The 1,015,310-nt window shown below is 42.6% G+C and overlaps 11 protein-coding genes, 1 long non-coding RNA gene, 2 other non-coding genes and 3 pseudogenes across 38 annotated transcripts; 4 read left to right on the top strand and 13 right to left on the bottom strand.

Annotated features, from left to right (window-relative positions):
* Positions 1 to 56,400: 56,400 nt before the first annotated feature.
* On the bottom strand, positions 56,401 to 56,504 carry LOC139038787 (U6 spliceosomal RNA). Its single transcript, XR_011491934.1, has one exon. It is a non-coding gene; the product is annotated as a U6 spliceosomal RNA (small nuclear RNA).
* Positions 56,505 to 148,187: 91,683 nt separating this feature from the next.
* On the bottom strand, positions 148,188 to 183,241 carry GPR68 (G protein-coupled receptor 68). 3 transcript variants are annotated; one of them, XM_070477951.1, is made up of 2 exons: positions 182,742 to 183,241; positions 148,188 to 151,505 (listed from the first exon to the last, which is right to left on the bottom strand). In XM_070477951.1, the coding sequence occupies exon 2, from the start codon at positions 151,405 to 151,407 to the stop codon at positions 150,298 to 150,300; it is 1,110 nt and encodes a 369-aa protein (XP_070334052.1). In that variant the 5' UTR covers positions 151,408 to 151,505; positions 182,742 to 183,241; the 3' UTR covers positions 148,188 to 150,297. The 3 variants fall into 3 exon arrangements, with proteins under 3 accessions (XP_070334052.1, XP_070334053.1, XP_020731638.2); XM_070477952.1 differs by lacking the exon at positions 182,742 to 183,241 and adding an exon at positions 172,657 to 172,829; XM_020875979.2 differs by lacking the exon at positions 182,742 to 183,241 and adding an exon at positions 162,763 to 163,046.
* A 2,892-nt stretch (positions 183,242 to 186,133) lies between these two features.
* On the bottom strand, positions 186,134 to 330,539 carry CCDC88C (coiled-coil domain containing 88C). Of its 3 annotated transcripts, XM_020875940.2 has the most exons (30): positions 330,303 to 330,538; positions 329,437 to 329,537; positions 320,420 to 320,528; positions 267,615 to 267,684; positions 251,308 to 251,366; positions 250,442 to 250,525; positions 247,585 to 247,725; positions 247,026 to 247,210; positions 246,285 to 246,366; positions 245,739 to 245,897; positions 238,567 to 238,713; positions 237,762 to 237,906; positions 233,957 to 234,141; positions 229,870 to 230,007; positions 227,122 to 228,192; positions 224,302 to 224,429; positions 222,046 to 222,187; positions 221,458 to 221,646; positions 219,407 to 219,568; positions 218,007 to 218,284; positions 214,523 to 214,666; positions 212,202 to 212,388; positions 209,896 to 210,041; positions 207,279 to 207,368; positions 205,554 to 205,792; positions 200,183 to 200,371; positions 196,308 to 196,376; positions 194,075 to 194,143; positions 192,824 to 193,113; positions 186,134 to 189,002 (listed from the first exon to the last, which is right to left on the bottom strand). In XM_020875940.2, the coding sequence occupies exons 1-30, from the start codon at positions 330,360 to 330,362 to the stop codon at positions 188,004 to 188,006; spliced, it is 6,057 nt and encodes a 2,018-aa protein (XP_020731599.2). In that variant the 5' UTR covers positions 330,363 to 330,538; the 3' UTR covers positions 186,134 to 188,003. The 3 variants fall into 3 exon arrangements, with proteins under 3 accessions (XP_020731599.2, XP_070334050.1, XP_070334051.1); XM_070477949.1 differs by lacking the exon at positions 194,075 to 194,143 and having other exon boundaries at positions 330,303 to 330,539; XM_070477950.1 differs by lacking the exons at positions 186,134 to 189,002; positions 192,824 to 193,113; positions 194,075 to 194,143; positions 196,308 to 196,376; positions 200,183 to 200,371 and adding an exon at positions 202,302 to 202,861.
* Positions 330,361 to 333,705, top strand: LOC139038633 (basic salivary proline-rich protein 3-like). The gene is made up of 2 exons (XM_070477525.1): positions 330,361 to 331,507; positions 332,747 to 333,705. The coding sequence occupies exons 1-2, from the start codon at positions 330,361 to 330,363 to the stop codon at positions 332,788 to 332,790; spliced, it is 1,191 nt and encodes a 396-aa protein (XP_070333626.1). The 3' UTR covers positions 332,791 to 333,705.
* Positions 333,706 to 356,783: 23,078 nt separating this feature from the next.
* Positions 356,784 to 391,061, bottom strand: PPP4R3A (protein phosphatase 4 regulatory subunit 3A). Of its 3 annotated transcripts, none has more exons than XM_020875927.2 (15): positions 390,814 to 391,061; positions 380,784 to 380,839; positions 377,838 to 377,936; positions 373,788 to 374,405; positions 370,682 to 370,759; positions 370,484 to 370,600; positions 369,905 to 370,060; positions 368,151 to 368,282; positions 367,947 to 368,049; positions 366,335 to 366,493; positions 361,190 to 361,359; positions 360,202 to 360,344; positions 359,349 to 359,539; positions 358,717 to 358,943; positions 356,784 to 357,515 (listed from the first exon to the last, which is right to left on the bottom strand). In XM_020875927.2, the coding sequence occupies exons 1-15, from the start codon at positions 390,953 to 390,955 to the stop codon at positions 357,405 to 357,407; spliced, it is 2,502 nt and encodes an 833-aa protein (XP_020731586.1). In that variant the 5' UTR covers positions 390,956 to 391,061; the 3' UTR covers positions 356,784 to 357,404. The 3 variants fall into 3 exon arrangements, with proteins under 3 accessions (XP_020731586.1, XP_020731587.1, XP_020731588.1); XM_020875928.2 differs by having other exon boundaries at positions 369,944 to 370,060; XM_020875929.2 differs by lacking the exons at positions 380,784 to 380,839; positions 390,814 to 391,061 and adding an exon at positions 379,295 to 379,427.
* A 4,179-nt stretch (positions 391,062 to 395,240) lies between these two features.
* On the bottom strand, positions 395,241 to 395,647 carry LOC110126356 (reactive oxygen species modulator 1 pseudogene; annotated as a pseudogene).
* Positions 395,648 to 424,619: 28,972 nt separating this feature from the next.
* CATSPERB (cation channel sperm associated auxiliary subunit beta) lies at positions 424,620 to 544,802 on the bottom strand. 3 transcript variants are annotated; one of them, XM_020875990.2, is made up of 26 exons: positions 544,716 to 544,802; positions 541,650 to 541,738; positions 539,045 to 539,185; positions 530,571 to 530,631; positions 519,461 to 519,556; positions 508,894 to 509,043; positions 501,668 to 501,763; positions 496,908 to 497,026; positions 496,558 to 496,590; positions 491,198 to 491,264; positions 490,893 to 490,939; positions 490,126 to 490,278; positions 485,449 to 485,601; positions 483,120 to 483,264; positions 471,671 to 471,825; positions 469,002 to 469,156; positions 459,064 to 459,254; positions 456,040 to 456,378; positions 447,029 to 447,168; positions 441,416 to 441,613; positions 440,549 to 440,659; positions 436,910 to 437,020; positions 435,096 to 435,231; positions 432,333 to 432,433; positions 431,247 to 431,321; positions 424,620 to 426,157 (listed from the first exon to the last, which is right to left on the bottom strand). In XM_020875990.2, the coding sequence occupies exons 1-26, from the start codon at positions 544,792 to 544,794 to the stop codon at positions 425,969 to 425,971; spliced, it is 3,330 nt and encodes a 1,109-aa protein (XP_020731649.2). In that variant the 5' UTR covers positions 544,795 to 544,802; the 3' UTR covers positions 424,620 to 425,968. The 3 variants fall into 3 exon arrangements, with proteins under 3 accessions (XP_020731649.2, XP_020731651.2, XP_070334047.1); XM_020875992.2 differs by lacking the exons at positions 440,549 to 440,659; positions 441,416 to 441,613; XM_070477946.1 differs by lacking the exons at positions 530,571 to 530,631; positions 541,650 to 541,738; positions 544,716 to 544,802 and having other exon boundaries at positions 539,045 to 539,114.
* Positions 447,924 to 448,030, bottom strand: LOC139038781 (U6 spliceosomal RNA). Its single transcript, XR_011491930.1, has one exon. It is a non-coding gene; the product is annotated as a U6 spliceosomal RNA (small nuclear RNA).
* Positions 498,996 to 947,888, top strand: LOC139038709 (uncharacterized). Its single transcript, XR_011491792.1, has 2 exons — positions 498,996 to 499,144; positions 946,788 to 947,888. It is a non-coding gene; the product is annotated as an uncharacterized lncRNA (long non-coding RNA).
* On the bottom strand, positions 582,386 to 594,212 carry LOC139038707 (astrocytic phosphoprotein PEA-15 pseudogene; annotated as a pseudogene).
* TC2N (tandem C2 domains, nuclear) lies at positions 598,632 to 640,706 on the bottom strand. Of its 3 annotated transcripts, none has more exons than XM_020875963.2 (12): positions 640,625 to 640,706; positions 627,998 to 628,120; positions 626,453 to 626,686; positions 620,777 to 620,944; positions 619,418 to 619,509; positions 618,263 to 618,338; positions 617,391 to 617,491; positions 616,883 to 616,999; positions 611,444 to 611,635; positions 605,959 to 606,073; positions 603,528 to 603,727; positions 598,632 to 601,278 (listed from the first exon to the last, which is right to left on the bottom strand). In XM_020875963.2, the coding sequence occupies exons 2-12, from the start codon at positions 628,062 to 628,064 to the stop codon at positions 601,168 to 601,170; spliced, it is 1,473 nt and encodes a 490-aa protein (XP_020731622.2). In that variant the 5' UTR covers positions 628,065 to 628,120; positions 640,625 to 640,706; the 3' UTR covers positions 598,632 to 601,167. The 3 variants fall into 3 exon arrangements, with proteins under 3 accessions (XP_020731622.2, XP_020731623.2, XP_070334046.1); XM_020875964.2 differs by lacking the exon at positions 640,625 to 640,706 and adding an exon at positions 640,512 to 640,615; XM_070477945.1 differs by lacking the exon at positions 640,625 to 640,706 and adding an exon at positions 637,595 to 640,003.
* On the top strand, positions 624,794 to 625,190 carry LOC139038708 (ribosomal biogenesis factor-like; annotated as a pseudogene).
* FBLN5 (fibulin 5) lies at positions 670,439 to 756,487 on the bottom strand. 3 transcript variants are annotated; one of them, XM_020875932.2, is made up of 12 exons: positions 756,378 to 756,487; positions 755,991 to 756,215; positions 752,178 to 752,232; positions 749,753 to 749,804; positions 745,545 to 745,799; positions 700,807 to 700,929; positions 696,331 to 696,447; positions 692,196 to 692,315; positions 686,115 to 686,237; positions 684,912 to 685,038; positions 681,062 to 681,257; positions 670,439 to 671,404 (listed from the first exon to the last, which is right to left on the bottom strand). In XM_020875932.2, exons 2-12 carry the CDS (start codon positions 756,005 to 756,007, stop codon positions 671,243 to 671,245), a joined length of 1,347 nt encoding a protein of 448 aa, XP_020731591.1. In that variant the 5' UTR covers positions 756,008 to 756,215; positions 756,378 to 756,487; the 3' UTR covers positions 670,439 to 671,242. The 3 variants fall into 3 exon arrangements, with proteins under 3 accessions (XP_020731591.1, XP_070334045.1, XP_020731590.1); XM_070477944.1 differs by having other exon boundaries at positions 755,991 to 756,035; XM_020875931.2 differs by lacking the exons at positions 755,991 to 756,215; positions 756,378 to 756,487 and adding an exon at positions 755,437 to 755,879.
* On the bottom strand, positions 773,495 to 842,794 carry TRIP11 (thyroid hormone receptor interactor 11). 3 transcript variants are annotated; one of them, XM_020875936.2, is made up of 21 exons: positions 842,259 to 842,794; positions 838,211 to 838,272; positions 831,366 to 831,476; positions 828,365 to 828,643; positions 825,985 to 826,053; positions 823,824 to 823,989; positions 821,700 to 822,059; positions 818,230 to 818,270; positions 817,599 to 817,685; positions 813,198 to 813,410; positions 809,586 to 812,606; positions 806,754 to 806,894; positions 805,955 to 806,148; positions 802,467 to 802,630; positions 800,046 to 800,149; positions 794,960 to 795,059; positions 783,285 to 783,366; positions 781,908 to 782,022; positions 781,336 to 781,452; positions 780,193 to 780,337; positions 773,495 to 776,918 (listed from the first exon to the last, which is right to left on the bottom strand). In XM_020875936.2, the coding sequence occupies exons 1-21, from the start codon at positions 842,395 to 842,397 to the stop codon at positions 776,698 to 776,700; spliced, it is 5,931 nt and encodes a 1,976-aa protein (XP_020731595.2). In that variant the 5' UTR covers positions 842,398 to 842,794; the 3' UTR covers positions 773,495 to 776,697. The 3 variants fall into 3 exon arrangements, with proteins under 3 accessions (XP_020731595.2, XP_020731596.2, XP_070334043.1); XM_020875937.2 differs by having other exon boundaries at positions 838,211 to 838,269; XM_070477942.1 differs by lacking the exon at positions 821,700 to 822,059.
* On the bottom strand, positions 854,217 to 898,950 carry ATXN3 (ataxin 3). Of its 6 annotated transcripts, none has more exons than XM_070477936.1 (11): positions 898,866 to 898,950; positions 893,176 to 893,340; positions 892,905 to 892,949; positions 891,295 to 891,380; positions 890,809 to 890,875; positions 887,869 to 887,956; positions 879,902 to 880,034; positions 879,386 to 879,552; positions 877,688 to 877,784; positions 869,841 to 869,935; positions 854,217 to 858,442 (listed from the first exon to the last, which is right to left on the bottom strand). In XM_070477936.1, exons 1-11 carry the CDS (start codon positions 898,887 to 898,889, stop codon positions 858,348 to 858,350), a joined length of 1,062 nt encoding a protein of 353 aa, XP_070334037.1. In that variant the 5' UTR covers positions 898,890 to 898,950; the 3' UTR covers positions 854,217 to 858,347. The 6 variants fall into 6 exon arrangements, with proteins under 6 accessions (XP_070334037.1, XP_070334038.1, XP_070334040.1 ...); XM_070477937.1 differs by having other exon boundaries at positions 892,905 to 892,946; XM_020875978.2 differs by lacking the exon at positions 854,217 to 858,442 and adding an exon at positions 876,700 to 876,753 and having other exon boundaries at positions 869,846 to 869,935.
* Positions 899,205 to 945,618, top strand: CPSF2 (cleavage and polyadenylation specific factor 2). 5 transcript variants are annotated; one of them, XM_020875966.2, is made up of 17 exons: positions 912,595 to 912,774; positions 913,560 to 913,678; positions 915,912 to 915,973; positions 920,474 to 920,655; positions 921,731 to 921,890; positions 921,976 to 922,081; positions 923,070 to 923,199; positions 925,390 to 925,505; positions 926,621 to 926,808; positions 927,482 to 927,772; positions 936,797 to 936,897; positions 937,257 to 937,457; positions 939,764 to 939,916; positions 940,621 to 940,846; positions 941,272 to 941,571; positions 942,743 to 942,877; positions 943,267 to 945,618. In XM_020875966.2, exons 4-17 carry the CDS (start codon positions 920,507 to 920,509, stop codon positions 943,357 to 943,359), a joined length of 2,349 nt encoding a protein of 782 aa, XP_020731625.1. In that variant the 5' UTR covers positions 912,595 to 912,774; positions 913,560 to 913,678; positions 915,912 to 915,973; positions 920,474 to 920,506; the 3' UTR covers positions 943,360 to 945,618. The 5 variants fall into 5 exon arrangements, with proteins under 5 accessions (XP_020731633.1, XP_020731625.1, XP_020731632.1 ...); XM_020875971.2 differs by lacking the exon at positions 912,595 to 912,774 and adding an exon at positions 912,876 to 913,357; XM_020875974.2 differs by lacking the exons at positions 912,595 to 912,774; positions 913,560 to 913,678 and adding an exon at positions 899,205 to 899,227.
* On the bottom strand, positions 905,505 to 912,386 carry NDUFB1 (NADH:ubiquinone oxidoreductase subunit B1). 2 transcript variants are annotated; one of them, XM_020875975.2, is made up of 3 exons: positions 912,284 to 912,386; positions 906,566 to 906,710; positions 905,505 to 905,622 (listed from the first exon to the last, which is right to left on the bottom strand). In XM_020875975.2, exons 2-3 carry the CDS (start codon positions 906,700 to 906,702, stop codon positions 905,586 to 905,588), a joined length of 174 nt encoding a protein of 57 aa, XP_020731634.2. In that variant the 5' UTR covers positions 906,703 to 906,710; positions 912,284 to 912,386; the 3' UTR covers positions 905,505 to 905,585. The 2 variants fall into 2 exon arrangements, with proteins under 2 accessions (XP_020731634.2, XP_070334049.1); XM_070477948.1 differs by lacking the exon at positions 912,284 to 912,386 and adding an exon at positions 912,087 to 912,171.
* Positions 947,889 to 1,015,310: the final 67,422 nt, after the last annotated feature.

Raw genomic sequence — 1,015,310 nt, 5'->3', positions numbered from 1 at the left:
TGCAAATCATTATTATATCTTATCATTTCAATTTTTCCATTACAATAATAAGGGAGCACTCACTGTATGCCAGAAGCTCTGCTGAGTACTTTACCTATATTGTCTAATTGAATCCTAAAAACACTGTCGTGAGGTTTTGCTGTTGATATCCTCCCCATTTTATAAATGAGGAATTTTCATTGTAGTGAGACTAAACAATTTGTCAAAAGAATACAGCTATCAAGAGGCAAAACCTGGACTCATACCCAAAGATCTGTTGCCAAAGATCGTGCTTTTAACAACGACATTATACAGCTTTCTTTTTTAGGAATTTAGTGGAAAGAGCATTGAACTTGGAGTCAAATGACCAGAATGAATACAAGCCCTAGATCCAGCGTTATATGCTGTGTAATCCTGACAAGTCGTTTGAATTCTGTTTCTCCTTAAAAAAAAAAATGGGGATAATAATGTCTTCCCTGGTTGTTCACAGAGTCATAAGACTTTTGCTTAAAAATAGTAGGTTGAGTACATGCATTTAACTCTACTTTCATTCCAGATTTATTAAAATAATAGTAAGGGATTTTTTAAAAGTGTAAACCTACAAGACCAATGTGAAATGAGCCACAGTAATACCATTCTGGGAACCAGAAAGCATATGGGTGAGTTAATAATTGAGCAGACCCAAGAAAGTTGAATCCAAATCTAGCAAATGAGAAGGCTGAGAAGCAATCTGATTTGCATGTAGAACTCACAAAATATTTAGAAACTGATGCAACAGGTGCTTTAGGAAGTAGAGACAAAATTGAAAGCAGGAAGATTGTTTGAAAGTCCATTTAAGAAATCATTCTCTACCCTACTCTGTGCAGCCAAGAGACTTCCTTTCTCCACTTGCTGGAAAATAATTTTCTGAAAAGGGCAAAATAGCATTTCTGAACTGGGGATGGGATCACCAGAAATTTAAGGAGTTTAAGTAATTACTCTAACATAAAATATAGGAGCCAAAACAAAAAGGGAACAGGAAACTTGAAGGATGAAAAGACTAAGCAGGAAAAAAGAAATGTTCAAAAAGCAAATTATTAGTAAATATCCTAATAGAGGGGCTTCGCAGATAGCTATGTGGTCAAGAATCTGCCTGCAGTGTAGGAGCTACAGGAGACGCCGGTTTGATCCCTGGTTTGGGGAGATCCCTTGGAGGAAAACATGCCAACCCACTCCAGTTTTCTTGCCCGGAGAATCCCCATGGACAGAGAATCCTGGGGGGCCACAGTCCATGGGGTCGCAGAGTCGGACGTGACTGAAGCGACTGAACATGAGCTCAGGTATCCTAACAGAGACAGGAGAAGGCGTTGCATTCTTTAAGTAACTGTCAAATGCCGTTTAGAAAAAAACACATTCAGATAATTAAAAAGAGCCTTTCTAAGTATAAAATAAGATAGGAGACGTGACAATAGATGTGAATAGAAATAGGGGTAAAATGGTGGAGGGCAGGAAATTATCAAAGGTATAATTCAAGAAAATTTTCTAAACTGAAGGACATAAATTTCCAAATTTAGAGAGTCTGTCAAGTATCCAGCACAATGGATGAAAGCAAATCCACACTGACACACCACCGTGAAATTTCAGATCAGTGGGAACAAAAATAAACTTCCAGAAGGGAAAACGGTTATAAACAAGCATTAGGGTTACACTGGACTTCTAAACAGCAACACTGGAATCAAGAAGACAGCAAAGCAATACCCATAAATTCTGAGAAAAAAAAATCATTTCAATCTAAAATTCTGTATCTAAATTAGCTGTTAACTGGGTAAAAGGGATATTTTAGACATACAGGATCTCAACAAATTTAGCTCGTATGCACCCTTCTTCAGAAAGCTTTTGGAGGATGGCTGTCCAAAAATGTGGGAGCAAATGAAGGAGGAACACACAGTAGGTTGTGTTATGTGTTCAAAACATCCCCTGTCCTTCTCCATCAGAATTACAATTTTATTATATTTCCCCTCCCACTGACATCAAACTTGGCTACTACTTCGCTTTGAACAATTAAGTGCAAATGGAAATTATGGATATCTTTGCTCTTTTCTTTCCCAAAAGGTGGGTGTGGGCCAGATCAGGACTGCTCCTGGATCCTGGAAAGAAGCTAACTCAGAGCAGAGCTGCAAGCAACCTACAGAGGGTATCTACTGAAAGTGAGAAAAAAACCTTTTTTTATTGTTAGCCCTTGAAATATTGGAATCATCACTGGAAAAAAGGAGATACAAGAAAGGAAAAAACATCAAAAGCTAAGACATGTAGGATTCTGGGAATGAGATCTGACACAAGAAAGAGACATGTAAACTCTCAGAATAATGGCCAAGTTCGATCCCAGAATGACAGCTGTGAAGCAAGTCTAGAGAAGCATCAAAGTCAAAATGGTGAAAACCAGAAGGCTCTCACGTGTCTCAAAGAAGGTGAAATTGATAGACTACCTAATGTGTCCGACTTCATTGAAAAGAAATACACCTTTAGCGGAGAATTTTGCTATGAGCTAGTGATAATTGCAATGAAGTGAAAAGTAAAAACAAAGTGTGTGTTTATAACTCTATGTATTGGTGCTCAGTTGCATCAGCCATGTCTGACTCTTTGACCCCATGGACTGCAGCCCACCAGACTCCTCTGTCCACGGGGTTCTCCAGGCACGAATACTGGAGTGGGCTGCCATGCCCTCCTCCACGGGATCTTCCTAAACCAGGGATTGAGCCCACGTCTCCTGCTTGGCAGGTGGGTACTTTACCACTGAGCCACCAGAGATGCCCTGTCTATAACTCCATAAAAAACAGAAAGGAAAGGTAATCATAGTATGTAGGCATTTACATAGTCATAATAACATACATATTGATTTGACTTAACCAACAAAATGATATAACTGTATTGGAAGAGTGGATAGAAAAGTGTGTAAGTGTGCAATTGGAGTAGCTGAGGTTGAAGTAGTTGAAAGTAGCAATATAAGCATATTATTTAGAAATGCTGAAACAAATACCAAAAGAAACAGCTGAAGTAGCTGACAGTAATTAGCTCTGGGGGCGGGGGCCGAGAATGTCCGGGCCTAGGGAATTGTTCTTTTCATTAATAGACCTTGTAGAACTTTTTGACTTCAGAACATTGCAGCACAGGGCATCCTGAGGCTTCAGAATCCAAAAGATACAAGAAGAAAATTAATGTAATAAACCAATGTGGTACACATTAATACACACACACACACACACACACACACACACAGAGGAAGAAGGTAGGCAGGGAGGGAAGGAGGAAGAGGGAGTATGAAAACATTTGTAAACTATAAAGCACTGGGGAAATTGGGTCATTTGTAGAGACATGATAGACCTAGAGACTGTCAAACAAAGTAAAGTAAGTTAGAAAAACAAATATCATATATTAATGAATATAGGTGAATCTGAAAAAACATTGTTATAGGTGATCTTGTTTACAAAGCAGAAATAGAGACACAGACACAGAGAACAAATGTATGGATGCCAAGGGGAAAGTAGGGAGGGGCTGAATTGGGAGACTGGGATTGACAGATACACTATTGGTACTATGTACAAAATGGATAACTAATGAGAACTGTATAGCACAGGGACCTCTACTCAATGCTCTGTGGTGAGCTAAGGGGGAAGGAAATCCCAAAAAAGAGGGCATATATCAATGCCTATAGCTGATTTGCTTTGGTGTGCAGCAGCAGCTAACACAAAGTTGTAAAGCAACCCTACTCCAATAAAATTTCTTCTAAAACTATAAAGTACTGGGAACATTTACAGTGACTGGAATCGAGTTAGAAGTTCTGAGTAGCGTGGAAGCAGGAAAGTGTAATGGGAAGAGCACACTCTCTAGTTTCAGACAGCCCATGGTTCAAATTCTAGCTCTGCTCCATACTACCCCTGTGACCATGACACTGCTGCTAAGCCTTGGGTTTTTCACCTGTAAAACAAGGATAATAAAAAAAAGAAAAAAAAAAACGAGGATAATAGACCTTCTCTTATAGAGTTGCTGTGAGAATGAAATGAAGAAAATACTGGGAAACTTTTCGCTAACATTAATCTTTTGTTCCCTCATCTTCCCTATGGGTTAATAGACATTAAATGGATGACTAAAGGACAATCAGCAGGAGGGGACATTTGAAGCAAAAATCTGAAGTGCTATGCAAACTAGAGAACCAACCTCAGAATAATTAAAAACAGTGTGTTGTGGTCGCTTCAGCAGCAGTAATTGTTATGCCAGCTGCCTTGGAGCTACAGCTGTTTCTTTCCTCTCCCTGCCCCTTTCCCTTTCCTTTTCCTCCTTCATTTCTAACCATTGTCATCACCATTATCTTGTAATGCACGCTGAACATCTCATTCATTCAGCAAATGTTAATTGACTACCGAGTACACTCCTTAGAGTCTCTGATTTCCAAATGCTCAGTTTATCTGCCTACATAGTTTAGACACAGATTATGATCGTAGGTATGAAAAGGAATTCTTTTCTGCAACAAGAAATAGTTATGATCAATGATAGTTAGGGAGGCTCATTAACTCAAGAGCAACCGCAATGATATTTGAGCAGTATCCACCTCTCATAGTTGGAGAAGGGGGCAGCAGAGGATGAGATGGTTGGATAGCATCACTGACTCAATGGACTTGAGTTCGTGCAAACTCTGGGAGGTAGTGAAGGACAGAAGCTTGGTGTGCTGCAGTCCATGGGGTCACAAAGAGTTGGACACAACTGAGTGACTGAACAACAACTCTCATAGAAGATCAGTTTCCTTTGCAACTAGTGCAATTCTGATTCCAAAAGCCACTGTGCTTCCCTAATATTGGTGATCAAAAAATATGAATTTTCAAAGTAGGTCTTTATGTCATGCTAAATAAGCCTAGTTCTCCCTTGCATCTTAGGAAGCAGTTTTTTCCTGGACATAAGAGAAAGGGAGAGAGAGAAGGAAGCATTCAATCTCTTAGAGTTTACTGCCTGGAGAAATCTAATAATTCTGTAGGAACATAGTTCTTTTTATTTTGTTTCTCATACCTATCACTCAGACATGTTGCCCGGACTGATGTAAGGTATTCTTAAAGATCTCCATTCCTTCACTGAGAAAATATCCAGAAGATCAATGGTGCTTTCTGTTCCACACAATTTAGAAGATGAAAGAAACTACTTAAAGGACTACCTCACTCCTTCATAAACATCCTGGTATTCTTTTCTTCCTCTCCCTTCCAGTTGAACATGAAGGTTCTACACAAACCACCCCTAGGACCATCCTAACCAAGCTGTACCCCAACATTCAGTGTAATTTGCCATGCTGCTGTGGTTCCAGTAACACTCTCCAATTCTGACACAGATTACCTGGATTACCTAAATACAATTTAGATAAACTCTCTAACCAGAGTTATTTCTCCTTGTCATCAACTGCCTCCCCAGGACACCCTCACTTCCCTATTTCCATGTCTTCCCGATGTGTATCAGTGAGGCAAGGATTTCCTCCCAGAGCCTGCAGTTGGGTCCACCTTGTACTATCTTGACCCAGTGTACCTTGTCCACTTACTGTTAACCAGAACATGCTGGCCCTGTCTCAAGATAAGACAGTCATTCAGCCAACCTACTGGGATGGTTGTGTTTCTCATAAGGAAGTAGGAAGCCTGATCTTTGAGATCACGGCAGCATATACATGCATGACTCTATACCCCTCCTTACCCATACTGGTCTGCCTGTAGAAAGGCAGACATATGTTTATTTCCATACTTTGAATCACTAACTGGGTTTGACAGGATATTGCACTAATTGGAATAATTAGTTCCACCAGGTGAAATTTTAGGAAAATAATAAAATTTTGCATATTGGGGTATAATAATGATTAATGACACTGTATGTATGTATGTACTATATGTATGTATGCTGTGTGTGTTCGTCACTCGGTCATGTCCGACTCTTTGCTACCCCATGGACTGTAACAGCCCACCAGGCTCCTCTGTCCATGGACTTTTCCAGGCAAGAATACTGGAGTGGGTAGCCTATCCCTTCTCCAGGGGATCTTCCCAACCCAGGAATCAAATCCAGGTTTCCTGCATTGCAGGCAGATTCTTTACTGTCTGAGCCACCAGGCAAGCTAGGCGCCATATTAAGTGCTATAAACGAACTCATTTAACCCTCACAACTGGCCACTGAAGTGGGCACTGTTTTATCCCCACTTCACAAATGAGAAGATTAAAGCAGAGAGCGGTCTAGTAACTTACAAGGTCACATAGCTGGTGGAACTGGGTGTTAAACCAAGTAATCCTCAAGGTCCACCAAGCCCTACCGCCCCTAGGAAACTAAGACACGGATCTTTAGATCGTCCTTCAAAATAGTCTTTGTAATCCTTAAAATAAAGTCCAAAATGATTTCTCTCAGTGAATCAAGCAACTCCTAGTGCATCTGACTTCATCTTTCCAATACATTTGCTAATGTAAACAGGAAAGCAGCCAACTACTACTAAAGTGTGTATTGTATTTATTAACAATACTATAAAATTCTGATGAAAACCCCCATTGTAATTCAGACTTGTGGGGTTTTTTTGTTGGCGTTCAGAAACTGGTCCAGCTGTTTCTCCAGCTGCCTGGTAATTCGACAGGAACAAAATCAGTGAATCTGTTCAAATTCTAAATTTTGAAAAGGACAATGCATTTCCTTTTGTCTTCATAAGACACCTACATTTAAATTACAATGCAAAAGCAACCAGACACTGTGTGAACACATTTGCATAATTGGTGTCAGGGGTCTGAAGCAGAAGCGAAAGGGGGCCAGAAATTAATGGAACTGATAGAGCTGATTATTCTATCCACCTTACCATCTTTTCAAACCCTTTATAATGGAGACATTAAATTGCTATGCAAATCTCCTTTAAATCTAGCTATATTATTAAGGGCTTAATTAGGTTAAAGAAGGAAAAATGCAACCATAAGGTTTTGCATGTTTGGATCTTTGCCTTTTTGTTTTGAACATGCATGGTAAAACATGTGCCCATTGCTGCAAAGGTTTCATGCCATTCAGCACTTCTTTCTGACCCATTTGCTCACAAAGCCTGCCGCATCTGTTATACTAAACAGCCAGTTCATCGACCAGAAGGCTAATGTGGATAATTTAAAGCAAAATTTTAAGAAGCTGAACATCTGCAGTAAATGTGGCCTATGTCCTTCATAGATTTTAGCTGTTCGTTGTGGAGAACACTCGTAATCAAGGATAATTGCTCAGAAGGAACAGAGATCCACTGAAATTAGCTCAAGCACAAGGGGTAATGATTGAAAGGATACAGGAGTATCTTGTAGAACCAAAGATGGTGGGACAACCAGGTCTTGACATGGAACTTCACATGCAAGGGACTTGACCTGGAACTCTAAAGTCATGGACTAAAGGTAGTCTTTTCATCTCTTCCAAGCTCAATAATCTTTTTTTTTTTTTTTTCTCTTGAAGATTGGCTTTCTCTGCTGCAGTTCCTTGGTAGACAACAGCAGTCTAGCCCCAGCTCTTTGTCACTTACTAGCTCCACTGCCCAAGATAAACTGAGATAGAGATAATATCCCAATTCCAAATATCCAGGAGAGGGGATATAATTAGCCCAACCTCACTCAGGACAAGATTCTACTTCTTGCCCAGTGAGCTATGGTTTTGGGAGCAGCATCATATGACACTCAGTTGCTCTCCTCCCTTTAGTGAGTGGGGACCGTAGGCATTTTGAAAAGGATTTATTATAATATAATGTTGTCTTTCTTGTGAATTGGATAATGATGAATCACAGATGAGTTAGCATTTAAACTTTCTTAGATTCACATTTTATCCCTCTCTGCATCTATCTACCCTGTCTCTATAGGTAACCTTAAACACTTGATTTTCTCATTTCTGCATGTGCCTAAATCATCAACAAAGTGTTGACAAGCTAGCTGTGAGCATTTATCAACTTGTACAACTGATGCTGACTCTCTCCTTCTCATGAAGAATTTCCTAGAAATTTTGCTTTCCAGCTTCAAGAAATTTCACAAGTAATGCCTGCAAATATCTCCACCCTTTGCCCTTAAACTAAGTGCTCTGTGACCAAAAATAACAAGAAAGACAATCTACACCTTTTAGTCAGAACTCCAAAAAAGTGAGACCAGTGTAAATGCCATCTCTTGTGAAGATATATAAAAGGAAAATATAAAGTGATATCCTTTTTAATCAATACATTATAATTTTGATTTCCTGGCTGGAAATGGAGTCACTTTGTTAAAATACAGACATATCACTGTCAATTCCAAGTGACATTTCAGGAAGAATAAGTGATGGTACATCTATCTAATTACTGAATTCGGCCATGATAATCCTTCGCCACTGTTATTTGGCTATCACGATCCCTTTCTAAGAAGAATAAAGGGCTTTATCTTCTTAATTTTCAAAAAAAATTATGTAAGTTTTAGTTTGCACTATCTATGTGAAAGTGTTCCCCTGGCATCTAGAGTTCCCCTGAGTATAGAGGATAAAGAAGATTCCATGCTGAATAGCTTTTTAACTCAGTAAGAATTTAAAATTTTAGGAGCTGAAGATAGAGATGATTTCTAAATTGCATCTATGCAGAAAATGCTGACTATGGGTACTAACCCAGGAATAACTACAGCCATATTTTTTCCCTTCTTGTGTTTTCCAAATGAGTCATAAAAGACCCTCTGCATTCAAATAGTGTGTCATGAAATGGGAAAGATAAGATACAGAAATTGGACATTGCTGTCTCTCCTTGATGAATCCAGGTTTTTGTTACCTGGTGTGAGGCCAGAATAGCCCTTCTAAAATAGAAGTGAGTTGTACTCCACGCCAGCCATTTCCAGCACACTGTGCTATTTCTCTGCTATTTATGTGGTACCTCTCCCGGGGAAAGAAATGCTGCTTTGTCTTGGAGAATGTCTGGTCCAGTGGTTTTTAACCCCATCTGCGAATAGGATTACCTGGGAGCTTTTAAAAAAAATACCAAAATGTGGATTCTACCAGTTAAATGAGAATCTCTGAGAACCACACTTGGGTATCAGTGTTTTTAAAAAGCTCTCCAGGAGCTTCAAATATGCTACCAGAATTGAGAATCTCTGGATTAGACTCTTTAAAGATAGGCTGACCATTACTTTTTGCCAACAGATCAGTGTTTCTCAACCTTTATTTCATTATTGTATCCCAATGAGCATTTTTAGACTTTTTTTTCCTAGTTCTCCACCCCATGTGCTTAGTCGCTCAGTCGTGTCTGACTCTTTGCAACCCCATGGACTGTAGCCCGCCAGGCTTCTCTGTCCATGCGGATTCTCCAGGCAACAATACTTGAGTGGGTTGCCACACACTCTTCCAGGGAATCTTCCCAACCCAGGGATCGAACCAGGTCTCTCGCATTGCAGGTGGATTCCTTGCCGTCCGAGCCACCAGAAAAGCCTCTAGGGAAGCCCAGTTCCCCACCCCGAGCCCCGTGAAAATTTAATACCACAGATGTATTGTATATTTGTTACGTATTGTATGTATATCTCTGCTTTACACATTAAAGTAAGGCTCTTCTGCCCTCTGAGAATCGACTTTGGCCCCATTGGGGGCAATATTCTTTCCTTTGAGAATGTATGTAATAGACTGAACACATCAGTCCCGTTGGGATGGGCCGGTTGTGCTGCAGTGACAAGCAACCCCAAAATTTCAGTGGCTTAAAACAATAAAATTTCACATCTTGTTTGCACAACAGGGGCGATAGAGGCCAAGAAAGGAGACTGGCTCTACATCACAAACCTTTACTCTAGCACCCAGGCTGCTGGAGCAACTTCTATCTGGAATATTACTGGTAATCATGGCAGAGGAAAAAGGGAACGTGAACAAAATGAAAAAAGCCTGCTTTGACTCTTAAAACTTATGCCAGAGGAGCCCCCAAAGCCTCCACTCACATATCAAAGGCCAGAGCAAGACATGGTGACATCTGAGTTCATGAGGATGGGTAAATGTGATCCCCCCCACAAGAAGGGGAACCAGATATTGATGAGCAATCTACCAAGCAGGAAATCTCTCAGACGATGAATCATGAACGCTCTCATTGATCACTAAGAGCATCTTTCTTGGTTGCTGAGCACCTGGCTCCAGAACAAAGAAGGGCATGACAGGACACTGGCATTGCTCTTCCCTTCTTGGTTTTTACACTAATCTTTTACTTGAATTCAGGTGAAATTAAGAGAACACAGTGGTCTTTTTAAAAATACTTTTTCACAGTTCTACTAACTCCGTGGTAATGATCATGGCATTCTGCCTGCATTATTGACAAGATTCCTTTCACGGGCCTCTCATATAGTGTCTTGGAGCACATCAAGTTTTCCTCATTGATTTCTGATCAGGTTTCATATTTCCAATTTGAGGTTTGGGATTACGTACATTATATACCCTGTGCAAAACTTATTGTAGCTTCAAACCCAGAAAATGCAGGTCAACATCTCACTTCTTTTGTTTATCAATCAAATTTCTGCCAGGACTAGGCAGAAATTAGGATTTCTAAGCCTCATGAAGGAAATGGTCAGAATTATAAGCCATGATGACTGGACACATTGCCAACTGCCCTAACATAGAGTTAAGTTCAGATACCATATGCCAAAAAAAAAAAGAATGTAACTTCATAGTTGAAATCAGGTACATCATTTGGAAATCACGAGGGTGCCCTAAATATTGTGAGTCTCAAAACATCAATTCAACTCTTCCCTGCCAAAGAATCTGCCTGCCAATGCTGGAGATGCAGGAGACATGGGTTTGATCCCGGGTCAGGAAGATCCCCTGGAGGAGGGCACGGCAACCCACTCCAGTATTCTTGCTTGGAGAATCCCATGGACAGAGGAGCTTGATGTGCTACAGTCCATGGGGTCATGAAGAATTGGAAGCGACTTAGCGACTGAACAACAACAGGGGGTCCTAAAATGAAAAATGCTTGTAGAAAGTAAGGATTTTAACTTGAACTGACGTCATCACTCATGATATTTAATATGATGTCTGTCTAGCTTCTTGTTGCAGTTAGGCACAGCATCTGCCACTGGTTACCAAAAGACCTTTTGAACTCTAAGTTAGTTGATCTAAGAGCTTGGAAGGTTTTAGACAGTCCTTTGATTCTGAAAAGCAAAAACTGAATTCTTGGTCCTTGCTCTATGTTCTGTGTTGGAGAATAAACCCTTTACTTCAAAGGATCCCAAACAGATCACTATAGTTCAAAGTTATTAGAGATTTTTCTGGCAAAGTCCATCATGTGTTTTCCACATATCTCTTTTACTCTGGTTTGCCTGGGTTCTCCTTGGGGATAGAATTTCCCTTCTATAACCTTTCTCACTCATATTCCATTCCTTGTCCCCAGGTCCCATCCCTGCTTCAATAATCTCAAGGCTCTAAGGACATTAAAAAGCGCTTTCTTCCTAAGATCTGATCACATTATGACTTTCTTCAGTTGCATCCCCTCCTAGGTCATGGAGAAGCCCATTTCTGAACATCACAAAGAAGGGTCATTCTCTTCTTTAAAGATGTCTCCAGTTATAAACTTTTCATTCTAGAAGATACATTTTATTACACAGAAATTATTCTCCTTATGAATCTAGAATTTAGTGACAAAAACTAGAACACGTTTATTTATCATCTGTTCCCAGCTGGGAATCTACAAGGTTTGAGAAACCCAAACATGATCCCATCAACACATTTTACAAAGGCACTATCAAAAGATCCAGGCTTTTTTTCTAGCAGCCCACATCCTCCTGGAGCCATAGGGATACCATAGAAGCCTTTAACCACGTCCTACAGCTTCAGATCAGTCTGTTGCAAAAAGGAAATTTTTGTGCATGACAGAGTTGGATGCACATTTTCACAAAACTGGACCCAGCCCTTTATACCTCCACAGAGAGGGGTAACCCATAGGTTTTCAGAAAGCCCCTTGCCTGTGCTTCCATTGGTTGCCTCGGACCTTGATCTCTGCCCGCCGTTTGTCCATACAGTTACAGCTCTGTCTGGTGTGGTTCTTTGTTCCCTTTTGGTTTTCATCCCGGATCAGGAATCTTTAATGGGGCATTTTAGTGAAAGGGCCTGATTCTTCTCTGGGAGGGCCTGGGTCTTCAAAGTCCATCCTGGATAATTAGGGAAGTCTAGCTGGTGGCTCAAACAGTAAAGAATCTGCCTACAGTGCAGGAGACCTGGGTTCAATCCCAAGGTCAGTTAGATCCCCTGGAGAGGGAAATGGCAGAATTCCGTGGACAGAAGAGCCTGGCAGGCTACACAGTCCAGGGGATCTTACAGAGTCAGACACAACTGAGCGACTTTCACTTTTTTTTCCATCAGGCCTTGGGGAGCTTGTTGAAGGGTAAGCAATACTGCCACCTTGTGGAAGATAATGGTTATACTCTTTGCGGAGAAAATTTTTTAAAAGCAACCTTTGAAAGTGAGATTTGAAGTGGCTTTGGAGATTTGCTTGTCATTTTATATCTTTGTGCATTGCTTGGGTTTTTGTCATTTATATAATGAATCATATTCTAAAGTAAGTTTAGTCCATTTCATGCGTTAGTCGCTGATCATGTCTGACTCTTGAGACCAGGTGGACTGTAGTCTGCCGAGCTCCTCTGTCCCTGGGATTCTCCAGGCAAGAATACTGGAGTGGGAAGCCATTCCTGTTTCCTAGGGATCTTCCCGACCCACGGATCCAGCCCTCATTTTCTACATTGCAGGCAGATTCTTTACCATCTGAGCCATTAGTCCATCAATAAGTAAATTAAATTTCAAAAAGTAAAAAAAGTAGGGTATTTTAAAATATCCAATCATTTGTCTATTTAAAGTTTATCTTGTCTCTATCTCTGTGTAACTTAAATAATGTGAGTCTGTTTCCTCATTAATAAATTGTGGGATTTGGCTTTGATGACACAATAATTATTATTACTATTATTATAAATAATTATAATAATAAATAATTATTTGGGCTTCCTTCTATTATCTTTCAATTAATTTTTTTCCTAGTCTTCTTTTTACCAGATATAGTAAACATAAATTGATATGTTTGAAACTCACATAACAGAAAAATGGAAATTTTTTAGTATTGAAAGTTAAATCAAGAAAGTCATTTTCACCTGGTGGTTCTCAAACCTAATATGCTACCTACATATTAGAATCCTTCTGGGAAGGATTAATACCTGGGTCCCACTGTGGACCAATTATATTAGAATCTCCGAAAGTGGGGTCTTGGCGATAGACATCTTTTAAAAGCTTGATTCTAATGTACAACTAAGACTGAGAACTACCGTTTTAAGTTTTTGTTTAGTCACTAAGTAACATCTGATGCTTTGGGACCCCATGGACTGTAGCCTGCCAGGCTCCTCTGTCCATAGGATTTCCCATGCAAGAATACTGGAGTGGGTTGGCGTTTCCTTTTCCAGGGGTCTTCCCGACCCAAGGATTGGACCCGTGTCAACTCACGTCTCCTGCATGGGCAGGAGATTCTTCACCACTGAGCCACCAGGAAAGCCCACCAGGCAAAATTGTTCCCTGACCTAAAAAACATCTCCTATACAGAGCTTAAAATTCCACTACCAAGTCACAAGTTAGATTAACGATTATCCTGTTTTCAAAGTAAATATACCCAGAAAGACAAAATTAAGTAAACAATTCAAATTAGCTTAGTAAGAGTACTTTCTTCCTAACACCTAGCTAAGGTCAGTCCCATGAAGAGGTTGAGAGTTTAAATAAGGTTAGAGGAAAAGATAACTCAGTATATTATTCAATACCTTGGGAGAGATTAGGTCTGAAAAGACTGCCGCAGGAAGAAATGAGCACCCAGAAATCATCATGAGAACGCCATGAATATGGAAGAGACTGAACCAGGGAGCAGCTGAAGAATGAAAAGGAGCAGACGAGTGAATCAAAGACTAATTGCAACTACTTAAAAATTTGTCGAGGTCAAAGGGTACAAACTTACAGTTATAAGATTAATAAGTTCTGGGGGTCTAAGTGTAGAGCTTGGAGATTATATTTAATAATACCATATTATATGCTTGTAAGTTGCTAAGAGAGAAGATATTAAACGTTCTCACAAGAAAAGAAGAAATGGTAATTACGTGATGTGATGATACTTTTGGCTAAAGCTACGTTACTTTGCTGACAGGTCTGTCTGGTCAAAGCTATGGTTTTTCCAGTGGTCATGCATGGATGTGAGAGTTGGACTATAAAGAAGGCTGAGTGCCGAAGAATTGATGCTTTTGAACTGTGGTGTTGGAGAAGACTCTTGAGAGTCCCTTGGACTGCAAGGAGATCAAACCAGTCAGTCCTAAAGGAAATCAGTCCTGAATATTCATTGGAAGGACTGACGCTGAAGCTGAAGCTCCAATACTTGGGCCACCTGATGCAAAGTGCTGACTCATTAGAAAAGACCCTGATGCTGGGAAAGATTGAAGGCAGGAGAAGGGGATGACAGAGGATGAGATTGTTGGATGGCATCACCGACTCAATGGACATGAGTTTGAGTAAACCCTGGGAGTTGGTGATGGACAGGGAGGCCTGGCGTGCTGCAGTCCATGGGGTCACAAAGAGTCAGACGTGACTGAGCGACTGAACCAGACTGAACTGAACTGAAGGTGATAATCATTATGCATATATACATACATCAGTCAACATACGTACACCTTAAAATTACAATGTTAGATGCCAATTACATTTCAGTAAAACTGGAAAATTTTTATCTAAAAATTTCCCTTAGTCCCATCTGTAATGTAATCATTTCTTTAATAATATCAAATCTTTCAGGTTGAGTAGAGGAGATTAGCTATGCAAAGCTAGTTTTCAGAGCATCTTAGTATGATTTCTATATATTATTTTATTAGTCAAATATTTATGTACTTTTTAAATATAGCATTTAAAAAATTTAATCTGTACAATTTCATGAAGTCCATATTATTATCCCCGCTTTACAGGTGAGAACACTGGGTTTAAAGGAAATGGCATCAACCTTTTTGTTTTGTCACCGTGAAAAGAAGCTTGATCGAAAGGTAATTACAGGGCTTCCCTGGGGGCCCAGTGGTAGAGAATCCGCCTGCCAAAGCCGCAGGAGCAAGTCCTCCCCTACCCCGAGCCATGTGACTGTTGAGCCTGCGCTCTAGAGCCTGGGAGGCAGAAGAGAAGACCAAGCTCCGCAACTAGAAAGTAGCCCCTGCTCACTGCAACGAGAGAAATGCCCACGCGGCAGTGAAGACCCAGCACAGCCAAAAATAAGTAAAATTATTTTTTGAAGTAATTATATTGTAATATTTGGTAACTGAAAGCATATAGATATAGATACAGGTATACCTACCAGCTGCCCTGGATAATTATGCCTTAGACAACTGGCTGTTGCGCCCTCTGTTCATCTTTTTAAAAACTATTCAAAACATTTTCTAATGTAATTAAGTTCATTTCAAGGTAAAAATGTGAAAAAGAAGAAATTATCCTTGACTTTTCTTCTTGAATCACATCTATGCATACCCATTACAATGCTTTCCTTTTTGATGGTAAATGGTTATCTTGAAATTAAAAAAAAAAATACTTAGATACAAAATAATCAAATTTCACACCTGGAATATGATTTTCTACCTTCGCAAAAGGTGAAAAGCATAGGCCAGTGTTTCTATGTAGTAAGCTAATGGAGAGATTTTATTTGCATACTTTGAAACATTAGCAACCAAAGCAGCAGCCAGTTAGTGAGAAAGTATGAGCTTCCTTCCTCAAAGCTGAAAGGAATGTCATCTCCACCAATACCTAACAACTGACCTTTGCAGGGGAGTTTCGCATAAAATGTAACTGGCAGTAGTTTTAGCTACAGCAGTTTCTTCCTGATATGGAATCTCCAGGAATCACCTAAATAAGTATAGCTAGCTCATCAGACCCTGGGACTCAGAGACCTGAGGAGGTCACTGGGAGAAGAATGCCTGACTGTTTGAAATGCCTTCCTGACATTGTCTTGTGATTTACATGTGATGTGTCAATTAACACACTTCAGTTCAAGAAGCATTTCTGTAACTACCTATACTGGACAGAAGCCCTTGCACTCAACATTGTGGGACCTACGAAGATCTAATGATCTAAATCACCATTGTCTCTTGTCTGGATTATTACCAAAAAACAAACAAATAAAACCAGTCCTAACCTCTCCTCTCCCCCTCAAAAACTCCTAAACAGCTGACATTCCCACATCTACTCATGGCTCTGATCTATTCTTCATATTGCAGTCATGTGCACTTTTAATAACATAATTCTGACCTCCTCATTCCCCTGATTAAAAATTCCAGGATCCTATTCCCCACAGGATAAAATAATAAATTATTAGGACTGCATGAGCTAGCTCCTGACTACTTCTATAGGCCGCACATCAAGTCACACCTCCTCATTCATTAAATCCTCATAACCCTGACTTTTTCCAGTACTTAGAACATATCATTATTTCTGAAGTCTCATATTTCTTAGAGACTGTTCCCATGCACTTTTTCAATTTCCTTCCCACTTTCATCTAACTATTTCCTACTCTCTGTTAGAATTTGCTATAAACATTATTTCTTCCAGGAAGCATTCCCTAATTCCTCAGACTGAATTTTGTCCCCATATTATATGCTCTTGTTAAAATCGGCATTTCTGGGACTTCCTTGGTGGTCTGTCTGCCAATGCAGGGAACGTGGATTCAATTCCTAGTCTGGGAAGATCCCACATGCCATGTAGCAACAAAGGCGGAGTACCCATCAGCCCACGCTCCATGACAAGAGGAGCGACTGCAGTGCGAAGCCTGCACAGCACAATGCAGAATGGCCCACCTCGCTCAATGCAACCAGAGAAAGTCCTCGCGCAGCAACAAAGATCCAGGGCAGCCAAAAATTTTAAAAATAAATAACAATTTAATAAATTTTTAAAAATCTGCATTTCTCCATCATTATACTCAACATACTTATAATTATTGGTTAATGTCTGACTTTTCTGATTGACCAGAAATTTCATGAGTGCATTTAAGACAGAGGCTATCCCCATTCATTATTGAATGAATAAAATTAATTAAAAATTGGTTCACTGCTCTCAGAAACCCACACTGTAGTTGAGCAAACACGCACACATACATATCACTCTTAATTTTGTTTATTTTTTCCATTTATTTTTATTAGTTGGAGGCTAATTACTTTGCAATATTGTAGTGGTTTTTGCCATACATTGACATGAATCAGCCACGGATTTACATGTGTTCCCCATCCCAATCCCCCCTCCTGCTTCCCTCCCCATCCCATCCCTCTGGGTCTTCCCAGTGCACCAGCCCCAAGCACTTGTCTCATGCATCCAAGCTGGGCTGGTGATCTGTTTCACTCTTAATTTTAATACAAGATAAACTAAGTGTAGGCGGGACACAATATGCAATGAATATGGTAGAAAAATAAGGAAGAGAGACATTAGCTCTTACTAAGAAGACGTAAAATAGCAGTACTTGATGGGAGGAACTCCATCAGAAGGATGATGGCAAAGGACTCCACAAGGAAGAAGCAACCAAGGTATGGAGAGAAGAGACTATAGGGAGATTTGGGCAAAGGCAAGCACTCCACTGTGACTGAGGAATGGCATTTTTGGAAGGGTGTGGTGCAAGATAAAGCTGGAAATTTAGACTAGTTTTATCAAACTGAATATCGGACTGAGCTATATGTACGTGATTCCACAGGCAGGAGTATCAGATCTGGCTTTGAAGAGTATATTCTCCGTAGTGTAGAATTAAATCTCTTAGGGACTATCTAGAGATCTAGTTCCAGTAGATAGCAGTCTCTCCACACTCCCCATATGTCTGTAAACATTTCAAACACACAAACAATAAAGAAACCTCTGTTCTACCACACATGAGCATTTCCAGGGAAATACAGGTCATCCTATGGATACTACAGATGAGAATTCCAGGAGAAGGAAGGATCTAGTCAGCTCAATTGATGCTGAGAGGTGCAGGTTGCAATGTGTGAGTGGTTTTCTCAGGTTCTTATTTTTTTCAGCTTATTGATAATTGACAAAGTTGTAACATATTTTAAGTGTGCATTGTAATGATTTAATGTATATATGTGTACACATTGTGAAAGAATTCCCCCCAAAGAATAAATTGACATATCCATCACCTCACCTATTTGTCTCTTTTTGGGTCTGAGAATATCCAAGTTCCACTCTCTTAGCAAATTTCAGTTATACAATCAGTATTATCAACTGTAGTCACTATGCTCTATGTTAACTCCTCAGGCCTTATTCATCTTATAACTGAAAAAAAGTTTGCACCCTTTTACAAAACTTTCCCTGTTCCCCCATCCAGCAAGCCCTGCCAACCACTTTTCTAATCTCATATTCTATGAGTTTGAAGTTTTAAAAAAAAAATTTAGATTCTTCATTTAAGTGATACCACATAATATTTGAAACAGATGGGGGTTTTTTGGCCATACTGCACACCACGTGGGATCTTAGTTCCCTAACCAAGGATCAAACTCGAACCCCTTGCATTGGAAGCACTGAATCTTAACTGGTAGACCACCAGGAAAAGTCCCAAGACAGATTTTAATCAGGGCTAAATAAAACTATCTCTAGTAACAGTGTTAGTCTTTCATTTAGAGAACAAAATGCCTCAATTATGTAAAGAAAAGAAGCTGATCTGGCTTTTGAGAACAAAAGTAATAGAAGAGAGTCAAATTATTAAAAACTCTTTCCCTATTTCAGGAAAATGAATTCTCATATGCAGCTGGTATAACCACAATCTATCCAAAAAACCAATTTGGCAATGTTTCCTACAAGCAAAAGGCAGTTGGTAATATTTCCACTCTCTATGACACAGTGCCTTATGCATGAATCCATAACACAAGCCTCTCACGAGTTTGAAATTTCTTACATCTTTCCCAAAGAACTTGACTCTTTTTCTTACTTTCAGGTTCTTTGTTTGGTGTATGATGGGCATTCCTTCTGCATGAATGTCAATGACAGAATGCAACACAGCTTCACTTATTGTGGGGGTCTTTACTTCCAAGGTCCTTATAAAGTATTTGTGAAAAACTATGAAATTGTACTTCCTTCAAGGCTGAATATGGGTTCATTATATAAAATGTGTTTCACTGCTTTACTGCAGATAAAATAAGCTTTTGTTTCAGTTCTGAATCATGATGTAACTATGATTAATTTTAAATGGCAATTAAACTTAATATATTGGAGTAGGAAATGGCAACTCACTCCAGTATTTTTGCCTGAAAAATGCCATGGACAGAGGAGCCTGGTGGGCTACAGTCCATGGGGTCACAGAGTCAGACACAACTAAACACACACACAAACTTAATATATGTATTTCAAATAATACCTACAATTTAAGCATCAGTAATATGAATGGTATGACGAAGGTCATGCATGCGTGCACAGGCATTGGCAACTACGATAGGCTGCCATTTGGCTGTGAATAGTTTTATGACAATACCTTGATTTCAGAGATACATCCTGATTTCAGAGATACTAATATGTGGGGAAAATGAAGTAGATTGTCAAGTCAATGAAATACAGTAAGTTCTGCCTCCCCAACTAGAATATGTTTTTCAAAGTTGGAACCTGCATCCAAGTGGGATGTTCTCTGTAAATATTATAATCTCACCTTGATTCAAACTGACCTAATAAGAAAGTAGATGGGTTCACAAAACTGAAAAGCCAGAGTGATGTGGGAGAATCTTTCAGGGTTGGTTAATCCCGTGAAAAATTGTGATCAAGGACTCAAGTTTTTCCATAGGTCTCCTTGCCTTCCTTAATAACAACTGCATTCTCAGGCTACCCTCTCTTCTTCTTCAGTAGTCTTAAGATGGTTGTCAATAGCTTTTGAGGCTACATGCTACTTCTTAACATCCTGCCAGATCAATGAATTTCCATTTCCAGAAGCTTCCACAAACACCTATGACTTGTTAAAATTGGTTCACAAACCTCTTTTTAAGTCAATTATATGAAAAGGGAGGGTATTATCCTGATTGGACTTCCTTTATAGCTCATTTGAGAAAGAATCTGCCAGCAATGCAGGAGACCCGGGTTCGATTCCTGGGGTGGGACCATCCCCTGGAGAAGGAAATGGCAACCCACTTCAGTACTCTTGCCTGGAGAATCTCATGGACAGAGAAGCCTGGCGGGCTATAGTCCATGGGGTTGCAAGAGTCGGACCAACTTAGCGACTAAACCACCACCTATCCTGATTAATTAGATTAGTTAATTAATTAATTAATCAAGTATCCAACATAGAATTGAATTTCTTCTGAGGCATATGGAGGACTGAATTCTTGGCCAAAATCAGAGTTCTGTTAGTAAGGAAAATCGAGATAAAAATTTGTCTACTCCAGAACCCTCCTGAATACTTTTGTATCTCTACTGGTCTCTAGAATGTGACACAGTAACAGTAATTTCTTTAAGACCAAGGACTGTGCCTTATTTATCTTTTCTACTATCTTTAATTTCCTGTACATTGTTGATGCATAATGAATTCATTATTATTGTATGTAATAGTGGTTATGTTCCTTGCCAAAAGAATCTTGAAATGACATATAGTTTCCTTTGCTTTTTTATTCAGTGGTAAGGCCCTGTATCAATAGAAAGAAAACAAAAATTTTGCTTATAAAATCTAGCCCAGTAAAATTCTTGGTATTCTCAAGAATATCATGGACACAGAAGATTATCCATGAAAGCAAAGTTGAAGATGTGTAATAGATAAATAGTGAAACTTAAGGAAAAAAAAGAAGATATATTCAGCAAAGCTGTTTATCAAGAACTTTAGACAAAATTCAGGAAAGAAACTTCCCTGGTGATCCAGTGGTTAAGATTCTGCCTTGCAATGCAGGGGACATGGATTCCATCCTTGGTCTGGGATCAAAGGTCTCACATGCTACAAAGCAACTAAAGCAACTAAGCCCAGATTCCACAGTGCAGCCAAATAGATAAACATAAAAAAAAGAAAAAAAACCTTAAAGAAAAGATTCAGGGGAAGGTAAGCTTATGTCCACATCAAAAGATTGCCTTTTGTAGAACTCTTCTCCAAGGAAGACAGAAAGAGTGAATAGTCTAAGTTTTATTTTCCTTTTATTCTGATTCTACTCCAATATGAATCACTTCTTATTCTAAACTATTCTGTTCTAAATTATTCATTTGGTACCTCAGATCTGATGACTAAAAATAGGTAAGATTTATTTGGCTAGCTAATCCTTTTCTTGTAAGTACACAGAGCTTCATGCTTTAGAGAATTTTTCCTCCTATTTTTACCATTTTAAGTGTCTCAAAGACACCAGAACGTGAGCTCCACAAAGGCAAAGACTTTGTATTGTTCCAGTATCTGCAGTTTCTACTATTGGGCCAAAGAAAGTGTTTACTAATTTTTAAAATAATGCAATAAATGAATGAGAAGAATGCCATTAAGAAGAAATGATATTACTATATAACGAACAGTGGAATAGTAATACGATATTGTATTTTCCACCTAGGAAATTCTGTTAGAATTTTCATGAGAGATGTTTGGAAAATGTACAATAAGAAATTTCACGGTAATCATTTCCCTATAGAAAATTGATATCTTCAAGGCACAGATCTGGAAAAACTCCAAATCTTGCTTTTCAATAAAGTAGAGATGTATAATTCAGTTTTACATGTGGTTTATAAAAAGATCTTAGAATTAAATTAGAAAAATTTCTTGCACAAAAGAGGCATTTTAGTGACTACTTTAATCACATTGTCCTATAAACTAAGTGGTAAGAGGTCAAGAGACAAGTAGATGATTTGTTAAAAGACACTGGCAAGCTGAACTAGAGAGTTTTCCTGCTGAAGTGCCTCTGGTTACTCTATTTCAACCATGTACAGATAATGCCCCAAATCCCTAGAGGGATTATTATGTATGCAGCACTTAGCACTTAGGGGACAGACAGCAAATGAAAGAGGAAGGTGTTGGAAGTGGACACTCATCAGTTTCATTAGTCAGAAAAATCTAATTACAATTTTAAGGAAAAGGCTTGGTACTTAATAATATTCCCAAAGTGATTTCTAGACTCTGGGAATGGCAAAGTCTATCAGATGCTCTTATAGCCATAATCTAATATACCATCCGACACCCACAGAAGGAAAACGTCTACTTCTGTGCTGCTTGTTATGTATGCTTGAAGAAAACTTTTTTTTTTTTTATATTGCTTATTTGTTTATTTTTGGTTGTGCTGGGTCTTCGTTGTTGCGTGGGCTTTCTTTAGTCGTGGTGCATAGGCTTCTCATTCTTGTGGCTTCTTTTGTTGCGGAGAACTGGCTCCAGGGTTCAGGGCTTTAGTAGGTGCAACATGTGGGCTCTGTAGTTGGGGCTCCCGGACTTTACAGAACAGGCTCAACAGTTGTGGGGCACATGCTCAGTTGCTCTTTAGCATGTGGGTCTGAAATCACTGCAGATGGTGACTGCAGCCATGAAATTAAAAGACACTTGCTCCTTGGAAGGAAAGTTACGATCAACCTAGACAGCATATTAAAAAGCAGAGACATTACTTTGTCAACAAAGGTCCATCTAGTCAAGGCTATGGTTTTTCCAGTAGTCATGTATGGATGTGGGAGCTGGACTATAAAGAAAGCTGGGCACCATAGAACTTATGCTTTTGAACTGTGGGGTTGGAGAAGACTCTTGAGAGTCCCTTGGACTGCAAGGAGATCCAACCAGTCCACCCTAAAGGAGATCAGTTCTGGGTGTTCACTGGAAGGACTGATATTGAAGCTGAAATTCCAATCCTTTGGCCACCTGATGCGAAGAGCTGACTCATTTGAAAAGACCCTGATGTTGGGAAAGATTGAGGGCAGGAGGAGATGGGGACGACAGAGGATGAGATGGTTGGATGGCATCACCGACTCAGTGAACATGAGTTTGGGTACACTCCAGGAGTTGGTGATGATAGGGAGGCCTGGTGTGCTGTCATCTATGGGGTCGCAAAGATTTGGACACGACTAAGCGACTGAACTGAACTGAACTGAACTGATGTGGGATCTTCCCAGATCAGGGATCGATTGTGTTTCCTGAATTGGCAGGCAGATTCTTCACCTCTGAGCTACCAGAGTAGCCCTTGAAGGAAGATTTTGAAAGAGGATGACCAACTCCTTTCAGCTTGCTAAGACTTTCCCAATTATACAAGTCATGTGTACCAAGGAATTCCCCAGTCTCAGGAAAACCGGGACAATTGATCATGCTACTTTGGAAACGCCTTTTAAAAAAATAACAGAAGACTTACTTGGACCTACCAAGCTTTCCTAATGCACTTTTCTCCTTCCTGTCTTTTCCCAATTGCTCTATTACAATCCTAAAATATTTCTCCATTATACCTCTGCTAACTTGTTTCCCTTCAACTTGTCATGGACTTACAAGCCAAAGTTTTGGTGTATAGCTTAATATCTATTATATTTTTTAACTTCTAATTGTTAGATGACCTCCATGAATTCTGAATTTTCAAAAAAGGAGATATGCCTACACTGAAAGGACTTCTTTTATTAGACCTAGCCTTTCTAATGAGGAATCCTAGAATTTAAAAAAAGCTAACAGAACTGTGCTTTATGGATTTAAAAATACAAGTGTATGACAATCTTTAATGGCATAAGGATACCTCTTTTGGGGGGATTCTCTCTCAGTTTTTTAAAAAAATGATTCAACTTAAATTTCCTCTAGCCTAGTATATCCCAATCTGGGGATACACTGGAGATAATTTTAAGTGATATGTGGTGATGACATCTTACCTATCTTGGGCAATGAGAAAATTATTTCCCTTTCACCTCTCTTATAATAACACTGGTTTTGACAAGGAAAAAAAAAATCTCATTTTAACATCATTATGTCTTAACACCTCTCTAACATCTACCAATCTGCTTCGATAACACAGAGTGAGCCACGTAGGGCTCAGAGACCAAAAGTATCTAGCTGGAATTTGATGGGAAGGTTTTGTTTTTGTTACGTTTATATTCATGGCTACATTCTACTTATGGTGACAGAAGTGGGATTTTTCTATTTTCAGGAGTAATATAGAGTCATTTTTCCTTTTAGGTAAACGTATGTAAATAAAAATAATCAATTTAAAAGAAAAATAGTTGGCTAAAACCATGGAGGTGAGATAAGAATTACTTAAGCACAGGCACCCAGCTAGCTTCACATATATTCGAGGAGTGATAGAGGATCAAGTGGAAGAGGGCAGCATCTCAAGCTCCCCTTCCCCTAGACACATACAAGCCGAGGTTTTGGTGTATAGCTTAATATCTATTATATTTGTTAACTTCTAAGTAGGTAGATATTAGAAAGCAAAGACATTACTTTGCCAACAAAGGTCCATCTAGTCAAGGCTATGGTTTTTCCAGTAGTCATGTATGGATGTGAGAGTTGGATTATAAGGAAGGCTGAGCACCAAAGAGTTGATGCTTTTGAACTGTGGGGTTGGAGAAGACTCTTGAGAGTCCCTTGGATGGCAAGGAGATCCAACCAATCCATCCTAAAGGAAATCAGTCCTGTATGTTCACTGGAAGGACTGATGTTGAAGCTGAAACTCCAATCCTTTGGCCACCTGATGCGAAGAGCTGACTCATTTGAAAAGACCCTGATGCTGGGAAAGATTGAGAGCAGGAGGAGAAGGGAATGACAGAGGATGAGATGGTTGGATGACATCACCGACACAATGGACATGGGTTTGGGTGGACTCCGGGAGTTGGTGATGGACAGGGAGGCCTGGCATACTGCGGTTCATGGGGTTGCAAAGAGTCGGACACGACCGAGCGACTGAACTGAACTGAACTGAAGTAGGTAGATGACCTCCATGAATTCTGAGTTCTCATAAAAAGAGATGTGAGCTGTTTCCCTAAGGAAGAATGAAATAAAACAGTGTGGCACACTATGTCAAGGCATACAACCTCAGATTTCCACTAGGATTTAAAAGGAAAGCACTTTATTGTCTTGGTCTGTTTTTCTCATAGCAGAATGCCTTTCTTAGCATCCAACACAGCTAGCACTGCAGTTGGACCTAACAGATTTCTTTACATTTTCAGGTCTTGGCATGTCTGGAACCTGGATGCATCGTGTGGGAGAGCAGCCATGCACTCGCCATGGTATTAATGTTGGAAGGATTGAAAGGAACATCTTTGAGTTTACTTGTTGAGCTGGCTTTTAGAAAGAGAAACTTTAGGTATTGTTTGGTTTCTGTAATTTCTCATTCTCTTTTATGAAACTTTTTTTATCACACTCAAATAAGAAAAATATAAATCTGGGAGAGAGTTTTCATCAATGGCAAACTTCATACTCAAATAAATGATATTGAGACATTTAGTCAAGGAGACAGACAATATAATCTGACATTTGATTAAGTTATTTGGGAATATTACAGGTCTTTTCTTGGATCAAGATTTGAGAAAGCTGTGTTTCCCAAAACACCAACTTCATCAAATTAGCTTCTACAGTAGTAATCAACCAAGTGTTTTTGAGCTTCTATTATGTACTCAGCTCACTTAGACACAGAAAAACATACAGACTTGTAACTCGTGTAGTCTTCTCTTAATGATATATGATGCAAATAGGGAGACTATACTAACTAACCCACATAAAATAATTGTATAGTAATAAATTGGAGTAAATATTTAAATGCTAAGTAGAATAATAAAGATTTTATATGGAAGTTATATAAGTTTACAAGGAAGTTATATGAAGAAGACAGAAATAAATGAAGTTTCAAAAGTCCAAGAAAGTTTCATGACAGGACTCTGCTTTCTTTTTAAAAGATAGGGAGACAGCAATCCCACTTCTGGGCATACACACCAAGGAAACCAGATCTGAAAGAGACACGTGCACCCCAATGTTCATCGCAGCACTGTTTATAATAGCCAGGACATAGAAGCAACCCAGATGCCCATCAGCAGATGAATGGATGAGGAAGCTGTGGTACATATACACCATGGAATATTATTCAGCCATTAAAAAGAATTCATTTGAATCAGTTCTAATGAGATGGATGAAACTGGAGCCCATTATACAGAGCGAAGTAAGCCAGAAAGATAAAGACCATTACAGTATACTAACACATATATATGGAATTTAGAAAGGTGGTAACGATAACCCTATATGCAAAACAGAAAAAGAGACTCAGATGTATAGAACTGACTTGTGGACTCTGGGAGAAGGCGAGGGTGGGATGCTTCAAGAGAACAGCATTGAAACATGTATATTATCAAGGGTGAAACAGATCACCAGCCCAGGTTGGGTGCATGAGACAAGTGCTCAGGCCTGGTGCACTGGGAAGACCCAGAGGGGCCGGGTGGAGAGGGAGGTGGGAGGGGGGACCAGGATGGGGAATACATGTAAATCCATGGCTAATTCATTTCAATGTATGACAAAAACTACTGTAATGATGTAAAGTAATTAGCCTCCAACTAATAAAAATAAATGGGAAAAAAAAAATAAAATAAAAGATAGGGAGAGACTTCCCTGGTGATCCAATGGCTAAAATTCTGTGTTCCCAATGCAGGGAGCCTGGGTGTGATCCCTGGTCAGGGAATTAGATCCCATGTGTTACAACTCAGAGGTCACATGCTACAACTAGGGCCCAGCGCAGCCAAGGAAATAAAATAAATACTTATTTTTAAAAGATGGGGAAACTCTGACTCTGTGGGAGAAGGCGAGGGTGGGATGTTCTGAGACAATAGCATTGAAACAAGTATACTATCAAGGGTGAAACAGATCACCAGCCCAGGTTGGATGCATGAGACAAGTGCTCAGGGCTGGTGCACTGGGATGACCCAGAGAGACCGTCGGACGGGGAGGGAGACGGGAGGTGGGATCGGGATGGGGAACACATGTAAATCCATGGCTGGTTCATGTCAATGTATGGCAAAAACCACTACAATATTGTAAAGTAATTAGCCTCCAACTAATAAAAATAAATGAAAAAATAAATAAATAAAAGATGGGGAAACTCTGAAGTAAAAAGAAATATAAAGGTGTTTCATGATTGAGACCATCACTGACACAGGGTTTGGGATAGTATCAGGAGTGGGTATGAAGGAAAATATGTAGAACTAGTGCTACCAGCTCAGAGTGAAGCATGGAGTTCGTGAGGGGTGTTGGTGAGAGAAAATACTGGCATAAGTAGAGTGCGACCAGACCGGGAAGACTTTGAAAACTAGTCTTAGAGGGTAAACTGCTACTTATAAACTCCACAGCTACAAAAGCACCACGAACTGTAGAGAAATCATCCTCCTAGCATTGCTGTAAGAATTAAATGAGGTAATATTTGGGCATAGAAATGGTATTTTAGGAACATTTGTATAGTAGTAACAGGTAAGCTACATTAAAATTAAAGAAGAACATTGGCTTCCCTGATAGCTCAGTTGGTAAAGAATCCGCCTGCAATGCAGGAGACCTGGCTGGATTCCTCAGTTGGGAAAATCTGCTGAAGAAGGGACAGGCTACCCGCTCCAGTATTCTGGCCTGGAGAATTCCATGGACTGTATAGTCCATGGGGTCTCAAGGAGTCAGACACGACTGAGCGACTTTCACTTTCACTTTAGGGAGCCAGATAGAAAGCTATTTCAATATTCTGGACACAATCAATGAGAATCTGTACTAGGGCAGTATGATTAGGGATTTAAAAAAGAGGAAAATCTAACACATATAAAATAAACATCTAGCAATTTTCATTCAATCATCATTCAACATTTACTGAGCAAGTACTATGTGCTAGGCACTGAGCCAGGCACATGCAGAATTGAGGGAACAGAGGAAGATTTTGTACATGAGAAATTCATGAGTGGTGTCAAAGGTTTCTGAACTAGGAGGCGGAATTGAGAAGGGGTGTGGATAATCAGCTCCAATTTGACATTTGAAGTTTGAAGAGAATATGGATTGTCCATCACCATTTATTTACCAAACACTGGGCTAGATGCTAAAGCTACAGGAGATGTAAGAGAAGGTCCTTATCTTGAAAGAGCTTACACTTCAACCAGGAAGAGAAGACAATAGCGGCTGCCCAGGTGGCTCAGTGGTAAAGCAACCACCTGCCACTGCAGGAGACGTGGGTTCAGTTGCTGGGTTGTGAAGCTTCCCTAGAGGAGGAAATGGCAACCCACTCCAGTATCCTTGCCTGAAAATTCCATGGATGGAGGAGCCTGGTGGGCTGCAGCACATGGGGTCACAAAGAGTCAGACACAACTGAATGACTGAGCACAAATGACACTACACAGTGATATAAGCTAACTGTCAAATAAATGGTACAGATAACAAATGCTATTAATACAAAAGTTCAGAAGAGGAAAGTAGCACTTGGCTTGGAGCAACCCGAGCCTGCTTTGTGCTTAGTAGTATTTGTGCTAAATGCAGAAGGTCTGGTGGTAACAATAATGGAATAACTATTCTTTGTTAACTGTTTACTTTGTTTATACTATCTGCTTCACATACATTGCCTCATTTAATCCTTACAGCAGTCCTATGATATAGATACAGATAAGGAGATGGCTTGGAGAGATGAAGTACATTAATAGGAGGTCATATGGTTTTGGTAAGAAGTAGAACTGAAATGCTAACTCATGTTTGACTCAAATGACCATACTCTTAGCCACTTCTCTACAAGGAAAAGAGAGGAGCTGTAGGAATTGAAAGTAAGAAATAGATTGAAGGAGCATGCAAGTGAAGATGTACTGAGAGCAGATTAAAAAATTGATCTAGAATCTAATAATAATGATCGTCAATATTTATATAGTATGTAACAGTTACAGGCATCATTCTATGCATATTAATGAGCTTACTTAATTCTCCAATAATCCAATGGAGTTGTTTTATTATTATTCCCATTTCACATACAGGGAAATTGGGGGGACACCGCCAGTAAGTAGAAGAGCCAGGATTTTAATTCAGACATTCTGACACTAGAATCCATGCTTTTAACCTGCACATAATTGTGCCTTTTGAATTAAGCACAGGTTAAAGGTTAAGTCTTAGAATTTCAGAGAAGAAGATATAGAGGAAATAGGAGGAACAAAAAAGTGAACAAGAGAATAAATACAAAGTCAGGTCAAGGACACCACTTTAGAGTCATACACAAGTGTGGATTGAAAGGGGGGAGGCAGGCTGACAAAGGAAATAATGATGGACCGTGAAAAGACACTAAAGGAGAGGTTTGTCCATCAGAGTATGCGGTCATAAGAACATGTGCTGAAAAGAGAATATGAGCTAAATAAAATTGAAAGGAAAAGAGAACACTGGTTGTCTTATAGAAAGTACTCTCAGGGATGGAAGTCAAAGTTCAAGAGGAGACTAAGGGGATGGGAGAGGAGGAGGTAGGGACAGTGAGTGTGGACCACACATTTTATTTTTTTTTCATTGGAATTCAATTGTTTTTTTAGTTTCTACTGTATAGCAAAGTGAATCAGCTTTATGTATACATACGTCCCCTCCCTCCTGGGTCTTCCTCTCACGTGTCTCACGTTTTAGGAGTTGACAGTGGAAGGAGAGAGAGAAAAGGCCTAAGCTGATGCCGTTAGGGAGACCAATTCACTGCTGCCCTTAGGGACCTGATCATAGACAGTTACCCCACTCCTTCCAACCGTAAGTTGGAAGAGAATGTCCAGAACAGTTCCTCCTTTAATAAGTCAAATGGAAGTGATGCGTTAGCAACGGGGCAAACAGGACCTCATTGTGAGCTCCTCTGATCCTTCCAAGACAACTCTGTTCTGCACTCCTCATTCTAGCCTTTCTTCATATACTCTTTTCAGTTGTAGCTTATTATAAGATACTGCTACTAGTAGGCTGTTTCATGCCTCTGAGCTTTTCCACTTAGTTTTCCGTTTATATTCTCCAAGGTTTGTCTCAAATGCCACAGCCTTTTGGAGGCCCTCTCTGACCCCAGTCTGCATGAGACTACATCCCCCCACTGAACCCTCTTCCCACCCTATCATAGCACTTGCTGCATTTCCCTGTAACTGTTAGCATTAAAAAAAATAATTTATTTAATTGGAGGCTAATTGCTTTACAATATTGTAGTGGTTTTGCCATACATTGACATGAATCAGCCATGGGTGTACATGTGTCCCCCATCCTGAAGCCCCCTCCCACCTCCCTCCCCACCCCCATTCCTCAGGGACAGCCTGAGCGCCCTGTTTCATGGGTCAAACCTGGACTGGTGATCTATTTCTCATATGGTAATATACTATTGGTCTGCTAATACAGAAAACAAGCTTTTGTGGGAAGAGAGTAAGGTTCATTCCCAGTGCCAAACACAGGCCTGACATAAAACAGGCATTTGTAAATGTTCATTGAACAAAAGAGTAAATAAAGGAAAGTAGGATGAGAAAGCATCAAGTACTGCTTCATTTGGCCATCAGTCATCCTAGCTGATAACTGACAAGCTCAGTACTGGGCTTCTAGTAGGCACCTGACTTTTTAAATTTTTAAAAATAATTTTATTTATTTATTGGCTACGCTGGGTCTTAATTTCTGCTCGGGCTTTTCTCTGGCTGCAGAGAGCAGCGGCTACTCTCCAGTGGTGCATAGTCTTCTCCATGTGGTGGCTTTTCTTGCTGCGGAGCACAGGTTCTAGAACACGGGCTCAAAAGTCGTGGCACACAAGCTTAGTTGCTTCTTGGCTTGTGGGATCTTCCTGACCCAATCGAGCACATGTCTCCTGAGTTAGCAGGTGGAGTCTTTACCACTGAGCCATCACGGAAGCCTAACTTTAGTAATTTTTAATTTAAAATTTAATATTTTCTTGAAGTATAGTTGATTTACAATATTATATTAGTTTCAGGTGTAATCATAGTGATTCAATATTTTTACAGATTGTACTGTACTAAAAGTTTCTGTAAAATAGAAAGGAGATCGAATCAGTCAATCCTAGAGGAAATCAACCATGAATATTCATTGGAAGGACTGGTGCTGAAGCTGAAGCTCCAGTATGTTGGCCACCTGATGGGAAGAGACGACTCACTGGAAAAAGACCCTGATGCCTGGAAAGAGTGAAGGCAGGAGGAGAAGGGGATGCAGAGGAGGAGATAGTTGGATGGCATTGCCGACTCAATGGACATGAGTTTGAGCAAGCTCCAGGAAATGGTGAAGGACAGGGAAGCCTGGCGTGCTGCAGTTCATGGGGTCTCAAAGAGTCGGACAGGAGTTAGCAACCGAACAACAAGTCTGTACCTCTTAATCCTTTACTCCTATCTTGCCCCCGCCCCCCCCTTTTCCTTCCACTGATAAATGCTAATTTGTTCTCTGTATCTGTAAGTCTATTTCTGTTTTGATATATTCATTTGTTTGTTTTGTTTTTTAGATTCCACATGCATTTGGCTTTATAGTAGCACATCCTACCAAGTTCCTCACATATAAGATAAAGTCTTCTTAGTCCCCAGAAACTGAAAAATAGGGATTTTTAAACCTTGTAACTTCCTTTCACCGTGTCTCTGAAACAGAAGTGGAGGTGGAACTAAGCATTCTCACTGCCTGTCACAGACAAGGAAAGTAAGGCAGAAAGCTGTAGAGTAACTGCACACAGCTCATCTCCTTCACACTTAGGACCTCAGTGTCTCTCAAGAATTAGACGGTTTGCTCAGTCTGTGCTGTTACTAGATGAGACTGGCCTGTGACTCTTTCTTACTCCTCCACCAGTCACCTCAATGGTCATCATCACCCCATGACTGGCTCCTACTCCCACAACCCAATATTCTGTCCTGGGCAAATCTGTCCCAATGTCAGTTACATAGTTGCTTGCAAAAGCATCACACAAACATTCTCACCAATCTTCCTATTAGCCAGGGCTCTTCCCCAAATGGGCCCATTCTTGTCTTGCAGATCTGAATCACGAAAGGCTAGGCCTTTGTCACGCAGAAGTCTGCAACAAAAGGTAGAGCGAATGTGAATTGTGATGTACAAACAATTGAATGAGTCTGTGTTTATCTGATCCATTTTCTTTAATCCATGGGAGATGAGCTAAACAAATTGTTCACCTGGTATCTGTTCCCTGAGGCTTGGGCATTCAAATATACTAAATCAATGATTCACCATAAAACTCCAGTTCTGTCCATTTGTAAACCCCACAGAAAACTTAGGTTAAGTGAGCTGTGCTCTTTGCTGATTTGAAAGTTTTAAGGCCGTTGGGTGTCCGGCTCCACTTAGTGCTGAAATGTCATAGTGCAGCCTGGTTACAGTTCCACAGCCACAAAAATCAAGGAAGGGGTGAACTATTGACCACTTTTTGGTTTTAGGCAGGTATGTGGAGATCATATTCAATTTGAGAATTTGAAGTTCAAAGCCTTCAGAGTTTGTGCTGAAACAATAAAAAATATTGGGGCAAGAAATATGAGGCCAGAGTTGGGATCAAGAGGAGAGGCTCTGGCTACTATGTGGTAAACCAGTTTGGGTTCCTGATCTGTGTTCTTTGCTTTCTTGATAATGCTGCAGTCCCTCTCAAGATCACTGTTTTAATGCCATTGCTAAGACTTCATTGTTGTTGTTCAGTTGCTCAGTCGTGTCCAACTTTTTGTGACCCCACGGACTGCAGCACACCAGGCCTCTCTGTCCTTCACCATCTCCTGGAGCTTGTTCAAACTCATGTCCATTGAGTGGGTGACGCCATCCAACCATCTCATCCTCTGTCGTCCCCTTCTCCTCCTGCCCTCAATCTTTGCCAGCATCAGGGTCTTCTCCAATGACTCAGTTCTTCGCATCAGGTGGCCAAAGTATTGGAGCTTCCGCTTCAGCATCAGTCCTTCCAATGAATATTCAGGGTTGATTTCCTTTAGGACTGACTGGTTTGATCTCTTGCAGTCCAAGGGATTCTCAAGACTTCATGGGGAAGGGAAAAGGGCCCAGAGCGAGGCTAGAATCAGAAGCTATAAGTTTTCAATAGTATCACTGTATTAGCCCAATTTTTAGTTTATTATACACAAAAGATTAGATGGTATATTACTGGGTTATTTTAGATTTGCTAAACCATAAAGGGGCACTATGTGCTGCTAATAAACATTTTTTAAAGGATTAATAATGTTCTGTGTCAAATTTCTTTCAAACATTGTACCATAAAACACTTATTTGATCTTCAGAGTCATTCTCTGTCCATCAAGAATTGGATCAAGTCAAACATTAGAGTTTGAAGTAGGCAATAAGACATTGGATAAAAAAAAAGAGAGGAGAGGGGCTTCCCTGGCAGCCCAGCAGTTAGGACTTTGCCTTCCATTGCCAGGGTGTGGGTTCCATCCCTAGTTGGAGAGCTAAGATCCCACACATCTTGGGGCCAAAAAACTAGAACATAAACAACAGAAGCAATAGTGTAACAAATTCAATAAAGACTTAAAAAAAAAAAAAAAGAAAAGACAGAAAGAAAAAAGACAGGGGAACAAGAAAAGGGGCCATAAAAAAAAGAGAAAACAAAGCTCTTCTCCATTGATCTTGGTTTTTTTTGGTTCACTCTGTCTTTTCCTGGCTCCCATGTAAGCTTCTCTGTAGTCACATTATACGTATTCTCTTAAGCTTTAGATTCCAACTTGATTTGAGAAAGCCCCATCAAAACTATTTCCTTCTTTAGCTTCAAGTTCCAGAAATGATGGGTAGGTTTCACTCTGGCCAAGGGCAGCTACAACTGCTGTTACCTGCTGGGTGTTTGCCTGCAGCAGGTATTGTTTGTATGTTACGGGTGCTCCATTAATCTCACCAATTGATGAACAGGCAGGGGTGATCGCTCTGAGCAAACAACCAGACTCCCCAGCTTGAATTGTTTCCATATGATGGTTTATATTTGTTGAGTGAACATATTGCATGGCTTTGGGGAAAAAAATAATTTGATCCTGATATAGTTTTATTTTAATAAGGACAAGGGTTTCATTTTATGTCTGAAAGACAGAGGGGTCATGCTTATTACAAGCATACTCCTTGGGTTTTCTGAATGAATAGAGCTATAGATGTGAAACAACATCTGAGTAAATACTTTAATCCAGTTCCAGGCTCATTTTTTTTTTTTTGCTAGCACAATTTCAATTGTTCATTATTCTCCCTTGAATGAACCTCTCTGTGTAACCATAAAAACATTTTCTTAACCAGTACCAGATAATTAAAAGGATAGGATACAGAGCTCTTGTACTATGATACAGAGATAACTCGAGATAACTCTATAACTTTTATATAAAACTTTATTAATAACAAGGTACTTTTTAAATCTTATGACATTTATCTAATCTTTATGACTTCACAAAGCAAATACTATTACTATCATCACTGTTTTATAGAAGGGTAAACTAAGACTTAGAGAGGCTGGGCAACTTGCCCATGGGCATAAGTAAAAAAGGAATAGGAAAGTAAGCCCCATCCACATAGATCTTATCCTCTTTCCCTTCTCAGTATATTTTCCACACCTCGACCTTTCAGTGTAATTTGGGATATTCATAATGTTTGAATGATAAGAGTAAGGAAAAGAAAAAAAAAAGGTTAAAATGTCAACCAGGAAGAAAATAATAAGAAATTCATGAAAAGATAACCTAAATGACAGTGTCTTTTAGGTTTACATAAAAATTATACACAGAGTGCCAGAAAGTAAGGAAGGGCTCCCTCACTGAAAAAAGGAAAAGAGGTGTCAAAAGGACACAGAAGTGACCTGAAAGCACTCCCAGTGGCCAGAGCTAGAATAATTTATAGTCAATAAAGTAAAACATTATAACATTACATTAGGGCTTTCCCGGTGGCGCTGTAACAGAAGGGAAAGAGGCAGGCACAACTCTTGAAAGAATGACATAGTCCAAGGACACAACGTAAACCGATTAGAATCAAATGAGACCAAGATGGCAGACAAGACTAGACCTTAATCCTCAACAAGTGAAATGACACACCCAGAGGTGCCATGACAGGTCCACTGTTAAAAGACCAGGAGTGGGCAGTGGCCCAAATCCTAGAAATCTCCACCTCCTCCCAAAAATAGTTGGAATAATCCTCCCACTCATTAGCATATGAAATTACCCAGCCTATAAAAACTAACCACACCAAATTTTGCTGCCGCATTCCCCCTCTGCGAAGGCCCACACTCTGTCTGTGGAGTGGGCTTCTCTCTGTATCTGAATAAATCCACTTCTTACCTATCACTTTGTCTGTCACTGAATTCTTTCTGCAATGAGACATCAAGAACCTGAGCTTCATTAGTTCCTGAAACCTGGTGCTGTGGGGTTTTGGCTGAGTTCAAGTCCCAAGCAGAGTTCTGGCTGGGTTGAGTCCCAGCCAAGTGGGTTTAAGTCCCAAAATGGGTTTTGGCTGGGTTCGAGTCCCAGCCATGTGGGTTCAAGTCCCAAACCGAGGTAAACGATTTCAGTGCTAGTGGTAAAGAATCCACCTGCCAATGCAGGAAACGAAAGAGACCCAGGTTTGATCCACGGGTTGGGAAGATCCCTTGGAGTAGGAAATGGCAACCTGCTCCAATATTCTTGCCTGGAAAATTCCATGGACAGAAGAGCCTGGTGGGTTGCAAAGAGTCAGACACAACTGAGCACAGCACAGCATTATAACCTGAAGAATAGAATAAATATCCATGAGTCCACACTGATATACATAAAAGATTAAATGAACAAATAAAGGGGGGAGAAGGAACAACTCTTCTTTCAGAAGTATTCCAATTAATTATATTTTTTAAATGAGGGAAATAGAAAATCACTATTATAACACCACAGTAACAATTGCTATGGGCAAGATCATCAAATGTCAAAATCATTGAGAGAAATAGTAAAATCAAAATGAAGTATGGAGCTTATTCAACAGTAATGTATCAATGCTGGCTCAATAGCTGTGATAAATGTTTATGTAGGGAGTTAAAAATAGGGGGAAATGAGTGGGATATATAGGAACCCTATGTACTATCTTTGCAACCTTTCTGTAAATTTTAAATTATTCTTAACTATTGTGGAACATTACAAAGACAAAATTCCAATTCTCAATTACAAAGAGAAAAAAAATAGTAACCTTGCAGTAGAGAAACCTGGCAGACAGCACCTTAACCAAATAATCAAGGTTGATATTGCCAGTAATTAGACATGACAGTATCACGTAACCCTGATAAAGGAAGCTCTGAGAAGGACATTGCCTCTGTGAGGTTTTTCTCCAAAATTTTTAACATCAATCTAATAATGAGAGAGCATCATACAAACCTAAATTGAGGGACAGTTTACAAAATTTCTGATTAGTACTATTCAAAAGTGTCCAGGTCATGAAAGAAAAAGAAGGATTGAAGAACTGTCAGGGATTAGAGGAGACTAAAAGAGACATGACAGCTAAATGCAATGTGGGAGCCTAGATTGAATCCTGGATCAGAAAAGGTATACTAGTGGAAAACTGCTGATATCCTGGTTAAGTCTATGTTCAGGTAAAAGTATGTATGAATGGTAATATCCCAGTTTTGAAAAATGTACCATGGCTACATGCCAACATTAGGGGAACCTAGGAAGAATGTATATAGGAATTTCTGTGTAGGTGTATAGGAAGGGTATAAGGAATATAGATTTGTGCTATCTTTGCAACTCTTCTATAAGCCTAAAATTATTTTTTATTTAATTAAAACACTAAAAACTGTATGTGACTAATACACAAATTAGTTCTCTTCTTCCTATGACTGAACTGTGCCTTCTCGAAAGTCCCGTTAGGTTTTAATACTCTGTGTGGTATAACTTAATGAACATAATCCCTAAGTATAAAACCTTCTCTTTAGAAAGACAAATACTATTAGATCATAAGTTCCTTGAGAGCAGGGACATATTTTATTTATCCTGCATGCTTGATGCCTGACACATAGTAAGTACTGAATACTTAATAGATGCTTATTGAATTGAACTACGCTATATAGACACATGGTGGAGGTGGTTTAGTTTCTCAGTCATGCCTGACTTTTGAGACCCCATAGACTGTAGCCTGCCAGTCTCCTCTGTCCATGGGATTTCCCAGGCAAGAAGACTGGAGTGGGTTGCCATTTCCTTCTCCAGGGGATCTTCCCGACCCATGGATTGAACCCGCATCTCCTGCACTGCAGGGGGACTTTTCACTGCTGAGCCATGAGGAAAGCCCATATAGATACACATATAGGTGTATATTATATACACACACTTATACACAAAAATACATATGCATATCAAGGTAAGAGGGAAGTAAAAGATTGCAGCCATAAAGACATGTGTTCCTGAAACTGAAGAGCCAAATACAAAAATAAACATCCCGTGAATTAAATGAGCATGTTGTATAAGCTCTGATGCTACAAACCCATCAGTCTGATAAGTTTCTGGGCTACTCGACAGAACACATTTTCCTGTGCCACCTGGTGACAGGATGGCAGTAGTAGCCCTGGCTGACAGCCTCTCTGCTTTTCTCCTATGAGACTCCTCCCACAAAATGCTCAGAGTTCCCTGTGTCACCTAAAAGAGCATCTCCTGATGGCTCCTGTCAGCTGACAGCGACATGAGGTGACTGAGAAAGGAAATAATGCGGTGGGAAATAGTGAACTGACTTTTTGCTCACCCTCTTTGTCTACCACTGAGCATGAATAAAAGAATAGGGACTAAAAGAGGGGAATGAGTACAAGATTGAATATTTTACCCAGTTTTTCAGTGATAGGTAGAAAGGACAGATGGTGGATGGATCAGATGGAAGTTGTTTTTATCTTTTCTTTTTCTAAATCCTTTTCCTGTGTGTATATGTGTGTGAGAGAGAGAGAGAGATACAGAGAAAGGGGAAAAACTGGGATTCGCTTCTGAATGTGTGTAAGAAGCCATATGCAGCCACAGTTATACACAGACACTTAGAGGTGTAGATAGAATTGGAGACAAAACCTCCTGCCTGCCAATTTTTCTAAATAAATATGTTCACAGATTTCATAGCATTAATGAGCTGAAAAAATAATCACATATTGAAGCTGGATGAAACTGTCTATACTAAGTTTAAGAATACTTTAAGTGAGTATTAAACGAACAATATAAATTAGAGAGGCCAAATATAAATAAGGCCCCAGTTAACATAACAGAAGAGGAGTACATGATTTGGATATCAGATGTTAGATCCATGGGTATTCATTATAACTTTATAATTTCCATATATGATACTGTGTTTTATGAGTTAAAATGTGTGTCCTGAGAGTATGGTAAAAGATAATAAGAAAAGAATTTTAATTGGTTTATAAGCAACCATAAATGTTTCAAGTTCAAAAGTTGAGGCACAAGCTACCGTTACGCTGCACAAGTAATGATGCTGACCTATCATTATGTTATGATCAATGATGTTGACTAACACAATGTCTGCACGTTGTTGTGATAGCTTTGACACATTCCTAAGCAGGGCTGAGAAACATCCATTATGATGTCAACATACCTGTGCAGTGCTGAATTTTAATACCTAATTTCAGTAATAAAGACATTCTTGTTATTGTGGACTAGAAGTAACAGATGGTTGATCAAAACAGACAAAAACTAGCCCAGATTCTTCTCATGGCCCAACTGATAGAAAATGGCAGAAATAAACTCCAATTCAAGTCTGACTCCACAGCCCAAGTTTTCCCCACTATGTTATATCCTTTCAAAGTGCTAGTGCCAATAAATGTGCTGTGCTTAGTCACTTAGTCGTGTCTCTTTGTGACCCCATGGACTGCAGCCTGCCAGGCTCACCTTTCAATGGGGATTCTCCAGGCAAGAATACTGGAGTGGGTTGCCTTGCCCTCCTCCAGGGGATCTTCCCAACCCAGGAATTGAACCAATGTCTCCCGCATTGCTGGTGGATTCTTTACTGAATGATCCACCAGGGAAGCCCAGTGCCAGTCAAGTTCTCACTAAACATCATCCTTGTGAAGCCTAGCTGAAAGTCAGCCTTAAGAGATAGATAAAAGTGCCACTGGATACACTGACTCTAAAAGTTAAGTAGAAATACGAGCAAGCAACCAAGACCTTTGTAAAGAACCAGAAAAGAGAATTTATTCTCCCAAATAAAAAGACAGTATGAAACTATAAGAATTAAGACAGTGTGGTGTTGGTGCAAGGATAGACAAGTGGAATGGAATATAGAGCTCGTGCATTGATCAACATCTGATTTTCACAAAGACAGTAGTGCAGAGAAGTGCAGATTGAACAGTCTTTTCAATAAATAATAGTAGAATCTTAGAAAAAAAGATACTTAATCTTTACCTCATACCATACATAAAGATCAGGGCTTCCCAGTTGGCACTAATGGTAAAGAACCCGCCTGCCAATGCAGGCGCCTAAGAGAGTCCAGTTCGATCCCTAGGTAAGCAAGATCCCCTGGGGGAGGGCATGGCAGTTCACTCCAGTATCCTTGCCTGGAGGATCCCATGGATGGAGGAGCCCAGTGGGCTACAGTCCATAGGGTTGCACAGAGTTAGACATGACTGAAGAGACTTAGCACCCATGCATACATAAAGATCAATTCAAGATGGATTGTAGATACAAATTTAAAAGCTAAAAAAATTTCTAGAGAATAATACAGAACATTTTCATGATTTTGGTGTAAGAAAACATCAAAAACACGACACATAAATTTAATATAAATTTGAAAGTTGGAAAATTTAGAAAGTTGAAAAGTTGGAAAATTTGACTCAAGTTAATATTAAGAACTTCTATTCATCAGGACAGGGAAGCCTGGAGTGCTGTAGTCCATGGGGTCACAAAGAGTCGGACATGACTGAGTGACTGAACTGACTGAACTGATTCATCACAAAACATTATTAAGAGAATGAAAAGACAGCAACAAAAAGAGAACAGAAATTTATATTATATATCACCGACAGAAGGCTTGAATCCAGAGTATATGACTACTAGAAATCAATTAAAAATATGGTAAACAACCCATTTGAAAAATATGCAAGAGATCTGAACAGGCATTTCACACACAAAAAAATGTAAAATAGCCAATAAAATAGCCAAAGGATGTAAAATTTGCCCAGGCTCATTAGTAATCAGGGAATGCAAATTAAAACTGCAATTGGATAATACTACATATTCACTAGTATAGTTAAACTTAAATAGATTAACCATAACAACAGTTGGTAAGGAGGTGAAGCCCTGGGGATTTTCATATTCTGCTGGCAGAAGTGATACAACCACAATCTGACTTTGCTAAAGTTAAGGAAATATCCCATGACCCAGCAATTCAACTGTCTGACACACAATAGAAATGTATGCACCTGTATATCAAAGAGACATGTACATAAATGTTCATGAAAGTATTATTTGTATTCTCTTCAAACTGGAAACAACCCAAATATGACATCAACAGTGGAATGAATACATATGTAATGTGATATATTCATATAATGGAAAGATATACAGCAAAGTAAAATGAACAGATTATAAGCTACATTATGGATAAATTTCACAAACATAAAGATGAATAAAAGAAACTACTACCAAAGAATACATAATGTGTTATTCCATTTGTAGAAAGTTTTTTAAAAAAAAACAGGGAAGACTGAACAACAGAGTTTTAGAGCACATGCTTGGAGAAGTCAAGAAAATGGTTACCTTTGGGAGAATAAAGGAGACAATAATTGCGAGAGGCTTGCTGGTGATGCTCTTTTTCTTGAGCTGGACAGTGGTTACATGAGAGTTTGCTTTGGGATAATTTGCTGAGATATTCATTTTTGTATTGTGCACTTGGCTAAATGAGAGTCCTATTACACAACAAAAAAAAGTTGCTGTTATTATTTTTTAAAGAGCAGAATCTTTTATCCCTATTATATTCTATAGGAGGAAGAAAAGTATTGACTGCTTCTATATTAGGTTTGGCGCTCCTCTAGGGACGCCAAGGGGAGGATAGGATTTAAAGATGTGTGTCCACAAGTCCGTTCTCCATGTTTGCATCTCCATTGCTGTCCTGCAAATAGGTTCATCAGTACCTTTTTTCTAGATGCTGTACACATGTGGGGAAGAGAGAAGGTGGGATGAACTGAGAGAGTAGCATGGAAACCTACACATTACCATATGTAAAATAGAGAGCCAGTGGGAATTAGCTGTGTGACACAGGGAGCTCAACCCAGTGCTCTGTGACAACCTAGAGGGGCTGGATGGGGTGGGAGATGGGAGAGAGGTTCAAAGGGAGGGGACATATGATCCCTGTGACTGATTCATAGTTTTCCAACTCTTCGTGAGCCCAACTCTTTGCACTGCAGCACACCAGGCTTGCCTGTCCATCACCAACTCCTGAAGCTTGCTCAAACTCATGTCCATCGAGTTGGTGATGCCATCCAACCATCTTATCCTCTGTCATCCCCTTCTCCTGTCTTCAATCCTTCCCAGCATTAGGGTCTTTTCCAATGAGTCAGTTCTTCACATCATCAAGTGGCCAAAGTACTGGAGTTTCAGCTTCACCATCAGTTCTTCCAATGAATATTCAGGACAGATTTCCTTTAGGGTAGACTGTCGGATCTCCTTACAGTCCAAGGGACTCTCAAGAGTCTTCTCCAATACCACAGTTCAAAAGCATCAATTCTTCGGCACTCAGCTTTCTTTTTGCACCAACTCTCACATCTATATGTGACTACTGGAAAAAGGATAGCTTGGACTAGATGGACCTTTGTTGGCAATGTGTCTGCTTTTTATTTTTTTATTTTATTTATTTGTTTTTTGTCTGCTTTTTAATATGCTGTCTAGGTTCGTCATAGTTTTTCTTCCAAGGAGCAAGCGTCTTTTAATTTCATGGCTGCAGTCACCATCTGCAGTGATTTGGGAGCCCAAGAAAATAAAGTCTGTCACTGTTTCCATTGTTTCCCCATCTATTTGCCATGAAGTGATGGGACCAGATGCCATGATCTTCGTTTTTTGAATGTTGAGTTTTAAGCCAGCTTTTTCACTCTCCTCTTTCACTTTCATTAAGAGGCCCTTTAGTTCCTCTTCACTTTCTGTCATAAGGGTGGTATCATCTGTGTATCTGAGGCTATTGATATTTCCCCCGGCAATCTTGGTTCCAGCTTGCACTTCATCTAGCCTGACATTTCACATGATGTACTCTTCATATACGTTAAATAAGCACGGTGATGATATACAGCCTTGACATACTCCTTTCCCAATTTGGAACCAGTCTATTGTTCCATGTTAGCCTCCAGTAAAAAAATTTAGAAAAAAGATGCACCTCATGATTTCTGTCCTTGAGAAACTTACAATCTTAAAAAGATGAGAGATACACAAAGTGTTACAAGGTAGGATTAAATGAGCAACAAATAAAGATACTATTTTGTTATTTACATTAGTTGGGTTCCTACTAAATGTTACATTATCTAAAAATTGCATTATAAAATTGTCTCCACTTCTGCGTATATATCTGATTAGTATTACTCACTCAGTCTCCAACTCTTTGAGACCCCATGGACGGTAGCCAGCCAGGCTCCTCTGTCCATGGGATTCTCCAGGCAAGAATACTGGAGTGGGTTGCCATTTCCTTCTCCAGGGGATCTTCCCACTCTGGAATCCAACCCAGATCTCCCACACTGCAGGCAGACTCTTTACTGTCTGAGGCATCAGGGAAGCCCAGGGATTTATGTCTGAAAAGCACTCATTTGAAAAGGTACGTGTACTTCAGTGTTCATAGCAGCATTATTGACAACTGCCAAGATATAAAAGCAATCTAAGTGTCCACTAGAAGATGTATGGACAAAGATGAATGGTGTATATATATACAATAGAATACTACTCAGCTGTAAAAAAGAATGAAATTATGCTATTTGCAGCAGCATGTATGGACTCGGAGGGTATCATGCTAAATGAAAGAAGTCAGAAACAGAAAGACAAATACTATATAAAATCACTTCTATGTGGTACCTAAAAAATATAAACCAGTGAATATAATGAGAAAGAATCAGACACAGATATATCAAACTAGTGATTACCAGTGGGGAAAGGGAAAGGAGAAGGAAATTATGAGGTCAAATTATTATGTATAAAATAAGTTTTAAGGATATAGGGTGCCATATGGGGAATAGAGCCAATATTTTATAATAACCATACATGGAGCAAATAAAACCTTTAAAAATTGTGAATCACTATATCATACACATGTAATTTATATAATAGTTTACATCAACTGTATGTCAATAAAAAATATTTAAGTGATTATTTCAGTGAGAAGAATTGAGATATAACAGAGAAAAATAATAAAGTTATTGTTCTTTAGAATTTTCAGTAATGAAGATGTTTTTGTTATTTTGGCCTAAAATAACAGATTGGTTGATTAAAACAAAAAATAAAAACAAGGCTGAACCTTTCTCATGGTCCTTTAACTTCACACACTGAAGCTTTTAAATTTCTGGTATCATCTTTGGCACTGAAGTTTTCCAAGCACTTATGTTTCAGAAAGATAATTTTTCAACTCATTTATTCTAATGATACGAATCCAACGCTCTAATGACATCGCATATCTTTTGAAAGATCCTATTACCCTTGACTTTTGTGCAAGTCATGGCCTTTATTTTCCTAGCTGTACACAATGTTATCATTAATCCAGCACTTCTTATACACACTGTTATCACTTTTATTACCCATGGTGATAAAAGATACAACACACAAGTGAAATAAGAGGCAAAACAAATTCCAGTCCAGTTCATGAACTGAGCCGCCAGCCATTCGTTCAGCCATACATTCCTACAGCAACACAAGCGGCAGCAGTTTCCTAGCTGCCAAGAACCTGCAGCTAGTCTAGGCACTGCAATTCACATTCTCTACATATTGAATTACATCTAGTTTGTAGTATGAAAGCCAATTGTAGGTGAAATGTCTATGTATGTAAGTTGCTATGGAAACACAGAGAGGGAAATGTTTAATACCTTCTTGGAGGGAAATTGAAGTTCAGGGTAGTATTCAACGTTTGATCTGTGTTTTAGGTAAAGAAAAAGGTGTCTGCAGGTGTTGAAGACGAATAGGCACCTCCAGATCAGGATGTAGTGGGAACCTCGGCAGGAAATGTATGTTCGAAAGCCCAGAGAATAGGAGTTAAAATGCACAGTTGAAACAGGGTTTTTTGAAAGAAAGTCTTCAAAATCTTTTAAAACAATACGAATGCATATCCATCTCATTTGTAGAACTAGTATATCTTATTTCCACACAATAGACGCTGTTGCTCCTCAGTCATTTCTCAAGGACTTATTTATTTAGTTGCTTTCGCTGCAGTAAATCTGCATTCATTTTCTTCCCATTAGACATTTCCCCTTTATAAAAATGACTATAATTCAAAAAAGGCATCAGCAGTTTCTGATAAAAATATATCTCTATGGACAGGCTTTAGAATGATTTATTTAGCAACATGAATACCAAACTCTGAGTAGGATATCTTGGTTCTGGTCCTGGCACATCCTTCAGGGAACTCTGTGATCTTGGTCAAGTCACAAAACCTGTCTTGACCTCAACTTGGGCTTCCCTGATGGCTTGGGCTTACCATCTGATGGCTCAGATAGTAAAGAGTTTGCCTGCAGTGCAGGAAGCCTGGGTTGGATTCCCAGGTTGGGCAGATCCCCTGGAGAAGGAAATGGCAACCCACGCCAGTATTCTTGCCTGGAGAATCCCATGGACAGAGGAGCCTGGTGGGCTACAGTCCATGGGGTCACAGAGAGTTGGACACGACTGAGTAAGGCTTAATCCTTATATACCTGTAAAACAAGATATCCAAGATCCCCCTTTGTTTTTTTGGCTGTGCTGAATCTTCGTTGCTGCACTGGGGCTTTCGCTAGTTGCGGCGAGCAGGGGCTACCCTTTAGCTGCGGTTCTGTCATTGTGGTGGTCTCTATTGCTGCAGAGCTGGCTCTAGGGTGCCCGGGCTTCAGTGTTGCTGTGTGGGGGGCTCAGTTCCAAGATCCCTTCTGTCACAACGGTCCTGATTAGATGAGCTAATCAGCAACCTAATGTCCTAATTTGAGGCTAGGAGGTTGAGGCTGCCTCAACACAGAAATTAAAGTATTTGCTGGCATAAAACAGAAATTAAAATATTTGCTTTCCAAGAAATGGACTTTCAGACAGAGCTCCTTAGACAGTGCTAAGGGAAGGGAAAGAATCTCAGTCTAGGTACATGACACTATAGTAGTAATGCTCATCTCATTACTGTTATTGAAGTTTTGCTAAATTAGATTCAGAAATCTCTATTCTTGACCAATACTATGCTTTTGAAAATGATCGTAGTAAAATATACAAAACATGAAGTTTACCTTTTTAACAGTTGTTAAGTGAACAATTCAGTGGCGTGATACACATTATCAATGTTGAATAACCATCACAACTGTTTATTAAATGCTATAATTTTGTGTTTTTCTTCTCCCCCCTAGTTTCCTTGCCTGCATGCTCAGTTGTGTCCTACTCTTTGTGACCCCATGAACTGTAGCCCTCCAGGCTCCTCTGTCTATGGGATTCTCCAGGCAAGAATACTGGAGTAGGTTGCCATTTCCTCCTCCAGGGGATCTTCCCAACCCAGGGATCGAACCCATGTGTTCCGCATCTCCTGCATTGCAGGCGGATGCTTTACCACTGAGCCACCAGGGAAGTCCTTAACTTTTATTTTAAATACACTTTCTCTTTCTCTAAACTGAGTTAAAAGATAAAAGACATTTCATGCCTCTATTGCAGTGGTACTAATTTAGGGGTCGTTTTACCCCTCAAGGGATATTTAGCAATGTCTAGAGACACCTTTTGTTGTCATAATTGAGGGGAGGGGATCCTATTTACATTTAATGGGTACAGGCTAGGAATATATGCACAGGACAACCCCCCACGGAGACATAATGCCCTCAAATTTCATTAGTATCAATTTAAAAACACTTTCTCTTTCAGAATCAACGTAGGATTCAATGCATCTCACTCTTGTCAATGGAGAGGCATGGTAGCAACAAAAATGGGAAAGCTTTAAAACAAAATACAGCAGGCTCAGGCAGAAAAAGAGTAGAAACCAAATAAGGATGAGCTGTAAACATTTCTCCCGGTGATGCCCTCATTGTTCCGTTCTCTGATTCTGTGGTTGTTGTTCAGTCGCCAAGTTGTGTTCAACTCTTTGCAACCTCATGGATTGCAGCATGCCAGGCTTCCCTGTCTTTCACTACCTCTCAGAGTTTGCTCAAGCTCATGTCCATTGAGTCGATGATGCCATCCAACCATCCCATCCTGTCGCCCCCTTCTCCTCCTGCCATCAATCTATCCCAGCATCAGGGTCTTTTCAAATGAGTCAGTTCTTTGCATCAGGTGGCCAAGTGCGTAGCTTCAGCTTCAGCATCAATCCTTCCAATGAATATTCATGGTTGATCTCCTTTAGGATGGACTGGTTTGATCTCCTTTAGGATGGACTGGTTTGATCTCCTTGTTGTCCAGATGACTCTCAAGCGCCTTCTCCAGCACCACAGTTCAAAAACATCAATTCTTCAGTGTTCAGCTTTCTTTATAGTTCAACTTTCACATCGATACATGACTACTGGAAAAACCACAGCTTTCTCTTAACGTATATTTTATGTATATAATATATTATAAATTAATTATATTCTATATTATATAAATTATTTATTGCATATTAATTTGATATACAATGTGTATTATATTATATTATATATATTAATTATATATTATATTTTATATATTTATATATTTATACTATACATTTATATATTATTGTATAAATTCTATATCTATATATTAATATATTATACATTTATATATTTATAAATTTATACATTATTATGTATATCACATATATTTATATTTATATAGTTATAATATATATTTTATATATTTATGTTTATATAAAGATTTATATTTATATATATTACTTATATCATTATATTTATTTATATCATTATGTACATTTAATTATATATTTATATATAAATATATAATATACATATATATACAATATATATAAATATATAATAAATACAATATATATAATATAATAATGTATTATATAATATGTAACTGTAATATGATATGTAATATAATATGTAATATATAAATTAATATATATTATATGTAATATATACATAATATATATTATATAAATATAATAATATATATTATATAAGTGATATTATATATTATATATTATTATAATAATTCTTAATATAATTATAATAATATATTATATAGAATATGTTCTATATAATAAAATTATATATAATTATATTTATATATTATATTTATATACTTATAAAATATTGATATATATATCTATATATTATATATAGATATATATTTATTCATATATATTTTTATATATTAATTTATATATTACATATTATATTACATATCACATATATATTTTATATTGTATTTATTATATATATATTTATATAAATATAATATGTACTTATAATATGTATTATATATAAATATATTTATACATTAAATATATATTAGATAAATATATAAATATAATTCTATATAATTATATAATATAATTATAACATATAATAGATAAATTATTTATATATATAATTGTAATTAGTGTAATATATTTTAATGTATAAATATATTAAATATATAATCTATAATACATATAATATATACTTAATATATATAATATTATATATTATATAATTATAATATAATATATAATATAATTATATGTAATATATATAATTATATTATATATAAATCTTTAAAAATTATTAAATCATATATGTTAAGTTATATATAGAGAAATTATTAAATTACATGTATATTGTATATTATATTTAATTTTAATTATATATAAATAAATATATTTATTTAATTATAAATTATAATTAGATGAATTGTAAATTAATTATAAATAAATTTATTTATATAAATATAAATATATTTACATTTATATAAACTATATATATATATATATATATATATAAACTATATAAATATATAACCTAAATGCTGTAATACAGGTATAATAAGTGTACTATCAGACGTGTAAGTTAGGTGTAGTAGGACAACAAAGAAGAAATCACTGGGGAAGATATGTTCAAATAGGATCACAGGGAATTCCCTGGTGGTTCAGTGGTTAGGACTCCACACCTCCAATGCAGGGGGAATGGTTTCTGGGAACTAAACAGGATCACTAAAGACTTAGAGAATGAAAACAGAATGCTTTCAAGGAAAAAGAATGAAATAGGATGTGTTCAAGGCATGAAGTAGCATCCTGTGTACAGGGTGTCATCTAGTCACATATAATTTGCAATAGGTTACATGGCTATGAAAATGAAGATTTTTAAAAGATTTTTAAAGATTTAAAAATTTTTTTAAGATTTTTAAAGATTTTCTTTAAAATAGCAGTGATTTTTAACATAGGCTTTAAATAATCCTAATAAGGCCCAGATGGTAAAAGAAAGAACATTGTGAACACTGATATATTGTTAATAAGAAAGTATTCACAGACATATTTCAAAACATATTACCATTTCAAAGTTACTATACTACTCTGTTGAAAAATGTGTTCTTTTGCAAACACTGGCTTCTGTTCTGTCTTGGGATGCCATGTGCTGCCTCTTCAGTTCAGTTCAGTCACTCAGTCGTGTCTGACTCTGTGATGCCATGGACTGCAGCACGCCAGGCCTTCCTGTCCATCACCAACTCCCAGAGCTTACTCAAACTCATGTCCATTGCATCGGTGATGCCATCCAACCATCTCATCATCTGTCGTCCCCGTCTCCTCCTGCCGTCAATCTTTCCCAGCATCAGGATCTTCTCCAATGAATCAGTTCTTCATATCAGTGGCCAAAGTATGGGAGCTTCAGCTTCAGCATCAGTCTTCCCAATGAATACTGAGGACAGATCTCCTTTAGTATGGACTGGTTTGATTTTCTTGCAGTCCAAGGGACTCTCAAGAATCTTCTCCAACACCACAGTTCAAAAGCATCAATGCTCAGCTTCCTTTATAGTCCAACTCTCACATCCATACATGACTACTGGAAAAATCATAGCTTTGACTAGATGGACCTTTGTCGGCAAACTAATATCTCTGCTTTTTAATATGCTGTCTAGGTTGGTCATAGCTTTTCTTCCAAGGAGCAAGTGTCTTTTAATTTCAAGGCTACAGTCACCATCTGCAGTGATTTTGGAGCCCCCCAAAATAAAGTCTGTCACTGTTTCCATTGTTTCCCCATCTATTCATTATGAAGTGATGGGACCAGATGCCATGATCTTGGTTTGCTGAATGTTGAGTTTTAAGCCACCTTTTTCACTCTCCTCTTTCACTTTCATCAAGAGGCCCTTTAGTTCCTCTTCACTTTCTAAGGGTGGTATCATCTGCATATCTGAGGTTATTGATATTTCTCCCAGCAATCTTGATTCCAGCTTGTGCTTCATCCAGCCCAGCATTTTGTATGATGTACTCTGCATATAAGTTAAATAAGCAGGGTGACAAAATGGCCTTGATGTACTCCTTTCCTGATTTGGAACCAGTGTGTTATCCCATGTCCAGTTCTAACTGTTGCTTCCTGACCTGCATACAGCTTTCTCAGGAAGCAGGTCAGGTGGTCTGGTATTCCCATCTCTTGAAGAATTTTCGACTGTTGTGATCCACACAAAGGCTTTGGCATAGTCAATAAAGGAGAAATGGATGTTTTTCTGGAACTCTCTATTTTGATGATCCAACAGATATTGGCAATTGGATCTCTGGTTCCTCTGCCTTTACTAAATCCAGCTTGAACATCTGGAAGTTCATGGTTCATGGTTCATTTCCTGTTGAAGCCTGGCTTGGAGAATTTTGAGCATTACTTTGCTAGCGTGTGAGATGAGTGCAATCGTGTGGTAGTTTGAACATTCTCTAGCATTGCCTTTCTTTGGGATTGGAATGAAAACTGACCTTTTCCAGTCCTGTGGCCACTGCTGAGTTTTCCAAACTTGCTGACATATTGAGCATAGCACTTTCACAGCATCATCTTTTAGGATTTGAATTAGCTGAACTGAAATTTCATCACCTCCACTAGCTTTGTTCGTAGTGAGGCTTCTTAAGGCCCACTTTACCTCACCTTTCAGGATATCTGGCTCTAGGTGGGTGATCACACCATCGTGGTTATCTGGGTCATGAAGCTCTTTTTTGTATAGTTCTGTGTGTTCTTGCCACCTCTTCTTAATATCTTCTGCTTCTGTTAGGTCCAAACCATTTCTATCCTTTATTGTGCCCATCTTTGCATGACATGTTCCCTTGGTATCTCTGGTTTTCTTGAAGAGATCTTTAGACTTTCCCATTCTATTATTTTCCTCTATTTCTCTGCATTGATCACTGAGGAAGGCTTTATCTCTCCTTGTTATTCTTTGGAACTCTGCATTCGAGGGGTATATCTTTCCTTTTCTCCTTTGCTTTTCACTTCTTTTTTTTTCTCAGCTATTTGCAAGACCTCCTCAGACAACCATTTTGTCTTTTTGCACTTCTTTTTCTTGGGGATGGTCTTGATCACTGCCTCCTGTATGTCACGAACCTCCATCCATAGTTCTTCAGGCACTCTGTGTATCAGATCTAATCCCTTAATCCATTTGTCACTTCCACTGTATAATCATTAGGGTTTGATTTAGGTCATACCTGAATGGTCTAGTGGTTTTCCCTACTTTCGTCAATTTAAGTCTGAATTTGGCAATAACAAGTTCATGATCTGAGCCACAATCAGGTCCCAGTCTTTTTTTTTGCTGACTGTATAGAGCTTCTCCATCTCTGGCTGCAAAGAATACAATCAATCTGATTTCAGTATTGACCATATGGGGATATCCAAGTGTAGAGTCTTCTCCTGTGTTGTTGGAAGCAGGTGTCTGCTATGAGCAGTTTGTTCTCTTGGCAAAACTCTGTTAGCCTTTGCCCTGCTTCATTTTGTTCTCCAAGGCCAAATTTTCCTGTTACTCCAGGAACCTCTTGACTTCCTACTTTTACATTCCAGTCCCCTATGATAAAAAGGACATCTTTTGGGGATGTTAGTTTTAGAAGGTCTTTTAGGTTTTCATAGAACCATTCAACTTCAGCTTCTTCAGCATTACTGGCTGGGGCATAGACTTGGATTACTGTGATATTGAATGGTTTCCCTTGGAAATGAACAGAGATCATTCTGCAGTTTTTGAGATTGCACCCAAGTACTGCAGTTTGGACTCTCTGTTGACTATGATGACTACTCCATTTCTTCTAAGGGATTCTTGCCCACAGTAGTAGATATAATGGTCATCTGAATTAAATTCACCCATTTCAGTCCAGTTTAGTTCACTGATTCCTAAAATGTCAATGTTTACTCTTGCCATCTCCTGCTTGACCGCTTCTAATTTACTTTGATTCATGGGCCTAACATTCCAGGTCCCTATGCAATATTGCTCTTTACAGCATCAGACTTTACTTCCATCACCAGTCACACCCACAACAGGGTGTTGTTTTCTCTTTGGCTCCATCTCTTCATTGTTTCTGGAGTTATTTCTCCACTCTTCTCCAGGAGTATATTGGGCACCTACCAATCTGGGGAGTTCATCTTTCAGTGTCATGTCTTTTTGCCTTTTCATACTGTTTGTGGGGTTCTCAAGGCAAGAATACTGAATACTGAAGTGGTTTGGCATTCCATTCTCCAGTGGACCATGTTTTGTCAGAACTCTCCACTATCACCCGTCTGTCTTGAGTGGCCCTACATGCCATGACTCAAAGTTTCATTGAGTTATCAGTATCTCCAAGATACTGACAAATCAAAACACAGTACCTGAACAGGAACAGTGAAGTGAGTTCAATCCATCATCATGTTTACTTGATATAGATCAGGGGACTGCACTGCTGAGAACAACACAAACATGCTGAAATTAACAGATTCAGTGAAAAATTATGTAGGTTAAGAAAAAAGCTTTTAGCTTCTACTTTGAGCATAGACAATGGCTAAATGAGGATCTGTTTAAAGGGCACCAGATGACATATGACTAGCCCTGCTCATAGCTGTGTCTTCTGCCTGAATATCAGTGCAGGTTGATTTATTGGGATGCCATACCAGCAACAGCAGCAAGTACACTGTATCAGGGGATGAAAATTAACAAATATAGGTTTGGAAAATTACAGGATGATCACTTGAAATTAGCCTCACATAAAGTTTCACTACATTAAATGGGACCATATTTAATTGGGTGTCTAAAGAACAATGTCTAGCAGAGAAAGCCACCAAACAGCTAGAAGATTAGATGAACTGCAGTACAAAAAAAGGGGGGGGGCAGAAACCTTGAATTTTCTGCCAAGTCCAGAAAAAAAAATACATTGTAGCAGTCTGTGCAGAGGCATGACAATCTTTCCATTGATTGCCAAGAATCTAAGTCTGGTTTTTAAAATTTAAAAAGGAAATGGAAGCAAAATGTTAAGGAACAAGACCCACTCTATTTTGGAAAGACATGTAAGAAGTGCTGATTAATGAGTAAAAATAGTTACTGAATTCCTACTGCAAGTCTACTATCTACTGTGTTACCTGATAAGAGAGAAAATAAAAGTGACAAAATCTGTCTTTTGTGGAGTTTATAGTTAACTGGCCAGGCAAGATACATCAATGTGAAAGAACAAAGTAACAATGTAAGGTCAAATGATTTTTGCCAAAGTGATGCAGTTGTAGACAATTAGTGCATAATTCAAAAGAGAAAGATATGAACTAAGCTGGAACTTGAAGGAAGATCTCAGATAGAGAGGATTCACACTGTATCTTGAAGAAATCTTGGATTCTAATCTGAGGTCAGTAACCATTAGAATAGTTTTGAGTAAGTCACATTATTTCTCTTGATTTTCATCTTCATTTACAAAATGGAAGTTTCAAATTAAGCAGTCTTTAAAACCCGTTCCTGTTCTAAAATTCCATAATACTTTTTTAGAGGTGAAATGGTTAAGAGTATTCAGAAAGTGTTTCAGACAAATTCAAAGAAACTGGGAAGAAGTGGGATGTTATTGGAAGTGGGAAGAAAGCATAATGATATGATGTCAAAACAAAATCACAGCCTACTCCATACTATCAGTTAATATTGTCCTTCAGAAAATGTTTACTAATATTAAAATTCTAGTAGCAGGCAGATACATCATGGCAAAATAAACTGCTATGGTAGAAACCTAAAGAACATCTCGGAGGCACAATAAGATAGTAGTCATTCCTACTTGGGAGCACCAAGGCATGCGAGGTGTCAAAAACGTTTTAAAGGAGGTAGACTGAGTAGTTTCTTCGTTGGGTGTTGGTAAAGGAAGAAGAGACTAAAAGCTTCAGGAGGATCTTTCTGGCTCTGCTGTGTGCTCTGAGACCCCTCCTACCTATAACATTATTTCGTTACACAGCAGGCACTCAACATTTGATTAAGTAATCAGTGAATTTAATTAATGCACACTTCATGAAATAAAGCCTTGAACAAAGTAGGATTCCAATAACATAATGCTATAATAGTGAATTTTTAAAAAATTTCATTTAATTCCAGGCTCTTGGAATGGAAAAATTAATGTTGTTAAAATAGCTGTACTACCCAAAGCATTCTACAGTTTGAATGCCATCCCCATCAAAATACCCATGATGTTTTCACAGAATTAGAATGAATAATCATAAAATCTATATGGAACCAGAAAAGGCCCAGAATTTCCAATGCTATCCTGAGGAAAAGGAACAAAGCTGGAGAGATAACCATTCCAGACTTCAGATTATACTACAAAGCTACACTAATCAAAACAGAGTGTATGGCACAAAAACAGACATATGGATCAACGGGACATAATAGAAGGCCCAGAAATAAATATATGCACCTATGGTCAAATAATCTATGACAAAGAAGGCAGGAATATACAGTGGAGAAAAGATCATCTCTTTAACAAGTGATGTTTGGAAAACTGGACAGCTGCGTGTAAACGGATTAAATTAGAACACTCCTTCATGCCATATACAAAAATAAAACTCAAAATTATTTAAATACCAAAACATAAGATATGACACCATAAAACTCCTATAAGAGAACATAGCCAAAACATTCTCTGATGTGAATCACAGCAATATTCTTAGATCAGTCTTCTAGAGTGAAAAAAGACAAAAAATAACAAATGGGCCTAATCAAACTACCTTTTACACAGTGAAGAAAATTATCAACAAAATGAAAAGACAACATACACAATTGGAGAAAGTATTTGCAAATGATGCAACAGACAAGAGGTTGATATCCAAAATATACAAATAGCTCATACAACTCAATATTGAAAAAACAAACAATCCAATCAAAAAATCAACAGAGGATCTAAATAAATATTTTTCCAAAGAAGACGTGCAAAAAAAAAAAAAAAGACGTGCAGATGGCCGACAGGCACATGAAAAGATGCTCAACATTTGCTAATTATTGGAGAAATGCAAATCAAAATCACAATGAGATATCACCTCATACCAGTTAGAGTAGCTATCATCAAAAAGTCTACCAATAATAAATGCTGGAGAGGGTGTGGAGAAAGAGAACTCTGGTATAATGTTGGTGAGAGTGTAAATTGGTGCACCCACTATGGAAAATAGTATGGAGTGCCTTAAAAAGCTAAAAATAAAGCTGCTGTATGAGCCAGCAATCCCACTCCTGGATATATATCTGGAAAAAAATGAAAACTCTAATTTGAAAAGATATGTGCACACCAGTGTTCATAGCAGCACTGTTTACAATAGCCAAGACATGGAAAGAATCCAAGTACCCATCAACAGATGACTGGCTTAAGAAGATGTGGTATGTATGCATGCATGCTAAATTGCTTCAGTTGTGTCTGATTCTTTGCGACCCCATGGGCCATAGCCCACCAGGCTCCTCTGTCCATGGCATTCTCCATGCGGGAATACTCAAGTGGGCTGCCGTGCCCTCCTCCAGGGGATCCTCCAAACCCAGGGATCAAACCCGTGTCTCTTATGTCTCCTGCATTGGCAGGTGAGTTCTTTACCATTAGTGCCACCTGGGAAGTCCATGGTATGTACATATGTGCATATATACAATGGAATATTACTCAGCATAAAAAATGAAATATTGCCATTTGCAGCAACATGGATGGACATAGGGAGTATTATAGTGAAGTAAGTCAGATAAAGACAAACACTATGTGATATCATTTACACATGGAATCTAAAAAATAATACAAATGAATCTATATACGAAACAAATAGACTCAGACATAGAAAGCAAACTTAAGGTTACCAAAGTGAAGAGAGAAGGAGAAACAAATTAACAGCACTGGATTAAGAGATACAAACTTCTATACATCAAAAAGATAAGTAACAAGGATTTGCTGTATAACACAGGGAATTACATTCAATATCTTGTAATAACCTATAACATAATGTAATCTGAAAAATATATATAACTGAATCACACTGCATACCCTAAACAAACGCAATGCTGTGAATCAACTATACTTCAATAAAAAAAATAATTTTCATTTAGAAGATGACTCACTTCATAATAAAATTTTCAAGGAGTATTTTCTCAATCAACAATTATAGTAATAATATAACTGTGATCATAAGGGTATCTGAGAGATTTGTACTACTGTAATTAATAATGGAGAAATTCATCAATAAATGGTAATGAAAAAAGAAAGTAAGTTGGGGAAGCATTCCAATATGAAACAAACAAAGGGTCAGAGACATAATATAGCCTGAAAAACAGGATATCCTTAGAGCTAGGGCATAAGATATAGGGAAAAAATAAGGCTGGAAAGGTTGATAGATGCTGGGTTGCAGTCTTAACTAAAACCACAACCCTTTAGGTTTGAGATTACCAATATTTTGACTCTAAGAACTTCTTTTATAATGTCAGAAACTGTACAGATAGTTTATACTCATGTGAGAGTAAGTATATACATAGTGTTCACTGATTAAGAAAATATATAATGGAAAAGGTTATGAAGTCACTAGTAACTTTTTTTAAGTTTTTATTTTATTCATCATCATAGCATCTCAGACTTTTTTTTTTAAGTGGTGAGATTATGCAGAAGTTATTTATTCAATATACAGACAAAGGTTAGTGAACAAATAGATTCATTCATGCCCCCACCACAAACTGAAAACCACTGCTATAGTAATAGCAACAGTAGTAGCAACATTATTTTTATTAATTTTTATTGGGTTATGGTTGTTTTATAAGGTTGTGTTAGTTTCTGCTGCATAGCAAAGTTAATGAGCTATACATATACATATATCCCCTTTTTTTTACTTCCTTTGCATTTAAGTCAGCACAGGGTATCAAGCAGAGTTCCCTGTGCTAGACTGTATGTTCTCATTAGTTATCTATTTTATACAAACTACCAATAACGTATATATGTCAATCCCAATCTCCTGATTGCTCCCACCCCTCCTTTCCCCATGATATCCATACATTTATTCTCTATGCTTTGCAAATAAAATAATCTATACCATTTTTCTAGATTCCACACATATGCATTAAAGATGGTATTTGTTTTGCTCTTTCTGACTTACTTCGCTGTCTCTAGGTCCATCCATGTCTCTACAAAAACTTACGGAATGGTTCATGAATTTGCGTGTCATCCTTGCACAGAGGTTAGGCTAATCTCTGCATCGTTCCAATTTTAGTATGTGTGCTGCCAAAGTGAGCACAGCAGTAGCAACATTTATTGAATATTTGCTAAGTGGCTGTTCTAAGTGCTGCACAGGTATAACTAATTTAATTCACACAATGACCATATGAGATAAACATTATGATTACCCTATTTATAACAGTTTGTTTTTGCTTCCTTATACTTTTCTTCTCTTTTCCTTTACTAAAAGACCCTCATTTTCAAATGAGGATATTACTGCTGGAAGGTATATTTCCTTGCCTCCTTGGTCTCTGGGGAGGTGGTGTGGTGACTGTGTGATTAAGTTTAGAGCCATTAGAAATAAACGAAAATGTACATTTGGAGAGGTCTTCTTAAATGTTGGAGGAGGGTGTACCCTTTCTCCTTCCTGCTTCCTGCACCAAAAATGTCTGGAAGTGAAGATGAGGTCCATACAGTAGGGATGACAGAGCAGTGATCTGGAAGAAGCCTGCCATACCAGTCCTAGATGGCTTGCTTCTGAATTTATTTTATGTGAAAAAGAAGAAAATCCTATCTCATTTAAGTTACTAATTTCCCCCCTTATATGGAGTCGAACTTTATCCTAACTGATATGCCATTTTGAAAATGAGAACACTGAGGTTCTGAGTTTAAGTAACTAGCTTGATGTTACAAAATTATTGAGAACAAAGGGAGAATTTTAATTCACACATTCTTACTCCAGAGCCCACATTACCCCTTACAGTATATTGCCTCTTGCTATACAACTGTAGGAAATGGGTCTGATAAAGGGAAGTAACTTAACAAATCTGTGTGTTCTCTTGATGACTACTGGCTGCCGTGGGAAGGGGGCATTCTCTTCACAAAGCAATGCTTTTCAACTGAAGTAATTCTGAGGGGGGCTGATAACTGAGTGCCATCTGTGGACAGCACTCCTAGCAGCTAGGGGGAAAAGTCCTTCTTTTCTGAAAGGGGATTTGGGTGGTGCATCGTGGTGGCCATCACCCATGCTAATATCATGCCCTTTCCTGTGCCTGTGACCTTTCCCCTTAACTATCCAAAACCTGGTCCATGTTGGGGTATAAGAGTCTGGACCCATCCAACTCAGGACCACCCTAAAGTGTCATCCCAGCTTCAGAGCTCTTCAGGGAGTTGGCTGAGGCTTTCTCTGACTTCACAGCAGCCCAACTTCTCTCTCTGCCCATCCTTTCTTTCCGTGGAAAGTTTTAAGGAACACTGCCTTAAAAATAAACAAACAAAGACCTTCCTGTTACTGAACTCAATCTCAGAGTTTGTTTCCTGGGGAACCCAACCTGTGACGTCATCATGTCTTTATTCAATCACTGACTTTAATTGGAAGGGAGGTAATACACATCAAGAAAAAGAAAACTGTGGAAATTCCCTGGTGGTTCAGTGTTAGGAGCTGGCACTTTCACTGCTGGGGGACCCAGGCTCAATCTCTGTTTGGGGAACTAAGATCCTGCAAGCCACGACATTATTTGTTTTGGTCTACCCAACACTCTTTCTGTTTCTTGGTATCAGACTGCCCACTGGCAACAGAGGAGTGTCAATGGGTCAATCATAACACCTCACTTCTCTGGCCACAGTGATGGGTACAAGAGTCATGCACATGATCAGGCTTGGACACTAGAATCCTTCCCTGGTCATTTTTGTATTGAAAGCTAGAAAACAGAACTCCCTTGCTTCTCAGATCATGGGACTGACAGGACGTATCCTTAAGGATGCTGGGGCTACATTTTCTGTCTACAAGAAAAAAGGCCCTCTGAAGTGAGAGAGAATAAATTCAAGCAGAGGGCAGAAAAAGAAAAACTCAGTTCATGCTGCTCATCCAATAGTACTGTGAATTATCCTAGTATCTATCTATTTGATGCTTTTGAACTGTGGTGTTGGAGAAGACTCTTGAGAGTCCCTTGGACTGCAAGGAGATCCAACCAGTCCATCCTAAAGGAGATCAGCCCTGGGTGTTCATTGGAAGGACTGATGTTGAAGCTGAAACTCCAATACTTTGGCCACCTGATGCGAAGAGCTGACTCATTTGAAAAGACCCTGATACTGAGAACGATTGAGGGTAGGAGGAGAAGGGGACAACAGAGGATGAGATGGTTGGATGGCATCACCGACTCAATGGACATGGGTTTGGGTGGACTCCGGGAGTTGGTGATGGACAGGGAGGTCTGGCGTGCTGTGGTTCATGGGGTTGCAAAGAGTTGGACACGACTGAGCGACTGAACTGAACTGAATCTATTTACACACACAAACACACACGACTTTACTTATATATTTATTGCTTAAACCATTTTGTTTCTTTTTTTTCATTTGCAATGGAAACAACTTGCCTAGACATCTGTGTATTTTCTGTTTCTATGAGCTGCCATCTCCTCTAACCTAGTCCTACTCAATATCCTAAATATTGACGAATAAGCAATAAAATAATCTACTTTGCTCAAATCCTGGAAGTTAAAAATTTTTTATGAGTCAACATATATTGAAAACAATACCTGCCAGTGTTTTGAGCTCAAGATAATGTCAGAGTTGTAAAAGAAAAATAAATGACATAATTTTTGCCTTTAAGGAAGACTCCATATAAAAACAAAATTCCTATGATTTAATCTCCCTTGCTACTCTATAATAGCTTCTTACCCTTCCCTTAAATCTTAAAACATTGTCTGTGATTATACTGCCTTTCCAATTATATGAATATATTTATGTCTGTATTCGGTGTCATGAAAGATATCCCCCCAATAGGAACTTTTTAAAACTAATTTTTAAAATTTTAGAAATACAGAAAATCTGTAAAAATATGATTTCCCATATACTCAACATCTAATCACCTATGTTATTAACATCCTATAATAGCATGGTAGATTTGTGACAATCAACCAATAAAACATTATTATTAATTAAAGTCCAAGTTTATTAAAATTTCCTTAGTTTTTACCTAATGTTCTTTTTCCATTCCAGAATCCTATCTAGGATACCACATAACATTCTTCTGGCTGTGAAAATTTTTCAGACTTTCCTTCTTTTTGATGACTTTGATAGCATGTAGGATTATTACTGGTCAGGCATTTTTCAGAATGTCCCTCAGTTGAGATTTGTCTGATGTTTTCCTTGTGATTAGATAGGGTTATAGGGTTTTGGGGAGGAAGACCACAGAGTGCTACTCTCAGCACATCATATCAAAGGTACATACTACCAACACAACTTATCAATGTTGCTGTTAACCTTGACCACCTGATTTAAGGAGCTGATTTTTACCTCAATTTGTTTAATACCAAATTCAGAACCATCTATGTTGTCTTGTTGTTTAGTTCCTAAGTCATGTCCAAGTTTTTTTAACCCCCATGGACTGTAGCCCACCAGGCTCCTCTGTCCATAGAATTCTCCAGGCAAGAATACTGGACTGGGTTGCTATTTTCTTCTTCAGGGCATCTGCCTGATCCAGGGATCAAACCTATATCTCCTGCATTGCACAAGGATTTCTATCACTGAGCCAGCTGGGAAGCCCCTAAATAGAGCACTTTTACACTGTCTTGGTAATATCTGGTTTGGGCTGTTTAATAGGGAGAAGAGCTTGAAGAAGTAAGCATCCAAGCAGATTTTAAAAAAGTTATTTTCCCTGGGGGAAGGGTGGAAAAAGGATTGGTTTTCTAGTTTCAGCCCTGCCACTTTCTAGATGTATGATTCTGGGTAAGTTACTTCCACATCTGTAAAATGGAATAATGGTAGCAAAGAGTTAAGCACCTGATGAAAAAATGTATGTGAATGTGAAAGTAATAATATACTTTTACATGCTAGAATCTCAAAATTAAAAAAATGAAAACACTTTCTATAAAGAAAGAGTAACATCTTAAGTAGTTAACATCACTTTACAGATTAAGTTTCAACTGCTGGGCTAAGCAAAGCAAGGCCAATATGAAACTGAGGAAAGGATAGGTGTCCACTATAATCAAGGATTTCCCATTTTTGGCCTTGCTTTTTTTTTCCCTGCCAAAGTCTGGATGTCCTTTCTTGGATCTTATGAAGCCAGAGCAAAGGACTCAAGCTAGATGTAAAGTAGATACTAAAAATTTGGGGGTTTTTTTTGGTATCTGTGAGAGAGAAATCATCACTCTTTGAGGGTGCAATAGTTTTTCCAGGCTACTCTAGGACTATTAGGCAGGTAACTTTATTTTTGAAATGGATAGGAAGCACAGAATAATTATTCTATGACAAGTCTTCCTGCCTCAAAATCATACCACTCTGATTTAAATGAAAATACCAAAGTTTTTGCATTTGGGGGGTTTTATGCACATGTACGTTCTTGAACCTGATGTCTGAAAAAATAAATCAGCTCCACCTTCTCCTTAAACAGGATAGAGCCAGTAACTTTTAAAACTTTCATGTAAGGACAAAGGAAATATGCAGAAAAAACAAGAAGAAGTAGTGGCTTTTTCTGTATCACTGCAATTAAAGCCAAACATATAGCAACAGTTAGCCTCGTAGCCTCTTATAACGCAAAGAGCAATGATGTTCGATACCAATGATCCGAATCCAAGCCTAATTCTGTCTCAAGATACGGGACTTTGCAAAAGTTTCTGGGACATATTTGTGCTCATCCATAAAACTGTGTTGCTGAGAGGATAACATGGAAAAGGGTTTCTCTTGTGACTCAGATGGTAAAACATCTGTCTGCCAACACGGGAGACACTAGTTCAATCCTCGGGTCAGGAAGGTTTCCTGGAGAAGATGGCAACCCACACCCAATATTCTTGCCTGGAAAATCCATGGGATCCCAAAAGAATGTGACACGAATTTTTGACTAAACAACAAAGCACGCAGAAACAATTTGTAAGAGAGCTATTATCTCTCTCCTAGAATGTGCTTGCTATTAGTGATAACATGAGTTATTATTCATTGTGGGCAGCTCTGGACTTTCTATTTGGAAGCCTAGCTTAGGCAAAAGCAACAGTGAGTTTAGGAACAGTTTCTAAAAGCTCACCCTTCCTGAAGTTCTTTCCCTTAGTGTGAAGGCAGTAATCTTGGAAACCAGGCTGGCACCGCCCCTTTCAGTCATAAAGCTTAGTTCTAGTTCTTCTTCCTTTTCTCTGTAATTTGGGACACTGCTATTTCATGGTCATTTTCTTTTGGTTGTTTTCTTCTCTTCACAATGTCAGCACAAGCGAGAAAATCTACTGAAGCAAGTACAAAATCTTCCTTGTCTCCCCTTCTGTTGCGGCTCACCTAAGTTTTCCCTACATGGCGGCTGCAGCCTCAGACGTCCTCAAAAACAAAAACTCTCATGAGGGCCTAAACCGTGGGTCAAGGACATTCACCAGGTAAAAGTCGAAGACATTCCGGTTCAGGTACAAGAGCTAACCCAGATAACCAAACGGACCACACACTTCCACACAGAGATAAATCGCACGAGATAAGACTGAAAGCGAGACAAGTCCACTTTCTCGCGAGAAGAGGAGGCGTCGACAGTTCAGTTCAGTTCAGCAGTTCAGTCGTGTAGAGAGCTCTTCGTGACCCCATGGACTTAGCATACCAGGCTTCCCTGTCCATCACCAACTCCCGTAGCTTACTCAAACTCAGGTCCATCGAGTCGGTGATGCCATCCAATCATCTCATCCTCTGTCGTCCCCTTCTCCTCCCGCCTTCAGTCTTGCCTAGCATCAGGGTCTTTTCCAATAAGTCAGTTCTTCACATAAGGTAGCCAAAGTATTGGAGTTTCAGCTTCAGCATCAGTCCTTTCAGTGAATATTCAGGACTGATTTCCTTTAGGATGGACTGGTTGGATCTCCTTACAGTCCAAGAGATTCTCAAGAGTCTTCTCCAACACCACAGTTCAAAAGCATCAATTCTTTGGCGCTCAGCTTTCTTTTATAGTCCAACTCTCATATCCACACATGACTACTGGAAAAACCATAGCTTTGACTAGGTGGACCTTTGTCAGCAAACTAATGTCTCTGCTTTTTAATATGCTGTCTAGGTTGATCATAGTTTTTCTTCCAAGGAGCAAGCATCTTTTAATTTCATGGCTTCAGTCACCATCTGCAGTAATTTTGGAGCCCCAAAAGATAGTCTGTCACTGCTTCCATTGTTTCCCTATCTATTTGCCATGAAGTGATGGGACCGGATGCAATCTTAGTTTTCTGAATGTTGAGCCTTAAGCCAACTTTTTCACTCTCCTCTTTCACTTTCATCAAGAGGCTTTTTAGTTCTTCACTTTCTGCCATAAATGTGGTATCATCTGCATATCTGAGGTTGTTTATATTTCTCCTGGCAATCTTGATTCCAGCTTATGCTTCATCCAGCCCAGCATTTCGCATGATGTACTCTTCATAGAAGTTAAATAAGAAAGGTGACAATATACAGCCTTGATGTACTCCTTTCCCAATTTGGAACCAGTCTGTTCTTCCATGTCCAGTTCTAACTTGCTTCTTGACCTACATACAGATTTCTCAGGAGGCAGGTAAGGCAGTCTGGTATTCCATCTCTTGAAGAGTTTTCCACAGTTTGTTGTGATCTACACAGTGAAAGGCTTTGGCATAATCAATAAGGCAGAGGTAGATATTTTTCTGATATTCTCTTGCTTTTTCCATGATCCAACGTATGTTGGCAATTGGATCTCTGGTTCCTCTGCCTTTACTAAATCCAGCTTGAACATCTGGAAGTTCATGGTTCATGTCCTGTTGAAGCCTGGCTTGGAGAATTTTGAGCATTAATTTGTTAGCGTGTGAGATGAGTGCAATTGTGTGGTAGTTTGAACATTCTCTGGCATTGCCTTTCTTTGGGATTGGAATGAAAACTGACCTTTTCCAGTCCTGTGGCCACTGCTGAGTTTTCCAAATTTGCTGGCATATTGAGCACAGGACTTTCACAGCATCATCTTTTAGGATTTGAATTAGCTCAACTGAAATTTCATCACCTTCACTAGCTTTGTTTATAGTGAGGTTTCCTAAGGCCCGCTTGACCTTGCCTTCCAGGATGTCTGACTCTAGGTGGGTGATCACACCATTGTGATTATCTGGGTCATGAAGCTCTTTTCTGTATAGTTCTTATTGTATTCTTGCCACCTCTTCTTAATATCTTCTGCTTCTGTTAGGTCCATACCATTTCTGTCCTTTATTGTGCCCATCTTTGCATGAAATTTTCCCTTGGTATCTCTAATTTTCCTGATGAGATCTTGTCTTTCCTATTCTATTATTTTCCTCTATTTCTTTGCACTGATTACTGAGGAAGGCTTTCCTATCTCTCCTTGCTATTCTTTGGAACTCTGCATTCATATGGGTATATCTTTCCTTTTCTCCTCTGCCTTTAGCTTCTCTTTTCTCAGCTATTTGTAAGACCTCCTCAGACAACCATTTTGCCGTTTTGAGTTTCTTTTTCTTGGGGATGGTCTTGATCACTGCCTTTTGTACAGTGTTACGAACCTCCATCCATAGTTCTTCAGGCACTTTGTCTATCAGATCTAATCCCTTGAATCTATTTGTCACTTCCACTGTATAATCGTAAGGGATTTGATTTAGGTCATACCTGAATGGTCTAGTGGTTTTCCCTACTTTCTTCAATTTAAGTCTGAATTTGACAATAAGAAGGCCATGATGTGAGCCACAGTCAGGGGAACCTAGGAAAGGGCTCCCTTGGCGACCTGGACCCAGCCAATGGGCGGGGCCAGAATTAAGCCCACCCGTTTCCGGCTTCTTTCCCCGCCTCCTAACCCTGAGGTGTTGGGCCTGGGGTGCGGGCTGCCGGGTTTTCCTGGTTCCGCCCAGCTGGTGCAGGGTCTAGCTGAAAGCCTAGGGCACACGCTTTGGCAGGATTTGAAGGGGGAACGGGGAGGGGCCTACGGCTTGCGGCCCCGCCCCCTTCTCCTGTTGGCCGGCGGGCAAACTTAGCTACACAATGAAAAATTCTCTTGGGTGGAATAAGCAGAAACCCATGAAATTTTGGAGTATTAAAAGGAGATCTTTAGACTTGGATGGTTAGGCATTACTAGTCAAATTCTCTACAATCTGTAAAGAAAGAGAAGTCTTTTCTAGTAATTTATACTCTGGATTTCATTTCTTCCATCTATTGGACTGGGATTATCAGTTTCTTTCAGTAGGTTTTCACTTTTACCTTCAACCATATGTAGGTGTTCACTGTTCTAAAATTTTTTGTATTCTTCTATATACTCCATTCTCCCAATCAACCAATGTCTTTGTTTTTACTTTCACTGCTAAACTCTAGTTATTGGTGGTCTATAAATGTTTCATGTATTTCTTTTTTCATCCCCATCCTAACTTTTTTCATTCTGTATACCATCCTTCTTTCCTCCTCTTTTCTGAAGCTATTTACTTGAAGGTCACAAATGGCAGTCTTCCTGGTCAAATCAAAAAGCATTTTTATTCTTATTTTGTTCAGTTTCTCAATTGATTGTTTGTAACATTTTGGAAACTATCTCCTTTCTTGCGTCTTTATCATTGAATTCTCTGGATTTGCTCCCTATCTTCTTCAGTATGCTTATTCCTTTCTGGATATCCCCACTACCACCCCACAACTGTCTAATAATAATAAACTATATTCTTGGGTCTTTGTTTTCCCCTTACAGCAGTATTTCTCAAGGTGGTGTTAAATAGAATACTGCCCTAGAAATTGTTCATAGATGGTCAGGAGAAAAAAGGAAAACCTTCTTTTTGGAGGAAGATGTTGAGCAGTGTAAATAGTATATCCTCTTCTTGGAATTTATAATTCTGCTAGCATATAAAGGCTCTGAGAGATGTGTTAGTAAAGAAGCCTATTTAATTTTGTTTAACTTATTCTGTATCAGTTAATTTGATCACAGACTAGTATTTTCATGGCCTGCTTGTTACCATGGTACAGAAGAATGTAGCAAAGCACACTAGTTTGGAAAACGTTGCCCTAGGTACCTAGATGATCCATAGATGAAATATTTCTTTTAGAGGTGTTTCCTTTCTTCCTGCTGCTCCCTCAAGAGCTGAGAAGAGAGATTTATCATGTGTAAATGATCTAAAATCCTTCTGGATGGTGATAATGTTGGAGAAAGAAGTAAATTTGACAATTAGTGTCTTTCTTTTTAAACTAGATTTGTTTTAATGTTTAATCATGTTAACTTAGTCTCTTTAAAGTAAAGGCTGTCTCTGCCTTTCAGGGTTTTTACATGTAGCGCACACTGGTGCTGACCCCTTCAGTAGTCATTGGGCTATGTCCTGATTGGTCTAAACTGATAATGGTAATTTCATTATTCCCAGTGATTAGTTTATGAAGGGGCTGGCAATGAGTTGTGAGGGGAAACTTCCTTGCTCCTTGAAAGAGTTGTACATGCACCTCTGTGATATTCTTCCCCCAAATCAAAAATCTCCAGTCTAATCATAAGAAAGCATCAGACAAACTCACATTCTGGGACATTGTACTAAATACCTGAGAAGTACTCTTCAAAGAGTCACACTTGAAGAGTCAGTCTCTTCTGCCAGATGTTGTTGCTTCACCACATTATACCTGAAATCAGAGTAACCAGAGTGCCAGAAAAGTTAGCTAAGAAGTGGCTGAGGCACTGAAGATGAAGACGGCAGAGTGTTAACAATAGAAAATTGGCACAAATAAAGAAAAATTCTTGGGGGCTTCCCTGGTGGCTCAGTGGTAAACAATCCGCCTGCCAATGCAGGAGACATGGGTTCAATCCATGACCTGGGAACATCCCACATGCTTTGGAGCAACTGAGCCCATGCAACCACAACTCCTGAGCCTGTCTTCTAGAGCTCAGGAACCGGTGCATCCTAGAGCCTGTGCTCCACAGTAGGAGAAGCCGCCACAGTGAGAAGCCCGAGCACTGCAACGAGAAAGTAGCCCTGCTTGCCATAACTAGAGAAAAGTCAGAGCAGTACTGAAGACCCAGCACAGCCAAAAATAAATAAACAAAATTTTAAAAAATTCCTATTGTATAAGCCAGTCACGTTGAGAGTTCCTTAGTTACAGCCTAACTGAGGTATCCTATCTATTAAGTTTCTCATTGTCACAGCGGTTAGATGTGACATCTGAGATGTAGGTTAGATCTTCTATATCCCCAGGGAAGTGTGGGCAACGGCCTCAAATCTGCGTGTGGTTTGAGGGTTCCTCAAGAGATTTTATCTTAAGATCAATAGTGGTGTTTGGATGCCTGACTCGGTACTTGCTTCACAGTCTGTTGGAGATCAGGATCCTTAGGTCACATTACCTCCCTGTATACCCTTCCCCACTCCATGGATGTTCCAAACCAAAACTCCCTTTGCCCTGATGAGATAGCTGCCTTAGGTATGATGTGTGTGTAGGGAGTTTTGGCAAGGTGGCCCTTGTTCAAATTACCTTAAAAAAAAAGTTATTTTAGAACATTTAAGATCTACGGGATTATTGCAAAGATAGTACAGACAGTTTCCTCATACCCCACACCTAGTTTTTCCTGTTATTAACATTTCACATTAACGTAGCACATTTGTCATAATTAATCAACCCCTATTGATGCATTCAAAAAACTAAGATCATGGCAATGGGTCCCATCACTTCATGGCAAATAGATGGGGAAACAATGGAAACTGACAGACTTTATTTTCTTGGGCTCCAAAATCATTGTAGACAGTGACTGCAGCCATGAAATTAAAAGACGCTTGCTCCTTGGAAGAAAAGCTGTGACCAACCTAGATAGCATATTAAAAAGCAGAAGACATCACTTTGCCAACAAAGGTCCAAATAGTCAGAGCTATGGTTTTTCCAGCAGTCAAGTACAGATATGAAAGTTGAACCATAAAGAAGGCTGAGCATTGAAGAATTGATGCTTTCAAACTGTGGTATTGGAGAAGACTCTTGAGAGTCCCGAGATCAAACCAGTCAATCCAAAAGGAAATCAACCCTGAATACTCATTGAAAGGACTAATGCTGAAGCTGAATCTCCAATGCTTTGGTCACCTCATGCGAACAGCCGACTCGTTGGAAAAGACCCTGATGCTGGGAGAGATTGAAGGCAGGAGGAAAAGGGGACAACCGAGGGTGAGATGGTTGGATGGCATCACCCATTCAATGGACATGAATTTGAGCAAACTCTGGGAGATAGTGAAGGACAGAGGAGCCTGGTGTGCTGCAGTTCATGGTGTGGCAAAGAGTCGGACATGGCTGAGTGACTGAACACCACAATTGATGCATTATTAATAATTGGAGTCCATACTTTATTTAGATTTTCTCAGTTTTTCCCTAATGCCCTTTTTCTGTTCCAGAATCCCATCTAAGATTCCACATTACATTTAGTTGTCATGTCTCTTTAGGCTTCTTTTAGTTTTTTTTTTTTTTTTTTTTTGACTTTATTTTTTATAATCTTGACAGTTTTTTTTTGTAATTTTTATTTATTTAGTTAGCTATTTTTGGCTGTGCTGGGTCTTTGTTGCTGCATGAGCTCGTCTCTAGTTGCAGCGAGTGGGGCTACTCTGTAATTGCAGTGCTCGGGCTTCTCATTGCGGTGGCTTCTCTTATCGTGGAGCACGGGCTCTAGGGTGTGTGGGCTTCATTAGTTGCAGCACGTGGGCTTAGTAATTGTGGCTTCCAGACTCTGGAGCTCAGGCTTAGTTGCTCCGTGGCATGTGGGATCTTCCTGGATCAGGGATCAAACCTACATCTCCTGCACTGGCAGGCGGATTCTTTCCTACTGAGCCACTAGGGAAGGCCTGATCTTGACAGTTTTGACGATTCCTGGTTAGGTGTTTTGTAGAATGCCACTCTACTGGGATTTGTTTGATTCTTTTCTCGGGATTAGTCTCAGGTTATGGTTTGGGGGAGGAAGATGGCAGAATGAAGTACAGTTCTCATCATATCAAGAGAACATCTCTCAAGATGACTTATCTCTCAATGTTGACCTTGATCACCTGACTTGAGGTAGTGTTTGTCAGGTTTCTTCACTGTAAAGTTACTCTTTTTTCCCCCTTTTCCGTGCTTCTCTTTGAAAGGAGATTGCTATGTGCAGCCAATGCTTAATGAGTTGGGAGTTATATTCTGTCTCCTTAAGGGCAGAGTATCTATGTAAATTACTTGCAGTTTTTCTGCATGGACCTTTGTCTCTTCTCCTTTATTTATTATTCAATTCTTTATCTCAGTATGAACTCATGGATATTTATTTTATACTTTAGTTTATAATTCACCACTACTTTATTTTGTTGCTCAAATTGTTCCAGCTTTAGCCATTGGGAGCTCTTTTATTTGCCTCTGGACATAATACCCCATCATTGTCATAAACCCCTTCCTTAGTTTCTGTCACTACAAGATGCTCTGGCTTATTTTGTATACTTCCTGCCCTAGTCCTAGAATCCTTCTCCACAGAGCCCTAGTTCCTTTTATTGGAAAACAGTATTAGAGACAAAGTCTAGGTGCTGGATGTACTGATTGCTACTATCAGACTATCTTTGGAAATCTTGAAATCCCTGCTTCATAAATACCAGAAAGGTGACATTGTTTATCTTCCAGTTTATTATTCTGAATTGCTGTTTTCGGTTTGTTACCTGGGCTGTTAGAACACAGAAATTCTTTTTTCCCCCTACACTCTGAACTTTTTATTTTGTATTGAAGTATAGCCTGATGCTGGGAGGGATTGGGGGCAGGAGGAGAAGGGGACGACAGAGGATGAGATGGTTGGAGGGCATCACCAACTCAATGGTTGTGAGTTTGAGTAAACTGCGGGAGTTGGTGATGGACAGGGAGGCCTGGCGTGCTGCGATTCATGGGTTCGCAAGGAGTTGGACACGACTGAGTGACTGAACTGAACTGAACTGATGGCCGATTAACAGTGTTATAATAGTTTTGGGTGAACAGTGAAGGGACTCAGCCATACGTGTACATGTATCCATTCTTCCTTAAACCTCCCTCGCATCCAGGCTGCCACATAACATTGAGCAGAGTTTCCTGTGCTATATAGTTAGGTCCTTGTTGGCTATCCATTTTAAATATAGCAGTAGGTACATGGCCATCCCAAACTCTTTAACTATCCCTTCCCTCTAACAATCATAAGAACACAGAAATTCTTTAAGGGAGCCTGAAATTGTCCTTGGAAGTGAGAGACAAGGTCCACTTCTCTGGGATTCCCCCCATATTTACCTTGTTTTTTTTTTTTAAACTTCCTCCCTAAAGTGTTTCAGTCTAGAAGGGTGTATTAGTTGTCTAAGCTACCATACAAAACAGCACAGACTGGTTGGCTAAAAGCAGCAGAAATTTATGTTCTGCTGGTCCTGGAGTCTAGAAACCCAAGGTTGACATACTAGCAGGTTGGTTTCTTCTGGAGCCTCTTTCCTTGGCTTGCGGATGGCCTCCTTCTTGCTGCTTTGTCATCACATGGTTATCCTTCTGTGCTCCTGCATCCCTGGGGTTCTCCCTCTTCTTATAAGGGCACCAGTCATATTGGATTAGGGTCCCACCCTAATGGCCTCATTGTAACTTAATTACCTCTTTAAAGACCTTATTTCCAAATAGGCCACATTCTGAGGTACTAGGTGCTGAGACTTCAGTGTGTGGGTTTGCAGGGACACAGTTCAACCCATGACAAGAGGGAATCTATGACACACACGCTGCTTTTTCTTTCCTCATTCTGTGAGAAAGACCCTTTCTTCTGTTTCCTGGGTATGGGCTATTTCTCCTATCCTAACTTGAATTCTTCCTGCCTGTATCTTGTACCAAAGTTATGGTGGGCCAAGACAAGCTCTTGATAAATCAAAGCTGTTTGAATACAGAAAAAATCCTTCCCAAAACTGTTGTTTTGTTACAGATGGAAAAAAAAGAAAATCAATTTGAGTTTTGAAGCCGAACAGTAAATGACCTCTTTTCCCTTTAACAACCATAATCCTCCTTGAGGCAGTACATACGTTTGCTTGAACAGGGAAAAGGTCACATGCCAGAAGGAGAGTGGGAAACATATTGCTTTTTTTTTTAAAATACCCTTATTATGTGTGTATGTACACAATGCTCATACACATAACAAATGCATATATGTAAAAACCGTGGCTTGGAATAAGTGTTCATTACCATGATCTCAAGTCCTGACTATGCCATTTAATATGTGTAGAACATTGGGCAAGTCACTTCTCTGTGCCTTGGTTCCACATCTATAAAATGAGGACAATAATAGTTACCTCTCTCATTCTTGTGAAGTTTAAATAAATGAATTCATTAAATGCTTTGAACAGTGTCTACCACATTGTTTAACAATGTTTAGTGTTAAGTTAGCTATTATTCCACAACTACTTCCTTATTTCTGACCTGCCTTCTTTCCAGGATGGATTCTATCTATGTTCCTGCTTAAGATCCGGTCCCAGTTCTAGCCAGCCTGCCTTGCCCTTTGCTCCGGGGTGTCTGACTCTCCTCTTGGCACCTTTCCTGGTCCATTTCTAAATAGGCATAGTTGACTCCTCTCACGCCTGTCTCCGCTGACTCCCTGACACCTGCGTTTTTATTGTTGTTTAGTTGTAAAGTGTCTGACTCTTGACAGCCCCATGGACTGTGGTCCACCAGGCTCCTCTGTCCATGGGATTTCCCAGACAAGAATACTGGAGTGGGTTGCCATTTTCTCCTTCACTGATGCCTGCCTCTGTAATCTGAAAATCAGCCCTGTGCAGTTCTTCTAACACTCTGCACATGAAAATTCCTGCCTTTGCCTCCCCCATCATAACCTGGCCAAATTCCAGCTGTCATTTAATTGCTATGTCAAATTATTCATAAACCATACAGAGGTCATGCCTCCTTTCCAGACTGCATTCCTTTCCTACCTTCTTGGTCCCTGTAATGTTCATGCAGCCATTATTGAGACTGAGGTTAGAAATTTTGGTATCATCTTTGATACCTTGAGCGTCTCAGACTCAGTGATTCAACATGCAGAGGAGTTATTTGATCAAACTGAGTTTTAAAAAAATCACTCTGGTTGCAGAATAGAGAATTGATTGGAAAGGAAGCAGGAGCTTCCTAACTAGTCTTCTTGCCCTGAACTCTTTCAGTTAGTCCTACCCCGTTAAGCAAACCAGATCTCCCTCCAACCTTACTTTTGGAATAGTTGAAATACTCACTGTGTCAAATCAGAATTCTGCTGTCTAACCTTTAAGGTCTTCCATGGAGGGCCTCCATCTACTTTTGTCTCCCACTGTCTCCTGACCCAAACTGTTCCAGATGTGTTGCTTTGCTAACCTTTGTCTCCTCACCTGCCTTTCTATGTCATGTCAGTTCCTGTTTCTGTACTTCTGTTTGTGTTTTTGACTCATAGCTTCTTGCCTCTTTTGGAACATCGACCACGAAGCCCTCTGACTTCTGACCTGGCATGTGATTTTTTTTTATACCCAGTTAGCATTTATTGTTTGAACCACTCTAAATTATTTTGGTTTTCATTTTTCACTGATAGCTTCTTAGATGTTAACTTTGACTTGTCAACAAAGTTTTAAGTTCCTTGAGGAAGGACCATATTTAAAATTTTTTCCAATGAGTTCTTGATAGTCCTTAGTGCCGATACAAAGTGTTACAGGTTACAGAATTAGAGTGGACTCTAATCCAGTTTCATGTGTCCCTATAAGAAGAGGAAATTTGGATACATAAAGAAACACAGGGGAGAAGGCCACATAGAGATGAAGGCCTTGACTGGAGTGATGCATTTATAAGCCAAGGAATGCCAAGAATTGTCAGAAACCACTAGAAGCTAAGAGACTGTAGCCCCCCAAGCTCCTCTGTTCATGGGTTTTCCCAGGCAAGAATTCTGGTACTTTGCTATAATGGCTCTAGGAAACTAATATAAGCTTTAGTAACAACTCTGGCAGATTTTTGAAAGTTACTTTATTTTTGTAGAAACTGACAAGCTGATTCTAAAATATATGGAAATGCAAATAACCTAGATTAGCCAAAACAATTTTAAAAAGAACAAAGTAGAAGAACTTAATACTCCCTGATTTTAAGACTTATTATATAGTAATATAATACTATATAGATATAGTAATCAAGACTGTGGAGTTATTGAAAAAAATAGGCATATAAATCACTGGGATGGAATAGAGTGCACAAATAGACCCACAGATATATGGTCAATTAGTTTTTGGCGAAAGTGCCAAGGCAGTTTAATGGGGAAAGGAAAGTCTTTTCAACAAAAGATACTAAAGCAACTGGATATCTTTATGGTGGTGGGGTGGGTGGTGCTGTTATATAGTTTGTGCTACTTCACAACATAAACAAAATTAACTTGGATCATGGACCTAAATGTAAAAGGTAAATGTAAAATCTAGAAGACAAAACAGGAGAAACTATTTGTGACTTTGGATTGGCGTGGGTTTTTGAGGACACAAAAAACTTGAACCATAAAGAGAAAAATAGATAAATTTGACTATCAAAATTAAAACCTTTGCTCTACAAAAGGCACTACTTAAAAAAAAAGAAAGAAAGAAAAAGCAAGTCATGGGTTGGAAGACATATTCAGAATACATTTATCAGATAGGAGAATTGTATCAGTGCAGCCCCCCTGTACCAGGACCCAGCCCACCTACCAACAGGCAGCACCAGCCCTGCTGAGCATCTGGCCACCACCAGCTCTAAGACCCCAGGGCTGTACAATCAGAGATCCAGGAACCCTGCTCAGCCTACTAGCACATTATCACTAGTCTCTGGGACCTCTTGGGCCCCAAACTCACCTACCAGCAGGCCAATACCACCTTCAACCCCTTAGCTAGCTACCCTAGTATCCAGCCCCACTCACTAGTGGGCCAGCACCAGCTTTGAGACACCCTAGACCCTGCAACCTGCTGTGTCAGGAATTGGTCCCATCCACCAGTGGGCCAACACTAGCCTTAGGATCCCAAGCCCCTCAGCCAGTAGCCTGTGACCCAGCCTCACCAACCAGGGGCCAGCAGCCTCCACACAAGGAAGGGCTTGGCAACCAACGGAACTGGGGGCCAGCCGTACCTATCAGACTGCCCACAGTAGACCACCAACAACAGAAGGACCCGCATGGCCCAGATAGGGGGCTCCCCTCGAGCATGTAGCTCTGATGACCAGAGGGGAGTGTGCTGTTAGGATGCAGAGTACATCTACAAAAGCCCGCTTTTCCAAGGTTGGGAAGTGAAACCAACCTACCAGATACTTAGAAATAAAAACAGTAAATTAGGCAAAATGAAGCAGCAGAATAGTATCTTCCAAATGAAGGAGCAAGATAAAACCCCAAAAGAGCTCAGTGAAGTGGAGATGGGCAATCTGCCCAGAAGAGAGTTCAAGGTATTGAACATAAAGATGTTCAGAGAACTCGGGAGAAGACTGAATGAGCAGAGTGAGAAGTTAGAAGTTTTTAACAAAGAGTGAGAAAATATGTAAAAAAGAACCCAACAGATGAAGAATGCAATAACTGAAATGAAAAATACACTAGAAGGAATCAACAGTAGATTAGATGATACAAAGGAAAGGATCAGTGAACAGGAAGGCAGAATAGTGGAAATCACTGAAGCTGAACAGAAAAAGGAAAACACTAAGAGAAACTTAAAGCATCATGAGAAACTAAAATTACTGCATGCCTTGCCTGTGCCAAGAGGAACACAAACTTTAGTCAAAGGGAACGTTAATTCTCTTACAAAGAAGAAGCCAAAATGCGGAAACCTTTGGTCTTCATTCACAAAAAAATAGTTCCTTGCTTAATGAAGTTACAGTTCAAGTATTCCTTGTTGCATCAGAGGACATATACCACATCGCCACATCATATGAATTGCTTATTTTCTTCTATGGAGTGGGTGAAAGGAATCTCCTTGAATGTTCTTTTAGGTTCTTCTGTTTAAGTTGTAGCCAACATTTTTCAAGAATCAGTTTTATGATCTTCATGGAACTTCCTGAGATTACTCTGACCCTTATCATGGGAGCAAGAAGAAGCAGAGAAATAAGGAAATGAGAAAGGAAGACAAAAAAGAGAAGTGGAAACATGTGTCTAAGATCTTTGCAGTAGGAGTACATTAACCTCTGGGAGGTTGCCCACGGATCTCACATGGCTGGCAGGTGACTGAGTTGGAATTTGAACTCAGGCTCTGTCTGACTCCAGAGATCGGAATAAATGCTCCGCTATGAAGGGGCTTCTCAGGTGGCGCTAGTGGTAAAGAACTAGGCGGCCAGTGCAAGAGACATAATAGACAAGGGCTCAATCCGTGGTTGGGGAAGATCCCCTGGAGGAGGCACTCACTCCATACTGGAGGCAACCCACTCCACTATTCTGGCCTGGAGAATCCCATGGACAGGGGACGCTGGCAGGCTGTAGTCCATGGGGTCATAAAAAGCTGGACATGACTGAAGTGACTTAGCATGGAGGGTGACCTTGAATTAGGGGGAACCTTCCGCGGAGCTCTTTGGCCTTGTGGATCCCTTCCCGAAGAGGATCCACAGTGCTCCCAGGAGAGTGCCTGATCACTGTTGTTGGAATGAAGCCAGATCCTTTCTTGGGTCACCTGTGTTGACTGATGGCACCACCCCTGCCCCCTCCTGCCCACCTCTTCCTCTCTCCCCCGATACCTGAACAAGCCCCAGAGGAGTCATTTCCTGTGTGGGCTCCCCTCCACCCACAGGAATTTTATATCTGCAGCGAGTAGAGAGCAAACGTCATGGAACCTCGGGACACATTCCCTCCAAGATGGTGCAGATGCGGATAGCAAGCCTTTTAATTTTTTTTAAGGCCACCTCCAACATGGAAACTGGGAACGCAAAAGGTCCATGTGAGCAATCTTAAAGTACCACAGCAGCTTCGAGAGAAGGTGACTGCAGGAAAGTGGACTCCCCGCTTTCCTTTATGTTCTGATTTTAGCCCGTGTTTTTCAGAGCGAGTAGGTGCCATGGTGCTGGTGCCACAGAAATAGATGGGGCACAGCATCCAGTGTGGGGCGGTGGAGCCGGCCGTTCCTATGGAGACGCACCACCACTGGGGAGAACCGGGACTCAGCTGTGGTCTGGCTACAGTGCAGGGCAGGGTCCTGAAGGACCGACTCCTGACCTGTCACCCTGTGGCCAGGGCAGAAGATGCTGCTGTAGGGTGGCCCCTTGAGGCTGCCAGCGTTCTGCCCATGATTGTCTGAGCGCCCTGACTGCACACCTCCCTCCAAGGGCACCTGAGGGGCCTCTGAATCGGCCCAAAGACTGCTTATGTAGCTCTGGCTTTCATCGCGGCCAACTGTGCAGTTCTCAGTTGCTCAGTCCTGTCTGACTCTTTGTGACCCCGTGGATTGTAGCCCACCAGGCTCCTCTGTCCATGGGATTCTTCAGGTAAGAATACTGGAGTGGGTTGCCATTTCATCCTCCAGGAGATCTTCCTGACCCAGGGGTCAAACCCATGTCCCCTGAGTCTGCTGCCATTGGTAGGTGAATTCTTTACCACTGAGCCACCTGGGAAGCAATCTGGGCCAATAGTGACCTCTAAACTAACACTGCCCAGGTTCCTGTCACCGCTGATGGGAGTGCCCTGTCCCCATCCTGGGGGTGGGGAACTGTGCCTGGTTTTATGCACTGGTAATAAAGAGCTTTTACAACTGGGATCAAATCCCAGACATTTGGTGGCCAGCAATACTCATAAAATGAAATCTCAGAGGATCTCAACCAGAAAGCAGAGCGGGGAGGGGAATATTAACGTCTCAGGTTGTGCTTTCAGTTTCTGAACCCTCCCTCGGGCAGTACAGACTCAGGCCCAGTCTCTGCTGTTTCTGGATGCACTGAAACACCCTTTGAAAGAACTGGTTGAGCCCTCCTGTAGAATCAATATAACCGTCTCAGCTTCCCTGTCTGTGAGGTACACGCTAAGTTGCTTCAGTTGTATCCAACTCTTGGAAATCCCATGGACTGTAGCCTGCCAGGCTCCTCTGTCCATGGGATTCTCCAGGCAAGAACACTGGAGTGGGTTGCCATTCCCTTCTCCAGGGGATCTTCCCATCCCAGGGATCTAACCCCCTTCTCCTGTGGCTACTGCATTGCTGGCGGGTTCTTTACCCCTGAGCTGTTGGGGAAGCCCATTGCTGTCTATCAGTTCAGTTCAGTTCAGTTCAGTCGCTCAGTCGTGTCCGACTCTTTGCGACCCCATGAATCACAGCACGCCAGGTCTCCTGTCCATCACCAACTCCCGGAGTTTACTCAAAGTCATGTCCATCGAGTCGGTGATGCCATCCAGCCATCTCATCCTCTGTCGTCCCCTTCTCCTCCTGTCTCCAATCCCTCCCAGCATCAGGGTCTTTTCCAATGAGTCAACTCTTCACATGAGGTGCCCAAAGTATTGGAGTTTCAGCTTCAGCATCAGTCCTTCCAATGAACACCCAGGACTGATCTCCTTTAGGATGGACTGGTTGGATCTCCTTGCTGTCTATAGATGTATGTAAATAATCCTTTTGGAACTCGGCTTATTTTTGTTTAGATTTAGGCCAATTATACATCTTCTGAAATATAACCCATATGTACAAATGCCCTTTAAACTGAACTGTCTTATATTAGACCTGGCATAAGTGGGTTAAGTTTAAAGGACTTATGTTATATGTGTCCCATCATATATTCTTCTGCAATAGCACTCCATTATATATGTTTGTTTCCATACATTTATACTGTCAGATGGCATATATCCTTCAGGGCAGCATGACTATAATTCTGGATTGAAGTATACTTCTAAGACTAGTAATTCTAAGTAATGACCAATTCAAGATAATTTTACTCTCAATTAAAAAAACACACACATACTCTTAAGAAATGAATTTTTTTAAAAAAATTGATAATCATACCACCATCAACTCATGAATTACTGCCTAGGTAATTACAGATTATGAAAATCATAGCACTGGGGGACTTCCCTGGTGACCCAACAATTAAGACCTGTGCTCCCAAAGCAGGGAGCACAGGTTTGATCCCTGGTCAGGGAACTAAGATCCCACATGCCAAACAGAGAGAAAATCATAGCATTGGAAGGTTCTAAAGTAGTGTCTATCCTGGCATATCTGAGACTTGACATGATGAGGCTGAGCCCCAGTGAATCGAAGTGTTTGGCTGTTTAACTCAGCATATCTTCTGTGGATGCAGGCAGTGTGTCTGGTCATTATCACTCGGCCAGTCCTTTCCCAAGCAGTGGACATGCACGGAGCCTTCCGCTCCTCCAGCTAGTGAGTGGTGACCTTGAAGGAGGCTTGTAGGTCATGCCACTGGTGGATCTGTGCAGTGGAAGGGTAGTCAGACATTAAAGCAACTTCCTGGTTTATCCCTAGGACTCATCCGTGAAACCACGTGACTCCACACTCACTGTTAGTAGCATCGTACATGTAAACTGCCTCTGGGTGCCCTGTGTCCTACTTCGTGGTTACAGGAATTTGGTGTGACCGAGCACTGCAGAATCTCTGAACTCAATAAGCAAACATGTGTGCTGTAGTTTTTCAGGCCAAGCAAACTCTGAAACAGACGAGCTTGCCTTTCTCGCCCATTGCACTGTCATACCTTGGAGTTCTGCCACTGGGTTGGATTGCTTTATTTGGCTTAGTAACTACAAGCAGATTTGCTTTGAAGAACAAGGCTCTCAAATCTTCTGTAACTCTCTAAGAATGGACATTCACAGTCAAGTTTGGCAGAAAGAGTTTTCCCAAATTTCCAGAGTGATAAAGTTAATGTTTGGCCATGTGAAACATAGCCAAACATTAACTTAGAAACCTTCCTTTCCAAGATAAGATTCATTCTATGATGTTGGAACAGGAAGCCTGAGTTAGAGACTATTTGATATTCAATTCAAGACACGCATAAACTCAGGTGTCGCTTTTCCCACCAACAATTTGAAACTAAACATTTAATGTGAGTGTAACTTAGCGATCGGTTTGAATGTGAGTGTAACTTAGCGATCGGTTTCCCTTTTTAACTTTTATTGTGGGAAATATGTATATATAACACAAAACTTAGCATCTTAACCAGTTTTAAGTGTACAGTTCAGTGACATTGAGTACACACACATTGTACAACCGTCCCCACCATCCACCTCCAGATCTTTTTCTTCATCCCTGTCTTAAAATTCGTCCCCATTAAGCACTAATTCCCCATTCCCCTGTCCCCCCAGCTTTATGTTACCAACCAGAGCTCTTGGCCTTCCTCAGTCAATAAAAATTGACTATGGGGGAAAAGTGGAAACAATAACAAATTTTATTTTCTTGGACTGCAAAATCACTGCCAACGGTGACTACAGTCATGAAATTAAAAGACTCTTGCTCCTTGGAAGAAAAGCTATGATAAATCTAGATGGCATATTAAAAAGAAGAGATATCACTTTGCCGACAAAGGTCCATAAAGTCAAAGCTGTGGTTTTTCCAAAAGTCATGGACGGATGTGAAGAAGGCTGAGTGCCAAAGAACTGATGCTTTTGAACTATGGTGTTGGAGAAGACTCTTGAGAGTTCCTTGGACAGCAAGATCAAACCAATCAATCCTAAAGGAAATCAGTCCTGAATATTTTTTGGAAGGACTGATCCTGAAGCTGAAACTCCAATACCTTGGCCACCTGATGCAAAGAGACAACTCATTGGAAAAGACCCTGATACTGGGAAAGATTGAAGGAAGGAGGAGAAGGGGACCACAGAAGAGAAGATGAGATGGTTGGATGGCATCACTGACTCAATGGACGTGAGTTTGAGCGAAATGTGGGAGACAGTGAAGGACAGGGAAACCTGGCATGCTGCAGTCTATGAGGTCACAGAGAGTTGGACACAACTTAGCGATTGAACAACAGAGGCCAGACAAGAAATTGACTAGAGGCCAAGCAAGGCTTTACTGGGGCCCCTGCTTCAGCAGGGGAAGTGAGAACAAACAACAGGATCCCTTGATTGCTTGCTCCCTGAGGTGTGGGTGAGCTGGTTCTTTATATGGAATAAGGGTAGGGGAGTGTCCAGGGGTCCAGCAGGAGGGGTGGCTTAGGTATTTTGCCCACCCCTTGGGTGGTGTTGAGTGCAAGGGGCATGAACAGTATCCTGTTTTAGCTCCCAACATCCTGTTTTTGTTCTAAGCTCTTCAGAAGTAGCAGGTGGGTTGTTTTTTTTTTGTTTGTTTGTTTGTTTCTTTGTATCTTTTTGGGTCCAGAATTTGCCCCAACTGCACATGCATGAAGTTATTTTCAGTCTCATAATTTTTTTGCATTTTGTTGCTCTAGAAGAGGTGTGTCCAGGTGCAAGCATTGCAGCACTGCAGCAAAGAGTCCCATGTCCCGAGCCTGTCTCACCTTGACAACCACTCTTCTGTTTTCTGTCTCTGTGAGTTTGCTATTCTCCTACCCCATATAAATAGAACCACATGGTGTTTGTCCTTTTGTGACTGACTTATTTCTCTTATTTCACTTGGGCTTCCCTGGTGGCTCAGCTGGTAAAGAATCTGCCTGCAATGTGGGAGACCTGGGTTTGATCCCTGGGGTAGGAAGATCCCCTGGAGAAGGTAAAGGCTACCCACTCCAGGATTCTGGCCTGGAGAATTCCATGAACTGTATAGTCCATGGGGTCACAAAGAGTCAGACACGACTGAACGACTTTCACCTGCTCACCTGCTATTTCACTTAACATAATGTCCTCAAAATTCACCCATGTTGTCTCATGTGACAGGGTTGCCTTCCTTTTAAAGGCTAAATAATATTCCATTGTATGTATATACCACACTTTGTTTACCTACCATTTAAATTTTCTGTATTTCTTATCATTTAAAAATTTTGAAACAGTCACTAAGTGACAGAAAAATTGCAAGGACAGTTTGAGAATAAGATGCCCTGATCCTCATCATCTTTTCATACTTTCTTTTTTTTAATATAAATTTATTTATTTTAATTGGAGGCTAATTACTTTACAATATTGTATTGGTTTTGCCATACATTGACATGAATCCGCCATGGGTGTACATGTGTTCCCCATCCTGAACCCCCCTCCCATCTCCCTCCCCATCCCATCTCGCTGGGTCATCCCAGTGCACCAGCCCCAAGCTTTCTTGTGTTTTTCTATAAACAAAAATACTCTTCCACCTCATTGAACAACCACCAACACCAGGAAGTTCACACAGATTCACAGCCACCATGGAAGCCTCAGACTCCATCCAGGGTTTGCTGGTCATCGCAATAGTGTCTTTTATCACAAAAGGATCCAGTTCAGAATCACTCTTGTGTGAAGTGATATCTTTTGGTCTCCTGCAGGTTGGAAGAACAGCCCGTCAGTCTATCCTTGACTTTCATGACCTTGACATTTTGAAGATCACAGACTTTGTAGAATGTCTTTCTAAGGTTTCCTCTTGGTCAGATTCAGGCGATGCATCTCTGGCAGAAATGTCACAGCAGTGACACTGCCTTCTTCTTACACCCTGCCGAGAGGTCCAATGTTTTGATTTGTTCCTATACTAATGATGAGTGCTTTGATCCCATGATTTAAGGTGGCGTCTACCAGTGTTCTCCATTATAAAGTTAGTCTTTACCTCTTTGTAATTAATAGGTATTTTATGGGGAGATACTTGGAACCTAGGTAAACATCCCATGCTTCATCAGCTTTATTTTTGTATCCTTGTGGACTTATGGATTCCTATATTAGTGAGTTATACTCCATTCCCATCATTATTTATTTTATTTATTTATTTTTTCTTCATTGTTTATTTTAAAGGTCACTTTATTCCCAGTTTGACTAGTGAGAACACCTTTGATCTGTGCCTTTCCTATATGGACCCATCATTCATTGAGCACATCCTCACTTTCTGGAATGACAAGATGTTATAGGCTCATCTTTTGTCCTTGTCCCAGTTCTAGAATCAGCCATTTTTCCAAGGAGACTTAATTCATTTAAAAAAATCAAGTCAATGTATTGCAAAACCAATACAATGTTGTAAAGTAAAATAAATAATTAATTAAAAAATTTTTCTGACATGTACACATTGCTATATTTATTTGTATTTATTGTTTAAATTTATTTTTGGCTGCACGTGGTCTTTCTCTAGTTGCGGACAGTGGGGGCTAGTCTCTAGTTGCAGTGCATGGGCTTTTTCTTGCAGCGGCTTCTCTTGTTGCAGAGCACAGGCTCTAGGCACATGGGCTTTAGTAATTGCGACTTGCTGGCTCTAGGGTGTGCGGGCTTCAGGAGTTGTAGTGTCTGGGCTTAGTTGCTCCATAGCTTGTGGAATCTTCCCGGATGGGACACAATCCTGTGTCCCCAGGATTAACAAGCAGATTGTTATCTACTGAACCATAAGGGAAGTCCCACATTTTAATGGAAAATGGTATTTAGAATCCAAGTTCTGGACAGTAGATGTGCTCATTCCTACTGAGATGTTGCTGCTCCCAGGCAAAGCTAAGCTTTATACATTACCCTGTTGACACCTATATACACAGATACACTCCTTACCCTCTGATAACACATACCAGGCCACCATTGCTCAGCCTTCTGAAGAATCCCCCCCTTACCCTGATCAGCTGGTGATGCCACAGGCCAGGCCACCCTCCCTGCGTAAGTCCTCCTTGTCACTTGGGCTCTGGCCCCCACTTTGGACCTTCATGACTTCTTGCCCTCCATCCCCGCCAGGAACTCCTATCTCTCTGCTCCACCTATAATGACTTTAGCACTGAACTGTTTAGGAGGAAGAAGTGAAAGGGACCACTACTGACTTTGGTTCAAAGTATTGATACTTGTTATTGTTAACAGTCATTTGCATATTGGGTGTACTTGTATCTGACCTATTAATTAGACAATACTAATCATGACTGCCAGCATTTCCCCAATCCTTTGTCTCTGCTATTGTAATGAAAAGATTTTTATGAAATATTTATATAGCTAGGATGCCTTCTTCCTTACAGCAACATATATTTTGCAAATTCGCAGTTGTATTTAGGCAACTTTCTTGGCAAACACTGAGCAAGTCCTACCTTAAGAATTAATGAAAAAAAAAGAAAAAAAAAAAGAATTAACGAGTGAAAACAAGGTCTGTAAACCTATTTATTCCATGCTTACATTATCAAGTTATAGGACTCTTGTGAAGTGATCCAGGGGACAGCTACAGAAATCAGAAATAGAGTTTTGTAGTACTGTGATAGAGCTTCCCTGGTAGCTCAGACGGTAAAGCGTCTGCTTTACCCTGCAATGTGGGAGACCCAGGTTCGATCCCTAGGTTGGGAAGATCCCCTGGAGAAAGGAAATGGCAACCCACTCCAGTACTCTTGCCTGGAAAATTCTATGTACAGAGGAGCCTGGTAGGCTACAGTCCATGGGGTTGCAAAGAGTCAGACACAACTGAGCGACTTCCCTTTCTTTTTTTTCTTTAAATACTGTGAGCTATGTTGTGAATAATGAGATCTTCCTGACTAGACTGTGAACATCAAGGAAATGGGCTGTGTCTTCTACTCTTTTTGTACCCCTCAAGGTTGGGTCCTAAATACGATCTGTATGTGTATGTATGTGATGTTCCCTGTGCTTGTTGGCTGACAGAGCTGTGACAACACTGTCACGGTAGTAGAGTTACAAAATCTGATGGACGCCTATTGAACTTTATCCTCCCTTTTTTCTATTTGGCTGTGCTGGGACTTTGTTATGCAAGCAGGCCTCTTTAGTTTCAGCAAGAGGCTTCTCTGGTTGCGGTGCATGGGCTCTAGAGCTCAGGCTCAGTAATTACAACGTTCCGGCTTAGTTGCCCTGCGGCTTGTGGGATCTTAGTTCCTCGACCAGGGATCAAACTATCGTCCCCTGCATTGGAAGGCAGGTTCTTAATGACTGGACTGCCAGAGAAGGTTTTATCCTTGAAATTTGTGGCCACAAATTGATCCTTGAAATACTTGCTTGTTTGGCTGCTGAACCTCATGGTTTGTTTCCTGCATCCCTGGTTGCATCCTCTCGATTGCCCTCGTACATCCTGTTTGCTCTGGCCATCCCCACCTCCCCGATGGTGAGCGTTCATTGGGTGCCTTCAATGTGCCAGGCCCTGTTGTTGGCACTGGAGATACAGCAAGGAATAAAACAGACCAAAAGTCCTGTCCTGGAAGAACTGAAGGGAAACAGAAAGCCTTCTCCCTTGTGTGTATGATCCCTTGTCCCACTTCCCAGGAGTAACCTCCACTGAGCATGGGCTGGTCCAGCAGGGCACATGAAGGGGTTAAGGCAGCCTCTGTCCTGCAAGGTTGTTTTCTGGGAGGGAGACTTTCTAGATGCTCATTTCTGCCTGCTTCCAGCTTTGCCCACCCTGCAGTCAATGCTACCTGCAGTCAGAGCCATCTTCATAAAAGGCAAACCAAGTCACTCTGTTGCTGAAAACCTTTGTAAGTTCCCATTGCTCTGGGGATAAATCCAAATTCCTTCACAAGCTGGATGCTTCCTCTGCTTACCCTTCCAGCCCCTGCTCCCAACACCTCCTCCCTTGCATCATACACTCCAACAGCACCAGAAGCTAGGTCCCTCCAAGTGCTTCCGTGCCTTTGCTCGAGCTGTGCCCTGGCCTAGAACACCCTTCCTCCCCACCCTTCTGCTAGTCGAACCCCGACTCTTCCTTTAGGCTCAGCCATTGTTCCTCCTCCACCTGCAGTCCTTATGGCCCAGGAGCACTCAGCGGTGATAGTTACCTATTTATTTTTCTGACTCTCCCTTGGAGACAGACACAATGGTAATGATGTGTTTGATGTCTGCCTCCAGGGATGGTAAACCCTCTGTGCGTGTGGGCTGTGGCTGTCTCATTCCTGCTGTATCTGTTGCATGCTGGGCTGGGCGAGGAGTAATAAACACACACAATACTTGCACGGTGAGCCCAGACAGGAATTGTTCTAAGAACCTCACAAGTGTCTGCTAATTTCATCCTTACCACAACTCGATGAGGAGTAAACTGTTATTAGTCCCTGTTCACGGATGAGAAAATAGACACAGAGGGTTAATGATCCCCTCTTAAGTGGAGAGGCAGGCTTAGCATCCAGTCAGCCAGCCCCAAAACTGTGCTCTGGACCTCAATGCCTGTTGCATGGACCCTGGGCCCCCAGCAGGCGCTCGGTGAGTGATAGCTGATGATATTCACACTCCCAGGCATACGTGCCTTTCACATAGGAGTAAGGTCTCTGTTACTCACCTCTGTGTATGCAGCATACCCTACATGGTTGGAGCTAAATAAATATTTCCTGCATGAATGAAAAAAATAAGTGAATCCTCAGAAGTATAAGGAATAACTTATTTTATTATTATGACCTGAGTACCTTCCGAGCGTAAGTTTAAATTTAAATTTCATTTTTTATTAGGTAATACTTATGTGTTGTGCTAGTCAAGGTTGCAGAGTCCTTTTTCCACCAGGACCGCCTCATGGCACAACTCCAGAGGGCGCCATTCACAAAAAATAGTGTGGCAGCCACTACTCCTGCTCAGGCTCCCATCCACCCAGTTTCCCTCCCTGGAGCCACCACCCATACCAAACTTCTCCATCCTTCCAGAGCTGGTCTCCGTGCATTTGAACTGATCGATTGTGTGGGTGTTACTCAACATGGACTTATTCGTCTTGCCTTGTTCATTTTACACCTTTGGGAGATTGTTTCATTTGAGGTGTATAGAGTAGGCTCATTCTTTTAATTATTAAGTTACGTATTATCTATGTATGGTATGGACAGATGGTATGGATGTAACAGAATTTAGCTATTCCTCTGTTTAACCAGTCCTCCGTGTATTTAATCATCCTCTATCTGTTGTTTCTAAATTGTTTTTACTACAAATAGTGCTGCCACTTGCTGTTATTATCCCATCCACTTTTTAAACACATCTGAAGGTTATATTTGCAGAATTGGATTGCTTGGGTAAAGCAGAGGAATGACTTTCTAACAGTAGAATTTCAGTCATCTGTGACAGGCATGGATGAGATATATTTACACTGGGGCTTTGAGTATGTCAGATTCTGCTAGGAATTGATTGTCCATCCCCCTGCCTCCATATATTCCACACTAAGGAATGATATTTGTGGATTTTATGGTTTGTTATCCATTAAAGAGAAAAGAGAGATCTCACAGAAAGCCACAGAAAGGTGGCTTCTTGAAGTCTGACCAAGGCTCACTGGTTGGATCCCATCCTACCTCACTTCTAGAGTAAGACCTTGCTAGACAACACAGCACCTGCGCCACTGAGCAGGAAGTTCACTGGAGGTCCTGAGAAGCCTGAGTTCAGGGATCACTCCACAAAGAAACATGTTTGAACTCTAGCCCCAGAGTCACCTTGTAAGGAAGAGGGAGAAGGTCATTGCTGTTACTGAGACTCTGAGGATGTGATTCCTATTAACCACAGGATAGATGATGTAGGTAGATGAATGGATGGATGGGAGGTGGGATGCACACATAGATGCATAGATATACAGAAGTAGCTATCGATCAAGTATGCAAGAACTTAGGCTTATTTTGAATTTGTGCTCTGGCACTTCCCCTTTATGTGACTTTAAGTAACTTCTTTGATCTCTCTGAGCTCCAATTTCCTTGTTTATAGTGGGACTGTCTTCATTGTGAAGCAGTGCCAATGGTTATAAACCAATGAGGGTAAATGGCCTAGCACAGTGCCTTGCCCACAGTGGTCTCCTCTGTGTGGTTGTAGTTGCTATAATTCATTTAATGACTGGACAGTCTCTGGATGGTATATTGAGGGCATCTCTTTGGCAGGAGTCAATGAATATGTACTTCATGCTCTGTTTGGCCCCTGCCTTCAAAGGAATGAACCTGTAGGGTGTGGTTCTTGGCCTTCCTTCCCTCTCAGCATGCTTGGCCTGTGACATTCAAGTGCTTGGCACTCTCCCAGCATGCATTGCACAGGGCAGGATTTCTAACTACACTCATCTATCTCCAGGCTAGGAAAGTAACGTTACTATAGGAATTACCCAGATCCACTGAAATTTATATTAAAACAATAAATAAATAAAGGAAAGGCAGTTACCCTTAGATTTGGGTCTCCTGGATACAATTTATTTGCAAAACAACATTAAGCTTGCACCTGCTGCCTTATAGAGCAATGATGGGGGGGTGATGGCTAACAGATACTTGTGGGGTGTCTCCTTTCACTGGGTTTGGGTAAGCTCCATTCACTTTCCAGATGCAAAGTGAGGTCGGTTATCACTGGGGTCCAGCCACTGTTCCCACATGACTATTGAATGGTTCTCTGTTGTAAGAGGTCAGTTGTTGAGTGTCTGACTTGAGGTGCTAACCTCGCCCCCCCACAGTGACCTCAGGGAACCACAGACATCAGGGCCTTAGCTGGTGCCTTGGCTGTCTGGGTAAAGATCAAGCTTGCCAGGCCCAGGTGGGCTCTCTCAGTCCAGCAGGTAAACACAGGCTTGGCCTGCCAAAGAAGCTGCTTTAAGCCCCTGTGTCTTCAACTAGGGTGTGGAAACCAACCTCACCTGACCCTCCCAGCAACCCCACCCCAGCCCATGGGGACCTAGTGTTCTCTCCTCTATGCCCTCACAGCACATTGTTCCTGCAGCTATTAAAACACCTGCTGTAAGTTTTAAATACATCTCTACATCACTTTGCCGACAAAGGTTCATAAAGTCAAAGCTATGGTTTTTCCAGAAGTCGTGGATGGATGTGAGAGTTGAACCATAAAGAAGGCTGAGTGCCAAAGAATTGATGCTTTTGAACTGTGGTGCTAGAGAAGACTCTTGAGAGTCTCTTGGACAGCAAGGAGATCAAATCAGTCAATCCTAAAGGAAATCAGCCCTGAATATTCTTTGGAAGGACTGGTGTTGATGCTGAAGTTACAATACTTTGGCCACTTGATGCGAAGAGCTAACTCATTGGAAAAGATCCTGACGCTGGGAAAGACTGAAGGAGGAGAAGGGGACAACAGAGAATGAGATGGTTGAATGGCATCACCAATTCAATGGACACAGGTTTGAGCAAACTCTGGGAGATAGTAAAGAACAGGGAAGCCTGGCGTGCTGCAGTCCATGGGGTCTTGAAGAGTCAGACACAACTGAGCAACTCAGCAACAACAACACCTGCCAAGGCAGTATTTTTTATATTTAGTTTGTTAGAGATTTTATAAAATCTTGAATTCTTCATGAAAATGGCCATGGGGTTTGCATGATCTTCTATCTGGGAGGCTAGAGTTGAAAACAACACATTGGTGGTTTGGAATTCCACTGGGCTCTTCTCTGTAGATAAAAAGAATTGTGGGAGATCAAGCTTGTACAGAACCTTCGCTATGAACGCTGCTCTTGAATCCCACTTTCATCCGTTCTGCAGTCAGTCGTTCATTCAACAAACACCTATCAACTCTCACTTTTGTGCCAGACACTATACTAGGCGTATGGTGTAATTATATGAGAAAGACACACGCTGTGCCTTGGTGGCCAACACAATGTGGCCACCTAAATTTTGATGGGCCACCTATCTAGCCCTAAATTTTGCTGATATATTGACACCTCTTTCCAGAGTATAAGAAGTCAATTTATAGAATTACTTTTGGAGCATAATTTCCTAGAGCTTTGCCGCTGCTGCTGTTGCTAAGTCGCTTCAGTCGTGTCCGACTCTGTGTAACCCCATAGACGGCAGCCCACCAGGCTCCCCCGTCCCTGGGATTCTCCAGGCAAAAACACTGGAGTGGGTTGCCATTTCCTTCTCCAATGCAGGAAAGTGAAAAGTGAAAGTGAAGTCGCTCAGTTGTGTCCAGCTCTTAGCGACCCCATGGACCACAGCCCACCAGGCTCCTCCGTCCCTGGGATTTTCCAGGCAGGAGTACTGGAGTGGGGTGCCATTGCCTTCTCTACCTAGAGCTTTGAGACTATTTATTTTTAAATTTACAGTATGTATTCATTCACCAAAAATCTGTGTAAGACACTGTGTCTATAGTAGTGGTGAGAGGGGGACATAAAGAAGAAAACATAAAATCTCTACTTTCTAGGACCCAAATCTAACAGAAGTCATATGTAGACAGAAAGTCCAGCCTGTTAATTCCTTTGCGACTGCATGTGGCATTGACTCATTTCTTCATTTTCTCATAAGTATGTTTGATATGTGCTGTGTGCTCAAGCTGTGATAAGGGCCTGTGGAAGAATTCTAAAATGTAGTCTTGTCCTTTAGGTACTCTGGGGTCTCCCCAGGAGAGAGAAACGAGATTCAGATTCAAGTAGAACATCTGGTCATTTATACCTGCAGACCAAAATCAGTGGCTCAGAGAATGTTTTTGTGGCAAGGCAGCCCAGTATCAGCCAGTGTGAGCCTGTTGGATGCTTCGTGAGGGCAGAAGATTCTGAACCAGTTCTGAGGAATACAAAGGCCTTCAGGAGAGAGGCAGGGAGGACATTCCAGGCCAGGGCAAGGGCATAAGCAAAGCTCTTGAAATGTCAGAAATTTCTCTTTAGAAATGGAGACATGAAGGGATAGATTAGGGGGAAACTTGCTCCAAAGAGCAGCCATCCCAGAGCAGTGCCAGGAGCAGCCCAGGGTGGATTGGGAGGTGGTCCTGATGCTGAATCTGCCCCCTTTTGGGGAGCCGTGGGTTCTCATCTGTTCCTATCTGTCCATTCCTCAGGTCCTCTGTGGCCCATTCAGGGATGACATAATGATCTTCACATTCCACCTGAAGTCCTGCCTTCCCTCTGCCTTAAGGAGTTTGATTCTACAAAAGAAACCAAACACCAGAAACATGTCCAACATGAGTAGGGGCGAATGGTGCTAGGTGTTAAAAAAAATTCCCTGGAAATACCAGCCATGTCCGTTCCCAGAAACTCTCAAGACTCCCAGCTTCTAACTGGGAGACAGAAAGTCAGAGCAGAAGGAGATTCTCCTTGGTCACTGCTTAATTCTCTAGAAGGAGCTAATGCCTTGGACCAGGTATGAAGTCTAGTAAGGCCCAGCTCTGCTTGGTACCCTCAGATCCTCAGGGAGAACCCCCAATGACCTCTGATGATGAGAAGGTTTTCCCTCCTGGGAGAAGTTTCCCCAGATTATGCCACATTTTAGTTTAGTTTTGATTGAGACCAAGTTTCCCCAGGTGGGCTGGTCTTTTCCGTGTAGCACCCATCCCTACACTATCCCCCAGGAGTGACACCCAAGGCTCCAAAAGGCCCTGAAAGAGAAAACGGGTATCCATGTTGTCACCAACCTAAATCCCAGCAAAATTTCACAATAACAAAGACATTTCTGGTTATGGTGGAATCACCAACAACATGGACTAGAGTACTAAAGCAGGACAATTTTCATTGTTTATGGACATGTCTGTCCTCTGTTGCCCTTTGTGGGCCAACAGTTATCTATTGTTGCCTGTCAAAGCACCCCCCAAACTTGGTGGCTTAAACCATAATTCTCATAATCTACACTAAGGCTAGACTCAGCAGGGTGGTTCTTCTGCTCCACATGGTGTCTCCTGGGCTAGCCCACCAAGCTGGTATCTTCCTCACATGTCTGGAGTGTCATAGCTGGAACCACTGGGACCAGCCTCACATTTCTCTCTCTAGGAAGCCTCTCCATCAGTGGAGGCCAGAATTCTTTTTTTTTTTTGGACATGACTGAAGGAACTCAGCCTGCATGTATGCATCAGTGTCCCCAGGTTGCTTGCTCCTTGAGCTCCATGTCTGGGATATATGAGACAAAATAGAAAACCCAGGGAACTCACTGCCTGCAATCTTATCTCTCTGTTTTCTTGCTATAAAAGAGAAGCTTTCCCATCTGGGAGTCAAGGCCAAACCTCCTGTTAAACACTAGATCTCATCCACTCCTTCTTCCCCAGGAGAGTTGAAATATAGATTCCCTTTTCCTTACACATAGATTCCTCCCATGACTAGATTTTTCTATTTGCTTTTAATTGTGTTCAAGCCCTTTCTATTAAATACAAGTCTGTCTTGGTCTTACACTCCCTCTGGCTCCTTTCTTTTTTCTTTGAATTTCTTGAAAGAAAATATCAGAGGACATCAGAATTCTTTACAGAGTAGCTCAGGCCTCCGTGGGAGATATTCCAGGAGAACAAGCTCTAATGCACATATCCAGCCTCTGCTTGCTTCATACCCCCTAAAGTCCTGTTAGTAAAGCAAGTCATGTGGCCCAGGCCAGTGTCAAAGTGAAGGGGACTCCCAGTTGTGAATACTGGGAAGCATGCTTTATAGTCAGCACATAACAGTGGCCCAAAGCCCTTCATTTACGTGATGGACCAACAAACACCAGCTTCACCAGATCAACCTCCACTCACTAGAACCTGGGAGACTAAGGGAACAGCAAGGCTTCTTACTGGCCATCTCTGGGGGCAGACTGTGTTACCTCTCTAAGCCTCACCTGTTAGAAAGTAACCACAGAACCTTGCCCACGGAGCTGCCATAGGTGAGGTGCTGGACCCATATTAGCTGTCCACCTGAAGCTGAAACTCCAATACTTTGGCCACCTCATGCAAAGAGTTGACTCATTGGAAAAGACCCTGATGCTGGGAGGGATTGGGGGCAGGAGGAGAAGGGGACGACAGAGGATAAGATGGCTGGATGGCATCACCGACTCGATGGACATGAGTTTGAGTAAACTCCGGGAATTTGTGATGGACAGGGAGGCCTGGCGTGCTGCGATTCATGAGGTTGCAAAGAGTCAGCCACGACTGAGCGACTGAACTGAACTGAACTGATGGTGGATTCTCCACGAGGAAAGCGGCTGTTTCTGTGGGCCAGCTGGAGCTCTCCAGCTTGGAGAGCTGTCTTCCAGGGCTTTAAATCAAATTAGGACTGTTAAAAGGCTTTTGCGTCTTTGTTTTCTCTCTCTCTCTCGTTATTAAGTTTTAAAAAAAAAAAAGGAAAACATTGTTCTTTGGGTAAAAGGACCCAGAGGACTCATTTCATTTCTCTCTGCAAAGAAAAGGCTAACATGACCTTAGATGGAGGTGGACAGGGCAGACTGTAAAGTACCCCTGCCTCACGTGTCCACAGCCCCTTCCAAAAGGGCACCACGGAGGCCTCTATTCCATGTCCTGTTACTGATGAGGGGGATGCGGAGACTTTCTATGACCAGCAGTAGAAGTGAACAAAACCAAAACACAAAGCCTTCTGAAATGCACTTAATTAAAAAGGAGACAGAGAAGCTTTGTGTGCATAATACCTCGTGATTTATGGTAGTCATCCAATTTGCTCTGGAAACAGGCTTCAGAGGTAAGAGAGGGGTGGCTAGGGATCACTCACTCTAGATTATTTTTGAAACACGCTGGCTTGCTCGAGCCATGCACCTAGCTTCCTTGTGCTTTCGGCAGCAGGGGGTGTCCAGTTTATCCTCCTTTGGAAAGTCTATAGCATTGGCAGGCACTGTAGGCTTTGAAGTAATGAATTACAGGTAGTTCGAGTGGGGCTAGTCCCAGACTTTCCCTGCAGAGGATTGCATCTGCTTTATTGCTCTATTCTAGAGGAGGAAGGTGCCAGAGATGGTGATGGACCCATCCTGGTTGGTGGTGGGGGGGCATGCCTGCAGCCCAGTGATGACCTGAGAGGGTCTCAGGGGTCACCTGTCTGAGGCTTGACTCCTGACTGTGCCACGTACCAGCTGTGTAACCCTGGGAAGGTCACTCCATCTCTCTGAGCCTTATTCTACTCGCCTCTTGTATAAAGTACAGACGATTCCACACATAAATTTCTGAGCACAGAGACTCTGGCATATAATAAGCATTCAGAAAAATATTAACTGATAAATATTACTGCAAAAAAAGAAATGTCCACACGTTGATAGAGCAAGTCTGGCACTTAGGAGATTTGTCACCAAGATTATTTCTCCAAAAGAGTACAATTATGTTTTTCTTTGGAATGATCTTCTTTTTAAGGAAATAGCCTTTTTTTTTTTTTTTTTTGGAAACATAACTTTTCTTGTTTGTTTTTCCTCCAGTTACAGATTGATATCTGTTTATTGCATAATTTTTAGCATATTAAGGAAACCATAAAAAAGAAAATTAAAATCACCAACAATCTTGTCAGTGGAGATAATCATGATGAACATGAAGATGTGTTTCCTTCTGGTTATTTTTTTTTAATTAATTTATTTTTTATCAAAGGATAATTACTTTACAGAATTTTGTTGTTTTCTGTCAAACCTCAACATGAATCCGCCATAGGTATACATATATCCCCTTCCTTTTGAACCTCCGTCCCATCTCCCACACCATCCCACCCTAGGTGGATACAGACCCCTGTCTGGTTTCCTGAGCCATACAGCAAATTCCCATTGGCAATGTATTTTACATATGGTAATGTAAGTTTCCATGTTACTCTTTCCATACATCTCACCCTCTCTTCCCCTCTCCCCGTGTCCATAAGTCTATTTTCTATGTCTGTTTCTCCATTGCTGCCCTGTAAATAAATTATTCAGTACCATTCTTCTAGATTCTGTATATATGCGTTAGAATACGATATTTTTCTTTCTCTTTCTGACTTAATTCACTCTGTATGGTAGGTTCTAGGTTCATCCACCTCATTAGGACTGACTCAAATGCATTCCTTTTTATGGCTGAGTAATATTCCATTGTGTATATGTACTTCTTTATCCATTCATCTGTCAATGGACATCTAGGTTGCTTCCATGTTCTAGCTATTGTAAATAGTGCTGTAATGAACAAAAGGATACATGTGTGTTTTTCAATTTTGGTTTCCTCGGGGTATATGCCTAGGAGTGGGATTGCTGGGTCATATGGTGGTTTTATTCCTAGTTTTTAAGGAATCTCCATACCATCTTTCTTAGTGGCTGTTCCAATTTCCATTCCCACCAACAGTGCAAGAGGGTTCCCTTTTCTCCATACCCTCCCCAGCATTTATTGTTTGTAGACTTTTTGATGATGGCCATTCTGACTGGTGTGAGGTGATAATCTCATTGTACTTTTGATTTGCATTTCTCTAAAAATGAGCAATGTTGAGCATCTTTTCATGTGTTTGTTAGCCATCTGTATGTCTTCTTTGGAGAAATATCTGTTTAGGTCATTTTTCCCACTTTTTGATTGGGTTGTTTGTTTTTCTGTATTGAGTTGTATGAGCTGCTTGTATATTTTGAAAATTAGTCCTTTGTCAGTTGTTTCATTTGCTATTATTTTCTTCAATTCTGAGGGCTGTCTTTTCACCTTGCGTATAGTTTCCTTTGCTTTGCAAAAGCTTTTAAGTTTAATCAGGTCCCACTTGTTTACTTTTGTTTTTATTTCCATTACTCAAGGAGGTGGGTCATAGAGGATCTTGCCTTGATTTATGTCATCAAGTGTTCTGTCTATGTTTTCCTCTAAGAGTTCTATAGTTTCTGGTCTTACATTTAGGTCTTTAATCCATTTTGAGTTTATCTTTGTGTATGGTGTTAGGAAGTGTTCTAATTTCATTCTTTTACATGTAGCTGTCCAGTTTTCTCAGCGCCATTTATTGAAGAGGCTGTCTTTGCCCCATTGTGTATTCTACCTCCTTTGTCAAATATAAGGTACGCATAGGTCCATGGGTTTATTTCTGGGCTTTCTGTCTTGTTCCATTGGTCTATATTTCTGTTTTTGGGCCAGTACCATACTGTTCTGATGACTGTAGCTTTGTAGTGTAATCTGAAGTCAGGAAGGTTGATTCCTCCAGCTCCATTCTTCTTTCTCAAGACTGCTTTGGCTGTTTGGGGTCTTTTGTGTTTTCACATGAATTATGAAATTTTTTTGTTCTAATTCTGTGAAAAATGTCTGATAATTTGATAGGGATCACATTGAATCTGTAGATTGCATTTGGTAGTATAGTTGATTGATTCAATATTGATTCTTCCTACCCATGAACATGGATTATTTTTCCATCTGTTTATGTCATCTTTGATTTCTTTTATTAATGTCTTATAATTTTCTGTGTATAGTTCTTTTGTCTCCCTAGGTAAGTTTATTCCTAGATATTTAATTCTTTTTGTTGCAATGGTGAATGGGATTGATTCCTTAATTTCTCTTTCTGATTTTTCATTGTTAGTATATAGAAATGCAAGTGATTTCTGTGTATTGATTTTGTATCCTGCAACTTTGCTAAATTCACTGATTAGCTCTAGTGATTTTCTGACACTATCTTTAGGGTTTTCTATGTACAGTATGTCATCTGCAAACAGTGAGAGCTTTACTTCTTTTCCAATCTGGATTCCTTTTATTTCTTTTTCTTCTCTGATTGCTATAGCTAGGACTTCCAGAACTATGTTGAATAATAGTGGTGAAAGTGGACACACTTGTCTTATTCCTGATCTTAGGGGGAATGCTTTCAGTTTTTTCACCATTGAGAAAAATGTTTGCTGTAGGCTTATCATATATAGCTTTTACTATGTTGAGATAGGTTCCTTCTATGCCCATTTTTTAATCATAAATGGGTGTTGAATTTTGTCAAAGGCTTTTTCTGCATGTATTCAGATTATCATATGGTTTTTATCTTTCAATTTGTTAATATGGTGTATTACATTGATTGATTTTCCTATACTGAAGAATCCTTGCATCCCTGGAATAAACCCAACTTGATCATGATGTATGAGCTTTTTGATGTGTTGCTAAACTCTGCTAAAATTTTGTTGAGGATTTTTGCATCTATTTCATCAGTGATATTGGCCTTAGTTTTCTTTTTTCGTGTTGTCTTTGTCTGGTTTTGGTATCGGAGTGATGGTGGCCTCGTAGAATGAGTTTGGAAGTGTTCCTTCCTCTGCAATTGTTTGAAAGAGTTTTAGAAGGATAGACATTAACTTTTCTCTAAATATTTGATAGATTTCTCCTGTGAAGCCATCTGGTCCTGGGCTTTTGTTTTTTGGGAGATTTTTGATCACTGATTAAATTTCAGTGCTTGTAATTGGGTTGTGCATAATTTCTATTTCTTCCTAGTTCAGTCTTGGGAGATTGAACTTTTCTAAGAATCTGTCTATTTCTTCCAGGTTATCCATTTTATTACCAGTTTAACAGCTGATTTTTTAGTAGAAACTCTGCAGGCCAGAAGGGAATGGCAGGATATATTTAAAGTACTGAAAGGGAAACATCAACAACCAAGATTACTGTACCCAGAAATAAAAAGCTTTTCAGACAAGCAAAAGTTAAGAGAATTCAGTACCACCAAACCAGCTTTACAACAAATGTTAAACGGACTTATATAGTCAAGAAATACAAGAGAAGAAAAAAGATCTACAAAATCAACCCCAAACAATTAAGAAAATGGCAATAAGAACATGTATATCAATAATTACTTTAAATGTAAATGGATTAAATGCTCCTACCAAAAGACACAGACTAGCTGAATGGATACAAAAACAAGACCCATATATATGCTGTCTACAAGAAACCCACTTCAGACCTAAAGACACATATAGACTGAAAGTGAGAGGATGGAAAAATATATTCCATTCAAATGGGAAGCAAAAGAAAGCTGGAGTAGCAATCCTCATATCAGACAAAATAGACCTTAAAATAAAGACGATTACAAGAAATAAGGAAGGACACTACATAATGATCAAGGGATCAATCCAAGAGGAAGATATAACAATTGTAAATATCTACGCACTCAACATAGTACCTCAAAACATAAGACAAGCATTACAGATATAACAGGAGAAATTGACAGTAACAGAATAATAGTAGGAGACTTTAACACCCCACTCAAACCAATGGACAGATCATCAAAACAGAAAATTTATAAGGAATGTCTTAAATGATACATTAGATGAGATGGATCTCATTAATATCTTCAGGACATTCCATCCAAATGCAGAAGAATACACTTTCTTCTCAAGTGCACATGGAACATTCTCCAGGATAAATCACATCTTGGGTCACAAATCAAATCTCAGTAAATTTAAGAAAATTGAAGTCATATCAAGCATCTTCTCCAACCACAATGCTATGAGACTAGATATCAATTACAGGGGGAAAAAAACTGTAAGAAACACAAGCGCATGGAGATTAAACAATACATTTCTAAGTAACGAACAGGTTACTGAAGAAATCGAAATGGAAATGAAAAAATTTCTAGAAGCAAATGACAATGAAAACACGACAACTCAAAACCTATGGGATATAGCAAAAACAGTTCTAAGAGGGAAGTTTATAGCAGTACAATCCTATCTCAAGAAACAAGAAAAACATCAAATAAACAACTTAACTTTACACCTAAAACAGCTGGAAAAAGAAGAACAAAAAAACCCCAAAATTAGTAGAAGGAGAGAAATCATAAAGATCCGAGCAAAAGTAGATGAAAAAGAAATGAAAGAAATAATAGTAAGATTAATAAAACTAAGTGCTGGTTCTTTGAGAAGATAAGCAAAATTGACAAACCTTTAGCCAGACTCATCAAGAAAAGAGAATCAAATCAACATAATTAGAAGTCAAAAAGGAGAGGTTACAACAGACAATACAGAAATACAAAGGATTATAAGAGACTATTGTGAACAACTATATGGCAATAAAATGGATATCCTTCTAGTTCTTTCTTTTATCTTCTTTAAAAAGAAGAATATGCTGAGAATACTATTTTCCTACCTAGTAATGTTCCTTTAATGATACATCCCAAACATCTTTTAATATCATTAAATATTTCTTCTTTACCATAATCTTATTTTATTTTATTGGCCGTGCCATGTGGCATGTGGGATCTTAATTCCCTGAGTGGGGATCAAACCTGAGTCCCCTTCATTGAAACCACTAGACCCCCAGGAAAATCCTTATACAATAATTTTAAATGTCCTCACAAGATTCACTGGATGAATGTAACTCCAACCCCTCCTTCCTGAGCACCCATGTGTTGGGTAATTCACATATAGGAAAGGACTCACAGAATTCTCTTTGAGGTATGTGTGATCACTATCATCTCATCCATGGCAAAAGCAAACCTGGGGTCATAGCACTGGTCAGAGGCAGAATAGGGATTCAAACCCGGTTTGTTTGCCTCCAGACCCAAAAGACTTCCCTTTCCAGAGAGGAGCTGGTTGCCTCCAGAGGAGAATGTGGCCTGCAAGTGGTAGGCATGGCAGTGTGATCTTCCTCTAAAACTATCTCTTTGGAGGGAGTCAAGGATTCTTTGAGCCTGCTCGATTAAGAACCTGCCCAAACAAAACATGTGAACCGTCTCTTTCCCAAAAAGGATACCCAAATGGGCAATAAAACATATAAAAAGGCACTCATTTGTATTACTCATCGGAGCAATGCAAATTAAAATCACCATTTGATGCCACTGGAAAGGCTGAAATGAAAAAGGCAGGCAATACCAAGTGTTGAAGAGGATACGGAGCAACCAAGAGCTCACACGCCCCTGTTGGGTATGTCAATCCGTGAAACAGACAGACTGGGACCTGGGACCCGGTGCTGCAGTGCTGGACTGCTTGTACCCGGACAAACATCGCCTCAAGCAACAACATGCAAAGAAACTGCACAGGACTAAAAACTACTGTGTGCATGTGCAGCTGGGGCAAATTCTGGGCAAAAAAATACAAAAAAAGACCAAAACACCCAGCTGCCACTTCCAAAGAGCTGGGAGCAAAAATTGTGCGTCAGGAGCAAAAGCAGGGTACTGCACATGCCCCCTGCAGTCAACACCATAAAGATGTGGGCTAAACACCGAAGCCACTGTCCTGCCCGACCCCTGGACACACCCCTACCCTCACCCCATATAAGAAACCAGCTCACCCAGCCTCAGGGAGCGAGCCAAGGGACCTATTACTTGTTTTCGCTCCCTCCTGCAACCACAGGAACACCAATAAAGCCTTTCCTGAGTGTCTTGGTCTGGCCTCTTATCAATTTCTGTTGACTGGGGAAGACCAGGAACTCTGGTCAGTATCACAACCACTTTGGAATCTGCTTAGCAGTACTGGCTCAGATGGTAAAGTGTCTGCCTACAATGTGGGAGACCTGAATTTGATCCCTGGGTTGGGAAGATCCCCTGGAGAAGGAAATGGCAACCCACTCCAGTACTCTTGCCTGGAGAATCCCTTGGACGGAGGAGCCTGGTAGGCTACAGTCCATGGGGTCACAAAGAGTCGGACACGACTGAGCGACTTCACTTTCACTTTTCACCAAAGCTGAGCAATTGTAGGTGTGTGCCAAACAGCATTGAGCATGTGTGTGCCCAAAATGCATGTACTAAAGTGTTTTTGGTGGCACCATTGGTAACAACCCTGCGCTGGAAAGGATTCCAGTGTCCATCAGCAATGGGTTTGGATAAAAGCAGTGTGGTAATAAGTGTACCTAAAGAAAATCAACCCTGAATATTCACTGGAAGGACTGATGCTGAAGCTGAAGCTCCAATACTTCAGCCACCTGATGCAAAGAGCTGACTCACTGGAAAAGACCCTCATGCTGGGAAAGATTGAAGGTAACAAGAGAAGGGGACGACAGAGGATGAGATGGTTGGATGACGTCACCTACTCCATGGACATGAGTTTGAGCAAACTGTGGGAGATGGTGAAGGACAGGGAAGCCTGGTGTGCTGCAGTCCATGGGGTCTCAAAGAGTTGGACAGGACTGAGCAACTGAACAACAAGGAGTGTACCACACATCAGCGAGAATGAACCCGCTATTGGTGAGCAAGTAGACGTAGCCTCAAAAGACACATACCGTATGATTCCCAGAAAGAACACTTAAGAAGAACAGGCAAACATGATCTGCGGTGTTAGAAGTCAGGGTAGTGGTCACCCTTATGAGGGCTGTGGAGGGGGCTGACTGTAAGGGGCATGGGGGGGGGGGGCAGGATCCTGGGATGATGGTAACACTCTGTGTCTTGACCAGGATGCTGGTTCCACAGGTCTGTTTATCTCATGAAAGTTCATTAAACTGTACATGTAGGTGCATTTTTCTGTGTGTGTGTCATGCTTCAATTAAAAGTTGAATTGTAAAGGCTCTACAAAGAAGGAATAGACTGCATTCTTCCCTTTTCTCAGCAAACCCAGGGCTCTAGCCAGCCAGTGTGATGGTCTGCCCAGGCCCCTTGCTCTGGCCTTTGAAAAGTTCTGCCAAGCTTTCCAGGTGGTACTAGTGGTAAAGAACCCACCTGCCAATGCAGGAGACATAAGAGACGTGGGTTCGATCCCTAGGTTGGGAAGTTCCCCTGGAGGAGGGCATGGCAACCCACTCCAGTATTCTTGCCTGGAAAATCCCATGGACAGAGGAGCCTAGTGGGCTACAGTCTATGGGATCACAGAGTCAGACATGACTTGGCAAGCATGCCAAGCCAACAGTGGCCCTCTGCTGCTGCTGGGCCAAAGTGAGCCAGACAAATGGACATTGCCCACCCTGGCCCATTCTAGGCATCAGGGAAAACACCTGAGTTTCAGGGTTAAAGCTTGGGAGTGGCCAGATATTGCAGCCAGATGCGTCTCTCACCAGGGATCTCTGTCCTGCCTTCAGAACCGCGTGGTGCCCAGCACAGAGCCTCACTCATGACTTGCAAAGGAAGGAGCTGCCCTCCCCATGTTTCCACTCCTACCCCTGTCCTCTGCCAGGTCAGGAAATTCAGGGAAGGCTTTACTGGTGTTGACACGACTGAGAGACTAAGCACATTACCAACACCCGGAGATAAGCACTGTTAACATTGTCACGAGTGCTCTCCCAGCCTTTTTTAAAAACTAACTCTGTTTATTTATTTTTGGCTGTGCTGGGTCTTCATTGCTGCTTGAGCACTAGAGCAGGGGCCGCTCCCTAATTGCAGCGTGAGGGCTTCTCACTGCAGCAGCTTTTCTTGTTGTGGAGCGCTGGCTCTCGGGTGCGAGGGCTGCAGTGGTGTGGCTCCCGGGCCCTAGAGCACAGGCTCAATAGTTGTGGAACGGGGGCTTAGCTGCTCCATGGCACATCGGATCTTCCCAGACCAAGGATGGAACCCGCGCCTCCTGCATTGGCAGGCCGATTCTTTACCTCGGAGCCACCAGGGAAGCCCTCGCCCAGCCTTTTAAAATACAACCTATGGAATAAGTGGCCCCACTGACTGCTTCCATGGTAGTGCTCCGGGGAGCCCGTGTTTCTCTGGGCCTCCTGGCTCAGGCTCACATCCCTCTCCCTAAACTCCTAGGACGTCTTAGTTGCTCTCCTGGTCCCACTCACTCCCTCCTCCTCTCCCCCCGACCCCACGTTCCCATCGGCTTCTCTCCCACTGGAGTGACTTTTTCTGCACTGATCCTGTGACTTCCTCATTTCAATTTCTGCAGTGCCTTCTCGTGGCTCCTACTTTACTGGCTATCAGGCCAGTAGTGACCACGCCCTGGCTCAGTGCTTACCCCACCCTGACACTCCAGTCATACCTAATGCTCTCCCCATAGAGAAGCCCCCAGAAGCACTCTTCTGTTATCATTTGTGGATTCCAGGAGTGGGAGGGCCCTTCAGAGCCCCCACATAAGCCCGAGGTCACCTCTTTGACTCGTCCCTCCCACACTGCCATCTCAGGGGCTCCTCAGGGCTCGATGCCTCCATGCTGTTTACACGCTGTTCCCGTGGCCTAGGATGTGCTTTCTTCTTCCTCCAACTGGTGAACTCCTATTCATCCCTCAGAACCCCGTCCATTTGTGGGAGAGAGTGGATTTCTCCCTTCTCCGAGTCACTCCTCTATCTAGGCAGTTGGCACTCACTGCTCTGTATTGCAAGCATCTGATTTCAATGGCATCTCAACTGCCGATGTAGGATGTCAAGCTTCTGAAAGTCTGGCTGGTGTCCTGTCTGTCCCTAGAGTCGTCACCTGACCTGTGTCAGGCAAGGTGGGATGACTCAGCAAAATGGTTTTGGAGTGAATGAAGAATAGGCTTGTAGCCAAAGACTTTCAACCCTGTAGAGTTTTCTGAGAAAGAGAAGGTCTTTCCACTGCTGACACTGAGAGCTTTCTCATCCCTTTGGTCTGTGGGTCCTGCTTCCATGGCAGAGAGGACACCACTGTTTTTTTCTTGCTGGTTTCGCTGGTTTCTGGTCCAGGTTCCAGGAAATATAATAGAGTGGAGACAGGAGCAACATTATCTTCACACTGATTTAATAGTTCCCAGTCTGGCAAGATTTGAAAGATACCAACAAAGCCCTCTGCTCAACCCTGTGCTCCCCGCCTTGATGCTGGTACCTGAAATTTCAAGCCCCGGACATCCTCTTCTCTCTCCCCAGCTCTTTTTAAAAATGCATTATCCAGTATTGTGTGATTCCACTTCCATGAGGTTCCAGGAAGAGGCAAATTCATAGACAGAAAGTAGAACTGAGGTTACCAGGAGCCGGGGAGGGTGGCGCAATTGGAGAGTTATTGTTTAAGCACAGAGTTTCTGTCTGGGATGACGAAACAGTTTTGGAAATAAATGGCGATGACAGTTGCACAATTTTCTGAATGTAATTTATGCTATGGAACTGTATACTTTAAAATGGTTAAAATGGTGAATTTTATGATAGAGATACATATACATATTGTCACAATTTTTTTTAAAAGCTTTCATCTGATAAATAAGCAAAAATGCATTTCAGAGTCCATATTGAGCCTGGGGACCTACAAGCTCTCCTTTGTGCCCCCAGGACGTGCTGTCCCGTTTGGGGGGTGTGATTCAGCGCGCACACGGGTAGCCTGCCCTCGCAGGAGGAGTCCTCGGAGCAGCTGAAGGACATGGTGACCTTCCCTCTGGCTGGCAGCTTCTTCCTGGGAGGGGAGGGGCCCCCCGCATACAAGGTAGGGACTGGTCCATGGGTGCAAACTGACTTGAAAATGTGGATTATCTTATGTTTTCCTGTGGTGGGGAGAACACTGTCACAGGAGGAAGGAGACCTAAGCTCTGGCCCCTTCCTAGCTGTGCAACCCAGGACAAGCAGTGAGCCTCTCTGAGCTTGTTCCCTCATCTGGAAAATGGGACCACCAGCCTCTCCCCTGCCCACCGCTGGGTCTGCTGTGAGCACCCAGCCTGCCTTTGAGCGCAGGGGTCCAGCCCTTCTGGACAGGTCACTGTGCTGTGTAAACCAAGTCCGCTGGGAATTTATCTGGCTCCTTTGACTTCGGGCATCGCAATGAGGCTTCTGAAAAAGCTCCCTGGCTGGGTAAATGCCCAGGGATTTGTGGTGGAGCCTTGGGCAGGCTGCTCACTGCTGGGTGATGTCTCTGTCAGGGAAGCTGGGCATATTGTTGGCCAGAGACAGCCGCTGGTGATCACAAGCACAGCGTGGCCGTGTCTCCAGGACGTGCCTGCCGTGGGGCCACCTCCCTGCTGTGTCTCTGAGGTTTCATTCCAGCCACTGCCTGTCACGGAGGGGAGAGAACCAGGTCCCTCTCTCCACTGACCCCTTCTGGACGCTCATGTGAAGTCCGGGAATTCACTCTGCTGAACGGATGGGCAGCCTGGGTCAACAGCTGGCCCCAGGTTTCTTTCTTCCTTTTTTGACATTTTTGCCGTGCGTCATGGCAAGTGGGATCTGATTTCCCCAACCAGGGATCGAACCCACACTCCCTGCATTGGAAGTGCAGAGTCTTAACCACTGGCGCACTCAGGAAGCCCCCAGGTTTCTTTATGGAGGTCTCAGATTGGAGATTTCATCTTGGGTCCAAGACATTTATTAAAACTTGCCAGGAGAAGAACTCCCTGACTAGGATCCCACAAGCTGTATATTGTGGCCAAAAAAAAAAGAAAACAAAAACCTATTGAGATTATAAAAATTAATCAATGAAAATGAAACTTGCTGGGTTTGGGGTCCTGCCAGACGGGCCCAAGCTGCCTTTAATGAGGAATAAGTCTGCCCACAGTGTGCGCTGCTTTTCGTGTGTGAACACTGTGTCTGAGGGGTTTTCTTGAAGGTTAGGAAGGATGGGGGCAGAACCGCAGCTGCTGGCTGCTACATACCACAAACATACCACTGTTTGTAGCAGGTAGGAGCTGAAAGGGGCTCGAGGTTCATTGTGGGCAGGCTTTCATTTTATTTTATTATTAATTTATTTATTTAATAAATAAATAAATTTAAATTTTATTTTAATTGGAGGATAATTACTTTACAATATTGAGATTTTTTGCCATACATCAATATGAACCAGCTGTAGGTGTACGTGTGTCCCCCCATCCTGAACCCCCTTCTACCTCCCTCCCCACCCTATCCCTCCAGGTGTCACAGAGCATTGGCTTTGGGTGCCCCGCTTCATACATCCAACTCACACTGGCCTTTCACTTTAGATGCAGAAACAGAGGCTCGAGAGAGAAAGGACCCTGCCCAAATCCCAAAGCCAGGCTGGAACCCAGGACTCCTGGCTCCCATCTGCAAAATGCCCAGAGTGGAGGTATGACAATTACCAAGATGCTTTGCACAGAGGTGTCCATCGCTACCCACAGGAAGTGCTTGGCAGAGCATGCCTTAGCCACACCTCAGTTCAGTGCTTACCAGGTAGCTTTCTGTTTAACACTGACTCCTCTGCTGGGAGAAATGGCCAGGCTGCCATGCGGATTCAGCTGATGGCCTTGAGGGGATGCAGTGAGCACCCCTCCCCCCAAGGAGGTTCCTTGGCCTCCGGGAGCTCTGCCTGTCTCCTGGAGCCTCCCTGACATGTGCCCTGCCCAAGTGCTGTTAGTCAGACCCGAACCTGGCAAGCATGCCAAGGTTTCATCCTGCTGCTGACAGGGTGCTAACAGCAAGCCCTTCAGGCGGCTGCCAGGACTGTCCCGGTGGTTTAGCCTCCTGGCCATGTACTAAATCTTTCATAAACCCCACTACAGGGACCAGAAACCATTCAGAGAGGAAAAAAAACAACCTCATCAGTGAAAGTCACACAGGTCACCCTGGGCAACTTCTACTGAGGCAAGAGGAGTGAGCAGGGGTCTGTGCACGCAGCGGGGCAGAGGAGACCCTGGGTCCCCTTCGGAGGTTCCCACTCCCTACGGACTCTCTGCCTCTGATTCTCCAGAGGTCTTCATGGGCTCCTTAAGGCCTATGGAGAAAATTCAGAGGATCCATTAAATTGGGTGGGAAGAAAATTTGCTTTTTAATTTTCATAGCCCCAAACTAAAATTGAGCTTTCCCTTTCATTATGAATGCAGTGAAAATGCTGCACCAGGTCAGCAGACCTGGTGATTTTGTGGCTGTCCAGAGAAATCAAGCATTTTCATGTCACACTGAAGTTCCTTCCTGATATCGCAGAAATATCCTACATGCTGATCACTACCTCAAAATTCCAGGCAGAGGTCTACCATTTTGTTCCTTGAGTTGCTAATGAAGACACATACAAATTGCCATATCAGTTTTTTTCATACTTTGATAACTGCATTTGCAATGTAATTGATTTCCTTTGTAATCCTATGCATTTCCTTTTATGCAGTTAAAAATATGACTTCCAAAAAAATATGACTTCCATAGCTGCATTAGACTACCAAAGGGGTCCAGGGCACATACAATGTTAAGATTCTGTTTTAGACAGATAATTACCAGCAATCTTCCTCATCTCTACATCACATAAAAGTAGATACTGTGTTCTCGTTGATAGCTTCTTGGACTTCTTCCTTCTGCTGCCTTGAACTCAGTGCTGAGGGTTTTGATCTACGCTAATTCTTTTTTTTTTTACATTTATTTCACTTGATTTCTTGGCAGACAGCTGTGTCTTGTGCCATCATCGCTGGCTTTTGCTGCCCTCTTGTGATCACAATGATGCCCGCTCCCAAGGACAAGCTGGGAAGGCTGCTGTAGGCCGCTTGGTCCACGTGGGGGTGAGCAAGGACAAACCATTCACAGTGGCGACCCAGGTCAATGTCCACTCTCGTTCATGGTTCTGACAGCTGCACTTGGACTCCAGCCCAAGAAGACAGGAACTTGCTGTGTTCCTGAGTTCCCCTGATTTGTCCTTATCTTTCCCAGAGGTCTCAGGAGTTAAGATCCTGGACAAGACCCAGATTCCAGCAGTGGTACTAGGGCTGGGCTTACAGATGCCCTTCAGGTTTGAAGGCGATGCCCTTGGTTGTAGAGCCAGCCTCATCCATTAGTCCCTGTGAACGTCAAATGAAGCTGGAGTAGGGGAAGCAGGTGGTAGGGAATGTCAGCTGAGCTGTTTGTCTTGAGATTTGAAATCATAGTAACCACTAATCCAGGCTATTGTTTGGTGGTGTATTTGAGCAGGGGGTGGCTCCTTCCAAATGTTAACTTGAACTGAAAGCCATTGATCCCCAGTGTATTAACTCAATCTGACAGCAAGTGAACAACAGATCCAAGTGTGGAATCTCCCCAGGCCTCTTGGAGGCTCTCAGAGGCCTGATGAGAGCTTGGGATTTGGGCCTCGGGTGAGTCAGAGTTCAGGATAATTGAACTCACTCAGCTGCATAACAGACAAAATCAGACAAGGCCCACATTCTGGAAAAATGCTGTTGGCACTTGCCAACTTGCTCACAGAAAGATGGGCTCAGGACTACCCAAAGCAAAGGGTCTGCTGAGTTGTTTTATCATTAGTGGATGCATGGTATCCAACACACCCGTCTTTGCTGTCCTTTATGAGCACTGATGGCCAGCCATTGGTAGGGACACTGTTGGTGGTCAAGCCACCGAGTTTCTGTCTGGGTCATGTGACAGTCTGTAGCAAGATAAACTCAAAATCGCTGGCTTTGTTAGCAGTCTGTATGAAAGCAATGCTGAGAAAAAACTGCCCCCAAGTCTGCCCCAGAAATCACACTAGGCATTTAAGATTCCATGCTTTGAAACCGGGGCTTCCCTGGAGGCTCAGATGGTAAAGAATCTGCCTGCATTGTGGGACACCCGGATTCGATCCCTGGGTCAGGAAGATCCCCTGGAGAAGGGAATGGCAACCCAGTTCAGTATTCTTGCCTGGAGAATCCCATGGACAGAGTAGCCTGGCGGACTACAGTCGCAGCTATTCTTCTCAAAATGGATTAGAAGTCAGCACGCATCCTGGGCTGTTAAAGACCTGACTTCTGGCGTCCTCCCCAGCCTTCTCCAATACAATTTATAGCAATTCTGTGACTAGAGTTCCTCTTGGAGAAAGAACCATAAACTACTCAGTGGGTCCAAATTGGATTGTACCAGCCAGTACAAAACCCCTCGGGATTCACTTTCTTTTTCCATCAGAAGAACTGCTGGGCATCAAAGATCTTTCCAAACCTGACTACGGGGAGGTTGTGGTGTGTCAGCCTGGGCATGTTCCAGTGTTCTGGCCTTCTCAGCTGACCAGTCTTGAAGTTGTCGGCAGCTGCATTATGTCTGGGCTTAAGAGGGCTGTCACTCTGACCTGGGAGAGAATTGGGTGGGTCTCCAGTTCCTGAGTGAATAAGGCTTATGGAGCAATGACTTAAGGGGGTGCCCTGGTGGCCCAGGTGGTGAAGAATCTAGCCTGCAATGCAGGAGGCCTGAGTTCGATTGGTGGGTAGGGATGATCCCCTGGAGAGGGGAATGGCAACCCACTCCAGTATTCTTGCCTGGAGAATCCCAGGGACAGAGGAGCCTGGTGGGCTGCAGTCCATGGGGTCGCAAAGGGTTAGACACGGAGTGGCTAAGCACAGCAGTGACTTAAGAAATAAAGTCATAAAACACAGGAGTGCGGCCCACAATGAAGATCTGTTTTCATTCTTCTCATTCCAGTGCTGGGCCCCACCATAGGAGCTTGACTTTCAGCTCAAATATGGGTTTTTTTCTTTTTTAAAACTGAAATATAGTTGATTTATTGGGTTGGCCAGAAAGTTTGTTCGGGTTTGTCATGCCATCTTACAGAACCAAACACAAACTTTTTGGCCAGCCCCATACAATATCATATTAGTTTCTGGTATATATCTATCAGCAAAGGCTCACAGCCCATTCTAGCAGAAGGACCAAAGTGTTGCTTGACCTTTGGAGACATTTTTGGAGGTTGGTGAAGCTTTGAAAGCCAAGGTGAAGCAACTGGAACGAAGCATTTCACATGGTATTTGTCAGATACTTGTCAGTCCATTTTTTCGAAGGCTGAGGGTGATATTACAATAAAGTGACACACGAGGGCGCCCTAGCTAGCACACAGTTAGGGATGTGACGGAAACCTTGAAAATAACTCTTGCAGCCCATTGTCATAGACAGACAAAAATTCTAGCCAGGTCAGCCTGGCTTACATTACAAATAGAATTTAGTGCTATTTTCAGTTTCTTTTTTCAAGCATTCATGGAAGCTTGGCTATCCGAATGACCTCATGAGAGGGGAAGATTATCTCTAAATGGTGATGAGGCATAAACACCAAGATCCAGAGGATTCTATTCATTTGTTTATTTCATGTAAAGGTATTGGAAACCTACTCTGGGCACAGATCTTAGGAATAAGAAGCTGCAGGAGACAGGATGTAGTCCTCAGGGAGCTTGTGGCCATTTCCGAGTGTGTACTCATGTGTGTACACTCATCCGCCCAGTGGCAGTAAATAAATATCCTCCCACGCGTTGGTCTCAGCCCTCCCCTTCCCCCTGCCAGGGAATGCCCTGCAGAAGGGCTCTCACTGCTGCCAGGATCCCAGCACGTGGTAACACTTCAGTTCTGGCTTTCAGTAGCATGAAAGTGAAAGTGAAGTCTCTCAGTCATGTCCCACTCTTTGCGACCCCAGGGACTGTAGCCTACCAGGTTCCTCTGTCCATGGGATTTTCCAGGCAAGAATACTGGAGTGGGTTGCCATTTCCTTCTCCAGGAGACCTTCCCTACTCAGGGACTGAACCCGGGTCTCCCGCATTGTAGGCAGATGCTTTACCGTCTGAGCCATCAGGACTTCAATTGATTGTAAATGAGAACAAATGACATCATTGGTCAGGGATCACCTTGAATCTGTCTGATGATGTTCAGGCACTAAGTCGTGTCTGACTCTTTGCGACCTCTTGGACTGCAGCACTCCAGGCTTCCCTGTCCTCCACTATCTCCCGGAATTTGCTCAAACTCAAGTCTGCTGAGTCAGTGATGCCATACAACCATCTCATCCTCTGTCGTCCCCTTCTCCTCCTGCCTTCAATCTTTCCCAGCATCAGGGTCTTTTCCAATGAGTCAGTTCTTGGCATCAGGTGGCCAAAGTATTGGAGTTTCAGCTTCAGCATCAGTCCTTCCAGTGAATATATTCAGGGTTGATTGCCTTTAGAATTGGCTAGTTTGATCTCCTTGCTGTTCAAGGGACTTTCAGGAAAAATCCTGCTCAAACTTCAGTATTTAAACTTTTATTAGCAACAGATTAAGTGCTACACATCTCACAACTGATGGATCAAAACCCAGTGTCACACTCTGAACTGATTGTTCTAATGTGTGATGGCTTTAGAGTGACCAATTTCAGGTTCTGTCCAAAGAACATAAAACCAATGATTGGATTCATCAAAATCCTTCATTATTATCCTTTACATCAAGGCTAAAAACTAAGTTAGAACACTTGATGGGTCTGTCAATAGGTTTTCCTTCTGAAGTTGCCTGACTTCGGCTTTCTGTCAGGTCTGAGAAATTTTACTGTTTTCTGTGAGACTCAGAATGCTGTTACTTACTCAGTTCATATCTGCATTCACGGAGCACTTACTGTGTGCACTTGTGAGATGAAAAGACAATGGTCCCTCTTCCCTGAAAACGCACAGCGGAGTTGAGATGGAGTACTCAAGGATAATAATGACACCAAATAAAGCAGAAGGTCTAAATGAAGTATAGTGAGGATTAAGCATCTCACAGGCCAGGGTCAAGGACACGAGAATGAATAAGATACAGCACCTGGTTCAGCGATGCAAACCATCGCTTACTGAGGGCTTACATTGGACCAGGCGCTTTGTTAAACACTTTCACGTGCATTTTCCAGTTCAGTTCTTAAAACAACCATATGAGGCATTATCATTTTATAGTTAAGGAGGCAAGTTTAGAGAGGTCAAAGTCACATCTCAAGCTCAAGTGTGTTTGCCACGCTAAAGCCATGTTCTTAATAACTACACTACAGTGTATCACACTGCCGGGGATCTAGTAGGGAAGAGTTTTAAAAAGCACAAAATTAGGATAAACCAAAGCAAAATATATGGAATATGAGAAAAATAGAAGCTGTGTTCAGAGAGTTGCATGTGTGTGTGCTAAGTCATTTCAGTCTTGTCCAACTCTTTGTGACCCTATGGACTGTAGCCCACCAGGCTTCTCTCTCCATGGGGATTCTCCAGGTAAGAATACTAGAGTGGGTTGCCATGCCCTCTTCCAGGGGATCTTCCCGACCCAGGGATCGAACCCACATCTCCTGCGACTCTTACACTGCAGGTGGATTCTCTCCCACTGAGCCACTGTGGAAGCCCCTAGAGAAACCTGTCTGTTAGCAAACGTAACGTCTGCTGCAAAGTAAAGTTAGGTTGCTTGATGCATTGTAAGGGTTCAGCAGGTCCTTTCTATATCCATGGGATTGTACTGGAATCCTAGAGCCCCTAGAACCCCAGCTGTGGTGGTGGGTACCTCATTTCTTTCCCCACACTTAACATACCATCACTTTCCTGAAACTTGGGGTCCCCTGTTAAAATGGAACTTGATTTAGCCATAAGCCAACTTGTTCTGCCCTGGTGCCCCTAAGTGGTGTAAGGAGTGCTAACGGCTGAGTCCAGGCAGGGGTGCCATCTTCTCCCATCAGCTCGATGGAACAGACACGTTTGATGAAGTGGTCTGGGCTCAGTCGCTCCTGTTGTGTGCTTTAGAGACCCCATTGGCTTTCACCCGCGCGCCACGGTTGCACAGTTACGACCGGCCTGAAGGGTACAGCAGCTCCAGCCAGACGTCTCATCCCTGAGGGAATTCCAGAGATCCATCACATTTCCCAGGATCCTTTGCACCACAGCACGGCATCAGCTTCAGCCATTCAGAGAATCAGCGAACTGAAGGTGATAAGTGCCATCGACCCAGGTAACAAACAAGTCACACCCGCAGACATAGAGAACACACTTGTGGACACAGACAGGGAAGGAGAGTGTGGGACAAAATTGAGCAAGTAGTGTTGAAACACGTGTATTACCATGTGTAAGGTTAGACAGCCAGTGGAAATTTGCTATAGGATTCAGGAAGCTCAAATCCGGGGCTCTGTGACAACCTAGAGGGTGGGATGGGGTGGGAGGTGGGAGGGAGGTGCGAGAAGCGGGGGACACATGTATTCCTACGGCTGATTCATGTTGTACAGCAGAAACCAGCATAATCTTGTAAAGCAATTATCCTCCAATTAAAATATTTAAATTAAAAAAAACACAGAAACCAAGAAGTTATACCTCAAAGACCTAGAGAAATTCATCAATGTTGTAATGTTCAGGGGGGGAAAGCAGCCTGCAAACTCTATTTACAGTATGACTTTTTTTAATGCTAATATTATGTATGAATCCTGCAAAGAGGTAAATGCACCAAAATACTAATGGTGGTGATTGTGATTGTGGATGACTTTTGCTTTTCTCTTTTGATTTTCTCCCAAATTTTCAACACTAAACATATAAGAGAGTTTGAGAGGTGGGCACATTCCCATCCAGAACTAAATTGGGGTTGAATAAGGAGGAAAAGGGGAGAAATGTTTCCTACATAGTCAACTGCCACAGTTTACCCAGTGTCATCAGTTATATAATAATGTCCCTAATCTTTATCTTTTATGCCCTTTTCTGAGGTTGGATATAGTCCAGATTTTGTGTACCAAGCAGCTAAGACAGGGCTGGAGGGTTGAGTTTCTTCTCTTCGGGGGATCCTGGTGGGGCAGGACCCTGCAGAGATAGCCTTATAACAATTTGCAGCCAACATGTATATTGTTTTATGGTGCCTCGGAGGACAGTCCTCTGAAAACTTCTGACTTTCTAGACATGATATAGCATTGGTGGAGTCCAATAGGGGTCTGCTGGTTCCAGTTAGGAGGAGGTTTGCTAAGAGCTGGTTGAGGGGCTTTGAACTCCCAGCAGCATCTTCATTTAAGAGCTGAATTGCTAATCCCAGATGGCCAGCAGAGGGCACCATTGTGCATAGAAAAATTCAATCTGTTTTGCTGGCAAAGGCTCAGGAAAGAAAGAAGGTGTGGACTTCACAGCCACTCCCCACCTGTTTCCTCATCAGTGTAACAGGGGTAATGAAAATTATTCCTCCTTCTTGAGGTTGTAACAGGCAATAAGAATAATACGTATCATCTAATGAGTTTCACTCTAGGCCAGGCATATGCTTAAAGTATTTACATGTTTCAACTTATTATACTGTCCCAGTGACTTGATGAGGCAGCTATTATTAACCTCCTTTAACAGATGAGGAGACTAAGGCATATAAGGCTAATAAATTTATCCAAGTCCACATACCTAGATGGTTGAGGCAGAACTTGAACCCTTGCCCACTGACTCCAAGGCCCATGATCAATAGGTATCGAATATTGCATATTAAAAAGCAGAGACATTAGTTTGCCAACAAAGGTCCATCTAGTCAAAGCTATGGTTTTTCCAGTAGTCAAGTATGAATGTCAGAGTTGGACCATAAAGAAAGCTGAGCACCAAAGAGTAGATGCTTTTGAACTGTGGTGGAGAAGACTCTTGAGAGTCGCTTGGACTGCAAGGAGATCAAACCAGTCAATCCTAAAGGAAATCAGTCCTGAATATTCATTGGAAGGACTGATCCTGAAGCTGAAGCTCCAATACTTTGGCCACCTGATACAAAGAGCTGACTCATTGGAAAAGACCCTGATGCTGGGAAAGATTGAAAGCAAAAGGAAAAAAGGGCAGCAGAGGTTGAAATGCTTCGACAGCATCACCGACTCAATGGACATGAGTTTGAGCAAACTCTGAGAGATACTGAAGGACAGGGAAGCCTGGCATGCTACAGTTTATGGGGTCTCAAAGAATTGGACCCAACTCAGCGACTGAAGAACAACAACATTGGAATCTAAGTCTAAATGCTGTGTCACAGACTCGCCTGGGCAGTGACAAGAATCTTCTTGGCTCACACCTCACTTCCTCTTCTGTACCTTCTGGTGGGCTGTGGTTCCAGAACTGTGAGTTCTTTGCACTTTGAATGTTTGGAGAAGGCACTGGTGACCTCCCTGCTGGCCCACCTGACACCTGTTTCTTGAACAGATACATGCTTGATGGTGACGAGGGCCTGTGGAGAGCAGAGTGGTGAAGCCAGCTGGGGAATTTGATCGTCTGGGCCAGGCTCCCAGGACCCAGGCAGAGCCGACCATGGTGATGTCAGGGTGGCAGCCACTTAGAGACCATGCCTGTGCCGGGCTGTGGAGTGGTCAGCCAGAGTGCCCTTTGCTGTTGGCCAGCACTTGCCCAGAATCCGACAGTGCAGGCCAGCCTTGAAAACGTCTGCTCTCTAGAGGACAGGCTTGTGGACACAGTGGGGGAAAGAGAGGGTAGGATGAATTGAGAGAGTAGCATTGAAACATGTACATCACCGTATGTAAAATTAGACAGCCAGGGGAAATTTGCTGTATGCTGCAGGCAGCTCACATGCAGTGCTCTGTGACAACCTAGAGGTGTGGGATGGGGTGGGAGGTGGGAGGGAGGTTCAAGAGCGAGGGGACATATGTATGCCTCTGGCTGATTCATGTCGATGTATGGCAGAAACCAACCCAATATTGTAAAGCAATTACCCTCCAATTAAAAATAAATAAACTTTAAATTTTAAAAAGTAAGTCCATGGAGAAGGAAATGGCAACCCACTCCAGTATTCTTGCCTGGAAAATCCATGGACAGAGGAGTCTGGCGAGCTGAAGTCCATGAGATTACATGACTGAGCATGTGTGCACGAGGGTGGAGGGATATGGGTTGGTAGCAATAAACTGGTAGAACTAAAAAAATTTTTTTTAAAAAGTCCAAAAAAATAAGATGTCTGCTCTCTTCTCTGGGCCTGGAAGCCAAGGTTGCCCCCCAGTTTCAAGGGGTCTGCAATAACAAAGCTTCCTGTGAAGTCACAGGGCATAGTTTTTTGCTTGTCCATTTGTTAGGTTGTTCATTCATTCATTCTGTGGAGAACACAGTTTCCTTTACATACAAAGGCACAGTAAATTTGGGATACGTGCCCAAAATATACCTCTCAGGACTCATGCATACAGAGAGGTGACTGCTCGTGGCTGCGTAGACACAGAGTATCTGACCTAGTTGGCCTTCTGGGTGAATACATTTAGAAAATCTGCAGCACTTGCTCTCTCACCAACATTCTCATCCAAGCTGATGGCCCTCCTGCTCACTACAAGTGTCACGAGGAAAGATGTATTCCTAATTCTGCCATTGGCTCAGATTTTTTAAAAAAAAGTAACTGGGAAGTAAATTCACTGCAGACCCAGTGCTCCGGCTGCTTAATACAAATGATCTGGGAGGTCATCCACAGCAACCCCCTCAGCGATTGTGCAGACGGTGTGTCAAGTCTTGAGGGAGGCCCCGGGGAGAGGCAGATTAATGACTGTCCGGATGTGCCAATATTGACTTTTAAGGAACATCTTTAATCCTTGAGAACAACAGAGCCTCCTGATTCCCACTGTATTAAATAAGCAGACGTAAGATTGATGGCCGTGTACTGAACCCTAGTCGCTCGGCATAATAATAGAGCCACTCAGTCATTTTTGAGAGGACGTTGGCTGGCATTTGAGGTGTCTGAAGATGAAGAAGTGCTGGGTTGATCATCGTGATGTTTGTATTAATAATAACATCATCGTAGGTGGAGGGTTTGCTTTCAAGCTGAGAAGGTTCAAGTTCCCTATTCTCTCTATTGGCGCTCACCACATCCTATGAAAGGGCTTATGTTCCCATTTTTTCCCCTTAAAATGTTATATTCTTCTCCCCACTTATCAACAATGGGGAGAAACATTAATCCATGTTTATTGTAGGAATATCAGAACCATGAAAGAAACAAGGCAACAAAGATTACTAGGATCCCATCACGATTAATCATTATTAACATTATTATTTGTTAATAGTAACCATTAAATAACCATTATTTTATGTTTGTCCTTAAAATCTTTTTCTTCAGTCTTGATCCTATAATATGATCCTTTATATGTGTGTTGTGTGTTAGTCACTCAATCATGTCTGACTCTTTGCGACCCCATGGAATATGGAATCCAGCCTGCCAGGCTCCTCTGTCCAGGGGATTTACCAGGCAAGAACACTGGAGTGAGTTGTCATTTCCACAGTGGAATCATACTGTGATCCTATTTTAGAACTTTCTTCTATCCCTTTTAAATATATTTTAAACATCCTTCGTTATCATTAAGTAGTCTCCACAACATCCTTCATAATGTTTGCACAGAATTCTATTTCATGAATGTTCTACCATTTTATTAATAGCAGATTGTTTGACACCACAAACAGTGCTGCAGAGACCAACTCTATGACCACATTTGCTTACCCATGAGCACTTTAGTAGGATAAATTCCTGGAAGTGAACTGCTGGCTCCAGTGGAATGTACACTCTAAGGTATGAATCACCCTCCAGGAAAATGTTCCCATCTCCTCTCCCTCGGGCAGTATGTGAGGGGCCCTGGCCTCACAGTCTTCCTTCACCTGGAGCACCCTCTAGCTCCATGTAGGAAAACCGACGTTCAGAGCAGTCTAGGGATGAGGCCAGGATTAAACAGCTGCCCAGGGATGAGGCCAGGGTCACAGAGCTGTGAAGCGTCAGTGCCTGGACTTGAATGTGTGAGTTTCCAGATGCTGAACCTGGAGCTGCTGCTCTATAACCAGGATCCACACCCTGTGTTCCTCCACGCTGTCCATGCACCTTGAATGCAAGCCCGCTTGGTTCCTCAGGTCCCTCCCCCTTTCTATCAGCCACTGCTGGGGTGGGTGGTAATTCTAAATCACATTGCCTGCTTCCACGGCACAGATATGCCCCGAGGTGTCCTGAGCGTAGACAAAGGCACCGTGGTGTGGGATGAGCCTCTGGAGGCTGTGCTGCCTTCCGGGACTGGCTTGGCAGCCACAGTGACATCTGTAACATGCAGCTAGTGCCCTGCCCGAACCCCCGGGTTCACCGCAGCTGCAGTGGGTGCTCCCAGCACATGGGCTTCCCGCCTGGGCCTCAGGCCTCTCTGCTCCTCCAGCAGGGCAGGCACAGCCAAAAGAGCCGGGCATCCACACCCTGACAGGCAGCCTTCACCCAGTAGGGATGGAGGTGGTGCATACAGCTGTCTCCCTGTCCTCCGGCAGGACCATCCCCACGGACTGGCTAAGGTACCACACAGTTTCTTGGAAGATTTCAAGCAGGATCAAGCCCCAGTTGCCTTCAGATTTAACTCACTCACTCACACATCCTTCGGTAGCTTTTCACCTTCTTCCACCTTCTGACTTCTTTCCTGGGCACACTCCCCACTGAAATTCATGCACTCAAGCCCTTGTCTTAGGGTCTGGTTTGGGGGACTCCCCAGCTGAGACAGCCCTGGTTCCCCTTCTCCTTCTGTGTTCCCTGTATGGATTGTTGTTGGTTAGTTGTTCAGTCGTGTCTGACTCTTTTGCGACCCTGTGGACTGTAGCCCACCAGACTCCTCTGTCCATGGACTTTCCCAGGCAAGAATACTGGAGTGGGTTGCGGTTTCCTTCTCCAGAGGGTCTTCCTGTCCCAGGGAGTGAACCTGCATCTCGGCCATTGCAGGCGGATTCTTTTCCACTGAGCCACCTGTGAAGCCAGCTGTTTGGGTCACAGTTTGCTAAACGGCTCTAACAAATGATTCCCAAAAGGCTTTGTGCAAACGCAGCAGAAATGTGTGCCTCTCACGCAAGAGTCCAGGGCGGGTCCTCCAGGGTGGGTCCTGCAGGGTGAGTGTTCTAGCTCGGCAGGAAGGGGTTCTGATTCCCGGTCACTCCGGGACCCAGCAGCTCTGCATCTCGTCCTGAAACCCCCAGGGGGCGCTAGTTGTCAACATCCCAGTCCCCGGAAGCGGTGGGAGCTTGGAGGAGAGCCTGGAACTGTGTGTGTGTCCAGGCAGTGAGGAGGCCACGTGACTCTACCCACGCCCCCTTCCCACAGCTCTCTGAGTGTCTCCAGGAGAGGATCTGGTCTTGAGGCCATGCATACATGCTAAGTCGCTTCAGTGGTGTCCGATTTTTTTCGACCCTGTGGACTGTAGCCTGCCAGGCTCCTGTCCATGAGGATTCTCCAGGCAAGAATAATGGAGTGGATTGCCATGCCCTCCTCCTGGGCATCTTCCCAACCCAGGGAGCAAAACCACATCTCTTACGTCTCCTGCATTAAGCAGGCGGGCTCTTTACCACCAGTGCCATCTGGGAATCCCAGTCTCGAGGCCACACTTAACTAAAAGAGAGGCTGGTGGGCCCCTTACCCAGTGATCATTCTCGACTGGACCAGGAGGAGTCTGCCCCACCCCCAAATCCACTTTGCAAACGAAGAAAAAAACGAGTGAGTGTTCACATAAGAGTCTGCTTAGAACACAGTTGCCTGATTTTGTGATTTTACAGTAAGTCTCCTACATACGAACAAGTTCTGTTCCAAGAGTGTGTTCATAAGTCCAACAACGTTAGCCTAGGTACCCAGTTAACACAAACAGCTATTCAGTACTGTACTGTAATAATAGGTTTATAATACTTTTCACACAAGTAATACATTAAAAAAACAAACAAAAAATAAACATTTTTAATCTTACCGTACACGAGTCCTGTACAAGAGCTGGCATACAGGGGCTGGCATTGAGTGAACAGGCAAGAAGAGGTACTGACTGAGGAGGAAGAGGAGGTGGGAGATGGTGGAGTTAAAGGATTGTTAACAATAGGAGATGGAGGGCAGGCTGCAATGTCACTCACGCCAGACATAGATGGAATATGTGTTCGCGTCTTTGAAAGCTCGCAACCATAACATTCGAATGTAGGGGACTTACTGTATTTCGTTTTTGTGTAATTTCAGGCAGTGGGGAGACTGGTGAGCTGTCCAGGTGAGCTGCTGCGGGCTTCCCAGGCACGGTCCCATGTCCATTCTGCGCTCCTCACCACCGGCTTCCCCATGTATTTCAACTACCAGCCTCCAGACCGCTTGCCAGGAGCCGTGGCCCTGGCCGCCATCCTGCAGGCCTTGGAGAAGCGGGCCTCCATGGTCGTCGACCAGAGAGCCTTGAGTTTGCACAAGAAGCTTGTTGATGAGGCTGCCGAGCAGGGTGAAGTGAGAGGACAGGGTCCCTCTACACAGACAAGACTTTGTGGGTGGAGGTGGAGGGAATCAGCGTTTGTGGAACTTTCGCCCGGCACCAGGCACAGTGCTATGCACTTGACAGGGGCGTTTCCTTGACACTCAGAACACCCTTTGATATAAACTGTATTACCCCATTTTGGGCTTCCCATGTGGCACTAGTGGTAAAGAACCCAACTTCCAATGCAGGAGACATAAGAGACGTGGGTTTGATCCCTGGGTCAGGAAGATCCCCTGGAAAAGGGCATGGCAACCCACTCCAGTGTTCTCGCCTGGAGAATCCCACGGACTGAGGAGCCTAGCGGGCTATAGTCCATGCGGTCATTAAGAGTCAGATACAAGTGAAGTGACTTTCACTTCACTTTCGTCCCCATTTTACAGATGAAGAGACTGAGACTCTGAGAGGTCCAGGTGATCTGAACCCAGGTCCGCCAGACTCCATGATCCCACCTGTGCACGTGCCGCCCTGTGAGAGGCAGGGGTGACCTGCAGAGGACACTCGGCAGCCCGGGACAACCCTCGACCCCCAAGTTAGGCGGTAGAATAGTCGAGGATAGAGGGGTCAAAAGACTGAGACAGCCAGGGCACAAGGCCCAGATGGGTGGGTTGCCCCAAGCTGCCCAGGTTCCCGGAGCACCCAGGTGGGCATCTGGGCCGAGAGTACCGCCCATGCGGGGCTGGGATGCTGGGGGCTGGGATGCTGGTGTCAGTGTGCTGGGACCACTTCGGCCGCAGGGTGGACAGCTGCCACTCATCACTCTCCTTTCTGCGGTGACCCTCGGGCATCAGCTGGGGGCCTGGTGCCTCCAACCTGCTTCCCACTGCCTGTCTCTCTGTATCCATTCAAAATGCATCTTTCAGGGTTTCCCTGGTGGCCCAGTGGTTGAGACTCCACGCTCCCCATGCAGGGGGCATGGGTTCGATCCCTGATCAGGGAACTAGATCCCACATGCCGCAACTAACTGCAGGCTGCCAACTAAGAGCTCACATGCTGCAACTAAGCTCACGCCACAACTAAGACCCAGTGCAGCCAAATAAAGAAATTAAAAAAAAAAAAAAACCAAAATGCATCTTTCAGAGAAGTACTTTTGTCCTCTTAGCCTCTGAAAAGGACTCCCACCCATTAAGCATATCCTGAAGCACCTGCTGCGTTCACTGTTCTTCTTGTTCAGCCACTCAGTCATAACCGACTCTTTGAGGCCCCATGGACTGCGGCACACCAGGATTCCCTGTCTTTCACCATCTCCCAGAATTTGCTCAAACTCATATCCATTAAGTCGGTGATGCCATCCAACCATCTCATCCTCTGTCATCCCCTTCTCCTCCTACCTTCAATCTTTCTCACATTAGGGTCTTTTCTAATGAGTTAGCTCTTTGCATCATGTGACCAAAGTATTGGAGCTCCAGCTTCAGCAACAGTCTTTCCAAATGAGTATTCAGGACTGATTTCCTTTAGGATTGACTGGCTTGGTGTCCTTTTCCCTGCTACATTAGAAGCTGCGAAAAGGCTGTGTCTGGACATACAGAGTCCATTTCATACAACAAGTAGGTATTGCGTACCTACTATGTGCCAGGCACTATTTAAGGCTTTTGAGACCCATGGCTGAACCAGACTGACAACCTTCCTGCCCTCATGGAGTATATATTCTAAAGTGAACCACTCAGCCGTGTCCGACTCTTCGCGACCCCGTGGACTGTAGCCCACCAGGCTTCTCCGTCCATGGCATTCTCCAGGCAAGAATACTGGAGTGGGTTGCCAGTTCCTTCTCCAGGGGATCTTCCTGACCCAGGGATCGAACCCAGGTGTCCTGCATTGTAGGCAGACACTTTAACCTCTGAGCCACCAGGGAAGCCCATATATTCTAAAGGAGACCATAAACAGCATAACAGCATAGGAAAAGAATACAGTGCGTACATAGAGTGTTAAAAGTTGAGACGCTATGGGGGAAAGTGGACCAGGACCAGGAGAATGGGGATTGATGGGCCAGGGGGTGGGACTGGGGTGGTGGGCTGCTCTCTTAAACAAGAAGGTCAGGGAAGACCTCCTGGAGAGGGTGCCTCCTTGAAGGGGATGCAGAAGCGAGGCCTGGGCCGGCTGCAGGAAGAGCGTCCCTGGCTGTGACAATGGCCATCGGGGAGAGTAGAGGCCTGGCAGGCTTAAGACAAGACAGCAGGCCGACGACCGGCCTGGAGCGGAAGAGGAGGAGAGGAGTGGATGGAGGTCACAGGGTCAGGTGGGGGAGGGGCTTGAGGGCCACTGTAAATAGCTGGGCTGCCCTGGAGCCACAGGGTGGAGGACGGTGGTGCCAGCTTAGGTTGCAAAGGATCCCCGGGTGGCAGCAGGGCCGAGGGGAGGGAACAGGAGATGGGCCAGGTTATTGCAGGCGGGAGATGAGAGGGGCGCCCTGTGGCCAGTCCTTCTGTTCCCTGGTGATTTCAGCCACAGCTGCGCTGCAAGCTCTGAGTCACACAGACCTGACCAGGCCCGTGCCCTTGGGGGATTCACCCAGCCAGGAAGTATGGGGGTTAATGCCTCCAGGGCCCCCTCAACCTGTGGCGGGTGAGAGTCAGGACCCACCTCCCCAACTTTTGGAGACATGCTGATCCCGGAGGAACTGAGACCCTGCAGGCTGGAGCAGTGAGCTTGGAAATGCATGAACCCTCCTGTAGGCTTCCCTCCTTCCTGTCCTCACGGTCCCTGCTCCCTCCTGGGCTCGTCTCTCAAATAAGCCACCTGCACCCAAGTCTTTGTCTCAGACTCTGGTTTCAGGGGACCCCAGAGAGATGAATGGTATGGGTGGAGGTGGTGAGAAGTAGCCAGATTGGTCTCTGTTTTTGAAGGTAGACTTTTGATTTCTAGCTGCGTTGGAGGCTGGGGTGAGACCGGAGAATGGAGATTGCTGGGAGGTTTGGGCAGGGTTACTGAGAGGATGGAGCTGCTGTGAACGGGGATGGGAAAGACTATGGAGCAAGCCTGAACTTGTGCGGTGTTGGTGGGGGTGTGAAAGGGCAGCCGCTGTGGAAAACAGTATGGTAGTTCCTCAAAAAAATTAAATATAGAAAATACCATATGATTCAGTAACTCCTCTTCTGGGTATATACCCAAAAGAACTGAAAGCAGGGACTCAAATAGACATTTCCATACCCATTTGCACACCCAGCTGTAGTGTTCACAATAGGCAAAAGGTGGAAATGCCCCAAGCGTCCATTAACAAATGAATGGGTAAACACAGTTGGTCTATACAAACAATGGAATATTAGGCAGCCTTAATAAGGTAAGGACTTCTCTGGTGGTCAAGTGGTCAAGATTGTGCTTACAATGCAAAGGGTTCAATCCCTAGTCAGAGAACTGATATCCCACATACTGTGTGGCTCGGCCAAAAAATGGAAACAAACAAACAAAAAAAGTTGAAAAAAAGGGAAATAAATGTCTTTTAAAAAGGGAAGGAAATTCTGACACATGCTCCAACACAATGAACCTTGAGAGTATTGTTGTTAGCTGCTCAGTCATGTCAGACTCTTTGGGACCCCATGGACTGTGGCCCACCAGGCTCCTCTGCCCATGGGATTTCTCAGGCAAGGATAATGGAGTGGGTTGCCATTTCCTTCTCCAGGGGATCTTCCCAACCCAGGGATTGAACCTGGCATTGCAGGCAGATTCTCTTCCATCTGGGCCACCAGGGAAGCCCACACAGAGTAATTAAAATCACAGGGACAAAAGGTAGAATAGTGATTGCCGGGGACTGGGCTGGGGAGTGGGCATGGGAGGTAGTGTTTAGTGGGTTCAGGGCTTCAGTTTGGGAAGATGTAAAAGTTCTGGGGATCGATGATGGTGATATTGCACAGTGATGTGAAAGTCCTTAATGCCAGAGAACATACTCTTAAAAATAGATAAGATGGTAAATTATATATTATGTATTTTACCACAATTATAATTTTAAAAAATTTTTAAAGAGTGCAAGTTGAGTTCAGGTAACTGTAAGTGTGGGTACCTATTAGACTTGCAAGTTGGAAAGGCAGCAGGCAGTCAGATCTACGAGTCAAGTTCAGGAGAGCCGTCTGGGCTGAAAAGAGAAACTGTAGAGCGGTTGGCATATTGATGGCTTCAAAGTCAAGACGCTGGATGAGATCATGGAGGAAATGAGTGTAGGCTGAGAGCAGGACCCTGATGGCACCCTGGGACACTGCATTCCCGGGGTTGAGAGGAAGAGAGGGGAGCCTTCCTCTGAGAAGCACTGAAGGAGGAAGCACTCTGTTGTCACCGAGGAGGAGGGCCAGCCGGCAGCGCCCACTGCTGCACAGGTTCTCTTCCATCTGGCGGGGGGTTTCAGCTGCCCACTTTCTCAGATGTCACTCTGCCCTCCTGTTCACCTGACCGCCAAGCCTCAAGCTGGACCTCAGCTCAGAACTGGGTCTTGCCCAGTGGCAAGACCGAAGTGGCTTCGAACTTGGAATTCACTGTATTAGATTTTGCAGAATTTTTGTTTCGTGTGGATGGAGAAAGTGGAAACAATTTGAGCTTTTAATGACAATGATTTCCTATCTTTTTAGAACTGAAGCCTGGGAGATGTTTAAAGAAGAATGCTCAGTCATTGATTCCCAGCTTGGAGATAAAGTGATACATTGATTCTTTGCAGCTTAGGCGCAGGGTCTCCTCTTGCCCCGACCTTCCTTGCCCAGGGTTCTTTATCTTCTGTGTGGCCCCCTTGGGGATATGTTATGTTCCCCATCCTGTGAAGCTCTCTGGTTCCCTGTCTTACTAGTATCCTGTATCCTCTGTTCAATGTCAAAGAAACGAAGAGCCAGGCTTTACTCAGCACCTGCTTTTTGCCAGGCCCCCAGCCCAGTGCTTCACACACTGCACACCGCTGGGTCCACAGAGTCCTGGGACTGGGCATGATACACCCCATTCTGCAGAGGGGGAACTGCAGCTCAGAGAGGTTCCATGACTTGCCCAAGGTCACACAGCCAGGAACTGTTATTTGGCTCTGCTCAGCCCCCTTGCCAGGCCAACAGGCTCCCCCTCACAGCACACAGAGGAGCTGGGTCTTTCCGACTCATCATGACTGCCCCTCACCCCCGGGGTGTCATGTCACACACACTACTGGAGTGAGCCTTGTCAGTATCCCCTGATGGACCGACCGGCCTCCTTGTCTTCCCCCATAGAAGGGGAGAGGTGCTGAAGAGGGGGCACTTTAGGATCTCTGACAGCGGTCTGACTCCTCACCCTCAGCCTGTCCCATCGACTCACTGGAGTGGCAGCGACAGCTCCCAAATGGCTTGGGGTGATGACATGGGGGAGCTGGGGTGGGAAGCAGCTGTCTCAAGGCCATATGGGTTTTTCTATATAATTTTAATTTATTTTTTTGGCTGTGCTGGGTCTTTGTTGCTTTGCTCGGGCTTTTCTCTAGTTGCGGTGTGCAGGCTTCTTATCGCAGTGGCTTCTTTTGTTGCAGAGCATGGGCTCTAGAGCGCGGGCTTCAGTAGTCGTGGCTTCTGGGCTCTAAAGAACAGACTCAAGAGTTGTGGCGCACAGGCTTAGTTGATCTGCAGTATGTGGGATCTTCCTGGCTCAGAGGTCGAACCGGTGTTTCCTACACTGGCAGATGGATTCTCTACCACTGAGCCACCAAGGAAGTCCCAGCCATATGGTTTTAACATAGACAACATGCTTGTTTGGGTTGGCTTTATGTGAGGAGGTGAGGGGCTGGTGATGGAGCTTATGGGGGTGACCAGATCTCCCCCAAACTGCCCCTTGGCACCACTGCCGGGCCATGGAGCAGTCCAGGAGCCCCTATAGAACCAGCGGGACCATGAGTACTGGATCCACTCTCCCGTCCCAGGCCCTCACAAGCTCAGGCTGAACAAGACTTTATCCTGGACCAGCAAATGTACAGAGATCCTGCCCCAAACAGCTATGAGGGGTTTACTGAACAAAAACCCTTATCTACTTTATTTTGGTATTTGTGTGTGTGTTCCACATATTCTACAACCATATGTCTTATTATTATAATTAGAAAGTGTGCTATTTTTAAGAGTCAAGTTCACTTTGGAAATCACTTTGATGCCAGCAGCTAACTCAAGACCAGACTCTCAGACTTTTCCTCTATTTTCTTGAACTTCCCTGAAGATAGTTAGGGGGTAGGGCTGTGGAGCAGATGAGAACTTAAGTTGGGAACTAGAGTCATGACGCCAACCTACATACTTGACTTTGCTCAAATTATTTAGCATTTTTGAGCCTCAGTTTTCCTTCTCTGTAAAATGAGGGAAATAATAGTTCTTATACATAATTATTGTGAGAATTAATCGGGAGCATGGATGTCACATACTTAGTAGAGGGCTGGCTCTCTGTCACCGTGGGCACCTAAACGTGTCCCTGGCACGCACGACAGCAGTGGGTCAGAATAGACCTCTGATCACATGGCTCTCTGGACGTCCGTATGCAGCATCTTTGCTCATTCGCAAGACTGGTGACTCTAGCCTGACTCCACTTACATGCTGGCCAATTCTAGGGTTTACTCAGGACTAAAAGTAAATGTTTATGAGCCGACTCATTGGAGAAGGAAATGGCAACCCACTCCAGTACTGTTGCCTGGAAAATCCCATGGACAGAGGAGCTTGGTAGGCTGCAGTCCGTGGGGTCACTGAAGGTCGGACACGACTGAGCGACTTCACTTTCACTTTTCACTTTCATGTATTGAAGAAGAAAATGGCAACCCACTCCAGTGTCCTTGCCTGGAGAATCCCAGGGACGGGGGAGCCTGGTGGGTTGCCGTCTATGGGGTCGCACAGAGTCAGACACAACTGAAGGGACTTAGCAGCAGCAGCATTGGAAAAAAACCCTAATGCTGGGAAAGATTGAGGGCAGGAAGAGAAGGGGGCAACAGAGAATAAGATGGTTGGATGAAATCATCGATTCAATGGACATGAGTTTGAGCTAACTCAGGAGATAGTGAAGGACGGGGAAGCCTGGTGTGCTGCAGTCCATGGGGGTCGCAAAGAGTTGGACACAACTGAGTGACTGAACAACAAGAAAAGTAAACTTAAGTATTCTCCGTGTCAAATCTTGGCTTATCTAGCAAAATATTCTACAGGTTGACGTCATTCAGTAATGGTAATGATGCTTTTTGAAGAAGCTCTTGAAAAGCCAACACTAGCGCTGATGGCTCCACCCTTTGCCTTTATTTCCAAGGCATTCTAAAGACGTCGATCCAAATGTTAACTTACCAGGGCAGATCAGTAGGAGATGCTCAAGCGTTTCTGTGCAGAGACGGGGACCCCAAGTCACCCAGGCATGTGTGTCTCATCCCAGTTTAAGTGGGTGACAGAGGAGAAGCCCAGGTGCTGTTAACTTTGGCAACAAATTATCTGCACACCTCAGCCCTCCAGAGAGGACACAGCCAGGAGCCCAGTGTTCTGATGGGCCAGACTCACCAATGAGGCACCGGGGAAGAGGGGGTGGGGGTGTTCAAGGTGTCTAGGGGCTTTGCAGAGGATCTCTGGAAATCTCAAGTCTCTGAAAGGTGGCTAATAAATGGAGAAAATAGGAAAATTATTTTAAAAGAGACTAGCAGTTTCTCAAACTGAGTTATGACCCATTAGAGAGACGTGAAATCATTTCAGTGGGGGTTAACCAACACCTTTGGAAAATGAAATAGAAATATCGTTGCATTGCTTGTGTAGTAATGGTAAGTACTTTCTAGTGAAACTTTGTGTATTTTTTCACTGTCCAGTGGTCAGATATCTTGAAAAATACTTCTTAATTGTATGCTCTTTCCTGCGTGCTTGTGCATGCTCACTTGTGTCTGATTCTTTGCAATCCCATGGACTGTAACCCGCCAGGGTCCTCTGTCCATGGGATTTTCCAGGCAGGAATACTAGAGTGGGTTGCCATTTCCATCTTCAGGGAATCTCCTCAATCCAGGAACCAAACCCGTGTCTTCTGCATTGGCGGGTGGGTTCTTTACCACCAGCACCACCTGGGAAGCCTGTGATGTATATTAGAAATGCTTATATTCTCCAAATTGTTGGCATACAATCAAAGCTCTGGCAACTCAGAGAGAAACTAGAAAATTCTCCTGGGTGGGACCCCTGATGCCAGATAACACCAATGTTGCTCTGTTTGCCGAGTAGAGGGAGGTGAGCCCGGTCTGATAGTGGGGAGAGAAGATTTCGCTGTTTTTGGACAAGATTCATTAACTCTTCCCAGGAAGCAGTCTTCCCAGGACTCGATTACTTCCCACTGTAGTTAAATGGACACTTATGGCCTAAAAACATCTATCCTCCTTCTCGTGGTATGAAACGAGTTCCCCAAAGGGAAAGTCCAGAACAGAAGATATATTCATCTCAACTGGAGCTCTTGTTCTGAACTGCCTTTTCATTACCATTGATGTAAGTCTAGCCGGAATCAGGGTCAGAGCTCCTTCCTCTTCCTGTTTCTGCTTCTCAGAAAAAGGGGCTGCCTTTTCCGACACTGGACATGTAGCCTCAGGACCACATTCTAACACCTACTCTGTGGCCTGCCATCCAAGCATACATGATACACCATCTTCCAGCACAACAAAAGGACATGGACAGGCATGTAGATTTTGTTTTTGTATTTTTTTAGTGGCTGTTCTGGGTCTGCGTTGCTCCAGAGCCTTTGGCGGTCACAGCGAGTGGAGGCTTCTCTCCAGTTGCAGTGTCGGGGCTTTTCACTGCAGTGGTTTCCCCTCTTTCGGAGCACTGGCTTAGGTGCACAGGCTTCAGTAGTTGCGGCTCACGGGCCTGGTGTCTTGCGGCATATGGGATCTTCCTGAACCTGGACACAGGGATAGAACCTGTGTCTCCTGCAATTGGAAGGTGGATTCTTTACCACTGAGCCACCACCAGGGAAGCTCAATTTTGTTCTTTTAAACATATCCAGAAAAAAGCACTCAGAGATCAGACTTTTTTATATTGTATTACTGATGAAACGTGCATAATGTAAATCTTTAACTATTTTTTAGTGTGTGGTTCAGTGATAATAAGGTATATTCACATTGTTGTGAACTGTCACCACCATCCATCTCTTGAGCTTTTCCATCTTCCCAAACTGGAACTCTGTCCCCACTAAGGAATAACCACCCCCCCGCCCACCCCGCCAGTCCCTGGAAACCACCATCCTACTTTGTGTCTCTAAGAATTTGATTATTTTAGTCTCCCACATAAGTGAAATCGTTCCGTGTTTGTCATTTTGGTGACTCACTTATTTCACTTAGCAAAATATCCTCAAAATTCATGCATGTTACACCATACCTGCCTCCTGGGAAAGCTGTATGCAGGTCAAGAAGCAACAGTTAGAACCAGACATGGAAGAACAGACTGGTTCCAAATTGAGAAAGGAGTGTGTCAAGGCTGTATATTGTCACCCTGCTTATTTAACTTACATGAAGAGTACATCATGAGAAATGCTGGGCTGGATGAAGCACAAGCTGGAATCAAGATTGCCAGACCTCAGTCATACAGATTACACCATGCTTATGGCAGAAAGCAAAGAGGAACTGAAGAGCCTCTTGATGAAAGTGAAAGAGGAGAGTGAAAAAGCTGGCTTAAAACTTTCACTAATCAAAAAACAAAGATCATGGCATCACCTCATGGCAAATAGAATGGAAACAATGGAGACAGTGACAGACTTTATTTTCTTGGGCTCCAAAATCACTGCAGATTGTGACTACAGCCATGAAATTAAAAGACGCTTGCTCCTTAGAAGAAAAGCTATGACCAACCTAGACAGCACATTAAATAGCAGAGATATTACTTTGCCGAAAAAGGGCCATCTAGTCAAAGCTATGGTTTTTCCAGTAGTCTTGTATGGATGTGAGAGTTGGACCATAAAGAAAGATGAGTACTGAAGATTTGATGCTTTTGAATTGTGGTGTTGAAGACTGTTGAGAGTTCCTTGGATTGTAAGGAGATCCAACCAGTCCATCCTAAATGAAATCAGTCTGAATAGTCATTAGAAGGACTGATGCTGAAGCTGAAGCTCCAATACTTTGGCCACCTGATACAAATAACTGACTCCTTGGAAAAGACCCTGATGCTGGGAAATATTGAAGGCAGGAGGAGAAGGAGATGACAGAGGATGAGATGATTGGATGGCATACCAACTCGAATGGACATGACTTTGAGCAAGCTCTGGGAGTTGGTGATGGACAGGGAAGCCTGGTGTGCTGCAGTCCATGGGATCGCAAAGAGTCGGATATGACTGAGTGAACTGAACTGAAATGAATGACATGTCAGAATTCCCTTCCTCTTTAAGGATGAATAATGGCCCTTTGTATGTACAGACCAATTCTGCTTATTTGTTCATCCATCAGTGTACATGTGGATAGCATCTACCTTCTGCTTAATGTGAATCATGCTGCTACAGGTGCATCAATACTTCTTTGAAACTCAGCTTTCAATTCTTTGGGGTTTCAAAGAATACTCTGGCATCTGTACCCAGAAGTGGAACTGTTGGATCATATGGGTTTTTTGAGTAATCTCTGTACCGTTTTCCATAGCAGTTAAGATTTTAAAGAATTCCATCATGGGGGTATTTAAAGAGATATAAAAGTGCAATTTTCATGTTCTTAGATGATTAAAACGGTCTTTCTCCTAATCGTGATAGAAGCCACAACCACTAACACTGAGCCCTGGGTAGGTGTGGAGGTCCTACCTCCACCACCATGCTCTCATACGTTTTCTCACCTAACTCTTTCGAGACTGTATGAGGCAGGTACTATTGTTAGGTCATCTTATCTGTGCAGAAACTGAAGGTTCAAGGGTTTAACTACTCACCTAAGGCCAGCGGCATCAGGACCTAGAACCTACACAATCTGACTCCACAACCCACTTTCTTAACCACTGTCACATCTGTGCCCCTTCTTTCTCTCTCTCCTTCTGTCTAAAAAAGTTTATCTTGTATTACAGTCATCTGTCTTCCATTTCAATTCCTTTCTCGTCTGTTTTGAGGGCTTCACAGGTGGTACTAGTAATAGAGAACCTGCCTGCCAAATCAGAGATGTAAGAGATGCGGGTTTGATCCTTGGGTCAGGAAGATCCCCAAGAGTAAGGAATGGCAACCAACTCCAGTTTTCTTGCCTGGAGAATCCCATGGACAGAGGAGCCTGGCGGGCTACGGTCCTTAAGGTCACAAAGAGTCAGACAAGACTGAAACAATTTAGTCTGTTCTGTGTCTGTAAAGTGAACAAGATCCTGGAAGAGGGCAACAATGGGCCAGTAGCAGCCAACACTCACCCCACTGGGTTTTGGCTGCCCTGCTGGTTAACAGAGACCTGGGTGGGGTACCAGCAGCGTCCACCACGGTGACCCTGACCGCCAGCCTCCCTGCTCTCACCGCCTCAGACTCTAACGCAGTGCTAAAGATTCTGATGCTCTTTCTCAAAGTGATCTGATAGGGAAACACCCAGCACAGGCTCTGGCACACAGTGGAGGTTCAACCAAGCTCTGCAGGAACAAAAAAAGAAAGAAGGGCCCTTCACGCACAAACACAGGAAAGTGTGATCCTGCCAGGCACCTGGCTCTCCACAAGGTCCCTGTGCCCTCGCCCCCTGGCAGGTTTGACCATCTGGTGGCGTTCGAGCACGTGGAAAGGGCTGCCACTACTACAATGCAAGGAAGAGGAACGTTGAACACTTGGGGGACCCTATTGATGACCTTTTCCTTAGTGCACACAAAATTCATGGAATCTGGAATCTGGTAAGCAAGGAGCACTGAGAATTTGACAAGAAAATGTCAACACGAAATCCTTTTTTTACTGACTGTTGAACAAATGACAAGAAGGAGTTATATGGGACCATTGTTTTCCACTCCAGAAAGGGTCTTTGTTTATTCTGGTCGGTATGGGTAATAATGACTCTGAAATCCAGTGTTTATAAGAGCAGGAAAGGGAAATGACGTTTAACCGAGCATATTCTATTTGTCCAACTCTAAAGCATCAAAACTAATAATAATGACTACTAAAATCAAGGCCTGGCACATTATTTCAGTCATACAAGATGAATGCACCATATATGTTCTATGTCATCTTATGAAGTATATTAATTTTAAGTATATTTTAAATTCATGATAAGTGTGATAGTTTGATAGCTAATAATGTAATAATGTGATCATTTGTGTTTGTACAGAACTTTATAGTATTCAAAGAGGTTTCATAAAAAATTGTATTGATTAAGCCACTTTTAAAACCTGTATGGGACTTCCCTCGTGGTCCAGTGGTTATGACTTTGCCTTTCATGCAGGGGGTGTGAGTTTGATCCCTGGTTGGGGAGCTAAGACCCCACATGCCTCATAGCCAGAAAACCAAAAGAAAAGAGAAACAATATTGTAACAAATTCAATAAGAATTTTAAAAATGGTCCACATTAAAAAAATCTTCAAATACTTATTTAACAAAATAAATACATACATAAATCTGTAGGTAAGGAAGTTTCCAAAAGTGAGGCCTAGGGTGGTGTCTCACAGTTCCCTAGTTAATTAGGATAGTGGTCAGACTCCCGATGTCTCACCTGACATACTTCATGGGATCAGGTTACCTTTATGAATTTCAGAAAGGCTTGATGTATCTGGAACTCCAGCGTGCCTCCCCTGAGGTGGAAATCAGCCTGTGGGGGCAATTAAGGCGTGTTTGTCGTTCCATATTTACTTGTTCTCTGCATTCAAACAGTTCTGAGTGTTTCCCAGACTCATTAGATGCCTTTGGCTTTTTGAGGTTTTGAAGAGACAATGAAAGCCTTCCTGGCTGGGTAGAAAATTTCTGCCAGTCTCCCAGGTCTTTCCCAGAAGAGGCCTTGGGTGTGGTGCCCACAGCGAAACTGGCTTCCTCCTTTCCTGCCTCTTAGGGCCGGGTGGGCGAGGACCTGAGGCCTGGGGGGAAGCCTCCCGGGGTAGGATGGGGGGAAGGAGATTCTGCATTGGAAGGGACCCAGAGGGTCCAAAGGAGCCCTCACTTAATGGCCCCCTGGATCTGTGCGATTCCCCGTAATAGGGCCCCCAAGATCCAGGAGGAAGCAGGTGAAGCCGGATGTTGGCGCTCCCAAGCTACCGACTTTGTGGACCCTTCTCTTGGCCTCAGGATTCCCGGCCCCTCCTATGGCTGCCCAGCCCCCTGCTCGGCCCACTACCCCTCCCCGGGGTGCTTCTTTCTTTCCTCCATTCCATCAACACCCCGATTCCTCAGCTCCACAGGCAGTTGTCTTGTCATGGAATCGCACTCATCTGAGAATGAGGACACCCACCTCCCACTCACTACCTGGGCCCTGTCCTTCTCAGAGACCCCGTGGAGTGAGGAGACCAAGGGCACAGATGGGACAGACCTCAGGAGTGAACAAGATGAATTTAAGATGCTGAAGGGCAGAGACAGGAACAGACAAGATACCAACGCTGTGTTGTTACTTTCTTTCATTCAATGGGCTGTTGTGGATCTAGAAAACTGTTCTGAGAAAATTCCTCAGGGTGTGGACCTGAGGCACCTGGTCATTCACAATGACCAAAAGGTACCAGGTCTCTGAAGCCCCTAGTGAGCTGGCTCCAGACCTCTCTCCACCATCACAGCGAATTCTCGCCTCTGGTGGTTCTTCCACATAGTTGTAGAAACAGACACAAAGACCATCCTACAACAGGATGGGGGTGGTGGTGGGAGGGGGTGTAGGGGGCAGACCATCTGTCCTTGAGGCACTGGTGTAATCAGGAGGGGTTAATTCTGAATTTACGCTGGATCTGTGTGTTTAGCTGTGTCTGACTCTTTATGAGCCCATCTACTGTAGCTCGCCAGGCTCCTTCATCCATGGAATTTTCCAGGCTAGAATACTGGAGTGGGTTGCCATTCCCTTCTCCAGGGGATCTTCTCGACCCAGGAATAGAACCCAGGTCTCCTCCATTGTGGGCAGATTCCTTACCGTCTGAGCCATAAGCACCTTGGTGAACAGTTATCTAGAGGCAGCTGCAACCACCTTCTGGAGGCAGGATCAGCTGACCTCTAGTCTACAGAATCCTCCAGAAATACCTGGACGCAGGACCAGATGGTGTTCCTAGGGAGCCACCTGAAAGGATACAGGCTACAGGGCTTGTTATTTATAGATTTTTTCATTTTCTGGCAAAAGTGGCATTGCCTGGTAATTATTTTTTGCCAATTATTATTAGGCAATTATTTTTAGCCAATTCACCTATCTTAAACACCATTTATTTCACCAATGAATTAAATAATTTCCAACACTTACTTATTCTGACATATTTATTCTAGCATTATTATGCTAATTAACAAACCTTCTGGTGCCTATCAGATGGGTCTTTCAATTGTGGTCTCTTTCAAATGCTAACCGGCCACCCGTGGGGTGTGAATTTCTGATCAGGCTACTTTACATATTAACCAGGCGCCCATCTGGTGTAAATTAAAATTAACTGACACACATACATTTCACATACTTGAGACAGAAGCCTTTTAATTACAGAATTGACTTAACAACCTATGCCAGTTCCCGTCTGCAAAAGGAATGCTGTCTGGTCAAACTAATGGGACTCAGGATCTTGTGGCCCCACCTTGTACAGGAGCCACTAGAGAGGAGACCAAGTCCGGGGTGTCACCATCTCCCATGGACCTGGCTCCTTCAGCATAGAGGGCACTCCATCTGCGACCGGAGAATGTGATCTAAAAGGGGATACAGCCACACTGTTGAGTTCCAAACCTCTACTCATTTTTTATTAATTAATTAGTTTTTGGCTGCACTTGGGTCTTCATTGCTGTGCATGGGCTTTATCTAGTTGCGGTGAGCAGGGGCTACTCTCGAGTTAACGGTGCGTGGGTTTCTCGTTTCAGTGGCTTCTCGTTACTGAGCACGGGCTCCAGTGGTGCAGGCTTCAGTAGTTGGTGCTCAGGCTTAGAAACTGTAGCCCCAAGGCATGTGGAATCTTCCCAGACCAGGGATCGAACCCATGTTGCCTGCATTCGGGTGGATTCTTAACCACTGGACCACCAGGGTAGTCCATCAACTTGTCTTTGTTTAATTTTTCTTTTTAATTTTTAATTTTTTTTCCCATTTTTTATTAGTTGGAGGCTAATTACTTTACAATATTGTAGTGGTTTTTGCCATACATTGACATGAATCAGCCATGGATTTACAAGTATTCCCCATCCCGATCCCCCCTCCCACCTCCCTTAATTTTTAATTGACGGATAATTGCTTCACACTGTGTTGGTCTCTGCCGTACGTCACCATGAATCAGCCATAGGCCTGTGTATATGTCCCCTCCCTTTTGAACCTCCCTCCCACCTCCTACCCCATCCTGTTACTGGCCCAAATCTTGGCTTTCTCTGCCCACCGAAGCCAAGTAAAAATTGCAGAGACAGAATCTGGAGGAAATAGAAAGGTGGCTTTAATCCTCAACTGATGGAGAGGGTAACCCAGTAGGCTCATACCCCCAGAACTGTCGCCTCCAACCCCCACGAGGAGTCTAGGGGCTGATTTAAGATGAGGGCTCGCAGCCAGGAGTCAGTGATGAGCAGCAACGGTGTTAGGATCTTGGTTTCTTCCTCTTGTATTGTTTCAAAGACAGGCTGGAATCAGTAACCCAGTAATTGAGTCTGGCAGTCTGGTGGCTCTGTGGCCTCCTTTCTGGTATGTAACTACAAGGGGAAGGGTGTTGTAAGGGTAAACATCAGATGCAAGATGTATCTAGCATAGAGTCAAAGGAAAAATAGGTGCAACGTGTCGCTCCTACAGAGTAAGGGGGCAGAAAAGCAAACTTAGTTACAGACATGCAGAGTTAACAGCAGGACTGTCCAGTCCTGCTCACTCACTGTTCTTTTTATCCTCTTTGTTTTCAGGAAAGGGAAAGAGAAGACTCATTCCTCTTTTTTCTTTTCCACTGCAACAATTCCACCCCTCTAGGTTGTCACTGAGCCTTCAACTTGTCTTTAACTAGAGAAGGTTCTAGAATTATGGAAGAAGTACAGCATCTCCTGGTTGTCTGAAATATATCCAGGCCAACCCCTTTCCCCACCCTGAGGCACACGGGAAGGAGCTGCCCTGCCCCACAACCGCCCATCATTTTACCTAATCCTGTTCCCTGACTCGGTTCCCTTCCCTCCAGGAGTCGGTGACAAAGGCAACAAGCTTGGGATGGACAAAGTCAAGGAGGCCATGAAGAGGCACATACGAAATGGAGACATCCTCACCTGTGACACGGAGGCTGACTTTGCAGTCATCGCGGCTAAGTGCTCCTATGGTCAGCCAGTCAGGCAAGGCTGCCCAGGGGGAGGCACCTGGCTTGCAGCCTGTCTAGCCAGAAATTCATCTCCCCCATGAGTGGAGTCTTGAGGCACCAGGGGAGAAGGGAACCTGGTTCTTAGCCTCTGGCCTCTCATTCAGGCGTTCAACAAACATTTACTGTGTGCTAGGCGTTGCCCTGTGTGCTGAGGTAGGAGCAGCTCCCTGCTCTGCAGAGTGCCTGCTCTAGTGTCGGGAGATGGGCAATGAACCCTAACAAACAAGCACACCAGAGTGTGCTGAACAGGCTTCCCTGGTGGCTCAGATGGCAAAGAATCTGCCCGCAATGCGGGAGACCCAGGTTCTATCCGTGGGTGGGGAAGATCCAGAGGAACCTGGTGGGCTACAGTCCATAGGGTCACAAAGAGTCAGGCATGACTGAGCGACTAACACACACACGTACACATTGTGCTAAACAGTGATGAGAGGTAGGTAGAAGAGAGACAGGCCACTTTAGATCAGCGGTCAGGAAAGCCTCTCTGGGGAGGGGTCATCTCTGTTTCTATTTGTGCTTCCTGTGTGATGGAAAGGAAGAGAACAATCCAGCAAATGTTTGGCGGATGCAAGAGGCTCCGGTTCTCCTTCGCCCCTCCCTTCCCAGCAGCTGTCCTTCCCATCAGGACCAACCTTTCCTGTGTCCGGGTCCTTCCAGGCCCCACCCTTCCTCTTTGATGGCTTCACAAGTTTCAGGAATTTTGGCTGATACCTGAGACCAGCCCTCTCCCTTTTCATCATCAAAAACAACCCCAGAGAGATGCAGAAACCTCGAGGGGACCAGTGCCTGGGTAAGAACAGATCAACAAATTGCTGGAAGCTTTGAGTGGGCAAGTCTGAGAGTTAGAAGATCCAGGGGGACCTCGTCACAGGGGGCTCCCACACTTCCGTGAGTGTTACCTCCAGGGACTCTACCAGGTCCATGCTGAACACTAAAGAAAAGTCCCCTCAGGCTTTAGGTAGAGGAGGGGGAAAGGGGCCACTTGAAATACACCAGAGCACTCTTTTCTGAACAAGGCCTGCCCTCAGAAGAAACTATTTTACCAGCACCTAGGCTGCTGGGGGGCTTCCCAGGTAGCACTAGTGGTAAAGAAACTGCCCTCCAGTGCAGGAGATGTAAGAGACGCGGGTTCAGTCCCTGGGTCAGGAAATTCCCTGGAGGAGGGCATGGCAACCCCCCTCCAGTGTTCATGCCTGGAGAATTCCATGAACAGAGAGGCCTGGAAGGCTGTGGTCCATAGGGTTACAAAGAGTCGGACACAAGTGAGCAACTAAACAACAACAATGTCAACTCCATGTCAATAAAACTGAAGGGAAAAATTTAAAACTTCTGCTCTGCAAAGGACCATGTCAAGAGGACGAGAAGACAAGAAAACACAAAAGATGTTTTCGATGAAAGACTGTAACCCAAACTATTCAAAGAACTCTTAGAGCTCACCAGTAATAAAATAAATGGCCCAATTTAAAAATGGACAAAAGACCTAAACAGACACCTCACCAAAGAATATGTACAGATGGCAAGATATGACGATATGTTCAACATCCTTTGTTTCTGGTCTCCACCTTGGCTTAGTTCTTTGGTTGGGTCACCCAGACAATCCCCACCCTCAGGCCCTTCGAGCTTGTCTTCTTATTACAAACACCTAGAATCTTCTGAAGATGCTTGGGTCTACTGGAAACATGGCTTATATCACATTAAGAAAAAGAGAAATTATGCTATGAGGAAATGTATGTTTCTAGAAACAAATTATTTCTAATAAAACATGTAAAAATACATTATACATTATGAAATGTATTTGAAATTGCTGGTGTAACAAACAGTTTACAATTGCTTACTTCTTTGTTTTCACTAGAAATTAAGGTTTCTAAGGCTTCCCTGGTGGCTCAGATGGTCAAAGAATCTGCCTGCAATGTAGGAGCCCCGGGTTCAATCCATCCCCAACTCAAGGATCAGGGATCGAACTTGAGTCTCCTCCATTGCAGGCAGATTCTTTCTTGTCTGAGCCACCAAGGAAGCCCCATATGTACCATAAAACTACTAAAATAAATAAGGAAAACATCTTCATATGTAAGGAAAAAATGTTTTAAAGTATAAGGAGTGGGAATGCATTTTGTTAAGGGAAAATAAAGTAAAAAGGTTAAAAAAAGAAGGAAAGCATAGGACAAAGTCTGAATATTGGAGGAGGTGGAGGGAATTATAGAAAGTTTATGGGAAAGGAACCCTGAGAAAAGAGTTCTCTGTGTGATCAGGACTGGCTAAGATTAGAGTATATTTAATCGGACTTCCCTGGTGGTCCAGTGGCTAAAAATCTGCCTGTCAATGCAGGGGACAGGGATCTGAGTCCTGGCCGGGGAAGATCCCACGTGCTGTGGGCAACTAAGCCCACGCACCACAACTACTGAAGCCCTCAGTCTAGAGCCTGTGCGATAAGAGGAGGCGCTGCACCGCAACTAGAGAGTAAGCCCTGCTCACCGCAGAGAAAGCCTGTGCGGCAACGAAGACCCAGTGCCGCTAAAAATAAAATAAAAATAATAAAACTTTTTAAAAGTAAGCCAATACAAAATTAGAATCCTGTTTCCCCTCTGTATTAAAAAGACAAAACTTGACAAAGAATTAGTAAAATGTTTTTCTTTACTTTTGAGTAGCCTGTCTACAGAGAAGGGACTTTCTGTTTTATCAAAACAGTTTCCTATATTGTTTTTATTAGGTCTTTGATCATTCGTTTGGCCCCAAATCCGTGCTCCCCAAAATCCAGTTTTCTTTAGCTGAAGATGGTATTGTGTGTAAGGTGAGGGCTTCAGCCGTTTTTGGTTCAGCCCTGCTTTTCGGTTCTCCTGGGTTTCTCCCGTGTATACGTATTATTAAACTTCTGTTTGATTTTCTCCTGTTACTCTATTGCGTATCAGTTTAACTGTTAGACCAGTCAGGAGCACTTAGAAGAGCAGAGGAAAATTTCTTCCTCTAAGGCAAACTACATGACTTTCCAATCCTATGATGAAATCTTTTTTTTGTTCCAGGTGATTCTAACTGGGGAGGTCATTATGCCTTGACCTGTACTTCCTGAGCTGTGTGAGGTCCACAGGCGTTACCGGAGGAAAGTGACTGGGCCCTTCAGACCACCTGGGGAACAGAACTGGACCCAGGCCCTCCCATCTGTCACTAAGGTAACGTAGCCCAGCAAACCACTCTCGGGGATGCAACGTTTCCTCCGGATGAAGAGTAGACATGGTATTTCAAGCCATAAGCCAGGGGCCAGCACCACTGAGGAAAAAAACTCCTGGAAATCAGGAACCAGGTCTTTCATATCTGCTTTCCCCAGCAACCAGTGGAGGGAAACCCAGTGCTTAATAAATCCTTGTTGAATGAATGAATATAGTGCTTTATTAGAGCGGTGATTCTTTCAACTCTAGAGGCATCAGCATCGCCTCAGGGGCATCTTAAGCCGCCCAGGGTGGGGGGCAAGTGGGGATCAGGGTTCCTGATTCAGGCGATCTGTGTTGGGCTGGAGAGTCTGCATCTCTGACAAATTCCCAGGTAACGCTGCTGCCTCTCCTGCCTTGGGGACCACCCTTCGAGACCCTGAATTAGAAGGTTGGTTCCCAGCATTGTGGAAGAGGCTGGTGTGGGGAGATGGGAAGGCAAATCAGGAGGCAGGAAGGTTCCTGAGCATGGAGCCTGGAGACAGCAGCTGAAGTGGGCTGGTGCTTTGCACATCCTCCAGCCAGCCAGCTGAGGCCCCGGAGACCCTCACCAGTGAGAAGCATTAGCATCCAGAGGCCCTCGCTGCCTCCTTCCTGTCCTGCCTTTACATTGTCTTGTAGCTTTTCTGCTCCCTTTCTCCTTCCACCTGTCTTTTTACTCTCTCTCTCTCTCCCTCCTGTGTGTGTGTGCATGCTAAGTCGCTTGAGTCTTGTCCTGTTTGCAACCCTATGGACTGCAGCCCACCAGACTCCTCTGTCCGTGGAATTTCCCAGGCAAGAATACTAGAGTGGGTTTCCATGCCCTCCTCCAAGGGATCTTCCCGACACAGGGATCGAACCTGCATCTCCTTTAGCCTTTAGCATTAGCAGGTGGATTCTTTACCATTGAACCACTGGGGAAGCCCCTCCCTGCTACCTCTGCCCCCTTTTCTCTCCAGCACCTCCCTGGACTGGCTTGTTATCCCCCTTTTACAAAGAGGGAAGGTGGCTTGCCCAAAGTCACCCGACCAAGAAGCAGAGCAGAGATCTGGCTCTGGATCTCTGACTCCGTACTCTGGGTCCTTCCCAACGAGATGCAGAAGTTTCCAGTTCCTAGCAGTGCCAGGATGCAGGAGGGGAGCGGAGGGGGAGTCAGGCGGCTGAAGTGACATTTTCAGAGGAAATGCTCTGCTCTAAAGGAGCCCAGGGAGCCTTCTCTGCTTTCTCTGCACTTCCTGGATCTGAACTGGAAAAAAGCACTCAGAGAGCCATCTCGCACATGATTTCTGATTCACACAGACACAAAAGACTGAACCCGGCCAAGCAAGCTCACACAGCCCCACACTTACCCTCTGGGGATGGAACTTCTCCTTCCAGATATCCAACAAATCTTTCATAAATATATTAATAATGCGCCGGCCTTGATAAGAAAAGGAAACATTATTATAGCAAAATTACAAGCACTGTTTCATATAGCCCCTTCTCTGGGCCTGGCCTGAGCTTGCTCTGGAGACAATGATGGAGGGGTACAGAACTCAGGGTCCACGAGCGGAGGTGATTGCAGGAGCTTGGGTAGAAGTATGCATGCTGCTTGTGAGGATACAGAGAATAGGTGCTTGGCTCGTTCCAAGAGCTCAAGCAAGCCTGCCGGTAAGAGGCGGCTCTGAACTGGGTCTTGGGGAGTGAGTAGGATATAGAGCCAGGTGAGGAAGGGTAGGAAGGAACTTTCAGACAGCAGGACACACAGAAGGGAAGGTGCAGAGACATGAAGCAGTGCAGGGGGTAACTGGAGACATCATACTGGAGTTCTGGGTGTCACTGGGACCCCAGGGTCATCAAGAGATGCCAGACAGAGCTGTGGCCTGAGCTTTGGTGAAGCTTGGCTGGTTAGATGCAGAAGAATGTCTCTCTTCTCTCTTCTTGCGTTGCTTATAAGAAGGGCCTCCCATACACAGGGGATCTGATCGTGACTGTAGCAGAAGTGGGCACCATGTTGAAGAGCCCGGGGAAGGTTGGCACCACCATCCAGGGCACACCCTGCCCCCTCTGGCCCTTGGCTGTGCCCCAGGGGTTTTACTTGAGGGCAAAACAAATGGTCAGAGGGCATTTCCCAGAGCTTGTCAGGAGCCAAGAGCTGATTGATGATGTCTTACAGGAAGACAGGAAAGGAGGGCAGGACAGACTGCTGGTGGGTTGGCTAGCCTGATGAATTGATAGATTTATAGCCTAATGGATGAATGGATAATGGATGGATGGATGATGCAGAGAGGCAGGAGAGGCCTCTAGCTCTCATTCTCTTCCAGCACTTTCATCCCACTCTACTTTAAATCTTTAAAAAAAAAAATGAGATATAACTAACAATTTGCATAACCTTAAGTGTACAGTGGATGAATTTTTACATACGTGTGTAAAAATTTTTACACCTGTGCAGCCACTAGCAAGGTCATAGTGTAGTTCAGCTTCCCAGGAGGCCCCTCTCTCCCCTCTCTCCACCCCATTCTGAACAGCAATATCACCTAACCATGAACATCAGCCCATTATGCTCCAAGCCTGAATCAATAGTGACCACCCACATACTCAGCCTCTAAGCCCAAAAGTCATCCTGGGGCTTCATCCCCCATCCACAATTAACCAGGCCCTGGATCCAGTCCACTCTGCCCACTTGAGTCCTCTGTCCCTCCACTCCCACCCCTCTGTCTCAGTCTGGACTGGTGTAGAAGCCCCCAGATTCTCTGCCTCCAGCCACTCCCTGGTCAGTTCTCTTCCTCCACCCACCCACCCGCTCTTGGCAGGGCCTCTTGAAGATGGTGTGGTCATTCGGGGATTCCCGGGAATTTGCAGGCCTTCATGGTTGGTTCAGCTGGTCCCCAAGGCTCTTAGAGGCTGAGTGCCAGCCAGTTCCTGAACTGTTGACTGATCACGTGCACCCTGAGGATCCTCAGGGCCCTCTCTGGACCAGAAGGATGTGAATGGTGAGGGCAGGCAGGGTGCGGGAGGAAATGGTCCCATGGTCCCAGAAGCACTGCCCTGTAAAGAGTGGATATGATCCAATGGAGAAGAGAAATGGGAGAATAAAGTCCAAACAAATGGCAGAAAATGCCACTCTGGGCTGGGTACCCCTGGGAAGGGGCCCTTGGACAAAGGGCTTGCCTGGAAATGCTTTTGGGCCTCCCTCCCACCTTGGTCCCTTGGGAAGAATGGACATGCAGGTTCTCAGGCCGGTTGCCAGTGGAGACAGGCCCTCAGTGACATTTGCCGACACTTGCTTCCCATGTTGAAAAGTTTTCATGGGACTTCTCTGGTGGCCCAGTAGCTGAGGCTCCATGCTCCCAATGCAGGGGGCCCAGGATTGGATCCCTGGTCTGGGGACTAGATCCTGCATGCCACAGTTAAGACCTGACAGCCAAATAAAGTAATAAATAAGAATCTTTAAAAAGAAAAATTTTCAGTGAGTGGCCTCCATGGCCCCTGGCTTGGCTAACTCCTGCTTTTAACACCTGTGGTCCTAGCTGTCCCTCATCCAGAAAGTCTTTCTTGAGCCACTCCAATAAATTGGGTTGGGTGCCCCTGCTGTGTGCCATGGTCCCCATGGACTCTGCTTGCCTGATCACTCATCTAGAATGTGATACCTCTTGGGGTGAGGTGGGGGGGCAGGGGCTGTATCACATTCACCACTGTATCCCTGCTTCAGGGTCTGGCGCATAGCAGGTGCTCAGTAAAACTTTGATGGGTGATGGAATGAATGTGCAAATGCCTGATTGTGAAGATGAGCGCCTTCCTGATGTGTCTCCTAATCTTCCTGTTCTAGATCCCTTTGTCCCCTTCCTTTGTTTGTGGAGGAGAAGGAGAGTGTACTTGATTTCTTCCCCTCAGGGACCTCTCTCCTGTGTCTTCACCTAAGATCCTCCTTTCTCCAGGGAACCTGAACTATTTAACAGGGAGAGACATGTTAGTAGCTTAAACAAGTGCTTCTCTGGGACCTTGTTTTTGGAGAGAGGTAGAAGGAAGCAAAGCAAATCACTTAAAAAAAAATCAGCAAGTAAGTCAAAGGAATACAGTTCTGGGCAGAAGGCCAGGGGCCCCAGCCCTGCTGACGATAATCCACCTCATTTCATGAGCATCTACTGTGTGCCAAGGACCATGTGAGGTGCTTTACTTGCATTATCTCATTTAATCTTCACAACAACCCTCCAAGGAGGCATTGTTACTATCATCCACCTCCCCATTATACAGATGAGGACACTGAGGCAGAGAGAGGTTGACACCTCTGCCAGGAAAGACCCAAGTCAGATCTGGCTGATTGCAAACCATTCTGCCTGCTGGGCCCAGGATGGGGCTGCATTTTCTCCATGGTTCTGCTCCCTCAGCCACACGGGGGTAATACCCAGAAGGTGACTACAGTGAGATCTGGTCCATCCCCCAATGGAGGCTAACAGTGGGGCTACAGGAGGAACAGGGGCCATTGCAAACCATTCTGCCTGCTGGGCCCAGGATGGGGCTGCATTTTCTCCATGGTTCTGCTCCCTCAGCCACACGGGGGTAATACCCAGAAGGTGACTACAGTGAGATCTGGTCCATCCCCCAATGGAGGCTAACAGTGGGGCTACAGGAGGAACAGGGGCCATCCTGGCACCAAAGCCATCGGCAGATAATGCCGAGCTGGGCAGGGCTGGCTTGGCAGGAAGTAGGCATGCTGCCCCTGCAGAAATGAATCTGTAGTGTCAAGAAAATGGAGATTTCCAGGAAAAGCATACTATTTAGTTACATGAAGAAACAGCCCAAACTGTTCAAAGTGGCAGGTTCTGGAGAGTGGATCTGGGGGCCCACGAGGCATGATGTAGGACGCAGTTAGTTTTCACTATGAGTCTTCCAGTGGCATTAGTATTTTTACTCAAAGTTTTATTTTTAAAAAAGAGACCATGTCAAGTCAAATGCTCTTTTTCCACTTATAAATGTAGGTTGTGTTTTTTTTTTTTTTTCCATTTTTTTTCTCCTTCTCCACTACTTTTATCTCTGTACCTTTTTTTTTTTTTTTTTTTCCAGGAAGAAAAACTGCCGGGCCTTCTGGTGCAGCATGGAGTCTGGAACAGACTCTCGGGCACCCTGGGCACAGAAGTGTACAGGCTGCTCTTCCATGGCACTCATGCCCAGATGACCCAGAAACTGATGGGCATCATCCTGCCGTAAGGCTGACCATGCCCATTACAGATGTGGGAGCTGGGTACCAGATGGTTCCACCTGGTTCTAGGGAGGAGCTCCCTGAGGGTCTTGGTTTCCTTCCACAAGAGTTGTGCAAATAAACACCGGCCCTGGTTGAACAATGTGCTCCACACAGTCCTGGGTCACTGCATGCTCCCCTCCTGGGGATGTGGGGGTCATGGTAGTGATGAGGACCAAGGAAAACAGTTCTCTGGGTTTCCCAGTTTTTGCTTTTATTCCTAGGAGGCCTTGATTCCAGCCTCCTCACCCCAGCCTCTTTGGGCCACCCATGTGGTCTGGAACTGTACACAGTTAATTTTATTATCAAATAATAAAATTTTATTATCAAATAATTGGTCTTCTGACCAATCATTAATGGGGATGCCAGGGAGCAATGAACTGCCAGGTAGACATAGAGGGCCCTGAATAATCCCTCTGGTAAATTAAGAAACAGAAAATATACAAATGGGTATATTTTGTAATACCCATTACAAAATTCGAGGGTTCACTAAAGGTTTACTCATCACTACCACTGACAAAATATTTATACATTGGAAATGCTCTCTTTTTCAAACAGCATTTCATTTATTTAGGCAAAAGATCCCTCAAAACTTACATTTATCATCGTCACCTCTCCTCTGCCCCTCCCTTTTCCTCACCACTACACGTCCTAAGACCCCACCGCAGAGCCTGACACATCTCCTGCCTCCTTCCCATCTGTTCACCCGCCATTCTGAAGCCAGACTCTAGCCTTCTTGCATAGGAGGGCAACCACATTCCCAGAGCCCAGGGCTGAGTGGATCAGGACCTTCCAGGGCTTAGATCACTCACAGAGTCCTGGACAACTCATCAGCTTGTCCTTATCTCCTGCACAACTTCCCACTGTACATGCCCCAAGAAAATCCAAAGCAGAGTCACTGACCACATCCCATTACATTCCCATATTGAATCAGTACAGTGTCTTGCACTGGCTTATCTAGGTGTGGTGGTGTAAGCAGTTATTTGCAAGAAAGAGATCTCTGCAAGAGGCCCCTTTTGTCTTGTCGCTTTAGCAAAACTATATTGTAAGTAATGTTAAACCAGGCATCTATAACATTCTACTCATCTCTGACCCAAGCACACCTTTCAGATCTTTTGCTCACATAATACCTTGCCTAAGCTGTTGGTTCTTCCCTAGATCAAAGAAGTAAACATGAAGAATAATTAACAGATGACCCGATCATTTCCCAGCTTCCCTTTGAGTAATCTTGAGAACAAACTGCGTCAATAAGATAGCATCTAAATAAAGACCACAGGAGTTGGTGAGCCTTCAAGCAGTGGGAAATGTCTTATGAGTCTGATCCCTTTTCTCAATGATTAACTGAAATTACTTTCCCCTTTCCCTTTAAAAACTTTCAAGCCTGAGCAGCATCTTCAGTATTGGTTTTGAGGACACTAGTCCACCTTCTCTCCAGATGGCAGGCTTTCTGATTAAAAGCAACATTTCCCATTTCTACCAACACTTGCCTGTTGAGTATTGATCTTTGAGCAATAAGCAGCCAGATTAGAATTCAGTAACAGTAGTCCTTTCCAGCTAGGGCCCCAAGTGTTTATTGTGTCTGTTTTATTTCCTTAAACATGTCAAGTTTGATTCTTTTAGGAGTATTAGTTGTAAAGCATGGAACACATACTGTAGAAATTGACTCTAAATTGTACACTGAACAGTCAACCCTAAGTGTAGAGTTCGGTGATCAGGGGTTAACTTGCAATGCTGCCTATGCAGGATGTGGTCAAGTCTTTGGCCAGGAGTAGCTGGGGTGGGGACTGTCCTGATGTCCCTTTGTTATTCTGGTGGGGAGTCCCCACCTATGTGTCTGTAATCCTGCTGGGGTGGCATCAGGGCCATTGTAGTGTGCTCATCTGTCCATCTGTGACTTCTCAGATCAGTCAGTGGTCCCACCTCAGCTCTAAGCCTCACTGGCCAGGTCTCCAGTTACAATTTGCAGAGTCTGGGTCCGCAGAGCTCCATGTAATGGGGGCCTCTGACTGAGAGTGCACCCTGGCATTGTTGAAATCCGGATGGCTAGAGAGACAGGAAACATCATCTGCAAAGGCTGCCAGCATTCTTCTGACTCATATTTTAGGGGAATACACTAATGGGCCTTTGGTTTTGCAAAAGTAATAGCAGAATTCTATTCTGCCTGGAGAAGTCTGAGGCATGACTGTGTAATAGGTTATCTTCCCTGTGGGCAGTTTATGGGGAGATGATTAAGTTGTTTGGGAAAGAGACTAAGACCTAGGTGGAGCCCAGAGAAGGCTGAGAGTGCAGGTCCTAGGTTGGGAGTGAAGAATCCAAAGCCCCGACCCCCACCTCCCATGCAGGGAGAGACAGGCTTGTGGCCCTACAGTAAGGGCTAAGGTGGAAGGAAGGGCCAGGAGAAGACTTAGCAGGATCCGGCTCAGGGACCATTGGAGCACTGAGCTCTAGGATCCAATTTTATGCTTTTATGTTCCACAATATGATTCCTGCTCTGGTCTTTAGTAAAGTTTTGCTCATTTCACCATAGTCATCTTTTGTCCTTTGGGGAGGGACCTGTGTCCACATCTGAGGTGGCGTGGCGAGCTTGGCTGTGACCTGGAGAAGCTGGTTACAGGGGGACAAGAGGTTACCTACAGGAATGATGGGGAGGCCCAGGGTGAGAGATGAGCTAGGGTATCAACCAGTCAATCCTAAAGGAAATCAACCCTCAATATTCATTGGAAGGACTGATGCTGATACTGAAGCTCCAACATTTTGGCCACCTGATGTGAAAAGCCAATCATTGAAAAGACCCTGATGCTGGGAAAGATTGAAGGCAAAAGGAGAAGGGGGCGGCAGAGGGTGAGATGCTTAGATAGCATCACTGACTCAATGGACATGAGTTTGAGCAAACTCTGGGAGATAGTGTAGGACAGGGAAGCCTGGTATGGTACAGTTCAGAGGTCACAGGGAGTCGGACACAACTTAGCAACTGAACAACAGCAACAATCCACCAGGATGGATTCCTGGGGCATATGAGCATCCCTGGGCATTTCCAAGAATATCGAGGGCAGATCTTGATAAGTAATACCCGGATCTCTGTGGGTCTTCAAGGGAAGGCTGGAACTTCAGACCTTGGGTACATTGAGGTGCACATGCCGCTCAGACTCTGCAGGTGGGACTGGAAGATAAGCAAGCCAGGGATCAGGGCTCCTTAGCCCCCGTGGCCATTCTCTGGCCAAGTGCCACCCATTGCTCCACTAAGCAAGGCAATCCTCTGAAGTCATTTCCTGCCTTTCATTGCACAGGCTCTGCTGACCACCAGCTCCACCTTAGTCCAGCGCACTACATTCTACTACTCTCCACCTATTCCATGTGGGTTCCACTGGCTCTACAAAGTCTAACTTTCAGATTCAAAAGGCCACTGCTCAGAAATTCCCCAGAAGTCCAGGGGAATTTAGCACTCACTTAGCACTCACTGCCAGGGGCCTGGGTTCGATTCTAGGTCAGGGAACTAAGATACTGCAAGCTGCATGGCAGAGCCAAAAAACAAAACAAGACAGACCAACCTAAAAAGCCACTGCTCACATAAACTCAGTACATTTCAGTGATGTGATGTGCTTGTCAGAGAGGCCATTGCATCAGTAGAAGCATAGTGAGGTAACTGATCTGTGTCTCCTCAGCACAGGTTGGACAGATCTAATCTCGCTTCAGATCCAAGCATCACATTTGAAGACGTGGGTGTTGTTCAGATGAGGTACAGGAAGGTGAACGCTTAAGTGGAGGTGTTAAGCGGAGCTGTTAAGTGGAGGTAGCTTGAAAAGCTGTGTGTCTGTGACTGGCCAGATGCTCACAAATTCTGCTTCTTCCTTCACACACAGGAAAACTACATTTCCCAGCCTCCCTTCGAGTTATGTTGAGGCCATGTGACTGAGATCTGGCCAACAGAGTGTGAGTGGCGGGAATACTAACCACATTCAGATTTCCCATAACCCCCTTGTGAGATTCTTTTCGTCCTGCTTTCCCTACCTGTGTGGATGGAAGAAGAAGACGCCAGGTTGAATCTCTTAATGCATGAATCCTGAGTCACTGCCATCACTTGGGGGGAAAAAAATGCCAGAAAGTAGTTGCTCATCTGACCCTTGCATGAACAGGAGATAGACTTGTATTGTTTTAAGGCAGTATGATTTGGGGGTATATTTCTTATTGTAGTATAATCCAGCCTTGTCTAACACAAGCTTTGGAGATTTAACACTGAGGAGTAGCATGTGAGAGTTGTATCTAAAGGTACCTAAAGGGCTTCCCTGGTGGCTCAGAGGGTAAAGAATCTGCCTGCAATACAAAAGACCTGGGTTTAATCCCTGCGTCAGGAAGATCCCCTGGTGAAGGGAATGGCAACCCACTCCAGTATTCTTGCCTGGAGAATCTGATGGACAGAGGAGCCTGAAAGGCTACAGTCCATGAGGTCACAAAGAGTGGGACACAACTGAGCGATTAAGAACACACCCACACCAGTACCTAAAGGGTCACTTGACTCCAGAGGCCAGAACTAAGTGAGAAAAGTGCTTCCACTTTGGCTCATTCAGAATTAAGATTTTCTGCCCAACCTTGGAATGACTTGTGTTGGATAGTAGTGAGTTGGTATCCATGGTATTATTTGCAGAGAAACTGGGCTATCATTTTAAATGGTGAAGGGAAACCTGGCATGCTGCAGTTGTTGGGGTCACAAAGAGTTGGACCCAACTTAGTGACTGAACGACAACAGGGGATAATTCACAGCGAAGGAACTGGAGATCATGACCTCTGTGGGACTTCCAACACTGTAATCTATGTTAATCTACCAACGTCTTTCTTATATTTGTTGACCCACCATTTCCCCAGAACACTGGGCACCATTGTGACTCCAGGGTTATTGCCATCAAAGACCATCATCTTGCCAGATGAATTCCTGGAAGCTGCAGGATCACCAGCTGCAAGAAGCACAGTTTTCAAAAAAGCACTGAACCAAGAACGGCCAGATTCTGGCTCTCTCTTGATTGTACCAGCCAGAGAAAAGCAGCAGATGGAATGTATTTTGTGCTGCAAATTTCTCCCACACTTGTCTAGCCAACCCACAGACCCGTGTGTGTAAACAGGAAGATGAGCCCTCATCTTGCTAAGCAACACTGGTGAATGAGAAAGGAATCTAATGGCTCTTGCCATCTCCAGTCCAAACCAGATGGACCTTTTCTTCCCCCCACTTCTCTTAGGAGAGGAAGAAGTCTTAATCTCTAGTAATACCTTTAGGCTGTCTGAAGGATCGATTCTTCCGGAGCACTCCAGAACTCCAGGAATCTGACCCAGGGAGGGATTAAGTGACTAAAACCAAATTTGCTTTTTAACATGATGCATTTAATCCTGTGATAAACACGCAGTCCACCAATGTTGAAAAGATGCTCCAGCTTAAAAATGCTGATCACTAAATGGGGGGCTCCTCAAACAAAATCCAGTCTGTGAGGATAAGGAGAGCCCCCAAGAGGTGGGTACAACCAGTGTTCCTGCTTTGGCAGTTTTCACTAGTGAGGAGAGGACAGTCTGATCCAGCTCTCTCTTGTTGGGTGTTGTGCTCAGTCATGTCTGACTCTTTGTGACCCCGTGGACTGTTGCCTGCCACGCTCCTCTGTCTGTGGACTTTTCCAAGCAAGAATACTGGAGTGGGTTGTCATTCCTACTCCAGGGGATCTTCCCAACCCAGGGGTTGAATCCACAACTCTTGCATCTCCTGCATCGGCAAGCAGATTCTTTACCACTAGAGCCACCTGGAGTAGGATAGAATGGGCTCCTGTGTCCAAGAACAGGGAATGATAGTCTCCAAACTGCAGGGCTGAGGTGCATCCCCAGAGTCAAGGGGTGACCAAGTTAAGTCCCAGAGTGGACTTGCAACAATGTGCTGCAGCATTTAGCACACTTCATGAATCTCAAGAGGACAGAGAAAAGCCTTCATTTTAAGGCTTCCTCTTTCTTGGCCACTACTGGGTAATCAAGGGCAAATTCTCTATTGACCTGTTTGAATTTTCTCTGAGAAAGTCAATCCCTGGACCTTTCTGACTCTGCTGGGTACTTCATGGACCCTCTAGATTTCTCTGGTATTGGAAGACCCTCCCTCCCCACATGAACTGAAACACACTCCAACTGTGTCTGGTTAGGTTTTTATTTGCAGACTCAAGTTTGCTACATAAATCCACTGCATGGTCCAACACATGTATACTTGGCATAAAAGAAAGGACAATACAAAAATACAACTCTTGATAATAAATGAAACTGCCTTCAGCTCATGCCAGTTTATCCCAGTGGGAATGCCCATGTTTAAGATCAAAATAGGAGGAAATTTGAAATGAGGAGGCAGGGAGGGCTCAACCAGTGCCATTGTCTCTATAAGATCCTGGGTTTTTCTTAGCTGTATGGTCATTTTTTCCACCTTCAGACCCGGTCACTTCCTCCTCTATGAAGGGGAAGAGAACCTCCCCAGGTTATGAAAGAACCTCCAGAAGGAGCTAGGGCAGAGATTACACACAGTCAGAATCAAGTGTAGACTTGGAAGCCCACTTCCTTGGGGCATACCCAGCCTGGGCTATCAGCCTCTGGATGCCTCTGAAGAAAGGGTTAAGAAACTCGGGGTGGATCTATCTCTGGGAGAGGGGAAGGGAGACACAAGGAGAGACTGAAGATGTTCTCTGTGATCCCTCTTCAGCAGATTTCAGAAATTTCCCACTGATACCAGTTTCTATCTTCCCATCCCTGGTCCCTCCCCAGGTTTGCGCCCACCAAGATCCTTGGCTGTAAGAGCTCAGACTCCAGGTCTCTGAGGGGAGTCAGAACTGGGGCCAGTCCACTGACCAGGAAATCTAAGGGGCTAGCATTTCTCAAAGGTGGGCAGGTCCCTGGAGTAGCAAGATGCTCTTCTGGTCCTTGGTATATTCCCCAGGCAGGAGCTTAACATGACTGGGTGGGAAGCTGCAGGAGAGAGGAGCCCTGTAACCAGTCTTCTAGGACAGAACAAGAGACAACATGTAGCCACTGGGCCATCCCGTCACTCTCCAGGTGGGTGAGGGGAACATTTGGGCAGAGGAGTGGGGACGGAGGACCAAGGAGGCAAGGCAAGCCCAGGGCCTTTTCCTCTCTTTGTCACAGGGGCTATTTAAACACAGTGGAGCTTCACCCCAGCCCTTTGGGCTGAAAGATGCCAGAGAATTCATCTCTTGTTTGTTCTGCTCCATCTAAGAACTTGGGGAGAATGTCACGCTCCTCTCAAAGACTGCTAGGCACTCCAGTCTGTGTCCATGGCAGCAAACACTACCAGCCGTCCTGTGACCTCAGTGAGCCTCAGTGTCTCGGAGCAGAGCTGTCATGGAGACCTGGCATTCTAACCACGGACACGGACACACACACACACACACACACACACACACACGGAGTCCCAGACTTCTGGGTCTTGTATACTTTGGGGCAGACAGCAACAGAAGTTGAATTGGGAGCAATCTGTCGGGAACTCGGTTGAACAAACTACTTTAGGCCTCTGGCCTGACATTTGAACTTCAGTGCTGACTTTAAAGGATCATAGACATCATCCCCCAGAGCCCCACGGAGCCCTAGGATTGGTCGTGCATCAGTGCTGGGGCTTGGAGAATCTGCTCAGATCTCCCTGCCCGTGAAAACTGTGAGTTGGCTGGACCTGGGGTCTCTCCTCTGCCTGACTCGCCCCCATCGTCCCCGCCACACACACTCTCAGTGCCTCAACCCCTCCCCACATTCCTTCTCCCCATCCAACCTCCACGGGGTGGGGCTCAAGTGGTAACGATGACAACACACCTTCCTGCATCATCTTCTCAGATCACACCAGTGCATTTGGACAAGGGTCACCTCTGGCATTGGAAGGCCCCAGCAGGTGAACACCTGGGTACCCGCCTCATCTCCGAGGCCCCTCTCTCCACAGGCTCACACTCTGTTCCCCCACGAGCTCCTCTGAAAACCTCCTGGAGGTGACCAGGTCTTCTTCCCACCAGCAGCAGATGACCCCCACATGCTGTCAAGGCTTATCCCCACGCTTGGCCAGCAGCCCTGTTGGACTCGGCAATCACAGCAGGCTCCCTGGAAACCAGGGAGCTCGTGTTATGGCCCAGTCCTAGGGCCCCGCGGCCCCAGCCCGTCGTCCCCTCTAGCAGCAAGAGGCAGCTGCCTTGGCCAAATGGGCAGCAGCCGTGGAGCAGGCTCAGGCCTCGCACGTGGGTGATGGGGTGACCCGGCTAGGACAGCCCGCCTGCGGGGGACCCTCCCACTCCAGGCGGGTGGGGGGTCTGGAAGGCCGGGTTCGTCAGGACCTCGGGATCCTCGCTCTTCCCAGAGGCCTCGGGGGCGCCCAGCGGGTAGGTCTCCCGGGCGCGGCCGGTCCTGGCGCAGGTGAGGAAGGCCAGGCAGGCCCCGCAGAGGCGGGCCAGGTCCCTGTGCGTGGTCTCGCTGACGAAGCAGTAGAGCACGGGGTCGGCCACGCAGTTGAAGCTGGTGAGGAGCAGGGAAAAGTGGTAGGCGTTGAAGATGCCCTTGGCGAAGTCGCAGCTGGACTCCCAGAGGCTGCGCACCAGCAGCAGCGCGTGGTAGGGCAGGAAGCAGGCCAGGAAGATGACCACGGTGCTGAGCACCAGCCGCTGGATCTGGTCCTTGCGGCTCTTCTGGGTCCCGTGGCTGCGGCGCACGGCCCGCAGGATGCCCCGGTAGGAGGCCAGCAGCAGGCAGATGGGGAAGAGGAAGCCCACGAGGAAGCGGTAGTAGTTGATGCCGCGCTGCCGCGGCTCGAGCGGGTAATGCTCGAAGCAGACGCGGTGCCGGTCGGAGTCCTCCACCACCTCCTCGTGCATGAGGAAGTAGACGCTGGTCAGCAGCTCCTTGGCCCAGATGAGCGCGCTGACGCCCATGGCGGCCTTCAAGGTGCGGAACTGGTGGAAGCGGAAGGGGTGGGCCACGGCCAGGTAGCGGTCGATGGAGATGCAGCAGAGGAAGCCCACGCTGATGTAGATGTTCTCGTAGAGCAGGATCCCGCACACCTGGCAGGACAGGTCGTCGTGGGACCAGTGGTCGTGCTGCAGCACGTACTGCAGCCAGAAGGGCAGGGAGCAGATGTAGAAGAGGTCGGCCACCGTCAGGTTGCACAGGTACACGCCCAGCTCGTTCCGGGCCTTGATCTGCAGGTAGCCGTAGTAGAGGGACAGGCAGTTGGCCGGGAAGCCCACCACCAGCACCGTGACGTAGACCACTGGGGCCAGCGTCTGGTGGATGGTGTGGTCGATGTCACAGTTCATCGAGGTGTTGTCTGCCGTGATGTTCCCCATCTTTGGGCCTGCCGGGGCCTCACCCCCCATACGCTCAGGAATATGCCAGTCTCTCTATGGCCATCTCGTTTCTAGGATGTGGTTCAAGTTGTGGTGAAGGCCTGACCTCACTGGTGATGCGTAAGCCCCTGAAAGTCAAAGACAGAAAGGCTTAGGATAAAAGAAGCTAACATTTATATAGCACCTACCGTGTGTCAGGCATTGCTCTAAGTGCCTCACTTAATTTTTTTTCTCCTAATGATTATTAGTTTGACGCACACAGTTTTAACATCAATTCTTTTGATATTTTTTGCTTGTTTTGAAAAGGACATGTTCATCCGAATTCCGTGCAAGCATTTTTTTTCCTATTAAAAGGTACTTCTCTTTAAGATATGCGATATTGTCATTTCTGTGCAAAAAACACACAACACATACTTGTTTAACGAGGAGCTATTTGGGCATCATATGCAGATAAAGAGCAAATCTTAGGACAATATAACCTAGACAGCGCTTGAAATAACAGTCGTCCTACTTGAGCTTAAATAATGGTGACAGAACAAGCATTTCAAGCTGACAGCTCATTCATGTCACTGGATCCATTGCTCATTGCAGGGTAGAAGGCAGCTGAGTGATCATGCTTATGCCTTTAACATTGGCGTAGTGTCTCACAATTTAGAAGATGATGCAGCCAGCAAACTCCAACTCAGCTGCAGTGAATATACAGAATGCACAGACCAAGACACTGACAAGTGATCTGTCTCTCCATTCCCCTTCCCTGGCCTCCTGTTCCTTATTTATTTTCCTGGTCCCTCAGTCCAGCAAGCAAGGCCTGGAGCTCTTGTGAACACCATCCCATCCTGAGCTGGCTCTCCAAGGTAAAGATCAACTTCAACCCACAAAACAGCACGGGCCCCAGACACTCTCTTCTGCAACATTCAGCACCACCCATGTTTTTCCTTCTTGCTCACAGGAATGTACCAGATCAGTCAACACTGAGGCCTGGGGGCCTCTTCAGACAGCATGAAAGAGACCCAACTTTGTCCACATCCTGTTGTGCAGTGACAGACTATTTTCTTGGGCTCCAAAATCACTGCAGATGGTGATGGCAGCCATGAAATTAAAAGACGCTTGCTCCTTGGAAGAAAAGCTGTGACCAGCCTATACAGCATATTAAAAAGCAGAGACATTACTTTGCCAACAAAGGTCCATCTAGTCAAAGCTATGGTTTTTCCAGTACTCATGTTTGGATGTGAGAGTTGGACCATAAAGAAAGCAGAATGCCAAAGAATTGATGCTTTTGAACTGTGGTGTTAGAGGAGACTCTTGAGAGTCCCTTGGACAGCAAGGAATCCAATCAGTTTATCCTAAAGGAAACCAACCCTGAATATTCATTAGAAGGACTGATGCTGAACCTGAAACTCCAATACTTTGGCCACCTGATGTGAAGAACAGACTCCTTGGAAAAGAGCCTGATGCTGGGAAAGATGGAAGGCAGGAGGAGAAGAGGATGACAGGATGAGATGGTTGGATGGCATCACCGACCGGATGGATGTGAGTCTGAGCAAGCACCGGGAGTTGGTGATGGACAGGGAAGCCTGGTGTGCTGCAGTCCAAAGAGTTGGACATGACTGAGCGACTGAACTGCACCACTGTGCTCTGGCAAGAAAACAGGCCAAGCTTCCCACAGCGCACTGCTACTTCTCCTCCGTGGAATCAGGAACCCAGTACAGGGTACAAGGCACCGAGACATGAGCCCCAGGCTAGGGTCAGCAGCTCACAAGCTGTGCAAGTCTTTACCCTTAGCTTCAGTTTCCTCATCTATAAAACGGGGATAGACACTCGCCCTCAGGGTCAATATCAGGGCCACATAAAATATGTCAAAATGCATGGCATTCTTTCTCCAGAGGCAAATAAGCAGAATAAAAGATGACAGTCTTCCTTGCAGTAGTGAAAAGCTCATGTTGTTGAGAATTTAACTAAGAAAATGCTATTGCTGGGCTTCCCGGGTGGCCCAGTGGTTGAGAAACCGCCTGCCAACGCAGGGGACACGAGTTCAATCCGTGGTCCGGGAAGACCCCACATGCTGCAAGGCAGCTAAGTCCTTGCACAATTACTGAGCCTGCGCCCTGGAACCTATCCTCCACAACGAGAGAAGGCACCGCAATGAGAAGCTCGTGCACAAATGGAGAGCAGCCCCCGGGCGCTGCAGCTCGAGAAAGCCCAAGCACCGCAACGAAGACCCAGAGCAGCCAAAAAAAAGATTAAAAAAAGAGACTAAAAGAAAATGCTGTTGCTATCTATACAAATGCATTTGAACAAGAGAGAAGAAAAATTTTTGTTGTAGGCCTGCCTTACAGATTGGGCTTCCCTGGTGGCTCGGCTGGTAAAGAATCTACCTGCAATGCGGGAGAACTGCGTTCAATCCCTGGGTTGGGAAGATCCCCTGGGAGAAAGGCTATAGCCACTCCAGTATTCTGGCCTGAAGAATTCCTTGGACTGTAAAGGCCATGGGGTCACGAAGAGTCAGACATGACTGAGAGATTTTCACTTTCACTTTACCTTTTAGATTAATATACCAAAATGAAAAGCCTGAGCAGTTCTATCGATTTAAGACTCCTGGCTCAGATGAAAAACCTCACTGTGTCTAAATCAACCTTGTTGTTGTTCGTAATCATCCTCCCAAGGTGATTTTTTAGACATATTTTTTTTCCTGATCACCTGCCCCCATAAAATGTTAATATCCTTAGATGTATAGAATATCTGATTATGTACCATGGCCTTTTGGAGGGTGACAAATCACTATAATACTATATCTAAGATTATTTTCACCCCACCCAAGAACCAATCTCTCCCCACCCCCTGAGAATGTATGGTCTATATGGCTGCAAATTCCAAGTGAATGGAGTCTGCATTAAGTTGTTTTGTAGTTCTAGCAGATCAGTCTTGCCCTTTGCTCTCTCTTCACCATACATAGTCAAGCTGGGACTCATGGACCAGGAGGGAAACCCCTTCCACAACTGACAATGTCTCATCATCCTCCCTCCTGTGGGCTCCTAACTGGCCCTGTGGGCACCGGAGCCAGGGCGCAGCCTGAGAACCAACAGAGCCTGCTGGGAAAGGTCTCAGAGATATCCCAGCCCAGCAGTTCCAGTCCTGGGGCTCATGGAGGATAAACTTGAGGGGTTCCCCTGAAATCACATGCTCCATCTTGTAAATATTTAAGTATGTGCATTTTTCCTGGAAAAGGGTCCCGTGGCTTTCATAAGTCTCTAAAATAGACGAGAGATGGGTCCAACCCAAAGCTGCACCCTCTTACCTGGACTCCCTGTGGCTCTCTCCGTGGCCAAGCCAGCCCCACTCCTGTGCTTAGTCACTTAGTCGTGTCTGACTCTGCAATCCCTTGGACTGTAGCCCACCAGGCTCCACTGTTCTTGGGGATTCTCCAGGCAAGAACACTGGAATGGGTTGCCATGCCCTCCTCCAGGGGATCTTCCTGACCCAGGAATCGAACCCAGGTCTCCCGCATTGAAGGCAGATTCTTTACCAGCTAAGCTCCCAGGGAAGCCCAATCCCAGCGTTCTCATTTTTCCCTGACCATTATTCCCCGGGGCAGCCACAGTGATCTTTCCAAAATCCAAACCACATCCTCCTCTTCCTTGTTTAAAACCCACTGAGACAGTTTCACAGTGAGTTATCACACCCCCAGAAAACCCCCCAAACTCCTACAAGGCCCAACGTGATCCGGCCCCAGCTCCTCCTACCTTCCCGCCACCAACACATTGGCCAGCTTTCTGCGCCTTTCAGCTACTGGCTTTGCTCCATTAGCTCCGGGAGTGCCGCCCCCTGCCAACCTCTCCCCTCCACCCCCACAGCAGGGCTGGCTCCTCTGGCCCAGGTCTCAGCTTAAACACCACCCCCTCGTGAGGCCCTCCCTGACCATCCCACTAGGACGGCCCCCTCCCCCAGCACCATCACTCCTTCCTATGTGCCGGCTTGCAGAGTTCCCATCAGCATCTGAGATTTGTTTGTTTACTTGTCTGCTTGTTGCTGATCTGTCTCCTCCACGAGGAGGTACTGGGTTGGCTAAAAAGTTCATTTGGTTTTTTCCATAAGATGGTACAGAAAAACCCGAATGAACTTTATGGCCAATTCAATAAATTCCAAGAGGGCCTGTGTACCTTGAACAGTGCCTGGTACATCACAGGCACTCCTAAGGACTTCTGGAATGAATAAGTGGGTGCCACTTCCCCATCTCACAGATGAGGAAACTGAGGTTCAAAAGGGGAAGGGACGAGCCCAAAGCCAGCCTGATGAAGGAAGCATGGGCATTAGAATCCAGGTCTTCTTGTTCCAAGACCCACCTCCCTGCCACAACCAGTCCCCACCTGAGCCTTGGCCCCAACCTCTCAGTCCCTGAAGATGAGGACTCCAGGAGGGCCCACCTCTCCAACCTTTCCAGGATACAAGCCTAGATTTCAGTGATGGTGGTGGAGGGAGTTGCTTCTTGGTGCCATTTTCAGTTGTGGTTTAATATACATGACGCGAGCTTCCCTGGTGGCTCAGATAGTAAACAACCTGTCTGCAATGCAGGAGACCCAGGTTCGATCCCTGGGTGGGGAAGATCCCTGGAGAAGCGAATGGCTACCCACTCCAGTATTCTTGCCTGGAGAATTCCATGAACAGAGGAGCCTGGAGGGCTACAGACTATGGGTGGCAAAGAGTTGGCCATCACTGAGTGACTAATATTTCACTTTTCTCATACGTAATATAAAATTTACCTTGTTAACCATTTTTTTTTGTTGTTAACCATTTTTAATGTACAATTCAGTGGTAATTAAGTACACTTAAACTGTCATGCAACCATCACCACCATCCACCTCCAAAACTTTTTCGGTTTCTCCAGCTGAAAATCTGTTCCCATTAAACACTAACTCCCCATCCTCCCTTCACCCAGGCTGTGGCAAACAGCAGTCCACTGTCTGTCTCTGTGAATTTGACCACTCTAAATACCTTATGTGCTTCCCTGGAGTCTCAGACGGTAAGCTGAGTGATACAGCATTTGTCCTGTTGTGTCTTATTTCACTTGGCATCATGTCCCCAAGGTGCATCCATGTTGTAGAATGTTATCAGAAGCTCCTTCCTTTTTAAGGCATAATAATACTCCACCATACGTATATACTGCATTTTATTTTTCCATTTGTCAACGGACATTTGAGTGGCTTCTACCTTCTGGCGATCATGAATAGCGCTGCTCTGAACATGATTATACTACTTGAGTCCCCGCTTGAAGTTTTTTTGGGTATAGATCCAGAAGTGGAAACGCTGGATCATATGGTAGTTCTATTTTTAATTTTTTGAGGAACCGCACTCTGTTTTTCCACAGTGGCTGCACCATTTTACATTCCTACCAACAGTGCAGGGGTGTTTTCTTGTTTTGTGCTTCTGGTGTTTTGGTTTATATGTTTTGATGGTGAGAAGAAGGGGCAAAGGGGAAGCTGAGGACTGTGACCTCTGAACCTTGCACAGTCCCATGAGTCAAAATTTGGCCTCACTCCTCCTCCTCTTGCCAGCTCTCCTGTCCCTGAGTCCCAGGCCCACACTGGAGGGTCCAAATGTTTCACCTGGCTCACACGTGAGGCAGTCCGTGAGTGGTTCCCAGGGACACTGGCCCGGGAGGTCCGTGTCTCCGAATTTATCTAAGGTTCTCTATAGTCCACACAAAATTACCCTCAGGAAGATAAAAATTCACTCATCAGCACAGGCTCCCAGGCACCAACAAAAACGGGCAAAAGAAACCAAGTGAAAACACGCCCTGTCTGGTCTCAGGAATTTGTTGAGAGTCACCTGGCCGAAGCCTGTTGTTTGCTGGTGGTGAGTGTACGCATGTGTGGGACAGGCTGGGGTGACCATTGATAAATTCCTATTTCCTAAGCAAATTCTGGCAACCAAAGTCAGAAATATTCAAGTCTGCAGAGCAAAGAAGAAACATAGATGATGCTTAAGTGAAAGCACCTCCTATGCCCACTGTGGAGCCAAAAGAGGTTTGGGGGGATTCTAGAGCCGTGGTTCTTAAACTTAGGTGCACCTGAGTCACCTGGAGGATTTGTTGAAACAGATTACAGAGCCCCACCTTCACAGTTCCTGACTCAGTGGGTCTGAGGTAGGGCTGGAGAATCTGCAACCACCCACCACGTGATGCTGGTGCTGCAGGGCCACGGACCACACTCTGAGTAGCAAAGCATCCACAGGTCTAGAGGCTCTGGAGTTTCACTCCTGACCGAGTGTCATCCATGAGTTCCCAGGTCAAAGGACAGAACAGCTGGAAGGGGAACGTAAGACCTAGCAGAACTCGGTGGGCAGAACCAGTACGCAGCCCTTGGGAGGTCAGTAGCCTGACTCAAGCTCTCAAGACAAGTGAGTGCGTCTCTTTAGTACTCACACTCGGTATTTGCCAGATCTCCCACAGTTGACACAGCATTTCCCATTTGCCCTCCTGTCCCATCTTTGCAACAGCCCTACTGTCCCCCCATTTTAGGGATGAGGAAACTGAGGCCCAGAGGGATACAGTGGCTTGTCCAACAGTCTGGTACCTCCTGATTTCATTCCACAAGTATCTGTGGAGCATATGTTCACGGCACCAGACTGGACATGGGGGACTTAGAGATAAAGAAGGAGAAATAGCTCCCACCCTCAGGGAGCCTCTGATCTCATAAGGCAGGAACAAGTCAGCACCACTCAAGGTGACGTGTGGCAGGTACTGGGGGCATCCCTCCCACTCACATTTAAAGCTGACCTGTTCTTTTCACTCAACACACACACACTGCGCCTCCTCCATGGTTTTGACCCCCCAACACTGATGACTCCCAGATGTCCTCCCCACCCCCCAGGGGGAAGGCTTACAGAACCAGCTTCCTCTTGCCACATAGGGCATGCTTAGGGGGGCCGCCCTGCGTCCACTGTCTCCTCCACCAGTCTGTTCTTGGAGGTAGCCTCTCCACCAGCCCAGTCTCTTGTGTTGGATGGCTGTGTTGGTTGGTTGATCTTTATCTTCATCCACAGCATCCACTCAATTACTCAGTTCTACTGTTTCCAAATCTTAAATATTTCCCACAGCCATCTCCTCCTCTTTAGCTCCCTCCCCAGTGCCCCAGATTGGCTTGGTCAAAGCTTCCTCCCCAGAATCAATGCATGGTCTCCTACGGGATTCCCTGTCTCCATCTCACCATCCTCAAAGCCATCTTCTAAAACACAAATCTAACCTAATCACTCCTGCTTCAAACCCTTCAATGGCTCTCCAATCATCCATCCACTCACCGACCAGAGCAGATGCTTACTGAGTATCTATTATATGGAAGGCGCTGCACTAGACACTGGCCCCTAGGGTAGCTCAAGTTGCTTTTAGTCTTATGGGAGACGGGAAAAGAAAAGAGAGGATTAGCTCCTAAGGAGAGTACAAGACATTAAGTTCTGAGTTCATAGGAGGTGACTTAGCCAGAAAAGCCTTTCTAAGCAGCATGATACTCTAAGATCAGGAGAAGAGAGAGGGGCAGCCAAGGAAGAAAAGAGTTTCTGCCTGTGGAAACAATACATTCTTACAGGCAAATGCCAGATAGAGAGAGAGAGTGCGCATCTGTAAGGAACTGAATGTGAAGAGGGTATGACCAGAGAGGGGACAAGCAGCTACAGAAATATTACTGAATCCATGCTGGCTCTGCTCACCGCACGACAGGCCAAAGAATCAGAGATGAGGTGTAGAGACAAGGAATATGACTTTATTCAGAGACCTGGCTGACCGAAGATGGCAGACTAATGTCTCTAAACAACCATCTTGTCGGGGCCTGGATGCCAGTTTTTTTTTATAGAACCAGAGAGAAAAGGGCTGAGGAACTCAAGTCAAAAGGCAGAATAAAGAGGGAGAGGCAGTAAGAAAGTAAAATAAAATGGGTCTTCAGTCTTGCAAAACATCTCCGGGAAGGGGTGTGTTAATCTCTTCCTTCCTGCAGCCTTCACAGGTGGGCAAGGTCAGAGTATCTCCCTGTGAGCTACAAAGGCACTGCAGTTTAACAGTGAGGCAGAGGGACAGAGTCCTCTGAGGCAGGCTATTATGTATGAAGATAATAACAAAAGCAATGAAAAGCAAGTCAAAGAAAGAGTTCCATCATGGAGTCAGAATTAGCTTCTCCCTGGAACAGGAACTGCTGACTAATTAGAAGGAGCTGAGCACAGTCAGGGACAAATCTGACATGTATCTCAGTGCTTGGTCCTCATAATTTCCCCTAAATTATTTGTTAAAATGGATGGATGCACGGAGAGGTAGGTGGGTTGGGTGGATGGACACAGGAGTAGGCAGATGAATAAGATGGGTAAATAGAAGGATAAGGGGGTAGATGGACAGATGGGTGAGTAAATGGGTGGGTAGATGGGTGGGTGCATGAATGGATGAGTAGAGGGTTTTGAGGTCAGGTGCTGGGACAGACGTTGGAGAGATCATTAACTCATTAACGGAAGCAGAAGAGTGAGAGGGAGGAATCATTATGGGCTCCTCTTCAGCCTGGGCAACTGTTTAAGTTACCTGAGCTGGCCGCAGAGGATCCTGCTTTGTCACCCAGGCCTTATAACAGCCAGCTCTTCCTTCTGCCACTCCCGGAGGAAAGGTACCCCTCCATGGAAACTGCATTTTGCCACTAGTGTCCCCTCTCTACCTGCTCTCCACAGAAAGCCTGCTCCCCAACAAAAGCAAAGGCACAGTGGATGCACGGTGTTCTGTAAATGGAAAAATGCGGCTGGGACAAAAGGACCAGGCCATACCAGGTAAGAGCCTTCCACGTGCCAGGAACATTTCTGCACATTCATTCTCTCTCTCACCACTACTCTCACCAGTGCCCATTGTCCAGATGAAAAACTGAGTCTGCTCAAGATTCTAAATCCGTGTGGGGCCCTGAGGAGCTTGCAGGCACGAAAGACTTTTTTTGTCCCCCGCTTTCTTACAGGCAAGACTCCAGCCTCCACGATCATCCCTTAGTTCCGAAGGGCAGATTTGAACAGTTGCTAATCAAGAGAGGGGCAGCGGAGAAACCACCTCAGGCAAGATTATACTGGAGGAGAGAAGCTCATCGTTAGGAGACTGACCACCTGAGATGAAGTTAAGGGTGTGAAGGCAGGAGAAGGGGACAACAGAGGATGATATGGCTGGAAGGCATCACCAGCTCAATGGACATGAATTTGAGCAAATTCTGGGAGATTGTGAAGGACAGGGAAGCCTGGAGTGCTACCGTCCATGGGGTTGCAGAGAGTCGGACACGACTGAGCGACTGAATGACTGAACGACTGAACAATGAAAATAGGCCCTGCTCATACCTAATCTTATCAGAGACCTCACCCTTGAACCACTAATAAAAAACCCTTCATCAAATCCTCTGGGGCTGCGACACATAGTTTTTCAAGGTGAGAGCCCCCAGTGTCCCTCTTTGTCTGGCAAAGTGATACAGTTATCCGTTTGTGTGTGTGTGGCAGTCACTCAGACATGTCCAACTCTTCATAACTCCATGGACTGTAGCCCGCCAGGCTCCTCTAATCATGGGATTTTCCAGGCGAGAATACTGGAGTGGATCGCCATTGCCTTCTCCAGGGGATCTTCCCGTCTCAGGGATCGAACCCAGGTCTCCTGCATTGCAGGCAGATGCTTTACTGTCTTAGTCACCAGGGAAGCCCTTTATCCTTTTCTACTTCACCCAAACCTCTGTCTCCAGGATTCAATTCAGCTCCCGTGTAGAGAGAAGCTGAGCTTTCAGCAGTAATTCCGCAGCTGTGATCTAAGCCGGGGTTTCCATGGTGGCTCCGTGGTAAAGGAACCGCCTGCAATGCAGGACATGCAGGTTCGATCCCTGGGTCGGGAAAATCCCCTGGAGGAGGGAATGGCAACCCACTCCAGGATTCTTGCCCAGAAAATGCCGTGGACAGAAGAGCCTGGCGGGCTATAGTCCATGGGGTTGCAAGAGTCGAACTCAGCAACTAAACAACAACAACAAATGAGGCAAGCCAGGTTTTGAGCTCAGATTGGTCCATGCTTTCCTTTACATCACACTTTCTGATCATCACAGTTGTTACAGAGCAACCACTCCCCACTTCCAGGCTTTGCCAGGCTCCAGTTCATCCAGATGCCACCAGGAGGCCAACAGGCTTGGGCCTGGGCCAGCTCCACCCCCACCCCTCCACTTCCACCACACCTGGCATGCCAACCATTTTCTCACCGCTCAAGGAGAGGAACCTACTGTGTGACCAGGGCTTGGATCCCCAAGGTGGAGGGGGTTGGGACAAAGAATCAAAACACAGAGCCACTGTGTCTGCCTCACGTTACCATTCAGCTAAGAAACTGAGGGCCTTCCCTGGTGGCTCAGTGGTTAAAAACAAAAAAATCCCGCCTGCCAATGCAGGTTCGATTCCTGGGTTGGGAAGAGTCCCTGGAGAAGGAAATGGCACCCCACTCCAGTATTCTTGCCTGGGAAATCCCATGGACAGAGGAGCCTGGCAGGCTACAGTCCATGGAGTTTTGAAAGAATCAAACACCACTTAGTGATTAAACAAGAAACTGAGACACTACATGTGAAGCAACCCAACACCTAAGAGCAAACCTTTAGACAAATGCCCATCGGCATAGAGGCCTCCAAGGACTTGGACATCCAAGAGCAGTTAAATCCCCAAAGGCAGGAAGGGCTTCTGACTCGAGCTGGGAGCCCCATGCATGTTCTAGGCCAAAAGTGCCAGTGCTGCTGAGCAGGTGCATAAACAGTGGTCTAATCTGTCACCCCTCTCTTCCGAGTGGTGGCTTGATCGCACACCCACAGTCACTCACGGGCTGGGCAGCTCTGCTGAGGTAGCCACCAGCACAGTGAGCTGGGGATTTCCTCCGAGCTGGGGATTTCCTCCGTGCCCAGCTTCCCTTCCCTTTGGCTGGTCAAACTTCCACACGCTTTAAACACTTCCTAAAAGTGCCCTTTTCAGAGGCCGTTGATGTCTCCTTCTGGGGCGGGAGGAGAATCAGACTGCATTTTCCCCTTAGTCCCCAGCTTTTCCCTAAATGGCCTCACTCCAGCAAAAGCAAGGAGACAACCTCAGTTCTAAAGCCCTCGTCACTGTTTCAACATTCAATTCCATCGGGAGCTCACAAAGGCACTGTGAGTGGGTGGGGCTGGCACTGTGAACCTATTTCACAGAACCTGAAGCCCAGAGTGGCTAACCTAGTTGCTCATGTCCATACAGTAAATTGGGTGGATCTGAATCCAGAACCCAGGCCACTAGGCAACAACCCGCTGCCTTTGAGCTCTTTCCATCCTAAATCACAGCAAGGAATGCACTTGACACATAGAGACACCAGAGACACATGGACCCGGAGCAGTACTTACTTACCTTATCACTGGTGATGCACTCGGATCATTTCTACCCTATTTTGTTTTTCTAAGGATCGTGAGCTGACCAGCTCTTGTGTCAGGATCCCACCCCTGTCTGCCCAGGCTCCAGGCCCCAGGAAGGGGACGGTCGCTGCTGCCAGGTGGGGAGGAGCAGACAGCGAGGCAGGGAGCGGCAGCCTCGGGAGATCTGGGTCCTCTCAGACTCTGCGGGCCGGCCTGAGCTCAGCCCTCAAACCTCCACCAGCCGGCTTCCTCCGGTGCTTGCAGAGGAAGGACCCCGCAGCCAGGACCCAAGCTTCCCCTCCCGCGATTTCCCGAAGGCCACGCCCCCGACAGGCCACGCCCCCCCAGCTCAGTCTAGAAAATCCCAGCGGGAGGCTCTGCCCATTCCCGAGCCGAGGCAGGATCATGTGAACTCGGAGCTGGTGTCAGGCTGGGTGGCTGTTGAGGAAAGCTCGCCCACCACTGGATGAAGGCGGTGGGACAGCTCCCTCCAGGCGCCCTAAGCCTGCCTTCCATACACCCCAGACATAGTAGACGACCTTGCTGAGAATGCTAAAGCCTCCATTAGGGGCAGGGACTCCAAGGATTTGGGGGGATTCAGGAGGAGCCGGGTGTGCTAATTCTACCCACGCAACCACCTTTGAGCACCTGCAAGACACTAAGAAATTCAGGATGTTGAACCCCTGAGCCAGAGGTCTTGATTTGAGCCAGACAGGCTGACGCTCAGAAAACTAGAAAGTACCACAGACCTGCCTGCCAACGCAGGAGACCGGGGTTCAATTCCTGGGTTGGGAAGATCCCTCGGAGGAGGAAGTGGCAACCCACTCCAGTACTCTTGCCTGGAAAATCCCATGGACGGAGGAGCCTGGTGGGCTCCAGTCCATGGGGTCACAAAGAGTCGGACACAACTGATCGACTAAACAATAACGACAGACACGAGAGAGACAGGACAGCAGACACGGTGGAGGAAGCTGACTGTTTCCACTCCTTCAGCAGCCAGCATCTGGGTCAGTGGGTCACAACTACATGAGCCAAAAACTGGGCAGCTTATAAAAAATACCACCACTGCCCGGGCCCCTCCCCAGACGAATTAAATCATATTTTCTGGAGATGAGAGCGACTAGCACTTCACTTCAATCTTAAGTTGCAGCATTCAAGATCTTCAGTCCTCATGGTGGCATGTGGGATATTTAGTTGCGGCATGCAGAATCCAGTTCCCTGACTAGGGATTGAACCTGGGCCCCGACTCACTGGAAAAGACCCTGATGCTGGGAAAGATTGAGGGCAGGAGAAAAAGGGGACAACAGAGGATGAGATGGTTGGATGGCATCACTGACTGAGTGGACATGAGTTTGAGCAGACTTCAGGAGATTAATGAAGGACAGGGAAGCCTGCAGGCATGCTGTAGTCCATGGGTTTGCAAAGAATTGGACATGACTTAGCAACTGAACAACAACCCTGCATTGGGGGCATACAGCCTTATCCTCTGGACCACCAGGGAAGTCTTGAGCACCCATGTTTTTAAACAGCAGGGCCCCGAGTGGCTCTGGCTTCATGGGGTCTTCTGGCTCTCAGGACCATTTCCTAAACTCCCTCAGCCCAGCAGAGCCGACAGGATCCCTGGAGGTGACCTAGCCCAGCCTGTTCCCTTTACAGATGGGGAAGCTCAGGCCCAAAGGGGCAAAGGCTCTAGACACGTCTTACTAAGTGATAGAGCCATGATTCTCCAAATGGCCTGCCGTGCTATTTCAGTTTAACCTCCTCTCTCCGTGGAGTCTCCTTGGAAGCTGACTGCAAGAACATTGCTGGAGTCAGAAAACCGATATCCACCACGGGGGTTGGGGGTGGGGGACTGAGGATGTGCATTCTCTATTTTGTTGGGTGATTTGTGATTTCATATTCTCCAGGGAGTGAACTGCTACAGTCCTACTGGGAGGCTGTACTGGTAGCGGGCCCAGGAAAAATGCTCCTCTGTGGGGCCTCCAAGCAAATGCTCCTCCTCTGTCCAGTACAGCAGAAGCCTTGTCACAGTGCAGCAGTGTGTGTGGACACAGAGTGGAGAAGTCTGTGGGCTCTTCCTGATGCCGTATGAAAGGACAGATGGGGAAGGAGTGCAAGATTGACCTAAGCGTAAAAATCTGGCTACCCTCAGGACACACCCAGCAAAGAGAGCACCCCTGACTCTCTTTACAGGGTGGCCCAGCCTAACAGGATGCATACACACAGGCTGTCTATACCATCAGCATCCATGCCTGCAGGACCACTGATGGCAGTGGGTACCCCACTTTCGCCAGGGACCTCCCATCTCCCTTCCTATTGGGCCTTTGGAACTGCAGATGGAGAGATGACACTGACTTCAGATCATTGAGCCCAGATCCTCTGTGAAATGCCCGCTCAGGAAGAGAAAAAAGAACCTGTGTGTATTCTACTTTGGTGCTGATTTTTTTTTTTCTTTAATATAAAACAGGAAGGAAGGACTAGAAACCACGATGACATCAAGCACCAAGCAGTGGTCTGATGTGTCCTACAGACTCCATCGTAACCTCAGTCCCCCCACAACTTCTCCAAGTAAACCTACAACCAAGTAAAAGCAGCGAGCTTGTGATTAAAATACCACCTCAGGAGAAGCCCACCTCTCCCCGTTCAGACTTCTCTCCTTAAGCCTAAAGTGGGCATAATGTCGGAGCTGCCACCGTTGAGAGGGAGGCATCTGGTGAGGGGTGAGAATGCCTGAGTCCTCTAGGATTCCAGGGCTGCCTCTGTGGCTCTTTCCTGCCTGGAGAGACATAAGGGCCGAAATTGGGCCAGGCTTACCGCCTGAATTCATTGGCTCAGTCTCTCTCTTCCAGCCTCAGGAGAGCAGTCATGAAGCGCTGTAGACCCACTGGGATGACAGCCCCGGAAACCTGGATGAGCCCCCTTCTGCACTGTGCTTAGTCGTTCAGTCGTGTCTGACTCTTTGTGACCCCATGGACTGTAGCCCGCCAGGCTCCTCTGTCCATGGGGATTCTCCAGGCAAGAATACTGGAGTGGGTTGCCATGCCCTCCTCCAGGGGATCTTCCCAAGCCAGGGATCGAGCCCAGGTTTCCCGCATTGCAGATGGATTCTTTACCATCGGAGCCACCAGGGAAACCCAGGATGAGCCCTGGGCATCTCTATTGTGTCCTCAGCATAAACACCTGCTTCACGAACCCAGAGGCTTGGAAGGGCTGGTGGACTTTTCTGGGCTGCTCTAGAGGTCACCAAGAGGGTAACAGGGCCTCAGACCAGAAAGCCTTTGGGCATCTACTGCCGCTCCCCTAGAGGTCCAGACAGCCTGGGAGTCATCAGAGGCAGGGTTCTGGAGTGGGCCCTGAGCTGGTGACAGAATGCAAGCTCCTCCAGCACATGGCAGTCACACAGAGCGGTTAAGAACAGAAACTCTGGGCCAGACTGTGGAGGTTAAGTCCTCATGCTGCTACTTACCATGTGACCTTGAGAAACTCCATTCTTGGATGACCAATTGGCACTTGTGAGAATCAAAGATGAGGTCCAGCAAATGCCTGGCACATAGTAGGTCAGTGGTAGTGAGGATGCAGTGATGATGAGAATGGTGGTGGTGATGGTGATGGCCCCACTCCCTTGAGCTGGAAGGTCCTGCCCCTCCATCTGAGTCTCCCTAGAGAGGGTTAAGGATGGGCAGGCCAGCTTGGTAGGATGCTTGTCATGGTGTCCACTGTATTCCCCACAGGTACTCTACTGATATGGGGCTAGCTGGGGTAAAGGTCTTGGAGGCTCCCCCAAGGGCCCCGAAAAATAGAAGAAACGTCTATCATGAGATGTCTGCTGTTTGACTGCAGGGAAGACTTGTGCACTGAAAACTGGTCTTGGCCTTCCCAGCCTCACACTGCAGCACACACCTGCATCAGAGGAGCTGATGCAAGGCACTGCACTGCTCTAAGTTCCAAGTGGCCATGTATGAATTAGGATGGCTTCAAGGACCCAGAGAAGGACCAGCAGAGAACCTCCCATAATGCCTGGCTCTGCTGTCCTCCCTCGTGGGGTCAGAAAAGGGGCGGGAGCAGCTCAGGATCAGGGAGCACAGGAAGTGCCATTTTGGGAGCATGTGCTGAGTGCCTTCCAAATGTCTCCCGTTTTAACCTTCACCTCCACTCTCTTTGACAGGCAAGGCAACTGAGACTCAGAGGGGCCCAGCATCTTGCCCAGGGTCACACAGCAGGCAAAATGCAGTGCGGTTTGACTCCAAAGAGAGGGCTCTAGACTAGCTTCCTGTTGCTGCTGAAACAAATTACCACAAACTTAGCTTAAGACAACACACATTTCTTATAGTCTGGTGGCCAAAAGTGGGTCTTAACGAGGGCTTCTCTCTGCTCAGTGGTGAAGAATCTGCCTGCCAATGCAGGAGACATCAGTTCGATCCCTAGTCTGGGAGGATCCCACATACCTTGGAGCCACTAAGCCCATAAGCCACAACTACCGAGCTCTAGAGCCTGGGAGCTGCAACTACTGAAGCCTGAGCACCCTAGAGCCCATGCTCTGCAAGAAGAGAAGCTATTGCAATAAGAAGCCCTCACACCACAACTAGAGAGTGGCCCGCACAGCAACTGAAGACGCAGCACAGCCAAAAGGACATAAATAAAATTATTCAAAAAACAAAAAAGTTGGGACTTCCCTGGTGGTCCAGTGGTTAAGACTCCGTACTTAGAAAATGCAGGGGAACTAAGGTCCCACATATTGCAAGGTGTGGTCAAAAAAAAAAAAAAAGTGGGTCTTGCTGGGCTAAAATCAAAGTGTCAGCAGGCCTGCCTTTCCTCTGGAGGGTATGGGGGAAAACCCACTTCCTTGCCTTTTCCAGCTTCTAAAGGCTTCTGGCATCCCTTGGCTTGTGCCCCTTTCTGCCTCCAAAGCCAGCAGTGGCAGGCTGAGTCCATCTCACATTGCACCGCACTTACTTCTGCTCCTATCTTCACATCTCCTTCTCTGCCCGCCCCCCCCCCGCCCCAGCCCCCTCTCCCTATTACGGGCCCTGTGATCACACTGGGCCCACCTAGATAATCCAGGACAATCTCCCTATTTGAAGGTCAGCTGATTAGCAACCTTAATTCCACCTGCTACCTTAATGTCCTTTTGGCATGTAAGGTAACATATTCACAGACTTCAGAGATCAGGAACTGGACATCACATGGGGGCCATTATTCTGTCTACCACAACCCCCACGTTGTATTTAAGGCCCTGTGAGCAGCACTTCTCAAATGTCACTAAGTCTTGTCCGATTCTTTGTGACCCCATGAACTGTAGCCCAGCAGGCTTCTCTGTCCATGGGATTTCCCAGCCAAGAATCCTAGAGTGGGTTGCCATTTCCTGCCCTAGGGGATCTTCCCCACCTGCACTGGCAGGCAGGTTCTTTACCACTGACCCACCAGGGAAGCCCCCCCAGAAGCTGTACTTTGACCAATTCCCTTGGGTTTTTCTGACACACACCAATTTGAAAACCACTGTTTTAAGGGTGACTCAAATGCCACTTCCTCCACACAGCCCTCGCTGACACCCACGGGATAAGCAAACCTCCCTCCCCATCCCATCCCGTGGCATTAACCAGAGCCTTCCTTGGGTTCTTTTCATCCCTACCTGGCCAACTTGCCCTTCGGAGTGGAGATGCCTGGGTGCTTGATCACTATGGCTGCCAGGGAGCTAGGAGCAGAGCTCCTCATACAGACAGAAGGTGGCCTGTGAGGTCAGAATGATAAATGGACATGGGACAAGGCCACTTGTCCATGGGTGGTTACATGCTTTGAGCTTCCCACAATGTGCAAGGCACTGTGCTTCCATAAAGTGCCTTGATAATGCCACACAGCAACCCTGACAGGAAATTATTATCCCACTGAAGACACCAAGGATCACCTGGCTGGCAACGGGCAGCGCTGGGATTCAAGTCAAGGTCTGAGTTAATTGTATTTTAATAATTCCCCAGGCAGTGCATGGGAATTTGTATGATTATGTCTTATGCCCATCTCTCCCTCCAGACAGCAAGCTGCATAAGAAGGGAGAAACTGGGTCTATTTTGTTTTCTGTTGGAGAGAAGGTGGTTTGGTCCAAAAGAAAGAAAAGAAAGTGAAGTCACTCAGTCGTGTCCAACTCTTTGCGACCCCGTGGTATGTAGCCCACCAGGCTGCTCTCCATGGGATTTCCCAGGCAAGAGTACTGGAGTGGGTAGCCATTTCCTTCTCCAGGGGATCTTCCTGACCCAGGGATTGAACCTGGGTCTCCGCATTGTAGGCAGATGCTTTACTGTCTGAGGCACAAGGGAAGTCCGAAAGGCACAAGGAAAATGTGTTGGACGTTGGAATGAATGATCTAAACCCCATTTCTTTCTGCGGTCTGCCTGGAAGGCCAGCATGGCTGAAACTGAAGTTAGGACCTAACAAACTGGGGGAGGCAGTCAGGATATGGATGGGGCAACAGGAAGAAGGTCGGTTTTGACTCCCAGGGCGTGTGCGTGGGTCTGTTTGTGAAAATGCATTACAACAGAAACCCGAAAGACAGACTCTGGTCTCTCTTTGGAGAATCTGTCTGTCTGAGAAGGTCTGAGCTGTCTGGGCCATCCTTCCCGTTCTGAGGCCAGAGCACAAACCACAGGCCACAAGGTTGCCATGACAACCCTCCCCGCACCTGCCTCTCCCACCAGCTTCCTGCCTCTAGCCCCAGAGTGCTCCAACCCATCAATTAATAACCTAATAGTGTCTGACAACAATCACTCCAAACACCCAGGCAGCAACCCTCTTGAGAAACAGACTTCTCCAGGGAGCAAGAGCTACAAAGATGCTCGTTACAGTCAGTCTGGGCCACCTGCTAAAATCTAGTTTTCTGAATTCAAATGACTCTCTCTTTCTGGCTTCTTCCTCTTGTTTTAAGGGTATGGGGTTGGCAGAGCTGATGACTGAAGCCTCAGAGGTTCCAGGGAAACAGACTCTAGAGAAGCTGCCACGCAGCATGCCTGTTCCCTCAACCCAGAATCAGACCCAGAGAAACTGATCCTGACCAAACGGGTTCTGGGATAAGGCCCTAGTCATGGATGGTTGTATCCCTGCTGGTCTTCTCCTAGGAGAAGCCTACATCTTCTGCAAAGATTAATTAATTTGTCACCATGGCACTCAGAAAAAAACAAAACAAAACAAAGGAAAGACTTTCAAGTTGTGGTAGATTCAAGATGGTTGGAAATTATGTGATATTCTTCTCGTGGAGAGAGATGTCAGTCCCCTCCCCTTGAATCTAGGTGGACTCTGTGACTAGTGACCTGTAAAATGATCCAGAAGCTACACTGTATCAGCTTCTGAGTCCAAGTCTAAAGAGACTGGGGGCTCCCTCTCCCTGTCTCTTGGGATAGTAGCTCTTGAAACCTAGGCGCCATGCTGTGAGAAAGCCCGAGTAGCCTCAGAGAGGCCCACTGAGAGGAACCTAGACCCTGGGCGACAGCCCCAGCTGACAGCCAGAATCAACTGGCTTACCACACAAATGTGTGATTTTTGAAGAAGACCCTCTAGCCCCAGCTGGGCCATCTCAGCTGATGCTGCAAGGAGTAGAAAAAAGCTATATCCACCAAGCTGTGACCAAATTGCAGATTCGTGAGCAAAACAGGTGAGTTATTTTAAGCCACTATCTTTTAAAGTGGTTTTTTAACAAAAGATAAATGGAACACGTCTTTTTTTTCCCCCCTGCAAAATCATGGAAGGACTTTTTACAGTGTGTGAGGTAGGTATAATAATCTCCATTTTCCCCATGAGATATGAAGCTTCAGTTTGCCTACAAAGATCCTATAGTCAAAGCTGTGGTTTTTCTAGTAGTCATGTACGGATGTGAGAGTTGGACCATAAAGAAGGCTGAGGAAGAACTGATGCTTTTGAACTGTGGTGTTAGAGAAGACTCTTGAGTGTCCCTTGGACAGCAAGGAGGTCAAACCAGTCAATCCTAAAGGAAATCAACCCTGAATACTCACTGGAAGGACTGATGCTGAAGCTGAAGCTCCAATAGTCTGGCCACGTGATGCAAAGAGCTGACTCAGGGCAAGACTGAAGAAAAAGACCCTGATGCTTGGAAAGACTTAGAGCAGGAGGAGAAGGGGACGACAGAGGATGAGATGGTTGGATGGCATCACCAACTCGATGGGCACGAGTCTGAGTGAGCTGTGGGAGATGGTGAAGGACAGGGAAGCCTGGCGTGCTACAGTCCATGGGGTTGCAAAGAGTCTGACGTGACTGAGAGATGGAACAACTCTAAGGCTCAGAGAGCTAAGGTATCATTTGAGACCAGCCCGATAGGAAGGATGAAACTGTTTTCCACTCTTTGTTTGCTGTTCAATGAGTCTTCTTTCTCTACAATGTGTGCCGTACCCAGAGGGTGCAATATAATAGTAACAACATGAATACTCAGAGTTGGGGCTTCGTAGTGGTCCAGTGGTTAAGAATCTATTTTCCAGTCAACACAGGGGATATGAGTTTGGCTCTTGGTCAGGGAATTAAGACCCCACATGCTGCAACCATTGAGCCTGGGCACGCTAGAGTCCACGCACCACAACCAGAGAGAAACCTGCATGCCCCAAGGAAGATCTCAAGTGCCACAACTAAGACCTGATGCAGCCAAATAAATAAATAAATATTTTAAAAGAAAAAGAAGAAGAAGAATACTCTGCGCTAACATTTAGGGAGGACTGCAAAGCTTTCAAGGCAGGATCCTTACCTGCATGATCTCATGCTCTAGGAAGTATACTGTATTATCATACTCATTCACAGATGGGGCTACTGAGGCTTAAAAGGAGGGTATGTGACTTGTCCAAGGTAAGAGCTCTAAGTGGAAGAGTCCAGATTTGAACCCACAATGTCTCGTTCTGAAACTAGGCTCTTGTGGGCAGATATTCTCATCTGTACGGCCTAAAGCATCCATACTGCTCCAGCCCTGCTTCCTCTGTTAGGCTCAGGAATTCTCTTCCCTCCTTCCTTCTTCTGGAAACTCATGTGCGTTGGTGGGCGGCGGGGGTGAAGCCAAACCCTAACCATATCATCTCAGCTTTGCAACCATTCCCATATCTTTTTCTGTTCTCACAACGCTTCTGTGAAGTAGCAGCTAGTAGTCATCTCCAGTTTACAGACGCTCAGCCACAGTAAGTGACCTTCCCAAAGCCACACAGCCTCTGGCTCCAAGTCCGTGCTCTCTCCTCGGTCCACCGCTAAACCCCAAAGAGCCTTCCCGTGCGGCGCGCGGTTCTCCAGCTCCAGGACTAACTGGGCCGGCTTCATTGCAGGCCGAGATCCAGGCCAACCAGCCACCTCACCTGGCATTTATTCGGCCAATCGCGGGCAGGTTCCCCCCTCCCCTCGGTGGCAGGGGGGCTTATTCTGGCCCCTGTGATCCCGCCCTATGCTTGATGGAGCTGCCCGTCGCGGGAGAGGAACCGCGCGTAGATTTGGGGCAAGGCAAGGAAAGCCTTTGTGGAGCACCTGTGCCTTGCAGCTCAAGGAGGAGACGGGTTAGCTGTCTTTTTTTTTTTTTTCGGGGTGATGGGGAGGCGGCCGGGGGAAGGCAGTAATTACCAGGTGGCTACGGAGCTAGCCCAGTGGGTGGCGGCAACCGCAGGCGGAGACATCCTGCCGGGCAGCCTCGCCGCTGCCGCGCCTGCCCGCCGCCGTCACGCACCCGCCCGGCCCCGGCTCTTGGCCTCCCCGCGCGCACGTGGGGCCCGGTTGCCCCCGACCCTCTCCGCGCGCTCGCGGGCCGCGCTGCGGGCGGCTCGGAGCTGGATGCCGGGAACCGGGAGCGGCCGCTGCCCGCACGCGCGCCGGCGACCCCAAGGCAGTGGGGAGGAGAGGACGGGTTCCGGGGATGGGGGGCACGTACCTGCGCTGCGAGAGGCCGGGGCGCAGTCACCCGCGTCTTTTTTACAGCCGGCGCGCGCCAGCGGGGTGGACACTGCGTCGGGGGCTGCTGACGGGGGTGGTCGGGGGAAGCCGGCGGCCCGCTTCCCGGTCAGACTCTCCTCCTCCTCGAATTTGGAGCCACAGCCTGCCCTCCCCCAAGCCCCTCCTCCCGCCCCCGTCGGGCACACCCAGCCTCGCCCCAGCTCCCTGCCTTTCTCTGCGACCACAGGCTTGGCGCCGGCCGGGAAGAGCCGCGGTCGGTCGCGCAGACCCGTCCTGGAGGCTCAGCTCTCCCCCACCCCCACTACTATTCTGCCCCCGGGGACAGGAGCCCGAGCCGCCAGCGCGGGGCTCACCCACCCTGGGCCCGGCTGCAAAAGCTCTAGGGTCCTTCTCCAGCCTCATCAGGAACCCCTAAGTAAGGAGAGCCCCTGAAACGACCCTTCTGTGCTGTTCACCTCTGTGTCCCCAGCGCCAGCACATCAGTAGCCTTTCAGTAGATTCAGTGTCCCCTGGCTGTCAGGGCCTCTCTCCAGCGCTCAGGGACTTCAGAAATGAGGCCCAGATAAAGGGGCGAGGTGTGTGTGTGTGTTGGGGGGGGGGGGGGGTCTGCCCTTGGGTTTGCTGTCTCCTGGATCCCTACACTGGTGCCTTAAACCGCCTGAGTGTGCCTGCAGCAGGGGTGGCCAGGGACAGCTCAGAGGACCTCCTACTGGTTTTGTTGAGAATGCAAGGTTGTTTCAGGGCCCTTTGCCCCACAAGCTCCCAACAAAAACATTAATAGTTATAACGCTGGGCTTTTGAGTATTAATACTTACGGGGTGCTTAGCACTGTTGTTAAGTACTTAAATGCATGAACTCATTTGATTCTCGCCGCTCTATGAGATAGATACTCTTATTTACTCTTATTATCCCCATTTTACACACCCGGGAATGAGGCACAGAGAGATCAAGTAACCTGCCAAAGGTCAGTCAGTCAGTTCAGTCGCTCAGTCGTGTCCGACTCTTTGCGACCCCACGGATTGCAGCACGCCAGGCTTCCCTGTCCATTACCAAATCCCAGAGCTTGCTCAAACTCATGTCCATCGAGTCAGTGATACCATCCAACCATCTCATCCTCTGTTGTCCCCTTCTCCTCCTGCCTTCAATCTTGCCCAGCATCAGGGTCTTTTGCAGTGAGTCAGCTCTTCACATCAGGTGGCCAAAGTATTGGAGCTTCAGCATCAGTCCTTCCAATGAACATTCAGGACTGATTTCCTTTAGGATGGACTGGTTGGATCTCCTTGCAATCCAAGGGACTCTCAAGAGTCTTCTCAAACGCCACAGTTCAAAAGCATCAATTCTTCAGCGCTCAGTTTTCTTTACCGTCCAACTCTCACATCCATACATGACTACTGGAAAAACCATAGCTTTGACTAGACTGACATTTGTCAACAAAATAATGTCTCTTGATTTTTTAAGTGGAGGCAAAGAAATCCAAACCCAGGCAGCTGAGTCCAGAGCCCCCATCACCACCTGCATCCTATCCCAAGTCACCCTTTGCTGGCCCCTCAGCATCTTCTCCTTCACATCTGCGCACCTTACCTCCTGTGTCCCTGTCCGCTCAGAAGACCTCCTGTCCTGCGTCCTGGACTCTTGCCACAGTTGTAAGACCGGAAACTCACCTGCCCTATCAGGTCTGCTTGGCTGTCCCAGGCAATTTGTGCTGAGTCCCACCCCTGCTCATTGGCTCCCTTCCCAGCATCCCTTGCACTGCCCATTGGGGTCACTGGCCCACAGCCATCTCTCTGCAGGACGCTCGTTCCCTGCCCCATACCTGGCTGAGAGCAGGGCACTCTGTTCCTGTTTGTGAACTGCGTGTCTGGGACTGGTTGCTGCAGGAGTCCATAGAAGCTCGTGTGGTTGGTGGTCAGATGGATGGTTGGGGGTTAGGGGTGGCCGGCAGCTGGAGTGCAGGCAGACAGAGGCAGACTGATGGCTCATTTTCTGCTAACTGCTCTGGGGGCTCAAAGCTCCACACTTCGTGACTGAGCCACTAGGTGAATCTCTGGAAGGAAATGGACTGTGGGCAGGAGGGCAGAAGATACCCTGGCAGGGGAGCAGGGAGAACAGAGGGAGGCGAGGCATTTTGCTTTTCCTGTTGGGCACATGCCCAGCAACCTCTCAGCAGGCTCTTTGCTGGTCCTCATTTTGAAATTCCTCCTTCTTGTGAAACCTTCACAAATGGAGTCTTCTGGACTAACTACTCATGCCACAAAAATGCACAGATAAACTTTTTTAAAGATTGTCATGCTGAAAGTGGTTGTTTACAGTTTGGCTTGGAGACCCAGAGTGCCTGAATTCCAGAGTGTGAATTCCGTCTCTGCACCTGTTAGTAGAGTAACCTTGAACAGATCCCTGGACTCCTCTGTGCTGGGTTCCCGGTGTGTGAAATGGGGACGCAGCTTCAAAAGGAGGTTGAGGTGATTGCACGAGTTAAATCAAGCCCTTAGCTCAGCACCTGGCACATACTAGGGTTCAGTAGATGTTAGGTGTTATTGTTGTTCACTCCAAATACCCTCTTATATATAGCTGTTATTATGGTCCATTCAAATACCTTCTTGGCTCTTACCCTTTGAATACTGTGGTTTTATTCTCTGCCTTTCGCAGATCAGGAAACTGAGTTTCAGTGCATTGCCTAAGGCCACTCAGTTTTGGGTGTCTGAGCCTGGCTGTGAAGCTGCTTCCTGCAGCAATTACATTCTGCCTCATCCTATCCCTCCTGGATAGAAGCGGGGTATTAAAGCCCATCATCAGTTGCTAGGTCCAGGATTCCGACTCTCAGGGGTACAGTGCTTGTGACGTAGAAAGTTTATTGCAAAGTGAATCCTGCGAGGGCTGTCATATTGCCCATTTCCAGGGGTGGGAACACACTATAATCTATCAGGTGGGGGCCTCTGTAGTGGGGCCATGTGGCAGTACTCTGTGGTCCTGCCTCCCTGCTTCTCTTTTTCTATCCTACAATCTCTGCTTACAGATGTCCAGACATATCTGGAACCTTTCACAGTCTTCAATTAAAACAAACTCCATTTCAACTCACACTTCATTTTTTAGTGTGATGGAACAGCATGGTACCTATGTTGTTGTTTAGTTGCTCAGTCGTGTCTGACTCTTTGCAACCCCATGGACTATAGCCTGCCAGGCTCCTCTGTCCATAGGGTTTTCCCAGGCAAGAGTAATGGAGTGGGTTGCCACTGCCTTCTTCTGGGGATCTTCCTGACCCAGGGATCACACCCACCTCTCCTGCACTGGCAAGCAGATTCTTTACCGCTGAGCCACCAGGGGAAGCCTTCATGGTACCTATACCGCTTACTTAAAGATCCAGAATAGGCCTGTGGAATAGGGGGATGGGCACTTCTGGCTCTCCCTGAGAAAATGCTAGGTTTGGAGAAGCAAAGAGATTCATTGCACAGCCTGCAGAGTCAGTGGCTTTTGGCTAGACTTTACTGTGTTTCTTGGTGTCAAGATGTACAGACCTTGGCAGGGTCAGCAGAATTTGTAAACAAAATCTGGCACTGGCCATATATAAACAACAGAGCTCATTTAGTTAAAATGAGGCATGTGTTGTTTTCCAGAACCTTTTGGGACCTAGAGAATGGTAAATTATGGCCCATGCTCTTGGAATGCTGATTTGAGATGCTGTGCTAATAACTGTCTTTCTTGCCCACAGAAATCCTCTCCCACATTGGGCTGGGCTCCAGAGATGCGGTCAGAATTTCTCCATAGCCGGTGCAAGTAACGATTATGTCCATGTCTTCTTTTTCAGTCTCTCGTAGGTTTTTGGCCTTGGCACTTTTTGGTCTTTTCCGGTGTCAAGCCCAAGGAGGCACGGTGGCAGGGGCTCAGAAGTGGCAGCTGATGGAAAGCATGGAAGAGCTGGTTGCCTCCATGCAGATCCATTCTTCACCCTTCTCCATCCTACTCTACTGACTATATCACAGGGTTCCCTCATTCTCTGGCTTCTCTGTTGGGTTGGGCAAGCGGAAGCACTCACTGGGATCAGAGGGTTGCCAGAGACTGGGATCAGGGGAGGCCAGCTCACTGCAGACTGGCCGTCCGTTTACTGCAGTCGTCAGCTCCTGCTGGAGTCTCTCCTGTGCTGTTCACCCCCTTCCTCCTCCAGGTCTGGGGACAGTAACAGCTCCCCAGAGATGCTAGTCTCGGGGTGCTGCACCATCCTGTGTTGGTTCCCTTAACCCTCCCCAATCCCTTGAAAACCGTCGCTGTGTCACCGTCTCCCCAGTCACCCTGCCGGAGTGGCCTCTGCTTTCTGCCGAGACGCTGGCTGGTGCAGATATGGGTGTTTCCAGATGTGTCCTCACAGTGAGCTCACACTAATGGAAGGATGTGTGCCTACTTCAGAATGTGTACAGACTATTTACTTAAAAACAACAACAACAACAAAAACTTACCGTTTTTTCAGTTCATTCTTCTAATTAGCACAGCTGGCCGGCCTCAGAGGAAATCTCTCTTTATCCCCCAAATGACGGGGCTGAGTCCCTAACTTCCTCACTTGGCTCCGACACTGGCTCATCTCGGCCCCAGGCCTCCTCTTGCAGACGCCCCTGCCCTGTGCTTCCTGTCGCTGGGAGCTTCCTAGCTCCTCCTCAAGGTGCGCAACTTTCGAGAAATACTCGTCACTGCTGAGTCCAGCAACTCCCAGGACGGTTTCAGGCAACAAGGGGCTGGTTTCTCTGAAAATGATCTTTTCTGGCATCAACCAACCACACACCAGCAGGCTCTGGCCTGAGCTGATTCATCAGTTGACTGAGGGCCTGATTAACGCCACAGTGTTGCTTCTGCCCCCATTCAGATCATCTGTGGGTGCTCAGACAGAGCGTGACTAACCTGGACACCTGAAGGCAGGAAAATCTGAGCTCAAGTCCAGCTGAAGCATCAGCACACACATCTGGAGAGCTGGGGAACCCGCGTGACGTTCCCAGCTAGGCTGTGGACTCCTGGAGGAGGCCTGCAGGCTGGGCTTGCTCAAGCTGAGTTGGGAGCATCTAAATGTCTGGGTTCAAATCCCAAATCTGTTGTGCTCTGGTTGTTAGAGCTCTGGCAAGTCTGAGCCCAGAGGCTCAGTTTCTTCTTTAAAATGGGGTTACTAATGAAGGTTGGTGTAAGAATGAAATATAACGGTGCTCTCAAGAAATCTGGTTGACCTAGAAAGTGGGAGCCCAGCCTCGCAAGTGCAAAGGGAGCAGATTATGCTGAGAAGGCACAAAAGAGGACTTGGCTGACTGAAGTGGGGTGAGACAGGGCAGGCTGGGGTTGATCAGCTTCTTGCTCGTGGAGAATGGGTAAAATCCTGGCTCTTCACACTGGCTGTGTGACCTCAGAAACTTACATGACCTCTATGTGCCTCAGTTTCCTCATCTGTGAAATGGGGATAGTAACAGTACCTCACAGAGTTGTTGTATTAAATGAGTTAATAAGAAAAAAATCCTTTACAACCATGACTACCTTTAGTGGGTGCTCAATAAATGTTAGGACACCCTCTTATTCAGTGCCTGCAGAAGGCTTATGTGTGCCCCTCTGGTTCAGGTTCCCAAACTCTTCCAGATTTAGCTGTCTGCAGCCCCTAAAAGGAACCCTTAGGGAGCATGCTTCAACTTCCCCGGATAAGCTTAGGTGCCTCTGATGGGGGGTGAGTGTTAGGTTGGGGAGAAAGGGCTGAAATGAGAGGAAACTGGCAAAGTATGTATAGTCTATGTGGTGTCTCACCCAGAAAATCTTGGTGAAAATTCTCCCAGTGTTGGGCTTCAGACCTTGCCTGGGCTGCTCCCAGGCTGTCGACTCGAATCCTGGGTTGATCATGGTGCCAGAGAAGGTAGCCTCAAAATGAGGAGATGCTCCCTGGAGCCAGACAGCCTGGGTTCAAACCCCAGCTCAGCCTCTTGCCAAGTTATTTAACCTCTTAGGGCGTCATCCATGAAGTGAGGTGGATAAGAATGGCACCTTCCTCCCAGAATATTGGGTAATGTGCTCTGAACAGTTCCGGGCCAAGCTTAAATACTCGGTAAATGTCAGCTACTGTTAATATACCACCACCCACAGTGTCCTCTGCCTACCAGGGGACAGCTGTTGTAGAAGGCAGAATAATGGTCTCTTTTGAGGATGCCCACGTCCTAATCCTTAGAACCTATATTGCCTTACATGGGGAAGGGAACTGTGCAGATGTGATAAAGTTAAGGATCTGGAGACGGGGAGATTATTCTGGGTTATCTGGGGGAGCCCAATGCAATCACAAGGGTGAAAGATGGAAGCAGAAGAGGGAGACTGTCAGAGTGGTGCGGAGTGGGAGAGACTGGACCAGCCATTGTTGGCTTTGAGGATGGGAGCTGGTTCCAAGAGCCGGGAAATGCAGGCCACTTCTAGAAGGTGAAAAAGGCAATGGAGTGGATTTTCTCCTATAGCCTCCACAATGGAACTCAGCCATGGATCCCATTTCTGACTTCTGGACTTGTTAAGATCATCAGCTCGTGTTGTTGGACATCACTGAGCTTGTGGTCAGATTGTTACAGCAGCAACAGGGAACTCTTACAGGTGCCGAGACAGCTGCATCCTTGAAGGAGGCACGGTGTGGAGTCACTCTGTGGTGGTTACTGAGCACCTGTGGCATCACCCCCTTCTTCTTGCCTTCTTGACATGTGGGGAACACACTGGACTCTGGAACTGAACTTCCCCGGGGCATAGGCACTGCCAGGGATGGACTATTAAGAGGCAGGATTGCTGAGGGTGGTTGAACAAAGCCTCCTGGGGAAGCAGAGCCCTCAGCAGGGCCTTGGAGGATGGAGCATGCTGAGTTTGACAGGAGGAAGAGAAAGGAAAGGCATGGCTGGAAGCAGCCCAGTAGGATCAAAGTCGAGGAGCTCAACCTAATGATTCATTAATTATTCATTCATCTGTTCATTTACCACCTGTGCTCCAGGCCCTGTGGGGGGTACCTGGATAGTGGAGTGAGTCAGATAGACCTGGTGGAAGCCAATATGCCATTACGATAAAACATGACAAGCCTTACAGCAGGACAAGACTGGCTTGTAAAGGGGGCACATCAGGATGGGTTTCCTAAAGAAAGAGAGAGAGCCTTCATCACAGGATGAGCTGAAGCTTTATAGCTTTAGGCTATCTGTGGTACTCTGCACTCCGCGGGTGCTGACTGATAGGAATTTAGCCATGTAAAGATTGTTATTCCCAGTCCAATTCTGTCCTAATCCATTTTATTACACGAAGGAGAAAGCCTCAGGTGGGTGCCGTTATTTCTCAAGCACCACTTTAATTCTTGCTAAGCTTCCCACGTGGCTCAGTGGCAAAGAATCTGCCTGCCAATACAGAAGATTCGGGTTTGATCCCTGGTCAGGAAGATCCCCTGGAGAAGGAAATGGCAACCCATTCCAGCACTGCCTGGGAAATCCTATGGATAGAAGAGCCATCAGGTCCCAAAGAGTCAGACACGACTGAGCAACCAAACAGCAACAACAATCTCCCTTTGTAACCTAGAGAGTCAGCCTCAGGTGTATTCTGCAGGTAACAGGTGCTAATTCAAGCTTAATACCACTGCTTTTTGTTTAATTACCTTCCTTTTGTGGCCAGGGGCGCTGATTTTCCATTTCTGGGAGTAGAACACAATTTCTATTAAATTTTTCTTAAATGTAAAGTATAATTTCCCTGGTGGTCTAGTGGCTAAGACTCCACATTCCCAATGCAGGGGGATAATAGTATAATAGAGCCATGAGTCGAGGGTTCTTTCTCTTGCCCTGGAGTTGACCACTGGGGTCCAGTTGAGGACAAAGAGGCAATAACTGTCCCTCAGCAATGGATCTGACCCGCCTTCAGGACCTCCCCATCCTAATCCCCACCCCTAACACACGCACACTCAGTACTCGGGAGGGCGGAGAAGGAACTGGGATCGGAGGTGAGCAGTGATTGGCTGTGAGATTCTCCAGAAGTCTCCTAGAGCTGGGGGTGGGGCTGCCCCAGCGAGGAGCCCAGGGAACTCGGTCTGCTCTGGCAGGGGACACGCAATCTGCTCAGGGTGCCTTTTGGGACAGGAAGAGACGAAACCTGGAGAGAGACAAGAGGCAGCCCCAGTGGACAGTGAGTGGCCTAACGCCCTCCAGTCATCATGCAGGGCTGTGTGGCTGAGTGGATGAGGAGGAGAAGAGCCGACATCTCCCAGGAGGACTGTCTGACAGCGGGGTGGGAGCCAGGAGCCATGGAGGAGACAGTGCTGCAGCCAAGGCTCCCAGGTCAGGGATTTGGCTAGCAGAGAGGCCCCAGTGCACCTCTGAGGAATTCTTGTTTTGTGCCCCTAAGGGAGCAGCAGGGCCAGTGCAGGCTGGCCGGTGAGAAGAGATGACCAAGGGCAAGGGGACCTCGTGCGGTAGGCTACATCATGGGACACAGACTCCTGTCCCTCTCTCTCCTGTCCCCAAGGCACTGAGGGAGCCAGGCCCTGGAGGAGTGGAGAAGGGTGGGAAGCTGTTCTCTCTTTAGAATGTGAGTTCTTAGACCCTCTTCATCATCCACTGGGGACCAGTTGGGGACCCTAGGCGTTATTCTGAAGTATCAGGGTTTGGACCCAAGGTAACAAAAAAAGTGATGGACTCTGCCCAAGAAACTGTGGAGGAGCACAGGGGAGATCTGAAAATAGAAGTGGCAAGTTTTAAGTTTCTATTACTCTGAATAGAGGTTCTGCAGTAACCCAGTCTCCAGAGTAAACTATTCAAAGGAAAACACCATAAGGGGCTTCCCTGGTGGTCCAGTGGCTAAGACACCACACTCCCAGTGCAGCTGGCCTGGGTTAGGTTCCTGGTCAGGGAACTAGATCCCACAAGGCGCCACTAAGAGTTCTCATGCCACAACTAAAGATCCTGCATGACACAACTAGGAAAAAAAAGATCAAAGGGAAAACATCATGCATATAATAACATGAAACGTGAATGGCTGAATTTTTGAAACTCTGATTCAGAAGGGAAGACTGGGACTGACACAGCAACTACAGTACTCTGCTAACAGCTATGATTGAAGGGTGATGGGCAGGAGGAGCCACACTGTGGGAGCCCAATGTACAAAAAGCATCTGATCAAGAGGAGGCAGTCAGGGCAGCCTTCCTGGAAGAGGTGTATTCTAAACTGAAGCCTGCAAGTGGACTAGGAGGTATCTTAGGAATTATCCCAATGACTGGTGTACATGGTGCTGTGGATACAGAAGGGGCCCTCTGAGGACTGATGGTGGGGATATGGGGGTCTCTAATTCGTCCGGGGTGTATGGCTGGGGACAGGTGTCCCGTAGTTAGCTTAGTCATCTGGGGCAAGAAGGAGAAGCAAGGTGTACGTCCCACCAGTCACTTCTTGAATTTGAGTCTGTATCCCCAGCTACAGTGTGAGTGGTCTGGGCAGGAACCAGCTCCCTCCACCTGGGGCTACCACGTAGTGGACAGCCGATGTGCTGAAGGGCAGGATGTATGGAAAGATCATTTGAGACAGTTACAGGAGATGACGCCTCTGACGCCAGGGGCCAGCAGGAGACACGAGATAGTAGTCAGCCCCTACTCACCTCCCTCTCAGAAAAGCGCCCAGCCTGGGACTGGGTCCTTGGACTCCTCTCCCAGGGCTCAAACCGACCCCCTCCCCGGGCCCTTCCCTCTTAGCTGCAGTTACCCAGGGTCGGGCCATGCCCCAGGGGAGCTGGACAGTTGGACAGTGTTAGACTCCGAGATCAGCCTCCGCGATCCCTGGACAGGGCAACCCCCTCTGGCCCGCAGCACCCCACACGCCACCCTCGCGGCATGCCCTCCGGGCGGTAGGACCTGGACCCCCACAGCACTATCAATTTGGACCCTGGAATGATAAGGACCTCCCTCCCCCAGGCCTTTGTCGGAGACTGGATTTTGCATTTTTCTTTACAGGTGGGCGGTGGGGACTGGGGGGTGGGGGACCGGCCTTGCTGAAGGTCGGTGGTCCCCTCGTCCGGGCGGCAGCCGCTGTCTCAGCTTTACCCGACCCATCCGCGCGCACTCACCTCTGTCGGGTCCGGGTGCCGGAGGCCAGGCCGCGGCTCCGTCCCGCTCGGCTGGGCCCGACGCCGGCGGGCGGGAGGGAAGGACTGCCGCGAGGCGGCGGCGGCGGCGGCGGGACCCGGGTCCGGCGGGGGCGTGGTGCGAAAGGCCCTGCGCTCCGGCTCCGGCTCCCGCTCGCCCGCGCGCCGCGCCGCCACCTGGAGGCGGAGGAGAGGGCGGAGGCTCGCGGCGGCCGGGGCGGCCAGGGCAGGGTGCGGCTTCCAGGAGGGCTCCTCAGGGCCATTGCTCTCCCGTGGGGAACGCGGAGGGGCCCGGAGGCTTCTCCTCCACCTGCTTATTTGGGGTCTCTTGCGGGGAGGGGCAGTGGGGAGCAGGTGGCCCGTTTGCTTCTGCCAGAGCTCAAGCTGCGTGTGTCGTGTGACTTGGTGAACTTGACCTCGGTGGGCTGGGCCCCAAAGCCCGAGCTTGGGAAGGGGAGGGCATTTCTGAGCCCTGCCCCGACCCCCCACCTCTTCCCAGGTCCCTCCCAGGCCCGCCAGGACCCTCCCTTCCCCCACTCCCCACCCCCGGGCTCCTGCCCGACTTCCTGTTGCCCACTCTCCACCCCCCGCCCTTTACAGAGGGAGAGGTCCCCCAGGCTGTCAGCCTCCCCAGGCCCACTCCTCCTGCACTAGCTCCGTGGAGAAGGGCAAGAAGAGAGAATGGAAGAAATGAGAAGCTGGAGGCAGCCTCCAGCCTTGACCCGAATGGCCTCTGTGTGTTGTGCGGAGGAACGCTGCGCACACCTGCGTCTGCCGGGACGGTCAGCTCTGCACACCAGCTGCTCTTCTCTCGGATTATCCTGCTTCTTGGCCCCTTCTTCTCAGTGGTTCTGTCTCATCTGTTTTTCAGCCCAGCCCTAAAAGGCAGTGCTCCCAGTGGTGCGTTGCAACCAACCTGTACTAGCTTGTGAGAGCAGGTTAGTGAATTTCTCAGAATTTTCCAAGCCAGTTGTTAAACATGGCCATCCTTAAAAACGAGTTTATGTAAATCTGCAAGTAATTTATGTTAAAAAACCATAGTAATAAACACTCAAAATGTGCCTCTTCTTGTTTTACTCTGTTACCTGTGCTTTTCAGGTTATTTGCACCTGTTTCCATCTGCATGGAGGCAATATATTACAGGGTACACTGCACGTCTCCTTCCACCTCTGTGGTTAGTGACACCATGGGTGCAGCTTGAAATCGGCCATGGCCAGAGTATTTCCGCCACGGAAATTGGCAAGTGTTACCAATCAGGGCTTGATTTATGTCTTCTGCAGTGTCTAGACTCTCTAGACTTGATTGAGAAAGTGATAGGGAAAATGTGAATAGTACAGATTAAATTTAGAGGTGTATTGGGTGAATATAGTATGTAGACTATATTTCTTTTTTTTTTTAATGTGCTATGTCTGTAAGCCATCACAATGTGAGCAGCACAAAAAAATTGAGGAAATTTGGCCAGCATTCAGCAACTACTACCTGACTGAGCAATTGCTCATGTCATCAGTGAGTGAAGTTCTGATATACATCTTTGGCGTGTTTCACTTTCATCTTACTTGCTAACATAAAACATCAACTGACATTCACATTGGAACTACACTCACTCATCTCTTGCAGGCATAGGCTGGCTATAAATACATAGGCTTGGCAAAAATCAGTGAGAGCATTCTAAGAGAATCCATTGACTGTATGGATTTTGTAATAAAAGTATGTATTTTATATATAGTTTATTTGTAAATTATGTCATACATAGTCCTTTATATCTGTAAATATGTGCATGTGTATGTATATTCCCTCACCCTGGTTGGTTGATAAGTATTTTGGCTGGATGTTTAATGTTGGCTGGTGCTTCCTAAGGTTTGCCCTATGCTTTCTCATTTTCTCACTTTAATGTATTCCACAGGGTAGCCCTTTGTCCCACGTGCATGCATGCTAAGTCACTTCAGTCATGTCCGATTCTTTGTGACCCTATGGACTGTAGCTCCTCTGTCCATGGGATTCTCCAGCAAAGAGTACTGGAGTGGGTTGCCATGCCCTCCTCCAGGGGATCTTTCTGACCCAGGGATCGAAACTGTCTCTTGCATCTCCTGCATTGGCATTTATCTCGTGTCTCCTGCATTTATCATTAGCGCCACCTGGGAGGGCCACAGATGATCCCAAGTCTCCCTCCAGGCAACAGTGGGCATGAAAATCCAGTGGCCACTTGGATATTTCCCAGACACTTGGTCACATGTCTCCCAGGCCAGTGCAGAGAGGGTGGGGCCTGGGAGCGCAGAAGCAGCATGATCTGCGGTGCCCCCCTCAGCAACAGGGCCCAGGGTACCGTCCAGAGGACCATCCCCTGGGGCTGGCAGTGTATGAGTGAGGTGTGGAGCCAACTGATGGAGTGATGGATAGGGTATGGGGAGGAGAGGGGGGCGTCAAAGGCTGTCTGGAGGGACGAGATGGGGGAGGACAGGGAATTGTGTGTTGAGCATTTTGAGTTGGCAGTGTCTTGGGACTTTCCAGCAGAGAACAGATCTGGAGGTTTCCGGTGAGAGGTTGGGACTGGAGGGAAGTTTGGAGCCTCTGCGAACAGATTGGGATGAAAGTTGTGGATGTGTATGAACTTGTCTGGGGCTAAAGGAGGTAGTGAGAAGAGGGCTGGGTGCGCCTCGAGGTGAGCCCAAGGGCCAACCAAACCACAAAGGGCTGGGTGTGGCAGGTGTGGCGGTCACCTGGGGTGAATGTCCTGAGGTGCTATGAGGGCTGAGCTGTCTGAGGCTGGCAGACAAGTTGGCAGGCTCCCGCCAACACCCAGGGTCAGAGGTGTGTGTGTGTGACCTAGGGTGAGAATAGCTGGCTAAGACGAGGACACCAGAGCCCACAGGCGCTCTCAGGTGCAGGACGTGATCCGTGAAACATGGGATGTGAAGAGATGAGCGGTCAGGCCCACATCACAAGAGGGCTATGCTGGTGTGACAGCTTGGTGTCGCTGGAGGAGCCAGGGGGAGGAGCTGGGGAAGCCTGGTGTCCAGGCGGGGGCTCTGAGGGGCAGTGAGCACTTGGAGTGGGGCTGGGGGCCAGCGCTGAAAGGGTTCAAGGGGGAAGAGGTCTGGAAGGCGGAGCCTAGGACTTGGGACACAGGAAGCTTCCGGTGAACCTCTGTGGAAGGAATAAGTGAATGAATGAGGGGTTAGCAAGTCAGCGCTGAAGAGCCACACCACAGTGGGGAGAATTGGGAGAGAGAGAGGATTCCAAGGGGTGACTGGCCAGGCTACATGGCACGAAGCCTGCAAGGTGGCCACTGTTCATATGCTAGAGGTAGCTCTGCAGAGTGGTCAGATGCACAGATCACAGAGGCTGGGGAAAGAATGGGCAAAGAGACAAGAGGAGACCCTTTGTCTGATTTTATTTTTTGGCCACACCAAGAGGCATGTGGGTTCTTAGTTCCCTGAACAGGGATCGAACCTGCACCCCCTGCATTGGACGCTTGGAGTCTTAACTACTGGACCGCTGGGGAAGTCCTGAGAGGAGATCCTCTTAAAGAAGTCTGGTGAAAAAGGAAAGGAGACACTGAGGCAGCAGCTGGACAGAAATCTACTGGAAAAGTTTGATGTATGGATATTTATACACCATCCTTCCTTCTGACGTCCACCAACCCTCTCCCCTGACCCCATCCCCTCATATCCATCCATCTGATTTAAGCATCCAATCTGAGGCTTCCAAGGTCTAAATTGCAGGTCTGGTACTTTCTAGTTAGGTAGCCTTGGGAACATCCAAAGGACCATTTTAAGCTGAGCTCCTGCCAGACACAAATTCCAAATTGAAATTGGATTCAATTTACACTAAGTTAAAATAAAATTCAAGTCTGGAGGAAAAAAAAAAAGCTGCTGTAAAGAGAAAAACCTTGCTTTCCACATTCTCTGACCTAGTGGCCAGTAGATTCCAGTGGCCAGTGCTAAGGCAGGGACCCTGAGCTCCCAGCACCTGGTCAATGATGCCATGATGAATGGTGAGGGAAACTAGGACCCAGTACTGGTCCATGTCCTTTTATTACAATCCTGTCCTGGGTTCCAGAATGAATGGCTTTCTAATAAACAACCCAAAGCACTCTGAAAAGCGATCTTAACTTCCCATTTCTTTCTCAGTATATCGAATCTAAAGGAAAAAAAAAAAATCACCAGGTTTAGTACATCCCAGAAAAAGCACCTTTACTAAACAGGAAATTAAACGTGCCAGGAATCTGACCAAAGAGACGAAGCAGCAGGTGAGATTCCTAATAGGAAAGAATGACTCCCAACGGAACATAAATAGATTCCCCTCAAAGTACATACATTTCACATGGGTGTGTACATACATAGTAATATATTAAAGGAAATTTGGTTTCTACCATGAGAAGTTTACTCAGAAATAATGAATCAACATCTCACCTGAGACGGGGAGGTCGGGGTGCTGCAGCCACGGTATAAATCGAGGTGCACCTCACTGCTGCACACGCCTCCCCTCTTTACACTATATACACTTGCTGGGTGGGGGGCTGGGGCGGGGATTTCTTCCTGCCCCTCCCCCGGACCAGCAGATCCAGTGTTTGTAGAAAAGTGAGCAGGGAAGGCAGGTGGCTGTATGGCCCGGGAGCCCAACCTGCAGAGCCCAGGAGCTGGCTCCAGCAGGGGGAGGCAAATGTCTGAGCCCACCCCCACCTACCTGGAGAGCCACTCTGGCTCTGGGGTGAAGAGAAGCGCTCAGGACCCCACAATGGCATGACAGTGAGCCTGCCTCTGGGGTCCACCCACAGCCTCCAGATTTTTGTAGTTTGGCCAGTGGGGGCTTCTCCTGGGATCAAACAGCTTTGGGAAATAGAGTTTCCAGACCCACCAGGGCTCAGCCCTGGGAATGTGTATACGTGTGTGTGCACACGCCCAGATACACACGTGCTTCAGTGGAGGTCAGCAAGTTGCAAACAAAAGTGTTCTATGGGGGCACGCTCAAATAGTGTCTGCTTCGGGGGCTGCCTCGTCACTGCGTTCTGAGTGTCCCCATGCCAAAGTGGATTTGTTCAAAAGATACCGGTTGCTGGAGGCTACAGATACAGAAGACAGGCTGCACACCAACGGGGTGCAACCCTCTCAGGCCTTGGCACAGCATTTTTAGCAACAGAAGACACGCACAGGAACCCTCTCCTCCTTCTCAAACCCTTTCCTGGCGCCGCAGGCAGACAGAGAAAAGGCCGTGGTGATCAGCAGGTGCTGTCCAGAAGCCAGGTCACACACAGCCATACTCGTACCACACCGTCTGCTGGTCCCCTCCCGGCTCGGGGGACGCCGGCGTGCTCTTGGAGCTGCTCCCACGCCCGAAGTCCTCAGGGGCCCGGCTGCCCTGGGGAGCCAGGTCCGGAGACCTGCCCGGGCCCTTAGCAGGGAGGCCCTCGCCGTGACCCTGCCCCGGGACCCCATCCCCTTCCGAGGGGCTGAGCCCTCCTCGGACGGGGGGGATGGTGGCCACCTCCCCCGGGTGCAGGGGGGCTTGGGGCTTAGTCCTGGCTGCCTGGGCTGCAGTGGGTGAGAAGTGCTGGAGCTGCGAGCTGCTGCTGCCACCGCCTCCAGTGGCGATGGCTGGGGACGTGGCGGATTGCTGCAGGGGGGCCGGCCTCTCCTCCTTTGGGGGAGCCAGTGAGAAGCGCCTCAGGTCCAGTGGCCGGCTTCGGGGGCCGGGACCCTGACAGGAGCCGCCAGCCTTTCCCACAAGCGGGGTCCGCTCACGGGCCAGGCCATGGGAGCCGGGGGCAGTGGAGCTCTGCAGGTTGTGGCTGCCTGGGTCTCTGCCCCCTGAGGCCTCGGGACCTGCCAGCTCCTGTTTGCAGGCCTCTGGCCCGCTGGCCCGGAGAAGGTCAGCGGAGGCCAGACTGAAGGCCCGGTTTAGGGATGCACTCCGGCTGGCAGGCGTGTGGGAAGCGGGGGGCATCGTGGCCTGCCGGGCTCTGCCCAGGGACAGGCTCTGGGGTGGCTGGGCCTGCCTCTGGGGGACACTGGGCGCGGCCTCGGCCTCAGCGGCTCTGAAGTTCGGCTTTACATACTGCCCAGGCTTCAGCGGCTTTCCCTCGGAGGTGGAGAGGGGCATGTTGATGGTGGGGGCCACAAAGCTGGTGGGCACCTTGGCCCCTTCTTTCCTGGGTGGTGGGCCTGGTTGGCCTCCAACGGACGGGAGATCACCTGCCTTTCTGAAGTAATCACTGAGCAGGTCATCCCGGCAGCAGGGAGCGCCCTACAGGAAAGAGAAGAACTGAATGAGTCTGGGACGGGCCGGGGGGGGGGGGGGGGTCCTTGGAGGTCCCTCCGCCCACCCGGGATGTCCCCTGTGTTGCCCACACGGCCGGGACTGAAGTTTCTTGCTTCGCCTGTTGAAGGCCTAATGTCCCCACTGCACACACTGCCCCGGTCGGGTGGGGGGTGGGGGTCGAGGAAAAACGAGGATCATCAGGGAGCAGGCCCAGGTATCACTCAGTCCTAACTTCACCAGCAAGAAAGACCCAGAGAGGAAACCCACCAAGCTCATCCATTTTATGAAAGGATCGGGACAACCGTTTCGACCTGGGTTTCCTTTTCCACCAGGCAGCAGAAAGCTGACGGACAGGACTGGACCTTCTTTGTCAGCCCACCAGGCTCCGACACGCTGCAAGCGCCTTCCAGTGGGCACAGAGAGGAAGAGAAACAAGGCCGGCTCTGCAGAAGCCAGAACTAACCACACTGCTCACTGCCTCTCAGATCTTTCTCCTGATGGGAGGAAGGGGATAGGCAGGCACAAGGGGCAGAGGAGGGCAGAGGGAACCAGAGAGGTCCAGGAGAAGGCGGAGGCAGCCTAGCCCTCCAGAATATCCCCCGTGCCAGACAGTCGCCACCCAGGCTTCCCCCGGCCAGGGAACCAGTGTCCTTTGTCACCATCCCGGGGGCAGGCGGGGCCCCTGGAGCCAACAAGCTCAGTGGGCCTGTTCAGGTCAAATTCAGCCTTTTGCCAGCACCTCCCAGCCTAGAGGATCCCAGCTAGACCGTTCTCCTGAGGCTGGGGATGGAGCAGGGGAAAGGTCAGGGCCGAGAGCTGCTGCAATCAGACCCCAGCCTGCTGGGAGGGAGGGAGTCAGCCTGCAGGATGGGTCAGCAGCTCAGGAACCACCTGACAACTCCTGGCCCCTGAAAACATGTGGATGCTCAACTTGACAGAGGTACACTCTGCTGTTTCACGTTAGCTTGAAGCCTTACTCTTGGGTGTGTGTGTGCAGTAAGACCCTGGGTCATCAATATGGACAAGAACCATTTATTTATCAAGTACTTCCCACATGTCAGGCAACGTGCTGGGAACCAGGGATGTAATCCAAAAAACTCAGTTTAAATTTGAAAGCAACCTTGTGCAAGAGTTGTTTAAGGTTGTATTAAAACATCACTTAACATGTAAGAAAGGACTTCCCAGGTGGCTCAGTAAGGGGTAAAGAATCTGCCTGCCAATGCAGGAGACGTAGGTTTGATCCCTGGGTCGGGAAGATGCCCTGGAGTAGGAAATGGCAATCCACTCCAGTATTCTTGCCTGGGAAACCCCATGGATGGAGGAGCCTGGCAGGCTATAGTCTATGGGGAGGCAAAGAGTTGGACACGACTTTGTGACTAAACAACAACAAATATGTAAGAAAACTGAGGTCACAGAGATTAGGCATCTGAAGAATGGAGACTGAGGATTAGAACCTACGGCTGTTTGACTCTGGAGCTGTCTGCTCTACCTCCTGGCCCCTTTCTGACGTTTCTAATTAGCCTCTTCATCCCCACTTTCAGGAGGCCACCCAGGGAGCCCACCGTGTGACCCTGCTCTCCCAGCATCACCAGCACTCTGGGGGTGGAGGCATGGGTGGCTTCTCTAGGCCTGACCGGGGGACGATAGAAGTGTCAGGTGGGGCTCGTGGGGTGAGCACCTGGGCCGATGGAGGGGGAAGGAGGTGGCTCTCAGAGGCTGAGCATCAGCTTCCAACAGAAATTGCTGCAGTGAGACAGCTTCGGCCTCATTTAGGCTGAAAAGGCACACATGCTGACAGCAGCCTGAGCGACAGTGTCTGGATAGGTCTAAGCTGAGTGCTGAGGGGCTATGCCCCTTGTGAGCAAGGGGACCTGACCCCTGAGATCTGCCCAGGAATAGGACACCCACTGGGACAGGCACAATCAGAAATGGATTGAGTAGAAGAGAGATCCAACTGCAGGCACCCTCGATTTTTGGACTTTTCTCGTTTGTTCCATCAGGTCAGTGCTCCTCAGCCTGTGATGCCTGGACCCCCAGTGACAGTGAGAGCACCATCTGGGAACTCAGCAGAGATGCAAAAATCTCAGAATCCCTGGCCCTGGGGTCCAGCCTGTGTCCTGCCAGGCGAGTCTGATGAATGCCAGAGTTTAAGAGCCACTGCGTCAGACCATAAACTTCTGGAGGGCAAGGTTTTGGTCCTTCTCAGCTTGGTTTCCCTAGTTTCTAGCCCACAGTGTTTGATAGACAAATAAATGAAGACAGGGGAGGGGCCATGTTTTATAATTCTTTGGCACCAACCACAAGACCAAGCACCTAGCAAGTATGAGATAAAAATTAGCCCATTTGCTTTGTTTTTTGAGAGCAGACACCATACATACTGCCTAAGACACAGTAGCTGCTCAATACATATCTCCAAGACAAATATTTTGTGTTCTCTGTGTCAGTGTGACGGATTAATGTGGGTCACAGAGTTTACCATGTGGCTACAGAAAGTTCAACTGTATTCATTTAAGGGAATGAGATGCAATCACTAAAGCATTAAACCTTAAAAGATTTCAATTATGGAAAATACTGTGATGCTGGGAAACATTGAGGGCAAGAGGAGAAGGAGGCGACAGAGGATGAGATGGTTGGATGGCATCATTGACTCAATGGACACACATTTGAGCAAACTCCAGGAGATAGTGAAGGACAGTGAAGCCTGGTGTGCTGCAGTTCATGGGTTGCAAAGAGTTAGACATGACTTAATGACTAAACAACAACAAGACAGTATATAAGCCGTCTGTTCAATAACCCAATAGCTCATGGGACTGAATTTAGACAGCGTATGTAAAAAAAAAAGGCAACCCACTCCAGTATTCTTGCTGGGAAAATCCCATGGACAGAGGAGCCTGGCGGGCTACAGTCCATAGGGTCTCAAAGAGTCAGACACAACTAATTATGCACATACACACATGTGAAAAAAACAGATGCTCAGCTTCAGAAAAGCTAAAGGGAGACTGGAAAGGTGACATGGGAGAGAATACAGGGGGTGTCTGCAGGTTAGATACAGATCTAACCTGTATTAGGTTAGACCTGTAGAACAGAGGCTAACAACCCAGAGCTGTGGGCCAGGTCCAGTGTGCTGCCCTTTTCTGTATGGCCTGTGAGCTAAGCATAGTTTTCACACTTTTAAATGATTGCAAAAAAACTTTTTTTTTAAAGAACAATCTTTTGGGACATGAGACAACAGCATGAAATTCAAACGTCTATGTCCATAAGTCAAGTTTTATTGGAACACAGCCATGCTGACTCACTGACAGATGGTCTAGAGCTGCTTTCCTACTAAAATGGCAGCGTTGAGTGGCTGCAACAGAGACCGTCCTGCCTGGGAAGCCTAAAATATTTACTCTCTGGCTCTTTATAGAAGAAACTGATCTCCGCTGGTGAGGGCTCAGGGGAAGTGGGCACGCAGAGCTCTGCCTCAAAACCTGGTGAGATGCTAACCCCAGAGTGGGTGCTGGGCACATTTCTCAAGAAGCTCGTAGTGGTGGGCACACACCATCCCCGCCCTCCATGCTGGCACCAGGCTCTGCCCACTCACTCCGCAGGTGGAGCAAACAGCCTCCGAGGTCTGGGGCTGGCTGCCAGCCCCGGGATCTATAGGCTTGTGGGCTTCCTCCCCATCTAAGGAGCCCCACACCTAGGCTGCCCCCCGCGCCATCCCTGTATCTCTGCCGCCACAGTTTCCGCCTGCTATCCCAATCCAGGGAGTGTGCAAGGGATGATGGACCCGCTGTGTCCCTTTGAGCCCCAGGGCCACTCACAGGGGATGGGGAGTCCCGATTGCTCTCCTCCAGGAACTCCTCCAGGGTGACCATCTCGCTGCTCGGGGAGGTGGAGCAGGGCCGCACCCCGCCGTGGGGCTGGGCTGCGCTCCTCTTCTGGATGCCCTCCTGGGGGAGAGGCCCGTTCCGCGGTGGGGGGTACTCATGGCGGCCGAGGGTGGGGCGCCCCGGGGTGCTGGCATCCCGTGGCAGAGTGGCTGTGTCCCTGCTGGGGATCAGGTCTTCGCTGCTGAAGCTCTCGGATCTGCCGTGGAGCTGGTCGGAGGAACCTGGGGTCAGGGCAGGCGACACAGCACACATTAGTTCCCCTCTGCCTCCAGTGGGCTCCATGCTGCCTGCCGCTCACCTAGAAGAGGACCCTGCCCGAGAACCCAGGGCACACTTCTCCCACGCTGGGATTCTCCACGTGAAGAACACTCTGGGATGCTTAGAATTCGGAACAAAATAATTTGAGATAAACATGGAAAGTTTCTGCTAAAGTTCATACTGTTAGTAGTGCTAAGGTCCTGGGTGGCTCAGCTGGTAAGAATCCACCTTCCATGCAGGAGACCAGGGTTCGATCCCTGGGTTGGGAAGATCCCTTGAAGAAGGGAACAGCTATCCACTCCAGCATTCTGGCCAGGAGAGTGCCATGGACTGTATAGTCCATGGGGTTGCAAAGAACTGGACATGACTGAGCAACTTTCACTTTCTTTCACCACACTCATTAGCTCTCATCCATTCATATATTTAAAAGTTTTACTGAGTACTTGCTATATGCCAGATGGTCACGTGGACACTAAGAAGTGAAAAAAATCTGTGTAAGAGTTTATGGTCCTGGGACAACAAACACATTCTTTTCAGACGTACAGGAAACATTCATTAAGACAGACTATATTTTGCACTATAAAATCAACTTAAAAAAACCCTGAGAATCAAAGCCACTCTGTTCTCTGACCACAGTGGAATGGAACTAGTGTCACGATCCCTTCTAAAGATGAAGTAACTTGGATTCAGAGGGTGGGTGACTCGCCTAGGTGCCCAGATTCTGTCAGTGGGGGTGAAGGGATTTGAACTAAAATCCATTTAAACTCCTGGCCTGCACTTGAAACCACGCGATGTGGCCTTGGAATGCAATGAATGCCGAACGTATGGAAGATCTTGGGGAACTGTATGTTAAAAATTATAAATATAATATAAACACAAAGACCCACAGACACTGCAGAGTGCCCAGAAGGAGGGCCGGCTCACCTTTCAGGTTAAGAGGTGAGCTGTTGCTGGATGCATTTCTACTGCTCTCCAAGCTCTCCGGCCGGGATGCTGAAAGGAAATGCCAACATTCAATCGAAAGGCCCGTGACCAGGTCTAGCCTGGAGCAAACCATCTAATCTGAGAAAAATTATGGAACAGTCACTCTGCCAAAGTGGAGCTGAGCATGCCCCGGAAGGATGGGCTTCGGAACACCCCATGTTCTCCCATGATGGCTAACTTCCCCGAGGGCCAGGTATGGTCGTCCAGAAACAACAGTGTGCAGTTTTTTTTTTTTTTAAGTTAGGTCTAGGGCTGTGGCTTAGAACAATTTTGTTAAAGAAGAAGCTCTCATGCAGAACTGAAAAAGCAGATGAAAAAAGGGCTGCTCCAGGTGAGCCAAGGGTTGGGTACAGGTTCCCACCCCTATTCCTGCACAGATCTTCTTGGAACACATGTGAAATCTGCCTAGGTGACAGTCAGCTTGGTGAGGGCGGGAGCCAGGAAACGGTGGTATATGCACACGTGTGTACCTGCGTGCAACTTCAGTTCCCTGATTCCAGGAGGAGGAGCTGGGACCTCAGCAGGACAGGGAGCACTCGCTTTTCCCAGCTGTCTGCTGTCCTTCAGCTCGTCCATCTCAAATTCACATCTGCCCCAGAGGGAACAAGTGACCTTTACGTTGACAAGTGTTGGAGGGAACCAGGCCTGAGGGATGCTGTCTGCGCCGAGCGTGTCTGCGGTGGCTCGTGGATCAGAGCCTGAGTGCCAGGACCAGGGAGGGTGCCCCCCTGCCCTGCCAAGGGCAGGCTGTGCCTTCAAGGCCTGTAGGCCACCCCTCTGGGTCTCCTCCACCAGTTTCACTGGGCACCATCACTTTTATCAGCCTGCCCTGTATCACTGTTCGTCCTGCTGGACCACGAACCCCCGGGGGACAGGCCCTGTGTTTCTGTCATCTCTGCATCCTCCCAACACACAGCTGGTGTTGAGCGCGCTGAGAACTGGAGATACGCGGCTTACAAGCCACCTCCCCCCACCGCCTGCAAGTTTGCTCTTGTTCTTCTGGGTCTTTAGGGCACCTAGTTCCCAAGTGCTGATGTGTTTGCTGCAAATAGCATGCATCTGGAAAACACTTACTAGCAAACGGGGTCTGGGGACGAGCCAAAAAATACACAGATTTTGTGCATGGTATAAAAGCAAAATAAGTCCTCTTGTTGAGAAGGGAATTTTTGAAATTTAAAAATGCACATTCCTCTTTAGAAAGGAAATTAAGTTTCATTAAAAGGAAACTGTGATACAAATCAACAGGACCCAAAAGCACTTTTATCTAAGTGTTGCATCGAAACCCCCTTTCCCCTCTTTTTCCTGATTCGAGAAGCTCAAGGAATCAAATACTTTGGAAGAAAACCCTTCTGGTCAGCTGACAGGCATAAGCCAGACTACTCCAGTTTACCAAACGTTGCAGGAGATCCTTCCTATTGTGCTGCCCACAATATGTCTGTGTCAGGGCACAGATATAAGGGTTCCTTGTGTCAACCTATGTCACCACAGAGCCTATAACTGGAAATGTCTGTATCTGTATCATAAAATTTTTAAGAGATGCTAGCTAGTTCCCACACACTGTTGATCAGAAGTAAACTGAAATAAATGTAAACTGAGTTTTTTTAAAGAATTGTCTTCCAACCTTCCTATGACTTCTGTTTTGCAAAATTAAAAGAAAAAAAAAAACAACCCAAAGCCACTTTAAATTTTTTGAGAAAGTTAGTATAATTTTGGTTTCCCTTCTGCAGTAATTTGCAATATACCTAACTCAAATCGCAAGTATTTTTAACAATTTCTAAGACTAAATGTAACTTGGAGCCATTCTGCAAGTGAGGGCAATGAGAGATCTTCCTGAAGTCAATGCTCCCTGGGTGGGTCACTGGAACATCCTGGCAAACATGAGGGGTGCTTTAAGGCAAGGGAAATTAAAGTCTCCAGAAGAGGGATGCTTGATAAGTAGTGAGTTCCTCATCATTGGAGGTATGTAAGCAGAAGTCAGATGCTCAGGCCCCCAGGGAGGGGAAGGAAGGAGTCTGGATGAACTGTGGACCCATCCCCACTTCATAAAACAACTCCATTTTCACCTGTTTTGTGTATTGGACTTCCGTACAGGACTTAGCTTGAGGAAAAGGCACTATTGATGAGAACAAGACTGAGAATCCAGGTGGAAGGGCGTGTAGCACCGACCACTCACCGTACTGCCTGGGGTGAAGGAACTCGAGCTCCAAGGACGGCTCGCAGAGGCTGTCTTCGGAATTATAGCCTGTGGTGAAAACAGGACAATGAGTCAGGGGTTCTGGAACATCCATGGGGAAACTCAGGCTGTCTGCCAGACGGCCACCTCTGAACCTCACCTGGCATCTGTGTTGGGGCAGCCCCCGGCTGTCGGGGGCGGGGGTGGGGGGGCGAGGGAGGGGAGCGTGGACCACGCCTCTTCTGTGCCTCCTAATGGTATAACTCTCACACTACTGACTCCTATTCGATTTAACTTTAAATCCCCTTTCTGCCTGTGCAGTGACTGGGGCTTGAAGGCTACAGCAGTGATCTGGCCTAAGGACAACACAGCAAAAGGAGCTGAATATTTAGGGCCTTGGGGACCACTTCCCAACCTCCAAGGCCAGGCCGTGCCAGCAATTCTGGTCTGGGGGCCACACTGCCTTCGGGTCGTAGGAGGAGGGCAAAGGAAAGATTCCAGCACCTGACGGGAGAGGCCGACTCCCTGGAGATAGCCCTGCCCTGGCAGCTCCAGAAACAGACCGGAAGCACACGCCAGCCATCCACGGCCCTGTCCCCGAGAGGGACTCAAATGCCCTATGCCTTGGACCTGCAAGTTTCTCTCTAACAGTAGACCCCGAGTCCCTCCAAAGTGGCTAAAGGGTTTCCAACCCACCCTCGATTCCTGTTATCAAAATTCTGGTAGTGAGATACACTCAAAGTTAGGTACGATCTTCACACTACTATAAATAACTACAGATAACTAATAAGGACCTACTGTATAGCACAGGGACCTCTACTTAATACTCTCTAATGGTCGATTTGGGAAAAGAATCTAAAGAAGAGTGAATATATGTATAATTGATTCATTCTGATGTACCACAGAAACTGACAAACACACCATTGTACATCAACTATGCTCCAATAAATTTTTTATTAAGTTAGATATGATCTAATGGCTTCCTTTGCAGGTTCTGTCTCCCAGGAGATGACAGCAGGACAACTCCTTTTTTTAATTCACTGAAGGTGGGAGAATCCTACTTTTTGTGTTCTCTCTTAATGCCCAATGGGCTTCCCCGGTGGCTCAGCGGTAAAGACTTCGCCTGACAATGCAGGAGACACAGGTTTGACCCCTGAGTCAGGAAGATCCCTTGGAGAAGGAAATTGGCAACCCACACCAGTAAACTCACCTGGGAAATCCCATGGACAGAGAAGCCTGGCGGGCTCATGTCCATGGGGTGACGAAAGAGTCGGACACGACTTAGCGACTAAACAACCTAATGCCCAACTCAAAGTAGTGACTTAATTAAAAGTTGCTGCCTTGATTACAATAGTAAAATATGGCTAGTGATATGTAGGCTCTTGGTCATTAAACCTAGTTAATTATCAGAATTTTCTGAAGAACCTTTAAAAAATATGGAATCTTATTTAGGAGAAGTATATATGTATTTGTCTTTTGACCCAGCAATCCTAATTCTAGGAATCAACTCTGGGGACTAATTGATTGTATACCATCATATCAACATTTTAATTATTGTGTGCTTATACAAAGAATGAGAAAGATCTCTATGACATATGTCTAAGTGAAAAAAAAAGATGCAATATTTTAATATTTTTTTTGCAAAAAGAAACACAAAGTATAAATAAGGAACTAAAAAAAAGGTTATCTATAGGGTGATTTTGGAATGTAATGGAGGGGAAAGGGAGAGATGTGAGGCTTAGAAATCTAAGCATGTCTTTTTATGTAATTTAGCTTTAAATTATATAAATATTTTACGTAGTAAAAAACAAAATTTAACAAAGAAAAATTCTAAAATTGAAGACAGAAACAAATAAACCTTAGTGTATATCAAACCACTAACATAATCCATAAAAGAAAAAATTCCAGTGAACTTTGAATATAAAACTCTGCATCTTTAATGAGATTTAATCTAAGCACTAGAAGAATTACAAAGGAAATAAACATCACTTGGTGATTTTGTTAGTAGCAGTATTAGTATTAAAATTTTTAACCATCACTGCATATTTTCAGGAAATACAAGGAAATGTTTTAAGAGAGAAGATGTCTGTGGAAGAAGAGGACACACACATGAAATCGAAGGAAAAAAAAAAAATCCCTGTAATATTAAAATAGAACTGCAAAAAGAATTTCTTCACTGAAAGGGTGCAGAAGTAATGACAACTCTGCCATGCCTAGATCTTGATTATGAAATTCTACTCTAAAAGAAACTAGATTTACTTAAAGAAACCCTGGTCCCGGGGGGTGGGGGAGGGCGGTTTCCATTTTGATGATGGTTACACAGCCATCCGCCGTGACTGCCCAGAATGTGAGAGCCAGGCTGCCAAGGAATTGCTGTGGGCGGGGTGAGGGCGCCATCGGTGACAGACCCTTGTGCTTGCTCTGCAGGCCAGTGACGATTCCAGGATGATTCCAGGCTTGGGCTCCGGTTCAGCGATGGGATCCAGGCTGAGATAGCCTGTGGGTCAGCCCAGAGGGCTGGACCTTGAGTCACAGAGATTCCCCAAAACCCTGAGGGGAGATGGTGTTCCCGGCTCTTCCCCAGGACCAGGCAGGGCCTCTGCACCCCAGAGCTCCAGAAACCAGGGGGTACTGATGGCTGTGGACAACAGACACCCTTGCCACGCGGGCTCAGGGCATGGCTCTCCCAGACAGCTCACGGCACAGCTCCACTGACACCCAACCGTAAGTGACTGCCAGCAGTGGGGAGAGGCTGCCCATCTCTCCTGTGCCCACCCCACTCACCTTCTCCCCTGGGGGGCTTCCTACTTATAAGCAACCGGGACAAGGGCAGGGACCCTGTCTGTCTTTGCTTGTCAAACCAAGGTTGTGCAAGCCCCTGGTTTTAAGAGCAGAGGGGGTGCTATTACTGTGAAAAACAACAACCACTTCTCGTTCTCCAACTTCTAACACCTCAGAGACAATTACTTTCAGTCCTTTTAGCTGTTTCTTTGGATGTCTCCTATCTTTAAATTATCAGCCGAAGGTCTTTTTTGGTTTTAAGCTTTACCTGTTTCTCCCTGCGTATCTTAAATTTCCCAATACTTTCGCCTCTCTTTTGGTAGCACCCTATTCTTGTTTCATGGGTACAACAGCTTTGCTCATCTCTGACTACGTTAATGACGGGCATTGTAAAGTTTCCATCTTATGTCTGTGGCCTCTCACACTGGTTTTGGTCTGTTACTAGAGGTGTCCCTGGGCTTCACCTGGCAAGATCGGATGGAGACATTCAGCTGGGATCTTCTTAAGCTGATCAGATGACTGGGACAATATTTTAATCTTATGTCTAAAGGTGTGAACAAGTGCATGGCTATTGGCAACCTGGGAGACCTTCAGTTTGTAAATCCTTCCCTACAACCCCCTTGCTTTTTTTCATTTGGGAAACTTGCCTTACACTCTTGTCAACCCACCTCTGGTTCAGAGACCCTCTTGTGTATCCTCCACAGAGAATGAACCTCCAGACTTCTACCAAGGTGGGCTGGAGAGGATGCCTCCTTTTAGCACAGATGCTAGCTTACCTCCCTTCTAGATCTACTTGGTGCCTCCGAGTTCTGCATGGTGGTGGTGGGAGTGGGTCCCGGGGCTTCCCCTTCAGTGGCTTGGGGTCAGGTCTCTAAATGGTGACCTTATCAATCCAGTCACCCACCTAGCTGGCAGGCAGGGCTGAAGTCTGAACTCGTGTCTAGGTGATGCCAGAGCCTGCCCAAAACTTAACCACCCTGCTCACTACCTCTCAGCCTGGGACCCCTCCTCCCACCGAGAGCCTGGGGTCTTTAGGAAGAACCCTGAGCCCTAGATGCTCAGCCCTCTTGTTTCTGGAAAGGCCCAAGACTCACCTTTGGTGCGGCCTGGGTGCCGGGAGATGGAGCTGGAGCTGGAAGGGGTTGTAGTGATGGCTGAGGTCGAACAGGGCCGGGGGCCCAGCTCCACGGGCCAGGGTTTCAAGGCTGGGTCAGTGGAGGCATCCTTGCGGTCCAGGCTGCCTCGGTGCGGGGACCCTCGCTTTGGCTTTAGGTCCCCAGGGCCTGGGGCAGAAAAGGACATTGAGAGACGGGGCGGCAGAATCCTGGGCTCAGGCTGGGCGACCACACGGAGGCCTCGAAGCAAGGGCAGCAGGGCACACAGACCGCAGGGACGAAAAGCTGAGCTGCCCCCCACCCGGGCGCCCCCCGACCCCAGGCTGTGGTTTAAACAGGAGGGCCCTGGCTACAGGCCTGTATCAGAGACCCCAGCTCCACTGCTGGGCCATCCTGCAAGCCCTGGAATTCTGGCTGGGAGACAATAAAGGAAAAACTCAGGAGGACAGACAAAATGTTGGTACAAGTCCAACATATTAACTACAGGGCATGCCTGCCACCTAGCACTGCATACCATGCAAATCCCTGATGTAAACAGATCCTGGCAGAAGAAAATCCAAAAAAGAGGGGATATGTGTATACATACAGCTGATTTGCTTTGCTGTACGGTAGAAACTAACAAACTGTAAAGCAACTATTCTCCAGTAAAAATTGAATCTAAAATAAAAATAAAAAAGATTCTCGTATATATCCGCTCAGGATCACTATGACCTGAGGCTGAGGCCCTGAAGGTCCAGGACATGCATCTTGCCAACTGGCTTCACTTATAATCTCAGGAAAAGTTTATTGTCACCTTAACAATAATTTAAGAGAACTTTAATGTCTGCATGGTGAGACTGACTACCAGAAGGATTTTTACCTTTTGTCTTATGCTTTTTTGCAATCTCCAAGTTTTCTACCATGAAGATATACTCTTGTCAAAGTTAAGTCAAATCCTATATAAAAACATTTTTAAAACATCCAACCCTCCACCTATCTCGTAGTAAGAAAGGGAATGGGCTCTCCAAATATGAGACAAAAATGAATGCAGCTGGGGTTCCTGTGAGCATTAAGACGATGCTGTCTCCCATGAGGTCTCACTCCAGGTACCCCAAGGCTGCAGACCCAGAGCCACGGCCACTGACAGGCTCTCAGTCCCCTCCCCTCCCCTCTTCCATGGACCTGACCCCGCCGGCCCCTTGGCCACTCAAGTCTGGATTCACGGTAAAGTTTTAATCGCCTAAGTCTTATCATGACTTGAAATCAAGGTAGAATTTGGATTCTGAAAGATAACCTTGATGAGAAGCAAGATTCAAGTCTGGTGGGATGCATGGGGCAGACATCCAACAGGTGAAGTTAGGAGGAGGAGCAGGTGGCGGGGAGGTGGAGATGACCAGTTAGCACGAACAGCATAGAAACAGCACCGTCCCAGCAGCATGCTCAGAGGACAGGGGGCCGGGACCACAGCAGCCCAGGGCTCCCAAGGCGGTGAGCAAGACAGGAAGTCGGCACCACGTCCGCCGACTTCAGCATTTCAATACATGTGGACTTATTTTTTATATAGTTACCTTGTTTTTAATGGTACTGGCTCTCCATTTACAGTACAGGTAATAATCTATCCTTGGAGGATAAATTTAAGTGGAAACGGTGGGTCAGTTCAAGGGGAAAGATGTCAGTAACCACACAGGTGATGGACAGAGGTGGCAAAAATCATGAAGATGGGACAAGAATGATTGAAGACAGAAACTGCAGTAGCTAAAGGCCTCTTTCGACCAGCCTTTCCCCCGCTCTGGGCGTGACTGGCCTGCTGATCCTCTTTCTGCCCACTGCGGCTTTAACTTCAGCACCCGAGATGTCCAGAGAGCACAGTCATAAAGCTTCATTCTGGGCTGGCCTCTGGCTGGGCATCATCGATGCAATTATTCAAAACGCTTGAATGGAGCACAGTAAATCCTTCAAAAGATCCAACACCTCTAAAAAGGACCTTATTTGGCAAAAGCCATCAATTCGGGGCTCTGACAAAGAAAGAGGAGAAAAGGGCAGCGGTTTTAAATTTAGCTGCTTCAAGATAAGCCTCAAGGAAAAGGAAAAAAAAAAGTCACTTGACAGAGGCCGTATATTTTAGGAAGCATAGCGACACTGACCAGCTCTGCTTTATTCTTGAGCATTGACAAAAGCCTGCAGGTGCGAGGGTGGGGGGCAGCACACGGCCACTGGACTTACTCAGCACGGACATCCTGGCCCCAGGACCTGTGCACGGATGTCCCGAGGCGCCCCTACAACTGTGCTGTGCTGGAGAAATGGTCCAGAGGATGTGGCAACTCATCTTCTCTTTTGAAATCAGAATCCACGCTGGCTACTTTAAAGTCTGGCCTGGAATTAGTGTTGGGAGGAGGGGTCCGCTAGGGGTCATCTGGCCTTTAGGTACTGGGTTTTTTTTTTTTTTTCCATTTGTTTGAATTTCAGAAATGAAGGAGGATACACGATGAAGACATATGGTAAAGAAAAAGGATTAGAAGTCTCCAATTTCTGAAAAGGGGAGAGGCTCGTTAGGAGAGGATGGGATGTCAGAGGAAGACCAGAACCGCAGGCGTTTAGAGAGAGCCGGGTGGGCCGTTGGAGACTTGTCTTTGTCCTTGCTTTTGCTTCTCAAAAAGGGACTCTTTTTGCGCTGAGTTGCTAAATCGTTATCCCCAGGATAACCCGAGAGAGGAAGGAAGAAAGAAAAAAAAAAAAACACAACAAATAAATGAAATGAATCATAACACGTAACTCTAAATTAGCTCAATGTACTTGGGAAATCAGAATCCAGTCCAGTCCAGGAAAGATGGAAACAAAAACCATGACATGACTGGAATCAGGACTCAGTGAATCATTTATGCGCTGCCTCGATTTAATTAATTTAGCGGCATCTTAGTGCCAACACTTTACTCAGCACGTGAAGAGAACTACATATTGCTCAAGGAGCCAAGGGCTTAGATGATTTTCAATTTCAATGTGTTAAATTATTAAATAAGAATGTTCATTAATTTAGGACCCAGCTTCTCTTACTCATCCATTTTAATGACTGACTCCCTGACAATTTGGCTCATGTGTTACTCTCATTCCTGTTCAAAGACCTTGGAAACAACACTTTTCTGGCCTGCTGTAATGGAACAGTCTGCTCGACTATTATTCACCAATAATTCTTATACATCTGAAATAACCTTTTTTGGCAGGATGAGTTGAAAAAATAATGAAAATACCTCTTCTTCACACTCCAAAGCCCTCAACACCAAGAATTACCATACCCTTTCTTTTAATATATGACTTTTAAATTAGAAGGTCTTATCAGAGCAGACAATTGGTCTAACTTTTTGAACATGTCATACAGAAACATAACCAATATATAGAATTTCTGATTTGGAATTAAATTTGGAACCAGAACCTCCATTATTTCTTCCTCCACAGCACCACCTGGTGGTCAATATTCACACCATAGGTAAGGGACTGACTGTGATTCTGGGGCCCTTAAGCTCTGCTGGGGGCAGGCCTAACATGCCTGTTAGGCAGCATGTTTTTTCAGCTTTCACTGCAGGCAGTGCACTTGGTGGCGAAGCGCTCAGATTCCAGAGTTAACAGGCCTGTGTTCAAATCTAAGCTCTGTCACTTATTATAGCAGCAAGTGTTTCACCTTGTTAAGCCTCACTTTCTCAGCTCTGAAAAGGGGATGATTAATCATGCCTACCTCACAGGGCAGTTAGGACTAAATGAGGCAGATAAAGTAAATTAGAAAGGTGCTGACAGTCCCCCAAAAGGCATTCAATGAATGGCTGCTGTTATTAATAATCATCACTGACCTGCTCACTCAAGGATTGGTACAAGCAATTTTTCCCCCTGAAAGTTTTCCTGACTCAATCGGGCTGATTATGGTTAATTAAGGACTTCCCTGGTGGCTCAGTGGTAAAGAATCTGCCTGCAATGCAGGAGATGTGGGTTCAATCCCTGGGTGGGGAAGATCCCCTGGAGGAGGAAATGGCAACCTGCTCCAGTAGAGTTAATTAAGCCAACTTTAATACAAGTTGAGGAGATGAATGTCATAACAATTAATATTGGCTATTATGAAAACTAGAGACCAGAGAACCTGCCTAGATGAAAACAAATGCTGTTTTATCATCACTGACCTGAACAAGAGCCTTTTACATAATGTGACCTCCTGCGAAGAATGGGAGTGCAAATGTCAGTCCCCAAACAACGTGTGAAAGCACTTGCTTTTGTGCATTTGAAAGTGAAACGACAGAATGTGAAGTGGTGAACACGGCCTCCCGAAAGGCCTGTGCATGTCCCACCCAGCAGGGGTGGCCTGCCACTGGCTCCTAGTGCTGTGATGTCAGCCCCCACCCCCGAGAATCTTCAGAAAGTCCTGGTGTCTTTCATAAAAACTTAAATTATTCAGGCTGTAGGTTTGGTATAAATAATCCGAGCAATGATATTTGAAAGTAAATTTGGAAACTGAACAATGTTTGAAGTAACTGCCACGTTTAGTCAGTTCTAAGATGTACATCTCCCACCCCCAAATCTTAACATCACTGAAATCCACTGAAATCAGGGTGCAGCTTCCACAGCATCTTAGAGTCACCACTGGGGGGGTCCAGACGAAATGGTGACAAAATCATTGCTGCCACGACTAATATATTTTGTTTATATTTTCCTTTTATGAGTGTACACAAGAATCTATCTTAATTAAGTCCTTTAGAAGAGCTTGTCAACCAGAGCATGATAAAAGTCCTAAGTGGTAAAGCTCTGTATCATTGGATTGCCAGTGGTATGTACAGTAACTGTGCAGTTTATAATTGATAGCCTCTTAGATTTGATGACATGAAGCACATTCAACTAGAAGTCCGTTTCAGAACCTCTGGCAAACTCAGAATGACAGCCCTCATGGAAAGATAAGCCAAGCCCTGGCTGGTAGGGCTGAAGGCCAGGTCAGGCTGAGAAGAAAACCTGCCTGCCTTTCCAAGTTATGAAAAGACTGGAAACCACACGCGGACTTGCTGAGATCCCATATATGCACATTACCCAGGAAATGTGCCTGGGATCTCCCTACAGAGATAGCTTACTCTAAATCTCTCACCTGTACAAGGAAACCCCCAAGCCTATGCTACTGAGCTTGCTTTTGGGGCTTGTGTTGTCAGTTTTGGCTCGAGTCCCTCTCCTCGTCTATAGGATTAGTGATGCTTCTTATCTGACATGGGTTTATATTTTCCTGGTTATTAACACCCCTTTCAGGCTCTTACACACACATGTACACATCTACATGCCACCTCCCTCTACCCTGTCCAATGAGAGAGTCCCTTAGGCCTACCTCCGCCAGCCAGGTCAGCACACCTACCTTTTCCCAAGGGCCCATTGTGGGCGTCACGCTCTTCTGGGCAGCTTGAGCCCGATGGGGTGGACTCAGGGTTCTCGGGCTGAGATCTGAGTGGCTGAGAAGCAGATGGCAAGGTCGGGTCTGGGGATTCCAGCTGCCGGGGAGGGCTGTCTGTGGTTGACTTCAAGCGTTCTCTGGAACCCTCTTTCTTTGGTTTGATGAGTTTGACTAAGGCTTTGGCTCCAATCCAGTGGTTTTTCCTAATGAGAGGTAGATTTTTAGGACACAGTCAACCCTCATTGCCTGCTCCAGCAGGTCACTGGGCACAGTGTCCTAACTTGGGCTGGTGTCCCCATCCCAGCCTGGAAAGGTGGCCAGTAACTGGGCTTTAGAATAATGGTGCTCTTCATCACCACCGTGACCACTGTATTTGGGGCTCAGGAGATAGAACAGAATTCTCAATAAGATACAGCTCAGGGATGGTAGAACCACGTACGGGTGCAGAAATCCACCCTACTCTCTTGCAAAAACAGAACTTCAAGTGCACCCATTAACCCTTTTTCTTTTTTAAAATGTGGACCACTTAAAAAGTCTTTATTTGACTTTGTTGCAATATTGCTTCTGTGGCTGATGTTCTGGATTTTTGGCCAGGAGGCATGTAGGATCTTAGCTTCCCAACCAGGGGCTGAACCCACACCCCCTGTGTTAGAAGGCACTGGACCACAAGAGAAGTTGCTGTCCAGTCGCTAAGTCGTGTCCAACTCTTCGTGGCGCCATGGACTGCCCTTGCCAGGCTCCTCTGTCCATGGGATTTCCCAGGTAAGAATACTGGAGTGGGTTGCCATTTCCTTCTCCAGGGGATCTTCTTGACCAGGGACTGAACCCCCATCTCCTGCAGGGGCAGGTAGATTCTTTACCACTGAGCCACCCAGGAAGCCCTTGCCCATTAACTCCTGATTACCTCTGTGAAATAAAAGAAGTGCCCTGCTAATGTGATCTATTAGGTGGCCATTTTCCTGCCAAAATGCCATTTTCAGCATCGCATTCCTCTTCATTCCCTGCTAAGGCTCACAGGAAGTGTAATAATAAGCTGGCATTCCCTGACCACTCCCGGCACTGAGGAATCTGGGCGCAGCGGCAGAGGGCAGTGAAGAGTGGGCCGTGTGAATGAAAAACAGGGAATATAATGAGTAAGTGATAAAAGCTGTAGCTAACAGGAATCAGAGAAGGCTTCTGCTGTATTGAAAAGAGAACCACATCCGGGTTCTCCTCCTGCGCTGACCCGCACTGAACTGTGGTTACACAACTTGCTCACTTCCGCATCTGGGCCTCACTGTCTCCATCTGCCAAAGGGAACCCTGAGACTGAGGTTCTGAAACTCTGTGGTTCTGTGATTTTAACAGGGAGGCCGTTAGGAATGCACAGCGATTCTGCCTTCAAGGCTGGGCTGGGCCAGGACTATCTGTAGGGCCCAACTCCTGCAGCCCAGGCCCGGGGAAGCGGAGCTTGATGGATGAGGCCAGCAGCCTCGGGGGACGGAGCCAGTCCTACAACCCAGCACAAGGCTGAAAGAAATTCTACAGTCTTTCTTCTGTGGGAGGGATGTGCACAGGGGTGACCCGCCAGCGTGGACGACACTGGCCGGACAGATGGGGTGCTGCTCCTGACAGCTGCTATTTTCGCCCTGAGCATGAACAAGGAATGTTTGCTGTTCTGTTTCCGCCCCTGAAACTTAAGTCAACTCACTTCTTTGGAGCAGGATCATAGAATTTGTACTGATCCATGATTTTTTCTTCCAGTTTTTCCTTGTGTCTCCGTAAGGCATTTAATTTGTCTCTGTGGAGAGAGCGGACAGACCATCAAGTCAGGTTTAAGTCAGACAAATGAAGTCACTCGTCAGCTCAGCCTGGGACCTGGTCCAGCACTCGTCCCGCGGGCCACCCTGGTTACTGAGTCAGGAATATGTGAATGGAAACACGGGATACAGGCCCAGGAAGTCCTAACGCCTTGAGGCAGCCTGCTAGCACCCAGGACCCAGCTGTGAGTGACTTCAAGGAAGATAACCCCTGACCATCCGAAAATCCAGCTGAGAAGCAAGGACTTTCCGGCCTGGTCATTCAGGACATGGGACACCCCAGGATTATACTCAGGGCCAGCTCCTGGGCGTGCATATCAACCAGACCTCGGTGGTGGGGTGAAGTGTGCCTTCAGATGCTAGGTGGGCAATCAGGGTGGAAAAAGTCATCTTAGCAAAAGCAGACCTCTGACTCAGACCCATTCCAACGTTGGGTTTCTGATTACACTTTTGTGGAAACAAACTTGAAAGCTTCCAGGGGCAAGAAAGAAAAGATGAGGAGCACAGTGGGCCTGGAAAGACCAGGGAGGACGGTGCAGCCTGAGGCACGGTGAGCTGCCCGGGATTGCTGCCATGTAGGAATGAATGCAGACCTGGGTCGGGGGATGGGGTGGATCTTCTCATTTCCCAGAGAAGCCAGAAACTCAAGATCATGAAGCAAAATCTCCCAGCTTGTACATGCTGGAAACCAGTTCCTATTTCCAAAAGCACAGAAAAGACCAGAAAGACACCTCCCGAACCTTGGGCTGCCAGAGAGCGCCTCTGCTTCCTGGGAGAGAGACGCTGGCCTTCCTGATTCGCAGGGTGTGCTTTTATCTCAGGGAGTCCTGCGGGCGGGCTCCGTACAACACCGCCCACAGGGCCACCGACTGCTGTCCCCTCCAGCCTCTCACCACCTGGGTGGTCTCTTCACAGCTCGGACCCTCGGTTTCCTCACTGGAAAATGAGGCTTCTGGGCCAGAGGCAACGGCTCAGGCTTCTTCCTATCAAGGCGCTGCCAAGGTGCCACCCAAACCGGGGACTTTCCCGAGCGTTCCCCACGAAGGGAACGCCGCATTAAGAGGGGCAGCTTCTGCAACCACTGGGTCCCAACCGCCAACCCCTCGCTGCTTGAGTCAGCTTCCTTGGCTCGACGCCTGTGATCTGTTCCTCTGTCTTCATGGCCGTGCTGTGCGGCCTTAAGCCTGGAGGGCTTCCATGCTGGGTTCGCCCCACAGATTCATGCAAAGTCAGAGCAGGCTTAGGCTCCTCCCGGCCCCCGGAACAGTGCCCTGCTCTGCTCAAAGCAGCCTCCGGGAAGCCTGCCAACCCCTGGCCCTCCGCAGACGCTCTCTAATGCAGAACTGTCATCCAACCATCCCCCTGGGGTCCAGGTGCCTCCTCTTCTAGTTAGCACCTGCCTGGCATCTGCAGCGATTATTATCCACTGGATTACAGAGGGCCAACTTCAGGCAACGGTCGTTTCTACCCCCAAAATTATGGTGTGGTTTTTGATGCAAAGCATTTTCTGGTAGGTAGTGAGCCACCTCTGAAAGTGGAGATGAAACCGGGAGGATAACAAACAAGCCTCATGACACTTGAGAGCTGGGATGAGATCACGCCCCTCTACAACCATCTCCTACCTTCCTTCCCCAAGCCAGCCAGGCGCTCCCGCCCACAGCCAGGACAATCCAACCATCACAGCAGAGTGGTGGAAACCCCCTGAATCCATGGACCCATCCTGGGTTATTTCACATCTGCACCATGTCTCAATAGCAAGCTCCTCCTCTTGAGCTCATCTCTGGTAGCTTCCTAGGTCTGGCTGGACCAGCAACCTGTAACACTTTCCGGTGCATCCTGACTCATAAGCCAGGCATCGGTGCCTCATCTGCTGGGGCTCCTCCACGTTCCATGCACCCAGGCCCCTGCCATGCTACACCTCCACATGCCCCCATCTGACCTGCTTGTCCCCATCCTGCATCAGCAGCGTTAACCCCATCTCTTCCTTCTCCATCTCCCTGAAGCTCTTCAACCTCTGGTGCGGACACAGCTCTGGTCATATCCCATTGGTCCCACCAATTCCAGTTCACCAGATCGCTATGCACCTTGTAGGGCCCATGTAAAACTGGTAGAAATAAATACTGTGGCATTCTGGTCACCCACCCTCCAGACAATCATCGAACACAGACATGAGTGACAGAAAGAGTCCTGCGATGGCATCTGTGCTCAGCCTTCGATGTGAATCCTTTCCCTGAGCTTCTTCTCGGTGGCGCACGCCTGTATTTTTAGAAGTGCACTTAATTCCAAAAGCAGAGTAAGAAGCTTCTGGCGGTGGGCAGCTAACAAAAGCCAACCGCCACCACCTGCAGAAACCCAGAACCACTCCATGGCAAGAGAGAGGAGGACAGGCTGGTAACATGGCCTGCCCCTGCCCTCAGGACACTGACGGGCCCTGGGGCTGTTCTGGCCCAGCACAGAGAAGCCAGGATTCCGGTGTCGACAGGCGCCCCCATCGCCCGGGCCCCTTACATGTATTGCTTCTGTTCTTCGTGGTACTGCTCCTTGTTCTCCAGGTTCTGTTCTAGAAGCATCTGGTTCTGCTGGCTCAACAGCTGGATCTGGCTCAAGAGGTGATGGTTTTCTTCTTCCAAGTTTCCCTTGAGTCGGGACAGCAGCTGAAATACAGATCAACGGTGTTTTAAAAACGGTGTGACCCCGTGAGTCTGCCACTGGGAGTTCGGCTTCCGAAAGAAGGAAAAGGCCACGTGCGCCAAGACGTCCAACTTGGGCCTCCCCGGTGGCTCAAGGGTAAAGAATCCACCTGCCGATGCAGGAAACAAAGGTTCGATCCCTGGTCCGGGAGGATCCCACAAGCCATGGAACAACTGAGCCCGTGGGCCACAACTACTGAGCCTGTGCTATAGGGCCCGGGAGCTGCAACTACTGAGCCAGCATGCCCTAGGGCCCGTGCTTCCCAGCAAGAGAAACCACCACAATGAGAAGCCTGAGCACCTAAGTGGAGAGTGGCCCCTGCTCACTGCAACTAGAGAAAAGCCTGAGCACTAGAGAAGACCCAGCACAGCCAAAAGAAAAAAAGACACCCATCTCAGTATTATCCAACTGGTGACAATGTGAAAGGACCCAAAAGGCCACTGCTCAATCTGACAGCCGTGGGCAACACGTGGCTGCTGAGAACTTAAAATGCAGCCCGAAAAACAAACAAAAACAGCACAGCCAGTCCTCGCTGAGATGAGCAGGGCGAATACAGCAGGTCCTAAAGACTTAACTGAAAAACGGATGTGAAATATCTCATTAATGAGGTTTTTTGCGGTTACATGTGGAAATGATAATATTTTAGGAATACTGTGTCAATAAAATGTATTACTTAGGATTAATTCCACCTGCTTCCTTTCACTTTTTAAATGTGGCTAACTTGATGATTTTACATTACATCTGGTAGCCACATCATTGTTTCTAGGGGACAACTCCGTTCTAGCTGAGGGTCAGCATACTTCTCTTGTAAAGAGCCAGGCAGCAAATTTTCAGGCTTTCCAGGCCAGATGGTGGTCTTTGTTGTAAGCATTCAGCTCTGCTGTTGCAACTGGTGAGAGCCAGAGACAAGATGTACATGCACAGGTGTGCCTGACCTCCAATAAAACTTGACTTACAGACGCTGACATTTAAGTGTCATAGCATTTGCATTCGCCACAAAAAAAAAGTTTTTTTTTTTTTTTCCCCACTTTCTTAACCATTATAAAAATGCAAAAGTCATTCTGAGTTCACAGCCATACAGAAACAGGTTTATGGGCTGGACTTGAGTTTTGGGCTGAGGATGGCCAGCTCTTGCTCCAGAGTATGTTTATGGTGGTTGGTGTACAGCAAAATGACAAGCTTTGGCTTCAGACAGGCTGGGTGGCAGCAGGCTCTGGCCTGAAGTCCCCACGGAGGCCCTGAAGCACGGCCGTGTGTGGCACAGACCATGGCGGCAGGGGGTCCCCGGGACAGTGTCTGCCTGTGTCGGGGCCCCCGCCTCCTCCACAGGCCCCAGTCCCAGCCCAGAGGGGCCTTCGGGCGTCTTGGCACCCTGGCCTCTGCTCCCTCAGCTGTGACGCCCCGTGGGGCTACCGAGAGCTCAAAGGAGAAGGCCCCCCGGAGTGTTTCTCAACAAACAAAGGGCAAGAGGAGCTGTGTCCGGGGTCCTGGCTGTCCTGGGCCATCCCGGGGCTCGGGCGGGACCCGGCCACTCCTCCCCGCCCTGCCTACTCTGTCTTACTGTCCCAGGCTCTGCTTACAACTCCATCTGAGAGGTCTGCTGCTGAACACAGTACTTTCCAACCAAGTGCACCAGAAGGCAGGGCTCTGCTCCTTTGGAGACCGGGGGAATGTGTGTGTAAGCTGCAACCTGACCACCCCGGGATCAGGAGCCACACAGCCAAACCCCGGCATGGAGGGAAAAAAAAAAACAACAAAAATCTGTGACATTTCTCTCGAAGAGTGCAGCTACTACATGAAAAGAAGTGGAAAAACAGCATGGACACAGCCAAGAGGGCAGGAATAACACAGCACTTGGCTGTATGGCTGCACCTGCTCCGACCCTTTGCAAAAGGCATAGATAGGATGCAATGGTGCCTCTGTATGCATCCTGACCAGTCGAGATGTCTGTTCCCCACCCAGACACCTCTGGCCTCCTCTCAGCCTCTGGACCACCTTCACTCACGTCCTCAGAGCACATGCGCCAAGGAGGACCCATCTCAACCCTGTTGAGCCAGAGGGCTGTCACCCCAGGGGACTCGTTCTGGCGTCCTGGGGCCCCACTACCCAGCCCCAGGCCTCACCTCGCAGTGGTTGTCCAGCTTGGTCAGCGAGATGTCCATGTTCTGGTGCTGCTCCTTCAGCTGGTCGAACCGGGCCTGCCAGCGGCTCAGCTCCAGCTGTGAGCTGTTGAGCGAGGTCTTCAGCTCCTTGGTGTGGGTGTGCAGTTCCTCGTATTCCCCCTTCAGCTGCTGGTGCAGGAAATTGACCCTGGGGGTGGTGGGGGGGAGAGCGGAGAGCCACAGGGCTCAGGGCCGAAGAGCCTTCCCAGGCCTTGTCCCAGCTGTGCGACCTTAGACCAAGCCACAACCTCTCTGGGCCTCAAAACGAGGGAGTTGAACAAAACCAGTGGTTTTCAAGCTGGATTCTCTGGGGTCCTGTGAAGGTAGCCCCGGTGCCCCCACCCTGCGCCAGGGCAGACAGCACAGGCAGGCTCAGACACCCACTCCGACAGAGCATCACTGTTGTGATCTCTTCTGCAGTTAAGGCTCTGGCATATCTGCCTCCTTGGAAAAAAGGGTTCTGCTGCTGAAAGATTTTTTTAAACACTGAACCAGAAGATGCTCTAAAACTCTTTGTCTATGCTCAGCTCTTCTTCCCAGTTCCAAGCTCCTTTTCTAATTTCAACTCTCGAGATAAATAAAGTATGAGATGCTTGGGTATTATGTAAATCTGCTAAAATTATCGTCATCATAATAACTATTATCTAACTGGGCTTTCTCAGGGGAGGATGTATAACAGAAAGCTCCAAGTACCAGGGGCTCATGGACTGGATTTAGACACAGATGGGTCTTTAGTTCACTGATTAAATGAATTAGGGGGTCGACATTTAAAATTGTGGAAGTTTCACATCAACATTCAAATGTCCAACTTCTTTTAAGACAACAAGCACAAACAAGAGGAAAATCTGGAGGCCCCAGGCCTGCCTCCCAGCTGACCACCTTGAGACCGAGTGGCTTCTCCATGTTGCTCTCTGGTCTACGGCTGGCACTCATCACCCACGTGCCTGACCTGCCTGGCACCTGAGCCCACAGTCCTCTGTATCCATGAACACAAGGACACGGGGAGGAAGCAGCATCACGTGGCCCTGCCAGAGACCCGATTCAAATCCTGTCTCTGCCACTGACTACGAGCATCAGCCCCGGACAAGGCATTCAATCCCAGCCTGCTCCCTCATCTATTTTTTAAAAAATGGATGATAATGATTCTATGACGGCTAAGAATCTGCCTGCTATGCAGGAGACCTGGGTTCTATCCCTGGGTCGGGAAGATCCCCTGGAAGAGGGCATGGCAACCCACTCCAGTATTCTTGCCTGCAGAATCCCATGGACAGAGGAGCCTGGCAGGCTACAGTCCATAGGGTCGCAAAGAGTTGGACACGACTGAGCGACTAACACACACCATGATTCTGTATATTCCTGTTACTCTTGGTGGTAACAGTCTAAGGTCCCCAAGACACTAAACCAGCTCTTAGGGAGAAATGTGGGGGCGTGTTCCCATGAATCTGGTCACACGTTTGTGTCAGCTGGTCAAGACACACCTCATTCAATGTGGTTTCTGCCTGTGATGTGCTCACAGCCACCAGCAGTGTACTCATGCCTGAAGGAAGCTTATCCACCATACCTGTCCTCTCTGCAGTGTGCATCACAGCCCTGTACTTGGGAACAGGAGACGGCATCCCACCTGGGGGCCATTCACGTCATTGCCTGGGGGAGTTTTGCAGAAACTAATGCCTGTGGCTGGCGATTTGTTATGTAAGCGAATAATGAAACATCTCTGGTCAATAATGTTTAGGTAATAAAAGACGTTATTAATACAGCTCCCATTAATAAGTTGTTGAACGGGGAAACTGTCACCAAAAAGTAGAAACCCACGAAAACCATGGTTCTAAACAGGCCACGAAAAGGATGCTCATTTGCAGCATGGGCTGCTGGGATCGAATACCTTGGGCATCCTTAGCTGGAAACGTGTGTGTCAGGCACCTCGAATGTCCCGCCACCCTGGGCATGTCCTCAAAAGCACCACACGCGCTGATTTGGGGCTTACAGATGGAGGTGAGTTCATAAACAGGGAACCCGTGGGATGATGAATGTGCCTGTGGCTGACACAATTGTCATCTCACGGCGGGAGGTGAGGACCGCCAGCTTACTGGACGTGCTGGCCCAGGAACCACACTGGTCCTTCCATTTCAGCACCATTCCTGGTGACCTCATTACCAACCAGCTGTTAGCATGATGGGCTGTAAAATACACGATGACCAGGAACACCCTTGACCTCAGGGGGCGCTGAGTGGTGAGATGCCGCTGCCCACAGGCAGGCAGGCCCCAGGGGCCCCAGCGTTTACCTGTCCAGCTCCTCCCGCAGCCTCTGGTTCTCGCTCGCGGCCATGGCGCTCGTCCTCTGCTCCTGCTGCAGGGCCTCCCTCTCGGCCCTCAAAACCTTCTCCAGCTCGTCCAGCTCCGCCTTGTGCTTCAGCATGTCGCTGTGCCTGCGGGAGGGGACACCTTGCTGGCAGCCCGTTCCCCAGCCTTTTGGCCCCACAGGTAACACACACCCCGGAAGACCCGAGCCTCCTCCGCGGGGAGCGAGGCTTAGATGGCAGGGAATCAGGAGGGTGGCGGCTGAGAGGAGTCCGAGCCAGCAGCCTGTGAGGCAGTGCCCGGTGGGGCGGTTTGGGGGTCTCTTCCAGCCCCAGAGCCAGGAGGTCCCTTCCTCCCACCCGACAAGCCTCCATAGTCCCCTCGATCCCGTCACCACACCCTTCCTCCCTTGGGTCACCTGGAACTCCAGAACTATGTTCTCTGAACCCGACGCCCTTCTCTTAGGGGTTCACTAAGAAAGTGGAAATCACTCAGTCGTGTCCGACTCTGTGACCCCATGGACTGTAGCCCACCAGGCTCCTCTGTCCATGGGATTCTCCAGGCAAGGATACTGGAGTGGGTAGCCATTCCTTTCTCCAGGGGATCTTCCTGACCCTGGGATCGAACCCCAGTCTCCCGTACTGCAGATGGATTCTTACCATCTGAGCCACTTATTCAGCTAGGTTCACTAAACACAAATAGATTTCAAAGAGATCACAAAATAAACAGCTGGCTTCCAGTACAGGTAATAGCTAACAAAGCTGCGAATGCCCGCTCACCAGGGATGGGGGTGGGGTGGGGGAGCCCTTCCTGCTCTTGTCTAGCCTCTCCCTGGGGTCAGGGGAGCAGAGGCTTCCCGGGGAGGGGGCTGTCCGGGCAGCTGCCAGAGGCCAGTTGTTCTCACACTCACACACCAGACACTCCCCTGACCCAGACTTCACCCTCCTCCTCCACGTGCCTCCTTATACTTCTCCTCTGTCTCTGCACAGCCGTCTCTGGAGCTCAGCAGAGCACAAGGACGGAGTTCCTGATAAGCCCCGGTTGCCCCTCCTACCTGCTGGAACCTTCTGAGCTCACGAAGACTTAAGAGTCCCCAAGTCCAGGCTTTCCCAGTCTTCATCTCTAGACTCGCCGCCCCCCCCTGCCCCCTACCCCCCATCAGCAGTACATAGACCATGTGACTGGAGCCCAGGCTTCTGCCTGTGTGGGCGGGAATCAAGCTTGAGACCTCCTCTGTTTAGAGAGGCAGACATTTGTGTGGCCTTTACAGGGCACAGGCTCCCTGACGTGGTGCTGAGTGTGCGGCTCTGCCTGGCTATCTGGGGTGATCTTTCTCAGGCAGGTTAATGATTCTGGGAAAAGTCATCCCAAGTCTGACAAACCAGGGCCATGGGCTGACCATTAGGGTCCCCAGCTCCTACTTCCCTGTTGTAGCGTCTTGGGACAGTGCACTGATCCAGCATCTCTCTGACTGTTGGTCACCACCCCACTGCAGGACAGGGCCCGGGCGAGTCTGCCTCATCACCAAGTCCCCAGTGGAAGGAGGCATCGCGTTCAATAAATACGTGTTAAGAGAATGAAAGAGCAAGTGTCCGATTTTAGTGTCAAAGGAAATGAATGTGGAGCCTTTGTCTCTGTGTGCCAGGGACCCAGACTCCTGAACCTGGTGTCCCGCCACAGACAGACCCAAAGAGCCTCCAGCCTGTCCAACAAGCGCTGGCTAACCAGTGGCTCTGTGCTGCACTGAGCCATGGGCTACAGGAAAAACAACGAAGAACTCCAGCCCAAATGCCACCTGCAAGAGCCTTCCCCCGCTGAACACACATGAAGAGTATCATAAGACGTTATTATAACACAGAACGGCAGAGGTGAGTGCTGGGCATCGTGCTAGCTTCAGAGCTGAGTGAACACTTCCCACTCCATGTTGTTAGTAAATAGGGTGCCTCCCCTACCCGTCTAGACTCAGCACCAAGCATGCTGCAGGTATGTACAAAGGACCACGTGGGTATGGAAGGCACAGAGGAGGCTGGAAGGAGCAATCTCACAGAAGCAGACGTCTCAGCAGGCCCTCAGGGACGGCGATCTGGGTGGATCAAGCGAGTGGAGGACTCCAGACAGAGGCAAAAAGGAAGCACCAGGTGAGTGGATGAATGAATGCCATCACCCCCAGCCCACAGCAGCATCAGGCACCCTCACACAGCTTTGCTGGCTCCACACCCTCCGCTTGATCTGCGATGAAACACTCTGCCCTGCAGCTTCACTGAGCATCATAGGGCTGAGTCAGGGGAAACATTGCCAGCAGGGCCATCTCACAAGCGGATGACGAGGACAAGTGCTTCTGCTCACCCACCCACTCACCCTCGCCAAGTGTTCGAGAGACTCTCCCTCCTGCATTAGAGCCAGGTGTGATGGGTCCTGCCACCCCTGCCCAGGAGCCTGGGACAATCACTGATCTGCCGGGGCAGGCGCTCAGGCGATGCTGGTTGACTGAACGTACACAAAACCCAGGACCCACGAGCTGTCAACAGTGCAAAGTGAAGACTTGTGCATTTCAATGTATGTAAATTCTATCTTAAAGTGTAGGGTTAGAGAGTGGAAAGTAAAGATGAAACAAAGATGGCAAAATAGTGCTCACTGCTGAGGCCAGTCATGGGTCTACAGAAGCTTCACTATACCATTCTGTTTACTTTCTATATACTTAAAATTAAAAGTTGTTTTCAAACTCTGGTGCTGGAGGAGATTCGTTAGGAGTCTCTCTGACAGCAAGGCGATCAAACCGGTCAATCCTAAAGGACATCAACCCTGAATATTCATTGGAAGGACTCATGCTGAAGCGCCAATACTTTGGCCACCTGATGTGAAGAGCTGACTCATTAGAAGAGACTGTTTCTGGGAAAGATTGAGGGAAGGAAGAGAAGAGGGTAACAGAGGATGAGATGTTGGATGGCATCATTGACTTAACGGACATGAGTTTGAGCAAGCTCCAGGAGACGGTGAAGGACAGGGAAGCCTGGCGTGCTGCAGTCCATGGGGCCACAAAGAGTCGGACACTGAGCGACCCCACAACAAGAGGTTAAAAAAAAAATGCAGCTCAGACCTTGAAAGGCAAGAAAAGAACTGAGAAGGCGGGGTGAGAGGCATCACTGTACATGAGCTGCTATGGTGAACTTCCTCCTTATTCTTGGTTTGGAGGGAAGAGAGAGGGAAGAAGAGACTCCGCAGGGGAGCAGGGACCCCACGCCGACAAGCAGTCTCCCGCAGCCGGGACTGGCCGCGACCCCCCTTCTTCCCTGGGGATCCTCCAGCCCCTTGCTCTCCAGGGGCTCTCATTCCGAACCGCCGAGGGAGACTGTGGTTTACTTCCCTTTGGGGAAAGTTCCAGTGCCCCAGACAGTGCGAAGCCGCAGGCCCGGAGGGGACGCGAGGGGCACGGAGGGGCACGCCCCGGGGCCGCCAGCCGGCACGCACCTCTCCCCCAGCTCCCTGTGCTCCAGCTCCAGGTTGCGGTGCAGGGTCTTCAGGCAGCTGTGCTGGAGGATGAGCGCCTCGTACTCGGCGGCCTGCCGCTCGTGCAGCGCCCCCAGGCGCTCGTGGTCCTGCTGCAGGGCCTGGTAGGCGGCCGCCAGCTGCTCCTGCTGCCGCTGCAGGCTCTCGTGCTCGCTCTCCTTGGCCGCCTGCTGGCTCTGCAGCAGGGCGTACTGGGCGCTGAGCGAGGCGCTCTGCGAGCTCAGGGTGGAGTTCTCCACCTGCCGAGAGGGAGACGGGGACGGAGGCTGACACGGAGGCAGCGGGGACCCCCCCCACCCCCCGCCCGGGGCAGGTAAAGACCCAGCTGGGACCGAGGACCGTTCTACCCGGACTTGAGGAATGGCTAGCGGAGGCCGGACGGTGTAACAGGCTGCCACATGATGCTTGGTCCTGAAGCCTCTCCACAGGTGTGATTTTCGGTGGCAAATGAGGCCCTACCTATGAATAAGCTCCTTGGATACCATCTTTGAACACTCTTAAAAGCCTAGTTTTAAAAGAGCATCACTGAAGATACAGAATACCTGAACAACCTAACTTAACCTGATTGATAGCTACAGAACACCCACCCAACATCCAAAATTATGAGGAACTGCAGAGAAGGGAACACTTCCTAACTCATTCTGAGGTCAGAATTAATTACCTTAACATCAAGATGAGACAAAGATCTGACAACCACAACCAAAAACCCCAACAAAACTACGAACCAGTACCCTATTTCCTTATTTTGCTAGAACAAATCCCAACCTCTTTGCCAGTCTCTTGTTTATTGTCCCTGACCCATGAGTTACATACTTTCAAATCTCTTTCTCAGAAACTGCAATGAATAATTCTTTTCACAATCTATTAGCTGTTAATAAATATCCACATCTTAAAATGCACGGTCCAGAACACTCGTTTGACTAGATGCTCTCAACAGACACTTGATGCTCCATTTCACTCGTGGAGATGAAAAATTCACATTTGCTTCAGAAAGACTCTGCCACGTCCTACGGTAAAGTAAGGTGCTTGACTCGGCTGAACTCAACTTATTCGATTCCAGAATCTCTTTTTCCAATCCTAAGAACATCTCAAGAAAGAGATTTTGGGAAACAGACAAGACTGCAAGTAAAAGCAGGGAAATGAAGTCCTTTTTTAGCCTGGGCAGCCATGTGTTCAATCACTGAAAACTACTTTCAAAGATGCTGAGACTAGGAACCATGGCGTACAATGCATCTGCTAAAAACGAAACCCGAAACTCTCCCTCTGCTTTGTCCTGCTGACTGGGAGTCGTGAGAGGGCTGGGCCGGTCTCTAGGAGACAAGGAGCGTCCTCCCTGTGGGGCTGGCCCAGCCGGCCCTCACCTGCAGCTTGGCCGTCTGCGTCTGCAGTGTGGTGTTATGCTCCTGTAGGAAGGTGCTCTGTTTCTGCAGTGTCAGGATCTGGCTGCTGAAGGCCGTGTTCTGGGTCTCCAAGTGCTGCAGCTGTTCCTTGAGCAGCTGCTTCTCAGCCTGCAGGGCGGCATTCTGGGGGAGGGAAAAGCATGGGACCGATCAGAGGCCAGTTCTGTACCTGCTTCCCTTGTGGCTCAGCTGGTAAAGAATCCACCTGCAATGCGGCACACCTGGGTTTGATCCCTGGGTTGGGAAGATCCCCTGGAGAAGGGAAAGGCTACCCACTCTAGTATTGTGGCCTGGAGAATTCCATGGACTGTATGTAGTCCATGGGGTCGTAAAAAGTTGGACATGCCTGAGCGACTTTCACTTCACTTCCTCCGTACCTGCTAACTGGTGGCGGGGACCTGAGTTGTTAGGAATGGGAACCCTCAAGAGTTAATGTTTTGGGGGCCAAAGCCGGAACCCATCAAGTAAGAGAAGTAACACTTTCCCTCTTAGAAAGACAACAGAATCAGAAAAAAAAATTTTTTTGTCCATGTTTTCATGACAGAAATGAATACACACGATGGGGATATTGCAAGGAAACTGAGCACGTGAGTGTGCGACAAGAGTGACCTGGAGTTACAGCTGCTTTCTTTAAAGCTTTCTGTCTTTAATGCTTCTGTTTTCTGTCGCTCACCCTGAGAATGCATGTCTCAGCTCTCACAGGACAGGGAGTCAGGGCCTGTGGCCACAGCCTCATCCCACTCAGGGGTGACAGCAAGTAGGTTAAGGCGGTTCATGCTCTGTGAGGCAAATAAAGGCCAAGCAAAATACACCACCTACTGAGCTGGGACGTGTGGGTTGTGGTCGTGGCCTGTCCCTTACCAGTACAGGGCTTAGGGTCGAGTGTCTTACACTCTATCTCATCTTTCTCATCTGTCAAATGAAAACCATCACTATCTACTTCATAAGGCCATTGGGGGACATCAAAGGACGTCAAGGGTTTAGACACGCACAGACAAGCTTGTTCTGTAAAGGGCTGCTGCTGCTAAGTCGCTTCAGTCGTGTCCGACTCTGTGCGACCCCATAGACAGAAGCCCACCAGGCTCCTCCATCCCTGGGATTCTCCAGGCAAGAACACTGGAGTGGGTTGCCATTTCCTTCTCCAATGCATGAAAGTGAAAAGTGAAAGGGAAGTCACTCAGTCATGTCTGACTCTTAGTGACCCCGTGGACTGCAGCCTACCAGGCTCCTCCGTCCATGGGATTTTCCAGGCAAGAGTCCTGGAGTGGGGTGCCATTGCCTTCTCTCCTGTAAAGGGCAAGACAGCAAATATTTGGGGGTTTGCTGGTCGTGTGGTCTCTGTCTCAACACTGACCCCCACCATCTCCATGGGAAGGCAGCTCCACACAACATGGAAGCCAAGGGTGTGTCTGCGAGCCAATAAAATCTTATTCATGAAAACAGGTGGAGGACCGTGGTGGATGGGCAATCGACCCCCGACAGAGCACTGAATGACAGAACCCCATGGAAACGGTGTGCGTGTAGACGCTCCAGGCCCAGTGCTGTGCTGGGAGGCAGAGAGTGCGTCTTCAGGGAAGATGGGCACACACCTTTTCAGTTAGAAAGCCCGAAGGGGGACCTCCCTGGTGGTCCAGCGGTCAAGAATCCGCCTTCCCACGTAGGGGACACAGGTTCAATCCCTGGTCGGTGAGCGAAGATTCCACGTGCTATGGGGCAACTATGCCATGTACCACAACTACTGAGCTCGTGTGCCAAAACTAACGTCTGACATAGCCAGAAATAAATGAACAATTTAAAATAAATAAATCAAATGCTCACTAAAACAAAAGAAGAAAAAAAGGCTGAAGGGATCTCAAGTGGAAAGGAGTTCACAGGACCTGCCAGGAAATACAATAAATGGCTGATGAGACCTGCGTCAATCTCAACAGCTCCTGCCACCCAGGGTCCTTCCTAGTGGTGGGAATTCCTGCTCCACCTACATGACGGTCCACAGATGGCCTCTCCCCACTCACGTTGCGCTCCAGCTCGATGGCCCGGTCCTTCACACGCAGCAGCTCCATCGTGGCCTCCTTGTGAATAGGCGCCCAGGGCTCCTTCCCTGGGTGACCCTCAACTGACGTCCCCATGGGGTGTTTGAAAGAGTTCTGCGCCTGCGTCCCCCCTTCCTGGCTCTGCTTGAGGATCTCACACTCCTTCTTCAGCTGCGGGAACAAGGAAAGCGGACTTGGGGGGGGAAGGGGCCCGCTGGGGGGCCCCCCGCACCAAACCATGCCCGTGCCCGACACTGGCGTGGACCCGCCAGGCACCTGCCTCTGCTCCTGGGGGGAGTGCACACAGCCTCCATCCCACATGTTACCCCCTCCCTGTAGAGGGGGCTAAAGGGCAGTGCTGGGACCCAGCCCCGACTTCAGCTACATGACCACGGCCAGTCCCCTCCCTCCCAAGCCTTGGCATCCACTCCACAAATACCTGCTCCAGAAAACGGGCATCCAGGCTGCCCTTCTGCCACCCAGGTGAGGGTGTGAGAAAGGTGAGGCAGGCATCTCACAGCCACGACCCCTGGCCCGTCCTGGGGTGGGTTGGGGGGATGCTGCTCTTACCACCTGGATCTCGTTCTGCAGCTGGTGATTCAGGCTGGCTTTCTCTTCTACCTGCGCTTCTAAGAAAGTAATCTTTTCTTCTTTCATGGCGAGTGTTGTTTTTAAAGCTGATTCATTTATGCTCTCCAAAATCTTGTATTTCCTGAAAAATAAAAATGCATGGTAGTATTTATCTGTCTCTTCCTCCCACAAGCTCCCGGTCTCCCAGCTGCCCACAAGGCCCTCCTGCATTAAGCTAGTTTCTTCATCTCGTTGCAGGATGTGGCCCAGAAGGACTGCAGGAGCCAAACACCATCACCCAGAGCCCTTCCCTGGACTCTTGGTATAGACACATCTGGGACACTCTTAAATGAAACATCACGGCTATAGTTTTCCAGGCGCCATCTTAGAGAAGTATTATTGTGGCCATTTTACAGATGGGGAAACTGAGTCTCAGAAAGGTTAAGGATCCATCCAAGATCATAGTGCTAGGTAAGTGGTAAATCTCTGTGGACTTGTCACCACACCAAAAGGACATCATGTTGGTTACAAGTCCAGCAAAAGTCCAAGATGCTGGATTCCCTGGAAAAGCAAGATGATTCAGGAAAGCACTGCAGGCAAAGTAGCAACAGTTCAACTTTAAAAATCAAAGGGTTGGGTCCAGTGGTTAAGAATCCTCCTGCCAATGCAGGGGACACCAGTTCAATCCTTGATCTGGGAAAATCTTGCATTCTGTGGGGCAACTAAGCCCGTGGGCCACAACTACTGAGCCCACGTGCTGCAACTACTGAAGCCCGCTCGCCCTTGTGCCCGTGCTCCACAAGAGAAGCCACCGCAGTTTGCAGCCCGCGCACGGCAACCAGAGAGGAGCCCCTGTTCACTGCAGTTAGAGAGGAGCCCCTGCTCACTGCAGCGAGAGAGGAGCCCCTGTTCACTGCAGTTAGAGAGGAGCCCCTGCTCACTGCAGTTAGAGAGGAGCCCCTGCTCACTGCAGTTAGAGAGGAGCCCCTGTTCACTGCAGCGAGAGAGGAGCCCCTGCTCACTGCAGCGAGAGAGGAGCCCCTGTTCACTGCAGCTGAGAGGAGCCCCTGCTCACTGCAGCGAGAGGAGCCCCTGCTCACTGCAGCGAGAGGAGCCCCTGCTCACTGCAGTTAGAGAGGAGCCCCTGCTCACTGCAGCGAGAGAGGAGCCCCTGCTCACTGCAGCGAGAGAGGAGCCCCTGTTCACTGCAGCGAGAGGAGCCCCTGCTCACTGCAGCGAGAGAGGAGCCCCTGTTCACTGCAGCTAGAGAGGAGCCCCTGTTCACTGCAGCTAGAGAGGAGCCCCTGTTCACTGCAGCGAGAGGAGCCCCTGCTCACTGCAGTTAGAGAGGAGCCCCTGCTCACTGCAGCGAGAGGAGCCCCTGTTCACTGCAGCGAGAGGAGCCCCTGCTCACTGCAGTTAGAGAGGAGCCCCTGCTCACTGCAGTTAGAGAGGAGCCCCTGCTCACTGCAGCTGGAGAGAAGTCCCTGCTCACTGCAGTTAGAGAGGAGCCCCTGTTCACTGAAGCTAGAGAGGAGCCCCTGCTCACTGCAGTTAGAGAGGAGCCCCTGCTCACTGCAGCGAGAGAAAGCCCAGTAAAGACCCAGCGTGGGGGGCGGGGGGAGAGAGTGAAAGGAAGAAAAAGAGGAGAGGAGAGAAGGGAAGAGAGAAAGAAAGAATTGCAGGCTGAGCTTAAAAAAAAATCAAAGGGCTGGTGGAGGAAGGGAACAGGTGGAACACAGAGGACCCTTAGGGCAGTGAAAACACTCTGTATGACCCCAGAGGGGTGGATACATGTCATTATATATTTGTCAAAACCCACAGAACATGCAACACCAAGAGTGACCCCAGTGTCACCTGTGAACTCTGGGTGATGATGCCCTGTCGGTGTAACATATGTACCATTCCAGTGGGAGGGGTGCTGATGGCTGGAGAGGGTGCACATGTCAGGAGGCAGTGGTCTACAGGAAATCTCTGTACCTGCCCTTCAGTTTTGTTGTGAATTTAAAACTACCCTGAAAGAGCCTAACTAGAAAGTAAAAAAACCAGGAAGTCTTTTTATTGGACAAAAGAAATCGCCTTCCACTCTGCGCTTGGAACCTCCAGGAAAGAGGCCTGGGATAGAAGGCCCCATGTGACAACAGGCCCTCGGGTGTGGACAGTAAATGCAGCACCGGGGGTGGGGTGGGGCGTGGAGCCTGCGGGGTCTGGGGCACACGAACTGCTGCAGCCACGGGGGGCGGGGGGAGTCCTCACGTGTCACCGTTGCTGCTGTCATCCTGCAGCAGCAGCTCTTTGTGGAGGCCGACCTTCTCCAGCTCCTGGCTCAGTCTGTCCAGCTCACTGCTCAGCTGCTGGCTCTTCAGCTTCTCCTGCACCAGGTCCTGCGGGGACAGTGAGGACGAGCATGGGCCAGGAGCCCAGCAGATGCGGCAAGAGAGACAGACACAGGCCCATCTCAGGGCGGAGCAGTCATCTTCTCGAGTCACGGCCAGCTCGGGTGTCTTGAGGGCTGAGTGGGTGGTTCTATGTGGACAGCTGACCCCAGGGATGTCTTAAAGGGAAGGGATAAACACACCTTCCCAGGTCCCGGGGTTCAGGACACCAGACCACGCAGCAGTGTGTCCGGGGAGGACTGAACATGCTCCAAACACATCCAGACATGCTTCTGAGATACCATTTATGGTGACCTTGGAGGAGTAGGTTTGAATTCTTCCAACACAACTGCCTTTTCTATGAAGTGATGTAATTAAATGCCCATTGCAGGGAATTTAGAACATAAGAAAAAAGTATAAAGGGGAGAAAGATTTTACTTTTAGACTTAGGTTTTGATTTACATTTCGAAACTGGACATTGACCTCACCTAGGAGTTCACTTACTCTGGTCCACACCTCTGTAGCTTTCCAGGCAGCTACCAATTTCTGCCCGGTGACATAGCTACATGCCCTCACATGGACACCTACCACACCCCAAGGCCTGGAACCCCTACCACATTGGGTGATGTTCGCCGAATGTTCCAGGGTCACTCCCCAGGTGTGGCATGGAAGGGCTAGTGCATGACCTTCCAGCTGCCTCACCTCTGCTGCGGGAACTGCCCTAACTCCACGTTGAGATGGGGGAGCCATAAGATCAAAGCAGACTGGACTACTGGGCCCCAGCACAGAGGACAGGCTCCCTGGAGAGTCACCTGGACTCGCACGAGAAACCAGCCTTGGATGAGATAAGCCCCTGGGTCGATCGTTACTGCAGCAAACCCTAACCAATGCTGATGGAGGCAGGGGCTACGGCCTGAGCTGGTGTCTCGTCTCTCCCCCATATGGTGATCTGCCTGCACTGACAGTCAGTGATATATATCTATTTAACACGGAAAACTTCCTGTGTTCTCAAACTTCCTTTTCTTCCTTAGCACTCAGCTAGAACATTTCTCAGCCTCCTCAGCAGTTAGGTGCAGCTTTGCGACCCAATTCTGCCCCATGAAGTGTGGTCCTTCTTTTCCGCATCCACCTGCTGCAGGTAGGTCCACCGTGGGACGGCTGAGCCACAGGTGCCTGTGAACAGCCACAGTGAACTTCCACACGTGGGGAGACCCAGCTTCTGTGACAGGCCAGGCAGATGCTGAAGTCATTTACCAGAGCAGTGACTCACCCTAACACATGCAGGAAAGCCCAGATGACCACGCCAAAAAAAATACCAGGGAGAAGACAGGTGTTCACCAAGAGACTTAAAAATTTGGACCCTTTCAAGTGTAATTGCACTTCGAGGTGTATGTCCTAAGAAAATCGGTATCTGTGAAGGTGTATGTGCTCAAGGATGCCCAGTGTTATTTAAAATAGTAGGAGGGACTTCCTTGGCAGTCCAGTGCAGGGGGTGTGGCTTCCCTGGTTCCCAGCTCTGCCTGGTCAGGGAGCTAAGATCCACATGCCTCTCGGCCAAAACACCAGAACACAAACAGAAAACAATACTTCAATGAACTCAATAAAGACTTTACAAAAATAAATAAAACAGTGGGAAAACTCAGAAATAATCTGACTGTCCAGGAAATGTGTGTGTGTGTGTTAGTCGCTCAGTCGTGTCTGACTCTTTGCGACCCCATGGACTGCAGCCCACCAGGCTCCTCTGTCCACAGAATTCTCCAGGCAAGCATATTGGAGTGGGTTGCCATTCCTTTCTCCAAGGGATCTTCCTGACCCAGGGATTGAACCAAGGTCTCCTGCATTGCAGGCAGATTCTTTACTGTCTGAGCGGCCAGGGAAGTAATCACAGTAAATCTACAGAATTAATCACAGTAAATCTACCTCAGGGCCATTAGAAATTGTGGCTTGACCATTATACAGAGCAAAGTAAGCCAGAAAGATAAAGACCATTACAGTATACTAACACATATATACGGACTTTAGAAAGATGGTAACGATAACCCTATATGCAAAACAGAAAAAGAGACTCAGATGTATAGAACAGACTTGTGGACTCTGGGAGAAGGCGAGGGTGGGATGTTTCAAGAGAACAGCATTGAAACATGTATATTATCTAGGGTGAAACAGATAACCAGCCCAGGTTGGGTACATGAGACAAGTGCTTGGGCCTGGTGCACTGGGAAGACCCAGAGGGATCGGGTGGAGAGGGAGGTGGGAGGGGGGACTGGGATGGGGAATACATGTAAATCCATGGCTAATTCATTTCAATGTATAACAAAAACTACTGTAATGATGTAAAGTAATTAGCCTCCAACTAATAAAAATAAATGGAAAAAAAAAAAGAAATTGTGGCTTGAAAGCTATTTAGTGTAATGAGAAAAGGTAAAGTAAGTGAAAAACAGAATAGGGCTGAGGTGTAGAAAGTTGGGTACCAAGTGTGTGTATACACAAATGCGCAAGGAAGAGGATGGAATAAAATACCCTAGGCACTGGTTGTCTCTGGGCAGTCAGATCCTAACAGGTCACGTCTATTTCCTCTTCATGCTTTTGGGTGTCATTCTGGTTCGAAGAAGGGGGCCCGTGCCAGGGGCCTCCCACCGTCCCACCTCTATCCCACAGCCCGCACCATGTATCATGACGACCCCGCCGGCCCCCGGCTCACCTCCCTCAGGGTGGTCAGCGTCCTCGTGTGCATGGTGACCTGCTTGGTGAGGTCCCGGTTGTCCTTCTCCAGCTCCTTGAGCTTGCCGGCCGCGTCCCGGCAGCGGGCCAGCTCCTTGTCCAGCGCGCGGCTCTCCCTCTCGACGGCAGACAGCTTGGCAGAGCTGTCGTCCAGGACGGCGTCCTTGAGCTCCACCTGCTGCCAGAGCCGCCGGGTCTCCTTCTCCAGCAGCTTCTTGTCCTTCTCCAGCTGGGCCACTTCCTGCTCCAGCGCCTTCCGCTCCTGCTCCGCCCGCTCGAGCTGCCGGTGGGCCAGCCGGAGGGCCTCCAGGTCCCGCCGCAGGCCCTGGTTCTCGGCCTCCAGCTGCCCCAGCTCCCGCTCCAGGGCCTGCGCCTTCTGGCTGCCGCTGTCCAGGCTCTGCTGCAGCCGCAGGTTCTCAGTGCTCAGGCTCTGGTAGCTGAGCTCCAGGCGCTCCGACTTCTTGCCCAGCGCCTTGAGCAGCTCCACGCTCTTCCTCAGCTCCTGCTTCTCGCGCTCCAGCTCCTGGTTCTCGCGCTCCATCTGGGCCACCTTGGCGCTCGTGAAGCGCATGGCCTCCACCATCCGGCGCAGCTCCAGATTCTCCTCGTCCAGCTGCCGGTTGTCCCGCTCCAGGCCGGCCAGCTGCACCGACACATTCTGCAGGGCGTCCAGGGACTTGCGCAACTGCCGGTTCTCCAGCGCCAGCCCGTGGCTCTCGCGCTCCGCGGCCTCCGCCCGCTCGCCCGCCGCCTGCAGGGCGCTGGCCCTCTGCACCAGCTGCCCCTTCTCCTCCTCCAGCCGCCCCAGCTCCCGCTCCAGCGCCTCGGCCCGGCCCGCCTTCTCCTGCGCCTGCTCCAGTGCCCGCTGCAGCTGCTGCTGCTCCAGCTCCAGCCTGCTCAGCCGGCCGCTGGTCTCCGCCACCGTCCTGTGCAGGGCTTTATTCTCCTGCTCCACGTCCTTGGCGCGGGCCTCAATGCCGACCTGCGACCTCTCCCGCAGCGTCCACACAGCCTGGTTGAGATGGTCCTTTTCTTGCTCAAGGTCCTTGATCTGGGGGAAGACACGGTGGGAGAGACACTGGCTGTTGCACAGGCATACTGTGGTGCTCTGGGGCTGAAGTCTGGTTTAATCTGGTGACTGAAGCCCAGGCCCTAAAAGACCATTCCCCGCTGAAGTCCTAATAGTATTACTATACAGCACAGGGAACTATCTCCAGTAACTTGTAATAGCTTACAATGGAAAAAGAGTATAGAAAAAGTATATGCATATATGTGTACATATATTTTTTTATACACACACACCGCACATACAGGCTTCCCTGGTGGCTCAGCGGTAAAGAATCTGCCTGTCACGCAGAAGATGCAGGAGACCCGGGTTTGATCCCTGGGTCGGGAAGATCCTCTGGAGGATGGCATAGCAACCCACTCCAGTATTCTCACCTGGAGAATCCCATGGACAGAGGAACCTGGCAGGGTATAGTTCACAGGGTTGCAAAGAGTGGGACATGACTAAAGCAACTAAGCAGAGACCCATGCACGCACACACGCACATATATATCTGAATCACTCTGCTGTGCGCCAGAACTGAACTATAGTTCAGTTGAAAAAACAAAAATCCCTGAAGTTCCTAGGGGCGAGCATGGACATGAGGTAAAGAGCATGGAGACCCTTAGGAAGACAGTTCAAGTTAGAATGCCTTCAGGGCAGCCAGGAAGATGTAGAGACAGAAACCCATCTCTCCCTCTTACTGAAAACGATGGCAACTGATTGCCTCGGTACGCTCATCCTGGCCGCTCACCTCTGTGGGCTCCCGAGGCCACTCCTCACCCGCAACCCCTGCACACCGTCTTCCCTCTGCCCTGGACGGCCCTCCCCTGGCCTTCAGCATCCCTGACTCCTCCCCGTCCTCCAGGGCTCAGCGTATGAGCGGCAGCCCCCCAGGGACAGCCTTGCACCCCGGCTCCTCAGCGCCTGCACCCAGCAGGATTCTCTCCATTTACTCCCTCCAAAGCACATGCCTGGGATCACCTGGCTTGTCACCTTCTGCCCTCCACGTAAGCCACATCCGGCCAGTGACCCTGCCTGTCTTTTCACCAAACATGGCACTATCCCATCCCCTCTATTTTGCTCCAGCTCAGCGGCTGAAAAACTCAAATACTTGAAACCCCAGCCTCCCCTTGCAGGTAGGGGGTAGTCATGTGTTGGGTGTGACCAGTGAAGGTAACAGAGGGTCCTGGGGGGTGTGGGGGGGTGCCCCTCTGCTCCTCACCCTCCAGTTCTTTCTCCCATTCCTTGAGGGCATGCGGCAGCCCCAGCTAAGACTGGCAGAGGAGGAGGAGAGCCTGGCCCCTGCCCGGCATCACAGAGCCCCTGCACCAGCCCTGGACTGCCTCCCACCAATAAACTTCAGGGGCTCAGCATGGTGCTATGGACACCGGGAGCTGGATCATCCTCAGTCACACGGGGCTGTCCTGTGTGATGCTGGACGTATAGCTCTGCCCGCCACATGCCAAGAGCATCTCCTCTCTCCTCCCATCATGACACTCATTTTCAGGTTTGGCCAGCATCCCCACCGCTGACTGAGAGCATCTGGTTTGAGCTGCAGCTAAGCCAGGTGCCTGGTCACCCGCGTTTCCCCTACAGAGTCCCGGAAAATGGTAAATCCTGGGCTACTCTCCCTCCTGCAGGCAGGAGCTCCAGAAGAGGCATCGGCTCCCAGAGGACCTACCTGCCGGGCTCTGTCGGCCTTCAGGGTCTCCATGTCGCTCTGCAGCTGCTCCTTCTCTTTGATGAGCTCCTCACTCAGGGTCTCCAAATCTTGGTTACTCTGCTTCTCTCTCTCCAGCTGGGTCTGTAACTTCTCAATCTGCGGAGCCAGAAGACCCAGACGGGCAGCAGTGAGCCTCACAAAGCGATCTATGTTTTAAAACCAACTCAAAACCCGTCAGCCCCACCGAACACTTGAATGGGGCCTTTTTCTCGAGGGAAAGCGGCCCGGCCTTGCTCTGAAGGGACCTCCAGACACCCTCGACTATCAGCTCCCAGCCCACGGCTTGCATTTCCAGCTCACAGAAGTGAAAGGCCATGGGCACCATCAGTCAGCTTCTTTCCAGCCCACCTCTCCTCATCCTCGATGCCATGGGCCCAAGTGCCCCTGGGCCTCCTTTCTCTCATCTCAGGCCTTGTCCCTTGTCCTGAGGGTCAGACCACATGCCAGGGGCCACCACCACTGGACGCCCCGCAGACTTAACTCAGCGACTCTCCGGTTCACCCAGACGTGCAGAGAGGTCTGCGGACACACCCCTCCTTCCTCTTTCACCCTCCAGTAATTCTGTCCCCAAGCCCTGCCCTCTCTACCCAAGCTTCTCTATTGCTGCCGCCTGCCCGGGGCCAGACCACCTCCTCTCTGCCCCGGAAAACCACCCCATCACCTCCCTGACACCAAGCCCTTCTGCTGAGATCCACTAGCCTGACCTTCCTAAAACAGACACTACTACTGTATGGTGCCTAACACCTGGATAAGGTGGTGGACGCAAGTTCTGACTCAGTGGGTCCAGGGCAGCACCTGAGACTGGGCTCCCAGGAGAAGCCCCTGCTGCTGGCTGCAGGTAGGGCGTCCAGGATGTTGGTCCCCTTCCCACTGACACCAAACCCCTCAGCATGGAGGGCTGGAACTTGGAAAGAGGCATGACTCTGGTGCTACAGGAATAGAGATCAGATTCCAGTCTCTTCCTACTAATAACGTGACCACAAGCAAGTTTCTGTAACTGATGCAGGATCAGCAGCAAGCATCCTCATGAGCCTGTCACTGCATCATGCTTGGCACGTGCTGGCAGGCAGCGGGTGCAGCAGTGCTCACTGCCCCTTCCTGCGAGAGTGTGGCCTCACCACCTATAGACCTTCTGACCAGCCGGTCTGCATTTTGACATGGTCCTAAGGGATTCTGGAAGAGGAAATGGCAACCCACTCCAGTATTCAGGTCTGCGAAATCCCATGGACAGAGGAGCCTGGAAGGCTACAGTCCAAGGGATCGCAAACAGTTGGACATGAATGAGCAACTAAACAATAAGGGATCTTGATGTGCTGGTTTGGGACAGCTCTTCTAAAAAGATGGGTCGCAAAGACCAGATGGGTCTCAAAGCTTTGAAAGATCTCGGACCCCAGGCCATCAGTCAACCTCTGGGGTAAGACCCCGAGATGTCCAGTGACACCGGTGAGCTGCAGGCCTGGATCTGCTGCAGCTCAGCCCGTCTGAGCCGGGGCCTTGCACAGAGAGGTGTCCGAAGCTCCTGAAGCTGCCCGTGGCAGGCTTTGTCTACTTGTCCACAGGTGGCGGGGAGTGGGGGCGCCTTTCCTTCCTGGCTCACGGGTCTGGGAGCTCTCAAGCCTCCACGGGAGGAAGCAGCAGGCACACTTCTTCCCCTACCAGCGGGGAGACTTGGGCTGAGCGGGCCTCATAGTCATGTTGTCACATCACCTTGTCAGCACCTCAGCCCCCCACCCCAAGCCAGGGACCCCAGGACGGGCGAGCCTGGCCCAGCTGGGGCCAACAGGAAAGTACACTATGATGTGGTGTGCGTCTGAGTCATGCTCAGAAGAGGAGAGCGGGGCGGGGGTTGACCTGTGGGGGTGTATTCCAGCCCTGCTGTGTCCTCACTGTGAGGCTCAGGCAAGTCACTGAGCTCCTCTGGGCCCGTGACCTCCCGGGTGGGGAATGCGAGAGCTGGGCTGGCCCCCATTAGGCTTGGGGTTTCACCAATTGACTGAGGAGTGCCAGCTGGTGCCCAGACACACTGCATGGGGAGACCAAGACGGTGGGATGGCTGTGGCCGGGGAAAGGAAATTCCGACAAACTGAACCGGATGGGGGTCCAGGGGGCCTGGGGGTGAGTCCTCCAGCCAGGGCTATGGTGTCTGCCCATCCATCATCAGGGAGCACCTGTCACTGACGGACTCGTGGTGTGTGTGTGGCGGGGGGGTGGGGCACGGAGAACGTGAAACCATACCTGCTGGGCCAGGACAGGGTCAGTCAGATGGAGAGCAGGCTAAGTAAGATGAAAACAGGTACTCTGGCGGGCAGAAGGCCGCCTCCCAGGGCTCCCAGCACCGGCCACAGCATGGGTCTGGGAACTGTGGCACCTCCCTCCTGCCAGGGACTCTGTGCCAAGCCCTGGCTCTTAAGGACTGTGGCAGGAGAGGGCTGGTGTCCCACCAGGGAACCGACCCCAGAGGAAGCAGGAGGGTGGGACCCGAGAGACGGGGGCTGAGGAGTACGGCCAGGTGGGCACACCCACTGCACCTCCTCTGTGCAGGGGTGCGGGGCTGGCATGGACCACGAGGGCTGGGAAAAGCGTGAGCGGTCATCTCGGAGGCCTGCTGGGAGCTGGGCCAGCGCTATTACATCATGGGCTTTGTGCAGCAGACCCGTGAGGACCCGCGGAGCTGATGGTTCTCATCTTTCTAAGGCTGGATTCTTTTCCTCTTGGCTGAGGTTGAAATGCCACTTATAAAGACATCTCCTGTGCTAGGCCTATGTGAATCTAAAAAAGCTAAACCGTCTAGCTGCCTTCCCCACGCTGTTCTGCGTTGAGACATGGCATGAGATGGGGTGGGGTGGGGGCTATCTATCATCCTACGAAGCCAGGACAAAATATTTGTTGGCTGACATGCTGCAAGGCACACAAGGCTGCAAAGGGACAAGAAGAGTGAGTAATCGAGCCTGGGAAGTCCCATGAGGGGGCTCCAGAGACCCAGTCACAGGAGGAGGGGCTGACCCAAGCCTAGCCCAGAGATAAGGGTCCAGCAGAGTCAGGACCAGCTGAGCCGAGGTCTCTGCCTGTGGCCAGTGTCTCCCACTGCCCATGCAGCCTCAGTAAATGATGCTGGCAGGACTCACGGGCAGGTGGGACAGCTGAAAGCACCAGGCCTACATGGTGGTCAGCAAGCAAGCACGCTCACGCTCTCACCCTCAGCTGGACGCTGACAGCTACTGTGCTCAGAGCCTTCAATGTGACTGTGCCATAGCAGTGTGATGTACTGATGCCCTCTGACCTGGAGTGGCCAAAGCCACAGAAGCCATCCCTAGCCTCTCAATGACCCTCCCTGCACCTGAGACTGAATCCCTGGTGCAAATGGGGATCCCTGTAACCAGAGAACGAAGACTGGTCTGTAAGCCTCTGTCTGCCCTCTCAGATGTCTGAGATCTGCTGTGCTCCTGGGAAGACCCAGCAGCTGTCCCGAAAGGCAAATGCAGTTCGGCCCTCTCTTCTTCTCCATCCCATAAACCCAGATGGAGGGGTGGGCACTGGTCCTGTTCACCATCAGCAGGGCCCCAAAACATCAACCAATGGTCCCTAACCCCCATACATATATGTGTGTATGTCTTACAGCATTGCTTCCTCTCCCCTATGCCCCATCCTAAGGTTTTATTTTTATTTTCAAAGAGTCCACTGGTTTCTTCTCACTGAGCACTTATTACATACCAGACCCCTCACATACACTAACCCATCAAGTCCTCACAACATGTGTTAGATGGGAAGCCCATGAATCCCATTTCAGAGATGAAGACAAGGAGGCACACAGAGGTCACACCTTCAAGGTTGTGCAAGCGCAAGCCCCGCTGTCTCCTGACTGCTTTCTATGACTGCTCTTGTTCTTGTGTTATAATTAACTGCGGCTGCACTGGCTTCTGCTCTCCTCCCAGCTGCACACCCTCACTTATACCTGTCTCCCTAGCAGCCTCCAGACGGCATACCGGGCTGGGGGAGGGGTATCCACCTGCCCGACACGCACCCCCCCCACCCCCGGCCGGGTTACCTTCTTGCTGAGCTGCTGGTTCTCCTTCTGCAGCTCCCCGCACTTGAGGCTGCTCTCCTCCAGCGCCAGGGATGCGTCCCGCAGCCCCTGGATGGTGCTCTGGAGGCTCTGGTTCTCCTTCTCCAGCTTCAGGATGCGGCTGGAGGCGCACTCGTTCAGCTCGAACACAAACGACTTCCTGGAGGCTGAAGCACACAGCCGAGTCAGCTCCGGGCTCCAGCCGTGAGCCAGGGGCATCGGGCGCCCCATGCCGTGGCTTCAGGGGCCGGGAAGGGGGTCCCAGGGCCCGGCTGGGGGGTCCCCTCCATTTCACATGGTACTGTCATGGTTAGTGCCTGAAAGTCCCTCCAACAGTGACAGCCCTTTGCTGGCTCAGCTGGGCCCAGAGCTTCAGAGGCAAGCAGGTTACAGCGAAGACGCCAATGGAAAAGTTAAAGATCGTGTCAACTGCTGGGAACCATTTTTTACCAAGCGGCTCACATGACCATACAACTCAAGGATCTTAGAAACTAACCAAGATGGGAAATAGACAACATTTTCCACGCCAGCTCTGAGAGCAATGGGGGTCTGGGTGGCTCAGCAGGAGGGGCACAGTAATCGACTAGTTATGTCTGCCACGGGTGGCAGAAGGCTCCGTGGGTACGTATGCCCAGTACTTGCCATCCCTGAATAAGGTCCCCTGAACGGAGATTTCATTTTGTAATTTCACGATTACACTGGGGCAAGAAACGCGAGAGTGTATGTAAATTGCTTTAAAAATTCTAAGTATGGCTGATTCATGTCAATGTATGGCAAAAACTACAACATTGTAAAGTAATTAGCCTCCAACTAATAAAAATAAATGGAAAAAAAATAAATAAAAATAAAAATTCTAAGTGTAAGAAGGAAATCTAAAAGAGGGGGGATATATGTATACGGATAGCTGATTTACTGTGTTGTACAGCAGAAACTATCACAACATTGGAAAGCAACTACATGCCAATAAAAATTTAAAAAATAAATCTCACCCTTTGTAAGTACAAAAAAGAAAATTAATGCAAACATTATTAATTTTACTTTTCTAGTATTTCTAGTATAAGTTTCCTTCCACAAACTGATATACCCATAGTACAAATTTTCTATGTATGATTCAGTTGTTTCCTAATCCCTATTTGATTATTTTCTTTGACTGAGGGGATTCTTAAGGGTATAGTAATTCATTTTCAAATATTTGGTTGTTTTCTAAAAAAAAAAAAACCTAAAAGTGATGAAAGTACGAGCTAAAGATAGAAAGAGGAAGATTATTTATTCCAGCAGTCCCCAACCTTTTTGGCAGCGGGGACTGGTTTCATGGAAGACAATTCTTCCACAGGCCAGGGTGAGAGAGGGGACGGGGACTAGTACTAGTCCGTGACCTGGGGGCTGGGGACCCCTTAGCTGGTTCCTTTCAAATAGCTCAAATGCATACGGAGAAAGGGGGCACAGTGTGGAGGAATGGGAGTTCTCAGCTCCTTCCTGCCACCAGCGAGTGCAAGACTTTAGGTAAGTCATGGGACTTATTCAGGAGGAGAAATGAACGTGAACGAAAGCTCTCGAAAGAAAGGGCTGGGGTTGTACTGTCCTCACTTGTTCCAACAGTGTCACGGACTCAGCTCTGGGAGCCTGATGTGAAAAGAGGGCTGCACCCTTACCTGCTTCTCACTCATCACCCCCAGGGGCAAGGATACGTGTAGCACGAAGGATTTCACAGTGAGCACATTGAACCAGACACGAGCGTGTGTGTTCAGATCCTCTGGGCGGATATCCTAAGGTCTAAGAGGCATCTGTCACCCTCTCTGAGTTCTCATCCTCCACCAAGAACAGCAGTTCAGAACCCACCAGCCTGAACGTCCTCAAGACCCCAAGCAACAACAGGCAGCACAGCAGGGGAGGTGGACACAGATCTGCAGCCCAGGTCCAGCGCTGACACACAGAAGCACATGTGCTCGCCACACATGAAAACTATGCTACAAACAAACCTCAACTGAAACTCCATTAATTCAGAGCCTGTGATCATTTGGATGCTACCATGGCATTTGTGAAAAATGAACATTTTCTATTGGGGTAAAATATTATAACATAAAATTCACCCTTCTGTAGCATTAGATGCATTCCCATTGATGTGCAACCATCTTTACTATCCACCTCCACACTTTTTCATCATCCCAGACTGAAACTCTGTACCCATGGGGAATAATTTCTAAGGTTCTACAACTTCAACAACACGGCTGACCACAAGCCTCCTTCCCTCTTCCATAAAAGCCAGTGCTTCAGAGACGATCACGATGACACAACAGCTCATTACTGAGTGCTATGCTCATTAGCACCCAAGCAGTCAGAGTAATGGGATCTATTTTACTGAGACAGTGGCCGTAAGAATAGCATCCTTTACTGTGCCCGTGGGCCAGGCAAGGCATCGTGCTTCACCGTCGCCTCCTGTGAGGCAGCTTTGTTATCTCCACTTTGCAGATAAGGAAATTGAGTTCTAAAAGAGGTCACCCAGCTAACAAGCGGAGGAGCCGGGACTTTAAGCCAGGTCTTTCTTGACTTAAGAAGCCACCACACCACATGAAAAAGTGCATTCAGGCTCTGCTTGCATTATGCCTTCATTCAAGCCAATGTTCAGTAGCTCCCAGCTAAGCACTAGGAGTTGGGAACATCGAGAATAAATCATGCTCACTGGCCTGAAAGGGCTTATACACGATACTGAGTAGTCGTCTGAAGGATCAAGGCTTTCCAAACCCAGAGGCCACTGTGGTCTCATAGAGAAACACTCTCATTAGGTCTGGGACTGTCCCTGGCAACCTACACCACCAGGGGGCAGTGATCCTCCCCGATGGACCTTCTCTCCTCCCAGGGCCAGGAATCGGGGTGATCCCACTCTCAGTCCCCAGCACAGGGTACAGGCCCCAAAGCACAGATAAAACTAACTCCCCTCACAGGCTGGTAGTTTACCAAACTGATGTTTGGTTTGGAGCTGATGGGACACCCATTGAAGAAAAGATGTTTTCCAGCTACGTTGAACAAACATTCCATTGTTTGGGGCCATGCTTTTGAGAATTGAAAAAAGCGACTCCCAGACCAGGAGAAAGCCCTACCTCGCTCTGCACAGCGCTAAGTAAACAGTAACTCGCTCCATCACAGGCACGTGTGCTATTTCTGAACACAGGAACTGGCTTATTGTTTGCTGGGCGCCGAAGCTTCCCGCCGCAGTGCTGACCACTGCCCCACCCACCTTCCCCTGGCCGAGATGCCCCGTCTGTTTCGAGCAGGGGCAGCGGAGCAAGCCACGAGAGGCCTGGGTCCTGGGAGAAGCAGCCACTTAGCAGCCCCCGCCCGGGGAGACAGAGAACAGACTGCATCCGTCTTGCTCAATTATGCAAATGAACGGGAAAATAACGCCCAGGGTACATTCATAGCGGGGATGAGCGACCACTGGGGATGTTTCCTGCCATCCAGGGCTTTCAACCGTCCACAGATAGGTCTCTGATGCCCTCCGGGTGTCAGCGCGCGGTAATCTGCAAGCTCCTGGGACTGTCCATATGGGAACTGGGAAACCTGGCAACACTTAATTTGTGTTTCATGTCCTGACATCAAGGCTGCCAGACCCCTCCTGCTCTCCTTGGGGAGAAGGGTAATGAAACAGTTCCAAATGGCACTTGAAGGAAATCCTATTTACTTGGGGTGAATGGATGGCCTGACGGAAGATTTAGAGCCCAGGGCTCCGCCCCCTGGATGAGGAAGCGGCCGCGGGCTGGCCGGCTCCCGAGCACCGGGCGCCCCCTACCGTCCGACAGGTCTGCGTTCTTGGACAGCTGCTCCAGCTCCCAGCCGAGGTGGGCAGACTCGTTCATGCTCTGCTTCTGAGCAATCTCCAGGACCATGTTCTCCTCCAGCAGCTCCTCTATTCGCTTCTTATCCGTGTCCCGGTCCTAGGGCGGGAAGAAAAGACGGAGTGAGAACGTGGCCGGGGGACCCCTCTGGACAGGTCCTGGCCCCGTATATCCAACCCCCCTGCCCATTCCTGAAGAATGGAAGGACTTCTAGGCTCCTGCTCGCTTCCCCGAAGACAAATGAGTCTAGCCCAGGGCCCAGCTCAGAGTTAGGGCCACTGAAAGATACAATGACTAGCAACGGAGGGTGATGAGCTGAGCGTGCCCAGGTCTCTAACTGAACGCTGTCTGAACAAAGTGACTTATGGCCCAGGGCTTTAGAGCAAGTACCCTGGTGACAGGCGGCTTCATGGCTCCAGGGCACCTAACATGCTTTGAGAAACCTGGAAAGGAACTCAGGGATCTCAGCTCAGACCTCGCCATAAAAGCCAGCAGAGAGGCTCTTCTTGCAAAAGACACACACATGAGCTCATCCATACATGAGCGGTCCAGCATGGTGGTCTCGTCCTGTTTGTCTGTGGGCACCCAGCGGGGCCCACCCCAGTGGCCGAGCTGAGCCAGCTACTCCCCGCAGTCAGCGAGTTACCGTGTTGGCAGCGGCACCAAAACCAGTGACAGAAAAATCAGAGAAGGGCATGGCACAACCCGAAACCGCCCCAATCTGTTTAGACAGGTCTGTGTGGCAACAGCCTGCAATACCAATTCCAGGTCGTGAAGCTTCGATTTCAGCTGCAGGTTCTCTTTCTCCAGCTCGTGAACTTTATCGCCCCGGGCCCGAGCAGCCGTCAGCTGTTCCTCCAGCATGGCCTTCGTTTCAATTAAAATGATATTATCTTCTCTCAGCTCCTGAGCAGCAAAAACACACAGGAGAACCATCAGATAAAGGTACTAGCTTCCTGACGACAGCTCGTCCAGGTCCCTGGACCAAAACAAACAATCCAGGGGAAAGGCTGCTGCCTCGAGACAGTTCTGTCCCCACTTTCGAGCATCTCCACCTTTTTCATCAGGTCAGGCCACATGGACTTTCTTGACTGAAGGAAAATATCCGTGAGTTATCTGACATATGCACACACTGTTGCTTAGTCACTAAGTTGTGTCCAGCTCTCTTGCAACCTCATGGACTGTAGTCTGCCACGCTCCTCTGCCCAAGGGATCCTTCAGGCAAGAACACTGGAGTGGGTTGCTGTTTCCGTCTCCAGGGGATCTTCCCAACCGAACTGGGCCACACGATCCCACAGTGTGGGATAGAACCCAGAGCTTCTGCTTGGCAGGCGGATTCTTTGCCGCTGAACCACCAGGGACGCCCAATATACACACTACCCAGTGTAAAATAGAGAGCTAGTGGGAAGTTGCTACGTAGCACAGGGAGCTTGGCTTGGTGCTCTGTGATTACCCTGAGGGGTGGGATGTGTGAGTGGGAGGGAAGTCCAAGAGGGAGGGGATATACGGATACTTAATAGCTGATTCACTTTGTTGTTCAGCAGAAACTAACACAACATTGTAAAGCAATTATACTCCAGTTAAAAAATAATAATAAATGAAATCAGTCCAGGAAGGTAACACTTTCTATGCCAGCCACAGCGCACAGGCATATGACGTCTACAACCTCGTCTAGCTGGACAAGTGGACTCCACTGACAGCTCCAGGATCTCGCTGAGCCTCCATTTCCTTAACAAGGAAGGAGTGGGGTTAAGAGTCTGTCCCAGTTCAAGGGCTAAGTCTAATCCTCTCAGCTCAACATTCATTCCATTGATCAGGGTGTTGGGGAAGCTGTTCTTTCATTCAATCAACAGCTTGTATGTAAGCATTTTACACATATGCTCTTGGAAAAACAACCGTTCTCAGCCATTTCCTGGAAAAGAGGTGTCTTTAAGACAGTGAAGTCACAAACACACGTGAACCCCACAAATAAGTTCCAGGCACATGCTGGGTGTGGAATACTATGGCTGCCCCCTGGCAGAGTAGTCCATCAAGCAGCCCAGCACCACTCAGCATCTCGGGGAGACCAAGAGTCCCCTGAATGCTTTCATCTCATGAACATGCACACAGGGAATGTTTCTCCTGATGAGCAGTGTTCTGAGGCTGGCCCCGCGAGTGGATTCTAACCACTGAGAGCTGGGCCAGGAGCTGTGTTATCCACTGCACGTCCACTCGCCCTGCACAGGCCAGAATCCAAGATTCCTGGTAGAGGGGAAACTGCAAGCCTTCCGGTCAGCGGACACGGTTCTGATCAAAGCCTGACAGCCATAAAAGGCATAACCATTAAAACTCTAAATTCCCCTGGGCACCCTCTCTGCTGGAGATGACATCCACCATGTGGCCAGCCCCGCACCAGGGGCTCCCTGCCCCCGCCCACTCACTCTTCACCATAGCCTGGAGGGGGAGGCAGAACAGTGCCTTCCTATGGAGAAAGAAGCCGATTTGGGTAAATTAAGGAATAAACCCCAAATCATAAAGCCAGCAAGGGGTAAAACTGGGATTTGAACGTGGGCCAGAGAGCTGAGACTGCCTGCAACCCATCCTCAAGGGGCTCATGTGGGTAAGAGGCTCAGACTACCAAAAACAGTGTGAGGCACAGCAAAAGAGGGGTTTCAAGCAGGAAGAAGACCTGGTCCTCCTCTCTGATCACCACCTCCACTGTTCACACCTGTATTCCAACAGGTCTGCCCACCAGCACTCCCAGCCCTCAGTTCCAGAACACAGGCCATCCCTTCAGCCTCACAATGAACTCCTATTCAACCCCCAAAGCCCAGCCTGAGCTGCCCCTTTTGAGAAGTGCTTGCAGATTCCCACTGTCCCACTGGTTGAATCAGCTACCTGGGCTCCCAGAGCACCCTGGGTATACTGTGAGACAATGGTGTGCTGGCCTGTCCTCCTCCCCCAGACTGTGAACTCCTCAGGGCAGGCCTATTCCACTTCTGCTCTTGTGGGCCTCACAGGAATATTCACTAAACACCTGTCAGCTGAATCATGCTGTGAGGGGGGATCACAGGTGGTATTCAAGGGGGCCTTGATTTCTGACAGGCAGGGATAAACAAGGGCGAGCAGGGGAACAGAATACGATACAGAATAACTTCTAACTACTACTCAAAAATGTCTCAATTTCCTGGTGGTAACCACTCAACCATACACTAGACGACAGAAATAACTAGTCCTGCACACGTTCTCACCTCAGAAGTGAGAAGCCTGCAAGAAGCTAAGCCCATGCTCCCACAGAGCCCAGGACTCGGCCCCCAGGCAGACACCCGCCTCCCCACCTCTGGGGCAGCTGTCGAGGCCAGCCCACTCCTAAGGCCATGACCCCAGTTGAAGCAGGAGGCCATTTAAGGGCTAACCCAGCCTGGCAAACAGCTGAGGGGCCACGTTTAGGAAGTCACAGTCCAGGCCTGACGGTCGGTCCCCACGTGGCTCAAGAGCTGCCCCTGCCCGTCTGTGAGGTGACCAGCAACGTGGGCTGCTGGCTAGGTCCCAGGTCCGCCGCGTGCGCTGCCAGCCGTGGGGCCCGGAGCAGACACCTTTTTCTCACCGTGGATCCCACCTTCCTCTGCTGGACATAAAACAGGGCTGAGGTAGGGGTCAGATGGGATAAGTCACGCGAAATGGTCTGTGCACGGTGTCTGGGGCCCAGGAAGCAGGCCGGCTGCTGATTACCGTCTCTTTATGCCCCCGTGAGACACTGTTCAGGCCGGTACTCACTGAGCATCACCAGCATCAAGCTAAAAGTTGTTTCAGGGATGCCTTATGTCCCCCCTCCCAAAAAGCACCAAAATCCAAGAGAGGTAAAAATCAAAGCAACCACCAGCTCCTGCCCATTGCCCTCAGGACCACCCAATGGGTCCCTAAGCACCCAACGGATCCCTAAGGTGTCCAGAGCCAGCCCCAAGGGGTCCTCAGGGGAGGGAGCCCTGGGTTACCCTACTTGGGGCAAGCAGCGGCCTCCCACTCAGGAAGGACCACCCCTTACTAATCTCTGCCCACCTACCCCATTCCACTGGAGTGCCTGAGGCTTCACCGAGGACCTGCCTGCTTTTAGACTTCGCCCGACTCAGGAGCCTGGGGGGCTGAATCATAAAGCAAGCATCGGGTCTGTCCTGCGCTAACTTCCTCCATGCACCAGACTTTAGCACAACTCCCAGAAGTCATTAGGAAACAGAGTCCCAGTGGGAACAGAGGGTCTGCCCTCGTAAGGTGATCTTAGTCCCCTGCATGGGGACAAGACTTGCTCATCAACAACCAGCAAGGTGAGATGGCAGCTGTCCTAGCTGGGCACAATGTCTCCGCCTCTCAAGCTACTGTTCATTTCAGAGTCAGCACAGACCAGGAAGCTACACATCTCAGAGAGGAGTGGAGACAGGCCTGCCTGGTTTTCACCCTGCTCAGACACACACAGCACTATTCATCCGTCTTTGCAATAGGGGGTTTCAGACAATGAAACATGGGACAACAGGAATCTCCCCGGCAACCTTTCTGCCTCTGTCCTCCTCCCACGTGGCCCTCTGGACAGCAACCCCTGTGCCCTGACGGCAGTGAGGTGCCACCACCCTTTGCAAAAGCAACTCAAGGGTCGCCCTGTGCATCCACCCCACACGCCCCACTGCACCTAGGGCGCACTCCTCTCCTTGCTGTTTTAATCCTGACATAAATAGACTAGGACCTACATAACAGCTAACTGAAGCTGAAAAACAAAACACGGAAATTTGTGTTCCATATTGCTGTTTAGTCGCTCAGTCCGTGTCCAACTGGTCGCGACCCCAAGGACTGCAGCCCACGAGGCTCCGATGTCCATGGGATTCTCCAGGCAAGAATATTGGAGTGGGTTGCCACTCCCTTCTCTAGGGGATCTTCCCAACCCAGGTCTCCTGCCCTGCAGGCAGATTCTTTATTATCTGAGCCACCACAGACCCAGCGGACAGAAGTTGAAAAACAAAACATGGAAATTTGTGTTCCATATTATTCTAACCAAAACTGACCTTGCCCTCGCCCTGAACTCTAGTTCTTTATGGTTCCGCCCACGTGGCACTAACACACTCTCTCTTCCGCGATGTCTAGCCATTTCTCAGTGGTGAGACTAGACAGACGCCAGGGGAGGGCAGCTGGGCGGCCTGTCGCTCCCCCTGGACCCAGAGAAGCGTGCCCCTCGCATGGCGGCTGTCCACAGACGTGAGCTGGCTGGACAGCATGACCACGTGCCTCTCTTTGCCCTGCTGCCCATCACACCTAATGCTGCCTTGTTTCAGAAGAGACAAAGACTCACGCTTCTTGTCCATCCTTCTCCCCAGACCACAAGTCTGTTCATTACTGAACAATGGTTTTTTACTTGCCTTGTGCAGCGATTTCCAAGTTCTCTGTGTGTGCCAGGCCCTGGGCATGCAGTCAGGTAAGAGCCAGGCCCTGTCCTTAGGGCTCAGGGTCCACATGAAGTGTCTGGCCACGCACAGCAGACGGCTCGCACATGGCGCAAGGCCATCATCAACTCCAATCAAAGGAGGCATGCACAGGTGCTCTTTTTCTCCGTTCTCGAGAGGCCAACATTATGGGCATCCCAGAAGAGCACGGCTCATCCTCTCTCTAGCAGCCTGGACTCCCTGGACCAAGCCCAGTCGCCAGCCAGCCTCAGGAGCAAAGTGTCTGCAGACTCATGTGCGTCACTGCCTGTCCACCCAAGAAGCATCCTACACAGACACTACAGGACTTTTTCTTGTGACAATGAATGCATGCATAATTTGAGGCATTGCTAACCGCATGGTAACTTTACTATGAAAGTCATTCATCAGTAATGAAAACACTGGGGCTTCCCTGGTGGCTCCGTGGTAAAGAATCTGCCTGCCAATGCAGGAGACGTGGATTCAATCCCTGATCTGGGAAGATCCCACAGGCCGTGGAGCAGCTAAGCTCGCTCATGCGCCACAGCCTCTGAGCTTGTAGAGCCTGGGAGTCGCAACAATCGAGCCCACGCAGGGAGACTACGGAGCTCAAGCACCGCAGAGCCCACGCTCGGCCACAAGAGAAGCCACTGCAATGAGAAGCCCCTGCACGGCAATTAATGAGTTGCCCCCACGCAGCAGTGAAGACCCAGCACAGACGTAAACAAATTATAAAGTAAAATGGAAAACACTGCTGTCACCACACAGAGGCATAACATTTGAGAATAGGGAAAAAGGGTTCCCATGTGAAACCACCCCCCAAAGGCAGGAAGCACCCTGAACGTATGGAGCAAGTCTCATCTGTGCCCATATCCCCTGCTCCTGGTGCAGGGCTTGGCCCCACGCAGGCGCCGAGCCCCTGGGTCTGCCCGACTGAGCGGAGTTGCTTGGACTTCGCCAGGAATGAACAGAGTCTAAAGAAAGGACACTGAAACCCACTCCCTCCGAGGATGGCTGTCAGGGTGAACTGTGGGAACTGCACTGTCTGTGATCCCACTCGGGGGCTGTGTGAGGACCCCCGGTGCAGGTGGGGCTGGACGGGCTGCTGGGGCAGTAGTCGGGGGAAACTCGCACATGATTGTCCCCGGCTCTCACGAGGGCGGCACGTACAGCCAGCCGTGGGAGCCCTGCGATGTGTCCTGGAACCTGTCTGTGCTGGGATTCACCCGTTTCAAACTCAGCAGGGCCGGTGGACCATGTCAGGACAAAGCCCAGAGATGGTCTCCCACCCACACCCTCAGTGGGGCCAGGGTTGCCTTCCCGGAGCACCCAGTGTCTGCCCCGAGTCACCGACAGTCCTCAGGGAACAGACACTCCCCGAGTAGGCCTGAGGAGCAAACGGGCCCTGGACCACAGGCTTCTCCATCCCACTTCCACTCGCCCCAGGGACCCCAGGGCCTGTCTACATGGTAGAGCAGGTTGGGGTCAAACAGCCGTCCCCACGCACGCTGGCCAGCAGCTCGGCAGGAGGCCGTGGGCAGAGAGAGGGCAACACCGTCCCCTGAGACCGTCCCCTGTTCAGTCTCTCGGAAGCCTCCTAGCCAGCAAGGAAAGACTTGAGGACCTTTTCGTATGCGCAGACACTCAGGTCTCACCCTGCTCATTAAAGAGTTAGTTGCTCAGTCGTGTCTGACACTTTGCAACCCCAAGGGCTGTACCCTGCCAGGCTCCTCTGTCCGTGGAATTCTCCAGGCAAGAACACTGGACTGGGTTGCCATTCCCTTCTCCAAGGGATCTTCCCCACCCAGGGAATCAAACTCAGGTCTCCCGCATTGCAGGCAGATTCTTTACTGCCTGAGCCACCAGGGAAGCCCCGGCTCATTAAAACCACCTCTAAACTCCAAGATTTAACATGGGGGCAAAACCCCTCAATTCTCAGAAAAGAGGGTTCTGGAAGCCGCTGCTGATGGAACACAGAAGGGTGAAGGGTGGGAGGTCAAAGCATCAGTGACTCCCCCTGGATCCTGGTCTCTGTTCCCCCTTCAGTCCCAACACCCTCCCTTGCAGCTCCCCATAGCCTGGGTATCAAAGGAGGGCTCACCATGGAGGGCTTACTATGGCATTTGCTCAAAACACGAGGCATTTCACCTCTTTCATCTTAGAAGCCTCATGAAGTAGCACCATTATCTCTACTTTATAGATGAGAAAGGGGTTGGCCTTGGCAAGGTTTAGCCATAGAAACTGCAAGAAGTCTAAAAAAAAGAAGACAGGTGAACCGAAGCCCATCACTGTGACGTGATGTTGGAGAAAGAAAGAAGCCTGTCTGATACCTCGAGATGGAGGAGAAGCAGAGCGGGAGGCCCCTGGGGAGAACAGGCGGGTGAGGGGCAGGGACGGCGCCAGCTGCCAAAACCTGCTGGCTCCTCATCCCCAGACCACCAGGACAGAGAATCGGCAGGTCCTTCTCAGGACAGGCCCGGCGAGCCCACCCCGAGGCTGGGCGCCTACCTCCATGCGGGCCTTGTAGAAGTCCACGTCATGCAGCTTCTCCCGGCAGCGCGTCAGCTCCATCTCCAGCCTCTCCACGCGGTTCGCCTTCTCCCTCAGCGAGTCCAGCTCATCCCGGTAGGCGCGAGCAGACCGCGCGTCCGCCGCCAGCTGGATGTTCTGGGAGACGGGCAAAGACAGGGGAGCCTGGCGTGGGGGCGCCCCTCTGGGGAGGGAAGACATGGCCACAGCTCTGAAGTGTGGGGTCTCCAGGACATCCCGGTGGCCGAGGGGCGCTCCTTGCAGGCCACCGCGTAGAGGGCCCACCTGCTGCCACTAAGAAACGGTCACCCCCACAGCTGTTCTCAGGACGACCGGCTCTCAGCAGTGTCACTTTGAGTGGGAAGGAAAGCAGCCTTTGCTGGGAGCTCCCAATGCTGTATTCCTGAACCCCTGGGCCACAGCTACTGGGGCGTCCCAGCCACCCTGCCCTCTCGGCACGCACACAAACCACACATGCACGCATACACACCACACATGCGCGTGCACACACACCTTCCCGCTCACCTCCTGCTTGACCTTCTGCAGCTCCAGCACCAGCTGATCCACCTCATGCCTGGTGTCCACAAGCTGCTCTGTCTTCTCCTCCCTGGGGGGGGATCAGAGCGACCAGAAAATGGTGAGAGGGCCTGCTGGGCATGCAGTCCCCCCACCCCGCGAGACCCCAGCGGGAGAAGGAAAGGAAACTGGGTTTCTGGCGGGGTGGAGGGGTGAAACTGGCATGTGATGTTTGCAAAAATGTTCCTGATTTCCGTTCTTTTCCATTTTTTGGTTTACAATGCCCACCACTCTCAAACTACCTCCATTGGGCACCCAGGGGGCTTCCCTCGGAGGGTACAGAACGTTAAGGAGATGCTGGGCACAGCGGCACCACCTCACTGCCAGGCAGGCAGCAGCGCCCACTGGTGAGAGGCAAGCAGCCTCCGAGACGATGGGCAAAGTGGCATTCCCCCACTGCAGGAAAGGGGAACAGGCTCACCAGACGGGGCAAGCCACACCCCCTCTCCAGCCCCAAACCATACCAGTGTGTGGTCACCAGAGGCCAGAGGGGGCCTGGGTGTGGACTGGCGGAAGCCCTAACCTCTTGGGAGAACCCCACCTTGTGCCGGCCCCGGGAGGCTAGCTAAGGGTGCTCAGCGTGGAGTCAGAGCCCTCCTGCTCCCTGCACCACACAAGCTGATAGAAACATGTGTCCGCAGCCCACGGCACAAGAGCAGAACCAACAGCCCAGCTGAGCGGGGGACTCACAGCTCCTGCCTGACGCGGCGCAGCCTGGCCTTGGTGTCCGCCAGCTCCACGGCCAGGTGCTGCTTGTCCTCGCTGGAGAGGCTGCTGGTGGGGCTGGGGGTGGACTCGGCGCTGGAGGACTTGAGGGGGCTGGGGGGGTGCTGCGCCTGGAGGTAGTCCCGCTCCTGGGTGAGGTCCACGATCAGCTGCAGAGGGGGGTGGGAGAGGGAAGGGAGAGCTTACGCCCGAACTCGGTGCACAGTGGTCTACAGACAAGAGGAGCTGGCCGGGAACCAGAAACCCGGAGGAAGCAGGAGACACGGGATGTACGTTTTCGAAAAGAGACGAAATATCGAGTAGGGCAGAAACCAGGAGGGGCTCGGAGCTCTACGCTTTGATGAATGTCCCCCTGTGCACGGGGGTCTCAGAGATGGCCGTTCATTCGCTGCAGGGCAAGCGCCCCCCAGCCTCCTATCCCCATCAAAAACCAGACAGAGGACCAGGGGGCCTCAGGTTGGAGATGAAGCGTCAGGATGAGGAGCTGTCCCTCCTGGACCTGCCAGGCCGCCCGCAGACGCACCTCCGTGCACTCGTCCCGCTCGTCGATGAGCCGCCGCAGGTGAAAGACCATGTTCCGAGACAGGGCCTCCAGCTCCTCCGGGGCCACGTCCGGGAGCTCCAGCCACTGCAGGTCAAACACGTTCTCCTGGTTCTGGGTTACCTGCGGGCATAGGTCAGGTGCTACAGAGGGCAGGCAGGGCATAGCCGGGAGTCCCGGGAGCAGCCCCTCCCCGTGACCGGGGGGCAGAGCCCCCGCTGACTGGTCCTCCGGACAGATTTCTGGCTGGCAGGGGGCATCTCCAGTCTGTGCAGATAGCCCTTAGCCAAACTCCACTAGCAAGTCAGGCCTGCTCTCAACACCCGCTCTGAGAGGACATGGATCTTTTTATTTTTAAATAACAGCACACTGTACAACTCAGAAGAACTTCCCTAACAGAAACCATCCTCAGATATTCTTATTGTAGCATCAATTTACAACTCAAAGAAAGTAAGTCCCAGGGATAAAGAGAGAATAATGTGTTATTTCTTATAATCTAATACAAATACAGCAAATGTTAGAAATCTTACATTAGAATGTTGGGTATATAACAGTCTTACATTGCTTTTTGGGAAATATTTCCTAATTTAAAACAATTTGTTGGTGGCGGGGGGGGGGGGGGGGCGGTCAGGGGGGGAACCTCCCTGGTAGTCTAGTAGTTAAGACTCTGTGCTTCCATTGCAAGGGGCACAGGTTCGAGCCCTGGTTGGGGAACTAAGATCCCACATGCTGCATGGGGCAGTCACAAAAAACAAAACAATTTTCAGGCAAGCCTGTGTCCCGTCCCCACAGGCCACGTAAGATTGGTGGTTTTTCCCTTTTCTGTCAGGTATGAGTGGAAACCCACAGCCAGCCCTACACTGGGCAGCCTCTTCAACCTTCAACTACTCTGCTGACCTGACCTTCTCAACCCAACACCCCCAGACCTGCCAAAGGAGGTAGAAGATCTATTTTGAGAGCCTACCCTCTCCATTTAGAAAAGTGAGTATTGGCACACTCAAGCCTCAACAGGGAGAAAACAAAAAGAAACCAGGGATTATCCACTCAGAGAGGCACACCAAGTATTTAAAGTTTTCAGTAGCAAAGAGAAAGAAAGAATGGTTCAAACACAAATAACAAAAAACAAAGACAGAACCCTTCAGTTTCTTAAAAGATACCCGCTTTCTTACCCCTCCCCACCTTACAGGGAAAATTTGGGGATTTCCCTGGTGGTCCAGTGGCTAAGACTCTGAGCTCCCAATGCAGGGGGCCTGGGTTCCATCCCTGTTCAGAGAACTAGATTCCATATGCTGCCATCAAGAGTTTGGATGCCATGATGAAGACATAGCACAGCCAAATAAATTTTAAAAAATGGGGATTCAGCAAATCTCAGAGAATGAGGAGGAATCTCACCCCATTGTTCAGGGCATCCTAAAGGCATGAACTGGGATTTAGAGGCTGGGTTCCAGGCCTGCTCCATACCAGGGCTATGGAAAGGCCTCTGTAAAGGGGGTTCCGGGGTACAGCTGCAGTTGCACACCAGTAACCCCAGGAGCTTGTAATGAAAGGCTTATGTCTCTCCTCCCCATTCTGACACTGGGTTTCCCGTGAGGCCCGGGCACCTAAATGTTTAAGAAACACCCGACTAACTTCAAAACCCAGTCCCCAGGCGAGCCACCGACTTTGATAATCATGCAGGACTTCTTTCTGGGCGCATACCTTTTTATCTTTTAATATCCTGCTGGTGGAATGGGGGAGACAGTGAGCGGCAAAGTCCTAGCTAGTCTCCAGGACCCAGCCCCCAGATACAGTCTCAAAACACAGAGACACACCAGGGAAATCAAAAGGCAGAATGGTTCTATGGCTAGCAGGTCACTGACACGAATGGCTGAGAATATTTCCCAGAACACTTGACTGGCTCTGCCGGTCGTCCTTCCCATAACAAGCCGCATCTCCTGCATTCAAATCCTGACTCGGAGCTCACCACCCACAGTGCCCTGGCCGGCTGTGGAAGCCCGGCAGCTGCACTCCCCCCACCCAGAGCTGGTGAGCGGAGCTCCATGTTCAGCTGCCTCTGCCAGTCACACACCTGCTCCTACGTGCTTCTGCTCATGTATTTTCCATGCATTTATCTCAGCTGTCCAATTAGATGGAAGGCTGAACTGTATCTCCTAAGATAATTAAAACACACAAGGCTTCTTTTGCAGGAGGGTGGGGTGGAGGTCAGGGCAGTAAGTTTCAGGGGATGGGCTCAGTTTCCAGGAAAACTGTCCCCCTAAGTTGATACCACCTCTGCCAAGGTCAGCGGCACAGGGGCTGCCCTCAGCGCAGAGCCCCGCCCCCCAACCCCACCCAGGGGGGCTGAGTGTCCGGAGACAGCCCTCCTGAGACTCGCTGATTTTCAACTTCCCAAGGGGTGGCAGTTGTTTCTCTGCCATGTCACTGACAGGAGCAGCGATTCTCTCTCTCCATAAAGATCAGCCATTCGAAACGGGGTGACATTTGCCAGAATACATTTTCAGGGACTGTAAATCAAATTCTGAGCCTAAACTGCTTGACAGCTCTTAAAAATAGTCTGAGTCCATATTAGGCAAGAAGAAGAGGCAAAAGAAGACTTGATTGAAGTTTAAAAAAAAAATTTTTTTTTTTTTTTGTTTCAAACCCCCATTTTAACTTGCTGACAGCTACCTTTCCAAATAGGATCCATTTGTCGGTGGTGTCTGAAACCTTAAATTAGCAAAATCATTCACGGGTGATGTGTTCTTTAGCCTTTTCACTAGCGGGGGAAGAGAGCCTGCCTCCTGGGTGACCCAGGAACAACGGTCCACAGCTAAGCACCACCCCAGAGCCCCCCACTTACCTCCTGTATATGAGCCACGATCCCCGCCTGGGTCTCAATGTCCAGCTGTTTGATCCTTTCAATAAATTCCTCTTTCCTCTCACACTGTGGAGTGTTACAAGTGTTAATGAAAGCATTTAACAATGAGGGCCACCTGAGGCCACCAGAGTCACAGAAATACAGTTTCAAAAGGAGCCCCATGCCTGACTTTTTCTTTTATAACCAAGAAAGCTCTGCACCACCCCTCTCCCCCAACCAGCCCTCACACTGATGTTTCTCTGTAAGTGGCTCAAACTACCTGTATCACAATCACCTGGGGGGGGGGGGGGGGGGCGGTGCTGTCTTTAAAAACACCAGTGGGTGGTACACAAACAAACTTTCCAGGGGATTCTTAAACAAGTAAAGACCAAGAACAGCTGGTTTAGGCCAGTGAGGGGGCAAACTTCATCTGTAAAGGGCCAGATGGTCAAAATCTTAGTCTGGAGAGGCCATCCGTCTAAGCTCATGCCATAGGATGCAAGCAGCCACAGGTCCCATGTGAAGGAATCAGCATGGCTGTGTCCCCATGAGACTGTTTACAAAAACAGGTGGCAAGTCAAATTTGGCCCACAGACTGCCTGCTGATCCTTGCTCTAGATGTTCCGACACTGGGGACAATTTGCTAAGGACACCTGGCCCCAGGGATCCCCACCTGACCTCTTGCCCAAGATGCCTGGGGCTAAAAATGGTTGCTACTCAAGATGCTAGCACGTCTCTCACGGGAACCCTTCGACCTTCTGTCCCGCTGGGCTGAAAGTAGCTTCCCTCCTACATCACCGAAGGGGGGGCATCATCCCCACAAACCAAACACAAGAGCAGCCCTCTCCATCCACCTGCCCGAGCCCTACCTGGACGGCACAGCCGAGAACCAGCAGCAGCACCTTCTTAATCTCCTCCATGCTCTTCCCTAGATCAAAACAGCAACACAGTTAACTAAGCTCAACTGTCTGAAAAGTTTCACCAGTGATATACACACACCTGCTGCAGGGGGGAAAAGCAGACAAGCTAAAAACAAAGCTCTCTGCCCAGTGATGGTCACTTAAGGCGTACACACTTAATCTGTTTCCTGCATATGGGCTTGTTTATTTCTTAAACCAAATAAGAATTCTTGTCCCTCACTCCTTGGGCCCTTTTCCATTCAGATGTATCATAAACTCTTTCCATGATGATCAGTGAATATAAGCATCCCTTTCCAGTGTGTGTGGTCAGCCAGGTACAAGGGAAGAGAACCCCTTGTATCCCCACAGGGAATACTCGGTCGACCTCAGAAATAAAACTGGACTTAACCACTCCCTTCCACCACACAAAATCTCCAACACACGAGAGAGAAGAGTAAAGTGAACCCTCTGCTCATCACCCGCTTCACATCATCAACATTTTAAACGTCTGTTCCATCCCCTGACCCCTGCCTTTGTTCTCAATTTCAATGTCTGGCTGGAGCACTCTGCAAAGCAAGTCCCAGACACCACACACATCATTTTTGATGGTCTCCTACTTACTTTGTACAAAAAGCCACAAATGAATTCAACTACTCCCTTTCCAGAGATCTGACTTTTTGATATTTTAATCTAAATGATACTACAAAGAACATCTTCTGGCTAATTCTTTTATCCGTACTTCCCTCTTTAGGATAAACTTGCCTTGCAAGGTTTTCCCACTTTCAAAGAGCTCTGCAGAAAGGCTCTGCCATTTTACTTCCTCACAACTAATATATGATAAGCCCCTGGTCCCCACACCCAGACCAAGACAGTTTTATTGCTCTTCCTCAGCTTGCCAACCAGGCCAAAAAAATCACATTTCATCATTTTACATCATGTCTCTTTCACTATACTTGAGGCTGTCGACTTAAAAAATAGCCACAACCTAAAAGTTAAAGAGTTATATTTTATTTGGTGAGACTTTTTAGGACTTCAAGCCTGGGAGACAGCATCTCAAGTGACCCTGAGAGAACTGCTCTGAGGAAGAGAGGGGAGGAGTCAGATTATATAGAAGTCTGCAACAAAGGGCAGGTAGTCTGAACATCCAAAGTATTTTTGTGAATTAAAGAAAACCAGGTATCCCAAGGAATTTAGTGCTTGTCTATGTATGGGAAGATGCAAGAGTCTGGACTCACTGAAATTTCTTTCATATGCATGAAATGAAAGCTATCTGGGGCCAGTTTCCTGTGTTTTTCACATCCCGAGTTTCTCAGTGCTCACTGCAGGGAGTGGTGGCAGCCTGAATTCTGCCAGATGGAGCAGGTATCCTTCTCCTTCCTAGTTGCCCTGGAGAGCTGGAATCGCTGATGACTGTGACATCCTTGTCTACCGATAAGACAGAAAATATCCCATTTTTCAAGGCTAAGTGTGCCTTCATCTTATCAGTTTCAGTAGCTTAAACAGAGTCAGGATATAGACACTCCAGACTTGATTTGTTCACCAGGAGGCCCCCTGATCCCAACAAGCCATACTCTGTTTCCCAGGCTTAGTTTCCACATCTGTGAAAGGGAGGTAGCCAGCCTCGCAGCCAGTCTTGCAGGGTGGTTTTCAGGTGGGAAGGTCTCCAGGTTCCTGCCTTTCCCGTTATATACTCTATTGATGTTTAGTGGAGAAGGAAATGGCAACCCACTCTAGTATCCCTGCCTGGAGAATCCCATGGACGGAGGTGGCTGGCTGGCAGGCTACAGTCCATGGGGTCCCAAGGGTTAGACACAACTTAGCGACTAAACCACCACCACCACCACTGATATTTAGGGGAGACGTGACATGCCAGAAAAAAAGCATCATTTTCCTGAAAGACTTGCCAACACCCACTTACACTGGGCTAAAATGGTCCAAAGCATCATCAATAACCCCGGGATGAAGAAAACCAAACTCATGTCCAAGAACCAGTGCTGTGGCTCATTCCGGGTCCTTAGGTGTAAGGTGTATACAGAGTAACCTGTGATCTCATCCTAATACCTCTCAAGTGAGACTCAGCTCAAAACAGCTTTTCCTGAGATGACAGCATGACGGTCAAGTCTCACAACCAGGGGCTGGGCATCCGCCTTCCTACCTCCCAGGCTGGAGGTGGGCAGGATGGGCTGGACCATGGGGTCCCCGCAGAGCACTCAGATCCCACACTCTGTTTTCAAAATAATTCTTTATTTATCCTGGCTGTGCTGGGTCTTCGTTGCTGTGCGCAAGCTTTCTCTAGTCGCGGCGAGGGGGGCTCCTCTCTAGCTGCAGTGCTCAGGCTGCTCACTGAGGCGGTGTCTCTTAGTGCAGGGCACAGGTCTGAGCACAGGCTCAGCAGCTGTGGTGCACGGGCTTCGCTGCTGAGGCATGTGGAATCTTCCCGGACCAGGGATGGAACTGGTGTCCTCTGCACTGCAAGACCAATTCCTAACCACTAACCCAAATTAGTTAACCCAGTTAATTAGCTAACCACTCCCCACCTAACCACGTGGGAAGCCCAGACTCCACACTCTGTAAAGAACCAGGTTTGGGGTTGCAGATCAGTCATGATGACCAAATCTTCTCTTTGCTGGTAAGTGTAGAATTTCACCCATGTTTAAAATGAAAAAATCCTCAAAGACGTGTGTAGATTTTTTTCACCTGAGGCCTTTAATTTGGCCTGAGACTCTAATCCATGGAATGGAACACTACACTGACTCACTTGTCTATTAAGGCTGAGGTGGTGATCAGTCACGATTTTAGTTCTGATAAAAAAGAAAAGGAAATGCCCACCTGAGTATTAAAATCCTCCAGTGAGTCTCACCAAAATCTTCCCCCGGCCTCATGCCCACGCCAGCCCATGTGGCTGTCCTCACATCTGTGCCTTCAGGGCCAGTCCCCAGAGGCCTGGCAAGGGTCCCTGGTAAGCCCTTTGGTTGATATAACAAGTACAGACCCCTTTCAGCTTTCACAGGCCATGTACCTGGGGCTGAAGCCAGCGGAGCTGACACACAGGAAGAAAGCATTTTAAGTGCCTTGGAGCAGCTCAAACAGAAGTCAGGGTTCAGAGGATCTTTATATACTGTTCACAGCTAAGGCCCCAGAGGACCTAATTATATCATACTTTGGATACTTAAACAACTTGGATGATCCCTTCTCCCAGCCTACAGCAGATAAAAACAGCAAGCTCAAAGTGGACAGGAGCTCGAGACTGACCCACCATGAGGAGCTACAGGGTAAGCTGGTTATCTGAGAGCAAGAACAGACAAGAGGCCCTGCACAAATACACGAGAGCCACAGTCTGAGGCTGTTCAGGGAAAGAATGAAGGCCTCTGCTTCCTCAGCCTCCTGCAGGGGCATACAATGACAACCACGACTCGTTCATTCCTTCCTTCCTTCAGTCACACCCATCACACACCAAGAAAAATCTCAATCTGACCCAGAGACCTATTGGGAGGGTACGGAATTCCAGTGGGCTAATTTTATAACAAAGGAAAAAAAAAAAGGATCTTAAAAGTAGAGAATTCGTTTATTCATTTTAGAAATAAGGTCAGAGAATAATTATTTAAAATAAGCTTTTGGGGGACTTCCCTGGTGGTCCAGTGACTAAGACTTCCTACTCCCATTGCAGGAGGCCCAGGTTTGACCCCTGCTCAGGGAATTAGATCCCACATGCCGCAATTTGAAGAGAAAAAAAAAAAAAAAGGTCTCATATGCCTCAATGAAGATTAAAGATTCCGTATGCTGCAACTAAGACCTGGCACAGCCAAATAAAGTAATAAAATAAATTAAATTAGCCAAGCATTTTGGTGGGGAGCAGGGCACTAGGAAGCTCACCCCTGCCCTCAGTCACATGAAGCACTGCTGTGCTCATTCTCACCAAGCTAAGTGAATAAAAACATTTGCTATAACAAATGCATCCTGCGATTTTTACCCATACACAGATTCCTAGCAAACTTAAAGAAAAAAAAGAGAGAGTAAGAGAGAAAAGCAGAAGTTCACTCATTTCTCATGGGAAGCTGATGCCCAATTTCTCTCAGGATTTCTGCTATTTTCAAAAGCTACCAGATTGTGGGTTTTGAATAGTTTCACAACATAACAGAGAAGACTCTCTGCTGGGTCCCTGCCAGCAAGGGCGGCTCTGTGACACAGTTAGGCAGGCAAAGAAGGAACAGACAATTCCCTCCCAAACACCTACTGGATGCTGGGTCCTTGCTGAGCACATTCCATAGTCAACACAGTTCTCTGAGCTCAGCCCAAGTGTGATCCGTCGTGTCTGACTCTGTGACCCGATGGACTGGGGCCTGCCAGGCTCCTCTGCCCATGGAATTTTCCAGGTGAGAATACTGGAGTGGGTTGCCATTTCCTACTCCAGGGGATCGAACCCGCATCTCTTAGGTCTCCTGCACTGGCAGGCAGGTTCTTTTACCACCCGCGCCACCTGGAAAGCCCAAGAAAGCTTGGCTAAAACCAAGAAAACTGGCAATTTTAAAAAGCTGATAAATGCTAATGGGAACCCAAGGGAGGGACACCTCGTCTGCAGTAAGGATCAGGCAAGGCTCCTTGGAAGAAAAGCTATGACAAACCTAGACAGTGTATTAAAAAGCAGAGACATTATTTTGCCAACAAAGGTCCATATAATCAAAGCTATGGTTTTTCCAGCGGTCATATATGGATGTGAGAGTTGGACCATAAAGATGGCTGAGCACCAAAGAATTGATGCTTTCGAATTGTGGGGCTGAGGAAGACTCGTGAGAGAGTCCCTTGGACTGTAAGGAAATCAAACCAGTCAACCTTAAAGGAAATCAACCCTGAATATTCACTGGAAGGACTGATGCTGAAGCTCCAATAGTCATATCACACCTGATGTGAAGAGTCAACTCACTGGAAAAGACTTGATGCTGGGAAAGACTGAGGGCGGGGCAGAAGACAACAACAGAGGATGAGATGGCTAGATGGCATCACTGACCCAGTGGACAAGAGTTTGAGCAAACTCTGGGAGACAGTGAAGGACAGGGACGCCTGGCGTGCTGCAGTCCATGGGGTTGCAAACAGCTGGACACAACTTAGCAACTTCCAAAGTTGCTTCCAAAGGCTTCCAAAAGGAAATGACTTCTGAGCTGAGACCCCAGGAAGAGGAGAGGTAGGTATGGGGGCTTTTCAGGGAACAGCACATGTAAAGGCCTAGATGTAAGAGAACATGGTGCTTGTCAAGTTATAAACACTTTGGTCTTAAGTTGGGGGGTGGGTTTTCATGAGAAATGGGAAGCGGGGTAGGAAACAATATGGACGTCTGTACTAGTGAGTCATAAACAGCCAATGGGTGGGGGGAGGGTCGAACACATCAGACACCCTCTGCACCAACCCACAAACCCAGGGGAAATCCCAGGACAGGCTGAGCTAGTAGTTGAGTCTACGAAAAATCTTAACTTTACTATCTGCTTCCTGGAGTCCTGACACAGAGAAACTCCCTCCAGCCTTTCTTAGTAGAAACGGAATGCACGTAGGCTGACCTAAGCTATAAATAAAGCTACAGATGTGTGCAGCCATCAGCTTCCAAAACAGAAGGGAAACTAATACATGGGATAAAGGTGGACCTGGGGACAGAAATGTAGTGGGACAATTAAAGTACACCAACCTTTAAAATGTGGAGGCTGAAAAAGAACAACGTTGGAAAATTTCCTGACTTTCTAATCTCACGTCTGCGGCAAACATGACTAGTCAATCACAACACTTTTGTTTTTACTGAGCCTGGAAGGAAGCCTCAGAACCCTTCTGAACACAGCACTCTCCATATAGCCAGTGACAATCAATAAACATTGGCACATGAAATGAAACCCGTTTTCTGTGCCTGGTACCTAATTTCTAGGGTCCTTTTGGTGCCAGTCTTTGATGCTCTAAGATGCCATCATTCAAAAGTTCATACATCCTCTGGATATGGAAAACCAATCTTATGTGTCAGTGATCACCTGGGTATGAACACAGGGATTTAGATAAAGGAAGGCAAACAACCCTTTCCAAGAGCAAGCTCTTCCTGCTGAAAACTGCACACTGTCTTGCTCAGACTGGAAGGCACAGTGACTTACCCACAGAGACAGGGGTCAGAGGAACACAGCCACCCCACTATCACCGAGGCCCCGGGTCTGTGAGTCTTGAGCCAGGCTGAGCGTTGAACCCTCACAACCTGGAAGGACTGACCCACTGGAGTTAATCCTGCCCTCCCCGTGTGCCCTTACCCCTACAGACCATTCCAGTCCTTTCATGTAACACTCTATCATTTGGCTTAATCCCCAGAGCAATTCCCAAAGGCTGGTATTATCTGCGTTTTACAAACAAGAAGAGGCTCAGACAGGCTGAGCCACAGATCTGAGATTTGGTCACCACCTGCTCGCTCCTAACTCACTACCGCCCCCTCCCCAAAACTGCTGCTATTTCTGTGCATTTCCTAGCAGAGCGGGGCTCCCTGTCTACATTTCTGATCCCAGTGCCACGGGGCAGGTATTTCAGCCAGGATCTGCTGACTGAGGGACTGCCGGTAACTGTGAACATCACGTCTGGGTAGAAGAACAAACAGAACACAGTTTCCATTTGATTTCTCGTTGGGATGGAGACACACACATTTTTTTTTTTTTCACATTTTTCTTAATATTTTTACATTCTATTCTCTCCTAACTTATGTGCGGGAATGAACCGTTCACTGTGCTTTCCCTGGTTTCTGAGTTTAAAACCAGTCATTTCATATGGATGATTATGGGGGCTGCCTCACTGATTTTGAAAATAGCACTGCACTGAACATGACCCCGCTTCTCCTCAAGGTAATGATGACATCTCAAGACTCCCCCACACGGGCACAGCTCTGCGGGCCCTCCTGGGGGCTCTGCTTACACCCGAGAAGACCTGTTATTATTTTACCAAGGTTACCTTGGGTTCCATAAGGATCAGTATGGGCACATGGGGACCCTCCATTAATACCTGCCCTGGGTCACGGGATAGGAGAGGGGACCTCTACACACCGCCTCACAGCCTGGAGGGCGACTCCTGCAAAACTCTCACCAAGCTCTCTTACACCTGGAACGTTACACTTGGGACGCCCATCAGGCACTCCCCCATTCATTTAATTAGGCATTCAACAAATGTTTATCACAGGTGGACTCTGCAGACACCGAGGTGCACATCCACGTGAAATAGTGCAGGGGTGCTCCAGAGTGCGCCCCCCCTTGTCCGCCCGTCTCTCCTGCACCCCCAGCCCAAGTCTGCCCCCATCCGCAGGGATCCCCCCACCACCTCGCGTGGGTAACGAGAACCTCTGCGCGGGTGACTCACGGCAGCCGTTCCCTGGTCAGAGACAATGTAAAACAGCCGCATCAAGCCCCTCAGACCAGCGCTGCCAGAAATGACTCCCGAGCCCAGCCTGCCCGGGGCACAGAAGCTGAGAGCTAATTCATTTCCCAGCACCAAACAATTGAGGATCAGAAAGGGAGGATGAACCCCAAGAAGGCAGCGAGTCTGCACTGGCTGGAGGTGAGGCGATGGCAGAGGCAGGAGGCGACCAGACAAAGGGTCCCCCCGCCACGCGGAAAACGCAAAGCCCAAACTTCATGGGGGGACACAGAGACCTTTGACAAATAACAGCTCATCCCTCCTCCTCGGACGGCCAGGGCCACAGAGAGCAGACCCGGCGGACGCCATGCGCGCTCTCGCAGCCGGGGAGTCCCTCTCTGTGTACGGCCCATCGCTAGGAGGCGACCAAACAAAGTCCGGTTTCCAGGCAGGCCCCGCGGCTGCTCCAAAGGCCGGCATCCGGCCGTGCCTGAACGCTCGCTGGGCTTGGTAGTGTTACTCAAGCGCTTCACGTTCCTGGAAGAGCCAAGTGCTGGCTCTCGGCTCCGGCGCCCAGCAGCCCCCTCGCTCTGGATGGACCAGAGACTCATTTCTGAGTCCAGCGGGGCAGCACAGAGCTGAAGGAGCAGGCTGCGAGCCACGCCACGTGAACTGGCGCGTGGGCACTTTTCTGAACCTGTTCCTTTAAGAATGAAGGGGAAACACGAACAGGATCTAGGCCCGCGAGATGAACTTTTATTTACTAACTTCTTCCCTCCTCATCTGAAGGACCTATGTGCGTGCGTCACGTCACTCAGTTGTGTCCGACTCTCTGTGACCCCATGGACTGTAGCCCCCCAGGCTCCTCTGTCCATGGGATTCTCCAGGCAAGTACACTGAAGTGGGTAGCCATGCTCTCCTCCAGGGGATCTTCCCGACCCAGGGATCGAACCTGTCTCACATCTCCTGCATTGGTAGGTGGGTTCTTTACCACTAGCGCCACCTGGGAAATCCTAAAGGACCTAAGGTTTTTGCAAATGCAAACATAAAAATACACACCTGGGGTAAGAATTCAGGAGAACTAAAAAAAAACAGCTCAAGTTTCGGAGAAAGAACACAAGAACTGCATTGCTCATTAGCCTCTAAGGGCAGACCCTTGATTCCCCTATGTTGCTTGGCAAGTAGGGCGCTGGGGGCGGGGTGGGCGGGGGGACACAGGGCACAGGATAGTGGCCAGGAAGGGAAGACCGCCGCCTGCTTTCTCAGAGAACAATCTCGGAGGCAGGAAGACTGCTCATAATCAACCAGACCTGGAGCCCTCTCCCTGTCCCAGGGCTGGAGGGGAGCCAGCCCGCTGGCGCACCGGCCCTAGGAGGTTCCAGCTTGTCATCAAAGGTTCCAGCTTGAGGGAAGGTTTCTATGGGATCCAAGAAGCACTTCAAGGACGTCCTCGACAAGCAAGCAAGTAAACACTGAGAGGGTTAAATATTAAATTCCAAGGAGTCTCAGGAGTTCCGTTTCCTGCTGGCCTTTGAAACCTAAACTTCAGCCGTGACAGCACACTTCCTCCCTGCGCCCTGGGCTCGCTGCTCCTCCTGGGACTGCCGGCACATTTCCCCTCCTCCACGCTCAGCCCACCTGGACACTTGCCCTCTGCTAGTCTGTTCAGCAGAGGCCCTGCCACATACTGCCTCCTCCAGGAAGCCTTCCTGACCTGCCCAGGGAAGAATTCATTACCCGCCTTGCATTCTGTGGGAAGCACACTCACACAGCTTCTCGCCCTGGAGCAGGCTAGTGATGGACCCCATCTTCCTCCCCTCTTGCCCCAACACAGACTGGGGGCTCCATGAGCAGACACAGCCTGTTCATCTCCATGGCCCCTGGACCCACAGTGGGCGTTTTACAGGGAGAGCTTGTGGCAGGCTTGGGTTGAGCTCCTCTGAGCCTCTGGCCCAGGGGTGCCACTCAGAGGAGGAAGGAAGCAAGGGTGTTCTCATCTTCTATCTGGGAGGGTCAGAAATCGGCCTTCTGGTTCCTTCAGCTGGAGCAGCAGGAGACCAGAGGCCTACACGAGCTGTGAAGGAAGGATGTTCACAGCATCGGTGGGCAAAGACTCCCTGACTCCTCAAGGGGCTTCCTCTGTCCCTGGACGCCCCTTCTGTCACCGTGGTGACAGCAAAAAGACTGAGGACAAGGACCAGATCACTGAACAGCAAAGAACAGAATCCCCAAGGCTATCCTCCAAGGTCCCAGCCATATTCACAGACAGGAAACACAGGGTCAGTGCCTCCAGGGACCCACGAATCTTGCCTGGCATTTATTTATTTATTTTTTTGCCTGGCATTTAGAACTTGAGAAACACCAGGCAGAATAATGACGATGGCAGGTCATATATAACCATCTGCATGACTTATGGTGATACACACATCTCTGCATCTCTTACCTACAGGACCGCCATGCTGTGTGCCTCTGAATGAGTTCCCTCCCCTCTCTGGGCTGGGTTTCTGTACCTGCACGGCTCCCGCCTTTCCATTCTAAACAGCTTGGGAGCGATCAGCAATTCACAAGTCTGAAACCCACTACTGCGCTTGGATACAAACCTTGGAAGACAACACAGTGCCCTCTTCCAGCATGACTGCTCTATGATTCATCGCAGAAATTAATTTGCTAACACCCTGGCTTCTTGTCAGACCAATCTAGTCTTTTTCATGTGCGTGGCACGGTGACGAGCCTGGCTGCAGAGAAATCAGGGCTTGGCGCTCTGGCAAGCACTTTACAGATGCTGCAGACACTGGGATCCCTTGGTTCTCATGTAGAATACACTCTTCAATAAACCAGGTTAATATGCTTCATGGAAGCATAGCCAGCCAGGCAAGGGTGCGAGCAGCTTCCAGGGCAGCGTCACCAGCCTAGGGCAGCCGCACACGTGGTGTGAAGCAGAGGTCGACGCTCACTTGACCCTGACCGCTGACACTTGATAGTTTTATCTGGGAGCACGTGACTAACATCTGTAAGGAGCACTAGCTTGATGGAAGAACGAAGTGGGGACAGGACAGACTAGATAAAGCCCGTTTCCAGCACTTAAGCTCTATTTATTCAGCACCTACTACGTGCCAGGTACTGCTCTTAGATACTTAGAAGACAGTGGTGGGGACTTCCCTGGTGGCCCAGTGGCTGAGATTTTTGCACGCTGAACGAAGATTGAAGATCCCATGTGCCACAACTAAGACATGGCAGAGCCAATCAATCAATCAATAAAAACTATTAAAAAAAAAAAAAAAAACCCAAAACCACAGAAGACATTGGCAACAACAACAAATCCCCTAGGATTCCTGCCTTCATGACAGATTACATCCTAGAGGGGGAAAAACAAGCAATGGGGGAAAAAAACCAGCAATGCAGCTGACAGGGGAAAATAAGTAAATGAGAGAGCATTGTGGAGGGTGATAAATGTTATGAAAGAAAAGAAGGCAAAGCAGGAGGGGAGGACTGGAAGTCCCAAGGGAGGAGGAGGATACAGCTACACACAGGGAGGTCATGAGGATGGGGTGCACCGAGGTGATGCTCGAGCCACGACTTGAAGGATCTATTCCTTCGTCCAGTATCACATATGGATGTGAGGGATGGACCATAAGGAAAGCTGAGCGCCAAAGAATTGATGCTTTTGAACCGTGGTGTTGGAGGAGACTCTTCAGAGTCTCTTGGACTGCAAGGAGATCCAACCAGTCCATCCTTAAAGGACATCAGTCCTGAATATTCATTGGAAAAAATGATGCTGAAGCTGAAAACTCCAATACTTTGGCCATCTGATGCAAAACTGACTCATTGGAAAAGACCCTGCTGCTGAGAAAGACTGAAGGCGGGAGGGGAAGGTGACGACAGAGGATGAGATGATTGGATGGCATCACCAACTCAATATATGTGAGTTTGAGTAAGCTCCAGGAGTTGATGAGGGGCGGGGAAGCCTGGTGTGCTGCAGTCCATGGGGTTGCAAAGAGTGGGAAACGGCTGAGCGACTGAACTGAAGTGATTCCTGTGAATATCTGGGAAAAGCATTCCAGGCCAAGGGAACAGAGTTAGAAGGCCACCCAGGTGCTAGCCAGGAGAAGGATGGTGGCCGCTAGAACCAGGGCGGGCAGTGGGGCAGGAGAAGAGAAGAGCACGGCTCTGTTGCAAGCAGAGCCAGGGCACCTGCCTGAGGGATGGGAGTGGGGTCGGACAGAAGGGTCAGACGTGGCCACCTGGAAACAAGACAAAGGACATCCTGCAACACCAGTCCCGGCCGTCTGCACTCGGCCCAGCCGCCGGGGAAGGCTCTTCTGCTACGCACCCGTGTATGAACGTGAGAGGGCTACAGCAGGGTGCTGTGGGATCCCAGGCCAGGCCGCAAGAAGTGGGGTCTACAGGAATGAGGCGCCAGACAAGAAGCTTCCCCAGGGACAGGTATCCAAGGAGATGGTAGCAAAAGCAGGCACAGTCAGAGAGGAAATCCAGAGATGATTTGAGGTACAAACAGGAAAGCAGAGAAGTGGGACTGGAGGCCGGGAGGGCAACCACTGAGGACAGATTTTAAAATATATGAGTGCTTTCTCATATTCACTGAACTGCCCTTGAATCCCACCCGAGGTAGGAAAAAAGAGAACATCTTGTCTGGTGGGTGCAGGATGACAGACTTACAGAAACATCTCATGGTATGAGTTGGGACATCTCCCTTTTTTAGGTCAGAGGAAGGGGGACAAGTGATTGGTGTTCTGGGATCATTCAGTGTCTTCTGTGTATCTGTCTGTCTCTCCATGGAGGTACATTTACCAAAAACAAAAAATAACCCCAATCATTCACTGTCAGTGTGTGTGTGTGTGTGTACATTTACCAAAAACAAAAAATAACCCCAATCATTCACTGTCACTGTGTGTGTGTGTGTGTGTGGTACATTTACCAAAAACAAAAAATAACCCCAATCATTCACTGTCACTGTGTGTGTGTGTATCTGTCTGTCTCTCCATTGAGGTGCATTTACCAAAAACAAAAAATAACCCCAATCATTCAGTGTCACTGTGTGTGTGTGTGTGTGTGTGTGTGAGACTGTGTGTGTCTCTCCACTGAGGTGCATTTAACAGAACCAAAAAATAACCCCAAACTGAAATGTTATAAATGACGGTACAGTGTCAGCATCAGCTCAAAAGAATACAGGTGTGCTCCTGAGCTGGGTGACAGAATTTGTTAAAAAAAAAAAAAAAGCCTCCCCATCCACCCTCTTCTAGGCAACCACACAAGAAAGAAACCAACTTTGTTCTTTATTTTAAATGAAACCCCAAATGCTTCACCCACCTATTTTTAAAATTTAAAACAGAAAACACCATTCTGCAAATGTGTCTCAGGCACTCATGTTTGCATCTTCTTGCTGGTGCCTCTCCGCTGCCAACCTCCTTGCTCTCAGAGTCCCCCTGAGACTCCTGTCAAAACCTACCCATGCATGCTCCCAGCTCTCATCCCTCCAGCCTTGCTCCAGGGGAGGCAGCCCATCCGCTCTCAGCAAAGCCCGCAGAAGCCGCCGTCAGTCAGCCCTGCCTCCTGGGGGCCCTCTGAGACTGCTGCACGGGGTGGGGGGATTCTCGTCCTTAACCTTCCCAGAGGCCCCCATCTCATCTTAACAACTTCTCCATTGAACTGGGGCCGGAACCTCTTCAACTGATACACATTGATTCCATAACGGCCCTAGGGACTTGGAGACATTCCGTTCACCTGTCAGTTTAAAGGGCTTCCCTGGTGGTTCAGATGGTAAAGAATCCACTTACAACATAGGAGACCTGGGTTCGGTTCCTGGGTCAGGAACATCCCCAGGAGGAGAGCATGGCAACCCACTCCAGTATTCTTGCCTGCAGAATCCCCATGGACAGAGGAGCCTGGTGGGCTACAGTCCATGGGGTCGCAAAGAGTCGGACACGACTGAGTTTAAAATCCGTTTAAATTTTAAACTGAGTTTAAAATCAGCTTCCCGAGAGTGTTCTCAAACTGGATTGTGAGTAAGAGTGCACCACTCTGTACATTTATGGGGGAAAAAAAATCACTAAACTGTATACTTAAAATAGGTGAATTTCGGACTTCCCTGACAGTCTAGTAACTAAGATTTCACGCTCCCAATGCAGGGGGCACAGGTTCGATCCCCAGTGGGGGGAGATCCCACATGCTGTGTGGTGTGGCAAAAAAAAAAAAAAAAAAAAAAGCTAATTTCATGGTATGCAAATTATACTTTAATAAAGATATTTAAAAATCAGTGTCCACATCTTTGCAGGTGTTTCTGTTCATTGCCAGACCCAAGGTGGGACCTGGGGCCCCTGCATATGGACAGTCTCTCTCCCTGTGTGGTTCAGAGAGGCTGGAACAGAGAGGCTCTGAAGGCAAGGCTGGAGCCACAGTTCTGGTGAGCAGAGGTGCCTTGTGGCGAAGGGGCCCCCCTGAGGGCAGGATTTCAGACAGCAGTGGGAAGGGAGGGGCCAACACAGGAAGGTGGCAAACTACGCAGTATGATGGGGTGATGGGGTGACACAGTGGGGGAGGAAGACGTGTTTAGCACTAGACTGACTCATAAATGTTAGTCACTCAATCGTGTCCAACTCTTTGCAACCTCATGGACTGTAGCCCACCAGGCTCCTCTGTCCATGGGGATTCTCCAGGCAAGTGGGTTGCCATTTCCTTCTCCAGGGGATCTTCCCGACCCAGGGATCAAACCCGGGTCTCCTGCATTGCAGGCAGATTTTTCACCATCTGAGCCACCAGATTAACTCATACGTCACTGTCATTTTTGTAGGTCAAAATGGTTAGGCACTGGCAATTGCCTGACACTTGTTCATGTGTGATATGGACCAGAGCTCAGGCCCAGGGTTTAGGTGGAACAAACTCCCACTCAAACTCCCCTCTGCTCATGGGTTAAGTGGCTGAGGGCTTGTCACTTCAACCCTGTGACCTGCCGTTCTCTCATCTATAAATGCAACAGCACGGCCACACCCCAGGAGCACATTTTCACTTCCACTTTTAAATACACGTCCGGTGCCTAGCACACGGTGGGTCACCGAGGGCTCAAGTAGAAGCCTTCTTTCCTGCTCCTCCGCTCTCCTCTCCTCAACTGACAACACTGTCTCTAGAGCAGGTGGAACAGCAGGACTACGCCCGAACCACCAACCTCTCTGGGCACCTCTCTCTTAACACCAGTCCCCCAAATAAGGCAGGACAAGCAGCACAGTTCTGCTAAGCAAGGCAGGCCCTCATTTTCCTCATGTTACTGTCCCCGGTGCCCGGGGCTGCATCTGGCCTCCTCTACCTGGTGGTTTAGTCATAAGCCGTGTCCGACTCGTGTGACCCCATGGACTGTAACCTGCCGGGCTCCTCTGTCCATGGGGTTCTCCAGGAAAGAATACTGGAGTGGACTGCCATTTCCTTCTACCTGGGGGAACCATGAAATAAATCCAGAAAACAAATGGGGAGAGCAGAGCCGGGGAGAGCGCAGAGCAAGGATTCCCTGTAACTAACACGTCAAGTAGAGAAGGGCGTTGCTGCCAGGTGGGTCTGGGTGTATCCTGAAGAACCAATGTGATGCTCATGGGCCCGTGGCACTGGAGACGAACAGGAGATCAAAGAAACCCTTTCCTTTGGCTCTCGCAGAGAACAGGGGAGTGGGGGTCCATGAAGGACCCCTCCCCATAAGCAAAGTGATTTCATGCTCAGCTTCCCTTGACCCAGTGCCCCCAGAAGCTGCTGCTGCTGCCGGTCTCAGGGCCAGGGCTCCTCTACGAGGAACATCCTCGGTGGGTTACAAGGTGCACCTCTCCTCTGCGCGCCAGACGGCCTGCGCTCACGAGGACAGGAGCAAGAAGGATGATCAGGCAAGGAGGTACCCATAGAGGCAAGCTTCAGTTCCTCCTGCGAAAGCGTCTCATGGTGGGATCCTTCCCGCATGGCCTGACCCCACACCCGGTCCAGGAGCTTCACAAGGTCTCCACGAGAACCAGGGGAGTCCCAGCCAGCAGGCACATCTGTCCCTGGGGCCCACAGGTTTCCATCCATGAGCCACAGGTGCAGGTCAATGCACAAGACCGTGGAGGGGAAGAAAGTCAGCGCCCCATTTAACTTACAGAGTGTGTTAACTGTCAGGCTGAAACTAAGCTCTGGCTTTCTGTAAGGTGTCCGGGAGGACATTTCAGTCTTTTAAAGTCATACCAAGTGTCCAAGACCAGGACTTAGGACCTTACCCACCCAGGCCCCAGAGACTAGCGGGAGATGTGAGAACAGGTGGTCCTAGTGAAATGTACACAGGGAAATAAAACAGCACAGGATGCCAGCGGAAGGGACATTAGTTCCCTCCAAAGATTCTTTCCCAGGTGGCTCAGAGGGTAAAGGATCTGCCTTCAAGGCAGGAGAACTGGGTTCCATCCCTGGGTCGGGAAGATCCTCTGAAGATGGGCATGGCAACCCACTCCCGTATTCTTGCCTGGAGAATCCCCACGGACAGAGGAGCCTGGTGGGCTACATTCCATGGGGTCGAAAAGAGTCAGACATGACTGAGCGACTAACACTTTCCCTTTCAAAGATTCTTTCTTGCTAATAGGGACCACACCCCAAGATGGGACGAGGAGAGACCCCTGGGCAGTTGGGGCACCATATTATTTAAGCCCCGAATAGCAAGGAAGCAGTGGCCTCACCTGACTTGGGACTCCATCAGAGGGGTCGTGAGGATATAGTCTTAAGGAAGAAATGTGCTCTTGGCGTAAAGCCTTGGGGTTATAAGCCCACCCTTTATAATCACACCCAAACGAGCACAAGTTTTCACTGTGCTGGCTCCAGGCTGGCAGCCAGAGCCCTGCCTCCAACAGCTGCCCCAGGGCACAGCCCAGGCTCCACGGGGGGCAAGGGCAGCCTCCACTCACCAGACAGCGGGTCTTTGCCAATCATCAAGACATTAGGCAAATTCATGACGATCAGCTGCTGGAGAACTTCCTACGGAAACAAAGGGGAAAGGATACCATTAAGAACAGAAAACAAAGTAAAGACTGATTAAGAAAATTATAGTGTACCAAGTCATTGGAGGAGTGTGCAGCCATTATGAAAACAGTTGCTATGAAAACACTATATATATATAATAGGAAGGAAAATGTAAGATATAAATAAATGAAAAGTCAAAACAGCTGTGCTTCTGCCTTATTACTAAACAAAAATTATGTCTGCACGTGTACAGAGACTTTAGGGGAAAAGAAGATATATTAGATGCCATATTAGTAGGACTAGCAGTGAGTTTCTTTTAAAGGATGTCTTTATTTTTATTGTATGATTTGCTTGTGCAACTAAAAAATGCAGAATAAAAATGAAAAGGGCTTCCCTTGTGGCTCAGCTGGTAAAGAATCTGCCTGCAATGCAGGAGACCTTGGTTCGATCCCTGGGTTGGAAAGATCCCCTGGAGAAGGGAAAGGCTACCCACTCCAGTATTCTGGCCTGGAGAATTCCATGGACTGTATAGTCAGTCCATGGGGTCGCAAAGAGTTAGACACGACTGAGTGACTTTCACTTTCACTTTGAAACATGAAGAGAGATGTTACCGAGTCTTCACAAGCTGACAATTCAGGACTGGCAGTCAGCAGGTCTTTGGTACAAGCTGTAAATAAGAAGACTTCTCTTTTTTCCGCAGTGACTTCTCTGTTGCTGTTGTCCGGTCACTCAGTCGTGTCCGACTCTCTGTGACCCCATGGACTGGAGCACGCAGTCCTTCCCCAGGGGAGGGATAAGTCAGAGCTAATCTTCAGTCCCCATCCCCACCCCCACCAGAGACATGGCAGACAGGAAATGCCCGGCCTCCTGCCCTCACGCCAAGGGCCCCTGAAAGAAGACCCAGGCACCAGCCATCGACATGCCCCCTCTCGTGGGGGTTTTAACAAGCTCCCCTCCAAGTGTGCTGGCCCACCGCTCACATTTTCCAGGGTATTTCTCGCAGTATTTCTGGGCAGGGCGGTCTTCCCTGCCCAGATGTGCCTTGTTTTTCACAAACCCAGAAGATAAAATATCTAATTCTACAGAAGACAAGCAAGGCAGTAGGATTCAGTAATATTCTCGGTCTTGCAAAAGTGGTCACCATAGACACTTTTGACCAACAAAGCTCCGCTTACACCTTAAAAAAAAAAAGTTTCCATTGAGAGACAACTTTTTTCCCAGCAGTCACTACTGCACAGTGTGAGGACTCTCTGAACTCAGGACGCTGCCAACCAGCGCTGATGAATAAAAGGGGACAGTGAACACAATCGGCTAACCCCGCAGGGCCCAGCGGATCACCTCAGAGCTCTCTGAATCCTCAGATGGGAATGGGGGCCTTGGCAAGCTCACCAGGAGAGGCCGACACCTTCACAGTGTCGGCCACAGACTGGCGCTTGCCATCGACCTCTATAAGGATTAAATCCTACGCTGCTGCAGCTGATTTCCAACACCCCCTGAAAGGCGTTCGGGGTGGCGGGGAGAAGGGAGGCACTCTGTGCTTGGGGGGGAGAAACTGGCAGGACGGGTCTTCAAATAATTAGGTATTTTCAGGAGCTGATTTTCTGAGCCCAATTCTTGTATCTCCCCATGTCTAGAAAAGCACAAAAATTCTTCATGGTGACAACCGTTCCTCATGACTAGCAGAACGCTTCACCAGACTAGCAGAAGCCTTCTGGAAAAATATGTGCTTGACTGCGTGTATTCCGCCTTCAGCCCAAATCATGTATACACCGACCTCCCCCCACCTCTTGGGAGCAGCTTCTCAGAGCTATCTGAGGTGCTGTCTCGTGGGCCGCAGTCCTCATTCTGCCCCAGGTAACATTTAATTCTCAGACTCAGTGTGTGTTTTTTGACAGCAGAATGTACAAAATGATCTGCTCCACCCTCCTTATTATCTTTCCACGGCTCCCACCACACCAGAAATTGAGGAGGTGTACCCCACTCCCAAACACTCCGGGCCCGTCTGTGCTCAGTGTTGGAGGACATCTTTCTTTACTATCTGAGGTCGCATGTCGCTGCATCCGAGACGGCCAGTGTTCTCTCAAGCCAAGTCTCAGTGCTGGGCAGAGTCTGAGTTGTGTAACAGCCTCAGCCTTCCTTCAGGGCTGGGAAAAGTCAACGCAGTTTCTCAACTGGATGTGCTCACCAAAGGATTCCGCAGTAGCACCCTCAGGCAAAACGCACACAGCCAGGAAAATCAGATAAATCCACTTCCAGCAAAAGGAAGGACTCCCAGCCAAGTCAGCCGTTCTGTCACGGCTTCCCTGGTGGCTCAGGCAGTAAAGAATCTGTCTGCAATGCAACAGCCCCGGTTCGACTCCTGGATCGGGAAGATCCCCTGGAGAAGGAAATGGCAACCCACTCCAGTATACAGTCCGTGGCGTTGCCAAGAGTCAGACCGACTTAGGGATTAAACCAAGAACTGCTGCTGCTGCTGCTAAGTCGCTTCAATCGTGTCCGACTCTTCGCGACCCCATGGACTGCAGCCTACCAGGCTCCTCCGTCCCTGGGATTTTCCAGGCAAGAGTACTGGAGTGGGTTGCCATTGCCTTCTCTGCCAAGAACTGCTAAGTCACATCAAAACTAAGTCACTTTAACTTGGGGACATTCAATAAACAATAACATTGCTAGCAATGTCATGGAGTCCCTATCTGGTCTCAATGCTAAACTCAAGTGCTCAGCCCAGCTTCTAGAAGATTTCCTTGTTATCAACCAACTACATTCCCTTCTGGAGTCTTGGCTGGTTTCCGCTCTGCTGTGGCGCAAGTGTCTGGAGCACCAGCCCTATTATCAGGGTGCTTGAAGAGGGTACACATGTTTATAAAGGAAATTTGTTATTGTTCAGTTGCTCAGTTGTGTCCGACTCTTTGACCCCATGGACTGCCACACCCCAGGCTTCCCTGTCCTTCAATATTTCCTAGAGTTTGCTCAAACTCATGTCCATTGAGTTGATGATGCCATCCAACCATCTCATCCTCTGTCAGCCCCTTCTCCTGCCTTCAATCTTTCTCAGCATCAGGGTCTTTTCCGAGTTGGCTCTTCATGTCAAGTGGCCAAAGTATTGGAGCTTTGGCTTCAACATCAGTCCTTCCAAAGAATATTTAGGACTGATTTTCTTTAGAATTGGCTGGTTTGATCTCCTTGCTACCCAAGGGACTCTCAAGAGTCTTCTCCAACACCACAGTTCAAAAACATCCATTGTTTGGCACTCAGCCTTTTTTATGGTCCAACTCTCGCATCCATACTTGACTACTGACTGGATAAACCATAGCTTTGACTAAAAGGACCTTTGTTGGCAAAGTGATGTCTCTGCTTTTTAATAAGTTGTCTTTTCTTCCAAAGAGCAAGCGTCTTCTAATTTCATGGCTGCAGTCACCATCTGCAGTGATTTTGGAGCCCAAAAAATCAAAGTCTGTCACTGTTTCCATTGTTTTCCCATCTATTTGCCATGAAGTGATGGGACCAGATGCCGTGATCTTAGTTTTTTGAATGCTGAGTTTTAAGTCAGCTTTTTCACTGTCCTCTTTCACCTTCATCAAGAGGCTTTTTAGTTCCCCTTCACTTTCTGCCATTAGGCTGGTGTCATCTGCATATCTGAAGTTACTGATATTTCTCCTGGCAATCTTGATTTCAGCTTGAGCTTCATGCAGGCTGGCATCCTTCATGATGTACTCTGCATATAAGTTAAATAAACAGGGTGACAATATACAGCCTTGACATACTCCTTTTCTGATTTGGAACCAGTCTGTTGTTCCATGTTCGGTTCTAACTGTAGCATCTTGATCTACACACAGGTTTCTCAGGAGGCAGGTCTGGTGGTCTGGTATTCCCATCTCTTTAAGAATTTTCCACAGTTTGTTATGAAGCAGATACAGAATGTGAAATCATCTTGAAGGTCTCCACAATAATGTAAAGCTGAATTATTATGCTAATGATAACCCAAGCAAAAGACTGCTGGAAACACTGCTGGAAAATACTGCTGGGAAAACCATGTATTCTCCTTCTAAAACTGGATGTTTAATTTTATCTAATCTGGGCTTTCTAATTTTCCCACAATATGTATCACTTGCACAGTTAGGAAGTAATGTTTCATGAACAATGTTTTATTGATGTGTTCCTTTCAAAACCTCATGGGTCTCCTAAGATTTAATCCTGTGGCCCAAAATACCCCTAAGATCTTAACTGTTCCCCTCAAAGGACCAATAATTGTATTCCAGCAAAAACAGCCTTGGAGGTTTGAGTACCACGGAGAGAACTGTCTAGCAGAAATACATGGGAAACGTTCATTTCGAATGTTCCGTATACCTGAGGCTGATTGATGTTGACGTATGGCAGAGGCCAACACAATATTGCAAAGCTATTATCCCCCAATTTAAAAAAAGAAAAGTCAAAGAAACAAATGACAACACACAAATAATACCCCTTAATTAAACTAACATTTCCAAAATATTATTGCTTCACCACCGAATCAACATATACCATGAAAGAGATGATTTCACACTTTTTTTCACACTAAGTCTTTGAAATCCACTGTGTAGTTTACACTCACAGCACATCGGAATCTGAATGCCAAACTGTCATTGGAAACAGGATCTGAATAAGTAGATTCGCACACCCAAGTTGTTCCAAACACACTTAGAATTCTTCCAATAACTGAATCCAGGATCGGTTTTTCAATCTAAGTACATGAAAAATTCACTTCCTCTGTCACACACCAGCCACATTCTGGAGGCCGCGCCAGCCACACGTGGCTAGTGGCCGTCATGCTCCACAACACCGGAGACAGGGGAGCTAAGCAAAGGCGTTTCCTCGGGATGAGGGGCCCTCCAGGGCGACGGGCCAGGCCCTCATCTAGTGGGGACGTGAGGAGGCTGCTGACGACTGGACCCTCCCGCCCGCTACTCAGAACAGAAGGCCACTGTGGAGACTGCAGCTGACGCTGGCCGGCTGGGCGGGCGATGGTCACACCCCCGCTGGCTGCAGGCATGGACGAGTATGGAGATGGGCCCTGAGCAGTCCTCAAATTTGCCAACAAGCCTTCCCGGTGCTGCGTGGGCCTCTGCGAAGGCAGAAACAAAGGCCACTGTCGCCTCCTGAGGCCACGATGAGGCGTGAGGGCACACACAAGCCTTGCGGCCTCTCATGTCACCCCATCCTTCTTGTGGCCTGACAGCGGGAGGGAAGAGTCAGGCCTGGGGCGCAGCCATCGCGGAGACCCCCTCCCTCTGCAGAGAACTGGGCTAGGGCCAGTGAAGGCGGAGGGTGCAGGCGAGGGGGATTTAAGTGCTGAGATCCAGACAGACTTTGTACACCCCTCCCCTCTCTGCCCTGCACCTCCTTTAGGTTTGGTCTGAGATGTTAGGATAAAATGTGGGGGAAACCTCAGATTTCCCTTTTCCTAAGTGAAAGAGCACTAACTGCATCTTGGAGGGACCTCGTTGCTAACCACTTTAAACAGACGAAAAGTCACGAAAGTAGGTCAGAGGAGGGTGGTGGCACTTGGATTCTCAGCAAGGGGCTGGGGTGAGAAAGGGCTTCGTAACATAAAAGGGGAAAGAGCCCACTGGACCTGATCCAGGCTGCAAACCTAAAATTTAGGAGGAATTGATCGTTTTGAACTGTGGTGTTGGAGAAGACTCTTGACAGTGCCTTGGACTGCAAGGAGATCCAACCAGTCCATCCTAAAGGAAATCAGTCCTGAATATTCATTAGAAGGACTGACACTGAAGTTGAAAGTCCAGTACTTTAGCCACTTGATGCGAAGAACCGACTCACTGGAAGAGACCCTGACGCTGGAAAGATTGAAGGCAGGAGGAGAAGGGGACGACAGAGGATGAGATAGTTGGATGGCATCACCGACTCAATGGACATGAGTTTGAGCAAGTTCCTGGAGTTGATGATGGACAGGGAAGCCTGGTGTGCTGCAGTCCATGGGGTCGAAAACAGTCGGACACGACTGAGCGACTGAACTGATCAACTCGGAAGTTCCTTCTAGGGCTGTGTTGACACAAACAAGGCCTGACACCTGGGGGAGGGACCGACTGAGCAGGACAGTCTCCAGGAAGCATCTGGCACCCCAGCTGGGGGTCCCAGTGGCAGCATCTGGCTTCACACAGTGTCAATAAGCTCAGAGACTCTGACTGCCCTCAGACTGCCAGCTTCCTGATCCGGACTCTCTGGAGGCCACCTCGGGGGGACACAGGGAGTGACAAGGGGCCGTCTGGAGGCCAGGGTACTGGCTCCCACAGGTCACGGGTGGAGAGAAGCTTTCAGAACCAGGAAGCCGAGGGGAAGAAAGACGCTCCCTTCCTCCAAGAATCCTCTTGGGACAGATGTACCCAGTGGGGAAAACCCAGAACACAGGAGAGGGTGCCCCACTCTAGGCTTCACAGGTGACGGGGCTCTGCTGGTGGCAGGAAGAATGACACAAAAGAGGGATAGCAGGCTCCAGAGGCACCTGGCATGCACAGAACTCAGATGTGATCACAGCTACGCAAGTGGTCGTGGTGGCGGTGGGACCTCCTGGCCTCCTCACAGCAAACAAGACCAGCACCTGGGCACATAGCTCCACTGAGCCCACGATGCCAAACGCCTCAAGCCCAAATGCCAAACACTTGAGCCTATGATGCCAAATGCTTGACCCCATTAGTGAGCACTGCTCCCAACACAGGGCCCAGGCTGCCATTCCAGGCTGGCTCCAGGGGTCACCCGAGCCCTCGAGATCCCTCCTGTCACCAGCCTTCACGCGGGCCAGCGCTTCAAGTTACAAATTTGTCATCCCTCCCAATCTCACTCAAACCTTACTCCTCCCAAGGGAGCTTTGCAGTTTCCCGAATGCCTGCACTTTACGGATGTCAGCGCTGTCTTAGGATAACAAGATGGGGCTCTGTCACTGCCCTCTGGATAAGGGGGACTCTGGAAGAGCCAGTGGGGGGGGGGGCAGAGGCTGGGGGTAGCACAGCAGGGGCTCGGCGGGACCCCAGGGTAGGCCTGGATGCCTCAGTCTACCTGGTCTGTCCCTTGGGCCCAAGGTGACCTGTGGCCCCCGGAGCTGGTGTTCGGTGAAGCTCGCTTTCAGCGTGTCGCTCAGCAGCCTCCACTAGGTCCCTGTGGGGTCAGGCCTCCTACTTCCTTTCTAGCCAGTCTCTATCCAGAACTTACAAATAGTGCACCCACTCAGTCATGGCAGACGAATGTCTTGGAAGCCCTCAAAAAATAAGCCTGTGCCTCCTAACCCTAACCCTCCCTTGGTTTGGAACAGGAGGACTCAGCTCAGCTCCCCACCCTGCAAAATGACCCCCTCGACTCACCTCTGAGAATAAGTGTGTGTACTCCCAAACTCTTAGTAAGCTGTCTGCCATAAAACTGTCAACAGCAGAATAGCAAACAGAAGCTCTAAAACACTCCCATCAAAGCTTCACCCCCAAGTACGACAGGGTGTGTGATGAGGGAGCCACACTTTAATAATTATGCCACAAACGGACACTGGGGAATGGTTGGGTAATGGACGATACAGTCACCACCCTTGTTGGGAAGATGGCAGAAAATGGTTAAATGAATAAAAGAATACCTAACTGGGTGTAGAAAATTAAAGATATGCCAAAGGGAAGAAACCCTCAAAGAAAAATATACCAAAAAGACAGAACTCTATTAGAGCGGTCAGGACAAGAGCAAGTTTTCCCAACATTTTGAAAAGATTCTGGGATTCCCCTGGTGGCACAGTGGATAAGAATGTGTCTTACCCCTTACCCCCTACCAATGCAGGGGACGGGGGTTTGATCCCCGGTCCGGGAAGATCCCACATGCCACGGAGCAACTAAGCCCATGCACCACGACTACTGAAGCCCGAGTGCCTACAGCCTGTGGGCCGCAGCAAGAGAAGCCGCTGCGATACGAAGCCCATGCACCGAAACGAAGAATATAGAGCCCAAGAACTGCAACTAGAGAAAGCAGGTGCAGCAATGAAGACCCAGCACAATCAAAAATAATTTTTTTTTTAAAAAAAGGTTCTATAAATGTGGTTCTATCACCTTAAATCATTTTAACCCCGTGGCATGGCTTCCCACAAAGAATGTATGATCAGCAGTATCTCTTTATCAGTTATGGAACTGTGAACATGACAAATCCATTAAAAAAAAATTATCCTTTCTCCTGAGACAATTCACAATGCAACACGAAAAATGATGAGGATTATCGGTTTCTTAAAAATCACCCACTCCAAATCAAACAGTACCCCACCATCCCCCATCAGGAAGTACAAAGCCTCCATCAGCTGGGAAGAGACATGAGCCAGAGGAACCCAGGGATGATGGCAGAGGCTGGCTTGCATCTCTGGTGCCTGTGCTGATGCCGGAGGCAGGAAGCCCAGTGGGAAGGGAAGGGTGGGGTGGAGGATCGGCTCCAAGAGCATCAGCCCCTGGAAAACAGAGGCTCAAGGATCCCATAGAGGTTCACCCACCACCTGCGGCAATGTAGGGGCCTCACTGAAAAGGCTTAAAATGCTGCCACAGCTCCTGCCAACCTCTGTGCATGCTCAAATAGAAAGGTCACTTTCTCCGTTGGTGGAAGAAACAAAAGGTCCCAGAAAAGTTGCCGGGTGCAAACATTTTCTGTATCTTTGGCAAAGGTTATCTTCAGTTTCCACTGCGAACACTGGGACTACTGGATTAAGAACAATGATTTCATGAAGAAAGAAAGAAATCTTTTTCTCCTGCCAAATGAAACAATTTCATGGTCTGACATTTTGTCAGGAAAGAGAAACAAATGCTGCTAAATGTCATGAGTTTAGGTCCATGGAATGACCCTCCACGAGGGTTTGAAAAGGAGCCGTTAATGCAGAGCCAATGAGAGAGAGATCCCAGAGAAGTTAAGACAAACACTCAAGGAGAGGCATCCAGGAAAAAGATGATGCTCATGGTTTCCAAGGAGACCAGGATGGTCCAGACAGCAAAATGTGCCTTCCGCACAGCCAGAGAAACACAAAGACCTATCCAATACTGAGAATCAGAAACACGAGTGGTGGCTGCTGTGAGTATGCATCCAGCATGCAGGCGCGCGCGCGAGCACACGGGCAAACACACACACCTACACACACACACAGCAGACCTTAAGTCTTGGGTTCAGAGAGTCAAAACCACACACAGAGCACCCTGCTGTGCCCTGACCAGTCACCCAGCACAGCACCAGGTACACTGCCAAACTCTGCCCGGACAAGACCGGGAAAACTTCCCAGAGGTGGGCCCTTGTGCGCTGGGCTGTGCAGAATGCTTAGGAGTTCCACAGGTAAAGGTGGGAGCCAGGAAACGTATTAGCTACCATGTGTGGCCAGCGAGTCAAGCCGTTGGTTACACTGTTCTGTGCATACTGTTCATTTTCCACTGGGCGCTGTTTCTGCCTCACACCATGCCAGCCCCAGTTGCCACCAGATCAGAACTCTATCCATCCTCCAAAGCTCAGTGAAAATGCCACCTCCTCCAGGAAGCCAGCTTTGATGCCTTTAGTCACACATGACTGCCTTTCCCCTCAACTCTTAATGCTTCACCTACCCACGCCTGCAACACTTTCACATTTTGCCTCATCAGTCAGCTCCTCCTCCCATGCAGAGACAGCAGCTAAGTGACTGCTGACAAAATGAGACTGACTCAACTCATGGCAGAGTGCTTGGTTTTATTCTTTTTAAAATCTCTTTTTTGGAAGTGGTGTCTTCTCTTTCTCACGTGAACAAAGGGATCGAGTCCTGAAAACCAACTACTTTGCTCCACTACTATGAGTTACTTTAGTCCCCTGTTAAGTTGCTTCGTATGTCTTCAAGTATTTTACCTGGCAAAATCAGCCACCACGTGTCTGAAGATCCCACATTTAACATGCCTGTAGATGAAAACCAAAGTTACAAACACCTCACAGTGAATTTGTAATGCCGGTTTGAATATATCAGGCTTTCCAATGGTAAAATCCCAAATGTGACAGTTTTATGAGCAAGTGAAGAAAAGCAAGGGGAATTTAAAATTCCTCAATAGGGCTTCCTCAGTGGCTCAGCGGAAAAGAATCCGCTTGCCAATGTTGGAGACGCGGGTCTGAACCCTGGTCCAAAGATCCTACACGCCTCCTATAAGCCCACTCGCCGGAACTACTGAGCCTGTGAGTCACAACTACTGAGTCCACGTGCTGCAACGACTGAAGCTCACGCGCCTAGAGCCTGTGCTCAACAAGAGAGTACCCCCGTTTGCCCAACTAGAGAACAGCCCATGAAGCAAAGAAGACCCAGTACAGCCAAAAATAAAATTTATTTAAAAAATTAAAACATAATAAAATTCCTAAACAAAAGAAGTGACTCAGACAGGAAAGGCAGCACACGTATCCAGTGACCCCAGCATCTGTTCCAGGGCCCCGAGAGAGGAGGCGAGACTGCAAACCCCAGAGCCCTAACTCTTCCAGAAACCACACGGCTAAGGCTCACGCAGGTGAGGCGCCTCTGGGATCCCGAAAGGCTGACGCGCTCATCGGGCACCCCATGGAGAGACCCGGGAAGTCAGGGCTAGTACTCCAGGCAGCCTCCGCACACATCGTGAGGGTTTACGCTCCTGCCATCAATTAGCGCTCCTCCAAAGCTGCCCCCTTGATGGGGCCAAGAGGGGTTCCTTAACACCCTTCAATAGCATGCTGGCCCAAACAAAAACTGCCTGACAACCTGGATGGCAGACACATACATACCCAAACACAGGAGCAGGTCCCCTCTCCCCGAACCTACCTCCTCCTCACATCACGTGAAGGGACCAGGACAAGAATTACCAGAATTTTCAATTGGAAAAAACCATGGTACATGCTGTAATGCAGTTTAACGGCAGGAAGCAGAGCAATGGCCAAGCCGGGCCCTCTGGGCTGGTGAGCTTTCCCTGAGACCCCAAACTGGGGCGATTCTAGGGTGATGTTTGTCTCATACCTTCCATAGCGACAGCCTGCCGACCCCGTCCCCAACCAATCAAGATTCCCATGACATCACCTCATCTGATAGCAACAGGGACCTGACCCCCAACCCCCGCAGCACTGCCCACTTTTGGTGACGTTACAGCCAGGAGAACAATCCTGTAAATTTAGCTACTGTGCAGAGACACAAGCCTGATGAATTATCCCCTGCCGCCTGTTCAGAGGCGGGCCGTCGGCCACGTGCCTGTGATTCCATCTGGACGGGTTGGGGGACTCCCGTTTCGGCCACATTCCCTCCGACTCAGGCAGGGAGCCCCGGCGGCAGGAGTGGGTAATGAAGTGCTTTTATGTTAAGAGGCTGTCACGTAAAGCTGTTGATAGACTCAATCCATCTGTTCCACCTCATTTCAATTAATCCCGGGGTCCCCGGGGCTTGAAACCAGCTCGGGTCTGCACAAGCCCAGGAGCACCGGCTCCCCTAATGAGGCCAACACTGCATCTCAGGACTCAGCGACTAAAGGCCACCAACCCGGCCAGCCTGCGGGTCCCAGACTGTCAGAAACCCCCACCCCTGAACACTTGGCAACTGCCAGTCCTTGTGGCTGTGTTCACAGAAATGAACCAAGCCCAGCCTTTGTTCTCAGAAAGGAAAACAAATATTTCCTTTGAGCTGACCCAGGAGGAGGGAGATCCGTGGGAGGGAGCACCCGGAAACGCAAGCACCACCAAGTGAGGGCATAGCTACTTGCTGTGTGACCTCAGGCAAGTCGCAGGCCCTCTCTGAACCACACCATCTGTAAAAGGAAAAGGATCATTTCTAAAGGCTGTCTGGCTCCTTTAGACGGAGGCTGGCACAGACTCACAGCACCTCGCTACAGTTACTAACTCAGGGCTGCCAACTCTGAAAACAGGCAAGTGCCCACACATCCCTGAAGAACCCGGGGAAACCCACAGGGACGGGACTGGAGGACACCCCAAGTGTCCCTGAGGACGCCTGCCACCTTCCCATTGTGTTGCTCTGTGGATGGACTTATCTGATGCTAGGAAGCGCCTGTTCCGAGTCCCTGCACCAAGGAAAGTGGCAGGGGCAGCCCCAGGAGCACAGGCAGGCACCGCATTCAACTCTTCCAAGAACTTCTGCCCACAAACGGTGTCCCAGGAACCATATTACAAGGCAGATTCAAGCCTGGCCACCAGCAGCTAACGCTGGGCTCCAGGCCTGAATGTCTGCGGGGAGGCCATCAGCAGCCACAGGTGCTGTGGCAGGGCGGGCGGGGGCCAAGTTGGACCTGTACCATCCCAGGCAACAGCAGAAGGTGCAAGAATCAGCATTTTAAGACCAGAAGAGCCTTACAGATTATGTGCGGAATACAGACACTGAGGACAGGAGAGGGACATCACAAGGGTGCAGGGCCCCATCTGAGTCTAGAAAGCCAGGATTCCTCAGGTCTACCCTCTGGCTCCTTCCACTGCTCCGAGGAGCTCACTTCTATTCCAAAGTGTCTCCTGAGGGTCAGGCTGCAGGGTTTTGGTTGGCGGGGGGGGGTGACCTGCCGGCCAGTGCAGGAGATGGGGAGACACGGGTTCCATCCCTGGGTTGGGAAGATCTCCTGGAGAAGGGCACAGCAGCCCACTCCAGTATTCAGGTCTGAAGAATCCCATGGATGGAGGAGCCTGGCGGGCTACAGTTGCACAGAATCAGACACGACTGAAGCGACTTAGCACGCACGCAACCAAGAAGGATTTAGGGGATTAGGCAGGCCAGGGAGGCAGGGGTGGTCCTGTTCTCGCACTTCAGTGCCTGGAGCGGCTCAGGGCCGGCCTCTCTTCTCAGCAGAGCAGCAGCATCTGTGCTTGGGGGTGACGCAAAGAACCCTATTTTTATGGTGGCAAGGGATCATGAGGCTGCAGAGTTCCTTTCTTTGGGCCTCGTGCAAAAGTCAACCTTTTTGGCGATGGGCAGGCAAGGGAGGGTATGTGGCTCACAACAGCCAGAGCATAGAGTGTGGGATCACAGCAAGGGTGGGGACACCCGCAAAGTCACCAACCCCAGGTCGTGGGCCCCAAACTGCTCCCCTGCACCCTCGCCAGCTGGGGGCTCTAGGCTGGCGTCCTGGCACCTTCTGCCCCAGGCACGCCCACAGAGCTCAGTGGGAGAGGCGTGGCTGTTCCCCACCCCCCGCCCAGGTCCCAGCAAGCAGCTGGGCTGGGAGCCTGTGTCTGGGCCGCGGCTGTGCCCCCCAACGCTCCACCCACCACTCAGGCCAGGCAGGGCCGGGGCGGGCGCCACCCTTGGCAGCCCTTCACCCACTAGCTGCCAGTGCTGCTGCACCAGCTTGCTCACTCCCAGGGGACACGTGGGAGCAGGTGGGGCCGAGTGTGCCTGGGAGCCACCCGCGGCAGGTGGCAGCCTGCCGGGACCTGTGAGGGCGGGGAGAGGCAAGCTGGGAAGCCAGGGCCCCCCCGGCCCCCCCACCAAAGAGCATGAGTGCCACGGGCCACAGGGCATCACTGCTCCTGAGTCAGCCCGCCAGGCCTAACGCCCGTCTCCCTGGGGCAGGGGGCTGGCGGGCAGGGAGAGCAGAAGGGCAGCCATTAACACTTGGACTTATACCACGGTATTTCCTGGGACGTGAACTTGAGCAAACTCTGGGAGATAGTGAAGCACTGGGGAGCCTGGCGTGCTGCAGCCCACGGGTCACTAAAGGTCGGACACGACTGAGCGACTGAACCACCAGAGGTTTCCTGGGCACCTACGGAGTGTGAGGTGGTGTCCTGGTCAGGTGGTGGGGTAAACAGACAAGATCTGTGTCCTCAAATCTAAGAAATGCAGACGGACAGACAAGCTCAACAAAACCGAGAGGGAGCAGAATGTCCAGAGTGTGTGCCTGGGGCAGGGCCTGGCTCTCAGGGAGCCCACAGCCTGGCAGGAGCCAGGCCTGTTGGCAAGTCTGATGCCCTTACAGAGGGGATGTGAGGCATCTGAGCTGGGGGACAGTGGGAGCACGTGGGAGAACTAATCCAGAAAGGCTTCCAAGAGAAGGTGGCACTGAGCTAAAATGGAAACAAAGAGCAGGTGCCGTCTGGGAGGCAACAGAGACAAAGGCAGCAGCAGAAGGCACTCCCCCATCGCCTGTCTCCCACCCCAGGCGCGGGAATCACACTTCCACCCCCTACTGCAGTCTCAGGATGGAGAGGCAGGACCCCGCAAGGGGAGGTGGGGCCTGGCACCCGCTCTGGGCTGATCTCGCCAGGGGCAGCAGTGGCTCTGGAGTCCCCCAGCCGGGTCCACCACCAGCCTGTCACTGCTTCAAGCCCTGCCACGTGGCTGGGCAGGCGGGCATCACACCTAACCCATAGGAGACAGACCGAGCACAACGCCTGGCCCTACTCAGGCCCGCGGTGGGTGCTGCCCCAGACACGCATGCCTGCTGCCTGCTTCAAGGGTCCCAACTTCACACAGCCCTGCGGTGCACACGGGCAGGAGGCCTGCAGCGACTTGAAAGGGAAACCCATAAAGGAGATGGCCACAGCGACTGGGGTGTGGGGCCTTGCCCTGGAGGTCCCCAGGCCTGGGGAAATCCACCCCACTCCCAGGCTCACCCACACCCCTTTCCTGCCCTAACCCTTGAGGTTCAGAGCCAGGCAGGAGGGGCTGAGCAAGAACCTCTGAGTGCGCCCCTGACCCCACCTGCTTAAAACTCTTTCCCTCTGGTCTCAGGAGAAGCACACACACACGACAGTTTGTACTGTGAAGGGTGACAGAGGTTTCAAATTCGAAGGGCTGGCGGGCCGCCAGGCTGAGAGCTCTAAGGGCAGGTTGGTGCTGGGGGGAGGTGGAGCGTGCACGGTGGATTAGCGATGCCTGCCTTGGGCACAGCGACAGCCCTTGAGCCTCAGAGAAAAGGCTGGAAAGTGGGGGGCAAGTTCTGTGGGAGCATGGAGGGAGCCAGCAAAGTTAGACTGTTACTACCACCTCCCTCACCCCCACTGGGCCCCCTGAAAAAGCTACACATGAAATGAGCAAGCAAACAAGCCCTGCAAACCAGCTACTTCTCATTGTCATGGGAGTTTGCAACAAATGATCAGACTTCACCCAGACAGCAAGAAACTCTGGAGGGTTCTTTAGTTCTATCACCAAGAACTTAATTCTCTAAGCAGGAAACTGGGGGAGGGCAACTCAGGACACAGTTGAAAAACCGGGGAGGAGGAAGGTTAAGAAATGACTGGTTTGTAATAACCACCATCTCAGCAGGAAGTGAGAATCTCAACAGATGGTATCGACTCCAAGGGCAGCTGTCCATGCTGGGGGGTGGGGTAGGGGGGAGATGCACCTAACACAGTCCTTGCCCCCACCATGCCCACCTCTAGCACCTCCTTCCCTGCCCAGATCCCTTGGTTGGAAATCATCACTGCCATCTGGGCCCCCTGAACCCTGCAACAGTGTACCCCACTTTCGAGATGACTAGGAACATCAGGGTCCAGGGGTAGACCCTGAATCCCCTCCACCCCTGGCCTCCGCATGCACTGCCCACAGCAGACGCTCGCCAGCTGCCAGCTCAACCGAAACACTGATCACAGGGACGAAGGGTCGCAACCGAACACGCCCTGCCCCTCCTGCTAGAGCGCAAGGAGCCGTTTCTTTGGAACGATGATGAAGCAGAGCCTGGACCCAACACTTTGTACTATCTCATTTTTGTACTATCTCATTTAATCCTAACCGGCAGGGGCTATGCCTGGCCCACTAGGATTTTCGACCACAAGATCCATTTGATCCACAAGTGTTTTTGATGGCTGGGGACGCCATAGTACATGAGAGCGCCAAAGAGGTAAGAGTATGTCATGTGATGTGCCAGGAAGTACGAAATGCTAACAAGAAAAATAAGGGTGGGTCAACCCAAGAGATAAGGAAAATGAAACTATCACAGACAGGTGGTCAAAGAGGGTCCTCTGACTAAGGAACAGTTGAACAAGCAAGCCAGTTGGACACATGGAATAAGACCGCCGGGCAGAGGGAGCAGCAAGTAGGTCTGTGTTTGGAGAATGCTTTGCAGTCCCATGGAGCCTGGAACTGGGGGTGGCCCAGCCTAACCACCGCCAGCAGTGCAGTGGGCCCCCATGGTCAGATGACCCATTCTGAAACAGGGAGCTCTTACATGAGTAACTCACCATGATAGCAAGGGCTTAGGCCCAGGTGCCAGGCACAGGCTACTGGTAGAACTAATAGCATCTGGAGTGCTGTGTTGAGAAGGATTCTGAAGTCAGGTCTGGGCTCAGAGGCAGGGAAGCAGACGCAAATTCGTGATGTCTGCCTGAGCCAGGATGTAAACTGCGATGGCGCGCCCTCGGGTAACCCAGCGTGATAAGCTCTGTTAACATGTTTAGGGTATAAAACGCTGAGGGGGCGTGAGGGAGGGACCAGCAATCCTCTGCCTCTAGTTATAAAGGTGCAGCCTGGGTGTCCTCTTCGAAGCCAGCTTCACTTTTCAAGTCTCTTGACCAGGCTGTGGGCTGCCCAGGGCGAGCACCTGGACTGTCCCCCTCCCCTTTGCCCCCAGCGTCTGGCACAAGGAGAGGCTCACTTGGCATTTGTCAGAGGAGCTAATGAAGGGCCGGGAGCCCCAGGCTGACGCGTGTGTTCACAGGGTGGACTTTAAATGTGGATCCAGAAACAATGGTCCATGATTAGAACACAGGGCCTCTACCGGGTGAGGCTCTGATCTGAAGATGGGGGGAAAAAAAGCCCCCCTTTATTTGTTTGCTTCTTTTTAAAAAATTTTTATCCTCTTTAATTTTATCCTTTTTCACTTAATTATCCTCTTTAAACTTATCCCATTTATTTAAAATTTTTTCTTTAAGTTTTCTATTGAAGTACAGTTGATCACAATGCTATGCAAAGTGACTCAGTTACACACAGAAAAACATTCTTTTTTCATATTCTTTTCCACTGTGGTTGATCACAGGATTTTTTTTTGCAATTATAACTTTTTAAAGTATCTAGCAACTATTTATGGGTTTGTTTATTTTTGGCCACACCACGTAGCGTGTGGGATCTTAGTTCCCCAACCAGAAATCAAACCCATGCCCCCTGCATTGGAAGCACAGAGTCTTCACCACTGGACCGCCAGGGAAGTCCCTATCACAGGACAGTGAATCAAGTTCCCTGTGCTATCCAGGAGGACCTTATTGTTTTTATTCCTCCTGAACATAATAGTTTACACCTGCTAACTTGCATTCTTTTGAACAAAAGAAAAGGGAAGCTTTTCTTCGGATGTGAGCAAGGTGGGTGTGTGGGTCGGCAGATTCAAAGAACAAACCAGAAGAGGTAGGAGAAAGAAGGCACGCAGACCCTCCCTGGCACCTGGGCACAAGGTGGGCAGCTGCCTGGCCTTCTGCAGGGCCAGCTGAGAACCCACACTTCAAGTAAATAACAGGCACCCTCACCAGCTGTCCCTGCCCTCAAACTGACATTCCCGGCCCATCTCACCACCACAGCAAGTGGACTCGTTCAAGCCAAGCCAAAAAAGAAGAAGCTCAACTCTGCACATTAAGTGAGCACACAAGTCATGTGTAAGGTTCCGCGAGGCACTGGGGGGTCAGGTGTATGCATGAAGAACATCTCACTCCAGTCCGACACTCTACGGCATGTCCACGTCATCTTGTGTGCAGTGGGGCAGGTGTCTGACTGTGACCTAGCAATGCACTGAGACGCCTGGTTGGACCTTGGGTCCTGGGGCAAATGATGAGCAAGCTGGGGCAGGAACCTAGGGCGCTCACAGCATGGTTGGTGAGAAGAGACACTGACACGGTAAGCCTGCAGCCCAGGGGCGTCCTCAGGGGGACCCCGAGGAGTTGGAAGGTGGAGCAGTTCCTGCAGGCTGCAGCCACCAGGAAAGGCTTCATGGGTCACTCAGGCCCCAGGAGAGGCTGTCAATAAACACATCAAGCTTCTCACCCTGAGCGACCTGTCCTGTCCTCTCAGAGCCTCAAAATACCTAAGTGTGTCTCTTAGGATTTGTACAGCTGGCTTTGGGGGGCTTCTCTGTTTGCACCCATCTCCCCAAACTCAGCCGTGGTTCTCTGTGCTCTCACAAACTGCCTCGATCTTATGTTCACTCCTTCATTCATCCATACATTCAATAAGTATTCACTTGTTAAAACAAGCCCGGGGGCTTCCCAGGTGGCTCGGTAGTAAAGAATCCACCTGCCAATGCAGGAGACACAGGTTTGACCCCTGGTCCAAGAACATCCCACGTGCTGCGGAGCAACTAAGCCCATGCACCTCAAATACTGAACCTGTGCTCTAGAGCCTGGGAGCCACAACCATGAAGCCTGCGCTCCACAATGAGAAGCCACCGCAGTAAGAAGCCTGACCACTGCACCTAGAGAGTAGCCCCCATTTGTGGCAACTAGAGAAAAGCCCATATAGCAATGAAGACCCAACACAGCCAAAAGTGGATAGTTCAGTTCAGTCACTCAGTCGTGCCCAGCTCTTTGCGATCCCATGGACTGCAGCACACCAGGCTTCCCTGTCCATCACCAACTCCTGGAGCTTACTCAAACTCATGGCCACTGAGTCAGTGATTCCATCCAACCATTTCATCCTCTGTCGTCCCGAACAAGTAAATGATAAGTAAATAAGCCTGGGTCTATTCCAGGCAGCATGTAAGGAGTCAGGGGTGTGATGGTGCATGAAAGCAGAGAGGCTCTCTGCCCCCTGGGACTCAAGATTCACGGTGGAGACAAGCATTTATCAGCCATCCTCACTACCGAGCTCCGAGCCAGGAATGGGACTCTGGTCGGGCATGGGATAGGCTCTAAATACATTCTTCGTGAATGAATGCAAAGGAGAGAGTGACTGCTGGAAAGCCAGCAGTCAGTCGTCATAAATACACTGGAGCAGAGTGGAAAGATGCAGAAAACGGGGTACATGGGGCGCCCAAGCTGGGGCCAGGAGCCGGGGTTCGACCGTGGCCACAGGATAAGCCATGGCTGACGGCCCAAAGACACCCTAGGCCTGCTGAGATAGGAAAGGCCTCTTCTGCCAACGGGCACGCAGCCGGTCCCCTGGCCACTCAGACCCAGGAAATCAAAGCTGAACGGCAGACGTGGTAGAGAGCCACTCCAGGCAGGCCCAGCTCTGGCTGGAGCTCCCACACACACGAGCCCACGCACACGAGCGGCCCCCTCCACGGCCACCTCTCACAGGCCCCTGCACAGAGCGGCTCTCACCCTGGGTCCACTGAGGGCGGCGTGCTAGAGGAAAAAAAAATAAAGAGGAACAGAAGCTACAATAAAGCACCCCCAGCTGAAAAAGCCAGCTCAGCTCACTTCAGACTGTCCACCCCGAGCTTTCTCCCGTAAGAGTGGTCACAGTGTCCCCTCTGTGGCAGAGGGGCAGCAACATCAGGCTGGGGACACCTTCAATAGGCACACATGTGTCGTGGGGACCGCAAGTCCATTCCTGGAAAGTGAGGCTGCTGCAGGGGGCAGGCCTCAAGGAGAGCTCACAACCCTGGAGTAGAGATGGCTGTGAAAGTTACAGTGCGAGCCTCGAGTGTCTGGGGCACACGGCCCGGGACGGCTGGCCATCGACTGGATAGCTGACCATCCACGCTGCTTTGACTCTGCTGTGTCAGGCAGGGTTCCCAGCTCCCTGACCAAGTCGAGTTCAGAGGAGTTAAGTGACTTGACCTGGTCACCCGCAGGTCAGTGGCGCATGGGACCCAGCAACAGCTCCTCGGAGTCCAGGTGCCCATTTTGGTGCGGCTGACCCTTTTAATCCACAGGACTTGTGGAGCAATCATTATGCACTCACAGTGCTCACAACCACAGATGCCGGTAGTTCATATGCTGTACCCCTGAGAATTATAGTCTCTGTGAGCAACGAAGACCTGGACCTAGATAGGGACCTCCCCGGGGGGTTAAGACACCAGAAGAAAAGCAGACCGTGAGAGCCCCCACCCAAGGGTGTCGGACCTGGGTGTCTGGGCAGGAGGAAGGAGGAAGCGGGGAGAAAGGCACGCTGCCACCTCCTCTTAGGAAGACTTGTCAGAAGTGGCGCTCGACACTGCCACTGACGTCTCCCTGGGCAGTGAGGCCAGGCCCAGCTGGAGGGGAGGCTGGGCGCTCCTTGATTAAGGAAGACAGGGCATGTGAACGGGAGCAGGGGAGTAATCTGCCACATAAGAGGAGATAAAACGTGACCCCTGGCCTGGGGGAAACTACCATCACCTTAGAAAGATACACACACATGTGGAACGATTACTGGGTGAGGCCATTTATTACGAGGCACTGATTGTGTGACACGGATAGGAAGCAAGCAGTTAAGGATGAGCAGAGCCACAAGCCGGCCGAGGCCACTCCAGCCAGTGGGCACCGAGGAGGAGGGAGGCTGGGGCTGGATGGACAGGCGGCCGACAGAAGGCCGGGGGCTGGGGAGGGTGGTGAGGATGTCGGCCATGGCAAAGGAGGCTCAGTAAGCACTGAGGCATCGCAGCATCACAGCTTCTGCTGAAATGAACTTAGGGTGGGCGTGGGGGCGTGTTGGACCTAACATGCACACAACTGGGTTAATTATTCACCACAGTCCTTGGCTCCTGACATTCATCTGTCGTCGGCCATGACTCACTTTTACTTCCTCTGCACAATGTAATAACCACCTGCAAATCGCCCACCCCAAACAAAGGCTGGGCCTTTGACCAAAACCTGCATCTAACTAGATGGTGCCCCATTCCACGCCCTGCCCCCTTCCATCCAAGATACTCCCAACTTCAATTAGAAACGCACATTCTCTTGCCCCTTCCCCCGTTTCTTGTTTGTTTCTTTTTTTTTCAGTTTTACTGCAGCTGTAAAACCTTCCTAAAAAGCACATTTATTTTAGCTCCTTCTGACTTCGCAAAGAAAAGGATTAGTGTTGTATGTAATCTTTGGAAGCACAGCCTCTTTTTAGCTAATATTTATGACACTGCTAAAATTCATCTACATTGTTGAGTGCTGCTGCAGTTAATTTGTTTGGACAGCTGTATAATATTCCATTGTGTGGCCACGTCTCAGCGTATTCATCCATTCCCCTACTGATGGGCATCTGGGCTGCTTCCAGCCTTTTGCTGCCGTGCACAGAAATGCTGTGACCATTCTTGTCCACGTCTCCTGGAGTCCACGCACAGGAGTTTCTCTCGGGCATATACTTCAGCGTGAAATCAGCTGGGCGATCGCGCAAGCGGGTGTGGGACTTTAGCCTTTAATGCCAGACTGTTTTCCAAAATGCCTGCATCAATTTGCATTCCCACCGTGGTGGATGAGAAAAGGAATAGTGAATGCTTGTGGCACATTAGCCACCAAGAGCTTCGCTCCCTCCCATCTCCCTGGGTCAGTGCCCCCTACACAGGGCGCAAACGATGACCCAGCACCACAAACTATTCTGTGCGGAAGCCGGATCTTGACCCCCGGCCAATACAACTCTCAAACTTGGCGCTTCTCCGACCGGGGCCGCCCACTCCACAGGCCGACTCCTGTTGGAGGGAGGGGGCTGGAAGGACAAGGATGATGTTGCAGTCAGAGGATTACATCAAGGACGACACCCCAGTAGGGTCAAGTTTGGCGTCAAGGGCTGAAGGACAGACATCCCAGGCCCATCTGTATACAGGATCCAGCCTTTGTCTCCTGGGGCTCACGGCACAAGCCACTGTGAGGTCTGACCTGGTCTCGCATGGCCAGCACTTCCTCACTCCGTCCTTCACAGCCCCTGACTCCATCACCTCCTCGCGGCGAGCCCAGCTGAGCAGGATGCCAATGGCGGCCGCAAGAGTGGACTTGGTGAGCTCACCTCCTTCCTTCCACTCCCTTCCAGCACCGTCCCCTCTTGGCACCAAGTGCCCGCGATGGGGCCTTCCACGGCCAGGTCTGTACCTATGCTGGCGCCTGTGCCTCCTATTCGACTGCCTTATGCCTTCCCCATTTCCACTGGGCCCACCTGAAACCAACATGAAAAAAAAAATCAGCTTTCTCTGTCCCTGAGATGTTTAATTACTGGAGAACTGGTTTAGCTTGAGAACAGGATGAGAAAACTTAAGTAAAGGCAAAGAGGCCTGCGTGTGGTTGGATACAGGCGTTACAGTCACCAAGATACAGTGAGGGGACCTCCCGGTGGTCCAGTGGCTAAGACTCCGTGCTCCCAACGCAGGGGGCCTGGGTTCCATCCCTGCTCCGGGAACTAGATCCCACATGCCACAGATGACAGTTTGCATGCTTCAACTAAAGGTCCCGCATGCCACAATAAAGATCAAAGATCCTGTGGGCCACAAGACCCGCCACAGCCAAATAAATACACAAATATTTTTTAAAGTCTGATTAAAATAATAAAGTGAGATGTTGTGGCCTGGGCCCACTATGACCAAGCACCTCCATGGTTACAGGGTGAGTCCTAAAAGGACCCACAACTCCCAGCTCCTGGTTGATCTTGAGAGTGGCAGGGCCCCTTCCCCACAACATTCATTTCCTCATATGTGTTCCTTCTTCATACACGGATGCTTGATAAATGTTCATCCAACAAAAATAAAACTCACACTACTATTTACATAAGAATACCCCAAACCTTTGTAAAATGTTATTGACAGAGTTCTGGCCATGTTGGGGTGGCTGAATGCACTGCAACTTTTCAGAAAACATTACACAAAGGAGCACATTAGTTTCAACAGGCAGGAGGAAGAAGCAAGGGCCTGGAGGAAAAGTGCCACGTGTTAGTCGGACACGCATCTCTAAGCAGGTTAAAGCAGTTTTACAGAAGAGCACCAAAAATTATACACATAAAGTTCTCAGTAGAATCCTGTACACTTTAAACACTGTTCATGTGAAAAACTTCAGATGTAAATAAAAGGAAAGACAGTAGTACAATAACCCCCCACAACCCCTCACACCAGTTCAACAGTGAGCAAGATTTGCTTTGTCTATCTTTTTTTTCCCTTTGTCATAAAACCAAGAAAGAATTTAAAGCAAACTCTAGCACCTTGTCATCTCACCCCTCCATCAGAAGGCATCTCTGAAGAATACTTGGGTTTTTCTTACATAATCCACAATTACGTGCTTTAAATTTTTTTTCCCCTATGTGCTTCTTAAAATGAATCTCTCTGTATGCTTTTGGAGGCCAGCCCAGAAGTGGGAGAGAGGGGCAGTGGGGGGAAGAGGGAGAAGGGGCAGGCAGAGCGTGGACACAGCATTCCCATTGGTGAACCTACAGAGGCTCCAGGCAAGGTCTGTGATTTGCTCACCCTGAGAGGGTCTCTGTGACTCCAACCACTGGCCGAGGAGACCGTGAAATTGGCAGAATGACAGGCAAGGAGGAGTGGCTGGTGGGAAAAAAATTTAAGCAACTCCTGTCCTCATCCAGCAAGAGAAATGAGCTAAAAACTAAGACGTGAAGCAGTGTGTGCCTGGATCCACCCTTGGTTCAACGCGCTGACAGGAGCTGCTCCCATCACAGAAAATGCCACGCCTGCATCGTACAAAGGCTCCCAGAGAAGCACCGGCTAGCGAAGTTCAAGGTGCAGGGGCTACTCCGTGGGGAGCCTGCCCTGTGATGCGGGCTGTGACCCACAAGACCCATCACACGCTGGCCAAGGGGCTGAGCGGGGAGCACACCCCAAGTCTAAACACCACCAGGGCACAGGCGCCGGGCATGCGGCAGGTGCGACAAGCCAGCAAACGGCAAACGTGGAAAAGAATCCTCGGGGGTTAGGATTTTGTCTCCTCTGCATTCCCAATGCCCAGGAGGTCACCCCGTTCTTCCTGCTCCTGAGGGAAAGGGCTTTAAAACCTGACACATCAAGAGCTGAAGGTGGCGGCTTTTGCACTTTCCGCCCACAGCCTTGGGGGAGGGTCCTCACGGAGGGGTCTCAGAACTGTCTTTCGCCCAAATCGGGCCTTTTGTGCAAGACCCCGCCCTCTCCTCTCTCCTGTCAAAGCCCATCTCTCTGCCTCCATGCTGACCTTTTCTATGGTGTAGGGTGTATTCTGTTTATTTTTCAAACTTATTTACTTATTTTTGGCTGTGCTGGGTCTTCATTGCTGCGCACAAGCTTTCTCCAGCCTCAGTGAGCGGGCTTCACATCGCGGTGCCTCCTCCTGTTGCGGGGCACAGGCTCTAGGGCGCGTAGGCTTCAGTGGTTACAGCGGGCAGGCTCAATGGTCTCAGGCTGAGTTGTCCCGTGACTTGTGGGATCTTCCCTGATCCCACTGGGGATCAATCTGTGTCCCCTGCACCGGCAGGTGGATTCCCAACAACTGGACCACCAGGGAAGCCCATGTGGTGTCTTTTCTGAAGAGCTCAGTCTCATGCTTGCTCCTCGCTGCTTCACACTCGTTTGTCTGGCCTCTCACAAGGCTGGGCTTTTCAGCATCAGCACCGTGGAAAGAGCACTGGGTGGGGAGCAGCAGCCTCAGGTTGCAGTTCCAGACCCTCCAAACACACAGACAGGCCACAACGTCTCTGGGCCTCGGTTTCTTCATGTGCATAAGCAGAGATAACACACTGCGCACCGAACACCGCTCCCCGTCTCCGTGGCAGACAGCACTAATAGATTACAGCACCCCTGCCCCCAGGTCCAGGGCAAGGCCTCCTAGCCCTTCTCAGCACAGCACTCTGAGCAGTCACAACCAATCCACCTGCACCCAAGAGTAAACCCACCTGCCATTCCCTGGACTAGGTGGTTTCTATCAAAAAAGCAGAGACATCATTTTGCCAGCAAAGGTCCGTCTAGTCAAAGCTATGGCTTTTCCAGTAGTCATGTATGGTTGTGAGAGTTGGACCATAAAGAAGGCTGATCAACAAAGAACTGATGCTTTCAAATTGTGGTGCTGGAGAAGACTCTTGAGAGTCCCTTGGACAGCAAGGAGACCAAGCCAGTAAATCCCAAAGAAAATCAACCCTGAATATTCACTGGAAGGACTGATGCTAAAGCTAAAGCTCCAATACTTTGGCCACCTGATGTGAAGAGCTGACTCACTGGAAAAGACCCAGATGCTGGGAAAGATTGAGGGCAAGAGGAGAAGGGGGCAACAGAGGATGCAATGGTTGGATGGCATCACTGACTCAATGGACATGAATTTCAGCAAACTCTGGGAGATAGTGAAGAACAGGGAAGCCTGGTGTGCTGCAGTCCATGAGGTCACAGAGAGTCAGACACGACTTAGAGACGGAACAGCAAGGACACTGTAAATATGGTGGCCCCACAACACAGCACCTAGGAGAAGATGATGCAAAGAAGAACAGTTCATCCCCCTCTGGACTCTGAACTGGTTTTGGGGAATGAAGGCCCTTACAAAGTGGCGTCATCTCCAGATCAGCCTCTGCTACATCCTGCAGTAACCCTGAGCTCCTCCAGAGCCAGGAGGACATCCGCCCATCTCACCATCCCTCCTCGGGGCCCTGGGCCAAGCTGATCCACGCTGGGCCCTGAGGAAGCCATCCAGCAGGTGAGAGAGAGAAGAGGAGGAAAGACACAGCCCTTAAGGTTTGGGAATAAAACCAAATCTGACTTCAGCCTGAGAACTGGGTGCAAGCTCAAGTGGGTGGTCCTTGGGTCCCACACACTGTCCGGTCGCCTACAGCAAACTCAAGGGGAGACCACAGCCTTCCTGGACGTGAGGCTCAGACTCAGCCCTACTCTCCAAACCTGGCCCTGCCACCACCGGGTTTACATCCTGACCTATCCCACTCAGTCGGATCTATGCTTACTCCTTGGAAGGAAAGTTAGAACCGACCTAGCAGCATATTAAAAAGCAGAGACCTTACTTTGTCAACAAAGGTCTGTCTAGTCAAGGCTGTGGTTTCTCCAGTGGTCATTCATAGATGTGAGAGTTGGACTATAAAGAAAGCTGAGCGCCAAAGAATTGATGCTTTTGAACTGCGGTGTTGGAGAAGATTCTTGAGAGCCCTTGGACTGCAAGAATATCCAACCAGTCCATCCTAAAAGGAGATCAGTCCTGGGTGTTCATTGGAAGGACTGATATTGAAGGTGAAACTCCAATCCTTTGGCCACCTGATGCGAAGAGCTGACTCATTTGAAAAGACCCTGATGCTGGGAAAGATTGAGGGCAGGAGGAGAAGGGGACGACGGAGGATGAGATGGTTGGATGGCATCACCGACACAATGGACATGGGTTTGGGTGGACTCCAGGAGTTGGTGATGGACAGGGAGGCCTGGCGTGCTGCAGTCCATGGGGTCGCCAAGAGTCGGACACGACTGAGCGACTGAACTGAACCCCACTCAGGACACACAGCATCACCCAGACTGGGCCTCTCTAACACCCTGTGGTGTACAGGCCTGTGGTCCCCCTCAAGTGCTCTGCAAGAGGCCCTGTCCCCCAAAACCCCTGCCCTGCCCCTCGCAAGGCTGGGGCTGTCCTCCCTCCCTGCAGCTCCTTCAGGTACTGACCACAGCCTCCGAGGTGAGGCTGAGACTCTCGCTCCCGTGCTCCACTGCAGCCCCTTCTCAGCACCTGTCAGGCTCCCGAACCCCAGGAGGGCCTTTCTGACAAACCAAGCAAAAAGCTTATGAGCCCATAGCCACCAGGAGGAGGCCCTTCTCCTAGCCATCAGCTGCAGAGCTGGAGGTGGGAGTGAAGCATTCCCCCCTGTGCCCAGAGCAGTCAAGTGGACAGACAGGCCCATCTCCCCCTTAAGGAGTCTGCTTAAGGCCCAGGCCCACCCGGTTCCAGTGGCGGGGCCGGGGAGGGTGCAGGGTGTCCAGCCAGGAACTTCAGAGGCCACAGTGAGCCCCAGGCAAGGCTGGCTTTGTTTGATGGCGCGAGCCCTCCTCCCCACTCAGAGGAAAGGGGAGGCCGTTCCTCCTCCTGCTTGCCCACTCAAGCGTTAAGCAGGAGGAGTGAGGAGCCAGGGCCACTGGGCCTCCTCAAAGGTCCGCCAGTAACTTATTAAGCTGCCCCATCCTTATTCACCCTGGATACCCGCCGAGGTATCGGTTTACTTGGTAAAACCAGTTCTCACTGCTTAAGGACGGTGTGGGGCCTGGTGAATGGTGGGAGGAAACTGGACACCCCTGGGAACAGCGCTGCTCTTGGGGAAATGAAGCGCTGGGAAAAGACACAAGCATTCCCGCAGGTTGTGAAGCATTTTATTGTCGGCTGTGTGCTGGGATGGGGCCGGAGTCACCAGTGGAGAGGACACACCCCCGAAATGCAATCGCCTCAAACTGCACGAGGCCCGTTTTCCCCATGGCGAGGCAAACACATTTCTCTGTGTGTAAACTTTTCCAGTAACAGGTGATGCTCTGAAACCGGCAGAAAGGCGGATCCCTCCCTCCAAACTATGAAGACCAATTCTGCATCCCGTGTGAAGGAAAGGCCTTCTGGAGAGCCACACCTGGGGACCACGGTGCCCCGTGCATCCTGGGAAGACATCCCACACCTGGGGAGTATGCACACTGGTGCATCCTGGGAAGACATTCCAAGGGCACCACACCTGGGGACCACAGCACCCTGTGCATCCTGGGAAGACATCCCATACCTGGGGACTACGGCACCCTGTGCATCCTGGGACAACATCCCACACCTGAGGAGTATGTGCACTGGTGCATCCTGGGAAGACATTCCAAGGGCACCACACCTGGGGACCACAGAACCCTATGCATCCTGGGAAGACATCCCACATCTGGGGACCACGGCACCCTGTGCATCCTGGGAAGACACCCCACATCTGGGGACCACGGCACCCTGTGCATCCTGGGAAGACACCCCACATCTGGGGACCACAGCACCCTGTGCGTCCTGGGAAGACATCCCACATCTGGGGACCACAGGACCCTGTGCATCCTGGGAAGACACCCCACACCTGGGGACCACAGCACCCTGTGCATCCTGGGAAGACATCCCACATCTGGGGACCACAGCGCCCTGTGCATCCTGGGAAGACATCCCACATCTGGGGACCACGGCACCCTGTGCATCCTGGGAAGATATCCCACACTGGGGACCACATGCACTGGTGCAACCAGGAAGACTGAAGTGAAAGAATGAAAGCGTCAAAGCCCATGCCATGAGGCCATCCAAGTATCTTCTGGAGGAAAGACCCTGACTTTCACTACTATGCTGTGAACTGTGCACTAACAGGGAAGCGGGTGGCTTCCCTCCGTTGCACACCTCAGACCCTATCAGCCCCTCTCTCCTGCACCTCTGTCTGCTCCATGAGCCAGCTGGTGACCTAAGCTGGTCGGTGTACTGCTAAGAGCCACATGCTGGGCTCTGGGACCTGAGAGCCTTGCTTTCCTGGTCACAGACAGCCCCTGGTAGAGCCAGGTCCACTGGTGACCCCTGGCCGCCAGAGAAGGACCCGTGGCTGCATCTGATGCTCTGAATCCTGTCCCTCAAATCCACAACATGAGGGTGGCTCTTAGGTCACCATCCACCAGTAAAGGACAGTACAGTCCCTACTCTCTTTTAGAGTAGGGACTCTAAAAAAATAAACTTTTTCTTTCAAAGTGACATCTTCCCATAAAGCACTGTAATGTGATCACCTAGACCCCCAAAAGCCTCATCTAATGAGCCGACTGGTGAGACAAGTGCCCACACGTCCTCCCTTTCTAACCCAGGAAAGGACCACCAGGACTAGAGAGCCCCAGGCTGGTTTTGCTCTGAGGTTTAAGTTCGCAGGTCAGTAGGACCGCAAAGCACAGAAGCCCAGGCGAACAGTGCAGGGTGTTGGCCAGGGATTTGATCCATAGGACTCCGGAAATGTCTAACAATCTTGGGGAAAAAAAGTAGTCTACCAACAAACGTCATCCAACCACAGTCAGGAGCCAACAGGCCTTTCCACCTCTCCCGTATTTAGAGTTCTGCTGTTCCATGGAAACAAGGAACTTGAACAGGGGAAAAGACCCCAGGGCTGCACTCCCTGTCACCCCCACCCCAGGGGCCCAACGCCCCCACCACCTCCAGTTCTGACAGACAGTGGTACCCAGGCGCGCATCATGAAGGCAGGAACCTTCTGCAGACTCAACGAGAAAGTAAGCCAACAGGCAGGAACAAAACCTGTGCCTGGAGACAGACTTCATGTCAACAGGTGGTGGGTGGCTTTGAAGGAAGGGAGCTGTGCCCTTTCTGGGTACTCCAGGGTGTGCCAAACAGGGGTCTGGATATCCTGCGGCTTTAAAATCCATCTGTTTTTGTCCTGGATGGGGTACACGGCTTACTGCTTAAGGCATATCTCCGCCACTTCCTCATCTCCTAGAAAGCTACCCCCATGTGTTATTTCCGAGACTATATGGTGCAGAAGAAAACACTGCACTAGGAGCAAAAAGGCCTGGGTGCCAATTTCAGGCCTGACACCCACTAGCTGCGTGTGACCCTGAGCAAGGCAGTTAACATCCCAGGGCCTCACTGCCTCATCTGACAAATGGGGGTAATAATACCTGAACCATCTGCCTCATACTTTTTATAGGTCCTTTGATGTCTGAGCGTTCTCTCTCCTATGACGAACCTACAATCACAAAAGTAAATGCAGCAGCAGACTCACGTCAGGCCCCACAGGGCCCGTGTCTATTCACACATGTGGGCACACATACATCCTCGTCATGGTCACAGCTGGATCCCCACCCCACCCCACCCTCGCCTGGGAGGCTAACCAGTGTGTTTTCTGCCCATGCAGCCCAGGGGGCATGCTGTAGGTGTTCCATGACACCGCATCATGGTGTGGGACATGACGGTTCAAACGGGCGGGAGTCCTCGCTGATTCCTGAGGCCAGCAGTCTTCCTCCTCGCACCCAGAGGCGGGATGACCTGAGGGATCCAGAGCTCTGCCTTCTGGGCTATAAACCAGTCTAGCCCCCTAGACCAGCCAGGGGTCTGAAAACCTACTGAGGCACCAGGAGGCACCAATCTCCAAGTACAGCATGTGTTTTCCGGCCTCCCTGGTAGCTCAGCTGGTAAAGAATCTGCCCGCAATGCGGGAGACCTCGGTTCGATTCCTGAGTCGGGAAGATCGGGCTGGAGAAGAGATACTGCCCACTCCAGTAATCTTGGGCTTCCCTGGTGGTTCAGCTGGTAAAGAATCCACCTGCAATGCAGGAGAGCTGGGCTCAATCTCTGGGTTAGGAAGATGCCCTGGAGAAGGGAAAGGCTACCCACTCTAGTATGCTGGCCTGGGCCGCAAAGAGTCAGGCACGACTGAGCAACTTTCACTTTTCTGTGCTCACTACTGGCGGCTTGACGATGGGCCAGTCAGAGTCAAAGGCCCAAGTTGAGAAGGTGAGCCCCTGGGGGTGGCTGCAGCCCCCCACACTCTCCTGACCGCCGTGCTGGGCCCACCAGGCAGACGCCAGGTTCCAGCTCGGGGAGGCCTGGCCTGTGGGCGCCACACATGTTCTCCCAGCGACCTGCTCAGGCCCAGCCTCCAGGGCAGCGCACCCTGTGTGTTCGCCCCAGAGTTCAAAGCCTGATGCAAACAGAAAGCCCTGAGCTCTGCTGCCCCACCTGTCCGGCTGGTGAAGGCACCAGGAACAGATCCAGGTGTTCCCCGGTCCACCTGCCCACACCGGGCTCACAGGCCAGAGCCCCTCCAGCGACTTTCCATAAGGTTTTCACAGCCACGTGAAGATCCCTGGCCGATGTCTGGATGCGTGCTCTGGCGGCAAGGCCAGGAGCCCAGACCCCAGGTCCTAGACTCAGCTGCCTGCGGCTTGGAATCACTGACAGGAACAAAGGGAACCCCTCGGTGGCCTGAGTTTCTCTTTTTCCATTTGTTACTGAGGAGCAAGAGGAAGAGGACGAGGGGTTCCCAGCCAGGCTGCACATCAGCATCATCTCACCAGAAGCACCTACGAGAGCGTTCGGGCTTCCCTGGCGGCTCGGCGGGAAAGAAACCACCTGCCGTTGCAGGGGATGCGGGTTCGATCCCCCTGGAGAAGGAAACGGCAACCCACTCCAGTATCCTTGCCTAGAGAATCCCACGGAAGCAGAGGAGCCTGGAGGGCTACAGCCTATGGGGTCACAAGAGTCGGATTGAGCAACTAAACAGCAGCAGAAGAGAGCTTTTAAACGACACTGATATTCCAGCCCTTCGACCCGTTACATCCGAATCTCGCACTCTCTGGGAAGGGCGCCACATGCTGCATGGAAGGAGCTCCCGGGGTCAGGCTGGGGGGCTGAGAGGCTAGAACCACCCCACGGCCACTTCTGGCTTTAACACTACCCCAGCCACATGCCATCAGGGGTTGTTCTGAACCCTCCATTTGAGTCAGCTGAGCCTTAACAACGCAGAGAAACGTTTACCGAGCCCCAGGGATGTCCCGACTGTGTCCCTGGCCAGCAAGAGGGAGAGGACGGTAAATGAGGGAGGGGGCGGGAAAAGAGCCCCAGCTATGACCAGATTTCTATCACGTCGCATGAAAACTGGCTTCTGGCTCTGCTATTAACTCGCCATGTGGCCACAGCCCATCTCACCATTCCCCCACCGAATCCCCTCCCTGCAGCCCTGGGTTGCCTCAGCCCAGCTTTCCGCCTCTCTGGATGCCTCCTCTAACCCCCGAGGTCTGGGTGGGTAACCAGGCGGCACCTGCTCTGGAAACGCCCCAGGCCAGGGCATCTGTCAGCTCTGCCGCAGGGTCTCTAGACCCTGACCAAGGGCCACAACTGCCTCGAAGAACAGCCCGAGACGGCGCCTGGGCTCAGGCTCGGCTGGGATGCCCACAGTAAGCCCTCAGATTGGTCCGTTAACAAAGGATACACACGGCAAAGTCGTCAGCCAGTTGTGGAACATAGAAGCAAAACACCATGGAGCAAAACACTCCGACACGTGATGTTTCAACCAAACGAAGACAGAGATGTGTTCTCACGGTGGGCCGTGGCCCAGAAGCACGCTTGCAGCGGGGAGGAAGATGTGAACCCTCCCCTTCGGGGTCGGCGGAGGACTTCCTCAGGGTATTAATAGCCGTCAGCTGTCCCCGCGAAAGCCACAGATTCCCTTCCCAGGGAACGGCCGCAGGCTCCGAAGGACACTGAACTATGAACCGCTTTAATGTGCTGAGGTGGCAGGATGGAGGGGGTTGCCGAACATCTGCCTTCTCTCTTCGGAGGTAAAGTTTGATCCTGATGACTATCATTTACGGGATAAAAACATGAGGCGGAAAAGAAAACATCCAGGTTCCTGATTCTGCAACTGTGGGTCAAGGACTTCTTCACAGGGTGGGGGAAGCTCATTTCTAGAGAGAATACAACCTCTCCCCCAGCAACTGCTCACCAGCCCGAGGCAGTATATCAGTCTGGATGCCAGGACAGCATCAAATTCTAGGAAAACCGAGTGTGCAGGAAACGCTCCAGTCCTCAGCTTAGTTCATTTTTTTTTTTAACTGGAGGATAATTGCTTTACAACACTGTAGTGGTCTCTGCCGTACATCCACAAGAATCAGTCATCATTATATAGAAGGGGACAAGGGAGGACGAGATGGTTGGAAGGCATCACTGACTCAATGGACATGAGTTTGAGCCAACTCTAAGAGATGGTGAAGGACAGGGAAGCCTGGCGTGCTGCAGTCCATGGGGTCGCAAAGACTCGGACACGACTGAACAACAACATCCTCTTCCTCTTGAGCCTCTATCCACCCTCCGTTCCACTGCATTTTACAGCCTCAGCAGCTAACAGTCATGTAGAGTGAGGCCTTTACAGGCCAGGGAGCGGTGGGTAAGGAGAAAGAGCACCTCCATCAGCCCTCGCTTGGAGCACAGACACTAAAATGGGAACGGGGGCACAGTGCATCCTGACCTCTGCCACCGCCTTTCTCTTCGTCCTCCCTGGCTTCACCAGAGGCAAGTCATCAGATGCTCTTCTAGACAGATATGATTCCAAGTCCAAAGCTGACATCACTGACCTAGACCCAAGGACCTCATGAAGAAAGGGATGCATCTGTGTAGGCAGACAAAACTCTAATCCAAAAATATAAAGGCCGTCCCTGTGTTCATAGCAACTCTATTCACAAGAGCCAAGCTATGGCGACAACCCACATGTCCATTAACAAAGGAATGGTAAAGATGTGGCACATGTATACAGTGGACTACCACTCAGCCATAAAAAGAATGAAATCATGTCATTTGCAGCAACATGAATGCAACTAGAGATTATCTCACTAAGTAAATCAGAAAGAAAGAGACAAGTATCACACGATATCACTTTTATGGGGAATTTAAAACATGACACAAGTGAGCATATCGATGAAACAGAAACAAAGTCAAGGCTACAGAGAAGAGATCTGTGATTGCCAAGGAGAAGGCATGAGGGGAGGGATGAAACAGGCTGGGATTAAAGCAAGGGAGTTCCAGAAAAACATCTATTTCTGCTTTATTGACTATGCCAAAGCCTTTGACTGTGTGTAGATCACAATAAACTGTGGAAAATTCTGAAAGAGATGGGAATACCAGACCACCCGACCTGCCTCTTGAGAAACCTGCATGCAGGTCAGGAAGCAACAGTTAGAACTGGACATGGAACAACAGACTGGTTCCAAATAGGAAAAGGAGTATGTCAAGGTTGTATATTGTCACCCTGCTTATTTAACTTATATGCAGAGTACCTCATGAGAAACGCTGGGCTGGAAGAAGCACAAGTGGAATCAAGATTGCTGGGAGAAATATCAATAACCTCAGATATGCAGATGACACCACCCTCATAGCAGAAAGTGAAGAGGAACTAAAAAGCCTCTTAATGAAAGTGAAAGAGAAGAGTGAAAAAGTTGGCTTAAAGCTCAACATTCAGAAAACTAAGATCATGGCATCTGGTCCTATCACTTCATGGGAAATAGATAGGGAAACAGTGGAAACAGTGCCAGACTTTATTTTTTTGGGCTCCAAAATCACTGCAGATGGTGACTGCAGCCATGAAATTAAAAGACACTTACTCCTTGGAAGGAAAGTTATGACCAACCTAGATAGCATATTAAAAAGCAGAGACATTACTTTGCCAACAAAGATCTGTCTAGTCAAAGCTATGGTTTTTCCAGTGGTCATGTATGGATGTGAGAGTTGGACTGTGAAGAAAGTTGAGTGCCGAAGAATTGATGCTTTTGAATTGTGGTGTTGGAGAAGACTCTTGAGAGTCCCTTGGACTGCAAGGAGATCCAACCAGTCCATCCTAAAGGAGATCAGTCCTGGCTGTTCATTGGAAGGACTGATGCTGAAGCTGAAACTCCAATACTTTGACCACCTCATGCAAAGAGTTGACTCATTGGAAAAGACCCTGATGCTGGGAGGGATTGGGAGCAGGAGGAGAAGGGGATGACAGAGGATGAGATGGCTGGATGGCATCACCAACTTGATGGACATGAGTTTGAGTAATCTACGGGAGTTGGTGATGGACAGGGAGGCCTGACGTGCTACGATTCATGGGGTCGCAAAGAGTCAGGCATGACTGAGCAACTGAACTGAACTGAGCAGTTGTGAAGTATTATACATAGAATGGATAAACGACAAGGTCCTTCTGTATAGCACAGAGAATTATATTACGATTATCTTATGATAAACCATAATGGGAAAAAATAGGGGACACATAGTTTTCGAGACAGGAGCCTGCTGTGTCCCCCTTTGCCTAGCAAAGTGACAAAGCTATCCTTTTCTCCTTCATCCAAAAAAAATATTAAAAAAGAGAGAGAGTGTGTGTGTGTATAACTGAATCACTGCTGTAGACCAGAAATTAACCCATTATAAGTCAACTATAGTGGAATTTAAAAAATAAAGTTTCCTGAGCATCAAAAAAAGAAGAGAAAGGGATGCTTCTGTTTCTGACAGGTTAATCCCGGTTTGATTTAAAGCATGAAACAGCTAAGAGGTCCTCATGCCCTAGGGCTACCCTTCACCAACAGGAGTGTCCTGGCTGTTGGGATTTAAGATCGAGTGCTTCATCGCGGAAAAACCTCTATGCTGACTCTAAGAGTGAAAAGGATTTTTCTTTAAAAGAAACAAGCAAAAAGAGCAAAAAAAGAAAAGGGGGAAGGGAGAAATACTGAGTTACTCTGTCCAACTAGCCATGTATGGTCATTCAGCCACTAGTGGGACAGACTCGCCACTTTTAAAGCTGGGGCTGGGGTTCCACGCCCTCAGTGATTAACATCACGGACATTCTTACTGGATGCCCTTTTCATTCCTTAAGAAAATAACTGAGACCAGCATTTGGCACACAGCCACATGCGAGGGTTCAGTCCCTTTTTTGGGTATAATTATGATAGAATACACATAACAGAAAGCCAGATAAAATACACACTAGCATTTACAATCTTAACCAATTTTAAGCGTGCAATTCAGTAGTGTTCAGTGCATTCACATTACTGTACCAGTCTCTAGAATTCTCTTCATCTTACAAAACTAAACTCCATCGCATTAACTAATAACTTTCCACTCTCTCCCCCAACCCCTGGCAATCACCAACCTTCTGTCTCTCTGAATTTGACCTACGAACCTCACAGAAGTAGAACCTAACAGGATTTGTTTTTTTGTGGCTGACTTATTTCACTTAGCATGATGTCCCCACAGTCCATCTATGTGGGAGCGTGTGTCAGGATCCCCTTCCTTTTTAAGGCTGAATAATATTCCATTGTATGCATGTACCACGTTCTGTTAATCCATTCATCCACAGATGGACACTTGCGTGCTTCCACCTTTGGCTTCTGTGAGTAATGCTATGAATGTGGGTGTAGTTCCTTTATTATTAAAAGTCAAAGATGATTTCCAAATCAGGCAGCTTCCTAAAAGACCAAAAGTTAAGTTTTTGTAAGCATACCATATTCCTCTTTACTTATCTATTTTTGGTCTACTCTGGAATAAAGTCTAGTTAACCCTCCTCACACTTCCTAAACTGTTTCCAACCAGATCTGAACATGCACTTGGATTTTAATAACACGTGGTGAATTTACCTCCCAACTCCATGTATCTTCACCCAAGCCTTTTGGGACCTCTCAGGGTGGCGGCCACTGAGGACACCGCAGCCAGTGTCCTGCAGACCCTATTCCCACTAACCCGGCCATCTCCTAGGGGTTCAAGCCCCCCTTCCTGAGACTGTACCTAGAAGGAGTTCAAAAACACCTGGGAATTTAAATGATCTGTGAATGTAGGCACTGGATCATCCTTTTTCAAACATATCCCCCAAGTCACCCAAAAACCCAACCCAGTAAACTTGAGTTTGGCGATGGTTATGGACATGTGACTCCAAGGTCCTGACTTCAACCTCCCAGATCAGGGGAGGATACCTCAGTCAGAACCTTCCCTCCAAAGGGGAAAAAAAAAAAACAGAGGGAGGCTTCACTGGTCCCACGTCCAGTTACTTTCTATTTAAAAAAGGATGAGACTAACGGACTAATAGTGGAAACAGTGACACACTTCACTTTCTTGGGCTCCAAAATCACTGCAGACAGTGACTGCAGCCATGGAATTAAAAGACACTTGCTCCTGAGAAGAAAAGCTATGACAAATCTAGGATTGCCTAGGATCCGCCTGTATTAAAAAGCAGAGACGTTACTTTGCTGACAAAGATCTGTCTAGTCAAAGCATGGTTTTTCCAGTAGTCATGCAGAGATATGAGAGTTGAACCACAGAGAAGGCTGAGCATTGAAGAATTGATGCTTTCAAACTGTGGTGCTGGAGAAGACTCTTGAGAGTCCCTTGCACAGCAATGAGATCAAACCTGTCAATCCTAAGAGAAATCAACCCTGAATAAACACTGGAAGGACTGATGCTGAAGTTCCAATACTTTGGCCACCTGATGTGAAGAGTTGACCCACTGGAAAATATCCTGATGCTAGGAAAGAGTGAAGATAGGAGAAGGGGACAACAGAGGATGAGATGGTTGGATGGCATCACCAACTCGATAGACATGAGTTTGAGCAACCTCCGGGAGATGGTGAACAGCAGGGAAGCCTGGCATGCTGCAGTCCATGAGGCCTCAAAGAGCTGAACACAATTTAGTGACTGAACAACATCAACAAAAGGCTAATCAAAGTGTCTTTGCCTTAAGAAATCAATTTATCCCACCTTTTGAACTCCAGCGTTGATAAAGACCCAGGGTTTCAATACAGGCAGTGTATTAAAGTAGGAACATTTGAGAGTCCAGCCCATCACATAAACCTGCCCCAGGGAGGAACCCCAGGCAAGGCAGGCACAGCTGGGCCAGTCACACTTGTTTCTTTCAGACCCCAGCAGCTCAGCTGGTAAAGAATTCACCTGCAATGCAGGAGACCCTGGTTTGATTCCTGGGTCATGAAGAACCCCTAGAGAAGGGATAGGCTGCCCACTCCAGTATTCATGGGCTTCCCTAGTGATTCAGACAGTAAAGAATCCACCTGCTATGCGGGAGACCTGGGTTCGATTCCTGGGTTGGGAAGATCCCCTGGAGGCGGGCATGGCAACCCACTCCAGTATTCTTGCCTGAAGAATCCCCATGGACAGAGGAGTCTGGCGGGCTACAGTCCGTGGGGTTGCAAAGAGTCAGACACGAGTGAGTGTCAAAGCACAGGACACAGCACCATGGCAGCCCCTCAGCTGGCATTCACTGTGCTCCCTGACCCTGGGAGGACGAAGGGCTCCAGAATCCTTGCCCCAAGGGAGCCTGCAAATCTGGTGCAGGACCCAGAGAAAGCAGACGAGAGGTGAAAGGTGTGATGATGGTGATAATGACGAAAATTAAACTCAGGTCCAGAACATCTCACTGGCTTCACAAAGGCAGACGAAGGGAAGGTACTCAGGGCGGGAGAAAGCACCCCGGCCCGAAGGATGAGTGCGGAGGACGGGACAGCACTGCAGTCGGGAGCCAGCAGCGCCCACCGCACCGGCTCCAGCTCTGTAGCGCCCCCACGCTGGGCATTTCACATGCACGCTCTCTCTCTGAATCGTCACTACCCAGGGCATCATCTGTTATCACCTGCTATCCCCACGGGAGAAAGATGACTTGGAGGGGTCAGGCTGTTTGCCCCAGCTCACAGTGGTGTGTGTGGTGTTGGGAGGGGTGGAGAGGGGAACCCCTGGAGAGGCTGGCAGGCCAGCCGCTGGCCCAAGGCTCCCCGGGACTGCAGCTGAGGGGCTGACAAGGTAAAGGCAGCCTGAGACGAGTATTCCTCCCCAGAAGAAGCCAGGGTAAAGGTGGGTGAGGAGAAGAGAAGCAGGACAGACCCACGCACGGCCATCCTCCAAGGCGACCCACCCCTCGGTCCTCCTCCACTTTGCTCTAAAAGTTTGGACAAGCTTCAGTCTCATGGGGCTCCAGACGAGCTTGAAGTTATCAGCAACCGCCAGTTCTTCTTTCGGCATCTCAAGCTTAGGATGGCCTCAGTTGCGACTCAGTCCATTTCCGTTGGAAAAGACCAATTTTGGAAGCTCTATTCTATAAAGCTCAAATGTCACAAATTCTCACCCCAACAATGCTGGGAGGAGGTTGCTGAGAACAGGGGTCCCCCACCTCTGAGTCGGGGACCGGTATCCTATCAGGTCAGCAGGGGCATTATATTAGAAATAAAGCACACGATTAATGTGATGTGCCTGAATCATCCCAAAACCGTTCCCCTACCCCTGGTCCGCGGAAAAAATGTCTCCCATGAAATCGGTCCCTGGTGCCAAAAAGCCTGGGGACCGCTGGTTGAGAAGACCCACTTTGCACAAAAATGCGAGAACTGCTTTAGAGTCTCTGCTATCTCATGCAGCCATAAGTTAACGCTGTAAGGGGAAAAAATGATTCTGACTGGTCCCAAGAGCAGGACAGCCTGCTTGGTTACTGCGCTTTGGAAAAGGAGGCATTTATTTTTAAAGTTTCGAAGTCATTAGGCTGAAAACACTGGCAAGCTCAAGGGAGCCAAGCTGGCTAGACAAAGTTGAAAACAATCAATTTAACTTCCACCCCCCAGGGACTGAGCCTCCCCGGTACCTGACATATGGCTTTTCCAGCAACAAAGCAAACACCACATGAAAAGCCTGCAGGTTGGCGTGAAAGCAGCGGGGGTGAGGGGAGGACCTCTGTAAGGCGGAGATTCAAAGGCTCCAGCCCTCCGCTTTGCCCTGCATCTCCACCCTGGTTTGCCCCCACTGACCCCCTAAAACAATCAGGTCCTGAGTCTCTGATACGTGGGTCAGGCACTCAAGGAACACAGACTTAGTAGAGGAGGGCCCCGTCCTCCAGTTACTCCACTGTCTAGAAACAGGGAACGAGCCAGGGTCTTTACACGGTTATTTTAACCTAGAGATAGGATCCTGGCCAGTAATACCTGCCCCGAAGGCAATGACTTATCCTCTCTGAACTACTCTGAGTCATGGCTTCTGTTGCCCTGTGTCCTGTCAGTAACACACGTTGACTCTGGCAGGCATGTCTCCACGCTGTTGGGGTGAGAGGTGAACAGAGAAAGAAATGCGGAACCTGCTTTTAAGGAGTTTCATTGCCGGTGGGAGAGAAAAATCAAGAGACTGGCAAGCGATGGTGTGCTGAAGACACTCAGTTCCCTGGAAGCACCCGGCATGCTTTAAGTTAAAAAAGCATAGAGGAGGACGTCCCCGGTGGCACAGTGGTTAAGAATCCACCTGCCAGTGCAGGGGACAAGGGTTCAATCCCTGGTCTGGGAAGATACCACATGCTATGGAGCAACTAAGCCCATGAACCACAACGACTGAGGCTATGAACCACAAATACTGAACCCGAGGACCTCAGAGCCTGTGCTCTGCAACGAGAGTCACAATGAAAAGCCCCGGCACTCCACTAGAGAAAGCCTGCATGCAACAAAGACCCAATGCAACCAAAATACTTTCTAAAAATCATACAGGAGAAAAATGGGCAGGGCAAGAGTTAAGCATGTACGTGCACATGTACGGGATTAATCCAAGCAATTCAGAGTGTAACTCCCAGAAGGGCCCCTCTATAATCCGCTCAGTAATAAACGAAGTAAGCATGGCCCAGAGAGGTGGGTCTGTGTAAAGACGGTCTGGTGGGCATCGTATCAGTGCCAGCATGAAGCAGTCCAACACCTTTGATGCAATACTCAGGCCGACACTATTAACATGCCCACTTTTCAGGTAAAAAGAGACTCCTGAAACCGCCCAAGGCCATAGCTCTGAGGGGTGAGCTCAAAGGAGCCCATGACTCTTTATCTTTTGCCTCTGCAGACAAAGGGGCCTGCAGCTGCTTTTCTTCCTTTCTTCCTATTTGTACTTAGATGTGTGTGTCTCCCATCCTCTGCCTACACAAGTGACACGGCCCCTCCATCTGCAGAGCGTGGACGCGCAAGACAGCCCTGCCAAGTCAGCCCAGAGGACGAGCTAGCGCTATTACTGTGCCCTGATGACTCAAAACCTAGGTGCGATTCTGAGTCCCATGCCAACCTGTAACACGGTGTTACCATATTTTATAGGTAAAATCAAATGATACACCAGTCACACTGCTAGAACAATGACACACAAGCTTCTAGATCCTGAAAGAATGAAATGACTCGTCCCTCCTGCTGCACTCCCACTTCCCATCTTGTTCTTCGCCCTCCGCCTTCACCTTCCTGACCTTCTAGGGCAGTGGTACCCAACCTTTTTGGTACCAGGGACCAGTTTTGTGGAAGACAACTCTTCCATGGATGGGGCAGAGGTGAGGGGGGGGGGATGGTTTCGGGATGATTCAAGTGCATTACTTTATTTCTATTATTAATACACCAGTCCCACCTCAGATCACCAGACATTAGATCCGGGAGGTTGGGGACCTTTGATCTTGGGAACTGGAGAAACCACCCAGCTCATCCTCTTCCACGGGGCAGTGGCTAAGCTCCTACCCCCGGTTGACAAAGCACACCTGACCTCTCCCTACGAAGCTGGAGCCAATGCCAGGGCCAGCCCAGGGGATGGGCAGCGAGGGGGCAATGGCAGGTGTCTCCCTGAAGTTGCACTGGACTCTCTCTTCCCATGGGGAGTCCCATACTCTCCCCTTAACTTGCTGAAAAAGTGAAAGTGTTAGTCACTCAGGCGTGTCTGACTCTTTCTGACCCCACGGACTGTAGCACGCCAGGCTTCTCTGTCCATGGAACTTCCCAGGTAAGAATACTGGAGTGGGTTGCCATTTCATCCTCCAGGGGATCTTTCGACCCAGAGATCGAACCTGGGTCTCCCGCACTGCAGGCAGATTCTTCACCATCTGAGCCACCAGGGAAATCCAACCTGATGAAACCCAATCCCAAACCAATGAAACCCTTGCAGCATTCAGCCGGCAGCCTCTTTACCCTTCTGAAACCTCCACTTCCTCTCAAAACATCACCAACAGACTCAGAATTGGGGGAACAAGGTGCGGCCTCCTCAGTAATTCCAGCTGAGCCCATCAACTTCAGACAAGCGCTTCCTCATCCTCATACTTCATCGTTCTCCTTCCTAGAAAAATAGGACTAAAGTTACCCTGGAAAGGACCACGGCCCTGAATGCCATAGCAAAGGAGCAGAGAAACTGCCTTTCCACAAAGAACAGGCTGAATAAGAAAAACTGTTATTAGCCCTGGACGCAGGCCACACAGCCGGCTTTATGGAGCGCAGAGCCTGCCCAGGCAAGTTCTCCCATGAGTCCTTCTCACAAACTAGTTATAACATCAAACACGCTGATCCTGGCATTCAACCCCAAAACCTAAGGCAAGGGAGCCATTCCTTTTCTTTTTAAAAGTTTGAGAAATTCATTTCCCTCCTTTCTGTTGCCAGAGGACTTGATACCTCTTACCACTTCCTACCTCTCTGGGGTGTGGAGTAGCCTGTGCTGTGTTTCTAAACTCATTCATGTGCAACCCGTGATTCTCACAGCCTGAGCCATGCTGGTCCTGATTCTGCGACGAACAAAAGACGAGGCCGGGCACCTCCATCGGAAAGCAGCGCGGCTCCCTCTCGGCCTCTGAGAGCTACACATGGAGGTTTTCACTCCTTTTCTGCCCAAGGCGCAGGCTCGGACCTCAGGCCCGACGACCAGGTGACCGCCCAGCTTTCTACCCTGACACAGACTCGCTCTCTAGTGCATGGACCTTCCGTGAAATGCTCGAAAACTGAATGCTTTAAGGAACAGCCGTGGATTAAGAGAAACATCGAGGAAGAGATAAAAAAGTAAACACGTGGTGAGAGAACACATAACAGAAACACTGAGAAAGCCCGGATCTGTACACCTGAGGAGGTCTTAGGGCCACTGTGAGCTGGGCCTCTGGGCTCAGCTCCACGAAGAACAGATCAAAGCCAGGCGGCAGCCCTCAGGAGCCATCGTGGGCGCGAAGGGGAGACTCCAAGCGTACACTGCTTCCTTTCCTTCAAAGCAAAGGAGAACCCAGCAGCTCAGAGATAGAAGGGAAACCCCAGCAATTCAAAGTCTGGACTCAAGGCCAGAAGGAGGAGCCCATGGAGCGGAGAAGGAGAAATGGGGTTTCCCTGTTCACTCAGCGGTAAAGAATCCACCTGCAATGCAGGAGATGCAGGTTCAATCTCTGGGTCAGGAAGATCCCCGGGAGCAGGCAATAGCAACCCACTCCAGTATTTCTGCCTGGGAAATCCCATGGATGGAGAGCTCCCAGGCTCCAGTGCATGCGGTTGCAAGAGCTGGACACAACTTAGCTACGGAAAAAAAGAGAAATATACAAGAAATATCCCAGGACATCCCTATGTGCAGAACCTAAAAAGAAATGATGCAAATGAACTTACTTGCAAAACAGAAACAGACTCACAGACTAAGAGAACAAACATACGGCTGCCAAGGGGGCTCAGTGGGGGGCAGGGATAGTTAGAGAGTTTGGGAGGGATATGTATATACACTGCCATATTTAAATTGGATAACCAACAAGGACGTACTGTATATATAGCACTCTGCTCAATGTTATAAAGGTAGCCTGGGTGGAAGGGGAGTTTGCAAGAGAATGGATACATGTGTAAAATATGGATGGGTCACTTTGCTGTCTACCTGAAACTATCACAACATTGTTAATCGGTTATACTCTAATACAAAATAAAGAGCAAAAAAAAAAAAGAAAGACTGTCTTCACCCGTGTGTGCATACACACACACACACACACACACACACACACACACACACACTCCTACCTCGTGGCCTTAAGCCTTCAGGGCCTGGCCAAATTCCAGCTCTGCTAATTGCATCAGACCCACCTTTCACCCCTCCTCACCCTCTGCAATTAGCCCAGATTCTCTGCTTCCTGCGGCTCTGGGAGAGAAGGGGCGGGGGTGCAGGGTGAAGTCTGAGGCCAGCTGCTCCCTCGGTCCCACCCACAGCTCAGCCCCGGAAGCGCTGGTTTCAGGAGGGGCCTGAAGCAATCTAGCCCCTTCCTCTGGGGCTCCCGGCTTAACATGGGGGAGCCCAAGCAGGATACCGTGGGGAGCAGCGCTCCCAGCCTGGCCCCACCGGTGGGGGAGGCTTCCGGCTCAGGACCCGGGAATGGCCTGGCCCAGCTGCACACCACGGCTGCTCTGCCCACAGCAAGCCACCTCCCTCCAGGGCTGCAGAAAGCAGCCAATGACCACGACAGCTGGAGCTCTCTGGGGCTTCCCTACTTTACTCCACCAGCCTCACTTGCCGAATCTGTAAAATGGGGGCAGCAGTTTCTTCCTCACAGTGACAGGGCTGAAAGCTCCTAGCACAGTGCCAAGCTTATAGCCATCCAGCTATCTTCTTTCTCTCAGCCTTCTGACAGGGGCACAGGGCTGAGTCCCAAAGTTCCTGCTTGCTATTCAGTATGGCTCTATAGCATTGCTTCTAAAAACAGAAGAGGAAAAAAAGAAAACCAAGTCCAACCAGCAGCTGCTCTCACGTGCTACAAAAACAAAACCCTGCCTCTGGGAAGCTATGGGGCTGCGTGGCCCATGACCAGGTGTCCACAGTCCTGTCGGCTCTGTCCCTGGCAGCAGGTCAGGAGCACACACCTTCTGCCTGATGTGGAGAAAGGGAATTCAGGTGGACCTGAAGCTGCTGTCTTCCTGCAGCCCCCCCGCCCCACTTCCAGCCCCAGACAGGCTGACTCGGAGCCGCTGTCCTGAAGCCCGGCGGGCCAGCACCCTGCTGCGGGGCTCTGCTCTCCCAGACCTCAGAAAGCATTTTATCCTCCTCCTGATGTTCCCTCTGGGCAGGGGACCTACCAACCTCTGCCCACAGCCCCCCGAGTCTCTTGGGCTTGTCCCCTCTCCCCTCTGCCCAAGCTTTAGTCCAGGCTTCCATGACCTGTCCTGACTCCCCAACTCCCTCCTGAAACCAATCCACTCTCAATATGGGTGTCAAGAGTTTTCTTTTTTTAAACTTTCCTCTTTCAAAAGGCTATAAACACTCCCAAGTCCCTCTGGGATGAAGTTCAAATTCGTGAGCCTGGCACTCGCCCTCGGGAACCTCCCTACCTTTCGAGCCTCACCCATCACCACTCCCCACCGAAGCCCCAACCTCCAGCCACTCAGAGGTGACTTGCTCAGCCCTCAGGCTGCTCTGTGCCTCTCTGGTTTTGCAGGTGCTGTTGATCCCCCCGGACACCCCCCCATGCACCCTATTTTCTGCCAGACTAGCTCCATGCCCATCCTTCAGGACTCAGGCCAAGCACCACCCCCTTCGCAAGCTCTCCTTGGGCTCTGGCCCTCCCCTGGCTGGGGCACTCCTGCCCGTGTCCTGTGACATCCATGGCCTGTGACATCCGTGGCCTGTGCCCACAGGTGTTCCAGCAGCTGGTTTGCCTGGCGTGTCTCCCACCCCGCCAGACACGAGCACCTCAGGCATGGAGAATAGCCTTAAGAACGAGGAGGAGGAACAGACACAAGAACCAGGGGACTCCCAGCGGGTCACACCCACCTCTCTGGGCCACCAGAGTTTCCATGTCCCATACTTCATCACCCGATTCCAGAGAGAACAGGGGACAGGAAGGGAGAGGAAGGAAAGAGGAAGGGAGAGGAAGGAAAGAGGAAAGGAGGGGTCCACGCAGACCACCGCCCTCCCCAGCCTCACTTCCCAACATGGTCTGGAAGTCTCTCCCTTAAACTTTAGACTGAAAGCAAACATTCACTGGGAAGTCGGTCATCTCCTGGGTCAAGTCCGTGGCAGACAGAGGCTCCCAGCTTCGAAAGGGGGCCAGGGTGCTGGGACCCCGCTGATGAAGGCCTCCCAGGTCTGGGGCTGGACCGCCTGGCCTCACCACTGCATTTGGTCACCATGTCACAGCCCTGCTGGAGACTCCAAATCAGCATCCAGTGACACACCAACAAGGAAGTTTGCCCAGATGTCTGGTAAAAATAATCTCAGACCTCCATTCGCACGGCAGAGACACAGAAATCTTCAGCATTCAGCAGCAACACAGAACACGGCATTTCTAATGGGGGAAGGACACAAAAGGGCAATTCAGCAAAGAAAAACAAGAGGCCCATAAAGAAGGCAATTTTGGCAATAAGTAGCAAAAGTCCTCAAAGTATTCATGCCCTCTGACCCGGGAATTCCATGCTAGGAATTTATCCTAAGGACATAAAAACAGTTGTTGAAAGATTTATGGACAAAGGTTGTTCATGGTGGTATTATTTATAATTCTAAGACAGAAATAACTCAGTATCAATGAGAGTGGTATAGCCACATGACGAAGTGCCATGTAGACACTAAAATGCATTTATGAAAGAATATGAGAAAGGATATGAGAAAATGCTCACTGCCCAGTAAATGAAAAGAAAGGTTTAGTACAATCCACACCCTGAAACACACACAGGCACAGACACAAAGTTAGAAAGCATAAATATCAAAATGTTAACAATGATATGCCTAGGTGGTAAGAGAGTGGGCAGATTTAATTTTCTTTGTATTTCCCAGTCTGCAATCAGAAAATATAATCAAAAATATTACCTTTAATTTCCTCAAAACATAGAGATAAGTTACATCAAGAATACCCATCTTACCATAAGAAAAAATGCAAAAGAAAAAAAAACCCATCTCACAGCCTTTCTCTTTTAAGAGTGGAGAGTCTGTCATACAGAGTAAAATGAGTCAGGAAGAGAAAAACAAATACTGTATATTAACGCATATATATGGAATCTAGAAAAGTGGCATAGATGAGCCTATCTGCAGGGCAGGAATAGAGATGCAGACGTAGAGAACAGACCTGGGGATGAAGGCAGGAAGGGAGGGCGGGGTGCAGTGGGGGAATAGCACTGACACATACACTCTGGGGCTTCCCTTGTGGCTCAGCGGTAAAGGATCTACCTGCAACGCAGAAGACCCAGGTTCGATCCCTGGTTCGGGAAGATCCCCTGGAGTAGGAAATGGCAACCCACTCCAGTATTCTTGCCTGGGAAATCCCAGGGACAGAGGAGCCTGTTCATGGGGTTGCAGAGTCGGACAATGTGTAAAATAGACAGCTAGTGGGAAACTGCTGTGTGGCAGAGGGCTCAGCTTAGTGTTCTGTGATGACCTCTGTGATGACCTCTGTGATGAGTGGTGAGAGGGAAGTGGGTGGGAGGGAGACTCAAGAGGAAGGGGACATATGTATACTTATAGCTGATTCACTTTTGTACAGGAGAAACTAACCCAACATTCTAAAGCATTGAGATCGAAAAAGCTGGCTTAAAACTCAACATTAAAAAAACCAAAATCATGGCATCCAGTCCCATCGCAGAAAATAGATGGGGAAACAACGGAAACAGTGACAGACTATTTTCCTGGGCTCCAAAATCACAGAAGATGGTGATTGCAGGCATGAAATCAAAAGACACTTGCTCCTTGGAAGAAAAGCTATGACCAACCTAGACAGCTTATTAAAAAGCATAGATATTACTTTGCCAACAAAGGTCCATATAGTCAAAGCTAAGGTTTTTCCAGTAGTCATGTATGGATATGAGACTTGGACCATAAAGAAGGCTGAGTGCCGAGGAATTGATGCTTTCCAATCTGTGGTGTTGGAGAAAACTCTTGTGAGTCCCTTGGACTACAAGGAGATCCAACCAGTCCATCCTAAAGGAATCAGTTCTGAATACTCACTGGAAGGACTGATGCTGAAGCTGAAGCTCCAATACTTTGGCCACCTGATGCGAAGAGACGACTCATTGGAAAAGACCCTGATGCTGGGAAAGACTGAAGGCAGGAAAAGGGACCGACAGAGGATGAGATGGTTGGATGGCATCATCAACTCAATGGACATGAGTCTGAGCAAACTCTGGGAAATAGTGAAGGATAGAGAAGCCTGTTTTGCTGCAGTCCATGGGGTCACAAAGAGCCAGACACAAGTGAGTGACTGAACAACAACAAATACTCCAATAATAAAATAGAGTGGAGAAAGCAACTTCTCCCTTACAAATTCAATACACTATTATTCATAAAGCAAATCCCCCTGGTACCTGTAGACAGGGCCTGAGCAGAGTTAAGTTCCCTTGAACACTGTCTCTATCCACCAAAGCACATCACATCTACCTAAAGAGACTTCACTTTATCTAAAAAGCCTCCAGACCACATGAATTAGAGTTCACTTTGTTCCCACCAACAGAGTCAAATATACATTTCCTTCTATTTTTACTTTTGACAAAAGTCTTTCATTTCTTTTAACTGTGCACATTTCTAAAGATAATTCTAGCAGTCAGCCCATGCTTATCTAATACAAACACCACGGAAAACTGACAGATCCCCAAAGCAAGGTGGAGTGGGCAAGAGGTACAGGCAGTAATATGGAGGTTTAACGTGAAGATGTGACACAAAACCATATGTACACACACAAAGAAATTAACTACAGGAGTTACCTCCAGGGAGGCAGGTAAGGATAACTGGACGAAGCAAGAGAAACACCGGGGACTTCAGTCAGAAAAAAACTCTTAGAAGAAAGGTCTGAAGCAAATATGAAAAATATTCACATGTGTTCATATTTATTTTGGGCAGATACACAGGTGTTCCTTAAAACCATTTGTACTGTTTCATTTTTAATCTTTTCAAAGCAATGAAGGAAAAAAGAGATTACAGAAGATATTACAACCCGGGATTGTTGCTCCTACAACAAAGACCAATATTGTGGGTCTGTTCTGACCTTCAACCACGTGACAGACCAGAAGTCAGAAGAGCCAAGTTCCAAGAACTCGCAATACAGAACTTCCTCGAGGTGATCTGAAACTAAAATCTTGGTGGTCTCCAGCCGCCACGCAACTATGGAATTTCAGAACCACAAGGGCCCACCCTCTTCCAGACAGATGAACGCTCAGGAGGCCCACAGCAGGAAAGCCGCACGTCCCAGGGCTCGGCCAGAGAGGGGAGGCGCCAGGAGCAGCTCGGCCAATTCCCCATTTCAGAATCAGCCCTGCGGGTGGGTGCCCATTTCAGGATGGACATCCACATGCGACACAACAGTGAAGACGTACATCTCCACCAACACACACTGAACTCGTCCGGGCCGCTATGTGAAGTACTTCCCACTTGGAGAAAACTGAGAAATTTCACATGACAATTAGGCCCCAGGTGTCATGAGAAGCTGGCTCACAGGTGTCCTCAGGGCACGGGAGGACCGTGGACACCACGCACAACCCCCAGAGGATAAACATGCATCAGCCAGCTGCCGCACCAGGGATTTCTGTATCTACTACTGGCCAGGTTTTCCCACGGGTTCTGCGATCAAATGAATGTGCACTCAACACCCACACTCAAGGCTCTGGATGTGACAAATGAACCATTCTATATATCCAAATTTTAACTTAAAAGGACTCCGATGAAAAAGAGTTTGGCTGTTGAATGAGTCAAACAAGCCTCACGTGATGCTCTGGAGAAGGGAATGGCAACCCACTCCAGTATTCTTTCCTGGGAAATCCCATGGACAGAGAAGCCTCGCGGGCGACAGTCCGTGGGGTGGCAAAGAGTCGGACACGACTTAACAACTAAACAATAAAACAACACGTGATGCTGGGCTCAATGCTGACCAGCCCAGGGGCTCAAGGCAGTGTACGTTTCTGATCTAGGCCCACCTTCCTTCCAGGTCTCTTCACAGGTGAATCGATTGTGGATGCTCATCCTGATCCGCCTCTCCTTTAAAATTCAGAGACTGAATCGGGTGCTCTGCCCAAGGACATGTCCAACTCTGGCTTCCCAGCAACCCCCTCAATGACACCCGTTCCCCCAGGTCGCCTTCTCATCACTGCAGCCTCTCTTCCACCTGTCCTGCGGCAGATGAGATGTGCCTCCGCTTTACGTGATGCACAGGAGTCACCGGAGTTCTCACTGAGCTCCCTCTGCCCCTGGAGGCCTGGCTGACCGCGCCTCTCCCTGACATCACCAGAAACGCTCTAAACCACTAGGTTCCCACAAGCGTGCATCAGAATCACCTGGAGGGCTTGTTAAGCTGCAGACGGCCAGACCTCCGCAGAAGGTCTGGGGAAGGGGCCTGACCCGCACCTCTAATGAGTCCCCAGGTGACACGGGTGCTGCTAGTCTGGGGACCCACTGAGGGGACCACCTCTCTAGCCCACTGACGGCTGCTCCGGGTGGAAGGACATTAAGATTTAAAATAGCTGGGGAAGCTCTGAAAAAGCAGATTCTAGATGCCAACCCCAGAAGAGTCAGAGCAGCAGGTCAGAGGGAGGCCCAAGACACCGGTGGTCAGACTGAACCAGGCCACGCTGGTTCTCACCCACTGTCTGTCCTCTGCCCCAGAAGAAGGTCAAAGATCTTTTTTTGTCTCTGCAGGTTTTCAGGAACAAAACTTGAGCTTCCTTGTGAAAGAAGCCCATGCTATTCACGAGAGGCCCCGTCCCTCCTGACTCTCCCGGCCCCATGTGCCTCAGGAAAGAAGGGGACAGCTTGGGGAGTGAAAGCAAACCACTGCTGGGCAAACAAGACCCGGGGCTGGATTCGGTGACCCCACTGTGTCTACTGAAACGCCACGGCAAGAGGAAGTCCCCGTCCCGGAAGGGTGACCTCCCACCCTCCCCAGCCACCCTGGCCAGAGTAAGAACTTCATTGGTCTCACATCACCTCAAGACCTCACAATTTGCAGGGCCTCTCTCAAAACGGGACACTGGGCAGTACTTCTTTTGGAAAACTTTCTTGAATGTCACTTGAAAATAATAACCGATTATGTTTATGCTACAATTGTCAGGTGGGAGGGAAAAAAGGCAGGATATGCAATTGTATATAAGGCATGACTACCATGGAATAAAACACAAAAACTATTCATGCAAAAACTGGAAGGAAACACTAAAAATGTTAATAGTGATTGTCTCTGGGTACTGGGGTTCTGAGCGGTTCTTTTCTTTTTGCAACTTGTTTGTTTTCTAAGAGGTTGTTTATAAAGAGCACATATTATTTACATAACCAGAACTAAGCTTTATTTTACAATAAGTTGGAAGGAAAAAACAACAGAACGCTGCCCACACCTAAGCTGTGTCAGTGCAAAAGGGCAATGTCCTGCCAGCTTCCTCCAAGTGTGCGGGGCTGACCGAGGGGCAGGGACGGCTCACGGCCTTCAGAGAGTGCTTTCAGCAAACACTGCTCCGGGCTGGGGTTGAGGCTGTCCACGCACACCAGCCCTGCCCTCAAAGAGCGAAGAGCTCAGAAACAGAACAACGATGCAGGGGTCTTCTTTTCTACCTGTAAGTCCTTCGGGGCCCTGAGAACGGACTAGTGATCGTCTCCTTCCAGAGACTGCTGCGCATCTTGTAGAACTCGGCTCAGTGACCCCAAGAACAGCAAACTGCCTCCAAGTACTATAGAGGGTCTCAAGCCCTTTGGACGACCCAGAGTGGGCTGTCAGAGGTGATCGCACCACCAGCATGTGTATTCCTGGGCCGGCAAGCCCAGAGGGCAGTACCCGCCAGGCCAAGCAGCCTGCAGTAAGCGCCTGAGTGCTGCAAGCTACACACAGACCCAGAAATCTCACCTCCATCCCAACCCTTCACCACGGCCATCAGGGAGGGTTACCACCTCCCAGCCACACCTGGGGTGGGAGACACACCTGTCCAGAGCTGGGGATCTCGTCTCCAACTGTTACGACCATCCACTTCCCCTGGCACTTGCACACAGCGTGGAAAGCACTGCGTGAGTGCTAAATCGCTTCAGTCGTGTCTGACTCTGTGCGACCCTATGGACTGTAGGCCGCCAGGCTCCTCTGTCCATGGGATTCTCCAGGCAAGAATACTGGAGTGGGTTGCCATGCCCTTCTCCAGGGGATCTTCCCAACCCAGGGATCGAATCCACATCTCTTACCTCTACTGCCCGACAGCCAGTATGGCCACCAGACAGCCTGCTCCACGCCCAGGCCCAAGTTCACGGGCAGCACCAGGTTCTGCAGAATGTGGCTGTCATGTGGGAAGAACTAGCTGAGACCCACCGGCTGACAGTATTCCTGGCCCTGGGTGTGGCTCTCCTAGCAAGGAAACAAACCCTCACCAGCCCCTAGATCCAGCTCGTGCAGGGCACCCCCCAGCCCTTCCTCAGCACAAGCAGCATCTGTTACTAAAAGCATGGATCTGCTGCTCAGCCACCCAGAGGTTGCTCAGAGTGCCCACGGTGCTGGGCTACCAACGGGCCCTGGAACGAGCACCGGCGGGGGGCTGGCTGAACTGACCATAAAGCAAAGGCATCCAGTACCCCCACCCCAGAGGGAGGAAGATGGAAATTATCGTCTCAGAAAACCCATGACATGTCCACTCCCTCCTTCACCCATCTTTTCTCAAACTCAGCAGCACCTGCAGCCCTCTGCAGGAAGCGGACAAGCACACGGCCCGACGCCTCGGCGCAAACTCCATCCGGCCGCCTGTCCAGTGACCCCGGTGACCTCAGGACCCGCACGGCTGCAAGAGGGCAGAGAGGGAAGCCACAGCTGGCCGGAGGGCTTCCTCAAGGCGACAGGGACCTCATCGCTCTGAAGATGCTCCAGAACCGAGACAAAGTTACAGCCCAGGAGGCAGAGGGCTCCGTGAAACCCCAGCATGAATCCGGGAGCGCCGGGCTATTGAGCAGTGACTCTCAAACTGTGTCCCTGGGGTCCTGAGAACCCCCCGAGATGCCCCGGAGGGCGAGGAGGGGGCTGAGCAGAGGGCATTCGAGCCCCCAAGTCACTCAGAGTTGCCAGGGCTTCCCTTGGGGGCTCGAGAAAATTCACATGGGGCTAAAAAGTTTCACAGCTAAGTTTGACAAACCCAGGCTCCAAAGTGCACACTTTAAAATCTACTTCCTGTCAATGCCTCCACATAAAGATCATGAACATCAAAGATCCTCGCCCAACTGGCCCAAAGCTAGGATGGGGGTTTCACAGCCCTTCCCCTTCGGGCCCTCTTGCCTGACCCACCCACCGGCGAGCTGAGATATGGGGAGCCTTTCACAGGCAGACACCCCAACTGAACCCCGGTACTTTTGTCTGCCAGCTGAGGGCTGGATGATTTCATATTTAGCCCGAACACAACCCTTCTGAGGTCCTTCTCGCCCTCAACCCCTTGAATCACTCCCGTACAGACTCGCCGAGCTATGGGCGATAATCGTGCAGGGTGCCCCTCCCAGAGCTCTCCCCAGCCAGGCCCCCTGCAACTGTGAGCTGGGGCTGCGGCTGCAGACCACAGCTCATCTCCGGGCCCCCCCAGCACCAGGCACGGTGCAGTGACCACGACTCAAAGCACGTTTGCTGGGCAGAGCAAAGCGATCCCACCTCTGACCCTTCTCACAATGCCAGAGAAAAGATGCATGTGCAAACACGCCTAGTGTCAACAGGCAGCTGCCTGGCCACCACTTCCTCTCGGCTTCCTGTGGGGAAACCGTTCGTTCGAATGAAGGTATTGCCGGACGCACAGCAGGACTCGGGAGGTTGGGGGGCTGGTGAGAGCGGGGAGGACCGCCTTACCTGGTAGTAGGTCTTGATGTTTCTCACCAAGATGGTCAAGTTCTGAATGCGAAGGTTCACATCGTTGTTCACGTGCTTGTTGATGCGTTGATTTGTTGGCCTGGGATCTCTAGTGGGGGAGGGGGTTAAAAAATGATGAGAATGGAAATTGCACCTCTCAGCCCCTGCCACACCCCATCCTACCCCCGAACGCTGAGTCCTCTCCAAACCTAGGTCACTATGCAGCTGTGACGAGCGTGGCTCAGGTCAAATCCTAAGTCTGCTACTGCCCAACTGTGGAACCCTCAGGGGAGGCACACCACTTTCTGTGCCCCCTCCCCAAGCACCAAACCCACCACCGCCTGCCCTTATTCAATATTAGTTTTGCCCCCACTGCTGGCAGCAGCCATAAACAACCAGGTGTCAATGCAGACCTAAAATGACACTGTATAAAAGTCAGTTTTTGTTGCTCAGTCTGTAAGTCGTGTCTGACTCTTTTGAGACCCCCATGGGCTGTATAGCCTGCCAGGCTCCTCTGATCATGGGATTTCCCAGGCAAGAATACTGGAGCAGGTTGCCATTTCCTTCTCCAGGGGGATCTTCCCAACCCAGGGATTGAACTCCTGTCTCCTAGCACTGGCAGGTGGATTTCTTTTTCTTTTTTTTTTTTAACCACTGAGCCACCAATAACCTACCCCAAAATATATTTCCAGATTAAAGAGAGCAGGACTTCCCTGGTGGTAGAGTGGCTAGGAGTCCACCTATCAATGCAGGGGACACGGGTTTGATCCCTGTTCCGGGAAGATCCCACATGCCGTGGGACAACTAAAGTACGTGTGCCCGACTCCTGAAGCCCATGTGCCTAGAGCCCCGTGTCTGCAGCAAGAGAAGTCAGCACATGAGAAGCCTGTGTACCCCACTGGAGGGCACCCCCTGCTCACTGCAACTACAGAAAGGCCGCAGGCAGCAACAGAGACCCAGTGTAAGCAGACATAAATAAATATTGTTAAAAACTTGAGAGAGCCAACTTATTACATAAAAGATAAAAAAGGATTAAAAGCTAAAAGCCAAACCAAGCAAACTGTGTGAAACATCAAGAAAGCAGGGAAAATGGTACATTTTCTGACTTCATAAAAATGAGCAAAATCATCAACGTTCCACTTCACATGGGTCTCCTGCATGTGTCAGAGTGTTCATGCCTGTGATTTACATTCCAGGCAGACACTTCTGGCTCAGAAAACTGCCACCGTGAGTCTGTGACACTATGTCGGGTATGCCACACCCTACAACAAATGCTAAGAGACACAGATAATTGATGTGGAGAGTCCCCAAAGTGTCATTTCTTTTCCAAACTCAGGCAAAAGGCAGGTCTGGTTGTGATGAAACTAAAAATCTGAATCAAGTGATTTATAATATCACTCATCTACATACAGGACATTTCTCAAAAATTCCCAGTGTTAAAGATGTTTTCTATTTGGAGAACAGACTCGACAAGAATGGATTTTCACTCCCCCTCCCCGCCACGTACCACACACTGCTTTCTTTTCCTAACAAAGTCCTCCCGCCCATTCGACTGTCCCAAGACACCATGAAGGATGTCTCATTCAAATGAGGGCTGTCTTCATGGTTTCATCTGTCATCCGAGCCCTGTGATGAGGGTGCTGAGCCTCCGGGGGGCTGGTGTGACGGAAGAGAGACAGATCTCTTCCCCCTTCCTTGGTACCCAGGCCCCTCATTGATGATCGTGGGAGCACAGGAAGGGGAATTTGGGGAGTAAAGCAAATCAATCTCAATGCCATTCAGCTCTTTCAAAGCCAATAATTTATACAAGATTAACCAATAGGAAAAAAAAATCTACAAACTGAAATTATTTCAAATATCACTGCAGGCACAATTTCTTAATAACACAAGCTGTTTAAAATTCAACCATTAAGTAAATATTTGATATAAACACTATGAGTCCCAACACTGTATTGCATGTGTGCAAACCCCTTTATGAATCACACTGCCATAATCAGCCATGGATTTTATTCAATCATCCTGCCTCCCCTAAAACAGTCATATATGAACATGTTGGGGCAATCAGAGGACCTCTTTTCAACTGTCCCAACATTTTTCCTGGGATAACATTTCTTACTGTCCCTACATAGTACAGAGTCCTGCCAAGCCATTTACATGTCTCTTCTGGAGCCATTCATTACTGAGAAAATGAAGGTTAACAGTTGCGTGGAAATTAATTTAGCTATAGAGACGGCATTCAGAATTTAAACCACAAAGGCAATTTAGCTACAGAAGTGTACCTAGCATGACAAAATAATTTATCTTAAGGGTGCAATTCTCCTTTTACTATAGAGACCTGAAGAGATGAGAGGCAATTTCATAAAGTGATGAATGTGCTTCTTACAACAGGAGAACGCAGGGCTTCCCAGGTGGCTTAGTGGTAAAGAATCCGCCTGCCAGTGCAGGGGACACGGGTTCGATCCCTAGGGAAGATTCCACATGCCGCAGGGCAATTAAACCCATGTGCCACAACCACTGAGCCTGTGCCCTAGGGCCCAGGAGCCAAAACAGAGAAGCTACTGCAATGAGAAGCCTACACATCACAACTAAGACCCAGCACCATTAACAAATACATATTTTTTTTAAAAAATAGAACTTGAGAAGATGCAGGTCCCAGTTTTCATTCAGTCAGACGGGACCACCTGAGGAGTACCAGGAGCTGGAGGACCTTAACACACACATGGATGTTCATTGCACAAGCAAAGGCAAAACACACACCCAGGGTTTGGGCCTGGGAGGCCATCAGGTGACCGGGGGAGCCTCTGACCATCCTCACTCCTGTTAACCTCTAGTTCTGGGAAGCAACAGCTAATGGAAACAACATTCCAAAAGAGCTCACGTTTAGTATATGAATAATTAGACTAACTATCATGATCATTATATTAGCACTCCTTCCTTTAACTACGGCTCTCAAGGTAAAGAGAGATTAGGAAATAAATCGAACAGCAGGCAACTCTGGTTAAGGAAGGCCTATCCCCTCTTGGCCCAGCACTGCATAACTACCTCCCGTCCCAAAGCAAGAAATGGGTCAGCAGCCACTGATTCAGGTCTGGAAATGGGGCCCAGGATGGAACAAAGTTCTCTAGGCCCCATTGGGCTCATCTGCCAGGTGACCACAGGACCCTTGCAGCCCTAATACCGTTCTAGGAAGGCCAGGGCTGTATTGGCCAATGTGGTTCTTGATCCCAGGAAGATCATAGAACTACTGCAAGGCTGTCTCCCTGAAAGCCATCACCAACAACAAGGATCTCTTTATACGACAGTCCTAGAACACAAAAGCCTGACAGCCCCACATCACGATGTGTGGCACACACACAGGACAGGAGAGAGACAAGGGTGCAAGAAAGTGTCTAGTAGCTTGTCTGAACTTGGAGACAAATAAGTCCAAAGTGCAGGGCCCTGAAGGCTTTCTTCTTGTATAAAAAAAAAAAAAAAAAAGAAAGAAAGAAATCACTCTCCCTAAAATTTCAAAGAGAACTATAATTTAGACTTATAGCAACCTTGCCTCCCTCCTTTGAGAAAGGGTCAGCCCCGAACTTTTCATCATATTCCAATGACTCCTAAATTTAAAATTGAATCCAGGAAAAAAAAACACCCCAAATCAAGAAACCATGTTTGGGAACTTCCCTGGCAGTCCAGTGGTTAGGACTCCATGCTTCCAATGCAGGGTGCACAGGTTCAATCCCTGGTCAGGGAATTAAGATCCCACATGCCATGTGGTACGGCCAAAAATTTTTAAAAATAAAGAAGAAATTATGTTTGATACAAATGATAGAGATATTGATAATCTATCATAGATATAAAAAAAGGTTGAGCCCAACTTTGTATAAAAATACATTAGGAAGATGTATGTATAAACCACAGACAACATCTGGGAGACACCAGAATATTACTACTACCTTGACATGGTAAAATTATAGGCAATTTTTGTTTTGCTCATCTGTATCTTCTTCCTGGAGGAGGAAACGGCAATCCACTCCAGTAGCCCAACAGACAGAGGAGGCTGGTGGGCTACAGCCCATGAGGTTGCAAAGAGTCAGAAGTGACTGAGCATACACAAGCATCTATATGTTCCTACCCTTCTACAACGAACATGAATTTTTTCACTTAATTTTTACAGACGCAAGGCTCCATGAAGAGTGTCACCTGCTGCAGCCATGAAAGAACATCACTTAAGTTCATGAGTAAACATCTATTTTGCTGCAACGCTTTGGCACCAACACAAACTCATTCAACTAACGAGTATCTGCCTCTTTAGCCTTAGCTTTAACATCTGCAAAATGGGAACGTAACTCCTCTTCCAGCACCCTAAGGGAAAAACTTACCCTTCAAATGTTTTTTTATTTTTCTTCACTCCTGAGTAAATCACTTTTAAAAGATTTACTTATTGTTTAATCGGAGGATAACTGCGTTACAATGTTGTGTTGGCTTCTGCCATGCAGCAACGTGAATCAGCCGTAGGTATACATGTCGCCTCACTCTTAAACCTCCCTCCCACCTCATCCCGCCCCTCAAGGTTGTCCCAGAGCACTGGGTTGAGCTCCCTGCATCCTACAGCAAATTCCCACTGGCTATCTAGTTTACATAGGGCGATGTATATGTGTCAATGCTCAACTGGTCCCAACCAATGCTCTCGATTGGTCCCAACCTTTCCTTCCCTTACAGAAGGTAACGTGTATGTTTCAGTGCTGCTCCTCAATTCAGCGCACTCTCTCCTCCCTGCCCCACCCGGCTCCCGCTGGGTCCACAAGTCCATTATCTATGTCTGTGTCTCTATTGTTGCCCCACATATAGGGTCATCAGAACCATTTTTCTAGATTCCATATATACACATTAATATACAATACTCCAAATGCTTTTTAGAAGCTTAAGGAACTCTTTCATTGGCCTGAGGATATTTCCAACTTCTGAATAATGAATATATTATCTGTAATTTTGCAGCTAACACAAGGGGTTAGAAAGGAGTCTGAACAAAGCAAACAGTGTTGGATTTAACGTAGGCTTTGCCCAGGTACAAGCTTTCAGTTCCAGTTTCCAACTGCACTCAACAGCCACTGCATCGACTCAGGTGTCCACTCCCACAGGGACAGATGCGCACCAGCACACACGTGTGACCACACACACAAAGCCAGCTTCAGGCCTCACTAACAGTGATGACCGACATGACTGACATTCATTGGGCATTTCCTATACATGCATAATCGTATTTAATCCTCCCCAAATCTATAAAATACCATCCCGCTTATTACAGATCAGGAAGTGGAGGCTTAGAGAGTTTAAGTAATTTGCCCAGCGTAACAGAACTAGTATAGCAGAGGGAAGATTTGAATTTGTCTGCCTGATGCTAGAGTCAGAGCCCTTTTTCTTTTCTTTCTTTTTTTTTTTTTTGAGTATTTTCTTTTGGGCTTCCCTGATAGCTCAGTTGGCAAAGAATCCGCTTGCAATGCAGGAGATCCCAGATCGATTCCTGGATCGGCAAGATCCACTGGAGAAGGGATAGTCTACCCACTCCAGTATTCTTGGGCTTCCCTTGTGACTCAGTTGATAAAGAATCTACCTGCAATGTGGGAGATGTGGGTTCAATCCCTGGGTTGGGAAGATCCCCTGGAGAAGGGAAAGGCTTCCCACTCCAGTATTCTGGCCTGGAGAATTCCATGGACTGTATAGTCCATGGGGTCATAAAGAGTCAGACAGGACTGAGCGACTTTCACTGTTTAAAGTCTTTATTGAATTTATTACAATACTGCGTCTGTTTTATGTTTTAGCTTTTTGGCTGTAAGACATGTGGGATCTCAGCTCCCTAACCAAGAATCGAACCTGCACCCTCTGCCTTGGAAGGCAAAGTCTCAACCACTGGACCACTGGGGAAGTCCCTGGAGTCAGAGCTCTTAATTTTCCTATGAGACTGTGAAAAGCATGTCCAAAGTGAATTAGACACCTTGTTTTCCCCTTGGGGACCAGTAGGCACCCAGGGAAAGTGCATCCACAGAGGAGCTATTCAGCAAGTTTTCCCAAGCTGCTCCATCCACGCCACTCAATGCTTCACTTTCATTCAGGACTTCTCCTGGACCTGGGCCTCCCCTGAAAGCTGAGCCCATAGGGCTCTCCTGCTTTCAGGCACTGATGTCACCCAGAGGCCTGGCCGAGAGACTACCACTCCAGCCTTCTTCAGTTGCCGGAGACAATGGCCAGGTGCAGTCACGTGACCCCCAGCCAGCCCCCATATGGCTCTCAGTGTTAGGTAACACGCCTCTTGTCTGTGCTCTGGCAACACATTAGCACATTGCTCTCTGCAATTTTCTCAGCTCCTACCAACCTGGAGAGAGTTTATCTAAATAGGCGAACTGCACACAGTAGGGGCTACCAGCATGGGAGATAAGGCAGAACAGCCTTATCGCTTACCCGCTAGTTAGCCTGACACTCGGCAGAAGTGGAAACAGGCTTGGCTTAAGTACAGTGTTAGATGTGGGGCTAGGATGTGGGGCTAGGATGTGGGTCCCAGAGTCCAGTTTTGCCCTCCGTCTCATTAGGAGAGGGCTAAGACTTAAGAATTATTAAGAGACTAAGAACACAGGGGGAAAGTAGACTGAAAAAAAAAAAAAAAGAACTTTTAAGCGGTGACGCAACTCCTTTCTGGATTAAGAAGGGAGATATATAACTACATAACTGACACCAACACTTACTAGGGGGCAGGCACTGTGTTAATTGCTAACACATCACTCACTTCATCCTCACAACCATCTCTTAAGGGAAGTACCTTCCTTCCCATTCTACAGATGAGGAAACTGACATGGTAAATGATGTGTCCAGCGGCACAGGGCTTGCATGAGACCTAGGGTTTGAACAAGCGGGTTACACAGGCTTTTGACACCAGGGCTGAAACTTTCTTTTTAAACTGAGGTCCTTTTTACACAGGGTGAAATGCATGTATCTTAAGTTACAGCTTGATGAGTTTTGAAAACTGAAATATACTCCAGCCAATACATGGACCATTTTTACCGCCCTTAGAAGTTCCCCTGTGGACCATCCTGGTGGTCCAGTGGCTGACTCCATGCTCCCAATGCAGAGGGCTCCGGTTCGACCCCTGGGTCAGGGAACTAGATCTCACATGCCAGAACCAAGACCTGGACCAGCCAGCCAAATAAATAAATATTAAAGAAAAGAAGTTCCCTTGTGCCCCCTTTCCGATCAACCCCTACCTACTTCCAAGAGAAAACAATGCTGATTTGTCACCTGGAGCAGGGTTATTTTGATCACTCACTCAGTAAACCGCATGCAAGTGGCACCTCTCCCTCCTCATGTCCTTCTAGAAAGTCACCCAGCTTCCCCACTGCTCTTTCTTGGTGCCTAACTCTGGCCAAAGGACCCAGAACCATTGCTTGAGGCCTGAGAAGCTGCTAACATATCAGTTCTCACTTGCAGGACCATTACCTTGGCACATCAGAGGAGAAAGTAACATTGAAAATTGTCAAGGGGAAGGGAGAAGCCCTTCAAGCTGCATTTAGCTGCGGGGCCAAGTGTGAACAAGTGATGAGCTGGCACTTCTCAAAGGAATGGTCCAACAGGCTTTCCTGATTTACAAGCAAGTGGTAAACGCTTTAGGAATTCCAAAGGTCAGGGAAGAAAGAGAAACAGTCCCAGGGCTTTTGTTCTCCCCTCGCCTGGGTGTAAAACCCTGAATGAAAAAGCCAGGGTTACTGCTGGTTTTTTTAATTAAACAGGACAGGCTGAAATTTCACTGGTTGTTGTACCAATTGGAATCCAATAATTTTGGGGGGTCTAACAGAATGAAGCCGGGAAATAGTTGCCAGAACTTGAATATGCCATGAGACAACCCCAGGAAAACTCCTTCTTATGAACCAAGAAGTGCTGCCAAGCTGACAAGAGATTGGTTATTTTAGAATCTAATCAAACTCAAGACAGGTAACATTGGTAAGTGTCTTAAAAAACATTAAGACTGAGATGTCTCTGCCACAGCATGACATCAAGTAACTTATTACGCCACAGGAGCAATGTTCTCAGGAATTGTTTAAAATAGATCTTTGCAGGTAGATCTATTTAAACCTCTTTCGGAATATACCAAGGCTCACCGCTCCTCCTCCCACAGGGGCCACAAAGGCAGCTGATTCTCATCAGCTAATGAGTTTCTGCTCAAGATGACAACTTGCTTAGTTGCAGGTGAGTAGGTGAGCACCGGGGCCTGATCCACAGAGAACATTTGCTCCAAGTGCCTGTGAATCATACAGACACTCAGTTCCAATATGTTCCCTGCACTTTCTGAGTTAAAAACAGAATGCAGTGGCAGGAGCCAACACCTACATGTGGCAGGCTGTCAATCAGACAGGCGCTGCAGAATGCAGCAACAGGAAAGGATGTGGTCAGACAAACATGCTAGCAGGTGTAACCTCCACCAAAACTCCGTTTAAACCCACACCTCAAGACAAACAGTACCAAAGCATTCTGGCTCCCCAGGCCTCTCCCAACACAGGGCCTTTTAAATCCAGTTTATAAGAAGGAACTTAACCAATTGCACTTGCTCTGGGGCAACTGGAAACAAGATGAAAGGGAGGCAGAAACACAGGTGTCTTGACCTCGAATGAAACCTTATAGTCACTCACGGATGCTCTGGTCCCACCCGACACTTCCTGTAACCAGACACTCTCCGTTACAGCTCCTTGCCCCCAAAAGAAAGCTTGTTTTTTGTGTGTGTGTCAAACAACGCTTAAGTCCCTGAGTTTGAAGTCAATTGCAACATGTGGATGACAGTCACTCAATTTCAAATTCCTTTCATCAAACATCTGACCAAACCACTGTCCTGGAGTTCCTCACACTCAACAAACCAAGAAAAGACACCATTAATACCGAAATACCAGTGGGCCCACGTGCAGAGAACACTGCAACTTCACATTCCATTTCTACAACCTTAAATTCGACTTTCCGAGAAATCATTCCTTCCTTCCCCCCAGAAGGTAACTCACATTTGCAACATGATTTGGTTCAGAAAGATGCCATCCGCTAAATCCATGTACATGGTCAGGTTGTCCTGGTTGCCGCTTCCGAATGGGCCAAAAGTTTTCACCTGCGGGGAGGGGAACGCGGAGAATAAGGCAGTAAAAGTCACCCCCACGCGCTCAGTCTAAAGCTCTCCAGGCTGGCAGAGCCCCTGGGGGCAGGAGTCACCCACGGCCACCCACCCTTCCACAGCACCCTTCTCCCGGCCTCGCTCCCCTTCCCCGTGCCAGGCAACAGAAGCGAGACAGCAGAAAGAAAACTTCCTCGCCACTTCTCTGCGGCGTCTCAGAGTGCAAAGAAAATAAAATAAATAAAGGGGACTTTTCAATAAATTTCTCACGTCTCAGACCTATTGGAAATCACAGCGCCCACCCTAGCCTGTACACGTTCTTACTCGAAACCCCCTAATCCCCACTGCCCTACACCCGCTGGTCTCAAGGGCTCAGAAACTACACGAGGCTATTTTAGGGGAGTGGGTCCTTTTTCCGAGCGGTCAAGCCATGCGCCTAGGGTGACCACTAGGACCCTGTCGCTCCAGGGCCGCCGGCCCAACGCCCTGGCGGGAACAGGTGTACCCGCTCAGCCCCCAGCCCGGCCGAGAGCGAGGCGGGGTCCTGCACCCGGCGCGCCGGCTCCAGAGTTGGAAATAACCCCAGACCCTGGGACACTGACTCCGACGCTGGCTGGGGTGGGGGGTGGGCGGAGGGCACTTGGTGAGTCCTCTGGGTCCAAGGGCCCGGGGCCCCGGCTGGGTCGGGTCTAACTGCGACCGCCAGCGGGCGGGAGAGGAGCCGGTGCCCCAACAATGGGGCGGGGAACCAGGCACACTCACCCAGGTCACCAGCGGGCTCTGCAGGAAGAGCTCCATGAGCTCCGAGACCGTCACGTCCATGCTGAGGCTGCGCCCGCCGGCTCCGCGCCCCGCGTCCCCGTCCCCCGCGCCGAGGCACAAAGCGGCTCTGGCAGCGAGCGGCGGGCGCGGGGCTGCGGCGGCTCGCGCCCGGGAGACAAAGGCGGGGCGCGAGCCCACGTTCCGCGGCTTCGGCGGCCCCGCGCCCCGCCCGGGGCTGGGGGAAGGGGAGGGCCCGCCGCTCGGGGAGGAACAATGCGGGCGGCGGCCCCGCCCCTTGGCGGCCCTGGGCGATCGGCGCGCCGCCTCGCGGTGCAGCAGCCGGGAGTCCGGGCGCGGGCGCGGCGGCGCCGGCGGCCCGCACGTGTGCAGGGAGAGGGGGCGTCCCGGCCGCCCGCACGTGGGGCCGCCGCCGCGCGCAGATGCAGAGAGCGCGGCCTCGGCGGGCCCGGGGCCCCAACACGTGGCTCCTCGCTGCGCGCGTGCGTCGGTCACCCGGCCCCGGCGCCCGGTGCGGGCCCGAGCGCCAAAGAGCGTGAGTCGCGGCCTCTGCCTCCCCGGGTGCGCGCGTAGGAGACCGAGGGGGACCGGGGCGCGCTGCCCACCCAGGTCGATTCGGGCACAGCGCACGCTGGGGGCCCAGCGGAGCCCACCACCACCAGACTGGCGGCCCTCAAGCAGGTGCAGCCCATCGGTCGCGCGGAGCCTCCCAGGTGCCGCCGTGACCCCGCCCGGCTCCGTGGCCACAGGCCCAAGCCCGCCGGCCTCAGGTGCTGGGGTCGGCCTCGTGGGCAGGTGGGGCGCAGGCCCGGAAGTCAGAGGAGGAAAGTTGGTGTTGAGTTTAAGCCGTAGGAGCGCGACCTCTTGCGCCCCACCGTGCCACTCCCAGGCTGCTAGCCCTTTAGAAGTTCCCGCAGAAAAACGGGTGTTGTGGCCGCCCCGACCTGGATCCTCCCCAACTGGGACACCCCCTCCCTCCAACCCCAGCACCACCGCCGCTTTGCCAAGAGAGAAGCCAGATTCCGGATTCCTACTTGGGAGGACGTGGCGGCAACTTGGTGGTAGGCGACAGGAAAAAGGACAAGTGCCCCAACCGGATGGAAAGCCAGCCCTGGGCCCAGACCCACACCTCCCCGCTGAGACAGCTGCGGTGGATCGGGCGGTCTCTGCCACCTCACCTTGGGCCGGTAATAATTTCACACTACGATTCAGTCATTATTTAAAACATTTTACACAGTTAAACTAGTCGAATCCTCAAGAATTTCCCAGGTGAGCCCACCGGTGCAGTATTGACCTGAAAGCGCCTAGCATAATTGGTGGCAAGTATACAGTAGGCGCTAAATGGCTGCTGGTTTGCATGTGAAAGTTGACGCTGTCAAGCGTTGGGGCTGCGGCATCTGCCGGTGAAGTGTGGAATTGCAGTCGAGTTCTGTGGTAGTTGAGCGGGTGACGGAGTGAGATTTGTGGCCCTGCCAGGCTCCTCTGTCCATGGAAATTCCCAAGAATACTGGAGTTAGTTGCATGTTTCCTCCTCCAGGGGATCTTCCTGACCCAGGGATGGAACCCGGGTTTCCTGCTTTGGCAGGCGGATATTTTACCACTGAGCCACCTGGGAAGCCAGCCAAGTCGACTAGGGGATCCCTAAAAAGAAGTGCCAAATTCAGGATGATGGAAGGGAAAACGGGAGACTGCAGAAGAACTAAAATTTCGAGCTTATGTGGTTTTCTTGTGCACCAGAAATTCAATAATTCATAATTGCCTATATCATGAAATCAGTTGGAAAATAGATAAAATATTTATGCCCACCTCTGTTTAAAAAGCCCCTGTTCTGTGCGGCTGTGTTTTTTTTTTATATATATATATTGATCCCAACTATTCTGGAAAGACAAGGAGACGATCTTTAAAATTATTAGATAAATATAATCTTTCACACTAGGAAATACACTGGACAAACGCTTTTCTGACATTTGTTGCTGAGGACATTGACACCTCCTGGGCACAAATATGTCAGGAATTTCTGTTTGGGGGTCAGTTAGCTGCTGTGTCGATTCATTGTCATTGATGTGTCCGCAGTTCATTGGCTTAACCCCATTTCATTCTGTTCAGAAGGAGCTGACTGAGCATCCTTGTTCCCTGGTGAGGCAGGGTGTTAGGTAAACTGGATGGTGCCAGGTTGCAAGGGTGGAAGGCTTCACAGGGTTGGATGACCTGGACAAGGCACTTCCTAGAAATCCTCTCACTCCATAAAATCAGAATTAGGAGTTTCCTGTATGACTTTACAGGGTAATTTTGAAATTCAGATGATGGCGTGTAAAAGGGTCTATAAAGGAATCTTCCTCACTGTCTCCTCCTCATCTGTTGCCACTCCCCCCTGCCCCCGTCTACCATTGTTTTAATAAGAATTGTTTCCCTATGTTTCCATCCAGTTGGCCATAAACTTCAGGAAGCAAACACACAGACCGTCTATTAACCACTAAGCAGTAACCGTCCATCCCCTGTCCATCCAGACCATCCCTTGGGTTTCACTCTTATCTGAGACTTAACTGCTGCTGCTGCTAAGTCACTTCAGTCGTGTCTGACTCTGTGCGACCTCATAGACGGCAGCCCACCAGGCTCCTCCGTCCCTGGGATTCTCCAGGCAAGAACACTGGAGTGAGTTGCCATTTCCTTCTCCAGTGCGTGAAAGTGAGGTCCCTCAGTCATGTCTGACTCTTAGCGACCCCTGGGACTGCAGCCTACCAGATTCCTCCATGCATGGGATTTTCCAGGCAAGAGTACTGGAGCGGTTTGCCATTGCCTTCTCCAGAGACTTAACTATTTATTTACAATTTTTTTCTTGTTCATTCTGTATGAAAAGTAATTGCTTTGTGTATTGCTTCCTAGACAGAAGCAGTACTTTAATTATGTTCATTCTGATAAAGAAATTTTCTCCCTTTCTCAGAAAATGCTGGCTCAGCTGTGTAATCTAATGGCATCTCTGTAATTTGATAGGAGTTTTAAATAATTTGTACAACTTTAAGGAGGTGGGGAAGTGGCTCTTTGTTAATGTCTTTGTAATTAACTTGTTACAAGGAGCGTGTATTAATTTCATAATTAAATGTTTGTGTTAAAATACACATAACATAAAATTTACCATCTTAACATTTTTAAGTGTACAGTTCAATAGTATTAAGTACATTCACTTAGTTGTGCAGTCCTTGCCACCATCCATCCCCGTAACTCTTCATCCTGTAAATCTGACAATACCTATAACTTTCCATTCTCCCCCGCTCTAGCCCTTGGCAAACCTAATTCTGTTTTCTGTCTTTATTATTTTGACTACTCTAAGTGGAATCATAGAGTATTTGTCTTTTTGTAACAGGCTTATTTCACTCAGTATCATGTCCTTAAGACATGATATCCATGTTATAGCATATTACAGAATATCTTTCCTTTTTTAAAGCTGAATAATACTCGTCTGTGTGTGTGTGTGTGTTGAATTTTGCTTATCCATTCATCAGTGGATGGACACTTGGGTTGCTTCCATGTTTTAGCTATTGTGAATAATGCTGCTATGAACATGGGTTTACAGGTATCTCTGTAAGACCCTGCTTTTAATTCTTTTGGATGCATAGCCCGAAGTGGGATTGCTGCATCATTTGCTTAATCTATATTTTTTTAGGAACCTCCATACTGTTTTCCATAGTGGCTCTACCAGCTTACAGTCCCACCGACTATGCCCGAGGGTCCTTTTTTTCACATCTTTGCCGCCATTTGTTATCTTTTATCTTTCTAAGTTTCATCATTTTAACAGGTGTGATGTGATCACTTGGGTTTTTTATTTCCTTTTCCCTAATGATAGTGACGTATCCCTAAGATAGGTACATCTTTTCATGTACCTATTGGCTATTCGTGTATCTTCTTTGGAAAAATGTCTGTTCAAGTCCTTTGCCCATTTTAAAAATTGGATTATTTGTTGCTTTTTCCTGTGAGTTGTATGAGTTTATATATATATATATATACACACATACATATATACACATATAGACACATATATAGGGTTTTAACCCCATTATCAGATATATCATTAGCAAGTATTTTCTCCCATTCTATAGGTTGCCTTTCATCTTGTTGATTTTCTTTACTGTGCCAAACCTTTTTAACTTTTGTTGCCTTTTCTTTTGGCATCAGATCTAGAAAATCATGGCCAAGATTGATGTCAAGAACCATACATGGCAACGTTTTCTTCTGAGAATCTTTTTGTTGTCAGGTGTTACATTCAGCTAAATCTATTCTGAGTTAATTTGTGTGGATGGTGTAAGATAGGAGTTTAACTTCATTCTTTTGCATGTAGCTGTTCAGTTTTCCTGACACCATTTATTGAAGAGGCTGTCCTTTCCTCATTGCATGTTTTTGGCTCCTTTGTCATAAAATAATTGACCATACATGGGTGGGTTTATTTCTGGACTCTCTGTTCTGTTGAATTAACATATGTGATGTTTTTATTCAATACCATTCTATTTTGATTACTACAGCATTGTAATATAGTTTGAAATCTGGAAGCATCATGCCTCCAGCTATGTTGTTCTTTCTCAAGGTTGCTTTAACTATTCACGGTCTTTGTAGTTTCATATAAATTTTAGAAACTTTCCTGTTTCTGTGGAAAGTGCTTTTGGAATTTTGACAGGGGTTCCTCAGTCTGGTAATTGATTTGGGTTGTTTGGACATTTAAACAATATTAAATCTTCCAATCCATGAATATGGAATATCTTTCCATTTTATTTGTATCTTTGATTTCCCTCATCAATGTCTTGATAGTTTTCAGCGTATAGGTCTTTCACTTCCTTGGTTAAATTTATTCCTAAGTTGTTTTTTTTTTTGGTTGCAGTTTTACGTGGGATTATTTCCTTAATTTATGTTTCTGATAGTTATTGAGGTGTCAAAACACAATGATTTTTGTATATTGATTCTGTATCCTGCAGCTTTACTGAATTTATTTATTATTTTAATACTTTTTTGGTGGGATCTTTTGGATTTTCTATGTATGTCATCTGCCAACAGTAATGGTTTTACGTCTTCCTTTCTGATTTGGATACCTTTTATTTCTTTTTCTTGCCTAATTGTCCTGGCTAGGACTTCTAATACCATGTTGAAAAAAAGTCGTGAGCAAAGGCATCTTTATCTCCTTGCTCATCTTAGAGGAAAAGCTTTCAGCTTTTTACCATTGAGTATGATGTTGGCTGTGGCCTTGTCATCGTGCTCGGTTGAGTCTGATTCTTTGCAGCCCCGTGGACTGTAGCCCACCAGACTTCTCTGTCCATGGGATTTCCCGGCAAGAATACTGGAATGGGTTGCCATTTCCTACTCCAGCGGATCTTGCTCACCCAAGGATCTCACGTCTCCTGTATTGGCAGGCAGATTCTTTCCCACTAGCGCCACCTGGGAAGCCTGGCTTTGTCATAGATGGCCTTTCTTATGTTGAGGGATATTTCCTCTCTATCCACTTTGTTGAGGGTTTTTTAATAAACAGATGTTGAATTTTGTCAAATGCTTTTTCTGCACATATGATTTTGATCCATCATTTTGTTAATGTGGCATATCACACTAATTGATTTGCGGACACTAAACCGTGATTGCGTCCCTGGAATGACCCCACTCAGTAATGGATATGATCCTTCCTTTGTTTTCTTGTGAGAATTCCATGGTTTTAGCTCTTAGGCTAAATCCAGTATGAGTAAATTTTTGTATGAGATGAGGCACAGTTTCATTCTTTAGCATGTGGCTATGTGTCGTTTCAGCACTATTTGTTGAAAAGCACCATTTCAGCACCATTTTCCCATTGAGTGATCTTGGTGTCTGTATTAAACAAGGTTCTTCACAGATCCAAACCAATAAGGTGTGTGTGTGTCTACTTATGTCTATCTGTAGTATATAGAGAGACGAGGTGAGGAGAGAGAAAGATTAAGGAATCGGCTCATGCAGTTTGGGGGCCGGCAGGCCCAAATCTTCAGGGCAGGCCCGCAGACTTGAGACCCAAAGGAGCATTGATGTTGCAACTCGGGTCCAAAGACAAACTGGAAGCAGAACTCCTTCTTCCTTGGGGGACCTCAGTCTGTGTTATCTTCAGGGTTTCAACTCATTGGATGAATCCCATCCACATTGTAGAAGGTAATCTGCTTTACTCAGAGTCCACTGATTTAAATATTAATCTCATCTAAAAAATATCTTTACAGCAATATTCAGACATTTCATGAAATCTCTGGGTACGATGGCCTCGCTCAGTTGATGCATACAATTAACCATGACAAATGTAACTCTTATCACCTTGGTGCCCAGAAACAACTCCTTAAACCATGATTGATCTCTGAATAAAGACAATACCTAACATGCTAATAGTCACTCTGCATACAATCAAAAATGTACTATTTCCCCAGAAGAGGATGCAAAATTCTTGGGTGATATTCACTGTTCTCCTTGAAATCCTGTAATGTAAATACTATGATGCAGTTAACAACACTTAAAAGTCAGAATATCTTATGTGATAAGGGATTAACAAAAGGGAAAACACAGATAGTTGTGACATACATACACACACACACACACATTGTTCAGTTGCTCAGTCACGTCCAACTCTTTGCCACCTCATGGACGGCAGGGTGCCAGGTTTCGCTGTCCTCCACTGTCTCCCAGAATTTGCTCAAACTCATGTCCATTGAGTCAGTGATGCCATCCAGCCATCTCATTCTCTGTCATCCCTTTCTGCTTCCTCCCTCAATCTTTCCTAGCATCAGAGTCTTTTCCAATGAGTCGGCTGTTTGCATCAGTTAGCCAGTATACACACACACACACACACACCCCAACACACACATATATCTATCTATATATATTCACATGTATATGTGTATATATGTGTGTGTATATATGTGTGTGTTATAACACATAACAAAATAAGGATGGAGTAAATACTCATGACTGTTACAGTCCTCATTTTTGTAACTGATCACACGGTCAAAGCCGGTGTTTATAACTAGGTTCTTCCAGTACCCACTGCATATTCCTTTTGCCGTCAGCAGTTTCTTCAGATGGCTGTGGCTCCTGACCTTCATTGGCTGGGTGAAGTGAGTCAAACCTTCATTCCTGAAGGATCCAGGCCATTAGAAGTCTTGCCTGAATCGTGTGCTAGAAGGTCCATCAACTTTAATCACAGGGCACAGTGATACGACTAAGAGGTGCCTTAAGGGTTCTCCTTTATTCCAGATACTCTCTTTCTTACTTCCATTGTGGACAAATAATCCAGTTTCTCCCAGGTAGTCAGGTTCAGTCACCCCAGTCAGCACAAAACTCCATTCTTTACCCGTTGATCCAGAGGCATGAAGAGCCCAAAGTGGCCGATTGGCAGGCTTAACAGTTTAATGGACTCCTTCTTCCTTTGAAACTAAGACCTAGCAGAGCCGAAGGTTTTAGGGACAGGAAGCAAAATTTTGCTGGTGGGTCACTAGGAGTTAATAGTGATGCCACTTCCATCTCCAGCCCTTTATTGCTGGAGCCTTGAATCCTGGCTGTTGGAGAAACAGCAAGCATTCAGATTCAGAACATGTGTAGCTGACTAGAGACCTTTGCCCCACCCCTACATGGTACTGCTACCTAGCTGATGCTGTAACTGAGTCTTCCAAAGATCATTCCAGCATCTATCTAGACAACTGCTTCAGGATGGTAGGGAACCTGGTCAGAGCACTGAACTCTGTGATTATAAGCCCATGCATTTGGAGAAGACCGAAAGACTCACTGGAAAACACCCTGATGCCGGGAGATTAAAGGCGAAAGGAGAAAAGGGAGGCAGAGGATGAGATAGTTGGATAGCAATCACCAACTCAAGGGACATGAACTTGAGCCAACCCCTGAAGATAGTGGAGGACAGAGAAGCCTGGCGTGCTGCAGTGGATGGAGTGGCAAATATTCGGACATGACTGAGCGGCTGAACGCAGCAGCAAGCCCATGAGTTTATTTCACTTGCTGTGAAGTGAGCTCCTTGATCAGAAGCAGCGTGTGTGGAGTACCATGACCATGGATGAGGCATTCTGTAAGTCCACAGGTGGCACTTTCGGCAGAAACATTGTGTGCAGGGAAGACAAGTCTATATCCAGAGTAAATGTCCATTTCAACAAGCAAAACGTTGCCCCTTCCATGGTGGAAGCTGTCCAGAGTAATTAACTGTCTGCAAGGTAGGTAGCTGGCTGATCATTCCAGGGAATGGTGCGCTATTCGTCAGGGACTCACTGTTGGTCTCTGATTGGACACAGATTGGACACTGACAGATTGGACACTCGGAAGTGACTCTAGCCAGGTTGACCTGATGAGTAGATGTCCATGTTGCTGAGCCTGTACATAACCTCCCACCCTGCCACCATGACCACTTTGCTCATGAGCCCACTTGGTGATGACAGGATTGACGGGGGAAGGAAGCTGACAGGTATCTGCAGAATGTGAAAGTCGCTCAGTCATGTCTGGCTCTTTGTGACCCATGGACTATACAGTCCATGAAGTTGTCCATGCCAGAATACTGGAGTGGGTAGCCTTTCCTTTCTCCAGGAGATCTTCCTAACCCAGGGATTGAACACAGCTCTTTTGCATTGCAGGCGGATTCTTTACCAGCTCAGACACCAGAGAAGCCCAAGAACCCTGGAGTGGGTAGCCTATCTCTTTTCCAGGGGATCTTCCCGACCCAGGAATTGAACCGGAGTCTCCTGCATTGCAGGCGGATTCTTTATCGACTGAGCTGTCAGGGAAGCCCTATCCACAGACTGGGTCCTCCTATTCCCTTGATTACATCTCCCTCTGCTGAAGTCGCTCTTTGGTGAATGTTCCTGGGGGAGACAAATATCACTGTGGCTTTTGCTCAGTCATAGAGGTTTGCTCAGGTACCTGTCTCCAGACTTCCTTGTTACCAGTGCTCCAGGCATGTTCCTTCCAAGCCCCTGACCATCCAGCCACACCATTGCTTACAGCTCATGACCTGGTATATAATCACATACCTGGCCCTTTCTCCTCCCACACAGAATGGCCGGCTAGGTTCACTGCTCCAGGTTCTGTCCACTGTGGGGATTTCCCTTGGTCCCCACCATTCCGGGCTCCAGTGACTCCTGTCTCACTTAGATTGCCCAATTTAGTGGCAGCAGCTCCCACCAAAATTTCTGACCTACAGAAAAGAGTAAAGTCCTTGGGTGTAGTGAAAGGTGTATCATATCCACCCAGGGTAAGTGAGCAGATCTTTTTTTCCCCCTAATATTTATTTATTTGGCTGTGCTAGGTCTTAGTTGTGATGCACGGACTCAGTATCCCTGTGACATGTGGGATCTTGGTTCGCCAACCAGGGTTTGAACCTGTGTCCCCTGCATTGGAAGACGGATTCTTTCTTTATTTTTAGTTGAAGGATAATTGCTTTACAGTATTGTGTTGGTTTCTTCCATGCAGTGACATGGATCAGCCATAGGTACATATGTGTGTGTATATATATATGTCCTGTTCCTGTCGAACCCCCCTCCCACCTCCCACCCCATCCCACCCATCTCGGTTGTCACAGAGCCCCGGTCTGAGTTCCCTGAGTCATGCAGCAGATTCCCCCTGGCTCTCTATTTCACATGTGGTCATATATGTTTCCATGCTACTCTCTCCGTTCATTGCCCTCTCTCCTTCCCTGCCCTTCACCCACATGCACAAGTCTGTTCTCTATGTCCACATCTCCACTGCTGCCTTGCAGATGGTTTCATCAGTACCATCTTGCTAGGTTCCATGCTACTACTGCTAAGTCACATCAGTCGTGTCCAACTCTGTGTGACCCCATAGACGACAGCCCACCAGGCTCCCATCCCTGGGATTCTCCAGGCAAGAACACTGGAGTGCGTTGCCATCTCCTTCTCCAGTGCATGAAAGTGAAAAGTGAAAGTGAAGTTGCTCAGTCATGTCCGACTCTTCGTGACCCCATGGACTGTAGCCTACCAGGATCCTCCGTCCATGGGATTTTCCAGGCAAGAGTACTGGAGTGGGGTGCCATTGCCTTCTCTGTATATATGCATTAATAGACAATATTTACATTTCTCTTCCTGACTTTACTTCACTCTGTATAATAAGCTCTAGGTTCATCCACCTCATTAGCACTGACTCAAAGTGTTCCTTTTTGTGGCTGAGTAATATTCCATTGTGTATATGTACCACTGCTTCTTTATCCATTCATCTGTCAGTGGACATCTAGGTTGCTTCCGTGTCTTATGGAAGGTGGATTCTTAACCACTGGGCCACCAGGGAAGTCCCAAGTGAGCAGATCTTAAATGACAAATGTCCCTAACATTCTAGTCTCCCTAATCCTTTGGATCCTTTCCTCTGTAGTATCTCAAGGAAGGTCTGGCATTTCAACTTCACTTACTGTAGCCACTTTTTGGTTGGGTTTTCAGCCAGCCAAACTGTTAGAACCCTTTTTAATCCCCCTGCAGTACAACATTAAATTCCGAACCTCTGCCTAGTGGACCCCTATAGATAAATTGGGCTTGGTTCAGCTTGTTCCACCCATTATCCCATACTCTAATATCCATTCCCATACACATTCCCGGATTCTGTATTTGGAAAATTTACTCTGTATTTGGTCCTTTTTGGAAGAGTGCACCTTGTCATGGGCCACTTTTTACCTCACCTTTAGGAGCCTGCAGGGCCTTAAGTCTAGTTATAGACCTGAGCAAAGGGAAGGTGGCTGGGGCCCTGAGGTGAGGGTGCGGCGTCTTGCATGGCAGCTACCTCAAGGGAGGCCGTTACAGATTTCTCTTAGGGTTCATATTCTTAGATAGTCTGGCAGAGAAGACTCATCAGAACCAAAGCTGGGTTCTCCGCTCCCAGACTCATTTGGATCTCTGCATATATCCCACTCCAGCTGTCAGTGAAACTAATAAGCAGTCTGTAATAGGAACAGAAGGAAAGAGTTTTATTTGAGCCAAACTGAGGACTATGGGCTTCCCAAGTGACGCTGGTGGTAAAGAACCCGCCTGCCAATGCAGGAGATGAAAAAAAGACTTAGGTTCAATCCCTGAGTCAGAAGGATCTCCTGGAGGAGGGCATAGCACCCACTCCAGCATTCTTGCCTGGAGAATCCCACAGACGGAGGAGCCTGGTGGGCTGCAGTCCATAAGGTTGCAAAGTGCCAGACACGACTGAAGCGATTTAGCACACACACATGCACACGAGGACTATACCCTGGAAGACAGCCTCTCAGGTAACGGAGGAAATGCTCCAGAGAAGCACCGTTTCGGCAGTTCTGTGTCTTGTCAGAACAAAGAACATCAAACACGTCAAGAACACATTCCTTCAGGGTTTCAAGGAAAAACACATCAGGGGACTTCCCTGGTGGCCTGGTGGCTAAGACTGTGTGCTTTCAGTGCAGGGGGCCCAGGTTCAATCCCTGGTCAGGGAACTAGATCCCAATGCCGCAGCTAAGGCCCAGCACAGCCAAATAAGCAAATGCACACACACAGTGAGTCAGCGTGGCCTCGGCACCGGGGAAAAGGATGCATCCTGGAAGGAGGAGCAGCATGGGTTTCTCAAGAATGGAGGCATTTAATCTGTATTTTTAACGGAGACATTCTTTACTTCTGCTCAGTACCCCCTTTTCTTTAATAATTGAAGCAAATATCTGGGGTGTGTTTGACAGGCCACAAACAGGCTGTTTTTGTCAGCATAAAATTAAAGTTAACTCATGAGTAAGTCATTATGACTTCCTCATACCTCAATATGTGAGAATAACTTTGATCACAGCTTTCAGAATCACATTCCTTTCCAGTTGTGTTAGTCTGCTCAGGCAGCCATAACAAAGTACCACAGCCTGGGCAGCTTAAAATTGCAGAAATATATTTTCTCACAGTTCTGGAGTCTAGAAGTCCAAGATTAAGACGCCAAGGCAAATTTGATTTCTGGTGAGTGCTGACGTCTTCCTGGCTCACGGGGTGGCCACACGTCACTGTGGCCTCACGTGGACTTCCCTCTTCACACGTGCAGAGAGAGCGCCACTGTTTCCTCTTATAAAGACATCAGCCCGATCAGATCAGGGGCCTCCCCCATGACTTCATTTAAGTATAATTACCTCCCTAGTTCCAAATGCAGTCACACTGGGGGTGAGGCTTTAACATGGGAATTTTGGGGGGAGACCATCTAGTCTGCTTCACTGCTGGCTCAGATGGTAAAGAATATGCTTGCAAAGCAGGAGTCATAGGTTCAATCCTTGGGTTGGGAAGATCCCCTGGAGGAGGGCATGGCAACCCACTCCAGTGTTCTTGCCTGGAGAATTCCATGGACAGAGGAGTCTGGCTGGCTACAGTCCATGGGGTCATAAAGTGTCGGCCACGACTGAAGCAACTTCCACTTTACGTTACCTAATCTAACCTTCAACGCCAATCAGTGCTCAAGCTTTAATGGTATACACTCTGTGAGCTTCAGAATTTAGCCTGCATTGTAATTCATCCTCTCACAGCTCAAGGGTCTGGGTTTTATTTTCTGCCATGTTGGCTTTACAGATACAGGAGAAAAGGATCTCTTTCAGGCAGACACAGAAGCATCTGAGTCATTTATGTGGAATTTGAACTGGAAATTTGAATTCCTGGGCTTATCTTTGTCTTTCCCTACTTTGTTCAGAGAAATTAGGAACAAGCAGCCAATCTTTATGATATTTCTTCGTTTGACAGAAAATGTTCCAAGGTATCATATACATGATTGCCCAGAACCTTGCCTCTTACAAGTATGTGATTAGAAGTGTCCACTGGTGATATTTTGAATATCTCCATGCCACCTTATACCACGGACTATTTGTGCATTCTTTACTTCTGGAAATCGAGTCATTAATGCCTTTAAGTCTAATCAGATGAGAGAACCAATTCCAGAAATCTTAAAAGAATTAGATTTAGAAGGATTAAATTAGAAAGTTTATCCTTAAGATTCTGTTCTCTAGCATGACTCTTCTACCAAAACCTTTATTAGCTTGCTAGGTCTGCCGTAATGAAGTACCACAAATTAAGTGGCTTAAACACCAGAAGTTTATTTCCTCACAGTCCTGGAGGCTTAAGTCCGAGATCATAGTGTCAGTAGGCTTGGCTTCTATTGAGGCCCCTCTTCTTGGCCTAAAGATAGTTGTCTTCCCTCTGTGTATATCTGTGTCCTAGTATCCTCTTCTTAGAAGATGCCAAATATGTTGGGTTAGTTGTTCAGTCACTCAGTTCTGTCCAACTCTTTGCAACTTTGTGAACTGAGGCATGCCAGGTTTCCCTGTCCTTCACTATCTCCCTAAGCTTGCTCAAACTCATGTCTGTCGAGTTGGTGATGCCATCCAACCATCACAGCCCTCTGTCTTCCCCTTCTCCTCCTGCTTTCAATCTTTCCCAGCATCAGGGGCTTTTCCACTGAGTCAGCTCTTCGCATCAGGTGGCCAAATTATTGGAGCTTCAGTGTTAGTCCTTCCAATGAATATTCAGGATTGAGTTCCTTTAGGATTGACTGGTTTGCTTTCCTTGCAGTCCAGGGGACTCTCGAGAGTCTTCTCCAGCACCACAATTCTAAAGCATCAGTTCTTCAGTGCTCAGCCTTCTTTATGGTCCAACTCTCATATCCATACACGACTACTGGAAAAACCGTAACTTTGACTAGAGACACCTTTGTCGGCAAACTAATATCTGTGCCTTTTAATACGCTGTCTAGATTTGTCATAGCGTTTCTTCCAAGGAGTAAGCGCCTTTTAATTTCATGCTACAGTCACTATCTGCAATGATTTTGGAGCCCAAGAAAATAGTCTGTCACTGTTTCCATTGTTTCCCCATCTATTTGCCATGAAGTGATGGGACCTGATGCCATGATCTTTGTTTTTTTGAGTGTTGAGTTTTAAGCCAGCTTTTTCACTCTCCTCTTTCACCTTCATCAAAAGGTTCCTTAGTTCCTCTTCACTTTCTGCCAGAAGAGTGGTGTCATCTGCATATCTGAGGTTACTGATATTTCTCCCAGCCTGTGCTTCATCCAGCCTTGCATTTTGCTTGATGTATTCCATATAGAAGTTAAGTAAGCAGGATGACAACATACAGTCTTGATGTACTCCTTTCCCAATTTGGAACCAGTCCATTGTTCCATGTCGGGTTTCAACGGTTGCTTTTTGACCTGCGTACAGATTTCTCAGGAGGAGGTAAGGTGGTCTGGTATTCCCATCTCTTTCAGAATTTTCCAGTTTATTGTGATCCACACAGTCAAAGGCTTTGGCGTAGTCAATAAAGCAGAAGTAAATGTTTTTCTGGAATTATTTTGCTTTTTATATGACCCAACAGATGTTGGTGATTTGATCTCTGGTTCCTCTGCCTTTTTGAAATCCAGCTTGTACATCTAGAAGTTCTCAGTTAATGTCCTATTGAAGCCTAGCTTAGAGAATTTTGAGCATTACTTTGCTAGCATGTGAAATGAGTGCAATTATTTGGGGGTTTGAACTTTCTTTGGCATTGCCCTTCTTTGGGATTGGAATGAAAACTGACCTTTTCCAGTCCTGTGGCCACTGCTGAGTTTTCCAAATTTGCTGGCATATTGAGTGCAGCACTTTCACTGCATCATCTTTCAGGATTTGAGATAGCTCAGCTGGAATTCCATCACCTCCACTAGCATTGTTTGTAGTGCTGCTTCCCAAGGCCCCCTTGTCTTCTCACTCTAGGATGTCTGGCTCTAGGTGAGTGATCACATCATCGTGGTTTTCTGGGTCATGAAGATCTTGTTTGTATAGTTCTTCTCTGTATTCTTGTCACCTCTTCTTAATATCTTCTCCTGTGAGACATCCTTCTCCTCCTCACCCTAAAACCTCATTTTAACACCAGAATAGCAACTAGCTGCTGAACAACTGTCAACAGGAGAATGTTGGATCCCACCAAAAAAAGATACCCCATGTCCACAGGCTGAGGAGAAGCCCCACCAAGATGGAGGGGTGCGATTGCATTTGAAATCAAATCTCAGACCCGCCAGAGACGCTAGGAGGGTGCAAACAAAACCTTGTGCGCATCCAGGACTGAGAGAGGAGCCTGAGCCAGACCTGCCTTTGTGTGTGTGTGTCTCCTGCGGAGGCACAGGTCGGCGGTGACCTGCCGTGGGGACAGGGACTCTGGTTGCAGCAGACCTGGGAGGTGTGGCGTGTGGCCTAAGTCCTCTTGGAATAGGTTTCCATTAGCCCCGCCATAGAGCCGCCTAGCAGGTGACCCACAAACTGCAGAACAATTATACCAAAGAAGTTCTTGCACTGTTGCGAAAGTTCTGGGGCCCACAACAGATTACCTAACCTGGGGATCTGGCAAAGGGACTGAGAACCCCAAAGGAAACAGACTCTTGGAGGGCACAACAAATACCTGTGCGCATCAAGACCCAGGAGAAAGGAGCAGTGATCCCACCAGAGACTGAGCCAGACTTGCCTGTGAGTGTCCGGGAGTCTCAGCGAAGGCGTGGGTCAGCAGTAGCCTGCCGTGGGGTCAGGGGCGCTGACTGCAACAGTCCAGGGAGCCGCAGCATGCTGGCAGGAGCCCTCTAGGAGCCGGATCATTACCCCTGCCATAGTTTGGCCTCAGGCCAAAGTACAAGGAGGGAACACAGCCCCACTCATCAGCAGAAAATTGGATTAAAGATTTACTGAGCATGGCCTTGTCCACCAGAGCAAGACCCAATTTTACCCACAGCCAGTCCCTCCCACCAGGAAGCTTCCACAAGCCTCTTATCCTTATCCATCAGAGGGCAGACAGAATGAAAACCATAATTGCAGAAAACTAATCAAACTGATCACATGGGTCACAGCCTTGTCTAACTCAGTGAAACTATGAGCCATGCTGTGTAGGGCCACCCAAGACAGATGGGTCTTGGTGGAGAGTTCTGACCAAAGATGGTCCACTGGAGAAGGGAATGGCAAACCACTTCAGCATTCTTGCCTTGAGAACCCCATGAACAGTACAAAAAGGCAAAAACAATATGTCGGGTTAGGACTCACCCTAAAACCTCATTTTAAGTTAGTTATCTTTTGAAAGAGGCAGACAGCTGCAATCTGAGATACTTGGGCTGAAGACTTTATTTTCTGGGTCTGGGGAACATGGCTCAGCTAATAACAGTATCCTTGTTGAAAATCAGTTGCCCATAGAGATGTGGTTTTACTCCTGAACTCTTGAATCTCTTTCATTGATCTGTATTTCCATATATTAGTACCATACTCTCTTGATTATTGTTGCTTTCTAGTAAATTTTGAAATCTCAGAGTGCGTGTCCTCCTACTTTATTTATTCTTTCTGAAGATTGCTTTAGCCATATGGAACTTCCCTGATGGCTCGAAGGGTAAAGAATGCAGGAGACTCAGGTTCGATCCCTGGTTCAGGAAGATCCCCTGGTGGAGGAAATGGGAAATAACTCCAGTATTCTTGCCTGGAAAATCCAAAGGACAGAGGAGCCTGGCGGGTTACAGTTCAAAGGGTCACGGAGTCAGACACAGCTAAGCGTGCACGTTGGGCTGTGGTTAGCCATTTAGGGTCTGCTGCAATTCCATATACATCTCACAAGCAGCTTTTCAGTTTCTGTAAGGAAGTCAGATTGGGGGCTCAGATGGGGATTGCATTGAATCTGTAGATCAGTTTGAAGAGTATTGTGGAATTTACAATATTGCCTTTTAATTCTAAGTGTGAGAGCTTTCCCGTTTATTTAGATCTTTCTTTCTAGTGTTTTTTTAGTTTTCACGTTATACACTCTGCTTTTCTTTTGTTAAATTTGCTCCTAATTTCACATACTGTTGTAAACGGAATTATTTCCTTTTATACTGTTCATTGTAAATGTATAGAAATAACAGTTGATTTTGTTTATCGGTTTTGTATCCTGAAGCTTTGCTGAACCCATTTATTAGTTCTAATAGTTTTATAGTGGATTCCTTAGTATTTTCTATATGTAATATTGTGTCATCTACAGATAGTTTTGCTTTCTCCTTACCAATCTGGATGCCTTTTATTTTCTTGCCTAATTGTCCTGGCTAGAACCTCCAGAACATGTTGAATTAATAAAAACAGATGTCCAGGTCTCGTTTTTTTATCTTAGATGGAAACTATTCTTTCATCATTAAGTGAAATATTAAGCTATAGTTTTCGTAGATGTCGTTTATCAGGTTAAGGAAGTTTCCTCTCCCGAGAGTGTTGAGGGTTTTTATCATGAAAGTGGGTTGACTTTTCCCAAATGCTTTTTTCTGCGTCTGTGAAGATGATCATGTAGGTTTTGTATTTTGTCCTTTCGATGTGGTGTATTACACTGATTTTTCAAATGTTAAATAACCATGCATTCCTGGGGTAAAACCCCTTTAGTCATGGTGTCTAGTTCTTTTTATTTATTGCTAGATTCATTTCTTAGTATTCTGTTGAGAATTTTTATGACCATATGCACAAGATACTGTTTTATAGTTTTCTGGTGATATCTTTGTCTGGATTTGGTATCAGGAAATACTGGCCTCATAGAATGAGTTGGGAAGTGATCCCTCCTCTTCTGTTTTTGGGAAGAATTTGTGAAAAATTGGAGAATTCAGTTTTGAATCCATTTGGGCCATATGACTTTTCTTTATGGGTAGTTTTTTGATCACTAATCCAGTCTCTTCATGTATTATTAGTATATAGATCTGTTCAAACAGTCTAGTGCTTTTTTTATTTGGTATAATGACACATGACATTATATGAGTTTCAGGTATACATCAGTTAAGTTGCTCAGCCATGCTATTGGAATTTTGGTAGGGATTACAATGAATCTGTAGATTACTTTGGGTAGTATGGACATTTTAACAATATTATTTATTCCAGTCCATGAACACGGGCTATCTTTCCATTCATTTGAGTCTTTAATTTCATATGCCAGTGGTGCCAGTTTTACTTTACTTTATGATTTGGATGGCTGGCTCTTACTTCTTTTCTTGCTTAATTGTTCTGGCTAGGACTTCTAATACTATATTGAATTAAAAGGATTAGAGTGGGCATCCTTGTCTTGTTCCAGATATTAGAAGAAAAGTTTTCGGCTTTTTACCATCACGTATGAGGTTAACTGTGGGCTTGTCATATATGGCCTTTATAATGATGAGGTACATTCCCTCTATATTCATTTTGTTGAGAGTTATCGTAAATGGCAGGAGGAGAAGGGGACGACAGAGGATGAGATGGTTGAATGGCATCACTGACTCAATGGACATGAGTTTGAGTAAACTCCGGGAGTTGGTGATGGACAGGGAGGCCTGGCGTGCTGCGGTCCATGGGGTCGCAGAGTGGGACACAACTGAGTGACTGAACTGAACTGATCATAAATGGGCTTCCCAGGTGGTGCTAGTGGTAAAGAACCCACCTGCCAATGCAGGATACATAAGAGACATGGGTTCAGTCACCGGGTCGGAAAGACCCCCTGGAGAAGGGCACAGTAACCCACTCTGGTGTTCCTGCATGGAGAATCCCATGCACAGAGCACTCTGATGGGCTACAGTCCATAGGATCGCAAGAAGTCAGACACGACTGAAGCGACTTAGCGCGCAGCAGCACACATTGTAAATGGATGTTGAACTTTGTTAAATCCTTTTTCATCTATTGAGATACATGATTTTTATCCTTCATTTCATTAATGTGACTGAACACATTTATTTACAGATGTTGAACCTTAGGAATAAATCCCATTTGACCATGGATGTGATCCTTGTAATGCATTGTTGGATTTGGTTTGCTAATATTTTGTTGAGGATTTTTGCATCTATGTTTATCAAGGATATGATCTCTAATTTTCTTTTTGTGTGTGTGGTATCCATCTCTGGTTTTGATATCAGGATAATGCTAGCCTCATAAAATGAATTAGAAATGTTTCCTCCTCTTCTATACTTTGAACAAGTTTTAGAAGGAATGGTATTAATTTTTTTAAATGTTTGGTAGAATTCACTAGTGAACCCATCTGGTCCTAGACTTTTGCTGGGAAGTTTTTGATTACCAGTTCAACCTACTTGCTAATAATTGGTCTGTTCAATTTTTTTTCTGCTCTTCCTGAGTTTATGTCTTGCTATGATTTTGTCCATTATTCAGTCAGTTCAGTTGCTCAGTCATGTCTGACTCTTTGCGACCCCACGAACTGCAGCACGCCAGGCTTCCCTGTCCATCACCAACTCTCAGAGCTTACTCAAACTCATGTCCATTGAGTTGGTAATGCCATCCAACCATCTCATCCTCTGTCGTCCCCTTCTCCTCCTGACTTCAATCTTTCCCAACATCAGGGTCTTTTCAAATGAGGCAGTTATTTGCATCAGGTGACCAAAGTATTGGAGTTTCAGCTTCAACATCAGTCCTTCCAATGAACACCCAGGACTGATTTCCTTTAGGATGGACTGGTTGGATCTCCTTGTAATCCAAGGGACTCTCAAGTATCTTCTCCAATGCCATAGTTCAAAAGTATCAATTCTTCAGCGCTCAGCTGTCTTTATGGTCCAACTCTCCCATCCATACACGACTACTGGAAAAACTATAGCTTTGACTAGACGGACCTTTGTTGGCAAAGTAATGTCTCTGCTTTTTAGTATGCTGTCTAGGTTGGTCATAGCTCTTCTTCCAAGGAGCAAGCGTCTTTTAAATTTCATGGCTGCAGTCACCACTGCAGTGATTTTGGAGCCCAAGAAAATAAAATCTGTCACTGTTTCCCCATCTATTTGCTGTGAAGTGATAGGACCAGATGCCATGATCTTAGTTTTCTGAATGTTGAGTTTTAAGCCAACTTTTTCACTCTCCTCTTTCACTTTCATCAAGAGGCTCTTTAGTTCTTCTTCGCTTTCTGCCTTAAGTGTGGTGTCATCTGCATATCTGAGGTTATTGATATTTCTCCCAGCAGTCTTGATTCCAGCTTGTTCTTCATCCACCCCAGCATTTCTCATGATATACTCTGCATATAAGTTAAATAAGCAGGGTGACAATATAAATTCTCTATGTACCCCTTCCCCAATTTGGAACCAGTCTATTCCATGTCCAGTTTTAACTTTTGCTTCCTGACCTGCCTACAGATTTCTCAGGAGGCAGGTCAGGTGGTCTGGTATTCCCATCTCTTTCAGAAATTTCCAGTTTGTTGTGATCCACACAGACAAAGGCTTTGACGTAGTCAATAAAGCAGATGTTTTTCTGGAACTCTCTCACTTTTTTGATGATCCAATGGATGTTGGTAATTATTCCTTTATAATCCTTTTCATTCCTATAACAGTGCCCCGACCAAATATCTTGCATTTCTGATTTTTGTAATGTGAATCCTCTATTATTCTTGAACAATCAAGCGTGTGTGTTTTTTTCCTCCACTGTAATCAAGTTTGCCACTTCCAGTAGTGGAACTGCTTGGTTTCACAGCTGTTCTGCATTGGTAGGACTACCTAGCTAGTTCAACTGAGGGCATAGCAGAAGGTGGGCATGGGAGCGACTGCAGGCCCAAATGTCAGACTCTCACTTTTTAACGTAAAGATTCCTGAATGTACTCGTTTCAATTTGTTATATGCCTTTGGCTAATTTCCAGAGTCCTGAAATAGTTGGTTTTGACAATTCTTAAATTGTCAGTTTTTAAATTAAATACTTCAAAAATTTTAAATACCCAGTTTTTTAATTAGTTTTCATGGGGGAGATTTGCCAAGTTCATCATATTGCCAGTGCTGAATGTAAATTTTTACCCAATATTTTGGGTATTGACAACCTCCGTCACTGTATAGACTGAACTGACTCATGAAAACGCATCGTTTTAAGTTTTAAAGACAAAATTATCATAGCCATTTCCTTCCATTTTGGACTATATTAATATGCTACATAGCTACCATGTATTGAATATTGGGATAATTGCTTTATCTACACACACACACACACACATTCATTCTACAGTCCTCACATTTGACCTGTAATGTTACTCTCATCACAGACGGGGAAACCAAGCCTTGAGGAACTTGTCTAAGGTACTCAGTAGCGGAGTAATAATTCACTCAGGCCATTCTGACTATGCTGTTGCAATTATACCTGTTTCTGCAGTTGTTCACCACTTCCTCCAAGGAAATGTGTTCTTGGCATCAATTTGATTCAATCAGTTCAGTCGCTCAGTTGTGTCCGACTCCTTGCGACCCCATGTACTGCAGCACACCAGGCTTCCCTGTCCATCACCAGCTCCATCCTGGAGCTTGCTCAAACTCATGTCCATCGGGTTGGTGATGCCATCCTCTGTCATCCCCTTCTCCTCCTGCCTTAAAACTTTCCCCGCATCATGGTCTTTTCCAGTGAGTCAGTTCTTCACATCAGGTGCCCAAAGTATTGGAGCTTCAGCTTCAGCATCAGTCCTTCCAATGAGTATTCAGGACTGAATTCCTTTAGGATTCACTGGTTTGATCTCCTTGCAGTCCAATGGACTCTCAAGAGTCTTCTCCAACACCACAGTTCAAAAACATCAATTCTGTGGCACTTAGCTTTCTTTATAGTCCAACTCTCCCATCCATACACAACTACTTGAAAAATCATAGCTTTCACTAGACGGACCTTTGTTGGCAAAGTAATGTCTGCTCTTTAGTATGCTGTCTAGGTTGGTCATAGCTTTTCTTCCAAGGAGCAAGCGTCTTTTAATTTCATGGCTGCAGTCACCACTGCAGTGATTTTGGAGCCCAAGAAAATAAAGTCTGTCACTGTTTCCACTCTTTCCCCATCTATTTGCCATGAAGTGATGGGACTGGATGCTATGATGTTCATTTTTTGAATGCTGAGTTTTAAGCCAACTTTTTCACTTTCATCAGGTTCTTTAGTTCTTCTTTGCTGTCATAAGTGTGGTGTCATCTGCATATCTGAGGTTACTGATATTTCTCCCAGCAATCTTGATTCCAGCTTGTGCTTCATCCAGCCTGGCATTTCACATGATGTACTCTGCATGTAAGTTAAAGAAACAGGGTGACAGTAGACAGCCTTGATGTACTCCTTTCCCAATTTGGAACCACTCCCTTGTTTCATGTCTGGTTCTAACTGTTGCTTCTTGACCTGCAGACAGATTTCTCAGGAGGCAGGTCAGGTATTCCCATCTCTCTAAGAATTTTCCACGGTTTGTTGTGATCCACACAGTCAAAGGCTTTGGCATAGTCAATGAAGCAGATGTTTTTCTGGAATTCTCTTGATTTTTCTATGATCCAGCAGATGTTATATCCAGCAGCAATTTGATCTCTGGTTCCTCGGTCTTTTCTAAATCCAGCTTGTACATCTGGAAGTTCTCAGTTCATGTACTGTTGAAGCCTTGAATTTTGAGCATTACTTTGCTAGCGTGTGAGTGCAACTGTGTAGTAGTTTGAACACTCTAATCAAGTTGATTAATCAACATGTGTAGAGCACATATATGTTAGTTTCTTGAGTCTCATTCAACCTCATTTGTTCTGTCCCCAACCTCCCCCACCACATTCTAGTCTTCCAATGTAGGTCCATGAAGAAGTTGAATTGGGAGGGCCTAGAGTGAAAGGTTTTCACTAATAATTCAAATAACATTCAGACCCTTTTTGAAAGTTGCCTGAGTATTCTAAAAGCCACTTTTTTTCTCAACTCTTGGTTTTGATGGGGCACCTACTTCCCACAATATGAGCCAAAAAAGAACCATCTAGGTTCTTAAAAAAATTTCATTATTTCCTTATCTTCTTCCAGAATACTACTTTATAGAATGCTGTACAATTTGAATGATCACATTCATCAGGCTCTTTATCGGAAACGTTATTCTTTCAGAAATGAAATGCATCCGTTTTACTATTCTTGTGAAGTGCTCATTCATTCGACACAGAAAATCTATCTACCCAACCAATCTACCTACATACCCGATCATATAAACCTGGTCTTCCTTCTGGGAACTCACATCTCAGAAACAGACCAGGATACAAAAGTTTAAGTGCATTAGATAAATAAACATGCAGACCAATAGATGTGAAATCTACAGCCTTTGGCTAAGTCTAGCTATAAAAGGCAGGGGTCTGTATGTACATGTAAAATACTATGACCAACACATCAGTAAGAGAATTAGAGGTGCTGGAGTTCAGGATGAAGAGACCAGGAAAGCTTAAGTACAATTTTTATACTTGTTAAAACGATTCAAGATAGGCTAATTGTATGAACCTAAAATACCTCCTTTGTCACTAATCTAAGGCTCACAGGCATAAAGGACAGGACAAAGGTCTTGAGTCCTCTCTCTTTATATCCACAGAGAGTCTTTTGGTCAAGAATGAGTCAGACTTGACTGTGTAGGGGTGTCTGCTAAGACTTTCCCAGTCTGTATATTGTATGTACATTACTCAGTCTTTCCTTCATTTATCCAGTAAACATTTGAAGATTCATCTGTAGACTATGTATCATGTTAGACACTAAGTTGAAAAAGATAATAACTCTTCCTTCAAGGTCAGAGTCCCTAAGTGTCAGGGGAACAGTTCCAAACGATAAATGAGTTCATCAGCAGGCAAGGCAAGAGCACTCAGAGGCACATGACATGCACACTGCCGTATTTAAAATACCTAACCAGTAATCACGAAGGACCCAGTGTATAGTACATGGAACTCTGCTAAATGTTACCTGGCAGCCTGGTTGGAAGGGGGTTTAAAGAATGGATACGTGTATGGCTGAGCTCCTTTGCCTGAAACTATCACAACATTGTTAATCAGCTATACCCCAACACAAAATAAAAAGTTCTAAAGGAAAAAAAAAAAAGAGGTACATGACAGGCAGTCTTTCAGGGCACAGAACAAATGGATAGGGACATAAAAGTAGCGTGGCTTGATGGAAATTGGGAAGATGAGTACCCTAATGAATCTCAGCAGTGGTCAAGTAGGGAGCTATCAAACAGTAGAAAGGTCAGTGGTGTTAAAGCACATGTTAGGGCAGCCAAGAGAGTAAGGTCAAGAAGACAATGGAGAGTAGCCAGTGCTGCCTGGGTGTCAAGTACTATAAACTGGATAGGGTCCACTGAGTTTGTGACAGGATGTGACCTACACCATGGTGGGAAGGAACATAAATTAAGCCCATTTAGCATCATGTTGAAGGAATCACTATGTCCTTGGAGATCTTACCTATGAGAGCAAAAAGGTCAAGGAAAGTTGTCTCTAACAAGTTATTTTAAGGACCAAGACATCTGACTCCAGCAGTTAGGACATTTGTCTATTTGAAGAGAGTCTCTAGTTTCCTTTCAAAAGAGCCAAGATAAATTATTAAGGCCAAAGGGAAAAATCAAACTAATCTAGCACTGAGTACCCCAGTATACTGATGACTGCTGCATTTCCTCGTGTGTCAATGTCCCATATGACGGTAGGCAATACTCCATCCCATAAACGTTTTTATAATCCTCTTGCTCGAAATATTACGGCACTTAAAACAACCTTGTATGTAAGAATTTTGAAGATCCTAAATTTTCCCCCAAAGGCGTTTTTGATATGGTAAATACTAGAGATTGGTAACTTTAAGTTCTCCACTTAAATCTTCCAGTGTAAACTCCTTGCTCTTCTAATCTGGCAAGCTTTGCAAAGGCCAATGCTTAAATTAAGAATTAAAAAAGACACATTCTCCCCTGCTCCATGCATGCCTCCCCTTCATTCCCAAAACTGACTTGCACATTGGCCTTCCAAAGAAAATGACATGCAGAATCTGAGTACAATCAAACAAGAGAAAACCCATCAGGCTTCATTCTATCAAAAAAATGCCGAGTAACATTTCTTGACGAGATGGATGTCAAGGTGTTTTCTGTAACAATTACAGATTTTTTTTCAGAAATTGCTAGGTAATCACTGAGAGGTGAAATGTTTTTCCTTTTATAAAATGAGCAAAAGAACCAATGGATAGCATTAAAATATGTGAATACTTACATTATAGTGACACTGATTATCAAGATAGTGTTTATACTCAAAAGCATGGATTTTTGAGTCAGGTGGAACTGTGTCAATTCAAGTGTTGTTTTTCTAGTAATTTATTGCTTATAGTCTTCCTCCATGAAACTTTTCTCCTATTGTAGCAACTTGTATGAAGTTTCTGCTTTAGTAACCAATCTGTGCATCATTGACAGGGCATCTCTTAAATGTTGAAGGTCAATAGTTAATACCTTTTTTTTTTTTTTTTAAATATACTGGACCACAATTCATGAAAATAAGGGGTGGTTTTTCCCACCACCCAAGAACTCCCAGGATACCAAGACAAGTTGCATGAGTCAATCAGAAAGGTCAGTTTAAACTCTATGTTTAAGGCACAGACATTTCACATAGACTTTCTAGGTAATAAAGGAAGACATAATATAATTAAGTTAGATCCTATTAAGTTTTGTTCTCTTTATTTACAATATAAATTGATTAAAATTAATTGCCAGAACTTGTGACCCAGAAGTATCTCTATAGTGTAGTGAAATACACTTAACTCTTATAGTTAATAATGCACCCAAAGTTTCATTAAAAAAAAAAAAAAAAAAAAGTCAACACTCTTTCATGACTGTAGCAAGTTATTGATTTCTGGTTTTCTATTCACCTGCTGCATGTCACCTTGTTTTTGGTACCGCAATGTACTGAGGGCTAGCAAAGGAGCTAAGGGAGAAGCACACAGTGCTCGTTAGGTTACCCAGTGAAAGTTTGTGATACTTAAAATAGTATCCTTTTCCTAGATAAGAGTTTTTATTCACATTTGCAAATACATTCTTCCATAAGTTCTAAAATCTTCACTTTAAAAAAGTGAAGGTATGTGGAACTGAGATATTTATGTTTCCTTAAAATTTTAGCACACCTAAGACAATAACAAGAACCTATTTAAAAAATACTGCTAATAAAGTGGTATCTGATGGTCCTCTGGCCAGGTATTTATTTAGGAACCATCAATTACAATTCCAACTGGTATTCCAAAGGGAGCAGTTGAAAAAAATAAAAAGAAAAATACAACTAATACAATTTCTCTTACTCTTCACTTTTCTTTTATTATTCAAAAGTCAGTATGTTATTCTTAAATCATTCATCCTCAATTTTGATTTAATGTACCATCATTTTCCCCCAAGATATGAAATTTCAGAATCTCTTTGGAATACTAATTTCACGTTTCTAGGTTTAACAAAACTGTTGAAATTTTAAATTCCATTCTGTTTCCCTGAATTCTCAAGACAATTGCTGATGTAAATTTTAATATAAAATATTTAGTCACAAAATAGTATTGCTTTTTGTATGCACATAGTTGTAAGATTACTCTGCTTTTGTCAATAAAAACTATACCATCTTTCATAAAACTCTAAACAAATTAAGAAATGTAGAACAAAAATTACACATGGTAAAACAGGTACCAGCACAACGTTAGGTTATATTACATCAAAAAAAATTTTAATGGTCCCAAATATATATACTCAACAACTAAGCATACACTCAGAGAAGAAAAAATCAAAAACAAAATGAAACAAAAAAAATTATGACACAAATGACCACATCTAGAATTCCACTCAATCTTTAATCAAGTAGGGACAAATCCCCACTTAAAAAAAAAAAAAAATCTGCAGTTTGAAGGGCAAAGGGAACAGATAAAAAAGAGGAAACTTTATATTCGCCCCTCCCCCAAAGAAGTTTTTCCAAACCTGTTGTAACTTGACTAAAATGTTCAGAATGTACGATTTTAAAGGCAGGTCTCTTTATACAAAGAAACTGCTGGCATTCTTAACTAGTGAAGAATTATGGCAGAAAAGCCTATTCTTCTGAGTCTCAAACATGGTCCGAGAAAGCATGTTCTGATTGTAGCAACTGACCCGGCAGACCAGAGTTCCACTTAGAAAACCCCTGCCCTGTTGGCTTTTTGTTTCCATTTCCTTCCCTGAGAAAAGGGCAATGTGTGGTCCAGGCTGGAGAGCTCAAAAGGCGTAAGTCTTTCCCCTAAATGTGTAGTGTCCCCTCCTCCTGCTCCACTGAATTGGCACTTGATGAGCAGAAGTCAAGTGTGCAAGCTGATCCGTGTGTCAGTCATTCACAAGAAACCACTGCTGTGTTGTCGATGTTGTCGTGGGGAGGGGTAGAGAACCAGTTTTCTCGACAGGTACTGATCACAAGCAGTTGCCACTATTATGACTCAAACTTTGCTTTCTTTGACAATGGCAGAGTGTCTTCCTTGTCGTCATCCTCATCATCATCTTCATCATCGTCAGGATAATCTACCAGACCCACGAGGCCTCCCTGTTCAGAAGTAAGAATTATTTCAAGAAAAGACTACATTTTTTAATACTCGTGTTTTAAGTCTGAGTAAAGGACATCCCCCCACCCCAATATACAAACTGGTTATTTCTGGGAGGCGAGACTGTATAGAGCTGAAATTTATTGCATATTTCCCAAGTTTTCCAGGATAAAATTTTAAGCAGTTGATGAGACTTCCCTGGTGGCTCAGGTGGTAAAGAAATCTGCCTGCAATATAGGAGACACAGGCTCAATCCATAGGTTGGAAAGATCCCCTGGAGAGGGGAATGGCAACCCACTCCAGTATTCTTGCCTGGAGAATCCCATGGACAGAGGAACCTGGAAGGCTATATAGTCCATGGGTCACAGAGTCAGACACGACTGAGAAACTTAACACTTTCACATGATCCCTGCAAACCCCTTGGGAGATAAATACTAAGTACTGAATTTAAAATTCAAAATTTAAGTTTTAAGACTTAATGCATTAAAAATTTTTAACAGTCTCCACAATATCAAAATTAAAACCACAGAAAATAAACAGACCACTAGAAATAAGGGTAGACAGGCAGAAATGAGGGTAGACAGACTCTCAGAGGCTAGGAATGTAATTCTGCCCTGTTCCTTCCTCATTGCATCCAGGCCCTGCTCCTTCACCAGAAACCACTGTGGCTCATGTCAGACCTGATGTAGATCAATGAATCCCAAATGCCACTGTGTTAACTTAGTCCAGGGAAACATAAGGTGGCCAAAAAAATTGGTTTTTATTCAGATTATGTTTATCCCATATTTTGGTGGTAAAATTTTGATCATTCCTAAATGAAATGTTTGTGATAGTAGACAGTTAAATTCTTTTTTATAAACCTTGCTTTAAAAAAAAAAAAAGGAGTATCCAGATATTTAAATTATCTTCTCCCTATGAAGTCTTTACCTGGGTATTAATTGGGAAAATTGATAAAATAATAAACTTTAAAATTTCTGTAAATGTTTTGACACATACAAGTATGAGCCTAAGACTCTACAATGCAAATAGCCAAAATAAGAATATATTCGAATTTCTATATGGGTCGTAAAAACTTTCAGAAATCTCTCAGCTGCTGGTGGGAGAATTTTTCTCTAGTTTGCAAATGTTAAAATCAGTTCCAAAAGACAGTAACTGAAAGGAGTCCAAGTCATGACAATCAGTGTTGAGAAAGCTGAAACATACCTTGGTAGTAATAGCTGCCGTCTGAGATGTACTTTTAGGGATGGATCCAGGAGAGCCTGGAGAGCCTGGGGATCCAGGTGAGCCTGGAGAACCAGGCAGATTTGTTGCAGGTGACTGGCTGGAGAGGGTAGTCTTTGTTCCACTAGAGAGGGAAAGCTTGAAACTTGGGCTCTGCCGACCAGAAAGATTCGTTTTCAGAAGCACCTCCTTTTCCTCACTTTCTTTTACTAAAAATGAGAATATTGTCAATAGTTGTCACCTGTACTCATCTTTTAAAATACCTCCAAGTGAGGTGGCTCTAAAACACAATAATTAACTAGCTTACTCCTTTGCAAGAGAGCAACACTGAAATTCAGTTTATGAACAAAGCTTAGCAAAATATTAGCGTCCTTATCCAGAAAAGGAAGGAAACCTTCAGTGTTCTACCCTTCCTGAAATATCTTATGCAAGTCAGATGAAGGAAATTTAGTCTAATACCTTCACAACAGAGCTATTTAATCCAAAGTCTATAAAAGCAAGTCTTTTAAAATCTGTTGTGACACAAAGTAGATACTAATCACTCTGTCAAGAAAAAAAGGATAAACCTAGAGTGAGAAAGCCTTCATTTTTCTCTGCCCATCTTTTCAACATACATTTCTTCCTCTCCATGAATTTACTTATTGGATCCATAATGTCGTCATCATTCTTAGCTTTGTCAGAGGGAGACACTACAGCTTCCCCATCTTCCATGTCGTCTTCGTCTGTGTTGAACCACATCTCCTCTTCATCTTCTAGTGTTCTAGCATCTCTTCGATATCGATGATTCCTCAAAATGGAACGCATACTGTGAGCAAAGAGAAGAAAGTAAAATGAACAGACTTATAAAGACTTTTTTAGTCTTCAAATATTCTCCCGAATTATAGTCTTAATAGATTAATGGAATATTACAGATTCACAGACATAGAGGCTGTGGGGAAAAAAAAAAAACAAAACAGATTTGACCCAGCACAGAACAAAAAACTACACTCTACCATATCAAGTGTTAACTAGTGGAATCAAAATCCCTATTATCAAAATTGTACTGTTACAGATCAGTTATTAAACTAGGAATTAATAAGTCTTAATTTATGGATTTTAAAATATACCACAAGTACGTGAATTCAGGTATTTTGGAAAAAGTTACACAATTTCATTAAAATAATTTGTAACATTAAAGAAAAGCTAATAATCTGATTTTACTTTGGATGCAAAAAATAGCCTTAATGTCATATCACTGGTTTGCTTCTTTTCCTTTGCGTTGTCTAACTGGATATATATGCCTGAGATAGGTCTACAGGTCATATTGATATTCACCTAACATTGTCAGGAAAACATTTACACTGATCATTAGAGAAAAATACAACTTCTATCTGTTTATTTCCCCCTCCCTTGCCAAGCTAAATAATACACAAACAAAAAAGAGCCACCACCATAAACCTGAATAGGTTCAAATATGTGGTAATCTACCTGTCGAGTTTGGGGTTATCTTGCCTTTCTCTTTGTTGTTCAAATCTCAGTTTCAATCCTTTAAATGTCTGTACATAATCTACATCTTCCAGTGCTTTCCAGTAATTTTCAACTACATGAGCAGTTAATGATTTTATATCTTCCTATAAAAAGAATTATAATACAAAATGATAGGGAAAATGTTATTTTAGCAAAATATGAGGCTTAACTGCAATGAACTCATTAACTCCCCCAGAATAGTAATTTCGTAAAATTGTTATCCAATCTTAGGGACAAATGAAAATAGGCATAACATACTTCCATATCCCCCAACTTTTGGTGCACCTCAGAATTATCCATGGCTCTTTCCAAAGTAAATGCCCAGGTCCCATGCTAGATGATTCTCATTAAGTCTGGGCTGAGCAAATATATTTTAAAATCACACTACAAAACAGTGCTAGACATGGATGGCAGTGATGACTGCAAAACAATGTGAATGCACTTAATGCCACTGAACTGTACCCTTTAAAATGGTTAAAAGGGCCAATTCTGTTATGTATATTTTACCATAATTTTTTTAAAAAGCATGCCACAGATAATTGAGACACACACCAGTGTTTGAGAACTGCAAACATACTATATCATCAAAGAATCAAGTTTTCGCTCTTAAGAAACATACGGAGGAATGTCAAGAAAAATCCAGAAAACCTCAAAGTTAAAAACTAAATAAAAACACATCCAAATACTATGTCAACTATAATTTCGCTTTCTTAAAATGACCAACATGACAGTATTATATCAGTTTTCAAACTATTCTATAAAGGATTCATAGCTGCTGAGAGTATTTTTTTTCTTAGTTGGAACTGAATCTCTCATAAGCTTTTGGTAACATTGGTTTCCTTTCAAAAATTCTCTCCAAATATAATCTCAAAAAAGCCAAAATACCAATAATGCTTATTAGATTTTCTCAAACAAAATAAAAATTCTAACTAAAAAGCATAGAACCTACCACTCTAATAAATTCAAACATTTCTATTATAGCAGAGTTCATCAGATTGTAGCGGGATCCATTGTTGAGAAATGCTTTGACTACTGGTTCAAATAAAAAACTTTTCATTATGTAGCGGTTGTAAAACTCATCTTTTAATCCAATGATCTTTCTCTTAAAACGAAGAGCACCTGAAACACAGAGGTATTGTTGTTCAAATCACATACCATATTTTCGTATTTTAGAATTACAAAAAAAAACAAATAAAACTATTTAATAAACATAGTTCTTCGTGCAGTAGTAAGTTACTGCTTCCAGAAGTATGAACCTAAAAGATTACAAAAGGGTTATCAGAAAAATGTATACTAAAAGCAGTGTATGTCATCATAGAACGCAAGTCTTAGCCAGAAAAATTCTGGAATTAAGTTACTAATTACCAAGATGTATTTTATATCTGAAGTAAGAAATAAGACTGGGCTAATAAATGAATTAACCTATCATACTACTGCAGATGAGAAAATTCCAAATGTAACCTTTTGTATATACCTTCAGAACAATAGAAGAAATATTAGGGCAATCCACTCTATAATTAGATCTTATTTTTGGACACTCTTATTATTTTGTATCAGGGTTAATGGGTTTACATTGGTTTGTATTTGGATGTGTTTGCAGAAATGCCATAAACCCACAGAAATCTGTAGGACCCCAAATTTGCCTTCCCATAGATTAGGAATCAATTTAGAGGATGCTTTTAAAATGTGGTCCTCTATGCTTGCTGCAGCGAGTATGCTTTTTTTCCCTAGTTTTCCTTTTTACAATTAATTAGGCTTTAACTTACAGATTAAAAGGTATATTTACATCTTGAAGTATGGGGAGTTACTTAAGTCACCATTCATCAAGATCCAAATATACTCAGACAGCTAGATTTCAACAAAGCCCTCTTCACCGAAATGTAATTATCAGTAAGTTAATGCCCCAGTTATTGTAAACAGTTCAAAAAAGCATACTCACTTCATGCAGTCACATCGTCTTCGGTTGGCAAGATTAAATATTGTGTTTGTATTTTGGTTTCTTTGGAGATCATGGAAGTGGCTCGTTAAATTGCCAATTTGTTATTAATCAAGTCCTTCATGAGCAGGTAGCCAGGCAACCATGCTGACACGGTTTCTGGGTAGGAAGGCAGAGGAGTAAAGCAGCTCAATTTTTCTTTAGTTGGCAGAAAAGAGGTCCACAAGTGAATGCCCAATTAGGTACAGTTAAGTATAAACTGCCTTAACAATCCAGCTTATTTAAGAGTGTCTCTTACTAAAGAGAAACACTGGGCAGGGAGTTCAAAATAGTTTAAAAGTATTTTTAAACTACTGAATATTTTCAAATACAAAAGCATGGTGAAATAAAAACATTTTAAACAATAAGCGTCATCTTTCTTTGTGATAATAAGTCAAAGCCTAACAATGAGTTTTGAGAGCCTTTTTAAAAATGTTGCTTGACAGAGGAACTTAGGCAGTTCCATTTGTCAGAATAAAAATAGAACTCATGCTAATAGGCCAAATTTTAAGCTTTTAGTAATTAAGGCAAGTGTTATTATTTTAAAAATTGTTACTCCAACTTTGCAGGCTTTTTGGAGACTTGTGTCCTACCATAACACACACTAGCTAAACCCCGTGGTCTGCATGCATTTCCTGGGTAAATGAAAAGAACTCCCTTCCTAGAATTCACTAAGAGTATGCAGATGGTGCCACTGCCATCTCCTCAACAGCAGTTTTGTTCAGAAACTGCTAAGGTGGATAGAATGATTCTAATGGGCTTTTGTGTTTTGCTCCTCATTTGCCCTTATGTATTTATATTAAGAATTGTGTTATTTCCACCCATACCTCTCCCCAAAAAGAAACTTGCATGAAAATATCCAAACACTATTCTTGCTCTTGAATGAAAACTTACTTTTAAAAATTTACCAGTGAGTTCTATGAAGTCAAGCTGCTCAAAGCAGAGTAGAGAAAGCTTTTGGGGTAAGTCCAATCAGCACAGCTGTAAGGTTTTCAATGTACAAGTGGCACTGTGCTTCCACTCACATCTAACCTGTATTAGCATGCCAGGGATCTCTTAACGCTCAGTGTTAATCATCTCTGAAATAATAAATCTTACCTTATACAACATGAGATCTTATGTAAGTTTGAAAGTTTTTGCCTCACATGTAACTAATGATAGTTGACTAAATCATCTACCACGAAAATTTTCTTTACTTCATTCTTCACATAGATTTTCATATTTTAAATAAAAACAATCAGATAACATAAAGGTATGAGCTAAAAAGCTACAGTGTAAAATCCAAGAATCTGGAAAAGGCCAAGACTGATAAAACTGGTGTGTATATGTGTGTATACTCACACAAACATGTCTAATGTATAAGGACTAGGTAAGAATTGCTGTTCTCACCCACAGATTTATGCTGTCTTTAAATATAAGGAAAAAAAAATAAGAACCAGCAGATATAAAAAATGCAAAGTCCTCAAAATTTAAGCAATCTATGTCTTTACAAATGGGCATCTAAATTTACTTATAAAACCTCCCTTAAAAAACAAACAAACCATACTTAATATTTCAATATATTCTAAGACTGAAAACACCCTAAATCTCAAATTTATGCTAACTCTTTTAGAAATTCTTGATAAAAATTCCTATTGTATAGACAGTTCTAAAGAATGCATTCCTAATGACTGGCATCTTCTTTTAGAAGCTACTCATTCTCAATCCTGGAAAGAGCCACACTGAGAATTATTTGAGAAAGAGTAAGGTTTAATCAATGATAGCCTAACTTAGTTTGGAAAATATTAACAATAATAATACAAAACTTAGATTTTTGCGAGCATGCTTAGTTTCCTATAATACAGACTCATTAATTAGTCATGGTTCTCCTCATAGTTCTCATCAAACTGTGAGACATTTTTCTTTGCAGTACTCTAAGCGAAATAACAAAATGAAGGACTAAAGAAAAGACCTTTCCTTTTCTGCCACTCTTCCACTTGACTCACATATTCCACCTATACCAAACCACTAACACATCACACTTAACATCTGTTCATCTGAATCATGTATTCAACCAAGAATGTCACCCTCTCTCATAATCAAGACACAACTTATTTTACTCATTTTTGCAAGATTCATTCAGGTGGAATAAGTCATTTTCACTATACATCCAAAAACACCTTGATATAATGCTGTTGTTTTGGTTTTATCTCCTCCTAATGAACTCTGAGCCAACTGACAGCTGAGTCTAGGTCTTAATCATCTTTTTCCTAATACCAGGTATGTACCATCCTCCATCAAATCTAAGATGCCACGGATTACAAAAAACCTCTTCTACTACAAAGGAAACAAAACAAAAAAACTACTAATCACAACATGTCATTAATTTTAAGACTCGATATGAGTATCAATACATATCTTAGAATCAATAAAACATGGTAATATGTGTTAAATTTACTGAAACAAAACTAATTTACTCATTCAGTTTTTCCATTCTGTCCCATCTGCTGAAACTCCCTTTCCCACACTGAAATAAGACCTTCCAGATGTGAAAGAACAATTCAAAGAGGTGTTTATTAACTTCCTCTCAACTTGCTTTGGGACTCTCACTTTTCCTGTGATAGGTTTATAAGGAAAATGAGTATGAGTTTAAAACCCCTTCTTTATATGCACTATATTCCTTTTGGCTGAAAAAGATCTGACCACATATGTTCTCAGTACATATTGCAGAATGTGTACTAGATAATTCAGCTGTAACAACTGTCACCCTGATAGATTTCCTTCTAAGAAAAATTCATTAAACTTTCTATTTTTAATACTGTTTTAAAGATAAAATGTTGACATCAGGAGTATCCTTATAACAACATTTTTAAATTTAAGCATATTTTAAAAATTAATTAAGCAAAACCTTTTTTTTGGCCATACCACATGGCTTCTGGGATCTTGACTCCCCAACCAGGTATTGAACCCATGTGCCCTTGGCAATGAAAGTGTGGAGTCCTAACCACTGGATTACCAGGAAATTCCCAAAGTAATTTAAAATGAAAGTGAAAAAAGATAGCAAAAACAGATGTTTATCTTCAGGCCTCTAACTAGTGGATGATTACAATGCCTTTTTTTTTTAATTACAATGCCTTTATATACCAACAAAACCAAACTTACCCATAAAAACCAAAAGACCAAAAGAGATACCAACAAACATCTCTTATTGAGCCTCTAGTGTACCCTAAAATTGGTGTGCCAACTTACCAAAGAAGGCTGACTGCTACAAGAATATTCTAGATTAATCTATTTGTAATTCAGAAACATGTTTCACTTCAGTAAACTAGGGTCTTATGAATACAGTGAAAGTCAATTTTTGAAAAACGTATAACTAGAACAGCCTTGCTAAAAGACTGTTGTTGCTCTAAGAGTTGATAAACCTTTCTCATAAAGGTCTTCAGAATACATATTCTAGGCTTTGTGGGCACATATGGTCTCTAGCTTTTTTTTTTTTATTATTTAAACAATGCTTTAAAAACATAAAACTATTTTTTTCAGCTTGCAAATTGTGCAAAACAGACCATGGACTGGATTTGGCCACAGCTGTGGTTTGTTACCCCTGCTCTAAAATATATGAGGTAACACAATGTAATATGTCAAATATGTCTCAGTAAATCAAAGGGGAAAACATTTGAGGAATTAATGAATGGACCATCTGTAGACATTTGTGCTAGGCAGTCTGTAACTTAGAAAAAAACGCATTTTGGAAACTCAGTGCTATTAGGTATGTTTTCCAAATTACGAATATATTCTTTGTGACAGTGTGAGACTCTATAGTCTCACAAGAGTGTCTAATTTGTGACTGTCATGCCATATGTATTAAGTAAAAAATAAATAAGGTAATGATTTAAGATGTCATTTTAATAATATAATAAACACCTTAATATATTTTGTAGCGATACTCTAACATCTTTACTGTACACTGAGAGAAGAATCGGGAAAATCACCACTCAAAATGTAGCAAAAGTACATTATCAGTGTAGTTTAGTATTAGAACCTAGGTTTCCTGAAATCAGTGATCTTTTCTTCTCAGGCAACAAGACTGAAAGATAACACAATATTACAGAGACAGTAAGTAATCCAGCAGAAGCAACTTACACAATGCCAAGAAAGCATGCTTCGAGGCCATAAGAACCAGCACTCTCCGGAGGATGTCCTTGTTAATAATGTAGTTCTTTATGTGGTAGGTATGGTGCTCCACACAAAATGTTAACAATTCCAATACCAATGCCAACAACTGGGCAGTCTGAAAATCATCTGAACAAAACACAATTATACTTAATGGCTTATATTAATTTTTCCCCCAAATTTCAATCAAATAAAATCCTTTCTATTAACCCAAATATGTTCAAATTAAGGAAAAGGAAACTTAGCACTTACTGAATGCATACCATGTGCCAAGAACTGTGCTTTCCATTTTTTCACATTTAATTTAAACAACTCTGAAGTATTAGTGTCATAAGACCCAGGTGTGAAATGTTATTAGTAAGGCAACTGGGATACAAATCTATTAGATCTGCTTTATTCCGAAGCGTGAGAATGCTCTACCATGTTTTTTTACCATGTCCCTCAGCGGATGCAGATCACAGGAGGTCCTACCAGACATCATCCAGCTTTAATGAACTACTCTCTCTGCTCCTTTGATTCGTGTGCTTGATTTGCACATCCTTTTACTCCATGTTACTGAGTCGACCCTGCATTATAATCTAATCACTGGTTTATCTTCCTCACCAGGCAGCAAGCCTCCAAAAGTATTTTACACATTTTTTTTTATTTCCTTCATCTAACCCCTAAAGATTAGCACAGTGCCTTTCCCACAGAGGGCTCTCAATAAATGTTTCATGAACTAAACATGTAGGTTTGGAAGGAAGCCTCAAGATTTACCTACTATATATTGTGTTCCTAAGACTTACTTCCAGAGTCATAAAAAAGTGTAAATTTAACATTTATTTTCTAAGTGGTATTATGAATTATCAATATAGCATATTTAACTTATATGACAAAATTACTTATTGTCAAAGCTTCAATAAGGAATTTCTCAACGTAGACCCTAAAGCTACTGTTATTTTCTAAATCACACACACACACACACAGAGGCTAAAGGAATAAAATGCAAAAATAAATAATCCTAACTTGGAATAATCCTCAGTGCCAAAAAAAAAAGTTTAATACTGAGCACAAGCTTTGCTCTATCTACACATCTCAAGTACAAATAACTTAAAATCAATCCTCTAATAATTACTTCCATTTGTTTCACATATGTAAATACAAACTAAACAAATACTGCTTTAACAAAAAAAATTGTTCTAAAACTCTGAGGGCAACAAATTATCTCTGGTATCTTCTTTCACAGTTCTACTACGTCTGATTATAACATTTTAAAAAAAGAAATTTATCTTGACATTACCTGTTTTGAAAATATATTAGTAGACCTCCTGGTGGCTCAGGTGGTAAACAATCTGCCTACAAATGCAGGAGACCTGGGTTTGTTCCCTGGGTTGGGAAGATCCCCTGGAGAAGGGAATGGCTACCTGACTCCAGTATTCTTGCCTGGAGAATTCCATGAACAGAGGAACCTGGCAGGCTACATACAGTCCATGGGGTCACAAAGAGTTGGAAACGACTGAGCGACTAATACATATTAACACCAACTTTTTGAGTTTCAGAATTCAAGAACAAACAACTTAACTACCAAACTATATTATCTTACCTTTGCTAGGTTTGTCTTCAGTTGTATTTGCCAGTAAGGGAGCAGTAAGGACATGCATACAGTGCTTGTAGAAGAAACCCAGAAATTCAGTCTTTTCTGTTTTCTAAGGAATCAAAAACACTTTCATGAACTTTAACTGCACTGGTTCCTACTCGCAATAAAAATTATACTAGCATGAAAAAGAGAAAAATGCCCGTGGCTTACATTGGCAGTAGCCAACATGTTTTCTGGATCAACTAATGTTCGAAGCAGGCCCATAAGCTGGACTGCTCCTCCAAGTTCAGGGTCTGTATCACAAATCATATGTTCTATGATGAGGTTGATGAGCAAAATATCCTGTTGAGAAAAATGCATATAATAAGGATCACTTATTATAGGAGAGAATGGAAAGAATACATACTATGACATATGCTACTGTATTACGCCTGTATTTTGTTAACTGCAAACCAAATACTTGACTGATTTAATAGGATAGGATAGTGAGCAGTTTCCCTAAGTATGGTATAGGCACATTACACAAACAGTACCAAAACAAAAAGAAAGTTCCTTTTTCTATTATCTTTAAATCCCCTTGATTAAAAGAATGTTTAGCTAGAATTTATACTTTTGTTCTTTCACTGCTATAGATTCCTTCTATTTATGGCAAATACTAACTGTATCTGTTCTCCATTTATGGAAATGATGTGAAGTTTCCGTTTAAAATAAATTTAAGGAAAAAATAGCTGATACCCAAATGTCTCAAATTGGAGGAAATAGGATTGTGTTATTTAGAGAGCACACAGGAGAACAAATGACACAGAAAACTGTTAGTTTTCCTGATGCTCTACTATGATTGGTTTTCGTGGCTCATATAGTAAATAAAAACTGAGGGATTCAGTGAGAAAATCTCCGCTCATGCCTATATATGCAGTAGTAGGACTGACAAGGAGAAAATGCACAGTATATGGAAATGATATTCAAGACTGGGAATCAAGACTACAGCACATGAATAAAGTACACCGATGTGTGTTCAACTAGTGGCTTACAGGGCTAACAACAATAGTCCTTAAAAAACCTATATGTTTATTTAGGTTTTCAAGATAGGACTATTTTATAAAAGCAAAATATAATATTAAACGGTTCAATCTGGCACTTCCTGCACCTACCCTGACATTATAATTTTCTTGTAAAATTATTAAATATACAAGTTTCTAGGCATTCCACTTCATTTTGACATCACAACACATTAAGATCTTTTTAAAAAGTAAAAAGTATTTTCTATTTTGTAAAAATACGATAAGCTGGAATTCTGCATATATGTTTTTTCTAAGAGGTGTTTTTTTTTAACCTCATCCCTTAAGAAGGAAATCAGGGCAGGATAGTATTTTTAAGTAACAAAGTACTTTCAAGATTTTATAGGGGAAGGAGGAAGTAAAAACTCAGGATCATTGGTTTAATTATCTGAAAAGAGAGCACACACACTTAGTGCTTCCAGACACACCAGGTACCACAGACTCTGGAAGCACCTTTCACATCACCAGGATACACTCTCACTGACTCTGAAATTGACAGGTGTTACAGGAGATGGAGGTGGGGTGTGTGTGCATGCCTCATCATCCTGACTGATTTTGAGACTCTCTCCCTAACAAAACCAATGTTTTCATCAGGAAATCATTCATAATTCCACAAAGAGAAGAACAATTTATTGACTAAATGATTTAAACAACACAACACAGCAGGTTATTTCAGAATTAAGAATCTTCATCTCAAAAAGCTTTAAAGAAATTTAAGTTGAGCATTATCAAATAACTGCTGTAAGACAATTTATAGACTGAGACAGGAGCAAATTTAGGAGAATAAGTCATGGTATTATGGCTACACTTTTCTCAAACATTAATTATTTACATCTTTAAGAAATGAATCATATAGTTAAAGCTCCCCATGTATAAATACTTACTGTTAGCGCAAATAATATTTACCTTGTTGGTTATTTTTTGCTCTGTTAACTTCTTACTTACATCATCATTCTGTTGTGCCTCCTGCATGACAAACTCTCGTACCATGGATGGATTATATTCAACCAAGTATGAGAATATATCAGTAGCAGCGCTTCGCACCTGTGTATCATCCATGCCCTGCAGATAAAAAACACTTATTTCTCCTATAATAAAAACATGAAACTTGCAGCTATATAAATCCAAAATCTAACAAATAATAATAATTAAAAAAAGGGAGGTCAAGGAAATTCTGCCATATATACAGTTCTTGTTCTATGGATAGTTATACTTTCTATTCCTATTTATTTTTCTACTTTAACATTTCAACAAATAGGCTGCAAAGTTAACAAATTATTAAAAATATGGAAAATTCCTGTGAGTGTCCTTTCAATACTGTGTTACAGGCTATCTAATACTAGGACTTTATAGCTTTTTAACTTTATGTAATACTCAACTGATATTAAATATTGGCTATAATCAAATAGTTGCATGTTACATAAAAAATACAGTATTTTGTGGATTAAAAATATAATGACTAAGTATAAGGAGAAATAAACTTACAAGGATGACTTCTAAAGCTGGTAATATACCCATGTTTGACAAAGTCTTGAAAAAAGCATCTCTGTTTTGAGGTTGTAGCGTTTGGGAGAATGCACAAAATTCTTTTAAAAAGTTAACCTGAAATTAAGAAAAAAGGTAAGTAATTATAAAAGGTATGTTGTTTGAGCTTCATGCCCTTCATAATATCAAATTTCTTACCAACTCTTGTCTTTTTTCCTCATCTGTTGCTTCATCTGTTAGTTGTGCAAACAAATCTGTCAGAAATTTTTCATCTTCCTGTGAAATCAAAGGATAAATTTAATTATGCTAATAGTAAGAATATACTTTTAAGATGTTATTATAGAAGATATAAATTGTCATAACTAGAAAAGGGGAGATGGTATTGGCAATGCTGTTTTTTAAAAGAAAAGTAAAAAAAACTATTAAAGAATAAATTGGGGATTTATAAGGATATCCTTTGTATTTCGCCAAGGTTCTATTTCCTGTCTATTTAAGGGCCACATTATAAACATTTTAGGTTTCACATTCTCTACCACAGCTACTCAATTCCACTGTTATGGCAGGAAGTGACCACAGGCAATGTCAGTGAATGGGTATGGCTGTGTTTAGATGGAACTTTATTTACAAAAACAAACATGGTTTATACACTCATCATTTTCGTAGGGTTTCATAACCTTAACCTTAGATGTTAAGGTTCTATAACCTCTCAAATGAAGATAAAACTTCCTTCACATTTTAAAAACAGAAATTATTCAATTACTTAAAAAGCTAATTCAAAACTTTTAAAGAAACATTATTTAAAGATTTCCACATACACAATAATTTAACACATAATCAAATTATTCTGAAAATGAATCAAATGATACTCTTATAGGATACTAATCTGAGTATGTGAAAGTTAAGAGTACAGAACTTGGAAATAACATATGTTGTCCTATTCTTGCCTCTTTATAATTGAGACACAATTAAGAAATTTGTCCAAAGCCCAATCACAGTTAGCAGGGAGGTGGGTAGAAACTTCCTGACTGCCTGTTCAATTTTTTTCTGCCACTAGTTAAAATTTTAATTCCATACTACCACATCAAGTAGGAGTAAATTCAATAACACAGTCATGCCTGAGTCATCTCCCATTAGTCTATAAACCCCATACTCACTGCTGCAAGTGCTCAAGAAACATTGTGATTCTAGTTATTCCCACCTTTACTTCTACAGTACGTACGCCATACCTCAAATGGCCTCCAATATCAAGATCCACTTCAGATATATCCCAAATAAAAATCTAATGATTAAAAAACAATCTCTGCACTGCTGCGAAGTATAGAGAATTAAGAATGTTCCACAGTATTACACAGAATATAACCAGTCAATGGTAAGGCTTATGACCATGTACAAGTTGGGTAAGAACCTGCTTTAATTACTCCTTGTCAAAAAAAATTCATAAAACTCCTTTCTTCACAGCAGCACTTTGGATATAAATGCTCAGCAACAAGAAAACAGAAGGACTACAGCACTAGCAGTCAGCATTTTACAGAGCATACTGCAGGGAAACAAAACTTAACTTGAAATTATTCATACTTAATGAGTAAAACTTGCATTTTACTGGTCTGAAGACCAAGAAAAACAAGTGACAGATCCCTGTGAAACAAAACAAACGAGAACTATGTGGAGCTAAATAAAAGGACCAATAGCACTTAGGACTATCCAAGGAAACCAGGAATCAAAACTATACCAGAACAAAGGATCTGTTAGGTAGCTAGCAAAAACTAGTTCCTTATCAAAGAACAAATGAACATTAGTACCAGAACCCTTCTTTTTCCATTATCAATCACAATACACTATGTAGAGGAATACTGTTGTACTTACCAAATTGTATTGCTTGTATTGTTTGTATTGAATGAAAAATAGGTCAAATTAGTCAACATCAACTGGGCTTATCACTAGCTTCAGAAAAGCAGTTTTGGTAAAACTGACCTTTCTATTTGAATTCATATATATGTGTATATATGAATGTATACATATTCATATACATGAATGTATATATATTCATTATATATATATATAAAATGACAAAACCAGGATCACTGAAAATATAGCAATTTTCTAAAAAGGAATAGACAAAAATTAAATTTACAGTTTTATTCATAACATATGCTACCAGGCAGCTCTTGCTGACATTTATTCGCTTCGTTTTTTAACATAGCAAATCCAGGTTCCAAATAACTGTTCTATTTGTAGATCTGGGGTGAGGTCTTAGAGCTCTCCAATCCCATCGCATATGTGTTACTGTCCCAGGATCAAAGCACACAGGGTGTGCAGCTCACACGTCTTGACACCGTGAAGGCGTGTCTCAGCTGGACTAGACTAAGTCATGCGCCATGGGATCATTTACTGACAGATTCTCTGACTTCCGGGCTGCTACAAATGCAGACTACCAGCCAGCTCAGAGATCTGGATTGTGGGTTTTGTGCAGAATCCAGGATGCATCCTAGGTAGTTCTGATGCAAGCACCCTAACACACCACACCTGAGAGACTGGGCATGCTATAAAAAGAAAATTTGGAGTTTAGGTTTAATAGGCGATTAATAGATATTTAAAATAATACTCAAGAGTCGTGTATCATGTTCAATGCTTTACAAGCATCCATCTTATTTAATCTTCAGATGACCTTTTAAGGTAAATACTAATATCACCAACCTTAAAATTAAGAAGCTGAAGCTTTTAAGAGATTAAGAAAGTTGCCCAAGTCACACAGCTATTAAGTGGCAGGCAGAGCTGAAACTCAAATACAAGTTTAACCATCCCACACTCTCAACCATTACAAAAGCATGCCTTTTGGTAGGGAGACAGGCAGCTGTAACCTGCCAACCTCTTCTATATTCTCTTGACCCTAAAGCTAGTCCGTTAGTAAATAATTACCCCCGAGTTCTCCAAATATTATAGAATTTGTATTCTATATTTAATGATATATTTCCTGGCTTCTATTTTTTCTTTCCTGTTCCAATCTATTCGGTTTTATGCCTAATTGATAGTTTAATATCCCTAAAATTATACATTCAATTGTTTCATTAAGATCCTTTCCCTATAATTTCTCTGAGCTAGATTTTTTAAAAAATCACCTTTATTATCCTTAATCCAAACACAACCTTCTGTGTCCCACAGTATTATATAATTTCTTGCAATATCATCAAATACCTTTAAACAAAAAATAAAATTCAATTAATGTGCCTAAAGGAACAGAAAATTTTTGCTGATTGGGCATCTTTTTAAGCAGGGAAAAAAAAAAAAAAAGAATGATCTAACTTACCTGTAACATACCAACAATTTCTACCTTATTGAAAAAAATAAAGGAGTGAAGTGTTGATAACATATTTTCTTCGAAGACTGAAGGGGTAGGTAGAACCATATCTTGTATATACTGAACTCGGTATGTCTGATGAATTTTTTGTTTCAACTCAGGATCTGATATGGGAATCACTTCTTTAAACTTGGCTGTTTTTGTTAGAAATTCCCTATGTTTTCGTGGTTGTGATAAAGCAGGATCATATTCTAAGCATCCAATGACGTCCATTATACATTCCTCAGAGAACATAACTTCAAAAAGAGCAGTTCGATTCAAGAGGAAGATGCCTTTGATAATTTCATACAAGTGGTGCAGTCCTTCAATATTTTCCAAATCCTCACACACATGAAAAAGCTCTAAAAGCTTTTTAATATAACCCTCATTTTCCAGTGCTAGTGCAAGTTTTTCACGACGCAGGGGAGAAGGTAAGGATGACGCCACAAGTTCTGCAATTTCCTCAAGACGACTTAATTCACAAGATGGCAATTCTAAACCTGGTGATGACATATCATCGAAACGCTCCTCTTCAGACTCATCTACAAGGTCCTGAGTGATGTCCACTGATGGGTCCTTTCCTTGAACCTATAAAACAATATTTGTAATAGCTGAAGAAGTATAATCAAAGCAAATCTAAATGATATTCTTAGATATAAGAAATGTATAACCAAACTCTAATGATTATTTTCAAGATTAGAACTTTCTTCAAACTTGACATAAATGCCTGCTTTTCTAAGCACATTTCTATAAATAATACACAACTTTGATTTTAAGGAAGGAAGTTCAAAGTTCAGAAATGTAATGAGCTTCCTCATAAGTACAAGGTTTATTAGCAATGGAGACATTCTAAGATCCACTAAAGTATCGGTGACTGGTAAACTTAAGAGTGCCCTGCAGAAAAAAAACAAAAACAAAGTAACAAAAAAAGAGTGTCCTGCAAATAAAAAACAAAAACAAAGTAACAAAAAAAGAGTGCCCTGCAGACCCATAACAAAGAGGCCTGATGGTAAAACACCCATTCATCAACAGACCAGGGCAAACCCCAGAAACATTCCTAGCATTATGCTATGGTACATCCATTAAACTCTTTAAAGTTTAAGTAAAATTCAAACAAATGCTGTGACCATAGAAAATATGTTATCATTGCAAGCAATAAGAAAAATATTTAATATCAGTTAATTTAGAAACCAAGGAAAGAGCACATACAAACTGGCTTTGGACCAAAGTGGGTCACTGATCTGGTATAAATATGCTGGTTGGTAGCCCAAAAATATGATTCAGAACAACTGAGCTGGGAACAAGTGCATCCACATAAAAATAAAACCACACAAAAAGGAACGCAAGCTATATGCAGTAGAGCTATGCCCTGAGAATACCTGCTTAAAGTTAAGTAACCAAACCATGAAGTTTTCCTTTCTACACATCCAAACCTTTACCTTTCATGATCCCCTAGAAGCTCTAAAGTTTGTCATAAATCCCAACCTTATGTCAGTGTAGGGACTCTAGTTATAAAAAACTAACTTATAAGTCTTCATAATTAAATATAATTTAAGGTAAAAGAAACTTTTTACAAAAGGTCAAATACAAAATTATTTTGGAATGAGATGAGTTGTGCTCTCTTGGCCCTATAATCTGACACTGGTATTAAACCAGCTCAAAAGGCCGAACTGAATGGCAAAGGGATGGAAAAAATAAGCCTCATGTGAAATGACGAACAAACTTAAGTTGCTTAGAATGGTCAAGAGATGTTGATGAGTATCAGAAGGGAAGAAGACCTGGACTAAGTCTTGAAATATGCTGCAAGGTGACACCATCTTGACCTTAATCCAGTGGGCAGAACCTCTAAAAGGAGGCCAGGCACATTCACAGCTTGTACCTGGCATGGTCTCAAGTTGGCTCTGGATTTTTGAAATTACACAAGGTCTCACCACGGCTTTAGATTCCTAATATTCAAGCTATGGCTTTACCTATAGAAACACGGTAGGCATCTGATTACAAAATCAAATGAAAAGGGATGAGAGCCTGTAATTGTACTGAAAATGATATCTTCTTGAGTGAACTCGCAAATATGAAGACTCGACAGGTAATCCAAAAGGCCTGTGTTTAGGAATCTGATCTGCTTAGGGAAACAAGGTGAAATTCTAATATTTGACAAGTATGTTTCAGTCTTGCTTTCAGAACAGAAGCAATTTGAGAATGAAAATTTAAAAAGGAAACAAGGCTAAGCTAGAAGAAAGAGCTTTCCTGGAGAAAGGATAAATCTCAGAAGTCAATCTAGATATAAAGAAAATGAGAATGTGAAGACCGTAAAAGATGTGCAATCAGGATCATAAAAGTCATTGAGAAATGACACTTTGAACATGAACTATGTAACTATATCAGAAAAGAACAACAAAGTAGGCATGATTCCCAGGAATGTTACTATAGAGAGAAGTATACAAGTACTACTAGAGTCCCAAGAGAAAATGAAGAATTTATGGTGTTACAGACTAACGAAAAGTATAATAAACGTCTGAGAATTTTAAAGAAGACCCAGGTCTGACAGTAACAGACTGAGTCCAGGTCTGAGTTAAATACTAGCCTAATAAAAGACTGTGTGCAGGGTGGGACTGTTCATCTCAGGAAAGTGAAGAGGAAACAAGATTTGTATGAATAACAGATACTTTCAGCACCACCCTGAGCTCATCAATTTCATCTCTTTCTACAGGAGAACTACAAATGACAAAATCTAGAGGAATATGCTGTAAAAACAATTGCATGGGGCAGAAAGCAAAGAAAACATGAAGACGGCATAAATACATATATGTTAGTTTTTCACCTGTTAAGAGAAGGAAAGGGACAACTAAACAGGTTAATTTATGAAACACAACTGAGTAGGATGATATAGCAGAAATAAACTTTGCAAGTGAAGGAAAACCTGTGTCTCAAGAACAGAGGCTTCCATAGTCTATTAAGGTAGTGGCTCTCAAATGTCATGGTTCACCAGAGTCACCTGAAGCAGGCACTGACAAACAACTGCCAAACCTGGCCCACTAAACCTGTTAAATAAAATTTTACTGGGAAGAGAACGATGTTCATTTTGTTTGTTGTCTATGACTACTTTCTCAGTACAACAGCAGAACTGAGTAGCTAAACAGTAGTTAAACAGTGTAGTATACAAAGCCTAAAATATTTACTACCTTGCCCTTTAAACAGAAAAAATCTGATCCAGAGGTTTATTAAAACTGGTACCTACCTAAAACAGAATTACTGGTACCTACTCAAAGAGTTTCTAATTCAGCAGATCTGGGAAGGAGGTCTCATAATTTGCATTTCTATCAGATCCCAGGTCATGCTCATCCTGCTGGATCACACCTTGAGAACCAATGAATTAAAGAATCTGCTGAAAGTTATTTCTTCTCCAGATAAAATAAACGTGAAGATAGAGAAAGTATCCTTAGGATACAATGGTCTACATGAGTCTTAATTAAGAAAAAAACAGCTTGAGCCACTGGAGTGCATTATCAATGACCATTCACAAAAGATTGTGGAGATATTACCACTAGACTGAGGTACTAGAACCACTAAGGAATTCTAGAATCAATGAAGATAAATGAACGCACTGAAGGCTTAAGAGTTTAAGGACTGAATGGACAGAGAGGATGAAGGAAGAATAAACATGTTTCTGACTTCAGCAACTGAATGGCATTTACTGAGATGAGAGAAATAGGAGAATGAACAAACCTTAGTGAGATTATGCTCAGTTTTAGAATACTGAATTTGAGACGCTAGTAGCACTCATGGAGGACAGCTCTGAAAGGCAGGTGAATATAAAACTCTGGAGTTCAGCAAAGGTCTGGACTGGGTATGCTGGTGTCAATAAACTGTGCTTTCCTATAAATCAAGTTTTTCACAGACAGCACTAATCTATATGAAATGTGTCTCTATGCATTTTAAAGTATGAGGCATTAGCTTAAAGCACAGCAAAAAACAAAATGCTTAAAATGAAAGCATGTTAATTTTATAATTTTAAATTACCTGACATATCTTCTCCCAAATTTCATCACATCCAGCTTTTTCTTGAAAGCTGAGGGCCAAGTCATAATTTTCTGCTTCAGACCACACAATCAAAGTGTCCTTAAGAGAAAAAAAAAAGTCTGAACAATTAACATATATTATCACAAACTACTTTAAAGGCAAATGAACAAAGCAATAGGGAAATGAGAATAGCACTCATTTTTATTTTTTGCAACATTGATATTAGTCATTTCCAATGTTCTTTTACACTTTATCCAATCTATAAAATGAAAGCAATGTTCTCCTTAAGGAAAAGTTGAACCAATATATGAAAAGCACAACTGAGCACACAATCCAAATGTATCAAAAGACACAAACTAAAATTATGTCAGTTTGCTTGCACATTCAGTCACATTTTACGCTCTAGTCAAAAGGGCCAAAGAGAAAGTCCTGAGTATTTTAATAACAAGGGTATATTAGGAAGATGGGATTAATAAAATAAATTCCTCCTCCTAATTGTCAGTATCCAGTGTTCTTTACCTGCGGCACTTGAGGCCCGTAACATCCTTGAAATTATCAGTTAAATTTGTAATATGTGAGCATTTATCTGGACAGAGTTTTTTTTTTAACTTTTACCAACATTCAAGAAGATGCTCCTAGCACCCCTTTATTTTTCATACTGACTTTTTTATGACAGTAAGTTTAATAAACAGTTCTTACTAAAGATGTAATCTCAACAAGGCACCACAATCACAATGCCAAGACCACTTAACATTTGCTGTAGTACAGTCTGCATTCTACAATATGCATGGTATAAGATTTATGGGGTTTAAGATATCTTTTCAAGCTTGCGTTAGTCGCTTAGTCGTGTCTGACTCTTTGCAATCCCACAGGCTGTAGCCCACCAGGCTCCTGTGTCCATGGAATTCTCCAGGCAAGAATGCTGGAGTGGGTTGCCATTCCCTTCTCCAGGTAATCTTCCCGACCCAGGGACAAACCTGGGTCTCCTGCACTGCAGGCGGATTCTTTACCATCTGAGCCAACAGGCAAGCCCTTTCAAACTTACTGACTATATATAAAGAAAAATAATTCAAACTGATTAATAAGTGAAAAAAGCCAAGCCAAAGTGAGCTGAGCATCTGGTTGGAATGATTAAGCTTCCATATTGAAGAGGAAACCTAACTGTATTTTAAGGTATCCTAAAGGATCTATTATTTCTTATACTTTTACCACCTTGGCAAGGACACTTCACAAACGGATCCCATGTTCAAAATCTGCCTGCTAAACTTCATATAAATTCTATTCAATCATTTAACTATCAATCATGAGGCCAATAATCTCTTACTGAACTAAAGTGATGCCAGCCAGAAGTATATAAATGATACTGACTGGGTTGTGCAGCATTACTAACAGGATAAATCCACAAGTCTTACTCAGAATTTTTAAAAAAAGAACTCAAAAGAGTCCCTTTTTATTACCTTCAAGAACTTCTAGAGATCCCAGGCAAGCAATCTGTTCCACAGTGACTGAGTAGCTATTCAAACTCAAAATAATTTTCATTAACAGTGTAAGATCAACATGGCAGAAATTAGTCAGCTGGGTGGCCTCCCTGAGCCTCAGTTTGTCTTTAAATAAATGAGATAATACATACTGTTTTGAAAACTGGTACTAACATAAGATTCACTGGAAGAAGTCTAAAACCACTACCACATTAGTAATGAGTTTAATACAACTAGAAGCAACTGTTCTGCTACAGTGTATATTCAGAATCATCTGGAGGCTTAATCAGGGCACAGCTAGAAATATGCCCTTAATTACCCATTTCACAAATTTTTAAGTTTTGAAAATTTTTAGGAACTGCTCCTGTTTTCCTTCAAGAGTCTAATTTTCACCAAATCATCTTGCTTATCATCCAAAAACCTACAGGTTAAAACATATAGATTTGTTCATTCATCCTCAAAACAGATTCAGTCTTTTCTTTTTCTAAGGATGTGCTTTTACTCTTCAGCTGACTGAAACCTCAAAATGTGAGTTTAAGTATCGAACATCAAAATCAAATACTTTAGTCTCCAGCCATTCCAATAGAACCTGGAAGTTTTCTTAAGAACAACAAATACAATAGTGTTAATAGACCATTAAACCATCAAGAAAATATTTCATATTGTACCAATGTTTGTTGGACAAATAAAATTAAATAGATTTAGGAGTAAATATCAAATTTCCTATATATTACCTGTGTGACCTCAAGCAAATCACAACCTTTAGGTATCATCTAATATGCAAAGTAAAACTAACTTTCCTCTAATAGTATTTCAATGGTCAATGAAAAAGCACTTTATAATTCATTTATAAATATATATATATAAATGTGTTGGTAATATTTTTTAAGTTATTTTATATCTGCACCTTCAGAGCAATGAGGAGCCTAATAATAATTTCAGTGGCTTTGTAGAGAATTCAGTATTATCTATCTGTGTATATTCTGAATAAACACCAATTTTGGTGACAGTGCTTGTAGGCACTGAAAGATTTACTTTCAGATATCTCTTGCATCAGAAGGGTACAAGACAGTTTACTCAAACTGAAAGTTCTTAAAAAACTGTTACATCATTATATGGTCCTGCTCAGGCTATGTAAGAAATCAGATTCATATTCATACCAAGTTGCTATATAGAGATATGAATGTTCCTCCGGCACTACTAGCATTCACAACAGCAAAGAAAGGAGCTAATTATTTCACCAGTGGTCACTTTTTAAATTCTCTTTAGGAGAGAAAACTGTGTTATTTCAGATGTAACTTGTGAGAAATAAGGCTCAGCTGGTCAAATATCTGAAACCGTATTTTGGAATTAGATAGGCAAAACATGTTATCTGCTCCAATTTTTCACTGTAAGGAAATCACTTCCTTTAATCACCAAACCAAGAGGATAATATTCAAGATAAAGCACAACATCTTCAAAATTTTACCTGTTGTTTCTGGTATGCAGTATTTGGATTTATTTTGGATTCTAAAAGTAGAGAACCTAGGAAAGAGGGAAAAAACACACACATTCCATTATGTAACAGCAAAGCAGCAACACTGTATTATTCCCTTACACACACACACATTTCCTTTTTGAAGGTCTGATGCGCATACAACTTCAGTACAGGAAATGTTACTTTAAAACAATATGAATTTAAATATAGTAGCCTAAAACCTAAGAAATGCTCACTTCATACATGTTTACTTTTAACAAGACAGACACAATCAACTGAAGAGTGAGTACTAGATGGTAACAGAGATCTAACAACTCCTGAGCAGCACAGGTAGGGAAATAGCACAGTGTGAAGCCAGATGATCTGGGATTAAATCTCTGATATACACCATTATTGAGAGAAATGCAAATAAAACATGCAAATTAGCATTGTAAATAAAATCTGGCTAAAGTAAGAATTTACTGATAAAAGTCTGAAAACATCAGGGATGATTCATTGACCAAGTACATCCCCAAATTGTGATTCACCTTCAGAAAACCTTATATTTTTGTTTAACACAGGAATTACCAAACTTCTCCATCTTCAAACTATCAATTTACTTCTCAGAACAAGCTTAATTTGCACGTATCTGTTTTTCCCCTGGCAGTATCACAGAATCATAAGACTCACGGTATTAAAACCAAGTGTTCAATTATATAAATATATACATACAAACACACTTTATCATGTTCCTTTCCATTACGATTTAATCATAGGGTGAATACAGTTCCCTGTGCTGTATCGTAGGACCTTGCTGTTCACCCTTTTAATTTGTAATAGTTGGCATCTGCTAAACCCCCACTCCTAGCCCATCCCTCCTATACCCTCCTCTCTCTTGGCAACCACAAGTCTGTTCTATTAATCTGCTTCATAGAAAAGTTCACTTGTGTCATATTTCAGATTCATATATAAGCAATATCATATGGTGTTTGTCTTTCTGTTGGACTTACCTTCACTTACTATGATAATCTCTTCAATCCATGTTGCTGCAAATGACATTATTTTATTTTTTTTTTTAATGGCTGAGTAGTATTTCCATTGTATACACGACCACATCTTTATCCATTTACCCTCCTATGAACAAGTTGTTTCCATGTCTTGGCTATTGTAGATAGTGCTGCAATGAACACTAGGGTGCATATCCTTTCCAATTATAGTTTTCTCCAGTTACATGCCCAGGAGTGGGATTGCAGGATCATATGGCAACTCCATTTTCACCTTTTTTTTGGGAAGAACCTCCATACTGTCTTGAGTAGCAGCTGCACCAATTTACATTCGCACCTACAGTATAGGAGGGTTCCCTTTTCTCCACACCCTCCCCAGCATTAATTGTTTGTAGATTTTTTTTGACGATGGCCATTCTGATTGGTGTAAGGTGGTATATCTCACTGGTTTTTGTTTGCATCTCTCTAATTAGCAATGTGAGCATCTTTTCTTGTGCCTGTTGGCCATCTGTATGTCTTCACAAAGAACAAATTTTAAAACTAGATTTATACCTCTCCGCCTGGAGAGGTATAAATTGTGTTTAAGCTGGAATCAACCAAGTCCAGTTTAAAGACAAGTTCTGGCCCAAAATACTTAAGAAGCATTTTCTCTGCAGCTGACTCTCATCCAAGGCCTTCATCTCCTATTACATTTAACAACTGTTTTATCCATTCTAAACAGTGACCAGACACTTGAGAAAAAGGTGCGCTAACATTTCCAAACTGAACTAGCTTTGCTTTAAATTCATTTACTAATTTTGATACTGTCCTGTGTTAGTAATTTACTGACCCTTCACTACCATGTAGTCATAATGGTGCTAAATGGTACTGAATATATATAGTAAAATATCAGCATTTGCCAAGTTGTGGTGACTTAATTTGCAAACACCCAATCTAAAAATGGGCAATGGTTCTGAACAGATACTTCTCCAAAGAAGATGGCAGTATCAAGAAAAGATGCTCAACATCATTATTCATTAGATAAATGCAAATCAAAACCAAGAAAAGATAACCATTTCACACCACTTAGGAAGCCTATAATCAAAGACAGATAATGACAAGAGCTGGCAACTGTGTGGAGAAATTGGAACCCTCAAACATTTTTCTTGTGGGTATATAAAAAGGCATCTACTTAAGTTTGGCAGGTCCTCAAAGTGTTAAAAGTTACCAGCAATTCCACTCCTAGGTATATACAAGAGAAATGAAAACATATGCCCACACAAGTATGTGTACATACATGCACAGGAGCATTATTCATAATAGCAAAAAATGGAAACAATCCAAAGGTCCAAATACTGATGAATGGATAAAGTGAAATACTATTCAGCATACAAAGGTACCAAGTTCTGATCCATGCTATAACAGATGAACCTTGAAAACATAAGTGAAAGAAGCCAGTTACAAAGGACCACATATTTTAGGACTGTGTTTATATGTACTGTCCAGAATACGCAAATTTAGTGGATATGCAGACTGGTGGCTGCTTAAGACAGGGAGGAAGGGGGAACAAATGGGTGCTAATGGGTACATGATTTCTTTTAGAGAACAAAATGTTCTCTCACTGTGGTGATAGTTGCATAACCCTGTGACTATACCAGAACATACTGAATCATACACTTTAAATGAGTCAATTAGCTGGCATGTGAATTCTGCTACCAAATAACCCCCTAAAGTGTAAATATTCATATGATGGAATACCATACATTGTTAATGAACCAAATATATATAAATGCAATAATGTATATGAACCTTACAAACATGAATGAAAGAAGCCTCAGACAAATGTATACCCCATAAGTCCATTTACATAAAATTAAAAAAGTGCCAAATATTAATCTATAGTGTTAGAAGTTAGGTTTATTGCGGGGAAGCGGGAGAGATAGTGACTGAAGAGAGACATGAACCGGGCTTCCAGAATGCTGGTTATGATGTGTTTTTTTTTTTAAGAGAAGGGGTAAAACAACACATGGCATAGGGGCTGTAACTATTTTATCACTTCAAGTTGTGATTTTAAGAAACACACACCTGACTTGGCAGCTGCTAAAATGAAACACCCAGCATTGGTAAAACTGTTATTTTTTAAGAACCAGTTTCCATCCCCTGTCCCTGTTCATTTGTTTCAAAACTCTCAGTAATGTTACAGCATTAGGAGGACTAGAAAGGAAAAATCAATTACAAATTATCTGAAGTTTGAAGTGTTCCCTCCCAAAGTGCTGGCTAAAACAAAGATAAGCACATACCAGAAGTTTCAGGTGTTAAAAGGTATTCTTTCTCCTGGGGCACTCAAGATTCAGGGGAAGTATCTCTCCTAAAACCCATTTCAGCCATATCCCATGGTTTTAGTCTAAGATACAACTTAAGGTAGTCCAGTTCTGGTCCCCAAGTACCATGTTCCCTAAGATGTCAGTAGGTTGTAGAGGCTGGACCATGGAAAGCAACCTTTTAATTGGGAGACTAAGTAAGATAACAATGGAAAAAGACATGATGCTGATGTATGGCAGAAACCAACACAATATTATAAAGCAATTATCCTTCAATTTAAAATAAATAAAAATAAATTTAAAAAGAACCCAGAAAGACATATTTCTAGTTTTATTCCTAGCCCATCTATTAGGTTCCCCACCCCCACCTCTCAGTTCCTATTGGATCAAGTTATAAGCACTTATCCAATCAATCAAAAAAGAACCAGTTGAGTGTCAACATGTACCTACACAATCTTTCCCTCAACAAGTTTGCTACCAGTCGCTACAGTAGTGAGAACAGTAGTTCCATCCTAATAATAAATGAGTGTGGAAGGGGATGCAGAGTTCAACTGTAGGTGAGAGGTATTTATCATGGTAGTAGAGAAAACAAGGGGAGAAAGAAGAGAATAATCCTTAACAGGAGACCTTAAGCAAGATCAAGGGAGTTAAAGGAGACACATGCTTTTGATCATGGATAGATCCAGCATATAAATCTTAACAACTGAATCACATATGCAAAACAGCTCCCCACCCCAATTTGAGAAACATATACATCCTCTCCAATGAAATAGATGCCTTCCTTTATCCTCCAAGGGGAATTCATTCTCACCACCCAGATACGATACCATCTTTCACACATCTGAGAAACCTCACATATTTGAGAAAGACACTCTTACACAAACAAGAGAAAGACAAGCCTAAAGAGCAAACCTCAATATCAAGACTTGAAAAAGGCCTTCCCACTTGAATGACTCAGAAGGAAATATGGAAATGCAAAAACAAGAGACTGATGAAGCTAAGGGGACTGCATCAATTAAACTTGCCATTGTAGAATCTATCACAGCAAAATCAACTACCCACAGGTGAACTAAAGAATACTCCTGCAAAGCAAATGCTTGCCAGTCCATCCCAAAGTTCTGTATACCCGCAAGTCGATATTTATGCATATATATACTTCAAAAAATAAAAGAGGGTCCTTAACTCTCATTTACTATTCCAAAACTGAACATCAGCACAACCCTTTTGGAGGATCATTTATCTTTATCTATGAAGCTTTTAAACACATATTACCCTTTAGTCCAACAATCCTTCTAGGAAATTATCCTATGCCCTCATATAAGTGCCAAGCATATGAATAAAGATTTCATTAGCAGTGTTTGTAAAGGTTAAAGAAAACTAGAAACAATGTCTGTGCCAGCTATAGTCAGAGTGTGGAGATCTCAAAAGGCCTAGAAAATCAAAACTATTTTCATAATATTACTAAGAGATTAGTTGCCCTTTTCATTCTTATTCTCAGTGTGTCTACATTGATACTGCAACAGACTGAATGCAGAAGCAGAAAAGAATCCTTTATAAAAAATTAAGTTGGACATTAAAGAGATATGTAAAAATGTAAAAGAAAAGACTTTTGAAGTCTAAGCTTTAACATGGTAAATACTGATATTTTTTGTTCAAACATATAAAGCTTTCAGAGGTCCTCAGTTTTAGTACATTAAAGGTATCCTAAGGGAAAAAATTTGAGAAATGCTACTGTGTCAATAATGCTATACTTTGTGAATACTATGCTAACTTTAGATGAAATAGACAGAACTGTATGAAAAAGGGAAAGTGTTAGTCAATTTGTGTATCCTGACACAAACAGATGTCCCAAACATAATGATAAAAGGGAGGTCTATACACTCAGGAAACAGGAAGACAATGGTAAAGGGGAAATTGCCCACTCATAACATAACCAAGACAATCACAGGTAAAGCTGTTATGAACTGACAGCAAGAAAAAGTGACCATAAACAGTACAACTATGAGTATAAATAATTAAATCATTAAAAATGGTCCCTCTCTACTTCACATCTTCGGTCTCCTATAAAATAAAATATGATAACTTCTCTAGTATCCTGTTGCAAACTCCCAACACAACCCTATCAAAACGAAACAAACATCTCCAGGGATAGGGTGAGAGCAGTTAGTACATTCAAAAGAAGTGAAATGAGAGAATGCAAAACTCGTGCCTGCAGTATGGATCCAGCTACGGACAGCGTGTTTGCTTCCCAGTTCTAATAAATACACTCATACAATATGTGCATGCTCAGTCGCCAGGCTACTCTGTCCATGGAATTTTACCCACAGGAGTAGTGGAGTAGGTTGCTATTTCCTACTCCAGGGGACCGGCCCCACCCAGGGATTGAACCTGCATCTCCTATGTATCCTGCATTACAGACAGGATTCTTTAACCACTGTGGAATAGTTCATGCAAATCTTTTAAAACAGAAGGATTTTATATTAAAAAAAAAAATCTAGGTTTTTGGCTGGGTACAGGAAAAAAAGACCCCAAAACTATCCAATCAAAGAATCAATGCACCAAGACTTAAAGTGAGAAAAAAATAATACCTCTCAGGGTTGCTTTTGAGTATTAACTGAATATATAGTGCCTGACCCAGAACCTAACACGTAACCAGGACTCAATAGTCTTTTTTTTAATAGCATGATCAGAATACCATTTCCCTGGCATCACTTTATTTCTGAATAGTAGAAAAATTAGTATTGATAACAATGATCTAGAAACACATTATAAACAAAAGACTAGGCATCACAGACTCATTGTACTGCTTAAGAAAAACATTCTAGTATACACTATTTAGGAAGCATTCCATAATTGTTGAGACTTAAATCTTCTGTTATATAGTTTAATTTAGCTGGAAAATTCACTTGTTCAAAAGGTATCAAAAGAAATTAATGTAAAACCAAAAATCTCACCTGCATAGGAGATTAGTGTAATGCTTTAAACCTATAGTAGATTGGTATTCCGGGTCCCTCCCACTCAATTTTGTGGACCACAAAGGCACTTAAAAACTAAAATGAAAGCTCAGGGAAAAAACTTGATAGTGTTACATTAAGAGGTCTCACACCTCTGTCAGCCTTCAACACTCTCCACCCCAGTTATACACAACGTAGCCGAAGCCCTGAACTCAAGTTATCACATGTAACAGATGATAACTAAAGGGTTGATTATCCTAAGCCTATTAATTTTCCACAATGCAGGACTACACTAGAGAAAAAGAAAGTGCATTTAAATCATGTTTTCAAAGTGAAATAGTTCTCCCACTGAGTTCTTCATGGTAGCTAAATTTTGAAATGTTTATTGTTGCAAGATCATATACTATTTTACTTATTTACAAGAATAACATAGAAAATGCTGATTCTATCTCTGTTCATTTCTCACCACAGCAGCCAAAACAAAACAGACTTTCCTACCCAAAGTGTTGACCTCTTCTCCTATTTATCTACAACCAAGTTCTATCAAGAGGCAGAAGCACAGGATTCCAGTTTTTACCATTAGCTAGCAGTGCTACCCTGAACAAAACACTTCCTCATGTCTCTCATTTCTTCAGGCCTCAAGTAACAGTGAAAATCAAATCTTTTTAACTCTGAATAAACAAGTCAGAATTAAAACTATTAATGTAAATTAATTAAAACTGTTAATATATTAAAAATTTATTGATTTTATTAATAAATATTAATTAAAACTATTGGATGTAAAAAAAAACATAAAACTTAAAGTAAAAAACATAAAAACACTATTCTTGATGACTGGCAAGTAATCCAGAATAAAGAGTACTGATGTGATTTTATGTTCAAAGATATCCTTCAGTATGCAAAGAAATTCCAATTTCTTTATCAATTCTAAAATTGGTAGGAGGTGACAAAAATCATAATGGAAAAAAAGAATGATTTGAACATAAAATGAGAGAGTAAGCAACAAGCTAATATGTACAGCATAAACTGGAAAAAAAATACACTAAATAATCTTTACTGAAGATGGAAACTTACAAGTACATGGCTATGATAAAACCTGAGAAATTAGGTAATCTATCTTTGTTTTTAAAAAAGGATACATTCCAACAGCATATTTTGCTAGCAGGAACCCACTGAATAAGGATGCAAATCAGAAAATGGATTCAGTAGCTAGTGGGACACCTCTCCTCCAAGGCAAAGTGAGCTACAGACTGTCAAGCCAACTCAGCTTCACAGGGGAAGGGCGTATTTGCCCAGAACAACATGGACTGACGGAAGACACAAGTACTTCCATTCAAAAACTGCCTTCATGATTTTCAGGTTAGTCTATAAGGTCCTCTAGCAAGATAAATGACTCATATGGAAAATCAGAAAAAGAAAATTCTGAATTATCCCGTAATGGCAAATGAGGGAAGCACACAATAATGGATAACCCAAGCTAGCAGCCAATGCAAAAATTCCTACATGTGGCTTGGAGACAAATTACAACTTTAAATATCGTTAGGCTAAAAATTTGTCTTCATTTCCTTTGAAATAAAACTTGGATCTAAGTATAAAGCAGCAAATGCAAGCAGACAATAATATGGGTGTTTCAAACACACACTGTAAACAGTTAATGATATTAATTAAATAATTGATAATACGAGTTTCAAGTCATAGTCTAGAAATCTCATTCAATCTGATACCTCTCCCTGAACTCAGTTTGAACACTGATCTTGCTTTTTAATTAACCTAGCTATGTGACCTTTGGTTCTTTAGCTTCTTTCTCTAGGCCTCAGTTTCCCAATCTGCATATATGGCTAAAAATAGTACCTACATCAGAAAACACCAGAAGATACAACTGGCACACAGCAGACACTCAATAAATTTTGACTATTATTCCTATTTGGAGTTTTCCTGTTAGAAAAAAGAATATCAAAAGTAAAAATTATTTATAAAGGATTCACAAATATCTTGGAATTTTCTAGCCTACTTTTGGATTCAGTTTTCCTAATAACTTATACATTGAACAAGGGCACAATCAATTTTTTTTTAGTTCTTTCCCTAACAGATAAAAATGGCGGGGCGGGGGGGGGGGGGGGGGATTCTTGTATTATTGTGGTAAAAGAGTATGATTCCCTATGATAAAATAACATTAGGACTTAATGCTTTAAAGTACTTTAAACAAAGGACTTTGTATGAGTACAATTAAACACAAGATGTGAAGTTACCTCTTATTTTAAATTATTAGGAGATTTCAAAGAATTCATCTCGAATCTACAAATGCTTTCATCTTAAGTTAGCCAAACCTATAAAGCTTATACTTTCCAACTCATCACAAAACAAGTTTTCCAAACAAGCAAAAACATAGAACTTAAGAGTAGTTGGTAATCATGTGATAGTCATATACCAAAGTAAACTAACACTTCACATTCAAACTTGTATTTTAAGAGGCAAGTAATATAGACCTCAGAAAAATATATCCAATGAATTCAAAACCCTTTAAATGCCTCCAAGAAAACATAGTTTTTCTCCGCTTTTATTTTGGGGGAGCCTTATAAAGTAACCCGTGGGCAATATACTCCAAGTTACTACTTTTCTTTCAACTCAAATTGAAAAGCAATGTCCCTGCAGTCGTCAATTACAGAATGGTGAGCCTTATCTGTTCCATGGAACTGGAGTTCTGGCTAGGAAGTCCAATTAAAATTCCTTAAAATGAGTTTGTAATAATTCAGATACAGAACAACTACAATCATAAACCGAGATAGTTAGCTACCATAAAACTATTGGATATTGTTACAAAACAGGTTTTCATATTGAGAGGAACAATTTTGAAAAAAGTTTTACACCATGTCAACTTTTTCTTAAAGGGAAATTCACGATATGCCACCGGGGGAAGTGGCAATCCCTGAAGAGTTGAGTCTTTAAAAATGGGAAAAGCTTATCTTCAAACAACTTGGTCTTTGAACCTTGAGAGCTGTTTCAAAATCTGTGAAGCTTACGCACCACTGGGGCAATCGAAAGGTTCTAGAGATACTTGCCAACTTCTCCCCACCTGTTAACCGAACCAAACTATGAATACATATTTAAGCAATCAAAAAGCTCCGATAAAATGACTCCACACTTGCGGAACGTTTACACAGTGAAACTACACACAAACACCTTCACTTCTAATGAAAAAGACAACTAGCACTGGGGAAACACCCATCTATCTTCTTACGCAAATTAATATTTTCTCTGCCTAGTGCAGGGCTGCCAGATCCATGAACCAGCGCTGTCAACCTGCAACAGGATCGGAAAGATGCAGCAGTAATAATGTGTATGGGCGGGGGGCGGGGGAGTACAACAAAATATTCTTGTTCCAAAAAGCGAAACTGTTAAGAACTTTCTCAGCTCCGAGAAAAGTTTCATGCCTGCTCTACAGATGGATGAACTAAGGCAGAAGATCGGTTTAATCAGTACCTTTCTCAAGGTCACTCTGGTGCACAGGAACGGGCCCGCTCCGGACTCCCGCGCCCACGTCCCCGACCTCGCCACACTCCCAGGCAGCTCCGCTCAAATGCGACCGGGCGCTCAGAGACCGAAACACTCTGAGAGCTCGCCAGGCAGTTACGGGAGTACTGGGGTGCCGGGGCCCGCTCTGCCCCGAGAAGGCGGCAGCTGCAGCCCAGCCGCCCTCTTCGTCCTCCCAGGGAGCGGCCCAGGATTTCCCCAAAGAACCGGGGAGGTGGCCCAGGGACGCCGGGGAGACGAAGGATTCACTCACCGTCACTCTCGGCCCTGACAAGCAAAGACATGCCCTTCAGGCGCTCCACGTAGCCGGACGACACATGTCCGGTGCCCCGGTCGTCCCACTGCCGGTCCTCGTTGAGGGTGTAAACCTTCACCCGACGTCGGGTGTCGGTCATCTTGCCGCCTGGGGGCCGGGCCCCGCCGGAGTCGCCCGGGAAGCGGGTCCGGGGAAGGCGGGAACACGCCCGCGACCCGAGGGCTCCTCGGCCTCACTGCCGCTGCTGGCCGCCCCGGAGCCGCGCTGCCGCACGCATGGCCCGCCGCGGGGCCGAGTTCTGGTCCCCGCCTTTCCTCGCCTCTGGCTCCTCGGCGCTATTGTCCAGGCCCGGGGAGCCCTGCCGCCCCAATCGGGGCGTGCAGCGCTTCGCAGCTTCCCGCTCCGCCGCGCTAGGAACTCGGGGCGCCGGTCACTGCCGTGCTCCCGCCTCCGCCATGATCTCAGCCAAGCCGCTTCCCGCGCCGCCGCCGCCTCCTCAGGCCGCCGCCGCCATGTTTTCCTTCCTTATACCTGGTCCTGCCACCGCAGCCGGAGGCTGTGCTCCACTCGCCTGCTTCAAAAGCCCGAAGCTGACGGGCGCCGGTTCCCGCTGCAACTGTTACCACTGCGCGGGAGACTCCGAGAGCCCCCGCAAGCGCACGAGCGCTTCTGGCTACCGGGAGTCCCTATCCCGCCGCCGCCGCCGCCTCTTCCGTCTTCCTCACCGAGCCAAAGCCGCCGCCATCTTGGTTCGCCCCTCAATAGTGGCGCGCGGGGCCACCCAGGCAGCGGCTGCAGGGGCGGCCCGCTGGCCCCACCATTTAAAGAGACGGGAACGAAGCTGTGAGCCTCGCAGCGGCGGAGGCCTCGGATGGAGGCGGGAGGCGGGCCCCGGGTTGCCGAGGTGGCGGGAGCGCAGGGAGCGGAGGAGGCGGAACGCTGGTCGCGCCGGTGACGAGCCGGGTCTCCCTCGCGCTCCCCGCACGCACCGTCGTGCGAGCGCAGGGCGGGTGTGCGTCCGTCGCGCCCTGTGTTCGTCATCAGCCCCGCTCCGGATTCGAAAGGGCGTGGAGCCCGCCTCTGGCTGCTGCTCTTTACGACGCTTTTTGCCCTCGGGGCGCTCGGCGTCTGGGGTTCTGGAGCCCGCAGCCGTGTTCACCGATCGCTCGCGGTCCAGAAGCCGATCCCGGCGGGCATCAGGCGGCTTAGGCCTGGGGTCCTCCCGTGCCCGCCCGCCTCCGCGAGTATCCTGTCCGAGCCGCCTTTGGGGCTGGACTGGGCACCCGGAGCGCAGAGGTCGGTAGCGCCGGAGCCTTCTGGCCTCGGGCCCTTTTCCTTTAGGACGAAATAGAAAAGTTTTTAGGCCGGGAGGTCAGCCGCCGGTCCTGGGCATTGCTCTGGGGCAAAAACTGCGGTGCGAGTCTGGGGTCCGGGGGCAGTTTTCTTCTTCTGGTCGTGGGACCAAGCTTGAAATCACAGGTCTAGATCCTCCACTTATAATAGTTGCTACCTTTGTTCCTCTGTCCTTTGTCAGAATTGTTTTCTAGCTCTTCATGTTGCGAAAAGGACTTAAGGGTTTTACAGAGACAAATGGGGTACTGTATAATCATGTTAAGTAATTTTCAACGTTCAATGTTAAGCGCTGTTAATCTTCACGGAAGAATGACATTCTCATTCCTATCATACAAACAATAGCTACCATTTTACAGGGCTTTTTATTATTTGCCGGGCCATCTAGGTCATTGCTGGCCACTGGGGGAAAAATGTGAGTTTCATATGTAGCTTTAAGGTAGCCACTCCTTAAAAGTATGAAGCAATTGCTGAAACTTGTGTTTTTACTGTGTTAAGAAAAAAATGCCTGCCATGCCAGTTCTGCAAGATTCCATGCATTAGCCACTGCAGTGTCCCCAAGACTGCACCCTGAGGTGAATTCAGGATGGGGAAAAACGGCAAGTATTCTGTGGTCTGGATTCACTGGTCCCAAGAAAAATAAGATATACATATCTATGGAAAAATTTCTATGACCGCTAGATTCTAACATCTTCCCCAAAGTAGAAAAGCTCTAAAATCATTAACTCAAGATGTCTGTTATTTGTGATTTACAGTAATCTTTTTATGCTTCACTAGGAATGCTTTTCCTAGCAAAAAGTTTGTATGTATTCCTGGCACCTCCCTTATAACTTTGGAGCAGTGCTTTAGCTCTAAGAGCCTGTCGCAAGGTCTATAGCCATCAGTTAAGATTTCTGAATAGAACTTAACTCACAACTTCTAGTGTCTTTTTCAGCTGACAGTTGAATGCAAAATATTCAGTATAAAATTAATGAGATATTTTGAATGATTATTTTCATGTTAAGTTCAAAAAGTGATATTAAATTTACCTTGAGTGTCAATTTCTATTTGGATGCTGAATCTTCATTGGAAATGTATGATGTGAGTTTCAGTTCAGTTCAGTTCAGTTGCTCAGTTGTGTCCAACTCTTTGAGGCCTCCTCCCTGTGGGTTTAGTTTTCACTAAATTTACAGCTGAAAAAGTAGATTCACAAACTAAAGTTACGTCAAATATACTTTTTCCCAAAAATCAAGTATCATTTTTAAAATTTAAAAATCAATTAAAATTTAGTTCAGTCGTGTCTGACTCTGTGACCCCCATGGACTGCAGCATGCCAGGCCTCCCTGTCCATCACCAACTCCCGGAGCTTGCTCAAACTCATGTCCATTGAGTCAGTGATGCCATCCAACCATCTCATCCTCTGCCGTCCCCTTCTCTCACCCTCAATCTTTCCCAGCATCGGGGTCTTTTCCAATGAATTAGTTATTCGCATCAGGTGGCCAAGGTATTGGAGTTTCAGCTTCAGCATCAGTCCTTCCAATGAATATTCAGGACTGATTTCCCATAGGATTGACTGGTTGGATCTCCCTGCAGTCCAAGGGACACTCAAGAGTCTTCTCCAACACCACAGTTCAAATTAATTAAAATTCACAGTTCAAATTAATTAAAATTAAGTAAGATTTAAAGTTTAGTTCTTCAGTCCCATTAGCCAAATTTACAGGGCTTAGTTCTGAAACCAGCAGGACCCTGTGGGGCTTCTGGGCACAGAAGACTTCCTGTGTCCCCTATGCCTTGTTTTCAGGGAATAGATTCCAACCTTCATCACCTTCCCTGAGTCATAAAGGGCACATAGAAACAGTTGCTCATCAGGGAAGGGAGGGGATACAGAGACAGGGAAAAAAAAAAGTCAAGAAAGCATTAGTGCAGCCCTGGGGCAGGGTTGCCTCAAGGCATACACAAAATTTCTTTAAGCACCTTCTGTAACTAAGTTCAGTTCAGTTCAGTCGCTCAGTCGTGTCTGACTCTTTGCGACCCCATGGACGGCAGCATGCCAGGCCTCCCTCTCAATCACCAACTCTCAGAGTTTACCCAGACTCATGTCCATTGAGTTGGTGATGCCATCCAACCATCTCATCCTCTGTTGTCCCCTTCTCCTGCCCTCAACCTTTCCCAGAATCAGGGTCTTTTCAAATGAGTCAGCTCTTTGCATCAGGTGGCCAAAATATTGGAGTTGCAGCTTCAACATCAATCCTTCCAATGAACATTCAGGACTAATTTCCTTTAGGATGGACTGGTTTGATCTTGCAGTCCAAGGGAATCTCAAGAGTATTCTCCAACACCACAGTTCAAAAGCATCAATTCTTTGGTGCTCAGCTTTCTTTATAGTCCAACTCTCACATCCATACACGACTACTGGAAAAACCACAGCCTTGACTAGACAGACCTTTGTTGACAAAGTAATGTCTCTGCTTTTTACTATGCTGTCTATGTTGGTCATAGCTTTCCTTCCAAGGAGTAAGTGTCTTTTAATTTCATGGCTGCAGTCACCATCTGCAGTGATTTTGGAGCACAAAAAAAATAAAGTCTGCCACTGTTTCCACTGTTTCTCCATCTATTTGCCATGAAGTGATGGGACTGGTGCCATGATCTTAGTTTTCTGAATGTTGAGTTTTAAGCCAACTTTTTCACTCTCCTCCTCACTTTCATCAAGAGGCTCTTTCTTCACTTTCTACCATGAGGGTGGTGTCATCTGCATATCTGAGGATATTGATATTTCTCCCAGAAATCTTGACTCCAGCTTGTGTTTCATCCAGCCCAGTGTTTCTCATGATGTACTCTGTATATAGGTTAAATAAGCAGGGTGACAATATACAGCCTTGACGTACTCCTTTTCCTATTTGGAACCAGTCTGTTGTTCCATGTCCAGTTCTAACTATTGCTTCCTAACCTGCATACACGTTTCTCAAGAGGCAGGTCAGGTAGTCTGGTATTCCCATCTCTTTGAGAATTTTCCACAGTTTATTGTGATCCACACAGTCAAAGGCTTTGGCATAGTCAATAAAGCATAAATAGATGTTTTTCTTGAACTCTCTTGCTTTTTCTTTTTTTTTTTACTCAAAGACTTGCTTTATTATAGTACACTTGGGATGGAACTGATGGGAGGGGGTGCGTGTTGTGGGCAACCACTGCCCTGATTAGCATCGGATGCCTATCCCGATGGCCATGAATGTGCCAAAGGTGCCGCCACTCTGCATCATGGTTTTTCTGATGCCACCCATCAGCTCCCGACCCCGCATTCCGATCCTGAGACAGGAAAAGTTGCCGAAGGGCACCCCCGCCGCCATGCCCACGGCGCAACCCATCACAAAGCCCATCTTCACGCGGTCGAAGCAGCTTGGCTGGGACTGTCCATGGGGACCCACGGCCACCAGCATCTCGCTCGTGGCTTCGGTCGCTCAGATCTACGTCTTACACGGAACACGAGCTGGAGCGCACTCTCTCTTGCTTTTTCGATGATCCAGCGGATGTTGGTAATTTGATCTTGGGTTCCTCTGCCTTTTCTAAAACCAGCTTGAACATCTGGAAGTTCACGGTTCACGTATTGCTAAAGCCTGGCTTGGAGAATTTTGAGTATTACTTTGCTAGCATGTGAGATGAGTGCAATTGTGCGGTTGTTTGAGCATTGCCTTTCTTAGGGATTGGAATGAAAATTGAACTTTCCAGTCCTGTGGCCACTGCTGACTTTTCCAAGTTTGCTGGCATATTGAGTGCAGCACTCTGACAGCATCATCTTTCAGGATTTGAAATAACTCAACTGGAATTCTATCACCTCCACTAGCTTTGTCATAGTGATGCTTCCTAAGACCCACTTGACTTCTCACTCTAAGATGTCTTGCTCTAGGTGAGTGATCACACCATTGTGATTATCTGGGTTGTGAAGATCTTTTTTGTATAGTTCTTCTGTGTATTCTTGCCACCTCTTAATATCTTCTGCTTCTGTTAGGTCCATACCATTTCTGTCCTTTATTGAGCCCATCTTTGCATGAAATGCTCCCTTGGTATCTCTAATTTTCTTGAAGAGAGCTCTAGTCTTTCCCATTCTATTCTTTTCCTTGATTTCTTTGCACTGATCACTGAGGAAGGCTTTCTTATCTCTCCTTGCTATTCTTTGGAACTCTGCATTCAAATGGGAATATCTTTCCTTTTCTCCTTTGCTTTTCACTTCTCTTTGTTTCACAGCTATTTGTAAGGCCTCAGAGAGCCATTTTGCTTTTTTGCATTTCTTTTTCTTGGGGATGGTCTTGCTCCTTGTCTCCTGTGCAATGTCATGAACCTCTGTCCACAGTTCATCAGGCACTCTATTGGATCTAGTCCCTTAAATCTATTTCTCACATCTACTGTATGTTGTTAGGGATTTGATGTAGGTCATACCTAAATGGTCTATTGGTTTTCCCTACTTTCTTCAATTTAAGTCTGAATTTGGCATAAGGAGTTCATGATCTGAGACACAGTCAGCTCCCAGTCTTGTTTTTGCTAACTGTATAGAGCTTCTCCATCTTTAGCTGCAAAGAATATAATCAATCTGATTTTGGTGTTGACCATCTGGTGATGTCCATGTGTAGTCTTCTCTTGCGTTGTTGGAAGAGGGTGTTTGCTATGACCAGTGCATTCTCTTGGCAGAACTCTATTAGCCTTTGCCCTGCTTCATTCCGTACTCCAAGGCCAAATTTGCCTGTTACTCCAGGTGTTTCTTGACTTCCTACTTTTGCATTCTAGTCCCCTATAATGAAAAGGACATCTTTTTAGGGTGTTAATTCTAGAAGGTCTTGTAGGTCTTTATAGAACCATTCAACTTCAGCTTGTTTAGCATTACTGTTTGGGGCATAGACTTGGATTACCGTGATATTGAATGGTTTGCCTTGGAAATGAAGAGATCAGACTGTCATCTGTAACTAATACACCCAACAAAAGGAAGATGTTGGATTCTTCACTGGAGAGACCACCTAAGGCCAGATTAAAGGAGACCCTGCACACACCCTACCCTTATCAGCAACCCCACACTTTAACCATAAAACCTGGCTTAAAACTCAGCATTCAAAAAAGTAAGATCATTGCATCTGGTCCCATCACGTCACGGCAAATAGATGGGGAAAAAGTGGAAGCAGTGACAGATTTTCTTAAGCTCCAAAATCACTGTGGATGGTGACTGCAGTCATGAAGTTAAAAGATGCTTGCTCCTTGGGAGAAAAGCTATGACAAACCTAGACAGTGTATCAAAAAGCAGAGACATCATTTTGCCAATGAAAGTCCATACAGTCAGTGCTGTGGTTTTTCCAACTCACTGGACATGACTTCGAGCAAGCTCTGGGAGATGGTGAAGGACAGGGAAGCCTGGCATGCTGTAGTCCATGGAGTTACAAGGAGTTGGGCGTGACTGAACAACAATGGTTTTTCCAGTAGCCATGTATGGATGTGGGAGTTGGACCATAATGAAGCTGAGCGCCGAAGAATGGGTACTTTCTAACTGTGGTGTTAGAGAAGACTCTTGAGAGTCCCTTTGGACTGCAAGGAGATCAAACCAGTCAGCCCTAAAGGAAATCAGTTCCTGAATATTCATTGGAAGGACTGATGCTGAAGTGAACTCCAGTACTTTGGCCACCTGATTCAAAGAGCCGACTCATTAGAAAGACCCTGATGCTGGGGAAGATTGAGGGCAGGAGGAGAAGGGGGTGACAGAGGATGAGATGACTGGATGGCATCACTGCTCAATGGACATGAGTTTGACCAAACTCCGGGAGATGATGAAGGACAGAGAAGCCTGGCATGCTGCAGTCCATGGGGGTCTCAGAGTCAGGCATAACTGAGCGACTGAACAAAAATCTGTTAACTTTTTACCCTTTAATTTTTCTGCCAACTCAGACCTTCCATCTGGGATCATTTTCTCTTTGCCTGAAAGATACCTTTTTATAGTCCTGTAGTGAGATTGTGCACTTGGCGAAACTCTGTTAGTTTTTGTCTGAAAATTATTTTTTTCTTCATCTCTGATAGATAATTTTGGTTGCTATAAAATTCTAGGTTGGTGGTTATTTTCTTTTAAATATATTAAAGATATTTTCAATTGTCTTCTTTCTTTTGTTGTTCTGAAGAAATCAGATGATTTCTAATTTCTACTAATGTTTGCCTTTTTGAGGATGATACATTTTATTTTCCCTGGCTGCTTTTTAATTCTTTATATTTTGGGTTTCTTTAGTTTCACTATTTATTTCACTTTTTACTTGTATTGCTTGGGATGTGTTGAGCTTCTGGAGTCAGAACGGCTGTTTTTCATCATGTGCTTGACGTTATCCATCATTTCTTTGAATATTGCCCTCTGCCCTCTTATCCTCCCCTTGGGGTACTCAATCTGATTGTATTTTAGATTTTTGTATTGCTTTGTCTTCATCTAAGTCTACCATATGTTCTTTATTTTCCATCGTTTTCTCTTTCTAGTTTGACATTGTTTGTTTTCTTACTGGATTTCTTTGTTGTAACAACCTATAATCCAGTTATCTAACACTTTTTTCCTAGCAATATTGTCATTCTTGTTCCTCATTCACTTAAAATTAGTTTGCACAGCTGTTTTATAGCATGTATCTGATAAATCCAATGCCTGAAGACTTTGTGGGTATGTTTTGGTTTGTTATTTCTCTTTACTTTTGCTGATAGAGTCCATTTTTTTTTTTTTTTTTTTGAGGGAGGGATCCTGTTATTCTTCAGCTGAGGTTTGGACATTGTACTTGAAAAACTATTTGTAGAAATGGCCTGAGGCCAAGAATTGAGGTGCTTTACTTCAGAAAAAGTAAAGCACCTTGGAAGAAAAGCTATGCTCCTTGAAAGGAAATCTATGACCAACCTAGACTGCATATTGAAAAGCAGAGACTTCACTTTCCCAACAAAGGTCCATCTAGACAAAGCTATGGTTTTTTCAGTAGTTATGTATGGGTGTGAGAGTTGGACCACAAAGAAAGCTGAGTGCCAGAGAATTGATGCTTTGGAACTGTGGTGTTGGAGAAGACTCTTGAGAGTCCCTTGGACAGCAAGGAGATCAAACCAGTCCATCCTAAAGGAAGTCAGTCCTGAATATTCATTGGAATGACTGGTGCTGAAGCTGAAGCTCCAATACTTTGGCCACTTGATGTGAAGAACTGACTCACTGGAAGAGACCCTGATGCTGGGAAGGATTGAAGGCAGCAGAAGAAGGGGACAGCAAAGGATGAGATGGTTGGATGTCATTGCCAACTCATGGACATAAGTTTGAGCAAGCTCCAGGAGTTGGTGATGGACATGGAAGCCTTGTGTGCTTCAGTCCATGGGGTCACAAAGAGTTGGACATGACCAAGAGACTGAGCTGAACTCACTTCAGAGAAGAGTTGCGTTTGCCTCTGCCACGTTTTGGGTCACTTTAAAGCAAGTTTAAACTTTGTCAACCCAGGTAATTTGAAAACTGGCCATGTTTCCATGAGGGCTGTTCCACTTCTTGGTCATCCTGTCCTATTTGTGCTTTGTGTTAAGTCGTTCAGTCGAGTCTGACTTTTTGTGAGCCCCCCATGGACTGTAGCCCACCAGGCTCCTCTGTCCATGGGGATTCTCCAGGCAAGAATACTGGAGTGGGTTGCCATGCCCTCCTCCAGGGGATCTTCCCAACCCAGGAATCAAACCAGGGTCTCCTGCATTGCAGGCAGATTCTTAAAAAGCTGAGCTTCCAGGGTAGCTCTGTCCTATTAGAGTCCCTGCTACGGTCCTAGGCTTTGGTTCTGTCCTTCTCTTCTGCATAACTGTTTTTTGTTTTGTTTTCATTTTGGGGCTTACAATTTCTTACTGTATTATAATTTTTAATGCTATTAAGATTTTTTAAAATGTGTTACCCACCACTTTTTTGTCATTTTTCAGCATGTAAATTAGCCTTCAATGACAGGATGACATATGGTATCTCCTTTTATCGGTTACATAAAGTTCTTAATAGCCACAAAATTCTACATAGTTAAGCAATGTGATCTGAAGGAAAAAATCCACAATTAAAACCTCATTTGTCAGGCTTCTCTGGTGGTCCAGTGGTTAAGAATCTGCCTGCCAACGCAGGGCTGTGGGTTCAATCCCTGCATGGTCTAGAGTCCATGCTCCACAATAATAGAGTAGCCCCCACTTGCTGCAACAAGAGAAAACCCACACACAGCAATGAAAGCTTAGTGTAGCCACAACAAAACAAAAGAACAAACCTCTTTTCCCAAGATCAGGAAGCACTGTCATTTCTCATTACAGACGAAAACCTCTGTTAATTCCAAAATATGATAGTCCTCTCTTGAGTGCTTGTTTGAGTTCCTAATATAGAACAAATATATATAAGCATCAATGGAAGACTAAGAAATTTAAAAACAGTTGAAGTTCTAGAAACACACCAGAAAGTTGCATAACTAAGGTACTGTATTAGTTTCATAGAGCTTCCTAACAAATTACCATAAATTGTGTGGCTTAGAACAACCAAAAGCCACCTCTTACCCTCGAGGCCAGAAGTGTGGAACCAACATGTCAACAAGATGGTGCTCCCTCCAGAGGCTCTAAGGGAGAGAATCTGTCCCTCACTTTTCTAGCTTCTAGTGGCCACAGGTGTCCCTGGCTCATGGCCACCTCACTTCTGTCTCCCTCATGGTCACGTTCATGGTCATGTGTCTTCCCTCTCTTCTGAGTCTTCTCTTCTGTGTCTCTATCACATCTCCCTCTGCATTTCTAAGGACACTTGGGGTGACATTTAGGGCTCAGTCATATAATCTAGGATAATCTCTCCATCCTAAAGTCCTTAACTTAATCACATTCGCAAAGCAGTCCCACCCACCCCCAAATACAATGAATACAATAATTCTATAGGAGTCATATTATTAATAGCATATTATAATACATGGTGCTAAATATATCCTGTTAATTTTTTTTAAGCCATAGTTTGTTGCTGCTTGTAAACATGATGTACAAATGTCCAATCTTTACTTTGAAAGTTAAAAGTTTGTATTATCCAACCATATAGTTTAGCAACAGATTTATGTGTTAACAGAATAAGGATCCAATATGACAGTTTTGCTATCTACCAAGTGTTTAATATGTAGATTTTACTCATGCTATATTAAAAGCTAAAAACCTCACACATATTCTATAAAATTGGAGGAAAAAACCATAGGATTATAAGCATGGAGCAATACTTGGATATCCTTTACTTGATCCTCTGTCTTTTTAATAGCAATTGACAGCTAATGAAACATGTGGCTAAAAGATTCATGAGATAATTTGTATGATGTGATCAGGACTGGTCTAGGTCAAATTGGAGGGTCCAGGTCATTCTTTATACCTTCTTTCATTCTTCCACCTTCCCTCAGTTTCTCTTAGTTAAATTGTGACAGTCACATCTTCCTCTCACATCCAGTCACCTAAAAAAGAGTGATTACTTGTGCACTATGTCTTCCATACAAAAATAACTAAAGCTGCACAGATATTGGGCCTTTTAACTCTGAAATGTTAGCAATGATGGCTCAAGGAAGAACTGGATGTGCACTCAGAATACATTGTGGACCCCCCTGCATGATAGATTGCAAGCATCCATCCTCAGAACTCTTCATGTATGCAGTCAGTCAAGATGGATACCTACTGAAATTCCAATTTTCTAGTCACTTCAAAAAGACTTCAATCCTTGAGAGAGAGAGAGAGAGAGAGAGAGAGAGAGAGAGAGAGAGAGAGTGTGTGTGTGTGTGTGTGTGTGTGTGCGCGCGCGGGCGCACGCGCGCTCGCCCGCACTGACTCAGTCATGTCCGACTCACACTTTGGCACGAGTGTTTCCCTCTACTGTTTTCTGTTGCATTTCTCTTCTGAGACAGAAGGGGGAGTAATCACTTCTCCTAGCCTGACCTGGGAGGTTCAATGTCCTCTACAGGAATTAGGGCAGCAGTTCAGTTCAGTTCAGTCGCTCAGTCGTGTCCGACTCTTTGCGACCCCATGGACTGCAGCACACCAGGCCTCCCTGTCCATCACCAATTCCAGGAGCCTACTGAAACTCATGTCCATCGAGTCGGTGATGCCATCCAACCATCTCATCCTCTGTCGTCCCCTTCTCCTCCCGCCTTCAATCTTTCCCAGCATCAGGGTCTTTTCCAGTGAGTCAGTTCTTTGCATCAGGTGGCCAAAGTACTGGAGTTTCAGCTTCAGCATCAGTCCTTCCAATGAATATTCAGGACTGATTTCATTTAGGATGGACTGGTTGGATCTCGTTACTGTCCAAGGGACTCACAAGAGTCTTCTCCAACACCACAGTTCAAAAGCATCAGTTCTTTGGCGCTCAGCCTTTATGGTTGAATGCTCACATCCATACATGACTACTGGAAAAACCATAGCTTTGACTAGATGGACCTTTGTTGGCAAAGTAATATCTCTGCTTTTTAATATGCTGTCTAGTTTGCTCATAACTTTTCTTCCAAAGAGCAAGCGTCTTTTAATTTTATGGCTGCCATCACCATCTCCAGTGAATTTGGAGCCTAAGAAAATAAAGTCTGTCATTGTTTCCATTGTTTTCCCATCTATTTGCCATGAAATGATGGGACCAGATGCCATGATCTTAGTTTTCTGAATGTTGAGTTTTAAACCAACTTTTTCACTTCCCTCTTTCATTTTCATGACAAGGCTCTTTAGTCCTTCGCTTTCTACCCTAGGTGTGGTGTAATCTGAAAATTCATAATGGCCTTCACTTCTTGAGTTTTAAAACACTAAATAATATAACAAGCACTAAATGAATGTTGGCTTGTTTGATAAACTGCATGTGTGCATGCTTGGCTGAGAGCTGCGTTTTCAAAAGACATTTTAAAAGGCAAATGAACAGAGATTTCACTGTGTTGGACTGCTAGTATCAGTTAACTTTCTAGTAATCAACATGCTTCTGATTTCTGCATATTTAGCCTCTAAGGTCCCGTGAAAGTGAAAGTCGCTCAGTTCAGTCCAACTCTTTGCAGCCCCATGGACTAATCAGTCCATGGAATTCTCCAGGCCAGAATGCTGGAGTGGGTAGCCTTTACCTTCTCCAGCAGATCTTCCTGACCAGGAATCGAACCGGGGTCTTCTGCGTTGCTGGCAGATTCTTTACCAACTGAGTTATCAGAGAAGCCCTTTAGGTCCCTTAGCAGGAGGAACTTTTTGTCTTCTGATTTGAGGTTGCAAACTGCTAATCTGAGGATCAAATCCAGGTGATTGACCTATTACCTTTGGCTGCATAGTTTAAAAGTTGGGAAATTTTACATAAAAATCTTGATTTATGATTCCCTTGAGGGACTGGGAAATGTAACCACATTGCTTACATTCCCACAGGACAACAATGTGTTGGTGATACACAGGAGAAATTAGCTTTGAAGAAGACCTGCCAGCTCCAGTTGGCTACAGGTTTCTCTTTTCTTGCTTCCTTACTGATTCCTGGCTCCTGTAAGCCCATTAAGTTTCTGACTATTCTTAGGAGATCAGTAAATGCCTTGCTGCCTAGGAGACAGATGGCTACGTTTTAGATGAGTCAGCAGAACAGTTTTTGAGAGTTTGTGTGTGTGTGTTTAGTGTAGCTGCAAAAAAAGTTAAGTACCAAAGATTCAACAGACTTGAAAAGAAAAACATTTCCTAGGTTATGTGATTTATATCCCTTTTGAAGTTCCTTAACTCTTTCATGAGTTGATTTATCTCTCAATATATCTGATTTGTTTTTCTTTTGCTAAAGACATTAGAAAATTTAACTGAAACTAAGACTTAAAACAAATTAATAAAAAACTTTACCAGGGCTATTTTTTCTTTCTAAAGTGATTAATAATAATTACTATAAAATATTGAATGGTGAACCAAGCAGGCATGTATCCGGATGGCATTTACTAGAAGCTATTATTTCCAATGTGTAGATGGAAGTATTGTCTCAATAATTTTTTATTTCCATTTTAAGCACATTCAGATTTTAAATAAATGCTACAAACAACACATCGGCAACTGCTGTGAAACCAAGAACTATTTACATTAACCTGGTAAGATAATGAAAAACTATGTTTTAAAAAAGTCAAATGCTCAAAATCCTAGAGCAGAGACCATAAACTAGTAGCCCTACTACTCTGTCTCACACATTGTAATTCAAAATAGTAGTTGCAAACTTGGAAAATCACGGTGCTGTAGTGCGGCTTCCACAAGGGGGCGCTGCCGAAACACTTGACCAGGTTAAGTAACATGCCTGGCCCGCAGGCATTGAGTGTGACCGTGCTCCACAGTTATTCTTTTTCAGTTCAGGCGTATTACAAGGAGACTCATTTTCACCATTTCTTCCTATCTTTAGAAAGTATTTATGGGAAAACACACACACACACACACACACACACACACACAAGAAGTAGCTGTTCGAAATGATAAGGCCAAAATGTGACATCATTGTGTGAGTATTAAATCCAAATAAATTAGCAAACTATCAGAATTAGAGGATTTAATAAAATGACTGTGAACAGACAAATGTAGCTGTTAATAATGCTCTAGTATTTCAGCATGGAAAATAAGATAATTTCTCCCTTACCTCATCGTTTTAAAAGTATGTACTAAATACAGCGATTCTTGTTACGTGTGGTAGTTAAGTTCTATAAAGTTGCCACAGACTCTGTGTTAGTGAATATTGAACTATTACTTCTAGGGGAAATACAGGGATGGTTTCCTGTGAGCTTCTAGTCACAGCTGACCAAGGCATGACTTTGTTTTTTGTGTGTTTCTGTTTAAAGACACTTTATTTAACATAGTCACTAGAATTTTTTGCACTTGGAGAATCCCTCTCTTCCTCTCTAGTGATAGAGGAACTCACCACATTGCTAAGTACTTCCACCTCCACACAAACCACACTGTCCTTACCATCCTTAGTCCTCAAAAATTAGAATGGGCCAGAAGTACAAGTTAGTCAAATGCTGAGGAACTCAACCTGACTCAACTCCTGTCTTGTTGTTAGCCCTGAGGATCCTGTAATCCTCACTTTCCCCTCAACAGTGATTCTCACTTTGAGAAATAATCACTGGCTGGCCCATGAAGATCCCTTACTCTTAGACCATAGGAGGTTCAAATCTGATCCAATTTGGTTTTCTTAAATATTACCAAGGTCTTATCCACTACACTCATACTTATTACTGATAGTTCAAATACATTCAGTACTTTCCCCTGAGATATCCCACCTCAGGACTTATACGATCTTCATGCTGAAGACCTGGTCTTCTGGAAAAAAAAAAATGCCATCAAAAGACCAATCTTGAAGCCAAGTGGAAGGAACCTCATTTGTTGTTGTTTAGTCACTAAGTTATGTTTGACTCTTTGCAGCCCCATGGACTATAGCCCACCTATAGGCTCCTCTGTCCATGGAATTTCCCAGGCAAGAATACTGGAGTGGGTTGCTATTTCCTACTCCAGGGGAATCTTCCCAACCCAGGGATCGAACCTCTTGTGCTGTGCTGTGCTAAGCCGCTTCAGTCGTGTCTGACTCTTTGCGACAATATGGACTGTAGCCCTCCAGGCTCCTCTGTCCCATGGGATTCTCCAGACCAGAATACTGGAGTGGGTCGCCATTTCCTCTCCATAGGGTCTTCCTGACCCAGGGATCGAACCCTCATCTCCTGCATTGGTGAACAGATCTTTACCGCTGAACCACCTGGGAAGCCCAAGGAAGCTGATGCTGTCTTTCTAACCACTTGTGCTGCAGCAGAACTATAAGGAATACATCTTTTCCTGTCTCAGTATCTAAAAAACAGAAGTCTTATTCTGAAGTTGGGAAAATCACCCGAGCAGCAGACCTTAAACTGAGGCTCCTTGAGAGCTCCCAGTGCAGATGATGATGACATGAGACAAGCTGCTTTCTCATGAATTTTGGAAAAAGCAGGTGGCACCACAGTGGGGTCAACTTTCACCCACGACCTTGGAGCACAATTGCCTCGGATTCCTGTCTCCAATGCCCTTCATGTTCCTCCTTTGTATCTTCATCATTTTTTAATTTTTCTATTTTTCATTAGTTTCAGAACATCCCGAGTCATGTCTTTCCTATTCCTTTCCATTTCTGCCCTCCTTCTCTCTTCCTCATTTATCTACAGTTGTGCATTTTTTTTCACATTTGCCCCATCCCCCGACTTCTCTGACCCCTACATCATAAGCAAGAACATGTGAGATGCTAACCAAGAAATTCACTGCATTGCCTCCACAACGGTGTCACAATCCTGACCCCATCCTCAAAAGATCTCCACATCAATTTCCTGGAATCCACTAGACTGGTTCTCACTGGCCTTGGGTCTTGGTTTTACTCCTTTTTACAGCCTCTGATAAACAATTTCCTGCTTTCTTTTATAAGAATTCTTCTGATTAAGTACCTTTTCTCCAGAACCCTTTCTCAGCTTTAGACCACCATCAGAGCTCAACAGATGATTAAGCCCATGCTCCAAAGCGGGAGCCAACAAGAAACTGCTGACTCCATGGCCAGTTTCACTGAGCCTTGGCCAAAACCCACAGGAATTAATGAGATTGTTCTAAGACTGATGATGTTTGTAGTCAACAAGAGGAGGCACTGATTAAGGCCAAATACAGACCTTTTCCCCTCTGTCCGAACCTGCAGATGAGACCAGATACTGACCCTCCAACACTCCTTCTCTTGTCTCATGACTGATTTGCTAAGATTACAGTTGTTTGTCCCCTGGAAACTAGCTAACCACAGAAAAAGACGTTTCCTGTTCACATAATTGATGTGACTTCTTGCTGGAAAAACAAACCCAACTATAAATCACCCCCTCTGCGACTTGTTTACTCCTCCCTAAGGCAGAATCACCCTGAGGAGACATTCTGATCTTTGTATCTTAGATGCTGTCACTATTGCCGGAAGACAACCTATCTCCTTACCTGATTGACTTAAACGTTTGATATTTGTTGTTCAGTCACTCAGTCTTGTCTGACTCTTTGCGACCCCAAAAACTGCAGGCTTCCCTATTCTTCACCATCTTCCAGAGCTCATGTCCATTGAGTCAGGGATGTCATTCACACATCTTATCCTCTGTTATCCCCTTCTCCTTCTGCCTTCAATCTTTCCCAGCATCAGGGTCTTTTCCAGTGAGTCAGTTCTATGAATCAGGTGGCCAAAGTATTGGAGCTTCAGCTTCAGCATCAGTCTTTCCAAAGAATATTCAGGGTTGATTCCCTTTAGGACTGACTGCTTTGATCTCCTTGCAGTCCAAGGGACTCACAAGTACTCTATTGTCTGATCACTTTTAGTGTGAAGTAAAAGTGACCAGACAGTAGAGTACGAGTGTAAAATCAAATGGACCAAGAAACAGAAATCAGTCTATGTTACAAGGGAATACCAGGTAGGATAAACAAGATACCACCAAGGAATGGCAAAAAAAATTGTTTTGATTGACGCTACTGGCCAAATTGCCTGGGACATCCCATGGACAGGAGAACCTGTTGGGCTACAGTCCATGGGGTCACAGAGTTGGACATGACTGAGCAACTAACACTTGCATTTTCATGGAGAAAAGTAAAGTTGAATCCTTACCTTATTCCAGTAAAAAGATGAGTCTCAGACTGAAGTCCTAAATTCAAAAAGTAAATTTATAAATTGAATTGAATAAAATGTAGGAGAATATCTATGTGAACTAGAAGTGGAGAGAAATTCCCTAACCAAGACTCACATAATGAAGAAATGTGAGTGCATCAAACTTAAAAAATTTCTGATAAGTAATGTACCCATGTGGCAAAATTAACAAAGACATGACAGACCAGGAGATATTTGAAAATCTATTACTGACTAGGGGTCACAGCAAGGACAATTGATTTTAGATAATGATTTGAAGATCATTATTGAGTGATAAATTCAACTTAGAGAGTTGCAAGCAGAACTTTAGAAAATGAAGCAATGGCCCAGAGGGATGGGATGGGGAGAGTGGTGGGAGGAGGGTTCAGGATGGGGAACACATGTACACCCATGGTGGATTCAAGTCGATGTATGGCAAAACCAATACAATATTGTAAAGTAAAATAAATAAATTAATTAAATTAATTAATTAAAAAAATAAAATATCAGCGTTCATAGCAAGCATTATGAAAATATACTCATCAGCATCTTGTTTACATCATGTAAATAAAAATGTAAAATATAAAATGCATATATATACAACAGTGTATATATTACACTGTTTATTGGGAATATATATATTAATAATTAGTCATATTTAATTGTATAGGAAAAAACAATTATTTTACAAAATTAAAGTAATCAGAATCTAAAAGTTCTGTTACTTCATAATATATATGCTATTTCTAAACTCCAAAGTGAAAAAAAAATGAGCACTAATACCTGAAATGTATCTTACTGTATTAAGAAAAAATAGAGGTACTTTTAGTATGGAATAAAAATAAATTTAGAGACCACAAATAAACATATCTGTTCTAATATAAAATGGGCTCAATCAAGGAATAAAATGTCCCTACTGTCACTGAGGGAAAAAGATCTATTGGAGCCTTTACAAAGGTCAATACAGGTTAGTCAGTGTCTAGAACACTGCCTGATACATAATAAATATTTGTCAAACAAGTGAATAATATCAAAACAAGAAATGCAATATATGAGAATAAATGATCAAATTGATAGCTGAAGAGAAGAAACGTTGCTAGAAGGCACAATGGTAGAAATGGGTATTAAAAAAATAGCATACTTAGTAAAATTAAAAATCAATCAATCCATCCAGGAAGTTATGTAAAGCAGAAAAAAGAGTGATGCCTAATAAGAACTGCCACTGATATTTTATTAGTGAGCTTATACAGTCTAAGATTCCCTGGTGGCTCAGATGGTAAGGAATCTACCTACAATACCAGAGACCTGGGTTCAATCCCTGGGTTGGGAAGATCTCCTGGAGAAGAGAATGGCTAACCACTCTAGTATTCTGGCCTGGAGAATTCCATGGACAGAGGAACCTGGCAGGCTACAGTCCATGGAGTTGCAAAGAGTCAGACATGACTGAGCAACTTTCACTTTATACAGTCTTAATAGAATAGATAATTCATACCTTAAATGAACACACCATAATAAAGGAAAAGCTGTCAAACTCATTTTATGACTGAACTGCTTTATGTCAAAACCAGATATGGACAGTACCAGAAAAGAAAATAATAGGTTCATTTCACTTACATTTATAGCTGTGAAAATCTAGAGTAAAATATTAACTAGCCAGACTTATCAGTATTAGTGATCAAGGAATGCAAGAAGGGTTCAAGTAAGGTCAAATTACAAGTCTACAAGGCAGAAAGACTGGTTATAACTTTTCCTCTTCCAGAAAAGAAATCTTCAGAAAAATAAACCTTTACTTCAACATGCCAAGAGTCCTACAGTCAGCATAATTACCTCTTGCTGCTGCTGCTGCTAAGTAGCTTCAGTCATGCCCAACTCTGTGCGACCCCATAGATGGCAGCCCACCAGGCTCCTCTGTCCCTGGGATTCTCCAGGCAAGGATACTGGAATGGGTTGCCATTTCCTTCTCCAATGCATGCATGCATGCATGCTAAGTCACTTCAGTCATGTCCAACTCTGTGCGACCCTATGGACAGCAGTCCACCAGGCTCCTCTGTCCACGGGATTCTCTAGGCAAGAATACTGGAGTGGGTTGTCATTTCCTTTTCCAATTAACTCTTAGGTTGGTGCAAAAGTAATTGTGTCTTTTGCATCATTGAAATTTGCCTTTGATATTGGACTGGAATACACTTTTAAATGTGGTTATGTTATACATCATTTTAATACACATTTCTCACTTTACTTTTTTGCTAATGAGATTTTTTTTACTTGCCATTTTTTATGTTTGTATTAGACTATGGAAATGATGTTAGACAAAAAGCAAATTTGAGTGATTTTCTTATTTGAGTTCAAGATGGGTCATAAAGCAGTGGAGACAACTTGCAACATCAACAACACATTTGGCCCAGAAACTACTAATGAATATACAGTGCAGTTGTGGTTCTAGAAGTTTTGTAAAGGAGAGGAAAGCTTTGAAGATGAGCCAGCCATCGGAAGTTGACAGCGACCAATTGAGTGCCATCATCGAAGCTGATCCTCTTAAAACTACAAGAGAAGTTGCTGAAGAATTCAATGTTGACCATTCTATGGTCATTTGACATTTGAAGCAAGTTGAAAAGGTGAAAAGTTCTATAAGTGGGTGCCTTATGAGCTGTCCGCATGTAAAAAAAAAATGTCATTTGAAGTATCGTCTTCTACACAATAATGGCAAACCATTTCTTGATCAGCTTGTGATGTGCAATGAAATGTGGATTTTATATGACCACTGGCAAAGACCCTCAGTGACTGGACCAAGAAGAAGCTCCAAAGCACTTCCCAAAGTCAAACTTGCACCAAAAAAAGGTCGTGGTCACTGTTTGGTGGTCTGCTGCTGGTCCGAACCACTTCAACTTTCTGAATCCCGGCAAAACCATTACATCTGAGAAGTATGCTCAGTGAATCGATGAGATACACAGAAAACTTCCATGTCTGTAACTGGCAATGGTCAACAGAATGGGCCCAAGTCTCCATGACGGCACCCAACTGCATGTTGCACAACCAACACTTCAAAAGTTGGACAAATAAAAAATTTCCCATTAAAGGTGTCCTAATATTACAGCCAAGAAAATACCTTCATAGATAAAGATAAATTATCAGAGAATTAGGCTTTTGAAAAATAATTACCAAAGTCAAGTGAAAATAGAAGACATCAAAATAAATACTATACACGATCTCAAACTGAGAGGAAGTCCTCTTGATGTAAAACAGTGCTGTAAGCTGCTCTTTTTCCTTTGGAAATGTATCTTGTCTTAAGAAATAACAATAAACTTTTCTGAAGGTAAGAAAAGTCCAATAATTAGACAAGAGTACGTCTTGAAAGTGAAAAAAGTAAAAGTGTTAGTTGCTCAGACATGTCCCACTTTTTGCAACCCCATGGACTGTAGCCCACTAGGCTCTTCTGTCCATGGAAGTCTCTAGGCAAGAATACTAGAGTCGGGACTTCCCTGGTAGTCCAGTGGCTAAAACTCCATGCTCTCAATGCAAAGTGCCTGGTTCGAACCCTGGTTGGGGAAGTAGATCCGATATTCTCCGACTAAGACCTGGCGAAGCCAAATAAAAATAATAAATTTAAAAAAAATACTGGACTGGGTTGCCATTCCCTTTTCCAGGGGATCTTGCCAACTCAGGGATTGAACCCAGGTCTGCTGCATTTCAGACAGATTCTTTACCGTTTGAGCCACCAGGGAAGGTATCTTATATTTATCCTTAAATAAGGGAGAGATTTTAAATCATATATAAGCAAGAGAGTTTTTGCTATTAATATGCCTAATTCAAGTTAACAAAAATAATCTTTATAATTATAGTTTCAGAATTACAGATTATATTACTAAAACCGATAACAGTGAAAAGACATGGGCTTTTAGAACAAGGCAATCTTGTGTGAATTAGGGCTCTGTAACATTCAGGGTGAGGACCCCAGGAAAAATAGTTAATTATAGTAAAGATTAAAGCTAACATATTATTTTGAAAATAGCTTACATGTCTGTAACATAAGTGGTATACAGTAAACGTTAGTCTTCTTCATTTATATTTTATAATATCATGTAGTTTTCAAAGCCTTATCATGTGTATTCTAATCTTTTATCCTTATCCTAATATTATGAGCAGGTAATATTATTCCCAGGTTAGATAGCTAATAAGTAGGAGAGGGAGTTAAAGGAATTAGAACCTAGATTTTCTACTTTTAACATAGGACTCCTTTCATTCTACCACAATATGATTCAGAATGGAAGAATGGAAGTGGTAGTAAAACGCCCTCATTTTATAGACGATTGGCTAGAGACCCAGAAAGTGATTGCTCAAAACATACCTAGTTCTTGGCAGAGAACTAGATTAGCACCAATGCGTAAAGAGATAAAATTCTTTTCATTAGGTTAACAAAAAACTTCTGCATGAGTGTTTGAGCTCCTGTTAACTTTCTAACTCTGTTTCTTTGGTAACCTGATCAATAAGGTGTGTTGACTGTATTACCAGGCAGTACTGCTTGTGGTAAAAATGATTCCTGATTGGGAAGCTGTGAGAACTATAAATACTTGATCTCCCTTGGGCTTCCCTGAGTGTGCTGACTCTAGTCACCTGGAAGACATGCCTATAAAGTTGTCACAAGCGATTTGACCCCTCTAGGAAGTGGGGCTTCTAACGTAGGGCAGATCCCCTCCCTATGATGTGAGTCTCCTGTCCTTGAACTAAGTCCTCTCCTGGGGGTGGAAGAGAACACGCCTGCAGGGCTGTATGGACGGCTACCAGAAGCCCCTCTGAGGAGCCATGCCTGACGCTGTTGCCTGGCAAGAGGGGGGTCCTGTCCTATATCCTCTCACCAGGCTAGGGGGTCTTGTGACTCTGAACGTTGAGAATCCATACCTTAGATAAACCTAAGAAGACCGCCCCGAGGGCATCACGGAACACCCATCTCTAGACATTTAGTCCAATATTCTTCCCACGACATCCACGGTTAAATAAGTCCTTAAAGCTGTAAATGGATTTTTGACATATTCAAATTCCTCCATCGCAGAAATAGGAGTAGGACACTACTGCTTTCAAATTCCACACACAAACCAGAGACGTTGATGTGAATGATGGAAAAAGCACATGCTTCTGAGCAGGTGTGACGTGAGTTCAAATTTCCACTCTGCCATTTACTGTGTAAGCAAGATACTCAACTATTCTGAGCCTCAGTTTTCCCATTGGTAATATGAAAAGTCTACTTACCTTAAAGGGTTGTTTTAAGCAACAGCATGTATGTAAGTGAAGTGAAGTCACTCAGTCGTGACCAACTCTTTGCAACCCCATGGACTGTAGCCTACCAGGTTCCTCTGTCCATGGGGTTTTCCAGGCGAGAATACTGGAGTGGGTTGCCATTTCCTTCTCCAGGGGATCTTCCCGACCCAGGGATTGAACCCGGACCTCCCACATTGCAGGCAGATGCTTTACCATCTGAGCCACCAGGGAAGTACCTAGAATACAGTTACTGTTGTTGTTCAGTTGCTCAGTCGTGTCTGACTCTTTGTGACCCATGGACTGGAGCATGCCAGGCTTCCCTGTCCTTCACATCTCCCAGAACTTGCTCAAACTTATGTCCATCGAGTCAGTGATGCCATCCCACCATCTCATCCTCTGTTGTCTCCTTCTCCTCCTGCCTTCAATCTTTCCCAGCTTCAGGGTCGTTTCTAATGAGTTGGCTCTTCACATCAGGTGGCCAAAGTATTGGAGCTTCAGCATCTGTCCTTCCAGTGAATTCTCAGGATTGATTCCTTATAAGATTGACTGGTTTGATCTCCTTGCAGTCCAAGAATACAGTAGGCATTCATTAAATTTTGTATTTCATGATTATTATGTTTTTCCTCCTACTCAGAAATCAATCCAAGTTTGCCAGAGCACGTAGCTTCCTCTTCAAATACCAACAGTGAAAGATTCTGGGTCAGTAAGCAAAGAAGTTCTCTAGGAGGACCGCAGATGCAGATCTTGGGGCTGTTGAACAACGCCCTGCCCCTCCCCAATCAGGGGCCAACTGAGTAAATCTCCAAACTCTTTAGCATACAATGACTCAGTCTAAGAAGTGCTGCCATTTACAGAGTTCCCTGAGGAAGTTTTCTTTCACAAACCCTTCCCTGCTGGTCTGCCCCATATCCCTGCTTACAACTCAGCCCCTGTTGACCTTTGGCCAGACTGACTTCACCTTCAACATTTAAATAAGGCTTCTACCGATCAGAGGCAGATTTAGTTTTTTCAGTATAGGTCAGATACACTTTGACCAAGTTCACTGACGACATGATCAGCTATTTTTATGTGTTCTCACTTAGTCATGTCTGACTCTGCAACCCCATGACCTATAGCCCACCAGGCTCCTCTGTCCATGGGATTTTCCAGGCAACAATACTGGAGTGGGTTGCCATTTCCTTATCTAGGGCTATTTTTTATAGGTTTATAAAAATATTTTTAAAGGAAAAAAGTTATAGTTTATTTGAATTATGTCTCCCCCAAAGTCGGCTCAGTAAATGGTACCCAGATGCTGGAGACAGACTCAGTTACTTGTATGATAAGATTTGTGCTCCTAATAATGGCAAATCTACATTTACATTATAAAATTTAACACAGGTTGATCTGTTATATTTTCAAAAGCTGTTCATAAGCTATTGTGAAATTTCTTTGTTTAGGGAAAAAAAACCTCCAAATCATAAAGAAGATAATATAGACTCTGGTAGAGAATAGCTAAGACAAATTCTTTAAAAAGAAAAGTTAAATCTCTACAAAATGTATAAAGCATGGGTGTGAGAAATGTGAGTCTTTGTTTATTTTGGACACTATCCTGAAAATAATAGACAGTAAGTGAAAAGAGCACATTCTATTGAGTATAAACACTAAAAATGCTGGGCTTCCCCAGTGACTCAGCAAAGAGTCGGACACGACTGAGCGACTGAACTGAACTGAACTGAGTGGCTCATCAGTCAAGAATCTGCCTGCAATGCAGGAGCCTCAGGAGCCTCAGGTTCAGTCCATAGGTGGGGAAGATCCCCTGGAGGAGGGCATGGCAACCCACTCCAGTATTCTTGCCTGGAGAATCCCATGGACAAAGGACCTGGTGGGCTACAGTCCATAGGGTCAGAAAGAGTTGGACATGACTGAAGTGACCTAGTACGCATGCATTAAAAATATTATAATGACAATGCATAATATATCCGACATCTGTAACTCACCATGTTACTGGAGGTAAGAAAATACTTGACTGTTTTTCTTTTATAGTTTTAACATCAGAGGAACAGGAAAAGTGTAACTTATTCTCTCCTAAATAATATAAAGCACATGTTTTTGGTTATGCATTTTTTAATAACAAACAAATGGAAAAATTATACAACTCAAACAGAAGAATCATAATGTACTTTCATATTGCAACCCATCTTGCCCAACATATTATTTAAATCCATTAAATCTTGGTTGTTGTTTAGTTGCTAGTGGTATCTAACTCTTTTGTGACCCCATGGACTGTAGCCTGCCAGGCTTCTCTGTCCAGGGGATTTCCCAGGCAAGAATGCTGGAGTGGGTTGCCGTTTCCTTCTCCTGGGGATCTTCCCAACCCAGGGATTGAACCCACCTCTCCTGCATTGGCAGGCGGATTCTTTACCACTGAGCCCAATTAAATGTTTAAAAACTGTTAATTCATACACAAAATATAGATTTTCACTGAGCACAGCAGATCTGTAATTCACCAGGGAACCAGCTCATCTTTCACTTCTCCCATTTTCTTATTCTCCCAGACACAAAATCTTGATGTTACCTCAGACTTCTTTCTTCTCCCCAGTTTTTCTTTTCTCCTGCATTTAATCAATTTTCATATGAATGTCGTAGTTTTTGATTCGTCCTTTCCTTGCGATTCTACTGTCACCACCGCAAGTTGGGGCCTCACTACTTCAGTAGTGGATTGCTACAATAGCATCCTAACAACTATTTTTCATAGTTTGTCTTTTCTTTTTTAAATATTTATTTGTTTTATTTGTTTATCATCTGTGCCAGGTCTTAGTTGTGGCATGTTGGATCTAATTCCCTGACCAGGGATTGACCTGGACCTCCTGTATTGGGAGTGCAGAGTCTTAGCCACTGCACCACCGGGGAAGTCCCTGCTCTTGCCTGTTCAAATTGTCCTCTTCTCACTAGTCAAGTTGGTATCTCATATATTACTTTCATCATGCTTTAAGAACTTACCTACCTACTACTAACTTCTCAGATTCATGTATCCAAGGACCTAATTATGTCTTATTTATCCAACATTAGACTCCTCCTGCTTGGCATCCTCCTTCCAGAAAACACGTTTGAAGTCTTATTTAACTGACACCAAAGGGATAAGCATTTAACCAACACCAAAGGGCTTCCCTGGTGGCTCAGATGGTAAAGAATTTTACTGCAGTGCAGGAGATGGCAGGTTCGATTCTTCGGTCAGGAAGATCCCCTGGAGGAGGAAGTGGCAACCCATTCCAGTACTCTTGCCTGGAAAATTCCATGGATGGAAGAGCCTTGTAGGCTGCGGTCCATGGGGTCGCTAAGAGTCGAACATGACTGAACGAGTTCACTTTCACTTTTTACTTTCATGCACTGGAGAAGGAAATGGCAATCCACTCCAGTGTTCTTGCCTGGAGAATCCCAGGGACAGGGGAGCCTGGTGGGCTGCCGTCTATGGGGTCGCACAGAGTCGGACATGACTGAAGTGACTTAGCAGCATACAAGTAACCCAACATGAAATCAGATTTCCAGGTGCCCATGGAGAACGGTAGCCACGGAGGTATTGGCTCAGGTCTCTGCTGCAGAGAGCCTGCAACTGAGGCTGGGGTCGGCAGACAGCCTCCAGCTGGCCCACCTTGTTTCCCTGCAGTGTTCCCTGGGGGCAATGCCCTCCCTTGGCTGCTCTCAACCAAAGGAGGCCTGCGCCAGGAGGGACTTAGAACTGGCCATTTCTGCTTGACATGAAACTCTTCTAAAAGCAATCATGTTCCTAGGTTCACCCCTGGCTGAGACTTTTTTTAGTATGGCAAGCAGCCTGAGGCTCCTCTCCCCCAACCCTCCCCCTTCCTCTCTCCTTCCACTGCAGGCTCTGGGGCTCCTGTTCCCTCCCTTCTTCATTCATTCTCTCAGGCATATCAGATTCCATCTTGGAAGCTACAAGGACCCTGAAACTAGCTCTTAGATTTATAAGAAAACCTATATATTCCTGCAGTTTGTTACTTGGGTCGTGGAACTTCAGGGAAGTTATGAGGTCTAGATTCCTCCAGTTGTAGGGGGATTGTGTGATCCAAGACCAACTCACTGAACAGAACTTCTACACTGACAATCATTTCTATGTTACCAACCTTTGTTTTTTCTGACATTCTTCCTAAACTTACTACCACAAAATGGGTTACATCTTCTTACAGTGGTCTATGGATCAAACATTTTCCTTTACAGGAATCTTTTTTAAGTTCAAATGGTCCCTCCTACCTGGCTGTCCCCCCTCCCCCCCCACACACATTGGAAATGTTTACTATTACTTAGAATCTTTAACTTGGTATTTTTTATTTCGGTTTTCAATTTTTAACATCTAATTCTCTTTCCCTGATTAATTCTGCTAGAGATAAACACATTTGAAGTATTTTTTTTAAATTCATTCAACAGATACTTAGTAATGACTACGTATAGGAAATAATTTGCTGAAAGAAAAGACAAGATGGAAAAGAAATATAAAAAATTCTTGATAAAGAGAGAATTATTTTAAGCTCCTGTTTCAGAAGAATACTTTACCAAGAATGAGACTGTGATAATTCCATCACTATTAACAAAATTGATTTTTTTTAAGATTGCTGTTAATTTGCAATAATTCATTTTAGATAGATCAATTTGTTATCAGAGGATTAATTTTTTCTTCTAAGTCCCAAAGGAAAACTACATGTTCTTAAAAATATGATTAAAACAGAAAAAAATTGACCAGAATGATTATCAATTTTATCACAACCGGAATCTCTGAGATTTATGAATGATATGATGGCAAATCAGAAAGTGATCTCTTTTTTTAAAATTTGACCCTAAGAAATGTTCACAAGATATAACCAATTTATTCAGAGACAGGCTCTAACATGACAGATTCTCCTGTAAACTGATCTAGGTTGGGGACCAAAGCAGAGTTAGGACGAACAGCAGTCTCATCCAAAACCATTTTTCCAGGAGGATCACTTTATATTAGGTATGCTTATACGTGCACACACACAGACACACAGATATACACACACAAAACACAGAAGACTAAGAAAAGTTATCAAAATTTTAAGTGGTATGATTTTTAACTTTTCTTCCTTATACTTTCGTTTTCTAAATTTCCCCATTACTACTCTTAAAAAAAATCAAAGACAGATGAAAAAGAAACACTCCCTTATAATTATATATGTATCATAATGATCCTCAAAACCTCTTCTTCTGAGTCCTTTTCTTGTATTCATCTGCTTATTCATTTTCATCAAATATTTATTGAGTGCCTACTCAATAAATTGTGGGATGTGCCTGTTGTGCCTGTGGGATGTTACATATTGTGCTACTTCATCTGAACGTTTCTCATAGAAAGGTGCTCTCATATCATATTTATGTTCTCCTGTTCATCCCCAAATTGGATATAAAATTTTTTTATTCCTCATACACTTATTGAACATCAACCATGTGTTAGTCACTACACTGGACAGGCATTAAAAGGAAATGTGATAGAAAATTAGCACCACACCTGGTGAAGAGGAGAGACAAGTATGTAAAGAGCAGAACCAGGCTAAGAGGTGTGATAATGTAGAACTGCGCCCAATGTTACGCTACCCGAAGGAAAGAAAAACTCATTATCAAAGAAAGCTGGGAGAGAATTTCTCTGTAGGGCAGACATGTCAACTGGACCTTGAATGATGGGTCAAATGATCGTGGGTGAGAGAGAAGGAGACTGGCAGAGAAGGAGGACGCTGGCAGAGAGGTGGAGGCTGACCGGGAGGCTCTGTGGGGCAAGCTGGGGGCAGCAGGGAGGGCCCCAACTCCAAAGCAGGCAGAGATTCTAATGACATTGGCCAGCGTATCAGCAAAGACAAGGAGGGGGTCAGTGGGCTTGGAGCATACATCCTTGTTTGGATGTGGAAGGACTGTTTGCTGACCTTTCCAGTCTGGTCCAGTCACTCACCAATCCCAGCTCTTTCCCCTTCCCTTCCATCTGAACTGCACTGTGCTTTGCCCAGAGGCCTCAGCCACTGACACTCAGTCACTGATACCACACTCAGCCCTCATCTCTGCTCTCCACAGGCTGCATCAGGTTTTTGTTCTTCACCAGTTAGAGGGATTGCCAAGTCAAATGATGGTTTTTCCTTTTCTGGAAATGGTGCCAGTGAACAGAAGGGTGAGGTCTGCGTTGCTTGACCCTGTCCCTGGCTGTACCCCGTTGATCTAGGAATAACCATCTGCTCTAGACTCTTTCAGCCAATCAGGTTGCTGCTGAGGACTTTTACCCTGGACCGGGAGCCCCACGATGGAGATGCTAGCTGTGTGTGTGCAGGGAGTTCAGTCACCTGATGGCCAAGTGAGAGGTTGGTCAGCAGCTCCTGACACTGTAGCCTGAGCTACTTGGGTTGGTCATGGACTGCCTAGCTGTGACATGAGATGGGGATGGGCAGGAAGAAGGGGTAGATAATAGTTGAACACTGAAAGAAGAATATGGTAATTTAGAATGGTTGCTTCTGGTGCTGAGAGACTCAAATCCCAGTATTACTGACCTAGCAAAAAAGCCTTCCTCGGAACTGTCTTGTGACCATTCTGAATGAAGCTCTTATGGCTGTAGCCCAAGGCTGAGATGATGAAAACCCAGTTTAGAACTGATTTTGAGGATTTCTGAAGTATACTTCCAGTTGAATTCACAACCCAGGTAGATATTGTTAATGAATATCAAAGTGGTAGATTATATTTCCAAGTGTGCACTTCAGTTGTATCCGACTCTTTGTGACCCTATGGACTGTAGCCTGCCAGTCTCCTCTGTGCATGGAATTCTCCATGCAAGAATACTGGAGTGGATTTGCCATGCCCTCATCCAGGGAGCAGATCTTCCCGACCCAGGGATTGAATCCTTGTCTCCAGCATCTCCTGCATTGGCAGGTGGGTTCTTTCCCACAAGTGCCACCTGGGGAGCCCTTTATACTTCCACAAATGACTGAAATAATCCCTCCTTATCCACCGGCTCTTCTGCCATGTCACCTTGCCACTCAGAAGAGGTGGAGTCTGTTTCTCCTGCCTTTGAACCTGGGCTGGCACTGGGACCACCCTGACCAGTGAAATGAAGCAGAAGTGATACTCTGAGATTTTGAAGTCTCAAGTGTTAAAGAAAATCTGGCAGCTCCCCCTTTAGTGTTCTGGGGGAAGCCAACTGCCATGTAAGAAGTCCAATTACTATGACACTACAAGTCTGTGAATAAGCCACAGCTATTAATAGCTTCATGAAGAGGCCACATGGAGAGACAGATGCCTCTTGGCCAGAACCCAGCTGCTGCAGTCAACACAGCTGAGGAGCCAGATGTGTGAGTTAGGAAGCCATCTTGGGCACCCCAGCTCTGGCACACAAGCCTAAACTTGTTCCTTTGGAGGATGGTGCTTTCTGACAAGTCTACTGCATTTGGTGGCCTTCAGTGAACCTCATCTCTCAATAGTTATGATTGTGCATAGTCCTCCTTCCTTAAATCTGGGCTAGGCTGGTGATTGGCTCTAGCCAATAGAATGCAGATGGTGTTATGCTAGTACTAGGCCCAAGTGTGGCAGCTTCCTCATTTGCATTTTTAGGAGACCTGAGCTGCCATGTAAGAGGTCCAACTAACCTGGTAAAGAAGCCACAGAGAAGGGCCAGGTAGAAACGAAATAGGTCCAGAGACTACTATATGGAGTGAGAAAGAAGCTCAGACATCAGGTGCCCAGCTGATCCGAGTCTCCAGCCAATCCTCCAGCTGGGGATATACAAGAGGGGTCATTGGTAAGACCAGCACAAACACCCAGCTGAGTCCAGCCCAGGCTACCATCTTGATAAATTAAATGGTGGTTGTTTTGTTGTTGTTGTTCAGAGACGCTCAGTTGTGTCTGACTCTTTGAGGTCCCATGGATGCAAAGATCACCTAAATTTTTACTTAGATCTAAATTCTTCCTTCAATGAAACTTATGCCACTTCCTGCTGTGCTTCCCTTGTAGACTAAATCTAAAAATCCCTCCTTTTCCCTACTCATTGTCAAATGGTGGATTCTGACTCAAACAGGAGAGTGTTAAGCACTATCAGAATAGAAAAGAGTTATACCATAGAACTGAAAATTATAGAGTATGCTCATTTTATTGTTAAAACTCAGAGGAAATGTTTATGGACCAGGAATTTTGAAATGGTTGACAAAAGATTGAAAAACATAATTTGTGATTATTTTTTATTTATTGTCATAGTGATACTGTATTTGTTATGGTAGCTAAGGCTGCTGGCTGGGGTTCTAAGGGATTGTATTGACTAATGTAAACTGGTCCCAATACCTGCACTATGTTAGGTGATGACAAAAGGCCAGAAAGAACCTGATACAGTAGAGAGAGAAGAATTCAAAGACTGATAACACCTGGAAATCTCTCTCCCTTTTTTCATCATTAAGAGCAGATTGATAAGGGAAGCATCTGAGTCTTTTAAAATGTGCTCCCTGACACACCCTGTACAATAGCTAATACTTCTAACAGCACTTTCTAGATGCCAGGCTCTGTTCTAAGCACTTTACATATATTAACTCCTTCAATTCCCAAGGAATCGAATGAGGCAAATAATGTCATTTTTATATTGGCAACAAAACTGAGACACAGAGAAGTTAAGTCACTTTCTCAAGATGACGCAGCTAGAAAGTGGCAAAGACAGCATTCCAATGTAGATGATCCTACTCTGGAGTCCAAGCTCTTAACTGCCATCTTGGTAGAACCTGATGAAGGCAGGTAGTGCTTCACTTAGATATGGATCCCTTATATTAATGGAAATGAGAGGTGCCATGCTCATTATAATGACAGCCAAGTGGGCACCGTGGCCATGGTACCTAGAGGGCCCTGGCACCTGACATGTTGCTTCCATGTCAAGCATGGGCCTTCCCCTGGTCATTTAGTGGCACAGTGTAACTCTTCTGCCACTGTGACTCTGTGCCCTGGTCTAGTGGGGAGCAAGGCGACCATCTCACTATGTAGCAGGACCCGAAAGGCATAAAGGAACAATTTCCTAAGATATCTTGGTAAGATTCAGCAATGAAATAGAAAATTGAAGTTAATAAGAATACACTTTAGCAAAGTTTAGATGAATTCAGTATTCTGGATCCCACAGCGATCTCCCATTCCAAAGTAAAGAACAGGCTAGAGAACCGCATGTTCCCTACCGCCAAGACAAACAATGCCTGGAAATGGGAGGCTGAACATGCCACATACCATTTAGAATTTCTGCTCTAATAATTTCGGTTCAAAAAAATGGACAGCGTCGAGTGGGATCTAGCCCAGTTCCAGCTGCAGTACAAATTGGTTACTCTTCTCTCATGACCCAGTAGACCCGTGAACAAATTTAAGCCTTGTTTGTACCAAGAACTGTGAAGGATCTGAGATATTATCCTACTTGCTAAGTAACGACGTAGTTCTGGTGATGCTGGTGAGAACAGAAGACACTGGGACAAAACAGAAAACTCATTACTTTCAACAACAGCAGCAGCCAGAGTATCAGCATCTTTGTACCGCACTTTGCACCTGAGCCCTAGGGTAAGACAGGCCAGGCTAGATGACATGTGCACACAGGATGAGTTGCATTACCCGACAGGAACCCTGAACTTACAGAACCTGAATCTTTTATCATGGGCAGTAAGTGTGCTGCCTTTTGCTCCAGAAAAAGATGAATTATCTTTATTATATAATAAGCATGTGTACCCATTTGCTCTGCATGTCTTATCCACTACCACATGTTCCTCCATTTCTGTCACTTTATGTACCAACATAGGAAATGAGGTAATAAAAAATGAGAATAGTAAGGCTCTGATGAATTTGGAATTTTTCCAATCAGAAAACCTGGAAAGAAGTTAATTTCCATGTACATTTAAGTGTTGTATTACAATCAAACACTTAAAATTTTAATTACCCATAGGGAGACACAACAATCTTTTTAGCACACTGGAAACTTAGACATTTTAATCCCTCACAATTTGCCTGTGGCCCTATCCTCATTCACATCACAAAAAGAAGTGAGGTAACCGGTGGATGTTTTGGGGATTCATAGCATTTTTTTTTTTTAAGTCTTTTTCGAAATTTTGTTTCTGTCTTACGTTTTGGTTTTTTGGCCATGAGGCATGTGGGATCTTAGTTTCCCAGCCAGTAACTGAAGCTGCACCCCCTTAACTTCTGGACCACCAGGGAAGCCCCCATTGCATGATTGCTACTCTGCCATCCAGAAACATGGATGGTCTTATGACATAAGGAAGTCTACCAAAAGTTCATGTATAGTGGTCCTGGGGACACTGTGGTTTCTCTGGCTGGATGAAATGTATGTTCTGTGTTAGAGATCCCCAGTATACAGGGATGCTTGTGATAGCTAGAACACAATAATCTGGGAAATAAGGGGTGGAGAGTGAATGTGGTTATTTTTAGATTTCACTTAATAAGCTACTGCTAACAGTTCTGCCTTTTGAGCTCTGTTAATCAAGTGGCCTATCTAACCAGTGTAAAAATACCAGTGAACACAACAGTGATCCCACTGATCCCACCAAGACTGCCGCGTAGCCATTTTTGTTTCCTGGTGCATTAGGAAAACAGGCACAATAGGGGATCATCAATCTTACTGAGAAAAAATAGAGATGCTCTAACACAGTGAAAAGTGAAAGTCTCTCAGTTGTGTCCAACTGTTTGTAACACCATGGACTGTAGGAATTCTCCAGGCCAGAATACTGGGGTGGGTAGCCTTTCCCTTCTCCAAGGGATCTTCCCAACCCAGGGATTGCACCCATATCTCCCACATTGCAGGCGGATTCTTTACCAGCTGAGCCACAAGGGAAGCCCACAACACAGTGAGGACCAATATTAATTGGGCGGCTTCCAGGCCACACACTTTTACTACCAAGGATACCCCAAGATAAAAATCCATAGAAAGTGAAAAAAAAAATCAATGGAAACTAACTTACAGAGTAATAGGTATCTGATTGCCAAAGCCTCAGATCCTTCAGGAATAAAGACATTTCATTGTTTTGGGCAAAGGATCCTAATCAAGTGAGGTACAGTCCAGAGGCAAGGCAGCATGTGGAATGTGTGGTGGAGAGATAAACCTAAGATAAACTAAGCCAGTTTTAGTATTAGTTACAGGGTCATAAAAAAGTCACTTTTTTTTTTGTCTTTTGCTAAAGTTCAATAATTATCACCATTTTCCTCCTTTTTGACAAGAAATTAAGAGAAATTGATAGCACCTAGAGATTCTGGACTCCAAGAACAGTGCCTCTATGACATTATCTCTGGAATCCCATCATCAGCTATGACTTTGGATGGACTGTTTTCAGGGAAGAGGTGAATAAATTTGTGGTCACATGAAGAATGAATTAGCTGAGCAGGGGTATCTTTGAACACACAGGAATACAGATGCACACATGGCATCCTACAGCTCAAACAGCCAAAGTGTAGACCATGAGATAGACTCTTAGGTTAAATAACTTTGCTGAGGTCACATAACTTGTAGGTGATGGAACTAGATAAAAAACCAGGCTATAAGATGTTAATATCAGGGGCAACTGAGTGTGGGTTATATGAGAACCCTCTGTACCACCGTAATAACTTTTCAGTAAATGTGAAAGTAGTTTAAAAAATTTATTAAAAGAAGAAACACAGGTTGTCAGACTCTGTAGTTTATACTTTTAACCTCTGTGCCATGTTTAATCTCTGGAGCCCTAGCCCAAGTGATGCTCTGAGGAGCTGACAAACTCCTGTCTCCTAGGTCCCCAGAGTGGGTCTCCTTCCTCTCCATGGACAAGCACTGCTTGTCCGGATTTTGCTTTGATTTTATGGCTTCCTGTAGTACCCTTCCAATAAACTCCCCTTTCATTGCAGTTAGACAGGATGGATTTCTATTACCTGCAACGGAACAGCAACAGCTAACACTTAAAAGTATTCACAAAGCCCGCACTGTTCTGATTATTTTGTATGTATTAATTCATTTGGCCTTCACAACAGTCCTATTAGGTAGGTATTAATATTATCCCCATTTTACAGGTGAAAACACTCAGGCACAAAGAAATTAAATGATTTTCTCAGGTCATACACCTAGGAAGTGGCAAACCTGTAATGTCTGGCTCCTGAGTCTGAGTGCTGGGTCTACCCTGCCCACTGTCCTCTCAGAAGAACTTTCAGGATATACAGGCACAGCCATGGTTTGCAGTTCCCAGAACTGGACTCTCCTGGGCTGGATGCCTAGCCTTGCCCCATGTTGTCAAGAGCAGTCTGTGGCTCCTTCTGGGCTTTTCCAGGAGGGTGTAACTCTCTGATCTCCAAAGGTACTGGCTGTCTTCTGATGACCTGGTAACGGGTGCTCTGAGAGCACAGACAGGTGCATCTTCTGGAATTCTACATGTTACATGTAGTTCTGTAAGCTAGTACCTCCCCCAGACTCAGCCCCATGATGGGGTCACATTTCCTCCTCTTTAGGTGTTACAATCTGATTTTGAAGTTGTCTCAAGAAAACCCAAATGGCTTCACCTGTAATTCTCATGAGGTTCTGAAAGCATACATGGACATGAGCCTCCTTTATCACCTATCTTTCCCTGGCAGGATTGGATTCTACTCATTCTAATCTGAAAAGGACAAGGCTCAGAATGGGCTCCAGTCAACAAAAACTAAAGAATAAATACAGAAAACCCGTCCCCCAAGAGATGGTTATCATTTTTCATTTTCTTAAGAATCTCAAGGAAAATCTTCTAAGTGTTAACATAAGAAATTTTCTATGTATCCAAAATAAGAGAATGGAATGGTAAACATGTTGACAAAGTGTAATTTGAGTAAAAAATGCTAATTCTATAGTATTTTATCTAATTTTTACATTAACATTTAAATACATTTTATTCTAGGAATTATCTAATGAAACTAGGAAATGTAGAGAAAATTATGATTATTATTTGTTCACTATTCAGATTTTCATCTATGAACCAGCTAATTGGCAGTGGTATTTGTGGGGTTCACATTGCTTCTTCTAATCAGTTTTTTGAATGTATCCCATGGGTGGATGTTACGTATCTGGAACATAAATGCTATAAAAATTAATCCCCCTAGCAGTACAGCTGCTGCAACAGCAATAAGGGTGTGTCCTGGAAATGGCAGAGGGGCTTCGTCAACATAAATCTGCAATAGAGAAAGCAAAGTCTTTAAGTTTTCTGAGCTCAACAATTCAAAACATTGAACTTGACATGATTCACACAATGGTGGAAACACTACTACTCATATAGCAATATTCTGTCCAGACTGATATAGATATTCAGCCTCCACAAACCTCAGAAACAGTCTCTTGGCAATCTGACAGGTAACAATGTGCACATGTTACATAGGGAATAAGAATTTGATTTATATCCTATATCTTATCTTTTGTCTTTTTTCTTCTTCTTAATCTTTTTTCCTATGCTCGGGCTTACTTGCTCTGTGGCATGTGGGATCTTCCCGGATCAGGGATCAAACCTGTGTCTCCGGCTTGGGCAGGCAGATTCTTTACTACTGAGCCACCAGGGAAGCCTTATCGTTTGTCTTTAATGGCAGAGGTGGTTAGACAGAACACTTACACAGTAGGAAAACATTCTGTGTTCAGTCACAGAGGAACAGGCAAAGTGCCACTGGAACATGGTGAAAGTGAAAATTGCTAAGTCATGTCTGACTCTTTGTGACCCCATGGACTATACAGTCCATGGAATTTTCCAGGCCAGAATACTGGAGTGGGTAGCCTTTCCCGTCTCCAGGGGATCTTCCCAACCCAGGGATCAAACTGGGGTCTCTTGCATTGCAGGCCGATTCTTTACCAACTGAGCTATCAGGGAACATGGAACATGGTGGGAAGTGCCTGACTGCTTGGAGTAACCAGAGAATGTGCTTCCCGATCTGAATCTTGGAGAATAAGAGGAGGAGGAGAAGGTACATCCGAGGTTGAGGAAATAAGCATGTGCTCTTCCAGACTACCATCTCTTCAGAAAATTCTCAATATGAGTGCCAACATTGGGAAATTTCTGTATATTCAAAATGTTTCCTCTGCCTGAGAGGATAATTAATAAAAACAAGTTCCTAGAGGGGAGACAGGATCACTGACAGAAGCAAGGATCTTTTCCTCTGAGACTAGAGGTAAGGATGGATGCCATGTATGCTACAGGTAGAAATGGGGGCATATGGAGAGTAAAATGGTTCAAGCTTATGCTTTCCCTGTGAACTAAGAAGCAAGACTATCTTTTGAGGTAGAATAAAGTAGAGATGAATAGAAATAGGATGTGGGAAAATGCCAGGACAAGATAAAGGATTAAAAAGCTGCTTTAGTGTATAGCTCAAGTTCAAGGTATCACCATCCTTCAGTGATATAAGGGTATATATATTTTTTAAGAAGCAGTCCTATAGATATTAATTTTTAAAATACTTTTTTCAGGTTCTTTCTGTTCTACTTTTGATATTGCTATTTGGAGTTTTATTACCTTACTTTGTATAAATAGCCTCCTTTCCATGTTGTCAATTCACGTTGACATAATAACATTGCCAGATTGATCTTTGTAAAACATTGGTCTGTCTATAAAAAAAACTTTTTTTTTTTTAAACAAAGAGAGACTGCTTTATTTTTGACCAGAAGAATCTTGACCATCTAGGTGAAGGTAAAAATCGCTCAGTCATGTCTGACTCTTTGGACTATACAGTCCATGAAATTTTCCAGGCCAGAATACTGGAGTGGGTAGCCTATCCCTTTCTCTAGGGGATCTTCCTAACCCAGGGATCAAACCCAGGTCTCCTGCATTACAGGTGGATTCTTTACCAGCTGAGCCACAGGGAAGCCCAAGAATACTGGAGTGGGTAGCCTATCCCTTCTTCAGTGGGTCTTCCCAACCCAAGAATTGAACTGGGGTCTCCTGCACTGCAGGTGGATTCTTTACCAACTGAGCTGTGAGAAAGCCTTGACTGTTTAGAAGTGGTACCAAAAATGAGGTATTGAAAGCAATAGAATTTAAAAGGTGGCTCTGGCAAGTGGTGTGGAAAGCAGTGAGAAACTGCTTCCAATATGAGAAGATAACTATCCTCGTGGTAATGGACCAGCTGGTTTAATCATGTCCTATTGTACTTGGAGGCTCAGACTGCACACCCAGTGCTTCAGGAATTATTGGGGATTGAAGGAAATGGCAACCCACTCCAGTACTCTTGCCTGGAAAATCCCATGGATGGAGGAGCCTGGTGGGCTACAGTCCATGGGGTCACGAAGAGTCAGACACGACTGAGCAACTTCACTTCACTTTTATAGAAAAATATGACCTATTGAATGTGATACACTACTTGTGGTTTTCGGTATGGTGCTCCAAGACAACAAAAGTGTTTCTTTTAAAGGTGGCCCATCAGAGGAGGTTGGATAATTAGCTTTGTAAGATCTAAAGATCTAATCTGTTTGTGGTCTGTGAGGGAGACAATTGTGTGCTGCATGTAATTGCAAAAATGAATCTTTTTCTCTAAAGAAAATGCTAAAGTTCAGAAGACCAGAGGAAATAATCCATTGTAATCATAATCTTTTTTTCCTTCTTCTAGCTCTCTGTTCTGCTTCCTCAGTGTCGGATAATTCCCTCCAAAGTCCCAGGAGTCCTATGGCTTGACAGTAGCTCCTGAGGCTGCAAGCTTCCTTGTTCAATGCCATTAAGAAAGAGCAAGTTCAGGTTGGATGCATGAGACAAGTGCTCAGGGCTGGTGCACTGGGAAGACCCAGAGGGATGAGATGGGGAGGGAGGCGGGAGGGGGGATTGGGATGGGGAACACATGTAAATCCATGGCTGATTCATGTCAATGTATGGCAAAAACCACTACAATATTGTAAAGTAATTAGCCTCCAACTACTAAAAATAAATGAAAAAAAAATGTCATGTTCCCTGGCAGGGGGGATTCTTTTTATGTTATGCATATTAAAAAAAAAAGAAAGAGCAAGTTCACATCTCAGCACTTTGAGCAAAAGCACTGGGATTGCACAATTGTAGATCATGTGCTCATCCCTAAACACTCCTTTTCAAAAATGTTTAATACCTTCTCATTGCTGATAGGAATTTTCCAAAGTTCTCATTCCGACATTCGAGGTCTCCCACAACGGGACCCTAACCTACCCACTTTCTTTTTTTTTTTTCTACCCACTTTCTTATACTTAACTTCCTATTCCAGCCAAATGGCTCCACTACTGAAATGATTGCTTAATGCCTCTCTGTATCTGTGTCTTTGCTGCTGTCATTCTTTCCACCCAGAATGCCTTCCTTACCCATTTCTACCTAAAACAAAATTTTAGTGATTTTACTGACTGGACAATATGAAAATTTCATTTCTTCAATTAAGCCATATAATACATTTCTAGGGCTTCCTTTGTGGTTCAGCTGGTGAAGAATCTGCCTGCAATGCTGGAGACCTGGGTTCAATCCCTGGCTTGGGAAGATCCCCTGGAGAAGGGAAAGGCTACCCATTCCAGTATTCTGGCCTAGAGAATTCCATGGACTGTATAGTCCATGGGGTCACAAAGAATTGGACACTACTGAGCGACTTTCACTTTCACTTTTATACATTTCTGAGAGTGGAAACCCTATCACCCCTGAATCATGTATTCTCCAGCTAAACTTCTATCTCTAAAGTTCTTGAAAACAGTTTTTCTTTTAATGTTTCCCTTCCAATCTTCTATGATTATCTAAATATTCCATGACATGTTTAAAACAAAGGTCGAACCCCAGAATCACAGAAAACTATGTTCTGGACACAATATCTTTTTATCATCAAAATACTTCAGTTTGTGCTTCTTTAACACAAATTGAAAGGATTCACTCATATTAGAGTGCAATTATCAAACCAAGATATTAACTCTGAGACAATGCTACTTTCTAATCTACAGATCTTACTCAAATTTTGTCAGTGATTTCAATAATGTCCTTTATAGTGAATAAAAAAGCCAAGATTTTGCTTTGCATTCCATTGTTTCAGGATACTTTCAAAAGCATGATTTAAGAAACTTTATCTTTTTCTATTGTTTCTTAATGATTCTCTTCCTTTTTAACTGTGCAATTACTTCCTATTTTTCTTTCATTCGTTTTTGTAATTCTTCCTTCATTCTTGAAACTTTGTCTCTCTGTTGACACATATTCTTAGCCTGAAGAACTTCCTTATGCATTTTTTTTTAGAGAAGTTCTGCCTACAGTAGATTACTTTATTCTTCCTTCACCTGAAAATACCTTTATTTCCCTCTCATTCCTGAAGGATATTTTCACTAGATATTGAATTCTGGATAGACAGTCCTTCCTCCCTACACTATGACTGTCCTCAGTACATTAAGGATGTTGTACAACTTTCTTCTTACTTCTGTGGATTCATGAATCTAATTCATTAGAGTTTTATCTCCCTGTATTATTGTGCTCTTCCATGAAACTGGGGCTGACCAGGGGACAAAGAGGTGAGAAAAAAGAGAAAAACAATGAGGATTTTCTCGCAGGCTCCTCATATGACAGGTACTTCTTTTTCTAGATCCTCTTTCTAGTGAGATCTATTTTCTCTCAGGATCTTAAGTGTCTACACTGCTGCTTTGGCCACCCATCTGGTGCAGACTCATTACTGAGGCAGGGCCAGGACAGAAAAAGAAAAAGGAGAGAGTTGAGAGCTTTTGTTTTTGATAATGTATTGGTATCTGAGAGTGAATGAGCCATTAACTAATTTAATCAAATCTTCATTCCTCCACACCCCCACAGGCAGCAGATAGCATTATGCGAATAAGCAAAAATGAGTCACTGAACATCAGAGGGTGATTTGAGGAGACTGACTTTGGTTTCCAATTCTTTTGGATCTTGATGACTTTGGGAGCGTGTAAGACTCTATTGTTACAATGCAAATAACCAAAGGGAGGATAATGCTGGGAACTAAAAGGTTACAGACAGAGGTCTCTATGGGGAGATGGTGGGGGGATCAGAAAACCTAGCTAAATATGGAAGGTGAAGAGGGAACAAAAACAAACACAGACACTAATTACAAGTTTCCCAGCATCAACTGGTCCTGAGACTATCGAGGGCCCTGACTTCACCCTTGCTGATGATGTCACCTCCAGTCTTCAGGACCCCCCATCTCTGAGCCTTGTCCATCATATATGTTGTCATTTTTTTCTCTTCAGTGCGTCCTGGACGGATGTCTGTCATATTATTTCCCCAGCCATCACCCCACTGGATACCACTGGATACCTGTGCCTTCACTGTACCTGAAATTCTTCAACTAAGTTACAGAAAGAGACCCCCGGAACAACAGACACTCTGAAGTGAAAGAGCTCAGAGCCCTGTGGAAAAAATACACCAGGCATTAGCAACATTGACATGTATGTTCCTTTAAGTAAAAATACACACTGGGTTTACTTTCCCTACTGATGCTGCATAGAAAAATTCCCATCTCTTTTCTAAGCTTCTTAAGCATATACTTCATATAACAAAATAAAAATGGAAGGAGAAGGACAAGAGTTTGAAACAGAGGGATTCGATAGCTGATACTTTTTTCTTTTTCTTTCTTCTTTTTTTGAAGAAAAGATATCCATTCTATTTTATTTCTTTTCCCTACAGCTCTACTGAGGTACAATTGGCAAATAAAAATTATATACATTTAAGGTATACATGTGCTGGGGTTTTTGGGTAGATTTTTCTAAAATTTGAGTATAATTTCTTTTCAATGTTGTGTCAGTCTCTGCTGTACAATGAATCAGCTATATATATATCCCCTCCATCCTGTACTTCCCTCTCTGCCCCCCTACCCAGACCACCCATCAAGGTCATCACAGAGCACCTGGCTGAGCTCCCTGAACTATCCAGCAGGTTCACAGACACATAAGGTCTAACAAGGCCTTGAGGAGTACTTTGGGCTAATCCACATATGTGGTTTTAATATGTCCCCTAACTTCTATTGACTTTCACCACAATTACCTACATTATGTCAACCTGCTGTGCTCTTAGAGGCAGCTGGGCCCAGAAGACATGTATCTGTGTATGTCAAGGTGAAGAATAGTGAGTCTGTTTCTACTAACTTTGGGAAACACCTTATCTGTTCCACCTTGATAATCCATTAGTCTTGTATTTCAGCTCAAAAAATGGTAAGTTAATGTTAAATTCAACATTAAGCTATCTTTAGAAATAATAGCATCAAGGGAAATGGAGGAAAGCCTCCACACACTTCTCAGATGCTATTCATAGATAACTAAACTTTATAGATAACCATTCATAGATAACTAAACTTTAAAAACAAAGACATACAGGTCTTATCTAAACTCAAAATAGGGAAAATACAAATGTTGTCAACTTACTTTTATACTTAAGTTGAGGCCTAAAGGATTATACACTGGAGCAGAAAGAATTGATTCTAAGTAGTTCTTCATTTTTTTAACGTTTTCTGGCACAGTGTGTCCTAAAATCACACAAAGTGTATTTTTAGCACATGTATGCTATTTTCTCACCCTGCATAAAGTTTCTTAAATACATTAAGGTACAATGAAAGATTCCACTCTATAACATGGCTAAATTCTTTCACAGTTTTAGTTCTTGACTTGGTGGAGAATATATTTATGGGAAATTAGCCTTAGCATATGACAGCATATCTTCTCAGGGGCATCACCAAGAAGGACAAGATCTCTGACCACCTTAATCCAGACTGACCTTTCTTTCCTGCCCTGTTCTTCCCCCCGCCCCCAGCCCCCTTTCCTGCCCTATGCTCTTGACTAGTCCTGATTTGCCTATATTTTGGATATTTGGCAATGAAATAATTTCAGGACTACCTTCAGTTGGTAAATGATTTCCAGTAAGGTAGCAGAGAAGTTCCACAATAAGATCACTAAAATTTCTTTCCAAAGGAAATGATCAGTTACTCTTGTCTTCTTATAATTCTTCCTAAAACTAGATATGTAGTGTAGGGGTTAGAAATTGCAGTGGTGTAACAGTACATGGGATCTAAAGGGGAAAAAAATCCTCTGATTGCAGCATCTGCCAATTTTCAGGATGTGAATATTCTTTCCTAAATTAAAAAAAATTTAAGTTGAAGTGTAGTTCTTTTAAAATATTATGTTAGAAAAAAATTTTATGTTAGTTCCTAGTATATAGCAAAGTTATTCAGCATATATATATATATTCTTTTTCATATTCTTTTCTACTATAGGGTATTACAGGATGTTGAATATAGTTTCTTGTGCTATACAGTAAGACTTGTTTATTTATTTAGTTTATATACAGTAGTTGGTATCTGCTAATCCCAAACTCTTAATTTATCCTTCTCCCACCCCTTTTCCCCTTTGGTAATCATAAATTTGTTTACTATGTCGATGAGTTTTCTTCTGTTTTGTAAATAAGTTCATTTGTAACATATTTCAGATTCCACATATAAGTGATATCATATGATATTTATCTTTTTCTTTCTTATTTTGCTTAGTGTGATAAGCACTAGGTCCATCTATGTTGCTGCAAATGGTATTCTTTCATTCATTTTATAGCTGAGCAATAGTCCATCTATATATATGTATATATATATATATATCTCACATCTTCTTTATCCATTCATCTGTCCGTTGCCACTTAGGTTACTTCCATGTCTTGGCTATTGCAAATAGAGCTGCTATGAACAGGGGTGCATATATCTTTTTGAATTATAGTTTTGTTGGGATAGATGCCCAGGAGTGGGATTGCTGGGTCATGTAACAGTTCTATTTTTAGTTTTTTTAAGAAACCTCCACACTGTTCTCCATAGTAATTGTACCAATTTACATTCCTACCAACAGCATAGGAGGGTTCATTTTTTTCCATACAGGGTATGAATATCCTCTTCATGACTAATTTTAAGCAACTAGTGTGTAACAACCACTATGCAAAATACTTGAATATTTAACAATTGGTGCTCAAAAAGAACAGACTTCAGCAAACCACAGAAAACGAGGATGTTAGTTAGAACAAATATTTACTAATTCTCTTTGCTCAATTTTTCATTTCAAAAATTCATATGTGGGTCAGAGTATGACTCACAGAATACGAAATGTCTGGATATTTGGTCACATTTAGAAATTTCATTTAACTCCATTTATTGATCTATCAATCTATCTACCCGTCAATCTCCTTAAAAGCACACATTTGTGAACAAACACAAATGTGCAACAAAAAATTATGTATTTGAGGTAAAATTGAATTTTGGTAGATTTCATTTTACTTACTTAGAAATACTTCTGCATTATTTCAATTATTTTACCATAAGCTGTTTAATAAACTTTTCTTATATAATTAGAAGATAGATCCTATGGATAATCTGGCAACACCTTTTATATCTTCCTCCATATAAGCAATGAAAGGAGACACCAGACCAACATGTGGCACAAACTCAGTCAATCATTTTTGCTGCTAATCTAGATAATGGCTCTGAATCCAGGTCACTGAAGTGATGATGAAGTAAGTGTGAGACACAGACACAGAAAACAAACATGGTTAACAAAGGGGAAAGGGGAAGAAGGGATAAACTAGGAGGTGGGGATTAACATATAGCACTATTTACAAAATAGATCACCATCAAGGACCTGTTATACAGCACAGGGAAATCTACTCAATATTTTGTAATAATTTATAAAGGGTAAAGATCTGAAAAAGAATATATAAATATGTGTATAACTGAATCATTGCACTGTATTAAAAAAAAGAAATAAGTGTGAGATGATAGAAGTAGTATGAATAGTGATATGATAACTGATTCAACTTCTTTTCCAAAGACCCCTTGGTTATCTTTTGTGTAAAAAGGTTTTGTAAACCACTTCTCTAGGTAATAACAACAGTGTGTGTGCTGTGCTCAGTCGTATTTGACTCTTTGCAGCCCCATGGGCTGTACCCCGCCAGACTCCACTGTCCATGGAATTTTCCAGGCAAGAATACTGGAGTGGCTTGCCATCTCCTATTCCAGGGATCTTCCTGACCCAGGGCTTGAACCCACATCTCTTGTATCTCCTGCATTGGCAAGTGGATTCTTTACCACTGCACAATCTGGGAAGCCCAATAACCATAGTACTTATAGCTATAACAATTGTAGAAGAAGCAAATCCTACTTAGGTTCCAGTTTTCCCTGTTATTCACTTCAGTCACAGTAACCAGGTATGGAGTTTCCACTGGGAAATTTCCATCTTCACTGAAAACTTGCAAAGAAATTGGATATTGTATAACTGGAAACTTAAAACGAGGAACCTAAAATGCAAATGCCAAGAATGAGTATAAATTTGGAAAATTCAATACTAATTTCATTTCCTGGAAAAGGATGAATACAATTTGGCTCTTCTAAATTAAGTGTGCTTCTGAGAGAATTTCTGCCTTCTCAGGTCATGAAAAAAAAATCTGTCTTACAGCAGAATCAGTGTGAGTTCCAAAACTAATATGCAAACACTGTGGTAGCAAAACTCATATCTTTCTATTGACCTTTTTTTTTTCCCCATAGGAATTTGCTATGATGATTTTTTGACTAACTGATATCCCTTAAGGTACTGTATGAACTGTAAGGTACTGTATGAGGAGAGTAAAAATGTTGGCTTAAAGCTCAACATTCAGAAAACAAAGATCATGGCATCTGGTTCCATCACCTCATGGCAAATAGATGGAGAAATAGTGGAAACAGTGGCAGACTTTATTTTTGGGGGCTCCAAAATCACTGCAGGTGATGACTGCAGCCATGAAATTGAAAGACGCTTACTGTGATGGACAGGGAGGCCTGGTGTGCTGCGGTTCATGGGGTTGCAAAGAATCAGACACAACTGAGCAACTGAACTGAACTGAACTGAACTCCTTGGAAGAAAAGTTATGATCAACCTAGACGGCATACTAAAATGCAGAGACATTACTTTGCCAACAAAGGTCCATCTAATCAAGGTTATGGTTTTTCCAGTAGTCATGTATGGATGTGAGAGTTGAACTATAAGGAAAGCTGTATGAACTGGGTCTTCCCAAAGCCCTCTCCCTGCCAGTCATGATCTTTCTATCATCCTCATTAAACTCAGGCTCTAGAGTTGAAATCTAGCTCCATCACATATTAATGATGTGATCTTTATCAAATTACCAGGCTTCTCTGTGCCTCCAGTGAAACGAGACAAGTCACAGAGCAGCCTTAGAGCAGTCTATGGTAGAAGTGAATGCTCAAGAAATAGTGGAATTCAGCAAGTGTGGAGTCGTGGTGGTATATAATAGCAACCTTTGTAATTGATTGAATGCTGACTCTATGCCCAATATTATGGTGTATAATTTTATTTTTATATAAAAACAAAACAATGAAATCACTTAAAATAATGTCATACGTAGTCTGACAAGGACTTTGAAATAGGTCTACTTGAAAGTTATACCAAGTGTGCAGGTTGAGTCAGCTAATGCAAGCACCAACATCAACCTGATACATGTCTGAATGCTTGGAGACTGACAGAAGGAACTATTTGACACAGAACCCACTCTCTTAACCAGCATATTATACTGTCTTCTAGTTTGTCACTAGTACCTTGAGCTTCAAGTTTGATATTCCAGAGCCTGATACATGTTATATACTCAACACTTTTTTGAATATATATGCATATAGATATATGCATGTGTGTATCTTTATAAGAACCTGTGAAATGAATAGGACAATGCAGGTTTTATTCTCTCTTACAGATGAGGTTAATTACTATGTCTCAGTTCAGTTCAATCGCTCAGTTGTGTGTGACTCTTTGCGAGAATTATGGGAACATTTATATTATAATCTTTTTAGCTTGATGTTGTCTTTAATTCTATGTGACAATAAGACATTATTTCTACATCTTAGCTTTCATGTTTAACCAAAATGCCCATTTCAAAGTCTTATTAATATGAAAGCACCCTGTCTTCAGGAAACTAAAGATTATCTTACCTTTTCTCGACAATCTGAGAAAGCAACAGCATATGAAAACTTCTGGTCATTTGTACAATTACACTCCTTCCGAGTAGTTGCATTTGCACACTGTTTGAATTTACCAGATCTCTGCAAATAGAATTAAAATAGGTCGATGTGCTGTTTTTGGTGGCAGAATTTTTGCAGATTGAGTAAATATGAAATAAATGTTTGTTCCCTGAATGAATAAAATCTTTGAGAAGGTCAAAGGGGAAAAATCCATTAATAATAAGGTAAAAGCACAGTATTTCTGAATTTTGTCTCCTTGCTTAGTAAGGAACCCAAGTATCACTCAGCTGCTTACCTCAGAGTGACCCTAGAGTCAACATGCAGGGGACCAGAAAGCTTGTATCACTTAAAAAAACCAACAAAACATTTATTTTATACTGATGCTCTGAGTCTTCCCTGCTGTGCCCAGGTTTCCTCTAGTTGTGGTGAGTGGGGGCTGTTCTTCGTTGAGATACCTGGGCTTCTCATTGTGGTGGTTTCTCTTGTTACGGAGCATGGGATCTAGGGTGCAGAGGCTTCAATAGTTGTGGCTGCTGGGCTCTAGAGTGTGGGCTCAGTAGTTGTGGCACACAGGCTTAGCTGCTCCGCGGCATGTGGGATCCTCCCAGGCCCGGGGTCGACCCTGTGTCCCAGATTCCTATCCACTGTACCACCAGGGAAATCCAGCCTGTGTCATCCTGAATGCAGTAATTAGGATGCTCACTTCCCTGTCCTTGGCTGCTCCCATCACTGGCATGGAAGCTGAGACCTAAAGGAGCAGACGTGACATGATGTGCTGTAGACTATGGATAGTCTTCAAACTTTTTATTTTGTACTTGTCTCTCCTCATCGCAGTCACTAAAGCTGTTAAAATCCCCACTGCAGCCATCCACGTGTTATTCATTTTTTCATTTGATCATTCTTGCTAGAGGTTAGTTTATTCATTTTGGTAAAGAATTGGCTTTTGATTTTGATAATCAACTCTATTTCTAAAAAAAAGTTATTCTTCCTTCTTTTTATAAGATTACCATTCCTGTCCTCATTGCTTCTTTTTTTCTTCTTTGTATTGAGATAAAATTTATCATTTGCAAGTGTACAGTGCAGTGGGCTTTAGTACATTCACAATGTTGTTCAATCATTACCACTATTTCATTTCAGAACTAATTTGCTGCTTAGTTTGGTTCATTAAGCTCTTTGAATCTTTTGAACTCTTGGTTTCACAATTATATTTTCAATTTTTGACATTTGTGTGTGTGTCTGTGTGTGATGTCTGTCTTCATTTTTTTCATCATTACGATAGTTCCTTGAATTGTTCTGAAATAATTACTATGCTTATTCTAAAGTTTGCTTGTATTTATGATACTGTTTTCTGAGGCAGTTTTTTAAGTTGTTGAGATTATGCTTCTTTCTTATTGTGGAAGTTTTTTTCAAATATTTGTTGTTGATCATCATTGTTCAGTCACTCAGTCATGTCCGACTCTTTGTGACCCCATGGACTGCAGCATGCCAGGCTTCCCTGTCCTTCACCATCTCCTGGAGTTTGCTCAAAGTCATGTCCATTGAGTCGATGATGGCATACAACCACCTCATCCTCTGTTGTTCCCTTCTCCTCCTGTCCTCCATCTTTCCCAGCATCAGGGTCTTTTCCAATGAGTCAGTTATTCTCATCAGGTGGTGAAAGTATTGGAGTTTTAGCTTCAGCATCAGTTCTTCCAATGAATATACAGGGTTGATTTCTTTTAGGATTGACTGGTTTGATCTCCTTGCTGTCCAAGGGACTCCCAAGAAAATCCAGAAGAAAAAAAAAGAAAACCCAAACTAAGGATTTCTATGTAAATATATTAAACTCATATTTCAATAGAGAAGGCTTGATTCTAGTGACATAACAGTGTTCATCTTCGGAAGAGACTAGAATTGAAGAATTCAGTATTTGAGTTGCTCATTGCCTGGAACAGAATTTTTTACCCTGAAATCTAAGGTTCAACAAGTCAGTCTCATGTTGTCCATGTAAGTGTGTGTTTGTGTGTGTGAGTGTGTGTAATAGGATGTATATAAATGTGTATTATTGGTTCGTTGAACAATTTTTAAGCACTACCTATGTCTGGCACTTTTTTGGGTACTAAAGATGCATGCATGCTAAATCGCTTCAGTCGTGTCCTACTCTGAGACCCTATGAACTGTAGCCTGCCAGGCTCCTCTGTCCATGGGGATTCTCCAGGCAAAAATACTGGAGTGGGTTGCCATGCCCTCCTCCAGGGAATCTTCCCAATGCAGGGATTGAACCCATGTCTCTTACATCTCCTGCATTTGCAGGCAGGTTCTTTACCACTGAGCCACCTTCAAGGGACACTAAAGATAACAGAGAGAGTAAAACTGATTAAAAATCCTCAATAACAACTCTGTCTTATGTAGCTTACCTTTTAATGAAATATAATAAATAAATGGGTAAAATATGTAAAATTGTAAAAAGTGCAATGAAGAAAAATAAGGCAGGGAAGAGGGGCAAGATTGGTATCAGTGGAGGTGGATGGTACAGTTTCAAGTAGAGTGGTCAAGGAAGGCCTCACAATGATGGCAACATTTAAGCAAAAACCTGAAGACGGTGATGAGATGTGCCATCTGGCAGAAGTGCATTCCAGACAGAGGAAATTTTTGAAGCTTAAAGACCCTAAGGTGAAAATACATCTAGTATATTTGAGGACTAGCAAGGAGGCCAACATGGCCAGAACAGACTGACCTGGTGGAAATCAGGTAAGATGCAAATCCAAGGCTAAACCATGGAGGACCTTATAAACCATTGTAAGAATCAAGCTTTTACTCTGAATGAGACAGGGAGATGAAGAGTTTTGAACAAAAGGAACAACCATTTTCTGTCTTTGTGTGTGCATGTATGTTCAAGAATGGATATGAATGTCTGCATGTCCATATGTATATGCAATTAGGTGTGTTTTTCTGGAGGGAGATTTCACAGGTATCTATAAGTTTCCCTTGGGCAGCCACCCAAAGATGCACTTTCCTTTTGAACCTAGTGGCTTCTCTCTACTTTGTTCACTCAAACTTGAGACAGGCAGAGTGCTGCTGGGTTTGGTTATTTTCTATGCAGGAAAGGAGTCTATGTTGGAGCAAATACTCTTCTCTCCTTTTGGACATCATTCCTTTTACAGAGCTCAAACTATGAGATGCTTTGGGGCTTTTTCATTAAAAAAAACAAACAAACCAAAAAAAACCCAAAAACCCGAAAAGCCAAAAAAAAACCCCCACAAAAAACCAATGCTCTCATCCTCCTTATGCTCTTTGAAATTCAAGTGGGAGTTTGGGAGAGGTCAAGGGGAAAGAGTCCATTTAGATTCCTTGGTTCCAAGACCAAATCCAGGAATAGCAGTAAGAGAAGAAAGGGCTAAGGCAGTAGCCGAAGAACAGGGATAGCAGCAGTAATAGCAGCAGTGGTAGATACAAGGGGGGAGGAGGGGAGGGGGAGGGGAAGGAGAAGAAGCGGTGCTGCATAAGGCATATTACGCTTAATGCACCTTCTCGTTTAATCTCTGCAGCTAGGTCTCTTCATCTGTAATTTTACTGAATGATCTCTTGAATTAAGATAAATACTAGTTTATCTGCAGAAAAAATATTTACCTTCGACTTGTAAAATAGATTTCTTGGTATGGGTTTGCTAGGATCTGCATGATAAAAATTATCTGTAAGCGGAATAGCAATTCCCATGTTAGACGGAGGCCTGTAGTTTATCTGAAAATGATCAAAGATACTGTAAATTTCATTATTATTTACTAAGCCTTTAATTTAAATATCTTGATTTTCCAGAAAAGCATTCAAAACAGATATTTCACTTTTAACTCCACCTATTTAAGTAAATTTCTCTCCCCCAGCACTCCTTCAACCATGCTAATGCAACTTGGACCTTGTAAACAAGTAAAAAAAGTTTTAGAGACTAAGGTAGCTGTCATGAAGTCATGTAACGAAGTTTAAAAATCTTATTAACAGTCTTAGTGACATATTTAATAAATAATTCAATTATTTACTAAATAATTGAAGGTTTGGGTAATTTTGGGGTTTTTTGTTACAAAGAAAATTATAAGTAATCAGTTAACAAAGAGCAGTAATTTATATTTTAAAAAGAGTCATGTATTCTGATGAGGCAAAAATTAAAATTGTCACTACATTGAAATGGGACCAGTAAGATATATCAGCTCAGGACAAGTATGAATCAGCTTAAGGGCAAATAACTATATATACTGTGAAAGCCCAAGATTATGCCACCATAATATAGCAGAAAATTTGATATTAATAATGATGAGACTATTACACTAAGAAAAACCATTAGTTCAGAACATTTTCACATTTTAGTCATCATATCCTCAGAATGACACGAAGACTGAAAAATAACTGAAGTGTTTTGAGTAATTCAGGAAAGAAATGCTAAGACCGAATGGCTAGCCAATCACACAAAAGTAACATATCGCTGGAACTGCTTAGGTTTCTTACCGGCAAAACTTTGATCATATTAAAACCCTGACTGTTCATGTAAACTCCACTCATCCAGTCTTCCAAGGGGATAATTTCACTAGGAATGTGATGCATAGACTTGAGATAACTACAGCTGCTTTTCAACATTGGCACGAATGTTGTAACATAACACTCAGTCGATGCTCCCCAGACAATAAACTCCAGTGAAGTTGAACCCTGGAAATATCCAAATAAATGAAGGTTAATTAAAGTAACTGTTATTGACTGAACTGTGCCTACACTGTATGTTGAACTTCTCCCGACCTCCAGTATCTCAGATTGGGACTATATTTGGCGATAAATCCTTTTTGTTGTCATTGTTCATATACTCAGTAGTGTCTGACTCTTTGGAGACCCCATGGACTGTAGCACATCAGGCTTCCCTGTCCATCACCAACTCCCAGAACTTGCTCAAACTCATGTCCATTGAGCCGGTGATGCCATCCAACCATCTCATCCTTTGTCATCCCCTTCTCCTCCTGCCTTCAATCTTTCCCAGTATCAGGGTCTTTTCTAATGAGTCAGCTCTTCATATCAGGTGGCCAAAGTATTGGAGCTTCAGCCTCACCATCAGCCCTTCCAATGAATATTCAAGATTTATTTCCTTTAGGATTGACTGGTTTGATCTCCTTGCAGTCCAAGGGACTTTCAAGAGTCTTCTCCAACACCACAGTTCAAAAGCATCAATTCTTTGGCACTCAGTCTTCTTTATGGTCCAATGTTCACATCCAAAAATGACTACTGGAAAAACCGTAGCTTTGACTAGATGGACCTTTGTTGGCAAAGTAATGTCTCTGCTTCTTAACATGCTGTCTAGGTTGGTCATAGCTTTTCTTCCAAGGAACAAGCATCTTTTGATTTCATGGCTGCAGTTGCCATCTGAAGTTATTTTGGATCCCAAGAAAATAAAGACTGTCACTGTTTCCATTGTTCCCCCATCTTTTTGCCATAAAATGATGGGACTGGATGCCACGATCTTTGTTTTTTTGAAAGTTTAGTTTTAAGCCAGCTTCTTCCTCTTTCATCTTCATCAGTTCAGTTCAGTCACTCAGTTGTGTCCAACTCTCTGTGACCCCATGAACTGTAGCACGCCAGACCTCCCTGTCCATCACTAACTCCCAGAGCTTGCTCAAACTCATGTTCATCGAATTGGTAATGCCATCCAGCCATCTCATTCTCTGTCGTCCCCTTCTCCTCCTGCCTTCAACCTTCCCCAGCATCAGGGTCTTTTCCAAGGAGTTAGTTCTTTGCATCAAGTGGCCAAAGTATTGGAGTTTCAGCCTTAACATCAGTCCTTCCAATGAACACCCAGGACTGATCTCCTTTAGGATGAACTGGTTGGATCTCAAGAGTCTTTTCCAACACTGCAGTTCAAAAGCATCAATTCTTCTGTGCTCAGCTTTCTTTATAGTCCAACTCTCACATCCATACATGACCGCTGGAAAAACCATAACCTTGACTAGACAGACCTTTGTTGACAAAGTAATGTCTCTTCATCAAGAGGCTCTTTAGTTCTTCTTTGCTTTCTGCCATAAGGGTGGTGTCATCTGCATATCTGAGGTTATTGGTATTTCTCCCCGCAAACTTGATTCCAGCTTGTGCTTTATCCAGTCTGGCATTTTGCATGATGTACTCTGCATATAAGTTAAATAAGCAGGGTGACAATACACAGCCTTGAGTTACTCATTTTCCAACTTGGAACCAGTCCATTGTTCCACGTCTGGTTCTAACTCTTGCTTCTTGACCTGCATACGTTTCACAGGAGGCAGGTAAGATGGTCTAGTATTCCCATCTCTTTAAGAATTTTCCACTTTGTTGTGATCCACACAGTCAAAGGCTTTAACGTAGTCACTGAAGCAGAAGTAGATGTTTTTCTGGAATTCTCTTGTTTTTTCTATGATGCAATAGATGTTGGCAATTTGATCTCTGGTTCCCCTGCCTTTTCTAAAACCAGCTTGAACATCTGGGAGTTCTCAGTTCACATACTCTTGAGGCCTAGCTTGGAGAATTTTGAGCATTACTTTGCAAGTGTGTGAAATGAGTGTAATTGTGCTTAATTTGAACATTCTTTGTTCAAAGGCCTTAAAGGAGTTAATTAAATTAAGGCCTTAAAAGAGGTAATTAAATTAAGATGAGATAATTAGTGTGGGCTCTAATCCAATATGATGGGCATCACATAACAATAGGAAATTTGAACACAGACACACACGGGGGGAGACGAAATGAAGACACGGGGAGAAGTCAGCCATCTGCAAAACCAAGGACAAAGACCTTAGAAGAAAGCAACCCTGCCAATGCCTTGCTCTTGACTTTCACCCTCCAGAATGGTGAGAAAATAAATATCTGTTGCTTAAGCCACTCACTTCATTGTATTTTGTTATGGCAGCCCTGGCAAACTAGGACAGTAATCAACTAAAGAATATAGAAAATGAAAAGAAATAAAAAAGAATGATAATATAATAGAAGACAAAAATAGAGTCATAAATTTGACCATAATGATCTGTTTTTGAATAAATCTTAACAGAAGACATATTCTTTTCCAGGAAGAAATACATCCCAATCTAATTGGCTGTGGGTGACATTTGAAAATGAACAAGGATCAAGTGTTTATTATTAAATAAACACTATAATTGCATGTAGTTGGATATGAAACCAACTTAGAATAGCAAGGCCTCCCTCATTCATTGATAAGCCTGTGGACATTTGCTTTGATAATACAAATAAAATAACTTCCATTGGTATACATTCTGAAAAGAAGATATTCACTTAGCAATCACTGTATTTCACAAAGATATGCTTTTAGTAGAAATTTGTGTACAGAAAACATATTTTCACCTTGCACAACATTAAACATTCAACAAAATTTGATAAATTCTGTTTGAAATTCTCAAGTATTTCTGGAAATTAAAAAAATATAGAGATACTAATAATTGTAGAGAAATAGTAACTCTGGTAGTTTTTTCCCTATCCCCATACTCTGTAAACCATTAAAAATAACGATTTTTAATGAATTTCTGCCAAAACACATCAAATCAGAATCTAAGCAGGGTTCTACTATTAATGGAAATTTGGGATGTGAGGAGGGGGGAAGCCTAAGTTCAATAAGAAATAAGTAAGCAAACAGAAACATCCAGAATATTGGAGACTCTGTAACATAACTGACTCAACAGCAGCAGTTCAATGGCAGGGGAAGATAATGGAGCAATACCTACTTTTGATGAAAAGAGATGAATAAATAACTATAGACTATGTGACTCTTGTTTGGATCCCAATTCAAACAAACCAACCATGAACAATTTTTTTGAGAAAATTGGGGGAATTTGCTCATGGATTGAGCTTTATAGAATATCAAAACAAATTTAGCATAAAACATTTCAAGGGTGATAATGGCATCTTGTTAAGTGAGAGATTATACATGTATTTTTGAAGATGTGTATGATGGCATATATGTATGAATTTGAGAAAACTCCTGGAGACAGTGGAGGACAGAGGAGTCTGGCATGCTATAGTCCATGAGCTTGCAAAGAGTTGGACATGACTTAGCAACTGAACAACAACATGGAAGCATATAGGAGTGAAATGACATGAAGTTGCTATTCATTTAACAGAATAGAATATATTATAACAGAATATAAATAATTCTGAATATAATTGGTCAGAATATAAACCAAAAAAAAATTAGAATGATAAAAAAAAAAGGGTCAAAACCCTGACTGTTTGAGAAATATGTATATGGAAATTCATCTTTTGTCTAAATCTGGAAATTTTCATGATAGACAAATTTTAGAATATGCAAAAATACTTACTGACACAAAAGGATTATACCATAAAATTAAGTGGAAGTAATAGCTTACAGTGAATGGTGTCAGATTTGTGATTTCCGAAGAAGAGAATTTAGCTTCGGGACCAGAGAAGAGGCTCCAGGCAGTCAGAGCTTCATGTGACAGAAGTTTTATTACAGTGAAAAAGAGACAGAGAAATCTTCTAAAATAGACATCAGAAGGGGAATGTACCCCCTTGATAGTCTTGATAATCTTATCAAGGCCTTGTATACTTTTCCCCTGATGACTTCCCCGGTGGGTCAGATGGTAAAGCGATTGCCTACCATGCAGGAGACCTGGATGTGATCCCTGGGTTGGGAAGATCCTCTGGAGAAGGAAATGGCAACCCACTCCAGTACTCTTGCCTGGAAAATCCCATGGATGGAGGAGTGTGGTGGGTCCACGGGGTCACAAAGGGTCGGACACAAATGAGTGACTTCACTTTATATACTTTTTCAATTGGTTACTAACAATAGAAAGGTTTTACCAGACACACTCCCACAACATACATTTTAAGATAACAGGATTAGTCAGAAGGTTCTTAAGGAGAAACATGGCCTTGAGCAGGATATATTGTTGTTATATAATCATTAGTATAGAGTTTAAGGAAAAACATACCCTTGAGCAAATGAGTTGCTTTGTTGTGTAATCATTAGCTCTGGGACTAAAGAAAGTTAGTCTTAGAAGAAATAGATTGTTGCAATAACAATTCAGAACTTAAGGAAAAAACATCTTATGTGACTGAGATGAAGGAATGTAGAAAAAAAATTTTGTCCCTTTCTCCTCCTCGAGGGCCTTGGAACATTATCAACCTCTCAGAAGGAGCAAATTTTTAAAAGTGTATATATAATACTCTTCTAATTTCAGGGAAAAAAGGAAAAAATGGAAAATTCATTGTTGTTCAGTCACTAAGTTGTGTCTGACTCTGTGATCCCATGAACTGCAGCACACCAGTCTTCCCTGTCCTTCACTACCTCCTGGAGCTTGCTCAAACTCATGTCCATTGAGTCAGTGATGCCATCCAACCATCTCATCCTCTGTCTCCCCCTTCTCCTCTTGCCTTCAATCCTTCCCAGCATCAGGGTCTTTTCCAATGAGTCAGTTCTTTGCATCAAAGTATTGGAGCTTCAGCACCCATCCTTCCAATGAATACTTACTGTTTATTTCCTTGTTGACCATTTTCTATGTGCCAGACAGTTACTGAAATGGCCTATATGAATTATCACATTTAATTATCAAAACAATCCTATGAAGTATTATTATTATCACTTCCATTTTATAGATGAGGAAATTTGGTCCAAGTATGTTTCTCAAGCTCACAAAAACACTGCCTGCATGTGTGCTAAGTTGATTCAGTCGTGTCCAACTCTTTGGGATGCTATGGACTGTAACCCACCAGGCTCCTTTGTCCATGGGATTCTCGAGGCAAGAATACTGGAGGTGGTTGCTGTGCCCTCCTCCAGGAGATCTTCTGACCCAGGGATCAAACCCATCTCTCTTGCGTCTTCTGCATTGGCATGTGGGTTCTTTACCACTAGTGCTATCTGGGAAGCCCATAAAAACAGTAGCAGCAGAGAAAACCCAGTCTTTTCCAGAGCTCAATTTTTTAATGTCTATCACATACAGCCTTTTTGTAATGCCCAAGTTGTTAAAAGTGTTTCATCATCCTTGATAGGTAGGATTATGCATAATTTTTCCTTCTTTTTCATGGTTTATAACCTAAATTTTCTATAATCAGTAGATTTTTAAAAATAATTAAAGGAAAATTTACTTGGTGTAAAGTTTTGCTAGCTGTAGAAACTTCCATTATATAACTATCACTTTCATCAAAATAGCCTTCAACTTCAACTTCCAACAAATTTGGGTTGCCAACAATTACTTGTAGTAGTGGTATTTCAAGCAGTCTAAGAACTATGGAAACAAAACCCAGAGTTAACATGAAATCATGAAAATTTTAAGCAGTTTCATAATGATTAGTCAATAAGAATTCTAGAACATCTACAGAATCTATTATGAAGGCTGCATAACGGCCATAAATATAGCTAGGGAACTTTAATATTTCTTTGAAAATATTAATTTTTTTATTTTTTAAAATTTATTTTAATTGGAGGCTAATTACTTTACAATATTGTAGTGGTTTTTGCCGTACATTGACATGAAAAAGCCATGGGCTTACATGTGTTCCCCATCCTGATCCCCCCCCACCCCCCGCCGCCCCCGCCCTCCCCATCCCATCCCTCAGGGTCTTCCCAGTGCACCAGCCCTGAGCACCCTGTCTCATGCATCGAACCTGGACTGGCGATCTGTTTCACATATGATAATATACATGTTTCAATGCTATTCTCTCAGATCATCCCACCCTCGCCTTCTCCCACAGAGTCCAAAAGACTGTCCTTTACATCTGTGTCTCCTTTGCTGTCTCGCATATAGGGTTATCATTACCATCTTTCTAAATTCCATATATACGCATTAGTATACTGTATTGGTGTTTTTCTTTCTGACCTACTTCACTCTGTATAATAGGCTCCAGTTTCATCCACCTCATTAGAACTGATTCAAATGTATTCTTTTTAATGGCTGAGTAATATTCCATTGTGTATATGTACCACAGCTTTCTTATCCATCCATCTGCTGATGGGCATCTAGGTTGCTTCCATGTCCTGGCTAAAAATATGGAATGCTTCACAAATTTGCGTGTCATCCTTGCTCAGGGCCCATGCTAATCTTCTTTTATCATTCCAATTTTTAGTATATGTGCTGCTGAAGCGAGCACTTCTTTGAAAAAATTTAATGTCACAACTATTTTATCCTCTTTTTTCATAGAAATATTGCTCCCCTCTACCCCTAATTCTTCAGTCAGGTTCTCAAATGCATATAAAAGTCACTTGGATAGTCTCAGTCAAACTGAGTTGGACAACTCAGTAGGGAAACAGAATACAAGCTCAGTTTAAAGGGCTGTCAGTCAGGTGCTGCCAATAGAAAAATTCTAGGCAGTTAACACAGTATGTCATCGGGCCACTTTTCTGCCTGTAGGGCCCCTGTTTGCACCCTCTCCATACCGAGAAACTTAATGGAAAGAGACATTTGAAAAACTATGTAATCTAATGGCCATCTTTACTAACTAGTAAATCAGAGCTGAGAAGTAGTAAATGAGTTGCCTTAAGTCTCAGCTGTAGTTCGCTCAATCATGTCTGACTCTTTGTGACACCATGTTCTGCAGCCCACCAGGCTCCTCTGTCCATGGGGGTTTTCCAGGCAAGAATACTGGAGTGGGTTGCCATACCCTCCTCCAGGGGATCTTCCCAACCCAGGGATCGAACCCAGGTCTCCCAGATTGCAGGTAGATTCTTTACTGGCTGAGCTATCAGGGAAGCCCTTACAGCTGTAGCAGTTTCCCTTAAACTAAAGTGACCTGGCCAGTGCTTCCTAAACTACAACTGGAGATGTTGTTAGAATGCCAACTCTGACTTAGCAGGTCTGAGAAGGGTGCTGAGATTCCATATCCAGTCCCCTTCATACCTTTATTGAGGTATGTTGACAAATAAAATTGTATATTTTTTAAGTGTATAATGTGGTGATTTGATGTACTTAAAGGTTTGCATAGTCAAAGCTATGATTTTTCCAGTTGTCATGTACAGATGTGAGAAATGGACCATATAGGAGGTTGAGCACTGAAGAATTGATGCTTTTGAACTGTGGTGCTGGAAAAGACTCTTGAGAGTCCCTCGGACTGCAAGGAGATCAAACCAGAATCCTAAAGGAAATCAACCCTGAATATTCATTGGAAGGACTGATGCTGAAACTGAAGCTCCAATACTTTGGCCACCTGATGTGAAGAACTGACTCATTGGAAAAGACCCTGATGTTGGGAAAGACTGAAGGCAGGAGGACAAGGGTGTGAGAGAGGATGAGATAGTTGGATGGAATCACTGATTCAATAGACATGAGTTTGAGCAAACTCCGGGAGATAGTGAAGGACAGGGAAGCCTGGCGTGTTGCAGTCCATGGGGTCACAAAGAGTCAGACACGACTAAGTGACTGAACAACAATAACAATATACATTGTGAAATGATTACCACAATTAAATTAGTTAATGCAGTCACCACCTGACATAGTTTGTATGTATGTGTTATATGTGTGTGGTGGCAACATTTGAGATCTTCTCTGTTGGCAAATTTCAAGTATACAATACAGTACAATTAACTATAGTTATAATGCTATGTATTATATTCCCAAGACTTATTTATTTTATAATTGGAAGTTTGTACTCTTTGACCAATATCTGCCCATTTTCTCCTGTCCCTGGTAACCAGCATTCTACTCTCTATTTCTATGAGGTAGACTTTTTTTTCTTTTTTAAGATTCCACATATAAGTGAGACAACACACTACTTGTCTTTCTCTGTCTGGCTTATTTCACTCAGGATTGTATGATGGCTCAGCAGGGAAAGAATCTGCCTGCAATGCAGAAAATGTAGGAGACATGGGTTCAGTTCCTGGGTGGGAAAGATCCCCTGGAGAAGGGCATGGCAACCTACTCCAGTATTCTTGCCAGGAAAATCCCATGGATGGAGGAGCCTGGCAGGCTTAGGTCCACATGGTTACATATGACTGAAATGACTGAGAATTCATGCATTCAAGATCTTCCAGATTCATTTTTGTTGTTCATCCTTCTTTTTTATGGCTGTATAATATTTCACTGTGTATATATACCACATTCTCTTTATCTAGTCATCTGTTGATGTACACAAGTTGTTTCCATACCTAGGCTACTGTGAATAGTGCTGCGATGAAAATGGGAGTACAAATACCTCCCTCCTCAAATTCTGATTTTGTTTCCTTCAGATATATACCCAGAAGTGGGATTACTAGATCATGAAAGTGTTAGTTGCTCAGTTGTGTTTGACTCTTTGCAACACCATGGACTGTAGCCCACCAGGCTCCTCTGTCCATGGAATCCTCCAGGCAAGAATACTGGAGTGGGTTGCCATGCCCTTCTCCAGGGAATCTTCACAACCTGGGGATTGAAGCTGGGTCTTCTATTTTGCAGGAAGATTCTTTACTGTCTGAGCCACCAGGGAACTCCTTACTAGATCATACAGTAGTTCTCTTTTTAGCTTTTTTTTTTTTTTGAGAAACTTACACACTGTTTTTAATGTGACTGAACCAATTTATATTCCTACTAACAGTGTACAAATGTTCACTTTACTCTCTGTCCTCATCAGCACTTACTATGTCTTGTCTTTTTAACATCCGTTCTACAGGTGTATTAGAGGTGATATTTCACTGTAGTTTTGATTTGCATTTTTCTGATGATTGTCTGAGGAGGCCTTACAAATCGCTGTGAAAAGAAGAGAAGCGAAAAGCAAAGGAGAAAATGAAAGATATTCCCATTTGAATGCAAAGTTCCAAAGAATAGCCAGAAGAGATAGGAAAGCCTTCCTCAGTGATCAATGCAAAGAAATAGAGGAAAACAACAGGATGGGAAAGACTAGAGATCTCTTCAAGAAAATCAGAGATACCAAGGGAACATTTCAGGCAAAGATGGGTTCGATAAAGGACAGAAATGGTATGGACCTAACAGAAGCAGAAGATATTAAGAAGAGGTGGCAAGAATACACAGAAGAACTGTATAAAAAAGTTCTTCACAAGCCAGATAATCACAATGGTGTGATCACTCACCTAGAGCCAGACATCCTGGAATGTGAAGTCAAGTGGGCCTTAGAAAGCATCTCTACAAACAAAGCTAGTGGATGTGATGGAATTCCAGTTGAGCTATTTCAAATCCTGAAAGATGATGCTGTGAAAGTGCTGCACTCAATATGCCAGCAAATTTGGAAAACTCAGCAGTGGCCACAGGACTGGAGAAGGTCAGTTTTCATTCCAATCCCTAAGAAAGGCAATCCCAAAGAATGCTCAAACTACTGCACAATTGCACTCATCTCACACGCTAGTAAAGTAATGCTCAAAATTCTCCAAGCCAGGCTTCAGCAATACGTGAACCGAGAAGCTGGTTTTAGAAAAGGCAGAGGAACCAGAGATCAAATTGCCAATATCCGCTGGATCATCAAAAAAGCAAGAGAGTTCCAGAAAAACATCTATTTTTGTTTTATTGACTACGCCAAAGCCTTCGACCGTGTGGATCACAATAAACTGTGGAAAATTCTGAAAGAGATGGGAATACCTGACCACCTGACCTGCCTCTTGAGAAACCTGTATGTAGGTCAGGAAGCAACAGTTAGAACTGGACATGGAACAACAGACTGGTTCCAAATAGGAAAAGGAGTACGTCAAGGCTGTATATTGCCACCCTGCTTATTTAACTTATATGCAGAGTACATTATGAGAAATGCTGGGTTGGAAGAAGCACAAGCTGGAATCAAGATTGCTGGGAGAAATATCAATAACCTCAGATATTCAGATGACACCACCCTTTTGGCAGAGAGTGAAGAGGAACTGAAAAGCCTCTTGATGAAAGTGAAAGAGGAGAGTGAAGAAGTTGGCTTAAAGCTCAACATTCAGAAAACTAAGATCATGGCATCTGGTCCCATCACCTCATGGGAAATAGATGGGGAGATAGTGGAAACAGTGACAGACTTTATTATTTTGGGCTGCAAAATCACTACAGATGGTGTCTGCAGCCATGAAATTAAAAGATGCTTGCTCCTTGGAAGGAAAGTTATGACCAACCTAGATAGCATATTAAAAAGCAGAGACATTACTTTGCCAACAAAGGTCTGTCTGGTCAAGGCTATGGTTTTTCCAGTGGTCATGCATGGATGTGAGAGTTGGACTGTGAAGAAAGCTGAGTGCTGAAAAATTGATGCTTTTGAACTGTGGTGTTGGAGAAGACTCTTGAGAGTCCCTTGGACTGCAAGGAGATCCAACCAGTCCATCCTAAAGGAGATCAGTCCTGGATGTTCATTGGACGGACTGATGCTGAAGCTGAAACTCCAATACTTTGGCCACCTCATGCAAAAATTTGACTCATTGGAAAAGACCCTGATGCTGGGAGGGATTGGGGGCAGGAGGAGAAGGGGACAACAGAGGATGAGATGGCTGGATGGCATCACCGAGTCGATGGACATGAGTTTGAGTAAACTCTGGGAGTTGGTGATGGACAGGGAGGCCTGGTGTGCTTTGTTTCATGGGGTCGCAAAGAGTCAGACACAACTGAGTGACTGAACTGAACTGAAGTGGTGATTACTTTGCTGACAAAGGTCCATCTAGTCAAAGCTATGATTTTTCCAGTAGTCACATATGGATGTGAGAATTGGATCATAAAGAAGGCTGAGTGCCAAAGAATTGATGCTTTTGAACTGTGGTGTTGAAGACTCTTGAGAATCCCTTGGACTGCAAGGAGATACAACCAGTCAATCCTAAAGGAAATCAACCCTGAATATTCACTAGAGGGAGTGATGCTGAAGCTGAAGCTCCAATACTTTGGCCACCTGACTGGAAGAACTGACTCACTGGAAAAGACCCTGATGCTGGGAAAAATTGAAGATGGGAGGAGAAGGAGATGAGAGAGGATGAGATGGTTGGATGGCATCACCAGCTCAATGGACATGAGTTTGAGCAAGCTCTGGGAGTTGGTGATGGACAGGGAACCCTGGTGTGCTGCAGTCCATGGGGTCACAAAGAGATGGACGCAACTGAACTGAACTGATGATTGGTGATATTGAACATCTTATCATGTACCTGTTAGTCATTTTCTCAAAGCCTATAATTTTTATAAATTGCACTTTCTTATGTTTTTCAAATAAGCCTTTCTAAAAAAATAGTGTTTTGTCCTTTTCATTATGGTTCATATGCCTTCTTTTATCTAAGAAAGTGAAAATGAAAGTTGCTCAGTCCTGTCCAACTCTTTGCAACCCCATGGACTATAGAGCCGGTGGAATTCTCTAGGCCAGAATACTGGCGTGGGTAACCTATACCTTCTTCAGCGGATCTTCCAGACCCAGGAATCGAACCGGGGTCTCCTGCATTGCAGGCAGATTCTTTACCAACTGAGCTATCAGGAAAGCCCTTTTATCTAAGAGTTTTATATATATTATACAATCATTTTTATAATGTCTTTCTGATTATTCCATCAACTCAAGATTGAAATTTTGTTTCCTATGCTTGTTGACTTTTCCTTGTGTTGGATCATTTCCTTACATGGCTTTAAAATTATTTTTCTCAATACATGGTCAATGTAGATAGATATTTTTTTAATTGGAGGATAATTGCTTTACAATAATATCGTGTTGGCCTCTGCCATTCATCAGCATGAATTATCCACAGGTATACATATATCCCCTCTCTTATGAACCCAGCTCCCATCTCCCACCCCATCCCACCCTTCTAGGTTCACAGAACACTGGGTTGAGCTCCCTGTGTCACACAACAAATTCCCACTTGCTATCTATTTTACATATGGTAATGTATATGTTTCCATGCTATTCTTTCAACTCGTCCCACCCTCTCCTTTCCCTACTGTGTTCACAAGTCTCTCTGTATCTGTATCTTCATTGCTGCCCTGCAAATAGGTTCACCAGTACCATCTTTCTAGATTCCAAACACATTCACAGAGTGAAGTAAGTCAGAAAGATTGACTTTTTTTGTGTGTGCAAGTCCATGTTTATGAAAGTATTCATACAGGTGGTTTTGTGCTTCCTTAAGCTGGGGCCCAGGAATTGTAATGATTTCTCTGTTTGGGATTCTTGTATCTGGTGTGTAGTCTCTGGATGTTACACAGTCTAGAGGTTTGGGTTTTTTATAAAAAATTCTTTGTGAGTTCCATGGTGATCACAGTCCCCCTATCTCCTTCTTTGGGTTGTTGGGTAGCATTGTTCTTATTGCCTCTTCACCTCTCCATGATCTGATGGTTCCAGCCTTACTTAATGGTCTCAGTTCCAACTTCATACCACAAGGTAGAAATGTCTAAAGGTCTACATCTTCAGACCAATGGCTGGGCATTAAAACACATCCCACTGTCTAAGTGATCGACATCTGAACCTCATAACCTTGTAGGAGCTACACATTAGCTAACTCTTTCGACTTTGAGTTCCCTCTTCATTTCTTGTTGGTGCTCAGTTGCTCAATGGTGTCTGACTCTTTGCGACCCCATGGACTGCAGCACACCAGGCTTCCCTGTCTTTCACCAACTCTCGGAGTTTGCTCAAACTCATGTCCAGTGAGTCGGTAATGCCATCCAACCATATTGTCCTCTGTCATCCCTTCTGAAAGAATATTCAGGATTGATTTCCTTTAGGATTGACTGGTTTGATCTCCTTGAAGTCCAAGGGACTCTCAAGGTCTTCTCCAACATCACAGTTCAAAAGCAGCAATTCTTTGACATTCAGCCTTCTTTGTGGTCCAATGCTCACATCCATACATGACTACCGAAAAAACCTTATCTTTGACCAGATGGACTTTTGTTGGCAAAGTAATGTCTCTGCTCCTTAATAAGCTATCTAGGTTTGTCATAGCTTTTCTTCCAAGGAACAAGCATCTTTTAATTTCATGGCTGCAGTTGCCATCTGAAGTGATTTTGGAGCCCAAGAAAACAAAGTCTGTCACTGTTTCCATTGTTTTCCCATCTATTTGCCATGAAATGATGGGACTGAATGCCACAATCTTCGTTTTTTGAAAGTTGAGTTTTAAGTCAGCTTTTTCACTGTCCTCTTTCACTTTCATCAAGAAGCTCTTTAGTTCCTCTTCGCTTTCCACCATAAGGGTAGTGTCATCTGCATGTCTGAGGTTATTGATATTTCTCCTGGCAATCTTGATTTCAGCTGTGCTTCATGCATCCTGGCATTTTGCATGATACACTCTGCATATAAGTTAAATAAGCAGGGTGGCAATATACAGCCTTGATGTACTCCTTTTCCAACTTGGAACCAGTCCATTGTTCCATGTTCAGTTCTAACTGTTGCTTTTTTACCCTCATACAGGTTTCTCAGGATGCAAGGAAGGTGGCCTGGTATTCCCATCTCTCTAAGAAATTTCTACAATTTGTTGTGATCCACATGTCAAAGGCTTTAGTGTAGTCAATGAAGCAGATGTTTTTCTGGAATTCTTTTGCTTTTTCTATGATCCAGTGGATATCTGATTCCTCAGCCTTTTCCAAATCCAGTTTGAATATCTGGAAGTTCTCGGTTCACATACTGTTGAAGCCTAGCCTGGAGAATTTTGAGCAATACTTTGCTAATGTCTTCATTTCTAGTGACAAGATTTTCCTTTTTCGCTCTCCTCTCTTTCATCTTTCTTTCCTCAGTTTCCAGCTAAGTTATTCACTAAAGTTTTTCGTTTTATTTTTTCCAGTATGCCATTTACCATCTTTAGTAAGTTTTATATTTTTAAATAAATAAATGCTTAGAAAATGGAGCAAAGTATAGAATTCTATTTAAAAGTCTTTTTTTTTGGCTTAAAATAAATACTTGAAATGATTATAACAATAACAAGGTAATTAAAAGTTTTCTTTTCAGAGGGCAGCTAAAATTTAAACTAAAATCCTCTGTAAATTTGGGCTGGTAATATAACCTCATTTTTCTCATTTATAAAATAAGGATTATAATCTAGGCCATTAGGATAGTCATAAACCATTAATTATAAACATATAAAAACATTTAATACAGAGTTTTGCATAAGTGCTCAATAATTGGAAGCTTATATTGTTAGTGATAGAATGTCACCTACTAATGAAACCAAAGATAAAGGAAATATCAAAGAGTGTATTTTACATGCAAGAAAAGCAATAATATCCCCTCTTGATATTTCCCAATAAAAATAAACTTACCTTTTGTATTAGGTATGACCTTCATTTTTAAAGTGTGAGATTTCCCCAGATCAATGTATTTCAGGACACTGAGGGATAATGAATCATCATGTTGTTGAAACCAGTAATTACATGGTTTTGCATATATGTTCCATGTTTGTCCATTCCTTTTTCCAAAGTTGTATAAGAACCAGGAGTCTTTTTGAAAGGTCATGTTATGGGGGACTATTTCAGGCATGGTAGCAACAGCTAAAGCATTCTCATTATCTAAAATTGTTGTGATCAGGAAGCTGCTATAACCGGGAATCACCACAGTTTTTTCTATATCCGAATCTTGAAATGAGGAGATAACACCTGGAGCTAAAACAAGAGTGATTTGGTATAAAATAGAACAGCCAATGTTCTCCAAGAAATACTGGTAGACATAACTGAGGAATACATTATTTGAGTTTTTAAACTATGGTTTTAACTAGAGAACATATTTGTCAGATTTCAGGTCATAATTCAAATTACTTTGTAGAAAGTGTATCACTAATATGCCAAACACAACTTCTACTGTGAAACTAGTTCTATAAAATTATCAGCAAAAAACAACCCACATAGGGTTAAGTAATTATAAGAAAGCTGATTTCTTTTCTATAGATAGTAAGAGCCTTAATAACCTAGAGATTGGAGGAATTTCATCATAGTGGATATGAGAGAAGTCAACAGATGGCTGTTTGAAGGAGAGGGAATGTTTTTGAAATGTTTTGAAAATGTTTTTGAAACACATCAACAATGATACTCACCTTGTTCTGAAAAAAAAAAAAATAGAAGTAGTCTGAAGAGAACCTCATAATTCCTTTGTTATAAACACATGTTCTAATTTTTCCCATTTCAACAAACCAACAAAAAACCGTTTTCTACATTCCCTTCAACTACCATCTCATTTCTCTCTTCCCCTTCACTGTGAGATTCCCCAAAAGGATCGCCTTATTCACTATCTTCAATTCCCTGCCTCTTGTAATTTTTTGACCCTAACCCAATGACTACAAGTCATTTTTGTCTACATGACTCCACCAACAACAGCTTTTGTCAACTTTATCAGTGACTTTGACACAGATCCATCGGGCAGTTTTCTCTCCCGACCTCTTTTCCAAACCCACCTCTTGGCAGCATGTAGCACAGCATCACTCCTTTCTTCTTGAAGTAACTTCTTCACTTGGTTTCTGAAACATACTCTCTTCTCCTAGTAGATCATCCAGTCTTTCCCATCTCTCTGACCACTACATGTTGGAATACTGGAGACTGGATCTCAAACTTTTTCCTTTCTTTATCCACACCTGCTTTCCCAGTGATCTCATCTAATCTAGCAGCATGAACTATCATATATGCTGACCACTGGGCTTCCCAGGTGGCTCAGTAGTAAAGAATTCACCTGCCAATGCAGCAGATGCTGGAGATGTGGGCTTGCTCTCTGGGTTGGGAAGATCCCTTCAGGAGGGAACGGCAAACCACTCCAGTTTTCTTGCCTGGGAAATCCCATAGGCGAGGAGCTTGGCGGGCTACAGGCCATGGGGTCGCAAAGAGCTGGACGTGACTGAGTGACTGAGCACACATGTGTGATGCTGGTCACTCACTTTCACCTCCACCTTTGACTTTTTGAGATATAATTGATACATAATATTAGTTTCAGGTGTACAACATGATGCAGTATTTTGGTATTTTTTTGGTATAAAACACCAAAAAAAAAAAAAAAATTAACAAAGTGGCAATCAATGCTTACCTATCCATAACTATTTAAATGTAAATGACCTAAATCCTTCAATCAAAAGATATAAAGTGGTTGAGTTGACTTAGAGACAAAAACAAGATATGCTATCTGGTGCCTACAAGGGACTCACCTCAGATGTAAGGTGATACGCAGACTGAAAGTGAAGGGATGAAAAAAGATACTCTATGCAAGTGGAAATCAAAAGAAGTCTGGGATACCAATACTTATATCAGAGAAAGTAGACCTTAAGACAAAGGCTAAAGAAGGTTATTATATAATAAAAGTCAAACAAAAAGATATAACATTTGTAAATATTTATGCACTTAACAAATGAGCACCTAAATAATACAGCAAATATTCATAGATCTGAGGAGAAATAGATAGCAATACAAAAATAGTAGAGGATTTTAATACCTTACTTTCATCAATGGATAGGTCATATAGACAGAAAATCAACAAGGGGCATGATTGAACTTATGTTTTAGAAAGATCGCTTAAGCTGCTCTGTTGAGAACAGACTGGGCATGTGACAGAGAAAGGGCAAGAAGGAAAGCAGAGAAATCAGCTTCCTTAAAAACTATTGAGATGGCCAAAAAGTTTGTTCAGGTCCTCCTGTAAGATGTTATGAAAAACCCAAATGGACTTTTTGGCGAACTCAATAAATATGCAATTACTCTTCAGCCCAGCAGTTGCACTCCTGGGCATTTATTCCAGAGAAGTAAAAACATATGTATATACAAAAGCCTGTACACAAATACTTAAGGTAGAGTCAAAATTCTCTCTATTGTATGATTCCATTTATGTAACATTCTGGAAAGGAGAGAATTTGGGGAACAGAAAACAGATTTGGTTGCCAGGGGCCAGCACTGGGAGAGAAAAGAATTAGGAGAGAGTTTTATGGGACTGATCACAATGGTGGCTCCATCACCGAGTGAATGGATATATCAAAATCCATAGACATGTGCTGAAAAGAGTGAATTTTACTGTATGTAAGTTATACCTTAACAAACCTGAACAGACCAAAAAAAAAAAAGAGAGAGAGAGACTATTGCGATAATCAAGTAAGAGAACATATTAAATGTAAGATGCCTGTTATTCATCCCAGTGGATAAATCAGGTTTTATTATATTAAAAATAAAGAATTCCTCTAGGAATTTAAGTATATGTAGACTTATGTAGATTATCAACTGGTTTAAATTTTGAAATCTATTGTTCTATAAAAGAGCATAAACACTCATCCCAAAAGATAATTCTTCATTTTTCCCAGGCATCAGAAATATTATTACACTTACTTTGTAATTGAAGACTAAGTTTATAGGAGTAATTTCCAGCTTCACTAATGGAAAGGGAACTAGACAAACAAGAGCTCTCATTTATTTCCTCTGTTCCAAAAGGGTCTATCAGTTCTGCAATAACTGAGGACAAAAATCCTTCAGGAGTGTTATGTTGAAATACCTTTGTTATGTAAGCTGTTCCAGTTTTCCTAAAAACAAACCAACAAATATCAAGCAATTTGGATAAAACAATGACTTAAATTAGCAAGTTCATAAACATATAAATTATAAATAAAAAATACCACAAATGAACAAATAAATATTTGAGTAACATTTGTTCAATTTCGTTAGTAACTGATGAAATGTCAGTTACAGCAATGGGATGTGACTTTTCACCTAGCAAATTAAGGAAGTTTTTTAAAAAAGGGGTTTGATAGTGATAAGAACTGAGAGAGATTGACACTAATGAAATGATAAAATGGTACACTACTCCTAGAAAGCAGTCTGAAACTATGCATTGAGTTCTAATATTTTTTTTTTTTTGCCCTCTGATACCATAAATCTACTGATAGGTCTCTATTCTAAGGACATAACTTGAAACACAGAGGGGAAGAAAAGTTTTCCACACAAAGATGTTCATCATAGCATTATGATAAAAGTTAGAAAGAAAAATGCCAACAATAGGAAAATTAAGTAAATGATAATACCTGATCTACCTAAAAAAAAGCGTCTATTAAAATGATTCTTACAAAGAGGTTTTCATTACCTAAGGAAAGTGGTCATATTATAATGCTTAAAATAAAGAAGTATAGTGAAAAATGTTGAAATGAATGCTGAAAAGGACTAATCAGTAATTCATCAAAGTGTTAACAGTCATGCTTTTGTCTTCTTTATACTTGCCTTTTAGGAAATTTCTGCAATGAGCATGTGCTTTACAAGCAAGGAAAACAACCTTCAAATGTTAAGCTAAGATGTGTGTTAAGTCACTCAGTCGTGTTGACTCTTTGCAATCCCATGGACTGTAACCCACCAGGCAAGAATACTCAAGTGGGTTGCCATTTCCTACTCCAGGAGATCTTCCCTACCCAGGGATTAAACCTGTGTCTCCTGCGTCTTCTGTATTGGCAGCCAGATTCTTTACCACTGAGCCACCTGGGAAGCCCTAAGCTAAGATATCCATATCAAGAAAAAATAAACCTACACACAGACCTTACACCCTTCACAAAAATTTAACTCAAAATGAATTACAGACTTAAACATAAAATGTAAAACTTCTAAAAGAGAACATGGGAGAAAATCTAGAAGAACTTGGGTATGGTGATGACTTTTTAGATACAACTTTAAGGACACAATCCTTAGAGTGTCCTTTCACAATGAATGAAAAAAATCAACAAGCCATACTTTGTTAAATTAAATACTTATGCTCTGTGAGAGACACTGTCAAAAGAATTAGAATACAGATGTGGGCTGGGAGAAAATAGTTGTGAAAAACATATCTGACAAAGGACTGTTATCCAAAATAAACTATTGGGGAAGAATAGAATCTCTTTTTCCTCTACCCTCCTAGGTTCTGTGCCTCGGACCCTAGAAATTAAACTGACAAAAGCCAGATTAACAATAAAAAATTTACAATTTATTAATGTGTGTCATCCTTACACAGGGAGAAGCTTCAGTGATGAGTAATTCAAAGGGATGTTTAGAACCTGGGGCTTATCTAGCATCTTAATAAAGAATAATATATTTGTGGGGAAGTGAGAAGAGACAGAAAAAGGGGATAAGACTTTTAGGGGTGGCAAACTGAAAAAGTAAATACATGGGAGAAACTATTGTAAGAGAAGGGTTGGCTTTAATAGTGTTTGTTACGAAGAATTCTCTCAATGTCTCTAGACTGGTAGAAGTCCCCAGTTGTCTCTGATGGTTAGGAACCACCCTGCCTTTCTACATGTCTGCTTTTCCTTAATTGCCTTTGACTAAAAGCGATCCTTAAGCCAAAATGCCATATTTTGGATTGACAGATGCCGACCCCTACAATAGAAAGAACTCTTAAAAGTCAACAGCAAGAAAACAAATAGCCCAGTGAAAAGTGGGCAAAGGGTCTAAACAGACACCTCACTGAAGAAGAAATGCAGATGGCAAATAAACATATGAAAGGATGATTATATGCATCATATATCATCAGGAAATGAAAATTAAAACAACCGTGAGATACCACTACATACTTACTACAATGGCAATAGTCCAAAATACCTATAATGCCAAATACTGGTGAGGATACAGAGCAACAAGAACTCTTGTTTATTGCTGGTGGAAACGTAAAATGGTACAGCCACTTTGAAAGCCATTTATCATATGATCCAGCAAACAAATTCCTTGGTATTTATTCAAATGAGTTAAACACAAAACCTGAACAAGAATGTTCATGGCACCATTATTCAAAGTAGCCAAAAACTTGGAAGCAACCAAGATTGCTTAATCAGTATGTGAATGGATTAAAACACTGAGGTATATCCAGACAATGGAATGTTATTCAGTGGTAAAGAGAAATGAATTATCAAGTCATGAAAAGACATGAAGGAAGCTTAAATGGATACTACTAAGTGAAAAAAGCCAATATGAAAAGCAACACACTGTGTGATTCCAACTACATGACATTCTGAAAAAGGTAAAACTATACAGACAGCATCTACTTCTGCTTCATTGACTATGCTAAAGCCTTTGACTGTGTGGATCACAATAAACTGTGGAAAATTCTTAAACAGATGGGAATACCTTACCCATCTCCTGAGAAACCTGTATGCAGGTCAAGAAACAACAGTTAGAACCAGACATAGAACAACAGACTGGTTCAAAATTGGGAAAGGAGTATGACAGGGTGTATATTGTCATCCTGCTTATTTAACTTCTATGCAGAGTACATCTTGCAAAATGCTGGGCTGGATGAACCACAAGCTGGAGTCAAGATTGTTAGGAGAAATATCAATAACTTTAGATATGCAGATGATACCACTCTCATGGCAGAAAGTGAAGAGGAATTAAAGAGCCTTTTGATGAAGGTGAAAGGAGAGAGTGAAAAAGCTGGCTTGAAACTCAACGTACAGAAAACTAGGATCATGGCATCTGGTCCCATCACTTCATGCAAACAGAAGGGGAAGAAGTGGAAACAGTGACAGATTTTATGTTCTTGGGCTCCAAAATCACCGTGGATAGTGACTGCAGCAGTGAAATTAAAAGACACTTTCTCTTGAAAGGAAAGCTATGGCAAACCTAGACAGCGTTTTAAAAAGCAGGGATATCACTTTGCCAACAAAGGTCCATATAATCAAAGCTATGATTTTTCCAGTAGTCATGTATGGATGTGAGAGTTGGACCATAAAGAAGGCTGTAATTATTAAGCTGTAAGCAATCTGAAAGAGCACAGCACGTGGTTAAGTGGCCAGACTGTTGTTTAGCTTATGTGCTCAGTCATGTCCAACTCTTTGTGACCCCATGGACCGTAGCTTACCAGGCTTCTCTGACCATGGGATTTCCCAGGCAAGAATACTGGAGTGGGTTGTCATTTCCTTCTCCAGGGGATCTTCCTGATCCAGGAATCAAACTCATGTCTCCTGTGTCTCCTGCATTGCAGGTGGATTCTTTACCCACTGAGCCGTCAAAGAAGGCTGAACACCGAAGAACTGACAGTTTCTAATTGTGGTGCTGAAGAAGACTCTTGGGAGTCCCTTGGACAGCAAGGAGATCAAACCGGTCCATCTTAAAGGAAATCAACCCTGAATATTCACTGGAAGGACCCTTGCTGAAGCTGAAGCTCTAAAACTTTGGCCACCTGATGCAAAGAACCGACTCATTGGGAAAGACCCTGATGCTGGGAGAGATTGAAGACAAGAGTAGAAGAGGGACGACAGAGGATGAGATGGTTGGATGGCATCATCAACTCAATGGGTATGAATCTGAACAAACTCCAGGAGATTGTGAAGGACAGGGGAGCCTGGCTTACTGCAGTCCATGGGGTCGCAAAGAGTTGGACACAACTTGGCAACTGAACAACAACAGCAAAATAGAGACAGTATAGATGTCAGGGGTTAGTAGGATGGAGGGATGAATAGGAAGAACAGAGAGGACTTTCAGGGCAATGAACCTATTCTGTATGATGATATAAGATGTATATGTATCACTATAGAATTGTCAAAATCCATAGAATGTACAACACCAAGAGTGAATCCTGATGTAAACTATGAACTTCAGGTGATTGATGATATGCCAGTATAGGTTCATGGATTGGAACAAATAAACCACTGTAGTGTCAGACACAAAGTGAGGGAGACAGGTGTGGAGATGAGGCACATGGGAACTCTCTGTACTTTCTGATCCATGTTGCTTGCTCCTAACACTGCTCTTAAAAAATAAAGCTTATTACCATAATTAAAAAAAACTATTAACCTCTTTGCATCTGGAGTCACTGACCAATAGCCAGGCAGACACTTTAATTACTGACCTTGCCATCCCGCTTGTCCCACCACTGGAGAAGTAAATGAGTCTCCTGTATTCAAGTGTCCAGGATGGCTCCTGGGGGGCAATCAAGCTCCACTCTTACAGGAGAGGTAAGAATTCAGCTTTTAAAGGAGAGAAGAGGGTTTGGGCAATGAAGGATGGTCTTAAAATTAGGAGTCAGGAAGTTCCAAGGTGGAGAGGAATATCTGTTGAGTGGGGAAAACACTACAAAAAGGCAGTCGCCATCAAACGTAACTACCTATACCTGCTAAACTCCAATTCCAGTACCCGTGCTGTTTCTCCAGCCCACTGCCCTCATCCCAAGCCAATGAAGCTGCTTTAATCAAGGTTACTACAGCCTGGAAAGTTGCCACATCCAAAGGTCACTGCACTTCTTGGTTCTCATGTTACTCAGTCTCTCAGTCACATGGTTTACTCCATACTTTCCAAAACATCCGCCTCCCTTGGCTTACATGTTCCCACTTTACCCTGTTTTTTTTTTTTTTTTTCTTTCTATTTTACTGGCTATTCCTTTTTTGTTTTCTTGGCTGGGGCCTCCTCTTCTGCCTCGTCTCTCTTCCTGGAGGGCCCCAGGCCTTTTCTTCTCTACATACGTCCATTTATATTGGAACAACTACCAAATGCAGAGCTTCCGCTATTTTTGCAGTATGCATTCGTATATCCAGGCAACTGTCAACTTCACATCTTTACCTAGGTACCTAATAGGTATTTCACACTTAATATTTCCAATGTGCAAGTCTCACTCACCCTGCCTCACCCTGCATTCCAAATCTCAGAAAATGACAGCATCTTCTACCTAGCTACAAACTAAAACCCTAGCAAATTCTTGGTGGCTCTCTTGCTCATTCCCACAACAGGCAATCCACCACCAAATCCTGTCTCTTCTCAAGTGCACTGTTTCGACCATCTTCTTTTCTCACCTGTATTATTTCAGTAGCTTTCCAAGGAGCCTGGAGACTTTGACTCTCACCCTGTCCTAGTCTTTTCACAGGAAATGATCTTTAAAAAATATAAATTATTTCACTATCTTATATAAAACTTTCCAATGGCTTCCCCTGGCACCAAGAATAAAATGTAAACCCCTATGCAGCCTACAGTTCCCTCTATGATCTGATACTTCCCTACCTTCTCACTGATCTTCCAACACACCCTCTCACTCTGCACTATCCACACAAGCAGTCCAAGTGTAATTGGACTAAGCTCTCCAATTTAAAAAACAGTTCTAAAAAAAAAGAAAGAAATAGTTCTAGAGATGGACAGTGGTGATGGTTGCACAACCATGTGAATATACTTAATCCCACAGAATTGCACTCTTAAAAATGGCTAAAATGGTAAATTTTATGTTATGCATATTTTGTTACACCCTCTAGGCTGTAATACAAAAAAGCATTATAAATATAAACATAGTCATTAAATACCAATAAAATGTTCAACTCATCAAGAAGATGTAACAATTCTTTTTTGTAACACTGCAAATAGTTGTCTTATTTTAAACTACTTTATTGAGTTATGATTGACACATAAAAGGCCTTACATACTTAATATAAACAACTTGATGATTTTAAGGATAAGTATATACCCATGAAATCAACATCATAAGCAAGTCTGAGAAGATGTAACAATTTTAAACTTATACATATCTAAAAACAGCCTCACCCATGTATAAGGCAAAATTGATAGAACTATAATGAAGAATTGAAAAATTCAATATCACATCAGAAAATTTTAACATAACTCAATAATTGATAGATCGCAAAAGAAAAATATCAGTTAAGGATAAAGAAAATTGGAAAATCACAATTAACAAAATTAGTCTAACAAGTGAATTCTAACACTACACTCAACAATGTATGAAATGTATAAACATAGATAATACACAATGACCTAGATAGGTTTATTTCATGAATTTCAGTCTGATTCAACATTAAATCTATAATTCACAGCATCAAGTAAAAGTTCAAAGGAAAAAATTATATAGATAAGTTCAATAGATACAGGAGAAACAATTAAGTTAAAAACAAAAAGAAAACACCTCTTAAACTGAAAAAAAAAAAGATAACTGTAAATGAAAAATAGTTTTTTAAAATGTATGGAAAGGATACTATGTGATGGTGAAATGTTTAAAATATTTTTTTTAAAAGTCAGGAATAAGGAAACCCACTGCTAATGGTCTGAATGTTTGTATCCCTCCAAAATTCCTGTGTTGAAAACATAATGCCCAAAGTGATGGTATTTGGAGATGAAGCTTTTGGGAAGCAATTCAGGTCATGCAGGTGAAGCATTTGTGAATCAGTTTAGTATCCTGCCCCTCTCAATCATGACAGTACACAGCGAGAAGTTGGCAATATATACCCAGGAGAGAGCCTGCACCAGAAACTTACCATACTGGCACCTTAATCATAGACTTCTGGTCTTCATAACTGTGAGAAATACATTTGTTTATAAGCCATCTGTCTGGAGAATCCCCGTGGGCAGAGGAGCCTGGTGGGCTATAGCCCATGGGGTCATAAAGAGTTGGACATGACTGAAGTGACTTAGCACATACACATAAGCCATCCAGTTTTTTTGTGTTTGATTAGAGCAGCCTGAACAGAATGACACCCATTAACTTCATTTATATTTAATAAGCTCCTAGATACTGTAACAGAAAGAAATGTATAATATGCTAAAAGATGTTAAAATAAACAAATTATCTGCAGGTGATGTGATTATCTGCTTAGAAAAATATTTACCCCTACTCCAAAAATCCAAAAGAATATATAGAAAAAGTACTAGAATCAGCAAATGAGTTTAGCAAATTTGAAACACCTGAGATTGCTACACAAAAATCAGTTATAAGGCATTCTGTTTTGGCTTTTGATGAAGAAAGAAGCAGCCCAACAAGCAATGAAACAAAATGGATAAATCACAAAGTTGTCACTTTCCTTAAGCCATCCAAGAACTAACCAGAAATCCAAGGGAATAAGCCATTCCAAGGAGAGTCTGAACACAGGAACAGTCTCACTTGTGGAAGAGCATAGGGAGAAACATGGTACTGGCCACAAAAGAAATAAACAAGAAATGTCTAAAAATAGAAAAAACAAACAAAAAACTGTCAAAGACCAAGATGTGCTGGTATGTGAGTCTGGAAATTCTGGTGCACCTTTCAAAAGGGAGCTGCACTCACTTGCAAGCTCCTTCCCAGGGCCTCAGGAGAAAGATTGGGGCAGAGAGTGGACCAGAGAAAGTCCCTGCTGGTGGTGCAGGCAGCAAGGGAGTGCGGGGCAAGGTCATTATAGGGAGATTGGAGAGGGTGGGAGGAAACAGGGAGGAAGTCTCATTCACTTCCCTGAACCTTCTTTTATACGAAGCAAAAGCCTTGGCTAGGCATTAAACAGTTAAACACGGGCCTCAAAAGAGGTGATCCTGGCAGGGGTGGAGGGCCTGGAGGGTGCTAGGACTGAAGCCCTGGCTCCCTCCCCTTCCCTCCCACCTCCCCTCTCTCCTCTACACAGCAGAAGCTTTAAACTATGGAGAGAGAAGAAGCAAAGCCACCCGTCACTGGGGCATAGGCAAAGACACATTATGAGTAAGGGAAGACTAAAATAATAACCCTCTATCCTTATGGAGAGTCAGGAAGTTGTCTTGGGCGTAAAATTCTGGAGCACAAATAGAGTATCCTACTGCAAGAAGAGTCAGGACTCTCCACCCAGGATCTAACTGCAGCTATAAAGCAGAATTTGGTTGCAAGAAGTAATTTTTATTAACAGGTTGTTGTGCTTTTTTTTTTTCCTTAATAGAGCTTGACTAGCTGAATCTAACATTTAAGTGCAAGAACAAAGGCCAAGAAGATCCAAGACAGGGTGCTATTCACACAAGTTACCTGGTTAGAGAAAATTTGTCAGCGTGACCTAGGGAAGGTCAAATATAGTAATGAAAAACTCTTGTGGAAGAGGAAAATATAGGGCTCATCCTGCTTCACCCCTGACCACCTAGACATCTTCCTTTGGCCTACAGCTGACCTCATGACTCCGGCTCCCAAATCCTTGACCTTTCTGGTTGAAGTCCCACCTGCCTCCAGTTTCCAGATCCTAGCTCTTTGCTACCATGTCCTTCCTCAGAAATGCCCATTCTCTAGTTTCTGTGCAAGTGAGCAAAGTTACTAACTGAACATAGAACATGCTATGATGCTTTTTAAACATTCTGATCTTTTAGAGAATTATCATATGCTTTCAAAATAATTAGGATAAAAATTGATATTAACATTGAGATAATACTGATCATATGTTAAAAAGAGTGATTCTCTATGTTTCTTACAAAGACATACCTATACAAACAGACACTAATGGATTTGTAATATCACACATACAAAAGCCATCAAAAACAAATAGTTCTTGACAATCACGGATACTTTTCTTAGAGACAGAAGATTCTACAATCATTGTGGAATAAAACCTGATGCCAACACCTGCTATATTATGTTTGCTTCCTGTCTGCACAATCTACCTCTGAGGGAGGTGTTGGGTGGAGCATGGAGCTGTTGGCTGCTGCTGCTGCTGCTAAGTCCCTTCAGTCGTGTCCAACTCTGTGCGACCCCATACACGGCAGCCCACCAGGCTCCCCCGTCCCCGGGATTCTCAGGCAAGAACACTGGAGTGGGTTGCCATTTCCTTCTCCAATGCATGGAAGTGAAAGGTGAAAGTGAAGTCGCTCAGTCGTGTCTGACTCTTAGCGATCCCATGGACTGCAGCCTACCAGGCTCCTCCATCCATGAGATTTTCCAGGCAAGAGTACTGGAGTGGGTTGCCATTTCCTTCTCCAGGAGCTGTTGGCTATGGGACATTATCTAGTTGGTAGACCAATGGATGTATAATAGAGAGATTTCAACCTGGTGGAACAGGGCTCACCAGTTTGGGAACAGGTGAGTTTCTGGTAATCTGAGACTGTTCCTTTTCTGGTTGTTAGATGTGTATGTGTGGCAGGGGGTACTTGTAGAATTCATCTTGTTTTTCAAAGATTTTAGGCCATAAAGGCAGCTCTCAGGGTCATTGGCTCTTGCTAATATCCTTGAGGAAAGCATTGCTGAGAACGCTGCATACCCTGTCAGGCGGTATTTCAGGCAGGATGGCCTCCTCTATGTTAGACTTGTTTGTCATAGGACATATGACAACTGCCATGGGAGTGGGCTCTGAGGATAAGCAGTACCCAGCGTGGCCCAGACATTTTTGAAACTCAGGACAACAAGCACACATTTATTTAGGTTGGCCTGATGGTGCTGATATACCTGGCCCCATGTTCCTAAAACTGGGGCACTGTGCAAAGCACCTTGAAGTCTACAAATGTATTCGATCTTGCAAAGTGTTCAAAAACACTTTCTCTCCTTGACTAAGAAAATTACTCCAAAAGGTAGGCTCAAAATTTAGAATTTAGATACCAGTGTACAATCTGTGAAGCTAATCAGTACCTACCTGGAGTGTATCAATTTCCCAAAGTGAATGTCATAGAACCTCTTGGTGTATACTCTATCCTTCGGTTCATTCTTGGGCACATATGCATAAAATATCATTTCATTTAAGGTGAGATACTGTGGAGCAAGGGCAGTGTCAAAGCCCATGTCAAAAGCCTGGAACATGAAAAGAGAAAATAGTGAATTTATTTGGACTGCAAGGAGAAAAAACTATCAATCCCAAAGGAAATTAACCCTGAATATTCATTGGAAGGACTGATGCTGAAGCTCCAATATTTTGGCCACCAGATGTGAAGAACTGATTCATTGGAAAAGACTCTGATGCTGGGAAAGATTGAGGGCAGGAGGAGAAGGGGGCTACAGATGATGAGATGGGTGGATGGCATCACCAACTCAGTGGACATGAGTTGGAGCAAACTCCAGGAGATAGTGAAGTGACAGGGAAGCCTGGCGTGCTACAGTCCATGGGGTTGCAAAGAGTTGGACACAATTTAGTGACTGAACAACAACAGCATAATTCCATTATGACAAAATGCAAATAATGGATTTGCTTCCATTTCACATCAAAACAATATTGCTTTTCTTATCACTAGAAGACATATCGCTGAATATCCATGCAGATGGGAGGGAAAACACACTTTTCTGTTGAGGAGGAGGAGAAATTCTGAAGAGTGAATTTCAGTTTAACATTCCCGTATAGAAGGCTGCAACAGTAGACTGGAGTGTTTTGTCTCACATGTGGGGGAAGAGTTTAGAAGTGCAGGTTCTAGAACTTGGCTCCTGCTTGGAGTGTTCTGTAAGCAAGGGGCTGAGAAGCACCTCCTGACACTTGAGAGCTACTCCCCCCATGTCATGCTGGTAACTCTGTACTGCTGCTGCTGAGTCCTCGAGGCTGGTGGTTCACAAGACTTCTCTCACTCAACATAGACAACTTTGGACCAGATTTCTGATCTGCAAGTCATCTTTCCAACATGCCCTTCTCTGATGCTGATTTCGTCCAGCTTTGGGAAATTGTAGGAGTGAGAAGACAGGTGGGGACCAGTCCCAAGGGGATGCTGGAGTTGCCTGGTTGCTGTGACATGAGGACCGAGGGGTAGACGCTGCAGTATGATGGAGCAGCCACCATCGAGCAGTGCCGTTCAGACCCACATTCTGTCATGCCTTTTCCTCTGGTCTCTGAAATTTGGGAACTCACCGAGAAGGGGAGAGAATGGGAAACGGATGCCACGAGAATACACATGGGACTGAACATGAATTGAACTGTATTGAACAGATGGCTTAAGGACTCTTGAAAACTGCTGACAAGGCTTTAAGAGTTCTGTGTGACATTTGAGATTGGGAGTGGCAAGAATATCCCATGAAAGAATGTGCAAGTCCTGGGAAAGACAGCATAGTGACTAAAAGCACAGGTCCTGAACCTGTTGCCCCAAACTGATTTGATGCCTGATTCCAGGAACTAGCCAGTGGTGTATATAATTTGGGGCGAATTATTATTTACCCTCCCTGTGCCTCACTTTCCTTGTGGGTAAAATGAGGATAAGTAATTGTTATAAAGACTAAGTGTTCACGACAGTGTTTGGCAACTACTCAGAGCCAAAAAAGGTTTATGGATCATGTGTATTCAGAGAGGATACAGATATAGTTTGCTTTGGGAGAGGGAGGTGATAATACTGAGTGCAAACTCCTTGAATGCACTCACCCTGAGTATAAAAACCCATCTTGGCTTTTGATTTTAATAATTTAAACTTTCACGTAAGAGAATATTTTCTACAAATTGTGAAGTTAGTGAAAATTGAGGTAACTGCTTTTTTGGTTAGGGCTACCCTGCTGATCACAGGATTTGATCTGTTTCTATGCAGCACCACACAACAGACTGGTGAATAAATCACACAGGGAGTCACATGATGGCATCTTACTGTCACTAGGAAGTTCCACTTTTTTCTCTGACAGTATCTCAGAAGACAGGGAAGTTAAAGCACCGTGTTCTGAACCGCAGTCTTGGCCTGGTAACTTTGAGTGATCTATTAAAACTAGAGTCACCCTTCATTCTATATCCTTTAAGCTAAAGTGCAGATTTTATTAGATCCCAGTTAAAAAATCTGTTTATTTGCTGATATATTGATGGGAATTCATTATTATGATTATGTGTTCCGTGATGAGTTTTTAGGTTCAAATATCTTTATAAGTGGCCCATTATACATTAAAATTATTAGAAAAATCTGCATGAAGTATCATCTGTGATGCAGATGATTATTCCTTTCTCTGTTAGCATTAGAAAAGGAAGAAACAAGTGGGAAGGGTTAGTAAGAAAGAAAAAAGCCAAGAGTGGGAAAAACCAGAACTTATGTTTCTTTAAGGTCAACCTTGAGAGAGTCAAACTCACTGTAAACCTGGGTTGGATCTAGTTTAGAATATCTGGTGGTTTGCTGTGAAAACATTTATATGAAAATATTCCAGGTGTGTGTAAATCTATAAAGCTCTGTATGGAACTTGAAAGGTTTTGGAGATGTTCCCTGATGTATGAAGGTTTTTCCTTTAGTTAAAAATAGCAAAGAGTATTAAGAGTGTTTGTCCCAGGGAAAACACTTTCCTGTTTCCCTATTTCTCTGTATATAGAATATGACATCTATTAAAATAAGGCAAACTTTTTCAACACAAAAAATCACTGACCTGTCCAAAAATACCTTTAGAATTTCCAAAGGCAGTAAGTGATCCACCAGCTTCAAAGTGGTCTGGAGTCAGTTTATGTATGAATCCCATGTGGTCATAGTATAAAGTGAAAATTTTATCAGAAATAGATCCAATATTACTATATTTTTCTAACCCTGTTAGGAAAGAAATGGATATCACTTGATATTGATATGATACACTTCAGTTCAGTTCAGTTGCTCAGTTGTGTCCAACTCTTTGCAACCCCATGGACTGCAGGACGTCAGGCTTCCCTGTCCATCACCAACTCCAGAAGCCTGCTCAAATTCATGTCCATTGAGTAGGTGATGCTATCCAACCATCTCGTCCTCTGTCGTCCCCTTCTCCTCCTGCCTTCAATCTTTCCCAGCATCAGGGTCTTTTCCAGTGTTTCAGTTCTTCACATCAGGTGGCCAAAGTATTGGATGATACAACGAGAGAACTTTAAAAACTCTACCTTATAAAAACTCTATTTAAACTAAGAGGTGAGAGAAGCGCTCCATAATTAGCAAATTCATGTTAGTTTTTGTTAAGTCCACGGAAAGTTTTTTTTTTCAAGCTCCATTACCGAACCCGTTTGAAGCAGGTGAAGGACAGAGTGAGCAGATGTTTGGAGGAAAGAAGGCTAGCTCCCCCTGGCGGTGGTTTCTCTTCATAACACTGAACTCAGACTTCCCAGTGGGTGGAAGGCAGTGCGAAAATAACCCTCGGGGCGGCAAGGGGAATTATCAGTAGAGACCACTGGGTCATTAGCTATACTAGGATTAATATGTTGAACCAGACTTGGTTATCTCCCGTTGCTCCTGTGTCCTGCCAGTAATCTGGTGGTGCAGCAACATTCACTAGACCAGACATTGACCCACCGAGAGCGAGTGCGCCCTCTCCTGGATGGACGATGAACGCTCAAGTCTCAGTGTGAGAAAGGCTGATGCCCAAGCCCCAGCCGCCAAGCCCGCTCATCTTCCCAGTTTGGCCAGGGTCTCCTGGCCTATTCTCCTGTCCTAACCCCTAATACTGGAGTGACCCAGGATTCAGTTCTTAGATCTCTTCTCTTACTCTCTCAAGATATCTTGTCCAGTTTCAGGTTTTTAAATACATCTTTATGTGGATGATTCCCAAATTGAAACCTCCCATCTCACTCTTTCCTGAACTCTGCTGCTGCTGCTGCTGCTAAGTCGCTTCAGTCGCGTCCGACTCTGTGCGACCCCACAGACGGCCGCCCACCAGGCTTCCCCGTCCCTGGGATTCTCCAGGCAAGAATACCGGAGTGGGTTGCCATTTCCTTCTCCAATGCGTGGAAGTGAAAAGTGAAAGTGAAGTCGCTCAGTCGTGTCCGACTCCCAGCGACCCCATGGACTGCAGCCTACCAGTCTCCTCCGTCTATGGGATTTTCCAGGCAAGAGTACTGGAGTAGGGTGCCATTGCCTTTTCCTTCTTGAACTCTAGACTTGAACTATATAACTGTCTAATGACATCTCCATATGCATGTCAGCCAAGTATCTCCCACGGAACTGATCCCATACTGCACTCCTCACCCTCACACAAACTTCCTCCATGTTCAGCCTTGTTACTCACTCAGTTGTGTCTGACTCTTTGTGACCCCATGGACTGTAGCTCACCAGGCTCCTCTGTCCATGGAATTCTCCAGCAAGAATACGGGAGTGCGTAGCCATTCCCTTCTCTGGGGATCTTCTCAACCCAGAGATCGAACCATGGTCTCCGCATTGCAGGAAGATTCTTTACCATCTGAGCCACTAGGGAAGTCTTCCTCATCTCCAATGAGGGCAACTGCATTATTCTAGCTGCTCAGTCCAGAAACCACGGTGCCATTCTTAACACTGCTCTTTCTGTCACACTCTGTATCCAATCCATCAGGAAATCCTACTGACTTTAGCCACCAGGTGTGTGTGTGTGTGTGTGTGTGTGTATATATGTATGTATATATATATATCTCCTAGCCTCTCTCACCAGAATCACCCTGGACAAACCAATATGTGTATTTAGTTATTAAGAAAATTATGAGGAATTACCTCATGCAATTATGGAGGCTGAGAAGTTCTATGACCTTCTGTCTGCAAGGTAGAGAAGAGGTCCAAGCACCAGGGAAGTTGGTGGTGTGACTTCTAGTTGGAGCCCAAAGGCCTGAGAACTGGGTTGTTGGGTGGGAGAGCAGAAAGCAGATGTTCCAACTTGAGCAGGTGCACAAGAAGCAGAAGGGGTGAATTCCTCCCTCCTCTACCTTTTTGTTCTATTTAGGTCTTCAACAGACTGGATGATACCCACCCATACTGGGCAGGGCAGTCTATAGATTCAAATGTTAATCTGGTCCAGAAACAGCCACACAGACACGTGCTGGGCACCCCTTGGTAGTTCAGACGATGAAGAATCTGCCTGCAATGTGGGAGACCTGGGTCAGATCCCTGGATTGGGAAGATGCCCTGGAGGAGGGCATGGCAACCCACTCCAGTATTCTTGCCTGGAGAATTCCATGGATAGAGGAGCCTGGTGGGCTACAATCCGTAGGGTCAGAAAGAGTGGGACACGACTGAGTGACTTTCACTGGCTCAGTCAAGTCAACACATGAAATTAACCATTACAATTACTAAGGTTCAATATGCTGTATTTCATCTATAAACATAAGGTAGACTTCTTTCACATTTTAACATCTTGGAAATGGACCTTTTATAATTGATGTCTTATAATCATCGTCCACTAGGTGGCACTCATGCCACAGTAGTCAATTAGCAATACTTTGTCTCCGATCTTTATATTGTCATTATTTCCCTGGAGCACTGATACAATACACACATGTTGAGTTATAATGCTGCTTAAAATGCTTTAAAATATTACATTATAACTTGGTATTGAAACAAAATTATTGTGGGTTCAGCAAGAGAGGAAAACAAAGCATGGCCTATATTTATCAAAAAAAGCAAATGGCACTAAAGAATTACCACACTACCACATTTTCTTGTAGAACAATCACCAACTATTTTACATGACCTAAGAGGAAAGAAGTCTATAAGTAGATGAAATTACATGTTTTACTGTGAAGATACACATGAAATTATTGCCTTATCACACACCAAGCTGGGGAAATAAGGTCAGCATAATCCATGCATCACCCATTATCATTGTTAAAACACTGTGTTAAAGTTTAACTGGAAGAGTTTTTCCTTTCTTTGTGTGAATAGAACCAAGTGTATCTTACACTTAATAAAGCTCATATTTGATGAAATATATTTATAACATTCTTCTGTTGGTTTTGCATATGAACAACTAGTTGTGCATGAGCAGTTGCTCAGTCATGTTGGAGTCCTTGTGACCCCATGGACTGTAGTCCGCCAGGCTCCTCTGTCCATGGGATTTTCCAGGCAAGAATGCTGGACTGGGTTGCCATTTCCTCCACCAGGAGATTTTCCTGACCCAGGGATCAAACCCGCGTCTCCTAAGTTTCCTGTTTTGGCAGGCTGAGTTTTTACCACTGAGCCACCTGGGTTGAATTGGCTCCAGATTCTTAGGTAATCTTTCCTCCAAAGGTTCTTTAAAAGAATATGTGATATTATTTGTTGCAGCAGAGAAAAAAACAAGGTTGGCTTGATTCTTTTGTGCCTTTAACATTGATTTACATTTTCTACTTCAAATAATCCAGAAGTGTTTTTGCTTTTGTTATTGGTTTTGCTTTTAGTTAAAAATTTAATGTCTTATCAATTTTTGTTTCCTTTATTTTTACAATCTTCAGTATTGATTCATTCATTCACATTAGAGAGCTACAATGTGCCAGGAAGAGAAATACACAACCACCACCTTTGTTCATAACAGAAAATCCCTACCACTTATAAGTTCTCAATTTTTAGCATCAATATTTGTCATCTGAAATTCGACTTACTTATTCATTCTATATGTAGACATGTTTCTATAGTTTATATCTATGATTTTTAATAGTTTATATTGTCAAGTTAGTTTAGTTTCCTTAAGTGTTGATTATTTTTACTATTTTCAAAGTAATCTTGCTTAGTCTATTTTGACTTTTATTTCTAATATGTGTTTATTCTCTATTTGACTATTCCCCTGGATCCATTCTCTGACTCTCTTCCTTGTTTGGTGCACAGAAAGGCTCATCCCTGTGAATTTCAATCTGTTGCTGTTCAGTCGCTAAGTTGTGTCTGACTCTTTGTGACCCCATGAACATCCAGGCTTCCCTGTCCTTCACTACTTCTCTGAATTTCCTCAAACTCATTTCCAGTGAGTCGGTGATGCCGTCCGACCATCTCACCCTCTGTCACCTTCTCTTATTTCCCTCAGTCTTTCCTAGCATCAAGATCTTTTCCAAAGAGTCAGCTCTTCACATCAGGCCAAAGTATTGGAGCTACTTGTCTCTGTTTCTAGCAGGTTTCTGATCGCCAAACCACGTAAATGGAGAGCCATGTATCATTTACCCAACTCTACCTCTGACAAGCTGTGTGGCTTTAATAATATCAATTTAATCTGTAAAAGCAATCTAACATTACCCACTTCACCTTGGTTGTTGTGAATATTAAACGAGATGATACTTGTAACACTCTGAACACAACTGCAGTAGCTCAGTGTGTGGGAGCTATTAATATTATTTGTCTTTGGGTATGACATTATAAATGAGAATAAAGCATAATATTTCAGTTTCCCTTCTTTAGGATTGTTCATAGGATCCTACTTTTGTAGATCCTAAAGATCTACCACCACCACCTCATCCCTGCCAGAGGATTCTGGGAAGATGGTAGAGTAGGTTGCACTAGGAATCTCTCTCCCCATGTGGACAAAAATTGCACTGGAAGAATCTATCTGATGTAACTCTTTGGGAACTCTGGAGTCTATTGAACGCTTGCAACTTTCAGAGGAAGACTTGGGTAGTAAATTGTGGTTAATTTCAGCTCTTAACACAGTAGAAGCTACCCATCCTCCATTTTCAGTTTCATGGCAAACAGTTATGCATATGTTTCTGGGGCAGTTGCATACAGCTTGCAGGAACCAGGGTGGGCAAAAAAAACTTTGTCCTCCAAATATCGTGGATCCGTGTTCTGTTTGCTGATTGTGGTTTCTTATCACACAAGTGCAGACAAAAAGGAGGGTGGCCATTATTTTGCACATCTCTCAGTGTTGCAAGTCCCACTCTCCCTTGGCTGAAATGACTTCCAGGGAATTTAAAGGACTTGGGCTTTCCCCCCTTATTTGCTCCTTAATTTCTCCCTTTTTTCCCTTTTTAGAACCAGACATTAAAGACTAGACATCTGAGTTATTATCAAAAAGACTAAAGATAACAAGTGTTAGTTAAGGTTTAGGGAAAAGAGAACACGTATACACTGTTGGTGGGAATGTAAATTGGTGCAGTCACTGTGAAAAACAGTGTGAAGACACCATAAAAAATTAAGACTGAAAATACCATATGATCCAGCAATTCAACTTTTGGGTATACATCCAAAGGAAATGAAATCACTATCTTTAATAGATAGTTGCATCCCCATTTTCATTAAAGCACTGTTCAGAATAACTGAAACATGGAAACAACCTAAATGTTTATCAACAGATGAACCAGTAAAGAAAATGTGGTGCATATACACAAAAGAATATTTGGACACTAAAAGAAGGGAACCCTGCCATATGCAACAGTGGAGGAAACTTGAGGGCATTATGCTAAATGAAATCAGTCAGAGAAAGTACTACAGGACCTCATTTACATATTGAACCTATAAAAAACCCAGTATCACATAAAGTATCTCCTCTGACCACGAGGAGGTGATATAAAAAAGTCATTAACAAAGAAACTGTAAAATTCCAAAATCGCGGGAACTAAATAAAGCACATTAAAACTAGCAACTACCAAAGAAGAAATCACAAGGGAAACTGTAAAATACTTAGAGGCAAATGAAAATGAAACTACAATATGCCAGAACTTACGGGATGAAGCGAAAGTGGTACTACAGGAAAAATTTATTACTATAAATATTTACATTAAAAATAAGGAAGAAACAAGAGCCTATTATATGGAATGAAGTAAGTCAGAAAGAGAAAAACAAATATCGTATATTAACATATATGTATGGAATCTAGAAAGATAGTACTGATGAACCTGCTTGCAGAGCAGCACTGGAGACCGCAGACACAAAGAGACTTGTGGACACAGCAGTGGGGGAGGAAGGAGAGAGTGGGATGAATGGAGAGAGTAACATGGAACAAAATACGCTACCATCTGTAAAACAGATGGTCAATGGGAATTTGCTGTCTGACCCAGGGAACTCAAACTGGGGCTCTCCACAACCCTGGAGAGGTGGCATGGGACAGGAGGTGGTAGGGAGGTTCAAGAGTCAGGGGACAGAGGTATACCTATGGCTGATTCACACTGATTTATGGCATAAACCAATATAATATTATAAAGGAATTATCCTTCAATTAAAAATAAACATATTTTTTAAAAATTAAAAAAAAGGAGTAACTGGGTGAAGGGAATCAAAGACTACAAAATTTCAATTATAGAATGAATAAGTCATGGAGATGAATAGGAATATCTTGAAGATGCTGCAACTTTGTTTCTAATAAAGCAAATACTGCAATAAAGTGAGTCACATGAATTTTTTTGGTTTCCCAGGGTATATAATGCACTGATCAATGCAATTGATCAATGTAATTGATCAGTGATCAATGCAAAGAAATAGAGGAAAACAATAGAATGGGAAAGATTTGAGATCTCTTCAAGAAAATTAGAGATACCAAGGGAACATTTCATGCAAAGATGAGCTTGATAAAGGACAGAAATGGTATGGACCTAAAAGAAGCAGAAGATATTAAGACGAGGTGGCAAGGACATGACCCAGATAACCACAAAGGCTTGATCACTCACCTAGAGCCAGACATCTTGGAATGCAAAGTCAAGTGGGCCTTAGTAAGCATCTCTACAAACAAAGCTACTGGAGGTGATGGAATTCCAGTTGAGCTATTTCAAATCCTAAAAGATGATGCTGTGAAAGTGCTGCATGCAATATGTCAGCAAATTTTGAAAACTCAGCAGTGGCCACAGGACTGGAAAAGGTCAGTTTTCATTCCAATCCCAAAGATAGGCAATGCCAAAGAATGTTCAAACTACCACACAATTGCACTCATCTCACAAACTAGCAAAGTAATCTTCAAAACTCTCCAAGCCAGGCTTCAACAGTACCTGAACTGTGAACTTCCAGATGTTCAAGGTGGATTTAAAAAAGGCAGAGGAACCAGAGATCAAATCGCCAACATCCGCTGAATCATTGAAAAAGCAAGAGAGTTCCAGAAAAATATCTACTTCTACTTTATTGACTATGCCAAAGCCTTTGACTGTGTAGATCACAACAGTGGAAAATTCTTCAAGAGATCAGAATACCAGACCACCTTACCTGCCTCTGGAGAAATCTGTATGCAGGTCAAGAAGCAAGTTAGAACTGCACATGGAACAACAGACTGGTTCCAAATTGGGAAAAGAATATGTCAAGGCTGTATATTGTCATCCTGTCTATTCAACTTATATGCAGAGTACATCATGCAAAATGCTGGGCTGGATGAAGCACAAGTTGGAATCAAGATTGCTGGGAGAAATATCAATAACCTCAGATATGCAGATGACACCACCTTTATGGGAGAAGAACTGAAGAGCCTCTTGATGAAGTTCATGAAAGAGGACAGTGAAAAAGCTGGCTTAAAACTCAAATTTCAAAAAATGAAGATCGTGGCATCCAGTCCCATCACTTTATGGCAAATAGATGGGGAAACAGTGGTAACAGTGACAGACTTTATTTTGGGGGGCTCCAAAATCACTGCAGATGGTGACTGCAACCATGAAATTAAAAGATGCATACTCCTTGGAAGAAAAGTTATGATCCACCTAGACAGCACATTAAAAAGCAAGGACATTACTTTCCCAACAAAGGTCCATCTAGGCAAAGCTATGGTTTTTCCAGTAGTTGTGTATGGATGTGAGAGTTGGACTATAAAGAAAGCTGAGCACTGAAGAATTGATGCTTTTGAACTGTGGTGTTGGAGAAGACTCTTGAGTATCCCTTGGACAGAAAGCAGATAAACCAGTCAATCCTAACAGAAATCAAGACTGAACATTCACTGGAAGGACTGATGCTGAGGCTGGAGCTTCAGTACTTTGGCCACCTAATGTGAAGAACTGACTCACTGGAAAAGACCCTGATGCTGGGAAAGATTGAAGGCAGGAGGAGAAGGGATGAGAGAGGATGAGATGGTTGGATGGCATCACCAACTCAATGAATATGAGTTTGAGTAAACTCCAGGAGATGGTGAAGGACAGGGAAGCCTGGCCTACTGCAGTCCACGGGGTCACAAACAGTTGGACACCCCTGAGCTACTGAACAACAGCAACAAAAACATTGTACAGGAAGCAGAGACCAAAGTCATCCCAAAGAAAAAGAAATGCAAGAAGGTAAGCGGTTGCCTGAGGAGGCTTTACAAAGAGCCAAGAAAAGAAGAGAAGAGAAGGGCAAGGGAGAAAAGGAAAGATAAAACCAAATAAATGCAGAGTTCCAGAGAACAGCAAGTAGAGATAAGAAGGTTTTCTTAAATGAGCAATGCAAATAATAGAGGAAAACAATACAATGGGAATGACAAGAAATCTCTTCAAGAAAATTAGAGATATCGAGGGGTCATTTCATGCAAGGATGGGCACAATAAAGGACAGAAATGGTATGGACCTAGCAGAAGCAGAAGATATTAAGAAGAGATGGCAAGAATACATAGAAGAACTACACAAAAATGGCCTTAAAGACCTGGATAATCGTGATGGTATGGTCACTCACCTAGAGCCAGACATCCTGGAGTACAAAGTCAAGTGGGTCTGAGAAAGTATTACTACAGCAAAGCTAGTGGGGCATAATGGAATTCCAGCAGAAATATTTAAAATCCTAAAAGATAATGCTGTTAAAGTGCTGCACTCAACATGTCAGCAAATTTAGAAAACTCAGCAGTGGCCACAGAACTGGAAAAGGTCAGTTTTCATTCCAAGCCCAAAGAAAGACAATGTCAAAGAATGTTCAAACTACCGTTTAGTTGCTCTCCTTTCACATAGTAAGGTTATGGTCAAATCCTTCAAGCTAGGCTTCAACAGTATGTGAACTGAGAACTCCCAGATGTACAAGATGGATTTAGAAAAGGCAGAGGAACCAGAGATCAAATTGCCAACATTTACTGGGTCATAGAAAAAGCAAGAGACTTCCAGAAAAACATCTATTTCAGTTTCATTGATTCCACTAAAGACTTTGACTGCGGATCACAACAAACTGTGGAAAATTCTGAAAAAGATGGGAATGCCAGACACATTATCTGTCTCCTGAGAGACCTGTATGTCAGTCAAGAAGCAACTGTTAGAACCGGATATGGAACAAATGACCGGTTCAAAAAATTGGGAAAGGAGTATGTCAAGGCTGTATATTGTCACCCTGCTTATTTAACTTATATGCAGAGTACATCATGTGAAATGCTGGGCTGAATGAAGCACAAGTTGGAATCAAGATTCTGGGAAGAAATATTAATAACTTCAGTTATGCAGATGATACCACCCTTATGGCAGAAAGTGAAGAACTAAAGAGCCTCTTGATGAAAGTAAAAGAGGAGAGTGGAAGAGCTGGCTTAAAACTCAACACTCAGAAAACAAAGATCATGGTATCCGGTCCCATCACTTTATGGCAAATAGATGGGGAAACAATGGAAACAGTGACAGACTTTGTTTTGGGGGGCTCCAAAATCACTGCAGATGGTACTGCAGCCATGAAATTAAAAGATACTTGCTCCTTGGAAGAAAAGCTATGACCAACCTAGACAGCATACTAAAAAGCAGAGACATTGCTTTGCCGACAAAGGTCCATCTAGTCAAAGCTATGGTTTTTTCAGTAGTCATGTACAGATGTGAGAGTTGGACCATAAAGAAAGTTGAGCACCAAAGAACTGATGCTTTTGAACTGTGGTATTGGAGAAGACTCTTGAGAGTCCCTTGGGCAGCAAGGAAATTAAACCACTCAATCCTAAAGGAAATCAGTCCTGAGTGTTCATTGGAAGGACTGATGCTAAAGCTGAAGCTCCCATACTCTGGCCACCTGATGTGAAGAACCGACTCATTGGAAAAGACCCTGCTGCTAGGAAAGATTGAAGGCAGGAGGAGAAGGGGGCAACAGAGGATGAGATGGTTGGATGGCATCACTGACTCAGTGGACATGAGTTTTAGCAAGGTCCAGGAGTTGGCGATGGACTGGAAACCTGGCATGCTACAGTCCATGTGGTCACAATAGTTGACCTGACTAGTGATTGATCAACAATAATAACAACCTCTTCACATCCAGCAGGATTATTGCTATCAAAAGACCAGAAAATAACAAGTGTTGGCAATGTTGTGGAGAAACTGGAACCATTTTACACTGGAAGTCAGAATGTAAAATAGTACAGTGCTGTGTAAAATAGTATTGCAGATTCTCAAAAAATTAAAAGTAGAATTATCATATGATTCAGCAATGCCACTTCTGAGTATATACCCAAAAGAGATAAAAGCAAGTCTTAAATATGTATCTGTATACCTGTGTTCGTAGCAACACTATTCGCAATAGATAAACATGGAAGCAACCCAAGTGTCCACTGATGGATGAATGGACAAGCTAAATGTGATCTATACGGTACAATTATTATTCAGTCTTAATCATGAAGAAAACCCTGATACAAGCTATTATATGTATGAACCTTAAGGCCAGTAAGTTAAGTGAAATAATCTATTCACAAAGGACAAATATTGTATGATTCCACTTATATGAGGCACCAGAGTAATCAAAATCATAGAAACAGAAAATAGAATGGTAGTTGTGAGAAGCTGTGGGGAAGAGGGGTGTGGGGATTTATTTTTTAAAGGTATAAAGTTTTAAGATGAAGAGAGTTAATGAGATGGATGTTGGTGATGGTTGCAGAATATTTGCATGTATTTAATACCACTGAGGGCTTCCCAGGTGGCGCTCGTGGTAAAGAACCCGCCTGCCAATGCAAGAGACGTAAGAGATGCATGTTCGATCCCTGGGTCGGGAAGATCCCCTAGAGGAGGGCATCGTAACCCACTCCAGTATTCTTGCCTGGAGAATCCCATGGACAGAGGAACTTGGTGGGGTAAGTCCATAGGGTTGCAAAGAATCAGGCACAAGTGAAGTGACTGAGCATGTATCCAGTAACACTGAACTATATACTGAGAATGGTTAAGATGTTAAATTTTGTTATGTTTATTTTTTATTACTGTAAAACATTAAAAAAATCCATCTAAAACCTCTAATATGTCTGAGACTTTAGGATCAGTTCATTAATATGGCAGATTTAAAAATACATCTTCTAACCCTTGGCTCACAGGTAGTGCTTATACCAGCAAAAGTGAATTCCTCACCTGCTTTTGTCAAGTAAACCTTTCCACTTTGGGAAACAAGAGTAATATCTGAAGTATAAAAACTATGGTAAGTGTTCTTTATGATATCATCATGAAAGTCAGCTATTAAATCAAAGGTGTTGCCGCCATCAATTGAAAGCCATACCTAAGGGAATAGAAAGACAATACCTCACTAAACAGCTGTCGTGTAACAGTCAGCAACTACCTAATCTTCCTACACAAGAAAAGTCATTCAGCATAACCATACTCCCACATCCATCATGCATTCATCCCCCCTCACACACACACACACACACGTGTGTAATGACTCCTTACCTACTTGGTCAACCCTCTATTCCCTTCCTAGAGTTTGTGCAACAGTGCATGTGGCAATCTTCAGTTTTATAAAAGAGGCATAAAAGAACAAAGTCATTTCATCATCTCTCAACTGGGTCCTCCTTGTCCATAAAAGGATGAAGGGTTGGATGAATTGCTATATAGAGGAGAGTGCTTACCCATATTAAAATGAGACTTTTGTGCTGAATTCCTCTATTCTAACAGGTTTTTGTTTGTTTGTTTTTTGCAGTATCTTCAGAGTTTTCTACATATAGGATCATATCACCTGTGAACACAGATAATTTTGCTTCTTCCTGTTATATGCAGATACTTTAAAATTTCTTTTTCTTGTCTAATAGCTCTGGTCAGAACTTCCAGTACTGTATTGAATAGAAGTGGTGAGAGTGTGCTTCCATGCCTTATTCCTTATCTTAGAGGAAAAGCTATAAGTCTTTCACTGTTGAGTATAATGTTCATTGTGGGTTTCTTATATATGGTTTTCACCATGTTTAGGTAGTTTTCTTTCATTTCTAGTCTACTACATGTTTTTATCATGAAAGTATGTTGAATTTTGTCAAATGCTCTTTTGTATCAACCGAGATGATGTTGTGATTATTTTCCCCCTTCATTCTGTTAATGTAGTATATTACATTGTTCAATTTTCATATGTTGAACCATCTCTGTGTTACAGGAACAAATCCCACTTGGTGGTAGTATGTATAATCTTTTTAATCCCATTGCCAAATTCAGTTTCCTAGTATTTTGTTGAGAATTTTTGTATCAATGTTGTCTAGGGATTTGATTTATAGTTTTCTTGTAGTATTCTTGTCTGACTTTGATAGGTCAATGGTGGTTTCAAAGAATGACCTTGGAAACATTCATTCCTCTTCATTCTTTTCTTCCCTTTGGTAAGAGTTTGAAGAGGTTTAGTGTTAATTCTTCTTTAAACATTTGGACCAGTTCACCAATGAAGCCATATGGCCTTAGCCTTTTCTTTGTTGGGAGGTTTGATTACTGATTCAATTTCCTAACTAGTTATTGGTCTGCTCAGATTTCCTATTTCTTCATGACTTAAGAATTAGTAGGCTGTGGGTTTCTGGGAATTTACCCGTTTGTTCTAGGTTATCCAGTTTGTTAGCATACAACTATTCACAATATTCTCACATCCTCCTTATTTCTGCGGCATCAGTCACAACATCCCCTCTTTCAATTTTTAGATGAATCTTCTTTTTCTTAGTTTATCTAGTTAAGTTTTGTCAATAAACCAGGTCTTAGTTTAACTGCTTTTTTTCTATTCCCTATTACATTTATCTTTCCTCTACTCTTTATTATATCCTTCTGTTTGTTAGCTTTTAGTTTGTGGCCCTTCTTTTTTTAGTTCCTTAAGTTGTAAAATTAAGTTGCCCATCCTCCTAGGCAACTATTTAATTCTGTTGTCTCTTTTCTCAAATCACCTCCTCCCTACATTTCTCCTCCATCATCACTCATAAATAATTTTGATTTTTTTTGTGAGAAAATAGAAGATAAATTCCCACATCCTCCATTACCATAGCTCCCCACCTACCTGCTTTTGAACCCCAAAACCCTCCCTCCCTCCACTTACTATTGTCTGTGCTAAGACTAATCTCTTTACTAGTTCATATAGATTATCTCCTCTCACCTTTTCAGAAATGTCTCTCCAGCAGTTTGCTCTCTTTCCTGCATCATTAATTTTTCCCTCTCTACCAAATAATTCCTGGAAGCACACATCATAATTCCTTCTATCTTAAAAAAAACGTCTTTTGCCCTTTCCTTTTTCAAATGGTGTCACATTTCCCTGTTCCACTTTTCAGCAAAACTTTGCAAAAGATTTGTTTGTATTCACTGTCACTAATTCCTTTCCTCTCATTCTCTCTTCATTAGGCTTTCCACCTCCCTGACTGTCAGACAACTCCATTCTTAATGTATAACCACTTGGCATGGAGTAAGTGAAGAATTTACATCTATACTAGAGTGTAGTTTAATCTATACATACCTGATTACCATAAGCATACAGAAAATGGCTTCGTGGGTGGAATATCATTCCAACAGGAGAAGAGAATGATGAAGGAAAAGAGAAAAATGGAAATTTTTGTATTAAGTCTGGTTTGTTGTGTTTTAGGATCCTCACAGAGACAATGGTATTTTTCTAGAAACAGATAAACAAAGAAGGAGCAAATTGTAAGATTTCTTTCCACCAACAGTACTAAGTCTTTGTTACAATTTTTAGTTTCTTGTTACTTGGATTTTGATTAAGATAGGGATACAACCTTTAACAGCACAGAATTGAAAGGACTAGCAACGATTGGTATTTCTTTACTCTGTCTCCCCCTACTGTATAGGTCCATCTTGTAGATATTGAACATGAAGTAAAGAGGATTAAATTATTTGTCCAAGGTTCTATAATAAATGTCAAGGGGGGGCGGTTTATGGTAGAATCATTACTGAACTTGACAGACTCCAATGCCCATTCACCAGAATCATAACGTCAAATTACTTTTTAAAATATGGACACCAAGGCCACACTACAGTTCTGTCAGATCATGATTCTGATTGGGATCAGAATATGAACCCCAAGGTATGACACTTTGGTATAAAGTTTATTTTATACTGATATTTTAGATTCAAAAAGTGCAGAAAAAAAATTTCTTTCCTTATCTGACTAAATGCAGCAACATCTGGGATATAAGTGAAAAGTGAAGTCGCTCAGTCATGTCTGACTCTTTGTGACCCCATGGACTGTAGCCTACCAGGCTCCTCTGTCCATGGGATTTTCCAGGCAAGAGTACTGGATTGGGTTGCCATTTCCTTCTCCAGGAGATCTTCCTGACCCAGGGATCGAACTCAGGTCTCCTGAATTGTAGGCAGATGCTTTACCATCTGAGCCATGAGGAAGTCCTTCTGGGATATAAGGCTGCCATTAATCCCTCTTCAGAGGATATCTACTCCCAGAAGGCAGCATTTGAACAAAACCTACCCCAGATCCCTTCTTCAGGGGAGCTTTAAGGCCCACAAGAGACAGAAAAATCACTCAAACTTGTTCAAACAAATATTATCACGGACTTTCTTGACTCCTATTTGTTCCCCTGTAAACCCATTATCTCTTCATTTGCTTTCTTTTAAGTATCTTTCTCACTCAATTCCTTAAACTATTAAGATGGTATATAACCTCCAAAATTTAACTACCTTTTGAATTATTCATCATTGACTTTCACCCACATGTGTGTGCATTCAGTTCATAGTCAGTTGTGTCTGACTCTTTGCAACCCCATGGACTGCAGCATGCCAGGCTTCCCTGTCCATCACCAACTCCCAGAACTTGCTCAAACTCATGTCCATTGAGTCGGTGATGCCATCCAACCATCTCATCCTCTGGGGTCCCTTTCTTCTCTTGCCTTCAATCTTTCCCAGCATCACAGTTTTTTCCAAGAAGTCAGTTCTTCGCATCAGGTGGCCGAAGTATCATAGTTTCAGCTTCAGTCCTTCCAGTGAATATTCAGTCTTGATGTCTTTTAGGATTGACTGGTTTGATCTCCTTGCAGTCCAAGGGACTCTTAAGAGTCTTCTCCAACACCGCAGTTCAAAAGCATTGATTCTTTTTTTTTTTTCATTTATTTTTATTAGTTGGAGGCTAATTACTTTACAATATTGTAGTGGTTTTTGTCATACATTGACATGAATTAGCCATGGATTTACATGTATTCCCCATCCCGATCCCCCCTCCCACCTCCCTCTTGACCCTATCCCTTTGGCTCTTCCCAGTACACCAGGTCCAAGTAAGCCAGAAAGATAAAGACCATTACAGTATACTAACACATATATATGGAATTTAGAAAGATGGTAACGATAACCCTATACGCAAAACAGAAAAAGAGACACAGATGTATAGAACAGACTTTTGGACTCTGTGGGAGAAGGCGAGGGTGGGATGTTTCAAGAGAACAGCATCAAAACATGTATATTATCTAGGATGAAACAGATCATCAGCCCAGGTTGGATGCATGAGAAAAGCATTGATTCTTCAGTGCTCAGGTTTCTTTATAGTCCAACTCTCACATCCATACATGACTACTGGAAAAACCATAGCTTTGATTAGATGGACCTCTGTCAGCAAAGTAATGTCTCTGCTTTTTAATATGCTATCTAAGTTGGTCATAGCTTTTCTTCCAAGGAGCAAGTATCTTAATTTCATGGCTGTAGTCACCATCTGCAGTGATTTTGGAGCCCCCCAAACAAAGTCTGTCACTGTTTCCATTATTTCCTCATCTATTTGCCATAAAGTGATGGGACTGGATGCCATGATCTTCATTTTTTGAAAGCTGAGTTTTAAGCCAACTTTTTCACTGTCCTCTTTCACTTTCATCAATAAACTCTTTAGTTCTTCTTTGCTTTCTGCCATAAGGGTGGTGTCATCTGCATATCTGAGGTTATTGATATTTCTCCCAGTAGTCTTGATCCCAACTTGTGCTTCATCCAGCCCAGCATTTCACATGATGTACTCTGCATATAAGTTAAATAAGCAGGGTGACAATATACAGCCTTGACATACTCCTTTCCCAATTTGGAACCAGTTTGTTGTTCCATGTCCGGTTCTAATGTTGTTTCTTGATCTGCATACGGATTTCTCCGGAGGCAGGTAAGGTGATCTGGTAGTCCCATCTCTTGAAGAATTTTCTACAGATGGTTGTGATCCACACAGTCAAAGGCTTTGGTGTAGTCAATGAAGTAGATGTTTTTCTGGAACTCTCTTGTTTTTTTGATGACCCAATGGATGTTGGCGATTTGATCTCTGGTTCCTCTGCCTTTTCTAAATCCACCTCGAACATCTGGAAGTTCACAGTTCATGTACTGTTGAAGCCTGGCTTGGAGAATTTTGAAGATTACTTTTCTAGCTTGTGAGATGAGTGCAATTGTGTGGTAGTTTTAAAATTCTTTGGCATTGCCTATCTTTGGGATTGGAATGAAAACTGACCTTTTCCAGTCCTGTGGCCACTGCAGAGTTTTCAAAATTTGCCGGCATATTGGATGCAGCACTTTCACAGCATCATCTTTTAGGATTTGAAATAGCTCAACTGGAATTCCATCACCTCCAGTAGCTTTGTTGGTAGCGATGCTTCCTAAGGCCCACTTGACTTCACATTCCAAGATGCCTGGCTCTAGGTGAGTGATCACACCATCGTGGTTATCTGGATCAGAAGATTTTTTTTTGTATAGTTCTTCAGCATCAGACTTTCACCAGTTTCATCTACAACTGGGCGTTGTTTTCACTTTGGCTTTCTCTCTTCATTCTTTCTGGAGTTATTTCTCCACTTTTTTTCAGTAGCATATTGGGCACCTACTGACCAGCATCAGACTTTCACCAGTTTCATCTACAACTGGGTGTTGTTTTCACTTTGGCTTTCTCTCTTCATTCTTTCTGGAGTTATTTCTCCACTTTTTTTCAGTAGCATATTGGGCACCTACTGACCTGGGAAGTTCATTTTTCAGTGTCATTATCTTTTTGCCTTTTCATACTGTTCATGGGGTTCTCAAGGAAAGAATGCTGAAGTGGTTTGCCGTTCCCTTCTCCAGTGGACCACATTTTGTCAGAATTCTCCACCATGACTCATCCATCTTGTGTGGCCCTACACAGCATGGCTCATAGTTTCACTGAGTTAGACAAGGCTGTGGTCCATGTGATCAGTTTGATTAGTTTCCTGTGATTGTGTGTGCCTCGCATGCATAAATAATTATTTTCTTTTATTAATCTGTCTTTTATCAGTTTAATTTGCATGGCCCTAGTAAGAGGGTGGACTTTCCTGGTGGCTCAGAGGTTAAAGCATCTGCCTGCAATGCGGGAGACCCGGGTTCAATCCCTGGGTCGGGAAGATCCCCTGGAGAAGGAAATGGCAACCCACTCCAGTATTCTTGCCTGGAAAATCCCATGGATGGAGGAGCCTGGTAGGCTACAGTCCACAGGGTTGTAAAGAGTCAAGGGTAAAGGAAAAATTTTTATACCCTAAAATCATGCGGGTGGGCTTGTTCCACTTTTTGTTCATTTAAACTAACCATTTTATGGAAACTTAAATAGATACAGACCAAATACAGTTTATACTCCCCTGAAGAATAAGCAAAGCAGAATCATTACACAAACAGCATTGAATTTTGTATTTTCATCAAACTGAATGATAATCAGAGACAAGACATCTATAAGGTATCAAGTGAAAGTGAAAGTCACTCAGTTGTGTTCAACACTTTGCGACCCCATGGACATCCTTGGAATTCTCTATGCCAGAATACTGGAGTAGGTAACCTTTTCCTTCTCCAGGGGATTTTCCCAACCCAGGGATCGAACCCAGGTCTCCTGTATTCCAGGCGAATTCTTTACTAGCTAGGCCAACAAGGGAAATCTAAAAATACTGGAGTGGGTAGCCTATCCCTTCTCCAGTGGATCTTCCTGACCCAGGAATCAAACCAGGGTCTCCCACATTGCAGGCAGATTCTTTATCAACTGAGCTATCAGGGAAGCCCATAAGGTATCAAACTATATTAATTATCATAAATAATTTCACTGTAGCCAATTTTTATCAACTTACACGGCCAAAGAAAACAAGAACTTGGAAATAAGTTTTGGTCAGGTACATTTTCATTATTGTGGGGTCAAGAGCAATCCCCTCTGGGCTTTAAGGCCTACCTGGTTATGGAAGAGGTAGACTGCAGAACTTTGCTCTTGGTCAACAAGAACTGTTATCACAGTTGAAAGAATAGTTTTGGTTCCTTTTGGAACAGGGGGTAAGCAAGGTAACCATTCAAGAAATGGTTCTTTACTGTAAAAACAAGAGTTTGCCTACCAAAAGAAAAAGGAAAAGTTAATGCCATTATTGAACTCTAAAAGTCCTCATTAGCTCCTATAGGCAAATAAACCAATGGACCATTGTGTTGTTATCTTCTGGGGGATGAGAGTCCAGAAAACATGGCCAAACATTCCTTTCTGACATGAACTGCTAGATAATTGCTGGTGCTGCTAAGTTGCTTCAGTCATGTCCGACTCTGTGCAACCCCATAGATGGCAGCCTACCAGGCTTCTCTGTCCCTGAGATTCTCCAGGCAAGAATACTGGAGTGGGTTGCCATTTCCTTCTCCAATGCAGGAAAGTGAAAAGTGAAAGTGAAGTCACTGAGTCAAATCCGACTCTTAGCGACCCCATGGACTGTAGCCTACTAGGCTCCTCCGTCCATGGGATTCTCCAGGCAAGAATACTGGAGTGGGTTGCCATTTCCTTCTCCAGTTAGATAATTACCATTAGAAGATTACCATTAAGCCCAAGTAGAAGCACCACTGGGAGCAAAGAGTGATTGTTAAGCTTTTCAGCCTGTAGAATTGCCATTCTTCAGATTAATAACAACCTATGAAATTATGCACAGCATAATTTCTTATTTTTTAAAATATTGAATATCATACCTCACTTAAGGTCCTGTTTCTGTCAAAGGTGATAGTAACATAATCAACTATAAAATATAAAGGTACAGAAATTATAAGTAGCATCTATATTTTTAAATGTATCCTTAAGTATACTCAAATACAATTTTCTTGCATTTACATCAGGGCATGCCTATTGCCTTATATTTAAATTAATTTCCCCCACCCCAGTTTTAGGCTCTTAACTTTTACAAAACAAATCTATCTTTATGTTTAATTCTATTTTTATTTCATTTTATCTAATCTATCTGTGCTATCTATGTTGAGAAGAGCTTATTAAAATTCACCTTCAAAGTGTTCTCTGTTAGCAAAACATCTTTCATTATACCACAGTTTTCCTTTGATGTAGTCAACCTACATAAATAAGCAAAAGTATCATTTAGACAATACATAGACTTAACATGTAAGATAGAAAAACAGAAAATTTAAAAGTTAGATAGTTCAGAAATGTGAGGCAAATAAAAGAGAAAAACTGTATGTCAACAAATAAAAGGTCATAGAAAGAGGGCAGGAAACAAGAATATGTTTTTTGAATAACACATGAAAAAGGAATAAAAAATTTTGCTTGATTAGCATAAGTTAATGAAGATGCTGCTATCTATGAATTGTCTATCTGAGGCTCCCAGGAGCTGTTGATCTTTCAGTACAGTTAAAACAGGCCGTATACTTTCTTTATTCTCCTTCAGCTGCAGCTTGGTTTAAGGAGTCTTCCCAGAAGCCTGACAGCAGCACAAAGCAATAAGAAAAAAATATAGGGTTTGAAAAATTGGTCATAAGAGAGAAACTTCCAAGAAGGTAAGATTATACATGTTGGATGTGAGTTATATGCAAGAATTTGAGATGGTTTTCTTATAGGTGTCTATGAAAAATGTTGCCTGCCTGCGGTAAACAAAGGATTTGCAGCCATCAAGCCACTACAGCCACTACAGCCACGACTGTGAGCCCTGAGGGAGCTCAGGATGGAGAAAGACTGGCTGCCTGCCTGCTGCCATGCCCTCAGCCACTGCAGCCAGCCCCCAAAGATGCACCCTGAGGAGACTCAGGATGAGAAAGCACGGGGTACTGGTCCCAAAAAGCTGAGGTGCACATCAAAGGAATGGTTTCAGGGACCCCAGACTCTTGCATCTTCCCATACATAGAAAAGCACTAAATTCCTTGAGATATCTGGTTTTCTTTAAAGAAAACTTTTGATGTTCCAACTACCTGGTCTTTGCTGCAAAAACTCCTTATATGTCCTGGTTCCCCTTTCCCTCTTGGGAGCAGTCTCTCAGAGCAATCTGAGAGGCTGTGTCCTGGGCATATGTCCTCAGTTTTGTCCACAGAATAAAATCTAACTCTCATCATTTAGATTATGTAATTCTTTTCAGTTAACATAGGAAGATTCTGACTCTCAAATTATTGTTGAGACAAAAGGAAGACCTTCTTATATTTTAAAAGACCAATAATAAAATCTGCATAATCTGTACAATAAAAGCCTTTAAAATATTTCAGAATAGACTGTGGTGATGGTTGCACAACTGTAAATATACTAAAGGTCATTGAATTGTACACTATAAGTGGGTAAATATTATTCTATGTGAATTATATCTTAATAAAACTGCTAAACAAACAAAAAAGCCTTTTAAAATGGAATAGACAATAATTTATTTGAATTTCAATCTAAGGCATTATATCAAATGAGCCTGTTGAGTTCTCATATAAATCTTTAGTGTTTTAGAATATTGTAATTATCATGACTATATATGGGCAATTAATACAGAATCTCTACTGGGTCCTGAGATTCCTTTTTTTTTCTCTTGCTCTTTAGATTTCTTTTTTTCCCCCTACCTGGAATAAAACTGATAATACTTCAGTGAATATCCTTGGGGATAATTTAATCTGAACAGGCTGACTTTATTCCAAGGATGAGCTCATGCCTCAGGCCTGATTTAGAGTCACAAAGACGGGTCAGGAATGAACACACGATCCAAGTCAGGTTAATGAGTCAGCCCTGAGACTTGGAACTACCAGAAAAGAGATATTTGATTCCTGCAGGGATTGCTAAATTGCTTGCACGTAAACTTGGTGGCCGTTCTTACTGACAATTGGAACAAATCCACTGAGAATGAAGTTAATGTAGAGGAAAGCAGACTCAAATGCTGAGAAGACAGAGTTTGACGGACACTTGTTAGGCACAAAATCCAGTCATGTCTGAAAGCCAGATTCTTCATTCCTTGAACTCCCTGCTCACATGAGCCAACAACTGCATCTCCTTTGCTAAAATCAGATTTAGTTGGTTTCTGTCATTTGCTTTCAAAATGTTCTGACTATGTGTTTGGAGAGAAAATATAGTTTTTGTTTGCTTGTTTAAGTATCTACTTTGATTCATGAACCAGGCCAAGTTTTAATATAATGTTATTTAATCACTTCAACTCTAAGGGGTAGATAATGTTATGAACATTTTATTATTTTTTTTTCCTTTTGTTATGAACATTTTAAAATGAAGAAATTGAGGCCAGAAAGGTATATGACTGTCCAAAGTTCCATGCTGCATGGCTACTAACTTCCTACAAGACTGGACTCCTGTCTGTCTTCATTTATTCACTCATGGATTCTGCAAATATTTATTTGAGATGACCTATGTGCAAGACAGGGTGCTAACTTATTAGCATACACCAGTAAATAAGGTAGTTCTTGACATGAAACCTAAAATCTGGTGAGGCAAGTCAGAGGGCTCAACAGACAAAATAGGGTGATAAATGATAGCCATTAGTGGTGATAGCATTGAGACTGTACAGGAAAGGCACCCTTGGTAGTCACAGAGGGGTTATTGAAGAAGCGGTAGGAACTCTCTGAGTCATGGGTCCCTAACCTCCAGGATCTAATGCTTGATGATCTGTGGTGGAGTTAATGTAATAACAATAGAAATAAATTGCACAATAAATGTAATATGCTTGAATCATTCCAAAACCATCCTCCCTCACTCTGGTCTGTGGAAAAATTGTCTTCCGTGAAACCGGTCCCTGGTGCCAAAAAGGTTGGGGATCCTTGCTCTGAGTGAAATGAAAGGGAAGGGGAGGGAATGCACCCTAAGGAGATGAAACATCTTGTTCAACTGATTCAAAGTGTAAGAAATGATGGCTCATTTCAGGGCGTGTTTGCTGTGCCTGGAAAGGGCTGCTTGAGGTGAGGAGCAGGCACAACAAAGGCTGAGGAAGGCATGAGAGGGTATGACCATGAAGGACTCTCTATGTCTCTCAAGAGCTTGGATTTTATCCTTAAAGAAGTGACCCCAGATGCCTGCTATTTCCACTAACCAGATTTTGGCAGAGAGATTTTGCCACATGTCAAGTTCCCAATTGAGGGCCTTTGCACCACTGTCTAGACGTATTTTGGCAAAATCATTCCTTTAAATCATTTGAATTTCTGCTTCAATTTCACCTCCTTGGAGAGGCCTGCTATAATCACCTGGCTTAAAATACAATATTATCTTCTCTTCACTCTCTGTTTCTCTTTCCTGCTTTAATTTGAATAAGCCCCTTTTACTCTCCACAGTCTGCATATGTTTGTGTACTTGTTCATGGTCTAGCTGCTTCAGGAGAATGGACAAATACAGGAGAGTCAGGACTTTATCTTGTATGTCTTTGTCTAAACAAGCCTGGCTCAACAAACTTGTTGAATGGATGAATAAGGGCATGAATAAGTCACTAAGTATTAACTCCTTCAAATTCTTGGCTGGATAGCCGCACACATCCCATTCTTACTGTCCTTTCTTCAATCATTATAGAAGAGGCCTTTCCTAAAGGTAAATCCCTATACCTTTAAGAATAAGTTCACTTTCCCCTGCATTTTGCCCTGCTGCATGACCTCATTATCTTTGGAACGCTTGTAATTCTCTCTCTCGTCATTACCAGAAGTCCCTGAGTTTTTGCTGAAATATTTCAGCTCAAGAGGATTTATTTTAATATCCTTGTAAATAGTAAAAACATATATGAAGGGCAACTTGTGATTGTCTTTTAATATTGTATAAGCATTTACTCCTTGATGTATCCATCCAAGTTCCAAGAATGTATTGTACTGATATAGCTGGATATGTACAAACTTTCTGGATACAAATTATTAATGGAAGCATTGTTTGTAATATAAAAGCAAAAGACTAGAAAAACGACTCAAGTATCCACTTATAGGAGACTGGTTAAGTAAAGTCTGGTTAAGTTCACACAATGGAATACATGCAGCTATAAAACCACAGAAGGGTGGCTCAGGTCTGGTGAAAAGCACAGATAAGTTTCCTGCCTCCCTTAGAGTTCACATTTCTAGTTCCATCATTATTTCTGGCATCCCACTTCTTCATGGGAATCTCTGGATGATAAACTCTCCTGATGCCTCATCTGTGAAAATTTCTTTTCTTCACCTTCACTCTTGAGTGATAGAGTTTTTCTCAGTTTGGAATTCTGTCCTTGACAGGTCTCCTTGCTCTTTGTAATGGAAATCAGTTTTGCCTGTCGGACCTTCCCAGTTCTCAACTTCACGTTTCTTGGAATCAGTGAAGCAAGAAGTCAGTTCCTTTTCTTTCCTGAGAAGTAAGAGCCTCTTTCCTTTAGTCAGTGTGAGTGAGTGTGCGTGTGTGTGCCCATGTGCATCTGTGCCCTCAGGCCTGTATGGGAGGGGACATGGCAAAAGGCTACAAATACTCATAATTTTGCTGTGCTTATATGTTGATGGCAATGAGGCAATGACTTAGTTGAATCTCAAAATCTGACCTCATAACAGAGAGGGGAGATAACTGATGGGAAAAAATCACACCCCGAAAAGTCAGAATTAGAGTTTATGTGGTTGCTTGTATCATATTAGAAGGAGTGCCCCTTTCTTTCGGTAGACACAGACTCACATGAGGGTCAGGAGCAGGCAGACTGAGGAGTCAAGTGTTAAGCCAGATTTCATCTCTCACTATCTTTTCTTTACTTTTTTTTTTTAAAGATTTTTTTTTTATGTGGACCATTTTTTAAAAAGTCTTTATTAAATCTGTCACAGCTCGGGCCTGGTGCACTGGGAAGACCCAGAGGGATCGGGTGGAGAGGGAGGTGGGAGGGGGGACTGGGATGGGGAGTACATGTAAATCCATGGCTAATTCATATCAATGTATAACAAAAACTACTGTAATGATGTAAAGTAATTAGCCTCCAACTAATAAAAATTAAAAAAAAAAATAAATAAATCTGTCACAATACTGTTTCTGTCCTATATTTTGTTTTTTTGGCCCTGAGGCATGTGGGATCTTAGCTCCCCAACCATGGATTGAACCCATGTCCGCTGAATTGGAAGGTGAAGTCTTAACCACAGGACTGCCGAATCACTGGACTGCCCATCTTTTCAACTGGGTGCTCTTGTGCAGAACACATTGAACAGCCACAGCAATCCTGGACAGAACATATAAAGAAGGGGTAAGGGCTGCCTCTAAAACAAAGAGTGCATTTCCTCCTTTGAAACAGAACAAGAGACCATTGCTTAATGGTTAGTGGAAACACATTTTTAAGTTCAAACTGTAAATAATATTGCAGTGTCAGGTATCATCTATATTATGAATTCTTGTCTTGCACTTCATCTCTTAGGTCACCAAGGAAATGCATATCTTCTAATAAACCCTTGGAAATTGAAAGTTTCTTACCCTTTCGAAACCGCAAAAGTCTACCCTTGAAAGCTAGAAGAAAGAAAAGAAGGAATTTAAATTTTTGTTTGCAATTAGAAGGCATGATAAAACATAGCAGTTTAAATTACACCACATATGTTTTCTACATGTATGTATGTGAAACTTCCCATAAATTTGTATAGCAACAAAACTAGCACCATTTCCAAATGATATATTCAATACTATAAGGCAAAGGAAAAAGTCATGATATTATGCTTTTATATTTCAATTTTAAGATATACCACTCATAACTCAAGTATCCAATATTTCTACTTTATATCACATAAGATATTTAAGGTTAACTTCTAGTTACAGAGCAATTCACCTACCATTAAGACAGAGGATGATGGATAACGAAGATCTCCACTTATAAAAAGACCCAAAGAGGTAAGGATAACTAAAAAATGATTTGTTAAAACCATATCCACCACTGAGAGCTGTTTGTGTTCTAAAGGAAGAAATCATATAATGGGTTAAAAGATAAGGGAAAAGTGAAGTTTTCAGCAAAGCAAAGACATTTTTTTTTTTTTTAATTTTTATTAGTTGGAGGCTAATTACTTTACATCATTACAGTAGTTTTTGTTATACATTGATATGAATTAGCCATGGATTTACATGTATTCCCCATCCCAGTCCCCCCTCCCACCTCCCTCTCCACCCGATCCCTCTGGGTCTTCCCAGTGTACCAGGCCTGAGCACTTGTCTCATGTACCCAACCTGAGCTGGTTATCCGTTTCACCCTAGATAATACACATGTTTCAATGCTGTTCTCCTGAAACATCCCACCCTCGCCTTCTCCCAGAGTCCACAAGTCTGTTCCATACATCTGAGTCTCTTTTTCTGTTTTGCATATAGGGTTATCGTTACCATCTTTCTAAAGTCCATATATATGTGTTAGTATACTGTAATGGTCTTTATCTTTCTGGCTTACTTCGCTCTGTATAATGGGCTCCAGTTTCATCCATCTCATTAGAAGTGATTCAAATGAATTCTTTTTAATGGCTGAGTAATATTCCATGGTGTATATGTACCACAGCTTCCTCATCCATTCGTCTGCTGATGGGCATCTGGATTGCTTCCATGTCCTGGCTATTATAAACAGTGCTGCGATGAACATTGGGGTGCATGTGGCTCTTTCAGATCTGGTTTCCTTGGTGTGTATGCCCAGAAGTGGGATTGCTGGGTCATATGGCAGTTCTATTTCCAGCTTTTTAAGAAATCTCCACACTGTTTTCCATAGTGGCTGTACTAATTTGCATTCCCACCAACAGTGTAAGAGGGTTCCCTTTTCTCCACACCCTCTCCAGCATTTATTGCTTGTAGACTTTTGGATAGCAGCCATCCTGACTGGCGTATAATGGTACCTCATTGTGGTTTTGATTTGCATTTCTCTGATAATGAGTGATGTTGAGCATCTTTTCATGTGTTTGTTAGCCATCTGTATGTCTTCCTTGGAGAAATGTCTGTTGAGTTCTTTGGCCCATTTTTTGATTGGGTCATTTATTTTTCTGGAGTTGAGCTGGAGGAGTTGCTTGTATATTTTTGAGATTAATCCTTTGTCTGTTGCTTCATTTGCTATTATTTTCTCCCAATCTGAGGGCTGTCTTTTCACCTTGCTTATAGTTTCCTTTGTTGTGCAAAAGCTTTTAAGTTTCATTAGGTCCCATTTGTTTATTTTTGCTTTTATTTCTGAAATTCTGGGATGTGGGTCATAGAGGATCCTGCTGTGATTTATGTCGGAGAGTGTTTTGCCTATGTTCTCCTCTAGGAGTTTGATAGTTTCTGGTCTTACATTTAGATCTTTAATCCATTTTGAGTTTATTTTTGTGTATGGTGTTAGAAAGTGTTCTAGTTTCATTCTTTTACAGGTGGTTGACCAGTTTTCCCAGCACCACTTGTTAAAGAGGTTATCTTTTTTCCACTGTATATCCTTGCCTCCTTTGTCGAAGATAAGGTGACCATAGGTTCGTGGACTTATCTCTGGGCTTTCTATTCTGTTCCATTGATCTATATTTCTGTCTTTGTGCCAGTACCATACTGTCTTGATGACTGTGGCTTTGTAGTAGAGTCTGAAGTCAGGCAGATTGATTCCTCCAGTTCCATTCTTCTTTCTCAGGATTACTTTGGCTATTCGAGGTTTTTTGTATTTCCATACAAATTGTGAAATTATTTGTTCTAGTTCTGTGAAAAATACTGTTGGTAGTTTGATAGGGATTGCATTGAATCTATAGATTACTTTGGGTAGTATAGCCATTTTGACAATATTGATTCTTCCAATCCATGAACATGGTATATTTCTCCATCTATTTGTGTCCTCTTTGATTTCTTTCATCAGTGTTTTATAGTTTTCTATGTATAGGTCTTTTGTTTCTTTAGGTAGATATACTCCTAAGTATTTTATTCTTTTTGTTGCAATGGTGAATGGTATTGTTTCCTTAATTTCTCTTTCTGTTTTCTCATTGTTAGTGTATAGGAATGCAAGAGATTTCTGTGTGTTAATTTTATATCCTGCAACTTGACTGTATTCGTTGATTAGCTCTAGTAATTTTCTGGTAGAGTCTTTAGGGTTTTCTATGTAGAGGATCATGTCATCTGCAAACAGCGAGAGTTTCACTTCTTCTTTTCCTATCTGGATTCCTTTTACTTCTTTTTCTGCCCTGATTGCTGTGGCCAAAACTTCCAAAACTATGTTGAATAGTAGTGGTGAGAGTGGGCACCCTTGTCTTGTTCCTGATTTCAGGGGAAATGCTTTCAATTTCTCACCATTGAGGGTGATGCTTGCTGTGGGTTTGTCATATATAGCTTTTATTATGTTGAGGTATGTTCCTTCTATTCCTGCTTTCTGGAGAGTTTTAATCATAAATGGATGTTGAATTTTGTCAAAGGCTTTTTCTGCATCTATTGAGATAATCATATGGTTTTTATCTTTCAATTTGTTAATGTGGTGTATTACATTGATTGATTTGCGGATATTAAAGAATCCTTGCATTCCTGGGATAAAGCCCACTTGGTCATGATGAATGATTTTTTTAATATGTTGTTGGATTCTGTTTGCTAGAATTTTGTTAAGGATTTTTGCATCTATGTTCATCAGCGATATTGGCCTGTAGTTTTCTTTTTTTGTGGCATCTTTGTCTGGTTTTGGAATTAGGGTGATGGTGGCCTCATAGAATGAGTTTGGAAGTCTACCTTCTTCTGCAATTTTCTGGAAGAGTTTGAGTAAGATAGGTGTTAGCTCTTCTCTAAATTTTTGGTAGAATTCAGCTGTGAAGCCATCTGGTCCTGGGCTTTTGTTTGCTGGAAGATTTCTGATTACAGTTTCGATTTCCTTGCTTGTGATCGTTTTGTTAAGATCTTCTATTTCTTCCTGGTTCAGTTTTGGAAAGTTATACTTCTCTAAGAACTTGTCCATTTCTTCCAAGTTGTCCATTTTATTGGCATAGAGCTGCTGGTAGTAGTCTCTTATGATCCTTTGTATTTCAGTGTTGTCTGTTGTGATCTCTCCATTTTCATTTCTAATTTTGTTAATTTGGTTCTTCTCCCTTTGTTTCTTAATGAGTCTTGCTAATGGTTTGTCAATTTTGTTAATTTTTTCAAAAAACCAGCTTTTAGCTTTGTTAATTTTTGCTATGGTCTCTTTAGTTTCTTTTGCATTTATTTCTGCCCTAATTTTTAAGATTTCTTTCCTTCTACTAACCCTGGGGTTCTTCATTTCTTCTTCCTCTAGTTGCTTTAGGTGTAGAGTTAGGTTATTTATTTGACTTTTTTCTTCTTTCTTGAGGTAGGCCTGTAATGCTATGAATCTTCCCCTTAGCACTGCTTTTACAGTGTCCCATAGGTTTTGGGTTGTTGTGTTATCATTTTCATTCATTTCTATGCATATTTTGATTTCTTTTTTGATTTCTTCTATGATTTGTTGGTTATTCAGAAGCGTGTTGTTTAGCCTCCATATGTTTGAATTTTTAATAATTTTTTTCCTGTAATTGAGATCTAATCTTACTGCACTGTGGTCAGAAAAGATGACTGGAATGATTTCAGCCTTTTTGAATTTACCAAGACTAGATTTATGGCCCAGGATGTGATCTATTCTGGAGAAGGTTCCGTGTGCACTTGAGAAAAAGGTGAAGTTGATTGTTTTGGGGTGAAACGTCCTATAGATGTCAATTAGGTCTAGCTGGTCCATTGTGTCCGTTAAAGTTTGTGTTTCCTTGTTCATTTTCTGTTTAGTTGATCTATCCATAGTTGTGAGTGGGGTATTAAAGTCTCCTACTATTATTGTGTTACTATTAATTTCCTCTTTCATACTCGTTAGCATTTGCCTTACATATTGCGGTGCTCCTATGTTGGGTGCATATATATTTATAATTGTTATATCTTCTTCTTGGATTGATCCTTTGATCATTATGTAGTGTCCATCTTTGTCTCTTTTCACAGACTTAATTTGAAAGTCTATTTTATCTGATATGAGTATTGCGACTCCTGCTTTCTTTTGGTCTCCGTTTGCGTGGAATATTTTTTTCCAGCCCTTCACTTTTAGTCTGTATGTGTCCCTTGCTTTGAGGTGGGTCTCTTGTAGACAGCATATATAGGGGTCTTGCTTTTGTATCCATTCAGCCAGCCTTTGTCTTTTGGTTGGGGCATTCAACCCATTTACATTTAAGGTAATTATTGATAGGTATGGTCCCGTTGCCATTTATTTTGTTGTTTGGGGTTCACTTTTATACCACCTTTCTGCGTTTCCTGTCTAGAGAAGATCCTTTAGTATTTGTTGAAGAGCTGGTTTGGTGGTGGTGAATTCTCTCAGCTTTTGCTTGTCTGTAAAGCTTTTGAGTTCTCCTTCATATCTGAATGAGATCCTTGCTGGGTAGAGTAATCTAGGTTGTAGGTTATTCTCTTTCATTACTTTAAGTATGTCCTGCCATTCCCTTCTGGCCTGAAGGGTTTCTATTGATAGATCAGCTGTTATCCTTATGGGAATCCCTTTGTGTGTTATTTGTTGTTTCTCCCTAAGCAAAGACATTTTATAAATATTCATCAAATGTTGATGCAAAGGAAAATTTGAAGATGAAGTCACTGTTAGAGGAATTACCTTCTCCAACTTGGGAATAGATCATATCTGTCAGGTTGTACCATTGGGTATCATCATAATCCCAAAATCCAGAAAAGCTGAGGCCTATGTAAACACCTACCATGAGAAAAAAGGGAAATTAAGGTAAAATAACTGCAAAGCGAGTAACTGACTCCTAAGGTGCTAGGTTTTAGGAAGGAGAGCCTGCATCTGCCCCACCTTCTAGCCTATGCTCCACCCTTGCCCCAACCCTCCAAAGTGAAATTTGAGTGTCACTTCCCCAAGCATTGGAAAGAAAAAGTAACTTGGGTTATACCACAGGAGTTTAGCCACCATCAAATTATTAAGAATTTTGTTTTATATTGAAGGAGATCAGAATATGTCATCCGTAAAATATGCCACTTTGGCATCACGGTTTTGAGCTGGAGGCAGCTAAGAATCAAGAGATGCAGGAAGAGTTCTCTGCCTCCCTTTTCCTGCTAAAAAGCAGGGCATTTTCTAACCACTTCACCTATATCAGGAAGTGAAAGTGAAAGTCACTCAGTAGTGTCCGACTCTTGATGACACCTTGGAATATACAATCCATGCAATTCTCCAAGGCAGAATACTGGAGTGGGTAGTATTCTTCTTCAGGGGATCTTCCCAACACAGGGATTGAACCCAGGTCTCCCACACTGCAGGTGGATTCTTTACCAGCTGAGCTACCAGGGAAGCCCAAGAGAACTGGAGTGGGTAGCCTATCCCTTCTCCAGCGGATCTTCCCAACCCAGGGATCAAACCAGGGTCTCCTGCATTGCAGGCAGATTCTTTACCAACTGAACTATGAGGGAAACCCATAAAACCAGGAAGAGAAGAGAGCAAGCTCACCAGAGACAGGGAGATGATTCCAAAATGAGTCTGCATAAACAGACTTCACTGTCTTATCTTCCATTAGTCCACTCACAAATTTCCTCATCACTTCATAATTTCTTGTCCCTTGAGGTCTAGACTCCTTTCCTTTGTTAAGATGGTATATAAGCCTCCAAGTTTAACTAGTTCTTTGAGTTTCATTTCTCTTCTGGGAACTCCCATGATTATAAATTTTAATAAAAAGTACATGCCTTTTCTCCTGCTAATGTCTTGGTTAATTTGGAGGCCCCAGGCATAACCTATGAGGATACAGGAAGAACTTTTCCTTCCTGACAATATCCTTCTAAGCAAAAATATGTTCCTATTTCAAGAATACAATTATAGTGAACAATACAAAAATTCCAAAGAAAAAGATTAAAATGCAAAACCCAAGAGGGAAGAAATTGTGTTTGATTTACTTTATTTTTTGAAAGTGATTTGCTTTATTGTGATTTTTGAAATAGAATAAATTGTTAATAAGAGAATCTATTTGCGGCTCAGATGGTAAACAATCTGCCTGTAATGCAGGAAACCCCAGTTCAGTCACTGGGTCGGGAAGGGAATGGCTACCTACTCTAGTATTCTTTCCCTTAGAGAAAAGGGAAAAGCTACCCACTCCAGTATTCTGGCCTGGAGAATTCCATGGACTATACAGCCCATGGGGTTGCAGAGTCAGTGACTATCACTTTCACTAGTATTCTTGCCTGGAGAATTCCATGGGCAGAGGAGCAGGGTGGGCTGCAGGCCACAGGGTCGCAAAGAGTCAGACATGACTGAGCAACTAACACTTTACTTTATTCAAACTTTGAGAACTTATTAAAAAGAGACTGAACATGTTGCAAATACCGAAACCACTTTGTTCCTTGATCTTACCTTTCCTTGGCCATAATAGGAAAGTTCAGCGTCTTTTGTGTTTTAAATGTGGAACATTAATATGAAGTCTAGTCAACACGCGTGTAACTATGCGAGTGGTAGAGGGAGCCTGAAGAGAGTTAATAATCTAATGCATATGCTTTGTTTCTAAAAGATGAATGCAGGATCACTCAGATTGTGAAGTGTATGTTTTAACTCCTAGATCTTTTCTGTGTAGGGAAAGATATAGAAGAAAATGCTATCATCATCCACTTTTCCAGAAAGAGGAAAGCTAAAGACAAGCTTTGCTTTTCTAAGGCAAAAGCTAAGCCTATCACATGACCAGACTCTGGCAAAGTCTAGAAATATTTAATAGAGAGGTAAGTAGTAAAATAAAAGCTTATTCTGGTTGATATTTTAGACTGAAATTAAGTTACAGGTTATTCTCTGTGACAAACTGTCCATAATTGTATCTCAGGGTTACAGAAGCTGATGTAGACCATTGCAATGATTTTGGATTGTATTCTAATGGGCAAAGGGAAGCCACTGGAATGTTTGAAGCCAGAAAGTAGTGTGATTTGTTTTACACTTGAGATCACTGTGGTGACTGTTTGGATGGTGGGTTGTACTAGGGTTAGAAACAGGGAGACGACTTAAGAAGCTGTGAATTAGTCTCATGGAAAACCATTGTAATCTTGGCCTAAGATTTTACCAAAGGAGAGAAGTGGTAGTGTTGAGGACAGACACTGGATGTGGCTTCATCCTGGAATGTCATCAGAGTAAGAATAGTCAAGAGTCTATGCTAAATTTTATATTTGAGTAATTGGGTATACATTAGGATGAAAAGTACTAGAGAGGAACAGATTTTAAAGGGAGATGAATCAAGAGTTTTGGCTTAGTTTGTTATATCAATGATGCTCATTAGATACCAACAGGAAGTGGAAAACAGACAATTAAGTGTGGGAGTATGGTCTCAAGAAAGTGGTCAGCACCAGAAATACAAATTCAGGGATCATCAGCCTGACAGTGGCATTATTATCAAAGGACAAGATTACATTTCTCGGAGAGGATCTGGTAGAGTTGAGGACAAAGCCTTATTTCATTGACATGTTAGGGGTCATAACAAATGAGCTGGTTTAGAAAACTAAGGATTGACCAATGAGGCAAGATAAATGTAACTATAGGTGGTATAAGGAAGCCAAAAGAATAGTGTTCTGTTGAGAAGTAAAGCAGTTAACTGTGTCAAATTCTGCTGGGAGGGAGAGTAAAATGAGGATAAAGAATTGACTGTTGGAATTGGCAACACGGAGATCATGGGTGACCTTAGAATGAATTGTTTCAGAACAATGGTAGAAACAACCTTATTTGCAGGGGAATGAAGATAAAATAGGAAGGTGGAAAATGTAATGCCATCTACAATAAATTCTTCCAATCATTTTGTTTGAAGGGGAACAGAGGGATGAGGGATTGTGGTAAAGTGAGATAAATGAAGATTTTGACTAAGATGAAGGATATTAGGGTATGTTTGTATACTGATGCATCTAATCCAGTGAGGAGGGACAGAGTGATGATGTATGAGAGAAAGGTGAGAACTGCAGGACAGATGCAGGAGCAAGGTTCTCCAGGTGATTGGAGAGAATGGGATGCAGGACACAAGGGGTGATGAGCAGCCTTCAGCACAGTAGAGACATTTCTCAACAATGCAACAGGCAAGAAGGCAAAGCACGCAAGTACTGAGGCAGGTAATGTGGCAGGTGAGTGCAGAGCAATGATGGAATGTCTTGTGATCAGTTTTGACCTTCTACGTCAAGTAATAAAGGCACAGCTGAGAGCAGAGAAGGAAAGGAGATGAGGCACAGCATTTGAGGAGTGGGAAGAGGTATGACCAGGTCACTCTGCAGAATGGGAAAATAAACATCCCAAGGAAGAGAGGTGGGATTTCTGGGTCATTCTGAGTACCCACTTGAGACTTGCAATCATGTGGAAATTTAAAGACAGACTGGTGTGCAACTTTTGTCTTGTAATATTCTGCTCTGCCAATGGAGTAGAGGTGGTTTTAATGACAGTTGGGATTACGCAGGCAAGGAAGAAAGAGGAGGACAAAGAAGTTACAGAAGTGTTTATAAAGAGAGACAACTAAAATTATGGTGAAAAAGTAAGGATGTTGAGTAGTGAAAAAAAGTGGCAGAGAAAACATATTGATGTCTCCAAGAAATCCAAGAAATGTCAGACTGTGAATACTAAGGTAGGCTGAAAGTATAGAAGGTAGTGGGCAAAGCACGAGATGATTATAGTGGAGATTTTGGAGGCAATAACAATATCAGAGAGAGCAAGGTCAAGAAAATGGCCACAGAAGTAAGATGGGGGAAAGATCACTGGGGAAGAGCAGGCCTTGAAAGCATTGGTCCATATGGGTGATGAAATCACCAAAAATAGTAACAAAAATAAGGTGGAGAGAAAGGCAGGGGTCCAGATGCTAAACTCATCAATGAAAGTGAGTGATGGGAAGGTTGTCATAGACTGGCAGTCAAGAAGAGTTAGAGGGAGTAAAATCTGAATTCAAAGGGACTGAACGCTTTCAAGGAGAAGACAGGAGTTAATTATTAAGAAGCAGCCTTTAAGGAATAAGGACAATGACCCTTGAGACTCAAACATGTGCCACACGAGATGGCTGCAGGGAAAAGAATGATAACTGGGATTGGCCAGATTACTCTTTACAGCAACTGAGGAGACCATTCAGAGAAAAGATCAGTAGTATGGGGGAATTTACGGATAACAGATCACATATTCCAATGAATGGATTTGGGTGAATGGAGATGGACAGAAGTTTCAGTTCAGTTCAGCCGCTCGGTTGTGTCCAACTCTTTGCCATCCCAAGGATTGCAGCATGCCGGTCTATCGCCAGCTCCTGGAGTTTACTCAAACTCATGTCCATTGAGTCGGTGATGCCATCCAACCATCTCATCCTCTGTCATCTCCTTCTCCTCCTGCCTTCAATCTTTCCCAGCATCAGGGACTTTTCTAATGAGTCAGTTCTTCCCATCAGGTGGCCAAAGTATTGAAGCTTCAGCTTCAGCATCAGTCCTTTCAATGAATATTCAGGACTGATCTCCTTTAGGATTGACTGGTTGGATCTCCTGGCAGTCCAAGGGACTCTCAAGAGTCTTCTCCAACACCATAGTTCAAAAGTATCAATTCTTCAGCGCTCAGCTGTCTTTATGGTCCAACTCTCACATCCATACATGACTACTGGAAAAACCATAGCTTTGACTAGACAGACCTTTGTTAGCAAAGTAGTGTCTCTGCTTTTTAATATGCTGTCTAGGTTGATCATAACGTCTTTTTAATTTCATGGCTGCAGTCACCATCTGCAGTGATTTTGGAGCCCCCCAGAATAAAGTCTGTCACTGTTTCCATTGTTTCCCCATCTATTTGCCATGAAGTGATGGGACCAGATGCCACAATCTTAGTTTTCTGAATGTTGTTTGGGTGAAATTAAAGGAAATTCAGAATAGTATGTGGTATAAGTGACCTGGAGGCTTAGATTTCTATAGTGACATAAAACTGGGGTGAGAGGCATGATGGATGTATTAGGAGAGTCATAGATGAAGAAGATGGGTTTTAAGTCCAGACTGGAACATATGGACCATATGAGGCTCCTGAATTCCTGTTCTCACCATTGACTCCATTTGGGATGAAGCATCATTGGTGTGGGGAGGGAAGATGAACCAAAGCCTCACAAAGGAATGGTCAGTGGCAGCCTGATACTGTGGGATCTTATTTTCTGCTTCAGCATACCAGTGGCCAGCTGAGGGAAAAAGTGGGTTCATCTAAAAACAGGTTTCCAAAACTTTCTTTTCTCGAGATGTTGAAGTGACCGAGTGAGTGAGACCCTGAGGAACTGAGACATGCCTTCTCTCCTATGATTCTCAGGGGTGTGGCAGGATGCAGAAACTGGCTTCTCTCCTGTGTCTCACGAAAGTATGGCAGGTTTGGACAGACAAAAGAGGAGGGGGCCCTGGCCTTGCATCCATGGAACAAAGCTAGAAAAGGAGTTGAGTTTCCATCTGGTTGAGAGAGAGGAAAATGAGACACAGTTTCTCACTGAACTAATTCTGCACAAGCAGGCTGGAGCTAGGATAATTAAGACTGCAAGTCATTGGAATTCAAAGAAATTTGGGGCAAGGCTATCTATATATCCCTATACTAGTGTATATTACTTGAATCTATTACTTTATCATGGTAGGGCAACCTATTGTGCTGTTTTATTCTTTAAAATCATGTTTGTTAGTCATGTTGCTTTAGTCTTCCACATGAATTTTGGAATTGGCTTATCAATTTCCATATACACAAAAATATAGCTGTAATTTTTCTTGGATTTGTATTGAATTGATTGATAAATTTTGAGAGAACTAACATTTTTACATAAAGTCTTCTTTAGTCTCTTTTTATAGCCTTCATTAGAATTTTATAACTTCTACACAAGCTTTGCAAGTCTTTTTTGGTTTATTTCTAGGTCCCTATTAGGTTTTATCACTTTCTGAATAGGAGTTTTAAATTTATAATCTTTAATCAGCCTTTAGTGGAGTGGTTTTTATATACTGCTATGTTTGGCAATTCCATAGCATTCCCATACTTGTTCTGATAGTTTCTCTGTTGATTCTTTTGGATTTTTATATAGATACACATATAATCTATGGGTAATAAAATTTGTTTCCTATCTTTTAGTTCTTTTTTTTTTTTCCTTTAGAAATATCAGATTTGGGATCACTGAAGTCATCAGTGACCTAAGAAAAACAATCTAGAATAAGATGATTAGTAATTGAAATGTGTAGGATGCTATTAATTATAATAATAATAGAAAAACACATAGCAGAATAATGTGATACCTCAGAACAAGTTAACCTATTTACGTGTGGCAGGAAGAGAAGAGGGATTAGAACTGCAATGAATTATCTCTGGGGAGAAAGAATATATTAATGGAGGACAGAGTATCAAGTGGGGCTTCCCTGGTGGCTCAGTGGTAAAGCATCTGCCAGCAATGAGGGAGACCTGGGTTTGATCCCTGGGTTGGGAAGATGCCCTGGAGAAGGGAATGGCAACCCACTCCAGTATTCTTGCCTGGAGAATCCCATGGATGGAGGATCCTGGTGGGCTACAGTCCGTGGTGTCGCAGAGAGTCAGACAGGACTGAGTGACTGCACTTTCTGATAAACCTTTTTATACTCTGCTGTACAGCAGCAGTGGGTATTTCCACACATAAATCACCAGAGTATCAAGGAAATTTGGAGAGACATTAAAGTTAGTAGTAACACAGCAAAATGTCACAGAGAAAAAAGTTTATCACACTAGCAAGCAGACAAGGGAAAATGACAAAGTCCTTAGGTATTTTTAGGAAACATTTTCACTCCATTATGCCTTCATGTTTAACTTGTACTGCCAATTAAACATAACTGTCATATAATACAAAATGCCATCCCCAATTCTGAATGAAGTCACAAACTCACCATCAAATGTTGTGTTCATAACGAAGCCAAGTAATGCCACATCATTGGCACAGGGACACTTTGTCATTTTGAGATCTACCACATGTGGATATAATCGCTGGATTGTTCTTTTATTCATCATAGTCCCAAGTTTCCAGTGAAGGATAGGTTCTGTGGGAATCAAGTTTTAGTGTTTAAATTACAGCAGCGCTCTTGAAAATAGAACATTACTGCTTTATTTTTTTCTGTCTTTTTTAAAAATTAAAAAAAAATTTTAATTGAATTATAGTTGATTTACAATGTTGTGTTAATTGCTGTTGTACTACAAAATGATTCTGCTATACATACATACCAACATATATATGTGTGCATATACATATTCTCTTTTACATATTCTTTTCCATTATGGTTTATCACAAGGTACTGAATGTAGTTCTCTGTGCTATACAATAGGACCTTGTTGTTTATCCAGTCTATATGGATGCCCATTCTATATGAATTAGAAGTTTGCATTTGTTAATCCCAAACTCCCAATGCATCCTTCTACCCTCTCCCTTTGGCAACCACCAGTCTGTTGTCTATGTCCATGATTCTGTTTCTGCTTCATAGATAGGTTCATTTGTGTCATACTTTAGATTCCACATATAAGTGATATCACATGGTATTTATCTTTATCTTTCTGACTTACTTCACTTAGTATGATAATTTCTACATGCATGTTTCTGCATCCATGTTCCTGCAAACGGCATTATTTCATTTTTTTATGGCTGAGTAATATTCCATTGTGCATAGGAGTGGTGGCTGCGCCCAGCCAAGAGGAACTACCCCACGTCCAAGGTCAGGGGCGGCAGCCAAGAGGAGCTACCCCACGTCCAAGATCAGGGGCAGTGGCTGAGAGGAGATACTCCATGTCCAATGTAAGGAGCAGTGGCCGCGCTTTGCTGGAGCAGCCATGAAGAGATAATCCATGTCCAAGGTAAGAGAAACCCAAGTAAGATGGTAGGTGCTGAGAGAGGGCATCAGAGGGCAGACAGACTGAAACCACAATCACAGACAACTAACCAATCTGATCACACGGACCACAGCCTTGTCTAACTCAATGAAACTAAGCCATGCCGTATGGGGCCACCCAAGATGGATGGGTCATGGTGGAGAGGTCTGACAGAATGTGGTCCACTGGAGAAGGGAATGGCAAACCACTTCAGTATTCTTGCCTTGAGAACCCCATGAGCAGTATGAAAAGGCAAAAAGATAGGACACTGAAAGATGAAATCCCCAGGTCAGTAGGTGCCCAATATGCTACTGGAGATCAGTAGAGAAATAACTCCAGAAAGAATTAAGGGATGGAGCCAAAGCAAAAACAACACCCAGTTGTGGATGGGACTGGTGATAGAAGCAAGGTCCGATGCTGTAAAGAGCAATACTGCATAGAAACCTGGAAGGTTAGGTCCATGAATCAAGGCAAATTGGAAGTGGTCAAACAGGAGATGGCAAGAGTGAACATCAACATTCTAGGAATCAGCAAACTAAGATGGACTGGAATGGGTGCATTTAAGTCAGATGACCATTATATCTACTACTGTGGGCAGGAATCCCTTAGAAGAAATGGAGTAGCCATCATGGTCAACAAAAGAGTCCAAAATGCAATACTTGGATGCAATCTCAAAATGACAGAATGATCTCTGTTCATTTCTAAGGCAAACCATTCAATATCACAGTAATCCAAGTCTATGCCCCAACCAATAATGCTAAACAAGCTGAAGTTGAACAGGTCTGTGAAGACCTACAAGACCTTCTAGAACTAACACCCCCAAAAGATGTCCTTTTCATTATAGGGAACTGGAATGCAAAAGTAGGAAGTCAAGAAACACCTGGAGTAATAGGCAAATTTGGCCTTGGAGTACAGGATGAAGCAGGGCAAAGGCTAATAGAGTTCTGCCAGAAGAACACACTGGTCATAGCAAACACCCTCTTCCAACAACACAAGAGAAGACTCTACACATGGACGTCACCAGATGTTCAACATCAAAATCAGATTGATTATATTCTTTGGAGCCAAAGATGGAGAAGTTCTATACAGTCAGCAAAAACAAGACCTGGAGCTGACTGTGGCTCAGATCATGAAACTCCTTATTGCCAAATTCAGACTTAAATTTAAGAAAGTGGGGAAAACCACTAGACCATTCAGGTATGACCTAAATCAAATCCCTTATGACTATACAGTAGAAGTGAGAAATAGATTTAAGGGACTAGATCTGACAGACAGAGTGCCTGATGAATTATGGATGGAGGTTCATGACATTGTACAGGAGACAGTAATCAAGATCATCCCCAAGGAAAAGAAATGCAAAAAAGCAAAATGGCTGTCTGAGGAGGCCTTACAAATAGCTGTGAAAAGAAGAGAAGTGAAAAGCAAAGGAGAAAAGGAAAGATATACCCATTTGGATGCAGAGTTCCAAAGAATAGCAAGGAGAGATAAGAAAGCCTTCCTCGGCGATCAATGCAAAGGAATAGAGGAAAACAATAGAATGGGAAAGACTAGAGATCTCTTCAAGAAAATCAGAGATACCAAGGGAACATTTCATGCAAAGATGGGCTCAATAAAGGACAGAAATGGTTTGGACCTAACAGAAGCAGAAGATATTAAGAGGTGGCAAGAATACACAGAAGAACTGTACAAAAAAGATCATCACAACCCAGATAATCACAATGGTGTGATCACTCACACTCACCTAGAGCCAGACATCCTGGAACGTGAAGTCAAGTGGGCCTTAGGAAGCATTACTATGAACAAATCTAGTGGAGGTGATGGAATTCCAGTTGAGTTATTTCAAATCCTAAAAGATGATGCTGTGAAAATGCTGCACTCAATATGCCAGCAAATTTGGAAGACTCAGCAGTGGCCACAGGACTGGAAAAGGTCAGTTTTCATTCCAATCTCAAAGAAAGGCAATGCCAAAGAATGCTCAAACTACCGCACAATTGCACTCATCTCACATGCTAGTAAAGTAATGCACAAAATTCTCCAAGCCAGGCTTCAGCAATACGTGAACCATGAACTTCCAGATGGTCAAGCTGGTTTTAGAAAAGGCAGAGGAACCAGAGATCAAATTGCCAACATCTGCTGGATCATTGAAAAAGCAAGAGAGTTTCAGAAAAACAACTATTTCTGCTTTATTGACTATGCCAAAGCCTTTAAACTGTGGGAAATTCTGAAGGAGATGGGAATACCAGACCGCCTTACCTGCCTCTTGAGAAACCTGTATGCAGGTCAGGAAGCAACAGCTAGACCTGGACATGGAACAACAGACTGATTCCAAATAGGATAAGGAGTATGTCAAGGCTGTATATTGTCACCCTGCTTATTTAACTTATATGCAGAGTACATCATGAGAAATGCTGGGCTGGAGAAAGCACAAGCTGGAATCAACATTGCCGGGAGAAATATCAATAACCTCAGATATGCAGATGACACCCTCTTATGGCAGAAAGTGAAGAAGAACTAAAGAGCCTCTTGATGAAAGTGAAAGAGGAGAGTGAAAAAGTTGGCTTAAAGCTCAACATCCAGAAAACTAAGACCATGGCATCCTGTCCCATCACTTCATGGCAAATAGATGGGGAAACAGTGGAAACAGTGGCTGACTTTATTTTTTTAGGATCCAAGATTACTGCATATGGTGACTGCAGCCCTGAGATTAAAAGATGCTTACTCCTTGAAAGGAAAGTTATGATCAACCTAGACAGCATATTAAAAAGCAGAGACATTACTTTGTCAACAAAGGTCAGTCTAGTCAAGGCTATGGTTTTTCCAGTGGTCATGTATGGATGTGAGAGTTGGACTATAATGAAAGCTGAGTGCTGAAGAATTGATGCTTTTGAACTGTGGTGTTGGAGAAGACTCTTGAGAGTCCCTTGGACTGCAGGGAGATCCAACCAGCCCATCCTAAAGGAGATAAGTCCTGGGTGTTCATTGGAAGGGCTGATGTTGAAGCTGAAGCTCCAATATTTTGGCCACCTGATGTGAAGAGCTGACTCACTTGAAAAGACCCTGATGCTGAAAAAGATTGAGGGCAGGAGGAGAAGGGGATGACAGCGGATGAGATGGTTGGATGGCATCACCGACTCAATGGACATGGGTTTGGGTGGACTCTGGAGTTAGTGATGGACAGGGAGGCCTGGCGTGCTGCAGTTCATGGGGTTGCAAAGAGTTGGACATGACTGAGCGATTGAACTGAATATTCCATTGTATATTAGTACTGTGTCTTCTTTATCCATTTATCTGTTGATTGACATTTAAGTTGTTTCCATGTTTTGGTTATTGTAAATAGTGCTGCTATGAACATAGGAGTGCATATATCTTTTTAAATTATAGTTTTGTCTGGATTCATGCCCAGGAGTGGGATTGCTAATAACTGGTAATTCTATTGTTAGTTTTCTGAGGAACCTCTATACTGTCTTCCACCAACTGTGTAGGAATATTCCACCAACAGTATAGGAAGGTTTCCTTTTCTCCACACCCTCTCCAGCATTTATTATATGTAGACTTAAAGAAATACATTTATTTATTTGGTTGTGCTAGGTCTTAATCTTTGATTTTTGTTGTGGCATGAGGAATCTAGTTTCCTGACCAGGGACCGAACCTGGGCCCCCTGCATTGGGGGCATGGAGTCTTAGCCACTGGACCACCAGGGAAGTCCCTGTTGCCTTTTTAATGATGGTCATTCTGACCAAGGGGGCTTCCCTTGTGGCTCAGATGGTAAGGAATCTGCCTACAATGCAGGAAACCTGAGTTTGATCGCTGGGTCAGGAAGATCTCCTGGAGTCGGGAATGGCTACCCACTCCAGTTTTCTTGCCTGGAGAATGCCATGGACAGAAGAGCCTGGCAGGCTACAGTCCATGTGGTCACAGAGTTGGACATGACTGAGCGATTTGGATTCTCTCTACACCATTCTGACCAATGAGAAGGTACCTTATTGTAGTTTTGACTTGCATTTCTTAAACAATTCATTATTTCTTTCTTTTAAGCGGTTAAAGAAATTATGTAATGGAACTATTCCATTGTTTAAAAAAACGGGTGTATCACCTCATATTTCATCAGTTAAAAATAGGTTGATTCTTATTTTCCAAAGTATGAGGAATGAAGGTTAATTTCCTTGAAGGGGGCCTGGCAAGGTCATACAGCAGAAGAGCATGTGATGTGGGAGATACTGTTCTGAACATCTTTGGGAAATACAATTGGCCACAGGATCTATCCCTAGAAATGGAATTACTGGATCACAGGATTTGCACATTTATAACTTAGAGAATAACTTCTGCTTTGAGAGGCCCCACATTTCCTTTCTGTTTACTTTCCCAGTCCCATAGAGACAGCAGGAGATATATATAAATGAGAATAAATCTGGAACAGCAACAGAGAATGGGGAAGTTGTCATCAGTGGCCAAGACACTTAGAGGGATTTCTGGAAGATACCAAGGAGTCAGGGAAAGACTAACAGCAAAAACCAGTCAGAGGCAAGACATTTCCGGCCCTTCAACCCAGCAATCTATTTGTAGATATACAAAGGGTTGGAGCTGGACAAAGTCAAAGTTTAAAGCATGAGAAATAGGAGAATTTATTTTTCTGAAAAAAAGAGAAAAGAGAATATAAAAAGTAAGCCAGTACAGTTTGACAGAGTACTGCTGTCTGAATTTCAAAAATAGTCAAAGGACTTTTAAGAACAGAGATACAGTCACTGCATAGCTGTTTACATTTCTGCAACATGAATCTCCTCATCAAATTTTCAATAAAGTCTGCTATAAAACAAAAAACTTAGTATATACTTAGTATATACTTCAGTTTGGGCAAAGTAAGAAAAGGAACTAAGTTTCCATCTAGGCTGACATAGTGTAGCAAGAAGCAAAAGAGACACAATTTATAACCAAATTAATTCATTCTGAAATTCCAAGAAATCTGGGGCAAGACAGCTGACTTTCCAGGTTGTAGCATGTGTGTACAGACAATGACCATATCTCAGAGGGCAGGGAGATTTGAACTTGCATCCGGAACATGACTCCATTGACTTTAAAATGCCTCTTTACTGATGTGCTGTATTTTAAGTGTTTTAGGAATGAAGGAGTGATTAAAAGTCTTGACTGGTGAGAAGCTATAAAGGAGAGAGAAAAGTGACTGATGTGAAGGTGACTGGTGATTGGGATTAACAGCAATTTTAGTGAAGTGGTCTGAGCTGTGAATCAAAGATTAGGAAATAAAGATAATACTTTTCAACATCTCTTTTGAATTTAGTAATGAATAAAGATTCCCAGCTGTAACTCTAACCTTAATACTTATTGCCACTTCCCAGTGTTTTCTCCCCACATCTTCAGCATCTCAGTAAATGATACTGTCATCTACTTGATTGCTCAAATAAGAAATCTAGGACTCATCCTTAATATCTGTTTCCTTCATCTCCATTCCACCTGGAGGTCATATCAGCTCTACTTTCAAACTGGATCCTGAACACTGTGACTTCTGACTGTCTCCACTGCTCATCCCAAGTACTCCAGACCATCTCCTGTGTGGAAAGTGGCAACAGCTGCCCACCAATTTCCTTCATTCCATTCTTGCCATCTGCCCTCAAGAGTCAGTTCTCTACGTGGCAGCCAAAGTGATACTTTCAAAAAGAGTAAATCAGTACCACTCTCCTGCTTAAAACACTTCAGTGGCTTTTCATTATGATAAGAATAAAATCCACACTTTACTGTGACCCCTGCCCATCTGTCTAAGCTCATTACACACCACTCTGTCATCTACTGTGCTCCCACAACACTGGCTTCCTCTCAGTTCCTCAAACAGATGAATCTCCTTTCAGTAACTGGAAACTTTAAGAACTTTTAATTTTCCACAGGGGCTGCACCAATTTACATTCCCACCGACAGGGCACAAGAGTACTTTTCTCCACATCCTCACCAACACTTGCTATTTGTTGACTTTTTGATAACAGTCGTTCTGACAGGTGAGGTAGTAGCTCATTGTGCTTTTGATTTGCATTCCCCGATGATAAGTGATGCTGAGCATCTTTTCAAGTGTGTGTCAGCCATCTGCCTGTCTTCAATGGAAAAATGTCTGTTTAGTTTTTCTGCCCATTTTAAAAATGAGATTGTTTTTATATGGGTTCTTTGTATATTTTGGATGTTAGCCTCTTATCTGATATACTGTTTGCATATATCCTCTCCCACTCAGTAGGTGGCCTTTTCGTTTTGTTGATAATTTCCTTAACCCTGCAAAAGCCTTTAAGTTTGATGAAGTCCCATTTGTTGTTTGTTTCCTTTGTGTGAAGAGAAAGATCAAAATAAATATTTTGTAAGCTGATACCCAAGAGTGTACTGCCTCCATTTTCCTCTAGGAGTTTTATAGTTCAAGTTCTCACATTTAAGTCTTTAGTCCATTTTTGAATTACTTTTGAAAATGGTGTGAGAAAGTAGTCCAGTTTGATTCTTCTGCCTGTAGCTTTCCAGTTTTCCCAAAACTAATTACTGAAGAAGTTTTCTTTCCCTGCACTGCACTTCTTGCCTCCTTTGTCATAGATTCACTAACCATAGAAGTGTGGGTTCATTTTTGGGCTCTCTTCCATTCCACTGATCTATGTGTCTGATTTTTGTGCCAGTACCAGAGTTTTAGTTACTATAGCTTTGTAGTACAATTTAAAATCAAGGAGCGCTATACCTTTAACTTTGCTCTTCTTTCTCAGGATTGTTTTGGCTATTTAGGGTCTTCTGTGTTTCCCTACAAATTTCTAAATGATTTGTTCTAGTTCTGTGAAGAATGCCATTGGTATTTTGACAGTGATTGCATTGAATCTGTAAATTGCTTTGGGTGGTATGGTCATTTTAGCAATATTAATTCTCGTGTTTTTTTTTAATCCATTCAGCCACTTGTCTTTTGATTGGAGTATTTAGTCCATTTAGAGTGAAATTATTGACAGGTATGTATTTATTACCACTTTGCTCATACATGATTATTTAAAGTTGATAATCTCTCAAGTTTGATGATAGCTTAAGTAGGTCTGGCAGGTTCTTTCCGGGTTACTGCCCCTGCACTGGGACTGGGAGCATGTGAGTTTGGTGTGTGTCCTTTAAGAGCAGAGTCTCTGTTTCCCAGTCCTCTGGCTCTCCCACACACGAGCTGCACTGGGCTTCAAAGCCAGGTGTTCTGGGAGCTTGTCTTCTCTGTACATCGGTCTCGGGGGCCCAGTGTGGGGTTTGGACCCCTTGCTCCTTAGGGAAGGCCTCTGCAATTGTGATTATCCTCCCATTTGTGGGTTGCCTACATTTTGGCTCTACAGTGTCTCTACCCCCGCTTCTGTTCATCTTGTTGTGGTTCCTTCTTTAAATGTTTACTTGTGGGAAATCTTTTCTGCTAGTCTTCTGTTCATTCCATAGATAGTTACTCTGTAAATAGTTGTAATTTTGGTGTGCCTATGGTAGGAGGTGAGCTCAGGGTCTTCCTGCTTCATCTTGGCCCCAAATCATCATTACTTTTCTTAAAGCTACCCAGGTAACTCTTTCCATAAGATAAAATATTTATTTATTTTTACTCTGGGCTTCCCTGGTGGCTCAGAGGGTAAAGAATCTGCCTACAATGCAGGACACCTGGGTTCAATCCCTGGGTCAAGAAGATCCCCTGGAGTAGGAAATAGCAACCCACTCCAGTATTCTTGCCTGGAGAATTCCATGGACAGAGGAGCCTGGTGGGCTATAGTCCACAGGGTCACAAAGAGTCAGACACAATTGAGCAACTAAGACTTTCACTGTCACTATGCATTCTACATAGCACTGTATCAAAGTGGGAGCAAAAGAATAAACATGAAAAGGGAAGGTGAGGAAAATGAGGATAAATACAAAATCCAGGACTGAGGTTTTTTCCTATATACAATAGAGTCACCAAGAGTCAGACACGACTTAGTGACTGAACAACAATAGCACTATCAGTCAGTCCAGTCACTCAGTCGTGTCAGACTCTCTGAGACCCCATGAATTGAAGCATGCCAGGCCTCCCTGTCCATCACTAACTCCCGGAGCCTACTCAGACTCATGTCCATTGAGTCTGTGATGCCATCCAACCATCTCATCTTCTGTCATTCCCTTCTCCTCCTACCTTCAATCTTTCCCAGCATCAGGGTCTTTTCCAATGAGTCAGTTCTTTGCATCAGGTGGCCAAAGTATTGGAGTTTCAGCTTCAGCTTCAGTCCTTCCAATAATATTCAAGACTGATTTCCTTTAGGATGGACTGGTTGGATCTCCTTGCAGTCCAAGGGACTCTCAAGAGTCTTCTCCAACACCACAGTTCAAAAGCATCAATTCTTCGGCACTCAGCTTTCTTTATAGTCCGACTCTCACATCCATACATGACTACTGGAAAAACCATAGCTTTGACTAGATGGACCTTTGTTAGCAAAGTAGTGTCTCTGCTTTTTAATATGCTGTCTAGGCTTGTCATTGCTTTTCTTCCAAGGAGCAAGCATCTTTTAATTTCATGGCTGCAGTAACCATTTACAGTGATTTTGGAGCCCCAAAAAATAAAGTCAGCCACTCTGTTTCCACTGTTTCCCCATCTATTTGCCATGAAGTGATGGGACAGGATGCCATGGTCTTAGTTTTCTGAATGTTGAGCTTTAAACCAACTTTTTCACTCTCCTCTTTCACTTTCATCAAGAGGCTCTTTAGTTCTTCTTCACCTTCTGCCATAAGGGTGGTGTCATCTGTATATCTGAGGTTATGGATATTTCTCCTGGAAATCTTGATTCTAGTTTGTGATTCATCCAATCTGGCATTTCTCATGATGCACTCTGCATTTAAGTTAAATAAGCAGGGTGACAATATACAGCCTTGACACACTCTTTTCCCAATTTGGAACCACTCTGTTGTTCCATGTCTGGTTCTAACTGTTGCTTCTTGACCTGCATACAGATTTTTCAGGAGGCAGGTAAGGTGGTCTGGTATTCCTATCTCTTGAAGAATTTTCCACAGTTTGTCAAAATCTACACAGTCAAAGGCTTTAGCAGAGTCAATGAAGCAGAAGTAGATGTTTTTTTCTGGAATTCTCTAGCTTTTTCTATGATCCAATATATGTTGGCAATTTGATCTCTGGTTCCTCTGCCTTTTCTAAATCCAGTTTGTACATCTGGAACTTCTCAGTTCACATACTGTTGAAGCCTAGCTTGAAGGATTTTGAGCATTACTTTGCTAGCATGTGAAATGAATACAATTGTGTGGTAGTTTGAACATTATTTGGCATTGCCCTTCTTTGGGATTGGCTTCCCTGGTAGCTCAGATGGTAAAGAATCTGCCTGCAATGCATGAGACCCCAGTTTGATTCCTGGGTTGGGAAGATCCCCTGGAGGTGGGCATGGCAACCACACTTTGCAGAACTTTATTAAAAATTACCCATGTATATTGAAATCTTTGCCTCATCAGATTGTGAGCCCTTGGAGTCATGATTATCTCTTAACTATCTCTAGCACTTAGCACAGAGTATAGCATATTATAGTTTACAAAATTTGTTGAAAGAATAATAAAACTTTTGCTTTACTTTTACCTACTGGCATTTACCTCTAACAGTATCCAGTAGTGTTCCTTCAGTGGTATAAATATTTAATCCATATTGTAAAGTGATTCTTACTAACCATTCTTCTACAGTTGCAATATCTGAAAACAAAAGGCAAGCAATTAGTTTTTTTGTACATCATGTTGGTGACATTTAAGACTATTCGAACCTGGATCTCCTGCATTACAGGCAGATTCTTTACCATCTGAGCCACCAGGGAAGACCCATATGAACATTACTAACAACAATTACCTTTTATTTCCCTATCATTTTGATTGCACTTATATATGTTTTACTATAAACATTTTGATGATAAAATAAGGACAGAATATGAAGTGATCTTATCAACAGAGTAATGAACCCAGAGAAAAATAGTTTAGATTATAATTTTTCTTGAGAGCTGTTGTAACTTGGTAAGAAGCAAATTGCAATACAAGTGAAGTTGTGTAATACTTTTTGAAAGCGAACCGTGGTTAATTAAAATATTTAGCATATCAGAAGTTCCCTGGTTGTCCAGTGGATAGGACTCTTTCACTGCTGAGGGCACCAGTTGAGTTCAATCTCTGGTTGGGCAAAAAAAAAGCTAATAAAATTGAAAGGAGAAATAAATCCACACAACTGTAGCTGGTTCCTTCAACACTCCTCTTTAAGTAACTGACAAAATCAGTGAGAATATAGAAAAGCTGAATAACACTATCAACCAACTGATCCAATCAACTTTAATAGAACTCTCCAGCAAAGTACTTTTTTTTCCAAGTGCACAAGGAAGATTCACCAAATGATCATACAAAATATATTCACAGAGTATGATAGAGTCAATCTAGAAGAATCAGTAACAGAAAGATATTTGGAACATTCCCAGATATATGGACATTGTACAACAGATTTCTAAATAACACATGTCAAAGGGAAAGTGACATGGGGAATTAGAAAATATTTTGAAAGAAAATGAAAACACGACATATAAAAATTTATGAGATGCAGATAAAGCAGTACTGAAGAGAAATATATAGTAGTAAAATATTTATATTAAAAAAGAAAGATCTCAAATCAGTTATCTGAAGCAGTAGTAACAGCCTTATAAAGTGTCAAAGAGTAAATATTTAGGTCTTTGTGGGCCATATGGTCTCTGTCTCAACACTTCAACTCTGCCATGGTAGCGCACAAGCAGCTATAGAAAACATAAATAAATGAGCATGGCTGTTTTCCAATAAAGCTAATTTACAAAGCAGGCAGCAGACCAGATGTGGCCTGGAAACTAGTTTATCAACCCCTGATGTAAAGATTCCCAACTTAAGAAACTATGGAAAAAAACAACAAATAAAACCTAAAGGAAGTAGAAGGATGATATAGAGAGTAAAATCAATGAAATGAAGAATAGAAAAACAATAGCCATAATCAATGAAGTCTAAAGATGCTTCTTTGAAAGGATCAATAAAATTGATGAATTTATACCAGACTAATCAAGAAGGAAAAAAAGATGCAAATTACTCATATTAGAGATGAAATATGGCACATCACTACAGACTCTTCATGGTTAATTAGAGAACATCATAAAAACTTTTATGTTATAAATTCAACAACTTAGATGAAATGAACAACTTTCTTAAAAGATACAAACTGCTGAAACTCACTTCAGAATACATAGAAACTTTGAGTAGTTCCATATCTATTAAGGAATTGAATTTGTAGTTAGAATCTTCACACAAAGAAAACTCCACACCCAGAAATCTCCACTGGTGGTGAATCCCAAACATTTAATGGGCTTCCATGGTAGCTCAGATGGTAAAGAATCTGCTGGCAATGGGAGAGACCTGGGTTCAATCTCTGGACTGGGAAGATCCCCCGGAGAAGGGAACAGCAACCAACTCCAGTATTCCTGCCTGGAGAATTCCACAGACAGAGGAGCCTGGCAGGCTACAGTCCATGGGGTCACAAAGAGTCAGACACAACTGAGTGACTTCCACTTTCATATAAAAATTCCTACATAATATAGGGGGGAAGTCTTCTCAACTCATATTTATTTATATATTTCCCTTTTTAGAAAGCCTGCAAATCTACTTTCTGACCAGATACTTACCAGTCAGGATTTAAAAAATCACAACAAGCAAATCAAACACCTGTGAGATTCTGGGCAGCGCCCTCCTGTGTTTCATTTTGGCAATTAAACCAGAACTCCCTTTCAAAGAAGCTTCTGTGCAAAACACTATACTGTATTTTCTAGAATGAGACTCATTGTTTTTTCATTTGAACTCACCCACTTGAAAAGAAGACCCCAAAACCAAGAACTCAGTCCCAATATCACCACATAAATCATTTTCATTCTAGCAACTGTACAATTAATGACCCCCCAAACTCCTTTATTTAACAGAATGTTTCAAGGCAGGGTAAAATTTCTCCTAACACCCTTGCCAGCATCTGCCAAATGTCTTCTGTAGGAATCAGTAATATTTTACCCTTAAAGTCCTGGAGACGACCCCACCCGGTAAGCAGAGCCAAATCCTACCAGGGAGTAATATGGACAAAGAGTTCCTTGCTGGTCCCAGAACTGCTATCAAGCCCAGAAACAATAAAATTACTCCTTACTCATAAACACTGTCCAACAAAGAGGCTACCATAAAACTTAGAAGCCCATCTTTCTGCAGGTTTCTGGATAAAAATGTTTCTTTCTTTCTTTTTTTTTTACCTCTGTACTTCAGACCGAAAGATAATTATTAAAAAGAAAATCAAGAAATGGAAACAAGTTTCTAGTAAAAGCTTCCTAGAAGACAGATTCAACTATGATAAAAACGATCTAGATAAGTTCTTTTGTCTAGAGGACTGCAATGTTACCAGTCTCTTACACAAGCCCTCCTGAAACTCCTTAGTAGACAACATTTCAATTCAGAAATCCAAGTGAAAATACCTTTGAAACGAAAGAAGTATGTGGCTGGGAAACCATGTGCACCTTGGCGAGTTTTCCTACTCACCAAGAGCTTGGGTTTTCCGGTAAGGTCACCAGCTTTCTGGTGAAAAACATTCTTGAAGTCATCGGGAACAGAGGATTGGAGATTTGGTGTCTGAGCCCATGTGTTCTGGCTTCCATATCTGGGGTTCAAGAGCCAACAGGATCCTGTCGGACTTATGCAAGTTTCCCCAAGGCGATGAAGATTCTAAAGTTCCTAAAGCTCAGTAAGAACTCAAGGCTGGTATCACCTGCGCTGGGTTTCCTTGACTTCTCCCAAAGTCCTGTGCACCCTTGGTTTTCAACTTAAGGCTGAGCACCGCCCCCAGTGTTCATCAGCCCCAGCATCCTAAACAGCTGAGCAACTCATGTGAAAAAGCATTACCAGATACCAAAACAAAATAAAAATATTACAAGAAAATAAAACTCCAGACTGATAATTCCAAGAACCCACCAGTCAAATGAGTCCAGTAACACACAAAAAGGATAATGCATCATAACTAAGAGTTGTTTATCTTAGTATTTCAAGGCTGGTACAGAATTCAACATAAGTCAATGGAATCCTTCATATCAAGAGATGAAAGAAAAAAATCCTTATAATCACCTCCAAAGATGCAGAAAGAGCATTTAACAAAATTCAACACCAATTCATGAACTCAGCAAATTAGGAATAGAAGGGAACTTCCTTAGCCTAATAAAGGGCATCTACAAAATACCTACAGATAACAACATCTTAACCTAATGAGGAAAGGTTAATATTCTCTCCCAAAGTTGGAAACAAGGCAGGGATATCCTCTCTCACCATTCCTACTTAACATTGTACTGGAGTTCCCATCAGTACAATGAGGCAAAAATAAAGAAGTACATAAGAAAATAAATATGTAAATAAATAAAATGAATACATATTAGAATGGAAGAAATGAAGTTACCTCTATTTCTAGATGGATGATTATCCATGTAGAAAATCCCAAAGAGTATAAAAGGCTGTGCATGTGTGCTAAGTCACTTCAGTTGTGTCTCATTTTTGCAACACTATGGACCATCAGGATCTTCTGTCCATGGGATTCTCCAGGCAAGAATACTGGAGTGGGTTCCCGTGCCCTCCTCCAGGAGATCTTCCCAATTCAGGGATTGAACCAGTGTCTCTTGTCTCCTGCATTGGCAGGTGGGCTCTTTACCACTAGCACCACCTGGGAAGCCCCATACAAAAGGCTACTTGAATTAATAAGTAAATTTAGCAAAGTTGCAAAATATAAGGTCACATTACAAAAATCATTTGTATATTTATATATTATCAATCAGTTCAATTGCTCAGTCGTGGCCAACTCTTTGTGACCCCATGGACTGCAGCATGACAGGCTTCCCTGTCCATCACCAACTCCCAGAGTTTACTCAAACTCATGTCCATTGAGTTGGTAATGCCACCCAACCATCTCATCCTCTGTCATCCCCTTCTCCTCTAGTCTTCAATCTTTCCCAGTATCAGGGTCTTTTCAATGAGTAAGTTCTTCAAATCAGGTGGCCACAGTATTGGAGTTTCAGCTTCAGCATCAGTCCTTCCAGTGAATATTCACGACTGATTTCCTTTAGGATGGACTGGTTGGATCTCCTTGCAATCCAAGGGACTCTCAAGGTCTTCTCCAGCACCACAGTTCAAAAGCATCAATTCTTCGGCACTCAGCTTTCTTTATAGTCCAACTCTCACATCCATACATGACTACTGGAAAAACCATAGCTGTGACTAGATGGACATTTGTTGGCAAAGTAATGTCTCTGCTTTTTAATATGCTGTCTAGGTTGGTTATAACTTTTCTTCCAAGGAACAAGTGGCTTTTAATTTCATGGCTGCAGTAACAATCTGCAGTGATTTTGGAGCCCCCCCAGAAAATAGTCAGTCACTGTTTCCATTGTTTCCCCATCTATTTGCCATGAAGTGATGGGACTGGATGCCATGATCTTAGTTTTCTGAATGTTGAGTTTTAAGCCAACTTTTTCACTCTCTTCTTTCACTATTTTTTTTTCCATTTATTTTTATTAGTTGGAGGCTAATTACTTTACATCATTACAGTAGTTTTTGTTATACATTGAAATGAATTAGCCATGGATTTACATGTATTCCCCATCCCAGTCCCCCCTCCCACCTCCCTCTCCACCCGATCCCTCTGGGTCTTCCCAGTGCACCATGCCCGAGCACTTGTCTCATGCACCCAACCTGGGCTGGTGATCTGTTTCACCCTAGATAATATACATGTTTCAATGCTGTTCTCTTGAAACATCCCACCCTCACCTTCTCCCAGAGTCCACAAGTCTGTTCTATATATCTGAGTCTCTTTTTCTGTTTTGCATATAGGGTTATCGTTACCATCTTTCTAAAGTCCATATATATGTGTTAGTATACTGTAATGGTCTTTATCTTTCTGGCTTACTTCGCTCTGTATAATGGGCTCCAGTTTCACCCATCTCATTAGAACTGATTCAAATGAATTCTTTTTAATGGCTGAGTAATATTCCATGGTGTATATGTACCACAGCTTCCTCATCCATTCGTCTGCTGATGGGCATCTGCTTCCATGTCCTGGCTATTAAGAGGCTCTTTAGTTTTTCACTTTCTACCATAAGGGTGGTGTCATCTGCATATCTGAGGTTATTGATATTTCTCCCAGCAATCTTGATTCCAGCTTGTGCTTCAGCCAGCCCAGTGTTTCTCATGATGTACTCTGCATAGAAGTTAAATAAGCAGGGTGACAATATACAGCCTTGACTGGTTCCTTGATTTGGAACCAGTGTGTTGTTCCATGTCCAGTTCTAACTGTTGCTCCCTGACCTGCATACAGATTTCTCAAGAGGCAGGTCAGGTGGTCTGGTATTCCCATCTCCTTAAGAATTTGCCACAGTTTGTTGTGATACACATAATCAAAGGATTTGGCATAGTCAATAAAGCAGAAATAGACGTTTATCTGGAACTCTCTTGCTTTTTCAACTATCCAACGAATAACAATTGAATATTAAGATATTAAAAATAACCATTTGAAGTAATACCAAACCCATGAAATACTTAGATACTTATATATAAATTTTTAAAAAGTATACGCGCTAGTTCTATACTGAAAACCACAAAACCCTGATGAAATAAATCAGTGGAGATATAAATAAATGGAGAGATATACTGAGTCCATGGATTGGAAGGTTGAATATTGTTAAGATGTCAATTCTCCCTAACAAATCTATAAATTCAATGCAATTCTGATTAAAAAATTTTTTTTGCAGAATTGTTTGCAGAACTAAACAAGTTGATGGTAAAATTTACAATGGAGAGATAAAAGAACTAAAAGAACAAAAGGAAAAGATTGAAAAACATTGAAGGTATAATATTACTCACTGTAAGCTTATTATTAGTTCCCTGGTAGCTCAGACAGTAAAGCGTCTGCCTACAATGTGGGTAGACTCGGGTTCGATCCCTGGGTCAGGAAGATCCTCTGGAGAAGGAAATGGCAACCCACTCCAGTAATCTTGACTGGAAAATCCCATGGACAGAGGATCATAGTAGGCTACAGTCCATGGGGTCACAAAGAGTCGGACATGACTGAGCAACTTCACTTTCACTTTCATAAGCTTATTATTTACGAAGCTAAAGTAATTAAGTGTGGTATTGGTAAAGGATAGAGAGTTCAGAAATAGCAAATCAATGGAAACAAAATAGCTTTTATGACAAGGGTATAGGAGTTAATGGATATCCATATTTCCCCCATTTTTATCTCAGTCCATATAATGTGCAAAAATTAACTTAAATTCAGTCATAGGCCTAAATACAAAACCTAGAACCATAAACTTCTAGGAGAGCTTTTATGTGGGGCAGGCAAAGATTTCTTAGCTATGATGCCAAAAGTAAAATCCATAGGAAAAAAAAACTGATAAGTTAGACTTCATCAAAATTAAATCTCTGATCTACAAAGAACATTCTTAAGAGATTAAAAATACAAGCCTGAGAGAAAATATTTGTAAACTGTATATCTGATAAAAGAGTTATATCAGAACATACAAAGAACTTGAAAAAATTTGAATAGTTAACTCACCAAATGGCAAATAAGCCCCCCAAAATATGTTCAATTCATCAGTTATTTGGCACATGAAAATTAAATACATAATTGAATATCACTATACACCTATTAGAATGGCTAAAGCAAAATACATATGCATTGATATGTATTTAAAAAATATATAAATATATATACATACTATATCAATATACACATATGTATGGGTTTTCCTGGTGACTCAGTGGTAAAGAATCTGCCGGCAATGCAGGAGATGCAGAAACTCGAGTTAGATCCCTGGGTGGGGAAGATCCCCTGGAGGAGAGCATGGCAACCCACTCAGTATTCTTGCAGGAAAATCCCATGGAGAGGAGCCTGGTAGACTAGAGTCTACAGTGTTGCAAAGAGTCAGACACAACTGAAGTGACTGAGCGTGCATGCACATATATGAATGCTGCTACTGCTAAGTTACTTCAGTCATGTCTGACTCTGTGTGACCCCATTGACGGCAGCCCATTGGGCTCCCATGTCCCTGGGATTCTCCAGGCAAGAGCACTGGAATGGGTTGCCATTTCCTTCTCCAATGCATGAAAGTGAAAAGTGAAAGTGAAGTCGCTCACTTGTGTCTGACTCTTAGCGACCCCGTGGACCGCAGCCTATCAGGCTCCTCCGTCCATGGGATTTTCCAGGCAAGAGTACTGGAGTGGGGTGCCATTGCCTTCTCCGACACATATTTATACATGTGTTCAAATACACTTATATATACTAAGTCCTGGCATGGATCCGATAACCAGATGGTGAAAGTAAAAAATAATATAACTACTTTTCAAAATAGTTTGATAATTTCCTATAAAGTTAAACTTATCATATAACACAGTAATCCTACTATCTGGTAATAGCCAAATGCAACAAAAATTTGTATTCACACAAGAATCTATATGAGAATGCCTATAGTAGCTTTATTCATAATTGCCAAAAACTGAAAAAATTCCAAATGCCCTGCAAAAAAATAAACTAAGGTACATCTATACAGTGGAATAATAGCCAGTAAAAAAATGAAAGAAACTATAACAGATAAATCTCAAATGAATTATGCTAAGTGAAAGTAGCCAGGCTCAAAAGGCTACATATTCAATGATTCCATATATGCTCTGGAATAAACAAAACGATAGGAACAGAGAACAGATCTGTGCTTCCCAGGGCCCAGGAGACAAGAGTTGACTACTGGTGGGATAATCTTATTGGATGATGGAATAGTTCTAAATCTTGATTTGTGATTACCCAATTGTGAAAATTTATAGAGCTGGAAAATCCCACGGATGGAGGAGCCTGGTGGGCTGTAGTCCATTGGGTCTCTAAGAGTCAGACAAGACTGAGCGACTTCATGTTCACTTTTCACTTTCATGCATTGGAGAAGGAAATGGCAACCCACTCCAGTGTTCTTGCCTGGAGAATCCCAGGGACGGGGGATCCTGGTGGGCTGCCGTCAATGGGGTCGCACAGAGTCTGGCATGACTGAAGTGACTTAGCAGCAGCAACAGCATAGAGCTAGGCACTAAAAAGGGTATATTTTACTGAATGTAAAATATACCTTATTTCAAGGTGAAAAAACGGAACAAACTGTGAAGTATAAATGGAGAGACTCTTTTTACTTTTTACTGTCTTCCCCATTTTCCAGTTATCACCAAATTGCCATATAGATCCATAGGCCTGTTAAATCATTCAAAAATGGAGCTAATAATAGAACCTAACACATGCCTGCCTTCTAAGTCACTTGAGTCATGTCCAACTCTTTGCAACCCAATGGACTGTAGCCTGCCAGGCTCCTCTCTATCCATGGGATTCTCCAGGCAAGAATACTGAAGTGGATTGCCATTTCCTCCTCCAAGGGATCTTCCCGACCCAGGGATCAATCCCATGTAGCAGGCAGGTTCTTTACCACTAGTGCCACCTGGGAAGCCTACATAACACCTAATGAGTAATAAATGAATTAAGATAGATAAAGTGTTTAGAGTCACGCTGTAAATATAAGCATTTAGTAAATGCTCCCTGCTGGTTCTACTACTACCAAGAAGATTATTTTGCTATCTTTGTTATTGATGCTACATAAACTACCCTTTCCAAGATTTTACATGTACACCTTGTGGCTCAGCTGGTAAAGAATCCACCTGCAATGAGGAAGACCTGGGTTTGATCCCAGGGTTGGGGCGATCCCCTGGAGAAGGGAAAGGGTACGTACTCCAGTGTTCTGGCCTGGAGAATTCCATGGACCATACAGTCCATGGGATTACAGAGTCAGGCACGACTGAGCAACTTTCACTTTCACTGCTTAAATTCATGTCATAGCAGCAAATGACAAATGATTGAGGAGAAAGTGAATGGGCAAATATGGTCTCCTTCCCCCTGAATATTTTCTTTCCTGATTTCTAGCATATTACTAATATCATCCTCTTCTATTACATTATGAAGTGAAGTGAAGTAAAAGTCACTCAGTTGTGTCACTCTTTGAGACCCCATGGACTGTACAGGCCAGAATACTGGAGTGGGCAGCCTTTCCCTTCTCCAGGGGATCTTCCCAATCCAGGGATCAAACCCAGGTCTCTCGCATTGCAGGAGGATTCTTTACCAGCTGGGCCACAAGGGAAGCCCATTACATTATGAGCTCAAATATATCTCTATTTACTCAATCCAGAAGTTGTGTCAAGATAGGCAGATATTATTTGGTCTCTTTCTCTAAAATACTTACAATTTCAGATCACTTTTGTTCCTCCATAGGTGATCTTAGAAATTAATGATTTATGAAATTAAAGTTTGTAAATAGGAGAAGTGAAAATAACAAGTGATCTTCACTTCTTTGTTAAACTAAGGTCAATATTAGGCCAAGCAACCAGAACAATCTATCATTAGACTGTACTCCCTTGCTCCTCTTTTAATGGAGTAGAATTTTCAGGATGAATTATTTGAAACAAAAATCACAAAAATTTCCAATAGATTAACTTGAAAAAATTGAGATGAATGAAGGATAAAAATAGTGATATAATCTAAGTTAGCTGTTATAACATGGGGGCCTCTTTTTCAATCTTTTATTTTTGATGTTTCCTTATATGGAGTCTTTTCCATTCTTTCTGCCTACTATCACTTCTCCCCTGCCTTTTACTCTGTAGGACACATAATTTGGTTCATCCTTTAACTTCTTCCATAGAAGGGTTGACCTGTATGATTCCCCCAATTCCTCATCACCTGCTACATTTGACTGGCACACAAGAGTGTGCCCAATCAATTCTAGGGCAGTTGAAAACACTTTTCTGGGAATTTTGAATTGGGCTGGCCCCTAGGAAATATAAATATAAATTTGACAGCAGTGAATCAGCTTTAGAAAACTCATCTGCAAAATGGAAAAATAAATAGAGAGCTATAGAAAATATAGATAAGAAAAAGAGGGAGAAAATATTCCCTGGGTTCTTGATGGCTCTCTGTTTCTTACTTCTAATTCCTTCCTATAGTTTGGCTTCATTTTTGTCCTTGGGTTTCATGACAAAAAGAAATTTAGTATTTTTCCTTTAGTGAGGTCAAGATGGTTTCTGTTTCTTGCACCTACCAAATTAGAATATACCCTTTATCATTTTTAAACTATGGGTCTGTATCTCATGCCTGAAGATCTACTAGCCCAGTCCACTAGCTCAATATTCACACCTTCTGGAATTTTATTTTCCTCCTTTCCTTTAGGTATTTACAGTAGCATATAAACTAGGCTACCACATAGCACTTAATACTAGAGCCAACAGTGAAATAATACATTATATTTTAAAGTTAATTATTCCATTTCATTAAAATTAATTGGTACCTGAATTTCTCAATACTATAAATTTTAAGTTCTAGAAAATGAGTCTACTTTAAATAATATAAGCTATGTATATCAGAACCATTCATCTATAATAAATTGCTAAAACACAGGAAGCTCAGTTAAATTTGAGTATCAGGTGAATCACTAAATAACTTTTAGTAAAATGTATGTCCCAAATATTCCAGGAGACATTAACACAAGATAGCATAATTTTAACATGATAAATGGTTTTTATTTTATAAATTTGGCAATCTATACCCATGAGTAAAATAATTAATTTAGATTACTCTTACCTGTATTTTTTGTAATGTTTTCTCTGGGAATATCAATCAACCAGTAAACCCGATCACTGTACTTGAGTAAAGAAGATGTGAGAAAACAGTGTCTTACAATGTTGTTAGCACCACTTATTTTGGCATAGTCTACCACATATTTAAAAACTAAAATTAAACAAAAACACCCAATGCAAATATCCTTTACCCAGAATTTTCACTCCTGGGAATTTAGCCTACATTATAGTCACATATGTGTGAAATGTGTTCAAGGATATTTTCATCATTACTTTTCATAGTATTAGAAGATTGAAAATAACTAAAAAATAACTAAAGTATTCATTACATAAAGTTATATGTAAGAATACAGTCACAAAATGGAACATGATACAGCCAAACGCAGGTAGCATAAAGCTGAAACATTACTGGCTTATGTGTCAGAGGACAGAGCCTGCTGCTGACAGAAAATTTAGGAATTTAAGAAAAAAATACCAGGAGCAAGGGAACTGCAAAATATTGATCTAAGAGTTAAATACGAATGTGAGAGTTTGACCATAAAGAAGTCTTAGCACAGAAGAATTGATGCTTTCAAACTGTGATGCTGCAGAAGACTCTTGAGAGTCTGTTGAACAGCAAGGAGATCAAAACAGTAAATCCAAAAGAAAATCAACCCTGAATATTCATTGGAAGGACTGGTGCTGAAGCTGAAGCTCCAATATTTCAGCCACCTGATGGGAAGAATCGACTCATTGGAAAAATACACAGATGCTGGGAAAGACTGAGGGCAAGAGGAGAAGGGAGTGACAAAGAATGAAATGGTTGGATGGCATCACTGACTCAGTGGACATGAGTTTGAGCAAACTCTGGGAGATGGTGAAGGACAGGGAAGCCTGGCATGCTGCAGTGCATGGTGTCACAAAGAGGAGGACATGACTAAGCAACTAAACAACAACAAGAGTTAAAAATAAATTCTTTCCAAATTCTTGGGCAACACAAGTGCAGGGGGGATCCTCAGAAGGCCATGTTAAAAAAAAAATCAGCAGTGGAAACTAAAAGAACTAAATAGACATATTAGCTGCTGAAACCATGGGTAAGACCATTTGCAATCTGTGCCAGGGCAATTAATAGCATTTTAGACCACCACCAACAAAAAAACCAGCAACTTCTTATAAGAACATAGCAGAATCCAGAGTTGCTACAGCTTACTATTATCAATGTCACGTTTCCACCAAAAATAACAGGATATGAAAAGAAATAGAAATGTGTAACTAATATTCAGGTAAAAAAAAGATAAACCATAAACTGACGCAGAATGAGTTCAGATACAGACGAAGACTTCAAAGAAGCTATTATAAATATGCAAAGAGATTTAAGAAAAATTTGTTAATGAGGGAATGTATAGGAAATCCAGTACTGAAATGAAAAATAAAATCATAAAACCAAGTGGAAATAATGAGGTTGAAAACTGTAACAGATAAAATATTAACTGGGTGTGTGTTAGTCACTCAGTCATGTCTGACACTCTGCAACCCCATGGACTGTAGACCACCAGGCTCCTCTGTCCAATGGATTTTCCAGGAAAGAGTAATGGAGTGGGTAGCCACTCCCTTCTCCAGGGGATCTTGCCAACCCAGGGATCAAACCCGGTCTCCTGCATTGCAGGCAGATTCTTTACCATCTGAGCCACCAGGGAAGTCCTGTCAGTTTTCAGATACTATAAAAATTCAGTTGTTGTTGAGGAGGAAACTGAGGTACACTGACATCCCCCCACCCCAGGCCTCTATTTGGCAGTCCATGGTCTAGCCTACACCCTCCTACTCTCTGTGGAATGAGTTGCATGCAAAGACTTTTGCCACGGGGGAGGGTCTCAGAAGCCCTCGTGGTGGCCTGTGTTGGGGGGAGCCTGGGCAGGGTCAAGGGCTGTGGATGTGGGAGCAGGAGGAAGGGTGTGGCTGGAAATGGCAAAAGGAAGAATAAGTGAACTTAAATATATAACAACTGAGATTATTCAGTCTGAAATAGGGGTTCAATGATTAAAGGAAAATAGATGGAGCTATAGAGATCTGTGGGTTGATAAAACATTTTCCAAAATGTGCCAAATTGAGCTTTTGGTTCAAGATGGTGGAGTAGAAGGGCATGTCCTCATCTCCTCCTGTGAGAGCACCAAAATTGCAACTAGCTATTGAACAACCATCAACAGGAGGACACTGGAACCCACCAAAAAACATACCCCATGTCCAAAGAAAAAGAAGCTGCAGCAAGATGGTGAAAGTGAAAGTGAAGTCGCTCAGTCATGTCTGACTCTTTGCGACCCCATGGACTGTAGCCTACCAGGCTCCTCCATCCATGGGATTTTCCAGGCAAGAGTACGGGAGTGGGTTGCCATTTCTGTCTCCAGGAGATCTTCCCAGCCCAGGGATTGAACCTGAGTCTCCCGCGTTGTAGGCAGACACTTTACCATCTGAGACACCAGCTAGGAGGTGTGCAATCATGGTAAAATCAAATCCCACACATGCCAGGTGGGTGATCCACAGACTGAAGAACAATAATACCAAAGAAGTTCTCACAGTATTGTGAAGGTTCTGAACCCCACTGTTGTGAAGGCTGGGAAGCCTGACAATCTGACAAAAGGACTGAGAATCCCCAGTAATCTGGCCTTGAGGGCCAGTGGGGTTTGACTACAGGCCTCCCAGAGGACTGGGGGAAACAGGGATTCCAGTCTTTGAGGGCACAAACAAAATTTTGGCACAGCAAGACCCAGAGGAGAGAAGCAGTGACCCCATAGGAGACTGAACCAAAACTACTTGCTAGTGTTGGAGGGCCTCCTGTAAAGGCCTGGGTCAGCAGGGGCTCACCACAGGGATGGGGGCACTTAAAGGTCTCCCTTGGCATAAACCCTCTTGGAGTTCACCATTAACCCTACCATAGAGCCTACAGACCCCAGGGCTGGGTCACTTCAGGCCAAACAACTACCAGGGAGGGAGTGCAACCCCACCTATTAGCAGATAATTGGATTAAAACTACTGAGCAAGGCCCTGCCCACCAGAGCAAGACCCAGTTTTTCCCAGTCCCTCCCATCAAGAAGCTTACACAAGCCTCTTAGCCTCATCCATTAGAGGGCCGACAGAAGAAGCAAAAGAAGCATAGTCTCACAGAAGCTGAAACAAAAACCATATCACAGAAAGTTAATCACTATGACAAAGCAGAAAGTTTTGTCGAAAATGAAGGGATAAGATAAAATCCCAGAAAAACAACTAGATGAAATAGAGACAGGCAACCTTCCAGAAAAAGAATTCAGAATAATGATAGTGAAGATGATCCAGGATCTTGGGAAAAGAATGGAGGCAAAGTTCGAGAAGATGCAAGAAATGTTACCAAAGGCCTAAAAGAACTAAAGAACCGACAAACAGAAATGAATAATACGTTAGAAAGAATCCATAGCAGAATAACTGAGGCAGAAGAATGGATAAATGACCTGAAGGACAAAATGGTGGAAATCAGTGCCATGGAACAGAATATAGAAAAAAGAATGAAAACAGCCTAAGAGACCTCTGATAACATTAAATGCACCAACATTTGCATTATAGGGCTCCCAGAAGGAGAAGAGAGAGAGAAGGTACCTGAGAAAATATCTGAAGAGATAATACCTGAAAACTTCCCTAACATGGGAAAGGAAATTAGTCAACCAAGTCCAGGAAGCACAGAGAGTCCCAGCAAGGATAAACCCAAGGAGGAACAAACCAAAACTCATAGTAATCAAACTGACAAAAATTAAATACAGAGATAAAATATTAAAAGCAACAGGGAAAAATGACAAATATTTTATTTGTCAAGGGAACTCTCATCAGGTTATCAGCTGATTTCTCAACAGAAACTCTACAAGCCAGAAGGGAATGACATGATATATTTAAAGTGATGAAAGGGAAGAACCTATAACCACAAATACTCTACCCAGCAAGACTCTCCTTCAGATTTGATCGAGAAATCAAAAGTTTTCCAGATAAGCAAAAGTTAAGAGAATTCAGCACCACCAAACCAGCTTTACAACAAATGCTAAAGAAGCTTCTCCAGGCAGGAAATACAAGAGAAGGAAAAGATCTACAGAAAATAAACCCAGAACATCAAGAAAACCATAATAGGATCATACATTACCTGAAATGTAAATGGATTAAATGCACCAACTAAAAGACATAGACTGGCTGGATGGAAGAAAACATGTGCATGTATGCACTTCCACTTACCACATCATTCTACTTGACAGCCCCCAGATTGTACAAAATTATTTTATATTGTTAAGTTAATCATGTTCCCATTATGGCTTGCAATTGGAATAATCTTTTATTTTTTGTCTGGTTGTTGATTGTGAAAACTGATAAACATCTTTTACTATTGTGAAAAAAAAAAAAAAAAGCCCATTTGGAGTCCCAGGCAGGAAAAGAGAGAAAGGGGCAGAACATTTCTTTGGAGAAGTAGTGGCTGAAAACTTCGGAAATTTGGTAAACTTACAATCCAAATAGCCTAGTGAATCTCAATTAGAGTAAATACAAAGAGAAAATCTTACAAGCACTAACAGGAAAATGCCACATTACATACAGGGGACAATAACAAAATTAACAGTTGACTTCTCTTTCAGGATAAATGATGTCAGGTGACACATTCAAAATGCAGAATGAAATATTCAAAATGCTTAAAGCAAATGAAATCACTCAGAAATTCTACATCTTACAAAATAATCTTTCAAAAATTAGAGTGACCACTAAAAACCTACTAGAAGTTTTAAGTGAGAGTATGTTTTCAGGATATCAGATACAACAATTAGTTGTATTTTTTATATACTTGCAAAGAACAATCTGGAAATGAGAATAAGAAAGCAATTCTCTTTACAACAGCATCAAAAAGAATGAAATATTAGAAATAAATTTAACAAAAGAAGTGCAAAACTTATACTCTGAAAACAACAAAACATTGTTGAAAGAAATTCAAGAAAACCTAAATAAATGAAAAGAATCCAGCTTGTTCATCTGGAAGTTCTTGGTTCATATACTGTTGAAGCCTAACTTGAAGGATTTTGAGCATTACCTTGCTAGGATGTGAAATGAATGCAACTGTGTGGTGGTTTGAACATTCTTTGGCATTGCTATTCTTTGGGACTGGAATGAAAACTGGCCTTTTCCAGTCCTGTGGCCACTGCTGAGCTTTCCAAGTTTGCTGACATACTGAGTGCAGCACTTTAACAGCATCATCTTTTAGGATTTGAAATAGCTCAGCTGGAATTCCATCACCTCCACTACTTTTGTTTGTAGTATTGCTTCCTAAGGTTCACTTGACTTCACACTCCAAGATGTCTGGCTCTAAGTGAGTGACCACATCATCATGGTTATTTGGGTCATTAAAACCTTTTTTGTATAGTTCTTCTGTGTATTCTTGCCATCTCTTCTTAATCTATTCTGTTTCAGTTAGGTCCTTGTCATTTCTGTCCTTTATCATGCCCATCCTTGTATGAGATTTCCCCTTGATGTATCCAATTTTTATTTTATTTCTTAAAATTTTCATTTATTTGTGTTTTAACTTTTGGTTGAGCTCTGTCTTTGTTGCTGCACACATGCTTTCTCTAGCTGTGACAAGCAGGGCCCACTCTCTAGATGTGAGGCCTCGGGTTCTCATTGTGGTGGCTTCTCTTCTTATGGAGCATGGGCTCTAGGGCCCATGGGCTTCAGCAGGCGCGACTTTAGGGGTCTAGCTGCTGCTGTTGCTGCTAAGTTGCTTCAGTCGTGTCCAATGCGTGGCGATCCCATGGCCTGCAGCCCACCAGGCTCCCCCGTCCCTGGGGTTCTCCAGGCAAGAACACTGGAGTGGGTTGCCACTGCCTTCTCCAAGGGGTCTAGAGCATAGGCTAAATAGTTGTGGGCTTAATTGGCCTGAAGCATGTGGGATCTTTCTGAACCGAGGATTAAACCAGGGTCCCCTGCATTGGCAGGCAGATTGTTAACCACTAGACCACCAAAGTCCTTCCGATTTTCTTGAAGCAGTCTCTAGTCTTTCCCATTCTACTGCTTTCCTCTATTTCTTTGCACTGTTCATTTAAGAAGGCCTTCTTATCTCTCCTTGCTATTTTCTGGAATGCTGCATTCAGTTGTGTATGGTGGTGGTTGTGGTTTAGCTGTTAAGTCATGCCTGATGCTTGCAACCCCACAGACTGCAACCTGCCAGGCTCCTCTGGCCATGGTGTTTCCTAAGCAAGAATACTGGAGTGGGTTGCCATTTCTTTCTCCAGGGGATATTCCCTGACCCAGGAATGGAACCTGGGACTCCCGCATTGCAGGCCATCTCTTTACCAACTGAACCGCCAGGGATGCCCCAGTTGGGTGTATCTTTCCCTTTCGCCATTGCCTTTCACTTCTCTTCTTTTCTTGTGTATTTGTAAAGCCTCCTCAGACAACCACTTTGCCTTCTTAGATTTCTTTTTTGGGGATGATTCTGGTCACTGCCTCCTTTACAGTGTTACAAACCTCCATCCATAGTTCTTCAGGCACTCTATCAGATCTAATCCCTTGAATCCATTCATCACCTCCACTATATAATTATAAGGGCTTTGATTTAGGTCATACCTGAATAGCTTAGTGGTTTTCCCTGCTTTCTTCAATTTACGTCTGAATTTGGCAATAAGGAGCTTATGATCTAAGTCACAGTTAGCTCCAGGTCTTGTTTTTGCTGACTGTCTAGATCTTCTCTCTCTTTGAGTGCAAAGAACATAATCAATCTGATTTCAGTATTGACCATCTGGTGATGTCCATGTGTAGAGACATCACTTGGGTTATTGGAAAATGGTGTTGGCTATGACCAGTGTATATTCTTGACTAAACTCTGTTAGCCTTTGCCCTGCTTCATTTTGTACTCCAAGGCCAATCTTGCCTGCTGTTCCAGGTATCTCTTGACTTCTTACTTTTGCATTTAAATCCCCTATGATGAAAAGGACATTTTTTTTTTTTTTTTGGTGTTAGTTCTAAATGTTGTTTTGGGTCTTTGTATGACCAGTCAACTTCAGCCTCTTTGACATCAGTGGTTGGGCCTGGACTTGAATTGCTGTGATGTTGAGTGGTTTGCCTTGGAAATGAACTGAGATCATTCTGTCATTTTTGAGATTGTGCCCAACTACTGCATTTCAGGCTCTTTTGTTGACTATGAGGGTTACTCCATTTCTTCTAAGGGATTTTTGCCCACAGTAGTAAATATAATGATCATCTGAATTAAATTTGCCCATTCCCGTCCATTTTAGTTCACTGACTCCTAAGATGTTCACTCTTGCCATCTCATCTTGCCTGTGAACACAATGTTCACTGCTTGACCACATCCAATTTACCTTGATTAACAGACCTAACTTTCAGGTTCCTATGCAATATTGTTCTTTACAGCATCAGACTTTTCTTTCCCCACCAGACAAACCCACAACTGTGTGTCATTTCCGCTTTGGCCCAGCCACTTCATTCTTTCTGGAGCAATTCATAATTGCCCTCTGCTCTTCCCCAGTAGCATATTGGACACCTTCCAACCTTAGGGGGCTTATCTTCTGGTGTCATATCTTTTTGCCTTTTCATACTGCTCATGGAGTTCTTGTGGCAAGAATATGGAGTGGTTTGGCATTTTCTGCTCCAGTAGACCACATTTTGTCAGAACTCTTCACTTTAACCCATCTTGAGTGGCCCTGCAGATCATGACTCATAGCTTCATCGAGTTATGCAAGCCTCTTTGCCATGACCAGACTGTGATCCATGAAGGAGATCATAATATAATTTGTCATTAAAAAGGATTATGTACTGATATATGCTCTCACATGATGAACCTGAAAAATATTATGATAACTGAAGGAAGCCATTCACAAAATACTGCATATTATACAGTTTTATTTATATGAAATGTTCAAATAAGCAAATCCAGAGAGACAGAAAGTACATTAGTGGTTGCTTAATACTGGGTAGTAGAAGGTGTAATGGGGAGTGACTGTCAATTGGTATGGGCTATCTTTTGGAAGAGGTGAAAGTGTTCTAATATTAGATAGTAGTGATGGTTGCACTCTGTGAATATACTAAAAACCATTTAACTGTACACTTTAGGCAAATTGTAAGGCATGTAAATTATATCTTAATAAAGTTGCTACCCTTCCTCCCCCCCAAAATGAAATAAAGACATTTTCAAATGCAAAAAACATCCAGGGAATTAATTGCCTATAGACCTGCTCTGTAAGAAATGCTAAAATTTCTTCATTGTTGAAGGAATATGACACCAGATGGCAACTTATACTTACAGAAAAGAATGAAAAGCTGTGGAAATAATGAATATGTGAATAAAAAATATGAATCTTTTTCTTTTCTTCTCTTAATTTCTTAAAAGAATATATATAAACCATATTGCCAGATCAGCTGTTTTTAAAAACACATGCTAAAAGGAACAGTATTCTTGTTAATAATATATCACAGAATAAAGTAAAATGTAATTACCAAAGTTAAATTAAAGTGGAAGATCCCTGTGTATGTACTATTTATGATTTCCAGACTGGGAGCAAGTCCTGCTGATGTGAATACACTGAGAAACTCCTTTGTAGTAAACTCAACTTCAGATTGGAAAAAACACTCGATTTTCTTTGGGAAAGAGAAAAACAAAAACAAGTAGTGACAATTTGATGAAGGGAAGCATTTTTTACATTAATTTAAAAATGAGGAGAAATCTATGAAAAGTAGATGCTGCTAAAGATTACTATCTCTAGTAATTCCAGTCTTTAACTTAAAAAAAAATCTATTTTGAAAAGTACATTTTTCAAAAGTCAGTAAGCTATTATGCTAGTGTCGTAACAGATTTCAATATATCCTATAATAATGTTTTCTGTCACAGAAATGGTCATAGAGTTATTATATTTAATAAACATAGAATCAAAGCTTAATGCTATCACATGTAGAAATTTATATTTTATTAACATCATTTTGTATCTAAATAAAAAAGAAGCAAAATCATGTCACTGCATTTTTATTGAATATTTCCCGGTTGTGAGAAGGTGAATGAAAAGGTAGTGACCATAAATGGTGGATTTTCTTGAAAATCAATACAGATAAGATGAGCTTCATCTCATTTAGTTCTCACTTTGGGCAAGTTACCTATCTGAATTTCAGTTTCCCTATCTATAAAATGAGGAAACATTCATTCCAGGGATATTTACTGAGCCCTTACCACGAAGCAGGCAGTGTTATAGGTGCTGGGGAAACAGAAGTGAACAAAACAGGCAAAAATCCTTAACCTAATGGAATTTGTATATTAAGGGGGTTAACCGGGAGATAAACCCAAATACAAAGGTGTTATCACTTCTCCACAATTTTTTGCTGTTTGTTAAGATGGTATATGAGCTCCAAATTCTAAGCACCCCTTTGAGTTACTCATTACTGTGTTCTCCTATGGGTATGTGCATTGCATGCATAAATAAAGTTTTCTCTATTTTTGGCTGTGCCCTGCAGCTTGCAGGATCTTAGTTCCCCAACCAGGGTTTGAGCCCAGGCCATGGAAGTAAAAGTGCTGAGTCCTAACCACTGGGCTGCCAGGGAATTCCCAAAGTTCATATTTATCTCCTGCTTAATCTGTCTTTTGTCAGCTTATTTTACAGGCCCCAGCCACAGAACCTAAGAGGGGAGGTTCAGTACTTCCCTATAGTACTTATCTTAAAGAAGATTAAATGTTATAATGAACATGAAAATGCTTAGAAAAATGCCTGAAACACATAAATACTTTGTAAATGTTAACTATTATATCTACTAATTCCTCTTCTAGAATTGTGCTGTGATGTGCTTAATCTCTCAGTCATATCCGACTCTTCTTGACCCCATGGACTGTAGCCCACCAGGCTCCTCTGTCCATGGAATTCTCCAGGCAAGAATACTGGAGTGGGTTGCCATGCCCTCCTTCAGAGGATCTTCACAACCCAGGGATTCGACTCAGGTCTCCCACATTGAGGTGGATTCTTTACTGGCTGAGTTAGGAGGGAAGCCCCTTCTAGAACTAGCACATTACAACTATCCAAAAACTAGGTTATAATTCACCTTCACAGAGGACAAAACTGAAGATTAGAGAGGGTAGGTAACCTGCCCTAGGCCACACAGCCCATGTATGGTAGAACCAAAATTTGACCCCAGTTCTGTAAGTCTCACTTTCTCTAGAGCCCATTTCTTTTCTAAAATATGTACTCAGAGACTCAGTCATGTCTGACTCTTTGCAACCCCATGAACTGTAGCCCACCAGGCTCTTCATCCATGGGCTTTCCCAGGCAAGAACACTGGAGTGAGTTGCCATTTCCTTCTTCACTTCCCATAATATTTAATCACAAACAGGAAAGACATGAGTGACTCAAAGGGCATGAACTTCATAAGATCTGTAAATAAAAAATTAAATATATGTTTGGCATATCAAGAAGGAATGGGGAACTAAGTCAAAGCAGACTTTAGGATAAATGTATTTGTCCTTATGGAGCATTTTTCTTTGTTTTGTTGTATTTATCATGGATTTTTATACAATCTGTGCAACTTTCATTAATTTATGTTTTTGTTAGCATTTGCTTCATGACTATCTTAACAACATTTTATTTTGCTGTGTTTTTTAAACTTTGCCATTATTTGAATCAAAGGAATCAAATAACTCTTACCCAAAATGACAACTGCAATGTGGTACTTGTTATGAAAGGAAAAGATTCTTTCCCAAGTTCATGTGAGGAAACGTTCTTTTTCTAACAGGCTACATCTGTCAAACCTCAAGTGAACAAATCAGATTCATAAAAAATGAAGATCATTATAGCCAGTCTTTTTTAAAAAAGAGGAAGGAGGCATCTTAAAAAAAAAAAAAAGCAAACTACCCAGGGTGTTCAATTGCTAAATGAAATATTTCACTTGATCAAGGGAAATGAAATAGAAAGGATAGAAAGGAAAATTATTTATATCTAATTTCACCCCCTGAAGTCTGAAAATAGTAGAAGATAGTTGAAAAGAGTACAATGCTATTGGTTTCACATTTTGACTTAAAAGGAGTACAAGGGATTGTAAAACACATGCTATTAGTAATGGACCTTACCAAGTCATCAGAGGAAAGATACAATTTGATCATTTCATCCTTTTGGGGAATCCCTTTACTATCACAAGCAAAGTGTGACTCTGTATCACCTAAATAATACAAACACATATATGTATATTTTAGGTCACTAATGAAGAATTTCCATTAAAAAATATTTTTAAAAGAACAAAAATTATAATTGTATATTTTAAATTCACATCACTCTAGATAAAATTAAGTTCTCCCATTTTTTCATTTTAAAGATAAAATTGCTGTTGTTGTTTTTCAGGTGCTAAATTATGTTCAATTCATTGTGACCCCTTTGACTGCAGCATGCCACGCTTCCCTGTCCTTCACTATCTACCTGAGTTTGCTCAAACTCATGTCTACTCAGTCAGTGGTGCCATCCAAGCATCTAATCCTCTGTCACCCCCTTCTCCTCCTTCCCTCAATCTTTCCCGCATCAGGGTCTTTTCCAATGAGTTGGCTCTGTGCATCAGGTGGCCAAAGTATTGGAGCTTCAGCTTCAGCATCAGTCCTTCCAATGAATATTCAGGGTTGATTTCCTTTAGGATTGACTAGTTTGATCTCCTTGCAGTCCAAGGGACTCCCCAAGGGTTTTCTCCAGCCCTAAAATGTTAAAGCTAATTTCAAAAGCTAATTTTGAAAACTAATTTCAAAAGCATCAATTTTTAGGTGCTCAGCCTCTTATTTATGGACCAACTTTCATGTCCATGCATGACACTGGAAAAATCAGAACCTTGCCGGCAAAGAGATGTTTCTGCTTTTTAATAGGCTGTCTAGCTTTGTCATGGCTTTCCTTCCAAGGAGCAAGCATCTTTTAATTTCATGGCTGCAGTGACCATCAGCAGTGATTTTGGAGCCCAGGAAAATAAAGTCTGTCACTGTTTCCACATTTTCCCCTTCTATTTGCCATGAAGTGATGGGACCAGATGCCATGATCTTAGTTTTTTTAATGTTGAGTTTTAAGCCACTTGTCTATGCTGTGTTTGGAACTGAGACTAGTTCTATACTGAGATATCTTTTCCTCAATTGAAATAGTCCCTGAATAAACTGTAGTATCACAGCTTTAAATACTGTTCAGCTCTGGTTTTCTTTGGCAGAATGAAGTTAAAGCCAGCTGCAGCAAAGTACTGAAGCCCATCAGAGGTAAGGCTAGATTAAGAGTGACTATAGACATCTTTTATAATAAGCATGGGTTTTGGTGGTATACAATGGCAAAATACTTTTTATTTTTTTTTTTTTAATTTTTTTCCATTTATTTTTATTGGTTGGAGGCTAATTACTTTACAATATTGTAGTGGTTTTTGCCATTCATTGACATGAATCAGCCATGTATTTACATATATTTCCCATTCGGATCCCCCCTCCCACCTACCTCCCCACCCGATCCCTCTGGGTCTTCCCAGTGCGCCAGCCCTGAGCACTTGTCTCATGCATCCAACATGGGCTGGTGATCTGTTTCACCCTTGATAATATACATGTTTCGATGCTGTTCTCTCAAAGGCAAAATACTTTTTAAAAGACTGTTTAATTTAAAGATGTTAGGAATTTTTAAAATAATTTTTGAAAAAGTGTTTTAAATTCTCTGATCTTTTTGAAATGAAAAATGGCTGTCAGGAATATGTTGATAGTTTCAAAAAAATAAATCAGGACTCAATATGTCCTTTCAAACTAAAGGTTCATTTATTTGAACAAGGAACATGAAATCAAATACTTTTAAAAGTGCATGCTGTGGAGAGGGCATTTTGAATATAGGTAGTAGGAAATATTTACCTTATTATGTGATTTTGTTGCAGGAAATCTCATAAATATACCACCTATAATTAATGTCACATCTATAATACTCTAGAAAATTTGAAAATGGAATTTTTACTTAATTTAAATATTTCAAATGAAATTTCAATAAAGTTCGAAACTATTTAAATGCAAAAAATCTGATGTACAGAAAGATGTAAGCTTGCTAAAAATTTTTTCAATAAAAACCTTTACAAAGTTGAAAGATGGCCAGTCCAGATTTGATGCATGATACAGGATGCTCAGGGCTGGTGCACTGGGATGACCCAGAGGGATGGGATAGGGAAGGAGTTGGGAGGGGGGTTCAGGATGGGAAACACACGTACACCCATGGTGGATTCAAGTCAACGTATGGCAAAACCAATACAATGTTATAAAGTAAAATAAATAAATAATTTAAATTTAAAAAAAAGAAAGATGGGATTGAAAAATCACTTATCCTTGTGCTGTCTTTGTGGGATACTCTTCCACATGCCTGCATAGACATTTTGGGGATCCGTATATATTGCTATCTTTCCTGCAATGTTTTCTCTGACTTTATCCTGTGCCCAGTTGGAAGTATATACTCTTCTCTGAAGTCTCATAAGTTTGACAGTGACTTTGCAATCTTAGTTTATATCCATATTTATGTGATATATTCTCTAGTAGATATAGGAAATAGAACTGATTCACTCCACAACTCATCCAATTCTGCAATACATCCATGTGTAGAAGAGAGCCTGGAGTCTCTCCATCCACTCAGTCAACAATTTTTTTGAACATTTACTATGTTCTGGTAGATCTAGTTTCGGATACTATAGAAGCTATGCAATCTGCACAAATAGAGGTGGATTTGTCTTATTCCTTTTATAAAATTTTACACCATGAAAATCCTATTTTTCAATTTGATCCATGTATTAATTTCAGAAAGTTCTCAGATTATTAGACTATAATTCAGTTTACAATTCATCTTACATGTAACCATTCATAGCGGAAAAATAAAAAAGATCTATATAAATAATTCAAGCTTTGTAAATACGAAATGCTCCTTAAAATTTAAATATTGTATGACTTACAAGTAATGAAATACTATAGCTAAAGAAAAGTCCCAATGTGCACAATGATGTTATTCAAAACCTCTACTACAATAGATAGTACCCAGGAAAAACTGGAAATAAGGTAAAGAAGAAGTGCTAAAAGAAAAAACTGTTTGGGTAGTGAGGAAAGGATATAAAGGGGAACTCCTGAGGAGATTTTCTCTATTTTACAGAGTAAGAGTCTGAAACCTACCTTTATTATATGTTATTCCTGATGAAAAGTCAAACATGTTCAAAAGTAAAATCAGAACATATAAATGTGGCAATTCCATCTGTTAGAAGAAACAAGAATTGTTTCCATTCATTTACTATGAACATACTTTTTAGTTCCTTTTGCTATAAACAACAGCATAGTAAAGAAAATATCTCTCTTCTGAATTAAAAATGTTTCTCATTATGTGATAAAAGCAGGAAACAATGGATTAAACTCTACACTTAACTCCTTAGTTGGTAAGAAGGACATTTATAAATATAATTATTGTAAACTAAAGAGCTGTGGCTCAGGTTTTTTTGCAATCCATGTAACTGCTAGAGAGGCATGATTAATTCTATAGCTGTGTGAAACACAACCTGACTTGCTAAAGACTCTGGGGATGATATAGTTGTACCTTGATCTAAGATTCTGACTGCAATGCTCTTGAAAGAGACAACCCACGTGACTCCTAAGCATCCCTGCACATCCTTGCTGGGTACCAGGAATGCAAGGCCCTTTCTCAGGGTTGTGTTTGCAGCAAACAACCTGGAAGGATGAGGTAACATCTTTCCTGGACAAGCACAGGCTTGTTTCCATGAAGAATCTCCCAGACTTGGTGTTTCTCTGTAATGCATACCACTGTGTGTGTTAGCAAGTACCTGTTATGGGCCAAACTGCTTCCCACCCACCAAATTCATATGCTGAAGTCCCAAATCCCAAATATATCAGAATGTGGTCATATCTGGAGATGGGTGTCTTTACAGAAGTAATTAAGCTAAAATGAAATCATTAGGGTAGGCTCTAATCCAACATGACTGGTGTCTTTATAAGAAGGGAAAATTTTGGACACATGCTCATACAGAGGGAAGATGATGTGAAGACACAGGGAGAAGGCAGCCATCCACAAGCCAAGGTGAGAGGCCTGGAGCAGTTCCTTCTTTGTGGCACTCAAAGGAAACCAACTCTGCTAACACTTTGATGTTGAAACTAAACAGGACCCTTTGGGACATTCTTGCTTTGTTTGGGACCCTATGTGCCCCCCACTTTTTGAAGTAGAAGAGGGTTCTCCTGAAGTTTGCAGGTTTCTCCTGAGTCTCTAAAGGCTGGCTCAAGAGTTAAAGATCAGGAAAGTGTGATCATGAAAAAAAAAAAAAAAGAATAGCTGTTGGGTCAGGAAACAGGTAATGATTTAAACAAAAGATTAATCAGATAACGAAGTCAGAGGACCTTTAGTTCCTTCACTAAGATGTTTGACCACTGGAAAGTGACTTAACTTCTTCAGGTTCAGGTTCATTTTCTATTCAGTCAAATAGGGATAACACTTCAGAGGGTTGTTGTAAAAAGAACTGAATAATATACTAACACATCCAACAGCTACTTTACATAGAATAAGCACTTGATAAATATTATCTCTGAATCCATATTTTTATACATTGAAGCAACCTCTTTATCCTTATCATATCACACTCTCCTACTCATCCTTAACAGTCAAATTACCTCCACTTAATCACATTTAATGCTTAGAAGTTTCATGTAATGGTCAGATATAGGGCACATATCTGGGCATTTCTATTCTCCAGCGCGAAATAAATATTGGGAATTGTCCCAGAGAAGGAACCTCCCTCCCTCACCATCTGGTATTTATAGTTACTCTATTATCATGGAAGAGTGATTACACTATAAATTCATGCTATAGTAGGGCCTTTATTTCTTACTGTAATTTCCTCTTACTGGGATGCCTAATCAGTTGCACTTATCTTTTTTATGTTTTCCCAAGCTTTCTTCCATATAAGTTGACAAAGAAGAACTCAAGTTGGGAGCTGAGTTTTCACAGCTTACTGGTTTAGTAGTTCACTTAACTGTGGTAACAGCCAATCAGCTGCTATGAAGTACAGAAACATGCTTAGAAAAACCTAAAGGACAGGCAGTTAGAATTTCCAATTAACTGTCTCTTTCAAAGAGCACCAAAGATCATTTTCTTTAAAAATCTTCAAGACATGGAGTTTGTTCAAACCTATCATCTTTTATACAACATCCATTCAGAAACCTACAAGTGACTATCTACAAAATACTTCAATCATCATGGGATTGAGTGCCTGAGGAGAAACAAAAATGATAAAAGGTCATACCAGCTACCTACAATGAGGTTTAAATGAAGACAGTCTGTCAAAGAGAGCTTCATAACTGTGTCCAGAAAGAAGAATCAGACTTAATAGGGAGACCTTATTGATTAGGGTTGCTAAGTAGGAAGTTAGACATGAGCAACAAGGGGAGGTCTGGCTGAAAGGGATGCAAACTTATTGCTAAACTTCAGTCCAGACACACACAGCAGAGCTCACAGATACGCTACAAAATAACTACAGAGACTTTCAACTCTTGCACATGTGCCCTAGGCACACAGTGGATACAAAAGACCACAGGGGCTTCTCCAGGAAACCTTAGGCAGTTAGGCAGTTAGGAGTCAAGGGCTCATGAATATTCTACACTGAATTATAACAGATGGAATTATGGGAAGATATAAACAACACAGCCTGCTGTTATACAACTTTTAATTGTCAATCAGCCTTGAGCATATGCCCATTTTTATTCCCTTTCATTGATTGGTGGTGGGTACAAGCCCTACTTTGAACCAGACACAACCAAGAGGAGGAGACTGGAAGTATAAAACAGGGAAGCCAAGAGGGTTTGCCAGGAAGGATGAGGAGAACTCCTTTTATTAGTTGGACTAATAAAAGATCTGTATGCTAGACCTGAATGAGTTGTAACTTGTCTGTTGTTCTACACCTTTTGGTCCATTGCTTTAAGGTTTAGTTGTGACAAGATAAGAACCAACTAAGAGAAATAAACCAACCCAACACAGTAAACAGAAAAGTGAATATACAAAGCAGAAAGATAGCAATGAGTTACTTGTGTTTGAGAATCAGTAAGACAAATTGCCAACATCAGCTGGATCATCAAAAAAGCAAGAGAGTTCCAGAAAAACATCTATTTCTGCTTTATTGACTATGCCAAAGCCTTTGACTATGTGGACCACAATAAACTGCGGAAAATTCTGAAGGAGATGGGAATATCAGACCACCTGACCTGCCTCTTGAGAAACCTGTATGCAGGTTAGGAAGCAATAGCTAGAACTAGACATGGAACAACAGACTGGTTTCAAATAGGAAAAGGAGTATGTCAAGGCTGTATATTGTCACCCTGCTTATTTAACTTATATGCAGAGTACATCATGAGAAATGCTGGGCTGGAGAAAGCACAAGCTGGAATCAAGATTGCTGGGAGAAATATCAATAACCTCAGATATGCAGATGACACCACCCTTATGGCAGAAAGTGAAGAAGAACTAAAGAGCCTCTTGATGAAAGTGAAAGAGGAGAGTGGAAAAGTTGGCTTAAAGCTCAACATTCAGAAAACTAAGATCATAGCATCCTGTCCCATCACCTCATGGGAAATAGATGGGGAAACAGTGGAAACAGTGTCAGACTTTATTTTGGGGGGCTCCAAAATCACTGCAGATGGTGACTGCAGCCCTGAGATTAAAAGATGCTTACTCCTTGGAAGGAAAGTTATGATCAACCTAGACAGCATATTAAAAAGCAGAGATATTACTTTGTCAACAAAGGTTCATCTAGTCAAGGCTATGGTTTTTCCAGTAGTCATGTATGGATGTGAGAGTTGGACTATAAAGAAAGCTGAGTGCTGAAGAATTGATGCTTTTGAACTGTGGTGTTGGAGAAGACTCTTGAGAGTCCCTTGGACTGCAAGGAAGATCCAACCAGCCCATCCTAAAGGAGATCAGTCCTGGATGTTCATTGGAAGGACTGATGTTGAAGCTGAAACTCCAATACTTTGGCCACCTGATGCCAAGAGCTGACTCATTTGAAAAGACCCTGATGCTGGGGAAGATTGAGGGTGGGAGGAGAAGGAGACAGCAGCCGATGAGATGGTTGGATGGCATTACCGACTCAATGGACATGAGTTTGCGTAAACTCCGGGAGTTGGTGATGGACAGGGAGGCCTGGCGTGCTGCGGTTCATGAGGTCGCAAAGAGTCAGACACAACTGAGTGACTGAACTCAACTGAACTGACTAAGTGAACCTTTGTCAGTAAGGTAATGTCTCTGCTTTCTAATATGCTATCTAGGCTTGCCATAGCTTTCCTTCCAAGGAGCAAGCATCTTTTACTTACATGGCTGCAGTCACCATCTGCAGTTATTTTGGAGACAAGAAAAGAAAATCGGTCACTGCTTTTACTTTTTCCCCTTATGTTTGCCATGAAGTGATGGGACCAAAGACCATGATTTTAGTTGTTTGAATTTTGAGTTTCAAGCCAGCTTTTTCATTCTCCTCTTTCACTCTCATCAAGAGGCTCCTTACTTCCTCTTCACTTTCTGCCATTAGAGTGGTATCATCTGCATAGCTGAAGTTGTTGATAATTCTCCTGGCAATCTTGATTCTAGCCTGTGATTCATCCAGCCCAGCATTTTGCATGATGTACTCTGGTTAGAAGTTAAATAAGCAGGGTGACAATATATAGCCTTGCCTTACTCATTTCCCAATTTTGAACCAGTCAGCTGTTCCATGTCTGGTTTTAAATCTAACCGTTGACTTGCATATAGGTTTCTCAGGAGACAGGTAAGGTGGTCTGGTATTTTCAACTCTTTAAGAATTCTCCACAATTTGTTGTGATCCATGCAGTAAAAGGCTTTAGCATAGTCAGTGAAGCAGAAGTAGGTGTTTTTCTGGAATTCCCTTGCTTTGTCTATGATCCAACAAATGTTCGCAATTTGATCTCAAGTTCCTCTGCTTCTTTGAAACCCAGCTTGTACATCTGGAAGTTCTCGGTTCATGTACTGCTGAAGCCTAGCTTGAAGGATTTTGAGCATAATCTTGCTAGTGTGTGAAATGAATGCAATTGTATGATAGTGTGAATATTTTTTGGCATTGCCTTCCATAGGCTTTGGATCATAGTGTTTTCATTGTCATTTGTATCTAGGTATTTTTTTATTTCCTCTTTCAATCCTTTGATGATCCACTGTTTGTTTAGTAACATATTGTTCAAAGTCTCCACCTGTTTATGTATTTTTTATAGGTTTCGTCCTGTAATTTATTTCTAATCTTATATCATTGTGGTTGAAAAAGATACTTAATATGAAACTCCCCTTCTTATCCCAAATTATTTTTTCTCTCTCCTTGCAACTTATTAGTTGAAGAAGTTATTCTAATGTTTTTCTCACATTCTGGAATTTGCTAATTGTATCATCATCATTTTTTTTTACACCATACATTTATCTCATTTGTAAATTGCTATAGATTGCTGTAAATTGCTAAGTAGATTTAAAGGATTGATCAGATTCAGGTTAATTTTTTTGGCAGAGACACTTCATATGTGGAGTTGAGTATTTCTAACAAGTGGCACATAATGTTCGGTTCTCTCTTTCCATGATACATCAACAACTATGTATTGCCTAGTGAAAGTGCTCAGTCATGTCCAACTCTTTGTGACTGCAAGGACTATACAGAATATACAGGACTATATTTTGTATAGTATTCTGTACCGGCTAGAATACTGGAGTGGGTAGCCTTTCTCTTTTCAGGGGGATCTTCCCAACTCAGGGATTGAATCCAGGTCTCCTGCACTGCAGGTGGATTCTTTACCAGCTGAGCCACAAGGGAAGCCCCCATTTATTGCCTAGATCTGTTAAATTCACTGGAGGTGGCAAGATGGTGATATTTTATCATTAGATTTTTTTTATTCATTCATTGGAATACTTCTATAAAGACAAAATTTCCTTCACTATTTGGATACCCAGCAAAGGCAAAATAAATGCTTCATTCTTTTCCTTCACTTACTAGTTTTGATTCTCTGGCATTGATTCCCTAGCATCCTTGTAGAAGCAACCAATAAGATTTATTTTTAAATATCATTATGAACTCACAGATTTCTATTTAAATATATTTGAGTGTTTCTATTCATTACAGTTATTATCCTTATTGATGTTCAAAATGTCCAATGTTTAGCAGGTATGGTCTTCTTAAAGAGTCCTTTTCGCATGACTCTACTAGTCTTTGCTTGCTTGCTTTCCTCCTTTCTTCTAGGACAAAGTGCTTCAGGCTCACTCTATACATTTCCATTCCAAACATAGAATCAGTCAATTCCAATTCCTTTTACTGGAAAATGGTTTTTAGAAACCATAATCTGAGGTAGGCTAGTCTTTAAAAGAATAAAGATGTAAAACTTTAGGGAGATACATTGTATCTACTTAAAACTGAATTTCTCCACATAGTCACCAAAAAATCACATACATAAAGAGAATTAGTATAACAAACCTAGAGCAACCACTGCATAGAGATTACTAACAACTTCAGTTTACATAAAAATAGAAAAATAAATATTGAAACACAGCAGGACCAAATCCAGAGACTACATCAGAGCAAAGTGGAGTAGAGATTGTGGGGAAAGAACAGATCTTCATAGGGGTGAAGCAGTGTTTGGATATAGGTGGGTTTCTCTGTAATAGAATTCTACCTGAGAGAAGGAATATTGAGAACAGGTTTGATAACTGGTAGATCATAACAGTTGTAATCTCAATGGACAGGAGTTTGAGCCAGCTCCAGGAGACGATGAAGGACAGGGAACCCTGGCATGTTGCAGCCCATGGGGTGGCAAAGAGTTGGACACAACTGAGTGACTGAACAACAGCAACAAAATTACAACACTGGTTTCAAAATTCCCTTGCAATTTTAGGAAGGCACCATTCAGAAGAAGAGGTAGGTACCTTTGAATGAGGAGGAATTTCTCAGATGTTTGATAGTAAAAGAAAAAAGAAAGCAAACAACGGAAATTAAAGGTCTTACAGAAACAAAAGAGAACCACAAAATCAGGAAACACGCTGACCCCCCCCAAAAAAAAGTTTCCATCCATTCATTCAAAAAATGAACTTCTCTTTAACAACAGAAGAGGATGCTTTTGAATTAAGCAACCTAGATAGAACTAATGGCATTTTTTTCACAGAATTAGAACAAATGATTCTAAAATTTGTATGAAATCACAATAGACCATGAATCACCAAAACAATCTTGAAAAAGAAGAACAAAACTACAGGTATCATGTACTCTGATTTTAAACTACACTACAAAGCTACATGAATCAAAACAGTGTAGTATTGGCACAAAAACAGACAGATGAATCAATGGAACAGAAATAAACTCACAATTATATGGTCAATCAATCTATGACAAAGGAAGTAAGAATATATAATGAGGAAAAAGACAGCCTGTCCAATAATTGGTATTGGGAAATTTAGACAGCTACATGCAAAAGAATGAAACTGGACTATACTCTCATACCACATTTAAAAAGCCCTCAAATGGATTAAAGACTTAAATGTAAAACCTGAAACAACCAATCTCCTAGAAAACAATATAGGCAGGATGCTTTCTTGATGTTGGTCTTGGCAATAATTTTTCTATCTGTCTCATGCAAGGGAAACAAAAACAAAAATAAACAAATGGGACTACATCAAAATAACAGTTTTTGGACAGCAAAGGAAACTATCAACAAAACGAAAATTCTGCCTACTGAATTGGAGAAGATAATTCCTCTTTATTGGCTATACTAAAGCCTTGACTATGTGGATCACAATAAACTATAGAAAATTCTTAAAGAGATGGGAATAAAAGATCACCTTACCTGCTTCCTGGGAAACCTGTATGCTGGTCAAGAAGCGATAGAACCATAGATGGAACAACTGACTGGTTCAAAATTGGGAATTGAGTAAGGCAAGGCTAATTATTGTCACCCTGCTTATTTAACTTCTATACAGAAGTTAACTTCTATACAGAGTACATCATGCAAAATGCTGGGCTCAATGAATCACAGGCTAGAATCAAGATTGCTGAAATATCAATAACCTCTGATAAGCAGATGATACCATTCTAGTGGCAGAAAGTGAAGAGGAACTAAAGAGCTTCTTGATGAGGGTGAAAGAGAATGAAAAAGCTGGCTTGAAACTCAAAATTCAAAAAAACTAAAATCATGGCATTTGGTCCCATTACTTCATGGCAAATAGAAGGGGAAAAGGGGGAAGCAGTGACTGATTTTCTTTTCTTGGGCTCCAAAATCACTGCAGATGGTGACTGCAGCCATGAAATTAAAAGATGCTTGCTTCTTGGAAGGAAAGCTATGACAAACCTAAACATCATATTAAAAAGTAGACATCACTTTGCTAACAAAGGTTTGTATAGTTAAAGCTATGGTTTTTCCAGTAGTCAAGTACAGATCTGAGAGTTGGAACATAAAGAAGACTGAGAGCCAAAGAACTGATGCTTTTGAATTGTGATGCTGGAGAAGATTCTTGAGAGTTCCCTGGACTGTAAGGAGATCAAACCAATCCATCCTAAAGGAAATCAACCCTGAATATCCATTGGAAGGACTGATGCTAAAGCTGAAGCTCCAATACTTTGGCTACCTGTTCCAAAGTGTTGACTCTTTGGTAAAAATTCTGGGGCTGGGTAAGATTGAAGGCAAAAGGAGAATGGGGTGGCAGAGGATGAGATGGTTAGATGGCATCACTGACTCAATGCACATGAATCTGAGCAAACTCTGGGAGATAAGCAGGACAGGGAAGCATGATGTGCTGCAGTCCATGGAAATAGCAAAGATTCAGACATGACTTAGTGAACAAGAACAAGGACAACAACAATCCAATAATTCCATTTCTGGATATTTATTTGAATAAAATTTAGACAAATCATTTAAAAAGATATTTTTACTCTTATGTTCATTGAAGCCCAATTTACAATAGCTAAGATATGGAAGCAATCTAAGTGTCCATGAACTGATGACTGAATAAAGAAGATGTGTTATATATACGCAATGGAATATTACTCAGTCATAAAAAGAGTGAAATCTTTCTATGTGCAACAACACAAATGGACCTAGAGGACATTATGATAAGTGACATAAGTCAGACAGAGAAAGATGAGGACTATGTGTCACTTATACGTGAAATATCAAAAACAAATGAACTATATAACAAAACAAAATAGAGTCATAGATAAAGAGAACAAACTGGTGGTTGCTTGAGGGAGAGGAGTGGTGGAATAAGTAAATTAGGTGAGAGATTAAGAGGTACAAACTTCCAGTTACAAAAAATTGAGTCACAGGGATGAAAGGCACAGTATAGGAAATATAGTCAATTATACTGTAATATCTTTGTGTGGTGACAGATGGTAACTGGACATATCATGATGGATCATTTGTAACACATAGAAATATTGAATTACTGTGTTGTGCACCTGGAACTAACACAATATTGTGAGTCAATTATACTTCAATTAAAAAATATGTGTACACTGAAACAGTGCATTAAAATTCTAATGATGGCTATCTCTGGGGGGTGAGTTATAGGTGATTGTTGATGTTTACTTTATGCTGATTTCTTTTATATACTTCTAGTTGTCCACAATGAACATGTATGGCTTGTAAACTCAGAAAGAAAGCCAATAAATGTCACTATGAAAACATTTTTAAAATAATTTTTTAAAAAGAAAGAATTGAGAAATTAAATTTCATTAAAAGTAAAGTTTCCTGCTGTGTGAAATGCACTGTCAAGAGAATAAAAAAACATAAATGGGAGAAAATATTTGCAAAAGGCATAAGTGATAAAGGACTGTTATCTAAAACATACAAGGAACTCTTACAATTCTATAAAAAAATCCAATTAAAAAAATGGGCCAAAGATCTTAACAGAAACCTCATGAAAGAAGATATACAGATGGCAGATAAGTATATGAAAACATGCTCCATATCATACGTCATCAGGGAAATGCAACTCAGAACAATACCATTGCACATGATGCCATTACACATTTATTAGTATGGCCAAAATTTGGAGCGCTGACAGCACCAGTGCTGGAGAATATGTGGAGCAAAAGCTGCTCTCATTCGTTGCTGGTTGGAATGCAAAATGTTACAGCTACTGGGAAAACAGTTTGGTGAGTTTTTAAAAATAAAACTAAACATACTCTTTTACCACATAATCCAGCAATTGCACTCCTTGGTATTTAGCCTAAAGTGTTGAAAACTTAAATTCACATAAACACTTGTAAACAGATGTTTATACTAGCAGTTTTATTCATAATTGCCAAAAACTTGGAAGCAACCAAGATGTCTTTCAGTTGGTGAATGAATAAACAAACCGAGGTACAACCAGACAATAGAATGTTATTCAACACTAAAAAGAAATGAGCTTTTCACAAGGAGGAAACTTAAATGCATATTGCTTGGTGAAAAAAGGTAATCTGAAAAGGCTAGTTATTCTACAATTCCAACTATTAATATATGACATCCTGGAAAAGGCAAAACTACAGAGACAATAATAATATCAGTAGTTGACAGGAGTTTGTAGTAGGGAGGAAGTGGTGAACAGGCAGAGTACAGAGGATTTTGGCAATAGTGAAAATACTCTGTATGTTGTGATAATCATGAATACATTTCATTTTTCATTTTATCCTATAGAATGCACAATACCAAGAATGAACCCTAAGGTAAACTATGGACTTTGGATGATTATACGTCAATGTAGGAAATTCATCAGTTGTAACACATGTATGACCTTGGTGGAGGATTTTGATAACAGGGGACGCTATGCATGTGTCAGGGCAGGAAGTATATGTGAAACTTCTATACTTTCCTCTGAATTTTGCTATAAACCTAAAACTGCTCTACATTTTTTCCTAAAAATTTGAAAAAAATAAAATTAAGAATTACATTGTCCAGAAAAAATAGAAAGAATCTTGCCCTCCACCCGCAGTCTTTTCCAAAAAATATATGACATTTAAAAATGAACACAAAATAGCAGGAAACATCCATGCAAAACTATTGGAAGATAGAAGTATAAATGGAAATATTTCAGCAGATGAGAATATTCTCCCTGAGATTTCCGTGGTGGTCCAGTGGTTAGGACTTCATTAAGACTTCTAATGCAGGAGGAGCAAGTTTGATCCCTGATCAGAGAACTAAGATCCCGCATGCCTCACAGCCAAAAAGGAAAAATAAAAAAAAGAGAGAGAGAGACTATTCTCCCTGCCCAACACAGAAAATAAACGGAAAAAAAAAAAAAAAAAACCTGTAACATAACACTCTAACCTGAATTAAAATGTTAAAACAAGGATTTGTACATGAAAACAAAAATTACCTTAAATAATAAGTTCAAAATAAATCAAACTAGAAACAGAGAAAAAGTAAGATATGAAATGAGAGTTAACCAAATGCAGGAAATGGAAGAAAAAGACAAAATAATCTCAGAAATTAAAGATTAAATTTCAAGAAGCCCAAGGGAAAATAATTTTGACCAGAATATAGTAAGGGTCATAGAGAAGAGAAATGAAAACTATCAGGAGCACAAAATGAAATAAAGGAAATGGTAAGAGTATTAGAGGAAAAGTAATAAATACAGGCAATGGGCAAAGGAAATCTAACATCTTCTCAGAGCAAAAGAAAGACATAAATATATATACTGAAAAAAATCACAGAATGCCAGCACAAAAAATGAAAACGGGTTCATATCTGGACATAGCTCACGAAATTTCCAGACAGAGAAATTCCCACTAAAGAGACAAGAATCAGATCAGCATAAGTCCTATGAGCAATAGCGGATATTGGAAGAAAATGAAGCTACACCTTCAAGGTTGTACAGCACTCATGAAATAATGAATGGATAAAGGAGGCATGGTATAAAATAAAAAATAAAAAAAAAAGGAGGCATGGTATATACATATATACACCCACACACATACACAATGCAATATTATTCAGCTATGAGAAATAAGGATATCCTGCCATTTGCAACAACATGGATGGACCTTGAGGACATCATGACCTTGAGGACATTATGCTAAGTGAAATCAGTGAGACAGAAAAAGACAAATACTGTATGATATCATATACAAGTGGAATCTAAAAAAGCCAAAAACTCATAAAAACAGTAAAATGGTGATTACCAGGGAATGGAAAGAGGGGAAGGAGAGGAAAGATGTTAAGGTACAAACTTGCTATGAGAGTAAATGAGCCCTAGAGATCCAATGCACAGAATAGTAAATATAGACAATATTTTGTTTTTTGGTTTTTGGCCTCAATGCACAGCATGCAGGATCTCAATTCCCCGACCAGGAACTGAAAGCATACCTCCTGCAGTGGAAGTGCAGAGTCTTAACCACTGGACCACCTGGGAAGTCCTTAGACAATATTGTACTATAATCATCAAACTTCCTAAGAGACTAGATCTTAATTATTTCAGTCACTGAAAAGAAATGACAATAATGTGACTTGATGGTGATGCTAATTACACTACAATGGCCATCATATCACTACATGTAAATGTAGTGATCCAACCAACATGTTGCACACCTTCAGTTTATACAATGTTATATATCAAATATTTTTTCAACCAAAAAAATTTAAAACATCTATTGATAATAGTAGTTCTTTACTTTGAGGAACTTACCCTCTCTCTGTAGTCTGGTGGGACTGCTAATCAAGAGTCCTTGCCTTGATGTAGAAAACAAATTCACAGTTACCAAAGGGAAAAGATGGGGGAAAGATAAATTAAGAATGTGGGGATTAACATATACACACTACTAAATATAAAATAGACAACCAACAAGGACCTACTGTATAGCCCTGGGAATTACACATAATATTTTGTAATAACCTATAAGGGAAAAGAAACTGAAAAAGAATATATATATAAAACTGAATCACTTTGCCATATACCTGAAAATAACACAACATTGGAAGGCGATTATACTCCAATTTTTTTAAAAAGTAAAAACCAAAAAAAAATCTTGTCTTTCAATAGCTATCTGAAATAATTAAATCAAACCTCTTAGCAAGCACATGCACGTGCCTCAAGCCAGTACAAGCAGATTCTCCTTTCCTGAACCAGGAGTCATGAACAGAACAACAAAAAGACAGCTGATGGTGGGAGTCCATTCTTGAGGCAGGTTCCAAACTACATTGGTAAGTGCTTTCGGCATAATCCTCTCTGGAGCTGTCTAATCTTTATCTTTTCTTACCCTAGTTTATCAGCCTTTGAGTAAGTGAGCACCCCATTTTCCTTCAAACTTCTTGACTAAGTCATAAGTCTATGTATACTGTAGGATCTGATAACAACTAGGACTCAGAAAGAAAACTTGAAGATATTCAAAGCACATTATTCTCTTGTTAACAAAAAACAACAGCAAAATGAAAAGGGATAAGGAACTCTAGGAAAACAAAATGCTCTATGATAAAGCACCGTTTTAAATCATGATAGAAGATGACACTTCTTAAAGCCAGGGTGCTTTACTTTTCTATTTTATTTTTTAAACCAAAGTTATATATTCACATAGTTTAAACAGCCAAATAGTTCTACAAGTCTGGTTGCAAAAACACAGCCATTCCTTCTATCTTCCACCCATCCAGAGACAATCACTTTCAATCTCCTGTAGTTTTGTGTTAGTTTTAGGCATTATTGATTGACTTTTCACATCTGTCTCTCTTACATTCTCCCAACACATGTGAACCCTTTCTATTCATTATCCAACAATCTTTTGATCTGTTCATACAACTTTCTTTCCACTCCTATTTCCCATCATTTTGTCTTTTTGCTTACTTTTCTAAGAATTTTCTCAATTTTGTCTTCCAAAGACTTTTCCTTTCCATAGATTCTATTCTTATTTGATGCTCTCTTTTCTGAGACAATATATTAATGGTAGGGTGTTTTTATTTAACCTCTTTACATAGATTCCTCAAAATCATTTTTTCTTTTTAATTTTTTTCTGGTTTCACTCTTTCAGTTTCAAGACTTTCCAAGCATCCTTCATGATCCTTGGTTGTTTCCTCATATTTAAAAGCAGGTACTATGAAGTTTGGGCTTTCCTGGTGGCTCAGATGGTAAAGAGTCCACCTGCAATGTGGGAGACCTGGGTTCAACCCCTGGGTTGGGAAGATCCCCTGGAGGAGGGCATGGCAACCCGTTTCAGCATTCTTGTCTGGAGAATCTCCATGGACAGAGGAGCCTGGTGGGCTACAGTCCATGGGGTTGCAAAGAGTCAGACACAACTATGAAGTTTACCTGAAGTTCATCATTGGATGAACCATCCAAGAGAATGGTCTATCAGCTATGAAAAGTGATAAGGAAGAGTAGCATGTTCTGGAGCACTTATTTCCTTTGGGAACAGTCTCGGTGTTTTTAACTCTTCTCTCTTTGGAGTCTCAAACTTCACCTGATCTTTCCATCTCCTATCCAAAGAGTATAGGCCTGACAGGCTGCTAGCACTCTGGGGCATCAGTATTTAGTATTTAAGCATTCATCTCCACCTGTTTTCAGTATAGTGCCTCCTTTTTCACACATGTTTGATTTTGATTAGTCCAGCAACTCTCTGCTTTACCCTCTCCCAAGAGTAAACCTCCAGCCATTCTCTGGGTGGGGAAGGGCAGCTGCCAGACTGCACAATATTGAGGATCTAAAAACTTCTTCCAGGGGTATTCAAACAATCCTACTTTTAGTCCCACGTTGATTTCCACTTTAGGACATATTTGTTCCAGAACCCTTAGGCGGTTCTGCAGTACAAACTCCATTGCTTCCACTCTTGCTCAACGCCAGTTTAGGATTTAGCTTTCCTAGGTCTGCTAATTTGGTTATCATTTATCCATCTGCTTTCCTGCTTGCTAAATTTTGTTCCCATTGTCACATCTCCAGTTCTCTCTGTCCCTATGGATTTACGCCAGTTTAGAGATCCTTTTAGTATTAGTTTGGTAGGCGTTAGAGTAAATATGTTTATTCAAAATCAATAAACAGAAATCCTAAATGTACCACAAATTTAAAGAATTGACATCCTTGTTGTTGTTCAGTCACTCAGTCAAGTCCAACTCTTGTGACCCCATGGACTTCGGCATGCCATGCTTCCTTGTCCTTCACTGTCTACTGCAGCTTTCCCAAACTCATGTCCATTGAGTCAGTGATGCCATCCAACCATCTGGTCCTCCGTTGTCCCCTTCTCCTGCCTTCAATCTTTCCCAGAATCAGGGTCTTTTCTAATGAATTGACTCTTCACATCAGGTGGCCAAAGTATTGGAGCTTCAGCTTCATCATCAGTCCTTCTAAAGAATCTTCAGGACTGATTTCCTTTAGGATTGACTACCTTGATCCACTTGCAGTCCAAGGGACTCTCAAGAGTCTTCTCCAACAACACAGTTCAAAAACATCAATACTTTGACACTTAGCCACCTTCAGTGTCCAACTGTCACATCCATACAAGACTACTGGAAAAACCATAGCTTTGAGTATACAGACATTTGTCAGCATGCAGTGTCTCTGCTTTTCAATATGCTGTCTAGGTTTGTCACAACTTTTCTTCCAAGGAACAAGCACCTTTTAATTTCATGGCTGCAGTCACCATCTGCAGTGATTTTGAAGCTGGAGAAAACAAAGTCTGTCACTGTTTCTATTGTTTCCCCATCTATTTGCCATGAAGTGATGGGACCAGATACCATGATGTTTGATCTCTGAATGTTGAGTTTTAAGCCAGGTTTTTCACTCTCCTCTTTTACCTCCATCAAGAGGCTCTTTAGCTCCTCTTTGTTTTCTGCCATAAGGGTGGTGTCATCTGCATATCTGAGGTTATTGATATTTCTCCTTCTTGATTCTAGCTTGTGCTTCATCCAGCCCAGCATTTCACATGATGTACTCTGCACATAAGTCAAATCAGCACGTAAGTCAAATCAGCAGCAAGACTGTGACAATATACAGTCTTGACGTACTCCTTTCCCAATTCAGAACTATTCCATTGTTCCATGTCTGGTTCTAACTGTTGCTTCTTGACCTGCATACAAGTTTTGCAGGAGACAGGTAAGGTGATCTGGTATTCCCATTTCTTTAAGAATTTCCCACAGTCTGTTGTGATCCACACAGTCTTTAGTGTAGTCAATGAAGCAGAAACAGATGTTTTCCTGGAATTCTTTTTCTATGATCCAGCTGGAATTCCATCACCTTCACTAGCTTTGTTTATAGTGATGCTATCTAAGGCCCACTTGACTTTGTACTCGAATATGTCTGACTCTAGGTGAGTGATCACACCATCGTGGTTATCTAGGTCATTAAGATATTTTCTGTATAGTTCTTCTATGTACTCATCCCATCTCTTCTTAATATCTTCTGCTTCTATTAGGTCCATACCATTTCTGTCCTTGACTGTGCCCATCTTTGCATGATTTGTTCCTCGGTATCTCTAATTTTCTTGAAGCGATCTCTAGTCTTTCCCATTCTGTTGTTTTCCTCTATTTCTTTGCATTGCTCACTTAGGAAGACTTTCTTATCTCTCTTTGCTATTCTTTGGAACTCTGCATTCAGATGCGTATATCTTTTCTTTTCTCCTTTGCCTTTTCCTTCTCTTCTTTTCTCAGCTATTTGTAAGGCCTCCTCAGATGGCCATTTTGTCTTTCTGCATTTCTTTTTCATGGAGATGATCACCACCACCTGTACAATGTTACAATCCTCCATCCATAGTTCTTCAGGTACTCTATCAGATCTAATCCCTTGAATCTATTTGTCACTTCCAATGTATAGTCTTAAGGGATTTGATTTAGGTCATACCTGAATGGTCTAGTGGTTTTCCCCACTTTCTTCAATTTAAGTCTGAATTTTGCAATAAGGAGTTCATGATCTGAGTCACAGCCAGCTCCCAGTCTTGCTTTTGCTGACTGTATAGGGCTTCTCCATCTTCAGCTGAAAGAATATAATCAATCTGATTTTAGTATTGACCATCTGGTGATGTCTATGTGCAGAGTCATTCCTTGTGTTGTTGGAAGTGGATATTTGCTATGACCAGTGCATTCTCTTGTCAAAACTCTGTTAGCCTTTGCCCTGCTTCATTTTGTACTCCAGGCCAAACTTGCCTGTCACTCCAGGTTATCTCTTGACTTCCCACTTTGGCATTCCAGTCCCCTATGATGAAAAGGATATCTTTTTTTGGTGTTAATTCTAGAAGGTCTTGTAGGTCTTCATAGAATGGTTCAACTTCAGCTACTTCAGCACTAGTGGTTGGGCAGACTTGGATTACTCTGATATTGAATGGTTTGCCGTGGATATAAAGAGATCATTCTGTCATTTTTGAGATTGCATCCAAGTCCTGAATTTTGGACTGTTTTCTTGACTATGAGGGCTACTCCATTTCTTCTAAGGGATTCTTGCCCACAGTAGTAGATATAATGGTCATCTAAATTAAACTCACCCATTCCAGTCCATTTTAGTTCACTGACTCCTAAAATGTCAGTGTCCACTCTTGCCATCTCCTGTTTGACTACTTCCAATATGCCTTGATTCATGGACCTAACTTTCCAGGTTCCTATGCAATATTGTTCTTTACAGCATCAGACTTTACTTTCACCACCAGATACATCCATAACTGGGAGTCATTTCCACTTTGGCTCAGCGTCTTCATTCATTCTGGAGCTATTTCTTTGCTCTTCTCTAGTAGCATATTGTGCACCTATGGGCCAGGGGAGTTCATCTTTCAATGTTATTTTTATTTTTATTTTTTTTTGCCTTTTCATAGTGTTCACGGGATTCTCAAGGCAAGAATACAGAAGTGTTTGCCATTCCCTTCTCCAGTGGACCACATTTTGTTAGAACTCTCCACCATGACCTGTCCATCTTGTGTGGCCCTGCATGGCATGGCTTGTAGTTTCATTGAGTTAGATAGGGCTGTGGTCCATGTGATTAGTTTGGTTAGTTTTCTGTGATTGTGGTTTTCATTCTGTCAATTGATGGAAGGTAGTAAAAAAAACAAACTTGCTTTTGATACTAGGTACATTCTTTATTAAAATTTAGATATAATTGACATATAACATTATATTAGTTTCAGGTGTACAAGACAATAATTTGATATTTGTGCATAATGTGTGGGGGAATGACCACCACAATAAGTTTAGTTAACATCCATCCATTGTTTTTGATGGTCTAGAGATTATGACATTAGACCCACTGGACCCAGGCCCCTGGAAATGAACAGTATTTGCACAATCATTGTGGCTGACATAAACTAAGGTGACCCACACAGATTCATGTTTTTGTATAATCCCCTCTCTCTGAGTGTAGGTAGGATCTGTGACTTGCTTCTAACCCACAGGATATGGCAAAGGCGATGAGATGTCGCTTCTCTGATTAGGTTATATCTTATAACACAGGTAATGGTAGGTCACTCCTGTGATGATGGTTCATTATATTACACATAAGAAGACTGATTTTGCTGAAGGGATCCTCTTTCTGGCTTTAAAGGAGTAAATGGTCATGTTGGGAGCTGCTTATGGAGTTGGGCCATGCAGCAGGGAACTGCAGGCATTCCCTAGGAGCTAAGGGTGGTCCCAAGTAATCAGAAGCAAGGGCCCTCAATTATACAGCCATAAGGAGAGACATTCTGCCAACAATCTGAGCTAAGACGTGAATTCTTCCCCAGTTGAGTCTCCAGATGAAACATCAGCCCAGTCAACATCTTGATTAAAGCCCTGAGATTCTAAACAGGAAAAGGGTTAACTTGTGTTTGGGCTCCTCACCCACTGAAAACTGTGAAGTAATAAATGTGTGTTGTTTTAGGCCACTAAGTCTGTGGTGCTTTGCTACACAGAAGTGGGGAGTTAATACAGGTAACAACAAGGATTTCATTGACCTGCAAACAGAGACTGTTACCCAGCCACTCGAGGCTATTCTGCCTCTGAATCAACAGATTAAGAAGGAAGTTATTTTACAGGTCAGGGTGATTGATCTTGACTACCAAGCAGAAAGCAGTTTGGTCCTACAAAAGGTAAGTAAGCAGGGGTATGTATGGCTTACAGGAGACTCTTCCAGGGCATCTTTTAACACTATCATGTCTGTAATTAGAGTCAATGGAAAACTACAACAACCCAATTCAGGCAGGACAGCTAATGGGCCAGATCCTTGAGGAATGAAGATGGGGGTCACCCCACAAGGCAAAAAACCACAGTCAGCTAAGATGCTTCTAAGGGCAAAGGAAATAAGGAATAAGGAATGAATAGAAGAAGACAGTTACAAATATCAACAACGATCATACAACTAGTTAAATAAATAAAAACAATAATAGTCATGAGTATTTCCTCCTAATTCTACTATAAACATGTGTATATACATACATAAGGGTTGCCCTGGTGGCTCAGCTGGTAAAGAATCTGCTTGCAGTGTGGGAGACCTGGGTTCAATCCCTGGGTTGGGAAGATCCCCTGGAGAAGGGAACAGCTACCCACGCCAGTATTCTGGCCTGGAGAATTCCATGGACTGTATAGTCCATGGGGTCACAAAGAGTAGACATGACTAAGCAACTTTCACTTTCATATATATATATATATATATATATATATATATACTATTTGGATATATCCAGATATTTTTGTGGCTTTCCCTCTCTCATCCCCTTATCATCTAGCATGTGATTAATTATAGTTAAATTTACATCTCAGTATTTAAATTACAGGATAGCAAAGGAAAAGAGTACTATCACTGAAGGACTCTGCCATCTTCTGGGAAAAAGGTTAACCTATTTCAATTGCGCAGGACAGAACTGTAGCATGTAAGGCAGAAATGTGACTGTTTTACTGTTTTTACTTGGACATTAAGTATGATTTAAGCAGATGTGTATGACAGCCAAGTTGACAAGGACTGTGATGCTTTTGTGGCGTGTCAACTTGGCTACATTCCCCAGAATTCTCTTTCTAGCATGTTTCTAGTTAGGTTGGGCTACAAGGGCTATTTTCTCATGAGCTGGAGGACAAATGGAAAGCAGCAGCCATTTTGTAAAATCCATGTACCTTCTTCCAGTTATCCAATCAACCACTAATCTAGGTACTGCTGTAAAGGGATTTTGCAGGGGCAGTCAAAGACCCTAACCAGCTGACTAACAAAACAGGAGAATATCCTGGATTGACAAAGCAATTCAGAGGCTTCAAGTTTCAGCTGGCGCTCCCGGGTTCCAGGCTGCTTGTGATCTTCTCTTTGTGATAGCCTGCCCTACAGACTTCAGGCTTGCTTGGCCGGCCCCCACACTGCATAAATCACTTCCTCATAGTAAACTAGTATGCGTGTGCACATATCAGATATATGTCTCTCTATATATATGCATAGCTAGATACATAGACAGACAGATAATCTTCTGGTTTTGCTTCTTGGGCTGAACTCTGATACAGTAATAATAAATGTCATTGACTGGTTTCTGACATTTAAACTGAACTTATTGAAAAAGCATAGGTTTACAAATCAAAAATAGAGGAATCATCATATTTTATAAAGTTATGGGGGCAATCACTGGAAGAACACAGAAACCTTTAGGAAAGATGTCTCTGGAGAAGGGCACTAAGGTAAAAACTGAATGGAACCTGAAAGTATAGCTTTTCATCATTATTTCTTTGGTGCTACTTTGTTACTACGTATTTGTATATTTTCAAATAAAAGAAGGCAATGTATAATGTATTAAAAGAAATACATATAAACACACACACATATATATCTATATATATAATTCCCCCCCCCCACCCCCAGTGGAGACAATATAGATTGGAGCAAGGACCCTGCTCCAAGTTAGATTTCCTGGACTCTTAATCCTATAGTATTTGTTAACTGTGCTATTTTGAAAAGATTACTTACCCTGCTGGCCCTCAGTTTCCATCTCTGAAAAACAGGGGTAATAATACTATTTATCTTACACATTATATGAGTGTGTGTTCATATACACTTTTGCTTTTCCTTTTAAAGTAGCTTACTTTACATGCTGTTATGTTCTATACTTTTGAATCTAACAATGCCTCTTAAAGTTTTTTCCTTATAGCTGCCCCATTCCTTGTTAGTGGGTGCCTCTTATCCCATTGTGTGGATGTACCATAATTTATACAACCAGCCATAATTTATATACAATTATGTGCTATAATTTATATAACCATAATTTATATAACCTAGGACAGACATTGCTGTTGTTTCCAATCTTTTTCTGTTATAAAGAATATTCTCATCAACATGTCATTTCACACATTTGTAAATATAAGATAAATTTCTGGGAATGAAATTGTTGGCTTAAAGAAAAAGTGCTTTTAAAATTTTACTATTACCAAATCTCCCATCACTGATGATGTGGAAATTAAGGCACACTGTTACCAAGAGCATGTGAGGGCCAGTGTCTCCACATCCTCACCTACTGAAGCTATTATGTCATGGAAAATATCATATTGTCACAGTATTTGCATTGCTTATAGTATATACCCTCTTTTTTTAAGAAGTTTTGCCCATTTATCTCAAATGTTGATCTTTCTTATTGATTTGAAGCATTCTTAAATGTTAAGGAAATGAGCTCTTTGTCTATGAGTGAATTATAAAGAATTTCCTCCATCTGTCCTTTGTCTTTTGACTTTTTTATGGTAACATTATTTTTAAAATAAAAGGATTTTCTCTATTATTCTGTGGTAATTAATGGTTTCATTTTTTAATGTGACTTCTTTGATTCATCTGGAAATTATTTTGGTACTATCTGTGAAGTAGAGATCCAATTTTTTTTAGATGGTCACTCAGTTATCCCAACACTATCTACTGAATAATCCTTTTCTTCTCCACTGTTTTGAAATAAGACCTTCATTTAACTGTTGTGTATATTTTGGGTCCATTTCTGGGTTTCGTTTGGATTGCTGATTCCCAAAAGTACCAGTATCTCATTGTTTTCATTACTGCAGATAAGTTTTTATATTTAGTATAGCTAATGCCCTTTCATTAATCTTCTCTTTTCAGAACTTCCCTGGTAATTGTTACTTCTTCATTTTTCCACATTAGGTTTTAGAATAAACTTGTCCAGTTCCAAACAAATAACAACAACAACAACAAAAACAAAAACAAAAACACGCTGCTCGGATCAGTCACATTAACTTTAGGAGAATCAACATGATGATGATACTGAATTTTCCTATCTAAATGTGGCAATACTTTTACATTTCTTTAGGTCTTCTTTTTTCACGGTGCTTTACCATTTCCTTCACATGAATTCTACATGTTTCATGTTAAGTCTATTCCTTTATTTTAATCTTTTCCTAAATTATGCAAAGTGGTAATTTCTTCATCACTTCTTCTAACTAGCTGTTAATTGAATATATGAAGTTCTGTTTCTCTGCCTTTTGTCTCAGTGACCTCACTGAAGTATTCTATCACTTAATGGTTCAATTGATTTCTGGATCTGCAAATGTTGTTTTAATCTCCTTTAATTTTATTTTTTTAAAGTTATCATATTGGTGCTGTTTATTTATTTTTAAATTTATTTATTTATTTATTTTACTTTACAACATTGTATTGGTTTTGCCATACATTGACTTGAATCTGCCATGGGTGTACATGTGTTCCCCATCCTGAACTGCCCTCCCACCTCCCTCCCCATCCCATCCCTCTGGGTCATCCCAGGGCACGAGCCCCGAGCATCCTGTATCATGCATCGAACAAAAATAAAAGGTAGTGTTCTTCAGTTCAGTTCAGTTGCTCAGTCGAGTCCGACTCTTTGCGACCCCATGAATCTCAGCATGCCATGCCTCCCTGTTCATCCACAAACTACTGGAGTTTACTCAAACTCATGTCTATCGAGTCGGTGATGCCATCCAGCCATCTCATCCTCTGTCGTTCTCTTCTCCTTCTGCCCCCAATCCCTCCCAGCATCAGGGTCTTTTCCAGTGAGTCAACTCTTTACATGAGGTGGCCAAAGTATTGGAGTTTCAGCTTCAGCATCAGTCCTTCCAATGAACAGCCAGGACTGATCTCCTTTAGGATGGACTGGTTGGATCTCCTTGCAGTCCAAGGGACTCTCAAGAGTCTTCTCCAACACCACAGTTCAAAAGCATCAATTTCTCAGCACTCAGCTTTCCTCACAATCCAACTCTCACATCCATACATGACCACTGGAATACCCATAGCCTTGACTAGACGGACCTTTGTTGTCAAAGTTATGTCTCTGCTTTTTAATAGCTATCTAGGTTGGTCATAACTTTCCTTCCAAGGAGTAAGCGTCTTTTAATTTCATGGCTGCAATCACCATCTGCAGTGATTTTGGAGCCCCAAAAAATAAAGTCTGACACTGTTTCCACTGTTTCCCCATCTATTTCCCATGAATTGATGGGACCAGATGCCATGATCTTAGTTTTCTGAATGTTGAGCTTTAAGCCAACTTTTTCACTCTCCTCTTTCACTTTCAATGCAACTAATTTTGATTTTGAATTTATGAGTCATCTGAAAGGATATTGTGTGGCCCGCACAATTGCTGGGAAGGCTCACAGGAGCCAAGACCACAACCAAGTATTATACGATAGTACAGTCCATGAGCACATTTTGCTGCTGCAACCAAAACACTGAAAGCCTATAGCTCACCACATGACCTCCAATGACCAAATGCCAGATACCACCTCTGCAGACAGGATGTTGCTGGAATTATCTACTGCTCCTGCTTCTTTTTGTCATAAACTCTGGATCAAAGTCTGTGTGGGCACCCCTGATTGATCAAACCTAGGTCATGTGCCTGGGAAGTGTGGCTCAGTGGTAAAGAATCCACCTGTCAATTCTGAAGAAACAGGTTCGATCCCTGGATCAGGAAGATCTTCCAGAGAAGGAAATGGCAACCCACTCCAGTATTCTTGCCTGGGAAATCCCATGGACAGAGGAGCCTGGTGGGCTACAGTCCATGGGGTCCAAAAAGAGTCAGACATGACTTAGCAACTAAAAATAAAACAAAACAAACAAAACAAGAGTTCCCAAAGAGGATCTCAGTCTCACACCCAGTAAAACTAAGGTCTTTCTTGGTGGCTCAGTGGTAAAGAATCCACCTGCCAATGCAGGAGATGCAGGTTTGATCCCTGGGTCAGGAAGATCCCCTGGAGAAGGAAATGGCAACATTTCCTTTCCTGGAAAATCCCATGGACAGAGGAGGGTGGGTTGCAAAAGACTTTGACACAATTTAGCAACTAAACAAGAACAAAATTGCAAGGAAGGCTGAGATCCCAACTATGTAGCATTTTCGGTTACATTTCACAAAAAGACTTCTATGTAATAATGTCCTAAACACTGGAATAGGGGGGTGCTGAGCAACCCAACACATCTGACAATGTCCACTACAGGCAGAAAATTTTAAATTCAGATCAGACCATTGTCATTAAAAATAAAACCACTAGGACAAAACCATAACTAAAGCAGAATGTTTTAGCTAAGATTTTTAAAATAACTAAGACTGTTGTGATCAGAGTGAGAGACATAATTCAAATAAAATATTTTACTGGAAAAATCACAGCTGAAAAACCCTTGAAAGTGGAAAACCCCAGGCAGATATCCAGGAAGTGAAGTTCCAGGGAAAATCCCTTTGTTTGTGCCAAAGTATTATGCCTCCCTACATGGAACAACTGATTGGTTCAAGATTGAGAAAGGAGTACAACAGGTCTGTCAGCTGTAACCCTATTTGTTTAACCTATATGTTGAGCACATCATGAGAAATGGCAGGCTGGATGAGTTACAAGCGGGAATCAATATAGGCAGGAGAAACATCAACAACTTCAGATATGCAGATGATATCACTTTAATGGCAGAAAGCAAAGAGGAACTAAAGAGTCTCTTGAGGAGGTGAAGGAGGAAAGTGACAGAGCTGGCTTAAAACTAAATATTAAGTAAACTAAGATCATGGCATCTGGCCCCATTACTTCATGGCAAATAGAAGGGGAAAAGGTGAAAGTAGTGACAGATTTCCTCTTCTTGGGCTCTAAAATCACTGTGGATGGTGACTGCAGCCATGAAATCAGAAGATGATTGCTTCTTGGCAGGAAAGCTATGACAAACCTAGACAGTGTGTTGAAAAGCAGAGACATTACTCTGCCAACAAAGGTCCATATATTCAAAGCTGTGGTCTTCCCAGTGGTCACATATGGTTGTGAGAGTTGGACTGTAAAGAAGGCAGAATGCCAAAGAATTGGCGCCTTTGAACTGTGGTGCTGGAAAAGACTCCTGAAAGTCCCTTGGGCAGACCAAGATTGCTTTAAAAGGTGAGAGGGGAGCACAGAACTATAGGTAGTGAAAAGCAGGTATGGCAATGCACTGAAGAGTAGGCAGGTGCAGTATAACACCAAAGAAATAAACAGAAATTGAGAAAAGTTGGATGTGGGGCAAGCACTGGCACATAACACTGAAAAGTAATCATGAAATCATTTATGGTAAGACACTGACATTTTTATAAAGAGAGACAGAAATAAGAACTCTTTGTGTTAATTTTCAAAAATTTTTAATAATTACTTGATTTACTCATTCATTAAAAAATGTTAAATATGTGTAGGTTGGAATGAAATACTGACATGTCCTTGCATTTATAATACAGTAAGGTATAAAGCCAAAAATGAGTAATGATTGAAAAGATTAGTAAGAGATCATGAGTAGTATGGTGCTATGATAAAGAATATGGGGGTAAGGGGTATGTACTATTGAAGGAATGCCTCTTTGAGATGACACCTAAACTAAAAGTTGCAAGAAGGCCTTCCTGTGAAGAGTTATGTACCTACAGGGTTGAGTACAAAGGGGGCTAGTATAAACGGCTGGAGAAAGCAATGGCAACCCATTCCAGTGTTCTTGCCTGGAGAATCCCAGGGACGGTGGAATCTGGTGGGCTGCCATCTATGGGGTCGCACAGAGTCGGACACAACTGAAGCGACTTAGCAGCAGCAGCAGTATAAAGGGCAGAGAGGGCAGCATGTAAACTCTAATGATTCTTCCTGTCACATGATTCAGTATCAATGCAGTTACAATAAGGATGTGTATAAGAGTATATAGGAGAAATGTGAAACTATATTCTTGGCATCATGAAGGCTTCTGAGAATTCTCAGATTTTTGTGTTTTCTGTGAAAATCTTGAAAAATTAAAAAAATCACTTTCTGTATCATTTGGATGACTCTACATAACTGAGCACTGCCATTCAGCTCTACTACTTTCCTTACAGTATCAAGCCTGAATAGAAACAAAAATTCACACTATTCCTTTCCCTTCCCAAACCCCACTTTTGACTTTTATTAACCAAAAACACTGGACTTCGTTCATTATCTGAGTATGTTTTCCTAGTTCCTCTTCTCCTCTCTAAACTCTGTGTTGGAGAATTTCAGTGCTCAGTCCCTGGTATTCTCTCTCTCTAGACTCATTCCTTGGCAAGCCTATTCAGGCTCTTAGCTTTATACATGTATGCCAATGACTCCAAAAATTAACATTTCCAGCCTAGACCCTGTCTCTGAACTTCTAACTAGTAATAAGCTGCTGTCTTGAATCTCTATTTGGATGGCCCACATTTCAAACTTAACATGATCAAATGGAAATCTTCATCTTGTCCTCTCACCCCAACAAACCTTCTTCCAACCATCCCTAAATCATTACCTGTGTCTGTGTGTGTGTGTGCATGTACACACATGTGTGTGTGCATTAGTAGCTCAGTCGTGTCTGACTCTTTTCGACCCCATGGACTGTGTAGTCTGCCAGGTTCCTCTGCCCATGGAATTCTCCAGGCAAGAATACTAGAGTAGGTTGCCATTCCCTTCTCCAGGGGGTCTTCCCTACCAAGGAATCAAACCCTGGTCTCCCTCATTGCAGCAGATTCTTTATCATCTGAGCCACCAGAGAAGCCCTAAATCATCACCCACCCAGTCATAAAGTCAAAACTTGGGAGTCGTCCTTGCTCTTCTCTGTCACTCCTCCAGTTGGCTGGCTGCCTTGACCAGCAGATGTGCCTCCAAGATTGACCTCAACTCCCTCTACTCCTTTCCACTTATAATGCTGTCACCCTATCCCAAAGCTCTCACCATCTCTCAAACACACTGCTACCTTGGTTTCCTGATTTCACTGCTCCTATTCTAAACCATTCTTCATATGGGAACAACAGCTGTCTTCTAAAACCCTAAATCAGTAGCCTCCCATAAAATGTGGATTCCTAACTACAGCCAAAGAGGCCATTTATTATGATCTGGCCCTACTGTATTTCTCCAAATTCCTTTCACAATATACTCACTCTCCCTTACCTCAATCATCATGCTCCAAATATCCAAATGAACTTTCTTTCAATTCCTCAAACACATGGAGCTCTTCATCTCTGGCACTTTCCTTATTCTGTTTCCACCTAGAGGCTCCTCCCCTAGGTCCTCATAGGATTACTTTCTCAGTGTCCAACTCTCAGCTTAAATGTCATTCTAAAATAGCCCTCTCAATCACTCTAACAATCCAACGTATATAGCATCTCTCTTAAATCGACTGTTTTACTTTATAACAGTTGAAGGTTTGTCAGTTCTAAAATATATTCTACATTAGACAGCATGGGTTAAAGATAGGCTTTACTGGGGAAAGAGAAAACTTAGAGGTAAAAGGCCAAGACTAACGAGAGAAGAAAACATAGAGCATCCCACCCTCCCCCTACAGAAACCACTGTACTCCTGGGCTTTGACTCTAGTTAGAAAGACAACTTTGTTGTTGTTTGGTCGCTAAGTCCTAAGTACTGTCTGACTCTTTGTGACTATATTGACTGTAGCCCACCAGACTCCTTTGTCCATGGGCTTTCCCACGCAAGAGTACTGGAGTGGGTTACCATTTTTTTCTCCAGGGATAGAACCTGCGTCTCCTGCTTGGTAGGAGGATGCTTTACCACTGAGCCACATGGGAAGCCCAGAAAGACAATGAGCCCCCTGCTACTGTCCCTGTTTATGGAGCCTTAACTTAAGAGAAATGCGCAAACCACCTGGTGGCCTGACTCTGGCAGCTGGCAGGCTGCTTACTGGAGTTGTCTAAGAATTCCAACTTCCCAGAGAGTTGTAATCACCTCTACTAAGAAGACAAAGCCACCAGTCCATAAGAACTAGGCAGAGCTCTTCTTACAGAGGGGAAAAGGAGCCCCTTGGTCTCTCATTGTTCAGGAAACCCAGGGTGAGAACTCTGGCCATTTTCAGACAATTTTGTTCCTTGAACCACACCTTCTTCACCACCCCCTCCCCCCGCCCATTTATTTTTATTAGTTGGAGGCTAATTACTTTACAATATTGTAGTGGGTTTTGCCATACATTGACATGAATCAGCCATGGATTTACATGTATTCCCCATCCCAATCCCCCCTCCCACCTCCCTTTCCACCCGATCCCTCTGGGTCTTCCCGGTGCACCAGCCCCAAGCACTTGTCTCATGCCATCCAACCTGGGCTGGTGATCTGTTTCACCCTAGATAATACATGTTTTGATGCTGTTCTCTCGAAACATCCCACCCTCGCCTTCTCCCACAGAGTCCAAAAGTCTGTTCTGTACATCTGTGTCTCTTTTTCTGTTTTGCATATAGGGTTATTATTACCATCTTTCTAAATTCCATATATATGTGTTACCATACTGTAATGGTCTTTATCTTTCTGGCTTACTTCACTCTGTATAATGGGCTCCAGTTTCATCCATCTCATTAGAACTGATTCAAATGAATTCTTTTTAATGGCTGAGTAATATTCCATGGTGTATATGTACCACAGCTTCCTCATCCATTCGTGTGCTGATGGGCATCTAGGTTGCTTCCATGTCCTGGCTATTATAAACAGTGCTGCGATGAACATTGGGGTGCATACCTTATTTCTTATCTTTCTCCCCTACAAGACCGAAAGCTCCATGAATGCAGGGACCAAATCTCTTTTGTCTCCGTTTATACTCCTAACACCTATCAAAATGCTAGGAAAAATACTAGGCACTCAATAAACACTTGTTGAATAAATGAAAGGATTGATAGGAGGGCAGACCGGGGCCAGGGTGGGGAGGGTGGGGGAGGCGAACAGGTCCAAGATTAGAAAAACAGTAATATTCTAAGGTACTACAAAACAAAATCCAGAAACTCTAGCTTTGTAGGAATGGTTCCAAGGTATTAAACACTTTCTCAAATCAGGTTTCTGATCAAACCAATTCTATATAGAGATTAAGAGGAGCCCTCCTGGAGAAGGAGGTCTGGAATATGGTGGCAATGGTAGGGTGACTTGATTACTGCTGCATGGGTGCTGATTATAACATGTCATACTTGGTTGCATCAACCCAGCACAAGAAAAACTCAGCCTTTATATTGCCTCCTACTGCTCACACAGCCAAAAAGTAGACATCTAATAAGCTCGTATGCATGTAGTGGGTGATGTCAGCACTGTACCCCTGCCCACTGGGATTCATTAACCTTTCCTGCACACTGGCTTTTAGGGGGCTTTCACTTTCCAGAACCAGCACCTGTGTCTCTGTCTGAGTGCTGCTCTCAGGCTGCTGAAGACCACTTCGCCTGATAGCCTGAGGTTTTTGGGAATTCACAGCTCCTCAGGGGCACCCTTTAAACCAGTGGTCCTCAGCTGGGGGCAATGTTGACCTCCAGGGGGTCAAACTGTCTAGAGGCAGTTTTTGGTGTCATCACTGGGTAGGGAAGGGGGGTGGAATGCTACTAGTCCCTAACAAGTAGAAGAAGCTAGGGATGCTGCTGAACACCCTACACTGCACAGGACAGATCACTGCAACAACAAAAAAAGAACTACCCCCCAAATGTCAATAGTGCCCAAGTTAAATGCCTTAAACAATGATTGATTGGCCGGGAAGTACAAATATTCCTCTCTTGGACCTGATTTGGATACTTCTGAGATATGATCTATGCTATCTCCAGAGCTCTCTGTGAGACTGAACAAACTACCTCCTTGGGCTTATAAAAAAACAAACTTAAGGCTACCAAAGGGGAAACATGGCAGGGAGGAATAAATCAGGAGCTTGGGATGAATACAGGCACACTACTAAACCTACGATAGACAACCAACAAGGACCTATTGTATAGCATGAGGAACTCTACCCAATATTCTGTGCTAACCTATATGTGAGAAGAATCTTTAAAAAGAATGAATATATGAGTAACTGAATCACTTTGCTGTACATCCGAAACTAATACAACATTGTAAATAAACTATACTCCAAAAAAATATTTTCTTAAAAATTACCTCCTTGGTAGTTTGCGATTTTATCCCTGTTTGGTTTCCTTCTCTTCCCTGTCCATGTCCCCACTGCCCTACAGACTTCCCCAGGGAACATTTCCTGATAAACCATTTACACAAATCTTCACCTCAGGGTTACTTTGGGAAAACCACCCAAAACAATATGCATAAGTGAATACTTAAGGATCACTACAGATTTTACGTACACAATATGAGGTAAGTTACTAAACGGTCGGCTCTGCCCTAACCGAACCCATATAGTTGGACAAGCCCAGAAGTAGAGAATCAGAGTATGTTAAAGCCAAACTAGGAAAGCATGGCATGGTAGGAAAAAAAACTGAGAAGTTAGGAAACCTGAGTCATCTTGGTGACGAAGGAGTCATGAGATCTTCAGTAATTCACGGCGGCTTGGAAAAGGAGGAAATACAAAGCTGGATAATTGCTAAAGTCTTTTCTCTGACAATTCTACTTTGGCTTAGGGCAATGGTACTCAACCAGGGGCAGTTTTGCCTTGGGGGACACTTGGCATTTTCTGGAGACATTTCTGACTGTCACACGTGGTGGCAGGGGAGCTACTGGGTGAATAGAGGCCAGGGATGTTGCTAAACCATCTACAATGTATAGGCAAGTCCACCAATTTCAATCCTCTCCCGCCCACACCCTGCCAACAAAGAACTGTCAGGCTCAAAATGTCAACAGTACCCAGGCTGAGAAATCTGATCTTAAAGAGATAGATTATAAGTTAACTTAAGGCTTTCCTGATCTTTATATGGGGAAACATATTACTGAAGGAAACTATAGCATAGTAACTAAATACATCCTTTAAAACGACATTGACTATAGATGCTTTTCTGTATAAGATTTGGATGGACTTATTCAAAACAGATCTTGAAATGTTCTGTGGCAGAACTAAACATCTATCAAGAAGCTAGACAGAGGAGATCTGGGGCCTGAATATCAGCAAGCTGGACATTATTCTGAAGAATCAACTCAGTCATGTACTGGGATTTAAATATTCTGTGATTATGCACCCCTCTCTCCTGTAATGACCAAAGAATCCTCCTTCAAATGTCTATTACCCTGTGGATACAACTTTGGGAGCTGAGCTTTCTCCTCTAAACATTTTCCTTCAGTGAAAAAGAAATAGTTTCCCCAAATCAGATGAAAGTAAGAGAGAAAACTAATTATTTTATAGCTGGCTTATCTGAGTTGATAAAAATTTAAGAGTACAACATATTTGCTTTTGAATCCGGGTCTATTCATGTGACAGGTGGTACAATGACGCCATACTTAACTTTGACTTCACATTCCTATTAGCTCAAACCTCTCACACCCTTTTTAAACAATGAGCTAGCAGTAAAATCCAACATACTGTGTAAGTAACTAATGTTACAAATTGCTCATAAAACTCTACACTCCCAACAGGAAATTCCAGAAATGAAAGGGGTTTCCCAGTTTCATTATCAGATAGGTGCCCTGTTCCAGTCACCACAATAGGTAGGCCACAATGAAAACATTAATTCCTGGTTTGTTTATTTCCTAGAAAGTGATTTTAGGAACAAACTTACAATTTTTCAAAATGTTTATTTTCTTTAATTGATTGATGATGGCTTTACAGTATTGGTTTGATTTTTGTCATTCATCAACATTAATTAACCATAGGTGTACATATATTGCCTCCCTCTTGAATCTCCCTCACACCTCCTGCCATTCCCACCCTTCTAGGTTATTAGCAGGTATGACATAATGAGTTCTTTTTAACCTTTGAAATAATATGTTGAAATATGCATTAGAAAATCTTCTAAGGTAGTTAAACTTTTGAAAGATTGTGTGTGTATGCTCAGTGTATGATTCTTTGCAACCTCTTGGACTGTAGCCCGCCAGGCTCCTCTATCCATGGAATTTTGCAGGCAAGAATACTGGAGTGGGTTGACATTTTCTACTCCAGGGGATCTTTCCAACCCAGGGACTGAACCCAGGTCTCTTGTGTGTGTCTCCCGCATTGGCAGGCAGATTCTTCACCACTGCACCACCTGGGAAGCCCAGGTTTTTAAAGACAAAGCTAGTCTTTCGCTGCTGTCAATTGCAAGGCTGAGTTGAGATGGGGCCCAAAGTTTTCATTTGGTTCTGAAGGTAGATGACTGGCACCCTGTTCTCCATAAGTCTTGTTTATCAGGAATCAGGAAAAGAGAGGCATACCGATCAACCCTTTCCCTTCCACTGTCCCTCCCCCAACCCCTGGCTTAGGGGAAGGGTCTAAATTCCATCTGCCATAACAGCATCACAAGGCATTTGATTATCTGCTGTCAATGGCTGAACCAAAACATGTTTAACAGAAAGGCACAGTTTTGACTTTTCAGATCCAAGGTCTCAAAGGTGAGTGTTAACTTTCAATACTACAACCGCCCAGGTATTAGTCAGCAGCAAAGCAAACACTTTAAGCTGTGATTCATACTGTTTACAGTTATTAAACGCAAATTTAAGAAAACTTAAATAACACTGATTTTCTTTTAACCAAAATTATCATAATTTTCTGGAGAAGGAAATGGTAACCCACTCCAATATTCTTGCCTGGAGAATTCCATGGACAGAGGAGCTCGGCAGGCTATGGTCCATGGAGTCACAAAGAATTGGACATGACTGAGAGACTAACACTTTCACTTTTCACCATAACATTTATATCATGGGGACACTGTATATTATCAAAGAGAATGGAATGAACATTTGCTGAGATTCAACTCTGAGTCTTCCAATATGTTTTAGCAAAATGCACTTATTCTGGAAGGTGGGAGGGGCAACTGAGGGTACTGATTCAAATGAAAGTTATTTTACTGCCATTTGGGTTATTTAAGAAATAATAATAAATATAAAAACTAGATTCTCCTTATTTCTTCACAGTTTGACTTGTCAATATTTGATGTAAAAACAACAAAAATTCAAGGCAAAGGACAAGTTTATAGTAAGTTATGTTTCCTTTCCACTCACATTAAAATAACTCCACTTCATTACTAAAAAAGAAAGGGACAGGGAAGGGAATGAAAGTAATTCAATTAGGTAAATCTACAATTGGTTAGATAATGGTTAAATCAATGATAACTCAAACATGAATGTTAGAGGAACAAACAGCTCCTAGTGGTAGACAGTCAAGCCTATCTCTACCTTTAGCTGCTTTGCCAATAATAAGGTACAAAGATGTAACAAAACTATTAAATTTTGAATTATACAAAGACATAGGCTTATTATTTGGATAGTATCTGATATCTCAATCTTTTTTCTTCTATAACTAAAATGGGCAGTATCATGTTATAAAGCTATTATATATTATAAAATAATTTTAGCCAAAATATGGCATCTAACACACTACCTGGAGATGTAACAAGTACTTGTTGTCTCTTGAGCCAAAGATCACTGGACTAGACATCAGGAAACATGAATGCTTGACCTAGTTCTGACACAAATTACCTGATCTGATAAATCTCTATAACATTTATTTTTGATTCCAGGCTTCAGTTATGAAATGTTTATTTTTCCTCTCAGGTTTATGATTCTAAGATCAATCAGATGGACTAAACAGCTATTAACATATTAAACCAGAAATTATAATCTGAAGATACACACTTTATGTTAAAAGTTATCAATTACTATAAAATAGGATCAGAAGAGGAGGAAGTAAACTGGCCTAAGATTTAGTGGTTTTGTAATAAATCCAGAGTGATAAAATAGGGTTGTTGTTGTTGTCCAGTTGCTCAGTCACATCTGATTCTTTGTGACCCCATGAACTGCAGCAAGCCAGGCTTCCTCGTCCTTCACTATTTCCCAAAGTTTGCTCAAACTCATGTCCATTGAGTCAGTGATGCCATCTAACCATCTAATCCTCTGTTGCCCTCTTCTCCTCTTGCCCTCTTGTCTTTTCTAGCATCAGAGTCTTTTCCAAGGAGTCAGCTATTCACATCAGGTGGCCAAAGTACTGGAGCTTCAGCTTCAGCATCAGTCCTTCCAATGAAGATTCAAGGTTGATGTCCTTTAGGATTCACTGGTTTGATATCTTTGCAGTCCAAGAGATGTTCAAGAGTCTTCTCTAGCACCCCAGTTGGAAAACTTTAATTCTTTGGCACTCTGCCTTCTTTATGGTCCTACTCTCAGATCTGTACATGACTACTGGAAAAAACAATGTCTTTGACTATAAAGACCTTGGTTGGCAAAGTGATGGCTCTGATTTTTAATATGCTGTCTAGGTTTGTCACAGCTTTTCTTCCAAGGATCAAGCGTCTTTTAACTTCATGGCTGCAGTCATTGTTCAGAGTGATTTTGGAGCCCAAGAAAATAAAATCTGTCACTGCTTCCACTTTTCCCCCTTCTATTTGCCATGAAGTGATGCAACTGAATGCCATGATCTTAGTTTTTTAAATGTTGAGTTTTAAGCCAGCTTTTTCACTTTCCTCTTTCATCTTCATCAAGAGGCTCTTTAGTTCCTCTTTGGTTTGTGCTATTAGAGTGATGTTACCTGCCTGTCTGAGGTTATTGATATTTCTCTCAGCAATCTTGATTCCAGATTGTGAGTCATCTAGCCCAGCATTTTGCATGATGTACTCTGTATATAAGTTAATAAGCAGGGTGACAATATACAGCCTTGATGCACTCCTTTCCCAATTTTGAACCAGTCTGTTGTTTCATGTCTGGTTCTGTTGCTTCTAGTTCTGCATACAGGTTTCTCAGGAGACAGGTAAGGTGGTCTGGTAATCCCATCTCTTTAAGAATCTTGCATAGTTTGTTGTGATCCACATGGTCAAAGGCTTTAGTGTAGTCAATGAAACAGATTTTTGTTTGGAATTCCCTTGCCTTGCCTTTGATCCAGTGGATGTTGGCAGTTTGATCTCTGGCTCCTCTTCATTTTCTAAATCCAGCTTATACATCTGGAAGTTCTCAGTTCATGGACTAAAGTCTAGCTCGGAGAATTTTGAGCATAATCTTGCGAGCATGTGAAATGAGTGCAACTGTATAATAATTTGACCATGCTTTGGCATTGTCCTTCTTTGGGACTGGAATGAAAATTGATCTTTCCCAGTCCTGTGGCTGCTGCTGAGTTCTCCAAATCTGCTGACATATTGAGTGCAGCACTTTAACAGCAGCATCTTTTAAGATTTTAAAGAGCTCAGCTGGAATTCCATCACCTTCACTAGCTTTGTTTGTAGTAATGCTTCCTAAGGCCTATTTGACTTCACACTCCAGCTTGTCTGACTCTAGGTGTGTGATCACACCATCATGGTTATCTGGGTCATTAAGATCTTTTTTGTACAGTTCTTCTGAGTATTCTTCTTAATATCTTCTGCTTCTGTTAGGTCATTGCCATTACTGTCATTTATTGAGCCCATCTTTGCATGAAATGTTCCCTTGGTATCTTCAATTTTCTTGAAGATATCTCAGTCTTTCCCATTCTATTGTTTCCCTTTATTTCTTTGCATTGTTCACTTAAGGTTTTCTTATCTCTCCTTGCTATTCTCTAAAATTTTGCATTCAGTTGAGTATGTATTTCCCCTTTCCTTTGCCTTCTGCTTCTCTTCTTTTCTCAGCTATTTGTGAGGCTATGTCTGAGGAGTCAGACAACCACTTTGCATTCTTGCATTTCTTTTTCTTGGGGATGGTTTTGATCACTGACTCCTGTACAATGTTATAAACTTTCATCCATAGTTCTTCAGGGACTTTACCTGAGCTAATCCCTTGAATCTACTTGTCACTTCCAGTGCATAACATTAAAGGATTTGATTTAGATCATAACTGAATGGCCTCGTAGTTTTCCCTACCTTCTTTAAGTCTGAATTTTGCAACAAGAAGTTCATGATCTGAGTTACAGTCAGCTCCAGGTTTTGTTTTTGCTGACTGTATAAAGCTTCTCCATCTTTGGCTGCAAAGAATATAATATCTGATTTCAGTATTAATCATTTGGTGATGTCCATGTGTAGAGTTGCCTCGTGTTGTTGGTAGAGGATGTTTGCATGACTAGTGCATTCTCTTGGCAAAACTCTGTTAGCATTTGTCCGCTTCATTTTGTACTCCAAGGTCAAACTTGCCTGTTACTACGGGTTATCTCTTGACTCTACTTTTGCAAGCCAGTCCCCTATGATGAAAAGGACATCCTTTTTTGGTGTTAGTTCTAGAAGGTCTTGTCGGTCTTTATAAAGCCATTCACCTTCAGCTTTTTTTGACATTAATGGTTGGGGCATGGGCTTGGATTACTGTGATGTTGAATGGTTTGCTCTGGAAATGAACTAAGACCATTCTGTCATTTATGAGATTGTATCCAAGTACTGCATTTTGGACTGTTTTCTTGACTATGAGGGCTACTCCATTTCTTATAAGGGATTCTATATTTTTTTTAATAGAGTAAAATAAATGAAATCCTGGGTCATACGAACAGAAGTATAGCAGCTAGACCACAGAAAAGAATAATCTTTTTGTAAATGGTGGTCAGATCACATCTAGAATGTTTGGTGTAACTGCAAACCAGAAATGCTGCAATTTCTTAATTTTATAAAATAAATTATTTCTGAGCTTTCTCCAAAAAAAGTTACACTGTACTGACAATATTAATTCAGGCATCCAGGGCTCTAAATCCAAACTTGGATTAGGGTTAAAAGAGGCAAGTTATGATGGTGAACTATGTGTCAGCTTGGAAGGTATTTGTGGATAAGATTAACATTTAAATTGGCCAACTTTGGGTAAAGCAGATTGCCCTCCTTAATGTGGGTGTGCTTCACCAATATATTGAAGGCCTGAGTAGAATGAGGAGACCAAGCTCTCTGGGCAAGAGGGAATTCTCCAGCAGTCTGACTTCAGACCTCATCTGGCCCTTGTCTGCTGGCCTTTGGAGTAGAACTGCATGGTCTACTCTCTTGGGGCTTGAGCCTGTCTGCCCACACTGCAGATTTTGGGTTTCCCAGCCTCCAAGATCATGAGAGCCAATTCCTTACAATTTATATGGGTGTGCATATGTATGTATGTATGAATGCACATTATTAAATATATTATGATATATTTATTAGAAATCATATTAATTTATGATAAATTATTATGAATATGTATTTTATATATCCATATCTTATTGGTTCTTTTTCTCTAGAGAACCCTAAAACAGATTTCCTGAGAAAATAAGTCTAAGCTGAGATGCTTACAATACATAGAAATTAGATAGGTGAGGTAGGAAAGAGGAAGGCACTGACTAAAGTGTTTCAGGCAAAGGAAAACAATATCAGCATGGCTCCAAAGGGTAAGAAAGTATATTACACCCATATATAAACCCCAAGACCTATGCTAATGATACTGGGTATTGAGATTTTATTAGTCTTTCTCTTATTCTGTATCCTGAGAAAATAACTATTCCCAAGGAACATGGGTTTACATTTCATCAAATTACTTCCCTTTTTCTCAGGACTATTTCAAGAGACTTCTGACATGTAATTAATCTCTGTTAGTTAATGTTAACTCTTGTTATTTAACTTGAATCAGTCTGGAAGATAACCAATCATTAATGGTCATTCTGTGACACAAAAGTCAGTAGAGCACTTCTTCCTACCACTTTCTCATAGACATGCATGTGAGGCAGTATATAAATACACGTTGAAAAAATTAAGAGTTAAAAATTTTAATAACTGGCACACAGATTTAATTATAAAAAAGAAAAAATAGAAATACAGTTTTCTCTGGAACCCATATATAATTGATATCCTGTGCATATAATTGATTGAAAGCTACATTTACCTGGATTCCTTTTAAGTCATTTATCTACATAAGATAAAACATTTCTCATGTGCTTATAATTTTCTTTAGGTATGAATATGAACTTCTTCAAATGGGAATGATTATACCAATTGGCTTGGTGATGGTTAAGTGATGTTTTATTCCTAGTTTTTTCTCCATTTTTGGAAACAAGATCTTTGTATGTACTTTTTTCCTCATTATCACTCCACCTCTATGACAAAATTATTTGGAATTGTAGCAGATAAAGCCTTTTCCATAAATGTAATAAGCTTCCAGATGTTTTTTATAAGTATACTATCACAACTCTCCTCCTTCCAAAAATTTTTATTGATGGTTTCTGTAATTATGACCATATCCCAAAGGCAGTAAGCAGAAAAGTTAATCTCAGATTAAGTAAATCCTCTGCTATATATGCAAAACTGGTGATGATCACCCTGCCGTGTTGGTTAATAATGTGGATGATAAAGTGCTTTCAGGTAACTTTCATCCCACAAAAGGGGTAAAGTCAGCACTGAGTAAAGGAATTGCTCTTTAAAATTTAGGTAACATTATGGGCATTTCTCTGGTGGTCCAGTGGTTAAGACTCTGTGCTTCCAGGGCAGGGGGCACAGGTTCAATCCCTGGTCAGGGAACTAAGATCCCACATGCCATGTGACACAGCCAAAAAAAAAAAAAAAACCTAGGTAATGTTATGAACTAATGTTCTCAAGGAACTCTACTTCTGAAACTTGTAGAAAACAGGGAGTCTCAGCAAATCTTTAAAACATAATATCAATGCAAGACTACATTTCTTTAACTCTACACCATACTTGGCATGAAAAAGTTGTTTCTCATTATTTTCTTCCTAAGGGAGAAAAATGATAAAACACTTTCAGATAAGTAAACTAAGATGCCAGAAAGCATCAAAATACACTTTTCACACTTTCAAACAACCCTGCAATAAAAATAGAGATCTTGCTAGAGAATGTGAGACACATAAAGACAGAGACAGCTGTTTTATAACATTTCCCCTGTATCTTTGGAAAACATATCATTATTTGAAAACTGGGTTCCAGTCATCTAAATCCCAAACTGACATATCATTGGGATGCAGATTCACATGAGATTCACATGATGACCTGAGATATTCTTTGACTAGCTGAAGAAGAATTCTACACTGATATATTCCTCTTACCTTCCTTGTGCTATGAAGCCTCCCAACAAAGTACAACATAAACCTTGTCTAGTTTCCTTGCCTTCTAAATGACAGTGCCATATTTTCCTCCATATTTCATTTAGTGCTTAAAGCTATTCCAGCTAAGGAAAAAAAAGTTTCTTAAAAATGAAGAAAAGTGTTTTTAAAAGGAGGGGGCAATTAACTATGTCAAATGCTATTGATAGAATAAAAACTGCAAAACTAGAGACTTCATTTATATATTACCAAACATATTTACATATTATCAAAGAGTGTGGGGAATTTCTAAGATGTGGATAATCTGGAAGACATCATAAAACGTGATTATAACTTAGCAAGCTGAAATGTCGTCGTTGTTCCACGTCCAGTTCTGACTGTTGCTTCTTGACCTGCATGCATACAGGTTTCTCAGGAGGCAAGTAGTGGTCTGGTTATTCCCATCTCCTTAAAAATTTTCCAGTGTGTTGTGATCTACACAGTCAAAGGCTTTAGCATAGTCTTGGAAGGTATTATCTTTTGTGAGGCTCAAATTTTCATTTTATCAGAACACTAATAAATTAGAGGAGTTGGTTTGGCTAACAAAACTTTCCAATGTCTGAGGTACAACTGTAGTACATTTATTAAGTAAGGATAGCCCTTTCAGTAACAGAAATATTTATGTTTGCTTTCACAGTCAACCTCTGTTTTGTGTCAGGGCACCTAGAGAATTGAATTTTAGGAGACAGATAATTGCTTGGAGAGCATGAAATCAAAGCAAAGGGAAGCAGATTGTAGACAGAGGTATATTGCCTCCTGAGAAACCTGTATGCATGCAGGTCAAGAAGCAACAGTCAGAACTGGACATAGAACAATGGACTGGTTCCAAATTGGGAAAGGTTGTACGTCAAGGCTGTATATTGTCACCCTGTTTATTTACATGCAGAGTACATCACGTGAAATGCCAGGCTGCATGAAGCACAACCCAGAATCAAGAATGCCAGAAATATCAATAATCTCAGATATGCAGATGACACCATCCTTATGGCAGAAAGTGAAGAGGAATTAAAGAGCCTCTTGATGAAAGTGAAAGAGGAGAGTGAAAATGCTGGCTTAAAACTCAACATTCAAAAAACGAAGATCATAGCATCTAGTCCCATCACTTCATGGCAAATATATGGGGAAACAATAGAAACAGTAACAGACTTTTATTTTCTTGGGTTCCAAAATCATGCGGATGGTGACTGCAGCCATGAAATTTTTAAAAGACACTTGCTTCTTGGAAGAAGAGCTATGACCAACCTAGACAGCATATTAAAAAGCAGAGCCATTACTTTGCCTACAAAGTTGCTGTAGTCAAACCTATGGTTTTCCCAGTAGTCATGTACGGATGTGAGAGCTGGACTATAAAAAAGGCTGAGTGCCAAAGAATTGATGTCTTTGAACTGTGGAGCTAGAGAAGACTCTGGAGAGTCCCTTGGACAGGAAAGAGACCAAACCAGTCAATCCTAAAGGGAATCAATAGTGAATATTCATTGGAAGGGCTGATGCTGAAGCTCCAACACTTTGGCCACCTGATGAGAAGAGCCAACTCATTAGAAAAGACCCTGAAGCTGGAAAAAATTTAAGGCAGGAGAAGGAGGGATGACAGAGGAGATGGTTGGATGGCATCACTGACTCAATGGACATGAGTTTGAGCAAACTCTAGGAGATAGTGAAGGACAGAGAAGCCTGGCGTGCTGCAGTGCATAGGGTTGCAAAGAGTCGGACACATTGAACAACAAATATTTTTCTAAAAATATATTGTAACATATTTAAAAAACATTTTAAAATAAAATATGTGAAAAATAAATAAAATATGTGTACTTTATTTGTCTCATCCCTAGGCCATGAAAAATACTTAAACAATATTTAGGGTTGGCCAAAAAGTTCGGTTTTTCTGTAAGATGGCTCGAGTAGCATCTAGTTGTCTTTAACTTCATTCAAAACGATTTTGTTAGATTGTATTATGACAGCTGTTATATCAGTGTACATTTTTTAAAAATTTATCAAAATTGTTGAATTTTTGTGTAGCCATTTTAATACTGAAGATAGAAGGAAAAAAACAATATTTTCAACATATTATGCTTTATCATTTCAAGAAAGGCAAAAACACAACTGAAACACACACAAAAAAGATTTGTGCAGTGTATGGAGAAGGTGCTGTGACTGATCAAAACATGTCAAAAGCAAAGTTTTATGCTGAAGATTTCTTGCTCCACAGCATCTTCTTGCTGGAGATGCGCCAGTCAGGTAGACCAGTTGAAGTTGATAGCAATCAAATCAAGACATTAACTGAGAACAATTACCATTATACCATGTGTGAGACAGCCAACATACTCAAAATATTCAAATGAAAATCATTTGCACCAGCTTGGTTAGGTTCATTGCTTTGAAGTTTGGATTCCACATAAGTTAAGTGAAAAAAAAACCTTGTTGACTGTTTCCGCATGAGGTTCTCTACTTAAATGTAAAGAAAATGTTCCATTAAAAAAAAATGTAACAGGTGATGAAAAGTGGATACTACAATTAGGAATGGAAGAGACCATGGAGCAAGCAAAATGAACTACCTCAGCCACATCAAAGGTTGGTCTTCATCCAATGAAGGTGATGTTGTGCACATGGTGAGACTGCAAGGGAGTATTCTATTATGAGCTCTTTCTTTCCTGAAAACCAAATGATTAATTCCAACAAGTACTGCTCCCAGTTAGACCAACTGAAATCAGCACTTGATGAAAAGCACCAGAATTGGTCAACAAAAAATGCATAATCTTCCATTAGGATGATGCATGACTACATGTTTCTTTGTGTGTGTACGTGGTTAGTCGTGTCTGACTCTTTGCAACCCCATGGACTGTAGCCCACCAGGCTCCTCTGTCTATGGAATTTTCAAGGCAAGAATACTGGAGTGAGTTGCCATTTCCTATTCCAGGGGAACTTCCTAGCCCAGGGATCGAACCCATGTCTACTATGTGGGTATCCTGCATTGGCAGGTGGATTCTTTGCCATTGCACCACCTGGGAAGTCCAACATATTGCTTTGATGACCAGGCAAAACTGTTACAGCTTAGCTGGGAAGTTCTGATTAATCTGCTGTATTCACCATTGGATTTCCATTTATTTCAGACTTTACAAAATTCTCTTAATGGAAAAAATTTCAATTCCCTGGAAGAATATAAAAGGCACCTGGAACAGTTCTTTGCTCAAACAGGTAGAAAGTTTGGGGAAGCCAGAATTATGACATTTTCTGAAAATGGCAGAAGGTAGTGGAACAAAACAGTGACTACATTGTTCAATAAAGCTCTTGGTGAAAATGAAAAATGTCTTTTACTTTTACTTAAAATCAAAGGAACTTTCTGGTCAACCCAATATTAATGAGGAACAAACACTTGAGAAATTAAAAAGGATAAATTACATTTTAATGTGTGACTTGCTTTAAGATAAAACTACATGGCCTAGGATTTGGCATTGTATCTTGGGTATGACAACAAAGGCAAAGGCAACAAAAGTAAAAATAGCCAAAATGGACTTCATAAAAATTATTTAATTTTGTGCATCAAAAGACAATATTGACAGAGTGAAAGACAGCCCACAGAGTGGGAGGATTTATTTACAAATCATCTATCTGATCCTGGTGTTGATATCCAGAATATATGGAGAACTCCTAAAACTCAACAAAAACAAAAAAAACCCAACTCAAAGAAGGACAAAGGACTTGAATAGACATGTCTCCAAAGGTATACGAATAGCCAATAAGGACATGAAAAGATGCTCAACATTAATAATCATCACTAATCGAACCCAAGTTTCCTGCATTGCAGACAGACTCTTTACCATCTGAGCTACCAGGAAAGTTCTACTAGTCATTAGGGAAATGCAAATCAACAATAGAATGAGACACTACCTCACAGTGATTAGGATAGCTATCATCAAAACAAACAGACAAACAAAATACACCCAAAACAGGAAAAAAAAACCACAAAAAACAATAAAACAGAAAATAATGAGTATCTGTGAGGAGGTGGAGAAATTGGAATACTTGCTGTTTTTACTCTGTTGATGGGATGTAAAGTGGTATAGCAGCTATTGGAAAACAGTATGGTAGTTACTAAAAAAATTTAAAACAGAATTACCACATGATACTGTGATTCCACTTCTGAGTATATACAAAAAAGAAAGCTGAGTTTCAAAGAGAATTTGCACACTCATCTTTGTAGCAACATTGTTCAAAATAGCTAAAATACAGAAGAACCCAAGTGTCCATTTTTGGATGAAAAAACAAACAAAATATCACATATACATTCAATGAACTATTATTCAGCCTTAATAAGGAAAGAAGTTCTGACATGTTCTACCACATGGATGAACCTTGAGGACTAGAAGAAATGGTGTGTGCGTTCTCAGTCGTGTCCAACTCTTTACGACCCCGTAGACTGTAGCCTGACAGGCTCCTCTGTCCATGGTATTTTCCAGGCAAGAATACTGGAGTGGGTTGCCATTTCATCCTCCATAAGTGAAATAAGTCAGTCACAAAAAGACAAATGTTGTGTGATTCCACTTACATGAGAGACCTGAAGCAGTCAAAAATCATAGGAACACAAAGTACAATGGTGGTTTCCAGAGGCTGGGGGAGGAAGGAATGGGGAGTTAAGATTTTAATAGATATAGAGTTTGGATTTTCCAAGATGGAGTTATGGAGATGGATGGTGGTGATGGCTGCAGAACATTATGAATATACTCCTGAAATATACACTTAAAAATGGTTAAGATGGTAACTTTTATATCTATTTTACCATAATTATAAAAAATGAAAAAACTCACAAACTACATAGCTTAGGTATGTGTATGAATTTCACTATGATCTACCTACTTCAATAATTCTATAACAGGCATAACAAAATCATCTAGAGTTCCCCAAACACACCCCAAGATTCATAACCTGGATGCAAATTATTGCTGCTATGACTCACTGTTAGTCATGAAGTGTGTCACACACCTCAGGTATTCTAGGGAAGAAAAAAGTGAAAAACTATTATTTTGTTTCATATAGCCAGGTAATACCATTATGAAAAAATTTTTTAACTCTTTAAGGTTTCAGAAAGGAACAGGAATATGAACTCCTAGAGCATTTATTATTAATCATCCACTGCAGAGACAGAAGGCTAGACCCAGGGAACTGTATACCGTAAGCCCAAAAAACAATGACATTATTCCAAACATTTTCCTGTTTTGTTTCTGCAACTTACTTTCTTCTGGACTAGGAAAGAGGAAGCCTTTTTCCCTTCATTATTTCTTAAGCTTAGTGTTTTTCTGGATTGGGAAAAGAAATAAACTTGATTGTGATCAAATCAGTCATAATGTTTCCATCATTCTTCCAACTCCGTTGGAATCATTTATTCCCCTTTCAAGAAAACAGATGTCATTTTTCTAATTCTACAAGATAAAGGACATGTGTGTTGCATGCATGGACACATGCACATGCACACACACACACACACACACTTTAAGACAAATCCTACCAACTTACTGTGACTTTGACACTTGATAGCACCATTTTCCTGAAAAACCCCACTAACTTAAGCCCACTCTTCCTTTTGTCTTGCCCATATGCTTCAAAAGAGTAAAAATATCTTTAAGAATAAAGAAAATGTTTTTAGAAAAGACTCAACTACTTTTTCAATGTTCCAAAGAAACTGTGCTTAGTTAGTAAATAATCTAGCTTTAACATTTTAAGAAAATGTTTCTGATGCCTTTTTCCTTTCCTTCATTTTCCAATCTTAAAAGACAGAAAATAATTAACCTATGTGACTACATCAGGGAGAGTACAAGTACATTCATATACACACAGAAAGAGAAAGGAAATGCAGAAACTTAAATACTTTCTCTTTGGCCTTCCCAGTCACTATAATCTCTTACAGTACAAAGATGTCCATTGTACTTTTTGGCTAAAGTCAAAGTAGTTCAAGGAAAATAATACTTTAAAAATGCACCTCTTTTGAAAAAAACTCTTAGAATATCAATATGTTATGAACATGAGTATTTGAAGTAACCTAAAACAGAAGGAAATTAAACAAGGACCATTAGTGTTTGAAAGAGTCATAAGGAAGGAAGATCAGGAACAGATTTTCTGATCTTGTATTTGCTCTTTCATTCATTGAAATTCATCAGAGTTTACTCAGAAATATTCTGTGTGTTCTGATATACTCACTATAAATTTTATGAGGGCAGTTTTTATTTACTAGGTATATTCCCAGCATCTAAAAATGAGTGGTACAACGTAGTTATCCAACAGTGGGAATTTACTCTAGAGGACCCTTCAGGTCTTATTTAGACATAATAGTCAATTTTATTATCACTGACCAAATCAGTTTTCATATTTTCTATGAAGAAAGCAAAAACTGAGCATGAGTTTTGGTAAACAGCAGAGATGCAGAAGAGGAGGAAGGAGGAAGGAAAGATGAAGGAAAGGAGAAGAGGGAGGGGTAGTATAAGAATTTCACACACATTTTTCTGAGGAAGTCTAAATTATGACAAGATGTTTTATGTAAAAAGTGTAAAGTATTGGGAAGAATACAGTATTAGGCACTTTGCTAAGAGATGACTGTGCAACTACATCATAGTAAGAAAATCTTATTCATCTTCCTTGTCCCCAGAATGAATATCTGTGAGAATGAGTCCTTTGTTTTGAGATGTACATAGGGTTAGTTTTACTTCTCTGAAAGCCTCTTCTCTGAATTCCTTTCTTAAATTCTACCAGAAAAGGTCTCCAAACTTCTCGTTCTGTCTTTCCAGTATTAGAACTGTTACCCAAACAATCCTCTACTCATCTTTTCTACTAAAGTTTTATGAATCCTTTTTAGACAGGCAAATAAAGAGGTTATTTACATCTAACAGGAAAATTTCAAAGCTGGACACAATCTAAATATCCTTCCTATTTTATTCAGGAACCATACTTAACAGCTTCCCTGCAAAAAAAAAAAAATTTTAAATAAACTAGTAGAATGTTTGTGCTTCATAATGACACACAGTAAGCTGTTAACATGCAACAATAAAGTAAAATCTGGTGAATACTCAGCAACCCATGAAATTTAGCATCAATTATGGCATGCTGCAGTCCATGGGTTGCAAATAAACAGAGATGACTTGGCAATGGAACAACAACATTATAAATACTGCTCCGAATTTCAGAAAAATTTTTTCCAGACCTATTTTTCCTAAGCTGTAACTCAGTGCGAAGGTATGTTTCTTTTTTCTATAATTAAGAAATACATCAACAAATCTTAAAAGTAAATTACTAATAATGTATAATCCAACATTATTTCCTTCAGGAAGAAGATACTGGCCTTCAGCTACCATTTATGAGCAATATAATATGACTCAGTGTGTTCATTCATCTTTTTCTGTTTATTCACTGCTATATCCCTGGAACCCAAAATGCTGCCTATCAGCTAAACGAATGAATAAACAATATTTACTATATATTCATTGTGTGCCAGGTACTGCAATAGCCTCAGGAATGAAACAATAAACAGGACCCTGCTTTCATGAAATTGCAGTGTAGAAGTGATCTTAAGCAAAAACTTCAGAATTTTTAACCATAACTATGATAAAAGCTATAAAGGAAAATTATATAAGAAAATAGGATCTAACATTGCCTAAGATATAATAAAAGACTTTTCTGAGGAATAGACATTTAAGCTAGCACCTGAAAAACAATAGAATTTGGCAAAGGGAAGAGTAAAGAGTAAAACTATGCCACAGGGATGAGACAACATGTGCAAAGATACTGAGGAAGCTAGGCATGTATTGTCTTCCAGGAACAGAAATGGATCCACGCGAATAGTTTAAGATGAGGCTGGAATACAAAGCAGAGTTTGGACTATGCATGACCTTGTAGGATTTGGGGCTTCACATCAAGAGCAATAGGAACTAAGGAATGACAACCATATTTACATGTTAAAAATAACACTCTGCCTTCTGGTGTTTCTTAGGGCTTCCCTGGTGGCTTAGTGGTAAAGAATCTGCCTGCCAGTGCAAGAGACACGGGTTCCATCCCCGGTCTGGGAAGAGTCCATATGCCTCAGATCAACTACAACCATGTGCCACAAATATTGAGCCTGTGCTCTAGAGCCCGGGAGCAGCAACTACTGAGCCCACGTGCCACAACTACTGAAGCCCACATGCCCTAGAGCCTGTGCTCTGCAACAAGAGAAGCCACCACAATGAGAAGCATGCTCACTGCAACTAGAGCGTAGTTCCTGCTCACCGCAGCTAGAAAAAGCCCAAGTAGCAATGAAGACCCAGCACAGCCAAAAACAAATAAATAAAATTATATATATAATATTAAATGTATAATATATAAAGAATTTCTTAAAAGAAGAAAATAGGCCACTTCAGAGAGGCCTGAAGTGTAGGTGATCTAACATACTATGTTGAGAAACTAATGCTTGCACTCATTAACTACACTTAAGTTCTTAACAACTGCTCGGGAATTTGTTGGGATTGTTTTCCACCAGTTACAATACTTGTTAAGCAAGCAGAAATGAAGGTTATGATTGGGAATGAAAAGCCACGTGAGAGAAGGAAAGTGAAGAAAAATAAAAATTCCTGTGATAATGAAAACTGAGCTTCTGGGAATCATCATGGGCCCCAAATAGACTCATTCACAGTAGTATGCCCTGAGGCGAACAAAGCGGACCTGGGAAGACAGATCTACACCAGGAGTATGTCGCACTGTCCTTGCTTTATACAGGTTCCTTCATCAGAACAGAATCTTGACCTCCATAGTCAAGCATGCACCAAGGAGCCCTGAATGATGATAGGAGTTATCCAGTAGAGAGGCTCAAGGAATAGAAGAGAATAGGCACAGTAAAAGAAATGAGATCCCTGAAAAGCAGAGGGTTGGATTCAGAATTCATAAGAAAGAACTGACTTTCTAACATAATGAGAATAGATATGACTAAAAATAAGTTTGTGGATGTGACAATGGGATAGTGAAGGAATGCCTGACACTTTTGTCAAGTATGAAACAAGATCTTCTACTACTAAGAGTAAAGAAAGGAGCAGGTGAGTTGAAGATTAGAAGACAGTGGAAGCAAGTATAAACTGTTTTTCAAAGTGAGTCAGCTGATAAAAGAAATGAACTAAGATTGCTAGTTTGGCAGAGTCAGTGATCATGAATTCACATTGCTGCCAATCTGCCTGGTTTTGTGCGTTTCAGATCAAAGCCTTACCTAATTTTACCAAGCCTTTCCTAATTTCTTCAGCTGTATTTAATTAATTCTTTTTTTAAACTTTAAAATTTTTCTTTTTTTTTCTTGAGGAAAATTTCTTTACAACGTTGTGTTGTTCTGCCGTACAGCACTACCAGTCAGTCATAACTACACGTATACCCCCTCCCTGTTGAGCCTCCCTCCCACCCCCACTCCATCCCAGTCATTACAGTGTGCCAGGCTGGGCTCCCTGTGTTTTATAGCAGCTTCCCACTAGGTATCTATTTTACACATGGTATTGTATTTATGTCAATGCTACTTTCTCAATTCTTTATTTAAGCCCCTAAACATTTTGTCCATATTTAAATCCTGCTTATTAAAATTCTGCTTTATACTGTTTTATTTCCCTCCTGAAATATTAAACCCTGGAGTAAAGAGTGATGGACTATTCTTTTTTTTTTTTTTTTACACATGGCAATGTGGGTTTAATATACATATATGTAGAATATATATGTACACACAGCACGGTCAGGGTGGGGAGGGCTGACTTGGGACAGGCAGGAGGCTACGGTCACTGTACTCTAGTGATTTAGCTAGGAGGTGTTCACAAGCCCAAGGTGCCAGGATATTGAGGGAGAGGGGTTACCAAGCCCCCTCCTGGACTGAATTGGGGATCAGTGCAACGGAAACACTGTACTTAGCTTCTTCCTTTCTTTCTATCTTGGGGTAGGGGCTTCTAGACCATGGAGAGAGGGAACGTTGCCTGCAATAACCACGTTGGGACTCTTCCTCTTCCTCCCCCTTGCTCAGGCTTTCTTCGGTGGAGGAGCCAATTTGATGATCTCTTCCTCGGAGGGCTGCCGGATAATGTCTTTGTACTTCTTGGCACTGGGGATACGGGTTAGCTTGGTGTCCAGCTCATCTTCCTCAGAGATCTTCAGAACACGGGTTCTGTAGTCAACCACCATAGTGAGGAGGTCAGGACGGCGGGAGATCTAAAAGATGTGCTCGACATAAGAGAGGTTGTCTTTGTCCAGCTTGTTGTGGCTCTCCAGGAAGCTAAACCAGGCACTGCCAGTAGTGATCTCCTCACTCTTCTCACTGGGGATGTCCTCCTTGCAGGCTGACTTGAGCTGCTCCAGATCTTCAAGGGTAATGCTGTTGGTCAGGTCCTGGAGGAGAGTCCCATACTCGGCCATGATTGGTTCTCAAGTTTCCCTGGTCAACCATTATTCAGTTGTAGTCTGGCCATGATGGGTGCGGCTTGGCAGAAGCTTGGCTCCTTCACTCTCCATGTTGCTCTTCTCACCCAAGATTCAGAATTCCATAGGGCCTATAGAGAATTCTCCTGTCCCCATAGCTCAGAAAGTCCTCCTGATCTCTGGAACAGGGCAGAGGCTGCCCAGGCAACACCAGGCGGCCTGGGTGGAGGCCATTCTTGGGACAGGATACTCAGGCAGGAACTGGGAACTGGAGCTGAGGCTGCCAGGAAGTCAGTCCCCTTCCCTCCCAGATCATTCTGTGCTCTGCTCACGGCTTCCTCACACCTTCCTTCCTGCCTCCCTCTCCTCCTGAGCTGGCTCCAGGTGGGGCCCGCCTCCGGGGCTGAGCACTCCGGGAGCAGGCACTCTGGCGTCCCGGGTTCCTGAGCAGCGTCCGGAGCCTCCGCCTCGGCTCCCGCTGCCGCCACCCGACTATTCCTTTTTTTATCCCTGAAAGGACTTAGAACAGTTCTTTGCATAAAGTGCCATATAGATATTTTTTTACTGAATTATGAAATATATTAAATGGCTCATTTTAAAATTTAGTTTTTAATTTTAGTCCATGTATTGTATAATCAAGAAAGATTAACAACCTAGAAATTAAAAGACAACTTAAAACCACAGTCAATCAAATTTATCTGCTAAAATCAATCTAGTTCTATGATTAAGGACAAGTATATTTTATCCTTCTGCCTCAGAAACTACAGAATGGTGACCCAGAAAAAAAATGACACAGCATGAGAAAATGAAAATCATCATATTCTAAAAGGCATATCTCAGTCATAGATTTACCCCAGCACGGAATCAGCTATCTTTTTTAACGGTTTGAGAGGACACACAGACCTTTCTTTCTAGACACCTACTGCTATTACTGCTTCCCTGCTGGCTCCAACGGTAAAGCGTCTGCCTGCAATGCGGGAGACCTGGGTTCAGTCCCTGGGTTGGGAAGATCCACTGGAGAAGGGAATGGCAACCCACTCCAGCACTCTTGCCTGGAAAATTCCATGGACTGAGGAGCCTGGTAGGCTACAGTCCATGGGGTCACAAAGAGTTGGACACGACTGAGCGACTTTACTTTTACTTTCTTTCACTGCTATTATCAGAGCCCTATGTTTTAATATAGTTATATGATTGAAGTTAGTTATCAATTTTAATAAAATATCATTATTTTAGATATCAGACTTTTATACATGAAAGTTAAAAAATCTGTAAATCCTAAATTAAAAATTTTTCCACTAGGAAATCACTGAAAATATAGGCAGCATTCATCTTCAGATAATCTATCACCCATAAAATATAATCTAATTTTATACAGGGCTTAGCAACTAAATAGTAACAAAATTTCATAGGGCTACATTTTGTGTGTGTGCTCGGTTGTGTCTGACTCTGCTATCCCCTGGACTGTAGCCTGACAGGCCGCTCTGTCCGTGGGATTTCCCAGGCAAGAATACTGGAGTGGGTTGCCATTTCCTTCTCCAAGGGATCTTCCCAACCCAGGGATCAACCCCATGTCTCTTGCATGTATCTCCTGCATTGGCAGGCAGATTCTTTACCACTGCATCACCTGGAAAGCCCAGGGCTACATTAACTCTTGTAAATAAACAGAAACCTCAATAAGATAGAATTGGGAGACCAGAAGGGGGAGCTCCCATGCCCTGCAATGTGACCAAAGCTCAACAGAAAGCAGACTCTTCTTTCCTGGCAAGAACTCAACCAGTGAAAAGCCATGGACTCTGTTTACTGTAGCTCTCTCAACTTCCTTTTCCTCTCTATAATATAGTGTTCTCCTTCACTGACAGGCAGGACTTAGACTTGACTCTCCATGGTAGCTGGCCACAAATTGCAATCCTCTGCTGTTCCCAAATAAATCCATCTTTTCTAGAGAAGTATCTGACTGTTTTGAATGAAAAATGTTGCCTGTTGCATGGGTAAACAAAGGATGTTGCCATCAAGCTGCCCCTGACAGTGAACCTGGAGGGAAGTCAGGATGGAGACAAATGGGGCTGCCCCTGCTGGCAAGCCCTCAGTGGCTGCAACCACCCACAACAGTGCACCCTGAGGGCACTCAGGATGGGAAAGCCAGGACACTGGCTCTCGATGATAGCTAAGGTGCACATCAAAGAAATGATTTTCAGTGAGCCCTGGCTCTTGGATCTTCCCATACATAGAAAAGTGCTAAATTCCTTAAGATATCCAATTTTCTTTAATTCATCTTTTGATGTTCCCACTACCTTTAAGAACCCCTATATATTCTGGTCCTCCCTTACCTCTTCAGAGCAGTACCTCAGAGTGATCTGAGAGGCTGTCTTTTAGGCTTGAAGTCCTCAGAAAACTGCTGAATAAAGCAAAATTCTCAACTTTCAGGCTGTACGTTTTTTGTTTTTTTTTCTTTTCAGTCAGCACAGTGTATTTATTTCAGGTCAACACTCTTTAACACTTTGTTAAATCTTAAATCTGTATTTCAAAATGGACAGATACTTCATATATATCCTTTTCATAATTATTTTCTTGATGTTTCAGACAACAATTCAAGCATTTGATATTTATTTTTGAACAAGAATTACAACTAATGCACTAACAGAACACTAGTAGATACCTGTCATAGTTAATTTTATGTGTCAGCTTGACTGGCCAGGGTGCCAGATTAAATATCGTTTCTGGGTGTGTCTGTGAGGGTATTTCTAGATGAGATTAGTACTTGTATCAGTGTGGGTGGGCATCTTTTAATCTGTTGAGCGCCTGAAAAGAACAAAAGGCAAAGGAAAGATGAATTTGCCTCCCCCCCCACCCCGCCCCGCCCCACTGAGCTGTTCTTATCTCATCTTCTCTTGACTTCAGACTGAGATTTATACTATTGGCGCCTCTGGTTTTCAAGCTTTTGAACTCAGACTGAATTAGACCATTGGTTTTCCTGGGTCTCCAGCTTGGGCAGATTGTGGGATTTCTCAGTTTCCATAAACATACAGGAATTCATCATAATTAAAAGAAAATTTGTATCTCCCTCCCTTCTTATCTGTCTCCTACTGATTCCATTTCTCTGGAACCCTAATACAGCTGACTCTTGAACAACACAGGTTTGAACTGCATAAGTCCACTTATATGCGGATTTTTTTCAGTAAGTACATAGGTAGACAAGCTCTGCCTGAGGCCAGTGGATGGGCTCAGAGCTTACCAGGTCCACTGAGGCTGGGCTTGAGTCATCTGAGCATGGACCTCTTGAGAGATGCACAACTTCTCATCACAATATTTTGTACCTTTCCTGGACACAATGCCAAGACAGGCAGAGATGTGGCCAGGTTCCAAATGAAGACAGCATCTCTTAACTCCCTGTATCCACTGTTCATATCCAAAATGATACTCCACCAAATTTTTAAAAAGATAAACATTGTTCAGTTTCTTTAGACTAAATCTGAGATGAAGAATTCTCTCCCCCTGGAGTTGACACTGCTGTGGTTTTCCTTAACCTAAGTCCCAGTTTTGATATAACTGGGGTTCCCAGGTGGTGCTGGTGGTAAAGAACCCACCTGCTAATGCAGGAGATAAAAGAGACCAGGTTCGATCCCTGGGTCAGGAAGATCCCCTGGAGGAGGGCATGGCAACCCACTCCAGTATTCTTGCCTGGAGAATCCCAAGGACACAGAAGCCTGGCAGACTACAGTCCTTAGGGTCACAAAGAGTCGGACACAACTGAAGCAGCTCAACATACACACAGTATAATACAATGCAAGGTTAGTTGAACCTGTGAATTCAGAACCACAGAGGGATAAATGTAAAGTTATACTCAGATTTTCAACTGCATTGGGATACTCTTAATCCCTGTGTTGTTCACGGGTCAACTGTAAACATTCTCACAACTAACAGACTTTTATCTGGAACTTCCCTCAATACAACCTACCAAATACCAAAAGTAAATATATAATTTTGAAATATCCATTACTGCCATAATATAAAAAGTTGATATTTATTGTAAATTTCTGAAATCCTTCATAAACAAACCATTATTTGATTAAACAAACAGTGGAAATTTTTGTTGGGAAATATAGTTTTTGTACATTAGTATCAGAGAAATTCACATAACTGTACTCAAACAAAAGATCAATTTAGGTTATTTTCAGACCATGACTACATAACTTATGTTTAAAATACCACTGGTTCCCTCTGAACTGATATACTTCAGTGGTAAGTTCTCTAGTTCTGTTAAAAAAAAATCACAGAAAACCAAACAAGAGCCAAACAATGAAGTTATATTTTGACATGGACTGCAGCTATTTAATTGTATTAATCTGAAGACTTATAAATAAATACACTGTTAGAGATTAGCACTGTGCAAGCTGTTAGCTATCAGTGTGAACCCTCCCTGCTTTTCTCTGGTTGCTCAGCATCATTTTAGTTCTGTCTCATTTATAAGCAGGTAAAGGCAAAAAAATGCCAAGTAAGTACAAAGAGAAGTAATTTTTTGCATAGTATTTAATTTTTTATTACCAGTTTCTAATGTTTTTTCTCATGAGCAGCTATTAACAGAACAGTGTGTTTCTTTTTATATTTCCAAGTAAAGCTTCAAGGAAACAGTAAGAACATCTCCTATTCAGTACTACTTCATTTGAAAAAGGCTTAATTAAGTAAACACTAATTAAAATATTTGGGATCTTAGTTGTGTCAAACACTTCTCTAACTGAAGTCCTTAAAATAAAAGATTTTTAAAATTTTATTTTATTTACCTAGGATTCTAAGACACACAAGAAACCAAGAAGTATACCTTTCCTTCAAATTATATACTACACACATATTAAAATTATTGAAAATTAAATAAAATAATTAGAAGTTTCATTAAATACATGACTACTTGTAATAAATTTAGGAATTGAAAGCATTACTAGAACACAAAAAAATTGCTAAAATAAAATTCTAGATTTTTTAAAAACAAAGTCTCTTACTTATCTAAAAGACAATGATATATTTACTTCATTCTTAACTATTCAAATGGTTGTATTTGCAGAGAATTTTTAGGGCAGTGACACTACTCTGTGTGACATTAGAGTGGTGGATACATGTAATCTGTGTATTTATCAAACTCATAGAATGTACAACATAAAGAGTGAACCCTAAAATAAACTATGGGCTTTGGGTGATGACATGTCAACGAAGGTTCAGTGATTTTAACAAATATACCACTACAGAGCAAGGTGTTGGTAGCAAGGAAGGCTGTGTAAATGTGGGGGTAGAGGGTATATGAGAACTCTCTGTACCTTCCTCTCAATTTTGTTGTGAATCTAAAACTGCTCTAAAAAATAAAGTCTATTTTTAAAAAAGTTGCTTTAAATGACTGCCATCTGTCTCAAAGACGCAAAATACCTCCACTCAAGGTGATTTCTCTTGAAAGTCCTTATGAGTACTCACCAGTATGCCATTTTTCACAAATCTAAAAAAAACTATTTCAAAACGCAGAGTGTCAGAGAGTACCTGTCAACACCTTCAATATACCGTAACTCTAGAAGCAGAAACAAAGGGCATGTCAACTCTGCATGTTTTGTAGCTTGAGGAGGTGGTACTCAGGAAAAGGGGAATTAGTGTTTATTTGGGAAATCTTAACTGATGCCGGGAAAGATTGAAGGTGGGAGGAGAAGGGGACGACAGAGGATGAGATGGTTGGATGGCATCACTGACTCAATGGACATGAGTTTGGGTAAACTCAGAGTTGGTGTTGGACAGGGAGGCCTGGTCTGCTGCAGTCCATGGGGTCGCAAAGAGTCGGACACGACTGAGCAACTGAACTGAACTGAACTGAACTGAATGAGATACACAGACCAAGAATCAGAATAAAAGGGCATGCTTAAGTTACAGCAAAGTATACTTCTGACCTAAAATATCAGTATTTATCTTTGGCATGTGTGGGACAAGGTAAGAGAAAAAAAAATGGAAGATGAATCACTTAGACTACTCATTAGCAAAAATAAAGTCATATTTTCCAAGATCAGGAATGGTGTTACTGATTTCTCCAAATGACTGTTTTTTTGATCACAGCTTGTCTGACCAACTAAACTGAAATTATCCCTACATATTGAGTTGTAGTGAGTACCGGAGAAAAACTGTAACAGAAAGTATGTATTTGCTACATAATGTTATCATGTATGGTCAGTTTTAAAGCATAGGAAAATATTCTAATGTTGTGGATTATAGAACAAGTAATTTATATTTAAAAAACTAAAAACAAATAAGTGATTATCATAAAATATTGAATTTGTTATTTAAGCTCCTTTAATTCTGCTAATTAGGATGGGCTATATGGATGATAACCTTAGAGAAAAATGTGTGTACACTGAATTTCCAATTAAACTTCAACCTTCTGGTGTTTTTGTTTATTCTACTCTCGCCAAAATGTAGTTTTCTATATCTGAGATTTCTTAGAGATAAATAGTTTATAAAGTCATAATGTGACAACTTATGGGTAAATAATGGTAAACATAGGCCACAAACTTTCCCCAAATAAGAAGAGTTGAAGTGGTTCAATTCATTTTTGCTTTCTGAGGGAAAATCTGTAGCAAGGAGTTAAAAAGTTAAAACAGTAGAGTTAAGATATAATCAATAATGACTAGCACTGAAACAGTGGCAGTCTTGATATGTCCACTTGTACTAACAGAGACTTAATATACTAGATTTTTAATATCTATGAAAGCTTTAAAATACTCATAACCATTATATAGCAGTAACTATCTATGACTGATATTCCTATTGACTTTATAATTTATTTAATTGCCCTACTGTCTAAAACATTTCCTTTACTTTGGATATCTGATATAATTCATCCCATTTTTTACCAAGTTTAATTTTTCTATTAGATCCATTATATTACTATAATATGTAATTAATAATGTAATCCATAAATAAATTAACAAATGTACTGATTTGTCTCTTTAAATTGGTAGCAAACTAAAATCATAAGTCTTCGAAAAGAATGTCAAGTTCATCACCAAATTAATGTGCGGCATCTTCAAGATGGATTTAATTTGTGCCACTTAATAACAACCTTTTCTGGATGTGTGACTGTCTCTTTCCACTGGCTCACTGCTTCAGTGTTATTACTGTCTTCACTTATCCAAATCTGTAAAGGAATAGTACAGTTATTTAACTTAACACAATAATAGTAACTGAGTTCATACAACTGATTATTATCACTAATGAAAGACAAATGGAAGTTTGGGTTACCTATTTTCAACTAAACATATTTCCATTTTTCCAAAAGTTTGTCTCTTTGAAACTTAAATTTTAAAATACTAACCTAGTCACTGAAGACTATTTTATATGACTCAATTCAATTTAAAAATTTAATGTGAGGTATTACAGAATCATTTCCTCCAAAACAGTCTTTAGTATCCTTTCTTAGGCAATTAACCTAGAAGCTCAACTTAAGACTGATCCCAACCACTTAAAAACATTTTTGTAAATACTAATTGAGACTAATTATAATTTAAATTGATTGGTGTGTGCTAAGTCGCTTCAGTCATATCCAACTCTTTGCAACCCTATGGATTGTAGCCTACCAGGCTCTTCTGTCCATGGGATTTTCCAGGCAAGAACACTGGAGTGGGTTGCCATGCCCTTCTCCAGGGGATCTTCCTGATCCAGAGATTGAACCAACATCTCTGACATCTCCTGCATTGGCAGGCAGTTTCTTCACCACTAGTGCCACCTGGGAAGCTGCAAATTGATTGGTAAGGAATGTGTATTTTAAGTACCTTTACATTAAATAAAACTATAATTTTAATTGAAATCTAATAAATCTAAATGAAATCATTCTTGATCCACAGTAAAAACTTTCAACGAACCTATCACTTATGTAACTTTAGATAACATATGTGAGTGACTTGGGAAAAGTGTAAAGCATTATGCAAATACTTATATATCACATTATATGTTATGTATCATGGAGGCAAGGTGAACAAGGAAACAAACTTGAATTCTCAACTCAGCTATAGCACTAACAAATGATGTTACTTTGGAGTTAACTTCTTTGAAACTCGGTTTCTAATTCTTCTAAATAAATTTAAGATAAATCTTAAGATATATCTTATTTAAGATAAATAAGGCTCCCAGAGGAGCCAGAGGGAATAGATAACCAACAGGAACCTTTCCAGAGTTATTCTTAATTACACTCTCAACTGAGAAAGTGGAATCACCAAAAACATTATTCTGAAAATTATTTGTCAGGTAAATCTCCTATTTCATTCATACATGGTAGTTGAGACTTAATGATACAGGAAAACTTTACAGGTCCCATGACTTTGAAAAGTATGCTAGTTATACTAATTCTTGAGTTCCAACTCTTTTCCAAATAAGAATAAATGAAGAACAACAACAATGTAATATTTTTCACAAACATTTTAGGTAGAATATATGAAGTTAGTTAATATCAATCTTTGAAAATTCACATATAATTTGATGATTCATATAAAGTGCTAATAACATCTTGCTGTCAAATAGAAGCTTTTAAAACTAATAATACAGATTTTGGAATTTATCTATTTATTTATTTTTTTAAAGTTTATTTGTTTGTTTGGCATGTGGGCTCTAGTTCCCAGACCAGGGATCGAACCTGGGCCCCCTACATTGGGAGCACAGAGTCTTAGCCACTGGACCACCAGGGAATCCCAGATTTTGGAATTTAAATGTGAGTCAAACTGTAATTAGGATAAAAAATAACATATGGCTAATACAATGTACCCGATAAGAGTAAAGAAAGAACTACAAAAGGAAACAAGTTCCATAGGATTGGCAAGTAAGCAAGTGTAGTCTTTATGCAGTCTTACAAAAATTACTAAGAATTTTAAAATAGGTTAATCCAGATAACAATATTGACTAAGTAATATCACAACCACTGTTAAGATCAATGTTTTCTAGGAATTCAGACTTACCACAATGGAGCTAATAGCATACAAACATTAAAATGAACATGACACAATAAAGGAAGCCTTAAGAAATCTGATTCAAATATGTAAGAGTCCTCTTTCACAAGGAATGGGTCAAGGAGAGTATTGAAAAACTGATCTTTCCTACCATTTTTAAAGTTGAAAATCTCAGGAAAAAAAAACTCATTTTAAAAATCCTGGTTGCTCATAAATTAAAACTACTTTTGTATTAAAGCCAAAAGTCTGACAAGATTGATTTTTGCAGTAAATTTTTTTTCCTGCAAACTTTTTCACAGTAACATTTTTTTTTAGTTTTGCGTTTAAATTTTGATGAAGAATTTCACTCTATTCAGCCTCAGTTTTATCCTGTATTCCCTTTTTTAACTAACTGTTTAAATGCTACAAAAGCGCAAGGAAAGAATATGAGATAAAACTGACTACTAACCTGTCCCACAAAGTGTCTTCTTCCTACAGAGCTTCGACTATAAAGCTTAATGAGAAAAATAATTTCTTTTTCACTCTGTATAAGTGGAAAAATCATAGTCTCTCCCCACTTTACTCTTCCATTGGAGGCCTTCAGTAAGCGTGTCTTCTTCTTATAAATCAACTCTCCCGAGCTAAACATTGCCACTTTCACAAAAAAACCTAAAGAATAAGAAATTTTGATAAATAAAATTTTAAATGTCATATAGAGATATAATCCATATATTTGTCATAAAATAACAGTAAGTACTTTTAAAGATCTGATGAACTACTGCCGTAAGAGAAAACTTCTTTAGTAAACTTACCATTATTATTGCAATTTACAAATAACTACTGTCACCTTAAATGAACCTAATCTTCCTCTACTGCTATTAAAGACTGGAACTGTGGGCATAAATAACGATCAGCAGTAGAAGAGTACACACTGAAAAGGATTATACGAAAGAGAAGTGCCAACTCTTTGGAGAGCTAAAGTAATTATAAATACTTTTACCAAGTTATATAAGTAAAATTATTTGCTTGAGACTCCAGAAGTTAAACACCTGCCCACTAGAGAAAATCTATTCTTTAAGTAAATTTGAGATGCAGAGCCTCCAGTAATGGTAAAATAGCTTATACAAACTGACCTCTCACAGATGATTATAAACTGGGGAAAATATTAAAAACAATTGTTCAAGACACTAAACACAGACCAGAAACAGAGAAACTAGAGGGGTGTCACCTCTTAAAAGATGGGAAGCACACTAAGTAAAATCTGGGTTTATACAGTGTTCACCTAAGCCTGCCCCCCAATCTGACACACAGTGCTTACAGCTCAAGCAAAAAGTGCAGTCTGACTAATTTGAGAAGTGATGGTATAGAGATAGAGCTGCTAGACAACAAGAAAGTGAGGAGTTTCCAGAAAGGAGGCAGCCACAAAGTGAGACCTGAGGCTGACCAATATTTATAAAATGGAGATCACTGGTAATCCTGATTGCCACTAGCCATTTGTATTAAAGGAAGACACATGTTCATGTAATAAACTGCATTGTTTTTTCCTTGTTTCCTAGACTTAACCTTATATAGTCCTGGTAATTTAACTTATTCTTTTAATGCCAAGTTGGACTTCACTTATTTTTTATGATTTTTCCATTTACCTACATAAATAATGGTAGTCTATAGCTATTCTTTGTGTACACTATCCTTTCTGTTTCAATATCAAGAATATGCTAACCTCATAAACCTTCTTTTTCCATCTTTTTTTCATGCTGTGGAACAGCTCATATAGAAAAGGAATTATATGTTCCCTGAAAGTTTAGTAGAATCTGCCAGTAAAATCATCTTGGCCTCTGCTTTTGTTAGAGGCAGCTCTTTAACTGCTTTTAGATGGTTACAGTATTGTTCTATTCAGTTTCTTCCCTCTTCTGGAGTGAATTCCAACATTTTTTTTCTTAGAAAATCATTTATTTTATACAGCTATTCAAATGAACTGGTATCATTATAAATGGTGTTATCTTATTTTTGAATCTCTTATGAACTTGAAATTATATCCTCTTCCTTGTTCATGTTTTATTTTTTGCTTGATCCAGCCTTCTATAGGTTTGTCTATTTTAATATTCTTTCCAAAAGAACAATCTTTTGGTTTTATTAATTTTGTGGGGTTTTTGTTGTCTCCATATTTATCAACTCCAACTTTAGCTTTAATTTCTATTTCTACCTTCCTTTGTGTTTGCTGTTGTTTTCCTAGTTTCTTAAATTGTGTTCAACTGTATTAATTTTCAATCTTTGTAGTTACAGTTGGCATGATTGCTTCTGCCTATCTCCAGATATTTTCTTCTAGTAGGAATAAGGAACACTTTTACCCCCACTCTTAGCCCTTTAGGTAGGACTGACCTCAAACCTCCCACTCTAGGAGCAGCCATGTGAACCAGGGCTAGACAACCAAAATATCAGAACCTCTGAATATACTCAAAGGCGCAAGGTGAGAAAGTGTTTTAAGGTTTGCATTTTTTTTCAAGATTTTCAAGGTGTGAGTTAGTTTTTTAAAATTAAGTTTTGAGTTAGCAGAGTATCCAAAAAAGGGCATAGATGTAGAGAGAGGATATACCATCTAGGCTGGTGAGACATATCTGACAGTCCTTTGGACACACAACCTATATTAACTAATGAGATAAATAAAGAATAGTAACAAATGCAAGAAGGTCACAATTGGATAAGAATCAAGAGAGCAGTGGGTTAACACAATGGCTAAAATTTGAAATCCAATAAAGTAATTTTAAGTTGAAAGGTAAGTATATAAGTTAAATAATAAAAGTAACTGAGATTATAATCTTCACTATAAGAAATGTAGGAAAAATCTATCTGTTATAAATAGTTTCTGAAGATTTCACTTTAAATCACTTTGACATACTTACTCAAAGTTAGGGGTGTTGATGAACTTGGAAGGTACTGTGCCTCAAGAATTTGTAACTGAATTCTGCTATTCACTGCTTGAAAACAAGTCCCCAGTTCAAGTTCTGCATGGCAAACCTGCATATTAAAAAGTGTTATTTGGCAATTAAGAATAAAGTTTGGGGATATTTCAAAATTCAAAAACAAAGAGCTAAAGCTAGACATTCCCAGTGGTAAAGAACCTGCCTGTCAATCTAGAGATGTGGGTTCAATCCCTGGGTTGGAAGATCCCCTGGAGGAAGGGATAGCAACCCACTCCAGTATTCTTGCCTGGAGAATCCCCTGGATAGAGGAGCCTGGCGGGCTATAATCCATAGGGTCACACAGAGTTGGACACGACTGAAATGACTCAGCATGCACACATGCTCTTTACTGTCATACAAAGCTAAGTGTTAGAAGAGAATGCTAAATGTCATGGAGTCTGTCAATATACAGTACTTACTGACTTTCATAAATTCTGATAATGTAAGTTTCACATATATACTGAACCTTCAAAATCAGGGAGACCAAAGACATGCAAATTTAAAAAAAATTAAATTCCTAAGCAGTTTAAGTAGAGAAAATGTCAGAGAAATAAACATCACAAGAGCACATTTTCAAAAGACTTAAATGTAGTCATTGGAATAATCTTTTCAAATGACTGAAATATGATAATATGATATATGAATATATGAAATATGATAAAAATGTTATACATGAAACATATCATTAGTTTTTCCAGTTGTAGAAATCAGAGGTAGTGCTATCAAAATCAGAAGACAAAGGATTACTACAATGAACAGATTTGTGGATTAAAAATTGAATTACTATGCTAAATAGAAGTAAGCCAATGACGAAAATTGGCAAGAAGGAAGCTAGTGAAAGTGGTGAGGCAGTAAATAATAAGGAAAAGGTCAAAGAAAATCTGAGGCAAACAATAAAATGAAGGAAATTCAGAAAGGGGTAGAAGCTAAAATGTGCTCTTCAGTATTGCTGACTAAGAGCAGAAGAAAGCGAGTAATCTGCCTTACACAAACGAACCTATTTACGTGGATTCCAGGGTGCTTGGAGTAAAAAATAAAAGAAACATAGTCAGCCAACACAAAAACATTACTGTTCACATGTTGAAAAGAGTAAATATAAGATTAAAAAAAGAACATAATGTTAACAGATCTCACTAGGGTCAGCATAGATAAACACAAAAGTCTTGGCTAGTGTTGATTCCAACAAAGCTACAGAACAGCTGACTGACACTTCATCAAGTGGTTTATATTTGACAATAACCCAGTATTCCCCAGTAATTGACACATGGATCAGTAAAAAAAAAAGAACTTTTTTATGTACATGCCATTGACTGAATCTTGGATAGTTTCTAAACATGATATTCTGTAATGGTCAAATGGCCAAAATTGCTCATGCCTTAAGAAATCAAAAGATACAAAGTGAATCACTTAAAAGTTTAAAATCAACTGTTGAGGTCACTCCTTCTTGAAAAATCTAAAATGATGATAAAAGTTGTCTATTTGGCAATAATTGCTGAATTCTAATAAATAAAAGTGAATGTATTGCTCTTGCTTTCAATAAGAATGGATTAACCTTTTTAGGTGGACTAATTCAGTAGCCATATACAAAATACCTTTGCTGATTAAAAGAACAAATCTACTGTCCATTTAAAAGTTATTTATTGTTTACAAAACACAAAGGAAACCAGGATAACATTTTTTCATTCATTTTTTCATTATGGTTTTGTAACCTTAATATAACAGATGAAAATACTGAAAGATGGCAAAACTTCTCTTAGAGTTACATACTGGTAGAGTTCATTCTCACAAAACATAGCAGCATTCAGCAGTGGGTTTAACCAAGGTTATTTCACAAATTCAATTTATACTCCAAGATATTAATTCAAATCATGAAAAACTATTCAAAGTGGTTTTCAACCTGACAATAACCAAAAACTTAAAATTCTAATCAATTAGTAGGTATATATTAAAAGCATTTTTAATGATCTCCATTCCTGAATAACGTATCATTTTTTTAAAGAAAAGAAAATCTTTTTTGTCCTTCCTGGAATGACTGTTGAAAGTGAAAAGTTCAGCATAATTAGAGAAACCCCTTATCTGGTGATTTTTTAGAACATCTCCTTAGGGGGACAATACAGTGCTGATGAAAGATATTTTCACATATTGAGGTATATAGGGAAGTCATTCTGGTTTATATATGAATTAACTTGACTTTTATACTGATTAAAATAGCCCATTTGTGGCCTATCAAGTATACATTGTATATCTGATTTAATTATTAAAGCGAAGGGTGCACTGATCACAAGTGAAGAACAGCCATGTTAAAAATAAAGATTAAATGCCTCCTTTCCTGGGATGTCACTGCTGGTCCTCCTTCAATGATACGACTCCCTTCCCAGGAGCCAAGGCCATATCGACTTACTGTGCACATGCTCTTTCTTTTTTTCAAACCCTAAAGGAATGTATCCTGACTTGTTTGACATTCTGTATTCTGATAAGATGTTAAAACAGTGCTGAAAATCATGCTTCTTCTGAGCAATACCTCAGTTATCTGAGAGGCTGTCTTCCAGGTTATAGGCCTCAGTTTGGCTCAAATAACACTCATTTCTATCACAGACTGTTTATTGATTTTTTTCATCAATGTGGTAAAATTAAGAGACCTGGCTCTGGAATCAGAATGCCTCCATTCAAATCCTGATTCCCCAACAAAAAGCTATATAAACTCAGGCAAATGCTTCAAGGTCTTGGTCTCCACAATAGGGGTAACAAGAGCAGCAAGCTCATTAAGTTCATTGTGAGCATTAAATCACTTAGGACCAAGTTAGTTATATGCAAAGTTTCTTCAAACATCAGATATTAAATAATTCTTCAGGGAAACCTTGTCTCTTGCACACTATTCAACACAAAATTTGAGTTGTCAACTATTTGTTAAGGTCAAAAGCTCTGTGGTGAAGAAATTAATAGCTCTACATGGAAGTTCTGCTGTTCATGATGTCACTGTGAAGGACAGATATGTAAGTGTGTCTCTTTCAATGTCACAATTAGAATATCAGTTTTCTTCTTCAACACAGGAAACAAAGCATATTATTCTTGCTTTTAGTCAATAATATGAACAGTAATATAAATTTACTGATCCAGATAGCCCAAAAGCCCTTCCTTCAAACCATCAATCTTTGCAACCCTAGCACATGGCATACAAAATGTTTATTTAAAAAAAAGTTTATAAAAGATCTCTGATATGCAAAATATAATTGTAGAAACTGTGCCATAATCATTCATTCTGATTCTCCAAGGCAGATTCAGATTATAATGTCTCAATTCCCCAGAAAATACATTTGCTGAGTTATCTTCTGATACACTCTGCTGCTGCTAAGTTGCTTCAGTTGTGTCCGACTCTGTGCGACCCCACAGACGGCAGCCCACCAGGCTCCCCCATCCCTGGGATTCTCCAGGCAAGAACACTGGAGTGGGTTGCCATTTCCTTCTCCAATGCATGAAAGTGAAAAGTGAAAGTGAAGTCGCTCAGTCGTGTCTGACTCTTCGCGACTCCATGGACTACAGCCTACCAGACTCCTCCGTCCATGGGATTTTCCAGGCAAGAGTACTGGAGTGGGGTGTCATTGCCTTCTCCCTGATATACTCTACTAGTCTTTAAAGATTTAATCCATCAATTATCCATTTAAATAGTAATATGTGCCTTCTGTAAAATATGGTTGCAGGTTATTGTCTACTAATCTAGTTAAGTGATAAACTCCTGTCACAGTTACAAAACAAATCTGCTATACTTTAACAGAAAATAGTAATCTAATTTAGCATGCCTTCATTCATCATTTGTTCTTTCCTATCAACCTACATACAAATATTCAATGCCAAGAATATGACAGGCTAAGGGTACAGTAAAATATGAAGGAAAAAGATGGAAGCTCAGGTCTTAGTTTCTTTTTAAAATAGTAACTTAAATTATTCTGAAAGTGAAGTGAAAGTTGCTCAGTTGTGTCTGACTCTTTGCAACCCCATGGACTATACAGTCCATGGAATTCTCCAGGTCAGACTACTGGAATGGGTAGTTAGCCTATCCCTTCTCCAGAGCATCTTCCCAACCCAGGAATCAAACCAGCACGTCCTGCATTGAGGTGGATTCTTTACCAACTGAGCTACCAGGGAAGCCTAAATTATAGTAAATGCTATAAAGAAAACAGATTTGTATGAAAATAGAAAATAAAAGATCAGGAATAACAAGATTTTTCAACTCTTCTTGATTATAGTAATCTTTCGTTCTTTATTTTTAATCCCTAATTTCACTTCAATTCAGTGGTTCTTAAGCAAAGCTACACACAAGAATCACCTGAGTAGCTTGAAAATTACAAATGCCTCTGGCTCACTCCTCCCCAAATTCTGATTTAACAAGTTTAAGTGTAGGCATGTTTAACAGCTCCCCATGTGATTCTAATGTGCAGCCAGCTTAAGAACCACTTCAAGTCACCTTAAATATTTTTGAAAACAAGTAAAATATAACTCCTAAGTAAACTTAAAATCACATGTAAGTCTGACTTTAAAAAGGGTTATGACTGATTTGTATATATGTTATCCTGACACAGAAGCTACATAATTAAATCATTAGGAATTTCTAGGCAACTTAAAGAGTGTTCAGCTGGTTAACTGAAAGAAGCAACTATTGGGCCTCAAAAAATCAATCAGCACTATAGATAATCATGTCCTTTACAAAAAAATACCAGTTGGAAGATCCTCCATCAATTTATGGACAGATATAGTACCTACTCATGACCAAAACTTTCCTAATCTATTTCAAGGCAATCTCTCATTGAGTTTGGAGTTTATAATTCTTTCTTGCTTTTCCTATGTTATCAGCTACTTAAAAAAAACAAAAAATAATTTTTTAAAATTATTCACTTTTAGGGTTATTATGCTGAAGTGCCCTGCTGTGCTTGGTCACTTCAGTCGTGTCCAACTATGCAACCCCACGGACCTCAGCCCACCAGGCTCCTCTCTCCACAGGATTCTCTAGACAAGAATACTGGTGGGTTGCCATGCCCTCCTCCAGTGGATCTTCCTGACCCAGGGATCAAACAAACCTGTGTCTCCTGTGTCTCCATTGCATGTGGATTCTTTACCACTGAGCCACTGGGAAAGCCCATTATTTTGAAGTATGAAACATTAATAAAACAGGTTATTAGGAGAAGGTAAGCCTACTGTTACTTTTCAATGGAGAAAGAAAAGCAGCTCTGTTAACATTTTATCAATTTCAAAAAAGTTAAATAATGACATAATTATTACTTTTTTACATTACATTTATGTTGTTATTGTTTGAGAGCCTTCCTAATCCTTCAGTATATTCTCATGCTCAAATTATACTCCCCCAAAAATTCATCCAGTAAATAATTCTAAAAATGTGAAATACTTTGACATTACATATTATATCACTTACAGAAATTTTTGAAGGTGGTGATATGTCCAGAGAGTAATCCATTTCCTGTGTGCTAAGAGTTCTGAGTGACAGTGAGCATTCTCCAATGGTTTTCTTCCTGGGAGTTTGGGTCTGAATCTTAAATACAAGTCTCACAGTTTGTAGACTTTGGAGTTTAATAGAAAATACAAAAGTTTCCATAAATTCAATATTCTAAAATAAAAATATAAAACATGTAAATAGCATATTTTAAAAAGGGTCATATGCCAACACAATATAAGTAAAAATAACATTTTATAACCTAGGCAAGGCAAATTTAATATTTTTATAATAACAAAAAAAATTTTAAATGAGAATGGCCATGACTTGTTTTTCCAAAATTTATTCGAGATACTATTTGTCTTAGTTTCACAAATCCTTCTAATTACTTAGGAATTTAGTCAGTATTAACACCAAGTTCACCAGAATACAGCTTTTTACCTTTTCAAAAATGATGTTGTTTTCCATCTTTGGTTCTGGAGCATCATTCCTGCTGTTCACCACAGTTCTTCAACAGTTAATGAGAGTACTTCAAGACTCTCATGCAAGCTCTCTCTGTATGCAAAATCTAACTTGTTCACATTAACAGACTTGAATTACTTCTTTAAAGGACCTAGTCTGTCTAATGCTCTTCCCATCTAATTTGGGATTCAATTTATCTTTACTCTTTCCAAAATGAGAATTGATCTCCTTGATAGAGAAGACAAAGCAAAATATGAGTTTCAAGTTCTACCTTCTCCAATAATCTTCCACTCCAGGCAGCAAGTGTTTTACATGTGCAGACTATTTTCAGATGTTCTTTTTATTTTTTAAAACCTTGGCTTACTGTGAACTAACATCTTCTTGACACTAGACTGCTTTTTGATTGTAAACTTCCTTCTTTCCATTTTTAGTGAATCTTTTTGAAGGGGAGGTTGTTTTTGCCTTTAGATATCTGGGCAACTAACATCAGTGTTTTAGATACTGTGCCCAAGTGTTCACTTTTATTACAATCACTTATATCTGTGTACATAATTGTGTTTCTGAGAGTCTCCCAACCACCTGAGCTATCGTTTTCTTTCAGTCTCAAACCATAGATCACATCAATAACACAGTATACATAAAATGTTTAATTTTTAAACTCATATGCAATGAGCTTATAATGAAGTGTGCTGGTTTGCATTCTGTCATAATAGAGGACTCCTAAACAATTTGATAAATAATAAATTTTAAAATATCCCATGCAAGTTTTAATATGAGAACATTTCCCCCTAACTTTTCCCAAGTTGGCTTAGTTTCATTTGAAAATCAAAAAGTTTAATTTGGGAAATATTCATCTAGTGTCAGGATTAAAACTAGAGTTAAGATTTATTTCCATCTAGACTTTCTACAATGCATATTTTCATAAAGTAAGATCCTAATATAACACATAAATTTTGGTTACTGCCTTTTCACTTATTAAGAACATTTTCCCCTGTCCTTAAAAACTCTTCCTAAGCATTATTTTCATGGCTGCCTAATATTCTATCACATGCTGTTATGGTTTGAATAGTGTCCCCCTGCTAAAAATTATGTTGAAGTCCTAACCTTCAGTAACTCAGAATGTGGCCTTATTTGGAAATCGGATCATTGAAAATGTAATTTGTGAAGTTAAGGTTACACTGGATAGGTGGACCCCTAATCCAATATAACAGGCATCCTTGTAAGAAGATAGCCATGTGAACACATAGAGACACATGGAGGTGAAAGTCACGAGCTAGGTGAAAATGAAAGCCAATGATTAGAATGAAGCCAAGGAATGACAGGGATTGTTGGTCATCACCACAAGCTAGGAGAGAGGCATGTTAGAGATGGAACAGATTCTCCTTCAGAGAAGCAACCAACATTGCTGGCACTTTGACTTCAGACTTCCTCCAAAACTGTGAGAGAGAAATATTTGTTGTTCTAAGCTACCTGGTTTGTAATACACCAACCATCAGTTCAGTTCAGTCACTCAGTCATGTCTGACTCTTTGTGACCCCATGAACCGCAGCACACCAGGCCTCCCTGTCCATCAGCAACTCCCGGAGTCCACTAAAACCCATGTCCATTGAGTTGGTATGCCATTCAACCATCTCATCCTCTGTCATCCCCTTCTCCTCCTGACCTCAATCTTTCCCAGCATCAGGGTCTTTTCCAATGAGTCAGCTCTTTGCATCAGGTGGCCAAAGTATTGGTTTCAGCTTCAGCATCAGTTCTTCCAATGAACACCCAGGACTGATCTCCTTCAGGATGGATTGGTTGGATCTCCTTGCAGTCCAAGGGACTCTCAAGAGTCTTCTACAACACCACAGTTCAAAAGCATCAATTCTTCAGTGCTAAGCTTTGTTTATAGTCCAGATCTCACATCCATACATGATCACTGGAAAAACCATAGCCTTGACTAGATGGACCTTTGTTGACAAAGTAATGTCTCTGCTTTTTAATATGCTGTCTAGATTGTCTTAACTTTTCTTCCAAGGAGTAAGCGTCTTTTAATTTCATGGCTGCAATCACCATCTGCAGTGATTTTGGAGCCCAGAAAAATAAAGTCAGCCACTGTTTCCACTGTTTCCCCATCTATTTGCCATGAAGTGATGGGACCAGATGCCATCATCTTAGTTTTCTGTTTTAAGCCAACTTTTTCACTCTCCTTCACTTTCATCAAGAGGCTCTTTAGTTCTTTCACTTTCTGCCATAAGGGTGGTGTCATCTGCATATCTGAGGTTATTGATATTTCTCCCAGAAATCTTGATTCCAGCTTGTGCTTCCTCCAGCCCAGCGTTTCTCATGATGTACTCTGCATATAAGTTAAATAAGCAAGGAGACAATATACAGCCTTGATGTACTCCTTTTCCTATTTGGAACCAGTCTGTTGGTCCATATCCAGTTCTAACTGTTGTTTCCTGACCTGCAAACAGGTTTCTCAAGAGGCAGGTCAGGTGGTCTGGTATTCCCATCTCTTTCAGAATTTTCCACAATTTATTTTGATCCACACAGTCAAAGGCTTTGGCATAGTCAATAAAGCAGAAATAGATGTTTTTCTGAAACTCTGTTGCTTTTTCGATGATCCAATGGATGTTGGCAATTTAATATCTGGTTCCTCTGCCTTCTAAAGCCAGCTTGAACATCTGGAAGTTCACGGTTCATGTATTGCTGAAGCCTGACTTGCAGAATTTTGAGCATCAGTTTACTAGCGTGTAAGATAAGTGCAATCGTGCGGTAGTTTGAGCATTCTTTGGCATTGCCTTTCTTTGGGATTGGAATGAAAACTGACCTTTTCCAGTCCTATGGCCACTGCTGAGTTTTCCAAATTTGCTGGCATATTGAGTGCAGCACTTTCACAGCATCATCTTTCAGGATTTGAAATAGCTCAACTGGAATTCCATCACCTCCACTAGGTTTGTTTATAGTGATGCTCCTAAGGCCCACTTGACTTCACATTCCAGGATGTCTCGCTCTAGGTGAGTGTGAGTGATCACACCATAGTGATTATCTGGGTTGTGAAGATCTTTTTTGTCAGTTCTTCTGTGCATTCTTGCCACCTCTTCTTAATATCTTCTACTTTTATTAGGTCCCTACCATTTCTGTCCTTTACTGAGCCCTTCTTTGCATGAAATGTTCCATTGGTATCTCCAATTTTCTTGAAGAGATCTCTAGTCTTTTCCATTCAATTGTTTTCCTCTATTACTTTGCATTGATCGCTGAGGAAGGCTTTCTTATCTCTCCTTGCTATTCTTTGGAACTCTGCATTCAAATGGGTATATCTTTCCTTTTCTCCTTTGCTTTTCACTTCCCTTCCTTTCACAGCTATTTGTAAGGCCTCCTCAGACAGCCAATTTGCTTTTTTGCATTTCTTTTTCTTGGGGATGGTCTTGATTCCTGTCTCCGGTACAATGTCACCAACCATAGGAAACTAATATACATGGTATACCATGAGTTTTCTCAGTCATTCTTCTATGGCAAACATTTAGACAGTCTCCAGCTTTCAGCCTATGAACACAACTGCCAGGAATACTTTATATATATTTTGTTTGCATCTTAGATTACTTCCATGAAGTGATCCAAGTAGAAACACTATGTTAAAACCTGTAGATATTTGAAAGTTTTTTTCCTTTAAAAAAATTGTTTGTTGAGGTACAGTTGATTTACAATGCTGTGCTAGTTTCTGATGTACAACAAAGTGATTCAGTTATATATATATATATTCTTTTTCATATTCTTTTCCATTATGGTTCATTATAAAATATTGAATATAGGTCCCTATGCTATACAACAAGACCTTCTTGTTTATCTATTTTATATATAGTGTTTGTAGCTGTTGTTGTTGTTTAGCTGCTAAGTCGTTTCCAACTCTTTTGCAACCCCATGAACTATAGCCTGCCAGGTTCCTCTGTCCATGGAATTTTCCAGGCAGGAATATTGGAGTGGGTTGCCATTTCCTCCTCCTGGGCATCTTCCTGACCCAGAGATCAAACCTGCCTCTCTTGTGTCTCCTGCACTGGCAGGCAGATTCTTTACCACTGAGCCTGCTAACCCCAAACTCCTAATTCATCCCTCCCCAACCCGTTTACCCTTTGGTAATCAAAAATTTGTTTTCTGTCTGTGAGTCTGTTTCTGCTTTGTAAGTGAATACATTTGTAACATATTTTAGGTTCCACATATGAGTGATATCATGATATTTATCTCTCTGACTTATTTCACTTAGTATAATCTTAAGGTTTTAATGTATATTGTCAAAATAATTGCCAAAATAATTTTATAGGCTAGAGTGCTCATAAAACTTTCCTAATTTTAATAAGCAAAAAAAGTAAAGAAAGAGAAAGCAATATGTAATTTAAATTTGTATATCTATGAATACTAGTGAGTGTAAATTTCTTCATGTTTATTAGTCATCTGAATTACTTTATTTTTAGATGACACACTCTTATAGAAGATAAGTTTCATTTGTACGGAAAAACAGTAACCTTTCAATCCATATCACAAGACAGAAATACAGATATATTTAAATTGAAATCTAGGATTATAAAACAAATTCAGGATCATAAATCTTCCAGTTATGATCATGGAAAGTATTTAAAAGAAATTAACTACAATCATGCAATTATTTATCAGAGTCAACTGGGATGGGGGAGAGAGGATGAGAATAAAACACTTACTTTCCTTACATACAAGAAAAGTAAATATTCTCATCAGATATTACTCATAAATATTTTAGTGATTACGATTTTCTTTTTAAAATGCATCTTATATTGGACAATGAAATATCAAGTATTTTTGAGGCTCAAAATTCTTTAAAAAAGCAAGGCATACATAATCTGTAGTTTCCCCAAAATAAAACATTTTCATATTATAATTCTTTACATAGGTTAAAGTGACAAACATGAGGAAAACATAAAAAGATACTGAAACACAAACACTTACATTAGAGCCTTCCTTGACTGAAGATTTGAAATGCACTGGTTTGGGCAATGTTAGTATTCCTTTTACAGATATAGTAGGAGTATCTCCATACCTAGAGGGCCAACTTAAATCTCTGCACTAAAGAAAAATTATAGTGTGAGTTTTACAAAGGACTCTGACAATACAAATATTTGATACATTTCTTGAGTTAATGACAAATAAAACTATAAAAGTAAACTTTAATCTACTGAGATCTTTTGTTTCATCTCCATTAAAATAATCTGACAATTAATGTTCTACACACCATATCAATTTCCCTCTTGAGGAAAACATGTTCTAATCATATCTAAAGATTTATTTTCTTTAGATTCTTTATTAAATACTATTTGCTGCAAAATACTATAGAACCCTAAATTCCAAAGAAGATACTGACCCATTCTCCTGAAGATAGCAACAGTAGATGCTTATAATTTACACCCCTAATTATTCAATTTTGTAAGAAAAGTTGGTATTAGCTACACTAACTTACCTGTAAAACTGTGATCCAGATCTGTTCTACTGAAGAATTATAAAACACTTTCACATTTAATCTCCCCCAGTCTCTTTCATCTCCTGATAGAGTAATTGTGTCTGAATTGTAAATGGACAAAAAGGTTTCAATTACTATGCAATCCTTCCAATCCAACTGAGCTTTGTACTGTGTTCAGTCACCCAGTCATGTCCAACTCTTTGGGACCCCCTGGACTGTAGCCCTCCAGGATCTTCTGTCCATGAGATTTTCCAGCCAAGAACACTGGAATGGGTTGCCATTTCCTCCTCCAGGGGATCTTCCTGACCCAGGGATCGAACCTGCCTCTCTTGCATCTCCTGCACTGGAAGGCAGATTCTTTACTACTGTGCTACCTGGGAAGCCCAACTGGACTTTGATACAATCCAATTTTAAGAGCACAACTGAAAAATGCTGTAATTATTTTTTTAAGTTGTCAGTTTATTAACATAAAAATCATACTTCAATGCCTTTACTGAAGTGCTGGTAGAAGACATGATATAAAAAAAATAACTGGCTTAAAATCTAAACCCAATTATAACCTGAAGAATTTAAGTTAAAACTAAGAAACCTTTCCCAAATAACACTGATATGGTTTTAAAACTGTATGCTTCTAGAAATTCCCTCACTAATATGCTTTAAAACAAACAAATGATATTTAATTTTTAAAATGCCTTTATGCCTGAACATTAAAAAATACATCATCTGATCTGAGTATTCATATGCAGATAACACTGCCAATATGGATAAAATCATCTAAACTTTTCTTAAAACCTTATCATAAATATATTCAAATTACTATCGGGTAGAAATAATTCCCTTAAGGATATAAAGTAGAATGATTTATTCCTTACCCAGGCTTCTGTTACTCCCCTGAGAATTTTTCCTTGAAGAAGAACTACTAGGCACACTGGACAATGAATCATGTCTCTAAAGATAAAATTCACTTTTAGTTAGATATTGCATATCAGATGTTAAGGATTCTGAAACTTATGCCTTAGCACCCACTCTAGTATCAAACTGAGTGTTAACCATTCTGACAGTGTTACCACTCAGAATTTTCCACTTTAAGACAGGAAAGAGGGAAAAAGTTTTCTCTATATGTGTTAATCAGGAAAATCTTAAATCCCTTACTAGGTAATACATGGCAAAGGCTTTGCTGTTTTTGGTTTGGTTTTGTAATAAAGAGGAAGAGATTACTGTTTATATTTCATACTTGGAAGTACTAATAAAAGTCAGAATATATTAATAATTGGAAGTGCCCTATTACCAAAAAACCTATAAAGCAGTAGTTATCAAAGCAGAGTCCCCTAGGCCAGCAGTTATCAGCATCACCTGGGAACCTGGTAGAAATACAAACTCAGGCCCCAGTGCAGAGCTATTGAATCAAAAATTCTGGTGGTGAGGCTTGGCAATCTGTATTTTAACAAGTTCTTCTAACAATTCTGATGCACATTAAAAACAAACTGGTGTTATAAAGAATTAATTCTGCAAAAAATTAACTCAATTGAGGATGATTAAGAATATACTTCCATTTTAACATATGCATATACATTCACACATATACATACACAGAAAAGTATGTATTTTCAAAATTCTCAATTCTATTTCAAAAATAGAACAGTGTTAATATTAATAAAGTTCTATATCTCAACAGAAATACTAATATTTACTAACTAGGTAATTATATTCAATAAAGAAAATTAAATAATAAGCATTTTAAAGTATACCATTTTAAATCCCAACTGCCTCAAGACTGCCTCAGTGCATACCATGAGAGAAGGAAAATTCAATTTTTTTAGAAAAGAGAGAAAAACTACTGTCTTTTAGTATTCAACTGAAAGCTTCCTGAAATAATACACATGGGAAATGCCAAGTATTTATTCTTTAAATATTAGAATAGAAATGTCTATAAAAGATACATAACATGTTGTTCCTAATGAAACATATATGAATTTTACCATGAAAATAAATGATTGCTTATAATTAAATTCATATAAATTATTTACCTGAATGAACCGCTGAGATGAACTTGTAAGATCAAACATAGACTTGCTTAGCCCAGGGGGACTGGGAAGTCTGTTGGTCCTTAAGTCACAAACTACAAAGGAACATAAGAAAATCATTTATTTTTATAGTAAAGAAGAAGAAACACCGGCAGTCTACTTAATTACCATGAACTAAATCTCTACAGAAAAAATAGCATAAATATGTGATGGTGTAGTTGCTAGGTCATGTCTGACACCTGTGACGCCATGGATTGTAGCCCACCAGGCTCCTCTGTCCACGGGATTTCCCAGGCAAGAATACTGGAGTGGACTGCCACTTCCTTCTTTTCCAAGGGATCTTCCCAACCCAGGGATCAAACCCAAACCCGCGTCTCCTGCATGCAGACAGATTCTTTAACGCTGAGCCACGAGGCAAGCATAATATATGCAAATCTACTTAAGAGACAAAGCCTTCCAATGAAGATTAAAAAGTTGTTTTTCAATTATTTTACTTTTGTTTGAAACAGAAACCAACACAAATCAAACAACGCATTTTCACAACCACATCAAATATCAACCAGGATGTAAGTCATCTGTACTAAAAGCAATTCAACTATTTAATGAGCACTTATTAAAAATATCAATATTGAATTCCATGTACTGTTATATTTCTAGTCTGTATTTCTAGTGTCCTTTCTAAACTATAAGATCCTTGAAGAATGAAACTCTGAATAATAATGGTATAGCCTAGCACAGTGCTAAAATAAATATTTAAATAAATACTTCTACTTTATTTTCAGTACCTTGCCCTGAATTTAGTGGTTGAGAGAACTATATATTTTTTTTCTGAAAAACAGTGAAAATTTTGTGAATAGGATATGTATAAGATAGTCCATAATTGATACAGTCTCAAATATTAAACTAAAAAAGTCTGGTAATCACTTAGGCATTTTCTATGTTTTTGTTTACATTTCCAATCTCATCATTAGTTTCCAAATTTCTCATTTTCACTGAACAGAAGAGAAAACAAATAGTTAGTAAATTCTTGTTGTAGATATGAACAGATGTTATATAAAATATGTACAAAATTTAAAAATTTCTTTAAAAATAGGACAAACAAAATGGAACTTAGAACTACCAATATACAGAACTCATTAGTCTTTCAATTTTTATATTAGATATAAACCATAGAGAAGTTATGATGTGATTTAATCATATTACTTCTGAAGCCAGCTTTTCTCTTTATTTTTAAATTGTTTTTCATTTCATTTCATTCATTAAATTGTTTTTCATTGTAAGATTAATCATTTCTTCCAGAATCTTAGATTTAATTTGATTTCTACATTTGTTAAAGAGGAAAAACAAAATTTTTTTTCATACCTGATCCATATAGTCTTGTTGCTTCAGAACGAGGAGGAAAGCGCCGACTCAAATCAGGTGACACATGCTGGTACTTATAGAATGGGTTATATACATCATAGCTGGGTCCATGCTGGGCTGAACTGGAAAGTTCTGCCTTTCTATCTCCAAAAGATGCTCTGGCAGATCCTGAAAGCAAGTGTTTCTAAAATTTTTCAACATCCTTTTCTTGGAATTATTAGCTAACAACTGGTGCACCCAAGGCAAAGGGGAAAAAAACTTACTAACCTATAACAAAACAATATACATACAATATGTAATTTCATTTGCTATAAAGGTCAGAAGCAGAAAAAAAACTAAGCCACAATATTTAGGGATATGTGCTTAGGTGGTAAAAAGTAAAAACAACAAGAAAGTATGATTGTAACAACTGAAATTTTGACTAGAGTAACTGAAAAGGGGGAAGATGGAAGCTTTTGCTTTGCTGGTAATACTCTCTTTCTTTACTTGAGTGGTGACCATACATCCACTTTACTTTTGTATTTTAGATACATCTATTTTACTTTATAATAAATCACAAATCATTTCTGTTTTGCTCCTTTTGTCTATGTATATTATATCTCACAATTTTAAAAGGGTAAAACAATAGATCAAATTCCTTTCAAAGTTAAGACTCACATTAGAATTAACACAGACACATGAAATAAAATTTTTAAATGTTTGAATCACCATCTTTTAATTATTTTTATCCTATCTAAAATAGAAACCACAGTATAAACAAATATTTTCTGAATTAAGCTGAACAATAAAACAGGTGGCTTCACACTGAGTTCAGAAAAGAAAAATAACATATTTGGTTTTGAAGTGAGATCTTATTCTCTTATTCTGGTTCAAATAACTGTGTACAATTCAAGCCCTGTACATAGGCAGAGGGGTGCCAAGAGGGAGGTGTGATCTCAGAGAGCCTTATAAGAAGCCTGTAAACCTTATAAGCCAATAGTTAAATCATTCAGCACATAAGCACTACTACAAAAGTCTTTTTATGGTAACAAGAGCAGCACTGTCAACAGGAGTAGCATAAAGATGACTCTCTACCTTTATACGCTATCCCTAAAATTGAATATTCTTATTTCATTTTTCCTTTATAAGTAAGTCAATGAAGAATTTCAATTTTCCTCTTAAAAAGATACTATATTTAAAGTTCAAGATTAATAACTCTCAATTTACAGAACCACAGTGCTATAGAACTAAATGTAAAGTAGCACAACTGCTTATACCTCTCAAAAGCCCAATTAAAAATTTCAGAATTTATTCAAATGCATTCTCTTAATGGATAGGTAGATAGACATGTCATAAAGCAAATATAGTAAAATATTAATAATCAATCTCTGTTATGCAAGCAGTAAGCTGCAGTTAAAATCAGATCCAACAGCAAGTACGCAATGCAATATAACAAATGTCAAATATCTGAAACATGATTTTAGTTATTATTGATAGTGGTGCACCCTATATTCTCAAAATCTCTGTATCAGCCCATCACTCACACATTCATACATACATACAAGAGATACGTATTTGATTTCTATAATTTGGCACCAAAAATGCTTTATTGACTCATTAAATAAAGTAATTTTCTCTCCAATATGCTAAAAATCAGATGGATTTATCACATCTTCATTGAGCCTATAATTTCAGTATAAACCAATTTCTCACTCATCCAACTCAAAAAGTAATGTTTTCCAGTGATACAATGGAAAAAAAAAAACACAAAAGAAAAACTATCACATACTGTCAGGTAGTTATTTCTTACTTAGCTTCTGATAATGAAAATAATACATAAAATATCCTATATGTCTAAGAATAGAGAATTTATTAAATAAACTTTATAGTACTTCAATATGATTTATCCTTTACTATTAAGCCATTAAAATTTTCATGATATATGATACGAATAAAACAGATTACAAGGCCATTTATATGGTTTACTCCCAATGCTGTTAACAAGTACAAGAGAAAGATCAATTGATCAGGGTATACTTTATAACAGAACTTTTAGAAACTGCTTTGGAGAGACACTGCTGATACGTGCAAAGCAGGGTATTAAAGCTGATATGTGCTAAGCCAGGCTCAGGGTTCATCTTTCCTTGCTTCTTTTTAAAAAATTATCACTTCTGCCAGACCCAACTCTCCTGTGTATGCATGGTGTTAAGTCGCTTCAGTCATGTTCAGAACTTTGTGACCCTATGGACTGTAGCCCGCCAGGTTCCTCTGTCCATGGGATTCTCTGGGCAAGAATACTGGAGTGGGTTGCCATGCCCTCCTCCAGGGCATTTTCCCAACTCAGGGATCAAACCTGTGTCTCTTAGGTCACCTGCATTAGGCAGGCAGGTTCTTGACCACTAACACCACCTGGGAAGTCCAACTCTCCTGTTCAGTTCAGTTCAGTTCAGTTGCTCATGGGGTCTTTGTGACCCCATGCATCACAGCACACCAGGTCTCCCTGTCCATCACCAACTCCCAGAGTTTATTCAAACTCATGTGCATCAAGTCGGTGATGCCATCCAGCCATCTCATTCTCTGTCATCCCCTTCTCCTCCTGCTCCCAATCCCTCCCAGCATCAGGGTCTTTTCCAATGAGTCAACTTTTCGCATGAGGTGGCCAAAGTATTGGAGTTCCAGCTTCAGCATCAGTCCTTCCAATGAACAGCCAGGACTGATCTCCTTTAGGATGGACTGGTTGGATCTCCTTGCAGTCCAAGGGACTCTCGAGAGTCTTTTCTAACACCACAGTTCAAAAACATCAGTTTTTTGGTGCTCAGCTTTCTTCACAGTCCAACTCTCACATCTATACATGACTACTGGAAAAACCATAGCCTTGACTAGACGGACCTTTGTTGACAAAGTAATGTCTCTGCTTTTTAATATGCTATCTAGGTTGGTCATAACTTTCCTTCCAAGGAGTAAGTGTCTTTTAATTTCATGGCTGCAATCACCATCTGCAGTGACTTTGCAGCCCCCAAAAATAAAGTCTGACACTGTTTCCCCATCTATTTCCCATGAAGTGATGGGACCAGATGCACTGTAGATAACTATAATAACCAACCAAAAAAACAAACAAAATACCCTGAAGGCACTAGAGAGTGAAAAAAAAAGTAGTAAGGATTCTGAACAGTACTTTAGGACAAAGGGGAATGGCCACCTTATTTAATGACTTTTGGCCTTTAGGCAGACCAAAACTGGCACTATATGGAGGGGGGGCGGTGCAGATAAAATTCCAGTAGAAAATCCAGTCTTTCTGGCCTGAAGAACATAGGGCAGAGTACAGAGCAACCACAGCTGCGAAATAAGGTGGGAATCTTGGAAAGGAGAAAACCCCAAATTCTGTGACTAAAAGTCTGCTCAAATATCTGGTTGATCCCTGAACCACACATGTGTGTACAGACTCCCAATAAGGATTAAAAAAAAAAATACTAAGCTCAGATAGCAGCTGCCACCAAAGGCACAGAATCTGCCACACAGTACAACCAGGTTAATTGCCTGCTAAAGTTAAGGAAGGAGGAAGGAAAGGAGGAAGGGAGGAAGGGAAGGAAGGGGAAAAATAACTGTCAAGAGTAATATAACCGATTCCAGAGTCTCCACAACATGACATCCAATGTCCAGAATACAATCCAAAATCACTCCACATACAAAGAAATGGGAAAATGTGACTCATTCTCAAAAAAAGACAATCCACAGTATCCAAAGCTAGAAGACCCAGATGTTAGAATAGTATACAAAGATGTTAAAATTCAAAGAAATAAAAGAAAATAGTTCATGATTATTGGGGGTTGGGGCAGAAACCACAGAAAAATAGAAACTATGAAAAGAAGAACCAGATGTAAATATAACAACTGAAAAATATATCTAAAATTAAAAACTCACAGGATGGGCTTAATGGCTGATTGGAAATAATGGAGGTGAGAGACAGTGAACTTGAAAATAGGTCAACATTACCAAACCTTAAGAATATAGAGGAGATGCGAGCATATGGCGTCACCTGGAACTTGAACAGCTGCACGAGGCTACCAGAGATGATGGCCAAGAACAAGCTAAGAGGGCAGACGTCCAGGAACATATTCCAAATAGACAGCCAAAAAAGCTTTAAGGTTAAAAATAAAGCAAAACCAGCTACCACTAATCTTAACAAGATAAACACTGTGAATGATGAAAAAGCTAACAGAGTGAATAAACCTTCAGAGACATACAAAAGGAACTTGCACACTTCTTAAAACTTTTCACTTGAACCTCTGCAGAAATAGGTGATTCCTCAGCAGTGTCATGAAAGCAAACCAGCTAATGTTGATGAAACTATAAGATTAGTGGTTCAGTTGTAATACACTGATGATGCATCAAAGTGCCACAAAAGAACAATAAATTAAATGTTTTACATTTTAGAAAAGAATAGAGAGGAGGGGGAAAAAATGGGGAAATAAAAGAAGCTTCATAGACAAGACAATATCACAAGGTCCAACATATGTGTAATTGGTGTCCCACAAAAAGAGAGAAAGGATGGGGCAGAAAAAGTACTTAGAGAAATACTATAGATCTTGATGGGAGGTTGGATCACACTGGTATATACATTTGTCAAAACTCAACAAACATACACTTACAACTTGGGCAGTTCATTTTGTTTAAAGTTTATGTCAAAAGAAGGAAACTATAAATAAACGAACTCTAGTAAATGATATATATACTTAAATATTTAGAGAGAAGCATACTGATGTCTACAATTTACTCTGAAATGCATTCTCCCCTTACCCTCAAAAGAATTACTAATGGTTAAGGAAATGGATAGATAGATATGTGATAAAGTATATATAGTAAAAGTGTTAATGACAGAATCTATATGGTAGATATACAGGCATTCACCATTAAGTTCTTTCAATTATTCCATATGTTTGAAATTTTCCATAATAAAATTTTGAGGGAAATAAACCACTGTGACTGTTTCAATGAACTAAAACAATTTCTAAAATATAAGTTACAGGTTGCTTCTTTTTATCTTCCTTAGTCCACTGGCCTCTAGAATATCAGCCAAAATTCAGCCAATGAATATACCTCATTCAAGTGGCTGTTTAGACTGGGAAGCGTATTTAGACTGATAAGTATAATAATGAAAAAGAAGGGAAGGGAGAAAGACTACTTCATTGCTTCCTTATTTCTCTTTACACTAAAATTTAGAAAATAATATTTCCTATATTTATTGACCAAAACCAGAATAATTTCTCTATTTTCTTCTTTCTAAATGTGTGAAGGATAACTGACATATTACAATTATATTACTCCTTTAAACAAGAATACTAGAGTGGGTTGTCATACCCTCCTCCAGAGAATCTTCCCGACCCAAGGATCAAACCCCTGTCTCCTGCATTGTCAGGTGGGTTCTTTACCACTAGTGTCACCTGCAAAGCCCTAAAAGAGGCCAATTCTACATACAAATGTGTTGACTGGTGTCAGATATCATAATGGGACTTTTCAAAAACACTGTGCACTGAATTCCTCTATAGAAGACGCAAGACATTTTAAAAACTGAAATGTCAAATTTGTACACAAAGATATTTTATATCTTTATACACATATAAAAGAGCAAGTTAAATAACAGCAATAACATTTAAATGCTGCATGTTGATTTTTAAATCCTCCCATTTTATTGTTTACCTTCTAGTTCTTCCAACTGTGAAGGAATTCCTTGAGTCCTGGGCTGAATATAAGATAACTTAAACCTGGGCACCACAAATGGTACTTCTTTGCCATCAGATGGTAACTTGGAAAGTAAATAATCCTCAGAACAGCCAACCTGAGGCTTTACAGAAACAGAAGTCAATGGGGGTATAGAGATAGCAGTATTTTGACTATGTGATACTGCTGCTCTGAAGTCTCTTTCCACAGATACTGCATAGAAAAGAAGAGAAAAGAAAAGAGAAAAAAAATCACAAATATGCATGGAGATTTATACATATAACAATCTAAACCGAACGTGCTTTGGTACTTATTTAACCATTTTAAAAGAAACTGTTGACACATAAACTACTTTTGAGTCTTATCAAGCACTCTGGAATCTACATTAATTCTGCCTAGCCAATATTTGAGAAGTTAATATACTACTACCAAAGTGTATTAACTTATCATAATGGTAAAAGCAGTTTGTAAAGAATTTCATTTCCACAAAAGAGTTCATAGATGGAAAGCAAGTTAATTTTGTAATTAATTCCACAGTGTTTTCAAATAAATACTAATCTAGTCATTTAAATAAAAATACTGTCAACAAAACAATTCTAACCTAATGGTTAATTTCAGCCTTAAATAAAAGCTACTTTGAAAAGAAGCTAAAGGTCTCCACATCTACAAAAAAAATCTTTACTAAACCACAAAATAAAATTTACTTTGACCCTAGTATAATATCAACTCCCCTGTGCTAGCTTCTGTGACCTCTTTTGTTTATTACCTTGAAAGATATGTGATTCCTAGGCTGTGTGACTTAGGATGAAGTAAGAAACATCTAGAGCTAATCTTTATGTATAATTAATACTGTCTATAGACAGAATGAAAGCGCAACTACTACTCTGATGGAATTTATGAAATGTTTTCTTGCGAAAAAGAAGCCTTCATACTCAAATACACTAGAAAGCTATGCTTTAGACTACGAAATATAAGAAAGAACCAAGACAAATAAAGTTCCAGTCATAACCTTGAAGGGCTGAGAAAACCCATGCAATAGCAAGGGAAATCTCCAGGAGTCCTGGATAAGTGTGGCTCCTGATAAAGTTACAGGCTTCTTCTCTATTGGTCATTCATTCATTCATGGAAGGCACATTTTAAAGCATTGTTCATAAACTGGAAATTGTATTTAAATTAAGACATTTGCCAGAGTATGTTTTCCCCAAATACTTCTCTCCCTACTTTTGCTCACACTGTTTCATCAACCTGTAACATTCATGTCTAATCCTCACTTTCAAAATCCTCTTCAAACTTCCATACCACAAGCCATCTTCTTGTGGTAATGTCCTAGAGTGTCTCTTATGTTTAACTCATCTTTCTCTCCCCTATGCTCCAAGGTACTTTCATACTAGCTAGTGTGCCTCACATATATGTTTCTGACCCCCTTGTGAAGTTAAAAAATACATCTCATTTACATTTATATCACAAAACACCACAAATAAAGACATTAAATAAATGCTGAAATCAAAAAGAAGCGAAACTCACAGTTGTGTTTTTCTCTTCCACCATAGAAACATCCTCTGCAACAACTCTTTATAAATTCTGTTGCCATTACAGTCAATCTCCAATACCCAGCAAAAGATACAAACTTCCGATTTTAATATTAATCTGTTGGAAGAATAGAAAACAAGTTAATATGATCATGTGTAATGTCACTAGGTATCATTAAATAAATCATATTATTTATCTTTCTAAAGCAAAATGAGGGCTCTAAAGCAAAAAAAATTGTTTAGAGGAAGATAGATTTTCTGTTCCTTTATGTAATTCTATATAATTTAGGTTCCTTCTAAGTTATTAAAATAACATGCTTAAAAATTACTAAAAAACAATTTCAATGCTAGATCTGGAAAAAAATTCCACTCTCAATTTTCTCTTTCAGCTTATATATCTAAATCAATGTCCAAATAAAATTTGCAAGAATATATGGCATTCATAAAAAGTGTGAGAAAAATTTCACTTCTTCCAAATCAATTCTGTTGGTAATCCAAAAGTCCTATGAGGGCTAATAAATAACTTCATACATTATGAGTTAGTGTAATGCAGAGAAGTACACTAACAGAAAAATCTATCTTAAACATACACTAACATATATTCTCTCTCACACACACACACCCACATACACATATACACACATATACAAGTACACGTGTGCTAACTAAACCACAAATAAGATATATTGGAAATAAAGAGAGTCTGTTTTAAATTTACCAGAAACATAAAATGGTATACGAAGCCAATTGCCCACCTTGGCTTCAGTGACTTTGTTCCAAATGCATTCTCCTCATTTACACCTACTTAAACCAAAATTTTTCATGGGAAACTTCAAATGTATATACAAGAGGAGACAAAATAGTATAACAAAACCCCTGCCACCCGGACTAAACAACGATCAATTTGTGGCAAATCTTACTTCATCTCACTGTTCACTATGTTTTGTTCATCTTTCTATACAATTACCAGTCCTTTTCTTCCTCAGTTTTAGAGGATAGTTAAATATTTGAGAGACTAATGCAATATCCATAATGTAAGTGGTAAACATTCTTCCAGTCTGTCATTGTCTTTTCAATTTGATGATGATGTTTTCTGCTATGCAAAAAACAGGAGTGGGAGTGTGTGTATGTGTATATATAAACAGGCATATATACAAGCATACATACATATACAGGTGTATGAATACTGTACATCCCAGTAGTGTGTGAACGGAATCCAATCCTATCTTCTCTCAATTGATTATCCTAGTGTCACAAACACCACTTATTAAAAATTCCATATTTTCTACACTCATTTTAGGATGCTGCTTTTATTACAGACTAAATTTCCACATGCCTTGGGTTTGGGTTTTATAGTTTGTATTCAACTGATTTGTATTCCTGAACCAATATCACATTTTAAAAATTATGGGACTTCCCTTGTGGTCCAGTGGTTAAGAATCTGCCTTCCAATGCAGGGAACGCAGGTTTGATCCCTGGTCGGGGAACTAAGATCCCACATGTTGTGAGGCAACCAAGCCCATGTGCTGCAACTACTGAGTCCATGTGCCCTAAAGCTCATGCTCTGCGACAAGAAAAGCCCTCAGCTGCAACTAGAGAAAGCCTGCATGCCACAACAAAGACACAGCGCAGCCCACCCCCCAAAAAATTATAAGACTTATGTTTCAATATCCAGTAGAGCTAGCCTTCCATTCTTACTGGTCTTCAATTTCAAAATTTTCCTAGTTATGCTTGCTTGTCTGTTCTTACAAATAAACTTTATAATTTGTCCAAACCTAGGAATTAAAAGTCTGATGTTTTTATTGAGATCATGTTATATTTACATATTATTTTAGGAAAAAACTGACATTTTTAGGATGTAGAGTCTTCTGACTCAAATTATCTGATCAAGTTTATGTTTGTATCTCTGGGAGTTTTTATAGTTTTCCTCGTAAGTTTTGAACTTCTGCTAAGTGTATGCCCATGAAATTTATTTGGCTAAATGGCACCTTTTCTTCCATTATATCTTGTAATTTATTTATTTTTTTAAATTTATACATTTTTTTCAAAGGCCCTTCTCAGTCTCAGTTTAGAGGACGCATTCCCTGACAAGCCATATCATACTAATTTCTCTCATCTTTAAACATCTAGTGAATTTTTTTTTAAGTTTTACATTTTTCATGACATTTCATGACAACTGTTCTATCTCCCCTGCTAGAATAAAAACTTTCCTGAAACAATATTGCACTTTTCTACTTAACACTCAGAACCTTGTATGATGCTGGGAATACAGCAGGAACTCAGCAAATATGTAGTTGATAGACAATGAAACAATGTATAATAACTAAGTTATATAAAAACTGGGTTGGGAAGATCCCCTTGAGGAGGAAATGGCAACCCACTCCAGTATTCTTGACTGGAGAATTCCATGGACAGAGAAGCCTAGCGGGTTACAGTCTGCAAGACCACAAAGAGATGGACAAGACAGAGCAACTAACACTATATTAAAAACTCCTAACATATTCATAAAACCACATTTCTGGACTTGTCAACTTGCAAATACTTTACATTAATTATGAAGGGAATGTGACGGTTAAAAATGATTACTGTTTCTGGGAGAAGAGTTTTCAAAGTTGACACGGTTTTGAACCATCCAAAATGAACTGGAGGAGAGAGGGATTCTTATATAAATAAGAATAACGGAGCTAGAGTTTGTATGACAGACTACTGGAGAGCAGAGACGCGTACACAGAAAGCAGCACAAACATCAGTGGAAGGTCCTACTTAAGTATTCAGTACAGTACTGATCAGAGCATGCATGTAGAGAAACTGCACAAGACTGAAGGAAGACCACCAGAAAACATTACAAAGACCGTAACAACCTTTACTAAGGTCAGTAATAATGCCTGTCCCCACCAACCAAACTGGAAAAACCTCACAGAATGCTGAGTAGAGGACTCAGAGAAGACGTCTTGCCTCAGAGGTGGGGAATAAATAGCCCTATATTAAAGACTAGTCTGACCTAACAAATCTTAACAGCAAGTCTCAAAAGGATCAAACTATTTCCAAGAAACTTAACTATGTCCCAAAGCAGAAAATAATTATAGAAATCTAAATATATATATCACACAAGGTAAAGTTTACAATCTCTGGCTCGGTTCAGTTCAGTTCAGTTGCTCAGTCGTGTCCGACTCTTTGAGACTCCATGAATCTCGGCACGCTAGGCCTCCCTGTCCATTACAAACTCCCGGAGTCTACCCAAACCCATGCCCATCGAGTTGGTGATTCCATCCAGCCATCTCATCCTCTGTCATCCCCTTCTCCTCCCACCCTCAATCCTTCCCAGCATCAGGGTCTTTTCCAATGAGTCAACTCTTCGCATGAGGTGGCCAAAGTACTCTAGTTTCAGCTTCAGCATCAGTCCTTCCAATGAAAACCCAGGACTGATCTCCTTTAGGATGGACTGGTTGGATCTGGACTCTCAAGAGTCTTCTCCAACTCCAACAATCTCTGGTAGCAACCAATAAAAAATTACCAGACATACAAAGAAGGGGAAAAATATAATGCAGAGAAAAAGCCATCAATTGGAACCAATACAGAAATGAAGTGAACAGTTAAGGACCTCAAAACAATTACAAGTGATTCTATATGTGCAAAAAGTTAAGTAGAAACTTGCAAGAATCAAAAAAAGACACAAACCAACTTCTAAAGATGAAAACTATAATGTCTGAGATGGAAAAAATACTAATGGCATTAATACAGCAGATTAGACACTGCAAAAGAAACAATAAGAACAGCGAGACCCCACATGAAATACAAAGAGGGGGAAAAAAAGAATGAAAACAAAATGAAAAGCATATCTCAGACCCATGAAACAATTTTAAGAAGCCTAATATACATGTATTGAAATTCATGATAGTAATGGGGAGGCAGAAAACAATTTTTTAAGAAATAATACTAAAATTTTCCAAATATGAGACCTACAAAGCTCAGGTCTAAGAAACTCAACAAACACTAAGCTTAGAAACTATGAAGAAAATTATGCCAAGGCACATATTAAAACGGCATCATACATTCAATAAAAGGCTTATATACAAAATATTTTTTTAAACTATTATAACTCAGTAATAAAAAGAAAAGTAACCCAATTTTAAAAGGATTTGGACAGACACATCTCCACAAAAAATATACAAATGGCCAAAAGAGTACATTAAAAACATGTTCAACACCATAACTCATTAAGGAAATGCAAGTTAAAGTACAATGAGATAATACTACACATTTGTTAGAAATAATGAAACTGCAAAGACTGACCATTCCAAGCATGTGGAACAAATAGAACTCTCATTTTCAACTGGTGGGACTATAAAATGGTTTGGCAGTTTAAGTTAAACATACAGCTACCATATGATCCAGACATTTCTTTCCTAGGTATTTATTTACTCAAGAAAAAAGAAATTTTATATCCATACAAAGACTGATACATTAGTGTTCACAGAAGCTCTATTTGAATAGCCAAAACATAGAAATTATCAAATATCCATCAACAGATGCACAAACAACTGGGTATACCTGAATAACTAATCTGTGGATTGGTGTCTTTCCACCTGTACTGGTAGACTTTCCAGCACTAAATTCTCATTCATTATCTCTTTAAATATGGTTTTTGCCCATTCTCTATTTCTTTTCTTTCAGGAATTTCATTCACTAAACTTTGTTAACTTCTCCTTCTGATTATTCTCATTTTCATGTGTCTTAATCTCTTTCATATCTTCCATTTCTCTATCTTTGAGCTGTATTCTGAATGATGTACTCCGATCTATATTCCAGTTCATTCTTCCTCTCTTGGGGTTTGCATAATTGCCTAATCTGTGGTTAAACTTAACAAATGAGTTTTGAGTTTTTATTACTGCATCTTTCATCAATAGAAATTACATTCAGTTCCTTTTTCAACCAGTTTGGTACCTTTTCAGATTCCTGCTTTCTGCATATATTTTCAATTGTGATTTTTATTCACTTAAATAGAGCCCATCATGGTTAGTTTAATAATCAATAACTAGTAATTACAATACATAAGCATTTGCAAGTTTTCCTCTAATTGTCCACTGTTTTTGCTGATTCTTGCTCAGGTTGTCTTATTCCCACTTGGTTATCTTTTACAGATTATCCACTGACCTCAAAACTTAACTGGTAGAACTTTTTTAAGCCAAAGATGAAAGTATACTCCTACAGAGAATTTGAATTTGTATATCATTTTAAATTCATGCCTTGACATACAACTTGATTTTAAAATGAGCAAAGGATGTGAACAGACATTCCAAAAAAAAAATTGAAAAATACTGCTAATAAACACACGGAAAGGTGCTCAACATCATCAGTTATTAGGGAAATGCAAATCAAAACCTGAATGAGATACCACTTCACACACACTAAGATAGCTATAATCAAAAAGACAGAGAAAAGTTAAGTGTTGGTGAGGATGCGGAGAAACTAGAACCCTCATATGTTGTTGCTAGGCGTAGCTGCTTTGGAAAATAGTTTGGCAGGTCCTTAAAACAAATACAGAATTACCACATGCCCCAGCAATTCACACTTGTAGGTAAGTGGAGAATGAAAATATATTTCCTATGAGAATGGAAAACATATTTCCATACAAAAACTTGTATGCAAATATTCATAAGAGCCAAGAAGTGGAGATAACCATCAACAAAGGAATGGGAAAACCAAGTGTGGTATCATCCATACAATGGAATATCAGTCAGTCATTAAAAAGAGTAAAGTAGTGATTCATGGTAAACATGAATAATCCTTGAAACAATTATGCTAAGTGAAATAAGACACAAAAGGCATATTATATGATTTCATTCATATAAAATGCCCAGAATAAGCAAATCACAGAGACAAAAGTAGAATTAGAAGTTGCCAAGGGGGAGGAGGGGAAAAAAAAAAAAAAAGAAGTTGCCAAGGGTTTGGGGAAAAGAAGGATATGGGGAATGACTATCAATGGTATAAGGTTTTTTTTCTGGGGGTAATAAAAGTATTCTGAAATTAAGATACTGATGATGGTTGTACAACTTTGTGGATATATGAAAACCCACCGAATTATACACTCTCAAGGGTGAATTTTATGGCATATATATATAATATATAAAGAAAAAAAATTTTTTTTAATTCACATATTGAGATTTTTTTAGACGACCAAAGTGATGTGTACTTCCCCCATGATCTGGTAGCTTTGACTGCCCAAGGACATGTTTTTTTCCCACTTCTGTTTCACTTGGCATCGAGACAACTTTCCTTGCAGGTCCCTGAAGGAAGTTTCATCCTTTCCATGACATCACAGACCTCTGGGATACCAGAATTATGGGCAGAAGTCTCTTGTTAGCTAACCGTGAATGAGCCCTGGACTGACTTCTAACTATGCCTTCAACCCTACAAATATACCAAATTCTTATTCAAATCTAATCAAGTTCCCGCAGTTTAGAAAATAGAAAATACCCTCAAAACAAATAAAGCTCAAGGGCTCCTACAGTCTTAGATTTCCAGCTTTCTCTTAGATTTTGGCATATAAAATTGTAAGTAATTTTTAATACAGCTATTCTTAGCTATTTTCAGTGTGAAGGTTTTTCCAAATGCCTTAACTATATTCCAAAAGTGAAAATCCAATATTTACTTTTCAAGTTAAAGTTAACTCCAGTGAGTTAGGACAGGATTTGCAAAAACTAAAGACAGCCTGATATAATCCACAATAAAGTAGCTTCGGAAGTACTTGTGACCTTGGGTGACTATAGCAGATATTTAAGACTTAAATAACATATTACTATATACTCTGATGAAAAGTTTACTTTAGAAAAACCATTAAACATTAATTTGAGTCTAAAAGAAGCATGGGTAGGTGACTTGTCTTTCAGGTATGGAGGTTCTTTACACAATTAAGTAAAAGTAAGATTGTAGCAAGGATACACAAAGAAAGCAACAAAAGGATAGCCCAGAAACATATGAACCTATGTATGGAATGTTGACATTTGACACTTATAGATTATTGAAAGGAAAAACAGAATATTCAGTAAACGATGCTGGGAAGAGCAGATTACCCATACGGAAAAAAAATGAAACTGGATTCCTACTTCACACCACACAAACATCAATTTCACATGGACCAAGGACACAACTATGAAAGGCAACATTTTAAAGCTTTTAGAAGAAAACATCAGACTATATCTTTATGACCTCAGGGAAAGGAAAGATTTGTTAAACAAGATGTCAAAAGAGCAAACCATAAGGAAAAGCTTGACATATTCAACCACGTTAAACTACAAAATTAATGTGTCTGTCAAAAACCACTATGAAGAAAGTAAAAGACAAGCTACTTACTAGAAAAAAGATATTTGCCACAAGCATAACTGATAAGGGATTAGTATTCAGAAATCAACTTTTAAAAGACAAAAAATTAAAAACAGGCAAAAATCAACTTTTAAAAGACAAAAAATTAAAAACAGGCAAAAAACATAAACAGCTATTCCATACATCCATAATTAAGGAAATGTAAATTAAACTCCACCATTTCTCACCTACCAGATGGTTGAAAAAATTCATATTATTACAAATGTACAAATGTCTCAAATGTTGTTGAGAAAGAGAACAAAGTGAATACTTAACACATTGCTTGTGAGGGTATGAACTGTTATAAAGCAATTCAGTATTATCTAGCAAATCTGAAGATCTACAACTCTACTCTGAGGCAAAAAAGCACAGGAAATTCTTATGCATGGACACAGAGAAACACAAACACGTTTAACAGTAACAACAAAATAGCTTTTAATGGCAAAAAGCAAAATCAGATTTTAATATGAAGACTGAAAACACCCTAAATATCCACCAACAGGAGGATGGATAAACAGTTGTAAACTCATATAGTGGAGTGCCATGCAGCCAAAAAAGGAAATGAACTATAATACAACATAGATGAATCTCATAAATACAATTTTGTGCTCCCCCAAAACACGAAACTGAACAGTACATTACTTATGAATACCTATTTATGTAGTGAAGTGAAGTCACTCAGTTGTGTCCAACTCTTTGCAACCCCAAGGACTGCAGCCTAATAAGCTCCTCCGTCCATGGGATTTTCCAGGCAAGAATACTGGAGTGGGTTGCCATTTCCTTCTCCAGGAGATCTTCCCAATGCAGGGATGGAACCCGGGTCACCTGCGTTGTAAGCAGATGCTTTACCATCCGAGCAACTAGGAAAGTCCATAAGTTTTACTTATGTAGTAAAACTATACAAAAACTCAAGGAGCATAGCAAGAGAAAGACATGATCAGGAGAAAGATACAACTATGGTTAAAAAAATATGTATTAGTCTATAGCATGCTATAGGTACAGGGCATGTATTTTATCTGTAGTCTCTAAACATGTAGATTTATCAAAAGTACCATTTTGCACATATGAAATAATTTTCATTTAAAAATTAAGCAAGCACATGGCTGTGGTATAAATTATGAAAATATATAAAACTATATGAAGAAAATAAAAATTAACAATAACCCCATCATCCTGAGATAACGACAATACTTAAACATACTTAAATGATGTGTTTTCTTCTACTCTCTAGTTTGTTTTGTTTTCTTTTGGCTTTGGTCTTGGCCCTGCAGCTTACAGGGTCCTAGTTCTCTGACCAGGGATCAAACCCATGCCCCCTAGTGTGGAAGCACGGAGTCCTAGCCAGTGGATCACCAAGGAATTCCCATTCTACTATTTTTGCTCTTTTTTTTTAAACAGTTTTATTGAGGTACTGACTTAAATGAATTGCACATATTTAAAATGTACAATTACATGAGTCAGACATATGTATACAGAAGTGGAAACATCTTTATAATCAAGAAAATGAACATACCCACAAATACATTCATGGGACAGAGAAGCCTGGAGGGCTGCAGTTCAAGGGTTGCAAAGAGTCAAACATAACGAGCAACTGAACTGAACTGACTGATGAATTAATTCACCATTCCTGAAAGTTACCCCCTTTACATCCATCCCCTTTTCGTTCCCTTGCTGCCCCCTACCCTCAAGTAACCATTGATCTGTTTTCTATTACTTTAGTTTGCTGTTTCTAGAGTTTTGTCAGGTATAGTTTGGACATAACTTATTCATATGCTTCACTTTAGTAGATATTGCCACCAATTTACACTTCTACCAGCCAAGTACAAGAGTTCCAGTTGTTCCACATTATCAACACTTGTTTGCCTTTTCCATTTTTAGCCTTTTCATACCCTAAGAAAAATACACATAAAATTACTGCCTGAACAAAAAAATTAAACTCTCAATGAAGACTGAAGTTAAACTCAGAAATTTTCATCTAAGAGCATTTTCCCTTAAATGCATGATAATAACTGAAGCAAAGGCACTAACTGGTGTATGCCTCATGGATTCTGATTCAGCCAAAATGTCTGATACCTACGTAAGATTTTTAGAAAAGTCATTGAGATACACACTAGAAAAATCACATGACTTAAAAGTTATTGTTCACTCACTCAGTTGTTCTGACTCTTTGTGACCCCATGGACTGCAGCATGCCAGGCTTCCCTATCCATCACCATTTCCCAGAGCTTACTCAAACTCATGTCCATTGAGTTGGTGATGCTATTCAACAATCTCATCCTCTGTTGTCTCCTTCTCCTGCCTTCAATTTTTCCCAGCATCTGGATCTTTCCTAACAAGTCAGCTCTTCACATCAGGTGGCCAAAGTGTTGGAGGTTCAGCTTCAAAATCAGTACTTCCAATGAATAGTCAGGGTTGATTTCCTTTATACTATTCATGGGGTTTTCAAGGCAAGAATGCTAAAGTGGTTCCAAGGAACAAGGGACTCTCAAGAGTCTTCTCTAACACCACAGTTCAAAAGCATCAATTCTTTGGTGCTCAGCCTTCTTTATGGTCCAACTCTCACATCCATACATGACTATTGGAAAAACCATAGCTTTGACTATATGAATCTTTGTTGGCAAAGTAATGTCTCCGCTTTTTTTAATATGCTAAGTTGGGAGCATCTAAATACTGGAACTCAGGTGAAATACAATTCAACAGTTTGTTCAAGTGTGACTTTAACATTGACAACATCTGAACACAACAGATCAAAATATCACTAAAAGAGTGTTCATAATTTGAATTGGGGGGGCTTAAATATTTTCTATTCAATATGCTCAGATACTTGCTCTCAGCTACTACTTAACCAGCAGACAGGAACCATGCTGGGAGATGCTCTTTAACATAAATATATATTTAATATAAATATAAATCCTATTGGCCTTATATTCTTTCCAATCTGACCATAAACTCCCCTGTACTCCACTACCCTATCACTTCTTCAAATCTTTGTGTATCAAAATAAGAATTCTACACTCACTATCTTTATTTCTTCATCTTCTATTTACTCCTCAAAGTCATTCAAATTTGGCTTCCATCCTTATCTTTTTATTAGATTGGCCAAAAAGGTCCTTCAGGTTTTCCTGTAAGATGTGGAAAATCTCAAAATTTTTGACCAACCCAATATTTAAACTATGCTTGTTGAGTTCAATGACAGCCTTCTAACTACCAAAGGCAACAGGCATTTTATCAGTTCCTATCTTCCTGATTCCTCTATCTCATTTGACTCTCAAATAGATTTCTATCCTTTATTAAAACTCTTCCCTCTCCTGGCTTTTATGACACCACTGTCTGTTAATTTGCTTCCTTCTTTCCTGAACTTGCCTCCTTGGTCTCCTTGGCTGTCTCTACCCATCACTTAAGTATTGGTATTTTTCATCCTTGGTCTTCCTCTTTTTTTTTTTTTAATTCTACTTACTTGAGTCATTTCTTCCACTCTCACAAGATTAAGTATCACAAATCCATGGGTGGTTTCCAACATTCACAACTCTGATCCTGACTTTAGAAAATCCCAGTACCAATATACCTAACTGCCAACTAGACAGCTCTGCCAAAGGTCCAACAAGAATCACAAGTTCATTTTCTCTCTACCTGAATCAGTCCCTCAGTTTGTTTTATTTGTGAACACACAATTGTAATTCAAGTGGAGCCAATAAAATACAAGAGGAACTTAAAATTTTTGTTTCTCAAAGAATTTTTTTAAAAAGAGCAAATTTTTATGAAGGCTTTTTTTCTCCAGACTCAAAGTCATTAGCAAAAGCTACAAAATATATGATTAAAATATCTCAAATCCCCCTTCTCAAAGGCAATCAATATTAATAGTTTCTTCCAGAAAGAGCAATTTTTAACCTTGAAAAAGTCACATATCAAAATATTGAACTGGTAAGTAGGGAGTGTTGTTACTGTTAACTCAATGTTTCCAGGCTACTTATAACAGTATTTTTTTTATAACAGTATTAATCAGGGAAAACACCTCTATCAAACAGCCCACTTGGAGGAAGAATCAGTATATTTTAAAAATGAAAGCAATTCTTTTACATGCTGTATTTTAAAGCAGCGGTCCCGAACTTTTTGGCACTTCTTGGCACTAGTGACCAGTTTGATGGAAGAGAATTTTTTCTGGAGGTGGTGTGTGTGGGGGGAGGGGAGGCGGGGAGCCAGAGGGGTACCCGGGGTGGTTTTGAAATGATTTAAGCATTTTATTGTGCACTTTATTTCTATTATTACACCAGCTCGACCTCAGATCATCAGCCACTAAATCTCAGACGTGGGGGGGACACCTGTTCTAAAGGAATTAATTAGCGTTTTTTGGCTTGGCATCACCTACCATCTGTGTGCCATATAGCCACGATTCATGCGTAGTATTTCCCTGTTCTAAAGAAAACCACAGTAAAGAAACAAGAAGAAAAAACTGGAGGAGATAGAAGCCAAATCTAAAATCTAGCTAGGTAGATAATTCATATTTTCCAAAATGCAAAGCAAAGTGATATTTACCACCCCTCCGCGGATTCAAAAAGTTTCAGAAACATCACAGATATAAGCAATTCTCTAACCAGTTCTCATCAGTTTTCTCCAGGTAAAAGAAAAGCCTTCTCTTCTCTCTTAACCAAGAGGCCACCCCACCCCTCCCCAGCCCCTGCTCCCAGAACCGGTGATCGGAAGCGCGCGCCCAGGGCAGGGAGTGGGGCACGCGGCTGGCTCCGCCAGGGCTGGGGTCTCCCCTCCGTCCGGCCCTGGGGTCCCAACGAGGAGACACGTGAAACCAGCGGACCCACAGCCCCCAGTGCTCCACCGGGCGAGATCCTCCCTGCCTTCCAGGCCTCAGAGATCCCGGTTGTCGAGGAAACTTCCCTCAGGCCTGAGGAGAGCAGGCGTCTCTGAGGAGACTCAGGTACAATCCCCCGAGTCCCGAAATAGTGCGACTTTTTTTTTTTTTTTTTTTTTAAGTTAAAGGCGACCAAACCCTACAAAACAATAGCTCCACACACAGGCTCCAGAGGCTGCGGGTGAGGGGGCTATTCAGCCGCCGGCAAGTCCCACCGGGTGGGCCCAGCAACGGCCGCTCGAAGTCACACAGCTCACCCGGGACAGAGCCCGCGACGCCACACCTGAGCCCCTGGCTCCTTCCCCCGCCGCGTCCCCGGGGTCTCCACGCTTCGCTCTCGGGGAGTACCCGCTTCACACGCCGCTGAGGCAGTGCCGCGCGGCCGCGGCCGGTTACCTGCTCGAGGTAGTGGGCGCTCTGGCGTCGCCGCCCGCGGGAACGTTGATTCGGGTCACTTCGCACGGCCGCGCCCCGAGGCCCCGCCCCTGTCCCCTGAAGATCGCCCCGCCCTCTCTCCAGGTCCGCCCCGCCCCCTCAGGTCCGCCCCACCCGACCCGAGGTGCGCACCGACAGCGCGGCATGGGGCGTGGCCGGCCGTCCCTGCACCTGAGCGCCCCGGGCCTGCGCCCTCGGCTCCTCCCCTCCTCGCCTCTCCCAGCACAGTTCTCAGATGCACCTTCTGGAAGGATCTAAGATGAAGCTCAACGTCACTCATTATAAGAGAAATGCAAATCAAAACCACAATGAGGTACCATTACACTACAGTCAGGATGGCTGCTATCCAAAAGTCTACAAGCAATAAATGCTGGAGAGGGTGTGGAGAAAAGGGAACCCTCTTACACTGTTGGTGGGAATGCAAACTAGTGCAGCCACTATGGAAAACAGTGTGGAGATTTCTTAAAAAGCTGGAAATAGAACTGCCATATGACCCAGCAATCCCACTTCTGGGCATACACACCGAGGAAACCAGATCTGAAAGAAACACGTGTACCCCAATGTTCATCGCAGCACTGTTTATAATAGCCAGGACATGGAAGCAACCTAGATGCCCATCAGCACACGAATGGATGAGGAAGCTGTGGTACATATACACCATGGAATATTACTCAGCCATTAAAAAGAATTCATTTGAATCAGTTCTAATGAGATGGATGAAACTGGAGCCCATTATACAGAGTGAGGTAAGCCAGAAAGATAAAGACCAATACAGTATACTAATGCATATATGTGGAATTTAAAAAGATGGTAGCAATAACCCTATATGCAAAACAGAAAAAGAGACACAGATGTACAGAACAGACTTGTGGACTCTGTGGGAGAAGGTGAGGGTGGGATGTTCTGAGAGAACAGCATTGAAACAAGTATACTATCAAGGGTGAAACAGATCACCAGCCCAGGTTGCATGCATGAGACAAGTGCTCAGGGCTGGTGCACTGGGAAGACCCAGAGGGATGGGATGGGGAAGGAGGTGGGAGGGGGGATCGGGATGGGGAACACATGTAAATCCATGGCTGATTCATGTCAATGTATGGCAAAAACCACTACAATATTGTAAAGTAATTAGCCTCCAACTAATAAAAATAAATGGAAACAAAACAAAACATGAAGCCAGGCAGGGTTTGGTGTGTGTTGAGAGAACAGACGGGAGTTTAAAGACAGGGGTGTTTAGTGGGAATGCCACTTGCCTGATGAGCCTCCCTGAATGGGGAAGGAAGGAGCAAATTCTCTTGCTTGAAGATACTTCTGCAAGTAGAGAAACTTCTTGGAAGCCAAGAAACTTTTGTTTGTGTTACTGGTCTTTAGTGTTTATATCCTATTTAAAGTCTTGAGAATCAGCTCACTACTCTTCACTTTTATGACTCTACGTTTCCTACTGCTTTACCTGGTGGCTCAGCGGTAAAGAATCTGCCTGCAATACAGAAGACAAGGGTTCCATCCCTGGGTTGGAAAGATCCCCTGGAGAAGGAAGTGGCAATCCACTCCTGTATTCTTGCCTGGGAAATCCCATGGACAGAGAAGCCCAGCAGGCTACAGTCCATGGGGTTGAAAAGAGTCAGACATGACTGAGCATGCATACACTGCTTTACCTTGGAGCAGGTACCTTGGAAGGAATCCCAGAGGTATCCCCTACTTGTCCTGCCCCATTCTATGCTGAAATCCCATCTGGCATATTTGGCACAGTTGGCTGGCCCTTTTCTTTTCTGCCTTCCTTTCTGGGAATCTCTGTTCTTGGAAAGTTGTTGAATGATTTCCTAGATTTTCTGTTGATGAATGGCTAAGTTTTGAGAGGCTGACGGATTGTAAATTGAAGTTCAGTTCAGTTTAGTCACTCAGTTTGTCTGACTCTTTGCGACCCCATGGACTGTAACACACCAGGCTTTCCTGTCCATCACCAATTCCCAAAGCTTGCTCAAACTCATGTCCATCGAGTCGGTAATGCCATCCAACCATCCCATCTTCTGTCATCCCCTTCTCCTTCTGCCTGCAATCTTTCCCAGCATCAGGGTCTTTTCCAATGAGTCAGTTCTTTGCATCAGGTGGCCAAAGTATTGGAGCTTCAGCTTCAGCATCAGTCCTTCCAATGAATATTCAAGACTGATTTCCTTCAGGATTGACTGGTTGGATCTCCTTGCAGTCCAAGTGACTTTCAAGAGTCTTCTCCAACACCACAGTTCAAAAGCATTCAATAAAGGTAATCATTTTCTTTCTGGAGAGTGGTCTTTCTAAAAATGGGTTCTGTTCATTTCCAGGATCTAGATGCTAGAGTGGGAGTTTGGGTGGTATGGGGGTGGGGAAGAGGATGCCTTGATGCTGAAAACAAATTAATCTGGGGAAAGAGAGAATATAGCTTCTCTCCTTGAGTTGACAGGGCTTTCAAGGCCTAAGAACTGTGCTTTACTTTGTATCATCCTGTATTTCTCAAGTTTATTTGATTTGAGGAGTGGCAGAATATGCCACCCCAAAATATTGGCATACTATGGCATAAAGATTATTTTGAGGCACCTGAGAATCAGCAGTTGGAAGAAGGGTACTCTGAACTTCCTTTTTCTTTCTGAAAGCAGGAAATGGAACTCCCAAGTGAACAATGTCCTCCCTATACCATGAGGAAAGAAAAAGGCTTATCACCAGAGCTGAGAGTCAAGGAAGGGGGAAGTCTACACAAAGAAACTTTTTAAAGTAACCTTTATCTTTATATTCACTTCACTGTTAACTGCCCTGGCTCAAGTCCCTTTGTTGCCCCCCATTTTTGCTCCTTACTACTCTGTGTCCAATTTAGTATATAACTAAGTGTTTGGCTCTAACTGCTTCTTTGGGTCTTCATTTTTCTGTGGGTGCACCCATGAACATGTAAAAAAAAAAAAAAAATCAGTGTGCTTTGCTCCTGTTTATCTGTGTCAGTTTAATTCTCCGTTCCAGGTAGAAACCCTGAGTGTAAAGTTTTGCCTTCCCTCCAGACCACACAACTCTCTTCGTGAGAAATGCCGGTTAGCATCCTGGGGCCTCAATGTCTCAGCAAACACACTTTGACAAACACTGCTTAAAAGTCCTGGAATATTCACTTCAGTAATTTTTCATTCTATTACAAATGTTTGCAGAGTTCTGTACTCTTTACACAAAGCTTTCACATGAGTCATCTCATTTAAGCCTCACAATTGTGATGTAACTGTTATTATCCTAGTTTTACAGCTGAAAATATTGAGGGTCAAACAGTAGTTACTCAAATATAGAGTCTAGATTGACTCTGGACTTCAGACTCCAAGGCTTTAAAAATATGTATTATATAAAGTGTGTAAGTAATGTGCTCTATTTAAGGATCAAATGATTCTGTGTGTATGTGACTTCACACACACACACACACACACACACACACACACACACACACACACACTTTCTCTCTCATTTGACCCTTAAGTAGAGCACTTCTTTGGTTGGGAATCTCTGGATTCATGTGTTACTTTTCCAGGGCAAGGACCTTTACCTAGCTTTAACTCCCTGCAGCACCTGACATCATAGTGTAGGGCACAGAAGTATCACTTAAATGTGCTGGATGAACAGTGAGTGACTGGTGGGTACTTCCCTGATGGGCCAGTTCATTTCAGTTCATTCACTCAGTTGTGTCTGACTCTTTGTGACCCCATGGACTGCAGCATGTCAGGCTTCCCTATCCATCACCAAATCCCAGAGCTTGGTCCAACCCATGTCCATTGAGTCAGTCAGTGATGCCATCCAACCATCTCATCTTCTGTCATCCCCTTCTCCTCCTGCCTTCAATCTTTCCCAGCATCAGGGTCTTTTCCAATGAGTCAGTTCTTTGCATCAGGTGGCCAAAGTATTGGAGCTTCAACTTCAGCATCAGTCCTTCCAATGAATATTCAGGACTGATTTCCTTTAGTACTGACGTTTAAGAATTCGCTCTGTAATGCAGGTGATGCTCCCACATGCCACAGAGCAACTAAGCCTGTGTGCGGCAACTACTGAGCCCATGTGCCACAACTACTGAACCCCAAGAGCCACAACTAGAGAATCTGTGCACTGCAATAAAAGATCCTGTGTGATGCAATGAAGGGCCTGTGTGCCTCAACTAAGACTGGATGCAGCCAAATAAATAAGCAATCAATATAATCCTTAAAAAAAAAAAAAAAAGAGTGAATGGTGAATGAATGCACAGTAATCCTTCCTGAACTGGATGGGGTGCTTGGTTCCCTGATGACCAACCTTAGCAACCTCCTCACTGATGCAGAAGTCCCCAAACAAGAGCTCCCCAAATTGCTCCTAATTTTCTTCCATCTAAAAAGGCTTATTAGAAGAATTTACTCGGCTGACAGATATAGTTTGTTGAAATCAACAAAACCAGTTCTTTTGTTTTCTTTGAAATGTTCCCCATTCCTGTTCTGCTTTCAGAGGCAACGCTGCATTGATAATGTACACCTTTCTCTGTGACCTAGTGTTCCCTCTTCCCATAGAATGATGGTGTTTGCAACATTCTGAGTGGGGTTTTTTTGTTTACTGTTTGTTTTTTTTTTAATGTTAAATAAACATTAATGCTTTTAATGTTTAATGTCCTTTTATTTGAGGCAGATATAAGGAGACACAGATTTAGGTTGACGTGGATAACACAGCTGCCTAGACTTTGCTATGCATATTATTTCATTTGATAGAGACAAATCACTTAATCCCTGTCCTAATCCTTCTTCATTCTTCCTTCATTTATTGCAGTTTATAAATGCTTTATGACTCATCCAGCCCTACATTGCCAGTCTCCCCTAAAACTAACCCCAGCACACATATTTGACCTTCTGAATTAATTAAAATTCCCTAAGTTGCCAAATTTGCACTACTGTTCTCTTTACTTCCATTTTATGTGTATCAACTAGTAAGTTCATGTTCATTCAGTATCACTTCTTCTGGAAGATGAAACTCCACAAAACCCATCTGAGAGTGAATTAGATGCCCTTCCTCAACATTTCCTTCATAATCCATTCATATCTGTATCATGGCACCTACTCAATAACTGTGATTATTGGCTTTTCCCCTTTTTTCCTATCAAACTCATTCTATGTGAGTTACCAATAAACAGGAATTATAACCCACCTCCTGCTTGAGCACATACCCATAGCTCCTCACATAGCAGCACTCAAATATTCATTGAATGAATGAAAAACAAATCTTTAAAAGAATGTGAATTCCTAGAGTACTTGTAAAATAGTTTCACAAATATAAATGGTCATAGGAACACAGTGAGGTTGGCATACAGATTTCTGCTTCCCTCCAAATTATTTCCTTCTCATGTTCTGCCTTAGAAAAACATAACAGCAGAAACCTATACATATTCATTCTTTCATTTATTCACTTGTTCAACAAACTTTCTTGAATGCTTGAAGTATATCAAGTACAACCCTAAGCATTTGCTTCAGGGAGAAAGTGGCATTTCAACAGAGTCACGGATGGTCATCAAACCTTAATTCCTTCTTGTGGCCTCAGAGCTAAACTTTACTATCCATTCCCCTTGCATCTAGGTAAAGTCATATGACCAGTCCTCATCAATGGAATTTGCAGTTTCACTTCTGGACCTACACAATTAAAAACTGGGAGTCTCTCTCCTTTCCATCCCTTGACCACCTTGGACCCCTGTTAAACCATTACTAACCATGGCATCACTGATTCAACAGACATGAGGTTGAGCAAACTCCAGGAGATAGTGAAGGACAGAAAGCCTGGCGTGCTGCAGTCCATGTCCACAAAGAGTTGGACATGACTGAGCAACTGAATAGCAACAACCATCACTAAAGCTAATAATGCAACCAGATGGAAGAGGTCCTGGTTTCTGATTGGCTCCATGGAACAAAGCTCCACCCATCTCTCTCTGATCTTGATTGGATTGTGATATGAATGAAAAACAAACTTTTTTTTAATGTAAACTACTAATATTAAGGCATTCTTTCTCCAGCTAGCTTTACCTACCCTGACTAACATTGCCATACATGACAATATATAGATTACATAAAACACTAGAAAACGTCTTATCCTACTCTAGGCCTTGGTTGAAAGTGAAAGTGTTAGTCGCTCAGTCGTGTCTGACTCTTTGCAACTCCATGGTCTGTATTCTGACAGGCTCCTCTGTTCATGGGATTCTCCAGGCAAGAATACTGGAGTGGGTAGCCATTCCCTTCTCCAGAGGATCTTCCCAACCCAGGGATTGAACCCAAGTTTCCTGCATTGCAGGCAGATTCTTTCCTGTCTGAGCCACCAAAAGGCCTTGTGTGGGAAACATGAAAATTGATCAAAGAAAGCATTGTCCCAAATGGATAATGAAATATCCTTATGGATACACAGATCTTTTTTTCTCTCTCGCTGATGGTCACCTGATCCAAATGCTGACATCTTGATCTGAAAAGAAGCATGGCACCACCATTACATCATATCCATCATCTCTATCAGCCCTTGTCAGTCTCTTTCATGCACTTTGAAGGGTTTTCCTGTGAGGCTCAGGAAGTTCAGTTCTACTCAAAGTAGAGTATGTACTAAACAGTGATGGAAGACAGGAATACAAAGATAGGCTCTGAAGGCTCTTGAATATCTTACCAAGGAGACTGTGTATTTATCTATAGGACATACAGTTGAATAAACTATGGACTGTCTATGGTGGAATGAGTTGTTGTTTTTTTTCCTCTCCTTTGCCCATCATCTTCTTTCCTGGGTAACTGGTACTCATTTAAAGCTAAGGTAACAGTGAGAAAATCACAGATGCTCCGCCAAGAGATCTAATCATGATGAGGGCCTCTTTCTCAGTGCCCTCACCCACAACCCTTCCCTCCTCCAAACCCATTAGTTAATGAACCTTCATAGCACCAAAAGGCTGATCGTTTCATGGAGGCCAAAATGAAAAATACTCAGCTCCTAAAATGGGAGGCAATTGCACTGGTAGAATCAAAGGATGATTATAAAGGAGGAAAGGGAAAAAAAAAAGAGAGAGGACCCAGGAAAAATAAAAAGAGGGCTTTCTACCGACCACAAGACCAACTTGCCCGACCAAGCTGAGATGCTGGTCCAAAGAGGATGAGAGATTCTTGGAGCACGTCATGTGACATCGCCCCAGGATTCCAGAACAAAGGCCCCCAGACTCACTGAATAAAACAAACATTTAAATCCCTGCTTCCTATGAATTCTGTAGGGAATGGAAGAAATGATTCACACCCCAAGTTAACGACTGCATTCTTCTAAACTCTCTGCGCAATGATTTAAACTGTGTCAGTTTGTTTAAGCCAAAGCTACTTTTCCCAATATCTCTTTCCCTCTGTTGTTCTCTGCTAGATTGACCAAAAAGAAGAATGGGGGTAGAATTTGGAAACTAGAAGCAAAAGAGCTCTTACTCTCTGAAGATCCTCATGATAATAGACAGGGGCAGACAAACACAGAGATGCTGGCAGGTTCTGGCTTGTCCTTGCTCCCCAGGTCTAAGCTTCTCCCCCTAACTACAGGCCCTATTGACCACCAGAGTCCCAGACCCTCCTCCGGGCCTTGGCTGAAGACCAGCAGAGCTCACAGAAGTCCACAGACTTTCTCATGGCCCTCCTTTTGGATACTACTCCTGCAGTTACATGTGCCTGGCTTCCTGGATTCATTGCAAGTTCTGGCCCTTCAGGTCCACCTGCACCAGGGCTTCATGGGGGCTGATTAGTGACTTTTCACTGATCCTTCAATCCCACACTACAGACCTTTACTTCCCCTGCTTCTCCCACAAATCTGTGGGATTTTATTCATATATCACTAATACCTAGTGGTTCTGTGTCTTGATTGAAGCCCTCTGGTTCACCATGCATGAGCTTGGCTGCCCAACAGGAAGATTATGTGAATTGCACTTTCTTCCCTTCCATTATTAAATGCAGTGTGCTGGGGTTTATATATAGGAACTACAGAAATCTGGGTAAAAAAATTATACCATGGTAGAGGTCTCCCCAAAAGTGGGTTAGTTGCCCACTGGTTTCCCAGTGTGAATCTATCATAGTATGGAAACTGACTTTCAGCTTTTCTAGCTCAGAAACTTGTTTCTCTCCCCCTGTAGCTTACTAAGTTAAACTCTGTTAAATTAGAAGACTTGGTCAGGCTCATTAGAGGTTTAACTAGACAATAGGGCCTGTTAATATTAATAGGGCCATCTATTAAAATAAAACAAGAAATAATTATTACAGGTCCCAGACTTTTGTATCTAAAGGTGAAAACACTACATCCTGCAGAAATAGCCTTATAAGAAGCTAAATGAAAATCAGAAGGTTGTCTGGGGAGGATGTGTAACTAAAATTAGAAGAGTTAGGAGGAATATTGATTGATGAATAGCATGAACTTATAATTGCTATCATCCATACCACAGATAAGCTGTGTGATTCCATTATGAAGTATACAGAGTCATAGGCCTTCTTCTCCTTAGTAGATCACAGTACTGGCTTGAGCCCTCATTGAATCCTACCCTTTGTCGTGACTTTGAAGTTCCTTCCACTCATCAAGTGGAATATATTTCCCCACCTCTTGATTTTGGGTTTAGCCTTGTGCTTACTTTGGCAAATAGAATGAGAAGGAAGTAACAGTGTTCAAGTTCTGAGGCTAGACCTGAGGAGATTTCATATGCTTCTGTTTGCCCACTTGTGTTTTGCCATTCCCATGAGAAAATCTTGCCTGGGCCAGCCAGCTGGTCCAAGAAGGATGAAGGACATAGATCATCCTAGACAAGTCCAGATGAGAGGGACTAATCAGAACTGACCAGCAGATTGTCTTTTTATATCATGGCATTTGGGGACTATTTGTCACATAGCAGTAATTACCTGACATACTCTTCAATCATGATTTTCTGTGTTGGGGTGGAGAAGGTGCTCTTACTCCATTGTGGCCCCAGAGTTCCAGACAAGTGTGCCCAGGATTCCCTTTCCAAATCACAAGAGGTCACCTTGAACAAATAATAAGTCAGGGGATTCAGCTTCCCATCTTCAGTAAAATACTGTTCAATTTTTTTTTTCCTGTCCTTTTGGTTAGATGTAAAATCTAAACATGTGTCACCATGGAGGAGAGAGATTTCTAAGCTCTTCCAAAGGCTACTTCTGAATATTAATGGTTGTTTACAAATGCAACTCAAAATCATTATTTGAAATAAAACTGAAATCTGATCACTTGTAATTTGTGCTTTCACCAGAGTTTTAGGAAAACTCATACGCCCAGCAAAAATCCCCAGACAGCTTAGGGTGCCAAGACGTTCTTCCCCTCTCTTTTAAATCTGCTCCAAGTCCATAAGGAGAATTCATGAAGAAATGTGGTTGGCGGAGGAAATAAAAAATGCAAAGACATATTTTTATGACAATTGCATCTTCATTTGTTAGTTTGAAATATGCATTGGTCTTTATATGAATTAGAAGTGTGGCGGTGTGGAGGTCTCAAAACACTTTCCAGTCCCATTTTTTTTCAGACATTCCTTCTTCCCCCTCCACTCCCTGCCTTTCACTAGCCTCCCCCACCCTGCTAGTTTATGAAGGGACTGAAAATGTTGGGATATTTTTTGGAGAAATGTGGGAGGTCTGCAATTCAATTCCTACTTGGTGTGAGTTTCATTTACCAGAAGAAGAAACAACAACAACAATGCAGACACACTTCCAGGACAGCTGGATAACAGCTCCACGCACTGGCTTTTAAACAGCTATCCTGTCACCCCGCGAGGTGGCATCACTTAGGGGACGGGACCGGGTCTGTGAAGGCCAGTGAAGCACGCCCTTCCATTCCTGAAAAACATCCCCGCAGGAAACAACTTGGCACTTCCTGCAAAACATGAGCTTGCTTGGCAGTGGGAGCAACTCATCACCCCTGTTCATCTCATACTGCCTGTCTGATTAATAACAATAACTAGTCCAAGAACAGAGTGACTACAACTTCAATAGGAAAGAGGGCCATGGGAGATAAACAATGCCCTCACCAAAGGAAAACAAATGTGTGTGTGTGCACAGGCACACACCCTCCCTTTAAAAATGTTGAGGGATTTCTCTGACAGTCCAGTGGTTAAATCTCCACACTTTCAATGCAGGGAGTGTGGGTTCAATCCCTGGCTGGGGAACTAAGGTCCCACATGTTGTGTGGCGTGACCAGGAAAATATATATATTTTTTCAATGTTGAGAAATACAAACTGCCTCAATCAAAACCACTTTATGTTACTGGAAACAAGGTTGAAAATTACTACCCTTCTCCCATCCAGATATGTTTGCAATGCTAACAGCTACCATTCTTCGTTGACAACCATAAAAAATCATGGTGTTAAAGTTCATATCCATACACTTATTTTAATTCTTGCAAAAACCCTGCAGAGGAGATATCTTAACTTTACAGATAAGTAACCTTTCCAAGATTACAAAGAAGAGATCAAGGAGCCAGGATTTTAAACCAAGGTTGTGTGTGACACCAAAAGCCAGGCTTGTTTTATGAAATCACAGGCTTGGTTGATAAACTGTGAAACCTAAACATAGGAGTTGTTTTAATACGTAATCCTAACTCATTCCTCAAGGCCCAGGAATATTGCCATCTCATCTGTAAATTTTTGACGTGTTCTAGACAAAGCTCTTGATGGTTACAAGTAACAGAAACCCACTCAGATTTATTCAAGTGAAAGAGAATGGAATCCTAGTCCCAGCCCTATGCTGGTAAGGGAACAATGGGAACAGGGAGGAACTTAGGATCTGAACAAGTGGAACTCAGAAAGGACAAGACCTGAGCAGCCCAACTACCATTAGCCCCTCACCTCAAGGAGACAGCTTGTCTCTCACACATCCTTTCCGGCTCCTCTGAGTCTCCAGCCCCTCAGAATTGCAGTCTGCATACAATTCCACAATGACTTCCTTGATGACAAATCTACTAGGTCTTTGAGCTCAGGGTCTACCACCTCAGACAAGTAACTGCTTCTTTTCCGGATTCCTGGGAGGGGAATTTGATGGGCTCAGCATGTATTTTCCAGCCAGTCTCCACACAAGGCACAGGTTGTTGGCTGGTCTCTTGTTCAGTGCCCCTGGGTCAAATGTTCACCCTGGCCCAGTGAGAGATGGCTGGGGTGGGGGGATCAAAGACCTGGGGCTGTGCCTTCTGGGTAGGGAGGCACCCTGAAGTCCAGAAAAGGCTTGGCTCGTCTTCACTCACTTTCTTTCTAAGGCTGGTTTATGCACCTGGTTTAGCACTTAATTTTAAGTAGCCTGATAATGCTCTCCAATTGCCTTCTTTTGGCCTCTATTAATTTTCTAGGTTTCTAGAGAACCATATCTTATCATCATTTTGTCTGCAACACCTAGCAGAGTGCTAAGAACATAGTGAACACTTAAAAGTGATTTGTTTTATTACAGTCCACTGTGGGGCAGAACAATGCAGATGATCCAGAAGAATTTTTTTATTCCCTCTTTGCCCACAAAAAGACCATTAGAATTAAAAAGAGAGTATGAAATGTGATCCCAAGTCTTTACTCTCACTAGTTTAGCTGTTGCATATGCAGAGAAGGAAATAAATTTGACTTTTCATACACAAACTCCAAATCTCTTCCAAATCTTGCTAAAAGAGGCATCCAGGCCAATAGATTTCAACCTTGAGTAATGCTCCCATGAACCGTTTTCTTTCTCTGATTCCATCCTCTTATCATCCATTCAGAGAAGCCTGTTGTTGTTCAGTTGCTGTCGTGTCTGACTCTTTGCGACCTCATGAACTTCAGCTTGCCAGGCTTCCTGGTCCTTCACTATCTCCCAGAGTTTGCTCAAACTCATGTCCATTGAGTCAATGATGCCATCCAACCATCTTAACCTTTGCCTCTCGCTTCTCTTTCCCTCAATCTTTCCCAACATCAGGGTCTTTTCCAATGAGTTGTCTCTTTGCATCAGGTGGCCAAAGTATTGAAGCTTCAGCATCAGTCCTTCCAATGAATATTCAGGGATGATTTCCTTTAGGATTGACTAGTTTGATCTCCTTGCTATTCAGGGGACTCTCAAGAGTCTTCTCCAGCAACACAGTTCAAAAGCACCAGTTCTTCAATGCTCTGCCGGGCCAACACTCACATCTGTACATGACTACTGGAAAAACCATAACTTTAACTATATGGACGTCTTACACTATTATAGTGGTAAGGTTGATTATTCTCTGACTTGCAAAAGAAAAAATAGTTTCAAAACCTAGGTATTAAATTACTAGTAACTAATTACTAGTAAACATTTTACAATTGGTATTGTGATTTAGAGTGAGTAATATAAGACATTCTCCTGTCCACGGCTGTGCATGCATGCATGCCAAATTGCTTCAGTGAAGTCCGACTCTTTGCAACCCTATGGACCATAGCCCACCAGGCTCCTCTATCCATAGGATTCTCCAGTCAAGAATACTACAGTGGGTTGCTATGCCCTCCTCCAGGGCATCTCCCCTACCCAGGGATTGAACCCCCATCTCCTGTATCTCCTTCATTAGCAGGTGGGCTCTTTACCAGTAGCACCACGTGGGAAGGCCTCCCCCCCCGCCCCGACACACACAGCTGAGATGACACTAATTCTAGCAATAAGAATGTTTTCTGCTATTAATAACAGAAAACCTAATTTGAACAGTCATAAACTTCAGGAAATGTATTGGCTAATGTCATGGCTTAGATCATGTTTGTAACTCTTTGAAATTCCTCTCATCAAGGTTGGGATCCATGTCCTCTCCCTGTATTGAGGGTAACCATAGTGACTAACTGACCAAGAGAGTACTGTGGAAATGACAGAATGTGGAAATATCGGAGTGAGTGATTACAAATTAGAGAGTCAATGTCACGATTAGAAAACAAATTTTTTAAAAGCATTTTTGCATAGATTAACCAAAATGAACTGGAATTGAATCAAGCCTAAAGAGTTCACTCTCCCCCTTATTGAAACGTCTAATTGGATTTCTTTTAAAAATTACACACACACACACACACACACACACACACACACACAATCTGTGTTTAAAATGATTGTTGAATTGTTGCCATTGCCCAGAATCCAGCCTGACCTTGCAGCACTCCTAGATATTAAAAATCCTTTCCATAATCTTACATTTTTTGGTTTAACAAGCACAAGAGGCCATGAACTCCAATATCTGAAGCAAACGTGTTAAACATCTGGGACCTGGCACAAGTTTCTCCTGTGGGATGCTTTGTTTGTGCAAAGTTTTATTGAATTAAAAAAAAGTAACGACTGAGTTTCAAAATATTCGTGTAACCTAGTAAGATTACTTCTCTGAAGCTCAAGTCAAAATACAGATTTCTTCAAACCAATTAATGAGCTTAATTTAAAATCAGGCTAGAAATCTGGACTTAAAAACACAGAGCAGTGTCTAAAAGGAATCAAACTGTCGTACCCAGAGCTCTCACTCCCACAAGAAGATGGCTAGGGTTCCTTAGTGGCTCAAATGGTAAAGAATCTGCTTGCAATGCAGGAGACTTAGGTTCGTTCCCTGGGTCAGGAAGATCCCCTGAAAAAGGGGATGGCAACCCACTTTAGTATTCTTGCCTGGAGAATTCCATGGACAGAGGAGACTGGCAGGCTTCAGTCCGTGGAGTTGCAAAGAGTCGGACACGACTGAGCGACTAACACATACACAGTCTAAATTAGGTGGAATTTTCCAGGCTAAGGCTCCAGTTCACAACCACTTGAAGAAAGGCCATGACATTGGCAGGAAGGGCACTTGGTCTGTGGTTTTGGGCAAGTTCTGTCACTTAAACACAGATGATCTTAGGCAATTTACTTTACCTCTAGGCTTGATTTTCCTTATATCCTATAAAAAATGAAGAGAACAACCAGCCCATGGGTCTTAGAAATTTACAAGCTTTTAAAGAAATAGAATAATGAGGGTGACAGAACATGTAAAAGCACTATTCCTATAGAAACAAGGGAGAAGAGGAAATACATAGAGAGAGGAGGAAGAAATAGAATGCAAGAGACTATTATTAGAAGATGGGAGAAATCGAACAAGTTGAACAAAACTTTTAAAGAAGAAAAGCCAAGTGTGGTCTTCCAGGTTATTCTTCAGGGTGGGCTTGCATTCTTTTAGCATTTCCCTGGTGGCTCAGACAGTCAAGAATCCGCCTGCAGTGCGGGAGATCTGGGTTCGATTTCTGGGTTGGAAAGATCCCCTGGAGGAGGGCATGGCAACCCACTCCAGTATTCTTGCCTGGAGAATCCCCATGGACAGAGGAGCCTAGCAGGCTACAGTCCATGGGGTCGCAAAGAGTTGGACACGACTGAGCAACTTAGTGCGAAGTACCAAGGGCAGCATCCACTGATGAGAGATGTAACCATCCCTCTCAACTTTCATAGTCCATACTCTGAGCATTCTAAAAGGTGGGGTGAGGGTTAAGGCTGACAAGCTTAACCACTGGGTCTAAGAGGCTGAAGGACAGGAAGTAAAGAAGAAACATGTCTTCTTTAAGGGAGACAGAAATCATTTTCAAAATCCACCTTTTTCTTCTAAGAGGGGCCAGTAGTCCCTACAAAGTGTTTTGTGCAGCTGAGCATTTGGAGGGGTTTTGGCCTGAATGGTGGGCTGGAAACTGAACTTGAGAGTAGGTATTCTATATCTTAGAGCAAGGTGAATTTGGAATTCATGGACTTCTTGGGAAGGAGGGACAACAAAAAAGTTGAACAGAAGAGAAAGAATGCAGGGCTGATGGGGGGGGTTGGGGGGTGGCAGAGGAGCTAGTGAAACAGCAGAAATGGAGAACTGAAATGTAAATTACTCTCTGTCCCACTCTCTATTCTCAAATCCTCAGTAAAGTTGGCTACCTACCCAATACCACAAACTGGGTGGCTTAAAACAACAGAAATTTTTTCTCTCCCATTCTGCAGGCTAGAATCCCCAAATCAAGGTGTCAGCAGGACCATGAACCCTCTGAGGCTCCAGGGAAGTAGCCTTCCTTGCCCTCACCCAGCTTCTGGAGGCTCCTGGATTAGTATGATCTCAACTTGATTGATCATATGTGCCAAGACCCTATTTCCAAATAAGGTCAATGCAGATGTTCTGGGCAGATATGAATTTGGGGGGGAGGCACTATTCAATCCACTACCATGTTGTTTCATCTTTTTTTGTGTGTGAAAATCAAGTGCAAGGCAGTTTCATGTCAGAATCAACTGGCAAGGGACTGGGGGTGGAGGGGGGCATGTTGGTGGTCAAATGGCCTATGTACCGAATGAATTAATTCAGAAAAGTTTAGAGTTTGAAGTTGGAGGTGACCACCTCCCACAAGAACATTCAGAAATCTAGAAAGACTGAAATTTTACAGGGCATGAAATTAGGAGTTCAAGCCAATATTACCTAGATCTCATGGGCCAGGAGACCATAGCTGACTTCTGTGCTTTAGTTATTCAGTCATGTCTGACACTTTGTGACCCCATGGACTGTAGCCTGCCAGGCTCCTCTGTCCATGGGGTTTCTCCAGGCAACAATCCTAGAGTGGGTTGCCATGCACCCTTCCAGGGACCTTACCAATCCAGAGATCGAACTCAGGTCTCCTGCATTGCAGGCAGATTCTTTACCATCTGAGCCACCAGGAAAGCCCAAGAATACTGGAGTGGGTAGCCTATCCCTTATCCAGCAGATCTTCCCAACCCAGGAATCAAACCAGGGTCCTCTGCATTACAGGTGGATTCTTTACCAGCTGAGCTATCAGGGAAACCCTCTGGGTTATCAATAAAACAAAAAGGTCTGGGGCAGGGGAAGACAGAGAGGTAAAGAAGGAAGAACAAAAGGAAAAAGGTGGGGAGATGAATAAGAAAGACATGAGTTTTTAAATGGAGACCAAGGAAAAAGAAAGCAGTATTAAGAATCTAAGGCAAAAAAAATTAATTAATTAATTCTTTAGAAAAAGAATCTAAGGCAAGACCTAGTATATTTAAAGTGCTCAAGAGAAGTTTAAGGAAGAAAGAGAAGAAGAAAGAAAGAGAGGGAGGGAGAGGTGTGTGTGTAACCTATCCCATTCCTTGTGGAGTGGGTAGCCTATCTCCTTCCTTATGTAATGTCACCAAAAATTGCCTCCACAGTCACCCAGAGCTGTCCATACTGTGGTGATGTGCTCATGACCTTGATCAGTTTCAAAGACCAGAATGACATGTGGAAACCCTAGTTGCTTCTCTCTCTGTATCAGTGTTCCGTGGACTAAAGAGGCCAAAGTCCATTTTCCACCCGAGGCCCCTGACATCTTTTCTTTTCTAATGATGTATGTTCTATTTCAACTCTAGTTTGAGTTACCGCATACTTCTGGTCTCTGTGGTTTTTGCTGTCCCTCACTGTGCCAGAGTTTACCTTACTGAATACCTTACTGAATTCATGAAAGGACATGCCACTGCTGCTGCTGCTGCTAAATTGTGTGACCCCATAGACGGCAGCCCACCAGGCTCCCCCGTCCCTGAGATTCTCCAGTCTAGAACACTGGAGTGGGTTGCCATTTCCTTAATGTGTGAAAGTGAAGTCGCTCAGTCATGTCCAACTCCCAGTGACCCCATGGACTGCAGCCTACCAGGCTCCTCCGTCCATGGGATTTTCCAGGCACGAGTATGACAATGGTCAAATTAGTGAATGTCCTTTAGCACAAAAGGACAAGGAGAACCCTTGTGGATTAAGCAAATAGCTTTCAGATCATTTGAAACACAGTTGAAATAGTTCAGGACAGCAAAGATTCTGTGATTTAGGGGAAAGAAAGCTATTAGACCCGGAATCAGGAGACCCCTATGCCAATATACCACAAGGTTACCTGAAGCAAGTAAATCCCCTCTTCCTAGCCTTGGATTCCTCATTGATGTCATGGCATGATTTCTAGATCCTTTTGGCTGTCATGGTCTATGTAGAGGGATTATTAATAAATTCCAATTAAAATGACCTCCCTAGGACATCCATGGTGTATTGGGAGAAACCACATTCCCACTTGTAGAAAGTGAAGATGAAATGGACCTGATTTCAAGTCATGGAGTGACATGAAATGCAATGGAATGAGAAGGAAACTGCTGAGCATATGCTGAGGGAAGTGAGGGCACTTCAGTCCTTCAAGTTCCAGGAACTGTTTATAAACTGAGTTATCACTTGGGTAAATGACTTGGATATTTGGAGTATCTGAGGTAAAGAAAGTAAGGGGCACTTGCTTTTCTGCTAGGACAATAGAGAAGAAAATCAGCAAGAATTTCCACAAACGTCATCTTGTTTCTCAAAACAAGAGACATCATTATCTCCATTTCATAGATAAGGAAACTAAGACTCAAAGAACCTAGGCAACTTATTCCAGGTTACAAACTAGTAAGTGACAGAATAGGACCCAAATCCAGGTCCATTCAACTCCAATCCTAGTGTTCCCTCTGCCTCCCCAGATGGATGCTATTACACCTAGTTGTCTGAGCCAAAAAAAAAAAAAAAAATTCCTATAAAGAACCTGAGGGGTGCATATCTCCCTTTTTCATCCTCTAGCATAAAGAACATAAGCATGCTTTCGAATTGAGAGTGATGGCTAGCAGGTCAAAGCCAAGAACAGAGTAGAAACTTGAAAAATATTTGTTGAGTTAAGTGAATACTGAGTTCAGAGTTAACCTTTTTTGCAAGTTACAAGAAAAATCTGAGATTCAGAGAGGCCAAGTGTCTTGCCATAGGTCAAGAAACCTAGAAAAGTTATTTCTTTTTCCAGAGAGAGCTGAGAAAGGAACCAAAGATGTCTAGACTTCCAGACTAGAGATATACCTATCATATCACCATAACTCCTAAGGCCAATAGAATTTTTCTTACACATTTAATTAAATACACTATACTTTAGGAGGAAATGAATGCTAACCTCCAATCAAGAATATTTACTTGCCTAATGGGTTAATAAGAAAATGTTTCAGAAGTTAATAGATGGCATGGTTAGTATAATTTTCAGTTTTGATATGGGCTATGAGTCATCTTTGTTTTGTCTTAGCGTTTTTTCCTCAGGTGTGGTATGTGCTGACCATAATTACTGGGAATAGGAGCCCTGTCACTCACTCAGGAAGTAATTGACAGACTTGCAGTGAGTGGATGACTGTTTTCATGAGTGTGTTTGGTCATTTAAGTAAAAAAATGGGTCCTTGGGGGATTTTGCTTGTCAGGTGATTGACTGCACTTTCACTGCAGGGGGTGCGGGTTCGACCCCTGGTCAGAGAACTAAGATTCCACATGCCACTAGCCAAAGTCAAAAAAGCGGGGGCAGGGGGGCAGTTCTCCAGAGTTTCTCATCTCCAATGAGCCACTTCATCTGCATCCCCAAGACCACATCTCAAAGGACCCTCAGAACTCAATCTCTAGTATGAAACTCTCTTGTCCAACACACACACTTCTGGCCATCTTCAGAGCCTCCACCTGGATGTGTCATGGTCACCTCAAATTCAGCAGACTCTACCTGTCCAAGGGTGTCTAACTGTGGAATTAAGATACAGGTACTTCCCTGTATGTAAATTATATGCCACAGAAAAATAAAAACAAAGAAGCAAGTTTAAAATGGAGTTCGTTTTCCCCTACTTCCCAAACTCCTCCTCCTGAGGTATTCCTTGACTTGGGTCAGGGTGTGCCTTAGTTTCGTAAACCTCCACACCCAGTAAGTCACCAAGACCTATTGATTCCATCTTCTACAGAGAACAAGACTTCCCGTGTGGCTCAGCTGGTAAAGAATCTGCCCGCAATGCGGGAGACCTGGGTTTGATTCCTGGATTGGGACAATCCCCTGGAGAAGGGAAAGGCTACCCACAACAGTATTCTGGCTTGGAGAATTCCATGGACAGTATAGTCCATGGGGTTGCAAAGAGTTGGACACAACTGAGCGACTTTCACTTCACTTCACTACAGTTCTCTATACTCTTTCCCCTCCTCTCCATTTTCTCTTGTCAATTCCCATCATTGTATTCACCTGAATGACCCTGACCCCTACTTTGTGCCAGACAGACACTATGCTAGCCCTTATGTCTAAAGTGACGAGCAACATGCATATGGTGTCTTGAAGGAGTCTGCATTTTTAGAACTCCATGTGGGAATCACAACCATAGAAACACAGATAACCCAGAAGGAGCATTTCATCTTACAAAGGAGTAGGGGTTGGAGTGAGCAGTACAGATCTAGGGTTTCAGGGATGGGTCTGGAAACTTCAGAGAGGAGCTGACCTCTTAGGAGAAAACTGAGAGATGAATAAGGATCCAGCAAGTAGACAAAGAGAAGCACTGATTTTGAGAAGAGCTCTAGCAAGAACAGCTGGAGGGAACATTTAAGCCTTTCAGGTTGGCTAGAGGGGTGGGGGCATTGTTTGGGAATTTGTTACAAAGGAGAGGTAAGTGATAGGAGATGGAGCCCAACAAGTGGGCAGGAACCAGATCATTGGAAAGCTTTGTCAATTACATTGAAGAGTTTGAACTTTATTCTGTGGCAAGAGGGTGGTCAGTAAAGACTTTTAAGCAATGGACTAAACAACCTTCTCTCTAGAAAGATCAATTTAGAGATAATGATCTCTTATCTGAACAACTCAGTATTTTTCTTGATGCCCACTTCTCTCATCTCCATAGACCACTTCCAAAGTGATCTTCCTAAAAATAAGACCATGTCCCTTCCCTAATTAAAAAGCAAAACAAAGTAAACTAAAAACCCTATCATAATTTCCCATAGCAGACAGCAGCAATTCCCAAACTCTAAGGAAAATTATCCCCGCAGATGTTGATGTTCTGGGGAAAAAACACAATTCACTTGGAAATAAGTTTCATTCACTTTTATACAAAAATTAAACAGTTGTCCTTTTCATTGTAGGACTTCTCAGAGGCTTTAATTTTCAAGTGTCAATTGTGAATCTTTCTAAAAGGGATTCAGAGTTCAGATTCCCAAATCTATTAAGCAAGTGATCTCTTCAGTCTTGGAGCACTATTGGCATCTCCATGGACTGGTGTTCTGTGAAATTCTGGCCTCTACATAAAGTCCAAACTCATTTAGATGAGCAAGGCCTTCAATGATGTAAAAAATTTCATTGCTGTCTGCCATATTGACACCCCTGAATCCTCTGCCCCAGCCACATTGGTCTTCTCAGTGTCCTTTGCTTCCTTATGCTTGAGGCTTTCTTAGTTATCCTTTATGCTGTTGTTCAGTCACTGAGTCATGTCTGACTCTTTGCAACCCCATAAACCACAATATGCCAGACTCCTCTGTCCTCAACAATCTCCTGGAGTTTGCTCAAATTCATGTTGATTGAGTCAGTGATGCTATCTAACCTTCTCATCCTCTGCTGCTCCCTTCTCCTTTCGCCTTCAATCTTTCCTAGCATCAAGGTCTTTTGCAATGAGTCAGATCTTTGCATGAGATGGCCAAAGTATTGAAGCTTCGACTTCAACATTAGTCCTTCTAATGAATATTCAGGGTTGATTTCCTTTAGGACTGACTGGTCTGATCTCCTTGTAGTCCAAGGGATTCTCAAGAGTCTTCTCCAGCACCACAATTCATAAACATCAATTCTTCAGCACTCAGTCTTCTTTAGGGTACAACTCTCATATCCATATATGACTACTGGAAAAATTATAGCTTTGATTATACAGACCTTTGTCAACAAAGTGATGTCTCTGCTTTTTAATATGTTGTCAATGTTTGTCAGAGCTTTCCTTGCAAGGAGTAAGCGTCTTTCAATTTCATGACTGCAGTCACCATCCACAGTGATTTTGGAACCTAAGAAAAGAAAATCTGTCACTGCTTCTACTTTTCCCCCTTCTATTTACCATGAAGTGATGGGACCAGACGCCGTGATCTTAGTTTTTTTAACTTGAATTTCAAGCCAGCTTTTTCACTCTCCTCATTCACACTAATCAAGAGGCTCTTTAGTTTCTCTTCACTTTCTGCCATTAGAGTGGTATTATCTGCACGTCTGAGGTTGTTGGTATTTCTCCCGGAAATCTTAATTCTAGCTCGTGATTCATCCAGCCCAGCATTTCACATGATGTACTCGGTATAGAAGTTAAATAAGCAAGTGACAACATTCAGCCTTGACTTACTTACTTCCCAATTTTGAAGTAGTCTGTTGTTGCATGCCTGTGCTAGTTCTAACTGTTGCTTCTTGACCTGCATGCAGGTTTCTCAGGAGACAGTAAAGTAATCTGTTACTCCCATCCCCTTTAAGAATTTTCCACAGTTTGTTGTGATCCACACAGTCAAAGGCTTTAGCACAGTCAATGGAGCAGATGCTTTTCTGGAACTTCCTTTGCTTTCTCTATGATACAATGAATATTGGCAATTTGATCTCTGGTTCCTCTGCCTTTTCTAAACCCAGTTTGTCCATCTGGAAGTTCTCGGTTTATGTGCTGCTGAAGCCTAGCTTGAAGGATTTTGAGCATAACCTTGCTAGCATGTAAAATGAGTGGATGATGGTTTGAACATTCTTTGGCATTGCCCTTCTTTGGGACTGGAATGAAAAGCCGACTTTTTCCAGTTCTGTGGCCACTGCTGAGTTTTCCAAATTTGCCAACACATTGAGTGCAACACTTAAGCAGCAGCATCTTTTAGGATTTAAAATAGCTCAGATGGAATTCTGTCACCTCCACTAGCTTTGTTCATAGTAATGCTTCCTAAAGTCTGGCTCTAGGTGGTGACCACACTATCATGGTTATCCAGGTCATTAAGATTTTTTTTGCATAGTTCGTCTATGTATTCCTGCCACCTGATTCTCTTCTGCTTCTGTTAGGTCCTTGATGTTTCTGTCTTTTATTGTGCACATCCTTGCATGAAATGTTCCCTTGATATCTCCAGTTTTCTTGAAGAGATCTCTAGTCTTTCCCATTCTATTTTCCTCTATTTCTTTGCACTGTTCATTTAACAAGGCCTTCTTATCTCTCCTTGCCATTCCCCAGAACTCTGCATTCAGTTGGATATATCTTTCCCTTTCTCCCTTGCTTTTTGCTTCTCTTCTTTACTCAGTTGTTTGTAAAGCCTCTTCAGACAGCCATTTTTCCTTCTTACATTTCTTTTTCTTTGGGATGGTTTTGGTTACTGCCTCCTGTATAGTGTTATAAACTTCCATCCATAGTTCTTCCAGCACTCTATCAGATCTAATCCCTTGAATCTATTTGTCACTTTCACTGTATAATCATAAGGGATTTGATTTTGGTCATACCTGAATAGCATAGTGGTTTTCCCTACTTTCTTCACCTTAAGCCTGAATTTTGCAATAAGCAATTCATGATCTGAGCCAAAGTCAGCTTCCAGTCTTGTTTTTGCTGACTGTATAGAGCTTCTCCAGCTTCATTTGCAAAGAACATAATGAATATGATTTTGGTATTGACCATCTGGTGCCAACAAAGGTCCGTCTAGTCAAGGCTATGGTTTTTCCAGTGGTCATGTATGGTTGTGAGAGTTGAACTGTGAAGAAAACTGAGCACTGAAGAATTGATGCTTTTGAACTGTGGTGTTGGAGAAGACTCTTGAGAGTCCCTTGAACAGCAAGGAGATCCAACCAGTCCATCCTAAAGGAGATCAGTCCTGAGTGATCATTGGAAGGACTGATGCTGAAGCTGAAACTCCAATACTTTGGCCACCTCACGCGAAGAGTTGACTCATTGGAAAAGACCCTGATGCTGGGAGGGATTGGGGGCAGGAGGAGAAGGGATGACAGAGGATAAGATGGCTGGATGGCATTACCGACTCGATGGACATGAGTTTGGGTAAACTCCGGGAGTTGGTGACGGATAGGGAGGCCTGGCTTGCTGTGATTCATGGGGTCGCAAAGAGTTGGACATGACTGAACCACAGAACTGAACTGATGTCCATGTGTAGAGTGGTCTCTTGGATTGTTGAGAAAGGGTATTTGCTATGACGACCATGTTTTCTCAATAAAACTCTCCATTTTGTACACCAAGGCCAAATTTGCTTGTTATTCTGGGTATCTCTTGACTTCCTATTTTTGCATTCCAATCCTCTATGATGAAAAGGACATTTTTGTTGGTGTTAGTTCTAGAAGGTGTTGTGGGTCTTCATGTTTGTGTGTGTGTTCGTCACTCAGTTGTGTCTGACTCTTTGCGACCCCATTGACTATTGCTCATCAGGCTCCTCTGTCCACGGAATTCTCCAGGCAAGAATACTGGAATGAGTACCCAGTCCCTTCTCCAGGGGATCTTCCCAACCCAGGGATCAAACCTGGGTCTCTTGCATTGCAGGCAGATTCTTCACTATCTGAGCCATTAAAGAAGTCCTGTAGGTCTTCATAGAACCAGTCTTCTTTGGCATCAATGGCTTGGGTGTAGACTTGGATTACTGTGATGTTGAATGGTTTGCCTTGGAAGCAAGCTGAGATGATTTTGTCATTTTTGAGGTTGCACCAAGTACTGCATTTCAGACTCTTTTGTTGACTATGAGGGTTACTCCATTTCTTCCAAGGGATTCTTGCCCACAGTAGTGGATATAATGGTCATCTGAATTAAATTCATCCATTCCCTTTCATTTTAGTTTACTGATTCCTAAGATGTCAGTGTTCACTCTTGCCATCTCCTGGTTGACCATATCAAATTTACCTTGATTCATGGACCCAACGTTCTTAGTTCCTATGCAATATTGTTCTTTATAGCACTGGAGTTTACTTTTACCACCAGACATACATCCACAGCTGAGAGTTGTTTCCACTTTGACCCGGATGCTTCATTCTCTCTGGAGCTATTAGTAATTGCCCCCTGCTCATACTCACTAACATACTGGACACCTTCATTCTAGGGGGCTCATCTTTCAGCTTCATATCTTTTTGCCTTTTCATACTCTTCATGGGGTTCTCACAGCAAGAATACTGGAGTATGTTGCCATTTCCTCTCCCAGTGGACCACAATTTGTCAGAACTCTTCACTACGACCCATCCATTTTGGGTGGCCCTGCATGGCATGGCTCATAGCTTCATTGAGTTACACAAGCCCCTTCGCCATGACAAGGCTGTGATCCATCAAGGGGGTCCTCCTTTAAGTTGCAGCTGAGTCTCAACTCCACTGTGAAAAGGGGGTGTATGGGCAAAGCTTGCTAAGATATAGGTGGATTTGAGTAAAGGCTAGTGTCCATAAAACTGCAGTATGTTCTTTATGAGAATAGTTTGGATGAATAATTCTATAAATTGTGAATCTATGAAAAGTGCTAGACTACATTTTACAAAGAACGTTGAGTTATTTTTTATGGGCAAAGAAACTCTGGTCTTTAGAGATAGTGCATTGCCCGTGTTCAAACGGACTCCAGTTTTTCCCAGACTCTGCTCCTGACTACACGAAGAATATAGGCACCATGACAAGATGGACTAGGGACAAAGAGAGTGCTGGAAAGATTTTTTTAAGTGCATTTCTGGGAATGAGTAGGGGTAGCCTGGCTCCTGACCAAGGGGTGTTGTTGGAATGAAGGAAGTCAAGCCTGGAAGGGAGAAATTGGAGGTCAGAAAAGATCCTGAGAATGACTCCTCATGAAGAACATCCACAGGGAAGACCCAGAATCAAATCACTGGATAAAGATTCTTTCTATTTTGAGCAGGGAAGACAGGAGAAAAATGAGGAAAGGGAAATCGTGGCTCTGCTCAGGAAAGGATTGTTCCACAGATCAGAGAGAGGTTCTGTGTGCTTGGGAGAGAAGAGGAAGGGAGGTGGAGAAAGAAGACGTCAAACTATATCCATCATTTTATACTTTGTCACACGGACCCAGCTCTGCTTCCACTGGACAGGACCCTACCACCAACTTCCAACTTTGGGATGGAGATCAGGGCGTGGGAATTAGGGGGCAGTGTGGAAAAAGAAAGAACAGAGGGAAGCGCATAAAGAGAAGAAATGAGAGGAGGAAGAGGAGGGGAATGAAGGATTCTCCCAATCCCAAGCCCACAACCTTACTCAGAACTAAAACGAGGAAACAGAGTTCTTATTTGGGAGGAGGAACAAGAGAAGCCCCATCCTTGTCTCCATCCTTGCCCTCGTCGTCCCATCTCTCAGCCTTCAGCAGGTTGTGGAGGAATCAACAAAGGAGTGGAGCAGAGCTGAGTGAAATCTGGTGAAAGTGAAAAACTAGGGCAGCCTTGAGGCAGTCTCCCAAGATGGAAGCTTGCAGCTGGAGGGAGTGAGTAAGAGGAGCAGAGTCTTTATTAGCTGAGTGTTAGCAGTGTGCTGGCTCGGGATTAGCTGGAAGAAGGAACTTCCTTCCCTTCCAGAGCCTATCCCATCTCTCCAGCTGCTCCAGATGAGCAAACCGCTCCTTTTCCACGTGCCTTTATGGCCACAAAATTCTTGCAGCACGCCTGCAAGCTCTTCACCGCTTACTTGAGAAAAGTCCTGGCTTTTTATGATGGAAAATGATGCCATGAGTCTTTAAAAGTGGTACTAAGGGCTCTGAGAAGGTTATACATTCCAAAGTTCCAACAGGAAAAAAGCAGGAAGCAAGAGGGTCTAGCTCTCCCCAACTCTGGCTAGATTCTGAGCTGAAAGGATCCTCTGGACTAACTGTGGCTTTACTGAAAAATGCCAATTATGATTTCAATAGTGCCTTTGCACATAAAAACGCTGCCTTTGCAGCAGTGTTACTGGCCCACAGCTCTGCTTTTCAGAAAGACTGGGAGGATGCTCTATGGAAATGCCAAGCTTGGGGTGGACACTTCTGTGGGGTCTCTTTCAATGTGGAACTAGAAGGAAACGAAACGAAGTAAGACAACAGGAAAAATGTAAGGCTACAGGATCACTGTAAAGAGCTAATTTATTTGCAAATACCACAGCTTGGTTTAAATGTTGGGTACTTTCTTGGTAAAAATTTTTAAGAGCAGAGAACGAAGACTGTAAGAGCAATCTGTGCTCCTCTGTAACACAGGGAGTTCAACCTGGGGCGGTGCTCTGTGACAACCTAGAGGGGTGGGATGCGGATGCGGCAGGAGGGAGGCTTCCAGGGGCGGGGATATACACATGGTTATGACTGATTTGCATTGTTGTACAGCAGAAACCAATACAACCGTATAAAGCAATTATCCTCCAGTTAAAAATAAACTTAAAAAAAGAAAGGGGCAATCAAAAACAGGGTGTTATAAATGGTTTGTACACTAAAGCTCAGAACTCAAGGCATGTGTCTGAAAGTATAGTAGCTATCTTGTGATAGAAGCCAGTTCTGCAACATCAAATGTATTCTCAGTAGAAAGTAGGAGAGCAAGAATTAGAAAAAAGGCTCCGTTGAAACCAAAACAACCCTCCCCAAACAAAAATTACTTTAAAATGGCATTCAGCAATCCAGTGACCCTCTGGTAGCCTTAAATCAGATTGATAAATTACCAACTTAAATCTTGATAGATATCATAAAGATCTTAATGTTTGCATCTATGCACAATTTACTCCTACTTTCACCTTACATTATTGCTCAAGAATATTCCAAATTCCTGGAAAAAAAGGGTTGCTAGTCACCGCCTGTCAACATGTCTTTCCCTCTTTGAGAGGACACCAACAACAATATAATAGATCATTCCTGTGTTGACACCTATTTTCTCACCCTAACGGTCGATTTCACTGATGGATGCTGGCGAAGATTCCTCACCAGGAATCATTAGCAAATCAAAGATTCTAACTAGATGCTGTCATTCTCCCACCCAGGGCCAAAAAAAACGCCGCCAAAGTAATAAATCTTGCCTCAGTGCACTCCCTTTTGTCCTGAAGCTTCTTGGTTATTATTATTATTATTATTATTTTACAAAACTTCTTTTAGTTATCTATGTCAGGGATTCTAATGAAGCATCAGTGATCTGTTAAGTAAAGGCACTAAGAAATTTGAGAACAAAAACATCAACAAGAAGGAACCATCTGTATATCTGTGATAGGTGATGGGCATTGGCCAATTTCAAAACAATGAAGAGCTTTACTAAAAGTCTGCTTTTTTTCCCCTAGGGATGAAAACATTGCATTTCAAAGTACATACCCACAGTATCCTAGAGAGAGAAAAATTTCGGCTAACATTGATTTTGTGTTTCCTTGCAGTGTTTTTAGTAACTCCTAAGCAGAAGTCTAAATTTTAAACACATGCCTGAGGATGTTCATAAGAATTTTTATTGTATGAAATAGGTATGTCTTAATAATTATGAAAATCTAACCCAAATCATTTTGTTCACACTGCTAAACTGCATCCACCATGATGTATTTCAGTTAGTTTTGTCTCGGAGGCTGCATCAATCCTTAGATATTCATAAATTTCTTATCAGGACCTCCATCTCTCTTGTTCATCTCTCTGAATCCAGAAACTGGCCCAACCCAAGTGGACTGGGTGGATGCTTAACCAAACTGTGTTCTCCTCTTACAATGAAAACTTTTTACAAACAAGATTTCATGTGTTGAGAGGGGAAAAAAGAATACTTGCTCTTCGGTCATGTCATCTCTCTCTGGGGGGCCCTCAGATCACCCTCTCGGGTTACCCAGATGAAGTTTGTACACATTACAGTAAACAATCAGTCCACAAAAATACATTGAAGCCACCAAATAAATGAAGTAATCAGACCAGCTGAAAAATTTTCACCATCTGGGAAAATAACACCCCAAGTGCCAAGACAGTTACCTAAGAAAATTTCTAAGTATGTTACTCAGGCCTGAGAGGCAACAGGTAGGTGGATTCCATGCCAATTAGAAAGTGTTATGATTGGCAAACCACTGTAAAACTCTAAAACTGCAGTTTAATGGAAACGCTGGCTGTCATCCCCAAAGTACATTTCAAGGAATCGCAGAACTGTAGAATTAAAGGCAGCTGAATGGAAGTTTTCATCCATATTGAACCCAGAAGATTAGGTAGTAACACAAGAACTTTTGCAGGTGTCCCAGTTCTTAATCTGGCATTTCTTCCACCACATAACCCTTCATTCCTCTGATGGAGCAGAACAAAGCAGAGTTCATGTGACAAGCTCCCAGCCCAGCTCAGAGATGGGGTAGAGCTGATGGGGTGAGGGGTGGGGGGGGGACAGGCATGGAATGGCCTGATACTTCAGGGTCCAAGGGAACAGCCAGCCCCAGCAAACTGGAGCAGAGGGGGCACAGTGCTGAGATTCAAAGAGCAGACTTATTCCCAGTCTTATGAAAACAGTAACACCCGACTATTCTCAAAGGGTGGCGGAAACCAACAGCTTTTCAGGTTCTGGGAGCCTCTGAAACTGTTTCCCAAATGTTTGGGGTTTGGCCCTACAATACATACACGCTTTGCCCCAAGGCATCTTTCCCTTAATTTTTAGGCCCCAGTGTATTTTAAGGTAAATTGATCCCACATGCTTCTGATTCATTTACACTGAACTCATCAGGCTATGTTTGGAAAGAGCAATCCAAAGGCCAAGAAGCCCTTTGAGACTGTTTTTATGTGCCTTTTTTCTTAGAAACAGGAAGCTATGTCTTGACATGGACGAATAGAATGCAAGCCCTCGAGACTCAGGTCTGGTTCCAAAGGTGGCCCCTCTGAAACCCAAAGGTCCACAAATCACCAAGACAAGGCTGCCCCTCCTACTTTTTCAGAAGTTAAAGGAAACCTTACCTTCATGGTGTTACGAGCCTGAATCAGTCATTCAGAGCAGCTCGGCGCAGAGCTCACATAAGGCTTGAGCATTCTAACTCCACACCCATTCCTGACACCTAGGACTCCAACATGCAAGGGGAGCCCCAGGCCCAGAGCCACCTCTTCTCTCTGCTCTGCGGAGCTGGGCCTGCACCCTGGCAAGTCTGTAGGAAATTGCTCTTTTTATCTGAGCTGTGAAACTGGGCTGTTCAGTTGTTGACTTGTTGCTGGTGTTACTGTTAACCGTCACTTGAACCTGACAGAGGAGGCACAGTGGGAAACGATTTGGAAAGGGTTCTTTTAGGGAGGAAGAAATTAACATATCCCCTCCGGCGGCTGACCAGAACCAGGAAATGTTTGACTTTGTTTCCTCTCCTTTTAGTATAAAAGAAGCCTGAAGTCTAACTCAGGCAAGATGGCTTTTTGGGATATGCATCAAAAGTCTCCGTCTGCAGACTTTTGAACAAAGTCATCGTTCTTTGCCCCAACAATTGGTCTCTCAATTCATTGACCTGTAGTGAGGCCAGCAGTGTGATCTTGCACTCGTAACAGGGTTGACTCCTGACATGAGACACAAAGGCAGCTGCTCTGGTCAGTTCTCCCATCTGTGACCTGCTCTGTTGACCCCCTTTATCCTTGCCTGGGGTTCCAAGGCTGAAAGGAATCCAGGTCACTGACTAGGAAAAGGACAATGAACTGTACAAGTAACTGAAACGATGTTGAAGATAAAGTCGCCAGGGTTTGGTCCCAATTGTCTCCCTCTCTTTATACAATGCACTCTCAACTCCACCTACTCATGAACTTTTAAAAATTCTTAGGCCCTACCTAAGAACAAGTAAATCAGAATCTCTGGGGGTAAGGCCCAGGAAGTCAAGTTTTTGTCTTGAAAACTCCACTGGTTATCCTACTACACCATCAGGGGTGAGGGCCACCGATTTAAAGCAACTTGAATACTTTCCTGTTCTGGAAAAGTACCTGGAAATAATCCACATCACAGAGGGTTTGGTCATTGTCTTCTAATGATTTGGGGTTGATGCTCTCCTCTCCCTCACACCCATTATGTTTTTAATGATGATCATGCTCTCTGGAGAGCTTTTCAAGCCAGTACCCAATAAACTAAAGAGAACTAGAACCAACCCCAAAGGCTGAATCATCTCCCATGTCAAAATGAACCAAACACAAGATCTCTTCAAATATTTAATCAGTTTGGAGACCTCTGCCTTCCAACCCAGTTGGGTAAAAAGTCAAAAGAAAGCATGATGAAGGGGTCTTCAAAGAAAACACTGGGATAAAATGGAGAGGAGACTGGGTTTGGGAAGACAGAATATAACACGTGCCTTATGACCTTTTGAAGGCATTCTACCATGGATTAAAAATAATCATCATCATCAAAATGAACAAGAAAGGATTAAACAGTTATACAAATTTAAGAACAACTAAAACTTCTCTTATGGCTGAAAATACCAGACATGGCTTTGAAATAGACTCTTTAAAAACCTTTAGATCATTCTGTGGTTTCTTTCTATAGCCTTCTGTACATGCAAGAAGCAAGCTAGCTATACCCAGTGTCCCCGGGAGCTTTGGGGGGCCGTGGCAAAGAAGCAATCAGCGAGAGATAGAGAGAAGGCCTGGAGGAGGTGAGAGAAAGTGGTTCACAGTTTTTGAACGTGGACTCAGACCCCCGCAAACCTATTTTCTTTGAAAACTATGGCAATAAACTGAAGGCCTTGAAAAATCACTGTCGATCTCAGGTCAGGGTGCCAGTGATAATGCTTTTCGATAACTGCATCGTAGAAACTGGGGAAGTATGTCCTTCAAAGTGATGGGTCTATAAGTATAGAGGCGTAGTTGGGACTCATACTGACTCCTCAGGAGACGTTCAGCCGAAAAGGCTTCACGTCTGTCTCATTCTCGGGCCCTCTCTGGTTTCTCCGCTTCTCTGTCCCTTGGTGCAGTTGGAGGCAGTGTCAGAGGCTGCAGCCCGGCGCTCAGAACGGGTACTGGGACACATATATCCGCAGTCGGATCACAGAGCTGCCTCTGAAGTTGATGACAGTGTTGACCGTGATCATTTCCAAGTCCAGTTGTATGTCCCGGGGCCCTTTGATGGGGCGAGTCATCACCAGGGTGGCACTGATGGGGCCCGTTTGCTGTGGACGGAACCGGGTATACTAGTTAGAGAAAGTCTGACCAGCTGACGGAGCCAAGGGTGAGCTTGACTCTGGAAGCTGTCACACAGCAAGCAAATGGTACAGATGAGCCTGTTTGCAGGAACAGGAATAGAGACGCAGATGGAGAGAACAGACGTGTGGACACAGAGAGGGGAAGGAAGCTTGGGACCAACTGGGAGAAGTATTGACATATATACAGTATCATGTGTAAAACAGAGAGAAAGAGGCTACCGTATAGCACAGGGTACTCAGCTCGGGGCTCTGTGATGACCTACAGGAGTGGGATGAGGGTGGTGGGAGGGAGGCTCAAGAGGGAGGGGATGTATGTATACATAAAGCTGATTCATGTTGTACAGCGGAAACTAACACATTGTAAAGCAATTATACTCCAATAATAAACTTTTTAGAAAAAGAAAACAAACAATGGTAGAGAGGGTGAGGAAAGCTCTCCTTCAGGTGACATGGCCTCTGGGACAGTCACCAAAGCCAAAGGTCAAGTGGTCTGGTCGCAGCCAGCCTCTGTAGCCCCAATCGGGGTGCTCCCCCTTGCCCACTGCCAGCAGACTGGCATCCCTTGATGCCCTCCTCCCTGACTTTGCTTCATGTTCCCCTGGCTTCTCCCTGCTGCCCCTTCAGGTCTCACTGAAACATCACCTCCTCAGAGGAGCTTCTCTGCTTTTTCCAATTTAATTCAGGTCCCTGTGACCTTCTGCCAGTGTACCCCCTACTTTACTGAGGAAGAAAAGTATTAATTATCACGTGTCATCATCCATACTATTCACCAGGTCCACATCTGATGTCTAGGTCCACAGCAGGCTATGAACTCTTTAAGAGCAAGGACTGGGGGTGGGTTTTCCACTCCGAGCCCTCCAGAACCCAGAATGATGCCTGGCACATGGTAAATGTTCAGTGACTGTGTCTTGAATAAAAGAACAAACAGTTGCCTAAACTGTGTGACTCCAGGCTGTCGCGTCACTTCTCTGAACCTCTTCTCTAAAGAGAGAGTTTGTACCAGATCAGCAGTTGCCAAGTAAACAGCTCCATAGCACCTGGGACACTTTTTAAACTAACAGTTCCAGGGACCCATTCCAAGATTTTCTGCTGCAGTGGATTTTTTTTTTGATGATGCCTGGGGAAGTGTGACTTGTTTACTAGCCTCCAGGTGGTTCCAAGTGCAGCCTCTGCTGGAGCTTCTGGCTGGACACACCGCACCCCCTGCCCTGCAGCTTCGTCACCCTGTGAATTTATCTCTGTGGTCCTGATAACTTCATGTGAGTTTTTTTCCTCCACTGAATCTTTTCCTAAAGTTTTCAAGGTGGTGAGGAGAGAGGACTGACATAACTTAGCTTCTGCTATGTGTGAAACACTCTTCTGGCCACTTTTACGTACATATTCTTATTTAATCCCTGTAAAAGCTCTGAAAGGCCTGGCTACTCAAACTGTGGTCCTTGGACCAGCAGTATCAGCATCACCAGGGCACTTATGAGTAATGAAAGACCTCAGCACCAGCCTAAGGCATACTAAGCCAGGAGCTGTAGCTTAATACAATCTGCAGGTGACTCATGGGCACATCAACAATTAAGGGGTGCTCATCTAAAAGCACGGAACCCAGTCTGGGGACCCTAGCTGCCATTCTAAAGGTATGTCTCATTATCCCCTTGTTCTGTTGTTCCTTGTGAACTGAGTCTCCATAAGTTAAGTCACCGCTTAGGGTCACTAGACCACTTATGAGCAGGGAAATGGGGTTCCATTCCACAAGCTTTTGACCACAAACTTCAGGCCTCTTTCACTGCACAATTAACAGAAAAGACTGATACGTGTTTTATTTCTCCCTAGCACTGCCCTGAAGGACAAATACTCAGAGGGCCAGGGCAACAACAAGAAAGTAGGTCCCTGGAAAGTAAATAGCACAAGGGAACAGGACATGCTGGACAATCCCTTCCTACAAGTTGCAATGCCCAGCACTGTGTCCAGAAACAAAGCAACAAGCTCTGCAAAATCAAGAAACTTGGCTTGTTTAAAGCCACACCAGACATTTTATCTGTCTCCATGAAGGGAGAGCTCCCCATAAAATTCTGGACATCCCCAAGAGCTGCCACAGGTATGACAGGGCAGGGCAGGCAGACAGGTCCCACCCCGGTAATGGGACCTCCCCTGTCCTCTGGGCTATCAGCAGCCTGACACTACACAACTTCCTCTTGGCATCAGCTCCCTCTGTTCCCGTCAGCATCCATGCAATTGGCACCCTCTCATACAAAGGTTCGCTCCTACTTCCTTGTCAACTCTTGCAAAACCTTGGAGCCCTGGGCTAGGACTTCAGAGGGAACAGCCATACAGGGAAATGCCCAGGGCATTTATAGGTCTATTATCTCACCAGCTTTTACTGTTTGCACAAACAAAGGCCAGGGGTTGAGGACCCTGAGCTGTGGGCAGGCTTGGGCAAGCTGTGGGCAAGCTGTGGGCAGGAGAGTTGCAGAGCCTGCGACAGGGAGTGGAACAGCTGGAAACTTCCCAGTTGTTCCTTTGGGCTGTCCTTGTAAATGTCTCCAGAGTGTGAGAGCATCACTGCCTCTTCTATTTGGAAGTAGTCTTAGAGGTCAACCAGTCTGATCCCCAGCAGGGTCAGACCTGCAGCAGCCTGAGAAAGGCCCGCCCACAAGCACACGGAGGACTCAAGTGCCTGCCAAGTTTGCTGAGGACAGATATCCCCCCTCCTCACTAGGCTTTTAGGGCAGACCCAGGGCATTAATGAAATAGGCCCCCTGAGAGGCTCTGGTCATTAGTGAACCTGGTGATCACTTGGTACAAAATGATGATGGTGATGGTGGTCATGGCTGATACTCAGCATCTGGCTACGACTTGGGCTTCCTTGGTGGCTCAGATGGTAAAGACTGCCTGCAATGTGGGAGACTCAGGTTAGATCTCTGGGTCAGAGAAATTCCTTGGAGAGGGGAAGGGCTACCCACTTCAGTATTCTTGCCTGGAGAATCCCCTGGACAGAGGAGCCTGGTGAGCTACAGTCCATGGGATGGCAAAGAGTCAGACATGACTGAGTGACTGACACTTTCCCTTTCTTTTGCATACACCTCCTTTTTAATCTTTATAACCCTACAAAGTAATGTAGCACATGGTACTAGAGCATCTGACTCCAAAAATCAAGCTTCTAGCCACTAAACTCAGATAAATTCTCAGTATCTCTTCATTTCCAGACCATCCCAGGCACTTAGTCTACTTGAGAATCACTCCTTTGAATTGTAAATGCTTGCCTGGTTGTTTTTCCCTCTCCTCATAGTGTGGAATCCTCAGGGCAGAAGCCACGTGTTCCTAAACTCTCAGAGCTGCATATGTAGTGGAGCTGTATTAACGTCAGTGACAGAAGGTGGAGCGAGTCGCGATGCCGATGAAGGGGCCTGCAGGGGAGTAGCTTGCCAACAGCCCACCTGACTGTCTGTCTTCTTGGGCCTGCCCCCACACAGGCTCAGGTTTGTCCTGAGTCAACCAGCGAGAAGGCGTTGTCTGACACAAGGCAAGCAGCCAGGCCACAGCAAGTCAGCTTTCCCTGGCCCCGTCACCTGATCTCCATGCCCTTTGGCGCAGTTTGTACCCTGTGCCCGGACTCCTTCTTCCCGTCCTAACTGTCCCTAAGTCACCTGGCCAAAGCCAGTCACCAGTTGTCTGTCCAGGTCTCGGGGGAGGCAGACTGCCAGTGGGGGCTCATGAGAGGGATGTGTGTGTGTGTACCTGTGTGTATGCATGTGAGTATTTGCATGTGTGTATGTACCTGTGCTGGAGAAAGCAATGGCACCCCACTCCAGTCCTCTTGCCTGGAGAATCCCGTGGACGGAGGAGCCTGGTAGGCTGCAGTCCATGGGGTCGCTAAGAGTCGGACACGACTGAGCGACTTCACTTTCACTTTTCACTTTCATGCATTGGAGAAGGAAATGGCAACCCATTCCAGGGTTCTTGCCTGGAGAATCCCAGGGATGGGGGAGCCTGGTGGGCTGCCGTCTATGGGGTCGCACAGAGTCGGACACGACTGAAGTGACTTAGCAGCAGCAGCATCTACCTGTGCACATGAGCGACTGTATGTGTGTGTACGTACAGGCATGTGTGCATGTGTGTGTATATTTGTGGGTACGTATGTGTGTGGCTTGTCTGCTGTGTGAAATAAAGCTCTTCCCAGGAGACTGTAACACCATCAGTGACACTCAGGGTGGCAGAGCCTGAACAGTCATCAATATCCACCCCCGACAAGATGCTGCAGTCCCTTGGGCATCTCCACCATCTCCAACCTCGCCAGGGCCAACAGCCCACAGCCTCCTAACAACAGTGGCAGCAGCTGCAGAAATGACTCTACCAATACAATCATAACCAGTGCTTACTGGACACTTTCTATTGTGATTAGATGTTAAAGGAGACTTTGTTATTTCAATTTTGGCTGAGACCCCAAAGCTAGACCAGTACCCCACATCCTAAAGAGAAATGTGAGAGTATGTACAGATACTAGGGGCACACTGTCTGGGTTCTAATCCTGCACTGGGGTTTCCTAAGCTGTGAGATCTGGGGCAGGTTCCTTCACCTCTCAGTGTCTCAGTGCTCTCATCTGGAAAGTCAGGGAGGGCAAACAAGCTCTAGCAGCGGTGCCCAACCTTCTGGGTACCAGGGCCCGGTTTTGTGGAAGACCGGAAGGCGGGGGATGGTTTCAGGATGATTCAAGTGCATTACATTTATTGCGCACTTTATTTCTACTATGATTGCATCAGCTCCACCTCAGATCATCAGGCAGTAGATCCCAGAGGTTGGGGACCCCTGCCCTAGAGGACAGGGCTGTGATGAAGATGAGAGCAGTGATATATGGAAAATACTTGACATATGTCCCGCACCAAACAGCATCAGTTTCGACTGCTATTTGTGTGATTTCTCCTGCTGTTGTCATACAGGACTTGAAGGCCATGGCCCAGCCTCAGATCTCTCACTCTGTCACCTCCAGCCTGTATAAGTATATCAGACACACTTACCAGCCCCCAAATCATGCAAGAGGGCCTTTCAGTGTGGGCCCTCTGAACTTAAGGATGCAGAGAGTGCACCGGACTCTCCCAGAGAAGAGAGCCCAGAGATACTGTGTACCACGCGGGGGACAGGGGGCTGTCGGGGAGCTGGCTACTGGTGTCCTGAAGGCCCAGTGCAAGGTCTGCCCGTGAGGTTGAGGGAACACCCACACATGCAAACTTTCTGAGAGAGCAGTCTGGGGTGGCAAGCAGCCAACCAGAGGCCGTCGCCCACACCTGGGAATGGTCAGTGCAAAGTCCTCAGGGAAGTCTCCAAAGAACCGACAAAGCATCCCATGAAAGCAAGAGCATTTGGGTCCCAGAAGAGAGCACCAGGTCCTGCCTACAATGGTAACAAGGGAGTAAGACCCTGGCCCCCCTCACCACTTCCGTTCCACCATCTGTACCCCCAAAACCCCAGAGGAGGAGCCAGGTCAGCACAATCAGTGAGGAAAGGGGAAGAGGAAGGCAGGACAGAGATTCAAGCTGGCAGGGAGGGCGGGGGGAGGCGGGGACTTTACACTGATAGACTCGTGGTTGGCTTCTACCTAAAGCAGCTGGGACTTCTGACATGGGGGAGAAAGACAATTTGATAGTAACTGACAGCATCTGTGAATCCAATGGGCTCCGCCTGAGACTCACCCAGGTGTGTGCAGATTCAAGATAGCCAGAAGAGAAAAAGAAAGTTATTGAAAGTTTCATCCTGCTTGTTTGATAAAAAACAGCTGCTCTGTGCTCCAAGCACTGTGCTAAGTAGATGATCTCATCCAATCCCAGAGTAGATACTATCATTATCCCCTCTATACAGATAAGGATGGCTTCCCAGGTGGCACTAGGGGTACAGGACCTGTCTGCCAATGCAGGAGACATAAGAGAAGCATGTTTGATCCCTGGGTTCAGAAGATCCCCTGGAGAAGGAAATGGCAATCCACTCCAGTATTCTTGCCTGGAGAATCCCATGGTCAGAGGAGCCTGGCGGACTACAGTCCATAGGGTTGCAAAGAGTCGACACGACTGAAGTGACTTAGCATGGACAGATGAGGAAACTGAGGCTCAGAGAGATTAGAGTGGGTGTCCAAGGCCATAGGGTTGGTGAATTGTGGAAGGAAATGAGGTGGGTCAGCCTGGCTCCACAGCCCACGACTGCGTGGCCTCCTGCGGAGGGCACTGCTACTTTGCACAGTGTGGGAAGGGAAACCTTACCTCCTCCTGCAGGGAGGCTGCCTGGCTTCACAGGGCCCCTACATCGGGCCTGTCTTCTCTTCCCAAGAACAGCTTTTAGGACCTTTCCAGCCAGGATCCAGCTTCCCATCCCTAAGTTCCTTCAGCCATTCCTGGGGCGGGTTATGTGCCCTCATCCCCTCTGTGTCATGGCATCCTTAGTTGAATAAATGCCAGCCAATTAGAGCCCTTCTCAAAGTTCTCCAGAGAGAGCGAGCAAACCACATATGCCTCAAAGTTTTGTGAGTTTCAAGGGTCCCCTCGTCACTGTAACAATCCAGGCACTAGAGGAAGTTCGCAGAAAGGGCCCCCCCTCCTGGTCACTCGCCTGCAGAAGATGATCATCCTCCCCCACCATCAAGGGGCAGCTCTTACAAGTCAGCTACATGGGGAACATTTGGATCAAGGGGATTTTAGTAGGTGGTGACCTGGCCAAGACAAGGCCACTTTCTACAGAGCTTCTATTCTGCTGGGGGGAAAACCTAAAGCAGCTGATACAGGTGATGGTATTTTAAATCCCCGAGAGGGGCATCTTTGTACCCTATGATTGGGACCTGCTGTGTCTGTACAGATGACAGAGGCCAGATGGGAGAATGCTGGCGGGCTGGGCTTATGCTCAAGGGGGCAGCAAACCCACAGAGGCGGGCAGAGGTGGGTTCCGCTGGATGGCCATGGCTGATGGGAATGCAGGAAAGACTGACAGAGACACAGCTCCATCTTTTTCATCTTGAGAAGTTCCTCTACCCTCAACTCATTCCATCTTGTTACAAAGCCCGTGTACCCCACTACACTGTTCTACAGATGCTGGGTCCACAAGTGCATTATCACATGTGACCTGGCCCTGTTCGAGTCTTGTCCAAAACATATTAGTGAGGAAACAGGCATGATACTAGCTCCTGAGGCCTTTTCTAATCTGTTCTAATCCTGCTTCTGAAACCTCTCTGTTTTCAGATGGTCCCAGCCCCAGAGGCAAAGACTGGAAGACAGGGGCTTGGGAGAGGGTGGGAAGAGAGCTCAGTCACACGGTTCTTCCACCAGCCCGCATGCCACCCCTGTCCAAGCTGTGAACTTCTGAGTCAAGTGCCCCACACTGACCCTGGGAGGACCACATACTGTGTTCATTAAAAATTCAGATTCCCTGCCAGTCCAGGCTCGATGCATGATACAGGATGCCTGGGGCTGGTGCATTGGGATGACCCAGACGGGTGGGACGGGGAGGGAGGTATGAGGGGCGTTCAGGATGGGGAACACATGTACACCCGTGGCGGATTCAAGCCAATATATGGGAAAACCAATACAATGTTGTAAAGTAAAATTAATTAATTAATTAATTTTTTTTAAAAAAGAAATGCAGATTCCTAAGGTGAATCATGGCCCCCAAGGGTATCAAGTTCTAATCCCTGAACCCTATAAATATTACCTTATATGGAAAGGGGATCTTTGCAGATGGGATTAAGTTAAGGATCTTAACACAGGGGGATTATCCTGGATTATCTGGGTAGGCCCTAAATACAATCACAAGTGACATTCTAAGAGACCAGGGAGATTTGATACACACAGAAGAGGAGGAGGGAATGTGACAAGGATGCAGAGATTGGAGTGGTGTGGTCACAAATCAAGAAAGACTGGCAGCACCAGAAGCTGGAAGAGACAAGGAATGGATTCTCCCCTGTAACCTCTGGAGGCAGCATGACCCTGCTGACATCTTGATTTCAGTGTGTGCATGAGTGTGCTAAGTCACTTCAGTTGTGTCTGAATCTTTGTGACCCCATGGACTGTAGCCTGCCAGACTGCTCTGTCCATGGGATTCTCTAGGCAAAAATACTGGAGTGGGTTGCCATGCCCTCCTTCAGGGGATCTTCCTGATCCAGGGATGAAACCCTCATCTCTTACATCTCCTGCATTGGCAGGTAGGTTCTTTACCACTAGCACCACCTGGGAAGCCCAGAGCAGTGGGTAGATTCCAGTACAGTGACAATGATTTTAGACTTCTGGCTTCCAGAATAAATTCCTGTTGTCCTAAGCCACCAAGCTGGTGACAATTTGTTACAGCAAACATCAGAAACTGATACACTAGGTCTTAGCCACCATCTTTTTTTTTTTTTTTCACCATCTTCTGAAATAAATTCTCTAGAGAGGAAGTTCTGGAATTCACTTTTTCAACAAGCATCCAGATTCACACTGAAATGTGAAAAACATTGCTGTAAGACAGTGGGCCCCAAAGACATGTGATCCCCTCCAGAGGTTGAGGGAAATGAAGTTCAATGATAGAAATGGTACAGTATCACATCTGTGTAATTTACAAATAATCAAACACATTTAAGATGTGTGCTCTAAAATTTGTTCCTGATAAATCCACATCAATTTATCCTGATATGGGTCAATCGATGCTAGCCAGCCAAACTTTCTACAGTGATAGAAATGTTCTATGTCCAAGCTAATACAACAGCCATATGTTGCTACTGAGCCCTTGAAATGTAGTTAGTGCAATGACAGAACCTAATTTTTAATTTTATTTATTTTACTTCATTTTCATTAGTTTAAATTTAAAGAACCACATGGCTACTGTGTTGGACAACACAGGTAGAGCCCACTTCTTTGAGGAATGCCTTTAAGTTCACTGCTATGTAAGTGCCATGAAGGCAGGGATCGGGACCGTTTTGTCCACTGCTGTAGTCAGTTTCTAGAAGCAAATAGTAGGGACTTGATGCGTGTATCAGTACTCAGTTGCTTCAATCGTGTTGGACTCTTTTGTGACCCCATGGACTGTAGCCTGCCAGGGTCCTCTGTCCATGGAATTTTCCAGACAAGAATACTGGAGTGGATTTCCTCCTCCAGGGGATCTTCCTGTCCCAGGGACTGAACCTGTGTCTCCTACAGCTCCTGCATTAGTAGACAGTTCCTTTACCACTGAGTCACCTGGGAAGCCCAGGGACTTGAAAGAATATACGTATATAGATACATAGATATAGATATGTCTATATCTGTAAATATAACTGAATCACTTTGCTGTACAGCTGGAACTAAGACAACATTGTAAATTGTCTACACTTCAATTTTTAAAAAATGGTTAAAAAAAAAAAGAAGAACTGCAGGAAGAAAGAGACCTATGATTGCATCTTGGCCTAATTTCTCATTGTGCAGATAAGGATCCTGAGGCTCACAGAGGAGAAGCAACTTTCTCCAGGCCACTCAGAAAGTGAGAGGAACCAGGACAGTGGAGTCCTGACTCCCATCCACTTTCCCCTCCCGCCTCCACACCCACTCCTCTGGACTGCCCTCTGGCCTGTTTCTAGAAGCACACTCCAGGCTAGACAACAGAACACCTTGTGGAAGATGGTGACCACCACTCAGCACCCCCTCTTACCCGCATATAGAATTCTCTGCCCTCATTCCCAGACTTGATCTGGAAAATGTAATAAGCCCCAGGGTAGCGGGTGGTTGCTTGCATTTGGAAGATGTCAGCGGGAACAGAGCGTCCTGACACCACGTCCATATCCCGGTACAAGATGGTGAAGGGCTGGTCTCTGCACCCAGGATTCTCAGCGGGACACATACAGCGGCTGTCGGGAAGGGAAATCATGTGAGAAGGCGGCAGATCCTTTCCAGATGCTGGTTGTACCTACCTCTGTGCTTGAAACATGGAAAAGGAGGACACCCCATTTCCACCATCCAAATGCTGTGTGACTGTAGAAGTCCTCTACTTCTGTCTCTGGTCTAAAAACTCTCCAGCATGTAAGTGAGCCCACTGGTTCCTAGAGAACAGCCTGTTCTGGCCAATCAGATAGTCCTGTTACTAAAGCATAAACCTGAGTTGTCTGGTTTTCAGAACACTGGGACATCCTGTAATGTACTTCATGATGGTCACATATTTAGTTGGCAAAAGTGTGCTTCATAGCTCTTCACTTTCCAACCATCCATACTCATTGAGAAGCTTTAAAAGTGAGAAATTACAATAGATTGACGGGTCTTGAGTGGTATTTTTTATATTTTCTATTGTACTTACTCCAGTCTGTGTGGAATAGAATTGGGTATTTTCTTTCTCTAAACAAACATCAGAACTCACTATGTACAAGATACAATGTTAGGACAGGACTTTCAGATGTTAGGACGTTTACTGCAATGATAAATTTAATGATCTTAAATTTACTCTTTAATAGAAATAAATCATAGACACAAATATCTCTGATACAAAGCATCTCACTTGAAAACTAGTAATAGCATTATCATAGTATAAACTTGACCTTATTACCAAGGGTGTTTTACAGACACCCCTGGATTTATCCCAAATCACCTCCATCTCTCCTCTCATCCCTGAGATTCCCCCTAGAGGTCAGAGTGCATAACAGGATGAGGATATCTGTTGATCTACGCCTTGGTGGCCAAAACTGGGATTCTGCTTTGCTGTTTCTGTTACTCTCCCCTGACTTCCAGTCCACCTTCAAAATCTATCCGTTCTACTTCTAAAATGCAGTCCAAATCCAGCTACTCCATCTCCACTATCAGTGCACCTCCTTGCTATCTCACCTGGACCGTGTGACAGTCTCCTTGATGGAACGGAAGGCTTTCCCACTCCAACCTATTACACCACAGGCAGAGTGCCCTTCGTCAAACATAAATCAGATTATGTCTGTATCCTGCTTCAAAGGTTCTACAGTGGCACCCATTGTGACTCGGATAAAAACTAAACTCATACTCTAACCTCTAACACCTCATGGGGTCTGGTCTCTGTTAATTTCTCTAACTTCCTCACAGGTCACTGTCCATGTCATTCATGAGGCTGCTGCTTCTTCCCGTCCCTGAAGACATCAAGCTCACTCTTGTCTCATAGTCTTAAACACTCGGTTCCCTCTGCTATTCTACTCTGTTAACATCGACTCGCCTTTCCATTCCAGCTCAAGGGTCATTCACTCAGAGGGGCTTTTAGACTCCCCAGACTAGACCAAGTCCAGCCTACTCTTTCACTTTGTAAATTTCTGTTCTTCCTGTTCTCAGCCCCTACTACCATCCAGGATCATGGATTCATTATGTGACCATTTGTTCGTTGTCTTTCTCCTCCACCAGCATAAGAACAAATACCACAGCAGCTGGCACTGGGCACAGACCAGGAGTCCGACTAACACTTAACAAGTGAGGGTGTAAAAAGAATTTTTAGTGCCTTCCATGGTGGCTCAGGGGTAAAAAATCTGCTTGCAGGAGAGGTTGGATCCACATGCAGGAGATACAGGTTCTATCCCTGGTCTGGGAAGATCCCATATGCCAGAGAGCAATTATGTGCCACAACTATTGAGCCTGTGCCTGGAAACTACAACTGTGGAGGCTTCACTCTGAAACTACTGAAGCCCATGCTCTGCAACACCAGAAGCCACCTCCATGAGAAACCCTCGTCCTGCGACTACAGAGTAGCCCCTGCTCACTGCAACTAAAGAAGAGCCTGAGGAGAAGCAGTGAAGACCCAGTACAGCCAAAAATAAACAAACAAATAAAATGACTTTTTAAAACGGAGTATTTAAAGTTTTGTTTTTTTAAGGCTCCATCAAAACAGCCAAGTCAAGATGTTCCGGGTGCCAAAATAGCCACATTAAAATGTCATGTGTCACACAGAAACTAATAGCTTTCTAAAAGAGATTTGGAGGAGGGAGAGATGGCTCCCAGCTGAAGAGGATTGCAAACAGCTGGGAGGTGGCATTGGCACCCAGATCTGAAAGATGGGGCAGGTCTGTCCCTGTGGCAATGGCAGGAACGCCTTCCATGTGCAGAAAACGTGTGCAGAGAAGCCGGGAGGTGGGACATTCCGGGGTGTGGGTGAAGGTGAGAGCAGGTCATGCTTGGGTTGGCAGGAACACAGGACACCTGAACAAGGAAATGAGCTGGATAAGGGCGGCTGGAGTGAAACTGGAATGGGGCCTGGAGGCAGGGTGCAGGAGTCTTCCAGGGCTCTCAGCGGCTTGTCAGGGCCCTGCCAGTAACACCAGTTCAGGGAGGGTCCCCACCACAGACAACTGAGACCTGGAGAAACCCAGGGACAACCAGGAACGGGAGTCGGTGAGGGCGGAGTTCTGCGCTGCCACCAAGGGCCCTGAACCAGAAATCAAAGAATGTGGTTCCACGGGGCTACTGAGAAGCACAGCTCTTAGCAGCCAGCGAAGTCTCCTTCAGGATCCGTCTGCTCCTGGCTTTGTCCTTTTCTGCCAGCTTTTGATCAGAGCAGGAAGCACACTGGTAAGGCATCAATTCCTCTTAGGAGCTGTGTCCTTAGAGGCATGCACGATGGATGTGTTCGTTCCATCCGTGTATCCCAGTTGGGGTCTGGGAGCTTCGGGGGCAGTAAACAGGTGAGTAGAAGGGAGGAGGGCAGAAGACATCCGTGTGTGTGTGCGTGCACGTGCCTGTTGTAATGCATGTAGGCTGCTGGGGAACTGAGACAGATAAATAGGAACTGAACAGTAGGAAAAGGAATTTCTAGTACACGGGGGCAGAAAACCACTGTTCTAGCGTATTCACTCTGTAGAGGTTGTCTTCACTTCACTTCTCACCTCAACTAAATATTTGCCATCTGGTGATTTCATTCAATCACTATTGTGACATCAAAAACTTGATTAGAGCAAGCTAATTACCCTCGGTTAATGAGAACTCTCTAGCGACCTGTCCAGCCCCTCGCTACCCCCAACAAGGTCCAGGAAGACTAGAAGTATCCATTTCACCTGGGGACTTGTCTGCAAGGCTGAGTCTCACACCAAATCAGGTCCATGGAATCAGAATTGGGCCATTAACAAGATTCCCTGGGTGGTTTCTATGCACGTGATCTTTGAGAAGCCCAGCTCTATCTAAAGACCCTGTATATCCATCAAAACAGCAACAACATCCAGAACAAAGTCATTAAAGGGAAAAGGAGACTCATGAGCCCTGCCCTCCTCTTGATTAGCTGTCTAGAGAATCTTCATATAGCTCTGGCATGAGTTGGGGAACGGTAGAGAACAGTGTGGCGGGGGAGGAAGGGCACGCGTGTGTTGTGTTCAGTTCAGTCGCTCAGTGGTGTCTGACTCTTTGCTACCCCATGGACTGGAGCACACCAGGCTTCCCTTGTTGTGTAGGAGACAGTAGACCACATCTTCCATTACCCTGGCAGGTACTCTCTCCTTGACACCACACCGGCAGATTTCTGAAAAAGGCTCCTCATCCACATTCCCATCTCCCCAGGGGAAGCCATGACTTACTTATCACTGATCCGCAGATAAGGCTCCTCACAGCGGATGGGGTCGATGCACTTGAAGCCCCCTTGCAAATTGTAGCAGGTCTGCTGCAGGATGCACGTGTGGTTTCTGTGCTCACACTCGTTGATGTCTGAAATGCATGATAGACAAGAGGCTGAAGCCAGGCAGCACTTCCAAGGTAATGGACCCGGGGCCAGACGGGCGGGAGTAGGGGTGGAGGCTGCCTGGGTCTTTCTATAGAGCTACACTATCCAGTATGGCAGCCATCGGCCACACATGACCACCGAGCACTTGAAACATGACTAGTCTAAACTGAGATGTGCTGTAAGTGGAAAATACAGATCAGATTCTGACAACTTAGCAAAGCCAAGGAATGCAAAACATCGATAATTTTTATATTGAGTACATAGTAGAAAGGTAATATTTTAGATACACAGCTCAAAATAAAATATGCTCTAAAATTAATTTTACCCATTTCTATTGTTTTAATGTGACTACTAGGACATTTTAAATTACATATGTGGCTCGCATTTATAGCTCACAATATATTTCTACTGCTTGGCACTGTTGTGTGGAGAATTCTTGCTTGGTGTTGGCATAAGGCAGGTCCAAGGAGCTGAAAATGAATCTGTTGCCCAGCTACCAGCCTCCACCATCTGCCCCAGTAGGTGAGCATGGGCTGGAAAGCATCTTGAGCAGCCAATCTTGGGGAGACCCCACCCCCTTCACAGCTGGGGGTCACGACCCTTTGAGGCATGCAGCAGTCAGAGGATGCAGGTGTCCCTCAGCACCTGCGTCCATTCTCTAGGAAGTTGGTAGAGAAAGGCTGACCAGGCTGCTCTCCAGGGAGCATGAGAAAACTGGCTCATGGACCACGAGCCGGCCATCAGAGGTCCTGGTGGGGTCTGGAGCCTTCCTCAGAGGAGCCGTAGAGACCTGCCTGGGGAGGCAGGACCATCTGCGTGTATCTGCAGAGGGCATTCCAGCAACAAGAGTGACCTTGTCCTTTCTGAAGCCAAAGGATGGGGTTGCAGGGCAGGAAGGTACCAGCCCAGGCTTCCTGCCTAGAGCCTGTCACACTGGGAGTCACCAGCACCCATTTACAACCTCACCCCTGCCACCTTCCCCAGGCAAAGACATCCAGGTGGCCCCCTGAGCCAGCCCCATCTCATACCTCCCCCAGCTGGGTCCCTCTAGTAGCCTCACCCTGGCAGCTCCGGTTGTCGTCCAGCAGGATATAACCAGCTGGGCAGGAGCAGAAGTACGTGCCTGGCTGGTTCACACACTCATGTTGGCAGAGGAACTCAGAGAAGCTGCATTCATCCATATCTGGGAGAGACAAGTTACACACACCATTTATAATCATAAACTACCTGGGCACGGGAACTTAGTGCTATTCTAGCTTTATTTATCCAAGCCTGCACACTCTCCTTGGTCAGCAAGGAGATCAAATCAGTCAATCCTAAAGGAAATCAACCCTGAATAGTCAGGAAGGACTAATGCTAAAGCTGAAGCTCCAGTACTTTGGCCATCTGATGCAAAGAGCCGACTCATTGGAAAAGACCCTGATGCTGGGAAAGACTGAAAGCAGGAGAAGAGGATAACAGAGGATGAAATGGTTGGATGGCATCACTGACTCAATGGACATGAGTCTGAGCATGACAAAGAGAGGCAGGGAAGGACAGGGAAAAGTCTGGCGTGCTGCAGTCCATGGAGTCACAAAGAGTCAGACATGACTTAGCAACTGAACAATAGTAACCACACTCTCCTGACACATAGGATAGCTTCTCTGCCAAGAAGTTTCCAATTCATTTTTGAACACTTCTGATGGTGGGGAGCTCACTACCTACCAAGGAAGCCCATTGATAATTGGACAGCTCTAATTGGTAGAAAATTCTCTCCTCCGTGGAGCTGAAGTCTGTCTCCATCAAGCTTCCAACACCGTTTGCCTCTGGCTCAGCTACATCCTCTACTCATCACTGTCCTATTTTGCCCTGTAGGTGAATCTACCCTCTACATCTAGAGGTGAGATTTGTTTGTCTGCTGAAGTTTTCTGGGTGCGGAGCTCTTCCCCAGACCTAAAAAACATTCACTGGACCTAGTTTTCTGAAAGGGCAACTTTACCAATGCCTTATTATTTAGTCACTAAGTCATGTCTGACTCTGCAACCCCATGGACTGCAGCATGCCAGGCTCCTCTGTCCATGGGATTCTCTAGGCAAGAACACTGGAGTGGGTTGCCATGCCTTCCTCTAGGGGATTTTCCTGACCCAGGGATCAAACCCACATCTCTTATATCTCCTGCATTGACAGACAAGTTCTTTACCACTAGTGCTACCTGGAAAGCCCCAGTTACCAGTGCTAACTCCCCTCTAATCACCCACAAGTTGAGAAAAAATATTATTCCTAAAATCACAACTAAAAGGGACATCTCCAGAAGGCCAGGGGGTGCAAATTTTATTAAAACTTCATTGGGTCCAAGAACCTCCCTGAGGGACTTAGGTGGTGGTCCAGTGGCTAAGACTCTGTCCTCCCAATACAGGAGGCCCAGGTTCCATCCCTGGTCCAGGAACTAGATCTCACATGTTGCAACTAAAGATTTCACATGCTGCAATGAAGATCAAAGAGTCTGTGTGCTGCAACTAAGCCCTCGCACAGCCAAATAAATAAATAAATATTTTTTAAAAAAACTTTCTCGAAAGGGAAAACTCTGTGTGGCATGGGGTGGCCCGCCTGTCTCGGGTGGTCCCTGGGATGTGGGACCTGGCGCTGGGCCACTCTCCAGCCACAGAGGTGGGGACCTGAAGAGGGAGCCATTGAACTTGTAGACTGTGGCCAAGGATACAAAAGCAGGCGCTCCAGAAAAGCCAACTCTTCATCACACACAGCGTTTGGCAAGAGAACCCCCATTTGAGCCTCACGCGATAAGCTCGCCAAAGAAAACATGTTTTTCTTTCATTTGTTGTGTTCCCGAAAACTTGCTTTCACTGGCTTCCCCATGTGACACGTCCTCGGATTGCTCTCTGGAATCACCCAGCGAGGATGTCAGCGCATGGGAGGCTGCTTCTCCACCATGCGATAATTCCTGTTACATGCCTGCTGTCTCTCACATTCGAGAAGGAAAAACTCCTTTCCTTCTCTCCCAGAGGCCTCCGGGCGATGGGTTACGAGCCAGCAGAACTGAGATGCTGCTTTGTTAAAGCACGTTAAAGTTCAAGCACACTCAGCGAGTCAGATCTGCTCTAGCCTGCCCACTCCCGCTCCCTGGGGAGCCTCATAGAGTCTGGTCTTGGTCCCAGCCGTCCTAACAGAGTGTCCTGTTTATTTCTGTTAAGCATGTAGATTCCATTCATACCTTTAGTAGAAGGCAGTGGTCAAACCTGTCATTTCCTGAGAGCTTGCTGTGTACCAAGCCCTAGGTTACATGTGCTACATGCCTCATCTTATTCAATCCTCACCTCAGCCCTAGAAAGGGGTGCTGTTACTAACCATACTTGACAGAGGGGGAGATTGAGGCTCACAGAGATTAGGTAACTTTTTTTTTTTTTTTTTTTTTTTTTTACTTTTTGGCCACGCCATGCAGCATGTGGGATCTTAGTTCCCCAACAAGGGATCAAATCTGCCCCCTGCATTGGAAGCACAGAGTCTTAATCACTGGACCACCAGGGAAGTCCCAAGTTTAGGGACCTTGACTAAATTTACAGATAACGAGTAAGCAGCAAAGCTGGGATTTGAACCTGGCCAACCAGACTCTGGATTCTATATGCATCAACACAATGCCATAACGTCTCCCTGAGTAAATCCTGCCTGAATTGGACTCCAAGCTGGTGGATGTGGGGAGTCCTGGGCTTGGGAAGTTCCCTGGCTGGGGTTCGCCCCACTGCAGATGGAGAGATAGTAACCACCACCACCTAACAGACCCCTCTGCTTATGTTAGAGTCACAATCCCCAGACTTTACTAAGGATTGTGGCTCCATCCTCCATAAGCAGAAATACAATGGACCTAGAGAAAAAAAGTTATGACAAACCTAGACTGCATACTAAAAAGCAGAGACATCAATTTGCCGACAAAATTCCATCTAGTCAAAGCTATGGTTTTTCCAGTAGTTGTATGGATGTGAGAGTTGGACTATAAAGAAAGCTGAGCACTGAAGAATTGATGCTTTTGAACAGTAGTGTTGGAGAAGATGCTTGAGAGTCCCTTGGACAGCAAGGAGATCAAACCAGTCCATCCTAAAGGAAATCAGTCCTGAATATTCATTGGAAGGGCTGATGCTGAAGTTGAAGCTCCAGTACTTTGGCCACCTGATGTGATGTGATGTGATGTGAAGAGGCAACTCTTTGGGAAAGACCCTGATGCTGGGAAAGTTTGAGGGCAGGAGAAGGGGACAACAGAGAACGAGATGGGTAAATGACATTCAATCCTCACCTCAGCCCTAGAAAGAGGTGCTATTACTAACCATACTCAACAGAGGGGAGATTGAGGCTCACAGAGGTTACCGACTCAATGCACATGAGTTTGAGCAAACTCTGGGAGACAGTGAAGGACAGGGAAGACTGGTGGGCTCAAGTCCATGGGTTCTCAGAGTCGGACACTACTGAGCAACTGAACAACACAATAGATAAGTAAGTGAAGTAAGTCAGAAAAAGTAAGTCAGAAAGAAATATCATATATTAATGCATATATGTGGAATCTAGAAAAATGGTATAAATGATCTTATTTGGAGAACAGAAATGGAGACACAGACATAGAAAACAAATGTATGGATGCCAAGGGAGGAAGATAGGGATGGGAAGAACGGGGAGACTGGGGTTAATGTATACACACTGTTGCTGCTGCTGCTAAGTCACTTCAGTCGTGTCTGGCTCTGTGCAACCCCATAGATGGCAGCCCACCAGGCTCCCCCATCCCTGGGATTCTCCAGGCAAGGACTACTATGTATAAAATAAATAACTTAGGAGAACAGACTGTAGATCACAGGGAACTCTACCCAGTGCTCTGTGGTGACCTAAATGGAGAGGAAATCCAAAAAAGAGGGGATATGTGTATACATATAGCTGGTTCACTTTGCCATACGCAGAAATGAACACAACATCGTAAAGCAACTAGACTCCAATAAAAATGACTATTAAAGATTGAAGCAGGAATAAAAAAAAGAAACACAGGCCAGTTTCTGGCAGTGAGCACAGTTTCAAGCAGTCACATGAGAATCCATCGTGGTTTCCTGGGTCAGATCACTTAGCTGGAACAACACCGTGAAGGTCACAGCTCCCGGCCGGGAAACCAGCAGCACAAGAAGGGAGTGAGTGGGAAGGGACGGACGACAAGCTCCCAGCAAACATCCCCGCGAATCCTGTCTGACTCTCTGCGACCCCATGGACTGAAGCCCGCCAGGCTCCCCAACAGAGGGGAGATTTCTCCTGTCCATGGGATTTTTCAGGTAAGAATATTTGCGTGGGCTGCCATTTTCCTCCTCCAGAGGATCTTCCTGCCCCAGGGGTCAAACCTGCGTCTCCTGGGTCTCGTGCATTGCAGGCGGATTCTTCACCTGCTGAGCCATCAGGGAAACCCAGGCCCACAGTGGACAGGGGCTACCTGAAGATTTCAGAGAGTGTGCATCATGACGAACATGGGAAAAAAGATGCCCATTTTGGTTAAGGTGAGTCAACTGAAAATCTTTGCCAAAACACCAAGGATGGCTTCTTGAAAAACCAAAAGTGTCTTACACTTAGGCTTAGAGAAAGTTAAATGAACACAAATGACACTTAAGTCCCCCAGCTCATTTCAACTTGATGACTGCCCCTGTGAAGGTGTTTGTTGGTTGGTTTGTTTTTTAATAAATGAGAAACTGAGGCTCAGGAAGTGACTTGGCCAGGAAAGTACTGAACGGGAGAGCTAGAATCTGAAATTGGCTCTGACTCCACGGTCACTCTCTCTGCAGGTGGCCACATCTGTGGATGTGCAGACAATTCTCCAAAATTGAATGACTCCATCCCATAATGCTAAACTTTTCACCTCTTAGTTCCTTAGCCCAGATTCCCCCAAAGGAGTGCCACAGGAGGTGGGGAGAGACGGGGATTGAAATCTAGGAAGAGAGTAGCTTTTTATGCCTAAGGGTATTTTACAGCTATTTCTGGGATTGACATTTAATCGGCCTAAGGCTCTCCGTAACTACTTACTTGTGGCTGTGTCTTTCCTGGCCCTGGGGAGAAGGGCTCGTTTGTTTCAGAGAATTCTGTCCCCAAAACACTCTAGTCCTACCTAAAGCTACACACAAGTTCCATTCATGGCCTGGGTCAGTTCCTGTTACAATGAAATCCAGGATTAGGAAACTTTCTATTCTGGAGGACGAAAAGATTTTCATACTCTAGGATATGGCCCACTTGTTTTGAAAACTACAGTGAAGCATCATTAATTTGGACTGTGCTCCTTTACAATTGCTGATGATGCTAAAACTGAATAGAATGGAGTTTAAGTCAACATTTACAAAAAACAGGAAAAGAAAGAAGAGAAGGAAAAATGAAGCAAAGAATGAACTATACACAGCCCTCTGCAGAATGCTACAGGAACAGATAGGAGCAAGAAGCTACTCCTATTCTCAAGGAGTTTACCAGAGTTTACAAGTTTCTAAGATAATTATGATAGAATCCACAGACTAGCATGAGCAGAAAGTCATAGCTTCCTGGGCTTGGAAGGAATTTACAAAAGGTCAACTGAACCATCTGTGTTCTCACAACAAATTAAGATTTTATTCATTCAACATCCAATCATTCATTAGTTGATTTGAAAACTAGTTACTGCATGTTCATGGTGTGCCAGATCTGAAGTTAGGCACTGATTATAGAGATTTTAATAGTTTACATATATAATCTCATTCATTCAACACTCCCCCTCCCAAGCCTACCCTGTGAGACTCGCTTTTATTCCTGCTATTATTCTATTAGTACTATCTGCCCTATTCCCATGACTTAACTCAGTGCTGGGTGAAGACAGATAACTCAAACCAGCACGCAAAATTAGGCAATTCTTCTTGCTCTTCAACCCCATGTCAGATCCTAAAAGTTAGCTCCACTGATTTTTGCATTAAGGGTCAAATAACAAGGGACATGCAGTTGTATGGCACCTTTGGGAAGTGACTCATCTCTATTTTGTGTGGTTGTGACCCTGCTGCACTGGAAAATGTCCCAAACTGGAAATCTGCCTGGGAAACAAGAGGAAACACCTGTGAAGAAACCCCTGCCCCAGTGCCCCTAGGACAAGCGGAGTCTCCAAAGCCAAGCTCATTACCACTGCAATGAACGCCATCATCCTCAAGTTCATATCCTGGGTCGCAGCGGCAGATGAAAGAGCCATAGGTGTTGACGCAGGTTTGCACGCAGGGATTCTCAGTTGCACACTCATTCACATCTGCGGAAAACCAAAGCATATCACTGACCATTCCCACAAGAGAATGTTTGTATTAGTTCAGCAGAAGAATGCACCAGCAACAAAATCCACTACCATCCGGAGACCAGATCCACAGATACCAAGGATCTCCATCTAAGACCTGTCAGATGGAGAGCTCAGACCCCAACGTGTTCACTATAGAACCATGGGCTCCATTTATCCATCCCCTCTGGGGTTGCAAGTTAGGAAGGGTGGAAACGGTGTGTATACATATCATATACATGTGTAGATATGTACCCGTTTATACCTCCAAGGAAGTCCACTCTCCAAGGCTCGCCAACAGGAATTTCTAGGCTATATCTGCTTCTTCCCATCCCCAATTAGCTCTTACCTCACCCCCACTGACTTTGAAGTTTCAGTTAAATGGGTAAGTAAGCATGATAATTTACAAAAAATAACTATTCACTATGGCTGTGGACTGAACTGCGTCCCTTCCAAAATTCACATGTTGAATCCCTCTTCCTCACATGTGATGATATTTGGAGATGGGGCCTCTGGGAGGTAATTAAGGTTAAATGAACTCATAAAGGTGGGGCCTTTATGAAAAGAAGCACTGGAGCTCTTGCTCCTGCTCTTTCCGTTGTGTGAGGACACCGGGAGAAGGTGGCCACCTATAAGCCAAGAAGCACCCAAGCACCCAATCATGCTGGTAACTTCACATTGGACTTTCAGCCTCCACAACTGTGAGAAAGTAAATTTCTGTTGTCTAAGCCACCACAGTTTATGGTATAATATTTTGTCATGGCAGCCTGAGCCAACTAAGATAGATGGACATAAATAATGTCACTGATTATTACAGAAGGGTCTCATGCTCACCGAATCCTTATTGCCTGGGCACAGAACCATCAACCCATGTTACAAGTTCAGTAGTTAAGGAGAGAACCACAAAAGGGCACAAGGAAACTTTAAGGAGTGATAGGATAGTTATTGGGTTTCCTGGGTGGCACTAATGGTAAAGACTTCACCTGCCAATGCAGGAGACATGAGAGATGAGGGTTCAGTCCCAGGGTCTGGAAGATCCCCTGGAGGAGGGCATGGCAACCCACTCCAGTATTTTTCCCTAGAGAATCCTGGAGACAGAGGAGCCTGACAGGCTACAGTCCATAGAGTTGCAAAAAGTCAGACACGACTGAAGTGCCTATCTTGAGTTGGCAATGGTTTCGGGGGATATATGTATGTCAAAGTGCATGAAATCACGTGCCTTTAACAGTGCAGTTCATCTTATGTCAATTATACATCAACAAAGATGTTTATCTCGGTTTTGAAGTTGAGAGATGTGCCCAAGTCCCCAAGCTAGCAAGGGCACAGTTGAAAATGGGATGTGAGTCAGGGGTCTTTCCACAATACACAGGATTCATTCTGCACAGCTCAGAGAAGGGGAGGCAAGGAGGGAGCCATTGGTACAATGGCACTGGCTGACCCATTTTAAGCTCCTCTCCCCGCTTCTCCATATGACAATGACCAAAGTGCCAGCTGAGAAAATTTCTATTCCTCTCAAAGTCCAGGCAAACCTCTCAGACTCTTAATAGAGATTTGAATGCTTTCAGAATAAAAAGGGAAGTGGCTTGAGAAGCTTTTCTTATAGAAGAGGGCAAGCCCATATCCACATAACTCCCACTTCCTGGCATCTTGGAAACTTTCAGAGGGGCAGAAAAAAATAGATTGCCATACAGGGTGAGTCCAGGGAGATGCCAGTCTCCTCCGGTGCAAAGGGAGTCTAGAGGCTGTCCACCCAGGAGGCCAGGAAAATGTCGTGATGCCAGGCTATCCAGGCAGGATGGCACCGAGGAGAAGGAGGGCTCAAGTCCTCGGCTTCCAGCCAGAGGCTGGCTGTGCAAGGAGAGCAAGCTCAGGACCCGCCCTCTTGCAGCTTTCAGCTACTTGCACTTCTGCCCCCAGGGCCCTGGCGGCCCTCTCCGGCCAGCCCTGCCCTCCACACATGCCCGAGGGCCCTTCTGAATCCTGTGGGAGCAGACTCACTCCCCACTCCAACCTGCTGGACAGTACGACTGGACTCTTGGGCTTTACGCTCCTTTCTGCCACCACCTAGCTGCCAGACTCTGGCCAAGTTGCTTAACCTCTTTGAAGCCTGATTTCCTCATCTGCCCTGCCTACCTCACAAGGCTATTGTTGGGGCTCCGTGAAATGAACAAATGTGACAATGCTTTGACGAGGGCAAAGCTGTCTTCCTTGCTTGAGGTGTTAGGAATACAAAAGCTCGCTGGAGTTTCTCACATCCTGTGTCGCTGCGGGCCCTGCTGATGCAATATCCCAGTGGCTGAGTGCCCGAGTCCAGGCCTGGGTGCTGTGTCTGCCGCTTCATCACACTGCTGGACCTAGCATCGCCAGGTATGTTACTGCTCCTTGTCAGAGGACGGTTTCCACGGAACACAATGGCCTTTCGGCTTCTCTGTGAGTGGCCGTGCCTTAGGAGGGGCTGGCATCTCGAACCTCCAGCCCTGGCACGGAGAAGCCTGCATCTGCACTAAGCCACTTATCACAGCGGCAAAAGAGCCAGGCGCCTGCTCCCCTGTGCAATCAGCTCCCTCAACCTCCCAGGCCAGTCTCTGCTCTCAGAAGAAAATGACCTCTCCTGGTGAGAGGAACATAGTCGAGACTTCTTGGAACAATCAGCAGAACCAGCTTTGGAAGAGAGACTGACAAAGAATCCAGGATCCAGCTCTTTAACGCTGATGCCTTCCTGTTTACTCAATGATTTAGATACGATTAAACTAATGGAGACATAATATCCTCCAACTAGCTGGCCAGGAGCCTGCCAGCCAGACCTCGAGTGCTGTGACAAGGAAATGGATCCTGCAAAAGCTGGTGGCGGGCTCCAAACAAAGACCTCATTCTGAGTCTCTGGCGCTGTCTCCACCCTGGATGGGGCAGCTGCCAGGGACTGGAGGCCCCAGGCTGCAGGCTGGGGGCGGGGAGCCGGGGGCCAGGCAGGACTTGTGCTAATTCCTTGGGTCTTAAGTCCCCTGTTCACTTCCTGAGCAGAAGATACCTTCCGCTGGAAACTGCCATAAGCCTGGAACTTGTTTTTCTTACTTATAAGTATGTGATGCCATCACGTGAAAGTCAGAAAATGCCCTTGTTTCATTGTGTTACTGCAGGGAATGGCAGGTTGTAAGGGAAGTTACCAGCACCACTGGACTCCTGGCTAAATAATGCCCTCCTAGCATGGACAAGGGAGAGCTATAATGACAGGCATCGAAGTTGCCTGTGGGGCTTCCCCTGGTGACTCCAGGGTAAAGAATCTGCCTGCCAATGCAGGAGACAAGGGTTCCATCCCTGACCCAGGAAGATCCCTCACGGCACTAAGCAACTCAGCCCGTGTGCCACAACTACTGAAACCCCCAAGCCCTAGAGCACGCCCTCTGCGACAAGAGAGGCCACCATGATGAGAAGCCCACACACCACAACTAGAGAGGAGCTCCTGCTTGCTGCAACTAGAGAAAGCCCATGCAGCAATGAAGACCCTGCACAGCCAAAAGTAAAAGAAACAAAGTTATTTTTTTTAAGTTGCCTGTGAAACCCTTGCATAAAATGTATGTGAATATCTCACAATTCAGCAGGAATCAGAAGCCCTCTCTCTTCATCCCTCTTTGGGCCTCGGGAATTGAACTCAGTCAGGCTAGAGGACATGTGAGAAAGCTTCTGACTGATCAAAAATGTTGGCAAGGCTACTTGTGGACGGCGGATACATAGAGAGAAGCAAATCCATGAAATCGTAAGCTCCCAGCTGGTGGATGATGTGGTTCTAATCTCAGTAAATGCGCAGAGCACATCCTGACATGTTTCACATAAGCTCAGTGAGGATCTCAGGTTTCTGTAAGCAATGGCACGAGCAGGCAGTGAGTGGAAATACACTTTAACAACGGCGTTTCTCACCGACATAAGCTGTCAGACTTTGAAGAAGACAGAATCTAGGGTTTCACACTGTGTTCAAGTTATCATTCACATCACATACCTTGGCAAGACCTTCCATCCTCGTTGAGGGTAAAACCAGGGTTGCATGTACAGGAATAAGATCCGGGAACATTCGCGCACAGCTGCTGGCAGTAGCCATAACGACATTCATCAATGTCTGGAAACAGAATTGCAAGCAAGGTAAGATATTTCTTCTCCATCACCAATGCCACCCCCAGCATCATTTCTGCCCATCTCTTCTGGAACAGGATAACAAAGTGAAGCGAAGGGGAACTAATGCAAAGACAGCACCGACTAAGCCACAGGGAGGGTGACAACCCTCTGGCTTCTGGGCTCAATCTCCCCACCATCCTCCATGACCCGTCTCAGTCTTGTGAACACCTGAACCTATCTTGAAAGTTGCAGAAAAAAATGTTTTGCTTAGAGAGGAACGTTGGTCAAGGTGACCTCTAGGATTTCATCCAAATCTAAGACTTAACACTAAGATGAATCCAACCCTGATAGTCTCTCTCAGATTCTACAGAAACATGTCACTGCCCTGGGAAGGGACAAGTTAAAGTGTAACAGGATTCCATAGCCTGGTGCCTATAGGCTCTTTGCCAGCTCAAATAATAATGAATATGGGGACTTCCCTGGTGATCCAGTGGTTAAGAATCTACTTGGTAATGCAGGGGATACTAGTTTAATCCCTGATCAGGGAACTAAGATCCCAAACATGGGGCAAATCAATACACATACCACAACTAGAGAAGCCGCCACTCGCCACAACTAGAGGGCCTGCCCGCTTCAACAAAAGATCCTGCATGATGCAACTAAGACCTGACACAGCCAAATAAACAATTATTTCTTTAAAAATAATAATAAATAATGAATATGTCTGGCTGTTGGGAACAAGACTGGGTACCGGCTAGGCCAAGCTGGGGAGCACTGCAGTCTGGAGACGTGTGAACCCAGGAGCACGAGGATTCTGGAGTTCACCTTGAATCTCCTCCTTGTAGCACAGCAGCCTTAAAACTCTGGATAAACACACCTTTTTCAAACTACAACCAGCCTTTCTTGAGCAAGCAGCTATGTGGGTGAATGGGTCCTTTTAGCAGAGCCAGGCTGACATGTACCAGTCAATGGGGAGTCTGAGTATGGGAAAGCACTTCCCAACACCCCAGGCTGAGGGGCTGGAGAAATCACTCCTGCAAGATAGGATGTTTTGAATGAAGCCTCCAGGTGGGGACTAAGCTCTCACCTCACTTATAGCTATAACAGGTCCCTATTTCATCCTCAACTCCTCCTAAACATTCCCCCTCTGGTATCCCAGTTCCTTTGGAACCAGGGTCCATCCAGGGTTTTGAAGATCAGCTTAGAACTTGTCTCTGTGCGTGGCTTCTACCACCTACTGCCAGAAAGCAATAGTCTTCATTGGAAGGACTGATGCTGAAGCTCCAATACTTTGATGCTGATGAGAGGAGCTGACTCATCAGAAAAGACTCTGATGCTGGGAAAGATTGAGGGCAGGAAGAGAAGAGGGAGACAGATGATGAGATGGTTGGATGGCATTGACTCAATTGACATAAGTTTGAGCAAACTCTAGGACAGAGTGAAGGACAAGAAAGCCTGGTGAGCTGCAGTCCATGTTGTTGCAAAGAATTGGACAAGACTGAATGACTGAACAACCGCCAGAAGGTACCCCACCTCCATATTACTCATTGTTCAGCCCCCCTCAGAAGCTGTGCCCTGCCCTTGTCAATCTGTTTTATCTCTGACTGGCAGCTACTTTTAACCCGGCTCACCCCACTGCCTACTGAGTGGCACTCAGCTCCCATGTGGAAAGCACACTGACTTATGCAGTTTCTGGTCCTGACTCTTATGTGGGTGTAGTTGGGTGTATCCCCAAGCCCAGAGAGGCAGCAGGGGGAAAAGAGAGCATCTTTGGTCTTAGGGGTAGCTTGGAGGAAAGGCAATCCCCTAGTCCTTCTTTTTCTGCAAAGGCAATGCCTCCAAAGTCATGCAGAAAGGGTGGTGGATGGCTATGGAACTTGCACCTTGAAAGCAAAAGAAGAGTTTGACCAGGAAAAGGCACAAGTTTAGCCATATTGGGGAATGGTCCTCACTTTGGATGTCAAGTGTAAGCAGACTGTGTGTGCAGCACCATTAGGCCTTCAGGAGCATCCTTCCTAAAGTTTCATGCTCTGTGGATAAGAGCAACCCTCCTGGGAGAGGAATGTCCCAGTTACTGTCCCCACTCAGATGGGGAGGGGTTTCCTGGTCCCAAGGTCTCTGCAATCTGGCCTGCATGTCCCGGTCACCTGGTCTTCTCTAGCACCTCCTTGTGGGGGAAAAAAACTGGACTGAAAAACAGAACACAGATTTTAGACCCAACTAACTCTTTGTCCAACATGTTCCTCCTCTGTGAGTCTCAGTTTCCAACTCTATAAAAGGTGGGTGACATAATATGTAACATCCCTTCCAGCTCTGAAATGCTACATATTGAGTTCCCATACAAATAACTCACACTGATCTGCTTATGTTCAAATCAGTGGCCTCAAATTTTCCATAATAGCTGAGGTTGGTTAAAATGCAAGGCAATCATCATATTCACATATGCCCATATGCAGCCAGCTCTTTGGTGCCTGGAAAGGAGAACCAAGTGAGGTCCAGGCTGGCTCGTCAGGCCCCTTTGGGCAGGGCTCTAGAGGAGGCCTCAACTCAGTCTCAATCAAGAGAAAACAGGAAAAAAGAATTTTTTTGTCTGTTTGTTTCCATGATGTTGTTTGGATTTATTTCTTAGCACCTCCAGGACTGACGTTCAAGCAACAGAACAGTGTCTTGAGACTTTAAACTAGAAGGGCTTTTCCAAGAAAACAGCAAAGAAATCACACCCTAGAAAGAGAAACTGAAATGACAACTAGAGATTGCTATGAATGCATTCACTTGGCTAAGCCAAAGACTAGAGGGGAAGAAAGGAAAATAGCCCTCCAGTAAAAATAAACAGAGGGATCATACAGCCGATGCCAACTGCAAGGGACAAAATTCTCAATAGGTGCTGACTGACTTCTTAAAAAAGACCAGAGCTAGAGGGGTGGGTGGGGGGTGGGGGCTATGGTGGGGTATTGGAAGGAGATGATGTTAGATCTGAATCCCCTGATTCACATTTGAGACCTGGGACATTTCTGTGACCTGGGACATTTCTGTGACAAAGCAAGCATTCCCTTCTTTTGGTAGGATTTCTAATTAGGGACCCATGGGGTCACTAAGAGTCAGACATGACTGAGCGACTTCACTTTCACTTTTCATTTTCATGAATTGGAGAAGGAAATGGCAACCCACTCCAGTGTTCTTGGAGAATCTCAGGGATGGGGGAGCCTGGTGGGCTGCCGTCTATGGGGTCGCACAGAGTCGGACACGACTGAAGCGACTTAGCAGCAGCAGCAGCTAATTAGGGACAGAATAACCCTCACCTCTATCACTTCCTGCCTCTGTTATAAATTTCCAAAGGCAGAAAGAAGGTCTAGGTAAAACCAAATATGAACATTTAAAAGTTACATTAAAAAATTCTGATGATGGAGAGGCAGTGACGAAGGCCTGAAAAGCACCTTCCTATCCTGGCAGAGTCTTTATTGGACTCTATATAAACAGGACAGCGAAAGGGAGGAAGACAGCAAGGTTCAGGGCCTGAAAAGCAGGGTAAGAGGCTGCAGCCATGATGGATCGATCCCAATTGTCAACAGCAGGGAGCCAGGCTGCCGTAATCTTGTCTACATTTGGGACTGGATAAAAACATGTTTTGGTGGTTCAGTGATAAAGAATCTACCTGCAATGCAGGAGATGCAGATTCCATCTGTGGGTTGGGAAGATCCCCTGGAGAAGGAAATGGCAACCCACTCCAATATTCTTGCCTGGGAAATCCCATGAACAGAGGAACCTAGAAGGCCACAGTCCATCAGGTTGCAAGAGACACAACTTAGTGAGTAAACCACCATCACTGTCATAATAAAAATAAGAGAAATTGAAAGTGGCTCAGTCACGTCCGACTCTTTGCAACAACATGGCCAGAATACTGGAGTGGGTAGCCGTTCCCTTCTCTAGGGGATCTTCCCAACCCAGGGATCAAACCCAGGTCTCCTGCATTGCAGGCAGATTCTTTACCAGCTGAACCATGAGGGAATACTGGATTGGGTGGATCCAAGAATACTGGAGTGGGTAGCCTATCCCTTCTGCAGCAGATCTTCCTGACCCAGGAATCAAACCAGAGTCTCCTGCATTGCAGGCAGATCTTTACCAACTGAGCAATCAGAGAAGCCCAAAAATAAGCACATGGGGGAAAAAAAAATCTCTGGTGATGACATGCCATGATGTGGTGATGGTGACAAGTGATCTTAAAGGGTGGTGCTCCATGTAAGCTCAACAGTCTTCTGCCACCCCCAACCCCAAAGAAAAGCACATTGCCCTTAGACCACCCAGCCGTGACCACAATTCACAATACCCCGAGGCAATCATTCACTTTCAAGAGTTTCTGTATTACCTAAGCACTGGCCTTCGAGTAGCCAGTAGCCATCCGTGCAGGAACAGGTGTAGCCTCCTTCGGTGTTGATGCAAATCTGGGTAGGGTTGCACTGGTGGGAATCCGTTGCACACTCATCCACATCTGTAACACAGACATATTCCAAAGAATGTCACCTATATCTGTTTAGAGCCCTGGAGCCACCAAAGGTGCTAGTTGCTTGCTTGTCTGGCTGGGAGGCAGTTGATTATGTCCCCGGGTTACATCACCTCCCTAACAGGTACCACTAGGAGACCCTGGCTTTTCTTGAGGGGGCAGAGCCAATCTGCTCCCTGGAAATCTACAAGGGAAATGGCCAAAAAGAAACATCCTTAAACACTGTTCTGCCATCCTGTCCAACATTCTCTGAAAGCAGGTTCACCTTGATAACAACCATTACTTGACTTAGAAATGTATTTTGTATTAGGCTTATCCATTCACATATAAACAGGTCTGTTGGTACCTTCTGGGTGCACAGAGCCATGATAAACACCTCTGAGAACAATAACGGAAGGAAGAGAAACATCCCTTGCTAGCGGAAGCTTGCAAGTCACTTGACTGCATCCATGCATGAAAGTCTTTTACGTTAGGGCCACTGTTCCTTCAGGAAGCTTCTAGGAGCCCTCCAGCCTTCCCTCCTCCACCCCAGAGCTCTGGGGCTCACCTCCTGCTGCCCTCTCCTCAGACTGGGTTTCCCCACGCTGTTGGTATACATGCCCACCCACCTGTCTGCTGCCAGGCAGGTATTTGTGTCCAAGTCAGTCTCTTCTCCTTCATTGGAACCGTCAAAGTGCAGAGACCAAGCTATATTACGGCCCCGTTTCTCATGTGCTGTACGCAGTACTCAAAACTGTTTCCACTGAAATGAATTCTACTTTCTTTTCTCCCCCCACTGCACCTTAGGGAGTCCTGTAGTGGGTGCTCCTGACACCACACCCTCACTTTGACAAAACTCCACAGGGATTCACCCAGCGCCCTTAATTCATCTGGCCTGGTCCTGCCTCTCCTCTTCACTCCCACCCTCACCTGCCTGCATCCTTAGTAGGGCTCCTGCCTTTTGCCCTCTCATCAGGGTTTGCTCATCTACACCCTACCCCTCCAGAATGGACCATCACACCATCAGAAATATCAAGTTGAGAAAAAGTTTGTTAGGGTTTTGCCATAACAGCTTCCGAAAAACCCAAACAAACATTTTGGCCAACCCAGTAGCATTAAAAGCTGCACTTCCCGGAGACTGAGCAGTGCGCCCAATTCCTCATTCTCCTCTCACAGTCGCCCCATGCAGTGGGCTGGTGATTCCCATTTCACAGATGGGAAAATAGTGCTGAACATGCTATAGCATCAAGGCCAGAGAAAAGTTCAGGCCTCCCTGCCCCCCAGCCCCCTCTGCGCAGAGATGACAGGGCTCAGGCTGCCGGGCCCTGGCAGGTGAAGCAGAGGAGACAGGGTTGAGTTTTGCTGCCTTTTCCTGCCCCACCTGGAAAACTGTCTGCCTCTTGACATTGTAGACAGCAGACTGGGGGCAGGGGGGCAGCGCTGGGAGCCCCGAGGATTCCAAAGTGTTAGCTCCATCAGTAGCACAGGTGTGCACTCAGGAAACGAGCACAACTGATCCAGTAAAACAAACATTCAGCCAGGTAAGTGATGGTCTCCTGGGTCTAAGGACACCACCAACCACAATCCACCACCATGTGCCTCATCAGTCAACACCAAGGATGCTGGTCAGTTCCCACCCCAGCCTCAATGACCAGAGTCTGGACATCTGAACCAGGCTCCAGCCTTCTCAACATGGACAACCTCCAAGAACCTACTTCCAGGGTGGCAGCCACCTCTGCTGCGCCCCAGCGATGTAGAGCCTTGATGGCAAAGACCCAGGGCCTTCTCAGCTGCAAGAGTTCCTGCCTTTGCCCCGGGCATCGCCTCCAGCCCCAGCTCTGCCCACCCAGCAGAGCCTCCCAGGGGAACCAGCAAATAATGCTTGGCCGGCAGCCGCTCCTGCTCAAATCAGTATCGAAGCCCAGGATAATAAGTAACACCACTATCGGCCAGCACATATTTACATTTTTCCGGCGGGAAGTGATGGATGACAATTGTACCCTGGGAACAACACTGCCTTAGGAATGTGTGCTCTTTATCCTGCTTCGAGGGGAGTGGAGGGTGAAGGAACAGCAGAGCAGTCAGAAGCCCTGGTGACAGCAAGTTCCCAGGGCTCTGTGCTTGTGTAACTTGCGTGGAGACAACGTGTCCCCACTAGCCTGACAGAGAGCCACCAAACTGGGAGAGGCCCAGACTGGGCTCAGAAGAGCGTGGGAGGCCTCAATGTGTAGGCACGTGCAAACTATCCAAATCATCCAGGAACAAAATCTCTAAGGTTTATTTTTTTTTTTTAAATCCACCATTTTTACTCAGATAAAGAACTAACTCAGTTATACTGCATATCTGTTGATGGACATTCAAAAAACTACTTGAATTGACTGATTGGATGACCTGAGTGGGTTGAATTCTTTGTCAATTGATTGACGTTGTATGGATGGTCAATCTAAATATGTTCTGAGAACTCAATAAGTCTGGGAGTCCCTGGGGGAAGTATGTCCCATCTTTATATCCTCAAAATATACCTGGTTTAACTTGGGTCCATGCATGTGTTAAATCATGTCTGATTCTTTGTGACCCCACGGACTGTAGCCCACCAGGCTCCTCTTGTCAATTGGTTTTCCAGGCAAGAATACTGGAGTGGGTTGCCATTTCCTCCTCCAAGGGATCTTCCCTCCAGGGGATCTTCCTTCTCAGAGGGATCTTCCCACAGGATGGAACCCATGTCTCCTGCTTGCGTCTCCTCCCTTGGCAGGCGGGTTCTTTACCACTTAAGCCACCTGGAAAGTCCCCACCTTGGGTCCATAGTAAATGTTTAATGAATGAATCAATGAACACATGGGCAACACACATTAAGGCCTCTGAGTCCCCAGACAAGTTTTTCCAGCCAACTTGCTGACAAGTGTGTAGACTTTAAAAACAACTGCCCCCACCAAAAACCCCCATCAGCTTGCACACCTGAGGGGCTGAAACTGAGAACGTTCATGCCTTGGGTTCCGCACGAGGTGAAAAGACTCATCACACATTCCAGCTCACAGCTGAATAGCTTACATTAAATACCTTTGACTTAAATAACAGAAAGGAAAAAATACGTCAAACCACTCCCAAGGACATTCTTTGGCAAAGCGGCCTTTTCTGCACCAGTGGAAAAGTACAAGTTAGTAAGTGCCATTATTCTCGGATGCAAATTGTGCTGGTTACTCCTTTCCTTTTCTGTGTAATGTTTAGGAAACGTCCCTTAAGAGAAGAGGACACTGGGTTCATTCAATCATTCATGCCCTCACTCATCTATTAACTCTTTGTGTTCTACTCTGGCTGTGTGTGTGTGTGTGTCCTCCCAAATCTCCAGTGGGAGCACAGTCCCTCCAACCATGTGACTCCCACAGTGTCTCTCCCGGGGCTGTGGTCCTGGGCAGCTGCCTGGGCCCTTCGAGGACTCCAGCACAGCAGCTGTGGCCCGTCTCTCCTGCACCAGGACATCTACCCACTGTCCAGGTGACCAGCACCCCAGTAACTGGAGGACAGAGCTCCCTGATCACAGCCCAGCACTGCACCCGCCCAGGGAGAAATCATTCTCCGTGTTGAGCAGCACAGTCCTGCTGCCCGGTGCCGCTGAGCTGTCGTCCTTTCCTGCCGACCTCCCCAGGGTGGCCTTCACTTACAGCATTCTCAGGACTTCCCTGGTGGTCCAGTGGCTAAGACTCTGCACTTCCAACAGAGGGGGCCCTGGTTCGATCCCTAGCCAGGAAACTAGATCCCACATGCTGCAGCTAAAAAAGAAAATTTTATGCCTCAGCAAAGACTGAAGATGCGACTGCATGTTGCAATTAAGACCTGGCACCCAATAAATAATAAAATAAATAAACACATGTGCATGCATGTTAAGTCACTTCAGTCGTGTCTGACTCTTTGCCACCCTATCGTCCATAGCACACCCCCTGCCCCCGCCAGGATCCTCTGTCCATAGGATTCTAAAGGCAAGGACGCTGGAGTGGGTTGCCATGCCCTCCTCCAGGGGATCTTCCTGACCCAGGATTTGAACCCGTGTCACTTACGCCTTCTGCATTGGCAGACAGGTTCTTTACCACTAGTAGCACCTAGGAAGCCCCAAAATAAATGCACATAAAAATGATTTTAAAAGTACAGCAATCTCAAACAAAACCTACTCACTTAGAGAAGTTCTCAAAGCAGTCAACCTCATCCCCTTGACCTGCTTCCAGGAAGCAGAAGTGAGCTCCCGGCCTTGGTACAGCGGCCCCAATGTCAGACATACTCATTCAGGAGGTCATATCCATAGCTGTGTCGCATGTCCCCAGCTGGTGCACTAAGGCAGGAAGATCTCACAGGGGCACCAGATGGAGAAACTGGCCTCAAGATATCAGAATACATCTGCCCAACAAACCAGGACAACAAAAGGAACAGAATCGTCCAGGCTGAGACCTTAATAAACATTTCTCTGAAGAGAACATACAAGTGGCCATTAGGCACATGAAGAGATGCTCAACATCACAATTATTAAAGAAATGAAAATTAAAACTGCAATGAGGTACCACCTCATACCAATCAGAATGGCCATCATTAAAATAGTCTACAAATAAACGCTGGAGAGGGTATGTAGAAAAAGGAACCCTCCTACACTGCTGGTGGGAATGTAAGTTGGTGAAGCCATTATGGAAAACAGTGTGGAGTTCCTCAGAAAACTAAAAATAGGATTACTATATAATCCAGCAATCTCACTTCTGAGCACATACCTGGACAAAACAATAATTTGAAAAGATCATGCACCCCTAGTTCATAGCAGCACTATTTACAGTAGCCAAGACATGGAAACAATGTAAATGTCCACTGACAGATAAACGGATAAAGAAGATGTGATACATATATACAATGGAATACTACTCGGCCATAAAAAGAATGAAATAATGCCATTTGCAGTAACATGGATGGACCTAAAGATTATCATATTTAATACTAAGCAAACTAAGTTCAGAAAGAGAAAGACAAATACCATATGATATCACTTACGTGTGGAATCTAAAGTATGACACAAACGATCTTATCTATGAAACAGAAAGAAAATCAAGGACATAGAGAACAGGCTGGTGGTTGCCAAGGCGGATGGGAAATGGGGGAGTGATGGATTGGGAGGTTGGGGTTAGCAGACGTAAACTATTATATATAGAATGGATGAACAACAAGGTTCTACTCTACAGCACAGGGAACTATGCCCAATACCTCGTGATAAACCATAACAGAAAAGGACATTAATAAAGAATGTCTATATGTGCATAGCTGAGTCACTTGACTGTATAGCAGAGATTGGCACAACATTGTAAATCAACTCTACTTCAATAAAAAATGTAAAATTAGAATCTTCCAGGCTGACTCAAGGGACAGCATGGGAAAAGGCCACAGTCTGCAAAGCTGCTGGAAGGCTTAGCCCTTGGAGCAGGAGTCTATGATAGAAGCAAGTAGCAATAGACAGGTCCTCCCCTGCACCTTGTCAGATGGAGATCTCACAGGGCATCCTGACTATCATGTTATTGCTTTATGCCTCTTATACGGCCTTCCCTGGGAGTGAGTCCTCAGCATACAACCCACTTTCCCATTCCCTATAAAACTAATGGTTCCAAGCATAATCTCAGGGTTAACTCACAGTTTATTACATAAAAATCTCTACAGGCAGGTAAAACAGACAACATATGGCTATAAATATGCATAAACGTGTCTGTGCTTAGTTGCTCAGTTGTGTCCCAACTTTTTGCAGCTCCATGGACTGTAGCCCGCCAGGCTTCTCTGTCCATGGGGTTCTCCAGGCAAGAATAATGGAGTGGGTTGCCATTTCCTTCTCCAGGGGATCTTCCCGACCCAAGGATCAAACCTGTGTCTCCTGTATTGCAGGCAGATTCTTTACTATCTGAGCCACCAGGGAAGCCCATGCATAAACATGTTTGAATACAAAAAATATGCATACATAAGCCAGGTATTTATTATATTTGAATGTCCATATTATATACCTACATGCATTTACATTTCAGCATTTATTCCTAAAAGTTCAAGGGAAAATAGTTAAACTGTTCTCACAACACAAATTCTCATTGAAATAAATGTGCCTTAAAAACCGTAAAACAAAGCAAACCCAAACAAAAACTAACGGTTCCCCCATGCCCACAGAGGAAAGATTTCCTGTCATGCTGCCTGTACTAAAGCTTAAGGGGAAAAAAAGACCAAAGGTCTGAGACCTCCCCAGAAAGGGCTACTGGGTTAAAAAAGAAAAGAAAAGAACATTGAGGGCAGGCAGAGCTGGGTGTGAATCCAGTTCTTGCACTTAAGAACTGAATATTACCGACAAGTTGATTAATCTGAGGGATGCTCAGATGCTCAGCAAAATAGCACTGCAACAGCCTGCCTCCTCAGCTGCTAGGCGAGTTCACAAATAATTGTGTTTGCAGGTGCCATTGCCACTACTTGGCGCACAGGAAGTACTTGGGAAGTTTTAGTTTCCTTCTTTAGAGAGCTGCTGTTTCTAAGAGTTGTGAAAGATGGGGGAAGCTTGGTTTCTGCCGGCTGCAGGCTTTGTCCTGGGATTCAGAAGACACAATGATGACAGCACTCAGTGGGCTGTGAGACACAGTTAGCTTATGGTTCAATCAACCACAGTCGCCAACAGTCCATGATTCTGCAACTGAGGATGTCCGAAAGCCTAAGGGTGCGTGTGTCTTACTGAAGTCCACAGCCAAATACCTTAACACCATGATTCTCCCCTCTTCCTGTGTTTTCTCCTCTCCAATACTGTGATTAAGGCAGGGCTGACTTTGAGAGCCTGTGGACACACCCTCGGCTGAGCGTCTCGGCTCTTGTGTGAGAATGGCCATCAGCCAAAGGGACACATTCTCAGTGGGTGACACTGGGAGAAAGTGTCCAAAGCCTTTGGAAGACTGCACCTTTCCAAAGGCCTCCATGAGTCCTTTTTTGGACACGGCCAAATCATTTCCTTGGTAGTAAATTTTTACCCAGTGAAACAACATGTTTTCCCAGCCCGTTTTTGTTCCTTCCTTGCTCAAGCTAATGGGGCTTGATAAGAAAGAAGAAAATAAAAATGGCACATTCCAATGCCTCCAATTGAAGCCAGTTTCAGGCCTGCTGCTGGGCTGGATCGGGGCCATTTTTCAGCAAGACGAGCTCAGCCAAGGCTGGAAGCTACACAGGACCGACTTCCCAAACACCTGCTTAATTAAAGATCTCAGCGTTTGAGAACTCTCTTGTTGAATTCCCAGGACATCTGCATTCCATGTGTCTTATGGGTCCGGGGCAGTCATCAGAAGCCAGCTCTTTCTGTGTTTACAGCACTTTTCCCAATGCTTGATATTAAGCTTAGAGCACAAAGTCTGCTCATTTCGTGCCTCTAATTAAGCAACAAATATGTGGTCCATTTTCCAAACAACAAAAAATCCTCTTGGATGAAACCAGCTGGGCTGCAGCTTCCAACTTCTCCGTGGATTCTATTTTTCTATCCATAACGCAAGAGCTTGGAGGAGAGCTCTAAAAGGCCCTTCTAGCTCTGACCTTCTACAGAAACAAACTATGCAACTAATGGGGATCACATTGTTTGGTTCTTGGCTAATTTTTTTCAACCAGAGTGCTTGGTAAACATCAGCTGACTTTAGCTGCTCTCAAACTGGGCAGTGAACTGGCTTAATCTCATTCAAGTTTTGACAACGTGTGAATGATCACTGCAGGTTCAGGCGTGGGGGTGGGAGTGAGGGAGGAACACATATGTTCCATCTTGAGTATCATGCACCAATAGTCCTGAGAGGTCTCTTCACTGCAGAGTTAATTACTTAATGTATTTATTAATAATGACTTTAAAGTATTTTGTAGAAATATACTCTAAGATTCTTTATGCTAACATTATTATTAGCCCATTCTTCAGATTTATGTTCTCTAAGAATTTAGGTACTCCCCAAATCATTAACTTCCTGAGGATTTAAAAAAAATTATAAATTACAGCAATGAAAAATATTGCTTGGGAGCACATTATACCAAAGCACATTATACCAAATAATGTGAATAAATTTATTTTACTAGACAAAAAAAAAAGTTGTCCTGAGAGTAAGGGGACAAGGTTGCTTATTGACAATGTAGGCAATGGTATTTTTCAAAAGGGCACGAGACTTTAGCCATTATTGTGATTATAAAGCAAACAAACGTGGAGCTCAAACTAGATTTCCATTTGCCAAAATTCTTGCCATTTGTCCATCAACAGAGGATTTTTGCAACTATACAAGTCAGTGGTTCACAAACCTAGCTGCCCAAGAGAACTGCCAGGCTAACACAGAAAGTCTGGGGTGGAGGCTTGAAAAACTGTTTAAAGTGACCTAAATGATTCCAGTGTAAAACCATATCTGGAGTTTGCTGTGCCAGACTAAAACTTCTTAAATTTTAATGTGCACATGAATCAGTGAGGATCTTGTTGAAATGCAGGCTCCAGTTTGGTCGACTCTGCATTTCTAATAAGCTCCCAGGTGATGCCAATGCTGCTGGCTCCAGGACCTCACTCCACGAGGCAAGGTGCTGGATTATTGAGAGTGGTGTTTGGTTCTGTATCCATGCAACCCGCTCAGAGTTTAAGAAGCTGTTCAAAAGAGTCTGGGAGGGAATTAAATGTTCAAAAATCAAACTGGCAATCCCTAGCCAGATTCTTCTCTAAGATCAAACCTGTTAGTTATAACAGTATTGTGATTTTTAGAGCCTTATTCAAGAAGTTCTCAACACAGTCAAAACCACAGTCTAAAAATGCTTTCCTGGGGGTCCAAACAACAGCCATTACTCACATCCACCTATAGTGGTTGTGAGCACTGTGTACCTACGATAGGTTTTCCTCCTTTCAATTTCCTGGTGGTGTTTTGATTTCCTAAGAGTTAACTAAGTTCCCTGAATCTTAACTAAGTTCTTAGAAATACTGCCCCCAAAGTGATGACAAAAAGTGCAAAAGATTCCAATTTGGAGAAAAGACAGGGTTTTTCCTTCAGTGCAGACCATCCCTTGCTCAGGAACACAGTCTATAAATACTTTAGCTCTTAAACTGCGCCATCTGCACCGCATCTCCCATAGGCTCCATCTCCCATTCCCCTCTGAGCTCTTCCACCCCCCACACCCTCAGCTCCACGTCATCCACAGCGCCCGGGCTGGGATCTCCTCGTCCCTGATCCCCACACCCTCCTCTCTGTTTTGCAGAACCCTAGGCTTAAAAGCTCAGACTTCCTTAAATCCTTTCCCCCACCCACGACTCTCACACAGTTCTTCTGGAAATCTTGCAAATTCTTTCTTACCATCCCTTACACCCTAAAATCCCAAGGCCTCGCTGTCTTTTCTCTGAATGACTGGAATAACTCCATACTAGTCTGCTGGCCTCCAGTCTCTCCCCCTGAAAGCAAGTGAAACACAACCTCCAGAACCATCCAAGACACAGAATGTGTGGCCCCTACTACTCAACACCGTATATCCCCTCCTTAGAAACCTCACAGCTTTCTTTTTACATTTTGGCAAAGCACAAGATGTGATGTGATATGCTAGAGCACACCTAGCCTACTTTTATCCCCAGATGTGCTAATTAAGCACATCAGGTTTTACAGCATCTCACACAGTATTACATAATTAGCTGTGCAGGGCTCCATCTCCTTCCACTAAACTGTGAGTTTCTTGAAAACAAAAAGTGGGTCTTATTCACATTTGTGTCCTAAGCAGACGGAGGACATCTGGGGACTGCCCTTGCCCAGCAGATCTCAGGCCTCTGCCTGAGATGGGTCCTCAACCCTGTTCAGTCTTCGCCGAGGGCTGATTTGAAAGTGTCTACTTTCAAATTGTGGTGCTGGAGAAGACTCTTGAGAGTCCCTTGGACTTCAAGGAGATCAAACCAGTCAATCCCAAAGGAAATCAACCCTGAACACTCATTGGAAGGACTGATGCAGAAATTCCAATAATTTGGTCACCTGATGCAAAGAGCTGACTCACTGGAAAAGACCCTGTTGCTGGGAAAGACTGAAGGCAGGAGGAGAGGGGGTTGACAAAGGATGAGATGGTTGGATGGCATCACCAACTCGATGGACATGAGTTTGAGCAAACTCTAGGAGACAGTGAAGGACAGGGAAGCCTGGAATGCTGCAGTCCATGGAGTCGCAAAGAGTCGGACATGACTTAGCGACCGAACAACCAACTTCCAGAGGCTTTGACACATCATGTGCTTGGCTTGATGGAGTGAGTTATAGTTTCTCTTTCCTTCTAAAGAGCCAGACAACCTAGACAAGCAAAAAATTTATTCTCAACATTCACAGGAGGGAGGGACATCAGAATAAAGAAAAGATACACCTTTTCCTGGCCTGAAAATGGGCACCAACAGGAACTCGTAGGTCACAACCAGGAAACTCAATCCACTTTGCAGACCCTCAGTCTGGTGCTGCCTGTGAGAATACCCAGGTGTGCAAATTCACCCCAAGAAATCAATCATCCTGTTGTCAGGATCAAACACTCCCTGCCAATCCCTCCTGGAGCACGAGAAAGGAATCTGCATATGCCTCCCCACACAGGGGATCAGAAACCCTGCTACCACCTCTGACACCATCACTAACTAAGCAGTCTGCCCATGTGCATGCCATTGGCCTGCCTGTGCTCCCCTGTCTCTGAAATGGGGCCTCCAAGGACTTGCAGGCTAGTGGGGAAGACAGGTGGTGAACAGAAATGAGGGGGGCGCTGAGGAAGGCTGTGGGAATACATAACAGTGAGTGTCCCACATCTGGGAGGTGAGGGCAGGCTTTGACCCTGGACATTGACATAGGGGAACACTTCCTCCATATACACCCATTCCTGGAACCCTAAGACAAGGGAGGGGAGAGACAGACGGCTCTTTCGACACAAGTTACAAGCAGCAGGCCAGTAGGTGATTAAGGATATAGATATTCCATCCTGAGACTTCCCTGGTGATTCAGATGGTAAAGAATCTGCCTGCAATGTGGGAGACCTGGGTTCAGTCCCTGGGTCTAGAAGATCCCCTGGAGGAGGGCATGGTAACCCACTCCAGTATTCTTGCCTGGAGAATTCCATGGATAGAAGAGCCTGGCAGGCTACAGTCCATGGGGTAACAGAAGAGTTGGATATGACTGAGGGACTTACACTTTCACATTTCTTTCATCCTGAGATCACCCCTCTGCTGGTCTCTCCTGCTCCCCACCCCTCTACTCTGCTTTTGGTCCAAAGCTCCCTGTTCCTCATCTCCAGCCGATGACCTCAGCACATCAGAGAATAACTGTTGTTGAGGCTACAACTCAAGAGGAGGTGAAACCCCATAGGATGGGAGGAAGAGGTCAAAGGCACACAGGGACTCTGAGGTTAGGGGAGAGGATGCCAGAAAGAGAGAGAGTCTGAGGGATACTGTCTGGTGACTGAGGGGTTGCATGTCCTGAGAGTCTGGAAGGGAGAGCCCCAACCCAAACGGCACAGGACTGCAACAGCCACACCTGCTTCACACAACCCTTTGGACTTGGTAAGCCTTGGATTGCATCACTTAAACCTAAAATAAATATTTGAACTGATTAAATACTTCCCAGGATTGTGTGTTTACCTAGCTGATGGAGTAGGGGCTGCTATCTTCCATCCCCCCTCTGGGGTCACTAGCAGATGTCTGGATTTCTCTTCTTCGGAAGGCAGGGAGGTGAAGGAGCAGTGTTTGAGGGCAATCAAGTAAGTGACCTGCCAACCACTCTAGCCCTCCCTCCCACCATCAGGAGCACAGCATCAAAGACCCAGGGCCGGTAATACAGCCATTCAGGATTCATTTATGCAACAGACATTCGCCATGAGCCAACACTGTTGTAGGTACTAGGGAGTCAAAGATAAATGACACGTGGGCCATGTCTGTTTACAGTCTAGCAGGCAACGGATAAGAGACCAGATAATCCCAATTCTGTATGGTAAGTGTCGTGCTGGAGAAAAGAATATGGGCACTTCCGGGAGGAAGAGACTTCTTGGAAAAGGGGATGGATTCCTGGAATAGGACATTGGGGTGAATCTCGATGGATGATGTGGCAGGGGCTACCCCAATCAGACACAGTCCTCTGATACCCATTCTCCCAACTAAAGACTGCATTTTTCATTTTCCTTCACAGTGATATGTGGCTATGTGATGAAACTCTGGCCAGAGGGATATAAGTAAAAATAACATGTAACAACTTCTGGGTCATGCTTTAAAAGAACAAATGTGTGGTTCCCTTGTCACTTCTCTCCTCCCTCTGGCTGGGATGCAGGTGTGATGGCAAGAGCTGGAGCAGCTATTTTGGATCCAGAGGTGAAAGTCACACATTGAGCTTGGTCTAGCCAGCCTTCCAGCCCTGAACTGCATGCCTCTGGACTGTACCATGAGAGAGAATTTTAATTCTCTCCTATCTAAACCAGTGTGTTGAAAGTCTCTTTGTTATTGTAACTTAACTTGTTTCTCAATACAGATGAACAGGAGCCAGCCAAAAGAGTGGCATGTGCAAAGGCATGGAGGCATAAGAGGCACAGAACATCTAGACAGCCAAGAGCAGCTAACACAAGCAGACACATGTGGGTGAGTGCAGGGGACCGAAGGGAAGATAGGAGCCCATTTGTAAAATGATCGTATACCAAGCTAAGGATGCTGGAGAAGGAGGAAGAGAAGATGAGCGGAAAGAACAGGAAAGGGGAAAATAAAGAAAAAGTGAAAAGATGAGGAGGAGGGCAAAGGAGGAGTGAGAGAAAGGATTTAAAAAAAAGCCACGGTCATCCTTTCCTGCATGTGGGAACTTGTATTAGTTCTCAGTTAACACCACAAAAGTCCTAGCCCTTTGTAGTTCTGCAACAATTAGCATTAAGCTTCATGTTTTAATGAGCTGTCTGAGTTAGCTTCAATCAGAAAATTTTGACTTATGTATTTTTTAAATACCACAGTAAGATGAACCCTCCAAAATGTAGTTACTGATTCTGAATGGTTGGGTTAAGAGCATGCTCAATTGAGTTCGTAATAAATGCTGTTTTGATTAATAGTAGCAGTAGTGAAGGAAATGCTAATAAAAACACATGATCCAAGGTAACTCCGCTGTGACCACCGAATTTCTCTGGGTCCCTCTGCCACAATCTTCCTGGAAGCAATTGTCTACAGTCACTGCTCTGCCTTCCCACCTCACACTCTCTCTAACCTGATACAATCAGACTGCCATCTTTTTTCTTTTACGATAGCCTCTCTCCTCAAGGTCACAAATGATTTTCACAAGGTCAAGAATTATTTCCACAAGATCAAATCCTAAGATTTAGTCTTTATCCTTCACTACTTCCCTTCAGCATTTGGCACAGTCATCCTTTCCTTTCTTCTTTCAAGGCTTTCTTCATTAGACTTTCACGATCCCGCCTTTCTCTGGTTTGGGTTCTCTCCTAAGGGTATGCCGGTAGTCAGTACAGGTGGGTCAGGCATATTATGGGTAATCAGTATGGGTAGATTGTTACAGCATTAATCACAATAGCCAAGAGATGGAAGCAACCCTACTATCCATCGATGGATGAATGAATAAACAAAGTGTGGTCTATATAGACAGTGGAATATTATTCAGCATTTAAAAGAAAGGAATTTCTGACGTGCAACAGCATTAAAGAACCCAGTAATACATTATACTAAGTGATATAAACCAGTCACAAAAAGACAAATATTAATGATTCTATTTATATGAAGTATCTAAAAGCAGCCAAATTCGTAGAAAACATAAGGTAGAATGGTGGTTACCAGGGGGTGAGGGGAAGGGTAAAAAGGGAGTGATTCTGCAATGGGTACAGAGTTCTAGATTTGCAAGATGACAAAGTTCTGGAGATCTATTTCACAACAATGTGAGTGTCCTTAACAGTATGCAACTCTACTCTTAAAAATGGTCAAGATGGCAAATTTCATGTTATGTGTTTTTACCCCCAATAAAGTTAGTATCTGTAAATGAAAACATATTCATTGACTTCAACTCTCAATTTTATCAATTGTTCCTACTAGAAGACATAAATGACCTGTGATCTGAAATAAAATCCTAGAGAAGAGGCAGACAGTAGTAGCATCCTGTACTTCTGATGACCTTACCTCTCTGCCTATCAGCCCGTATCTCCTTCACAGCTCCCTTCTCCACAAAGGAATCAAGACTTGAGTATCCTTGGATGGGAGCAGAGAATCAGGAGAACAAAGATGGAGGGGGAGAAGGATGAAGGCATAGAGGGGAAGGGGAGTGGAACAGGACCAAAGAGGTCTGCACTAGGGCATGGGGCATCTCATGCCTCTGTGCACTAGGTTCAAAGGACAACGGAGGTCGGTGGGAATATGGGCCTCGGAGTCAGACCTGTTTCAAACCCTGCGGCTATGTGATTTTTCTTGTTTTCTTGTTTTTTTGCTGATTCGTTTTAGCCCCTAAAAGCCTTGGTTTTCCTCATTTGTAAAAGGAGTTGGTGATGATACACAACTCCTGGTGTTTTGTAAAGATCCCATATATGTAAAGCCTGTAAATCAGTGCCCAACACAGAAATGGCCCTCAGCCAAAGCTGACTTATTCCAGCTTCATGTCAAAAAGTAGAAGGAAGAAGGGGAAGAAAGGGATGGGAGGAGGGGAGCTCACCTTCTAAAAGAAGAGAAAAAACAAGGGACTGAAAGCCAGATCCGAGTCCAGAACGTTCCACTAGCTCAATGGTGGCCCCAGGCAAGTCTTCCCCAGCCTGTTTCCTCCTCTGAAAAAGGAGGTCTGGGGTCTCCTTCATCTGCAAAGTTTGATACATCTGAATCCTCTCTGCTCCAGAGGAGTTCCCTACTCTCATCCCTCACGTTACACCTCTTACCTATGCAGGGCTAAGGAGGCCCTCTAGAGGACACAAGAGGGAAAGACATAAATGTGGCTGGAGGCGCACAATTTGACCCTGCATACAAAATAAGGATGTGATCTTGTGAACAGACTATTACAAGGTAGGGAGTAGACACAGGATAAGAGAGAGACCTAAATGGGGAAGGGCTTCTCACCTGATGCTCTTCGGGAGCACAACCAAGTTAACTTCTACTTTCCAGTTGGCCCCATGTCAAGTGTCTATTACAATATATAAACATTGTTATCAGGTATGACCATTGTTACAGTATATGAACATTAACATAATATGATGCAAGTGTGGTTACAATATATGAGTGCTGTTTTAATGTATAAACATTGCCCTCTTCCCTGAGATACACTCTGAAAGAAGAATGGTGTCATATTTCCCTCTGGAACTCTTTTAAGACCTATTGAATAGGCATCTCCAGAAGGCCCTTCTCAGGGGCTTAGGAAAAGACAGAGAAGCTTCTAATTAATTAGTTTATCCTTTATATTCCAGCTTCACACTCCCTAGGTTTATGTCAGTGTTTCTGTTTTTTAAATGGGTATATCATGCCTAGCTACTTTCAGGGATTCAGTGAAATACGAGTTTCCTTTTGAAGAAATGCCAACTCACACATATTTAGAGACGATTACCATCATAGAAGAAATATTTTTCTCCAGAAATAAGTGTAAAGCAACTATCTAATTCTATCACATTGAAGACTGGGTCTGATGGTCTCACACTATCAGTTTTGCAAGCAACCTCTCACCCACCCACTCAGTGTCTATTTCCCAGGCCAAAAGAGGAAGGGTGTGAGCAGGAGAGGAGACAGTTTTGGCGGGCCATTATATTCCTAGTGTGCATTTGCAAGGGTATTTTGGAATAAGATGTAGCTGGCAGGATTGGACAACTTGGCTGAGTAGAAAGAGCTAATTCCTCTAATGCCTGGTCACTAGACATTCATTCATCTGTCATTCATTAGATCAGAAAACATTTACCAAACAACTTCCACATTCTTGGCATTATGCTAGGCACTGTGGATACAAAATGAATAAATCATGTTCCAAGCAAATCACACAGTATCACACAAATGATATTCCCTGATGACAGTGCAATTAAGTAGAAATCAATAACAAAAAAGATAGCCCCCATAAATACGTAAAATTTAAAAACTCATCACTAAATAAATCATAGACCACAAGAAGTAGTCACAATAAATCAGAAAATCCCTAGAACTTAATGGCAATGAAAATACTAAATATCCAAATTTGTACAACACAAAGAAAAATATATAGTCTTAAATATTAGGAAAGAAGGAAGGTTTAAAATTAATGAGCTAAGTATCCAGCAAAAGAAATTAGAAAGGGAACAAATAAATTTTTTAAAAATCAGAAAGAAGATACTAAGGATAAGAGCAGAAAAATAATGAAATAAAAAGCAAAAGGTAAAAAAAAAAATCCACAAAGCCAAAAACTGGTTCTTTGAAAATGACTAATAAAACAGATATGACTTTAGCATATTTTTTAAAGATCACTAAAATCCTGGGAATGAAAAATAGCAACAGAACTACAGAATAGCAACAGATTCAGCAGAGATTTAAAAGAAAATAGAAAGAATGCTATGCAAAAGCTCATGCAAATTAATTTGAAAACTTAAAATAGACAAATTCTTAGAAAAACATAACTTTGCAAAACTGACTTAAGAAAGAATAAAAAGTCCAAAAGTCCCATAACTGTTAAAGAAATTATATCAGTAGCTAAAAATCTTCACACACACATATAAAATCAGACCTCAATGATCTTATAGAAGAATCCCAATAAACTTTCCATGAATCATTCTAGCCTTCCAGAGAATAGAAAAGAGAGAATGTCACGCTATCAAGATATCAAACCCAGCAAGAGTAGTTTTTTAAAAGAAATACAAGTCATTTTAATATACAGACAGTAATGAAAAAATTCTAAACAAAATATGAGCCAAACAAATTCAGCAATTTGAAACAAATTATACTGTATCATGAAAAAGTTGGTTGTACTAAGAATGAATGAAAGGTGGATTAATAAGAAAATGTGTCATTGCGATTCCCCACAAAAGCAGATTTCAAAAGCATATAATTATCTCATAGTTGTAGAAAAAGCATTTGATAACATTCAATAACCATTAATTATTTAAAAGAAAAGAAAACATTCTTTATGAGGAAAAACAATAGACACAGTCCTTTTGCCACCAGAAAGGCACAAGAATTCTACTGTCAACACCTATGTCCAATATTATTCTAAAGGTACCAGCCAGTACCATAAGACATAAAAAACAAAGAAAAGGTATTAAAAATGAGAGAAGAAACAAAATTCTCATTTTTCATAGATAGTACATTTGTCAAAATCACCCAAAAGATTCTACAAAGTATTGGAAAGAATATGAGAATTTCACAAGCTATCTAGATATAAGATCAACATTTTAAAATAAACTGTTTCTATACACTAGCAACAAAAGAAACACTGAATTTTTTAAGATATCATAAATATAACAACAAAAATGTGTATAATATATACTAACATATATATACACTTCCAAGAAATCAATCTAGACAAAGATGTGCAAAAAGGGAAGAGATTTAATGTATACAGATAAAGAGATATAGTGAAATGAAGATATCATTTGTCTTCAAATGCATCTAGACACTCACTGAATTACAACCAAAATCTCAAAAAGTTTTTTTAAGGGACTTGACCTAGGAAGACCCAAGACACTCCTGAAAAAGGAGCCTGCCTTATTAGATAGTAAGACTTATTCTGAGCTATAATGATTAACACTGAGAGGTACTGGTGCAAAAACTGACAACAGAGAGTGACGAGGACACGGAAATAGCACAAGTGTGGATATTTGATAGCTAAGTGAGGGGACATTACAGAGCAACGGGGACGGGAGGGGCTGCTCAGTGACAGCTGTCGGGGTACTTAGTGATTGTCCATGTGGAGGAAAGTGAAACTGGATCTATACTTTTCACCATATACACTAATGAATTCCAAATGGATTTAAGATTTATAGGTGAAAAATGAAGCTTTAAAACTTTCAAAAGACAATATAAGAAAACATATTTATGATCTTAGGGTCGGGAAAGATTTTTCAGGCAAGCCTCCACAAAAACATTTGACTACATTAAAACTGGGAATGTCTGTTCTTCTAAAACTCCATGAAGATACTGAAAAGATAAGCCATAAATTGGGAGAAGTCAATTGCTACTCATACAATTAGAAAAGGATAAGTATCTAGATATACAGATTCATACAAATCGCAAGTACAACAAGGAAAGAAAATCCAATAGGAAGACAGGCAAAATATACGATCAGATAATTACACAAAAGAAGAAATACAAATGGCCAATAAATATATTAAAATATGATTAACCTCATTAGCAACCTAGGAAATGCAATTTAGAACACAAAAAATACCATTTTACAACTACTAGAGTGGTAAAAAATTAGGAAGTATATCATACCAAGGGTTGGTGAGATTGAAGATCAATAGAAAATCTTAATCACTGCTAATTAGTATGTAACCTGGTATAACTATCTTAGAAAACAATAAAGCATTGTTTTGTAAAATTGAAATTTCCATACCTTCTTGGATATGTGTCTTAAGACACATATTCAAGGTCACACAGCTAGTGAGGGGCAGATCTGGGGTCAGGCCCAGATAACCTGGCCCTGGCTCTAAGGTCTTCCTATAGATGCATCTCCATTAAATACTTGGAGGGGATATTCTAGTCTACTTCTGACATCTCAGTACCATGCCCTGAGCATAACTCAGGTCCTTTTCCAGAAAAGCAGTATTCAATTACTTCGGATTTTCTTTCTCAGTCATGGGGCAGTGGTGTATCCCTGAGCCATCATTCCAGTTCAAAAGTTCTTAGAAGCTATCCTCACTCTGTAAGTGATCAATGGGGCTTTTCTTTAAGGGCAGAAGTTAATTACTCTAATGAAACAGGTCTTAGGAAATACACTGCTACATAGAGCTACACTTCTTACTTATTCTAAATCACACACTTTGTATACATTCTTTTAATTCTCACAGAAGAACATGAGATAGGCATTATCCTTATTTTATAGATAAGAAAATGAAGGCCATTCCCAAGATTTACTATGATAAGGGGCCAGGAGATAAAGCAGGATCAAAAACTCTATGTGAGTAAAGGCAATTAACGTACACAAATAATTAACCTATCAGTGCTAGTGAGTGCTGAGTCCCTTCAGCCGTGTCCAACTCTTTGTGACCCTATGGACTCTAGCTCACCAGGCTCCTCTGTCCATGGGATTCTCCAGGCAAGAACACTGGAGTGGGTTGCCATGCCCTTCTTCAGGGTATCCTCCCGAATCAGGGATCGAACCATGTCTCTTGGGTCTCCTGCATTGGCAGGTGGATTCTTTACTGCTAGTGCCACCTGGGAAGCCCAGAATTAATGTATCACCACCATTAAGATAAAAATGGAATCAGAGACACATAGGTGCCTTGATGTGTGATGATGATGATAATGGTTATACTCTATACAATCTGCCATACTTTGGTTTTTATTTTTTCTCTTAAGCGCAGGATAAGAGCAACACAAATGATTTGAGAAAGGCAAGAGGCATTTCTCCTTGACTCAGAAAATTATAACATTCTGGTATTTCTATAAAGAGGATTGGTGTTATTATCTCCCTGGCAGTTTTTAATGACTAAGAGCGTTAATTGTCTTCGAGGGGCAGTGTGGATACCCAGCTACATGAGGACAGACGGGTAGTATCTGGACAGTTCCAGGCCCCTTACTTCTTTCTTTACTGGTGACCATCTCTCCATGTCACAGAAGGTGTATGTACAATGGACAATGAATCATCTGGGGAGCACATTCTCCTTTAACTATCACTGTTGACTCAGAACAAACTATGGTCCTTCTGTTTCCTGTTTCCATCTGGAAGACAGAGTCTGCCCTGAAAATCAAGATGCCTTTGTAGTGGAGACAGGAGATTCCAGGTACAGCTCTTGCCCACTCAACATCCAAACTCCTTTCACAAGGTACCAGTATTCTAAATTTCCTTTGAGAAACCATCTTTCCTCACCTTTAGTGTTCCAGACAGCTTTACAACACAGTACTGGCTCCAGCATTAGGCTGGTGATGTAGGCTCAGTAAATCAACAGCCCAAATTGTTGCTGGTCATGGTGATGGGCTCAGGACTGGGCATGTGACCCAAACTAGCTAACAAAATCCCACTACATCCTTTCATCAGAGTTCTAAAGATGGAAGCAATCTCTCGTGTTGCTAACCCAGTAAGAGAAAAGCCTGCAGCTGCTAGGCGCTACCTCTTGAGAGAGCCTGCCCCAAGAATGAAGAAGCCTTTGTAATGGAGACAGGAGACTGGGAGAGAAAAAAACCAAGTCCATATGATACCACATGAGCCCTTGGATCTAGCCACCTCTGGGGCTAATCTGCTTGTGGACTTCTCAGTTATGAAAAACTATATCCTTGATTATACAGACCTTTGTTGGCAAAGTGCTATCTCTGCTTTCTAACACACTGTCTAGGTTTGCTGTAGCTTTCCTTCCAAGGAGCAAGCATCTTTTAATGTCATGGCTGCAGTCACTGTTCACAGTGATTTTGGAGCCTAGGAAAATAATATCTGTGACTGCTTCTACTTTTTTCCCTTCTACTGATGGGACCAGATACCATGATCTTGGTTTTTTTTATACTGAGCTTCAAGCCAACTTTTTCACTCTCCTCTTTCACACTCATCAACAGCCTCTTTAGTTCCTCTTCATGTTCTGCCATTGGGGTGGTACCATCTGTATGTCTGAGATTGTTGATATTTCTCCCAGCAATCTTGATTCCAGCTTGTGACTCATCCAACCTGGCATTTCCCACGAGGTACTCTGCATATAAGTTAAATAAGTACATTGACAACATATACAGCCTTGTTGTACTCCTTTCCCAATTTTGAACCAGTCCATTGTTCCATTTCCAGTTTTAACTGTTGCTTCTTGACTTGTGTACTGGTTTCTCAGGAGACAGGTAAGGTGGTCTAGTATTCCCATCATTTTAAGAATTTTCCACAATTTGTTGTGATCCACACAGTGAAAGGCTTTAACATAGTCAATGAAGCAGAAGTATATGTTTTTTCTGGAACTCCCTTGTTTTCTCCATGATCCAACAAATGTTGGCAATTTGATCTCTGGTTCCTCTGCCTCTTCAAAATTCAGTTTGTATAACTGGAAGTTCTCCATTCATGTACCGCTGAAGCCTAGCTCAAAGGATTCTGAGCATAACCTTGTTATTAATAGCATGTGAAATTAGCACAATTGTACAATAGTTTGAACTTTCTTTGGCATTGCCCTTCTTTGGGATTGGAATGAAAACTAACCTTTTCCAGTCCTGTGGCCACTGCTGAGTTTTCCAAATTTACTGACATATTGAGTGCAGCACTTTAACAGCATCATCTTTTAGAATTTGAAATAGCTCATCTGGAGCTCCATGACCTCCACTAGTTTGTTCACAGTAATGCTTCCTAAGACCCATTTGACTTCACACTCCAGGATACCTGGCTCTAGGTGAGTGACCACACCGCTGAGGTTATCTGGGTCATTAAGACTTTTCTGTATATTAATACACTGAATGTAATCAAATTGCCCTACAACTTTAGTGAACCATAGAGTCCTAATGTTGGATTTCACTTTGTCCAAAGTCAGAGCACCAAAAGTAATAAGTGAATATGTTTCATTTTAAAAGGTAAATACTGGAAAACCTGCTCAGTGATCCTAGACATCTCTGCAGAACACATCAGTCTAAAGGAGTCCTCACCAACCTGTTCCATTTGGGGGCATACATAGAAAATTCTAAAAGTGTATAAGGCACAATGGAGAGCACCAAGGCAATTGGTCCAAGGACTCAAGCATCCCAAAGCACTGGCAACCATCCCAGAAGCTGAAGGGACTGATATCCAAGTACACCTACCCTCTGGGAACCAGGTAGAAAGCTTTACTAGAAGAAAGGAGAGGTAGGAGGGGAGGGAACGTGTTTCAGAGCAAGTCCTCCAAGGAGTCCTCTCTTAACAAGACGGGTGTCCTCCCTTACATTCCTCATCCTCCGTACACCATTCTGAAATAGTGATTTTAAATTATCAGCATTGTTTTTCAGAATCAGCCTGCCAAAACCCAGCTGTTTCTGCACAGTCAGGCTTTATGGGCTGTGTGGCTCTGGGTCCGTGGGAAGGACCCTCAATCTCCCAAAACTGCCTCTGCTCTCCACAGCAGACCCAGATGCTCAGCCAAGAAACAAGGGGACAGAAGGTCACAAGACTGGGGGCGGAGGGAGGAGCATCCACAGAGCCGGGCCAAATGAATGCCATTATTCAAGCCGTGATTGAAGCACTTCTTCAAGACCGGCCAGAGAAGTCATTCTCTTTGAACTCTGGGGGTTTAAGAATGCTGAGAACCCAGATGGCAGACTTCTCTGTTGACCCCTTGTGGTCAAACAAGGATAGAAGGGTGGAAGGAGCTTCTTCTTTTGATAAACCCAGGAGCTCGACTTTGTCCATGACTGCAAAGACTCTGAGGAACGGCATGTTGCTGTGGCTGTTTTATTAATAGCTGCACTTCCTGTTTATCCAGCACTTATTACCCAACTTCCTTGGACAGCCAGCCCATCAACAAGCCAACAAACATTACCAAACCTGCTCCATATGCAAGACAGGAGGCGGTGGGCTATGAGAGAGACACAAAGATGCCTAAGACATGAGGCTTCAGTAAATCAGGAGCACAGACACATTTCTAATGAAGTCTAAGGAAGATGATTATAAATGGCTCAACGGAGTACCAGCTAAGTGTCTGAGGAACTCAAGGGGTGGTGGGGAGGGAATCCAATGGGCTTGGGATGGAGCGGTAAAGATCTAAAAAGGCTTCCTGGGGGAAATCACCTAACAGCTGGGTCATTAAGGATAAGACCAAAAACTGGCTTTCCCAGTGGCCCTTGATGTCACAAGTTTTCCCCTCCCCACCCCGCCAAACCCTGGAGGAAAAGGACTGTGTCCTGTGTTTTGGGCTGAATTGTGCTCCCCCCAGAATTCATATGTTGAAGTCAAATTGTGCCTCTTTAAATTCGTTTGGTGAAGTTCTAAGCCCCGGGACCTCAGAATGTGACTGTATTTGAAGATAGGGTTTTTAAAGAAGGGATTAATTAAAATAAGGTCATTAGGGTGGATCTTAGTCCAATGTGACTGGAGTCCTCATAAGACGGGGGAATTTAGACACAGAGGTGCACACGGAAGGAAGACGATGTGAAGATGACTTTTTGCAAGCCAAGGAGAGAAGTCTAGAACCCCTCCCTTCAGGCGCTCAGAGGAATCCAGCTCTGCTGGGACCTTGACCTTGAACTTCCAGCCTTCAAAACTGTGAGAAAACAAATGTTTTCCTAGCTGTCTAGGCTGTGTTACTTGTTACAGCAGCCCGAGTGTCCTCAGACTTTCTGTGCGCTTCCTCCTGGCCCCAAACACCTCCCGCCCTGGAGACTGTCCCCAGACTCCCAGAGGGACGTGATGGTTCGCCCTCCCCTCTCCTCCACCCGATTTCAGGGTTCTTAGTGTACATGTGGCTCACTGGACTCGACTCGAACCCCACACACTCTTCCTCAAGGTCAGTAGGCTGCCCTGGAATGCGGTCCTGGCAAGCCTGCCCTCCTCATGAGAGCTAAAAGCCAAGTCACACTATCTCCTGCTGTCTTATAATCACTTTCTATTTTGTTAACTCTTTTGTGACTCGTTTGCTTCTGAAGTACCAGGGTCTCCTGCCACCTTTTTTATTTTCTTTTTTTTCATCTTCAGAGGGAGATCATGCTAACAGTCAGATTTATTCCATTGACAACACTCTTTTCCAAACTGGATTTTTTTTTAATGCTTATTTGGTTTTTGTTGTTGCTGTTCATGCTCTTCTGCTTGTGGGATGTTAGTTCCCCGATCAGGGATAGAACCCACGCCCCCTGCACTGGCAGTGTAGAGCCTTGACTACTGGACCTTTAGGGAAGTCTCCCATTTATAACTCTTTATGGAGCTCAAACATGGAAAGAACAGAGCTGTTTGACTCACAAAGAAGATTCGGCTTGGCTGTTCATGTGGCTGGGTTGGGGCAGAATTCCCATGAAACCAGACTCTAGTGAAAGCAACTGTGGCCAATGTAATGAGTCTGCTTTAGAAAGACAGTTGTGTTTATGCCCTGACTCACCTTATCTTGACAAACACTAGCCTGCCCAAAGTGCTTAGAATATAAAAGTTAACACCGGTGGCAGGACCAGAGCTCCCCAGTCTGTCCATCTCTCATCTCTCATCCCTACAGTGAGTGAGAGCCTAAATTAACCCTGTAGATCACAGTCCTCTGTGAGGCCCACAGACAAGAAGGGACTTGTTCAAGGTCACTCAACTTCAAATCCAGTCTCTTTCCACAGCACCACATGGTTTTGTGGAATCAGGAATCTAGTGACTTTAGGCTCTATCCCACCTCTGCAAATGACAGGTAAGGTGACTTTGGGCAAATTATGGCTCACCCCTGGTCTCCAGGTTCCCATCTAAACTATGCCTGTCCCTTCTCTGGGTAGATTTCTTGACTCTCTTGGGCAGAGGTAGTTGCTCCTGTAATATGTATTCCAGAGCAGCCATGTGGTTTGCAAACCCATCCTTTCTTGTGAGGGCACGTGTATGTGCACACGTACACACACCCACTCTCTCCATTTCCCATGGATCCTTCAAGGAGTCCTGCCCACAACTAGAAGATGAAGCGTGGGCCATCTTGGCCCCAGAGCCAGTTCCCAACACTCCATAAACACCTCAGACCTCATCTTCAACTCCCCTTTGACCAGGAAAATCAAATTTTGCCTTTAAAGCCCAATTCCAGTCTGGCAAAATCTCAACTTTTTTCTCTTGGAACCACAGGGTAGGAGAGACCTTAGACACTTGAGTTTCTGGAAGTACCACTCTGGGAATTAGAAGTGTCCCATGCCAGCCAGTCCTAAAATTCTAATTCACTCACCCAGAAAGTTCCCAAGAGGTTTAGATCTGTGGTATCTGGGCTGGGTCGTAGTTTATTTGAACAAAATGCTGACAAGCCCAAGATGAAGGTTTCTTCCTGTAATGTCAATCTGCTCATCACAGAGGAAAACCCTGAACCATGGTCACAGGCTGTATGTCCCCAATCCATCAGAACCACAGCTGGCATGCCGGTAATTTGTCCCAAGTGGGAAGAGGGAGGATGTGTGCGCTCCTCCCACCTGTTGTCAGGTGAGGTGAGGTGAGTATGAAAGTTTAAGTACAGCACAGAGACGTGGCAGACTCAGGGAACCACACTTGGCTGGATATCCTGGTTGGACTTTGGACAGCCCTCCTTCAACCCAGATAGCCTCATTCATTCATCTGGAATTTCATGAAAATTGTCCATGAAAACTATACATCAATTTAATAATAACCCTTAGAACAACAAACTAGTGAATTCAACAACTAAAACAAGCAGGCTCACAGATATAGAGAGCGAAATAGTGGTTACCAGTGGGGAGGGGCAAGATAGAGGTACAACTATTGTGTATAAAATAAGCTATAAGGATATAATGCACAGCACAGGGAATATAGCCAATATTTTGTAATAGCTATAAATGGAATATAACCATTCAAATGGTGAATCACTATGTGGTACACATAAAACATATATTTTTGTACATCATCTATAATTCAATAATAGTGATAATAACCCTCAAAAAATGCTTAGGAGTGAAAAAGTGAAAGAAAAAGGTAACAGGGAGAAGAGATCAGACCAAATAACTCCATGTTTCTGTCAATGTTCGACCTTCCTTCTTATTTTAAGAGTTCATCTGAGTCTTCAGTCAACACTCATTTGACAAATACTTGCCAGGCACCAATGATGGACCAGGCATAAACAAGGATACGGCAGAAACAAGATAAGAGATTGAACAGACAATAAACAAACAACTACTGCCAAGATATGGAACCAACTCACATGTCCATCAGTGGATGAATGGATAAGGAAATCAGCCATAAGAAGGGAAATCTTGCTGCTTGCTACAACATGGAAGGACCATGAAGGCATTATACTAAATGAAATAAGTTAGAGAAAGACAAATTCCTTAGATCTCACTTACACATGGAATCAAGGGGAAAAAGCTCTTGTATACAAGAATAGATTGATGGTTGCCAGAGACAGCATTGGGAGGGGGGACAAAATGGGTGAAGGGAGTCAAATGGTACAAATACCCTGTTATAAAACAAATAAGTCATAGGGATGTAATATGTAATATGGTGACTAGAGTTAATAATACTGTATTGCATGTTTAAAAGTTGTTGAGTGTATATCTTAAAAGTCCTCATCATAAGAAAAAAAATTTTTTTAATTGTGTGTGGTGATGGATGTAAACTAGATTCACTGTAGGAATACAATATATTTTGATACTGTGCTTGAAATCCTCCAGATGATTTTAAACCTGCTCCACTTCAGGACAAACAGCATGGACCTAACAGAAGCAGAAGATATTAAGAAGAGGTGACAAGAATACACAAAAGAACTACACAAAAAAGATCTTAATGACCCAGATAACCACAATGCTATGCTCACTCACCTAGAACCAGACATCCTGAAGTGTGAAATCAAGTGGGCTTTAGGAAGCATCACTATGAACAAAGCTAGTGGGGGTGATGGAATTCCAGCTGAGCTATTTCAAATCCTAAAAGATGATGTTGTTAAAGTGCTGCACTTAATATGTCAGCAAATTTGGAAAACTCAGCAGTGGTCACAGAACTGGAAAAGGTCAGTTTTCATTCCAGTTGCAAAGAAGGGCAATGCCAAAGAATATTCAAACTACTGCGCAATTGCACTCATTTTACATGCTAGCAAAGTAATGCTCAAAATTCTTCGAGCCACGCTTCAACAGTATGTGAACCAAGAACTTCCAGATGTATAAGCTGCATTTAGAAAGTGTAGAGAAACTAGAGATCAAATTGCAAACATTCACTGGATCAAGGAAAAAGCAAGAGAATTCCAGAAAAACATCTGCTTCATTGACTATGCTAAAGCCTTTGATTGTATGGATCACAACAAAGTGTGGAAAATTTTTAAAGAGATGGGAATACCAGACTACCTTTCCTGCCTCTGAGTAATCAGTTGCAGTTCAAGAAGCAACAGTTAGAACTGGACATGGAACAACTGGTTTCTAATTGGGAAAGGAGTATGACAAGGCTGCATGTTGTCACCCTGCTTATTTAACTGATATGCAGAGCACATCATGCGAAATGCCGGGCTGGAATCAAGATTGCCAAGAGAAATATCAATAACCTCAGATATGCAGAAGACACCACCCCTATGGCAAAAAGTGAAGAAGAATTAAAGGGCCTCTTGATGAAGGTGAAAGAGGAGAGTGAAAAAGCTGGCTTAAAACTCAACATTCAAAAAATGAAGATCATGGCATCCAGTCTTATCACTTCATGGCAAGTAGATGGAAAAACAGTGGAAACAGTGAGATACTTTGTTTTCTTGGGCTCCAAAATCATGAGGACAGTGATTGCAGCCATGAAATTAAAAGATGCTTGCTCCTTGGAAGAAAAGCTATAACAAACCTAGATGGCATATTAAAAAGCAGAGATATTACTTTGCCTACAAAGGTCTGTATAGTCAAAGCTCTGGTTTTTCCAGTAGTCATGTATGGATGTGAGAGCTGGACAATAAAAAGGCTGAGCACTGAAGAGCTGATGCTTTTGAACTGCAGTGCCAGAGAAGACTCTTGAGAGTCCTTTGGACTGAAAGAAGATCCAACCAGTCCATTCTAAAGGAGATCAGTCCTGGGTGTCTACTGAGCTGAAGCCTGAAAAGGGGGAATGAGCCAGGGAGAGTTCCAAAAAGAAGGATTTGCAAGTGTAAAGGCCCTGAGGTAGGAAAGAGCCTGCTTTGTTTGAGAAGACAAAGGAGGCCAACCTGGTCAGCGCACATCTTACGGGAGGAGCTGGGTTGAAGATCAGCAAGTCTACACTCTGGTTGGCCTCTCCCACGGACAAACTGTGAGATGTTGTGACAGTCATGCAGCCCTTCAAAGTCATCCTTCTGAAATGGGGAAACGATTCTGAGCCTGCCTACTGGTCTGTTTGAGAATTCAGTGAGTTAGTGGATGTGAAAGCACTTGGAAAATGGAGAGGCAGTGTTCAAGTGGGAATTACTACAATGAAGGGAGTCACTTAAGGATGTAACCACAGGATCGAGCTTCCCACAGTGAGTGGCCATCAGACCACAAGCCAGCACCACCTGGTCCCTGGCCAACTCCTGCTCTCTGCAGCTGAATAAGATTGAGATGATCCTTTAAAAGGATCTGTTTAGAAGAAATGATGAAGGGAATTTCCCTGAAAGGCGTGATTGTAGAACTCTTACATTCTTAGCCCATTGGTCAATCTCAGAAGAGTCTTGGCTCTGTAAGGAATCTGTGTTTTGCTCCAGCTGCTTGCAGACTCTCCCCAGGTGTTACAAAGGCAATGCCAGATTTCTTACAGAACCAGGCCATGTGCTATCATCACAGTCAAAGCCAATTTCATCACCATCCACTGATGACCCTTTCTTGGAGGTACTCAAAAAGGACTCGTCTCTGCCTCAAGCTTAAAAGAAGGCTCCACAATATCACTGAAGAACATAGATGCAAAAATCCTCAACAAAATTCTAGCATACAGAATGCAACAACATATTAAAAAGATCATACATCATGACCAAGTGGGCTTTATCCCAGGGATGCAAGGATTCTTCAGTATCCACAAATCAATCAATGTGATACACCACATTAACAAATTGAAAGATAAAAACCATCTGATTATCTCAATAGATGCAGAGAAAGCCTTTGACAAAATTTAACATCTATCTATGATAAAAACCCTCCAGAAAGTAGGTATAGAAGGAACATACCTCAACATAATAAAAGCCATATATGATAAACCCACAGCAAACATTATCCTCAATGGTGAAAAATTGAAAGCATTTCCCCTAAAGTCAGGAAAAAGACAAGAGTTCCCACTCTCACCACTACTATTCAGCAGAGTTTTGGAAGTTTTAGCCACAGAAATCAGAGAAGAAAAAGAAATAAAAGGAATCCATATTGGAAAAGGAGTAGTAAAACTCTCACTGTTTGCAGATGACATGATCCTCTACACAGCAAACCCTAAAGACACCACCAGAAAATTACTAGAGCTAATCAATGAATATAGTAAAGTTGCAGGATGTAAAATTAAAAAACAGAAATCCCTTGCATTCCTATACACTAACAATGAGAAAACAGAAAGAGAAATTAAGGAAACAATTCCATTCACCATTGTGATGAAAAGAATAAAATACCTAGGAACGAATCTACCTAAAGAAACAAAAGACCTATATATAAAATTATAAATCACTGATGAAAGAAATAAAAGATGACAAAAATAGATGGAGAAATATACCATGTTCATGGATCAGAAGAACCAGTATAGTGAAAATGAGTATATACCCAAAGCAATTGATAGATTCAATGCAATCCCTATCTAGCTAACAATGGTACGTTTCACAGAACTAGAACAAATAATTTCACAATTTGTGTGGAAATACAAAAAGCCTTGAATAGCCAAAGCAATCCTGAGAAAGAAGAATGGAACTGGAGAAATCAACTTGTCTGACTTCAGACTATATTACAAAGCTACAGTCACCAAGACAGTATGGTACTGGCACAAAGACAGAAATATAGATCAATGGAACAAAATAGAAAGCCCAAAGATAAATCCACACACCTATGGACACCTTATCTTTGGCAAAGGAGGCAAGAATAAACAACAGAGAAAAGATAATCTCCTTAACAAGTGGTGCTGGGAAAACTGGTCAACCAACTGTAAAAGAATGAAACTAGAACACTTTCTAACACCATACACAAAAATAAACTCAAAATGGATTAAAGATCTAAACATAAGACCAGAAACTATAAAACTCCTAGAGGAAAACATAGGCAAAACATTCTCCAACATAAATCGCAGCAGGGTCCTCTAGGACCCACCTCCCAGAGGAATGGAAATAAAAGCAAAAAATGAATGAATAGGACCTAATCTAACTTAAAAGCTTTTGCACAACAAAGAAAGTATAAGCAAGATGAAAAGACAGGCTTCAGAATGAGAAAAAAGCAATTGACAAACAATTAATCTCAAAAATATATCAGCAGTTCATGCAGCTCAATACCAGAAAAATAAAAAACCCAACCAAAAAATGGGCCAAAGAACTAAACAGATATTTCTCCAAAGAAGACATACAGATGACTAACAAACACATGAAAAGATGCTCAACATCATTCATTATCAGAGAAATGCAAATCAAAACCACAATGAAGTACAATCTCATGCTGGTCAGAATGGCTGCTATCAAAAAGTCTACAAACAGTAAATGCTGGAGAGGGTACAGAGAAAAGGGAACCTTCTTACACTGTCAGTAGGAATGCAAACTAGTACACCCACTATGGAGAACAGTGTGGAGGAAACTGGAAATAGAACCGCCATACAACCCAGCAATCCCATTGCTGGGCATACACACTGAGGAAACCAGAATTGAAAGACACACATGTACTCCAATGTTCATCACAGCACTGTTTATAATAGCTAGGACATGGAAGCAACCTAGATGTCCATTGGGAGATGAATGGATAAGAAAGCTGTGGTACATATACATAATGGAATATTACTCAGCTATTAAAAAGAATGCATTTGAATCAGTTCTAATGAGGTGGATGAAACTGGAGCCTATCATACAGAGTGAAGTAAGTAAGAAAGAAAAATACAAATATAGTATATTAATGCATGTGTATGGAATTTAGAAAGATGGTAACAATGACCCTATATGTGAGACAGCAAAAGAGACACAGATATAAAGAACAGACTTTTGGACTCTGTGGGAAAAGGCGAGGGTGGGATGATTTGAGAGAATAGCATTGAAACATGTATATTACCATATGTGAAGTAGATCACCAGCCCAAGTTCGATTCATGAAACAGGACACTCAAAGCTGGTGCACTGGGACAACCTGAGGGGTGGGATGGGGAGGAAGGTGGGAGGGGGGTTCAGGATGGGGGACACATGTACACCCATGGCTGATTCATGTTAATGTATGGCAAAAACCACTACAATATTGTAAAGTAGTTAGCCTCCAATTAAAATAATTTTTTTAAAAAAGAAGGCTCCAACCAGGACTCTATGGAGCATGGAGGTGATATCATTGGAGGTGGTCTGATAATTAACCCCCAGAGTTTAGACTCACTGCAAAATCATGCCTCCAATGAAAACATACCACCTCTAAGTCTACCTGCCTCCAGAAGCTAGTCTCCACTTAGTTGTCACAATCATGTCCACATCCCAAGCAGTCAGGGTTGGAGGGAGCCTTGGAGACTGTGGTCCAGCCCCATTGTGTAGACAGGGAAATGGAGCTCAGAAAGAGAAGGTTCAGGAGCCATGACACCTTCTACCCCAAGCTTGTGCAGTGATGAGATTAAATCAAGACCCCAGTCCACTGGGCTCCTAAGCCAGGAATCTTCTTCAAAAAGATATCAAGATACTACTCCTCTACTTAAAAACCAATGTTCATAGAACAAAGCCCAAGAGATTATCATGGCATACATGAAAGTTCCTGCCAAATTTCTTAGCCTCCTCTGTCACTCTATGCCTGCTCCCCTGCCCCACCTCATTTCCATGCAGCAGCCATGCACTGGGTATCATAAATGGGCAAGTGACCAATGGGCTCATGACCAAGGCTGGCCCTCACCAGCATTCTTCAACATGTCATGAAGTTTCTTGCCTCCACGTCTTTGATCAGGCTGTTCCCTCAACTCAGAAAGCCCTTCCCCATCTCCATATGAAAATCCTACTCAAGCTTCCAAAGATTGACTCAAAGGCCATCATATCCATTGCCAGGGGCTTCCCAGGTGGCCCAGTAATAAAGAATCCACCTGCCAAGCAGGAGATATGGGTTCAGCTCCTTGGTTGGGAAGATAGCCTGGAGAAGGAAATGGCACTCACTCCAGTATTCTTGGGATTCCCTGGTGGCTCAGATGGTAAAGTGTCTGTATTCTTGCCTGGAGACTCCCACGGACAGAGGAGCCTGGCGGGCTGCACTCCATGGGATCACAGAAGAGTTGGGCATGACTTACTGACTACACAACAACAATCCATTGCCAGAGCAGAATCCCTACTCCTTGTGCGCGCTCCTGCAGCACCTGGCCATACTGCTCTCACCACCTCTCACACTCAAGTTCACAGAAAGACTCTGATGAGCTATGTGTATCCACCTCTCCCCAACCCCCACTCACATCTGCTCAGCTGTGAGACTCTGATGGCAGGGACTGAGTCTTATTCATCTTTAGATCCCCTCCCAGAACTTGGCAATATCTAACACAGAGACATACTCAGTGAAATACCTGTTTAATTAAATGAATGCACAGATGTGTAACACCTGTCCTTGTGGAAGAACTCTGCAACCACTCCACCCAGGGCCAACAGAGAATCTCATACCTGCTTTGGCTGCTGTCCCATTTCCTTGAGCTGTAACTGTGTATGTGTTGGGTTCCCTACCTCCTACCAACCTACCCCAACTCCTGGCAAGAAAACAGAACTCTCCAGAGGGGTGATGATGCCTGATTTACCTTTCTGTGCATAGCACAGATCCCAGCACGGAAATCATACAGGAATAAAGTCCATTAATGATAATTAGTTAACCCATGTGGTTAATTAATTATTTATTGAAAAGTAATAACTTTCTCTGGATCATTTAACTCTATAAATACAATTCACCTCTATACATATAATTCAGCTTATTAAACAAATATTTTGTTGCTGCTGTTCAGTCACTAAGTCGTGTCTGACTCTTTGAGACCCCATGGACTGCAGCATGCCAGGTTCCTCTGTCCTTCACTATCTCCTGGAATTTGCTCAAATTTATATTCATTGAGTTGTGATGCTATCTAACCATCTCATCCTCTGGCACTCTCTTCTCCTTTTGCCTTCAATCTTTCCCAGCATCAGGGTCTTTTCCAATGAGTTGGCTCTTTGCATCAGGTGGCCAAGTATTGCAGCTTTGGCTTCAGCATCAGTCCTTCCAATGAATATTCAGCATTGATCTCCTTTAGGATTGACTGGTTTGATCTCCTTGCAGTCCAAGAAACTCTTGAGAGTCTTCTCCAGCACCACAATTCAAAAGCATCAGTTCCTCAGGGCTCAGTCTTCCTTATGGTCCAACTCTCACATCTATACATGATTACCAGAAAAACCATAGTTTTGACTACATGGACCTTTGTAAGCAATGTGATGCTTTTGCTTTTTAATATGTTATCTAGATTTGTCACAGCTTTCCTTCCAAGGAGCAAGCGTCTTTTAATTTCATGACTGCAGTTACCATTCTGCAGTGATTTTGGAGCCTAAGAAAACAAAATCAGTCACTGCTTCTACTTTTTCCCCTTCTATTTGCCATGAAGTGATGGGACCAGACACCACAATCTTAGTTTTTTGAATGTTGAGTTTTAAGCAAATATTTATCGAACACTAAAAATACAATGGTGAACAGGACAGAAAGTTCCTGCTGGACATAGAGATGTTAAATACATAATCACAAATGTCTATTTATCACAGTTATGGAGCATGCACCAGACACAGTGTGGGACGCTGTGGTCACTGCTGTTGGCTCTGGAGTTCATCGTCCGCCGTGGTGCCAGCATCCCATCTTGCTTCACTTTGCTCACAGTGGCCCCGGCAGAGGTGGCCACCCCTCACCCAGCTCAGATGCAAAAAACAGATGACTTGTCTTTCTCCCCAATGGGAATGAAGCTGAGTCCGGGATTTTTGTGCCTTTGCATTATTAATATAACCTCCCTTAAATTATTATCCCCTGCTTCCCACGGGAACTGTTGAAGATGCCAATTTCATACTGATTCCGGATGCAAAGTCTGTTCTGTCTGACCTCATTGATTCCTGGGGGATGTGTTAAGACCTGTGAAATATGTGGGGCTCATAAATCAACTCTGGCTGGGTTTCTGCAAACGTTTTAGTTTGAAGGAAAGTCATTTCACACTGACAAGTCCCCCATACCTCACCGCCTCCCAGCCTCGACCCGCCCACCGTCCCCTGGAGCCTGTCGATGCTGGCTGCCTGGGGCAGGGCCCAGCACTGGCTGTCCCCATCTCCCCTCTGGCCCAGGTCCGACAAGCCGAGGGGAATGGGAGGTCAGTCCTTAGCATCCAGTCTGATGTCGGAGGCCCTCTGGAGGGAAGGAATCCTGTGAATGTCCTTTCCCTGCCAGCCCCCAAGGAGATGGCCCAGGGACCCTTCCCCAAGCATGCACCTCTGTTTCCAAGACAAATAGGAGCCTCCTGCTGCTTGTTGGGCTCCAGAGGATGCCAATGGCAGGGCTGAATGGCGCCCCTTGGAGTTGTGCAAGGAGCTGACCCTGGCTGGAGGTGGATCCCTGAGAGCCAGTCCCTCCCAGGGCAGAGAAACAAAGCCCTGGTTCCAAGGAGAGCACAGCTTATCACAGATTTTCCCTAGCATAGCCCAGGGCAGAAAGGATGGTGGAGGTAAGGTCTCTTGGTAAGTCAATCTGAGCAGATGATTCTTCACAAGCCTCTTTTCCCATCAGCCCCTCAGCTACAGTGTAAATTCAATTCAGTTCAATGCTTGCTAAGTGCCAGTGGTCCAGTGAAGCATGCTGGATGCAGGCGCACACCATGAGCACAGCCCTGGCACTCAAGGGACAAAGAGACGCTTGGTTATCATGGTCCCCCTTTGGCATCCAGCACGGTGGGAGCCATTCAAGGGGTGTGCTTTGAGGGGGTGATGAGAGACCAAATGTGGAAGTGAGTGAAGTTCCCCCCAGTCACCTGGGTTGAACGGTACCTACACTTTCCTTCTATTCATCCCATCACTCATCCATTCATTAGTTGCCAATAGCTTGTTGAAAAAGAAGGGCATGGCAACCCATTCCAGTGTTCTTGCCTGGAGAATCCCCATGGACAGAAGAGCCTGGCAGGCTACAGTCCATGAGGTCGCAAAGGGTCAGACATGACTGCATGACTAAGCACAGCACAGCTTGTTGAGAATTCACGCCGCCAGATGCTGAGGGTAAACAGTGGATGCTGGTGCAGCGGCTGCATCCAAGGAAGCCCCAACACTGTCTCCAACTCCCAACACCCATGTCCTGGTGAGAACATGTGGACTCCTGCCTGCCCTCTGTCACATACCTGGAGGCTTCCAGGAAGCCTAGCCTTTCTGCCCTCGAGCAGGAAACCACCCAGCCTGCTCGAAGATCATCTGACCCAGGGGGTCTCTAAATGATGGGTCAGCCCAGCCCACCAGCACTTCTTAGTCACCGCCTCCTGGGGCAGTGTGGTCTGGAGTCTGTCTTTCTATCGGCGTGTCCACATGTCCAGAGAGGCTGGCAGCCGAAGAAAGAACGAGTATACCCATCTGGCCCCTTGGCACCCCCAGAGGCAAGAGAGCCCCAGAGAATGACTCAAAGGCAGCCCCTTTGGCTGAGCAGGGATCAAAGTGGAGCAGGGAAGAAGTATCAACACATGGTTACAAATGCAAAGGCGGTTCCCCTCCCTTTCCCTCCTGATAGCTGCCCACCTGGGATAAGCCACCAGCGAGCAGCTGCCACTTGTCTATCCCTGTGCTGGGCAGGGATTGGTTAGATGTGATGCGACAGAGGGGCTGCTCCTCTGTGGAGAGGGTGGTGGGAGTGACAGACAGCAGCAATTGTTTGGGGGGTGTAGACAGCACATCCTTTGCTAAAACCAACTCCACAGGGTAAGCACTACCATCCCATCTGGAAGAGAGGTCTCTCAAAGGGTTTATAGCTCGGAGCCAGGCACCTGTGCTGGGGGTGGCATTTGAACTCTAGCATCTCTGAATCAAAAGCCCATACTTTCCCCACACATCACACTGCCCTCCACCACTCCCCGGCCTGTCACCCAGTTCCTCCAGGCCTTTGAGAACACAAAGATCCCCTTTCTTGGCATAACAGCAGATATAACTCAGGCCTATCAGATGGTATTTACACGAGGATGTTGCTGTCGGCAGCATTAAACGTGATTCCTCATTTATGGTTTGGATAAGTTTCCTTGTAGGCATGCAGACACTCTCTGCAGCACTAACACTTTGCTTTCATATGGCATTTTTACTTATTTCATCTAATCTGTTCCTAACAGCACAAAGAGTTCCCAGATCACAGTTTCTTGCATCACACTGGGTGTAGGAGCCGCGCACATGCCCCTGTGGACCCCACCTACACACGCAGATCAGAACCTCTGCGAGCAGCTCTGTTCCTGGGTGTCCAGTGGTGTGCTCACCCCACTTCAACAGAGGGCTCTTTGAAAAGAAATCTAAAACCTGCCTCGACGACGAAAGAGGAGGTACAATCGTCTTCCTACATATTGGGAACCACGGAACTTCTTTGAGAACCACAGTTACCAGGCACCTCCCACTAATTTCAAACACATGTGGCGAAACAGGCTGCAATGGTCCGCTTGGCCCTGGCCCCAGAAGGTGACTGTAACCTTGTGCCTTCCTGCCCTGCAGCAGGGCTCTCTGGAGACCTGGCCTTACACTCGCTTTCGCCAGAACCATCCATAGCAGGGCTGGAGCTGCTGCGGCTCAGAGTCCACGTTTCTCCATCCTCCTGCAATACCACTTGCTCTTCACACACAACTGGCTAATCCCAGAATGGAACATGATGAAAAGAAACATGACCAGACCAAGGAACATAAGGTGAGAGCCAAGAAAAAGTTGTGGTTCATTGAGAAAATGGCCACGCGAAGCAGCAGGGAAGTGCCTACCACACACACAAGGGCCCGGAGAGTTCCCGTCCAGCCCCAAGGCCAGCCAGTGCCCTGACCTCACCGTGGGCCTAGGCCAATCCCTGCAGCCAGGTCCAGCTGTGGGTAGGTCGGGCTTCCTCACAAATGGAGGACTGGCATGGTCCCAGCAGATTTCACCGAGCATGTGGGCTGGTTGAAACACACAAGTAGAGAAGGACCACGTTACAAGCAATCCAGGTGGGAACGAGTTAACAGAAAACCCAGGCTGTCTGGACACAACCATCATTTTCCCTTAGGACCAGGGATTGAAGAAATCATCTGGTCTAGGGCATGTGTTTTGCAGACCAATGAAGCCATGGACCCATTTCTCAGAGTAATGATTTTAATTGCATAAATTATATTCATAGGATTATGAAAGAAACCAATAATACTGAAAGTTTTCAAAATATTTTTTAAACAAATGTATAATATATCTTAGAAATGACAAGTTTGGGCAGTAGGTCTACTATCTCCCACAATTGTGCAGTGATGGCAAGTGGGACTATTTCAAAATACATCAAGATCTTCAAAGTATGTCAGAATAACTGGTACAGCTCTAATGTGATGTATAAATATCTGTGTTTCTCTTGTCAATACTGCCACAGGTATTGCTAAGTGTCCTGTGGCACTTTATTGCCTATATAAAGGTGGATAATGTTAAATTTCATTAGAAGTTAGTAGGGGAAAAAAGATGAAAATCGATCTGCTAAAATCTATCTACAGATCCCATAGTAAAACCCCTAGTCCCTGCTTTTTACAGATAATAAACCTTAGGTCAGATAAGCCAAGTGACTTTCTTAATATCACACAGCTAATAAATAGCTAATCCAGGATCAGAGAACATTTCTTACTGATGTCCTAACTTTACCGCTACAACATGATGCTTCAATTTAGACTTTAAAACATTTCTTTGGGGCTTTTTGTTTTTGTTTCTCAACAAAAATAAAACATTCTTCTAACAAATTCAAACAATATGGGAATTACATTAAAAATAAAGTTTCTACCTTTCTTCAAATGCAGGCCTATCTAAGGGTAGACAGATGGATGATAGCTTTCCTGGACCAGCAGCATCACATCATCCAGGAGCTTCTGCAAAATGTGGAGTCTCAGGCCCCAGAGCGGACCTGCCAAGTCAGATCTTCCCCACAGGTGACTCTGGGGCACATTTGTATGCGAGAAGAGCTGTCCTGGACACCCTCCTGGAGTCCCTTCTCTGCTGAGTTCCCCTTGGAAGCACAAGTAATGCCAATTCCTGCCACCAAAAGTGGCAAAAATTCAACCCCCAATGCTCTAAAAGGCCTGAACTCTTTTCTTGTTTTTGCTGCTTCTGCTGCATAACCAAGTGAATCCGCTCTGCGTATACACATGTCCCTTCCCTCTTGAGCTTCCCTTCCACCACCATTCCCCCCATCCACCCCTCTAGGTCATCACAGAGCCCCAAGCTGACCTTCCAGTGCTATACACCAGCTCCCCACTAGCTATGTATTTTATGCATGGTAGGGTATATATATCAATGCTACTCTCCCAGTTCATTCCCACCCTTTCCTTCCCCTCCTGTTCACATGTCCATTCTCTACATCTGCATCTCTATTCCTGCTCTAACTCCCAGAGGAAAGAATAAACAATAGCAGAATAACAAGACTAGGAGTATGGAGTAGCAGAATTCATCACAGAATGACAAGACTTGCCACACCTAAAACCGTATAACAACAACTGTTATTAACCCTTACAGAAAGCCAGCCCCCATGCTAGAAAGTTATGTGAACTATCTCAGTGAAACCTCACAAATATCCTAGACTAATAATTGATACTGTCATCCCAGCTTACAGATGGAAAAACTGAGGTTCAGAGAGGTGAAAATGCTTGCTCACTATCCCAGCCAGTGACTAGGAAAGATCTGAAGCAAGCTGGGATAACCTGAGTGTGGGGGCTGCACATGAACAGGCTTCCTAAGGCCCAGTTCACAGGGACATCTGAGAAAATCTATATCCTGCCTCCATCTGGGTCCCCTCCTCCCTGGGCAGGCCTAGGCTGGTCCCAATGCCTTCAGCAGCTAAAGAGCCCAGTGGTCTCAGTTTCCTGTGCTTCCCTCCTGGTCTCATTCTGAGGACTTGGTTTCAAAATGAAGAAAAGCCTGCAGGAGCTGCCCCATCCAAGCACTGCTGCCCTTGTCTTATCAGCTGGGTAGTTTAATTTGTTTTGTTTCACAATTAAATAAATTCTGGCTTCACCAGCATCTCAAAGCACAATCTGACTGAAGTCTCATAAAGCGCTGAACTGGGCAAAACCCAACAAGGTCTGCAAGGTGGGTGAGTACCAAGCTCAGTTTTAGGTCATTTTAAAGGTTTTTGAGAATTAAGACCTTGGGTCTTCCCTGGTGGTCCAGTGGATAAGACTTCTCCCTTAACCACTGAGTACAGGTTCAATCCCTGGTCGGGGAACTAAGATCCTGCATGCCACACACAGCCTGGCCTAAGACATGAAATAAATTAAGTTATAAAGATTAAAGCTTCCTTGCAAAAGAAAAAAAAGACCAGATATCAATTTAAAAAAAAACAAGTAGGCATTTAATACATTTTCAGACTTGATGACTCTCCATAAGTTATCATCTCAAGACCTGAGAATCTTTCTTTTCTCAATTAACATTTACCATGATACGCTATGCAGACACTGGGTGAGATTTTTTCACGTCATCTGTGAAATAGGCATTGTTGTACCCATTTTACAGATTAAGAAACTGGGGCCCCAGTCTCAAAACTAGGAAGTGGCCAAACCAAGGTGAGTATCAAGGCCTGACTGGCTTCCAAGTCACAGCCCTCTCCACTCCAGGAAACAGAGCCTTTTCCTGTCTCTGCCTTCTCTTCGAAAAATCTCAGGAACCTATCAGAGGCTGCCAAGTCTTTCAGCTGCTTGTTCTGTGACTAATCTCCCTTCCTTGATGGTAAGCTCTGAAGACAGTCCCATGGCTGTGCCCAGACTCCCTGCCCCCCTCAGCGCCTAAGCCAGAGCCTGGCACCAAAGAGGTGCTCTATAAACAGGGATTGACTACATGTTGGCTGACTTTCAGGAAAAATAACTCAAGAGAACACTTCAGGCCAATGCCATTCATCTTCCAAAAGGATCCATATGTGTTCCTCTCTGCCTGCTCAGGCGCTTTGATCAATGAGAAAACCCTGGGCCAGAAGGGAGAATAAAGATATTGCTTGTAACTTCACAAATGACCAGAGGAATTCCTGTAGTCCCTGGGGCAATGTGGCTCTAGTAAAAGGCTGCTTTCTCAATTGCGAAACGTCTCACGAGCATTAGTTATTGGTGGAGTCCCTAGTTTGGCCACAGAGCCAAGTTGATTAGCAAAGCCAGAATGAAGAATGTCCACCCAGAGAGGTGACAAGTTAAGCCACAAAGGAAAGACACGCCTAAAAGAGTGGCATCAACATGAGGGACCTTAGCCAAAAGTCCTGTTCTCAGAGGCAGCGAGATGGTAGAAAGGTTCCTTAGTAGGGGTTCATATTCTGGGTGCCCCAACCACTCAGCTTAGCTCACTCTTCCCTGAGTCCTCAGCATCAACCCTGTGAGCCCCACAGCATCCTGCCTTTCATGCACCAGTTCCTTCCTCCTTGCCGATTAGCCAAGTCCATCTGGTTCTCCAGTCTCTGAGATGCTGACCATCAGCTCTCCCAAGGAGCCAGGATGCAAGGGACACACTCTAACCAGCCACGGGTCCCACTGCCCTCACAGAGGTTGCCCTGGTGCTGAACCGCCCCCAGCCAAGGTGCCGGTTTTCTTGATGACACGAAACTTCCTTGGTTCACGGGCAGTAATTCTTCTGTCACTGTTCACTCAGCCTGCAAAGGTCCTGAGTGATCCAGGTTTACATCGAGGGGCTTGCTGGACTCAAATCTGAGGCCAAACTTTGTTCCAGAAAGAGCAGGGTCTAGGGATCTCCCAAGTAGAACTGAAAACAGAGCGGTCAAGAAAGAAGCTCAGAGGCTCAGGGGACCAGGGCTCCGAGTCTGGCCCCGCCCAGCCTCCAGAGACAGAAGACAAGGAAGGAAACTGCTGTCTTGGAAGTGGGTCCAAAACCCAGAAAGAGCAAACCTCAGTGAAAGTGTCCACTTGCTTCTTTAAGCTGGACTTACAGTTTGTGTGCAGAAACCTGGACATGGAAAGAAGAAAAGAGCAAGGACACTGTCTAGAAAATAACTGGCCCAAAATTTAAACTTAAACTGGATCAAGTCTCTAGGTCTAACTATTACCAGTTTGCAGAAAAATAGATAGGATGAAGAAATATGTTAAATACCACTCCAAGAACACAACAAGCAAGATCTCAAATGTAGGAAATTCTACAGGACAGACAACTCGGCCTCTTCAACAAATAAGTGCGAAAGAGACAAAAAAGATTAAGAAGCCATTAAGAGACTTGTTAATCAAATGCAATTTGTAGACATTACTTGGATCTGATTCTAAAAAAAAAAAAGGAAAAAAGGACATTTATGAAAGAACCACAGAAATATGAATTATCTGATATTAAATGATAAAAGAAATTATTGTTAAGTTTTGTAGGTTTGATAATGGTATTGTGGCTATTATTTTTTAAAGAAGCTTTATCTCTTAGAGATAGATACATTCTGAAGTATTTAAGGATAGAATGATTTGATACCTGATATTTGCTTTAAATTGATCCACTGGGTCAGGGTAAAGAAGAAACAAGAGTGGGTCTATATTGACAATTACCAAACCGGTGACAAGTAGGTAATTGTTCACTACATTTTCTCTGCTTCTGTCTAGGTTCAAAGTTTTACAGAACAAAAATTTATTTACCAAAAAAAAAAAAAAAGCAAGAGAAAACCCTAGTTTTTCATCAGGGTTCCAGGACTGACTCCTGTGAGGCCTGAACCTTGACCTTGTTCAGCCTCAGTTTCTTCATCCAGAGCCTGAATGGGTTCAAACCCTGGGTCAGCCCCTACTTGCTGTGTGACCTTAGACGGATTCTTAACCTCTCTGTGCTTCAGGGCCAACGAGGATAACAACAGTCCTGCTGTATAGGGTTGTGGTTTGGATTCAACATGTTCATTCAGGTAAGGATCCTAGCACACAGCATCATGTGCTTGCTATTATTACTACTGATGCTGTTGTTACTGTTGTTGAGCATCTTCTGTGTTGAGAAGGGGGAGGAGATGGCCCCTTGGAGAAGTGGTCCTCCTCTCCCACAACATCCAAGTTTGAAAAGAACAGATACATGCATATATATAACAAAATCACTCTGCTGTACGCCTGAAACTATCACGACATGGTTAATCAACTACAATCCAATATAAAAGCTTTGGGGAAAAAAGGGGTGGGGGGAGGTGGATTCCTTGGTGGTCCAGTGGCTAAGACTCTGCTCCCAAGGTAGGGGGACCAAGTTCCATTCCTGGTCAAGGAACTAGATGCCACATGCTGCAACTAAGAGTTTGCGTGCCACAACTAAAAGTTCACGCTTGCTGCAATTAAGACCCCACTAAGCCTAATAAATAAATACATTAAAAAAAAAAAAAGAAAACCCAAGTTTCAGAAACGCTTTCCAATTCTCCACATCATATGCCACTCACTCTAGCTTCCTCCACAGGATCAGACCTATGTTCACCCCCTCACCTCCTCTTTTCCCAATAATACCCCCGCTGGGTTCCTTCGTTTCCTCCCCCGCACCCACCCCCCAGCCTTGCTTCCCCGGGCCTGTTCCCAGGCCCCGCCTCTCTCATCCCCACTCCATCTCTCCCCGGGCCTCCTCCCTCTGACGTCTGCTCTCACAATGCCCAGAAGAACCAGTGTAAACCAGGAAAGGCGGGGTGGGGTGAAGGGAGGCGGGGAGGAACCCAGGGCTTATGAATACAGAAGGCTGAACTTTTTGGAAGTGGACTGGCCCGGTGCCAGCCCTCGCCAGGGTTCCGGGATTGTATTCTCCTTACAAAAGCTCCATTATGAGGCTCCGCATCTCCCGTGAGACAGGTTGGAGGCCGTAAAAGTGCCTGACGTCACAGGGACCAGGAGATGAATAGGGTTCCCAGCCCCGTGCTTATTCTCTAGCGCTGGGATCCTGGGAAGAGGGCTGTGAGGGGAGGGGTCGCATTGGAGTTCCCAGCTGTCCCGAGAAGGAGTCTTCGGGACCACCCCATGGCCACCCGAGACCCGCCCCCGCCCCCCGAAATCCTGGAGAGACTCGCAGGGTCCTGACAACCCCTTCCTCACTTCAAGATGTGCTTACGGTCGCTCGGCTTCTCCAGCCCCACAGGACATGGTGAAGAGCAGCTCCCCACCACCACCCCCCCCAACTCTCTCCACCTTTTCTTCCAGATCATTCCTTTTCTACCAAATGAGAGCAGCCACGCGGGCGAGTGAGGAAAATGTAGGCTGGCTGTCAGGAGAGCAGGACCCCCGTCCCACCTCTGTAATTACCTCTCTTGGTGGAGTCCACACCCCCTTTTTTATAGAATGAAGAGGCTGTGGTTAAAGATTGTTGAAGTCCCTTTCTGTTACAATGGTCTATTGTCCTAGGGGCCATAAGGAAGTACATTACTCTCTACCCCACCAGCACTTCAGTCCCGTGACTTGATTGGGTCCTGTATTATTCTTCCTTGAACACTCATCTATATTCAACATGACCATCAGTCAGCTCCTTGTCGTCCCCCCCGCCCCACACACACACCTCTTGAGATCAGTAAGAACAGAGAAGTTTAGACAAGGCATATTCAATTTTCCCTTTTGCTCTGAAAGACACTTGTTTGCATATTATTTCCATGTAGTCAAATGAAAATGCACACTCATTTGCATGGTCATATAGAAGACATGACAAAATGACCAACACAACCTCCCCAGCAGTGGGCTACAACGCCACTTTCAGAGCCCTGGAATGGGACCAACATCAGTCTTAATAAGTACCCTGATGGTCTCACAAACTTTCAGGGCACAGGAAAGAAATATTAGAATTTCAATTCATGTTTTATTTTGATCACATCCTTTAAAATTTTCTGTCTCACATATGCTTTACACTCCTCAAACCATATGAGACTAATGGGATATGTATATAATTTATAAGCATGCATGTAATAAGGGTCCAGGTTCAGAAGGATTTTGCAGATGGAGCATATGATCAAAAAACTTTGGAGTGATCATCACTCCAGACCCACCTTCCAATGCTGGGAACAGTTGCAAAGTTTTGGTCCAACCAAAGCCAAAGCGATGAGGGAGGATACTGGGTAACCCTCCACGAAAGCCACACTGGCCCACAGAGCTCAAGCACTCCCCCAGGCACCATCACAACACTTGCCAACAGCCTGGGGACCTCATGGTATATGGCATCTCCTTCTTCCCTGAGATCCACGCACGCTATGAGTTCCCATCTGCAAGGTTCTGCTTGGTCAAAAGACTGGTCCCCACCCAAGGAACACACTTTCTTTCCAGAACAACTGGCCTTGTCCCTCAAGGCTTCTTTTCTTTCAGGAGCAAACATTCCATTCAAGGGTGTGTGATGCTGAAGGCTCTAGAAAGCTGGTCCTTTTTAGATCTTTAGATCCTCTCTCTGATTCACTTAGTATGTTTGACAATATATTTGTTATTGAACAGAGAAAAAACATGAGCTTGGTCTTCAAATAGATAGATGATAGATACAATTGAAAGATAGATAGGTAAGTAGATAACAAATACGTAGATGATAGATAAGATAGATATAAATATGTAGATGATAGATAAGATAGGTGAATACATAGATGAAAATAAGCAAAGACAAAGTGGCTTTCTGGAGACGACCTTGGGCTGGACCTGCTGGACAGGAACGTGGCTTTGCCAGTGTAGAGGAAGCCTAGGACGCTGGGCTACTCACCCACACACTGGTTGCTTTCATCCATCTGGTATCCAAAGCGGCATATGAGAGGCCTGGAGATGGTGGGGTAGTTCGGAGCTGACAGCGGGGGTGCAGCTGCTGGGTAAGAACCTGAGTAGGGGTTCGAGTAGGGGTTGGAGTAGGGCCCTCGGTACACGGGGTTCGTTCGGGGGATGCACAAATACCCGCCGTTTTGGTTGACACACATCATGTCTCCTCGGCAGGCCTCAGGGATGGTCCGGCACTCATCAACATCTGCAAGGCCACAGAAAGGACACAGGTGTCAGCAGCCCCTCGGCCACATGGTGCAAACTGAAGCGGAGCTCTGTACTGACAGCACCAGGAAGGACCCCAACCATGATTTACCAGCATCTGCTCCCAAATATGTGGGGCAGCGCCTGGCTCATCACCATCAGGTACTACCCAAATATTAGCCGAATTAAATCAAATTGACAGGCCATCAAATACCCCCTTCACGATGTCTGGGCTGTAGCTACCACAGCCTGTACTGTCACATGCTTGATCCAATTAACCAATCCAATTAACCAATCCATCACGTGTTCAGTTGGGTCCAACTCTTTGCAACTGCATGGATTGTAAACCACCAGGCTCCTCCATCCTTGGGATATCCCAGGCAAGAATACCAGAGTGGGTTGCCATTTCCTCCTCCAGTGGATCTTCCCGGTCCAGGGATCGAACCCACATCTCCTGCGTCTCCTGCATTGCAGGCAGATTCCTTACTGACTGAGTCATCAGGGAAGCCCCATATGCTTGACACTTTTCTCTAAACGAATCCACCCTGGAAACCCAAGTAAGCATATTTTTTTCATCTTACATGATGACAGCAAATGAAAAAAAACACTGTCAGTTATGAAAAATAGAAGGTAAGAGTAAGAATAAAACGTAAAACTATTAAAATAAAGAGTGTTTATCTGTGGACATATCACCCAAAAGCATCTCAGGTACTCTTGTGTGTCCATACGACACTCAGGAAACACTGGGATGGACCTCATCATTGTACTCAATTCTACTCCAAATAACAGCTGGGCAGGGAGAATGAGTCCCTTGCGTCCGGAAAGACAAGGCTTGGCCAAGAGTGAGTTACTTGTTAGGAAAGTGGAGACTTACTTGAGAGTCAGCTCACACGGTGCCAACAAACAGGGCCCATTTCCAGCCAGGCTGGTGCTCTGTTGTGTCTAGAGTTGGGGGTGGGGTTTGGGAGTGGGGGTGGGTTCTCTAGAAAATCAGCCTTGCTGGGCCAGGGACAGAGGAGGCCTGGACTGGGCTGCCAGCAGGAGCAGCTGACCTGACCCCACACACTGGGGCTTCTCACCAACCTTGGGGGGTCTGTTCTCTGTGGGACTGGTGGGGGGCGGGGGAGGGCCCTAATCCCTAACAACTCACCCCTGCCACCTCCTCTGAGAGACTTGTGCCAACTCCCCCGCCAGGAAAGGGAAGCGTGGAGCTCCATAATCTAGCTGTAAGCCTGACGTCATCATTAAAACTGGGGGGCCAGGGAAGACAGCTGTCACCTTCTCTGCATCCATTGAGGCATCCTCATGCCCCTTCACCTTAAGTCAAAGTGGGAGCCTGGAGCTTCCAAGTCATGGTTTTGTTCCTCACCAACTGTCATTCTTTTCAACCCTAAGCTCAGAGATTACAAATGATTTGGCCTAAATCAAATACAATTTAAAAAGTAAATATACTCCCAAGGTGGGAGCCGTATTCTTTTTCTATGCTTCGCCCACAGCACACTATTCTATACTTTGTCTCCCTGATCTTTGCTGATGCTATTCCTACCACTTAGGATGCCATTTCACAGGATCTTATTCATCCTTCAACACCTGACTCAAATGTGACCTCCATGAAGGCTTTCTTTATTGACCTCAGACAGAAGGCATCACTCTATCCCCTACTTCTGTAGGGGAGATCACCTCATCTTGGCAATGACTTTATTCCTCTCTGTTCATTTCACTCCGCCTAGGTCTACCACCCCCACTAGATGGCGTGCTAGGAAAAGAGCCCTAAATTGTCCTCCTGCTTGAAACCTGCTTCCCTGTGGCTCAGCTGGTAAAGAATCTGCCTGCAAAAACCACTACAATATTGTAAAGTAATTAGCCTACAACTAATAAAAATAAATGAAAAAAAAAAAAAAAAAGAATCTGCCTGCAACGCAGGAGACCTGGGTTTGATCTCTCAGTTGGGAAGATAACCTGGAAAAGGGAAAAGCTACCCATTCCAGTATTCTGGTCTAGAGAATTCCATGGACTGTATAGTCCATGGGGTTGCAAAGAGTCAGACACAACTGAGCGACTTTCACTCACTCACTTGGAACCTGAGGAATTAGGCATGGATGGAGTGAATTTAAGGGTTTCCCAGGTGACTCAATGGTAAAAGAATCTGTCTGTTAATGCAGGAGATGCAGAAGATGTGGGTTCAATCCCTGAGTTGTAAGGATCCGCTGGAGGAGGAAATGGCAATCCACTCCAGTATTCTTGCCTGGAAAATTCCATGGACAGAGGAGCCTGGAGGGCTACAGTCCACAGAACTGCAATTCCAAGAAGTCAGACACAACTGAGTGACTGAGCATGCATGTACTCACAGAATGGATTTAGAGCTAATCAGAAGACCTTGAGATGAGAGGATTATCTGGGATTATCTGGGTGGGCCCAGGGAAATCATACAAATCCTTAAAAGTGGAAGAAGAGGCAGAAGGATTGGTCAGCGAGATGAGGCAACAGAAAACGATGTGATTAGAAACATGTGAGGGACTTAACTTGTTGGCTCTGCAGGGGGAAGACCACGGAAGAGGCCAAGGAAGAAGGTGGCCTCTAGAAACTGAGAAAGGCCTTCAGTTAACAGCCAGCAAGGAAACAGGGCCATCAGTCCTCCAACCGCAAGAAACTGAATTCTGTGGAATGTAAATCAGTGCAGCCACTGTGGAATACAGTGTGGAGGTCCCTCCAAAACTTAAAACTAGAAATACCATACAATCCAGCAATTCCAATTTTGGGTATATAGCCAAAGGAAATGAAAATAGAATCTTAAAGAGTTATCTGTACTGCTATGTTGATTGAAGCATTTATTCAGGATAGCCAAATTATGGAAACACCCAAAATGCATATCAATGGATAAAGTTCATAATAGATAGATGTGATATTATTATCAATTAAAATTATCATCATATGAATAATAGAATATTGATAATAATCATATGAATATTATTCAGTCATGAGGAAGAAGGAAAAGATGCGATTTGCAACAACATGGATGGACCTTGAGGGCATTATGCTACATGAAATCAGGCAAACAGAGAATGACAAATGCTACAAGATATCACTTACGTGTAGAGTCCAGAAAAGCCAAACTTACAGAAACAGAGAGTGGAATGGTTGTCATCAGGGGCTTGGGGGTGGGAGAAATGAGGAGATGTAAATGGTACAAACTTCCAGCTAGAAGATAAGTTCTAAGGAACTTATGTATAAGTTCATAATACAGTGAGTATTATGAACAATACCATATTGTATACTCGAAAATTGCTGAAAATAAATCCTGAATGTTCTCACCACAAAAAAGAAATGGTAATAATGTGGCGGGAGGGAGGTGTGAGCTCTAAGCTATGATGGTCATCACATTGGAATACATAAGTGTATCGAGTCAGCACACTGTACACCTTAAACTTAGACACCGTTGTATGTCAATTATATTGCAATCAAAATGAAAGAAAAAAGAAACTGGACTCTGCCAGCACCATGCATGAGCAACAAAATGGATTCTTCCCTCAAGCCTCCAGGAAGGAACAAGGCCCTGCCAACACCTCAGTGTTAGCCTGGTAGAATCCCCCATCAGGCTTTTGACCTGTACATCTGTAAGATCATATAGCTGTATTGTGTAAGCCCCTAAGTTTGTGGCAATTTGTAAAGGCAGTCCTGGGAAACTGATATAGATGGGGAGCTCCTTGAGGATGGCAATCAATTCTTCCTCATCTTCACTCTGTCTCAGGGCTTACCCAGTGCTGGGCACAAAGAAGGTGACCAGTGGAAGAGTGTCATTGATTTCAGCCATCCCGTGGCACTGTTTTTGCCCATTTCTGTGGGCAAGGCTGATACAGACTTGACAATACTGAACAACAGCTAGAAGAGAAATGGCCCTGCAATGGAGCTGTGACTACACCCCCACCCAGCGAAGGGACCTTCAGGGCCTCATACCTAAACACTGTCCTGACGAGCGGTCCAGGTCAAAGCCATTAGTACATTGTTGCTGCAAGAAGGAACAGAAAGAGGAGAGGTCATTTTACGTATTTTTTTTTTTTAACACTATAGAAGTATTCTAACAGCATCACAGAAAGTACAGAAAATGGGTAAAGAAAGAAGGCATTTGTAATACCAACATCTGTTATAACCCCTTTTTGTCCCCTTTAGGTATTTTTCTTTAACAATCATTTTACACCTAGCATCACTTTTTAAGTTCCAGCGTCATTGTTTCAAAATGCCCATTTTTAGCAAATGATTATTGGGGCTTTTTCCTGCTGTATTTATGAAGAGCAATACTAATCACATCTGATGTGCCCAGCGAGGCTTGCCCTGTGCTCACCCCTTCCTGGGAGAGAATATCATTGCCTTAAGGGCAACTACTCTCTTTCTTTGAAGGTTATTTAACTCCTTTCCAGTGCCCAGCATGAGTTCTTTGGCCCCTCTGAAATCTTGTACCCGATTACAGGGTCTGTGTATAAAATAAATCTGTACAGTGATGTAGTCAGTTTTCTAAGAGAAACAGAATTGGGAAAATTCTTTCATTTTAATCTCAGGAAGACAATTACACAAAGATGCTTCCAGAGATAGCCAGGTCTCAACAGCCCCCGAGGGTTGCAGGCTTCACATACAACTTGAGTTATAACTTAATGCATTTAGAAAAATCTCATGGGCTCAACAATCACCCTCTAGAGCTAACATGTTACAGGAATAAGTCAAGGAGGTGTGGTTTTGCCTATGAGGGCTTCTTCCCTGGCCTTCCCTATGGTTTGAGGGGAGTTAAACTTCCCTGAGCTATGGGTTGATATGTGGAGATAATAGATTCAGCTGCATTCCTGGGAGTGGGTTTGGGTGTCTTAGGGCCTTGGGGCAAACAAAATGGAATGAATGAGCCAGGAGGCTGTGCCATAAAGTTCAGAAAACCAGAAGATGTGGTAAGCCTCAACCCTCATTTGCTAAGTGCAGGTGTGGGTTCAAGTCTACTGACTGGCTTCCAAGTCTCACTTCAGCCCCTACTCACTGCATAATTTTCTATGCCTCAGTTTTCTCATCTGTAAAATGGGGATGATAGTACTTACATCAGAGTGGTTGTAAGGACTAAATTGTTAATGTGCCTAAAGTGCCTATAGTGCAATAAACACTATATTATAAACATGGCCCTCTCTGAATGTAGATGTCAACTGTCACCACAGAGCTATACTGGAGAATGCCAAGGCCTTTCCAAGGCCTAAAAGTCTTTGGTGGGACTTCCCTGGTGGTCCAGTGGTTGGGGCTTTGCCTTCCAATGAAGGCGATGTGGGTTTATTTCCTGGTCAGGGAGCCAAGATCCTATATGCCTTGTGGCCAAAAAAATGAAACATAAAACAGAAACAATACTATAACAAATCCAATAAAGACTTTAAAAAAATGGCCCACATTAAAAAAATTAAATCTTTGCTACTTTTCTCAAGATTCTTTCCACCACCAATGAAATCTATTTCAAAATTCTTAATATGAAGGGAAAAAAACATTTAAAGGGTGTGATCAAAACAAATGTGAATTGAAATTCTAAGATCTCCTTCCTAGACCCTGAAAGTTTGGGAGAGCATCAGTCTACTCAGTGAGAATTTGGTTGGTCCCATTTTAGGGCTCTGTTGTACACAGCTGTAACCAACAGAGGGGCTGTGTTGGTGATTTTGTCATGTCTTCTATATGTTCATGCACATGCATGTGCATTTCCACTTGACTATATGGCCCCTCAGCCCTGCTCAGAGGTGGGGCTTCTCTCATTTCTGAGCTGGAGATGCAGAAAGGCTGCCCTGTGCTCCTCAGGAGGGATCTGCCCATATTTCTCAAGGGCTGACACAAACATCACTTTGTAAAGTCAGGGATGCTGCAGGCTTCTCCACATAGACCCTGAGGAGCTTAAGATTCCCCTTCACACTCCTCCCAGGGTCTGGGCCAAGCTGGGTTTTCACGGATTGGGAGCTGAGTCACCCTTCCTCTGCCTACCTCCTCCAGGAAGGACACATACACACACATGGGCAACACGGGGAGAACAGAGAGGCACCAATGCCCAGAAATTCTAGAACATGCTTGACTTTTTAGCACTTACAATAACTCAAGAACCCTCCCCCCACCAACTAACACAAATGAGGCAGCATGCTCTGATTATAACAGTCTTGGATGGCAAATCAGGACACCAAGGTCCCAGCCCTGCCACTTATAAACTGCACCAGCTGGGGCAAGTCTCAGCTTCCCTGAGACCCCGCCTTAACCTCTGTACAGTGAAGAGCTCGGTTCAGGCCAACGACACGATCCTAGGATTTTAAAATGTGTGGCTGGACACCCCCAGCCTGTTTTTTAACATACTTCCTGACAAGTAACAAAGTAAAAATCTTACCTGTGCATTCCCAGGACTTGGAAGACAGACAGCCAGAATGGTCACGGTGAGTATCCTGCGGGAAGTAAGAAGTTGACCTAAATGCCCGAGACACTTCCAGCACCCAGGTCTGGGGTTATATATGCATCTTGTGCTGCCTGTGAGTTTATAATGCTGACTTTACCTTGTGCTTGTATTTGGAGGGTGAGGGGCCTGCTCCAGAGCGGCCGGGGACATGCCAGATGTCCCAAACATCCCGAAGAGAACTGCGCTCCTTCCACTGGTTTCATATGTTGCATAATGTGTTAGGTGGCATTTTTTAAATAATTGAAAAAAATTTTAATGACATGATTGATTTACAACATTGTGTTAATTTCTGCTGTATAGCAAAGTGATTCAATTATACCTATATATGTTCTTTTTCATATTCTTTTCAATTATGGTTTATCACCAGATATTGAATATAGCTCCCTGTGCTATACATTAGGACCTTGGGCTTGTTTCTGTTTGCCACGTATATGACTTCAAGTGGCATTTAAAAAAAAAAAAAAAACAGGGCTTCCCTGATAGCTCAGTTGGTAAAGAATTCGCCTGCAATGCAGGAGACCCTGGTTTGATACCTGGGTTGGGAAGATCTGCTGGAGAAGGAATAGGCTACCCACTCCAGTATTCTTGAATTCCATAGACTACATAGTCCATGGGGTTGCAAAGAGTCAGACACGACTGAGTGACTGTCACTTCACTTTAAAAATAAACAGTTTTACTGCTTCAAAGAACAAATCTAACACCCACCACTGTGGTGTTAATAATGGATTCACCACTGCTTGACCTTCACTCCTGACCCAAGTGGCCTTGCCTGAGTTTTGAACATCTTCACTCTGAAATGACTGCAGCGTGAAGGAGCCGCTGTGCCCCTGGATGATCAAAGTACAAACGTGAAGCGTGTGAGTTCCACCCAATGGAGGTGTCACAGGGAACACACATGCTCCCAGAGTGCACTCACACAGAGCCAGAGGAAGGACCGGACGTGGGGACCCTGGCAGCCGCAAGAAAAAGGAACAGTGGGCACTGAGAGAGAGGTGCCAAGAAACTGTGTATCCACTTCATATCCTTCAGGTGGATATAACCAAAAAAGTTCAAAGCTAGTAAGGCTGTGCAGAAACTAGAGCACTTGTGCACTGTTGCTGGGAGGGTATGCTGATGCAACCACTATGGAAAGCAGTCTAGAGGTTCTTCAAAAAATTAAAAATGGAGCACTATATGATCCAGCAATCCCACATCTGGACATACATACAAAAGAACTGAAAACAGAATCTCAAAGAGACTGTTGTCCACCCATGTTCACAGCAGCATTATTCACAATAGCCAAAAGGTGGAAGCAACCCAAGTGTCCATCACCAGATGAATAAACAATGTGTTGCATACATAAAAGGAATATTATCAGCCTTAAAAAGGAAAGAAATTCTGACAAGTGCTACAATATGGATGAATCTCAAGGATCTTCTGCTAGGTGAAACAAGCCAATCACAGAAAGACAAATACTGTTTGATTCCATTTATATGAGAGACCAAGAGCAATCAAAATCACAGACAGGAAGCAGAATGGTGGGCGTCAGGGGCTGGAGGGAGGAGGGATTAGGGAGTTGTTGTTTGTGGGTATAGAATTTCAGTTTTGCGAGATGGAAAGAGTTCTGGAGAATGTACTTGAATGTACTTAACACTATTGAACTGGACACTTAAAAATCATTTAAATGGTTTTAAAAATAATATATGCAAATACAGAGTTTTATTTGGTGCTTTTTTTTGGGGTGCTATTATTATTGAGTTCAATAGAGGGTTTATCTGAGCAACTACTACTTGCAGGCAGAAAAACTACAAAACTATGACACAGACGCTGCTCTGGAGAGCAGGTTGAGGGGCCACCTGAACCAATAATGTCTAGACACTTTGGTTAAGGCATGGATAGAAATACCCAATGAGCACCAGGAGAGCCAGGCTGGGGGTAGAGAAGATCAGGGAGGACTTCCTGGAGAAGGTGACCTCAAAGGCTTCTTCAGTAAAGCAGTGGACCTGGGACCTGCTTGAATTTAGTGACCTGTTACTATCAATGTACACCTTCACTTTACAATCGCTCCCTTTAGAAAAAGAGAGTTCAAAAGACTACAAAGCTTACTCAATCCATGACACAAGGCTCATAGGAACCAGCAATGCTGGGCTACTTGGAGAGCCCCAGAATTAAGGTGCGGTTCAGAGGAAACAGGACCCTGATGTGGTGCTAGGAAAGGCAAGCCCACTCCCTTCGTCTAGTCCTCGATCCAAAGAATAACGACCGTAAGAGTCCACAAGTTTTCGTTTCATCTGAGCGCCTGCACGAGACAGGTTCTAGAAAGCCAGAGACAGCTCTGACCTTATAAAGTGCAGAGCCAAATCCCAGGGCTTTTTGATATTTGCAAAGGCCAGATTTATATCTGGAAGGAATGAAAGAACAATAACAAATTTATTTTCCAGGCTGTATATTATGAATTTCAATGTTTTCCTGTTTCTTCACATGAAGTTTCCTTTCAGTTGGTTATAAAACCCTGTCTCGTTTTTGTTGGAGACAGAATAGGCTGACTGAACATAGTGGACCTCAAGACCTAGTGGGAAAGGCATGCTAACCCCATGTCTCCCCCTACCCCTGACTCCCCCGTTCCCTTTGGCCAGAGGGCAGTCCCAGGACAGGTCTCCCCTGAGAGATCCCGCCTCAAGCCTAGCCTCCTGGAAGAGCCCCAGCTGGGGCCTGGGGGCCAAGTAAGCTCCAGGCTAATTGAGACAGTTTTCCAAAAATGAAATAACATCCAAGCATCCCTGCTCTGACAGTGTCACAAACAGTTACATTTGTCATGAAAAACTCCAGAAAACTCCAAGATAAATTAACTACAGGAACCCTGGGGATCCTCTGATGCTCATAACTGGTCCTTGGGACTTTTAAAAACAGGTGGGCCCACCTATTTTGTGTTCCATCCTCAACTGGGAGGAAAAACAAGAGGGACCAACCGAATCTCAAATCTCAGGGCTGTCTGTCAGAGAAGTTCTGGTCTCCGATCCAGGATGACAGGATTACAGCTCCATTTTCAGCACACACACACACACACACACACACAAATCTGTCTAAGCAGTTATGTTCTCAAGAGTTCCCTGGATAAAAACTGCAGATGTAATCTAGATAAAGTTCTTCAAGGTTGAAGGATCACTTGACTGGAACTGCAATTTCCTTAAAGAATATCAAAATGTTTGCTTACATGCGTTTCTGTCTGCAGTCCCCAGTTTTCATTGGCTCGAGACTTCTGGGTCGCATGCCCTTTGTGAATCCCACACAGACATAGAGCAAATCCAGCCCCGGAAAGTGCAGCTAGCTTGTTCACTGGTCCAACAGCCGATGCAGCAAAATAATTGCTAGCGAACTAGTAACGGGTCTCTCAAATTAAGAAAAAAAAAATTTGTTCTTTCTTTAAATTAAAAAAAGAAAAGAAAAATGCGGCACACAAATCTGCGGCCCTTTCGAAAAAGCAAGGGGAAAACCAAGCTCTGAGATTTTTGCCGTCCTCTGTCGGATGCTGGCTTCTGAAACTGTCTTATAAAATACCCACTCCCAAAAGAAGACTTCAAGATGGAAATTACAGAGGCGCAGCTTTTTATAATTAACAATATCATTGCATCACTAGCTAATGCCTTTTCCAATATCCTGACACAGCCTGAATCACGGCCATAGCCATTTTCCACCCATCGGGTTTTGAGTAAGGTTTCCAGACCCTGGAGGGAAAAAAAAAAAAAAAGTCCGGAGCAGAGAACGTACCTTTTGAATCCTGGCATGTCCAAGATGCGTGGGCAGGAGAAGCAGCTGGTGGGGGAAAAAAGAGGAAGAGCTCTCAGCGCCCGCGGGACCCCCGGAGGAGCAGTTCCTGAACTTCGGCCTCCTCTGGGCCTGTGGGGCTCTCCGAGACTTTTATTCCAGGGGGGCCGAGCCGAGGCGTGGAGAGGAAGAAGGGGAGAGCCTGGGTCCTCCGAGCCACTGGAGAGCCTACAGAGAAAGCACCTGGTTTTGCTTAGCCCTCTTCAGTAATTCAGCATTAAACCAATTGGAGGAGGAATGTTAAAAATGAACACTTCATTTTCTAAGTATGTTAAACAATGCAAATGGGGCCTCAGTCTGGACACAGCTGGTTCAGATTACAGCGCTCACCAACTGGCTAGACTCCTCACAACAATCTTGGGGCGTCTGCCAGGACCAAGTGCTCAGCGCTGGGAGGAGAGCCCTTTCCCGGCGCAGCAGTCGCCCTCGCTCGGGCTCCAGCATCTCTATGGAGGCGATTGGCGGGCAAGTGCAGGAGGGTGGGGTGCAGGGGGGGGCGGGAGGCGGGTGGCTGGGAGGGCCCGTTGACCCTTTACTTCCCACCCGGGGAGGAGGTCCCCGGGCCTGGGCGGTCGTGGGCCGAGGCGGGGGCGGGGATCCGGAGCATCAGCACTTGGGACACCGGGAAAGTGACTCCCACCCTGGGAGAGGACGAACTCGAACTCGTGACAGACAGCGACGGGGACTAGAGTCTTTTGATTTATTGGGAAACCAGACCCAACGAAGCAGAGGCTTGGGGTAAGCGGCGCGAGACTCAGCGGTTTTCCAGAAGAAGGGGTGGGGAGCCTGAGGGAGTGGGAGATAGGAGGAGTAGGGAAACTGGCTGACACCAACTCCAGACGCCAGCTTGTGCAATGCAGACCTCGCAGAGGACAGCTCCGGCCGGCCTCATCCTGGGATTCTCAGGGCCATGTTCTTGCTTGAATCAAACTTTGACCCTGTACCAAATCAACGATCTGTACACCTTAAAGGTACACAGTGTTATATGCCAATTACATTTCAATAAATCTGGGAAAACATTTTTAATTGAAAAAAGGTGTCCCTTGGCTTGAAAGTGATTTTAACAAGTAACCAGGTGATTTGAAGAGAGAGGGTAAAGCAGAATGATGGCTAAGAGTAATACTAAAAGCACTGCTCTGAGTCCTTTACATTTGTTACATTGGTGGTTTCATACCACTTCTTTTTCTTTCTTTTCCTTTGTTTTTTAAGCATTGTCTGTGTATGCGTGCCCGCAGTCGTGTCCGATTCTTTCTCAACCCCGTGGACGGTAGCCTGCTACGCTCTTCTGTCCAAGAGATTTCCCAGGCAAGAATACTGGAGTGGGTTGCCATTTCCTCCTCCAGGAGATCTTCATGACCCAGGGATCGAACCGCATGTCTTACGTCTCCTGCATTGGCAGGCAGGTTCTTTACCAACTATGCCACCTGGGAATTCCTTTTTAAGCATTAGATCCTTTTTTTATCAAATGAAATTTTACTAAAGACCCGATTCTTTTCTCTTCTTTCTTTTGGCCGCACCACATGGCGTGTGGGATCTTAGTTCCCCAATCAGGGATAGAATTTGAATCCCCTACATTGGTAGCACGGAGTCTCAACCACTGGACCACCAGGGAAGTCTCAGTCTCTATTCTTTAAAAGATGAAAATGGATTGGTAGCAGTCCAAACCCTTCCTTCCCCACCTGCATCTTCCCTTGGGCCCCTCAACACAACTCTACCTCCAGCTGAGAAAGCACTGATGAGGTCCTTTTTTCTCTTTATAAGTCTGTGCATAGGATCTGCTATCGCCACTGTATTGCAGGGGGTTAAGAGAGGTTAGTTTACTTCCCCATGATAACACAGCTATTGATACCACTGAAAGTCCAAAGACTGCATTTTTAGCCTTTTTAAAGGGCATTTTTGTTGTTGTTGTTGTTGTTAGTAAATGGAGTCCTCCTCATGACGATACATTTGCCAAGAAAGGCAAAATGTTGATAGTTGTTGAAGCTGAGTGTCCATTATACTATTCTATTTACTTGATATATGTTGGACATTTCCCATAGTAAAGTATTTTTAAAATATATTTACAAGGTTATTCACTGCTCTCATTGCTTGGAATAGCAAAAAGAGTATAAAGAGACATATCATCAATCAATTCAGTATTAATAGGGTTAAATAAAGTAATGTGCAACCAATAGAAAAAAGTGGGCATATAAGAGTACATACTGGATGACAACTTTAACATGGAATTCAAAATGAGGTAAAAACTGGGAGGGGGCACAAGGGAACTAATGGATGCTGGTAATATTCTAATTAGCTGTCTAGATGCTGGCTCCACAGGAGTGGGTACACCTAAGATTTGTGAAGTCTTTGATTTGTAAAGTTCATTAATATTAAAAAAAGAAAAGAAAAAAAAGATTTGTGAAGTCTTATGTATGTTGCACTTTATTTTTAAAAAGAAAAAGACTGAAGCAGTTCCTTATGGACTTATAATGAAAGATTTCCAATAAACTTTATAGATCAAAATGGTAGAATATCAGTAATTTCACATAGATCAAACTAATATCTTAATAAGTGTATCAATACATTGTAGAACCATGTGTAAAGCATGCCACCGTTTGAGAAAAATGTATATACACAAGTTCTTGCTTGTATATGTATAGAAAAGACTACTCTAGAAGGATAGAGCAAGAACTGTTAGCGTTTTTTGTCTCCTAGGAAGGAAATTGTGTAGGTAGCTGGGAAGGAGATATAAGAGAAGAGTTAGCCCTTTCCTGCTCACCTTTTGCTATAATTTGAATTGTGAACCATGTACCATATTTTGTATCTATTTAAAATATGAGACTAATTTAGCAGCATACTGTATTTGTGTAGAGCTCTTTGGCGGGGTAGAAGGAGGCTTAACTGACTTAGTCCATTACCTCAGTTATGCTGTCAACCCTTCCGAAGGATAAGGAGAGAGAGGAGATCAATATGACTGCTTTCTACATGAACAGAAGGAGTCTCGAAGACAAAACTGCCCAGAGATCCATCTTGGACCAGAGATCATTCCTGCCTTAAAACTATAGGATTGGAAGAGGAGAGAGAATAAGCATTCCAATAAAAGTCTGAGTCTTGATTTTTGCCGATTATCTGATGGGTGACCTTGGACAAGTCACTTAATCTTTAAGCATCTCAGTTTCCTCATCTGTAAAATGGAGATACTATTTATGTCTTAGGGTGGCTGTGGGAATGAAAAAAAGTGTTAGTCACTCAATTGTGCCCTATTCTTTGTGACCCCATGGACTGCAGCCCACCAGGCTCCTCTGTGCATGGGATTTTCCAAGCAAGAATACTGGAGTGGGTTGCCATTTCTTTCTCCAGGTGATCTTCCCAACCCAGGGGTCGAACCTGGGTCTCCTTCACTGCAGGCAGATTCTTTACGGACTAAGTGATGAGGAAAGCCCTTTACCCTCATGATGGTCACTGTATCTAAATTCCCACCCATACACACTGCTCCCCAAAATATCTTTAATAACTAGTAAATTATCCACTTCCATGGCCGAAACAGCCTCACTCACCATTGAGCAGGTCAAATTGCTAGAAAGTTCTGTCTTGCATGGAATCCAGATCTGGAAAAGACCCTGATGCTGGGAAAGACTGAAAGCAGGAAGAAAAGGGGGCAACAGAGGACGAGATGGTTGGATGACATCACCAACTCAATGGACATGAGTTTGAGCAAACTCTAGGAGATAGTGAAGGACAGGGAAGACTGGCGTGCTGTAGTTCAGGATTGCAAAGAGTCGAGAGCCTGAACAACAGCAATGGGTTACTATCGTCCATGGTTCCTATTAATAATTCTCCCCTCTGCAGCCATGGGCTATTCCCTCTTCTATGTAACCAACTTCCTTTTCGTGAAAACAGTTCCGCCCCTTGCCCCTACTGGAATCCCCTTCCCCAGGCTGAACAACACCCTCCCCACCAACCCCTGCAGATCACACGGCCCTGCAGCAGCTGAGTCTATCTCCTCCCTGAGCTGCGTCTCCTCTTGGTTTGCACTGGACTTGCACCAGTGAAACAACCTGCGGTCCACAGACTGTCCAACACTGTCTCCTCCATCCCACACTTGGGTTGCTAATTTTTTTTAAGGAAGACAAGGTCTACACTCATCTCTATTAAATTTTCATCCATTGTTCAGGATCTTTTTTCAAGATGACTTCTCCTGTCTAAAGTATTAAGTATCACTCTCAGCTTTAACAACTACAGATATGTTGATCTTGACTGTCGTGACTTTGTCAGAGTTATCAATAAAAAATTTACTGGGACAGGTGCTTGAGTGAAGCCCTCAGTCCAGGTTGCACAGATCCACTTATTTTGTCAACATTTTGGGGCCGCTGCTGATTGTCTAATTTGGGGTGCCACCAACTCCTCTCACTCAGCTTACATTTCTGCAACCTGTCCACAAAGACTGGGTGAGAGATTTTGTCAGATGTCCTGTTAACATCAAAATGCACTTTTTAAAAAAAAATCACATTTCCTGATTTAGCAATTGTATTTTATTTTTATTTTATTTTTAGCAATTCTATTTTAAAAAAGAAAATGAGATTTGTTGAGCATGAACCGCCAAGTGATTGTGGTTGGTTTCTCAGAACTTCCTTTCCTAAGAGTTCTTTGTTTGTTTTTGGTTTTTCATTACAAAATAAGGATCTAAACCTCTGCCCCACCTCCCATCATCAGAATCAAATACATCATGACTGCAGAACAACAAACAACATGTAAACTGTAGTATAAATGTAAATAGTTATCACCTGCTGAATGGAACTTTCCTGGCTCCAGTGGAGCTCAGTTTGTTCACAAGGCCACAGGTTGGAAGACAGATGGACTTTTTTTTTTTTTTTAAAGATAATACTTTCGGACTTTCCTGGCAGTGGTTAAAACTTCATCTTCCAGTGCAGGGGGTGCAGGTTCGATCCTTGGTCAGGGAGATAAGATCCCACATGCTTCATGGTCACAAAATGTAAAACAGAAACAATATATTGTAAGAAATTCAATATAGACTTTAAAAACAGTCCACACCAAAAAAAAGTTGTCTTTTTTTTTTAGATAATGCTTAAAATTGGTGGCAGGGGATTCACAAAATTAGACATGCAATGATAGATTTTGATGATTAATACTAAATTGTTTATTTTTTCATTGTCAAAAAATAACTACATTGCAATGTCTTTCTAGGAAAAAATTAAAATGGGGGAGGGGGCAATATTAAATGTCCAGAGTTGTGCTGGGCTCTCCACACATCCTCTCCTTTGACTCCCACAATAACTCTGTCAAATAGGAAAACTCTTCTTTTTGCAGAAGGAAAAACAAACCCAGAGAGATCAGAGTCACACAGACAGTAAAGAGTCCAGATTCAAGCCAAGATCGAGCCAGATGGTTCTGGAACCAACATTGCCTCCAGCTGACCAAGCCTTGCTTCCCCTGACTTTGCTCTTATTCAGCTGGTGCCTCTTCACCCTCGCTCCTCAGGAACACCCCGGAACTCCCTGGGCTCTTCCATCATTACCATCTCTTTCTGTTTTCTTAGCACCAGTATAGTCTTTTGCTTCTCGAATTGTCCAAACGTGGCCCCAGACAACACGAAAACTAAAATGACAGCCAGTGTTGAAGAATGGTATTGGGCGGCAGCCCCACTCCACAGGGCCTCCTACCCTGGGGAGGCGGGAAGTTATTGTCCTGATGCCCCAGTGGCTTCTGCTCTCCTCCTCCCTCCAGCAGACGTCTCAGTCCGTCGCCTCCTCACCAGCTAGTCCCGACTTAACCCTCTGAAATCTCACCATGTCCCACCAGTTCTCCCAAACGGTGCTCCCTAAGTTTCCTAGTGATCTCACGGCCAAAACAGTGACCTTTACTCCATGCTGACTATTCCTTTGTCTCTTTTGTGGCAGGACAGAGAAGGGGGCGTGAGAGAATGGTCACTCCCCAGGTTACGTCCGAGTCCCTGGGACTGCCACCAAGTGTAGGTTCTCGGCTTCTTGCAGGACAGAGAAGGGGGCGTGAGGGAATGGTCACTCCCCAGGTTACGTCTGAGTCCCTGGGACTGCCACCAAGTATAGGTTCTCGGCTTCTCGCAGGAAAGAGTTCAAGAAGGAGCGACCGCAAAGCGAAAGAAGGTCTATTCAGGGAGGAAACACACTCTATAAATACAGTGTGGGGACCTCAGAGGGCAAGTGTGGCACCAGGGTACGGGGTTGTCACATTTTTGGGGATGGGGTGGGGATTTCCAGGAATTTTATTGTTCATGGGAGTGAACTTTTTGACCTCTATGGTCAGAGTGCCTGTGGGTGTATCACTGAGCACGCTGATGTGTTACAGTGAGCGTGTACTGAGGCTCAAGGTCTAGTGACAGACAACTCGCCCGCCATCTTGAACCTAGTTGGCTTTCATCAGTTTATGTCATGTCCTTGGGCTATGTCATTCTTTTAAAGGATGTGCCCTTTCCTGTCCCACTTTGAAGTGTTTGACCGTTGATGACCCATCTTCTCTCTTGTGTCCATGACTCTAAGTTACCCTGGTTTTCCTATGTGACTCTATGTGACCCTGACTACACTTTGTCCAGACACAGCCCCTTTTATCTCCTCCTCCCTAATAAGCAAAGAGTTCCACAAAGTTAGATCCAGCCTTTCTACTCTTTGGTACTACCTTCTTGTCCTGGGATCACTGGTCCCATAGCTATTATAGGACATCAGTCTCATAAACTGTCAGCATTTTACACACAACACTAAAATAAACACCTCTCACATCCCTGACTTGTCTCTTGTTCTGCAGACCCAAATGTTCAGCTACTTATGGAGTATTTCCCCCAATCCATTTCTTCTCCTGACTTACTGGACACATCTCCTATCTTATCAGACATGTATTAGTTTATTCCCATGAACTAATAAAAAAAATCAAAATGATTCCACCCTAGTGGTGGTTTTTGGTTTGGGGGGAATGGCTACCCACTCCAGCATTCTGGCCTGGAAAATTCCATGGACTGTATAGTCCATGGGGTTGCAAAGAGTCGGATATGACTGAACAACTTTCACTTCACTTCACTTTGAAGGGTGGTGCTTTGTGGTTTCTTTTCCTTTTTGATAAAAATATCTCAATATTTTTAATAGAAACAGCTCAATATTTGCTGGTAAAGTGACACATGTTCTCATATTATGCTCTATATTTTAAGTTAGGGCTAACTAGTATGCAGCTCTATCTTAAGGTACCAGAGATTCAAGCTCCTTTCGTCTTATTGCTTGGCATTCTCTAGACACTCCTCTGCCTTTTCTGATATGACACATTGCAACCACACCCACAATTCAGGAAGCAGGATAGAAATTGATAGTCACACCTCAGGGGAAGGGACACTGGGAGAGGTGGTCTGTGTTCTGAAAGGTCACAAACTACTTACCTAAAAGTCTGGAGTTCTCCTACTGTGAAAGCAGAGCATGGATATGAGAGGACAGCAACCTCTGCTTCTTGAAAGGAAAGCTATGACAAACCCAGATAGCCTACAATGCAGGAGACCCAGGTTCAATCCCTGGGTCAGGAAGATCCCCTGGAGAAGGGAATGGCTCCCCACTCCAGTATTCCTGCCTGGAAAATTCCATGCACAGAGAAGCCTGGCAGGTTACAGTCCATGGGTTGCAGAGTCAGACATGACTGAGTGACTAACACTTTCACTTTTTTTCAGACAGAGTATTAAAAAGCAAAGACATCACTTTGCTGACAAAGGTCCATTTAGGTAAAGCTATGGTATTTCCAGCAGACATGTATGAATGTGAGAGAACCATAAAGAAGGCTGAGCGCCGAAGAACTGATGTTTTCAAACTGTGGTGCTGGAGAAGACTTTTGAAAGTCCCTTGGACTGCAACGAGATCAAACCAGTCAAGCCTAAAGGAAATCAACTCCGAATATTCATTGGAAGGACTGATGCTGAAGCTGAAGCTCCAATACTTTGGCCACCTGATGTGAAGAGCCAACTTATTGGAAAAGACCCCCATGCTGGGAAAGATGGAAGGCAAAAGGAGAAAGGTGTGGCAGAGGATGAGATGGTTGGATAGCATTGCTGATTCAATGCACATGAATTTGAGAAAATTCTGGGAGATAGTGGAGGACAGGGAAGGCTGGCATGCTTCAATCCACAGGGTCACAAAGAGTCAGAAATGCCTTAGTTACTGAACAACAATAGCAACCTCTGCTAGAAACCGTTAGGAGCATCAGCTTAATGCTCAGTTTCTCTACTTTCTTTTCCCATCTTTATTCCATAGTGAAGATATTTCTCTATTGTCATTTGTAGTGCAAATATTTTCCTCAGTTTGTCTTTTGCCTTTTAATCTTCTTTATGATATTTTTGGAAACACGTACATTTTGCATTTTTAAGTATTTAGATAACTTCATCCCATCCTTCATGGTTTTTGCCCTCCTTTGTCATGCTTATGTTAAACATACAATGACCTTTAAAAGTATTGGTTCTGTTTCTCTGGAGAAGCTGGACAAATGCAGGACTCTAAGCTAAAGTTTTTAACCTTGCTGAGCTTCAAGTTGTCAGCTGTAAAATGGGTCCAGTGGGTAAGATCCAACACTTCCAAAGCAGGGGGCACGGGTGATCCCTGGCCATGAACTCAGATCCCACATGCCTCACAGGACCATGAAAAAAAAGGGGGGCAGGGAGCAAAAATATATCACAGTATTATAAAGGAGATAGTGTTCATAAAGCACCTAGCAGATGCTGAGGCACAGTAGGCCCTCAGAAAAGGTTAGTTCTTTCTCTCTCTCCTCTCTCCCTTTTTCTCTTTCCCATGAGGCACTGAATGGTCAACAGTGCAAATATTGACCCCCACCAGTCTTGAGAATGTTAAAAAAGAACATTGCCTCGAGGAGGTGACCAAGTCCTGAACCTTATAACTCGTTTACTGTAACCCCCTAATTTTAAAAATGTGAAAACTAAGGCCCAGAGAGATGAATTGATCCAATTTTACCCAAGTTCCTATCATTAGTGGCAGAATAGGGACTGGAACACAGGTTTCTGAACTTTTGCTCCAAGATTTCTTCTCCTGATACGTGTGGTCTCATGTGTTCTTTAATGTAACCAACTTTTCGAGGATGTCAGGATTTTTTGCACATACTTGGAATTCTCAGGAAATTCAGCAAATCATGAAAATACTTGGACTTTTCTCATGGATTGTTTTAACTGATTGTGGTTTTAACATATAACCAAGTATAAAATATGAGATCTTTACAAAAAGATTTTAGGTAAGCACACTCTGCCATGGGGCCCCACCAGAGCAACATGCAAAAAATATAGCTAATAGCATTCTGCTAATTTGTCATCTCTGTTTCCTTTGGGCCTGTTTGCTTCCTGACACATAATGGATTGAGGTTTGGGGCAAACTTAATATTTTAAATATAACTTTATAATAGAATGATATCCAAATTACCTCATTTCCTATTTATGGTCTACACAAAACAAGTGACTCTCAGATTCTTGAATTTACCAGACCAGTAAAAATCAACCCCTTCACAAATTAGAGAGAATATTATTATGCTGTCAGCTTTTAATTGCTAAATAAAATTAAAAATGTATACTACTATCGTATATCATGTCACCATGTTACACAAAAGAATGGACTTTTAACACCAAAATTAGGAGAGACTGTGGAAACTTCTCTATGGATGCAGATGGGGTGTCAAATTTTAACAACACTCCCAGAGAATTCTGAAACAGAAGAGGCATACATTATTTTACCATCTCTATTGTTCTACTAAAAGGAACAAGACTGGCTCTTTAGTTATTACAGTTTTAAGACATGCTATGTGAAAATGCTTTCAAACTAAAAAAGGGAAGTAAGTGAAATGAGAGTTGAAAGTCAATCTTGAGTTGATAATCATTAAAGCTGGTGATAGTTAATGGGTTCATTGTGCCTCTCTCTCTACTTTTGTGTCTACATCTAAAATGTTAATAAAAAGTTTTTAAAATTCTTTAGAAAATACAGCATTATGTTAAGATTTGATAAAGCTAGGTAGTGAGTATGCAAGTATTTATTCTGTATCCTTTAAACACACTTTCCTTTAATTTTTGCATTTACAATCACTGCTTTGAAGTTTTTGTTGGCTAAATTCAACACTTAGACCCACGCAGTTTCTCCTAACTGCTTTTTTCCTATGTATGGGTCACACTTTCTTCTTTGCTTCACTCCTAATTTTTGGCTGAAATCTGGACAATTTAGATTATACTTGTAGTGCTATTGATTCTGATATTTTTCTGATTTTTAAAAACTTGATTGGATTTAAGCTGAGAAATCTGTGTCCCTCAGGAGAGATTGCAAATGCTGATGGTTCTGCTGTTTTTATGTTATTTTTATCTTTTGGGGGCACTTCCCCGGTGACCCAGTGGCTAAGACTCTGTGCTCCCAATGTAGGGGGCAAGGGTTCAATTCCTGATTGGGGAACTAAGATCCCACATGCCACAGAGCATGGCGCCCAAAAAAAGCACTGCTATTTTCATCTTTTTTACTCTGGCTTCCCAGAGGGCATTCCTGCATGGCTTAGTGGTCATAGAGGCTTGCTCGTTAAACTCCTCAAGCCCAAATTGTTTCCGTCCATTGCAGTGGATCTGCGTGTGGATTGAGAACTCTCAAAGGCCAATCTCACGATGGCTTAAGGCTTTTCTTCCCGCCAGGCTCTCTTGGTTCCCTTCCCAGTGAAGGCCCTTCCATGGCTTCCTCAGTTCCAGGGACTCCCCATTAAATTCCTACTGGTGGGTCACTTTGCTCTATGTGAAGGGAAACCTCAAGCCAGCAACACTGGGTTTTCGCTGAGTTTCCTTCCCAGTTCACCACCGGTGAGTGACAAACTCATGTGTTTTTGCAGCCTCCACCCCCACCCCTCCGGCCCCCATCATTGAGTTCAGCCCTTCGGGCCACTGGTTTCCAAGGCTGATTGGTACTAGAGACACTGGGAGGTCTGGTGAGTGGGGAAGCTGCAGGCAGGAAAGCTACAGATGTCAGTGGTTCTTAACCTGCAGCTCTAGAGGTTTTTCAAATATCAATATTTTTCAATTTCTTGTCTGCTGTTGGTTGATTACCAGAGCCCCCAGATGGTTGTTTGTGATCATTTTAGTTTTATACTTGTTTTTTGTAGGGAGTATTGGCTGACACCTTCACACTGCCCTGCCCAGACGTCCCTCCTAATATCCTTGTTGTCCCTTCTTAAATGTTTAGAGTATTTCACACATACACAGATACAAATTAAAGGATGACAGCAGGGGTAAAATTACTTTTCACCATGTAAAACTAATGTCTCAAGGGAAAAAACCAAAAGTGAAAAGACTTCTAAAAATGGAAGTATTAATTCTTTCAAGTAGCAATTCTGTGGAGAATTGATGTTTACCATCATCAATATTTTTCAACACAGGAGCTACAGTTGGCAAGTGCGGTCCTAAAGGGAACAACACAGTTTGAATGCCTGTATCCAGACTATTCTAGTAGTAAATTTGCATGAGGCCCTACAAATGCCTTAGAGAAATGACTTTGAAATGCTTCCAACATTTTTCAAAGACTATACATTCCATGTGAGTTTTCAAAAATAAAAAATTACCTCATTAGTCTGCAACTTGTAACTTTATCACCACTATCCCCTTTTTATTTGCAGAGAGTGCCTGAAAATCCTTTTGTAAAGGGATTAATGTGTTAACTCCTAGATGACATGGTGGTTCTTTAAATACAACTAAACGGAAGGAGCTGCATAGGAAACCTGAGCAAACTTGTTACTGTCTTTCCAACTTTTTTCTTTCTTTTTTTAATATTTACTTTATGTATTTGGCTGCACCAGTGAGCTCCTTTAGTTTGGCATATGGGATCTTTTTTAGTCGGGGCATACAAACTCCTGGTTGTGGCATGTGGGATCTAGTTCCCTGACCAGGGATCAAACCCGGGCCCCCTGCCTTGGGAGTGTGGAGTCTTAGCCAGTGGACCACCTAGGAAATCCGCCAACTCTTTTCTTTAAATGAAATCATATTTCCCTGCAACACCTGGGATGATCCATGCTCTGGGACATGAATGCCCTTTAAATACATATCCATTTACCCATGGGTCCAGAGGGCTAGAGGCTGATTCACCGTTGTTGGAGGGAAACTTCTCACAATATAATGTTCTTCAACATCTAAAATGCCTCATAATTTACAAAATAAATAACGTGTCTTACATTTTTAACAGTCCAAGTACATCTAGAAAACAACTTTACCAAACTCTTAAGCTACATTAAGTTCACAAGTATTTTCAATCACTGAGATTTAATTCTTTTTTTTTTTTTTTTTGAGATTTAATTCTTGAGGGTCAAAAACAGTTCACTGAAGTCTAAGAATATCAGAGGTAAAAAGGAGAGTATGCTTGTTTAAAAAAAAAAAGTCACAGCTGAAAATGATCACAGTCAAAATATCATTATAGTGCAAAGTATTAATTTCTCAACCCAAGAAGGGCTAAAAGGCAGATACACAGCAATAGCCAAGGCAGAAAACCAACTAAGGGTTCAAATATTTGCCTTAAGGGGGATGCACTTATGAACATTCTTGAATTTTTCTCTATCTCCAAAACAAATATTGTTGTAATTATAATGGACTAATAATTTACTGGATGTATTAAATTATAATAATAACATGCCATAAAACTTTCAGATATATGATATATATTCATATGACCTAAATCCCAAGGATAGGAAAACAAGGTTCAAGTTAGTAATAATTGGTATTCCAATAGAATGGGTTTGGGCAAGAACTGTTTCTTATCTATGTGTCCTTCCCAAAAGCACTGACAGATGTTCAAATCTCCCAGCTAACAACTCCCTCCACCCTACTTTCCTCTCCCATTATCCCCTTTCCTAACCTGATTTCTCAGAAGAGTTGCCTATAAACACCATCATCACTTGCTCAGCACATACTCAACCTACTTAACATGGCTTTTGTTCCCACCATTCCACCATCACTTCTCTAAGTCAAAACCAACAACTTCTGAGCCAGTTCCTAAATCTAAGAGATTCTTCTTACAACGTATCCCATCAGAGCAACAAGCACTCCACACTTTTCGCCTCTCCTTACCGTCTAGAAACAACACTTGGATTTAGTAATACCCTATCCGTGACACTCTTATCCACTTTTTGGCAGTGATTATCACAACTTCTAACATCTGTGTAGAACTACAGACTTGAGTTGGCATTTCCACTAGTGGTACATTTATTCACTTAATAAATATTATGAATGAACATCCTGGATTGTGAAGTCAAGTGGGCCTTAGGAAGCATTACTATGAACAAAGCTAGTGGAGGTGACGGAATTCCTGTTGAGCTATTTAAAATCTTAAAAGATGAAGCTGTTAAATACTGTAATTTTGTGAAATATAGCATCTCAGTTTGTTTCCAAGGCAAACCACTCAACATCACAGTACTCCCAAGTCTATGCCCCAACCACTGATGCTGAAGAAGCTGAAGTTGACCAGTTCTATGAAGACCTATAAGACCTTCTAGACCTAACACCAAAAAAAGATATCCTTTTCCTCATAGGGGATGGAATACAAAAGTGGGAAGTCAAGATACCTGGAGTAACAGGCAAGATTGGCCTTGGGAGTATAAAATGAACCAGGGCAAAGGCTAACAGAGTTTTGTCAAAAGAAAACCCACTGGTCACAGCAAACACCCTCTTCCAACACAACGACTCTACACGTATACATCACCAGATGGTCAACACCAAAATTAGACTGGTTATATTCTTTGTAGCCAAGGGTGAAGAAGTTCTATAGAGTCAGCAAAAACAAGACCTGGACTTGATTGTGGCTCAGTTCATGACCTCCTTATTGCAAAAATCAGACTTAAATTGAAGAAAGTAGGGAAAACCACTAGGCCATTTAGGTATGACCTAAATCAAATCCCTTATGATTATACAGTAGAAGTGAGAATAGATTCAAGGGATTAGATCTGGTAGACAGGGTGCCTGAAGAACTAGAGATTTGTAACACTTTACAGGAGGCGGTGACCTCACCATTCCAAAGAAAAAGAAATGTTAAGAAGGCAAAGTGGTTGTCTAAGGAGGCCTTACAAATAGCTAAGAAAAAGAGAGGTGAAAGGCAAGGAAGAAAGGGAAAGATACCAAACTGAATGCCAACTTCCAAAGAATAGCGAGGGGAAATAAGAAACCCTTCTTAAATGAACAATGCAAAAAAATAGAGGAAAACAATAGAATGGGAAAGACTAGAGATCTCTTCATTGGGAGATATTGAGAGGGTAACAGGCAAGAAGGCCAAGGGTCTCCAAAAGGAGGAAATAGGCTGCAAGTGTCAGACATTTTTCTCTCTTAAGCGGCAGGAGGAAACAAACTAGCAATATTTTTTTCCTTCTCTATACGAATTTAAAAGGAGGTTTCTCTTAAAATACTGTGTTGCCATAATGACACCTGGTTTTACCTGAAGTTGCTGCTGCCGCCAAGTCACTTCAGTTGTGTCCGACTCTGTGCGACCTCTGTGTGACGGCAGCCCATCAGGTGAAGTTAACTATTCTCAAACCTTGAGTTAACCAATGCATTTTCCTTATGGAAATGTTTGTCTTAAACTGTGTTAATATACTATGCATTTACCCCAGACTCTGGCTTCCAGTCAGTTATGCCTAATGGCTCAGAACCTACTTGACAAACCATTATTTTATACTCAGACATTGTTCCCCTAGTCTATGTAAACGAAACTATTTGTATGGTAATCTGCCCTTCTACAAGATTCAAGTCAATTGTTTTATGGCCCGGGATGAATCGTCTGGTGCCAAAATTATCCCAAAATACCTCTTATGGATGAGGGGCCTGGTGCCATTCTGAGTTTTAAGACATTCCTTTCTTTCATTAACAGACTGCTAGTGACTATATAACATCCAGCTGAAGACTAGCAGGGGGTACTCTTTCTGCCCCCTTCTGATGCCTATGTCAGAAGCTTTCTCTATCTCCTTTATACTTTAATAAAACTTTATTACACAAAAGCTCTGAGCGATCAAGCCTCATCTCTGGTCCCGGACTGAACTCTTCTCCTCCAGAGGCCAAGAATCCCAGCATCTTTTCGTGGGTCAACAACAACCTTCCAATATCAAGGCAGCATTTCATACAAGGATGGGCAGGATAAAAGACAGAAATGGTAAGGATGTAACAGAAGCAGAAGAGATTAAAAAGAGGTGGCAGGAATACATAGAACTACTACACAAAAAAAAGTCTTAAATGACCCAAGCAACCACGATGGTGTGATCACTCACCTAGAGCCAGACATCCTAGAGTGTGAAGTCAAGTGGGCCTTAGGAAGCATCACTAGTTTCACGTCCATGAAAACTAGTGGACGTGATGGAATTCCAGCTGAGCTATTTCACATCCTAAAAAGATGATGCTGTGAAAGTGCTGCACTCAATATGCCCGCAAATTTGGAAAACTCAGCAGTGGCCATAGGACTGGAAAAGGTCAGTTTTCATTCCAATCCCAGAGAAGGGCAATACCAAAGAATATTCAAACTACCATACAATTGGGCTCATTTCACATGCTAGCAAGGTTATGCTCAAAATCCTTCAAACTAGGCTTCAGCAGTAAATGAAGGTAGAACTTCCAGATGTACAAGCTGGGTTTCAAAGAGGCAGAGGAACCAGAAATCAAATTGTGAACATCAGCTGGATCAGAGAAAAAGCAAGGGAATTCCAGAAAAACATCTATGTCTGCTTTATTGACTACACTGAAGCCTTTTACTTTAGTGTATGGGTCACAATAAACTGGAAAATTTTTAAAGAGATGGGAATACCAGACCACCTTAGCTGTCTCCTGAGAAATATGTATGCAGGTCAACAAGCAACAGGTAGAATGAGGCATAGAATAACTCATTCCCAATTGGGAAAGGAGTATGACAAGGCTGTATATTCCACCCTCCTTAACTTATATGCACAGTACATCATGCGAAATGCCAGGCTGGATGAATCACAAGCTGGAATCAAGATTACTGGGAGAAATATCAACAAATCAGATATGCAGATGATACCACTCTAATGGCAGAAAGTGAAGAGGAACTAAAGAACCTCTTGATGAGGGTGAAAGAGGAGAGTGAAAAAGCTGACTTGAAACTCAACATAAAGAAAAAAAAAAAACTATGATCATAGCATCTGGTCCTCTCACCTCATGGTAAATAGAAGGGGAAAAAGTAGAAGCAGTGACATATTTTCTTTTTTTGGGCTCCAAAATCACAGTGGATGGTAACTGAAGCCATGAAATTAAGATGCCTGCTCCTTGGAAGAAAAGCTATGACAAAACCTAGGCATCATATTGAAAAGCACAAACATCACTTTGCCAACAAAGATCTGTATAGTCAAAGCTACGGTTTCTTTCAGTAGTCATGCACAGACGTGAGAATTGGAGCATAAAGACGGCTGAGCTCCAAAGAATTGATGCTTTCAAATTGTGGTGCTGGAGAAGATTCTTGAGAGTTCCTTGGACTGCAAAGAGATCAGACCAGTCAATCCTAAAGGAAAATCAAGCCAGAATATTCATTAGAAGGACTATTGCTGAACCTCAAATACTTTGGCCTCCTGATGCCAAGAGTCAACTCATTGGAAAAGACTCTGATGCTGGGAAAGATTGAAGGCAAAAGGAGGAGGGGAAGGCAGGAGAGGAGTTTGTTAGATAACATCACCAACTCAATAGGTGTGAATTTAAGCAAGCTCTGAGAGAGAGTGAAGGACACAGGAACACGGTGTACTGTAGTCTATGGGGTCACAGAGTCAGACATGACTTGGGTGACTGAACAACAAGAAATGAATGAATGAGTCATTTGATCCTTACAACCCCTTAAGTTTAATAGGTGGGCATTATTTTAGAGACAAGAAAAATCAGTTACACAGTGAAAGTATTTTGTTAAAGGTCACACAGAAAGGTTCAAAATCTGTACTCCAATCCATCTCTCAACTTTAAAACTCATGTTCCTTCCAATCCTACCACATGAATAGTTAAAAATATACAAGTTTTAGGACTTCCCTAGTGGTCTAATGGTTAAGAGTCTGAGCTGCCAATAGAGGGGGCAGGGGTTCAATCCCTGGTCAAGGAACTAGGATCCCGCATGTTAAAAGTGTGGCCAAAAAAACAAACAAACCAAAAAAACAAGTTCCACATCTAAGAAAAACTGAGTACATAGTCAATTATTGTGCAGAAAAACCAAGAGCCCACTGATGCATACTATTACCTCTGGAAAAAAAAGGCCTGGCTAAAACCTCTCATATCCTCTTTGCACACATAACCTTGAGCATCTACTAAACTGTTCATATTTAACATTTCCAAAGCTCAAACACTATCCTAACAGCAGACATCCGGTGAACACTTGAAGATATTAGCTTCAGTAGTTCATCAACTGCTGCTATAAACAACATGTGTAAGTCATTTCTCCCCCTTCTAAAGAAAAAGTCAGCAGATGTTTGCTAAAAAAGTTTTTTTTTTATTGTGGATGAAGACATTGCCAGTTTACATATATCATTTTTATTTGGACTAGTTTTTCTGCCTTGCAGTGCTCCTGAGAAATTCAGAAATGCACTGACTTTAGTTCCATAAAATACAACCCAGTATTAAGGTTGGACTGTAAATATTCCATAAGATATTTCCCTAAAAGTCAAAAGACAACTTATCAGTTTTAACTAGAGAAACCTTAATAAGTTAGAAAGTAAAGACTGGCAAATAATCACTAATGTCAGATCATTAAAAGTACCATTATTTTTTCCACAAAAGTGAAAATTTTTTCCAAAGGAATATATAAATGTTATACTTGATGTTTACAAAATTAAAGATACATTTTTATTAATGGAAGATGTTTTAAATACTTTGATATATGAAAAACTTCATTAGCCTTAAAAATAAAATTAATATGCCTTAAGTATGACACATAATAGTGCTTTATCAATAATTCTTATTTCTCTCTTGTTCCTGAAGCAGTACTGTTCTGTTTCCCATCTCCTGATTGGAAAAGTATTTTGACTTTTCCCTCCTTTCAACTGTCCATTAAAAGGTTAAAATAAACTTGAGGCTTTATTTGAGGGGGATTTTTAATATTTAATTGGATGGTTTTAAGAAAGTCAATCCTTTTCCCCCATGTTTTTGTTGTTTAGTTTATAACTCAATAATGACAGGAACTAAAAAATAACCATGAAATACAGTATTATGCTAAAATCAAATCCAATGGCTGGATGAATTTTCTACTACAATAAAGCAGTTGAAAACCATTAGGAATGTTGTGGAAAACTGTGGCAGCGATGGTATAATTCCACCACAAATTTTAGTAAGTTTCTAGAGGAATAAACAGTAAAATTACTGTAGTTAAAGTCCTGCAATAAAATTAGCATTAGCAATGTCCAACTGCTAACATCAGAATTATATGCTTCATCACTATATGATTACTAAGAAGATTCCTTGAGCAGATGGTTCATCTCTGACACAACTTAATTCAGAAAAGTAGATGAGTTATGTCTGGTTTAGATCAACAAACACTTAGTATGCATACCAGTGAGCTATAGTTTCGATGATTATACAATTGAAACATTAGGTACTACAGCGTTAGGACAAGGTCACATACTTTTAAAAAGAGCAGCCATGTAAGGTCATGGTGGAATGTTTAGATATGCAATCCACCCATAACAGCTTTCCAACTTCTGTTAAACTATGGGGTGAGGGGGGATAGGCTGTTTGGAAGCCGGAAAGGAAATACTGAAAATATCATAAAAGGCATTTAAAATATGATGACATGATACTTATACCCACCATGCATCTCCTTTCCAAATTAAAAGAGGACATTTTTTTCTGTTATTATATTCCTTCAAAATAAAGGATCATGTTGTCTTTTTTATTTTTTTAACTGAGAAACTTTTATTTCAGATGCTCCACACTGAAATGAAAATTCAATGGCAAGCAGCAAATAATTTAGGATAGTCAGTGAAAGTAAAAGTATCTTTGAAAGGACCTTATAAAACCTAAGAGGAATCATTTCATAGAGAAACAATAGTGGACAAAACAGACAGAAGGCAGTTTGATAGTTCTAATATAGAACTGGTATGACAACTTCCTTTAAAGTATACTAAACAGAGAATGGCGATATAAATAAGTTAGCCAAGGAGACAGGGGGCGTTTCGAAGCAGCAATGTCTAAGTTACTAGATTTTCCAGAAAAACAAGCTTTATCTAGCAACACATGATGACTTCCAATCCTCTAAATACAGTACAAAGTATACAGTTAATCACAGCAAAATTTACAACGACCAAATTTAGCCCTGGCCAGGGCCAGGCCTATTTACATATTTGGATTAGTATCATTTTCATTTGTCCTTATTATACAGATGTTTCTATTTTAAAGGCATATCAAAATTTACAAAATTTGCAAAGAAATGTCTTTAAATGTACAACTTCAACAACTAATACAAACATGAACATCCTGATATAATTAAACTGCAAGTCAGGATTTTTATGAAGGGTTTATAAAAGAATTAAAGGGATACTCCCTTACCATTAAGTTCCAAACACCTGGTGCTGCTGTTGCCCAAGTGATCTCACTGCCCTCGTGACTGTGAAGATAACGGACAACCCCTGGGTAGCCGTCCCTCTCACGTCAACACCTCAGACAGAGGCAGGAGGTGGTGTATCTAGTGATATTGCTGATTATAGTTCTGTAAATGCAGCTGTACAATTTAACACTTAGATCAAAGTTGTGAGTAGGGGTGTGGAAACATTTTTAGATGGTATCTTTAAAGAGACACTTTAGCTCTTAAAGCGAAACCATACAATGACAATATGTACTTAACAGTGAAAAGGAAGAAGCATCTGATAGGTTCAGCAATGTAGAAGGATCTCAAGGGAATTACGGTGAGTGAAAAAAGGCCATCTCAAAAGGTTACACTATACAATTCCAGTGACTGGCACTCTTGAAATGACAAAATTTTAGAGGAGGGTCGTGAGGGGGTGCCAGAAGGTAAGGAGCCGAGAGGGAAGAAGGTGGCTATGACTGTGAAAGGGGAGCAGGAGGGGATCCTGCATGAAACCATGTTGTCTCTGCTGTGGTCACATGAATCCACACACACACGATGAAACTGCAGAGAGCCAGACAACATGCCTTCTACCTCAGGACACCTGTCACCTCCAGGGACAACCTTGTTCTTGGCCTAAAGATAAATAACATGCTTTAGATCAATTTTTACACTTTGTGGATAAGTCACTACTATTTTCTTCCCCCCCTTTTGTTTTTTTGGTAAATCTACTGATTATCTTTAAAAGATTAAAAAAAAAAACAACTATACGTCTCTAGTTTAAATGATCTTGAAAAGGAAAGAACTTATAGGTACTAGTATTTTTGTCTTTCTTTCTTACTTTTATAAACTAAAATTAAAAAGAATGTTTCTAGCTTAAGTTAGGTCAAATGAGATGGGAAGAAAAGGAGATAAGATAGCAAACACTTCCTCCTTTAACTCTTGTGATTTCTAAAAGCATTAAGAATATTAGTATTAAATTTAGAGAAAGTATAACTGCAAACAAATACTAGACTTTTTCCAAAAGGCCACTTTGTGATAAGGTATGTACACATAGTGTTCATGGTTTTTTTTCTTTAAAGTGCTATATATGTCATCTCTGGCTTGAGAATAATCTATTGCTTTAAAAGGTCTTTCAGCACAACTCCGGCACTGTTGTCAGGCGACACTGGCAAAGGCGTAAATGTGGGCAGAACATCTGAGATGGGTTTCAAAAGGAGATGCCCAGGCCCGCCAGGTCCAAGTCCAGCTGGGTTAATGAGAGGCACAGCTGCAGAGCGGGGAGCCAGGAATGGATTCACATCTGTTCTTCTACCAGCCCTGGATTCCGCTGTATCTAAATGACAAACAAGGATGATTTAGTCTCCCACATATTATCTGGTCACTGGTATACATGTGTTTTAGGTTCTGAGATTTGGCCCCAAAAAAATTTAACTTATATGCTGCTAGGTTTTGGATCTGATAAGCGGGGTCTATGAAACACAGGTGAAAGAAGCAATAAATAAGAGAAAGGAATGGGAGAGAGAAATATTTGTATGCAGAGCTAATATAATTAAACACATTAATACCTGTCTTATACTTAATACCAGTTGTGTGTGTTGTACTGTGTGCTGAAAGTATTAGTTGCTCAGCTGTGTCTCTTTGTGATCCCCCAGACTTAGTGCTTCAGGCACCTCTGTCCATGGAATCTTCAGGCAAGAACACCAGAGTGGGTTGCCATTCCCTTCTCCAGGGGATCTTCTAGACCCAAGGATCGAACCCAAGTGTCCTGCACTGCAGGAAGTTTCTTCATCATCTGAGCCACCGGGGAATTCCTATCTATACGGAATGAGGGAGGGAAGGAGAGATGCAATCAGGTAGAGACCTGTGCACCTAGAGGGGGCAAAGAAGAGGAAGGGGATTACACAGGCAAAGATACTCTCTGGGGAGTAAGCCATTGAACCATAGAGGGAGCTTCCCAGTTCTGCGGATTAATGTCATTTACTATAACAACAGTGTTCTAAAAAGTGTTTTCTATGTTACCAGGCAAATTCTATCTAACCATTTGAAAGAAGGGAGGACTTGAGAACTTGCTTTGCCCAAATAATTTAAACGGTCGTGAAAAAAACTGGCATCCATATTATAATAACAATCAGATTTAACATTAATTTACCAAAACAAAAAGCAATATATGCACTACATTAAACGGTCATCTTTTAGACATTCAAAGGTTTGAAAACAATTCTCATTAGATTATTTTTCTGTGAAGTCAGGCTGAACAATTAAGTTTTTACTGGAACAGCACTTAGTTTATGCCCTAAAGTCTTAGTGGACAGAATTCTGCTTTACCCAAGGCCATTAACAACTTCTTTGTTCAGAGACAAGCAACCCCTCAAAGACACCCTCCTCAGCAATGGGAAACTCAAATAAAAGAGGCCTCTAAAACAAAGGAAGCATTGAGACAAATGTATCAAATCTACTTATCACTGAGCATCCTTGGGTCCCTAAGCTGTACTTTTTCCTGTGAATGACAATTTTCCAAACTCTGAAAGAGCTACATGGTAAGCTCTGGCTTTTGTCTCTGAGCAACACAAATCAAGCTGGCATGTGACTTGCTAACTGAAGTGGGGAGGTGTACAAAAGAACAGGAGAGGAAAGAAGGGGGAGATCTCTGGCTCGGAAAGATCCCACATGCCTTGGAGCAACTAAGTCCACGTGCCACAACTATTGAGCCTGTGCTCTAGAACCCAGGAGCCGCAACTGCTAAAGCCCGTGTGCCCTGGAGCCTGTGCTCCACCATAAAGGAAGCCACTGCAATGAGAAGCCCATGCGTGGCAACAAAGAGTAGCCCCTGCTTGCTGCAACTAGAGACAAGCCTGCACGGCAATGAAGACACGGCACAGCCAAAAATTAATTAAAAAAAAAAAAAAGCTAAAATCTAGTATAACAAGAAAAAACTGTTTTTAGTATAGTTTACACATTAAAGTTAAGACTTTTCTAAAGCCTAAATTTAGTAGACAAATCTTTTACCTAAAATAATTTTACTACTTTCACTGTCTATAAAAGTTCAGGAAAATAGAAATATTCATCTAAGTAAGGACTAAAGAAGGCTCCCCTGGTGGCTCAGACGGTAAAGCGTCTGTCTGCAGTGCAGGAGACCCAGGTTCGATGCCTGGGTTGAGAAGATCCCCTGGAGAAGGAAATGGCAGCCCACTTCAGTACTCTTGCCTAGAAAAATCCCATGGATGGAGGAGCCTGGTAGGCTACAATCCTGGGGTCACAAAGAGTTGGACATGACTGAGCAACTTCTGAGAGCTGAGAGAAGGACTAAGGAAGTTCTTAAAATTTCAGAATATAAATTCAGTATTTTATCCAAATTTAAGTACCGAGCAAGTGACATAAACTTGAGAGTATATAATATGTACCTTTACAGTCCAGCTAGCAAACATGTTAGTCTATTAAAATATGAAGATTTCAGGTAAAAGATAGAACCCTTCCAACAAAGAATCCGTACAGAGTCCAATGGGCTTGCCTAGTGACTCAGACTGTGAAGAAGCCACCCGCAGTGCAGGAGGCCTGGGTCTGGTCCCTGGTTGGGAGCACTCCCCGGAGATGGGGATGGGAAACCGCTCTGGGCAGTCCCACGGACAGAGGAGCCCGAAGGGCTACAGTCCACTGGCTCGCAGAGTCAGACACGACTGAGCGACTGAACACGCACGTGCACACGGACAGAGTCTGATGGGTCATACTTCAGTTTGAACTCAGGAACCTTTACTGCATGCCAATGCAGGGGACGTGAATAGCATAAATAAGATCCCTACAACCAAGTAGGATAGAAAACTACATCCACATATTGTAGAACCACCAAACCATTTGCTTCCAGGCAGGCCTTTCAACACGTAAAAATGCTTCATAATGTTCTTGGATGTCTAAGCTAGTTTACTAAACTGCTCTTGTAAATATTATTAACATACCAACTTTGGTTACTGAGTGTAACACTCAAGATTATCACACGGAAAAAAATCTTTCTCTAACTATATAAACTACAATTCTAACTCTGACTAGCAATAAGCACTATTAGTGAGAAAGGAAAATGGGTGAACAAAGGTTTACCAGTTCCACCAAGCACTCCCAAGAATAATTCAAGGTGGCTTATGCAGAGAGAGGATTATTCTAATACCTCGTGCAAAGAGTTGACTCATTGGAAAAGACCCTGATGCTGGGAGGGATTGGGGGCAGGAGGAGCAGGGGACAACAGAGGATCAGATGGCTGGATGGCATCACTGACTCGATGGACATGAGTCTGAGTAAACTCCAGGAGTTGGTGATGGACAGGGAGGGCTGGTGTGCTGCAGTCCATGGGGTCGCAAAGAGTTGGACACTACTGAGCGACTGAACTGAACTGAAAGGGAAAATATTTCATATTGCTTAAATTAACCTAAGCTAATTAAATATTAGATTACTTTAAGAATATATATATGAAGCCAAAATCTAATGCCTTACTGGAATTTTGGAAGAAGTCATTGCACATTTTCAAAAACACTAAAACTTCAGTTGGTATCACTGTAAAACATAATCATAAATCATCAACTTTTTAAATTGTAGAAAAGAAAGTAAGTATCTGATTTTACCTTTAAAACTTTCTGGTGTACTTGTATCTAGTTTTCTCCTTCCTGGTGAATCTAGAGGTTTCATATCATGAACAGAAAGCTTGGGTGGTGGAACAGATGGATGAGATTCTGTTTCTAGAAATTTAACAAAAAGTTCTGAAAAAGACTAAGAAGAAATATTTTGGATATATTAGGCAGATAATAAAATTATATTCACTACAACTAAGAAACTGTACCAGCTATTCTAATTCATATTAAAAACTAGTCATGCTATCTGAATCATTTCTTTATAAACAAGCCTGATGAACAATTAAAAGTGTTACTATTCTAACTGATACACAGGTATCGACAGAAAACAAGCATCAAATAATCACATTTTTCTACAGTAGCACCCAATCAATGAGTACAGTAAAAGGTCACCAGTAATATTATTATCAGATTAAAATAATGTAGTGTAGAACTTTCCTTGAAATTTTATGCCACTCAATTTAAGAGTTCTTTCACCAGCTTTAGGTAAATCACCTATCCTTAGTTTCCTCTTTAGTTTAAAAAAAAAAAATAAAGAAATAAAGAAGTAAACTCCACATTCTAACTCACAGTGGTACTCAATTCAATTAATACTCATTTTAAGCCTCCTGTATGTATGGGGTCATGTTTTCATGTTAATTAACTGCTACCTCCTACCAGAATGTCAGTTTTTGAAGAAAAGCACTTCATCTACATGGCGTGTAGCTTGCATTCCCCATGCTCAGAACGGGCTGACACACAGCAGGCGCTCAATAAGCATTCAACTGGCTCAGCGACTACAGAGATACACACAGGCACGAAACAGAGCCTCTGTCTCTGAGAATCTAATAGCTGAGTAGTAAGAGACAAACGATTATGTGCTGACAGCAGTATGATAAAAAACAATGGAGGGAACAGTTATTATTTCGAAAAATAAAAGTATCATGTAAACAAAATGTTAAAACCTACATGCAATGAAACTATTAAAACTGGCTTACTGTCCATAAGCTAATCACCTCTTTGGATCTCAGTTTCCACAACTCCAAAATAACAGGGCTATATAGAATAACCTGAAAAAGAAGTCTAATTCTTTGCAAACGAATGTGATGCACAACCATGTCACTGCTCCTATTCAGCAAGAACAACGCCAACCCTTACACTGTTAAGCAGAGACTGCTGACTTGGTCTTAGAGGTGTGCTGGGAACACTCTTCGATCCTCCTCCAAGCCACCCAGTCATCCACCTGGCAACACCGCCCTGGTCTTCAGTCAGCAACTGAAAGATTATTTTAAAACAGAAAAATATGACCAATACAAGAAAAGAAAACAAGCATTTTTACATGATTTCAGATGGCAGTAACTCAAGCTTTTCAAGTCCATTTCCCAGTTTCCTACTGATGGAACCTATATATACACTGAAATGTCATCCCAAGCACTATCTCAAATAAAACCTGAGGACTGTCATCTCTCAAACTTTCAGCATTCTGATATGAATGGTGACATAAGTTATGAAACATTTAAGCTAATATTATACAAACTGCACAAATCTTCTCTGTAGTATAAAATGATTCCATTTCTACATTTCTACATTATTGTATTCAACAAAAGTTATAAAAAACACAGGAAAAAAAATTTATATGCCAAGTATTTTAGTTAAAAATATATTGAGATTCTTTTATATAATGTCAAGTATTCCAGTTATAGTCAGAATGGCACTCAATGTTCAGTTACCTGATCCATTTCCTCCTTTTTGATACCTAGAATGCTTCCCATTAATCGTAACACTTCATGACGCTGATGTTTTGGTGTGTGGAAGTGTCCAGTGAAGAGGTTTCTCATCAGGACTCTGTGAAAATGAAGGCAGATCCATGGCTGACTCATGTCAATGTATGGCAAAAACCACTACAATATTGTAAAGTAATTAGCCTCCAACTAATAAAAACAAATGGGAAAAAAAAGAAAAGAAAAGGGTAATAAAAAAAAAAAAAAGAAAGAAAGAAAATGAAGGCAGAAACAGTGCAGGCTAACAACTTGCCAGTTGTCTCAGTATCCAGTGTACCCAAACAATAAATAATGAACATACAAATATTTAATTATACTTAAACAGCACTCAATTATAAAGAACACTAAACAATAAAATCTTTTAAAGTAGCTTTAACAAAATCTTGACAAGTCAACTTAAGGAACACAGCAAACAACTCAAAATGTGCCCCTTTAAAAACATCACTTAACAAACCACCCACTTTCTTCAATCAAATAATCAACTGAGATTGGTGCTTCATTAGTAATTCTCAGTGCCTGCTCAGGTTGATATCATAAGGAGACATTTCAGATTTCTCTTTCCCTCCCTATCCTTAATGGTGATGGATAGTTCTTGTGCTCGGAGAAGGCAATGACAACCCACTCCAGTACTCTTGCCTGGAAAATCCCATGGGCAGAGGAGACTGGTAGGCTGCAGTCCATGGGGTCGAAAAGAGTCGGACACGACTGAGCGACTTCACTTTCACTTTTCACTTTCATGCACTGGAGAAGGAAATGGCAGCCCACTCCAGTGTTCTTGCCTGGAGAATCCCAGGGACAGCGCAGCCTGGTGGGCTGCCGTCTATGGGGTCGCGCAGAGTTGGACACGACTGAAGCGACTTAGCAGCGGCAGTTCTTGTGCTTAGTGGTTATGCTTATATTTCCCCATTCATTCACATTTATTAAAAATTTGCTAATAATATCTAAATCTTTAAAATGTTAAAGATACATACTTCATATATACTTAGCTTTCACACCTAAAGCATTTGAGCAAGATAAGTCCACTTAAGGGCAGTAAAGAGAACAAAAAAGAATGGTAAGAATAAACTTCATATTTTCAAAGTACTTCGAACTGCGGTGATCTCTTCCATATGGTCTCAAGAAAAAGAATCTTAAGCTAGAAAAATCTATTTAAAAACCAAGAGAAGGCAAGTTATTGACCCCTCATTAAAACTACCTGCAACTCATCACTATATAAGAAAAACAAAAGGTTTTTTAATACTTAATCACACATATTTACATGTAGAAGTTGTTTTTACCATAAAAGAGATCCCCATAAAATACATAAAAGTAAAAGGCAAAGCATACTTGTCCACTTTTCCTTCTGTGCTATTTACTAAATTCATCAATTTCTTTTGTACATCATCCAGCATTTCTTGTTGGAGCTCATCTGTTTTAAAATACATGAATAAAGACAGTCATTAACTGATTAAAATAATCTGTATGAATATAAAATGAGATTTAAAAAAATAAATACAATGAGATTTACGACATCTTTATTGAATTTTGAATATATGTACTTATTCTAATTAGGAATATTAAATTACGTCCATCTCTTCTTTGGTTCAGGGAATTAGGCTCTCTGGTATAGAAATTACCTAGAAGCCAGAGTATGCATTAATTCACATTGTTTACCCCCAATAAAATAATTAATTCTTTAACAGAAAATTTAGAAACCAAAGGTTTTCATTCTTTTCAGAAGCTTAAGTGCAAAAAAATAAAAGAAGCTTAAGTGCAAACAAGAGATTTTTCACCGCTGCTTCCTTGCGTGTAACATTTCTAGAGCCACTTTTTAACAGGAAAAAATGGAAAGGACAATTTTAGATTTTCCTTTTTCCATTTTCCTGGCTGGACTCTTTTTTGGTGAGCTGACGAAGAAAAGCAGTTAACACAATCAAGACCATGGCTCGGGAGGCAGCTGCCAAGGCAAAGTATCCTGAGGTAAACAGCAAAAAATTCAGATTACTGGTTCTAACAGACTAGGCAAGATACTATATAGCTTCTGACTGATTTAGAAAGCTGTTTGGACTATTTTATTTTTAAATTCTTAGTTATTTGAAAAGAAGCAAAATGTGTAAAGTCTTGGCAGAACACTTAGAATCTAAACAGTATTAAAAGCAAAGTCTAAAATTACAACAGGGAGAGACCCTGTTCATAATCAACCATGCCATGGAGCCATGGATTCCTAGACCAAGGAACTCTCAGCAGACCCACGGAGTCTACACCTGTTTCCTCAGAAATGGATAGTTTGAGCCAACAGAGATGCTTATTAACATCAAGCTAGATTACAAATTTCATTCTGAAAGAAATGAAAAGGAGAACGTTTTGCAGTAGAGCTCAACTTTTCAAATCAAGAAATATTCACATCCGAACACTAGACTTTGACCTCTTTCTACAAACCTACTCTTTGAGTTATGCAGTATTTTCCTAGTAGTAGCAGGATACAAGCTTCCTTATCCACTATATGACTTGCAAATATTTTCTTCTACTCCGTGGGCAGTCATTTCACTTTCTTGACAGTATCCTTTGAAGCACAAAAGTTTTAATTTTGATAAGCCTAATTTATTTTTTCTTATGTTTCTTGCCCTAAGAAGCCACTGCTTAAGCTCAATATCACGAAGATTTTCCTATGTTTTCTTCTAAGAGTTTCACAGCTTTAACTCTAAAATGTAGGTCCATGATCCACTTTGAGTTACTTTTTCTGAATGGTGTGAGGTAAGAGTCCAAGGTTCCTATATATGTAGATACCTAGTTGTTCCAGTAGCAAAGTGTTGAAAAAACTATTCTCTTGGAATCTTTGTTGAAAATCAATTGACCAGAAATGTATGGTTTATTTCTGAACTCTCAATTCCCACTGCAGACCTCTGCAAATGTTTTTCCTTCAGCCTGGAAAGCTCTTTTCCATTGGCACTGCCTACTAACTCTTTACCCTTCACATCTCAGTGCCCAAGTCCCTTCCTCAAAGAAGTTTTCTCTGAACCTTACATGTTAAGCCAGATTCATCTGCTTTATGTTTTCATTCTGTCTGTACAATCCCTAAAATTCTGATTTACAGTACTAAATGTATATACAAAATGTCCAGTTTAACTGTTTGCAATGACTGTGGCTTTTCCAAATTGCCAAAATCTGAACTGCAAAATGTAATAGGCTAACTTTTACCAAAACAGAGATGGTTGTCATAACCATATTATAAAAGCAAGGTTTGTGTTTGGAAAATCTACTACAAACGTTTCCTTTCCTGTGTTTCCAGGGAAGAATTTAAGCTTGGACATTAAGAGACAGACAGACACACAGAGACAGAGAGAACAAGACTATTATTTAAGTCTGGGTCAGAAAAAGACATCGTAGATTCTTAATGGACACATATATACTACAAACCAGGGTGCCAAGTGGGCCTTTTCTAGTACTCTATTCAGAGGAAGAACAGCAAGTAAGTTAACCTCTTGTTCATGATCTGAATTAACCACCCCATTCCTCAAGTAAAGAAAGAGCCAGAGGAGCACAGTCTTCTCTTTCATCCTCCTCCACTTCTCCCCCAGGCTATGGAAAGGTGGCAGAAGAGAAGGTCAAATTTAGCTGATCCCCATCTTCCCTTTCTCTGAGACTCCCCTTCTATCTACTTTCTTCTAAAAACTAATGATGTTTACATTGATTACATTTCAAAATGATTAATTCCAGATACATCAGGTTATATAAAATATATTATTAAAATTAATCTCACAGTATCTTTTTACTTTTTAAATGAGGCTACTAAAATGCTTTTAATTCTAACTTTGGCTTACATTGTATTTTTTTTAATGGATAACACTACTTTGGACTATAACCAGAATATAACCATTATACTATACTGTCTCATTAAAAAAGAAAAGATAAAACTGAATGGTTGGATGGCATCACCAACACAATGGATATGAGTCTGTGCAAACTCCAGGAGTTGGTGATGAACAGGAAGGTCTGGCGTGCTGCAGTCCATGGGGTCGCAAAGAGTCATACATGACTGAGCAACTGAACTGAACTAAAAATTGAATGATAACTAGACATCTTCAGAGTAAAATTCACAGTCTTGCTTCTGATAAAAATGATTTCAGTAAAATAAATTAGAAAAATTAAACTTTGCTCTATGAAAAATTGATCAAGAAATCCATCTTAATAAAGTTCAAGTAGTAAATATTCCTTGATGAAAATTAGTTAATATTGGTAAAATTTTTATTGAAAGGTCTGTGTTCTGAAATATATAAGCAAAACATCCTCACATGCACGTGTGCTAAGTCACTTCAGTCATGTCTGATTCTTTGTGACCCCCATGGACTGTAGCCCGCCAGGCTCCTCTGTCCATGGGATTCTCCAGCAAGAATACAGGAGTGGGTTTCCATGCCCTCCTCCAGGGAATCTTCCTAACCAAGTAATTGAATCCACGTCTCTTACGTCTCCTGCATTGGCAGGTGGTTTCTTTACCACTAGCACCACCTGGGAAGCCCTCAAAACATCCTTAAGGCCAAAATAAGAGGGTACAAATTTCTTAAAAATTTCATTATCATAATACAAGCTAGTCCTGAGCTAGTGAGAAAGAGAACTGACAGTGTGACTATCCTTGAAAACATGCAGAGGGCTATTTAAAATTCAAGTAGTAGTTTAAATGGATACTGATACTTGAGTCTAGAAAACCACCTTGGACTTTGGGGGAAAGGGTCGGAAGGGTGGTATTAACTAGGAAAGATTTAGAAAAGAAAGTTGAATACTGACCTCAAAGGTCCCTAGAGATTTGCTCTTTTCTCTAGGCACACCTATTCTCCTCCCATCAGATTCTCAATGCTTCTCCACAAAAACTGCACACTAACTCAAACCACAATTTGAAATCAGAATTGTATTCATACGGGAAGGCAAAATACAGTTATTCAGAAGTGAGTATATAGCCAAATACAATATCCCTGTGAAATAACCTAAAAACATGCCAAAATAATCCTTTGGAAATTAGAAGGGGGAAAAACGGGCAGGGACAGGGTACACTTTATAAAGTTGAACAACAAAGTAACTGGGATTGGTCTGGTTTAGGGTAAGAGTTACTCTGAATATCTGACATCCTAAAACCATATCAGAGCCTCTTCTCTGTAATACCGAGAGATGGTGCCAGGGTCTTCATCACTTGATTTAAAATCAAAAGTAAACATAAAATGTGAGTGACTACGACAATCAGTACATCACAATTTTCCATTTTATTTGCGGTTAGTAACACTGTACTATAATACTGTCTTTAGAAAGCATTGTAAAATTAGGTCACACTCCTTACAAAGTCACTGGCTATTTTATGACTAAGCTCCCTTGGACAAGATTCAAGTTTATTTAACAGCCACCTGACCAAGAAAGGGTTTCCATGATGGTTCAGACTGTAAAGATCTGCCTGCAATGTGCGAGACCTAGGTTCAATCCCTGGGTTGGAAAGATCCCCTGGAGAAGGGAATAGCAACCAATTCTGGTATTCTGGACTGGAGAATACCATGGAAGGAGGAGCCTGGTACGCTACAGTCCATGAGGTCACAGAGAGTCAGACACAACTGAAGGACTAATGACACACACTGAGAAAAGAAAGGTGGCTGGAGCAGGACTTGAGAGTCAGACCTGCATGAAACCGTGCTCCTGTCATAAGACTTGGAATATGAATCATGGTCCTGTCACCAGTGTCAGACTTCACTGTCTATTTTGCAAAATGAGCCTGCTTATCTCAAGAGATTTTGAGAGAATCTACTGAGTGATTAAATACAACTTTTCTAAATAGTAAAGTGCTAGATAAAGTACTAGAACTCATTCATATGATTTCTTAAAATACCATCTTTCAACCCTGCGTAACTATCATCAATAATATGTATCACTTTGGTTAACACTAACATTGATAACTTTTCCTCCATTTTGCCTTGTCATCTTTACAAACTAAGGCAAAGAAGTCAACACAAGGAAGAAAAGAACGTTAGAAATATGATTTTATTATAGGTATGTCTATAGATATAGCTTTGTCGGGATAAAGATGAGGAGAATATATGACAGTTTTGCTCCAGGAAAAAAGGGACAAGACTGCTCCTTGCCAGTTACGGTTTTCTCAGGTGACTGAGAAATCTATGGGAGTGGTGGAGGCCTAGTCCTCATACTGTGCAGTGGTCCCATAGGGAAACCCACTCATTAATTAAAATACTTGCTTCTCTGGGGGTTGCACATAAGAGCTGGCCATTCAGCAACTTGAGCAGCCACAGTAGTCTTTGACTGCCAGAGGCAGAATCCAAGACTCTTAATACGGGCTGAAACAACTGTGGGGTGACTCCTGGAGGAGTTAAGACACGGGCACACTACACAATTTCACATGTGATTTTTATCCCTGACAAATTCAACTTAAAATGGGTAACAGAATCTCAAAAAATGAAACAAAAGGAGTCAGAAAGCGAACCTCTGACTAACACTCCAGCAAGATTCATGTATAATACATAGGGAGCTCATACTTACAAGTATCTAGTTAACTGGGGCTTCTCTGTAAGCTCAGCTGATAAAGAACCCGCCTGCAATGCAGGAGACCCCGGTTTGGTTCCTGGGTCAGGAAGATCCCCTGGTGAAGGAACAGACCACCCACTCCAGTTATTCCTGGGCTTCCCTGGTGGCTCAGATGGTAAAGAATCCGCCTGCAATGTGGGAGACCTGGGTTCGATCCCTGGGTTGGGAAGATCTGCTGGAAGAGGGCATGGAAACCCACTTCAACATTCTTGCCTGGAGAATCTCCATGGATGGAGGAGCTTGGCGGGCTACAGTCCATGGGGTCACAAAGAGTCAGACATGACTAAGCGACTAAGCACAGTACACAGATATGTCAGTAAATAAGCTGGGTCTGGTGTCTTACTTGGACAGGCTACCTAAAAAATAAATTTAAATCTGATATAGTAAATCTAATATAAGGAGATTTAGCCTCTTTGGTCAATTAAATATAATCAAAGCAAAAGCTAGAAATTTGATGGTATTCTTATTAACAGAATTTCAACTTATACAAGATCACTTTCACTATAACAGCAAATCTTATTTTTTAAATATAAAGGCACCTTGTATTTCTTTACATTTGAAGACATATTACCATCTGCTTTGTCTTATAACTCAATTCTTTTCAACCATTTCAACAGAATTTTAAGGTCGAGAGTATATGGTGAATGCTTTCTTGTTCCATAATTATAATTATTAATTGCAGAATGAAAAGTAATTTTTGAAACTCCATCTCCTAGCAAAGAGCTCACAAAAAATTTTTATGAATACAGTATACTCTTATTAACTTGAGTTTTAATAGACTGGAATCTGATTAAACTGAATTATCAATGCTGAAGTCTACTGGATTATTTGTACAGTTAAGTTAAAATTACTACATGTACATGAAAGAGACTTTATGTAAATATTTTTAATGCAATCAGATCAAATTTATTTTCCCTCTCCACTTTCCTCTCTCAACCATTTAAATTAAAATTCAGATAATTTGTAATGCATTCTTCCATATCAAAACAAACTGACAATTTTTTAAAAGACTGAATATTGTGAATCAAGTTATATACTTAATTTTTAAATTTAAAAAATTTTAAATATGACACAGACCTGTCATATTGCAAAAGAAAGGGCCTCAACTGGGTCAGTGACCAGTCAAGTCATAATAATAATTTTGCCACTTACTGAATATCACCATCAATGTATACTAATATGTACTGATTTATATTAATGACAAATGGCTTTCTAGAAGGCTACAGACTAAACCGTGACCCATTTCTGAAAGCTCACTGTTGGAATATCAGCATGGACTAAATCTGATATAAAGAAATGTTAAGCCCACAGGGTATTTTTTTTTAACTTAAATTACAAGTCATATCAAAGTCCACATTTCTGGTGTCTGTCTTCCGAAAGATCTGAAGATTTAGCAACCCTGTACCCATTTTCCCGCATGGCAACAGTTGGATGAAGAGAACTTGTGACCCTTATAAGAAGTTCTCCAATTCCCCTGTCTCTACTTAGTCCTATTTGCTATACTATACTAAATTATAATATAATTTAGCCCCAGTTTAAAACTTGTGTTATGATACAACAGCGTATTCCCACCTCTGCCTTCTCCACACTCCACACCAGTGCGGCACACACACACAGTTAGTCCACTAGATCTTCAGCCAGTTTTCAGATCTGACGCTGTTTCATATGAATTCCTCCCTCTGTCTAGAATGTTCCTTCCCAGCTCTCTGCCTGCTTCACTGGACGTATTTGCCATTCAAGTGAGGGCAAGTAAACCTTTCACTAGCCTTTTCTACCCTTTCACACCACCATCATGAGGTAGAATAAATTGTCTTTCTTTTCAAATTGCTTGTTGCAAGTATGTGACTATCCTCCTGAAGGTAGAGCTCTTGTCCCCTATCTTTGCATCTTGAGCACTTATTTTAGTGCTTGGTACACAGCAGAAAACAATGAATCTGTGATAAATAAAAGAATGACTGCTTTTTCTCTGGGAAGGGAGACTATCTGAGAATGTAACACAGGACAAAAAGAATAAATGATTTATCTTACAAATTACTCATCTATATGAAGAAAAAGACACAAAACACATTAAGTAAAAAATTCTCAAAGTTACATAATTTGCTTTTCCCTTTATACTTAGAAGAACTAATGAGACATACATTTTAAAAATATAACCATTAAAAAGTTAAAAAGAAATAAAACCATTAAGTTGAAAAGGGCCTAATTATTTACCTAATTGACATAAACTTTTTCCTTAATTAAAAATTTTGACATTTTCTAGTACACCCAGATGTTTATATCATCACAATTTTTTAACTATTTATGGCAACTCAGAAAACTGCATCTGGTATTTCTTATATGTTTCCTCTAAAATCACAACTTCTGCCAAAAACATCTATAAAGAAATCCCTCAAAAGGTTTGGGTAACAAAGCGTCTGGGAATGTATCTGGCCTATGTTCAACAGGACATTATATGTTTTCTTGTATAAATCATGTCCTGGAAAATGGAATGTCTTTATTTAAAATAAAAAATCTACCTTCCAGCACCATAAAGGTGGCTCCATGAAAAACAGTTTAAACTTTTTAGATTTGTAGTTTTAAAATGTTTTTATGCTTCATATTACAGTTGGTTTACTGGGGCTCATTTTATACATTCTTCTAGATTTTCTTTAAAAAAACACTCTAAGGAAATTTTCCATTCTCAACTCTTCTATAGAAGACTTTTTTAAAAAGCAGTAACAAAACCTTAAAAGAAAAATCAGTGATGGGGCCCTTTAAGATATGGCTATAAAACTGGCACATTCCCCAGTGCTGGAATCTAAACTTGCATTGCTTATGAAAACTTATTTTTCTTGGTGTACCATAAATTCACCACCCTTTTGAATAACAGTTATCAAATGAGTAATTCTTTTGTGCTTCCCATTTCAATTGTATCCAACCATTTTCACTTTAAGCAGGAATTTATCTCAAGGATGATGATAGAGAATAAGCAAAAGAAAGAAAATGCTAAATTTGTCCATGAACATAGCAGTGTAACACATCTTTTAATGGTACAGCTGTAGTCTAGGTTTCCATAGGTGTACATTCTCCCATGAATGACAATTCCATAGAAATTCTGAACTCTGATCAACTCAGAATAGTTCATGAAAGACATTATCCTATCTGCTTCACAGAAGACTAATGTCTTAAGTTTGAAAAAAAATTAAAAAAATCTAAGATGGCATGTGAAATAAGTCTTTGGACCTACACTGAAAAAGAACACGTTCAGAAAAAATGCTAAAAGAAAAATTTCTAAAAGGAAAGAAAGCAGTAATTCTTCTACCAGCCAACATTACCTATTAAACTGTAGCACCTACAGGATCTGAGGGTTTCTTTTCACTGTTACTTTCCCATGGTGTGCGGGGCTGGGGGTGAGGGGGAAAAGACAAAGAGCTTACATTTTGGGAGTAAAATCTTACTACTAGTTTAGAGCTCTGTCTACTCAGGTTTCTTTTCTCCATGGAATGTCCCTAACCCTTAATGGGATTCTTGGAGAAGTAAATATGAACTTTCTGACCAGAGCTGAGAACCACTGTCTTAAACTATGAACCTATGGTGTGTATCTATGCCAGGTGTTACTTCTTTAACTAAGTTCCTATAAAAAAGAGAAGGTGGGGGGGGGGATCCTAGCTAGTATCTCACACAGCATCTAATATGAAGCCAAGTAGTTGGTTTGCATTAAGTATTTAACACCTAATTAAGGCATCTTCATACTTTTCACACAAAGCCTGTAAATACTCGGAACTCATAACCACAATTGCACATCCACAGCACTAACAATTATCTACTCTAAGAATGACTGAAATCATCAACAATCTGTTTTAATACTGGTGTTATAAGCAACAGCTCCCTTTTCATACGTTTGACCAGACTGAATTATCTCATCTCTGGTAGCAGTGACATAAGCATTTCAAATAAAATACTGCTTTTTAAAATGAGTTTCCTAATATTGTTTAAATGTTGAAACTGCATATCAACTAATCATTGACAGTCCACAGATGCTTAGAAATAAAAGAACACTTTGCCTCTACGATTCAAGTCTCTATGTACTTTCTTGCAACAAAAGCCAATCTGTCTTTTTCAAAATTGTTTCTCCTGGCAAATATTTTTGCTGTCTGGCCAAGTTTTGCGTTAAAAATAAAGTACAGTATTACAACATCAATCAACATTTAAAGTACTTAATGATCTATGAAAGAAAATATACAATGATTCTTTTGCAACAACCAAGCCAATCAAAGTTTTATTTATATTATCAAATCAAAAGTGCAGCTTTGAGAAAATAAAATCACATTTGTGTTTAGAGCTCTAAAAGTAATATTAAGCACTTAGGTAATAAAATAAAACAGACTGTTAAGAAGAGCTTAAATGACAAGAATGACTTAAAGACATAACAGAACTAACTGTCCCTTTAGCCCCCCTCCCCTTCCTGTCTGTGCAACACTGGCCTCTTGCCTGCCCTTTCAAATAGCAGTTGTATAAGCATAATTAGAACTTTTTCTGTGGTTAATATTAACTTCACAAAATGAGCCCAGAGTCCTATATATTTACAATGAATATTACTTGTAACTTTTTACATGAATAGGGACCTAGGCCACCTAAGCCTTGTCACTTACAATCAAAATCTAAAAATATTTTACTACTGAGGATTTAAATGGGTGCCTGAACAAATTACTAAGTAGTGCAGGGACTCTGAAAATATTCGTGACTACAATAAGTCACAGCATTTTTTTCTATCTTATCATCTACTGCGAAAAACACAGGTAGTTTGTCTAAAACGGGAGGTGAACTTAAATATTACAGTAGCATGACATACAGTTGAGTTGCCACAGACCAAGAAGGTGGTTCAGAATCCTGCCTTTTTGCCTGCATTAGTCCAGCCCCACCCGAAGACATCAGTTCTTTGGCTAATCCCTTGGCTGCTCAGTGTGTTTACTCCAGGCTGCCATATGTCTTCCAGGTAAAGTTGTAGTTACACTGGCCTTCAACCTAACTAGACTGTTTTCCAAATAAACACTGCCTCTGGGTAAAGGCAACCATGTCAATATTTAGGGTACAACTCAGAGGATACTATCCTATCTTCAAAGGAGATATACACAGAACAGAATACAAGTTAGCCTATAAACAACTGTTTTCCTGACAAGAAATAGAGCAACATGGAAGGATTATGAACTTTGGTCAAGGATAAAAGATCAGAATTTAAATCTCAGTGTCTTTAACTTATAAACTGGAACTAATACTGCCTACTTTAGTTTCTTATGAAGGGTAAATAAAATATGAGAAGACTAAAGAATACAGTACATTTATATAAAATGCCCATGTAGACCCAATATATAACTGTTTCCTTGTCCATTTCCAGCCCCTCGATTACACTGAGAGTTCCAAGGCTGGCCAAATCTTTCAAAGTAAACAGAGGATGTTTAGTTGGGCACTAATCTGCCTCAGATGAGTGACCTTGAGGATACTACTTCACATTCTCTTAGTATTTTTTTTATTCCCAACAATCTCTCATCTCCTGTCTCCTGCTTGTTTTAGGCCACCTATCTGGCCTGTCCTTTGGTGTCCACAACGCAGTGATTTCTCTGCTTGCCTCCTTAATGTCCACGTCACCGCTGCCTGCTGTCTGACAGTGTTGGGGCTGTGCCATCTCCTACTTTTGCCTATTTCTATCTCATGTTAAGAGGTGCTTCTTAATTCCTTACTTACATGCCTTGGTACTACTGCTCCTAACCCATCCCCGGAAGCTGATACATTTCTAGGTTCTCATCACCCTTCCGATAACCTTTAATCATTACCTACTAAATGCAGCCACAGAATAGCTTCCACTTCTTGGGGACCATTAACTCAAGAGGTTAAATGAGGACATGCCATCTCTGTCAGCAGCTAGAGTTAACAAAGCACTATGACCACCTGATTATCTGAGACCCAACTGATAACCCTAAACACAGGACTCACCCTAGGGAACTGACAGGGCCTGTGAGATAATTTACAAGCATCAAAACATACATGAGTGCCTGCATGTAAAGCATCATCTGCAATCTAACTCACTACTTATAGGCAGACGTTCATTCCACAAAAAGTTACTCTTTTAGCTAAGAATACTGCATCCTTTAACATATCAGACAGCTTTAGGCAGGATGAACATGGACTGAACAGGGAAAAGTCACACTGTGACTAGCTGACTCAAGTCAAATCTATCCCTCAGGTGGTCAACAAGCAGAAAGCACAACTGGATAGCCCATTGTTCAGAACTAACGACTCTGGTTTCTCTAGGAACTGTGTTCAAATCAAAGTAAACTCATCATGGGGAACAGAAATGGAAGTCACATTCTAACAGAAGTTGTTCTCACTCGACTGTACCAATGCATGGCAGGAAACTACACCTGATTCAACACTGGTATTGCAGGGGAAAAAAGAAAAAGGAAAAAACCTACTTTGTTTCTTAAGTTCTTCAATTTGTTCTTCCTTTAAATCTAACTGTTCTGTAAGTCTTGATGCTGAGTCTAATGCAGCATTTGCTTCATCCAAACGTTCCTGAGAAAGAAAAGTTCATTAAAAAGCAGCATGCAAAACCTACTTCACAAACTATAGAGCTGGAAGACAGCTTAAAGTCAATCAATCCCTTTCAGCTGATGAAGCTATATTTCTCTGACCCTGGGCAAGTTCATTTGATACTGGTAAGTATGAAAGATAAAACTCACACTTCACAACATCATAATGTCTCTCAAAGGAATTATATATATTTAAAAAAAGGAGAGAGAATGCTATTAAAAGACAACATGGTGACAAATATTTTAAAGGTGACAATAATAAGAGAAAAAACTATGAAAAAGATTAAAAAGTCAAAAAATATAGCAACAAATGTTCTAATTTTGCAAGTCTGATGTGTATAAAAGTGATGTTTCTTTATTACTGTACCTTTTATTTCTCTAACTACATACCAGTGGATTTGAGCATTTTTCATGTTTATAGGACAGCTGGAACTACCCTCATGCAAAAATTTTCACATACCTTGCCCATTTTTCCATTGAGAAGTCCTTCTTTTATAAGCTAGTTTGTAAGAGCACCTTGTATAGCAGATACGAACACTCTGTCATCAGTGTTACAAATATAGTCAAACATGTCCTACTTTGCTTCTTGAGCTTTAGTTGAGGTTAGGCTCCTCCCTGCTTCTGGACATATGGTCTTCTAGATTTTCTTGCAAAGTATTTTTCTTTTTTAACATTTATATTTTTAAAATATGAAAGTTAAGGATATAAATGACAGAGGATGAGATGGTTGGATGGCATCACTGACTCAATGGATATGAGTGTGAGCAAACTCTGGGAGATAGTGAAGAACAGGGAAGCCTGGCGTGCTGTGTGTCCATGGGGTGGCAGAGTCAGACACAAATTAGCGACTGAACAACAACCACTTTTAAAACAGTATTTCTCAGTGGAAATGCTTTTGATATTCTTGGCCCCTACCCACTTGCCAGAGGATCCACCCAGTCACTGTAACAGCCAAGAACACCTCCAAACTTCCAGCACCCCTCACAGTTAAGAAATCCTTGCTTGGATACAATTGGAATTTATTTTTGTATACAGTGTAAGATAAGGTCCAATTTTATTTCCTTCAGTATAAATAGCCAGTTGTGCCAACACTGTTTACTAGTTAATCTACTCTTTCTGCCATTAAATTAAAAGTAAAGGTTGGGATTTAGTTTTAAATTCTCAAATGTTAGATGCCCATCAGCAGACGAATGGATGAGGAAGCTGTGGTACATATACACCATGGAATATGACTCAGCCATTAAAAAGAATTCATTTGAATCAGTTCTAATGAGATGGATGAAACTGGAGCCCATTATACAAAGTGAAGTAAGCCAGAAAGATAAAGACCATTACAGTATACTAACACATATATATGGAATTTAGAAAGATGGTAACAATAACCCTATATGCAAAACAGAAAAAGAGACTCAGATGTACAGAACAGACTTTTGGACTCTGGGAGAAGGCGAGGGTGAGATGTTTCAAGAGAACAGCATCGAAACATGTATATTATCTAGGGTGAAACAGATCACCAGCCCAGGTTGGGTGCATGAGACAAGTGCTCGGGCCTGGTGCACTGGGAAGACCCAGAGGGATCGGGTGGAGAGGGAGGTGGGAGGGGGGACCGGGATGGGGAATACATGTAAATCCATGGCTAATTCATGTCAATGTATGGCAAAAACCACTACAATACTGAAAAGTAATTAGCCTCCAACTAATAAAAATAAATGTAAAAAAAAAATCTCAAATGTTACTTGGGCTCCATTTCTGGATTCTCCTTCTGTTCTACTAATCTAGTCAATATGGTATTGATTTACGGCTCTATTCTGACATTTAGTAGGCAAGTCCCTCCTTACTACTGTTCTTTTACACAATTTTCTTGGTTATTCTAGAGGATTCACCCACAAAAATGTGAGATCACAGTTTCATCATCTTGAATCAGGGTGTGATAGCTTTTTCATTTGTAGTATCATCTTGGATAGGCTAGTCCCCAGTTATCCAAATGTAATGTAGATGTTGCTATGAAGATATTCTGTAAAAGTAACAGAAGCTCCTAATCAGCTGAATTTAAGGAAGGAATATTATTCTGAATAATCAGGGTGGGCCTGACTGAACCAGTTGAAATGTCTTGAAACTAGAACTGGGTTTTCTCTACAAAAGTGAAGCAGATTCTATCTGTGGACAGCAGCTTCAGCCCATGCCCACTTCAGTTCATCCTGTTTGTCATTTACATTCTTGACCAACTGTGGACAACGGCTTTGGCCCACACCTGAGTTCCAGCCTATGATGTGATCTTTCCATACTATCAAACCTGCATATTTCCAACTTATTTAGCCAACCCCACAATCATATCGCCAATTTCACGCAATAAATCTCATATGTGTGAATCTGTATACAGTATATACATCAATGTATATGTATGTATGTGTGTGTGTGTGTGTGCATATGTGTAAACACATACACATCCTACTGGTTCTGCTTCTCAGGCTGAACCTTGACTGATACACAAAGAGACTGAAACAAAAAATTTTAAATTAAAAAACCTAACATTTGAAATCTACAAGATTAAATTTAGTATAAATTTAATCTTTCAAATGAATTTGTTAACCTCACAGCATTTACAGTTAAGAAAATATTAAGTATAATTTTTTTAAGAAATTATAGATTCCACTACTCATTTTACCATTTTTTGGGTTTTTATTTCATTAATTTCAACTTTTATCAACTTTTATTTGAGGGCAGGAAGATGAGATGGTTAGATGATACCACCAACGCAATGGACGAGTTTGAGCAAATCCAGGAGACAGTGAAGGACAGGGAAGCGTGGCAAGCTGCAGTCCATGGGGTCACAAAGAGTCAAACACGACTTAGTGAACAACAACCAACCATGTTGGCGAAAACTTTAAAAATTCTGGTAATGGTAGTGTTGCCAGAGATGTATTAATAGAACAAGAACACACAGTACTACTGGCAGGAGAAAAATCATCACAAATGTTTTAGAAAACAATTTGCCACCAAATCTAGTAAAGTTGAAACTGCCCATATATATCCCATGACCCAGCAATTCCAATCAAGATACACACCTGAAACTCATATATGTGCACCAGACGACATTGCTGTTCAGTCACTAAGTTGTGTTCGACTCTTCATTTTTTTTTTTGCATGTGTGTGTCCAACTCTTTGTGACCCCATGAACTGCAGCATGCCACGCTTCCCTGTCCTTCACTATCTCCTGGACTTTGCTCAAGCTCATGTCCACTGGATCAGTGACATCATCCAACCATCTCATCCTCTGTCGTCCCTTCTCCTTCTGCCCTCAATCTTTCCCAGCATCAGGGTCTTTTCCAATGAGTCAAAATATAAACAAGGAAATTCATAACCACATTGTTTTTATAGCAGATAATGGAAATGTCCTTTATCAGTAAAATAGGTAATAAATTATATGTTCATGCAATGAATACAGCAGTGAAAATAATGAAACTTCTAACATATGTTATATGACTGAAATTTATGAAAATAACACTAGGCAAAAAAAAAAGCAAGTCTCAGAAAAATTCAATTCACATACAGTTTAGAATTCCATTCATACAGTTTGAAAATATTTTATAATATATCCAAACAATGTATTATAAAAAGACACAGATATATTCGATAAAACCATGAAGGAAAACAAAGGGATGAGAAGAATAAAAGGTGCTAAGGAGAGGAGGAGATGTGGAGGGATGCTTACGGAACTTCAATGGGTGACGTTCTATTTCTTATACAAGACGGTGAGTATGTCAGTATTTGCTGTATTGCTATCCCTGTATTATCTAAATATTGTTTTGCACAATCCTCTAAATTAATGTTATCCCCAATCCCAAAGACATGATCATAAAACATGACTCAAATAGAAGTTATTTAATACTAGAAAATTTTAATGAAAATAAGATGCTAGAGTAAGTTTATTAAAAAAAAAAAAACAAACCTATCGTGTGTGCTAAGTCACTACAGTCATGTCCAACTCTTTGCAACCCTATGGACTGTAGCCCACCAGTGTCCTCTGTCCACGGGGTTTTCCAGGCAAGAATACTGGAGTGGGTTGCCATTTTCCTCCTTCATCAGGGTATCTTTCCAACCCAGGGAAAGAACCCAGGTCTTCTGCACTGCAGGCAGATTCTTTACCACCTGAGCCACCAGGGAAGCCCTAATACTAGAACATTTTAATAAAAATAAGATTCTAGATATTATATGAGTAAGTTTATAATAAGAAAAACCTAGACTACAATACTATTTATGTGAAAATTTCAGATGAATTTGCAACCTCTATGCTGGTCATTTTCTGGGAGATCAACATGACATTTTGGTAATAAAACTCAAGTTGAAAAAAGTAATGAGTAAATACTGTTTTGCAGTCACTCAACATTTAGTAAGAATTTCAGAACATTAAAGGATATTTAGAAGATTAATTAAGCCTGAACTGCATATTCACCATGACACATAAATAAATACAACTTGGAAGGGTTTATCCTACATCTAAAAGCAAGTCACCTTGGTATTATATCTCTTCATGAAGGTTCATTTTACTTCTTATAATTTTTTATGTATGAAATATAGCGATAATAATAAACAGAAAAATATTTTAAAGGATTAGTTTGCAAAAGAAAAAATCTAATGGGATAATATACATTATTTTAATCCATGTGAAATAAAGTACCCAATATATTTTGTTGAAAAGAGAAAATTATAAAGTCAAAATGATACACTATTTTTTAAAAAATGATCTCTAAGGTGTCCACCTGGGCTGAAAATGGAAGTCTCGTGTTTGCTGTGTCTATTCTAAACTATAAGTCACACGAGGGAAATTCTTAGTATCCTGTTCACTGCTATGTCCCTGCAACAACATTTACTAAATTAATTGTTCAGGAGATTATTTCCAAGGCAAAAACTATACAAGTAATTGCTGTGTGAATAATAAAATTCACAAGAGTAAATTATTTTAACCAACCTGTAACGACACAAGTTTTCCTTCCAGATTTTCTGCTTTTTTCTTCCATTCAGCAACAAGCTGTTTGTGCTTTTCTAGTTCAGCAGAATACATAGCTTTTTCCTCTGAAGAGGAGAAAAAAGTTACATTAACATTTTATAATTGTGTGATAAAATTATAATTTTAAACCACTTGAAACTTTAATAATACAACAAAAATATTTATAGCTCAAATGTCTCAACAAGAAAGTTATATATGCCTTAGTAGTGATGTTAACTGGAATTAAATTAATGAGATCAGTTTCCTCTGCATAAATCTTTCTCCAGATCTTGCAAACTTTCCTTTCCTTCAGAACTCTACTCAAATATCAGTATTTCCTCTTTAGGAAAGCTTTCTCTATGGCCTCAGCCACTATCACACTATCTTGTACACATGTCCACTCTAGTATTATACAGAGCAGACCTAGAGAACTCTTGCATTTAAAATTCAAAATTTCAACCACAGGAGTAACCCTGATATGTACATATGTACAAATGTAAAAGTTTGCTCAGTCACAAAACTATGACTTTCGTTACTTCAGTAGCATCACATCCTCTAACCACCTCCTCCCTACTAGCAGTTCATTCATTCTCAGTAATTACTGAATGTATGAACTAACAAATGGATGGGTGAATGATCTAAAGGGGGTAAATCTAAGGATGGAAGGTAGATGGGAAAAAGTGTATTTGGTTATCAGGGTACCATTCACAGTACCAGGTCCTATTATTAGTGCCTAGAAAAGTACTTTCCACCCAAATGAGAAAATGCAGTTAAAGTATAGATGAACAGCTAAGAACAAATTAACCAATATTTCAAAGGACAGTAATTATTGATGATTAACTCTTCAAAGTGGATTCAACCTCCAACTGAAAAAGGACTGTATAGTCAAAACTATGGTTTTTCCAGTAGTCATGTACAGATGTGAGAGCAGGACCATGAAAATGGTTGAACACTTAACACCCCTGATTCTGTGAATATGTTACCTTTCTTTAATGTTAGAAATAGGTCCATCACTTTTGAAAAATACTTTGTACCTTGTCAATAAAAACAATAAATCAACAAAAAAAAAAAAAAAAAGAAAATGGTTGAACACCGAAGAACTGATGCTTTAGAACTGTGGTGCTGGAGAAGACTCCTCAGAGTCCCTTGGACATGAAGGAAATCAAAGCAGTCAATCCTAAAGGAAATCAACCCTGAATATTCATTGGAAGGACTGATGCTGAAGCTCCAGTATTTTGGCCACTGATGCAAATAACCAACTCACTGGAAAAGACCCTGAAGCTGGGAAAGACTGAAGGCAGGAGAAAGGGGCGACAGAGGATGAGATGGTTGGATGGCATCACTGACTCAATGGACATGAGTTTGAATCAACTCCAGGAGATAATAAAGGATAGGGAAGCTTCATGTGCTGCAGTTTATGGGGTCACAGAGCTAGACATGACTAATCCCTGGGTTAGGAAGATCTATCATAACACAGGCAGAAGGTGAGCAATAATTAATATAAATTTAATGTGCTAGTGTTCTTAGTATTCTCTAACTTTGCTTCCAAAGAATCGCAATACCATAAGGTATGCCGCTCTTTTGTAATTGGAAAAACTGCATATCAGGCTATCATCACAAGTGTTTTTTTTAAACGTAACACTGTTTCCAGCACTATATTATGAATATGACCGTATTATTGTATATCATAAAAACTTTATAACCATTTATTAGTGTAAAGGCTAGGCTATCATAAAGCAATAACACTGCTTCTTCATTATCAATCATAAATCATTATACCTATAAATATGAATTTCTTTTTCACACATTTCATTTTTGATGTCTAGTGTTAGTAATATATATAACATCTACAGTGTTTTTCTTATCATACAAGAGAATACTGATGTAGGCACTAACAGGCAAACAATTCATCTTGTAAACAGGTAACATAAACTTATGGTATCAATAAATACAGTACAGTAAATGTATCCTCTCTTCCTTATGATTTTTTTGATAACATTTTTTCTCTAGCTTCCTTTATGGTAAGAATACAGTATATAATATACACAACATATAAAAATGTGTTAATTGACTATTTACGATATCAGTAAGGCTTCTGGTCAACAGTAGGCTATTAGGAGTTAAGTGCGGGGGCTAGGGAATTCCCTGGCAGTCCAGTGTTAGGACTCCACTCTTCCACTGCAGGGGGCACAGGTTCAATCCCTGGTCGGGGAACTAAGATGCCAGAATGCCACCCAGCAGCCAAAAAAAAAAAGACCCCCCCCCCAAAAGCGGAGTTAAGTTTGGGGGGACTCAAGTTGTATGTGGATTTTCAATTGCGTGGGGGGGGTCAGCAACCATGCATTGTTCAAGGGTCAACCGTACAATGACTGTCTTCACTGGAAGACTGGCCATACAACCGACCTTGCTGGAAGTGCTCCAGGACCATCTGGAGGTTGGAGAGTGACAGCGCATACTGCTTCACTTGTTCCTGAGACAGGGAAAGCTGTAGCGTAGTTTCATCCCTCTGCTTGGATACCACATTCAACTGTTCCTGCAACGATTCTACCTGTAAGTTGGCCTGATGGCTTTGAACAGAAAGAATAAAAGTAAAACTGTTTCTATCTGTCTGGACACTTTAACAAAATGAAATATCCTCCCTACATATTATTGCACTAAATGCAAGTTATATTCAAAGTATTCAGATACTTTAACAACATGAAACCTCTTCCCTATGTTTTTTTTGTGTTGTAAAATATACATAACATTTACCATTTTGACCACTTATTAGTGTACAGTTCAATAGTCCTAAGTACATTCACATGGCTGTGTAACAATCACGACCAAACATCTCTAGAATGCTTTCCCTCTTCCTAAGCAGAAACCCCACGCCCATTAAACAATAACTTCCCCTCCCCACTGGGCACTACCATTCTACTTTCTGTCTCTATGAATCTGACCTTCCCTACATTTCACTGCATTAAATTTAAGTTAGATTTCAAACAAACTTGAAGAGTTCCTCTGATCTTTGTTCTCTTTGCTTTTGTTAAATTAGTCATCCTTCCTGTGAAGGTGACTTTGAACAAGCAGCAGTCATTTTAAACAGAATTGTGCTGATCAAGAAATGTCAACGTAAGAAAAATTCACAAATAGCCTGAAACTTTTGTTTCCAGGCTAAAACCCTTAAGGTGTAATTTATCACAAACTTCTGCCGGTAAGCTGTAAGTGACTTTGGAAGTCGTTTTGTCCAGCTCCCAACCCAACAAGCAGTGGATTCTGCGATACCCCCTTCTTTTTAGTACTCGCAATCCTAGTGAACTAACACATTTCCAGAGCTATCCCATTGATTAACTGCCCAATTACGAGTTAATGAACTTTCACTATCATCTTTCTTTATATTAAATAATCCCTACACTTGTTCCAAATAATAAATCAAGAGATCCCTAAGAGATTTACAGAACACCTATAGGCTTATGTCACTGAGATACTTCTTTAATGTATAATTATTACATACAAAATACTGTGATAGCCTTTCCTAGGTTTTCAATACCCAGCCAGTTAAACTCTTATTCAGAGCAGCCCAATAAAGCCAATTAAGAGTAGCTCATGGGAAGAAACTTTACCCAACAGCACCCTCTTGTGGAAAAAGCAGAGGACTTAACTTAAACCCCCTCTTCTGTCCCTGGACTTTATGCAACTTTGCCTGTTAGCAAATCACTCAACTGTAAGGATGAAATGAACTGTGATATCATTCAAAACGTTAACAAATACAAGATATTACTATTTTTAAGGGTTCAAAACACCACAACCTTATTTTATAGATTTGAGTTACTTATACACCAAATATTTAGGGGACATCTATGAAACTATGTATAAGAATGTACACTGTGGGAAGGGTGTAAAATAAATGGCATCATTTCTACCCCCCAGTAACTTTACATTCATTGGGTGGGTGAAAGTGTAAAGCAGGTAAACAATTACCTATACTCCTAAGTAAAATACAAGTGCTCTATCAGAGACTCAAACATCACACTAGGGTTTGATTTTAGACTTGAGGTGTGAGGGCCTAACCAAAGAATTCTTTATGAAGGAAGTGCTATTTGAAGAACAAGCGAGATTAACAAAAAAACGGTTAGGGATCAGGCCCACTCTTTTTATAAAGAAAGAGATAGTAAAAAAGAAAGAGATAAAGAAAGAGAAGGTGACAAAAAGTAGGAAAATAGCTCTATCTGAGAAAGTAATACAGTTTGGTTGGATGCAGATCATAGTGAGAAATAAGGCTAAGGAAGTAGATAACCTGGGCCCAAATCATGAAGAAACTACCGTGGTTCTGAAAAAGGAGCAACAAGATCACAGGCCTACCTAAGGAAGACTATTTTGACAGTTATTATGAATGGTAAACGAAAACAGGCAGAAACTAGCAACTTTTAATTAGAGAAAATAACGGCCTGAAATTGAAAGATAACCAATTTTACAGGTTGAGGTTTTTTTTTCTGCCAATGTGAAAAACATACACAAATGTTCACTCACTGTTTTAATTCTTAAACAAGTTCTTCTGAGTCTGAAGCTACAATAATATATCCAACAAAAGAGGTAAGGAGTTTGCCCTCAGAAGTATTATCCTATAATGTCTTTGCAGACAGAGATAATATCTACTATATCCTTGTATTTCCCTCAGCATCATATACAATAAAAAGATTAAAAGATGCACATACAACTAACAGAAATACAGATATGATATTTCTGGAAGATTATTTGGCAGTATATTTCAAATGCTTTAAAAACACCCTTCAAACCAGAATTTCCATTTTTCAAAATTTACACTAAGGAAATAATCTATCATCAACACAAAAATGCCTATTTTGGGTTATCAAAGCAGCACTCTTAGTAATTCTGAAAAGTTGGAACATTCTAAATGATCAATAATAAATGAGTGCCTTAAAGATATTACGGCAAATACAATAATGGTATACTATGTAGCCATAAATGATACTGTAGAAACACATAGCTTAATGTGTACTGATATTCATATTATTAACTGACAGAAGCGGTTACAAAACAGCATAAATAGTATGATCTCAACCATTTTGCTTTAAGAAAATAATATACAATATATATACACATGTACAGAAGCATTCAAAGGCACAAAAAAACCCACTGTTTCTGGATAAATAAGACTGTGGCTCTAACTGCTTTTGGTTTATGTGATTTTCTTGAAGTGGAAAACATGTTTTTTGTAAAAAGGAAAAAAAAAACCAACACTTTTATTGAGAGAAATAAAACTGAAAAATATGTACGCAGGGACCTGGTCACTCAAAAGTTCTAGTAAGCCTGGAGTTAATTCACACTGACCTAGGCCTTCACAGGTTACATCTTTTATTCTAACATCTAAACTTTGTCCAACTTTATATCACTTGATTAAAAATTAAATCACGGAGTTCCCTGGTGACCTAGTGGTTAGGATTCCAGGCTTTCTCTTCCGGGGCCAGGTTGAATCCCAGGAATTGAGATCCTGCAAGCTGCAGTGCATGGCCTGGGGCAGGGGGTGGTATTAAATCACATAAATTAGTTATTGGAAAACTTGGGAAAGCTAATTGGTCAGAATTTAGGCCTAGCCTCCTAAAATGATGAGAAGGAATTATATAGGATAACAATTAAGATTCAGAGAAGCTTTAGTTTGAATGCCAAATGGGTAAGGGTTACAAACCCAAGTGTGAGAACTACACATGTACTTTATGTCCCTGATATTGGGAAGGTTACTAAATCTCTTTACCCTTACTTTCTTAGTCTGTAAAATGGAGCTAATGAATTCTGTGAGAATAAAATGAGTAAAATATGAAAAATTCTTACTGAGTCTGACACTCAGGATGTGTTCAGTTAATGTTAACATTAAAAAAAAAAGAAAAAGTTACCTTGCATTTTCCATTGCACTGGAGGATGAAACTAGCTTTTCCTCTAATATTGTGACTTTCTTTCTTAGTTTCGCCTCTCTGTCTTCTGCAGCCAAAGCTTCACGGGTATAAGAATCTTCTGATTCTAAAAGATGGTTACGCAATCTCTCTAGCTCCTGGTTTAAGCGTAATTCTTTGTCACGTAAATGTTGAACCTAGGTAGAGGACATTTCATTTATTTTTCCTCCATTAAAACCTCTCCCCTTTCCTTCCTACAAGCCACTTTGTTTTTAAATCTTTTCTCCATTACTGAAGTGTATTAACTGCATACTAATTTCTCAGATTGCAAGATACATTTGTGCTAGGAAAAACATTCTCCTGAATGAGGAGGAGGATGAGGAGGAATTCTCTCCTCATCTTGAATATGGAAGGTTTACTCTGTAAGATCTCATTCCCTATGTTGGCTATACTGAAAAATAAAACTACAAAGTACTAAGCTTTTTGTGACAGGCCACTTTTTTCAGTAAATTTTTTTTTTATACTTTACAGGCAGGAAATTTTTTTTACATCGACGATACGCAATCTTATTCTTTTCTTTAGGTATAATTTAATTTTACATATACAACATAATGATTAGATCATGGTTTTTGCTTGAAAACTGAAACAACACACTTTGGGAGAACAAAATTCTACTAAAGCACATCAGAGTAAGACTGAGATAAAAATCAGCTAATAGAGAAATTCATTTTACTTGATAATTTTTTATAGTTTTCTTACTTAGCAGTTTTTAAGATTTTGCGTCTTTAAAGTGAAAGTATACCTCATTCTGTACAGCAGTGTTTTCCATTTGTTTCTGTTTCAAGGCCAACATGACTTGGTCTCTCTCTTGTTGAAACATAACTGTCTTTTCCTGCATTGACTTAACTGCATTTAAAAGCTGATTTAACTCCCCAGTCTTGCCCTTTTGGAAAGAAACAATTTTAGCTTTAAAGAAAAATACATTTCAAAAAGACATTTCTTCATTAAATAATTTAAAAATTCAGTTAACTATGTCAACGTCATCAAAAACAAGGAAAGTTTGAGAAACCATTACAGTCCAAAGGAGCCTAAGGAAACATGATAACTCAATACAATGCATTCTGGATGGGACCCTGGAATAAGAAAAGGATAGCTGCTAAAAAACTGAGAAACTTCAAATAAAGTATTAATGTATCTAAATAGGTCTATTATTTGTAGTCAAGGTACCACAGTAACGTATGATGTTAAAAATAAGGCAACCTGAGTGTGAGGTATTATAGGAAGGCTCTACTATATCCCCAACTTTTTAATAATCTAAAACTATTCTTAAAGAAAAAGTTTTAAATGCTTTAAAAAAGGACTCAAAGGACACAATCTCCTCAAATCTATCCTACACAACAAAGTGTACACAAACCCCCAAATTGCCCAAAAGAGTGTGTGTGTGAGCACGCACATGTGTGCACATGCCCATGTATATGCCAGCATTTATCAAGCATACACAACTGCTGTTAGGGAAGTAGCAGTGCCAAGTTGTTGGCAGAGGAGAAAAAAGGGAAGTCATTTCACATGTACAGTCTATTTTAAAAGAACATTTTGGCAACAGTTTAATGAAAGCAACTCAGGAATGATATCTTGCTAGACTGCTGTGAAAATTTATTCCTGAATGCATTCCTTACAAGCACAATATATTAAAGACTTTCATTGCAAAAGCAGGGCCATGAATTTAAGATGATAGCTGGAATTCTAAAAAGCACAAAGAAGTGTCAGCCTGTTTACAGCCAATTCTTTTCTCTGTATGAAATATGCATATTGTCTGAATCCATTAATACATTGGTATTATTTTTACATTTTCATATAAACTTTCCATTTCTTTAAGAATAAATTACACGTCCCTCAAGGCAAATCATCAAAACCAAAACATAAAACCATCTATTCCTTTTATCTCAACACTCCTCCTGGAAAAGGGAGCCAATATTTTCCAAACAGTTTTTCAGTTAAATTTTTTTTCATACTAGAAAAAGTAAAAATGCTTGAAAATTAAAGAGCTGAAGATCTCCTGCTGAGAACACAGCTTTCTCCCTAAAGAAAAGTGCTATTTAATACATTAAAAATATAATAAAGGTACTCTTCAATTATATAGGGTATTGTAAGAAATTAGTTTATGCTAATTAACCTCAATACAATTCGTACTTAGGTACAACCTGACTTAGGAAAGCTTCCTGAAAGACAGGTGAACCTTAATTAAATCTGCATACTTTGGATCTATAAAAGTCAATGAAATAGATTGTATGAGATGCTAAAACTATCATACAATAGGAAAAACACATGAAAAATGAATACCTACTGTCCTCCATTCCTCTATTATACTCTTACAAGCTCTTAATCGTTACACACAAATTTGGCTCATGAGCAATAAAAAGCTTCTACCCTGACAGTCTTTTTAATATGGATTACAGACCAGTACCATAAAAGCTAACAAGCTACTCCTGAAAGGAGGAACACACCTCAACACATCAGTGTACTTACTTAATTAGATGACAAAAGAAGGGGAAGATGACATTAAGACTTTTCTTATTAAGTGAAAACTACATCAAGCATTCCCAAGCTTTAATCTGAGATTCTTAAAAGAGAATTTAACTGGCAAAAGAAGTTAAATTATTTTGTTGCGCCTGGTAGGATGTAAACACTCAAGAAGCAGTTTTTGAATATTCCATTGTTCTGCCTCATTTCTTTTCCAAATTTCTACTACTAAGTATAGAAATCAATAGTAAAAAGGCCTTACACCAAAAGAGCCGATAGCTTTGCATAGTAAGATGTACTAGGTCTTCAACACATTCTTATCAAAATCTAACATCAACTGCATGTAAAAATTTAAATGTATCAAAAACTGCTGACACCTTAACCAATATACAACCTTTCATTTTATGGTTGAATAAATAAACCAATAAAGTCAAAACACACCCAAAGTCACATCAGTGACACAGCTAGGATTAGAATAATTACGGAGTTCACTATGGGAAAAGTACTATTTATGGCTAATGCTTTTCAAATACCAGGCTGTGAATAAGTCATAAAAGTCAGTGTAATGGGTCATACAGAACTTGTTTTTAACAGAGCATCACATGTAATGAGGGTAATTCCTGAAGCTTTTGCTTCAGTGTTCCATACACAGACGCTTACTGTGTCACAATGTAAAATGTATTTCTTACTTCAGATCATTGTCAAAGATGTAGCATGTATTCCACAGAACTTCCTTTAATAGACAAGAAGCTCTAAAGCCAGTAGTTACTGAAATATGTCTAAAATGTGATTAAACTGCAGTAACGTCCAAGTTCTCTCTTGTAACATATTTCTATTTTCTAATGAAAAACAGTTTCTAAACTCTTCTTTTCTACTTAGACCATAAAAAAATTAATCTAGCACTACAAATCATTGGAACTAACTAGTAATCTGGGGAAAAACTTTTCCTCAGATGCCTCTGAGGAAAATTTATTTAGAATGAAGCACAATGAAGTACATATTTCGAAATGAACAAATTCACCTTCCCCTTTAAAGATAACATCAATAAAGTAGCACACTAAAATCTCTCCTCCACCCCCAAACTTCCTTCCACAACACAACATCCAGAACATACCTGCTCTTTTTCTTTCAGTAGTTGCTCAAAAGCTAGAGCCTTCTCCTTCAATGAATGGCACTCAAATTCTTTTTCTCTCAGCATCATAGAAAACTTCATATTAGTCTCCTGTAATGCTTGATACTCTGTTTCCTTTCCCCTGGATGTTTCTATTATTTTTTCATTTTCCCCCTTTAGTTTACAAATGTCCATTTCTAAAATTAAGGTTCTCTCCTTCAGGTTCGTTACTGCTTGCCTCAAAAGTTCATTTTCATTCACTTTGTTGGTGAAATTTTCATTCAAAGAAAGTAACTGATCACTTTTGGCTTTGATCAAGAGGTCTTTTTCCTTCAGTGACTTTTGTAAACTCTCTTGTTTCTCCTTCAGCAGCTTAATTTCTGAATCAATCTGTTCATGCTCTTTTCTTTCTAGCTCTGAGGAAGCAGCAATCGAATCAGACAATCTGTGATTATTTTCCTGGAGAGTTCTAATTGTCGCATCTTTTTCCTGCAGGGATCTTCGCAGCTCTTCTATTTCTTGTTTAGAAGACTCACTCGACACATCAGACTTAATTATTCTAAGAGATTCTGCTGTCTGAGAAGCAGTCGATGGTTCAGGGGAGAGCTGTGGTGAAATACTATCAAGTTTTCCTAAAAGAAGATCTTTGGTATTGCAAAGCTGCCCTATGCTGTGCTGAACTTGTGCTAACTCCTGACCAAAATTTTTGAGCTTGGTTTCATTCTGCTCATAGCTTCGGATCAGGCCAGTGTAGTCCACTTGTAGCTTAGAGCTGTTACTGCTGTCCACCAAAACTTGTGCCTGGAGCTGATGGAGCTCCTCCTGGAGCTGGGCAGACTCATGCTGCATATTCTGTACTGTGGTCATCACCTGCTGTTTCCACTCTTCCATTTTCTTGACCTGTTGTTTTAGCTTATCTCGTTCCTGTAGGAGCTCCTCAAACTGATTACTGTTAACACCTCCAACCTCATTTCCACTGTTGGATGCTTGTAAAACTGTCAATAAGGTCTGACATTTTTGACTTAATGCATCGATTTCAATGTCTTTTTCTCGAATAATACGGGATAAATTCTGAATGGTTTCTCTAAACATATCTTGGCCACTACTTTCAAATCTTGTAAACAGTTTTTTATTTTCATCTTGCAGCTTGTTGAGGGCTGCTTCCTTGGCTGCCACTATATCCATCATCTTGTGGTATTCTGTTTTGAGATGGCTATTCTCCCTCGTCTTCTCACTCAAAACAGCCAGCACCTGCTCTCGCTCCATAGCATAGGCCTGCAGCTGCTGTTGAAGGTAAACGACATCCTGGGGGTAGGAAGTGGAAGAAATCCGAGCATGAAGAGCTTGTATCTCCAAATCTTTCTGCTGGATAATCTGAGTTAGTTTACCAACCTCATCTTTGGACAGCTGATCAATCTGTTTAGTTAGAGATATATTCTTTTCATTTAGAAGTTTAATCTCCAACTCTCGTTCTTTTATTCCTTTCACTAATCTTTCAGTTTCAGCTTTAGATAAATCGTGCTTCTCACTTCCATTTTCTATATTAAGGCCTCGAACTTTTGTTTCTTGAAAAATATCAGAATTCTCTGTTTGAACGTCCGATCTTTCTTCGTGCAACTGGGTTTTGATTTGTTCAATTGTCTTTTGCAAATTCTTAATTTGCTCATCTTTCTCTAAAAAGAGCTGGGTGTGTGTGGTGTTCATTTGCTCATGCTGGTATCTAAACTCATCCATTTCTTTCTTCTGCTCCTGTAAAGACTGAAGCAGTTGTATTTTACTCTGGTTTTGATCTTCAATTATCTTTTGATGATGCTTTATTTCCTCTTCAAGATTATCCTTTATTACATTCAGCTGATTTACCTCGGATTCTAGCTCTGTAATACTATCAAGGGTTTTAGGTTCAGCCACAGGTGCAGCTCGGCTCTGCTGTTCCCTCAGTCGTTCCAGCTCTTCTTTGAGATGACTGTTTTCTTCTTTCATGGAGCCAAGACTTCTGTCTTTTTCCTCTATGGTTTGCCTTAAAATTTCATTTTTCCTTAGGGCCTGAGTATATTTATTTAATTCCTCCTGAAGCTCTGAACTTCTTTCTTTAAGCTTTTCAATAAAACTTTCTTTCTCATTTACAAGTTGGGTCAATTGCTTCTGCTCTTCTAAACTAGATGACAAAATTCTCTTAGTTTCCTTATGATCAGTTGCCATCTGCTCAATATTCTTTTTGAGTTCTGTTATTTCAAAGTCCTTCTCTTGATTGAGTTTAATTAAATGTTCATGGTCTAACTGTAACGCAGAAGTGCTCGAATGGCGGGCATGGGACAGTTCTTCAATGGTTTGCTCATACTTGCTTGCTTCTTCCAACAACCTCTTTTCAGCCTGACACAATTCTGCTTCTAACTGTTCTTTCTCCAGTTTTAGAGCCTCCACAATGGCATTTTTTTCCACAGCAATCAGACTATTACCTGCAAGAGACTCTTCCAACTGATGTTTAACATCTTCACATGCTAAATTCAACTTTTCATTTTCCACTTTGAGATCAAAAGCAACTTTCTTTAAATTTTCATTGAGGCGTTCTATTTCTGAAAGATTTTGCTTTAAATTTCTGACTTCAGCTTCCCTTTCTTTAAGTAAGTTATCCTTAAAATTACTGTCAGAGTCTTGATTAAGAGACTGCGATAACTCATCCCTAACTCTAGAAAGCTCCTCCTCCTTTTGTTTAATATGTTCCTGAAGTTCAAAGTTCTCCTTCTGGATACTTAAATTTTGTGTGTGTGATTTATTTAGCTGGTCTACTAAATCATCTACTTTATCCTCAAGCTTCTGCTTGCTTAAATGTAAATCATTTAGTACCAGTTCACTTTGAATTAACTTTTCTTTTTGCACATCTAATTCTCTAGTAATGTTCATTTTATCATCTTCAAGCTGATGAACTCTTGTTTTTTCATCATTTAGATCTTTTTTCAGTTTACTGATGATATTATCTCCCTCGTTTTGTTGTTTTGATAGCTGATCTTTGATCAAAATCATGTGCTGAAAGAAAAAGTAATTTGCAGAGTAACTTTAAATATTCTCTCATTTTAATACCTAAAGAAAACTTTAAAAAATCTCATACATAATAGGAGAATAATCCTTAGACACTTCTAATCCTTCTTAAAGCAACTTTTAAAAAATTCCTAACAAAGTTATTTACTAATTATCTTCTAGCAAATCTATTTTTGCAGAGATTAGAACTTGAAAGCAAAGAAGATAGATGATATACGTTGGTGATCTTCAACTCAAACAGGGAAGCAGGAACAACAAACTATAGCCCACAGGCCAAATCAACACCTGCATGTTTTTGTAAACAAGGCTTTAATGGAACAAAGCCAGGCTCATTCGTTTACATATGACAACAGCAGAGCTGAGTCTGCAAGTGAGACTACATGGCATACAGAGTCAGATATTTACTATCTAAAATTTACAGTAAGTTTGACAACCTCTATAACTAGAGCATCACTAAAATACTGACTAAATTACAGAAATTAAATCACATCAATATTGCTTATTAACCCAGTGTTCAGTCTACTGAGTAGAATTTACTCCTTCACTGTCTTTAAGATAAAACATATTTAATATAGTTACCTTTGTAGCCTCTTGGTTCTGTTTATCCAATTCTTCTAACTCAGCTATTAGTATTTCCTTTTCAGTAATGCTCTGATTGAGTTCTTGTTCCTTTGCCTCCAAATTTCGTCTTAAACCACATAATTCTGAATCCAAATCCACATCCTTTGCAGCTGTACTTTTAACTACTTCATACTCATTATTCAGTTTTGAAAGTGACATGTGAAGTTCTTCCTTCAATGATAAAAGAAAAAAAAATACCACATACTGTCAATTGGAAGAAGAGACACCAAAAGATTAAAAATATACATATATAAGCAAAGCTTAGGAATCTATTTTTAGATGTTCTCTGTTAGAAACATTACTGAATAGTATCTCAATAGTAATACATGAAATTCAACAAGCCACAGCCTTCATTCATTTACTATTTGCAGCTTCAACCAAATCATTTCTACAATCCCAGACGAGACACAATAACTGTAAGTTTGTACTCTAGCTCCAACTCCTTTACACAAAAATCTTCCTTTTTGAGAGGATTCCCAATCTCACTCCATGGCCACTTCCCTTCTGTCTCCTCCTTTCCTCCCACAACACACATACTTTCCAAAACGTCCCACGCCTTCTAGCTCTCTTCACTTCCATTCCCTAACATCGCCACCAACAGCCAGAGACAAAAACGGGAAATATCAAAACTCAATCACTAAAGTTTATCCTAATTAGAAAATAAAAGGTTTCTTTTCCCTCATAAAAGTAGTTTCCCTTATTCTTGGCTTCTGTCAGAACATAAAACCTTCTCTTGACCCAAGAAAGAACCCTCTTCTCCTTCCTCTGCCATCTCACCTAAGCACAGACTAGGCTCCCCGCTCTCAAACCTAACATTCCTAAAAATAAACCCCTGTGTGATCTTTTAAAGTATATTTTATATTCTGTCCTATTTGTATTTAATGTTTCTCCTCAAAAATCCCCGACATGGGACAGTTTCCTATGCTTCAACATTATTTCAATCACTAAATATGATGTTGTGACAAACTATCATTGTAAAGATGTCTTTGACAGAAATTGTTTTTGTTCACAATTTTGTTTACTTTTGGCTGTGGTGGGTATTCACAAATGCACGGGCTCTTCTTTGGTTACACCACGTGGGGGCAGCTCTTCACCGCAGGGTGCAGGATTCTCACTGTGGTGGCCCTCTTGTTGGGCAGGAAGGGTTCTGAGGCGCTGGGCCTTCAGTGGTTGCAGTGTGTAGACTCAGAGCCGCAGCTCCCAGGCTCTAGAACACAAGCTTAACAGTGGTGCATGGGCTCAGCTGCTCTGAGGCACATGGGACATTCCTTTATCACGGATTGAACCCATGTCTCTTGCATCGGCAGGCAGATTCTTTACCACTAAGCCACCAGAGAAGCCCTGACAGATTCCTAAAAGCAAACTTCTATGGAATCCTTTTTAAAGTAAATAACAATCTCAAATTCCTATAGTCTAATATATATCTTACAAAAGACTGATGAAAACTATATTAGAACATTTGCCTTACAATTTCATTCTCCTCCAATTCAAAGTTTGTCCTGAACTACAACCGAAAGATGGAAACAGCATTCTTATGCCTTTCTAAAGTTATCTGTTCAATTAGAAGAACCACAAAAAGAACGCCCCTGGCAGTCCAGTGGTTAAGACTCAGCACACCCATTGAAGAGGGCATGGGTTCGATCCCTGGTTGGGGAACTAAGATCATATAGGCCACGCGGTGCGGCAGAAAAAAAAAAATTCTAAGACGAGAACCGTAAAATGTTTTGTCATGTGCATCTTAAAAATGTAATGACTTTGCAGGTATTCTTGGCGTTCTTAACCAGTGAGCAGACCCACTGTTGTTGTTCAGTCACTCAGACATCTCTCTTTGCCACCCCATGGACTGCAGCACTCCAGGCTTCTCTGTCTTTCATCATCTTCCAGAGCCTGCTCCAACTCATGTCCATTGAGTTGGTGATGCCATCCATCTTGTCCTGTAATCCCCTTCTCCCACCTTCAATCTCTGACAGCATCTGGGTCTTTTCCAATGAGTCAGCTCTTCGTATCAGGTAGCCAAAGTACTGGAGCCGGAGCTTCAGTCCTTCCAGTGAACATTCAGGGTTGATTTCCTTTAGGATGGACAGGTTTGATCTCCTTGCAGTCCAAGGAACTCTCAAGAGTCTTCTCCAACACCACAGTTCAAAAACAGCAATTCTTTGGTGCTCAGCCTTCTTTGTGGTCCAACTCACATCTATACATGACTAATGGAAAACCCACAGCTTTGATTAGATGGACTTTTGTTGGCAAAGTAATAACCTCTGCTTTTTAACATGCTGTCTAGGTTTGTCACAGCTTTTCTTCAAAGGAGCAAGTGTCTTTTCATTTCATGACTGCAGTCACCATCTGCATCGATTCTGGAGTCCAAGAAAAGAAAGTCTGTCATTGTTTCATTGTTTCCCCATCTATTTGCTATGAAGTGACTGGATGCCACAATCTTAGTTTTTGAATGTTGAATTTTAAGGCAACTTTTTCATTCTTCTCTTTCACCTGCATGAAGAGGCTCTTTAGTTCCTCTTTGCTTTCTGTCCTAAGTGTGGTATCATCTGCATCTCTGAAGTTATTGATATTTCTCCCTGCAATCTTGATTCCAGCTTGTGCTTCATCCTGCCTGGCATTTGGCATGATGTACCCTGCATATAGGTTAAATAAGCAGGGTGACAATATACAGCTTTGACCCATAGCAGATACAATTCAATCAAAACTGGCAATGGATCATGTAACATTAAAAGAATGGAGAAACAGCTATCAGGAATAGTTATTTATAGAATCCAAAATTATCACAAGAAGGTTACAGGCCCTATCAAATGCATGTAAGAGATATGAAAACTACAAAATACACCTAGGCCACCAGTTACAGAAAGGAATAATTGAATGAGTAGAATGCAGTGGAAGACGAGAAGAACAGAGGAAACATACTAATTAAAAATGAATGGAAGACACTGCTGCCATTTAGTGGGCAGGAAAGTGGGCGCAAGGAGCCTACACGTCAGAGGACAGTGCCCACAACTAACGCTCCCACCTGAGTGGCAACAGCATGCCTTTGAGAAACACTGCCTATAGAGAAGGAAATGGCAACCCACTCCAGTATTCTTGTCTGGAAAAATCCATGGACAGAGGAGTCTGACGGGCTGAAGTCCATGGGTTTACATGACTGAGCATGTGTGCACGAGGGTGGAGGGGGATGGGTTGGTAGCAATAAACTGGTAGAGCTAAAAAAAAAAAAGAGAGAGAGAAACACTGCCTATATGTTATACTACGTGTGCAAGGACAGTGAAAATACAATATGAAGGTATGCATGAACAGTATATAATATGCTAATCTCGGCTTTAAAAAACAATGTGTTTATTCAGCTGCATTTGACTGTTTACAACCACATGGACTGTAGTTCACCAAGCTCCTCTGTTCATGGAATTTTCCAAGCAAGAATACTAGAGTATGATGCCATTTCTCTAGGGGATCTTCCTGATTCAGGGATCAAATTCACATCTCTTGAATCTCCTGCACTGGCAGGTGGATTCTTTACCACCAGCGCCAGCTGGGAGGCCCATCCATATTTATATATAAAAACCATATATGCAAAGACACAGTCTGGAGGGATATACAAGAAACTGATAGAAAAAGAACGGCTTGGATGAAGATGCCAGTCAACAGAAGTGTGAAGGATAGTCCTGTTTTACTGTCTGCAGTTTTTTAGGATGTATTATGCTGAATACATCTATCAGAAAATAAGTGTTACTATTTTAAAATTAACATTTTAAATTGAGTTGAGACACTGGCCTAAAAGAATAATAAATAATACCAGCCTACAGCTGTTCTATATTTAAGAAGCTACCTTAACCAAAGACTTACCACTCATGTGGTATAAGCATTAAAATGTTACCTTTCCCCATTCCCAACATTGCATTACAGAACCTTATTCCATCCTTGCCACCAGTATACTTATTTCTACCAGTGAGAATGTCTCCCTTTGCCCCTCACCACGAAGAAACTTCTGTCAACCACACCAGACACATTCTGGACATACAAGTAGTATACAGACAATACAGTATGCCACTCTAGACTCTAAACCCACATGTGTATATTGCTGCTGTCAAGACTCATGTAAAATCACAAAGAGGCTTTACCTATGTTTTCTGCCTACTGCATCTGTGTTCCTACTGGCTTATCTCTAAACACAAACTCTGAAAAGCCCCTCATATTCTGAACCTTGCCCAAGTACTTCATCCTGGTTTGACAAGCATCAATGAGATCAGCTTTAACCTCAGGACTCCTGAGAATTGAATATGCCATTCTGATTAAAAACTGGCCCTTGGTTATGATCTACAATTTTAATTCTGTCCCCATTTTTATTGTACCCACCTTTTCTTGATTTAATAATGAATTCTCTTTTTCTAAAATCTGGACATGCATTTTAAGTTTCAGATTGTCTTCAGCGAGATTATTATCCTAGAAAAACGTTAAAACAGTATGTTTTCAAATAAGAAATTTCAAGTTTACAAAAAAGCAGGCAAGGGTTACAACTGTGCATTTCTACTCTCTGGCAATATATAAAAATTATAAACATACAACACTGGTCCATCCAAATCCAATCATTTTATAGACATTTTTAAGAGGATTTCTTTTATTACATTTGAAAAAATATGTCAATACATTTACAAAATAACTTGTAATCATTAAAAAAAAAAAAAACTCCTTGAATTCTTTAGGGGAAATAAAAATCTACTACCACTGTCTATAAATACATAACATCTGTCAAATTAATCTTCTAAGATATATACTTGCATTTTTCAATTATGTAACTTTTAAAGTTATATCAATTTATGACGTAAGAAGTTTCTATTACTAATCAGTAAACATAAAATTACAAGATGAAAGTTCCAAGGATAAGTTCACATGAATTTGTAAAAAATACAAAATAAATAATTATAATCAAAATACTTTCTCTTGGTAAACCAGAGACAAAAGCTTTCTCTCTTAAAAATGAGTTTACCTGGTTTAAATTACTCAGTCTCTTTATTTCATTTTCAGCATCTGTAAAAAACAACGAATTTGACATTAAAATTCTTGGAAATAACTTAATAATTATATCCTATATTAAACTCAGAATGAATCCAATTAAAATGTTATTTATAAGCATAATGAGCAAGCCCAACAATGAAACGTAGTTTTGTTATTTTGTATTTTTGACTGTACCAAAGAAGTCATAAAATAAATGCCAGTCCAAAATTATGTTAAAAGACAATTCTACAGTATAGTATAAGAAAGAATTATAACTGTATTCTGAATAAGTCATAAGTTACTGCCTTGATTAAAAACATTAACTACATTTTACAATGAATTGATTAGCCTGTGCAGCAGGAATATAGTATAAGAACTAAGATTAGAATTTTCCTGGACTCCACAATCACTGTGGACAGTAACTGCAGGCAGAATATTAAAAGACCCTTGCTTTTTGGAAGAGAAGTAGTGACAAACCTAGACAACATGTTAGAAAGCAGAGACATCACTTTGCTGACAAAGGCCTGTATGGTAAAAGCTGTGGTTTTTCCAAGTCATGTATGGACGTGAGAGTTGGACCATAAGGAAGGCTAAGCACTGAAAAATTGATGCTTTTGAAATGTTGTGCTAGAGAAGACTCTTGAAAGTTCCTTGGACTGCAAGGAGATCCAACCAGTCAGTCCTAAAGGACATCAGTCCTGATTATTCATTGGAAGGACTGATGCTGAAACTGAAGCTCCAATACTTTGGCCGCTTGATGCAAAGAACTGACTCACTGGCTAAGACGCTGATGCTGGGAAAGACTGAAGGCAGGAGGAGAAGGGGGCGACAGAGGATGAGACGGTTGGATGGTATTACCGACTCAATGGACGTGAGTTTTGTGCAAACGCTGGGAGATAGTGAAAGACAGGGAAGCCTGGCATGCTTCAGTACCGGGTGTCATAAAGAGCTGGACATGACTGAGGGGCTGAACAGCAACAACAGAGAGTTACTGAAAAGAAATGGAGACGCTCCACGCAGAAAAAGCAACACAGGCAAAGGCAACAGAGTTCAAACATAACATTGCTGGCTTATGGAGCAATACACAAAGTTCAACACGGCTAAAATTCAGAATGTCAGGATGGAGACAGTTGAAACTGCAGAGGCAGACAGAGACCAGACCATGAAAGACATCGTATGTCCAACTAAGATGTTCAGACTGTACACTGCAGTTCACAGGGAGCCACAAAATACCGAAATCAGGGGAGTGACCTACTCTACATTTCTGAAAAATCATTCTGGGAGCAGAAAAATATATTGATTGAAGAAGGATCATGGAGACCACAGAATAACAGATAACATGTTTATAATGCTTATTATGAGCCAGACACTGTTCTAGAGAGAACTTTACACCTAGTAACTCATAAAATCCTACTACCACCACCATGAATGCAATAGGATTATCCCAACCATATAGATGAATAAAACAAAGTATAGGGATGTAAATTAACTTGCCCAAGGTCAGTTAGTGAAGGGGCTGGATTCCAACCCAGGCATGTTCTTAACCACTATGCTATTCTGCTCTACCAAGACTGCTTCCCAGGTGGTGCAGTCATAAAGAACCCTCCTGCCAATGCAGGAGACACAGGAGATGCGGGTTCAATCCCTGGATGGGGAGGATGCCCTGGAGTAGGAAATGGCAACCTGCTCCATTATTCTTGCCTGAAAAACCCCATGGACAGAGGAGTCTGGCGGGCTACAGTCCCTGGGGTCGCAAAGAGTTGGACGTGACTAAGCGACTGAGCACGAGAGACTGCTATGGTTAAAAAGGCAAAAAGAAACTGTGATTGGCTGAAGTTATTCACTGGCAGTGGAAATGGAAGAAAGGGGAAAGAGTAGAGCAGTAAGGTTTTAAAGCAAAAAAACTCATACACGTCACCCAATATATTAAAAAATAAATTTTGAAAACAGAGCTACTTTGAAGTCAAAGGCGAAAGTAGTCCAGAACCCCACCACACAGCCTTCCTGCTGTCCCGAGACTGAGGCACCTATGAGAAACCCTAGAGCTCCGCTGGGACACAATCCTGAAAGAGCACTCAGCAGAGGGAAGTCAAAGAAAGAGAACCTTCAGGACTTGCATGGTGATGACTGAGTTTTCTCTTTTGGGAGAAACTGCTACCTGTCGAAGTAGGGAAAGGAAGATGGGACGAGGGTCACTCTCCTTTAAGTGTAACCTTGAATTTACTCCAGGTCAGGAGCTCATGATGAACAACTAAATAAGGAATACAGAAGGGGCACAGCAGGTGGGGGTTTGGGGGGAGAGGGTTGCAAGCAAACAAGGGCTAGAAACCACCAGAGTAGGAACGAATGAGTTTATAAACTGACAGCTCATTTTGTGAGGAGAGTGAAAAACAAAATGCATCTTTTGAGTGGAAGACCTCCCGTTATGTTTTCTGGCATAAACAAATACAGGTGTTTGGCCTATTTCATCCATATTTACTTTTTGTAACCTAGAACACTGGTGGCAGGGGTGGGGTGTGTGTGTGTTAGTCACTCAGTCATGTCCGACTCTTTGAAACCCCATGGACTGTAGCCTGACAGGCTCCTCCATCCATGAAACTCCACAGGCAAGAATACCGGAGCGGGTAGCCATTCCTTTCTCCAGGCAGTTTTCCTGATCCAGGGATAGAACCTGAGTCTCCGGCATTCCAGGCATATTCTTTACCATCTGAGCACCAGGGAAATCCAGAACATTGGTATATAACTAAATATAATCATGAGCATGGTAAGTGGTGGAAGACCAATGGCTCTTATAATTCTAAGGTCTGCTTAGACACAGATTATTTTGAAAGGTAACACAGACTTCTGAAGAAGGTAGACTGCATTCTCTAACTGGAGGGTCTGGACCCTGATGAGTTATAGGAAGTGTTTAGTAACTTCCTCCCAACAAGTATCTATATAAACATTTCTCAGAAATCTACATGGGCTCCAAAGTCAATGGTGTGTGCACACTCAGTCCTGTCCAACTCTTTGCCACTCCATGGACTGTAGCCCACCAGGCTCCTCTGCATGGAATTTTCCAGAAAAGAATACTAGAGTGGGTTGCCATTTACTACTCCAGGGGATCATCCCAACCCAGGGCTCGAACCTGCATTTCTAGCGTCTCCTGCACTGGCAGGCAGATTCTTTATCACTACACCACCTAGGAAGCTCCCGAAGTCAACGAGCTCCACGTAAAAACTTAAAAGATGAGGAAGGCAAGAAACCTAGCCAATTCTTAACCCTTTTAAGTAGAAATATCCTATTTGTGATTTATTAATTACCCAGCACTGTATCCAAAGCAAACAACTCTATTTTAATTCCACAGTCATTTCCATTAATACTTAATTTCCATGAAGTGTTTGATCATTCAAATGTCTGCCTCTAAAAACAACTAGTATGAAGTGAAACGCCAATCAGAAATAAGTTCCAAACGTTTTATACCAGACAGTGCTTGTTGCAGTCTGAACACTTCTTCTACTGATAAACTCTGTGGAATTCTTTCCTTTTCTGTCATCGTGTCACTCTGCTTTGCAGAATAAGGCTGCAATTTACTACATTCCAGTTTCAAACTTTCACATTCTTCAAGTATTTGTCTGTTTTCCACATTTAGTCTTTCTTGTTCCCTCCTCAAAACATCTCTGTCATTTTCTGCAGAAGATAGTTTTTTACTTATGTCTTTTATTTTATTCTCAAGTTCTTCAATTTTTTTTGTAGACTCTACTTTTTCAGCCTGTAGAACTTGAACAGTTTTTTGCATCTCTTGGGTTTTAGAGTGATCAGTTACTGCAATTCCTGGGCCACCTAGGACATAAATATAAAATCAGGGACACATCAAATATCAAGTACCAAGAGAAAAATAGCCTGCTATATACAACTAAAGATCCAACAGACTTCAGAACTTGAAGATCTTAAAATGAAAAGTTAAAATAACAGTGAGGTAATACTACTCCTATTAGAATGGCCAAAATTAGAAGAAAACACCAGCAAATGCTCTTAAGTATTCGGAGCCACAGGGACTCTCATTTATGGCTTGTGTGGGAATGCAAAATGGTATAGCCAGCCTGGAAGAGCTTAATGATTTCTTACAAAACTAAGAAATACAATATTCTTACCATATGATCCAGCCATCATACTCCTTCATACTCACCCAAAGAGATTAAAAACTTATTTCCACACAACAACCTGAACAGCAATGTTTATAGCAGCTTTACTCATAACTGCCAAAACTTGAAAACCACCAAGATGTTGTTCATGAGTGCAAGCTAAGTCAACTCAGCTGTTCAGTAGGTGAACAATTAAGATCTGTGGCATATCCAACCAACAGAATATCATTCAGTGCTAAAGAGAAATGAACCATCAAGTCAGAAAAACATAAAGGAAACATACACCTGAATTTTATAATACAGTAGTATGTCAACTATACTTCAATAAAAAATTATTTTAAAAAACATGGAGGAAATTTAAATGTATATTACTAAGTGAATGAAGTCCATCTGAAAAGGCTACCTTTTATATGGTTCCAACTTTGTGATAATTCTGGAAAAGAGAAACAATGAAGAAAATGAAAAGAAGAATGGCTGTAAGGCTGGGACAGGGGAATGAGCAGGCAGAGCAGAGGATTTTTAGAGCAGTGAAAATACTCTGTAAGATACAATGATATACATTTGTCCAAATCCATAGAATGTACACCACCAAATGTAAATCCTAAGATAAATATGGGCTGTGGGTGACTATGATGTGCCTTGGTAAAAAATGTAATATTCTGATGAGTAACGTAGATAGTGGGGGAGGCCATGCATGTCGGGGGATGGGGTATAACCAAGATCTCTGTACCTCCTCAGTTTTGTTATAAACTTAAAACTGCTCTAAAAAAATAGAGTCCTTAAAAAAAGTTAAATTACTATAATAAATAAAGCATTTTTTAAAATAAAGCATTTTTAAATAAAGGAAAGATATTGTGCTGTGCTTAGTAGCTCAGTAGTATCCAACTCTTTGAAACCCCATGGACTGTAGCCCAACAGGCTCCTCTGTCCATGGGGATTCTCCAGGTAAGAATACTGGAGCAGGTTGCCATGACTTCCTCCAGGAGATCTTCCCAACCCAGGGATGGAACCCAGGTCTCTGGCACTGCAGGCAGATTCTTTACCAGCTGAGCCACCAGGGTAGCCTAAGAATACTGGAGTGGGTAGCCTTTCCCTTCTCCAGGGGAACTTCCCCACCCAGGAATCAAACTGGGGGTCTCCGACACTTCAGGCGGATTCTTTACCAGCTGAGCTACCAGGGAAGCCCCAGGAAAAATATTATTTGAAATCAAGTACTAAAAGCCTTTGTATCTGAGTCTGAAAAAAAGTGAAAACACACCAAACAATCCAAAGAAATCTCTGTTATAACTATTTACCACAAGGCAAAAGGACTTTTTCATTTTTGCAGAATCTTAACAATAGTGGTACCACTGCAAATTTCCAGCAGATGAGAACTAGTCATTTATTCATTCTTTAGAATTTAGACCAAGTTTATATCAGCTAGGTTTGTCATTTAATACATTAAAATAGCAAAATTAATAACCTTGTTGTAATAGATTTTCCAGTTCTTCAATCCGATCTTCATAGTCACTTAATTCTTCTCGATGCCGACGAGTTATTTCTGCCAATTTCTGCTGATGTGCATTCTGCAATACTGACATTTCATGTTGATGGTTATCAATTTCCTGACTTCGATTCTGTTTAAGTTCCTTAAAAAAAATTGAACAAAGTTAACCACATTTATTTATAATAAACAAATTTAAGCTATTTCATTGTTGTGCAAAAGTCCATATTATTAAAAATAATTCTCTAAATGTGCTAAGGCTGAAAAAAGTTTAAACACAGGCTTCAAATCTGGATAATTCTAAAAGACTCCACCCTTCCCTTTCTTGGGCCTTAAGAAGTTTTTCTACTTTTAATGAGGGAGCACCAGGAAGAAACAACTGAAACAAAAAGCAAGCAACATCTTTTTTTCATTAGTATCTGTGACCATGAATTTCTCCTAATGACATAGTCCACCAATATCAGTGTCCACCTCTGGCCAATCTGTTCCTGTTGTTGTCCTAGTACAGCGTTTTTTTGCTCAGCCTTTCCTTCTCTCAGTCTTGATGGGACCCCTAAACTGTCAACCAAGATGTCTCGCTACCCTAGTTGATACCACTCTCTCTCCCCTAGAAACCTGAATCTTGAGATGCATCTTTCAAAGGAGGAAACTGATTAGACCAGAAGCATTATAACAGCTGCACCCTGGAAAGCCTGTCCACTGTGTCCCACTACCTAGATTTCTCATGCTGACCCAATTTCTATCCTCCCTGAGACTAACATGTTCCATTTTCCCTTCAATCCTGTGGAATGACTATTCCTGACTTCTTCCAATAAATTCTCTTATGCTTTACTTAGCTAGAGACAGGGGTTATTTTGCTTGTAGCCAAGAATCTTAATCTGTAAATTAACCTCGATTTCCTGAGAAGACAAGTGAAGCTATTCTTTAGTCTTTTGCACTTACTTATGTGCCAGTACTTGACAAGGAACTTTACACTTAAACTTCAAAAACAATCCCCCAAGGGAGGTATTATGATAATATCTGCTTAACTGATGATAAATCAGAAGCTTGTAAAGGTTAAGTAATGTGACCAAGGCAGGACAGCTGCAAATGACTGATACAAACTAGTAAAGTTCCACCATGAAGGGAAAATGACTATTTACAATAAATAACATGAACATTATAATAAACAGTTTTACAAGATACACAGTAGAAAACAGACTTATGAAACATAAACTACCTAATAAATAAATGTTCAAAACCAAATTACTTTGGAAAGATGTATTTTTATATTCTTAAAAGTGTCATAAAGAAGAGAAGATAGAAAAACAGCAAAAAAAAACCAAAGAGAATATCATAATCTATAAAATACTTTTATAAGTGAGTCTTTTATTAATTTAGACGTATACTTTTAATAAGCAAATTTTATTTTTATTTATTTTTTTAGACAAAAGCAGTTTAATTGACAGTATACAACTTTCCAAAATATATTTTTGTAAGAAAATGGCAATAATAATTTTTTTTTTTTAGTAATAATTTTTACAAACAGGTTTCTTAGTAAATTCCAGAGTACTTTAGACCCCTGTCCACTAAGACACAGCTCCCCCAGTCTCCTGGGCAAACTCTTTTAACATTCACTAATTTTTTAAAAAAGACGTGGAGCAAATAGTAATCCCCTCCTGTGACTCAGGGTAGGGTTTTCACCAAACTTGAGTTAATCAGCTAATGACAATGCTGAAAACCATTGCTTTACTCTCGCCCCCTCTGCCTTCCCATCTTGTTCCCTTTGATCCTTAGTCTTATATGTAGATACTATTCAAAATTATTCTTGGCAGAACACAATTTTTCTAAGTCACTTCAGTCATGTCCGACTCTGTGTGATCCCATAGACGGCAGCCCACCAGGCTCCCCCGTCCCTGGGATTCTCCAGGCAAGAACACTGGAGTGGGTTGCCATTTCCTTCTCCAATGTGTGAAAGTGAAAAGTGAAAGTGAAGTCGCTCAGTCGTGTCCAACTCTTAGCGACCCCATGGACCGCAGCCTACCAGGCTCCTCCATCCATGGGATTTTCCAGGCAAGAGCACTGGAGTGGAGTGCCATTGCCTTCTCCAATAAGCAAATTTTAGATGTATAACAGCCATTGTTCCAACAATCCACCTTACCTTAATGATATTTTGCAGTTTGCAGATTTCACTTTGATCAGCGCTATCTGATCCTTGTGCTTTAGAAGTCTAGATCAGAAAAATAGAATTAGAAACTAACTGTTCTGATTTTCTTATAAAAGAGAAAGCCAAAAACTAACTTTAATAAAAGATACCTTTTTTTAAAAAAAGGGCATTTGCACAGGGAATACAGCCAATATTTTATAGTAACTTTAAAAGGAGTATAATCTATAAAAATACTGAATCACTATGTTGTACACCTGAAACTAATATACTGTAAACCAACTACACTTCAGTAAAAATAGAAAAAGAAACCTAAGTAAGAAAAAATGAAAAAAAAAAAGAAAAGAAAAGAAAAAATGGGGGGGCGTTTCTCAGACAAATTCTTATTAAAGACTGCCAAGCACCTTCTAAAGAACCTAGTCAGACAGTAAGTAATAATACACAGTAAATAAACTATACTATTCAAGAGTCTGTTAACTAATTGAGGAAGACAATAACTTTACAAAATAAGAAAAAAAACAATGCAGAATATTTTTCTTTACTTAACAAAATTTAAATTTGATGATTATCAAGCAGCTTCCTAAAAGGTAATTTCTAAAATGGAATGTTACCCAATATTAACGCTAATATTAATACTACTAATAATGCTAATATTAATGTATTGGCTTTTGGATGAGTTTCTTTTCATTCAAAGCTGTGTAGTGCTCATTTATCTTAATAAAGATAAACATTTACCACAGCATGCTAAGGAACCAAAAGTTGCTCTCTGATTAAAAGAAGGAACACAATACATTAAAAAGAATACAGGGCTTGGAGTTGAAAGATGTGTGTTTAAAGCACAATTTAAATCACCGTGACAGTGAGTGTATTACTTAAACCTTTACTTCACTTATCTGCAAAACAAAGGTAATAAATACCTCACATAGTTATTAAAGACAATGTATTGGATTAGTATAGGGAGAAACATAAAAATTAAAGTATGATACAAACATTAATTTTTATTATCCCTACTAGAAAATTAGGCACACTGAAACGGACCCAATTATACCTTTTTCACCATAATACCCCAGTACAGGTCTGTCTTACAGAAGGCATTCAAGATATGCTGAAGTAAATATACCAAAAATCCATCTTTTCCACATGAACTCTTACCTTGGCAATGTTTCTTAGAATGTGTTCCTCAGATCATCAGTATCACCTGAATACTTACTTGACTATATTTTCCATCACCCTAAAACAGCCTACAAAATACTAACCTTGAAACTCTGGTTAGTAACAGTGGAGCTACAATATCACCAAATTTCTCAGGTTATTCTTACACATACAAAGTTTAGGAACTATCATCTTTTAGGAATAAGATGGACTAACAGATCATCCTCTCTAAGTTTTATCTTGGGTACTGGGAATATCCAGCAACTTGGGAAGCAAGGAGATCATTTTAATTGGGAAGCTTTCTCCTTTATATAACAAGATTACACTGACAAAAAGATAGAAAATAATCTCTTATATACTTTATTTTTCTCCACAATGATAAAATAAAGTCTGTATGAGCAATATTTCAGTTTATTTCAGGTCTCGAGTACACTGGCTACCTCAGTAATACATAAAACCTGATATACAAGACAAAAAAGGGATTCTTGGAAGAAAGTTTACAGTCCAAAATACAAAGGACTAAATATCTAACATTTGAGAAAAAAACAAAATAGTTTGTGTTTTGTAATATCAATCTATTATCAGATTTTTTTCATTTAACATATAACTAATGGTGGCTGAGATGACAAAGAATCTGCCTGCAATGCAGGAGACCCAAGTTTGACCCCTGGGTCAGGAAGATCCTCTGGAGGAGAGAATGGCTACCCACTCCAGTATTACTGTCTGGGAAATCCCATGGACAGAGGAACCTGGTGGGCTCTAGTCCATCGGGTCACAAAGAGTCAGACATGACTGAGCGACTAACAGCAATGCAAACAAGAACCTTACATCACCATCTACGCAAACAGTTTCAAATCTGGTGCCTTGGAGCTCTGAGTTCCACCAGGGAAGTCTCAGGGACCCCAGGGAAAAAGGTGCAAGTTCAACCACAGCAACTCTATTTTCATCTCTTTTAAGGGCTGAACTTGTAACTTTTATCTTTAAAGTTCTCTTGCTTTAAGTTTAAAAAAAAATTTATTTCAAATATGGCACAGAAGGGGAAACTGAGGCTCAGAGAATGATGACCTGACTAAAACCAATTTAAAAAGTCACTGGTAGAATTAGAAATAGAATACAGGTTTTCTGATTTCCTAGTCCAGGGTTCTTTCTGAAACCAAAATGTCTATATAGAGCATGAACATTGTTACTCACTCAGCTTTCAGAAACTCATGAGAATTCTACCTACCTGAGCAATATGCCTCCAATGGCCAACTTCAGACTCAAGTCTTGAAACTTCATTTGACAATCTATTTATTTCTCGTTGTGATGAAATGATGTCACCAAAATCCATGTCATCGTCATGGAAACCTGAAGCATGATGACTTAAACCATAACCAAATGACGAAGATGCAGTAGTTGCTGGTACACCACCAGCTCCTGAATTCACTGACTGAGCAGCGGACTGCAGCTTCAGCAACTGATCCTGTAGCGCAATCTGTCTTGCTTTAAGATGGCTGATTTCTACCTATATTTATAATCCGTATTTTAGAGAAAGCACTGTGAAATAATCATACTGACCCTTTAATATATTCATAATGTTAAAAGTTATAATATTTTATAATTACCAATGATTGTACTCTACCAACTGAATCCAAGTCATCTATAACATCCCAATGTAACAATTTTATTTCAAAAACAAACATGATTACCACAGTTAAAGCAGAGATAATGTTTTGATTAGTATGAGGAAAAGAATTCCACTCATACATCAACTAAAGCAACAAAATGCTCAGTTAAACATCAGTTTACCATCAGGAGATACTACATGATCAGGTAGTTTGGCATAGGCAATTTCTTCGGGTTCTGTTTGTGATTATCAACCCTCAAGAGATGAGAAAATAAAAGCTTCAGCAGTCTATGCACTGTTGAGTTTCCTTAGAACACCTGTTGGAAGAATCTTTTGAACCTGACTGTGTATGGCTGGATTTGGGCTAATGCACCGTGAGTCAGATAACTTGTGCTGGTCTACACAACACAGCTGAAAAGAAAGCTTTGATGTATTAATCTGATCTTCACAGTAAGCCTTGTAGATTATTAATTAGCCCATTAGTCTCAGAAGGAAATCATGTATTCAAAGAGGCCTTGGTTTTAGCTTTGGCAAAGAGAAGCCAGTGAAAATCTTCTAACTCTACTCAGGAAGAGAACTGTATAAAACTTGTGATATGCCAAATGGAGTTTTGACTGAAGGCTGGCAATACTAAGTCAACATCCAAAAGAAGTTACAAACACAGGACTTAGCATAATGCCATATCCATTCCAAATGAGAGATTACACAAAACACGAGAGTGAGTGAGCTTGAGAAAACTAAAATAAGCTTTCCGTAAAATACTCAAGCTAGTCCAAAAGATATCCTATCACTACTAAGGAAAATCTGACCTGAGGAGACAGCCAATGAGTAACAGTATTTCTACAGGTATAATGTCAAGCAATTAGACAAAGAAAAACCAAATACAAATATGTCAGATGTCATAGTACACAGACACTTTTTCGTATCAAAGCCCCTTCTCTAGTTGAGGTTTATAGAAATGTGCAAATCTTATTTTCCCATAAATGATATGAAGCAATCTGCATCTTTGGGCATTCTCAACATCACAATGAAGGCAACAAACAGATTCAGAAAACAGCAGATCTAAAGTATATATTATCTTTGATTCTAGTAAGAAGTAATGAAATCAACAGTTCTTTTCAAATGTAGCTATAATGCAAAGGAAGTTCTCATCATACAGTAGACAGTTATATCAAGCTGTAGAGGTAAAAAGTGCAAACTCTACTTAAAAAGATGTATTCCTAAATGTGAATTTTTCATTTGCCCTCTGATATCAACAGCCAAGTAAAAAATAAAATATCAAAATTTTCCATAGTTTTCTCAACTAGGATGTAAGCATCAGAATCAGCTATGGGATTTTTTAAAAATTCCAGTACCAGGGTCCCTTTCCAGTACACTAAATCAGAATCTCCAAGAAGATCTAACAATGTGTATTTTTCATGATTCAGCTATAAACCCCTAGGTGGGAGCTACCGCTCTACCGGAGTATAAGTCAGTGCTGCTCAAAGTATGTCTGTGGACCAGTGTCATGAATAATGTTTGCTCCAGTCCATAACAAGTATAGAAAACTAAAAGAATAAGGTTTAAAAACTTTTAAAGCAGTTTGACAGAGTAATTTTATATCTGCTGAATCTTAAAAAAAAAAAAAGGACTTTTCACTTTAACTTGAACTTATAAATTTGCTTTTTATACTCATTTTATCTTGTAGTAATATTATATTGTATTGTATTGTAGTTTTTATTGTATTTTATGAAATCAATTCCAAACAGATTTAAGTTCTTTAAATATTAATCTTTAATGTGGTTTACTTTTTCATCTTAGTATGTCACTAAAAGAACTAGAAATCAATACATCTAAATTTTTAAAACCCAAATATAAAGTGATTGTAGAAATGAACATTTAATCAACAAACTGAACAACACCCCAATGATCTGAATAATTAAACAAGAAATGTCTCAATTCTATAGAAGCATTTACTGAATTCCACTTATGTACTAAAACTAAAGAGAATTCAATGACCTAGGTACATATGTACAAAACCTAGGTACACAGTCTCTATTTTAAGGATTCATAGTAACATTGGTTAAATTATATAATACTATTGGCACCGCAAAGGCAAGATAAGCTACCTCCAAAATAACCATTTCTATCAAACTAAAGAGGAAAAACTACACAGAGCAAGGTAAGTCAACTATAAAACACCTAATCTTCTGTTTTTCCATGGAAAATCAAGTAAACATGAATAAGCATATGTTAACATTTGTAGTTAAAGTCATTTTCTTTAAAAAATAAATGTTATTAGTAATCACACTGATTTAAAACAATGTAGATAAATAGATGAGAAATAAGTTTCATAAAATCAGAAATTATAAACAACAGACGCCTGAAGGTATTTTATACAAAGACTTTTATTCTTCTGGAAAGTAGAAATTAAACTCCACAAAGGTTAGTTTATGTAATATAAACATAAATGCTTACAGAGTCCTTGTTAAATTAGTGATATCACACTGAGTTGGGAATTATTAACTTCAACACCCTTTTGATATTTTCACAGATCTAAATAGAGCTTGATGTATAACTCTTAGAAATCATCCTAAATACACTGTAGTGAAGTAAATATGAAGTCTGTTATAACCTTTACCTCTTTCTGTTGTAGCTGATGTCGGTAATTCAGGGATTGCTGCTTTATCTGAAGCTCTGACGCCTCATGCTTCTCTTCTAGATCAGCACAGAGTTTTTTGAGTCTCTCATTCTAGAAGCAAAGAAAAAAGTGTTTTCAACAAAAAGACTAAAAGTAAAACATGTTAGTAACAGTTATGTGCAGGACATTATAAAAAAGCATAGTTTCATGCACAAAAAAGATGTACTATAGTAGGTCTCAGAATTTTGGTTTTTAAAACACAATTCCAGTTAAAGTTACACGTACAATAAGCATGTTAATAGATTATGCATAATTGTTTTTTAAAAACCCTGCTCAGCTTGATTTTCTGCTAAGAGAAAGTCACTGATTAGTGTTTTCCCTATCTCTGTACACCCAGTGACTAACATACTGTAGGCAACAAATGTCTGGTAAATAAGTGACCTAGATCACATGGTTCAACTTTTGTGTTCTCCCTGAATAGGTATGTTTTTTGGGTTTTTTTCATCAGTACAGTTTTTTAAAGAAACCCTTTATAAAAAGACTTACGGTTGAAATATAGGTAGGAGGCCAAAGCCTCCCATTACTTGTCTGACTGAACCCCAGCCTCCTGAGCAAGTCATCTCTGAAAAATTCATTTTGAAAACCACTAGTACAACTGTTTGAAAAACTACACTTAAAAGTACAGAAAATATTCTAAATATAATTCAATAAATGTAGATATCACAATCTTTTAAGATATTGGAAAATATGGAAAAAATTACTTAAATTTTAGGTTGTTCAATTCAGTTGCTCAGTCATGTCTGACTTTGCAACCCCATGGACTGCAGCTTGCCAGGCTTCCCTGTCCTTCATCAACTCCCAGAGCTTCTTCCAACTCATGTCCATTGAGTCAGTAATGCCATCCAACCATCTCACCCTCTGTCATCCCCTTTTCCTCTTGCCTTCAATCTTTCCCAGCATCAGGGTCTTTTCCAATGAGTCAGTTATTCAGACCAGGTGGCCAAAGTATTAGAGTTTCAGCTTTTAGTATCAGTCCTTCCAATGAATATTCAGGACTGATTTCCTTTAGGATGGACTGGTTGGCTCTCCTTGCAGTCCAAGGGACTCGCAGGAGTCTTCTCTAACACCACAGTTCAAAAGTTATCAATTCTTCGGTGCTCAGCTTTCTTTATGGTCCAGCTCTCACATCCATACATGACTACTGGGAAAACCACAGCTTTGACTAGATAGACCTCTATTGGAAAAATATGCTGTCTAGGTTGGTCATAGTTTTTCTTCCAAGGAGCAAGCATCTTTTAATTTCATGGCTGCAGTCACCATCTGCAGTGATTTTGGAGCCCCCAAAATTAAGTCTTTCACTGTTTCCCCATCTATTTGCCATGAAGTGATGGGACCGGATGCCATGATCTTAGTTTTCTAAATTTGAGTTTTAAGTCAACTTTTTCACTCTCTTTCACTTTCATCAAGAGGCTCTTCGGTTCCTCTTCGCTTTCTGCCCTAAGGGTGGTATCACCTGCGTATCTGAGGTTATTGACACTTCTCCTGACAACCTTGATTCCAGCTTGTGCTTCATCCAGTCCAGCTTTTTGCATGATGTACTCTGCACAGAAGTTAAATAAGCAGGGTGACAACATATAGCCTTGATGTACTCCTTTCCCAATTTGGAAACAGTCTATTGTTCCATGTCCGGTTCTAACTGTTGCTTCTTGACCTGCATACAGATTTCTCAGGAGGCAGGTAAGGTGGTCTGGTATTCCCATCTCTTGAAGAATTTTCCAGTTTGTTGTGATCCACACAGTCAAAGGCTTTGGCGTAGTCAATAAAGCAGAAGTAGATGTTTCTCTGGAACTCTCTCGCTTTTTTGATGATCCAACGGATATTGGCAATTTGATCTCTAGTTCCTTTGCCTTTTCTAAATCCAGCTTGAACATCTGGAAGTTCTTCGTTCACTAACTGTTGAAGCCTGGCTTGGAGAATTTTGAGCACTACTTTGCTAGCATGTGAGATAAGTACAACTGTGTGGTAGTTTGAGCATTCTTTGGCATTGCCTTTCTTTGGAATTGGAATGAAAACTGACTTTTCCAGGCCTATGGCCACTGCTGAGTTTTCCAAATTTGCTGGCATATTGAGTGCAGCACTTCAATAGCATTTGATTTAGGATGTGAAATAGCTCAGCTGGAATTCCATCACCTCCACTAGCTCTGTTCATAGTGATCCTTCTTAAGGCCCACTTGACTTCACATTCCAGGATGTCTGGCTCTAGGTGAGTGATCACAATCATGGTTATCTGGGTTATTAAGATCTTTTATGTAGAGTTCCTTTATGTATTCTTGCCACCTCTTCTTAAGATCTTCTCCTTCTGTTAGGTCCATACTGTTTCTGTACTTTATTGTGCCCATCTTTCCATGAAATGTTCCCTTAGTATCCCTGATTTTCTTGAAGCAATCTCTAGTCTTTCCCATTGTACTGTTTTCCTCTATTTCTTTGCACTGTTCACTTAGGAAGAGAGAGGAATAAAAATGAGAAAGATTCTTGATGGCATTCAGTTCTGGTTGAAGCCATTTCCTAAAAGACTGGCTAAAAGTTCTGTCCTTGGAATCCATAAGATTCATACTTCTATCCTTAATTATCCCATTGTGCTTAACCCTTCTTATATTATCAAGGTCTACTAAAACCAATTCTAGTTTTTGAGTTTCATTTTTTGAGCAGTCCTAAGGACTGATATTTATAACATTCTTTCTTAGTAGCTTCCAAAAAAAAGAAAACAATATACTTAGAAAACAAACAAACAAAAAGATTCTATTTTGTAATTACCATAGGGGTACACTGGGCACCTTTATAAATCTAAGAATAATCACAAGGTCATAATGATCTTGTTTTTTCTGTACCTTGAAACATTTTGCTATTATCATCATCCTATCAGGGTTTCCCAGGTGGTTCAGTGGTAACGAATCCACCTACAATGCAGGAGGCGTGAGTTCGGTCCCTGAATCGGAAAGATGTGGAGAAGGAAATGGCCACCCACTCCAATTTTCTTGCCTGGGAAATCCCATGGACAGAGGAGCCTGGTAGACTACAGCCCATGGGGTTGCAAAAGAGTCAGACATGACTTAGCGACTAAACAACAAGAACTAACCATTACTCATCAATTATTTACAACTATGTTAAAAAAAGAGAAAATGGAGACTGATGGAATCATCTAGGAGAATGATAAAATAACAGTGAAATAACCAAGTACTACATCATCTTTTAAAAGGGAAAAACCAATGGAGACACTATCTTTGCAGTGTTTTTCTGCTTTTTGTGTTTTGGGGGTTTTTTCCACTTTCACTTAACATAGTTGGAAATTCATTCTCACTTTTCAACAGAGAAGAAAACTGAGGAAAATATTCCACGATTAGACAACTAAGAACATAAATGCTGAGAGACAGAAAACAGCATTGTGGAGTTTAATGGTTATGGTGAAAATGACTGTAGAAGCAAAATCTCAGACAAGTTTTTGAAAAACAATATCCTACATGAATTTCTCAAACTCAGAACTGAGGAATGAACAATGTATTTCCAAGAACAAAAAGGAAATATGGTGTTCTCATGAAATAATCATTCAATAAGATTTTATCTCACAATATTTTGTGAAAAAAACCTGAGCCATCCATCCCATTTTGTTAAATGGACAGATAACAGTATTATTTCATTATGATATTTATATAGCAACATTTACTTGATACAGTCCCTGTGTGGACAAATGCTAAAGACACACGTATACATAGGTGACCAGGAGGAAACAAATGACAAAAATGAAAAAACTCAGTGGATTGGTAACTCTGATCGGTATTTATAAATTTAACAATTAAAGCACTTCGTATTTATGCAGCAGTCATGTTTTTAACAAAATAGTAAGTCATCAAAGTTTTCATAAGTATTGGTTTAAATGACCTAAGTCAGGAAAAAGAACTAGAAGATCTAAACCTATCAGAGATGTAACTGAAATCTAGAGTCAGTATTTACAAGAAACAGTCCAGTTCACTAAAAAAGTTAATAAACATATGTAAGTTAATAAACATATGTAAGTTTATATGCATGCGTGCTCAGTCACTTGAATTGCGTCTGAGTCTTTGCAACCCCATGGACTGTAGCCCACCAGGCTCCTCTGTCCATGGGATTATCCTGGCAGGCATACTGGAGTGGGTTGCCATTTCCTCCTCCAGGGGATAGTCCCCACCCAGGGATCAAACCTGCATCTCTTGAAGCTCCTGCATTGGCAGGAGGATTCTTTACCACTGAGCTACCTGGGAAACCATATGTATGCATATGTGTGTGTATACACACACACACACACACACACACACACACACGTTTTTAAAGGCAGAAACATAGGGAATAAAAATTTAAATTGTTGTAATTGCTCACTGAAATTTCTGATGAAGTTTTTCACTATCACTTTATTCTTCTTTAAATTTCACTATCACTTTATTTTTCTGTAAATTATTTATAAAATCATTTAACAGGAAAATTGAGTCCATTGGATCCATATGGTAAATGGTAAGACTATTTCTCTTGGCAAAGATGGTTAAATTAGCTTAGGTTGGTTGCTATTACTTGCAACTCAGGAAGCCTAACTAATTTAACCAATATCAAATATTAACATCTGTAAGCAAATCTAATTTCCTCTAGAAAATATACTGCCCTCTGTCTATACTGAAGCTTTCTAAATAAACAGAATTTTCTATTGGTTTTAATTTCCTACTGGTTTTAATCATATGTTCACCTTCTTTTTACAGTCATATAAGGTGTTACCTTTATGAAGTGTTTATGTGCTGAGAGAAGGCAGGAATCACGTATAGTCAAAATCACCTTGGAAAATAAAGCTCTTGAGAAGGTCAACAGTCTGTTATCCTCTAGTATTCGAATAAGCTCACAGTACTCTGAATAAGCACCAAACAAGGAATTTGGCTATCACTTAGGGATATGTTATACCAAAAATAAATACTTGTGAACACTAGAATCACACCTGCTACTGTCCAAGGACAACACTAGGACAGAGACTAGAGTTGAAATCAACAGAGGGACAGAAAATTTCAATCTTCCACCTTAAGTTCAATACAGAGCAATCATTCATTCAGCAGGTTAATCCCATTTACTACCCCCATTCTCCACTCTAAACATATACTGGCAAATTTAGCTTAATTAATGCCACTACACACATCTCTGCCATCTAATTTTTCTGGGAAAGCCCACAGTGAGTACTCTCTCAAGGATTTCTTTAGAGACTACAGGAACTATTGCCTATCTCAGTCTTACAGAGAAAGAAGCTATTAAGTTTATCTGTCACAAAAACACCTACTAACGAGGTAATTACAGCTAAGGTCTCTTAAGTGCCACCAAACTGCCACCTTCTACCGAGGCAGAATGGGGCTTCCCAAGTGGTGTGGTGGTAAAGAATCCGCCTGCCAATGCAGGAGACACAAGAGATGTAGGTTCGATCCCTGGGTCAGGAAGATCCCCTAGAGCAGGAAATACCAATCTGCTCCCGTGAAAAACTCCATGGACGGAGGAGTCTAGCGGACTACAGTCCATGGGTTCACAGAGTTGGACATGACTGAGTGCACGCGTGCGCGCGCGCGCGCACACACACACACACACACACACACACACACACTCTCTCTCTCTCTCTGAGGCAGAAAACTTCAGTAGTCCCTCTTGAGAGATCCTTCCACTTTCAAATTTACAATCTTACATTGGTAATCTAGCGTGTGTGCGCTCAGTTGCTCAGTCATGTCCAACTCTTTGTGACCCACTGGACTGTAGCGGATCAGGCTCCTCTGTCCACGGGGTTTTTCACGCAACAATACTACAGTGGTTGCCATTTCCTCCTCCAGGGGATACTGGAGGATCCAATATCCTCCCTGGGTATCCCTGATATACAGGGATCGAACCCGCATTTCCTGTGTCTCCTGCATTGCACGTGGATTCTTTACCTGCTGGATCATCGGGGAAACCCTTGGTAATATAGAACAGAGTTCAATGATGCTTGTTGTCAGAAGTATTTTCTTATATTTAAATTTCATTTTCTTTTTTTATGGGCTTAGCAAGGGAAAACACGCTTACCACAGTCCTCTAAGAATGTTGTTTGCTGAAATACTATTACATCTTCCCTCACCATTCTTATCCAAAGGCTAAATAATGCACTGGCCAAAAAGTTCGTTCAGGGCTTTCCGTAACATCTAAAAAACTTTCTGGCCAACCCAATGGTTAGATGTCTTTAGTACTTTACAATAGATGCCATTTTAAAACCTTTCATTTTTTTTTATGGCTTACCTTTGAACTCTTTTCAAATTTTCGTCATCCCTATTAAGTACAATGACCAGAGCTATTACCACAAGGCACTGACTAATAACGAAAAAAAATGGTAAAATTAATTTGCTATTCTTACATTCTACATTCTCTGCATACAAATATCACACCTTTTTAATGTTAGGGAATTAAAAACTCTACATTAAACAGAAATGCATTCTTCACATTACACTTAAATGTACAACTGCAGTTTTAGCACACTATTAAAACATTGTAAATCCTTGAAATGATAAATTGTTGCCACTATTGTTTCTATATTTGGCAGATTTCCTTCTTCCACCATTCAGAAGCAGAAGTGGGAATATTTAACAGAAAAGAACAGTAACAAGTAACTATATCTTCATCAAAGGAACATGACAGAGCTTCAAAAAAGAGAAGAAAACTAAGATAAAGGGAAAGAGGAAACCTGCATTAAAAAGAGAGGACTGAAATAAAGCGTGAATAACTCATGATTTCAAAAAAGAGAAATCTAAATCTTTAAGTTTCCTTACCTCTGATCTTAAGATTGTATGAATGGCTTCAACTTCCTTTCTCCTAGCATTAGGTAAATCTGCTACAAAAGAAACGGTATATGCTGAATATATGGTCAACATCATGTGAAGTAAACAGGCATCTTTAGGAAAATAAATTTCACTGAGCTTTAAACAGAATGGTATGTTGATCTGAGGACAGATTCAGAAGACAAACATCACTTGATTGTTATCACTACTCTCTACTGTTACAGATGTCTATTGTCATATAAGTCACTTTGCCTATCTTCTATATTCAAGAGCATCTACCTTTAAAATCCCTTGGAAGTATTCATTAAAATTTTGTAATGGAAAATTAATCTGTTTGCTTAGTATAATTTTTGATGAAAGGTATGCAAATAGGATGAAAAAAAAATGTTTTTTTTTTGGCCGCACAGTGGGGTCTTAGTTCCCCAACCAAGGATTTAATTTGGGCCCTCAGCAATGAAAGCATCAAGTCCTAACCACTGGACTGCCAAGGGAATTCCCAATGACATATTTCTAACTTCTTATGCAACTGGGGTTTAAGGTCTTACTAACTTTTTCTGCTTCCAATACTACCAAAAAAATCAGTGACCTCTTAAACAAAGAATAAAAATGCAGTAAAAGAACACTCATTTCAAGTAACATGGACACAAGTTATTGAAAATGAGCATGAACTCAGCCTTGTTTTGTACATTTTCATTTAAAAGGAAAGTTAGAGGACCAAAATGGCCGTTGATGCTGCCAGATAATCAACCTCCACACAGTTAGATTTCTTTTCTAAGTATTAATATTTTTCATTACTCTCAGCCCTTTAATACTATAAAAATAACTTCTCTGAATTATAGTTTAAATCAAAAGAAAATACAAGTGGCATCCAATAAATAATAATGACAAACCCGCTCTTCTTGTTTTGAAAATCACTAGGTGGGGATGCTTGTGTGGTTGTTTATACAAATTGCTTGAAACTCTGACAAGACTATCTAATTGCTACTCAGAAGAGAACAAATTATAACCTAATCTGTTTAGGAAGGTCACTGTTAGAAGGCGCAACTGTTTCAAAGAGAGATTAAAGAAACACAAGGTCACGAAGACCTCCCTCCATATCCCTCTCCCCAGAACATGGCCTTTTAAAGGATAAGGTGGAGATGTTATGCAGACCAAAAAAGTTTTCCTCAATGAGGGAAAACAAAAATAACAGCCATCATTTATTAATGCTTACTATTTGCTAGGCACAGTGTTAGGTTAGGCATGTTACATTCATGATTTCATTTAATCCTCCCAAATTCATGATAGGTATCTCTTTTTAACAGATAAGAAAACTTTGCTTTTTAAAGGATAAGTATTTAATAATTTGCTGAAGACCCCACAATCTGTAACCCATGGATGTGGAATTTCAATCCATGTCTGATTTAAAAGTCCAAGCCCAAGCTCCTAAATTAGTATAGTGCTTGGTAGAATAGCAACTTTCTGATATTGTAACTATAGATAATTTTCAAGTTGTATCAACAGTGCTATTCTAAACTGTTATCTTGTTCATTGCCGGCACAGGGTAGACACTCAATAAACATTTGTTGAATGAATAAATGAACTGCATTCTGACCCTATTTTTAAATGATTTATAAAATCAATAAACTGGATGTTAAGCAAGTCCTATTTTAATACAAAGAGAAAACAATAAAAACAGATTTTTAATCACTTAGCAAAACTTTTACTAAGCATGTACTGTGCACCAAGGAAGGTACCACACATACTAGTAATACAAGGATAAATAAAATAGAGCTGTCAGAGAGAGATCCACAAAGTTCTGTTAGACACAAGCGACTCAACCTCCCATGGACTGAGAACGGTCTCACCAGGTACCTGACATGTCAGCAGGGTCGTGCAGGAAAAATTGTTTTCCAGGCAAAGAAGGGTAGAAAGTGAAAAGTGAAAGTGAAGTCGCTCAGTCGTGTCCGACTCTTTGCAACCCCATGAACTGTAGCCTACCAGGAACCTCAGTCCATGGGATTTTCCAGGCAAGAATACTGGAGTGGGTTGCCATTTCCTTCTCCAGGGGATCTTCCCGACCCAGGGATCGAACCCGGGTCTCCCGCACTGCAGGCAGACGATTTACCGTCTGCGCCATCAGGGGGAGCCCCAAAGAGGGTAGAGGAGGAGGTAAAAAGGAAGGGCTTTCCACGCAGGGCTTGGAGTTCTGTCAGCACCTCACCAAGTCCCTGTGCAGAAGCCCTGGGTGCAAGCATGCTTGTGTATGTGAATGTACATCTATGTGGCTACTGGGAGAGAAGGGGGAGGGAACAAGAGATAAGATTGAAAGAGGCAGGTTGAACCCAGATAGGATAGGTTTTTGGTCTCCCCAAGCTAAGACGTTTGAGCTTTACCCCGTAAATAGAGTCAAGAGATTTTTAAAAGCACATTTGTTTTTAGAAAAGTAACTGGTAACACAACAGAATATGGAATAAAAGAGGAAGAAACAAGTGACAGGACATGAAAGAGAAATAATGTGTGGGAGAGAAAACGGGGATGGGAACTAAAGAAGGAGGAATAATAAAGGAAAGGACAAATATAAGAAACACTTCAGGCACCAGATGAACAAGATTAGGTGACCAATTCAAAGTAGGAGAAAAAAGAGGCAAAACAATGTGACAAAGATTTCTAAGTTTAGGAGAATGGGTAGAGGGTGAAACCACTAAAAGTGAGAATATGGGAGCACATTTGGTGGGAAAAACAAAATGAATTCCACCTTAAGCCTGTAGGACATCCAAGTTGGAGGGGTAAGTGCGCAGGTTCTGGCTTAGGGTCAAAGAAATAGTCACCTGTTTTCCCCTATCTAGGAAACAAGGAGAGACTAGGCATTCCCCAGGTTAGCCAGCCCTTTTCTGCTTCTAACAGCCCTCAATGTCACATGATCATTTCCTGAACACAGGAAGAATCCCTTTAACTCCCACTCCAACCCGTCCTACCTGATGTACCCCTCACCCCAGGGGTACCCTAAGCAGTTAAATGGTACCAACTATCATTTAACAGCAGCTGCCCAATTTTCTTCCCTTCTTAGACCCCACAGAAATCCTAAATATAGATACTATCTTTCTAAATCAAACTATCTTTCTCTACTTCAACCAAACAAACATGCATACTCAATTAAATCAGTATTAAAAAATAAAACCAGAATGCTAATTTATTTACAACAAACAAAACTGGCAAAGGAACTGCTCTCATCCAAAAGACCACCCTCTCTGGCGGCAGATATAGATTGAAATTAAAGAATTCTTTTGATCTAAATACTACTTGATGAAAGAAGTATCAAGAAATCAAAACAGCAATTAACTTAATCATCGATTACCATGTAACTCCTGGTCACTATTCATTAGTAAAACAAAATGAGGACTTCAAAAATGAGTGAAGGTTGCTAAAGGGACCTGAAGAACAGGATTACCTTCCTTGCTCTCCTGAGCATATGGGAGGCATTAGGCAATTAGGCATGAAAATACACTCTCAGCTGAGACGCTGTAATGTGCCATCAGAACAAGCAAAAATATAATAGGAAAACCATATCCACGTTTCACTAACATATATTTAAGTGAGAAAGGGTAAGAGCCACTAAATATTTTATTAAGCTATGAAAATCGAAGAAACCCCCTCCCGCCAAAAAAGTGACTACGTGTCATAATACAAATAATTCTTTAAATTATGTCGATATAAAGGAAGAGGATCAAAATCAGTTCCGCCTCCAAGTTAAGGCCAAAGTAAGCGGTGGGTGTGGATGAACCAAAGAAAAATAAACTCTATGCGATGTAAGGGCGGTTTCACTCTGCTGTGAGCTATCCCGCGTACTCAAAGGAGAAACACCATAACTCTTTCCCCCAACCCTAGTGGTCTCTCATTAGAGAAAATCACTTAAGAGGCAAAAGGAGAAATGTAAAGAAAAAAGGGCGGAGTGACACTTCTCTAGACCTGTCTGCGTCTCATGACAGATAGACTTGGGGACCAAACGGACGCTCCCAGGGTCCCAATAAACCCCTCCCTCCATCGCCCCAGCTGTTACCTTCCACTTCCTCCGTGCCCTCCATCAGCATATCCTTCGTAAAGTTTGAAATCTGGCCAGTGAGGGAAGCCAGGCTGCCCCCGACCTGACCCAGGGACTGGCCCAAGCCGGAGCCGAGGCCCCCAAGCCAGGACGACATCGCTGCGGGTTAGAGAAGGTACGCTCTGCTCCGAGAAAAGCGGCCAGCGTCGTCGGACTACTCTGCCAAATGTCCTCGAACCGCTGCTTCCGCAGGACTGTCCAAATCACAACACTCAGGAATCGATAACACAACAGGGGGAATGGTTCCCAGTCCACGCCGGTTTCGGGGGCTCCCACCAAACGCCGGGCTCTAATTAGAAACGCAAAGGCCTGGCCTCAGACTTTACCAGGGACCTGCCTCCAATGACACAGTCACCCCCGTGGGCTTCCACTCATTCTCACGACTTCCCACCATCCGGATCAGGCCACTTCTGCTGCTGCTTTAGTGACTTTCCCCAATTCCGTGGGCAACTCCTGCCAACTCGACGCCGGCCGCCATGACACCCACTAGGAACGCGTCTATGGATCATAGAGAGGCGCCGTGATAGGGTAGAAAGGCCCTGCAGAGCCGCCGGAGGTGTCCTGGGTGCAGGGGAACATGGGATCGCGGAGGACCGAGTGCGGCCGCGGTGGCCGCAGCCTCCAGCCCCAGGGCAAGGTCAACTTCCACGTAGCCCGCTCGCTTTGGCCGCAGGTGGAATACCGACCGGTACCCGCGGCAACGTGGCGCTCTCGCCAGCTGCAGCTGGGTTTCAGGCAGAGCCGACCCTCAGTGGGTGCCCCCCGAAGTCGGCGTAGCCTGGGAGCCCTGTGGACTCTTATTCTTGAGGAAACCCGAGTGTATTAATTCTGATTACCCTCGCGAAGGCAGCGGTGCGAGGAGACTGGGCGGGGATCCTCCACCGGCTCAGAAGTGGATTTTACATAATTTATCACACGTGTACTGTGACGATTATTCTACACTCTGTCAAGGGCCGCTGCGTACTGGGGACTACGGTGGGAACCAAAGGTACACAGAAAGGATGGGTTGCAAATTCAAGTGTCCAGGCAGCAAACATACTTGTGTTGATTACCTTCATAGTGGAAATTTTTTCTGCTGCCTGTCCAGCTTTTTAACCTATGAAGTTAAAAATACAGACTACCCGTTTCAAAATAACTCTGCAGAGGACAGCAGGGCAACTTTATGCAGAAGAAATGCTCTTGCAATGTGAACGCTCTCGTTCGGTACTGTGACACTGGCCCTGCAAGGGCCCACCCCTCCTAGGGTCCCCAGTTACAGAGTTGGTGCACACACCTGTGTCCTGACTTGGTTGCTTTCCCCACTAGAGGAAAAAAGGTCACGTGACTTATAGGCATTTACTGCAGTGCTACGTGGACCCACACTACCTGGCCAGAGAGACAGCCGCATTTTTGACTTTGAAAAGAATAGTATAGGTCTGCAGGTCTTTTAAGCATAGCACCTAATATACTGGCACCTTTCTCCTTGATTTTATTCACAGCAGGGGACACCGCAGATTTCGTTATTTGTGAATGGAACATTGGAAATGCCTCCAGTGTTTGAAATATGGTGGCACCAAGGAATAGTGTTGTTATTCGGTCACTGAGTCACGTCTGACTTTATTGCAACCCCATGGACTGCATGCAGCATGTCAGACTTCCCTGTCCCTCCCCACCTCCCAGAGTTTGCCAAGTTCATGTCCAAGGAATAGTAGCCCTCCCTGAAATCTGAATGCTTTTAGAATAAAATTTGTATCTTGTACTAGATACAAGATTTATTAAATGTTTTTATTAATAAATAATAATAAATGTGTTTATTAAATGTTTTCTGTATATATTTTTTAAAGGGCATCGTTGCCAAGGGGTTAGATGTGCAGACACTGGGGTTTGACTGCCTAGATCTTTGATTTATTAGCTGTGTGACCTTGGGTAGGTTACTTAACTTCTGTGTGTACCAGTTTCCCATTTGTAAGTTGGGGAATGATAAATAATACTGCCTACAGGGTGGGGTTTTTTTTTTGAGGATTAAATAATGTAGTATTTTTAAGTGCTTGGAACAGTGCCTGTACATGGTGAGTTCTATTTTAAGTGTAAAGTTTTGAAAGTATGACATAAAGGTGACCTGCAAGTTATTCATAGATAGACGATGAATTGGTTAATAGCATCACTGACTCCATGGACATGAATTTCAGCAAACTCCAGATGATAGTAGAAGAAGAGGAGCCTGGCTTGCTTTACTCCATGGGGTCGCAAAGAGTTGGACACGACTGAGTGACTGAACAACAATACATTATTCTGAGCACTGAGGATACAGCAGGAGAAAAAACACACACAAAGTCTCTGATCTCATGGAGCTTGCATTCTACTGGAAAGGAACTGATGAGAAAATGTATTAAGTATTACATGATGATGACTGCTGTGGGGGAAATAACAATATTAAACAGGGTAAGAATGGTATGGAAGGGATGTAGGAGAGAGAGTGCGCTTATAAATGTTGTTGAAGGTGGTCAGGCCTCACTGGCAAGGTGATATTCAAACAGAGACTTGAAGGAAATAAGAGAGTGAGACTGGTATCTGGGAAAGAGCAGTCCAGGCAAAAGAAACAGCTGATGCAAAGGTCCTGAGGCAGGAGGAGTCTTGCCAGGTTAGAGGATTAGCAAAAAGGCAAGGATGGCTGGAGCAGAGTGGGCTGGAGAAAGGAGATAAGCAGTGAGGACCAAGAAGTTCAAATAGGGAAGGACAGGTGACATAGGGCCTGAAAATCGAGTATAAGAACTCTAGCTTTTACTCAGAGTAGAATGAAGAATTGTTTAGAGAAAAGGAGTCACATGAACTTAGGACATCAATGGGTTCCTGTATAACAGTGAAAAGTTTGGTGTGAATCAAGCTCTTATTTCCTAGAGGTGTAAATTCTCTGGAGTGTCATTTATATAAATTCATGTCATGCCATAAAGATATTGCAGTTAATGCGGAAAACAAAATACATGCCTTTATATTATGTATTAAGGCATTAACATAAAAGCTATGTCTAAAATCCTCTTTATTGAGGATTGTTTTCAGTGTGATGGACTAGGGTCTAAAAAGCTTAAAGTATGATTCTGATGTATATAGCATGATGGACTTCCCTGGTGGCTCAGATGCTAAAGAATCTGCCTGCAATGCAGGTGACCTGGCTTCAATCCCTGGGTCAGGAAGATCCTCTGGAGAAGAGAATGGTTACCCACTCCAGTATTCTTGCCTGGAGAATTTCATAGACAGAGGAGCCTAGCAGGCTACAGTCCACAGGGTCGCAAAGAGTCAGACATGACTGAGGGACTAATACACACACACATATAGCATGATGTGATGTTTGGGATGTGCTTCAAAAAATGGGGACAGGGTGGATGAATCAAGAATTGTCAGGACTTGGTCATTATTGATGCTGGGTGATGGGAAGGTACATGTTGTTTTCTTGTTGCTGTTCAGTCACCCAGTCGTGTCCAATTCTTTGCAACCCATGGACTGTAGCATGCCAGGCCTCCCTGTCCCTCACCATTTCCCAAAGTTTCCCCAAGTTCATGCCCATTGCATCAGTGATACCATCCAGCCATCTTATCCTCTGATGGATACACAGGGGAGTCATTTATTTTTGCATACCTTTGACATTTTTTACTGTACAAAAGTCATACAAATTTGATGAAGCTTGGGCTGATGACACCTCTCCTTTTCCTACCAAAATCCCCTGTAGCGAAGAAGGCCGTTCATCACCACTTAATGAGTAACAAACCAAGCCCAGCTACAGCAGACACACCAGACACAGCCTAGGAACCTGAATGACTCTCTGTGGTGGGGGCTAGGCTGCTCAGTTGAAATTCTGAACTTAAGATTTTTATATCCTCAACAGATAGAAGATTCTTAAAAAAAAAAAAAAAACTAACCAAAAAATGCTATCAACTGCAAACTGGTTTCCATTTCTCAAGAGACAGCATCATCAATACTTCTCTAGGGAGAGCAGTCTCTTTGTTCTGAAGAAACCATCCAAACGGGTTTATTTATACAAAAAGAAAAGAACCCATTTCTTTTATGTTTAGTTAAAGAAAAAACCATTTGAATCAGTTCTAATGAGATGGATGAAACTGGAGCCCATTATACAGAGTGAAGTAAGCCAGAAAGATAAAGACCAATACAGTATACTAACGCATATATATGGAATTTTAAAAGATGGTAACAATAACCTTATATGCAAAACAGAAAAAGAGACCCAGATGCACAGAACAGAGTTTTAGACTCTGTGGGAGAAGGTGAGGGTGGGATGTTCTGAGAGAATAGCATTGAAACAAGTATACTATCAAGGGTGAAACAGATCACCAGCCCAGGTTGGAAGCATGAGACAAGTGCTCCGGCCTGGTGAACTGGGAAGACCCAGAGGGATGGGATGGAGAGGGAGGCGGGAGGGGGGGATCGGGATGGGGAACACATGTAAATCCATGGCTGATTCATGTCAATGTATGGCAAAAACCACTACAATACTGAAAAGTAATTAGCCTCCAACTAATAAAAATAAATGAAAAAAAAAACAACTTTTTAGAGTAGAATTTAAAAATATTAGTCTGATCTTTCCCTCTCAATTTCTAAATATTATCCTTATATTGCCATTTTCTCATTATTTTCTCATAATTTTTGACATTATCTACCTACTCTCAGTTACAGAAAATAAAAGATTAGAATTCTTGTATTACCACCTGTGTCTATTTCCCTTCCTTCTGAGCTCCCAGTAAAATGATGTCATAATTATTGGTAAAATTAAAATTTTAATTTACCAGTTAAAAATTCAAATTGCAGTTTACCTTATATGCCTACGTAAGTGTTGTTCATTGGCTGAGCCACATGGTGTACTAAGATTACATTTCCTTTATTTTCAACCTGTTCTTCCTGAAATTAACAAATTCCATCTTTTAGATCTGCATAATTTTCTGTTACCGCATGTGTGCTAAGTCGCTTCAGTCATGTCCAATTCTTTGCGACCCCATGGACTGCAGCCCACCGGGCTCCTCTGTCCATGGGCTTCTCCAGGCAAGAACATTGGGGAGTGGGTAGCCATGCCCTCCTTTAGGGGCTCTTCCCCACCCAGGGATGAAACCCATATCTCTTATGTCTCCTGCATTAGCAGGCAGGTTCTTTACCACTAGCACCACCTGGGAAGCCCTTTTCTGTTCATTACAGAATCACCAATCCTTCTAAAAGTTAGCAACAGAATTGTAAAACATGCTCCTAATTCTGTTTTCAAGAAGGCATCAAGAATTCTATTATTTGCTTAGACTCATTGCTTCTACCCAAAGTCCTCTGTTTCCCTGCTTCACTCTCCTCTGACCTGTTCTCAGGACCTTGTTTTTCCTTCTGGAAGCTGTAGGCTCTTATTGTCTATGATGCTCTGAAGTTAATAAGGATGTGCCCTGGGTGGGTTTGTTTGTCATTTCACTCAGTGTGCTGGGCACTTAGCAAACCCTTCTTAAAACCATGTCTTTCAGTTCTGCAAATTATTTAAAATTTTTTTAATTGATGAATGTCCCCTCTCTAGGGAAACAGCTGTTTTTCAGGTATTTTTAACCAATCCTCCTGATTTCAGGCCACATCTCACCCCTACCTTCCAAGACAGTTGTTGCTGCCTGTCCTGTGTGCTGTTGGACATCCTTCTGTTTAATACTTACTATGAAGCTCCCTCAGTTCTGCTCATTCCAGTATCAACTTTTCATATTCAAAAAAAATAAAAAGTTCACATCTCCTATCACTTCAAATGGTGAAAGAAAGTGAAAGTGTTAGTCCTTCAGTCCTGTCTGACTCTTTGCGACTCCATGGACTGGGTCCCCCCAGGTCCCCCTGTCCATGGGATTCTCCAGGCAAGAATACTGGAGTGGGTAGCCATTCCCTTCTCCAGGGGACCTTCCTGACCCAGGGAGCAAACCCATGTCTCCTGCATCACAGGCGGACTCTTTACTGTCTGAGCCACCTGGGGAGCCCCCACCTCAAGTGACAGTGACGGTGAATTGTTCCCCAAAGTCTGTTCTCCCCTTTATGCACACTGCATGAATCCTCACTTTTTACCTGGACCTGTGGCACAACAGAAGATGCCAGTGTTGTTCCTGATCCCATCATCCCTTTACCAGTTTTGTGCACGACCTGTTCTTGGGGTACTTTTACTCCCAAAAGTCAGCACTCTTTGGCAGAGGGCTGCCTTTGAACTGCCAGAGACCACGTTGCTTCTGCCCAAGAGTGCTGAAACACAACCTTGTTCAGGAGCATGTTAAAATGGCACAACCCCCATGCCCACTGTGGAGCATCTCTAAGACGGCGCTACACTGCCTCTGGACCTGTCTGCAGGACTGAGGTTCTGATACTCTTACATGCTTGCCTGGCCTCCTTTTCTTATCCCACTTTCCCACTCCCCTACACCTGTTCCATTCCTTCCTGAGAAATTTTTTTTTTTTTTTCCTGAGAGCACTTTTTGAAAAATAGTTTTCCCTTATCTCAAGGTCTGTCTCAGGGGTGCCCAAGCTAAGACTCATGGCTACCCAGAATGAAAATCACCTTGTTGCTAGGAGTGGTCTTGTGATTCACTTCTGGCCCATGTCGAAGAAGTGGAAGTGGTGTGTGCAACTTCAAGGAGGTAACCTTAAAGACAGGGCACGTGGCCCTTTTCCGCATTCCTTTTGCATCTTGATTGCTGAGATGCAGAAGTAATCATGGGCACCACAGCAAGTGTCTTGGATCCATGAGTTGGCATTAGCAAAGGAGGCCATGTATGTAACGTGAGAATACAGAAAACAGATTCCTGACACGGTGTGACCCTATCACCCCTGGTTTGGCAATCTCTGCATTTCCTGAAGACTTGTAGCATGTAATGTCATTATTATATTTGGTTTCTCTATGATGGGCAAATCTAATTCAATGAATTCATCTCTTCTGCTGGTCTCTCTGTACCTGAGGGTTTTGTTTTGTTTTTTTCTTTAATTTAGGTGGGATTTTGGAAGGAAGTAAATACAGTAATCAATGCCATGTAATTTTTTTTCATTTTTTGGCTGCACTGGATCTTCATTGCTTTGCAAGGGCTTTCTCTAGTTGTGGGAGTGGCGGCTGCTCTTCACTGTGGCGCTTGGGCTTCTCATTGCTCTGGCTTCTTTTGCTGCTGAGGACAGGCTCGAGGTGGGCGGGCTTTGGTAGGTGCAGCCTGTGGGCTCAGTAGTTGTGTATGGACTTTGTTGCTCTGCTGCGTGGGCAATCTTCCCAGGCCAGGGATTGAGCCTCTGTCCCCTGCATCGGCAGGCAGATACTTACCCACTGCACCACCAGGGAAGTCCATCCTATGTATTTTTTGTTTGTGATGAAATATACATAAAATTTACCATCTTAAAGTATACAATTTGGTTGCATTAAGTTCATGCACATTGTTAGGCAGACATCACCATCTATCTCCAGGACTTTTTTCATCCTCCTAAATTGAAACTCTAAACCCATTAAACAGTAAGTCCTTATTCCTTATTGCTCCACCCAGCCCCTGGCAACCACCATCCTATTTCCTGTCTCAATGGATTTGATCAATCTAAGTACTTCATATATGTGGAATCACACAGAAATCCTCTGTACTTAAGTGGAAGCCCCGGAAGATGTTTGAGATGATTGGTCAAAAAAAAAAAAAAGCCAAATCTGCCTTGGCCCTGAGAAGGTGTCCGTGTTGGAGACAGAGCTCTCCCTGTGCAGAATAGAAATACAGCTTTTGGAGAAACTGTATCTTATTTTGAGAGGGCAGGAATGCAACAGAGACAGTGACAACATGGGATCAGATCCCTCTGATCTATTTTCTGAGAGACTCAGCAGGACTCTGGTCACCAGCAGAGCTGTCCAGAGCCTGTGTGACAGTATTTGCTGAGAGCTGAAAAAAGGGCCATTCCACTTACCTTAGCTTGGAACCTGTGACTCATCTGATGTTCCAAGAATTAGACATTGTTACGCTTGGTACTTCTGCATCTTGTTTTCTAATATGCTATTGCTGGTATACAAGCAAGCTACTGGTTTTTGTTGACTTATTGACATCCTTCATCATTTCCAATAGCTTTTCAGTTAATTTCCTTGTGTTCTCTAGGCATACAGTCGTATCAGCAAATAATTAGGCATCATCCTTTCCAATATTTACACATCATCATTCCCTACAACATGTTGACAGAAATTAATGAAGGCTCACTTAAAAGTAATTGGAGTGACAGAACTAAGCAGCTTTGGGTAGACTTGCTCCAAATCAGAGTGGCCAAAGGCCAGGTGAACAGGTATGATGTTATGGCACATGTTATACGTGATATGATGGTGTCCTGGACTAGAAGTAAGTGGCTGAGAAAGACAAAAAGGAATGACTCAGATATGAATAACTACAATTGACAATGTGGATTCACAAACAAAATACAGTGCTAAGTTTTCTAAACTGAAATGTAGTTTCTGATATTGATGAAAAATATTGCATAAATGTAAGATGTGAAGAAAAACAAAATGCACAAGTGGTAAATGGGAGCCTTGCCAGAAATTCTGATCTGAGATAGTATACTTATAGTATTAAAAATTCAGTTTTTTGGGTTGATGAAAGGTTGTTGCTGAACGCTTAGACGCGGGATTCTTGGCCTCCGGAGGAGACGAATTCAATCCGGGGCCAGAGACGAGGCTGGATCGCTCAGAGCTTTTGTGTAATAAAGTTTTATTAAAGTATAAAGGAGATAGAGAAAGCTTCTGACATAGGCATCAGAAGGGGGCAAAAGAGTACCCCCTTTTGCTAGTGTTAGCAATGGAGTTATATACTCTCCAATGAATCCAAAGAATGTCTGGAGGTTGCAAAGACCTCACCAGACCCACTCCCATATTTACATTTTAAGATAACAGAGTTGGCTAGAAGGTTTAATCCAAAGATTGTCCTCAGGCAGGATACATCCTTGTAAAGACTAGACCTACTCCCATAATTTATGTTTTAAGATAACAGAATTAGCCAGAGACTGTCCTCAGGCAGGATACATTATTGTTATATAATCCTAAGGAATGTAGAGGAAAAAAAGTAAAAAAGTTTGTCCTTTCTTCCTCCTTGAATATTCCATACCTCTCTCTCCTTGGGGACCTCTAGACTTCTTATCAATCTGCCTAGGAACTGACTCTCTCATTGCTTAAGGTGGACACTTGGAAGGAAAGCTATGACAAACCTAGACAGTGTATTAAAAAGCAGAGACACCACTTTGCCTACAAAGTTTCATATAATAAAAAATATGGTTTTTCCAGTAGTCATGTACAGATGTGAGAGTTGGATAAAGAAGGCTGAGTGCCAAAGAATGGATGCTTTCAAATTGTGCTAGAGAAGCCTCTTCAGAGTCCCTTGGACTGCAAGGAGATCCAACCAGTCAATCCTCATTTGACGGACTGATGCTGAAACTCCAATACTTTGGCCACCCAACATGAAAAGCTGACTCATTGGAAAAGACTCTGATGCTGGGGAAGATTGAAAGCAAAAGAAAGGGGCAGCAGAGGATGAGATGGTTAGATAGCATCACTGACTCAATGGACATGAATTTGAAGAAACCCCAGGAGATAGTGAAGGAGAGAGGAGCCTGGCGTTTTGCAGTCCATGGGGTCCCAAAGAGTTGGACACAACTTAGCAAATGAACAGCAATAACAACAAGGTGGACACTGGCATGGAATGTTCTTTAGTCAAAGATGTAGTTAATGGTCTTTAAAAAAAATTTTTTTTTAAAGAGGCTTGAAATATTTTAGAGAAGTGTAGAAAGCGGAGCCAGACTGCTTGGTGTAATAAAATGTAAATACAATCCAAAATTACTTTGTAAAGCTGTACATAAGATTTTTGTTACGTACAAAAGCTAGAGTACGGTCCTGTTCTCCCTGGGTCAGAGTGTCCCCCCTCCCACCAAAAATAAAGCCTTTGTCTCATGAACTATAAGAGAAAAACAATTCTGTTTCATTCGTTTACTCACTCAAGAAGACCTGAGTGCATTCCTGGCAGGATTCTGGGTTCTTGGAACAGAGCCATGAATCAGACACTCTGCTCCGCTGCGGCTTGCATTCTGATTGGCCCTGAGGCAGAGGAAGCATTTAAATTACTGACCACGACTTCATAACACGCTAAGGGCTATGCTTGCTCTGTGAGATACGAAGACAAAACAGGATGATATGATAATGTGCGACCGGGAGGGAGGGCTGGCTTTTGTACATAACAAAAATCTTACGTACAACTTTACAAAGATAAGTTTGGATTGTATTTACATTTTACTACACCAAACAATCTGGCTACACTTTCTAGACTTCTCTTAACATGCTACACACTCCAGCTTTTGTTCACTACCTGCCTGTCTCTCCAGCCTTCTGTGTTCCTTAGAGACAAGCAGCCACCTCCACCTCAGTCACTGTGCTTGCGGTTTCCTCAGGCAGGTATAGAGGCACCACACCTTTGCATGGCTGCCTCCTGGTTTTCCTGGTGTCTGAAAGGCACCTCTACAGAGGCCTTCCTTGAACCCAGTCTGAAAAGGCCCTCCATCCCAGTCACACGCTATCACATCATCGTGTTTTGTCTTCGTATCTCACAGAGCAAGCATAGCCCTTAGCGTGTTATGAAGTCGTGGTCAGTAATTTAAATGCTTCCTCTGCCTCAGGGCCAATCAGAATGCAAGCAGCAGCGGAGCAGAGTGTCTGATTCATGGCTCTGTTCCAAGAACCCAGAATCATGCCAGGAATGCACACAGGTCTTCTTGAGTGAGTGAATGAATGATACAGAATTGTTTTTCTCTTATAGTTCATGAGACAAAAGGTTTTTTTTTTGGGGGGGGGGGCGGCGGTTTCTGATCTAGGGAGAAAGGGAACAATCTTGAGAGAACAAGGTCCAGTGAAGAGTGGTGGTCAATTGAAAGAGAAAGCACCCTCATAGCAGAGGGTGGCCAATGACCTTGAGGGACAAGGATGTCAAAAGGGCAAAGGTGAAAGAGCAAGGGGAGTGTTAGGATGCCTGGGGGTGAGAAAGAATTTGGTTTCTTTGAAGACCTAAAATGAGGCCTGCTAGCTCCACTGTGCCTTAAGGGGAACTGTCAAGAGTGTAGGCTGAAAAGGTCAGCTGGGCTCAAATTACCTATAAAATGATGAGCATTGAGCTTGGCAGGCACATAATGGTTAAAAGGATCCCAAGATATGCAAATCTTCAGAATAAGGACAACCCCAAATATCCCTAACCTTCCAAAAGCTTTTAGCTGACATAAAATGGGTCTTCAAATCAACTAGTAAGTTTCATAGGGCCCATAGGTGATGTTGATGAGATCAGAGTCATTTGGCTAACGAGTTACACTGAAAAGATGGTCGCACGCCATCAAGTGGAAATTTTTGTTTCAAGATTTGTGCCCAACCCTAATTAAAGTTAAAATGGATAGCCGTCATTATAAAACCTGAGGATCCTTGACCCTGAACCAGGTGGATGCCAATTGTTAAGAGTCTGGTGTCCGGAGTTCAGTGAGGAAAAACAGCACTCTTCAAAACTGTTACTAGTGTGCGTTGTTTGGCTCTCAGGGTGGGGAAAAAAAAAAAAATCAAGCTAACATTTAAAAATCAGATTTCAAATAAAAATATGGAATTCTTAGCCTCTCAGAAAAGATTAGAAGATCCAGTAACAATGGTCCCTCTGGCAGCAGTTAGCTGGAATGGAGTTATCAGTGGGCTCCCCTAGCCAGCTTCATTTATCACCACGCCCATAAAACAGAGCTTCTCACATTCACTCTGTGTGGCAATCTCCTGGGGATCTTGTTAAAAATGCAGGTTCTGTTTCTGTAGGTGGGAGTGTGGCCTGAAACTTAGCATTTCTGAAAAGCGCTCAGTGGTGTAAATGCTCCAGCCACACTTTGAAGGCAAAGCTATGAACTTAACAATAAATACAAACAGAAGTAAAAAAAAGCAAACAATATCTTTATTTAATAATCTTTGATATTTAAAATACAACTCATCAAACATCCACATTAACAAGAGTATCCTCAGTGTTCAACAGTCCTTTGGAAGCCCGGCTTTTCTAAGGACCAGACAGGAAGGACTGTGTGTGTATTCACGGCAAAACGACTCAGAGAGAAGAGCACGCACGACGGCTGCAAAGCTGGGTCCTGAGCAAACGGCACTGCCACAGTGCACCTGTGTCGTGGCCAGAAGGATGTTTTTAATTCTTTACTGGAATTTCAAAGGTTACTTACACAGAACAGTAATTTTTAAAAATGCATTCCTACTCATCCAGTGTTGTAGAAATTAGATAATCACATTCAAATGTATGTTTTCCTCTTTAAAAAATTCCTGAAAATATTCACTTTTGAACTAAGCAAGAGACAAGTGAAGTGCTTCCTAAACGAATCAGGAATTTCCAAATATGTTTCACAAATGCTTTCTACTCCCTGTCTTATGAATTCATAGTCTTAAAACATTTATTGACACACTATGATAATTAAACATGCCAATTGCAATAATTTAGATGTGGTTAGTAGCATTAATTTTTTAAAATGCCAGACCATTTTGCAAAAAAAATTAAAAGAGCAGACGTTTTCTTGAACAAAAATCAAAATTCAAGAATTAAACAACCATGTCAATAATATTTTCATTCATGAAAGCAAAATGAAACAAAAATATTTTGTGTATTTAAAAAACAATACAAGTTCATTCATTTCTTTAAAAAAAAGATGCTGGTTACAAAGGGACCAGAAATGAAGCAGTTTTTATTTTGAAAATATGAAAAATTACTTACACTGCTGAAATAATTAATCCAGTCTGATTTTTCTTAATTAAGATCACATCTGTAATATCTCCATACTTGTCAGGGCCCAGCTGCAACAATTAATTTTGAAAGTAGTGGCCATAGGTGGCTCCAATTGCAGATAAAGTTTCTAATAGGAAGTCATCAATATTAATGATTGAATCCTCTTAAGAATTTAAAACATTAAGATTTATTTTTCAATCTAGGCAATTTCAACTATTATCATTACATTTTTGCTTGTGCACTGAGAATCAATCTTTTTTGCATTTGCACACCTCCAAATGGGCCAATTTTAAGACATTTAGTAAATCTTGGCACTAGTGTGATACTATTTAAAAACAGTATCAAACATGCAGACATTGAAAATGTCTTAGGCTCTTAATGGCATAAAATTTACTTTATTTGACTTAACATTAAATGAAACAATGTAGAGTATGGGTAGTTTTGCTCCTCAACTAATTTGGAGTTTTTCTTCATTAACTATGGCATGAATAAAGCCTTAATTAAGAAAAATTAAGTTTTAAAGAAAGAAAGCATCTTAAATATTCTGTGAATTGCAAATTATTTGGCCAAGATCTTAGAGGTGAAACAGTTTACCTGCAGCAACCTTTTCAAACTACTTGCATTACTGAAATATTCCTATGTTAATTACTGTAAAAATGTTTAATGATGGTTTAGATTAGATGTTAACTACTCTGAATTTTTGAAACATATATAACTACTTATTAAATCCATGACATCTATCAGTGTGAAAGTGTTATTTCCAAAGCTTGTTTAAACTTCACTTATAACACTAGCTTTGCCATGGTACGTATTTTATCCCAGTAATACAAATTATACATTAGAAAAATGATACCAATAGTTTAAATATTAAACATTAAGGTGTTCCCAATTGGTAAAACAGAATGGAAATCTTTCTATAAATAAAGTTCTTAGCAGGACAGTTGTGGTGAATTTCATTGTTTCTGACTTGCAGGTGGTTTAAAGTAAACCGTACTACTTAATGTGTAAACTATAGCTTTGTGTAACTTAAAAATTTTCTTACTGTGGTTATGAGCATTGGCATCTTAACATACTGGCCAATCAATTAAGAAATGGAATCTAAATGTTCAATAATATTTATGCCAATCCACACAAGATGGCAGTTTACTAGTGATTCTAATCTGTCTGCCAAATGTAACATTTCACAACTAAATAAACACATTCAAATATATCCAGTGTGTGCTCAGCCCTGCTTTAAAAAAAACCCTAACAAAAGAAGGTCAACATTCTGTATTCCTTTAAGTGCTTTAGCAAGGGTGTGTAATATAAGAACTTTATAAATTCTCAAGGTTAAAACTTTTCAATGTATATTCGCTTTCTCATTTTTGTATCAGGTAGTTCATCAATTCAAATGTAAGAAAAGTTTAACGTATTTTTTTTTTCAATGAGAAAAGATACAGGTCAAATATCCATGGAAAATATGACTAGCATACTTGGGTTAACTACAGAAATGTCCAGTCTTAAAATATTTTGGTTTGTAAATCTTAGGGAGTAGTACCAAACTCCAACATCCCTTGCATTTTTAAAAGTTTATAGTTCTTCTGAAACATTTTCAACTGAAAAAAGAAAACTTTAGATTTTAAAATAAAACTGTCTAATTTTATATAAGGGGAACTTCATAAAACTTGGCACAAAATAATGACTTAAAAAAAGTCTGTCTCTATCCAAGTAAAAGCTATTTCATAATCATAAATAAAAGGTATTTTCTCATCTCTTTTCAGTTAGCAATAAATCCTACATCAAAAAATTCCCTGATAAAATGCGTGTAGCCATACACAGGGTATGGCAATATATCATACTTTAATTTTCTAAGTTGTCAGCTGAAATTTCTTCTTAAATTTTAGCTAATGAACAATTCAACATTCAAAAGGGCTTCAGAGGAGGATGGAATGAGGGAAGGGGAGAATCTAAAAGGCCCATTTCAGAGAGACATGGTTAACTTTCACCAAAATCATCCCACTGCAATGACCCAGCAAGAAACTCTGCATCCTAATTAAAGAATGTTTATCAAAACTAAAGACTTTCTTATTTACAAATCTATTAAGAACTGTGACTTCTGTAATTCGAAGCTATTTAAACATGATGCAAGTGTCAAGTCACAGTACAAATTTCAATGCAGCTTTGTTGGTAAATTATTTTCATGTTCTAGATGGTTATCTCTGGCAAGCTATACCTACTAAAAGATGTACAGCAGAAGCAGACATCCACATTTCATAACTCAACTGTAAACAGGACAGCTCCAGTCACAAGAGGAAACATAAAATGAAACTGCTACTAAAATTGAAGGCCAAATTTCATCTATCATACATTCATGGTGGGCACTGTATGGTGTTTTGTAACAGAAGGAAACTTGCGCGCTGTGCGCCTCCTATTTTTCTCAGTTTCAAAAGAAAAGGAAATAACAGGGTGCAGGAAAGAGGGTCACAACACACCGTAAAGTTCTGACATAACTGAGGAGAGAGCCGCAAAGCGTCTGGGGATGCATGTGCTCACACATGACGGAATTCTTTTTTACTCTCAAACACTTGTGTAGAGCTGATTTCAGAGTACAGGAATGCACTGGAGTCGTGAAATAATGATCCCTTCTCAGAGGGCTTAAAAACCTCAAGAAACATTACCGTCTTTCAACAGAGTTGTAGAAAATAATGAAAAATCACAGAGAAACTGTGATCAGAGGAAATAAGATGAGAAACCACCCAAGTGCACCATACATAGTCAGAAGGAAAACAGCTTATCCTGGGTCCGCCACTATTATCAACACAGAGAAGACACTGTCCTACAAGGTTAATTTGGTTAAAGAGAAATAAGAGCAACCATTAGCTGATAAAAGTGAGCCAGATTCCCTATGCAGAAGCGGGGAAAAGAAGACAAAGTGTGTGGGGAAAGTTCTGTGGCCAGAGCTAGTTATAATTAGTTGGTCTGCAAAAAGATCCAAGAAAAATGCCCTAATTTTAAATGTGTTAGATATTGCACACTCAAAAAAGAAAAAAGAACATTTAGAAAACTATTTTAAATTTCTTTAATTGCTGAATGCCTCTTTGGCTAGTGTTTGGAGGATCATTTTTGAGTCCTACAACTGATGTATTTTTCCACCCTCTCATCGTTTTGTTTGCAAACCACCTAAGTCTTTTTTCCTCTGTTGAAAATTGTTCTCTTTGACACATTACCAAAATGGACCCTATGCTGTAATCACACAGGACAATATTGGAAAGACTGAATATCTAAATGATTTGTGAAAGGTATTACTTTTTTCCTTCTGTTTTGAGATTACTTCTAACAGTTTCTAAAGACATGGTCACAGCTGCCTGAAGCATGTCTTCTTCACTCATAGAATCACCTGTTGGGGATAAAACACATATTTCTTAGAAAGTTCTGGAAAATTTCCAAAGTCATCAAAAGGTAAGCTCTCAGAAACTGTTTACTTGATTACTATAGTTTCCTTTGTTGATTCTGAAAGCTTATAGACGGTAAAATCCACTCTTTGACAGTTCCTCAAGTTTTGACAAATACCAAGTGGTATAACCATCACCACCACTCAGATACAGACAGAACCATTCCATGCACCAAAAATATTCCCTTAAGTTGTCTTTGTAGTCAGTTCCCAATCCCTAGGTCTAGGCAACCACCGACATGTTTTCTGCCCTACAGTTCTGCCTTTTCCTGCATGTCAACACAAATGAAATCATGAATTGTGTACACAACCTTTGAATATGGCATCTTAAACAAAAGCATTATGCTAAGGGAAAGAAAATTTAACTGTGTCTGTCAATGATACATGTTACTGAAAAGTTCGTTTTGAGAAATAATTATTTATGCACAGGAAGGTGCAAAGATAGTTGAAAGAGGTCCTGTGTACATTGGCTAAATGCCACCTAATAATTAAGTCTTACATAACTACAGCTCAAACCTAAATCTGAATACTGACACTGGTATTTACAATGTTGTGCATAGTTCTATGGTCTTTTGTTGTATGTGAAGATCTGTATAACCACCACCACCACCACAATCCAGACTGAGAACTGTTGTGGTACCACCAAAATCTCCCTCCTGCCATCCCTTTTTATCCGCACACACTTCTCTTCCCTGCCCCCACTACATCCCTTAACTGCAGGCAACTGCTAATTTGTTTTCCAACTCTGTCAGTTTGTCATTTTTAGAATGCTACACACTTAGAATCCTACAGTATGAGATTTTGAGATTTATTTTTTTGTACTCAGCATAATGCCCTTGAGATGCATCTAAGCTGCTGCATGTATCCACAACTGGTTTCTTTTTCTTAAAAACTTAAAAAATTTTTTTTTTAATTCTTTTGGCCCCACCACATGCCATGAAGGATCTCAGTTCCCTGACCAATGATCTAACCTGTGCCCTCAGGAGTGGAAGCACAGAAGTCTTAACCACTGAACCAGCAGGGAAGTTCCTGGTTTCTTTCTAATACTGAGACGTATCCATGGGGTGGATGTACCGCAGTTGGTTTAACCATTCACCTACTGTAGGTCACTTGGTTTTTTCCAGTTTTTATCACGACAAAGATGCTATGAACATTGAAGTACAGGTTTTTGCATGGATAGAAGTTTTAATTTCTCTAGGATTAAATGGGAATATAACTGATGGCTGTATTGTCACTGGATGTTCAGGTTTTACAGAAATTAAATTACCAAATAAATTACCAAATTATTTTCCAGAGTGGCTGCACCAGTTCAAATGAAAGTTAAAAATTTTACCTCCCTTTACTTTCCACTGATTATAATTGCCTTAAGTATTTCCTATATTTTACAGTAAAAACCAAATCTGTTATAATTCTTCCTGCAATCATCAAATATAATTTAAAAAACTGAGAAGGAGAGGCAAGTCTATTGTGTTTACACATATTTTTATTCCTCCTACTGTTCTTTTTAAGTATTTATTTATTTGGCTATGCTTTTAGTTGCAGCATGCAGGATCTTTTTTTTTTTTTTAGTGGCACAGGGGATATCTTTTACTTGCGGCATGAAAACTCTTAGTTGTGGCATGTGGGATCCAGTTCCCCATTGTTCTTCAGACATTCAGTTGTGTCTGATTCTGCCACCCCATGGTCTTCAGCACACCAGGCTTCCCTGTCCTTCACCATCTCCTGGAGTCCAGTCAAACTCATGCCCAGTGAGTCAGGGAGGCCATCCAACCATCTCATTCTCTGTCATCCTCTATTCTTTCTGCCTTCAATCTTTCTCAGCACCATGGTCTTCTCCAGTGAGTCAGCTCTTCGCTATTGGAGCTTCAGCATCGATCCTTCCAAAGCATATTCACGGTTGATTTTCCTTTAGGATTGACTGGTTTGATCTCCTTGTTGTGCAAGGGACTCTCAAGAGTCTTCTCCAACACCACAGTTTGAAGGCATCAATTCTTCGGTGCTCAGCCTTTTTTATTGTCCTGTTCTCACATCTGTACATGACTACTGGAAAAATCATAGCTTTGACTATATGGACCTTTGTAAGCAAAGTAATATCTTTACTTTTTAATACACTGTCTAGGGTTTTTTAAATTATTATTTTAGTTGGAGGATAATTACTTTACAATATTGTGGTGGTTTTTGCCATACATCGACATGAATCAGGGACGGGTGAACATGTGTTCCCTCATCCTGAACCCTCCTCTGAACTCCCTCCCCCTCCCATCCCTCTGGGTTGTCCTAGAGCACCAGTTTTGAGTGCCCTGCTTCATGCATCGAACTTGCATTGGTCATCTATTTTTACCTATGGTAATATACATGCTTCACTGCTGTTCTCTCAAAATCACCCCACTCTCACCTTCTCCCACATAGTCCAAAAGTCTGTTCTTTACATGTGTATCTTTCACTGGCTTGTATAAAGGACTGTCATTACTGTCTTTCTAAATTCCATAAATATGCATTAATATACTGTACTGGTGTTTCTCTTTCTGACTTACTTCACTCTGTATAATAGGCTCCAGTTTCATCCATCTCATTAGAACTGACTCAAATGCATTCTTTTTTTATAGCTGAGTAATATCCCATTGTGTATATGTACCTCAACTTTCTTATCCATTCGTCTGCCAATGGACATCTAGGTTGCTTCCATGTTCTAGCTATTGTAAACAGTGCTGCAATGAACACTGGGGTTTATGTGTCTCTTTCAATTCTGGTTTCCTCATTGTGTATGCCTAGCAGTGCAGCGGGATTGCTGGGTCATATGGCAGTTCTATTTCCAGTTTTTTAAGGAATATCCATACTGTTCTCCATAGTAGGTGTACCAGTTTGCATTCCCACCAACAGTGTAAAAGGGTTCCCTTTTCTCCACAACCTCCTCAGCATTTATTGTTTGTAGACTTTTTAATGGCAGCCATTCTGACTGGCATGAGATGGTACATTGTGGTTTTGATTTGCATTTCTCTGATAAGTGATGTTGAGCATCTTTTCATGTGTATTTTAGCCCTCTGTATGTCTTCTTTGGAGAAATGTCTGTTTAGTTCTTTGGTCCACTTTTTGATTGGGTTGTTTATTTTTCTGGTATTGAGCTTCATGAGCTGCTTGTATATTTTTGAGATTAATTCTTTGTCAGTTTTTTGTTTGCTATTATTTTGTCCCATTATGAAGGCCCCCTTTTCACCTTGCTTATAGTTTCCTTAGTTGTGGACAAGTTTTAAGTTTAATTAGGTCCCATTTTTTTATTTTTGTTTTTATGTCTATTCCTCTGGAAGGTGGGTCATAGATGATCTTGCTGTGATTTAAAGATCACAGAGTATTCTGTGTCAGATAGTGTTCTGCCTATGTTTCCCTATAAGAGTTTTATAGTTTCTGGTCTTACATTTAGATCTTTAATCCATTTAGAGTTTATTTTTGTGTATGGTGTTAGAAAGTTATTCTTTCACAGGTGGTTGACCAGTTTTCCCAGCACCACTTGTTAAAGAGACTGTCTTTTCTCCATTGTATATTTTTGCCTCCTTCATCAAAGATAAGGTGTCCATAGGTGACTGCATTTATCTCTTGGCTTTCTATTTTGTTCCGTTGGTCTATATTTCTGTCTTTGTGCCAGTACCATACTGTCTTGATGACTGTAGTTTTGTAGTATAGTCTGAAGTCAGGCAGGTTGATTCCTCCAGTTCCACTCTTCTTTCTCTGCTTTGGCTATTCGAGGTTTTTTTGTATTTCCATACAAATTGTGAAATTATTTGTTCTAGTTCTGTGAAAAATACCATTGGTAGCTTGACAGGAATTACACTGAATCTATAGCTTGCTTTGGGTAGTATGTTCATTTTCACTATACAGATTCTTTCAATCCATGAACATGGTATATTTCTCCATCTATTTGTGTTTTTTATTTCTTTCATCACTGTTTTATAGTTTTCTATATAAAGGTCTTTTGTTTCTTTAGTAGTAGTAGTAGTAGTAGTAGTAGTGAAGTCGCTCAGTCGTATCTGACTCTTTGTGACCCCATGAACTGTAGCCCACCAGGCTCCTCCACCCATGGGATTCTCCAGGCAAGAGTACTGGAGTGGGTTGCCATTTCCTTCTCCAGGGGGAATCTTCCCGACCCAGGGATCCAACCCAGGTCTCCCGCATTGTAGGCAGACACTAATTTATTCCTAGGTATTTTATTCTTTCCATTGTAATGGTGAATGGGATTGTTTCCTTAATTTCTTTGTTTTTTCATTGTTAGTGTATAGGAATGCAAGGGATTTCTGTTTGTTAATTTTATATCCTGCAACTTTACTATATTCATTGATTAGCTCTAGTAATTTTCTGTTGGTATTTTTAGGTATCTTTAGGGTTGATATCTTTAGGATTTTCTATATAGTGGATCATGTCATCTGCAAACAGCAAGAGTTTTACTTCTTCTTTTCCAATCTGGATTCCTTTTATTTCTTTTCCTTCTCTGAATGCTGTGGCTAGGACTTCCAAAATTATGTTGAATAGTAGTGGTGAGGGTGGGCACCCTTTTCTTATTCCTGATTTTCAGAGGAAATGCTTTCAGTTTTTTTACTATTGAAGATAATGTTTGCTGTGAGTTTGTCATATATGGCTTTTATCATGCTAAGTTATGTTCCTTCTATGTCTGCTTTCTGGAGTTTTTAGCATAAATGGGTATTGAATTTTGTCAAAGACTTTCTGTGCATCTATTGAGATAATCATATGGTTCTTATCTTTCAATTTGTTACTATGGTGTATCACATTGATTTGTGAATATTGAAGAATCCTTGCATCATTGGGATAAAGCCTATTTGATCATGATGTAGTCTTTTTAATATGTTGTTGGATTCTGTTTGCTAGAATTTTGTTGAGGATTTTTGCATCTGTTCATCAGTGATATACGCCTGTAGTTTTCTTTTTTGTGGCATTTTTGTTTGGTTTTGTTTAGGGTGATGGTGGCCTCATAGAATGACTTTGGGAGTGAATCTTCCTCTGCAATTTTCTGGAAGAGTTTGAGGAGGATAGCTGTTAGTTCTTCTCTAAATTTTTGGTAGAATTCAGCTGTGAATCCATCTGGTCCTTGGCTTTTGTTTGTTGGAAGAGTTTTGATTACAGTTTTCATTTCCGTGCTTGTGATGGGTCTGTTAAGATTTTCTATTTCTTCCTGGTTCAGTTTTGTAAGGTTATACTTTTCTAAAAATTTGTCCATTTCTTCCAAGTGTTCATTTTTTTGGCATAGTTGCTCATAGTTGTCTCATGATCTTTTGTATTCTTTGTTGTCTGTTGTGATTTCTCCATTTTCATTTCTAATTTTATTGATTTGACTCTTCTCCCCTTTTTTCTTATGAGTCTGGCTAAAGGTTTGCTTATTTATCTCTTCAAAGAACCAGCTTTTAGTTTTGCAAATCTTTGCTATAATCTCCTTCATTTCTTTTTCATTTGTCTGCTCTGATTTTGATAATTTCTTTCCTTCTATATCACCATCACCAATGCGACGGACATGAGTTTGGGTAGGCTCCAGAAGTTGGTGATGGACAGGGAAACCTGGCATGCTGCAGTCCATGGTGTTGCAGAGTGAGACACGACTGAGCCACTGAACTGAACTTCCTTTTAGTAACTTTGGGGTTCTCTGGTCTTCTTTTTCTAGTTTCTCTAGGTTTAAAGCTAGGTTGTTTACTTGATGTTTCTCTTGTTTCTTTAGGTAGGCTTGTATTGCTATGAACCTCCTGCTTAGCACAGCTTTTACTGAATCCCATAGGTTTTGGATTGTTGTGTTTTTATTTTCATTTGTTGCTGTGAATATTTTGATTTCCTGTTTGATTTCTTTCATGATTTGTTGGTTATTCAGAAGCGTGTTATTTAGCCTCCATGTTTGTGTTTTTTACAGCTTTTTTCCTGCAGTTGATGTCTAATCTTACTGCACTGTGATCAGAAAAGATGCTTGAAATGATTTCAATTTTTAAAAAATTTACCAAGGCTAGATTTATGACCCAGGATGTGATCTATTCTGGAAAATTTTCCTTGAGAAAAAGATGAAATCCATTGTTCTGGGGTGAAATGCCCTGCATCAATTAGGTCTAACTGGTCCATTATTAGCATTTATTTTTTTGTTATTATTTTTATTTATTTATTTATTTCATCGTTAGCATTTAAAACTTGTATTTCCTTGCCAATTTTCTGTTTGGTTGATCTAGCCATAGGTGTGAGTGGGGTATTAAAGTCCCCCACTATTATTGTGTTACTGTTAATTTCCTCTTTCATATTTGTTAGCATCTGCCTTACATATTGAGGTGCTCCTACGTTCAGTGCATTTATATTTGTAATTGTTATATCTTCTTCTTGGATTGATCCTTTGATCATTATATAGTGTCCTTATTTGTCTCTTATCATGGTCTTTATTTCAAATTCTATTTTATCTGATATGCATATTGCTACTCCTGCTTTCTTTTGGTCTCCATTTGCGTGAAATATCTTTTTCCAGGCCCACACTTTCAGTCTGTGTCCGTGCCTAGGTTTGAGGTGGGTCTCTTGTAGACAGCATATATAGGGGTCTTGTTTTTGTAATGCATCCATTTGGCCAGTCTTTATTTTTTGGTTGGAGCATTTAACCATTTACATTTAAGGTAATTATGGGTAAGTATAATCCCATTACCATTTAGTTTGTTGTTTTTGGTTTGTTTTTATAAATCTTTTCTGTGTTTCTCATCTAGAGAAGATCCTTTAGCATTTGTGGAAGAGCTGGTTTGGTGGTACTGAATTCTCTCAGCTTTTGCCTTTCCATAAAGCTTTTGATTTCTCCTTCATATCTGAATGAGATCCTTGTTGGGTAGAGTAATCTTGGTTATAGGTTCTTCTCTTTCATCATTTGAAGTATGTCCTCCCATTCCCTTCTGGCCTGAAGTTTCTATTGAAAGATCAGCTGTTATCCTTATGGGGATCCCCCTGTGTTATTTGTTGCTTTTCCTTTGCTGTTTTTAATATTTGCTTTTTGTGTTTGATCTTTGTTAGTTTGATTAATATGTGTCTTGGGGTGTTTTGCCTTGGGTTTATCCTGTTTGGGACTCTCTAGGTTTCTTGGCCTTGGGTGGCTATTTCCTCCCCCATTTAAGGGTAGTTTTTGACTATTATCTCCTCAAGTATTTTCTCATGCCTTTTCTTTTTGTCTTCTTCTGGGACACCTATTGTTCAAATGTTGGGGTGTTTAACATTGTCCAGAGGACTCTGAGGTTGTCCTCATTTCTTTTAATTCTGTTTTCCTTTCTGCTTCACTTATTTCTACCATTCTATGTTCCACCTCACTTATCCTCTCTTTTGCCTCAGTTATTCTACTGTTGGTTCCATCCAGAGTTCTTTTAATCTTAGTTACTGCATTGTTCATTATTGACTGACTCTTCTTTATTTCTTCCAGGTCCTTGTTAAACATTTCTTGCATCTTCTCAATCCTTGTCTCTAGTCTATTTATCTGTAAATCCATTCCCCCCCCAAGATTTTGGATCATCTTCACTATCATTATTCTGAATTCTTTATCAGGTAGATTCCCTATCTCCTCCTTTGTTTGGTTTGGTGGGATTTTTTATCATCTTCCCTCACCTGCTAAATATTTCTCTGCCTCTTCATTTTGTTTAGATTGCTGTGTTTGGGGTTCCCTTTCTGCAGGCTGGAAGTTTGTGGTTTTTCTTAATTGTGGAGTCTGCTCCCTATGGGTGGGGTTGGACCAGTGGCTTGTCAAGGTTTCCTGGTTGGGGGAACTGGTGTCTGGTGGGTGGAGCTAGATCTCTTCTCTCTGGAGACAGAGTTCATACATGACCACTGGAAAAACCATAGCTTTGACCAGAGGGACCTTTGTCAGCAAAATGATGTCTTTGCTTTTTAATACGCTGTCTAGGTTGGTCATAGCTTTTCTTTCAAGGAGCAAGCATCTTTTAATTTCATAGCTGCAGTCACCATCTGTGGTGATTTTGGACCCCAAGAAAAGAAAGTCTGTCACTGTTTCCATTGTTTCCCCATTTATTTGTCATGAGGTGATGGGACCAGGATGCGAATGATCTTAGTTTTTTAAACGTTGAGTTTTAAACCAACTTTTTCACTCTCCTCTTTCACGTTCATCAGGAGGTTCTTTAGTTCCTCTTCACTTTCTGCCATAATGGTGCTGTCACCTGCATATCTGAGATTATTAATATTTCTCCCTGCAATCCAGATTCCACCTTGTGGTTCATCCAGCCCAGGATTTCGCATGATGAGCTCTGCATATAAGTTAAATAAGCAGGGTGACAATACACAGCCTTGATGTATTCCTTTCCCAATTTTAAACCTGTCCATTGTTCCCTGTCCGGTTCTAACTGTTGCTTCTTGACCTGTATACAGGTTTCACAGGAGGCAGGTAAGGTGGTCTGGTATTCCTATCTCTTTAAGAATTTCCACAGTTTGTTGTCAACCAGGCTCAGAGTCTTAGCCACTGGACCACTAGGGAAGTCCCTCTAGCTGGTTGTAATGTTACTTTTTTGTCTTCAGTTTTCAGAAGTTACGATTATGACGTATCTTGGCATGGATTTCTCTGGATTTATTGTTTGAGACTTGCTCAGCTTCTAGAATCTGCAAACTGGTATCTTTTGCCAAATTGGGGGGATTTTCAGTGATTATTTCCATAAGTACTTTTTCAGCTTTACCTTCTTTCTCATCTCCTTCTGAAATTCCCATGACACAAATATAATAAATTTTCCCCACAGGTCTCAGGCTCTGTTAATTTTTTCCAGTCTAATTGTCTCTGTTGCTCAGAAATGGGTAATATATACTACTCTGTCTTCAAGTTCACTAATTCTTCCTCCCTCTGTCCTTTCATTCGTTGAATCTGTCTACTGAGCTTCAAAATTTCAGTTGTTATTTTTCAGTGCTAGAATTTTCATTTGATTCTTCTTTATATCTTCAGTTTCTCTCCTAAGGCTTTCTATTTTTTTCACTTGTTCAAGCACGTTCACTGTTCACTGTAGCATTTTTTATAATGGCTTTTAATTTAAAATTCTGTTGGATAATTCTAACATCAGTGTCATTTTGGTGATGGTATCTACTGATTGTCTTTTCTTATTCAACTTGAAATTTTCCAGGCTCTTGATATGACAAATGATTTTCAGGTGAACCCTGGATACTTTGGGTATTACATTTCAAGAATGTGAATCTTATTTCAATCTCCTCTTTCAGCAGGCTTCCTGTGACCTGAGCATCAGTGGAGGAAAAAGAGTGCTGCTGGATGTGGGAAGCGGGGGGTGTGACTACTACCACTGAACACTTATGAGAATTCTGGCTTCCAGCTAATACTCCTGACTGGGAGGGATAGCAATGCCTCATTTCTGCTTCTCATTGACACTGTGGGAATGGCCTCATTACTGCCTCGAATCAGTGACAGACTTGATTCTCCAATAGACCTCTTCTGATATCAACCAGGCAAGAAGCCAGAGGGATGCCTCTCTCTTTCTGGGTAGAAGTCCAGGCTCCCTGTGACCACTGACACCAGAGGTTTGTCTAGGTTTATCATAGTTTTTCTTTCAAGGAGCAAGTATCTTTTAATTTCATGGCTGCAGTCACCATCTGCAGTGATTTTGCAGCTCAAGAAAAGCAAATCTGTCACTGTTTGCACTTTTTCCCTATCTATTTGCCATGAGGTAATGGGACCAGATGCCATGATCTTAGTTTTTTGAATGCTGAGTTTTAAGCCAACTTTTTCACTCCCCTCTTTCACCCTCATCAAGAGGCTCTTTAGTTCCTCTTCTCTTTCTGACATTAGAGTGGCATCATCTGTATATCTGAGGTTGTTGATGTTTCTCTTGACTCCAGCTTGTGATTCATCTAGCCCAGTATTTTACATGATACTCTGCACATAAGTTAAATAAGCAGGGTGACAATAAACAGCCTTGATATACTCCTTTCCAATTTGGAACCAGTCCATTGTTCCTTGTCTGTTTCTACCTGTAGCTTCTTGACTCGCATATAGGTTTCTCAGGAGACAGGTAATGTGATCTGGTATCCCCATCTTTTTAATACTTTTCCACAATTTGCTGTGATCCACACAGTCAAAGACTTTAGCATAGTCAATCAAGCAGATGTTTTTCTGTAATTTCCTTGCTTTCTCTATGATCAATGACTCCACAGAGTAGGCTTTTCTTGGGGCAAAAAGAAAATCGAGGCTACTAACTATTCTGTCTTTCTCTGGTCCTGAGCTTCCCAGCCAGTTTGTCTTCTCTCTGCCTTTCAGATTCTGCTTATATTTGCTTTATGCAAAAGTCCAGGGTTGTTAGCTGTACTTAGCAGAATGTGTACGAAAAAGTACCAGCTCATTCCTTTTTATTGCTAATAGTAGTCCATTGTTTGGATGTAGCAGTTTATGTCTATTCACCATCTGAAGGATAACCTTTAAGTAGCTTCCTGTTTGGGGCTATTATGAACAAATCTGCTAAAGCAGTCACAGTAAGTTTTTGTGTGAATCTAATTTTCTTTTCTCTTGGTTAGATACTAGGAGTTGGACTACTGGATCCCATGGTTAAGTGTACATTTAAGTTTGTATTTTTCCAGATTTGTACCATTTTACACTCATACTAACAGTGTATGAGAATCCCAGTTGCTTTGATTCTTGCCTGCATTTGGTATTGTCAATTTAATTATTTTCTTAAGTCTTTCTTATAAGTGTGTAACTGCATCTCATTGTGGGTTTAGTTTGCATTTCCCTAATGACTAGTGATGTTGAGTATATTTTCATGCCCAATTTTCATCCATATACCTGGTAAAGTGTTCAAATCCTTTGCCTATCTTTTTGAGTTATTTTCTTAGTTTTGAGAGTTCTTTTTATGTCCTACTTACAAGTTCTTTGTTGGATACAGCTTCTTTTTCACTCAGTTTCTACTACCAATAACTGGCTAACGTTCAAGACCTATTTATTAAACCAAGGTCTAATAAGTAATTCTAGACTTCTATGTTGTAATGAAGACTACACTCAAGTGTTTTCAGTTTTGCAAGTAGTAAAATGAACTTAATTTCCACTTACTATTACTCATTATCTTTGAGAAACTTTTGGAAAATGTACTAATTACTGTGACATTGCAAGTAGTACTTATAATTTTAAAGCAAAACATTCACTGAGTGTTTTAAAGGCACAAGTATATTAAGGAGTCAGCCTGCTCCTTAATCCAAGAAAGTTTAGTAGATCACAAATTCTTATTCACGATTTTCAGTATAATGAAAGAGAGGAGAAAAAAAGCCTATAAAGCCAAAAATCACATGGAGCCTGTGTGTCAAAGAGAGCATGCAGGTAACAGACGTGATGTATGGTCAGGAGGCATACCTAGATCACTGTCTGGTGCTTCAGAACTTGTGCTCAACTTTTCACACAGATGCGTAAGCTGTCCTGGTGGAGCTTGTTGTTGCTGCTGCTGCTGCCTGAAACATTCAAGAGTGGAATGTACATTTAAAAAACAAAACCTAAGAATAAATATGCCATGAGAAAAACCATTCCCATGGAAAATAAATGATTCCACAAAACAAAAGCGTCACTGGCTTGAACACCCCAAAAGAAGGCAAGAGCAATCATGCTGATGGAAAAAACTTATGATTACCAAAGGGTAAAGGGGGGGATAAATGAGGAGTTTGGGATTAATAGATATATACTACTATATATAAAATATGTAACAAGGTCCTACTGTATAGCATAGTGAACTATATTCAATATCTTATAATAACCTATAATGGAAAAGAATCTGAGAAAGAATCTATATATATATACACACACACACATATATCTCAATAATTTTGCTGTACACATGAATTAACACATTATAAATCAATTACACTTCAATTTTTAAAAGAAACAGCAATCAGTCTGACATAAATAACTGAGAAGCATCACAGTGCTGATCCCAGGAAACCTAGATAGAAAATTCACATTTATCAGACAATTTAACAGATAGGTGTTTTCACCATAAAGATAACACATTGTACCAATGGAGTCACTATTTTTATGCAAATGTGTTGGTTTACAGGTCCTTAATATTGTTGGAAGTCACTGAAAATAAGCACCTTTGAAAAGATAAAGCATCTCAAATTATAGGCAGATTAAAATGATCCCTCCATGGCTGGCTCCTCCCTGTCATTCATATCTAGGCTTCCGTATCTCCTCAGAGGCTTCCCTGGTGGTTCTGACGGTGAAGAATCTGCCTGCCAATGCAGGAGACCCAGATTTGATCCCCAGGTCAGGAAGATCCCTTGAAGGAGGAAATGGCAACCCATTCCAGTATTCTTGCCTGGTGAATCCCATGGACACAGGATATTTCCTGACTGTCTGAGCTAAGGCAGCCACCTGCCATTCTCACACTTTCATTTAATTTTCAGTATAAACTATCATCATCTGATAATCTTTCGCCTGTCTCCCTCTGTAGAGTCATAAACTAATGAGAGCACAAAGCTTACCCAGCTTGTTTCTCCAGTACCTAAACCTCTGCTTGTCACCAATACTTTATGAATGAAAGAAAGGAAAACAACTATTTAACCTGCATTGTCAAGTTTCAGTAATACCTGCTGCATTGAAGGAAGTTCTCCCTGTATTTTTTCAAAAGGAAAATCCATGTCATAACAATTCATACATTACAACATTTAAACATGATGTTTATGATGTAAATAGGTAGGCGTGTCCTTATACTCAGAAAATATACACTTAAGTTTTGAGAAATATGATGGAAAATTGTGTTTGTACTTAAGTTTTGAGAAATATAAAGGAAAATTGTGTTTGTAAGTTATTCTAAAGTGGTTCAGAAATATCAACAATTGGGAAATCTAGGTGGAGGGTATAAGGAACTCTGAACTATTTCTGCTTTTACATCAATTTAAAATTACTTTATATACATACATATGTATATGCTAAAAATTTTCAAAAAACAAAACTTATAAACAGCTGACAATCTAAGCAAGAAGCTATAGCTTTCAAAAAAATGCATAAAAGGATCTTTAAAGGAAGCAGATTTTTTTTTTATGAACACAAAATTCTTTAATGGGGTAATGAATGATACTTTCTGTTTTTTATCAACCTTACCCTCTAAGGTATTTCTTTTTTTTTTTTTTTTTACTGTTTTTTTAAATTTATTTTTTTATTGAAGGTTAATTGCCTTACAGAATTTTGTTGTTTTCTGTCAAACCTCAACATGAATTAGCCATAGGTATACATATATCCAAACCCTTCTGAACCTCTCTCCCATCTCCCTCCCCATCCCACCCCTCTAGGTTGATACAGAACCCCTAGTTGAGTTTCCTGAGCCATAAAGCAAATTCTCATTGGCTGTCTATTTTACAAATGGCAATGTAAGTTTCCATGTCACTCTTTCCACACATCTCACCCTCTTCTCCCCTCTCCCCATGTCCATAAGTCTATTCTCTATGTCTGTTTCTCCACTGCTGCCCTGTAAATACATTATTCGGAATCATTTTTCTGGATTCCATATATGTGCGTTAGAATACAATATTTATCTTTCTGACTCACTTCACTCTGTATAATAAGTTCTAGGCTCATTCACCTCATCAGAACTGACTCAAATGCACTTTTTATGTCTGAATAATATTCCACTGTGTATATGTACAACTTCTTTATCCATTCATCTGTTGACGGGCATCTAGGTTGCTTCCATGTTCTAGCTGTTGTAAATAGCGCTGCAATGAACAGTGAAATACATGTGTCTTTTTCAACCCTGGTTTCCTCAGGGTATATGCCTAGGAGTGGGATTGCTGGGTCATATGGTGGTTTTATTCCTAGTTTTTTTAAGGAATCCTCCATACCGTCTTCCATCGTGGCTGTATCAATTTACATTCCCACCAACAGTGCAAGAGCATTCCCTTTCCTCCACACCCTCTCCAGCATTTATTGTTTGTAGACTTTTTGATGATGGCCATTTTGACCGATGTAAGGTGGTATCTCTTGGTTTTGATTTGCATTTCTCTAATAATAAGTGATGTTGAGCATCTTTTCTTGTGTTTGTTAGCCATCTGTATGTCTTCTTTGGAGAAATGTCTGTTTAGGTCTCTTTCCCACTTTTTGATTGGGTTGTTTTTCTGGTATTGAGTTGTATGAGCTGCTTGTATATTTTAGAAATTAATCCTTTGTCAGTTGTTTCATTTCCTATTATTTTCTCTCATTTTGAGGGTTGTCTTTTCACCTTGCTTACAGTTTTCTTTGCTGTGCAAAAGCTTTTAAGTTTAATCAGGTCCCACTTTACTTTTGTTTTTATTTCCATTACTCTAGGAGGTGGGTCATAGAGGATCTTGCTTTGATTTATGTCATCCAGTGTTCTGCCTATGTTTTCCTGTAAGAGTTTTATAGTTTCTGGTCTTACATTTAGGTCTTTAATCCATTTTGACTCTATCTTTGTGTATGGTGTTAGCAAGTATTTTAATTTCATTCTTTTACATGTAGTTGTCCAGTTTTTCCAGCACCATTTATTGAAGAGGCTGTCTTTGACCCATTGTATATTCTTGCCTCCTTTGTCAAAAATAAGGTACCCATAGACACCTGAGTTTATTTCTGGGCTTTCTATCTTGTCCCATTGGTCTATATTTCTGTTTTTGTGCCAGTACCATATGTCTTGATGACTGTAGCTTTTTAGTATAATCTGAAGTCAGGAAGAAGCAGCATTTTAAAATGACCAATAACACAATAGGGCTTCCCTTGTAGCTTAGATGGTATAGCATCTGCCTGCAATGCAGGAGACCTGGATTCAATCCCTGGGTTGGGAAGATCCCCTGGAGAAGGAAAAGGCTACCCACTCCAGCATTCTTACTTGGAGAATCCCATGGACAGGAGAGCGTGGTGGGCTACAATCCATGGGGTCACAAAGAGTCAGACATGACTGAGCAACTAACACATACAACACTATAAAATAGAATAGAATAGCACACTTCTTTCTAGGGCCCCTCTTAATCTTGTGTTTTAAATATGAGCAACGAGGCAAATTCAGCCAGTGGGACTTGCAGTTTTTCCCTGCTGGCCTCTGAGCCAGACACTGATGTATGCACAGGTTCTGGTGAGCATGGCTAACAAGGGACACACAGGCAGTGGGCTCCCACGAGCATACTATGATTCTGGAATATGACACGAAAAAGACAGGCTGTGAGGTACGAGGAATTCCCGGCGCATCCTCTCCAGGCCCTCCTCCCTCTCCATTCAAGAAAGTATTTCAGAATGCAAGGGCGTGATAGGTGAGACAGTGCCTTTAGAGAGATAACCTTCATTCTACTTCAAAGTGAGAAGTAAATCAACTGCCAGCCTTGAGAGTATTTTGACACCTTTCCTATGTGGGGACACTGTAAGATGGAACATGTTCAAATAGTAAATCAGTATCCTTTCCCCCTGTGCCTTCTAACATGCCTTCAGCATGAGAAAGGCTGGAAAACTGAAAACTACACATCTTAGACTGTTTCCAAGTTAGGAGTCTGGCTACCAGTTAAAGACACGCCCGAGACACACACGGCAGAGGAGGTAGAGTCCTCTTCCTGCGGCTTTGGCGGGTCTCTGCTCGCAAGTAAAGTCATGGAGACGCCAGCTCCACAATCCTGCTTCCTGGGGGCGGCAGCGGGGGCCAGACTGCAGGTTCCCTGTCTAGGCAGCTGTGGTGGCAGCTTCCTGGTCCTAGGGTCACAGCTAAAGCAGTGTGTTCTTAAACTTCCGCCTTGTCCAAAGGAGGCTTGAGAGGGAGGGAGGGGACAGATGTATATTTATGGCTGATTCACACTGTTGTACAGCAGAAGCCAACACAACCGTGTAAAGCAACTACCCTCCAGTTAAACATTTAAAAATCTCTAAGTAGTTTCTGTTTTTTAGGCTAGACTCTGATAAACTACATCACACCACTGAAGTGGCAGTTCAAGTATTAGGTAATCAGAAAATCATAGTAACCCATGACTATGAAAACACTGGGTTTTCCTGGTGGCTCAGATGGTAAAGAATCTGCCTGCAATGCAGGAGATCTGGGTTCAATCCCTAGGTCAGGAAGATCCCCTGGAGAAGGGAATGGCTCTCTTGTTTCTCTCCTGGTTAAGAACCACTTTTTTAAGTGACAGAAAGAAAGAATCAGCATCATATCAGAGTTACATCTGGAGAAGGCATTAATAATGCTAAGTGTATCCATAGGCTACTTCAGTTTACAAAACAGTTTTACATACACTGCCTCATTTGATGTTCACAACACGGGAATTAAGGTTTCACAATGATATAGCTGATAAAGTAGAGTTTTGCTCAGGGTTCTATATGTACCATGGATTTGGAGATTACTACTGGGAAAAAATATCATAGCTATGAAAGTATCAGCTAACAATGCCTACTCATAAACTATAAATTTGTTAACAGGTAGACTTTCAACAGTATTTTCACGCTTAATCCAGGAATACTGTGGCTAAACTGTGGCTGCTACATTAAGTATGAAGCTTCAAATACTCTACAGGAAAAAAAAAAAAAACACCTATAAATTTCAATGAATAACAAATTAGCACCAGGGTAAGTTTGGAAAAGATCAGAAGTAAGAAATGACTCCACAGCCTTACAGTCAAGTTCTCCACAATACAAGCTATTGTGACAAGGACCCATCTAGGTTTAGTAATCAGGATTCTAGTGAAAGGCAAAAATTAGTTTCTCAGCTCCTTCAATCATGAGTCCTACAGGATTCTGAACACTAATCAAAGTTAAAACATTCTCTAGGTCTACTCAAGTTACCACCAGTATTTTCAAAGTCAAACTAGGAGGTAGGGGATAGGAAGCTGAAGCTGGAACCATCACTGTACTTTCTTACCTAATCAACTACCCCCAATCAGAAAGGAGACTCAGACATTTTTAAAAGGGCACAACATTGAATAAAACATCTGCATTAGTTATAGCTAGCATTGTGCTTGTTATAACTTACTTAGTCATTGTGAAATGTTAGTTACTGCATTATCCTTTGTGCTATAAAAAATCTAATTTACTGAAAGTTCTACATTTTTAATCCAAAAAATCTTAAAAACTTTTTTTAACAAAAGAGGGATTTGTTTTTATACTTTAAAGATGGTTTCCTTTTCTTGGATGTACTTGTGAATGTAACAGTTTCTCTATAAAGTATGTCTATGTTTATTCTGGAAAAAACTAAAGTCTCAGAAAAGCATGGAAGAGGTATCACTTGGAAACTGTTCTGCAGAGCAGTTTAGAAATCTTTACCAAGGCTTTAAAAATGTTCCTGCGCTTTAACTTAGTAATCTGAAATTTTCAGGATAATTAGAAGAAATGATGAGAGATTTGAGGCATAAAGTCAATGCAAGGATTGCTCATTGCATTATTAATTATAATAGCAAAAATCAATAGGTTCATAAATTGTGATACATACATTTTATGAATTACAACATAGCCTCTTGCAAAGAATATTCACAATCATGGGAACATGTGATATACAATATATGTGCATTTGTGTGACTGTAAGTGTATGACTATCAAAACACTATCATTAGTTATTAAAGGTAGGATTGTGGTTTTTTAGATTTAGATATCTTGTAAGATAAATTTTCCAAAATATTATTTTTTATCTAGTTAAACTCTGAAAGCTGTTTTTAGCACTGACTAGTTAGTTGATGATATTATAGAACTACCATTAATAATTATCATGTGATCTTTATTCCATTATTGTGTGACAAAAGCATTTGGTGATATTAAGAAAAAACCATGTATTTTAGAGACAGACATGAAAATCAATACAGATGAAATATTATGATTTAGATTTATTACAAAATAACCCCACCCTGGGGTGAGGGGGGTGGTACAAGAGTAAATAGCACGGGAGACAGGGGCGTAAAAGCCAAGATGGATTTACATGTAGATCCATGGCTAATTCATGTCAATGTATGACAAAAACCACGGCAATGATGTAAAGTAATTAGCCTCCACTAATAAAAATAAGAAAAAAAAAAACCCAAGATGGCCAATGTGCTGATATTTGTTACATGTGGGCAACAGATAAATCAGGGTTCTCTATGCTAGTTTCTCTACTTGCAAATAAATTTGAACTTTATCATATTTAAAAAATAAAAAAGTTAATTTTAAAATTGTAAAGGGAGTGACAAGCACTAATAAGCACTATTTTGAGATTTTTATACAGAACTAAATTCATTAATCTATCACTGAATAAAGACTAGAAATATCTCACATTAAGAGGATGTCAGTAGATCAGAACTTTCCTTCATATACTTCTGAGTTGTGACTTAAAAAAAAACAGAAAACAAGGTAAATATTATCTTCATTACATCATCCAATGTAAAATGCGCCAACATTTTAGATACAGCTAAAGTACTACCAAATATGATGTGTAAGAGTCTTTCGCATTACAGAGATGTTGAAATGTGAAAAATATGTGCATCTTAGAATTGATAAAATATAGTAAATAACAGGCCAGACTCAGCCACTGCCTTAGTTCTCTGAGCTGGGATGATAGAATGTGAACATCTATTAGAGATCTTGTGATGGTAAGATGGGAGTTTTATCTTTAAAAAGAGAAAAGGGGATGAAGACCTGTGAATAACGGTTACTGGCAATGATAATGATATGGGTGAAATTTCTATTTTGAGAACACTTATACAGCTTGGCACAAAGTTAGGTCCTAGGAGCTGATGGTTGAGATTTACAGTTCCTCTCATGCCCCTGATGCTGATGGGCCTCTGGCACCCCCCAGTGTGGTAATGAGCAGAGTGGTTAAGCACCAGCTCCATTTGACAGTGTGTTCTCCTATGACAAATGGTGTTTTTCCTATTAATTGACAGGAGAACTTTGTAGGGTTAGTCAGGTAACCAAGAAGTATATTCAAAGGACCACAGGGCTTTGTTCTTGCCTTGATCCAATTCCATTTTTCTTCTGATGACTGAAATTTTACAAGGCTTCCTTCACCCTATTTCATGAAAATTTAATTAGTACTGAGGCAACGTTTTCTCCTAAAACTATATTTGATTTCAGTTTATTAGCTATAAATTTTTAAAAACTACATTCAAATGTTCATAGGGTCAGTCACTAGTCAGTCTTTTTAAAAAGGAGAGAGAATTCTAAATAAAATAAATGGTTAGGTCAAAGCTATATGTCTACAAATAGACAAAGCCAAGATAAATAGAAAATATGCAGTTTTAATATGGTACCAACTACTTTACTTTTCAAAGTAGGCTTCTCTTCTCTTCCGTAGCTCTTCTGAAGTAGGATGTGAACCCGATGTCTGTGGGATATCTTGACATCTATTTCTGGAAGTACCTGAAAACCAAATAAAACACAACAAAAAACAGTTTTATTTACCAAGTCATGACGTGTTTATACTTAGGTGAAGGAGGTTTCAAAAAGTTTTCTTCTCAAAACTATTCTGTACCATTCTGTAAATGTAAGAAAGTCTCTGAAAGATTCAGGGAAAATCAGAATAAGGTAGTTCAATCTAACCTGTGTCCACTGCAACCACACCTACTTTCATTTGTGACACAGTGGACATGAGGTAAGCTCAATGACCATCTGGTAGGAGAAATAACTAGCACCACACTTGCTTGCTCTTATTAGAAATGAATCTACACTTTAAAAAATTAATTAATTAATTAATTTGGCTGCATTGAGTCAGCTGTGGCACGTGGGATCCTCCTTGCACCATGGGGAATCTCTGCTTGAGGCACACAGACCCTCTTGTTATAGCACTTGTGGGCTTAGTTGCTCTGAGACATGTGGGATTTCAGTTCCTTGACCAAGGATTGAACCCATGTCCCCTGCATTGCAGAGAGGATTCTTAACCAATGTACCACACCAGGGAAGTCCCAGAAATCAATCTACACTTTTGAAGGCACAGAATTCCGAGAAGTAACTTAAAGTGGAAGATTGTAAAATAAACCCATTCTGTGTATTCCTCTATCTTCAAACATTTGGGTACTGACACAACTTAAGTATGTTTCTGTGTTCTTACTAAATTATTGCTCCAATCAGATTCTGCACAAATTGTGGAATGACATGGGAAGAAGAGTAAAGTACACAAAAATATCTAAAACTAATAAGGCTGGTGTCTGTCCACCACTGGGCTAACCTAGCAGGACTCTGCTAATCCACAATGGGCCTGTGCAGCATTACAGAGTGCTCAGACGTGGCCAGGAGGCATGAGCAGTTCGGGACAAAATACAGCATAAAAAGGATAATCTTCATATTAACAGAAACCCAATTTTATTTAGATCCTTAAGGAATTCAATTGATGAGTAATTTCATTAGAAAGTAAAAGGCAAATTCACATTAGACAAAAACAAAACAACTCCTCCCCAAAAGAAAACCATCACACTTTTTAAGTAAGCCCCTTTGAGCAGCGTCCCAGACATCTCCCTCCACTTGGATTCCCTGGGGTGGGAGAAGAGGTGTGGTGAGCTAAAAGAGTGAGCCCACCAAAGTGAGCTTAAGCTAAAAGTTCCACAGCCGGTAAGTTTCAGAGTTTTGTAAAATCAATTTATAGTCTCTGTCCAGACCTTCCTTCACAGCTACTAGAATGCATTTAAACAGCTGGTCTGGGCAAGGGTCCACTAACCTCACAATGACTAGCTCCGTTTAGTACTGTGTTTGCACAGTATTATAACCAAATGGAATGACCAGAAATAAAAATATAACTAGTCCTAATATAACACAAGTCATAAAAAGTTATATGTATTAAATAATATCCAAAAGTTATTTGTATTAAATAATATCTAAAAAAACAATAACTGATTATATATAGCTACTGCTTCTGCAGTGACTGTCAAAGAACTTCTACCAATAGTATATTAATTTCCAGAAGAACTAAAAATGATCTAAATCAATTGCTTCGACAACAAATAAAGTAAGTGCTGGAATGTCCATACCTTGCATACTGAGCTGAATGGCCCTGCGGAGATCGGCTTCTTCATCTTCCATGTCAATTTCCTGGCGACTTAGCGCGAGAGCCCTCTGCAAGTCCTCCTCATCCTCGTCTAACATTCCTGTCCCATCATTTACTTCTAAGACGCGTTCTAGATCTGTTTTCTGGACTCTAAAGAATAAAAGCACAAATAATAACTGCAGACTGTTCTTCTATTTTCGCTATAGAGACATTTATAAACCAAAGATGTTTATGTAAGTTGAAAATGTACAGTTGTTTTTTTTTTGCAGATAACGTCTAATCATACAGAGGTTCTATTGTGATATGAATTTGTGTTGGGAAGTACACTTAAATAATTCAGAGAGCTGATTCAAAGTTAAACCAATAAGCTACACTTAAACAGAAAGGTCTAAAAAAACCCCACCAACGATAAAAGGACCACATCTTCAATGTAAGTATGTAAACTTAATTCTTATAATGAAATACTATCATATACCCAACACTACAAGCCCAGCTTTACCTCTGTTCTTTAAGTTGTGCTAATTCTTCTCCAATAAGTTTTGGTCGATGCATCTGTTGGACCCTGATCATCTGTAGAAGTTGGTCAGCTTCGCAATCTGGCAGATCACCCTTAACAACAAATATAGAGTAACCTAAAAAAAAAAGGCAAAAATTATCTACAACAGCTAGCAAGCGATTCAAAATTGATTGAAAACGATAGCAGATAGAGAGGCAGCACAACAGCAGGAAGACCACAAACCAAGGAGTGAGGAAGACCTGGGTCCAAATAATGGTTCTTACACTTACCAGTGGGGTGGTCTAGGACAAATTACTTAAGGTCTTTAAGCCTCACTTCCATATATATAAATTTCTTCAACTGGTTTTAGTTGGATCTTTCGTTGTGGCATGTGGGCTTAGCTGCTCGGTTGTGTGTAGGATCTTATTAATAGTTTCCCAACCAGGAATCAAACCCATGTCCCCTTCATTGCAAGGCAAATTCTTAACCAATGGACAACCAAGGAAGTCCCTCTAAGCCTCTTCACCTGTAAAATGTGAATAGCCATCTCACAGATTGACTATGAGAAGTATTTGAATCTGAAAAGGGCTCTAATTAAGTAAGAACATGGAAACATACCTAATTTGTGTTTAGTAATTTGTGCAGAATCTGACTGGGGCAATAATTAAGAGGCTTCCCTGGTGGCTCAGCTGGTAAAGAATCTGCCTGCAATGTGGGAAACCTGGGTTCGATCCCTGGGTTGGGAAGATCCCCTGAAGAAGGGAACGACTACCCACTCCAGTATTCTGGCCTGGAGAATTCCATGGACTGTGTGGGGTTGCAAAGAGTCGGACACGACTGAGCAACTTTACATTCACTTTTCATGGAAATATACTTAAAACATACTAAAACAGTGATTGACCAAGTAGCTTACTCCATAAGGGACAACAGAAAGGCAATGAAAGGACTGAGGAAGAGCAAGGAGTGTGCACTCAAGACAGCCTGGGTTTTAGTGCCCTGGCGCTTCTGTTGCCTAACTGCCTCTCTTGATCACTTTACCCTCCATGTCTTGATTTCTTCAACTGTTAAACAGATTATGCTGTACCTTCCGCAGAGCGCTGTTTGAGGACACAATCAGAGGATGTGTGTAAAAATCTGCAATACAGGTGAAGTGAGTCATCTGTGTAATAGATGACCCTGACACACACCCTTTCTAACTGAAAACAGGACCTGGAAATTCTAGTCAAGGTGCTGAAGATGTGGTTCATGTTTTGAAAAAAATTACATTCGTCCAATGTAATTTTTTAATTAATACAATTCTGGAAAGCCAAGGTTTTCCCAGCTGGCTACTCCATACAATAGCCGAATAAGGGTGGGCTATACGTAAGTCATTTTGATCAATTTTCGTTTCTCTACCATAAATTTTCTTCAACTTTGGTGCTTATTATAGATATTCTTTATGAGCATTAACAGAAAATGAAATTAAAAAAAGATGAAAAGGCCTATTAATGGAAAAACTCAAGAGTAAATCATAATACACTTAACACTTTTTTTTTGCAAGGACAAGTATACTCAGAGTTCAGATGGTTGAACAGGTTTTATGCCAGTAAAACTGTTGTCTAGGTTGTGGATATACTATGTTAGCTCCCCATGCTATTCCATGAAGAGCATCATGAAGGGCAGAAACTGCTTTTTACAGAGGTGACATTGTGAGGATTTTGGGTTTTATTCAAGATTAGATTTCATTCTAAGTGTGCTAGGAAGCCACTGAAGGTTTGAAGAGTAAAAGTATACCACAATGTGCATTATATTTTAAAAAGACTACTCTAGGCTGCCTTCTCAATGTAATATATAGGAAGCAATGTGCAAGAAGAGTGGGGCTTATGAAAATGGAAAGTCTGAGGGACAGCAAGTATGGGAAGAAAAAAAAATGAGTCTTTTGTAAACCTATTCAGATTGACATGATTTCTGAACTTCTGAGTGGAGATGAGAAAGTTAGGAGTTTGGTGTTTAGGGTAGATGTCTCGGCAAAAGATAAAAGTCTAAGGAATTACTGGCAGATAGACTTTATTTAGAGATGATATTTAAAATAATGGGACAGCACACAGTCAAGAAGTTGTCCAAGACTGACTCTGGGTCACTTCATTAGATAGAGATTAAAAAGTAGGATCCACAAAAGGCATCTGAAAGAAGCAGCCAATATGATATGAAATAAACATAGTGGCTTGGAAGAATAGTATAGACAGTATTTCAAAAAGGGAAGATATAGTTAGGAACAAAGGTCTTAGGCATAAAAGAAAAGAGGTAAAAGTATATAAAGTCAAAGACGTTACAACATAATGATCCTACATGTAAACTGAAGAGACCTACATGACAACCAACCTAGTAGCAATAAGCACACCAGTGCACAGACTGTGAGCTCGCATCACCGTTACTAAAAGGGAAGGAAATACACAAGACTGAAAATTCTTACTATATGGCCTAAAAAGGGCTTCAACAGGCTAGAGTGGTCATTTCAAAAGCTTGAGAGTTAAGTTCAAAAGGTTCCCACTCACCCAGGATGTGACAATATTGAATATCAACAGTAATTACAACAGACTAAAACATATGAACTACGGTTTATTTATTCTGGCTGTGCTGGGTCTTTGTCGCTGCTTGGGCTTTTCTCTGGTTTTGGGGAGCAGAGGCTACTCTCTAGTTGTGGTGTGCACACTTCTCATTGCACTGGTTTCTTTTGTTGTGGAGAACCAGCTCTGGAGCGTGGGCTATAGTAGTTGTAGCTCATGGGCTCAGAAGTTGTGGTTCCAAGTCTAGACCATAGACTCAAGAGTTGTGGTGAAGAAGAAGAAGGTGAGTCACTCAGTTGTGCCTGACTCTTTGCAACCCCGTGGACTGTAGCCAGCCAGGCTCCTCTGTCCATGGGATTCTCCAGGCAAGAGTACTGGAGTGGGGATACACAGGCTTAGTTACCCCATGGCATGTGGGACCTTCCTGGACCAGGGATGGAACCCGTGTCTCCTGCAACGGCAGGTAGATTCTTTACCACTAAGCCACCAGGGGAGCCCTAAACTATGATTTCAATAGATTAGTTTACAATGACAGCACAGAAACCAACCAACTGGTTACCTTTGGAGACAAGATACTATGAGCAAATATTTAAAACTGATAAAAGGCAAGAAATATTTATCCTGCTTTTTCTACATGAATTATATACTTCAAGATAACCAAATAGTTGATGAAGGAAAGTCTATTTGTATAGAAGTCCTCCAGCTAATAAATGAAGAAATGATGGAAATCTAATTAATGAACTAACACACTAGGCATTTATTATTAGCAGCTACTCAAATCACAAAAAGAGAGACAACTGGACATTAAGTGCCACACCATCTATGAAGAGTATTCTGTCCTCCCAAAATCAACTTAAATGTGATCAAGTCTCTAGATCTAAGGACCAGTCTGTTGCTCATCAAGGGCTCAGAGGAAAAAAAAAAAAAAAAGGATGCAACAAGTAAAATCTAGAATGTGAGAAACAGAACAAATGACCCATTTTCTTCAAAAGAATAAGGAAAAAAAACAAAGAGAAGAAACTAATAGATAGGTTTTAGAGACACAGCAATCCAATGCAATCAATGACCCTTATTTCAACCTGGTTTAACTACACTAAAAAAAAAAAAAAGAACAACAATCAAAATCGAGATTAGAGGACTTCCCTGGGGGCCCAGTACTAAAGAATTCACCTGTCAATGCGGGGGACACAGGTTCAGTCTCTGGTCCAGGAAGATTCCACACGCCATGGGGCACCTGAGCCTGTGCCCACCACTGCTGTGCCCACCACTACTGTGCCCACCACTGCTGTGCCCACCACTGCTGTGCCCACCACTACTGCGCCCACGTGCCCTGGGGCCTGTGCTCTGCAACAAGGGAAGCCATGCAATGAGAATGGCGTGCACTCTAACTAGAGAGCAGCCTCCATTCGCCACAACCAGCAAAAGCCCGTAAGTAGCAGTGAAGACCCAGCACATTCAAAAATAAAACATTAATAAATTTTAAAAGGCTACTGAGAAATTTAATTCTTAGGTAGGATGACAAGGAATCTCCTCCCAAGGAGGAGAAAGGGACAAATATTTTTTCCTATATTCCTTTGTCTTACTCACATAAGACATTCCCCCCCCCCCACTTAAACGCTGAGTTGTTATGACAACACTCTATTTTGCCTAAGACTAACTTTGTTTAGTTTCACTTGCACTCGTCTCACATGCTAGCAAGGTAATGTTCAAAATTCTCCAAGCCAGGTTTCAACAGTATGTGAATCATGAACTTCCAGATATTCAAACTGGATTTAGAAAAGGCATAGGAACCAGGGATCAAATTGCCAACATCCACTGGATCATCGAAAAAGCAAGAGAGTTCCAGAAAAACATCTACTTGTGCTTTATTGACTATGCCAAAGCCTTTGACTGTGTGGATCACAACAAACTGTGGGAAATTCTTAAAGAGATGGGAATACCAGAACACCTGACTTGTATGCAAGGTTTCTCAGATTCCTGAGAAATCTGTATGCAAGTAAGAAGCAACAGTTAGAAGTGGACATGGAACAACAGACTGGTTCCAAATTGGGAAAGGAGTACGTCAAGGCTGTATATTGTCACCCTACTTATTTAACTTATATGCAGAGTACATCACGTGAAAAGCTGGGCTGTATGAAGCACAAGCTGGAATCAAGATTGCTGGGAGAAATATCAATAACCTCAGATATTCAGATGACACCACTCTTATGGCAGAAAGTGAAGAGGAACAAAAGAGCCTCTTGATGAAAGTGAAAGAGGAAAGTGAAAAAGCTGACTTAAAACAGCATTCAAAAAACCAAGGTCATGGCATCCAGTCCCATCACTTCATGGCAAATAGATGGAGAACAGTGGAAACAGTGATAGTCTTTATTTTTGGGGGCTCCAAAATCACTGCAGATGGTGACTGAAGCCATGAAATTAAAAGACGCTTGCTCCTTGGAAGAAAAGCTATGACCAACCTAGACAGCATATTAAAAGGCAGAGACATTACTTTGCCAACAAAGGTCCACCTAGTCAAAGCTACAGTGTTTCCAGTAGTCATGAATGGATGTGAGAGTTGGACTATAAAGAAAGCTAAGCACCAAAGAATTGATGCTTTTGAACTGTGGTGTTGGAGAAGGCTCTTTAGAGTCCCTTGGACTGCAAAGAGATCCAACCAGTCAATCCTAAAGGAAAGCAGTCCTGAATAATCATTGAAAAGACTGATGCTGAAGCTGAAACTCCAATACTTTGGCCACCTGATGTGAATGACTGATTGGAAAAGACCCTGATGCTGGGAAAGATTGAAGGCAGGAGGAGAAGGGGACAACAGAGGATGAGATGGTTGGATGGCATCACCGACTCGATGGACATGAGTTTGAGCAAGCTCCAGGAGTTGGTGATGGACAGGGAGGCCTGGCGTGCTGCGGTCCAGGGGGTCGCAGAGTCGGACACAACTGAGCGACTGAGCTGACTGAAGACTAGTGAGTGGGGCACTCTGCCCTCTCCTGCTGTCCACGTCAGAAGCTTTCCCTAGCCCTTTTCCACTGTCATAAAACTTTTGCCATAGGAAGCTCTGAGTGCCTGAAGCGTCGTCTCTAGTCCTGATGCTAAATTCTCTTCTTTGGAGATAAAAAATAGAACATACTGTTCACCTAAGCTATCACTACTCTTAAAAAAACAAAACAAAAACAAAAACAGGCAATGAGAAATTTGAGTTGACTAGTTGGTGCTATTAAAGAATTGTAATTAAATGTTTATATGTCATTCGAGTATAGTGGCTACATGTATATTTTTAAAGAGTCTTTGCTTTTAAAGATTTTAATTTAAAAAATCTACAAAGATGATAAGATAATGAGTATTTTCTTAGAATAAATTGGAAACAGAAGTGGGTAGGGTATAGGTAAAATAAGACTGGCCATGAGATATTTGTTGAGGTTTGATGAAAGGTACATGAGGGTCCATCACATTGTTTTCTATACTTTTATACTTGTTTGAAACTTTTAATAACAAAATTTTGTTTCATTCTCTTTAAAGGAGTGTATACTAAACTACACTCTCAAAAAAGATGATGTCAAAGGAAGACTGAGAACTGAATACTGGCATTGGCAAATTGGAGGTCATTGGAGACACGGGGAAGAGGGTTTTCAGTGATTCCAGTGTAACTGGAATGAGTTCGTGCATAGGAGACAATACACTAGAGATGATTATAAGGAGAAAGTAAAAATGGGAGACAGCTGGAGCTTCCTGGCATTAAAAGCTTTTTCTTTTTAATCAATGGAGAGAAAGAGCTTATTTCTCTACAGTAAGAATAATAAGATAAAAGTGGGAAACCACATAGGAGAGTACAGCAACAAAAGCAGAAGTTAAGATCCTGAGTACGTGGGAGGAGCTGAGATCTAGCCCCAGAGTGGAGACACTGGACGTGGTTAAGAGCAGGGAACAGCTCACCTGCTCTCATAGGCTGAAAGCACAGGAGAGAGAGAAGCTGGGTGATGATCTGCTGATAGAAGAATGAGGATGTTCTCTTTTAATTGCTCCTGTTTCCATAGTAGAATATAAAGGACAGCCATAAGCTAGGAGTCAGGAAGCGGGAGGGGATGGTGAGAGGTCTGAAGGGAGAAACTGTGTAATCGTCATCCTAGGAAGTGGTAGGTGAGCTTACTGCAAGAATGTGGTAGGGATATCAAGTAGCACTGAAGGCTCGTTTGAAATTTGTGATCCTAAACTTAAAGCAAAATTGATCATATTTTATGTTGTATCTTTAACCATGCTCAAATGCTCTGATGGAGGAGGAATGGACAAGTCCAAGACTGGATTTTAACCAGGGTTGGGGTTTTTATCATGAAAGTATGATGGAGGGCGAAAGAGAAAGGAGCTGAGAAGCGCAACAGTGTGTTATAGCGATAATCACTGAATGATAATGAATTATAATGATGACTACAGAAAACAGGTGGGGTAATATAGGAAGTAAGGACCTAAGGGGAATGTTTAGGCTTGTAATATGGTTTAAAGAATTGTTACAAAGGAAAAAACCAGAGAGAATATGGTATAAAGATAGGAGACAATAGTCTAAGAATAGGACGCTTATAATTAGATTTTGAAGGTGGTACAGTTATTAGTAATGGCAAGCAAGAGTGAAAAAAACGATCTTTGAAAGTAAGAAGCAAGAGATTGGATTGGGCTGATTTTTGATGTAGAAGTCACCAAGAATGATGAAAAGAGTTGAAGTAGAGCCATGATAGGGAGTCAGATCTTAAATCTTCAGTGGAAAAGAAGGAAGATCAGACTTCAAAAGATTGCAAAAGAGCAAGGGGCAGACTTTACTCTAGTGATACATATTTCAAAGGAGCTGTAGTTTTTAGGGAAGAAGAGTGACCCAGAAGGGGTAAGGATGAACAACAATACCTAAGCTTCCCCTTGGCTCTGTGGTATGTGGGGTCTGGAAGACAAAAAAGCCATAACATAGGGTCTGCAAAGGAATCAGCCTCATCAGGGGAGGGCCAGGTGTCAGCAAGAATGCCAAGAGAGCTGCTGCTGCTAAGTCGCTTCAGTGGTGTCCGACTCTGTGCAACCCCATAGATGGCAGACCACCAGGCTCCCCCATCCCTGGGATTGTCCAGGCAAGAACACTGGAGTGGGTTGCCATTTCCTTCTCCAATGCATGAAGGTGAAAAGTGAAAGAGCAGGATGATTCAAATCACAGCTTAAAGCTCACCATGTAAAACAAAGATTATCTTCCTGCCTCTGTCACAAAAGCACTATTGTTACACTTACTTCTAAAGAGATGGTTTTATTTAGCTATGCTTACTTCTAAAGAGAAGGTTTTATTTAGCCACACTCACTTCTACTGAGACAGTTGCTACACAGTTGCTATACTCACTTCTAGTGAGACAGTTTCATTTAGCTACTTCAAAAGATATAAAGTGTTCAGTCTTTACTTACCTTCCTGTTGTAACTGAGCCAAGAAAAGCGCAAGGTATGTGTCTGATATTAATTCTGGACCCGTCAAAAGAGAATTCAAGTTGAACCACTGAAAAACAAATTGTCAATATTTAAGTTAGTGCATATTCTAAGTAATAAGTTTCACATGCTATGAATTGATATAACCCATCTAAACTTAGTAAGGCTGTTTAAACACTGAAAACATGTCAAATTAAGACTTTTTTTTTCCATTTATTTTTATTAGTTGGAGGCTAATTACTTTACATCATTGCAGTGGTTTTTGTCATACATTGAAATGAATTAGCCATGGATTTACATGTATTCCCCATCCCGGTCCCCCCTCCCACCTCCCTCTCCACCCGATCCCTCTGGGTCTTCCCAGTGCACCAGGCCCGAGCACTTGTCTCATGCACCCAACCTGGGCTGGTGATCTGTTTCACCCTAGATAATATACATGTTTCGATGCTGTCAAATTAAGACTTTTTAAAAGTAATTAAATCATGCTGCTGCTGCTGCTAGGTCGCCTCAGTCGTGTCCGACTCTGTGCGCCCCCAGAGTCGGCAGCCCACCAGGCTCCCCCGTCCCTGGGATTCTCCAGGCAAGACCACTGGAGTGGGTTGCCATTTCCTTCTCCAAATCATACAATTTTTAAAAACTGAAATAAAATGCTGCAATTTTATCACTATTAAATGTTTTTAAAGCCTGCTGTAAGTCATAAACTTTAAATCCCCCCTTCAAAAAAGAAAAGAAACTGATAGTATTTTAAAGTATCCTTATTGTAGCCATAATTAAATCTTTTTCAAAGGAATAGTCCAACAAAACCCTAATCACATTATATTGATGTGGAAGAAAAATGACAACTATGAAGCTTTCCCACTGCTGATAATTTTGGTCAAAGTATTTTAATTGTGAGAAAGCTAGACATTCCAGGAAGAGAATTTTTAACTACCAACTCGTTTTTAAAAGATCACTAAACCACTGCTGCATGTAATTAACATCATTTGTTCACTATTTCATGGACATCCTAATTTAACCCACAAGATAGAGCAGTTTCAGAAGTTATTGTCAGCATCATCACCAAATGCTTTTTGTGAATTTTACCAGAGATGATAACTATTTTTCTCATCTTTTTCTTTATACAGAGGCCTCAGACAAGAGTCTATAGTGAAAAATACAATTTTAATCAAAAATATAAATTAGGACCAAAGATGATAAGCCATAATTTGACATTTCCAGCACTGCCATTCCCTTCTCCAGCGGTTCCCAACCCAGGGATCGAACCCAGGTCTCTTGCATGGCAGGTAGATTCTTTATCATCTGAGCTACCAGGGAAGCTGAGTTTGTCAAAGATAATGTGAAATGTGTAAATTCAATTTTGAAGAACTAAAATTTACAAAATTTCTCAAAATAATAATGTAAGTTTACATGCAAATCAATACAAAGGAATTCCAGACTCTAAGACTTCAGATCTTGAAAGTGAAGAACAGCTGATCATATTTTAAAATATTTAAATAAAACCCCTAGGTTAAACACACTTGGGAGAATCCTGCCTTGGTTTTTCCCAGAGTTGATTCCTACCTGGGTGGGTCTCTCCTGTACCAAACCACACTTACTTACTTGCTCTTTGCCACCCAGGAGGGACCATTTAAAATGAAGCTGCTTCTAAGCAGCAAACTTAAAATAGTAGGGCTTTTGTTTTAGAATTATCTTGTATTGATTTAACTCAATGTACTCTTTCCTGATTTCCTTTTCTGTTTCATACTGGCTTATTTAAAAAAAAAATCAGCAACAGCTCTATTTAAGTGTACTTGAAATGTAATAGACTGCACATATATTAAGTGTACAATTTGAAGTTTTAACATAGGTATATACCCATGAAACCATCACCACCACCAAGAGAGTGAACATTTTTGTCACTGCCAAGTTTCCCGGGCCCCTTGTAATCCTCCTTATCCATTGTCCCTTGCCTCCCTCATCCAGGCAATCACTGTCATTATAGATCAGTTTACATTTTCTATGCTTTTATATAAATGGAACACTATAATGAGCCCCTGGTGGCTCAGATGTTAAAGAGTCTGCCTGCAGTGTGGGAGACTCAGGTTTGATCCTTGTGTTGGGAGATCCCCTGGAGAAGGAAACTGCAACCCACTCCAGTATTCTTGCCTGGAGAATCTCATGGAGGGAGGAGCTTGGCAGGCTACAGTCCATGGGGTCGCAAAGAATCGGATACAACTGAGCAACTTCACATTCTTCTTTCCTTTTCTATGGTATATAGTACTTTGTGTCTAGTTTCTTTCACTCAGCATAATTAATTTGAGATTCATCCATGCTGTTGCATGTATCAATAATTCATTCTTTTTCATTACATTCATCTGTTTTCAATAACCCTCTTTCAAAGAGTCAAAATTCTGAGAAAAAGGACATTAAAAATTGTCTCAAAAATGGTATTGGGTATACAAAGACCACTGGTAATTATTTTTAAAAATAACACTTTTGGTACTTTTCTTGATCTTATAAAAATCTTGCTCAAGACACATTCCATTTTTTTTTAATAGAAATGATTTATGTAGACACATGTATTACATGGCATTTTGGAATGTGAATAACCTTGTTAAGCTAAAACAAACATGGCTGAAAATTTTATTCATACTGGACACTATTTCGGGCTTTGTGACACTGCTATGCTTAACACAAACTTAAGAAAAATAGAAGTTAGCTGACAGAACATCTTTGTCACATAAAAACTTACTTGTGTCTAAATATGGCTGTCTTGTCTTAAATAGAGAATTTTACTTACGTCCTATCTATCTAGGTTGTAACCAGGCCACAAATACACATTACTGGTGAGTTTCTTCATCTTTAAGGCACCAATCCCTTACACTTTAGTTGCAAATGAGGTACAGAATGAGAAAAAAGACAGGCAAGGAGGGGAAGCATTACCTGTTTTCCTAATTTTCTAACTGTAAACCAGTGTTCTTTATAGTTGCATATAAATGATCTTTCATTTCTAGAAACAGGAAAAAGCACATATGCATATTAACCTGAAATATTAGAATCATATTCATTTAGTTTGTCAATTAGAAAATACTATACAAGACCTATGATGACTCAGGATTATATTTACAGTTTTAAGAATCACTGATTTTTTAAGAATTACAAAACAGTATAAATCTCTGTGGAGATTGGTGATGCCATACAAAAGCAATAGCACAACACCCCATTCAAGGATCGGCTCTGCGCTGCCACACGTGGGGGGGTCAGGGAGGCTCGGGGACAGATGTTCACAGACAGCCCCGAAAGGCAAACCAGGAACACCTGAGGGGGTAAAATGGGGACTATCACAACAAAAGCAGGCCAGGCTTATTCTTCCCCTTTAAGAAAGTATAAATTTAAAAGTCAAATACAGGAAAAGCAAAATAATCTTACATGGGATCAATCCTGAGCCTCTGGTACTCTGGACTGTTAAACAGGATTAGTTCTAAACCCCAAACTTTCAAGGCATTGCTTATAACCTGTTAAAAAAAAAATTTTTTTTTTAAAAATTCCAAATAAGTAGTGTTAAGGCATGTTAGAGTTGTAGAAACTCTAACTCTAACTCTATCTATTTTAGTTCATAGATAAATTTCCCCAGTAGGCTACGGGTTTTAAAGTGCACATGCATGTGTGTATGTGTGTGTGTGTGCATGTGGATATATCACTATATGCATCAAATATCCATAAATAACAATATAGACATAACATTCAAAAGAGTACCTTTTACACCAAGTTTCTGGAATTGTATGAGAACCATACAATTCCTAGATAGAACTGCCTCCAAAATCTAGATGTATATTCTATCCAATTAGTGCTACTCTTAAAGCAAGTCCATTGCATTCATTTGGCTGCTGAGTCCTGCTTTAGAAAGCTGACAGTCAACTTACTATACGGAATAATGATAATTTTACGTCTACTAAAATGAGTTATTTCTGAGGATTTAAACTGAAGTTTTCATCAAGTCTAAACTTCTTTTATCGTGGGTTTGTGATTTGTAGGAAACCAAAAGATACACTTGATTATTTCAAACTGAGGAGGAAAAAAAAGGAACATTTTTGAAAATTCACCACCTACCCTCCAAGGTATCCAACAAAGCAGCAAGTGAAGTAGGCATGAGTATAGACAAAAAGTGAATGATCTGTGCCCACTGCACAAACAGGAAATGGCAAGCGCTGAGCCCATTCAGGCCCCTGCTCTGGGCCCGTTACCTGTAACAGCAGGTAATAGCAGCTGTTACCTGTAACCATCCACAGTGAAGCCCTGGCTGGAAATGCTGGTGACCGAGGAGTCCAGGAGGATGGAACAGGGGAACACATGCAGAGATATCTGCAGGTCCCCCAAGAGAGGTTCTAAAGAACTCTGGATACACCTCATAGGTGTTAGGAATGGAATGAAAGATCCACAGATGAAAGAATCAGTCTCCCGGGTATCATATATATATTCACCCACAGAATTCAAGGGGAGCGATAAGTTCAAAAAAAGGGAAAAGACGAAAGCCACAGACCATAATGAAGGAATCCAATCTGGTAGGCTGATTTAAGTGCAAGGTTAGCAAAGGGTTCCCTTCTGTCCATGGGATTTCCCAGGCAAGAATACTGGAGTGGGTTGTCATTTCCTTCTCCAGGAGATCTTCCTGACCCAGGGAGCAAACCTGCGTCTCCTTCATTGGCAGGCGGATTCTCTACCACTGATCCATGAGGGAAGCCTTTCAAATACTGTGACTTACTGGAATTACAGTTATTAGCACACAGATTCAAATTACCAACCTCCTTTGAAAAAGGAAGGCCTTCTCTAAAATGAAGAATCTACTGTCCTAATTTTCATGTTTATCTATATAGAAAACTAGTATTCTAAAGGATAATTGTATACTCTTATGCTCAATGTACTGGAGGAACTTCTGACGGTCACATCAATAAAGTGACTATGAACGTCTGTGAAAAGCACATCTTGAGCTCAGTGCCTGGGATATAAACAACACTTACCACATGCTTGTGACTACTTACTTGAATAGAGAAAAAGCCACTGTCATCCATATTTCCAGAAGGCTGCTGTTGAATTTGGAGAGGTGGTTGGGGTGGGGATTAAGGGTGGGGAGAGAAGTGTAAAGTGTCATTAGTGTGTGTATTTAAAATAACATCTTGTGCATTCCCATCTACAAAGCTGAGAGCTGAGTTATAATTAACAAGTCAGATCCCCATTGGAAGAGCAGCTCATCCCTTTCTAAACAGTACCCACTTTTTAAGAAGCATGATTTAGTGAATTTAAAATCGGTACCTGCAAAAATGTGCGATAGTCTTCACTAGTAACTCCTCCTTCTGCCATTCTCATCCTCTCTTCCTCATCTAGCTGATGTGCAATTGAAGATAATTCCACAGGGCTGAAGTATTCTCCTTGCAGTAGGTTATTCAAGCAATGCTGAGCACAAAGTGAGCCTTCTTGCTAATATTTCCAAAAGAAAAAATTCAAATGTGATTTGTAAAACAGATTTGTACAATATCTTCTCCAAAGAGATATGTAATCATTAACTTCTTAACACAGCCAAACCAAACAGTTTTAGCTTTAGAAACCATGAATAACCCAGGTATGGGTGTTTCCACTTGCTAACATTTATTTTATAATTTTACCACTAATGTAACTACAATTATGTGATCAATTATATGGTCAAAAACAATGATTTATATTAAACAAACATCATCTATATCAAATCTTATATTTTACTAAAAATTACAATAAACATTTAGCCTCCCTCATTTTCAGTAGCTAAAACAAATTCACTTTTGGAGATTCCATGGTAAATTACTAATGCTGAAAAGAACATTTGTTCTTTCAATAAGATTTAAATGTTCGTTCATGGGATGTTTATGTACTCCATTTAATGAGTACATTTAAATGTTCGTTCATGGAATTTCAAATCCATGAACAGATGAATCTCAAGAACTGACACAGTACGACAAATTCTATTCCAAGTTTAAGGAGACTTGTAGCTACAAAAAATGAGGTTCTCTTAAAGAAAGATAAGGCACACACTGTGGTGCAATGAGCAAAACTGTCCAGAAAATTATGCTTGGAGCTCACTTCTAGACAAGGCAGCAACGAGACTGCATCCAAGCTCGGGTCTCCATGGGATCACTGGCTTCCTGCTATGAGGGTGGGAAGAATACAACTTTCCACAAGCCCCAGGGTCTTTGGGCACTGGCAACAGGCTTTCTCACACAAATGGCACACAAACCTAAACCCAGGCTACCTTCAACTAAGTAGCCTGAGTATCACCCTTCTCCCCTCAACAATGCTGCTCTCCTGTTTCCCTATAAGAAGGGAGACTCATGGGTGGATGAGGTCCCTCCCCGTGCACCCAGCGCCAGGTTGGACTCCAAGGGATAATGACAGTTGGGAGAATACCTTCTCCTGCTAAAAACCCTGATGCTCTAAGTTATCCATTTCCCTAGAAAAGTCTATTCTTTAACCCAGCCTGTCTGACATCCTGCAATTTATTCTGAGCTATGTCCACAACAGATCTGACCCCAAAGACCAACACTATGCAAGACACATCTTTTTCCTGATTTAATTTTCTGGGAACAAAATTCAGGAATGCAGCACTGAGGTAGGGGGCTGAGACGAGTTTATCTTCTTATTTTGGTACTGAATAAACAGTTTGAACTTAAAGAAGGCACTATCTACCCCTCAAATCATAGCTACGATGGTGAGAGAGGACTTGTCTGCACCTCTTTTTCCTTCTATTGTATTTCTACTACCAGAAAGCACCTCCCGCCGAATAATATGTAGGTTGGAGGGAAAGACCCTGATGCTGGGAAAGATTGAAGGCGTGAGGAGAAGGGGACGACAGAGGATGATATGGTTGGATGGCATCACCGACTCAATGGACATGAGTTTGAGCAAGCTCCGGGAGTTGATGATGGACAGGGAGGCCTGGTGTGCTGCAGTCCATGGGGTCACAAAGAGTTGGACACAACTGAGCGACTGAACTGAACTGAACAGATGTCCTACTTATATTCTACTGAAAAATGGGCAAGACAAGCAAGTACTCACAAGAGGATAGCCATGGATTAAAAAAACACAAAAGGGGGCTCACCTTCATTTTAACTATGAGAAGAATGCATATTAATGTTAACAGTATGTTATTACTACACGCTCCAGAATGACTAAAATGTTGGAGAGGATTAGAGACATCAAAACTATTCCATACTACTGACAAAAGTATAAATTAGTATAACCACTTTGGAAAACTATCTGGAGTATCTACTACAACTTAACATCTACTATCCCTATGATCTAGCAATTCCACCATTAGCTACAAAGCATAAGCAACAGAAATGCATACAGATGTACATCAAAAGACAACTACCCAAATGCTCCTCACAGTAGAATGGCTAAAATGTGCTATATTCACAAAGAAATACTATACAACAACATACTGTGTATGTGTAACGATGAGTTGCTCAGGTGCAACGGGATTCTTTGTAAGCCCATGGATTGTAGCCTCCAGGCTCCTCAGTCTGTGGAATTCTCCAGGCAAGAATACTGGAGTGGGTTGCCATTTCCTCCTCCAGGGGATCTTCCTGACCCAGGGATTGAACCGGGGTCTACATGCTTTGCAGGCAGATTCTTTACCATCTGAGCCATCAAGGAGGCCCTATTATATTGGCCACCAAACTGCAAATTACTCAAAGGCTCCTCCCAGGAGAATGGCTAAATTGTGTTACATTCACAAAGAAATACTATATAACAACATACTATGTAACATTGAGTCTACTCAAAGGCTCCTCCCAGGAGAATGGCTAAATTGTGTTACATTCACAAAGAAATACTATATAACAACATACTATGTAACATTGAGTCTACTCAAAGGCTCCTCCCAGGAGAATGGCTAAATTGTGTTATAGCCACAAAGAAATACTATATAACAACATACTATGTAACAAGGAGTTAACTACATAACATAACAATACTATATAACAATGAGTTAACCACAACTACCTGCAACAAAATGGGTAACTCAATCAGTGTTAAACACCAGACTGACTCAAAAGAGTATACTCTATATGATTCCACTTACAAAATCTCAAAACAGACAAAACTGATTAACCAATGATGTTAGAAATCAGGATAGAGGTTACCCTTGCAGGGGTGGAGGGAGCCTTGGCATCCTGGAAGAGGACATAGAGGGCTTATAGGATGCAGGTAAATGTTCTATTACTTGATGTTAATATTATTTACACATGTGTCCATTTCATGAGAATTCATTGAGCTGTGCCCCTACATGTGTTATTCTTAATAAAAACTTCAAATAACAAAAAAGTCTCTGTTAAGATACGCTATTTCACTTCAAGAGCTACCTAATTCAGTGACTGGATACTACAAACAGCAGAGGTGGTATTCAAACCCAGGCAGAGTTTGTACTATTAACACTTCCTTAAGCCACTTATTTGGAACTTGGTGATTCTTAAACCTCAAATAGCCTGAAGATGGTTAGGAAAGAGCAGCCTCTCGCTCACACACACAACAAAAACATCATGAATGTCATAAAGTCAAAGCTCAACATCTTCCCAGTATTTTCACTAATTTTAAATACAATCCCAACAAGTTCGGTTATCATTCTCAGTTGTAAATTCATAAAAGTATCAATTCAGATGGCACAAAAATAACCTCACTGAGAGCAGTCAGCAATAGAAGTGATAAAGACAGAAAGCAGGTACCAGACACCACCCCCCTGCCAAAAAAAATCCAAACAACAACAAAAAACCAGTATTAGGTGGCCATGTAGCATTAGGGTTTTAGTTAGGGACTGGCAAACTCTAGCCCTTGGGCCATATTCACTCTTCGCCAGTAGCTATGAAATGATTTTCACATTTTTAGATGGTTGGGAAAGCATATAGATACAGACACACACACACACACACACACACACGAATATGTGAGAACATAAATGACTTGGAAAGTCTAAAATATTTACAGAAAAACTGTTTAGATAAACAGCACCATATCATCTTAGATGATCAAGGAACACTCTTGATTTATTTAGATTTTTATTGAGCACCTACTATGTGCCAGATACTGGGGACATATCAATAAACAACTCTTGAGTTTACATTTCAACTTACTGAAGGGCACTCAAAGTGACAACTCTGAAAATGGGGAAATCAGAACTCCAAGAGGAAGTGACTACAAAGTTCTCTGCAGGTAGACATCCCAACATGCACAGATTCTTATCGGCCACAGTTGGTTCTCTGGCTCTATATGAGGAGCAGTGGAAGGGAGTGCTCTGGAAAATGTCATATTGAGCTCAAACATCCCCAAAATGGCCTCTGTAGAAGATGGGCAACAGGTCCTATGGTTTATAGGTGCTTTCCCTACCTCTGAACTATGCCTGATGAACTTGAAGAGCCTTCATTCGCTAAGTACATGTAAGGTGATGAGGGTAAATGTGTTCTTGAAGAGTCTTTAAATCTATATTCAGGCTGATAATTCAGGGTGACTTCTCTAAGTTTAGTAGATTTTCATTAGGCTAGTGTCCAACTTCTTCTGATATCATAATTAAGCAGTTACTGCCACGGCAATCTATCCAGACTAGGTACCAATCAATATTGGTTTTGTTTGTTTGTTTTTTAAATACACTGCATGGTCCTCAAAAAGTGACGTGGAAAAATTTTAAGTTTTCAGTGGGAAACATCTGGTCCTACACCAAAGCTTCTGAAATTAGTCATAAAAATATGTCCACTCAAGGTTCTTTTCATCCAATCTCCTTAGCCAAGCAACTAAATTTCTTGTCCGAGATTCATATATGTCAGTCAACTGAAAAGATTAGTGATAACCAACACTGAGTCCTTCCTCATCCACCAAAACAAAACAAAAACTTTCTGAAATGTTTTCTATAAAGAAAAGCATTCCATAACAATTTGTTTGAATTTATACTGCACTTCCTTTGTCTCTTATCGCTTTGATTGCTGTGTGTGTGCATTTTAAAATGGATATATAAGTATTTAACAAAACAAAACCTCTATGCTCCTACTAAATAACAGCCTCAGCAGCAACTCGTTCCAAACATGAAACTATTATGAAATAAGATACGTGTTTAAGCCGACCTGAGAAAGGTTTCATTTACACTCAAATGAAATGGTAATTGTATGCGAAAAAAGACGAGTTTATCCACATGCCACAAACATTAATCTTCAAGTGCATAGTCATGGAAGAATCAAAGCACAATGGGCTAGGCAGACAGCAACAACATTATTCCTGCCCATCCTTAATACCTAACAAGAAAGCTGGCCTCCTGATCCGGAAAGATGCCACTACCGACAGAAACGAAACCCAAACATCTCGTAACAGAAACTCTTGTGACGACTTCCCAGTGCAGAGGCGCACCGGGTTTCCTACTTCACTTCGCTGAAGTGTCACGCCCTCCATAGGACGAGCCAAGGTCCCAGCCTCGAGAGGCTTACGGACCCAGTGCAGGACAAGGATCTAAGGGTATGGGAGATTCCAATAGAGAACTGAGGAGACCAGAGAAGGAAAAGTTAATTCTTCCAAGGACCAGGACTGGCAGAGTCGGGTGAAGTTGGGAAGGATAGAGGGAGATGTCCAAGAGGTGATTAGCTAGGATGTGGGGAGACGGAGAGAGGGAGACAGGAGAAGAAATCCCACGGAAAGTGGAGGGGAAGCGCTGAAGCCATCCCCTCTCTCGTGCCCGGAGGCGCCCCCGGCCCGGCCCTTATCCCCTCCCGGTTTCCTAAATATCCCCGGACCGGGTCTCCTCCGGATCCTCGGGCACGGGCCTTGGGGTGCAATGGGGACATCGGTGAAGCTCCCCTCGCGGGGAAGCTCCTCCCGCCGGCGAGATCTGGATGGGGGCCTCTCGGGCCCCACCTAGCTCCCCTGGAGGCGGTGTTGCCGTGCCCCACGCCCGCCACCACGCCGCGGACAGCTCCCCACCGAACGTGGACACTCACTTTTTCGTGGAAGATGGACTCCATGTTTATTTGTCTGGAGCCAACGGCCCCCGCACCGAACCACCCCCCTCCAGCTCCGCCCCCAGCCCCACCCCTCCGCCCCCGCCCCGCCCCGCCACGGCCCGCCCTGCTCACGTGCCTCACGTAGACCAATCATCCATGAGAATGCCAGTCACGTGGAGCGACGAGGCGTGAACGCTGGGCGGTAAATGAGGGGCACGTGACCTTCGTTGCGCATCGTAGCATCCCTGGGTTATCCCCCTAAAGCTAGGGAGTGCTGCAGCGCCACCTGCCGTATGGAGGATCATCTCCCCTTCCCACTCATTGTGATGGATTCTTAAGCTTCTGGAGATTTGTTTTGAGTAAGGATCACTGAGGTTCTATGTTCTTTTTGTTTTCTACTTTTACTTTGTATTTGTATTGTCTTTTTATCATATTTGCTTACGGTAATTTAGTATCTTTCTCCTCCCCCACAGAAATTCTCATTGCATCTCTCAATACCGACCACGTGTGTGAAAATGAGTTATTATTTACATAGCACTTACTGCCAGGTGGGCACTCTTGGAAGTGCTTTGCATATGTTAAGAAATTTAATTCAGCAAACTTTGATGTAGGCATTATTATCCCTATTTTACACACGGGGAAAGTGAGTCATGAAGATAGTACAGCACAACTAGAAAGTCCAGACACCTTGTTACTAGATGTAAGTGTTCTGGCCCTGAAGAGGAAGCATAAAATTGAGGGAGGTGAAAAGCCCAGTATAGTGGTGGGGGAATCTGAAGGAGCAGGATAAGAGCAGGTCTTGTACCCTGAAACCAGATTAAGGAAGGTGTGCTTTTTTTTTTTTTTTAATCTTCTCCTGGGCACCACAGGCATGTAGGACCTTAGTTCCCAGGTGAGGGATTGAACCCAAGTCCCCTACATTGGAAGCATGGAGTCTTAACCATTAGACCACCAAGGAAGCCCTAGGAAGGTATGCTTTTTACAGGCAATGGGGAGCTATAAAAAGATTTTACAAGGAGGTGAGACAGACTCAGATTTGTGTTTTAGAATGATCAGTTTGGCCAAAGCAGAGAGCCATTACTGTCAGAGGAATCCTGGGAGAGGTGACAGTGTTTGGACTAGTATCATAACTTAGTGATAGAGAGAGACCATTTTGAGAGATAATTAGCAAGTGAGACTGAAAATATGAAAGTGTCCCACTCTTTGTGACCCATGCACTGTAGCCTGTCAGGCTCCTCTGTCCATGGAATCCTCCAGGCAAGAATATTGGCGTGGGTAGCCATTCCCTTCTTCAGGAGATCTTCTAGACCCAGGACTTGAACCCCATGTCTCCAGTGTTGTAGGCAAATTCTTTACCATCTAAGCCACCAAGTAGGGACACTCAGCCAAACTTGGTGGGAGAGTGGGGAATGAGAGAGAGAGAAGTGTTAGGGTCAGACTTCTGGGTTTCTGCCCTAGGTAGCCACTGTGGCAGGAAGGATATTCACTGAGGTGGGGAATAATTGGGAGGAGAAACTTCGGGGAAGAGAAAAAGACAAAGAATTTATGCTTTGCAGATACTGGTTGAATGTGAAATATCTATGAGATATTCAGTGTTGAGGTGGATGGATGGATAGATATGCTGTTTGGCTGTAGAATGGGGAGTTGTTGGCATTAAAAAAGGGAACTGAAACCACGAAAGTGAATATAATCATCTTGGGGGAAAAGAAGAAACTGGGAAGCGGATTTGGCAGAGCCCTAAGTGTAGAAAAGGAATAGCTAAGGAGGGAGGAAAGCAGGAGGGTGTAATGTTATGGAAGACCTAGAAAGGAAATGTTTCAAAGAGCAGTTAGTGTCATTTGCTGTCCAGAAGTCCAGCAGCATAGGGACTTATAAGAGCCCACTAAATTGTGTTGCTACAGAGACCATTGGTGACCTTGGCGAGTCCATGTCCAAGGGGCAATGGGAGGGAAGGAAATGAAACTGCCCACAAGGACCAGGTGCTCAAGTGAAGGATTTGGATATCATTTGTCAGATGTCTCTGCATGTACAGTCCACAGTCTTGTATTGGAAATAGTGTTCTTAAGAAATTGTAGCCTAGCTGGGGAAACAAATCATGGTCTCAGGAAGTGAAAAAGAATATGCAAACCAGTTTTTCTGTTTTTTTTTTTTTTTTTTGAAAGAAAATGTATGTCTGTGTAGAGAAACATGTTTTGTTTTTATTTTTTCATGTACTTGCATTACAGAACTCTGGAAAAATATACAGAAAACTCAGAGGTTACATGTTTGAGTGGGAAAGGGGCTAGGCAAATGGTGGTAAGAGTGGGATGTATTGTATTGTATACAATTGTATTTTATTGTATGCAATTTTGGTCTTGATTTTTTAAAATATTTGTTTACTTGACTGTACCTGGTCTTGGTTGTGGCCTGTGGGATCTAATTCCCAGACCGGGGATCAAACCTGGGCCCCCTGCATTAGAAGCACAGAGTCTTAGCTGCTGGACCACTAGGGAAGTTCCTAGTCTTGATTTTTGAGTTAATTAATGTATTACTAATTCAGAAAAATATGCAGTTGTGTTCATTTCCTATTTTGTAGCAAATTACCACAAACTTGGTGACTTAAAACAAAAATTTATTCTCATTGTCCTTGTGGCCAGAAAGCTGAGCCCAAGGTGTCAGCAGGGCCCTGCTCTTTCTGAAGCCTCTAGTGGCAAGTCCTTTCTTGCTTCTTTCAGCGTCTGGAAGCTCCTGGTGTTCCTTAGCTTGTGACAACCTAACTCCAATTTCTGCCTCTGTCTTTACATGGCCTTCTTCTTTCTGTGTCTCTTTGTGACCTCTCCTCTTATAAAACACTGATCAATGAATTTAGGTCCCCCTCTAATCCAAGGTAATTTCGAGTAGATATCCTTAACTATATTGGCAATGACTATATTTCCAAATAATGTTTTTGGTTCTGGATGGATTTGAGTTTTGGAGGATCATGATTCAACTCTACCGGAATGAATTGCTTGTGTGTGTGCTGTCCTTTTCAGTCATATCTGACTCTGCGACCCTATGGATGGTAGCCTGTCCATGGGATTCTGCAGGCAAGAATACTGGAGTGGGTTGCCATGCTCTCCTCCAGGGGATCTTCCCAACCCAGGGATCAAACCCACGTTTCTTATGTCTCCTGCATTGGGAGGAGGTTTCTTTACCACTAGCACCACCTGGGAAGCCAGATTAATTCCTTACTGGAATGTATTAATAAACTTTCCCAAATGACTGTATAGATTTGTTCAAATCCTTAGCATACAGAACAGTACCTGGCAATATTTAGTAATGTTGAATTACTAATAATTATTTCATTAGGCTTTCCCTACATATTGAGCATGTGATTAATAGCAAGCAGCATAAAATGAAAAGATCAGTGCCTGGAAGTCAGAATTCAAGTTGTGGGGTTGGCTTTGCCACTAAAGCCTTGTGTGATTTGGATATTAGATTTGTTACATTTCCTATCTGATAACTCCACTCAATATTTGGCATATCCCAAATTTGACCTTCATAAGACAACTCATACTGTTCATCAAAACTGAGAGATCACCTCTCCAGGAAGTGTTCCCTCCTCTTCAACTAATGAAGAAGTCCCTATCCCTGTTCTGAGCTCTTGTGTGTGCCTATATCCTATGTGGTACCTTTTATACAGTATCATAATAGTTGGTTTGACCATGTTTTCACTAATACTCTGTAAATGGCAGGTGCATTGCATGCTCAGTTATGTCTGACTCTTTGTAACCCTATGGCCTGTAGCCTACCAGGCTTCTCTGTCTATGGGATTCTCCAGGCAAGAATAATGGAGTGGATTGCCATTTCCTTCTCCAGGGGATCTTCTCCACCCAGGGATTGGACCCGGATCTCCTGCATCTCCTTGCATTGGCAGGAGGATTCTTTATCATTGAACCACCTGAGAAGTCCATAAATGGCAAGGATCCATGTCTTATATATGTATCTTGTAGTCAATGTCTTTCAGATGACCTAATGAAGCTAGTACCTGAAAATCATTCCTGATTCTTTCCCCTCCCCATTTTTCCATATCACCTTTTGTTCCAATCAGTCCTCAAATGCTGTGTGTTCATATCTCTTTCCTGTCTGCATTGCTACTGCTTTGCCCTCTTGGTCTCTTCTGTAGTCCAGTCCCAGGATCTCTGGATTGGTCTTCTGATTCCAGTTCTAATATGTTCAACTCACAGTGCTGTCGGTGATCTTTCAAGAATGCAAACCTCACCAGCATTTCTCTTAACAAATGGAATGTGATTATGTATCAGGCACTGGAACTATAATCATGAAGGAGACAGAGTTTCACTTTCACAGAGCTTATATTGGGAGGAATCTTTACATAATTACACAATGTTACTCTATTTGGAATCTTTCAATGACTTCCTGTTGCTGGTTTAAAAAAGTTCTTTGTGATCCAGACCAAACACTTGTCTGGTTTTCTCTCTCAGAATTCCCTCTGCTCCAGTCACACCAGCTTCCCTTGGCTTCTGGAAATCCTCTGAGCAAAAGTCCTCTGCGCCACCACTGTACCTGGCACCTGCCTGCTTTAAAACTCTCATTACAACATACAGGACTAATTTACATTAGTCCTGAACGATCATCTTTTGAAGGTCAGAGGAGTCTTACTCTTTTTATCAGGGTTGGTGCAAAGTAGTGAATAAATGCAAGCATTTTGGGGGGTACAAAGTATTAGAAGAGTTCAGTAGTAGAGGGAGAGGTTACTGAGTTAAAACAAAGAGTTCCTGGAGACAGAGGAGATGGAATAGACGCTCTTCCAGGAAACATCTCTCACCTTGGACAGCTCAACTTTTCTCTAAATCGACTTCTTTGAAATCATGTTAACAAGCGAGGTTGCACATGGATAAATCCTCTTGAACACTGACTTTTAAAAACTGACCTATATCTTGTTACCCCAAACCAAATAGTTTAACAGAATTTCTAATGTGTGACATTTTAAAATGTGTCAGCATAAATGTCCTGAGTTCTGAAAAGAGTGACAAGAGACTATCATTTCATTGTAATTTCACTTCCCCTAAATCCAATTTTACCAAAAAACAAAATTTGCTTTCCAAAAAGAGGTAGTTGGATATAACAGATGATGTGTGTGCATACAGAGAAGCCATCAGCACAATCAAGACTATGAACATACTGTACCCACTTCCTCATGCCCATACATAATCCTCTTCTCCAGCGCTTTCCTGGAGCCCACTCCCTGGCAGCTGCTGACCTGCTTTGTCTAGATTAGTCTGCAGTTTCTAACATTATGTATAAATGTGTGCTTTTGGTCAGCTTTTTCATTCAGAAATTAATCTATATTGTATCAATAGACCATCCCTTTTTATTGCAGAGTATTCCATTAACACAATTTATCCCTTGGTTGATGGGCATTTGGGCTCTCTGTAATTTTTGGCTTTTACAAATAGAGCTGTTATGAACATTTGTGTAGACATCTTTGTGTGTATATATATGTTTTCTTTTGGCATGTATGCATTTCTTCTGAGTAAATACCTCAGAAAAGAATGGCTGGGTCAGATGGTAGGTGTATGTTTATCTTGAAACTGCTCAACTGTTTTCTAAAGTGGTACAACTCCTAGCAGCTACATTTTCCATTCCCGCCAACAGTGTGAGTTCAGTTGCTCCACACCTGGTATGATCAGTCTCTTTAATTTTAACCATTCTAATAGATGTGCAGTGATTTCTTGCTGTGGTTTTTGTCAGCGCTTCCCTCATGACTACCGATTTTGAGCATCTTTTCACATGCATATCTGCCATTCTCGTATCTCTTTTTCAGTGAGGTATCTGTTAAAAATCTTTGCTTTTTAAAAATTCGGTTATCTTATTATGATGAGTTCTTTACCTATTCCAGATATGTTTTGTTGTGTATATGTTTTGCAAAGTTTCTCCTAATCTGTGGCTGTATTTTCACTATCTTGTGTTTTTTTTTTTCAATTAAAGGATAATTACCTTGCAGTATTGCATTAGTTTCTACTAAACATCAACATGAATCAGCCGTAGGTTCACTCATGTCGCCTCCCACCTGAACATCCCTTCCACACCTCTCTAGTGGTTATTGAGCCCCGGTTTGAGTCCCGAGTCACACAGCAAATTCCCATTGGCTATCTATTTTACATAAGGTAATATATGTTTCCATGTTACTATCTCCATACCTCCCTTCTCCCCTTGTGTTTTTTAAAAAAATTATTAAAAATAAATTTTGCCACACTGCATGGCATGTGGGGTCCTAGTTCCCTGACTAGGGATTGAACCCATGTCTCCTGCATTGGAATCACAGAATCTTAACCACTGAACTGCTAGGAAAGTCCTTGAATAGTGTCTTTTAAAGAGCAAAAGTTTTTAATTTTGATAAAGTATGTCTTGGTTTTAAAAACTGGCTCATGCTTTACACATATTTAAGAAATCTTTGCTAACCCCAAGGTAACTAAAATTTTTGCTTATTGATTTTTAGCAAATAAAATCCTACCATCTTTTTAGAGATCCTCTGAAGTACAAGGTTTGAAAAAAATTTCTCCAAAGTTGGGCTATGATTAGGTGACTATTTTTTAATCACTACGTGTTACTGAAATAGGAGAGATTATTTCAGCACACAAAGGATCACACTTTAAATTCTTCAGATTAAATAATGAGTGTTTTTATTTCTCTTATAATTTAAAAAAATGTGAACATTCTGTAATTCAGCTGTAGCCATTACTTCCAGGTGACTTCTTCATTAGGTTTCAATTCCCTGCATAGAAAGAAAAAAAAGGAGAAGCAAAAGTGTAAAGAAAACTTCTATGAAAGAATAAAAGGGAAAGTCAGGAGAATATGAATTTGGTGTTTTATATTGTATTAAACTGACACATTCAAAAATTTTTATTAGATTGAGAATATTCATTCTATTGTGATTTTAAACCTTTCACCACCTCTTCAATTTCATTTTTCCAGATTAAACAACTGTAATTTCTTTTTTTTTAACAACTGTAATTTCTCATTAGTCTATATGAAAGCAATTATCCTCTCAGTGAGTTCATTTAATGTTTTAGACTCTTTCTAGCTCATTTTATCTTTCTCGAAATCCCTAACTATGAGCCTCTTCTACACACCTCCTGTGGCTGCTGCTCGATTCTCTTGTCTGTGAGCTTCCTCCTTCCCAGCATCACAGCCAGTGGCAGATACCCTGCCATGCTAACTCTTAACTCTGCTGCCAAATAAGCCATCTCCAGAGACACAATGGGACAAGGCGGCTGCCAGTTGCTATTTGATCACCCAACCATCCTGCCTAAAGCTCTTGAGGAGTGTTGGCTGAGACCAGTGCCTCAAGCCATTAGTGCTGTTGATTTCAGCTACATCATGGACTAAGTAAGACAGTATATGATAATATATGTTAAAGCTGCATACAGAATAGGCTTTGATGAGATGGTATAAAACTGTTTCTACATTCAAATGTACCTTGAAATAAAAAACTTTCAAAGATCTGAAATAGCCTGTTCAGAAACTAAAGACTTGGTTACACTGCAAAAGTAACCATACTGCTTTATATAAGGGCTGAACAACAAACAAGACTACAAAATAGTATCACTAAATCCTTGGAGGAGTGGGAATTACCCCTTCTCTTTATTTTTGGCACAAAGGATATTAAGAATACTTCCAAAAACTGGCTGTTGGTTTAAAAAAATACAAAAACTAACCTTTTATATAACAGACTCTTGTTCCGGAAGGCAGTTAGCTTTTCATCATTCTTCCTGTCTAGATAATATCCAAAGACAAATCCCATAGGGACAAGTACATGTACCCAGTGGTCACGCACAACCTGAAGTAAGTTCATTATGAATGCTATATAAAAAAAAACAAACAAAAAAAACCCCCTGAAATATGGCCACTTTTGAAATATCTTTCAAATCATACCTGAAACAGGAAGATAGCTCTAAATATAAGAGATAGATCTTAAAAGCATAATAAGCCTCTTTAAAATTTGTCATCAGAATGTAGTATATTACTTAAAATCTACTTAATGAAGATTACATAGGTGACAATGATGAGTATGAAAATTACACTGCACTAAAGTCAATTTATTAATTATACTTCAAGTTCCACCAGTGATCTGATGTATCACAGGAATGGAGAGAGTATTAAAAAATTCTACCTGCAAAAGCTGAGTATTTTCACCCTCCTAGTACTGATTTAGAACTTTTTACACATGTAAAATATTTTTAGATATAGCATAGCTCACAATGTTAAAACTAATATAACAATAATATTGTCAGAAGCAGAATTCTTTAAAGCTATAATTATTGAAAACTATTTTTTAAAACTAATTTAGAAAGGAAATGAAAACATGAGAAATTTTTTTAAGAACCATACTGAATAATGTCACAGTAGATCTGACTATCAATTAAATGACTCTACAAAAGATATGGAGAGAAGGGAACTTACTCTTGTAGAATGACTACTAGGTACCACAGCCATCACACAGTCCAATATATAACATGAAAAATTATTACTCTTATTTTACAGATAAGAAAACAGTTTAAACCAAATAGGTATTACATATAAAGCTGGAATTCAAACACAGGTTCATACCAAAGGCCTAGATCTTTCTATTATATTGAAATGCCTCTCATAGAGACCCTTCCCCAAATTGACATTGACATTTATGGTACTTAAAGACTTATTAAGTTTTGAAGAGTTTCCAGGGCTTCCCTGGTGGTCTAGTAGTTAAGAATCTGCTTGCCAATGCAGGGTACACGGGTTCGATCTCTGGTTTGGGAAAATCCCACATGCTGCAGAGCGACTAAGCCTGTGTGCCTAACTACTGAGCCCATGTGTTGCAACTACTGAAGCCTGTGTGCCAAGAGCCTGTGCTCTGTAACGGGAAGCCACAAGGAGCAGCCTGTGTGCCGCAATGAAGAGGAGCCTCTGCTTGCACAACTAGAGAAGGCCCACATGCACAACAAAGACCCAGTTTAAAAAATAGTGTTTAAAAAGTTTCCAAAAGGCAGAAAAGGATGACGTCTTTATAGAACTATAAGTCATCACATGGAAAATGAATCTGCACTAATTCAATGGAAACACAGCTGAATCAATTTTCTGTAAAAATTTGGATCTAACGATGAAATACATATGTATGCACATGAATATATAATGAATAAATCCTATATAATGTCTGAGAAGACATGGCAACATCCCAGAAAGAGAATACATTACTGCTAATAAAAGGGCTTAGCTGTGTCTGGGAAGAAGCTGTTTCTAATCTTAGCACTCAACTGTGTTAGGATTATGTAGACTGGATTCCTGCCTCTCCTAAGAAACTGGTTATCACACACATTCTAATTATTTCTCAAAGTTTACTCACTAGAGGCACTGGGTTAGGAAACAGACACAAAGTTAAAAGTCACACAACTATTATACACTGCTTTCATAGAGTATAATATTACACACAGCAGATTCCAGTCTGAATATCAGAGATCTAGCAAACTATGATGTAAATAAATGAGATGTTTGAAATAAATTCCCCAGGTGGTTTGCTGCAAATCGTTCTTAGACATATAAATGTAAGCAACATTACCTTATTCCTAGAAGGCAGCGGTTTTTGTAGCATTGTACCTCCCCTAAGTAACATTATTTGCATTCAGATCTTTAAGACCTATCTATTTAATAAAACACTCAGGAACCTTTTGTGATTCTGATCAAGTTGGCCGCTTGTTTTTTATAAAGTTGAGCCAGTCAAGTATGGGAATAACAATGTGTGCCTTAACCAAATTATGTAACCTGGAAAGCACTAACCTACAAAATACTAGACAATATGTCTCTAGAGAAGTCCAGGGGTCATCTATTCTCCCACCAGTCATAAGTTTCTTGAGAGGTGTCAATTTTAACCCTCAGCACAGCTGACTGTTATTTAACCGTACCATAACTGACTGGACAGATATTAATTTGAGCAAACTCCAGGAGATAGTGGCTTCCCTTGTGGCTCAGATGGTAAAGAATTTGCCTATAGCATGAGAGACCTGGGTTCGATCCCTGGGTTGGGAAGATCTCCTGGAGAAGGTAAAGTGAAGAGGAGTTAAAGAGCCTCTTAATGAAAGTGAAAGAGGAGAGTGAAAAAGTTGGCTTAAAACTCAGCATTCAAAAAACTTAGATCATGGCCCTGGTCTCATCACTTCATGGCAAATAGATGGGGAAACAATGCCAACAGTGACAGACTTTATTTTTTTGGGCTCCAAAATCACTGCAAATGGTGACTGCAGCCATGAAATTAAAAGATGCTTGCTCCTTGGAAGAAAAGCTATGACAAACCTAGAGAGCATATTAAAAGGCAGAGACATTACTTTGCTGACAAAGGTCTAACAAAGCTATGATTTTCTAGCAGTCTTGTATGGCTGTGAGAGTTGGACCATAAAGAAGGCTGAACACCTAAGAATTGATACTTTTGAACTGTGGTGTTGGAGAAGACTCTTGAGAGTCCCTTGGACAGCAAGAAGATCCAACCAGTCAATCCTAAAGGAAATCAGTCCTGAATATTCAATGGAAGGACTGCTGCTGAAGCTGAAACTCCAATACTTTGGCCACCTGATGTGAAGAACTGACTAACTGGAAAAGAGCCTGATGCTGGGAAAGATTGAGGTGGGAGAAGGGGACAACAGAGGATCAGATGGTTGGACGGCATCACCAACTCAATGGACATGGGTTTGAGCAAGCTCCGAGAGTTGGTAATGGACAGGGAAGCCTGGTGGGTTGCAGTCCATGGCGTCACGAAGAGTCAGACACAACTAAGTGACTCAACAACCAGGAGATAGTGAAGGACAGGGAACCCTCGTGTGCTGCAGCCCAGGGGGTTGGAAAGAGTCAGATACGACTTAGCAACTGAACACCACCACAACACAACACTGAACCAATAAAAAAAGTAACTTCTGACTCTTGGTCCAAGACTTTAGCCCATGGCCAGCTGTGGGCTAATAAGCCATTACTGTTTGCACTCCCGTAACAGGGCCAGCAGGCTGTCTGTCTTTACTCTGACCAGAAAAGATGAACCTCACCTCATGGGCTCTTGCTTAATACAGGTTCTCAAAGAGACTCTACAGATAAGGCAGTGGGAGTGACAGATAAAAGGATTCTGTACATTTAGAACCCAGAGTGGGAGTCAATCACCATGATGGACTTCCCTGATAGCTCAGTTGGTAAAGAATCCACCTGCAATGTAGGAGACCCTGGTTTCATTCCTGGCTTGGGAAGATCCACTGGAGCAGGGATAGGCTACTCACTCTAGTATTCTTGGACTTCCCTTGTGGCTCAGCTGGTAAGAATCCATCTGCAATGAGGGAGACCTGAGTTTGATCCCTGGGTTGGGAAGACCCCTGGAGAAGGGAAAGGCTATCCACTCCAGTATTCTGGAGAATTCCATGGACTATAAAGTCTGTGGGGTTGAAGAGTCAGACATGATTGAGAGACTTTCACTTTCAACATGATGGAAGCGATTTCTATCCCCGAGAGATAAATGGCAAATCTTAGTCCCAGAGGCATTTCATATTACTATTGCATGGTCTACTACTTAATGGGCTTTGGGACCAGTGACAACTGAACATAAAATTTGTCCTGCATACGCCACTGCAAGTGGATGACCTGGAAAGACAAAGATTAATGAACATAAAAAGTGAGCTAGATGTTTGCTAGAAACCAACATAATTCTGTAAAGTAATTATCCTTCGTTAAAAAATAAACATTTTTTTAAAGAAAGTGAGCTAGAATGATCCCCTTGAGAAGGGATAGGAGGAGGAGTGTCGACAGGTTCATGGTCACAGACCCAAGACCATAAGATGGCTCTATTTGATGGACGGAGGGCAGCGAGCATCTGGGACAGTCTCTAATGAGACAAGTCTAGGTTTGGATGAAGAGTAACATTCACATGGGTGCCCTGAAGGGCAATGTACATATTATTAGTGTCTTCTTTATATGAAGACTCTCAAGAAAAATTTTGCTTCTACTTCAGAACTGAGAGTAGCTATGGTATTCCTGGAAAAAAAAAAAAAAAAAATGGTTTTTATCTTCTGAACTTGGGGAATTGAGTAACTGATCATGTACCCTCTGATACCAAAATGATCCAAAATTTTCTCCCTACTTTTAGAAAGAGCTGACTCTTAAAGCACTCTCTGTCAGGCATGGTTCTTAACTGCTTTTCCTAATTTCCAATTCATGTAATCCTTACATTACTATACATGTATTAACTAATGCCATGACCCCAGTGAAGCCAAGATCCTTTTTTCAGATGAGGAAATCCAGGGACAATCAAGCTGTCTAAGGTCACAGAAGCAGTAAGTGCCAGAACTGGGATTAATACCCGGGCAGTCTGGCTCCTTGGTCCATGCTCTTTATTCATGCTTTTCTGTCTTTTACAGTAAGTATAAAGGTCAGCATGTATATTAATCTTACTCTTAGCTTTATCTCATTTTTCCTACTGAAAGCATAACTTGAGATATTACAAGTTTCATTCCAGACCACTGCAATAAAGCGAATAGAGAGATAAAGTGAGTCACGAGAATTTTTTGGTTTCCCAGTGCATATAAAAGGTTGCCACCCACCTTCAGTTTGTAAAAAGTGCATTATCTGTGCAGCACGATAAAACATTTGCCTTATTACCTTTCCTTCAACCCAGTTTTTCCCGCTTAACATCTATAAAGAAAATTGTATATGGTGTGACTTTTGTGAGTCCTCCTAAATTCACACCGGAAAAACATAGATGGTTAGACATTAGTCCTTACAGTAATTTATGTGTATTGATCCAAAGTGTCGACTTAACATATAAAAAAATCAGTTCTGGATGCAAGGAGAAACTGAACTCTTTGAGGTCCGGAACCTCGATTGAATGACATTTACACTCTAGAAATGAAAAACAAATATTACTTAGTGTGTACTTTGGGGCTTGGCGGCTCAGGAGGGTTTAAGACTTTAAAGAGAGTAAGGTTAGTTTCCAATCCTGAAGAACGAGGAAGACAGAACTCTGAAACTTGGGCGAATCGGAAATGCTCGCGGAGAGGCTGCCCCTTCCAGGCTGTCTATGTAGCCAGGGAGCTGTGATCCCTCAGTCTGGGAGCTTTGATTCCGGCCGGTTTCCCCTCCGGTCCCATAACACCTAAAGATGTTTTCCAGTTAGGACAACCTCAGAATACCCTTTCCCAAAAGCGCCAGGCGGGAAGCAAGAGCGCAGCCGCCCACCTGAAAGTCGGCTCGTTTCCTCTCTCGGTCTCCTTCGCCCAGAAACCTCAGGAAGCCGTTCCGGCCCCGAGGAGGCCCAGACCAGCCCAACGGCGGTGCACACGCCGCCGCCGCCGCGCGCTTTCCTAGAGGTGCCCCCTCCCCGCCTGCACAACGGCGAGTCTCCCCGCTTCGACCGCCCTGAACCCCAGACCCACCTGCGGCCTCGGAGCCAACAACGACCCCACGATAAAGGACAGCGGAGAGAGCAGCCACTCGCGCCGGCGGAAGCTGCGGCCTCGGGACCCACCATTAGCCGCGTCCGGTCCATGAGAGGGTGGCTCCGGGAAATCATACCTCTTCTTCCCTTGACTGCTCGACTCTTTTCATATTTAATTTTAGCTTCAACACGTTAGAAATCCTTGAGAAGTGAAACTTCGGCCCCAGGTGACGAGACTCGGTGTAAGCACCACACACTTCTTTCAGTTTTGTCCCCCCCCTCCCGACCCCCGAAGATGGTATCACCCTGTGTCTCCCCGCCTCCGCGGGGTCGCCTTCGGTTTCAAAATGGCGGCGGCCATTGAGGGGCTTCTCCTGGCTGATCGTCACCGGCGCTGCTGAACCAACGTCAACTTTTCTCGCTCTTGAACGTGGATTCGATTAGGGGGTTGGGAAGGGCAGTGGACCGCGTTGGGGGAGGACTGACGAGGCAAGTGGGGGCGGAAGAAAGCTGTGCGCCTTTGGATGGGGGAGGGGGCGTCTCGGTCCTCGGGGAGAGCTGGGCTCCGACTCCGCCTGGGTCTCCGCGCGGGGACGTGCCCCCCAGGGCTTCGGGTGCGACTGTCTCGGTCGTCCCTGGCGGAAGTACTCAGCGAGGGAAAGACAGTGACTTCTCCATGGATCCAAAGCTCCCGGTCTTTCGTGGCAGTTCCTACGATTCACTCCCAAGCTCTTCTTCCCTCCTTTCTGCCATTTTCCGCCTCCCTTTCAGTCTCTCGATGCTGGAGGAGTTAATCCGACGCCAGCTTCGGTTCCTTAGCCTTTTGGCTAACTTGTTCTCGGCCCCCTTCCTCTGGGTCTTCCCGTCATCTCGTACTGAGAGACCACGAGGCTACTGGGCACAAAACAGGCGTTGTTTTTAGTTAATCGACTCCAGAAACCTTGAAGACATTACCATGCTTTTGAAAAACAATCTCGGCAACCCACCTCCCGGGCCCTCCCTCGACCCCCGCATCGCCTTTGCGCGCTTCCAGCATCATCACTCTATATACATGCTCAACGGTAAACAGGAGGTCAGAATAATTTTAACTCCGGCGGGTCTGGCTTCCTGTGACCAGGCGAACGTGCGTTATCAATTGCCCGTGCTCAGATTTTTTTTTTTTTTTTTAAGAACCTTAGAGCCTTTTATGAAACTAGTGCTCTCCCGGAACTGATCAAGAGGAGACTTTTCTCACTCGAGCTCCAGAGCTAACCCAGACTCTCGTTTTCCCTTAGATTTTGCATGGTTCCCCGTAGTTGTCATCAGCATATGCAGCCCTGATTGAGAACGAGTGGCTGTGACAGATAATTGAGGTGAAATGGTCAGCAATCCTCGCTCAGAAGGAATTTATATGGTGAGGATTCATTCCGTTCAGTACATATTTGTGTTGCTTTGAGCCCTGTGCTTGACACTGGAGATAAAAAAGATTCGTTTTACTCTTCCCCCATTCATTTAACATCCATTCAACATATATTCTTTGTGCCCACTTGTGTTAACTAAAAATGAAAAACATCGCCTGGAGACACCAAAGTAGCTTTAAAAAGGAGTAAATATTTGAACTGGGTCATTAAGAGTCAAAAGGAAAGTACTAAGATCAGGAAAAGGTCGTCCCTGGATACAGTACAGAGATGCAAAGACTGGAGAACTTTTGGCTTGCTTTACTTTTGGAGAGCAGGAGAAAGCAGGCTTGAGCATGCAGTGCGAGGGTGGTTGATGAAGCAAGAGGGAGATTAAGGTAAACTTGTGAAGGACCTTGCTTTCCAAGGAAGCTGTTCAGACCTAGTAGTTAGCTGGAAATCACAAGAAAGGGGCGCAAGGATATTTGTTTTTTAGGATGGTCTGTCTGATTGCTTTGTGGAGAATCAACTTGGAACAGAAAAACTAGATGAGAGGAAATTACAGTCATTCAGGTAAGGTAATGGGTGCCTCCACTGAGGCGGGAGAGTCAAGGATGTCAGAGAGACTTCTGAAATGTCAAATAGGGTTTAACTGATGGCAGCCAATTTGGTGGTCAGAGGGTGACTTAATTTTTAGTCTGGGAGATTAAGTGGTTGGTGATGCCATTAAAATCAAGTCTAAGACGTGAATGTGAAAATAGTATGATGCTAGCTTGCACTTTAGGAGTGGCAAAGCGCAGTCCAAAGCATTGATTTTAGAGTCTAGACTTGGGCTATTATAGTAGCCACTAGCTACCTGTAGCTGTTGTGCACTTGAAATTGTTGTTGGTTTGAATTGAGATGTGTTGTAATCATAAAATACAATGATTTAGTACCAAAACTCATTAATGTCTTAATAGTGATTACATGTTGAAATGATAATATTTTGGAAATATTGGGTTAAGTAAAAGAAAATTAATTTCACCTGTAAAACTTCAGTGTGACTGAAAAAATTTTAATTATGTTTGTGGCTTGCGTGATATTTCTGTTGGACAGAGCTGTTCTAGTCTAGACTAATGATACAGGGATTAGTGAGGATGTTAGATTTGAGCTGGGCCTTAAGGTGATAGTAGTGGTGATCTCAGGGCAGCTTGCTGGCGCCCTCCGTTGCCTACTAAGGCATTCAGGTTTTGTTTTTTTAAACAGAAGCCTTCAGAGATTTTTTCAGCCAGGGATCATATTCAGGGGTGTTTTGGAAGATTAATCCTGCAGTAAATTTTGTGTTGAGATGAAGGAAGGAAAGGCTGCAGGCCAAGAGAAACTCTGAGGTAGTGAGACCCTGTGTAAGGTAAGGGTGCTTGCAATATGAATGGAAGAAAATAATAAATGTACAAAAGCATTCTAAGCGGGAAATAATCAGGAGTTGCTAACAGTCTAATAGCCCAAGAAGTAAAGGAAGGAGTCCAACATGTTGAATTTCAAGTCTTGGTTACTTAAATAACAACTAGTGAATTCTATGTCAGAGTTATAAGGTACATGTGGGGCTAAAGAAAGTTAGTCTCAAAATAAAACCAGTAAGTTTGAAAGGAGGAAGTGGGCTGCTAAATTCTCTCTTTTTTTAATCTCCCTGTATTCTCTTATCTTCTTTATCTAATCAGTCATGTATACCAGCTAGTTTTTTAAAATACACCGAACTACCTGTATCGTGACATCTTACTTGATAATTGACCTTAAAATGTCTCTGTTGCCTATTCTCTGTTTAGCAATTATAATTAGGTCCAAAGTTTCCAAGGCCTTTCATTAGCTGACCTTTTTCTGTTCATTAAGACGTTTTCATTTTTTTGCTTTCATGAAATTGTGCCAGGCTAGTATTGTTACTGGTACTCTAATAAGTTTTTATTTTGGCTTTTAATCATGTTTTTCTCTTGTTTTGAATACCTTTTCTCTTTATCTCTTTTTACCCATGGCCTACCAGTCCTTAATGAATAATTTAAGATCCCACCTCTTTTATGATTCTCAATAACATAAATTAATGTCAGTTTTAAAAATCTTATTTCCAAGATTTTTTTTTTTATAGGACCATATAGTATTCTACTTGCTGCTGTTCACTATCTTTACCTTAGGATAAGACATGAAGTTAAACACAAAAATTAAAAACAGATGTAAATCATTATACCACATTCATGAGACTCTTATTTCTTTATTTTTTAGATATGTAAAGAAGTCTTCCTTTGAATTCATGGTGTTTCATCCCAAATACAACTGAGATACCGGTAAGTAAAGAGTGTCTAATAAAGATACAGCTTTATTGTATTATAAGCAATTATAATAAAAATATCTTTTCATCTGTTGCAATCTGGGTTCGTCTGCAAAAGTTATAAATGAGCTCATTCAGTTCTATCTGTAAGACGCTTTGTATTTTCATGTCATAATCTAAATAAAGAAAGTGGGAGAGTAAAGTAGATTTAAGTTGGAAAAGAATTTCTCTTAGGCCACTATTATAATTGTGGTACATGGAGCTTTTTGACAGGGAGATCCAAGTCCTATTTTAAACTGTATAAACACGTTTCTTCAAATAGAGAATTAGTATCTGTGTAGTTCTCATCCCTTAAAAATAGGAACAGACTAAGTCAATGTATTTTTAATTTCAGTTTATTTGTTTTAGCAACAGTGATTATTAAACATCCACTGTATAAGACGTGCTCATATAGTAAGGATACAAACATAGATCAAACCTGGTCCTGCACCCAGAGAGCTCTCCCAAACCAAAGAAAGTACATGTAAATAGGTAGCAGTTCAGTTCAGTTCAGTTGCTCAGTCGTGTCCGACTCTTGGCGATCCCATGGATTCCAGTATGCCTGGCTTCCCTGTCCATCACCAACTCCCAGAGCTTACTCAAACTCATGTCCACTGAGTCAGTGATAACATCCAACCATCTCATCCTCTGTTACCCCCAGTTTCCCCCTCAGTCAGTCTCTCCCACCGGGAAGCTTCCATAAGCCTCTTTTCCTTCTCCATCAGGGGGCAGAGAGAATGAAAACCACAATCACAGACAACTAACCAGTCTGATCACATGGACCACAGCCTTATCTAACTCAATGAAACTATGAGCCATGCCGTGTAGGGCCACCCAAGATGGACGGGTCATGGTGGAGAGTTCTGACAAAACGTGGTCCACTGGAGAAGGGAATGGCAAACCACTTCAGTATTCTTGCCTTGAGAACCCCTTGAACAGTATGAAAAGGTAGCTGTTAATGCTTTGGAAATAGCACTAAGCTCATTTAAGACTAGCCATCTTCATTTATTCATTTAAGAAGCACTTATTGACCACCAATGTGTTAGGCACTGTAGGGGTGCTAGAATATAATCAGAAGAGACAAAAGTCTCTTCTTTCATAGAGTCCTTATTCTGGTGTAGGGGTTAAAAGGAGATAAGGGGTTGGACAAAGTGATCAAATAAGCAGCAAGTACAGGTGGATACTATGTATTTTGAAGAAAATAGAAGGAAAATACACACTATAGGATGTAACTTAGGTGGGGTGGACTTTAGGATGGTTAGAAAATGTCTCTGAAAGAGAATTTGAGGTAGGGAAAACAATAACTCACACTAGTTAGAGATCTTGGTGACAGTGGAGATAGAAGGAAATATATGAGAAATTATTATAATTGAGAAATTGAATAGAGGTAAAAAGGAAGGATTTACTGATGGGTTAGATGTGAAAAACAAGTAAAAGATCAAGGATGATGCCATCAGAGACCAGATGATCTTAAAGCTGGAGGACTGTAAGATTACCTCGAGAGAAAAGAGAAAGTCCTGCAGAAAAGCACTGCCTCATATAGAGGTTGGGGGAGAAGAAGAAATTAATTGAGGAGAGTGAGGAATGGCCAGTTAGATATAAGGAAAATCAGGAGATGGTTGACCCAGATGATCAGAGGAAGGTGTTTCTGGGAAGATGGAGCTATTAATTTCATTGAATGCTGCTACGACTTCCAGTAAGTTGGGACCACAGAAATGTCCACTGGCTTCAGTTGTATAGAGCTTTGTCAGTGACCTTCATGAAAACTCTTCTAGTGATATGGTGAAGAAAGACGTCAGATTCAGTGGTTTGAATGGGAGATGAGAAAGTAGAGACATGTCTGTGGACAAATAATTCTGAGAAATTTTGCTGTGAAAGGAGAGCGTGGAAGTGATAAAGCAGTTGCAGGGGACTGTAGGATTGAGAGAGGGTTCTTTTAAGATGGGAAATTCTAGAGTATCTTTGTATGCTAACGGGAATGGTACATTGGTGATCCATTGATGACGCAGGAGAAAGAGGGATGACTGGAGAAGTTGTGTAGAAGATAAACAGGAGTGGAATTCAGAGCACACACACAGGATTTGTTCTGTGTGATGGGAGACACAACAGCGTTCGTACAGATAGGTTAATGTAGTAGCTATGGTATTTGGAAAATGTGGAGTTACTGTCTGATTACTTTTGTCTTCTGATTGAGGAATGAGGTGAGATTATCAACAGAGTAGGGTGGAGGGAAGGGTGTGTGATGCTTGAGCAGAGAAGAGATGTGAAATGGTGGTCTCAGATGGAAAGTCAACCTACTAAGAAAAATCGGATTGGTAGGTAGGACATAGTGCCTGTTTGAGATCTTTGACCATGAATTTAAAGAGCAAATAGCATAGTTGTGTGATTGGTTTTTTGCCCCACTCTGGCAGCACTGAGCTGCTTGAAAAGACAAGGTACATGATTGGAGTTAGTGAAGGTTAGGATTTTGCCAGACTTGTACAAAGAAGGACTGGAGCTGCAAAACACTTGAGTATTTGCAAAATAATCATGATGGCTTGTGGATCCATATAACATGAGTGGAGACAGGAGGTGGTCATGGACAGTGAAAAAGTAGTCAGTGAATTAGAGATGATACAGTGAGGCTGAGGGGTTTTTGCAGTGGGAATTCTAGAGTAGTGAAGGTGGGAGTGAGACGGGGAGATAGTTGAAGGTGAAATTTTGAAAGTGCTGCAGCTTATTGGTCATAAGGTCATGGTTGTGACTGTGGTGCCAGGTGGCTGAAGTGAAATGAAGATTATTGGAGTTGAGAAAGTCAAGGAGAGAAGAGGTCAGTAATGAAGCTACTCAGAGGAAGACTGTCAGGAACTAAAGTCCTCCATTAATGAGGAAGGACAGGAAAGGCTCACAGCGAGCTGGCTGGGCAGCATGAGTTCAGCGGGACTAGAATGTTTCCAGGAGGAAGGAGAAGACGTGGGCTGGAGGCTGCAGTGATGAATAGGGAGCACATGCTTCCTGCGTCTGAGGTTAGGGAATACAGGAGAAAAAAGGCCTCTTGAGAAGGCTGGAAGAGAAACAGTATCATTTGAGAAGAGCTAGGTTTCTGTGATGATTTGCAGATGAGGAAAACCTTCAGAGAAGAGGGTGAAATTCTCAGTGAGTATAATGGTTCCAGAGGGAATACCAAAAGGATTTGGAAGGCAGAAGAGGTAGTGAATTGGTCCCAGAAGGTGGACGTCAGTAATGATGGACAACCTCAGAGTCTTGGGTCTTTGGCTGTGACTGAAATAAACAGGGATGGGAGATGTGGTGACAGTCTGTTAAGAAAGCTGGGCAGTTTACCTTAATTTGTTGATGTGACCTTGGGCAGATGTTGAAGGATCATCAGATGTGCAATGACCTTCTCTCTCTTTTTTTCACATAATAATAATTTTAATAATAGATGCTATAGAGTAACATTAACAGTAATGAAAAGGCGCATTAATTAGAGGGAGGTCTAATAACTTAGAAAACTTTTGAATTTTCCAATGTCCCCTTTTCTTCTAAGCACTCTAAGGATAAATAACTGTGAATGAATAATTCTCTTACTTTCATAGTTACCCAGAAAAGGCAGATTTATTTTAAGAACCTAAGACCTGAAATCTTGCTGTGGAGTTGTGCTTTGCATATGAATGTTTTTAACATCTATATAGTAGCGCACAATTCTAGGTCCTAAATCCCAATAGATGGTTCATGTTGGATCTTCTTGAAGTATGTAGTAAGTATCCCAACTGTATTCCATCGGATATGTTTTGAACACCTACTCTGTGTCAGATTCTCTTCAGGAAGTGCAAACTATAAGGCACTACAATTGTTTTCAGTTGCTCACATTCTGGTGCAAGGCTTCTTAACAAAATTCCCTGAAAAATATGTAAATTGCTACATGTACATGGACTGTTTTGTTTTCTTAAGGACTGAGGGGAGCAGGAAAGATCCATAGCTTTTTATCACATTGTCAAGTGGTCCTTTATTTAAGGACCACTGGTTTAGTGGTAGAAGACGACACATAAACTAATAACAGTGTAATGCAATGAAATCACTGCTGTCTCAGAACAAAATAAAGGAGGAGCAGATTCACCTTGAAGAATAAGTTCACTAGTACACTACATTTATTTATTGAGAAACTTGGTAGTCTCCATTCTAGGTAATTTATACATTATTTGAAATCTTCCAACATCCTTTTAATATATATATTAATATTAATATTTTATAGGATACATAAGTGAGGGGAAATTTAACTAGCAAGCTCAGAACCATATAAGCATATATTCAAATACAGGTCAGTCTGATTCCAAAATCTACTACTTTTCATCAAACCACATTGAGGGGGCCACTGAAGAACTCTATAAACAGGAGGGTGTAAGATTATGTTTGTACCTTCACACTTAGCAGTGGTGGAAATAGGTCTTTAAAATGACTGTGCTTTTATGTTTAACTATGTTTTTATTTCTGTTGAAAGAACCTTTTGGATTGTTGTTATTGGACTGAAAAAATGACATCTATTATCAAATTAACCACCCTTTCTGGGGTCCAAGAAGAATCTGCTCTTTGCTATCTTCTCCAAGTCGACGAGTTTAGATTTTTATTGGACTGTGGCTGGGATGAGCACTTTTCTATGGATATTATAGATTCCCTGAGGAAGTAAGTTACTGTTAATATTTCTACACTTTTAGAAAATCAACTTTTCTATGTTGTGATGCTATTTTGATATTACACAATGTTTGCTGTTTTGCTCTAATTTAGTTGATAGTAAAACAATTTTATTTAAACTGAAGAACCAAATAATGACTTTTTATTTGCGTAGTTTTGATCGACTTGTAAACTGTGTTTATTGAAAGTCAGCAAAATCTTAAGTTAATTGTTACTTGATCAATGGATCTCAGTAGAAATTTTTGCACCCTAATTTTAGAAAAGAGCAAAATTAAGTTTATAAGAATTTGAAGAGAGGAAAACTGTCCTTGTAAAAGTTCTGCAGTCAGATCAAATTAGCTTATTTTCTTTTAATCTTTTGATGCTTAGACATTTGAGAATTGGTGCTTAGAATAAAGACCATGAAATTCAAAAGGATCTAATCCATCAAAGAAAAATTTAGTTGTGTTAGCAGTATTGTACTAATTATGGAATGAACAAGAACTTAAATAAAACTTAGAACTTATAGCAAAATATTTTTTTCTTATTTCTTTTGTTAATTAGAATATATTATTCATTGACTCAAGTTACACTATCGTGAATATGCTGTCAGTCATTATGCCAAAAAGCTGAGACAAAAATCCATAATAAATATGTGGCCTTTTAAATGTCCTTTTCTTAACAATTTCTTAAATCCTGAGTTCTTGAACTTTAATAGTATGTAAGATAACCTCTTGAAATCAGTTTACGTGTGGTGTCTACTGTTTTCCTTCCTTTTTAAAAAAAAAAATGTGTCTAGATGCTATGTATTTATGTGCAACTCATATCACAGTTTTGATCTCTATGTAGGACAGGGGTAGTAGTAATTGAAATTCATAGATAATGTAATTTTAGCTCTCAGTTGCACATGGGGTCACAAAGAGTCAGACATGACTGAGCGATTTCACTTTCACTTTCTCTGTTTTGGCCCATCATCATCTTCAACTCAGAATACTGAGAGAAATCAGAACTGGCAAATTAATTTTGAGTATAGTGCCTTTTCCTTTAGGAACAAGACTCAGTAATAGTCATCTTGCTTGTGTTCTAGGCATGTTCACCAGATTGATGCAGTCTTGTTGTCTCATCCCGACCCCCTCCATCTTGGCGCCCTCCCCTATGCTGTTGGAAAGTTGGGTCTGAACTGCGCCATCTATGCAACCATTCCCGTTTATAAAATGGGACAGATGTTCATGTATGACCTTTATCAGGTAATTTAAGCAATTAAAGAAAAAACTGTTTTAACACCCTGGCAGTGATAATTTTTAACCTTTTATTTGTATTTTTTTTTTTAAGTCCCGACACAATACAGAAGATTTTACGCTCTTTACCCTAGATGATGTGGATGCAGCCTTTGATAAGATACAACAGTTAAAATTCTCTCAGATTGTGAATTTGAAAGGTAAAACCTGTTTCCAGTAACAAATAATTGGACTAATGGTGTTTGAACTACTGAAAAGTACAAGGGAAATTTGTAGTAAAAATTCTAGGCACTATTGTCTGAAGAATAAAACATTAGCATTATTCCATAGGGAACCGTGAGCTACCCCCAAATCATCTGAATTTTAAAGTATTGCAGGCTAAATTCTAATAAAATGTAACAACTCAGGCCTCCTTTTCAGGTTTAATTTAGGAACGCTTACTTAGTGTTCACTATATGTAATGCACAAAGGTAGCATAGTCAGATTCTCTTCCAAAGAGCTCACAGTGAGGTTGAGGAGGAAAAGTAGCTCCGATGACCGGATGGAGTGGTGGAAGTAAATGAAGTGCTGGGGCAGCACAGAGTAGAACACGGCTGAATTCTAGGATTGAATATGAAAAAGACTTGTCATTTAATTAGGACAGGAAGTCCTAAGTATGTGTTTATCTTCTGTGGAGAGAACCATTTACATAGTTTCATAAATATGATACCATAAATATGAAAAAATGGTGCACAGATGGACTCTGAGGTTTAGCCAGGAAGTAACAATGGTCTCAGCCGTTTGGCTGGTACTTAGTTTTCTAAAGGATACATTCTTTACTAGAATGAGATTTGAATTGTCAGTTTAGAGATTAGTGAAGATGGAAGCACTTCATAATTTATGTGCACAATATGAACAATAAAGTTTATTAGTTCATACTAAGTTATTGAATAGTAGTGGCAAGCTCTAGCCTTTTATTTTTCAAGCACAGAATGCACAGATGCATAATAAAATTATAAGAGTGCCTCCATGAAGGTATGAGGTAGCTGGGGGACTGGAGAGTGAGACTTGCTTTTCACCGTATGCCTTTTTAGTTTTGAATTTTGTATCATTGCACGTGTTACTTATTAAAGAATAGCTAATAATAAATAACCTTTCTTTAGATTTGTAATAAGAAATCTGATTATTGTCATTATCTTGTTGACCTAGGTAAAGGACATGGCTTGTCTATCACACCTCTGCCAGCTGGTCATATGATAGGTGGAACAATATGGAAAATAGTCAAAGATGGAGAAGAAGAAATTGTTTATGCAGTTGACTTCAACCACAAGAGGGAGATGTAGGTATATTAAGATAAAAGCTAATGGAAATGTAGCTGGTCTTGCTTCATTGTTTGGAGGGAAATTTAAAAACAAAGTTTTCTTTAAACTAGAAATCTAGAGCAATTTAAAAGTTCCAAATAGTGAATGTTTTCAAAGTTACTTAAATTATTTGCATTGTAAGGAAAAAAGTTTAATATGAGATAAAAGATATTGTTTTGAAATTTACATGCAGGTATCTACTCTATAAAACAAGTATCTCTCTGGAGATGTTGCATAGGAGATTAATTTTTATACATCAAATTATATTTTATATTTTCTTGACTTGCTATTTAGAGGAACTTTGCAGGTGGGTTTTTTTTTTTTTTTTTTTGATAAAATTCATTAATACTATCTAATTTAAAGTCAACCTCCTTTTAGAAGAGTGGGTAGTGTATCCCTTCTCCAGCGGATCTTCCTTACTCAGGAATCGAACTGGAGTCTCCTGCATTGCAGGCAGATTCTTTACTAAGCTATCAGGGAAGTCAACTGAAAAGGGGACACAGTAGTTTCATTTTAAAACTTCATTTTGGACTTACAGCATTTCTGTAAGATTGTTTTGGTTTCTTTTGTAATTTTTTTACATTAAGTACATAACTTTTATATTAGATTATATATCCTTAAGATCTTTTGTATCATATTAAGAAACATTTAAGACTAATATGTTGAATTTTAGGCTCTTGTAATTACAGGTTAATGAAAAAAAATGAGTATTTGAGTGAATGATATTTGAACATTTTTGGAAAAACCTCAGTTTATGTCTTTTTTATATCACTTAATAAGATAAATTTCAGGTGGATTAGAATTAAATAGAAAAGGAAATAATACTGGTGAGTCTGATCTCTTGATTTGGAAAAGACTTTGGTAAGCAGAAAGGAAATGGACCAAATTATAAAGGAAGACTCTGCTACATTTGATTACATATATGTTCAAAATGTCTGAAACAATAAACTAAGTCAGGGCTTCCCTGGTGGCTCAGTGTAAAGAATCCGCTTGCCAATTAGGAGACATGGGTTCAATCCCTGATGTGGGAAGATCCCACAGGCCACGGAGCAGCTAAGCCCGTGCACCACAACTGTTGAGCCTGTGCTCTAGGGCCCAGGAGCTGCAACTACTGAGCCATTTCTCGCGACTACTGAGCCTGTGTGCCATAGAGCCCGTGCTCCGCAGCACAGAGAAGCCTGTGCCCCACAATTAGAGCAGCCCCCACTCCCCGCAACTAGAGGAAGAAAGCCCGTGCAACAATAAAGACCCAGCAGAGCCAAAAATAAATAAATAAAAAATTTAAAAAAGAAGTAAATTAAAAGGCTATAAACTAGGGAAAATATTTCCATAAAGTTGATCAAAGACTTATTTGTAAGACAAGGTATTAATCAATCAGAAAAATACCAGTTGCAAAATGGACATAAGTGATAAAGTCAAAAAAGAGAAAATCTAAATGATAATGATTTTTTAAAATTAAATACCATTAAAATTGCTTTTAAATGGTAGTGTTCTTCTGGGAATTATTTAGTGAGTTGGTCATTGTTTCTGGTTGAACCTTTCTGGAAAAGGGAGAGCTTTCTCAAAAGGGTCAAACCTTTCTGGAAAGCCATTTAGCAATATTGTATATTTTAGTAAAAACATTTCTAGGAATGTGTCCTTAAAGAAACAATTAGAAATGCAGAAGAAGCTTTTTGCAAAAGTTTTCTTTGAGAGATTATTTATAATGACAAAAAAAAGTAACCTAAATATCAATAAAGGGAAATGACCAAATATTTATTGTACAAATACACAGAAAGCTTTTATAATTGTTAAAAATTAGATTTGGAAAATGATTTTAATGTCATGGGAGAAAACTAGGGTATAAACTGAGTATATAATCATCTACATGAGATACCACTTTAGTAAAATACATACACAGATATATGCATAGAGAAATATGTACTTAGAAGGATATACACTAAAATACTGTGGTGATTATCTCTGGGTGATGGTACTTTGGAAGAGCTTAGTTTTCCTTTTTTGAATTTACTAGATTTTCTTATCAGTGAGCATGTATACTGTTATAGTTAGAAGAGGAAAAAAGCCTTATAAAAAGAAGGGTTTTGTTTTTTTTTTTTTTTTGGTAAGAAAATCTGTTGTTTATTTGAAGTGATACAAAGTATTCCTGTTCTTCAACTTCCTTATAGCCACTTAAATGGATGTTCCCTGGAAATGCTAAGCAGACCCTCCTTACTTATCACAGACTCATTTAATGCTACCTATGTGCAGCCCAGGAGAAAACAAAGAGATGAGCAGCTTCTGAGTATGTATTGCTTACAGTCCTTTCTACAGAGCTGTGGAGGTGCATGGTAGTATGAATGACTGCTTGACATTTTTCTTGTCATAAGAGATTGGTTAACTCTCGTGTTTTTAAGAGAATATTATGTAACTGTATCAATATTTTTACAAAAAGATGCTTTTGTTGGTTTGAATTTAACTTTTGTGGAATAAGTATAAAGGTTGGTTTCTTCCTGCTATTCAACACATAGCTAGCTTTCCTTGGCCTCATTGAACATCAGACAACATAGAACATCACAACATATAAAGATCTCATATAAATATTAGAAAAACATTTATACTCAGGAAAATGAAGGAGATAAATGAGGGTGTGCATAGTCTGCTGACTTTGGTGTTTGGGTGTTTTATACTCTAATACAGTAGTCTTGGTTCTAAAGAGATGCATCCAGGCCATCCCTGGTTGCTTCTGCTCTGGCTTGAGCCCTTTTATCTTTTATTCTGTTTTTGTAAGCTGCACTGGAATTCAGCAGGGTAAATCGGATTCCAATTTCAACATGTTTGAAACCACCACCTTCATTTATCTACTTAAAAAGTATGACTTATATACTATGTTACTCTAAGATGATTTTCAATTCTTGGATTTTTTTTGTTGTTTATTTTTGCTAGAGTTTGATTTAACTAAATATTTCCAAGCAGATTTTCATCTAGAAAGTCTTTTATTGTAAGAAGGAATGTTAATTTATCTTTTATTCTATAGGCATACATACATATAATGCATGTATGTATTAAAGTATAAGTGTGTGTGTATAAATTTGGGAATTATGTTTTGTAATGAAATTCATGGAAGTGAGAGGTGAGGTGAGGCAGGTGAGACCAGAGTGACCTGGAAATACAAAGCTGATTGTGTTTGGCTTGTTAGCCCAATTTTCCCAATATATTATACAAATGTTATTTTCTGTGTGTACTATGGGTGGAAAGGGTTAGAAACCATGATTTATAATTTTTCAATTAAAAAAAATAGTTAATGGCATTGTTATAAACCATAGTCTTAATAGTGAAAACTTGAAGATAAAAGTTATCTTTAATCTTATAGCAAGATATTGTTATGTTCTATTGGGATTTTACATTCTTATTTTCTAGCAAATGTCCTGGAAACACTTCGAGGTGATGGAAACGTATTAATAGCAGTGGACACTGCAGGCAGAGTTCTGGAACTTGCTCAACTCCTTGATCAGATTTGGAGAACTAAAGATGCTGGATTGGGTGTTTACTCATTGGCACTCCTCAATAATGTCAGTTATAATGTGGTGGAGTTTTCTAAGTCCCAGGTTTGTTTTCATGTTATGTGTAATAAAGAAGTTTGCTACAGAAATTGGACTTCTGGAAAACAGTATCTTAAATGCTCTTTGAATTTTCTTTTTCTGTCGAGGTTGATGATAATAATAATGATGATGATATAAACTAAAAATCAACCACTTACTGTTATGTATTCTTTACATGTATTATTTCACTTAATCCTTAAATATCCTGTGAAGTAGGTTCTGTTTTTGTTCCCCTTTTACAGATTGAGTAAGTTGCTTCTCTAATGCTTAGTATCACAATCTGTAAAATAGGGATAGAAATAGAACCCACCTCTTGGGATATAAATGTTAGAATTCATTTTTCTCTTCCTTTTGAATAAGCTCTTTTTCTTGAAATAGCCATGTCTGGGGTAAGATATTCATTTAGGACTTATATACCACCTTCTGAATAAGATTTAAGGTGACATAACTGAAACGTGATGTAAAATTATAGATTTTTACTGATGAACATTTGACTGAGAAGATTTGTTGGGGAGTAGAAACAGAAAATAAGCTACTTGTCAGCATGGTACAAATTTAAGCAATCATTGGTGGAAAAAAGACTTAAGATGGAGCTTGAACTCCTGAACTATTGTAGAATACATTCAAGTTATAATGCAGTATTTTCTAATTATTGCCATCTTTTCCCCCCCATTATTAGGTAGAATGGATGAGTGATAAGTTGATGAGGTGTTTTGAAGACAAAAGAAATAATCCATTTCAGTTTCGTCATCTCTCTCTATGTCATGGTCTTTCTGACTTGGCTCGAGTACCTAGCCCTAAAGTTGTACTTGCCAGCCAGCCTGACCTGGAATGTGGATTTTCAAGGGATCTCTTTATTCAGTGGTGCCAGGACCCTAAAAACTCGATCATTCTAACTTACAGAACTACTCCTGGGACTTTAGCACGTTTCCTAATTGATAATCCTTCTGAAAAAGTTACAGAAATAGAGGTAAGTGCTTGTGTGTGAACCTTATCTTGAAATTGTTTGGGGGATACGTTATGCATGATGTTTATAACAGTCAGTGACCAAAAATAAAGCTTGAAGTTGTTCCAGGATTTTTGTCAGGCTGGTAGTAGAGGGGCTTTAACAGCACACGTTTCAGAGCTCCTTCATTGGTAGTTCTCAGTATCGGACCCTTCCATGGTACCCTCTGGGACCATACTCAGAGAGTATGCATACATGCTGTATTCTCATTCACTCTTTGAAAAATTCCTTTCACATTTCCCCCATGATTGAAATCTGGCTATTTCCTAAGATTTCTTTTTCCAGTAGCCTTCTCTTTCATGCTTTGTGTATTTGAGTGGCATAGGTGTCCTTGTTCTGCATTGTAGCTTTCAAGCTATTTCTCTTTCCTCTGTAGTTCATGCCATCAGACTTGAAAATAAGCTGACCTCTTCTTGTTTCAGACACTTACTATTCTCTTAGTCATTCTCTGTCATTCATTGGTGACTTTAGACCCTGGTTCACAGCCTTCCTGTCCACTCATACTCAGGACTTCACTCGTGATGACTTTAGCATCCATATGTATGATTTACCCTCTCAGTTCCTTGACACTTTATTTCTTTTCTTTTTAAAATTAGTAACAGTTTAGGGATTGGGGGCAGGAGGAGAAGGGGATGACAGAGGATGAGATGGTTTGATGGCATCACCGACTGGATGGACATGAGTTTGAGTAAACTCCAGGAGTTGGTGATGGACAGGGAGGCCTGGCGTGCTGCGATTCATGGGGTTGCAAAGAGTTGGACGCGACTGAGCGACTAAACTGAACTGAACAGTTTATTATTTATATCTTTGTGACCCTATGGACTGTAGCCCTCCAGGCTCCTCTGTCTATGGGATTTCCCAGGCAAGAGCACTAGAGTGGATTGCCATTTCCTCCTCCAAGGGATCTTCCTGACCCAGGGATTGAACCCACATCTCTGTCTCCTACATTGGTGGACGGGTGCTTTACCACTCAGCCACCTGGGAGGCCCCAACACTTTATTTCTTATTTTTTTCCTTCTACTCCATGTCAGCCATCCCTTCCCACGATCGTGCTGTCCACTCCCACGGGCATACCTTTAACCTTGTTATGATCTTCAGATCTCTCCGTCAAGCAGACCACTCTGGTCTCATAGCCGACTTTGCTACTCCCATGCCAACAATGCTTTGGTCCTGCTGGGACTTTGAATTCATGAACCTCATCACTTCTACTTAATCATCACTGCTGTATCTTCTGGTCAATGGTCCAGCATTATTTTGCAGACACCTTTCTTTTTATTTATTTATTTGAAGTATAGTGTGATTTACAATGAATGATTCAAAGTGATTCAGTTTTACATATGTATACATATATTTTTTTCTCATATTGTTTTCCGTTATAGATTGTTACAAGATGTTCAGACAGATATTGTTACAAGATATTTAACTCTTTTACCCTTCTTTCTGTTTATTGTACTTGCCTAGCAGACTCTAGTTAAACCATTTGCTTAGTTTGTGCCTGTACATAAGCAGTCTGATATTACTTGAGTTAAATACACTGTGTGGACAGATTTCCCTTCGCATTATTGACCTCACATCTCAGACAGGCACCCAACACCAGCACTCCACATTCTGTGGGATAGTGCTTTTCCCATTCTTCAGGAAGACAGTACCTGCTTTCTCCACAAATATCTTACAGCCCATCTCAGCCCTCACCTGTAGCACGTGACCTTGTTTGAAACTTAACTGAGAAGTAGAAGCAGTCAGGTAGGAATTCTCTTACCTTCTCATCACTAAATAGCCTAATCTGTGTTGCATCCACATTGCGGCCTTATCTCCTGGTATGGGAGCAACATTTAGCCAAATGATCCAGAAGCCAAGAGATCATTTTGCTTAGTAACCAACACATCAAATCTGCCAATTTTTCAAAACCAGTATCATTTGTTAGGTTTCCCAAGTAGCTCTAATGGTAAAGAATCCGCTTACCAATGCAGGAGATGCAAGAGATGCTGATTTGATTCCTGGAGAAGGAAATGACAACCCACGCCAGTATTCTTGCCTGGAAAATTCCATGGACAGAGGACCCTGGTGGGCCACAGTCCATGGGGCCGTAAAGAGTTGGACACGACTGAAGTGAATTGATACTGAATAGTTAATAGCTGCCATTCTTGTGCATACTTTTATGATTACTTTTTATTTTGTCTTCATAGCAGTGATTTTAAGGAATGTTTAGTTTGTGAAAAGCTAAGTGGTAAGGGTATCTTAATCTTTAACTCTGCTTAGTCCCTGTGTGCTAAGTTGCTTCAGTTGTGTCCCTAACTCTGCTTAAAAAAATCATAAATAGTGACTAAAACCTGATATACGTTCACTATAAAAACAGGAGTGTTGAGGGAAGATGTAGAGCAGGCCCATCAAAGTAAAATGCATACCATCTTTTGGGCTATTTAATAGGTTAGAAATATAAAGTTAAAAGAAAATACGAAGTTCAAAACTTGAAACAATTTCATCAGATACAAAATACTAAATTTGAAAATATTAATTACTGGAAATACAATGAAGACTGGTATGCCATTTGAGGAATTAATAAAAGACTATGAAAAGTGATTTAAGTTTGAAAAAGAAAATGACATTCTGAGCTGAAAATGTTTTAGGTTTTTAATATTTTGGTAAGTAATACTTAGGTCTAGGGTCTTTGCCCTCTCACCTTGTCAGGGATATTTCTATGTGGTTGTCCTTTTCCTCTCCAGTATCTATCGCCTCTTTCCTTTGTCACATCCAAAGTGATTTTCACTGTTCCTTGTCCCCGAAACTTGTTCTTTTCTGAGTCTTCCTCATCTCATGGAATAGCAGCACTTTCCACATACCTACTCAAGCTCTAAGTATAGATAATTTTGAAACATACATTGACATATAATACATACATGTAATACATACATATAATATAAAGTTTGTATATTGTAATCAAACAGCATGATTAATTTTCACAGATTGAACATACCTGTCTAGCTTATACTCAGATCAGAAGTAAACTATTACCAATTCTCCCAGATGCCCCCTTCCTCATCCTCCCTATCTTTCCAAGGGTAACCACTTTTCAGACTTCCTATGCACAGACTATTAAAATTTATTTTCATTTCCTTACTTTTCTCTCCTTGTGTGTGTGTTAGTCACTGTGTTTGTGTGTGTGTGTCTGTGTGCTTCGTCGTGTCAGGCTCTTTGCGACCCGTTAGACTGTAGCCTGCCAGGCTCCTCTGTTTATGAAATTTTCTAGGCAAGAATACTGGAGTGGGTTGTCATTTCCTCCTCCAATGGATCCTCTCGACCCAAGGGTGGAACCTGTGTTTCTTGAGTCTCCTGCATTGGCAGGCGGTTTCTTTACCACTGGCGCCACCTGGGAATTTTCTCTCATTACCCATGTCCAATCCAGGAGCAATTCCTATTGACGACTTCCAGATATATCCTAAATCTGTCTGCTTTTCTCCAGCTCCACTCCCGTCATCCTGGCCCATGGTGAGGGTCTTGTCTGTGCTGTGCAGTGGTTTCCTAATTGACTTCACTGTTTTTACTCTTATGCTCGCTCAATGCTCTGGGGAAGGCAACGGCAACCCACTCCAGCACTCTTGCCTGGAAAATCCCATGGACGGAGGAGCCTGGTAGGCCGCAGTCCGTGGGGTCGCGAAGAGTTGGACACGACTGAGTGACTTCACTTTCACTTTTCACTTTCATGCATTGGAGAAGGAAATGGCAACCCACTCCAGTGTTCTTGCCTGGAGAATCCCAGGGACAGAGGAGCCTGGTGGGCTGCCGTCTATGGGGTCGCACAGAATTGGACACGACTGAAGCGTCTTAGCAGCAGCAATGCTTTATTCTTGTAGCACCACCCAAAGACATGTCTTTTCCTTGCTCTCTGTCTCTGTCTCTCTTGTTTTATTGTTTTAAGACCATATAACATGAAATTTACCATCTGAACCATTTTTAAGAGTCTAGCACAGCAATGTTAACTGTGTGAATACTGGTGTGCAATAGACCTCTAAAACTTTTCAACTTGTAAAACCCAAGCTCTGTAATCATTGAACAACCCCCAAAGGCATCTTTTAAAAATTTAATGTTTCATGTCACTCCTTTGCTTGAACCCTCTGGAGACTTCCTTCTCTTTGAAAAAAATTCAGACTACTTTCCCAGGGTTTCAAGGTCCCACTGACCTGATCTCCATCCACTTTTCTGACTGTATTTCATTCTGCTTTCTTTCTGCTCCACACTGCTTCACTGCATCCGGGGCTCCTTCTGCCTCTCATGTTCCTTCACAGCTTTGCCCCTGTTTACGCCTTTACTCAAGTCTCGGTCGAAAGGTCACCTCCTCAGGTAGGCCTTCTCTGACTACCAGTCTACTACTCAGTTGCAAACCCACCACATTATTTTCCCTAGCTGTCATTACTGTCGGTTATTTTTTCATGAGAAAGGGATCTTGTCTTTTTATATCCACTAGTACATGGAAGGTCCTCAATAAATGTGTAGGTTAAATTCATGAAACACCAGATGAGTAAATATGTAATAAACCTGACTTCTGATCATGTTAGATAAGAGTTTACTATGTATGGTTTTTTTCATCTACATTTATCCTCCTCTAGAGTCAAATCTTACGCATTTAAAAAGAGCAAAAACAGTAAATAAATAAGGATTAATGAATTTGAGTAGATTTGATTAAGAAAAAGGAACAACTTGGAGACAATGCAGTGAAAAACTAGGAAGAAACAATCTTAGGGTTGATTATCCTAGAAATCTGCTTTTGAATTTAGCCATTAATTTTAGCTATCTTATGTGAAATAAGATGGAAAGTAAAATTTATTATAGCAATAGGCATAAGCTAAATCACGGGGTAAATGTTTTGTTCAAGTTTATTTGTGGTTAAGACAGACAACTGTGTAAATTGCCAACTGTGTACTACAGAAAAATAATGATACTTTTCTAAATTGAACTTATATTCAGGTATACTACTAGGCAGATGTGGGATGCCAGAGGTAACATGTAAATCACTGTTTCGTTCTACATAGTAGAATCACTTGATTTTCATTTAATTTTTTTGTTACTTTTTATTGTAAAATAATTTAACAGAAAAGTTGTTAAAAATAGTATACCCAGATTTCCCAGTTGTCAGCATTTTATTGGCTTTGCCTTATGACTTCTTCATACACATATAGACACAGTGTGAGATATTGTTTTGAAAGTAAGCTGCAGATATTCCATCATTACCTCTAGACACAGCAGTATGCATCACCTAGAAATGAGAACATGCTCCTGCAAGAATGTAAAAATGATACATCAGTTGAAATAAGGAAATAAGCACTGATATCGTACTGTTGACATTAATACTGTTTCATCCATTGACCCCACTTGACTCCTGGTGATTGCTCCAACAGTGGCCTTTCCTTTTTGTTTGGAATCCCATCCAAGAAGACACATTGCATTTGTTGTCAAGACTTGATATTTTTGAAGCATGTATGTTCTAGATTTTTTTTTCTATTCATATACAAATATCTATATGATTTTTTTTAAATAAATGGGACCAAATTATCCATATATTTTTGAATAATGAAAGTTATTGTTGGTGAAATATATTATTAATGAAAGCTACAGATTTACCTTATTCAATACTTGGTATAATAAACTTTAAAATGTTTTTGACTAAGTGATTGAATTATTTCTAGTGATTCTTTAATAATATATGTATATGTACTTTGATTATTTAATCCAATGGTTCCTAAAAGCATGGTGCAAGGACCCCTGGGGGCTACCTGAGACCCTTTTATGGAGTCCACCAATTGTTTTTCATGGTGATATTAAGATATTATTTGTCTTTTACTGTGCCTACAATATTGACAAGTGAAAGCAGTGGTGGATAAAGTGCTGGTGCCTTAGCATAAATCAAGTCTGTGGCACTAAGCTAGGTTAATTACTGCATTTTTCATCACCATACACTTGTCGTTCAAATAAAGTTGCAGTTAAGAATATCCTTGATGAAGCAGTAAAAGTTACTTACTTTTATTAAACTTACAAACTTTTATCAAACTTTAATAAAGTTACAAGTTTATTAAATCCTTTTAAAAAGAACTTTTTAAAATAATCTTGGTGTCAAGACATTCGGAAGTATATAGAAGCACTTGCGTTGCATACTAGGTTGGCCAAGAAGTTTATTTGAGTTTTTCCCTAACATCTTACAGAAAACCCAAATGCCTTTTTTCGGCCAACCCAATACGATGTTTGTCTTGAAGAAATCACTTGGGTAATTCTTTGAGTTGTTGAGTTAAACTAGTTACTTTTTTCCTGTAACACCAGTTTTACTTGAAATGACATGGTAATTCAGACTTGTGTATTTGGCAAATATTTTCCCAAAAAAGAATAATTGAGCTTGTGACTCTAAGGAAAACAATTGACAGCATTTCTTGCCTCAATCTGATAAAACTGAAACTTTCAAGTGAAAATTAGCATTTTGGAAAACTTAGCCTGTTACTGTCAGATTGACAACATGACTTTTCTGGTGAGATGGTGGTGTTATTTGCAAATGTTGATTTTTAAAAGTATTGTCAAATTTGTGTAATGTGTAACTTATGAACTAATATAAGTTAATGAACTTAACTGTGTGACTTAACTAATCTGTGTAATTTAATGAACTAATATTTTCCAAATATCTAATGGATAAAGTTGCAAAGTAATGTACAAGTAAAAAATCCAGTCAAAATGTAAGATCAATCAGTAAATTTTAATGAGAAGGAAATGGCAACCCACTCCAGTATTCTTGTCTGGAGAATCCCATGGACGGAGGAGCCTGGTGGGCTACATACAGTCCACAGGGTCGCAAAGAGTCAGACACAACTGAGCGACTTCACTTCTTTACTTCATAGAAGTTGTGGGTATGATTAAAGATTCCACATTACAACTAGCCTTTAAGAAACTATCACTGTTTGAGTTTTAATGTAATATCAAAGAAGAATATTCATGAAAAGGCTATTTAAAAATTTTTCCAGCTATTCTGTGTGAGGCTGGATTTTCTAAATATATTTTAACCAAAATGATATATGGCAAGAAGCAAAATGTGAGAATCCAACTGTCTTCTATTGAGCTAGATATTAAAGAGACTTGCAAAAATGTAAAATAATGCCATACTTTTTGCTATTTTTTTTTTTTTGCTTTGAAAACTATAATCTTTTGTGAAAAATGATGTTAACATGATACAAGTGATTTTACTTTTAATGAACAGATAAATTTTTAAAAATCTCAGTTTTAATTTCTGATATGGTAAATACGAATAAATATAACCTACAAAAAACAAAAGTTCTTCAGGGTTCTCAGTGATTTTTAGGAGTTTAAAAAGAGATAAGTGGAGAAGGAAATGGCAACCTACTCCAGTATTCTTGCCTGGGAAATCTCACGGTCAGAGGAGCCTAGTGGGCTACAGTCCAGGGGGTGGCAAAGAGTCAGACGCAACTTAGCAACAACAGCAACAGCAACACACAGTCAGGTAGATTGGTGATTTGGGGAAATACCTCTTGATGAAAATGTGGCATAAAGCGGAGAGTGATATGACTTAGCAATATGGAGTTTTGTAAGAAAATATGTGTAGAATGTACTATGCTCTGCTTAGTCGCTCAGTTGTGTCTGACTCTTTGCGACCCCATGGACTGTAGCCCAGCAGGCTCCTCTGTCCATGGGGGTTCTCCAGGCAAGAGTATTGGAGTGGGTTGCCATGCCCCCCTCTAGGAGATCTTCCCAACCCAGGGATCGAACCCAGGTCTCCCACATTGCACGTGAATTCTTTACCCTCTGAGCCACCAGGGAAGCCGATGTATGGAATGATTGTTCCAAATATTCAAATAATAAGGTCTGTGGCTAAAGAGAAAAAAAAAATAAAATGAGATCAGAAAATTTGAGAACTACTGATTAGATCACTCCATGCTGATGGATTTCAAAATTGTGTCCGGTTTTTCACTCTTGTAAACATTGCTGCCATGTGCTTTTTTTCCCCTCACACATGTGTGATTTTCTCAGTAGATAACTTCCTAGAAGTGCTGTGTTAAAAGGATAGGTACATCTTCAGTTTTAGATGTTGACAAATTGCTTTCTAACATAGTCGTCCTAATTTTCCCATAGTGGATGAAAGTAACCTTTCCCTATTAGTAATTACTATAGCCAGTTTCATAAATTAAAAGATGGTTTTACATTAACATTTTTTGCATTTTTCAAATATCATTTGGGTCAAGTGGTAGAGAATCCACCTGCCAATGCAGGAGATGCAGGTTTGATCCCTGGGTCAGGAAGATCGCCTGGAGAAGGAAATGGAAACCCAAGCAGTATTCTTGCTTGGAAAATCCCATGGCCAGAGGATCCTGGGGGCTCCAGTCCATGGGTTGCAAAGAGTCAGACATGACTTAATGACTAAACAACAGCAACAAAAATTATTAGTAAAATTGAATATGTTTTCATGGCTATTAATCATGTTTCTTATTTTATAAAGTGCTTGTATATCATTTTGTCCTGTTTTGATGCGTGGACCATCTTTTTCTTAACATATTTGCAAGAGCTCTTAGGAAAAAGTAGCTTCTGATAGTCAAATAGTGCTGCAGATAATTTTCTCAGTTTCCTTTCATTCCATGAGATTAGAATATCAGAGTTTTTTCCCCTTGTTACCATATTTACTCACCTTTTCTTTTCGGTTTTGTGTCATTTGTAGATCTCACCTACACCAAGTTATAAAAATACTTTTCTGTATTTTCTTTGCCTGATTGGTGATTTTTAACCAGTTTGATTTAAATTAAACCCATCTTGGAAATGTGACAGCTCAATTTTAATACTAATCTAAATAGGACCTGTGATTGCACGTAATAGAAACTTGAATATTTCAGAGGAAAATTTAGTTTAAAGATGATGAATCAATTTAGAGATGTAATGTATTTCTCACACCCCACTGCCTTAACCTCCTAGTACTAATACTTCTTTTTATCTATTATTTTTCTGTAGTTGAGGAAACGTGTGAAACTTGAAGGGAAAGAACTTGAAGAATACTTGGAAAAAGAGAAACTAAAGAAAGAAGCTGCTAAAAAGCTCGAGCAGTCAAAAGAGTAAGTTGTTTTCAGGCAGATTGGAAGTTTAATTTGAGAACTTATTTCTACCAATAGTGTGTAATTGAAAATATTTAAACTTTTTTTGACTTTATTGTTTTCAATACATCTTTCCAGTGGTGCTAGAATTCTAAATTCTTTTCAGTGCTAATGTTAACATGTATTTATTAATTGGCCTGTTATTAATTGGCAGTTTACACTGTATTTCACGAGATAGTAGTCCAATAATACTATCATTATCACTGAATTATTATTGATGGTTAATTTAAGATTAAGGTTAATTTAAGATTAATTTATAAATATTAACTAAAAATCATTTGGGGACTTGCTGATCTGTACCTTTTCACAAACTCCCTTAGGGCAGACATAGATTCCAGTGATGAAAGTGATGCTGAGGAAGATATTGACCAGCCCTCAGCACATAAGACCAAGCATGACCTGATGATGAAAGGTGAAGGCAGTCGCAAAGGAAGTTTCTTCAAGCAGGCTAAAAAGTCTTATCCTATGTTTCCTGCCCCAGAAGAAAGAATTAAATGGGATGAATATGGAGAAATTATCAAGTACGTGAGCAAAACAAGCTTTTCTTGCTTCTAGATTGGAGGTAGTAACTGTTGTCGCTTGAGCTCAATGGATTTTGTCTTTCTGGTTATCATGTATGTAGTTTCTGAGTGTCTCAGCTTGAAAGATACAGAAAGCTTTTAATTTTAAAATGTAAAAATAGAAAGGTTGAGGAACATCTAGAAAGCTAATATTAAAGGAGAACTGATAGTTTTATTACTTAGGTATGTGCAATGTTTTAAAAAGATGATCACTACTCTTTCCCCTCTCCCCACTTAAAAAGAGAGGTGAGGGTCATGCAGGGCTTCCCAGGTGGCGCTAGTGGCAAAGAATGCCAACGCAGGAGATAGAAGAGACGTGGGTTCGATCCCTGGGTGGAAGGATCCCCTGGAGGAGGGCACGGCAACTCACTGCAGTATTCTTGCCTGGAGAATCCTGTGGACAGAGGAGCCTGGCAGGCTGTGATCCATAGGGTAGCAGAGTCAGACACGACTGAAGTGGCTTAGCACGCACACAAGGGACATGCATTGGAAAAAGATGTATGATATGAAGAACTTTTGACAGCTAGAGTTATGTTAAGTTGGGGAAATGGGTTATGTTTCAAGTAGTATTGCACACGTGTTTTAGTTTCAAGAGGAAAATGAGATACCATGAGTGGAACCATGGAAAATCTACCCTACACCCACTATTAGAGGAAACAACTGAAATCATATGTTCAAATCACAGACTTGAAAACACTACTGTCCTGAATAAAGATCAGTAAATGTCAGATGCCTTAGCATAGTGCATGATGTCTTTCATAGTTTGGTTTCTCCCTACTTTCCTATTATATTTCTCTGTATTTCTGTTACATTAGTGTGTGTTCTCCATTCTCGTGGTACCAGCCTTCTCTTGGTTTCCTCCTGCTCAGCCTTTTCTTTTTTTCTTAATTGGAGTATAATTGCTTTACAATGTTCTGTTAGTTTATGCAGTATAATGAAGTGAGTCTGCTACATGTATACATATATCTCCTTCCTCCTGGCCTCCCTCTGACTGCCCCTCAACCCCACCCATCTTGGTCTTCATGGCTACGCAGCTTTTTCATGTCGTGTGTTTACACATTTCTTTCCTTCAGCCTTGTTCACCTTCCTACCCCAGGCTTTCAGGCTGCTGAGTCTGGCCTCACAAACTCCTGGAAAGTTTCCCTCTTCTCCCCCGCCACCCCAACGCAGTTAGCTCCCTCTCGTACCTTCTTTGTTCTCCTTTAATGGAATCTTAAGCATATGGTCTTAGGTCATCCTTGGATTTAATTAGGAAAATTCTACTGTTTATTTGGCCCTTTAAAGTAGTAGGGAAAAAAGCTAACAATCTAAACAGTGCTGGAGAGTTTGCTTGCCGCTTCACTTAATTAGCGCCAGTCTGTTTAGCATATGGACAGGGCTCTTTAGCTTCAATTTTCTTATCTTAAAAATGGAGGTAAGAATAAAATAGGTTGTGCTTTTAAGGCACTCAGCATAGCACATGACTCGCAGTGAATGCACGTTAAGTGGTTGCTGCTTGCCATCGTTATGTGGCTTACAGGTGGCCATGTGCTGCGGTTGCTCTGTGGATTACAGTCAGAGATACTGGGCCCCTGCGGCCGTCCAGGTGCTGGTGGCAGAGGCCTGGATTGTCAGAGAGGAGTGTCAGGGGATTTGGGGCTAGGGCAGGATAAATACTGAGATCAGAGAGAATGTTTAAAAAAAAAGTTTGCCTTTTAATTTTAACATAGAACTCTCTCTGATACTCAAAAATAAATGTGCTAGTAGTTTGTTGAAATAAAAGTGAAGGCTTTTGAGGGAGCTAATGATTTGTATCTTGGTCTTCTCTGTAATAAGCAAAAATGGAGAGTCCTCTGCTTTTGTCAGGCAGTGAAGGAATAACGGGTGGAGGGGAGCGTCTTAGGGAAACTAAAGATCTGAGATTTGTAAGATGGAAAATTGACAAGAGAAACCACAGAAATAGGAAATGAATTACTGGAACAAAGGAAGGGCCAGGTTGCAGTAATACTTGTAGCAGCCACTAAGGTCTTTGAATAACCTGTCTGGATAGGGCCTTTTCACGCCTCACATGGTGTGTTTTAAAGTGTACTTGATGGTCACAAAGAACCTAATATATGCTGTCATTTGATTACTGAAATTGTGAAGTTGCATTGACTTTGGATCAAATGTATATTTGAATCTTGAGATATGTGAGAAGTCTAAAAATTATGCCATCTACTAATTAGTTGTATATATTAAATAATATTAGCTTGCTTGTTACTACTTCTAATTAGAGGCTTATTATTTAGACCAGAGGATTTCTTAGTGCCAGAACTTCAAGCTACTGAAGAAGAAAAAAGCAAATTAGAGTCTGGCCTGACAAATGGAGATGAACCCATGGATCAGGATTTATCTGATGTTCCTACTAAGTGTATTTCTACAACAGAATCTATTGAAATAAAGTAAGTGCTTTTGTTGCATTTTGCAAATAGATTACAAAGTAAAATTTTCAAGTACTCGAATTACATAATTGACATTATTTCAGAGGATATTTCTGAATATTCACTAGGAAGTTTGTGCTTAATTTTTTTTCTTCTTGTGATATATGGGAGTTTTTCCCTTTATTAATGATATTGAAATGCCAAAGTGAATTGGTGGTAAGGAGGGGGTTAAACTTCACATTGTACATTTATATGAAGAAACATTCTTTCTGGCATTTTTAGTAAGTCAAGTAGCAGGTGAACTTGTGTAATTCACAAGTTTAATTTTTCTAAGAGCTTGTTTAGTAAAATAAACACCTTGACTCAATTACCTCTAGGGCACTAATATCTTAAAAACACCACTGTGTTTTAAAAATACCATTTGCGAACCTTTTTTCCCCTTTCTGTTTAGTGCAGTTAACAGCAGCAAATGATCATTTTGGAATATATTTTTTTAAAGTTATTAGAGAGCAGATTGGCTTATTTGTCTAGTAGTATCATTTAGTATACATTCTTGAGTATAGCTAAGAGCTTAATAATACATGTTAACAATATAACACAGGTATATTCTCAAATTCTCATGCTACATGTTGATACATTTCTTTCCTGATGATAAAAGCTATTAAAAACCTAATTTTAGAATGAACTTAACAGAAAAGGAAACTTGAATAATCATCTAATTACAGAGCCAGGGTTACTTACATAGACTATGAAGGACGCTCTGATGGGGATTCCATTAAAAAGATCATCAATCAGATGAAACCACGCCAGTTAATCATTGTCCATGGACCGCCAGAAGCCAGTCAGGATCTTGCAGAGTGCTGTCGTGCATTCGGTGGGAAAGATATTAAAGTATACATGCCAAAGCTGCACGAAACAGTCGATGCCACTAGTGAAACTCACATCTACCAGGTAAGCGTGCTGGCCTTCAAGCAGCAAGTCGTAGGGGGTGAGATTATTGGTGGTTTCCAACCTCAGCTCCACATCAGGAGAGCTTTGGGGGAGTCAAGGGGGTTCATTGTTTTGGCCTTAGTCTCACTAGTTACATTAGAATCACTGGAGGTGGGACCCTGGCATCAGTAGAAAAGAAAATTTGCCATGTGGTCCCGGTGTGCAGTCGAAGTTAAGAACCTTTACTTCGGAAAGTAGACAGGGGCCCTAATGATCTACGGGTCATTGGGTCATTACCAGTTACAGTGAAGATCAGATGAGTGAAAGATTTTAAAACTTTAATCACAATACTAAAGTTAGAAAATTATAATAATAGGTCATATTTAATTGTCAAGTTATACTCTGTGGGCTTTATTTCTCTTTTTTCCCCTTTGCATCATATCTAGGTGAGATTAAAAGATTCACTTGTCAGCTCCCTTCAGTTTTGTAAGGCAAAAGATGCTGAACTAGCTTGGATAGATGGTGTCTTAGACATGAGAGTTTCCAAAGTGGACACAGGAGTTATTTTAGAAGAAGGAGAACTAAAGGATGATGGCGAAGACTCCGAAATGCAGGTGGATGCGCCTTCAGATTCTAGTGTCATAGCACAGCAGAAGGCCATGAAAAGTCTGTTCGGAGACGATGAGAAAGAAACGGGTGAAGAAAGTGAGATCATTCCTACTCTGGAACCCTTACCGCCTCATGAGGTAAAAAAGCATGTGCTGCTTCTCCTCTCTCCCTTAATTTACCCTTTGAATTTTCCTTCTGTGTTTTTAACCATTTAAAATGTGTCATATGTAGACGCATTTTGAAGTTTTAAAAAAATTACTAAAGATAATGTCCCTGTGCTTGTGTGTGTGTGTCCTCTATGGCTAGAGAATCACAATAGTAGAGAACCCTTTAGCAAATCTTCTTCTAAGACACGTAATTGTTTTATGATTTGTTTTTTCCAGAATAGATTTTTAAATGTTAAGTTTGATGATTGGGAGGGTCACCTGTCTACTTCTGTTATAGTTAGGAGATTTATAACTCCATTTGTCTATGTTGCCTATTCAGTTGAACCACTTTTGTTTTTGATATAGTTAGAAATGTTTTATTTAGTAGAGATATAGTTTTAGTTTGGTATTTTGTTTATGTGTTCTCAAGAGATATCTAGTTAACTGGCAGAGCTGTAAGATAGTTTAACGTCCGATAATATTAAAAGCACATCATGAGAGTCTTACACGACTGTCCAGTGATATCTTTAGCCTTCTGTGCAATAAGGAATGAAGAGATGGCCTCTTTGATCAGATCCCCTTCTAGAACAACTCTTGAAATTGCAGGAAGGAATTAGGAACTTCTCTCTCTGCGCCAAAGCTGGCACTCTCCAAAACAGCTTCAAAGTAGCGGCATTACGTTGAACCACTTGCCTTTCTGATTCTAAAACCCACGGTGTCCACCACATTCACAGTGAGGGGGGACCAGTGGAAGTGGGACCAGGGAGAATTACCCTCTGAACTATATACAAAGGACTGGGATCTGGAAAATGAAATTTCAATTCAATTCTGCCTCCTGGCCCTCTCGTTGACCCCCTTCGGCAAGTGGGTGAGTGAAAAGTGTTAACATTATCAAACGTCTTTTTGTTATTATGAGGCATGACTAATAAACTTGATTGTGAAACATTCGGAAAATGTGAAGGGCTTTGTAATGTTAAATAAGGAGGTAAAACTCAGAATAACAACTAGGAATGTGATTTACAGACTTGAAATGATCTGTCAAAGGAATTCAGGGGATAATAGAAAATATCTTCAAGATCATGTGTTACTTCTCTTTATTCAGTGCAACTCTGTGTCTGGTGTTCTGTTTGAAATTCTTCTTTCCCCTTTAACTTTACCTCAGGTTCCTGGACATCAGTCTGTTTTTATGAATGAACCAAGACTGTCGGACTTCAAACAAGTTCTTTTACGGGAGGGGATCCAAGCTGAATTCGTAGGAGGCGTGCTTGTTTGCAACAATCAAGTGGCAGTCCGTAGAGTAAGTGTGTTTTTAGTAAGGAAGGGCTAAGTGAACAAATACTTCTGGTATTTTGTCATTTTGAATTCTGTAATTCTTGATTGAATTAATTTCATAAACTGGAAATCAGTAAGTTAAATTTATAATGATGACCTTGAAGACTTTTAAAAGGGACTGTCAATGATGTGATATATAATTTTATTGTAGATTTTATTATTTGAATCCTCTGACATTTATGTGTCTATGTAAAATTCATGACTGGAATATTATGTTCATATTCTGTGAATCAGAACAATCACTTCCTAATCAATCATAAAGTAACCTAGTTAATATGCTTTGGTTATCATGTCTGCATATTAATGGATAGAAGATGTACTAAAGAAATTTTTTTTTTTCCACTTGGTTTCTAGACGGAAACTGGACGCATTGGATTAGAAGGCTGCCTTTGTCAAGATTTTTATAGGATAAGAGACCTTTTATATGAACAGTATGCCATTGTGTAAAGGACATGATGTCAAAAAGTATCTGTTTGACCTTTCTAAGAAAAAAGGATTCTTATTCTAAGCTTTTGCTTTTTCGTTTTGTAACATATAAAAAGAATCTGCCAGAAAAACTTAACATGCATTTGATTTTTAAAAATGTAAATAGAAACCATATTGCTAATGCTCAAATGAGCATGCTGCCTTTTGGCTTTCAGAGTGTCAGCGATCCTTACAAGTGCATAGGCCTTGGAGTTGAAGGTAACTGGCTTCCTTTACAGACCCCTTATTTTAGAAGGGCTTTTACTTGAATTAAACAATGCAACTTAGCAACCCGTTCATGGCCTTAGAGAAGCATGTTTGCATGAATTCTTGCAAACAGTTTCTTATATTTTCTGGAATGAAAAGTAGGAATTTCTTTTAAAAAGATGTGCTGTAAAAAAAGCAAACTGATAAAACAGTTTTTTGAGGCCTATGTATTTAAAAAACAGAAAAAACAAGAGTATGTGCTGTAACTCTTGAATTCCTATATGCAGTTTTCTTCATGTGGAGCCTCTCTTCTCCGTGGCATGTTTCCCAGTGATTCATTTCCGTGAAATAGGGTACATTTGGTTTAGAAGTCAGTTTTTATTTCCCCCATTTCTTATTTTATAAAGATTTTGTTCCTGTTATTGTTGTTCAATTTGAATTATAACACTGTCATTTGGATATATGTAATTGAAAAAAAACTAGTCTTAAAGGTCTTACATATGTTTAAACACATCTTAACTCACAGCTTGGTTACTGTATTGGAGACTGTTCAGTGCTTTGCTTTCAGGGGAACAAATGTTGAACCTCACATTTTTATAAGGTAACAGTATAATTAAGAGATGTAAATGTGTTCATCTCTTAGGCTCACTTTCTCCTAAGGTTGCCCAAACAGTGGTTGAATTTTATACACGTTGCTACAAAAATAATACTGAAGTTGGACAAGACCATCCTTTCTATGTTCATGTCTTTCTTGGGGCCAGCAGCCTTGATACAATGTAAACCACTTGTGTTTAAGAGTAAAAACAGTACATGCAATTTGCATTTAACTTAAAAATGAAAATCATGTCACCGTGTTGTTATCTGTTGGTGCTTTTTTTAGAATGTAGCGTGATCATGACACACCTTGATGTTTACTTCTTAATTATTTAACCCTCCTCTCTCTACACTTCAGCATTTTTAGAAGAATCAGTCTTGTTTAACTTATATGGAACTATGTATAGTACAACCCAGTGATAGCAGACAAGAATTAATATTTCATTCTGTTTCAAATACTTACAGAGCTCTTACTGTGAGTTAGATTGCTAATGCAAAGTTTACAGCCTTCTGGTACTGAAAACCAGATATACAAAACAATGTTACAGGTGATGAAGATAAAGGGTATTTTTTTTTTTTTGTAGAGCTTTGAAAAAAAATCACTTCAACTCTTACTGCTGAATAGAGTAAGCCTAGAAATCTATTTATATTCCAGAGAAAAGAAAGTCTGCACTTGTTTGATGGCTTAAAGCATCAGGTTATACATATTACATTGCAATACTGATATTGAAAAATCATTTTTTGCTTTGTCATTTTATTGTCCTATGAACGGGGATTAAATTTTAAAGTACTGCCTGAAGATGGCTGTGCTAACTAATGTCAATTCAGGAGCAATGTTTTCATCTGTTTCTAGATGACAGTATTACTAAAATTTCTAAAGTGAAGACATTTGTTAAGTCTCAGTTGCTTAAGAAAAATGTAAATTTTAAAAAGGATTCTGAGATAAATCATGAGCTCAGAAGAACTTTCAGATTATCATTTTTCAGAAGCAAACTAAATACAATGGACCATCAATTGATATCTATAAATAATTTGGTTTAAAAGAAATTTTACTCTGAAATTCATGTCAGTGGGATTATAAATGTCAAATATTACAAATTTTTTTTATTTTCATGAACCAGTAGGTGGCCTGAAACAAGTGAGGAAATCAGTTTTCTAAAGAGGGCCTTTGCCTTTAAAAATTGTTTTTAGATACAATTCACATACCTTTAAAATTCACTCTCTTAAAGTAACATTCATTGGGATTTTTTTAGTATATTTGCAAAGTTGTGCAACCATTACCACTGTCTAATTCCAGAACACTTCATCACCCCAAAAAGAAACATCATACTCATTAGCAGTCACTCCCCATTCCTACTTCTCAACTCTGGGCAACCATTAATCTGTTTTCTGTGTTTATGAATTTACCTATTCTGGATAGTTAAAAAAAATGGAATCATACAGTGTGTGGCTTTTTGTGTCTGACTCTTCACCTGGCATAACTTTTAGGGTTCATCAAGGTGTAGCATGTATCAGTAGGTTTTTTGTGGCTGAATAATACGCCGTGTGGATGGACCACATTTTGTTTAGTCCATTCATTGGTTGAGAGGCATTTGGTTTGTTTCCAATTTTTGGCTCTAATGAATAATGCTGCTCTGAATGAATATTTGTGTTCAAGTTCTCGTATGGGCATATGTTTTCAAACTAGAGTGGCATATACCTAAAAGTAGACTGGCTGGATCATATGGTAACCCTGTGTGACCTTTTGAAAAATTGCCAGACCATTTTCCAAAGTGGCTGCACCATTTTCCATTCCTCCCAGCAGTGTATGAGGATTCCAGTTTCTCCATGACCTTGGCAGCACTGATGAACCATCATCTTACTTTAGCCATTTTAGTGTGTATGAAGAGGTATCTCATTGTGGTTTTGATTTCCATTTCTCTAATGACAGATGATTTTCTTTCTTGTACTTAATGGCTGTTTGTGTATCTTCTACGGATAAGTATCTGTTCAGGTCCTTTGCCTGTTTTTAAATTGGGTTATTTATGTTTTTATTGTTGAGTTAAAGAGGTTTTTTTTTTTTTAATGTACTCTGGATACTAAATCCTTAACGTATGTGACTTGCAAATATTTTTTCACATTTGTAGACATTTTTTTCCCTCTCTTTATGGTGTCCTTTGAAACACAAAACATTTAAATTTTGATGAAGTCTAATTTATCTTTTATTTTTTAGTTCCTTGTACTATTGGTGTTGTATCTTAGAAACCCATTGCTTTATCCATTGTCATAAAAATTTATGCCTATTTCTTTCCTAAGAGTTTTGTGGTTAAATATAGTTCTTATATTTAATTCTTTGATTCATTTTGAGTTAACTTTTATATATGATGTGAGGTAAGGGTCCGATTTCATTCTTTTGCACTTGAATATCCAGTAGTGCTGGCATCATTTGTTGAAAGACTTTTCCTCATTAAATTTTCTTGCCACTTTTGTTGGAAATCAGTTGCCTGTGAATATATGATTTTCTTCTTAGAGTCTCAGTTCTGTTTCACTGATCTATCCACATCTATCTGTGGATATCAGATATCTGTGGATATCTATCACCCATCTATCCACATCTATCTGTATGCCAGTACCAGATTGTTTTGAATACTAACTGCATCAAGTTTTTAAGTCAGCAAGTGTACATCCTCCAACTTTTTTCTCTTTCAAGATTATTTAGGCTATTCTGGTTCCCTAGCATTTTCATATGGATTTTAGAATTAGCTTATCAATCTCTGCAAAAAAAAAAGCCCTCTCACTTTTAATAGGGAAATAAGCCCTCCAAACTTTTAATAGTTGGAATTTATAACTTAAAATCTTAGAACATTAAGGCTGAGTGGGACTTTAGAATTCATCTAGTTCGACACACTTATTTCAATGTTGAATGAATGGGCCTGTGGAAGGGAAGGGATTTGCTTAAGTCAGGTAGCTGGTCAGAGACAGAGGTGCAATTGGAACCTAGCCGTCATAGAGTTCATTCATTTGATACTAAATGAATCTAGAACCCTTGTAGAGTCCACTAATTCAATACTAAAATAAGTATGTTGAACTAGATTAATTCTGCAGTCTGAGGTTTTAAGCTGTAAATTTCAACGACTTTTTTTTCCTGCACTGCTGTACTACCCTGGTTCCTTAGTTATATTCACTTCGCTTAGGGGGAATATGTTCACTTTATCTGCTGTAAGAACAGCGTGAACAATAGTTTACTAAGAGAGGACTGCTTCCATCCAGTGTGATGGCCAGTAAAGGTGGGGCGGGCGGGGTGGGGCAGATAGGGTGGGGACAGAAAGGGTGAATGTTACATCCTGTACTTTTCTTTGGTTTTAAGGTTCTAGAGGTTTAGATAAAATAAGGTTATTGTCCTTTAAATATTGATGAACTCATTACCACTTAAGTCAAGGGGTGTAAGTGGTGGTTGGTGATTGAGAGGTCAATTGTTTGCTTGTTTGGGTGGTGGTTGCTCCCCACCACCCCAGCCCCTTGTTTATCCAGCCATGTGGCATCTAACAGAGTGGATGGATATGTGATGATACATGGAACTAGAGAAGGAACCTTCAGATCTGCTGCCTGGGTGAGGATCAAGGGAAGGTTTTTCTCCTTCTTGTGCTTTTTCTCTCACTCTAACCACCTTAATTATGTTTATGAGAAAATACCCCAGATTGTCAAAATAAAAATGGAGGACTTTGCTGAAAGTGAGGGTATCTTTGTTTCTCTCTCCCATCCATCTCTACGCCCACCTCCCCCACCACACACACACCCTCACAGCTCTAGTTTTTGGTGCTTTTTCCTTCATTACTCAAGTCCATCTCATTTTAGTTCTTGAAGTTAAAATGTTATTTCGAGGAGCAAAGTAGTAGCAGTTTGGAGAGTTTTGCATCTCCTCATTGTTGAAGGGAACCTCAAGTGTATGTGCTTCTTTTGTGACACTGTTACTGGATTCCGTGGATCCTACTCAAACTTGATACTGAGTGATAATTTCAAGTGGAGAATACACAAAGCATTCATAAGGCTGTACTACATCACTTTCTGAAGTTATTTTTAATGTTCAGTATCCAATTTTTCATATGTATTTCCTTTTTTCCACCCTTGGCACAATTGTAATTTTTTTTGAAAGTGAAAGTCACTCAGTTGTGTCCGACTCTTTGGGACCCCATGGATTGTAGCCCACCAGACTCCTCTGTCCATGGGACTCTCCAGGCAAGAATACGAGAGTAGGTTGCCATGCCCTCCTCCAGGGGAATCTTCCTGACCCAGGGATCAAACCTGCCATCTCTTACATCTCTCCTGCTTTGGCAGGCAGGTTCTTTACCACTAGCAAAAGACACTATTAATTGTTCATTGGAAACTAGTGAAGGCTTGAAACAAATCTCTCTGGGAAGCTGTTTTTATTCTAAGTGTGCTGCTGCTGTCCTTGTTTATTTTTGGAGCTCTCATTTCTCTTCAGAGAAATGTACCAGGCTTATGAGAAATGTAATTTATTTCAGAAACACATTGTGGCCTTGGCCCAACATACACCATTACCATTTGACTCTAAAGGATTCCCCTCGCCCCCGCAAATATTTAAAAACTTTTCTTTTATAAACAGACATTTGCTATCATAGAAGATTTTTTATGTTAAAGAGTTATCTATTAAATACCAAATTATAATTGAAATAAATAGTGAAATATACCACAAATCATAAAGATACTCATAGTTTGGGTTAAATTTCATACTTAAGTATCAAAGGATGTATGTCTCTGATGAGATTATGGAAATCCTGTTATAAGAAAAATATTACTTTAACCTAGATGTGCAGGATTTAAATTCTCAAGGTTTCTCAATATCTCCCATATGTAATTTTTTTTTTTAAGGAGACAGACATTGTAGGAAGAAAGATGTCTAATGAGAAAGATTCAGTTCAGTTCAGTTCAGTCACTCAGTTGTGTCCAACTCTTTGTGACCCCATGGACTGCAGCAGGCCAGGCCTCCCTGTCCATCACCAACTCCTGGAGTTTTCTCAAACTCATGCCCATTGAGTCAGTGATGCCATCCAGCCATCTCATCCTCTGTCGTCCCCTTCTCCCGCCCTCAATCTTTCCCAGCATCAGGGTCTTTTCAGATGAGTCAACTCTTTGCATGAAGTGGCCAAAGTACTGGAGTTTCAGCTTCAGCATCAGTCCTTCCAGTGCACACCCAGGACTGATCTTTAGGATGGACTGGTTGGATCTCCTTGTAATCCAAGGAACTCTCAAGAATCTTCTTCAACACCACAGTTCAAAAGCATCAATTCTTCGGTGCTCAGCTTTCTTTATAGTCCAACTCTCACATCCATACATGACTACTGGAAAAATCATAGCTTTGACTAGATGGACCTTTGTTGGCAAAGGAATGTCTCTGCTTTTTAATATGCTGTCTAGGTTGGTCATAATATTCCTTCCAAGGAGTAAGCATCTTTTATTTTCATGGCTGCAATCACCATCTGCAGTGATTTTGGAGCCCAGAAAAATAAAGTCTGCCACTGTTTCCACTGTTTCCCTATCTATTTGCGGTGAAGTGATGGGACCGTATGCCATGAACTTTGTTCTCTGAATGTTGAGCTTTAAGCCAACTTTTTCACTCTCCTCTTTCACTGTCATCAAGAGTCTCTTTAGTTCTCCAATTTCTGCCGTAAGGGTGGTATCATATGCATATCTGAGGTTATTGATATTTCTCCAGCAATCTTGATTCCAGCTTGTGCTTCCTCCAGCCCAGCATTTCTCATGATGTACTCTGCATATAAGTTAGATAAGCAGAGTGACAATATACAGCCTTGATGTACTCCTTTTCCTATTTGGAACCAGTCTGTTGTTCAATGTCCAGTTCTAGCTGTTGCTTCCTGACCTGCATACAGATTTCTCAGGAGGCAGGTCAAGTGGTCTGGTATTCCCATCTCTCAGAATATTCCAGTTTATTGTGATCCACACAGTCAAAGGCTTTTTGGCATAGTCAATAAAGCAGAAATAGATGATTTTCTAGAACTCTTGCTTTTTCAATGATCCAGAGGATGTTGGCAATTTAAAAGATTCAGAACATTGTGCATTTTTAACTATTAAGCAGAATCTTATATCTACATTATTGCCCATTAAGAAAAGCTTCCTTCACATTTATTTCAACTATTCCGCTGAGCGCCGAAAAATTGATGCTTTTGACCTGTGGTGTTGGAGAAGACTCTTGAGAGTCCCTTGGACTGCAAGGAGATCCAATCAGTCCGTCCTAAAGGAGATCAGTCCTGGGTGTTCATTGGAAGGACTGATGCTGAAGCTGAAACTTCAATACTTTGGCCACCTCATGCAAAGAGTTGACTCATTGGAAAAGACCCTGATGCTGGGAGGGATTTGGGGGCAGGAGAAGGGGATGACAAAGGATGAGATGGCTGGGTGGCATCACTGACTCAATGGGCATGAGTTTGGGTAAACTCCGGGAGTTGGTGATGGACAGGGAGGCCTGGCGTGCTGCGATTCATGGGGTCGCAGAGTTGGACACAGCTGAGCGACTGAACTGAATTTGTCTGATGATTCCTCATGACTAGATTCAGGTTACAGGATTTTTACAGGAATACCAGAGAAATAAATGAGGCTGTGTTCTCTGTATTATATAAGAAAGTACATAAGAGTCAATTTTCCCCATTACTGATGATGTTAATTTTTCACAGTTGGTTATGTTTCCAAGGTTTCTCCACAGTCAGTATTTTGTGGGGAGCTACTTTGAGACTATGTCAATATCCTGTTCTTTATAAATATTTATCCTCTAGCTTTAGCATCTATGGATGATTCTTACCTGAATAAGTTCTTGCCAAAATGGTGATTTTCTAATTAAACTGTGGCTTCTGTGTTTACTTGGCATTCTAGTGTAAGCACTTTCTCTTCACCTCCATTTGTTTATTCTTTGTTTATGTCATTGTGGAACATGGATTCTGTTTTGTAATCTATAAACAATCGTGATTCATTTTGATTCTACACAGTGCTCTCACTAATTTTCAAGATGGCTTCTGTGCTCTTTTGACATAGTCTCAGGTTCTTTTTTTTTTTTAATTGTGGTGAAAAAAACATTAAATTTACCATGTTAACCTTTTTTAAGTGTTCAGGTTCAGTAGTGTTGAGTACATTCACATGATTCTGCAGCAGATAGTGACCTTTTTCATCCTGCAACACTGAAACTCTATACCCACTGAACACTAATTTCATTTCCTGCCTACCCCCTCCCGTCCCCCAGCCTTTGGTAATCACTTCCATACTTTCTGTTTCTATAATTTTGATTGCTCTAGGTACTTAATGAGTGGAGCCATACAGCATTTGTCCTTTTGTGAGTGACTTATTTGACTCAGCATACTGTCCTCAAGGTTCATCCATGTTGTAGCATGTGAGAGGATTTCCATCCTTTTAAAGGCTGCATAGTATTTCATTGTGTGGCTTTACCACATGTTCTTTATTCATTCATTTATCTTTGAACATTTGGGTTGTTTCCACTGTTGTTTCTTGTGAATCATGTGGCATGAACGTGGGTGTACAGATACCTCTTTTGAGATCCTGCTTTCAAGTCTTGGATATGTATCCAGGGAGGTTGCTGGGTCATGTGGTAATCGTGTTTCTAATTTTTTGAGGAATTTCTGTACTTCCTTCCTTAATGGCTGCACATCCGCATGGTTCTTTGAGCACGTTATTACTTTGAGTCACCCACAAGATGTTTCAGGCCCCATCTTGAATTTTCATTACTGCAGTCCTGGGATCAGCCATTTTTCTGGAGTCCTGGCTCACTCTAGTGGAGAATGTCATTTAGAACCAAGATCTGGGTGCTGTGTTGTGTGCCTTGTCACCGTGCCCTCACCGCTGCTGGGTCCCCTCAGTGTCCAGTTAGGAAATACCTACCTCTCTGCTTGTTTCCTCATCATCGATCTCTCTGTATTAAAAACCACAGGTTCACACTGATCTACATCCAGCTCCACTTCTACTCCACAAGGTTTATTCTAGCTTTCCTTCTGTATTCCTACCTCCTTTGTGCTCAGTCACTTCGGTTGTGTTTGACTCTTTGTGACCCCATGAACTGTAGCCCTCCAGGCTCCTCTCTCCATGGAATTCTCCAAGCAAGAATATTGGAATTATCCTTGAATAATTATTCTTGAATATTGGAATTATTCTCCCAATGGCAAGGGAATGGGTTGCCGTTCCCTTCTCCAGAGGATCTTCCTGACCCAGGGATCAAACCCAGGTCTCCTGCATTGCAGGAGAATTCTTTATCATCTGAGTCACCAGGCAAGTCCAAGAATACTGGAGTGGGGAGCCTCTCCCTTCTCCAGGGGATCTTCCTGACCCAGGAATCAAACCTGGGCCTCCTGCATTGCAGGTGGATTCTTTACCAGCTAAGCTACCAGGGAAGCCCTGATCTTCAGTACAGTCACTTACTTGTTCACTTCCCTGTGGTTAATCAATTTTTGACCACACAGCTGGCTGCTTTGCTTGAAGCCCCCTGCACACGGCTGTCACAAAGATAGGGATTCTTTCCATTCCTCGATCCGTGGCAGCCCCTGCCAATTGAACCTCATTGGCTCAGATGGCAGTGCCTCAACTGGTGTTCTCTTCCAGTTCACGTGATGGTCCAGCAGTGGTGAAATGGCAGTTTCCAAAGGTTTCTACTTTGAATGGAACTTGATAGTCTTTGGGTATTTGTCTTGGTTATTTTGCTACAATGTTTTCCTCATTATTTTCTAGAGTTAAGTCAAAGTAATGATCACTGTGGAGTGGGGTTAGTAGAGAATATGAAAACAAAGAAGGTGGAAACCCAGTCTCGGGAATAACAGGTATGGCGGGAGGATACACACAGTGGCGATCGCCTTCCAAAGTGCCGTCTGATCTAAACACAGCTGTTAAAGATCTTCACTTCTGCGTTAATATTACTTTATAACTGTCCTTGCAAAAAACTTTGCCTGTCAGTTCATCATTTGGATCATCCACCCCCTTAACTCTTAAGCTTTAGGAGTGTCAGGACCAAGTTCACTCTCTTGAGTGCTGAGATGTTCTTTTATTAAACAGTCAGTTATTCTTCCTTCTTAACAGTTTGGAGTGGGAGGAATAATATCATGCCCCTGGACAAGTGATTTCTTAGTAAGTTCAAGATGGAGTCCAGTTACATAACAAATGTGGGAACCTGTATAATTCTTATGAGGACTTAATCCTACCCATGGAAAATGGAGATTATGGCCATAAGTATTTCCATTTTAGAGCTTTGGTTCACCTAATGGGAATCATTGCTCAAGTGCTGTTTCACTAAAAATAATAATAACTGAGCCCCTGCCTAGTAGCTGACACTCGGTATTTTCTTAGTACCAGGTACTGTACCAAGTATTGGGCTGGCCAAAAAGTTCACTTGGGCTTTGCCATAAGATGTTACCAGAAAAGCCAAATGGACATTCTGGCCAACCTACTACTTCGCATGCATCGTCTCATTCAATCCTAATTATCATGGGCAGAACACATACTGTTATTAACCCCCATTTTACAGATGTGGAAATCAAAGCTTATGGCCTGTTGTCAGCCTCCCAATTCTCACACATAATAGGCATCACAGTGTATAGTAGTTTTGACACATCATTAGAGTTCTTTAGTTTTGGGGTAACTCTTTGTGTGGATTGGGCCTGTTCCTTTAAATCTTGTTGTTCAGTTGCTAAGTCATCTCTGACTCTTTGAAACCCCATAGACTGGAACACCAGGCTTCCCTGTCCTTCACTATCTCTTGGAATTTGCTCAAACTCATGCTCTTTGAGTTGGTGATGCCATCCAACCATCTAATCCTTTGTCGCCCCCTTCTCCTTCCCTCAATCTTTTCCAGCATCAGTGTTTTCCAATGAATCGGCTCTCTGCATCAGGTGACCAAAGTATTGGAGCTTCAGCTTCGGCCATCAGTCCTTCTAATGAATATTCAGAGTTGATTTCCTTTAGGATTGGCTGGTTTGATCTCCTTGCTGTCCTTTAAATCTTAGCACTTCAAATATATGGGGATGGTAAAAGTACCATCACCTAGGGTTGCATGAAGATTAAGTGATGTGAACCTTGAAAGCACGTGGAGAGTCTGGCACATGGTAAGTACCTCACTACATAATTATTTAGTGTCACTTTTACATCCATCACCTCATTTAACCTTTATTACAACCCTAAAGGCTAGGTATCCCCTCATTTTCACACACACACAAAACTGACTTTCAGGGATCTAAGTGGTTTATTCAAAGCCACATGGCTGATCAGTACTGAACTGGGTGCTTTTATCACTTGATCTATAAAAAGTGCTCTAATATTTATCCTTTTAGCTTTGAGATAAGGATCCTTTAAAGTAACTTCTAATGTATTACAGTTTACTTTAAATAACAGTGGAATTTTCACCATATGACCTAATGTAGATCACAGACATTTTTATCTTCAGACATTTTCTAAGAAGTTTAAATGCAGGATTTTCTGATTTAATCAAAGTGATAATGAATTAATTTAAATACTGAATCTTTTGTCTTTAACTGCTGCTTTATGCTATTCCCCATAGAATTACAGAGAAGTCTTCTCTTGGTCAAAATGAGAAAATTCACAGGCTTCTTGAGAATCTTGGAACATGTTTTTCTAGAAATGCTTATATACTGATTTCAAAGAGCCATCTAACACTTTCCCATAAGATCTTTATGGATAAGACGGAGATGGGGGTTGGGTTAGGATTTAGTCAAGTTGGGTTTGTCCAAGGTCATTTCTAAAGTCTGCCCGTTGGTGGACACATGGAGGTCTGAATTGGCAGGCTCTGTCCTCGTCTTCCCAGATGGCACAGTGGTAAAGAATCCACCTGTCAATGTAGGAGATGCAAGAAGAACCGGTTCAATCCCTGTGTGGTGAAGATCCCCTGAAGTAGGAAATGGCAACCCACTCCAGTATTCTTGCCTGAAAAATTCTGTGAGCAGAGGAGCCTCAGATCAAAAAAAAGTCCACAGGGTCGCAAAGGGTCAGGTGCAACTGATCGACTAAGCACTCATGCATATCCCCTCTTACCTTACATGACATTGTTATAAATTTTCTGGTTGAGGATACTGGTAGTAGGTTAAGACAATTGTAAATGACCTGCCACCCAAAGAAATAGCTCTTGAATGAGAAGACAACATTGATACCTAAACGCATCCTGATAAGTTTGGACTATGGTAGAATCTGAGAAAATGAAATTTCATCTGTCTTTCCAATCCAATGGCACAAATATATAATGGAGGGAAAAGCCTAGCCTAGAATGCTAGGTTTATAAGAAAGCATTTCACTGGACAGTAAGCTGAGTGTAAAGATAGCTGCCAGAAAAAGTAATGGCTAAGGGTCATGCTACTAATAGACAATGGACTTTAAAAGTGGCTCAGTTGTGTCCAACTCTTTGGGACTCCATGGACTATATAGTCCATAGAATACTCCAGGCCAGCATACTGGAGTGGGTAGCTGTTCCCTTTTCCAGGGGATCTTCCCAATGCAGGGATCGAACTCAGGTCTCCCGCATTGCGGGCAGATTCTTTACCAGCTGAGCTATAAAGATTCTGATAGGCCTGGTATGTCATTCTACTGCTGAAATCCTGCCTAAAGTTCAGTAAACATTTCCCCCCCCCCCTTTTAAACTTTATCCTCTAATAAGTAATATATGCACGTTATAGGAAATTACAGAAAAGCGTAAAGAAACAAAAAGGCCCATACTAAATGCAGTACTTACATCATTTTGGCCCCTTTCCATCTTTCTCAACAAAATGTTTATGTAATTATGTGTACAATTTTGCATTTGTCTTTAGAGAAAAATTTCCTGTGTTTGTAAACATCTTTTCATGGCTGCAAATATTCTATCATATGGCTGTATCATTATTTACTTAGCTCTTCCCAGTTTTTGGATGGTTTCCAATTTTTCTCTATAATCCGAAATGCAAACAGATTTATTCATAAAGTCATGCTTCGTGGTGATATTCGTACTAGCACATAATCACAAACAGCCTGAGTATCACTTTTTGAAGACACTGATATCTGAATGAGGCCTGGAGAAGAGTAGCTTTATATCCAGCTCTCTTTCTTTGGAGAAACAAAATAAGTCTTCAGCATTTAACATCTAAGTGAGCGTGTCAGTGATATACCCACCACCAACCCTCAAACAGAACTGTTCCAAGAATTTGCTGCCAGTGCCAGCATCTTCTGTGTCATTATCTGTCAGTCTTTCCTTGTCTTGCTGCTTTTTTCACCCTAAAGGTTTCTCTCTCAAAATTTATAGATCACATTTGACCTTGATCATGCTGGGGGAGACAGAACAAATTTTTTAAAAGATTTGTTAGAACTTTTATTCTCTTCATTACCTTATTATAAACTAATAATTATTAAAAATATGTTTCACAGTGGGAAAAAGCACATGAGCAATTGTACAAAACTTGCCTACAGACATCAGCCTCTAGCAGCCACTCCTAGAAGCAGCAATGCTTTAGTCTTGGGTGAGTTCTTCATTTCATGACTTTGGTTTCCTGAAAAATGGGGTTGATATAAGTATTTAGCTCCCAAGTGCTCAGAAAGGATTAACTCCTTTTGGCAATCCTACAAAATTGATGGACAACAGAAATAAATTACAAGCTATAACAATAAAGTACGTAGTACACTGTTTAATACACTAGGGAAAGAAGCAGTCTGTGTTTCCATTGAGCTGCTGACCCAGAATGAAGAGGACTATTAGTAACTCTTACTGTGTATCACACACTTGCTCATCATTACTTTTACTTAACTTTTGCAGCAGCCGGTGTCAGATCTAAGTTATCCCCACTTTGCAAATGACAAAGTGAAGACTCAGGGTAAGAATTTCCTGGGTGTCAATCACTAGTAAACAACTGCAGCCAGGATATGGGTCTATATTTTCTAAGTATTCCAAAGTCCACACTTAGGATTAGAGCTTCAAAAGGTTGACTTAAAATTGTAGACTTATCCCAATGTGGCAAAAAACAGGTATTTGTGAAAGAAGAAGGAAAGAGTAGTACCGACTGAAGGGATGTGAAGATACTAATGAAACAAGGCAAGGGTATGTCTTGTCTTTCAGAGAAAGAAACCTTCATCTCCATGTTTCTCCGTCCCTTGGGTTGAAACTTCAGGATCCGTTTATTCCCAGGATTTCAACTGTCTTTCCTCACCACTATTTCAAAATAGAAGCAGTGGTCATCTTAAACTTGACATTTAATCCGTGATCACGTGATGGTCCCCCTGTTCTAAGTATTTCCACAGCACTTTTGAAGCATTTTCTGCCGCTGTTACAGAGTGGTTCCCGACCGCTTTAACATTTTGAGATGTCCTTTGAAATAAATTAGGGGAAGGACTAGTGTCAAATGCAAATTCAAAAGGAAGACATACCCACAAACTCAGGAAGCAAAGTTATACAAAGTGATGAATGGGTTTTGGAGTGGTTAACTTGGACTCCCGTTCTAATTCCATTTCTGGTTGCGAAGTCACCAATAGCCAAGGAAGCCAGGAAGCCTGACGTTGGGTGTGTCTCTACCGCAGGCACGAGCCTAAGCGCTCTATCACTGCATTCTTTGTATTTTGCAGTAGCAAATCTGGTTAACACTGAACATCATGAAAAGGGAGAGATTGAGTTGATTCCCATGTATCCACACTGTGAAATTTTTTTAAAAATTTATTTATTTGGCTGCATTGGGTCTTAGTTTCAGTACACAGGGTCTTACTTGTGTCATGCCGGATCTTTTGTTGTGACTCACAGACTGTCTAGTTGTGGCACCGGCTCCAGGACCTATAGGCTCAGCAGTTGCAGCGCAAGAGCTCAGCTGCCCTGTGGCCTGTGGGATCTTAGTTCCCAACCAGGAATCGAACCCACATCCCCTTCTTAACCACTGGACCACCAGGGAAGTCCTCACACCATGGCGTATTTTTTTTTGCTGTTGCTTAGTTGCCAAGTTGTGTCTGACTCTTTTGTAAGCCCATGGACTGTAGCTGGTCAGGTTCCTCTGTCTGGGATTTTCCAGGCAATAATACTGGAGTGGGTTGCCATTTCATGCTCCAGAGGATCTTTCCTGACCCAGGGATCAAACCCGACTCCTGCATTAGCAGGCAGATTCTTTACCACTGAACCACCAGGGAAGCTTGTGGAATGTGTGTGTGTGTGTGTGTGTGTGTGTGTGTGTGCTCAGTTGTGTCCCATTCTTTGCAACCCCACGGACTGTAGCCTGCCAGACTCCTCTGTCCATGGAATTCTCCAGGCCAGAATACTGGAGTGGGTAGCTGTTCCCTTCTCCAGGGGATCTTCCCAACCCAGGGATCGAATCCAGGTCTCCCACATTACAGGCGAATTCTTTACCATTTAGCCACCAGGGAATGTTTAGCGCCATTTAAAAAAATAATTTTGATTGATACATTGATATCAATGTATCAATGAAGGAGCAGGAGAAGAAAGGGGCGACAGAGGATGAGATGGTTGGACTCAATGGACATGAATTTGAGCAAACTCCAGGAGATAGTGAAGGACAGGGTAGCCTGGCATGCTGCAGTCCATGGGGTCGCAAAGAGTCAGACATGATTTAGCGACTGAACAACAACATTGATATTACCTACTGATCTGGAAAGATGTTCACATTAATTAAAATGACAAAAATAAGTTGCAGAATAATATATGACTACATTTTTGTGAAACCATATATGCAGATGGCTGAGGGAAGATTTTATCCCCAGTCTGCACTGAAGATGAAAAATTTCCCAGTTCTCAGCTTATAATTTCACTAATTTGTTTCTTTTGCCTCAGTGGGTACTCAGTCTGAAAGGACAGTTTTGTAGATGTCACAGGAAAATCCCCACCTCCCCTTTCCTCAGCAGTCCTCGGCAGCATGCAAGCGTTTCTCCTGAAACATCACTGCTCTTGGCTTTCATTGCCCTTCCTTTGTCTACTTTTACAGTGTGTGGACCCCTGTCCATCCATCGAGGCCCACCTCATTTCCACCATATGATTCATTGCCCTTGAACAATGCTACAGTCTGGGCTAGTTCTGATGTTAAGTGTGGTTTCAGGCTCATGTTTAAGAACAGGTACATTTGGTTTGGTGTGAGTATTTTGGGTCTTGTCCTCAGCTTGACCACCCAGAATGGATGACAAAGCATGATGAGTGAGGACCAATGAGTCTCAGCGCAGGAAGAACACTGACTAGAGATTTGGAAAGATGGATATTGTCACTTTCTCGGGGACCCTGACCAAGGCTCTGGTCCTCTGTGATCCTCAGTTTACTTATCTGTAAAATGGACCTGGGGTGGGATTAGTCAGGATAATTTACAAGACCCTGCCTACATGATGATTTTACCACTCAAGTAAGCATAGTGTGGTGCTTAGGGTGTGTCATTCTGTTTGTTTGTTTTTTTTTTTTTTAGATCCAGGGCACTGTGGGGAAGAGGTAATAAAAGCAAACGAAGCCTTTCTGATCCCTGTATCTCATCTTCCACCAGCCCCCCCATCCCCCACTCATTCTCATTCTCATTAGAACCCAGTGGGTAGAAAACAAATATCACATTAATTCAGCCCATTGCTCTCAGCAAAGGGGGAAACTGCTCATGTAATTTTAGTACTTCCAACTGACATCCCTTTGTTGAAAGGATTTACTGTAGATCTCCTCAAACCTGAATTGCAGAAAATCTTGTACAAATGGCTGTCCCCTGGAGGTATGTTCATATTGAAACCACATTTTGTTCATAATAAATTGGTTTTATTAGTAGTTTTCAATGGAGGGAAACCTAAAAACTTCTACCTAACATCTAATCTTAAAAAGGGTAATTAGTTGGAGTTATTAAAAACTCACCATCCAACAGATTTTTGAAAACTCATGCAGAGCTTCAGAAAACATTAATTCCTTTTTCATTTGCAAAATAACCTAAGCAAATGAGATATTCCTTAGAAATAAGAGAAGTCCCATAAAGAACGATGGAGGTGATAAATCTTTAATGCTCTGGATATTCTAACTTCCTATTCTCAGCCTGAACTAGGGGATAGAATCTAAAGGAGACACATTAAAATTTGAGGGAAATGAAATATATTTAATTCATCTGTATCTATCTATAGAAAAAAATGAGGACCTCAAAGAATGGAAAGAAATATGAAAGAGGGGCTTTTTATTGGGAGGAATTAGACTAAGAAAGGACATGATTTGGAGAAATTATTTTCTAAAAAATACACTGTAATGCAACTGAAAGATGCTTTGATTAGAAAAATAACCCTAAGAGCAATTCATACCCCATATAATGCTTATGAAATTGTTCCCATCCACTCTGGAGCAATCTGTGGCTTCTGGAAAAATCTGTGGTCAGAAAATTTAGAGAAATGAGTAATGCCTATCATTACTTCTTCTCTTAGTCTATTGACTGTTCATCCTTAAGATACCCCCAAAGTAGGGCTAGTGCAAGTCAGAATCACTTAACAAAAGCCAACCACATGCAGGGTGTTGAACTAGTCACTCTGGGGAAAAAAGAAATAAGGTGCCATCCCTGGCATTAAATTGCTCTTGTTCCATTGCTAAATCGTGACCATCTCTTTGTGACCCCATGGACTGCAGCACACCAGGCTTCCCTGTCCTCCACTGTCTCCTGGAGTTGGCTCAAATTCATGTCCATTGGGTTGGTAATGCCATCCAATCATGTCATCCTCTGCTGCCCCCTTCTCCTTTTGCCTTCTGTTCTTTCCCAGCATCAGCGTCTTTTTCCAACAAGTTGGCTCTTCCCATTAGGTGAACCAAAGTTTTGGAGCTTCACCTTCAGCATCAGTCCTTCCAATGAATATTCAGGGTTGATTTCCTTTAGGATTGACGGGTTTGATCTTGCAGTCCAAGGGACTCTCGAGAGTCTTGTCCAGCACCACAATTTGAAAGCATCAATTCTCTGGCACTCATTAAATGGTTATATGTTTAAGACCACATGCACAACAGTCCCTTAAATAGATCAGAGATGTATTGAATAGATCTGGGCTCCCCAGGTGGCACTAGTGGTAAAGAACTCACCTGCATGCTGATGCAAGAGACATCAGAGAGACTGGTTCGATCCCTGGGTCAGGAAGATCCCCTGGAGGAGGGCAAAGCAACCTACTCCAGTATTCTTACCTGGAGAATCCCTTGCCTGGTGGGTTACAATCCATAGGGTCACAAAGAGTCATGACTGAAGCAACTTAGCACACACACTTATTAATTAGATACCCACGAGCAGAGTGATGGAGACGAGATAAGCAGGACAGGATAAACACTGAGCTCCTCCTACTAGCTGGGGAGCAGGGCCAACTTCAGGATGAAATGGAGGCTGGGGCCTGGCTGGCTTTCCTGTTGTCTCCTAGCAGATCTAAGGGAAGAACATGAAGAAGCTTGACCATTGACTTAGTCTGGGCCCGAGAATATATTCTCTCTAAATGACTGGTTGCTTTACTGCGGTGGTAGAAGATGAGCTAGCAATGTGAAGCATAGTAGGATGGATATAAGCTCGTATTTCTGGCAGTGAACATGAGCTTTGAGCCAAACAGCAGATGGCTCCAGTATCGGTTCACCCACTTAAGGCATGTTGATGGATTTGTCTCCACCAGTGTGCAAAGAGGTCGTGGCATCTGGAGTCTGGGATCCGGCTACAAGTCAGAACAATGCCTCTGTACTTGAGTTTTCTCAACCGAATGATGAGACTGGTGAATGGAATAGACTTCTGTAGGCTCTGTCTACCCAGCAACCATCCCGCTTCCTGCTGGTTACAGCACCTGGTTTGCCTGTAAGAGACTTATCCTCCCCTTGGCTCCTGTCATGTGACTGGAAGGGGGATGAGCACACCCCAGGAGCAACTGGTGCAAGGCAGAGCCCCAGTGATTGGTTCAGGGTTAGAAATGGGACTTGGCCAGGCGGAAGAGGTCCAGCACCAGACTTTTATTGAAACAGTGATGGGAAAGGACCTTACTTTCCACTGGACTGCTAAACTGGCAACATCTGACCCTGGGGGTGGTCATCTCTGCTCCTTGGGCAACAGCCTGCCTGCAAATAAAGCCAATAACAAAAGAATGATAAAGTTGGAAACAGAAGGAGTGAGGGGGTTGGAGAGAGAGAGAGAGAGAAACAAAAAATGGAGTCTGACTTCTGGCCGCTCTAAAGGCAACAAAGAGGCAAGGTTGGTGGAAAGAAAAAATTGCTTTATTTCAGAGGCCAGTAACCTGGTGTGTGTGTGTGTGTGTGTATGTGTGTGTGTGTGTGTGTCCTGTCCAAAGGCTGACTCCCCGCCACTGACAATTGGTGGGCAAGAGGTTTTATATAGACTGAGGGAGGAGGCTATATGCAGAAAGAACACATTCAGCTCTGACGGTCATCTTGAAATTAGCCACATGGTGGGCTAGTCAGCATTATCTTGATTGTTTTAAGTAGAGTTAACCTTTAGTTCCAGGGTTGGTTTGTCCCAGTTTCTTTGAGGCCGGTTCTTAGAATTGTGACAGCTTATGTCATGGATAGGGAGGCCTGGCGTGCTCAAAGAGTTGAACACAACTTAGCAATAGAACATGTCATGGCTATAGTCTGGGCATCATGTAGCTAACTTCTTCCACTGGTGGGGGTTTCAGTATCTATAAGACAGCTCACAGGATGTGGCTCAGAATATCATCTATAGCCTTTGAGGAGGAACTGAATGTCCTAGACTTACTTTGCTTTAATGACTAAACTATCATCATTATACTTGGGCTTATTTGACTGCTTTCCTTTATTTCTGCATTTTCTCACTTCTCTGATTAAACTTATTGTTTGAGTAAGGTTTTTCCACAGACAACAGGCAGACAGAGGACATGGATGGGAGAGACCACAGGGTCTGAGCAGGTTCAAGTGCGGGTGGGGGCGGAGAGAGATGCATTCACCCCTTGAGCTTCTTATATGAACCAATGAATTCCCTTTTTTGGTTTTGTTCATTTGTTTAAACTGGTTTGAGCTAGTTTTTCTGAAACTTGCATGAGAAGGGTTTTGATTAAAGAGGGCACACCCCATAGGACCGAACGACTGTGAGAACTGCACGAATACTTGTTAGTTCTCATTTTTCTCTAAACCTAAATCTTCTCTGATCTCCAAACTGGAGATAATACTTGCCCTGCTTACCTCGAAGGGTTGCTGGGGGATCAAACAAAATCACAACACTACACAACTGTGCCACTAAATAATTTTTAGTCAACTCTTCCCTTGAATCAGGATTCTTTAGGGAATTCTGAGTGGAAATGTTGCTAAGTCTGAGATTTTCCTTAATTTTTCTTATTTTAGTTTTTCAAAACAGGACCATAAATTCCCTCCAAATTTTTTTCTTTTTTGCTTCTTGTCATCCAGAGAAGCACTAACCAGTCCCTGTGGAGAGGAAAGCAAGTTGGATTTAGATTTCTAAAAGTCCCTTAATGATAAGGAAAAAATGATGAATTGCTGGAAAGAGGTAAGGGGTAGCTTGGATTAGAATTTGCTAATGCTTGATCTGAAAAATTCTTTAGACATTGAACTGAAAGGGGTAAATGGTCATTAGTTACATCTTTGAAGGCAAACGGGAAACTCAGGCCTCCACTGGAGGGGGTCATTACTGGGTCTACTTTCTGCTCTGTCCCACTCTTCTCTGAGGAACTCTGGGAAAGCCAGGGCTTTCATGTCACAGCTGGGACATTTTCTTTTTAGAATCAACCTCTGATGAGGGAACCCTGCTACACTGTTTTGGGAACGTACACTGGTACAGCCATTATGGAGAACAGTATGGCGGTTCCCTAGAAAACTAAAAATAGAGCTCCCATATGATCCAACAATCCTGGCTTGCCCGGTGACTCATTCGGTAAAGAATCTGCCTGCAATGCAGGAGACCACATGCGACGTAGGAGACCCAGTTTTGATCCCTGGTTTGGAAAGATCCCCTGGAGAAGGAAATGCAACCCACTCCAGTATTCTTGCCTGGGAAATCCCCTGGAGAGAGGAACCTGCGGGCTACAGTTCATGGAGTTGCATGTTCAAACATGACTCAGCAACTAAACCAAACCAGCAATCCAACAATCCTACTCCTAATATCTGAAAAGATACATGCATCCTGATGTTCACGGCAGCACTGTTTATGGTAGCCAAGACATGGACCCAACCTAAATATCCATCAGCAGATGAATGGATAGAGAAGATAGAGCATATATACACAATGGAGTTATTACTCAGCCATAGAAAAGAGTGAAATAATGCCACCTGCAGCAACATGGATGGACCTAGAGCCTGTCAGACTGAGTGAAGTAAGTCAGACAGAGAAAGACAAATATCAGAGATGCTGCTTATGTGTGAAGTCTAAAATACAAGTACAAATGAACTCATCTGCAAAACAGAAATAGAGTTACAGATACAGAAAACAAACCATTGTTACCAAGGTGTAAGTAGGGGAAGGATAAATTGGAAGATTGGGATTGACGCATACATACTACTGTACATAAAATAGATAACTAATAAGGACCTACTGTACAGCCCAAGGAACCCTACTCAGTACTCTGTAATAGCCTATATGGGAAAAGAATCTAAAAAAAGAGTAGATATACGTGTGTGTATAACTGATTCACTTTGCTCTACGCCTGAAACTAATACAACATTGTAAATCAACTCTATTCCAATAAAAATTTTTAAAAGGGTCTTGGTTACTAATACCTGCAAATACCTAGAACTCTTCCAAGTATTAAGCAATAACAACATTCTTATTAAAAACAAAAGACCTGATGAAAAGAGAACACTAGTTGAATTTACCTTTCCTTCCCCCTCCAATAAAGTCTTCTGTAGGTCTTGCAAATAGAAGGAATTCCCAGCCTCGTGCTTCCACTGACAATGGTAAGAGGCTCACCTGGCCCTTGTGTGTCTCAAATGTTTCAACAACTGCTCTTCAAGTCACAAATATGGAGCCGTTATCCTGAAACTGCAGGTAAGTGCAGGTTTTAGTTCCCTTCACACTAAAATAGTCTCTAGGCTCATTCATTCTGTTCCTTATTATGCCCATATATGCCCAATTCATATATGCAACTCTAAATAGAAAGCAATTTCCCATTTTCCTAATGAAAATATTTAAAACATCCTCAAAGAAAACCAGTCAACCAACCAACCAAAGAAATGAACAAAGGCCAATCTTTTTGGCCAACTTGAATATATAAACTTTTAGAGAAAGAAATAAAATAGTTGAGTATTTATAAGATTAACATTTTAATGTAAACTCCTATCTAAAAGTCACTCATTATATAAAAGGATGTATTAATTTAGAAATTGGCTCTTTTCCACTCGTGTTTCATGGAGCAATTTCATCCAAGCTCTGCTGGAGGTGGGTTGGCATCTGGATCTCTGTCCTCATTTGTCTGAGTCTCTGACAGTTTACTACTCAGCCCGTGTCAGTAGAGATGCAACCTCTTTTGAAACTATATGTGATGCTGTCATTGGAAACACAGGAGACAATTCCTCCTGTGGACACATATTCATAACCTCTGCATCATAAGTACTAAATGCATTGCCTTTTCCCCCCCTTCAAATAACAAGTTTATTATTTTAGTGTTCTAGAGGTCAAAATTTGACAGGGTCTCTCTCACTGTCAAGGAGCTGGCAGGGCTGTATTCCTTCTAGAGGCTTGAGGGGGGAAATCTGTCTCCTTGCCTTTCCCGGCTTCTAGAGGTTGCTGCATTCTGGGCCCATGGTCTATAGCTACGTTGCATCACACCAACCTCAGTTTTGCTGTCGCTTCTTCTCTTCCTGCCTCTCCCTTATAAGGCCCCTTATGATGACATTGGGTCCACTTGGATAATCTCCCCATCTCAGAACCCTTCACCACACTTGCAATGACCCTTTTGCCATGTCAGGTACCATATTTATAGATTCTGGGGATTAGGAGGTGGACATCTCAAAGCTGTTGTTCTGTCCCCACCCCCCCCCCCCCCCCCCCAGAGAGGGAGTGCAGAGACTGCCAGACGTCAGCGGATGGGACTTCTCTAGCAGACCAGTGGTTAAGACTTCCCCTTCTAATGCCGAGGGTGCAGGTTTGATCCCTGGTCAGAGAGCTAAGATCCTACACGCCTAGTGGTCTAAAAACCAAAACATAAAACAGAAGAAATAATACATTCAATATAGACTTTTAAAATGGTCCACATCAAAAATATCTTAAAAAAAAAAAAAAAAAAGACCTCAGGGGAGGCTCTCTGGGTGAACTCATTCCCCCCAGCACAATGTTGAGTTAGGTGTGAAAACCCAAGAGGAATGCAAAGAGCATCCAGGATGCTTGACACTGGTAGGGATCTGGCTGGTGCCCAGCCCTGCTAAATGCATTACTCTTTAGCAGTTTTTAAAAAGCTTTTCTAAGAACCACATTTCACATAACCGTAAGGCCCTTCCCCTTACAAATCTGTGTTAAGTGTCTGTCTCCTTTTTTTAATTGTTTCTATCAGGTGATTAGAAGGTGTTTCTATCAGGATCTTTAGAAGCATCCCTAATTAGCTCTGACGGATTTTTTATTTTTCCAGACCAATATGTCTTCTCAAAACAGTATTTTAATGTTTTAAAGAAGAGAGCTTCCTGTAACATGCTAGATTTTGTAAGGACCTAAGGCAATTCCTGTTTTTGAGGGATAATTTTGGGGGGGGGGAATCTTGACATATATTTGTGCATATATAGTAATATTTAGTCATCAGGAGAACTTATCCTTTGCGTTATATTTACTTGCCAATCATGAATCCAATAGCTGCTATGTGATAGGTGAAGAGGTCACACATCACTGCAGTCGTGTCTAACTCTTTGTGACCCCATGGACTCTAGCCCACCAGGCTCCTCTGTCCATGGGATTCTCCCAGGCAAGAATACTGGAGTGGGTTGTCTTGTCCTCCTCCAGCAGATGTTCCTAACCCAGGGATCAGGGATCAAACCCACGTCTCCTGAGGCTCCTGCATTGCAGGCGGATTCTGTACTGCTGAGCCACCACGGAAGCTCCAAAGAGGTCATTGATGGCTATTTATATGCTAGAAAAAATATTACCATGCTCCTTAAACCCTCACCCACAAGAGGAACCCATCCTTTGCTATGTGGTCAGCTTCCGGGTCTGGGGGAGTTGGTGTGCTAATGACGATGGGGTGCAGAATTTTGAAGGGCAAAGAAAACGTAGACTGAGTTATTTCCAAACAGGCATACAAGAGAAAAGGGGTAGATACTGAAATATGGGCCTTCCCTTGTAGCTCAGTTGGTAAAGAATCTGTTCGCAATGCAGGAGACCTGGGTTCTATTCCTGGGTCAGAAAGATCCCCTGGAGAAGGAAATGGCAACCCACTCCAATATTCTTGCCTGGAGAATCCCATGCCCTGGACAGAGGAGCCTGGCAGGATATAGTCCATGGGGTCGCAAGAGTCGGACACGACTTAGCGACTAAACCACCACCACTGAAATAGGAGGAATTGAAGGAAAGACAAAGGCCATTGTGGGCTAGGATTCCTCTCTCTCTGTTCCCTTCTCCCCACGCCTCTCTCCATCCCCTTTGTTTTGGGAATTCACAAAGAGGAAAAAGGGAGGGAGGAAGACAGACTGAATTTGAAGCCTGAATTCTGTTTCCAGGCAGCTACTAAGGTGATGCTATAAGAGATTCACATTGTATCACACAGAATAAGCAAGAGAGACATTGAATCTCTTTTCAGAATTTTACCAGGGACTAGCATAAATGAAGATTTAAATTGCTTTCCAGTTCCTACTGAGGTTTCTTTTGAAGGTAGGACGCTTCAAAAGAAGCTGGGAGATGAGACTGCCCAGCAGCCTGGGTGTATGTATTTTGACTTGTAATATTAGGAAATTCAATGCATAGAGTGCTTCACAATTTTCAAAGTGCGATTGTTATTCAACACCTTTTTTTGTTGACAATCTGCCTCAGAAATGGTTTCCTCTTCTGTTAATGGGTTCAGGGCAGTGACCACCCAGGTGATGAGCAGGCGGGCTGAAATTCGGGGGTCTCCACCCTTGTTCTTCGCTCCCCTCGCTGGGGCTTACCTTGCCCTTTCAGTGTCCCTGCCCTGCCCTGCGCTCTGCACAGGGACAGACCTTCCCGTGACCTTCTGCATTCACTGCAGTGAGAGTACCCCTGAGGGGTACGAGCCTAAGTGTGACCCCGTAAGCAATCTGACACTGATCCATGTGCGTCTCTCTCCGCAAGGCTGGTCCTCTCACTTTCTCTCCTTCCACGACCTCTCGGGGAGGTGGGTCACATAGCGGATCGGAAACAAGTTGTCAGAACAGGTCTTGAAAACCACACGTCCTCATTTTCCATGTGACTTTGAATGCATAACCAACCAAGGTCCTGATTTTTTAATCTATTAAATGAGGATTATATCATATTTCATCGATTCCAAGAAGCACGTTTTCCCACAATTTGTGTGTGCTAAGTCACTTCAGTTGTGTCTGACTATTTGAGACCCTATGGACTGTAACCCACCAGGCCCCTCCATCCATGGGATTCTCCAGTCAATTTTAAGCAGTGAAACTAGCCTGAGAACCTGAGCTTCCCACAAGCTCTTTCCCAAACTTCTAGGCCCCTACATTGTACCGGATTTGGGGTCAGTGCCATCATCTGGTGGGAAATCTGGAACCTGTTCCTGGGTGTTCATCTTGAGGAACTGTTCTGCAGGAGGTGGCGTAAGGATCCTTGTGTAAGTCCAGGCCTGCATGTGGCCCAGGCCAGGAAGCGTTGGGGAAGGGAGGGGGGAGGCCGCCCTGCCCCACAGCCCTGATCCGCTGGTGACTGGGAGGGAGCACCGTGGCCTGGCTTCCAGGCAGCGAGCAGTTGGATTACAAACGTGCCTGGCAGAGCCGGTGCGGGACACAGGGGAACCCGAGGGTTTCTAACTGGACAAGCTGGGGAGTCCAAAGCTTAGCCCTTCTGTCCCACTCAGTGTGGAGAACTCTTGCCCCAGAAGGGGTGACTGGGGCGGGTCTCAGGTAAACAGTACATAGCTCAGGGGTGTGTGGCCAAGGCTTGCTTTGACCTAGGAGCCCTTCTGGATGCTACGAGGTGAACCTGGGGAGTGTTAGCCCATGGGTTCTGAAGCAAGACATCTGGGCTAGCCTTGGACATTTCTGTGCCTCAGTTTCCCCAGCTGTAAATTGGGGGGTTATGATATTATCTACTTTGTATTGTTGGGAGGATTAAATGAGGTTCTAGTTGTAAAACATAGAGAGCAATGTCTGGTAACTGCTCACTAAAGGCTACTGTTCATATTTAGTATGTGAATAATTCTGATTGTATTTATTTTATGGGGATAATTGGCCTGCAGAAGCAAATTGAGTCATATCATTTCCACATCCTTTGGAGCAAACAGTTGTCCTGTATATTAATCACATTTACTGCTTCATTCATTCTACATTGAATTCTGTCTCCCTGTCTGTGTCAGTTTCCCCTTCTCTGCTGTTGTTGCCTTCAAACCCACTGGGAACCCCTAGTTGATTTTTGCTCCTCAAACCTCCTCTCTTCCAATCTGAATGGTTTCTCAAACATTAGAGGCAGGTGGAGACCACCTGTGTCAGTTCTGCAGCGGATGGGCAGGCAGCGGCTGAGGATAAGGACAGCTGAGTGGCTCTAGGCGCCGCACTCTCATCTGGCATGCATGCGGGCTCAGATGCTTCAGTCATGGGTGACTCTGTGTGACCCCATGGACTGTAGCCCACCAGGCTCCTCTGTCCATTTGATTCTCCAGGCAAGAATAGTGGAGTGGATTGCCATGCCCTCCTCTAGGGGATCTTCCTGACCCAGGGATTGAACCTGCATCTCCTGCGGCTCCTGCATCTCCTGCGGCTCCTGCATCTCAGGCAGATTCTTTACCGCTGAGCCAGCGGGGAAGCCCACTCTCACCTTACAGTTGAGGAAACAGGCCCAGAAAGGCAAGGTGGCTCTCCTGGGTCACACGCTGACTGACAGGACAGGCATCTACTCAGTGTCCTTGTTCCCAGCCACCCGCTGCAGAACTGGTGCGACGGGTCCCCTGTGAGGGGGAGCGGGAGGAGGGCAACACCCCCAAAGGCTGAGGAGCTTCCCCAAGCTGCTTCTCCAGCTCATGAGACCCTTCGCCCATCAGTGCCGGCTCTCAGCTAAAGGTGGCACCAGCCCATTGCAGATGGCGGTGATAGATGATGCCGTTGGTCAGAAGTGTGTCCTAATCCTGCTCTCTCCTGCTCTAATTCCCCACAAATAATCTTCCCAGGCTGGCGTTAGCCTACTTAGCCCAGGCTGGAAAGCACACGAGGTAAGCCACCCGGCTTAACCACGGGGTGGCCGGCTTCAGGAACACAGCATGTCATGAGTCCTGGGAGGCAGGGGGTGTTGGTACCTCGGTTCACAGGCTGGGACGCCTGTGAGCGTAGGGGCCCGTCACAGGCCACACAGTGGCCGTGGAGGACGAAGAGGGCTAAGTGCATACCCAGAGGCCTTCCCAGCACTGAGCTAAGGAGAGAGAGAGCAGCCCTGAGGGGAGCATCTGCTTGGGTGTCCTGAAGTGCCAGGACCTCTCACCACCACTACTGTGTGTGAACAAACACCGTGGAGCCTGGGCCTCTGGGGGGGGGCGAGCGGCTGAACCAGCTTCAGCAGAAGAGCAGCCTCAGAGACCTGAGATAGCCATTCTCAGGACATATGCTGATAAAGCACCTACTATGTGCCACTGTTTTGCGAGGCTCTCAAGTGTTAGTCCTCACAGCAACTCTAGGAAGCAGGCTCCATTCCTGGCCCTGTTTCCTCAGTTTAGTGATGTGCAAGACAGAGGACAGAGAAATTCAGTTATTTGCTGAGGCCACACAGTGAGAAAGTTGGTAGAGGTGAGAGCTGAACCCACAACATCTGGCTCCAAAGCCCCCACGTTTTTAACCACCTGCTGTATAGTCACTTTTGAATGTTGCTCCACACACATCCCTCAGAGATGGTTAAGATGGAAACCCTCCACTGTAACAGTAACACCTAGAACCTCCCTGGTGATCCAGTGGCTAATGCTCCACATTCCCAACACGGGGGACCTGGGTTTGATCCCTACTCGGAACTAAGATCCCGCATGCCGCAACTAAAGAGTTCATGTGCTGCAGCTAAGACCTGGTGCAGTTGGTTAAATAAATAAATATTAAAAACAAAAGTAACACCTGAAACCCAAGGCACAAAGGCAAGTGAAGGGAAAGAGCAAATTAGTCAAGATGGGGTGGTCAGGCTCTCTTGCCCCACGCCCTCTCACCCTTGCCCCAGGTTTTGTGAATAATGGTTATGTAACAGCTGAGAATATTCAGTTCTGAATATTCATTGGAAGGACTGATGCTGAAGTTGAAGCTCCAATACTTTGGCCACCTGATATGAAGAACTGACTCATTTGAAAAGACCCTGATGCTGGGAAATATTGAAGGCAGGAGGAGAAGGGGATGACAGAGGATGAGATGTTTGGATGGCATCACTGACTCAATGGACATGAATTTTTTTTTTTAATTAGTTGGAGGCTAATTACTTTACATCATTACAGTAGTTTTTGTTATACATTGAAATGAATTAGCCATGGATTTACATGTATTCACCATCCCAGTCCCCACTCCCACCTCCCTCTCCACCCGATCCCTCTGGGTCTTCCCAGTGCACCAGGCCCGAGCACTTGTCTCATGTACCCAACCTGGGCTGGTGATCTGTTTCACCCTAGATAATATACATGTTTCAATGCTGTTCTCTTGAAACATCCCACCCTCGCCTTCTCCCAGAGTCCACAAGTCTGTTCTATACATCTGAGTCTCTTTTTCTGTTTTGCATATAGGGTTATCGTTACCATCTTTCTAAAGTCCATATATATGTGTTAGTATACTGTAATGGTCTTTATCTTTCTGGCTTACTTCGCTCTGTATAATGGGCTCCAGTTTCATCCATCTCATTAGAACTGATTCAAATGAATTCTTTTTAATGGCTGAGTAATATTCCATGGTGTATATGTACCACAGCTTCCTCATCCATTCGTCTGCTGATGGGCATCTAGGTTGCTTCCATGTCCTGGCTATTATAAACAGTGCTGCTATGAACATTGGGGTGCACATGTCTCTTTCAGATCTGGTTTCCTTGGTGTGTATGCCCAGAAGTGGGATTGCTGGGTCATATGGCAGTTCTATTTCCAGCTTTTTAAGAAATCTCCACACTGTTTTCCATAGTGGCTGTACTAATTTGCATTCCCACCAACAGTGTAAGAGGGTTCCCTTTTCTCCACACCCTCTCCAGCATTTATTGCTTGTAGACTTTTGGATAGCAGCCATCCTGACTGGCGTATAATGGTACCTCATTGTGGTTTTGATTTGCATTTCTCTGATAATGAGTGATGTTGAGCATCTTTTCATGTGTTTGTTAGCCATCTGTATGTCTTTCCTTGGAGAAATGTCTGTTGAGTTCTTTGGCCCATTTTTTGATTGGGTCATTTATTTTTCTGGAGTTGAGCTGGAGGAGTTGCTTGTATATTTTTGAGATTAATCCTTTGTCTGTTGCTTCATTTGCTATTATTTTCTCCCAATCTGAGGGCTGTCTTTTCACCTTGCTTATAGTTTCCTTTGCTGTGCAAAAGCTTTTAAGTTTCATTAGGTCCCATTTGTTTATTTTTGCTTTTATTTCTGAAATTCTGGGATGTGGGTCATAGAGGATCCTGCTGTGATTTATGTCGGAGAGTGTTTTGCCTATGTTCTTCTCTAGGAGTTTTATAGTTTCTGGTCTTACATTTAGATCTTTAATCCATTTTGAGTTTATTTTTGTGTATGGTGTTAGAAAGTGTTCTAGTTTCATTCTTTTACAGGTGGTTGACCAGTTTTCCCAGCACCACTTGTTAAAGAGGTTGTCTTTTTTCCATTGTATATCCTTGCCTCCTTTGTCGAAGATAAGGTGACCATAGGTTCGTGGATTTATCTCTGGGCTTTCTATTTTGTTCCATTGATCTATATTTCTGTCTTTGTGCCAGTACCATACTGTCTTGATGACTGTGGCTTTGTAGTATAGTCTGAAGTCAGGCAGATTGATTCCTCCAGTTCCATTCTTCTTTCTCAGGATTACTTTGGCTATTCGAGGTTTTTTGTATTTCCATACAAATTGTGAAATTATTTGTTCTAGTTCTGTGAAAAATACCGTTGGTAGTTTGATAGGGATTGCATTGAATCTATAGATTGCTTTGGGTAGTATAGCCATTTTGACAATATTGATTCTTCCAATCCATGAACACGGTATATTTCTCCATCTGTTTGTGTCCTCTTTGATTTCTTTCATCAGTGTTTTATAGTTTTCTATGTATAGGTCTTTTGTTTCTTTAGGTAGATATACTCCTAAGTATTTTATTCTTTTTGTTGCAATGGTGAATGGTATTGTTTCCTTAATTTCTTTTTCTGTTTTCTCATTGTTAGTGTATAGGAATTTAAGAGATTTCTGTGTGTTAATTTTATATCCTGCAACTTGACTGTATTCATTGATTAGCTCTAGTAATTTTCTGGTAGAGTCTTTAGGGTTTTCTATGTAGAGGATCATGTCATCTGCAAACAGAGAGAGTTTCACTTCTTCTTTTCCTATCTGGATTCCTTTTACTTCTTTTTCTGCCCTGATTGCTGTGGCCAAAACTTCCAAAACTATGTTGAATAGTAGTGGTGAGAGTGGGCACCCTTGTCTTGTTCCTGATTTCAGGGGAAATGCTTTCAATTTTTCACCATTGAGGGTGATGCTTGCTGTGGGTTTGTCATATATAGCTTTTATTATGTTGAGGTATGTTCCTTCTATTCCTGCTTTCTGGAGAGTTTTAATCATAAATGGATGTTGAATTTTGTCAAAGGCTTTTTCTGCATCTATTGAGATAATCATATGGTTTTTATCTTTCAATTTGTTAATGTGGTGTATTACATTGATTGACTTGTGGATATTAAAGAATCCTTGCATTCCTGGGATAAAGCCCACTTGGTCATGATGAATGATTTTTTTAATATGTTGTTGGATTCTCTTTGCTAGAATTTTGTTAAGGATTTTTGCATCTATGTTCATCAGTGATATTGGCCTGTAGTTTTCTTTTTTTGTGGCATCTTTGTCTGGTTTTGGAATTAGTGTGATGGTGGCCTCATAGAATGAGTTTGGAAGTTTACCTTCTTCTGCAATTTTCTGGAAGAGTTTGAGTAAGATAGGTGTTAGCTCTTCTCTAAATTTTTGGTAGAATTCAGCTGTGAAGCCATCTGGTCCTGGGCTTTTGTTTGCTGGAAGATTTCTGATTACAGTTTCGATTTCCTTGCTTGTGATCGTTTTGTTAAGATCTTCTATTTCTTCCTGGTTCAGTTTTGGAAAGTTATACTTCTCTAAGAACTTGTCCATTTCTTCCAAGTTGTCCATTTTATTGGCATAGAGCTGCTGGTAGTAGTCTCTTATGATCCTTTGTATTTCAGTGTTGTCTGTTGTGATCTCTCCATTTTCATTTCTAATTTTATTAATTTGGTTCTTCTCCCTTTGTTTCTTAATGAGTCTTGCTAATGGTTTGTCAATTTTGTTTATTTTTTCAAAAAACCAGCTTTTAGCTTTGTTAATTTTTGCTATGATCTCTTTAGTTTCTTTTGCATTTATTTCTGCCCTAATTTTTAAGATTTCTTTCCTTCTACTAACCCTGGGGTTCTTCATTTCTTCTTCCTCTAGTTGCTTTAGGTGTAGAGTTAGGTTATTTATTTGACTTTTTTCTTGTTTCTTGAGGTAGGCCTGTAATGCTATGAATCTTCCCCTTAGCACTGCTTTTACAGTGTCCCATAGGTTTTGGGTTGTTGTGTTTTCATATTCATTCATTTCTATGCATATTTGATTTCTTTTTTGATTTCTTCTATGATTTGTTGGTTATTCAGAAGCATGTTGTTTAGCCTCCATATGTTTGAATTTTTAATAATTTTTTTCCTGTAATTGAGATCTAATCTTACTGCACTGTGGTCAGAAAAGATGACTGGAATGATTTCAATCTTTTTGAATTTACCAAGACTAGATTTATGGCCCAGGATGTGATCTATTCTGGAGAAGGTTCCGTGTGCACTTGAGAAAAAGGTGAAGTTGATTGTTTTGGGGTGAAACGTCCTATAGATGTCAATTAGGTCTAGCTGGTCCATTGTGTCCGTTAAAGTTTGTGTTTCCTTGTTCATTTTCTGTTTAGTTGATCTATCCATAGTTGTGAGTGGGGTATTAAAGTCTCCTACTATTATTGTGTTACTATTAATTTCCTCTTTCATACTCGTTAGCGTTTGCCTTACATATTGCGGTGCTCCTATGTTGGGTGCATATATATTTATAATTGTTATATCTTCTTCTTGGATTGATCCTTTGATCATTATGTAGTGTCCATCTTTGTCTCTTTTCACAGACTTAATTTGAAAGTCTATTTTATCTGATATGAGTATTGCGACTCCTGCTTTCTTTTGGTCTCCGTTTGTGTGGAATATTTTTTTCCAGCCCTTCACTTTTAGTCTGTATGTGTCCCTTGCTTTGAGGTAGGTCTCTTATAGACAGCATATATAGGGGTCTTGCTTTTGTATCCATTCAGCCAGCCTTTGTCTTTTGGTTGGGGCATTCAACCCATTTACATTTAAGGTAATTATTGATAGGTATGGTCCCGTTGCCATTTATTTTGTTGTTTGGGGTTCACTTTTATACCACCTTTCTGCGTTTCCTGTCTAGAGAAGATCCTTTAGTATTTTTTGAAGAGCTGGTTTGGTGGTGCTGAATTCTCTCAGCTTTTGCTTGTCTGTAAAGCTTTTGAGTTCTCCTTCATATCTGAATGAGATCCTTGCTGGGTAGAGTAATCTAGGTTGTAGGTTATTCTCTTTCATTACTTTAAGTATGAATGGACATGAATTTGACAAAGCTCCAGGAGTTGGTGATGGGCAAGGAAGCCTGGCATGCTGCAGTCCATGGGGTTGCAAAGAGTTGGACACAACTGAGTGACATAACAGCTGAGAATCACTAGCACTGTGTTTGTGCGTCACGAGGTATTTGCTTGGCCACAGGCTACTTTTGTTTTGTAAGCATATATAAGCTCCCACCTGGAAAGCCCTTGAGAGGAGGTTATGTCAGGTGAGGTCATGTCAGGTCTGGTCTGCTGTTGCCCCAGCCAGGAGAGAATAAATGCATCTGCAGTTTCTATGGCTCCTTGAGTTTTTTCCCAGCCTCTTTGCTCATGCCTTGCCTACCATGGGTTCAGCGAACAGTATATGCAGTGAGGTGCAATGAGACAGCAAGTGTGCCCAAAGCAAATGACTGATAAAACTCCTAAGGCTTTAGAGAAAGAGGGCTATCATTTACTGTATTGATGTAATTAATTTGAATATTTTTTGTTTAGCTTCATTTATTTGATGGCTTGTCTATTGGCTGTGTCCCCACACTAGAAAGTAAGTTTCAGAAGAACAAGAGCTTTGTCTCATCCCTTCTGTATCCCCAGTACTTAGTGTAGCACTTGATTGGTAGTAGGTGCTCAATATATATTTATTGTTTAATAAATGTGGTAAATTAAAAATGGTGGCCATAAATTCTTTGCTAATCCTCCCATTGAAATAGAGTGAGAGGGTCTATTTCTCCTCACTTTGAATCTGGGCTGTGTTTAATAATGTGCTAGAATATGGCAGAGTGATGCCCCGGGAACTTTGTAGCTCAGCTGTAAGAAGCTTTACAGGTTTAACCTGGGGTTTTGGAACTGCTCGTGGAGTGCTTTTTTCGGAGCCTGTTCTTGCTTTGAGAACTCCGAGGCACATGATGAAGCCACGTGTAGGTGCCCTGGTCAGTAGCCCTAGCTGACAGACCGCATCCACTGCAGGCCACAGTGGTGAGCCCGTGTGGGCATCCAGCCCAGAGGACCATTCAGATGGCCTCAGCTCCAGTGACCAAATGTGTGATTCCAGCTAGACAAGAGGCCGTGTGAAAGGCGAGAACAGGCCAGCTGAGCCCCGTCAATCCAAGTACCACGAGAGATGGTGAAGAGAAGGGTGGTTCTGGTGGTCTGGAGCACACCCATGCCCATGATAAAACAGCACATATGTTCTGGTCTTGTTTATGTAGTGTCATGAATAATGGTGGTTTTCTCAGAACGGTGACTTCTGTGTCACCTTGATTCTGTATTTGAATGAGTTGCTCAGGTTCTTTACAATGAGTATATGTTGTTTATATCACTTCATATAATATGCAAGGTTATGGAGGGTGGAGTTAGAGAAAAACAATAACTTAACCTCAAGGTTTTTCTACAGCACAATAGATAGCCTTGAAGATTATCATGGCTATTTTCTTTAGGAGGTAAAGTTAAAAAGACTTAAGTTTTCATCACCAGGATTTTATTAAAATTCTGGGTCAGATGATGTTAAGGAATTTGCCCAATGTTTCACGGCCAGTATATGTCAGGGCTCCTATCTGTAACAGAAACCAATGCAAGCTGATTTAAGCAGAAAAGAAATTTATTAAAAGGTCATTGGGTACCTGTTCTTGATAAAAAACTTCAGCGAACTAGGAATAAATGGGACCTTTCTCACCTTAACAAAGAGCATCTACAAAAAATCTACAGCTAACATTATATTTAATGGTGAGAGACTGAACACTTTCCCCCAAAGTCTAGGGGAAAAGTCAAGGATATCTGCTCTCATCACTCCTAGTCAACATCTTAGTCAGCACAACAAGGCCAGGAAAAGAAATAAAAGGCATAAGGGTAAAGAAGAAATAAAACTGTCAGCATTATGGCCCACATGAAAAGCCCAAAGAATTTATAAAGACACTGTTAGATCTAGCAAGCAAGTTTAGCAAGAAAGCAGGCTACAAGGTCAATATACTATCAATTATTTATTTACTTATTGCATCTTTGTATGATAGGAAGGCCCAAAGGGAAATGAAAATTAATTTTTTAAATACAGTTGTGCCAAAACCATGAAATACTTAGGGATAAGTAACATGTAAGGTTTCTAAGCTGAAAACTATAAAATGTTGATGAGAGAAATCTAAGAAAACTTAGACAAATGAGATATATTTTGTTCCTGGATCAAAAGACTCAATATTGTCAAGATGCCAGTTCTCCCTAAATTGATCTCCAGATTCAATGCAATCCCAATCAAACTCCCAGCAGGCTCCTTTGAGAAACTGACAAGCTGATTCCAATATTTATATGGAAAGATAAAGGACTTAAATTGGTCAAAACAATTTTGATAAAGAATAACACTGTAGGGCTCATACTAACTGATTTCAAGCTTTATTATAGTAATACAGTGTGCTATTGGTGAAAAGATGATAGATAGATTAAGAGGACAGAAAACAGAATGCATATATAGGCCCATACATAAATCAATTGATTTTTTTTATACAGATGCCATAGCAATTCATTGGAGAAAGAATTGTCTTTTAAACAAATGGGGTTATTGGATATCTATATACAAAAAAAAAGCAACCCCCCCAAAACCCTCAATCTATAGCATATACAAAAAGTAATTTGACATGAGTTGTAGCCCTAAATGTAAAAGCTAATATAAAACTTCTAGAAGAAAACAGAAAGTCTTTGCTACTTTGGGTTAGGCAAATGTTTTATAGGACGCAGAAGTATGAATTGTAAAGAAAAAATGATAACATGAACTTCATCCAAGTTAAAAACTTCTGCTTTTTGAGAAACACTTAAAATCAAAAGACAAGTCACAGACTGGGAGAAAATATTTGCAGAAATAAATCTAATAAAGGACTAGTAACCGGACTACATTTTAAAAACTCTCAAAACACAGTAAGAAGATAAGCCAATTTTAAAAATTAGCAAATTATTTGAACACAACACTTTACCAAAGAAATATATGAATGACAATCACATAGAAAGATGGTTAACAGCAGTTATAATTGGCTTCCCAGTGGTGCCAGCAGTAAAGATCCTGCCTGCCAAGGTAGGAAACATAAGACACATGGATTTGATCCCTGGGTTGGAAGGAGATCCCCTGGAGGAGGGCATGGCAACCCACTCCAGTATTCTTGACTGGAGAATCCCATGAACAGAGGAGCCTGGCGGGCCATAGTCCATGGGTCACAAAGAGTCGGGCATGACTGAAGTGACTTAGCATGCACTTCAGTTCAGTTCAGCACTCAGTCGTGTCTGACTCTTTGTGACCCATGGACTGCAGCACGCCAGGCTTCCCTGTCCATCACCAACTCCCAGAGCTTGCTCAAACTCATGTCCATAGAATCAGTGATGCCATCCAACTATCTCATCATCTGTTGTCCCCTTCTCCTCCTATCTTCAATCTTCCCCAGCATCAGGGTCTTTTCCAAGGAGTCAGTTCTTTGCATTTAGTGGCCAAAGTATTGGAGTTTCAGCTTCAGCTTCAATCCTTCCAATGAATATTCAGGACTGATTTCCTTGAGGATGGACTGGTTTGATAGCCTTGCAGTCCAAGGGACATGCAAGTCTTCTCCAACACCATGGTTCAAGAGTATCAATTCTTCAGCGCTCAGCTTTCTTTATAGTCCAACTTTCACATCCATACATGACTACTGGAAAACCATAGCTTTGACTAGACAAACCTTTGTTGGCAAAGTAATGACTCTGCTATTTAATATGCTGTCTAGGTTGGTCAGCTTTTCTTCCAGGGAGCAAGTGTCTTTTAATTTCATGAGTGCAGTCACCATCTGCAGTGATTTTGGAGACCCTGAAAAGAAAGCTTCTCACTGTTTCCGTTGTTTCCCCATCTATGCCATGATCTTATTTTTTTGAATGTTGAGTTTTAAGCCAAATTTTTCACTCTCCTCTTTCACTTTCATCAAGAGGCTCTTTAGTTCTTTACTTTCTGCCAAAAGGGTTATCTGCATATCTGAAGTTATTGGTATTTCTCCTGGCAATCTTGATTCCAGCTTGTGCTTCATCCAGCCTGGCACTTCGCATCATGTACTCTGCATATAAGTTAAATAAGCAGGGTGACAATATACAGCCTAGAAGTATTCCTTTCCCAACTTGGAACTGGTCTGTTGTTCAGTGTCCAGTTGTAACTGCTGCTTCCTGACCTGCATACAGATTTCTCAAGAGGCAGGTCAGGTGGTCTGGTATTCCCATCTCTCTAAGTATTTTCCACAGTTTGTTGTGATCCACACAAAGTCTTTGGCATAGTCAATAAGCCTGAAGTAGGTGTTTTTCTAAAGCTCTCTTGCTTTTTCAATGATCTAACAGATGTTGGCAATTTGATCTCTGGTTCCTCTGCCTTTCCTAAATCCAGCTTGAACATCTGGAAGTTCATGGTTCACCTACTGCTGAAGTCTGGCTTGGAGAATTTTGAGCATTACTTTACTAGTGTGTGAGATGAGTGCAATTGTGCAGTAATTTGAACATTCTTTGGCATTTCCCTTCTTTGGGATTGGAATGAAAACTGACCTTTTCCAGTCCTATGGCCACTGCTGAATTTTCCAAATTTGCTGGAATATTGAGTGCAGCACTATCACAGCATCATCTTTTACGATTTGAAATAGCTCAACTGGAATTCCATCACCTCCACTAGCTTTGTTTGTGGTGATGCTTCCTAAGGCTCACTTGACTCCACATTCCAGGATGTCTGGCTCTAGGTGAGTGATCAAAACATCGTGGTTGTCTGGGTCACTGAGATCTTTTTTGTATAGTTCTTCTTTGTATTCTTGCCACCTGTTCTTAATATCTTCTGCTTCTGTTAGGTCCATACCATTTCTGTCCTTTATTGTGTCCATCTCTGCATGAAATATTCCCTTGGTATCTCTGATTTTCTTGAAGAGATGCAACATGGATGATTTATGCTCGATAAAAGAAGCCAGATTTAAAAGGCAGCATACGCTAGGATCCCATTTATATGACATTCTAGAAATGGCCAAACAACAGGGAAAATAAATCAGGTCAGTCACTGCCAGGGTATGAAGGCAGGCGAGGGGACTGGCCAAACAGGGGGCACATGTGAATTTTGGAGCATAAAGGAAATATTCTCTATCTTGATTAAGGAAATGGTTATGCAAATGTATACTTTTGCCAAAATTCATAGAACTGTACACTTAAAAAGGTGAATAAGCTATATGAAATATACCTCAATATAAACTGCCAAAAAGCACATGAAAAGGTACAACATTACTAATCATCAGGGAAATGCAAACCAAGACCACAGTGAGATATCACCCCACACATGTTACAGTGGCTATTTTCAAAAAGGTGAGTGATAACAAATGCTGGCAAGGGTGTGGAGAAAAGAGAACCCTTGTACAGAGTTGGTGGGAAGGTAACTTGGTGCAACCACTGTGGAAAACAGTATGGAGGGTCCTCAGATAATTAAAAATAGAACTACCATATGGTCCGTGGTACCCAACCCTCTTCTGGGTATATATCTGAAGAAAATAAAATCACTATCTCCAAGAGATATCTGTACCCTCCGGTTCGCAGCAGCATTATTTACAATAATCAAGACCTGTAAACAACCTAAATGTCCACAGATGGATGACTAGATAAAGAACACACACACACACACACACATAGTGAAGTATTATTCAGCCATAAAAAGGAAGGAAATTCTGCTATTTATGACAACATGGATGGAACTTGCCTGCATTTTGCTAAGTGAAGGAAGTTAGAGAAAGACAAATACTGTATGATCTCATTTATATGTGGAATTTAAAAACATCAGCCTATAGTAACAGAGAGTAGGAAGGGGGTTGCTGGCCTCTTTGGGGAAAATGAGGAGATGTAGGTCACAGGGTACAAACTTCCAGGTGTAAGATGGAAGTTCCTCAAATTCTGGGGATCTAAAGTGCAGTGTGGTGATTCCGTTAATAATACTATACTATGTACTTCAAAACTGCTATGAGAGTAAAGCTTTAATGTTCCCACCATAACAACAACAATGGCAAAAAATGGTAATGATGTGAGGTGAAGGATTAATTAACCTTATTGTGGTAAATGTTTTGCAATATATTCGTGTGTATCAAATCATCACATTGTACACTTGAAGCTTATACACTGATAGACATCAATTGATGTCTCAATAAAGCTGCAAAAAATGTACTGCAATAAATCTGACAAAGGTGGGAGGGGTCATTGGGAGAGCCAGAGGATCTAGTTTGGAGACTACATGCCACGAGGACTGCCCAGATTCAGACTGGACTCTGAGCTTAGCCCCAGTGAGTGTCCAGTTAAAAAAAACAGAAAGCATCTTAGGCTTTCAAGAAAAACAAGACTTAATCCATAAGCTGAATGGATGGAACACATGGGGCCCAGGTCATGTGCCTGTATCTTAGCAGCAAGGGAGGTGGGGGGGGGCGGGTCTGGGAATCTCTGGCACGTTCAACATTTCAGGTGATGGATTTGCCATCAACTAAGGGAGTCCAGATGCTCGAGGCCAAAAAGAATGACGAATGTCCACTGTACCTAGTAAATACGAAAATAGGGTCTCAAGCCCTGATCAACCAGGGACAAAGTCTTCACCACGACATGGCAGCTCTTGAGGTGGTGCCTGAACGCTGCCCCCAGGATCCAGAGCCAGGCGGTATGAGGTGGGTCAGTAACTGCGCCCCACAACCATGTTCTCTCCACCGTGAAAGAGAGGAGCTCTGGGTCTCCCCTTGGCTCCAGCCATTCCTCTCAGTCCTGCCCACACTGAGATGCCACCTGGGCCCTTGGGCACCATGAGCGACTTCAGCCAGGAATGTCTTTTTTGGCTAAGGAGCAGCCAGGTCCCAGAGAACCGGAGGAGGGGCGTGGGGAACACTCTCGTCCTGGGCACACAGGTGGGAAGGCTGGAGTTTTGAGTAGCATCAGTGTCCTGACAGAACAGGAAGGAGGAGAGGGGGTTCAGGGTGGGTTGAGGAGGAAGAGTAGAGGTCAGGTTGAGGTTTTGAAATGTAAGCCCTTGCTTCTCCTCTCTCCTCTTGCCCTGTTTCCAGAGAAGGTCTGGCTCCAGGCAGCCCTGGCTCTCACCCACCTCTGGTCTCAGCCTTTGCTGACCCTCCCAGGATGCTCAGCACCTCATCTTCTTCCCCCTTCCAGCGATCTCTGGATATCTTTCAATCTACCTCTTACTAACCCTCAGCCCATCCTGGATCTCTGCCTCAAAACAGTCACTCACCTAGAAACACCACCTGCTGGCCATTCTTTTCAAACAGGGGGTAACACAGCTGAGAGAAAGGGATGGCCTCCCTAAATCAAAACCGCCCAAGCTTGGGAGGGCACCTTGGGAAAAGGAAACGCCCGCAGAGCCGAGAGGAAAGGGAAGGGAGGGACAGGAGCCCTCTGGGGTGCACTCCAGCCCACCAACCGCTCTCCGCCCCGCTTCCTCTCCTCCCGCAAAGAGGCTGAGATGGCCAGACATGTGAGAGTGGGCAGGAAGTCTGCTCCAGTTCTGGCCAACAGGACCACCAAGATGAGGAGTTTGTTGGTGTTTTCTAAGGCATTCTCTCCTAATGAAAGGAGATTCATGGATGGGAATGCCCTTCTCCTCTAGCCAGGTGTTGTCACATCTACATGTGATGTTGGCAGTGTGGCAGCCATGTTGTAACCATAAGGCCAAGCCTAGGGCCAAGCTATATGCTGAGGGAAGATGAAAAAAGGGTCTGGATCCTTGACGACATCTGTGAGAACCAACACTGAACCTTCCCTCAAGTAGGTGAATTATGTGAAATAACGAAACCCCTACTGTTGACAGGCTTCCCCGGTGGCTCAGATGGTAAAGAATCTGCCTGCAGTTCAGGAGACCCGGGTTTGATCCCTGGGTTGGGAAGATCCTGTGGAGAAGGAAATGGCAGTATTCCATTTTCCAGGCAGTATCCTTGCCTGGAAAATCCCTTGGACAGAGGAGCTTGGCGGGCTACAATCCACGGGGTTGCAAAGAGTCAGATACGACTGAGTGATTAACACTTTTCACTTTCCTTTCCTGCTGTTTACTCCTCTCATAGTTGGAACTTTTGCTCTGTACAACTGAAAGTATTCTGGTGGAAACAAATATACCAGCATTTTCCAAATTCCCCAGTGTGTAAGCCTGTGTTAGGAGCCTTTTAAATGTCATTGCTATTTTATCTCCACCATACATTTGAGGAAACTGAAGCTTTTGGTTTTGTTGGTTGTGGTGTTCAGTCACAAAGTCGGACACAACTTAGCATGGACTGCAGCATGCCAGGCTTCCCTGTCCTTCACTATCTCTCAGAGTTTGCTCAGCCTATGCAATATTGTTCTTTACAGCATCAGACTTTCACCACCAGACACATTCACAGCTGAGTGTCATTTCTGCTTTGGCCCAGCCACTTCATTAATTCTGGAGCTATTAGTAATTGTCCATCCCTCTTCCCCAGTAGCATACCGGACACCTACCAACCTGGGGGCCTCATCTTCTGGTGTCATATCTTTTTTTTTTTTTATGGATACAATTTAGTTTATTCAACACATCTTCTATGTATGAACACTTAAGTTGTTTCCAACATTTTGCAATTACAAATAATGCTACAGTGAATAAACTTGTGCATATATCAGTTTGTATTGTTGCAGGTGTGTTTTTAAAGTAAATTCCTAAAAGTGGATTTCTGGAACAAAAGGTAAATGCATGTATAGTTTTGTTAAATACTGCCAAATTCCCCTCCATAAGGCTGTACAATTTTGCACTGCTATCAGCAGTGGATGAAAGGGTTTATTTCTCTCAGCTTTGCCAACACAATGTGGTGCCAAGTTTTAAATTTTTGCTATTTCGATAGAAGATAAATGGTTTTTCAGTGTAGCTTTTTTTTTGTGTGTGTGTCTATCTGTATCCATTTCTTTTTTTTTTTTTTTTTAGATTTCATTTATGTGCATTTATTTTTTTTTCCATTTATTTTTATTAGTTGGAGGCTAATTACTTTACATCATTGCAGTGGTTTTTGTCATACATTGAAATGAATTAACCATGTATTCCCCATCCCGGTCCCCCCTCCCACCTCCCTCTCCACCCGATCCCTCTGGGTCTTTCCAGTGCACCAGGCCCGAGCACTTGTCTCATGCACCCAACCTGGGCTGGTGATCTGTTTCACCCTAGATAATATACATGTTTCGATGCTGTTCTCTTGAAACATCCCACCCTCGCCTTCTCCCAGAGTCCACAAGTCTGTTCTATACATCTGAGTCTCTTTTTCTGTTTTGCATATAGGGTTATCATTACCATCTTTCTAAATTCCATATATATGTGTTAGTATACTGTAATGGTCTTTATCTTTCTGGCTTACTTCACTCTGTATAATGGGCTCCAGTTTCATCCATCTCATTAGAACTGATTCAAATGAATTCTTTTTAATGGCTGAGTAATATTCCATGGTGTATATGTACCACAGCTTCCTCATCCATTCGTCTGCTGTTGGGCATCTAGGTTGCTTCCATGTCCTGGCTATTATAAACAGTGCTGCGATGAACATTGGGGTGCACGTGTCTCTTTCAGATCTGGTTTCCTCGGTGTGTATGCCCAGAAGTGGGATTGCTGGGTCATATGGCAGTTCTATCTCCAGCTTTTTAAGAAATCGCCACACTGTTTTCCATAGTGGCTGTACTAATTTGCATTCCCACCAACAGTGTAAGAGGGTTCCCTTTTCTCCACACCCTCTCCAGCATTTATTGCTTGTAGACTTTTGGATAGCAGCCATCCTGACTGGCGTGTAATGGTACCTCATTGTGGTTTTGATTTGCATTTCTCTGATAATGAGTGATGTTGAGCATCTTTTCATGTGTTTTTTTGCCATCTGTATGTCTTCCTTGGAGAAATGTCTGTTTAGTTCTTTGGCCCATTTTTTGATTGGGTCATTTATTTTTCTGGAGTTGAGCTGGAGGAGTTGCTTGTTTATTTTTGAGATTAATCCTTTGTCTGTTGCTTCATTTGCTATTATTTTCTCCCAATCTGAGGGCTGTCTTTTCACCTTGCTTATAGTTTCCTTTGTTGTGCAAAAGCTTTTAAGTTTCATTAGGTCCCATTTGTTTATTTTTGCTTTTATTTCTAATATTCTGGGAGGTGGGTCATAGAGGATCCTGCTGTGATTTATGTCGGAGAGTGTTTTGCCTATGTTCTTCTCTAGGAGTTTTATAGTTTCTGGTCTTACATTTAGATCTTTAATCCATTTTGAGTTTATTTTTGTGTATGGTGTTAGAAAGTGTTCTAGTTTCATTCTTTTACAGGTGGTTGACCAGTTTTCCCAGCACCACTTGTTAAAGAGGTTGTCTTTTTTCCATTGTATATCCTTGCCTCCTTTGTCAAAGATAAGGTGACCATAGGTTAGTGGATTTATCTCTGGGCTTTCTATTCTGTTCCATTGATCTATATTTCTGTCTTTGTGCCAGTACCATACTGTCTTGATGACTGTGGCTTTGTAGTATAGTCTGAAGTCAGGCAGGTTGATTCCTCCAGTTCCATTCTTCTTTCTCAAGGTTACTTTGGCTATTTGAGGTTTTTTGTATTTCCATACAAATTGTGAAATTATTTGTTCTAGTTCTGTGAAAAATACTGTTGGTAGTTTGATAGGGATTGCATTAAATCTATAGATTGCTTTGGGTAGTATATCCATTTTGACAATATTGATTCTTCCAATCCATGAACATGGTATATCTCTCCATCTGTTTGTGTCCTCTTTTGGTGTCATATCTTTTTGCCTTTTCATACTGTTTTTGGGGTTCTCATGGCAAGAATACTGGAATGGTTTGCCATTCCCCACTCCAGCGGCCCATGTTCTGTCAGAACTCTTCACTATGACCCACCCATCTTGGGTGACCCTGCACAGCATAGCTCATAGCTTCACTGAGTAATGCAAGCCCCTTTGCCACGACAAGGCTGTGGTCTATAAAGAGGAACTGAGGCTTAGAAGGTTACATAACCTGCACAAAGTCACATACTAAGTAGCAGAGGCAGAAGTCTAGTCTGTTGTGACTTCAAAAAATTTATAGAACATTTGCTACATGTTAGGCTCTCTCCAGGGGCTGGGAAGGCAGTGCAAAGGAGACAGACAAATCTGGGCTTTCATGGAAGTTCCATTCCAGTAGGGGAGGCTGGCCTTAAAGAAGTGAATCAATAAGCAAGGTTATTTTATTTTGTAGTAGTTGTTTATTTCTTTTGTTTGTGGTGAGTCTTAGTTGTGCCTTGTGGGATTTTCACTGTGGCATGTGGACTTCAGTGCAGCATGCAAACTCTTAGTTGTGGCACTGGGATCTAGTTCCCCAACCAGGGGTCGGACCCCAGGCCCCTTGCATTGGGGGCAGAGAGTCTTACCTACTGGACCATCAGGGAAGGCCCAAGGAATGTTATTTTGTACTAGTGATGATTACTAAAAAGGTCATAAACAGGGTGATATGGTAGAAAGTAATTGGGTTTTCAGTGTGTGTTGGAGGAGGAGTGAACATTTGAGATACGGTAACTGGGGAGGGCTTCGTAGAGGAGTCATATTTGAACTAAACCTTGACAGACAGGAAGGAGATGCCATTGCCATGTGGGGACCCAGGGAAGGGCCTTCCAGGCAGAGGGAGCAACATGTGCAAAGGCCCTGAGGCAGCAAAGAGCTGGGGACATTTGAGAAGCTGAAAGGAGATCACTGTGACTGGAGCTCTGGAAGGAACGGAGGAGGCTAACTTTAGACAGAGGCAGGAGTCAGCTACGGTAGGGTCTCGGTGGGCCTTATAAAAAGTTTGGATATTATTGACTGAGATGACAAGTCACTGCAAGAGTTTAAGCAAGGGAGAGCATTAATTGATTTACATTAAAAAAATTTTTTGGCCACACCCCGAGGCATGTGGGACCCTAGTTTCCTGACCAGCGATCGAACCCATGCCCCCTGTATTGGAAGGCAGAGTCTTAACCACTGGTTGGGGGGGGGGGTCCCTTTGATTTACATTTTTGCTACATCTCTCTGGATGTTGTCTGAGAATTGGATAGTAAGGGGTAGCAGCGGAGGCAGCAAGACAAGTTGGGAGGCTGTTGGTGCAGCCTTAGAGCGAGGTAATGGTGGCTTAGAATTAGGGGGTGGCCTGGAGAGGGGTGAACAGATTCAAACCAGGTTCCCAAGCCACAAGCAACAGGACTTACTAATGGATTATTTGTGCAGGGTGTGGAAAAGGGATAAATCAGGGTTGGCCTCAGGGCTGGGGCTGGGGCTTGGGCTACTGGGGGAGTGGTGACATTTGGAGTTCTGTTCTGGAGTCCAGAGCTGGTATTCTTGCTATCCTACTCCACCACCTCCTTAAAGTTAGTAAAATACAAACTTTACCTGAAAATTTATTACTGCCTGTGGGCACATCTGAGTGGTGAGTGATGGGAAGCAGGAAAGGACTCCAGGAGACAGCAGAAGCTCTAAGAGAGCATTTTCTTGCTTCCTCCAAAGTGCTTCTAAAGCACATTTGTTTCCTGGGATTATTAACTTAGCACAGTGTCTCCTAAGGCTCCTGCAGAAGTAGATCCTGAGACAAGAATGTGAGGGCATGTAGTTAACTGGAAGGTGATCTCAGGCAGCACTGCAAGCAGAATTTGGATGGGAGAGAAGGAGACAAGATGCAGTTTGTAACCAGCAGGCTACTACCATGGGCAACTGGAGTGTAGTCTGGTTGGGGACCTCCGAGAGTACAGAGCATGCAACAGAATTGTCCCATTCACGGGACAAAAAGCTGGTTTCTTTTACTCCAAATCCCTTTCACTGACCCAGGGTCACTCCCAGGGGCATCAGCTCTCAGCACCTGCCTTCCCCTCACGCTTGCCCTCAGAGAAAGCCCTCAGGTGGAACATCACAAGTGCTCACAGGAAGGAATCGTCAGCATGGCTTCTAGAATGGCCCTGCTGAGGGGATGGGGGGTGGGGGGGACACCCACAGCTCTGCCATCGCTAACCCAGCAGCGTGTTTTCACTGCTGCTTACCTTTTAGAGTGAGTCTTGAAACCACTAGACAGTCGTGTTCAAGGTGTAGCCAATGAATCAGTGTCACAAACCATTACCAGTCACAATGAAGAATTTGTAAATCAACCCCCAGCTTCCTTCACTGAGAAAGTCTTACTGTAAAAAAAGTCAGCTGATCTAGGCAGTGTGCCTAATGATGAAAATCGATTTCCATTAGGGTACAAGCTCTGTCTTGCAGACTGGTAACCGTTTGCCATGCATCTTCTGCAGTGGCATGCTAGACTGTGAGATCCTTGAGGACAGATGCTGTGACATGTTCATCTGTATCCCCAGGGCCCCGGCGCCATGCTCAGTGTGGAGGAGGACCCAGTGGATCTGCACTGTGCCATTTTACAGATGAGGAAACAGGAACGCAGGGAGGTTGCCTCCCAGTTCTATTCCTTGAACCCTCTAAACCCAAGCACTGTCTCCTGGCCTGACAGATCCACTTGGGATGACCTCTCTCCTAACAGGGTGAAACCAAGTGGAATCACGCCCAGTGTCATCGTCCCCCTTTAAGAGTTGTGTATTGGCTGTGTCTGGCACTAGGACCAGCATGCATGCAGCCAAAGCTCTTTCCATCCATGCTTCCACCTGAACCAGGCTGCTCTCTATTCCTCGAACTGTGAGTAACTAGGTGGCCACCACTGAATGCTGTCTTGATGAGGCTAATGGTGACTGTTTGATTCCTTGATGAAGTGAGGGCTTTCCCTGGTGGCTTAGATAGTAAAGAATCTGCCTGCAATTCAGGAGACCTGGGTTCGATCCCTGGGTCAGGAAGATCCCCTGGAGAAGGGAATGGCTACCTACCCCAGTATTCTTGCCTGGAGAATCCCATGGACAGAGGTTCCTTGTGGGCAACATAGGCTATAGGGTCACAAAGAGTCAGACACGACTGAATGACTAACACTTTCACTTTCTCTTCAATGATGTGGGGAAACTCAGGCATGGGCAGTTGCTTTTCGGTGGTTCTTCTTTTAACTACATAAGGCTGGCAAAGGACTCAAATTCTTGGAATTCTGAGGGGAAGTTCAAAATTTCCTTGCTGATGAGGGAGAACTCTTTGGTCATTGCCATACCAATTCATGCACAGAAGTGTCCAATGGGTGGGCTAGGTTACGTTGTACTGGAATAGCACCCCCCAAATCTGAGTGGTTTAACACAGATGAACTTTATTTCTGCTCATGTGTCAGCAGAGGGTTCTGCTTATATGTCTACTCAGGGACTCAGGCTGGCAGAGGCACTGTCTTGACATGTGCTGACAGGACACTGCAGCCGTGAAGGGAAGAGGGTGGAGTGAACAGCTCACCCGTTCTTAAAGCTTCCTCCTGGAAGGACATATGCCCTGTGTGTGGATTTCATCAGCATGAGCAACCCACACGACTCTCCTGACTCCAGAGGAGGTGGGGACATGAAATCCTGCCAAATGCCTGGAAAGCAGGTCAGCACCAATGGAGAACAGCTCTAAGGATGGCCACAGATGTGCCCTCTGTGGTAGGCATTGTTATGCCCGATGTCCGAACCCCTGAGCGGGAAGAGAGAAGGCTTCCAAGACAATGCAACTCACATGAAAGGGAAGTTTATTGCTGACTCGAGTCAGGGCTCCTGCTGCACGTCCAGCGCAGTGGTACGGGGTCAGAGAGCGCTGAGTGCAAGCTGTTACCCAATTTATAAGGTGTGCATAAGCAGTTGGTAGCTGGCTTAAGTGGATTGGTTACATGTTTGCAAAGTAATCTTATTGGCCCAAAACCTTCGCGGGCTTTTTTTCAAACTTGGGCGTTCGTGGGCTTTTCAACTTTTCCCTGATAGGTTCCCTTTTTCTTACTAGGCGCATGTTGATTGGCTGGCTCCAGGTGGCCTGATAATCATGTTACCCTGGAAAACCAGGCCTACTCCTAATCTAGGCTGCCTGTCATGGTGCAGCCTCACAGGCATGATCTTCACCTGTCTATTCTCTTAACATTTGCAGGCAGATTCTTTACCAGCTGAAGCACCAAGGAAGCCCAAGAATAATGGAGTGGGCAGCCTATCCCTTCTCCAGTGGATCTTCCCAACTCAGGAATCGAACCAGGGTCTCCTACATTGCAGGCGGAATCTTTACCAGCTGAGCTACCAGGGAAGCCCGTGCATTTATGTTAATTGTTGTTGTTCAGTTGCTAAGTTGTGTCTGACTCTTTGCAACCCTATGGACTGCAGCATGCCAGGGCTCCCTGTCCTTCACTATCTCCCAGAATTTGCTGAAATTCATGTCCATTGAGCCAGTGATGCCTAGCCTGTTTCAAAAGGCATTTAATTTTGCTGACCTTTGAGCAGGAGAACTTGAAGCATCCCATGCCCAACTTGGTGAATCCCATTGTGTGTGTGTTAGTTGCTCAGTCTGGTCCAGTTCTTTGTGGCTTCGTGGACTGTAGCCCCGCCCCCCTGGTTTCTCTGTCTATGGAATTCTCCAGGCAAGAATACTGGAGTATTTCCTTCTCCAGGAAACTCACCATACCTTAACTCAATCTCAACCTTTAGGTATGATCACCAGATTATACCACCCACCCCACCTGTTGGGTTGTTAGCTACTCCCGGCACTTCGATTTCCCCATTAACATCACACTGATCCTTCCACCCTCTCTTTATCTGGACTACTATTGACAGCTAATCACTGTTCCCATCAAGTGTCAGTGGCTTTGTTGAGTATAAGAGAACTTTTTTTTCTAATACTCACTACAGAGTCCTTCCCCTAGCCTAGCCCCAGTCTTTGTTCTCACCATCCCACCATGGGCAGGTCTAGACCCAGCCCTTATCCCCACCCAGTCCATTCATCCAATTAAACTGGACCATGAACATCTCTCCTGAGATGTTTGCATTCTAGAGTACATTAAAGCCTCCCTGTTGCTCAGATGGTAAAGAATCTGCCTGCAGTGTGAGAGACCTGGGTTTGATCCCTGGATTGGGAAGATCCCCTGGAGAAGGGAATGGCAACCCACTCCAGTACTCTTGCCTGGAGAATTCCACGGACAGAGGAGCCTGGCGGGCTATGGTTCATGTAATCGCAGAGTCAGACACGACTGAGCGACTAACACTTACTTACTTACTTATGAACATCTCTCCCGAGACGTGTGCATTCTAGATTACATTAAAGCTACATCCATATAAACCATGCATCCACCCATTTTTTTTCCCTCCATAGCTTTCTGCCCCAGGAGATGTAGCTAAGATTTACATAACACCTGCCTCAGTTCTTCCCCTTCTGCTGAGCCCAGGTTGCTAAGTTTAAGAACATTCTTTTCCTACTTGTGGTGCCCAGCCTGAGCACCACCCACAGCAAGTGAAGGGTGGAGGAATTAGAGGGTGTTGGGACCAGGCTGAGCTGGGAGGGGCATCTGCTGGAGACAGCACACCCGCAGTGTGTTGGGTGGAAGCCAGAAAACCCTCAAGGGGAAGCCAAGGTCAAAGCCAGAAAGGCAGTGCCAAGGACAAGAGACAAAGAGGATGGGAACACAGGACACATACCCCAGGGCCATTAGCCAGGATCAGCAAGGGCAGGACAAAGTGAGGGTGCAGATGGACAGGACACAGCCCAAGGCCATACATAGCCCGAGAGCTCTGGGCCACCTCCCTCGCCTCTCAGCTCCCCACACCTTGCAAGCACTTCTAACCCAATGACAGAACGATTGACCAAGAAACAAACAGTAGCTGAAAATCTGTGTGCCTGTGGCTGTGGCTAAGCTGCCTCTCAGCTAGAGTGGTGAACCAAGTGGGCGGAATCAAGAATGACAAATACGAAGCTTTGCAGCTGGAGGAGTTTTTGCACGGGGCTCCTGAGCAGAAAAGGACACAGGGTTGGAGTCTCTCTGAGGGACTCCTTGGCCTCACCCCACGGGGCTGAGAGCTAGAGGGACCCGCAGAGCGGCAGAGCCGAAGGGTATCAGCGGTGCTAGTTAGACGCCTGCGTTGAGCCTAGAGGAGGGCAGCACGCTGCCCCCTGCTGGTGGATCCCGGCAGGGCTCTGCTCCGCGAGGAAGCCCTGCACTCCTGCCCCCTGCCGTCAGAGGGCGCTGTGGGGCGGCACCCTCCCGCTGCTTGCCGATAAGAATGGTTTCACAGGCCCCACAGGAAGCTCAGTTCAGTTCAGTTCAGTCCAGTCCAGTCGCTCAGTCGTGTCCGACTCTCTGTGACCCCATGGGCTGCAGCACGCCAGTCCTCCCTGTCCATCACCAACTCCCGGAACTTACTCAAACTCATGTCCATAGGGTCAGTGATGCCATCCAACCAACTCATCCTCTGTCGTTCCCTTCTCCTCCGCCCTTCAATCTTTCCCAGCATCAGGGTCTTTTCCAATGAGTCAGTTCTTCGCATCAGGTGGCCAAAGTATTGGAGTTTCAGCTTCAGCAGAGGGACCTGGGAGTGGCCAAACCCTAGAAGGGGGCTCATAAGAGGGCAGGTGCCTTTGAGTGGGGAGAGTGGGGGAGGGCCCTTACTTGAGCTGTATTCTAACTGGCTGAGGAAACCTCAGATACTATTAGTCTGAAACCTGAAGTTTGCAACTGACTCCAGACAGGCAAACCTCCACCTGTCAAGGTGTCCTTCCACATCATATCTGTGGTGGTTAAAAGCGAGGGGCCTTGGAGAGATTTCTGTCACAAACTATCATGTCAACTGAAAAAACGATGCACCACTTGAAAGTTGAGGGTTGAGTTTTATTTGGGGGCAAAATGAGGTCATTGGAAGGGCTGATGCTGAAGCTGAAACTCCAGTACTTTGGCCACCTGATGCGAAGAACTGACTCGTTTGAAAAGGCCCTGATTCTGGGAAAGATTGAAGGTGGAAGGAGAAGGGGACGACAGAGGATGAGATGGTTGGATGACATCACTGACTCGATGGACATGAGTTTGAGCAAGGTCCGGGAGTTGGTGATGGACAGGGAGGCCTGGTGTGCTGCAGTCCACGTGGTCGCAAAGAGTCGACACAGCTGAGCAACTGAACTGAACTGAGGACTGTAGCCTGGGAGGCAGAATCTCAGATAACTCTGAGAGAGAGAGTGCTCCAAAGAGGCAGTGAGGGGAGGTCAATATACAAGATTTTGGTGAAGGGGGAATTCAGTGCAATCAAGCCCTTACTTTACAAGAGGTTCCTTCCTAGTCAGGAGGATCTGATGTTACCATGAAGGGATTTAGTGCTTTTCTAGGTATGAAGAGATGCAAAGATTTGGATCATAAAATCTGTCCTCCAAAATATCCAACTAGCTCAAGACCTGTCCCACCAGATTCCCTGCGGCACGGAGTGCCTCACTCCACCCTGAACTCGCTCAGGGATTGTCGAAGGTCAACACCTGCAGCGGCGCGGGGTTTAATCTCCATGGAGACGGACGGCAAAATGCCCTTATTGTTCAGTTGTTGGCAATGCTCTTGGCAAGTGCCAATTTGTAGTTGACAATAGCAGCAGTTGCCTTGCACCCACCATTGGGGGCTGCACTCCCAGATCCCAGCAGCTCCCCCAGGCTCTGTCTCTTGCTTTCTGAGGTCCTATGGAGGACACATCATCAACACGGGGGTGCCTCAGGTGGGGGCCCTCTGTTCCCCGAGGGCAGCGGGCGGCACCCCACACCCCCTCATTCTCTCCAGCCACACCTTTCCTTTCGTCTTCTTGCCTCCTGACTAAGGAGAACCCCAAACCTCTGTGTGCTCATTGAAGCAGTATCTTTCATCCATAGATGCAGTGGAGCCTCCTAGAATACCCTGTGCCATTGTACTTCCCTCTGTGTCTTGGAAGCAGAGAAGAGTAAGGATATCATACCTTCAGGGTCTTGTCCCACCCAGAAAAGCACCGGAAATGCCCACAACTCACGATGTTTCTAACACCTGTGCTGTACTGACCCACAGGGTTTTCAACTCACTTCAATAAAGCTTCAGATGAGACAAGCCCGAAACCTATTATCTCAGTCCCCTTTGGGAGTGCTTGCTGCCTTCAGGGGTTTAGCAAACACAAGCCCCGCCTCTCCACGAGCAGCACTTTTTAAAAACCCCTGTTTTTAAAAAGTGACACATGAACATGCCTGCTAGAACCAGGGTAGTTTGCATGCAGAGATTTTTTTTTTTTTTTTTTTTTTTTTTTTATGTCCAGCTACATTTCCAGGAGCCCCGAGGGAAAGTTACAGGAGACTCTCTGGTCAACTCCATAATTCATTATGCCTGAGAGATAATGCAGAGAAACTCTCTCGAATGTCTGCTGTCATGGTCTCCATTACGTTCTGATGAAACGCGTCTCCAAGGTGAGATTTGCCTAAGTTCTTGCTGAACCGAAAGAGGTTGTTGGCTTAGAAGTCGATTTATCAGAGAGAGCTGGAAGGAAGCTGGCTGGAGTAGCTGCCCAGGGCCCCGTGCAGAAGTGCTGAATGTGTAAACCGTATCATTGTTTAAAAATGAGCCAACCCGCAAACTCTGGCTTCAAAGAGCTCAGCCTCAAACAGCAGCGGGAAGCAGTCAGGAGAGGCTCCTCTGTGATTGTGCCACATGTAAGGGGTTCACCGGCCCTCATTGTCATTCCAGCAGCGGGAAGCAGTCAGGAGAGGTTCCTCTGTGATTGTGCCACATGTAAGGGGTTCACCGGCCCTCATTGTCATTCCAGCTACAGTAAAGAGCAGAACTCCTGCCAGGGCTGGAAGGCTGGCGCTCCGGGATGGCAGCGCAGGGCGCCCAAAGGCCAGAGGGCTGGGGCAGCTGTGAACCAGAGGCCAGGTAAGGGAGAGGGAAAAAAGGCAAGGAGTGTGGATGAAGCGTGTGCTGTGTCAGTGCCTGACAACATTGTAGACACACACTAAATTTTTGTCGAATGAATGAATGACTAACACAGGTCAGGAGCTGTTCTAGGTATGGGGATATATTCATGTGTGTGTGTGCTGTATGCTCAGTTATGTCTGACTCTTTGAGACCCTATGGACTGGAGCCTGCCAGCCTCCTCTGTCCATGGAATTTTCCAGGCAAGAATACTGGAGTGGGTTGCCACTTCCTACTCCAGGGGGGTCTTCCTGACCCAGGGATTGAACCTGTGTCTCTTGCATCTCCTGCATTGGCAGGTGGATTCTTTATCACTGTACCACATGGGAAGCCCCGTATATCCATGAACAAAAACTAAAATAGTCAGATATTCCCTGTGGAATCTCCATTTTACAGGCAGGGGAAGCAGACAATAAAATACCAAATATAGACACCATGGAGCATCTTAGAAGGAGTTATGTACCTGAAAAAAACAAAGAAAGCTAAGAGGCTTGGAAGTGCTGGGGATGGGTGGTGGGTGGGTGTTGGAACTGTAAAGAGGAGGATTGGGGTGGCTCTCCCTTACCAGGTCATTGTTGAGCAAAGACTTGAAAAGAGATAAGAGAACCGGTTGAGTAGGTATCTGGGAAAGAGAACTCTAGGTTAAAGGGAAAAAGCCTGTGCATTGAAGACTTAAGTCCACACAAAACCTGTATGCAGAGATTTATGCAGCTTTGTTTATAGTTGCCAAAAGTTAGAAGCAACGAAGATGTCCTTCAGTAGGTAAATGGATGAATAAACTCTGGTACATCCAGACAATGGAATATTATTCAGTGCTGAAAAGAAATGATCTGTCAAGCCATGAAAAAACCTGGAGGATCCTTACATGCATAATTACTGAGTGAAGGAAGCCGACCTGCAAAGGCTACATACTCTGTGATTCCTGTCATAACATTCTGAAAAGGCAAAACTATGGAGACAGTACAACGTTCAGAGGTTGCCAGAATCAGGGATAGGAAGGATGAATAGGTGGAGCACAGAGAATTTTTAGGGTAATGAAACTACTCTGTCTAATACCGTAATGAAGAACAGATGTCATTATGTATTTGTCTAAACCCATAGAATGTATAACACCTAGAGGGGACCCCAATATAAACTGCAGACTTTGGGTGATGTATCAAAGATGAGGATGTATCACTGCGTTGTAGAATCTGGAGTCGCAAGACACTCCTCGAAGGACACTCAAGACAGTGGAGTTCAGTTTATTATGCTAGAGGGTTCAAGGGGTGTCAGTTCACAACAGGGTCCCCAATGATTTCTGAGGACTCAGTTTTATACCCCCCACTACATGACTGGTTACACACTAGCAATTAGTTTTACAACATGCAGGTGCGGAAGAATTAATAATTACAACCAGCAGGTGCAGGTGCTGTCGTTAGTCTAACTGAGACACCTGACCTTTACTTCCAGTCTTTGTTTGCCATCTGTGAGGAGGGGGTTCCCTGGTTTTTCTTTAACAGTGGTTAACAGGGTTCAAGCCCAGTTCACATCCTGCCTCAAGATAACTGAGTCTTCAAGATGGATTCCCTCTTGCTCTTCTGCCAGCGGCCTCAACAAGAGTAGGTTCAAAACTGTAGCACATACGCCACGCTGGCGAGAGCTGTTGATAGTAGGGTGAATGCATGAGTGTGTGCTAAGTCACTTCAGTCGTGTCTGACTCTTTGTGACCCCGCGGTCTGTAGCCTACCAGGCTTCTCTGTCCATGGGATCCTCCAGGCAAGAATACTGGAGTGGGTTGCCATGCCCTCCTCCAGGGGATCTTCCCAGCCCAGGGATCGAACCCACATCTCTTATGTCTCCTGCACTGGCAGATGGGTTCTTTACCACTAACTAGTACCACCTGGGAAACCCTGTTGATAGTGGGGAGATTATGCCTATTGAAGGGAGGAGATATATGAGAAATGTCCATACCTTCCACTCAATTTTGCTGTGAACCTAGAACTTCTCTAAAAGGATAAAGTAACAGTTTTTAAAAATGCAAAATAGAATTAGAAAGCCTGTGTAACGGTGAGCATGAGCCTGGGGAGCCTGAGGCACAGTGAGGTGGCCAGTGCGGCTCTGTGGAGCGAGGGGAGAAAGGCAGGCAGACGGGAAGGGGCGCGTCGGTCAAGGTCGTGCCTGGGGGCAGAGGGTCTGTGCGCACTGGGTGATTGGAGGAGAGTTTAAAGAAAGGACTGCTTGCAGAGTAGACAGGATTCCGGGGCACCCCAAGGGATAGTTCAGTAACCCCTGGGTGCCATGACTAGTTCTGAAGCTGAAGGTGCAGGAAAAGAGAAGCTACTCGAGCCTGGGCAGAGAGGAGATGGCTGCGTGCTGGGTGAGTGATACTGGGAGCCATGTAGAACCCTGCAGGGAGGAAGCGGGGGCAGGGGGGAACGAGCACCCCAGCTCTCCTCTCCTCTCTGTCTTGGCTGCCTGCCCAGGGTCCCCTATTGTCTGAACCCTGCTGGAAGCCAGAGAACCACTGCAGGTCGGCCTTGGGTGCTGAGAGCAGGCTGAAGGGTGGAGAATGGGGGAACGTGGCGAAGGGTGGAGAACCGACGCCCAGGGCAGTCTGTGCAGGGCCCTGGAACACCTAAGGACTTTTTTTGGGAATGTAATTGCTTTACAATGTTGTATTAGTTTCTGCTATACAACACTGTGAGTCAGCCATGTGTCTACATATACCCGTTCCCTCTTAAGTCTCCCTCCCTTCCCCATCCCACCTCTCTAGGTCATCACAGGGCACCAAGCTGAGCTCCCTGCACCATGCAGCAGCTTCCCACTGGCTGTTTTACACATGGTCGTGTATGTTTGTAAGGACTTTTACTCTGAGCAAGAGGGACTTCCCTGGTGGTCTAGTGGTTAAGACTCCACGCTTCTACTGCAGGGGGCATGGGTTAGATCCCTGGACAGAAGCTAAGATCCTGAGCACCACCAAAAAAGAAAAAAAGGAATACTCTGATCGAGACAGAAGCCCTTTGGGCTGTTGGACAGAGGAGCGACGTGATCTGTCTTCTGTCGTGAATGAATATATCAGTGTCGTAAATAAACACCAAGTACAGCCTTCGGTGCTGTCAGTAGTGACCAGGAGCTGACAGGAGAGCAGGAGCCTCGCGTGTCAGTGGAGAGATGCACGAAATCAGTAAGCGTGGTTCGTGCATCATCGTACACCGGAGGGAAGCGGGACAGGAGGGGAGGGGAGGGCATAAACACTAGCACCTCCAGACCAGGCAGCCGGGACTTGCTGGGGCTGCTGCATCCTCCTGGGCCCCGAGAGAAGTGTTCCAGATCAGTGGTTCCCTCTTAGATACTCTCCCCGGCCTGGGAGGTGGGGCCCTGGAGTACTGCCTCAGAGACACCAGGCTTGTGGGTGTGGTCCCGAGCCATCCCGGGGGGCTTGATCAAGCTCCAGGTGCCAGCCTGCGTTTGCTACACATAGCGCTTTGCTTTTAATTTCATGACTGCAGCCATGAAATCAAAATATGCCTGCTTCTTGGAAGGAAACTTATGATAAATCTAAATAGTGTATTAAAAAGCAGAAACATCCCTTTGCTGACAAAGGTCTGTATAGTCAGAGCTATGGTTTTTCCAGTAGTCATGTGTGGATGTGAGAGTTGGACCACAAAGAAGGCTGAGCTTCAAAGAATTGAATTGTGGTGCTGGAGAAGAATCTTGAGAGTCCCTTGGATTGAAGGAGATCAAACCAGTCCATCCTAAAGGAAATCAGTCCTGAATATTCATCTGAGGGACTGATGCTGAAGCTGAAGCTCTAATACTTTGGCCACCTGATATGAAGAGCTGATTCATTAGAAAAGATCCTGATGCTGGGAAAGATTGAAGGCAGGAGAAGGGGACGACAGAGGACAAGATGGTTGGATGGCACCACTGACTCAATGAACATAGGTTTGAGCAAACTCTGGAAGATAGTGAAGGGCAGGGAAGCCTGGCATGCTACAGTCCATGGGGTCTCAAAGAGTCAGACACGACTTAGGACTGAACAACAATAGCAAATTTTGCTCACTGTTAATGGGCTGAATTGTGTCCCCTCAAAATATATGTCGAAGTCCTAACCCTAGGACCTCAGAACGTGACCTTATTTGGAAATAGGGTGGTTGCAGATGCAATTAAGATGAGGTGGTAACTAAGTCAGTCCAGTATGACGGGTGTGCTTATAAGAAGAGGAAGATGACTTGGGGACAGACACACAAGGAGAAGGTCATGTGACCGCAGAGGCAGAGACCAGAGTGGTGCTGCTGGGATCTCAAGAATCACAACCAGAAACTAGGAAGAGACAGGAAGATTCTCCATGAGAACCATAAGAGGAAGCACCCACTGCTGACACTCCGATTCCAGTCTTTTAGTCTCCAGACCTGTGAAAGAATACAATTCTGTTTATTCTGGTTTTAAATACAATTCTAAATTCTGGCTTTAAGCCATCCAGTTGGTGGCTGTCAGGGCAGCCCCAGCCAATGAATGCCCTTCAATAACAGATCAAGAGCCTATGTAGGTGCTTCCAGGCTGCTGTGCCCACGATCAGTTCACAGCAAGGCTGAGCAGGAAGAAGGGACCTTTTGCTTGTCAGCCCGGGTCCTCCCTGGCTTGCTGGGAACAGTGGCTGTCCGGCCAGGTGATGCCTGTGAGATGAGATTGGAAGAGTTCCCTGAGACACTGCTGGACCACAGGTAGGGAATGTTGTAAAGGAGACCCCGCTCTACAGAGCCTGGCGTGGAGCTGGCATTCAATAAATCCTTCAAGAGCAAACTTTTCAAGACTTTTAAATTAGTTGGTATAGGGGGTTCAATGGTGACCTCCAAAAAGATAGGTCCTGGGAGCCTGGGAAAGTGACCTTTCTGGGAAAAAGGTATTTGGATCTTAGAGATGACAGGTGAACCATCCTGGATTAACCCTGTGGACTCCACTTTTAATGACACACGGCCTTACAAAGAAAGGAGAGGAGACACAGACACCCATAGCAGAGATGGTGTGAAGATGGAAGTGGAAATTGGAGGGATGTGGCCATGAGCCAGGGAAGGCCACGGAATGCTGGCTTCCTGCTGAGGCTGGGAAAGCAAAGGACAGAGCTTCTCTGGAGCCATCGGAGGGAGCTGGCCCTGCCGACACCGTGTTTTCAGACTTCCAGCCTGTAGAACCGGGAGGTAATAAATTCCTGACATGCTCAGCACCCGGTTGGTGGTTTATGAGTTGTGGCAGTCTCCAGAAACTAATAAAGCTGATAAGCTTAACTAAAGGAAAAACTGACCCAGATGGGGACAGAAACCACTAACAACTAAAGAAAGCCTCTGGGTGGCATCGAGTCATCAGCCAGACTTGGGAGGACTCAGTTCTAAGAAGGGCCAAGGTGAGTTAGATCTGCTGAACACAGACAGAACTCAGACGGAGGAGTTATCAGCCAAGGCTGGGTGCTTGCGTGTGTCTTGGTCTGACTTTCGTTTGTCCTCCTATTTTGTTTGTCCCATCCTAGTTAGCATCCCTGATGAAAACTTGCTCTCTTTAATGAATGGGTCCCCATTGAGACAAATTGCCTAGTTAGAGGCCCACCTCAGGAGATGTTCTTGTTACAGACAATCCTTTGTCTTCCTGGGGTCCTGTAGGCAGTGGTGCGGTCTCTCCAGCCCCCAAGAAGGTGGTTTACTTCGGTTTCCTGGACTGCTGGCATGGTGTGGGCGGCGGCAGCTGATTCCTCACCGCTTTGCCCAGCGACTCTTCCTGGAGACAGCAGGGCGCAGCACCATCTGGCTTCTGGGATGAAGCCTCACTTGGAACGAGACAGTTCAGACCGAGGCCAGGCCTTCTGCCCCATGTCCACCTTGCCAGCCATCTAAACACTCAGGGCCCAAGTCAGAAAATGAGGATCGAGCTTTCTGCCCCTACCTTCCTCCCTCTCATCTGTTCTTTTGGACGGAGGGTTCTTCTGACCAGATGAAAATACAAGTACGCTAAGAAGAAAAGATGGAGAAACTGAGGGTGTTGATTTAGTCCAGGAAGGAGAAGAAACGAGGGCCTGTGAATGTGGCCTTGGAAAGGTATGCCACAGAAGATTGACTTGCCCTGGTCTGGAAGGTTCCTGACTGGTAAGGGGCAGATTTAAGAGATGAGTCTTAGCCTCAAAGGAAAACACAAACGTAATGAACTACCAGAATGTGGTGGTTGTGTGTAGAGTGTTTTTGCTCTGAGAACTACCCAGCTGAGTGAGCCAGCTGAAGCTGAAGGAGCCAGTCAGGATGCCTTCCCAGACCCTGACCACCCAGCCTTGGATGAGCGGAGGGAGGGCCACCATGTGACCCAATACCAACCAGCCCATTGGCTGGACAGTGACCAATCAGGTGCTCTCCCTTGAGAATTTGCGCTGAAACAGATTCCTCAGCAGGGGTGGGTGCATGCAGAGGAGATGCTTCCAGGCCACCCCCCCCCCCCGCAACTACATGTCCCCTCTTTCCTCCTGTCTGCTCACCCAGGGCAGCTAGGAGCCACACCTGTGCTCTCCACCTGAGGACTTCTGTCTGGCAGTGGGAGCATGCATAGCACCAGGCCAGACAGAAATGCCAGAGAGTTAATGCCCCGAGAAGCAGCCCTCAGCCTGATGAGTAGATCCAGGGGCTAAATAGCCAGCTTCGTCAGCCCCCAGTTGGGATGACTCTGTTTTCCAGGGTTTCCCAGCAAGGCTGACGTTCATTGCATGTGGTGATAATTTGCTCAGTGAAATCTTTTACATTGACTTCCCTCTTCTCTTACTTCCTCAGTCTCCACAGTGTTTGTGGGGTACCTGGCAAACAAACTACATCCCTAGATTCCTTTCACCAGAGTCTGCTCCTAGAATAACCCAAATGAAGACAGGGCTGGGTCTACTGGGTTGTGTAGACTGGAAGCACAAGGCTGTGTGGGGAGGGACATTAGGTGAAGGCAACAGAAATGTGGGTCTCAGAGAAGCAAGCTGTGTGGGTCAAGGAGGCCTCTTGGAGACAAGAAAATAAAAGTCCCACCCCCACAAAAAAAGAAAGAAAAGAGAAGTCACCTGAGAAATAGAGGGAACAGCACTGTGCCCCCCCATCCCCACGGTCCCCTTTCTCTGTGCTGAAATGTTCCCCTTGGCCCCAGAGCTTTAACAACAGCAAAAGTATACACTACTGTGTGTAATACAAACAGCTGGTGAGAACTTAGAGCACAAGGAAAAGGAAAAAGAAGGTAGAGTCTGTTTGTAGGACATATATTGTTGTTGTTTAGTTGCTAAGTTGTGTCGAACTCTCTGCAACTCCATGGGATCCTCTGTCCATGAGATTTCCCAGGCAAGAATACTGGAGTGGGTTGCCATGCCCTCCTCCAGGGGATCTACCCCACCCAGGGATTGAACCCAGGTCTCCTGCATTGCTGGTGGATTCTTTACTGCTAGGCCACCAGGGAAGCCCAGGATATATATTAAGTTAACTCTAAAAATGCATTCCAGTATACATTGGACAAATACTGTTTGATTCTCTTTATATGAGATACCTAGAATACTCAAATTCACAGAGTTGGAAAATACCTTAGTAGATGCCAGAGGCCAGGAAGGGGGTGGTGGGTGGTGGGGAGGGAGGATGGGAAGTTAGTGTTTAATGGGGACAGAGTCTCAGTTTAGGAGATGGATGATAAGAAATCAGTCCTGAATATTCATTGGAAGGACTAATGCTGAAGCTGAAACTAGAATACTTTGGCCACTTGATGCAAAGAACTGACTCCTTGGAAAAGACCCTGATGCTGGAAAGATTGAAGGCAGGAGAAGAGGATGACAGAGGATGAAATGGTTGGATGGCATCACCGACTCAATGAACATGAGTTTGAGCTAGTTTCGGGAGTTGGTGAAGGACGGGGAAGCCTGGTGTGCTGCAGTCCATGGGGTTGCAAAGAGTCAGCTGTGACTGAGCGATTGAACAGAACTGAACTGGTGGTGAGGGCTGCACAACAATGTGAATGTACTTAGTTCCACTGAAATGTACAGTTAAATACGGTTAAAAAATACGTTTTATATCATGTGACTTTTACCACAATAAAAACATTATAATAAAATTAAATAAAACAATAGCTAACTCTATATAGCTTACTTTATACCAGGCACTTTCCTAATGGCTGCACCAATTCAGATTGTCAGATTTCAGCAATGAAATATTTAGGTTGCCCTAATACATTTGGAACATACATTTCCAAAACATTTGTTTGTTATCTGAAATTCCGAGTTAGCGGGGTGTTGCCTCGAATCTGGCAATTCAATGTACCATAAGGCGAGTACTCATGATTATTTCATAGATGAGGGACCAGAGTATTAACTGCTCCTGGTCTTTGCCATTAATTCGGGTTCACATAGCAGCCAAGCAATAGGAATGGGCTGTGTACCCGGATGACCTCAAAGCAGTGCATTCTCTGTTGCTTATTCTTTGTGGTCAAGTAGTTGGGGACATAGTGGGTTGGTGTTTGAGTCCTGCCTCAGTTCAGTTCAGTCACTCAGTTGTGTCCAACTCTTTGCAACCCCATGGACTGCAGCACCCCAGGCCTCCCTGTCCATTACCAACTCTTGGAGTTTGCTCAAACTCATATCCATTGAGTCAGTGATGTCATCCAAACATCTCATCCTCTGTCTCCCCCTTCTCCTCCTGCCTTCAATCTTTTGCAGTATTCGGGTCTTTCAAATGAAACAGTTCTTCATATTAGGTGGCCAAAGTATTGGAGTTTCAGCTTTAGCATAAGTCCTTCCAATGAATATTCAGGACTGATTTCCTTTAGGATAGACTGGTCTCCTTGCAGTCCAAGGGACTCTTCAGAGTCTTCTCCAACACCACAGTTCAAAGGCATCAATTCTTTGGTGCTCAGCTTTCTTTATAGTCCAACTCTCCCATCCATACATGACTACTGGAGAAACCATAGCTTTGACTAGACTGACCTGTATTGGCAAAGTAATGTCTCTGCTTTTTAATATGCTGTCTAGTTTGGTCATAGCTTTTCTTCCAAAGAGCAAGTGTCTTTTAATTTCATGGCTGCAGTCACCATCTGCAGTGATTTTGGAGCCCCCCAAAATAAAGTCTGTCACTGTTTACATTGTTTCCCCATCTATTTGCCCTAAAGTGATGGGACTGGATGCCATGATCTTAGTTTTCTGAGTCCTGCCTAGGAAGTCTTTAAGACAAGAAAGATGAGCTTGTAAGTTACCTTGATGGAGAAGCAAAGGGGGATTGCTGCTATGTGTGCATCAGAGCTTGTCCAGACAAGAATGTGTGAGGTTTTGCATGGACCTATTGGGGCCATCAATAAACAACCACCTGCCCTAATTTGTGGAGGCAGTTCTAGTTTAGATCAGTTGTCTTGGGGTCTCATTCTGTTCAGTGTGTTGCTCATAAACAAAATCTGTATTTTATATTCATTTGATTTGCTCTCCAGACTGTGAGTTGCCCACCCAGCAGGTATGGGATTTGATTTGACCATGTTTGTGCCCCTCTGACCATCTCACTGTGGCTTCTTCTTTGTCTCTGGACATAGGGTATCTTTTTTTTCAGATGGGTTCCAGTGTCCTCCTATTGATGGTTGTTCAACAGCTAGTTGCAATTTTGGTGCTCTTACAGGAGAAGATGAGCACACATCTTTCTACTGGAAGCCTATATTTATTTTATTTATTATTTATTTATTTGGCTGTGCTGTATCTTAATTGTAGCACATGGGACCTAGTTCCTTAACCAGGGATCGAACCCCAACCCCCTGCCACTGGACCACAGGGACGTCCCCACCAAAGTCTGTTATTAATAGTTCCATTCAAATAGACTTCATGGGATTGGTGGACCTCCCTTGACACTTGTAGCTGCCACTTTGACCTTATCTAGTTGTGTGTGACATGTGTGGCGCAAGCCAGATGTTTCCCAGCAATGTCTGTCTTTTCCAGTTGCACAACTTAACCAACACCTTTCTTTGAAGGACAACATGGAGGGTGCTCACAGAACAATAAAGTGCACAGTGACATGGGTGACCAGGGAAAGCCAACTGCTGCCAGTCTCATCTGATAGTAGGAGAAAGCGTTTGATACGGATGATCTGGTGATCATTTGTTGGGCCAGCCAGTCATGCCAATGAGGCTGTGATGCTCAAAGCCACCAGGGTGCCCACTGACGGTGTCAACGGGAGATATGGAGGCTCTCGATCAGGTGTCCGGCACGTGTATGGGATAGAAGCAGAGCAGTTCTGTCCTGCAGCACAGAGAACAGTCCGTGTGCTCTCGCGTAGGGGTACCGTCCCTTATCCCGTGGTGGAGCTCTGTTTATTCATTGCAGCGCTTTGTAACACTGTTTGCACTTTCAATAAACCCTTCTGGTCATAATGAAGCTCAAAAACATCCATGTGCATATTTAATGAAAGCTTAAGCACGATTTTTCTGTTTCTCAAGAAAGTCAATGATGAGCATGTATCTAGCACAAAACGATGTTTACACAGACACCATGAGAGCTATGGTCACCGACCACAGTGAAACCAGAAGACATGAAGCTACTGAAGAAGCATCAACATCCACTGCAAAAGGCAGTGAGTATTTTTAGGATGTGATGCCCTAAGTGAATGACTTTAACATGCGCAGCTCCAGAAAAGTCCATTGACACATCACTCTGTGAACCAGGACTTCTCATTCCTATCAAATGATTGCTCCTTAAAATTAACCTTGCTTGTCTTGGGGCAAAGAACTTGAATAGACATGTCTTCAAAGAAGGCATATAAATAGCTGAAAAGTATGAAAAGATACTTGATGTCCCTAACCCTTAGAGAAATGGAAATTAACATCACAATGAGAGACCAACTCACGTCCATCAGAATGACTGTTACTAAAAAGCAGAAAATAACAAGTGTTGGTGATGATGTGGGGAAAGTGGGTCTCATGTGTATTGCTGTTGGGAATGTAAAATGGAACAGTCTCAATGGAAAGTGGGATACCAGTTACTCAAAATAGTAAACATAGAACTGCCATTTGATCTAGCAATTCTAATAATAAGCCTGAAAAAGTTGAAATGAGGGACTTGAACAGATCTTTATAGTTCCGTGTTCACAGAAGCATTATTCGCGATAGCCAAGAGGTGGAAACAACCAAAATGTGCATCAACAGATGAGTAGATAAACAGAAGGTGATAGATACAGAAAATGGAATATTATTCAGCTTAAAAAAGGATATTTGAATATGTGCTACAATATGGATGAACCTTGTGGACATTATGCTAAGTGAAATTGTGTGCATGCTAAGTTGCTTCAGTTGTGTCCGACTCTGTGTGACTCTGTGTGCCCCTATAGACTGCAGCGTGCCAGGTTCCTCTGTCCATGGGATTCTCCAGGCAAGAATACTGGAGTGGATTGCCATGCCCTCCTCCAGGGTACCTTCCTGGGGACCCAGGGATCAAACCTGTGTCTCTTACGTCTAACCTGCATTGGCAGGGGGTTCTTTACCACTGGCGCCACCTAGATACAAAAAGATGAATATTCTTCTGCTTGAAGTATTCAGAATAGTTTAATTCATAGGGAAAGAAAGTAGAATAGTGGTTGCAAGAAGCTAGAGGGAGAGAGAAATGAGCATAATTTTTTAACAGGTACAGAGTTTCAGTGTGGGATGATAAAAAGGTTCTGGGGCTAGTTGCACAACAATGTGAATGTACTAAATGCCACTGAACTATACCCTTAACATGGTAAATTTTGTTATGTATATTTTACTGCAATAAAAATCAATCATATTTATTTTTTATTCCCAGTTTCCTTGTACATATACAAAGAGAAGTGATAACTGTTAGTGTGTGGGCTCCACTGGTAAAAAAAAAAAACAACTTTGCAAACAGTTAAATGATGGCAATTTGATATCAGTGTCATCCAATATTTTAAGTATATCAGTTGACTCTAGTGAACTGAAGCGAACCGACGCTAGTAGGGATTTGATTTTTTCAATCAATTAGTGAAATCAAAATAAAGCTTTAAGCAGTTCATTCTACCAAGGATAAAACTTCAGAAATTAGTGTAAACATAATTGTAAATCTAGTTAAAATATCCAACACTGAAGATAAAATTGTTTCTGTGGTCTCAATACACATATATACTCTGGTGAATCACAGCTTCATGATAAAAGTGATGTCTTTACTAAATCAGCAATGACCTTGGATGTGGTTGCGATATACATGTAGTTTTTAATTCATTTAAACTAACTGTGATATTCACCAATGGAAATAAAAACTGCAGTTGTTAAACATTATGAATATTTTTATACATACTCAGAGTAACTGATAATTGCTGAAGCAGCATTAAAAAATACTTTCTTTTTGTGCTGGCGAGTCATTAATCAAATGTTAGAAATGCTTGAGCTGTGGAAGAACTATTTTGTACATCAGCCTGAGAGTCTTACCCAGCTTTTTCTTTTCTTAAAGGGAGTTGCAACATTTTTGTCAAAAATTAGTTGGAAATATTTAATCAAAGTGCTCAATGAATGGAGCACTAAAATGAAACTTCAGCTTTTTAAGCTTTTTAGCAAAATGCAATGACTGAAGACAAAGCTTGCAAATAGGAAACCATGAAAATGAAAAAGAGGAACTGAAAATTTCTAGGATATGCTTTGGGAAATCTTAACTTGAGGGGAGAATCTTTGGATGGAACTTTCGTTTTTAAATGTATACATTTATATTCAATACCAGATGGAATAACATTAAGAAAGGCCTACAATCCAAGTCTGACAGAACATTCAAGAGTCATAAATGGAGATCTATTAGTTGATGCCTTTTTATCTTGTAATGCCACTTACTAAGGAAAAGTAATCTGAGAGGAGGCAAAAAAGCAATGTGTAAAAATACTTTGGCTGAAATGTTATACATTTTGATATGAAATAAATTAGAAATGAGAATCTCCTTCATCTAGCAATATTTCCTTTGAGCTTACCAGGCACCTTAGCACCTGTAAAGAATATTTTCTCAATTAAAAATATCATGGTCTGCCTGTGGTTGCTGCAGGGGCAGGGGATGTGGGAGGGATGGATTGGGCATTTGGGACTAGCAGATGCAAACTATTATATATAGAATGGATAAGCAACAAGGTCCAACTGTGTAGCATAGGGAACTATATTCAATAACCCGTGATAAACCATAATGGAAAAGAATATGAAAAAGAATATATATATATACGTTTAACTGAATTACTTTGCTATAACAACATTGTAAATCAACTATACTTCAATAAAATAAATTAAAAAATAAAAATAAAATAAATCATGGTCTGTAGAGGAGTCTTTTGAAGATCTCAGTAATTTCAAATTAAATGCAGCTTTGAAGATAATTTCAGGTTATGTTATAAAAACCTAAAAATACTGAGCCCAAGTTGAAAAAACAAAACATATTTTTCAGAAGAGTATGTATGATACAATATTAGAATTAGATATAGCTACAAAACAAAGTACTTGATTGTGTACCTAAAGTAATGATTCTTCTAATTTTTTTTAATCTTCTTGTAATTAGCATAAATACCTTAAAAATTTTGTTCAGGCATATACAGATATGTTATTTTTACTTTGAGAATTTTATTTTTAAATATAGTTTTTGAATAAAATTATTTTATGGGTTCACCAATGTCATAAAAACAGTTTGTTGATCAATATATAAATATATTTAATACAACTTTCCAGATGGCACAAGTGGTAAAGAACCCACCTGCCAATGCAGCAGATGTAAGAGACACAGATTCAATCCTGGGTCAGAAAGATCCCCTGGAGGAGGGCATGGCAATCCACTCCAGTAGTCTTGCCTGGAGGATCCCATGGACAGAGAAGCCTGGCTGGCTACAGTCTGTTGGGTCGCAAAGAGTCGGACACAACTGAAGCGACTTAGCATAGCACGCAATACAACTTAAATGGCTTTTAGTATCCTCTAACCTCATGGGAGAGAGACCAGTCCAAGACTTTAAAATCCTGCTCAGAAGACTATTTGGAAAGGCTGGGATGCCATAGTGACCATGCAGAGTGAGTGGACCAGAGGAAAAGAAAAGAATGCATTGCCCATATGAAGGTGTTCCAGCTGCAGTGCCCCAGTTGGAGCCCCGGAAAAACCCACAGTAATGTAAGCGAGGGGACTCAGGTGAGCCATTTTACTGTAGAATCAGTCAGGTGGCAAATCTCATTCCCCTTTTCCCTGCTTTCCCTCCTCCAGAGTCCAACTCACAGAAACCAGACCGAAACCAGAAACTGGAGTTAGCCAGAGAGGGCGGGAAAGGGAGCGAAGGACCACAGCCCACTGCTGGAGCAGGAGGGCTGGAGGTGGGACAGGAGACTCGGGTGTTGTCTCATCTGAGTCAAGACTTGGGTGTTGATTGGACTAGAGAGTTGAATTTCTGAATTGAGACGATGGTTGCAAAGAAAATTACCCAAAGGGCTTTTCATTTTTAAAAATATTTATTTATTTATTCAGTTCTTTTGTTTTCGACTGTGCCAGGTAGCAGACGGGATCTTGGTCCCCTGACCAAAGATCAAACCCCTGCATTGGAACCATGGAGCCTTAACCACAAAAGAGAAATTGAGGGGCTAATAAGGAGTGAAACACTGATGTTACAATGTGGATGGACCTCAAGAACATTATCCATGGCAAAAGAAGTCAGACACAAAGGTCACATATTGTACAATTCCATTTATGTGAAACCCCCAGAACAGGTAAATCCATGGAGGAAGAAAGTGGCCTGACTCTAGAGGTAGCTGGGCTTGGGGTTTGGGGGCTGTGGGCGCGGTTAGGGGGAGGAGGGAATAGGATGGGGAGTGGTACAAGGTCTCGTTTTAGGGGGGAGGAAGATATCTTGGAACTTGATCGAGTTGACAGTTGTACAGTTCTGTGCATGTATTAATACTAAAAGCCATTGATTTTGTTCACTTTAAATGGTTAATTTAATGTTATGTGAATTTTATCCTCATTTAAGAAAAAAATCAACGGGCTGGCTGGCCCAAATGTTCATCCAGGGACTGGAAAAGAATGCCCCTTACTGGGACGGTTTAAAGGTCAGTGTCAGGAAAAGAAAGTTTTTTGTAAGGACTGTTATCTCACACATTCTGCATGTAATACTGCTAAATAGGGCTGGATGCAACAAACCACGTCAACTGTACTCTGGGGGATTTAAGGAATTTTCGAGGACTTCCCTGGTGGTCCAGTGGTTAAGACTCCAAGCTTCCACTGCAAGGGCATGGGTTTGATCCTGGTCTTGGAGTTTAGATCCCACGTGCTGTGTGATATGACCAAAAAAAAAAAGAATTTTTGAGGGTAAATTTGGTCTCTGCTGGAATTTCACCTGCTGCGCTGACTTTAAAGCGTTACCTCCACATACTCTGAGCAGTAGTAAAGCATAAGACAAGCAAAGACAGCAGGGATAAACAGCCTGACAGTCTCTCTGGGAGCCGAGTCTCATTAATAGGAACATTCCAGGCAGGGGTGAAATGCTACAAACTTTGCTGCCACCGACTCTGGGTCACCTGGTTCGGACCAGAACCAGCCATCCCCTCTTTGTCATTCTGAGGTTCAGCTCTTTGTCGTGTCCTAAGTTCCCCTGCTTCTGGATTCTGACCATAAATCCCCCAATTCCTGAGAAAACAGGTTCTGTGCCAAGCCACCAAGGAGCCCAGACAGCTTGGAGTCCAAGAAACCTGCTAATTCGGAAAAAGGCTCTTGCTTCAGAAGAGAAGTGACTGGCAGCTGGCAGGCATCCTGGGTGTCGGCTCTGGCTGTTGTGTGCACCAGGGAAGGTGGGCAGACAGTTTAAAAAACTAGCAGAACATGACTGAGCTTTGAACTTATAAATGTGCATTAAAATGGGAAATTATTAACCAGAGAAGTAGGGAAGTAATTAGGGCCCAAACAACGTTATTAATTCACACGAGCAGATGAAATTGACCTCTCCACATTTCAGTCTTCTCTTCTGCAAAATGGAAGTTGTTCTGATTTAACCAGACAATTGTGAGACTAGAATGGTATAGATGTATGTTGAAATGCTTTGAGAAGTACAAAGTGTAACACAAAATTCATGGGTTTTACACATAGGAACGTAGTAAAAAACACACCTAGTGGCAAAACCAAGGACTTTCAGTATTTAGGGATGAGGTGGGCCACTGGATGCATCTCTAGCCAGACTTTGCTGTCTCATGAAGGGCTGGAAGATCTGTTTGAGTTGTGTGCAGTCATCCTGTTCTCAAATTTGTTTTTTATTAGAAAGAAAAAACTGGCCAGAAGGGGTAAACCCAAATGAGAAAAATTAATCATCAACCTCTCATTATAATTGCCTTTGTTTTTCAACATTAATAAATCTTAGGTCATAAAAATAATGCAAAGGTTTCAGAGTTTAAAATTGGGAGCATTAATTAGTATTAGGAACAAATTTCAAGTGTTCCTTCTTTGTTTACCTGGCTGGGAAGATGACGGAGATGAATGATGTGTGTTTAAGTTGGCTTACTTGGAACTTAAAGAGTTTGATCTGGATGTTCCATTCTCTACCACACAGGAAGACATTCAGTTCAACTCAATAGATATTTGCTGTTTCCATTTTGCTCCCAAGCTGGGGATACTGGGGTGAATAGGATAGCTTTTCCCTCTTTTAATTTGCACATAAGCCTTGGAGATGAGCCCCAGGCTTAGCCCTGGGTTTGAAGGAGACGAGGGGACAAAACCCATAGACCCACACACTGGACACACTTCAAACTGTACTCTGGCCAGGGATTTCCATGGAGTGAGCACCAGCAGAGGGGGACAACTGGGTTAGAAACCATTCCTTTGAATAGCTACCAGACTCTCTGGTTCCTTAAGCACATCCTGAATTAAGAGTCTGATATTTAAACTGACAGCCACTCATCACATTTGAAGGGCAGACATCTGAAATTAGAATGTCCAAAGGTCAGGAAAGTGGAAGATGGTATTTGGCGTGTTTTCACAAGGCGGTATGTTTTAAGATACTACAGTCATCTACATGGTGGTTGAAGGCTTTTTTGTTTGTTTGTTTTTAAGACCACCTCTAAAACTCCAGACCCATTTTCAGCCTGAGTACTTCCCGTAATTTTGCCCCAAATACTGAACAGATAGGCACTGAGTTAAGTTTTCCTTAATCTAAGCACCAGCAGTGTTGCCCACTCAGAAATACAGTAAGTACGACTTATCCCAAAGTACATTGATTTTTTTTTTTTAAGAAAGAATTTCATCCTTCCAAGGATCACAAAATATTTACCCTGAGCTGCCTGCAAGTGCAAATTTCTTCAGAGGCTTCCAATTTCCCCTCAGTTGTCTCGACCAGCCAAACCCACAGACTCATCCAGTGTCTGTCTCCCAAACAGGTCCGGGAAGTGCTGAGAAAGGGGCTGAGGATTCAGTTTTGCCCTTTGGTGATGGAAATGAGGAAGCTCTTATGCTCTGTCGGCATCAAGAGACTTAGAATTTCAGAGCTGATGACACCTTAGATTTGGTCCAATGCTGCTCTTCATTTTCCATCTCCAGAACTTTTTATCTTTCCCAAACTGAAACTCAGTACAGTAAGTCTCCTGCATATGAACGAGTTCTGCTCTGAGAGCGTGTTTGTAAGTCCAACGAAGTTAGCCTAGGTACCCAGTAAACACAGTCGCTATACTGTACTTTACTGGAATAGGTTTATAATACTTTTCACACAAATAACACATAAAAAACATGAAAAATAAAGAAAACAATCTTGCAGTGCATGCATGCATGCTAAGTTGCTTCAGTCGTGTCCAGCTTTCTCATACCCTATGGACTGTAGCCTGCCAGACTCCTCCATCCATAGGTCTCTCCAGCAAGAATACTGGAATAGGTAGCTATTTCCTCCTCCAGGAGATCTTCCCAACCCAGGGATCAAACCTGTGTCTCCTGCACTGGCGGGTGTTTTCTTTACCACTAGCACCCCCTGGCACAGGCTTGAAAAGTACAGTAGTACTATAAGAGTTGGCATACAGAGGCTGGCCTTGAGTGAACAGGCAAGAAGAGTGAATGACTCAGGAGGGAGAGGAGGAGGAGGGAGATGGTAGAGCTGAAGGATCATCAGTAGTAAGAGATGGGGGGCAAGCGGCAATTTCACTCATGCCTGGCATTTGAATCCATGAAAGTTCTCTACTTGAAGGTTCGTATGTGGGGGATGTACTGTACTCTTTAAACGATAACAAACAATACATTAGACAATAACTTTCCAATCTCCCCTCCCCGAACCCCCAGCAACTACCATTCTACTTTTGTTCTCTATGATTTTGACAACTCTACTCTAGGAGCCTCATATAAGTGGAATCACATAGTATTTGTCCTTTTATGACTGCTATTTCACTTAGCATAGTGTCTTCAAAGTCATCTATATTGTTGCATGTGATAGGATTTCCTTTCTTTTTAAGGCTATGTAATATCCATTTTTATTGGTATTAATTGATGATATTAATATCCATTAATTACCACTTTTTATCCATTCATCCATCAATGGTTGTTTCCACTTTTTAGCAAATGCTACAATGAACATTAGTGTACAAGTGTATGCTTGACTCTGCTTTCAGTTCTTTTGAATATATACTCAGAGGCAGGATTGCTGGACCATATGGAATTCTATATTTACTTTTTTTGATGGATTAGCATAATGTTTTCCACACCAGCCGCACTATTTTACATAACCACTAACAAGGGTTCTGAGTTCTCTGTATCGTCACCAACATCTGTTATTGTCCGTTTTTGATTGTGGCCATCCTATTGGGTGTAAGGTGGCATTTCACTGTGTTTTTTTTTTTTTAAGATTCATTTCTGCCTGTGCTGGGTCTTCACTGCCCTGCACATGCTTTCTCTAGTTGTGGCGAGCGGGGGTACTCTTTGTGGTGTGCGGGCTTCTCATCGCGGTGGCTCCTCATGTTGCGGAGCACAGGCACTAGGACACGTGGGCTTCAGCAGTTGCAGATGTCAGCTCCGTAGCTGTGGTACCCGGGCTTAGTTGCCCTGCAGCATGTGGGATCTTCCAGGGTCAGGGAACAAACTGGTGTCCCCTGCATTGCCAGGTGAATTATTATTATTTTTGGGTTATCTATTTATTTATTTATTTTTGGCAGGTGAATGCTTAACAACTAGACCACCAGAGAAGCCCCTTGCTGTAATTTTAATTTGCACTTCTCTAATGATTAGTGATATTGATCATCTTTTCATGTACTTGGCTTTCGCAATAGCTCAGTTGGTGAAGAGTCTGCTTGCAATGCAGGAGACCCCGGTTTGATTCCAGGGTTGGGAAGTTCCCCTGGAGAAAGGACAGGCTCCCCACTCCAGTATTCCTGGGCTTCCCTGGTGGCTCAGCTGGTAAAGAATCTGCCTGCAATGTGGGAGACCTGGGTTGGATCCTTGGGTTTGTAAGATCTGCTGGAGAAGGGAAAGACTACCCACTCTAGTATTCTGGCCTGGAGAATTCCATGGATTGTATAGTCTATGGGGTTGC

This window comes from Odocoileus virginianus, chromosome 16 (genome assembly GCF_023699985.2).
Source record: "Odocoileus virginianus isolate 20LAN1187 ecotype Illinois chromosome 16, Ovbor_1.2, whole genome shotgun sequence".
In the NCBI taxonomy this organism is placed as follows: Eukaryota; Metazoa; Chordata; class Mammalia; order Artiodactyla; family Cervidae; genus Odocoileus; species Odocoileus virginianus.
This window is presented reverse-complemented; position numbering and strand designations above follow the sequence as displayed.

What these genes read in the sequence shown, in the direction of transcription:
- GPR68 (XM_070477951.1), bottom strand. Translation starts at nt 151,407, where the DNA reads ATGGGGGGTGAGGCCCCGGCAGGCCCAAAGATGGGGAACATCACGGCA.
- LOC139038633 (XM_070477525.1), top strand. Translation starts at nt 330,361, where the DNA reads ATGCTGAGGCTGCGCCCGCCGGCTCCGCGCCCCGCGTCCCCGTCCCCC. An exon ending in TGCCACCTCACCTTGGGCCG is followed by an intron (nt 331,508 to 332,746) that starts GTAATAATTTCA and finishes GTTTCCATCCAG; the next exon opens with TTGGCCATAAACTTCAGGAA.
- CCDC88C (XM_020875940.2), bottom strand. Translation starts at nt 330,362, where the DNA reads ATGGACGTGACGGTCTCGGAGCTCATGGAGCTCTTCCTGCAGAGCCCG. An exon ending in TGGCAAAGACCCGCTGTCTG is followed by an intron (nt 251,367 to 267,614) that starts GTGAGTGGAGGC and finishes GTTTTGATCTAG; the next exon opens with GGAAGAGCATGGAGGAGATT. An exon ending in CTCACCTCTTAACCTGAAAG is followed by an intron (nt 193,114 to 194,074) that starts GTGAGCCGGCCC and finishes CCCTGACCCCAG; the next exon opens with GTTCCTCCGACCAGCTCCAC.
- PPP4R3A (XM_020875927.2), bottom strand. Translation starts at nt 390,955, where the DNA reads ATGACCGACACCCGACGTCGGGTGAAGGTTTACACCCTCAACGAGGAC. An exon ending in AGGAAAAAAGACAAGAGTTG is followed by an intron (nt 370,601 to 370,681) that starts GTAAGAAATTTG and finishes TCTTAATTTCAG; the next exon opens with GTTAACTTTTTAAAAGAATT. An exon ending in TGTTTGAATTTATTAGAGTG is followed by an intron (nt 360,345 to 361,189) that starts GTAGGTTCTATG and finishes TTCTTTTTATAG; the next exon opens with GAAGATATAAAATCATTAAC.
- CATSPERB (XM_020875990.2), bottom strand. Translation starts at nt 544,794, where the DNA reads ATGGAATTGCCACATTTATATGTTCTGATTTTACTTTTGAACATGTTT. An exon ending in CTATTCCCAAGTTGGAGAAG is followed by an intron (nt 497,027 to 501,667) that starts GTAATTCCTCTA and finishes TTCTTCCTTTAG; the next exon opens with AACACAAACAGCTCTCAGTG. An exon ending in GAAACAGGACCTTAAGTGAG is followed by an intron (nt 490,279 to 490,892) that starts GTATGATATTCA and finishes TTCTTTTGGTAG; the next exon opens with GCAAACTCTTGTTTTTACAG.
- TC2N (XM_020875963.2), bottom strand. Translation starts at nt 628,064, where the DNA reads ATGGCAACAGAATTTATAAAGAGTTGTTGCAGAGGATGTTTCTATGGT. An exon ending in CATCTCAGCGGTTCATTCAG is followed by an intron (nt 618,339 to 619,417) that starts GTAAATAATTTA and finishes TTTTATCTTTAG; the next exon opens with AGACATGATTCATTGTCCAG. An exon ending in TCTGGATCACAGTTTTACAG is followed by an intron (nt 617,000 to 617,390) that starts GTAAGTTAGTGT and finishes ATTTTTCTTTAG; the next exon opens with TGCAGAGATTTAAGTTGGCC.
- FBLN5 (XM_020875931.2), bottom strand. Translation starts at nt 755,492, where the DNA reads ATGCGACCCAGAAGTCTCGAGCCAATGAAAACTGGGGACTGCAGACAG. An exon ending in TGAAAGCAACCAGTGTGTGG is followed by an intron (nt 700,930 to 745,544) that starts GTGAGTAGCCCA and finishes TCTGTGTTACAG; the next exon opens with ATGTGGATGAGTGTGCAACG. An exon ending in ACTCGAAGGCCAGTGCTTAG is followed by an intron (nt 696,448 to 700,806) that starts GTAATACAGAAA and finishes TTCTGTTTCCAG; the next exon opens with ACATTGATGAATGTCGTTAT.
- TRIP11 (XM_020875936.2), bottom strand. Translation starts at nt 842,397, where the DNA reads ATGTCGTCCTGGCTTGGGGGCCTCGGCTCCGGCTTGGGCCAGTCCCTG. An exon ending in AGAACCAAGAGGCTACAAAG is followed by an intron (nt 812,607 to 813,197) that starts GTAACTATATTA and finishes TTTTTCTTTCAG; the next exon opens with CACATGATTTTGATCAAAGA. An exon ending in ACACTGCTGTACAGAATGAG is followed by an intron (nt 806,149 to 806,753) that starts GTATACTTTCAC and finishes TCCTCTACCTAG; the next exon opens with GTTCAACATTTACGTGACAA.
- ATXN3 (XM_070477936.1), bottom strand. Translation starts at nt 898,889, where the DNA reads ATGGAGTCCATCTTCCACGAAAAA. An exon ending in TTAGAAAATTAGGAAAACAG is followed by an intron (nt 887,957 to 890,808) that starts GTAATGCTTCCC and finishes TTTGTTTTTCAG; the next exon opens with TGGTTCAACTTGAATTCTCT. An exon ending in AGCACCAGACAGTGATCTAG is followed by an intron (nt 858,443 to 869,840) that starts GTATGCCTCCTG and finishes TATCCCCAACAG; the next exon opens with GTGATTCTATGAGTGAAGAA.
- NDUFB1 (XM_020875975.2), bottom strand. Translation starts at nt 906,702, where the DNA reads ATGAACTTACTTCAGGTTGTGCGTGACCACTGGGTACATGTACTTGTC. An exon ending in AAGAGTCTGTTATATAAAAG is followed by an intron (nt 905,623 to 906,565) that starts GTTAGTTTTTGT and finishes CTTTCTATGCAG; the next exon opens with GGAATTGAAACCTAATGAAG.
- CPSF2 (XM_020875974.2), top strand. Translation starts at nt 920,507, where the DNA reads ATGACATCTATTATCAAATTAACCACCCTTTCTGGGGTCCAAGAAGAA. An exon ending in AAAAAGTTACAGAAATAGAG is followed by an intron (nt 927,773 to 936,796) that starts GTAAGTGCTTGT and finishes ATTTTTCTGTAG; the next exon opens with TTGAGGAAACGTGTGAAACT. An exon ending in ACAGAATCTATTGAAATAAA is followed by an intron (nt 939,917 to 940,620) that starts GTAAGTGCTTTT and finishes ATCTAATTACAG; the next exon opens with AGCCAGGGTTACTTACATAG.